Source organism: Toxorhynchites rutilus, chromosome 3 (assembly GCF_029784135.1).
Source record: "Toxorhynchites rutilus septentrionalis strain SRP chromosome 3, ASM2978413v1, whole genome shotgun sequence".
NCBI classification, from domain to species: domain Eukaryota; kingdom Metazoa; phylum Arthropoda; class Insecta; order Diptera; family Culicidae; genus Toxorhynchites; species Toxorhynchites rutilus.
Window position 1 is genome coordinate 88,064,817 of NC_073746.1, and position 1,153,433 is coordinate 89,218,249.

At 38.3% G+C, this 1,153,433-nt stretch overlaps 5 protein-coding genes, 1 long non-coding RNA gene and 1 pseudogene across 7 annotated transcripts; 2 read left to right on the forward strand and 5 right to left on the reverse strand.

The window, feature by feature from the left end:
* Nucleotides 1-102,819: 102,819 nt before the first annotated feature.
* Nucleotides 102,820-104,068, reverse strand: LOC129780141 (uncharacterized). The gene is made up of 3 exons (XR_008743839.1): nt 103,597-104,068; nt 103,346-103,542; nt 102,820-103,221 (listed from the first exon to the last, which is right to left on the reverse strand). It is a non-coding gene; the product is annotated as an uncharacterized LOC129780141 (long non-coding RNA).
* Nucleotides 104,069-105,624: 1,556 nt separating this feature from the next.
* LOC129774818 (protein O-mannosyl-transferase TMTC2) lies at nt 105,625-891,961 on the reverse strand. 2 transcript variants are annotated; one of them, XM_055778813.1, is made up of 12 exons: nt 891,494-891,961; nt 847,123-848,406; nt 750,004-750,090; nt 528,023-528,575; nt 499,313-500,786; nt 369,091-369,205; nt 260,446-260,531; nt 194,380-194,624; nt 127,132-127,272; nt 126,913-126,997; nt 107,052-107,209; nt 105,625-106,969 (listed from the first exon to the last, which is right to left on the reverse strand). In XM_055778813.1, the coding sequence occupies exons 2-12, from the start codon at nt 847,152-847,154 to the stop codon at nt 106,793-106,795; spliced, it is 3,153 nt and encodes a 1,050-aa protein (XP_055634788.1). In that variant the 5' UTR covers nt 847,155-848,406; nt 891,494-891,961; the 3' UTR covers nt 105,625-106,792. The 2 variants fall into 2 exon arrangements, 1 of the variants encoding a protein (XP_055634788.1); XR_008742781.1 differs by lacking the exon at nt 105,625-106,969 and having other exon boundaries at nt 107,070-107,209; nt 126,913-126,992.
* LOC129774819 (serine/arginine repetitive matrix protein 2-like) lies at nt 401,618-402,525 on the forward strand. Its single transcript, XM_055778814.1, has 2 exons — nt 401,618-401,727; nt 401,790-402,525. The coding sequence occupies exons 1-2, from the start codon at nt 401,682-401,684 to the stop codon at nt 402,401-402,403; spliced, it is 660 nt and encodes a 219-aa protein (XP_055634789.1). The 5' UTR covers nt 401,618-401,681; the 3' UTR covers nt 402,404-402,525.
* Nucleotides 833,974-834,094, reverse strand: LOC129780647 (U4 spliceosomal RNA; annotated as a pseudogene).
* Nucleotides 891,962-1,012,405: 120,444 nt separating the features above from the next.
* On the reverse strand, nt 1,012,406-1,023,960 carry LOC129779196 (uncharacterized). Its single transcript, XM_055786506.1, has 2 exons — nt 1,021,358-1,023,960; nt 1,012,406-1,016,146 (listed from the first exon to the last, which is right to left on the reverse strand). The coding sequence occupies exon 1, from the start codon at nt 1,022,435-1,022,437 to the stop codon at nt 1,021,430-1,021,432; it is 1,008 nt and encodes a 335-aa protein (XP_055642481.1). The 5' UTR covers nt 1,022,438-1,023,960; the 3' UTR covers nt 1,012,406-1,016,146; nt 1,021,358-1,021,429.
* Nucleotides 1,023,961-1,024,128: 168 nt separating this feature from the next.
* Nucleotides 1,024,129-1,024,831, reverse strand: LOC129779197 (uncharacterized). The gene is made up of 2 exons (XM_055786507.1): nt 1,024,535-1,024,831; nt 1,024,129-1,024,467 (listed from the first exon to the last, which is right to left on the reverse strand). The coding sequence occupies exons 1-2, from the start codon at nt 1,024,716-1,024,718 to the stop codon at nt 1,024,190-1,024,192; spliced, it is 462 nt and encodes a 153-aa protein (XP_055642482.1). The 5' UTR covers nt 1,024,719-1,024,831; the 3' UTR covers nt 1,024,129-1,024,189.
* Nucleotides 1,024,832-1,039,167: 14,336 nt separating this feature from the next.
* Nucleotides 1,039,168-1,040,411, forward strand: LOC129778071 (uncharacterized). The gene is made up of 2 exons (XM_055784725.1): nt 1,039,168-1,039,955; nt 1,040,015-1,040,411. The coding sequence occupies exons 1-2, from the start codon at nt 1,039,769-1,039,771 to the stop codon at nt 1,040,284-1,040,286; spliced, it is 459 nt and encodes a 152-aa protein (XP_055640700.1). The 5' UTR covers nt 1,039,168-1,039,768; the 3' UTR covers nt 1,040,287-1,040,411.
* Nucleotides 1,040,412-1,153,433: the final 113,022 nt, after the last annotated feature.

The window sequence follows — 1,153,433 nt, forward strand, 5'->3', positions numbered from 1 at the left end:
GTTGAACGGTTCTGCGATTGGACCCATGAACTTGCTCATAGTAAGAAAACGTGAATGTTTGAAGGTATTGATAACAAAAAACAAATTTTGGGCGGGACGAAGTTTGCGGGGTCAGCTAGTAATTAAATAAATAATGATCGAATGGCAAACCGAAAGGCAGTTGTGGAAACTCCAATGAATTATGTAGAAAACAAAATTGTTGCTTTGGCGATAAAAACATTATTTGGATTTTTGCATCGATTCAAAGACGTTTGACACGATTTGTAGTGTTTTAAAGAATTTTTGGGACGGTTACTCCGAACGGCTTTGGAAGATTTGCCTTCTGACAATTACAAAATTATTATCAGTTCGAATAAACGTTCGAATAGGAGTCAAGAGTTCTAGTTTAATCCTCCCAAAAATTTACGGGAAACTTAATCTCCATCAATTTTGATGACAAGCTGAGACTAGCTAGTAATCGTATAACTTAATGTTGATTTGAGTAAATTTATGATAAAAGCAGTTGAAGGTAGATTTGTTGAGCTATTTCTTTTGTAGAAAAACCTAACAGAGGTAGAACTTTGCAGATAGCGGATTTGGCAGAGATCTCATAGATTTACAGAAAGGTGGAAAAAAGTAATGGAAAAGAGATCTCATAAATTTACAGAAAGGTGGAAAAAAGTAATGGAAAATAGATGTTGTTCTGATAGTTCAAAATTAACGAATAAAATTTTTTTACTAGAAAACATCAGGCTATACTCCCCATATTTAACAGTTCAAGAACCATTACAAATAGGTATACAAAAGATTACTGATTGACGGACACATGGATGAGTGTTTTATCTTTCTCTCTGAAACCAGTGAAATCCTGTCCAAATTGGCATCGGTACCGAAGGAAATGAAAAATAAATTTTCTGATAGCTGACATATGCGCCGCTTTCATTCCAGCTGACTGCCATCCATAAAATATCAGCTTCAACTTTGCACTCCCCATCGTGCATCGTGCTTGTGGGTAAATTTATTTGAAAAATAGATAAGCCATAAGGCATCCGCCGGTCAAGATTCAAACTGCTGATGATTATGATGGTGCTGCTGCTTCGTTGCTCACTTGGTTCGCCATAAAACGGGCTGAGCCATGGCTTCATATGCAGAACATGATGCTCCAAGTCATATTAGTTTTACACTTCACATAAAATCCTAAACCGTCCGATTTCATAAAGCACCCGAGCAACGGCCATACTGCGGACACCAGCCCAGCTTCCGTACGATGTAAAGCCGTGTGTAAGGTAACAGCGATAAATATACCCTCATATGGGGAATTTATTTTTCTCACGTTCGCAATTTTGTTATCACCAAACATTTCGTCTTGATCGTGTTTTATAGTTTTCAAGTCACGGCTCCGGCATATATCATCAAAAGCAGTGCGGGTGTTTGTGTGTGTTCGTACGCTTTGAATAATACCCCGGTCGGATGGTTCAAGATCTTTAGAGTTTCTTCCCTGGAGGATCATCACACGGTCGTGACTATAAAGCTCTGCGACGACGGGCACTGTGTCAATATAAACAAGCTCCGGGGGTTGCAAAAGGGATAAACCTGAACAATTTTATGAGCACTTTTTTGTGTGTGTGTTTGTCCTAAAATAGGAGAAATATTGCCTCGCGCGTTTCCGTTGGGTCGAAGGGATTGTTTACACTCGGAAAACGATATTCCATGGAGCCAAACTGGCTGAAGGTGATATTCCGGCGATATTCAAAGTATGTTGTTTTTCCGTGAGACGATGTTCAAGTGAAACGGCTGTATCATATCTAGCATCTCTTCTTAACTTCCGGCATGTGATTCATGCCATTATGCAATCATATTACCCTGCCAATTACTTTGGGAGAGACGTAAACTCGTACGGATTACTCCGTTGATTACCACCCTTATTTTGTCGTCTGGATTTGACTAATGAAATCCATTTATCAAAACCACTTTGTGGACACAGTTTTGCACTGACCCAGTCGGTGGCATCCAAGCCACGTAACCGACGTAATCGAACATCCGGTTGATGCTGGAATCTATCTCGCCCTCGCACCCGTCACCCACCGTAATAAATTAAACCGCGTTTGGACGCGACCGCGCTCAGGAATATTGTCACAAGTTTGAGTGGAACAATTAAGCGGCAGAAACGTTGGAAGCCGCGTGTATTTCCGATTACGGTAATTACGAAATTACCTACATGCACACATTTATTGGCAACTGTGCAGCGTTGATAAAATCTTCTAGTTAGATCAATTCTGCAGGGATTAGAATGGGTTTCAAAAGTGACACCAATACATTCGATTTTTCATCTCAATCTAATTGATTTGATTTACGAGATAAGGTTCTTGCATTTTACTGCAATTATACCACCAGAAGCTGATGGTGAAGCTGTAACGAAAAACGGATTTTTTCCTTTCATTTTTCGCATCCAGCTGTTGTCTGCGTTCGCTGGAAGCGCACCCCAACAATGCCTCACAATATTAAATTGAATCTGTATTTGGGATGGTGGAATGATAAATTATTACGAGACTTATTTTCCCAACTGCAGATGTTAGGCTAGTGATCAATCTCCGACTGAGGAAAAAAAAAATTTTAAAATGTGAGATTTGGCCGAGTTGTTGTGGGAGACGATTACAGCCCAACGAAGAAATCCTTCGTGATGGGGAATTTTGGGGATGGGATGGCAGGAAACATTTTTGTTACTGTTGGATGTAAATCGGAAAATGTAGTGGCTATAATAAGTACTGTGCGGTAAAATCGCGATTTTTGAAGATTTAGCTTGAATTTTCGTCAGAAATTGTTTATATCGATAAAGCAGCGAAATTAAGAAAGATAGAAGCTGGGTATCAAAAAATCAATTATAGAGCGTCCAGAGAGCTTTAATTTTATTGACAGAAACAATCAAGTATAATATGTTCTTTAGGGATAAAATTATTAAAAACACATTAAAAATTACTAACTTTTAAGTTTTTTCACTTCCACGTACTTTTTTATACAGAGCCAGTTTCAGGCAACTGAGTCCTAAACCAAAATGGGTTAGGGAAACACAGCTCAGTGGGAACAAAAATACCCCAGACTTACATGTTTTGACAAAGCGGATTTTTCCAGGCATATTGATTTTGACGTCTCCAAGGACCATTGATTTTGAAGTCCGTGTTAGGGAAACACAGCTCAGTTGAAAAAATACCCCCGACTTGCATGTTTTGACAAAGCGGATTCTCCCAGGCATATTGATTTTGAAGTCCCCCAGGCCCATTGATTTTGAAGTCCGTGTTAGGGAAACACAGCTCGGTGGGAACAAAAATACCCCCGACTTGCATGTATATTTTCAAAGCGGATTTCCGTAGGTACATCGATTTTGAAGTCTGTGTTGGGGAAACCGTAAATCGGGCCAATCAACCCTTGGCAGTTAGGGCGTTTAGATAACGCTTGAAATTTTACAGTTATTCAATTGTTTATCTCATGAAAAATAACATTTTATTAATTGTGATAGACGCGAGGAAATATTTCTTATCGATTGATGCAAACATCTTTCCGATCTGTTAAGCAATGTTCGAGTTATAAGCATTGGAAATACAGGTAGGATTAGCACACAAAACGGCAGAACGAATGTCTTCCAGTTTTCATGAATTTAAACCGTTTATAAATTAGCGAATTGTAACGTACAGTATATCAAACAAATCCTAGAGAATTTCCGATTCGATTGGTATGCAAATCATGAGAATTCGTTCACAGTGAAAATAATTATTAACGTTAACTTTGTTTCATAAAAACGTGACCTGTTTTCTGATTTGGCACCCTTCCTGAAAGACGTAGTTCTACGTCAAAAAATGTTCTATAAATCTGTCGTTGTCGAAATTCGAACATATGCGTAGAAGGATTTTTTTCATCAAACGTGATCATCTATCACCTCTTGAGAGATCCTGAATAAATTCATTTTTTTCATGAGGGAAAGGTGTTTTCTGACTTCAAGGTAATGAATCAAAAATTAAATTCTTCATTTATATTCAAGAAACGAAAAATATACACATAAAAAACTAATAATAACAATTTTTTACTCGGACGCGATTATCCGGAGTATTGATTTTTTTTTCACTCCGGATAATCGAATCCTCCGGTTAATCGACTCATTAAAAAAAACGAATTTTCTCTCGGTAAACGTAATATAATTATGATTTGCACTTATTTATTAAACGGTTTTATCTTGCTTGGGCCGGTTTGTATGTTTGTGTCTTTGTAACTTTGTTATTTTGTCTGTAGCGCTGTACCACATTAATAGAAATTTAATCCCCTTCCTGTTGACCATTTTATCTGAAATTTGGAATACATTTTTATCTCTGGTGTCATTATAAAACTGCGTATTACATGATCTTGAAAATCAATGATGGCGGCCGGTTCAAAATGGCGGGGCATGTACATATTTTCTGAAAATCCCATCAATATGGGTTTCGAATGAAAGGGCTTGATTCGTAGAACACAGTTATTTATGGAAAATGTAAATCAAAGATATCAACAAAATTCACCAATTTGTCGGTGGTTCTGAACACAACACTGAACGCTTTTTTATGCGTGTGAGTAACTCTCATGTACGATACAGAAAAATCAAGTTCACCTGTATTGCCACTGTCAAGCCTCGTCAATGTCAATTCAAACATCGATACATGCATACGTGATACATGAGAGAGAGAAACGAATTCAGTCTGGAAGGAGTTACTCCCCTACCTTATGGCTGAAGATCGCACCAGCACTTTAAGAAATACAAATCTACATTTTAAATGTCTACTTTTTGAGATCTGAGGCTTTTTGATACAACATATCAGAAAATCAGAAAAGTATGACCAAATTCCACGCCAGGAAGCTGCACCGCGAGTGGTTGGTGCAGCCGGAATGCATCGTAATGGACGACGAGACGTACAGTAAAGCGTTCGCCGATCAGATCCCCGGTCTGGAGTTTTTTGTCGGCAATCCCCGCCTGGATGTTCTGGAGTAGTTTCTGAAGAAGAAGGTCAACCAAGAAGTGCCTGATGCGAAAGGCGATCTGTAGGTGCGGCAAATAAACCATCAAGGGTCAAATATATTAACACTTTGACGGCCATGGTGTTTTGGTCAAAAAGTTCGAAAAAAGAGTCCAATGGTTGATTCTAATACTAGATGGTGCCAGGAGCATCTAGCATAAAATTTCATCCCCATCTGCCATATAAGGGTAAAACCTACCCGTGTATAGTACTGCATACGCGGCCCCTACTCAAGGTGAACGAGTAAAGTATCGATAAAAATCATTATAAGACAATTTATTTCTTCGAAATTACATTTTTGAAAACATTATTTCAAACTCGTAAAATATCTTCTATTAAAACAATCCAGACATAACAAACTTTTCGGAGTATTTCGGGCAGTGATAAATTGTAATTGGTAGAATAATACAAGCAGTGATATGAATATATGAAATCGATGTGTCCTACTACGTATTGAGGCCAATAGAAAACGAAAAACACATTTGTTTTAACGACGTAAAACGCATGCTGTAGCGCACACGTTTGAGACATTGGAAGATTTTGCGTGTGCAGTGCTGCACTCATCTGCCCATGTTTGTATAGGAGACGTAAACGACAAAATGAACAAAATTGACTTTTTCGCTGTTACGCATTCTACGCATTGTAATACGTATATTCAACATGCGAGTAAACATTTTTTGTTCGAAAACATTTGAGCGATTTTGAAGGAACGTTTTCGAAAAATCACTGTTTGTCCGCATAACAGACGTAGTTCCATACAGCTTTCACACATCGTTCGAGAATCAGCAATAACCAGTATTATGTGCTCAAGATGAATTTAAATTTGAATCACATTCTTTGTAGAGTCCAAACACGCCTTTCATGATAGTGTCCTATCACTTAGCGTTTCCTAATAGATGAATATAAGCAACTATTGAAACGCTGCTCATATAGTTACTATTTTCTGATTACTGCAGTGCGACGAACGTAGAGAAACAATTTTGTTTTTTATGTCGTAATAAGTTAAATTTCTGCATTTGAATCTTCAAGTAGATAATGAAACATTCAGATCAGTAGTAAAATATATTGATAATATAATATTGTTTTTTTCGTACTCAAAATTTACTCATACCGTTGGTGTATGTAAAAAACTTTAAACCTTTCAACTTTAAACAACCAGTCAGTTTGATTTACTCATTTTTATAATAATCAGTACAGCCCATTACATTCGTGCAGCCCATTTTATCGTGCGTCATCAATATTAAAAATACTTCTACAGTTTAAATGGTATGCAGTCGAAGATCGAACGATTTATATATAATTTTACTACAAATTGAGCTGTTTAATTTATTTTGCGAACATCTATTTCGAATTTTTAACCCAAGTTCAATAAAACACATCGATATTTTTTTAAAACTCCCCTGTAAACCATCTTTTAGTTGTTTTTTTTTGTTAATATCTCCAATTTCTTCATGTGATGGTTATAATGATAAGAAGAGCCTCTGGAGAAGACTATAGACTTAATGATAGTGAACGTTCTATGTCTCAATGAGTCTTCTACTGCCATCTGTAATTCCGCGTCGTCCTGATTTGTGACCGGTGAAATGGATTTATTTTCACATTCCGTGTCGGAGCTATCATAGATTCGCAACAAATCTAGAACACTTTTTCCAGACATTTCACTAAATTTTTTCTAAACCTCTTTGATTTTATCCTACAATTACTGAAACTATCGACGGAGACGTTTTGATTATCGGGAACGTAAATGTTATCGAATGTTACCAGAGCAACCTGGTGATTACGTCTAGCTATGCGAACAAACGTTTATTGAAACGATTTGTTGTTCGCATAAATAGACGCAAGCATTTTTCAAATGGAAAAAATATGTTTTAATCCGCAAAATCTCCTAGGCCCTCTTTCGGTCGATAATATCCTTAAACTGGACAGATTATTTCATTGGAAATTTGCATGGTTATGCTTGTAGGCCAAAAACCAACAAAAATGCGTTTCCTCAACACTAATGGTGTTGGTGATTACGTCTCCTACGCAAACATGAAGAGTAGGGTGCCAACGAAAATGGTAATATCTAGTTTCAAAAAAGTTACTTAACAAAAAGTTTTCACCACCTCGAAAAAACACCCTATGCCAAATATCAGTTCATTCGGACCTAGGGGAGAATGGCGCAAAGCGCTCAAAGTTTGTGTTTTGACGTAGGACTACGTCTAACCGGAAGATATAGGGGGTGAAATGGAAATCTAGACTCTGAACAAGTAGGAAAAAATGCAAGATTTGGAACGCTTATAACTCGAGCATTTCTCAATAGATCGCAAAGGTTTTTGCATCAATTGATAGGAAATATATCTACGCATCTATCATAATGAATAACATTTCATTTTTCTTGAGATAAATAATTAAATAATAAGAAATATCAAGCATTGTCCAAATGTACTATGTGCCCATTTTTGATTGGTCCATTTTGTGCTCCTCAAATCGTACCGACCAAAACGGGCAATCAGAGCAGCAGCGAAATAGAATGACGCACGATTGGGAAGGAAAAAGGAAAAAAAAAATGAACGAAACATTGGTCGCAGTCTCACACATGCGTAATTCTCGAGCCAGCCAGTCAGCTTAAAAATCCCCGCTCCGCTGCCGTAACGATAATTCTCATTCAAACCGTACACCACATCGGTTCGCATCACAACACATCAACCATGTCTGGACATGGCAAAGGAGGAAAAGTGAAGGGAAAGGCAAAATCCCGCTCGAACCGTGTTGATCTGGAGTTCCCCGCAAGGGTAGCTAGGCCAAGCGCGTTAGTACCAGTGCACCAGTCCACCTAGCCGGCGTTATATAGTTTCGGCCGCCGAAGTGATCGAGTTAGCTGGTAAAGCTGCTCGCGACGATAAGAAAACCTGCATTCGGAACAGAACACATTCGGTTCGGTGGACATCAAGACAACAACAGGCAGTTGCAGCGAGGGGCGAGTGGCAAACGCAATCGTAAAACGGCAGCAGTAGCAGAAGAAAAAAGTTTGTTCTTTATACAATCTGCTTTGGTGGCAAATCCAGAACAAGGCGGCATTGAGGGCGTTCGAAATGGTTTTTTTTCAAAACCACGAGTTAGAAGTTTTCTAAATTGGAACCATTCCATAAAACACGGCGCTTATCAGGGCCATTAAACCTTTCAAAAAGGAGTTTACGAAATACAGTTCAATGCTTTCGTGAATAATATCCAAAATAATAATAAAACACTTATTGATTTTTTCATAATTTGTTTGCCAGGATCTGATGAGTATGTGAATTTACCAGTTGTTCTGAGCTTATTGATAGTTGGGAACTTTCCTGATTATTCAATTTTCACCAATTCTTAAATTGTTTCCATATTGAAAGTACAGTAATTTACAATTAGTTCGACATTTAGCTAATTGGACGGACATGTAATGCGACATATTTAGTTGAACATTTTTGTAAACATAGAGATCCAAATTATGACCCCACATTTAAGGTCGACACTGTACCACTGTCATCACAAATGTTCAATTACAGGTTAAAATCGCCTCCAATGCGACACTGAGTGGTGCTTCACAAAGCTGGATGGGAAGAAATTTTCCAACTGTGAAAGCTGTGGCGAGTGGTAAATGCAATCGCTAAACAGAATGGTTTAGCCGAACAAGATTGGGATATCGAGTGATAACAAAACAATAAACTCTTTAGATTGAAGATAATTTTGTGATCCTGTAAAGGACCCTTTTTAGTCTGCATGTGAATCCAACGAGCGAACAAATCGTAATGAATGTATTTTTTTGCCATCGCTGCCTTTCAACGCTCATTCGTTCGTCTCGTTGGACTCGCCCCATTGGCTGAGTCTGCCGATTTGTCTCTATCCTGTGATTGTGTACCGCTAGAGTATAAAACACGCGGATCCCAAAAAAATATCTTATTTTCTTTCAAACCGTAAACCAGTGTGGTTGTATGGCATCGTTCCACACCACATCGCAGTTTAAGGTACGGTAATGTGCTCAATAGTGAAATATATGACAGTGAATGAGCTGATGACCACCTATGCATCCCCTATCACAGCCATCATTTTGATTGTACGATATGTACATACGCCGAAAGATACCCGGCGTTGAACATTTAATAAGTACAAAGCCTTCGGAAAAAAATCAAGAATCAACTATAAGAAAGTGAGAAAAAATTGAGAAAGTTTGTAAAAAAAAACGCAAAAACACAACACCAAAGGTTCTTTTCAGAACCCCCAACATGTTCATAGAGAGTAAACAGTAAACTAATCCATTTGTCAGGTAGATAGGTAGGTATTCACGTAGGATGATGACGATGTTGGATTAAAGAGGCTTTAAACTTTTCAGTTCATTCGCCTCTATGTTAGGGAAACACATTTCAGTCGGAACAAAAATGCCCCCGCATTATCGTGCAAAACAACATTTCGCAACAAGTTAGGCATGAAAAATCGAGATAACTATTTTTATTGTCACTTAAAACCATACCTTTCGTCTCGTATTCCGAAAAAAAAAGTTTCAGAGTGTCGATATCTGAAAAAAAAAATTCGTGATGACACTAGATCTCGACGTTTCATGCAATTTTTAGACCTTTGGCATCATTTTATTTTCGAAAACCCCGATTTTCTGATTTCCCTCTTGGGTGAATTTTCGATTTTCAGAAAAATCAAACTTTGACCGCTTTGCGCCACTCTCCCTTACGTCCGATTGAACTGATATTTGGCATAGGGTGTTTTTTCGAGGTGGTGAACATTTTGTATGGGGTAACTTTTTGAAATTATAGGGGCGATTTTTTCCATACATCCATTGGTACCCTAATGGGCAGTCATGGCCCCAGAGGAATAATATTTGAGTGCAGTACGGTACTCATGGTCGTCTAAGTGCTAAGAAGAATGCCTCCAGAAGCGCTTGCTGCCCTTCCTTCCTCCTTCCTCCCATGAAGGTGACACTCTGTTTAGACCGGATCTGACATCGTACCATTACGCGAAACCGGTGATGGAGTGGTTCAAAGACAATGATGTTGTTTTTGTGCCGAAGGAGGCAAATCCACCCAGATCGCCAGAATTTCGTCCAATAGAAAAATTCTGGGCAATTATGGAGGCCAAACTCCGGAAAACAGGGCAGGTTTTCAAGTACGACCAGGATTTGACAAAAGAGTGGATGGAAGTGTGTAAGAAAGATTGTGCAAGTTTTGCACAGGATTTGATGGGTAGCGTTAAGTCCAAGGTACAGGCATTTAGCCTCGGAGAGGAGGTTGAATAAACCAACTTTGCAAAAACATAGCTAATATGTAATAAACTGAGAGTTTCAAAAATATCCGACTTAAAATTGATTTTTCTCTGTTGAATTTTTTTCGAGTACAATCTTTTAGATCGTTAGAGATCGACTTAAGTAAGACGGACGTTAGCGTTAGAAAATTTCAACGAAATTTGATACAAAAAATTTAAGCCAATAAATAGCACATTTCAACTTGGTTTTGGAATTACTTCCAGTATAGTGAAGTTCATAGGGACCAATTAGGAATCTAATAGGACAATTTGAAAAGCTCTTCCTAGATTTTACACGAACAAAAAATCTGACATCTCTACCGTGGAGTAAAACTTGGATGTTTTTGTAATTTGTTATTCTTGTAATGATGGACACTCCGATACGAAAATGGTAAGAATATTTTAAAATGATCGATTATCCATGAAGAAAAAGTCCATCCCAAGCTTAATTCCAAGGGAGTTCAACGACACGACACCGCGTTTTGTTGGTTCCAAAAATATGGTTTGGCCAATGAAACATAATTCATCTTCGTTCGTCTCTAATATGCCCACGAAATCATGAATGAAAGTTCACGAAAGCTCTTGACACTATTCGGCTGCTTCGATGATAGATACGGGGATTGAACCAGCTGAGGCCTTAGAGCTATGCGAAGATTGTCCGGCTTTGAACACGATTGTTTTAACAGCACAGATAGCGCCAGCTTTCAACTTCACATCGCCTGGTTAAATTTATGGTAGCGATGTGTGACATCCGTTGCGTTGGTAATCCCCCCTGAAACAGAGGAATGCCGATGTGTACATCCTTGTCAATCTAGATTAATCTGCTATCTCATTAGAGCTTCATCACGGCACACCAGCCAGCTGCTGGTTGCGATGCGTTACGTTTTGGACTGGTCGGCAGTTTTACGCAGCAGCGGAACTGATTGTCAATGGAACGAACTCCGTCCGGGTCGCAGTAGTCAAAGCTGCTACCAACAGTTGGGATTAAACTAATGAGCATTGTCGTGCTTATCAATCGCAAATTAGCTCGTATCTAATTCAATATGGCACACTAAGCGACCCTTCCCAGTGCGAGGAGCAATTTCGAACGTGAAATCGCTATTTGCACAGACTTCCAGCTCGCACGATTAGATGCGAACGAAAACATTTCAAAAATAGGCTCAAATGGAGATTTATGCAACTTGCAGGTATTTTCGAAAATTTTCGACATATAAATGATTGATATACGTTTGACACAGTGCACTGCCATTTTTGTTCATTTTTGTCTGAAACTTCACCCTCCAACTAGAAAAATGAAAATTGCTGCCGGGTTGAATTGTGTAAATTTATAAATCTACTTGATTAAACCCCTCGATAATCTTTCCTCTGCGTTAAGCTCTCGAATTGTATTTCGCTAATGGAGCCATCGCGGAGTTCTGCGAAATCCCACCCACCGAAAGCGGCTTAATGCAATCGCGGTGATCAGCTAGGCGAGGTTCCGCCGATACGGGGCGCGCTAACCTTGGGGTAACGCACTTTTAGCGTAATCCTGCTCCGCAGTTCCGATGATGAAGCTTTTCGCTGCCAACAAATCTGCTAATCCACTTATCCACTTTGCTGGGCTGTCGCTGTCGGCTCGGCAGCTGATGTGGCTCTAATTTAATTGCTTCTCGAAAAAAAAAACTCCATTTTCAGGTGAGCACACGATAATATTTAATGACACAAATACTCGAGGTCCTGATGAACGAATGGATGCCGAGAGGGGAGGGCTTTGCAGGGTACATGTCTCGTTCCCCAGTTTTGCTCCAGTCTGAGCGGGGGTTAGTATGGAGCAACTCAAAAATTTAATTTGTTTAAAAGTGATTGCTTCTTTATTGAATTTTTACCGGAAGCCATCACTGCCAGAGGGTGAGGTCAAAAGGTTTGAACGGCTTTCGCTTCGTCTGATGGTAGAGAATGCATCAAAGTTCAATTAGGTCATGCGTCCCCCGAGATATTGTCGTTCTGTGCGTGAAGAGAGCGGATGGTGGGGGTGGATGTTTAAGCCAAATTTCGGCGAATTCTAGCGGTATACAAAAATTAATTTATCATTGGTTATGTTTCGAAAATGCAAAGGCTTTTTTCGATTCAAGCATGTGCACGGGCACACGTGCTCTTGTCTGTGGGAGTGCGTGTGAGCGACGGGCGGACGAGGATTTTAATTGGAAAATTAGCTTTCACAAATGACCGTAAATAGTAGCACGGATAACACAACAGACGGATTTCCACCGGCCAGAGATATCCAAGCCGAAGCGGATCTATTAGAACGGTCGGTTTTTGTGTGGACTCTAATTTCGATGGACTCGATTCTGTGGGATGCTTTGATGTTGGGATAATGATTAATTTGTCCCGACCGATGTTTCACGCTGGATTGATGAATCTGAATAGTGCGGAAGGCTTATTGGCTTGGTCAGGACGCATGTTATTTTCGTTCTATACATTATATTTTGTATGGCATAGAGCTAAAAAAAATCATTCGTGTGAATATTAAGCCGACAAGCAAATTTGTTTATTATTTATTTATGTTTTTATTTAAAAATGTTTATTATTATTAAATTATTATAATATATTTATTTCAATATGTTTTTTTAAATAGTGTTTTCATAGTACATATTTTCGATAGCTGTATGAGTTGGATTGGAAAGATACATTTTACCCAATATTCCGTAATAGTTTCATGAATAAGTAAGGCTGATACGGTTTTGTTATTTGTGAATGTTTTCTTGTTTGCTGCATCGATACAACAACTTTAAAACTTATAATCAATTGATGAGAAAGCATTATGGCAGAAATTGTGTAGCATAGTATTTCTTTTTTTCCTAGACCACAAACGTTCCTAGAGGATTCAACAGAGTATTACTTGCGTCATTTTAAATTGTTTTATTTAGCTTGACCTGTTTGTGTGCTTGTAGGTAGGGTTATCCTACATTAATAGGAATTTGATTCTCCCCCCTTTCCTGAAATATGAAAGACACCTTTATCTGTGCTGTAGTGTGTTCAGTGTGTTCCAAAAGCTTGTTGAAAATACAAGATGACTACCGCTACAAAATGGCTGACTACATATGAAATCCAACGTGCCCACGATTTTGTTTTAAACTCATCAATGCCTTAGATTAACGAAGGAAGGAGTGTGATAACTGCTAACTACTATATGCCTAATTGTTTTTAACCTTTTAGTAATTTACTAGCGGCCGAGTAGAATGTTTTCATAAGTTTTTCGCATAGTCATTGGAATAGCTTTGCACTCGAACAGACTCTCGTAACATTTTTTCTTTTCTTTTCTTCCATGTTTCTTTTTTACTCCAATTAGTACATTATCTGTATTATTGTTGTGTTCAATCAGAACGAAACCATTGAACTTATTTTTTAAAAATTTATTTAGTTATTACCACTCAGTTGAGATTCCTATGCCATATAATACGCCATGAATGTTTTCTGAGTGGCAAGCTTTGGAATACGCGTGACCATAATGCAAGTCGGAGGGTATTTCTTCGAGAACGGGAATTGAATCATTCACGGGAGCACGGCAGGTAATCATGTTTATTTTTTTATGTAAATAGTTTACTTTTAAAGCAGATTTTGAGCTATTGGAACAAGTTTTTGGAGCAATAAGTACAATACTCACATCTCAGTACAGTGATGGAAGACGAAGTACTACGTCAATGGGATGTGCAGTTATTAACAATGACCACTTTCTACCAAGAGTATTTGATTTAATCGTACATAACATGTTTTTCTTTATGAAAAAAAACAGCATTTTGGCAAATGTTTTTTTACTTTATGCAGTCCACATTTTCACTTTTTTGAAAAGAAGACTGCAGATTAGAGTCTGATGCTTTCGATCAGAAAGGAATAATAGTATTCTATTCGATTTTTGCGAGAATATTATTCCCGATTAAATAACAAAATTATCATTTTTACTCATCATTTTTGTTTCCAGTTTTGAAGATATGTATTAGGTTTAAAACTTACGTTTAATGTTTCTTTTTCCATTTTTTTTCTAATCTTTCTGAACGTTTGGTCTTCATCGGCGAAACGTTGATTCCAGTTGTTATCCTTTGTTATTGCCAGTTTCCTTCTACTTACCCTGAGAGAGAGTAGACAGCTGAATGACAGATAGTTTGTATTCTTCTTATTCTTCTTATGTTTCTTAACACTAGAACTATTAACCGGTCATTTTGACCGGTTATATGATTTGTTCGCAAGGTTTTGTATTGAAATTTATTTTTATTTTTTTCGATGATGTTATGACTTTTTCTAAATTCATGTATTGATCAATATTATAAATTATTTTGGTCTCTCACTTCCAATTTTTCAATTTTTCTGATATACATATGTGGTATACCTATTTATACCTACCGGTCAAAATGACCGGTCGTAACTTTGAGTATATATATCTAATTCCAAAATTGCTTAGAAACAACGTCAATCTGCCACTACGGTGCCAGCTAATCAAAATTTCCGGAACAATTACTGCTTCTAAACCACAAAATTTGGGAAATTGTTGAAAGGGCCTGGCCGGGTAAGGGAGTAAAAAAGTGCCCCCAAACCAAATCACTAGCTGTATGGCAAATATTGTAAAGGATATTAAATAAGAAATTTTGGCGGTTTATTTGAACCCCTATGTGGTTTGACGTAGGATCTATAGTGAAAAACGTACTTTTTCGTTTATTTCACGCCATTCTCAATAGATCCGAGATAAAAATTTGAAAAAAATACTGAATGTACATCTTACCACGGTGTATCAAGAAATATTATCAACAAAAATTTCATCAAAAATTTTAGTACTAAAAAAAATATTTAAATTCTGAAAAAAAAATTTTGGGATTTAGAGATTCAGTACTACTCTAATTCATATTTAAATGTGCTCTTACGGCTTTTCTAGATTGATAAATATCTTCAAACTGTTTTTTTTTCAAATATCTAATATTAAAAGAAAAATTTAAAAAAAATACACAGTACAAAAAAATTTTTATAGATTTTCTAGCATTTCGAAATTTTGAAAAAAAAAATATAACTTTGAGACCCACTCCTGCTCAAATTTTTATTTAACTGCGTTCGTATGTGTCTTTTTTCTACGTAATTTTTCCTGAATTTTTAAGAGCATTGTGTGACACAAAAATAATTTTCTTCATCGTCTGCACTATTATTTTTATTTTTTTGAAATCGATTGTTTTATTGTATTCGTGGTTTTCAATTGAAAGATTAGAATAAAAAAACAAATCGGATATTTGGTTTCAAAGTTATATTTTTTTTTTCAAAATTTCGAAATGCCAGAAAATCTATAACATTTTTTTGTACTGTGTATTTTTTTTTTTTTTATTATTTTATTTTTATTATTAGATCTTTGAAAAAAAAACAGATTGAAGAAATTTATCAATCTAGAAAAGCCGTAAGAGCAAGACATTTAAATATGAATTAGAGTAGTACTGAATCTCTAAATCCCAAAAAAAAAAATTCAAAATTTAAATATTTTTTTTAGTACTAAATTTTTTGATGAAATATTTTTTTGATAATTTTCTTGATACACCGTGGTAAGATGCACATTCAGTATTTTTTCAAATTTTTATCTCGGATCTATTGAGGATGGCGTGAAATAAACGAAAAAGTACGTTTTTCACTATAGATCCTACGTTAAACCACATAGGGGTTCAAATAAACCGCCAAAATTTCTTATTTAATATCCTTTACAATATTTTCCATACAGCTAGTGATTTGGTTTGGGGGCACTTTTTACTCCCTTACCTAACCACTCTTTGGAAATATAAAAAAAATATTTTTTGATACCGCGCAACACTGAAAAAAATCTGAAAAAAATCACACATAACTAGAAAAGCCGTAGAAACACATTAATATATGAATTACAGTAGTACTGAATCTCTAAATCCCAAAAAAAAAATTTCAAAATTTAAATATTTTTTTTAGTACTAAATTTTTTGATGAAATATTTTTTTGATAATTTTCTTGATACACCGTGGTAAGATGCACATTCAGTATTTTTTTCAAATTTTTATCTCGGATCTATTGAGGATGGCGTGAAATAAACGAAAAAGTACGTTTTTCACTATAGATCCTACGTCAAACCACATAGGGGTTCAAATAAACCGCCAAAATTTCTTATTTAAAATCCTTTACAATATTTGCCATACAGCTAGTGATTTGGTTTGGGGGCACTTTTTTACTCCCTTACCCGGCTAGGCCCTTTTGTAATATATTGTGATGCAATTATATTTTCGCATTGACAGTTGTTGTATACGGTAGAAATATGTGATATTGAAATTAGTGCAGTCGAAATACTCACAATATTGTGGACAATTGGGTTGATTTAAAAAAAATGCAGTTGTAGTAGTTTGCAGCATGAGTAAGTTGTGTATATTTGTATTATATTGAGGGAAAGAATAAAAGTATTCTAAATATGTATTTTTATCTAGTTATAAAACTTGATCCAAAAATGCAAAAATATTTTAGAGGACGTAACAGATTCAAGAGGAAATCTTGCTGATATCGATCAAGATGTTTACGAAACTAAATTCTGAAATTTTACCAGTATCTGAAATATAGATGATCAAATCATAAGAAAAAATGTTTGTTTCCTCAGAGAGCAATACTAAAGAGAATCAATTTACGTAGACTAAGAAGAATGTTGATACTGTCGTCATCTTTGGATGAGAATGACCGCCAACATAGCTATAATTTCTCCTGATGGAACTACCTGCACAAAAAGCTGAATGCACTCCAGGAAGAATACAAATAAACAGCATTTTCAAAGCAATAATTGGCGGAGTAGAGTGTGTGTATATGTGAAAACACTAAATATATGTGTGAATGCAATCACTCCTTACGATCAAAAAAAGCATGAGATCGGAAGTTATGAATCGTTCATTTGGAGGGTACGCATAGCATGTTGTAATTTTGGTACAGTGTGCGATGAAGTGTTGCTCTAATTTGTTCCAAACTTTGATCGATCGGCTAGAAAAAAAAACGGCTGAACGTATCAATATGAAATGTTCACAGGAGTTTAGAGGATACACTATGCTAAAAATTTACCTGCTAACATTCAAATTTACTGCAATATTTGCAAAATTACGGAAGATTTTCTAATACACTATTTTACGTAATTTTGACACTTTTTTGAAATTGATGCAAAAAATTCACATCGGTTTTTTTTTCAGAGCAACAAATTAATTTTATACAGAATTTATTGGAGTTTTCAAAACCACCTCTCCGTTTGCGATGCGACAATTATTTATTGAATTATTTATCATCAAAGATTGAGGGGTAACTTTCCATTCAAACAAAAATATCTTTGCATGTAAAAGTCCTACATGAATGTTATAGGAATCAAATGAAAGCTGTTTAATAAGATTGATTGGATTTGTTATTGAGTAGGTTAGCAAAAAATTCTATTAGCCTATAAAAAGTTTGGAAAAACAAAAAGAAATCGATTTTTTAATACTTCCTGATATTTTCGTCCCCTACATCTACATAAATCCAGATATAAATATGTTTCTAACCTATTCCAAAAATCACTTTACACTTTGTACTCTGTTTCTGTTACATTTTTGTCTTTTATCTATATATATATACATATATATATATCTATATATATATATATATATATATATATATATATATATATATATATATATATATATATATATATATATATATATATATATATATATATATATATATATATATATATATATATATATATATATATATATATATATATATATAAATGGAGTGATGTCTGTCTGTCTATCTGATTCTTATAGACTCGGAAACTACTGATGCGATCGTCATGAAAATTGGTATGTAGGGGTTTTTGGGGCCGGGGAAAGTTTTCGTGATATTTTGAGACCCCTCCCCCCTCTCTAAGGGGGGGCTGCCATACAAATGAAACACAAATTTCTGCATTACTCGAGAATTAATCAAGCAAATGAAACCAAATTTGGCATGTGGAGGTTTTAGGATGCAATAAATGTTTCTATGGTGATAAGATACTCCTTCCCCATCTCTTAGAGGGGGCTGCCATACAAATGAAACACAATTTTTTGCATTACTCGGAAATTAACCAAGCAAACGAAACCAAAGTTGGCATGTGAAAGTTTTAGGGTGCAATAAATGTTTCTATGATGGTTAGATAGTCCTTCCCCCTCTCAAAGGGGGGGCTGCCATACAAATGAAACACAAATTTCTGCATTACTCGAGAATTAATCAAGCAAATGAAACCAAATTTGGCATGTGGAGGTTTTAGGATGCAATAAATGTTTCTATGGTGATAAGATACTCCTTCCCCCTCTCTTAGAGGGGGCTGCCGTACAAATGAAACACAATTTTTTGCATTACTCGGAAATTAATCAATCAAACGAAACCAAAGTTGGCATGTGAAAGTTTTAGGGTGCAATAAATGTTTCTATGATGGTTAGATAGTCCTTCCCCCACTCAAAGGGGGGGCTGCCATACAAATGAAACACAAATTTCTGCATTACTCGAGAATTAATCAAGCAAATGAAACCAAATTTGGCATGTGGAGGCTTTAGGATGCAATAAATGTTTCTGTGGTGTTAAGATACTCCTTCTCCCTCTCTTAGAGGGGGCTGCCGTACAAATGAAACACAAATTTTTGCATTACCCGAGAATTAATCAAGCAAATTAAACCAAATTAGGCATATGGAAACTTTAGGGTGCAATGAATGTTTCTATGGTGGTTAGATACCCCTCCCCCCTCTCTTAGGGGTGGCTGCCATACAAATAAAACACAAATTTCTGCATTACTCGAGAATTAATCAAGTTAATGGGCGGGACGAAGTTTGCCGGGTTAGCTAGTGTCTAAATAAAAATACACATTAAAAAAAATATATTTTATGCAAATAGATGTATTTATCATGTACTTGCAATATTAGAATGAAATATAGATTATTCGCTGTATTTTTTTCGAATTTTCATATTTTTACAGCTAAACATCACCCCGGTCAAAATGACCGGTTTGGTAGAAATAGGTATATAACAAATGTCGGTAGTTCTAGTGTTAATCATGAAAATTCAAATCGGGCAATTTCAATCAGTAATTTGTGGTCATTCATTTTCGGCAAAAGGGTTGACGTGAATCTTTGCTTGTGAGAACAATTCTGCGTTTTTATCCGTGAATTGTTTTTTGACGTAGGACTACGTATAATAGGAATATATAGAGATAAAATTAAAATCTGAACACTGATCATGTAGGAAATAATGAAAGATGTACCAGGTCAGCCCACATCATGGCTTCCAGCAGCTTCGACCCACTGCAAACAAATTTGTTTTTAATTCTGAACATTTCGATATAGTTGTCCTGAAGAATTATTTCGATGCATTCTAAAGCAAAATCAGATATAGAGGAGACGTGAGGTCAACGACAGCAGGGATGAGAAAAAGTCCGAGTTTTTGAATAACGTAGAAACGTATTTTTAAAACTTCCTGTAATTTACAAACGTTACAATTGGGTGTTGATTATAATCCATCGACAACCTACGTTTAGTGTTTCTTTTATCCCTGATGGTTCTATTCACTTATAATCTGTTAACGTGTAATTTACACTGGATGGAAATGCTCCTGTACAAAGTGGAAGAGTTTTCCTTAGCGAAATTTAGTTGTACATGTTTAATTTCGTTTCCTTACCTTTTACTAAGATTTAGAATTCGAATAGCTTTAAAATTCAATACAATAGTGGCGAATTCTAACCCTAATAAATGTACTTAAATTAGCATAGATACATAGCAATTAAGAAACAAACAGTGCCACTTTAGTGGTATTTACCAAGTATGTAGGCCGTAAGTAGCGTAATTAGTTTATAACTAGGTTTAAAAAGTAAATGTAACGCAGCACGTAAGTGTATCCTCGTATCACCTCAAAAGCTCTTATTCATATGGTTAATATTGTTCAACTCTATTGTGTTTAACAGTGATATAACTTTTTGTTGTTCTTGCGTTTGACATTTCTCGTTGTCGGGCGAGTTTTCTGTCGCTCCGCTCGCGTTATGGAGATGCGCCGACCGAAGGGTCGTAACAAGAGATGTGTCTAAAACGAGCACGATCAAGATAGATCCATTCTCGCTCAGGGGGTGCGTATTACACACTTATCCTATAATAAGCAAATTAATTATTATGATTTGTTTGCCGATGAAAAACTCACGTGAATTTATGGTTGTTTTGGGCTCATTTTTGACCTTTTCCGATCGTTCATTCAATTTTCACGAATTCGTTCATTGTTTTCGAGTTAAAAGTCTTCCTAGACGCCAAGAATGCATTTTCCAGCGGCAAGAGCTGTTTTCTTCGATTGATAACAACAGGTGAAAATTCGTTTCGCTGCGGTTGCTATCACTACGACACCAAAATATAACTGTTTCGGTTCGGACTTCTGCTGTCGTTCAATGAAAGTTGATGCATAGATAAATTTTGGATTATTTATTTGGGAATGATGTTTGTACGAGCATTTCAGATGTAGTTTTGCTATAATAATACTGAAAACCTAATTTGATAATCAATAAGTTCAGGGTTTCAGAGTCGTTCAGACACCAAACAATCAACATGCAAATATTGAGGTTTAGAGTTAATTTCAAAGATATATTGCTCCGCTGATTTCATAATGGTTTGCGCATTTAGTTTGTCTACATTATATCTGGACTGTATATAGGTAGTTTTAAGAAGCCAAACAATGAACTACGCATTCTCAGCTTGTTTTTTCTAAACTTTATCGGTTTGGTATAGAATGGGTGTATATACAGGGTTTTCCATTTCGGGCTTCCGAAAGTATACAGCCCTGCGCTGACAACCGTTTGACATAGCTGTCAACCAAAGCGTCATATCGTTAGTTGAAGGTCTGCCATTTTACAATATGGATCGTTTTAGGATCGCACAACGTGTTAATTTTGTTAAATTATACTATAAAAATGATGAAAAACCGGCAAATGTTTTTCGTGCATTACGGACGGATTTTGGTCGTCATGGACGGCCTACAGAGCACACAATCGCTAATGTAGTACGTAAATTCGAACAAACTGGATCCGTAGCGGATATTGTGAAACCTGTGCATCATCGTAATGTGCGTTCGGTCGAAAATATTGCTGTTGTTGCTGCCAGTGTGGAGGATGACCCGAATGTTTCGATTCCACGGCGTGCTCAGCAATTGGGCTTGTCAAACACATCATTGTGACGAATTTTGCATTTGGACTTGCACCTACATCCATATAAAGTCCAACTGGTACAAAAATTAGAGCGTGGTGATCATGGAATGCGTCGGGCATACGTCGATTGGGTGAACGAACAACAGCAGCAAAATGTTGAATTTTCGCATCAAATTTTCTTCAGCGATGATACACATTTCGAGCTCGGTGGCTATGTGAACACCCAAAATTTCCGTATATGGGGCTCAGAAAATCCACACGTGATTGTTGAGAGGCCATTGCATCCGCCAAAAGTCACTGTTTGGTGCGCATTATGGTCTGGTGGAGTCATCGGCCGTATTTCTTTGAAAATGAGGACGGCGAGACGGTAACTGTGAATGGTGAGCGCTATGGCCGCATGTTAACCGATTTTTTTCGCCACAAATTGAAGATATGGATACGGATGACACGTGGTTTCAGCAGGACGGCGCCACGTGCCACACAACACGACCGAACATGGCCATATTGCGAACGAAATTTGAGGGACGCATAATTTCGCGTTTTGGTGATGTCAATTGGCCGTCCAGATCATGCGATTTGAACCCACTAGACTTTTCTTGTGGGGTTATGCGAAAGACCGTGTCTATGCCAACTCTCCGCAAACTCTTGAACATTTGAAAGACAACATTCGTGAAGTTATGACCGAGATACCGCCCCATATGTGCCGAAAAGTCATCGAAAATTACCTGTTCCGGATAAAGGTGTGCGAGGAAGCCCTAGGTGGACATTTGAATGATGTTGTATTTCACACATAATGGCATAAACCAAACTTTAATTTGAAATAAAAGTTTCATCGAAATTCGAATTCTAAGTGTGTTTTATTTCAATTTACTTTCGGAAATTAAAGTTGGAAAACCCTGTATATATATATATATATATATATATATATATATATATATATATATATATATATATATATATATATATGTATATATATATATATATATATATATATATATATATATATATATATATATATATATATATATATATATATATATATATTTATATATATATATCCATTTTTCCCCTTTTTTTCCAAAAATGACATTTTTCAAAAATTCATAACTTGTGAACTACTGAACCGATTCAGACGGTTGACATATCAAACTAAAGCTAATTAGCTAGTCGTTATATTCTTGAAATTTAAACAATTTGGCGGTAATTTTGTCTATTCAGAGGAATGTGTCCTGTAAAGCTAGTCATTCTTCTAGTTCTACGTTTGCAAAAATTCCAGGTTTTGGTCTTGTCATTATTGTTTATATTCGTTTTTTATTGTTTTTGAGTCATGATTTTTCAAAGTTACTCGATGGTCCAAAAAATCATTTTTCCCTCTTTTCCCCAAAAAAGATTTTTTTCAAAAGTTTATTACTTTTGAACTACACATATCAAATTAAAGCTTAGAAATTATTTTTGAGAAAATAACACACTTGCCAATTAATTGGATTACAATCACATATATCCATTTCTAGTCGCATAGAAATATTGAGCTTGAGCTTGAGCTTGGGTAGACTGTACAATTCGTAGTTGCTCTCCGTGATAGACCTGAACCAACCAAATTGCACAAAGAATACACAGAATGACGCTTGGGACGAGCAAATCATTCTCGTTGTGCAATTTTCGGTGATTCGAGCTTCAAATGGTCAATAACGACGCCGGCCACGTCCTTACAGTCACCAGGGGAAGGGAAGGAATGTTAGTATTATATTCGCCGCCCGAAGGCCAGAAGGGTCGCCTGTATAGCGTGGTTCCCTAGCGTTTATCAAGGAAGAGATAGTTGTTAGTGGGATTGGTTGAGAAAAATCAGGATTGAGATGTGATTTCCTAAACGCGGAGTCTCAGCCATGTGACGGAATCCTGAAAAGGTAATCCACTGCTCCTATAATTTCACTATCTTGAAAACATGTGTATAATCATATATCTCATGGATGTGCGTGGGAAACATCTTTCGATGACCTACCAAGGCCTAACCTAACCTAACCTAACCTAACCTAACCTAGAGAAATCTTGGGTTTCTCGATAATCTAATCATTTATGATTTTTCCTTGAAACAAACACACAACATATAATACTGAACTCTGGTCTGGGCACTCCTGAAATTCGAAGCAATAATGGCAACACTGCTGAATTTTATGTGTCGTAACGCTTACGTATATTTAACCCATTACTGCCCAGGAGTAGGATATGCTTACTTTGCGACCATTGCGAGAAACTCGAATTTTGCAAGCTTCAATACACAACAAAACAACAAAAATGACATATAAAATGACACTGACACAGAAAATACTCTTAAATTGTCATGTGGTATCATTTAAAATGCGCTTAACACTTTAGTTTCACAGTTTTTCAAAAACGGGCATTTTTGCGTATTAAATTTCATACGCTGGGCACTAATGGGTTATTTCTGCTGCTCTGAATTGATGCACACCAACGCTTGCATATAGCCCCACATCACACAATACATACTTGCGAGCTCAAAAATGGCAAGAAACGAACACTTTCACATGTAATCCTGAGTTTGCCAACAATGATGATGTTGTGATAACAATGCACATGACCGGCGTGAATACGCATATTTAAACTTCTAGACAAAATTAAATGTAGGGGAATACACAAATACGATTTCACCATCCGAGTATTAATTTTCTTCTATCTCGCTAACTACAAAAAATAACTGTGATAATAACACAACGCAATTACACACACCGATCGCTCTACATATACATTCGCTCAGAGCGATTTTCACGCTTCTTTCTCTATATTTTACACACGCGCTGCAGAGAAACACCAATCAGCACAATGGCGAAACAGTACCACCGGGAAACTTCTCGAAAAATTCACATAGATCTTCAGCCAGATACATCCATTTGGAGTGCACAAAAGCACAAGGCACTCCCCCGCGGGGCCCATACACTATCTATCACTTGAACGACAAAAAAACATGAGCACTCAAGCAGAAAAAAACATGCATTTTTCTTATTCAACTGATTATGTTCCACTTATATTTATTTTCATGGAATGCCCAATCTTCCCAGTTGATCATCACTGCACACTATTAATACACGAGATGATAACTGTATCGCGAAAATATAAGGGGAACACTTTGCCAACAGAATCGGCCAAAAACGCGTTCAAGCATGTTTGACAACGAAGAAGAGTCAAACGAGGAGCAAAGTAAAAACCATCCTCTCGCGACGACTGCCCGATCGAGACTCCCTTTTTCTAGTCGCATAGAAACATTGAACGAAAATTGAAAACAGGTGAGGGGCTTAAGGCCGTTTTATATTATCAGGCAAGTAGCGTAAACGGCACGTACCGACACCGGCAGACAAATACATGATGTATTCATATCATCAGACATAGCAACTTCTCTGTACGGACCGGCAGCGCAGACGGAGCGGAGAAATGCTACTGGTGATTGAACCGATGTCGTACCGAAGAGCGACGAACGCACCCACACCACGAACTTCGACGTTGGGTTTGTATGTATGGTGCTACTCGCCCATGTAGTTCGTGCCCGGCACCGGCAAAATATTCTTTTCGAGAATTCCTTCATGCATTTGTCTGAAGCGTGCTGTGTATGCCCGGAGCCGTTCCGCTATATATACGCATACACATTTGAAACACACGCAATAATATTTGTCTTGCATGAAACGTGCCGTGCCGGTTACGCTACGTGCCTGATAATATAATATTACCTTTAAGGTACCTTTAAGGTAATATTATATTATCAGGCACGTAGCGTAACCGGCACGGCACGTTTCATGCAAGACCAATATTATTGCGTGTGTTTCAAATGTATATGCGTATATATAGCGGAACGGCTCCGAACATACACAGCACGTTTCAGACAAATGCATGAAGGAATTCTCGAAAAGAATATTTTGCCGGTGCCGGGCACGACTACACGGGCGAGTAGCACCATCCATACAAATCAAACGTCGAAGTTCGTGGTGTGGGTGCGTTCGTCGCTCTTCGGTACGACATCGGTTCAATCACCAGTAGCATTTCTCCGCTTCGTCCGCGTTGCCGGTCCGTACAGAGAAGTTGCTATGTCTGATGATATGAATACATCATGTATTTGTCTGCCGGTGTCGGTACGTGCCGTTCACGCTACGTGCTGGATAATATAAAACGGCCTTTAGAATGAAAGTGGTGTAAGTGATTTGATCGATTTCTCTAGAGTTATTAACTAAACAAAAAGTTGATGAAGAGAAATCGATCAAGTCTCTTACACCCCTTGCATTCTAAGCCCCCCATGTTAACTTTGGAAAGTCATAACTTAAAAACGAAAAATAACACCTCTCTGATATTCGGATATATTAGGCTGTCAAAAAAGTCCTGCGGTATTTTTTTTTAATTTTCATTTGTTCATAAAATTAGTTACAATCATTTGTTTTAAGTCAAATATGCGCCGTTTTGTTCGATGACTTATTCCCAACGAGATGCCAACTTCATAATACCCCTGTTATAGAAGCTCGCTTCCTTATTGGCAAAAAACTCGGATAGCCAATGCAGTGACCCTCTCCCACGAATAGAACATCTCAGATAATTTCAATATGAATAAGTATTTACAATAAGAAAGATTCCTACTGAAGATAGGGGAGAATCCAACCAAGGATTTTCCAACAGGAACGATGGAATTTTCCATACTGTGCAAGTTGAAAATTCCCTACACATAGCAGGTAGCCAGTAAGTTAGTTCTAACGTTTTTAGAGTTCTGTACATCCTCACAGAGGGATCGAGGATTAGAGAGAAAAAATAAATGAGTTGATAGTTGAACATCGAGAAGAACAGTTGTTTCTCTCGATAGAACAAAAAAGAAAGGTGCCCCAGACCGCTCGGGCGTTACACCAATTTTCACAGGCCTTTTTTGTGGCTAACTTCTGACTACCTAGCTCGTTCGTCATGGACAAAAACAGGTGGTAGTCACATGGTGCAAGGTCCGGACTATACGGCGGATGCAAAAGAATCTCCCATCCGAGCTCCCGGAGCTTCTGGCGCGTCACCAAAGAAGTGTGTGGCCTGGCGTTGTCCTGATGTAAGACAATGCGGCCTCTGTTTATCAAAGATGGCCTCTTCTTCATGAGTGCTACCTTCTAGCGGTCCAGTTGTTGGCAGTACAGGTCCGAATTGAGCGTTTGGCCATAGGGAAGCAGCTCATAATAGATTATTCCTTGACAATTCCACCAAACACACAGCAGAACCTTCCTGGCCGTTAATGAGGGCTTGGCCACCGTCTGAGTCGCTTCAGCGGGCTTCGACCACGACCGTTTGCGCTTCACGTTGTCGTAAGTGACCCACTTTTCATCGCCAGTCACCATCCGCTTCAGAAACGGGTCGATTTTGTTGCGATTCAGCAGCGATTCACATGCGTCGATACGGTCAAAGATGTTTTTTTGCGTCAACGTGTGTGGCACCCATACATCGAGCTTCTTTGTGAATCCAAGCTTCTTCAAATGGTTAATAACGGTTTGATGACTTATCCCCAGCTCTTGGCCGATGCTATGGCTGCTACTATGCCGGTCTTTCTCAGCTAATTCAGCGATTTTGTCGCAATTTTCGACGACAGGCCTTCCGGAGCGTGGCGCATCTTCGACGACCTCTACACCAGTACGAAAACGTTGAAACCATCGTTGTGCGGTGGAAATGGAAACTGTATCGGGTCCATAAACTGTACAAATTTTATTGGCAGCTTGAGATGCATTTTTGCCTTTGTCATAGTAGTACTGTAAAATATGTCGGATTTTCTTTTTATTTTGCTCCATATTTGCGACACTATAACTCACGAACGACTTAACTAAACAAAACACTGTCAAGGACTATACTATAGCGCGCAAAAATACCTTTCCAACAAGCAATAGTATGACCCGATACAATGAATACAACTAGAACTACGCGCTTACAACGACACCTCGCGGAAATACCGCAGGACTTTTTTGACAGCCTAATATTATGAGAAAAAAATCTCAGCTTCCAGGAAAAAATATAAAAACATATGGCGCCCTTGGTCCCGAAACGATGTAAACTATAAAAAAAGAAATATAATCAATAATTACGAAAATAAGATCCATTTTTATTCAGAGTGTAATATTTTTTCAAACAAGACCAGCTCATTGGCTTTAACTTGATGTATTGATGATCTGAATCGGTTCAGTAGATCAAAAGTTATAATTTATTGCAATGGAAAAAATGGGAAAAAATATTTTTGGACCATCGGTTAACTTTGAAAAATTATAACTCAAAAACGAAAAAACGCCTCCTTGGTTTTGAGATATGTAGTGTGAAAAATCCTCAGCTTTCCAGAAAAAATATAATAAAAATATAGCGCCTTTGGTCCTGAGACTATGAAAACAATAAAAAACCAATACGATCATTAATAACGAGAGCAGAATTCAAATTTTCTGCAAATATAGTATTTTGTCAAAAAAGACTAGGTGATTGGCTTTGATTTGATATGTCGATCATCTGAATCGGTCTAGTAGTTCAAAAGTTTTTTGGAATTGCAATATACTATTCTGTATCAGTTTACCAAACGCAGTTTAAATTTGTTAGAATTTCAAATTATCAATATTACTACTGAAGTAGTAATATTGATAATTTGATAAACTAAAAAGATATTTCAAAAATTTGGATGCATTCTATAATAATATCCGAAGTAATAAACAAGCGGATTGAATAATATAATTCCGTAGTTCTACGTCGAAAATGTCGATAATTTGAAATTTGAACAGTGCCAAACTGCGTTTGGTAAACTGATACAGAACAATATTGTGCAATTTTAAATGAAATCGACAAATGACAAAACATGAGTATTTTTTGATTCGAAGGAAAGTTTGTATTCCATTTGGGTTGGAGGCAATATGATTTTTCTACAGCAATTGGGAATTCTTTGACTGAAGCGCAACTTTTCAACTTTTTTTTACGTTTTTAGTAAGAAAAATCTTTGATAATCTGTATCTCAACAACTATGAGTCGTACCACAATAGCGTCTTAGAAAAAGTTATAGAGTATTTATGCTTAAACGTGATAAAAATTGATTTACGAAAAAATACTTTAATTTGCAATATCTAAAAAGCATACTTTTCAATTTTTGTTTCATTTATGCTTATAAAGTAGATGTCATGCTGAAAATTAGAATGGTTGTGGTAAAACAATTTTTTAAAATTAGAATCCAATGTGGTAAAACTATTTTTGAGAACTTTGTGGAACATCGAATTTTTGTATGTTAACAACCAATTTTAGCCACAAATTATGAATCCTGATGTGATTTAAAACAAAAAAGCTCATAATCAATCTTCTTCTAAATGCGGCCGTTCTCGAGATATTAAAAAAGTCGTTCCAATTTATTGCCTTTTTGATAATAAATAAGTTCTTTTAATATTTTGGTCGTGTTATACCGTCATGTTCATAAAATTTTATAAATTTGCTTATAATTTCCAACATTTTTTTTCCAAATACGTCATTATGGTAAAACTATATGTTTACTTAGGAGTTACCTTGATAAACATTTGAACACATGTGGGTTAATAGAAAACGTAGCGATATCAAAAAATGTTTTTTTCTATCTTAATACAAACTTTTAACAATTTATTCGTGTTGCACAATCAAAACCCGAACAGTATTTATCGCAAAACATTTGACCCGTATTTTTTATGTTTTGTATTAGGGTGACCATTTCCATTTTAGGGTTGTCCGAAAAATCAACTTTTTTCTCTTTTTTCCAAAAATGACTTTTTTTAAAAATTCATAGCTTTTGAACTACTGGTTTGATTTTTTGGTCCATCGGTTAACTTTGAAAAATCATAACTCGAAAACCAAAAAAAAAACAATCTCTGGTTTTGACATATGTTATGTGAAAAATCTTCAGCTTTTCAGAAAAAACATAAAAACATATAGCGCCCTTGGTCCCGAGACTATGAAAATAATAAAAAACGAATACAATTCGAACAAAATTCGATTTTTCTGCAGGTGCATTTTTTTTCAAAAAAACCAGGTGGTTGGCTTTAATCGGCTGAATTAGTCTAGTAGTTCACAGATTATAAGTTTTTGAAAAAAGTCATTTTTGGAAAAAAGAGGAAAAAGTTGATTATTCGGACAACCCTAAAATAGAAATGGTCACCCTACTGAAAAAATAAAAAAACGGATCTAATGTTTTGTGGTAAAGAACAAAACTACCACTTTTCAGAAACCACTATATCGGTTTGGCATGGAATGGCTGAATCTATATATATATATATATATATATATATATATAAAAATGTATTTCTGTCTGTCTGTCTGATTCTTATGGACTCGGAAACTACTGAACCGATCGACATGAAAATTGGTATGTAGGGGTTTTTGGGGTCGGGGAAGGTTCTTATGATATTTCCAGACCCCTCCCCCTCTCTAAGGGGGGCTGTCATACAAATGAAACACAAATTTCTTCATTACTCGAAAGTTAAACAAGCAAACGAAACCAAATTTGGCATGTGGAGGTTTTAGAGTGTAATAAATATTTTTACGGTGGTTAGCAACTCCACCCCCCTCTTTATGGTGAATGGACACTCCTCCCCCCTCTCTAAGGGGTGAAGAGGGGAGGGGTCTGTCTTTTTTCTATCATATTTTCTGTATCAAACTTTTATTCCATGTAACGGAGAAACATGTTATTTGCAAGTGTTTGAAAAATATTGAACGAGAATTGTGTCTGAAAATAATCTGATATTATAATGATGAGTTTTGGTAGAAGTACTAGGAATTTTATAGTAAAAGGTAAATTCACGGGATCGATTAGAAAAACAATCAATGAACAGTGCTACGATTGGACTCAGGAACTTGCGCTTAGTAAGAAAACGTGAATGTTTGAAGGTATTGATTTTTTTATTGCTATTGATAACAAAAAACAAATTTTGGGCGGGACGAAGTTTGCCGGATCAGCTAGTATGTATATAAAGTTACTCAGATTGAAACATCGTTCATCAGTCGAACAATCTTCCTTATAGAGTAAACAGTATTCCACAATGGACTGCAACAAAATTTTCTTTTGTTGTAGACCTTTTCCTTAACTTAATGGGATGCAATATTCTTCTAAATACATTTAAAAAATTGCGGATCATTCACTATCGATATTACAAAGCTTTTTACCGGAAATATAGTTGTAAACACCATTTCCCTTGGCGTTGTTCTGCCTGTTAGAAATTGCTTCCCCCAGACGAATGCTATTACAGAAGTTGTTTCAACAGAGGGAAAAAATCAAACGCAAGCGATTCCGTACCGACTGTCACCGATGATCATCGATAATGGGACTCATCCAGCGCATCCCATCCTTTTGTCCTTCGACGAAACCCGCCGATAAAAGCTAGCGAAGCCTGGACTAAAAATGAGACAAAGTGGGCGCAAAATAAATTAGGCACCTACTTTTGGGAACGGCTTGTCTACGAGCCTCCGGGTACTTGGATATTCTGGTCAGTCGTCCCATCGAATGGGTGCACATGTGTTGTTCGGCTGGACGGTAAGCAGGGATGGGAGAAAAAAAAACCTATTGACGATAAGCACAACACGTTCAGGATAGATTCTTGACTTCCGGAATGTGACCAATTGGACGATGGCGCCTTGGGGTTGGGAGGGATGCAGGGCACCGAAGATTGCAGTCCCACCTACGAGCGTTCGGTCATGAATCATTCCGGACATAATGGAAAAATGTTGCTACGTGACCAAATCGATGGTTAACACAGTTTGTGCCCTTCACGGGGCTTGTGGGAGTATGGACACATTCCCACTAAGTTGCCATGATAGGCAAGGGATGAAGGTTGGCTGATGGGACGAATGTGAAAGCGCGAAAATGAAACTCACTTAACAAGTTTTCCTGTGTGCCTTAGCCGCACACTTCATCCCTGTTCGCACTTGATTCACTAATATGTTCCCAAGCGCCCACGCCGGTAGGCGTGTAACATTTCTTTTATGGGGCGTGTGACACAAATTGAGAATAATCATCGAGCAGCGGACGTGTCCTCACCGAGGCTCTATTGGTTCACGCAGCCAGTTGATGAAAAACAATAGCATGGAACGGAACGTGTGTGGCATACAGGAACACTTGAGCCGATGTTCAAGCCCCAGCCCATCAGACAGCGCACTAAATCTTCAATCCTGCCATCCCTGCCGACAATATACGTAGAGAATAGCATAATTCGAGGCAGGAGGCAACAAATCTTTTCCCTTCGATGATGCCATAAATATATTCGCACTTGAGTTTCGGTTGACGTTGAGAACGCATTACGGGTATATCCTGAATCTTATCTTGGCTGTCCAATAGATCTAAATTTTCACCCGAAATAGCCCATTTTTCGCAAACAGAATAAGATGGGTGAGAGCCAGCATGTAAATTTAATATGTACCGGCATTAAATATACATTTCTCTTGTTCAATTCCGACTCTATTAATGCATGTGAATGGGAGCATGACCGGGTGGTTCCCTAAGCCCAGGTCTTTGTGTATTGTCTATGAAGATTGCGCAAAGGACCTCCTTGGGCTGTGGGATGGAAGGATAAAAAACACTCGAGAACTGTACGAGTTGAAGGTACGAATCCAGAAATGTGTACGTGTGGCGGAGCTGAAAAGAATGCATGTATTAAAATCCAGCCGGATTTCGGACAGCCATTCCCCGCAAGAGTTGCTGAGGAAGCGAACTCCAGCGCTGACTCAGAGAAGAGGTTTGGAATCTAATGTGATGTATGCTGCTTTGTATGGAGGATGCGATTCGCAACCGTAATCCGAAAGTGACAGGGCCAGCGCGATTCGGCAAACGGAGACTTTTTTTCGGAGACATTTAGGGACGGTGTCGATTCCACATCGTTTGATCGTGGAGCAGATTGAGGAAAAGCGGATAATGGAAAAATACGTTACATAGAAGCAGGGAAAAAGTTGACAAGACATTTTTTTTTGTTGAGTTGAATAGATATTAAAACTGCATACTAATATTCCTCCATTTCTTTTAATGATATCGAACATGAACCCAGAACACAAAATTCGAATTATATTATAATATGCATCGTCTATTCAAATTTATATTTTCAGAATTTTCGTTTGATAGCCATGTTTAGTGCTTTTTTTATCCCATTTATTTATTTATTAGGCTCATTAGCATTTTATCTGTTACAGAGCCGGGTTTTTATCGTGTACATGTACATATCTTTATGTTTCTATAAATTGTAAATGACACAGTAGTAGTAGTAGCCATTTAGGCGTTAGGTTGTGTGTTCCATTACATTATGGTAAATTACACTGTAGTAGCCATTTAGGCGTAAGGGTATTTTATCTGTTCTTCCATTGTTCAGCAGACCGGACAGCGGAGCCAGTTGATATTGATCATTGTTGGGTTATTTATAGAACAGCAGCCCTGATGTTTCTTGCAGAGCAGAGCAGTTGTATGGATGAATCGATCATTGTTCCACCGTGGATCGATCTTCATCGCTGATGATTGTTGCGTGGACGTAGTTATTCTATAACAACACAAAGATGGTCAATTGAGGGCCCTGAGTTATGTTTAGTGCTTAACGAGCAGATATTTCTCATCTCGTAGGAAGCAATAAGGAAGTTCTCAAATTGCATCATTTAAAGATCTTGTGATGTAAGTTGGCCACCGAGATGATGTCGATTGTCATGCTGCTGGACTTCATCTTGTGGGACTTTGCGAGAGTTAATTGAACCTTGTTGAGTTTTTAAATATATTGATGTACGTTTTATCTATATATATAAAAATGGATTTCTGTCTGTCTGTCTGATTCTTATGGACTCGGAAACTACTGAACCGATCAACATGAAAATTTGCGTGTAGGGGTTTTTGGGGCCGGGGAAGGTTTTCTTGATAGTTCGAGACCCTATCTAAGGGGGGGCTGCCATACAAATGAAAAACAAATTTCTGCATTACTCGAGAATTATTCAAGCAAATGAAACAAAATTAGACATCTGAAGGTTTAAGGGTGCAATAAATGTTTCTATGGTGGTTATACACTCCTCCCTTCTCTCTGGAGGGGGGGGGGGTACTGCTATGGTGGTTCAACACTCCTCCTACCTTTCTGAAGAGGGGAGTGGGGAGGTCTGCCATAGAAATGAAACAGTTTTGTTAGAAATACTAGGAATTTTATAATAAAAGGTAAATTCAACGTGGTCAATTAGAAGATCAATCAATGAACAGTTCTGCGATTGGACCCATGAACTTGCTCATAGTAAGAAAACGTGGATGTTTGAAGGTATTGATTACAAAAAACAAATTTTGGGCGGGACGAAGTTTGCCGGGTCAGCTAGTATGAAATAAAACAATTTATCGGAAACTATCATTTCGATATAATATCCGGATCTGGTTCTTCTATTTGCATTGAAGCAAACCCAATTACATTTAAGTTAGAACTTCGTGGAAAAGTGGAAATTGGAAATTGGCTGAATTGGTTACCAAAATGAGTGAATCTAATGAAATTCACATGAGCTAATCATAATTTAAGAGAAAAGCTTTGGATAAATCTACACGGAAAATCTTATTATGATGATAAATTTTCTCTGTTTCAAAATGAGTTTTAGAAGAGATTCAAAGATATTTGAAAAATAGGGATTCTTTTTTCAAATATTGTATTTATTTTCCAGTCCTGATACGAAAATAATATTTATTAGAGAAACAAAAAACAAGTAACATTAAACATAATTTAGGTTTCCGTAGGTTTAGCCAATGATCGTACCTGCTATTTAATGTCCCTCTTTAGGTTCTGTACAACCGTCTCCTCGATGTTTTGCTCACATTTATTCAGTCTTTTCTAAACTGCTCCAGGCTACTCCCAAGTCTTCCTCCCGCAGTCGTCGTTTCATCGAAACTCAAAATTTTTCAATAGGCTTTATTTGCGGGCAATACGGAGAATTCATCTCCTTGTCAACAGTATCGACCTTGTTCATCGCATAATAGAGTTCTATTGCCAAATCATGAATTTCATTCGCAAACTTATCTGCAAAAAAATGAATAAATTTGACAGGAACCTGTCCCTAGCAGAATGTTTAAAATATTTTCGTCCCGGGATTTGTTTAGTTACCGTTTTGTCTCAAATTCCGACTTCTTCGAATGTAAGTTTACTGAACTTTAATGTTATAAATAAATGAACAATGAAAACCTTCACATTTCCGGGGTATATGCTCATTTTAAGATCATTTACAGGTATCGATACAATCTATAATTTTAAATACTAAGCATTTACAAAAAAGTGACCAGTGATAAAATGATTGTGTTAGCAAATTTCGTAAAAACAAGCAACGGGAATTTTTTTTAAATTTTGTTGTTGTTTTTACTCTTTTGTTATGTGTTTTCATGTTAATTGCTAGAAAAGATAAGATTCTATTATCAGCTGAAAAAATTATCTCTTATGCAGAAATGCAGTTTTTTTGCATTTTTGGAAAGTTTATGCCCTCAGAAATGTTGTCCTAAAAGGATTTTTCGATATTTGATTTCGTTGGAATGTTACAGCCAAAAATATGAAGCCACCTCAAGGGATATAGTATTGCTGTACGAATTTTAAAACGCGTTTTTCTCGAAACCATGTTATTTCAACTAGTGGTATCGATATCTCAGGATCTACTCGATCGATTTGGCTGAAATTTTTTATCAGCATGTAAAAATGAATTGTCTAAGGCAGTGGTGGCCAGGTATAGACATGGTGCGGGCCGCATTACAAGTTTCATTACAGCCGCGGGCCGCAATGATTTTTCTCTCACTACTTTTCATAATGAAATTTAAAATATACCTTTTTCAACTGGTATTTTTTTGACTCACTTTTTATTTTAAATTATAAAGCATTCAGTTTTATACAGTTATAAGACTCATAACTCGAGAACACAATTAGATAAAAACCCAGAACTTTTATTGAAGGTATAAAAGTATCCAGAATTAACATTTTTGGCAAAATTATTCGATAATCTCCTCTTCAAGCAGAGTTGAAAACGCTAAGGCCAATCGTCAATCGCTGCAGCTTTTCTTTAGAACTCTTCAACAAAATGGTAACTCCAATGAGAACATCCACAGATACCTTCAAAGTTAATATTCCGATGGAATGGCAAATGCCTAATCATTTGCGGAAAAGAAGTCTAGTAATTTTATTGCTAGTCTCGTTACGGAACACGAATCGTCCAACGGTTTGAGCAGCTCGTAAATCTGTTTTGTAGTTTTCCCGCACTTAAATAACGTGACAGTTGCCATACGCTTCTCGAACAGACTGAACTTTATCGTTGCTTGGGAACCGAACAAGTGCTGATGGGACCACGAAACTTGGTGAGAGTGAGGGAGTTTAAAAAAAAAACTTGTTTTATAAAAGTCTTTGTCTTTGTTTTCTCTTTAAACATTGAATAAACATTTCACATTTCTATTCAAACATCAAAGGCATTTCATTTTGATTCTCAGAGTAAAGGTCATAAAAAAATTTGAAAGCCCAGAAAACATATTTTCCAGGGCATTCATTTTGAACCGTCATGGAATTATTTAATTGAATAAATTATTTGAAAATTATAATTATAAATTCAACAACTGAAATACATCCAGAACTCCGCTGACAATAATCCCGTTGAACCCAATCGTGGCATTTAGTTGAAATCTTGGTAGTAGTCCCAGTTCTTGTTTTGTAATAACCAAACTTACAAAACTGCTTCTCTTAAGTTTACGACCACTGACCTTACAAAAGGTCCAATGTTTATGAAATTTGTCAAGTGGGTTTTGGTGACATTAGAATCAATGTCTACTAAAAACAAATGTACATTTTTTTACGATCCAAAAGACCAGAAAAATCAAAAAGAAATATCGATTTTCGCGACTTTTTTGGAGTAGAAGAATAAGATACGAAACATCGAAAATCGAAGAGTAAAAGATCGATCTTTTAAATACCGATCCAAGATCGCCCAATCCTTTTCACTATCACTAATTTTACATCTTCGAAAGTTCTCCAAATGTTGACATTATGTTAATTAACTTTGTCAGGTGGTGAGAAAATCGATGAACATTAAAAAAAAGAAACTCTGAGATCGAAAAAATCGAAAGAAAAAGATCGATCTCCACGATTTTTTCCGGAACAATGAATCGATTTAAAAAATTCGAGATCGAAATGGAAAAGATCGAAATTCGAACCAAGATCGCCCAATCCTGATGTAAATAATCGGAACTGAATGGGGTAGAGAAAATTGGGGAATTCTTTCATGTGCTTCGAAGTACCAAAATCTGCGAGAAAAATCAGCATTAATCGACTTTCCTAGTTGTTGACAGTTGAGAAAATCTCAATGTCAGAAAATGGGTAAAATGAAAATTTTCCATTTGTTGTTTGAACTTGCGTTTGTCTTCGAGTGAAAAAAAAAGAAAAAAGAAGAAAGGAGAAGAATTTTCAACTGTATTCTCAATTCGACTCAAATGATTTTTTTTCAAAATCAGGCTGCGGGCCGCATGAACTACGTTGCAGGAACGCATGCGGCCCGCGGGCCGTTTGTTGGCCACCACTGGTCTAAGGCGTTACATAGCCGTTTTTTGATATCATTTTTCTCGATTTTTAAAAAATCGCTGTTTAGTGACTTTTTATGAAAAATATCTCAATATCTCAAAATATTCATTGGAATTTGTTCTACGACACCCCGTTGCTTCAGAACCGATACCACCAGCAAGGTACCGATTTTCAGACAGCATCTACGCATTCAGCTATCAACAACGTAATAATCATTATTTGTGCACTCAAAAAATGGAAAATACATCTTCAAATATACCTTAAACAATAACCAAAATACATGAACACTTCGCTTTAATCGTAACATCCGAAAAAATCCACGAAAATTCATTATTTTCCGACCTTCCAGACGGGGGTCCCCCCTTTAAGTAGTGTTCGGAATTTGAATCAAATTTCGATGCATGATTCAAATTCGGAACAGTAGATGTTTGTACACACTATTTTCAGGCGAATACAGCAATAGTTCACAAATTGGGGTACATGGGGTCAATTCTGGAGCAACAATATAAAAGACCTACCAACATTTGCAAACAAATGTTTGTAAGCTCTCCCCTTGCTCAATGTAGGTCGCGGGCGCAAACAAACAAGAGTTAAATTTATTTTATTGGTCAGGTATCCAACTAAAACTACAACAACAACAGTTTTGATTCTATTATATACAGACTCGATTATATACAATTTTGGACTCTATTATACAGTGTCGGACAAACCATTGAGACCGCTGCTCAAGCAAATAATCCAATTCAGTGCTTTAATCCATTTATAATAATTTATTTGCATTGTTCGAAGAAATTTATGACATGAGTAGTAAAACAATAGTTATTCATTAAAAATGCGTTTTATGATTACTTAACAACTAAAAAGACGCGACCAAAATTGAGACTGATATTAAACTTTACGGTAAAAATTAGAAACAAGAAAATTCATACCGTGAAAAGCTTCTAGGGTTAGTAATTGGTCGTGTAACCTTTGTTATCCATCACCTCACGCATACGTTTTGGCATGGATTCCACTAGATTCTGGCATGTGGTGACCGGGATGGCGTATCAACAAGCTTGGATCCTATCTCACAGTTGCTGCTTATTATCCGTGTACGGCGACCTTTTCACGATCTCCCATAGGTTCTCTATAGGGTTCAGATCCGGTGACTGTAATGGCCACTTCTTGACGTCGAAATTGCTATCCTGGAACATGGCATATTGACGGTCTTGGCAGTGTGCTTAGGATTTGAGTGTAGAAGCACTGATCCATGATCTTATCCACCCAGTACAGGGAGCCAAGGCCGTACCAGGGGAAGCACCCCCACACCATAATGTTCCCTCCTTCATGCTTGAATATCTTCGTGGTATACTGTGGCATGTAAGCACAGCCTATTGGACGACGAACCCAAGTTTTTCCGTCCGAAAAAATTGGCGGATGTCCGATCGAGAGAGTCAGCATGGTGATGGACCTTGGAGTTCATCTCGATCCACAGATCATTATTCTAACGTAATTAATAAGACAAACAGGAACTTAGGTTTGAACTGAATGTTCGATCAGCCCTGGAGATGGCTTTAGTGGTATGGAGTCCATCTGCGCACGTGTGGAACAACCACATCATATGTTTCCACCTCCGGCGGTAATGAACCATTTATCTCGCAAATGGCTAACATGGGTAGCCACGGATTCTTTCATAGACGAATTTCATACCAAGTTGACTGGGCATTGGAAACACCATCTCAGATTGCAGTGGAATGTTGTTGGTATAAAGAAATTGGTCCTTAAAGCGGCTTTGCATACTTGGAATATAAAAAAAATTCTACTACTTTTTTAAATTTTTCAAAAATTTCTAGCTCAAAAATTATAAAACCTTCAAAATATTAGTCGAAGAATGAAATGTAAGTATTCAAATGAAATTTTCATTAGAATATAGCATAACCAATATAATTTATAATATCAACATGTCGTATGCATTTCTAAGCAAGTGATTTGAGCAAGTGAAATAATAATTGTATTGATATGAACACAATTTTATTCTATTGATTTTCATGACATGAAACGCTATGACTCAGGAATAACATTTTATTGAGTGGTTTTTATAGCTGTTTCGATGATGTTGTCTGGCATCAGTGTCGAAAAAATAACGATGCTTTCACCAATACGAACAAAACCATTGCCGATGATTGAAAAATGAAAATATAACTTTCAGAGCACTAGCTCGAGTTTTCCGACGTTTTTCACTGTACAGTGCGACAGCAGATGAAAATTTAATATCTTGTGAGTAATTGATTAGAGTTTGGTTGATATTACTTGATGGGAAGTGTGCGAAAACGATCATTTTCTTCACACTGTTTCGCAAAGTTATTGATTTTCGGGCGAGGGGTGAGGGAGGGAGACGAAAAAATGAGCGCCATTGTGGCAGCCATTTGTGGCTAGCTTCCACCTTCACCTTAAGCTACAAGGCTTTACTATTATTGAATAATCCACCAGAGCATCCTTCTAATTCATCTGAACTATCTGAAAATGTCATGATTGAATACCTTCCGAAAAATACAACAACTCTGATCCAGCCAATGGATCAGAGTGCAATAGCCATTTTAAGGTATATTACCTACGCCAAAATTTCCGAATCCGATGGTAACTCTTCAATAAAAACATTTTGGGATAACTATAATATCAAGGATGCTGTTGACAGCATCAGTGAATCACGGAAGAAATTAATGTTAACAACAATGAACATTGTTTGGAATTAAAATATGGCCAGAATATGTAAAAAGTACTGATGCAGAAGTTAATTTCCTTCCTGAAGTTGGGCAGAACATTTTGGAGCTAGTACATGATCCCGGCTTTATAGGTTTGAACCAGCCTTATGTGCTTGATCTACTTGAAGCTGGTAGGGAACCTCTTTCACATGAGGAACTCATTCAATTGCAAACAGAACCAGCATTTGATGAAGAGACAGAGCCTGCTGTATCCAAACAGCTAACATCAAAAATATTGTCGAAAGATTTTTCCTATTTCAATCAAGGAATAAGGGTGCTCATACACTGTTTGACCGAAGCCAAATATTTGACTCTTTTTGACAAATTTTGTTTTTTGAAATTTGGTCAACTGATCAAATATTTTCTACACAAAACACGACAAGCAAATATTCAATTATTGGATGCCTAGAATATTTTTTTCAGTCTGTTCTTCGAACCTGTCGGTACATGGTTAGGTTACCTTGAATATTTCAGTTGATTTTTTCCATGTTCGGTGTTTGATATTGTTTACTACTGTTGAAAATTGAAGAGTGGTAAACAAAATAGTGTTTGTACAAATATCAAATCAAACCTTATCTGTCAAAAAATATCAAATATTTGACCTCCGGGCAAACAGTGTACGGCCACCATAAGTATCCTCCTAAAATTTCTCTAGGAATTAATTCAGCCATTAGCTGTTATAAACCACTGAAGAATTAAATAGACAAGAAAGCAAGGCAAACGACGTTGGACTTTTCTTTAAGCCAGGTCCATACTTGATTGAAGCCATTTAAAAAAATATGTTTGTATACATACACATATTTTATGTAACATGAAGTTGATTTTTTCTTATTTATAGATTATTATTGGTTTTAGGAGTCTGTTATTATTTTATGTACAAATATCTTATTTTTCTTCTTAAATGACACAAACATTCCTAGAGAAACTTCGCCGTTTCAACGTAGTATTACTTGCGTCATTTGTTATTAGTACTTAGTTGAGAATCCTATGCCAAATAACACGCCTTGAATGCATTCTGAGTGACCAGCTCTAGAATACGCATGACCACAGTGCAAGTCGGTAGAATTTATTTGTCGAAAAATTTCCCCGACCAGAACGATAATCGAACCCGAACACCTGGCATGTTAGGTGTGACGCTAACCATTCGATCACGGGAGCACGGTAGCATGTACAAAAATAAGTACTTCTTATTTATGTATTTTTTATTTAAATGAAATAAAAAGATAAAATGAATTTTTTAACAAATTTGAAACCGACCCGATTGAATTTGTTTGATTTTTTATTAGGATAATTGATTCCTTATACGGTTTTTCGCTTTGCGGCCACGTTTTGTGGAAAGTATCTAGGCCGTAAAGCGAGGTGTGGGTGTACTACATAACAATTATGCCTCTTCTTTTTTTTCCGTGTTTATCTCATACATACCGTAAACTTGCTCATTCCCTTCGTTTCTAGCCTTGAAAAAGACCATTCCGGAAAAAAATAATTTTAACTCTCGGCCATTTGGAGAAAGGCTGCATTAAAATAGCATTTGGGATGTCTCGAGAATCGCCGCCTTCCAGATGCTCGTGATGTGACAGATGAATCATGAATGAATTGTGCCCAGCTGCCATGTTAGGGTCTCGTTGATGGCGTTTCGGTTTGAAGGTACAATAAATTAAAGAGGAAATGTATGGGAAAATGAGGATGATTCTAAATCCCGTCAACCTCAATCATTTGCGAACTGTGAATGTTTGAAGCAAGAAGAAATATTAACTTTTTTTTTTTTTTTTTTCCAAAATATATTTTTTATTAAGGCACATGTGGCGTTAGCCTGACGGGGCCGGGAGTCCAATATTTTGACAATTTTTGTCTTACAACTATGTTAGTAATATGTAACCGATTACTCGCGGTTGGCTCGAGGTTAGTATTACAAGTGTTCTCATAATTGGTATTAACTTTTTAACCGTGTCTATTTTATGATTTAACATGCTTAAAAAGATCTAGTCCTCTGTGAAGTGTGTGTTTTTCCAGGCTAGACAAAAGTACGAATCATTTTGAGTGAGTGCTCCAAGACAAGTCCTTTTATTCTGACAAAGTGATGCGTAGAATGTTGACGCGGTATGCAACATCTCAGATCATCATCTCGAAAGAAAAAAAATATGGCAGGTATGACGAACCAACTATAAGCAATATCCAGCAAACATTAAATCGCATAACAAGCGTATATATAATGTGCCCTAAAATTTGGTTGGCATATAAAGCGCCTAACTGTCATATGCATGCAAAATTTGAGGGATACATGGCGAATGCTTACCGATTTTGTTTGGATGAATATACAACATTGACCGGCTATAATAGCGATTTTGTTGAAATTGAATTGCGATCTAATAAGAATATATTCATGAATTGTCAAAACACCATTTACAACTTGCCATACTCATATACGTTTTATTACAGACATAGAAAAAAAACAAATGGCGCAAAATATTTTCTGAAATGTTTATTATAGCCTCACGAATCACCGTTTTTATATATGAGTATTTATGTTTGTAGAAATAATAATTGTTTGATTGACTTGTGTTGGGAGTGGAATATGAATGTTTAAAATGGCACAGATTGATGTTTGATTGATGTCAGCTATCACGCACGGCTATCTGAAATTTAATTTAACAGCGTTTAAAACTTTCGAGTGCATCAGCATTTCATTGCCATTTCAATATGATGTAATATGTTCTTTGTTAGGATCTAATATGATTTACTGTTTTTTACACGATACATACTTTGATTGATATTATATGCGATTATGATTTATTCGGATTTCTTGTAAGATTTGGCACGTGCAAAATCATACGATTTAATGTTTGCTGGGTAGTTTCATGTATACGAACATACTCGTTATGATGTAGGGAATAAAAAACAATTTTGAATCGAAGTGTTTTTGTTTGGTCATTCAACTACTGCAGTCAAAAATCCGTAAACTCCTGTACGCACACACTCTCCCAAGTGAGGACTGTCCGTAACAACAATGCTAATCAGATGACAATGGAACAAGGCGGCCAGAGAATCGAAATGCAAAATGCAAAAAGGGATTAGACCAGGATTAAAATCGTGTTGAAGATCTCGGCTGCTTTGCCATCGGCCGGGGCCTATTCGGGATTTTCTCTTCACTATTTTCGTCTTCAGCAGGTATTTTCGTATGAATACGACAGAAGCGGGCTGAAATTATCATAGATATTGTATCCATGTCGAATGGTGGAAAGATACGCAGAAACTGAACGCTCGGCACATCTTCGATGCTTCTCGGGAGAAAAGCCTGTAACTTATTGAGACTGATGCGAATGCCTATCACTGTGCAGGTGAATAAATAGGCGTGTTTCACGATTATATGATCCAAATATAGTAAGATATAATTTTCCTGCAATTAGATAACTACAAGCTGCATCTGCACAAGGAGGAAAAAAAACCGTCAATCTGTTGCTCGCTGGTACAAATCTCTGCAATCTGATCGAAAGTCAATAAACACAAACACAGCACAGAATCGAAGCGGAAGAGCGTGGAAAAAACTTCTGCAAAACAAGCAAGCAACAAATTATCATTCTTCACATGCACTCGCCTCACTCAGGCCAGACAAAAGCTCGTAAATCAATCCGGTCCAATAGTTCGGGCAGCCCTTTTTTCTCCTCACATTTTTCTTTCCCCCCATTTCTGTTCTTATAAGCAGTTTTCCATCGTTGAATCTACTTCTTCGTGTAGATGGTTCCCGGATCGAATGAGCAGATTTTTTTTCTCTCCCTGAAGTTTTCCACATACAAGCAGCTTAAGAAACACTTTGCAACAGAACAACTTTGCTTTTTGTTTTCTCAGCTCTTTTGGCAGTTGAGCTTTCGTTTCATTAGTTCTTAATTTCGACGAACTATTGTTATCCGGTGCCCCTGCTGCCAATATGTTTCCAGGGTTGTATTTCGGATGAACTGCGGGCATCAACAGTTCATTCACAAATCAAGATACGGTCTGAAGTGGCCTCAGAGGAGTAGGAAATCGAACACCTCTCATTCCGAATTACAACCCTCTTCTTGAAGTAGTTTTTCCTTTGGCTTCAATGATTTTCTCATTTGTACTCCTCCATGCTTCTCGTTGGATTTGTTGAACGAGAACAAGTTTTAAAGATTTCCACTTCCGTGCTCGATTTCAACTAATTGCAATCAAAAAATGTTTGATTTGCTTTTTTGCTCTACATGGCTCTACTTTCTGCTTCAACGTTTGAATTAGAGGTCTATTTTTTTTCCTCTTGCATCTTGTAAATGATTTCGTTGTACATAACAATCGCAAGTTGATCGCACAAAATATGGATTTTCTTCCCTCCAGTGCTGGCGCAAAACAAAACCCAAAAATATGCTCCCCCAAAAAACATACCGAGCGAAACACATTTACTGAGACAAATCTCTCGGCAGTCATAAATTTCACTCAGCTTCCGATGAAAAATCCCATCTTTCGCGCCACCGGAAGTCGACAGCACGGCAATAAAAGCGAGAAAGTTTGCATCTAAATTTATTTCATGTTTATGTCAAAACTCTTTCCGTTTAGCATTCGCTTCTGTTCACCTGTCCTGGAAGGCAGGAGTACTCGGCATCCTGTGCAACAGCAGATTGTTTCCCCCTCTCGGTTCTTGTCCCTGCCACCACCACCTACGCAAAATTCGCGCAGAAGTTGAACGCCCGCCAGGCGATTCGTACACTTGTACCTGGGAGTCTCACTCACGCTCGGTACAACTGCGATGGGTAATGGCTTGTTATTATCATTCGCAATGTCGTGCTCAATTTTCCATTTTCTCGACTGGAAATCCAGGAGAAACGAGCAGCATCGAGCGGAACTCTCGGACGACACTTGGATGCACTGTTTTTGTACATCTTAACAAAACAGTACAATCACTTAAAGTAATTCGTTCAATGGTCCGTGAAATGGTGTACTAATAAATTGAAAAGTTTAGTAATAATATTATCCGACTGTCAGTGCCACACTGGATCCATTTCCACCCTGCACTCCCGGAAGCAGCGAGCGCTGGCCAGCGATACCACTATTCATACATGTTTATTCCTTGGACCATTCGGTCCGTGCCGTGCACAGATCGAAGCCAAGCAAGTTACCTGGAATGCTCAGTCGAACACCGATAATAGCAAAACACTGTTCGTCTTTAGGTCTGACTCACCGGCGTCGCTTGTTGTCCTCCGTCGGTTGATATCTACTGGAACTGGAGACCAATCAGCACAAGGGTTATAAATGATGACTGTCGGAAAGTAGGAAAATTGAAAATGAAAGTTTCTTGAAAGCATTATGGTGTTTCGATTCCATCCGATTTCGAAACCCAACAGCACTGACTGCCAGCCAGCTGGCGAACTGGAAGAAGCAGGCAAGGTTACTTTCTCGTCGAGGGAGGACGACGAGAAACGAGTGCGGTGGAAGGGTCTGTTTAGTTATGTGTTGTTGACATTGAACTGAACGATTCGCTCGTGTGGCATTGCTATCCATTTTGATATCAGCAATTTAACGGAAAAATAAACATTTTCCGATTTTAACCCAACCTAACAGATGAAGAACCTAACCTTGTATATTTATTGCTTATCCGGCTATTTTAGATTCGCATTTTTCCACTTTGTACAATGGAGCAAATGATTCCAATGTTTGTTTCAAAGCTACCATTCATTTAATAGGTGTACCGGTGAGTTTCTTGTTGTTGAAGCGAAAACAATATAGTTTTTTGCTACTTCGAATATGTCGTACCAACGAGTGTGTTTTTGCGGGGAGTGTTACCGTTTTGTGTCATATTTCGAACAGTCTCAAATTCCGAACACTTATTTTTTTAATGTAAATTTACTGATTTTTTATGTTATAAATAATTGAATAGTGAAAACCCTGACATTTTTGGGGTATAGACTTCATTTTAACATCATTTACAGGTATCGATACAGTCTATAATTTATAATAATAAGAATATGCAAAAAAGTGACAGTCAAAACCAATGATAAAATGTTTGCGTTAGAAAACTGCGTGAAAAACAAGCATTGTTAATTTTTCAGTTTTTGTAGTTTTTTCGACTATTTTGTTTGCTGTTTTCATGTTAAGTGCTAGAAAAGGTAAGAATCTGCAATAAAAGGATGAAAAAATATATATTATGCGGAAATCTTCATTGAAACTAGTATTGAAGTAGTGTTCGGAATATGAATCAAATTGCTACGCATGATTCAAATTCCGAACACTTCATTTTTAAATGTAACTTTACTAAACTTTTATGTTATAAATAATTGAATGATGATACCCCTGACATTCTTTGGGGTATAGGTTTCATTTTGACATCATTTACAGGTATCGATACAGCCTATAATTTATAATATTGAACATTTGCAAAAAAATTACAGTCAAAACCAATGACAAAATGTTTGCGTTAGCAAACTCCGTAAAAAACACGAACCTTTTTTTCAGTTTATATAGTTGTTTCAACTATTTTGTTTGTTGTTTTCATGTTAAGTGCTAGAGAATGTATGAACCTACAATAAATGGGCGAAAAAATGATATTTTATGCAGAAATCTTCATTAAAATTAATATTGAAGTAGTGTTCGGAATATGAATCAAGTTTCTACGCATGATTCAAATTCCGAACACTTCATTTTCAAATGTAAATTTAATGAATTTTGATGTTATAAATAATTGAATAATCAAAACCGTGAAATTATTTGGGGTTTAGACTTAATTTTAACATCATTTACAGGTATCGATACAGCCTATAATTCATAATATTAAGCATTTGCAAAAAAAGAAAGCAGAAATCTTCATTAAAATTAAAATGTTCGGAATATGAATCAAGTTTCTACGCACGATTGAAATTGTGAGCACTTCATTTTTAAATGTGAATTTACTGAACTTTAGTGTTATAAATAATTTAATATTCTAAACCCTGACATTTTTTGGGTTATAAGCTTCATTCTAACATCATTTACAGGTATCGGTACCGATGTAGCGCCCTTGGTCCAGAAACCATGTAAACTATAAGATACAAATACAATCAAAGATTACAAAAGCGAAATCCATTTTTTTTCCAAAAGGATTAGCTAATTAACTTTAATTTGATATATCGATCATATGAATCGGTCCAGTAGTTCAAAAGTTATGATTAAAAAAAATGCAATTTTGCTATTCGGAATTTGAGACAAAAGTAATCAAACATATTTTTAGTTTTTCACCATGAATATGTATTTGTAAATCGATTTTATTGTAGTCAAATGAAAAAGAAGGCTCTATTGTATCTAACAATTAAAAAAATTTCGCGAAAGAGTACCATTTTGAGTAATGAGACATTGTTTAATGGCCAACAAAGCTTAAGTGCTTGTAATATGAGACAAAACGGTACTTCATTACATCAATATGAAGAAAAAAGCTGCGGAAAGTCATCGCATTTTAGTGGAAGTTTATGGTGACCATGCTCCAACTGGGCGAACGTGTCAGACGTGGTTTGCACGGTTTTTTTTGTCCCATTTATTTATTTCAGGCTCATTGGCATTTTAGCTGTAACAGAGCCGAATTTTAAACGTGTACATGTCACATATTTATCATATCTATAATTAGCACATTACACAGTTGCCATTTTTCGGCGTTAGAGTATTCCCTTCTATACCATTCCATATGGTACACACATTTACACAGTAGCAGCCATTTAGGCGTAAGAGTTTTCTATCTGTTCTTCCATTATCCAGTTAGACCGGACAGCGGAGACAGTTGATTGATCATTGTTGAGTTATTTATAGAACAGCAGCCCGATGTGTCTTGCAGAGCAGAGCAGTTGTATGGATGAATCGATCATATTTCGACCGTGGATCGATCTCCATCGCTGATGATTGTTGCGTGGACGTAGTTATTCTGTAACAACACAAAGATGGTCAATGAGGGCCCTGAGTTTCGAACTCACGATCGATCGCTTACTAAGCGAACGCGCAACCAATGTGGCTACGGAGGCCCCCCAATTTGCACGGTTAAAAGTGGTAATTTTGACTTGGAAGACGAAAAACGTTCCGGATCGCCAAAAAAGTTTGAAGATGAAGAATTGGAGGCTTTACTCGATCAAGATCCGTCACAAACGCCACAAGAACTTGCAGATACACTTGGAGTATCTCAGCAAACCATATCCGATCGTTTGAAAGTATTGGGAATGATCCGAAAGATAGGACATTGTGTGCCGTATGAATTGAAGCCACGAGACGTCGAACCCCATGTTTTCAAATGCGAACAACTGCTCCAACGGCTAAAAGAAAGGGTCTTTTTTTGCATCGAATTGTTACTGGCGATGAAAGGTGGGTCCATTACGACAATCCTAAACGTCGGGCAACGTATGAATACTCCGGCCATGCATCAACATCGACGGCCGCGCGGAATATTCACGGCCAGAAGGTTATGCTGTCTATTTGGTGGGATCAGCTGGGTGTGGTGTACTAAGAGCTGCTAAAACCGAATGAAAACATTTCGGGGGACCTCTACCGAAGACAATTGATGCGTTTGAGCCGTTCACTGAAGGAAAAACGGCCACAATACGAGCAAAGACACGATAAAGTTATTTTGCAGCACGACAATGGTTGACCGCATGTCGCGAAACCGGTCGAACCATACTTGGAAACGTTGAAATGGGAGGTCCTATCCCACCCGCCGTATTCTCCAGACATTGTTCGGTCCGATTACTACCTTTTTCGATGGATGCAACATGGCCTGGTTGACCAGCACTTCTCCAATTTTGATGAAAAATTGGATCGATTTTTGGTTAGCCGATAAACCGGCCGATTAATTCCGCAAAGGGATCCACGAATTGCCAGAAAGATGAGAAAAAGTTTTGTCTATTAGGTATTAGGTTAGGTAATACTTTGAATATTAAATTTGCAACCATTTTTGCAGAATAAAGCATTAATTTTTGAAAAAAAACCATGAAACTTACAGGTACTCCTATTACGTAATTTGGATCTTCTCTCTGGGTAAAATTGCTTCCAAATTCAGTGTTTGAAAATGTTCTCATGCGAGGTAAGTTCGGTGTTCTATGTGCAGTCTCGTCCGTGTTCAAATACTCGTTTATGAAGCAACATGCAAAATTAAAGCAGAGGTCAGAAGATGTCATTTTTGTTATTTCTTCAAACGGTTTTAGAAGCCTAACGCACTGTTCTGGCGTTGAATTAGTTTTGATTGGTAGTAAAGAAAGTGTACCCTCTCTCAGATTACCATGCTTGGAGACAGTTCTAATTTTTAAACCTTGAATGAAAATAATTGATTGATGTTCTTTTAAATTTGTAAATGATTAAATTTGTAATACTTGTTCTTACTCGACCAGTATTAAATTATTTCAATATATTCACGAAAATCTTATAATTCAGAATTTTTATTAGAGACATAAATTGTACAAGATTTCGTGCAGAAAACTTGATACTCTGTTGAAGATATTCTTTCTACGAGGGTCGTTCAAAAAATAAGTTTCAGTGTCTCAGAAATCGCGGAAAAATAAAGTTGTGACAAAAAACAAGGTGATTTTCGTAATCTACGTTTTATTTTTTATTTGTCTACATAATCGCCGTAACGTTCGAGGCATTTTTCATAGCGTGGCACGAGTTTTCTATTCCGAGCGCGAAGCGTGTAGCGTTCAACTTTTTGAACGCATTAGCACACATGCAGTTTCTCCCAGTTTTGTATTCGCAAATAAAGAGCCGACTATCCGGCTACCGGATATTATGTCAGATATCTATTATCCGGTATCTGGTTAATATTTTTTAACGATAAAAATGGTAATACCTCGAAAACGGTTAATCCAAGGATAATACGTTGTATATAGTTTTTCATGTTGAATCACAATGGCTACGATTTCACAAAGTATTGGAATTTAATAAATTTCCAAAAAATCATTTTCATCAGACATGGATTTTGAGTTACGATTTTTTGACAGAGAAGTCAATGATTTTGAATATGCTCTCTTAAAAAAATCAGTCGAAATTCAAATTGATCTTATGAAAACAACAATTGTGAAGTTTGGTAGCTACCATCATATGCACCAAGTTCGATTAAAATCATTCTTCTTTCTTCTTTCTTCTTTCTTCTTTCTTCTTTCTTCTTTCTTCTTTCTTCTTTCTTCTTTCTTCTTTCTTCTTTCTTCTTTCTTCTTTCTTCTTTCTTCTTTCTTCTTTCTTCTTTCTTCTTTCTTCTTTCTTCTTTCTTCTTTCTTCTTTCTTCTTTCTTCTTTCTTCTTTCTTCTTTCTTCTTTCTTCTTTCTTCTTCTTTCTTCTTTCTTCTTTCTTCTTTCTTCTTTCTTTCTTCTTTCTTCTTTCTTCTTCTTTCTTCTTCTTCTTTCTTCTTTCTTCTTTCCTTCTTTCTTCTTTCTCTTCTTTCTTTCTTCTTTCTTCTTTCTTTCTTTCTTCTTTCTTCTTTTCTTCTTTCTTCTTTCTTCTTTCTTCTTTCTTCTTTCTTCTTTCTTCTTTCTTCTTTCTTCTTTCTTCTTTCTTCTTTCTTCTTTCTTCTTTCTTCTTTCTTCTTTCTTCTTTCTTCTTTCTTGTAAATTCTTTCTACAGCAACCGACGCACACGATTTACCTCGTAAATGCAGACGTCCCGAAAGATACCTTCGTTCGATCGCGTTCGATCGCCATCGACCCGAACCCTGTCGGTTGAGTGCTGAGTGGTTGGTGTGCTGTTACACATCAGACTCATGTATATTGCGTAATTATTCAACCGGCTAACCCATACCATAAACATGTACACGAATTAATCCGACTCTGAAATAGCTAAAATACTGATGAGCCTAAATAAATAAACAAATGGGCTATACACTGCGTTTCACAACCACTCATTTTTTCCGAGTTTCCACCACTGCTCTGCTCTGCAAGACACATCGGGCTGCTGTTCTATAAATAACTTAACAATGATTAATCAACTGTCTCCGCTGTCCGGTGGTCCAACTGGATAATGGAAGAACAGAAAGAATACTCTTACGCCTAAATGGCTACTGTGTACCATATGTAATGGTATAGAAAGAATACTGGCGAACGGCAACTGTGTAATGTGCTAATTATAGATATGATAACCATGTGACATGTACACGATTAAAATTCGGCTCTGTTATAGCTAAAATGCTAATGAGCCTTAAATAAATAAGTGGGATAAAAAAAAACAATAAGTTTCTAATTCGTAGGTCATCTTTAGTTCTCCATCAATTAAAATAACCCATTCGGGATGGTTTTGACCAAGCTGCGCAATGTTGTAGTGTGTATTTCGTTCTACGCAGTGATATTGCTCGTTTAAGCTGTTCTAATCACTTATACTGATTGTAATTGTATTGTAATTGTAAAAATCACTTATACTGATTGTAAAATCACTCCTAATGAGTTCTTGATAGTGTTTTAATCGGGTAAACAAGCTGACCAGTTCAAAATCTGAAGCCCCTATTCAATAAACCATGCCTTGACATACCGGATTTTATGAATTAATGCCAAATTACCCAATTATCACATTGTTTGTTATGTAAAAACGGCAGTAAATGATTCAGAAGAACTTCTTTGTACTTCTGACTGTACATTCGTGTTGATGGTAAGCTCGTTTGAGGATAAACCAAAAACGGGAAAATGGGGTCGAATAATAGGTCAGTTCTCGAGATTAGGAACGTAGTGCGAAAAAATGTTGGCTAGTCGGAATCAAACGTTCATCACGTAAAAGAACGTTTGGATTTGCGAACCTATAAGAAGCAGAAACAGCCACAATGAATCCCAAAACAAAATGAAATGATAGGATGCTTGGAGGAAATTCGAAGTGCGGAGTGCGTAACAATTGTCGACGAAATATACGTGAAATTCGACTATTCGGCCGTACTATTATACAGTGCGGGAAGGGCGCGTATTAGATCAGTCTGAAACATCGAATCTTTCTGAGTTCTGAGTCGAAAAACTTGTATTTTTATTTATCTACTTTTTTCATATTTTTATCTTTTCCATAGCTTCTCTTTTATCTGTTTTATTTTTACCATATATTTCCATATTCTTCGTCTCTTCCATCTCTTTTATCTTCGTCTTCGTTTATCTAAAAGTCTTTTTTTGCTCTTTATACTTTATGGTACGTAATTTGTTTCAAATGTGCTCGATAGGTCTTCTTCTTCTTCTTCCTATATTATAGTGACTTTCAACACTTTTTGGCTGATTCGTTACTTTACTTCCTCATTTCAGGAGTGAGAATTAAAACTTGTGACCAGTGTTGCCACACGTACAGATTTATCTGGAAATGTACAGATTTTTTCGTTATTTTTGGTACAGATTCTGTACGGTACAGAGTGCAGATTTTCGTCAAAAATTACAGATTTGTATAGATTTTTTCCGTGTATAAAATTTCTTACGTTTGAGCAAAGCAACATTAGGGTGCATGAAGACTTTTACGCCGCAGTATCGCTTTGGTGTTGCTGATCATAGAAGTATTCACAATGCAATAATTGATCAGTTTCATGAGGACGAAATTCGTTGTGTTAGAGGCGTTTCCAGGGTTCTACGCTGGGACTATACATGATCTGGAGAATAAATTCCGTACCCTAAAGGTAAAACCAATTCGTAAGGAAATCTCAGTTTCAGAAAACGAGTATGTGCAGGATTAGTGGACAAAAGTTTGATATCTAAAAAGAATTGACGGTTCGCTCGCATTTTCGCCGCTTCGATGCCTTGTTTGTAACTTTCATACTACACCTCACTCGTCTGCAATTTTTTCTGAATATTATCAAAACAAAATACGCTTCGAAATCGGCTCAGCAACAATACGATGAACGCTATTTTGAGATCAAAAGATTTGATTAAACACAGTAGCTATGTATAAGCATCATCAAACACACTAATGACTTGCAAATGAAAATGTAGTATTTGTAATAAATTAATGAGCATTTTTTTCATTCTAATAATATATATTTTCTCTACAACGAATTTTTTACATGGTGCAGATTTTTTGTATAGATTTGTGGAAGAAAAAGTACAGATTAGAAAGATTTTTAATCCGTCTGGTAAAGATTAAAATGTGGCAACACTGCTCGTGACCTTTAGCTTGAGAGGTACGGCTATTACCATTACGCCTGATCGCCTCATCACTCGCGATAGGTCGCAAACGTAAGACATTCTTGAAAATATGGGTCACTATCCAAACATAGCTTTACTCAAAATCTTTAATATAACAAATAAATTCATTGAATACCCTTTAACACATTGCGGACCACTCACGAGTTTTCTCGCGTTTCGCGTTCCGTCTGTTACGGATGGATCACGAAATAACCCGTGTTTTCTACACTTGATGATTGAATCCTTGGTTTGGCAAGAATCTAACAACACCTACCGATGGCTCGCCTTCGTCTCATCCACACCGGAGGAAACGATCTCATTCGTGGAATCCGAACAAATGAAGCGTTCAACTTTGCCTCAAAACGTGCGGTCCTTAATATGCTAACATGAAATACATTTTACCAAGCTTTCGATCGATTTTCTGTGCAATCGTTATTCTATGAAATATTCATAAATACGAAAAGGTGAAGAGAATGTGCTTAGGAACGAGTTTTGTGTAGTTCAAAATTCTTCGAAATAATATTTGTGTCAAACATACCTCTGTTTTGAAGAGCAATCGAGACTCGACAGTAAACGTGATAACATCAATTATTGTGTTTCAAAACGATGGAGTTTAAATTAGTTGGCTTTTGGCCACTCAATGAATATAAATTGAAAAAAGGAAAGATTCATTTCTACTCACAAAACGGTCTTATTGATTGTATACTTTGCAAGATCAGTTCCATTATGCTGCTTATCCATAAAAACATGATCAGGGCTACATTGAAACAATACTTGAGTACCGAGCAAGCAAATACTTGTAGTTCTGCCTGAACAAATAATCTAAGAACAGCACTAATCCAAATGGAGTATATTTCCGATTATCACTATGGCATACACGTTTTATCATTTTATTGGGAGAAGAAAACTAAAGCGAAAAAACATTTCCCATTTACAATATCTGCTCCCTCCGCACCGATGTGTCCCATTTCCTGATCCGATCCAATCCTGCCAGACGGGTGTATGGAAATTGCTAATAAAGACCCGTTCATTCTGTCCGGCCGTTTTGTCGTTATCGATTACGTTTCGAGGGCGACGAAAAGCCGGGATTACTGGTGTTAGGCCGGTAATAGCCCCTATGTTTCGGCCAATAGCCACCAATCTTTTTCTGGCGTTTCAACGATACGCAGCACTAACGCACGTGTAGTTCAGCGATAAGAGAGCGCTCGCCTCTCTCCCCTTATTCAGGAAAATAACGGCCGATCCTACCGAAAACACGATTGCCTCATCATGTTCACGGTCTTATTGCTTCGCTCTTTGATTGTTTTATTATCGGATGAAACCATTAAACTAAATCCGGCGTCATTTGGAAATTCCATTCTGATAAACGGACTGTGCGGTAACAAGCGGTTTCACAAACGGATGGTAGACCATTTCGTAAAATGCTAGGTAACACATAGCACATGTTGAGCCCTTCATCGGCATGACGTGTTATCGATATAAATCTGTCGGCCACAATTCCCTTTCCATCCCAACAGTTTTCAAAATCATGCTGATAAAATGTTCTGCGGAACTTGTTTGTACCCATTACATCTTCAAAAAGATTTTCGGTCCTCTTCTCCTCAGCCAAGCACATGCCTTTTCCGCAAATAGCCACCCGTCATATTTCGCCTGGCATCCGGAGTGGATGTGTTCGCCGCTTCAAAGCGGATTCCCCAGTTGCGCAACTTTCCGTAAGATCCGCATTCCAACCTGACCGATTTTTGGCAGAAAGAATAAAAAAAAACTGTGAAGCGGTGAGTATGTCTACACGATGTAATTTTATGAAAGTTTTTATACTTGCCTAACGACTTTAGTCCTGACGATTATATTCTCACCCTCGAAGCAACGTGAATTTTTGCTTTCCCGAGAGGAGCCTACCGAAAAAAAGCACCATAAACGTTGCTTGTTGCTTCTGACACCGCCGGTGTGGGTTCAAAGTTGACTTCCAACTTTTAACTGTACTTTACGTGTTTTAATTATTTTACATTTAATCGAGATTTTTCCTTCGGACTTTTGACGGTGGGGACCAAGTGGGGTGCGAGAAGCTTCGCTGTTGAGCACTTCCCAAGGGGTGCAATTAAGAATCAATTTTGCTGCCAATGAGTTGCGACAGAGTCACTGCGAAATGTCATTGCTTCCGTTCGAGAAATCATATGGCACGAGGAATGTGGAACTGCTGTGCCTAACTTATCTCCACACCAGATTGCCACCCGCTCGATGCAAGTCCTTCGTACACGAACAAGTGTTCCCGTGATAATATTTTCATAAACTTTCCATGCTGTTTTAATTAAAGCGACAATGCAACACATGTAGTCAAGTGCGAACATTTTCATTACACGGCCAGCAGAGCTTGCGCAAGGACCGTCGTTGGATCTGGAGTGCGTGACCGGGCGCGGGTTGTAAAGGCAGGTGTCGGATAGTGATGGTGGGTGTAAAAAGTTGCAGCTCCCGATAGTGCTAGTGAACACACGTAACTAATCAACTGACCGTTACCCTCCGACCGTCGGGTTTATGATATGTTCGCTCGTTCGTTGATTCGGTATTGGCCCGCTGCCGATATAATGTATGGGGCAAGTTTTCACCAATTACTGTCTCAATTATCTGCTATCAATGTTTCTAGTATTTTAACATTCCAGGTAATGTTAGAGTTGCGAGTTGTTTTTCGGTATCTTTACTTTCAATTCTCAAGCATTCGATCAATTTATTTGTTCAAAATCATGCCGTATCCTATGAAGAGAATGGTTCTCACTCACAACATCGTTTCGCTAGTAAATCAGGATCATAGTAGCAGATCTCAAACTACTGGACGCACCTGCCTAGCCTGGCTCTACAGATCTGATCTTCTTCTTGTCCCTACTGCATTCGATGCAAACACTATATTTGCAGGACTGCTGTCCGGAAATCTTGCAACATCCCCTGCCCATCGCCATAGTCCAGCCTTGATGATTCACCGTAGAATTTCGCCAGTTCGTGGTTCATAACGTTCGCATTAGAAAAAGGGACTTTTTGACGTAGGATTACGTTTTTCGGGAACATATTGGGGTACAAATTGAAAATCGAAAATCGAGCACATCGTAAAAATTGTCCAATTTCAAACGCTTATCGCTCAGTCATTCCATGATGGATTGATGAAATTTTTGCCTCAATCGATTTCGGCGCTCCATAACAATTTATTATATTGAAGAAAATAATATATGTCATGAAACTAACCATCGAAAAATTCAAAAATCTCAAACCCTATCCTAACGGAAATACCCACTTCTGATTGGACGAAATTGACGACACATGCGGCGGGAGATACCAAAACCAAGCTGTCTGGGGGAAATCGACATTGCAAATACATGAAATTAGGGGGAGCTTTTGCTCCCACCGAAATGTGTTCCCTAACAGAGACATCTAAACCAAGCTGCCTGGGGAAAATCCACATTGCAAATACATGAAAGTAGGGGGAGCTTTTTTCGATTCCCGGAATAAAGCGCAGAAGAAAACGACTGCAACAGAAACCACCACTCATAAAAAGTGTAGTAGGCTATAAATATTGTGGCGCGGTATTGTATTTCAAAACAAGAATCAACCGGGTAAACGTATCGCCCCAGGCAAACGTAACGCCCCGGACAGACGTATGCCGTCCGACGCTCGCTAGAGCTCGGTCGGATATTGCTAAAAGATCGTATCCTATGTTTCAAACTAACCGGGCAATTAGTGGATCCCAGCTTTGCGTGCGAGACACCGCCGCTTCCGACGGCGGGTCGGCGGTGTACTCGGATCACGTCATCTTGGCGGCTTGAGCCGCCTCGATTCCTTATCTTCGCCAAATAGGGACTTCGTCCCCATTACATTGTCCTCAGAATAAAATTCTAAAAACGAGAACAAGAGAATAAATTTATAATAGAAATGTGAGTCATTTATACACATGATGTTTTTCCCGCGCCAAATATTTCTAGCCTACTGCACTTTTTCTAATTGGTTGTTTCTGTTGCAGTTGTTTACTGTGGCGATTTATTCCGGTCACGCTTTTTTTCCTACCGAAATGTATCCCCTAACAGAGACATCAAAACCAAGTTACCTGGGAGAAATCTACATTGCAAATACATGAAAGTAGGGGGAACATTTGTTCCTACCAAAATGTGTTCTCTAACAGAGACATTGAAACTAAATCATTATCAAAGAGGTTAACGATGTAATTCTTCAAACATACCCAAAATCAACAGATAGCCTAATGGAATCCTACGTCAACTATGCGGTCGTGTCTCGGACACAACCCTCCTGCGACTTTTTCAGATGGTGATAAAAAAACTAAATTGAGATTGATAAATTTCCCATGGAAGGTAATTATATTAATTTACTTGCAAAAAAATTCTACGCCCTTGCGAGCGGCCTTCTCAGTTTTCGTGACAAAATTGTTGGAGTAGAACTTACGCTTCAGGTTTGCACAGAAATTCTCCATGGAATGCTGCTGGGGAACGTAGGACGGGTTCGCCGACTTGGGTACTACATCGATATTCAGCCGCTCAATCTCCTCTAACGATCGCTTCTAGTAGTGGTCCGATGCCAGATACGGCCAGAACACTGCGTCTTTGCCGTTATGGTATTTCTTGATGAACGACGCAACTTCTGGCAGAAACTTCGTACTATAAATTTACCCGTTCACGGCCAGTTCGGAGCTAAATAAGAGCGGCTTCGATTCCCCCTATACTCACTTTCCATTTCTTACGTTTCGAGTCACAATACAGCTGCCGAAGTCGCGTTTATGTCAAAACAAACAACAGAACAAAACCGATCAGCCAACTGGAAACTGTCCGTGGAGTTTTTATAGGAGGTTTTGCCATACAAATGAAACACAAATTTCTGCATTACTCGAGAATTATTCAAGCAAACGAAACCAAATGTGGCATGAGGAGGTTTTTAGGAGGTTTTGCCATACAAATGAAAGACAAATTTCTACATAACTTTAAACCTAATCAAGAAAATGCCAAATTTGGCATGTGAAGGTTTTACGAGACACAAAACGTTTCTATGATGAATAGACACTCCTCCCGTCTCTCTGAGGGGGGGAGGGGGGCGGTCATACAAATGGAGCATACATTTCCGGATAATTCAAGAACTAATCAAGCAAACGGAACTAAATTTGGCCTGTGGAGGTTTTATGTGGAAGAAACAATTCTAAGGGGTTTCGACACTTCTCCCCTCTTTCTAAGGGGTGAAACACAAATTTTTGCATAACTCGAGAACTAATCAAGCAAACGAAACCAAGTTTGACATGTGGAGGTTTTAGGATGCAATAAATGTTTCTATGGTGGTTCGACACTCCTCCCCCTCTCTTAGGGCGGGCGGTCATACAAATAAAAAACAAACTTCTGCATAACTAGAAAACTAATCAAGCAAATGGAGCCAAATTTGGCATTTGAAGATTTCAGGGGGCACGAAACGTTTCTATGGTGAATATACACTCCTCCCCCTCTTTAAGGTGAGAAGGGGGGAAGGGTCTGTCTTTATTTTATAATGTTTTCTGTATCAAACATTTTTTTCCATGTAACGGAGAAACATGTGATTTGCAAGTGGTTGAAAAATCTTGAACGAGAATTGTGTCTGAAAATAATCTGTATTATAATTATGAGTTTGGGTAGAAGTACTAGGAATTTTATAGTAAAAGGTAAATCCAACGGGGTCGATTAGAAGATCAATCAATGAACAGTTCTGCGATTTTTTTTTTTTTTTTTTTATTAAATCGTTTATTTTTACAGGCTCAGTTACATAAGTTTAAAGGAGCCAAACTCCTGACTGTATTGTTACAAGTATATATAAACATTTTTCCTTAATTCTAATGTTAATGGTGTAGAAAACCGATTACTCGCGGTCTACTCGAGTTTAGAAGGGTGACATATTTTCTTCAGGAAAAGGAAGGGATAAAAGGATATGTTGACAATGTTCACTCTCACATTCACACTCACATTCATTACACTCAATTCTTAAGCCTATCTTATATCTAAAATGTTTTTACAGTTCACCTTATTCTATTGTTAATAAGAAGGGATTTGATTTCTCGCGAAGAAAAAGGAAAAGGAGAATATAAGGATATAAGGATAATCAGACACGAAGATCGATAACTTTTAGGAAGACATATATTTGGGACATGTAATCAAGGTCTAAACCAGCCAACACATCTCTCACCGGCACATTGGGCTGCCTTCCTCTAGCCCGAAGAGAGTTTTCTAAATTCGATCTGGCAACAAGATACTCCTCGCACGACCAAACAACGTGTTCGACGTCGTGGTAACCTTGGCCGCAGGCACAGATATTGCTGTCGGCAAGATCAAAACGAAAGAGTAGCGCGTTTAACGAACAGTGATTGGACATGAGTCGGGAGAAGGTGCGAATAAAGTCCCGACTCAAGTCCAGACTTTTGAACCATGGTTTGAGGCTAACCTTAGGGATAATTGAGTGGAGCCACCGGCCCAATTCATCTTCGTTCCATTTGCGTTGCCAGTTAACGATGGTATTTTTACGAACTAAAGAATAAAATTCATTGAAGGCGATTTGACGCTGATAAATTTCGCCTTCAATTGCACCTACCTTTGCTAATGAGTCAGCCCTCTCATTACCCGGAATTGAGCAATGTGAAGGGACCCAGACAAAGGTAATGACATAACAGCGTCTGGATAAAGCACTCAAAATTTCTCGTATTCTCTCAAGGAAGTACGGCGAGTGCTTTTCCGGCCTCACTGAACGGATAGCTTCGACAGAGCTAAGACTATCCGTTACAATGTAATAGTGTTCAACAGGTCGTGAGGCGACGCTGTCCAGCGCCCAGTGTATCGCTGCCAATTCAGCAATATACACTGAGCAAGGATACTGAAGACTGTGTGAGGTGCTAAAAAAATTGTTGAACACTCCAAATCCTGTGGACTCATTCATAGAGGACCCATCAGTAAAGTACATATTATCACAATTGACACGCCCATACTTTGCTTCGAAAATCGTAGGAACGATCCCCGATCGATGATAATCTGGAATTCCATGGATATCCTGCTTCATGGACAGATCAAAATGTACAGAGGAATTGATGTAGTCAGGAAAACAAACACGGTTGGGAATATACGAAGAAGGATCAACCTGCATGGAGACGAATTCATGATATGAGCTCATGAATCCAGAATGAAAATTTAGCTCGATCAGCTGCTCAAAATTTCCGATCACCAATGGGTTCATGACCTTACACCGGATGAGGAACCGAAGAGATAATAAATTGAAGCGATCTTTTAGTGGGAGTAGGCCTGCCAAAACCTCGAGACTCATGGTATGCGTTGAGGGCATACATCCCAACGCAATACGGAGACAAAGATACTGAATTCGCTCGAGTTTAATGAGGTGTGTTTTGGCAGCTGATTGAAAACAGAAACTGCCATACTCCATCACTGAGAGAATAGTTGTTCGATACAACATTATAAGATCTTCGGGATGGGCTCCCCACCAGGTGCCGGTAATTGTACGGAGAAAGTTTATTCTTTGTTGACATTTTTTACTCAGATACCTAATATGGGCCCCCCAAGTACATTTGGAGTCGAACCATACCCCAAGATACTTGAATGACATAGCATGAGTGATCGGTTTACCCAAAAGTTGAAGCTTTGGTTTTGCTGGTCTATGCTTCCTCGAAAAAACCACCATCTCTGTTTTCTCCGTGGAGAATTCGATCCCTAGCCCAATGGCCCAGGTTGAAAAATTGTTCAAAGTATCTTGTAAGGGTCCTTGCAGGTCGGATTCGTTTGATCCTACGACAGACACCACTCCATCATCTGCAAGTTGTCTTAGGCTGCAATTTTGTGTAAGGCAATTGTCGATGTCGCTTACATAGAAGTTGTACAAAAGGGGGCTTAAACATGAGCCCTGGGGGAGGCCCATGTAAGAGAACCGACTTACTGCCGAATCTCCGTGAGAAAAGTTCAAATGTTTCTCACAAAGCAAGTTATATAACATATTATTCAATAGAGGCGGCAGACCCCGAAAGTGTAATTTGTCTGACAAAACCTCTATTGAAACAGAATCAAAGGCCCCCTTTATGTCCAAGAATACTGAAGCCATTTGTTTTTTTCCGGCGTAAGCCATTTGAATTTCTGAAGAAAGCAACGCAAGACAATCATTCGTCCCCTTGCCCCTGCGGAACCCATATTGTGTATCTGAGAGTAAGCCATTCGTTTCAACCCAACGATCAAGGCGAAACAAGATCATTTTCTCCAACAATTTCCGTATACAAGACAGCATTGCTATTGGGCGGTACGAATTGAAGTCGGACGCGGGCTTTCCGGGTTTTTTAATAGCTATAACTCGTACTTGTCTCCAATCATCTGGAACAATATTATGCTCCATAAACCGATTGAATAAATTCAACAAGCGATGTTTCGCCACATCAGGGAGGTTTTTCAGCAAGTTGAACTTAATTCTATCCGATCCCGGCGCAGAATTGTTACATGAAAGGAGAGCAAGAGAGAATTCTACCATCGAAAACTCGGAATCAAGATCGCACCTATCTTGTGAAATATCTCGAACAATTTTTTGTACAGGAACGGAATCGGGACAAACCTTCCGTGCAAAATTTAAAATCCATCGATGTGAATATTCCTCGCTTTCATTCGTTGAAGAGCGATTTCTCATGTTTCGAGCCACTTTCCATAATTTTTTCATTGACGTTTCTCGTGACAGACCTCCCACGAAATTTCGCCAATAAGCACGTTTTTTCCCTTTGATCAAGTTTTTAAATTGATTTTCAAGGGATAAATACGTTTGAAAATTCTCAATGGTTCCACTTTTCCGAAAAGCTTTAAATGTATTCGATTTATCCTGATAAAGCTTGGAACATTGGCTATCCCACCATGGATTGGGAGGCCTTCGACGAATAGTGGAACCTGGGATGGGTTTCGTTTGAGCGCGAACCGCGCTGTCATAGATCAAACGAGAAAGGAAGTTATACTCCTCCAATGGAGGTAAACCATCTTTGGAATTGATGGCTAGAGCAATCGCGTCCGCATATTTTTTCCAGTCAATGTGTCTTGTGAGGTCATATGCCATGTTTATAGATTCAGAAGAATTCGACCCAATGGTGATGGAAATTTCGATTGGCAAGTGATCACTACCGTTGGGGTCCTGGATTACATTCCACTTGCAATCTAACGATAGTGAATTCGAGCAAAGCGAGAGGTCAAGAGCACTTGGGTTAGCAGGAGGTTTAGGTACACGTGTTGTTTCCCCAGTGTTCAAAACGGTCATATTGAAGCTGTTACAAAGGTCATATATCAACGATGAACGATTGTCGTCGTACTGTTCCCCCCAGGCAGTTCCGTGAGAGTTGAAGTCTCCCAAGATCAATCGTGGCTCAGGAAGGAGTGAGCACATGTCAACAAGTTGCTTGCGGCTAACCGCAGATCTCGGAGGCCAATACAAGCTGACTATACAAAGGTCTTTGCCTCTGATGTTTGCATGACAGGCAACAGCTTCGATCCCTCCAATAGGTGGAAGGTCAATTCTAAAAAAAGAGTGACACTTATTGATCCCCAATAGTACCCCTCCGTATCTGTCATCGCGGTCCAAGCGTATTATATTAAAATCGTGGAAAGAGAGATCATTTTGAGAAGAGAGCCAGGTTTCGGACAGTGCAAAAACATCACAATTGACTTTATGAATTAGAAATTTGAATGTATCCAATTTAGGGGTAAGACTACGACAATTCCACTGTAAAACAGTGATATCTCCGACCTCTCTATTTAAATTAGACATCAAGAGAGATAATCATTGCAAGGAGGGGCCATGTTTGCATCAATTGTTGCAAAATTGTCTTTAATACTGGAAGCATTGAGATGACAATGGTTCTGATGGAGTCGGAAACATTAAAACACTTGAAGATTTGATCCAAAAGGTCAGACAACTTTATAAATCCCGATTGGGAAGTTGAGCTGGACGGAAAAATAGGGACAGTTGGGGTTTTTGATGTCCCCTCGAGTGCTGGGTCGTTCGAAGATGAACTATTCCCACGGAAACCAGGGGGAACCTGATTTTGCTTGTCCGCTGCACTCGATTTTTTAGGCAAGCTAACAGGGGGTATCACCGGAGGGACTTGTCCTTGAACTTTGGGAGTGGTCACATTTTTGCGCCGGGGATTCCCTTTGGAAATAACCGTTGTGCCCCCGCTAGCTGTGTCCGCTTCTATTTCGTCAACTGGCAACGCAGCGAAAACATTATGTGTGTTGATTGGTTGTTGCTCTTGAGCCAGTGGAGAAGCGCCCTTCAAAATTTCCGCAAAAGTGCGCTTCGAGCGTTCCTTCAAAGAGCGCTTCTGTTTATCCCAGCGACTCTTGTAAGTTTCACAAGCTGAGAGCTCATGTGGGGATCCCCCGCAATATGGACATTTATGCTCAGTCGCACTGCAGGATTTCCCCTCATGTTGCTCTCCGCAAGTGGCACAGCGCTCCTTGTTGGCGCAATAATCTGCTGTATGACCAACTGACTTGCATTTGTTGCAAGTCATGGGCTTTGGCACGAAGAGTCGCACTGGAAGCCTTAATTTATCCACCATAACGTAGTCAGGGAGGGCGGAACCAGCAAAAGTTACTCGAAACGAGTTGGACGGCGTGAATTTTTTTTCTTCCCCATTCTGGGAAACTTTTCCTAGTTGCTGGCAGTCCAATATTTTAATTTGCTTCAAAGGGAGCTGTTTAAATCTGCCATCTCCCTCTTTTATTATTTCGCTCGTCAGACCCGTTTCTGTAATCACCCCCGCAATTTCTACGTTATGGCAGGGCACATATACGCGATATTCTATTACAAAACGATTGTCGACAACAATATCGTTAGCGTGCTTCCGATTAGCCACGACAACACGCAGTTTGTTCGGTCTAGCCTTTCTAATTTCGACCACGGAGGAATAATATCTTGCCAGATCTTTAGAAATTTGAATGACATTTAGAGATTTTCCTTTTGGTTTGGGCCGGAAGAAAACAACCCATGGGCCAGATCCAGGTGAATCTTCTGGATAGACCTTGACACGAGGAGAGGAAACAACTGAGGGGGACGAGGTCGATTGTTGAGCGGGATCAGGAACAGTAGGGCTGGGAGGCAAGTTCGGGAGTTGATCGGAAGCGGGAGCAGGAGATTGAGGGGGTGAAGAGGAAAGGTTTGCAAATTTTCTTGAGGGGGGCTTGTTTAGGTGACTTAACTCTCCCTCTAAAGAGACATCCGAGGGGGGAACGCGTTTAAGCGACTTTCCAGCTCCCGTAGATATGGAGGGGTAGACAGTGGATTCAATCTCCATGTCAACGGTTCCTTCTTCATCTGCCATTTAAAGTGGCAGATGTACACTTTTTAGTTAATTTTTCAATTTTTTGTTTGTTTTTTCTTTCTAAAGCTAATAAACTTAACCTAATAAAATTATTGATACTTATAATGCACACCACACCAATGCGGATAATCTCCAACGCGTATCAATCCTTCGGTGCAGCTGAACCGGTGTATCGCACCACAGCACGATAATGGTGTCGATGACGAGAGGCGATAAATTCACCAGCACACAGCACACAGCGCCCGCGCTGCAGGCCTTCTTCCTCCTGCTTGTTGTGTCCGCTTCAATGCAATCCAGCTACAATCTAGGGAATCCCGTTATTGCGCACAATCACTTGACCAGTCACGAGAATAACGGTATCACTTCAACGATACACGATCACGAAATATATGCGTCCGGCGGCTTCGAACTTAGGAAGACGAATGAAGTTCTGCGATTGGACTCATGAACTTGCGCTTAGTAAGAAAACGTGAATGTTTGAAGGTATTCATAACAAAAAACAAATTTTGGGCGGGACGAAGTTTGCCGGGTCAGCCAGTGGTATGTATTATAACATATATCGTAAGAATGATTCTGCGTAATATGCATTCGAAATCTCTTAATTTTTTCGTAAATTTTTTTTGAAGGGTGACCCTCCTATATAGGAAACAAAGTAGTCCTACGTCAAAACTGATTAGATCCTAAATAGTACGTTGGCAGTGAAACACTTATGAACTTGCTGTATTTTCAACGAATTTAAACAGAACTTTCTGCGGCGCTCTAAAATCATGGTTTTGTTGCATAAAAATGTCTATGGGGTGTTCCAAATACATTTAAAAGTTTTTGGTTAAGTAAAATGTTGAAATAATATTCCAAGTTCAGCGAAAAAAATATTTTTTGTTGGTGGCAATCAGTGTTTCCACATTTTTATCTGTACCAGAAGGGGTAAAAATATTTTTAATATATACTTGTTTTTTTGAAAAATCTTTTTATCATCATTTACTTACTACAAATACAACATTTATTCTAAATGTACATTTGTTTTAAATTTACATACATTACAAGTCTCGAATCACTCGTGTTTGATAAAATTTTCGAGCAAATCTTTGATTTCCAAATTGAGTTTATCGTGTCATTGCTGAGGCAATTTTGAAGGTTATTCCTGCTTTGACTATATTAGAGATAAAAAATTTCAGACCCTGACCGCATTTTAGAACCCTGGAAACGCTTCTGATACACCGCTAGAAGAGAGAGCAGGACAACAACAGAACACATACTTCACATATACGTTTTGTTTTGTTTTCATCATTCATATCATGAAATGCATCTCTAGTATTAACAGTGAGCAAAAAAAGGTAAGGGGGTCTCCGTAGCCACACTGATTGCGCGTTCACTTAGTAAGCGATCGATCGTGAGTCCAAAACTCAGGGCCCTCATTGACCATTTTTGTGATGTAACAGAATAACTACGTCCACGCAACAATCATCAGCGATGGATATCGATCCACGGTCGAAATAAGATCGATTCATCCATACCAACTGCTCTGCTCTGCAAGGAACATCGGGCAGCTGTTCTATAAATAACAATGATCAATCAACTGTCTTCGCTGTCCGGTGGTCTAACTGGATAATGGAAGATCAGAAGGAATACTCTTAAGCCGGGTTCAGACGGTGCGAGTAAGCATACGAGTCGGTCTAGTCAGTTACTGCAGTGCAGCTACTCACACCGTGTGAACACATCATGCCAGTTAGTGTCATGTGTGATCCGGCTTGCGAGCTACTACAAAGTTTTTTGAATTTACTCGCACTCGCATCCCTCAAAACGTCAGAAACAGAATTTAGCGCTCGAATCAGGGATGCCAAACGTAAAGAAATGTTTCTATTTTTAAGATATTTGAAAATATGCGAAGATATTTGAAAATATGCGAAGATATTTATAAACTTGAAAATTATTGGAAAAACAAATAAAACCCTCATAGTTCCTAAACAAAATCGTTGTTATTTTGTTTTGCACGCTGGCGGGGCACGTTTTCTTTTTGAGATAGTTTTCTTGGGAATCTAAATATAAAATCATTATCGGGCACAATTTTCATTCAAAATTCACTCACAACTTGCCAAAAAAAGTATTATTCTAAGAAACAGAATACATATTCGATTTAGATTTTCATTCATTATTTTAGTTTTTAGCGCGTATTTATTCCTCCTGCAAATCTTATATTAATTTCATTTCACAAATTGGTACACGAAGCTGCTGTCAAGGCGAAATAAATCAAATTTTGATAGATAGTGGTGGAAGGAATCGGGAAGAAATAAAAAATCAGTTTGTAGACAAGTCACTGCATCAGTCTTTCGGATGGAGATAATTAACTGCTACGTTTGGTGTAGCTTTCTCGACTGAGCGGCCCAAGTGCGGCTCGTTTGGTTTTATTCAATCAATTGTCTTATTTCCTATGTACCTAGCTATTTTACATATCATAATTTCTAGGCGTGGTCAGACGCACTCTAAAGAAAACCATGTGCGGAACATCTCTTCCGTATGCCAGAATTAATAACAAGGAAGACCGGCACCCAGCGGGGTTCTTGCACATGTGTTTACTATTCGTGGCCTTGCCGAGGCTAGCGGCAAAGCGGAAAGAAAGCAAATGTACAATCACGCTTGGTTCGCATCGAGTTACGTAACCATAAATAATAAACAGACCCTTGGCCCAGTAAAGAGGCTTGTAGTCGAATAATACTTATACTTGCGTTGCTCGGCGCCTTCGTGGGGGATTTATTGCCTTAGGGGTATTGAACAATTTTGGATTTTGTTTATTATCGCGCGGGTGGTCTAGTAGTCATATTACATCTTCTCCCTTTTGGAGATTGATGTAATGACATGGAATTAATCGTACGTATTTAACTAGGGAGTTCGTCTGACCTTACAATTATAAGGTTTTAACTTTGTGACATTAAAATTTCTTATTTATTGAGTACTGCATTTTAATGTATAATAGGTGAAATATAATAACAGTAACTATTTTTCTTTTTAATTATTTTGTGTATTTATTTTGGGTGAACCATAAAAGTTGATTAAAAAAAATTATAAGTTCAAGTGTGTTTTTACATTAAATGTATGACCCCTTTCTCCTTAGGTGAGGTGGTGCTTGTACATTATTAGTCTATTTTTATGTACAGTGTGTGTTTTCAATGATTTCTCATCCTGAATTGTTACATTAGGATGGTCTATGTTTTTGACTCTAAACGGTCCATCGTATATTTTATCCAACTTTTTTCTGTTTTCGTTCGTAAGCATAACTAAATGTTGCTTGTTTATCAACTATGGGTTTAATGATTATGTATTTCGATAAATTGCATTGTATTGTGAGTGCATATCTATTTCCAGAATTTGATCTATTAAAGGGACCAATTGTGTCAATAGATACGCAGTCAAATGCCTTTTGAGGTGTTTTGATTTCCGTAAAATTCTCGTTGGTGTGTATCGTATGTTTATTCTGTTTGCATTGTATGCAGTTTTTGACGTAATTTCTAGTGTCGTTTTTCGTATGTTTCCAGGTGTAGAGTCTACTTAGTTTCTTATATAGTCTGTTGGTTCCAATGTGTCCTCCGGTTGGAGTGTCATGATTATTTATCAGGATTTCTTTAATTTCATCTGGATTCTGTATCACACTCTTGGGTGTGTACAATATTATTTGCAAGTCTTTTAGCACGTCATTACAGCTTTTTTTGAAAAGCTGTACATTACATATTTGGAATATAATGCTTGATAGCGCTAGAGCTATCGCACAAATTCTCAATTTCTTGGCCATATTTTCTACTTGTTTCAGTATATTCCCTAGGTTTTCTTTATTATTGCTTGCAATTTTAATTCTTGTCGACATTAATTCTTTTGTACCTGATTTCTTTGTTAGTGCGCACTTAAATTCATGACTCACTTGGTTATCTATGTTCTCGCTAGCGTTTGTTCCGTTTTTCTCCAATACGCGTCCGAATTGGAGTTTTGGTAAGTTATACCATTCGTTCAATTCGACTGCTTCGTATGCTTTGAGTTGATCAGGCTCATTGCTTCCGACAACAGTGGTTCGTTTTTCAGTTTCATTTTTATTCTCGTTCAACTTTTTGGTCATTCCTCTTGTCTGTACCGCTAAAATGTTAATTGATTTCAGCGTTTCTAAATTTATATTAACTCTTGATAGTGCATCTGCTGCAACATTCAGTTTCCCCTGTACGTATTGTACCTCGAAATTGAACTCTTCTAGGTCAAGTCTCATTCTTGTGAGTTTTGATGACGGATATTTCATTGAAAACAGATAAACCAATGGTCTGTGATCTGTTTTCACAGTGAATTTTCTGCCGTATAAGTATGGCCTGAAAAAAGTAATAGCCCAGTGAATTGCTGTCAATTCTTGTTCTATTGTCGATTTGTTAGCTTCTCCTTTAGTGAAAGCTTTACTGGCATACGCGATTGGTAATTCTACTCCGTCATGGGTTTGCGCTAGGACTGCACCACATGCAGTTTTTGATGCGTCTGTTATTAGAGTAAATTCCCAAGTAAAATCAGGGAATTGTAAAATTTTTGGACTTATAAGGGCATTTTTTAATTGTTCGAACGCATTTTGGCACTCGGTGGTCCATTCGAATGTTGTTTTTTTCCGTAATTGTTTGTTTAGCGGATGGGCAATATCTGCGAAATTTTGGATTAATCTTCTGTAATAGTTACCGAATGCTACAAAACGTCTTACTTCGTCTGCACTGGTGGGTGTGGGGAAATTCACTACTGCTGAATATTTTGATTTATCTGGTTGTATTCCAGATACTGATATATTGTGCCCGAGATACGTAACATCGGGTCTGAAAAATGAGCATTTTTGTGGATTTAATTTCAGATTGTAATTTCGCAACTGTTTGAATACTTTTTCTAGGTTACTTAAATGATGATTCACTGAGCAACCAACGACGATGATGTCATCGATGTACAAAAAGGCGCACTCTGGTGGTAAACCACTTAGTGTTATAGTCATCATCCTTTGAAAACTATTAGGTGAGATATTTAGTCCAAATGGTTGAACTCATAATGGCCATTTGATGTTGAAAATGCTGTTAGCTGTTTTGAATGCTCGTCTAATTCAATTTGGTGAAAACCAGACATTAAGTCTAGTGTTGAAAAATATTTAGCTCTACCCAGGTGATCTAATATTTCGTCTATTCTGGGCAGAGGAAATTTATCGGGAGTAAAGGGTGTGTCACATCAAATTGCATCACGGAAAAAACGCTGTAGAAATTCGCCCAGTAGACCGATCCTTTTGAAAATTTTAGACAGTAAAATAAAAACTATTAAACAACTTTTGGCATTTTCTTTTTAATCATACTTCGAGCCCAAGCCCGTATGCTCGCACCTTCCTCTTTACCCCGTCCATAAGGTTCTGTACAACGTCAGGTTGTAGTTTTTTTTTGAACAGAAATCCATTTTCTCTTGAAGTCCGCCTCCGATTTGACAACTTTTGGGTTCTTCCGGAGGGCCTGCTTCATAATCGCCCAATATTTCTCTATTGGGCGAAGCTCCGGCGCGTTGGGCGGGTTCATTTCCTTTGGCACGAAGGTGACCCCGTTGGCTTCGTACCACTCCAACACGTCCTTTGAATAGTGGCACGAAGCGAGATCCGGCCAGAAGATGGTCGGGCCCTCGTGCTGCTTCAATAGTGGTAGTAAGCGCTTCTGTAGGCACTCCTTAAGGTAAACCTGCCCGTTTACCGTGCCGGTCATCACGAAGGGGGCGCTCCGCTTTCCGCAAGAGCAGATCGCTTGCCACACCATGTACTTTTTGGCAAACTTGGATAGTTTCTGCTTGCGAATCTCCTCCGGAACGCTGAAATTGTCCTCTGCGGAGAAGAACAACAGGCCCGGCAGCTGACGAAAGTCCGCTTTGACGTAGGTTTCGTCGTCCATTATCAGGCAATGCGGCTTCGTCAGCATTTCGGTGTACAGCTTCCCCACCATGTTTTGCCTTTCGTCGCGGTTAGGAGCCTTCTGAACCTTGTATGTACGCAGGCCCTCCCGCTGCTTGGTCCGCTGGACGAATGAACGTGACAAATTCAGCTTATTGGCGACATCCCGGACCGAACTTCTCGGATCACGTCTAAACTGCTTAACATCGCGCTTGTGATCTTTTTCACTGACGGAGCATCCATTTTAGCCGTTCTTCACCTTCCGGTCGATGGTTAGGTTCTCGAAGTATCGTTTTAGTACTCTGCTGACCGTGGATTGGACGATTCCCAGCATCTTACCGATGTCCCGATGTGACGACTCCGGATTCTCGAAATGAGTGTATAAGATTAATTCACGGCGCTCTTTTTCGTTCGACGACATTTTTCCAAATTTACGAAAAATTGACAGTGAAGCATGGCCAACGTGATCTATACACTCTTATCTGATTATAAAACCAAAGCTGAAGATATAATTCCTAAAAATTAAATTTCTACAGCGTTTTTTCCGTGATGCAATTTGATGTGACACACCCTTTAATCTTTTTGTTTAATTGCCGGAAGTCGATTACTAGACGCCACTTTTTATCTTGGTTGTTGGACTTTTTGGGTACTAAAAAGATTGGGGAGTTGTAGGGTGATACTGAATGTTGAATTATTCTATTGTCTAGTAGTTTGTTAATCTGATTGCTAATTTCAGAAATTTGTGACTCTGGTGTGCGGTAATTTTTAATATAAACGGATGTGTTATCTTGCAGGTGAATTTTTTGTTTGTAAAAATTGTTTGGTGTTAGTATATCGTCTTCTAGTGCGAAAATATCATTATATTCCGTGCATAATTTTGTCAATTTCGCTTGCGCTTGTTGTGGGGTCTGGCTTAGATTAAGTTCTTTAGCCAGTTTGTCATGTCTAATTTTTGTATTTTCGAATTGTGTCGATTTGATATGGTTTATTGTGTAATGCTCTAAAGGGATGATAGTAGGTTGGAAAGATTTAGGAACGGATACTTCTTGGGTATTAGTGTTGATGATTTTGATGAAAGAGGAGTCAGGGTTTATTATCGAGTTGGCGCAAAAAACGCCTTGTTTAATTTCTTGTGCTACGATTACCGAATCAGCTTGAACTGCAGGTATTTGAATGTTTTTGATGATTTGGCATCTGGCTGGTATGATATAGTGATCGTCCCAGTTATCTTGTATGGGTATTTCAACATAAGTATTGTCGAAGGTAAAGGATAACAACAAAGTTTTAAGGCACAAATTGCATTCATATTTAGTTAGGAAATCGCGGCCTAAAATTCCATCAGTATGTATCGGAAATTTTTGTGTTACCACCTGAAATTGGTGGGGTATTTCCATATTATCCAAAGTTAAAGTGGTATTTGTACTGGCAAGAGTTTCGATTTTTCCCTCCGTCACGCCGTTTATTACGCAGTTGTTGCTATAGTTTACTAGTTGGTTTCTGTCTATTATATGTTCCTTTATGAGGGAGATGTCTGCTCCAGTGTCAATTATGAGGGTGCATGGCTTTTCGCACATGCTCCATTTTTGTTGTAACAAACATAGAACATGTTATGTTTATGTTGTATATATTTATTGTTCGCTTTGGAACGGCCTTTCCCTTAATGTCCTTTCCTCCTGTTCTTGCTCCGGAACGGACTGGAGGTTGTCCGCCGGCGTCCCTGCGTTTCCCGCAATCCGTACAAATCGTGTCGTTCGGTTGAAATTGTTATTTCCACGCTGGCCTCTGAAGTTTTGGGTTCTCTGATAGTTTGGTTGGGTGTATTGGTGGTTTGGTGTTGGTTGATTGAAATTTGGCCTATTCTGCCCACAGTTTTGACGAAAATAAATGGTTGGTGATTATTATTTAGATTTCGACCCCTATAGCCGAATCTAGTGTTTGGTTGTCGAAAGTTATTGTTGAAGTTTCGACTTTGATTTACCCGCGAGTACGTAAATATGGATGTACTCGGATTATTTAAATTCTCCTCCAATGCTTTTGTCATTGCATCGGAGTATGAACCGAAAGTTCCAGCTCTCACCACAAAAGAAGTTCTCTCGCATTTCAAACCTCTGGCTAAGTACTTTATGCCTTCTTTGGTAGCCATTAACCTGGCAATCTGAGGCGAAATACCCATTGCTATATAAGCGGTTTCCAGACTGAAAACCAGCTTTTCGAGCTCTAGGCAGAACGGTTCTATAGGGCCGATTTGCTTTAGATTTGCCATTTGAGCAATGACTTGCTCCGGAGGGCACGCAGAAATTTTTGCCTGCAATGTTTTCAATATATCGTTAATCGATTCTGGAACTTCGGCAAAAACGTTTCTCGCCTTACCCTCCAATTTTGTTAAGATTACTTGAATTATAGTGAATCGAGGTGAATCGAGCATCCAAATTGTACGAGATGTAGTGCGCCTGGTTTTGTAGGATGATGTGCGAACAAACGTTCTACCGCTGTGATATTGTTTCACACGGCGTTAGTAGTGTATGATGTGTGTGTTATGGACGATGACCACGAAATCACAGGCGGGTCTATTTCACGGTGATCAAATTGATTTTTCCATCAACTGTGTGTTTCTCCATGTTTAGCTTTCTAGATGTAATGTGCCTCACATATAATCCAGTATCTAATTTCTCGTGCAATCCACGATGTTGAAAAAATTCATCCTTCGTAACACTTGATAACTAATTCGTCATATTTGCTGGAGTCATGTTATCCATCTAGTTTTTTTTTCACTATAACTTTTCCTCTATTACTTCTCAATTAGCAATTGTTGCATATCCACACCAACTCAGGTGCTTCGGACGGGGGAGTGTTTCCGTGTAGGCACAAAAACCGATTTTTTTTTCACTCAACGTTCACTCTGTTTCTGCAGCTTGCTTGTTCGTTCTACACTACACTCGATTGTTTCAACAGTTTAACTGTTTCACCGTTAACGTTCTTCGGAATGTAACCGCTAGGGTCTAAAATATGCATTTTAGAATTCACTTTCACACGCGTTCACGACCTCACTGCGGTCCTGTCACGGTCGCTATGTAGACAAGTTACTGCATCAGTCTTTCGGATGGAGATAATTAACTGCTACGTTTGGTGTAGCTTTCTCGACTGAGCGGCCCAAGTGCTGCTCGCATGGTTTTATTCAATTGTCTTATTTCCTATGTACCTAGCTATTTTACATATCATAATTTCTAGGCGTGGTCAGACGCACTCTAAAGAAAACCATGTGCGGAACATCTCTTCCGTATGCCAGAATTAATAACAAGGAAGACCGGCACCCAGCGGGGTTCTTGCACATGTGTTTACTATTCGTGGCCTTGCCGAGGCTAGCGGCAAAGCGGAAAGAAAGCAAATGTACAATCACGCTTGGTTCGCATCGAGTTACGTAACCATAAATAATAAACAGACCCTTGGCCCAGTAAAGAGGCTTGTAGTCGAATAATACTTATGCTTGCGTTGCTCGGCGCCTTCGTGGGGGATTTATTGCCTTAGGGGCATTGAACAATTTTGGATTTTGTTTACTATCGCGCGGGTGGTCTAGTAGTCATATTACAAGTTTCTCTCTTTTTTCCCACACTTTTGTAGACTAACACATTTTTTTACTAACCATCTCAGTAGCAAATCTAATTACCTTAGCAACTCTGCTTTCATTCGATTGCTAGAATGTTCCCGTGGGACCCTCCATACAAAGATATTTTTGTTTGAATGGAACATTATTTGAAATTATTCACTATTAGGTTGGTTAGCAAAAAAGTGTGTTGGTTTTTTTTATCTGTATTATAGTGATTTTCAACTCATTTGGCTGGTTCGTCACTTTTACTTCCATTTTTGGAAGAATGTCGGGAGTGAGAATTGAACTCGTGACCTTTAGCGTGATAGGCATGGATGTTACCACTACGCCAGATCGCCTTCAAATGTGTTAGTTGATACTGATAACCTTTTTTGAAATTGATGCAATTTTTTTATGAATTTGTTTTTGTCAATGTTACAAATAATCCCAGTTCAGAGTTTTAAAGACTGCTTTTTGATTTGTGTGGCGATTATTATTTATTCAACAATTAACCCTCTACAACCTGACCCCGCCTTTAGACGGGCTTCACGGATTTTTTAAAAATTATTCTGACATTATTTTCAATGTTCACCCATATTAGCACGTCTACAAAATACATTCATCTATCGTTCAAATACATTGGTTTTACGTTGGCTGGTTTCTGCTAGGAGTATTTTATGTCGAATGTCGGGAATTCGAGACAAAAATAAAAAAAAAGTTCATTTTGATTAGAATTCTACGTTCGAGATCAAGTTTTATTGTTATGGTAACAAAAAATTACAATTTTTCGGTAAAGACCATAACCTGCCTTGAGACGGAGTTGGGCAGTTGAGCGAAAAAAAATCCGACCCCTGCTGAAGTGTAACCTTCTGAAAATCAACATCGGATATAGCTGTTTTGCAGAAATTGAGTCTATTTTTGTGTTTTCTATAGGTTAGTTTTCCATCACAGTATGGGGACATGACAAAGTAAAGATTGGACTCGGAAAAAATGCGACACATTGTTTTGGGAGCAACTTTTTTAAATTTTATTAATGAAATTTTGGATAATACTAGTTTAGAGTTTATGTGTGCTAAATTTTATCGCGAACTGTCAAGTCGTTCCCGAGATGCATTCGAAATATGAAGAGCTACGCCAGCAAATCTTGGGCGCGGTGATCGATAATCCTGGTCAGTCGCACATATGGATCGGCAAAAGGCTTGGAATCCACCATTCTACCGTGTCCCGCTTTGTGAAGATGTTCCGTGAGACGAATACCATCGAGGGACGCCCGAAAACCGAAAACGGAATACTCAGAGAAGGCGCGGAAGATAAGGCAGTACTTTAAGAAGAACCCGAACCTTTTCACTCGAGCCGTGGCCAGAAAGGTCAATTCGTCGAAGTGGTTCGTCCAGCAGACAATGAAGTGGGTTGGGCTAGGTGTTTTTGAGGTCAGGAAGGCGCCAAACCGGACTGACAAGCAAAACGCGGTAGCCAAATGGCGTGCGTGGAAGCTGTACCGTGAGTGGCCGGCTTTGTCATGAAGACACACATCAAGGCGGACACCGAACAAATCCCCGGCCTCGAGTTTTTTGTCGGTACGTCCCGCATGGAGGTTCCGGAAAAGTTCCGGAAGAGAAAGACGGACAAATTCGCGAAGAAGTACCTGTTGTGGCGGGCGATCTGCGGGTGCGAACGGTACAGCAAGCCGTTCGTTACAACCGGCACCAGAAACCGATTTATCGAGAGGAATACTTGCAGTAGGGCTTGCTGTCCTTCCTCCGCTCTCACCGTGGTCCCATGCTGTTCTGGCCGGATCTCGCTTCGTGCCATTACGCCAAGTCTGTAATGGATTGGTACGAAGCGAAGGGCGTTAATGTGGTCCCGAAGGAGGCGAACCCTCCAAATTCACCAGAACTTCGTCCGATTGAAAAGTTTTGAGCGATAATGAAGAAGAAGCTGAAGAAAAGCGGAAAAACATTCTAAACCGATGAAGCTTTGAAGAAAAACTCGGAGAAATTGTGTAAGGAAGATGGGCAAAGCCTCGCCCAACATCTCATGAGCAATGTTAAGTGAAATGTACGAGTATTCAGCTTGGGGGAGGGAATTCAATAAATAAATTATGCCAAAACATAGCTCATATATAGGTATTAAATCCCTGACAATTTGACAATTTGATTTAAATCGTGTTTGTGTGTCTCGTTTTTTTCGAGTCCAATCTTTAGATTCTGAAGAAACAAAAAAGAAATACCACTGAAAGCTGAGACTGGAGAACAGTCAAAACGTGTCAGGCCCACTTGCAGGATCCGGAAAGTTCCTGTATCCGCTGTCAAAACTGATCCGAAGTCTACTAAATTTAAAAACATTTAAAAAATCAGATTTTTGTTGGAATTTCATTTAAAGATTCATTTACCGAACTTTCTGAGGTTACTGAGGTTACAAAATTATATCAAGTCCAGATGTTTTGCAAAACTCCCGGTCGCCCACGCATGATCACTACAAAGAAAACATCCACTTCGAAGCGAGCGTATGTTCCACCCTCTGATGTCAGGCATGATAGAATGGATCATTTTCCAGATACACCGGAGGACTTGCAAAAACTCAAACATATATTTTTCGACCAGATACCCAATCCCGCCTTAAGGCGGATTACTAGTTTTGTGGTACAAATAAAAAATCCGCGACTTTAAAAAATTGTTATGTTTTTAGATTTTCTCATCAAAAATATGATCTACTATAGTTTTTTTTTCACGCACATAAAAAACAAATGGGTTTTAGAGGGTTAACAATCCACATTTATTGAGTTTATTTTCAAGTTAAACTCCACAGTGCACTTCGTTGTTCGAATTTCCGCCCACCATCCAATAAGCAATCAGCAGAACTGATGGCGAGTAATAAACCGTTTACCTACACGAGCGATAATCATAAAATAGTCTTATCTTAAACCAAGCAGTTCCATAAACATCTCGAAGGGCTGCAGTATTGGGAATCCCAGGTTCGAAACCTCGGATGTTGTGAAAGTTTTATCCACTCCAGATCATTGAATCGAAATTGACTCTATCCCTGACGGCGGGAACGGTCAGCTGCCAAGACGTCGTCATTTGAAAAAGTTTCCTCGTTAAGTGTGAATTGTTATGGGTGTAGTAATTTGAAAAATTTATGAACATGACACCAGTGGAACAAATCAAATATTTATTTTCGTTCACGGAATGGGTGCTTCGTCTCTGAACATTGGAGGATCGAGCTGTTCTCCGTTTCTTTGAAAAATCATTTAGTCAAATCTAACCTCTGTTTCCTTTTGAGGATTCAAGTTGGGGACTTATAAACAGTTTGCTACATTCGATATTAAAAACAAATGCCAACCCTCCCCGGCGGATATCTCACTTCATTAAAGGACACATTTTCTCATGCCGTCAAATATGTCTGCTATTTCCTTCCGTATCAATTACATGTAGTTTACTCAAGTCCTTCCTTTGTCATTGAGCTCTGCGTTGTGCAATTCGCTTCATTCCGAAGAATTATCCCCGTCCCCCGATATTGGAATGAAGAAAAAAACAACTCCCAACAACACCGGTGGTTAAACTTTACACTGGCACATGTCTTTCCACCGGGAGGGATACCGACAGCTTTCTTTCCCGGAGAGTTTTTAATAAAAGTCATGCTAGGCATCTTCCCCGTCCCAACGCGCGGCATTCCGGGAAACGGCGGAAGGGGAGTTGATATTGGACCGAGCATTTTACCACATCCGGCGCTGTTTGGTGTTGGGCGCCCAGGAAAGGGATAATAATAATGTAGATTAAATTGGAAGATTTTTTTTTCCCGCTTCCTTCCATGCTCCGCTAGATGACGGACAGCATGAAGCAATAAAAATGTCCTTCTTCCGAGAGAATTCTGCTGTTGTGTGTGCTGTCGCTGGTGGTGACTTGGGTGGGGGGGGAGTTTCCCCTCCTCTATCCACTCCAGGCTCTTGCGTGGACGCCTTTGTCCGCTTGTAGCTTCGGAATGCGAATGTCCCGTGATGCCACGATGTGGATAAAGTGAAACGAGAGAAGCCAACATCAACAGCATGTCTTGTTTTATAAAGATGACAGAAACAAGATCTTCCATTTTCCTCTAGATTATGAAAAATCGCAGCAATGTATTCTTGTTTTGCCCTGGATGGCTATTACACCGGAGAAAGCAGCAACAGCAGAAGCATCGGAAACATTCCACACGTTTGCAAGCGGAGGAATTGGATTAAAAGTGAGAAATGCTTCCCGATGTTGAACGGTGCTAACCGTCTGTCGAGGTGATTCTGAAAGCAACGGAATGATGGTCCTTTGAAAATGTAACTTCAAATCAGCCTGAATGAGGTCAATCGAAATGGATATGTAGAAATTTCTCCGGCAACTATTTCCTCCACTAATCACAAACTCCGATCACTCGACGGTGACAGTGACAAATAAAATAATTTTCCCCGCAATATATTCCGTAAGCATGACTAACACATAATTTCTCATTTGAGCTGTCCTCCCGCGAGACGACAAGTGGCAAGTGAAGACGGTTCGGTTCATTCGCGGTGCAGATCCGCAGAGGAAAACACTCAAAACCGAATCTCACTCAACGGAAAATAAAAGATTTGTTCTTACGCCAGCCGTCAAAAGGATTACCACCAGCCAAGCAAATGGGCACGCGTTTATCCTAATTTCTCGCAGCCATAAATCCTGTGTGTCTCCCCCACACCACCAAAAGCGACTTCATCGAGGGGAGAAAGTTGTACGTTGCGAAAGTAGATTTTTTTCTTTTCCGCCGCACGGATCATTAACTCGCTGTCGATTTCGCAGTTAATTCATAACCGTGTACGGGAAGATTTATGTGTCGGTGGGATGGGAAGGGACCTTGCCAGAACCAGGTAGACGCTTGGCAGGATTGTATAAGTTCATAAATTTTCCCGTTACGAACACCGCGGACGACTAAACTGTTGGCGTTTGAGACGTCAACATTTCGCAAAGTTTGATTACATTTTAAACATATCAGACCATGACGGTGGGGAACCCGAATCTTGCAACATAAGTCAACTTATTTTGGTAGTTCATCTACCAGGCGTGGAACGGGTAAATGAGTTAGCGGGAATAATGATCGTTTGAAATTTACCTTCGATCCAGTTCACTGGTAGATGTTTAATTTTTGCGTGGTAACGCGAAGTCTCAAACGCGGAATGCCTTTCGAGAGAATCAGACACGTGCTTCTGTTATGTTAACAAATATCAATGTGGGTGTTCTTCATCAATGTCGCAAGTGCTTTTGAAGATACGCTTTGGTGATTTTTGCGCTTAGGATTGATTGGGTAGAGGTTACACTTTCATAGGTTGAATCACACAGATCACATTCCGAACTACGGAGTGTTTTCAAAAAAATTGTACTTTTCAAAATATTCTCATACAAATTCAAACTTCGATTATTTCTTATATATTTCTCATATATTCAGATTTTATTGGTTGTTGATTTGAATGAAAGGTAAAATTATGCTGACATGTTATGCATCACATGTTTCGAAAAAACAGGAAGTGGGTTATATTTATGGTATAACCGCAAGGGTGACGTAGGACTATCGTTGATTTAGAGATCATTTGTTTGAAGTTGAATCTAAATCCATTCTGAATGAATGAATAAATGAATATTTGGGGGACTTCGAAAACGAGAGCGTTATGTTGGAGGCTCAAGGTTTTATGCATTCAATATTGGATACAAAAAACCTTGTTCTGAAGAATAATCTTCCTACTTTCCTGCTAACTGCACTTTATTGACAAATCACAAAACCAAATGTATGTGGTCGCAGTATTATATGGATATAGAACATTAAAAAAACATTAAAATAAACTCGCTTGGATGCAATTTTCTATTCCAAGGGGAACATTAGAGGCGAATGAACTGCAAAGTTTAAAGCCTCTTAAAAACAAAGAAAGAAGAAGAAGGGGAACTGGCAGATTATTTTTCAGCAACGATCACTTCTTTCCAGGTTTCTTCTCGATAACCAGCAAACGAAAAGAGTTGCGCGTGTGTATGTGTGTGTGTGTGGCGGTTGCTTTGATGTCTTCCTGGGGAACCGTGTTTCGATGCTGATACTCTCTTGGTCACCTTCACATCTCCTTCTGATCGATCGGCTTTTCTGCGCTCCCTCACAGCTAAAACAAACTGATTGCATTTCAGGTCAGGTCAGGCCAGGTAATGAATCCCTCGATCCCTCGCCGTCCAGCACGTTCAGTAACGATGTTGTCTTGTCGATGTCCTCACGAAAAATGAATGCGTTTCACCACCAGAATATCACTTAAGTTTGCTTTTTGTCCGTGATTGAATCGAGAGAACGTGTGGTTTACTATGGTAATTTGGAAAGCAAACTAGAGGGGAATAAACTCTCTGAGTTTGAAACTTTCGGCGACTGAGCAATAATCGATTGAAAATTATATAACTTTCGCGATGGGAAACATTTTCAGTTTGGCCTGCAAAAAACTTTTCTGAACTCTAATCCATCAAATTTGGAGCCCTGAAAAGGGCCGTTCATTATATGCTAAGCTAATATAGCACGCTCTCCTTGGATTCGACAGTCCAGCTGAATGTCCTTGGGCATGATGTGACGCGTTTTGCATGGATAGCACACAAATTGGTATCTTCGAATAGGCCTCCTGCAGCGTCATAACGGCGGAACTTTGGAAGCGCAAGTCGGTTTTGAAGTCCTGAGCAATTCCACGAACCAAATGCAGCAAAGGTAGCTTGCGGATCAGCAATTCGGTCGACTTCTGATAGCGTCGAATTTCACGCAAAGTTCCCGGTAGATAGCGATGTGGTTTCTTCACACTTCCTGCGGCTGGTGCGCTTATCCGAGCCGCTTTTGTGGTGCCTTACCACCGAAAGACTAACGAGCTGTCTGCTTGGTCCCAAACAAACGAGTCCTCACGGTGCGAGAGTAGAGTAAGAAATGAACGAAAGCAAAGGAAGCGTCATTTAATAAACCATAAAAGTATAGAAAGTAGACCCCACCCTCTTTATTATATAAACTTACTGTATACTTACTTCGATGTTATTCGTTTCTCTCTCAGGGTAAGCTACGAATATAATAAGGGATATGAAATTATATATATATATATATATATTGGATACGAAAATTTTCTACTGATGGGGAAAAATAATATTCAGAAGCTTTCCTGTTAATTTCGATTGATTGAAAAATCACAAAACCAATTGTATTTGGTTGCAGTGTTGTATGGATAGAAAACATTAAAATAAACTCTTTCGCATGAATGTATTTTTCAATTCCCAGGGGAACTGGTAGATTATTTTTCAGCAACGATGATAGCAACGAGGGTTCCGCGCGTGCATGTGTATGTGGCGGCTGCTCCGATGTTTCAAGCGGAACCGTGGCATCACTCTCCTCCTCATGGATTCCCTTCTGGCCTAAGGTGCCCAAACAGGCTCTTGGTGACACCGTTCATCAGCGCTTTCAAGATAATCGAAATTAGCTTCACCACAACAGCGACAACGTGCTCCAATCGCTGTTCAATCATAACTGAGTGGGTTTACGAGCGGCGCTCGCTTATATACCGATTGGTGATTTCAATAGCCTGTTTTGAAAGCAATTTTAAGGCTATTGAAACAAGTTTTTGGATGAAAAAGTAACAAATATATAACGCGTAGACATTTTATCTTACGAATGAAATGTTCATCATACCATTTCGTTCAGTTGTTTAAGAGCTATTAACGCTCAAAATTTCGGTGTCCGGCGTAACGCTTTCGTTTTCGAAACTTTGATTTTACACCCCGGTATAGAAATGAAAGACGTAGTCCTACGTCAAAAAAAAACACTGCCTTTATCATTTTTGACCAACTTCTAACGTTTTTGGAATCCATCGCAAAAGGGCACGCACTACTTACATCGACATTGCGTTCGAAGTTCGGAGGATCAAGGCCATGAATTGGGCCAGAGTATATACCTTTTGTTCGATTACTTTCGACAGCATGTATGACCACATGAGGTAATCCAAGGAATTCAAAATTGGTGAGCTAGGAGGCCATTCATCTTGAGGCAAAAAGTCCGCCAATTTCTTCCGGACCAGATTCGCGGTACGAGAAGAGGTTCTATCCTGCTGGAACTCGTTATGATCATTTTCATACAATCCTCCCATGCTTGGCTTAACGACATTCTGCAAAACGACCGTTTTATTGACATAGGACTATGTCTTTGATTTCTATATAGGAGGGTCACTCTACGAAAAATGTGACGGTTTATTAAGAGTTTTCAAACGCATATTACTCAAAATCATTATTATGACATATTATGTGTTATATACCAAGGGTTACCTGATTCTGAGGGTCCTAGGGTCCTGATTTTGAAATCTATTTGGGGCGTCCTGATTTATTTTTCACAATCTGGCTCTTGTCCTGATTTTCATGAGAAATTCCATTTTGTTGCAGAATCAGAATTATTATCATTTATGTTTTTGAGTAAAACTGTTTTTTTGAAGAACTTAGTTCTGTGAGCATATAAAGAGTAGCAGTTCCACGAGATCTTTCAAATATTTTCATTTAGTACTCCTTTTTCACAAAATAACCTAAGAATTATGAGGCCAACGCTACATATGTGACTGTGGCTCATAGCGGTATTTAGATTTAACCATTTAGTTGTAACAGAAGTTTGAAATCAACAATGAAGCAGGTAGATCTGATTAGAAAAAACATATTCAAACATCGAATTAGAGGCGAATAAACTGCAAAGTTTGAAGCCTCTCTAATACAAACAAGGAAGGCAAGGAAGGAAACACCGAAACATTGCCAGAATATTGATTGGCATCCACTTCCAAATCGATGGTGAACTCTGTGGTGCCGAAATCCAGCCGCTCAGAAAATTTGTGTTGCAGAAGGAGCGCCCAAAAAATTTCCTGTACTCGTAAAAGGACAGAAGCCATCATGTCCAAAATATTTTCGCATGGATCGCTCACCCGTGCACCCGTGGCCGAGTGGTTAGCGTCTCACATTATCATACCGGGTGTTCGGGTTCAATTCCCGTTCTGGCCGGGGGGATTTTTCGTCAGAGAAATGTCATTCGACTTGCACTGTGGTCACGCGTATTCTAGAGCTTGCCCCTCGGAATACATTCAAGGCGTGTTATTAGGCTTAATAAATCTCAACTAAGTATTAATAAATGACGCTAGTTAATGCATAAGTTGAGACGGCAAAAGTTCCACAGGGAACGTTAACGCCATTCAAGAAGAAGATGGATTACGCAAGAAATATGTTAAAAAAATAAACTTCACGTGTAGAGATGAACCAGCCTTTGGCTGAAAATCTCTTTAATAAAGAAAGAAAAAAAAACTTCACGTGTTTTTATTTATTTATATCTCATAAAATCACAATGGTTTGGTTGTAATCGTAAGGTAATAGGTGTCCTGATTATCCATATATATACCATTAGACAGGAAATTTATCCAGCATTTTTTTGGCTTCAAACATGAACAGTGAATATATTAGGCTGTCAAAAAAGTCCTGCGGTATTTCCGCGAGGTGTCGTTGTAAGCGCGTAGTTCTAGTTGTATTCATTGTATCGAGTCATACTATAGCTTGTTGGAAAGGTATTTTTGCGCGCTATAATATAGTCCTTGACAGTGTTTTTTTGGTTAAGTCTTTCGTGAGTTATAGTGTTGCAAATATGGAGCAAAATAAAGAGAAAATCCGACATATTTTACAGTACTAAATATGTACAGTACAATAATATGGACAAAGGCAAAAATGCATCTCAAGCTGCCAATAAAATTTGTGCAGTTTATGGACCCGATACAGTTTTCATATCCACCGCACAATGCTGGTTTCAACGTTTTCGTTCTGGTGTAGAGGTCGTCGAAGATGTGCCACGCTTCGGAAGGCCTGTCGTCGGAAATTGCGACAAAATCGCTGAATTAGCCGAGAAAGACCGGCATAGTAGCAGCCGTAGCATCGGCCAAGAGCTGGGTATAAGTCATCAAACCTTTATTAACCATTTGAAGAAGCTTGAATTCTTGCTCCCGTGGTCGAGTGGTTAGCGTCACACATTATCATGCCGGGGGTTTGGGTTCGATTCCCGTTCTGGTCGGGAGAATTTTTCGGCAAAGAAATTTTTTCCGACTTGCACTGTGGTCACGCGTATTCTACAGCTTGCCACTCAGAATACATTCAAGGCGTGTTATTCGGCATAGAAATCTCAACTAAGTACTAATAAAAATGACGCAAGTAATACTACGTTGAGACGGCGAAGTTCCTCTAGGAACGTTAGAGCCATTTAAGAAGAAGAAGAATAAGAAGCTTGAATTCACAAAGAAGCTCGATGTATGGGTGCCACACACGTTGACGCAAAAAAAAACATCTTTGACCGTATCGACGCAAGTGAATCGCTGCTGAATCGCAACAAAATCGACCCGTTTCTGAAGCGGATGGTGACTGGCGATGAAAAGTGGGTCACTTAAGACAACGTGAAGCGCAAACGGTCGTGGTCGAAGCCCGCTGAAACGGCTCAGACGGTGGCCAAGCCCTCATTAACGGCCAGGAAGGTTCTGCTGTGTGTTTGGTGGAATTGTCAAGGAATAATCTATTATGAGCTGCTTCCCTATGGCCAAACGCTCAATTCGGACCTGTACTGCCAACAACTTGAATGTAGCACTCATGAAGAAGAGGCCATTTTTGATAAACAGAGGCCGCATTGTCTTCCATCAGGATAACGCCAGGCCACACACTTCTTTGGTGAAGCGCCAGAAGCTCCGGGAGCTCGGATGGGAGGTTCTTTTGCATCCGCCGTATAGTCCGGACCTTGCACCAAGTGACCACCACCTGTTTTTATCCATGGCGAACGAGCTAGGTAGTCAGAAGGTAGCCACAAAAGAGGACTGTGAAAATTGGCTATCCGAGTTTTTTGCCAATAAGGAAGCGAGCTTCTATAACAGGGGTATTATGAAGTTGGCATCTCGTTGGGAACAAGTCATCGAACAAAACGGCGCATATTTGACTTAAAACAGATGATTGTAACTAATTTTATGAACAAATGAAAATTCAAAAAAATACCGCAGGACTTTTTTGACAGCCTAATAGTAAGGTACACCGGGGCAAGCTGAAATTCGGGGTAAGTTAAAACGGAAATCATAACTTTTACTAGGAATGATGGATTGACGTAATAAAAATATACAGCCATTCCATGCCAATCCGATATAGTGGTTCTCACATTTTCGTCAAAAGTGGTAGTTTCGCTCTTTATCGAAAACTATTAGATCCGTATTTTTTATTTTTTTGTTAGGTTAGCTTTTCATTTTAGGGTGATCCGAAATATCGACTTATTCCCCTTTTTACCAAAATTTACATTTTTCAAAAATTCATAACTTGTGAACTACTGATCCGATTTAGACGGTCGACATATCACATTGAAGCTTATAAGCTAGTAATTCTTGGAAAAATGCTACGCTTGCATAAATTTCAGGTTTCTGATTTGTCATTATTAAATGTATTTGTTTTTTATAGTTTTCATGGTCTCGGGACCAAGGGCGCTATATTTTTTTATATTTTTTATGGAAAGCTGAGTATTTTTCACATAACATATCTCGAAACCAGGGAGCCGTTTTTTTTCGTTTTTGAGTTATGATTTTTCAAAGTTACCCGATGGTTCAAAAAATCATTTTTCCCTTTTTTCCCAAAAATGACTTTTTTCAAAAAAATTATTACGTTGGAACTACTGGACCGATTCAGATGATCGACATATCAAATTAAAGCTAGCTAGCTAACCTTACTTGAAAAAATAACATACTCGCCAATTAATTGGATTATAGTCACATACATCCAGTCTAGTCGCATAGAAATGTTGAATGAAAACTGAAAACATGTTAACTTTGAAAAATCATAACTTAAAAACGAAAAATAACATCTCTCTGATATTGAGATATATTATGTGAAAAAACCTCAGCTTTCAGGAAAAAAATATAAAAAAATATGGCGCTCTTGGTCTCGAATCGATGTAAACTATAGAAAACAAATATAGTCAATAATTACGAAAACAAAATCCATTTCTATTCAGAGTTTAATATTCTCTCAAACAAGACTAGCTCATTGGCTTTAATTTGATATGTCGATCATCTGAATCGGTTCAGTAGATCAAAAGCTATGATTTTTTTGTGGTGGAAAAATTGGTAAAAAAATATTTTTTGGACCATCGGTTATCTTTGAAAAATAATAACTCAATAACAAAAAAAACGCGTCTCTGGTTTCGAGATATGTTATGTAAAAAGTTTTTTCTTTCCGAAAAAAAAATAAAATAATATAGCGCCTTTGGTCCCGGGACCATGAAAACTATAAAAAACAAATACAATCATTAATGTCGAAACCAAAATTAAAATTTTGTGCAACTCTGGTATTTTCTCAGAAATGATCAGCTAATTGGCTTTAATTTGATATGTCGGTCGTTCAAATCGGCTCAGTAGTTCAAAACTTATGAATTTTTTAAAAAACTGAAAAAAAAGTGGAAAAATTTTATTTTTCGGACCACCCTAAAATGGAAATGGTCATCCTAACAAAAAAATACAAAAATACGGGTCTAATGGTTTGCGATAAAGAACAAAATTTCCACTTCCCACGAAAATCTGAGAACCATTATATCGGTTTGGCAGCGCATGTGGAGTGGAGATGAGTTCGGTCGTTGGTTACACACGATTATCCCTAAGGTCTCGACGAGTGCATGGTTTAAGGGATTGAATGTAGGTCGTGATTTCATTCGCCCGATATCTCGGCTTATGTCCAATCACTACAACCTAAACGCGCATCTCTATCGCATTGGGCTCGCAGCAAACAATCTTTGTGATTGTGGCGATGGCTACCACGACATCGAGCATGTTGTCTGGTCGTGTATCCGGTTCCATACTACTCGCTCTCAGCTCTCTAGAGCACTGAGAGCACAAGGCAGACAATCGGAGATCCCCGTCCGGGATATCTTAGGTAGCCGTGATCCTGATCTTCTGCTTCATCTATACCTGTTCCTCAGGAACGCCGATGTGAACGTTTAATGATGTTTTCTTCGTTGTGTCCCCGTTTTATATCCCTCCTATCCGATCGATAAACTTTTACTTAGTCGCGGCAATACATACACACACTCTTTACAGATACACGGGCCAAAGGTTGTGCAGTCCACTGATCATTCAACAAGAGCCAAAGGTTGTACCGCTCATGACAACTCTACATGAACTGATGATTGCGCCGGTTAGTGACCATTCTATCCTGGATTCCTCGAGTCGAGAAAGACGCACCACGCTAGATATGAGGTACAGACTAGGGGGGCGTTGCTGATTAAGGGTCAGCTGCATCCCAATAGGAAGTATCCCGTGTCGGGCACACGTACAGAGCATTAGAGACAGCAACATCCCAATTACGAAAACACTTGTAATACTAACCTCGAGCCAACCGCGAGTAATCGGTTACATATTACTAACATAGATAATAAGAAAAATCGTATTGAACTCCCGGCCCCGTGAGGCTAACGCCATATGAGCCTTTATAAAAATATATATTTTGGAAAAAAAAATATCGGTTTGACATGGAATAGCTGTATATATAGTAATCATTGACATTCAACCCACCTTATAGCCATTGCCAGAATATTGGAATGCCTTAACACAATCTGCCCATTTGTTTACTTTTTCTTGTTCCGTGAAATCAAAACAAACATTTTTGTGCGCTGACTCAATCAGTCCGAAAACACTGATTTTTTTCAAAAATAACGCCAGAATCGCACTTCAAGTAATCAAACAGGGATAATCAGGTTTAGTGGTTTTACCGATAGTAGGCATTTATCAGTTATCGTATTGTATGTTGCCCAATCAATTCGGACTCAATTCACGTTCTTACCGTGAATTGGTCTTGCTACCAACAATTTTATAATTGTGGTCCAGGATGTCATAATATCGAGCATGTTGTTAGGTTATGTAAAAAGTGCAATTAATGAATTTAACTGGTTGCTGATTTAGAAGATCGAAAGGGTATACTCACGCATAATAGATTATAATAGTTTGAATAGTCACGATCTTTATATTATGTTCCACATATATGTCTTCCTTAGAAGTCCGCTTCACTTCCTCGAATGCACATGCCTATTCTCCTTTACCTTACCTATACATAAGCAGAGCTTAGCACCCAATGAGATCAGTTCACTACAGCAGCTAAACGAACTTCCCAAGAGAGCACTCATGTCCATAGGATACTCAATATACAATGTTCCGAACAAGGTGACAATGAAGGAGAAAATGCTATTTTTATCTATAATATATTCCTGTAGCCATAGATTTATTTGACTTAGGCTGACATATTTATGTAGATCTTAACTATTTAAATTTGTGTTTAAAAATGGTACATGATGACTCTTTGTCTTCTTCTGCATAATTGAAAAGGGTAGTAATTGCTTTAATGATATTTTTGTGTACATTTTTTAACAGAATGTAGTTCCGGATTCTAACACACTATCTCATCTAACTCGTTTCAAGGATACATGTTCATTCAGGAAACGGTTTTTTCAGGGCTCACATTTGATGTATTAAAAGAGAAAAATATACAGATTTTGAACAATGAAAAAATTCAATTCACATGCAATTACTACACACAATCACAGTCCTATGTCAAAATCCCGTTCGTGCCCCTAGGCTCAGACCCATCAACTTTTAATATAAAGCATTAATTTTACCGCCTTTCTCTATAAAAACAAGTGGTTATTTGCCGAGTGAGCAAATACTTCCCTAAACCATTCGTAGAATAATTTTGTTACTATCTGGGATATTTCTCGAACTGTAGGTTCATAATCTGTCATTTTACACATCGCGTGACTGCTAGACAAAACAAATAAACAAAAGAATCTTGTCCTTTCAAAACCATTTCCTTTTCAAAGCTTCCGAAGCGCTATGAACTTTACGTTTCCTAAATGTTTCACACCCCAGCTTTCTTTTAGCACATTGTGCATTGCCGACTTCAAAACATTGAGATTAGCAACCATTTTACGTGCAGAACGTTGTGATCTTCGTCGTATCCGCTCCCTGACGTGCTCAATTACTCACTCGGTTCTTGCCTGAACGTCTTCTGCCGGATTTTTTCGAGTCATAGAACGACCAAGTCTCATGGTGCCTTCTAATGGCTCGATAAACAAAATCAAGCTTCACTCCCAAGTTTATTTTATCAAAAAAAAAAGAAAAAAAAATATAGGAGGTTGTGTCCAAGACACGACCACATTTTTGACGTAGAACTAGGCTGTTATTTTGTTCAAGTCGCTTGGTCATAATTTTGGATATTATTTCAGAATGCTGCGAAATTTTACAAATAACTGTTTAGTAGAATGGTTTTTTTTCATTGTAGAATCAGTTGACGATAATTGATTGAATTGATGATTCATTCTTGCCCTTGCAGAACAATACACAAGTTGATCGCATGACGCACTTTGTTTAATGTCAATGCATCGAAAATTTACCTCGAACGCTATTCCGGTGGTCTTTTCCGCAATTGACATACATTCGGCTACAGGCGATTATATACTTTTTGCACCAGCACTATTATTACACATCTCATTAATACATCAATCTTTCTTTGGCGCCGAATGGAAACAACAACGATGGCAATACATGTAAGTATCAAATATCATGCTACATGTTATTCAGTATTGTCTCAGTGCAATCGCACTAGACATCGTTCGTACAACGAAAACCAACCAGCACCAAACAAGCGTTCAACATAGTATGCATGCAGAGTATTGGTGGCTTGAAGCGACTAAGAATATAAACACTTCTCATCATTTTGCGCTATTCTCAAGAGAAACGCTTCTGTTAATATTACTGGCCTCTAAAAAAGTTGCATTACTTTTTCATGCTCGAGATAAGCGCAGCTGTTATCCGCAGTGGAGAAAGTTTTGCTACTGGCAAGCGAAACCCAATCACATACAAAATTCTGGAACGACTTTTACTTTTTTGGTGACTAACTAAATGAAATAAGTTATGTCTGTCAATCTCTATAACCTCGAGAAGAGTTGCATTGCTTCATTATGATCAAGAATAGCGCAAATGCCATTCTTGTTTAAGGCTCGCTCGAGGGAAAACATAAAACACAAAACGAGCGGGAAAGCACACAAATGGACAGAACAAATGTATGGGGAAATGGAGATACTTCCATTTTTCATCAATTTAAACCATATACAGACTATGGGTTTGTAATGTATAGCATATAAAAAAAATCTTAGAAAATTTCCGATTCGATTGGTATGCAAATCGTTAAAATCCGTTCGCAGCAAAAATAGTTATTAACATTAACTTTATTTTATAAAAACTTGACCTGTTTTCTGATTCAGCATCCTTAATGTAAGACGTAGTCTTACGTAAAAAAACAACATACATATTTTGATAGTAAAACTCAATGATTTGTATGTGTTGTCGTTTGTAAGTCTTTCCATAGGGAAATGGTAATGAAAATACACAACTTCAATATTGACAAACGGCACACGTTACGCGTGATCTGTCAAAAACAGGGGGCTGATAAACCAAACAGAAAAAAACCCCGCTAGAATATTTAGAGGAATACTGAGTATTGAAACACGATCTAATTTTCTGAATCTCCTCGAATGGTTGAGAGTCGGTGTTTATAAGATCACAACACCACAGTTTTCACAGTTTATCCTCAAACTTATTCTTCCTCATCAATGAAACAAAGTAAAAAAACTAGAAGTGGGTTATATCTGTGATAACAATATTGAGGGGACTACAAAAAAATACATACACCTCTTTAAATTAATGTTGTTCATAATGTAGTGTGTTCTAAAAGTCAAGCAATTCAGCCATTTTTTACCGGCGGTCAAATTGGATTTTTTAAGATAATGGAATACACAGTATTATAATGACAGCAAAGATAAAGGTTTGTTCCAAATTTCAGATCAATAAATCAAAAGGAACATGGTCAAATTTCTATTCATTTGGGACAACCCTACAGACATACAAGCATACAGGCAAACATTTTTTTTGTGCGGGGGATAGCGACCGCACAAAAAAGTCGCATACAAAAATCGTGCGAAACTTCACCAGCAGCTTTAAAAAATCGTGTTCGGTACACATTTTGAAAAAAACTTTTTTGTGTGCGGTAGATAGGGACCGCATAAAAAAGTTTCCCCCAAGAAAATAACTCAAATCCACGCCATTCACCGTTCAATTTCCTTATGTTTCCCTGTTTTGTGATGGAACACTTTGCCTTTTCGGTTGCGCGTGGTTGTTTTGTGCTTTTAGTTGCATGTCGAAACGTGTTGCTGTTAGAAATCATGTCATGCAAAAACTTAAAAAAACTTAGAGCGTTTGATGAGAGTAGGGGAATGATTTCAGAAGTGGATAATTGAGACGCAAATATGCATTTTTCGCACTGAAATGTATATAAACCATCGAAAGGAAACTAAATGGATGATAACTTCGTCATAAAACCGCGCAAAAAAATCGCACAAAAATAATTCGCACAAAAACATGTTTTACTGTACATTCAAACAGTTCACGTTGAATGAAACCGTTTAAAAAGTAATCGGCTATTTAGTTACAGTGGCTATCTTGGATTTGAATATTGCTAAATAGCTGTGATCTACTGATCAAACACCTTCACTTGATACCTATTTTGATGGGGTTTGTTTTGAGAAAATATGTAATTCGCCATTTTATGTGGTAACCATCTTGGATTTCCTTTTTTTTTACAAATAACTGTGTTCTACTATTCAATTTAATCCCCATATTGATGGGGTTTTGAGAAAATATGTAATCCGCCATTTTGTAGCGGCCGCCGTCTTGGATTTTCAAGATAATGAAATACGTAGTTTCATAGTGACTACAGAGATGATAGTGTGTTCCAAATTTCAGATCAATCGGTCAACAGGAAGGGGTTCAAATTTCTAATAATGTGGTAAAGCGCTACAGACAAACATGTTACAAACATACAAATTACAGGGCGAGCTAAATAAAACCGTTTAAAAATTACTCATTCCATTGTAAATGCAGGAGAACCAAGCGAGTTCTCTAATCATGAATATCATATTGTGAGATGTACAGTCTGCCTAAGCTCAAGCTCAAAATTAAAAAAAAAAATAACGAAAGTACATAATGAATATTAATATTGATTATCATGATAATTGATAATATATTAGGAGGATGACATTTTCTCCAGAACACACATTAGCCTAGACTCACTTTTAAATGTAAAACACGAACGTTACCTTATGACATTAGCGTTTCGATACATCATCGCTATAACTTTAATTAATCACATCCATATACTATATTCTTCGTTCCCCGCCATTATCTATCCATCATACCTTCACCCACACGTTAATTAATTTGCTAAAAGCCTATGAGCAGAACGGCAAGGCATGTTGTGAGCGCCCGTTATCCCATGAAAAGGGTGACTCGCAAGCAATACATTCCGTCACACTGTTTTTGACATGCCCCAAATTCCAATATTCGAGGACTCAAACAGAGCCTTTCAGACAATTCAGACCGCTTCTAATATCCACCCACCGATTAACTGGCACCCATCCCAACGAATACATTTCAGGTAGTGCCAAGCCCGGGCAGGTTAGCGCCGTTTCGTAACGGTTTGCTCCGTGCAAAACCCGCGCACACCTTGCTACGACCCGAGACCGCCATAAAACACGTGTTTGCACGGCTGTCAGGTATGTCTAATGTGTGAACAAAACACTGGCTGAATTGTTGTACCGAATGGTGTATCGGTTAGAGGGTAGCGCATTAACCTATAACACACATGGAACACGACGACGGATGAAAGTGTTGTTTGCCCAGGTAAGACATCGCTACCCACCTGGGCACCCAGCTCCATGTGGGTTGACTTGACGCGGAGTAGAAGGCCAATTTCAATCGGGATGGCACCGTGCGACCCCTCTTGGTGTGTGGTTTGCATAATATATCCGCAATTCAGGTTTTAAAGAATGGCGCAAGAAAATGTCTGACTGTGGCGTGAAAATCAGCAATACTTACGATGGCAGTGTGGGCAGGAAATGGAATTCTGTAGGCTCGGACCAATGTTCATGCGAATATTGAGTAACGTGACATCGGATTTACCTTACTACTAACATAAACTGACCAGACGTCCCGCATTTCAACAAAATGTCCCGCGTAAGATTCCGTCCCGCGAAACGTCCCGCATTTGGCAAAAGAAACGAGGATGTTGTATTTACCAGATTGGCTATATCTGGCGGACACAAAGTGCCTCAGGATATCCAACTCCTTCGCTGTGAGGTGGAGCTGGCAGTATGAAAAAAATCATTAAATTGCTTGACAGTGCTGCTGCTGCTGCGAATCAACAACCTTGGATCATTTTTGTTGTAGGCTTAATATACGTTAGATTTAAGGAAAATTTGTTCCATTGTATTATCTTTTGTAGTTTTTTTCATCGCCATCCGAAAGTAGTCCAATTTTTTTTAATGTATACGTTAACACTAAAATCTTTGAAAAATGGATTGGAATTTTCGAGCATTCCATTCGATAATTGGAAGAAAATTGTGGAATTTGAATCGTGCTTGCCACACTTAAATGCTTTGACTGAGTGAGTGATTTTCAGGCGTAAACAAAATCTAAACCAGAACAAAATCACAAGTGAGTGAAGATACTTTATAAAAAAAATAATAAAAAATAAGGTTTAATTGCAAGGACACATGTTGAGAGTTTCACGAATAAATGAGACTCTCTAAACTATGGTTTATGTTCACATAATGTATTTACATAACGTTTTGTTTTTTGTGTCCCGCGTTAGACCTCTGACCATCTGGTCACTTTATCCTAACATGTTGTTGCACATTTATATGTATAAATCCACGAATTCCAAAAAGTAAACAACGTGAATGTGGTTATTCCTCTATATTTGCGACGAGACAACGTTTTGAAACATTGATTGATAAATACAAATAGTGACAAATGTTTGGAAAATACATTGAAAAGTTATACTTAATTCTACAGATTTCCATTCAATCAAATATTTAATTATTGTTTCAATTGTGAACAGATACAAGAATTTGGTTGAAAAAAAAATCAAAAATGTCATTAGCCAATAAAAAATTGAAAACATAACACATTTTAATCAAAATGTTGCAGTTTCTTGAATATGCACGATGTTCATATGATTTAAAGCACTCTGTATTAATAATGCTAGAATAAGTTTTAATTCAGACAAAGTTATACATTTTCTTCTAAAACTTGGTGGTGCAGAATCTCATGGCATGGATCGAAGCATTTTTTTCGCCGAATTTGATGGCAACCATGGACTTCCTCACTTTGTCCCACAAAGCTGGAATGTTTGACTTTGTTGCGTGTCGTAATCGCTTCTGGCGTCAAGTTTCAACGGGGTAGTTTGTTTGAATTCGCTAGCTTTTTTCTACCCTTCCTCCTCTGCTCATCACCCTCCTGGCGATGATTTCCTTGACGAACGAGATTGTTCATTAGCCACCACGGCTAGGAAGGGTGGCTCGAGCCGACTAATGGTGTTCTCTCGTCGCTTCTGCCAGGATCACACCAAGGTAGGAGAAAAAAAACAGCAGTTAAAAGTTGGTTCGCGTGATCGGAATCATTTAGTCGCAGAAGGCGTCCCTTCTGAGAAGGCGTCCGAGTTCCGGAAGTGTTGAATGACTGAATAGAGAGAGTGAGGGGGCGGTCGCTTTTGGTTTACCTTTACATTGGCAGGCCGCATTGTCGTCATTTGACTCACACTTGACGTGACATATTGCCTCGGAACAGATTCAAGATTAGCTAACCCACGCTGCCCGGGTTGTGGCTTCGGCGGCGGCGGCGGCGGCGACGGTTCCATCATCGGTAGGCACATTGACTGAATGGCAAATTCAGCTCGTTTTTCTTTTATTCTCTTTTTGTCGATTTTTCGCAGCATAATCACAAAGGGCAAACTTTTCGCTATGCCATGGGCGTAACCTCCCACGCCAGCCGGCAGAGGGCGGACTGACACAGGTGATTGATTTACATGGCGCGAATCGGAGTTCGAAGTTTACCCTCCCGGGTTTTCAGCGCCGTGAACCGTAATCCTGGCAGGAATGAAACGCCACTCGCTGATACGAGGGTCGCAATTAGTGATTTAATATTTATTGTGTTTACATTATTGTGCGGAAAATGTGATTAATGTAGAGGGGCACGCGGACGGAGTGGGCAACAGTTTGTCGTGCGGACTAAGACAAACAGCGGACGAAAAGAGTTGAAGAAGAAGAAGAATTGTTGCTTTCCACGTAACTTTTAGCCACAGTTACTCGGTTAAGGGCCCGAATGCTAGACAAACAGGAGGAGTGGGCATGCTTTCGCATGAATGCTGATGTAGTTCATAGCGTGATGCATTGGATTAATACAATGCGTTTCACAACTATAGAACCACTCATTTTTTCTGAGTTTCCAGAGATATGTAAGATGTCGGTTGAATTGAAGTATATAGTGTAGAATACAGTAACTATCTTCATTTATAAGACCGGCCATTTAAACATTCAAAAAACTAAAATTCCAGTGTTTCATAACTATAGAACCAGATGGAAAAACTCTCACTCATTTACAAAACTAACGTCAATTTAACATGAATTACGATAAATTTCTAATTCGTAGGTCATCTTTAGTTCTCAATCAGTGCGAATAACCTATTCGGGTGGTTACGATCATGTTGCGCCATGTTGGTGTGTAGAGAGAGAGGAAAACTGAAATATGTCTGTGTGGGAAGGTCCTACAGGAACATCCTTGGAACCAAAGTAAAAGCTGGTTGATAAGGTTAATTGGATTTGCTGTTGAGTTGGTTAGCAAAAAATTGTGTTAGTCCAGAATATTCTTGAAAAACAACGAAAAATCGATTTTTCATTTCTTCCCAATATTGTTGCCCACTACACCTATGTGGAATAGGTGTAGGAATATGTACATAAAATATTCTAATACCTGAAAGTTGTAGCTTCAAAATGATGCGTATTCCATCGATGTGCGTTGATTTTTCACGAAGTTACAGCATGCCAAAAATCACTTCAAATTTTCGACTTCGCATTCTGTTCCTCTAATGTTTTTGTCGAGTGTATATAGATGTACAGTACGGTACAAAAAAATTGAATAAAATCAACTACAAACACATAAGAAATGTACTCTTCGGGCCTTGATAGAAGCAAAAGTATTAATCATCAAAATCGATCGCCTTCGTTAATTCGTTTTCAGCTGACAAATTGTTCAGGTGAAATTGCGACACAGCCGATATCATTGTTTACTTCTCACGAATGCATACGACTCGTAGACCTTTTATCTTCCGAATGAAGCGATTTTCATACCGGCCCCTTAAGCCGGCAGATAGGTATGAACGCTCAAAACCTCAACTTGCACCCCGGTACAGTTCTACGTCAAAAATACCAATAATTACCCAGTCAATACTGATGGTTATCTGTAAGACGAAGCATTTTGTCAAAGTGACACTAATTGTGAAACTAATTACACTCATCAAAGGGTAAGTTAATGATAATGGAAACGAGCAGAATAAAAACGAGGAAAATAAGAGAAGAACTACGAGAAGAGAGATGAAAATGAAAGAAGCTCTGGAAAAAAGGCAGTCGGAAAAAAAGTATTAGGTTGGGGAATAAGTTTAAGATTTTTCATCCACTTGCCATTAACATGTTTCTCCGTTACATGGAATAAATGTTTGATATAAAAAATATGATAGAATGTAGACATCCCTAAATCGGAAAATTTCTTTCTCGAATTTTGCTCTTATCAACATATTCAGCATCATGCAAACATCAGAGGCAAAGACCTCTGTATTGTCAGCTTGTCTCCGAGAGCTGCGGTTAGCCGCAAACAACTTGATGACATGTGCTCACTCCTTCCTGAGCCACGATTGATCTTGGGAGACTTCAACTCTCACGGAACTGCCTGGAGGGGAACAGTACGACGACAATCGTTCATTGTTGATATATGACCTTTGTAACAGTTTCAATATGACCGTTTTGAACACTGGGGAAACAACACGTGTACCTAAACCTCCTGCTAACCCAAGCGCTATTGACCTCTCGCTTTGCTCGAATTCACTATCGTTAGATTGCAAGTGGAATGTAATCCAGGATCCCAACGGTAGTGATCACTTGCCAATCAAAATTTCCATCACCATTGGGTCGAATTTTTCTGAATCCATAAACATGGCATATGACCTCACAAGACAGATTGACTGGAAAAAATATGCGGACGCGATTACTCTAGCCATCAATTCCAGAGATGGTTTACCTCCATTGGAGGAGTATAACTTCCTTTCTCGTTTGATCCATGACAGCGCGGTTCGCGCTCAAACGAAACCCATCCCAGGTTCCACCATTCGCCGAAGGCCTCTCAATCCATGGTGGGATAGCCAATGTTCAAAGATTTATGTAGAAAAATCGAATGCATTTAAAGCTTTTCGGAAACGTGGAACCCCTGAAAATTTTCAAGCGTATTTAACCCTTGAGAATCAGTTCAAAAATTTGACCAAAGGGAAAAAACGTGCGTATTGGCGAAATTTCGTGGGAGGTTTGTCACGAGAAACGTCAATGAAAAAATTATGGAAAGTGGCTCGAAACATGAGAAATCGTTCTTCAACAAATGAAAGCGAAGAATATTCACATCGATGGATTTTTTATTTTGCACGGAAGGTTTGTCCTGATTCCGCTCCTGTGCAAAAAATTGTTCGAGATATACCACAAGATAGGTGCGATCTTGATTCCGAGTTTTCGATGGTAGAATTCTCTCTTGCTCTCCTTTCATGTAACAATTCTGCTCCGGGATCGGATAGAATTAAGTTCAACTTGTTGAAAAACCTCCCTGATGTGGCGAAACATCGCTTGTTGAATTTATTCAATCGGTTTCTGGAGCATAATATTGTTCCAGATGATTGGAGACAAGTACGAGTTATAGCTATTCAAAAACACGGAAAACCCGCGTCCGACTTCAATTCGTACCGCCCAATAGCATTGCTGTCTTGTATACGGAAATTGTTGGAGAAAATGATCTTGTTTCGCCTTGATCGATGGGTTGAAACGAATGGCCTACTCTCAGATACACAATATGGGTTCCGCAGGGGCAAGGGGACGAATGATTGTCTTGCGTTGCTTTCTTCAGAAATTCAAATGGCTTACGCCGGTAAAAAATAAATGGCTTCAGTATTCTTGGACATAAAGGGGGCCTTTGATTCTGTTTCAATAGAGGTTTAGTCAGACAAATTACACTCTCGGGGTCTGCCGCCTCTATTGAATAATATGTTATATAACTTGCTTTGTGAGAAGCATTTGAACTTTTCTCACGGAGATTCGGCAGTAAGTCGGGTCTCTTACATGGGCCTCCCCCAGGGCTCATGTTTAAGCCCCCTTTTGTACAACTTCTATGTAAGCGACATCGACAATTGCCTTACACAAAATTGCAGCCTAAGACAACTTGCAGATGATGGAGTGGTCTCTGTCGTAGGATCAACAGAATCCGACCTACAAGAACCCTTACAAGATACTTTGAACAATTTTTCAACCTGGGCCATTGGGCTAGGGATCGAATTCTCCACGGAGAAAACAGAGATGGTGGTTTTTTCTAGGAAGCATAGACCAGCAAAACCAAAGCTTCAACTTTTGGGTAAACCGATCACTCATGCTATGTCATTCAAGTATCTTGGGGTTTGGTTCGACTCCAAATGTACTTGGGCGGCCCATATTAGGTATCTGAGTAAAAAATGTCAACAAAGAATAAACTTTCTCCGTACAATTACCGGCACCTGGTGGGGAGCCCATCCCGAAGATCTTATAATGTTGTATCGAACAACTATAGTCTCGAGGTTTTGGCAGGCGTACTCCCACTAAAAGATCGCTTCAATTTATTATCTCTTCGGTTCCTCATCCGGTGTAAGGTTATGAACCCATTGGTGATCGGAAATTTTGAGCAGCTGATCGAGCTAAATTCTCACTCTGGATTCATGAGTTCATATCATGAATTCATCTCCATGCAGGTTGATCCTTCTTCGTATATTCCCAACCGTGTTTGTTTTCCTGACTACATCAATTCCTCTGTACATTTTGATCTGTCCATGAAGCAAGATATCCATGAATATTCAGATTATCAACGATCGAGGATCGCTCCAACGATCTTCGATGCAAAGTATGGGGGTATCAATTGTGATAATATGTACTTTACTGATGGGTCCACTATAAACGAGTTCACAGGATTTGGAGTGTTCAAAAAAAATTTTCAGCACTTCCCATAGTCTTCAGTTTCCTTGCTCAGTGTATATTGCTGAATTGGCAGCGATACACTGGGCGCTGGACAGCGTCGCCTCACGACCTGTTGAACACTATTACATTGTAACGGATAGTCTTAGCTCCGTCGAAGCTATCCGTTCAGTGAGGCCGGAAAAGCACTCGCCGTACTTCCTTGAGAGAATACGAGAAATTTTGAGTGCTTTATCCAGACGCTGTTATGTCATTACCTTTGTGTGGGTCCCTTCACATTGCTCAATTCCGGGTAATGAGAGGGCTGACTCATTAGCAAAGGTAGGTGCGATTGAAGGCGATATGTATCAGCGTCAAATCGCCTTCAATGAATTTTACTCTTTAGTCCGTAAAAATACCATCGCTAACTGGCAACGCAAATGGAACGAAGATGAATTGGGCCGGTGGCTTCACTCGATTATCCCTAAGGTTAGCCTCAAACCATGGTTCAAAAGTCTGGACTTGAGTCGGGACTTTATTCGCACCTTCTCCCGACTCATGTCCAATCACTGTTCGTTATACGCGCTACTCTTTCGTATCAATCTTGCCGACAACAATCTTTGTGCTAGTGGTCAAGGTTACCACGACATCGAGCACGTTGTTTGGTCGTGCGAGCTGTATCTTGTCGCCAGATCGAATTTAGAAGACACCCTTCGGGCCCGAGGAAGACAGCCCATGGTGCCGGTGAGAGACGTGTTGGCTCGGTTAGACCTTGACTATATGTCCCAAATATATGTTTTCCTTAAAGCTATCGATCTTCGTGTGTGATTGTCCTTATATCCTTATACCCTCCATTTCTTCCTTTGTGAGTAATTGGTCCGCTTGCTATAAACAGGAGAATGAAATGTAAATTCACAATAGATGTACGAATAGATTTAAGAATTGAGTGTATGTGATTATCAACATTGTAATAATTTCCTTATACCCCATCCTTTTCCTGAGAAAAATATGTCACCCTTCTAATCTCGAGTCCACCGCGAGTAATCGGTTTCCCACATTACTAACCATAGATTTAAGAAAATTGTTCATAAATATAGTTTTAAAAATATATTTAAGATTTCGGCTCCTTTAAAATTATGTAACTGAGCGTGTAAAAATAAACGAATTTATAAAAAAAAAACATATTCAGCGATCCATTTTTATTTATATAGATAGAAGACGATATAGGAGTGCGTTTTATCACATTAAAATCCATTTCCACTTTCGAACGAAGATCAATTTCTTTACCAAACATCAAATGGACTAAAAACGCTTGTCAATATGTAATTGAAGAATCAATGTGCCTTATTTAGTTTCATTTGCTTGATTAATTCTCAAGTGATGCAGGAATTCGTGTTTCAATTGTGTTGCGACCATAGCTGCAACGAACCATCATCAGGATGAAAAACAAATTTCAGTGTAGTTTTGCCCCGTCGTACCTAGAAGTTGCAGGCCTTGTACTTCTCACTATTACTTAAACATCGCAATATACCCATTTTTGAAAAACAATAGGTATGAAAGATAGAATTGATAGTCCTGATTCAACGGAATTATTTAATTGAATATTAAAATTAGTTGTAAAAATTGTCATATTTCTATTAGTAAAAAAGTTATACAGGTAAACAGATTAAAACAATAGTTAAAATGTCAACTTAATATCTAACTTAAATTACTTACACACTATAGTTACAGCACTCATGTATAAACACAGAAATTATTAAAAAAGTTCACAAATTACCCTAAAGGCACTAAACGTAAGTAGATAAAAGAAAAATAATTTAGTTAGATACAAATTAAAAACCGATGAAACAAAATACTAATTCTAGTTTGTAAATTTGTACGAAAATTTTTAACCTTACTTCAACGCTAAAATAAAGGTTATCGATTCGGAAATCGTCTTTGTTGTCCCCGCAACAATTTGCATGGCAGCCACCACTTAGAGAGGGGGAGAGAGGGGGTGGAGTGTCTAACCACCATAGAAACATTTATTGCACCCTAAAACCTTCACATGCCTAATTTGGTTTGATTTGCCTGATTAATTCTCGAGTAATGCCGAAATTTGTGTTTCATTTGTATGGAAGCACCCCCCTCCCCCCTCAGAGAGGGGAGAGGAGTATCTTACCACCATAGAATCATTTATTGCACCTCAAAATCTTTACATGCCAAATTTCGTTTCATTTGCTTGATTAATTCTTCAGTAATGTACAAATTTGTATTTCATTTGAATGGCAGCCACCCCTTAGAGAGGGGGGAGGGGTCTTGAATTATCATAAAAACCTTCCCCAACCCCAAAAACCCTTTCATACCAATTTTCATGTCGATCGGTTCAGTAGTTTTCGAGTCCATAAGAATCAGACAGACAGACAAGCAGAAATCCATTTTTATATATATAGATTGTACCAAGGAAAGTGAAGTGGAAGGTGAAACGTAATGTCAGAAATGCCGTTCGGACGTATCCCGTAAGTTTGAACTTATTTACATAGATGGTATCCAAACAACACTAAACATTGACTACAGTTTCGCCGGCACGGTTGATTGTCGTTATGAACCAGCACAAAAAACAAAGCTGCAAATTATGCGCCAGTGGCGGTACCACCATCAAAGCACTCCCTGAATCACATTAGCCGAGCCAGCTGGCGGAAGCATATGCATAAAGGTTACTAGGTTACTATTTTCAACGACAACTGTTTATTTATTATACAGCTTCAAATACCTTCGACGAAATCAAATGTAACCATACCAACGTAAGTAATAACATAAACAAATCCAAACTTTTCGTCTTGCCATTCCTCATACGTCTTTTCTAAATAGTGTAAATTACGAGCCACCTGTTAACTCCACCATCTTGGATTGTACAAAGATCTTTTTGCTGTTTGGCTAAGGGTTAGTATTCATTCGGTAGAACTCTTTCTGCTCTACAAAACTAAGTTAATTGAATTTTTGAGTTATTTATTTTTTTGTTAGTTTTGAGGCTTAGAAATTTTCGACATCTTCTATTCTTCGCTTTTCATAGAGGTCAAAAAGCTGCCGAAGCAGCCCGGGACATTTGCGACGTGCATGGAGAAGGTCTACAGCACAGAAATGGTTTGCAAAGTTCAAAACATGGCGACTTTGACGACGATGACACACTCATTCTGAATTCGATGAAGGAGAACGGTCGTCAAACCAGTCGTGAATTGGCAAAAAAATAAACTGCGGCGAATATATAATTGATCAATTCAATGATATAAGTATTGTTTTTTGTGTAAATAAAAGCTACGCTACGAATTTATTCTCCAACTCCAAAGTAGAGGATCGCCTCCTTCCTAGCTACCGGACCGTCAAAGATAACGCAGCGTTATTTCAAATACGGAATTGACACTTTTCAATCAAATGTTCTTGTAAAAGTTCCGAGCGAAAGAAAATAAGAGCGGTAAACGACATGTTGCCCTGAAACGCAACGGTTGTGGGAAGTTCAACCATCCTCGCGTAATTGATCCGACGGGAAGAAACGCACAGATCACGGAAGTATCTATGTTTCACGAGCCCCGCTGTCATCATTGCTCCACACGTGAACGGGTGAATCTAGCGGACTTTCTATAGAGAAGATACTGTGAGGACTGGTTGAGCATGGTTTCCGCTCACCGTCACTGGAAACGATTAGTTTGACTTCCGCCGCCGTGTTTGAGTACAAGAGCATATCTCTCCATCCATTGTGTAATTGAGTCCTCTATTCACCTCTATTCCGGTACACGTTCGGCGATTGAATTTCAATCCGATCGGCGAATGGATCAATCCGATTGAGTTCGAATATTTTGCTTTCAAATTCAAATTCTAAAGAGCGGTGAATTTCGAATTCGAACTTTCATCGCAGCAGTCAGACAACTGCGAAACCAAAACAAAATCAAAAACGGCACGTTGTTTTAAAAGTTATATTTTCTACAGGAAATTATTTATTGCGCATTCGTCTACATTTGAATTAAAGGTAAAACCATGTAAAATAATACAGATTTCGATTTACAATTTTTCTCATTGATTTTTAGAGCGGTAAGCGGCCACAGGAGGTTACTCATCAGATTCTAAATATCACAAAGCAACGATACGGATGTGACTGTCTATCATTTGGAGAAGCCTTGTTTTGTGAACATATTTTCAGGAAATCGGCAGGATGTGGTTTACATCTACAAGGTGGACAAAGTTGTGAAGGAAAAATATCCCATCAATCGAATCATCGCTACATTCGAATTGTTGGCCCTGGCATTCCCAGACTTGCAATTTTCGCCTTGTAGCGGTTTCATAGCGAATGGAAACCGACACGGCGTGGTTTCTTTGTTTAGAGTTAAGTATAACCTGAATCATTGAAGTATAGTTAGTAAACGTGAGATCAACACACCAAATTTATTATTTTTTAATAAAACGAAAGAAAATTACAATCTTAATAAATCGCTTAAAAATCCATTTCCATCGAGCTCACCGCTTCCAGCTTCTGTGGACTTTGCTCGAGGACAATTTGGTTGACGGTTTCTCGGAGTAATGACAAGTATTCATGCGATTTCCGACACCTCTTGGTTCACCGTGAAGGGATACTGTTGTACCTCGCAAGCTTCCAGCATGAGGATAGCGCGTCGCAAATTGGTCAGACTTAGCGGTAATTCTTTTCTTCCCGATGTGCTGAAAGGCAAATAGTGCGGTTACATAAAAGAAACAAACAAATAACAATCTTACATTCAAAATTTTAAGAATATCCTTCTCAGATGGACCGCGGGAATAACCCGTCTAAGCAATTTGCTTGATCAAATCCATCACGTCCACCCTGTCATATATCCCGACATCCGATGGATTCACCTCGATGTGGTAATTACTGCTGAAGGTCATGATTTCTACCTTCCGGTTCGAGGGCGTTGTGAAGTTCACGTCCGGTTCGAGGGCGTTGAACCCGTTCCACGTCCGGTCCGTGAAGTTCCCGCAACAGACACTTGATGCAAGTTTTCTTACAATGCCCCGGAAGTCGGAAAGTCGCCCTGGGAGCAAATATTAATAAGATGCGAAGCTTGCGTTTTTGGTAGTCCAGCTTGGGCAGCTCAAGCGGAATTTTCATGCTCAGGAATATTTTGTTTGTATATTTTTATATACTATTTGGGTTGACCACCCAAATGGTATGTAAAAATATACAAACAAAATATTCTTGAGCATGAAAATTACTTTTAAATTGATCTTTTATACACAGATGAGACAGAGCGCACCAAATATAAACAGTGCCCTTTAGAAATTTGGAAAATGTCATCCTCCTCCAGAGATGCCAGACGATTTTTTTCAGAAAATCTTTGTCGAAAATATGAAATATTGATGTGTATAAATATCTGCCAGTTACCTTTGTTACCGTGAGAATCGCAAAGTGATCTTTAAAAAAAGAGGTTGTTAGCGCAGTGAACTGAACCAAGCCTTAAAGAAAAGATATACCATATCCCTGGAATCTGCAACATTATAGACTTAAATATCAATAAAATTGCGAACGAATCTGCAAATTTGGCATCCTTGCATTGATGGAAAACAAATTTCTAAATAATTCGAAGTCAAACGGATTGATAAATGTGCCTAATCGAAGTCGAACGGGTTACAAAATGCATCGTTTTGCTAATTTCAAACCAGATCGGGAACCGGAATAGAGGTGATTATCTCAAACTCTACTACTGTTTCGCGGGTCCCCTTTGGATTGATGAAGTGCCGATCCTGAGTTTAACGTCTACCACTAAGCTAGTCGCTACTTACATCACCCAGATAGATCGGCTGAAGGTGCTGGTGAAAACAATCTTTACTGCAAACTGTGATGTCGTGGTCATGATGGGTGATGGGACCTACTTAGCTACTACTTAGGGAGGCAATGACTGCCAATGACAGGCATCATCTTAACGTCCCCCACGAAGGATGTAAGTGATGACATCAAATATACCTACGATCCGCCAGAAGCGAATGTCTAAGCCGCTGTTCATTCCTTCTGGGCTTGTGGTGAACGGGGAAATGTTCAGTACGGAGTACCTGTCGTAAGTTGCCGCCTTCATCATGAAGTATAACGCGCGGGAGGATGTGGTTCTTTGGCCGAACCGGAGGAGATAGACCTGCTGAGGATATTCGTATTGCTCTTATCATCTTGCTGCGGTTTCCTCTGAATTCAATTTATACCCCAAACACATATTTTTTTCCTGATGACTGAACAATTATCGTTCAACCAAAAACTTTTCAATTTTCAAGCAGAGAACATCGTTCATCGCAAATTTCCAATTTCAATGATTATTTATTTCATGAAGATTGAAAATATTCAGAAAACCAAGGTAACATGAGCCGTGTACAGGAGAGATAAAATTGGTAATAGTAGTTAAGTTGTGGACTCTACATCGTGTTCCCAATTGATAATCGATATACTGCAGGTAGCAGCATAGGACCACAAAAAAGTTGCTCCTCATAAAAATAATTTCAATTCGGCCTTTCGCTCAATTTTGTTTGATGGAATTCTAGTGAATATACATTCATTTTTTCCAAAAACAGCCACGGAAAGATGTTGGTATTAGAACAAAGAATCATGGAAAACATTACTTGTTTGAATTACGGCATTCACACAAAAATCGGCTCTCTCAGTAACAATCGCCGGATACAGATGCATTTCCATCCATTTGTTTTCATTACCACTATTGATTGCTTTCGTTTTTTTCGGGTGATTGAAACAAGTGCTTTTTCATTCATTTTTATTAACAAATCTTTTTTTATTCAGAAATTGTTCAGCCTCATGAAAAGCGAACTTTATTTTTTTTCCCCAATATACACATTTTTCGTTGGTTGGTTTTTGTTCATCCAACTTTGGACCAGAGCGGTCGTTTTTTATCTTTTGTTCTCTCTGTGTGTGTATACATGTACGTGTGTTTGTGTGTGTCTGATAATAAACTGGCTGCATTTATTGAATGCGTTCTATTCATGCACACGACCTCGACTGATGTTTGTGTTTATTCGCTACATAATCGAAGTAATTTAAATATAATGTGTTCTTCAGTTTTCCTCTATTACGCTTATACTCATGCATAACCATTCGCATCATCCAACCGATGATGAGAACACAATCGCGTTTACGCTAGCCTCTTTGCTCGATAAGTTTTCCGTTCATGTACATCAGCTCTTTCTATTTTGCTCTCTTTTTCACCCTCACTAGTAACAGTTATACATACTTTAATTAATTTTAAATTGTATTTGTCTATCGCCCCTGGCCTATTTTAAGTGGGTGTTGAACATAAGCAAACAGCTTCCCCCCTTACGACGCCACAGGCGAAGTTGCTGGAAGTAAATAAATAATCCATTCACTTTATCCCTTCCATTCCATCGATGTGTACCTAAATAGATCAGAATCCAATAATTCTACGAGAACAAATCCATCCAATTCTTCGAAACTTAACAAAGTCAGCCCCCTAAAAGCCATCCACTTACTATTATTTGTCCTATAAATTTACTCTAATATTCTCCCCAGTAGTCACTAGATATATATGATACAGTTGCTTAGGCTAGCTAATTTGTCACCTCTTGTTGTATTTACTTCTTAAGTCTGATTTTTCTTTTTAATTAGTCCCTGGCCCCTGACAGGGTTATAATCTTTTGCTCCGGTAGAAAATCTGTTCTCTGTTGGTTCAAACTTGTACTAGCTATGATCCTTTCAAGTTTATTATTTTCATTTCACAGGTATCGATTATTATTTACAGCAGTATTATTGTATCCAAATCGGTCTAGTTCCCCTCTCATCTTTGGTAAACCAATCAAATGAAGTTACACTAATCCCCCGACAAATCGCCTTGGTTGTGCCTTAAGCCACTCCTTCACTACTGAGCTAGCTCAGATCGTCACCATCGTCGGGACGTGGGCGCGATGGAGGCCGGGACGTGTTTCAGGATATTTCCGCAATTCCCAGCTTCGCCAGATTGGTCAGCGTCGTCAGATCGTTCGGTTGTAACCGGAGGGCTTCCTTGTAGCTTATCGCAGCCTCCTGGGAGCGACCGAGGAGGTGGAGAATGGCGCCCAGGTTCGTGTGGGCGCGTGCCTCTTCCGGTCGAAGTGTGACAGCCTGCAATACAAGCGGGGGAAAGGGAAACCTTGTGTTAGAATCAAGATTCGCTGACCTTGTCGAGTGATGATTAATAACTCACCTGTCGGTACCATTTTTCCGCTTCGACCTTTCGGTCGAGCAGACGAAGTGCCGATGCTGCGGCCATTACCAGAGCGTAGTCCTCTGGGGCCAGCTCGGCCGCTCTGACTCGGTACTGGCCAGCCTCCGCTGTGCGTCGGACCGACGCTAAAAATTCGGCTGCAAATGAAAATAAAGGGAACGCTAAGTCAGATGATTTTTTCTAAAGTGTATATAAATAAGGTAATAAAGTACTATCTCAGTACTCTCCGGTTGGATTATAGTCCACCCAATTGTAACCTTTATAGTCGCATTGCTAAGTTCGGTCGATTAGTTTGGCATGTTATGTGGATGTTCAGTAAAGAAATCAAACCATCATTATAACAATTTATTGGGATCGATGTAGAGTCACAGATCTTCGAGGCACCGAGACAACAATTTTACTGATAGAAGCTTCACTAATTAGGATCGGGCAATAATTCAATTCGTTGAGCTCCGTGCATTCAATGTCGAAGCGAATGCATAAATAGTGCTCATTTCGGATCAACTAAGAAAGTTTCACGAAAATTGAAAAAAAATTGTAATTGACAGTGTTTTTCGAAACATTCTTCGAAATCCTTCGATGCGGTTGAATAACAGAAATCTCACCACTCGATTAGGATTGTTGTCAAAAATATAATTCACACTACCATCGCCATTATTTGAACATATCATTTGAATGACAATGGACTTGAATTCATTTTGACAACCGATTCCAAACGATTTTCACAATACATGAACTTTTATTCCAAAGACATTTGACCAACGACAACGAACGAACATTGTCTTCTCTTCTCTATAGATAGAGATGAACATAAAGGGTGTGTCACATCAAATTGCAACACGGAAAAAACGCTGTAGAAATTTAATTTTTAGGAATTATATCTTCAGCTTTCGCTTATAATCAGATAAGAGTGTATAGATCACGTTGGCCATGCTTCACTGTCAATTTTTCGTAAATTTGGAAAAATGTCGTCGAACGAAAAAGAGCGTTGTGATTTAATCCTGTGCACTCATTTCGAGAATCCGGAGTTGTCACATCGGGACATCGGTAAGATGCTGGGAATCGTCCAATCCACGGTCAGCAGAGTACTAAAACGATACTTCGAGAACCTAACCATCGACCGAAAGGTGAAGAACGGCAAAAATGGATGCTTCGTCAGTGAAAAAGATCACAAGCGCGTAGTTAAGCAGTTTAGACGTGATCCGAGAAGTTCGGTCCGGGATGTCGCCAATAAGCTGAATTTGTCAAGTTCATTCGTCCAGCGGACCAAGCAGCGGGAGGGCCTGCGTACATACAAGGTTCAGAAGGCTCCTAACCGCGACGAAAGGCAAAACATGGTGGGGAAGACGCGATCCCGGAAGCTGTACACCGAAATGCTGACGAAGCCGCATTGCCTGGTAATGGACGACGAAACCTACGTCAAAGCGGACTTTCGTCAGCTGCCGGGCCTGTTGTTCTTCTCCGCAGAGGACAAATTCAGCGTTCCGGAGGAGATTCGCAAGCAGAAACTATCCAAGTTTGCCAAAATGTACATGGTGTGGCAAGCGATCTGCTCTTGCGGAAAGCGGAGCGCCCCCTTCGTGATGACCGGCACGGTAAACGGGCAGGTTTACCTTAAGGAGTGCCTACAGAAGCGCTTACTACCACTATTGAAGCAGCACGAGGGCCCGACCATCTTCTGGCCGGATCTCGCTTCGTGCCACTATTCAAAGGACGTGTTGGAGTGGTACGAAGCCAACGGGGTCACCTTCGTGCCAAAGGAAATGAACCCGCCCAACGTGCCGGAGCTTCGCCCAATAGAGAAATATTGGGCGATTATGAAGCAGGCCCTCCGGAAGAACCCAAAAGTTGTCAAATAGGAGGCGGACTTCAAGAGAAAATGGATTTCTGTTCAAAAAAAAACTACAACCTGACGTTGTACAGAACCTTATGGACGGAGTAAAGAGGAAGGTGCGAGCATACGGGCTTGGGCTCGAAGTATGAATAAAAAGAAAATGCCAAAAATTGTTTAATAGTTTTTATTTTACTTTCTAAAATTTTCAAAAGGATCGGTCTACTGGGCGAATTTCTACAGCGTTTTTTCCGTGATGCAATTTGATGTGACACACCCTTTAGTACACAGTACAGTACAGTTTTATTGTAGAGAAATATTCTAATGAAACAGATAATGTAATAAAAACTAGAAAATAAAATAAGTAAAAAAAACTTTTTAAGTTAAACTGTTTGATTGTGATTAAACATAATAATGTACTAAAAGCTTGAAAATAATTAGGCAAGTAGCAGTTAGCAGTCGTCACACCTTTCCTTCATTAGTCTAGGGCATTGATAAGACTAACATAAAATCATGGGGCACGTTGGATTTCCATTATCCACAATTAGCGACTTCATCATATGTCCCACGATTTTATTTTAGTCTTATCAATGCCCTGGATTAATGAAGGAAAGGTGTGACGACTGCTAACTGCTACTTGCCTAATTATTTTCAAGCTTTTAGTAAATTATTATGTTTAATCACAATTAAACCGTTTAACTAAAAATGTTTTTTTTACTTATTTTATTTTTCATTAGGGTGCTTATTCCCATTTTAGGGAGGTCCGAACAATCAATTTTTGTCACTGTCTCCCTGACTCTTTTCAATAATTCATAACTTTTGAACCACTGAACCGATTGAGATGATCGACATATCAAATTGAAGCCAATGAAGCCGGTTAACTTCTAAAAATCATATCTCAAAAATGAAAAAAATGGTATCTCTAATATCGAGAAATGTTATGTAAAAAATCCTCAGCTTTCAAGAAAAAATAAAAAAAATATAGCGCTCTCTGGTTCAAAACCATGGAAACAATTAAAAACGACTACAGACAATAATAAAAAAATAAAATCCATTTTCTTTAGAAGTTCAATATTTTTAAATCAAAGTCTAGCTCATTGGCTTCAATTTGATATGTCGATCATCTATATCGGTACAGTGGTTCAAAAGTTATGAATTTAAAAAAAAAAAAAAATTTTGGGAAAAAATGGGAAAAAATGATTTTTCGGAACACCCTAAAATGAAATTGGGCACCCTACTAAAAAAATAAGCAAATACGGGTCTGATCACGGAAAAAACGCTGTAGAAATTCGCCCAGTAGACCGATCCTTTTGAAAATTTTAGACAGTAAAATAAAAACTATTAAACAACTTTTGACATTTTCTTTTTATTCATACTTCGAGCCCAAGCCCGTATGCTCGCACCTTCCTCTTTACCCCGTCCATAAGGTTCTGTACAACGTCAGGTTATAGTTTTTTTTGAACAGAAATCCATTTTCTCTTGAAGTCCGCCTCCGATTTGACAACTTTTGGGTTCTTCCGGAGGGCCTGCTTCATAATCGCCCAATATTTCTCTATTGGGCGAAGCTCCGGCGCGTTGGGCGGGTTCATTTCCTTTGGCACGAAGGTGACCCCGTTGGCTTCGTACCACTCCAACATTTCCTTTGAATAGTGGCACGAAGCGAGATCCGGCCAGAAGATGGTCGGGCCCTCGTGCTGCTTCAATAGTGGTAGTAAGCGCTTCTGTAGGCACTCCTTAAGGTAAACCTGCCCGTTTACCGTGCCGGTCATCACGAAGGGGGCGCTCCGCTTTCCGCAAGAGCAGATCGCTTGCCACACCATGTACTTTTTGGCAAACTTGGATAGTTTCTGCTTGCGAATCTCCTCCGGAACGCTGAATTTGTCCTCTGCGGAGAAGAATAACAGGCCCGGCAGCTGACGAAAGTCCGCTTTGACGTAGGTTTCGTCGTCCATTACCAGGCAATGCGGCTTCGTCAGCATTTCGGTGTGCAGCTTCCGGGCTAGCGTCTTCCCCACCATGTTTTGCCTTTCGTCGCGGTTAGGAGCCTTCTGAACCTTGTATGTACGCAGGCCCTCCCGCTGCTTGGTCCGCTGGACGAATAAACTTGACAAATTCAGCTTATTGGCGACATCCCGGACCGAACTTCTCGGATCACGTCTAAACTGCTTAACTACGCGCTTGTGATCTTTTTCACTGACGGAGCATTCATTTTTGCCGTTCTTCACCTTCTGGTCGATGGTTAGGTTCTCGAAGTATCGTTTTAGTACTCTGCTGACCGTGGATTGGACGATTCCCAGCATCTTACCGATGTCCCGATGTGACAACTCCGGATTCTCGAAATGAGTGCGCAGGATTAATTCACGACGCTCTTTTTCGTTCGACGACATTTTTCCAAATTTACGAAAAATTGACAGTGAAGCATGGCCAACGTGATCTATACACTCTTATCTGATTATAAGCGAAAGCTGAAGATATAATTCCTAAAAATTAAATTTCTACAGCGTTTTTTCCGTGATGCAATTTGATGTGACACCCCCACCCCTCTAGGGCGCCCTCCAGACGCGCCGTCTTGTTATTTAATAGCCATACCTCGTATACCATACCTGACAAAGCAAATATGGCTTTTAATTGTGTTAACTCCAACTTCTATGTTCCTAGATAAATTGCCACGCGGTTACATTCGGTTTTGTATTCAAAAATAAAGTTCACTAAACGTACTCAACGTATTTGAATTTTGTATTCAAAAATAAAGTTCACTAAACGTATTCAACGTATTTGAATGACAATGGACTTTAATTTATTTTGACAATGACACTGATTCCAAACGATTTTCACAACGGCTCTTTTGTTTGTATTTTTCTCACCATTCCAATCGACGAAAAGTTCTCCATCTTACTTTATTCTCCTTTCGGTCTCTCCCAGATCAGGAAAATTGACTAAGAAAGGATCCTAACATTCACCAGTACAGTTTACAGTGCGTCCAGATTAAAATAGAGCTTTGATCTTAGTACGATTTGTGAACGAGTGCAGCAGTCATTTCAAAATGTTTGCCGAATTCAAAAAAATAAAAACAAAATAGTATTTACCGATTTTTTCCGTAATTACAATCGATGGATCCATAAATCCATGGTGCTCCCTTGGCCGAGTGGTTAGCGTCATAACTAACATGCCGGGTGTTCGGGTTCGATTCCCGTTCTGGTCGGGGGAATTTTTCGTCAAAGAAATTTCCTCCGACTTGCACTGTGAACACGCGTATTCTAGAGCTTGCCACTCAGAATGCATTCAAGGCGTGTTATTTGGCATAGAAATCTCAACTAAGTACTAATAAAAATGACGCAAGTAATACTACGTTGAGACGGCGAAGTTCCTCTAGGAACGTTAGTGCCATTGAAGAAGAAGAAGAAGAAGAAGAAGAAGAAGGATCCATAAACAGATCAAAGCGAACCACGTGCCAACGAAGCCGCACGTGTGGAGCAGCGACTCACCCACTCTCAGCGCTTTTTCAGTGAGAACAATCTTTAATTGGATACTTGATATTTTCCGTCCGCTCGCTTTTGTCAGCTCTCGGCAATCTATTCAATTATTTCTTTTCCATAGCTCAATTTTTCATTCTTCAGAGGGCACAGAGGTACCCACCGCTTCAACCCAGCACGGTACATTGTATCCTTACTGCAACCAACCAACGAAGAATCTTCTCCCTTTTTTTCACGAATATCACTCAGCATTCAGTCAGCACACTAATGATGATATTGATGATGCACATCCATCTCGTGTTTTCTTACATCCCTACGTATCAAGCGGGACTCCTGGAGATATTCAACTTCTCCTAGACGAGTGAAGACTCACGGGGTTCCTGGGTTGGTTGGTGGGTTGTGACGGGAAGAAGATATTTTTTTATGATGTTCGCCCATCAATTCTGGTTTTCTGCCTTTCAATTTGCATATTTGTGCGAAGAGACACAGTCAATGAGCTTGCCAGAAGGAACAGGAAAAAATCGACAAGGTTTGTTATCTTTTGGGCGTGCTTCCCTTCCCGTCATTTTTTTTTCGTTTGCTCTTCTCAATCTTCCTCGAATGTGGAGAAAAAAAAAGCGGGTACGATAGTTCGGAATTGACTCTGTAAATAAGGTCGCTGATAGCTCTGGTGAGGAGAAAGAGCAGAGCTTTGCCTGCCATCCCGTTGATAATGCGATGATACGTGAGGGCAAGGAAGAGAATTGTGGCAGGTAAGCTGTGACGATGTAGCCGGATTCGTTACTGGAACAACATAAGAGTCTGTTCAGAATAATTGCCGTTGCCATTTCGAGGGGGGGTGTTTGATTGTTTGAAAAGTGGCGTGATCGCAATCTGGGCGATCTTGTGACGAGTGCCTTGGGTCAGAGGAAGGGTTTGTTAGATAATTACCCCGAGGATTGTAAAAATATATATATTTTAGAAAAATTAGTGGCAACAGCGTCATAAGTATTCTAATTTAAATCTTATTTCCAGGAAGCATCTCCGAATATAACATGTAAGGGGCTGTCCACATACCACGTGGACAGAAAAAGCACGTTTTTGGACACCCTCTCCCCCTCCGTGGACAAGCGTGGACATTCCTGATACCCCTCCCTCTGTTGTCCACGTGGACATTCCTCCATTTTTTAGAGACAATAGTTGACTGGCTCGTTGAACGGGCGAATTGCCGCTCAAACTCATAGACGTTAGTCAGTGCCCGATTTCTGACGCCGTTCACTTAACAGATCCGCAGATTCATCATAACCAGCAATCCGCATCCGTCTCTTTATGCAGAATATTTTCCCTTCTAAGCATCATTTACATTACACAATACCATGTTGGGTAGTGCATGGTGGCTACACTGAACCAAGTCAAAATAAAACACCTGCATTATCATCGTGATTGATAATTTCATCCAACAATTTTTTTTCTGTACAGCATCGTTAATCGTGAGAAATATTGGGTTGCTCGGAAAACTCGTGCCGATTTTATGGAAAAAAATCAAGCGCATCATTTTTATAGACAACAATTTCTTCCATTATATATGCGCCGTTTTATATTTCTATTCCACCTAGTGAGCTTCTTACAGGAACCTGAACAAGTGATAATCTGAGGAAGGAATATCGGGTGAATACGGCGGGTCCAACCAAACTACAAATTTTTGACGTAGGATTACGTCTTTCGGGAACATATTGGGGTACAAACTGAAAATCGAAAATCGAGCACATCGTGAACATTGTCCAATTTCAAACCCTTATTGCTCAGTCATTTCATGATGGATTGATTAAATTTTTGGGTCAATCGATTTCGGCACTCCATAACAATTTTTTATATAGAAGAAAATAATATATGTCATGAAACTAACTATCGAACAATTGAAAAATCTCAACCCCTATCCTAACGGAAATACCCTCTTTTGAAAGGACGACACATGCGGCTGTTCACTTATTCACATTAAAATCAAGCTGCCTGGGGGAAATCGAAATTTGAAATAGCAAATACATAAAAGTAGGGGGAGCTTTTACTCCCACCTATAGAGGCGAATGAACTGCAAAGTTTAAAGCCTATCAAAAACAAAGAATGGAATACTCCCACCGAAATGTTTGCCTAACAGAGACATCAAACAACAAGCTGCCTGGGGGAAATCGGCATAGCAAATACATGAAAGTTGGGGGTTTTGTTATCACCGAACTTTTGTTTGTTTCGGCATTGCAAATATATGCGATTCGAGGGCATTTTTATATTGTAAGTAAGGTGAGTGATACGATTTATTCTAGCAAATAAAATTAAAATTTAAGACTTTAATGTTGGTTGCTTGGTAGGTAGTATGGTAGTATGTAAGAAACGATTTATTCCAATTGGTCATTTGTTCATCTGGTTTAAGCTGTCTGTTTTGTTGTGTTCATTTTCACCCAAGGAAAGTTTATACGACGAGAAAAATTGGAAAAGTAAAGAAATATTAGAAAAAGTGATTTCCCATATGCTCTACATATAGTATTAGGTGTTGTTAGTCCGATTAAAATTCGCATTGGGTTGAATAGACTTTCATAAAGTAAAAATTATAAAAGAAAATTACCTTTTCCATTTCAAATATGTTTTCTCTATTTAAAGTAACATTTTGACGTGGGACTACGTCTAACCGAAATGTATGGGAGTAAAATGAAAACATAAACACTGAACATGCAGGAAAAAATGCAAGATTTCGAATGCTTATAACTCGAACATTTTCTACTGGATCGGAAAGATGTTTGCATCAATTGATAGGGAATATTTCTACGCATCTATCGCAATTAATAAAATGTTATTTTTCATTAGAAAAATAATGAAATAACTGTAAAATGTTAAGCGTTATCTAAACGACCTAACTGCCTCGTTTTGATTGGCCCGCTTTACGGTTTCCCCAACACTTGAAGTCTGTGTTGTGTTGAAGTCTTGAACCAAGAAGCCTTGTGGAAATCGGAATTGCAAATACATGAAAGTAGGGGGGCTTTTGTTCTCTCCGAAGCATCGAACAAGTGTGGGTTGAAATTAAGATGTTTGATCACTCGCTATTTCTGTGCGCCGTTTATGTACCACCAGACCGCGTCCGTGATGTAGCTTTGATGACCGTCCACAAATTGAATCTGCTGCTGGAAACGTACCTTTTCTCGGCCAGTCTTGCTCCCATATCGAGGTTGACGAGCCAATGGTACAATCTGCTATGAACAAACTCAAGGCGTCTTGCTCAGTTGGTCCTGATGGAATTCCGTCTATTATATTGAAGAAATGCGCAGCTAATCTGATGATTCCTCTTTGTCGCATTTTCCGCTTATCGTTGATTAGTGGAACATTTCCAACTTCCTGGAAGTCGGCGTTTTTGATTCCTGTACATAAAAAGGGTGCCAAGACTCAAATCGATAACTACCGAGGAATTTCCGCACTAAGCTCGGTCGCCAAACTGCTTGAGCTTGTTGTCTTGGAACCGATCTTTAGTTTCTGCCAGCATTAAATTGTAGAAGACCAACATGGATTTATGCCTAAGAGATCTACTGTAACCAATCTGTTGACTTTCACGGCTTATATAACGGAAGGTTTCAATAGCGCCAAACAAACAGATGCGATATATTTCGACCTGACAGCAGCGTTTGACAGCATTAATCACGAAATTGTGATTTCTAAAATGGAGAATTTGGGGTTTGGCGGCAGAATAATCAGTTGCCTGCGGTCATACCTAATCGGTCGCCAGCTAGCAGTAAAAATTGGTGATCATTTCTCGCGCAAATTCGACGCGCCATCTGGGATTCCTCAAGGCAGCCACCTGGGGCCGTTGATTTTCCTCTTGTACTTCAATGACGTCAATTTTAAGCTGAACCTTCCGCGCTTGTCATTCGCCGACGATATGAAAATTTATTTTATAATCAACTCGACTGCCGATGCCTGCCTACTTCAGCAACAGCTGGATAGTTTTGCCGAATGGTGTATTGCTAATTGCATGAATGTGAACCCAAGTAAATGTGCTATTATCACCTATTCAAGAAAAAAGGAACCGATCTTGTTCGATTATAAACTCTTGGATACTTCCATCGAGAGAACCAACTGTATCAAAAATCTAGGGGTACTTCTAGACAGCAAACTATCGTTACAGCAGCACATTTCATATATTGTGGGCAAAGCTTCCAGAAGTCTGGGATTTTTGTTTCGAATCGGTAAAGATTTCAATGACATATATTGCTTGAAGTCTTTGTACTGCTCGCTGGCACGTTCGACTCTTGAGTACGGCTGTCAAGTTTGGAGTCCTTACTACCAAAATGGTGTCGACAGAATTGAAGCTGTACAGCGCAGGTTTGTGCGCTTTTCTCTTCGACGCTTGCCGTGGAGGGATCCTTTTCGGCTACCCAGCTATGATAGTAGATGCCTTCTAATCCATTTAGACACCTTAGCTGTTCGCCGCAATGTCGCCCGTGCTATGCTAGTGTCTGATGTCCTGACGTCGAAAACAGAGTGTCCGGCGTTGCTCCGTTCATTCCAACTACAGGTGCCTCCAAGAAGTCTGCGGAACCGAAATTTGCTGCGTATACCGGTCCGGCGAACAAATTACGCTACCTACGGTAGTATATCCGGTCTGCTCAGAATGTTCAACAGAGTTGCAGAGGTCTTTGATTTCAATTTATGTAGGGTAGCTATTAAACGTAATTTTAAGAGAATATTAACCCATTTAAATATCATTAGGGCATAGATTCTGCCTGTTGATTATTGTAATAAATAAATAAATAAATAGACGAAATGTGTTCCCTAACACAGACTTCAAAACTAAGCAGCTTTGGAGAAATCGACATTGCAAATACATGATAGTAGGGGGAGCTTTTGTTCCCACCGAAATGTGATTCCCTAACACAGACTTCAAATCCAAGGAGCGTGGGGAAGTTGGCATTGCGAATACATGCAAGTCGGGGGCATTTTTGGGCCGACTAAAATTTGTTTCTTCAACACAGGCTTCAGAAGGTATCTAGGAAAATTGGGATTGCAATAATTCTGGCCTCGAGGGGGGACCCCTGTCTGGAAGGTCGGAAAACAAATTCCAATGAATATTTTGAAACTTTAGGACAATACCTAAAGGGATACATAGGGATTTTTGAAAATTCGAAAAATTGCCAAAATGGCGGTCATTTTTGTTACAAATGACTAATTTTTCATAAAAAGTCGCTGTTTAGAAGCTCATAAAAAATCGAAAAAATAGATATCAAAAAACGGCTATGTAACGCTTTAGATAATCCATTTTTACATGCAGATTAAAAATTTCAGCCAAATCGATCGAGAAAATTCTTTTGGGGTAACACACAAAAATTCGATTTTTTTGATTTTCTAGACCGGGCCCCCTTAAACGCGCCTCAGAAGTGTTCAGCTGCCATGTAGGTACTTGGACCGTTTTCGAACTCCACTGAAAGCTTAGATTTGCGCAGTTTAACAGTTTCTGAAGCCAACTAACAGTTGAGATATTGGCATTTTCCGAGCAGAGTCCATAAGATAAGACCTAGAAGGGTGGACGCTGGTAATACAGCTTTTTTTCCAATCCAACCAAACACAGTGTATGATTTCTTCGTGGCAAAACACGATGCGTTCATGAAGCGAATCTCAAATGGAGATGCGTTCAATCAAATGTTTTTGGTCAAATAATATGGAACCCATCCATTGCAGCGTTTTACGTAACCATATTTCACCAGGTGCTCATGAACGATGGTTTCAGCTATCTGTAGTGAATCTGCTGTGTCATGTGTCGTGTAACGAGGATTATTTTTGATCAGTATCTTGATTCGATTGTCATCAGTGTTCCCAGACAACCCAATAGAAGCGTATTGCAAAAATTCCTTCATCAAAGAAGAGCATCGCTACCAGATATAGATCTGCGGAGATATGGCCCATGCATCAAACAATGTGTTGATCGCCTTCCATTTTCGCAAAATCTCAGTTAATAGAAGCTGAGCAGCGGAAGCTGAATCGAAACCCACATCTATTAAAATAACGTCGTGCTTTGAATACATTTGAGAAAAAAAATCAGAGGTACAGAGTGCGAAGTCGAAATTTTAAAATAATTTTTAAAATGCTGTAACTTCGTGAAAAATCAACGCATAAATATGAAATTTTCATAATTTAAAACTTGAATTTTCAACACATACGCAAGAAAACGAATGTTACTAATCGCACATTTCGAGGGTACGCATAGCATTTTGTACTGCTGGCACAATTTTCAATGACGCGCTTCTCTAATTTATTCAAAACATTCATTGATTGGCTAAAAAGAATGGCTGAACGTATCATTAAGAATCAATACAGGAGTTTTGAGGATATACTAGGCTCAAAATGTTCTGCTAACATCGAAACATGCTGCAATATTTGCAAAATAACAGACACAACAGCAACACATTTTATAAAACACTACAGTAAAACTTTTTTTGGCGCTTTTTCAAAATCGATGCAAACAAATTTTATTGAATTAAATTTCGTGCGTTTTTCGTAGAATCAACAAATTAACTTTATACACACACACAATTTATTAGAGTTCTCCAAACTGCCTGCCGATAAGCGGAGCGTTAATCATTTATTGAATTATTAACCATCGAAGACGATGGAACGCTTTTACATACATGCAAAAATAGCTTTGTATTGAAAGCTCCTACTGGAATATTTTTAAAATCTGATAAAGGCTGGTTGATAAAGTTAATTGTTTTTTTGTTGGCTTAGCTAGATGAAGGTCTCAAAAAACCTAGAAATTACACAAAGAAATCGATTTTTTCTTGTTTTGTTACTATAATTTTAATCACTACATTTATACAAACCAAGATAGAAATCCGTCCGTAGGTATTCCGAACATAAAGCTTTGAAAGGTTGAAGTTGATGCTTTGAAATGATGTATATCCATCTTCATAGGTTGAGTTTTCATGAAGTTACAACATTTCAAAAATCACTTGAATTTTACAACCTCACACTTTGTTCCTCTAATTTCTTTGTAAGATTCTTCGATTGTGCCTTCATCTTAGTGGAATGCATGATTCTCTCCTACCAAAGGAAATAAATCGATTGCTCTCAATTCATGTGGATAACTTTCAAAATACACGTTTCAGGGAAGAAGTTCAACAGTATGGAAAGATATGGATGTTTTGCGTACTCAGGTAGCTCAAGCCTTCTTTTATAAACACTGAATACAAAGAGTTCGATAATTCTTGAAAATAAAGCGCATCATTTAAAAAAATATGAATCGTGTCCACGTGGATAGTATTTAAACCCCCTCCTCCCCCACCGTGGACATTTTCGTAACCCCTACCCCCCCTAAAATTGTCCACGTGGTATGTGGACAGCCCCTAAGTCGATTCATCTAAAACAGTGGTGGCCAGGTATAGACATGATGCGGGCCGCATTAGAATATTCATTTTTTTCTCACTACTTTTCATAATGAAATGTAAAATATACGTTTTCAAGTGGTACTTTTTTGACTCGCTTTTTATTTAAAATTAGAATTTCAGTTCTATACATGTAAAATTAATAAATGAGATAAAAACCAAAATCTTTTATTGAAGGTATAGAAGTATCCAGAATTATAGTATAGAATTAATCCAGAAAATTCGTGTGCTGAAGAGTCAAATGCGTAAATAATGAGCTGTTTTAAAAGCTTAAAAATGGTTTGTATGTATGCGTGCAGACATCTCTTTCTGTTTTCTTTTCTCATTTCAATTGGGATTGTGCTAAAAAAAGTCCAAACGATGTCAATGGGGATCGAACCAAGGCCGGCTAGAATGCAAAGCTGCTTTACACGATCACGCTATCCACATAGCTAATGATGCTTCAGCAGTTGTTAAGCAAATACTTGATAATATTGCACCTGATTATAAGATGAAGGAGATGATTATAAGGAGCGCATGAAGGAGAACAATATCTATCTCGGTCTGGACCGTGTATGTGACAAAGTATGCGGAAAGCTTTTTTGTCTTTTGTTTCGCCCGTTCGTATTAATCTTATATTGCTGTACAATGTATATTATACAAATGCTTACCAGTATTTGTGAGTCATGACATTTTATGTTATATTATTTCTCATTTAATGGCATAAATCAGGACGACAAAACATGAGCTAAAAATCAATTTTGGGTGTAGGCACGCTCCTCTAACTTGGCCCAAAGTGAATAATCTGATGGATTAATAAATGGCCAATCATTTTCGGAGATGAAGTCTGGTAGATTTGTTGCTAGTCTCGTTTTCCAACCAGGAGTTTTTGCATCGTTCCAAACATATTCGCTCCAATGTCAATAAATGACTCATACAAAGGTGTACGCACCAATTAATATATTCAATTAATTTCGACCGATGAATGCTTTTGTTACCGAAGAGGATTGCATTGAGCGCGTTCATGAACAACATAGATAACATTGTACAGCCGTACCGACCTCGGACATCCCTTTTTGGGCCTCTCGCCCACATCAGTTGTTTCTTTGTACTGTTTTAGTGTTCGGAACACGAATCGTTCATTGATAGAAAGCAAGGTTGAGCAACTCGTAGATCTGTTTTGTCGTTTTTCCGCACTTAAATAACGTGACAGTTTCCATCACTTCTCGTACAGACCGAACTTTATCGTTGCTAGGAAACCGAACAAGTACTGATGGGACCACGAAACTTGGTGAGAGTGAAGGGGGATATCGAACTACATAACTGCAGTGTTACCACTTTTCTTCGCTCCAAAAATTCGTGATTTCACTCACAGAATTATGGCTATACTTGATAATGTGAATATGGTATCACGATTAAATTGGACGTTCTTTCAATCATCAACAATTTTCTACGATGTTTCGTGTTTGTTTCAATATAGAAAATTCATAAATACAAACATACTCCAACGCCGTTTCGATTTCACTCGAACTACTTTCCTTGAGTCATTTTATCTAAATCAGCTGGAATGTGATAGATAGGGTTGCGAAGCGTGTTTTCCAAATGACTATCATTTCACTTCTTTTATAACTGAAACAATTGCTCACATATATTTGTGGATTCATGCAAAGAAGTAATAGAATGAGCCTGTTTTATTAGTTCTGGAAATCGCACTTCTTGAACAAATTTGAAGTACAAATCCAAGACATCATAGTTTTCAAATTTGTCTCGCAGCTCTAAATCACATTGCGTTTCATTGAGCTATATCTGCATGGTTTCAGCGACATGTACATTATCGATACTGAATGGGGTAGAGGAAAATGGATATTTTTTCCATTAAAGTATCAAAATCTACGAGAAAAATCAGCATTGATTAATCCTGGAAATTTTTCCTGGTTGTCGGCGTTTGAGAAATTCCCAATGTCAGAAAATGGGTAAATAGAAAATTTACCATTTGTTGTTTGAGCTTGCGTTTGTTTCCGAGTGAAAAGAAAAGAAGAAAAGTAGCATGGAACTCACGATGATCCAATGCGTGCGAGTTGATTTGGACGATACCCTTCAAGACATCCTCGAATCCTACATTCATAGGAGAAAGTTAAGCCAATTTTCTAGCACAGGATGTGACAACAAACTTGTCCATTTTTTGACGCATGGTTCGACTCATATTTTCGTTTCAGATTGAACCTTCAAAACAGCAGCAGCTTCATCACAAATCAAATAAACCAATTTCTGATTTATGCACGTAAAAAGTATATTTGAGACAATTTTCCCTGGAATACAAGTCCTTTTATTTTTTACTAGTGTAGCATACAATTCAAATTTTAAATTTCATGGTATGGGTACGTAATTCTGTGGATCGTTTGATGTTTACTCGCAACCGAGCAACTGACAACGTATAAACCCGGTTTTACTGCCGTTACATGCACGAACTTATGCGAGTGTGAGCAGAACAGAACCTAAAACGTGAAAAAGACCTTTGTGTACTAACGAGAACAACTGGTCGGTGTTAAGACAGAGCGGACCAAGTCGCAAAATACAAAATTTCAGGTAATCGATTGCATGACGTTAAGCATTTTGTAAGCTACATTCCACATTTATCAGATTTGGAAAAACATGCGTACTGCAGGAATAACTTATCGAAATTGTTTTGAATGCTCAATTGAAACCCCTCATAGCCCCAAACTTCAAACTCGTTTTTCTCGAAATCATAAAAATGTCACATGGTCCGGTCTGACTTAACACCGACCAATTGTCAGAGAGTTATATTAGCACGGAAAAAACGGAAAAGAAAACAGAAAATGATCAGCTTGGATACACACGATTAACAAGAATTGATCGCAAAGTTATTTTAAATCAATTAAATTTTCAACTGTATTCTTCATTAGGCTCAGATGAATTCTTTTTAAACGGTTTTATTTAGCTTGTCCTGTAATCTGTTTGTATGTTTGTATGTTTGTAACATGTTTGTCTGTAGCGCTGACCCACATTAATAGAAATTTTACCACCTTTCTGTTAACCGATTGATCTGAAATTTGGAACACACCTTTATTCTTGTAGTTTTTATAAAACTGCGTATTTCATGATCTTGAAAATCCAAGATGGCGGCCGCTAAAAAATGGCGGATCATATATTTTCTCAAAACCTTATTGATGGGTTTTCAATAAATATATATATATATATATATATATATATATATATATATATATATATATATATATATATATATATATATATATATATATATATATATATATATATATATATATATATATATATATATATATATATATATATATATATATATATATATATATATATATATATATATATATATATATATATATATATATATATATATATATATATATATATGGCTATCAAATGAAACGGCTTCACTAGTAGAACACGGTTGTTTATGAAAAATGCAAATCCATCAAAATGCTACCAAATGGTGGACTACATATTATGTCAAAACCCCATTAATATGGGTTTCAAATGAATGGGCTTGACTAGTAGAACACAGTTATTTATGAAAAATTGCAAATCCAAGATGACTGCCACTACCAAATGGCTGACTACATATATTCTCAAAACCCGATTAATATGAGCATCAAATGAAAGGGCTTGAAAAGTAGATCACAGTAGATCATGAAAAATCCAAATCCAAGATGGCCGCAATCACAAAATAGCAAATTACTTCCTTAAACGGTTTTATTTAGCATGAACTGTTTGTATGTATGTTTGTATGTCTGTAGGGTTGTCCCATATTATTGGAAATTTAACCAATATGAACTGACAGGATTTATACAACACCTTTATCTCTGCTGTCATTTTAAAACGGCTTATCTTGAAAAATCCAATTTGGCCGCGCTACAAAATGATTCCATATCATTTTTTAAAAAAAAGGTTGATTGTGATATGTGTATCAAACGAACGAACTTGACTTGGAGAACACACTATGTATTTTCTGCAATCCACTCAATATCGGTATCAAATAAAATTATTTTACTGATAGAATACAATACAATATTTTTATTGTAGAGAAATATTCTAATGGAACAGATAACGTACTAAAAACTAGAAAATAAAATAAGTAAAAAAAACTTTTTAAGTTAAAAGGTTTGACTACTACTTGCCTAATTATTTTTTAACTTTCAGTATATTATTATGTTGATTATTATTTCAAATTAAAGTTTGGTTTATGCCATTATGTGTGAAATACAACATCATTCAAATGTCCACCTAGGGCTTCCTCGCACACCTTGATTAGGAACAGGTAATTTTCGATGACTTTTCAGCACATATGGGGCGGTATCTAGGTCATAACTTCACGAATGATGTCTTTCAAATGTTCAAGAGTTTGCGGAGAGTTGGCGTAGACACGGTCTTTCGCATAACCCCACAAAAAAAAAGTCTAGCGGGTTCAAATCGCATGATCTGGACGGCCAATTGGCATCACCAAAACGCGAAATTATGCGTCCCTCAAATTTCGTTCGCAATATGGCCATGTTCGGTCGTGTTGTGTGGCACGTGGCGCCGTCCTGCTGAAACCACGTGTCATCCGTATCCATATCTTCAATTTGTGGCAAAAAAAATCGGTTAACATGCGGCCATAGCGCTCACCACTCACAGTTACCGTCTCGCCGTCCTCATTTTCAAAGAAATACGGCCGATGACTCCACCAGACCAAAATGCGCACCAAAAAGTGACTTTTGGCGGATGCAATGGCCTCTCAACAATCACGTGTGGTTTTTCTGAGCCTCATATACGGAAATTTTGGGTGTTCACATAGCCACCGAGCTCGAAATGTGCCTCATCGCTGAAGAAAATTTGATGCGAAAATTTAGCATTTTGCTGCTGTTGTTCGTTCACCCAATCGATGTATGCCCGACGCATTCCATGGTCACCACGCTCTAATTTTTGTACCAGTTGGACTTTATATGGATGTAGGTGCAAGTCCAAATGCAAAATTCGCCACAATGATGTGTTTGACAAGCCCAATTGCTGAGCACGCCGTGGGATCGAAACATTCGGGTCATCCTCCACACTGGCAGCAACAGCAGCAATATTTTCGGCCGAACGCACATTACGATGATGCACAGGTTTCACAATATCCGCTACGGATCCAGTTTGTTCGAATTTACGCACTACATTAGCGATTGTGTGCTCTGTAGGCTGTCCATGACGACCAAAATCCGTCCGTAATGCTCGAAAAACATTTGCCGGTTTTTCATCATTTTTATAGTATAATTTAACAAGATTAACACGTTGTGCGATGCTAAAACGATCCATATTGTAAAATAGCAGACATTCAACTAACGATATGACGCTTTGGTTGACAGCTATGTCAAACGGTTGTCAGCGCAGGGCTGTATACTTTCGGAAGTCCGAAATGGAAAACCCTGTACAATCGTAAGCAATGGCATAGAATATTTTAGAGCAAGCACACAGGAGAATGATACTACGGTTTTTTTTTCTGAATACTGTGCCTATCATCAAATTTTTAATGAAACTTTTGCTAAAGAGTGGTTGAATATAGCGATTGGAGATTCCAATGTATAACGACACTTTCAATAACATAGGAGGAATGCCATTATTCCCATGGCAATAAGAATATTCCATTCTTTGAAAGGTATGAGTAACGTAACTTTGGTGGTTCCCGCTTGAAAAGATGGTTCACATAGATATTTCACTAGTTTTCCTGAGATTTTTGTACTAGGACTTCAAAATGCGTAACTCAACAATTAATCTAACTACTCTATTTTGGTTTTTTTTGACGTAGGATTACGCCTTTCGGGAACATATTGGGGTACAAATTGAAAATCGAGAATCGAGCACATCGTGAAAATTGTCCAATTTCAAACGCTTATTGCTCAGTCATTTCATGATGGATTGATGAAATTTTTGGGTCAATCCAATTGGCACTCCATAACAATTTTTGATATTGAATAAAATAATATATATCATTAAACTAACTATCAAACAATTGAAAAATTTCAACCCCTATCCTAACGGAAATACCCACTTCTGATTGGTCGAAATTGACGACACATGCGGCGGTTCCCTAACAGAGACATCAAAACCAAGCTGGCGGTTCCCTAACAGAGACATCAAAACCAAGCTGCCTAGGGGAAATCGGCATTGCAAATACATGAAAGTAGGGGGAGCTTTTGCTCCCGCCGAGATGTGTTCCCAAACAGAGACATCAAAACCAAGCTGCATGATGGAAATCGGCATTGCAAATACATGAAAGTCGGGGGCATTTTTATATTGCAAGTAAGAAGAATACGAATAATTCTAGCAAATGAAATTTAAATTTGGAACTTTAATGTTGGTTGCTTCGTGAAACTCCATATCAATGTCCGATCGTGTATTGTGAAAAATTTAGCACAAGGGTTAAAATTCGCATTGGGTTGAATAAACAATCAGAAAGTAAAAATTATAAAAGAAAATTACCTTTCCCATTTCAAATATACTTTCGCTATATTAAAGTAACATGTTTTTACTGATAAGAAAAATTGATAATTGTGTTCGGTATTAAGAATTATCTTATATTACATTGGTCAATTTTTTTCTTTATCATCAATACATATCACAAGAGGCATCTCGTCTAGGATTATAGAGGGCGGTTCTCATCATATCTCGTTCCACTTCGGTATCCCTTATCTGATACGCACCATCCAACGACTGTTTATCATCCTTCTGTCATCATCACCCGTTAAACACTGGTGGAATGAACAAATACCCAAAAATCAAACAAAACGACCCTTTTCAGGTCCACCTAATCATTATCAAAGAGTTTAACGATGTAATTATCCAAAATCAGATAACCTAACGGAATCCTACGTCAATTATGCGGTTGTGTCTCGGACACAACCCTCCTGTGACTTTTTTGTTAAAGATGCATGGTGGTCTAACAAATCGACTGGTATACTACTTTAGTGAAGACTTCGTTTTCTGATAATAACTTCCTGGAAAGGAGCGTCAATGTTTATTTGAAGCTCACATATATTTTGGATCTGTAGGGAGACATTTCTGAGAAATGTTTCCGCCACACACTTCCAGGAATTTATCAACAGCTGGAACGAGCAAGACGGTGGTGGGTGTGGCTAAAATTTACTTACCATAATGATGGTGAACACTGGCATCGGCAGGCGCCAAACGGAGTGCCCGCCTAAACCACTGCTCCGCTTCCGACGTTCGGCTGCTCTGGTTTCGGGCAGGAATTAAATTTCCAATCCAATAGCGATGTAGCGCACAGAAGTCGCCCACAGTTGGTTGGGAAATTGAGACCAATAGTTAGTTTTGAAATACCAAATCTGGCAGAGCTTGAGTACACTTACATTTCTCGCCAGCATCGATCCGTACGATAGATGAGCCGCTATATGATCCGGCTGGGCCTCGAGTGCTGCCCGCTGGAATCGCTCCGCTTCGGACCACTGGTTGAGCCGGGCAAAGACCTCGCCCAGTCGATGATAGATGCCCTGGAATAACGTTGAATGGGTTTAGTTTCACGCACCACCGGATATTGGTAACCAGATTGAAACGAGTTTAAAATTAGCGGCAAATGCAGCTTTAATAGAGATGAATTGAATTGTCCCCCCTATATAGCGCCATCGGAAGGACATTGGATCTACGCTGTGGACAATGTGGAGAAAATTAATGAGTTCGTCGTCTCCGTAGGAGATCTCTGGCCGTGGCGTGGAGTGGAGAAGCGAGGAAACTTTTCCGATTCATGCAACAGATTGCACTTCGCTCGGTGGGATTTCCATTAGTTTCCCGCGGCGATTGCTGCCACTGCTGCTGATGGTAGCCGGTGCTGACATGGATAGCAGGAAAACCGGTCGGTCTCAGGGAAAAGCAGTGGGGGACGTAAATTTTGTAACAAAGTTTTGAGAATGTGCGAGAGAAATGTTGTGTCACGTGAATCGTGGGACATCGTGCAGAAGGACATGCGCAAGTTTAGTTTGCACCAATACAAGTGCAAGCACCCCGGTCGGGTCCCACTGGCAGCGGTGAGTGAGAAGTGAGGATGGTCGCGTGAAATAGCGAAAAATCGCGCGAGACAATTCATTTCGGCAAATTGCATTCTGTTCGTGCGGAAATAATCCAGCGTCACCCACGCTGCCTCACATGCGGACGAATTCGGAATAATCGATTTTCCGTGCATTGCACACATTAGTTCTATAGTTCAAAGTGAAATCCGTCTTTAAAGCAGTGAATATTGTATCAGCATTCGCAGATTTTGTAATGTAAAACAGATACTTGTTCATATAATATGTTCATGCTGGGTTTCATCTTGGCGATCGAAACGTTTGTGGTGTCATCCAGAAATATTGTACGGGTTTTTAGAAATTTCAATTCTTTATATGTATTCGATTTGACTTATGAGTATCAGCTTCAATTCTGGTATAGCCAATATTTGTTATCCGGTCGGATACCGGATATAAAAAAAAAACAATAATTTCTGATTAACACAAGATAAATCATAACAAACTAGCACATTAGCATCTTTCACACACAATTAAAAATATAACGCTTTGCTTTGTACGAGGCAAGCTTCGGAGAACAGTCTTTCGCTGTAAACACTATCGCAAGGACCTGAAAGATAATTTTCTCGTAAATTGGGATTTGTTTGCAAATTTTAATTCGTAAATAGCTTCATTCATTCACTAGTTTAATCAATAATTTAATCAAAACTCACAAAAGATAGCTCTGCGCAGCGGCGATATCGTACTCAATGAGGAACATCCGAGGTGGGATTATTGCTAATTGAAGAAATACAATCGATGACTAAGCCAACGGCAGTCCTACGTCAACATTGCGGTTTTATCATAGATATAACCCATACAAAGTTTTTTCGCTACGTCGATGGTAACATGGCACCCCATTTCGGGACGATAATATTCGGCTGCTCGTTCAGTCTTATCGGATGGTTTTTAGTGTCAAGATGTACAATTCACAAAAACGTGTATTTTCGGTGAAATCGTATTACTGAGCTATGATTTTACAAATTTAGGATGTTTTGGTTATGGTAGCTCATTGGACAGAAAATGAGAACATGAAAAACAACAATTTTTGTGTAATTGTTCAAAAAATACTTTTGGCTAATTGGCTTCAATTTGATATGTCGATCATCTGAATTGGTTTAGTACAGGGTAACTTCGATATAACGTACATTTTACATTCAAAATTGTACGTTGTATCGATTTATATGTTATATCCAAGCATAATAAAGAACTCAGAAACGTAGCTTATATTAAAAGTTATGATGTTGCTGTTTAGGTAAGGTTAATGAATAAATTCAATTAGAAGACGAAGCCAGCCTTTCTCATGATGTTTTACGTCGTACTGTTGATTAGAACTTGATTCATTTAGAATCCGGAATCACAAAACAGTTGTATTTCGGGATTGGTTAAAGGTACAAAACATGCTTTAGTATCAAAATACAGATCATTTATTGAACAATTTTATGAATATTGAAATATAGGGTTGGGTAAAAAGAAATGTCGTATTTATGATCGAAATTTGACGCTTTATTCAACATACTTCTTCTTGAATGGCGTTAACGTTCCCTGTGGAACTTTTGCCGACTCAAAGTATGCATCAACTAGCGTCATTTATTAATACTTAGTTGAGATTTCTTAAGTCAAATAACACGCCTTGAATGTATTCCGAGGGGCAAGCTCTAGAATACGCGTGACCACAGTGCAAGTCGAAGGAAATTTCTCTGACGAAAAATCCCCCGGCCAGAACGGGAATCGAACCCGAACACCCGGCATGATAATGTGAGACGCTAACCACTCGGCCACGGGTACACTCATGTAACATACTTAAAATTATCCTATTTAAGTCAAATATGCGCCGTTTTGTTCGCAAACTTGTTGCCATTTAGAAGGCAATTTCATTATCCGGGCATCCGTCAATCCGGGCATGGCGATGGTTTGGGCCGGTTCACCGCGCTTCGACGACGACTTTTTCCGCTTTAGGTTGTCGTGCGTGATCCATTTTTCATCACCAGTCACCATCTTCTTCAAAAATGGGTCGAGTTCGTTCCGTTTCAGCAGTGCATCGCAGGCGTTGATTCGGTCTAAAAGATTTTTTTGCGTCAACTCGTATGGCACCACACATCCAGCTGTTCTTTGGAATCCAATCTTCTGCAAACGGTTTTATGGTCTATACCCAGTTCCTGGCCAATCGTGTGAGTGCTCACATGCGGTTTACTTGGATGATTTTAACGATTTTATCTACACCAGAACTTTCTGGAAGAACTTCCAGAAAAAAAATATTCAAAAAAATATTTCTTCACACTTTGAAAATGTTTACTTTGATATCCCTGTAGTTCAAAAGTTATGAATTTGTGAAAAAAATCCTTTCTGCAAAAGGAGCAGGGAAATTTAATTTTTTCGGACCACCCTAAAAAGAAAATGGGCACCCTCCTGAAAAAAATTTAAAAAAAACACAATTCTAATGTTTGGTGATAAGGAACTAAACTACCAATTTTCACGAAAATTTGTGAACCGCTATATAGATTTGGCATGGAATAGCTGTATAGCAGTTCCAATCAGACAAAGACAAGACAGAATTCTCTAAACGAACTATAATTTGTTCTTCGACATCTAACTTCTATATTTTCTGATTCCTCTGCAATAGCATTTAAAACAATTCCTGGTAAGCAATTAGAATTCAATTAGAATCTTCAAAAAACACGATTTTTACTCCATTGCACTAAACACTTTATGGACCGCTCACGAGATTTCTCGTTTTCACGTTCCTTCTTTACGGACTTGTGTGAAATTAGCGGATAAAAGTTTTCTTTGCGTGTAAGTTTCTGTTCAACGTCTTGCTGAATTCAATGAATAATGAATTATTTCAATTGAAATAAATTGATTGTTTATCAAGTAACAACCTTCAAAATCATGCTCATTAGATAGAGAATTGAATCATTCATTTTTCCACATAATTCGTTTTTGACGTAGGACTACGTCTAACCGGAAGATATAGGGGGTGAAATGAAAATTTAGGCACTGAACAAGTAGGAAAAAATGCAAGATTTGGAACGCTTATAACTCGAGCATTTCTCAATAGATCGCAAAGGTTTTTGCATCAATTGATAGGAAATATATCTACGCATCTATCATAACGAATAACATTTCATTTTTCTTGAGATAAATAATTGAATAATTGTGAAATATCAAGCATTGTCCAAATGCACTTTGTGCCCATTTTTGATTGGTCCATTTTGTGCTCCTCAAATCGTACCGACCAAAACGGGCAACGAAACGAGAGCAGCAGCGAAATACAATGAAGCACGATTGGAAAAGAAAAAGAAAAAAAATGAAGAAACATTGGTCGCAGTCTCACACATGCGTGATTCTCGAGCCAGCCAGTCAGCTTAAAAATCCCCGCTCCGCTGCCGTAACGATCATTCTTTGTGTGGACACCGACTGGACAACATCGTTGCTGGACGAGCTGGACGGCGAGGGATCGAGTGCCTTTGCAGCAGCGAAATACAATGAAGCACGATTGGAAAAGAAAAAGAAAAAAAATGAAGAAACATTGGTCGCAGTCTCACACATGCGTGATTCTCGAGCCAGCCAGTCAGCTTAAAAATCCCCGCTCCGCTGCCGTAACGATCATTCTTTGTGTGGACACCGACTGGACAACATCGTTGCTGGACGAGCTGGACGGCGAGGGATCGAGTGCCTTTCTCAAGGCAAGAGGGTAGAGATGGTAGCGCTGGAGTAGAGTAGAGTAGAGTTTTCAAAGGGCCTTTCTCAAGGGTAGAGACGAATGAACTGAAAAAGTTTAAAGTCTCTATAATACAATACCTTCCTTCCTTCCGTAACGATCATTCTCATCCAAACCGTACACCACATCGTTTCGCATCACATCACATCAACAAACCAACACAAGCACAAGGTTGATTCTGACAAAGGAGGAAAAGTGAAGGGAAAGGCAAGATCCCGCTCGAACCGTGTTGGTCTGGAGTTCCCCGCAAGGGTAGCTAGGCCGAGCGCGTTAGTATCAGTGCACCAGTCCACCTAGCCGGCGCTATATAGTTTCGGCCGCCGAAGTGATCGAGTTAGCTGGTAAAGCTGCTCGCGACGATAAGAAAACCCGCATTCAGAACAGAACACATTCGGTTCGGTGGACATCAAAACAACAACAGGCAGTTACAGCGAGTGACGAGTGGCAAACGCAATCGCAAAACGGCAGCAGGTAGCAGAAGAAAAAAGTTTGTTCTTTATACAAACTGCTTTGGTGGCAAATCCAGAACAAGGCGGCATCGAGGGCGTTCGAAATGGTTTTTTTTTTTCAAAACCACGAGTACTAAGTTTTCTAAATTGGAACCATTCCATAAAACACGGCGCTTATCAGGGCCATTAAACCTTTCAAAAAAGAGTTTACGAAATACAGGCTGAGTCTGCTGATTTGTCTCTATCCTGTGAGCGTGTACCGCTAAAGTACAAAACGCGCGGACCCGCTGAGAAATATATCATTCTCTTTCAAACCGTAAATCAGTGTGGTTGTATGGCATCGTTTCACATCGCATCGCATCACATCAACAAAACAACACAAGTAGCAACGTGGACGTGTGGATGTGACAAAGGAGGACAAGTTAAGTGAAAGGCAAAGTCCCACTCGAACCGTGCAGGCTTGCAGTTCCCTGTTGGTCGCATTAACTGATTGCTCCGCAAGGGTAACTAGGCCGAAAGGATTGGTACCGGAGCACCAGTATACCGAGTGTGCTTGCAAAGCTGCTCACGACAATAAGAAAACCCGCCTACAGAACATACCACATTCGGTTCGGTGGCAACAACCAGTTTCAGCGAGTGGCAAACGCAATCGCAAAACGGCAGCAGGTAGAAGATGGAAAAAGTTTGTTTATACAGACTGCTTTGGTGGCAAAACCAGCCACCGTAAAACACGGTGCTTTTCAGGGCCATTAAACCATTCAAAGAAGAGTTATTAAAACTTATTCACAATACCAATGCATTCTAAAGTAACATAATATGACATATAATATGAACTGAATTATTTTGTTTATGCTTGTTTTTGAACTTATTGGTGGTTGAGGTCTTTTAAATTGATCATTCAGTTTTCACAAACCCATACATGGTCTCCGAATTAAAAGTGGCTTCAAATTACAACACATTGTATGCAGGATGGCATTAACGAATTTACTCGGTAGCAAGAACTGCTTTCTTTGGTTGATAACTGATGTTGAAAATTGACTGACGTTACATCTGCTTAGCAATATGATGAGCTATGCATTTCCTGCTGCTCTGTTCTTATTTTAAAGGACTTCAATCCGAAGGTCATCCGTCCCTGTAATTACTGTTGGTTTTTCAGAACGCTTATAGCTTATTTCTCGACAGATCGTAGAGGTCGTCTCCAAAACCTTATATTTACTTTGTTTGCGGAGACTACAAATCTTACAATTCATTCGTCTCCGAAACCACAGCATAAGGTACGGTAATGTGCTTAATAGTGAAATATATGATAGTAAATGAGCTGATGACCACCTTTGCATTCCCTATCACAGCCATCATTTTGATTGTACGATATGTGCATACACCAAAAGATGCCCGGCGTTGAACATTTAATAAGTACGAAGCCTTCGGAAAAAAATCAAGAATCAACTATAAGACAGTGAGAAAAAAAATGAGAAAGTTTGTAAAAAAAAACGCAAAAACACAACACCAAAGGTTCATTTCAGAACTCCCAACATGTTCATAAAGAGTAAACAGTAAACTAATCCATATTTCAGGTAGATAGCTGGGTATTCACGTAGGAGAAGAAAATAAAACAATATATTTTCAAATATATATTTAGAAAAAGCTGTCCCCTTTGTATAGTCCTACGTCACTCCGGTTATGTCCCCGACATTACCCACCCGTCTTTTTTCTTGATCGTGACAGAGAAAAGTTATAGACTGAAACGTCAATACAGAAAATATACAGAATTTTGAAAATCAAAAAAAGTAGTTCGAACAGAGTTATCGAAGTTGTTCGATAGATTACGTCCTTACCCAGCCAGACTTTATTCCGCCGTACAACTCGTGAACGTTTCAGCCAATAACTTTCCTCATACCCTTTTCGGACCAATGAAAATTTGGCTAAAGAGAAATAAAAATATTCTCTACCGAATGAGTATTATCTCGAAAAAGTGTTTTGGCTCTTTTCAAATAACTTTTTTCAATTTACTTTCAATTCATAAATTTCTCCCATACAAGTTGTATAAGTTTTGGCCTATAGCTTTTCTTAGACCCTTTCCGACCAATGAAAATTTGGCTAAAGATAAATATAAATATTCCTTATCGAATGAGTACTATCTCGAGAATGTGTTTTCGGTCCTTTCTAATACCTTTTTTTCAATTTTCTTCAAAATAATTAATTTCTCCCATACAACTTGGCCTGTAACTTTTCTCAGACCCTTTTCCGATTAATAAAATTATGGCTGGAAGATAGGTAAAATGTTTCTCTATCGATTAACTTCGATAACTCTATTCGAACAACTTTTTTTGGTTTCAAAACTTTGTATATTTTCCTATATTGACCCATGCTCACACCTATAACTTTTCTCTGCCACGATCAAGAAAAAAATGAATTATGTGGAAAGATCAATGATTCAATTCTCTATCTAACGAGTATAATTTTGAAGGTTGTTACATGATAAACAATCAATTTATTTCAACTGAAATAATTCATTATTCATTAAATCCAGCAAGACGTCGAACAGAAACTTGCAAGGCAAGCAACAAAAACTTTTATGCGGTGAACTTTCATCCGCTAACTTTTCACATAGAGGCGAATGAACTGCAATGTTTAAAGTCTCTTAAAAATTTTCAAGCAAGGCAAGAAACTTCATACAAGTCAAAACGTGCGGTCCCAGGCGCCGTTTTGTTCGCGAACTTGTTGCCATTTAGAAGGCAATTTCGTTATCCGGGCATCCGTCAATCCGGGCATGGCGATGGTTTGGGCCGGTTCACCGCGCCTTACAGATTTCTTCCTGGTCCTTAAAGTGTTAAAATAGCCTCATAATTTTATCCCTGGTTTTGACAGTTACATTTTTTGCAAATTAAAGTTATAGGTTATAGGTTATAGGTTATAGGTTATAGGTTATAGGTTATAGGTTATAGGTTATAGATTATAGATTATAGGCTGTATCGATACCTGTAAACAAGGTTGCCACATTTAGTTTTGTAAAATTTTCTAAAACTCTATATATCTGTGTTGCCGTGACTCCTGAAATCACTGGTCACCCTGTTCACTGCAAGAACATCGTTAACAGACCCTGCCAAAAAGTGGGTCATGTAGGTGACAGGAAAAATGACGGTTGAAGATAAGAATTAACAAGCAGTGAATTATCGCTAGTTTACAAATATTTACAGTTGTCGCATATTTGTATATTTGCGCATCAGGAAGCGTAAGATAACAACTAAAATATATCGTTACCCGTAATTAATTCAGAAATTGAATCTATGTTAGGACTTCAACCCGCGCAGTTTACAAGTTGGTGGATTCCGCAATACATAGTCATTTTATTAATTGTAAGTTGAACTTCAAAACAACGAAATGTTTAACGACATGGGAATAATGAGATCTCACGCTTGTAGTCCATAGAACGAAAGTTGAGCTAGTCTACCGAGCACACAAGAAGTCATGAAGCAACACTGAATTTTGTTAGATTCATTTTTGTAAACATAAAATTCATCTGAAATAAATATTTCAGCTCAAGCGATTGCTAAAGGAAAGTGTTTTTCTTGTTCATAAAAACAATCTGTATTCTTAGCCAAAAAATCTGTATTGAAAATCTGTATCGAAAAATTAAGGGAAGAATTGAAAATGGAGGTTTATTTTCATTTTGAATTTATTTTTATTATTTATGGGTGGTTGGATTCGTATCAAACAGACTTTCTTCAAATCCTCTGATGATGTTTTTACATGGTTTTGCTGAGCTTTGCTTTCAAATTTTTCAACAATTTCATCCTTGAAACTCCTCCATGGCCGATACATGGTTTTTCACTTTCAAAATAGAGTCTGTCATTGTGGGGCCAACCGATTTCCGGGCTTTGTTTTGGCGGCATGGTAAAGCGAAAATATTCGCTCAACATGAACTGCTGAATTTCATAAAAAAGAGCCTTACAAAACCTTAGCAATGGATACAAAAAATTCGCCTTTCGACGTCCAACAGCTGGGACCAAGTTATATCTGAGTCACTCAATGTTTGTCCCATAAGATTCATCTTGAGTAGGCTGAATTCGTTATCCAAGCCTTATCTATTTCCTGCTTTAATGAATTAAGAATATTGGCGTATCAAATCATAAAGGTTTGGAGCTTGATGAAAATTTCAGGGTTTATCAAGGCCACAGTTTTGATAGCCGGATCGCTGAAATCAAAACGCTTTGAAATCTGTTTCACGAGTTCAATATAGAAGTCACAGCTAATCGAATTGAAGGTAAGCTCCTAGCTATATCCATTACTTTTTCAACTTCTTCTTCTCGATACCAACATAAACATACTCAAGCTTTTTCAGAAAGTCTTGAAAATCTTTACATCAAGGTCAGCATCAGCGAATCGTTGCACGTAGCTCTCAAAACATAAGTTACTCAACATGATCAACAATAACATACTTGTCTCATTATAAAATTCGCAAAATTGAGAACTCTCTGATTGAAAAGTGCAATTGACTCTATTGATGAGCGGTAGAACAAAGTTTAGGAACAGCATAATCGGTTTAGTCATCGAATCGTTGAAATGAGTCAATATACGATTGGCGGATCGATTATGGTCATACTTAACTTGGAACGAAACGAATAGTTATAGCTATTCAAACCGTCATCTCGTTGCGTTGCGTTGAAAAAATCTGTAAATTCTGTATTTTTGCTGAAAATTTGTAATTTTGTACATACAGATTCTGTATCTGAAATTTGACGAAAAATGTGTAAAATATTCTTTATTCTGTATATGTGGCAACCCTGCCTGTAAACGATGTTAAAATGAAGAATCACGCGTAGAAACTTGATTCATATTCAGAACACTACTTTAATACTAATTTTAATGAAGATTTCTGCATAACATATCATTTTTTTCATCCATTTATTGTAGTTTCTTACCTTTTCTAGCACATGAAAACAGCGACCAAAATGGATGGAACAACTACCAAAACTGAGAAAATAATGATGCTTGTTTTTCACGGTTGTGTCCCATTCACCCGAATTCCATTCACCCGAAACACGTTTACCCGAAGCACATTTACCCGAATGTAACGCATACCCGAATGACATTCACCCGAATGTAACAAATACCCGAATGCAACATATACCCGAATGGACATTTACCCGAATGAATACCCGAATGCAACGTTTACCCGAATGCGAAATTTACCCGAATGAAGAAGGAAAAAATCCGACAAATCAGTTTATGAGTTTTGTCGAATCTGCTGTTAGGAAGTTACGAAGTAAACTGAGAAATTGTAATGAGAAAATTCGAAAAAGATGTTGAAGACTTCGCTGTGTTATTTTTAGAAATTAGTGTATGCACAATTGACATGCTGTCTTCTTTCCTTTCCGTATTGCTCTTTAAGACTAAGGGATCATTCAGAAATGAGCATGGGTTATGAAATATTCCGAAAATCAAACAGGTAACTTGACAATAAATTTTTTAATGAAGTCGTCGGAAGCGGCGGCCTCTTGCAAGCAAACCTGTGTTCCACCGATTGCCCGGTTTGTTTGAAACATAGGAGACGATCCTTTAGTCAGGAGCCCGGTTAATTATGTATGTCATGCATTTTGATTGCCTGGTTGCAAACGTGGTGCATCAGATAAACGTATGGCGTCCGACGCTCGTACACGGGCTGCGTCATCCATAAGAATGCATACGTTATAAAACTGCATTCTTTCACTTTTCATTATTTTGAAAAGGATTTTATTCAATGCCAGTATTTCTCGAATTGTACTTCCCACGAAAAATACTTTTTGAATGGAAATGAAAGTATGAGACAAATATGATCTTTATATAACACTGATCAGAATTGAATATACAAATACAAATACAAATATAGTAAAATTTGTGTATTATTTGAATATATCCTTCATTTGGGTAAGTGTCGCTTTCGGGTAGATGTTATATCGGGTAAATGTTACATTCGGGTGAATGTTACATTCGGGTAATTGTTGCATTCGGGTAAATGTCACATTCGGGTAAGTGTCAATTCGGGTAGATGTTACATTCAGGTAGATGTCACATTCGGGTATTTGTTACATTCGGGTGAGTGGAATTCGGGTAAATGTCTTTCGGGTAACTGTCATTCGGGTGAGTGGGTTTCGGGTAAATGTGACACAATCGTTTTTCACGCATCACATTTTATCATTGGTTTTGACTGTAACTGTAAAAATTACCCAAATACCATTTACACGTTTACCCGAAGCACATTCACCTGAATGACATTCACCCGAATGTAATAAACATCTGAATGCAACATTTGCCCGAATAAAGATTTACCCGAATGCGATAAATAGTCGAATGCTACGTTTACCCGAATAAAAATTTAAAAAAAAATCGACAAACCTTGTTATGAGATTTGTTGAGTCGTCTGATAATAAATAAGACTTAATCAATAAAACATTTTATTATAAAAAGAAGAGAAGTCACAGATTATTCAAAGTACTGTCCATCGCTAGCTACAACCTTCTCCCATCTTTCGGGTAGCATACGGATTCCACGCTGAAAGAAGGACTGATCTTTTGAGGCAATCCAGTCATCGACTCATTTTTTGGTATCATCATAGGAGGAACATAGTTGCTCAGCCAGGCCATGTGTCATTGACCGGAACAAATGGTAATCGGAGGGAGCGATGTCTGGTGAATACGGTGGGTGGGGTGAGATTTCCCATTTGATATTCTCCAGGTAATTTTCGACACCAACTTCAACATGAGGCCGAGCGTTGTCATGTTGCAGAATCACCTTGTCGTGTCTATCGGTGTATTGCGACTTCTTGTCCTTCAGGGCTCGGCTCAAACGCATCGCAATTGTTGTCGGTAACGCTCTCCTGTGATAGTTTCATTTGGTTTGAGTAGCACATAATAAATGACTCCGAGCTGATCGCACTAGATACACAGCATAAGCCTGGAACCATGAATATTCGGTTTTACGATTGATGTTGATGGCTCGTCGGGCTTAACGCAAGCTTTTTTACGTTTAGGATTGTCGTACCGTATCCCCTTTTTGTCACCAGTCACGATTCAGTGCAAGAATCTTTTTCTTTTCTGTCACTGAAGCAGTTGTTCGCAGGTGAAAAAGCGCCTTTCAATGTCTCTCGGCTTCAACTCATATGGAACCCAACTGCCAATCCTTCCGAGTTGCTTTAAAGTTTAAACGATGTGAAATTGCTTGTTGTGTTACTCCGAACATTTCTGCAAGTTCTTTCTTCTTGTGCAAATAATTTTCCCACAAAAAACGGCTTTGTTGGAACAAAATATTCCCTTTTTGGAGTGATGGGGAAAATGTTATTTCAACTTTGAGGATTTAAAACGCACTGATACCTGAAGGTTGGGCTGCCTGACTATCGAGCTTGGCAGACGTAGTTTTTTCGTTCCCTCGAATTTTCGTCGGTTTGCCGACATTTTTTTTCTCCTGTGATTTCATCCAATTTGATCATATCGCGCAAATTCATCTGCTCGTTGTGATAAATAAATGTGAAATTGAAATGAAACCTTGATGGGGAAATTCGTTTCTTTAAAAAGTGTACCGTTTTGAGTGTTAAGTGTTACGACTCGTAAATGAATTTCAAAATGGTGGCATTTTTATCGTGTTCGATTTGAATCGCGCGTGAAGTATTTTAAAATTATAAATTCACAAAAAATGAAATCGCTCCGATATTATCCAGCCCCGTGTTCGATTTGAATCGTGCGTGAAGTATCTGAAAATTAGCGGTTAGAAGAAATTCAGTGTTGATACAAGAAAAACAAAATTGTGTTAATAAATGTCGGCCTCGCAAGTCGCAGTTTGGAGCAAAAGATGATGGACTGGTGGCTTTCCCGGAGATAATATGAGAAAAAGGAGTAACGAAATACAGGGTGTAAAGAAAAATAAGTACTAATAATAATAAAATTTAAAGCTTAAAATCACAAATCATGTGGTTCAATTTAACGGAATATATCGTCGGTCCGATTGGTTTTGGAGGGGTTCTCTTGGTTGCCTCCTCTGGTGTCCCGGGAATGGCTCTCCGCCGTAACAATTAAATTTCAAATCGCGATGCCACAGAGTTGTCTTTGGGTGGCCTGAGGGAGTTGCCGGTAGAGCTCCTCTGGGACCAATCGGACCGACGCAAAAGCATACGCGAGGTGAATAACAGAAAATATCACCGGGACGATTGCTTCTGGAGAAGTTTTCTCAGTGACCTTCTCAGATTTACTTAAAATATCGGAACATTTCACCGGGTCGATGGCCTTTAGATGAGTTCCCTCGATTACCTTGTCAGGATTTCCGCTACTAACTCTCCGTCGACGTGTTAGAATTTCGAAACAAAGTGTGAAGAATATTAGAATACATAGCCAGTCCAATTAATTTTACAGGATTTCCTTCTCAGACAAAATTGAGATATCAGGATATCCAAAGATAATCTTTGCCGCGTGTTGACATTTTTTGTTGTTAGCAAATGAAATTTTCAGATTTTTATTTTGTCGAGTGGTAAATGGTTCACGTTTACATAATCACATCACTTACCTCGGTGAATCCTGATCCTTACCTCTGCCCACTAACAACTATCCCTCTCATGATAACCGCTAGGGAACCACGCTATAGAGGCGACCCTTCTAGCCTTCGGGCGGCGATTATCATACTAACATTCCTTCCCTTCCACTGGTGACTGAAAGGACGTGGCCGGCGTCGTTATTGACTATTCAAAGTTCGAATCACCAAAACTTGTACAGTGAGAATGATTTGCTACTCCCAAGCATCATTCAGTGAGTTCTTTGTGCAATTTTGCTGGTTCGGGTCAATCACGGAGAGCAACTACGAAGTGTACAGTCTACTCAAGCTCAAGCTCAATACGCACTTATACCTGAAACCTCAACCCTTATTTTTATAATGAAGTTGTGTTCAGTGTTGTTCGATGTGTATATTTGAAATTGCAAACCTATTGAGTCAAACGATTCAAATACTAAACTGATCGAGTTCTTCACAATTTGTTTCGAGATTCTAACAAGGAGAGTTAGTAGCGGAAAACCTTACAAGGTAATCGAGGGAACTCATCTAAAGGTCATCGACCCGGAGAAATGTTCCGATATTTTTGGTAAATCTGAGAAGGTCACTGAAAAAACTTCTCCAGAAGCAATATTTCCGAAGATATTTTCTGTTATTCACCTCGCGTGCGCTATTTCGTCGGTTCTCCTCTCAAAATCCAGTAAACATTTCAAAGCTAATTAAACTAGGACGTCACATTTGAAATTAAGTTAAAAAGCGCATGAGAAAATAGGATGGGAACACCACTAACTTTTGAACAGAATAAAAATAAATCACCAACAATAAACCTTGCAGAAGAAGAAACCAGTTGTAGGTGTTTCAATCAAAATCATATACATTTTTATAATATAAATTTATTTCGCTTTAAACTTAACACTGTAACAGCTAACCACATACGATATTCGAAAAATCGTTTACCAAAAGGTATTCGACATTTGAATTTGATCTAATTTTGATGACGCCAACATTTTTTTTATCATTTGATTATCATAAATTGCACATTTCGGATCATTTCATTTCTATTGCTAATGGAGACTTTGCATCTAGATAATCAATCCAATGGTAAAATCCGTTTCATCACTGATCTCTAATTTTGTCTTGATTCTCTGCTCACAGCTGGCCATATCCCAAGCAGGTGTTAGTGCACCTCGTTTTGTATATAATGCGCCAAGATTTTTCAACGCCTTCAACACTACGTTCGGATTTTCACCAATATACACATTTAGCTTCCAGTATTGGCTTGGACCAAGCTTTGGAGATCCATCCAGCATCTGTTGCTCGGCAATCTGCCAAACAGACAATGTACCATCGGTAACCGTATTAGTTAGGATCTCTTTAAACTGCACTTCCGCGTCGCTATACTTCTCCTGTGCCAATAAGCAGTTTCCCAAATCAATTCGCCTTTCTAGTACACTGGGATGTGTCGGGCCGTTCCATTTACAGGTTATCCGTAATGCCCTCCGACAGAACTTTTCCATCTTGGTGTAACTTTTTTGATCCCAGCACAAGCTAGCGAGGACACTTAGCTGGTTGGAGACATGGGGATGAGATTTCCCCAACACCGCTTCGAGAATTTTCAATGCTTGTTTGTGGAAAAGTATGGCATCGCCATAATTGCCGAGTTTCTTGTACACGGTTGCAATACTGTTGAGTGTGACAGGAAGCATTGGGTGCTTTCCACCCAAAACATACCGACAGGTTAGTGCTTGTTTTAACAGCACAAGTGCTTCCCTATACTGGCCATTATGACACTTCCTGAGGGCCACGGTGTTTGCTGTGGAACAAAGCAGGAAGGCAATGCAGGCGGGATTGGATTCGTCGGTATTCCTTAAGATCTCCATGGCCTGATTCAGGTGCGGCAAAGCTAGCTTGAACTCGTCCTGTTTGATGCAGCCCATGGCTAGCTGATGTAGAGCCCATACTTTGGGCGGAAGAATAACAATACTCTCTATGGAACTGGTAGAAAACATGCTTCCAGATTCCATTTGATCGCTGACACACGTTATTGGAGAGTCCAGATAACCACTGTCCTTCTCGTATGCCAGCTGAACTTTACAATCGCTAAGAGTTCCTAATTCGTCGATTGTGTGTTCAAACCTTGTGGTCAATTCGTATAATTCATTATCGTGGGACGAAAATTTGGATGTACTTCCGGCCCTAATTTTCGAATCAGTTTGATTGTCTTCAGTGATAAGATCTTTCTGAAGGCTCGTTAATGTCGATTCGAAATCCACATTTTCTTCGAATGATTCGAATTCCTCACCTCGAGACCGACTGGCTGGACCGATGGCTGCTCTCAGTGTCGCTACCAGTTGCTCATAAAATTCCAAGCCGGTTTTCAACACACCTTGTTCAATGTGATGCATAGCTGCCTGATGTAATGCAGTCACTTGGGGCAAAATATCAGAGGTCCTCGTGCTGTCGGTGGAGTCCCATCGCTTTTCGGAACAAGTTGAAGCCGTATCTCCGAAGGCGCTTCCGTCATATTCCTTGGACAATTCCTCTAAAAAGCTCGTGCACGATGTTATGGAACCCGAATCGCACTTCCCCACGGAAGCCATGAACTCGAGATGTTTCTTATCCTCCTCAAGCTGAACCACACTTTGTTCGGAAGCCACCAGCTTCTTTTCCATGTCCGCTAGTTGATCCCGTAGCCAATTGTTTTCCTCTCGCAGCTGCTTGATCTCATCCTGCGTGGCATGTCTCTCGGAGTCAATGGAACGAAGATGCATCGTCATAGCAACGATTTCACGAGATTCTCCCAAGCCCCGTTGAAGGTTTTCAATAATATTGGACAGCAATGTAAACCGCTCCACAGCAAGCTCTGGACCCTCTGGGATGATGCTAAATGGCAACTCGATCCGGACGGCCTCGAGATTTTCCTGAATAATTTTCGCTTTGGAAATAATATCCTCTCGAGTAAGGCAAGGCATGATGTACCAACTAACGTGAACGATAGGACAGTGAAAACTAAGTTGGGATGAGATTCATCAACGTATTATAAGGAAGAGTACATAACTTACCCCACAACAGCAAACAAGCGTATTGAACGAGATCAGGTAACTCTAAACTCGAACAGGTAACCTACTAGTCGAGACGCAGGCTGGCAATGGATTTGACGGGTATAAAATTCAACTAGTCTAATGATGAGAACAGGGACAAAATTAGCCTCTTAACTTGTTATTGCAGGTTATTTTTGGGACGCGATCTGCGACACGTTTGTGTAGCGACGCCAATGATGCTGATTCTTAAGGATTATTTAGATTATTTAGAACGTTTCCTGATATGCGGACATGCACTCTTCTTACCTGATTTTTGTTTGCTTCAAAAATTCTCACAATCTTAAAGATAGAATCGAGCGCCGAAATCGAGAGAATGAGTTCAGAGTAGGATGGGGCGATCTTTTGTCGGTTTTCGAAAGATCGATTTTTCCAATCGATTCTTTGTAACCGAAAAAATCGTGGAGATCGATCTTTTTCTTTCGATTTTTTTCGATATTTCTCAACTAGAAATATCGGTGGAAGTTTGTGCATGGTTTGGGCAGGATTCTGTGCAACCGAAAAGCTCAAGATAGCTTCTACATCATTCAAGGATTACACACATGTTCTGGAATCTTCTCTCTCTCTCTCTCACACAGTTTTTGCACACAAAATCATCACACAAAATTCACATTCCAGCAAAACAATGTTACTATTCATACCAGCGAGAAAACTAAGCAATAGATTAAGGACCAAAAACTTAATTTTTTGGACTGGCCGGCTCGCTTTCTCGACTTGAATCCTGTTGAAAATTTGAGGGGGATCCTTGTACGCGAATAAGGAGAATTTGGTAAATAGTATTCCAACGCGAATTTTCGCGCTTATTAGTCGAAATGGCAAGGTTACCAATTATTAACATGTAAATCAGCCGATCGTTTTGAATTTTTCATTGATAATACTTATGAATTTTGAAGTGACCTTATAGTAACTGGACAGCTGAAATTATCATATTTGAACACAATAAGTAAACAAACAACTCTTTTGAACGAAATTGACGTTAAATATACTTTATTCTAAGCATTCAACTATGTATGAATATATCTTGTTGAAATTCCAACTGTTTGTGTTGCAACGAAATAGAATCAGGGTGGTCTTATAGAAGTTGGACAGAGTGTACTTGGTTTTGCTTTGTTTTGGTGTCATTGTAAAGCGAAAATATTCGCTCAACATACGCTGCTGAGTTTCATTAGAAAAGGTCTTACAAACCGCCTTAGCAAAGGGTACAAAAAATTCCCCATTTGACGTCCAGTATCTATAGTGGGGAACCAAGGACCATCTGAAGAATAAAAATCCAGGGAACGAAGCGGAACTCAAAACGACGATTACGGAGATATGGGAGTCACTTCCGTCTACAGTGACCACAAATCTCGCCTCGTCACTTGCAAGAAGTGCTGGACCAAATACTAGGGGAATTGATTTCTGTTATCTGTTAACATTTCTGAACTGATTTCATTTTTTTTTTTTTTTTTTTTTTTTCGCACCTACCTTTGCTAATGAGTCAGCCCTCTCGTTACCCGGAATTGAGCAATGAGAAGGGACCCACACAAAGGTAATGACATAACAGCGTCTGGATAAAGCACTCAAAATTTCTCGTATTCTCTCAAGGAAGTACGGCGAGTGCTTTTCCGGCCTCACTGAACGGATAGCTTCGACAGAGCTAAGACTATCCGTTACAATGTAATAGTGTTCAACAGGTCGTGAGGCGACGCTGTCCAGCGCCCAATGAATTGCTGCCAATTCAGCAATATACACTGAGCAAGGATTCTGAAGACTGTGTGAGGTGCTAAAAAATTCGTTGAACACTCCAAATCCTGTGGACTCATTTATAGTGGACCCATCAGTAAAGTACATATTATCACAATTGATACCCCTATATTTTTCATCGAAGATCGTTGGAGCGATCCTCGATCGTTGGTAATCTGAATATCCATGGATATCTTGCTTCATGGACAGATCAAAATGCACAGAGGAATTGATGTAGTCAGGGAAACAAACACGGTTGGGAATATACGAAGAAGAATCAACCTGCATGGAGATGAATTCATGATATGAACTCATGAATCCGGAGTGAAAATTTAGCTCGATCAGCCGCTCAAAATTTCCGATCACCAATAGGTTCATGACCTTACACCGGATGAAGAACCGAAGAGATAATAAATTGAAGCGATCTTTTAGTGGGAGTAGGCCTGCCAAAACCTCGAGACTCATGGTATGCGTTGAGGGCATACATCCCAACGCAATACGGAGACAAAGATACTGAATTCGCTCGAGTTTAATTAAGTGTGTTTTGGCAGCTGATTGAAAACAGAAACTGCCATACTCCATCACTGAGAGAATAGTTGTTCTATACAACATTATAAGATCTTCGGGATGGGCTCCCCACCAGGTGCCGGTAATTGTACGGAGAAAATTTATTCTTTGTTGGCATTTTTTACTCAGATACCTAATATGGGCCCCCCAAGTACATTTGGAGTCGAACCAGACCCCAAGATACTTGAATGACATAGCATGAGTGATCGGTTTACCCAAAAGTTGAAGCTTTGGTTTTGCTGGTCTATGCTTCCTAGAAAAAACCACCATCTCTGTTTTCTCCGTGGAGAATTCGATCCCTAGCCCAATGGCCCAGGTTGAAAAATTGTTCAAAGTATCTTGTAAGGGTTCTTGTAGGTCGGATTCTGTTGATCCTACGACAGAGACCACTCCATCATCTGCAAGTTGTCTTAGGCTGCAATTTTGTGTAAGGCAATTGTCGATGTCGCTTACATAGAAGTTGTACAAAAGGGGGCTTAAACATGAGCCCTGGGGGAGGCCCATGTAAGAGACCCGACTTACTGCCGAATCTCCGTGAGAAAAGTTCAAATGCTTCTCACAAAGCAAGTTATATAACATATTATTCAATAGAGGCGGCATGATTTCAGTTTTCTCTTTTAAGAAAAACATGAACTGTACACAAAATTTTGCCACGTCTTAATTGGAGATTTTGTTTTGTTTGTATTTCAAATATGAAGGAAAAATGTGAACATTTAATTTTTTTTTTCTTATCACTACATCAAAGTAAAATGGATCGATTTTACGATGAGTAGAAGTCGCATTTGACGAATTTCATGCCAACTCATGTTAGGAGTTGGCAGCACCATCTCAGATAGTAGTAAAACGTTGTGGATGTAAAGACATGGGTTAGTTAAGCTACCTTGCATACTTGAAATATTCGAAAAAGAATTAGACTACTTTTTGGAAAAAGCCAATTTTTTTTTCTTAATTTTTTACAAAAATTTATAACCTGAAAACTATGACACCTACAATTTTTTTTGTCAAAAGATGAAATGTAGGAAAATGGTTAAAACAAAAAAAATATCATAAATTTGTTCGAAAAAAATGTTGCTGTAAGGAAAGGTATTTTAAAAATTAAAATTCATTTTTCCCAAAAACCTATTTTTTTAAATTCCTAAAAATATATGTATGAATAGCCCTTACAATTTCCAACAAGTTGTCCATACATCGGAAGATGGGCACTTTTAAAGAGAAAAAGTTTTTCCAACAACAGCTTTTTCATGTTTTCTTTGAAAAAAATACAACTAATCCTAACTTTGTTTCAAGTCAAGATAGCGATATAGTGTATCCGAAAAAGTTTTAGATCTTATTAAAATATGAACTTTTGTTGAAAACGTCAACTTTCTATCTTTTATAGTTTTTGGAATATAAGTAATTTTTGTATGAAGACCTCTGAAAAAAATAAAGTATTGCTCGTAACATTTTTGTGTGTAAATTCTCACGTTTGACACGTTCTTGACATGTTTTTAAATAGAGAAAAATTAGCAGAGCTTTTAAAATTCGATGTTCCATGTAAATGTGCCCATCGTTCGATGTATGGAAAACTTGTTGGAAATTTTTATTTATATCATTTTTTTCAGAATTTTGAAAACATATGTATTTTTTTTTTCCAAAAAATCTTTGAATGAACCCAAAATAATTTCCTACATTCCATTCTTTGACTATAATTTTGTAGATCTTATAGATTTTTTTTTGAAATTTGAGTTTTTTTCAACGTTTTTTTTCGAGAAATCTCAATTTAGGTTTTCATTAAAAAATATCAAACCAATTTTTTGGAAAAAAAAATTATTGAAAAAAAAATATTTTAAAAATTAAAACAACAACTTATTAATTTTTTTCTTTGAAAAAATCCTACTAATGTTTAATTCGTAACATTTTTTTATGTATAAATTATCGCATTTTACATGCTCTGCTAACTTTTCTCTATTTAGAAACATGTCAAGAACATGCCAAACGTGATGTCACAAATATGTTACTAGCAAAACATTATTTTTTCAGGAATCTTCATACAAAAATGACTTATATTCCAAAAACTCTAACAGATAGAAAGTTGACGTCTTCGACAAAAGTTCATATTTTGATAAGATCTCAAACTTTGTCGAATACATTATAACGCTATCTCGACTTTAAACAAAATTCGGATTAGTTGTATTTTTTTTTTTCAAAGAAAACATAAAAAAAGTTGTTAGAAAAACTTGTTCACTGTAAAAGTGCCCATCTTCCAATGTATGAACGACTTGTTGGAAATTTTAAGGGCTATTCAATATATATTTTTGGGAATTTAAAAAAAATAGGTTTTTGAAAAAAAATAATTTTAATTTTTAAAATAACTTTTTTTTCCAGCGAAATTTTTGGTATTTTTTTGTGAAAATTTAAACAATTTCCTATCGTAGTATCATAGTATTTATGTTATAAATGTTTGTTAAATATTAAGAAAAAAAATTTGCCTTCTTACAAAAAGTAGTCTAATTATTTTTCGAATATTTCAAGTATGCAGAGTTGTATAAATGACCCATGTTCTTACACCCACAACGTTTCACTGCTATCTGAGGTGAGCATGAAATTCGTCATTAATGTATTTACTTTTTAAACCTGGAAAACTCAAAAATAACAAATCAGCACTTAATTTTGAGATTGACAGTACATCGATTTTAATGTTACCAAAAATCGCCTGAAAAATTTTGTAAACATATGGGCAACGTTTGACCACTTTGAAGCACTTCATTTGGCCACGAGAGAGACTCCAGGTTGTACGTTTTGGCACAATCATTCCACATCGAGTGAGACACGATGTTGAACGAAAAGAGGTTAATCTCTGCTTCGAAATATATCAACCATATTTCAATGCAAAAATTAATAAAGGTGCTTCTATGTCGGGTTGTGTTTAACTGATATTAATTTATTATCAGAACAATCACCAAAATTTAAACTCTTTTTTTATTTTTTTTTCTCATTCGGGATTATTTACCATTCGGGTAAATTTTATATCCAGATAAAAGGTACTTTAGTGACCTTATTCCTTGTAAATGCTCTAGAATCTTGCTGTGTTATAATACTTTTATCTCCTTCCAACGCATCATCTGTCTTTTTTTGTTTTTTTATCATATTTCAATAACTCATTCTATGAACTTTAAGGCGACTGCTTGGAATTGACAGATTTATTCTACGTGATCTAAATAACTGATGTTCATGAATGTTCAAATTCGAATTTGTCCATCATTTATATAAAATTAATAATGTAATTAATAAAGAATTGAAACTACAGCTCGGACTCGATTATATACAGTTTTTGATTTCTTTTCACTGTATATAATCGAATACTGTATATAATCGAGTAAAAAATTTTTTTTTATTCGTTTTTTGTGCATATATTTTTCGTTCATTGAGAGTAGAAGAAGAATTTAATTTTTGATTCATCACCTTAAAGTCATAAAACACCTTTCTCACATGAGAATTTTTTTACTAGAAATTCTCAGAAGATGATGAATGATCATATTTGATGACAAAAATCCTTCTACGCATATTTTCGAATTCCAACATAGACAGAGTTATAGAACTTTTTGTTTGTTTCGGGCTCTGTTGCCTCATACTGGCTCTACACTACAGAATACGCTGCGTAACCCAATTTTGTTGCTTTCATTTGAAAGATGAGGAAATTTATTTCAGGACATAGTAGTGGAGCATCTAAATTAGTAGATTTAAATCTCTTTTTGGAAGTGAAAATTTCAAAGTTGATAATTTTTAATGTGTAATTATTGATTTTATCCCAAAAAAATATATTGAACTTGATTTTTTCTATCAATCAAATTGAAACTCTCAAATTGCTCTACAATTTGGTTTTTGACACCCAACTTCTATCTTTTTTAATTTCGCTGCAATATTGATATAAACTTCAAGCAAAATCTGCAAAAATTCAAGCAAAATCTTCAAAATCACGTTTTTCACCCCACTGTACATATAATATCCACCCCAATTCTACCTTAACGTTCAAAGGATACATTTTTCTAGAAAAAATGTCAAATTTGAAATGTAAAAAAATATTTTTTTTTCAAACTGTATATAATCGGGTCCAAAATTGTATATTATCGAGTCTGTATATAATCGAGTCCGACCTGTATATCTATTTTTCTTAATATTGAAAAATATAGTACAACATTTTCTCTCTGTTTTCCTCTACCCACGAAATATACGAATTTTTGGATACCAGTTAATGTATTAATGTGGTCATTTTAATAAAGCATATCAGAGTTAATATCGCATTCTGGTGAATGTCGTATTCGGGGAAATGTCCATTTGGGTAGATGTTCCATTCTGGTATCTGTTGTATTCGGGTATTTGTTACATTCGAGTGATAGGAATTCAGGTGAATGTCTTTCGGGTAGTTGTCGGTCGGATAGATGTGACACAATCGTAAATGACATCCCAATGTACTTACTTGTGTATGTCGATGACATTGAAATTGGAAATGAAAACGACATAGAAGCATTCCAAAACAAAATACAAATATTCCATAGTTGTTGTAATAAAAATGTACTTAAACTGTATGTAAAAAATGCAATTCTGTTACATTTAGCGGAAAAAAAACATTTACCAAATATGTATTGTAATATAGTAATTGAAATGCAGAAAAAATGTGAAATAGATCACATTCATATAACACTACAACTCTGTAATAAATATGGTAAATAGCGTGTTATGTTCTGCCAAACGCTAAACGAAAAACGCTGTATTTGGTGTTTATATTTCAAAGAAACGTAACATGTTTTTTGATTTGTCACCATTAGAGGAAAAGGGGGGAATTTGGACCACCTAAGCAAATCGCCTAATATCTCCAAACCAACACGGTTCAAATAAAGAATGTCATATTGTATACCAAGCTACACTTGTTTTCTCTCAATCAATAATGTTTAATCATTATATCAAGCTTTAAAGTACCAGATATATCATAAAATAAAAGAGATGATTTTTGGACAATAAAATTTGATGCGGGGTGATTTGGTCCAGTGTGTGTTTCATCGAAAAAAAACATACTTATGTTTATGTAAAGTATTTTGGAATAATGTTTCAACCAGTGTCTTGGCCAGATTCCAGACCAGAACAAATGGATTGAGACCATCTCGAATTCTGCATGGATTTTTTCACTAGTGTTCGAGCATTTTCAAACCCTTTCGATGCTTAGTCAAAGAAAATCCGTTCACGATGGCCTGCTTTGCTCTTTCAAGCTTCTCCTTTTTCCAACGTTGTCTGCCCATCCTCTTTTTGTAAATCAGCTGCATCTGGAATCAATTAGACCAAAGAAAAACCTCAAATCTGTAGGTCCAATTCACCCCACAAAAACGTGTCCATGTCACCCCACACAACATGCAAAAATTAAAATGAACTTTACTGCACAATACACGAAAAGTTGGTTTAATCAGCGTGAAAAACCTTAAAACCACGATCGGAAAATTCACATTTTTTGACAATCAAAGTGCTTGATGTATTCATGCTATCATTTCCTTCCACCTGACGAATTTTACCAAAGTTTTTTCACGTTAGTTACACACGGTTCATCAATAAAAGAAGATGATATTATAAAAAATCCAAGTTGAGCCGTACTTTTTGAGATAATGGGGTGGTCCAAATCACCCCGTATGTCCAACTCACCCCGTGTTACCCTACTTCACTTACATTACTTTCTGATATTCTCACTGTTCGATTTTCATTATTGTTACACATAAAAAATTAGTTTAAAATGACCAGATGGGTCAACCAAAAGAGCCCGCTGGGCAACTGTATGACTGCTTTAGAGCTTTCAAGAGTTTGAGGAATTCTACAACCGCTCGGTAGCTGACAACCCACACTCGTCGCTCTGTCCGGATCGATAATTGGTATCTATTCTTTATGCTCGTTCCTTGCTCTCACAAAGATGAGTTCAGTTCTTCTTCTTGAATGGCGTTAACGTTCCCTGTGGAACTTTTGCCGTCTCAACGTATGCATTAACTAGCGTCATTTATTAATACTTAGTTGAGATTTCTTAAGCCAAATAAACACGCCTTGAATGTATTCCGAGGGGCAAGCTCTAGAATACGCGTGACCACAGTGCACAGTCGAAGGAAATTTATCTGACGGAAAATCCCCCGGCCAGAACGGGAATCGAACCCGAACCCCCGGCATGATAATGTGAGACGCTAACCACTCGGCCACGGGTGAACATCTCACGGGTGCACAGTTCAGTTCACCATTCACGAATATTGCCAATGATCCATTCATGATCATCATATACCCATGCGGAATTTGTGAAATTCTCCAAACAAATAAATATGACAAGAAAAACCTCGCACCCATTCCGAAAGCTACTTCGGAACCAGAAACGACAGCAGATATGCTGTGCTGTTTTTAAGTATTTTTGGCCGAGATCATTAACCTGCATCCGCAAGCAACTACGTTTCTCCCGAGAGGACATCTCCGGGAAACAATGAACTGTTCGTCGACAGGCTGCTGATGCTCTGCAGACTGCAGCAGTGCTTTTTGCTGTTTTCCAAAGCGTTGTTTTTTTCCTCAAATTGTTTTCTCCGGTCGGTATGTATTAGCCCATACTTTACGGAGAACAATGAAAACAAAATCCTCAACTTTCTTTCCCCTCCCCTCGTTCCTGCTGTGTCCCTGTCTCCGATCCCAACTGGTCCGTTTCGCATTATAAACTATACTACTGGTAGACACAGTTTGGCGAGCAGCGCAACTGTTTTTTTATGTGTCTATGCATAATTTCAAAATGCGACACAAAGTTTTACACCGAAGGCACTCAACTCTCGACATTGGCTGCCACTTTGGGTTCACGGTTCAAGGGAAATGAATGTGAGAAAAATACTTCAACCATTTTTGTCTTGAATTTTCAACAAATTTTTCAATAAAAGTGGTTAAGGGCGAGAGCAGAGGAAAAGGTTTTTTTGGGCTAATTTGACGAACTTGAAATTACTTTGTTGAGTCCCGATGTGTGGCGGTCCTTCATTGGAAATGTTCCTTTTCATCGGGACCATTAACGCCGTCACATTCACTAACCTGTTCCCATCGATATCATCAAATGAAAACCCATTGCAGTCATCTTCCATCGAATGGTACGACCCCGTGGCTGCTGCCAAAGTGGGACCGGTGGGAGACCCATAAAGATAGTTTAAATGGTTTTTACCGATTCAATTCACACCATCGTAAACATTTATCTGTCGATTTGGTCTGCTCCTACATTTTCAGATATCGTTTATTTTTCACTTCCTTCGTTGTTCTTTTCCCCGGCCATTAATGTCGAAAGGTGAGAAAAGATATGTTTATGGTTGATGAAACTGCTCTTCCCCGGGTTCAACCGGTTACTGGCTGGTGATGAGAATGGTAGGATGGGGATGGGTAATGGGGAGGATCTCATCGTTTAGGAATCAATATGATACTCTGTTTGCTTTTCCCAACCGTTAACCTGCTGCTGAGCGAGAGACAGCAGCAAAGGGGGGGATCAATGAAATTGCGCCATTAAATTTAATATCATTTGAAACGAAATAAAATAATCAATTAAATTGTGCATAAGGGGAAAATCTCTCCTTGAAGAAGGCGCGATGATTGAAAGAAATTGGGTAATTCGATCGAGGTGTCCTCTAATGGATTGGTTTGGATTGTATGTTTGCAGTTAAAAAAATCAGACTACAACTCGAGGTGCTCTTTGAATTTCCAATTCGAAATCCATTCAAGGTATTCATTTTTTGTCATCGATTTCTCAGCTCAGGAGTTTTCATCTTCTCTTTAATTGACAATGATCGAAACACATCGAATAAAGATTGTATCAAATGTATTAAATTACAAACAAAATATGAATACAGCGAATAATTAGGGACGATAAAACAAGGGACAATTTAAAAGGGTTATACATTTTGAAGTTAGGAGCTAGGCTACACTTTTTTTTATCCAACATCGACCATCTAACATAATTGAAAATTCTAGATAATTTTAGATAAAATACTCGTTTTTGAGTAGCAGCGTCAGAGAGAAATTTTCATACAAATCCGCTATCCCAACAAAATTCGACGAACGTTCAATATACAGAAAAAATATTGTTCGTTCTTGCCTCGCATTGCTTTTGTTTGTTGAGCATCATTTTCATAATGTGCTCAACAATAATTTTTTTTCCCTCGATTTCACTCAATAACTATTGCTCTGTACATTTTTTTTTTGAAATTATATTCAATGCATCATTATCAAATATATTTATTTTTGTTCTAATGACATGTTTAATTTATTTATAAATATTCGATTGAATCATCGATTTTTTTTAGCTGTATTATAGTGACTTTCAACTCATTTGGTTGGTTCGTCACTTTTACTTCCATTTTTGGAAGAATGTCGGGAGTGAGAATTGAACTCGTGACCTTCAGCGTGAGAGGCATGGATATTACCACTACGCCAGATCGAATCATCGAATACTGGAAGAAAGTATTCGAATGAATCGATTATTGTATAATTCCCCAAAGATTGCTCCATATTCGTTTGAAAGATAATATTAGACATTGTTACCCATGGGTTTTTCGCATCTCCCGGTCAAGACCCGCTATCGGCGTCCAAATGAGTTCCAGTTTGAGATTAAATTTGCTGTTCGATCGTTTCTGATTCTAGGAATAATTATTCATATGGTGAGGATATTTTTTCTGAAACTTGGTTTTTTGTTGTAACCAAAATAACGAAAACACTCAAGTTGCTTATATTTGATGAAAATGTGGCACTTGATTGTCAAACTGATTATTAGAGGAACAAGTACAAATTCGGTACCCCATTTTGTTTTTTTGGACTTAGCTAGCAATGCTCGGAATTTCTTCATATTACGTCAGCTTATGAAGAGATCTATCGCGGACATTTCGCCGCAAACCGCTTTCAAAAATCTTGATTTGGCTCGGAGCTTTGAGCATAGAAGTGAAACAACTCAAATTCGAGTACCCGAGATGCCTGGATATAAATTTGGCACCCCATTCAAATTAAAAGAATCGTCCTGAAATCACTGAAAAATGTTTTTTTGACATTTTCATACAAAATAGTAGTGAAGTACACTATCTACGTGAATTAACTCAACTTTGACGAAAAAGCATGCAGTTTTACAAAACAAAGAGGAACAAAAAACGATTTTTTCAAGAAAAAGTGAACAAATTTCATCTCGATTTATTTCTATCTAAAAAAGTACCGGGGATAATAGACCGGGTGGGTTTTTATCCACAAATCGGGCGAAATTTAATTTTGCTGCATGAGCATGCAATACTTAGCATAGTGTATCATCAACACTATGTTTACATTGGGGTGCCAAATTACCCGCATACCGAATTTTCACTTTGGAATGAAATCTATGAAATTTGTGATTAAAATCTCGATATACTCGAAGAACATCAATTTCTTGATCCAAATCAGCTTTAATATTTAAAATCGGCTCACTATTCGATTTTTAATGATTTTTCAAAACACGCACAAATTTTCGAGATTTCAAAAACAACAAAACTTGATTTATTTTTTTAAAACACAGATATTTTGGGTTTTTGGCATCTGACGTTTGTTACTACATCAATAGAACACTTTTTTTATTCACCACATTACCGCCGGAGATCCGGGTGGGTACCAAATTAACCACGGGGTACCGAATTTGTACCAGTTCCTCTATTATTTTGTATACCTCTTTGCACGAACATTGTCTGTATGATGAAGGTCGAGACTAGAGGCACGTGCTCATTTCGGATCACCAGAATAACCAGACCAGAGCGCACCAGAAGTGCACGATTTCAGCACTTCTGGTTATCCGAAACAATTAAATCCAACAGAATTTTAATTAGCATGAATCTCGGAAAGGGGAAAGGGGTAATTTTGTTCTTCACTGTAAAACATTAGACCCGCACTTTTTTTTTAATAGGGTGCCCATTTTTATTTTAGGGTGGTCAAAAAAATCAACTTGTTTCTCTTTTTTCCAAAAATTACTTTTTTTCAAAAATTCATAGCTTTCGAACCACTGAGAGGTTTGGACTTAGAAAAAATTGATTTCATTTTCGTAATTATTGATTTTAGTCGTTTTTTATTATTTTCATGGCTTTGGACTAGAGGGCGCTATAGTTTTTTTTATATTTTTTCTGAAAAGCTGAGGATTTTTTACATGACATATCTCGATAGATGCTATTTTTTCGTTCTTGAGATATGATTTTTCAAAGTTAACCGGTGGTCCGAAAAATCATTTTTGCCCTTTTATCCAAAATGACTTTCTGCAAAAAAAAAATCATAACTTTTGAACCACTGAACCGATTTAGATGATCCACATATTAAAGTTAATCCAATAAGCTAATCTTCTATGAAAAAATTTCACACATGCGGGAAGATTGGAATCTAGTCGCATGAGTCCATTCTAGTCACATAGGAATATTCAACGAAGACTTGAAAAAAGAAGTTTGAAAAATCATATCTCAAAAACGAAAAAATAGCATCTCCGATATCAACATATTTTATGTAAAAAATGCTCAGCTTTCCAAAAAATAGAAAAAAAATATAGCGCCTTTTATCTTTAACCGAGAAAACTATGAAAAACTAACTCAATCATTAATTATAAAAACAAAAATCCAAAAAATCGCAAAAATAGTATTTTTTCAGATAAAAGTAATTCATAACTATCAATTTGATATGTCGGTCATCTGAATCGGTTCAGTACCTCAAAAGTTATGAATTTTTATAGTGGGAAAAAGGAGAAAAAATTGCTTTTTCGAACCATCGGTTAACTTTGAAAAATTATATCTCGGAAACGAAAAAAATATCATTTCTGATATCGAGATATATAATGTAAAAAATCATCAGCTTTCCAGAAAAAATATAAAAAATACGGCGCCCTCTAGTCCAAAGCTATGAAAACAATAAAAAACGAATGCAATTAATAATTACGAAAACAAAATCCATTTTTTTGCAAGTTCAATATTTTTTTTATTAGCGAATTCGTTTCTGTTCAGTTTCAACCTCAGTGCCACACTAACTGTTGTCAAAACGTTTTTTATTCACTCAGTTTCAACCTAGTGTCGCACTAGGTTCGTCCCGAAAGCTATTAGTTTCGCACTAAGATGTTTCACGGGTTGGCACTCGGGTTCACCAATACAACTATACTGAACTGTCATGTTCCGAGTATTGTTTTGGAAAATCTAAAAATATACCTATGAAAATGGAAAACCTGCTGCTTTTACTTTTGTATTATTGGAATCGTAATCCAATTCGGATTCTGAAATTGAAGAGTTTTTTCGCGTATACGGCATGAAGCTTCGTGTGCTTTCATTGGGAGGCGAAAATAATGATGGGTATTCAGGTGGAATAAACATGCTTTCAAAATCAAAATTGAGATTGAAAATTTACTTTAACGTATCGAATATTTATTTTAAATGATGAAATAAAAGGTTTTTATAGATATCGCAGAAACATTTTGAACGAAAACTGTGTCTAATGATGATTTTATATTATAATAGTAATTATTTGAGGAACAAACAGGAAATGCATAGACGAATGGTTAAGTGACTTGGCCCTTCTGATCTGATAGAGAATAATTTACCTCCCAAGCACTAATATCGCCACCAGACGTCGACACTGTACATTTGTCGTCGGGAGGCGATCTGGCGTAGTGGTAACATCCATGCCTCTCACGCTAAAGGTCACGAGTTCAATTCTCACTCCCGACATTCTTCCAAAAATGGAAGTAAAAAGTGACGAACCAGCCAAATGAGTTGAAAATCACTATAATACAGATAAAAAAAAAAAAAAAAAAAAAAAACATTTGTCGTCGCAAATATAAACAAAACAGACTATATAACGCACACCAACAAACCACCGCATTCGTAAAACTGAAAACGTTTTTTTATTGCAGAGTCAGTGTGGCACTAACTATATGAAAGGATAGCTTATTGGATTCAATTAGATACGTCGTAGTTGAAAAGTTTAAAAAAAAATGTATTTATTGGGAAAATGTGAAAAAAAAATATTTTTCGAACCTCTAAAATGCAAATGGGCACCGTATTAAAAAAAATTTTAAAAAAACGGGTCTAATGTTTTGTAATAAAGAACAAAATTCCCATTTTTGACGAAAATCTGAGAAGCACTGTATCGGTTTGGTTGGAATGGTTCAATATAAATAAAAATGATTTGGTGTCCGTTCCACACAATTTAACTCAAGAACGGAGTAACGGATTTAAACAGTCAGTATCAAGTTTGATGTGTCTTAGTCTGCGTCAGGTTTAAATGTCAAAAAAGGCATTATCTACGGTAAGTATAGATCACGTACATAAAAATAATTTATGTGGGAACTTGAGTGTTCGAAATTAGTTAAATCATATATCAATTGTGGGTGGGACGAAGTTCGCCGGGTCAGCTAGTTCGTAATATTTCTTCATCCGTCACCAAATTCCACGAATTTATTCCGGTTAAATCTAATATATTGAAAGTAACCCGTAAATGTCATTAATGACAATTAAATTTGACACACTATATTTCTGGATAATTTGCTTAGCTCTAAAAAAAGATAAGAGATGATTGAAGCAAGTATCAGTACTAAATACTTTTAATTGGAATTATATTTGAAAACACATTCAAATACAGGGCGGACTACAATTTCGGATTAATTTTCACTGTATATAATCAAGTCACAATTTTTAAATCGTTTTTTATGCATATACTTTCTGTCCATCTTCTATAAGACCACCCTGATTTTATTACGCTGCAGCACAAACAGTAAGAATTTCAACAAGATACAATCATATATTGTTGAATGCTTAGAATAAACTATATTTATCGTCAATTTCGTTCAAAAAAGTTATGTGTTTATTTATTGTGCTTAAATATGATAATTTCAGCTGTCCAGTTTCTATAAAACCATTTCAAAATTCATAACTATAATCATGTCAATATATGTCAATAATTGGTAACCTTGCAATTTCGATTAATTACCTGGAAAATTCGTGTTGGAATACTGTTTACCAAATTCTGCTGAACGGATTTCTCGATATTTTTCCATGTTATTGAAATTGTGACCTTGAGCTCTTCAATCATGGTGTACCGTTTTCCCTCAGTGTGATTCCAGAATATGTATGTAATCCTTGAATTATGTGAAAGCTATCTTGAGCTTTCCGGTTGCACAGAATCCCGCCGAAACCATGCACGAGCCTCCAACAAAATTCCAGGTTGAGAAAAATACTGTTCCTTCTTCCGTGAATCACGCCAGTACCCGTTGAAACCATCATGGTCCCTAATTGAACTTTTTTCGTCAGTGAAGATAACCTATACATTGAAGAACTTTTCGTTATGGTATATAGCCAAATGTATTCTTTTGGAAACATTCTCTGTCACAACATACCATGTCCCACTGTCGGTTCATGAGAGCTTTGGCAAAACTCAGACGTCTTCCGATGTGAGTTGGTGTAAGATGAGAAGCACTAACCTTTTAAACCCTCTTTATGTGAGGATTTTTTACCAAAACATGACCAATTGTCACCCGAGTAACATTTAAATTCAAATATTGCTTCATTTGCATAAGCGATTTTGAAGTACAGTAGAACCCCGATTATCCGCGGAATAGTCGGGCTAGCTCACCGTGGATAACGAAAATCGCGGATAACGCTGTAAATGACTAAAAAACACAAAAAAAAAGATATTTCGGCATGAAGACTATGTCTTATCGATACATAAATCATTAAACTATCCATCTACCAGGTCGAGTACACCAGTGATCAGATAATGTGAAAGCCATGACCAAAACAAAAGTGTATGAGTCTATCGTTCACCGACCTGTAGATTTACTATGGAACATGCTTTCGCGGATAATGCGCACCGCGGATCATTCGCTCGCGGATAATCGGGGTTCCACTGTATTCGAAGCTGTTCTAGCTATTTCCCGCTTATCCTGACCAGAGAGCTTCGATTTACTTGGAGCTCTTTACTTTTTACCGTATCCTTGAGGATTCCTCAAATAATTGTGCACTACTTGATTAGATCGTCCAATTCGACGAGAAATTTCTCTGATACCAACATTTTCTTGGTGAAATGCGACGATTTGTCTTTCTTCTCTCTCCGTGAGCACTTTTACTTTTGGTATTTTCAAAATTTATTAATTAAAATAACTAAAACAACGGAAAAATGTAACTGGTCTTCGTTGGCCGGAGCATTTTGTTTTTGAAAGCATAGGCAGCCGTAGCAGTGTTCCGAGCTCTGCAATACAATTTTCTTACCCAATGTTAAAGTTGCTAAAAATTACATCATGCATCCATTAAACTTAAAAATAATAATTGTATTGATATTAACACAATTTTATTCTATTGATTTTCATAACATGAAACGCTATGACTCAGGAATGATGTTGTCTGGCATCAGTGTCGCAAGAAGATAACGATGCTCTCACCAATACAAACAAAACCATTGCCGAAAATTGAAAAATGAAAATTTGACTTTCAGAGCACTAGCTCGAGTTTTCCGACGTTTTTGACTATACAGTGCGACAGCAGATGAATATTTAATATCTTGTGAGTAATCGATTAGAGTTTGGTTAATATTAATTGATGGGAAGTGTGCGAAAACGATCATTTTCTTCACACTGTTTCGCAAAATTATTGATTTTCGGGCGAGGGGTGAGGGAAGAAGATGAAAGAACTGAGCGCCATTGTGGCAGTCATTTGTGGCTAGCTTTCACCTTCACCTTAATAAAAGATAAAAGTGGCCTTTATGGGGTTCCTCAAACAAACGGTTCAGTTGGCCTCGATGATGAATTCTGTAATTATTTTTACGCCTTCGAGTGGGATGTTTTTTCCGAACAGAAAAGCCGATAAATGACTGATGTAGGCATTGTGTCTTTAATCGAAATACCAAAATCGTCAATTTGCGGAAACTAAGCACCAGCTGTGGGCGGAGGCAATAAGGCGGTTTTGATAATCGGAAACTCTGGACTCGACTGTGAAAAATAACATTTGCGATTGAAAAAACGTTAACGAGTATTGAAAAGACGCAATAAACCGGTTATCCCTTCAATGACCCATTCATTGGAAAATAAAACCAATAGCACAAAATTTCAGCCCATCAAACAGATTACATTGCCCGTTAAGAGCGGTTTAATCTCCCTTGCAATGAGGGCAAAAAAAATGTTTCGTACATTCTATTAATTGGTGTGCCGATTTAATCGCTTCTCTCCTCATCATATTTCACGCGGCTACTAATTTGAATTCCCAGATTCCACACGTTGTTGCGAAATCCTGTGTCCCAACGCCAACCAATCCATAGTAGTAGTAACAATTGCTGTTCCCCCTTTTGGCTCCGGATTTTCCCGATCGCAATTATTTCCAGCACCAGCCGGAGAGCTGGTGTGTGGTCCCGCCTTGCGGTTTTGCAGCGCACAGCTGTTGAGGTTTTCCGGGTGAGGGGGGGGGATTTATTGGGGAGAAGCGTCAATTTGAATGAAAACCGGCTTATATTAAAACGAAACGAAATCGTATTTAAATCATACAAATCTGCAGAAGCAATCGCTCTTCGCCGGGAATGGCGAACGGAGAAAAAATATATATGGTATGTGCCCTTTCTGCCTTGTGGAGGGCGTTGGCGAATGGAGGGAGTGGGTGGATTGTAAAAATTAGTTTTCGACATCGACATCTGGCTGAATCGTATTTCCCGCTACCGATTGTGAGCAGCGCCACGATAAGCACAGGAAGAAATATGCAATATGATATGAATGCGCAACGACGGATGACGGCGGAAAATGGCGTAGATGTGGAAGATTTGAAAGCTAGGCTATATCACGCTGGATACACACACACACACCATCGTCGACCGCCGCATGCTGCACCGGAAAGTCCTTCAGCTGTGGGTACCAAACTAGTGGTGGCCCCACCACTGTGGGAATAATGTTTCAATTACATAAACGTGCGGAAATATGGATGGGGGAAGACGACGACGAGATGGGTTCCGTCGTGGAGATGGAGGTGGCTGGGTTTTCGAAAAAAAAACTCAACCAATCGTGTTTTTCGGTGGTGGTGATGAAACATTTCTGATGAGCAACTTGCTGTATCTCGAACCAGCGGCAAGCAAGTCGTATTGTAAAATTCTGAGCTCACCAAAGCCAGTGGTGGACTCATATGTGTATGCTGTACAATTTCCCAGATTCCAGAGCAGTTGGATGGATTAATATTACGAATAACGCGAGAGATATGAAATCATATGCTTGTGCTAAGGGAAAGGAGCGGCGTGTTGCGGGGAAACTTATTTCACATGGGATGCACATTTGAACATATATTCGTCGCTAAAAATGCCAACGCTAGCCCCAGATATGGGATATGGGAAAACAATCTGCTCGTGTAGCGATCTCGTTCAACCATTTGCCTCCGGCTTCATTCTTCGCTCACTCGTTCGCCCCTCTTCGCGGATGAATGACGACGCCAGAACAAGATGGATTGCGCCACGAAATTTAGATTTCGGATCCTTGTCAGGAATTTAATAAAACTCGGAAACTTTTTTTCCACGTACTCGCTTGCTCTTATTGAAATACACTGCGAATGTAGCTTCATCTCTCAGCGGCAGCAGCTTTTGTCGAGCCGACGGCCAGCTCAGTGAGTAAGTGTTGTTATGGCGAGTGAAAGTGATGAGATTTTTTGCTTTTCATATGTTATTCGGATCAGTAAAATAAAAATAATTCCAGCGGAATTTTTCGCTTATCTTCTCTTTGGTTAGTCATCGGGTTGATTGTTTGATAATATTTGGAAACAACCTCCATCACGCTTTTCATTTCAGGGCTTAGGCAGTGCTCTAGTATAGCCATTTCATTAACAAATATCAACCGAGAAAATACTTTTTTTTTTGAAATCCTTATATTTACAAATGGTCGAAAAACTTTCAAAATATGTTTTGATTGCATCTGCAGTGTTCAATACCAAAAAGGGTGGTCTAAACAATTGTATTTTTTACAAAATGCTAAGTAACATTTGAACCGTATGACCGATTTATAATCTTCTTCCATCAAATGAGACGCATTTGAACAAATTTTCCAGATAGTAGTAAACTGCCATCAAATGTGATTTTTTTTTATTAATTAAGGTTCACGGGTGTCGAGAGCAAAGAGATTGTTTTTGAAAGTTTTTTTTTCGCTCAAAACTACCAACATCTCCATTGGTTTCATCCGGATTAACTCTCATGTGGAGACGCATGGTCTTAACATATGGGATCCTCTAGCACAGGTGTTCTCAAACTCTTTGACCAAGAGATCCCTTTTCCAGGATTTAATCATACCTTAGACCCCATAGCCAAATTTATTTGAAAATCATATCTTTAGTTTTTTTTTCCCAACTGAATAATTATCAATTTCAAAACATTGCAGTTGGTTAAATGAAGAAACATGACATTATTTTCTCACGCAGAAGATTTTTTTTTTTTTTTTATAATTCGTTTATTTGTACAGGCTCAGTTACATAGGTTTAAAGAAGCCAAACTCTCAACTATACTTTTACTATTAACATGTTTTCTTAATTCTACGGTTAATGAAATAGGAAACCGATTACTCGCGGTCGACTCGAGTTTAGAAGGGTGACACATTTTCTTTAGGAAAAGGATGGGATGTAAGGAGATTGTAACCATGTTCACACTCACACTCACACTCACTTTCACATTCATACTCACACATCACACTGAATTCTTAAACTATCCTCACATCTAATATGTATTAACAATTTAACTTATTCTAATGTTAGGGAACCGATAGCTCGCGAAGGACGAAAAGGAGGAGAAAATGGGGGGGAAAGTATGTAAGAACAATCACACTCGAAGATCGATATCTTTAAGGAAAACATATATTTGGGACATGTAATCAAGGTCTAACCGAGCCAACACATCTCTCACCGGCACATTGGGCTGCCTTCCTCGAGCTCGAAGGGAGTTTTCTAAATTCGATCTGGCGACAAAATATAGCTCGCACGACCAAACAACGTGTTCGATGTCGTGGTAACCATGGCCACAAACGCAGAGATTGCTGTCGGCAAGCTTGAAACGAAAAAGCAGCGCATCTAAAGAACAGTGATTGGACATGAGTCGGGAGAAGGTCCGAATAAAGTCCCGACTCAAGTCCAGACTTTTGAACCATGGTTTGAGGCTAACCTTAGGGATAATCGAGTGGAACCACCGGCCCAATTCATCTTCGTTCCACTTGCGTTGCCAGTTAGCGATGGTATTTTTACGAACTAAAGAATAAAATTCATTGAAGGCGATTTGACGCTGATAAATATCGCCTTCAATTGCACCTACCTTTGCTAATGAGTCAGCCCTCTCATTACCCGAAATGGAGCAATGTGAAGGGACCCAGACAAAGGTAATGACATAACAGCGTCTGGATAAAGCACTCAAAATTTCTCGTATTCTCTCAAGGAAGTACGGCGAGTGCTTTTCCGGCCTCACTGAACGGATAGCTTCGACAGAGCTAAGACTATCCGTTACAATGTAATAGTGTTCAACAGGTCGTGAGGCGACGCTGTCCAGCGCCCAGTGTATTGCTGCCAATTCAGCAATATATACTGAGCAAGGATACTGAAGACTGTGTGAGGTGCTAAAAAATACGTTGAACACTCCAAATCCTATGGACTCATTCATAGAGGACCCATCAGTAAAGTACATATTATCACAATTGACACGCCCATACTTTGCTTTGAAGATCGTAGGAGCGATCCTCGATCGAAGATAATCTGGAATTTCATGGATTTTCTCCTTCATGAACAGATCAAAATGTACAGAGGAATTGATGTAGTCAGAAAAACAAACACGGTTGGGAATATACGAAGAAGGATCAACCTGCATGGTGATGAATTCATGATATGAGCTCATGAATCCAGAATGAAAATTTAGCTCGATAAGCTGCTCAAAATTTCCGATCACCAATGGGTTCATAACCTTACACCGGATGAGGAACCGAAGAGATAATAAATTGAAGCGATCTTTTAGTGGGAGTAGGCCTGCCAAAACCTCGAGACTCATGGTATGCGTTGAGGGCATACATCCCAACGCAATACGGAGACAAAGATACTGAATTCGCTCGAGTTTAATGAGGTGTGTTTTGGCAGCTGATTGAAAACAGAAACTGCCATACTCCATCACTGAGAGAATAGTTGTTCGATACAACATTATAAGATCTTCAGGATGGGCTCCCCACCAGGTGCCGGTAATTGTACGGAGAAAGTTTATTCTTTGTTGACATTTTTTACTCAGATACCTAATATGGGCCCCCCAAGTACATTTGGAGTCGAACCAGACCCCAAGATACTTGAATGACATAGCATGAGTGATCGGTTTACCCAAAAGTTGAAGCTTTGGTTTTGCTGGTCTATGCTTCCTAGAAAAAACCACCATCTCTGTTTTCTCCGTGGAGAATTCGATCCCTAGCCCAATGGCCCAGGTTGAAAAATTGTTCAAAGTAGCTTGTAAGGGTCCTTGCAGGTCGGATTCGTTTGATCCTACGACAGACACCACTCCATCATCTGCAAGTTGTCTTAGGTTGCAATTTTGTGTAAGGCAATTGTCGATGTCGCTTACATAGAAGTTGTACAAAAGGGGGCTTAAACATGAGCCCTGAGGGAGGCCCATGTAAGAGATCCGACTCACTGCCGAATCTCCATGAGAAAAATTCAAATGTTTCTCACAAAGCAAGTTATATAACATATTATTCAATAGAGGCGGCAGACCCCAGGAGTGTAATTTGTCTGACAGGACCTCTATTGAAACTGAATCAAACGCCCCCTTTATGTCCAAGAATACTGAAGCCATTTGTTTTTTTTCGGCGTAAGCCATTTGAATTTCTGAAGAAAGCAACGCAAGACAATCATTCGTCCCCTTGCCCCTGCGGAACCCATATTGTGTATCTGAGAGTAGGCCATTCGTTTCAACCCATCGATCAAGGCGAAACAAGATCATTTTCTCCAACAATTTCCGTATACAAGACAGCATTGCTATTGGGCGGTACGAATTGAAGTCGGACGCGGGTTTTCCGGGTTTTTGAATAGCTATAACTCGTACTTGTCTCCAATCATCTGGAACAATATTATGTTCCAGAAACCGATTGAATAAATTCAACAAGCGATGTTTCGCCACACCAGGGAGGTTTTTTAACAAGTTGAACTTAATTCTATCCGATCCTGGAGCCGAATTGTTACAAGAAAGGAGAGCAAGAGAGAATTCTACCATCGAAAACTCGGAATCAAGATCGCACCTATCTTGTGGTATGTCTCGAACAATTTTTTGCACAGGAGCGGAATCAGGACAAACCTTCCGTGCAAAATTAAAAATCCATCGATGTGAATATTCTTCGCTTTCATTCGTTGATGAGCGATTTCGCATGTTTCGAGCCACTTTCCATAATTTTTTCATTGACGTTTCTCGTGACAAACCTCCCACGAAATTTCGCCAATAAGCACGTTTTTTCCCTTTGATCAAATTTTTGAACTGATTCTCAAGGGCTAAATACATTTGAAAATTTTCAGGGGTTCCACGTTTCCGAAAAGCTTTAAATGCATTCGATTTTTCTACATAAAGCTTGGAACATTGGCTATCCCAACATGGATTGGGAGGCCTTCGGCGAATGGTGGAACCTGGGATGGGTTTCGTTTGAGCGCGAACCGCGCTGTCATATATCAAACGAGAAAGGAAGTTATACTCCTCCAATGGAGGTAAACCATCTCTGGAATTGATGGCTAGAGCAATCGCGTCCGCATATTTTTTCCAGTCAATGTGTCTTGTGAGGTCATATGCCATGTTTATAGATTCAGAAGAATTCGACCCAATGGTGATGGAAATTTTGATTGGCAAGTGATCACTACCGTTGGGGTCCTGGATTACATTCCACTTGCAATATAACGATAGTGAATTCGAGCAAAGCGAGAGGTCAAGAGCACTAGGGTTAGCAGGAGGTTTAGGTACACGTGTTGTTTCCCCAGTGTTCAAAATGGTCATATTGAAGCTGTTACAAAGGTCATATATCAACAATGAACGATTGTCGTCGTACTGTTCCCCCCAGGCAGTTCCGTGAGAGTTGAAGTCTCCCAAGATCAATCGTGGCTCAGGAAGGAGTGAGCACATGTCATCAAGTTGTTTGCGGCTAACCGCAGCTCTCGGAGGCCAATACAAGCTGACAATACAGAGGTCTTTGCCTCTGATGTTTGCATGACAAGCAACAGCTTCGATCCCTCCAATAGTTGGAAGGTCAATTCTAAAAAATGAGTGGCACTTATTGATCCCCAAAAGCACCCCTCCGTATCTATCATCACGGTCCAAGCGTATAATATTAAAATCGTGGAAAGAGATATCATCTCGCGAAGAAAGCCAAGTTTCGGACAGAGCAAAAACATCACAATTGAAGTTATGAATTAAAAATTTGAATGTATCCAATTTAGGGATAAGACTACGACAATTCCACTGTAAAACAGTGATATCTCCGACCTCTCTATTTGAATTAGACATCAAGAGAGATAATCATTGCAAGGAGGGGCCATGTTTGCATCAATTGTTGCAAAATTGTCTTTAATACTGGAAGCATTGAGATGACAATGGTTCTGATGGAGTCGGAAACATTAAAACACTTGAAGATTTGATCCAAAAGGTCAGACAACTTTATAAATCCCGATTGGGAAGTTGAACTGGACGGAAAAATAGGGACAGTTGGGGTTTTTGATGTCCCCTCGAGTGCTGGGTCGTTCGAAGATGAAATATTCCCACGGAAGCCAGGAGGAACCTGATTTTGCTTGTCCGCTGCACTCGATTTTTTAGGCAAGCTAACAGAGGATATAACCGTGGGGACTTGTTCTTGAACTTTGGGAGTGGTCACATTTTTGCGCCGGGGATTCCCTTTGAAAATAAACGGTGTGCCCTCGCTAGCTGTGTCCGCTTCCATTTCATCAACTGGCAACGCGGAAAAGGTATTGTGTGTTGCGATTGGTTGTTGTTGTTGAGCCAGTAGAGAAGCGCCCTTTAAAATTTCCGCAAAAGTACGTTTCGATCGTTCCTTTAAAGAGCGCTTCTGCTTCTCCCAGCGACTCTTGTAAGTTTCACAAGTTGAGAGCACGTGTGGGGATCCTCCGCAATATGGACACTTATGCTCAGTCGCACTGCAGGATTTCCCCACATGTTGCTCTCCGCAAGTGGCACAGCGCTCCTTGTTGGCACAATAATCTGCTGTGTGACCAACTGACTTGCATTTGTTGCAAGTCATGGGCTTTGGCACGAAGAGTCGCAGTGGTAGCCTCAATTTGTCTACCATAACGTAGTCAGGGAGGGCGGAACCAGCAAAAGTTACTCGAAACGAGTCGGACGGCGTGAATTTTGTTTTTCCCTCTTCCTGGGACACTTTTCCTAACTGTTGGCAGTCCAAAATTTTAACTATCGACCGAGGAAGCTTTTTAAATCTGCCATCTCCCTTTTTTATAAATTCGCTCGTCAGACCCGTTTCTGTAATCACCCCCGAAATTTCTACATTATGGCAGGGCACATAGGCGCGATATTCTAGGATGAATCTATTGTCGACAACAATCTCGTTAGCTTGCTTCCGATCAGCCACGACAACACGCAGTTTGTTCGGTCTAACCTTTCTCATTTCGACCACGGAGGAATAATTTTTTGTCAGATCTTTCATAATCTGAATGACGTTCAGCGATTTCCCGTTGGGTTTGGGCCGGAAGAAAACAACCCATGGACCAGTTCCAGGTGCATCCTCTGGATAAACCTTGACACGGGGAGAGGACAAAACAGAAGAAGAAGACGAGGACGAGGTTTGGGCGGGAACGGTGACGGTAGAGGGGGGAGATGAGGTGGATGGTTGAGAGGGATCAGGAGCAACAGATGAGGAATGCGAGGTCGATGGTTGAGTTAAAACGGGGGGGTTCGGGGGATGAGTGGCGAGGTTTGTGGATTTCTTAGAGGGGGGCTTTTTAATCGACGACTCTTCTGTATCACACGGAACGCGCTTAAGCGATTTTCCGGCACCTTTTTGTGCAACGGAAAGGGAGTCATCGAAGGAGATCTCCATATTAAAAGACCCCCCACCTTCATCCATCATTTATATGACTGATAATTGCAATAGTTTGAATGATTCCTATAACCTAATAAAAAAAAACAAAGAAAAACAAAAAATAATAAAACTACTTGCTAACGCACACCAGTTGCGGTAACGGCTGCTGCTCGATCGGATGATTGCAGACGCCGCTGCGATTGTGCACTTTTCAGTCCGGTGCTCGTTCTCACGTTCTCACTCACAGCGATTCACACGAGATGCACCAGTACAATTGAACTTAGCGATCGGCTGATCGCGTGTTGGGCGCTCGGCACAAATGAAATGGTGTATCACACCACTAAGCGCGTTCTTCCACACTGATATTGTGTGCGTGCGACTGACCACCGTGTCCGACTCCAATTTGCGATGGCGATGAATTGGCGAGAAATGAAAGCCAGCCACTTTGGCAGGCCTTGTTGCGGCTTCTCCACTCGCTGATTGCGAGGTTGAACACAATGTCCACAAGACCACGGTAAACGCGTTATAATAAAAACACCAGGGCGAGTAAGGTTAATAACAGCTTACAGCACTCGATCACGATTACGGGAACGCGAAAGTAAACGACTGATTGCTTGCGCTGTCCAGACTTGAATGTCACGCAGAAGATCGCGAGTTCAATTCACACTCTCGACATTCTTCCAAAAAATGGAAGTAATGTGACAAACCAGCCAAAAGTTGTTGAAAATCATTATAATACTGAAAAAAATATTTCCTCACCATATTCAACAAAACAAAATAGGGATAAAATTTAGTAAATATCAAGTTTAATATATAACTAGCTGACCCGGCAAACTTCGTCCCGCCCAAAATTGGTTTTTTGTTTTCAATACCTTCCAACATTCACGTTTTCTCACTATGAGCAAGTTCATGGGTCCAATCGCAGAACTGTTCATTGATTGATCTTTTAATCGATCCCGTTGAATTTATCTTTTACTATAAAATTCCTAGCACTTCTACCAAAACTCGTCATTCTAATATCAGATTATTTTCAGACACAATTCTCGTTCAAGATTTTTCAACCACTTGCAAATAAAATGTTTCTCCGTTACATGGAATAAATGTTTGATACCGAAAATATGATACGATAAAGACACCCCTCATTCGCTATCCAACTCTTGACGAGTAAAGTTCAGTGTCGGTTTTGTGCGTTGCCACTTTTGCTATTGTGCTATTGGTACGAGTGAAGGTCATTGCTGTACGCTTTCGACCTGACCTTTTGTGAAGTGGAACGAAGGAACAAAGGAAGCAGCGCTCTTGCAGCGAGCCGGATTGCGGCTGTTGAACTGATTCGGCATAACGGGATCGCCATCGCGTGACTGTCGCAAACGGGATTCATCATCACGTGGCTGCGTAAGCTATTCTTGCGCTATTGTGTTGTCTCCGTAGCGCGTAGCCTCTGTCTCTCCCTGATTAGGGCAGTAGAGCGCATTATTGGAACAACTTATATATTAAGGTACACATATTTATTATTAATATTATTATTCAATTCATTTGTTATTGACAGACTTATCTCACTTCTTAACTAGGCGAACCTAGCCAGAATTTTCACCTGCCCCCGGGCTTCTGAATGCCAAAGGGGGACTAGGCTCTGCGGAATGCACGTATCTGCATGCTCGTGCTGTTTTAGTCCTGACCGAGGAATTGTCGGACAATCGCGCAGGTGCTAAGGATGACCGACTTTTGGATGCCGGCCAATTCCTTCTCGATGTTCAACACCTTTAGCGCTTCCAGAAGTGTCTTCGGGATAATTCCAGTTCCAGAGAGAACGACTGGAACAATTCTTGGGACCTCCCTTAGCCCCCACAGTTCCTTGAGCTCCACGGCCAATGGTCGGTACTTGCAGATTTTGCGACCGTGGGTCTCCTCCAGATTCTGGTTCAGTGGAATAGCGACATCGATGATGGTGACTTTGCGGTCGCTCTTGTCGTAAACCATTATATCTGGGCGGTTGTGGTGGATCGAGAGGTCGGTCAGAACAGTGCGATCCCAGTACAGCTTGAAACGGTCATTTTCCAGGACAGGTGCAGGCAGGTACCGGTAGTTTGGTACGTTGTCTTCCAGTAGAGCACATTGGAGCGCCAGTTGTCGATGAACAATACGGGCCACGTTGTTGTGGCGCTCGGTGTAGGCTGCGTTGGCCAAAACGGGACAGCCTCCCATAATGTGCTCTATGTTTTCACCTGGTTGATGGCACATCCGGCAAATGTCATCAACGTCTTGATGCCAGACGTACCGCCTGCAGTTTCTCGTCGGCATTATCCTGTCCTGGATGGCTATCATGTCGGCTTCTACTACTGAAGAGAGTTCACCACGCGTTAGCCACAGATTAGATGCGGCCTTGTCGACGTGTGGCCGGTCCAGTTGATGGGGGTGGGCACCATGCACTGCCTTCTGCTTCCAAGCTGCAATCTTCTCCTCCACTGTCTGCAGATTGCAGTTGAGTTGGTACTCCGCTTGCGCCAAGTGCAGAGCGCTGTATCCTCTGTCGGCGGCGCAGACAGCCCGGTATAGCGCGTTTTGGTTGGCGCGTTCTGCGAAGTACTCGCGCAGTTGTCGTACCTGGGCAACACACAGTGCAGAAATGTCGACGATTCCAAGTCCCCCTTCTTTGCGTGGTAGTGAAACTCTCTCCAGTGCCGATTGAGGATGGTGCATTCCGGCCTCTTTGAATGCTTTCCTCATCCTCCTCTCAAGGTCCTCTAGGTTAGTTTTGCTCCATTTGACTACACCAAAACTGAAGGTCAGCAGGGGAACCGCGAATGTGTTGATCGCGCGTACCTTGTTCCCCGCGTTGAGGAAAGTCCTCAGGACACAGTTCACTCGACTCAAGAACTTGTCTCGCAGCTCCGTCTTGATGTCGGAGTGGCGAATCCCGGTGAGCTGTCGGAATCCAAGATATTTATAGGATTCGCCACGAACCATGTCTCTTATAAACTCGCCGTCATAGACCTCGTAGCCTCCGGATTCGGTAAGTTGTCCTTTCAGCAGGTGGACACAGCGACACTTGTCGAGGCCGAACTCCATACAGATGTCCCTGCTTATGTCTTCGACAACCCGGATAGCTACACCTAGACGCTGACGTGAATCAGCGTAGACCTTGAGATCGTCCATGTAAAAGGTATGGGTCACTTCTTCGTGGGCGCCGTCGCCATACCTTATTTTATAGCCATGACCGTTTCTATTGAGCGTCCTACTGAGGGGGTTCAGTGCCAGACAAAACCAAAGCGGGCTGAAAGAGTCGCCTTGGAATATCCCCCTCTTTATCTGCAGCGTTCTAGACTGCAACACATTTTCCCCATCACTGAGGTGCAGAGACGTACTCCACTGCCTCATCGCATGCTGCAGGAACCTAACGACGACGGGATCAATTTTGTAGAGCTCCAATACCCGGACGAGAAACGAGTGAGGTATGGAGTCATAAGCCTTCCTGTAATCGATGTAGGCCATACTTAGGTTCCGCTGGTTATATACCGCCTGGCCGACTATGGCTGCGTCGATGATGGCCTGGTCTTTGCAGCCATGCGTATTTTTCCTGCATCCTTTCTGCTCTTCTGCGATGATGTGATGCTGTTCGCAGTGAGCAGAAACTTTGGCGGTAATTATGCTGCTCAGTATTTTGTACAGACTCGATAGGCACGTTATCGGTCTGTACTTTGATGGGTTCAATGTGTTGCTGTCTTTCGGGAGGAGGAAGGTGACGCCACGGGTGGCGAATTCAGGAAGGTTGTGTGGGTCACGTAGCACCTTGTTGAAGCACTCAGCTATCTTTGGATGTGCGACGGTCAGCTTCTTGTGCCAAAAGTTCTGGACACCATCGGGGCCCGGTGCTGCCCAGTTCCTCAGGTACCGCGAGGCTTCGCGGACATCGTTCTCTCCGACGATGATAGCTGGCATCTCTCCAATTTCACCACAACTCTCCTCCTCCCGTCTTAACCACATTTGCCCGTCGCGATGTTCTACTGGGGTCTCCCAAATACCAGCCCAGAAGTTCGTCACATCGCTAATATCTGGCAAACCTTCGCGGTAGTCGGGCTTCTCGTCGCTAATGTGGTCGTAGAACGCCTTTTCGTTATCTCTGAACATCCGATTTTGTTCCTGGCGCTTTGCAGAGTCAGAGTAACGTTTCAGCCGTTTAGTTAGGACGCTCAATTGCTGTACCAGTGTGTCGAGTTTTTCCGTCAGCTGGTGAGCTCCCAGCTGGCGAAGTTCAGTAGGCCGCACGATCACAGCAACTTGGCGACATAATTTCGCCGATCTGCTGCCTCTTTTGTACGCCATCAGTCTTCCAATTGCGGCGCGCTTGTTTAGGATCCGTTGCTCCAATCTCCTTCGCCATGGAGGCTCACGCCTTTCACGGAGATGTTGGAGCAGTCCGCCTCTTGGCCTAATACGGTATCCTAAACTTTTGGCGGTCGCCACAGCAGCACAGTAAACTTTCAGTTGCAGCTCCTCCATGTTCTCAGCATCAACCAAGTGCAGCGGAAGAACGTGCTCGTTCATGAGCTTTACTGCACTTGTCAGCCTGCGGGAATGCTGCAACTTCGGGATCCTGGGGCGCGACAAAGGGTCCGTGTCGCGGAACTGTGAGATCGCCTCGTCGTAATGGAAGACCAGATCGCGTAGTAGTTGTTGATCTGGCTGTGGATCTTCCGGCTCAGGGGGTTGTTGTACTGTGGCCTCCACTGGTGCTGATTCGCGTGCCCCACTCGCGAATGAATTGCTCAGCCGTACTGAACTTCGTCTCGACACATCGCTTGCTCTGCTTGTTCTGGAGCTTAGTTCTCTCTGCACCTGCTGCTTGATCTCGTCGACTTGCGTTTGGGAGAGCATATTGTTGCGTACAATCGCTCTACGCCTCGCGTTCATCGCGTTTTGGTCAAGCCTCCCGACGAACTCTGGATACGCTTCCTCGAACATTGCGAGTATTCGAGGGCGACCGCTCATGTCCGTCTCCAAAGCAGTGCAGATGTAATAGGCGCGGATCACGAATTCATTCATTTCATGTGTCCACATGATCCGTCGCCTAGTAGTACCCACAAGTGTGGACGACTGTCGTCTGACAGTCGCAACACGCCTCGTAGGCGCAGCGTTTCGTTGGTGATGTCGATGGCTGCTGTTTCCGTGTGGCGGTAGCTCTTCGGGTTGAACCCGGCTGGTGGCCCGCTCTTGCACATCGCCCTCCAGCCGCTGGCCGCTCGCTCTTACGCCCGTTCCAGGACCAGCTCCAGTTCGGGGACCCTCCTCGGGCGATCGCATTCTGAGTATTCTTCGTGAACGTAGCTCCATTTTCTGGGTGTATCTCCTTTGCCCGGGAGACAGCGGGTTGGCAAGGCCTCCATGACCCGGGAGGCCTTCCCCGGGAGAGATATAGCGCTCTGACTCGCTCGCACCCCCTCACTTAGCCACTTTCGACACCCGTTCTCGGAGCCAAGACCAGGTGTGTGTTTCCAGTTCACGCCCGATCTAAAAATGTCGTCATATGATCTTCGTGGAGGCGTGAGATAGGAACATTTGAGACCAACAGGTAGGCTCCTACCCTAGTGTTGATCCCCATTTGATATTATTATCATAATTTTTTTTTTTGCTATTTTTTTTTAAGATTATTGTTAAAATCAATAATAATTTAGAAATAAGACAGAAATTTTTGTAAAATGGAGAATAGTGGAGGATCTCCAGAGATGGAGATCTCCGATAATGAATCTCATATAAGATCTGGGAAAAAACATAAACGAGTCCCTCATAAGGAAGATAATTCTTCTGGGGACGAATCCGCTCATCCTACCAAGCCCCCCTCTAAGAAAATTGCAAGCCTCCCTTCTCAACCCACTGTTACTTTCACTCCCCCTCTCCCATCATCGATTTCGCTTCCCCCTTCTGATGCTTCCGATCCAACCCAATCCTCGTCCTCGTCCTCATCCTCATCCTCGTCCTCGTCCTCGTCCTCGTCCTCGTCCTCGTCCTCGTCCTCGTCCTCGTCCTCGTCTTCCCCCTCTGTTGTCTCCGCTCCACGTGTCAGAGTTTATCCAGAAGATGCACCTGGAACTGGCCCTTGGGTTGTTTTCCTCCGGCCAAAACCGAAAGGAAAAAACCTTAACGTGATTCAGATCATGAAAGATCTGGCCAGATACACTTCTGTATCTGAAATTCGCAGGGTTAGACCGAACAAATTGCGAGTTGTCGTGAATGAACCGAAACAGGCAAACGAGATTGTTGCTGATCAACATTTCACTCTCGAATATCGAACATTTATACCCTCTCATAACGTAGAAATTGAGGGGGTGATAACTGAAACGGGTCTGACGAGCGAACAAATAAAATCAGAAGGAAAAGGCAAGTTCAAGAAGCTCCCCTCAATGGAAGTGAAAATCTTGGACTGTCGCCAACTCGGGAAACTTTCCCATGATGGGGACCAAACTAAATTTACGCCGTCCGACTCGTTTCGAGTCACCTTTGCTGGTGCCGCCCTCCCTGACTACGTTATGGTGGACAAATTGAGACTACCTGTGCGACTCTTCGTGCCAAAGCCCATGACTTGCAACAAATGCAAGTCAGTCGGTCACACTTCGGATTATTGTGCCAACAAGGAGCGCTGTGCCACTTGCGGAGAGCAACATGAGGGGAAATCCTGCAGTGCGACTGAGCATAAATGTCCATATTGCGGGGGATCCCCACACGAGCTCTCAGTTTGTGAAAATTACAAGAGTCGCTGGGAGAAACAGAAGCGCTCTTTGAAGGAACGCTCGAAACGCACTTTTGCGGATATTTTAAAGGGCGCTTCTCCACTGGCCCAACAACAACAACCAATCACCACACAAAATGTCTTCGCCACGTTGCCCGTTGACGAAATAGAAGCGGACACAGCTAGCGGGGGCACACCGTTCATTTTCCAAGGGAATCCCCGGCGCAAAAATGTGACCACTCCCAAAGTTCAAGGACAAGCCCCTCCGGTGATACCCCCTGTTAGCATGCCTAAAAAATCGAGTGCAGCGGACAAGCAAAATCAGGTTCCTCCTGGTTTCCGTGGGAATAATTCACCTTCAAATGGCCCAGCACTCGAGGGGACATCAAAAACCCCAACTGTCCCTGTTATTCCGTCCAGTTCAACTTCCCAATCGGGATTTATAAAGTTGTCTGACCTTTTGGACCAAATCTTCAAGTGTTTTAATGTTTCCGACTCCATCAGAACCATTGTCATTTCAATGCTTCCAGTATTAAAGACAATTTTGCAGCAATTGATGCAAACATGGCCCCTCCTTACAATGATTATCTCTCTTGATGTCTAATTCAAATAGAGAGGTCGGAGATATCACTGTTTTACAGTGGAATTGTCGTAGTCTTATCCCTAAATTGGATACATTCAAAATTTTAATTCATAACTACAATTGTGAAGTTTTTGCTCTGTCCGAAACTTGGCTTTCTTCGCGAGATGATATCTCTTTCCACGATTTTAATATTATACGCTTGGACCGTGATGATAGATACGGAGGGGTGCTTTTGGGGATCAATAAGTGCCACTCATTTTTTAGAATTGACCTTCCACCTATTGGAGGGATCGAAGCTGTTGCTTGTCATGCAAACATCAGAGGCAAAGACCTCTGTATTGTCAGCTTGTATTGGCCTCCGAGAGCTGCGGTTAGCCGCAAGCAACTTGTTGACATGTGCTCACTCCTTCCTGAGCCACGATTGATCTTGGGAGACTTCAACTCTCACGGAACTGCCTGGGGGGAACAGTACGACGACAATCGTTCATTGTTGATATATGACCTTTGTAACAGCTTCAATATGACCGTTTTGAACACTGGGGAAACAACACGTGTACCTAAACCTCCTGCTAACCCAAGTGCTCTTGACCTCTCGCTTTGCTCGAATTCACTATCGTTAGATTGCAAGTGAAATGTAATCCAGGACCCCAACGGTAGTGATCACTTGCCAATCAAAATTTCCATCACCATTGGGTTGAATTCTTCTGAATCTATAAACATGGCATATGACCTCACAAGACACATTGACTGGAAAAAATATGCGGACGCGATTGCTCTAGCCATCAATTCCAGAGATGGTTTACCTCCATTGGAGTTGTATAACTTCCTTTCTCGTTTGATCTATGACAGCGCGGTTCGCGCTCAAACGAAACCCATCCCAGGTTCCACCATTTCCCGAAGGCCTCCCAATCTATGGTGGGATAGCCAATGTTCTAAGCTTTATGTAGAAAAATCGAATGCATTTAAAGCTTTTCGGAAACGTGGAACCCCTGAAAATTTTCAAACGTATTTAGCCCTTGAAGATCAATTTAAAAACTTAATCAAAGGGAAAAAACGTGCTTATTGGCGAAATTTCGTGGGAGGTTTGTCACGAGAAACGTCAATGAAAAAATTATGGAAAGTGGCTCGAAACATGAGAAATCGCTCTTCAACGAATGAAAGCGAAGAATATTCACATCGATGGATTTTTAATTTTGCACGGAAGGTTTGTCCTGATTCCGCTCCTGTGCAAAAAATTGTTCGAGATATACCACAAGGTAGGTGCGATCTTGATTCCGAGTTTTCGATGGTAGAATTCTCTCTTGCTCTGCTCTCATGTAACAATTCTGCTCCGGGATCGGATAGAATTAAGTTCAACTTGCTGAAAAACCTCCCTGATGTGGCGAAACATCGCTTGTTGAATTTATTCAATCGGTTTCTGGAGAATAATATTGTTCCAGATGATTGGAGACAAGTACGAGTTATAGCTATTCAAAAACCCGGAAAACCCGCGTCCGACTTCAATTCGTACCGCCCAATAGCAATGCTGTCTTGTATACGGAAATTGTTGGAGAAAATGATCTTGTTTCGCCTTGATCGATGGGTTGAAACGAATGGCCTACTCTCAGATACACAATATGGGTTCCGCAGGGGCAAGGGGACGAATGATTGTCTTGCGTTGCTTTCTTCAGAAATTCAAATGGCTTACGCCGAAAAAAAACAAATGGCTTCAGTATTCTTGGACATAAAGGGGGCCTTCGATTCTGTTTCAATAGAGGTTTTGTCGGACAAATTACACTCTCGGGGTCTGCCGCCTCTATTGAATAATATGTTATATAACTTGCTTTGTGAGAAACATTTGAACTTTTCTCACGGAGATTCGGCAGTAAGTCGGGTCTATTACATGGGCCTCCCCCAGGGCTCATGTTTAAGCCCCCTTTTGTACAACTTCTATGTAAGCGACATCGACAATTGCCTTACACAAAATTGCAGCCTAAGACAACTTGCAGATGATGGAGTGGTGTCTTGCGTAGGACCAAACGAATCCGACCTGCAAGGACCCTTACAAGATACTTTGAACAATTTTTCAACCTGGGCTAGGGATCGAATTCTCCACGGAGAAAACAGAGATGGTGGTTTTTTCTAGGAAGCATAGACCAGCAAAACCAAAGCTTCAACTTTTGGGTAAACCGATCACTCATGCTATGTCATTCAAGTATCTTGGGGTCTGGTTCGATTCCAAATGAACTTGGGGGGCCCATATTAGGTATCTGAGTAAAAAATGCCAACAAAGAATAAACTTTCTCCGTACAATTACCGGCACCTGGTGGGGAGCCCATCCCGAAGATCTTATAATGTTGTATCGAACAACTATTCTCTCAGTGATGGAGTATGGCAGTTTCTGTTTTCAATCAGCTGCCAAAACACACCTCATTAAACTCGAGCGAATTCAGTATCTTTGTCTCCGTATCGCGTTGGGATGTATGCCCTCAACGCATACCATGAGTCTCGAGGTTTTGGCAGGCCTACTCCCACTAAAAGATCGCTTCAATTTATTATCTCTTCGGTTCTTCATCCGGTGTAAGGTCATGAACCCATTGGTGATCGGAAATTTTGAGCAGCTGATCGGGCTAAATTTTCATTCTGGATTCATGACTTCATATCATGAATTCATCTCCATGCAGGTTGATCCTTCTTCGTATATTCCCAACCGTGTTTGTTTTCCTGACTACATCAATTCCTCTGTACATTTTGATCTGTTCATGAAGGAGAAAATCCATGGAATTCCAGATTATCATCGATCGGGGATCGTTCCAACGATCTTCGATGAAAAGTATGGGGGTATCAATTGCGATAATATGTACTTTACTGATGGGTCCACTATAAACGAGTCCACAGGATTTGGAGTGTTCAACGAATTTTTTAGCACCTCACACAGTCTTCAGAATCCTTGCTCAGTGTATATTGCTGAATTGGCAGCAATTCATTGGGCGCTGGACAGCGTCGCCTCACGACCTGTTGAACACTATTACATTGTAACGGATAGTCTTAGCTCTGTCGAAGCTATCCGTTCAGTGAGGCCGGAAAAGCACTCGCCGTACTTCCTTGAGAGAATACGAGAAATTTTGAGTGCTTTATCCAGACGCTGTTATGTCATTACCTTTATCTGGGTCCCTTCACATTGCTCCATTCCGGGTAATGAGAGGGCTGACTCATTAGCAAAGGTAGGTGCAATTGAAGGCGATATTTATCAGCGTCAAATCGCCTTCAATGAATTTTATTCTTTAGTCCGCAAAAATACCATCGCTAACTGGCAACGCAAGTGGAATGAAGATGAATTGGGCCGGTGGTTTCACTCGATTATCCCTAAGGTTAGCCTCAAACCGTGGTTCAAAAGTCTGGACTTGAGTCGGGACTTTATTCGCACCTTCTCCCGACTCATGTCCAATCACTGTTCGTTAGATGCACTACTCTTCCGTTTCAATCTTGCCAGCAGCAATCTCTGCGTTTGTGGCCAAGGTTATCACGACATCGAGCACATTGTTTGGTCGTGCGAGGTGTATCTGGTCGCCAGATCGAATTTAAAAAACTCCCTTCGGGCCCGAGGAAGACAGCCCAATGTGCCGGTAAGAGATGTGTTGGCTCGGTTAGACCTTGATTACATGTCCCATATATATGTTTTCCTTAAAGCTATAGATCTTCGTGTGTGATTGCCCCTACATCCTTATACCCTCCTTTCCTTCCTTTGCGGGTAATTCGTCCCCTTGCTATAAATAGTAGAATAAGTTGAAATGTAAATACACTATAGATATACGTATAGATTTATAAATTGAGTGTTCATCAACATTGTTACAATTTCCTTATATCCCATCCTTCTCCTAAAAATATGTCACCCTCCTAAACTCGAGTACACCGCGAGTAATCGGTTTTCCACCTTACTAACCATAGATGTAAGAAAATTGTTTATATATATAGTTTTAAAATTATATTTAAGAATTCGGCTCCTTTAAACTTAAGTAACTGAGCCTGTAAAAATAAACGAATTAAAAAAAAAAAAAAAAAGACACCCCTAAATCAGACAATCCCTCTCTCGAGTTTTGCTCTTATCAACACATTCGGCGATGCATTCATATTTATACAGAGGAGAAGTGTCGAATCATTAAAGAAACGTTTATCAAACTCTAAAACCTCTATATGCCAAATTTGATTCCATTTGCTTGATTAGTTCTCGAGTTTTTTCAGACCCCCCCCCTTTTTCTGTAGAGAGGGGGAGGAGTGTCAAACCACCTTCGAGACATTTATTGCTTCCTAAAACCTCCACATGCCAAATTTAGATCTATTTTCTTGATTCGTTCTTGAGTTATGCAGAAATTTGTGTTTCATTTGTATGACTTTTGTGATGATTTTGACGAATGCGGAAATTGTGAATATTCTGTAAATATCTCTAATATATCGAGCATACCCTAACAACATAGCTTCATTGCTGGGTAATATAGACTCGTCCAGCAGGAGAGGTAATCTGTTGGTCTATAATAAATTGAATAACATTTTTATTGCGCCGGCTAGTGACCTTTCTATCCTGGATTCCTCGAGTCGAGAAGACGCACCACGCTAGATATGGGGTACATACTAGGGGGGCGTTGCTGATTAATTTTCAGCTGCATCCCAATAGGAAGTTTCCCGTGTCGGGCACACGTACAGAGCATTGGAGACAGCAACATCCCAATTACGAGAACACTTGTAATACTAACCTTGAGCCGACCGCGAGTAATCGGTTACATATTACTAACATAGATAATGAGAAAAACTGTCAAAATATTGAACTCCGGCCCCGTCAGGCTAACGCCATATGAGCCTTGATAAAAATATATATTTTGGAAAAAAAAACATTTTTCCCTCTTCGTGACCCATGTCAAGTTTCCTGAAATAATTAAAAAAAAAATGTTACGCCATGCACATAGGTGACCAAGCATTTATTCTTAATTAAATTCTTTTTCAATCACTTTATTCTAGTTCACTTCATTTAGTTATGTTAATGCCTTGTAATTTCTTGAATTGAATTAGAAGTACATTATCATTCAAGCACCAACGTATTTCAGAACCCATATAAACTTGCAACCTAAGGGCAAGCTTGTTATATAGTGAAATATCAGGAGCATGTTCGACATGAATTTGATGATGACTTTCTGTATATTCGTGTATATGTTTAAAATACAGAAAAATATTGAACATGCCTCAAGAATCGTATGCTCAAAAACATTATTTTAACAAACCTGGTCAGGTTTTTTTTATTTGCCGAATTTTACATATTGTACTTTTTGTACTACTACTACCTACCTACCTTCCTACCTTCTTACTAATAAACTTTGTTTTTTTTATCGTTGAGCAATGAAGATATGTACCTTGATTTATAAAAATGTTGAACCATATGAAATGGCACCCCACTTCTCCATTCCTGCTAAAGACGTTTTTGAGACACTTTTTGATAATTTCATTTTCATCAGCGAGTGTTGAGTGAATATTCTCACTTCACAATGCCATAAAACAAAGTTCTGAAATCGATTGATGAAAATGATGAACTCTATTTTAAAAGCAAAGAATTATTAATCGACTCAAGGAGGAGCGTCAAGGATGAAATTGACGGAGAATTTAAGAAAAGCAAGGTTCAACAAAACCATGTATAAATATCGTACAATTTATTATGAGAAAACTTTTTTTATGATTTATTTTGTTGCATTGATATGACTTAAGGGGCTAGTACACTATGAACATCATAAAGAGTATGTGATTTTCGCGATTTTTTTTCCAACGAGAATGTGAATTACTCTTATAGCTTATATTACAGTTTTATTAGGTATATATTACTTAACAAACAAAGAATATATTGGTGTCAATTGGACTGTCCCCTGAATAGTCGCAACCGGCTTGTTGAACCCTTGCAGCCGAAACCTTGTAAATTAGTGGGAGTTCTACAAGTTTTTCTAGTGCACCGATTTCAACCAATGATTTTTTTTACGTCGTCTTGGATATATTTCTTGTCATCGTAAGTAGCATTTTTTTTCAAATATTTATTTTTGACGTGGCCATTTTTGTAAAAAAAATTGCGTTTTTGCCTCAAAAATCGAGACAAAAACATTCACCAAAATTTTAGTTTTCGAAATATCAATCAAATCAATGTAATATATCAGATTTTTTTTCAGTTCTTTTCAATTTCTCGTTCAAGATTTTTCAGCCACTTGCAAATAACATGTTTATCCGTTACATGGAATAAACGTTTGATACAGAAAACATGATAGAATAAAGACAGACCCCTCCCCTCTTCTCACCATAGAGAGGGGGATAATAATTATAATGATGAGTTTTGGAAGAAGTACTAGGATTTTTTTTAATAAAAAGTAAATTCAACGGGGTCGTTTAGAAGATCAATCAATGTACAGTTCTGCGATTGGACTCATGAACTTGCGCTTCGTAAGAACACATGAATGTTTGAAGGTATTGATAACAAAAACAAATTCTTTGAAAAAATTTTAGCTCGGCGAATTTGGATTTAGTTTTTGTAATCATTGATTGTATTTGTATTTTTTTGCTATTTACATGGCCTTGAACTAGAGGACGCTATTTTTTTATGGTTTTTTTTTCTGGAAAGCTGAGGTTTTTCCACATAATGTATCTCAAAATCAGAGAGGTGTTATTTTTCGTTTATGTGTTGTTATTTTTCAAATTTAACATGTACTCTAGTCTAGAAATTTGAGAATAATCAAATTTGTTTTCCTTCATATTTCTTTAGTTAAGGTATTCAAGAATATACTTCATGCAATAGCGACATCTTTACTGATTCAGAATCTGTTCGATTTTTTTGTTTCAGATAACCAGAAGGGCTGGAATCGTGTACGCCATGGCACAACTTTTTTTTAACCCTCTCACTTCATCAGCTCTTAACTATTGAAGTTATGAATATTTTTTCTCCGTTCAAATAGCGATATAATGGATAGTAAAAATATTCTTTGTTTTACTTTTACGGAGCTCGAAAAAACGTCCAAAATTCGTGTCTCTACACTAGAATACCCCCTTAAGTCTTCGTTCAATATTCCTATGCGACTAGACTAGATCTATGCGACTGGAATCCATTCTTCCCGAAAGTGTCATATTCTTTCAAAGAAGGTTAGCTATTAGCTTCAATTTAATATGCCGATTATCTAAATCGATTCAATAGTTCAAATGTTATGAATTTTTCAAACAAGTTATTTTTGGATAAAAGGGGAAAATTAATTTTCGGACCACTTTGAAAAATTATAACTCAAAAACGAAAAAAAAATAATTTTTGGATATGTTATGGATATGATTCTTGTTATGTAAAAAAAGCTCAGCTCAAAAAATATAAAAAAAATGGCAAATACAATCAATAATCACAAAAACAAAATCCAAATTTTTTGCAAGTATAATATTTTTTCGAGGAAGACTAGCTAATTAGCTTTAATTTGATATGTTGACCAACTTTTGAACTACTTAACCGATACAAGTAGTTCTAAAGTTATGAATTTTTGAAAAAAGGCATTTTTGGAAAAAAAAAAGAGGAAAAAGTTTTTTCGAACCACCCGAAAATGAAAATTGGCACCCTAATGAAAAAAACGGGTCTAATCGTTTGCAAAAGAGAACAAAAATCTGGAAACCACTACATCGGTTTGGCATGTTTGGTTTGAATGGTTGTATTTGTTTATCTATGTTTTGACAATAAAACACACAAATTGAACAACAATTGACAAATTGAACGGAAAAATATTCATAATTATAATAGTTACAAGTTGATGAAATGAGAGGGGATTCAAAAAAAAAATTGTGCCATTGTGTGCACAATTCCAGTCCTTCTAGTTACCTGAAACAAAAAATCGAACAGATTCTGCATCAGCAAAGATGCCGCTATCGCATGAACCCCATGTTTTTTGATAAAAATGAAGAAAAAAAAATTGAATAATTTGTTTTTCGTTTTCCGATTTTTAAGAAAAGCTGAAGTAAAAAAATCATGTTTTTATTGGTTCTTGCGATAGAGAGATTCATACAGATCGTATTTATATAAATTCAACATACGTTTTTATGTTTTGAACGTCAAAGATTGTAACAATCGTTCATCATTGCCCAAAGCGATGACGTTGCCATCTCTGGACGAATTTCATGCCAACTCGAGTGGTCGTTGGCAGCATAATCTCAGATAGCAGTGAAACGTTGTGAGTGTAAACACATGGGTCTTTTATGCAACTTTGCATACTTGAAATATTAAAAAAAAACAATTAGACTAGTTTTTGAAGAAGGACAAAATTATTTCTTGATTTTTTACAAAAAATTAAAACTCAAAAATGAATTCTTGGAATCATAAATGAAAGCGTTTGGTTTCGAAAACTGAAATGAAATTTTAGAATAGCAAAATACGGGACTTTCAACAATACAAATTAAAACTTCATAATGTAAGCAACATTGTGATGGTTAGTGGATGAATTAAACGGTACAACATTTTATGAGTTTTTGACATTCTGAATTCGGTTATTTTTTCGCACGGTGTGTTTCTTAATGTTTCGCTCTGTGAACAATATTGGAGAAATAAGAGATCTGCGAAAATCACAGCAATAAAAAAAATCAGGCTACTAAATTTGCTAAACGGTATTTTTCAAGACCAAAGATAAATAAAAGATCATTAGTTGGTCCCATCCAAATAAATTTAGTATTATTTTTCAACTCATTCCAGCAGCGAGCGACAGCGAGAGATGTCTCGATGAGGGCTACCATTGCTACAAAGCAAATACACGCCAATCAGCCGATAGTCAGTAAATTTTGTCGATTTTATTGGAACTTGGTACATATGATGGAAGCTACCCAAACTCATAATTTTCATTATCATATGACCAATTTAAATTACGACTGATTTTTTAAAGGGCGTATTCTAAATTATTTGTATTTAATTTAGTACATTTGTACACAATTATCCATTGTGTGTGTTTTTCTATTTGTTGCTTACTAGAAGTAGTACGGAACTCTAGAAAACTCGATTTAAATGAGCAGTGTTTATGTTCATGTCAATCGATTTCAAATTTTGATGTATTTCAGAAAAAAAGAAAAAGAATACAATATTATGTGATTGAATTCAACTCCTTAGCCTAAGATTTAATTTCCAAAAGAGCGGACCAAATGCGATCGCTTTGATGGGTCAGTAATTGGAGTAATTTCATTACTCCGCTGAAAGTTCTACCACCCTATTTTATGCAAGTGCACCACGAGTGAGACTCGAAATTGTAGTTTTTGGCACAGTCATTTCACCATGAGTAAGGCCAATGTTGTAGGTGAAAAGGTTGAGGACGAGCCTATGGATATATACTCTTTCAAAAACATTATTGAATTCAGCGTAGAAAATGTATAAAAATCGCTCTTGTCCAAAAATGCAGGATATTCCAAGTGCCAACATATTGGTGGAGGCTGTTTGACCTTGAAAAAATCGTGCTTTTTTGTCATTATAACTAAAACTATTTTACCGAAACGGGTACCTACCGGTCAACACAAATCATAGTATTTTATATAAGAACAATAGAAAAACGAACCTTAATGTGCTGACTATGCTTGTTTGTTGCCGATAGAAGATTCCCCAGAAATATATTTACAATCAAACAAACTTATTATGCTGAAAACTTATGCCAAGTCCCATGGGATCCACCTTGGCAGAAAAGTCAACAAAGTGTGGCAGTTATTTACGGCTTGATTTCTGCAACAAAAAGCCCTACTGCTATTACTACTGCTGATGTTGCTGCTGCTGCTGGCATCCCGATGGCGTAAGCTTAATCTAATTTTCATTACCATGAGAGTGCAATGGCGTTCCAAAGTGCAAATTACCATCGGAGCGCGCGGAGGCCGGAAGGCAATAGCCATCCTAGAGGGAGCTGGTGATGCCATCTCGCCGGGCTAAAACTTTTGCGCAGCGTGAGGCGAATAGGATCACGTTCAACAGCGCAAAAATATGTCGACGATAACCGTAAAATGGAAGAAAAGTGGAATTGCTTGCTTGGCCCCTCGTTGGTCGCCTCGTCGTCTTGTGTCATCCGTTTCATGATTTTTTTCTTCCTGTCTAAGAAAAGGATGAGAAACGAAAAACACGAGCGTTTTCTTCAACTTTAGCCCCGGTGCTTATTTCGAGAAAATGTCTTCGCCGTTGACCGACCATATAAAGAGAGTGAAAACGAGATAAATTTCCTGCAGAAAAGCACCCGGCCATAAAGATGAATCTGCCGAGATGCAAGCATTCCCGAGCTTTCGCTTGTGAATAGGATAATTAGAAGTGATTATCCAATTACTTTTCTGTGTCCCCCCGGTTGGGCTGTGTGTCGTAGCGGAAAATTGCTTCCATTCCTGGCCCTTCCCGGCCGGCCGGAGGGGTAAACAATTGACTCCAAGACAGTATCAGGACACAAAGTTTAACGCGGGCGAGACATAGCTGCTATCGGATATTAACATTCGCCAAGTATTTTAATTCAATTCGTGAAACCGTGTGCGCTGCGCTGGTGAGAAATGAGCACTGGCGAAAGCAATGGGGTGGGAAATAATGACCTTATCTTCAACCAGAACCACCGTATCGAAAAGTGCACTAAAACCTTTTATTACAGCCCATTACACAACATTTCCCAAGAAGTTTCCTTTTATTGCTGCAAAATGCACCGGCGGTGAATTGACAGGAATCGGGAATCGCTCCAAGTGGCGCTGGCATCCAGGGCCGCAGCTATGAAGTGCACAGCGCTGTAATAATTCTGCTTCCAGCTTGAAAATCCGACGCTGCTTTTCTGGATGCTCCGAGGCAGTCGGGTGAAATGAATGGAATAAAAATGCTCCTCTTCAAGGGTGTACTTATAGAAACGCAATATGAGAAAAACTATGCTCACTAGGTGGTCATAAAAAAAATCCAGAGTGCAGAGTGAGGTGCGGAGAGTAATTGTTGAATGAAACATCGAGAAGCACACGAATTTGTTTTCAAGAATAATGTTGTGAAAGGATGGTGCGGGCGCTCAATTTGAATATTGAGAGCTTACGTGCAATTGAAGTGGAGAACCCAATGCGGGGCAACGGAGGGGTTTGACCTGTTCCACAAATCGACCATATGGCTCGAATGGATGATTGGATAAATTGTTTCAGGATAATGTTATGAGGTTCCCACACCGGATTTTGCTCTGAGTCTGAAACATTGTGCATTTTATTAGTGCTGTCCATGTTTTTTTTTTTTTTTGAGAATAAAATGTATTATACAGGGGATGCTCGAAATAAGAAAAATTGTAAGGGGTCGTATCTAGGACCCGACTGCATATTTTCGACGTAGAACTACGTAATTGCATTATGCAATCCACTTGTTTACCACTTCGAATATTATCTTAGAATGCATCGAAATTTTTGTAATAGATTATGTTCTTCGTTACAAATAAATTTGATGAACGTCCTTTTACGTTTGATATGATGCCTAGGACTACCAAAATATGTGAACGGAAGAATTGTCAAACGATCGTTGTATTTTACATTTCCCTCTGAAATTATTGCATCTCATGTTTACGTAATTCTCGAACCGCGAAAGTTCATTCACCTCTAGTATCTGAAATGACGATTTTCCCAGGCTTCTCAGTTAAAAGTACGTTTATTCCGGTCTGTACAACGACAAGCGAGTACAAAAGTACTCAACACCAAAAAATACCCCCGCCTTGCAAGTATTTGCAAGGATTCGGATTCCCTCAGGCACATGGATTTTGAAGTCTGTGTTGGGGAAACCGTAAATTGGGTCAATCAAAACTTGGCAGTTAGGGCGTTTAAACATTTGGACATTTTACAGTTATTCATTTGTTCATCTAATGAAAAATAATAATTTATTAATTGTGATAGACGCATAGAAATATTTCCTATCAATTGATGCAAAGATCTTTCCGATATGTTAAGAAATTAGCACACAAATCGGCAGAACAAATGTATGGGAAAAAAAGAAATTCTTCCAGTTTTCGTGAATTTAAACCGTTTAGAGATTAGCGAATTGTAATGTATAGAATATCAAACAAATCTTAGAGAATATCCGATTCGATTGGTATGCAAATCATGAGAATTCATTCACATTGAAAATAGTTATTAACGTTAACTTTATTTCATAAAAACGTGACCTGTTTTCTGATTTGGCACCCTTAATGTAAGCCGTAGTCCTACGTCAAAAGACCGGCCAAGACAAGCCGAACGAGTTGTGGATACCTTCGAGTGAGACGTTAGAAAAATTCAGGATTGAGATGGCTCGATAAAACAACCAATGGACATTTTCCTCCTCGCCAACCTTCTACACCAAATCCACATGTTCCATGCGGGTAGTCACCCAGCAGAGGCGATGTATAACCGACCGCTGAGAAAAACGCTGGACAGCCCACCGTTGAACCAAGAACCATTATCGAACCGTTGGAGTGTATTTCAGCCTGAAATATTCCATGTACGCAAAAATATATGTCAACAACAAATGGAACTAAGTAGAAAGTAGAAAAAAGCCACATCAGGGTAGACTGCAAGAAATTGACGGTCACACGTCAACCAGTAAAATTTTGTGATGCGATCAGGAATGCCTCGTCGCGTTTCCATGCGAACGATGCACATGTGTTGTGTACACGAAGAAAAGCTCGTGCATTAGCGCTTGCGAGACTTTCTCGTGTAACTGCCTTAAAGTGACATTTGGTTAGGCTTTCTGAGATTTCGCACAGCACGTAGAAGAGACAATGTGCTTTGTCCTATTCAGCCTCGTATCTCACACAATCATTGCGAGCTGTATGCAACAAATGAATGAATTGATTGGATGACTTTAGCAGCGATATTTATGTCACTAATTGTTCTACGTGCCGTGCCATATTACGAAAATTAAAATTCTAACACCAGAAGCACAACTTCCCCCGACACTGCAGATATACGAAAAAGTTTCGCGATCATTAATGCGCGAGCTTCTCTTACATGCATACAACACATGTGCATCGCTCATGGGGAGGTGTAACGAGATATTCTTGAGCGCATCTCAATATTTTACGAAAGAGAAGAGAAGGAGTCGAACCCAGCCTCACATGCTAAAGACCGGTCTCATCGCTTGCTCATGAAGAGGTTGTGAGGAGGAGAAAATCAATACTCGTCTCTCGAAATTAAGGCGCGCGCACACAGGAAGTCTGAACACCTCTCAATACTTTACGAAAGATAAGAGAAAGAGCCAATCCCAAGCCCGTGTGCTAAAGCCCGATCTCATCGCTTGCACATGGAAGGGTTGTGAGGATGAGAAAACCGATACTCGTCTCTCGAAAATAAAGCGCGCGCACAGGAAGTCTGCCAGCAGCATCACAGTCTGCTTACTTATAGGGAGCGGAAGTCTTCGAGTAAACTCAATCCACGCTAGCTTGTCCTATAATCGGAGAAATGTAAAATTACATCAAGGACTGTCAATTTAATTAAATCGAATATCTAAGAAGTTTTCTGTATCTCTTACATTTCCAACGCTCACAAAAACATCATTTCCCAAGAAATAATGCACAAATTATACTATGCAGTACCTTTCGCCAACAGAAAATCCGAAATATGCTGTGTTGGGGCCAACTGTAGTTATCGCAGTGGAACGAAATTTAACTTCCAAATTTTAACAACCGATGAACATAGCTCTTACTGTTGAAAAAAAAAAATTCCCATCTAGCTTGCAATGTGCTATACTTTAACGTCACTTTTTATCCAGAAACAAGGCACCAATTTGTGAAAATTCAATGATCAATTGGAAAGACACCCAACCACCAATAAGCCCGAAAACTATCCTAAATTCACACAAAATTTCTCCCGGTTATAAAAAATAAAATAGCTTTTTATTATTTTAAATATCATGTTAAGCTGTGTAGGGTGTATGAAAATATCCTCGGTGAGGGAGGAGCTGGAATAGATAATGTCCACGTGGACACATAAAATTATTTTTTTGAAAATTCATTTACCGTCGATGGGGGTGAGATTGGGCCAAGAACAGAGAAAGTTACTATTAATAATATCTTGACATTGCTAATATTTTTGAAAGATGTTAACCGTTTAGTAAGAGACATATTTTCACTACTTCCAATTCATAATACTTGACTGTAGTACAAATAGTTATTGTTCAATAAGTCATCAAAGTTTGATGTGTAGATAGCCATCAAATATCTCCCCAGAAAAATGTCATGCTTAGAATTATACAGAACAACTACAAGGTTAAGAATTTCATAGAATGGCTCTTTTATGTCTTGTCCAGATCATTTATTGTTGTTTACGAACATCAAAAAAGGTTTTACACACCTCCCCTCTCTCAAAGAGGGGGGGGGGCTGCCATACAAATGAAACACAAATTTCAGTACAACTTGAGAAAGCATCAAGCAAACGAACCCAAACTTGGCATGTAGAGGTTTTAGGGTGCAATAAATGTTTCTGTGTTGGATAGACACCTCCCCCTCTCTAAGGGAAAGGGGGCTGCCATAAAAATGAAACACAAACTTCTGCATAACTCGAGAACTAATCAATCAAATCGAGCTAAATTTGGGATGTGAGGGTTTTTGGGTACGAGAAATGTTTCTATGATGGTATGACACCCCTCCCTTCTATGGAATGGAGAGGGGGTCCCATAAAAATATTACACCCGAATATGTTCTACAATTACATAGCAAACAAGCGTTGTTAGTCAATTTGATGTTTGCGCCAACGAAATTGGTTTTTGTTCGAAAGTGGAAATGGATTTTAATGTGATAAAACGCACTCCTACATCTTCTTCTATCTATATAAATAAAAATGGATCGCCGAATGTGTTGAAAAGACAAAACTCGAAGAAGGAATTATCCGATTTAGGGCTATTTTCATTCTATCATATTTTCTATATCAAACATTTATTCGATGTTACGGAGAAACATGTTATTTGCAAGTGATTGAAAAATCTCGAACGAGATTTGTATCTGAAAATAATTTAATATTATAATGACGAGTTTTGGTAGAAGTCCTAGGAAATTTATATTAAAAGTAAATTGTAAAGGATCAATTAGAAGATGAATCAATTAACAGTTCTGCGATTGGACCCATGATCGTAAGAAAACGTGAACGTTTTGAGGTATTGATAACAAGAAAAATTTTTTTGGGCGGGACGAAGTTTGCCGGGTCAGCTAGTATGTACATACACATGAATCGCCAAATTCTTAGTGCAAAACTCTAAACAGAGATGTAATGGTTCTTCAGGTGGAATAACGCACTTCTATATCTATAGAAATGAAAATGAATCACCAAATAATTTCAAAACTCAAGAACGGTTTATCCGATTTAAGTTGTCTCATTTTGTTGAGTTCGTTTTTGCCCGTAGATGTTAAGGCGAAAAGATTGGAAAATTTTGAAGGAAAATGGAAAAATTCTGAAAAAAATAATCCCCATATGTTCTACAGTGATGTTTTTAGTTCAATGGAAATTCGCGGAATTCAAATTGAATTGAATTGAATCAATCATTGAAAAGATCTGGGATTAAACCCACGAACGATCGTTGAGCTAGAAACTTGAATGGTCAAATATATTCATATGAGAAAACATGTTTGGTCGTGACGAAGTTCGCCGGTTCAATTAATATATATTTTGGATTTAGTGTCTTGTTTTGAATTATGAAATATTTGGTCAGCCTAATAATAGCTAAAATAAAAATACTATATAGCTTTAAATCTTTGAAGTTCTTTGTTTGTTGCACAGAGCGTATTGTCATGTCACAAAGTACATGCCGATTTTTGCAAGGTTCATGCAAACTCGCAACTTGCAAATATACAGGAATCTACGTTGACAAATCATAGAACAAAGCTCATTTGCATTTGCATTAATGTTCAAAATCTGTAAAGCGCAAAAAGTCAGGTGTTGTCACGTCACAAAAGTATTGGACTGACAAAAAGCGAATTCAACCATAAAATATTTTCCAACTGATGATTCTTGTAAGAAATTTTCTCAATTTTACTTTGATATCGTTTACTTTTTGGAAATACTGTGATCTATACATGAAAACGAGAAAATACCTTTTCAAGTCACGCTAGCATTAGTTGTTTGTATAACAGTTTTAAAAATACGATTGTTGAGATAGCCCAACAAGCTGGGCTGGAGTAAGCTAGTTTCCGAGTTATAATAATACGAGTATTAAAAGCATCCTAAAAGTACAGAGAATTGTGGCAAGTCATGAGTATAAACATTTGCATTACAGCCGTTATCTTACGTTTAGTACTGTTACTCCTCTCTTCTACTTCTTCTTTTTATTTGCCTCTTGCTACACTTCTGTGAGATTATTTCTTCTGTATATAAAATTAGTTAACAGATTATATTGTTAACTAATTTTATATCTTTTCTCGCTTCAGATTTCTACTCTAACCTTCAGTTGCTGTTGGAAACAAACCGTAAATATATGAAACTCCAATCTGAAGTATAAATATGTCTCTCGAAGTACGCGATGGCTCTCGAACACGCAATTCGAAGTATTTTTAGGTTTGCCTAGGAAAATCACCATTTCAGGTCTATGGTTATACAATTTTTCAATAAATTCAATGTTACCTATATCTGTCAACGGTTGGGCTAGTCAAACACAAAATTGAACTTGAATTGGAAGCTATCTTGGCAAATGAAATACTAAAAAATAAATAAATTTGCTATTTCACGTGCTCGCAATGTGAGAATTTATATTTTTTCTGTTTCTGAAATCACCACCTAGCTGCTTGGATTACGTCTTACTAATCGAGAGCCCGTCGTGTCATCATGACATTTCTCTCGTGCTTACTGCAAGGCTACCTCAAATTGTGAGGGGAGTCGCGCCGACCGAAAGGTCGTAACAATAATAGTGTAAAATAAACCATTCTACGAGCATACATTCTGATGTCTTGTTAAGTGTTTCACAAGACAGTTAATGGAAATCAACTACTTATGCATAAAAAGGTTAGTACATGAAAATAATATTACGTACATCCATTATAATGTATGCTCCCAAATTTCCTGGCTTCCAATCAGCATTCGGCAAATTAAGCTATCATCGGAATTCGCAGCACTAGTTCATAAAACTGCCTCTTTCCCATCCCAAAAATGGCAAACACGTGGACCGTTGACTAGATTTTTGTTTCTTCTGTTATTTGTTCTACTCTCATTCACACCGTTAATATTTATCGTTATTACCGGTTCCACTTTGCCTGTTAGCATCGAGGAAGTGATTGCCGGAATCCGATATTTACACCCGGCACCGAGCGCGCCGGACTTTCGGATTTCGCACTATCCCCACGCCGCCCCCCATCGCTACCTCCTGGTGCTTTCATCATCTCTTTCAACTAGCTCGTTAACTTTCCCCGTTCTCAGCGCACCCCCCTAAGCTCCGATTCACCGACCCTCCCTTGGCGTACCAATCGGATGGTATGGCGGTGTGGTGATTGCTAACTTGGTTATGCTTTTTAACACTTTGGGACCGGCGAGCAGTTTGTGCTCCCTCGCACACACGTTCATGGGTTCCTCCATATTGGAATCATTGAGCAGGGCGGATGGAGGAGTGGGGGGGGGGGGGCGTCGATCGCAGGATCACAACCGAACCGAACCACCCAAGAGTTCCGTTCATTTGCTATTCCCCGGTACGGCGCGGACCGCCGGCAATAGCGACTTGGGCTGACCAGCAAAGACCAGCAGCAGTTTTATTACCGACCAACCTATAAATAGGGTATTTTTATCAGAGACCTGTGTGTTAACGGTGTGGCGTTTTCGCTATCATGTAGTTTAGTTTTATTAGCGAGAGGACAATTCCGTTCGGGGTGCCTGGGCTGGCCGGGGTTTTTTTTTCTCCTCCTTACCGTCCTGTCCAATGGGTACGTTTATTTTATTCCCGTCGCTAATTTTTACGGTAATTAAATTGTCGTTTACGGCGGAATTGGCCCAAGAAATGTGTGTATTGTGCCGTATCGTTTTGTCGGTTCTTTGCATCCGTTGGCCACAGGTAGGAATGACAATTTTATGGAAATGTAAGCAAATTTGCGACCCAGGAAAATTTGTCTTTCAATTAGAAGTTTATCGTGGAACTGACAACAGAAGTATTCCACAAATTTAGATAAAATATTGTTGACGGCGGACAATTAAGAGCACGGTTAATAGCAACTACACTTACCTGGGGTGGGTATCGATCGGGCAGTATGTGCAATGCCTCTCGGTAAACGGCCAGTGCTCGCTGCAGCTTGCCTTGGTCCGCATAGAGATTTCCCAGCTGCAACAGTGCACTGATCCGGGCATTGTCATGTGCTGCCCGATCGCGCAGTCCAGCACCATCCAGCTTGGAGCCCTCGCGAAGCACACTGGCGGCCTCTTGGCAGCGGCCGAGGGCTATTAGCGACGTGCCCAGGTTAAGATAGGCCACTGAAAGAAAATAAGAAGCAAAAACGTGAAATTAGATCCGGAGTGTTACGTCAACGATAAGAGCATTAGCAGCAGAAAAGGACACAGGCGGAAATTTCTTTCGGTTTTACGTGGGCGATAAGCTTTTTAATCCACGCTGGGGCGGTGACCACTCACTTACTCTGCGCCGGAGAGATGGGGCGGTAAACCATCGATGTCACCGTTAAAAGGGCTTGGAGATTTTCACAAGACAGCAAAATAAGGACGGCCACTTCACAGGAAAAGTGGTCGTAGATATTCCATCCGTTTCGTTATGCGATGAAAGACGTAATCCACAGATAATTGGACTGCACTTTCTGCCCGTTCCACATTGGTGTTGCGCTTGAAACGTTCTCCCCCCTCCCACTGGCGGGTCGTCAACCTGCCTTCCAACCAAATACGAAGCGCAAGCACGGGGGACATTAGAGGTTCCGGGCAAACGGCGGTTCCTCTTGTAATCGGTAAAAGCACCTCGGAGATAGAGTGCTAGGTAAACTAGAACTGTGTGGAGGCACATCATGGAAATAACGAGCGAGACAAAAAATGTGAAAATTCGTAACGTGATTTTTATGACGAAAGCTGACATAAAGAACAAATCCACACTGATGTCATTCGAGGAAGCCATTTTTGCTCATCTTCCAGTGGTCTGTGGGCAATGTGTTTTGTGTTGATTGATGTATGAAGTGATCGTCGTTTTTCTCATGGTGCTGAGAGCATTTCCGGATCTGGGGATTATTGTGTAAGAATGTTAAAAAGTTAAGAGCCCGGTAATATTCTGACTACAGCCAAACCAAACCTAAAAAACCCATCAATCTATACCTCATACGCATAGCTTCATTTTCCTCCTGAATTATAAGGTAACCATAGATTTTGATGGAGGACAGTGGAGAAGCTTGGCGTAATTCAGATTCGCAATGATTCAGATGGGAACCAAAGGTCGACTAACACGTTGAGCCCCGATTTTTCCTCGCTTTCCATTCAGCCCGCATCGAGAGGCTTTGTGCAATATCAGTGTCGGTCCCAGCTCCCAACGATATTGATTGTATAAATAGGAAATAGTCAGAAATTCGACTAGAAAGTAGTCACATTTTGTAAAACATCCAAAAACAAATCGTATATATTTTTATTTTCTCATTTTGTAACTGTCAGTCCCAGTCAGTCAGCGCTTTTCTACCAAGAAGCTCAACGTCGGCCCCTAGGGACCGACGCTGGGCTCAACGTGTTAAGTCCAAAAGGCGGGATGGGTAACTCATTTCACAGTAGCACTCCTGGTGATGGATCTGGATTGTGTTGACAGTACTTTGTCTTGACAGTGTGGCTCGTCCAGCCCTCAACATTTCAAACCCGTTCATTTTGAATTGAAGAGGTTGAAGTTAAACGATCAGTGCAAATCCATAAAATACGCCGGTTGATTAAAAAATCAGTCAAAATAGCGTTCAAATAATTCACCAGCAAAAAGGTTCGTTCTTCCGGGGCAGCGAGCAGCCAAACCGGAGGAAGAGATAGAACCTAGCGGTCACGGAGACACGTCCCGAAGTCTCATAGTTTTGAAAAGTACCGCAGATAGTTGCCTCTGAACGACGGGACGTAAGTGCTAATGGATTATGGGTAACTTCTAGGCCAGAACTTCGATAAATTCATGGAACGAAGGGATGTCTTCAAATATTGAAAAAAAAAACACAAATAGTACATTCAGGAGACGAAATTCTTCTTAGAATATTAGTGTCTTTTTAGAAAAAAAATAATAGCAAAAGCAAAATACGATCATTTCGAGTGGCATCGAGTGATGCTTCGCACTGTTAACTGTTAACTGTATACCATTAACAAAACTTACTCAAAAATTGGATGTAGTTTTAAAAACAATTATATTTTAAAACATAACCCCTTCGATATTTTTTTTGTATATTTATATTAGGAACCCCTTTCATTTCAATAAAGTTTGACTTATAGTTGTGCCATGATGGACTCATCGAAATGGAGATATATTTTTTTACAAAATTTATAAAATTTCAATACTTTGTGAAATCGTAGCCTTTGAAGATGGAATCTACATTAGATTCCACAAGAAAAACTATACATAAAGTTTTATTCCAGGACTAACCGTTCTTGAGATATAACCAATTTCATAGAATGAAAATCATGTTCGTGAAATACAATATATCATTTCATCGAGCTTCCACTTTGGATATGAGGTTGCCAACAAAATCGTTTATCGATATACTTAATTCTCAATATGCTATCGACCATCCGAAGTGATTTATCCATCGCAATTCGTATCTAACAAAACTTATGCTTAAGAATGCAACATTAAGAAAGATTATTGACGCCCGCTGGCTGGAGTGAGACTACGTAATCGATATTGCAATGCTTTATACTCTGACACGTTGTAATAAATAGATAATAAGCGGAGCTTAAATTGCCAGACTTGGGCATTTTTGGAAGAATGCATTCTGAAGCAAACAACTTCGCAACTCTCTATTAGTCTATTTGGTTCCGATAGCAAATCATAAATGATAGAATTAAAAAAATAAACTAGCAGTGGGATCTTTGATATAACCGCAAGGTGTACATAGTACTATCGTTGGCTTAGCAATCAATAAGTAACAAACATATAACTCTTAGACATTTTATTTTTCGGATAAAGTGAGTATCATGCCACTTCCTTGAGCCGGAAAAGAATTATTAACGCTCAAAAGAGGAATCGATTCCTCCTCGGAAATACCAAGCGCAAATCATAAAAAATCAGGAAATCAGTGTTTAGGCGGTTGAGCGAGACCTTTTCTCGCTTCTTTTCTTTTCTGAATTTCCGAGCGGGAACCGGCTTATAAACAGATTTGTGTGATTTCAATAGCCTGTTTCAAAGCAATTTTTAAGCTATTGAAATATGTTTCTGAGTTATTAATTAAAATGTATATAACTCCTGGACATTTTGTCTTTCGAATGAAGTGATTATCGTACCACTCCTTTTAGCCGGCAAAGAGGTATCAACGTTCGAAACCTTGCACTTCAAATGTAACGCTCTCATTTTCGAAACATTGAACTTACACCCCGGTATACAAATGAAAGACGTAGTCCTACATCAAAATGTGATAGATTCGTTGAAATATTTCCAATCGATTGATGGAAACTTTTCTGCGACCTATCAAGATATGGCCAAGTTATAAGCGTTCGAAATCTATCATAATTTCGTTACGTTACACTATCCTTTCTGTTCGAAGTATTTATACATTAGAAAAATCGATCGGAAAATCGGGTTGTATCCAAGACACGACCGCTTAGGACACAGGACTACGCAATCTTTTTTTGACGTAGAACTACGTCTTTCATTAAGGGTGCCAAATAAAAAAAAGGTCACGTTTTAATGAAATAAAGTTAACGTTAATAACTATTTTTTCCGCGAACCAATTTTGACGATTTACATACCAAACGAATCGAAAATTCCCTAAGATTTGTTTGATATGTTGTACATTACAATCCCATAGTCTATATATGGTATAAATTTATGAAAATTGGAAGCATTCCCATTTCCTCATATATTTTTTTTTGTCCATTTGTGTTCTTTCCCGAACAGAGCTGTCAATAATGAGCAAACGAAGCGGAAATTGTAAGATGTAAAGTCTCCGTGAACAAAGGAAAAGAAGAAGAACGAAGAGGAATATTTGCCCAGAGTATAAACAGTTGATCTCGCTAAGGCAAACTTTCATTCTTCGTGAGGAAATTGACTGTACAAAATAGCTGCTGGACGAGCTGAACGGCGGGATCGAATGCCTTTCTCAAGGTAAAAGGGGTGGAGGAGTAATATGATGGATAAAGTAAAGTTTTCCAAGGGTCTTTTTGAAGGCTAGAGACGAATGAACTGAAAAAGTTGACAGTTTCATAACCCGTACGTAAAAATAGTGCATCTTCGCTACGCTGGAACTCCATTTGTATCTGCTCCCGTGTGCATTGGTCCTATAAGGGAGATAGCGGGAGGAAAATATTTACGCTAAGGTATTAGTAATGAATCTCTGCTGAGGCAAATATTCGGCCTTTTTCCAAACAGTTGACATTGTTTGTTTTCTGTCATCACAAAGCTTCATTGGTGCCTTTGACATTGCCTCAATGCATTGAAATGACGCTATGGTGAAGCAGGTGTTAAGGTTGTGCACCAAAAAATTATTTGTGGAATACCAAGTTATAATAACTTATTAACACGTTGACTGCCACGTCGGCCACCGGTGACTGACAGCGAGTTTTCGCTTTCGCTGTTTTCGCATATGAGAATGAAGATAACTAATATAAGCATATAAGATTATAAGCATTCCCTTTTGAACAAAAATTTCTTCCACTACGATAAGAAACGTTGGCCCTAACACGTTTAAAAATTTCCATATAGTCGTTATAAAACCGTGGCACTCAACGTGTTAATTTATTTGGGTTCACGTGCCAGTCGTAAAACTGCTTTCAACTAGGATTGCATTTGCGCTAATCTTGATCATAATGAAGCAGTGCTACTCTTTCCGAGGTTGTTCAGATTAACAGAGAGAGTTTATTTCGTTTATTTAGTCACCAAGAAAGTAAATGTCGTTCTAGAATTTTGTATGTGATTTGGTTTCGCTTGCCAGTAGCAAAACTTTCTCCACTAAGGACAGCTGCGCTTACTCGAGCATGTATTATTCTGCGAGCACATGAATAAATCATCAAACAATTATCGTCAAATGATTCTACAATAAAAAATCATTTCTGGGCGACCAAACTGGTAGAATGGTTATTTCAAAATTTTCGTAGCATTATAAAATATTATTCGCAGTTATAAACAAGCGACTTGAATTAAACTACAGCGTAGTTCTACGTCAACAATGCGGTCGACTCTAGAACAAAACCTCCTAGAATTTTTTTTTAAATTTGTTGGTTTATCATTTCGAATATTATTTGCGAATACGTCGAAATTTTATTAATAACTCTTAAAAAAAGTTAAAAGTTCCGGGAACTCTGAAAATGTTTAATTGCTTGCGTGTAGAATCATTTCGAGCAGCAACGATTCTTTCTTACCTTTGCGAGAACAATACACTAATTGGTCATATGTCGCAATTTGTTCTTTTATATCAATGCACGCATTGTACTGAGTATTTAACGAGAGGCATCTTCCGTGCATCGTCATTCAACAAGCATCAAACACGCGTCTAACAGATTCACACGGTTGCAGCGATAAAAATGAAACATCGCGAGAATGACCGTTTATGAAAAATCGTTTCTCGACTCTCGGTTAAATCCGTCAACAAAGCTAGGAGCTTGTTGCATCAGAACAGAGCCGATACGCACGAGAGCAAATACGAATAGCAACTGCAAGTATCGAAGGTGTGCTATTCATATGTACAGGAAGTGAACAAGTTCTAAGTTACGCGCAACGAAAACAAGCGACACACACAAAGCCAAACGCTGATGGCTAGAAGCGATCTCTAATCATTTGCACTCTTCTCTTTTTTCGCCTGCTTTGCCTTGGCTGGGATGGTTTTGTTAATTGCAATTCCAGATGCACTTCAAGTGAAATATTCGCGAGCGTTCACAGCTCGAGGGGAAGCATTAAACACAGACCGAACAGAATAAGCGACCTTTGTTGTTTCGGGCACCGAATGATTCTGAGTCATTTCCTTAGAGGAAATGAAATACTTTTATGCTAGTTACAGCTTACTTACTATGCAAGAATGGAGTTTACTTCGTTATTTCTATTCTAGCGGCTACATAAGTTGCCCGTTATTGACAGCTCTGTTCGGGAAAGCACATGAATGGACAGAAAAATGTATGGGGAAACGAGAATGTTTCCAATTTTCATCAATTTAAACCATATACATGTGATTGTAATGGATAGCATATCAAACAAATCTTAGAAAATTTCTGATTCGATTGGTTTGCAAATCGTTAAAATCCGTTCGCAGAAAAAATAATTATTAATGTCAACTTTATTTCATAAAAACGCGACCTGTTTTCTGATTTGGCACCTTTAATGTGAGACGTTGTCCTACGTCAAAAAATTAGAGAGATGTTCAATATTGGCATTTTCGTTGTTGAGATACTTATCTATTTATTCTTTGATGGGGGAAGCAAGCATTAGGTATAGTGATTGAACGCCGTTTTTTCTAGCCGATTTTTCAAAGTTTGGAGTAAATTAGAGAGCATTTAATCGCAAATCCTATCAGAAGTACAAAACTGCCGTTTCTCTTGATGTTATATCGAATGCAGAAGGAAATGTATCCTTTCATGTCCTTTTTCTTCATCTGAGACATTCAACGAATCTGACATACAGCTACTTATAGTTTCCAAGCAAAGAAGATGCTATCATATTTTTATATTTTTAATCGAGTATTTTCATTGTTTGAAATATTAATTTTTTTTCTCTTTTAATACATAAAATGGATGCCTTGAAAAAAAAAACCGTTTCCTGTATAAATTTGTATCCTTTAAACGGGTTAGATAAAATAACTGGGTATAATCCGGAACCACATACTGTTCAAAAATGTACACAGAAATACCATTAAAGCCATGACTACCCTTTTCATCTGTTTATTCAATTATGCAGAAGAAGACAAGGAGTCATCATTTATCATTTTTAAACAAAATTCTAAATAGTTAAGTCTACATAAATATTTGGTTGGAGAAAAAGTTATCCATTTTTTTCTCGATAGCTGGATTTAATGATCATTATCTCGCGTAACATTGATCATCCAATTCAAATATAAGTTCAATGTAAGGATGACATTTCACACTAAAAATTATATTTTGCTGTTTTTATTTGTTCCATTCAGTTGTGAGTTACAGGGTGTTAACAATGGAGGACAACAAAGGTACATTTTACACTTTTTCTTTTATGAATGCGAAAATGCAAGCCAGGCTGCTGAAATTGTGAATGGTGTTTATGGTGCCGATACTGCAACAGTAAAATACGTGCAATTCAATTTATATTAATTTTTGTTTTTTGTTAAATTAAAAAAAAATACACTAAATTAAGATCTCTACTGTCAACAAACGGACCGTTTGAAGCTAGCGATTGACCAGAAAAGCCCAGAATCAGCCCACAGAGGAGGTGTTTCGTTCCATCAGGACAACGCAAGGCCACACAATTCCGAGAGCTTGATTGGGATGTTTTAATGCATCCACCATTAAGTCCAGACCTAGTACCAAGCGATTACCACCTTTTTCTTGCGTTGCAAAATTTCCAGAGTGATAAGAAATTGGGGTCAAGAGAAGATTGTAAGAATCTATTGCTAGTGTTTTTCGCCAATAAGGACCAAAACCTCTATGATAGAGACATTTGGGTTACCTTGAAAAACCCGGTTTTTTACTCTAACTTATATATTCAAAATTCTACATCAAAATTGTCTTCGTAAGACTTTTAGAGCTTATCAATACCAACATTTTGCGATGCAGAATTTGTCGATAACTTAATCCTGTTCAAAGTTATTGATGGGTTTTCCCCGAAAACTCATGATTTCAATGCTAATTTACTCAAATACAAAAAAATATAGGAGGTTGTGTACAAGACACGACCATTTTGTTGACGTAGAACGACGCTGTTATTTTGTTCAAGTCGCTTGTTAATAACTTCGGATATTATTCGAATATACACACACACAGACACACCTATTTCCGCTTTGCTCTCTTATCAACAGAAACCCTTTCTAATAATATTTGCGGTCTCGATTAGCTTAGCTGTCATTCTTGGTGACGACAGTCTTGCTACTAACGTGCGAAACCAAATGGCTCACATGAACACATGAACAATTATTTTCTTAGTGAGCCGATGATAGCCTAGTTTAATGATTTTCCACACAATTGTGTAGTTCAGAACCTTAATCGAATGGCGCCAGTTTGCTGTAATAATTGCAATGCCAGAGACATCAGCGAGTGAGTAATTTGGTTGTGTCCACAGCTCCGAAACGAAACGAAGACATATGATGACGCAAAACAAGGAAGAACAAGCGATGTTCATTGTTTCGTATTTAGAACGATACTGAATGTTTGCCACAACGAGAGCCAATATTTATGCTTCAGCCCCTCCGTTCTTCTTCTTCTTCTTTTCTTTGTTCACGGTGACATTCAATCATTCCCCTTCTTCTTCTTCTTCTTTTTTGGCTTTAAGAGGGTATAAACTTTTCAGTTCATTTCCATTCGCGGAAAAAATAGTTATTAACGTTTTTTTTTTATATATATAAATCGTTTATTTTTACAGGCTCAGTTACATTAGTTTAAAGGAGCCGAATTCTTAAATATATGTTTTAAAACTATACATAAATAATATTCCTAACACTATGGTTAGTCAGGTGGAAACCGATTACTCGCGGTTTACTCGAGTTTAGAGGGTGACATATTCTTTCAGGAAAGGGATGGGATATAAGGGAATTGTTACAATGTTGATGATCACACTCGATTCTTAAATCTATTCGTATATCTATTGTATATTTACATTTCAACTTATTTTGCTGTTTATACCAAGGGGGCCAATCGCTCACAATGGATGAAAAGGAGGGTATAAGGACATAGGTACAATCACACACGAAGATCGATAGCTTTAAGGAAAACATATATTTGGGTCATGTAATCAAGGTCTAACCGAGCCAACACATCTCTCACCGGCACATTGGGCTGTCTTCCTCGGGCCCGAAGGGAGTTTTCTAAATTCGATCTGGCGAAGTCATTAACGTTAACTTTATTTCATAAAAACGTGACCTGTATGCTGGTTTGGCACCCTTAATGAAACACGTAGTTCTACGTCAAAAAATAACATATCTTTGAAAATCACATATTATATAGAGTGAAATTTGTTCCCTCAAATTCCGTCAACAAACATTTTTTAAGTTTGCCCCAGAAAGAATGACAAACAATTGCAGAGAGCGTATTTTTTAGGAAGAAATATCAATAACTTTGAGTGAAGTTGAGATATTGACAAGTTCTGCATCGCAAAATGTTTGTATTAGTAAGCTCTCAAAGCCTTTCCAAGACAGTTTGTATGTAGAATTTGAAATGTAAAAGTTAGAGCAAAAAACGTTTTTTAATGGTGACCCTAACGCAACTTAGAAAAAAGACCCTATATCGGCTATTTGAAGAGATAGAAAAAAAATTTGTTCTACAAAGATGTCTCAAATAACTAGCACTACTACATTGTCGAGCTATGTTTTCCTCTATCTATATAGATAAGAAAGTTATATTTTTTATTTCATCGACAATTTTGGTCACCCTATTTTTGATAACATAAAAATTAGCGCTCTTTCATATGTAACAACTTTGTCGAGAACAGTTTTTGTCTAGAGAATAACTGTCGATCTCTAAATGCTAATTTTCACTTAAATGCACATCCGGGACCATTGTGCAATGGTGTATTATACAACATATGTCGCAATAACGATTTTGAGTAATATGCGTTTGAGTTACATTTTTCGTAAAGTGACCTATATAGAAATCAAAGACATAGTCTTATGTCAAAAACCACGTCGAAAAGAAAAAATTTCAATGTTTTTTGAAAGCACGTTATAACCGATAAACTTGCATAGAAGGATACTCTTATCAACTCTGAAGGTTGATCTTGAGTTGTTCGTTCATATTCTTGCTGCTTTCCAACACATTCTACTATTGACCATACTATTGATTTGATCTGAAAAACATTTTCTGTGTCTACAAGTACTTCGAGGGGGAATGAAGTAAAAAACAGTGTCTCATCATGAATTCGCTAAAGAAAACAAAATCTAGTTAAAAAATCTGAAAATTCAACTATAAGTTCAAAATGCTTTTTCTTAACTGCTGTTTCCGGTTCCGGAACCAGATTCAGATCATCTCATGAGTTCCCCTCCCGAAAAAAAAATCTTGTGCGCCCAGGTGAGCAACGAGACATGATTATCTTAATGGAGAAGCAAATCTCCTCCAGTGGAAATGTCACGCCTGATGCGGCGTGTGTGTGTGTGTGTGTTTTAATTTGACGGAAGGCCTGTCGCATGCTGTCGACTCCATCGCTCTTTTCCGACCGAGATCTGTGTTTTTTTTTTGCTCGATACGTGTGGTGCAGCAATGAATCCTGTACGGTTCCGGAGACCAACGATGTGGTAAAAAAGTGAACATTACCATTCAAAGAGAATTTCAGAAGAGTGGCATTGGATAAACCAGAAACCTTTGATTCCTCACTCGACGGAGAGGTGTAATCATAATTATTATGAAATATTCAACGAGAAAAGTCATTATATCTCAGAACGGAAAGTGGAAAGAAAAACCCTTTTTTCGTTTAGAGATTTTTTGTGTGCTTTTCCTCCATAGGATCTCGCATCTCCTCTTCAATGATTACTCCATTTTCGTGAAGGATTGTGAAGTGTGATGAAAAAATCTAACTTCAAGAGAGACTTAAACTGAGAGTTCAGTGCTCAGAACATCCCGGGGGAAAGGGTTGGGGGCGGCGGCAACGCATGGCTTCGGGTGGAGGAAAGCCTGCTTTCATTATGAATGTATAACTTGTTAGGCCTCATGAACCTCTTCTGCCGCACTCAGGATGTTGAATATTTATGCAAATCATCATCATTCTCTTGATTTAATGCTGGGACAATGACGAAACCCGAGTTCGGAGGGATCACCGCCGCCGGGAGCGAAAATAGTCTCTAGGCACGGCGGCACCCAGACTTTTGAGTACAAATTAACTTGCCGCCGTCTATCCGTTACTTAGTTTCACTTGCGTTGTGTCAACAATTGCCGCTAGAGATAGCGACTGTTTTGCCGTTTCGTTCCATTTCCGGTAGAAATGATTGTACCCCTCACTCCCATGAAGAAAATTCAAAACTCCCATACCCATATCTGCCAAAGTGGGTCACTTTCGCGTAAAACCTGAATCGAATCATTGGAAACGACAACCAAATTGCAGAGAGACACATTGTGGAATCCACAGCGAAGAAGGGAATAGCTGAATTTCCCACAGCAAAAGTCGAACGTCGAACCGAAGCAGCAGCAAAGTTGAATTATCATCCATTTCACAAAATTGGGAGTAATGGAGAGGAAAAATCATTTATGTTTCTCCGCTTGTGTCGGCTACAGTTGATATTTTCGTGCTTCCTGTGCAGGAGGGTTTTGCTTCTTCTGGCCAGTGCTTCAAGGGAGACCGAGAGCTCTCGGGATCAATACCAGCACACCCCCTGCTCCTGTGCCAAACCGACTTTGTATGATATTTTTCAACGTCGACATCGTCTCTGGGATGTGCTGTACCTCAGGGTGGAGTGGGGTTTGGGATTAGTTTGACAGAGAGAAACAAAGAGTGGGCGAGTTTTGTTGTTTTGACAAAGAGGCAATTTTAATTCAGGCAATAAAATGAAATTGGATGTGCGGTAGGTCAATTCTGTGGTCACAAAATTTATTGCTAGAGAGATATGTACGCTGTTTGCTTGACAAACAAAACACCGATAGGTCGTGGGGATTGAAAGCAAAAGCAGCAATTTGCATGAATTCGGGTGGAACGTTGAAATTGATGTGAAACTCGAAATTCTAATTTCACCATTAAAATAATTCCATGGTGAATATTCCAGAAAAATGAAAACTCTAACATGAAACTCTTGGATGATAATTTTATTATGTCTGCGGTGAAGGAGATGATATTTTGTCCACAAGTCGATTGCCTAATACGATTCGAGACAAATTTTCTAACGAGGCATATTTTTACCATACGTATTCGCATTTGACACAAAAAAGGTTCGGTTTGTTCCTGAAGTTTTAGCTGTTGCTATTGAATTCAAGACGTATTGTTAGAACTTTAAGAGTTATAAAAGTAAAAGTAGAATTTTCATTTTATAAAGGTGAAATGCGAATTTTTGACTCGTATTAGGAAGATGGTTTGTACACGAGAAAATTATGGTTCAAATAAATCTTCATGCAAGCCTTTTCCCCACTGTCAATTATGTAAATTTTTGATTGATTTGTTTTCTACGAAAATCCCTTAAAATTTTCTTCAAAACTATCAAAAGACTTAATGATAATAAGTCATCTGAGCCTTAAAACGATTTGAAGCATATAATTTCAATAACAAAAGATTGTACGTTAAATCCTCGAAGCCTGTTTACTGTTTTCTAAGTACCATGCGTCAATCGATTATTCGATCTGAAATTTATGACACTCTCATAATCACAATCACAATCACTCTCTGAATGATTCAATTATACGAACGCATTGTTGACGAAGGATTACGAAGATAGCTTGTTCATCACATTGGATATTATTTTAAAATTAAACCATATTTGATAATTATATGTTATAGTCTGTTCCAGTTACTTTTCGATCGCTTCTTTCTATTGTTGTATTGTTGTATTGTATTGAATGTTTTAAATTGTTCATATCCTGTACGTATGAATAGCGCACCTCCGCCACTTTCAGTTGCCTTTTACAAATCCACGCAAGCCATTAATCCTTTTTCAGGCTCACTGTAACTTACTACTAAAGAGTCATTTATGAGTTTTGTTGCATTCATAAATAATATTTGAAATGATAAATACGAAGAATCAATCAAACGAATGGGGAATCCTACGTCCTAAGCTGTCGTGTCTTGGATACAATCGCCTATAATTTTATCTTGTGCTTTTTCTCTGATGCTAAATAAAAAAAAGCTCTCAAAAATAGATTTTCATCGATTAGATTAAATTCTGCGGGGCCAAATTCTCGACTGAATAGACATTTTTGGTTTTTGATTTTAGACAAGCAGCTAAAGCTGGTTGATTTAATTGTATCTAACATATGACAGTCTGAACTTAATGGATTGAATGAACAGAATGAACTGAATGATCTTGAAAAGGAGGAAATTAAAAATAAGAAACAGTTTAACATAGTCTTGGAAAAGGCCATTTTGCAATTATAAAATACTAGCTGACCCGGCAAACTTCGTCCCGCCCATTTACTTGATTAATTCTCGAGTAATGCAGAAATTTGTGTTTCATTTGTATGGCAGCCCCCCCTTTGAGTGGGGGAAGGACTGTCTAACCATCATAGAAACATTTATTGCACCCTAAAACTTTCACATGCCAACTTTGGTTTCGTTTGATTGATTAATTTCCGAGTAATGCAAAAAATTGTGTTTCATTTGTATGACAGCCCCCTCTAAGAGAGGGGGAAGGAGTATCTTAACACCATAGAAACATTTATTGCATCCTAAAACCTCCACATGTCAAATTTGGTTTCATTTGCTTGTTTAATTCTCGAGTAATGCAGAAATTTTTGTTTCATTTGTATGGCAGCCCCCCCTTTGAGTGGGGGAAGGACTGTCTAACCATCATAGAAACATTTATTGCACCCTAAAACTTTCACATGCCAACTTTGGTTTCGTTTGCTTGGTTAATTTCCGAGTAATGCAGAAATTTGTGTTTCATTTGTATGGCAGCCACCCCCTTAGAGAGGGGGGAGGGGTCTCAAAATATCACGAAAACCTTCCCCGGCTCCAAAAACCCCTACATACCAATTTTCATGTCGATCGGTTCAGTAGTTTCCGAGTCTATAAGAATCAGACAGACAGACAGACATCACTCCATTTTTATATATATATAGATGGATAGATTATGTTGGGGAACATGTAATCTATTACTTTTGTGTGTAATTCAAAACTTTATTTAATATATTTAGGATTGTCCGATTCGGGTCAAATGTGCACCGTTTTATTGTATAATGTGTTGCCATTTTAAAGGTAATAAATCAACCCACCAAATAGTCCGGATTTTCGTCCCATAAAGTCCCATAAAGAGATATTGGGCAATTATCAAAGGCAAACTGAAGAAATGTGGCAGAACCATAAAAAAACTTGCTCAAATGGAAAATGGTAGGACAAGATAGCGAATACGGTTACCAGCAGTACTGTGCAGAAAATGGTGGGTGGTATCACACGAACAACTTTCATGTATTTTTTCCTTAAAACCTACAAAATGACATCCTTCCCTTTTTATGCGACCAGATAATAACTGAAACAGGCTTCAGCTGTTACAGTATCGGCACCATAAACATAGCATTGACACCATTATCAAAAAAAAACTGTAAAATGTACCGAATATTTTCTCTGTTGACTTCCGTTGTTAACACCCTGTAACTCACAACTAAATGGAATAAACAAAAAAACAGTAAAACATTTGTTTGCAATAACTGGAAGGCCAACTAGAATATCAAAGTCGATGATAGAAATATCAAAACTAACTCTGAATCGAGACTGGAATAGATATCGCAAATACATTTGTTTATACTGTCGCCTGATGCACTTTTGTGTAAGGATGGAACTTCAGTTGCAAACATGTACTTCCTGTCTTCATACTGCATGTATTCCGAAGCGATCATTTTTGTACGTAACCGATTCGTACCACAGTAGAACAACTGTGGATAGAAATCACAAATGACATCTCTTTGCCCGGAACCATTTTCGCACTAGAACGGAGCTTGAACTGCAAATATTTCCCTTCTGTTTATTACCTAGGACTACGTCTTCCATTTCAACATGGTTTTGGGTCTTAATACCTCTTTGCCGGCTGAACGAAGTGGTATGATAACCACTTTATTCGAATAGTACACTATCACTTTTAGAGGCGAATGAACTGCAATGTTTAAAACCACTCTAAGACAAACAAGAAGACTCGAAATGTGTTTTCCTAACACGGACTACAAAAGCGGACAACGTGGCGTCACAATCGTCACTGACGATCAGGTGGTCTTCGTAGCCATTATGATTGTAGGTCCGCTTGTTAATCGATCGACCTTGGGCGCTATCCTAGGAACCTCAATTGACTGATCTTCTAATAGTACCCAGTTGTTACCTAGACGACGATGGGAGCCAGGGCGTTTCTAATGGCTTTCAAGGCCGTGGGTTGAGATTTTTTTTTATCTAAATTACGCTGATGAGCGCAAAACTAAATCCATCCCCATTTGAAATTAAAGTATCCCAATATCAAAAGCTTTATCAAACATTCAAGAAAATCCACTTGCGTAAATTTGCTTTACCATGTTTTCTCCATCGATGCACCCCTCGGTTTTGACAGCCGGTTGTTTACATCTGACAAACATGTTTAAAAAAAAAGAAACATATTTTTTATAACCAAAAAGAATCGCCAAATGTGTTTCTAAGCCAAAAACTTGAGAACGGATCGTCCAATTTGAGCTGTTTCATTGTGTTCTGTACTTCTTCATCCAAATGAATACTTTATCTGACGAAGTTTTTTTAACGGATTATATGTGGAATTTGTTTTTTTTTCAATATTATTTGTTTTTTTTAATTTGTATTTATCAGTATTATGTCTGTCATGATCTTGGTGATGATGGACTATTTTTATTTTTCATTTTGTTGTTTTCTTATGTATTAGTTTAAAAAAAAAATAAAAGTAGTCTACATAAGTTTGAGCCTCGCGCGCGTCTCACAGATATAAAGGATAAAAAATAAAAGTTTTTGTGAGAGCCAGTCTAGGATTTTTCCGTAATGGAAAATTTCTCGACTTCTCTGGATGGGGATAGTCATTGTCTGTCCAAAACTAAGCTGGCGGTTGGACTCGTGCTCTGGTGGACCTATTGGCTGCAAGGGCCTCGTCGGGACCGTATCGGCTCAGTGGAGGATGAGACTGAGTATTGGCTTCTCTTTTGATAATGTACTGATTGTAACATTATCCCAAAATACTTTACATAAACATAAGTATGTTTTTTTCGATGAAACACACACTGGACCAAATAACCCCACAGACGGTCCAAATCACCCGCATCAAATTTTAATTTCCAAAAATCATCTCTTTTATTTTATGATATATTTGGTAGCTTGATGCCTTCTATAATGATTAAACATTATTTATTGAGAGAAAACAAGTGTAGCTCAGTATACAGTATACAATTTAGACCGTATTGGTTTGGAAATATTAGGCGATTTGCTTAGGTGGTCCAAATTCCCCCCTTTTCCCCTACTGTTGATTATTCGCTGTCTGAAACGATACTGAAACATTGAACTTATTGAATATCTAAGTAGTTTTTCTTTATCTCTTGGCAAAATTACATCTCCAATGCCCCCTAAAACATCATTGCTTAATAATTCACAAATTAAACCAAACGTAGAATGGAACAAAAAAAAATCGAACCTTGGTAACAACGAAGGCAATAACAACCGATGCGGAACATATGTTCACCCTCAGTTTCCAACCAAAGAAAATAGATCTCACCTCTGGGAAAACCTTATTCACATCCGGCTTGGAATCCGCTGCACTTTGACGCCACTTTTAACCCGGATACAATGCACGAATTTGCGAACATTGGATGATGGATCGCAAAAGGTCACCAATGAGCCGAAAACGCCTCGATGCTCAAACAAAAACTCCTCCGGCAAAAAATTAAAATAAATGAAAAGCAATTTTTCATTTTATTATTTCGGACATTACTTTAACATCATCGCATTAAATGCATCAAACTTTTTGAAATAATTTATAGAATATTCGTAAGACCCTTAAAAGATCTGTGATTTAATTTGACCAGCTGTAGATGATTTTTTATTTCTTGTTCTCGACGATTATAATTTGTCCCACCAGCACCATTGTTTTACTTTGTGATGTATCTCAACCGAACAATGTTGCATCACTGTTGAGTCAATAGCGGAGGCTCATGGTAAAATTGAAACTCATTTGCTTCTGCCACTGCTGCTGATGAGATTCTTTTTGTTGATGTTGCTGATTTGTTATTGCCGATTTCAGCATTAGGGCAGACTCATATCTGCTCGCTAGCTCGTGTGAGACTTAGGTTAACAAGAAGGACGTCGTAATTTATAGTAATTTATTTAATTTATACGTTTTCTCAATTTTCTTACTTCCCTTGGATAGAAAGATATGCACGGTGGATAGCGGATACCGGATATCCGGCATGCTTCAAGGTCGGATATTCGGCCCTTTATTTGCGAATACAAAACTGCATGTGTGTATGGAGCGATTAAAGGATTACATTTTAGGAAGTAATAAACACATTTTTACATAATTTTTATGTATGATCGATGATTAAATTTTTCGTTTAGAATGCATATCCTTCAAAAGAGTATCAGGTTTTTTGCAAGTAATCTTGAACAGTTTTTTTTATAAGGATTATCTATTACATAATGAGATTTTTGTGTATGTATTAAAATAATTTTAACACTGGTCGAGTAAAAGTAAGTACCAGTGATTTGAATACGCAAATAACATCAATCAATTATTTTCGTAAAATATTGAAAAACTTAGAACTGTCTTCAGGGATAATAGTTTGAGAGAAGCTACACATACTTCACTACAAATCAAAACTATCATCGGCGGCTACACACTCACTAACATGGCGACTCAACAGTGTGGCTTTATGGAGCAGTGCGTTGGGCTTCTGAAACCGTTTGGAGATATATCAAAAATTACAAGTTCTGGTCTCTCCTGTATATCCGAGATCATTTCGCATGTTTTGCATTAAAAAGTATTTGAACAAAGAGGAAACTGCACATAGAGCACCGAACTTACTTTGCATGAGAACACATTTAATCGTTGTAATGGGAAGTCATTTCAACTACTTAGAGCAAGACCCAAATTACCTAATTGCAACCTTCTTGTACCGGAGGTTCAAGTCAGACTATTTAGGAGTTCTCGAGATGGAAACAGCCACACAGACAATTTTATTGGATCATACAATAATAACAGCTCATCGTCGTCTTCAAAACTTGCAACGCCTATGTAATTAAAAAAAATGTAACTGTATCAAACGTTACAAGCGAAGCTCACGGATCCTTTCGAAACTGTTTCTACGAAGTGGCAAATGATAAAAGTCAACGTCGCGTTTAGGAAGAAAAAAGTAACAGGAGGGTTGTGTCCGAGACATGACCGCATAGTTGACGTAGGATTTCGTTAAGCTATCTGTTGATTTTGGATATGTTTGAAGAATTACATCGTTCCACTGTTTGATAATGATATGGTGGCCGGTGGCGAAAAGGGCCGTTTTGTTTGGTTGTTGGATATTGTTTCGAACTTGAATTGGACTAACAACACCTAATACTATATGCAGAGCATATGGGAAATCACTTTATGTAATATTTCTTCCCTTCTCCAATTTTTCTCGCCATATAAACATTCCTTGGGTGAAAATAAACAATAAACAAACGACCCATTCTCGAGCGGGAACACACTTTGGTTTTTATTTCTGAAAAATGAAATAAATCGATTCATATATCAAGTCATTTTTAACACAACTGCTACCATATACAATTTTACACTTACACTTGTGCTAAATTTTTCATAATACACGATTGGTATGAAATTTTACGAAGCAACCAACATTAAAGTTCCAAATTCAAATTTTATTTGCTAGAATTAATCGTATCACTCACCTTACTTGTAATATAGAAATGCCCCCGACCTGCATATATAATATTTGCAATGCCGATTTCCCCTGGGCACCTTGGTTTTGATGTCTCTGATAGGGTACACATCTCGGGAGAGTCTCTGTCGGGCAGTAATCGAGTGTGGACGCGTGTTCACTCGCTTCGCGTTTATTCTCGTTGCATCACTTTTCGTAATTCGACATAAGTTTCATCAATCCATCATGAAATGACCGAGCAGTAAGCGTTTGAAATTGGACAATTTTTACGATGTGCTCGATTTTCGATTTTCAATTTGTACCCCAATATGTTCCAGAAAGACGTAATCCTACGTCAAAATCATTGCTAAGGAAATCGACAGCTATGTGAAAACATATTTAATCGATCCCTACATTTGATGGTCATCGAACTCTAAGTAGTACCCCCATCACCGTTCGCTAGAGTTAGTATTACGAGTAGTACGAGACAAATCGCTTGTCACCAGCAACTGCTGAAATTTTCCCATTTATGATTTACCACTGGGCAATTCTGAGTATTGTTCCGAATATTGAGTAACTTTGTTAATAAAATATTAATAAAACATTATTCATGAATTATTGTCATGAGTAAATATCAATTAAATTTTGAATAAATTATCAGTAGTCAAACCTTTTTTTCTTATCATGTATGATTTTTTTTTTTTTAAATTCCGAATTGCAAACTTTGTTGGGCGGAAAAAAAGCCTAACTCAACAAAAATTTGCCGAAATTGAACTGTGCTCTCCTCCGGAAATGGCCGAAATATTAGAGAAGACAATACAAAATGATTTTTTTTTTTGGAAACAATGTTTCGTCACACCGAGAAAGTCCGGCCGGGAAAAGGGTGGGGCTACACAATTGAATTCAACTACCGTATGTGCCTTATTCACCAAACTAGGTTGCTTTTGATTACCGTTTGTTTTAATCGATGTGACACGTAGTACTTGAATTTTCACTAAAATGGATCGATAACTGGTTTGGCTCACGAAGCAAAGCGTGTTTTTGGCGTTTCATAAATGTTTCATAAATTGCCTCAAAGATGAAAAAAAATCGTCTTCCAATGGCCATTACTTCGAATAAAACATTTTGAACCATTCAACGTGCATTTTTGATGCACATTTCCGTTTTCATATGCATACACCTGGTAATCTATGTATTTGAACAAACAAAACCTTGCATCTCCGGTAAAATGTTACAATTGAAGTGGGAACCAAAATTCTTATTTAACCATATATTCTTGGGATTTCGCGAATATTTCCTAGCTCCCACTAATTGGTACAACTTTTCGAGGCGCTGACAATTCTCTGTGTCACATCAGTGCTCCTCTGGGAAGCGTGCAGCTATACTCCCTCTCTCACACCCACACCCACACACCTGCACTGGTGCGAGCTCAAATTCAATCAGTGCAAATTAGAAATAACTTTTAATAAGAGTCTTACGCAAAGTTTATGGAAACGAGAATCGTAATTTAGCCCGTTCGCGTAGCGCGTCTTCAGGGGTTCTTGGAATGTTTCCCAAGTTAACCTGCAATAACACGGTTTCTACCGCCGGTTTCACCCATCACCTTCGCCACCGCCCACTCCCACGCTCGTTATATGACAACGAACGTGGGTAGCTCCTGTCGCTGCGGTGCGTTTTTTGTTCGTGAGTACTCGCTCTCTCACTCTCCCTCTATCTCAGTCGGATGTCTTAGGATGGCTTTCCGGTGAATTGTAACCGGTTGCTGGTTTTGTACCTTCAAGTGATGGGTAGTGGGGGGTGGTGGGGGAAGGTGAAGCGAATGCGAGGAAATTTAATGTCTTCTCTCCACCCCCACTCGATGCTCTGCTCGTAACATACACATTCCGGAAACCGTTACCTGGGTAGCGAAGGGAAACAGGAAACTGAACGCAAATGTCTTCCGATGTTGTGGGAAAAATGATTGCGACCGTGGAAGACAATTGCAATAACTATTACAATATTTCTTGCTCGAGGAAGATTGGTTTTCGGTTCGCCTTTTCCCAAAGCGTCGTCGTGTGGGTCGTCGTTTCGAATTTACGCTGCACACCATACTGTTTATTGAATTTAGAAAAATAATATCTGGCAAGTTTGTCCGGTGATTTACGTTTCCCATATTCGTACGTTGAATTAATAATTTCAATTATTTGTGTTTGCCGGAACCAATTTGTGTAGTGGTATAACTATCGTTGAATAATTGAACGTAATCACTCAGCTATTTTAATCTGCACTCTAAATCACTCTCTTACGTAATTAACAATTTGTAATTATTAGCGCATTACTTCCAATTAAAAAACAATTTTGATTCAATCCTGAGCCCATGAGAGAGAGAGAGAGAGAGAGTCCGGAGTGGAGATCACAAAATATGAAAAACTACACAACACCGCTCCGGAATCATTATCCTCCCCACCTAGTCGCGACGACCTATTGAGGAGCGGTACAATGTGTAATAACATCAACGCTCTAATTTGATTAAAAATTTAATCAACACTTCGCACGCAGCAACGTCGCATCGCTCCGATGGAACCGTTGGTGTTTGTTAGAATCAAATCCCCGCCGGCGTCGACCCCTTCCCCGAAGGTATCCAGCGATGTTCTCAACCGGTTTCGAGTTCTGAATTCCAAAGCCGAAAACAATTACATAAATTTATGGACACTTTATCAAATTCAATTCACGTCCGGTGAAGTGGGGTTGTTTCACTACGGATGCATGTGTATACGGAATTAGTCGAAAATTGCTAAAATTCGTCCGTGGTGCAGGTTGTAGGATGCCGTTAAAATATTTTTGCTTAAAAATAAGCAATTTATGAATAAGGAAACGTTCTGATCTTCAAATGAATTCAAATTCGAGTGATTTGTTCTGTTGAATTTCAACAGAAAACAATTCCAAACAAAATTTGAATACTACCCTAGATTCCTCGAGTCAAGAGAGATGCACCACGATTGATATGAGGTACAGACTAGGGGGGGTCGCTGATTAATGGTCAGTTGCACCCTAAAAGGAAGTATCCCGTGTCGGCCACACATACAGAGCACTGGAGACTGCAACATCCCAATTATGAGAATCTTTGTAATACTAACCTCGAGCCAACCGCGAGTAATCGGTTACATATTACTAACATAGTCGTAAGACAAAAATTGGCTAAATATTGAACTCCCGGCCCCGTCAGGCTAACGCCATATGTGCCTTAATAAAATATATATTTTGGAAAAAAAAATTTGAATACGTCAATACCACTGCGAAAACTACCGTAGCCATGAGAATACGAAGAGAAATGAGAAATGAGCAATATTGGTCTTGCTTAACCTCAACCTCAACCTTAGTCTGGCAGCAGCTAGCGAGCAGACAACAGTCTTTCAAAATTTTGGTATTACAATAGAACGATACAATGAAATATATCGAGCACTGTTCTGTTTCTGAAAAAAATTGTATGTGGTTGTGCCTAGGACACGACCGCATATTTTCGACGTAGAACTACGTAATTCAATTATGCAATTCACTTGTTTACCACCTCGAATATTATCGAAATTGTTGTAATGGATTATGTTCTTCGTTACAAATAAATTTGATGAAGGTCCTATTACGTTTGATATGATGCCTAGTTTGATATGATTACCAAAATATGTGAACGGAAGAATTATCAAACGATTATTGTATTATAAATTTCTCTCGGAAATTATTGCACATCTCATGTTTACGCAGTTCTCGAACCGCGAAAGTTCATTCACCTCTAGTATCTGAAATGGCAATTTTCCCAGGCTTCTCAGTTTAAAAATACGTTTTAGGGAAACATATTCCGGTCTGCACAACGACAAGCGAATACAAAAGTACTCAACACCAAAAAATACCCCCGACTTGCATGTATTTGCAAAGTGGATGCCCCCAGACGCACTAATTTTGAAGTCCGTGTTAGGGAAACACAGCTCGGTGGGAAAAAAATACCCACGACTTGCATGTTTTGACAAAGCGGATTCCCCCAGGCACATTGATTTTGAAGTCCGTGTTAGGGAAACACAGCTCGGTGGGAACAGAAACACCCCCGACTTGCATGTGGATTTCCACAGGTACATATATTTAGAAGTCTGTGTTGGGGAAACCGTAAATCGAGCCAATGAAAACTTGGACTTAGGGCGTTTAGATAACGCTTGACATTTTACAGTTATTTAATTATTCATCTCATGAAAAATAACATTTTTATTAATTGTGATAGACGCGGAGAAATATTCCGTGTCAATTGATGCAAACATCTTTCCGATCTATGAAAAAAGTTATAAGCATTTGAACAAATTTCGTTTCGTGTTTCATTCTAACGGGAGTATCGGGAACAATCCACATTTTTATAATCAACGGTTTGTGACAAACATATTTATATTTATATGAATTAATACCTAATATTTTCGTTTCACATTTATTGTAATCAACTCCAAAACATCTAGGTGAATGATTGAAACCCGGGGGTCTCCGTAGCCACATTTGTTGCGCGTTCGCTTAGTAAGCGATCGATCGTGAGTTCAAAACTCAGGACCCTCATTGACCATCTTTGTGTTGTTACAGAATGGCGATGGAGATCGATCCACGGTCGAAATTAGATCGATTCATCCATACAACTGCTCTGCTCTGCAAGACACATCGGGCTGCTGTTCTATAAATAGCTCAACAATGATCAATCAACTTTCTCCGCGGTCCGGTGGTCTAACTGGATAATGGAAGAAAAATACAATACAGAATACTCTTACGCCTAAATGGCTACTGTGTAAATGTACCATATGCAATGGTATAGAAGGAATACTGGCGAATGGCAACTGTGTAATGTAATGTGCTATAATTATAGATATGATAACCATGTGACATGTACACGATTAAAATTCGGCTCTGTTACAGCTAAAATGCTAATGAGCCTGAAATAAATAAATGGGATAAAAAAAAATGATTGAAACCAATCGTACACACATATAAAGAGAAATAAACAACGCACTTTGTCAAAAATATGCTAATGAATCGAGCTACGAATTATTCATTTTGTTCTACATGGTTCTGAAGACACCTTTTGCGCCGCTTCATTTGGAGCAATCATCTGCTACCCCTGGATATAACTGAAGACAAACACGGAACAAACGTACGGTCGATGGGGGTGAAAATGGGTCAAAAAGGTAGTTTTCGAACTTTTTGTTGAATAACTATCGTAAATTAGAGTAAAACACAATCCTGATTACGTAGAAATGTTCTCTAATGATGAAGACTCGTAAGTGATCAAGGAATTAATAATATTATTTTTTCACTGAACTACGATTAATTGTAAGTTGACTCAATCTCACCCCTTAGGGGGGGTGACAAAGCGTCAAAGAAGTGAATATTACTTTCTATTAAAAATTGTGTTTAGAAATCAATTTCTCAATAATTTCAAGACAATTTAACAATACGTAGATGTCTTATTTGAGTTACGAAGTGCGATGGAAATATTTATATACAGCCATTCCATGTCAAACCGATATAGTGGTTCTCAGATTTTCGTGAAAAGTGGTAGTCTTGTTCTTTATCGAAAAACCAAAACATTAGGCCGGTATTTTTTATCATAAGGGTGATCATTTCCATTTTAGGGTTGCCCAAAAAATCAACTTTTTTCCCATTTTTTCCAAAATTTTTTTTTTAAATTCATAACTTTTAAATTCATAACTTTTAAATTACTGGCCCGATTCAGATGATCGATATACCAATTTGAAGCCACATGAAATACCACATGGTATAAAAATTAGATTCTAGTCGCATAGGAATATTGAACGAAAACTGAAAACATGTTAACTTTGCAAAATCACTCGAAAACGCAAAAAACACCTCTCTGATATTCGTATATGTTATGTAAAAAACCTCAGCTTTCAAGAAAAAATATTTAAAAAAAAATATGGTGACCTTAGTTCCGAAACCATGTAAGCTATGAAAAACAATTACAATCACTAATTACGAAAACAAAATGTTTTTCAAGTGTAATGTTTTTCAAACAAAACTAGCTCATTTTTTTGTTTTGGCAATTTAATGTATCGATCATCTGAGTCGGTCCAGTAGTTCAAAAGTCTTTAATTATTGAAAAAGGTTATTTTTCTGAAAAAGGGGGAAAGTTGATTTTTCGGACCACCATAAAATGGAAATGGCCACCCTGAAGAAAAAATAAAAAGTACGGGTCTAATATTTAACGATGAGAAAATCTGACAATCACTATATCGGTTTGACATAGAATTCAATTTTGTGCTTGACCCATTCTCACCCTTACTCAGTATAAATAAGAGATTTTTTCGAAAATACTGGAATGGAAAAATCTGGCAAGACTTCAAAGAATCATTCTATCCAATATTTACAATTTTAGTGCTTCTGTACGAGGGTCACTATTTATATTTCGGGAATAGGAACGAAAACAAATAGTTAAGCAGCGAATATATTTTTATTGTTTTTCAAAGTACTCGCCACGATGATCGATACACTTTTGCATGCGCTTAAACCAATTTTCAAAGCATTAATTCCAATCGACACGAGCCTTTTTTTTGGAGCGATTGTCAAATTATGTGGGATCCAACGTGAACATAATTTTCGCACAACTAAGTGTTCATGTAAAATCGCATATATGCTGGTGGAACTAATGCTTAGGGATGCCTCAATCTCACAATAGGTTACATGACGATCTTGCTTAATCATTTCGTGCACAGCATCGATGTTTTCTGGCACTACAGTCGATTTTGGACGACCTTCACGAAACTCGTCGGACAGCGAACTACGACCACGATTGAATTCACTATACCAGCGATACACAGTGGTTTTTGATGGAGCTTCATCGCCAAACGTCAAATTAAGTTGATTGACGCACTCTTGCTGTGATAAACCCCGTCGAAAGTCGTAAAAAATCATCGCACGAAAATGTTCACGATTCAGTTCCATTTTTTTGCCGAGACCAAACTTTCAACTAAATATAAAATAAACAAATAGCGTCCGTATGACAAAATGTTCTGAGTACGTATATCGTCAAAAATGTCAAACTTTACGATGGAACCGTCAGATGGACTCACATGACATCAGTGTTGCCAATTCCCGAAATATAAATAGTGACCCTCGTATAATGCTGGGCATGAGATTTTTTTTGAGGTGTTATTTATTTATTTATATTCTCTCAGATTATTTGTGACGTAAGGCAATGTTTTTTAATGCCACAAAATGAGTTCATTTGGCTTATTTCATTCTATTAAAAACTAAACTAAGACTAGTTCCTGAAGGTCACAACTATTTATTGTCCTGATTCATGCTATCAAATCTAGCAAGGAGCTCTCGCTTAAATCCAGAAGCTGATTTAATTGATTTTATGTTGATAGGTAACGCGTTCCAATTTACAATGCTTCTCATGAAGAATAACATTCCATAGCGTGGAGGCGATCTGGCGTAGTGGTAACATTCATACCTCTCACGCTAAAGGTCACGAGTTCAATTCCGACATTCTTCCAAAAATGGAAGCAAAGTGACGAACCAGCCAAATGTGTTGAAAGTCACTAAAATACAGATAAAAAAAAATTCCATAGTATGAAGATTTATGATGAGGAATTATGAAGTTGGTTCGAGATTGCCGCATTGGAATCAGTTGACTGAAAAGGTAATAAGGCTTGGTAACTATTTTGTGCAAAGTTAGACATGATCTTTATTCAAAGAATTACCAGAATGAACATACTATTATCGTATTTTGTAGGTATGATATTCTAGAGTATCTCCATAAATCATAAATATATCGCAGACTAGCATTCTGGGCTACTCGCAATTTATTCAAAGAAGCTGCCGTTGTATTACTATAGACAAAATCACAGTAGATAAAATGCGGAAAAACAACGTTTTGAAAAGCTTAGTTTTGGTACCAGCATCGAGATGTCTAGTAGTAATATTAAGCTGCTTCGAAGACCCATAGATTTTCTTACACTGCATGTTCACATGATCATCCCAGGATCGACTATCGGTGAAAACAACACTAAGGTTCGATGCTTTTTCCACAAATTGTACTTCATCTCCGCCTACGAATAGTTCAGGAGCTCTCGGTGGAATCCTAAGTCTACTAATTAAGAGCGCTAAAGCGTCGTCGGATTTATTTCTAAAAGGTTTCTACAGGACCATTCGTAAAGTTTTCTCGTGGTTCAGCTTTCTGGCCATCTCGTCAATGCTTGATTTTTTATCATCGCTTAAGTTAATCTGAACATCGTCCGCGAATAAATGTACGGAGCAATGGTCAAGAACCGAAGGTAAATCGTTGACAACGAAAACAGCAGAGGGCCTAGATTCGACCCTTGTGGTACACCAGATTTGATCTCTTGAAATGATGAAAAAACACCGTTATGATAAACTGTTTGGATACGATCAGTAAGATAACATTTAATCAAGTTTACAGCACCTCTAGAAAATTGAAAGATTGACGATAGTTTACTCAGTAGTTTAATATGTGACACACGGTCAAAAGCTTTTGCAAAATCAACCAGCAGTAACAATGCCACTCCTTTTTTTATCGATAGCATGGGCCACATCGTCATGGACTATCAAAAGAGCTGTACTTGTGCTATGATTTCTACGAAAAAAAAGATTGGTAAGGAAAGAAAATTCATACCATCAATGAAGTTGCAAATTTGTGGTTTGAGAAAACTTTTGAAAGCGAACATAACAGACTAACTGGTCGAAGATTAGAAATTTACGGAATGTTTGATTGTTTCTTTAAGGTTATAACTTTGACCTTTTTCCAACTTTTCGGGTATTTCGATGCATAAATCATTCTGTTGAAAAGATGTCTGTATAAGGGTAAAGCCAACGGTAGCATTCTTTTAATAAATTTGATTGATATTTGATCCAATCCAACAGCATTCGATTTGATTTACAATCTCATAATCCTCTACTGCGTTAAAAATTTGATGGCTATTTACGCATCAAACTTTGAGGAATTTTTAAATAATAACTACAGTTAAGTATTATGCATTGGAAGTTGTGGAAATATGTCTCCTATTAAACGGCTCACAGCTTTCAAAAATGTCCGCAATATTTGTCAAGATATTACTAATAGTAACATTCTCAATTTTTGATCCAATTTCACCCCCATAACCCATTTTTACCCCTATCGACGGTATGCCTTAAGTCAAAAAGATGAATTCGTCATTGGGCTTCGTTCTCCGAGTTTGGGACGCGAGAATGTCTTTGATGGATTTTCAGGTGGAATGAAGACATTTTCAAAACAAAAATTATGAATGAAATTAACTTTCACCACTTGAACATTTATTCTACGACGATCTACTCGATAGTTCTCGTAGAGCTCATCTTCTGCAATCAGGCCTCGGAAAAGTCATATTCAACTGAGGATAGATAGGGAACTGTGAAGTATTGCGCTTTCGCAGTCAATTGGAAATGAGTTCTTGCTTCTTCCAGCAGTTTCTCCGTCAATATGACTCAACAGTCATTCGGGTGTTTGTTTTCTATCTCCCTCTGCGACGCTCCGAGCTCATTTCATTCTTCGCTGCCAAATGGACTTCGCGGCAAATTGAAGTGACTCTCCCAAGCCGGATTGATTTCTCTCTCTCAATGTAAATAGGATACCAGGTATGTTACTCCCCCTTTTTTCATGCATTGGTAGGGAAAGAAAAAAAAAGCAAAAAATTATTTCAACATGACAGTTGTGTTTTTAAAATTAGCTTCTTTGTATTGTTGGAGAGTGTGTGTACCATACAGGCGATGTAACATACTTGGTATTCTATTTACGTTGTCTCTCTTTCATGTATCATGTATGCATGTATCGATATTTCAGTTCATGGTGGGTAAGCAATTGAGCCGTTCATTAATGGTGTTCGACTCGTTTTGTAGAATAAGTATGCGAAGTACACAAATTTGAATCTACCTTTTCATCAATTCATCAATTACAGATTCATAATCATTAATTCACTAATAAAACACTCGACAAAAAATTAGAGGAACAAAATGCGTATTCAAGATTTTGAGAGATTTTTGAAATGCTGCAATTTCGTGAGAAATCTCAGCATGAAGATAGGATGTACATCGACTTCGTCTTTAATAAATAATTATTGCTAATTGAAAAGCAGTATTGAAAACTCCAATACATTCTAAACAAGGAAAGCTGCCGTTGTACGCATAGTTGTCCTATGTTCCAAAATCAGCAACTGAGAAAAATGCAATCAAAGTTTTCTACCATATTTGTCTACCAGATGCTGTGAGCTTGTCAGTTTAGCAATATACTGTTTTTTTTTACAAGCAGTAAGCTATTGTCTAATGAAGCGTGAAAGTTCCCTTCATTTGAATTTGAATAAACTTTTTTTTTATTTGCTTCAGAATTAGTACGTTGTTCTAAACCAGAAAAAAGTACCAAAAACAGGTTTTTATAGAAAATCTACTGTGATTTTGCAATTATTGCAGTTGAAGTTGAAACTATTAAATGATTTACATCCTATATTTATGCGTTGCACCAGGTTTGAAAATTTCAAAAATCACTTAAAAATTTCGACTTCGTACTCTGTTTCCCTATATTTTTGTCGAGTGTACTTTCTCTACAAACCAAAATAGACCCAAAATTTTTTTGGGTGTAGAATAAAAATTTTGACTTCCGTGGTTCACGTTGAAAATAGAGGGAATATTGTTCCAATAGATAAAACAAAATATTCATCTATTTTTTCTTCATTAAATTGAATTGCAGTGCAGTACAGAGTATTCTCTAAAAAAAATAACTAGTTGAAGATTGAGTATAGAGAACATAGATGCTTGAGGCATTTGTCGATCAAATTCTTCCAGCAACTGTTTACGAGTGCATCGCGCCATCGAGTGGAAACATTGTGAAGAACGATGGACCAAGATATGAATATATTATTATCATATTCAGAGAATGTCTCGCCTGTCGCCTGTCACATCGGATGACAAAGTTCCTCTTTTCGGAGCAGTCATTCGACCATGGCTTAAACCTGGAAGGGAAGGTTCATCGACCACACACACCCCACAGCTAAACTTTTCACTCACTCCGGCAGACACACTGTGACACCCGGAATCCCGTCTGGAACTGACAGCGTAGAAAATGGGAACTCAAGTTGAAGAAGCGTTGAGTGCCATTATTTTTCTTGTTTTTTTTTCTTATGTTTCGCCGAGATTGATGCATTGAAATTTATAACCCATCAGAGGGCGTAAGCAACCGCTCGGAGCAAAAGAATGAAAAAGTTGTAAAAATCACTCAACACGTGGTGAAAAATCTTTAAATTCAAACACTTCATTTACGCTACCGACCTCTCATTCATGGCGAAGCCAGGGCAGAAAGCTAGTATACCAACACGCCATCGAAGCTCATTATTGTTTGATGATTCCTGCCATTAGGTACCAACCAAGGATTGCCTCACCGAGGGGGAAAAACAACAGATCCCCTCTCGCTCCCATGGTTCACAAGGACGATCCCAGACAATGGGAAGCTCGGAGATAACCGTACAAAACACACACTCACCTAATTTAATTAGGCTCTGGCCAGGAGGTGGGGGTGGGGAGAGCAGAAAACGCTCAAAATAATATTATAAAATGGCCGGGAAACAACGCCCACAGAGCGGATCAAATTCGTACAGTGCGGATACGGTGTGCAGGTTGCAGATTCAAAATTCGATGAACACACGGACGAAAAGCACGGAACTTCATTATGATGTTTTTTCCCCGTCGGTTTCTAAACGAAAACAGACGAAATTTAATTAAAATTAATTGGCCCATAATGTACCACCCCTTTTCGGGTCACGTTTGTGGGCGCTGGTGGAATGAGGGTATCTTCAAATGATCCATTTTTGAATCGATTCAAAGAGATGCTTTTATTTGCTGTGTTTTGTTTTGCCGCAGAAATAGCTATTTCGTTCGGTTGGTTGGATTAATATTAATATTGACTGATGAACTGTAAAAAATTGCCTTGCACTCACACTGTCTATCAATTTTCCTCATCTTTTCGAGTTTGTTGAGACATTTTACGTTAAAAATGCTACATCTTTGGTGTTATACACCATTTGTTTCCAAATTCCGTGGTTTCATCGCTCCACTTACCATACGTGGAATTCTGCTTTGGAAGAATGGAATATTGAAAACCAGTTTTAAATGCGGGGGAGGAGGCTATTTTCAGACGCGAACCTTCAGGTTGTTTGGAGTTTTTAGCAGCATGTAATGCCGAAGGCAGTGCTTGTTCGAGTATGTCTGGTTGGAAAATGATTTACAATCGTCTGTGGGTTTGGAATAATGTCGGCGGCGAATAACACGATTTCCGTTGAAATATTTTCTACGTGGCCCTACTGTACAACACCTCTGAATGAAACATTTGTTTTTAGTGCTTGGAATTGATGTTAAAGTTAGGAATATGACTAAAGATTTTACTAGGGTAACTTTACTAATTTTTCAAGGAAAACAAATATTAATTTGCAGTGAATTGTTAATGCTATTCATGCGTCTCTTAACGCTTTAACATCCATCCATTGTTTTAATAATGTATTCCGCAACTGTAAAACAGTTATTTTACAAAGAAAACTATGAGATTTTATGTTTAAAATTTTTCTGAAATTTGTGAAATATCGTAGGTCAGATCACACATCCTAAATCAATTTATTTGAAACTTTTGAGCGAGGGTCAGCGTTTTTTGATGTGGTGAAATGTGAATGTAAATCTATTCTAATGTGAATTGAATGAAAAAGTAGCCGAAATGATCATTACAATCAAACAAGATTCACACAAGCTTTCCGCTAAATAAAATATATGAATCAATTTGTTCTTCATTACTTATTCATTACGGATATTTGTTTGGGTGACCCTGAAAAGGGCCGATGGTTTTCGTGGATTTATAGAAACAGCTGAAGATGGTTGATTGATAATTCATGCTAGCCCTTGCGAGAACAAAACACAAGCTGGGCATATGTCACAGAGCATCATCGAGGAAACTATCGCGGCAGTTTGTTCAGCAGTTTACACATCACATATCACAGGCGATTATGTTTTGTTCCTCCAGCACTACTATTCCACATTCCTTAACCACTTTAATCTACCTTTGCCAGCGCATCCGGACACTTTATTAATCATGCTTTGAAATCCGGACACTTTTGTCATAAGTAGCGGAACTAAATGGAAACACGTTTGGTGCAAAAGTTTTTTATTAATCAAAATATTTATTGTACTTTCAAAAGATACCACTACAAGATGGGGCCACCATTCGCTATCCAACTCTTGACGAGTAAAGTTCAGTGTCGGTATTGTGCGTTGCCACTTTTGCTATTGTGCTATTGGTACGAGTGAAGGTCATTGCTGTCCGCTTTCGACCTGACCTTTTGTGAAGTGGAACGAAGGAACAAAGGAAGCAGCGCTCTTGCAGCGAGCCGGATTGCGGCTGTTGAACTGATTCGGCATAACGGGATCGCCATCGCGTGACTGTCGCAAACGGGATTCATCATCACGTGGCTGCGTAAGCTATTCTTGCGCTATTGTGTTGTCTCCGTAGCGCGTAGCCTCTGTCTCTCCCTGATTAGGGCAGTAGAGCGCATTATTGGAACAACTTATATATTAAGGTACACATATTTATTATTAATATTATTATTCAATTCATTTGTTCATTGTTTGATATTATTATCATATTTTTTTTTTTTTTTTGCTATTTTTTTTAAGATTATTGTTAAAATCAATAATAATTTAGAAATAAGACAGAAATTTTTGTAAAATGGAGAATAGTGGAGGATCTCCAGAGATGGAGATCTCCGATAATGAATCTCATATAAGATCTGGGAAAAAACATAAACGAGTCCCTCATAAGGAAGATAATTCTTCTGGGGACGAATCCGCTCATCCTACCAAGCCCCCCTCTAAGAAAATTGCAAGCCTCCCTTCTCAACCCACTGTTACTTCCACTCCCCCTCTCCCATCATCGATTTCGCTTCCCCCTTCTGATGCTTCCGATCCAACCCAATCCTCGTCCTCGTCCTCATCCTCATCCTCGTCCTCGTCCTCGTCCTCGTCCTCGTCTTCCCCCTCTGTTGTCTCCGCTCCACGTGTCAGAGTTTATCCAGAAGATGCACCTGGAACGGGCCCTTGGGTTGTTTTCCTCCGGCCGAAACCGAAAGGAAAAAACCTTAACGTGATTCAGATCATGAAAGATCTGGCCAGATACACTTCTGTATCTGAAATTCGCAGGGTTAGACCGAACAAATTGCGAGTTGTCGTGAATGAACGGAAACACGCAAACGAGATTGTTGCTGATCAACATTTCACTCTCGAATATCGAACATTTATACCCTCCCTTAACGTAGAAATTGAGGGGGTGATAACTGAAACGGGTCTGACGAGCGAACAAATAAAAGCAGAAGGAAAAGGCAAGTTCAAGAAACTCCCCTCAATGGAAGTGAAAATCTTGGACTGTCGCCAACTCGGGAAACTTTCCCATGATGGGGACCAAACTAAATTTACGCCGTCCGACTCGTTTCGAGTCACCTTTGCTGGTGCCGCCCTCCCTGACTACGTTATGGTGGACAAATTGAGACTACCTGTGCGACTCTTCGTGCCAAAGCCCATGACTTGCAACAAATGCAAGTCAGTTGGTCACACTTCGGATTATTGTGACAACAAGGAGCGCTGTGCCACTTGCGGAGAGCAACATGAGGGGAAATCCTGCAGTGCGACTGAGCATAAATGTCCATATTGCGGGGGATCCCCACACGAGCTCTCAGTTTGTGAAAATTACAAGAGTCGCTGGGAGAAACAGAAGCGCTCTTTGAAGAAACGCTCGAAACGCACTTTTGCGGATATTTTAAAGGGCGCTTCTCCACTGGCCCAACAACAACAACCAATCAACACACAAAATGTCTTCGCCACGTTGCCCGTTGACGAAATAGAAGCGGACACAGCTAACGGGGGCACACCGTTCATTTTCCAAGGGAATCCCCGGCGCAAAAATGTGACCACTCCCAAAGTTCAAGGACAAGCCCCTCCGGTGATACCCCCTGTTAGCATGCATAAAAAATCGAGTGCAGCGGACAAGCAAAATCAGGTCCCTCCTGGTTTCCGTGGGAATAATTCACCTTCGAATGGCCCAGCACTCGAGGGGACATCAAAAACCCCAACTGTCCCTGTTATTCCGTCCAGTTCAACTTCCCAATCGGGATTTATAAAGTTGTCTGACCTTTTGGATCAAATCTTCAAGTGTTTTAATGTTTCTGACTCCATCAGAACCCTTGTCATCTCAATGCTTCCAGTATTAAAGACAATTTTGCAACAATTGATGCATACATGGCCCCTCCTTGCAATGATTATCTCTCTTGATGTCTAATTCAAATAGAGAGGTCGGAGATATCACTGTTTTACAGTGGAATTGTCGTAGTCTTACCCCTAAATTGGATACATTCAAAATTTTAATTCATAACTACAATTGTGATGTTTATGCTCTGTCCGAAACTTGGCTTTCTTCGCGAGATGATATCTCTTTCCACGATTTTAATATTATACGCTTGAACCGTGATGATACGGAGATACGGAGATACGGAGGGGTGCTTTTGGGGATCAATAAGTGCCACTCATTTTTTAGAATTGACCTTCCACCTATTGGAGGGATCGAAGCTGTTGCTTGTCATGCAAACATCAGAGGCAAAGACCTCTGTATTGTCAGCTTGTATTGGCCTCCGAGAGCTGCGGTTAGCCGCAAACAACTTGATGACATGTGCTCACTCCTTCCTGAGCCACGATTGATCTTGGGAGACTTCAACTCTCACGGAACTGCCTGGGGGGAACAGTACGACGACAATCGTTCATTGTTGATATATGACCTTTGTAACAGCTTCAATATGACCGTTTTGAACACTGGGGAAACAACACGTGTGCCTAAACCTCCTGCTAACCCAAGTGCTCTTGACCTCTCGCTTTGCTCGAATTCACTATCGTTAGATTGCAAGTGGAATGTAATCCAGGACCCCAACGGTAGTGATCACTTGCCAATCAAAATTTCCATCACCATTGGGTCGAATTCTTCTGAATCTATAAACATGGCATATGACCTCACAAGACACATTGACTGGAAAAAATATTCGGACGCGATTGCTCTAGCCATCAATTCCAGAGATGGTTTACCTCCATTGGAGGAGTATAACTTCCTTTCTCGTTTGATCTATGACAGCGCGGTTCGCGCTCAAACGAAACCCATCCCAGGTTCCACCATTTCCCGAAGGCGTCCCAATCTATGGTGGGATAGCCAATGTTCCAAGCTTTATGTAGAAAAATCGAATGCATTTAAAGCTTTTCGGAAACGTGGAACCCCTGAAAATTTTCAAACGTATTTAACCCTTGAAGATCAATTTAAAAACTTAATCAAAGGGAAAAAACGTGCTTATTGGCGAAATTTCGTGGGAGGTTTGTCACGAGAAACGTCAATGAAAAAATTATGGAAAGTGGCTCGAAACATGAGAAATCGCTCTTCAACGAATGAAAGCGAAGAATATTCACATCGATGGATTTTGAATTTTGCACGGAAGGTTTGTCCTGATTCCGCTCCTGTGCAAAAAATTGTTCGAGATATACCACAAGATAGGTGCGATCTTGATTCCGAGTTTTCGATGGTAGAATTCTCTCTTGCTCTGCTCTCATGTAACAATTCTGCTCCGGGATCGGATAGAATTAAGTTCAACTTGCTGAAAAACCTCCCTGATGTGGCGAAACATCGCTTGTTGAATTTATTCAATCGGTTTCTGGAGAATAATATTGTTCCAGATGATTGGAGACAAGTACGAGTTATAGCTATTCAAAAACCCGGAAAACCCGCGTCCGACTTCAATTCGTACCGCCCAATAGCAATGCTGTCTTGTATACGGAAATTGTTGGAGAAAATGATCTTGTTTCGCCTTGATCGATGGGTTGAAACGAATGGCCTACTCTCAGATACACAATATGGGTTCCGCAGGGGCAAGGGGACGAATGATTGTCTTGCGTTGCTTTCTTCAGAAATTCAAATGGCTTACGCCGAAAAAAAACAAATGGCTTCAGTATTCTTGGACATAAAGGGGGCCTTCGATTCTGTTTCAATAGAGGTTTTGTCGGACAAATTACACTCTCGGGGTCTGCCGCCTCTATTGAATAATATGTTATATAACTTGCTTTGTGAGAAACATTTGAACTTTTCTCACGGAGATTCGGCAGTAAGTCGGGTCTCTTACATGGGCCTCCCCCAGGGCTCATGTTTAAGCCCCCTTTTGTACAACTTCTATGTAAGCGACATCGACAATTGCCTTACACAAAATTGCAGCCTAAGACAACTTGCAGATGATGGAGTGGTGTCTGTCGTAGGATCAAACGAATCCGACCTGCAAGGACCCTTACAAGATACTTTGAACAATTTTTCAGCCTGGGCCATTGGTCTAGGGATCGAATTCTCCACGGAGAAAACAGAGATGATGGTTTTTTCTAGGAAGCATAGACCAGCAAAACCAAAGCTTCAACTTTTGGGTAAACCGATCACTCATGCTATGTCATTCAAGTATCTTGGGGTCTGGTTCGACTCCAAATGTACTTGGGGGGCCCATATTAGGTATCTGAGTAAAAAATGCCAACAAAGAATAAACTTTCTCCGTACAATTACCGGCACCTGGTGGGGAGCCCACCCAGAAGATCTTATAATGTTGTATCGAACAACTATTCTCTCAGTGATGGAGTATGGCAGTTTCTGTTTTCAATCAGCTGCCAAAACACACCTCATTAAACTCGAGCGAATTCAGTATCTTTGTCTCCGTATTGCGTTGGGATGTATGCCCTCAACGCATACCATGAGCCTCGAGGTTTTGGCAGGCCTACTCCCACTAAAAGATCGCTTCAATTTATTATCTCTTCGGTTCTTCATCCGGTGTAAGGTCATGAACCCATTGGTGATCGGAAATTTTGAGCAGCTGATCGAGCTAAATTTTCACTCCGGATTCATGAGTTCATATCATGAATTCATCCCCATGCAGGTTGATCCTTCTTCGTATATTCCCAACCGTGTTTGTTTCCCTGACTACATCAATTCCTCTGTGCATTTTGATCTGTCCATGAAGCAAGATATCCATGGATATTCAGATTACCAACGATCGAGGATCGCTCCAACGATCTTCGATGAAAAGTATGGGGGTATCAATTGTGATAATATGTACTTTACTGATGGGTCCACTATAAACGAGTCCACAGGATTTGGAGTGTTCAACGAATTTTTTAGCACCTCACACAGTCTTCAGAATCCTTGCTCAGTGTATATTGCTGAATTGGCAGCAATTCATTGGGCGCTGGACAGCGTCGCCTCACGACCTGTTGAACACTATTACATTGTAACGGATAGTCTTAGCTCTGTCGAAGCTATCCGTTCAGTGAGGCCGGAAAAGCACTCGCCGTACTTCCTTGAGAGAATACGAGAAATTTTGAGTGCTTTATCCAGACGCTGTTATGTCATTACCTTTATCTGGGTCCCTTCACATTGCTCCATTCCGGGTAATGAGAGGGCTGACTCATTAGCAAAGGTAGGTGCAATTGAAGGCGATATTTATCAGCGTCAAATCGCCTTCAATGAATTTTATTCTTTAGTCCGCAAAAATACCATCGCTAACTGGCAACGCAAGTGGAATGAAGATGAATTGGGCCGGTGGTTTCACTCGATTATCCCTAAGGTTAGCCTCAAACCGTGGTTCAAAAGTCTGGACTTGAGTCGGGACTTTATTCGCACCTTCTCCCGACTCATGTCCAATCACTGTTCGTTAGATGCACTACTCTTCCGTTTCAATCTTGCCAGCAGCAATCTCTGCGTTTGTGGCCAAGGTTATCACGACATCGAGCACATTGTTTGGTCGTGCGAGGTGTATCTGGTCGCCAGATCGAATTTAAAAAACTCCCTTCGGGCCCGAGGAAGGCAGCCCAATGTGCCGGTGAGAGATGTGTTGGCTCGGTTAGACCTTGATTACATGTCCCATATATATGTTTTCCTTAAAGCTATAGATCTTCGTGTGTGATTGCCCCTACATCCTTATACCCTCCTTTCCTTCCTTTGCGGGTAATTCGTCCCCTTGCTATAAATAGTAGAATAAGTTGAAATGTAAATACACTATAGATATACGAATAGATTTATAAATTGAGTGTTCATCAACATTGTTACAATTTCCTTATATCCCATCCTTCTCCTAAAAATATGTCACCCTCCTAAACTCGAGTACACCGCGAGTAATCGGTTTTCCACCTTACTAACCATAGATGTAAGAAAATTGTTTATATATATAGTTTTAAAATTATATTTAAGAATTCGGCTCCTTTAAACTTAAGTAACTGAGCCTGTAAAAATAAACGAATTAAAAATAAATAAAAAAAAAAAGATGGGGCCATATATGTATACAGCCATTCCATGCCAAACCGATATAGTCGTTCTCAGATTTTCGTGAAAAGTGGTAGTTTTGTTCTTTATCGCAAAACATTAGACCCGTATTTTTTTATTTTTTCAGTAGGGTGACCATTTCCATTTTAGGGTGGTCCGAAAAATCAACTTTTTTCTCATTTTTCCAAGAGTGACTTTTTTCAAAAATTCATAACTTCATAACCGATTCAGATGTTCGACATATCATATTAAAGCCAATCACCACTTTGTCTTTTTTGGGAAAATACTAAACCTGCAAAAAGTTTGAATTCTGTTCTCGTTATTATTGATTGTATTCGTTTTTTATTGTTTTCATGGTCTCGGGACCAAGGGCGCCATATTTTTTTATACTTTTTCTGAAAAGCTGAGGATTTTTCACATAACATATGTCACAACCAAAGAGACTTTTTTTCGGTTTTTTAAGTTTCAAAGTTTGGCATGGAATGGCTGTATATATATATATATTTAAAAATCCTATCAATATGGGTATCAAATGAAAGGACTTGATTAGTAGAATACCGTAATTTATGAAAAATGTAAATCCAAGATGACGCCGCTGCAAAATGGCGGATTACATATTCTCTTAGAACCCCATGAATATGGGTATCAAATGAAAGGGATTGGCTAGTACAACACATCTATTTATGAAAAATGTAAATCCAAGATGGCGGCTGCTACAAAATGGCGGATTACAAAATGGCTTTCATTTGATACGCATATTGATGGGGTTTAGGGAAAATATGAAATCCACCATTTTTGAGCGGCCGCCATTTTGGATTTTCAAAATCATAAAACACGCAGTTTTCTAATGGCTGCAGAGATTAAGGTGTGTTCCAAATTTCACATCCATCGGTCAACAAGAAGGGGGTTAAATTTCTATTAATGTGGGACAGCGCTACAGACAAAGTTACAAAGTTACCCACGTACATACAAAGGGGTCATATAATCGACCCCGTGCTGTATACCGAAGAGTTTTGCAGTTTCCCGGGTCGAAAATCTTTGCTCCACACTCCATACTCCATACTAAGGTTTCTAACATACCCTTATACAACTCCTTCAATGAGAAATTTAATCGTCAACTTTTGACCGTCCGGATATAAAATCGTTTTCTGAATGTACTTTTTATTCCGGACATGGGTTTGTGAAATTCACATTGATTTTTTATTTTTTTTATTTTGTTTTGTTAACAGCTAGGTACTATAATAGACACTAAACTAAATAGACACAAAACTAAATAGACACAATAGTAACTATCAGTCACATTAATTCAACATGCAAAAATGTCATGGTTTTGGCATGATATTGAATGTAATAAAAAAGTGTCCGGATCAAAAAAGCGTCCGGATTCAGAAGCATCACTGTATTAGTATTAGGAATATTATTGTTTGCGTTCTAGCTGGATTGGAACTGTGATTCGTTTCGAATCATAGAGGTTCCTATACCATTTTCAGTTAATTTACCTCTAAGGCCTTTTATAATTTGATAATTGTGGTAATTGTGAATGACGGTGATTCGAAAACGTGAATATTTATACCCTAACAAAACGACGTACGGAGCATAAATCGCAATATTTTCTCTGTCTACATCCTCCGTAGAACGAACGCTTTCATTTCGAGCGAGTGTTTTTAGCGCGCCTGATTCGAATCTTTATATATAAAAGAAACTTTTTCCCACGTACGTATAACTCATCATGACGGGAGAACGGCTGATCAGATGTACGTCGTCGTACGTACGTCGTTTTGTGAGTTTGTCTTGACCCAAATTATAATTATAGAGTGCTTTGGAAAATATTTAAGATGATTGGAAAAATTCAAAAAAAATTACTATACATATCTTTATATATTAGGCTGCCAAAAAAGTTCTGCGGTATTTTTTTTTGAATTTTCATTTGTTCATAAAATTAGTTACAATTCATCTGTTTTAAGTCAAATATGCGCCGTTTTGTTCGATGACTTGTTCCCAACGAGATACCAACTTCATAATACCCCTGTTATAGAAGCTCGCTTCCTTATTGGCAAAAAACTCGGATAGCCAATTTTCACAGGCCTCTTTTGTGGCTAACTTCTGACTACCTAGCTCGTTCGCCATGGACAAAAACAGGTGGTAGTCACTTGGTGCAAGGTCCGGACTATACGGCGGATGCAAAAGAACCTCCCATCCGAGCTCCCGGAGCTTCTGGCGCGTCACCAAAGAAGTGTGTGACCTGGCGTTGTCCTGATGGAAGACAATGCGGCCTCTGTTTATCAAAAATGGCCTCTTCTTCATGAGTGCTACCTTCAAGCGGTCCAGTTGTTGGCAGTATATGTCCGAATTGAGCGTTTGGCCATAGGGAAGCAGCTCATAATGATTATTCCTTGACAATCCCACCCACACACAGCAGAACCTTCCTGACCGTTAATGAGGGCTTGGCCACCGTCTGAGGCGCTTCAGCGGGCTTCAACCACGACCGTTTGCCCTTCACGTTGTCGTAAGTGACCCACTTTTCATCGCCAGTCACCATCCGCTTCAGAAGCGGGTCGATTTTGTTGCGATTCAGCAGTGATTCACATGCGTCGATACGGTCAAAGATGTTTTTTTGCGTCAACGTGTGTGGCACCCATACATCGAGCTTCTTTGTGAATCCAAGCTTCTTCAAATGGTTAATAACGGTTTGATGACTTATCTCCAGCTCTTGGCCGATGCTACGGCTGCTACTATGTCGGTCTTTCTGGGCTAATTCAGCGATTTTGTCGCAATTTTCGACGACAGGCCTTCCGGAGCGTGGCGCATCTTCGACGACCTCTACACCAGAACGAAAACGTTGAAACCATCGTTGTGCGGTGGAAATGGAAACTGTATCGGGTCCATAAACTGCACAAATTTTATTGGCAGTTTGAGATGCATTTTCGCCTTTGTCATAGTAGTACTGTAAAATATGTCGGATTTTCTCTTTATTTTGCTCCATATTTGCGACACTATAACTCACTAACGACTTAACCAAACAAAACACTGTCAAGGACTATATTAAAAAAAAAAGCAAAAATACCTTTCCAACAAGCTATAGTATAACTCGATACAATGAATACAACTAGAACTACGCGCTTACAACGACACCTCGCGGAAATACCGCAGGACTTTTTTGACAACCTAATTATAAGAAGGAAATTTAAAATAAAAAGGGAAAATTCGAAAATAAGAGGTACGCATATGTATGTTTCGCTGGGACAATAATCATTTAGATCAATTTGACAGATCTGAACGATAACATACAAACTCTCTTGAAGTATATTCGTTTTTAACCAACCAAAATATTCTCTAGAAATACATTATATGGCAGAACAACGTTTGCCGGGTCAGCTAGTGGTATATAATTAAGCTTTTTTTCGAATTGTAATCAAACTAAATATAGAGAATTTCCGATTCGATTGATATAATAAATCATTGAAATCCGTTCTCAGCAAAAATAGTTTGATGTTAACATTCACAATGTTAACAATGTTTTATTTTTTCCCTCGTTCTCCTAAACTTTTAACTGTCTTTATCTGAGTTTGTTCAAGGGATTCAAATGAATTTAATTTATATTATTTTTGAGAAAAACAAATGAGATAATCCAAATTTATAGTACAAAAAAAAATTAAAATACGTTCATTTAAATTTGGACGGTAAAGAAATGTTATTGTTCTATTTTTGAAGGTCGCATTGATTCCCAAGCGAAAAGGCAATGTTGACGTAAAATTGGTATGTAGGGGTTATAGGGACCAGGGATGGTTCTCAGGATGTTTCGAAACCCCTTCCTAAGGGGGGACTGCCATACAAATGAAACACAGTTTTCTGCATAATTCAAGAATTATTCAAGCAAACTAAACCAAATTTGGCATGTGAAGGTTTTTGGTTGCAATAAATGTTGTGCTGCTATACAAATGAAGAATATATTTCTGGATAACTCAAGAACTAATCATGCAAATGGAGGCAAATTTGGTATATGTAGGTTTTAGGGGTCAATAAATGTTTCAATTGTGGTTTGACACTCCTCCCCCATCTCTAAAAGATGGGGGGTTGCATCACTCGAGAACTAATCAAGCAAATTGAATAATGGCGAGTTTTGGTAGAAGTATTAGGAATTTTATAGTAAAAGGTAATTTGAACGGGGTCGATTAAAAGTTCAATCAATGAACAGCGATTGGACCCGTGAACGTGCGCTTAGTAAGAAAACATGAATGTTTGAAGGTTTGTTGAAATAAATTGTGGCCGGGTCAGCTAGTATATTATAAATGATAATAGCATTTTCTTCTTTGTTGCCACGTTTTTTTTTACCCATTTGTTTATTTTAGGCTCATTAGCATTTTAGCTGTAACAGAGCCGAATTTTAATCGTGTACATGTCACATGTTTATCATATCTATAATTAGCACATTACACAGTTGCCATTTGTCGGCGTAAGAGCATTCCTACTATACCAGGGGTGGCCAAACTTTTGGGCATTACAGGCGATTAATTGTTCAAATGTTAGGCTGCGGTCTTCCATCGTTGACTGTTGACAAAACTGTAACTCGTATACTCACGCACATATCTACGGACTGAGGCAGAAAAACATTCATAACTTCAAACGGCTCTATCTCGAAAAATATGAGAGCAAATTGAGGGAGAATTGAAGAAAGTAGAAGCTTGCTCACAGAAAAATCCTGGGCTCTATAATCGTAAAATAGCCGTAAAACAGAATTGTAGTCAGAGTACAGTTCGGCGAATGAAAGCCAGTGCAGGCCTGAAGAAATTCAAAGTTCAGACAGTTCCTGATCGAAATGCAACACAAAATATAGAAGCTAACAGGCGAGAAAGTTAAAATCAGATTTTTTACGTAGAACTACGTCTTTCATTAAGGGTGCCAAATCAGAAAACAGGTCACGTTTTTATGAAATAAAGATAACGTTAATAACTATTTTTTCCGCGAACGGATTTTGGCGATTTACATACTAAAAGAATCGGAAATTCCGTAAGATTTGTTTAATGTGCTAAACATTAGAATCCCTTGGTTTGTAAATGGTTAAAATTCATGAAAACTTTAAGCGTTTCCATTTTCCCATACATTTGTTCTATCCATTTGTGTGCTTTCCCGAACAGAGCTGTCAATAACGAGCAACTTATCGACGACCAACGAAGGGGAAATCGTAGGATTCGAAGTCTCCGTGAGCAAAGGAAAAGTAGAAGAATGAAGGAGAATACTTGCCTAGAGTATAAACAGTGGATCTCGCTGAGACAAACTTCCATTCGGCATCGGACTGTTGAGCAATCCAGTTCACTTTGCTTTCGCTGCGCTTCGATCTAAGATTGAACCCCACCAGTGGTAATCCAACTTGGATATCGTCGTTTGGTTTTTCTGTTTTTCGCGTTATTCGTATCGTGTGTTTTTTCCGCGTTTCGCGTAGTGTGTGATGAGTAATAAGAAGAGGAATGCATACTCGAGCCCTGCAAAAAACGAACGCATTATAAGGGCAATAAAATTTCGAGGCAAGCGTCATCTAATGATGCACGCGATGTTGGTGCAGTGAAAAGCGCTCGCACGCCGTTACGCCGTTACGCCGTTACCAAGTTGTTAACGCCGTTACCCATGCAGCAACCAAAATCAAGCTCCCCACGCTGGTAGTGAAGGCGGTCGCTCTTGACAAACTCATCAGCGAATTCGCATTGATGGGTGTTCCAGCAGAATACAAGCTGTGTGGCATAATTCAGTCTATTTTCCAAGCAGTTAACATAGTTCGTTTTCCGTCATCATCAGGGCTTCGTTGGTGCCTTTGAGAATGCATCAATGCATTAAACTGACTTTATGACGAAGCAAGCGTTAAGGTTGTGCGCCAAAAAATTATTTGGGGAATACCAAGCAGTCTTCAGAAAGCCTACGCTGTGTTGCGCTCGAATTCAATTTTCATCATCGTGCGCTGAAAACAAACTTCATTCTTGGCACGAAGCGTACCGAACTCAAAACAAGTGAGCCCAAAATCAGCACGGTGCAGAATTCACATACTAAATTCCCCCTCATTCTTTACCCACACACACATATAAAATTCTAGCGCCCGTTCTGTCTTCGCTTGTTCTAAGCTCTGTTGCTTAGCACCCTCATACAATCCGCATCAACAGAAAAAGCAACGCAGAAAGACTAGATTCGAGCTCGGTTTAAAATTGGGAATATAAGCCGGTGTATGGATACGATGCAGTGAGGATGAACTCAAAAGCGAACCGTGTTGACAACAGAACATTTGAACTTTGTTTCGGTGTGCGTTGATTCGTCCGGGCGCAGGTGTGCGCATGGAGAGAGAGTTCAACTGGGTGCAAAAAAAAGTGTTGCACATCAGAACTGTGTTCAATTCCGAAGACTGATACCAAGCATCTTGAATGTCTTACTGGAATGTTATAAGTTATTTGGGTTCGCGTGCCAGTCGCAAAACAGCCTTCAACTAGGATTGCATTTGCGCTAATATTGACCATAATGAAGCATTGCTACAGATACTACTCGAAAAGGTTGTTATTAAAAAAAAGAGTTTATTTCACTTGTTTAGTCACCAACAAAGTGAATGACGTTCTGGAATTTTGTATGTGATTAGGTTTCGCTTGCCAGTAGCAAAACTTCCTCCCCTAAGGGTGACAGCTGCGCTTCTCTCGAGCATGAGAAAGTAATGCAACTTTTTTCGAGGCCAGTAATATTAACAGAAGCGTTTCTTTTGAGAATAGCGTAAAATGATGAGAAGTATTTATATTCCTAGTAGTTTCAAGCCACCAATGTATGGCTCTAAATGCATGCTATGGCGAACGCTTGTTTGGCGCTTGGGTTACGTTGTACGAAAGATGCATAGAGGTGCGATTCCTTTGAGGCAATACTAGATAACATGTAGCATGATATTTGATACTTGCAAGTGTTGTCATTGTTGTTGTTTCCATGCGGTGCCAAAGATATATTGATGTAATTATGAGATGTGGAATAATGGTGCTGGTGCAACATGTATATAATCGAGTCTATTTCAATTGCGAAAAAGGCCACCGGAATAGCGTTCGATGTATGAAATAAATTGCGACATACGATCAGCTAGTATATTGTTTTACGAGGGCATGAATGAATCATCAATCAATTATCGTCAACTGATTCTACAATGAAAAATCCATTTCAGAAATTATCCTACTAAGCAGTTGTTTCTAAAATTTCACAACATTCTAGAATAATATCCGAAGGTATGAACAAGCGACTTATATAAAATAACAGTGTAGTTCTACGTCAACAATGCGGTCGTATCTTGGACACAACCTCCTATAATTTTTTTCTGAGAAAAAAGCTATATTGTGGACGACGAAACTTATTTATTGTTCATACAAAAGTGTGTGAGCGTTACATAGTGTATGTGTGTGTATGGGATGGCGGATTCTTCATTCAACATTTTTTTGGCCAGACATGGCTTCATGTCATTATGCCAAAGCAACTTTGAAATGGTATGAAGACAATATAGGGGCGAATGAACTGCAAAGTTTAAAGCCTCTAAAAACAAACAATCGAATGAAGACAATAATTTGATTTTCGTCCGATAGAAATATATTGAGCATTAATTAAAATAAACTTGCAGTCAATGAAGATACGAACCGAATCCATTGTAGAATTTAGTAGTAAGTGGAACATCGCAGGAACAGGAAAGTTTCAGAAACTACAGTAAAGTCCCTAATGGAAGGCATACCTTTAAGGTAGAAGAGACAATACTTCATTAAAACTCGCATTCGAAGTCTTCAAAGGCGAAGTTTTCTCAAAAAAAATAGTTTTCATTGGTTTTCGAAACCTTATATCGGATGCTTCCAGCATTTTAAATTAGTCGTTTAACAAATGACAAAACATTGTTGAAATTGATCCTAGTGACAATTTTTTGCTTCATTACAAGCTATGGTCGATAAACTGGTACGTTTACACAGTAGCCATTTAGGCGTAAAAGTATTCCTTCTATTCTTCCATTATCCACTTAGACCACCGGACAGCGGAGACAGTTGATATGATCATTGTTGAGTTATTAATAGAACAGCAGCCCGATGTTTCTTGCAGAGCAGAGCAGTTGTATGGATGAATCGGTCTTATTTCGATCGTGGATCGATCTCCATCGCTGACGATTGTTGCGTGGACGTAGTTTTTCTGTAACAACACAAAGATGGCCAATGAGGGCGTTTTGAACAATGAGGGAGTTTTGAACTCACGGTCGATCGCTTACTAAGCGAACGTGCAGCCAACGTGGCCACGGAGACCCCCGTTGCCACGCTGTCCGGAACATTATTTGTAGGGAGTTGTAATATCTTTATAGCCATGCGATGTATATTGATTGTATGTGCGGTCGAGGAAGAGAAGGAATACATATATGGGGAACATACTATTGAGATCGCCCCTAATCAATCTATCATCATCTGATATGCTTGAGTATACCGTTTCGAACCTCTAAATAAGCAGCCCGTTTAAATCAAATAATTTATTTTTTTACATAAGCAAACAACATGCTTGATATTATGATATCCTGGACCACAATTACACACATTTTTAGTAGCAAGACCTACACGATAAAGACGTGCATTGAGTCCGAATTGATTGAGCGTTGGGGAAAATAGAGTAAAGCCATCTTCTAAGATCATCCCTCCATTGATTCAGTCAACTTATAAATGTCTGTTTCTCCGAAAATCACATTGTGAGCTAACGCCGTATTGCAGGCAAAAGATTGCTCGTTGCGTAGGAGAGGAAAACGAGTGGTTAGTGCAATCGAAAAAACACTATATTCACTATATTTTCTGTTCGTGTTTCAAGCAAAAGAATGCTGGATAAATTTCCTGTCTAATGGTATGTAACACAACATATGTCGCAACATTGATATATTGAGATATATTGAATATTGAGTAATATGCGTTTGAAATTTCTTGATGAATCGTTAAATGTTTCGTAGAGTTACCCCCCTATATAGAAGCCAAAGACATAGTCCAACGTCAATAATCTTTGCCAAACATTTCACATATTTAACCTATCATTTGTAAGCAGGAAACACCTTAAATAATTATTTTGAGTTTGAAAAAGCACAATCATGAATTTCAAAATGGCAATATTTGAAACAATATCGATTCGTACTAGTTTTTGCACAATAAATTCAACAACGAACTGAGTTGATGATTTCTTGATGATCCCAGAGAGGTTAAAAAACATTTGCTTTGAATCAACTAATGCAATCAACGACATATTTTAATTGATGTTATTCATGGCGTTTCACCTCGCCGAGATTTCACTCAAGTTGGATCCAACGAAAATATTTTTCCGGGAATCTGTGTACAAAAAAAGAAGATGCTTTTCTCAGAATCGTTTTCTTTGCTCTACCTTTCCGTCGGTCTTTCCGCATGATAACACTTCGTACCGACCGACCAAACCAGGTCAACCAGCTGGGGAACGTTATCCTCCCGATATTAAATCCGTACCTTTTCTCGTCCCTTTTTTTGCCTCTCCTGACAGTGGGTGGTCGAAGAGCTCGTAGCCATTCACACGTTTTCTAATTTGCTGTTTAGGCCAAGATTTGCAACGAGCGACGGCAGGTGATAACATAGAGACTTCCTACCCAATGGCGCTCGGCGTTTCCTTCTTCTTCGCTTGCACTCTGGAAAGCCGGCGGTCCCTAGTGGGAACCATTTTAACGTGTACCAGCGGAAGAAACGAAGAAGATAGTTAATCCTGAAAAAGCAAGCTCTACACTGGCCCTTCCCCTGGGGACGGGTCTGGGGTAAATGTCTGCTACCTGGCAGCAGAAGGAAAACCATTCGCACCGTGGGGCTTATACATAAAGTATACGTCTACAGCGGATAAGTTGACAATGAATGGTTTGATGGTGCAGATTCCGGCGAAGAAACAGACTGGGAAAAGCTAGTGCACTAGCACCTTGAGGAACGCTATTCCGAGCCGCCTGAACCTGGGTGGCCAGAACATGTGCTACCCGTCTTCTCACTGATTCAACCTTATAACCATCCACCCACATGTGGAGCCACCCCGATGGAGCTGCACATCTTCGCCTGACAAAACTCTTTTTTTTTCCTGGCTTGTTCCTGGCATATGGTTAAACGACACGACGAAAAAGGAACAGCACCGGAGAAAGAGAGTCAACTCATTCAAGCTGCTTTCCTCTCTAAAATATTTATAAAAGTCAAACTGATTGATATAACGGATGGTTTTGTGGCGCAGCACAGGATGAGAGGGAAATCTAGAAGCAAACGAGTCGGCGAACGATGTCTCAAGATTTGAACAATATGAGGTCGAGTAGATTTTCCAGGCCAGAAGAAGATTGGGTTCCAGAGACAGAGATAGAGAGACGAGGAAAAACAACTGTCAGGTACATCAGGTAGAAGACAGGGCTCTGCCGGAGATACGTAATATTGGGTCTTATCCAGCTTCGAGCGAATGAATAACTTAATAGTTATTTTGTAAATTGTTGTTTCTTTAAACATTGGTGAGGTTTTTGAAGGGCTATAATTTGCATGATCCAAAAAGATCTATTGTAGCGAAAGTCATATTACGATGAGCTACGCAATTTGAATTGTGCGAGTGTGTTTATACCATTCCTCACAGATGGATGCAATCGACTCATTTTAATGAACCGAAATGCTCTTTTCCAACAACCATCGCATTGAAATGAGAAAAATGACGTACAAATCTTCTGCTTGCTGAAACACATAGAAGTCGTTGTCACCTCTCATGAAAAGCACATAATGAGGAAGACTGAAGGGGGAATCATTTCATCCAATGTAGCGTTTATTATTTTTATTATCATTATTTTGCACGCTTCTGTTGGGCCGTCATCGTCATAGCTGAAGTAATATATCACGAGGGGAAAGCAGGAAAAAAGTGTTAAAAATCATTCCACCAGAACCTCGGCCGGCTTCCGCCCATTCCGCACTGCTTTATGGACTCATTCCTTCATTCAACCGAGCACACCACCTCCTCATTAGTGCCCTTTCCTAGTTGGAGCAGTAATTACTGTCTGTGCAAATGCTTACAGAAATGAAGCTTATTTTCGTTAGCTAAGCAACGAGCGAGAGCTGCAATAGTCAGCGTAAATGAGACGAGCTCTAGGCAACCATCAACGACTCCTTTTTTGTGAGTGTGTGTGTGTGTGCCGGGATACCCTTCGGCAAACATGGAAGAAAGTGAAAATGAGAAGAGCAAACCTGTGCCATAAAAAGCTAGCTTGAAATGAACAAAAATTGTCTATACATCCCAAACACATGCTTCGCAGCAGCTTGGCGCACGTACACACCAACACACACAAACACGTTTTTTTTGTTGCTTCCCCGGAAGGTGTACTGACGTAGATTACCGGACACTATAGTATACATTTATCCCGTTTTTCATCGGATGATTCCGGCGGTGTGCAGAAAATGAATCACAGCAAGATAACGTCTCTTTCGTCGGATTTCGCTTGAATTTACCACACAGCACAGAATGAGCATGAGCCTTTTGTAGTTCCCTGCTCGAGGAGCGTTTGCTGCAGCAGCTACCGGGGCGCCGCAGGGGACGAACGGTTAAAACGAAACGCATCGCTCCAGAAAAACAAGACGACAGAACTAACCGATTGAAAAAGGGGTAAACTAGATTTCCGGAAAGAATTTCCTACCAGGGGAGGAGCGATATCTACTGCCGCACGCTTTTCTCTTTGAGCTGCAGGCTGCAGGTTGGGGCAAAAACACGGGGAATCACCAATCGTTGACTACCGGAAATGCGATACAGGAAAGATACGAGCAGGGATATGTCCTGCGGTGAGAAGGGACACTCACAGAGAGTGTTGTGATAGTAATCACAACTCAAAGCGCATTGATTTATTACGAACCTTTTTCGCGATAGGTACAATGTAGGGCACTAAGGTATATACAATTCTTATAATTATAAGGGATAGACAAAAAAGTGAGACTAGCGAAATTTTGTCAATGTTAAGCAGCCATAATTCTTCAAAGCATACACTTTTTTCATTAAAAAAAAGCACCACCAACACATCCCCACCCCAAGGCGCTCGCATAAAACCCATCGTTTTATTTTTTTTTAAATAAACAGATACAAAAAGAAGAAAAAACAATTCTCGCGTAACAAATGTAAACAAATCGAGTTAATGGATGCACGCTATTAGTTTTCAATCATTGAATGCATTACAAAAACAATTGTTCACGTATCTATCTTCTTCATCTTTTTATCGCCGATGCAAAAAATATCCAATGTACAGAATCGGATTTGAAGCGCCCGGCTGTTACTTCAGACGCCTCTTTCCTCCGACGACCGAAACGTCCGAAGTAACAAAGCAGTCAAAACAATACGAAGTCGTACTTCGGTCGTTTTGAGTTTTTGTTTCTTACAGCTGTTGTTACCGATTTCAATGCAATTCGACCAGTGATAACAATAATAATTCGTCTTTAGAATGAAATGCTGTTATTTGGATTGTTGCTTAGAAGTAAGTTTCAAATTTTTGTCGTGCAACGTAATATGTCCAATGTGCAAATGCGGGCAGACAAAACGTCCAATGTAACATTTTTCGCTCCTAGTCTTCAACTTTAATCTTAAATCACGGAACAACAGTTACGATTGGCTTTTCAGAGTTATTCTTGACTGCTAGTGGTGAAAGTAGCGATAAAGATCGGAAGCTTTTAAGACAATTCGCGGAATAATGTTTGGGTCTTCAACTTCGTTTTTCTCGAGTTGACGAAAATGTTACATTGGACCTTTTCAAAAGTTATGCGAGAATTCTAGTTTATTCAAATATGAAGAATTCTATGCCAAATCGGCCGGCCGCTAACCCGACCCTTTCCGATTTTTTTGAAACTTGGTACTTGGAAAGATATTGGTTGATGGAAAGTACCGTTCTGAATCATATTTCAGACAGCATCATATTTCGGACACTTTGTTCTAATATCTTGAATTGCTTCATGCACTGATGATATAACTATAAATTCAATATCACAATTGCTTCTTTAGAGTGATCCCTTGGTTTCTCTTCATTTGAGAATAACATTTGAATTATTACATAGTAGGAAAAAAATCAACAGCACCACTCATTATCGTTTGTGTTTGACGTTTGTTTTGCGGGAGCACGTAGAATTTACCCGTTCATATATATGTAAATTTCTCTCGTGTTTCATCAGTTCTCATCATCGTTAACAGTTTACTGTGATTGCTCGGTAAGTACTTCGCAGTTGACTATAAAATATAATCGAGTGTAATGTAATTTTCGTCCATAAAATTACAAAATAAAGTGTCCGAAATTTGAATTCAATAGTGTCCGAAGTTTGATTCTTATTTGCTTCATTTGAAAAGCATTCTATTCGATGATTTTATTATGTTTTCAATCAAATAGGTACCAAAGTAGAAAGCTTGAAAGCATATTGAACTAATTTATTAAAAATATCTACCAAATAATACCTGTGCATAAAGTTTAAATCTGTTTTCTGCATCATATGCCTTAAGTGTCCGAAATATGATTCGGAACGGTACGTAAAATCACAATTTTCGTTGTCACATGACCAATTTTAATTACGGCTGATTTTTGAAATGGGTGTATTCAAAATCATTACCCTTATTACCGTGAGATCATAATGCATCTAAGTTAGTATATTCATCGCAGGATTATGACTGTCAACATTGTCAACATTGGCAACATTTGCTAGTCCCATTTGAGTTAGTATAAATAGAATGGTCTGATTTAGATCTAATGTACAGTAGAACCTCGATTATCCGCGAGCGGATGATTCGCGGTGCTGATTATCCGCGAATGCGAGTTCCCTAGTACTTCTATAAACCCCGAAATTTTGTCGGTGAGTGGTAGAGTCTTGCTCTTTTGTTTTGGTCATGGCTTCCACATCTGATCACTGATGTACACGATCTTACAGATGGATAATTCAATAATTTCTGTATTGATGAAACATAGTTTTCATGTTAAAATATCTTTCTTCCTGTTTGCACCTCATTTTAAGCCCTTTTATTGCTTTATCCGCGATTTTCGTTATACGCGGTGATCTAGCCCGACTATTTCTAACCCCGATTATCCGTGAAATAGTCCCCCGTACATTGTTGTAGCAGGTTCGGATTTCTTATAAAACTTTTCACTTGGTTCGGATAATCGTCTCTTCACTTTGGAATTCAAATCGACAATAATGATTTATTGTGCTCAATACCTATTACGGAAACTCCTATGCAAGAAGCTATTCAAAAGCTTAATAATAAAATTTTTTAAAATCAAAGCTTTGCATATGTATGGTGCGGTACTAGATTTTTAGGTGGGTTCGGACCAAAACATAGTGTGATCTATCATGGCCGCCACCTGAAATTCTCTGAATTTCATTCATGTGTGTTAGTGATTTGTTTATAATCAGTGTTGTGTAGTGAAAAGCTCAGGTAAGTTGATTTCATATTTCTTGTGTTTTACAATGTTTGGTTTGGTGTTCTACGGTCTGCTGTTGCTGCTAGTTCCTCTTCGTAGGGCAGTAAGCAAATCTTCATGATCGGACGGCGGAGGAATCCCTTGGATGTGCGTAGCGTGACTACTCGAAGCAGATTGTCCTTGCCAGGATGGACGTCTATTATGCGGGCGAGAGGCCACTTGACTGGAGCTAAGTAAAGGGTGTGTCACATCAAATTGCATCACGGAAAAAACGCTGTAGAAATTCGCCCAGTAAACCGATCCTTTTGAAAATTTTAGACAGTAAAATAAAAACTATTAAACAACTTTTGGCATTTTCTTTTTATTCATACTTCGAGCCCAAGCCCGTATGCTCGCACCTTCCTCTTTACCCCGTCCATAAGGTTCTGTACAACGTAAGGTTGTAGTCTTTTTTTAAACAGAAATCCATTTTCTCTTGAAGTCCGCCTCCGATTTGACAACTTTTGGGTTCTTCCGGAGGGCCTGCTTCATAATTGCCCAATATTTCTCTATTGGGCGAAGCTCCGGCGCGTTGGGCGGGTTCATTTGCTTTGACACGAAGGTGACCCCGTTGGCTTCGCCACTCCAACACGTCCTTTGAATAGTGGCACGAAGCGAGATCCGGCCAGAAGATGGTAGGTCCCTCGTGCTGCTTCAATAGTGGTAGTAAGCGCTTCTGTAGGCACTCCTTAAGGTAAACCTGCCCGTTTACCGTGCCGGTCATCACGAAGGGGGCGCTCCGCTTTCCGCAAGAGCAGATCGCTTGACACACCATGTACTTTTTGGCAATCTTGGATAGTTTCTGCTTGCGAATCTCTTCCGGAACGCTGAATTTGTCCTCTGCGGAGAAGAACAACAGGTCCGGCAGCTGACGAAAGTCCGCTTTGACGTAGGTTTCGTCGTCCATTACCAGGCAATGCGGCTTCGTCAGCATTTCTGTACAGCTTCCGGGCTCGCGTCTTCCCCACCATGTTTTGCCTTTCGTCGCGGTTAGGAGCCTTCTGAACCTTGTATGTACGCAGGGCCTCCCGCTGCTTGGTCCGCTGGACGAATAAACTTGACAAATTCAGCTTATTGGCGACATCCCGGACCGAACTTCTCGTATCACGTCTAAACTGCTTAACTACGCGCTTGTGATCTTTTTCACTGACGGAGCATCCATTTTTGCCGTTCTTCACCTTCCGGTCGATGGTTAGGTTCTCGAAATATCGTTTTAGTACTCTGCTGACCGTGGATTGGACGATTCCCAGCATCTTACCGATGTCCCGATGTGACAACTCTGGATTCTCGAAATGAGTGCACAGGATTAATTCACGACGCTCTTTTTCGTTCGACGACATTTTTCCAATTTTACGAAAAATTGACAGTGAAGCATGGCCAACGTGATCTATACACTCTTATCTGATTATAAGCGAAAGCTGAAGATATAATTCCTAAAAATTAAATTTCTACATCGTTTTTTCCGTGATGCAATTTGATGTGACACACCCTTTATTCATCGATGAGAATCACCATTCGGCCGGGTTTGATCGCGTTGTTGGGTATTATGCGTTTGTTTTCCTTTTGCAGCTCTACCAGGTACTCCGTTCTCCATTGATGCCAAAATTGTACGACGCGTTGCTGGATGTAGTGACAGTGGTCCAATCGATTCGTTGGAATATGCGTGAGGTCTAGAATCGCCAAATCGTCAGGATTTTCCGTCATTGGGGTAAGCGGACGTGAATTCAAGCAAGCCTCGATCTGTGTTAATATTGTTGACATATCCTCGAAGGATAACATGGCGTCTCGTAGTTGACGATGCAGATGCAGATGCTTTGGGCGGTATCAGATGCCATTGATTGCTGTTATTTGCACAGAATGAGGTAATTTCGCCGTCTTGTTTTTCCTTCTGTAATAATCTATATAATTCGTTTAATTCGTTTCTAGCACCCACAAAATTGGTTCCATTGTCGGAATGGATATGGACAGGACAGCCACGTCGGGAAATAAATCGCTTTAAAGCTGCTAAAAACGCAGGCGTGGACAGATCCCCGACGAGCTCGATGTGTACAGCTTTGGTGGAAAAGCAAACAAAGACGCTGATGTATGCTTTCGTTGGTGATGCTCGTCTATGTATTGGCTTTAAATACACTGGGCCAGCATAATCAACACCGGACACAGTGAACGGTCTGCTAGGTGTGACGCGCTGGGATGGAAGTTGACCGACTTGTTGTCTTGCTGGTATTGGATTGGCTCGGAAACATCGGAAGCAGTTGCGGATAATATTGTTTACCACATTTCGGTCGCTGATGGGCCAATATTCTTGACGAATGGCTGCAAGGGTGACACGGCCGCCACCATGCAGCAGTTTCTCGTGGTAATGTCGAGCTACCAATAGTATTAGTGGATGGAAAGATGGAAGTAGGATAGGGTGCTTTACTAGATAAGGCTGCTCTGAAAGGTTCAATCTCCCCCCAACCCTCAGTACTCCCTCTGTATCGATGAATGGACTGAGAAGTCGTAGGTTAGAATGTTTTGATAAAGTTTTCTTCTTTTTCAGGTTTTCTATCTCCTCTTTAAATTCATCACCTTGGGCTAAACATATGAGTTTCATGCGGGATTTGGACATTTCATCGACGGTAAATATTTTGGTTTTTCTTTCAGGTTCACTGGATGTTCCACGACGATACGATGCTATGAATCGGAGGCAGTATGCGGTTACTCTTATCAGACGCATGAAGGACGAAGCACGATCGAAAATTGGGTTTGGTTTTATGCTTAGGTGAGTTGCAGCAATAATCTTTCTTTTTTCTAGAACTTCTTCAGAATGACTTCGTTGTGTTTTGGATATTGGCCACTCTTGCGACGGGAGCTTCAACCAGGATGGTCCATGATGCCACAAGTCACTTCGAATAAAGTCTCTCACTTTCATTCCCCTCGTGATCAGGTCAGCAGGATTTCGAACTCCCATTATATGATTCCATATTCCATTTTGTGTTGTTTGTATTTCAGAAACTCGATTGGCGATGAAGGTCTCCCACGTATGGGGCGGTGAGCGTAGCCATTCTAGTGTCACGGACGAATCGGACCAGAAATAGGAGCCTTCAATCGGCATGTCGAATGCTTCGACTACTTTGTTGTACAGTCTCGTAGCCAAAACAGCCGCAGAAAGTTCCAGGCGAGGAATGGACAACCGTTTTAGTGGAGCAACCTTTGATTTGGAGGCAATCAATTCTACACGGATGTTCCCTGCAGCATCTGTTGAACGGGCAAATATGCAAGCTCCATATGCTTGCTCGGAGGCATCGGCGAAGGAGTGAAATTGCACAGTAGAATTTGATAGAAATGCATATCGACTGATTTTGTACGAGGATATTTGCGCCATATCGTAACAGTACAGGTCCCATTTTGATCTTATGTTATCAGGTACAACATCGTCCCTTTGGAGGCGAATGAACTGCAAAGTTTAAAGCCTCTTAAAAACAAAGAAACGTGAACATCGTCCCAACAACGAAGGATCGTAGGAACGAAGAAGGAGCCAAACCATACGTCACAGTTTGCAGCTCATAAGTTGCTATTTTTTCATTCGGGTTGAAACGCCAACAAATTCGTTTGAGCGGAGTGTCTCGGGGATCTAGCAAAACTTGGCGGTACATCTTTTCGATATCCGCTACCAGGGCGATCGGATATTTGCGAAATCTTATGATTAATGTTAGCAAGTCGTCTTGCACAGTTGGTCCGACTTGGAGAGCTTGGTTTAGCGAAAATCCAGTCGATGTTTTGGAGGAACCATCGAACACTACTCAGAGTTTCGTAGTGCTACTGGAGTCTTTTAAAACCGGATGATGTGGTAAGTAATAACTTATTTCTGATTTTTCTCCATTTTCAGGTACCAATCGCATATGGCCGAGCTCGAGGTATTCGGCTAGGAAGGAATCGTATTGGCTTTTCAACTGTGGATCATTCGACAAACGTCTTTCGAGGAGTTGGAAACGACGAAGTGCTGTAGCCTTCGATTCGCCTATCATCTGCTCGAAGTTCTCATGACGTGGTAAACGGACGACGTATCTACCCTCTGACAATCTGGCGACGTTAGCTGCGTAGTGCACTTCACATTGCTGTTCTTCGAGCGAATAATTTGGTTTATTTGTGATTTCTTCAACGCGCCAAAACCGCTCTAAGGATTCGTAGAGAGGATCGTTAAGTGTCATGTGTCATATTGTCGTTGGCGTGATGGTTGCTTCGTTCCTTCCATTCACAACCCAACCAAAAACGCTCTCAATTAGTAATAAATTGTTACGTTCAATTCTGTTCGTTGTATTCATGTATCAAAAGAAATGTTCAGCCCCTAATAACATGTCGATAACTCCGGTAACGTTGAAGCTTGGATCAGCTAATAAAAAGTTTTCTGGAAGACACCAGCTTCCAAGGGGCGTCGATACCACTGGCAAATCAGTTGTTATGCGTGACATAACCAAGAAATCTAGGTCCATACTAAATTTATTTATTCTCGATCGAATTTTGGTTTGAACTGAATGGCGAACATTGGATGCTGGCTCGCCAATCCCAAATACGAGAATATTTATTTTGCTACGTTTTAGGTGAAGCTACTGACACAATCTTTCGCTCATGACGTTAGTTTGCGGACCACTATCTAGCAGTGCACGGGCTGGGTGGAAATCGCCGGTGGACCAATAGGACGACGGTGGACAACAACACACTACTACTCGAGGATGGAACTGGATTGCAGGACTGGAACGCTGCGGAATTGTTGGAAGTCGTAGCGGTTTGGGCGATGGAACGTGCATTCTGTCCGCAGGATACGTTGGTGCTGGTTCGGGGCGGCGGTGATGACGGACGATGATGCGGATGTTCAGCGGGCTGGAACCCAGGATGAAGCAGAGTATGATGCCTCTTCTGACAGCGACGACATGAGTAGGTGGAAAGGCAGTTGCGGGCGAAGTGGTCATTGCGGAAGCAATTCTGGCAGAGGCGGTGGTTATTGGTTAAGCTTAGGCGGTCGGGTAAATTCATTCTTTGGAATCGCCCACACTTTATCAGTGGATGTTGCTGATGGCAAGCGTAGCATTTTCGTTGCGGTGTTTCGGCATTTACATGTGATGCAATTCGTTGGAAAGATTGTCGACGAGAACTGGCGAAGTGATCGTTGGAATTTGTGGAATGTTGCGATTGGTGGTTAACGGACATTGATTCGAGGACGCGTATTCTACGGTGAAGAAATGCGGTGAGCTCAGCGAAACTTTGGGTTCAACGGTAGAAGCATAATCTACCCAGGCTTTCAACGTTATATCGTCAAGTCGCATACATAGCAAATGTTCAAGTATAGTGCTCTAGTTTGTAGCAACCCTAGTCAGCGAGCGATATCGATGCTGACTAGCGGTCAATATGTAGTGGAATAGGCGCACCAACACAAATACGCAAGATGTCAACAACTCTCATGCTATAACCGCACTTGGCCCAACTGTCGTGTGAAGAGCGAAAGAGCCGAAGGCGGGAGAAAGCTTTGAGGTGGGAGTTAGATGACGTCGAGTAAGAGTACGAGAGATCACGGTACGAGAGTTTTCATTCGGATCGGCCGGGATGAGTCGTAAAGATATGAGGGGGGCAGTCGAAAAAGAACTTGCGTAACGGAAGGATATTGTCGTTCGGACTAGTGGATTAATTTTGTTGTGGATTTGCCGATCAAACCAATCGCGGGAAAGTTGATATTTTGGAGCTTGTTAGCGGATGTTCACGAATTGATTTGGATGTGACATCTCGTATGTGCGTGTGAAAGCAGAGTGCGAGTTTCTGCAAGTTGTTGCGCACCGTTCATCGGGCGCTAAGGTTATTCGCGTTCGAGCGAATGCTAGTGATTTCGTGAAGCCACCCTATGTGCGAGTGAGATTGCCCAAAGGGACGGTAAGTTAAAAGAAGTATATCCGTGGAACGTGAAGTAAAAGAGTTGTATAGAGAAAGACGAGCAAAAAGAAGAGATACAGTGAAGTGGAACGAGACAATTTAGATACCCACCAGTGGCGGATAAAGGTGGAAACAGAATGCCGCGTTGTGCGTTGCTTCTCATCAGCTGTCGTTGCTTGCGTTTTGTACTAAAACATTCTCCCGACGCAGTCTGTTGATTTGCAGTCACAATCTAACATTCGCGTCACCACTTTTCATGTAAACAAAAGCAAAATAAAATTCGTATGAAATCTTGTTCTTGTTGTGTCCATGAATGTTTTTTAAAAACAACACATTGACATATCCGCGCTGGCGGCATTGAGCTACGTTTACTAGTTTAGGTGAGCGTGAAAGAACAGCTGATTTTCAGTCGGAATGAACAAGTTTTCAAAATTAAAATTATGATTGAAAATTAGCGTTTCCATATCAAACTAGTATTCTGTTAAATGAAAAACATTTTTGTTTGCAGGTGGTGAAAAAATCTCATACGAATATTGTTTATGAAGACAACTCTATATTATGATGAAAAAATTCAACAACAATGTTGTAATTGTTTAGCCATATGGTTGAATGAAAGTCAGAAACATGTGTATCAAGTAATCAAATAACATGATGTGAAAATTTTCATACAAATTTTAGAATTTCAAAACCGGCTTCGTGTGTTCTAATCTGATAAAGAATACACTAACGAGTTTGGGACCCAAATTATGGCCCTAATTTGAAGGTGTCACCAGACGTCGACACCATGCCACTGTCATCGCGAATTCGGCGCAAGCAGTTTAGAACAAATGTTAGCGTTTAGTACAACGATGCTAATGACGCAACGCATTATTGTGTTCGTCTAAATGGAAACACACATATTTAAAATGAAGTGTCAAAGCACAATTGTCGCAACGTGACGCATAGCGCGGCATTCTGGTCCCACCGTAAGTGTCGCGACGTCGGCGATTTCAAAGACCGTGCAACACCGACGGCAGTGACAATCCAGGTGAGTGCGATAGCTTGAGTGAGAGTGAGTGTTTGCGAGCCGTGTGTTGGTGCGCGAGCTTTCGGTTGTTGCTATTTTTCTCCGAAAGTTCAAGCCTGATAAATTCGTTGCTTGCGCATGATCTGCAGTGTTGGCAGTTGCGCTGAATCATCTTCCCTCTTAAGTGGGGAAGTAGGAAAAGTTATAACAAGTAGTCAACTGGTTCACCAAGCTGACAAAGAATTTTTGTGTGACGCTCGTATGCGTCCACAACACCATGAAGAGCTTCTGCGGATTCCCTTTTACACGTGGGCAATCCAGCAAAGCCTGAATATGCCGTTTTTTCAGCAAATAATCATTGGCGTAACGTGAGATCAGCGTTTGCCATGCGATACGGTAATTTTCAGAACTGATAGCGAGGGTTTCAATAAGCTGAGCGGCTTCACCTTTGACCGCAGCACGAAGGTAGTGAAACTTTTGGATGTCTGGAACATCAACATTCGTGTTAATTAACGCATCGAAAGTATCGTGGAAAGCCAACCATTGGCTGTAATCCCCATTAAACTCTGGCAGTGTAATAGTGGGTAGTTTCAGTCCAGAAAGCCCAGATATAGGAGAAGGAGAATCGTTTTTAGTAGATGGAAGGGGTAAACGAGATTGAAGAGCAGCCTTTATTTTAAAGTAGAGAGATTCATAAGCAAAACGAATTTCTTCGTTGCTCTCCATACCCTTACTTGTGGTTTCCTCATCTTCCAATAGTAGCTGAACTTCTTCTAATCCGTTCCACACACTGTCCAAGTACTCCAGGCGTAGAGGTAGTTCACGTTGGTCTATCTCAGGATTGTAGTTGGTGATAAACTCCTCCGCTCTCCCCAGTTTGGAAAGTAGGACCGTAACGGCAACCAAGAAAACGTAGAGAAAGAACACGATTCAAAGGCATCAGCGATTTGTTTCTACGCAGTTGGAAATATACGTACCAGCTGCCTATTCAAAGTAGGCCTTGTATAAATTCAAAATGAAATGATTCCTTTGATGGCAGATTTATTCCAAACGATTAAAATTGCTCCAAAATTCCAATTCGACGGCAGGATTAATTCAAATTTTCCGGAAATGCTCTCGAACAATCGATTTATCAGGAAAGAAATCGATATCCTGGTCACGGCACCAAATTATGTTGTAGCAGGTTCGGATTTCTTATAAAACTTTTCACTAGGTTCGGATAATCGTCTCTTCACTTTGGAATTCAAATCGACAATAATGATTTATTGTGCTCAATATCTATTAAGGAAACTCCTATGCAAGAAGCTATTCAAAAGCTTAATAATAGAATTATTTAAAACCAAAGCTTTGCATATGTATGGTGCGGTACTAGATTTTTAGGTGGGTTCGGACCAAAACATAGTGTGATCTATCATACATCATTTTATTTTTTTCTAATTTGGAGGTGATTTCTCGTGTAACTTTTGAAAAGGTCCAATGTAACATTTTCGTCAACTCGAGAAAAACGAAGTTGAAGACCCGAACATTATTCCGCGAATTGTCTTAAAATTTATCGATCTTTATCGCTCCTCTCGCCACTAGCGATCAAGAATAGCTCTCCAAAACCAATCGTAGCTGTTGTTCCGTGATTTGAGTTTAAAGTTGAAGCCAAGGAGCGAAAAATGTTACATTGGACGTTTTGACTGCCCGCGTTTGCACATTGGACATATTACGTTGCACGATAAGAATTTGAAACTAACTACTAAACAACAATCCAAAAATCAGCATTTCGTTCTAAAGACAGATTATTATTGTTATCACCCGTTGAATTGAACTGAAATCGATAACAACTACTGTAAGAAACAAAAACTCAAAACGACCGAAGTACGACTTCGTGTTGTTTTGACTGCTTTGTTACTTCGGACGTTTCGGGCATCGGAGGAAAGTGGCGTCCGAAGTAACAGCCGGGTGCTTAAAATCCGAATCTGTACATTGGATATTTTTTGTATCTGCGATAAAAAGATGAAGAAAATAGATACGTGAACGATTGTTTTTGTAATGCATTCAATGATTGAAGACTAATAGCGTGCATCTTTTAACTGGATTTGTTTACATTTGTTACATAGGACCTTTTCAAAAGTTACGCGAGATTTCATTATATCTTTCTAATAGAAAACCTCGTTCGTCAACTGGCATGCCTTTTTAACTTTGTCAAACTGTAAAATAGGGCGCATTTTCTCTTCATTGGTATCCATCTTTGACGCGCTCTCAAACAAAACTGGATTAATCTTTCACAGAACTACCGATTGCACTTATACAACACGAGACTTTGATCACTGAGACAAAAAAAATGTATTTCTTCTCATCACTCTGATAAACATATCAAAAATTAATGTTAATTGAATATAACGTGTAGCGTCCAACAAACTTTTGAACGCATTCAGTTTTTTACATCCAAATTTGGAGGCGATCTGGCGTAGTGGTAACATCCATGCCTCTCACGCTAAAGGTCACGAGTTCAATTCTCACTCCCGACATTCTTCCAAAAATGGAAGTAAAAGTGACGAACCAGCCTAATGAGTTGAAAATCACTATAATACAGAAAAAAAAACATCCAAATTAAACAGATGTTGTTATTTTCTCTTCGATGTTTGCTTGAAATTTCGTTGTTTGGTCCTGAACAGCATATAGAATTGATTGAGCACATGAAACCTCATTGTAAAACTATGCCAGGACCGCAGTTTTATACCTCGTAAAAAAAACGGATGGTCTTCAATCAGTAAAAGATATTTAACCCAAAAAAATCGGTAATTAGGTAATGGTACCACAGGAACATGTAATATGAAACATTGGCCTTTCATTGCGTTCGTCTAACAGATGCAAAAATCGCACGCAGCAATCGAATTCCTGTATGAGTTTGTCGCATAGCTGATTCATCCATAATAATATTCGTTTGACCAGTGTTCCTACGGAGACTGTTCGAAAATTAAGCTTTCTTGGGAGTGTCTGCAAAAATAACATAAATTCATAAATAAAATACTTCAAATATAACATAACAAAACAGCAATCTCCTAGTCAGATCTTGCTTCCTACCATTACACTAAGGATATTGCATTTCTACCGAAAAAGATGAACTCGCTAAACTGTTCAGAGATTCTCCCTATGGAAAAATTCTGTGCTTTGACGAAGGTCAAGCTGAGTGAACAGTCGGGTAAGTAATACCGCCCGCCGGCGATTAAAACGGTGAGAGAAGCATTAAGTTAAAAAACTTACATACCCAACAAAATCTAGAATAATAAGAAATTTTCGAAAGATAGGATTAAATCTATCTGTATTGAAAAAAAAAATCTCAAATGGGGATCAACAAAGGTGGCAGCCTTCCCGTTGATTTCAACTGTTCCTACCTCATGCAAATAGCAGTCACCAACATCGCCCAAGAAACGTTGCGTCTACGTCCACACTTGTGCGTACCACGCGGCAAAGTATCATGTAGACACCAGACATGAATAGATTCGTGATCCGCACCTATTACATCTGCGCTGCTTCGGAGACGGACATGAACGGTTGCCCTCGAATACTAACAATGTTCGAGGAAGCGCATTCAGAGTTTGCCGGAAGGCTTGATCAAAACGCGATGAACGGGAAGCGTACAGCGTACGCCAAAATACCCAGACAAAAATCGATGAGATCAAGCAGCAGGTGCAGAGAGAACTAAGCTCCAAGAATAAGTGAGCAATTCATTCGCGAGTGGAGCTTGCGAATCAGCATCAGTGGAGGCCACAGCACCAGAACCCCCTGAGCTGGAAGGCCCACAGTCGGATCAACAACTGCTAAGCGATCTAGTCTTCCAACACTACGAGGCTATCTCACTGTTTCGCGACATGGAAACTTCGTCACGCCCCAGGATCCCGAAGTTGCAGCATTCCCGCAGGGTAACAAGTGCAGTAAAGATAATGAACGAGCACGTTCTTCCGCTGCAATAGGTCAGAATATGAGAGAGCTACAACTGAAAGTTTACTGTGCAGCTGTGGCTACCGCTCAATGTTTGGGATTCCGTGTGAGGCCAAGAGGTAAACTGCTCCAACATTTCCGTCAAAGGCGTGAGCCTCCATGGCGAAGGATATTGGAGCAACGGATCCGAAACAATTGCGCCATAATTGGAAGGCTGAAGGCGCACAAAAGAGGCAGCAGATCAGCGAAACTATGTCACCAAGTTGCTGTGGTGTGGCCTACTGAACTTCGCCAGTCGGCAGCTCACCTGCTGACGGAAAAACTTGAGACCCTAGTACAGCAATTGAGCGTCCTTCCAAAAAAAGGCTGAAACGTCACTCTGACTATGCAAAGCGCCAAGAACAAAACCGTGTGTTCAGAGATAACGAGAAAGCGTTCTACGACGACATTAGCGACGAGAAGCCCGATTACAGCGAAGGTTTGCCAGATATTAGCGATGTGACGAACTTCTGGGCTAGTATTTTGGACACCCCTGTACAACATCGCGACGGGAAAATGTGGTTAAGACGGGAGGAGGAGAGTTGTGGTGAATTTGAAGAGATGCCAGCTATAATCGTCGTAGAGAACGATGTCCACGAAGTCTCGCGATACCTGAGGAACAAGGCAACATCAGACCGTGATGGTGTTCAGAACATCTGGCACAAGAAGCTGACCATCGCACATCCAAAGTTAGCTAGGTGCTTTGGCAAGGTGCTGCGTGACCCACACAATCTACCTGAATTCGCTACCCGTGGCGTCACCTGCAGCTTGGGAGCAGAAGGCAGTGCAAGGTGCCCACCCCCATCAACTGGACCGGCCACACGTCGATTAGGCCGTATCTAATCTGTGGCTAAAGCGTGGTGAACTCTCTTCAGTAGTAGAAGCCGACATGATACCCATCCAGGACAGGATAATTCCGATAAGAAACTGCAGGTAGTACGTCTGGTATCAAGACGTTGATGACATTTGCCGGATGTACCATCAATTAGGTGAAAACATAGAACACCGAGCGCCACAACAACATGGCCCACATTGTTCATCGACAACTGGCGCTCCAATGTGGTCTACTGGAAGACTTCGTACTCAACTACCGGTACCTGCCTGCACCTATCCTGGGAAAGGTGTTGAATATGGAGAAGGAATTAGCCGGCATCCAAAAGTCAGTCATCCTTAGCTCCTGCGCGATTGTCCGACGAATTCTCGGTCAGGAGTAAAAAGCACGAGCACGTATATATGTGCATTCCGCAGAGCTTAGTGCCCCATTTGGCTTTCAGAATCTCGGGGACAGATTGATATTCTGGCTAGTTAAGAAGTGAAAGAAGTCTGCAAAAAAATAATAATAAAATTGCACGTATTTTATCGTTACAGTATTGGCACCATGAACACCATTCACAATTTCAGTGGTCTGGTTTGCATTTTTGACTTTATAAAAGAGAAAGTGTAAAATGTACCGAATTTTCTCTTTGTTGACTTTGATTGTTAACAACCTGTAATTCACAACTGAATGAAATAAACCAAAAACAAAAAAACAAACATGTCCTTTACAACGAGCCTAAACTTGAAATTGCTTGATCGACGTTACGCATCAAGTGATTTCACTAGTTTGCTGAGCGTTCTAGTGCCCTATGTTATTCACACGAGTGAGACTCGATGTTGTAAGGGAAAGGGTTAAATCTCTTGTTTGAAAATACGTTTGAGAAATGTTGAGCGAAATATTTTAAATTTAAATCTAGGGTTTAAAATAGCGTTCAAATTGAATTCAATAGCATACCTGTTACTAGGGGTTATGGAACGAACCGTTTATATTTCTAAACAATAATGATAACCTTTCAAATTGGCCACAACAATATCGTGACATTCGTCATCTGCCTTTTCCCATCTGAGAAACATATGTGTTTTTTTTCTTCTCACAAATGGTTGACATTATTTTAATCTAATTTGGAGTCAAATAGATCCATTTTAATAATCCCAAAATCAACATCGGACATATGTGTTGAACATAATGTGGAACCGAATAGACTTACGCATCACCGAACAACTGGAGTAACTGTGTGGACCAGTCGTTCCTGTACCTCGTGCCTGACAGACAAAAAAAAACCCGGAGGATTCAAAAGGGGAATAACATCGAAATAAGAAAATCACCCGTATGCATCGGACCGAAACCGGGCAGAGAAGCAAAACAGAGTCAACGGCTCCTGCCCGACAGAGGGACTAAATCCGACCGGTCCAGGGAGCAAAAACAATCAATTCGTCACGCCGGATATATTGTCACCATCTGGAATGTGTGTTTGCTTGATCTTTTATGCAGGATGCTAGGAATACTTTTGGTTTTTCCCTGAGACACGTCGGACGGACGGAGGGTCGGTCGTCGCAGGAGAGAAGGTTAACTCTTCGCAATTTTTGCTTGTGTTATATCCTTCTGGAAAACCCTGTCACGTTGATATACGATGCGTATCAAATTGGCAAAATAACTTTCTCAAGTTACTCACTGCCGTCGCTCGAGGACTTTGGGGACTTCGCGTCACGCTATACTGACTAGATTGGAAAAAATATTATAACTTCTGCGAAGAAAAAATAAAAACGAAAGCCAACGGGAGTCACTAGGAAAAATACTGCCTTTCCACATTGTTTGGTTTTGCGAGCATTGGAATGTTTTACTGTAACATAGGTTGACGTTGTGAAATGTTTCCCATTCTGCGATTGACTGCGACTGCGAAATTCTAGGTAGCTGTACTTCTCTGATGGTCGAAGACCTAAGATGGATTCAAATGGTAATACTTACGTGCCAGCGATGGTCGAAACTGAATCGCCTTGCGAAAGCTTTCCACAGCCTCGGCGTAGTCTTGTTGATTTTGTAGTAAAATTCCTCTGTAAAAAAAGGAAGAAAAAAAACAAGTGAGTATAACGTGAATCTGTTCGAGCTACACAATGTGTATACGATTCATAATTGAGGAAGGTTGAGGTTGAGTCCACTAATGAAAACTTATGAAAACCTAACAAAACACACAAATTGCGAGAGAACTGATTTGCACTATGTTTGCTCCAAACCCAGATCTACTTGTCAGAGTTGTTTAGTGTGGGACAACGTTTGATTAAAAATTGAAACGTGAATTTTCTCCTCCATTCTCGTAATGGGTACAAAGCCACCGTCTGTTGTTCATGCTGGAAACATTGCAGGGCTGACACCACCCCGCGTTGGCATTCGGCATCAACAGAGCAAAAAAAAAACATAAACTATGGAAGCGAAGCACAACGGGATTTTACGCTGGCGGAAAGCGCTCTCTCGTTTGACTGACAGTGATAACATTCGTCTCTCGCAGGCAGCCTCCCGGAACGTGGCGGGTTGACGGCCTTTAAAAATGTATGACAGCGCTTGTAATTTTTGCTAGTTCACCTCTGGTACGGAATGAAACATTAAAATCCGTGTTTTGGAATAGCGGCCTCCAGACGGGTTGTCCCCCGTATAGAACAAGACTGTTCTAAGCCTGGTTTAGCAGCCTTCATCCATGGCAGATGGGACTGATGCTCGAGCGGTCGCCAGACTACGGGGCGGAGGCAGCAACAGTCATAAGTAGGACATGAGGCGCAGACGTGCCTGTAACACAACCAACCAACTCGTTCTGCATGTCTGATCCGTGTACGTTATGTGTTCTGTTGTGTTTGCAGTTTTCAGGTCGTTGAACAGAGGGCTCGAGCAAAGTTGCGGAAAAAGGACTAAAGTTTACTTCTGTACGAGTATGTGTGACCTGCACGATTAATGCTTATTGTTCGGTTTGTGTCTGTCTCGGATAAAAACAACAGGACCATACTTTTTAATGTCGAGTTGTAATGTACTTTTGCTCAGTCTAAGAGGTACAATCAACGGTTTAAATTCTGCTGCTTTTAGAAGTTATCTATCGCTCAATAGATGACACTTTAATCCAATTTTGGTGTTCTTCTGTATTTTGTTCCATACATAAATTGGATTTGCGAAATAAGTTTGTTATTGAACACATTATTTCAATACTACTCATCTTAATGGAAATACTTGTTAAATAAATAATAAAAAAATTTCCAACATTTTTTTAACTAGCACTACTCGAGGAACATGATATGTGCGATGTTAACCCTCCTGTACTCGCGTGCAAAATCATAAAACGTATACTCGCACACGGTGTCACAGACCGAGAATTGAACTTCTCTGTAATGTTGCCTTTGTGTATTTTTAGGCTTTATTGGCATTTATTTAAAGAAGAGGGTATGATTGAATGAAGAAACTCCAAAAGCTATGTTTTCTTCGTCTTTATTATGTTTTAATAGTCATCTAATACAGTCTCCTCAAAACATAGTATTTTTTGATACTCCAACACAAATAACGAAATTCCAATTTTTCACTGTTATTAATTAAAAGTAAGCAACTGAATATAATTCATGGAAGTATAAAGAGCTATAAAATTACATAAAAACGTTTTAATCGATTGTGTTTTTATTGGAGTTAGAATCAGAAAATAGTATAACTACATGCTCGAAACAAACATATTTTTTACATTTCATGCAGTTGTAGCGTTTTTTTAACAAACGATATAGGTTCTGGAAAATAAAGTCTGCATATTTTTAATATTCTTTGTCTCTGTATTCTTGTTAAACAAAGAATTAATGCCTTTTTTAGATGGGGCATAAAAGATGATACAAAAGGATTTTTTACTTTTTCTTGTTTTCTTGTCGATGTTGTTCATTATAAAAAAATGTTTCCGAAACTGTAACTGTTAAACATTACCATAATAATTACCCTGTTTACAATTCTTTCACACACTTATATGTATGACCATTATATTTAGCGAATAACTATACGAAAGTCAAACATTTATATTTTGCTTTTGAACGTATGAATCTAACGACGAATAGTTAATACGAGGGTAGTTCGAAAAACAAGTTTCAGTTGGAGATGCCAGCCTTCCTGATTTCCCAGACTTTTTAGCACGCTCCCTGATATCCTGACAAACACTCAATTTATCCTGATTTTTGACGTAGGACTACGTCTAACCGGAAGATATAGGGGGTGAAATGGAAATCTAGGCACTGAACAAGTAGGAAAAAATGCAAGATTTGGAACGCTTATAACTCGAGCATTTCTCAACAGATCGCAAAGGTTTTTGCATCAATTGATAGGAAATATATCTACGCATCTATCATAACGAATAACATTTCATTTTTCTTGAGATAAATAATTGAATAATTGTGGAATATCAAGCATTGTCCAATTGCACTATGTGCCCATTTTTGATTGGTCCATTTTGTGCTCCTCAAATCGTACCGACTAATACGGGCAACCAGAGCAGCAGCGAAATAGAATGAAGCACGATTGGAAAGGAAAAAGAAAAAAAATGAACGAAACATTGGTCGCAGTCTCACACATGCGTAATTCTCGAGCCAGCCAGTCAGCTTAAAAATCCCCGCTCCGCTGCCGTAAGGATCATTCTCATCCAAACCGTACACCACATCGGTTCGCATCACAACACATCAACAAACCAACCCAAGCAGCCATGTCTGGACATGGTAAAGGAGGAAAAGTGAAGGGAAAGGCAAAATCCCGCTCGAACCGTGTTGATTTGGAGTTCCCCGCAAGGGTAGCTAGGCCGAGCGCGTTAGTACCAGTGCACCAGTCCACCTAGCCGGCGTTATATAGTTTCGGCCGCCGAAGTGATCGAGTTGGCTGGTAAAGCTGCTCGCGACGATAACAAAACCCGCATTCAGAATAGAACACATCAAGACAACAACAGGCAGTTGCAGCGAGTGGCAAACGCAATCGCAAAACGGCATCAGTTAGCAGAAGAAAAAAGTTTGTTCTTTATACAATCTGCTTTGGTAGCAAATCCAGAACAAGGCGGCATCGAGGGCGTTCGAAATGTTTTTTTTTTCAAAACCACGAGTACAAAGTTTTCTAAATTGGAACCATTCCATAAAACACGGCGCTTATCAGGGCCATTAAACCTTTCAAAAAAGAGTTTACGAAATACAGTTCAATGCTTTCTAAAATAATATCCAAAATAATAATAAAACACAAATAGATTTTTTCATAATTTGTTTGCCAGGATCTGATGAGTATGTGAATTTGTCAGTTATTCTTAGCTTATTGATAGTTGGGGACTTTCCTGATTATTAAATTTTCACCAATTCTCAAATTGTTTCCAGATTGAAAGTACAGTAATTTACAATTAGTTCGACAGTTAGCTAATTGGACGGACATGTAATGCGACATATTTAGTTGGACATTTTTGTAAACATAGAGATCCAAATTATGACCCCACATTGAAAGTCGACACTGTACCACTGTCATCGCAAATGTTCAATTACAGGTTAAAATCGCCTCCAATGCGACACTGAGTGGTGCTTCGGCACGTCGTGGGGTCTTTTAAATTGATCATTCAGTTTTCACAAACCCATGTATGGTGTCCGAATTAAAAGTGGCTTCAAATTACAACACATTGTATGCAGGATGGCATTAACGAATTTCCTCGGTAGCAAGAACTGCTTTCTTTGGTTGATAACTGATGTTGAAAATTGACTGACGTTACATCTGCATTGCATAGGGAAATAACTAAGGAGCAACACGATGAGCTATGTATTTCCTGCTGCTCTGTTCTTATTTTAAAGGACTTTAATCCGAAGGTCATTCGTCCCTGTATTTACTGTTGGTTTTTCAGAACGCTTATAGCTCGTTTATTTCTCGACAGATCGTAGAGTTCGTCTCCAAAACCTCAGTTCTTTTTCATTTTTATTTACTTTGTTTGCGGAGACTACAAATCTTACAATTCATTCGTCTCCGAAACCACAGCTTAAGGTACGGTAATGTGCTCAATAGTGAAATATATGATAGTGAACGAGCTGATGACTACCTATGCATTCCCTATCACAGTCATCATTTTGATTGTACGATATGTGTATACGCCGAAAGATGCCCGACGTTGAACATTTAATAAGTACAAAGCCTTCAGAAAAAAATCAAGAATCAAGTTTGTAAAAAAAAAACGCAAAAACACAACACCAAAGGTTCTTTTCAGAACCCCCAACATGTTCATAAAGAGTAAACAGTAAACTAATCCATTTTTCAGGTAGATAGGTAGGTATTCACGTAGGAGAAGAAAATAAAACAATATATTTAAAATATATATTTAGCAAAAGTTGTCCCCTTTGTATAGTCCTACGTCACTCCGGTTATGTCACCGACATTACCCACCCGTCTTTTTCTGAAATGATCCTGATTTTTCCTGATTTTTTACTCTACATTATTCGTAATAAATATACTGGTTTCCATGCCAAAGTTTTCTGTCATGGTAGTTCTCTGGTTCACACTTGTATATATCTTACATTAAGTTAAACTTTGTACTTAATTTTTTTTTATCTTTACCCTCAATTGTTTCGTGGCTTCCAAAAACAGTGCTAGAAAATTTCATGAAACCAGATTGTCTGACGAATTTTTGAAATTAGAACGAAATTAAGTTTGAGGAACAACATTGTTTATTGAGGATATGAGGATAATGAGCTATTAATGCAAGAATACGTTTAAGAGTTTAACATTACTCAAGAGAAAATTTTTGAATCCACAGTCAATATAAAAAAAAACTATATGTAATTTGTTCGTCTGATTCAAAGTAAAATAAACTTTAATGATGGGACTATGGTAAATATATCTATAACCGTATTAATGTCATAAAAATTAGTAAGAATTCAACAAGTCTTCTACTGCTGATATGCTTTCCTCATTTTTTGAGTAAAGATTTATTCCAAAGCATGGATAATAAATTTAGTGAATATTTGAATATTAATTTCTCTGCAATTGACTGTAAGTGATGCTGTAGATTTTTTGGAAAAAATATAAACGATCAAAAAGTCATACTAGCATTTCCGCTTATGCGAGGATTTATACCAATACTTATTTATTATTTTACATCCGATCTTCGCCCGAAGGAAGATACACTCTGTTTCTGGTGGGATTTGGAATGGATTCTGTATTATGAGCTACTACCAAGCAACCTGTTTCTCACATGTATGGTTCGCAGCGTTTTCGATGAGGAAGCAAACATGTTCTGGGAGGATAGAATATTTAAGCTGTGTGAAAGATGACGAAAGATTGTGAAACAGAACTATGGATATAAAATTATATTATAATACTTTGATCGAAAATGATGTTTTTGGTTTCCCAAAAATCGACATTAACTTTTCGGACAACCCATTATATCCTGATTTATCCTGATTTTTATTTTCATTCTCCCTTATTTTTTCAAATTATAGTTGGCAACCCTGGTTTCAGTGCCTCAGAAATCGCGAAATAATAATGTTAGGACAAAAAGCAAGGTGATTTTCGTAATCTACGTTTTATTTTATATTTTTCTACATAATCGTCGTAACGTTCTAGGCATTTTTCATAGCGTGGCACGAGTTTTTCTATTCCTAGCGCGAAGTGCATAGCGTCCAACTTTTTGAAGTACGATGTAACTGCGTCACGAATTTCTTCAGTGTTATCGAATCGTTGGCCGCCGAACGCCTGTTTCATCACCGGGAATAAGTGATAGTCGCTAGGGGCGAGGTCTGGGGAGTAAAGAGGATGCTCGAACGCAGACCATTTGATTTTTTTCAATTCCTCTCGAGTCTTGAGCATGAGATTTTTTGGTGGTCTTGGATTTGCTTTTTTTTTATAAATCACTGTGTTCTACTAGTCAAACCCTTTCATTTGATACCTATATTGATGGGGTTTTGAGAAAATATGTAATCCGGCATTTTGTAGCGGCCGCCATCTTGGATTTTCAAGATTATGAAATACCCAGTTTTATAATGACTGCAGAAATGAAGGTGTGTGCCAATTTTCAGATCAATCTGTCAACAGGAAGAGGTTCAAATTTCTATTAATGTGATAAAGCGCTACAGACAAACATACAAACATACAAACATACAAACATACAAACATACAAACATACAAACATACAAACATACAAACATACAAACATACAAACATACAAACATACAAACATACAAACATACAAACATACAAACATACAAACATACAAACATACAAACATGCAAACATACAAACATACAAACATACAAACATACAAACATACAAACATACAAACATACAAATTACAGGGCAAGCTAAATAGAACCGGTTCAAAATGGTTGGATTTCAGTCAGTTTGGTTAACTAGGTAGAATTTCATTCAAAATAACGTTTGGTTTCAACATATTTACAATGGAATTACATTTTACAATTTTTTTAGCCAAGTTAGAACACATTTTCATGTTCATATCAAATGTAAGCTGAGTCTGTTACAATTCAACCAAGTTTCTTCAATTTCAACTTTTTCTCGTCAAAAATATTTAATCAGATGGAAAAGAAATGTGATTTCTATAAATTTTCAGAAACGATACTCGTTGTGATTCGTAATAAATTTCACCAAACAGTACGCATCAGACTATTTTCTTTTATTGCAATCGACTAATCATAATTAACACTAGATTTACTGATGTTGGTTATATACCTACTGAAGTGAGCCAATATGACTCACATAAGAGAATTCAAGTTTTTTGCAATGAAAGTAGTTCCGAATCAGTTTAAATGAAATGTTCATTATCAAAAAAATCATGGAAAACATTTTTTATATATAAACTCTGTTTTTGAAACATATTTTCCACAAACATTTGTATTACATTTGGCACAATGGTTTCTACATCTGTTTCTTTTGCATGATTGTTGAACTTGAGTAGTATGAATTTCCGGCATTGGAATTAAAGTGTTCTCGACTTCTTCTCTATATTTACTTCTTGGCTCTTCAGTCAATTGGAAAACAAAATTTCGTGAAATATTCTGCTAAGTCCAAAATGTTTCAGAAAGCTTGTACAGGCCATCTGGGTAAACTTGCTTTATCGATATATTTTCTGGCCATTTGGTCAAGTATATCAACGCCATACTTGATGCTGCTTCTGGGACAAGTATTTTAATTTTTTTTTTCAATTGTTATATTTTTATGTTTTGCACTTAATAACTAAAGTAATTTTTTTTTATTAATCTTGCTTCCATAAATGGTCAGGGTACAATTCGCAGAGTGCAAACTCTGCAAGTAACTTTTTTGCAAGTGAAATGCCAGTAAAAAATATCTGTGGTAATATTTCGTCCACAGCCTAAATATGGACCTGAAAGATTAGTTACTACAAATTCGATCAAGGGAACATATTCGGCTGTCAAAAAAGTCCTGCGGTATTTCCGCGAGGAGTCGTTGTAAGCGCGTAGTTCTAGTTGTATTCATTATATCGAGTCATACTATAGCTTGTTGGAAAGGTATTGCGCGCGCTATAATATAGTCCTTGACAGTGTTTTGTTTGGTTAGGTCGTTCGTGAGTTATAGTGTCGCAAATATGAAGCAAAATAAAGAGAAAATCCGACATATTTTACAGTACTACTATGACAAAGGCAAAAATGCATCTCAAGCTGCCAATAAAATTTGGGCAGTTTATGGACCCGATACAGTTTCCAATTCCTCCGCACAACGATGGTTTCAACGTTTTCGTTCTGGTGTAGAGGTCGTCGAAGATGCGCCACGCTCCGGAAGGCCTGTCGTCGAAAATTGCGACAAAATCGCTGAATTAGCCGAGAAAGACCGACATAGTAGCAGCCGTAGCATCGGCCAAGAGCTGGAGATAAGTCATCAAACCGTTATTAACCACTTGAAGAAGCTTGGATTCACAAAGAAGCTCGATGTATGGGTGCCACACACGTTGACGCAAAAAAAACATCTTTGACCATATCGACGCATGTGAATCGCTGCTGAATCGCAACAAAATCGACCCGTTTCTTAAGCGGATGGTGACTGGCGATGAAAAGTGGGTCACTTACGACAACGTGAAGCGCAAACGGTCGTGGTCGAAGCCCGCTGAAGCGGCCGCATTGTCTTCCATCAGGACAACGCCAGGCCACACACTTCTTTGGTGACGCGCCAGAAGCTCCGGGAGCTCGGATGGGAGGTTCTTTTGCATCCGCCGTATAGTCCGGACCTTGCACCAAGTGACTACCATCTGTTTTTGTCCATGCCGAACGAGCTAGGTAGTCAGAAGTTAGCCACAAAAGAGGCCTGTGAAAATTGGCTATCCGAGTTTTTTGCCAATAAGGAAGCGAGCGTCTATAACAGGGGTATTATGAAGTTGGCATCTCGTTGGGAACAAGTCATCGAACAAAATGGCGCATATTTGACTTAAAACAGATGATTGTAACTAATTTTATGAACAAATGAAAATTCAAAAAAAAATACCGCAGGACTTTTTTGACAGCCTAATATGATCCTAGTGATTCATCCCTGCCCAAGCACGGTTTGTAATAAGCATGACCATTCCCCATAATTTTTTTCTTATATTTTTGAAAACAAGACAAATTTGCCTGGCTTGAGTTTTTCACTGCGTTCATTTTGTTTTATCAAAAGGTATGAACCGATGTATGTCTATAAATTTATCTCTAGACATTGTCTGGGCGAAAAAAACGGACCCCACATCGCAGACCGTAATATGAACACTTCTGAATGAACGCTCCTCTAGCAAATAAAATTGCTACAAAGGCCCTCAATTGTGATTCTGTAACCGTTCATTCCTTATTGTTTAAAACTTAAAACTTGCCAAGGCTTGATAGAACCAATAAATTTCATGTTAAGCGATTAATTATTAAACCATTTCATGAGTCAATTTGGCTCACAACCATGAAAATAGGTATACCACATTCGATATTGCGAAACGGAGGGATCTGCGGGGAAGAGTAATTAACGTTTACATATATTTCATTATTCAACTAAAAACCAACGAATGTTTTTGAAAAGTAATATTAAAGTATTGTATATAACTAGCTGAGTGCACCCGTGGCCAAGTGGTTAGCGTCTCACATTATCATGCCGGGTGTTCGGGTTCGATTCCCGTTCTGGCCGGAGGACTTTTCGTCAGAGAAATTTCCTTCGACTTGCACTGTGGTCACGCGTATTCTAGAGCTTGCCCCTCGGAATACATTGAAGGCGTGTTATTTGGCTTAAGAAATCTCAACTAAGTATTGATGAATGACGCTAGTTAATGCATACGTTGAGACGGCAAAAGTTCCACAGAGAACGTTAACGCCATTCAAGAAGAAGATATAACTCACTGACCCGGCAAACTTCGTCCCGCCCAAAATTTGTTTTTTGTTATCAATACCTTCAAACATTCACTTTGTTTCATTTGTCTTAGTGTTAATGAATTGTGAACAATGAAAAATCCGAAGAAAGTTTTTGAGACGAGTAGTATTGAAATTGCGAAATAAAAGCTCTCGCCCATCTCTTCGGCAATGTGGAACATTTAAAATTATAATTATAATCGTTAAAATTGCTAAAATTCCAAAACATGATTGTTTATGAATTATTATGAGGTTGAATTGCCAATAAAAGACGCAACAAAAAAAAAACCTGTGTCGTAATTACTGCGATGGATTTTTAACCCAATTTTAAATTCTTTTCTTTTAAAACTTTTCAGTTCATTCGTCTCTAAAACTTGAAGTAATTTGTTGAACATTGACCTATTTCATTTCTACACTTGTGGATTTTGGGACTAAATGGAATTCGAGTGCCTTTCCGGAGGGTCGATGTTATGAGCATGAAGGGTTGTCATTACGTTTCATGTAGAAGAATAACTGAACACATGTTATGTCACTAGAAAGACGATATGAATAGCTCCTCATGAAAAGTGGTTACTTTATTAGTTCATTTCGCGTTCATTTCCGTTGGTTGACTCCTCGCATGATAGCTTTGCGTGCTGGAAATCCATTAAGCTATTAAACTTGACGTATTCAACCCAAAAGTAAGCGATGAGGTTTCCGTGTGGGGACGGGCAAAAGTTTTCATTTACAGTTTTGTTGGTGGGTACATTCTTTTCCTTTTGTTTCTGTGTTTTCTGTACAATCAACCCCATGTCCCAATGTTTTTTTTCTCCCAACCATACTTCATTTCCCACGCGCTCTTGTTTACGGCTATGGCACTTCATTAAAAATCGTTCACCAACATCATCATCTCCTTCATCACCCTCTCGACACACCCGGTGAGAGCTTCATGGTGGTAAAAACTCAAGCGACATCGAATCCATCCTTCCGAGACAGGCCGATTCTCCTGAAGACACTTGACTGCACCGCTACTGTGGTTGACACGGCTTGCAATTAAACCCTCCACCGGATGATGATGAAGATGGGCGAAACCCGCATCGACGAGTTGGCGTCAACAGTCGCCAGTGTGATGGTGAAGGGGGAGCCTGTGACAATAGGTTGGAGTTGATAAATTTGCATTTTGCATCCCGAGCATCCCGTTTAACCTCCCACTCTCCCAGCTGAAGTACACCCAAGTGGTAATGGCGTAATACAGAGGGTCTCCTCTCTCTTGGTGCAGTGAGGTGAAATATCAAAACGCGCGCGAAATTTGACGATTATGCGTTATTAACTGGATTTTCGAGTGGCACTGGTTCATCAACAGGGATGTGGATGAAGAGCGAGAGAGAGCGAGTTCATACTCGAGCTGATGATGCCGGGCTGCCAATCCCTGCAGCAGGGATCAGTAATCGTATGCAGATGAGATTCTATTCACACTTCAACGGTGTCAATTAATTCTAATGAGACTGTAAGGCTCAAGCCTCTGCTGTATGGCTGCTATGAGATTCTCCGTTTTGTGGTTAATGCCAGCGAATGATTACGGAGCTTATTTGTTTGTACATCCTTGGCTTGCGCTGAACAAGTTTAATGTTTCCGATCGAATAAACGGAAACTTCTGCGACGGTAGGGTAATTATGTGTCGTGTGGCTTTAAGGTTAGTCACCGAGGTACCATCGATGAAGATGATGAATAATCTCATGGGCTATTGTTGCTCCGAATACCATCGATCAGAAGGTGTATGTACAGCTTTCTGACTCCAAAACATGCACCCAAACTCACACAATTCATCCATTCTACCTAACCATGACCGTTGGTGAATGTGTGCTCCCATCGTTAATCCTGTTTAAAGTCATAAATTTTCCTGCTCAACTTCCTTCGCTCAGTCCTCTCTACAATTCACAATAGATTCAATGGGCGATATGTTCAGCATAGTAACCGGCATTGTGCCGACTCTGAATGCATCCATTCCTCTTCTACCAGAGCACTCAAACTGTAGGAGGAAGAATATAGAGGAAGAAAAAAAACACTCATAGCTCAAAAGTCTGATTCTTGTTTGAAAATTTCCAAAAGGAAGAGAAGCCACAAACATCATAATTCCTCCACTGACGGAAAAGCCGATGGGAAAGTGTGTGGGAGTCCCATCGCGTCGATCCTTGCGTCCTCTCGCAGAGCTGCGGCGTTCGTTTTGTTGTATCTATATTCGAACCTGGTCGGAGAAAACCACACTCGACTCTGCTCTTGAGCCCCAATGCTCGGGAAAAGGGGCGGAAGCTGTGGAGACGGAACGAAAGGAATATAGTTAAACTTTATATTCATTTGGTTTCGTCGTCGAAAATTCAAAGCAAGCACCCGAGCTGCGGGGAAGGAGCGGCCGATAGCCGAAATACTAATGCGCCAATTTAAAGTAGGCTCCTCTGGCATGGGGAAGCCCCGGACCCGAACAAAGCATCCGAAAAGCATGCCTGCTTGCTTGTTGTGGGGATATGAATAAAGAGATTCTCAATAACGACAAGCAACTGCTTCAATGAGCACTCCAGGCTCCTTATTCGGAACCTTGGCCCAATGATTGGGTGAGGGCCCTCGGAATTTAATATCAGATATCGGCATGCACATTTGGGAGCGTCTCACTGGGAATGTTTTGCTTTCTGCGTAAATATGGATTAATTATAAATTTCATCTTATTGGAAGGGACGTCCGAAAACCTGAAAATAATGTTTGGGGGCAGAAGACGACAGAACATTCAAGTTCGGTTGTCATTTTTTTGATAGACAATGAGAATATTAACAGGTTTTGGTATGCAAATGATGAAAAAATACTCTTATATATAAACGATTCTACTCTTGTACGATGTGATTTCAGATCGATACTTGCTTTGATAAACACTCTATAGCTTGAGCTTGAGCTTGGGTAGACTGTACAGCTCATAGTTGCTCTCCGTGATTGACTTGAACCAACCAAATTGCACAAAGAACACACAGAATGATACTTGGGACTAGCAAATCATCGACGTTGTGCGATTCCCGGTGATTTAACTTTAACTGGTCAATAACGACGCCGGCCGCGTCCTTACAGTCACCAGGGGAAGGGAAGGAATGTTAGTATGATATTCGCCGCCCGAAGACCAGATGGGTCGCCTTACTCTATAGAGTGGTTCCCTAGCGAATGTCATGGGAGGGATTGTTGTTTGTATAGGGAGGTAATAATACGGATTCGCTGAGGTAAGTGATTTGATTATGTAAACGAGAAATGTCAACCACTCGACGAAACGAAAACTCTAAGATCTCGTGTTATAACACGTGGCGGAAGTTATCTTTAGGTGTCCTGAGAAGGAAAACCTGTAGAATGAATTGGACCGACTTTATATTCTATTATCTATCTTATGTACTTTCTATCCTAATCCAATCATAAAAAATCTATATGTTACATTATTTATCGCTATCATTTATTATAGAAATCCTATCGCGAATGCGTAGTTTTATTTTTGAGAAACCTGAGAAGGTGACTGAGAAAAACTACTCTAAAATATATTCTGGAATGCATAATGCATAAGCGAGTACAAAATTACTATACACAAAAAAAAATGGGTGGGTTATACCTATGATATAACCGCAAGATTGACGTGGGACTACCTTAGCTTAGTAATCATGTTTGTATTGATCGAATTTTTGATTTAATGAAACAATTTCCGAATTCAACTGAATTCGATTTATTTGCTTTGTGAGTAAAAAGACTGAATAAATGCCCTGTAAGGTCAGCTCATACATTGTGATAGAAGATGTTCTCCGTTACAAGTAACTTTGATGACAGTCCTTTAACGTTGGAATGATTCCTAGGACTAAATATATGAACGGAAGAATTATCAAACGATTATTTTATTTTACATTTCCCTTTGAAGTTTGCATCTCTCAAGTGTACGTACTTCTCAAACCGTGAATTTGCTGGATTTGATGAACTTCAGGCACTCAGTTTCGATTTTGACATGTACGTCGAACGCATATCTTTTAATCAATAGGCGTTATCGCTGCAAACGGGTATCAACATTTTGCCTAATCATCAGATGGTATGCGTAGAAATTCAGTGAGTAGAGGATTCCTAAGTTGCTAAGTTTTGAAGACCGTGTTAGGGAAACATATTCTAGACTGTACAAAGGCAAGCGAGTATAAAAGTGCTCGCATTTTGCATTTATTTGTAAAGCCGATTTCCCCAGACACCTTGCCAATTTCCACACGCTACATGGATTTGAAGTCTATGTTAGGGAAACACATTTCAATCGGAACAAAAATATCCCCGACTTGCATTTATTTGCAATGCCGATTTCCCCCAGGCACCTAGTTGTGGAATCTCTGTTAGGGATCACATTTCGGTGGGAACAAAAGCTCTCCCTACTTCATGTATTTGCAATGCCGATTTCTCCAACTTTGCTTGATTTTGAAGTCTGTGTAAGGGAACATATTTCGGTGAGAACAAAAGTCCCCCTGCTTCCATGTATTTGCAATGCCGATTTCCCCAAGGTTGCTTGGTTTTGATGGCTGTGTTGGGGAAACCGTAAATCGGGCCAATCAAAACGAGGCAGTTAGGGCGTTTAGATAACGCTCAACATTTTACAGTTATTCAATTGTTTATCTAATGAAAAATAACATTTGATTAATTGTGATAGATTCGTAGAAATATTCCCTATCACTTGAAACAAATTTTTTTCCGATCCAGTAAGAAATGTTTGAGTTATAAGCATTCGAAATCTTGCTTTTTTTCCTGCATGTTCTGTGTTTAGATTTTCATTTTACCCCCTATATATTCCGGTTAGACGTAGTCCCACGTCAATACCCCCGACTTGCATGTATTTGCAAAGCGAATTCCCCCAGGCACATTGATTTTGAAGCTCGTGTTAGGGGAACACAGTTCGGTGGAAACAAAAATACCCCCGACTTGCATGTATATTTGCAAAGCGGATTTCCACAGGTACAGGTAAACTTCGATATAACCTACATTTCTCTTTCAAAATTGTATATTGTATCGAATTGTACGTTATATCGAAGCAAAATAAAGAACTCAAGCTTATATTACTTTTTGTGTTGTTGTTTGGGTGAGGTAGTTTAAAAATGATGAAAAAGTTCAACTAGAAGATGGAGCCAATCTTTCTCATGATGTTCATTTAGAATCCGGAATCATAAAACCAGTTGTATATCGAAATTGGTTAAAAGTACAGACCAGCAAGAGGCCTTCGTTGAACCTATGAGATTGACACTATCTCTCAGTACCTATTTCGGAAAATATTTTTTACACATTGATCATGTGTACGTTATATCGAGGTAAAATGTACGTTATATCGAGTGACGTTATATCGAGGGTACGTTGTATCGAAGTTCTCCTGTACATCGATTTTGAAGTCTGTGTTGGGGAAACCGTGAATCGGGTCAATCAAAACTTGGCAGTTAGGGCGTTTAGATAGCGCTTGACATTTTACAGTTATTCAATTGTTCATCTCATGAAAAATAACATTTTATTAAATGTGCTGGACGCGCAGAAATATTTCCTATCAATTGAAGCAAACATCTTTCCGATCTGTTAAGAAATGTTCGAGTTATAAGCATTCGAAATACGGGTAGGGTTAGCACACAAATCGGCGGATCAAATGCATGGGAAAATGAAATTCTTCCAGTTTTCATGTATTTAAACCGTTTAGAGATTAGCGATTTATAATGTATAGTAATATGATAATGATAATGTAATGTATCAAACAAATCTTAGAGAATTTCCGATTAGATTGGCATGCAAATTATGAGAATTTGTTCACAGTGAAAATAGTTATTAACGTTTTGCTTATCGTGGATGGACAGAGCAGTCATACAAAGAATTTTGCATTTGCTGAAAAGGCGCAGATGAACTTTGTAACAGTTCTTGTGCTGCCCTCCCAGTGCAGCAATAAAATGCTGCCACTTCATGGGGCCATTTAAGCGTAGGTATGCAAACGCCTCTGAAGTGTTCTTGTTCCAACACCCAGGAAGAATTATTGGTATAAAAGATGTTGCTGAATTGATGGGAACGGCATTTATCAAAACTGCCTGCACGAGTATCGCTGTATTTGGAATATGGCCTTGCAACCGTCATGTGTTTCCGGATGATTCGTATGCACCGAATTGCAGCCCGACGAAAAACCAGTAGCGATGCAACCTCTTCCCATTGTGCCAGAAGGACAGATTGTCGGTGATCAATCACTTGAGGTAAACACATCTTTAGTCGAGGTCACTAACAACAGCGTTCAAGAATCTAGTTTCAACGTTACACCAGAAGACATTTGTCCACTTCCGAAAGTCAAAGGATCAAGAAATGCAAAGAAAAAGCGAAAGGGTGAAATCTCAGTCGAGTCGAAATTACATCTGAATCCTACCGCCAAGAGTTGGCGACAGCGGATGCTGCCAAGGAGATCAGATTGATTAAAAAGGTAAAAAAGACAGCAAAACGAACGAAACCGGAAAATATTCCTGAGGATATACTTTGTGACCGGTGTTGATTGTATTTCACTAACTCCATAAATGGCTCGGGATGGAGTAAATGTTTCAAATGTGCTACTCGTTTCCATAAAATTTGTCATGAAAGAAAAAATATATGCAATAACTGCATTTGATGAGTACACTGTATATTGAACCTCTTCACCAAATAGTTTTACATAAGTTTTATTTGCTTTCATGAATTGAAATACGAGTGATTAGAACCACCATGAAACGAAATGATAAATTTCCAATTCTATAGAACTGTAATGGATTGAATAAACATCACTTAACCGGTTTCGGATATATGAGATGAACATGTTCTGTGGTATGAGAAATGTACAATATCACTTCTACGTGATTTAAATCAGTTTTTCAACATTCGAAATGAATTCATGACATGGCTGAAATAATCGCGACAGATAAATTTCTACGCCTTGCGTATTATTCAACCTATCCATATCCCCCCCCACATGTCCGTTATACCCGCACCTCAAAAAAAGTTCAACTTTTCGGTCTGTTTTCATTTCAGTGAAAAACAATGGAAAACACATTTTAGTGAAACATTTCACCGATTTATTCGAAAAACCGGACCGAAAACCGGAGACGGTTAGACAGTTAGTCACCGTCGTCTAACTAACTGATTAACTGACTGAGCGGTAAAAACGGAGACGGTTAGTCAATTTTACTGAAACGGAATCAATGAAACATAAATCGCGTCCGATTAACTGGGACTATAAACGTCATTCACTATTTCAGCCACCTGTCCTCCATTTTACGAAAAAAACGAAGAAAATAAAATAAATTTCTCCTCCAACCTAATAATATACTATAACTGATTGTATTGCATCAAATCAATTTCAGAAACCCAAGTCCAACCGTCAACCGCTTTTTTCCTCCTTTTTTTCTAAAAGTATTTGTCCATTCATTCATCATTTTGAAACATTTCGAACGCATTTTCAGAAGACCTGTGTACCAAAATTGGCATAATACATTTCATTTTATGAATTTCATGATTTTCCAAACAAATAAAAAAATATTGTAAATTTCAATCGAGACTCCATCAATCCGTTTTCAGCTTCATAAAGTTTAACCCCTTAAGGACCAACCTGTAAAAATTATTTTTTTAACGAAAGCCATTGTTGTAATTCTGGTGATTGACGTTATAGAAACCCCAATCTTCTAGAATTATTTTTTTCCGTTTTTCCGTTTTCTGGAAAAAGATAAAAAATTGAAAAATCGCCAAACAAAAACATTGGCCAATACCTCCTTTTTTCATTCTGTAGGAGGTTCAATCCAATGGTTTTTCCTACATCATAATATGCGTTCTTTTATCGAAGTAATACTTTAGAAAAGTATACATTTTTTTTGTATTTTATTACGTTTTGTTTTTTGTTAGGTTATGTTAGGTTATGTACTTTCCGCACATAGTTGCTTTAATTCGAAAACCATACCATATCGTTGCTTTACAAAGCCATGAAAAATTATCGAAGTTGCTGTTCGATTTTTCGAACGCTTGGCATAAAATAGGTTAAGGAAGTTTGAAGATGTTTTTCAGCAGTCATTCCATCACTTGGAAATATGAACTGTTTCAGCACGGTTGCAATGAGCTCGACAGACAGATAGTTGTCTGATATCGCTTGTTCAACACGCTGTAGTGGATACACGTGCGAAAGTTTTCGGAGTAGAATGGGTGCTTGAAGGTACTAGCGAGCGCTACTTTACAGTGCATGCTTGAGGCAGCGCCTCTCGAAAAACTAATGCAGCTAATGATTATGCACGATTGATTATAATCTGGATAACATTTTCCAACTTAGCAAACTCCGCCGTTATCAGGTTCGGGGCGCGATCTAGCTTGTTGGGAATGCTGCTGTTGGAAACAATTAAAACTACACTTTGTTTATCCTTGTCGATGCTTGTAGAACTTTGAAGATGTTTTTTTCATTCAATAGTTTCTTAATGGGATTTGCAGGAATGTTTTGAAATAATTCAGAACATGCATGAGATAAATATGCTATCTAGAATTTAGAGTTTCATTCTGTAACTAGCTGACCCGGAAAACTTCGTCCCGCCCAAAATTTGTTCGCAGAACTGTTCATTGATTGATCTTCTAATCGACTCCGTTGAACTTACCTTTTACTAAAAAAATCCTAGTACTTGGTGTATAATGAAGTTGCCTTCTAAATGGCAACAAGTTTGCGAACGAAACGGCGCATATTTGACTTAATAGGATAGGATAATTTCTAGTATGTTAAATAAAGCGTCAAATTTCGATCAGAAATACGACATTTATTTTTCCCCAACCCTATAATATCAAATTATTTTCAGACACGATTCTCGTTCAAGATTTTTAAACCACTTGCAAATAATATGTTTGTCCGTTACATGGAATAAATGTTTGATATAGAAAATATGAAAGAATGAAGACAGACCCTCCCCTCTTTACCCCTTAGAGAGGGGGAGGATTGTCTATTCACAATAGAAACGTTTCGTGCCCCCTAAAATCTTCACATGCCAAATTTAGCTCCATTTGCGTGATTAGTTTTCGAGTTGTGCATAAATTAGTTTTTCATCTGTATGACAGAGAAGGGAGAAGGAGTGTCGAACAACCATAGAAACATTTATTGCATCCTAAAACCTCCACATACCAAATTTGGTTTCCTTTGCTTGTCTAGTTCTCGAGTCATGCAGAAACTCGTGTTAAATTTGTATGGAAGACCCCCTAAGAGAGGGGGAGGTGTATCTAACCACCATAGAATCATTTATTGCCCCCTTAAACCTCCACGTGCCAAATTTCGTTTCATTTACTTGATTAGTCCTCGAGTAATACAGAAATTTGTGTTTCATTTGGTTGGCAGCCCCCTCTTAAAGAGGGGGGAGGGTTCTCAAACTCAAACTATCGGCTCCAAAAACCCCTACATACCAATTTTCATGTCGATCGGTTCAGTAATTTCCGAGTCCATAAGAATCAGACAGACAGACAGACAGACAGAAATTCATTTATATATATATATATATATATATATATATATATATATATATATATATATATATATATATATATATATATATATATATATATATATATATATATATATATATATATATATATATATATATATATATATATATATATATATATATATATATATATATATATATATATATATATATATATATATATATATATATATATATAATATCAAACCTATAATATCATATCGATTGATATGAGAGTTTTACACATTTGATATCATTATCACGCACGCATCAATTTATATATTGAATTCATGTAACATTCGCTATTATTAGCTATTTGAACAAGTACTAAAATTGAATTATTCAGCAGTGACATGTTAGGCGTGACGCTAACCACTCGACCACGGGAGCAACAATTTTGGCTGGATCTTTGCATACAAATGGCCAATACTGCTTGTTCGCGACGATCGCGACCCGAGCTATAAAACGAGCGGAGAAGAGGAGAAGAAAGAATGATGCAATCGCATGCACACATAGCATATGTAGTGCAGTGTAAGTGTAGCTTTTAGTTTTTTCCTTCATACAGTTTGTGATAACATCGAGAAATTAATGGTGTGTTTTAGCCGCTGAAATTTCTCTGCTGGTTCTGCTGTGTGCCGCTGAAGGTTGCATCTAAAACTAATTTTTGGGTATTTATTTTTTTGGTCAGCATTTGTACGACGTCGCCCGCTATGCAGTCGGCTCCCCAGACTTTAATTGCCAACATGCACGCAAAAAAAAAAATAGAAAGCTTCTTTCTATTCAGAGAATGTTTTCTTTGAACGAAACCAAGGATTATTTAATCAGACTTGCAAAATGTGCATGAACGACCTATAGACTTTTACTTAGTCGCGGCAATACATACACACACTCTTTACAGATACACGGGCCGAAGGTTGTGCAGTCCACTGATGATTCAACGAGAGCCAAAGGTTGTACCGCTCATGACAACTCTACACGAGCTGATGATTGCGCCGGCTAGTGATCATTCTATCCTGGATTCCTTGAGTCGAAAAAGACGCACCACGCTAGATATGGGGTGCAGACTAGGGGGTCGTTGCTGATTAATGGTCAGCTGCGTCCCAATAGAAAGTATCCCATGTCGGGCACACGTACAGAGCACTGAAGACTGCAACATCCCAATTATGAGAACACTTGTAATACTAACCTCGAGCCAACCGCGAGTAATCGGTTACATATTACTAACATAGTTGTAAGCAAACATTGTCAAAATATTGAACTCCCGGCCCCGTTAGGCTGACGCCATATGAGCCCTAATAAAAATATATATTTTGGTGCATGAACTTATAGCCTCTTAGTTCGTGCAATTTTTGAAATGCGAACTAAATTTCAAGTTCGTTTCTGTGAAAAAGTATTCTACGAAGAAATGTTGAATGAAATGATGAATAATTTCTTTCCGTGTATGAAAAGAAACGAAACGAAAGCAATGAATACTGCGACATCGGGTGATATGTTTGTACATGATGTTCTTGAATTATAAACATCGTGTTTGTTTTCACATGTCTATGTTTGTGTATCATTGTTCGTGTTGGGGATAGACACTCAACACTAGCGAGAATCATGTTCGAATTCAAACAAAAACATGGAATTTTCACATCGCGTGGACATGTGTAAGTGTTTTTCGGAAGACTGCATAAAACTATAACATCATCCGCATCATTATCCGCATCATTATCCGCATAATGTTATGTAAATATCACGCGGAAGTTCCAGAAATTAAGAAACGTATTCCTCAACAGAATCGCCGAATTCGGATTCAGTGTCATCGCTGCATTCTGAACTGCCCTCCTGAAATAAAGGGTGTGTCACATCAAATTGCATCACGGAAAAAACGCTGTAGAAATTCGCCCAGTAGACCGATCCTTTTGAAAATTTTAGACAGTAAAATAAAAACTTTGAAACAACTTTTGGCATTTTCTTTTTATTCATACTTCGAGCCCAAGCCCGTATGCTCGCACCTTCCTCTTTACCCCGTCTATAAGGTTCTGTACAACATCAGGTTGTAGTTTTTTTTGAACAGAAATCCATTTTCTCTTGAAGTCCGCCTCCGATTTGACAACTTTTGGGTTCTTCCGGAGGGCCTGCTTCATAATCGCCCAATATTTCTCTATTGGGCGAAGCTCCGGCGCGTTGGGCGGGTTCATTTCCTTTGGCACGAAGGTGACCCCGTTGGCTTCGTACCACTCCAACGCGTCCTTTGAATAGTGGCACGAAGCGAGATCCGGCCAGAAGATGGTCGGGCCCTCGTGCTGCTTCAATAGTGGTAGTAAGCGCTTCTGTAGGCACTCCTTAAGGTAAACCTGCCCGTTTACCGTGCCGGTCATCACGAAGGGGGCGCTCCGCTCTCCGCAAGAGCAGATCGCTTGCCACACCATGTACTTTTTGGCAAACTTGGATAGTTTCTGCTTGCGAATCTCCTTCGGAACGCTGAATTTGTCCTCTGCGGAGAAGAACAATAGGCCCGGCAGCTGACGAAAGTCCGCTTTGACTTAGGTTTCGTCGCGGCTTCGTCAGCATTTCGGTGTACAGCTTCCGGGCTCGCGTCTTCCCCACCATGTTTTACCTTTCGTCGCGGTTAGGAGCCTTCTGAACCTTGTATGTACGCAGGCCCTCCCGCTGCTTGGTCCGCTGGACGAATGAACTTGACAAATTCAGCTTATTGGTGACATCCCGAACCGAACTTCTCGGATCACGTCTAAACTGCTTAACTACGCGCTTGTGATCTTTTTCACTGACGGAGCATCCATTTTTGCCGTTCTTCACCTTCCGGTCGATGGTTAGGTTCTCGAAGTATCGTTTTAGTACTTTGCTGACCGTGGATTGGACGATTCCCAGCATCTTACCGATGTCCCGATGTGACAACTCCGGATTCTCGAAATGAGTGCGCAAGATTAATTCACGACGCTCTTTTTCGTTGGACGACATTTTTCCAAATTTACGAAAAATTGACAGTGAAGCATGGCCAACGTGATCTATACACTCTTATCTGATTATAAGCGAAAGCTGAAGATATAATTCCTAAAAATTAAATTTCTACAGCGTTTTTTCCGTGATGCAATTTGATGTGACACACCCTTTAGTACTTTTGGCGATAACTCTTACGGAAAACCAGCATTTTTAACGGATTCGTTCAGTCAGAATGAATCAAATCCATTTTTCAACATAATCTAAATGTGTACCTTCTACACAAACGGGTTCAAGCACATTTCAAAAAATTAATTAGTAGTTCAAAAAAAAGTTTTCTTGGTTTGAATTTGATGCTTGACAATTGTTTAAATTCAGTACATTGTTCACTCTGCCTGCACATGATATAGCGCAATATCAAATCAGCTTACCGACAGCAATGAATAATCGTAAATATTTCCGAAATGTACTGCAGTGCATGAAACTTATCAGAATCCGACGATGCCAAAAAATCGATTAGAAAATCTTCAATTTCGTCGTTTTCACCAACGTGTGACTTGTTTACATTCGCCATAGTTAAAAGCACATGGTTCGCTCTGACTGCATATCATAATGGGGTTTCAATAATCATTCATAAAAATTTCGATCCGTTCTTCCTGCTGTACGCATGATTTTCCAAATCTGATAAATGTCGTATGTAGCTTAAAAAACTTAACCTAATGCATTATTTTTTTTTAATTTTGTGACTTGTTCCCCTCTGACTTAACACCCACCAAATACCTTTTAATTTCACCTTCCACGATTCGCTTCTGTAACTCAACAGAGCCTTTCAAGTAAACTAGTAATTTTCAATTAGATTACCTTTTGAAAACAGAATAAAAACTCGACGGAGAGCCTAATGCGAACAAATGAAAACCCCGCGTCGACATGTTCATCGGATGTGGTAGTGGGTGTGTGTATATGTGTGTATACTTATGCACATCGCGTATGCAAATCAGTGCCGGTGTAATGAAATTGCTGCCGCTTGTCACATGGATTTTCATTTGCGCGCCTCTGCCCCGGTTCCGCCCCCCAAGCTCGACAAACTTCAAGACAAGCGGGCAAGAATATTTGCTGCTTCCGGCAGCGCCGTGTCGTTATGAAGTGTGCGATGACGCTATTGCCCAACCGCCAAAACCAACAGCGTCTCCGTCTTCAGTCACACCCAGTCACTTCGCGTCGCCATCGCCGTCACCTAGTTCCGCCGTCATCGCCGTTTTCTCTCGGTACGAAAATTGGAACCATAACAGCACTACTGAGGGTAGCATGCGAGCAAACGAGGAACAATAAGCTTTGCCACTGATTAAGGAAACTGATTTGCATATTTTGGCACGAGTTTGTACTCGACAGAACTATGCTATGGGATGTGGAGTGAGCGTCCTGTGCTTCCGCAAATGTTTACGTGGTTGCTAATTTAACTAGTAAATTATGAGCTTAATACAAGTGGAAGCAGCTGAAAATTATCTTCCAAAACACTGGCGAAGGGAGTGCCTTTCCGAAGAGATGTGATGTTGGGAATACGAAAAAAATCCACGCTGCTTGCGAAAAGCGTCTTCGATTACGGTAGCGGCTGTGACGATGGCTGGCTGCTCGCAGGTGTGAGGGAAGGTGTGGGCGGTTGCTTAAAAGTGCCATAGAGGCAATATTATCGCAGCGTCGCACCGTCGAAGTAATTACCTGTGTGTTCATTAGATGTTTGATTTTACGGTTTGGTGCGGTAACGAGACGTGGAAAACCGCTGCACCATTAAAAGGAGGTAATATTCGTTCCCGTGTTTTTGGATAGATTGTTCCTTCGCAATGAGTGCCACGTGTATTCGCACCGGCTGGAGATGCTTACAAAGCAATAGCAAACCATAATTCGTACCTTCCACTAAAGTTTGTTGCATATATGCAGTTGGAATGGGATGTGTGCAGCTAACAAAAGTATGAGTTTTGAGCTGTTCCGAGGTAAACCGCTAGCGGTAGATGTTATATGGTTTGGAGATTAAAAATAAGGTGACTTGGACGAACGTTTACAGGATGGCGTAGAATTAATTTTTGGGAAAATTGAATTTTACGAGTTTATAGCGAATAATTTAAACTGTACAACTGCAACTGATCGTGCTCCTGTGGTCGAGTGGTTAGCGTCCCACACTATAATGCCAAAGGTTCGGGTTCGATTCCTGTTCTGGCCGGGGGATTTTTCGTCAATGAAAATTTTTCCAGCTTGTACTGTGGTCACCCTATTCTAGAACTTGCCTCTCCAGAGTATATTCAAGGCGTGTTATTCGGCATAGAAATCTCAACCAAGTACAGGTCGGACTCGATTATCCGGAGACTCGATTATCTGGAATTTAAGACTCGATTATCCAGAGTATTTTATTTTTGATTTTCGGAAATTTTGATTAATTTGTATAATAATTCTATATTAAATAGCTAATATGGGTATCAAAAGAAAGGGCTTGACTAGTAGAATGCAGTTATTTATGAAAAATGCAAATCCAAGATGGCGGCCACTACAAAATGGCGGATTACATATTTTCTCAAAACCCCATCAATATGGGTATCTAGTGAAAGGGCTTGACTAGTAGGATACAGCTATTTATGATAAATTCAAATCCAAAATGGTCACCACCACAAAATGGCGCCATATATATTTTTCCACAATCCCATCAATATGGGTATCAAATGAAAGGGCTTGACTAGTAGAATGCAGTTATTTATGAAAAAATGCAAATCTAAGATGGCGGCCACTACAAAATGGCGGATTACCTATTTTCTCAGAACCCTATCAATATGGGTATCAAATGAAAAGGCTTGACTAGTAGAACACAGTTATTTATGAAAAATGCCCAAAAATATATCAAAAGAATGTTCTCGACTAGTAGAACATAGAAGATAATGAAAAATCCTATTTCAAGATGACCGCAGTCCCCAAACAACTAATTACTTTTTGAATGGTCTATTCTAAACTGACCAGATGGTCAGAAGTCTAACGCGGGACACAAAAAAGAAAACGTTATGTATATACGTTATGTGAACACAAACCATAGTTTAGCGAGTCTAAGCTGATCAGTATTATTTCTTTCTGACAATCCCTCCACATATTCAACAAAATCCTTCCGCAGATATCATTCACAGTCACTACATCGAACAAACGGAATTACCAAAAGTCACTCGTGTCTTTTTTTTCCAGCAACAAATTGGAAAAACATTTGGAAGAATATAACGATTCGACAGCTGAACTCAATCGATCGTAGTACCCTTTTCTTATTAATTAATGAAAAGCTTGAGCACAGAAAATTGCTATTTCGAATGAACAGAGCCGACGGTGAAAATTGTTTTTTTTGCAACACTCAATGCGAAACACTAGAACATAAACTCAGCGATTGCATAAGGGTGAAGCCATCATGGAGACTACTGCAACGGAAGTTAACTGTGCTGTTCAATGGATGGCGCAGTCTGTCGATAGACGAACTATTGAGACCTCAATTGAGAAGTATAGGAAAAACTAAAAAGGCAAAAATTCTTAAAATATTCGTAAAATATGTGAACTTTATAATGAGAAGCAATAACTTTGTTGACACAGTTTCATTAGATTTTGAATTAGAAAAAGAAATCTCGCCAAAATGGACATTTTTATGCAGAAGCGTCAGATGAGACCGGCCGTATCTGAGCAGCATGCAATCACTCAGAAGGAGTAGATTGAGGTGCTGGTGAACCGGGCAGGGGACCGAGTACTTTACGTTCCCCAGGTAAGCAATGACGTCGAATATATCATTCACATTAAGTTCTCGAAGAAGGTCCTTCTCTGACAGACGAGAAGGGAATATCCAAGCCGCTCTTCTTTCGAGTCATATGGTGAACGGGGAGATATATAGTACGAAGTGCTTGCCGGAGTTATGTGCACCCGTGGCCGAGTGGTTAGCGTCCCACACTATCATGCCGGGTGTTCGGGTTCGATTCCCGTTCTGGTTGGGGGATTTTTCGTCAAAGAAAATTCTTCCGGCTTGCACTGTGGTCACGCGTATTCTAGAGCTTGCCACTTTAGAGTACATTCAAGGCGTGTTATTCGGCATAGAAATCTCAACCAAGTATTAATGAACGACGCTAGTTAATGAATACGTTGAGACGACAAAAGTTCCACAGGGAACGTTAACGCCATTCAAGAAGAAGAAGCTTGCCGGAGTTGGGAAGGTGATGTGGTCTTTATGCCGAACCTGGGATCAGTCCATTATGCCAAAAGATCACTGGAGAATGGATCGGCTAGAGATAAACATTGTCGCGAAGACCACCAACCTTCCCAACATTCCCCTGCTGCGACCGATAGAAAACTTTTGGGAGAATGGCCAAAATAGAGAGACAGACGACCACCAAAGCCACGGAAAAGTAAAATAACACGCCGATATACATCTTTTCATCGGCCATGGTTCAGGTTCCGGCCAACTTCCGTAAGACCGCCCAGCACTTCATTTACGATACTTCATCAAACAACCTCGCCTCTTCCTGTCGAGTATACACTAGTTCTTCCAGCTTATTTAAAACATCAAGCCCTGACCGAGCTAGGGGACCAAAGATGAACTTTTCGTCTGACTCACGTTGGTCCCTGCGGATCAATAGGGGACTTTTATAAAAATCATTTTCCAATTTTGTTACTGTCGCTTCCAGTTGACACTCTCTAAACAAAAAGCCTAATGTCGGTGCGATGGAACCAGCTCAACGTATTAAGCTTTGGATGCATTTGAAGCGCTCTTGAACAGTCTGCCAAATAAATTTTTTTTTTGATGTTCATCCATTTAAGAAAATCAACATGATCAAATTGTGATATTGAAATATATTGATATCGCGGGACATTTTCGTTTCTTTTGCCAAATGCGGGACGTTTTGCGGGACGAAATCTTACGCGGGACATTCTGTTGAAATGCGGGACTGTCCCGCGTAACGCGGGACGTCTGGTCAGTTTAGTCTATTCAGCTTGACCTGTTTCTATGTATGTTTGAATGTTTGATGGGTTGTCCCACATTAATAGAAAATTGACCCCGTTCCTGTTGAATGATTAATCTGAAATTTGGAACATACATTTAATTCTACTGTCATTATAAAAATATTCCAACCAAACATGACAATTGAAATTTTCGAAAAAATCTGAATGAAAAAGGGAAATTAAATTCCCATATGTTCTACAATTACATAGTGACAAGTGCTGTTAGTCCATTTGATGTTTGTTCTAGCGAACATGATCTTTGTTCGAAACTGGGAATGGATTTTAATGTGATTGAACGCACTCCTATATCTTCTTCTATCTATACCAAAAAAAGGATCGCCGGATGTTTTATTTTTTTTTTATCTGTATTATAGTGATTTTCAACTCATTTGGCTGGTTCGTCACTTTTTACTTCCATTTTTGGAAGAATGTCGGGAGTGAGAATTGAACTCGTAACCTTTAGCGTGAGAGGCATGGATGTTACCACTACGCCAGATCGCCTCCATCGCCGGATGTGTTGATAAGAGCAAAACTCGAGGAAGGAATTAACCGATTCAGAGATGTCTGTCTATTATATTTTCTATATAAAACATTTATTCCATGTAACAGAGAAACATATTATTTTCAAGTGGTTTACAAATTTTGAACGAGAATTGTGTCTGAAAGATTATTATAATGATGAGTTTTTGCTAGAAGTATTAGGATTTTTTTAGTAAAATGTAAATTCAACGGGGTCAATTAGAAGATCAATCAATGAACAGCGATTGGACCCATGAACTTGCGCTTAGTAAGAAAACGTGAACGTTTGAAGGTATTGATAACAAAAAACAAATTTTGGGTGGGACGAAGTTTGCCGGGTCAGCTAGTCAAACATAAGATACTCAAAAAACAAACTTCAACTATAAATGAAATTCGTCGTTGCAGGTGAAGATTGCAGCGATTTATGTATTAAGTTATTTATTATTTTGTTGGCCTTTTTTCAACACTCGAATCTCTATGTACCTCAATAGAACTATGCCAGCAAACAAAATTCAAACTCATCGTCAGATAAAGCCAAGACAATAACTAGACTATTAGCGTTTTTATTCGGTTTCAACCCCAGATCCAACCTAACTGCTGTCAAAACGTTTTTTTATTCACGCAGCTTCAACCTAGTTTCGCACTAGGTTGAACCCGAAAGCTGTTGGGTTCGCAGTGAGATGTTTCACGGGTTTGCATTCGGGTTCACCAATACAACAATACAATACTGGACTGTCAAGTTCCGAGTATTGTTTTGGAAAATCTAAAAATAAAGACTATGAAAATGGAAAACCTGCTTTTGCTCCTGTATTATTGGAATCGTAATCCAATTCGTATTCTGATTTTGAAGAGTATATTCGCGTAGACGGTATCAAGCTTCGTGTGCTTTCATTGGCGAGGCGAAAATAATTATGGATTTTCAGGTGGAATAAACATGCTCCTAAATTCAAAATTATGAATGAATATTTACTTTTATGTAACGAATATGTGTTTAATGTGATGAAATAAGAGGTATTTTTCGAAATTGCGGAAGCATCAAACGAAAATCGTGTCTGATGATGATTTTATATTATAATGGTACTTATTTGTGGAACAAATAGGAAATGCATCGACAAATGGTTAAGGTTAGGTAATCGAACAATAAGAAGTAGAACGTTTTTTTTCAAAATTTTATAATTTTTCACTGCACTTGGTCCTTCTAATCTAATAGAGAATAATTTACCTCCCAAGCATCAATATCGCCACCAGACGTCGACACTGTAAATTTTTCATCGCAAATATAAACAAATACTATATAACGCACACCAACAAACCGCCTCAGTCGTGAACCCGAAAACGAAAACGAACTAGACTACTGTTTACATAAATGTCTCATGTTATTTGAATAATCGCATAGGTGTCTCAAGCGACAAAATCTTTGTTTATCTAAAGTGAAAAGTTCTGATCATTTCGGAAACGCAGAAATCATTATTTGAGTAACTACTGGTTGAACTTATGTTGAAGCAGTTGTTTTTAAAAAGCACAATAATTGTTTGCATAAGTGTCTTATGTCATCTGAATAATCTCATGCATACGAATTTGTGTTTGTTAAAAGTGAAAAGTGCTGATCTTTTCGGATACACATCGCTGGCATTAATTACACATTTATTGCATCAATGGCAAAAGTGTCTCATATTCAACGGCTGATAAAAATAAAATTATGTATTGATTATACTTCATATGGCATCTCCAAGTAAGTCAATAATACTTGGAGACTGTTTCAAAAGATTTCACATGAAGATGAATTACAAAATATGATTTTTATATGAAAACATCACATTGAAACACATTGTTAAGTTAATATATATATATTATATAGTACACAAAAAAATTAAAGGTTCATTTTTCATAATCTTGCATGTATCTCTGTTTTTTCAAGGAAAAATAATTCCGACCAGTACGACACCCATGCCCAAATTTAATACGACTGCGAAGGGTTAAATGGGTAAGCAAACCAGTTCTTCTCGATAGTTGCAGTTTTTGGGTCTTCCATAGAAATCACAGGAGATGTGCTAACCAAGAAGTAGTGTCAAACAAAAATTGAAACTGCGATCAAAGTGAATAGTGTCGCTACTATTAGGCTTCAAAAATGGAGCTTTGGTTCTTGAATATATTATGAGTTAAATTTTGAATGCGTTTCGGAAATTCCTACCTTCGCAAAGATTCCTGTGTCATCAGCAAACGAAGATTTGTGAGAACCCTAATGCTAATCAGAGAGATCCGAAGTACTGTACTTAGGATTATTTTATGGCGTAAAGCAAGTGTATCAAATACTCACTTTTGGGATTATCAGTGTACGGCACTTGAACAAGATTTGGCTGACAGCTCCTTCACCTAATCTGTGGATTAACGTTCACATAAGTTATAAAACTATTTTATTCTCCATGACCGCGGCTCTGTCCTCATGTTATGTTCAAAACATGAGAACCGTTGTGGTTTATTGTGCTCCGATTAACCTGTGATATTCAGTGAACTTATGTATTACTGATTAAAATACGTATTCATAGTATATTCCAGATGTCAGCGAGTAAAAAATTATTAAGTATTATATACAGCCTTAATGCTGAATTAACATTAGTAATTATTCAAATCCTATTTTGATCCATTGACTTCACTAAAACTGTTTCAACGAGATCCGTGTTTGATCTGATTCTCAGAAAATTTTCCAGGTTAGTTCTGCCGATACGGTTTCTGATCTCAGTGAAAACAAAGTTGAATTGGCTAAAATCTCGTTCGACACTAAACATTTAGACCAACGATTAACTTCGAAGAATTAGAATTCAAAAACAAAAAAAAAACAACACATTTCCGATTTTTGGATATGTTTTATAAAAATGTATTATCATAATCGAGTTCGCCCTGTTACTTCAGGACCACGGTTTTGTTATTGTGGTTTTGGTTGAAGACCTGGCTAAGAAAATCAATTTTACTCTCGTTGGTTTGCACCAGCGACCTGCGTTTTGCAAGGAAAGAGCATGCAAACATTCGTTAACAAATGTTCTATTTATACTGTTGCACCAGAATTGAATTGTTCTTGTGTCTTAATTTGTGAACTACCGTTGTATTTGCCGGAAAATACTGTTCAAACATTTTCATTCGGAATTCGATTCATGCGTCGAAACTTGATTCAAATTACGAACAAATAAATTTACAAATTAATTTTAATAAAGATTTATTCATAAAAGATTTTTTTAACAATTTGTAGTAGATTCATAACGAGATTCTAACCGAACGAACATATAAACAGCAATTAAAATACAAAAATCGACATTTTCGGCGGATTTTGCTAATGCAAACATTTCATCACTGGTTTTCGATAGCCACTTGTTTTTGTAAATGTTTTATATTATAAATTATAGGCAGTATCTATATTTGTAAATGAATTTGAAAATGAAGCCTACAAACCAAAGAATGTTAGGGGTTTCATTATGGAATTATTTATAACATTAAAGTTTAGTAAATTCTCATTTAAAAATGGTGTGTTCGGGATTTGTCTTTTACGGAATTTGCTAACGCAAGCATTTTATCTTTGGTTTTGACTGTCACTTTTTTGAAAATGTTTAATATTTTAAATTATAGGCTGAATCAAAGCCTGTAAATGATGTTAAAATATAGCGTATACCTCAAAGAATGTCAGGGCTTTCATTATTCAATTATCTATAACATTAAAGTGTAGTAAATTTACATTTAAAAATTAAGTGTTCGGAAGTTGAGACTGTTCGGAATATGAGACAAAACGGTATCGAACTGTGTGTGTATATGTGGTCATCAATGGTATCAGCATTGGGAATGAATATTATCCGGTCGTTGTGTTGTACGTTATGCTCGCTTGCTCGCTCGAGACTGTTATTTCAAGTCGCGGATGGCTGGAATGCTTCCAGTTTTCCCTGATTTAAATCATTAAGAGATTAGGAAATTGTAATGTATTGCATATCAAACCAATCTTAGAGAATTTCAAATTCGACTGGTCAACAGAATTCGTTCGTCGTGAAAATAGTGTAGAAGATCAATCTCGGACAGTACCATAAAAGAAACGCTTAGCTCGGCTATACAAGTTCAACTGCCTTTATTTCGTTTAATCCACTTTTCATTACCCCAGAAATACGCACAATAGTACCCAATACGAATATGGTTGTGTTGCGAGCACTAGAGTGGTGCCCAAAAAACATTCAAAATCCGAATGACAACAACAGTAGTAATAACTGGTAACTTCATATCATAAATACGTGACCTGCTTTCTGATCTGACACCCTTCGTGAAAGACGTATTTCTACGTCAAAGCCTCCAAGTTGTGATGATGTGATATCAATATATCGCTTTATGAGTCGTGTATACCGTTCTGAATCATATTTCGGACGCTTAAGGCATGTGATGCAGAAAACAGGTCTAAACTTTATGCACAGGTATTATTTGGTTGATATTTTTAATAAATTAGTTCAATATGCTTTTAAGCATTCTACTTTGGTACCTATTTCATTGAAAACATAAAAAAAGTATCGAATAAAATGCTTTTCAAATGAAGCGAATAAAAATCAAACTTCGGACACTAAATCAAATTTCGGACAGATTGAATTCAAATTTCGGACACTTTGTTTTGTAATTTTTTGAACGAAAATTACATTACACTTGATTATATTCTATAGTCAACTGCGAAACACTTACTAAGCAATCACAGTAAACTGTTAACGGCGATGAGAACTGACGGGAGAAATTTAAATATTGATGAACGGATAAATTTTACATGCTCACGCTAAACAAACGTCAAACACAAACGATAATGAGTGGATTTTGGATTTCGGATGGGTTTTTTCCTACTATGTAATAATTCATATGTAATTCTCAAATGAAGTGATAGTGAAACCAAGAGATTACTCTAAAGAAGCAATTGTGATATTAGTTTGATAGTTATATCATCAGTGCATCAAGCATTTCAAGATATTAGAACAAAATGTCCGAGATATGATGTTGTCCGAAATATGATTCAGAACGGTATGTGTTGTCATTGTTCACCAAAACCTAAATTCACAGAGGCCACATTACTTACTGCATTATTCACATTATTCTAAAATTTGGTTCCTTCTGTCCTTAGAAACTGTGAACTGTGTCTGGGCATCGTTGTTGGCTGCTAAGTATTTTAATCACAAGAGCTGGACCAGGAAAATTAATCACCATTCAATCACTATTGTGTGTCAATCACGGAAAACAACCACGAATTGTACATTCAACCTAAGGTCAATGTCTCTCTTAAGAATCTCTCGAATTAAGGGATTAACTCAGATACGTGTCCAGATTCGTTTTTGTCGTCATATCCCGAATACTGCATCCAATGCCTACATTCAGCTGAAACCAGCGAAGAACACAATTTCTCCAGCAAACTGTGAGCATCAACTACTAATGTGACTCCAGTGAAAGCTACCACAGCCGAATCGAAGCTCAAATGGGATCCATCAGGAAAATGCCATTGACTGATTTTCACCGCCTCCCTCTCCAACGCAGCATGCGGCCCGATGCAAGATCTCTGTGCTCACAAATGACGAACAAATGTGTGTATTTTGGGCGATGCGCACTTCGATGGAATCCTGCCTGTCCTGTGTGTGTCCTTCATTGCGAGCGGCTTTGATGATTGGCAAATGTGATTTTCAAGCCTCGATATGCTCGATTTGAGGCACATATAAAACAACGCCCACGATCGACGTTTTTTACGACAACGCGTTCGATGTGCCCCGTGAACCGTAGTAGTGAAGCCATCGTGCGTGGTTGAGAATGCAATTGTACACTTTGCAGTTGATTTGAGCAAGCTGGCAGATGTTCCCGATCGGTCCTTTGCTCTTTCGTCCTCCCACACAGCGCATCGGAAGCAACGGTCAATGGGACGGAATACCATAAAACCCCGGTACGGGGCAGAGCGAATTTCAATCACAGCATCGGTTCCTTTTTTCTGCCCCTCACCCCAAACTGTGATGGCCGGTTCACCGACCGGTGATTCGATTGCGATTCGTGTTCACAGGAAATAGTTTCCATTTGAATATTTGATAGCGCCCGGCCTCGGTGAAATTGAGACGACGGGTGCAACCGGAAAGCTATGGAATGCGCATTAGTCCTGGCTCCAGCGGTTTGGCAAGTGGGACGTAGACCATAAAAAATCATCACTATGTAAATGTATCAAATATTGTTTCAAATCAATCATGAGGACGACGACAGCGACAGCGACAACGGTGTGGCCAGCTCAAATCGAACCGCTGTCACCGGTGTCGCGCGCACGTGGACCGGTGTGCAACCGTATTGCACATCAAATGGGTTTGAAAAATGGATGGCACTGAATGGTAGGGACTGCTGAATTGATTGCGGTTCGTTTGATGTATTTGAGTTGTGAATGATAAATATCGTTAATGGGATTGAGCGACCGCAGCTATTGCGTTATACTGTTACTCCAGGTTTTTCGGAATGGGTCGAACATTTCGAGCCCAGTTCGTTAGAAGAACTCTGAGTTTATGATGATCAATTGTTTAGGAAATTTACACTATACATTACTGTATCTAATTTTTCAATGTAATCTATGAATACCCCTAAGATAATTTTTTTTCCCAAAATATATATTTTATTAAGGCACATGTGGCGTTAGCCTGACGGGGCCGGGTGTCCAATATTTTGACAATTTTTGTCTTACAACTATGTTAGTAATATGTAACCGATTACTCGCGGTTGGCTCGAGGTTAGTATTACAAGTATTCTCATAATTGGTATGTTGCAGTCTTCGATGCTCTGTACGTGTGCCCGACACGGGATACTTCCTATTGGGATGCAGCTGACCATTAATCTGCAACGCCCCCCTAGTCTGTACCCCATATCTAGCGTGGTGCGTCTTTCTCGACACGAGGAATCCAGGATAGAATGGTCACTAGCCGGCGCAATCATCAGCTCGTGTAGAGTTGTCATGAGCGGTACAACCTTTGGCTCTTGTTGAATAATCAGTGGACTGCACAACCTTCGGCCCGTGCATCTGTAAAGAGTGTGTGTATGTATTGCCGCGACTAAGTAAAAGTTTATCGATCGGATAGGAGGGATATGAAACGGGGACACAACGAAGGAAACATCATTAAACGTTGACATCGGCGTTTCTGAGGAACAGGTATAGATGAAGCAGAAGATCAGGATCCCGGCTACCTAAGATATCCACCCCTAAGAATATGTATAATCCCTAAGAATATGTATAACCCCTAAGAATATGTATAACCCCTAAGAATATGTATAATAAACAACAATTTTCATATACTGTGCTGAGCAGCTCGAATGCAGTTTGTTCCAAGAACTGTTGCTTCCAGTATGTCCGATTCACTTTCATTCTATTCACTAGTAGCATCGTGAAATAACTTCATCCAGTCGACTTTCCATGTTTTACAGTTTGTGCATATAAATTGCATTCCAGGTATGATAAATGGGATGTTGTTGGGTTTTTTATTCCAACAGTATTTCTCTCCGATCGCTTTTTCAACTCACTATTATGCTAGCTGCCCCGTTTCCGTGATGAATTTGAATCCGTGAGCGAAACTTTATCCCCACTTCCGGCGGTGGGGATTTGTGATAGATTGCGATAGTCCGGTTGCTGAGGGTGGTTATTTGGACGTTTAAATGGATGAGCACAGTAGCGGCCTGCCGACGTGTGTTTATGTGGGATGTACCATTCAATGTTCATCCTCACGCTATGAAAATATCGTATTGATTAGTCTTCGCGTACGCCCTTCCAATCGCACCATTATGCAAGAGTTCTGAGCGAAATGAAGAGGCAAGCTAGGTACACGAGGAACCAATATATTTTGCAATACTAGCTGAGACGTACATTGAATTTTTTTTTGACGTAGAACTACGTCTTTCATTAAGGGTGCCAAATCAGAAAACAGGTCACGTTTTTATGAAATAAAGTTAACGTTAATAACTATTTTTGCCGCGAACGGATTTTGGCGATTTATATAGTCAACGAATAGGAATCTCCTGGTTGGTGAATGGTTAAAATACATGAAAACTTTAAGCGTTTCCATTTTCCCATACATTTGTTCTGTCCATTTGTGTGCTTTCCTGAACAGAGCCGTTAATAACGAGCAACATATCGACGAGCAGCGAAGGGGAAATCGTAAGATTTCAAGTCTCCGTGAACAAAGAAAAAGAAGAACAATGAAGGGGAAAACTTGCCTAGAGTATAAACAGTGGATCTCGCTGAGGTAAACTTTCATTCGGCATCGGACTGTTCAGCAATCCAGTTCACTTTACTTTCGCTGCGCTTCGATCTAAGATTGGACCCCACCAGTGGTAATCCAACTTGGATATCGTCGTGTGGTTTTTGACGTAGGACTACGTCTTTCATTTCTATACCGGGGTGTAAAATCAATGTTTCGAAAACGAAAGCGTTACGCCGGAGACCGAGATTTTGAGCGTTAATAGCTCCTAAACAACTGAACGAAATGGTATGATAAACACTTCATTCGAAAGATAAAATGTCTACGCGTTATATACTTGTTACTTTTTGATCCAAAAATTTGTTTCAATAGTCTTAAAATTGCTTTCAAAACAGGCTATTGAAATCACCAATCGGTATATAAGCGAGCGCCGCTCGGAAATCCACTCAGTTCTAATTGAACAGCGATTGGAGCATGTTGTCGCTGTTGTGGTGAAGCTCTTCGTTTATCATGAAAGCGCGGATGAACGGTGTCACCAAGAGCCTGTTTGTGCACCCTAGGCCAGAAGGGAATCTATCAGGAGGAGAGTGATGCCACAAACGGTTCCCTGGGAAGACATCGCTACACACACATACACGCGCGGCTATTAACAGGTGGTTATCGAGTTGGCATTAACCACTGGTGGGCTTCCAGTATCGAGGAAAATGTGGAAATATCTAATCGTTACTGAAAATAATCTGCCAGTTCCTCTGGGAATTTTCAAAATATATTCATGTGAAAGAGTTTAATTGAATGTTTTCTATCCATAAAATATCCATATAATACATTTGGGTTTGTGATTTGTCAATCAAGTACAGTTAGCAGGTTAGCTTCTGAAGATTATTCTTCAGAACAAGGTTTTTCGTATCCTATATTGGATGCATAAAACCTTGTGCCTCCAACGTAACGCTCTCGTTTTCGAAGAATGGATTTAGATTCAACTTCAAACAAATGATTTCTAAATCAACGATAGTCCTACGTCACCCTTGCGGTTATACCATAGATATAACCCACTTCCTGTTTTTCAGTACATTTTTCGCGTTATTTGTATCGTGTGTTTTTCTTTCCGCGTCATAAATTGAACGCTTCGCGTAGTGAGTGATGAGCAAGAAGAAGAGGAAGGCTGGCTCGAGCACTGCAAAAAGCGAACGCATTGCCAGGGGCAATCAAATTTCGAGGCAAGCGTCATCTAGTGAAGCACGCGATGTTGGTGCAGTGAAAAGTGTTCGCACTGAAGCGAGCCTTCGCGAGTGTGACGCCGCATCGGACAACAGCGAAGTAGGCGACTTCGGCGCGTCGGTCGAAAATGTAAACGCCTTTACCCAGGCAGCAACCAAAATCAAGCTTTCCGCGCTGGTGGTGAAGGCGGTCGCTCTTTAAAAACTCATCAGAGAATTCGCATCGATGGGTGTTACAGCAGAGTACAAGCTGTGTGGCATAATTCAGTCTTTTTCCAAGCAGTTAACATTGTTTTTCGTCATCATAAGGGCTTCGTTGGTGCCTTCGACATTGCATGAATGTATTAAACTGACGTTATGGCGAAGCAGGCATTAAAGTTGTGCGGCAAAAAATCATTTGGGAAATACCAAGCTTCTTGAATGTCGCACTGGAATGTTAAAAGTTATTTGGGTTCGCGTGCCTGTCGCAAAACTGCCTTCAACTAGGATTGCATTTGCGCTAATATTGATCATAATGAAGCAGTGCTACTCTTTTGTGGTTGTTAAGATTAACAGATAGAGTTTATTTCGTTTATTTAGTCACCAAGAAAGTAAATGTCGTTCTGAAATGTTGTATTTGATTTGGTTTCGCTTGCTAATAGCGAAACTTTCTCCACCAAGGATGACAACTGCGCTTATTGTTCTGTGAGCACAAGAATTAATCATCAAACAATTATCGTCAAATGATTCTACAGAAAACATTTCAGGGCGACCAAACTGGTAGAATGGTTATTTCAAAATTTTCGTAGCATTATAAAATAATATCCGCAGTTATAAACAAGCGACTTGAATTAAACTACAGCGTAGTTCTACGTCAACAATGCGGTCGTGTCTTGAACACAACCTCCTTTTTGTAGAGGAGGAAGTTCCATCATATCTGGCGTTTGCAAAAACCATCGATCATCCTCCGCACTGAAGAGCATTGAAACGCATACACAAAGTGCACTTGCCGGTTTTAATTGCTTCCAACCGTAATATCCGCAACATGCTGACACTAATCAGCGTATCGATGCGCTGAAATATATAGCCCTCTTGTCTACGGCAAATTGGATCGAGTAACTCGGTGAGCAGACGAGAATGCTGAGCGGGAAAAAGTTATCACGATTGTACCTAATCGTGCATTGTATCGAATTAGCTGCAGTTTGGTTTCACAAGAGGCGCTGTTTCAAGTGCTGTGAAGTAGCGCTAGTACCTCCAACACTCATTCCGGTTCGTGTAGCTACGAGCGCGTACCCTTTTCCGCACTTGGTGAGTGATCTAACACAACCATCCGTATACCGAACTCCATACAGGCGGTGTTCAACCCTTGAGGATACTGATGTACGGTACCGATAGTTACTTATTTTATTTTTCTTCCAGATGCATGATACGGCTATATTAAATAGTGGGACTCTAAGGCTTTTTGATAATTCATTCAGAATATTGAAACATTTTCTTCTGTACACAGATTTTTATTTAATGATGATGGTCCCACCTCTTTCCCCTGCAAAGGTTTGAGCGGAACGAGTTATCTTATAATAATTATATTACGGTATTTATATTTTTTCATCAACTAACCAGTAGGCAAACTAAATTGAAATGAAAACGGACGGGTTATCTCGCAGGCATATATTACTAATCGAATGAACAATTTAACCCATTATATTGAAAGTATTTATTTCATAGCATGTCGAGGGAATTCCAACCCGGGAAGACCCTAGACCGATCGGGAATTGAACCCAATACCTATGTCATTATAAGCCAAGCCTAACTCTAGCCGATACTTCAGGCCCATTACTTGTCACAAGGCATATCAGATGGAACTACGTCTTTTATAAGGAGACTAGCTGACCCGGAAAACGTTGTTCTGCCATATAAATTATTTCTAGTGAATATTTTGGATGTTAAATGAAACATATATAATGTGTTGTAAGCATGTTTGAATGTTTTAACGATCTATAAATTTAATCGGATGTGATAAATAAAAAGCCACAGGAGGGTTGTGTCCGAGACACGACCGCATAGTTGACGTAGGATTCCGTTAGGTTATCTGTTACATGCTGATTTTGGGTATTTGTAGAATTACATTGTTAATCTCTTGGTGGCCCTGAAAAGGTATGAAAAGGTATTCTTGGTTCACTCCACCAATGTCCATAACCGAGAGATGGTGATTAGTCATTTGATAGTACGTATCACGATAGGAGATGCCTAAGTGGAATGAGATATGATGAAAGCCGCGCTCTGTGGCCCTGGGCGAGATGGCTCCTGTGTTATGTATGGATGAAATAAAGAAAAAACTCATCAATGTAATATAAGATAATTATCATTATCGAACACAATTATCAAGTTTTCTCACCAGAAAAAAACTGTTGTTTTATTATAGAGAAAATATATTTGAAATGGAAATAGCATTTTCGCTTTAAACCCAATGGAACACGATGCTACATGCCTCAATGCGAATTTCAATTGGACAATAATATCGGTCATTGATATGAAATTTCACAAAGCAACCAACATAAAAGGTCCAAATTTAAAGTTTATTTATATTCACACATAGGTTTTATTCAGTTCATTGAAATATCATTCTTCAATTAATCCATCGAAAGATTCTTATTGGAACGAACATAAAAAAAAACACTCATTCGTCGCTCCCTACTAATTCGCCAGCAAGTATGCAATCAGCAATGCCCACGCTAGTTACAATAAGCACTATCCATTTGTGCGCGTCGTTAGTTAAACTATCGACCACGAGGGTATTTACATGCTGATTTCCCCCAGACACCTTGGATTTAAAATCTCTGTTAGGGAATACATGTCGGTGGAAACAAAAGCCCCCCTACTTTCATGTATTTGCAATGCCGATTTCCCCCAGGCAGCTTGGTTTTGATGTCTCTGTTAAGGAATACACTTCGGTGGGAGCAAAAGTTCCCTCTACTTTGATGTGCCGATTTCTCCGTATATTCAATTTCGACCAATCAGAACGAGGTATTTCCGTTTGGAAATTTTTTGATTGTTTGCTAGTTAGTTTCATATGATATATTATTTTATCAATTGTGATGTATTGTTATGGAGTGCTCAGATCGATTGATGCAATTATCTCGTAAATCCATCAGGAAATAACTGACCAACAGGCCTAAACTTGAGTGCCCTAATGATACTTAATACTAACAGTTCGGCTGACAAGTTCATAAGGTTGACGTCTAGATGACGCCTCTTGCAAAAACCTACTTCACTGTCACAAAGCACCATCCTTCAATGGATACGAGTCAAAATTACGTGGCAGCAATTGGTCGATTGGTTCGTGAGTTACAGCATTGAGAGTGAAGCAAATTTTGCTATTGTGAAAAAAATGGAAACATCACAAATCAATGAAAACGATGGCAAAATTGCATGAATTGGGCTTCGAATTGCCTCCGCATCCACCGTATTCTCCAGATCTGGATCACAGCGACTATTTTCTGTTCGCGGACCTGAAGAGAATGTCCGCTGGCAAGAAATTTATGACCGATGATGAAGTGATTACCGAAACTGAAGCCTATGTTGGTCTTTTCAGCCGAACTGTTACAATAGCTGAGCAAAACATTGTTGTGAACACTGAATGTTTTGCTCAGCTGAGTCGAATATGGTACTGCCCAACGATTGTCAGAGTCAATGTTGTTGATGCCTGTGAATGATTATCTGCCATTGACAGTATTTCTTCGTTGATATGTTGGACATCAGGGTACGCTTGTGAACTTAACCTGAACCTGACCGTGAACTTAACCTTTTTTCTATAAATTTTCTTTACATTTCCACCAAAACATTATCTGAAAAATATAAACCAGAACAGCTTACATAATTTTCGTTCAAGATTTTCCCCACTTGCAGAGGATATATTTCTTTTTTTACATAGAACACATTTTATTTTTCATGTAAAATTTTCGTTTTGAAAGCGTGTTTATTCCACCCGAAAACCCATAACCATTTTTGGTTCACAGGGCTCAATGTCGGCTGTTACTTCACGGATCGCGGTAACAAAGTAGATAAGAGTAGCTTTTCCAAATTCGTAGTGTTCTTTATTGCTCAACGTTCGGATCACTTTAAATTCCTGTTCATATAAATATATAAATATACGATATTTTATGTTTAGGATAAGTTTTAAATAAATCTTTCTTACGTTTTAGTGCTTCTTCCCTATCTTTTATCCTTCATTTATACTTCCGCTAACTGTCTGTTCCGGCTTCCGATTGATTGTTTCCCTATTTAATATATGTGCTGAATGTGGCGTTTTGAATTAGTTTGAGCAACTTGATTGTTCTTATCACGTACTCAATCTTTATACTAATAAATCTGTACTTTTAGATTAAGTTAGATAATATCTAGAACATGTATCTAAAACATAGACTTATTAGTTTAAGTAGAGATAGGCTATATCAAGTAATTGAATACCTTCGATAAGGATTAATTTTAGTACACTTTTATAAATACAGTGATACAAATTCTTCTATTCACCTTCTAACTTTGATAAAACAATCTTGATTCTATAGATTTCTTCTGTTTATTTTCTGGAACTTTTGACAGTTGCTTTTGTTTTCTTTTTTCTCTCTTTCTCTATCCCTATCTCTCTATTTGCATCGACACACCCCAACCCAACACTGACCAATTTCACCCGTTCATAGAGAACGGATAACAGAATGCGAAATTGCAAACTATTCGGGTAATTCTGACTCGATCGGATTTCAGAATACGGGTTGATCAGTAGACATATCTGGAATTTCTAAGGAAATTACACCATCGATTCCCTCAGGGCTAATCGATTTTGTCGACTAACCAAACTAAAAATGTGTGTATGAGGTAGTCCACGCGTCTACCATTCAACCGAATACATCCAGCAATATATGGGATCGAATCAGATTGGACTTCATTTTTTGTTTGAACACACGCTCTCTACCCCTCGCGCATATGTCGATCATAAATTGTTGGCACAGCTCACGACATCGTAGAATGGCGTTTAGTTTAGTTTAGTTTAGTTTAGTTTATTCATTACTATCAACAGGCCTGAACATGAGTGCCCTAATGATACCTAATAAATTAAAAACATACAATACTTAATCTACTTAAAACTATGCCTAACTGGAAAGAGCGGTCAAGAATGCCTTTCTTAAACTGGCGCGAGATAAGTGAAAGTCATAAGATAAGTAACAGCGGCTAAATACACGAGACATACTCGATACGGGTTCGTTGTAACCGTAGTTTGTGCGAGAGTGAGGAAGGCAGAGAAATGTATGTGAACGCAGGTTACGAGGGCGTATATTAAAATCGATCGACTGAAGAAGATCAGCACAATCGATTTTCGAGGAAATTAGATCGAATATAAAAGTTGCTTTCGCTACATCTCTACGTACGCTCAACAAATCGAGTCCGATCAATTTACAACGATCCTCATAGCTGGGTAAGTTCGAAGGATCGCTCCAGGGCAAGTTGCGTAGGGCGAAACGGACAAATTTCCGCTGGATCACCTCAATTCGCTGGACACTATTTTGGTAGTAGGGAGACCATACTATGCACGCATATTCAAGATGAGAGCGCACTAAAGCACAATAAAGAGCTTTGATACAATGTGGGTCTTTGAATTGCTTTGTGATGCGAAAAATGAAACCTAACATCCTAGATGCCTTGGTGGTGGTGTATGAGATATGGTCGTTGAACGTTAGCTTTGAGTCTAAGACGATACCAAGATCCTTGATAGTTACAACACGTTTCAAAGAGATATTGCGTATTTTATACGAAAATGTTACAGGCGATCGTTTCCGCGTGAACGATATGACCGAACACTTTGCTGGATTTAAAACCATTCTATTGATTTCGCACCAATCAGAGAAAATATCGAGTTGTTGCTGTAGGAATATCGCATCATCGACACTATTCACAGTGTAGAACAATTTAAAATCGTCCGCATATGCAAGTTTGGGACACTTTAGACAAAGATTAATATCATTGAGGTAAAGCAGGAATATATAAGGACCGAGATGACTTCCTTGAGGTACGCCCGATGTCACCCGAAAAGGAGATGAAACGGTATCGCCGATTTTCACTGACATCACACGATCAGTCAGATATGAGTGTAACCAGTTCAAAAGAAAACTATGGAAACCTAGACGCTGGAGTTTGACGACAACGATATCGTGATTGATTTTGTCGAACGCGGCCGAAAAATCTGTATAAACAGCATCGATCTGGTTACGAGACTGCAGAGAGCGGGCGATGAACGATGTGTACAGCACCAGATTTGTAGAAGTAGACCTTCTGGGCACGAAACCGTGTTGTTGGTCGGAGATGTAACTACTGCAGGCGTGTGAGATGAAATCCAAAACTATTATCTCAAATAGTTTGGAGATAGAACAAAGGCAATACAGGATTAATACAGATAGCAGGTAGGCAAGGTACACTACTGGCGGCTTCATAAATTTGCTCATTGTGAAGTCTTTCGCTAACGAAAACGCTACTGAATTGTTCTCGGAGTAGCTCACATATGCTTATTTTGTTTGAAGCATCCACATTGTTGCGTGTCATTATGGTTGGTAGTCCTGACTCCTTCCTCTGTACATCAACAAATCTCCAAAATTCTTGTGGGTTCTTTTTCAGATTACTCTGAACACGGTCCAGATGAGCTCCAAATAGCGCTCTGTTCAATTTTCTATAGTCTTTGTTGATTTCTGAACGGGCTTTCCAAAAAGCACAACGGAGATTGGAAAATTTCCTCAAAGTAGAACGTTTTACCCTCTTCAAACGTTTCAAAAGATGATTAGACCATGGCGGATAACGGGAGTTGCAGGCTGTTTTCTTGGGGACAAATCGATCAATCGCATAGAGGATAACATTAGATAAAGACTGCGTGGCTACCTCTATATCGCTGTCAATCAGAATGTCGTCCCAGTTGATACTTGTGAAGAAACGATTCATTGATGAAAAATTCGCTTTACGATAATTGTAGTAAGTAGATTCGATGGTTTCAATAAAGACGAGTGGTGACGTTTCGATCAACGAAACAAGAAGCGGAGGATGATGACGACATATTTTAACTAAAGCGGAAGGAGCTTTGATCACCGTTGTGTTGTGAACCATTTCTGAATTGGTGAAACATAGGTCGAGCATACGATTATTATCGTTGAGGATTCCGTTCATTTGACATTTTTGTTCATTTGGCGTTGTCCTGATCATATCGAATAATCAGATGATACAATACAAAATGAGAAATGATGTTCATAATGAATGAATGTCATGTTTTAAAGGTACAGTTTGATATTGACATCGACCTTATCATCGAGGTTTGAGTTTACGTGTAGCAAAGCTACCTCCTCCATATAATCATGCCCGAAAACAAAAATAATAACTTGATGATATTTATAGGCTTAAAATAAAGAGTTCAGAGTCCCTTGCTCATTCTTATCGTATGAATTAATTATCAGGCACTATTTTCGTTCGTGTTTTATAACTATTCACAGAAAACATACATTCTGTCAAATGTATACCGTGAATGTGTGTTTAAAAAAATGCTTCATTCATCCTTTAAATTTATATTATCGCCTTGAAAATAGACCACTTCTGAAGCAATATATGAACAATCCAGTCATCGAAGAACGTTTCTTTGCTGTATTAAGGCATTGCCTTCAGTTTATGCAGCGAATTTGTTTTCATGTTTACGATTCGGTCCAAACGGGTCCCAAAAAGCGATAATTTCTGATTCGGAAAAGGAGAAAATCACAGCCATATCTCGTCGCCAGTAATTATGGGTTGATCGTTTAAGCATGCCTTCATCCACTTGATTGCGATGAAATTTTTGAATAAAAAAATGATTTTTTTTAAGCAGATTGTTTGCATAATGTCAGGCGTTTTTATTGCTTTGGTATGCGAAGCACAACAAGAAATATGTTGCCTGTTGCATATTGCGTATTGTAGCTTGCTAGCTGCTTATTGCTCCGATGTGCGAGCCGCCTTATACCATCCATAAATTCGTGTTTTCGACATAGTTGAGTTACCAAATGTGTTCTGAAACATTTTCAATGCTTCGGTACAAGAACCCAGCAAACATTAAATCGCATAACTTGGCATATTCTAAATCGCATACATAATAAGATCGATTGAAAATCATATATGAGGGGATCAGAAGGAAAGTGGTGTAAGTGACCTGATCGATTTCTCTCCAACAACTTTTTCTTTAGTTAATAACTCAACCGCAAAAAACATTCCATGTTGAGTTTGCTATAGAGCAATTCCATACCAATTCGGTAGGCCGCCAGCCCGACCCCTCCTACCCAAACAAAATTTCGTTGTCAAATGACCAATTCAAATTACAGCTGATTTTTGAAAAGGGTGTATTCAAAATCATTGATCTTTCTTTAATAAAAATCGTAACTAAAAATCCTGATGTCTGATTGAAATATGATGTTCGACAAAGTTGTTATCGAAAAAAAAGGGGGGGGGGGGGCTTATTTTAGGACATCGAAAACGCCTAAAATAAGCTTTATTTTCGTTTTTTAAAAATAAAAATCGGTTCATTTTTGTAGAAGTTATTAAAATTTTTTGCGTGAGCGTTTAAAATGAAATACCCTTGTTTTTAATTGCGCAAACTAAATGACAGATCGCGTTCAAAATTGACATTAAGACCACTGACAGTAATACCAACATAAAAAAAAGAATGTTCAGCGGGAAAATCTTAAATTTTCTCTTAAAGATTCCCGATATATTTTAGACTGTATGAATGTATAACACTTTTGTGAAAACTGTATCGCATCGGATTTGAAAGATTATTTATAATAGTTATAATTATAATAGTTATAATAGACTTAGGACTTCGTTCAACTGGAATATATGAGGAGTTAAATGAAAATCTAAACACTGAACAAGTAGAAAAAAATGAAAGATTTCGAATGCTTATAACTGGAGCATTTCTTAATAAATCGCAAAAATGTTTGCGTCAATTGATAGGAAATATTTCTACGCATCTTAATCATCTTAATGAATAACATTTTATTTTTCTTTAGATAAACAATTGTATAAATGGGAAATGTCATGCATTATCCAAACGCGTTAAGTGTCTCGTTTTGATTGATCCAATTTGTGCTCCTCAAATGGTACCGAGCAAAAGGAGCAACCAGAGTAACAGCGGAATATGGTTTCCCCAACACATACTTCTAAGCCAAGGGGGAAATTCGGCATTGCAAATACATGCAAGCTGCGACTACTTTCGTACTCGCTTGAGTTTGTACAGACCGGAATGTGTTACCACAAAACGGGCTACAAAACCGAGAGGCCTAGGGCAATCGTCATTACAGATACTAAAGGTGAATAAATTTTCAAGTTTGAAGCCTCTACAGTATAAAAATGAAGTTATTGAATCATGCAAGTTGGAAATACTTTTGTATCCGCATGCATTTTTGTACTCCGGAACATGTTTTCCTAACACGGACTAAGTCAACGGTTGTCCTACGTGAACCTTGCGGTTATATCATTGATATAATCCTGCCATCTTTTCATTTAACTTTGGACCACGTCTTTCATTAAGGGTCGCATGAATGTTTTTAAGAAATAGTTTTAGCATTAATACATTTTTTTTTATTGTTGTGTTGCGAATAGATTTTGATGAGAAAATAGCCGCAGAGAAAAAAGCGTAATGTAACAACAGCCTACTAGAAATATTATGGCACGAAAAAAACACCATGAGTATAAACGCCACACAGAAAAAGAAGTAATTTTTATTATAAATCTATTTTTTTTCGCGATGAAATTTATTTGGAGGTGAATGTAATGCAAACGAAATCCCCAATTAATGAGGATAAGGAATCGAGGCGGTTCCAAGCCGCCGAGAAAACGCGACTCGGGTTGACCGCCGATCCGCCGTTGAAAACTGCGGTCTCACAAGCACATAGCACTCAAGTTTGAAACATAGCATACGATGTTTCAGTAAGTTTAGCTAGCGTCGGATGGCATCATTAACTCTCCTATACTCGCGCGCAAAATCGTAACTGACATACATATTTATTCTCGGTCTGTCAGACCTATGCGCGAGTATGGGAAGATTGAAAATGCTGTCCACGTTTATGAATAGTAGGATAATTGGGGAGAATAATTTAATTGAGCAATTCCACGCCAAATCAGCCGGCCGCTTACCCGACCTTCTCCGATTTTTTTAAACTTGGCACTTATAATGGAAGCTTCCCAAAAACAGAATTATCATCAACATATGACCAATTTGGATTACGACTGATTTGTGAAAAGGGCGTAATCGAAATCATTTTATTTATTGTTAGTTCTATCAAAATTCTTTCACATTCCATTCATATTTGTGATCAACAGAGCAATAGATGCAAAAGAATAATATTTTTCAACTTTTATTTATTTGAACTATGATTATTTATATACAGGAAATATTTCAAGTTCTTCTTTGGATTTAGAATATATGTTAGCTGCTATCTTGTCACCAGAAATATGTATAAATGGGTGAAATGAAAACCTAAACCTTATAACTCGAACATTTCTTACTGGACCGGAAAGTTGTTTGCATCAATTGATAGGGAATATTTCTACGCATCAATCGCAATTAAAAAATGTTATTCTTCATTAGATAAACAATTGAATAACTGTAAAATGTTGAGCGATATCTAAACGCCCTAACTGCCTCGTTTTGATTGTCCTGATTTATGGCTTCCCCAACACAGCCATCAAAACCAAGCAGCCTTGGGGAAATCAACATTGCAAAAACATGAAAGTATGGGGACTTTTGTTCTCATTGAAATGTGTTTCCTAACACAGACTTCAAAACCAAGGTGTCTGGGGAAATCGACTTTGCAAATAAATATAAACTGAGAGTATTTTTATACTCGCTTGCCTTTGTGCAGACTAGAATATGTTTCCCGAACACGGTCTTCTAAACTTAGAAACCTGGAAAAATCATGCATACAATAGAGGCGAATGAACTTTCAAGTTTGAAGCTAATTCGCGTTTCGAGAAGTACGTACACTTGAGAGATGCAAACTCAAAGGGAAATGTAAAATAAAATAATCGTTTGATAATTCTTCCGTTTACATATTTTGTCCTAGGCATCATACCAAACGTAGAAAGACTGTCATTAAATTTACTTGTAACGAAGAGCATAATCTATCACAATGCATGAATTGACCTTACATGGCATTTGTTCAATCTTTTTACTCACAAAGCAAATATATTGAATTCAATTGAATTCTGAAATTGTTGCATTCAATCGAGAATTTGATCAATACAAACGAATAATTGCTAAGTCCCACGTCAACCTTGTGGTTATATCATAGATACAACCCACTCATTTTTTTTCTTTTCAAGACATGAGCAAAATTTTTCCGAAGTCATTTTATTCAATTCAATTTTACATCTATCAGTTGACACCCACTGCTATAACTTTTTTTTTTATTCAATTGAACTTGAAAGTTTTTTTTTTCATATGATGATAAGGTAAATGAAATTTATGAAACGAAAAATCTAACTTTCTTATCTATATAGATAGAGATAAACATAGTTCGACAATGTTGTAGCCCTAGTTATTTTTAACAACTTTATAGAACAAAGCTTTTTCTATCTTTTAATATAATCGATTTAGCGCTTTGTTGCATTAGGGTGACTATGAAAAAACGGGTTTTTTGCTTTAACTTTTATATTTCAAATTCTACATCAAAACAGTCTTCGTACGACTTTTAGAGCTTATTAATACCAACACATGCAGAGCTTGTCAATATTTTAATCCTACTTAAAGTTATTGATGTTTTTTTACCCAAAAACTCTGAAATCATGAGTTTTTCATGATTTTAATTTACTCGAACACAAAAAATAACACAGTGTTTAAAATCACACATCATGTAGAGTGAAATATGCTTTTTCAAATGCCGTCAATAAACTTTGTTTATGTTTGCTCCAGAAAGAATGACAAACAGTTGAAGAGAGCATATTTTTTGGGAAGAAATATCAATAACTTTGAGTGAAGTTGAGATATTGACAAGTTCTGCATTGCAAAATATTTGTATTAGTAAGCTCTAAAAGTCTTTTGAAGACTGTTTGTATGTAGAATTTGAAAAATAAAAGTTAAAGCAAAAAAATAGTTTTTTCATGGTGACCCTAAAGTTACATAGAAAAAAGGCGCTATATCGGTTATTTCGGTGATTTCAAGAGAAAACAACTTTGTTCTACAAAGATGTCTAGGACTACAACATTGTGGAACTATGTTTACCTCTATCTATAAAGAGAAGAAAGTTAGATTTTTTGTTTCATCGACAATTTTGTTCACCCTATTTTTGATAACATAAAAATGAGTGCTTTATTGCATTTAACAACTTTGTCGAAGGCAGCTTTTGTCTAGAGAATAACTGTCGAGCTCTAAATGCTACTTTACACTTAAATACATCGCCTGAACCATTGTGCACTGGTGGTATACACTAGATTCTGCTCTTTGGCAATGCACATCATCCAAAGTTTTGATTTTTATGTAAGTAAAAATAATTTCCGCATAGTTGAAAATTAAAATAATGAATCGATATATAATTTATTTGATATATAAAGGGTGTGTCACATCAAATTGCATCACGGAAAAAACGCTGTAGAAATTCGCCCAGTAGACCGATCCTTTTGAAAATTTTAGACAGTAAAAAAAACTATTAAACAACTTTTGGCATTTTCTTTTTATTCATACTTCCAGCCCAAGCCCGTATGCTCGCACCTTCCTCTTTACTCCGTCCATAAGGTTCTGTACAACGTCAGGTTGTAGATTTTTTTGAACAGAAATCCATTTTCTTTTGAAGTCCGTCTCCGATTTGACAACTTTTGGGTTCATCCGGAGGGCCTGCTTCATAATCGCCCAATATTTCTCTATTGGGCGAAGCTCCGGCGCGTTGGGCGGGTTCATTTCCTTTGGCACGAAGGTGACCCCGTTGGCTTCGTACCACTCCAACACGTCCTTTGAATAGTGGCACGAAGCGAGATCCGGCCAGAAGACGATCGGGCCCTCGTGCTGCTTCAATAGTGGTAGTAAGCGCTTCTGTAGGCAATCCTTAAGGTAAACCTGCCCGTTTACCCTGCCGGTCATCACGAAGGGGGCGCTCCGCTTTCCGCAAGAGCAGATTGCTTGCCACACCATGTACTTTTTGGCAAACTTGGATAGTTTCTGCTTGCGAGTCTCCTCCGGAACGCTGAATTTGTCCTCTGCGGAGAAGAACAACAGGCCCGGCAGCTGACGAAAGTCCGCTTTGACGTAGGTTTCTTGGTCCATTACCAGGCAATGCGGCTTCGTCAGCATTTCGGTGTACAAGCTTCCGGGCTCGCGTCTTCCCCACCATGTTTTGCCTTTCGTCGCGGTTAGGAGCCTTCTGAACCTTGTATGTACGCAGGCCCTCCCGCTGCTTGGTCCGCTGGACGAATGAACTTGACAAATTCAGCTTATTGGCGACATCCCGAACCGAACTTCTCGGATCACGTCTAAACTGCATAACTACGCGCTTGTGATCTTTTCCACTGACGGAGCATCCATTTATGCCGTTCTTCACCTTCCGGTCGATGGTTAGGTTCTCGAAGTATCGTTTTAGTACTCTGCTGACCGTGGATTGGACGATTCCCAGCATCTTACCGATGTCCCGATGTGACAACTCCGGATTCTCGAAATGAGTGCACAGGATTAATTCACGACGCTCTTTTTCGTTCGACGACATGTTTCCAAATTTACGAAAAATTGACAGTGAAGCAGGGCCAATGTGATCTATACACTCTTATCTGATTATAAGCGAAAGCTGAAGATATAATTCCTAAAAATTAAATTTCTACAGCGTTTTTTCCGTGATGCAATTTGATGTGACACACCCTTTAGTCATAATATAATTTCGTTTACGCGGTGGATTAGCACCCGTCCGATAGAAAGAAGAGTTTTAGTGCAGTTGTCTATAAGGAAGAAACATTAAATACATCGTGACCTTATTGTGCTGTTTTTTAAACTTTCGAAATGTTGCATATTTTTACTCATTGGTCAATACCCCATGTATATCGGTAGTTGTACAAAATTTATTGATATATCCATCATTTAGGGTAATACTCAATTATATCTTTTATAATTGGGTGTACCATGATTCAAGAAAGCAGTAATGTTTTGTCCGTATATTATGCCGAAAACAAAATCATAAAACTGAACAAATGTTCTCAAGCAAATCTACCTTTACAAAAAAAAAAAAAAAATTATGCCACCGATTTGTAGAAACGACACACGATGCAAATGGAAGAAGATTCAAAATCACTGCATCACCTGCTAATGCAAACAAGTCGGTCCACCTAGGCCACCCAGGACATACCGACGCAAAGCACACCGTCCAAACCTGTGTTCACCACGAGGGCCATAAGGGGAAATGAAGCGCCAGGCGACGACGGCATTTAAAAAATAGTGTTATGGCAAACCGCGAAAAGACTTGCTCACGCGGGAAATGAAGTTCGTTCCGTGACCATTCTTTTCCCGCTTTCTCGGTTTCTTTTTTTTTTGGTTGTGACACTCTGCTTAACAAAAGTGCCACACGTGTAAGCACTGACAGCGAACGTGGCTACCCTTCAAGCGGGGTCCGGAATGTGGGTGTGGTTGCGAGGGGAACGCATTTTATGAGCAAGCGACTAAATGTAAACCCTACGGCAATATAACGCGGAAGAAAAAAGTCGCGGGCGGGTGACAGACAAAAAAAAAAGAACGGAAAATCGGAGGTGATAAAAATAAAAATTCATTCCAAAAGTATGAAAATGCTTCTGAAGTTCGGTGCGATACCGTTGCTCGGTTACGCTACCATTTGTAGTAGCGTAAAATTTTATTTTTCGTTCGTGCCTATTTCGTGCATTTTCAACACACCAATTTGGGACACAAACCGTGCTGGGACACGTGTGATTGGGGTTCTCTGGTTGCGCAGAAAAAAGTGTAAAAAATTGGTTATGAGTATGAAAATGTCCGATTACGTAATTTAGCTTAACCGACTTTGGGAATTGTTTTGCGGTGGCGAACCGTTCGGTTGGATAATACCATTCCTGGCGCACCAAATTGTCGGTCGCAGAGAACCAGAGCGGTTTTTCGCTGTAACTGATAGAACATACGGACGTGTGATTATGTGCTTCACAAAAAGTCTAAACAATATTTCGAATAATTTAAATTGTTGCAATAATGCGATTAAGTTGATTACGGCGATATTTGTGAACTGCGGTTGGGTAGAATTAAATGTCAAATATTGTCGTATATCTCGCTTTATCATGATGCTATTTACTTCGACGCTGGCGTAATTCTTGCACTCAAATATCCATTTTCGTTATCTGGCGTCACCTGACGTTAGTACGAAAATCTCCGCTCTCATTCGGAGTGAGCTCTCCGGGGACAAGACACAGTTTCCAACCAATGTATCCTGTCGGAGAACGCTGGGTTGTTTCCGACTTCGTACTGCCGCATTGTTGCGTTGTCCATGTGCTTTAGAAATCGGGCAAAATTGCTCACTCTGTCTCCTCCCCCAGTGTATTTCATGCAAAAGGACAAATTCCATTCACCACAAACGTCTTCTCCCTCGGCAAACTCACTCCCATTTTCGAATGATCTGACTAAAAAATTTGAGCATTTTTGTGCTAATGGAGGCACACACATAAGCCAAGAATATGACCCTTGTGGCATTTAGGGGATAGTGACGTTTACACGAAACTACGGAATGCTTTTAGCAAAATACCGAAGCCCAGCATGACACTGTCGCGTCGATCTGAATGTGGGATATATGGAAACTTCAGAGAAGTTAACTACATTGTTTTGTTTTAAAAGGAACGGCAATGAACAATTCATTGCAATATGAAACCGTATATTTGTAGGGCGGATACGTTTTGCAAAGAATGAATAATTGAATCAGTTGTGCTCAATGCCAATTTCGATCCTTAACTGAATAATTTTATAAACTTTGCATCCAGTATCGAGCTTCGGACCACTTCAGGCTTTTTGTGTTTGTAACTTTTTAAAAAAAATAGATGCACTAGCATAATTGTTCGTCGTTTGTTTTAATAAGATTATAGTTTGGACAGGAGTAAAGAAAGTTGGAATGTAAATTCATCAAAATGTAGGTTGAATTCACAATTACAAAATTTTTCAGTTGATTTGAGAATTTAAAGGGGCAATAATTTTTTCAAACGCGTTTTTGCCATTGAGTAACTCGGGAATCATTCATTTCCAATGATAATGGTAACTAGGTTCCCAGACCGGCCGATTATTTTTAAAAAGAATACATTTTAAATATTACGTTAAAAAACCTTACTTGATACCCTCTCAGGTTTACCAAAGATAAATTTCCGTCGTTGTGATTGGAATTCAAAAAAGAGTATTCGCGATAATTAACGGAATATATCGTTGGTCTTATTGATTTAATTCGAGTTCTCTCGGCTACCTTCTCAGGTTTCCCAACGGTAACTCTAGGCCGTTGTGATTGGAGCTCGATGAAAGTACGCTTGATAAATAACAGAATATATAGCCGATCCAATTAGTTATACAGGTTTTCCTTCCCAGGATACCTAAAGATAATCTCTACCGTGTGTTGTGACTCATAAGATTTTTGGAATTCGGTTTTGTCAAGTGGTCGTCAGTTCACGTTTACATAATCATATCACTTACCGCAGTGAATCCTGATTCTCACCTCTCTCACTAACAACTATCCCTCCCATGATGAACGCTATAGAGGCGACCATTCTGGCCCTCGGGCGGCAGATATCAATCTAACATTCCTTCCCTTCCCCTGGTGAATGTAAGGACGAGGTCGGCGTCGTTATTGACCATTTAAAGCTCGAATCGCTGACAATTGCACAACGAGAATGATTTGCTTGTCCCAAGCGTCATTCTGTGTGTTCTTTGTGCAATTTGGTTGGTTCAGGTCAATCACGGAGAGCAACTACGAATTGTCCGAGCGTCTGTTTACCATGGAGGTGCGGCTCAAAACAGCGTCTGATACCCATGTTAGGGGCGGCTGATCGCTGTCTTCGTGCCAGCGGGGACTCTAAAAAGAGCTGTGCACGACGGTCCTCCGGCGAGACAGGGGGTTGGTGCAGGCCCTGCAAGCCATCCGTACAGGACAGGACAAGATAGGACAATCGGACTAGACCCACGCAAAGAACACGGACTAGAAATTGGATACTCGGAACATGGAACTGCAAGTCTCTCAATTTTTTTGCGAGTACCCGAATTCTTTCGGAAATATTGAGAGCCCGCAATTTCAACATCGTAGCGCTGCAGAAGGTGTGCTGGAAAGGTTCGATGGTGCGATCGTTCCATGGTGGGTATACTATTTATCAGAGCTGAGGCAACACACACGAGCTGGGTACAGCTTTCATAGTGATGAGGGAGAAGCAAAAAACGGGTGATTGGTTGGTGGCCGATCAATGAAAGAATGTGCAGAGTGAGAATGAGAGGCCACTTCTTCAATATCAGCATTATCAACGTCCACAGCCCCCATCTCGCTAGCACCGATGACGATAAAGAATAATTCTACGCGCAGCTAGAGCGTGAATACGATCGCTGCCCAAAACACGACATAAAAATCGGAGTTCAGACCGGTAATTGGTAGGTTCAGCGGCCATCAGCGAACCAACGAAAACGGCCTAAGACTTATTGACTTCGCTGCCTCCAAGAACATGGCCATACGTAGCACCTTCTTCCAACACAGCCTTCAATACCGTTACACCTGGAGATCACCACAGCAATAAGAAACACAAATTGACCACGTTTTGATCGACGGTCGGCACTTCTCAGATATCATCGACGTCAGAACCTATCGTGGCGCTAACATCGATTCAGACCACTACCTGGTGATGGTCAAACTGCGTTCTAAACTGTCAGTCGTCAATAACATAAGACACCAGCGCTCACCACGGTATCACCTACGACGACTACAGGAGCCGAACGTTACTGCAACATACTCGCAGCGTCTTGAAGCTGCGTTACCGGGGGTAGACGATGCTGTTCCCCTTGATGAATGCTGGAACACCTTAAAAGCAGCAATTAGCAGCACAGCAGAGACCGTCAAGAACGAGGACAACGGAACGAATGGTTTGACGACGAGTGCCGAGCGCTCCTGAACGAGAAGGATGCAGCACGCGAAGCCATGCTGCAACGAGCGACTCGACAAAACGTGGAATGATACAAACTGAAGCGAAGGCAGCAAACACATCTCTTTCGGGAAAAAAAGCGCCGCCTGGAAGAGAAAGAGTGTGAGGAAATGGAGCTCTGATGGAGATGGAGTTCTTCAAGAAACTAAAAGCCTCGCACAAAGGCTTTGTGCCGCGGGCCGAAATGTGCAGGAACAAGGAACGAACGCGAGGTGATCGAAAGGTGGAGGCAGCACTACGATGAACACCTGAACAGCGCGCAGACAGGAGACCAAGACGGCGTTGAGGAGGACTACATCGGTGCAATGAACAAGGACGACGTACCACCCCTACGATGGGTGAAGTTAAGGAGGCCATTAATCAGCTCAAGAACCACAAAGCAGCTGGTAAGGATGGCCTCGTAGCGGAGCTCTTTAAGGGAGGTCCGAGAAAACTTGTAGAGCGTATGCACCGGTTGATAGTCAGGATTTGGGACACAGAACAGCTACCGGAGAAGATGAAGGACGGGGTAATCTGCCCCATCTATAAAAAGGGCGACAAGTTGGATTGTGGGAACTATCGTGCCATCATAATCCTGAATGGTGCCTACAAAATTTTGTCTCAGATCCTCTTCCGCCGTCTATCGCCAATAGTATGTAGATTTGTGGGAAGTTATCAGGCCGGATTCATGCCCGGTTGCTCGACGACAGACCAGATTTTTACACTGCGGCAGATCCTCCAAAAGTGCCGCGAGTATCAGGTCCCTACACACCACATCTTCGTCGACAAGACGGTGTGCGGTGCAGTGTGCGGATCTCAGGTGAGCTGACGAAATCATTTGAGACTCACAGGGGACTTCGACAAGGCGATGGACTCTCCTGTCTGCTCTTCAACGTGGCGCTGGAAGGTGTTATGCGGAGAGCGAGCTTCAACATGCGGGGCACGATTTTCAACAAGTCTAGTCAGTTTATCTGCTTCGCCGACGACGTGGACATAATCGGAAGAACACATGCGACGGTAGCCGACTTGTATACCCGACTGAAACACGAAGCAGGGCTGATTGGGCTTGGGATCAATGCGTCTAAGACTAAATACATGCTAGCTGGAGGGACTGATCGCAACAGAGTTCTTCTTGGTAGTAGTGTTGTGATCGACGGCGACGAGCTCGAGGTGGTGGAGGAATTTGTCTACCTTGGCTCATTGATAACAACTGACAACAACAACAGCCGTGAAATTCGAAGACGCATTGTCAATGGAAGTGGTGCCTACTATGGGCTCCGCAAATCCTTGAGGTCCAACAACCTCCGACCCCGTACGAAGTGTACCATGTACAAATCCCTAATTCGACCGGTTGTTCTCTATGAGCACGAAGCATGGACGATGCTTGAAGAGGACTCACAAGCGCTCGGAGTTTTCGAACGCCGAGTGCTCAGAACAATATACGGTGGTGTACAGGAAAACGGAGTATAGAGAAGGAGAATGATCCACGAACTGGCGCAACTGTACGGCGAACCCAGCATGCAGAAAGTCGCCAAGGCTGGACGAGTGCGATGGGCAGGGCATGTTGCAAGATTGCCGGACAGCTGCCCTACAAAGATGGTGTTCGCATCTAATCCGGTAGGAACAAGAAGGAGAGGAGCCCAGCGAGCGAGGTGGTTGGACCAGGTGGAGCAGGACTTGGCAAGAATCGGTGCAGCCGGGAGTCAATCTAATCTCAATGGGATGTAGAGTCATAGTAAATAAATAAATAAATAAATAAAAACTACGAATTGTACACTCTACCCAAGCTCAAGCTCAAACTCATTACGTTAAAAAACCTTACTCGAAAATCAAATTCAATATCAAAAACCATAATATCTCGAATCAATTTTGATATATTTTTACCAGAATCATTCGCCTTTAGCTATTTTTATTAGAATAATTTTCAAATTTCCTTGACATCCCATGTCGAACTCACCAAAATGAAGATGTGATTTCAATACTTCAATACTTTGCAAATTCGTAACCATTTAAGAAAAGTAACATAAAAAATGCGATCCTACATAGAATTAAACAAACTTTAATTCTATGACTAACCGTTCTCGAGATATAATCGATTTTGTATAATGAACATCATGCTCGTGCAATAATAAACAATATACGATATTACGACTAAGGTTACAACTAGAGATATCGGTAAAACGTTCGATTAATTCAAATAATCGAATATCTGCGATTGTAATCGATTATTTTTGTATCGAATAATGACAAATCAAAATATGAATCCATCGAATAATTAGAGGCGATTCTGGATTCAAAGAAGCATTCACAAGGTTAATACATTTCGAAGTTAAAAGTTAGACTATACATTGTTTCATCCCAGCGACTGCCTAACCTCGATAACACGTGTCAATCGGAATAGTTGATGGACTCTTTGCACGACTCTCAGAAGTAATAATTTTTATGTTATTTTAGATTTCATAATTAAAAATTCAGAGTGCCAAGGCAAATAAAAAATAATAGGTACATTTTATTAACATACTGCTTTTGGACTAGTAGTTATAAGCACCAGACAAACATTTTCAAAGAAATCTATGATTACAACAACATTCGACGAATAGGGAATTTTGAGCAGAAAAAACTCATTCGGTTTTGCAATAAAAATAATGTACATTATTTTCATAATGTAGCCTTTTTTTATCGCCTGCAAAAATCATGAACTTGTAAATTTGCCAACATGCTAAAATACGATTTCTTTAAAAAAAAATTTTTCTGCTCTTCGATGTTTTCTTTTAGAATTACATTTGATCTAACTTTTGAAATTATGACACAATAATCTTTTTTTTTAACAATCAAAGTCATTATTGTTCATTATGTCATTATTATTACATAAATAAATATTCGCTCGTTTGATAGATTACTGAAACACAATCATTCGAATGAATCGAATATTAACGATTAAATGAAAAACAGACATCTCTAGTTCCGATATCGTACAGAAATTTCGCAAACTTCAATTTCGTTAAATAAAATTGCTTCTATCCCGAGAACGGTTAGTTCTATGATAAAACATACATACAGTTTTTAATGCAGACTCGCATTTAGTCTCCATTTTTTATATTACTTTGTTACAAATGCTAACGATTTTGAAAAGTATTGAAATTGAATAAATATTTAAAATTTGCATCTCCATCTTGAAAAAAACCCACACGGCACCACTATACGTCAAACTTTGATAACATATTAAGAAGCGCTCACGAGTTTTCTCGTGTTTCGCGTTCCGTCTGTTACGGATATCATACTTTTTAAGTAAAAAAGTAATTATAATTACAGTAGAATCCGTTTATTATGACTCCGCTTATATTGACCTAACGCATTTTACTACGTAATTACACAACGATGTTTGGTTTTCATATAAGATTCTTTGTAGAAAAGTCGAACATAATAACTTCTCTACATACATTAGTACCTATTTACATAAAAAACGGCTTTTTTCACAAAACGCTGTGTATGACGTTCGCTTATTATGACCTCTCTTCGATGGCATTATAAACGGATTCCACTGTATTTAAAAAAAAATAAATAAATTTATGAAAATTTCACAAAAATTGCTTCATAAAAAACAAAGTTATGCGTGCGGTACCAAGCGTATGTTCTTTGTGATCCTTAATATGTTAAATTGAAAGGGGTTTCTAATAAAAAATGTAGTGGTAATGGGTAATGGGTGGCAGCGAGGTGTTGTTTTGAGAAATAAAGGTTTAAATGTCAAATTCAATTTATGAGTGAGACTTTTGAACGTGATATTTAAAATTTTCATTCTTCAATTTCATTTTATTTTATGGCGAAAAAGTTCAATAGTTTTTTGTTGTTGGTTATTCCTCATATTTCGTTTCATTCAAAATTAACAGTCTTTTTATTATTATTTAATTCTTTGTGGTCGGAATTAATTTCCGTCGAAAGAGATCCTCTTGTCTTTCCACGCTAATAATATTTTGTTTATACCGAGTATAGTTACCTAGTATTCATAGAAACCTCGTATACATTTGTGATAAACTTCACAAGACGTTAAAATTCGTTTTAAAAAAATGAAAACTATAATATCATTGAATAAAGTATTTAGTATGTTTCCTTGCTGTGGTGGCTGAGAGCAGATAAACGACCGCAAAAGGGTTAACGGGAAAGCCTCCGTAACTACATTGGTTGCGCGTTCACGCAACAATCATCATCGATGGAGATCGATCCACTGTCGAATTGAGATCGATACATCCATACAACTGCTCTGCTTTGTAAGAAACATCGGGCTGTTGTGCTATAAGTAACACAACAATGATCATATTAACTGTCTTCGCTGTCCGGTGGTCTAACTGAACAATGGAAGAACAGAAAGAATACTCTTACGCCTAAATGGTTTCTCTGTAACGTATCATAAAAGAATACTCTTACGGATAAAAATGACGACTGTGTTATGTGCAATTTATAGATACGATAAAACATTTAACATGTACATGATAAAAATCCGGCTCTTTCACAACTAAACTGCCGATGAGCCTAAATAAGTAAACTAATGGGATAAGAGAAATCATTGTTTAAGAATGCTTTGCATAACTGAAATCTACAAAAATAGTACTTTTTGAAACGAAATTCTTGAAATTTTTGTGAAATAATACAAAAAAAATTAAAGGAAAGTTATATTTTTCGGCTTTTAGCTGGAAATCTCTTTAATAAATTAAGGATAAATAAAGCAAAACAAATCTACGCAGCTGTTATTTGAATCTTTTATCACTAAGTCTGAAGTCGAATCTGAGATCTTCCCGAATTCGTCGACTGTTGAACCAGAATTGCATCAATAGTGCTCAAGTGATAAGGATGACTTTATACTAATCAGAATAAAAAAAAAATGGTAGTTCCTAAAAGTGGTGATAGCGAATAAACTTATTGCAATTTAGTTTCTTGAAGAATTCCAGAATCCACCACCAGAAAATCTTGAATTGTATCCAGAATTTATGATGAATTTCATATGTAGATTTTTATAATTGTTTTACTTGAATAAATGATTGAATTGAGTATATATTGAGAGTTTATTTCTTTTTAACGGTTTCAAATGGCAAAATCTAAGATTTCGTTCTACACGATTTTATCGGGAACCTATTTACATACAAATGAAATCAAATTAGGTATATGGAGGTTTTAGGGTGCAATAAATGTTTCTATGGTGGTTAGACTTTCCACCCTCCCCCCCCTCTCTAAGGGGGGGCTGCTATACAAATGGAACTCAAATTTCTGCATTACTCGAGAATTAATCAAGCAAATGGAACCAATTTTTTTCATGTGGAGGTTTTAGGGTGCAATGATTCTATGGTGGTTAGATACTCCTCCCTCTTTTTTAGGTGGGGCTGCCATAGGAATGAAACACAAATTTCTGCATAACTCGGATCTAATTAAGCAAATAGAGCCAAATTAGGCATATAGAGATTTTAGGGTGCAATAAATGTTTCTATGATGGTTAGACTTTCCACCCCCCTCTCTAAGGGGGGTGGGGGGTCTGCTGCCATACAAATGAAACACAAATTTCTGCATTTCTCGAGAATTAAGGGGGTCCCATAAAAATATAACACATATTTCAACCAAAAATATTACAACCAAACATGAAAATTGAAAAATTTCGGAAAATTCTGAAGGGAAAAGCTAAAATTCGGAAAATTAAATTCCCATATGTTCTACAATACATAGTGACAAGGGCTGTTAGGCTATTTGATGTTCGCGCTAGCGAAATTGATCTTTGTTTGAAACTGGAAAATGATTTCAATGTGATGAAACGCACTCCTATATCTTATTCTATCTATACCAAAGAGAAAAAAATCGCCGGATGTGTTGATAATAGCAGAACTCGAGGAAGGAATTTAACGATTTAGGACTGTCTTTATTCTATCATATTTTCTGTGAAAAATATTTATTCCATGTAATGGAGAAACATGTTATTTGCAGATGGTTGAAAAATCTTGAACGAGAATTGTGTCTGAAAATAATCTGATATTATAATGACGAGTTTCGTTACAAATATTAGGAATTTCATAGTAAAAGGTAAATTCAACGGGGTCGATTCGAAGATCAATCGTGAACAGTTCTGCGATTGGACCCATGAACTTGCTCATAGTAAGAAAACGTGGATGTTTGAATTGATAACAAAACACAAATTTTGGGCGGGACGAAGTTTGCCGGGTCAGCTAGTTCCAAATAAAACGTGCAAAACTAGTGAAAAACGGTTTATCTACATAAAAATTACTCCCAAATAAATATCTTACATTTTTGGCAGCCCTAAAGAAATTGGATTTCACCAGATACCTTCAAAAGGTTTTCCTTAAGCAGAATATTGAAATAATATTCCAAGCGAAAAAAATATTTTTTCTGGGTGGCAATATAGTTGACACGAAAAGGTTAGAACCAAGAGCCCAAAGTCTTGTCAGCCACAAAATTTTATTGCAATCCGAAATGATGCTGCCAACTACTAAGACGAATTGGTATGAAATTCGTTGCATAAAATACATGTTTGGTACGGTAGAGTTGATTTACATTTTCAATTTTTATTTCGAGGATGTTTTTATTCCACCCGGAAATCATCGATTACCTTTTTGATACATACAAACAGAATACAAAGCTCAATGCTGTTAATGCGAATTGCGAACCTTTTATTACTGATCATATCTAGCTCAAATCGAGTCGATCGGATTCCAGACAGCGGTGCAATTTTGTTCGAGGCAACGGGTCGATTTTCATGCCGTCTGGCGAGAATGCTTTCGTATTTTTGCATGATACGCGCACATTATTCCGCTTTCCAAAAAAGATAAATTTCGTTGGCGCAAACATCACATAGTCTAGCAATGGTAATTATAGCACATATGGAAATTTCAATTTTCCGAATCTTCCGACCTTCCTTTCGAATGTCTCAATCATATTGATCTACGAGAAGAGACGAACACAACAAAATAAAGAAGGCTCAAGTCGGACCAGTCCTTCCTCGGGTTCTACGTTTACCAATACATTTGGCCTTCCATTTTTATTTATATAGATTGAAAGTTTGAATAAACATAATTACTTGGATGTTGAGCAGTATTAGATAACACGATTTGGTGTAACTGTTATTGAATCCATGAAAACCTGCAACGCATTGACTATTTCCTTCAGATAAATCATCCCATCTTTCTAATTAAAACATTCATCCACGAGAAATTCACATCTTGTGAGACCAGTCACTTGCAGCGGATCCGCACCATTCCGATTCGTTATCAAATCATTCCGTCCTTGTTCATCACAAGTAATCATTTCGTTTCGAATTAAGCAACTTTTCCAATCAGTGCAACTACTAATTGAGCGATTTCCAAACGGCATTGCGTTCGCAGTTCGTGTATCGATTTTTACCCTTCGGGCAACCAGGCTCTGCTCCTGCCAGAGCCTGAACGGATGCGATCGAATGGGAAGTTTTCTCTTCCAATTTTGGTGCTGTCAAAGCGCTTTCGCCCCTGAGCAGGAACTATGTTTATGTGGTCGGTGAAATCCATCTGCAGATGTGCAGAGGAGCCAAGTGATCACTCATGTTTTCATTTTCGATTTGCGGTTAAATTTATTCCGGCAGGCTCATGTGGCTCACTTCACAGGGGTGCTTCGCCGTTTGTTGTAGGTGGCCCCATCTCTTTCGATTTAGAAGAACGGTCCGTTCATAAATTTTTCATTTCGAATAGTCGAGATACTTTTGGAGGGATTTGATGCCTAACCGAAGAGGGAGCTGCAATATTAAAACTAATGCATTGGGCATCCCTATATCTCTTCACGTTCCAGAAATAATATAGACGTCTCCACGTTTGGATCCCTCGACCAACACTCGTCCGGGCGAGGTCTAGTCCAACTTGCCCGAAGGTGCACCACGTTCAAAGTGAAAACATTTCTGAACAGTAAACGGAAAATCACTAGATAAACAAGTGAGAATCGAATCCTTCTGGTCGCCACCCATTACCACCGCACACCACCCACAAATGGGCCCCAACTATCAATATTACCGGTTAGTTGGGATCGAACAGTTGTGTTTCTCACTCTCGAGCGCCCACTCGATGGCCCACTCCCACTCTCTCGGCCATGGTGGGAATCCGGAATGTTGAAGCCAACTGGAATCAATTGGGTAAACAACTCGCAGAGAGATAGAGCGTCACTGGATCTAAGGGTGCCACTCAAAGCCTCTCCCCGGAAATATTACCCCCTCTCAATGGACAGCTTCAGGCTGGCAGGGGAATTGCAAGCACACTGGAAATGAAATGTGATGTAATTTAAAGCAGATGAAAATTTCACCTTTCTGGTGGTTAGGCTGCATCAGCAATTTTCACCGGAAACCGATAGCTGCCAGAGTGAGTGGAGAAGGATACTCGAAAGAAGCACCTCGGACCTGCAGAGGACCAAGGACAGGTTCTCTTTGTTGACGGTTTATATTGAGCACAAACATATGCACAGTTACGCAGGAGTGGAAATCGTCCGTGTGCGATGGGCAAATGTTTGCCGAAGACTAGCCTTCAAACAATGAGATGTGATTTGATGTTTTGCTTCTTCTGCAAATTGTGCGAAAAATGTATCGAGCTTGCAGACGTGAGGGAAAAAATTCTCGCGTAACTTTTGACAAGGTCCAATGTAACATTTTCGTCAACTCGAGAAAAACGAAGTTGAAGACCCGAACATTAATTTGCGAATTGTATTGAAAGGTATCGATCTCTATCGCTACTTTCACCACTAGCAGTCAAGAATAACTCTGAAAAACCAATCGTAACTGTTGTTCAGTGATTTGAGCTTAAATTTGAAGCCTAGGAACGAAAAATGTTACATTGGACGTTTTGACTGCCGCGTTTGCACATTGGACATATTACGTTGCACGATGCGAATCTGAAACTAACTACTAAACAGCAATTCAAATATCAGCATTTCGTTCTAAAGACATATTATTGTTGTTATCACTCGTTGAATTGCACTGAAATCGCTAACAACGCCTGTAAGAAGCAAAAACCCAAAACGACCGAAGTACGACTTTGTGTTTTTTTTTATCCCATTTATTTATTTAAGGCTCATTAGCATTTTAGCTGTAACAGAGCCGAATTTTAATCGTGTTCATGTCACATGGTTATCATATATCTATAATTAGCACATTACACAGTTGCCATTTTTCGGCGCTAGAGTCCCTTCTATACCATCGCCAGGGATGGTAAAAAATCATATTCAACGATCAATGAATAAGTATATCCCTCTAGTCGGATGTTTTTAAATCACCCCCAGCAGGCGAGGCTCTTTTATTCTTCATATGTACACAGAGAGAATACTTGGAACGGTGAGCTACCAAGATCTCAAAAAAGCAATATGAAAGCGGAATCCCCACTGCTTGCACTCTCGAAGCATTACTTCTACTACTCAAGTTTTATCGTGAGTGCAAGCCACAAACGATTAATCCCATCCCATAGAGCGGATGATGAGTTCTTGATCGGAAAGTGTAACAAGAGACGATCAACTGAAATCTTACGACACTCATCGAGGGATTTTTAATTCTCTATTGCACAGACCGCAGTGAGTGACTGACTCGGTCTCGTGTCGATTTTATTTTGCTGTCGTCTCCCGCCCGATAAACAGCAGATGGGTAATGGATGCAATTGATTAATTTTATTACCAGCAGATTTGGGCGAATCTCATGCCGCCCAAAATCGTTTTCAGATTCCAATAATTCTGAACATTCACATTTCTCTCCAAATAATTTTTCAAATAGTAATTCAATTAGTGACTTTGCGAAACACCTTTCGAATTCGATTGAATTTCAGACCCTTTTTTATTTTGTAGATAAAACGGATCACATATTTGATTAATTCAATTCTGTGTGGTTACGATCTTCGTTGCGAATAAATGTAATGAAATAGTATGGACGTATGATATTCATGTATCGTGGACTTCCGACATATGTGGCAGTAGATTTATCGAACGACTAATGTTTTTTTATATCCCTTCAACCTTGTTGCATCTCTCAAGTGTACATACTGCTTTGACCGCAGATTTGCATGGTTGAATCTGGTTAATTTCAGGTATTCAGTCTTCATATTGTCGAATGAATACTGTTGGAACAATAGGTATCGCAGCAAATGATTATCAACATCCTACCTTATCATCAAACGGTATGCGAATAATTTCAGTGAACTGACGGCATTGGAATATATGCTTTGTGAGGACCACACAATCATTATCAGAGCGAATAAACGTCCGACTGGAAGTCATGAGCATCAATTCAATGTGCCCAAGATAAATTTATCCTTTGAAGGTCATTAACCTTTCTAAAGATCAGATGGAATATGTTTCAATGTCGTCTGGAATAACCTGTCCAACACCTTATGATCTTAATATTTTTTTTGCTATTATTCTGATGTTTCATAACACGGCACTCTATTGATTATTCGCCGAAAATGAATAAAAAATATCCTTGAAGTTAGCCTACGGTTTTAGTAGCAGTGCATTATGGTGAGCCAGTCTCAGGATAAGAAAACATTTAAGAATAAAGCTTTTTTTTTAAATGAATCAATAGTAAAACAAAACGTCAAAAAAATTCTCAGCTTTGTGATAGCAGATAATCATTATCCATTTGAGTTTTATGAGTATTCCATCCCCCCACAAACTGTGGATAGTCTATCTGCATACAAATTATGTAGAGTTCCACAATCCAAAAAAAATTATGAGCAAATATTTACGTGCTAACACAAAAAAACACATGTTGACATATTTGCGCTAATTTATGTTTTTTGATTAATTCAAGGTAATCAAGGTCTTTTCTAGACACCAGTTTACTCGGCCCCGAAAAAAGTGGTCTGTATTAGGGCTGGCGGAAAAATATATCTCGCAAGATCACGTGTTCGATGTCGTAATAGCCTTGGCTAATAACGCATTTACATAAACTCATAAAATTAGTGATTTGAGGGGGATTATTGTTTGTAGTCTTTTGATTAATTTAAACGCCATCTGAGAAATCCTCTGTGAAACATGAAACATTAAAGTCGTCCTATCTGCTGTAGCGCATTTTTTTATTTTACCCAGTTTCATCGAAGTAAACGCGCTCGGAAAGGAAAATTGAACGCCCGGACGAGAGAGCGAGAATCGTAAAGCGTACGTCATAGAGACACTCATTCCCATGGAGCAAATTGTTGTTAGGAGTTGAAAACAAAACGAGGAAGGAGAGTAACTCAATTATTCGAACTAGTTTCAGTCTAGCAATGCTTTGGTCAACTCAGAGTTACCAAGAGAAATTCATTTGGTTATGATGGGTGAGGATTAATAGTTAGTCGCAGTTTGCACAGATTGCGATCTGTGCAGTTTGCGATTAATCGTAAATCACATCATGCTCCCTTGTTTTCCATCCTTGACCATCGCATATGATACATATTTACACAGTAGCCATTTAGGCGTAAGAGTTTTTCCTTCTGTTCATACATTATCCAGTTAGACCGGACAGCGGAGACAGTTGTTTGATCATTGTTGAGTTATTTATAGAACAGCAGTCCGATGTGTCTTGCAGAGCAAAGCAGTTGCATGGATGAATCGATCTTATTTCGACCGTGGATCGATCTCCATCGCTGATGATTGTTGCGTGGACGTAGTTATTCTGTAACAACACAAAGATGGTCAATGAGGGTCCTGAGTTTTGAACTCACGATCGATCGCTTACTAAGCGAACGCGCAACCAATGTGGCTACGGAGACCCCCTGTCTTTGTGTTGTTTTGACTGCTTTGTTACTTCGGACGTTCCGAGCGTCGGAGGAAAGTGGCATCCGAAGTAACAGCCGAGTGCTTAAAATACGAATCTGCACATTGGATATTTTTTGTATCGGCGATAAAAAGATGAACAAGATAGATACATGAACGATTGTTTTTGTAATGCATTCAATGATTGAAAACTAAGAGCGTGCATCCATTAACTCGATTTGTTTACTTTTGTTACATAGGACCTTTTCAAAAGTTAAGCGAGAATTCTTGGCTAATAGAGTTGCCGAGCCGGAGGAAATCTAGGTCAAAAAAAAAATTGTCACGCAAACTTTTTTTTGCTTCTGCAAAATTCCAAAATAATTCCAAAATAATAAGCGATAAAGTGTTCTCAGATATGTGCATTTGCAATGTTTGAATAAAAAAGTGAATCAGAACTTCCTCAAGAGGATTTTGGATATAAATTTTTATTACATGCGGTATGAATGGACGAATCAAAAGTTATGATTATAATTTGGCATGGAAATGCCGAAAAAGTTCAACGACGATAAATTTCTACGAAAATTCGGTCCGAAAGTTACAATAATGTGGAAACGAGCTATAAACTACTGACGCAGGTGTTTCTACAGGAACGAGAGAAATTGTTATCATAAGAAGTATCTGAATGTGTTATTCTCAACCTTTTCAATATCAGGGATGAATCTATTACGCTAATCCTTAACGCAAAAAAAAAAATATATATATATATAAAAATATATATATATATAATATTATATAAATATATATATATATATATATATATATATATATATATATATATATATATATATATATATATATATATCCTTCATCGTCACAGCCAAAACGGCACATCTACGGCCATTAGCTTCGAATTTGGTGGTATCAATAAGGAGTGTTGTGTTATGAACTGCTGCCGTTATGTCTTTGAACATGTATTGAACTAATGCCTACTGCCAAATAATGCAACGAACGAACGTAATGAATTATAGAGGTTTTAAACTTTTCAGTTCATTCGCCTCTCACAAATAATGCAACATTCTGGAAAACCCTTAAAGTAACACTAACGCGGCTCGGAAAGGGAAGTCTTCTAATTACCGTTTTGTTTTATATTCCGAACAGTCTCAAATTCCGAACAATTCGTTTTTAATGTAAATTTACTAAACTTTTATGTTATAAATAATTGAATAATGAAAACACAGACACTCTTCGAGGTATAGGCTTCATTTTGACATCATTTACAGATATCGATACAGCCTACAATTTATAACATTAGACATTTGAAAAAAAGTGACAGTCAAAACCAATGATTAAATGTTTGCGTTATTAAATTTTTCAGTTTTTGTAGTTGTTTCAACTATTTTGTTTGTTATTTTCATGTTAAGTGCTAGAGAATGTATGAACCTACAATAAATGGGTGAAAAAAAGTGTTATGCAGAAATCTTCATTAAAAATAATATTGAAGTAGTGTTCGGAGTATGAATCAAGTTTCTACGCATGATTCATATTCTGAACACTTCACTTTCAAATGTAAATTTACTGAACTTTAATGTTATAAACAATTGAATAATCAAAATCCTGAAATTCATGGGTTATAACCTTCATTTTAACATCATTTACAGGTATCGATACAGCCTATAATTTATAAACAGTAATAGACATTCGTTTAGCCGCACTTAAAAAAAACTTGAATCACTTACAAAACAACTAGGAATGTTCTTTTTACCGGGAGACTTATTTTCTGTAGTGATAGTATATTTAAGTCAATTTTATTGAAAGGTCGTGCGTCACAATCACATACACACACGCACACACACACACACAAGGCGGCATCGGTGGATATAAACATTCAAACGTCGTTTTTTCCCGAGACATACGTTTAGCCGCAGGGCATAAAGATCGAGTTTTCGCATAATCACCAAGCCTTTATCTGTGTTTTATGAAAAAAATACATGGGAATGTTCAATTTACAAGATAAATATTAGATGTGCAACGTAAGAAGTTGGTCAGATTAGTGATTCACGTAGAATTTAAAGGAATTGCGAAAGGTATTCTATTGACGGAAGAGGGGCAGAAAATAATAAAAATATTCAGTGAACAAAAGTTTTCTAATCGTAACAAAAATTTGTCTATCTGAGAAAGTGGTACGGAATTTCTTTAAATAGTGCCAGAAATATGGGATATAACGACCAACAAATGGGAACACCAAAGTTACTTTGCTTCTTAAAGGTCGAATAAGACACGAAGCAACCAGGAAACGATGTCCTGCTGATACATTAAGGCAGAATCGGTTGTTCCAGTAACGAAGAGGCATATTGCGCACATCTTGAATGAGGCACCAAACATCATGTGGAAGAAACCTCAAGGAAAGCCGAAACTGACCGCCACCCATAAGCAGAACCATCTTATTTTCACCCGGCAATACATGGAATGGAAACTAGAATGGAGAAATGTTGTATTTTCCGGCGAAAAAAGTTCAATTTGGATGGTCCGGACTGTTACAGTTGCTATTGGTACAATTTAAGTCAACGGCATGTCGTGAGATCGAAGCGAAACTTTGGGGGCGGAAGTTTGACAATGTGGGGAGCCATTTCCTATCACAGCAAGCTTCTCATTCGTTTTATTTTCACCCGAATGAACTCCGAAAAGTATCTTCAATTACTGGAGGACGTTTTGATTGGCCATATTGAGAATAACGCTACCGAGGATGTCGTTTTTTCAGCAGGATTATGCATACATCCACGTTTCCAAGCAATCGAAGGCATGGTTTGCCTAGAAGGACATTCCGCTTCTTGAATGACCTGCTGGCAGTCGATTGCAATCCCATACAGAACCTATGGAGAATCTTGGCCGAGATGGTCTATGCAAACGGATGAAAATTTGACAACATTTCCAGTCTCAAGGCAATAATTCAGGAATGATACGCTATAATCAATATGGCATCACTTTAAAAGCTGTCTGACTCTATGCCAAATCGAGTTTTCAAAGTGATCCGAAATGGAGGTGGACATACTAAATATTAGCTACCGATTGGACACGAAATTTGCGGCACAAATTTTCTTTTATTGAAATTTTGAGATGCGGCTAAACGAATGTCCGCCCTGATTCCACATATTTGAATTACTTAGAAAACAAAAAGTGAATTTATACTTTTTTTTTAGAATGAATTCGATGAAAATAAACAATAATCGTCTTTTATGAACAAAACTGTACAAAGAATTGAATTATTTTTAAAAATATTGAGGAAAAATAGGGTGCGGCTAAACGAATGGCTATCACTGTATTAAGCATTTCAATGAAAGTGACAGTCAAAACCAATGATAAAATGTTTGCGTTAGGAATTTCTGTTTAAAAACAAGCATCGTTAATTTTCGGTTTTTGTAGTTTTTTCAACTATTTCGTTTGTAATTTTCATGTTAAGTGATAGAAATGGTAAGAATCTACAATAAATGGATGAAATAAAATGATATTTTTTGCAGAAATCTTCATTAAAATTAGTGTTCGGAATATGAATCCGGTTTCTACGCGTGATTCAAATTGCGAACACATCATTTTTAAATGTGAATTTATTGAACTTTAATGTTATTAATAATTTAATATTCAAAACCCTGACATTCTTTGGGTTATAGACTTCATTTTAACATCATTTACAGATATAGTGGTGAAGGCGATCTGGCGTAGTGGTAACATTCATGCCTCTCACGCTAATCATGAGTTCAATTCTCACTCCCGACATTCTTCCAAAAATGGAAGTAAAAGTGACGAACCAGCCAAAAGTGTTGAAAGACACTATAATACAGAAAGAAAAAAAAAGATACCAATATAGCACCCTTGGTCCCGAAACCATGTAAACTATAAGACACAAATACAATCAATTATTAACAAAAGCACAATCCAACTTTTTTTGCGAGCATGACATTTAAAAAAAAACTAGCTAACTGGCGATTCATATCGATCATATGAATCGATCCAGTAGTTTAAAAGTTATGATTTTTTTTAAATGCATTTTTACTGTTCGGAGTATGAGACAAAAGTGTTCGGAACATGAGTCAGTGACAAAAATGGTATTCGGTATTTGAGACAAAAGTGATTAAACATATTTTTTGTTTTTCACCATGAATATGTATTTGTAAATCATTTTTTTGTAGTCAAATAAGAAGGCTCTATTTTATCCAAAAATCTAATTAATTTCGCGAAATAGTACCATTTTGTGTAATGAGACACTGTTTAATAGCCATCAGAGCTTAAGTGTTTGGAATATGAGACAAAACGGTATCTCTTGTTCACATCCACGCAACATGGTTTGAATGACGCACACGCTTTTGAAGAATTGCGAAAATGGATGAATGACTCAATTGCTTCGAAACCACATCGATATCGATATAGTTAAGTTGCCCGAAATGGTAAAACATTGATTAAAAAGACTTCACCGAAATTATTTCCTTTTTTCTCTTTTGCCTATAATAAAGTCTGCTTCATTTAATATTGGAACACAAACAATTGCGTGTAGTTCAGTCATTTATTAACGAATTCATAATTTGTTTTTCATACAAATGTAGCATTTTCTTTACTCTTTCATAAAAAAAAAAATTAAAAAATTATTCATTGCTGTTTCGAAGAAATTCTCGTACTTTTCCCGTAATACGGCACATTAGGCGGCGCACACCCTTTTCGTCCACCGTTTTGGCGATTTGATTCCACCAGTTCTTCATTTGAGTCATGTTCCTAACAAGTTTTCCCTTTGCCTTAAGCCTCCGCTTCGTGATTGCCCAGTATTTCTCTATCGGCCGGAACTGGGGGCAGTTTGGGGGGTACCATTCCATAACCGTTTTGCTGTAATGGCAGCTTGCGAGGTCCGGCCAAAACATTACTGGACGGTCGTGGGCACGAATGAACGGCAGAATCCGTTTCTGTAGGCACTCTTTTTTGTAGACTTCTGATGTCATTGTCTTGTCAGTGAGAAAGACTTTGGTTTTCTGTCCACAACTGCATATCCCCTGCCAAATCATGTACTTGCGGGCGAATTTATCCGCAAACACGAACTTAAATTTTGCAGGTACATCCCCCCGAGCCGTCGCCAAATAAAATTTTTGACCTGGGATTTGCCCAAAGTCCGCCTTCACGTAGGTCTCATCGTCCATCAGAATACATCCGTCGAACTTGGTCAGCACTTGGTCGTACAGCTTTCGAGCACGGATTCTGGCCACATTGTTCTGCTTCAGCGTCCGATTTGGCTGTTTGCTGGCTCGGAATGACCTTATTCCTTCCCGGAGACGAATTCGTCGCACAGTACTGTGAGCGGCCTGGAACTTATTGGCCAAATCGCGGTCTGAAAGATTGGGATTCCTCTTGACGGCCTTGATGACTTTCCCACGCAGTTTCCGGTCGACAGTTCCACTCCGACGCTTCGAATGCGGCTTCCGAGCCGTCGTCAATGTTTCCTTGTACTGCTTGATAACACGCCATACGGTATTTCTGGGCATTTTAAGCTGTTTAGCTAGCTTAGATGCCAACAACAATGGATTATCAAGAAAACTGTGCACAATTTTATCTCTCCGTTCGGCTTCCATGGCGGTTGTTTACAAAATGCTATCGTTTGGTGTTATGACCAAATCCGTCCACTAGGAGCGCCACAATGAGCAAAAGAATTTGTTCCAATATTAAATGAAGCAGACTTTAATATATCGCGGCGTTTTGTTCTGAATTGCTAACGAATCCATAAAACTCGTTGATTTAAATCCGTTTTTCAATCAGTTCTTAATTGATTAAGGATGCATAGAAAAAGATACGGAAGAAGAATGAAACAATATCGGCAGTGCACCAATAAATCATAAAAAAAAGAAGACGGGTGGTTGATATATAAAGTATTCTCGCGAACAGAGAATGAACAACATTCCATTGATAAAGCTTGCGGAATCGTGGAATCTTAAAACCAGTCGAATTGGCTGCTAGGTGTTAAACAGCGAGTAAATCGAGATAGCACGATGATGCGTTGAGTCGTCATAGTATTCATAATATTCTTAAATTTACATTAAACAAAACATGTTTATATATGGCTGAATTCAGTTTATCTAAAAGAGTACATTGGCAGAATAAGGACCCAAAGTTCGACATATGGCAGTATGTTCACGCAAATCTCTTGGCTCTGTTCAGGGCCACCAAGCATTTCACAAAAGAGTTATTATTACATATTATTACATTCTTCATTTCACAGGAATTGAGACCATTTTGACTCAAGAGTACCTTTTTTTAATTACGAAAAAAAATTACAAGACATGTTTTGTTTTTGAGCTGGTATTCATTGTAACACCTAAACAATTTTTTATTTTCCATGATAGTGTATTTGAAAAAAAATTGTTGGAATTTATAAGCATTTTCATAAAATGTCATGGACGCGATGGTGTAACACGACAAACATATGAAAAAGGCCCTTTTTCTATGAGAAAGACAATAAATTAAAAACATTTTTAACTATATCAAGAATGTCTGCCTTTAGAACTTTAGAATTACACAGTAGTAGCCATTTAGGCGTAAGGGTATTCTTTCAGTTCTTCCATTGTTCAGCAGACGGACAGCGGAGGTAGTTGATATTGATCATTGTTGGGTTATTTATAGAACAGCAGCCCGATGTTTCTTGCAGAGCAGAGCAGTTGTATGGATGAATCGATCTTTGTTCCATCGTGGATCGATTTCCTTCGCTGATGATGGTTGCGTGGACGTAGTTATTCTATAACAACACAAAGATGGTCAATTGAGGGCCCTGAGTTTGAACTCACCATCGATCGCTTGGTAAGCGAACGCGTAACCAGGTGGCTACGAAGACCCCTCTTTTTTGTTCGATATTACATTAGAATTTATAGTTTGTGGTCGAAATTGGTTAATATGCTAAAAATTCATCAAAAATCGTTGTTCTACAAACTTCGTCAGAAATAATTTCACCATGTCACATTTTTTAAACTTCCTGAATTACTTCTATTTGTCATGGGAAAAAAATACTATATATTTGAGATATTGTAAATTGTTTTCTTGATAAATAAAAATGTACTATTTTTCCTTAGTGTATTTCCCGCGTTCAAATTCGATTCTCTACAACTCTTCCTAAGATACAATTTTGGTATGACTCATAGTTTTCGAGAAGATACAAAGCATTCTTATACCAATACGATATGCTCTTTTGATTACTGTTCTGTTAGATATTGTTGAATTAGAATAATCCCAGTTCCTGTGGAAAAATTTTTTTCTCCAAAACAAATACAGAATTCTGTACAAATAAAAAAGACTTGTTTGTCATTTGACGATTCGATTTGCATTTGCTCAAATAGAAAAAAAAAAGTTCGCAAAACATGTCAATCGCGAGGAATTTTCACACAAAAATGTATAACATTAGTAGTAGGTTTTCAAAGGAATCATTAAAGTTGTTGTTGTTGTTGTTGTTTAAAAAATCTCTCTCCCTGTTACTGTGTCGTTCTTGCATTGTATTGACAACTTGTTGTTTTTTTTTTATCCCATGTGTTTATTTATTCAGGTTCATTAGCATTTTAGCTGTAACAGAGCCACATTTTAATCGTGTACATGTCACATGTCTATAAATCTATCTATAAATAGCACATTACACAGTAGCCATTTAGGCGTAAGAGTATTCCTTCTGTTCTTTCATTGTCCAGTTAGACCGGACAACGAAGACAGTTGATATGATTATTAATGTGTTATTAATAGAACAACAGCCCCATGTTTCTTACAGATGGCAGAGCAGTTGTATGGATTAATCGATATTATTTCGACCGTGGATCGATCTGAAGATTGTTGCGTAGACGTAGTTATTTTGTAACAACACAAAGATACTGAATTGAGGACCCTGAGTTTTGAACTCACGATCGATCGCTTACTAAGCGAACGCGCAACCAATGTGGCTACCAAGATTTATTGATTATCGTATTTGGAAAAAAACATATTGTTGTGTATTTTTTTATTTTTATTTGATATTTTTGATGAAAAATTTAATTCGCTTCATTCCATTGCACAATGGTCCAAGAGAAATATTTAAGTGGAAATTAGCATTTAGAGCTCGACAGTTATTCTCTAGAAAAAAATTGTCTTCGACAAAGTTGTTACATATGATAAAAAGCTCAATTTTATGTTATCAAGAATAGGGTGACCAAAATTTTGCGACGGAATAAAATATATAACTTTCTTATCTTTATAGATAGATGTGAGCATAGTTCGACAATGTTGTAGTCCCAGTTATTTGAGACATCTTCGTAGAACAAAGTTTATTTCTATCTCTTGATATAACCGATTTAGTGCCTTTTTCTAAATTACGTTAGGGTCACCATGAAAAAAACTGTTTTTTTTGCTCTAACTTTTATATTTCAAATTCTACATACACACAAACACGCATCTTTCTGGGGCAAACATAAAAAATGTTTGTTGCCGGAATTTGAAAGAATTTTTTTTTACTCTATATGATATGTGATTTTCAAAATTATATAATTTTTTGTGTTTGAGTAAATTAGAATTGAATTTTTGGATGAAAAAACATCAATAACTTTGAGTAGGATTAAGATATTGACAAGTTCTGCATCGCAAAATATTGGTTTTGATAAACTCTAAAAGTCGTACGAAGACAATTTTGATGTAGAATTTTTAGTATAAAAGTTAGAGTAAAAAAAAAAGTTTTGTCATGGTTACCCTGAGGCAACTTAGACAGAAAGCACCAAAAATAACTTTGTGGGAGATATTTGTTCTTTAGACAAAAACTGTCTTCAACAAATTTGTTACATATGATAGAGCGCTCATTTTGATGTTATCAAAAATAGGGTGACCAAAATTTTCGATGAAATGAAAAATCTAACTTTCTTATGTATATAGATAGAGATAAACATAGTTCGACAATGTTGTAGCCCTAGTTATTTTAAACAACTTTGTAGAACAAAGCTTTTTTCTATCTTTTAATATAATCGATTTAGCGCTTTTTTCTAAGCTGAATTAGGGTGACCATGAAAAAAACGATTTTTTTGCTTTGACTTTTATATTTCAAATTCCTCATCAAAACTAACTTCGTATGACTTTTAGAGTTCATCAATGTTTACCTCTATCTTTAAAGACGAGAAAGTTAGATTTTTTATTTCATCGAAAATGTTGGTCTCCCTATTTTTGATAAAATAAAAACGAGCGCTCTATCATATGTAACAACTTTTTTGAAGACAGTTTTTGTCTAGAGAATAACTGTCGAGCTTTAAATGCTAATTTCCACTTAAATGCACCTCCTGGTCCACTGTGTATTGTTTGACCACAATTTTTGTAATTTTGAGATAAGATAACTTGTTCTTAATGACGCTATAAACAAACTAAGTGACATATTGTACTCGAAATTAAGATTAAGACTTCTGACAGTAGTACCAGAAAAATGGAAAATGTTCAGTGGGAAGAGTATAAATTCCCGGTGACAGAATGTATTTTTTTAACAAATTTTTTGTTTGATATTTTTTAGCATTTAGACAATTTTCCACATTTAACCTTCAATTAATATTTTGTAGGTCTTAAAGTTAGATAGGGATAAAGTTATTCATTACATGCTGACCCGGCAAACGTTGTTCTGCCATATAAATTACTTCTGGTGAATATTTTGACTGTTGAATAAAAAATAACTAATGTATTGCAATACACATGTATTGCAATACATGTGTGTTCAAATGTTTCAACATAGATCGAAAAAAAAGAAAATTAATAGAAAATTAATTTATTATGATCGATGAAGGATAGATTCCATGTGGATATCGAGCAGATACGTGAAGATTTGACCGTATATTGCATTGGACCGTGGGAGCTTCCCGAACCTGAGTGTGAATGGAAATGGAGAGAAATGGACCGGATCGATCGGATCTCAGGACTCGTCTTTTGCATTCAGAAATCTGATCATTCGTGCTATGAAATGTAGCAACCTTGCCTCGGCGCAAAATAAACATCAAAATAAGTAATCCGTTTTCGTGGAGCAATTTAATCTGTTTCAGATTAGCAGACACGAAAATAATTTTAAATCTCTTAAATTTGGATGAAAATCATTACTCGATGTTGTTTAAATACTTAGAAAACAGTCCGAACTTAACGATTCTTCAATAAATCTTGTATACATCCAGCAACATGTTGGACGAAATACGTGTAATTTTGCCCATTAAAGACTGCATTTCTTTTGTTTGAACACACGTGCTGTCGTTTGAACAAAGGCTGTGTAGGTGTTACTCATGATAGCGTCTCGCTATCATTCCTCGAACCGCTTCTGTTGATTGTCTCATAGGAATCGCAGTCGTTCGCTCTCTACCTTTGCGAATATGTTGACCATGGATTATTGACACCGCTCAAGACATCCTAGAATGACGTTGTCCAGACTGCGCCAATTCATCAAACGACACACATAAGAATCCATCGAGGGCACTCTTTTGTTTGTTTCGTTTCCTCCAACCACATAATATTAAAATATTAATTCAAAATGAGTAATGTTGTTCCTAATAATTAAAGTAACTGTGGCGCATTGGATCTACACACGTGCTCTTCAATCGGTTTTTTATCAGGATTGACGACAATAGCGTGACTGTTATTTTGCATTCCGAGCATGGGTGTGATTAGAATAATTTCAATAATTCATTGTGCTCATCCAAAAAGCGATATTCCTAGTTTTAGTCGAATTGAGGTTACTTGCGTATGTGTAGGGTGAAATTCGATGAAGAGGACGAAGTGCCATCTGGCATTAAACAACGTAAATAAATTTGTCCTGTTTGAACGACGAATCAATTATTTGGTATCGTTTATATAAAAATACATATATCGCGATAAAAAAAGGAGGTGAGGGTGAAAATTGGTTATATATGGTTATAAGTTTTTTTCAAGCCAAATTTATGCAAAAAAATACGAAAACAAAGTTATTCATATTTTATTTGCAAGGGACCACCCTAATCGGTATCAAATATAAAGTAATAGGTATCCTAGCGGTATCATATATAGTTTACGACCTATTCTCATGCGTACCAAGTTTTTTGAGTATAATATCATTAAAATCGGTCGAGCAGTTTCGGAGGAGTTTGACCACGAACATCGTGACACGAGAATTTTATATATGAGATATTTGGGTAAAATTCAAAACTATTTCCCATATACTTCGGATTGTCTGATTTGTGTCAAATATGCACCGGTTTGTTGAAATTTTTTGCCATTCTAAAGGTAGCTTTGCAATATCTTTATCATAGAAGTCTTGGTCCTCATTGGCGAAAAACTCTACCAATAGATTTTTACAATCTTTTCTTGATCGCAATATTTTATCACTCTGAAAATTTTTCAGCGCGAGAAAAAGGTGGTAATCGCTTGGTGCATTCAAACATCCCAATCAAGCTCTCGGAATTGTGTGGCCTTGATTTGTACTGATGGAACACAATGCCTGGACGCCAATTCTGGACGTTTCTGGTCAATCGCTAACTTCAAACGACCCATTTGTTGACAGTAGAGATTTGAATTTAATGCATTACACTAAAAAAAATCTCAATAAAAAAATTAATAATTTTTTTTAATTGAAAATTTAAAATAAAAACGAAATTGCACGTATTTTCTGATGCAATATCGGGACCATAAACACCATTCACAATTTCAACGACCTGGTTTGTATTTTCGCCTTTTTTGAAGCAAAAGTGTGAAATGTACTGAATTTTCTCTTTGTTGACCTCCATTGTTATTACCCTGTAACTCATAATTGAATGGAATGAACAAAAAACAGTAAAAGATTTTTTTCAGTGTGAAATGTCACCTTTACAACGAGCCTAAACTTCAAATTTTATGATCGATATTACGCGAGATATTGATCACTAAAGCCAGATGCCGAATGAATGATTTGGATCATCTTCAACACTATATTCTACATCTGTAATAGCTTCTTTGTCACGCTTAGTACGCCATCTCTGACGACCTGTAATATCTTGTAGCGAAAAAAAGCTACATAAACGATCCATAGTAGTTCGAGTTAATTGCTTCGAAGGACGGTATTATCGACTGTAAAATGAACGAGAACGCAATTAGTTTCTCTTACCATGGTTTGGTAAAAAAAAACCTGAACATCTGTCTATTTATAATGAATTGGAAAATCAGCTAAACACAAAAAATGACATCAGGCAAAATGGTGCACATATCAAAAAGTATTGCCAACTTATAGCTCAGTATCTCTGTAAAACACCCATGACAAATGGTGAAGTAGTGCGTGAGGTTTTCAATGACTATTATTCGAACATTGAAGCGCAATTATCGCAATGAAAATCGAAAACTTGATTAATGTGGTCATTCCATGAACACAATATTTATGCACCCGTCGAACCGAACTGAAGTGTTTTCCGCGATAAAAAAATACGAACAACAAAAAATTATAGAGGGTGGTATCCAAGACACAACCGCTAAGGACGTAGGACTACGCATTCGTTTTATTTATTTATCTTGTTCTTCATTTTCGATATTATTTATAATTGCAAAGAAATTTCATAAATCACTCTTTATTAGAAAGTTTTCGGTGTCAACCCATAAAAACAACTAAGTATCAGTTGTAAGTATCAAGTGTCGTGCGTCATGTTGTTTAGTGTCGCTTAGTGGTATCGCACCTATAGCATTCTTCCGTGCATCGCCATTCAACCAGCACCAAACAAGCGTTCCACAGACAACCCACATGAAAACACACATATGCATCGATAAAAATTAAACATCGCGAGAATGACCGTTTCTCGAATTATTGATCAAAACCGGTAACAAAGCTTCGAAACGGGGCGGATGAACAAATACGGGGATATGAACAAATCATAATTTTTGCGCAATGAAAACAAGAAACACACAGATGCCAAACACTGGTGACTTGAAGCGACTTAACAAGTAATCATTTTCCTTGTGAGCCAGCAATGATGTCCCAGCCTGATTTTCCCTACATAATGTGGCGAACAATATTATAATTACGCCATCTTTGCCATGGTTCGACTAGATGTGTTGATTTGCAATGCCAGATGCGAAGTGAAAGAAATATTCGCTCGCGTCCACAGCTCGAGGGGAAAACGAAAATGACACAAAACAAGCAGAATGAGAATGGTCATTCATTCTCGCACGACGCTCGCCGACAACAATGTTGCTTCGATGACCACCGAACGGGAAATGAAGATTTCCCTCAGGGGAGATGCAATATTTATACGCTAGCGACAGCGCACTTGCTGTGCAAGGGTGGAGTTTATGCTGCAAATATTTTCTTTTCGTTATCCTCTTCGTTGTTTCTATTCTCGCTTCTGCATAAGTTGCCTGTTATTGACAGCACGGCTAGGGAAGCACACAAATGGACAACACAAATGTGTGGGAAGATGGGAATGTCTCCAATTTTCATTAAATCGAACCATCTTTATACTCTGGGATTGTGATGTATATCATATCAAACAAATATTAGAGAATTTTCGATTAGATTGGTATGCAAACCATCAAAATCCGTTCGCAGCAAAAATAGTTATTAACGTTAACTTTATTTCATAAAAACGTGACCTGTGACGGCCGCTATATCCCTTCCCTAAACTTGTTCGGAAATCCTCAACAACCTATACTCAGCTTATTTAAGAATTGAGTCAATCTTCAAACTGGAGTAATGCACTAATCCTTGGATCTATCGATCGATCCTACCCGTATACGAATAATTAAGAAGCTCCTAGATGTTTTAAATAAAAATTATATTTCTGATGGCTTCAGCACGTTTTTAGGCGTGGTAACAGCTCTGTAATTGCAATAAAGATGGAATTGATCACAAAGTAATAATTTAAGCAACCTAAAATATTACTAAAATAGGAAGCTATCTCAACGGTAGACAGCAATACGACGAATTTCATGCCAACTCGTCTTATGGCTTGGCAGCACCATCTCAGATAGCATTGAAACGTTGTGGGTGTAAAGATATGGGTCATTTAAGCAACTTTCAAGTATGTTTCAAGTATATTCGAGAAATAATTAAACTACATTTTTGAAAAAGCCAATTTTTTTTCTTATTTTTTTACAAAAACTTATGACAACCTACAAAATTCTTGTCAAAGGATGAAATGTAGGAAATTATTTAAATTTTCACAAAAAAATACCAAAAATTTTTGGAAACAAATTTAACCGACAAAAAAGTTATTTAAAACGTACGTATTTTTTTAAATTCCCAGAAATATATATAAAATATTAATAGCCCAACAAATCGTCCATACATCGGAAGATGGGCACTTTTACAGGGAAAAAGTTTTTCGAACAACAGCTTTTTCACGTTTTCTTTGAAAAAAATGCAACTAACACTAATTTTGTTTAAAGTCAAGATAGCGATATACTGTATTCAACAATGTTTAAGATCTTGTTAGACTTTTGTCGAAGACGTCAAAATTATATCTGTTATAGTTTTTGGAATATAAGTCATTTTTGTATGAAAAATCCTGAAAAAAAATGTTTTGCTCGTAACATTTTTGTGTGTAAATTCTCACGTTTGACATGTTCTTGACATGTTTCTAAATAGAGAAAAGTTAGCAGAGCATGTAAGTTGCGATAGTTTATACATAAATATGTTAATAATTAAACATTAATGCTATTTTTTCAAAGAAAAAAATGAATAAATTGTTCGAAAAACTTTTTCCATGTAAATGTGCCCATCGTCCGATGTATGGAAAACTTGTTGGAAATTGTGAAAATTTAAACAATTTCCTACATTTCATCCTTTGACAAGAATTTTGTAGGTATCATAGTTTTAAAAATATAAATTTTGGTAAAACATTTTTAAAAAATTGGCATTTTCCAAAAAGTAGTCTAATTCTTTTTCGAATATTTCAAGTATGCAGAGTTGCTTAAATGACCCATGTCTTCACACCCACAACGTTTCACTACTATCTGAGATGCTGCTGCCAACTCCTAAGTCGAGTTGGCACGAAATTCGTCAACTGTTGCATTAAATTATACCAGAAGTACCTTATGTCCAATAACTTCGTCCTTCCTTAGATGTGTAATCCGACGCCTTTCATAGCCATCATCTACCACAGTAATTAATTTCTGTGGTTTGTACTTATGGTTGTCAGTGATTATCTTATTTTTGCCTCAATATTCTGCCTGTTGATTCGTTTATTTGATTCATTGTAGAACTGATTGGTGTGCAACTCTAGGATTCTCCAATAACAGTTGAAGTTTCTTGGTACAGAAACAAAAAAAGAGAAAAACAAAGTACATAGAAATTACCGTCTGATCGACTTTGGGAGAACTTTCAGTTTCAATTTAATAGCGAGAAATTGAACAGCACCTGTCATGTCTGTAACCCCCAACAATGACCGAATTTTTCCCTCCATTCTGCTATTTTCTTGGACTTCGCCGCCAAAACAAATTCCCCGTTCGATTTAATACGCAAATAAATCAATTATTGACAATGGAAGGACCTTGGCGAGCTTCCGAGCGCGCAAACAATAAATTAATGAGACGAAGCAAATTCTTGGGAAAGCCGTTCTTTCCAGGTTACCGAAGCGGTGCTGGGGGGAAAAATTCTGCCCAGAAAAACAACATTAACTTGTGTACTCTATTCAGTGGCTCGAGAGAAAGAAAAAATTGACGGAGAACCACAAAAAATGGCGTTGTTTTTGTTTCCTGCCGAGCACGCATCCTTCATTCGCTGATGAGAAACAAAGGAAAAGTTCACTTTCTCACCGACTGATTTCCCGCAATTCGATACAGTCGTAAGCAGTGGGTAAGCTCTTCATCGCCATGAGGAGAAGAAGTGTTTGAGGGGGTCGAACAAAAATAACAAACACCAAACACTGATTCGCTATCCACAAAACTTCACCCGAAAATCATCGAGCTGGCCGCTGGCCAGAATGTTTGGACAGATGAGTCCACACACCGCTGCGGAGTCCTCTCCGATCCGGACCGGATCGATGATTGTGTTGGCGTCGGGGCGTTCGGTGTGCGAATTGTGGTTGTGGTCAGGCGGGGCGTTGACAAAACTCGAACCGAGAAAAGTTGACAAAACCGATGACAGCTTTATTGTGGCTGCAACAATTTACACGAAAAACAAGGAACTAATAAATAACCGCAGAAATATGGGATTTTGCTTTGTCGTATTTTTTTCTTTTTTTTCTTCATTCGGAGCGGGAAAAACTGATGCCCAGAGCTGTTGGATGGGTTCGATTGCGTGCAGAGGAAGCAAGATTGGCTAAATTTTTGTTGGCACGAGAATGATGCGGTTTCGGATTTGCTGTCGAGAGTGTGTTGCGGTTTCCTCGGAGTCGGACGATCGTTTGGGTGGAAGGCGGAGAACATCCTTTTGAAGTTGAAAGGATGGCCAGGAGGGGTTGGGATTCGCAGGGTGGGATTTAAGGAGGGGAAGGGGGGAAAAGTTTCCCGAAGATTAAGTGTGAGAAGTAAATCAAAGTGAAATACTGAAGGGGCGTGTATTGTACGGGTTTTTTGTGAGTGTGTCTCTGCGCTGCGATCTCGGGCCTTATTTTATTGATATCAGTGGTCATATTACCGGCAAAAATTTGAGCACAGTGGCTTAATGGCGTGGGTATTTTTATTGCCAATTTTGGCAAAATAATGGTATAATCATGACAAGAAAGATGCGTCTGATTTATTCTTGGACGTTTGTTTCGGAGAGGACATAATTTGAATCTGGTCGACATAAAGGCTCGACATGACCTGACTAACGAGGCGCCTCCTTTAAATGAATATATGATAGAGATAGCGTTTGAGTATAATTTTCCGAAAACAAGATGCATGAAATCAGATTTTTTTTTTTTTGAAATCAAGAAAACCTATTTGCTACAAAAGAAGGCCGGAAATGGCATGGACACTCAATAGATCGAACAAGTGAAAATAATACGCATAGTTCTGTTTCAATTAAATTTTCGTGTTCAACCTTTAGTGTAAATATTGAGCACAACATCCATTTATAAAATCTCGTGTCACGGTGTTTGTTACCGAACTCCTCCAAACCGGCTCGACCGATTTTGATGAAATTATGCACAAAAAACATGATAGGCATTTCCGTATCTTTATAACCGAATAGCGTGGCCTGGAAACAAAAAATTCTGAATATTTATCATGCGTTTTCCTTAAATTCGGCTTCTAAAATACAAAAAAAAAAACAAATAAAATACATATATTTCTAGTCGCGACTTTAATACTTTTGTATGAACAATATCCAAATAATTAAACCGTCGTTCGTTTTTTAAATAGAACTAATTTATTTACGTTGCTAAACGACAGATGGTACTACGCTCGCTTCATCGAACTTGCACAAGTAACCTCGGTTCGTCTAAACCTCAATTCGTCCGAAGCCACGCGCATCGCCGGCGAGCTTTTAGAATGTGCGCAATGAATTATTGAAATTCTTCAAATGACACATGCTCGGATTGCAAAAAGAAAAACAAGCTATTATCATCAATCCTGATAAAACCCCAGCTGAAGAGCACGTGTGTGTATTGAATGCGAATATTGTTGAAGACATTGCTGGCTAATGCACAGTGACGCATTGCGATTCAAAGATGAAACAATGATATGGAGTTCATCATCTCTCTATCTTCTTCTTCGATGGTACTAACGTTCCTAACGCATGTCGTCTAGTGACAAGCTTCACAATACGTGTGACCACAGTGCCACCATCACAAGGAATCTCTATGACGAAAATCGACTGACCGCTCTGAAGGGACAACACGGATATTGTACAAACTTTAAAAAACGAGATCCCGCCACAGACACTTCATTCAATATGAACATTATTACTTATTTTGTATATGAATATTATATTTATGAACATATAGTTAAAGGATACGAAACAAACAATAAGTGGATTTTTATATGTATCGTATGATGATTCGACGTGATCAGGACAGCGCCATTCTACGATGCCGTGAGCTATGTCAACAATGCATGATAGACATATATGCAAAGGTAGAGAGCGAACGACTGCGATTCATTCGACAGAATCAACAGAAACGGCGTGAAGAAGAATACGTTCACTTACGAGACGCTATCATGAGCAAACCCGACACAGCCTTTGCTATTGCCAGGCCAAAATGCATGCATTGTCATGACATTACAGAACATGTATTCAAGCAAGAAATGAAGTCTGTATTGAGCTTAATACCACATTATACCTATTCGGTCCCAGACGTTGCTGGATGTATGAGATTGAATGGCGAGGATTATCTCATACACACATTTTTATTTTGAGTAGTCGACAAAATACGCTATGCGGAAATCGGTATTTCCTCTAAAATTCTAGATCCGTCCACTGGTCACCTACTCTTCTATGTTCTGAAATCCGATCGTGTCAGAATTACCCGAAGGCATCGCAACATTGCATTCTGTAATCCGTTCGGCTCAAATTCAATTGAGTTGTGCAACCTTGCCACACTGTTCGACATAGACTACATGTTTCATTTCTGTGAAGGGATAATGATAATGAATTTTCGAGTGACTAAAACTAAAATTATAAATGAAAATAGATCCTAATATGTGTTCTGCAAGTGGGGAAAAATCTAGAACAAAAATTATCTCTGATAATTATTGTATATAATGGATAAAGTGCGACGAGATTTATAGAAAGATAGTTTGGTTAGGTCAGGACTATGTCTTATAAGTATTTAAACCACTTCGAGTAATAACTTTCATTCAAATTTCAACCTATTTTTTTTAGAAAGGTAACGGTTTGATTATTTCATTTTTTCGTCGGCGTTCATCGTCTTAGCGCTCCATTCAAACACAACTATGAACACATGAGTCAAGAGCATTTCACTCCGTTTATCGAATGACGATGCGCACTGTCACTTTCGGTAGCACAAACATCAAACACACTTTCGTTCAAATCGTTTCATTCATTCTATTCTATCGATCAAATTCGATCGATTTTATAAATCGTTAAAACATTTAAGCACACTAACAAATGATTGTTTTTTATTAACAAACAACATATCCACTAGCAATAATTTACATGGCAGGACAACGTTTGCCGAGTCAGCTAGTCAAATATATAATTCTTTGAAGCCATCGTCTAAAACTATTCATTCATTAGGATTCCATTTAATTTCTTTCATTTTTCCGAATCACTTTTGACGTAGGACTATGGCTTTGATTTCTTTATAGGGGGGTCACTCTACGAAAAATGTAACGATTTATTAAGAGTTTTCAAACGCATATTACTCAAAATCGTTACTGCGACATATGTTGTGTTATATACCATTAGACAGGAAATTTATCCAACAAATTTTTTGCTTAAAACAATGAACAGTGAATATAGTAAAAAAGTTAACAATTTGACGATTAAAATGGGTATGGTTTCTTTCGATTATACTAACGACTCACTTCTCTCTCCGACGTAACGAGCAATCTTTTTGCCTAAATTCGGGCGTTAGCTCATAATCTGAGTTGATTTGTATACACCCATACCTCGCTTTACGGTCTAGATAGGTTCCACAAAATTTGGCCGTAAAGCGAAAAGCCGTATAAGGAATCAATTATTCTAATACAAATTCATACAAATTCAATCAGATCAGCTCCAAATTTGTTGAATGTGTAACATGGTTTATCATTCAAAATGCTTTTATCATTTTATTTTTATTTCATTTGAATCAAAAATTAAATTCAATTAAATTTATGTTACTTAAATCAAAAACACATACATAACAAGTACATACATTTGTACATAAATAATAACAGACTCCAAAAACCAACAATAATCTATAAACAAAAATGAAACAACTTCATGTTACATTGAATTCGGTTTGCATACATACTTACTAAATGTCTTCAATCTGAAGACGATGGTAACCTACAGATCACTGTTATCATTTTTCGCTGGTAAGGATAGGCCTGGCTTAAAATAATTATCCAACGTTGTCTTGCCTTCCTGTCTATTTCATTCTTCAGTGATTTATAACAGCTAATGACTGGGTTAATTCCCCGAGAAATTTTCGTTTTCAAGGAGTATGATTACTCCTTGAAAATAGGAAAAAGTATCGATTTTTTTATGTTAGCTTGATGTTGGAACGACTGGCTCTGTCTCTTCATTAAACGCCGGTTCTGAATGAATTGCTCATATGAGAGGGGTTCTCTATCGGCTTCAAGTAGCTGAAGCTCATCACGTTCGTTCAAACCTTCAAAGCCGAGATCATGTGCTAGATCCAAAATGTTTTGCCTAATTTCTGGAAGGAAATTAATTTCTGCACCAGTACTTTTCAAACATTCTGGTCTCATTTTTCCAAACATGGTTCATTGTTTAATTCCTTCCATGATTCACTGATGCTGTCATCAGGATCCACGATGGTATAGCGTCACCAAAGTTTTATTTACCATCGGTTTGCTTTATAAGTTGTCTAAAAGTTCGGCACAGGTAATATGCCTTAAAAATGGCTATTGTGCCCTGACTCATTGGTTGGATCAGAGCTGTTGTATTTTTATGAGTATACTCAATCATTACATCTTCAGATAATTCGCATAAAGGGCCTGGCCGGGTAAGGAAGTAAAAAGTGCCCCCAAACCAAATCACTAGCCGTATGGCAAATATTGTAAAGGATATTAAATAAGAAATTTTGGCGGTTTATTTGAACCCCTATCTGGTTTGACGTAGGATCTATAGTGAAAAACGTACTTTTCGTTAATTTCACGCCATCCTCAAAAGATCCGAGATAAAAATTTGAAAAAAATACTGAATGTGCATCTTACTACGATGTATCAAAAAAAATTATCAAAAAAAATTTCATCAAAAATTTTAGTACTAAAAAAAATAATGAAATCTTGAAAATTTTTTTTTTGGGATTTAGAGATTCAGTACTACTCTAATTCATATTTTAATGTGTTTCTACGGCTTTTCTAGATATGTGTGATTTTTTTCAGATTTTTTTCAGTGTTGCGCGGTATCAAAAAATTTTTTTTTTATGTTTCCAAAGAGTGGTTAGGTAAGGGAGTAAAAAGTGCCCCCAAACCAAATCACTAGCTGTATGGCAAATATTGTAAAGGATGTTAAATAAGAAATTTTGGTGGTTTATTTGAACCCCTATGTGGTTTGACGTAGGATCTATAGTGAAAAACGTACTTTTTCGTTTATTTCACGCCATCCTCAATAGATCTGAGATAAAAATTTGAAAAAAATACTGAATGTACATCCTACCATGGTGTATCAAGAAAAATTATCAAAAAAAATTTCATCAAAAATTTTTGTACTAAAAAAATATTAAAATTTTGAAAATTTTTTTTTTGGATTTAGAGATTCAGTACTACTCTAATTCATATTCAAATGTACTCTTACGGCTTTTCTAGATTTATAAATATCTTCAAACTGTTTTTTTTTTCAAATATCTAATACTAAAAATAAAATGAAAAAAAATACACAGTACAAAAAAATGTTATAGATTTTCTGGCATTTCGAAATTTTGAAAAAAAAAATATAACTTTGAGACCCACTCCTGCTCAAATTTTTATTTAAATGCGTTCGTATGTGTCTTTTTTCTACATGTGGCGTAATTTTTCCTGAATTTTTAAGAGCATTGTGTGACACAAAATAATTTTCTTCATCGTCTGCATTATTATTTTTATTTTTTTGAAATCGATTATTTTATTGTATTCGTGGTTTTCAATTGAAAGATTAAAATAAAAAAACAAATCGAATTTGTGGTCTCAAAGTTATATTTTTTTTCAAAATTTCGAAATGCCAGAAAATCTATAACATTTTTTTGTACTGTGTATTTTTCTTTTTTATTATTTTATTTTTATTATTAGATATTTTAAAAAAAACAGCTTGACGATATTTATCAATCTAGAAAAGCCGTAAGAGCACATTTAAATATGAATTAGAGTAGTATTGAATCTCTAAATCCCAAAAAAAAATTTTCAAATTTTCATAATTTTTTTTTAATACTAAAATTTTTGATGAATTATTTTTTTGATAATTTTTCTTGATACACCGTGGTAAGATGCACATTCAGTATTTTTTTCAAATTTTTATCTCGGATCTATTGAGGATGGCGTGAAATGCACGAAAAAGTACGTTTGTCACTATAGATCCTACGTCAAACCACATAGGGGTTCAAATAAACCGCCAAAATTTCTTATTTAATATCCTTTACAATATTTGCCATACAGCTAGTGATTTGGTTTGGGGGCACTTTTTACTCCCTTACCTAACCACTCTTTGGAAACATAAAAAAAAAATTTTTTGATACCGCGCAACACTGAAAAAAATCTGAAAAAAATCACACATATCTAGAAAAGCCGTAGAAACACATTAAAATATGAATTAGAGTAGTACTGAATCTCTAAATCCCAAAAAAAAAATTTTCAAGATTTCATTATTTTTTTTAGTACTAAAATTTTTGATGAAATTTTTTTTTGATAATTTTTTTTGATACATCGTAGTAAGATGCACATTCAGTATTTTTTTCAAATTTTTATCTCGGATCTTTTGAGGATGGCGTGAAATTAACGAAAAGTACGTTTTTCACTATAGATCCTACGTCAAACCACATAGGGGTTCAAATAAACCACCAAAATTTCTTATTTAATATCCTTTACTATATTTGCCATACAGCTAGTGATTTGGTTTGGGGGCACTTTTTACTCCCTTACCCGGCCAGGCCCTTTGTAGGATGCCCTGGTGCAATATCCAAAATGAGCAAAGTCTTGTTGCTTAAGTTATAGCCTCGCAAATATTTTTCACTTCTGCTCAAAAGTGGTTTTTTCACCAATCCTCAAAAGTCTTTTTGCCGTTATAACGAAACATTTTAGGCCGTAATTTGAAAACGTGCCTGAATTGAAGAGGGCCGTTATAGCGAAATGCCGTACAAAGAGCGGCCGTATAGCGAGGTATGGGTGTAATGAATTATTCTCCATTTATCGATGATAGGCATTTATCAGTTATTGTATTGTATGTTGCCCAATCAATTCGTGTTCAATTCACGTTTTTATCGTGTAGGTCTTGCTGCAAACAATTTATGTAATTGTGGTCCTGAATGTCATAATATCGAGCATGTTGTTTGGTTATGTAAAAAAATGAAATTAATAAATGTAACTGGCTGCTGTGTTAGAAGATCGAAGTGGTATACTCGTGCATGTCAAATTATGATAGCTTAAGTAGTCGCGATTTTAATATTATGCGAATTTATATGTTTTCCTAAGAAACCCGCTTCACTTCCTCGAATGTACATGCCCATTCTTCTTTCTCTATCCTATCATAAACAGAACTTAGTACCCAATGCGATCAATTCACTACAGCAGCTACACGAACTTCCCAAGAGAGGACTAATGGCCATAGGATATTAAATATACAAGTTATTACAATTGCCTACAAACAATGTTTCGGACTACGTGGCAACGAAGGAGAGAATTATCTTTTTATCTATAATATATTTCTGTAGTCATAGATTTATTTGACTTAGGCTTGTATTCATGTAGATCTTAATTGAGACTTGTGTTTAAAAATGATACATGATGACTCTTTGTCTTCTTCTGCATAATTGAATAAATAGAAGAAAAGGGTAGTCATGACTGCAATGATATTTTTGTGTACATTTTTGAACAGAATGTGGTTCCGGATTCTACCACGTTATCTCATCTAACCTGTTTAAAGGATACAAGTTCATACAGGAAACGGTTTTTTAGGGCTTTCATTTGATGCATCAAAAGAAAAAAAAATACAGATTTTAAACTCAAAACAAAAAAACTCAATTCAAATACACTTACCACACACAATCACAGTCCTATGTCAAGATCCCATCCGTGCCCCTAGGCCCAGACCCATCAACTTTTTTTTTAGTTTAATTAGGGAAATCACATCCAACATATATTGACCGAAACAAAAAAAAATAGGCGCGTACTGAGATTATGCGTTTATATCAATACAGAACTTATTCCCCAAGAAATGACGGTAATCGATAATTTAATGACGAGTTTTAACGAATCACAGCTCCGTGTGTGTTAAACTATTAGAAGGAAATGTGCTTTCCCTCCTTGTCAACTGCACATCTGCCAGCAACAGCGCCCGGAGAAAATTTGTCCCCGTCGAAAATGGCCACCCTAATTTCCTCCCAGACGGAAGAGATGACAAAAGCAGAAGGAAACAACGCTTAGCAGCTGGCGTACGTCAAAAAGGAAACCGGAAAATTTAATTTCTTCCCCAATACCCAACTACTTAATTGATTTTCTACGCTTTTTTGACTGTGCGACCTAGTTTGCTGCATCGGATCGGACCACTTCCGTAGACCGGGGTAGAAAAGTGTTGGATTGAAACTATTGAACAAGGAGCGGAATGGGATAATAATTTGACGGCATGCCAAGTAAAGCAATTTCTACTCTAACAGACAGCGGCATTATTGTTGATTGGATTACAACAACGGTGAATTCGCCATCGCCATAAAACCGGAGAAATGCCAAGGACCGTCATTTTGCATTAAACCCCCCAGAAAGATTATTCAAAATGAAACAATCAAGCTGGCGCACCCCAAATGCTAATTCTACCAATTCGAGCAAAACCAAATTGTCGGACCACTAGTCGGCACAAATCTGGGAGATTAAATCTACATCGCGTTAGTGCATGTTGCTGAACGCGACAAACATTACATAAAACGTGTTAACGAACGCTTTCGAATGAGGCAAACAATCCGAGCGACCGACCGACATAGTTATGCTCTCCTCCTCGTTGAAATATCACAAGCGAATTTTTAGTGACACAAAATAACAGTTTAACTTTCACCGGTGAATGTTTGTTTCCGCCCACCTACCGTTCCCGCATTATTCCCACAAGAATAACTCGTACTTGTTTATCGATTCCGGAAATCTCCATAAAGGGGTGGGGACGTTGAGGGGCGAGAGGGGATGTTCGAGGCATTTCCATAACTCTGTTTCGCCACCCTTCGCTGAACCGTGAAGTGCACTCCGTGCACTGAAAGATTGTTTTGGGTTATTTCGAGGGTATTTTGAGGATTTTTTTTTTGTAATTGCAACAATATTTCTCAGGAATTCGACAATCTCTTATTTTTTTTTTTCAACAAATTGTTTGTTATTTATTTTATGTTTAGTTATATGTGAGAGAGTATTTACCAGATGTATGCATATGAAACTTAGATTTTTCCTTTCATATACACGTTCATTGCAGTTGAACGGTTTAAAAAAAAAATCAAAGTAATGACCATTGTAAGGTACACATTTTACCCATCTTCCAGGTGATTTACAAATTTACATTGAGCTCAGAATGACTGGATGAAACTTGAAAATTATTCTAATAAAATCTCTATTAACATTCAATCTTTTCAGAAACTTCTTCTGTAGGAGCATTGTCTAGAGATACCATCTGGTCGGAGTTGAAAATCAGGATACCTGTCACAGTTACGATTATGACCAAACCATTGTGATTCTTTGAGATATAAATAAATGAATACAAGTGAAATTTCTTTATTAAACACTAGGCGATTTTTGTTCCGCCCATAATTTTGATCTGTTTCAAATAATTTAGAACATTCACGTTTCCTCTCGAAATCATTCTTCTGAACATACATTAGCGATCGATAATACACAACATCAATCTAATACCACGCAACACTTTTCGAATTTGATTGAATTCAACATTTTTAAAACAAACAGGTTGAGCGATTCACATGTAAGTCATTTCAATGTGTTGTGGTAGATGGCGTTTTGCATTGCAAGTAAATGTAATGAAGAAGTCTGGTGGTCAGTAGTTTTTATTGTATTTTATTGCGACTCGGGTATATTCATTATTTCACCGTGGACCGACATAAATGGACGAAATAATTGTCGAAAGATCAATGTTTTTTACATTTGCCTCCGAACTTATTTCTTAAGTGTACGTACTCCTCAAATTTCCTTCGTTAAACCTAATGAATTTCAGGAACTTTGTTTCGATTTCGACATACATGCCGAACACATACTGTTTGAACACTCAACGGTATCGAAGCCAATGGAAGTTAGTTTCCTGCCTTATCATCAAATGATGTTCGAAGAAGTTCAGCAAGCTGACGGCATTGTATGAAATCATGAACGGCAAATTTACGTCCCCAAAATTGAAAGAGACATAATATTTCAAACAAAATGTAATTGGAGTTAGTAGATTGATAATAGCACAAAATCAGTAAATTATTCAGATTCCTACATACGAATACCGAATATTTTTTATTTAAATTATTAAATTACCAAAATTTGCTGAATGAATAACACTTTTATTCCATACGTTCTACCAACTTCCCTATTTATTTTAATAACTTTTTTGGCATATAAACCTGACGCAGCCTGAAACTCAACAAACCCAAGAACATTTTTTGAAATCTGTTGATCTGTTCTCGAGTTAAATCGTGTCACACGGACACCTAATCATTTTTGTTTAAATATGAGATGTGTATATTCCACCTGACAATCCGTTATTATTTTCACAATAGCGAAAAATCAATCTCAATGCCGTCAAAGTTAATTCCAAAAAAAAAAAAAGAAATTGACTGCGATTGGACAAAAATTTTCATCGAACTTAATTTTTCACAGCAGAATATTTAGGCAGTCGTTTTTTTCGATTTTTTTTATTTATCTGCAATATTCTTCAAAGTATTCAATCATTCTAACTTGGGTGAAGGTAAACTCAACGATATTCAGACGACTCCAACCTGATCAGCCGTTCTCCTGTGATGATGAGTTGTACGTACGCGGGTAAAACCTTGTTTTATACAGCGTCTTTCAGATGAAACGCCCACGCAAAAAAAACGAATAGCTCCTAACATTTTTTTTTCGCTCCGTCGATGGTTACCCTGCATTCCCCACTTCGGGACGACAATATTCGGATACTCGTTCAGTCCGATCGGATGATTTTTAGTGTCAAGAACGTGTATTTTTGGTGAAATCGTATTTCTCGAGCAGCCGAGGCCTCATTGAAACTGTGTCCTCTTATGATAAGAATTTCAACATTTCTCGTCGTCGATTACTTCCTCTGGGGGTACGTGAAGGACCGTTGCTATGTTAATAAGCCACAAAATTTGGAGGAAATGCAAGAAGAAATATTTCGGATTTTCAACAGTAGCGAAGTCGTAATGTTAGAGTTGTTCATGAAGAATTTTGTTCACCGTTTAAAAACGCGTTATCGAAAATCGAAAGAAATAGAAAATGTCCTAAAATAAGCTTTATTTTCGTTTTTTTTTTAAATAAAAATCGGTTCATTTTTGTAGAAGTTATTAAAATTTGTTGCGTGAGGGTTCAATCTGAAAGACCCTGTATATATATAAGATTGGATCTTGGGCGATCCATGCGATGAAAATACTTCATGCTTCAGTCTTTTTATGAGCACAGGAGATTTTTTGGCGGTTACAGAGTCATCAAACATCAAGTGTAATAGTACCGAAGCACAAGTCACGGGTATGAAACGCAAGATTTCCTCTTGCAACCCAAATTTTCTTAACGGCTGGATTTCTGACCGTATAGTTCAGCATGGATTTGGAAGTGGATGCCAATCGAATATTCTGGCAATGTTTCGGTGTTTAGATATGCTTTTCCTAATCTTATCTACCTGTATGTTTCACTAGCTAACCCGGCAAACTTCGTCCCGCCCATTTACTTGATTAATTCTCGAGTAATGCAGAAATTTGTGTTTTATTTGTATGGCAGCCACCCCTAAGAGAGGGGGGAGGGGTATCTAACCACCATAGAAACATTCATTGCACCCTAAAGTTTCCATATGCCTAATTTGGTTTAATTTGCTTGATTAATTCTCGGGTAATGCAAAAATTTGTGTTTCATTTGTACGGCAGCCCCCTCTAAGAGAGGGGGAAGGAGTATCTTGACACCATAGAAACATTTATTGCATCCTAAAACCTCCACATGCCAAATTTGGTTTCATTTGCTTGAATCATTCTCGAGTAATGCAGAAATTTGTGTTTCATTTGTATGGCAGCCCCCCCTTTGAGTGGGGGAAGGACTGTCTAACCATCATGGAAACATTTATTGCACCCTAAAACTTTCACATGCCAACTTTGGTTTCGTTTGCTTGGTTAATTTCCGAGTAATGCAGAAATTTGTGTTTCATTTGTATGGCAGCCCCCCCTTAGAGAGGGGGGAGGGGTCTCAAAATATCACGAAAACCTACCCCGGCCCCAAAAACCCTTACATACCATTTTTCATGTCGATCGGTTCAGTAGTTTCCGAGTCTATAAGAATCAGACAGACAGACAGACATCACTCCATTTTTATATATATAGAAGATTGTTGATTTCAAATTTCTGTTTCAACCGCTATGACCGCTATGAGCCACCGACACTTATGAATCACATGCGTAGTGTTGGCCTCATAATCTTTTTTTATTGAAAAAGGGTCACTTCTGGCGCAATTCATCGGTAAAATGACACTTTAGTTTAGACATTTGAAAAAAAAAATAACTTCGAATATCGAGACGAAACACAAAACAATAACCGTGGTCAGTGAAAATAATTGGATGATCTCGTGGTAGATCCAACTGTTACTTTTTATATGCTCACAAAACATTGGTCTTCAATAAAAAAGGTTTTACTTAAAAACATTATACACTGATAATAATTCTGATTCTACAACAAAATTGAACTTCTCATGAAAATGAGGACAAAGGCTAGATTGTGAAAAATAAATCAGGACGCCCCAAATCACGTCGATTTCAAAATCAGGACATGTCCTGCTAAATCAGGACAGACGGTAACCCTAGCATTGTCCAACGGCGACCATTAGTTTTATCTATTGTAGTATATTTTTTTAGAAACTTGTAAAAGTATAAAGTTTTACCATCTTTAAAGAGCACCCTCTTCTCTGTGATTCTACTAGCTCTTGTCGGCAATTGAAAAATTCGTATTTCACATCGAATCACCATGTTCGTCACGAAAAAACATATAAAAGCGAATAAAAATCCACGCAATCTAATGTCCAAATTGTGTGCAACAATGCTACTTGGTGTGATGTGGGGGAATGCAAGTGAGTAAATTCTAAAAAACATAACTATTTTATTCGGTAAATTATTTTAATTTCTTTACTGTTTTGCTTTTACTTCACTGTTTGTGTTTTAGACAGAATTATTCTTGTTCATTAGGGATGGTATGGAAATGATAAAACACGCAAAAACGAAAGGGTTTTCGAAGAGTGTGTCAAGCAAAGCATTAGATATTGGGCGTACATGAGGCAGCGGGGAGTGATCTCTTGCTTTATGATTGATTTGCTGAATCTACGTTGACGAATCTACGAGATGTGCGACGACGTAGTGTACAAATACTTGCCAATCGAGGACATGCATCAACCGCCGACTAATCACGATTGAGATGAAATTTGAAGCAGGTACCAATAATTATGGATTTTTGTGATTTCAATAGTTTTCTGAAGAAGTTTCTGAAATGAACAAGTTTTTAAAATTACGGTTCTCCGGCGGAAACGTACCTCTTGATGCTTGTATTTACAAGTTTTCAGCAAACCTATTTGGAAAAATAGTTCTGAAAAGAACTGATATAGGAATTAATCCTTGTGCTTGATAAACGGTTAAATAGATCATGTTGCGACAGGAGCGAAGCATAAACACAACGTGATGTATTTTCGTTCCGGTTGTTACAGGTGAACTGAAACTCGTTTACTGCTAATGCTGCTTACGTTGTTATTGTTTTTGCTGATGTTGTTGCTGCTCCTGTTGCTGATGTTGAATTTAACTACTCTGCTTGTCAAATGATTACCGTTGTCAAGGAAGCGAGGGTAAAGTGGTTAGCGCTAGGAATATTTCCATGTCCTGTGTCCACATACCGCAACAACAATCATTTTTCGAAGCATTTTGTAACCCAATTTATTGTTGCTCAAGATAACGGTTTTACTAGAAAAGAAATAGTACACATTTCATAACAAACTAAAAATTGTAAAATCAAACTTTTTGTTTTATTTGGGGTTCAAATGGTCACCTGGAATGGATAAAATGTACACATTTGTTTGAATCATTTTTGAAACAGTAGGTACATGTATGAAATAAGCTGGGTGTATTTACTTAGAGTCGCAATTTAAATTTTCCTGTACGTACAAAACTTAGTAAGAAACAAATAACTAACCCGAAGGCGATCTGGCGTAGTGGTAACATCTATACTTCTCACGCAGAGATCACGAGTTCAACTCTCACTCCCGACATTCTTCCAAAAATGGAAGTAAAAGTGACGAACCAGCCGAAATGTGTAGGAAGTCACTATATAAAAAAGAAAACACAACTAACCCTTAGCAAAATGAGGCTTGAATATGGTTGGATGATATATTTTTCCAGACTCAAAGTCACAAAAAGGGATCCTTTCAAGAGCAGCATGTATTAAAGTATGTTCAAACTTAAACATTCAACTCCTAAGGTTGACTAGAGTGATATAAAAATTATATGGTAGCTTCGTTTTCTTATTTTCCTTATTTCCCTTGGATAAAATGATATGCACGGTAGATAGCTTTGTTTCACCTCTAGGAGTAGGGTTACGTTGAGCCAAACATATCGAGAGAGAAAAATATAACATTCATAACTAAGGCTAGAGCAGCTATAATCGACCTGCGGCCCGTGGGCCTGGCTGGCTCTTTTGATTGGCTCATCTGGTATTACTTTATTTGAACTATTTTGTATGTATACACAAAAACGAAAACCTAAGAAATCATCACTTATCTTGACATAGAACTACGTCTTTCATTAAGGGTGCCAATCAGAAAACAGGTCACGTTTTTATGAAATGAATTTAACATTAATAACATTGCCGCGAACGGATTTTGGCGATCTACATACCAAACGAATCGGAAATTCACTAAAATTTGTTTGATATGCTATACATTACAATTCCCTGGTGTGTAAATGGTTAAAAGTCATAAACATAGAAGTATTTCAATTTTCCCATAAATTTATTTTGCTCATTTGTGAGCTTTCCTACCGTCAATAACGAGCAACTTATCGACAAGCAACGAAGGAGAAAATTAGCCTGGAGTATAAAAATTGGATCTCGACGAGACAAATTTTCAGTATCGCTCTGTATTCGAAGCAATGAACATCGGTTGTTCTTCTTTCTTTTGTGTCATCACATATCTTCGTTTCGGATTGAGCTATGGACGCAACCAAATTACTCACTCGCTGATGTAAACTGACGCCATTGCATAAAGTTCTGAACTACACAATTGTGTGGTAAAGTTAGGTTAGGTTAAGTTAGGTTATAATTGGCTCACCAAGAAAATAATAGTTCTGGAATTTCAAAAGGTATTCGTTGGTACCTTTCAAAATCAAAACATTGAACTGACGCTTTGGTGAAGCAGGCGTTAAGGTTGTGTGCCAAATAATTATTTGGGGAGTATCAAGCTAGACCATAGTGAATGTCGTGCTGGAATGTTATGAGTTATTTGGGTTCGTGTGCCAGTAGCAAAACTGCCTTCAACAAGTATGGCATTTGCGCTAACTTTTATCATAATGAAACAATCCAACTCTTTTCGAGGTTATTGAGATTAACGGAATCAGTTTATTTCGTTCATTTAGTCACCAACAAAGTGATTTCACTTGCTAAACCTTCTCCACTTTCAACTTTCTCCACTAAGGATGACAGCTGCGCTTATCTCGAAAATGAGAAAGTAATGCAACTTTTTTCGAGGTCAGTAATATTAAAAGAAGCGTATCTTTTGAGAATAGCGCAAAATTGAAATTTCGCAGCATTCTAAAACTATATCTGAAATTATAAACAAGCAACTTGAATGAAATTACAGCGTATTTCTACGTCAGCATTGGGGTCATGTCTGGGACACAACCTCCTATAATTCTTCTTTCAGTAATGGTACCAAATCAGAAGACAGGGCACTTTTCTATGAAATACAAATAGAAAATGCAGCGTTCACTCTACGGAGATAAGAGATAAGAGTTGTGAAAGTATTGCAAATTAAGCTCCGCCGATTTTCAATTTATTGAGTAAAAACAAGCTACTCGCGATTCACTCATTCACGATTCATCAGTCATCCAGATCGAGAGTTAATATCTCAAATATCTCAGATATGAACCCTTTATAATTCGAACCATGACGATCATCATTATTTAAGTCACAGTCTCGCTCCAACTAGCAGACAGCAGTCTTTCTCATTACTGATGTCAGGTATAGCGGTTAGATATCGCACATAGTGGTTCAATTTTGTTTAGTGAAGGCCCCGCATCAATTTTTCATGCCGTCTGGTGGAGAATGAGTCTGTATTTTTGCACCATTTTTTCTGCATCAGTACCCGAATGTAAGTTTAAAATTTCGGAAGTGAGAGTGTTACGTTTTGGGTGCCAGATTTCGTGCGGAAATACCTCTTTTCTGGCTGAACAAAGTGGAACGACAATCACTTTCGAAAGAAAAAAGTTGTTTAAGTGATGTTTGTAACTTATTGACCCAACTTATTCATGCCTTAAATACAGGTTTAACACGTTCGTCGCCCTACGCGACGTTTTTGAGTTTCCGGCAAGGCCCGACTTGCGAATAAATTATTAAATGAAGATAAACTTAGTTTGTAGATAACTTTTACATGATATAGAAATATTTTTCTTAATTTGAAGACGAATTGACAATAATAACATATGCCAAAGTCATATTCTATGGATTTCACAAAAAACTGCAGTATAAACCATCCGTACTATAAATTAATAAAAAGTATAGTATAAACATTATAATAATATGATCATGATTTTATTATTTTCCAACACATTCTGCAGTTACATTAAGGTGCCTATTCTATCAAATTCCTTCTAAAAATACTATTCAATTTGAACGAGGAAAGTGTCACCTATATCTGGGTGACGAGGTGACGAGTGAACTATTGAAATCACAAAAAAATATAAATATTGCTGAAATCACAAAAATCTATAAATGTGTTTGAAAGTCCATCGAAGTCAATATTGGTCAGATTGGTGATGATGCTCACTTTCGCCACAGAATGTGTTTTCAGAATATGCGCGAAGGAAACATAGTGCAGAGTTTGCACTGACAGGCAGAAGCAAAGTAGAAGAGAAATATCAAATACAACGTAATGCGTTGGTTTTCATAGCGATATGTGGATATTGATTGTGTATGATTGAATCACACATACGGTTTGTTCATCTTATGCGTTATCGAAGAGAAAACTCTCATTTTCAATCTTTCCCAGTTCTCTCAGTTTCATTCATTCTCAGTTCATTTACCTTTAGCCTCAAAAAAGGCCAATTTGGAAAACTAAACAAAACAAACAAAACATTTGGAAACCCTTGTTTCATGAGCACTCTGGTCGTTATCATGAATGATTTATTGGTGACTTTTTTCGATTAATCAATTTATCTTTGTCAATTCGAGCATTGTTTCCGGGTCAAAAGTGGCGTCAATGTGTAGCTAATGTCAAGCCGAATGTGAAGCGAAATAATTTCGCAGTCCTATGTTAACAATGCAGTTGTGTTTTGGACCACCCTTTCTTATTTATTTTCTTTTTGCGGCCCGCGACACCATAAAGTGTTTGTGGCCCATCTGAAAAAAAAACACGAGTACCTCTGCACTAGAGCCATGAGTTAAATTCAATTATGGTATGGTCAATGAATGGTTATCTTTTTTTTTATCTAGAAAATCACTTTTATATCTCTACTTCTATGATGAGAGTTGATTGATTACATTTACATTTTTGGGTACCTTTTAACATCGAAATTGTTAACGACCTCAAAAATATACTTGAAATGAAAACGAATATAAAGTGTCTGGTAAATTGAATGCTAACTAAATCTTCCAATGAAAAAGCTTAAATAATTGCTGATTTTGAGATTGAAATCTTCAAATATCAGCGCAATATAACAATATATCTTAGCTAGTTGCGATCTCAAGTTTATATGCCCATTCTACATTCTTTTGAATTGAGTAGAATTTAACACTCACTCATATGGGACCGATTTTACATCACCTGTTGTTATAGTTACTATTACTCACTACAGGCAATGTTCCAAGCAAGGATAATATTGACAAGGCATCGGAAGAGAAAATTAGTAATTAAAAAAAATTGTTTAAGGGAAAAAACAATGCAGCTCAAAATATTACCTGAAAGCAGACAGAGCTGAAAATTATGTGTGTTGTCTTTGTAACCACGAGCTGCAACACTTATTATGTAACTACATAACAAACACTATCCAACGATTCAACGATTGAGAGATATTGAAGAGAACCCCTCGAGACATTAAAAATTAAAAATTATTCCAATCCACTGAATTATTACTTCAATTCTCTGAACCTTATTTTCAGTGTAGGCAAATATCAGCGCAAACGACCCTCCAGCGCTCTCAACTTTCCAACCCATCCGGACACCAGTGAAACGTGATGGGCGAGAAAACGAGGCTCATTCCAAATATTTTCGCAAATAAATAAATTAAAAGCGGAAATTTAAGTGCAACATTTGTTGCTATCACACTTTCGCCGGACCGCTTGATGTATTATTTTTTACCGCTCCGAATGCCCTCCCTGCACTGTCCGTTTCCACTGTTGGAAGTCCAACTTTTGATGATAATGGCGCATTTGCTGTGCGATACCGAGTCATTTTCGGTACCATACACCATGTGAGCAGGCAGCAGTTGTATTCCACCATGGAACCCGCCGTCGTACGTGGCGGCAGGATCGTCTACCGGTACCACCACTCGGACATACGCCAAGCTGCAGAATGTGCAATGGCCCGGCTTGCACACATGGCCTGGCTGGCAATGGCTTTGTGCACGCGGATATTGCCATTCAGAATTGCCCCTGTTTGCCCCCTGCGTATGCATGAGATAGTGGCGAGCAAACAACAACGGATCCTACCGGCGCAATACTGGGATTCTCACGCTACGCCACTCGGCGGACGCTCTCCTCCAGAGCTGCACTTACAGAATGAAAATTAAAAATTAATGCGAGAAAATTAAATAAACACATTCTAAAACAATAAATTACAGGCGCTGTTCGGTTCGTGTTGAGAGCGCTGTGCCCACTGGAAGGGGGCCATTTAGGCAGACTCTACTTGCAGTGGGTCTTGCCTAGTTGTTTGGATGATGGGTGCAACACGGGTGCAATGAGGTTCTTTGCAATCATTATTTCTTGAAATACAGTCAACTCTCTCTAACTCGATATTCAAGGTACCATCGGGTTATGGAGAGAAGAATACTTGTAAAATAAATCAAAGGTGTCATGAAATCCATCGAGTTAGGGAAAAAATCGAGTTACAAAACATCAAGTTAGGGAGAGTTCACTGTATCAATAATCGAAGATAAACAGAAAACTTTGAATCTCATACAAGAAATGTTAGGATCAAAATTTGGTCGAGTCTAACTTGCAGAGATTTTCAAACCCCTGAACACCCTGCAACCGAACGTACCAAGTTGACGAATGAGTACGGTGTACATAATCTGATGGTAGTAGTTAAACGACATGTCCGGCTATTCGGATGCTGTAAACAAAACATAAAACAGGAAATAATTCACCGAAATTACCGAATTAGCTTCTCTTGTGAACAAACGATCGAAAAGTGGTATAAGTACACCCAAAGATAATTTTTGGCACATTTTCTGGAATCCCGATTTATTACATTAAATGAGCTGAAAGATAACATAAAATGTCCTACTCCCCAATACATGTATATCATTTGTATGATATATGCTAGAGCCAATATGAGGGAGCGAAACAGGAGACACATTTAAATGAAAGCTTTTCGTATAAGTTGCCAAATACACGGCCCAGACAGAGAAAGATATATTCTCGTTCATGTTCTTCTTTATCGGCTTAGAAAACACCTTCCAACTTCATTTTATGATGAGGTGTAATATTATCACGCTCCTTTATAATAACGCTGTCAGCTATATGGATAGCGTGGTCGTGTAAAATAACTTCGCATTCCAGCCGTCCTTGGTTCGATCCCCATTGACGTCGTATGGAATTTTTTTTGCACAATCCCAAATGAAAAGAGAAAAGAGAACAGAAAGAGATGTCTGCACGCATACATACAAACCATTTTTAAGCTTCAAAATAGCTCATTTTTTGCGCATTTCACTCTCATGACCAGGAAATGGCATTTTTTCTGCCAAATATCACAAGCAATCGATTTGAATCTCATGGAAATATACTGCTCTTTGCTAATAATAACATCTAACGGCGTAGAAGTTGACTCTTTAATATTTGAAGCGCAGGTAACAGAAACTACTTTTCGTAATTAAGAATTCTACGATCATTAGCCAACAACTATAACAAACTGTTGATTCACGAAGGGACCATAATAGTGTCCTTGCTCTAGTGTCAACTTTTTCATCTTTCGAATGGTAGCAACAGAGCCATTCTAAGGAGCGTGATTAAAAAAAAAGAACCAGTTCGAAGAAAACTGGTCGGCGCAGGCCGAATGGTCTTTCTCAAGATGAGAGTTTTAGATTAGTTTTCCGAATTGGCATTTTTCAAGGGTTGTGGCGAATAAACCGAAGAAGTTTGAAGTCTCCATAATTCCCCGAACCCGATGAACTTTTTTTTTTCATCACACGCACACATTGTTGTTTATATAGTATATAGTGAACTGTGACCGAGTATGTCAAATGAGAAAAGGGCTGGTACACTATCTGTTATGGCCGCAATATAAAAAAAATCGCGTTGTATATATAGTGAAGGGCTCACATTAACATCAGGAAAAAATTACGACATATAATCAGCTTGTGTTCTCGCGAAAATAAGAATGAATTTTTATGCATCAACCATTTTTGATGATTCTACGAAACCCCATACACCATCGGTCTTTTTAGGGTCACCGAAAAATTTCACTAAAGATCATTCTAAAATAATATCCAAAGTGATAAACTAGTGATTTGAAAAAAAATCGGGGTCCTACGACAACAATACGGTCGTGTACTGGAGACAACCTCAATTTTTTTAAAATTCGTTCTCCCGTTTGCAGCTACACGGGAAAAATGGGACTGCGACACTCTGAAAGAACGGTAAATTTCTTATAAAATATTAACTATCCGATCATTCCAAACTGTTCCATTCCAATGTTCCAAACTGTCCCGTAAGAATTTTCATCCGCTTGCGAGTCCGGACAGCTGAGCAACCCAAGACTAATTGGAGCCAACATGTCAGGCTCTTCATGATCGGGGTATTACATGTCCGTTGGAACTGTGATCATAATTGTCGCAATTGGAAAAAAAAGTTTTTACGAGCAATTCGGTTGGGTTATCCTAGCTTCATTCCATTTTCAATTTGCAATCCCTTATAATGGAGTTCATCTTATTCGAAAATTTGTTCTATTTTATCCACGTTCAAATGGTCTGTGGCTGTCAACGCGCACAATGCTCAAACTTTTGCAAACTAGTTAGATGGAATTGTTAGAGTGTTCTTTTGTTTTTGTTATTACCCATTTCCCCAAAAAAATTTAGCTATGAAGGAAAAAAATATTAAAAACGATTCGACGGCAAATTCTTGTTCCTATTAGCATCGACGCTAAGACGCAACGAATTCCTTCTTCTCCCCAACTGACCGAAAGAGTATTGCAGATCCGCAATTTATCCGACATTGGTAGGTTTTATGTGTTCTGTTTCTGTCTTGTTGCTTAATGTTTTGTTCATGTTCCTTACTCTGCGCAGGATGAAACCTAGACGAGACATGAAAAAAATTAAAAAAAAAATTCAAAATAAGTAAATTGCACTTATTTTACAGTTGCAGTATCGGCACAATATACACCATTCACAATTTCAGCGGCCTGTCTTGTATTTTTGCATTTATAAAAGAAAAAAATTAAAATGTACCGAATTTTCTCTTTGTTCACCTCCATTGTTAACACCCTGTAACTCACAACTGAATGGAACAAACGAAAAACAGCAAAAGATTTTTTTTACCAAAATGGAGATATAAATTTTTGAAAATTTTTGAAATTACAATAGCAGTTCGACAGAAAAGTTAGTAAGGTAACACAGCAAAACTATTTTTTTGCAAAATTCAATTTTATTATTCAACATAATTGCCTTCGACGGCGATACAGCGATTATAGCGATCTTGCAACTTGATACCATTTTTATAGTACTTTTTCGGTTTTTCCAAAATAGGCCTCAGTTTCGGTAATCACTTCATCATCGGTCTTAAATTTCTTGCCAAAGAGCATTCCCTTCAGGTCTGCGAACAGAAAATAGTCGCTGGGGTCAGATCTGGAGAATACGGTGGATGCGGAAACAATTCGAAGCCCAATTCATGCAATTACACACGAAATTCGGATTTTTTAATTTTTCTCAAAATAAAAAAAAAGTTGCTTCACTCTCAATGCTGTAACTCACGAACCAATCGACCGATTGCTGTCAAATCTTGACACGTATCTATTGAAAGATGGTGCTTTGTAATAGCCAAATAGATTTTTCAATATAATTGAAAATAATGTTCCTGAATATTAGAAAATTTATACTGCTGCTAGACACTACAATCTGTCCAACTTCTATAAGACCACCTTGACTATATTTCGTAGTAACATAAACAGATAAAATTTCAACAAGTTATTTTCATATATTGTTGAACGCTTAGAATAAAGTATATTTAACGTCAATTTCGTTCAAAAGAGTCGTTTGTATATTTATAGGGCCTCAATATGATAATTTCAGCTGTCCAGTTTCTATAAGCCAATTTAAAAATTCATAAGTACTATCAATGAAAATCTTCAAACAATTGGCAGATTTACATGTCAATTATTGGTGATCTTGACATTTCAGTTAATAACCACGAAAATTGTGTTGTAATACTCGATATTTTCCCATGTCTCCGAAATTGTGGCCTTGAGTTCAACAACCGTGGTGTTCTGCTTTCCCTTAGCGTAGATCCTGCATACTAGGATCCCCCAAAGTTTTCCAACAGGATTCAAGTCTGGAAAGCGAGCCGGCTAGTCCAGTAAGTCAAGATGTTTAAACCTTAACCCATTGGTTAGTTTCCTTGCTGGCTGAAAATGTGAATTGCAACGATGTCTATACAAAAATGGTAAGAGAGATGATTCCAGAACATGTATGTAATTCTTGCTATTCATTTTGAAGGAACCGGAACCGGAGCCTATCTTTTTCCGGTTGCATAGAGTCCCCCAAGCCATGCACGAGCCTCCACCAAAGTCCTGGTGTTCCTACTGTACTGCACTGTACTGTTCCTCCTGCCATAAATCACGCCAGTACTCATTGAAATCATCAGGACCACCCAAATTGAACTTTCGTTCGTCAATGAAGATAACCTAGCAAAGTTTAAAGTAAAAAAGCAGCCTTACAAAATGTGTTCTTTTGAAAACATTCATCGTCATAACATACCATGTCCCACTGTGGGTTCATGTGAGATATGGCAAAACTCAGACGTCTTTCGATGTGAGATGAATTAATATTAGGAGCTTAAACCTTTTCAACCTTATATACGGACTTTTTACCAAATCTTGACAAATTGTCTCCCGAGAAATATTTAAATTCAAAGATTGCTTTATTTGCATAAGCGATTTTGAAGTATTTGAAGCAGTTCTAGCTATTTCCCGCTTATCCCGGTCAAAGAGCTTCGATCTACGTGCAACTCTCTAATTGTTACCGTTACCTGGATGGGATCGTCCAATCCGACCCGCCTTTTCCTCTGATACCAACATTTTTTTGGTGAAATGCGTCGATTTGTCCTTTTTCTCTCTCCGTGAGCTCTTTTCCCTTCGGTAATTTCCAGATTTATTGATAGAAACAACTGAAACAACGGAAAATTGTAACTGGTGTTATACAAACTTGACACTTGGAAAAACAAAAACATTTGTTTACGCTCAGCGCTTGCACATACACACATGCGGAAATCATTTTGTATGGTAGTTACCAATACCAATACACTAGAATCTAAATTGAGACGTTGTTTGCCATTTCGTAAAATGTGGATGGTCATGGTATGGTTCATTTTTTTTATTAATTCGTTTATTTTTACGGGCTCAGTTACTTAAGTTTAAATGAGCCGAAAGTATGGTTTCATGTCCCTATTCATTAGCTTCTGGACTGGTCACTTTGTTAACCAGATCGAAACTCTATTACCGACTTATGAAGAGTAATCGTACGAATAGTAGATGCAGCTTACAAACAGCACGAATGATTTGAAGAACTCAAACGAGCAGTATTCTCTACGTGGAACGAAATACGCATTTCAACGTGGCGCAGTTTGGTCGGAATCACCCCGAATAGCTCATTTGGGGTTCAGATCTCTCTGGCTTTGCACGAACTTTCCAAACGAATCTCGCACCCTATTGCTATTGAACACCTTAAAGAAATGAGTCAAATTCTATTCTATCCCTTTTAAAAAGCATTATCAAAAAGTAGCAGAAAATTCTAAGTGAGGTATCACAATTATTTCCCATTCGAATCAGAGCTCAACCCGATCCCGGGGCAAGCACTTCTAACGACTTGAAATCGTTTGCTGAAATGTCGAGATTAGACGGGGGAAAATACTCCCCGACAGTGATCCGATTGTACATTCATCCCAGCCCGAGTAACATCAATTAATTTCCCAAACTTTATGATCCGGCATAGATTTCTGCACCCCGGGAGAAGTCCAAAAGTTTGCCAGTGTGCCACAATCCGAGAAAACTTTATGTTTGATTCAGCTGCCGCCAGGCCGCACAAGTGCGAAGCACTACAGCAAAAGGATTAAATCTCCTGCCGTCGACTGATTTGCCGTTAAATGTCTCACACTCGACTTGTTTCCCCCGAATTAAATTTAAATCGATCATAGAAGATGCTCCCCGCTTGTCTAGAGGATGAGTTTGGTGCGGGGGAGGGTGGTTGGCGGGGTTTCGGATGGTTTTGTCTACTATGGCTTTGCTGCTAATAAGTTCTCGTGCTCCGGAGGCGAAAGTAAATATTTAACCAGCGACGAGAAATGGGAAAAGTTTCATCTCAAGGAGGAAGTTTTGAATATCGATGAGGTTACACAGGGCGCACGAGATTGCTGTCATCGTTTCTCCCCAGAGGTGGTGGAACAGGTTTCGCTCCCGTTTCAATGTACCTCGCAAAACGAAACGGTGGAAGATCCCGATGAAATCGATAGCTGCTTACATAGGTCGAGAGCGCAAACACCTTTTCTGGAATCTGGACGAGAGCGCGCGAGCGCTGTTAATGCGAACTTAATGAAGATTGAACAAATAATCATCCAATTTGTCGGATCGATAGTGGTTGATGTGCTTAGCGAAGGGTTCGCCCGCCCCGGTTCCGGGCCAGGGCAAACGAAATGCCGCAGTTAGTTATTCTCAAGTGCGCGCTTGAATTCCTCAAGGGGTTGGTTGACTCTGGTCTCGCATAACAGCCTCATGAGTGAAGTTTTGCTCGTTGAACTCTCCGAGGGTGTTTATTTGCCGGCGAGCCGACTGTCTGATTGAATTATACCTCGGGCAAACATCCATTACCAAGATCAAAAGCTCCCATCTCGGTTCGACTCGAGGCCTGCGGATTATCAGCTCGGTCCAATTCCATTCGGGGGCGGCGAATCGTGCCCATTCGTTTCCATTCCATTGGTTGGTCTGTTTTCTCGGTCTAAATTATTTTTCCCAGAATCGAACCACTTTGTTGGTCGACCATTAGTGGTGGATACAATATATCAATTTAAACATTGTACGCGGAATGAGGTAAAATAACTGATTCAGGCAGAGCTTTATTTCAAGAGAATCCCACACATTGAGAGGAGTTAAAAAGAAAATCACCTCGTTTCACCCCCAGAGTCAACCGAATCAATCATGTAAATAAAGTCTGCAAAAGGGAAAAGAACGTGAAAAAGTGGGACCCTTATGCTTTAAATGCGGCCCACTTCCAAGGAATTTCTTTGAAACCGGAAATTGCGCTTTGTTTTTCCTTCCGGATGGCTGGGTAACCGTTCGGTGTTTTCGGATACAGCATATCAATCTTGCCGGTTGGGGATTCTACAGATTCACTCGTTCTAGGTATCATTTAATTTGAACTGTAGAGTTGTATTCATAAAAAAAAAGTAATACTCACAGATTGTAATGTACATCCGCCATGTTGGGGCGGTAGCTAAGTGCCGCTTTCAGAGCCTCCTTCGCCTCCTGATGGCGGCCCTGCGCGCTAAGGACACTTCCTAAGTTTCCAAGTGCTGTGGAATAAAGAGAGAGAAAAGGCGGAAAACACATTGAGTGAGGTATCATAATTAGTGAGATTATTCATCGCATCAAATTAGCATCTGTTGCCACATCGGACACCGCGCTCGGGATGGCACAAATTTTCCAAGCATTTAGCTACATTAGTGAGCGATGTTTATAACTCGAAAATTAGCAAAATTATCACTCATAACATTTCTCGCCACCATTTCGGGACACTTAACGGCATTCGAGGAAGGTTTTGTTCTCGCTTTTGGGAACGGCACACACGCGCGATGCGTATTACATAGCGAAGCTCTCTATTTCATAGAAACAGATTTACTGCTAGAAACGAGGAAAGACAAGAGAAAGTTTTCACTTCCAGCGTTGAAGGATCGTTTCCTTCGGGGGTGTTCTTGACGAAGCTGGTGACGATGACGATGTAAATGATAGCCAGGGACCGACGCGCGAGAGCACTCATTAGCATTAACTCACTCATTAATATTCCTTACGATCGGAACCGTCAGTTAAAGTGAATCCTTGTCATCTGCTTTTTACGATTTCTGTCGGGGGTCGAAACTTTCGTCATAATTTCCGGCAGGGAAATAAAAAAGTGATTCTGGTAGGACGAGAAAAAAACAAACAAGAATCTTCCGTTCCTTCCTCGAAGATCAATTATGCATATTTTGTCGAAAGTTCGCCCGGATTGGGGAAGTGGTTTAACGTGTAACTTTGATAAAGTTTTGCGTTTTTCTTCCTTCTTCTCCCGAATTCAATGGCGATGGCCGAAAAACGATTATCACCTTTACCCTTCTGCGATTCCCGGGATGAAAGTGAGAAAACCTGGCGCGGAAGTCCCATTAATTTGGGCCGCCAAGGTGTCACAGTGAGCCACCTGCTACGTGACCGGCGTCAGTTTTAATTCCGTTTCTCGGCATCACCTTTTTGGGGGTTCGTTTTTTTTTTTTTTTGTTAGAGCTAACCTTGATGTGACGAGCATTTCGCCGGAAGTCATTTCAACACGATTACAAATCACGTTTCGCGAGGAGTTGAGGGGGGAAGTAAAATGGAGTCAAGATTTTGCCTAATTTCGTAACAATCGCAACAAAAGGGTATGCAGTCGTTAAGAGTCAACCGTGATATTAACAAGATTGTGGGAGAAAAAATCCTCACAAATAAGGGCTGAAGAGGTAGAGCAAGTGTTTAAGAATGTTGTCTATATTAACCAAAACTATGGTATTTGTTTAAAGGAAAAGATATAATTGAATGAAAAAACTCCAGAAAATATTTTTTGTTCAACTTCGTTTAGTTTTAATAGTCATTTAATTCAGCCTCCTCGTTGATTCTCGGTCTGTAAGACCGTATGCGCGATTACGAGGGGGTAAAAAAACAAAACATCGTTATTCGAAAACCAGCTGTACGATTAGAATGCAAATTTCAATAATTGTAATTTCGAATTACAATTTATGAAGAAAATCAGTGACAATTACAACTGGTCTTATGATAATGGCAATTTGTTCTGTGAACTGAAGTCTATGTCTGTTTAGAAGAATAGAATGAACTTTTAACAGGGATGGCCTGCTGTAAGTTTGTGTTTTTTGGTTCTCAAAAAACACGAAATCTGTTTATATTGTACCAAAGTACAACTGATAATGTATTCATTTAAAAATTAATCTCTATAACAGCGTATACCAGGGATGTCCAAACGGTAGTCCGCGGTCTACCGGTCGCCCGCGTAGTTATTCTTAGGCGCCCGCCAGCTGGTCTAGGATAGTGTCACCTACAAACGCAATGGATAAAATATCCCTCCATGTTTTGCCGTCATTTCTATGGTGTTTATGCTAACCTCAATGGAACATATTAGTTGTAAGAGTAGATATTTCTTCATTAAAGTTTCCGTTTTAAATATTTTTTTTATTTTTTTGTCAGATTGTTAGTTATTTTATATTAACACATCCAGTTGTTCGGCCATAATTTGTAATAAGACAAAAAAATGTCACTAGAAACAATTTCTGCAATTTCTCCAGGCACATCATTTGTTGAATGATCAATTGAAAATAATGGACACATCCGGCAAAATGTTTCGAAAATCAAGAAAAAAATGATTTTTGGTGAGAACTTCGTCTTCGAAGACTGCAAATGCGAGTTTAATGAAGTATTGTTATTTTTATTTTAAAACTATGATGAGTAATGTGAATCAATTGTGCAAATTTCTTTCAAGAAATATAGTCATGAATAGAACACAGTGATGAATGAGAAACTAAAAATTTCTAAAATTAAATATTGAGCCCTATTATGGAGTCTAATTGAACAGAATTTTGCTCGTTAACTCTATTTTGTTGTTATCATAGATACAGTCAATGAAAGCTGTTGTCATAATTTTTCGAGCTGTTTGGTTTGCCTGTTGCATTCCTAATATTTTGAATTGGGAAACATTTTGACAACATTTCGAAATATGCAACACATGAACAATACATTACGTTCGAGTAAGAACTCGATTCGTTAAGATTCTATCGATTTACAAAATACGAAAATTCGCTCGGTGTGATAGTGACCGGATATCGGATACCGGATAACCGGATATTCGGATTTTGATAAGCAAATAGGAAACTGGGAGAAACTGTATGTGTACATGAAGCGCATAAAAGTTCATATTTTAGGGACTAACAAACGTATTTTTACAAAATAATAAGGAACTATGGTTAAATGTTCCGTATAGAATGAATATTCTCTAAAAGAGTATCAAGTTTTCTGCATTGAATATTGAACAGTTTTTTTTCTGTTAATTATTTTCTATTACAATTATGAAATTTTTGTGGATATATTGAAATAAGTTTAATACTAGTCGAGTAAGAGTAAGTAATATGAATATATATTTCTGTTAATTATTTTCTATTACAATTATGAAATTTTTGTGGATATATTGAAATAATTTTAATACTAGTCGAGTAAGAGTAAGTAATATGAATTTAAATAAACATCACAACATCAATCAATTATTTTCATTCGTTATTTAAAAAATTGGAACTGTTTTGATAATCTGAGACTTAATTCAACACAAATCAAATCAAACGAAGCAAATGAGACGAAACTGAATTAAACCTCACACGCGAAGCTCATGATTTCTTTTGAGACAGTTTCAACGAAGTGGCAAATGAAAATGGTAGTCCATTTCCACTAAAAAAAATCCATTACTAACGAAATCGACTGTTATGCGAAAACATTTCGAATCGATCGCAATACAGTTTATCTTTCAGCTCCTTGCAGTAGTGTCAGTCTTCAGAAAACATACGCTGCGCTGTACTTGAGTTTAATTTTCATCAGCGCGCGTTCATAACAAACACGTATTCTCTCTTGGTACGGGTTTTTTTTAATTTCATAAACAAGAGAGCGCCGAAAGAACACAGTGCAGAAATCAGATAGGGGAGAGTGGTACAAAACGCACCATTTAAGCAAATCAGTCATTTACCGCACTTCTTGTAATTGATTCATGCTGTTTAACATCTAGAATACTTCTTCCATCACTGCCAATTATATCCCTGATGTAATTTGATATAACATACTCATATTCGCAAGGATTTTTTATCGATAAGTTAATAAAAGTACTTCTATTTGTTATATTTCATAAAAAAAAACATATTCGATGCTAGATACAGCTAATTGAAAATACATTACATGAATAAAATTTCAATTAAATAGTGTAAAACCAATAAACTTGTTGCAATTTTATGACATTATGCAATCAATTACACCCACCCACTATGCAACTATCATCAAAGCGAAGAGAGAAAGTCAGAACCAAAGGGCTGACATCCCTATCCCAACCAACACAAATTGAGCGTAGGCAGCATAGAAAGGGCTCAAGCGTACAAGTTTCTTTTGTTCTTCTCGTAATGTGATTGTGGTCAATTCAGTCGTGCTGTCAAATTCCTTTTGTTTTTTCCGTAATGTGAGTGCGGCTTGGAGTAATTTCTATGCTTATGATTTTCTGTGCGAACCACAAAAAAATGGTTACATGCCAGGGCATTGGTCAAAACGAACGTTTGTTTTTATAACCTATTTTTTTATTTAAATCGTTTATTTTTACAGGCTCAGTTACATAGGTTTAAAGGAGCCGAACTCCTTACTGTATTGTTACTAGTATATATACATTTTTCCTTGATTCTAATGTTAATAATATAGGAAACCGATTACTCAACTCAACTCGGTCAACTCGAGTTTAGAAGGGTGACATATTTTCTTCAGGAAAAGGAGGGGATATGAGGATATCTCCTAGATCACACTCACACTCTCAATCACACTCATCACACTCAATTCTTAAACCTATCTTATATCTAATATGTATTTACATTTCATCTTATTCTTAAGAAGGGATCCGATCTCTCACAAAGGAAAAGGAAAAGGAAAAACTAAGGGTTATAACCTATGTAACGAATATTTTTTCCTGTGCATACTGCCCCAATTATTGCTTTCAAATTTGTTGGCAAAATTCTTGTAAAATATGACATGTTGGTGTGATTTTTAAGTGTGATCATAAAGTTCAATGATTCGTTGTGGAGGTAGAGTGTAAATATCCTGATATTTAAACATTGACTAACCGAAAAATCTTACCAAGCAACCATGAATATTTACAGAAAAGACAGATGCATTAGTTTTTCTCAATTTGTATCTTATTTTATTATGATGGGTATGTTTGTGTACTGTGAACATATGGAAGAGATTACTGCGAACTGAAATGAGTAAAGTAATATATCATTTTACATGACTAATCTAAAGATTTTTCACAATTGATGGCTTGGGCCATTTTACCTCACCGGTGCGTTTTGTACAGTTCTCCCCTACATCGCTTCTCAAGTGTTTGATGCGCGCTTCATTTTATACACACACACACGCATCAAATTCAAGCGCCCGTTTTGTCTTCGCTCGTTCTAAGCAAAGCATAAAAACAACAGCGCGCCTCCATACCAACCGTGTGCGGTTGTGTGGAGAAAAATAACTCAACAGAGAAAGTAAACTAGATTCAAGTGCGATGTAAAACAGGTATAGAAATACGACGCAAAATACGGCGTAAAACACGGCGAAACATTCGGAGCAAAAACGATATTGACAACAAAACATTTGATATGTGTTTCGGAGCGTGTTCATTCGCCAGAGCGCCAACAAGGAGTGAGAACTCAACTGAGTATAAAAAACTTGTTACATATCAGCGCTGCGTTGCATTCTGAAGACTTAGGAGTGTTTACAGTGAAAGACTATTCTCCGAAACTATCCTGGAGTACGAAGCAAATCGTAATCGATCGTTTAAAAAAATATGATAAAAGTTATAGTGTTAATGAATTAATGTTATGAGTTGATATTAACCTAATTTTGAAAAAAAAAGATTCATCTTGTGTTAATGAGAAATTATTGGAACTATTTTAATATCCGGTATCCGGCCAGATAGCAACTTTTGGCCGGATAGTTACCATATATCCGATTCATCTCTAGTTCTTATACCTCTTGGTAATTGAGGAATATAATAATCATCTTGGGTGTATTTTTTTTATGAAAAATAAATGCTTTGTATGTTCATAAATGACAATTTCCTTATAAAATAAACGATATTGATTGATGAGACTCTACAGGAAAACAAAGTATAACTTATTTATTTTTAAGTAACCGATAATTATTTTTGTTTTGAAGAATAATTTATCATTGAATATTTATTAGTATGGCCTATGATTTTCTTTTAATTAACCCTCCTGTAATAGGTCTTTTGAGGAGGCTGAGTTAAACGACTATTGAAACTGAATGAAGTTGAAGAAAAAATATTTTCAGGATTTTTTTCAGTTAATTGTATGTTTTTTACTTTGAATAAATATCAATAATGCCTAAAATACACAATAGCAAAGCTACAGAAACACGCACGAGTTTTACGAGTTATGATTATGCGTGCGAGTACAGGAGTGTTAAAATTTTGTTCTATCTTCTAGTACTTAATTCATTTTCTCATGACTTTTTTATACAGTCAATGTTGGTAGACCGCAGCCTAACATTTGAACAATTAGTCGCCCGCAATGCCCAAAAGTTTGGCCCCTGGCGTATACAAAGCAATACATTGTCAACTGGAGGTTCGTGATCTACATGGGACCACAAACCCCGTCTAAAGGGTCACGGGGAGTCTTGTTTGAAACTATTATTTCCGTTCGATGAATATATTTTAAAAAAATAGAAGGATGGTGTTCACTCTTTTAACATATGACCACGGAATTGTTGCATTCAATTAGCCTGTTTATCATTTCCGATATTATCTTGAATAGGGGGTCTCCGTAGCCACATTGGTTGCGCGTTCGCTTAGTAAGCGATCGATCGTGAGTTCAAAACTCAGGGCCCTCATTGACCATCTTTGTGTTGTTATAGAATAGCTACGTCCACGCAACAATCATCAGCGATGAAGATCGATCCACGGTCGAAATAAGATCGATTCATCCATACAACTGCTCTGCTCTGCCAGACACATCGGGCTACTGTTCTATAAATAACTCAACAATGATCAATCAACTGTCTCCGCTGTCCGGTGGTCCAACTGGATAATGGAAGAACAGAAAGAATACCCTTACGCCTAAATGGCTACAGTGTGAATGTACCATATGTAATGGTATAGAAGGAATACTGGCGAATGGCAACTGTGTAATGTGATAATTATAGATATGATAACCATGTGACATGTACACGATTAAAATTCGGCTCTGTTACAGCTAAAATGCTAATGAGCCTTAAATAAATAAATGGGATAAAAAAAAATTATCTTGAATAGACTTTTTTCGTAGCCGTTTTTCATATTAAGTCTCAGCAAAAAAAATATGTTGCCTGCTCTTTATCTAGACTGAAACTAAAAAAGTAATCATATAGTAAACAAAAATCGGCCTCTCGTTCCAATACGCACATCAGCCAACAGACGAAAATATCATTGCGCAGAAGCCAATTCGGATATTTTCAAAGTAACTCTTAACTTCAACATATGGTGTTGAATGCTCGCTGTCTAGAGCAAAACTAGGAGACAAATCACAGAGTAAAGTAATGTATATCTCTTATCTGCTCGCCACTACATCACGTTGCTCGTGGGAGAGCACAGACAGCATGTGCAATCAACCAATCAGAACGAGGCATGTTCGTTTGGATGATTATGACCAAGTATTGCCGTACGAACTGGTGGTATCGATATCACAGGATCTACTCGACCGATGATGACCGATGACCGATGACTTATCTGAATCGTTATATAGCCGTTTTTTGGTATCTATTTCTATCAATTTTTTATGAACCTCTGAACAGCGATTTTTCATGAAAAATAACTAATTTATAACAAAGACTCTTGTGAACGCTTTAGGTATTGTCCTAAGATTTCAAAATATGCATTGGAATTCGTTCTGTGACACAGCGTTGCTTCAGAACCGATACCACCAGCGAGGTACCGATTTTCAGACAGCATCTAAGCATCTATTTTTGTCCACTACATCTTCACACACCCAGATAAAAATGTTTCCGTAAAACATTCCAAAACATGGAACTTGAAGCTTCAAAATGGTTGACATCCAATCTTCATGCGTTGACTTTTCACGAAGTAACATCAATCCAAAATAACCAATAAATTTCGACTTCGCACTCTGTTCTTCTAATTTTTCTGTGGAGTGAATTTGAGATAATCTTCTTCTTCTTGGATGGCGTTAACGTTCCCTGTGGAACTTTTGCCGTCTCAACATATGCATTAACTAGCGTCATTTGTTAATACTTAGTTGAGATTTCTTAAGCCAAATAACACGCCTTGAATGTATTCCGAGTGGCAAATTCGTGAATACGCGTGACCACAGTGCAAGTCGAAGGAAATTTCTTTGACGAAAAATCCCCCGGTCAGAACGGGAATCGAACCCGAACACCCGGCATGATAATGAGAGACGCTAACCACTCGGCCACGGGTGCACTATTTGAGATAATAGGTAAGCTAATTATGTCAGTGATGTGATGTGTTTTCAATTTTCCAGGATTATAAAAGCTTTTCGGTATGTTTCTGCATATTTTATTGTCTAAATTGCTAGTACATTGCTAGGAAGAAAAGATGCTTATTCTTTAGAAGTCGCATGTATGTGAAAATATTTTTATTAGCTGACAATAGTATATGTAACGTGATTCCCACATAATATGTGCAATTTTCTGTTAGAATTAAACATAGGCTGAAGGAAAGATCATAATGGTTCCATTGAAGACAAAATCCAGCAACGACTATTTTCAATTTTCTTTTATTTTTTCAAATTTTTATTTATTTATTTATTTCTATAAAAAAATAATAAATAACCTTCTAATAGATCTCAAAGTATGTATTACTTTCATTGTCTATAGTCAATTTAATTACTTAAATGAATTTTACAATCTTTTTTGAATGTAGCTAGTGAAGTCGTTGCTCGCACGCGGTAGGCTGTTTCATAGCGTCATTGCTCGATATTCGAAGGAAACTCTTAAAACATTTGTTTCGCACCTTGAAAGTATCAAATTATGAGGTCGTGGAAGTGATGACACTACGAAAAAGTTTTTCAAGTATTTTGGGGCTTTTTTTAGAATTTTAAATGTCATTGTGCACGTTGATATTCGCTATGACTACAGTTGAGTATTAATTTAGAAAATTCTGAGAAATGGTCAAATCTATTAAGTCCATACACAAATCTGGTAATAGAATTGAAAACTAATTGTTATTTTCGAAGATTTTCATTCATTGATTTAGCGTAAAATATATCACCGTATTCAAATAGTGGTATAATCAAGGATCGAACAAGTTTTAATTTGATGTGTTGAGGGGTGAACTTTTTGACAAACAGTATTAGTCTGAGCTTTCCAGTTTAAGCTACTGTCCATTAAAATGCCATGGTTTTTAACAACTTCAGAGTAAGTAGATTCCTCTGTGTCCATTTTCAAAAACGGTGCTCCATGTATGTTTATTTGTCTAGATTTGAAAATTATTGCCCGAGCCTTACGAGCATTGATAATCAATACATTGTTATTATTTTATTTAGTTTTGAACTTAACATTGAGTATACATTAACAAAGTACGCCCCGCGTTACATGCGTTTTGCTTGTAAATAAATGATAATATCGTTATATTTTTTAATTTTTTTTTACAAGCGTTCTCGTTGTATTTATCCATTCCGTCCAGTGCAATCTGCTTTCCACCTCTATTCAGTTCAGCTGCACTCATTCGTAAACAGTTCGCTCGCAAACAATACACGCTCAATCAGTTCGTTCCAAAAGAGTTCACTCTGAATCAGTTCGCTCCCAAACAGTTTACTCTCGATCAGTTCGCTCGCAAACAGCTCACTCTCAATCAGTTCGTTCGCAGCCCATCCGTTCGCTATCAGTTCGGGTGGCGAACTACCGTGCTATAAAAAAACGGCCGTTCGTTCACTCTATTTGGCGAACTAGTTCTTTCGTATCGTTCGTGAACGGTTTGCCCATCTCGACAGCAAGCTGTGTTGACGTTGAGAGTTTCTGGGAATGTTGTTGCTGTGTTCGTTGCTCTCCCCGCTCAGTGAAAGCGTTATGTACAATGAAGAATGCGTTGATTCAATAGAATAAGTTGCATCGAGAGTAACAATTGAATACATTGTCCGTTCTGTGGTTTAAAGTTTGAGTAGCAATTACAATTCTACGGTCAGCCAGTTAGCAATCAGTTGTCGGCAGCGGCGATAGTATCCATCATCATCAGCATCGAGACATTTCCACCGAATGAAAAGTGGAGGAGAGAAGCGAGAAGGTCCGGTTATGTCTTTTTTCTGTTTTTTTTATCTCTGTCAATGTTCTTGCATTTTGCATGTGAAATAATACAACAACAGGAAGTTTCATCTGTTTCATTTCAATAGAATCGTTTTCGGAAAATGGGGTATTAAATAAGGAACAAGAATCAGGTTCACCAAAACAATGTTTCGGTTCGCGCTCAACAAACCGATCGGAACCTTCGCTGCAGTGCGAGAATGAAACGAATGAACGTGTAACGAACTGAGCGTGAGCGAAAGAGGAAAGTTGATGGGTTTGCGCCTAGGGGCACGAACGGGATCTTGACATAGGACTATGATTGTGTGTAGAAATTGCATTTGAATTGAGTTTTTTCATTGTTCAAAATCTGTAATTTTTTCTCTATTGATACATCTGGATGTACGGGTGCCACACGAGTTGACGCAAAAAATCATTTAGAGCGAATCAACGCCTGCGATGCACTGCTGAAACGGAACGAACTCGACCCATTTTTGAAGAAGATAGTGACTGCTAATGAAAAATGGATCACGTACGACAACATAAAGCGTAAAAAGTCGTGGTCGAAGCGCGGTGAGCCGGCCCAATGGATCGTCAAGCCCGGATTGACGGCCAGGAAGGTTTTGCTGTGTGTTTGGTGGGACTGGAAGGGAATCACTATGAGCTGCTCAACTATGGCCAGACCCTCAACTCGGTTCTCTACTGTGAGCAGCTTGACCGTTTGAAGCAGGCGATTGACCAGAAGCGGCCAGAAATGATCAATAGGAATGGTGTTGTTTTCCACCAGGACAACGCTCGGCCTCACACATCTATGATGACCCACCAGAAGATACGGGAGCTCGGATGGAATGTCCTATTGCACCCACCGTATAGTCCGGACCTGGCTCCAAGTGATTATAATCTCTTCCGGTCCATGCAAAACGCTCTTGGTGATACTAAGTTGGCCTCGAAAGAGGCTTGCGAAAACTGGCTGTCTGAGTTTTTTGGAAATAAGGAGGGGGGTTTTATAAGGGGGGGATAATGAAGTTGCCTTCTAAATGGCAACAAGTTTGCGAACAAAACGACGCATATTTGATTTAAATTGGATAATTTTAAGTATGTTAAATAAAGCGTCAAATTTCGAAATACGACATTTCTTTTTCCCCAACCCTATATTAAGATCGCGACTACTCAACTATCATAATGTAATATGCGTGAGTATACCCTTTCGAACTTCCAAATCAGCAGCCAGTTAATTCATTAATTGCATATTCTACATAACCAAACAACATACTCGATATTGTGACATCCTGGACCACCATTACATAAATTGTTAGTAGTAAAACCTACACGATAAAAACGTGAATTAAGTACGAATTGATTGGGCAACATACAATACAATAACAGATAAATGCCTATTATCGGTAAACGGAGAATAATTCATTATACGCATCAACTCACATTGTGAGCTAAAGAAAACATACCCATTTTAATCGTCAAATTGTTAACTTTTTTTTTATATTCACTGGATATAAAACTGGATAAATTTCCTGTCTAATGGCATATATCGCAATAACGATTTTGAGTAATATGCGTTTGAAAACTCTCAATGAATCGTTACATTTTTCGTAGAGTGACCCCCCTATATAGAAATCAAAGATATATTCCTATGTCAAAATATATTTTATTCAATAAAAAAGAGAGCAGAGAGGTAGCATCTTGTAAAGAGAGCAGCAATATATTGAGCTAACGTGAATAAGCTGTCGCCATGAGTGCGGCAGATTCATTATTGAGAGACGATTTGTCAATAAGATTGAATTTGACGGGTATGTCTGTCACACCTCGAGCCCGAGCTGATCTCGATGCTGAATTTTTTTCATCATTTTTCGCCTTCAATTAGAGACGTTTGTTGAAAAAAGGGGTCCAAGACACGACCGCATTGTTAACGTAGGACTGCGAACTGCGAATCAGGTCCGCCTAAGCTAGTTTAGATCCTGGAGAAACATTTATTCACATTCAGCTATCTTCGTGAAATTTGAAACACCACATTTTCTTGGATCGATTGACCGCCGACAACATACCGTTTGTAAGTAAAAAAAAACAATCCCCTAAACGTACCCCAGACGCGGCCAATTGAGTTGTTTTGGGCCATACTGTCTCAGTCGGTGTACGAAAATAGTTGGGAAGCAACTACAGCTCAACACCAAAACAATTGTTCTCAAGGAGATCCAGATCATGATGGCGAAGGATCGGAAATCTTGAGGAAGATTGAAGATGAGGAGCTACTATTTGTCGATTTTTTCACACCTCAAACGCACATTGTATGAACTTGTTTTTGCATTTAGTCCCGCTACTTATGACTCACCCGTTAAAATATCCGTAAACAAAAAGAAAGAATATAAAAGTTATTCTTCAGATCAGTCATCCAGATGGTGACCAGACGGCAGTGGTAGTGAGACTCGAAAATAGCTCAAGGCCGACAGTCAAGAGATGGTTGAGTGCGCGGAATCATTGATTTTTACAAGAATAAGTTCAATTGAAAATTTGTACAGCAGGCAACATAATCATGTAGGAAGAAACGGATTACATTCTCAAGAAGTAACAAACTGGATTGAAAAATTAAATTTGTAAGTTCCTAAGAAAGTTATTCGAAATAAAAGGGGGACCCTACTCTGAAAGGTCGAAAAATAAGAGATTTTCGTGATTTTTTTTTAACCGGATGATGGAATCAAAGTTGAGCATTGGATCATTTTGAAGAACTGCGGACATCACTTTTCATCCCCAGTCACGACCTGATGTAGAAATGACTTTATTTTGTACTTGGCAAGCAAAGTTTTGCAAACGCTCTTCCGGTAACATCAAATTTACCATCCTGAAACTTTTTGAACCGCTCATAACGTTGCAGTTTGCCGAGAGCATGTTCGCCGTAAGCCTCCACCAACATTCCAAATGAATCGGAAGCGGATTTTTTGGATTATCACCAAAAATCAATTGCTTCCGCGGATCGGAGCTCGTATGCATAAAATCTACCTTTTATAACACCAAAAATGTTGTAACTGGATGAAACGTTGGATATTTGGAATTGTGTATCGTTGACAGATGTCAAAAACAAATACGATTGATATGACATTAGTACAGTGAGAAAAATTCGTTTAAAAGCAAGCTAAGTTTTGTTCGAAGTCCTCAAACGAATTATCATAAATCTGTCTTCGCCACTATATTTGATTGGTCATGTACCTTTAATAGGAGCCAAAATTTCATTTTGAGAAGCGAAATTCGTTTCAACGCACACAACTGAATATAAGCAACTGGCGCACTTATGACACCAAAAATCTTGACCATCTGTCAGTTCAGTTTCGTTGTTGTGTTAGTACGCAAAAAATTTGTTGGAGCAAACAAAAAAGAAAAAAAAAATATATGTGAGTGAATCAGAACAAAGAGTTGTTCATGAACTAAAGAAAACTGGTATGAGTAACCGGGAAATAGGAAGGAAAGTAAACAGATCCGAAACATCGATTTGAAATGTGTTGATGAATGATGAAAAATGTGGGTTTCTCAATGCATTCACTAAAGGGAATGCCGAAATAAGCAATCGTGATAGGATTCGAATTCTGGAGCTGGCCGGAACTGGAAAGTACAATGCATCGGAAATTAAGAAGGAACTTGGACACTCGATTACCAATCAGCCCATTGCAAAAATATTGCGGTGATCTGATTGCTTCAAATAGACTCAGCAAGTCAAGACAAAAGCCAAGAAATCGAATCTTCCTCCAACGCATATTCAGGCTCGATTGAACTTCGCCAAAAAGCACAAAGCATGACGAAATGAATGGGATAACGTTGTATTTTAGGATTGAAAGAAGTTCAATTTAGATGGCCCTGATTGCTGTGCATCAGGCAGGATCCCAAGGTCAAGCTGAGCCGAAACTTTGGAGGCGAAACATTCATGATTTGGGTTGGTTTTTCACGTCATGGAAAACCCTCTCTTGCTACAATTTCAACCAGGATGAGCTCAGAAGAGTACGTGGAAGACTGGAAGACGTTCCGGAACTATTTAGCGAGTATTTTATGCCTGAAGACATCACTTTGCAGTCATCCATGTTAGTAAGAGAAGTATGCAGTAGTTTTTCTTGCACGTCGTGTGTACAGCAGTGGAAGACAGTACAGAACAGTTCGGGAACTAAAAGTTGCTGTGAGAGAATCCTGGAGGTCCATCGCTGCTGCAACGCTTGAAAATTTCGTTAATCCCATGCCGAACAGAATTCTCCAACCATTCGTAAGAACGGAAAGCAAACTAAATATTGACTATTGTTTTTCCCTAAAATGAAACCTAAATCATTGTTTGCATTAATAAAAACCAAAGTGCGTTCAAATTGATTCCCTCTCACAAAAACTTTTTTTTATTTCTTATTCAGCCAAATAAGAACGTATAATTGGAAGCAGTGATGTAATAAACTATGATTTGGAGGGGCCAACATTTGCAGTTGCTGTGGATCACTTATTGTTTGTTGACGTACTAAAACACTAGAATAAGGCACTGTGTTAAAACAATTTTTCCACACTGTATGTGCAACTAATCATAAGTGAATTCCTGTTTGATATGTATATATCCGATATAAATGATTCTACTTAAACCTATGATCATTTCCTTCCTCTATTTAAAAAGGGGAAATGCTGTTATTGTATTTCAGAAAATCACTAGCTAAAATCAGAAAGCCCTAACCTCATAATCCCAAGACTTAAATCACCCCGAGCAAGCTAATAATAGCAGACAAAATTATCCACCTTTCTCTATAAATTTTCAACCCTTCCCACTCGGGAAGGCCACTTAACACCTTCTTTTCTGCAGCGTAAGATTCGCTCGTATCGCTGGCACAGCAGCTTCTGGCTTCAGCTCGCTGCCAGCGCTCATAAAATGTAAACATGATGATTTTTAAAATGAGTACTTTCGTGTCTAGTGTTGGGAACACCAGGCACGAATTCAGCTCGCTGCTGCGCTGTGCAAAAATCAAGCAGGTGTGTGGGTTGAAGGGATAGGGAGAAGTGTATTTGTTTTTGAGCTGCTCAAGAAGTTTCCTCCGCAGAGCTTACTCCCACGTGATTTGTATGATGTTGGTTCCGTTTTTTTACTACCAGTAACGAGCGTGGTATGAAGTGGAATGCTGATCTGTTCAATCGCGTTCTGTGTTTGTCTTATTACCACCACTCTAATTCATCATTCATTACAATTGTCCCGACTGTAAAACAACCATGAACACACATTCCAAATACCACACACGCACATACATCACCGGCTCTGCATACACAAACATTCCCGCTGGAGAAATTTTGCGGTGAAAATGTACTTTCTTCCTAATCTACTGTGGGTTCCGTCCCCGCAGGATCCGACCCCAAAAGCTCAAAGGTAAGCAATTTATTTTACGTTGCACTAAATCCAGCATCCCACCCTGTCGCTCGTGTTCGGAACATATTCACCGGGGCCCCAAATGGGTGGCTGAGCTGTGTACTAGTTGCAGCCAGCAGCAGCAGGAGTCTCCTTTTCCGTACCTATTCTCGGAGAAATCTTGTACGTCATTCGGTTGGTCGGGAAGCCCTTGGCCCTACGATTGAGCCAATCTTGCGTAAGCAAAGCGCCGCAGAGCCAGAGAAGAAAGCAAGAGTGCACACGAAGCGTAGGGGTGGCGGTGGGTGGCACCGAGATTGGCCATAGGTAAATAAAAGTTATAAATTACCTGACTCTACTCCGTAAATAATCGTAGGAAAGCGTCGCGTAAGCGTTTTCTTTTTCGGTACGATTTTCGTTAGGAGTACATACTGTGTGTGCGAACGTTTCACTGAACGACACAAACGGATGTTTTTTCTTCTGCTTGCTGGTAGACGCGTTTTTGGATGGTGAGGATGGAAGTTGGAGGAGATGATGGGTAGGAAGGAAATTGGATGTCAGCTGGGGGCGCAGTGGGTGTGTGTGTGCACGAGGCAGTCGAGACAAATGAAGCTTTTGAACCGGTTTTATCTGAATAGGGTTGCAGACGATCGTGGTATATTGAAATTGGGGAGAAAGCCGATTTTTTATGTCGCGGAGATGAAAGTGATCGGAATGTGTAGATATAGAAAAAGACATATACATCAATTTCCGATAATACTTACGGGTATGTACACTAAACTAAATAAACGAATAAATTAGAGCGAACAACGTTATTTCTCCAAAATGATTTCAGTTGATAGATTCTAATCCGCAAAAATAAACAATAAACATGCATTCCATTAGACTAGCCAGTAGTTGTGGGATCAGCGTAACAGCTTCACAACCCAAGCGGCCTGGTTTCAATCCCAACTATCGTTGGGATTTTCTAAGACGAAAAATCTCTGGTTACGTCTTTCTTCGGAAGGGAAGTGAAGCTGTTGCCCCGGCTCATGAGATGTTGAGTCTGATAGGTAGAAAACAGATGGTGAAGGCGCCTCCATGGTCGGTGATTGGCACAAAACGTGGCGGAAATATACCGACGTAAAATAAGCGAGATTGAGCTTGAGCTTGAGCTTGGGTAGACTGTACAATTCGTAGTTGCTCTCCGTGATTGACCTGAACCAACCAAATTGCACAAAGAACACGCAGAATGACGCTTGGGACTAGCAAATCATTCCTGTTGTGCAATTTTCGGTGATTCGAGCTTTACATGGTCAATAACGACGCCGGCCACGTTCTTACAGTCACCAGGGGAAGGGAAGGAATGTTAGTATGATATTCGCCGCCCGAAGGCCAGAAGGGTCGCCTCTATAGCGTGGTTCCCTAGCGTTTATCATGGAAAGGATAGTTGTTAGTAGGAATGGTTAAGAAAAATCAGGATTCACTGCGGTAAGTGATGTGATTATGTAAACACGAGCTATTGACTACTCGACGAAAAAAGACGGGTGGGTAATGTCGGGGACATAACCGGAGTGCCGTAGGACTATACAAAGGGGACAGCTTTTGTTAAATATATATTATAAATATATTGTTTTATTTTCTTCTCCTACGTGAATACCTACCTATCTACCTGAAAAATGGATTAGTTTACTGTTTACTCTTTATGAATATGTTGATGGTTCTGAAAAGAACCTTTGGTGTTGTGTTTTTGTTATCACTCGATATTCCCATCTTGTTCGGTTAAACCTTCCTGTTTAGCTATTGCATTTGCCACTCGCCACAGCTTTCACAGTTGGAAAATTTCTTCCCATCCAGCCTGTGACATATTGTTCAGTAAATTACATTTAATGCGACGTGCCGGAGAAACACTTTGCCACTCACTGAAACTAATTGTTGCCTTGATGAGCGCCGAACCGAAGCTGCTCTGTTCTTGATACGGGTTTTCTGATTGTCGTGAGCAGCTTTGCAAGCCAACTCGAGCACTCCGACGGCCGAAACTCTATAATCGCTGTTAGGTATACTGGTGCTCCGGCACCAATCCGTTCGGCCTAGTTACACTTGCGGAGCAATCAAGGAATGCGATCAACAGGGAACTGGAGACCTGCACGGTTCGAGTGAGACTTTGCCTTTCCCTTAACTTGTCCTCCTTTGTTACGTTCACGATGCCGATGCCGTACAACCACACGGGTTCACGGTTTGAAAGAAAATAAGATATTTTTTCGGGGTCCGCGTGTTTTATACTCTAGCGGTACACACTCACAGGATAGAGACAAATCGGCAGACTCAGCCAGAGGAGCGAGTCCAACGAGACGAACGATTGAGCGTTAAAAGGGAGCGATGGCAAAAAAATACATTCATTACGATTTGTTCGCTCGTTGGATTCACATGCAGGCTAAAAAGGGTCCTTTTCAGGATCACAAAATTATCTTCAATCTAAAGAGTTTATTGTTTTGTTATCACTCGATATCCCCATCTAGTTCGGCTAAACCTTTCTGTTTAGCGATTGCATTTGCCACTCGCCACAGCTTTCACAGTTGGAAAATTTCTTCCCATCCAGCTTGTGACATATTTTACAGTAAATTACATTCAATGGCACGTCGCATTACCACCACTCAGTATCGGATTGGAGGTAATTTTAACCTGTAATTGAACATTTGCGATGACAGTGGTACAGTGTCAACTTTCAATGTGGGGTCATAATTTGGACCCCGAACTCTATGTTTACAAAAATGTCCAACTAAATATGTCGCATTACAGGTCCGTCCAATTAGCTAAATGTCGAGATAAGTGTAAATTACTGTACTTTCAATCTAGAAGCAATTTAAGAATTGGTGAAAATCAATAACCTCAGAACAACTGCCAAATTCACATACTCATCATATCCTGGCAAACAAATTATGAAAAAATCAATTTGTGTTTTATTATTATTTTGGATATTGTTTTAGAAAGCATTGAACTGTATTTCCTAAACTCTTTTTGGAAGGTTTAATGGCGCTGAAAAGCGCCTTGTTTTATGGAATGGTTCCAATTTAGAAAACTTAGTACTCGTGGTTTTGAAAAAAACCATTTCGAACGCCCTCGATGCCACCAAAGCAGATTGTATAAAGAACAAACTTTTTTCTTCTGCTACCTGATGCCGTTTTGCGATTGCGTTTGCCACTCGCCACTCGCTGCAACTGCCTGTTGTCTTGATGTCCACCGAACCGAATGTGTTCTGTTCCGAATGCGGGTTTCTTATCGTCGCGAGCAGCTTTGCCAGCGATCACTTCGGCGGCCGAAACTATATAACGGCGGCTAGGTGGACTGCTGCACTGGTACTATCGCGCTTGGCCTAGCTACCCTTGCGGAGAACTCCAGATCAACACGGTTCGAGCGGGATTTTGCCTTTCCCTTCACTTTTCCTCCTTTACCATATCCAGACATGGCTGCTTGGGTTGGTTTGTTGATGTGTTGTGATGCGAACCGATGTGGTGTACGGTTTGAATGAGAATGATCGTTACGGCAGCGGAGCGGGGATTTTTAAGCTGACTGGCTGGCTCGAGAATTACGCATGTGTGAGACTGCGACCAATGTTTCGTTCATTTTTTTTTTCCTTTCCAATCGTGCTTCATTCTATTTCGCTGTTGCTCTGGTTGCCCGTTTTGGTCGGTACGATTTGAGGAGCACAAAATGGACCAATCAAAAATGGGCACATAGTGCATTTTGACAATGCTTGATATTTTACAATTATTCAATTATTTATCTCAAGAAAAATGAAATGTTATTCGTTATGATATATGCGTAGATATATTTCCTATCAATTGATGCAAAAACCTTTGCGATCTATTGAGAAATGCTCGAGTTATAAGCGTTCCAAATCTTGCATTTTTTCCTACTTGTTCAGTGTCTAAATTTCCATTTCACCCCCTATATCTTCCGGTTAGACGTAGTCCTACGTCAAAAAAACTTCATGTGTTACAACGCGCAGCAGATATTATCTTTATGTAGCCTGACCAGCTATTGTTACTTAATTATTTAACGCATCTTTTTTGCCGAAATTTCATCGCAGAAAAATAACTTTGGGGAACCTGAGAAGGTAACCGGAACGCTTCATAGAAATTAATAGATATCTAATCGGAACGGCGAAAATAAACTTTAGGAAGCCTTAGAAGGTAACCTAGAGAACTTATCTAAATTTAATCAAAAATATATATAAATAATTTATAACCTGTTAATTATCGAGCGTATTCTGTTTCGATGTTTTTTTTTTAAAAAGATGAAAGAATTATAAAAAGTCAACAGAATCGATGACCGCGAATGAAATCTATAAATCACCGCAACATTTTTTTCTTTCTTCGTTCCCTGCTCCTGCTGCTCTAAAACGATAAGAACTTTGTCTCCGTCATGAGAGCGGCAAATAAATAAATCTCCGCTGATTCACTGCTTGCAATAATCACCAGGGATGCCAGGTTTGAAGACATTTCTTCATTATGAAGACATTTGACCTACTGTGAAGACATTGGATTATGTGAAAACATTTTGAAGACATTACGAAGTATGTGAAGACACTTCAGTATGCTAGCGTATGTGGATTTTTGAGAGATTTTATTTCCATAAAATTCCAACTATTGGGAGGAAATATTATCAAAAGAAGTAGGAGTTTTGTCTCAGTGACATTCGCTCGCCTTTATATAAGTGTCACCCGTCTACCTTTGCTCCCAGCAATCAACGGAGGCTTTTGTCTCGGGGTCATTCATTGGCCTTTTTCAAACCTTTCCAAGCAGAAAATCCAGTAGCATAGAGAATGAATTCAACAATCGAGCGAAATCCACTTCAAATTCCGGAAAACTTCATGCGGTCTGAATATACATTGTCTCTAAAAGACACCAGTTCATCGAGCGCGGATGCGAGAATTCGAATGATTGTGACACTGTATTATTATTACACTGGGCCTATACTATACAACAGGCTAATCCAGATCCCTCAAACGAACACTTCACAAATCGAAGGCTTTTCGGCTACATATAATCTCAACAATAAGTTCCATGGATATGGTCTAAGTTACAACCAAAACCTCGATACTGAAACATACAAATCTAGCTATCGAAGCTCCGTCCCTATGGAAGAACGGGGGCTACATTCACTCAATCAACGACCCATCAAGCCAACCATCTAAACTCACAAAATCTAGTTCGTAGCTGCGCAATATATTGTTCGTTCAGATCTACTGAAATAAACCTGAAAACCCCAGCAAAATTAATGGAATGCGCCATATAACAATTCCTCAGCCTCTTCCGACATGACTGTGAAGACATCCCCTCGTATTATGTGAAGACACTTGAAAAACCACCTGGCACTGATATCACTCGCTAAAAACAGCCCATAACCAATATCTATTCAACACAGAAACGTACGCATGAAAACCATACAAAAAGATCTATTTTTGGATATAATTTGGATTCCAAAAGCGGCATACAATGCATACGAAACAAACACGGAGCATAAATATGAAAATGCAACCTGGAGTTCGTTCATTTGAACATCGAATTTTACATCTGAGGGCTGGAATTCCGAGCCAGTTATTCATATTCCAGGAGGCAACTGAAATCGCAATTTAAAGATGTTCTGTTTCACGGGTCATTTGCTCCGATATTAATGCAGCGGAACTATATGTCCATTCATGTCAAGCTCTTGAGGCGCGGTTTCATCAGGAAGCAACCGCAGGAAGCCACAGAAATGCAAGGTGAACACAGTTTGTTTACATGTTTTTTGGTTGCAGAATGTATCCCCACAAATTGAATTCAGTTCCACTTTCTCCAAATCACCCAAAATCCATGGATGAATGAGGCTAAAGAAAGTGGTACAGTTCATTCATTTCTGTTCCCGAATCACTGCGTTGACCATGAATTCCCGTGATCTCCCAGTATCTCCCAACCGAAACGCACATCTATGTTGACTTCCAGACAATTACTGCAAACATGATAATAGTGTTACTAATTCTTCCCCGTCATTTTTCAGAGTTGTCGCCCTGCTGTTGGTATATCTTTCCTAGCTGAAAAAGCTGGAAAATTAGTTCTGCTGAAAAGAGCGTATAAATCGAGATTAAACTAGAAATATAGGAAGGAGAAAGAGAGGAATTGAGAGAAAGAGAGTAATGTGAGAGGACTTAGCTTTGTTTAGCTCTCCGTGTTTCTAGCGTGTGTGCGGGTCTCATTCTGCAGCCCTATATTTTCTCCGGAATCTGCTCCGCACTACAAACACAACCGCGACGATGAACGACAAAGGGAGAAATGAACTCTTCTCCAAACTAAACATAACCAAACGAAAAACTTAAACGTAACACTTTTTTCACTTTCTAAATTACCCAAGAAAACATTATAGAAAACATTCATAATCCTTGGTAATCTCTTCTATAAACTGTTTCGGACATTTTTGAAACACCACTTTTTCTATCACCACGGACGGTTGAGAAACAAAAGCTACCAAGAAATAAAAACGGAGTGACTGAAAAACACATCTGTACTCAATGGCTGCTTCCGTGAGACTCCTATACCGACGTAAAATAAGCGAAGATAAAAAAAAACTAAGAAATCATAACCTATTATTTAACATAGGACTACGTTTTTCAGTAATGATGCCAAATCCCAAAACAGGACACGTTTTTGTGAAATAGACATAGCAAATAGACAATAGCATAGCGTTCGTTCTATGGACAATATTCATATTCCAATTTAATTCCCGTTTTCAATTTATCTAGCATGAATAAGCTATTCGTTATTACTGTATTTACAATTGATCAGGATACTAGCAAACAGACGGCAGTAATTTTATCCAAATGGCCTTCCTCAAAGCCGAGAGTTTTGTTTAGTTTTCCAAATTGGCTAGAGGCGAATGAACTGAGAAATTTTAAGGTCTCTATCATTCAAACAATGGTCATTATTATTCAATTCACAGTCTTGCTCCAGTTTGCAGACAGCAGTCTTTCTCAATGCTGAGAGCCAAAACAGCCACAGCTCTTTTGCTCGATACAAAGGAAGAATGGAAGAAAGATATCGCACACAGCGATGCAGTTTTGTTCGGTGAAAGCACCGTGCCGATTTTCATGCCGTCTGGTGTAGAGCGCTACTGTATGTTTGCACACATCATTTCTGCATCTGTACTAGAGTGTAAATTTTAAATTATGAAAACGAGAGCGTTTATTTAACATTTAGGGTGCAAGGATTTGAGCGTTAATGCCTCTAGGCCGGTAGATAGGTGGTATGGCAATCACTTTCGAAAGATAGGTAGGTATATTAGTGGTATTTGTTGCTAATTGAATCAACTTTTCCATAGCTCAAAAACATTTTTGATAGTAAATTACTGAAATCACAAAAATCCATAAATATTGGTGAAATCGGAAAATTTTAAATATGTTGAAATATAGAAATTCTCTATGTGGTATACTTATCTCTACGGATATGTAAACACGTTTTGTTTCTTATTGCAAAATATTTGATTCGTTTTTTTTTTATTTTTTGTTAGGGTGACTATTTCAAAAAAATTTTTTCCAATTTTTACCAGAAAGATTTTTTTAAAATTTCATAACTTTTGAACTACTGGACCGATTCAGATGATCGATATACCAAGTTAAAGCCAATTAGCTGGTATTTCTAAACTTCCTTCTAAATACTAAACTTCCAAAAAATTGGAATTTAGTTTTCGTAATTTTGTTTGATTGTATTTGTTTTGGCTATTTGTTGGGCTATATTATTTGATATTTTTTATTCAAAGGATTCTTGAGGATTTTTCACACATCACATCCGAAAATCAAAGATGTATACTTATTCAGTTTTGAGTTACGATTTTTCAAAGTTAACCGATGGTACGAAAAATAATTTTTCCCATTTTTTCAAAAACTAACTGAACTACTAAACCGATTCAGATAATCTGTATATTGAATTGAAGTCAATGAGCTAGTCTCATTAAAAAAAAAATACAAAATACAAAGTTGGATTCTAGTCGCATGGCAATATTGAACGAAGACTGAAAACATGTTAACTTTGAAAAATCATAACTTTAAAGCGAAAAATGAAACATCTCTGATTTTCTAATATGTTATGTAAAAAAACCTCAGCTTTCAGGAAAAAAATATTTTAAAAATATTGCGCCCTTGGTCCCGAGACCATGTAAACTATAAAAATCAAATGCAATCAATCATCACGAGAACAAAATTCAATTTTATTTTATTTTTATTTTTTTTATTTTTTTTTATTGTCGTCAATCTAAATTGTAGACCGATACATTCTTAATACTACTTAAAACTACTTACCTAAAACTAAAAATCTAAAGAGAGCTGGCTGGATAATTTATTCGTTTAATTTAAAGGACGATTTTAACAAGTTACAGAATCAATTTTTTTTATTTATTTATTTCGTCGAACCAGCGTAGACTAAATATGCTGCCCAAATATTACAGTGAAATTTAACGATATCTTATGCTATTCAGATAGTCTTTGAGCATTGATCTTGACATGGTTACATCAATTGTTTCACTGTGTTCGTTACAGAGGCTCATCATACGATTAATAGGACTATATTTGGCATAATTCGTTCTTCGATAATCTATGTAAAAAATGTTAGGGTTTCTCAGGTTCCTAATCGGTGCGTAAAAATTCAGGTTTCCTAATATTTCTTCTGAGTCCACTCGTTGTGATATGATATCAATAATAAATAGAATCATGGCAGAGGTCCGACGTTCTTTTAGGCTTTTAATATTGATTAGCATACAGCGTGCTTCATATGGAGGTAGATGATATGAAGACCAGCCTAGTTTACGAAGTGCAAATAACAAAAATTGTTTTTGTACAGATTCAATTCTGTCTTCGTGTGAAGTTATGTAGGGGGACCATACAATACTACAGTATTCGAGAATTGATCTGACGTATGTAATATACAATGTTTTTATTGTGTACGGATCGTGGAAATGGTAACTAAAGCGTTTAATGAAGCTCAACATATTATTTGCTCTATGGATGATTGTATTATAATGATCCACGAAGGTTAGTTTCGAATCTAAGATCACACCTAAATCTCTTACTCGTTGACATCTACTGATGGGTTGATTACCCAGTATAACACCATTGTTCAATGGTGTTCTTCTTCTTGTAAAAGTAATCAAAGTGCATTTCCTAACATTGAGCTGTAATAAACTCTTAGTGCACCAATTATATAATATGTCAACTTCATTTTTGAATGTTTGAAAGTCTTCTTCATTCTTTATTTCCATATACAGTTTCATATCATCTGCGTAGATAAGTGCCTTAACACTGTTAAGAAAAACGCAAACGTCATTAACAAATAAAATGAACAAAAGTGGCCACAAATGAGAGCCTTGAGGAACTCCGGATGTAACAAATATTGGTTTTGAAATTTCCCCATTAAATCTTACCATTTGGGTGCGGTCAGTCAAATATGATTCTAGCCATTTCAATAGCTTGACTTCTATCCCTATTTTTTGAAGTTTAAGAAGGAGTAAGGGTATATCAACACGATCGAAAGCCTTACTAAAGTCAGTGTATAGAGCTTCAACTTGATTACCATTATCCATTGCATTCAAAGTGAATGTGACAAATTCCAGCAAATTTGTTGTTGTTGATCGTCCTTTGAAAAAACCGTGTTGCTTATTCGTAATTCGTGTCTTTAGTTGTTGAAAAAGTTTTTGGTTTATTATGCCTTCAAAGAGTTTTGGAATGCAAGAAATAATTGCTACTCCACGATAATTTCTTACATCGGATCTATTACCGGATTTGAATATTGGTACAAGAAAAGAGTTTTTCCATATTTTTGGGAACCTTTCTGATTCTAATGACGTATTGAAAAGCCATAAAAGTGGATGAGTTAATTCAGATGCCAAATTTTTTATAAAAACCGGTGGAATTCCGTCAGGACCTGGCCCTTTCGAGACATCGAGCTTATTTAATGCGTCAAAAATTTCAATGTAAGTTAGTTTTCTGACTCCAACATCACATGGAAATTCTGGAAGAAATGCAAAGAAGTCACGATCTCGGTCCTCCTCAGCTGTTACAATATAAGCTTCTTGAAAAAATGTTGCAAAGAGGTTGCAAATTTTTTCTGGGTCATTCCCCACGGTATCGTCAAGGTGCATGCGTGATGGAAAACCATTGCTTTTTAATTTTGTTTTTATATAATTAAAGAAACTTTTCGGGTTAGATTTTATGTCCGACTCTGTTTTTAAGCTGTAATCTTCAAAAGCGCTATTAACAGTTGAGTTGAGCTGTTCGCAAATGTTCAGATATTTTTGGAGATTAGCGTCAGATTTGTATTTCTTATAAAATTTATATGCCATCTGTTTTTTATTTTTTAGATTCTTTATGCTTTGATTTGTAGTATTTATTTCGAAAATGACCAAGTAGTTGGATTTAATTTTATTTGTCGATCACCTTAATCGGTCCAGTATTGCAAAAGTTATGAATTTTTGAAAAAAATACATTTTTGGAAAAAAAACTCAGTGTACAATTATTTTTTTATTCAGACCTTATTGGTTGGGAAATATTAGGCGATTTGCTTAGGAGGTCCAAATGGCCCCCACTTACCCTACATTGGCAATAAGGATACAAATCTAATGTACCAATTTAACGAGAACAAGAATGATTAATGAATCACCCATCTTGAACTGCTTTTAAAAAACAACGCAAACCAATCGATCCTTTTTAGGGCTACCAAAACTTTTAACTGAAGAGTTGTTTTTGAAAATTAATTTAAAATTAATTAAAATTAAAAATTAATTAAAAAATTTAGAATGTATCGATCTAAAATAACTCCTGAAGTGATCAGAAGCAAATTGATTTTTGTAATTTTTTGCTAAAAAAAGCTTCTGTGAATTTAAGAGTGTGTTCGAATTTATTGGTGTAATGATAACGATGTTTTCTCATTCGCCTCTAGCCTTAAAAAGGGCCAAAACTGAACACTCGCACCATCTACTCTCTAACAGGATTACTGATGAATCGTGAAGAACTTTTTTGGTGACTTTTCATGATCGATCAAATCTATTTCATGAATTCGAGCAATCCCCGAGTAAAAAGTGGCGTCAAAGTGCAGTACATTCCGAGCCGGGTGTGAAGAAGGTATTTCAAACGATGAGAGCTGTGTTCTTCGACGGAAAACTGGAGGTGAAAATTTGTTCCACAGTGATTGCTGTCGACTTCGTCACCCCACCACACAACCGATTCGCTTCGGATTTTCTTTTGCCGTTCTAAGTGTTCTTCGGAACGTTGTTTTCGGAAGCGTTGCAAATGTAATTTTGCTAAGAGATACTGAAAAACTACTTGGATATTAAGGAAGTTCAGTGTTTCAGTGTCATTCTAGACAGCGAGCATTAAACAGTACAGGCAAACCTTTTTTTGTGCGGGGGATAGGGACCGCACAAAAAAAAATCACATAAAAAAATCGGGCAAAACTTCACCAGTAGCTTTAAAAAATCGTGTTCGGTACACATTTTGAAAAAATTACAAATAGCATAAAAAAAGTTTCCCCCAAGAAAATAACTCAAATTCACGACGTTCACCGTTCAGTTTCCTTTTGTTTCCATGCTTTTCGATGGGACAGTTTACCTTTCCGGTTGCCCGTGGCTGTTTTGTGCTTTTAGCTGCATGTCGAAACGTGTTGCTGTTAGGAATCATATCATGCAAAAACTTTGAAAAACATAGAGCATTTGATGGGAGGAGGTGAATGATTTCAGAAGTGGATAACTTCGTCAAATATGCTTCTTTTCATATACCGTACAAAAAAAAAACCGCACAATAAAAATCGCTCAATAAAAGTCGCACAAAAAAAACCGTACTAAAGAGTTTTTTCCTTGAATTTCCATAAAATTTGTTTCTCGCGGTTTATAATTTTTCATTCCTACGTTAACAATGCGGTCGTACTTAGGAAATCACCCTTCTTTATTATTTTTTACGGCCCGCGATACCTTGACTAGCACGTATTTGTGGCCCCACTGAGAAAAAGATTGATGTCCACTGGATCTCAAATCAAAATATTGGTTTGTCCGGAAAGTTTGTGCATTTTTTTAATAAAAAGTCAAAAGCACCATTTTTAAAGATGAACATACTAAAGGTTTAATTCTATATGCACTGCTTATCACACAATATCTTACACGCTGCTTGAAAAGCTATCCCAACTAGTTTTGTGTGGTTTTTCGGAGAACGTCAAGTCAAGATTTCCAAAAGTCCAAAGAGTCGAAGCCCTGAACAAGAGTATCTAGTATTAGCTGATCTAGACGTTTGTTCTGGATCGCTACAATCGAAATACTGATACAATATATAAGCAGTTTTTTAGTATCTCTTAGGTATCTCTTAGCAAAATTACATCTTCAACACAGAAAGAAACATGTCAGAAGACGCAGAACGGCAACAGAAAATCCGAACCGAATCTACTGTGTGGTAGCGGCGGAGGCGAAAACAAGAGCATCCAAACAAATTTTCATCTTTAGTTTTCCACCAAAGAACACAAATCTCAACGCTGAAAAAAAACCTCTCATCACTTTTGACCCGGAACCAATAATTAAATCACGAGAATGGAATTATCGATTGAAAAAAAAATACAAATAAGTCATTTACAATTTATCAGTCATCCAGTTAGCGACCGGAAGGCAAAACGGTTTTCCAAATGGTGTTTCTCAAGGTCGAGTTGTTTATTTTGATTTTTTAAATTGGTCTTTTTCGAGGCTAGCGGCAAATGAACTGAGACAGGTTTTAAACCTCTATAATTTAAAACAACATCATTACACCAATAAATTATAACACACACCTGACTTCACGAAAGCTCCTTCCAGCCAAAAATAAGTATGAAATATATTTTTTTAGAATACATCGAAATTTCTAAAATAACTCTTTACCCGAAAGTTTCCAACAATTCGTACAATCTCCACGGTATGAAAACCGACGATGCACGTCCTATTGAATATTTTTCTTCTGCTTTCATTCTACTCTACCATATGCTTGATTCCTGCATATTTTGAAGATGCAATCTGTGGCGAAAAGCAAAAGCAGAACAACTGTGTGTGTGTGACATCAGCATTGAAAAGGATTGCTGTCTGATAGCTGGAGTGAGACGGCTTGAATGACGACGATGATGTTTTAAATTATAGAGGTTTTAGAATTCATCAGTTCATTCGCCTATACCCTTGAAAAAAGCCAATTTTGAAACACTCAGCCTTGAGAAAGATAATTCTCGAGTAATGCAGAAATTTGTGTTTCATTTGTATGGCAGCCTTCCCTTAGAGAGGAGGATGGAGAGTCTAACCACCATAGAAATATTTATTGCACCCTAAAACCTCAATACGCCTGATTTGGTTTCATTTACTTGAATTATTCTTGAGTAATGCAGAAATTTGTGTTTCATTTGTATGGCAGCCCCCCTTAGAGAGGGAGGTGGAGAGTCTAACCACCATAGAAACATTTATTGCATCCTAAAACCACAATGTGCTTAATTTGGTTCCATTTGCTTGAATAATTCTCGAGTTATGCAGAAATTTGTGTTTCATTTGTATAGCAGCCCACCCCCCCTTAGAGAGGGGGGTGGAGAGCAAGGATGCAAAATTTCGAAAGAACATGTTGAAATCGAAAAGCAATTTTTATCAGTGAAAAATATCTCCACCGACATTCTTCACTTCTTTCTATCGGGGTGCCGCTGTGCCTATGACCGCTGGCTCACCATCTCGTTTGTTTTGATATAGTTTTCGTTCCATCAACAGAAATATCAGTTCATTCTCGATGTCAGTGAATGCTCAAGCCGAAAATATCACCTTTCATTGCGTCCTGGTGAAATTTTCGTTGGTCATACACCCATAAACTTAGCACTCAAATGTGCCGTTGCCCATCGATGTGTGTGCAATAAGCGGCACAAAAATGGGACCGGGGCTAGAAACATACTAGGAAAACACACACGAACACGCGTTTAAACGTCTGACGCGGTGTCAGTGAGATGATATTTCCTTGTATGGAATTTTGTTCCCTTCCACTGTCAGCTGATCGAAGATGCGTATGAAAATTTCGGGCGGAAATTCTCAGTGAGACAGTGGAACGAATGAGCGTGGGGAATAATGCAAAAACCAAATGTTCCACGTGACGGAGTGTCGGTTGCATGGAATTGAGTTTGGTTCATTTGTCATGAACTGCAGGGGAATTGGTGGTTGATTTTGATGTTGTCTCAATATCTTGCGCTGTCAGTAAAATGAGTGTGAGATTTTGCAACTCTGGTGGAGAGTCTACCCACCATAGAAACATTTATTGCACCCTAAAACCACAATGTGCTTAATTTGGTTCCATTTGCTTGAATAAGTCTCGAGTTATGCAGAATTTTGTGTTTCATTTGTATGGCAGCCCCCCCCCTCCTTAGAGAGGGGGGGTGGAGAGTCTAACCACCATAGAAATATTTATTGCATTCTAAAACCTCAAAATGCCTGATTTGGTTTCATTTACTTGAATAATTCTTGAGAAATGCAGAAATTTGTGTTTCATTTGTATGGCAGCCCCCCTTAGAAAGGGCTCCCTCGGACTACTATTTGTTTCTCAATTTGAATAATAGGAATCAGATTTTATTCATATAACAGAATTACTGAAAATAATGGCTATTTTTTAGATTTGAACACATTAAGTTTTTCGGAAGGGATCAACAAATTTGAGCAGCATTGAATGAAGTATATTAGCTTAAAATAAGACTATGTTTGAAAAGAAAAATGTCATTCTGACTACCGATTTTTTTTGGAATTTTCTGTTGCCGTTCTGCGAAAGATGCTGCATAGTATAATTTATGGTTTATTTCTATATGAAATGATGTTCTTGAGCGCGTTGGAGATTTTTTTTTAACAAAACAAATCTTTAACAAATTGGCATGTTGTACATGCTGATGCTGAGAATTAACTTGTTCTCTCAAAATGAAATCACAATATTTCGATAAATGAAAAGGTGTGTTTGTCCCCAAAATTCTCCAAAACACGTTCCATAGTTGCTACATTGCCGTTTGTGATTGTATTGCTATGAATTCGGCTTAGAATGATTGTTCTTGTAGTATGATTTCAAACCCCGTTCCAAAGTCCATCTTAAAACTCCCAATATACAAATTATCCTTCTCCTCATAAGCAGTTGATTGTTTCAAAATAAATGACTCATGCGTGGTCACTTCAATTTACGATTCCCACGAAACATTCCTCAAGCGCAACTGCATTATTTCGTTAATTGTTTTTCTCCCACATTCGTCCATGTAAACAAGCCAACATGCGCGGGCGATATGAATGCACCCTTACATCATGTCGCGCGCAGCTAAAGGCAATAAACCAGAAACCAAAACAAACCCAGTTCTATTCTGATTAAATACGCGACCGTACACAAAGTCGTCGTGACACTTTACGATTTCTCATGAAATCGATATGCGCGCTTATGAGCGCAGTAAGCATTTCTATTTCTTGACACCATTCACATCGAACACTGCATTCGATTGATTGGCTATTCCCCTTTGAAATCGACTTGGCTCCTCCCAATGAAACTCTCCACAAACTGTTGGCTAAGTTAGCTTAAGACTTTTGTAACTAGGATTAAGAGAGTTCTTGTATGACAGTCGACGCGGACGGCCGCGTGGAGCGACGAGAAATAAATAAAGTTCTTTTGAATAAAAGTATAACTTAATTAATAGTAATAGAAAATTCTGTTGACAAGCCGAAGCGCTTGCGAGAATAAATTTTACACATGAAATTTCGTGTAGACATGTCAACTCAAACATATAGCATCTAATACCTTTTACTAAATATATATTCCACAGGACGCCTCGATCATCCAATAATTTCGACATCAAATCATAACTACCTTCTCAGCTCCACTATATCATCGTTCGTAATGTACTCGACTGGGGATCGGGTGTATTTCTCCCTTCCCAGGAATAACTAATCTCCGATCCTTTTCTGGCTACAAGCGTTTATTTGCTCGACGATGGCCACCGAATATGTATAACTCGGTCCCGAGTTCGTTGCATGCATCCCCTCATCTTCCCCATAACCGGTACCATCCATTCGAGCGGATTAAATATTCAAGAGACAGCCAAAATGTGAATATTCGGTGATACCACACAAAAAACTGGAACACGGTGTCACAAAAAAAAGCAAGCAAAAGTAGAGAATAAAAGGAAAATGAACTTCATCTATGTTCACACATGAAAGAAAATTGGACTGGAAGAACTCAAAGGGAAAACAGGGGACCTTTGGGTGGATAAAGTGGACTGTGGGTAGCCCATTCGATCACTAATTTAAACCGGACCCCGGTTCGGTGGGGTGGCCGGGGGGGATGGGAATAGGGGAAAAATCAGATAACTTTTTCCAAACCTCTCTCGGTACCAGTTGGAGAGTTTGGATGCTGTGGCACACGGGGATGACATCATAAAGGTGACACGAGTGGCGGCAGCAGCGGCTGTGGAAGAAAAAGGCGAAAGATCTGGGGTGGAAATAAAAACCACATCAACCAGTGGAAGAGAATTCGGGCTAGGGGAGGGAGGTTCGAGCGGAGCGGGGCAACAGAATGGATGAAACATGGTGTGTGAAATTTATATGGCTCCCGAGGGTGATATAAAGCAACTTTGATCAGACGTTATTTCCACACTTTCGGTCGAAATTTCCTCAGCAACTGCAAGCCAATGCGAGTGTGAGTCCCTTGCTGCTGGAAGGAGTAATGTACGAAACTAGTATAAGGTGCGGTGACCCCAAGAGAGAGAGAGAGAGAGGGAAAGAGACTGGCCTTTTTTGCATCTTCGAGTCGAAAGCGGAAATCAGACAGATCAGAAAATATCTACTTCCTGGTAGAGATGATGAGATTAGTACAGGAACCACTCGGAAGGGGTTTGGACTGCTTTAACGAGGTGATTTAGTTCGGACCTTTGATTGATCCAGTCCATCAATTTTATTTACATAATTCGACAGATTTGAAGATTTTGGTTGAACTTATTAGGAAAAAACCTACAAATCGTCAAATAAGTGAAATGCTTAAGAATGTATTCAAGTGTCTCTTTCGATTATTAACCTTCGCTGGGGAGGTCTTTGTCAATACGCTGGACTAATAATTATTACCATAAGCTGTCCTTACGATAGGGCTCATCTTATGTTTATTTTAGGTGTTATTTATAATACTTCTCTTTACTGTTGCCTGAAAACAAAATTTCGGCATATCATTTCAACTTTCTAGAACACCTTGACACAATTTCGGGAATATTTTATACGATTCGAGTAGCCTCCGGAAGCGTTGCCAAGAGCCGACAACAAATGTTTTCATTTAATTTCAAGAACGCAAGCAGACAAGTCGTGAGGGTCGAAAAATGCTGCCTGAAATTATTCAAGTTCTACAATGCGAGGATGGTCACGGTAAGGTTCACTTTCCATCAATAGATGTAATTTAACGTTCAATAAATATTTTTTTCTACCAGCAACTCTTGAAAGGATTTACGCGTATATGAAGAACATTCTACCTGCGTCCACCCCATGGGAAGTCCGACAGAGTGTTCAAGACGGTTTGAATGCAGGCACAAATTGTGGCTTAGTTCTCAAAACCGAAAAAGGATTCAAATTAGGAGTGAACTTACACAAACCAGAATCGGCCCAATTTGTTTCAGCTCTGGAAACCCTCCAGCAGGAAATACAAGAACGAAAGAGTCTTCCGGCGGGGGAACCCGACGAAGCCGTTGCCGGCAGTTCGCGATTTGTGGATCGTAATTCTGGTTCCGGTATGCGCCCTCCTGCTCAGCGGCAAACTATTGCGACTAACCGCCGCCGGAACGAACCCATCGTCGTTGCCACCGGCAGATCCACCCCTGCGGAATGTGGTCCGGGTTGGCGTAGACGTCCACTCGCGCAGAGGCAGGCTATTGCCATATCACGCCGCAGGCAAGCGGAGCAGAGGGCACGTGAAATAATTCGCTCCCGGAGACAGGGAAGATCTCCAGCTAGACGTGGGTCTCGTTCGCGTTCACGTTCCCGGTCGTCCCGTAGACGGTCCAGATCGAGGGCTCGATCTCGGTCCCGATCGCGTTCACGGGGATGAGTTTAAATAATTGGATATATTTATATGATATTTTTTTATATTTATTTTTGATCAATTTATTAATTCCAAATCTAGTAGCTATGTTTGAAATAAAAAAAAAATTGTTTCACAGTTTTTATCAATCCTTATCTAACATCAACATTAATATTAACATTAACATAGGCAAAATACAGATTTGGATAGCACTCGTTTCGCTAAGTCTTTCTCAAATTATTTGGAAAATCTTCCAAATATTCAGGTCATTCCATCATGTTATCAACATCCCACATTTACTCTGCAGACAAAATTGTATCAGCAGTTCGACATGTCAAACTAACTCACGTAGACTTGGATCTAGAGCATAGAGTTCAGTTTATGCTCGAATAGGAGTTAAACTCCGCCTACGAATAACGGGAGTAGTATGTCCGAAAAAGAACCTGAAACTACTGAAAACCAGAGTATAGGGTCCAAAGGGTTTGAAAATATATTTTGATCAGTGTAACGCGTTTATTTTGCTTGTCGATGCTGCTGTCATTCATTCGACGGCAAACAAATTTACAACTATGTTCATTCATATTCATTCCGTGCTATCTGAGCTTTCCTTAAAGCTCGAGTCATGAGAATTCATTCACATTTATTCATTGCCATTCAACTTTCAGGAATGTTGTGACTGTTCATTTTCAATATCCCGATATGTGTGTGATTTTCTCATCGAGCCAGTGCCTTGCTTATTCAGTTATTTTTGAAGTTACTCCGAAAGGGCAACGCAAATCGGTGGCGCAAGCGGAAATGCCAACAAAAGAGCTAGATCTGCATGCACACTCACAGCTAAGGATTGCATAGGCTTGGACGGCGCAGGCATTCTGCAGAATCGATCCGAGTAGCGAATGCAAACTTTGTCCGCCAACGCTGGATGTTGGCAATTTCATCCGCTAATCCTATAGCATAGTTTGATCCGTTTGCAAAAAAAGCTCGAAATATTCCCATTGCGGTCGTGTTTTGGATAGCACCATTTTATGTTCGTGTGTTCGGAATTTGAGTCAAAAATTAAATGTTTGAAACTTGAGTCAAGACGGTTTTTTTAACATCGGAATTGGAGTCTTTTGAAGCATTTCTGACAAGTGGAATTGGAATTGCATATTTACTATGTAACATGAAAGCATTTGAACTGAGACGGAAACCTTGCATGCTTGAACAATTTAATTTCTTGTCACTATTATGAGCATTCTGTACTTCGTCATCTTCCTCAACGAATTTCTCCGTTTCGTCAGTGTCCGAGAACGATGCTGATAGTGAATGAACTGGTATATTAATATCAATGAATGACAAAACTAGGGATATTTTCTTTTGCTCACATTCCGTGAACGCAGAACAGAACGAAAAAGAGAATGAAAAAAACTGGATGAATCAACTGTGAGGGACTTGCTGTGATTGTGAGGTTTGGCGTTGGTTCATTTTCGGTATCCCGAATGCAATGCTATAATGATGCTAAATGTGAAGCCTTATTTTTGAGGAACATTTTCTTCTCTCAAGACGTAAAAGGAAACCTAAAATAAGAATCATTCTTGATTTCATGCAGGTCTCCTAAAAAAATGACAAAAAATGCGAGAGAATGGTTTACCGATGGTAATAATGTCAGGGAAAATTTCCATCTAAAAACCACGAGGCTTTTGTATGGTCATTTACCGTTTTGTCTCAAATTCCGAACACTTAAGCTTTGTTGGCATTTACACAGTGTTTCATTACTCAAAATGGTACTTTTTAGCGAAATTTATGTGGTTTTTGGATACAATAGAGCCTTTTCTTTCATTTTTCCACCATAAAATTCATTTACAAATACATATTCATGGTGAAAAACTAAAAATATGTTTGATTACAGTTGTCTCAAATTACAAACAGCAAAAATGCAATTTAAAAAGAAAATCGTAACTTTTGAGCTACTAGATCGATTCCGATCGATTATTATTCAATTATTTATAACATTAAAGTTCAGTTCGGAATTTGAGACAAAACGGTACTGAAATCATCAATCCAGACTCCCAGCATTGAGGACAGTGTGACTCCCAATTGAAGGGTCGTTTTGGAAAACGTATCGTACAATTTTCACTCCATTCAGGATCGTTCCAAAGTGTATGAATTTGTAAACGATCTAATTCCAAATCGTAGAAAATTACAAGCGTATAATATTGGGAATTTGGCTTCTGTCAGCTGTGGAATATGTGGATTAAAGGATTCCAATTATCATCGATTGAAAGAGTGACCACAAGCCAAAGAAATATGGAAAGGGTGCAGCCATGTTGTACAATCGATGTTTGGATTAAATTTCCAAGATTTTGTAGGTGTTCTACAAACGAAAAAATTAAAAAAAAACATAAAGCGGCACTATGGCTGACTGTAAAAGCAATTGCCTTCAATTTAGTGATAACAGAACCATCGATGTTTGTTTTTAAAAGGGATTACGGGAATTGAGATGGAACCATAGAAACGTTTCAAAAATTAATTTTGGAAATTTATCAAACATTTGTTGATAAATATTAAATAAATGTTTTGAATTGAACAAAAATTTGTAATAAAAAAAAACACGTAGAAAAAAAATTCCGAGAAAAACACGAAAAAGTTTTTGTTAGTACAGGTCGAACTCGATTATCCGGAGTGTTGATTTCTTTTTTCACTCCGGATAATCGAATCTTCCGGATGTGTCACATCAAATTGCATCACGGAAGAAACGCTGTAGAAATTTAATTTTTAGGAATTATATCTTCAACTTTCGCTTATAATCAGATAAGAGTGTATAGATCACGTTGGCCATGCTTCACTGTCAATTTTTCGTAAATTTGGAAAAATGTCGTCGAACGAAAAAGAGCGTCGTGAATTAATCCTGCGCACTCATTTCGAGAATCCGGAGTTGTCACATCGGGACATCGGTAAGATGCTGGGAATCGTCCAATCCACGGTCAGCAGAGTACTAAAACGATACTTCGAGAACCTAACCATCGACCGGAAGGTGAAGAACGGCAAAAATGGATGCTCCGTCAGTGAAAAAGATCACAAGCGCGTAGTTAAGCAGTTTAGACGTGATCCGAGAAGTTCGGTCCGGGATGTCGCCAATAAGCTGAATTTGTCAAGTTCATTCGTCCAGCGGACCAAGCAGCGGGAGGGCCTGCGTACATACAAGGTTCAGAAGGCTCCTAACCGCGACAAAAGGCAAAACATGGCGGGGAAGACGCGAGCCCGGAAGCTGTACACCGAAATGCTGACGAAGCCGCATTGCCTGGTAATGGACGACGAAACCTACGTCAAAGCGGACTTTCGTCAGCTGCCGGGCCTGTTGTTCTTCTCCACAGAGGACAAATTCAGCGTTCCGGAGGAGATTCGCAAGCAGAAACTATCCAAGTTTGCCAAAAAGTGCATGGTGTGGCAAGCGATCTGTTCTTGCGGAAAGCGGAGCGCCCCCTTCGTGATGACCGGCAAGGTAAACGGGCAGGTTTACCTTAAGGAGTGCCTACAGAAGCGCTTACTACCACTATTGAAGCAGCACGAGGGCCCGACCATCTTCTGGCCGGATCTCGCTTCGTGCCACTATTCAAAGGACGTGTTGGAGTGGTACGAAGCCAACGGGGTCACCTTCGTGTCAAAGGAAATGAACCCGCCCAACGCGCCGGAGCCGGAGATTATGAAGCAGGCCCTCCGGAAGAACCCAAAAGTTGTCAAATCGGAGGCGGACTTCAAGAGAAAATGGATTTCTGTTCAAAAAAAACTACAACCTGACGTTGTACAGAACCTTATGGACGGGGTAAAGAGGAAGGTGCGAGCATTCGGGCTTGGGCTCGAAGTATGAATAAAAAGAAAATGCCAAAAGTTGTTTAATAGTTTTTATTTTACAGTCTAAAATTTTCAAAAGGATCGGTCTACTGGGCGAATTTCTACAGCGTTTTTTCCGTGATGCAATTTGATGTGACACACCCTTTAATCGAGTCAAAACAATTTTTTTTCTTTATTTGTTTTTTTGCATGTATATTTCGTTTTTTGATAATAAAAGAGGAATTTGATTTTTGATTCATCCCCTTGAAGTTAGAAAACACCTTTCTCACATGAAAAAAATCCTCCTACGCATATGTTCGAATTTCAACAATGACAGAGTTATAGAACTTTTTTTTTTCGGACTCTGTTGCTTCACACTGGCTCTACATTACAAAGTACGCTACGGAAGACGATTCTGATGCTTTCATTCGAAAGATGAGAAAATTTAGTACAGGTACAGTAGTTGAACAACTAAATTAGTGAATTTTAATAACATTTTGGAAGTGAAACGCTTAAAAGTTAATAATTTTTAATGTGTTATTATTAATTTTATCCTAAAAATTTATATTGAACTAGATTGTTTCTATCAATTAAAATGGAGTTCTTTAACCGCTCCACAATTTGTTCTTTGACGCACAACTTCTATCTTTCTTAATTTGGCTGCAATATCGATATAAATAATTCCTGGTGAAAATTCAAGCAAAATCTTAAAAAATCACGATGTTTACCCCACTGTACATGTAATAGCTTGAACTTGAACACTTGAACTTCATCTTAACGTTGATAGGTTACATTTCTTCATGAGTTAAGTCATATTTGAAATATAAAAAAAATATCACATATAACCGAGTCCGTATATAATCGAGTCCAACCTGTACTGTATTCTATTAGTCAAATCATTTCATTTGATACCAATATTGAGGGGATTGCCAAAATTATATAGTCGACCATTTCGTGGCGGCGACCTTTTCAAATTTATGTTGTTCATATTGTAGTGTATTCTCCAAATTAAGCCATTCAGCCATTTTTGCGGCAGCCAAATTGAATTTTTCAAGATCATGGTATACGTAGTTTTATAATGACAGTAGAATTAAATGTATGTTCCAAATTTCAGATCAATCATTCAACAGGAACGGGGTCTGAGGAGGCGATCTGGCGTAGCGGTAACATCTGTACCTCTCACGCAGAGATCACGAGTTCAATTCTCACTCCTGACATTCTTCCAAAAAGGGAAGTAAAAGTGACGAACCAACCGAAATGTGTTGAAAATCACTATAATAAAGAAAAAAAAAGGAACGGGGTCAATTTTCTATTAATGTGGGACAACCCAACAAACATTTAAACATACATAGAAACAGGTCAAGCTGAATGAAAACATTCAAAAAGTAATTAGTTGTTTGAGGACTGTGGCCATATTGAAATTGGATTTTTCATTATCTGCTATGTTCTACTAGTCGAGAACTTTCTTTTGATACATTTTTGGGCATTTTTCATAAATAACTGTATTCTACTAGTCAAGCCCTTTCATTAGATACCCATATTGATGGGGTACTAAGAAAATATGTCATTCGCCATTTTGTAGCGGCCGCCATCTTAGATTTACATTTTTTTAAAATAACTGTATTCTACTAGTCAAGCCCTTTCATTAGATACCCATATTGATGGGGTTCTAAGAAAATATGTAATCCGCCATTTTGAAGTGGCCGCCATCTTGGATTTGCATTTTCATAAATAACTGTGTTCTACTAGTCAAACACTTTCGTTTGATACCCATATTGATGGGGTTCTGAGAAAATATCTAATCCGCCATTTTGTAGTGGCCGCCATCTTGGATTTGCATTTATCTTAAATAGCTGCATTCTACTAGTCAAGCCCTTTTTTTTACCCATATTAGCTGTTCAATGTAGTATTATCATACCAATTATTCAAAATTTTCAAAAATCAAAAATAAAATACTCCGGATAATCGAGTCTAAAATTCCGAATAATCGAATTCCGGATAATCGAGTCTCCGAATAATCGAGTCCGATCTGTATCAATTTTTCCCTATAAAAGTGCCTATCTTTCTTGTTGGTTATTATATAGGTTATTCATATATATTTTTTTGAGAATTTTATAAAAATACGTTTTTGAGAAAATTTAATTTAAATTTTTAAAATATTTTTTTTTCAGTGCAATTTTTTTTTATTTTTGTGGTATTTTATCATGAAAATTCATACCATTCTATAATTTGTAAAATATGAAGAAAAAAATGGGCTCGTTTCGAAACTCAGCCGGAACGCGTTGGACAACGAACGTGTTCAATGTCTAATGTCATTACACTCACAACTTTTCATTGCAATCTAAAATGGTACTGCCAACTCCCAAGACGAGTTGGCATGAAAATCGTCTATTGAACTTCATATTGACACATCACGCGGATTAGTACAAGTTGAATAAACAAAGCTGAGAATATATAAGAGCATTTATGCCATATTTTACGTCAACGTTTGTCAGCGGAATGTCAAATTTCTCGAGTTCAAATGACTTCCGCCATAAAACGAGAGTCCGTCTTTCACCCACCGAAAAGTATAAACAGTCATAAAGCTCCTAATCCGTAGTTCATAATCAGTACTCCTATGCGAACAAACGGTACTAATTTTCCGCTAGTTTTTTTTCCTATCTCTATCCCCCAATTCTTCACATTTTCGCCGAAAAGTGCACTGAACACATTCGTGGCTTTCTGCAGTAACTACCCGTCCCCAACAGGCAAGCAGGCAGGCAGGCAGCAGCAGCACCATCATCACGATGTTATCCTGTGTTTGTTGGGAACAAACTAGCGAACGAAGCGGCAAAATTGCGCCGTTTGTACAAACCAACGATGCTGCTGCCGCCGTCACCGCCGCCATGGCCAACGGCCCGATCCGGACAAGGAAAAGGAGGCAAACTGCAGCTTCAAATATCCTGCTCGTGCTTACACCGGCCCCACAGACTCGACCGACCCGTTCGAGGCGGTCTTCATCTCTTCTCATGGACCCGCTTCGGGATCCTGGACCGTCGTGCGGCTCTTGAGCTTTGAGCTCTTCGCTGGTAGCCACCACTGCTGCTGCTTCTGCTGCTGTTGGTGAAGATAAATATCTTCATTTCCTCCTCCGGTTTCGTGATCTGTTCCCGCACCGCTCCCGATGGTCCCCCTACGGTCGCCCCTCTCAGAGGCCACGCTCGTTTTGGCACCCGCTCAAGCCACTCAAACAGGGTGTAAATGAAGCCGGATATAACTTCGGTCTAGGTTGTCCAGTGATGAGCGTTTCGGGGGAAAATGGGATTTCGGTTTTCGGACCGGTCGGTGGAAATTCGCAAAGGAAACTATGCTGGCACAAGAAAATTCAAACATATACACACACACACGCTGTTCGAACTCATAAACGAGCATAAGATAGACAGAGACAGCTAGCTGAGAAGCTAATAAACAACTCGTTTATAAGTCTGTTGATTCAGGACGGGGTTTTTTTCTCATCCCCCATTCACACTTCCGCCCGCTCCAATCCCACCGCACACACACACACACACCCGGTAGCTAGAGAAATGACTAACTGGAAGTGACCTTATCTGGCCGCCACACTCCGGCCAGCCACCGACTGGCCGCACTAATACCGATGGGATAAATTTATTGATCACTTTGGTAAATGATTTTGATTTAGATAATTTGTAGCTCTAATCAATTCGATGCCACTGCGGAGCTGCCACAGATTGCGGGGGTGGATATTATCCTGCTACGCGCGAGAGGATGCGGATGTGTCGGCGGAGAGTGCACACATAAACGAATATTATTGTATTTACACGTCGCCCGTCCACAAGCTGTGAAATCAACAATAATTTGCAGCAATTTGTTCGATGCGTGACAGCCGCGATATTGATTTTGCAGGGAATATTTATTTGCTCGGTGAGCGTTTTTTTCCTTCTTGGTCTCTACCGTATCTTGTTTCAGTCATGATAGATTATCGTCGTATTTTGATAAATTGCAATTACTTTCTAGATAGTGGATAGTGGGTGAGCAAATAATTGTGCGCGCTCGTGTCCGATGCCCCCGGAACCATGTTTGGTATTAGACGATTGGGTGTGAGGGTACCCGTTGATTATTTATTCGCTTCCAATTCGGGGCCGGTCGAAAAGTGATATTGGCACAGTTCCATAACGATAATTATATTGGGAGCAATTATGTGTGTTTTGGCAAATGGGGAGAAAAAACAACATGTGCATAGTGAACTTCATCTGACAGAGTAGATGCGGCTTTGGAAGGCTTCAGGTACCAGGTGCAAGTTTATCCGGTGAATTACAAAGTGTGGTACAGTGGTTTTTAGATTTTATCAAAGTCAAAAATAATTCCACCACGAATGTAGTGAAATCTGAATGAATTACATGTATATATATTCAGCCATTCCATGCCAAACCGATATAGTGGTTCTCAGATTTTCGTGAAAAGTGGTAGTCTTGTTCTTTATCGTTTAAAACACTAAACCCGTATTTTTTTTAATTTTTTCAGTAGAGTGACCATTTCCATTTTAGGGTTGTCCGGAAAATCAACTTTTCCTCTTTTTCCAAAAATGACTTTTTTCAAAAATTTGTTAATTTTGAACTACTGGATCGATTCAGATGATCGGCACAACAATTTAAAACCAATTAGCTGGTCTTCTCTGAAAAAATGACACATTTGCCAATTAATTGAATTCTAGTCGCATACATCCAGTCTAGTCGCATAGAAATATTGAACGGACACTGAAAACATGTTAACTTTGAAAAATCATAACTTAAAAGCGAAACATAACAAATCTCCGATTGTTGGATATGTTATGTAAAAAACTATGGATGGGTTATACCTATGATATAACCGCAAGGTTGACGTAGGACTGCCGTTGGCTTAGTAATCATTTGTGTTTTTCTTAATTCGCAATAATCGCACTTCGAATGTTCCTCATTGGGTACGATATCGTCGCTGCGCTGTTGATTAAATTATTGATTAAACTAGTGAATGAATGAAACAATAGTGAATTCGTGAATTGTTGCATTCATTCATTGCATACAAGTCCCAATTTAGGTCAATTCATGCATTATGGTAGTGGTTATCGCAGCAAATAGTTATCAACATTTTGCCTAATCATCAAACGGTATGCGTAGAAGTTCAGTGAGCTGGCGACATGAAGGGGCATGCAGTCTTGATTAACCGAGCCAAGGCGTTGCATTTTTACCCGCTTTTGTAGACCGTGTTAGCAAAACGCATTCCGGAGTGTAAAAATGCATTGGGGTATAAAAAGTACTGCCGAGATCTGGAATCTGTGTTGGGAAAACAAATTCCGGTTTGCAAAAACGCAAGCGAGTACAAAAGTACTCGTAGCTTGCATCTCATTTGCAATGCCAATTTCCCCAGGCTCTATGGTTTTGGAGTCTGTGTTAGGGAAACATTCCGACTTGCAAAAACGCAAACGAGTAAAAAAGTACCCGCTGCTTGTACCCAGGTTTGCCAATAATATTATTCAAAAAACTGGAAGATTGCTCTCAAAAAAAAACTGGAAGAAAACTGGATCCTGGAGAACCGTTTTATTTTAAGAAGATTGGCTATGATTTATATAAAATTATTTTTTTATCCATTCCAATGCTAAAGAAATAAAATTTTCTTTGAAGCTTCGGGTAGTAATTATATAGAGTTCATAAAACTGTAACTGTAAATACTGTGAAACGATATTTGTGGGACGGTTTTATTTCGGCAAAACTTGAAGAGTCTCGCATTTATCGCTTCATATCCATAAAATCGCTGATAGAAGATCGTCGCAAAACTGCGAATAGTTACTTCAAAAAGGTACGGATTAGCATAAGATACGAGGTAAAATACCAAAAAGAAAAATACCATCTGCAACTTCCCATAATTTTATTTCAATATTCAAATGAGCACATTCAATACCAAAACAACACTGCTCAATATTACTTTGATATTGAAATTACCAAGTTTTGGTATTGAGAAGCTATTTCTCTCATTTATTTGGTATTATTCGTTGGCAATTTACTTCTTATATAAAACTTGTCCAACCCAAATATGAAGATCAAAATGGGGTATCCTTAAATATTACCTCTTATGGTAGATCAATAGGTTTGAACTTCAGAATGGTTTGGAGAACCCACAACATCTGAAATTTATATAAATTGAAACAAAGTGTAGTTCATTGGGTAGGCTGTTAAATAAGATATAAATTGAGTGATAGCCTGTTTTTGAAGTAGTTTGATAAGTTTCCAGCATTCGGTTTGCTCTTCGTTTTAGCATTTTCCACAAAACACCGACGAATTGAACGAAATGGGAAGAACCAAATAACAACCTCGACCGTCGCAGAAGTCCATGAGGTACATGAAACACGACTGAAAAACAGTATATTTTCACTACACGCACTGCGTGCTAACCGTATTGAATTCGGAAATATAAGCAATACTGAGTTGACTATGTAAGAAAAGAGAGATCGATCCAAGGTCAAACGATAAATGTAAAAAAAATTGCTCAAGGAATAGGTAGGTGGAGGGAGAGATAATATATATCATTGTAAATTTATTTTACATAAAATGGATAAAACTAGAGCACACATATAAAAAACTGGATAAAACTGGACGATATTCCAAAAAACTGGAAGATTTTAGGGTTCAACTGGATGACTGGATCGAGGAAAAAAACTGGAAGAATCTAGTTTAAACTGGAACATTGGCAACGCTGCTTGTACCTATTTTGCAATGCCGATTTCCCCTGGCTCCATGGTTTTGAAGTCTGTGTTAGGAAAATATTCTGATTTGCAAAAGCGCAAACGAGTACAAATGTACTCGCTGCTTGCATCTATTTTGCAATGCCAGTTCCTCAAGACTCCATGGTTTTAAAGTCTGTGTTAGGGAAATATTCCGATTTACAAAAGCGCAAACTAGTACAAAAGTACCCGCTGCTCGTATCCATTTTGCAATGCCGATTTCCCCAGGCTCCATGGTTTTGAAGTCTGTGTTAGGGAAACATCCATTAATCCCTGCGATGGTACCTCAATCGCTGTATACCGATTGGTGATTTCAATCGCCTGTTTTGAAAGCAATTTTAAGGCTATTGAAACAAGTTCTAGGATCGAAAAGTAACAAGTATATAACGCGTAGACATTTTATGTTTCGAATGAAGTGTTTATCATACCATTTCGTTCAGTTGTTTATGAGCTATTAACGTTCAAAATATCGGTCTCCGGCGTAACGCTTTCGCTTTCGAAACTTTGATTTTACACCCCGGTATAGAAATTAAAGACGTAGTCCTACGTCAAAAACCTCAGCTTTCAAGAAAAAAAATTAAAAAAATATGGCATCCCTGGTCCCAAAACCATTTAAACTATAAAAAAAAAACTAATAAAATAAATAAATACGAAATCAAAATCCATTTCTTTTCGCAAGTCTAACGTTTTTCAGAAAAGCTATCTAATTTTTTCGAATCGGTCCAGTAGATCAAAATTTATGAATTTTTGTGTTGGAAAAAAGAGGAAAAAAATGATTTTTCGAACCATTAACTTTACAAAATCATAACTCAAAAACGAAAAAAAAACGCCTCGACATATGTTATGTGAAGCTTTCCAGAAAAAATATAAAAAACTAGCTGACCCGGCAAACTTCGTCTCGCCCAAAATTTGTGTTTCATTTTCAATACCTTCAAACATTCACGTTTTCTTACTAAGCGCAAGTACATGAGTCCAATCGCAGAACTGTTCATTGATTGATTGATTGGGGAATTTTCTAATTGACCCCGTTGAATTTACCTTTTACTAAAAAATTCCTAGTACTTCTACCAAAACTCATCATTATAATATCAGATTATTTTCAGACACAATTCTCGTTCAAGATTTTTCAACCACTTGCAAATAATATGTTTCTCCGTTACATGGAAAAAATGTTTGATACAGAAAATATGATAGAATAATGACAGACCCCTCCCCGCTTCTCCCCTTAGAGAGGGGGAGGAGTGTACATTCACCATAGAAACGTTTCGTGCCCCTTAAAATCTTCACATGCCAAATTTGGCTCCATTTGCTTGATTAGTTTTAGAGTTATGCAGAAATTAGTTTTTCATTTGTATGGCATCTTCGAAGGTGAAGACCGACTCTACTCTCCGTAGCTTCGCTTCGACTAGAACAGCTACGGCAGTCACCCACAACAAAAAGTGACTTAACTAGAGAATGAATTGACTAGCGTTGACTAGCGAGGATGACTGGTGAACTAGTCCAGCCAGTGGTTATTTTAACTGACTCGACTAATGAATACAAATCTGCCTCTTCATTCAACTGACTTCAATCCACACTTCCATTTCCCCCTGACAGTAATTTTTTACCCGCGTATACAATCTTATTTTACGTCCATATAAAGAGGAACGAAAACATGATTTCTGATGCAAAAAAAATGAGTGGGTTATATCTATGATATAACCGCAAGGTTCACGTGGAACTACCTTAGCTTAGCAATCATTCGTTTGTATTGATTAAATTCTTGATTGAATGAAACAGTTTCCAAATTCAATTGAGTTCAATATATTTGCTCTGTGAGTGAAAAAAAATGAACAAATGCCGTGTAAAGTCAATTCATTTATTGTGATTGATTGTTCTTCGTTACAAGTAAATTTAATGACGGACCTTTTACGTTTGGTATGATGACTAGAACAAAATATATGTGTAAAATATATGTCATTCGCTTCTAGTGGCTGCACGATTTTCCCAGGTTCCTAAGTTTAGAAGATCATGTTAGGACAGACATATTCCACTCTGCACAAAGGCAAGCGAGGACAAAAGTACTCGCAGTTTGCATTTATTTGCAGAGCCGATTTCCCCAGAAACCTCGGTTTTGAAGTCTGTGTTACGGAAACACATTTCAATCGGAACAAAAATACCCCCGATTTGTATGAATTCGCAATGCCGATTTCCCCACGCTTCATGGATTTGAAGTCTGTGTTAGGGAAACACATTCCAGTCGGAACAAAAATACCCCCGACTTGCATGAATTTGAAATACCGATTTCTCCAGGCACCTTGGTTTAGAAATTTCTATTAGGGAACACATTTCGGTGGGAACAAAAGCTCCCCCTACTTTCGTGTGTTCTTTTTCTTCTTTTGGCTTTAAGAGGGTTTAAACTTTTCAGTTTACTCGCCTCTGGGCTCTTTCGTGTGTTTGCAATGCCGATTTCGCTGCTTGGTTTTAAAGTCTGTGTTAGGGAACATTTTTCGATGAGAACAAAAGTCCCCCTACTTTCATGTATTTGTAATGCCGATTTCCCCAAGGCTGCTCGGTTTTGATGGCTGTGTTAGGGAAACCGTAAATCGGGCCAATCAAAACGATGCAGTTAGGGCGTTTAGATAACGCCTAATATTTTACAGTTATTCAATTGTTTATCTAATGAAAAACAACATTTTGTTAGTTGCGATAGATGCGTAGAAATATTCCCTATCAAGTGATGCAAACATCTCTCCTATCCAGTACGGAATGTTCGAGCTATAAGCATTCGAAATCTTTCATTTTTTCCTGCATGTTCTGTGTTTAGGTTTTCATTTTACCCTCTATATATTCCGGTTAGACGTAGTCCCACGTCAAAAGAAGTTACCCCATCAATGGACTGTTTATGGTCTACCCATCGTTAATTCAAACCAACGAATTTAGACATTTATCATGTATGCTATAAAGGTCCTAGCGTTAGTATTAGTAAATAGTGAGCAAAATAGCGCACACACACTGCACGTTATTTTATACGTGTGAGTAATTTTCGTGTACGATACAAAAAAATCTAGCTCACCTGTAGCGTATGTCAAACCACGTTGAACTCAAACATCGATGCATGCACACGTACATGGGATAGAGAAAGAGAGGAACGAGTTCGTTTTGGGGGAAGTCATTCAAAATGCAATGAGGACAATTGGACTGGGAAGAATGAAATGATATAGTCGAGTCGGTAGAGGGAGATAGCGACTAAACGCCCGACTGACTGTTCAGTCGTTTTGGCGGGGAAACTGCGTGGAGAAGCCAAAAGTCATTACTAACTGACTACGGATATAGTCAGTCAAATAGTCAGCTGACTATCCTCAGTTGACTATGACTATGTAGATCCCTACTCCCAGCTGTTCCACGGCAAATTATTCGATTATTCCCAAAAATTTTATTTTTGTATTTTTTGATTGGGCTCAAATTTTGCAGACGCATTCTTTATGACCAAAAAGGACAATTTGCATAATCCATTTTTCCATTTTGACACTAGCCTTAATTTTGAGAAATTTGTTGAAAATTTTCAAACAATGTATTTTTTGCAATGTTTTAGGTTTTTTTTTAGAACTATATGAAGAAAATATGCATGCATATGTTGAAAAAATGTTTTATTTTTATTTAAGTTCGCAAAAAAACACTTTAAACTCAATTTTCTAAAAAAAAGTATTTTTGATTTTTTACACCGTTTTGTCTCAAACTCCGAACACTTCATTTTTAAATTTAAATTTATTAAACTTTATGTAATACATAATTGAATAATAAAAACTCTGACAATATTTGGCTATAGGCTTAGGTATAGGCTTCATTTTAACATAATTCGCAGCCTATAGTTCAATATATTAAACATTTGCAAACAAATGACAGTCAACACCAATGATAAAATATTTGCGTCAACAAAGGGCCTGGCCGGGTAAGAGAGTAAAAAGTGCCACCAAACCAAATCACTAGCTGTATGGCAAATATTGTAAAGGATATTAAATAAGAAATTTTGGTGGTTTATTTGAACCCCTATGTGGTTTGACGTAGGATCTATAGTGAAAAACGTACTTTTTCGTTTATTTTACGCCATCCTCAATAGATCCGAGATACAAATTTGAAAAAAATACTGAATGTACATCTTACCACGGTGTATCAAGAAAAATTATCAAAAAAATATTTCATCAAAAATTTTAGTACTAAAACAAATATTTAAATTTTGAAATATTTTTTTTGGGATTTAGAGATTCAGTACTGCTCTAATTCATTTTTAAATGTTCTCTTACGGATTTTCTAGATTGATAAATATCTTCAAGCTGTTTTTTTTTTCAAATATCTAATAATAAAAATAAAAAAATAAAAAAAAATAACACACAGCACAAAAAAATGTTATAGATTTTCTGGCATTTCGAAATTTAAAAAAAAATATAACTTTGAGACCACAAATCCGATTTGTTTTTTTTTTTTTTGAAAACCACGAATACAATAAAATAATCGTTTACAAAAAAATAAAAATAATAATGCAGACGATGAAGAAAATTATTTTTGTGTCACACAATCATATTTTTGTGTTAGATCTGCATCATATGCCTTAAGCGTCCGACATTTATATAAAATTCTAAGGCTGCAGGATCTATTAGTCCGTTTGTTTCATTGACGAATTCAACATAATTGATGAAGGTTCTCAATAATTTAATTCGCTGGTTTTCTCTTATGTTGTTTTGGGTGATACCACTACGCCAGATCGCCCCCACATTTTGGACTCGATTATACAGGTCGGACTCGATTATATACAGACTAGATTATATACAGACTCGATTATATACAGTTGGATTTTTTTTCATATTTCAAATATGACTTATTTCAAGAAGAAATGTAACATTTTAGCGTTAAAATGTAATTTGAGTGGCTATTGCATGTACAGTGGGGTAAAAATCGGGATTTTTGAAGATTTTGCTTGAATTTAAACCAAGAATAGTTTATATCGATATTGCAGCCAAATTAAGAAAGATAAAAGTTGGGTGTAAAAAATTGTAGGGTGTTAGAGCTTCAATTTAATTGATAGTTTGATATAAAATTTTACGACGAAATTAATAATAACACATTAAAAATTATTAACTTTTAAGTTTTTCACTTCCAAAATGTTATTAAAATGAACTAATTTAGATGTTCCATTACTATATCTTGTACTAAATTTTCCGGTCTTTCAAATGAAAGCAACAGAATTATATTCCGTAGCGTACTTTGTAATGTAGAGCTAGTTTGAGGCACCAAAGTCCGAAACAAAAAAACAAGTTCCATAACTCTTTCATTGTGGAAATTCAAACATACGCGTAGAAGGATTTTTTCATCAAATTTTATCGTCTATCGCTTCTTGAGATAATTTTGATAAATTTATTTTTTTCATGTGAGAAAGGTGTTTTCTGACTTTAAGGGGATGAATCCAAAATCAAATACCTCTTTTATATTTAAAAAACGAAAAATACACGCAAAAAAATACGAATAAAAAATATATATTTTTGACTCGATTATATACAGGATTCGATTATATACAGTGAAAAGAATTCAAAAACTGTATATAATCGAGTCCGTGCTGTATACAAACATTAACACGTACGAATTAAATAAACGCTATAAAGGGACTATAAAAATGTAAGATTTATTTCTACACATGGAGTTTTATTACAATCTTATTTCTAAATGTGCATCAAAATCTATATACGGCTTAGACCCGTGAACTGGAATCCGAATCTGAAATCTGGATCTAAAGTTAATTAAACTTCCAAGCAATCACAATTAAACACTTAATTACAGAGATTACTGTAAAGACATTTCCAAATATGTTAACACATTTACAGATTTGCCCAAAACTGTGTGGAAAATAAGTAAACGTGAAACAATTACTCGGCATCCCTGAATACCAGAAAACACAGAACCCACTCACACATAAACATCGATGGGACAGGAATAAATGAATATACAAAAACATACACTGCTACTTTGGAACCCCTGAGTTATAACCATGAACCATTTGATGTAAGCGTAAATAAGAGGAAATAGAGTAAACTTAGCTGACGTTGCTACCTGATCAGTTAAGCCTTGTCAGCAATTGTTCGTACGCACGCTCCGCTTTCGTTGTTTCAAATAATACGAGACACGAGCTCTTCACAAAATAACCACCTTCTTTACACATACACATACGCCTATGAGGCTAGGCGCAAATTGAGAAGCGTATAGCGCTCGTAAGCGAACGTTAGACTACCAACACGACTCATACGTGCCACAAACGTAGCGTGGTGGAGCGCATATTGAGTCGCAGTTTGGTGTAAATAACATGCCACTCGCATACAATGACTGATTAACACAGAGTTGCGCGATATATTTATTTACTAACACAATCACCCGACTAGTACAGCCATACAGTGTCAAACCCACGGCGCTATATGATTGTTCACCAACACAACTACCACAACCGGCATGACCAGCACGAGAAAATGTGGTTCAGCCACAGCGTTGCGCGAGTCGTGTCTCACGAGCGCTCCACCATATCGCGTCATCTGGCCAATTTGCGCCGTTCTATCTGTTTTCATTAGCCACAAAAACAGGCGCTGTATCGCGCCAAGTTACTCGCGCTATATGCGTCTCAATTTGCGCCTTGCCTGAGAGGAACGCCACTATCCAATACTGAGCACGCAACGATTAAGAGCACAACGATACAAATTGTTTTCACCAACCATCATGTATGAATTGGGCCATAATTAAAGAAAAACGCTTCACATAACGAATTGTTTAAAATAATAAAAAGGGGAACTTAACCCATAATGTAGCCATTACATAACGCCTGCAGATACTCTCACGGTGATACATTCACTGCGATATATACACACACGCACACACTTCGCACTAAATATGAAGGGAAAAACACACACGACCAGTCTGAGCCCGTTCCATGATTTCAAGCGGCTGAAAATTAGCATCGTCACAAAATAAACCGAAATAGCTAAAGCTTCGTTTTTAAAAAAATCACTCTATTCGGCGAAAGAACGAAAAAACGCCTTTCTCAGCTTCACTTTTTTCGACCGACGTTCTACAGCTTCCTCCGCACGACGGATAAAACCAATACTCGTATTAACATGTTATACGACGAAAAATCAAATACGGAGCGAACTGAAAAACGTCTACACACGACGACTGCCTGATTGGAACTCAATAATCATTTTTTATTTATTTTGTGAACCATATATATGTATTAACTTCACAATGTATTTGATTGTGATGTTTTTGTACAAAAATTATGTTTTATAATTCGTCTTCGTGCGAAATCTTTCGAAACACTCTCCAAGCAAACACTTATGCACACAATTGATCTGCTCTTTAAAAACAACTACTTCGATATTAGTCAAACCAGTAGTTACTCAAATAATGATTTCAGCGTATCCGAAATGATCAGAACTGGTCACTTTAGATGAACAAAGATTTTGTCGCTTGAGACACTTATACACCCAAACTAGCGTTGGCTGAAAATATTTAATCTTTGGCGGAAATGATGCCATTTCGTGTGCAGGAGGGTCAAATGCGCAAATAATGAGCTGTTTTAAAAGCTTAAAAATGGTTTGTATGTATGCGAGCAGACATCTCTTTCTGTTTTTCTTTTCTCATTCCATTTGGGATTGTTCCAAAAAAAAAAGTCCATATGACGTCAATGGGGATCGACCCAAGGCCGGCTGGAATGCAAAGCTATTTCACACGACCACGCTATCCTTATAGCTGCCAGTGCTACTTCGAAGAAGTGTGATAATAAAGGGTGTGTCACATCAAATTGCATCACGGAAAAAACGCTGTAGAAATTCGCCCAGTAGACCGATCCTTTTGAAAATTTTAGACAGTAAAATAAAAACTATTAAACAACTTTTGGCATTTTCTTTTTATTCATACTTCGAGCTCAAGCCCGTATGCTCGCACCTTCCTCTTTACCCCGTCCATAAGGTTCTGTACAACGTCAGGTTGTAGTTTTTTTTGAACAGAAATCCATTTTCTCTTGAAGTCCGCCTCCGATTTGACAACTTTTGTGTTCTTCCGGAGGGCCTGCTTCATAATCTCCCAATATTTTTCTATTGGGCGAAGCTCCGGCGCGTTGGGCGGGTTCATTTCCTTTGGCACGAAGGTGACCCCGTTGGCTTCGTACCACTCCAACACGTCCTTTGAATAGTGGCACGAAGCGAGATCCGGCCAGAAGATGGTCGGGCCCTCGTGCTGCTTCAATAGTGGTAGTAAGCGCTTCTGTAGGCACTCCTTAAGGTAAACCTGCCCGTTTACCGTGCCGGTCATCACGAAGGGGGCGCTCCGCTTTCCGCAAGTGCAGATCGCTTCCCACACCATGTACTTTTTGGCAAACTTGGATAGTTTCTGCTTGCGAATCTCCTCCGGAACGCTGAATTTGTCCTCTGCGGAGAAGAACAACAGGCCCGGCAGCTGACGAAAGTCCGCTTTGACGTAGGTTTCGTCGTCCATTACCAGGCAATGCGGCTTCGTCAGCATTTCGGTGTACAGCTTCCGGGCTCGCGTCTTCCCCACCATGTTTTGCCTTTCGTCGTGGTTAGGAGCCTTCTGTACCTTTTATGTACGCAGGCCCTCCCGCTGCTTGGTCCGCTGGACGAATGAACTTGACAAATTCAGTTTATTGGCGACATCCCGGACCGAACTTTTCGGATCACGTCTAAACTGCTTAACTACGCGCTTGTGATCTTTTTCACTGACGGAGCATCCATTTTTGCCGTTCTTCACCTTCCGATCGATGATTAGGTTCTCGAAGTATCGTTTCAGTACTCTGCTGACCGTGGATTGGACGATTCCCAGCATCTTACCGATGTCACGATGTGACAACTCCGGATTCTCGAAATGAGTGCACAGGATTAATTCACGACGCTCTTTTTCGTTCGACGACATTTTTCCAAATTTACGAAAAATTGACAGTGAAGCATGGCCAACGTGATCTATACACTCTTATCTGATTATAAGCGAAAGCTGAAGATATAATTCCTAAAAATTAAATTTCTACAGCGTTTTTTCCGTGATGCAATTTGATGTGACTCACCCTTTATTACACCTCATCATAAAATGAAGTTGAAAAGTGTTTTCTGAGAGGATAAAGAAGAACATGAGCGAAAATATATCTTTCTCTGTCTGGACTGTGTATTTGGCAAACTATATGAAAAGCTTTCATATGCTTTCATTTAAATTTTTCTCCTGTTTCGCTCGCTCATGTTGGCTCTAGCATATATGTTATACAAATGATATACATGTATTAGGGAGTAGAAAATTTTCTGTTACTTTTCAGCTCATTTAAGGTGAAGGTGGAAGCTAGCCATTGTAGTAGTATAGGTAAACCCTCGTGTAAAAATGGGATAATAGTGTTTGTGAGAGAAGAGCAAAGCACACGTAAATAGATCAATTCACTTATCAGACTGTGTGGCGCTTCATTGACACGAGTCTTTGAATACATTTGAAAAAAAAAACAAATAACAATTCAATACTAAAGTAAAATGTATGAACGATATGTTCCGATGAACAATTGCAAAATATAAATATATATAGAAGGTGCATTTGCATATGATTCTGATTATACGCGAGCGTAACATGAGCAAATTTATAACCCATGCGAATTGGGGCACTTTTGGTATTAACAAGTTCTTCCGCATAGTAACTCGATGTTGACAATTCCTTAATATTTTCCTTCGTTGATCGTATTGTTTTCACATATTCACGTTGGAAAGCCTTAACCCTTCTCTTCGTTGGCCGAGGCACTTAGATTGAATTTAATACTTTTCCGTTTACTGTTTTTGAAAGCATAGGCAGCCGTGGCAGTGTTCCGAGCTCTGCAATACAATTTTCTTACCCAATGTTAAAGTTGCTAAAACTTACATTATAGACCCATTAAACGTAAAAATAATAATTGTATTGATATCAACACAATTTTATTTTATTGATTTTCATGACATGGGACGCTATGACTCCGGAATAACATTTTATTGAGTGGTTTTTATAGCTGTTTCGATGATGTTGTTTGGCATCAGTGTCGAAAAAATAACGATGCTTCCACCAATACAAACAAAACCATTGCAGAAGATTGAAAAACGGAAATTTAACTTTCAGAGCACTTGCTCGAGTTTTCCGACGTTCTTCACTATACGGTGCGAAAGCAGATGAAAATTTAATATCTTGTGAGTAATCGATTAGAGTTTGGTTGATATTACTTGATGGGAAGTGTGCGAAAACGATCATTTTCTTCACACTGTTTCGCAAAATTATTGATTTTCGGTCGAGAGGTGAGGGAGGGAGATGAAAGAAATGAGCGTCATTGTGGCAGCCATTTGTGGCTAGCTTCCACCTTCACCTTAATGTAATAAATCGGAATGCCATAACATGTGCTAAAAATTAACTTTGGGTGTACGATTATTCAAATAACATGAGACATTCATGCAAACAGTAGTTCTGATATTTATGAACAATCCTTTCCATCACACCAATGGCTAAATACTGCTATTATGATTTTTTGATCCATATTCATATGCATTCAACGCACTGTGCGTTATCTTGTGTGGGTGACCACTTTGTTTGATACTGAGTACCGTTATCTATTACTCATAGGAGCACCGTATTGATTCGTGAACAGGTTCATTAGACATCAAGCTTCCTTTACGAAAAGCATAAACTGATACCTAGTTAAGTAAAATATAATATTGATCCGCCTCTAAGTGTAATGGACATTGCGATTGCCTTCCGATATACCCAATAAGTTTCAAGCGGGCGGAACCGTTACACATTGAGGTTGGGTTCCCACTAACAATAAACTTGAATTGAAAAAAATGAGAGACCGTATACATTTTTTCATTTTTGTCACCATTTTTTAATATTGATTTACTACAGCAAGACAGCCTTCATGACGAAATTGGTTGAACATAGAACTAAAAAGTTGATGGGTCTGAGCTTAGGGGCACGGACGGGATCTTGACATAGGACTGTGATTGTGTGTAGTAATTGCGTTTAAATTGAGTTTTTCATTGTTCAAAATTTGTATTTTTTTCTCTTTTGATACATCAAATGGATGTCATGGAAAAGTCGTTTCCTATATGTACTTGTGTCCTTTAAACGGGTTAGATGAAATAACGTGGTAGAATTCGGTACCGCATTCTGTTCAAAAATGTACGCAAAAATACCATTAAAGCCATTACTACCTTTTTCTTCTGTTTAATCAATCATGCAGAAGAAGACAAAGAGTCATTATGTATCATTTTTAAACACAAGTCTAAATATTTAAGACCTACATAAATATAAGCCTGAGTCAAATCAATCTATGACTACAAAAATATATTATATATAAAAATAGCATTATCTCCTTCGTTACGACGTTGTCCGGAACATTGTTTGTAATAACTTTATAGCCCTGTAAGATCGCGACTACTCAAGCTATCATAATCTGATTTACGTAGGTGCACCCTTTCGATCTTCTAAATCAGCAACCATTTAAATTCATTTATTACATTTTCACATAACCAAACAACATTCTCGATATTATGACATCCTGGACCAAAATTACACAAATTGTTTGTAGTGAGACCTACACGATAAAAACAGAAATTGAGCACAAATTGATTGGACAACATACAATATAATATAAAATTAATGACTATTATCGGTAAATGGAGAATAATTCATTTTACGCATCAACTCACATTATGAGCTAACGCCCGAATTTAGGCAAAAAGATTGCTCGTTTTCGTCGGGGAGGAAGCGAGTGGATAGTGTAAACGAAAGAAAACATACCCAATCAAATCGTCAAATTGTTAACTTTTTTTTTACTATATTCACTGTTCATGTTTCAAGCAAAAAAAAAAAATCTGCATAAATTTCCTGTTTAGTGATATATAACACAACATATGTCGCAATAACCATTTTGACTAATATGCGTTCGAAAACTCTACATTCTTCGTAGAGTGTCCCCCCTATATAGAATCAAAAGACATAGTCCTATGTCAAAAGCAACATTTTTATGTCTGAAATTAGGAAAATGTTGTGATTTCGGATCCGAGGTACAGGCTAAAAACAAACCTTGGATGGTAAACGAGCTAGAAAATCCTCCAAGCATAGCTGCTCCTGAACACAGCACCGTCAGGACGCTCATCACGGCTTATATAGCTGACAATAACTGGATTCCATCCAACAACTTCCCGATACTGTCATTATCCCCATCTTCTTTTCATCTTCATAGAACACAACAAATCCCACCAATATTTCGTGACCAAGCGAGGTACTCAAACCTCTCGCGCGCGTTGTTGTTTGCTTGCCGAAACTATTCACGTCCAGCAATATATATATATATATATATATATATATATATATATATATATATATATATATATATATATATATATATATATATTGCCCGATCCCACTTCCCATTAGGCCTATTTCCGGCGACACCCTCACACAGCCAGCCAGACATAGCCTGATGCGGACCGAGACGTACCGTTTGGCCTTGCCATTCGTGCTGTTGCCGAGTTTCCCTCGAATACACACAGCATGATAGACACTTTCATTAGAACCGAAATCCCGGGGACATGATCCTTTTTTTTGGACATTTATCAAAAATATTCCTTTTTGAGAGGGATAAAAAGAGAAAGTGAGAGAGAGAGACGAATGACGGGAAAGGACACAGTGCGGGACGCTGTGTCGCTCTGGCAGTCATTGTTCTCCATTCAGGACATGTAATTCCCATTAATTTCACCTTCATCTTATATCCGCACGGTTCCGCTCGGTGCATGAATTGGAATCGGACTGGCTGGCGAGGAGATTCGATAAAAATTTGCTTGACCCATGTCAAAATAATAAATAACATTTTGATTAATCTGGATTCGTGAGGCAGCGGTTTCTAGACAATTTGGAATGATTTTGCGATTTCCATCTATCGTCCGGCTTAAACAAATTGTTCCCCAGATTTGGTGCTGCCTGCACAGATTCGTTCATATTAAAATCAGCGACATTTAATTTCAAGCAAGTTGCTCGACTCCGCTGTTATAAATATTGTTAACCCATCCTGCCAAGTTATTGAATTCATTACACCGACTATAAACTCACTTCTTGTCCGTGACAGTTTCCACCAGCCTATGATGACAATGTCAGTGGCTAATTTATGATCGTCCTGGAGATGTACCATAGGAAGTGGGACGGTCGGTAGCAGGAAAAACTATCATCGACGGAAAATTGATTCTTTAATGACATTTATCATAAAGTTGAAGTAAATTTAGATTATATAGGTAGGACGGATCACGATGGTATGCCATAAACTCCCAACTACGGCATCGCCCCGCTTCGATGAGAAACAATGAAGAAGTCAATTTTGTTACTTGTGGCTCCGTCTAATTTTGATTTCCAGGGGGATGGACGAGGAGCGTCGGTCTTACAGCCATTCAAAAAGACAACAACCTGATGGGTGGGTTTGGGGTCTACCGTTTCAATTTTGTTGAGAAATGAAGTCCACAGCGTCTCGCCATGACTGGCACAATGTTGTCTTTCCAGGCGGGTGACGAGGATGCTGCACACGAAAGATACCAACATCGCTGTTTCAACTTATTGTTTGAGTAGTGAACAATATTACCACCCGAGTTCGTTCAATGCGTGCCCACTACTTGAATCAAATCAAAGAGGTGGGGTGGGGTGTTTTTTAGTAAAATTTTTGCTAATCCGAATGTTGAAAATGTTATTTATCATTTATTACTTATTCAGTCACAAGAATAAACGAAATGTAAATAATTTCCTGAAAATAACAAGACCAATTTTGGTGAATGGTTTTTGTTTCGATTTTTGAGGCAAAAACCGCAACTTTTTTACAAAAAAATGTTTCTATTTCGTCAAAAATATATATTTTGAAAAAATGACAGGAAATATACGTAAAAAAAATCATTGGTTGAAATCGATCCACTAAAAATTTTTGTAGAACTCCCACCAGCTTACAGGGTTTCGCCTGCAAGGGTTCAACAAACCGGTTGCGGCTATTCAGGGGATAGTCAAATTGACACCAATATATTTTTTGTTTGTTGGGTAATATATACCTAAAAAAACTGTGGCATCAGATTAATCATAGTAATTTATTTTATCGTTGAAAAAAAAAATTGCGAAAACCACATACTTTTTATGATGTTCATAGTGTACTACCCCCTTAAATGCACTTCCTGGACCATTGTGCAATGACGTATCCATAATCCAAAGCGGCAAGAAATCGAATAAATGTAAAAATATATCGAAGTTCGTCCCAGAATGCGTCCCAAGAAGCAGTAAACATGTTAGAAAACAGCTGTCTACAAATGTCTACCTGATGATGGCCACCCGAGTTTTTTTAATTTATCGTTTCAATTATCTTTACAGAAAAACTCACAGGAATGCATGTGGTTATTCGATTCCTCTGGATTGTTAGTATACTTACAGAACATGTCGTGTTTAAAACGTTTCAATTTACCTGTAAAGATAAAGTTATAAAATCATTATTAGTAAAAATACTTTATTTAACATTTTTGTAAGGGTCATTCGTGGCGCAGATTTTCAATATACAGCGAGTGGTCAAATTATCGTAATCAATGTAAAAATATTTAACATTTCCCCTCTGTTATTATTTTCCAACAAAATCATTGTCCTTCGTTTTTTATAAATTGTATAATTTGGCAATCACAAAAGCATCGATATTCTCCATAGAAATATACAACGAACACTAGTAAATCTTAGAGCTTTTCCACTGCTTCTATATGATAATGAGTGGGAAACACACATTTTCGTGTTTCATCGGCAAACTTTAAAGTTAGCTGTTTTTTAAATGCATTTAACCTCCAGGCAAAATCAAATAACCATATTTTGAACATATATTTGTGCTTGACAAAGCTTGACATTTTTTATCGAAGGAACTTCCATCAAAAATAGGAAAGCGCAAAGACATCAAACAAGACAGGAAGGCTCGAACTGAGATTATGCATTATCAATGCATTGTGCACTGTCAAATATACTCAGCGCAAAATTGCAACTATTACAGGAGTTTCGCGGTCTAGTGTGAGTAATATAAAGGAGATGTCGAAGGGTATGTGCCTAAAGCCACGGACAGAAACTCGACGTAGGATTTTGAAAACAATTTTTTTTTGAATTGAGTTTTTGTAATTGTTCACAGATCTGGAAATTTAACTCATTCAATACACCAACAACAAGTTCAAGTTCTTTCGTACCATTCTCTACCATGGAGGCCAACGACTAATTTGTATTCAAACATGCTATTTGTTGCCCTTCCAGCACGGCGCAAGTAGCAAGTAAAATCTAAAAATAATACCTACTTTATTCGTTAATTTGTCAAATTTACACATTCTTAAACACTCACGACGGATGGTATCCATGGACCACCTGAACAGGTAACCTGGAAAACACAACCACAATACTAGTCGAATATCAATTTCGTGATTCAATTTGACATTCTCGAACACCGGACGACAGATGACACCATGGACCACCTGAAAAAGTGACCCGAAATACTTTATTCGTTAATTTGTTTACTCGATTTTCTACGTTCACTTTTTGTGTTTTATTCAAGAATATTGTTGAATAAATCTCTCGTTGGACACCCAAGAATTTCGCCATAGAAGGCTCATCTGGATACCTTTAATTGGCTTTAAAAATATCTTAAATCGGTGAAGCGGTCCAAGAGCTTAATTTTTTTAGAAATTTGTAGATCTACAGAATAATGCAACCTCGGCGAGTAATAGAAAAAAAAATAATTTCTCTATAAGGAAAAATGTATAAGGTTAGAGCAGAATCAATTTTACTTTCGATAATTCAATTTGTCATGGGATTTCTGAATACAAATTAGAAAAAATGTAGAGTCAAAAAACTATACACACGTTTCAAGTAAGATCGCCCGTATATGAAAGAAGTCCGAAATTTTGACCAACGGATGATGGATTGTAAAATCTAACTTTGAATATGCTTCCACCCCTTCCAGAAGATCAAACACAATCATAATTTGGAGGAATATCTGACGTCGATTGATCAACTGTTTCAAAATGTTTACATGCAATGGGGGAGACCCACAATGCTAGCTATTAGGTTCCACATGATTTCACAGGCACGGTAATCGGCAGCAACCGCCGTGGAACAAAATTTAACATTAATTTTTCCCCCGAAGAATATAATTTTCACCGCTGGAAAATACCTTCTTCAAATCTGGCTCGATATTCGCTGCACTTTGACGCTACTTTTAACAACTGACAACAACTGACGATAAACTCGAAACGAAAAATCGAAATCGAAATCGAAAAAACGTCACCAATAAGTTCGAATACACTCCAAAGTTCACCTAAGCTCTTCTCCCGCAATCGGATATAAAAATAATTTCGCTTTTTATTACTTTGGATATAGTTTGTGAATGCATCGAAAGTTGCTCAGTAGGTAGTTCTGATGGCCGTGAGAAAAGACAACAGTTTGCGTGTTGCAGCTGAAGATGGTTGATTAATGATTCATTCCTGACCTCACGAGAACAATACACAAGTTGGTCATATGTCACAATTTGTTTGCGTATGTCAACGTAAAAGGTCTGCCTTCTTCTGCCTCTATCCTTCGTTTTTCCGATTATTTTTATGTTACGTCCAATTTTCGCTCAATTACTTAAAATTTTCCTTCTGCTTTACACCAAATCTATACAACACAATTAATTTGTAACATTTTTATTCTTTTATCATTTTGGGTATTTCAGGTTACTGGATATTTATTTACGGGATTAATTTCGAACGCGTAATTCAAAAATCGAACTAGAAGCATATGAAGTGTTTTTAATATTTATTTGATAAACCCTAGTGAAAAATAATTGAACCACTCTGGTAAAGTATCGCGTACTAGAGGTACTTTAGAGGAAAATGTAAATCCAAGATGGCAGTCGCTACAAAATGGCGGATTACTCATTTTCTCAGAACGCAATATATATATATATATATATATATATATATATATATATATATATATATATATATATATATATATATATATATATATATATACAGGGTAACTTCGATATAACGTACATAACAAGCATAATAAAGAACTCTGAAACGTACCTTATATTACTTTATTGTGTTGCTGTTTGAGTAAGGTTGATGAATAAAATCAATAAGAAGACGAAGCCAACTTTTCTCATGATGTTTCCCTTCGTTCTGTTGATTGATGATTTATTCATTTAGAATCAGGAATCACAAAACAGTTGTATTTCGGGATTACAATTCAAGTTACAATACAAACTTTAGTATCAAAATACAGATAATTTATTGCTCTTTCAGAAAAAAAACCTAAAAAAATAATTTTTTGAACATTGATAATGTGTACGTTATAACGAGGGTACGTTGTATCGAAGTTTCCCTATATATATATATATATATATATATATATATATATATATATATATATATATATATATATATATATATATCAAATGAAAGGGATTGACTAGTAGAATATAGCAGGTCATGAAAAATCCAATTCCAAGATGGCCGCAGTCCCTAAACAACTAATTACTTTTTAAATGGTTTCATTCAGCTTGACCTGTTTGTATGTACAGGTCGGACTCGATTATATACAGATTCGATTATATGTGATTCGATTTTATACAATTTTGGACTCGATTATATACAGTTTGGAAAAAAATATGCTTTTTTTATATTTCAAATATGGTTTATTTCGAGAAGAAATGTGACCTTTCAGCGTTAAGAAGAAGTTTAAGTGTCTATTACATGTACAGTGGGGTAAACAGTGATTCTTGAAGATTTTTCTTGAATTTTCACCAGTAATTGTTTATATCGATATTGCAGCCAAATTAAGAAAGATAGAAGTTGGGCGTCAAAGAACAAATTGTAGAGTGATTAAAGAACTTCAATTTAATTGATAGAAACAATCTAGTTTAATATAAATTTTAGGATAAAATTAATAATAACATATTAAAAATTATTAACTTTTAAGCTTCCAAAATATTATTAAAATCTACTAATTTAGTTGTTCCACTACTACATCCTGTACTAATTTTCTCATCTTTCAAATGAAAGCATCAGAATTGTCTTCCGTAGCGTACTTTTTAATGTAGAGTCAGTTTGAGGCAACAGAGTCCGAAACAAAAATAAAAGCTCTATAACTCTGTCATTGTTGAAATTCGAACATATGCGTAGGAGGATTTTTTTCATCAAATATGGTCGTCTATCACCTCCTGACATAATCGGAATAAATTTATTTTATTCATTCATTCATTCATTCATTTATTTTATTCATATTCATGTGAGAAAGGTGTTTTGTGACTTAAAGGGGATGAATCAAAAATCAAACTCCAAAAAAAAAACAAATAAAAAACCTTTTTTTTTGACTCGATTATATACAGGATTCGTTTATATACAGTGAAAAGAAATCAAAAACAGTATATAATCGAGTCCGCGCTGTATTTGTATGTATGTACATTAATAGAAAATTGAACCCGTTCCTGTTAACTGATTGATCTGAAATTTGGAAGACACCTTTAATTCTACTGTCATTGTCAAACTACGTATTCCACGATCTTGAAAAATTCAATTTGGCCATCGCTAAAAAATGGCTGAATGTCTTCACCTGGAGAACACGAAACATAATAAACACCAACTTAGAGATGTAGAACCCTAGGTTGATCACTTGAAATGTGATATTATATTATAATATAAACCAAATTAAGAAATAAAAAGAATTTAAGTAAAAAAAACATTATAAACAACATAAATTCAAAAAGGTTGCCGCCACTAAATGGTCGACTATGTATTTTTTGCAATTCCCTCAATATCGGTATCAAATGAAATGATTTGACTAATAGAATACAGTACATAATGAAAATATTCCGAAGAAAATTAGGTAAGAAATAAACGTTGGATTTCCATTATTCACAGTTAGTTGTTTCGTTATATATCCCACGATTTTATTTTAGTCTCATCATTGCCCTAGATCATTGAAGGAACGGGTGTGATAACTCCTAACTGCTACTTGTCAAATTATTTTCTAATAATTTTTTTTTATTAGTCAAATCATTTCATTTGATACCAATATTGAGGGGATTGCAAAAAATACATAGATGACCATTTTATGGCGGTGACCTTTTCGAATTTATGTTGTTCATAGTGTAGTGTATTCTCCAAGTCAAGCCATTCAACCATTTTTAGCGGCGCCCAAATTAAATTTTTCAAGAACATGGAATATCGGGGGGTCTCCGTAGCCACATTGGTTGCGCGTTCGCTTAGTAAGCGATCGATCGTGAGTTCAAAACTCAGGATCCTCATTGACCTGACCATCTTTGTGTTGTTACAGAATAGCTACGTCCACGCAACAATCATCAGCGATGGAGATCGATCCACGGTCGAAATTAGATCGATTCATCCATACAACAGCTCTGCTCTGCAAGACACATCGGGCTGCTGTTCTATAAATAGCTCAACAATGATCAATCAACTTTCTCCGCTGTCCGGTGGTCTAACTGGATAATGGAAGAAAAATACAATACAGAATACTCTTACGCCTAAATGGCTACTGTGTAAATGTACCATATGCAATGGAATACTGGCGAATGGCAACTGTGTAATAAATGTGCTATAATTATAGATATGATAACCATGTGACATGTACACGATTAAAATTCGGCTCTGTTACAGCTAAAATGCTAATGAGCCTGAAATAAATAAATGGGATAAAAAAAAAGAACATGGAATACGCAGTTTTATAATGACAGTAGAGTTAAAAGTATGTTCCAAATCTTAGATCAATCAGTCAACAGGAACGAAGTCAATTTTCTATTAATGTGGGACAACCCTACAAACACTCAAGCATACATACAAACAGGAACCTGGATGGAACCATTAAAAAGTAATTGTTTATTTGGGAACTGCGGTCATCCTGGATTTGGATTTTTCATGATCTTCTGTATTCTACCAGTCGAGCACTTTCATTTGATAATATGGGCTTCGAAAATAATGGCACCATTTTATGATGGCGTCCATTTTGGATTTGCATATTTCATAATTTGTCATAAATTACTGAAAATATGTAATTCGCCATTTTGTAGTGGCCGCCATCTTAGATTTGCATTTTTCATATATAACTGTATTCTACTAATCAAGACCTTTCATTTGATACCCATATCAGCTATTCGATATGGAATTATTGTATAAATTATCCAAAATTTCCGAAAATCAAAAATAAAATACTCCGGATAATCGAGTCTAAAATTCCGGATGATCGAATCCCGGATAATTGAGTCTCCGGATAATCGAGTCCGACCTGTATTCCGAAAAAAGCTGTTAAAAAATATTTTTTTCCGAGATAACAGTAGATATAGACACCTCGTACAATTTCAATTTCATTAGACATCAAATTTCGTTTTAAAAACCCCGATTTCATGCACCGCAGTTTTTTTACCAGGTTTTTTACGCCTATTTCTAATTAACGCGGTTTTTTACGCGGATTTTCGAATTAACGCGGTTTTTTTTACGCAGATTTGCCAATTAACGCGGTTTTTTACGTGTTTTTTACGAGGTACGTATCCCCCGGCCAAAAAAATGGGTGTAATCCAAAATTTATTCCTAGCTTCCAAGTTATAATCGTAACAATGTACAGTGAGAATCTGTTAACGGACACTGAATGAATGAAGCGATGATTCGGTGATGATAAAATTTAACAATTACAGTGAGATTTGATTCGAGAATGGAACCTTCATGGAATTTTCATATATTTCCAAGTTGAATTGTGCTCGAACACAGCTTTTCCCTCGAGCGCAAGAAAGCCATGGATGGAAAATGGCACTACAGCATTGAAAAAAAAATTCCAACCGCCATTCACAAACAGTACGAAAATAACACTGAAAAACCAGAGGACTTATGCTATATTCCGTTTCAAGTTTACCCCTGCAAGGACACACAGATCACCGCCCTCGGCACCCGGCTTCTCCCCGTACCACCTTGCCTTGCCAAGTGGTGGAATCAACGGTTCTGTGAAGGAATGCAATAGGAGCGAAGGAAAGCAATACCTCTTCGTCTGACCCGCTCCCACGCACCCAAAATGAACTAAACAGCAATGGAAGAAATAAAATCAACACACACACAAAAAAAGCAAAAGAACAAACACAAACCGAAACACATTTTTGAGGAGATCTGAAAGTAATCTCCCTTGTGCTTGTCGTGTTTTTGTTAGCGGTCGGTTTCAGCAAAACGCGATGAACAGGATGGAGTGGATTGCAATATAGCCGAAAAGCTCTTCGGGAGTGACACATCAGCCCACTCGCTTCACTCTCTCCCTCTCGGGCGCTTAGAGTGGAACCAGTGGCAGCAGTGGATGTCTCGAAAGGACCAACTTTTGAAAAAAAAAAAAAGAAAGAAAACGAATCCTCCCATCAAGTTTCGGCTCTTGTATGGATACATCCCGAGTGTAGGGTTTCACCCGGTGGTGGAACGGAAGTGGAGAGGAGTTCTTAAGTTCTCATTTTTCATCGGAACACAGAAGGAAGCTACAAAAGCCGAGAGCGAAGGCACCATCTTTGACCACAACTGTTCGGAGGAGAAAATTCATTAGACAGCGGAGGCAGACCTCAAACCAGAAACCAACACAAGAGTGAGCGAAGGAAAATAAAACTTTTCAGCGTACTTTTCTTAAAGTTTCAGAAAGCCGTAAAAATGTTTCAATTTGATCACAAACCAGGGCCAGAGGGTGCGGGGTCATAGGTCTTAGCGAAATTGGAGGGGGTGGGCGAGAGAGAGCAAACGACGAGAAATGAAAAAACTTTGAATAGATTATTTAGGAGGCTGTTTCGCACATTCCGTCGAAGCGGAGTCCGAACGAAGAGCGATAGAGGAAAAAATGTACACGTGTTCAAGTAATTGGTCGAATAAATGTTCGGAAATTAAATCTAAGCACCCGAGATTGGATCCGGGTCCTGGCGGGGGTGCGGAATATCGTCTATCCACTGTGGAGAAGCAATCCTCCGCCGAGAGGGTAATAATCATTTGCTCGGCTTTGGCGAGCGGATTTTGGGGAATCTGATTTAAAACTCAACCGCAGCGATGCAAGAAACCTAGTTGGAGGTCCCGTCCGACATCATAAAAATGGGAAAGCAATAAAGGCTGTTCCGCCTTCTCGGGTTCGGATCCGAATGGTGTACTTTATGAAGGTGCGGGTTTCGACCTTTGGCGCACTATTTCAAAAAAGGATTGCTGACCAACACTTGGGCTCATGGTCGGATTTCGCCTCGGTTATGAAAAGGAGGATTTTCTTAGGGTGCAATAAGGTAAGAAGATTAACTTTCATCACGGCCATAAAAATAAATTTGCAGTTTTAATGAAGTCTGGCGTGGGCTTTCAGATATTCGTGCTGCTAGAGACATTCGGATGAGCCCCAGCGAAAGGGTTTGGAAAATCTGATCGGAATTTATGAGCATCCGTGGCTTGTTTATATGGGTATTTTGGGTAATACTATTTACATAATTCATATAGTTCATATCCATGCAAAATTTATGAACCTGAGCTCCGAATAATGTACTTCTTGCAGAACACAAAAATTGTTCTCAAAATTGATTATTAATTCACTCCAGAAAATCCTGATCTGATGATTTGTATCTGACCTGTACCTGAAGTTGCATTTAAATTTATGAAAGGTCAATATTCCAATCATGGCGCCCGGAGGTAAAAAATAAATTTATTCACCCCACATATTTCACAATTCGGAAACAATTGAATGATTCAATTTGAATCTCGTATAATATACCGTCTCCCAAAAATACTTCAGATAAAGTGAATAAAACAATTCGAGAGTCGTCTTTCAGCGCACGCTCGTGTCTTGAAATCTATTTACACTAAATATCGTTCGTTACCCATCATTTCGTCCCCCTCCCCCGAAGCTACACTCTCGTCACAAGGATGATGATTTATCGTAACGCTCCGATGCTCCATCCGATGGTGGCAGTCTGAAGGACTGACAAAATTACGTGACTTGGCTTCTTCATTTGAATTGCTAATGGGCGCGGCGGCGCGGTGGACTAGAGCTGAAACCATTAGTAGTTAGGCAGCGGTTCGGCGTACTTCGAATCGTTGACATTCCCTGGTCGACAAGGTGAAATTAACGGAACAGGAGTGAAATTAATAAATTGATGGGAATCAACATGCATCGATCGTCGTTAACAAGTGGCGGAGAGTGGAAGGAGGTGGTTGATGATTTTTCTGTATTTTCGCTGACAGTGGGGATAGGCGTTACGAAGAAAGAGAAGGCCTGTCGAGAATTTCAATGAGTTATGAACGCAGCGGAAATAATTTATAAAGTCTCGTTCTTGATATTAATTTTAGGGGGAGAATGAAGAGAGCAAGTTGGCAGTTTGACGAATGCGGTGACCATTTCTCAACTGCTTTGAGGCTCGAATTTATTTCCAAGAAGTGTTTATGTGATCCAAATGAAAATGACGTGACATCAACAGGTGAGTGATATTCTAAAGTGCACATAACTTTACGAACAAAGAACAAAGAAAAAGATTGATTTTAACAATTTGAACTTTATATTCAAACGTAAGAGAAATTTGAAAAAAAAAATTTATCTGAACTAATTCTTAAAATGACTGCGATAAGTAAATATATAGTATACAGAAAATCGAGAAACATCAAAACAAAAGTAAGCTACTGCGGAAATGAAAACGTTGAGATGAAAGGTGATGCAGTAGTTCAGCATGGATCAGTTGTTGGCGATGAACGTGGTAAGCGTCATTGTTAGCCCTCATATGCTTTTGAAATCACTTTTTCTTGAAGACGTTCCGGGACAATACATTTTGGTGAAATAAAACATATGAAACCATCAGTTGAAGGCTTGAGCATCCATACGCATGCGAAATGATACTTCTAGACGATGATAATGAATAAAAAGTTTGCAACATTTAAAATCCGGAATAACTGTTCGTTCTGTAGCACAGGCGTATATGATTTTTTTTTGTTTGGAATACCGGTATCTTTCGTTGGTGAAAATTTCTCGTTGACCCGTTTTGTTTTGAAAAAGTTGTGCAGGATGGAAGCCGTGAGTAGAAATTAGATTTTTGGACGGAGACAGTTATAGCCAGTGTTTGCTAATTGATCCATTCACTGTATAAATCGCTTTCGTTTGTTCAAATATGATCTTACAGAAATCATTTCCCCCAGCGGCATTCTTTTGTTGTTACGTGCTACAAATCACGACACAAAAAAGAACGAGACAACTCTGCTTCGGTTCGCACTTCATGGTTCACCAGCACGCAAGCAAAACCGTCATGTAGGGGAGCCGCGGGTAAGACGGACAGTGGGGGTATAATGGACAGTTGGTTGATTTGTATGGTTGCATTATGAATTTCAAATTTCTGTTGATGGGAAACCCTTCTACATGCTATTCTATAATATTTAAACCATCCTATGACAATGAGTACTGATCAAAAGTGGAATAGAGAAACAAAAACCGAAAATCGAACATGATTCCGCGTGTGGATGTAACTTTTGCGGCTTCGATATTAAGCATTTTGAGTGGTTTAATTGCGAAATTGAATTCGCTTATGGTTATATTTCGGTTTGTGAGTTGACAGAGAAGCGATATTAGGTATGTACGGAAAAGTAAATTCATTCGTAAGTGGTAAATTTAAATTATTGAAATAATTGCACTGGGGGGTTGAAATGGACAGTCACATCCATAATCACATCCAATGCATGATGGAAAGTGAAGGGAAGAATATTGAACTTGTTTTTGTATTGCTTTCTCTTTTTGTTCTATTTCAGTTACTGGACGTACAAACACTGAGAGAGAGCGAAATTATTCCTCTTGCGAGCGATAAACTTCTAAGCTTCGTATATTATGAACCTGTCCATATCCCTCCCACTACATGTCCATTATACCGGCACCGATAAAAATGTTCAAAAAGTTACCACATAACAAATGTTCACCACCTCGAAAAAACACCCTATGCCAAATATCAGCTCAATCGGACTTAAGGGAGAGTGGCGCGAAGCGGTCAAAGTTTGAGTTTTTTGAAAATCGAAAAATCACCCAAGCGGGAGTGAAGGAAATCGAGGTTTTCAAAAAAAAAATTGATGCCAAATGTCTTAAAATTGCATGAAACGTCTAGATCTAGTGTCATCTCGAAACATTTTTTTTTTGTCAAAAATTGACACTCTGGAACTTAGTTTTTTTCGGAATACGAAGCAAAACGTATGGTTTTGGGTACCAATAAAGATAGTTTTTCATTCGGAACTTGCTGCGAAATGTTGATTTGATCGATAATATACCCTGTGCAAAATATTAGCTCATTCGAACTTCATTTATTAGTGTCACAGGCGTTAAAATTTGAGTTTTTTTGAAAACCGAAAAATCACCTAAAATCGGGGTTTTCAAAAAAAAATTGTTGATGCCAAATGTCTATAAATTGCATTACTCGTCAAGATTCACTGTTATCTTGAAAAAAAATTGTCAAAAAAAATTTTTTTTTTGCGCTTAGTCGTTTTTCCATCTGAAAAGTCGACTTTTGACAAACATTTTTTTTTAGATAACTGCATGAAACGTCAAATGCATTTTTAAGACATTTGGCATCCAAAAAATGTAAGGGGTTGTATCTAGGGCACGACCGCATATTTTCGACGTAGAACTACGCAATTATATTATGCAATCCACTCGTTTACCACTTCGAATATTTTTTTTTGCATCGAAATTTTTGTAATAGATTATGTTCTTCGTTACAACTAAATTTGATGAACGTCCGATTTACGTTTGATATGATGCCTAGGACTACCAAAATATGTGAACGGAAGAATTGAACCGCGAAAGTTCATTCACCTCTAGTATCTAAAATGTCGATTTTTCCAGTCCGATATTCATATTCATATTCCGATCTGCGCAACAAGCGAGTGCAAAAGTACTCAACCCCAAAAATTACCCCCGACATGCATGCATTTGCAAAGCAGATTCCCCCAGGAACATTAATTTTGATGTCCGTGTTAGGTAAACACATATCGGTGGGAACGAAAATACCCCCGACTTGCATGTATATTTGCAAAGCGGATTCCCACAGGTACATTGATTTTGAATTCTGTGTTGAGGAAAAAAACCGCCCCGAATGGGTTATTCGACCTGATTGAGAACTAAAGATGAACTAAAGAATTAGAAACTTATTGTAATTCATGTGAAATTGACGTTAATTTCGCAAAAGAGTGAGAGTTTTCCCATCTGGTTCTATAGTTATGAAACATTGGAATTTCAGTTTTTTTAATATTTCGCGCCTGAACACAACAATAATATTCGAATGGCCAGTCTTTTAAATGAATATAGTTATCATCATTTTATTTTTTTAACAGACTTATCTCACTTCTTAACTAGGTGAACCTAGCCAGAATTTTCACCTGCCCCCGGGCTTCTGAATGCCAAAGGGGGACTAGGCTCTGCGGAATGCACGTATCTGCATGCTCGTGCTGTTTCAGTCCTGACCGAGAAATTGTCGGACAATCGCGCAGGTGCTAAGGATGACCGACTTTTGGATGCCGGCCAATTCCTTCTCCATGTTCAACACCTTTAGCGCTTCCAGAAGTGTCTTCGGGACAATTCCAGTTCCAGAGAGAACGACTGGAACAATTCTTGGGACCTCCCTTAGCCCCCACAGTTCCTTGAGCTCCACGGCCAATGGTCGGTACTTGCAGATTTTGCGACCGTGGGTCTCCTCCAGATTCTGGTTCAGTGGAATAGCGACATCGATGATGGTGACTTTGCGGTCGCTCTTGTCGTAAACCATTATATCTGGACGGTTGTGGTGGATCGAGAGGTCGGTCAGAACAGTGCGATCCCAGTACAGCTTGAAACGGTCATTTTCCAGGACAGGTGCAGGCAGGTACCGGTAGTTTGGTACGTTGTCTTCCAGTAGAGCACATTGGAGCGCCAGTTGTTGATGAACAATACGGGCCACGTTGTTGTGGCGCTCGGTGTAGGCTGCGTTGGCCAAAACGGGACAGCCTCCCATAATGTGCTCTATGTTTTCACCTGGTTGATGGCACATCCGGCAAATGTCATCAACGTCTTGATGCCAGACGTACCGCCTGCAGTTTCTCGTCGGCATTATCCTGTCCTGGATGGCTATCATGTCGGCTTCTACTACTGAAGAGAGTTCACCACGCGTTAGCCACAGATTAGATGCGGCCTTGTCGACGTGTGGCCGGTCCAGTTGATGGGGGTGGGCACCATGCACTGCCTTCTGCTTCCAAGCTGCAATCTTCTCCTCCACTGTCTGCAGATTGCAGTTGAGTTGGTACTCCGCTTGCGCCAAGTGCAGAGCGCTGTATCCTCTGTCGGCGGCGCAGACAGCCCGGTATAGCGCGTTTTGGTTGGCGCGTTCTGCAAAGTACTCGCGCAGTTGTCGTACCTGGGCAACACACAGTGCAGATATGTCGACTATTCCAAGTCCCCCTTCTTTGCGTGGCAGTGAAACTCTCTCCAGTGCCGATTGAGGATGGTGCATTCCGGTCTCTTTAAATGCTTTCCTCATCCTCCTCTCAAGGTCCTCTAGGTCAGTTTTGCTCCATTTGACTACACCAAAACTGAAGGTCAGCAGGGGAACCGCGAATGTGTTGATCGCGCGTACCTTGTTCCCCGCGTTGAGGAAAGTCCTCAGGACACAGTTCACTCGACTCAAGAACTTGTCTCGCAGCTCCGTCTTGATGTCGGAGTGGCGAATCCCGGTGAGCTGTCGGAATCCAAGATATTTATAGGATTCGCCACGAACCATGTCTCTTATGAACTCGCCGTCATAGACCTCGTAACCTCCGGATTCGGTAAGCTGCCCTTTCAGCATATGGACACAGCGGCACTTGTCAAGGCCGAACTCCATGCAGATGTCCCTGCTTATGTCTTCGACAACCCGGATAGCTACACCTAGACGCTGACGTGAATCAGCGTAGACCTTGAGATCATCCATGTAGAAGGTATGGGTCACTTCTTCGTGGGCGCCGTCGCCATACCTTATTTTATAGCCATGACCGTTTCTATTGAGCGTCCTACTGAGGGGGTTCAGTGCCAGACAAATCCAAAGTGGGCTGAAAGAGTCGCCTTGGAATATCCCCCTCTTTATCTGCAGCGTTCTAGACTGCAACACATTTTCCCCATCACTGAGGTGCAGAGACGTACTCCACTGCCTCATCGCATGCTGCAGGAACCTAACGACGACGGGATCAATTTTGTAGAGCTCCAATACCCGGACGAGAAACGAGTGAGGTATGGAGTCATAAGCCTTCCTGTAATCGATGTAGGCCATACTTAGGTTCCGCTGGTTATATACCGCCTGGCCGACTATGGCTGCGTCGATGATGGCCTGGTCTTTGCAGCCATGCGTATTTTTCCTGCATCCTTTCTGCTCTTCTGCGATGATGTTATGCTGTTCGCAGTGAGCAGAAACTTTGGCGGTAATTATGCTGCTCAGTATTTTGTACAGACTCGATAGGCACGTTATCGGTCTGTACTTTGATGGGTTCAATGTGTTGCTGTCTTTCGGGAGGAGGAAGGTGACGCCACGGGTGGCGAATTCAGGAAGGTTGTGTGGGTCACGTAGCACCTTGTTGAAGCACTCAGCTATCTTTAGATGTGCGACGGTCAGCTTCTTGTGCCAAAAGTTCTGGACACCATCGGGGCCCGGTGCTGCCCAGTTCCTCAGGTACCACGAGGCTTCGCGGATATCGTTCTCTCCGACGATGATAGCTGGCATCTCTCCAATTTCACCACAACTCTCCTCCTCCCGTCTTAACCACATTTGCCCGTCGCGATGTTCTACTGGGGTCTCCCAAATACCAGCCCAGAAGTTCGTCACATCGCTAATATCTGGCAAACCTTCCGATTTTGTTCCTGGCGCTTTGCAGAGTCAGAGTAACGTTTCAGCCGTTTTGTAAGGACGCTCAATTGCTGTACCAGTGTGTCGAGTTTTTCCGTCAGCTGGTGAGCTCCCAGCTGGCGAAGTTCAGTAGGCCGCACGATCACAGCAACTTGGCGACATAATTTCACCGATCTGCTGCCTCTTTTGTACGCCATCAGTCTTCCAATTGCGGCGCGCTTGTTTAGGATCCGTTGCTCCAATCTCCTTCGCCATGGAGGTTCACGCCTTTCACGGAGATGTTGGAGCAGTCCGCCTCTTGGCCTAATACGATATCCTAAACTTTTGGCGGTCGCCACAGCAGCACAGTAAACTTTCAGTTGCAGCTCCTCCATGTTCTCAGCATCAACCAAGTGCAGCGGAAGAACGTGCTCGTTCATGAGCTTTACTGCACTTGTCAGCCTGCGGGAATGCTGCAACTTCGGGATCCTGGGGCGCGACAAAGGGTCCGTGTCGCGGAACTGTGAGATCGCCTCGTCGTAATGGAAGACCAGATCGCGTAGTAGTTGTTGATCTGGCTGTGGATCTTCCGGCTCAGGGGGTTGTTGTACTGTGGCCTCCACTGGTGCTGATTCGCGTGCCCCACTCGCGAATGAATTGCTCAGCCGTACTGAACTTCGTCTCGACACATCGCTTGCTCTGCTTGTTCTGGAGCTTAGTTCTCTCTGCACCTGCTGCTTGATCTCGTCGACTTGCGTTTGGGAGAGCATATTGTTGCATACAATCGCTCTACGCCTCGCGTTCATCGCGTTTTGGTCAAGCCTCCCGACGAACTCTGGATACGCTTCCTCGAACATTGCGAGTATTCGAGGGCGACCGCTCATGTCCGTCTCCAAAGCAGTGCAGATGTAATAGGCGCGGATCACGAATTCGTGCATTTCGTGTGTCCACATGATCCGTCGCTTAGTAGTACCCACAAGTGTGGACGACTGTCGTCTGACAGTCGCAACACGCCTCGTAGGCGCAGCGTTTCGTTGGTGATGTCGATGGCTGCTGTTTCCGTGTGGCGGTAGCTCTTCGGGTTGAACCCGGCTGGTGGCCCGCTCTTGCACATCGCCCTCCAGCCGCTGGCGTCTCGCTCTTACGCCCGTTCCAGGACCAGCTCCAGTTCGGGGACCCTCCTCGGGTGATCGCATTCGTAGTATTCGTCTTGACCTTAGCTCCATTGTCTGGGTGTATCTCCTTTGCCCGGGAGACAGCGGGTTGGCAAGGCCTCCATGACCCGGGAGGCCTTCCCCGGGAGAGATATAGCGCTCTGACTCGCTCGCACCCCCTCACTTAGCCACTTTCGACACCCGTTCTCGGAGCCAAGACCAGGTGTGTGTTTCCAGTTCACGCCCGATCTAAAAATGTCGTCATATGATCTTCGTGGAGGCGTGAGATAGGAACATTCGAGACCAAGAGGTAGGCTCCTACCCTAGTGTTGATCCCCATTTGAGAATTTTGAGAAGAAAATTTTTATATATTTTTTTTATAATTTTTTATTTTTTTTATCATTGTCATTTTCATCTTGATTTTTTCCAGATTCCAGAATTGAATTTCATTTTAGTCAATCAGCTGTTGTATACTTTTAACCTAAGGCAGCTGTGTGCGGTTGGTTTTTATTTATGCAGTTGTTACCGTCTCGCCAAACAAAATCCTGCGCGATTGCTTGCAAAGTTCGTTTCATCGAACTCTGGCGTTTTTGTTATCGAAATGGTCCAGCCTGACTGTTTTTTTTATTTGTGAATTTTGACACAAAATCAATGTCAGAACGAATATCGTTTCGAACGTTATATCAATTTGTTACTTTTGATATTCATAGTATAAATAACAGCGAAATTATGAACCCCACTCAATGCCGCATTCATTCATTATAGCAAATTTGATCATGCATCAGCGATATGAACAAAATGAACTCGTTTGTTATTGTCATCAATATAATGAGGGCAGTGTGTTTCAAGCTGAACAAAAAAGTAATTTAAACTGAAATAAAATCATATTCGTTACTCGTGAATATTTGTTGATATTCTAAGATACTGGTTAAAATAATCGGTTAGGAATCTGGAAGCCTCGGCCTGTACTTACTCATGCCAAGTTCTGCTCCACCTGGTCCATACACCTCGCCAGGGTTGCCTTGACAAAATCTGTGTTTACGGTCTCAAAAAATCTTTTTATCTTAGATTTTCCCCAGAAAACTATATCGAAATCTTCATTAAGTTTATACGTTATTTATTTATTGTAAAACTAGCCGATGATACAGACTTTTGCATCTTTTGGCCTTAGATTGAACATGAGAAAACAGTAGGGTAACAAGGGGTGAGTTAGACATACGGGGTGATTTGGACCACCCCATTCTCTCAAAAACTACGGCTCAACTTGGATTTTTTATAATGTCATTTTCTTCTATTGTTGAATCGTAGGTACCTAAAGTAAAAAAACTTTGGTAAAACTTCACAAGTAGAGGGAAACGGTAGCATAAACACAGCAAGCACTTTGATCGTCAAAAAATGTGAGTTTTCCGATAATGGTTTTAGTGGTTGTGAGGTGGACTCTTTACTCATGCAACCAATAGAATATTGTTTCTCCGATAGTGGTTTTAAGGTTTTCCCGCTAATTAAACAAACTTTTCGTGTATTGTGCAGTAAAGTTCTGTTCGCCTACAGAAGAGGAACAATTTGATGTAGCGAAACTGTAAGTTTGATAACAATAAATTGAATTAATTGCATTTTAATTTTTGCGTATTGTGTGGACACGTTTATGTGAGGTGAATTGGTCCTACAGGTCTGAGACTTTTCTTTGGTCTAATTGATTCCAGATGCCGCTGAATTACAAAAAGAGGATAGGCAGACAACGTTTAAAGAAGGAGGAGCTTGAAAGATCAAAGCAGGCCATCAAGAACGGATTTTCTTTGACCAAGCATCGAAAGTGTTTGAAAATTCTCGAACAACAGTGAAAAAACCCATGCAGAATTCGAGATGGTCTCAATCCAATTATCTGGTCTGGTCTGGAATATGGCCAAGACACCTGGTCCCAGAACACAGTTACTGATTGTAACATTATTCCAACATACTTTACATAAACATAAGTACGATTTTTTCGATGAAACACACACTGGACAAAATCACCCCACATATGGTCTAAATCACCCCGCATCAAATTTTTATGTCCAAAAATCATCTCTTTTATTTTATGATATATTTGGTAGTTTAAAGCTTGATATGATGATTAAACATTTTCGATTGAGAGAAAACAAGTGATTTCCCCTACTTCACGCTACATATGAATACCAACATTACTCTCATTCAGACTGATTCTAATGCTATATGAATTGGTGAAATGGAAAAAAAAATATGTAATTTAGATCAAGCCAATTTTCAAAAATCTGTAAATCTATATGAAAACCAAAAAAACAACTGTAATCTGTAACTACAGATTCTCGGTTTCAAAAAGTCTGAAAAATATGTATAAATACAGATTATTCTGTTGATTTGGTAATCCTGCACCTCATTCGCTACTATTACTATTCTTCTTCGATACGGCTTCGATACGATCAGCATTTTTCCGAGGGTCCAGCCTTGACGACTTTATGGTTGCTGGGTTCGCCGTAGAGTTGCGCTAGTCCATCCTCCTTCTTCATGCCAAGCTGGATGAGCTTCATTTTGTTCTGGTGACATTTTTTCACGAGCCACAGAGAAAAACCATGTGCTTCGATAGAAAAAAATACTACCTTTTTGCAACAATTTTTTAATTTGCTCGATTAAAATTCTTAAGGAATTAATAGTTTCGTCATTCCACTTAATAGTTTAAATTTATTTCGATTCTTACATAACATTCTGTTTATTTTTTATTACACAACGTCGTCCGTTGGAGTCGGATAGGTGTGAGGTGGACTCTTTATTCATGCAACCGATAGAATATTGTTTCTCCCTCAGAAGATGACGCAAACAACAATCGTTCTTCCAAAAGTCCCATAAATTACTCTAAATGTCCGAAAGCTTAATCGATACACGCTATTAAAAACAAAAGTGGAGAACAAGTACCAAGGCGAATAAGTTCGTCTGGAGCAGCTACCCAGCATTGGGAAAATATATTGCCTTCGCCGAAGCTATGTGAACTCGCTGTGGCGCGCGCGGCAGCTCTAAACATAGGAATTACGTGGCAATCAAATTTCGCAAAATCAGAGCTCTGTCGCGGAAAATGAACAGCTCCCGAAACAATAAGCTTCCTCGCGCAGCCGACAACAACAACAACATCGCTGGGTGCAATCTGGTTGCGACAGGGTATTTTTGAGGGCGGGTGGAAATTCAAAAGGAAAATGAACAATGATTTATGCTGGCAGATAACGAAAGTCCCAGCTTTCCTTGTCTCTTTCTCCACAATTTTGCGCTCGTAAATTGTTTCAATATTTTTTATGACCTCAGGGTGGACCGAAACCAGAACCCGGGGGTCGAAATCTGCTGTCGGTTGAACTTTTATGGTTGCATCAAAACCGGTACCGCTTCGGAGCAATAATCTGCCGCTGCAGGACGCTTTCCTCTCTGATTTGGAGGGGGGGGGCGGCCTTCCGTCTGCTATAAGGCTAATTTTACTACACATTAAAACTCGAAAGCGAAACATGAATTTTTGCTGCCTCTGACTTCCGGGGGGAAGCGAGCGTGTACTTCGGAAAGCTTTCCTCGAAACGAGCGCAGAATATGGGAACTTTTCAACTTTTATCTAGCCTCGTAAAATTGTTCGCTCTTGTCATACACTTATCGACTTTCATCGCAACTCGCAAGAAGGTTGGCCCAGTTCTCGGCATATTCCTCCGAAAAGGATGATTCTAATCCGCCTTGATCGTTGCGTCTGAAAAGTGGTGCTGCTCGGAACAAGGGAAAACCGGAGAAAATATACTAATAAACCTTTCTTCCTAACACGGTCATAAACTCAACTTCCGAAAATGAGCATATGTTAAATGGGCTGATTTATATTGCCCCATTAACCGAGCAAAGCTTCGTAATTCGTTTCGCTCAATCGTCTCTACTTATAATTCCGAGCTGCAGCTGCCAGGGCTGCCGAAAGAGGTTGGAACGTTTGAGACAGAGAGACACTATCAATTCTACTCTACGACTTTTATGGGTGGCTCGATGGAGGGGGAGAAAGTGATGGTTGACCTTCTTTTTCTGTAATGTGACTATCAAGGCTATCGTATATTGGGTTAAGTACTTTGTATTCGCATAGAGATTTATCCGGTCAATAAAAAGACCTGAAATGGAGTCACTTTATATGCTGGCGGTTTTAGTTTATTAAAAATTTTGAACCATTCCCGTAAGAATACTTCTCTTTACCATCCCAATAGTTTGGGCTGTGATGTCCAGAATCTCATCTAATGAAAAATATATTTCAACAAATTAAAACTTTGTAGAAACAAATTGATTCGAAACACAGTCTACGGATTGCCACGAAAGAAAATCTGCCATCTCCGTCCAACTATTAGCTTTCTTGTAACATAATTTATTAGCCCATAAATCGGGCAACAGCTGCCTAATTGATTAATTGGCGAAATTAACTGTTCGAAATGTTCGACATTCGATCCGATTGGCCAATGTCCAGCAGCAAGAAAGATGATAAATGACCATAATACGGGAAAAGAATCACCCTAAATTAATATCAGTGGGCATGACACACAACACGCGTACTACGACGAATCCTGCCATTCCACCTTGCTCCCTTTCCCGGATCCGGTGGCCCCTGGAGGGTGCGTTTCATCATCGGTCAGTGTGCTCAAAGCTGCCTTGGGACTGGGAGTCCATTTTTTTCGACGTTTTTGCTTCATTTTCTCGTCCATTCTGCCGATAAAAAATTGCTTTCGATATTGATGCTTTGTGGGAGCTTCTGGCCCGAAATCATTCATCAGCTGACGTGACCAGACCAAACTGGACCGGGCCCCGTCCTGACAAACTGTCGGGTCATTTTTCAGAAGCTCGACTCGATCCGCTTCCCAGCTTCGCTGTGGGCGAGGGGAAATCGATTTTATCGCTTTTGTTGTTAAAGTAATTATTCCAAAATAACATGTATTTTCTCCGTGTGTCATTTTCATTTTCCCAAATTCGCTCGGAAACGACCGGGAGCCATCCGCATCCCTGTGTAAGATCAAAAGAATACGCGCTGTTGACACACACACACACACACACACGGTATTGATGAAACTACCCGTGATGAAGTCACAGTCACATTTCAGTGGAACCTCGAGGACGAACCATCGCCAGGGTGTCATTCCATTCCGATCGTTCATTCATCCGTGCAACAGCTTCCAAAGGTAGGGGAAAAACACATATGCATTCTGCGGTAGCAACAGTCGACAAAGCAAAAGGAGAAACACAAAATCAATTAACAGAGTGACATTTGCAAGGATTACCAGCAGCCCACGAGAGCACATCCTCACATCCCTCTCACCCCCGCTACGTCGTTATCATCGGCGCGATAGAGCGATAGTCACCACATCATCAAAAAGCGGTGAACGGATTTCTGACTGCTTCAAAATATTACGCCACGCCATATGTGTTGAACTTCGGAGTTTGCGTTTCGAATGGCTATGCGTGTATGTGTGTATGTGTGAGGGTGAGATTGTGAGTGTGTGGGGGAGATTGCGAGTTGCACGTTGCATTTCAGACATTTCAATGATGTTGCATCATTTAACGCGCATGCCTCAAACTGTACGAAAGTGTAAAGAGCTAAGGGTAAGGATATTGACAGCTGGATGTGGATGTTGTATCTCTTTTGGAACTGACATTTTTAAGTGTGATGGCACAACACAATACGATGGCATTCATTCATTTACAAGTAGTTTTATTATTGTCACCGTCAGTTGTACGCATCGAGTATTTAAGATAAAGGGTGTGTCACATCAAATTGCATCACGGAAAAAACGCTGTAGAAATTTAATTTTTAGGAATTATATCTTCAGCTATCGCTTATAATCAGATAAGAGTGTATAGATCACGTTGGCCATGCTTCACTGTAAGTTTTTCGTAAATTTGGAAAAATGTCGTCGAACGAAAAAGAGCGTCGTGAATTAATCCTGTGCACTCATTTCGAAAATCCGGAGTTGTCACATCGGGACATCGGTAAGATGCTGGGAATCGTCCAATCCACGGTCAGCAGAGTACTAAAACGATACTTCGAGAACCTAACCATCGACCGGAAGGTGAAGAACGGGAAAAATGGATGCTCCGTCAGTGAAAAAGATCACAAGCGCGTAGTTAAGCAGTTTAGACGTGATCCGAGAAGTTCGGTCCGGGATGTCGCCAATAAGCTGAATTTGCCAAGTTCATTCGTCCAGCGGATCAAGCAGCGGGAGGGCCTGCGTACATACAAGGTTCAGAAGGCTCCTAACCGCGACGAAAGGCAAAACATGGTGGGGAAGACGCGAGCCCAGAAGCTGTACACCAAAATGCTGACGAAGCCGCATTGCCTGGTAATAGACGACGAAACCTACGTCAAAGCGGACTTTCGTCAGCTGCCGGGCTTGTTGTACTTCTCCGCAGAGGACAAATTCAGCGTTCCGGAGGAGATTCGCAAGCAGAAACTATTCAAGTTTGCCAAAAAGTACATGGTATGGCAAGCGATCTGCTCTTGCGGAAAGCGGAGCGCCCCCTTCGTGATGACCGGCACGGTAAACGGGCAGGTTTACCTTAAGGAGTGCCTACAGAAGCGCTTACTACCACTATTGAAGCAGCACGAGGGCCCGACCATCTTCTGGCCGGATCTCGCTTCGTGCTACTATTCAAAGGACGTGTTGGAGTGGTACGAAGCCAACGGGGTCACCTTCGGGCCAAAGGAAATGAACCCGCCCAACGCGCCGGAGCTTCGCCCAATAGAGAAATATTGGGCGATTATGAAGCAGGCCCTCCGGAAGCACCCAAAAGTTGTCAAATCGGAGGCGGACTTCAAGAGAAAATGGGTTTCTGTTCATAAAAAAACTACAAGCTGACGTTGTACAGAACCTTATGGACGGGGTAAAGAGGAAGGTGCGAGCATACGGGCTTGAGCTCGAAGTATGAATAAAAAGAAAATGCCAAAAGTTGTTTAATAGTTTTTATTTTACTGTCTAAAATTTTCAAAAGGATCGGTCTACTGGGCGAATTTCTACAGCGTTTTTTCCGTGATGCAATTTGATGTGACACACCCTTTAATCACTTAAACAAAGATGAACGATGGTGCCAGTAGGTACATACGGATTTAGATAATAATTTTCAGTGCTAAACTAGCGGGGATTGCATAAATCTGGGAGAGAATTAACTAATTTAACTATTTAAATTTTTTTTAAAATTTGCCAATAATTAATTAAACCTTGCTGATCTGGTAGATATTAATTTGCCTCCCTAAATCACCATATCACCATTAGACGTCGACACTGTACATACGACATCGCGGATCTTGATATGTCAAATTCCTAATATGACGTAATACAGCTTCAATTACGATGCCTGAAAGCAGCTTGGTCAAATTTGAATGAAAATTTTTACTTCATGTTATTTTATTAATTAAAACACGTAACATTTAACCTTACTTGACCATTTCTACATAAATTACAAGACATTTCCACTAAAACAAAATAGACCACCACGAATGATGTATCCGATGAAATCTTTTTCGTATTATATTTACGAGTTTTAACTGCTCTAGAATCGTATTGCGAAATAGCTATTACTTATCAACCAAACAACCGGAGTTCAAATCCCATCGGAGCAGTTTTCTTAACCATCACCACCACTAATTTTTAAACATTTTTACACCCATCCACTAAAAGTAAATTGAATAATTCCTATCTCTAGAAGCATAAATGTTTTTATATATACAGGGTTTTCCAACTTTAAATTCCGAAAGTAAATTGAAATAAAACACACTTAGAATTCGAATTTCGATGAAACTTTTGTTTCAAATTAAAGTTTGGTTTATGCCATTATGTGTGAAATACAACATCATTCAAATGTCCACCTAGGGCTTCCTCGCACACCTTGATCCGGAACAGGTAATTTTCGATGACTTTTCGGCACATATGGGGCGGTATCTCGGTCATAATTCCACGAATGCTGTCTTTCAAATGTTCACGAGTTTGCGGAGAGTTGGCATAGACACGGTCTTTCGCATAACCCCACAAAAAAAAGTCTAGCGGGTTCAAATCGCATGATCTGGACGGCCAATTGGCATCACCAAAACGCGAAATTATGCGTCCCTCAAATTTCGTTCGCAATATGGCCATGTTCGGTCGTGTTGTGTGGCACGTGGCGCCGTCCTGCTGAAACCACATGTCATCCGTACCCATATCTTCAATTTGTGGCAAAAAAAAAATCAGTTGATACAAATGGCGATACGCAAGGTTATAAAAATGATTATAACCTCACGAAAATTCTCCGCCATTCGTTATTTTTTTATTGCCTGTAATAAATTGTATATATGTATGACAATAGTTGTACTAGATGCATTTGTAAGTCTCATATTCATATAAACGGATTCGCAAGCAATAGTAATGTATGTATTGGATTTTTACGCGGTTGATATGTACCGCGTGAATTTCGAAATCCGCGTGAATTCCGAGATCCGCGTAAATTCCCAAAACCACGTAAAAATAGATTGTGTATATTCCTAAAACCACGTAAAAAGTTAGGCGCATCATATACCACCCAAAATATGGGATATATGATGCTATATATGTTTGCTAAGTATTCGGATAATAGGTGGCTTTTCTCCAATGCATAACGTGGTAATGTATAAATTGTGTTGAAAGAAAAACAAACTATGATTCTAACTGAACACTGTTATGCAAAATGAGCATTTCTGATATTCTGTTCTGTTATCTGTTTTTATGAGGCTTTAAACTTTTGCGGTTCATTCACCTCTAATTCTGGTATACAAGATAATAGAACTTCCATATTTTCCAGAAACAATATAATCACTTTCATTTTCGCTTTGGGTTTTTACGCTGTATAAAAACAATAGAAGCGATAGTAAATATATCTTTGATCCTTCAAGAATTTGGAGGTACTCTTTTCATCAGTGAGTTCTTATAGTGCAATGAGAAGTACAAAAAATGCGTTAATGTATCTGATTGAAAAGTACAAGTTTTTGTAATACACTGCGTTTCATAATTATAGAACCACTCCATTTCTTTGAGTTTCCTGGGATATGTAAGAAGTCGGTTGAATTGAAGTATATAGCTTAGAATACAATAACTATCTTCATTTATAAGACGGGCCATTTGAATTTTATTGTTGTGTTCAGGCGCGAAACATTCAAAAAACTAAATTTACAGTGTTTCATAACTATAGAACCAGATGGAAAATTTCTCATTTCTTTACGAAATTACCGTCAATTTCACATGAATTACAATAAGTTTCTAATTCGTAGTTCATCTTGATTTCTCAATCAGTTCAAATAACCCATTCGAGGTGGTTTCGACCAAGCTGCGCTATGTTTTAGTGTGTATCGATCACTCCTCATATGTTCTTGATAGGGGTTTGATCTGGTAAATATGCTGACTAGTCCAGAATCTGAAGCCCCCATTTAATAAACCATGCCATGACTTTCCGGATGTTTTGGATTGAAGCAAAAACAGAAGTAAATGATTCTGAAGTACTTCATTGTAGTTCTGACTGTGCATTTGTGTGCACTTTCCAGTGCATTTCGGGCAGTGATAAATTGTAATTGGTACAATAGTACAATCAGTGATGCCAAACTATGAGGTCGAAGTGTCCTACTATGTATTGAGGCCAGTACGGCACTCATGGCTGTCAGAGTGTTAAATAGTGGTGTCGCCTAAACTTTGTCAAATCCCACGAAATAATCTGTCGACTGATGAAAACAGAAAAAGATGCCGGTTTTACAGAAGGATAGTTATCCTATGAATATGACCAGACGAGGAAAATCAGGGTTTCAAGACAAATAAACTAAAAATAGAAATATTGAGATAACGTCATAAGGACAGTTATAAAACTTAGTGTATCGAAAAATAACCTCACTAGAGACGAATGAACTAAACCCTCTTAAAGCCAAAAAGAAGAAGAAGAAGAAAAATTACCTCAAACATTTGATACGTTATTACTCACAAACGGGTACATCTTTTCTGTACGTATATTGACTACATGTTTTGTTTAGTTGTCGAAAATATAAGAGAAGGTCACTTGTTTACGTTTGTAAAGTTATTTTCAAGATGCCGCAAATTGAATTGCAATCCGAAAAAAAATTTTTTTTTTTTCACATTTGGTGTACCGCGAAGGGGGTCACGAATTCCGTACAATAAAAATAGAATTGTTTTGAGAGAAAATCACAGTTTCGATTATCGAAAATCTGTAGAAAAAATTGAATGCCTAAAAAGAATTGATGGTTCGCTCGTATTTTCTGCTCTTCGATGCCTTGTTTCTAACGTGCTCACTATGCCTCACAGGACTCCAGAACGCTGCCAGGGCCTCAGCTTTACACTGATTCATTGGGGAAAGTATGCTCCAGTAGTCGTTGACGACTGTTTCGGTGAGAAAATTCGGCCAAAAAGTGCAAGTCTGGTAAGCAATGTGCACATGTGACTTGCGGTCTTCTACTTTTCTCACAAAAGAGATCATAAATTCTTAAATTTATTTGGACGAATGCTTGAAGAATAGATTGCTTCCATCGTATAGCACATCTGACCAGATTTGGCAATGACTCATTACTCCATGTTTACTCTTCAGTGGTTCGCAGAAAACAACAAGATGTATTTCGAAGAAGACATCGGCCCATCAAATTGCTCCCAACTCCGACCAATCGAATGTAACTGAGCAGTTTTCGAGGACATACACAAGAAGTGTGGTGCAGTGTATCGGAACATGTCAGACCTCTAGAAGAATGGCAGGTCAGCTGCATCCGGGACGTGCACGGAGGCTATTGTGCAGAACTTGATGGGAGGTATCAAAGCCGAGGTACGACAATTGTATAGAAATCAGCGATCTGCATGAATTATTCATTTACTATGCTATACGCAATAATAAGACGTGTTTAACCAAAATTTCAACAACCTATTCGCATTTTCTTTAAATCTTTTACTGTTTCAGGTTACTTTTCGATACACCCTTCATTTCAACGAATACGGAGCAACTAGTTCCGTAGTTTGCTGTGCGTGGTCACCCTTGTGCAGAAATGTTTATCATCGCATTCAGATAATGATAGTGTTCTCTAGTTATTGAAGCGTCAGCTTGAGCACTACAATAAATCAAACTAATGGCCACAGTGGTTTGTGCATCCGTGGTCGAGTGGTTAGCGTCTCACATTCTCGTTCTGGCCGGGGGATTTTTCGTTAAAGAAATTTCCTTCGACTTGCACTTGCACCTATATATTCCAAACGAAAATTAAAATGACAGATCCAGGCAACCATTGAATGTGAGCAAATGAACTTTTGTCCTTCAATATGTTTTGATGTTTATTTTTTCCACCCAGTGTCATTTTCATTTTGATTATCGGAAACGTCAGAACTGAATTTCATTTCAGCCAAATGAATATCAGCTGTTGTTTACTTCTAAATTGAGGCTGCTGTGTGCGGTTGGGATTGCAGTTGCCGGATGCCGTAATCGGAAATACCTTATGAAATTCCCGATGTCGCAAATGACTTGACGGTAGCTAAAACCACACGTTGTATCCATTCTGCATTTGCCGTTGCTACCGTCTCGCCAAATAAAATTTATTTACTTAAATTCACTGCCAGAACGAATATCGTCTCGGATGTGATGAATATCAATTTGTTGCTTTTGATATCCAAAGTATAAATAACAGCGAAGTTATGAACCCCACTCAATGTCGCATTCATTCATTATAGCAAATTTGCTCATGCAACAGCGATATGAACAAAATGAACTCGTTTGTTATTGTCATCAAAATAATGAGGGCAATGTGTTTCATGCTGAAAAAAAGTCAAAATCATATTCGTTTCTCGTGAATATTTGTTGATATTCTGAGACACTGTTCAAGAGCTTGCCCCTCGGAATACATTCGAGGCGTGTTATTTGGCTTAAGAAATCTCAACCAAGTAATAATAAATGACGCTAGTTAATGCATACGTTGAGACGGCAAAAGTTCCACAAGGGAACGTTTACGCCATTCAAGAAGAAGGCCACAGTGGTTTGGTGGCTCCTTGAGCTTGGGTAGACTGTAGACTTCGTAGTTGCTCTTCATGATTGACCTGAATCAGCGAAATTGCCCAAAGAACACATTGAATGGCACTCGGGAGTGGAAATCCACTTTCATTGTGCAAGTTAAACTCAGAACCGTTCTAAGTTTAAATCTACACAAATAAAAATGCATCGCCAAATGAGTTGTTAAGCGCAAAACTCGTGAAAGGATTCCGATTTGAGCTGTCTTTATTTCATTGTACTCGTCTCTGTCCATAGATCATTGTTACGGCGAGAAAAATCGGAAGCTTCGAAAGTAAATGGTAAAATTCGAAAAAAAATATAATTCCAATATGTTAAAAATTTACATCGTTATAAGCCTTATTAGTACATTCGAAAACGGTGATGGATTTTCAGGTGGAATAAAGCACTTTGAACATCAAAATTATAACTAGAAAATAACTTTTTTCGAATCGAATATGTATTCCATGTAATGGAGTAACATATTTGAATCGTTTGTTTGAGAAACCCCAAAAACGCCATTTCTATCAAAATTGACAGATTTTAGCAGATTTTGAGTCCTTAATCAACTGTCAACATTTCAGAAAAAGTTAGTTCTGCGAACCTTTTTAAATTGGGGTTGCAAAAATTCGGTTGATTGAGAAACCCCATAAGTCCCTGGCTGTAAAGAACAAAGAACTCTAAGCTGAGTGTCAGGCAAAGCCCCGTAGTACTTTTCATATATTGGGTAAAATTGGTTGAAATTACCAAGATACCATTTGTTGGAGGACCTGATCAAAATTTTGAGAAAAACAGTTTTTAGTCGTTTTCTCGCATGTGCGTCAAGTGGACTTATGGGGTTTCTCAAACAAACGATTCATTTATTGCAAGAGACAAATCTTAGGAAATATATATTAGGTTGGGGAAAAAGTAATCCATTATCCTTGGATGAAATTCAAACCTTTTTTATTATGCTTTGGATTTTTCGATTTGGATCAAATATGTATCGTTTTGTTGTAATATTTGGCAACATTCTAAAGGTAGCTTCATAATATCTCTATCATAGAAGCCTTGGCCCTCTTTGGCGAAAAACTCTAGCAATAGATTTTTACAATTTTCTCTTGATCCTAATTTCTTATCATTCTGGAAATTTTGCAATGCGAGAAAAAGGTGATAATCGATTGGTGCCAGGTCCGGATCATATGGTGGATGCATTAAAACATCCCAATCAAGCTCTCGGAATTGTGTGGCTTTGTGTTGCCCTGATGGAACATCTTTTTTATTGGTACATTCTGGACGTTTCTGGTCAATCGCTAGCTTCAAACGGTCCACAGTAAAGATCTGAATATAATGCATTCCACTGGAATTTTTTTTTTGACAATTAGAAAAAAAAAATTCAGAAAAAAAATATTAAAGATAAATTAAATTGCACGTATTTTACTGATGCAGTATAGGCACCATAAACACCATTCAAAATTTCATCGGCCTGGCTTGCATTTTCGCCTTTATAAAAGAAAAAAGTGTAAAATGTACCGAATTTTCTCTTTGTTGACCTCCATTATTAACACTCTGCAACCCACAACTGAATGGAACAAACAAAAAACTGCAAAAGATTTTCGTAGTGAGAAATGTCACCTTTACAACGAGCCTGAACCTGAAATTGTCTGATCGATATTACGCAAGAATCTAGTACCGTGAAATTAAAGGACAACTTTTTCCCCAACCTAATATAAAATGGAAAAATAACACATGTGAATATATATGTGACTAGATCACTCGGCAAACTTCGTCCTGCCCAAAATTTATTTTTTGTTATCAATACCTTCAAACAGGGTTGCCAATAATATTTTTGAAAAAACTAAAACAAAAAAACTGGAAGAAAACTGGATCCTGTGAAACCTTTTTATTTTAAGAAGACCGGCTATGATTTATGTAAATTGATTTTTTTACCCATGAAATGCTTGAGAAATAGATTTTTTTATGTTTCGTGTAGTATTTATATGTAGCTCATAAAACTGTAAATGTAATTACTGTGAAACAATATTTGAGGGATAGTTTTATTTGGACAAAACTTGAGAGTTTCGTATTTATCGCTTCATAAAATCCATAAAATCGTTGATAGAAGAGCGTAACAAAACTGCGTATAGTTCGATACCTCAAAAAGGTACGGATAAGCATGAGATACGAGGTAAAATACCAAAAAATATACCATAAACAACTTCTCATAATAGTATTTTAATATTCAAATAACCACAAATAAAGTTGCTCAAGTATTTACTTTGGTATTGAAATTATAACATTTTGGTATTGAGAAGCTATTTCTCTCAATATTTTTTGGTATTATTCATTGCTAATTTACATCTTATATTAGGCTTGTTCAAACCAAATTTTGGTATCAAGATCAAGCTGAGGGATCCTTAAATATTTCCTCTAGCTCGAGAAAAGGGTTTTTGAAAAAATATGCATAATATGCTTTCTTGCAAAATATACACTATGGTTCACATGCATTTTATGCATTAGCTATTTAGGGGAGTTTGTTTGCATTAATTAAATTAATTATATTTAGAACTAAAATTCCTTTGAGTGACTATGAGAAACTAATATCCATTTGTTGTAAACGGAAGCAAGGTTACTTGGGTTTTATACTCATATCAATTAAAGTCAATGGAAACCATTTACTCTATGATCTTCTGAACTTCAGAAAGTTTTGGAGGATCTATAACATCTGATGTTTATATAAACTCAGAGCCAGCATAGCACGCGGACTCTATGAACTATTTCGGGTCAGTCTCCTTTCTATGAGCATTGTACCAGTCGCGAATGGAATGGTAGATCAATTGGCCTGAACTTCAGAATGGTTTGGAACATCCGATATTTATATAAATTGAAACACAGTGTAGCACATTGATTCATGGGTAGGTTGTTAAATAAAATGAACAATTGAGTGATACCCTGTTTTAAAAGTAGTTTGATAAGTTTCCACCATTCGGGGAAGCTCTTCGTTTTGGAATTTTCGACAAAACACCAACGGATTGAATAAAATGGAAAGAACCGAATTACAACCTTGCCTGCCGCAGAAAAGAGAGATCGATCCAGAGATCGATGATAAATGTCAAAAAATAAAATTACATAAGGGAAAGGAAGAGAGAGGGACAGATAATATTTATCATTGTAAATTTATTTTACATAAATTGGATAAAACTAGGGGACACATATGAAAAACTGGATAAAGCTGGACGATATTCAAAAAAAAAAAAAACTGGAAGATTTTAGGATTCAACTGGATAACCGGATCGAGAAAAAAAAACATGAAGAATCCAGTTTAAACTGGAATATTGGCAACGCTGCCTTCAAACATTCACGTTTTCTTACTAAGCGCACGTTCATGGGTCCAATCGCTGTTCATTGATTGACTTTCTAATCGACCCTTCAAAAACACCTTTTACTATAAAATTTCTAGTACTTCTACCAAAACTCGTCACTATTCAATTCGCTTGATTAGTTCTCGAGTTATGCAACTAACACCAACACCTTCACACGCTAAATGTGGCTCTATTTGTTTGATTAGTTTTCCAGTGATGCAGAAATTTGTGTTTCATTTGTATGGCAGCCCCCTCTTAGAGAGGGAGGTGGAGTGTCTAACCCACAACTGTAACTGTAATTACTGTGAAACAATATTTGAAGGATAGTTTTATTTGGACAAAACTTGAGAGTTTCGTATTTATCGCTTCATAAAATCCATAAAATCGTTGATAGAAGAGCGTAACAAAACTGCGTATAGTTCGATACCTCAAAAAGGTACGGATAAGCATGAGATACGAGGTAAAATACCAAAAAAAAAACCATAAACAACTTCTCATAATAGTATTTTAATATTCAAATAACCACAAACAAAGTTGCTCAAGTATTTACTTTGGTATTGAAATTATAAAATTTTGGTATTGAGAAGCTATTTCTCTCAATATTTTTTGGTATTATTCATTGCTAATTTACATCTTATATTAGGCTTGTTCAAACCAAATTTTGGTATCAAGATCAAGATGAGGGATCCTTAAATATTTCCTCTAGCTCGAGAAAAGAGTTTTTGAAAAAATATGCATAATATCCTCTTAGAGAGGGAGGTGGAGTGTTTAACCACCATAGAAACATTTATTGTACCCTAAAACCTCCATATGACTAATTTGGTTTCATTCGCTGATTAATTCTCGAGTAATGCAAAAATTTGTGTTTCATTTGTTTGACTCCTCTCTTTATAATATTCAGGGCCATACAATTTTACTTTAATTGACACATCATCACTCAATAATGAGCCTATCGCCTTTCAATTTACTGCAAACTCGTGCAGACTGAAACTAGTGCTACACTCTCTTCACGCTCAATAAAGAGAATAACTTTTCACCTACATACAGTCTCGTTTCTCATCACGTCCATTTCTTTCATTCTCCACACCGAAGTGAAATTATCGAATCGTCAAATGAGAAATGAAAGGTGTTTTATATCGAACGTAAGTCATTGATATTCACATAACGGCAATATCGCGCAATGAGCTCTTTTTATCATTTGATCCAGCATGAGGCAGCGGTAGATAGACCTGATATACGAGGTATGGCTATTCAATAACGAGACTGGTTACGAAAAAGGGTTTTTTTTTTAATTTACGGTACAACGATATGCTCCCCTTCAATATACTCCCCTTGGCTCCTCACACACCTTTCCATACGTTTTTTCCATTGTTCGAAGCAGTGCTGAAACTCTTCTTTTGTGATGGCGTCCGAAGGCCGCGTCGCTTTTTCCTTCGCTTCTTCTACGGACTGAAATCGGGTACCTTTCAACACGGATTTGATCTTGGGGAATAGAATAAAGCCGCATGGGGCTAGATCTGACGAGTACGGGGCATTTTCGAGCACTGGAATGCCCTTATCGGCTAAAAATTGCTTCACCGACAGCGCGTTATGGACAGGTGCGTTGTTGTTCGCGTTTTTCGTCACACATGATTTCCGACGCGTACTACAAACCACGTTCCATTCAAACCACTGCTGCTCGCAAACTACTATAGTGACAAAAACGTGCTTCAAGCTAACGAAGGCACTATTCGTTTTCTCCCCACCCCTCTAGGGCGCCCTTCAGGCGCGCAGTCTCGTTATTTAATAGCCATACCTCGTAGCCTGATCAAAATGTTTCTCTGTGGAATGTGGAATGTTCTCTAGCTATTGAAAGACCCCTCATCTCACGAGAAACATGTGAAATCAAATAAAATATGTTCGAAGTACTTGGAGTAATGCGTTGTATCATCAATCATCAATTTTTAAAAGGTTCCTCGAGAACATTCGAGGATGTAGGTAAAATAGAAATGAACCTGATTGAGGATATTTATTTTCATTTGGTTTAAATGAAAACTGTCAATAACATTTATAATAACTATTTCAAATGTAGCATATATTTACCTTTTCAGCGAAGGTTTATAATTGAAAATAATAATTGAGTCTATATTCCATGTTCCCGAGATGGAAAATGGAAGGTGGGAAGATTTTTTAAATATGTGACGTCACAGATTTTGTTTATGTATAGTCCAATACATAGGAAAAGTGTTGTTATTAAAGGTAACAATAAGCAAATGAAATGAACGAACTAGTTTTTTTCCTCAATCAATGCTAGAGTTCAAAATCAAATCATTAACAGAAACTGAAATTTCAGTATTTTTGAAGTTTACGTCGACCAAAAACGTAAACGAACAAAGTCAGAGTCTCATTCGCTATCCAACTCTTGACAAGTAAAGTTCAGTGTCGTCATTGTGCGTTGCCACTTTTACTATTGTGCGATTGGTGTAGTGTACGAGTGAAGGTCATTGCTGTCCGCTTTCGAATTGACCTTTTGTGAAGTGGAACAAAGGAAGCAGCGCTCTTGCAGCTTGCAGCCCTTGGCGGCTGTTGAACATCGGCATAACGGGATCGCCATCGTGTGGCTGTCGTTAACGGGAATTATCATCACGTGACCGTGTGAGCTATTCTTGCGCTATTGTGTTGATCCATAGCGCGTAGCCTCTGTCTCTCCCTGGTTAGGGCAGTAGAGCGCAGTATCGGAACAACTTTTATATTAAGGTACACATATTTAATATTAATATTATTATTCAACTCATTTGTTCATTGTTTAATATTATTATCATAATTTATTTTTGTTTTGTTATTTTTTTTTCTCGAGATTATTGTTAAAATCAATAATATATTAAAAATAAGACAGAAATTTTTGTAAAATGGAGGATAGTGGAGGATCTCCAGAGATGGAGATCTCCGATAATGAATCCCATTTAAGATCTGGGAAAAAACATAAACGAGTCCCTCAAAAAGAAGATAATTCTTCTGGGGACGAATCTGCTCATCCTTCCAAGCCCCCCTCTAAGAAAATAGCAAGCCTCCCTTCTGAACCGACTGTTACTTCCACTCCCCCTCTCCCATCATCGATTTCGCTTCCCCCTTCTGATGTTTCCGATCCAACCCAATCTTCGTCCTCGTCCTCGTCCTCGTCTTCTCCCTCTGTTGTTTCCGCTCCACGTGTCAGAGTTTATCCAGAAGATGCACCTGGAACTGGCCCGTGGGTTGTTTTCCTCCGGCCAAAACCAAAAGGAAAAAGCCTTAACGTGATTCAGATCATGAAAGATCTGGCCAGATACACTTCTGTATCTGAAATTCGCAGGGTTAGACCGAACAAATTTCGGGTTGTCGTGAATGAACGGAAACACGCAAACGAGATTGTTGCTGACCAACACTTCACTCTCGAATATAGAACATTTATACCCTCCCATAACGTAGAAATTGAGGGGGTGATAACTGAAACGGGTCTGACGAGCGAACAAATAAAAAAAGAAGAAAAAGGCAAGTTCAAGAAGCTTTCCTCAATGGAAGTAAAGATCTTGGACTGTCGCCAACTCGGGAAACTCTCCCATGATGGGGACCAAACTAAATTTACGCCGTCAGACTCGTTTCGAGTCACCTTTGCTGGTGCCGCCCTCCCTGACTACGTTATGGTGGACAAATTGAGACTACCTGTGCGACTCTTCGTGCCAAAGCCCATGACTTGCAACAAATGCAAGTCAGTTGGTCACACTTTAGATTATTGTACCAACAAGGAGCGCTGTGCCACTTGCGGAGAGCAACATGAGGGGAAATCCTGCAGTGCGACTGAGCATAAGTGTCCATATTGCGGAGGATCCCCACACGCGCTCTCAGCTTGTGAAACTTACAAGAGTCGCTGGGAGAAACAGAAGCGCTCTTTAAAGGAACGCTCGAAGCGCACTTTTGCGGAAATTTTAAAGGGCGCTTCTCCACTGGCCCAACAACAACAACAACCAATCTCAACATACAATATCTTTTCCACGTTGCCAGTTGATGAAATGGAAGCGGACACAGCTAACGGGGGCACACCGTTTATTTTCAAAGGGAATCCCCGGCGCAAAAATGTGACCACTCCCAAAGTTCAAGAACAAGTCCCCCCGGTGATACCCCCAGTTAGCTTGCCTAAAAAATCGAGTGCAGCGGACAAGCAAAATCAGGTTCCTCCTGGCTTCCGTGGGAATAGTTCACCTTCGAACGACCCAGCACTCGAGGGGACATCAAAAACCCCAACTGTCCCTGTTTTTCCGTCCAGCTCAACTTCCCAATCGGGATTTATAAAGTTGTCTGACCTTTTGGATCAAATCTTCAAGTGTTTTAATGTTTCCGACTCCATCAGAACCATTGTCATCTCAATGCTTCCAGTATTAAAGACAATTTTGCAACAATTGATGCAAACATGGCCCCTCCTTGCAATGATTATCTCTCTTGATGTCTAATTTAGATAGAGAGGTCGGGATATCACTGTTTTTCAGTGGAATTGTCGTAGTCTTATCCCTAAATTGGATACATTCAAATTTTTAATTCATAACTTCAATTGTGATGTTTTTGCTCTGTCCGAAACTTGGCTTTCTTCGCGAGATGATATCTCTTTCCACGATTTTAATATTATACACTTGGACCGCGATGACAGATACGGAGGGGTACTATTGGGGATCAATAAGTGCCACTCATTTTTTCGAATTGACCTTCCACCTATTGGAGGGATCGAAGCTGTTGCTTGTCATGCAAACATCAGAGGCAAAGACCTCTGTATTGTCAGCTTGTATTGGCCTCCGAGAGCTGCGGTTAGCCGCAAACAACTTCACTCCTTCCTGAGCCACGATTAATCTTGGGAGACTTCAACTCTCACGGAACTGCCTGGGGGGAACCGTACGACGATAATCGTTCATCGTTGATATATGACCTTTGTAACAGCTTCAATATGACCGTTTTGAACACTGGGGAAACAACACGTGTGCCTAAACCTCCTGCTAACCCAAGTGCTCTTGACCTCTCGCTTTGCTCGAATTCACTATCGTTAGATTGCAAGTGGAATGTAATCCAGGACCCCAACGGTAGTGATCACTTGCCAATCAAAATGTCCATCACCATTGGGTCTAATTCTTCTGAATCTATAAACATGGCATATGACCTTACAAGACACATTGACTGGAAAAAATATGCGGACGCGATTGCTCTAGCCATCAATTCCAGAGATGGTTTACCTCCATTGGAGGAGTATAACTTCCTTTCTCGTTTGATCTATGACAGCGCGGTTCGCGTTCAAACGAAACCCATCCCAGGTTCCACTATTCGTCGAAGGCCTCCCAATCTATGGTGGGATAACATATGTTCGAAGCTTTATGTAGAAAAATCGAATGCATTTAAAGCTTTTCGGAAACGTGGAACCCCTGAAAATTTTCAGACGTATTTGGACCTTGAAAATCAATTTAAAAACTTGATCAAAGGGAAAAAACGTGCTTATTGGCGAAATTTCGTGGGAGGTTTGTCACGAGAAACGTCAATGAAAAAATTATGGAAAGTGGCTCGAAACATGAGAAATCGCTCTTCAACGAATGAAAGCGAAGAATATTCACATCGATGGATTTTGAATTTTGCACGGAAGGTTTGTCCTGATTCCGCTCCTGTGCAAAAAATTGTTCGAGATATACCACAAGATAGGTGCGATCTTGATTCCGAGTTTTCGATGGTAGAATTCTCTCTTGCTCTCCTTTCATGTAACAATTCTGCTCCGGGATCGGATAGAATTAAGTTCAACTTGCTGAAAAATCCTCTTGATGTGGCGAAACATCGCTTGTTGAACTTATTCAACCGGTTTCTGGAGCATAATATTGTTACAGATGATTGGAGACAAGTACGAGTTATAGCTATTCAAAAACCCGGAAAACCCGCGTCTGACTTCAATTCGTACCGCCCAATAGCAATGCTGTCTTGTATACGGAAATTGTTGGAGAAAATGATCTTGTTTCGCCTTGATCGATGGGTTGAAACGAATGGCCTACTCTCAGATACACAATATGGGTTCCGCAGGGGCAAGGGGACGAATGATTGTCTTGCGTTGCTTTCTTCAGAAATTCAAATGGCTTACGCCGAAAAAAAACAAATGGCTTCAGTATTCTTGGACATAAAGGGGGCCTTTGATTCTGTTTCAATAGAGGTTTTGTCAGACAAATTACACTCTCGGGGTCTACCGCCTCTATTGAATAATATGTTATATAACTTGCTTTGTGAGAAACATTTGAACTTTTCTCACGGAGATTCGGCAGTAAGTCGGGTCTCTTACATGGGCCTCCCCCAGGGCTCATGTTTAAGCCCCCTTTTGTACAACTTCTATGTAAGCGACATCGACAATTGCCTTACACAAAATTGCAGCCTAAGACAACTTGCAGATGATGGAGTGGTGTCTGTCGTAGGATCAAACGAATCCTACCTGCAAGGACCCTTACAAGATACTTTGAACAATTTTTCAACCTGGGCCATTGGGCTAGGGATCGAATTCTCCACGGAGAAAACAGAGATGGTGGTTTTTTCTAGGAAGCATAGACCAGCAAAACCAAAGCTTCAACTTTTGGGTAAACCGATCACTCATGCTATGTCATTCAAGTATCTTGGGGTCTGGTTCGACTCCAAATGTACTTGGGGGGCCCATATTAGGTATCTGAGTAAAAAATGCCAACAAAGAATAAACTTTCTCCGTACAATTACCGGCACCTGGTGGGGAGCCCATCCCGAAGATCTTATAATGTTGTATCAAACAACTATTCTCTCAGTGATGGAGTATGGCAGTTTCTGTTTTCAATCAGCTGCCAAAACACACCTCATTAAACTCGAGCGAATTCAGTATCTTTGTCTCCGTATTGCGTTGGGATGAATGCCCTCAACGCATACCATGAGTCTCGAGGTTTTGGCAGGCGTACTCCCACTAAAAGATCGCTTCAATTTATTATCTCTTCGGTTCCTCATCCGGTGTAAGGTTATGAATCCATTGGTGATCGGAAATTTTGAGCAATTGGTCGAGCTAAATTTTCATTCTGGATTCATGAGTTCATATCATGAATTCACCTCTATGCAGGTTGTTCCTTCTTCGTATATTCCCAACCGTGTTTGTTTTCCTGACTACATCAATTCCTCTGTACATTTTGATCTGTTCATGAAGGAGAAAATCCATGAAAATCCAGATTATCTTAGATTGGGGTTCGTTCCTACAATCTTCAATGCAAAGTATGGGCGTATCAATTGTGATAATATATACTTTACTGATGGGTCCTCTATGAATGAGTCCACAGGATTTGGAGTGTTCAACGTATTTTTTAGCACCTCACACAGTCTTCAGAATCCTTGCTCGGTATATATTGCTGAATTGGCAGCGATATACTGGGCGCTGGACAGCGTCGCCTCACGACCTGTTGAACACTATTACATTGTAACGGATAGTCTTAGCTCTGTCGAAGCTATCCGTTCAGTGAGGCCGGAAAAGCACTCGCCAAGGTTATCACGAGCACGTTGTTTGGTCGTGCACGGTGTATCTGGTCGCCAGATCGAATTTAGAAAACTCCCTTCGGGCCCGAGGAAGACAGCCCAATGTGCCGGTGAGAGATGTGTTGGCTCGGTTAGACCTTGATTACATGTCCCATATATATGTTTTCCTTAAAGCTATAGATCTTCGTGTGTGATTGTCCCTACATCCTTATACCCTCCTTTCCTTCCTTTGCGGGTAATTCGTCCCCTTGCTATAAATAGTAGAATAAGTTGAAATGTAAATAAACTATAGATATACGAATAGATTTAAGAATTGAGTGCTCATCAACAGTGTTACAATTTCCTTATATCCCATCCTTCTCCTAAAAATATGTCACCCTTCTAAACTCGAGTACACCGCGAGTAATCGGTTTTCCACCTTACTAACCATAGATGTAAGAAAATTGTTATATATATATATATATATATATATATATATATATATATATATATATATATATATATATATATATATATATATATATATATATAGTTTTAAAATTATATTTTAGAATTCGGCTCCTTAAAACTTAAGTAACTGAGCCTGTAAAAATAAACGAATTAATAAAAAAAAAAAAGTCAGAGTCACACAATCTTTTGTTCCTTTGACGGGTAAACATTTGACAGTGCATGGTAAAAAAGGTTGCAAGTTGCAAGGTTGCAAGTCAAACTTCCATGAAGTTGCTCTAGAATCCAAACATAGTAGACATTAGAATACTATTTCTGAAAACAAAGAAAAAATTAAACATTTAGTTCATGATATGTTCTGTTTTTTTTTGTTCTGAACTCGAAAAATATGATTTGGAAATCTGTAATTAGCTTCTGTACATCCTCTTTCAACGTTATTCGTTGACACATTCAATTTTGTACCATTTGAGTAACTGACTGGTATGCCTGGTATGTGAACTTCCTATCTTCCTGGCTACAAACACAAACAAAGTTCAACACAACCAAAACCCGTGAATCTTCCCACCTTCTATTTTTCATCTCGCATTGTTCCAGCATCTGACGGCCTTACTGTAAGGTACTGTAGATTTGGGGGCCAATGAATGTATGGGAAAAAATCGTCCCTAAAATTTCAAAAAGTTACCCTATACAAAATGTTCACCATCTCGAAAAAACACCCTATGCCGAATTTCAGCTCAATCGGACTCAAGCGTTCAAAGTTTGAGTTTTTTGAAAATCAAAAAATTACCCAAGGCGGGGAGTAAACGAAATCGGGGTTTTCGAAAAAAAGTTGTTGCTTTGCATGATACTGAGCTAATATTTTGCATAGGGCATATTATCGTGCAAATCAACATTTCGTAGCAAGTTCCGAATGAAAAATCGAGATAACTGTTTTTATTGGCACCCAAAATCATACTTTTCGTATCGGATTCCGACATTTGGCTTAAAAAAAATCGAAAACCCCGATTTCCTTTACTCCCCCCTTGGGTGATTTTTCGATTTTCAAAAAACTCAAACTTTGACCGCTTTGCGTCACTCTTCCTTTAGTCCGATTGAGCTGATATTTAGCATAGGGTGTTTTTTCGAGGTGGTGAACATTTTTTATGGGGTAACTTTTTTGAAATTCGAGATGACCATTTTCATTGGCACCCTACTATAGATACTATGAGGTGTTTTCATGAACACGGAAGTCCAAACAATTGCTCAAAACAATAAAATCTCAACAACGGATTGCTCGAAACTTTGGTGTGATAGTCAGCAATGTTCAAGGCCTTGAGACACAAAGGTATAGTGTTGAATGACGAATAATACATGTCATCGTTAAGAATTATTCTCCAGAGCCATTTATTTTGTTTTTTATGAAACATTTGACTACAGTCACAAAACCAACTTCGACGGATCTTCGATACAAACATTATATTTCAGCATGTCGTTTCTAAAATTCAATGAGATTACTGCATTCAGGGTAAGAGTAAACACGAAAAACTGCAGCTTACGGCATCGACATAATGGTTCACTTTACGCCCACATCCATCGCTTGGTTCAGTCTTACCCGGCGGCTGCAGCCGTCCACCGCAAATTGCAATGAATCCTGGGAAGATGGCAGCCAATCCTAGCCGGTTGGTGGTTAATCTCCTTGCCCGCCGAACTCCCAGCGGCACCACGGGGCGATCGACCTTATCGTTTTACCACGATAAAACCCGTTCGAACTCCGTTGGACCTCATTAGCATTTGATTAAAGCACAAGCGGCTTTGTGGTTCCCGGCCCTGCAGTCGGTCAGGCCGGAACCCGGACGATAAAGTTTCCACAAACCGGGCCAGAGTGTGTGCCGATAGTGCCGAACGGTGTTGGTGTTTTGTGAGAACACACATTTCAAGCTCGATTGAAGAGGTAATTTTCAGCAGGTGAGGTTCCCAAAATGTGTAATTCGTGATAGCGGTTCGTCCGAGAGGGGGAGGCGAGGAGCACAAATCAGTCTCAGCCGTGGAATTACATTTGTAAATGGGCAGATTATCAATTTCGTTAGCGGTGGCATGAGACGGAGTTTTCGATTCAATTTTCCATCATGGGTTCGAAGAGCTTTTTCCGATCGGGAAAATTGATTACCGAGGAGTTCGGGCCAAGCCGAAAAGATTTGAGTAACGACTTCTGTGCCTAGATGACGATGATGATAAAGCGCTTGTTCGTAATATTCGCGGATAAAATGTCAGGAAGCCATAAACATTAGGGGGAGAAAGGGGATGCCAATTTCTGCTCGGAGAACTGAATGAGTATGCCTGCTGGCGATGCTGAGATGGGGAGTAATAAACCGCCAACTAACGATGGGGAGGATTTCCGGAAGATCGAGAGCCTTGGTGCCATATTGATATATTGCCGTGAAAAGATTGATTATATAGCGAAAAGCGATGCTATTTTACATTTATGAGTTGCCATTCCCTAATCTCGCTTACACGTTTAGTTTGGTTTACGAATGGTCCCCCCCTTTGAAGCATTCCGTTCTGATCGGAAGGCAGAAGGAGCCGACAGGGGGACCGTTTTGCAGTAAATTATATTTCGAGGAACAACAAACTTTCTCTCTGCTTTCACCCAAAAGTCCTTGTTTCGTACCAGCACATTCAAGAGGTACGATGGTACGATGACGAAAGTAAATATATGGGAACAGGATACCGAAACCGGGAAAACAAGTGTCTGGTAGAGTAGTGTCTGGTGCTTTTGCGGTACCAGTGGATGGGATGTCTGCAAGAGCCGACCGACAGTGTTTAAGCGCAATGAAATCAGTGCAATGATCTATGGCGTAATATGATTCATAGCATCGGTTGGCCCTATTTTCTCTTCTGGTTGGCTCAGTTCTAGCTACCGTTTCCTGGGAATATCGGCTCGTTATTTATTTATATTGCTCGAATTTCCATGCCGGCTAGGGCAGGAAGTGTTGCTGGGCCGGAAATTCAAGTGGATGGAACGCTTAGTGCAAATCTTTCTCGCCATTGCGGACTCGTACATATTACACTTTTTCGGGGAAGAATCATCGTCCTTTTGCTGAAATCAGAAAATAACAAAAACGCACAACTGCTGGGCGCTCGAACGCATGAGCTCAAAATAAATGACCGAGAAAAATCCATTGTGCACGGACAAAAAGAATGCGAGATTCTCCATGGAGCCGATCTGGGAGCTTTTTGTTCCAATCCGAGAATGACTTTCAACATGCGCATATATCCTTCGTCACTCCCATAATCCTGCGGATCTTCAATATTTGATTCCAATCAACATAAAGAATCTGGCGAAGCGTTCGAGGAGTGCGAGTGTGAGAAAGATAGGAGCGAAGAAATCTCTTTCGGCTTACATATGTGTCCCTTTTGAGTCATTCAGAATCGTAAAATAGGCTTTGCGCTGAATAATACTGTGTTGCTGATGCAGTCGCTTTCTGTCGGAGCGGTTTGTGAGTTGAGGAAAACGAACTTTGGAATCCCTGTAATCCGTATACCCAGACGAACGCAGTGTGGTGATTGAAATCCGTTTTCCGAAACAAATCCGCCCGCCGCCATCCAGGAATATTTATGAGTTGACATTTTCCATAAATTTTGTTCGGGTTCCGCCACCCACCCGCCAAGGTAGCAGCGAAGGCCTGTTAGCGCAGAGTATGCGCCCCGTCGAGAATGCTTTCGACAAGATGGCTATTAACAAGAATAACCACCGTGCCTTATTGGGGGACCAAGATTATTCATTCGAGTCTGGTTGTGGGGCACATTTGGAATCAGATTTGCGATAGTGTTGACAAGGTTTGACTGTAGGCATCATTTCCGCCCCTTAAGTAGGTTCATTATGAGTCGATGTGGGGATTGAAATGAGAAACTATTGGTGATACTGAAAGGCGAGTTTGATTGATTCGGCAGTTATCAGAGGGGTGCGGGTTTAAAAATATCATTTTGAACATTCGTAAAATAGACTAACATGAAATAATGTACCTCTGTTCGCAACGCAAAGAGTTATGCAACTCGTTGCATTCAGGTAGTGTAATTTTCACCATTTCATTGGTTTTTTGTATAGTATTTGCACCATGGCAAATATATTTTGTAACACATTAAACCCTCAATATTTTGAAGGGGACTTATCGAGGAAACTAGCTTATGAATGTTGATTAGTAATATGTACTCTAGGGCAGTCTTCCGAAAAACACTTACAGATGTCCACGCGATGTGAAAATTCCATGTTTTTGTTTGAACTCGAACATGATTCTCGCTAGTATTGGATGTCTATCCCAAACACGAACAATGATACACAAACATAAACATATATAAACAAACACGGTGTTTATAATTCAAGAACATCATGTGCAAACTACTATATATATATACTATATATATACTATATAACTACGTCCACGCAACCATCATCAGCGATGGAAATCGATCCACGGTGGAACAAAGATCGATTCATCCGTACAACTGCTCTGCTCTGCATGAAACATCGGGCTGCTGTTCTATAAATAACCCAACAATGATCAATACCATCTGTCCGGTCTGCTGAACAATGGAAGAACAGATAGAATACCCTTACGCCTAAAATGGCTACTACTGTGTAATTTACCATAATGTAATGGAACAGAAAACTTAACGCCTAAATAGCTACTACTAACTACTGTGTAATTTACAATTTATAGAAACATAAACATATGTACACACTTAAAACCCGGCTCTGTTACAGCTAAAATGCTAATGAGCCTTATAAATAAATAAATGGGATAAAAAAATGGGTGGGTTATATCTATGATATAACCGCAAAGTTGACGTGGGACTAGCTTAGCTTAGCAATCATTTGTTTGTATTGATTAAATTTTTGATTGAATGGAACAATTTCCGAATTCAATCGAATTCAATATATTTGCTTTGTGAGTACATCCATATCTCGTAGATTTTCGAGAAAATCAACATTTTTAAGAAAAATTCGTCTAAAAATTCGAGATGGCCATTTTCGTTGGCACTCTAATATAAACCTATCTAGATATACCGACATCGAAAAAACTTTTTTTTTGCCGTTATAGCAAAACATTTTAGGCCGTAAATCGAAAACGTGCCCTAATTCAAGAGTGCCGCTGTAGCGAAATTCCGTATAAAGAGCGGCCGTATAGCGAGGTATGGGTGTAAACAGATTGAATAAATGCCATGTAACGTCAATTTATGCATTGTGATAGATTATGTTCTGCGTTACAAGTAAATTTAATGACAGTCCTTTTTCATTTGGTACTATGCCTAGGACAAGATATGTGAACGGAATAATTATCAAACGATTATTTTATTTCACATTTCCCTCTGAAGTTTGCATCTCTCAAGTGTACGTACTTCTCGAACCGCGAATTTGTTTGATTTGATTTCAATTGGAACAAAAATATCCCTGACTTGCATGAATTTGCAATGCCAATTTCCCCACGCTCCATGGATTAGAAGTCTGTGTTAGCAAACACATTTCAGTCGGAACAAAAATACCCCCAACTTTCATGTATTTGCAATGCCGATTTCTCCAACACTGCTTGATTTCGAAGTCTGTGTTAGGGAACACATTTCGGTGAGAACAAAAAACCCCACACTTTCATGTATTTGCAATGCCGGTTTCCCCAAGGCTGCTTGGTTATGATGGCTGTGTTGGGGAAACTGTAAATCGGGCCAATCAAAACAAAGTAGTTAGGGCGTTTAGATTACGCTTGACATTTTACAGTTATTCAATTGTTTATCTAATGATAAATAACATTTTATTAATTGCAATAGATGCGTAGAAATATTCCCTAACAATTGATGCAAACATCTTTCCGATACAGTAAAAAATGTCCGAGTTATAAGCATTTGGAATCTTTTATTTTTTCCTGCATGTTCTGCGTTTAGGTTTTCATTTTACCCCCCATATACTCCGGTTAGACGTAGTCCCACGTCAAAAAAAAAAAAATATGTGCAAACATATCACCCGATGTCGCAGTATTCTTTGCTTTCGTTTCGTTTCTTTTCATGCACGGAAAGAAATTATTCATCCTAAAATATTTCTTCGTAGAACACTTTTTCACAGTAACGAACTTGACATTTAGTTCGCATTACAACAATTGCATGAACTAAGAGGCTATGAGTTTATGCGCATTTTACAAGTCTGATTAAATAATTCTTGGTTTCGTGCAGAACATTCTCTGAATAGAAAGAAGTTCTATGAGAATTTTTTCGCGTGCATGTTGCCAATTGAAGTCTGGGGAACCGACTGCACAGCGGACGACGTCGTACAAATGCTGGCCAAATAAATCAACAAATACCCAAAAATTAGTTTTAGATGCATTGTTTAAGCACATTGTTTAAGTACTGCGGCTGGTTTAATCAGTACACAGTATTTTCGAAATCTTTTTTCGCGATTAAACTTCTCAAAAATTCTTCCGTTCGTTTTCGTAATCCAACTTTGTTCACATCTATTTTTCTACTGGTTTTGTTTTCTGTTGTGTTCATATTTACAATTGTGTTTTTGTGTTGGTTTGTGTACGGCAAACAATGCGTGTTTCACTGTCAGTCGTTGGTTTCGCACAGTGTGTGCGGCGTGTAAAAACTGGTAGGTAATTCATTTTAGTGTATCTTATTTTCTAGGTGTATGGTGAGTGCGTCGTGTATTTGAGTATATATAATATTTACAAATTTCATGTCATATGTTGGGTAAGTATTGAACATGCATGTTTTTTGGAAAGTTTACAGATATTCTTGATATTTTTATGAAAGTTTGATTAGGGTGGTCCGAGGTTAGGGCGTTCAAAAAACCAATTCCGAAAAATTCATTTTGCAGGGTAATGTTTCTGAAAAATTACTGCATCAAACGCATAAAATCATAATAAATAATAATAAAAATAATTTTATAAAAAAAATAATAAAATAACATAAAATTTGTGAAAGAATTACAATCAACCCTCCTTTAATCTATGTTCTGTATCTCAATACTCTCCCTTATATATTTATACCATTATAAATGGGTGTTGGAGGATAGATTAGCTTCAAGTACAGGTATACTACGGATACAAACATATCACATTTTCAAACAGAGGTACGAAAAAATCATGTTTGTATTCAAACAAAAAACTGCGAACAGCAGCATGGACATGTTTATCCCGGACGCAGTGTTTTTTGTGAAGCATAGAAGACTGCTCTAGGGTGGCAGCGAAAATGGTCATGTCAAATTTCAAAAACCGTTTCAGCTCAATCGGACATGATTTAGAGGTACCTCAATGCGCTCAAAATTTTGATTTTTTGATCCTCGAAAATCTTCTAAGGGGAGAGTAAAAGAAATTTGGAGAATCGAATTTTTTTTTTCGAAGCTAAAAGACTTATTAATGCATGAAACGAAATCTGGTGTCATCTCAAAAAAAATTTTTGGCTGAAAATCGACCTTTTGGGACTTTGGGATTGCCTGAGAGGCAATAAAGGTATGAAAACAAAAATATTATCGAATTTAAAGAACCGAACATTAACATTTTATCTATTGGCCCAAAAAAATGACCTGTGCAAAATTTCAGCTCAATCGGACATGATTTAGTGATGCCTCAAAGCTCTCAATGTATTGATTCTTTGATTCTCGAAAATCTTCCAAGGGAGGAGCAAAGGAAACTTAGAAAATAGATTTTTTTTCGATGCCAAATGCCTCAAAAATGCATAAAACGTCGAGATCTGGTGTTATCCCGAAAATAGACTTTTTGGAACATAGCCTGAATGGACAAAAAATCAAAATTTTAAATGTTTTGAGGCACCCCTAAATCATGTCCGATTGAGCTGAAATTTTGCACAGGTAAATTTTTTGGACCAATAAACAAAGTGTACGTTGTCAGTTCTTTAAATTCGATAATTATTTTGTTTCATACCTTTAAGTCCCAAAAGGTTGATTTTCGGCCAAAAATTTTTTTTCATGCATTTTTAAGCCTTTTGGCATCGAAAAAAATCGATTTTACAAATTTCCTTTACTCCCCCCTTGGAAGATTTTCGAGAATAAAAGAATCAAAACATTGAGAGCTTTGTGGCATCCCTAAATCATGTCCGATTGAGCTGAAATTTTGCACAGGTCATTTTTTTGGGCCAGTAGATAAAATGTTAATGTTCGGTTCTTTAAATTCGATAATATTTTTGTTTTCATACCTTTATTGCCTCTCAGGCAATCCCAAAGTCCCAAAAGGTCGATTTTCAGACAAATTTTTTTTTCGAGATGACACCAGATTTCGTTTCATGCATTAATAAGTCTTTTAGCTTCGAAAAAAAAATTCGTTTCTCCAAATTTCTTTTACTCTCCCCTTGGAAAATTTTCGAGGATCAAAAAATCAAAATTTTGAGCGCATTGAGGTACCTCTAAATCATGTCCGATTGAGCTGAAACGGTTTTTGGAATTTGTATTACCGAATTATACCATCTTTCACTGACCACACAGGCCAATGTTGTCTGAGAATCGTCAATGGTGTCACATAAGAAAAAATGTCACGTTTCGCTGCGAACGGACTGATAGTTTTCATATCAATCGCTTAGGAATTCTCCAAGATCTGTTTGATGTGCATCACAATCTCTCAGTCAGTAAATGGTAAATGTGAATCAGTTGGGCGTAAATCGATCGCTCGAAATAATCATGCAGTGCTTGTTCTATGAACAAAGGGGAGAATAAAAATATTGCAATCTAAGCTCCGACCATTTGCAAGTTATAACAACGAGCCGGAGTATAAAAGACGCATTTTATTTTCTTGTTAAAAATATATAGGAGGTTGTGTCCAAGACACGACCGCATTGTTGACGTAGAACTACGCTGTAGTTTAATTTATGTCACTTGTTTATAACTGCGAATATTATAATGCTACGAAATTTTAGAAATGGCCATTCTACCAGTTTGGTCGCTCTGAAATATTTTTTTCTTGTAGAATAAATTGACGATTATTGTTTGATGATTCATTCTTGTCCTCTCAGAACAATAAATGCTCGAGATGAGCGCACTTATCATCCTTAGTGGAGAAACTTTTGCTATTGGCAAGCGAAACCAAATTACAAACAAAATTCCAGAACGACATTTACTTTCCTGGTGACTAAATAAACGAAATAAACTCTTCCTGGTAATCTGAACAACCTCGAAAAGAGTAGCACTGCTTCATTATGATCAAGATTAGCACAAATACAATCCTAGTTGAAGGGAGTTTTGAAATGGCACGCGAACCCAAATAAATGTATTGTAACTTATTGAATAACTTGGTATTCCCAAATAATGTTTTGGTGCACAATCTTAACACCTGCTTTACCATAGCGTCGGTTCAATGCATTGATATAAAGTCAAAGGCACCAACGAAGCCCTTATGATGACGGAACACAAACAATGTCAACTGCTTGGAAAAAGGCTGAATATTTGCCTCAGCAGAGATTCATTACTAATACCCTAGTGCAAATATTTACCTCCCGCTATCTCCCCTCCTTGTCGCCACGTTCGGATCGACATGTTCACCCGCAACAGCGCAATACGTTAAAACGCACGCACGTACACATACAAATATCCATATATCGATGGCTTGAAGTAGTTAAATATGCACACACTTATCTCCGTTTTGCGCTCTTCTCAACAGAAGCCCTTCTTGTTAATACTGCCGGTCTAGATCAGCTTAGCCGTCATCCTTTATGGAGAGAGTTTCGCTACCGTCATTCGAAACCAAATCACAGACAAAATTCCAGAACATTTATTTTCTTGGTGAGCTGACGATAGCCTAGCTTGATGATTCCCCACACAATTGTGTAGCTCAGAACCTTAATGCAATGGCGTCAGTTTGATGCAATTATTGCAATGCTAAAGACATCAGCGAGTCAGTAATTTGGTCGCGTCCACAGTTCAATCCGAAACTAAGACACGTGAGACTTTAAAATACTTTAGTTCATTCGTCTCTAACTTTCAAAAAGACCCTTCGGAGAACTTTTCTTTTACCTCGTATTACTTCTCCACTCTTCACCGTCCAGCTCGCCCAGCAACGATGTTGTTCAGTCGATGTCCTCACGAAGAATGAAAGTTTGCCTCAGCGAGATCCACTGTTTGTACTCTAGGCAAATATTCCCATTCTTCTTCTTTTCCTTTGTTCGAGGAGACTTTAAGTCTTACGATTTCCCCTTCGTTGCTCGTCCATAAGTTGCTCGTTATTGACAGCTCTGATCGGGAAAGCACACAAATGGTCAGACGAATGCATGGGAAAATGGAAACTCTTATAGTTTTCATGAATTTTACCCATTTACACACCATGGAATTGTAATGAATAGCATATCAAACAAATCTTAGGGAATTTCCTATTCGTTTGGTATGTAAATCGCCAAAATCCGTTCGCGGCAAAAATAGTTATTAACGTTAACTTTATTTCATAAAAACGTGACCTGTTTTCTGATTTGGCACCCTTAATGAAAGGCGTAGTTCTACGTCGAAAAATTTTATGAAAAAACGTCGAAATTTCGGTCGTCACACCAGGCTGCTACCTTAAGTCACATCCGAAATATATCCATCGGTGAATCGAATTTGAAATCGAACCGCTCAAAATGCTTAATATCGAGGCCGCAAAAATTAAATCCGCGACAAGATCTATTATGATTTTTTGTTTTTGTTCAACTTTTCCATTTCCCACAGTTCTCCAATTTTATAGGGTGCTTCACATTTCATAGGATAACATGTAGGTGGTGTACCCGTTAACATAAACATGACATTCGAAGCGTAACTGTTCATATTAACCGCATGTCCATTTTACTCCTGCTGTCTGTCTTGCCCGCACTTCCCCTACTTGGTACATTCATGCATTCTTCTGACTACAAACACCCTATAAACACCTTTAAGAGCGGTATTCAAAATGTGGATTATTCTGAAATCTCTCAGAACCCAAATTTCATAGAAATCGTTTAACGAGTCCTGAAATCTTCATAAAATAAATTTGGCGAACCTAATCCAGCTAAAAATAATTTTTTTGTCTTAAATAATATCCAACATTCACGTCTATTCATAAAATTTAATTATTTTTTTTCAGTATGATTTTGAGTAAAGATGTTGTGGAAATGTCGCCTTCTTCTTCTTCAATGGCACTAACGTTCCTAGAGGAACTTCGCCGTCTCAACGTAGTATTACTTGCGTCATTTTTATTAGTACTTAGTTGAGATTTCTATGCCAAATAACACGCCTTGAATGCATTCTGAGTGGCAAGCTCTAGAATACGCGTGATCACAGTGCAAGTCGGAGGAAATTTCTTTGACGAAAAATTCCCCCGACCAGAACGGGAATCGAACCCGAGCACCCGGCATGTTAGTTATGACGCTAACCACTCGGCCACGGGAGCACAAATGTCGCCTTAGGTTAATTCAATACTTCAAATTTGTGGACGAATAGATTGTCGAACGATCAGTTTTTTGGCATTTCTTCTCGAATTTGTCTCTCAAGTTTACGTTACATCTCGGACCGCAGTTTTGCTTGATCGAAACTTAATAGGTCTAGGCATTCAATCCCAATTTTGGCATACACATCGACCACGTTAGTTGGAACGATTGACGATTGATACCACCTGATATTTATCCGAAAACCCAGCACCATTAGTGTAATATATATAAGAGTGATGTTGATGGGAGAGTCTCTCTCTCACACACATACACACTGCGTTTCCACAACTGCATTCTACACCGTAAAATGGATTATTGTGGTTACATTCAGTTTGCTACTGTTTCCATGTGGAAACAATATATACAGTGAGTTGTTATCAATGAAGATGTTAAATATCTGCAAGACTGTTAACTCTTCTCGATTTTGCCACGAGTCATAATCAGCCCTTACTTCCTGTTTTAATTTCCGGACGCTCAAAATCATTTAATGAGTTGACTAGCTAACCCGGCAAACGTTGTTATGTCATAAATATTATTTATAGTGGTTGTTGGTTGTTGAATAAAAAATAACTAATGTATTGTATTGTATTGTACATAAGTGAAATTTCTTTGGTAATATATTGGACATCCACCTAGGCTTGCGGTCGTGTCGTTGGTTAAATATTTAAGAAAATGTTTTGTTTCTTTTCCATCTGTCATGCAAGGCTATAAAAGTTTTAGATCACCGCACGGCAATGAATCATGTCTGTGGTAACAACAGGACAGGCCAGTAACCCATATTTCGTCAAAAGCAGATCCGAAGACAAATTTAAATTGTTGAAATTTGAAATAAAATTTTTATTCGATGTTGTTCAAATATCTAAAAGACATAGTCCTGACCCTAACTTAACTATTTTTTTATGAATCTCCTTGCATTTCAGCCAAAGTATTTTTCAGAATATAAAATAATTATCAGAGACAATTTCCGTTCAAGATTTTTTCCCTACCTGCAAAAATTGTGTTATTCTGTTACACAGAACACACAATAGAGCCATATTTCATTTAATTTTTTTGTTTTGAAGCGTGTTTATTTCACTGGAAAATTCATAAAATTTTATGTTTCACGGAAATGGAACACTTAGCTCAATGACGTCTATATCGCATTGCGTTTCAAGGTCGGATGATATTTTCACAACCCGTAGAAGTCGAACGGATGACAGAATGCGATATTGCAGTCGAATCGGGTAATTTTGCTTAATCGGATTTCAGAGCACCGGTTAGAAGTTGATGAAAGAAACATCTGGAATTCTTGAGGAAATTACACTATCGATTTCCTCAGGGCGTATTTTGTCAACTATTCAATTTAAAAATATGCATATGAGGTAATCCTCGCTTTTGCCATCCAGCCGAATACATCCAACAAGGTGTGGAACCGAATACATGTAACGTTGTAATGAAGTTCATTCTACATTTCGTTCATTTTTTGTTTGTAAACACGTGCTGTAATATCATGACAATACATGCGTTTAGGCCTGGCAATAGCAAAAGCTGCGTCGGCGTCGCTCATGATAGCGTTTCGCAAGTGAGTGTATTTTTCCTCACACCACTTCTGATTGTCTTGAATCGCAGTCGTAGCTCTCTACCTTTCTATCGTTCGTAAGTCATTTTACGTTGAGATGGTAAATGTTAGGAAAATTAAGAATATTAGTACCATCTACGAAGGTAGTGGAGGGCGTAGTTTAAACGGTGGGTGTCAACGATGAACTCCAGATTATTGTTTCTTCTTCGAATCACAATTTTTCGCGCCGCTGTGCAGTCGCCTAACATGACTCCAGCAATGTCTTCAGTGTTTTATTGGGATTGATGACAAGAACTTGCAAACCGAGCTCATACATGAAGAATTTCAATAATTTATTACGTTTATACTCGGAAACTTTTCCAGATCGTCGGCAATACGCATGGCTTCAGCTGAATTGAGATTATTGGCGCATGTGTGGATCAGATTCGATGAAGTTCTCTTTAAAAAACGAACGACGGGTCAATTATTTGGACTTAATTCATACCAAAATATCAAAATCGCGATTAAAACTAGGAGAGGGAGATAAGCCTTTTGAGGTTATATGTATTTTAATGTCAAATTTAAGAAAAAAATTGAAATAAAATTTGTTTAGAATTTTATTTTCTGCATAGGGTTATCCTAATTGGTATTAAACATACTTTAATCGGTACCCAGGCGGTATCATATATAGTTTACGTCCTATTCTCATGCCTACCAAGTTTTTTGTGCATAATTTCATGAAAATCGTTCGAGCCGTTTCGGAGGAGTTCGACCACGAACATCGTGGCATCGTGCCATTTTTATATATATAAAGCCATTCCATGCCAAACCGATATAGTGGTTCTCAGATTTTCGTCAAAAGTGGTAGTTTTGTTCTGTGTCGCAAATTATGAGACCCGTTTTTTTATTTTTTTGTTAGGGTGACCCTTTCCATTTTAGGGTGGTCCATAAAAACCATTTTTTCGCATTTTTTTCAAAAAATGACTTTTTTCAAAAATTCATTACTTTTGAACTACTACACCGATTCAGATAATCGACATATCAAATTAAAACCAATCACCTTTTTTTGAAAAAAATACTATACCTGCAGAAAATTTGAATTCTGTTCTCGTTATTATTGATTGTATTCGTTTTTTATTGTTTTCATAGTCTCGGGACCAAAGGTGCTATAGTTTTTTATATTTTTTCTGGAAAGCTGAGAATTTTTCACATAACATATCTCGAAACCAGGGAGGTGGGAGGTTTTTTCGTTTTTGAGTTATGATTTTTCAAAGTTACCCGATGGTCCAAAAATCATTTTCCCCTTTTCTCCCAAAAATGACTTTCTTCAACAATTTTTTTTTGAAATACTGGACCGATTCAGATGATCAACATATCAAATTGATATGTCGATCATCTGAATCGGTCTAGTAATCGAAAAGCTATGAATTTTAAAAAAAAGTCATTTTTGGCAAAATGCGAAAGAAAGGTTTTTTTTAACCACCCTAAAATAGAAATGGTAACCCTACTGAAAAAAATAAAAAAATACGGGTCTAATGTTTTGCGATAAAGAACGAAACTACCACTTTTCACGAAAATCTGAGAACCACTATATCGGTTTGGAATGGTATGGCTGTATATAGAGATTAATAGAACGAGAAATAGCCTCCCTTTTTCAGGGAATAAATGTGACTCTGCACACATCCCTCGCTTTTTCTTTCACAAGGTTCACTTCTCAATAGAACAATCCTCGTTATTAGCAACGCTTTCTGATCGCCGGTCGTGTTCATTGGCGTGTTTGGTACAATGTGATAACGCCTATGGACTATGTACTATGAATAATGCTCGTTGAGGTTCCCGGGAAACATGGGTTCATCGAAAACAAAATTTATCGACCATTGCCCTAAACGGGCTAGCTCTGGAGTGATTTTCGCCCAAACAGCACGAAAATAAAGGCCAAGAAAAGTGTTATAAAAATGAACATAACGATGCGAGAACGCGCACACACAATGGCAGTGGGAAAATGATTGCCGGGAAACTACTGTTCCAGCAATTATTGGCCTCTTACATTAGAACTTATTACGGTATTGCTAGTGCAACATAAGTGGGGTTATTATCAAAGTTTTCGTGTTCTACCCGGCTCGGCTTGCACACCGCAATCGGGATGGCAATAACCTCGCTTTTAGTTTTCTATTTCAAACACTACTCGTACCTTAATCCCCCTTAATACTTGATATTCATGTATTGAAAAGTGCACTTATGCTGCTCGTACTCCTTTCCCGAGCAACAGCATCAACTGCGACGCTATCGACAAAGTTCCCCGCAGTGACACCGTTTCTCGCTCAGCACTATCTGTGTTTCCTCCAAGCAGTTTAATCCATGCTACATACACACATACACACACACAAACCAGTTGCAGTCGTACACACAATAGTGATCCAAAACTTCGCCGTAAATTCCGCTTCTCCGGGACACTACTCTGCATCCCTCTCTTCGCATCTTCGCTCAATTTCGCTTTGCTTTCTGCATTGTGATATTGAAAACCCATTGAGTGGGAAAATATGACTGTGAAAGGACTTTTTATTATGTTTGCTCATTTTCATGCTTCCCAATCGCTGGCACATAGCGCTCCCCATCTCGGGAGCTTTCCACGACAATTTCAACCTCGTACATTCCATTGGACCAGAGCATGGCCAGCATCGTTTACGACTTATCCGTTCTTATGTTCATCCTTTTCTCCACCGAACCCCCCCTTCTCTTTTCCGTGCGCATTCAATATCGACATCCTGCGGGCTGAGCTCGGATTCACCGCGGGATGCGGCAGCTGCGACACAGTGGAGTGCGGAGTGCGACAAAAGTTCTTAACACCGGATTAAGCAGCTCCTGCTTTTAGCGGTGGCCGGGATGTGTCTTGGGAACGCTGCGTCAAATTGGAAGCATCGGAGCGCAGGAGATCGGGCTTAAGCAGATTAGTGCGATCGGTGTGGGGGTGGGGTATTCGCTCGGAAGAGTTGGTTTTGAGATATATTTTTTTTACTTCTCTTTCTGTTTCTGGTTGCTATGTTTTCTACTGTAAATGTCAATAGTCCTGATCAGTGACGGATTTATTGAATAAATCGTATATTTAAAACAAAGTTGCGTACGTAGAACTCATAACTCGAGAACGGATCTTTCGATTTGAGCTGTCTTTATTACATGCATTTGTTTTCACCCATAGAAAAATGGGACGTTGTCGTAGAAAAACAGAAAAATTCCAGATATATTTTCCATTTCATAATCTCATTGGAATTCGCTTTGATGACATCGGAAATGATAATGGATTTCCGAGCCGAATAAGTACATTTTTGAATACAAATCTATATAAATTTGCATCCGCATTCAACCTGACTTCAATTCACCACTGCTACTCCACTCTGGCATGTGCCTCGTTGCCCGCGTACACAATCTTATATTAACGTCCATGTGAAGTGCAACGAAAACTGGATTTGTAATGCAAAAAAGTAAATACACCATTAATAGACGGCTCAATTGTTTACTTGCCGTGAACCCAAACACCGATACATGCACAACGTGAATAGAATACCTGGTATTCAATACCAGGTATATTACTCCCCGCTTTTTACATGTAGTGGTAGGCAAAGAAAAAAGGCAAAAAAAAATTCAACATGACAGTTGTACAGTGTTTTTAGAATAAGCCTCTTTGTATTGGAGGGTGTGTGTATCACACAGGCGATGTAATATACCTGTATTCCGATTCGTTTGGTATGCAAATCATCAGAATTCGTTCGCTGAGAAAATAGTTATTAACGTTAACTTTATTTCGTAAAAACGTGACCTGCTTTCTGATTTGGCACCCTTCCTGAAAGACGTGGCTCTACGTCAAAATGAAGTGTTCGGAATTTGAGACAAAACGGTACCATTGGATGAACATGAAATAACGAGTATACTCGTGAGTAAATACTTATTTCATTCAGATTCAGATTGTTTATTCGACCAGTACGTCCGAAGATAGTTCGTGTACAAAAATAAACTCAAATTCCAGTTCATCCTGGTTCGCGCATATGTGAGTTTGTTCTCATTATTAGATTCTTGAGCAAAGAGGCAGTAAAATCTAAATGTATTCACTGAATTCGGTCCGCGAGCATAGGAAAATGTCAGAGCAAAACTGTCGATTTTTTTTATATTCCTATATTCCTTATTTTATATTTATATTCCTTAAATTGCCTAATCATATGTCACCATATAGCATCCCATGTTCTGTGTTTTTCCAAAACCAACAGTTATTTTTAAATTTTGATGCATTGTAATCCACATGTATTTTTTTTTTTGCTGCTATATATATCTTAGTTATTCAATTAAATCTAAAAACATAATTGTGAAGTCTGCAATAGTTTGAGCCCGCGCGCGTTGGCAAACATAGAGAAACGTGAGATTGAACAAAAGCAAAAGAATTTTTGATCGAATAAAACAAAGTCATTCCAAGGGGTTTAATGTGGAAACCTGAGGTAAGCTAGGGATAGCTCAATCGGAATACTTGTAAATTCATCTTCTCAACAGATAATTATATCAAGATTTTTCTGTATTGTGGCGGATCTCATTGCAGATTCAGGTTGACACGTTTATACCCCAGGTTGAATGTAGGGCCTGAAGTATCGGCTGGAATTAGGCTTAGGTTTGCTCAGCTGTCTGGTCTCGAAAACGATTAACAGACCGTTGTCGGGTATCCAGTGAAGCGGGAATTCCTTTGTAAATTCTAGAATAATGCTGACATAGGTATTGGGTTCAATTCCTGATCGGTCAAGAATTTTTTCGGGTTGGAAATTTTCTTGACATGCCTTGGGATATGTGAAGTGATGGGCCTGAAGTGTCGGCTAGAATAAGGCTTGGGTTTGCTCAGCTACTAGAACTCGGAAACGATCGCAATTGCAGGCCGTGGCCGGGGATCTGACAAAGCGGGATTTCCCTTGAAAATTCATGGCTAATACTGACATAGACATTGGGTTCAATTCCCGATCGGTCTAGGGTCTTCCCGGGTTGGAAATTCTCTCGACATGCCATGGAATGAATACTTTAGACAAAGGCTTAAATTGTTCTATCGATTAGTAATCTATGTTTGCGGGATAACCAGTCCGTTTTCTTTTCAATTTAATGTGCTCACTGGTTAGTATGATGTAATAAACTCAGTAACTTAATTATTATCAATAAGATAACTCGTCCCGCTCAAGCCTTTGTAGGGGAAAGAGGTGGGACCATCATCATCATTTTAAAAAAAAAAACAACCCAAGGGTATCGTCATGCAAAAATATGACATTAATCCATGTTCCTATTCCTATCTACACTACGTTGTGTACAGGTAAACCTGATTTTGTGTGTTCTTTTTTGTGGTTTTTTTTGAGCAGCCACGCGCAAACTAAAAAACAACATGTCCCAACGTAAAGCAGGAAAACAAAAGGAAATCGAACGGTGTTCATGATCGGAATCATTACGATTTAAGTTATTTTCTTGGGAGTACTATTTTTTTTCAAATTGTGTAGCGAAAACTATTTTTGAAACCTACTGTGTAGTACGTTTTTTTTATTTATTGAATTTCATTGACTCAATGATTATATAGGTCCTTGTGGGAAAAAACAATATATTCTCAAAAACAGGTTTACGAGTAAGCGTTTGCTACATTAATCCCTAGTCATGAATTAAAATCAAAGAGTTTATCATGATAAAATGTGAGTAGTAAAGTAGTGAGTAGTAAATATCGAATCAGAATCAAACAAAATGCCAATAAACTGCCACCACTGCACAATGGTCCAGGAAATGCATTTAAGTGTAAATTAGCATTTAGAGCTCGACAGTTATTCTCTAGACAGAAACAGCCTTAGACAAAGTTGTTACATATAATAGAGCGCTCATTTTCATGTTATCAAAAATAGGGTGAACTAAAAATGTCGATAAAATAAAAAATATAACTTTCTTCTTTTTATAGATAGATGTAAGCATAGTTCGACAATGTTGTAGCTCCAATTATTTGAGACATCTTTATAAAACAATTTTTTTTTTCTATCTCTTGAAATAACCGATATAGCGCCTTTTTTCTATATTGCGTTAGGGTCACCATTAAAAAAACTCTTTGCCCTAACTTTTATATATCAAATTTTACATACAAACTGTCTTCGAAAGACTTTTAGAACATACTAATACAAACATTTTGCGATGCAGAACTTGTTAATATCTCAACTTCACTCAAAGTTATTGATATTTCTTCCCAAAAAATACGCTCTCTGCAATCGTTTGCTATTCTTTCTGGGGCAAACATAAAAAAAAAGTTTATTGGCTTCATTTGAAAGAGTTCACTCTACATGATGTGTGATTTTCAAAACTATGTTATTTTTCGTGTTTGAGTGAATTAAAATTTTGTAGCGGTCAGCAGTTTAAATGTTTTAGGGCAAAACATACTCTATATGTATTTGCCCTAAGGTAGATTATAGATATGGGCTGAGCTGATCTTCAAGCGGCGTTTCTGGGGCAAACATAAAAAAAAAGTTTATTGGCTTTATTTGAAAGAGTTCACTCTACATGATGTGTGATTTTCAAAACTATGTTATTTTTCGTGTTTGAGTGAATTAAAATTTTGTAGCGGTCAGCAGTTTAAATGTTTTAGGGCAAAACATACTCTATATGTATTTGCCCTAAGGTAGATTATAGATATGGGCTGAGCTGATCTTCAAGCGGCGTTTCTGGGGCAAACATAAAAAAAAAGTTTATTGGCTTTATTTGAAAGAGTTCACTCTACATGATGTGTGATTTTCAAAACTATGTTATTTTTCGTGTTTGAGTGAATTAAAATTTTGTAGCGGTCAGCAGTTTAAATGTTTTAGGGCAAAACATACTCTATATGTATTTGCCCTAAGGTAGATTATAGATATGGGCTGAGCTGATCTTCAAGCGGCGTAAAGCTTATTCGTTTCCCGCGTGAGAATTCAGATCAAAGAGTCTGGGAGAGATTTCCTTGAGAGCTTTCGAGTATGCTGCTTCTCGATCGCGAATGCTGGAAAGCGGTGTTTCGACACTAGAATGAGACAGCCAGCTTTAGTCTTGGATATCCGAGTGCGGCCGATAAAATTTCGGGAAAAGCAAATTACTTAGCCTGATTCCACTTTCCCTGAGCTGAGGATTTCCAGGCTCGCACATTCTACTGCTGATAGCTGAAAACGGTGGAAGTACGCGGTTTGTTCCTTTTCCGTTCATTGCTGCTAATTAGGCAATCGTTTGTGGTGTTCTTAGAAAGTGTAGTTAGGTTGTGTGTCTGTGCCATCATTTCAAAGCCGAAGGCTACACTATTCCCCACAGGCGACGCATTCGTCTCATCGCAACGTCTCAACGCAGCGACAAAGCGTTTCCGCCGCATCGAAAACGGAAAGACTGATTCAACGAATAAAGCTCGGTTCGACTTCCGCCACATCGAAGTCAAGCATCATCAGCAACTAACTTAAATCAAATCGGTGAGTCCGTTCCTTTTGTTCTGCTTTTGTGGTGGGTGGCGTCCGGAGAGGACGCCACGGAGATTTTTTTAATCGACTGCATAAAATCGAGTTCGATTGAGCTGTAAGAGGTAAGACAAAGACAAAGGGTAGCCATTGTTCCGGTGTCGTCATTCCCGGATAATGAAGCACCCATAAAAGCTTTTCATAAGTGTACAAAGCACAAAGACCAGAGATCAAGTACGAAGCACAACGCACAAAGCACAACGAAACAGTCATGACTGCGATATACGTATGAAGACACACACACACACAGAAACAATAGAAAGAGAAGACGAGAATGTTAGGCCTAAGAGAACATAGAGGATAATAAATGTCGATTATAATAAGAAATAAATGTTACAAGTTATATAATATGTTCTCGTTGACATATATAGTTCAAAGTTAGCGTTATGAAATTTGATGTTTGGAATTACGTTGATGTCGCGTGTTTGTAATTCCTTCCGTTGTCCCGACTTACGCGTAGCGAAGTTGAATTGGATGTTGAGTGGTTCCATTGCTTAACGCTCTCTGGCGGTGAATAGCGACCTGGCCTGTGATGAGATTCATACAGGCACAGGTGGAATCTACTGATTTTTGGAGGTCGAATAAAGTTTGATAAGGCTTCAGCTGGTGGTGGAGTTCTAGTTAGGGTATCGTAGCCTGGCTGGAACGATCCGTTACGATCCCACGTTGGGCGCCAATATGTAGCCGTGGGCTGGCTGATCCATTAAAAGCGCGCAGTTTAAGCGCCACTCCCGAAGGAGACTGCCGCCAAGATCGTTTGCCCGGTAGAGACTCCCTTTAAGGGCGAGTTCCAGTAATGCTACCTCCGTAATGGAAGTACGGATCGTTCCAGCCAGGCTACGATACCCTAACTAGAACTCCACCACCAGCTGAAGCCTTATCAAACTTTATTCGACCTCCAAAAATCAGTAGATTCCACCTATGCCTGTATGAATCTCATCACAGGCCAGGTCGCTATTCACCGCCAGAGAGCGTTAAGCAATGGAACCACTCAACATCCAATTCAACTTCGCTACGCGTAAGTCGGGACAACGGAAGGAATTACAAACACGCGACATCAACGTAATTCCAAACATCAAATTTCATAACGCTAACTTTGAACTATATATTTCAACGAGAACATATTATATAACTTGTAACATTTATTTCTTATTATAATCGACATTTATTATCCTCTATGTTCTCTTAGGCCTAACATTCTCGTCTTCTCTTTCTATTGTTTCTGTGTGTGTGTGTCTTCATACGTATATCGCAGTCATGACTGTTTCGTTGTGCTTTGTGCGTTGTGCTTCGTACTTGATCTCTGGTCTTTGTGCTTTGTACACTTATGAAAAGCTTTTATGGGTGCTTCATTGTCCGGGAATGACGACACCGGAACAATGGCTACCCTTTGTCTTTGTCTTACCTCTTACAGCTCAATCGAACTCGATTTTATGCGGTCGATTAAAAAAATCTCCGTGGCGTCCTCTCCGGACGCCACCCTCCACAAAAGCAGAACAAAAGGAACGGACTCACCGATTTGATTTAAGTTAGTTGCTGATGATGCTTGACTTCGATGTGGCGGAAGTCGAACCGAGCTTTATTCGTTGAATCAGTCTTTCCGTTTTCGATGCGGCGGAAGCGCTTTGTCACTGCGTTGAGACGTTTCGATGAGACGAATGTGCCGCCTGTGGGTAATAGTGTAGCCTTCGGCTTTGAAATGATGGCACAGACACACAACCTAACTACACTTTCTAAGAACACCACAAACGATTGCCTAATTAGCAGCAATGAACGGAAAAGGAACAAACCGCGTACTTCCACCGTTTTCAGCTATCAGCAGTAGAATGTGCGAGCCTGGAAATCCTCAGCTCAGGGAAAGTGCAATCAGACTAAGTAATTTGCTTTTCCCGAAATTTTATCGGCCGCACTCGGATATCCAAGACTAAAGCTGGCTGTCTCATTCTAGTGTCGAAACACCACTTTCCAGCATTCGCGATCGAGAAGCAGCATACTCGAAAGCTCTCAAGGAAATCTCTCCCAGACTTTTTGATCTGAATTCTCACGCGGGAAACGAATAAGCTTTACGCCGCTTGAAGATCAGCTCAGCCCATATATATAATCTACCTTAGGGCAAATACATATAGAGTATGTTTTGCCCTAAAACATTTAAACTGATGACCGCTACAATTTAAATCATGAATTTTTGGGTAAAAAACCAGCAATAACATTGGTTAGGATTAAGATATTCACAGGTTCTGCATCGCAAAATGTTGGTCTTGATAAGCACTAAAAGTTGTACGAAGACAGTTTTGATCTAGAATTTAAAATATAAAAGTTAGAGCAAAAACCCGGTTTTTCATTAAAAAAAAACCGTGTATAACTGTCGATCTCCAAATGCTAATTTCCACTTAAATGCATCTCCTGGACCATTGTGCACTGGTAAGAACTTCAAAAAATCGAGGAGGAAATATGCGGAAAAGGTGAAGAATCATCCAAATCCACTAGCAAGGCGACTCGGTCAACCTATGGTAACACGTCTGAAAAATAAAACCTTAATTATTCGAACGTGGTCAAACGTTAGTGTTGTGCTCCAGCACACATGTGAAATTTTAACTGTAAAAATTGATAACAAACGTAATACTTTATTGAGCTTGAGCTTGGGCAGACTGTACAATTCGTAGTTGCTCTCCGTGATTGACCTGAACCAACAAAATTGCACAAAGAACACACAGAATGACGCTTGGGACCAGCAAATCATTCTCGTTGTGCAATTTTCGGTGATTCGAGCTTTGAATGGTCAATAACGACGCCGGCCACGTCCTTACAGTCACCAGGGGAAGGGAAGGAATGTTAGTATGATAATCGCCGCCCGAAGGCCAGAAGGGTCGCCTCTATAGCGTGATTCCCTAGCGATTATCATGGGAGGGATAGTTGTTAGTGGAATCAGGATTCACTGTGGTAAGTGATGTGAGTATGTAAACGCTAACTATCGACCACTCCGCGAAACAAAAATCTGAAAATCTCATTTGGGAACAAAAAATCTCAACACGCGGCAAAGATTATCTTTGGGTATCCTGAGAAGGAAAACCTGTAAAATTAAAAAGCGTCGACGAAGAGTTAGCAGTGAGAAACCTGACAAGGTAATAGCCGGAACTCATCTAAAGGTAATCGTCCCAACGAAATGTTTCGTTATTTTTTTTTGGTAAACTTTAGAAGGTCACCGAGAAAACTTTCCTAGAAACAATTGTACTCTGTATCGATCTTCATTCGCGGTGACGGAGAGCTATCTTTGGAAAACCTAAGAAGGTCACCGAAAAAAACTTCTCCGGAAACACACGTCCCGGTGACATTTTCCGTTATTCATCGCGCGTACGCTTTTGCGCCGGTTCGATTGGTCCCAGAGGAGCTCTCCCGGCAACTCTCCCTCAGGTCCCCGAAAGACCACTCTGCGGCATTGCGATTAGATATCTAATTGCGACGGCGAAGAGCCATTCTCGGGACACCCGAGAAGGCAATCGAGAGAACCCCTCCAAAACCGATCATACTGACGATATATTCCGTTAAATTGAACCATATGATTTGTGATTTTAAATTTTAATTTAATTATTATTACTACTTATCTTTCATTGCATGGTACACCCTGTGCTGTTCTTCTCTTTCTCATATTCTCTCCGAGAAAGCTTCCACTCTTTTCTCCAGAGAAAGACATCACCTCTAACATCTGGTATCATGCACTCAACACAAAAAACTTTATACACATATAATCTATAATCTAAAATATGAAACTAAATATGGATTCAAAATATAAATACTGTCGTAAGAAACCACAGTCCATCTGTTAGGGCATGGTGATACAATCACTGCAAAAATTCGATTTCTAATTTCCAAATATTTTACTAAAAACCACTCGAAACGTAAGCATTTCACACACGCACTTTACTATCGTAAAAATAAAAAGAGAAACTGAAATACAAAGCTAACCCTAAATTTTCGCACTGGGCGATTTTTATTCACTCCACACATCAATTTCCAATTGGAAATTTTAAACCGATTGGATTAATCTTCAATGCACGGACTATTTGCGCAGCTTTAACGCACACATACAGTCGATTCACGCGGTTAGCGCAGTAATACACTTTTTACCATACTTAGCATCGGAAAATTCTAATAATCAACACACTGCAGCGCAATATTCACATAACCGGAATCATCTCAATAAAACACAACTCAACACATATAAATGGTTTCATTACATATACACACACTGACACATACGATGAACACGCGACAAAAAGGGACAAGTAGCAACAAGAAATCGAGAGAGCAGCGAATGCGACCGCACTAAACATGAGAAAATGAAAACATTCGCCGGGCAAATCATTTTTTCATTTCTACTTTTTCGTAAAATAATCCTGGTATTATTAGCTAACACTACTGGATTCAAATATGCCGAGGCAGAAGGACACTTTCCACGAGATTAAAATAATTTTTCAAACGAAACGCCGCACAAATAACGATACTCCAGCACCAAGCGCAACGGGCACATCTTGTTCGCATCACCGCTCAATCCGGACTCTGTATTGTTCTGCCTTGATAACAAACGTAATACTTTATTATGTTAGAACTAAATGCATAACCAAATATTGTTATTTCCACATCAGGAAGATTCAATAAATGTATGTATAAAAAAAGGGTCGTCTGAAATTGTCTTTTTGACAAATTTGCCAAATACACCCCACGAGTCCCAGTCGTTTATATCATTTATGGAAAATTTTAACCGGGGTGGCAATTGAAGAGGGGGGGGGGGGCTGAGTACCGATATGGGAGCAGGAGAAATTCCACCACACAACCAAATTGTGCGTTTTGAAACACATTTCCTCTTACACTATTCAAAACTCGATTGGAACGCCATTCTTGAGGTGCCTGAGGGACCACTATTTAAAAACATGTCGAAAAAAGCACAACAGAGTTGACCTCCGTATTTCTAAGTAAAAGAGTCGTACTTTTCAATGCTAAAGTCGTGGAGGCGATCTGGCGTAGTGGTAACATCCATGCCTCTCACGCTAAAGGTCACGAGTTCAACTCTCATTCCCGACATTCTTCCAAAAAATGGAAGTAAAAAGTGACGAACCAGCCAAATGAGTTGAAAGTCACTATAATACAGATAAAAAAAAAAAATGCTAAAGTCGCCAAAAGCTAATACTTTAGGTACTCAATGGCCTTCACATTTCAGGGGGTCGGTTCACGGCCAACTCCACTATTTGTTGATTTCTCGGGTGGTACTTTCGTGGTTTCCAAAAATCAGTAATTATACATTCACCTGAACGACTTTCGATCTTTTTGTAGCAAGTCATGTTAATTCATTTACCTCCGTAGCCGAGCGGTTACCGTCAGACATTATCAGGACGGGGGTTGGGGTCCGGTTTTCGTTCTGGCCAGAAAATTTTTCATCCTGGTGACGCATAACATAAGCCTTTTTTTCGATAATTGTTAAATGAAGATGGTTTAAGCTCAATTGGAGCATTTTTTTTTCTGCAAAACTTGTCTATATATTTTGGAGCCATAATTTTATTAAATAATGAAACAAAATTACAAAGTTAATCAACTAGCAATGTTAGATAAACAGTATTCTGGAAAAATATATCCAGTAGAACCCCGATTATCCGCTGAATAGTATGGCAGCTCCGATCACCACCCCCCCCTCCCTTAGAATGGGGTGAGGGTTCTCGACCTATTATAATACCATCCCCGGCCCCAAAAACCCCTACATACACTCTGTCCAACTTCTATAAGACCACCCTGATTCTATTTCGTTGCAACACAAACAGTTAGAATTTCAACAAGATACATTCATACATTGTAGACTGCTGACAATAAAGAATATTTAACGTCAATTCCGTTCAAAAGAGTTGTTTGGGTTGTATTCCAATCGTGGTGTACCATTTTCCCTCAGTGTAGATTCTGCGTACAAGGATCCCCCTAAGATTTTCAACAGGATTCAAGTCTAGAGAGGGAGCCGGCCAGTCCAAAAAAAATTAGCTCGAAGCTCTCTGACCGGGATAAGCGGAAAATATCTAGAACAGGTTCGAATACCTCAAAATCGCATATGCAAATAAAGTAATATTTCAACTACTTAACTGCTCGGGTGACAATTCATCAAATTTTGGTAAAAAATCCTCACATAAAAAAGGCTTAAAAGGTTAAAACTCCTCATCTTACACCATCTCACCTCGGAAGACGTCTGAGTTTTGCCAAAGCTCACATGAACCGACAGTGACAAAAAATGTTTCCAAAAGAATATATTTTGCTATATACCATAACGAAGAGTTCTTCGATGTATAGGTTATCTTCACTGACGAAAATAAGTTCAATTTGGATGATCCTGATGGTTTCAACGGGTACTGACGTGATTTACGGAAGATGGAACAGTATTTTTCAACCAGAAATTTTGGTGGAGGCTCCTGCGCAACCAGAATGCTCGAAATAGCTTTCACATCATTCAAAGATTACACACATGATCTGGAACACTCGCCTCTAACAAGAATTCACATTCCAGCAAAACAATACTTCTATTCATATCAGCAAGTAAATCAAGCAATGGATTAGGGAGCTCTCTTCTTCTTACCGTATCCTTGAGGATTCGCCAAATAATTGAGCACTATTTGATTGCATCGATTTGTCTCTCTTCTCTCTTCGTGACGTCTTTTACCCTCGACATTTTCCTGATTTAATTGATCAAAACAACTAAAACAACGGAAAATGTAACTGGTCTTACAGAACAGTTGAAAATACGAATACATTCGTTTACGCTCAGCGCTTCCACACACACATATGAAAATCATGCAGTGTATGGTCCTCAATACCTACACACTAGAATATAAATTGAAGCATTGTTTGTTCACAATGACACAAAGCAACAAGATCATCACCTGGTCTTATAGAAGTTGGACAGAGTGTACCAATTTTCATGTCGATCGGTTCAGCGATTTCCGAGTCCATAAGAATCAGACAGACAGACAGAAAGACAAATAGACAGACAGACAGAACTCCATTTTTATAGATATAGATGAAGGCATTTAAATATGGAATAAACATTTCACATTTCTATTCAAACACCAAATGCATTTTACTTTGATTCGCATAACTCTCAAGAAGGTCGCAAAACAACTTAAAAGCACCAAAAAATTGTGTTTTCCAGGGCATTCGTCTTGTACTGTCATGGAATGATTCCATAATCCCATCAAATCCAACTGTGCCATACGTCTCGCACATTCAGAATAATCCGAAACATATGTAAAGAGTTTTTGGAGAATGATCCGGATTTGTGAAATGTCTGTTAGTTAACGTTAGTATAAATGTATGCATGTTGACGAAGTTATGACGGATATATTGTCTTTTTATGTTGAATGTTTTCTGATCTTTCTTTTTGTCTGAAGACAATAATATTGATGGTATTTCGTTTGTTTTCAGTTTGTTAGATAGCAAGATTGTTCATATTAGATTTAAAAAAAAATTGCGAAGTCTACAATAGTATGAGCATCGCGCTCGTAAACAGACATGAACAATTTAGGATGAATCTCATTGAACCCAGAGATTACAAATTGGAAGTGGATTGAAGCTGGCGATAGCCCTACCGGAATACTCGTAAACACATTTGTTAAATAGATGGTTATAACGAGATTTTTCCGAGTTGAGGCAGATCTGATTGCGAGTTCCAACGGACATGTGTATAACCCAAGTTATGAAGGTCATATCAGTTTTCGAATTATCTGTTTTGAAATAAGCTAACTTCATTTCGAGGGGTTTGATGTGAGAACCGGAATGTAGCTGGGGATAGCCCAATCGGAATACTCGTGAATTCATTTGTTAAATAATTGGTTATAACGAGAATTTTTCTGAGTGCGGCAGATCTGATTGCGAGTTCCAGTCGCAATATTATCCTTAGAATATTAAGGGCCTGAAGTGTTGGCTAGAATTAGGCTTGGGAATGCTCAGCTGTCTGGACTCGGAAACGATCGCATTAGCAGACCGTTATCGATAATCTAGTAAAGCGGGAATGCTCACGACTGATACGCACATAGGTATTGGGTTCAATTCCCAATCGGTCAAGGATTTTTTCGGGTTTGAAATTTTCTTGACATGCCATGGAATAAGAAAGCTCGCGTGCTGTCTTATAAAGTTCATCAAATTTAGAGTATATGTCTGTAGCACAACCAGTTCGTTTTATTTTATTTTATCTTTTTTACTGGTTCAGATTGATAATAGAAAAGTTAAATCTTATAAGTAATTATCTTAAAAATAACTCGTCCGGCTCAAACCTTTTTAGGGGAATGAGGTGGGACCATCATTATTATTATTATTATTTAGTCGATGTATTGGTAACAGTCTCACTTCTGTAAAAAAACGCTTCATTTGGACCTGGCCATTTGTCAGCCTAGTAAATGTGATAGTGTAAATATAACTTGTGACATCTTGTTTTGTAATGATCAAAGCTACAAAACTGCTTCTCCTAAATTTACGACCTCTAATTTACCAACCTTAACAGGGATCCAATGTTTATGAAAATTGTCAGGTGATTTTTGGTGAGTTTTAATCAATGTTCACTGAAACTTTTTCCGGAAATCAAAAGGCAATCGAAAGGAGAAAATATTTTCGATTTTCGAGTTTTTTGGAGTACAAGGAATTGATCAAAAAGTCGAATAAAGGGTGTGTCACATCAAATTGCATCACGGAAAAAACGCTGTAGAAATTCGCCCAGTAGACCGATCCTTTTGAAAATTTTAGACAGTAAAATAAAAACTATTAAACAACTTTTGGCATTTTCTTTTTATTCATACTTCGAGCCCAAGCCCGTATGCTCTCTTTCCCCCGTCCATAAGGTTCTGTACAACGTCAGGTTGCAGTTTTTTTTGAACAGAAATCCATTTTCTCTTGAAGTCCGCCTCCGATTTGACAACTTTTGGGTTCTTCCGGAGGGCCTGCTTCATAATCGCCCAATATTTCTCTATTGGGCGAAGCTCCGGCGCGCGTTGGGCGGGTTCATTTCCTTTGGCACGAAGGTGACCCCGTTGGCTTCGTACCACTTTGAATAGTGGCACGAAGCGAGATCCGGCCAAAAGATGGTCGGGCCCTCGTGCTGCTTCAATAGTGGTAGTAAGCGCTTCTGTAGGCACTCCTTAAGGTAAACCTGCCCGTTTACCTTGCCGGTCATCACGAAGGGGGCGCTCCGCTTTCCACAAGAGCAGATCGCTTGCCACACCATGTACTTTTTGGCAAACTTGGATAGTTTCTGCTTGCGAATCTCCTCCGGAACGCTGAATTTGTCCTCTGCGGAGAAGAACAACAGGCCCGGCAGCTGACGAAAGTCCGCTTTGACGTAGGTTTCGTCGTCCATTACCAGGCAATGCGGCTTCGTCAGCATTTCGGTGTACAGCTTCCGGGCTCGCGTCTTCCCCACCATGTTTTGCCTTTCGTCGCGGTTAGGAGCCTTCTGAACCTTGTATGTACGCAGGCCCTCCCGATGCTTGGTCCGCTGGACGAATGAACTTGACAAATTCAACTTATTGGCGACATCCCGGGCAGAACTTCTCGGATCACGTCTAAACTGCTTAACTACGCGCTTGTGATCTTTTTCACTGACGGAGCATCCATTTTTGCCGTTCTTCACCTTCCGGTCGATGGTTAGGTTCTCGAAGTATCGTTTTAGTACTCTGCTGACCGTGGATTGGACGATTCCCAGCATTTTACCGATGTCCCGATGAGACAACTCCGGATTCTCGAAATGAGTGCACAGGATTAATTCACGACGCTCTTTTTCGTTCGACGACATGTTTCCAAATTTACGAAAAATTGACAGTGAAGCATGGCCAACGTGATCTATACACTCTTATCTGATTATAAGCGAAAGCTGAAGATATAATTCCTAAAAATTAAATTTCTACAGCGTTTTTTCCGTGATGCAATTTGATGTGACACACCCTTTAGTTGACGAAATTATTTTTCATGTTGTGTTGGTGTGAAGCGTAAATGGTGATGGATTATCAGGGAAAGATGGTGATGGATTGTTAGAGAAAGAGAAAATTATAAAACGGGCAATAAAAAGTCCAATTAATGAATAGTTCTAGGATTGAACCTGTGATCGTGCTTAGTAAGAAAATGTTAATGTTCGAATGTTTTCATATCAAAAATCTATTGTAGGCGGGACGAAGTTCGCCGGGTTAGCTAGTTGTTTCATAATATACATATCATGGTCGCGGAAGTCACCCCTCTGAGGAGAATTTGTGAGACACTAAGTTTTTCGTTACATGCTCACTTTTGAGATTTTCATGTAACTCGTGCTCGACGCTTTCATGGTCAGCAGCTTCCATGGAAAATTGCGCAGCCATACGGTCTATCAGCACGATGGCTCGCAAACCGATAATTCGTCAAGCATTCCGAACCATTGCAGCCGATGAAAATACGTTCCACGGAAATAAAAATGTTCGGTTAAATAATCAATCCCATCTGAAACCACCGAAAGACTATACTGGTCTTGGCAGCACACCCACTCACCGGGCGCAATTCCCACGATACTCATCATTTATCGCTGGAAGTGAGAAAAAATAATAAAACCCGAGATACGTAGCAACCGTGCAGGCGCCCATTTCGATGAATAGAGCCCGCGGCACTTGTGCGCCATAGTGCCGGGATGCTGATGGGGTAACATACCGATGGGGTGGTGGTGGTGGTGGAAAAGGTGGTGTCACTGTTGCCTGCTTTTTCGCCACTTTGCCAACTTCTTGCCCGGTATGGCACGGCAGCCAAATGATACCGACTTGGTGCTGAGCGATAAAGCCTTTTACATTTTTTTTCTCTCTCTCTCTGTACATTGGTGCCTTTCCGTTTGCTCGTTTGAATGCCGCCCTCGAGCGCTGTTTGGAAAATAAAGATAAAAGATGTTTACATGCCTGGCGCGTCAATGAAGTTTTCCCAGAGTGGAGGCCGCACGGTTTTCTCACACCCCCTCCGGACGAACACGCTTCCTAGATGAGTGTCGCGTTGAAGTAGCGGCCGCTTTTCAGCACCGGCAAAAGATAAATCATAAGATTCTGAGTGACAGACACTCAACAGGAGCTTTTGTGTGTTTCATATTCGCTGTGATGCCGCTCCCGGGACGACACATCCAGAATGATGTCTCATTAAACAACTGTCAAGCTGTCAGAAATTTTGATTAATCTCGCCAGAATGTTTGCATAAAAGACTTGCCCGAAGTGGTACTACGGATGGAGGAGCGAAAAAATATATATGGGGCTGATTAGGTGCTAACAAGCCAATTGACAGCCACTCGATATGGTTGGTGCTCGCACCACTTGAATTCCTCGCAAAAGCACATTCCCCTGGCGCGCTCGAAGCGCTAACCGCCGTAAACGACGGGCTTCCAACAGCATGTCGCATAGAAATTAATGCGAATGAATGTTTAACGATGCTTGCCCCCGACGAACAACGAGGGCGAATTAATTGTTTAATGCTTCAATAATTACACGAACAAAAAAACGACGGCGACGAAAAGAACAACCGCCATATATCCGTGTCGCTTCGAGACTCGTCCAACCCACGGCGGGAAATTTCCAGACATGGGGCTAGTGGCTAGTGACATTATAATCTCTATGGCACATTTGAAAACCTTCTGGCATCTTTGGGTGCCGTTCAGCGCCAAACACTACATGTGTGGTTCTGTGGCTTCCATCTGCCGTACCTTTTGAGACGAAGGCCCTCTGCATTATAACTGTGGTGGCTCGAAGGACGGTGCGATGAAGAAGGGAATCAGCAATGCCTGGATGTTTTTGGAGATGTTCAAGAAGTTTCCAGCATTTGTTTTTTGGACATCTGATTATTAATTTAACTTTGCCATTGTTCGACGAAGTCGTATGTAAATGAATCTTCTGGGGTATTCTAGTCCAGAAATTTGAAAAAAATCGAAAAAATGTTTCATCATATTTTTGAGTTTTATACATTCAAGAATATACCCTAGAAAGGACTTTAGAACGCGGTCAACGATTCGATAACACTGAAGAAATTCGTGACGCAGTTACATCATACTTCAAAAAGTTTACTTTATTTTTCTGCGATTTGTGAGGCACTGAAACTTATTTTTTGAACGACCCTCGTATATGGGGAACATAAAATTAAGGTCGCGAGTAGCTAAGATATTGCGAACTGGCATGCTCGAGTGTACTCCTTGAGTCTCTAAATCTCATAATTAGCTGTTTTTTGGTCGATTTGGCGTTAAATTGCTCTATAAAATGTTAATATGGAAAAAAGAACGGAAAATGTTAACAAGAAAACACAAATATGCTACCACAAAAAAAGCAAAATTTTGTAATGTAAATAGCATACATTTCAATCGATCATTTGCGTGAATATTTGGGAATATATTGGCACAATGTAGTGATAATATTTCTGCTAAACCTGCATTTGAGTCATTGTTTCATCGAAAGTGAAATGGGAAAAAATTCCCCCGCAATTGTTCAGAAACGTTGTTTCATTCCAAAATACTCGTGACAATTGGCTCAGCGCGCTTACCTTTCGGTGGGTTGACGCCGATCGCACTTCGGAACAGGCTTTCCTCATCCTGCCAGTCCAGATTGCGCAGCAGAGTTTTTCCACTGTACACCAGTAGCAGCGCACCGAAGCACAGCAATATGATTTGTCGCTTACGCTGTTGGTAATCTCTAGCACTGCTGTCACCGCCACCATCACCCATCCCATTAGCCCCCCGACGGTTTCTCCTATCCGACCCGCAGTGACTTTTGGCACTTTTTCGCGCTGAAAAAATGATTCCGGGAAAGGGAGCACAATAGCTTTTGAGATGCTTTACACTGTGACCCTCACCGGCGCTAGCGTGGGAGGAGGCAGTGGTGGTTGTGATGCTGCTGCCATTGGCACGGTACTTATATCTATCACCATCACTGTTGGAACTTTTGCTGCTCTTCGCTCGAAAGCCACTTCCACTTGCACGGGAACTACTGCTACGTGAATGGACGGAACTGCCACCGGTTCCGTCGATAAGTTTACTCACACTCAAACCAATCAGAAGGCAGTAGCCAACACTGGGGAGGTAGAGAATACGCTCGGCCACTACGAAGCCGACGTAGAACAGGAGGTTGGTCGCTGGGAGAAATGGAAGGGTAAGTAGGGAGATGGAGATAAGGATTGCCGCCGAGGAATTGAATTTGGCCGTTGAATCGTCGCATGACAGCGACGACACGGAAGATGCCGACGAGGTTGATGACGATGAAGACGACGAGAATGATGATGACGTCCGAGAGGACGTATCCGTGGACAGGATAAATGGCAGGTGGTCACTGCTAAAGCCACTGGCGTCGTGTTTGTCACGGTTCCAGCAGTGCCGCTTGGGCCAGTACCCTGTGCCATGGCTGGTGGCTGAGCTGGTAATCTTTTGGTCATCCATCCGGTGAAAATAATTGGATAAAGTTGAAGGCGATAGTGACACATATTTACACGACGGATACACGCATCCACAAATGACCGAAGACATACTGTTGTTGTTGTTCAGGGCTCGGCACTGGCCGCTGTGGCCCAGACCGAACTCGTGCTTGCAGGAGCCGCACGAATCCTCGACGTCGCCCTCGTGGCTAGCTCGGGCCATCGCAAGTTTGCTAGCTAGTTTTCTATTGAAGCTACTATTTACATTGGGCAGACTCTGTCTCAACAGTGTCTGCCCGTGGATCCAAACGGCCGTCGTCAAAGCACCGTAGAACATCACCGAGAACACATTCTTCCCATCGAACAGGCTGCTTATCCGGGGGATGGCATCCATGCCCCAGTCAAAACTCAACACGTCCGGGTAGATTAGCAACCGGAAGTTGAATGCGGGCAAATAGGTGAACGTCAGAAACCGGGTCCAACTGGAACCAATTTTGGCGGTTGGGTTGTCAGCCGCGGAGAAAAGCACCGCCGGTCGGGGCAGCGAAAGGCGCACATGTAACATGGTACATAGGGCCACGGTTATGATGCACACGCTCCGGAACCGTTGCTGGAAGGAAAACAAACGAAAAGCATTTTATTAGTTCAATTCGATTGATTCGAAACCGAAGCTGCTCATCAGAAAGACATCAATAAAACGATAAAATACTATCCAAATTGAATGGATCAATAATCAATAAACTGTTGCTCCCTGGGATGAGAACAAATCAAACAGAATTCACCCGAAAGGCAAACAGTGCCAGTACACAGAAGCATGAATAATTCAGTTCCATCATAATCCGACAGCGAAAAAATGACTTCCACGATGATGATGATGATGATAATAGTGTTGATTCAGGGCAGGTAAATGAAAAAGTAATCGTTCATGGGCTTTCAACTTCCTCGCACCGACCCCCCTCATAATACCCACCCAATCCGACAATCCTAATGTAGCGGAAAATATGAGGAAGGAAAACTCAGCACCTGCAAGCTGCAGGGGAGGAAAGATTGGAATAAAATAATTTCGTTCGATTTGTTTACCTTTGTTCTGGAATCATTTTTTCCCCCGCGTCAGACTCATCGAGCGAAACAGTGGCGGTGGAAGTGTAGAACAAGAGGCATGAAATTGATGTTGCTGCTGATGCTGCTGATGCTGCTGATGATGATAATACTCTGGTGGTGTTCGCTGATCGGATCGAAAAATGAACTGCCCGACAACAGCACTCGATTACGGTAATGATGGCAATAGGCCAAATATCATTTGCGGCGGCTTTCGCTCCAAAGCTGCCAAAGGAGTCCAGCGAGAGCGAATGCCCCGACCCTCCAGTTGGTAGACTACCGTATTTGGTGCTTCAATTCCGATTTATCAACGGTGCTCACCACCAAAGCTCGGAAGAATATAATATCCGGGGATGGCATACCCTGAATAGAAGTGCAGCTCGAAGATTGGAGCACAAATAAGTTGTGTGGTTTGTGAGTTTGAACGTGTCCTCCGTGAAAGGCAGGCCAATCTGTGTCATTCAGATGGCGAGTTGATGATCGATTGGAGAATTACTGATTACACCAACTAAGGGTTCAAGGTCAAGGTTTCTAAGGCAAGTTAGATTGCTGATATGAGTAGCCTTCATTACAGTCGGTTACAAGAGCAACCAGAGTAACAAAAAGCGATTTTCTGTACCTCGTTGTATGTGCAAAGTGGGACTAAACTAAAAATGTACCTTTGATGTGAAGTGCTCAAATTGCCTCTCAACGAACCCCAAAATAGAGCGTACGGAAGCAGTCCGCTTTATGTGCGATTCACATAGCACGTTACGGAGAAGAACGTCTACGTTCCGTCAACGTCTCCACCAATTCACACATGCAGTCAATGCTTCCACCAGCACCGTCACGTCAAATGCCAAACGAATGATTTATTTAATTTTATTCATGGTGTCGCCACCTACAACAACTTTAAATTGCAATGCCCTCTTTCAAATCAGCATGCCTAGAATCAGTTCTAAATTTTGAAAAATTCAATGTGAATCATTGAATTCAATTATTTAAAAGCTTAAACCCCGTAGTCCGACCCTTATGCAATAACAATAATACATAGAATAATTCTTTCAACTAATCGCGAATGATTTTCACTCCGAAATTTGGAGCTAAGAGATATGTTGGCATAAAAAGTACAGTTAGTTACTTATAAAGCGATATGCTGAGGCACCACTCAGTGTCGCATTGGAGTCGGTTTTGACCAGTAATTGGACATTTGCGACTGGGGGCGACTTTCAATGTGGGGCCATAATTTGGGCCCCGAACTCAATGTTTACAAAAATGTCCAACTAGAGGTAAAAATGTCTAATTAAACGTGTTGCATCACAGATCTGTTCAATTAGCTTAGTGTCGATGTAGATGTAAATTACTGTATAACCAAATCAAAACAAAAGCCGAGACACAAAGCCCAGACAAAAACCAAACGAGCCGTCCGTCTCCGTCAATTATTCTTTTCTACAAACCCTGCCGGTCGTTTTCGTTGAACGTATGCTGACGGGTCGTTACGTTGCTGGTGTATGTGAATGTTTTCATGAGAATTGCATGGTAGAATCATTGACGTATCGTGACGTGACGGGACGTGAACGTGACGTGTATGTTGTATGTGAATCGCACTTTATTCAGTTGTGTACTGCTCTAAGAGATGCAACATTTTTTTTAGTTTTTTCGAAAAATTTATATCTTTTGAACTACTCGACCGGTTTTGATGATCGACATATCAAATTGAAGCCAATTAGCTAGTCTTCCTCGGAAAAATATTACCCTTGCGAAAAATTAGAATTTAGTTTTTGTAATCATTTATTGTACAATGGAACCTCGATTATCCACGAGCGGATGATCCGCGGTGTAGATTATGCGCGACGGCGAGTTCCATAGTAGATCCATAGGCCTTCCAGGAATTTTTCAGTGAGTGATAGGCTCATGCACTTATGTTTTGATCATGGCTTTAACATTATCTGACTACTGGTATACACGACGTTCTAGATCGATAGGTTAATGATTCCTGTATTGATAAAACATAGTTTTCATGATGAAATTTCTTTTTTCCTATTTGGAACCCATTTTTAGTCCTTTACTAGCTGACCCGGCAAACTTCGTCCCGCCCAAATTTATGGTTTGTTATCAATACCTTCAAATATTCACGTTTTGTTACTAAGCGCATGTTTATGGGCCCAATCGCAGAACTGTTCATTGATTGATCTTCTAATCGACCCCGTTGAATTTAACTTTTACTATAAAACTCCTAGTATTTCTAACAAAACTCATCATTATAATATCAGATTATTTTCAGACACAATTCTTGCTCAAGACTTTTCAACCACTTGCAAATAACATGTTTCTCCGTTACACGGAATAAATGTTTTATACAAAAAAATTATAGAATAAAGACATCGCTAAATCGTTAAATTCCTTCCTCGAGTTCTGCACTTATCAACACATCCGGCGATCCTTTTTTTTTGGTATAGATAGAAGAAGATATAGAAGTGCGTTTCATCACATTAAAATCCATTTCCAATTTCGAACAAAGATCAATTTCGCTAGCGCAAACATCAAATGGTCTAACAGCCCTTATCACTATGTAATTGTAGAACATATGGGAATAACTTTTCCGAATTTTCCCTTTTTCGTTAGGAGTTTTCCGAAAATTTTCAATTGTCATGTTTGGTTGGAATATTTTTGGTTGAAATATTTGTAATATTTTTATGGGACCCCCTCTCCTTTCCTGAGGAGGGAGGGGTGTCATACCATTAAAGAAACATTTCTCATACCCAAAAACCCTCACATCCCAAATTGTGCTTGATTAGTTCTCGAGTTATGCACAAGTTTGTGTTTCGTTTGTATGGCAGCCCCCCTTAGAGAGGGGGAAGGAGTGTATTCACCATAGAAACGTTTCGTGCCCTGTAAGACCTTCACATGCCAAATTTGGCTCCATTTGCTTGATTAGTTTTCGAGTTATGCAGAAATTTGTGTTTCATTTGTATGACAGCCCACCCTTAGAGAGCGGTAGGAGTGTCTAACCATCATAGAAACATTTATTGCACCATAAAACCTCAATATGCTCAATTTGGTTTCATTTGCTTGATTAATTTATTAAAATAATATTAAGCATTTGCAAAAAGTGACAATCAAAACCAATGATAAAATGTTAGCGTTGGAAAATTCTGTTAAAAACAAGGATCGTTATTTATTCAATTTTTGTAGTTTCTTCAACTATTGTGTTCGCTGTTTTCTTGTTAAGTGCTAGAAATGGTAATAATCTACAATAAATGGATGAGAAAAATGATATTTTATGCAGAATTTAACTTCATTGAAATTAGTATTGAAGTAGTGTTCGGAATATGATACAAGTTTCTACGCATGATTCAAATTCCGAACACTTTATTTTAAAATGTAGATTTACTGAACTTCAACGTTATTTGTAATTGAAAAATCAAAACCCTGACATTCTTTGGGTTATAGGCTTCATTTTAAAACCAATTACAGGTATCGATACAGCCTATAATTTATAATATTAAGCATTTGCAAAAAATGTGACTGTCAAAACCAGTGATAAAATGTTTGCGTTAGTAAATTCCGCAAAAAACAAGCATCGCGATTTCTTCAGTTTTTGTAGATGTTTTATCTATTTTGTCTGCTTTTTTATGTTAAGTGCTAGAAAAGGTAAGAATCTACTGTACATAGATGAACAAATGAGAATAATGCAGAAATCTTCATTAAAATTAGCATTTAAGTAGTTTTGGAATTTGAATCAAGTTTCGACGCATGATCAAAATTTTAAAACTTTCCATCTTCTGGACCGATTCAGTTGATCGACATATTAAATTAAAGCCAATTAGCCGATTTCAAAAACGAAAGAGAATCACATCTCTGTTTTTTAGATATTTTATGTAAAAACAAACCTCAGCTCTCAAGAAAAAAATGTTAAAAATATAGCGCCCTTGGCCCCGAAACCATAGAACCTATAAAAAGCAAATAAAATCAATAATTACAAAAACAAAATACAATTTTTTGTGAGTATAATATTTCTCCAAAAAAGATAATTGGCTTTGATTTGATATATCGATTAAATAAATCGGTCCAGTAATTCAAAATTTATAATTATATGAGTCAGTGGCAAAACTTGTGTTCGGAATTTGAGACAAATGTGATGAAACATTTTTTTAGTTTTTTACCATGAATATGTATTTGTAAATCAGCTTATTGCAGTCAAATGAAACTCGATTCAACAATGTCACAGATAAAGCTCTCATAAAAAAGCTTTAATCCTGTTGGTGCATTTATTTTCGCGTTTATTCGATTTGAAGCGAGAATGGTAAAATTGGAGAACCTATTCATTTACCCTCGGTATATACTCTTACTTATTTTATTCATAAAGAACTATCTCGTCCATAGATACGGAGGGAAGTTTTCAGCATATCTCATTCCAATTTCACATCTTTTATCGGGATGTGCACCACCCACCACAAATTACCATTCTTCTGCCATAATAACTCGATTGTATCATTAATGGAGTGAAAAAATAATACCTAACAGTCAAACAAAACAGAACAGGCCCACAAAGTAATGAAAGAGGTCAGGAACATACAATTTCACTTCAATTTACACATCGTCACTCAATAATGAACCTTGAACCTTTGAAACGCTGCAAACTCATGCAGACTGAAAATAGAGCTACTCTCTGTCCACGCGCAATGAAGAGAATATCACTTCCCCCTTCATACAATCCCGTTTCGCTTCACGTCCATTTCTTTCATTATTCACACCGAAGCGGAACTATCAAATCTGAACATGAAAGGTTTTTATATCGAATGAAAGTGTCTTATTTTTTATGAAAATTTCGTTGGAGCTCGAACCGTATTTACTGAAACTAAAGAAGATGACGATGTGAATAAATGTGTAGGACTAATATGCCCTCATATGCCCCTATTTTGCACTTATTTTTTAAAAGACGATCCGGGAAAATCCAGATTGAAGAAATGAAATCGAATGAAACTTTCAATTGAAAGCAATCATAGTCCATTCACATGTGAAAATGAAAGCGACATAAAGACCATTCAAATGATAACGAATAAACGAATAAATTTTCAATCGTCAAGTGAAAGGGCCTGCTTTCAAATTAAAAGGAAACGACAGCGGAACGAAAACGAAATGGAAGAATCGACATTTCAGTATGCGTAGTGGATACACACAATCGAAATTGAATCGACTGAAGAGAAGGAAAGAAGTAAAAAAGTAATTTTCATCTTTTGGTTTCTAAATTATCAAGCCCTGAAAGAGATTAATACTATATTATTTCAAATCAGTATGAAAAATAAAGCTTAACGAAATCCCAGGTCAAATGTGCGGCCGTGTCTCAGACACAACCTTCCTGTACCTTTATTATACAACATACCGTTGGATGGAAATTTATCCAGTACTAGCTGACCCGGCAAACTTCGTCCCGCCCAAAATTTATATTTCGTTATCACATCCACGTTTTCTTACTAAGCGCTGTTCATGGGTCCAATCGCATAATTATTCATTGATTGAACTTCTAATCTTCCCTTTAAAATTACCTTTTCCTATAAAATTCCTAGTACTTCTACCAAAACTCAACAATATAATATCAGATTATTTTCAGACACAATTCTCGTTCAAGATTTTTCAACCACTTGCAAATAACAAATAACAAATAATTGGTTTCATTTGCTGGATTAATTCTCGAGTAATGCAGAAATTTGCGTTTCATTTGTGTGGCAGCCCACCTATAGAGAGGGGGGAGGGGTAATAAGTAACAAGCATATAAATCTTAGACATTTCATCTTTCGAATACAGTGATTATCATACCACTCTTGGAAATACCCAGCGCAAATAGTACCCTAAGCCCCGACGATTGGAATCGTTGTTGATCCGGGGCAGGATTATTAACTCTTTGTGGTCGTTTGTCTGCTCTCAGCCACCACAGCAAGAAACCATGCTAATCTTATATTTTACACAACCAAGTAGCAGTTTATGCTTTCCCGAATCGAAGCTTGATGTCTAATGGACCTGTTCACGAATCAATACGGTGCTCCTATGAGTGATAGATTACGATACTCAGTATTAAACAACGTGGTCTCCCACACAAGATAACGCACAGTGCGTTGAATGCATAAGAATGTGGGACAAAAAACAGGAAGTGGGTTATGTGTGTGGTATAACCACCCCCTTAGAAGGGGGGGGGGGTGGAGAGTCTAACCATCATAGAAACATTTATTGCATCCTAAAATCTTCACATGCCAAATTTGGTGGCAGCCCCCCCTTAGAATGGGGGGGTGGAGTGTCTTACTACCATAGAAACAGAGTCTAACCACCATAGAAACATTAATTGTATCCTTAAACCTCAATATGCCTAATTTGGTTTCATTTTCTTGAATAATTCTCGAGTAATGCAGAAATTTGTGTTTCATTTGTTTGTATATATATATATATAGATTTTTGGCGTAAAATACAATTAAAGGGTGTGTCAGGAATTATATCTTCAGCTTTCGCTTATAATCAGATAAGAGTGTATAGATCACGTTGGCCATGCTTCACTGTCAATTTTTCGTAAATTTGGAAAAATGTCGTCGAATGAAAAAGAGCGTCGTGAATTAATCCTGCACACTCATTTCGAGAATCCGGAGTTGTCACATCGGGACATCGGTAAGATGCTGGGAATCGTCCAATCCACGGTCAGCAGAGTACTAAAACGATACTTCGACAACCTAACCATCGACCGGAAGGTGAAGAACGGTAAAAATGGATGCTCCGTCAGTGAAAAAGATCACAAGCGCGTAGTTAAGCAGTTTAGACGTGATCCGAGAAATTCGGTCCGGGATGGCGCCAATAAGCTGAATTTGTCAAGTTCATTCGTCCAGCGGACCAAGCAGCGGGAGGGCCTGCGTACATACAAGGTTCAGAAGGCTCCTAACCGCGACGAAAGGCAAAACATGGTGGGGAAGACGCGAGCCCGGAAGCTGTACACCGAAATGCTGACGAAGCCGCATTGCCTGGTAATGGACGACGAAACCTACGTCAAAGCGGACTTTCGTCAGCTGCCGGGCCTGTTGTTCTTCTCCGCAGAGGACAAATTCAGCGTTCCGGAGGAGATTCGCAAGCAGAAACTATCCAAGTTTGCCAAAAAGTACATGGTGTGGCAAGCGATCTGCTCTTGTGGAAAGCGGAGCGCCCCCTTCGTGATGACCGGCACGGTAAACGGGCAGGTTTACCTTAAGGAGTGCCTACAGAAGCGCTTACTACCACTATTGAAGCAGCACGAGGGCCCGACCATCTTCTGGCCGGATCTCGCTTCGTGCCACTATTCAAAGGACGTGTTGGAGTGGTACGAAGCCAACGGGGTCACCTTCGTGCCAAAGGAAATGAACCCGCCCAACGCGCCGGAGCTTCGCCCAATAGAGAAATATTGGGCGATTATGAAGCAGGCCCTCCGGAAGAACCCAAAAGTTGTCAAATCGGAGGCGGACTTCAAGAGAAAATGGATTTCTGTTCAAAAAAAAAAAAACTGCAACGTGACGTTGTACAGAACCTTATGGACGGGGTAAAGAGGAAGGTGCGAGCATACGGGCTTGGCCTCGAAGTATGAATAAAAAGAAAATGCCAAAAGTTGTTTAATAGTTTTTATTTTACTGTCTAAAATTTTCAAAAGGATCGGTCTACTGGGCGAATTTCTACAGCGTTTTTTCCGTGATGCAATTTGATGTGACACACCCTTCAGTTGCATAGGTATAAAAAATCAAACAATTTATCGAAAAAAAAAATAGAAACGATATTTTGATTTCACTCATCGCCCGCATCATATGTGAAACGTTAAAAGGCAGAACTTCTTGTTCTTACTCTTTTTTCTATGCAGACAGTACGAATCGCTGGAATATGATGGAATTTTACGGATGACGTTTACTTTCTGCTGTGACCCAGGTGACAAAATCACGTATCCATTAGCCACCAAAATTTTGTCCTGCAGAAATAGATCTCACAGTTCTATTCTATCTAGAATACTATCCTAAGTGATAAACAAACGAATTGAGTTAAATTATTTCATAGTTCTCGTGTCTTGGACATCGCTTTCTATATTTTTTGTCTGAACTATTTTTGATACCAACATTATGAGATGAGCACATTCAAGAATTTTTACACCAGAAATGTGTTTTGGATTATTTATTCAACTATTGAGGATCGGATGAGAGGTCCTTATGGTGAAATAAGTTTCCTATTCATATGTTTTTTACAAATTATGTCAAAAAAAAAACAGTTTGAAAATAATTTTATTCAAAAAAATGTATTTCTCTAAATGTAGTTACCCTATGCAACCCTGAGTTTCACTCCCTGAATGAAAACATCTAAACAAATTCTTGTGTGAGAACCTAGAAAATCGGTTTCCACTCTAGATTTTCACCTTTAATATGTTTTATAGATTTCCGAAGAGAAGGCGGAAATAAACCGCTCGATCCACTCTTCCGAAGGACGGAAGTCCCGATTGCACGGCATACAAACAGCAGGTAAACCAATTTCCTCTCTGGACCAATATCAGGATTATCACCAACACCAGCAAGGTCCGTTAATGCTTGGAGATTTTCAAACGACCAGCGATAGAGGTAAAATGTCGCAGACTCTTTCCTTCCTTTATCTCGGAGTCCCAGTTACCTGCGAAAGACACTCGGCTCACCGATTGTGAATCCGCTAAAATATGACTGCGTCGAAAATTCTGCATTAGGAAGGGTCATATGAGTGTTGTGATGATGCAAACAGGTCTCGTGAAATATAATTTGACGGTATCTTACACAGAGAAAATTAAACTTATGGCGGGTTTACATTAGGGAGATCTATAGCTATAGATGGATTTATTCACCCGAAAATAGATGTAAACGGGTGAGAATATATACGATACATTTCTCCGAGGTATAAATATATAGGATGAATAGAATAAATTCATGTATATGTAAACGCTGGTGAATTTCTCACTGGTGAGAAATCACTGAAGTTGGATGCAGTTCTACTTCAGGTGAATAAATTCACCAAAAATATGAATGTATTCATTATATAAGTTCGCGCTAGTGTAAACGGTTGATGCGATTTCTGTAAATCTCATCATATTTCTTCACACGAATATATCACTAGTCTAAACCCACCCTTAGACACAAGTCAGTTGGGTTCGGTCGTAATTGAATCCGTTGTTAATTGTATTGTTTTGTTGTATAATCAAAGTTTCCCACCGACTGTCGGAGATTTTTATTCCAAACTTCAGACCCAAGAATTCATTCTCATGAATAAGTTGGAGCAGCAACAACAACGAAAAAAATGCCGACGCTCAATTTTGATCGTATGAGCTGTGTTCTCTTGTAAGCGCACCGGGGAGGCAAAAATAGGCAAGCTAAAGTTGCCGAGAAAATTCAAATAAATGCTTGTTAGAGTGCGAAATCTGGCTTCTGGGTAGGAAGGAAAAAAAACTTTTTGCAAATATGTGAGATTTGCAAAAGTTTTGCCTCAGAATTTCGAACCTCCCACGCGTCAGCGATGCTGAAGGAAGGAGCGAGCGACACAAACTGTTTTAATTTGCCAATTGTGTATATGCGAGTGTGTATGGGTGAAAAAGGCTTCATCGGGGAAAGACGAGAGAAACTTTTTTCATTGTGATTTCTTTTTCGACACTTTGCTTTTCTTCTTCGTGTTGTATCTTTCATTTTTGGTGCATTGGTTTTTTTTTCTTGGGTGAGTGGTTTAGAACTTCTTTGGATTTTGTTTGATGTGTGAACGGGCTGCAGCAACGCATTTCGTCGACGATGAATTGCTGGTGAATCAGGTCCAACGCCACTACCACTGTTGTTGTCATGCTGCGATGACGAACATGAGCGAGTTAAGGCAAACAAGACGCAAGAACCGTCTTCAAACCCGTCTCGGTCTGGGCTCTGCTTTCGATTTCATTTAGAAGAAAAGTTTTGGCCTATAGCAAATTTTTTTGTCGATTGCAAAAGAGAATGTTGTTTTCAGTGTTGCTTGGTATGCATGTTTAAGCTTGACAGAAAATTTAATTCTGATACCGAATGATATTATGAAATAGAGAACGTGAGTTCAGAAGAGAAAAGGGTTAGATTCTAGCGTCTTAACACTGGATTGCCCAAGCAAGTCATTTTGAATGCTTTTCAATTTCAATTAGGAAAGCTTTTATGTATATAATGGCACAGTTTCTTAGAATGGTGTTACTTTTTACACAACGTATAACAGTGTTCATTGATAATTGTAGTTATCTCCCCCCTCCTTCATTTCCGGAGATATATATGTGTTATACCTATATAGCCCAAAAGCAGTCATTTTGACTGCTTGAAGAATTTCAAATAATAAAATAACTTTTATTACTAAATTCAGTAGATTTCGTATATGACCAGTTTCGGCATTGTATTGGAAGGCAGTTTTCATTTTTTTTCGATTACCGTCACATGATAACATACAAGTACATGATAAATTGTTACTTTGGGCGTATTGATAAGTTACAGTTTCTCAAAAAACTAAAGTAGTAATTGTTATTCGAATGTTTGTGCAGTAATACTGCAGGAAGTAAATGTTGAATAAAAATGAGTTATTGGAAAAGTAAACGAACATGAGTGAAGAGTGCTTCCATGTACTGTAGAATCAGATGCAATAAATTCTGAACTATCGTGTGAAGATGAGGCAGATTGTATTCAAAGTGAAACATTTGACACTGAAGATAACGATGAGGAGTAGATCACCAATGATTAGGGGGGATAATCTTATCTCGTTGATAATAGGTAACAATATTATCAAGCATATAAGAAAACGCACAAATGTAGAATGAATTTCGAGGAATGATTGAACAACAGAAATATCTTAAATATGTGCATTTATTGGGATTTTATATGCTTGTGGAGCGTTGAGAATATTGAGAATAGTCCAGCTTACTATCAACCAGGGCAAAGTATTGCAGTTGACGAGCAATTATTTTCGACAAAAACCAAATGCAGATTTTCACAGTATATGCCTAATAAGCTCAATAAACTTGGCATACAATTGGAATGAATGTTTTGAAAGGTTTTTCTTATTTGGGGAAATATGATCAATGCTTCTCAGTGAGCAAGTTGTTCTGAAACTTGTAAGGCCATTTACAAGATGTTCAAGAAAATTTTCCCTAGCATGTACCTCGCGACAAAATTATCGACAAAAAAACAATTCTGATTATAACCATTAGAAGAAACAAAAGGTAACTATCCAAATAATCTTATCAAACGGAAGATAACATGCCTCGTTTTTCAACTCTGTTATGTTAATCAGAGAATTGTGTTCTTATACAGTATATAAAAGTGGACTAAATAAAAGAGTAGCTGTTCTAGATTCTAAGCATGAACATGTGAAAATTTATAAAAGTAATGAAAAATACATGAAAAGATTTCCACCATCATTTTCGAAAAAAATACATAAATGATCCAAAAATGATTTTTACAAGTAAAATTATTTATTTATTGTTCATATTCATTTATAACTTGTTATGTAACGGTAAGTGATATAGAAAATATTGAAAATTTATTTAAAATAATTTTTTTTGCACATCAGATATTCTTTCCCAAAGCAGTCATTTTGACTGCTTTTGGGAAATATACTGCCGTTCTATGCATAGTTTTCCCATGTTCCAAAACCAGCAACTGAGAAAAACGCAATCAAAGTTTTCTCGCATATTTGTCTACCAAAAGCTTTAAGCATTTCAATTTAGCAATACACCGGGTTTTTATAAGCACTATACTATTGTTTAATGAAATGTGATGAAATACCCTCACTGAATCAATCAAGCTTGATTACGGGTTTAAAAAATCATGGTGGGACTGTTATGCCTAGAATATCAACAAGGGACAATTGAACTTGATGTTGTTTTTTGATATACTGGGAACAAACAATAATTTTTTGTGTGTTTTGACGTGCGACTACGTCTAACCGGAGTATATAGGGGGTAAAATGAAAACATAAACACAGAACATGCAAGAAAAAATGAAAGATTCCGAATGCTTATAACTCGAACATTTCTTACTGTATCGGAAAGATGTTTGCATCAATTGATTGGGAATATTTCTATGCATCTATTGCAATTAATAAAATGTTATTTATCATTAGATAAACAATAAAATTGGTGTTGGGAATTAATGCAAGTCGAGCGTAATTTTTGTTCCGACCGAAATGTGTTTCCCCAACACAGTCTTCAGAACTAAGGTGTCTGGGGGAATTGGCATTGCAAATTCATGTAGGTCGGGGGTATTGTTGTTTCGACTGAAATGTCGGGAAATCGATTTTGCAAATAAATGCAAACTGCGAGTACTTTTGTATTCGCTTGCCTCTGTGCAGGCTAGAATATGTTTCCGTAACACGGTCTTCTAAATTTAGAAACCTGGGAAAATTTAGCAGACATTAGAGGCGAATGAACTGAAAAGTTTAAAGCCTCTCTAATTCATAATCAGCCATCAGTCAGTCAGCAGACATTAGAGGCGAATGAACTTTCAAGTTTAAAAAAAATAAATGAAATTGTTGATTCATGCAAGCAAAGGGTACTTTCCTCACCCGTATGTTTTTTTTGACGTGGGACTACGTCTAACCGGAGTATATGGGGAGTAAAATGAAAACCTAAACACAGAACATGCATGAAAAAATGACAGATTCCAAATGCTTATAACTCGAATATTTCTTACTAGATCGGAATGACAAATACAAGAAAGTATGAGGACTTTTGTTCTCACCGAAATATGTTTCCTAACACAGACTTCAAAACCAAGCAGCGTTGGAGAAATCGGCATTACAAATACATGAAGGTCGGGGGTATTTTTGTTCCGACTGAAATGTGTTTCCCTAACACAGACTTTAAATCCAAAGAGCGTGGGGAAATTGGCATTGACAATTCATACAAGTCGCGGGCATTTTTGTTCCGACTGAAAAGTATTTCCCTAACGCAGACTTCAAATCCATAGAGTGTGGGGAAATTTGCATTGCAAATACATGCAGGTCGGGCCGACTTGTTCCGACTGAAATGTGTTTACCTAACACATACTTCAAAACCAAGATGTCATCATACCAAACGCAAAAGGATTGCCAACAAATTTACTTATAACGAAGAACATAATCTCACAATGCATGAATTGATCTTACATGGCATTATAAAACCTTTTTACTCACAAAGCATATATATTGAATTCGGAAATTGTTTCATTCGATCAAAAAATTAATCAATACAAACAAATGATTGCTAAGCTAAGGTAGTCCCACGTCAACCTTGCGGTTATATTATAGATATAACCCACCCATTTTTTCCGAAAGATTATGCATAGAAACATCGTTTTATGAAGAAATGAGTGATCTGCAACATCTTCGCAGAATATAAATCTCATTGTTATTAGGCTTTCGCTAACAAGGTGTGTTCTGTAAAACTTTTTCTTATTTGTTTGAGAATTAGTTCCTTCTTCCAAACCAGAAAAGAGTGCATTAGGCCTGCTGAAAGTGTGACATGAAATTTTTGTACTTGAACCGACTTATTCGATATGGATCTACAAAAAATACATGGTAGGACAGTTATGAATAGAATATCAACATGGGACAATTGAGCTTGATGTTGTTTTTTTAAAAGTTGGAAATAAACTTTATGTTTCTTTGTGTTTTTCCGTAAGATAATGCATAAAAACAATGTTTTATGAAGAAAAGTGAAAATCGTCAAAAAGTAACATGGGGCAACTATGCGTAAAACGGCAGTATAGGTATATACTAAGTTTCGGTCTTTCTAGTGTTAAATGCTCTCAGCGAATGTTCTAATTTCTGATTGTATTTTGTGTTTATGAAACGTAATTGACATGTGTGTATGCTGTTTGTCGTCGAAAACGCCAAAGACGTAGTAGATTTAGATATCAATATATTTAATTGGAAAGCGAATAATTTTTCTTATCTAGTCACGCCCTATCTATTTGAATGAGAGTTGGCTTCACACAGAATTAAAGCTACAGTCTAACGTCACTATGAACCGATCCTCCCCTATCCTGTCACCAATCAATTATCGATACTCATCTTGTTCAACCGAAAGGGTTTAATTTGCATTTTTATTTCCCCCTTTTACTAATGGCATAGTCATAGTCTCGTGCATGTACGTATTAGTTCTCCTCAATTAACACCAATTACACCATTTACGTGGTGATAGACGAGAAAAAAACACAGTTTTCACCGCATGTTGGGCAGCAGAACACAAATTGTTGCCTCTTTATCGGTCACCGGTTGTGACCAAGTTGAAAAACGAAGTAGAAAAAAGTCCCGTAAATGAGAAATATGAATATCATCAGTGTTCATACCTTTTTCCTGGGTCCCACACCTCACTTAATCGTCGGTTTTCATGCGGTCATATCAGTTGAAAGCCGTTTCTTCCAGTGCCAATGAACGTTAGCTCGAGGCAAACTTGCTTCCGTTGACACTTGTGCTGAGTTATTTATCTATTTACCTTCACCCGTTCCTGACCTGCGGAACTCCTTCGCATATCGAATCCCCGGATATCTCAGACTCAGATTGGCTCGGAGTGAACGTGTGTGCCGCAGCCCGTCTGTGGATGTGGATGTATCGATAGCAGAGATTGGAAGAAAAACATGAACCTTTTCCGACCATTCCCAGCCCCCCGGTGATGGTTCTATGATGGGAAATGTAGTTGCTGCGGCGTTGAAGCTCGCGTTAATTCCTTCGAGAGCACTTCGGAATGGGAGGAAAGTTTTTCTTCCGAGCAAACCAAGCCAAGTGCTCCGGCGTGACACGTCGGGCTGAACACACTTCTTGCCGCCTAACAGAGGGAATGAAGAAGTGGAGAAAAAAAAACAAAGACTACAGAAGAAACGGGAGAATATTAATGCATCATCCTGTCGATAAATTGTTGAATCTTTTTGCTGTTCGATGTTCTCAGCGCCTCCATTCATCAGACCCTAACTAAGTCCGCCAAAAGTACCACTCGGGATAAACAAGAGAAAGCGATTAGGCAAGGTGAAGTGTGTTACTTAAGAGGGCTCGAGATGTCTCGGTGAATGCGATCTGACAGACTCGGTTGAGTAGTAGGGAACGTTTGATGCGGGATGAATGTTGGAAAAGTTGGCATTTTTTCGCGATGCAACAATTTGATTGCGGCTCTTGTATTTGCTAGTTTGTGGGTCACAAAATCATTTGAAATCTCAAGATCAAAAGAAATAAAATTACAATGATTATTACATATGCGAAAATCAAGGGAAAGCTAGCGCGGATGACTATATCGAGATTTCCAATGAAAATGATGATTAGAAAATTGAAAATCTGAATTTTCAATTGCTAGACGATTCAAAAACAACGTCCTAGAGAATAATAATTTATATAATAATAACTAGCTGACCCGGCAAACTTCGTCCCGCCCAAAATTTGTTATTTCAAAATTTGTTAGTATCAATACCTTCAAACATTCACGTTTTCTTACTAAGCGAAACTCATGGGTTCAATAGCAGAACTGTTCATTGATTGATCTTCGAATCGACCCCGAATTTACCTTTTACTATAACTATAGTACTACTACTATAGTACTTCTACCAAAACTCGACATTATAATATCAGATTATTTTCAGACACAATTCTCGTTCGAGGTTTTTCAACCACTTGCAAATAACATGTTTCTCCGTTACATGGAATAAATGTTTTATACAGAAAATATAGAGAGGAGTGGAGGAGGAGTGTCTATTCGCCATAGAAACGTTTCGTGCCCCCTAAAATCTTCACATACCAAATCATGCTCCATTTGCTTGATTAGTTTTCGAGTTATGCAGAAATTTGTGTTTCATTTGTATGACAGCCCACCCTAAGAGAGGGGGAGGAGTGTCTAACCACCATAGAAAAATTTATTACATCCTAAAACCTTCACATGCCAAATTTGGTTTCGTTAGCTCGATTAATTCTCGAATAATGTAGAAATTTGTGTTTCATTTGTATGGGAGCCCCCCTTAGAGAGTGGGGAGGGGTCTCGTACTATCATAAAAACCTTCCCCGACCCCAAAACTCCATATATACCAATTTTCATGTTGGTCGGTTGTGTCATTGAATACATAGTTGTTTTTCTAATTGCAATTTAAAAGCAGTCAAAATGACTTCCTTGGGCAATCTAGTGTTAAAAATAACTCATTTTTAGCAAAATTGTCCTCCATTTTGGCAATTTTTCGAACTATCCTATATATTTAGGTATTGTCCTAAAGTTTTAAAATATTCATTGGGTTTCTTTCTGGGACACCCCGTTGCTTCAAAATCGATACCACCAGCAAGGTGCCGTCTTTCAGGCAGCATCTACGCATCCAGCTGCCAACAGCGTAATAATCATTATTCATGCACTCAAAAAATGGAAAAAAACAATAACCAAAATATTCGATCACTTCACTTTATTCCTAACATCCGAATAAAATCACATTATTTTTTAACCTGCCAGATGAAATTCTTTTTGGGTGAATCTTTGATTTGGCAACTCTATAATTAACATTTTAGGTTGACCAGATTATAACGGGTACAACTTTTATAGCTTATCAAAAAAATCTTAGAGAATTTCCTATCCGATTGGTATGTAAATCATCTGAACTCGTTCGTAACGAAAATCATTATAAACGCAACATTATTTCATAAAAACGTTACATGTTTTCTGATTTAGTACCCTTACTGAAAGATTCAAGTCTACGTCAACATTGAAACCGTGACTATGTCCTGACTTGTTGACTGGGCACAGATAGTTGATTCGCTGAAATTTTGACTGTATGCAACCGGAGAAGGCAGGAATCGAAGTGTTGCATTTCTCGAAATAGCAACATTCCGCAGACAGCATGAATATATGCAACAGAAATGTGTCTATTTCAATTTGCTGCAGCGATGCACCAACTCAATGGAATGATCAGAATGGAATATGACAGTCCCTAATTTATGTAAAATATTTCCAGAACCTCCAGTGTATCTATATCCACAAACGGCGACGATCGGATAGACTCTCACTCTCACTTATTTTATTCCTTGTCCCAACCGAGCGCTACATTTCCACGATTCACCCGAGAGGTTGGCCAGGAACGAGGGGGGGAGGGGTTTGGAAAACTATGGTCACGTCCTGCTCCAATGCTAGTGACACCTTTAAACTCACTTGAAGAAGCAGTGTGGAAAGTTCCAGCCGAGTTGTTTATCGCCGAGGCGTCCGAATCAATTGCCTATAATTCATATTTTTCGAACGTGAACGCGCGCAATTGAGTGGAACACCCGCTCACCCCACAGCCACAGGGCTGCATTGGCTGTGGCGCGGAAATGGTTCTGTCGCCGGTGGGATAGAGTTCGACTCTGTCCGTTTTGGATTGCCCAACAGAGAGAGCGAGAGGGTGGGGATGGCAATTCGGTATTAAATTTTGTGACGATGCAAGCGGAGAATGACGTGATTGGAATGTTGGATTAGCTTCCATTCTGGTGGATGGATCTTCTATGGAGATGTACGATGGCGATAATGGACGAAAAAAAATCTTTTGTGAACAGATTGATAGACCCCTTTCTCCTTCGGTGTTTGGAAACGGATGTAGATGTATAGTTGTAAAGTTTTCAAGGTTTTAGGAACGAATCCGGAGTTTTCTCAGGTTGTGAAACTTTTTATTCCGGTTTTCCAGGTAGGAGCATTCATAATTGTGGGAACTCTACCAGAATAAACATATATATGAAGCGGTCGATAACTCACCATTAACCCTATCCTCTTGAAGATATAAGTTTCCTTCTATCGAATATTGATGTTTTTCTGTCGCTATCGTTCCCCGTAACCAGAAGCATTTTCTTTGAAATGGAGATTTTCAAGATAATTTGATTCTCGCAGGAAAAAGATTCATGTTCAAGTTCGAGCACTGTTCACTCTGGTACACCAACACAATGTCTTAACTGCTATCCCGCTCACACATGAAGAACCCTTGGGGGAAAAGGAGGTTGTTAAATACTTGGCTCCTTCTCCATGAAGATCCCACGATGAACTCCGTGCCGTGGATTGGGAAGGATGGCAGCAAAGGACAAGATAAACAAAACACCAACTATTCCTTTCAACTTTGCACCAAGATCAAGTTGATGAGATGAGAAAAGTTCGTTAACTATAAGTCTTCTGCACGATTTCCAGCTGTTGACCAGCTTCCCCCGGTGGGATGGAGCGGCCAACATGTCAGTTGAAAATTGGTATCGCTATGGTGTACACATTCTTGCTCTTGTTCGGTAATGAACGCCGGTCACGCAATGGATGACACAATGATGACAACGCTGCCGGATGTCAGGTCCGACAGGGCGAAAGGTAGATTCTCCGAAGTCTACGGAAGACAAAATGCTGGAGAAAATTCTTGTCCCATAATGGTAATGCTGCTAGAGCCGGATTGTGCACAACCTGGAAGGGTAAACAATTTAAAAAGTTTCTTCTCTAGCCGAGTAGTTATGTTTTACCAGCGCTCAAGCGAGCTCTTAGTTTCGAGCAAGTTGTTCCGAAAGGGATGCGACTGTAAACACAACAGTAGCTCTGTAGCCTCTGCTGCCATGGCTAATTATTTCGCCTGTTTCATCGCTACGGTAGCATTACTAAACGAATTTACTTACCGGAGAGGAAGGAATCCCAATATTGTGCTACCTTCGGGGCTTTCGTTGAATTTGCAAAAGGTTGACGGAGTGAAGGAATTCCAGAAAGTTACGCCATTTCAGAATTTTTCTTTACATCAGTCCGAAAAAAGTCTCAAATGAAGCTCATTCGTTAGATCCCAATATACGGATAACACTAATTAATTCAAAAAAATTTACCGAAAATTCAAATATGTAACACGGACAAATCGCAAGACTTTTTATCGCAGGTCGGAGGACTTGCCTTCATCGTGTAATATAAACAAATCGATAAATTTCCAATTGAATTGAATCCACCGCCAACAGTATTAATTCGAAAGCATCCAATCAACGCTCGCTTACAAAAGAAAACGGAACTTTTCCTGCGAAGTACTCTCCCATTCAAGTAAATAAAAACTCCGTTTCATGCTCGGTATTCTGGTTTTTTTTGCGTCTTACACAAACCTATCAAGCAAAACCCAATCTATTGATGAATTACAACCTCCAATATGATGTGAGAGCGGAACGGAAACGAAACGAAACGAAAAAAAAGAAGCATACCTGTAGGACGCGATCGAACCACCCCCACTTTTGAAAAACCCACCAGCAAGGAAAACCAGAACATCGGCAGTTGAGAAAAAAATATATGTGAACGGAAAAAAAGCGGTTCAATCATTTCAGCACAACGTGAATTTAACTCCCATTCAAATATTTGCCTTTTCTCTTCGTTTCCCAATTTAGTGCTATGATTCAGCTTTTCCAGCGTTGCGATGGTTGGAAATGCGAAATGTCGGTCCGGGATTTTACCATCTTCAGCCGGAATACATCCAGACGCAGAGAGAGGGCGCTCTAGAACCGACAAACGAAATGTGGTGTGTATTCATATGAACTTACGCTCAAAAAAAAAAAAATAGAAAAAAAAAGAACGTTGGTGAAAAGGTTGGGTAACGCGTGAAAAAATTACTTCGCAAATTGAAAACCCCATTCAAAAGGCTGTGTGTTTGTGGTCGCCGCCGTACGAGGACACATTCGTGCTGCCACTATCGGTGCGTTGAAGATTTCCGGCACAGGATATTGCGGGAAGCATCCTTGATGCAACATATTAGATCTTCTCGGGTAGAGAATGTATACACGGATTCATCGGTTTCGTGAAAACCAGGTATGATTTGAATTATCCTACCGTTTTCGAAAAGATTTAAGTGTTATATTCGATTTTCACTAGGTGTTGTTTGAAATGGTTTTGTTATTTTCCTAGAATGTTCATCAACTTTCCGACAATTTTGTTGACCACTATCAGACATCTCGCTTTGGACTTATGGTTTTTTTGAAAATAAGATCAATAAATGAGGATACAACCTTGTTTGGTGACTGGTACTCGATATTTTTGGACGGTAACCTTCTATTCTCCCTCCGAAAACCAAGGATTCCAACGTTTAATGCAAACCGCACACTTGCTTGGTTAAATATGATGAATTTCAGGCACTCAGTACCGATTTGGACATATATGCTGAGTGCATACTTCTGGAATGATCGATGTTATCGTAATAAGAGGTTATTGAAATACTGACAAAAAGGGAACAAAATTTGCTCAACTTAATTTTGACGTATTCCTTCTGAGTGTGCATTCATTAAACCTGACATGTAAATCACTATTTCTATTTTAACATTTGCTCTTCACTTCCTAAAACGGCGTCCTAGCAAGACGAGCAACGCTTTAAAATCTTCCAAAAAAATCAAAATCAAAGCTTCTTGCATGCGAAATTGGAAAATTGTTAATTGTGGCCAAATCAATTGTAACTAACGTGGTTCTCTGCCTTACAGATATGAGTATTATGGTCAAAGAAAAGAACGACCGACGCATCGCCGGAATCGAAGTCACCATTCCACAAATCTGGAAGCATCGACCATTGACCGTGAAACTTATGGATGTTTCAGGAATTGTTTCAGTCATACTTTCCAAAATTTGAACTATCCCGAAGATACTCCTGAAAATGCTAAGATACCACTAATCTTTCAAGCTAAGCTACCTTTGAAATTTACATAAAATGTTTCAATATGAAACTTTTTTGTAATTTTTTTTCATAAAGAAGGCTCGAATACAGTAACTACAATTAATTAAAAATATATATATAACAGCAGAACACACGCATGGGATAAATGCGTTTCAAAACCTAAAATTTGATTTGGAAAAAGGTCATGTGAAACACCGCAACAAGATCAAATACTTCTTCTGAGTATATTTTTATATCAGACTAGCTGACGCGGCAAACTTCGTCTCGCCCAAAATTAGTTTTTCGTTATCACATCCATGGTTTTTGATTGACTGTTCATCGATTGATCTTTTGATCTATCCTTTAAAATTACCTATTACCATTAAATTTCCTAGTACTTGTACCAAAACTCGTCATTATAAAATCAGATTATTTTCAAACACAATTCTCCTTCAAGATTTTTCAACGACTTGCAAATAACATGTTTCTCCGTTACATGGAATAAATGTCTGATAGAATAAAGACAGCCTTAAATCGGACAATTTCTTTCTCGAGTTTTGCTCTTGGCACATTCGGCGTTCCATTTTTATTTATATATATATATATATATATATATATATATATATATATATATATATATATATATATATATATATATATATATATATATATATATATATATATATATATATATATATATATATATATATATATATATATATATATATATATATGGGTGCGTTTTATCACATTAAAATCCATTTCCACTTTCGAACGAAGATCAATTTCCTTAGCGCAAACATCAAACGGACTAATAACACTTGTCAATATGTAATTGTAGAACATATGCGAATTGAATTTTTCGAACTTCTCAATTTTGTTCAGAGTTTTCCGAAAATTTTCCATTATCATATTTGGTTGGAATATTTTTGGTTGAAATATGTGTAATATTTTTATGCGACCCCCTCTCCATTCTAGAGAAGGGAGGGATGTCATACAATCGTAGAAACATTTCTCTTACCCAAAAACCCTCACATCCCAAAATTGGCTCAATTTGCTTTATTATTTCTCGAGTAAAGTAGAAGTTAGTGTTTTATTTGTATGGCAGGCAACCAATTAGAGAGAGGGGAGGAGTGTCTATTCACCATAGAAACATTTATTGCACCCTAAAACCTTCACATGCTAACTTAGCTTGATTAGTTCTTGAGTTATGCAGATATTTATGCTTCACTAGTTTGGCAGCTCCCCTTTGAGAGGGGGGAGGAATGTCTAACTTCCATAGAATCATTTATTGCACCCTAAAACCTTCACATGCCAAATCTGATTTCGTTTGTTTGATTTATTACCGAGTAATGCAGAAATTTGTGTTTCATTTGTATGGCAGGCCCCCCCCCCCCCTTAGAGAGGGGGGAGAGGTCTCGAACTATCATAGGAACCTTCCCCGACCCCAAAAACCCTTACATACCAATTTTCATGTCGATCGGTTCAGTAGTTTCCGAGTCCATAAGAATCAGACAGACAGACATCACTCCATTTTTATGTATATAGATTTTAGTTTTGAAAATTAATCTTTTTCAGCTAATTTGTTTCTGGAAAAATAATATGAAAATTCAAGAAATTCCCTATAAGTTACTCAAAAGACACATTTTGTAGGATTTGCTTGGATTATAGCGCAAATACCGATTCATAAAAAGGTATAATAATAGCTTTTCTTAAAGGCTGCCTTCTGACTTATTTTGGGAAGAAATGGTATGCAAAAATGCTTAATTTACCAACATCTCCACATCCACGAAGTGTGAATGAACTCTGAGAGGGTGTTGCCAGAGCCCAATTCACCCATGATTGAATATTCTGGTCGCATTAAAGTGTATAGACGACGGTGATAGACCGCATTTTTGACGATAGACCATGGAACTATTTCATTCAAATCGCTCGTTTATTACTTCGGATATATATATATATATATATATATATATATATATATATATATATATATATATATATATATATATATATATATATATATATATATATATATATATATATGTATATATATATATATATATATATATATATATATATATATATATATATATATATATATATATATATATATATATATATATATATATATATATATAAAAGGATTTCTGTTTGTCTGTCTGTCCGTCTGTTAGATTCTCATGGACTCGGAAACTACTGAACCGATCGACATGAAAATTGGTATGTAGGGGTTTTTGGGGTCGGGGAAGGTTCTTATGACACTCCGAGACCCCTCCCCCCTCTCTAAGGGAGGGCTGACATACAAATGAAACATAAATTTTTGCATTGCTCGAGAATTAATCATGCAAACGAAACCAAATTTGGCATGTTGAGGTTTTTGGGTGTAATAAATGATTCTATGGTGGTTAGATACGCCTTCCCCTCTCTTAGGCGGGACTTCCATACAAATGAAACACAAATTTCTGCATAACTCGAAAACCAATCAAGCAAATGGAGCCAAATTTGGCATGCGAAGGTTTTAGGGGACACCAAACGTTTCTATGGTGAATAGACACTCCTTCGCTCTCTTCCATACAAATGAAACACAAATTTCTGTATTCTCGAGGACCAATCAAGCAATTCGACCCAAATTTGGCAATGGTTAATTGACACTCCTCCCCCCTCTCTAAAGGGGAGCTACCAGACGAATTAAACGTAAATTTATATAGAACTCGAAAAATAATCAAGCAAATGGAACCATTTTGGCATGTGGAGGTTTTTGGGTACGAGAAATGTCTCTATGATGTATTCTCCCTCCTGTGAAATAGAAAGGGGGCCCGTAAAAATAATACACATTTTTCAAACAAACATATTCCAACCAAACATGAACATTGGAAAACTAGTCTGCATAAATCTGTATCCGCTAGTCTGTATAAATACACGTTAAAATTGGCAACCTAATGTACAGTGGAGTAAAAATCGTGATTTTTGAAGATTTTGCTTGAATTTTCACCAGGAATTGTTTATATTGAAATTGCAGCGAAATTAAGATAGATAGAAGTTAGGTGTCAAAAAACAAATTGAAGAGCGGTTAGAGAGCTTTAATTTAATTGATAGAAACAACCATGTTTAATATGACTTTTTAGAACAAAATTAATAATAACACATTGAAAATCACTAACATTGAAGTTTTTTACTTCCGAAATGTTATTTAAATCCACCAATTTAGATGTTTCACATCTATATCCTGTACTAAAGTTTCTCATCTTTCTAATGGAAGCAACAGAGTCGTGTTCTGTAGCGTACTTTTAATGTAGCACCACTTTGAGGCAACAGGGTCCGAAACAAACAAAAAGTTCTATAACTCTGTCATTGTTGGAATTCGAACATATGCGTAGAAGGATTTTTTCATCAAATATGATCCTCTTTCACCTCCCTAATGAATTCGGTTATTTTATATGAGAAAGGTATGTTATGACTTCTTTTATTTTCAAAAAACGAAAAATATGTGCATTTTTATGGAATTGAAAGAAAATCTTTTTTTTAATCATTAATACTGCCGTTCTACGCATAGTTGTCCCATGTTACATTTTGACGATTTTCGCTTTTCTTCATAAAACGTTGTTTTTATGCATAATCTTACGGAAAAACACAAAAAACATATAGTTTATTTCCAACTTTCAAAAAAACAACATCAAGCTCAATTGTCCCATGTTGATATTTTATTCATAACTGTCCCACCATGTATTTTATTTGTAGATCCATATCGAATAAGTCGGTTCAACTACAAAAATTTCATGTCACACTTTCAGCAGGCCTAATGCACTCTTTTCTGGTTTGGAAGAACAAACTAATTCTCAAACAAATAAGAAAAAGTTTTACAGAACACGTGTGCACATTGTTAGCGAATGTCTAATAACAAAGAGATTTATATTCTGCGAAGGTGTTGCAGATTACTCATTTCTTCATAAAACGATGTTTCTATGCATAATCTCTCACAAACAAAAAAAAAATTGTTGGTTCCCAGTATTTCAAAAAACAACATCAAGTTCAATTGTCCCATGTTGATATTCTAGGCATAACAGTCCCATCATGAATTTTTAAACCTGTAATCAAGCATGATTGATTCAGTGAGTGGACCTCATCACATTTCATTAAACAATAGTATAGGGCTTATAAAGAACCCGGTGTATTGCTTTATTGAAGTGCTTACAGCTTTTGGTGGACAAATATGCGAGAAAAGTTTGATTGCGTTTTTCTCAGTTGCTGATTTTGGAACATTGGCCAACTATGCGTAGAACGGCAGTATATACAGTGAAATTAAATCCGAGATTGTATAAAATCGAGTTAGCCCTGTAAAATTCTGAGAGTTAATATAGCTTTTGACGTGGGACTACGTCTAACTGGAGTATATGGGGGTGAAATGAGAACCTAAACACAGAACATGAAGGAAAAAATGAAAGATTCCGAATGCTTATAACTCGAACATTTCTTAATAGATCGGACAGATGTTTGCATCAATTGGTAGGAAATATTTCTACGCGTCCATCATAATTAATAAAATTTTATTTTTAATTAGATATCATAGATATAACCTACCAATTTTTTTCAGTGGAATTGCTGAATTTTGACACAGATGAAAATAAAGAGAAAATAACAAATTTCTCGGAAACCTTACCACAAGCCAGCGGTGTGTGTACCATCTGAACATCCTAGAGACTCGATAAGTGAAATCAAGCTTCGATTTCCAATCAAAGTGAAACCGACCCATGATTAAAAATAAATCCGATCCGAAGAAGATTTCCATTAGTCGATTTGAGAGCCGAGCGACACATATGTTTAATTAAACTCGATATGTTTTTCTCGCATCTTAAACCACCCCCCCCCCCAGTGCTGGGAGTTGGAAAATGAACCCACCTGGAAAGCTGATCCAGTGCTTCACTATTTCACATTGCACCGGCTGGGTACCATTTGCCTTGCAGATAGAGAGATCTGCTCTGCTCTGCTGAATGCAAGTATGCGAGAAAATGAACAATCGCAGGATGCAGACTTCATACGCACAATGAGACCCTTTATAGCTGGAAACATCCTGAACGGCTCGGAACACAGGACCAAAAAACAATACACCGAGCAGACGGGGGAAAAAGAACTATACGAAACTAGTGTATTATGGATTAGTTTACAGGGGGGAAACTGTGCATACGTGATAACATTCATCGCTGGCTGGATCTAGAAGATTTTTTTTCATTGCCATGTTATCTTGCCAGTCGGTGTTCTGCCCTCTCCTTCCACCCATTATAATCCATGATTTGCCAGCATAACACAAAACAAAGAGATATGCTTATGGTGTGCACAGTGGAAACCATTTCTGTTGCTTCAGAAGAGGTTTATTTTTCATTCCATGGAAAAATTTTCACAGTGCTTCAAGGCAGTTTTTAGCCCGTGGACCTGGTGCACCGATACCGGAATTGCCCATCAGCAATGAAACGGCGACGAAGTGTTGCTCTTTTTAAGCTCATCCAATCTCCGGAGAAGCAGGTCTAGAATGACGGAAATGTGGGACAGTGTATAGAAAAAGAAAAATGCCACTCAAGCAGTGAAATTGCGTTCGAAGTATTTATGTATGTGTCGATAGGAATGTTTTCTACTATGTTTATTTTGCAATACGGCTTATCGGCTGGATTCCACGATTCCACATGATTCGGGAAGCAGTTCACAAACAGTTAACTCAAAAACAGTCTGAACTTGGAATATTATACAAATAAGCAGTTCACGAATTCACTTTGCCGTAGCATTCCGTTATTTATGATAATCTCGCTGTCTCTCGATCTCGATGGGAATATTGCTTCGAAAACCCATCGACTCCGAATGTTTGTTTCCCCCTCCTGAAACGGTTTCTGCAGTGGCTGCAACTAAGTCGGTAGCATAACTTCGCTGCCACTGATAGTGGCTGAGAGATTGGAATTGTGAAAAACATCGGGGAGAACAATTGCGAACAAAGCCCCTACCAAGACGGAGGAGACGCTGTGCATCGTCCCTATCCGCCCACCACCTGGGGATACCTCCATCTGCACACCCCGTGTCAGTGCCACGGGAAGGTGAAAAATATAAATAAAGTATATTTAAAATTAAATGTGTTATTCCGTATTGTTGCTCTTCGGGCTAGTTAGCTGTATAGACGTACCTTATCTCTGCAACCGGCGTATCCTTTTATGATGTCATAAATTGCACAAACCACTAAAGCTGTCACGGCAGTTTCTTTGCATAGGACGGCGGCGGCTGCGAGCAGTATCGTGAGACCGAGCGCCAGCCAGTGACGCAAGTCGCTGCACTGACGCCACTGGATGTGCCGGATGTAGGCGAGCAGTGCGAGCAGATAGAATACGCAGGCGGTCAGGTCCGCCCGCCCGACCACACCGGCCACGGCTTCCGTGTGGATCGGATGGGCCGCGAACAGAAGCCCCGATATGGCCGCACCGTACCGCGAGGGGATAATATGCCGGCTCAGCTTGACGACGAGCACCGTTGCCAGGCAGTGCAGCAGCACATTGACCAGATGATACCCGAGCGGTTTGAAGCCATCGAGCAGGTAGTTAATTTTGAAGCTGGCCACACACAGCGGTCGGTAGGAACCGTGCGAGCCGGGCTCGGACAGCGGTGTACCCCAGAAGTCATTGTGCAGCATCTGGTACCAGCCGGTCGAGCTCAGGACGTCGGGATTACCCAGGATCGCTCGCCTGCGGGACAGTGAAGAAACAAGAGAGAGAGAAAGAAGATACAGAGAATATTTAATAACACAGATTCAAATTAGTAAATTAAAATCGTTTCAAATATTCACGAGATGCAATGTTAATACGCACACACACATTCATACATCCTTATTGCTAACCACTCTCTCCGTTTGTTGTATATCTCATCCCAGGATGTAGACCAACACTGTAGTTCCAACAGAGGGGGTTGGAAGATTGAATTCAAAACAAATTGTCAACCATGAGTCATCAAACTATTATCGATTTCGGAAAGCTAATACATACAAAATACGAAGTTTATATGCAATTTTTTTATATGACTATTTCCCAATATAAGCACATTACCTGTCCAAGTTTCCCCTGAGCATTTCCACATCAAATGACGGAACGATCAAATTTCAGAGGCTCCGATTTAAATGGAACATGGCAAACAAATTTGGTCCAAGAGCCTGAGTTTTTTGACTAGAACTACGTGTTTCAGTAAGGGAAACACGTGAAAGAAAAAATGTCACGTTTTTGTGAAATACTAGCTGACCCGGCAAACTTCGTCCCGCCCAAAATTTATTTTTCGTTATCACATCCACGTTTTCTCACTAAGCGCTAATACTACCCTTTAAAATTACTTTTTACTAGAAATTTCCTAGTACCTCTACCAAATCTCGTTATTATAATATCAAATTATTTTCAGACACAATTCTCGTTTAAGATTTTTCTACCACTTGCAAATAACATGTTTCTCCGTTACATGGAATAAATGATTGATATAGAAAATATGATAGAATAAAGACAGCCTCAAATCAGACAATTCCTCTTTCGAGTTTTGCTCTTATCAACACATTCCATTTTTATTTATATAGATAGAAGACGATATAGGAGTGCGTTTTATCACATTGAAATCCATTTCCATTTTCGATGGAAGATCAATTTCGTTAGCGCAAACATGGACTAACAATGCTTGTCAATATGTAATTGAAAAACATATGCGAATTGAATTTTTAAAATTTTCTCATTTTCCTTCGAAAAATTTCAATTGTCTTGTTTGGTTGAAATATGTTTGGTCGAAATAGGTATATTTTTATGGGACCCCCTCTCCATCCCAGAGGAGGGAGTGGTGTCATATCATCATTGAAACATTTCTCGTACCCAAAAATCCTCACATCCCAAATTTAGCTCCATTTGTTTGACTAGTTCTCGAGTAATGCAGAAATTTGTGTTTCATTTGTACGGCAGCCCCCCCTTAGAAAGGGGGGAGGAGTGTCTAATCATTATAGAAATATTTATTACACTCTAAAATATCCACATGTCAAATTTGGTTTCGTTTGCTTGATTAATTCCCGAGTAATGCAGAAGTTTGTGTTTCATTTGTATGGCAGCCTTCCCTTAGAGAGGGGGAGGAGTGTATAATCATCATAGAAACATTTATTGCACCCTGAAATATCCACATGCCAAATTTGGTTTCGTTTGGCATAAAAGTACATATAACCTGAAAGGTTTACCTCCATTTCCTATTTTTAATCGCGATTTTAGTATTTTGGTATAAATAATATCTAAATAATCGACCTGTAGATTGTTTTTCAAAGAGAACGAATGTCATCCGACCTTGAAACGCAATGCGTATAGACATCATTGAGCTTTGTGTTGTGACCGACTGATGCTTATCGGTCCTCCCCCAACAGCTCCCGCAGGTGAGTGTGGACATGATTCGGTCGACAGTGGTCTGGCTGACACAATGTAGTTATGAAGAAATCAAATTACCTAAAATCTGTCAGTGTCCATGTGCTATATGAAACGTCCCATACCAGAAAAAGAAAAAAAAAAGAAAAAACGAAGCTTTGGACCAAAATAGAAAGAATAAATATGAACCAAACTAATATTTCGTTCAGCGAATATGCTTAAAGTGAAGGAGAAGATAATGAAAAATATCTACCATTGTGTTAAAAAAAACATGACAATTGAAAATTTTCGGAAAACTCTGAAGGAAAAAGGGAAAATTCGGAAAATTTAATTCCCATATGTTCTACAATTACATAGTGACAGGTGCTGTTAGTCGATTTGATGTTTGCGCTAGCGAAATTGATCTTTGTTCGAAACTGGAAATGGATTTGAATGTGATGAAACGCACTCATATATCTTCTTCGATGACACGAATGTCACATTGTGATAAAGTGTCTTAAATCAAATAAAAAAAAAAAAATATATCTTCTTCTATCTATACCAATAAAAAGGTATCGCCGAATGTGTTGATAAGAGCAGAACTCGAGGAAAGAATTGTCCAATTTAGGGCTGTCTTTGGTCTATCATATTTTCTGTATAAAACATTTATTCCATGCAACGGAGAAACATGTTATTTGCAAGTGGTAGAAAAATCTTGAACGAGAATTGTGTCTGAAAATAATCTGATATTATAATGATGAGTTTTGTTAGAAATACTAGGAATTTTACAGTAAAAAGTACATTCAACGGAGTCGATTAGAAAATCAATCAATGAACAGTTCTGCGATTGAACCCATGAACTTGCTCATAGTAAGAAAACGTGAATGTTTGAGGGTATTGATAACAAAAAAAACAAATTTTGGGCGGGACGAAGTTTGCCGGGTCAGCTAGTCATTCATAAAAATTAACAACGCAGACATTGACATGGAAAACCGTTCAGTAGTGCCATATTCGCCTCAGCTGAGCAAAACATTTGGAGAATGCTATGAAAGCTATAGAAGTAGGTTCGTCTGTTCTGAGTGCTTCAAAACAGTTCGGTGTGCCAGAATAAATTTTGAGACGCTATTGACGAAAATATCCAGACATGAAGGTTAGATCTTCAATTCAGCATTTGCGTTTCCATGTTCTTTATGCAAGAAATATTATATCTGTATCAATTTTCGGATACGCCGTCCAATAAAGGCCGCCTCAAAGCAACATTCAGCGACGCCCAACTAAAAGAGCTGTATGATTTAGTGGTCGCTGTTGACCAGCGTGCGTTTGGTCTTACAAAGGTCCAGCTTGGAAGAATTGCCTATTCGTTTGCGGATAAAAAAGGCATAGAGCACCTGTTCGCGCACGAAATAAATTATCTAAGCAAACTACGTTGAATGTCAAATTAGAATTTCGCCTCCATGCCAACCAAACAACCAATGCTACGCAACCGTTAAAACAAATATAACAGCGAATACGATTGGCCACCTCAAATTGTTCGAAGGGTATAAAATGAAAACCAATCTAGGATTTGGATTATTAGTGATCAAACCTTCCAAGTGAAAGTTCCAGCTCCGGCCCTCCCAGTGCCAGTGCCAAGTTAGCTACTACATTCCGTGGTGACGACGAGTTCCAGTTCGGGCCCTCCCAGTGCCATTGCCAAGTTAGCTACCACATTCCGTGGTGGTGACGAGTTCCAGTTCGGACCCTCCCAGTGCCAGTGCCAAGTTAGCTACTACATTCCGTGGTGACGACGAGTTCCAGTTCGGGCCCTCCCAGTGTCATTGCCAAGTTAGCTACCACATTCTGTGGTGGTGACGAGTTCCAGTTCGGACCCTCCCAGTGCCATTGCCAAGTTAGCTACCACATTCCGTTGTGGCGACGAGTTCCAGTTCCGGCCATTCCAGTGCCAAGTTAGCTACTACATTCCGTGGTGGTGACGAGTTCCAGTTCCAGCCCTCCCAGTGCCAGGTTTGCTACTACATTCCGTGGTGGCAAAGAATCCAGTTCCGGCCATCCCAGTGCCAGGTTTGCTACTACATTCCGTGGTGGCAAAGAATCCAGTTCCGGCCCTCCCTGTGCCAGTTAGCTACTACATCCCGTGGTGGTGACGTGTCCAGTTCCGGCCCTCCCAGTGCTAGGTTTAGCTACTACATCCGTGGTGGCGACGAATCCAGTTCCGGTCCTCCCAGCGGCATTGCAAGTGCCAGGTTAGCTACTACATCCGTGGTGGTGACGTGTCCAGATTCGGCCCTCCCAATGCCATTTAGCTACCACATCCCGTGGTGGCGACGTGTCCAGTTCCGTCCCTCCCACTGCTAGATTTAGCTACTACAACCGTGGTGGCGACGAATACAGTTCCGGCCTTTTGCTGTAAAAGTGGTGGCGTTTCCCATAACAGTTGGCTAGGTCGCCAACAGCACCCTTTCAAAGGAACACGCGCCGTTCAATGGGTTGAAATGTTCATGAAGGCTCATAAGCTATCTTTGAGAAAGCCAGGAAATACCTCAGCGGCTCGATTATTGGCATTCAATAAAGAAAATTGCGACTTATTTTTCGAACTTTGGGAGATATACGAGCTCAGTATCGTTTTCCTGCGTGTGACATTTACAATGTTGATGAAACTGGTGTTTCCACTTCGGGTTTCAACTTCGTACTCTGTTCCCCTATTTTTTCGTCGAGTGTAGTTTTAACGTTGATAACTATTTTTGTTATGAGAGAATTTTGACATTTCTCAGCATGGAAATAACGTACAAAAAAGAGAAGTATGTCATTGTGTGGCTATTTTAATGAACTTTTAGGGGAAAATATATATATTCGTCAGTTGTTCGGTTGCTCCGATGATCAGAACCTTTGTTTTCCCTTCACAACTACAGATCTCTTGCCAAATCATCAGCTCACGGGAAAATTTATCTGTGTAAACAAATTTAAACCTACCCGAAACATTCCCTTCACACTTGGCTTTTTACCAGTTCAAATGGAAAACTGGGAAACTATCAAACTGGATATCAAATAAGGTTACCAGCGATACTTTGCAGAAAATGATCGGTGGTATCACACGAAAAGTTCGAAAATTATTCGAACAAATGACGAATAATTTTATGTTTTTTCCCCTTAGAATTCATTAAAAACCTACAAAATGACTTTCTTCCTTTTTTTATACGTTATTTCAAAGCTGAGAAATGTCCTACTTTATGTGACCAAATTATAACTGAAATAGGTTTCACATTACAATTTTAAATAAGTGTAAATTGACGAAAATTTGGAGCACTCCCATTTTCCATATATTTTCCTGTGCATTTCAGTGCTTACTTACCAGTGCCGTCTATAACGAACAACTTATGTTGCGACGGTGCACTTTTTTTATATCACCGCGAATCAGTCATGCGATAAAAGCTCGAACACAGAATTGCGGTACGTTGCAAGAAGCGTCCGCTTCCTCTTTTAAAGCAACATGAGGGCCCTACGATCGTCTAGCAGATCTAGCTTCGTGCCACTATTCAAAGGATGTCCTGGAATGGTACGAAGCCAACGGGGTCCTCAAAACAGCGGAACTAAAACCCATCGAAATATACTGAGCTATTATGAAGCAGGTACTACGGAAGCATCCCACGGAGATCAAATCTGAGTAAGACATGAAGGAAAAGTGTGTTTCCGTACAGAAGAAGCTGCAGCCAGATGAAGTACCGAACCTTATGAGTGGAGTTAAGCGTGAGGTGTGAGTATACGATTATGGTATTGAAGTCGAATGAAATAAATATGCCAAAAGCTTACTAATGGGTTATATGGGGTCTGAAAGTTTGAAAAGGATTGGTCAACTAGGTAATTTTTTACAGCGTTTTTTCACCCTTTAGGATGAATTCTAACCCTCACAAGAAAATTGAAATCCAAATGAATGTTTGTAATGATGTCCTCTGTTCTTTACAGTTATTTTGAAACTTTCTGATTACAACTAAATAATATTGCTTCACCCTTTGTTTAACAACTTATCGAATTCTAGTCTAATTTAACCAAATTATTTTGCTATTCTAACAACCCGTATCTATTTTTTTCTCCTCAACCAGAAGCCTTTTCTATCTGGGAACCTTCAGGTTCCAATTATTTCATATATTTGTTTCATATTTTTATATTATTCAGTTTCGTAAATAATTGCTCATTTTTTCCCAAATTTTAGCTTTTTTAGTTAAATAAATTTCCCTCGTATCAGATCTTCACAAATGCACTTTCCAAATAATTTTCCACATTTCTCATAGCACACTGTGACTTTCTCGAACTCGTTTTGAATCTACAGGGTCTTTTAGATTAAACGCTCACGTATCAAATTTTTATAACTTCTACAAAAGTGAACCGATTTTTATTTTAAGAAAACGAAAATAAAGCTTATTTTAGTACATTTTCGATGTGATCACCCCTTTTTTCGACAACGCGTTTTAAACGGTGAACAAAATTCTTCATGCACAACTCTAACATTACGACTTCGATGCTGTTGAAAATTCTAGTTATTTCTTTTTTAAGTTCCTCCAAATTTTGTGGCTTATTAACATAGAAACGGTCGTTCACGTAATCGGAGGAAGTAATCGATGATGAGAAATGTTGAAATTCTTACCATAAGAGGACAAAGTTTCATTAACGCTTCGGTTGCTCGAGTAATACGATTTCACTAAAAATACACGTTCTTGTAAATTGTACATCTTGACACTAAAATCCATACGATCAGACTGACCAAGTAGCCGAATACTATCGTTCCGAAGTGGGGAATGCAGTGTTACCATCGACGGAGCTAACATAATTTTTATAAGGAGCTATTCTGTTTTTTTGCGTGAGCGTTTAATCTGAAAGACTCTGTATTATTCAAACACTTCCGACAGACGTGGTGCCCAAAAGATCGGTCTTTATTAAGACTAATAATCTCGTTCCTGCCAGCGGGCAGTCAAGAGTCTTTCTTAAGGCAGTATTCTAGTCTAGAAATTTGAAAAAAATAAAAAAAAATTTCTTCAAATTTCTGAAGTTTATGTGAACAAGAATATACCCTAAAAAGGATTTTTCGAAAACGCTATTATTTACCGAGCATTTTAGGCATTTCATTGATGCGTTATCTAACCTGGTACGGTCATACCAATGAACTTCAAAGGCGTTTTTCTCGAAACTAGTTTTTTTCAAACTGGCGTATACGAAATCTCAAGTTCCACCAAACCGATTCATGTCGAATTTATATGAATAGAATCTGCATGCATCTCTGTCACATGAACCAATAAAAAAATAACATTTTTTTAATGTTATTATTTTCAAAAAATCGGGAAGCGTTAGAAAAAACGTTTTAAACCGCATTTTTTTCTTCAAACGACCGCCATTTTGTCAAAAAACATGTTTTCCACTTGTCCGAGGTTCATGCGATAGCGACATCTTTACTGATTTAGAATCTGTTCGATTTTTTTTGCTTCAGATAACCAGAAGGGCTGGAATCGTGTACGCCATAGCACAACTCCCTCACTTCATCAGCTTGCAATTTTATTGTTTGTAATTGTATTTTAATTTTAAATATGTTTTGTCCCTTATTTCTTGTTATATTGTTAAAAGATAAATAAACAGACAATGAAATAATATATAGGGAAAGTTTTATATTTTTGTTTTATTTTCTTTGAGCTCTAAAATAAGTCTGACATTCGTGTCTCAACACTAGAATACCCCCTTAATTTAAAGTTGTTGGATAATCACGATCGCTCTGTTGATATAGAAAATTTTAACAGAGAGTATAATAAAAGTAAAATGGCGTTATAAAACTAAACAAAAAAGCTAAATCAATTGCAAATTGCACATCCGGAAACCCTCTAAAATTTATGGTTGTCAATTTCGAGGTTCACGACAACCTCTGATTGAATCCGACGAGTTTACAACAGAGAACCAAAAGGTAACCCTTCAAAACTTGCATTTTATAGTAGCGCAACCAATTTATTTTCAAAACATCAACGGAGAACATCTCCGTACACTTTGATGAGCTCGTTCCCATCCCAACCCGGCCACCATGTAACCACTTCACACTTGTGGTTCCACTTCAAAGTGGCCATGGCGCAGTTGCTCCTAAATATTTACCATTAAAAGTTTTAACTAAGTACCGTCTACTTAGGCAATAGTTTGGTGCAATAAAGCACGACACGGCATCTTTTTTTTTTCATCCCCGAATGTCTCTCCCTTGCAGTACTATATGTACTGCAAGAGGCAGAGAAAACGGGAATGAAAACGAAACTTCCTTTTTTCGTGGAAAAATGCCTCGCCCAAAGAATGAAACGAGTTAAACAAACTATAAACTTTCTTCCGGTTGGACTGCCAAGTCGGATGAGAGAGAGAGAGAGAGAAAAAAGCAGCAGAAAGTTTCCCTCCCACAGCTGCCGAACGCCAGCGCTGCCGGGCGAGTGCTGCAAAGATGCATTCGGCGGAATCCTTCCCCTTTTTCTCCCGGACTTTTCTCGTTAACTTGTTCGAGTTCTGAGGGCCAGCCAGCCCTCGCTAGTCCTCTCGAGTGGTCGAAGGGAGTTGAGACGGGCAACAAAAAGAACGCCACGGAAAAGGTTTTAGGTGTCCGAGAAGGATGAAAGTAAATTCTTTCTGATTTTCTTAAAGTATAATTTGAAAGCAGAGCGCGTGTTTTTTTCTTCTTTTTCTTCTTCTTCTGTGCCCGTCAAATAGTTGTCCATATTTCACTACTCGCCAGTGCGGAGATCAACAAAGTTTTCGCAATGCAATTTATTTATCTTACTTTTTAAAGTGTTGAGTATTTGCTCGCGTTGATTGCAGAACTATTCGGTGAGTATTCCCCAGAAACTAACCGGTGTATGTTTAGGAATTTTCAGAAAAAAGAATCAAATCATTATTAATTCAAAAGGATGCAAACTTAATAGAAACATGAGTGTCTTAATTGAAACTAAATCACTCGTTTCTCCAAATAAAGTATGAATTATTCGAATGATTGTAAACTTAAACCACCCTCCGAAATGATTTTTTCCCTTTTCCACTCAACCCGGACCTAACACGTCCGATAAGCTGTGTCTGTCCGGATCGAGAGGAGACCGCAAGATTCAATCACAAGCTGGAAATTGAATTTAGCTCGGAATCTTCTCCCGCCCGTCACAACCGGTCACAGTAATCGAATTCTGATTTATTTACTCATTCTCCAGCCAGAGCTGACGTCTGCCCGCCAACTCTCCGGCAGCAGGGGGAAAGATACCCGAAAGCCGGGGCGACGATGAAGAATGGACTTTGATCAACTTTCGGAATCTTGCTCTATCACTTTCCAATCACGGAACCGATGGAGAGCAGCAGGTGACAGGAGACAGGATGGCATGTGACAGTGTGAAGTGCTATGTGGGTGGTGTAGTAGTGGAAATCGTCGGCTACCTGTTGTCTCTCGTGTATCTGACGCCTTGCTTCCATATTGACTTTAGCTATTTTCCACTTCAAAGCACCAAGCGATGGTCATTACAGAGCAATTTGTCTCACGGAGTGAGGCTCCGGCAACTGTTGTGGTCGTATCCGTCTGGAAATCGACGGACCAACTCGGATTAAGAATGTTCTTCTCCGTGCGACACATAATGTGGCCGCACAACAGGTGAGCGATTATTGCTAATATTTTGCACAACTAAGGAACGGAAATTGGACATCCGTTTTATATGAGTAGGTGTGAAGAAGGTGAATAAAATTGATTAACCAAATAATATTCGAAACCGGTATTGATAATTTCGCTATCCGTTTCTATCGCCCTGAGCAGCGTTGCCAATGTTCCAGTTTAAACTGGATTCTTCCAGTCTTTTTTCCTCGATCCAGTTAAACAGTTAAACCCTGAAATCTTCCAGTTTTTTAAATATTGTCCAATTTTTTTATATGGTTGCTTCATTTTTAAGTTTTTGTAAAATATATTCATTATGCATAAACCTTCTCTCTCACCCTTCCTATTCGTTGGCTAATTTTGTTTTTTGACATTTTTCGTTCGATCGATCCAAAGTGTAGCTATCCTTTTCTTACGCACGGTTGGCGTGCTGTGCGTGGGGTGCCTTACCAAGCAGCAACGTGCTACAATGTCTTTGAGTTTATATAAATATTATATGTTCTAGGTCCTCCAAAACATTCTGAAGTTCAGACCAATTGATCTACAATGTCCATAACAAAATTAAAAAAATACCCAAAATTCATAGAGCATGCGTGCTATGCTGGCTAAAGCTCAGAAGATCATAGTGTCAATGTGCTCCATATTTTTAATTGATATGAATATGAAAACCAAGTAATCTTCCTTCCGTTTAAATCCGTTTACATCAATCGACCATTTGACGAAATGAAAATCCGAAAATCTCATGTGTTACAACATGCGGGAAAGATTATTTTTAGGTATCCTGAAAAGGAAAACCTGGATCGGCTATACATTCTATTATTTATCGCATCTTTTCCTATCGAAATCCAATCGCAACGATGGAAAATTAACTGTGGGAAACCTGAGAAAGTAACTGGGAGAACTTCTCGAAAATTAATCATCTCGGTGTTATGCATAGCGTATACACTTTATAGAACTCCATTCATGACGGCGGGAAGTTATTAATAGGAAACCTGGAAAGATAACCAGTAGATCTCTAAAACTAATCGGACCGGCGATATATCGAACTATAATCTGGAAGGGGAGAGTTATCTTTTGGAAACCTGATAATCCGAGAGAACTCCTCTAGAAATCTGAAGATATTACGCATCGCGCGTTCGTTTTATAGGAATCTCATCGGGACGGAGGAGAGTTCCTCTAAATCCAATATTCCCGGCGATATATACCGTTATCGATCGTGCGTATTCTGCATCGAACTCCAATCGCAACGGCGGAGAGTTATCTTTCTCTAGGTAGTAGCCACAAATAGCAACTTACGACCGTTCTCCTTATGGGCTTTGGGATGTTCTTTTTCGGACTTGCTACTATAGAGATTCGTCATTCGCAGGAGAAGTTTTTCATTTCATATTCTTCGTGAGTGCGGAAAAAATAGCTACGAAGATGGTCAAAAACACTACAGAAATGTCAATATTTGAGAAGGAAAAGAACAGAAAATTCAAATAAGGTTTGATGCAGTGATCTATAACCAGAAACCGTGTACGTCAATTAGTCTCATTGTCGAGTAAAAAATGCGAGATTTTTTTAAAGTTTTATCCAAATAAAACCATATTTTTTAGAGATTTTAGAAGAAAAGATCATCAAATGTTGTTTCACAGTAATGTTCGAGTGGTGGAAAACGTTATTTTGATCTACTCGAATGGTTAATTCATGGTTTATTTCGCTATTTTAGGATCTACTATACGCTTTGAATGGAATACTATTTCTCGGACATTGGAATAAGTATAAAAAATGATTTTAGATAAATCAAAGCCGAACTTTTTAAAGTAAAACGATTTCACAGGATCCAGTTTTTTTAAAAGCAATCTTCCAGTTTTTTGAAAAATATTATTGGCAACCCTGGCCCTGAGTAAGTGGAATACATAATAAACGCACTCATATGTATTCCTATTCTCTCATCCCAACATAATGCACACAGAAGACACGTTATGCAGTTTATTCAAACCTAATGAGCAAATAATTGTATCAAATATGCATATGGACTCATATACTGGTACATAGAATTCAATGCAAGTGTCCATGCCGCCGCCTACACAGAAATACCCGATCCAGCTTCAAACATCCTTTTGGGAGGGAAAATGGTCGCCATCTCTGTTGGTGACTCGATTATCCGAGCAGCACGAACCCTGTATCCCTCGGGCGAAATGGATGTGGGCGAGGATGAGTGCGTTGCGGGCTAGTTTGCCGAACCCCAAAGTACTTCCAGAAGTGTTCGGAATGGGCAACCGATATGTATTCGCTCACATTGCATAAATAAATATGTATGAACACGTCTGAGGTTTTCCGTTGTGCGATAGATCCCCCTCGGAATTGTATTTATTCCATGGAAGAAGAGGAGTGCAGCGTTGTGGCAGCACATTTTGTTCCATTCTGTTTCGCGTTATGAATATTTTTGAATGTCAATTTTGTTGTGCGTTCCGGTTCGATGATATGCTCTTGTCATTGGTGAAAAAATATTCCTCCCGACAGTGACTGTCTTATACCACAGCTATTTACTATCGGTTCCTTATGATTGGAGAAGTGTAACAACTTGAAATAAGGCATTGAATCTATACACATGGAACAACATTTTCTGTTGTTGAAACAATTGAAACTGTTCAACGATTACTTTATCAAGAGAGAATTAATAATCCAGATTTATATATAGAAAATGATGGTACAAACATAAATTGTGTAAACTTATGTATACGTCATATAAGATCCTTGGAATATACTTCCTTCGAAAAATCACAAAAAAAAAATCAATTTCTTTTCATTCCTTTCATTTTTAAAATGTAAACACATCGTGATCATTGTTAAAATCGAATCGATTATGTTCTCGTTATATTTTATTTATGTTGCACTGAGAAAAAAAACATAAAAAACCATGGGATCATGACGGCAGAGTCGCACTGCAGCATCCTGCGTGAAGGTCACGAGGTCTCTCTCGTCAAGATGGGTTCTGAAGAGTGCTTCGTTTTTCAGCAGGATAAAAATCCGAAGCACACGGCCAAGGTAACAAAGTTATTATTCCGGTCGTATCGCATCAAACTCTTTGATTGGCCCCCACAATCCCTCCCGGTTCCCGGATTTTAATTCCTGTGAAAACCTGTAGGCCATCCTCGACGCTAGGGTAAACAAAACCGGTGTTATCAATAAAAACAATTAGTTTGAAGCCCTGGAGCGCGCGTGGGAAGTACTCGACCCACAACACTTGAAAAACCTTTCGAAGAGCATGCCAAAGCGTTTACAGGAATCTTGGAAACTAAAGGCGGTTATGTCAATATTGCAATGTTCTTGTTTGGCTTCAGTTGAGCTTATTTGGAAGCTTTTCTGTTCTGGACACTTTTTTGTCACTGTTATTCCCGGAACACAATGTTTTTTTTTCTTTAACAAAAACATTCCACTGAATGAATGACTTGAATTCAAAAAAAAAAAAAAATAAGATTTTAAGAATGGTTACAACGTTTTTGCTTTTTATTTCAACAAAAAAAATTAAACAAATGAAAAAAAAATTAAAAGGTGCTTCATTTTGCACACTTCATCAAAATGATTCCGGCTTTTAAACGGTTCTATTTAGCTTGCCCTGTAATCTGTTTGTATGTTTGTATGTTTGTATGTTGTATGTTTGTATGTTTGTATGTTTGTATGTTTGTATGTTTGTATGTTTGTTATACGTTTGTCTGTAGCGCTGACCCACATTAATAGAAATTTGACCCCCTTTCTGTTGACCGATTGATATGAAATTTGGAACACACCTTTATCTCTGTAGTCATTAAAAACTGCGTGTTTCATGATCTTGAAAATCCAAGATGGCGGCCGCTACAAAATGACGGATCACATATTTTCTCAAAACCTCATCAATATGGGTTTTCCTATATTGGTATCACATGAAAGGGCTTGACTAGTAGAATACGGTTATTTAAAAAAATGCAAATCCAAGATGGCTTCCACTACAAAATGGCGGACTACATATTTGCTCAAAACTTCATTAATATGTGTATCAAATGAAAGGGTTTGACTAGTAGAACATAGTTATTTATGAAAAATGCAAATCCATCAAAATCCTACCAAATGGCGGACTACATTATGTCAAAGCCCCATATGGGTATCAAATGAAAGGGCTTGATTTATAAAACACAGTAATTTATGAAAAATGCAAATCTATGATGGCTGCCACTATCGAATGGCGGTTGCATATTTTCTCAAAACCTGATTAATATGGGTATCAAATGAAAGGGCTTGAATAGTAGATCACAGCAGATCACGAAAAATCCAAATCCAAGATGGCCACAATCACAAAATAGCTAATTACTTTATCAACCCTTTGCAGTTGTATTAAATTTGGGCATGGGTGTCGTACTGGTCGGAATTATTTTTCCTTGAAAAAGCAGTGGTACATGCAAGATTATGAAAAACTATATATATATATATATATATATATATATATATATATATATATATATATATATATATATATATCCCGTGTTTTCTACACTTGATGGTTAAATCTTTGGTCTGCCAAGAATCTAACCAGGCCTACCGATGGCTCGCCTTCGTCTCATCCACACCGAACGGTCTCATTCGTCTAATCCGGTGCAAGTTTGCCCCAAAACCATCCTAGGCGTTTGTCTTACTGATTTCTTTGCGGTGTTAACTTAACAATGTATTTTAATGTGATATTTTCATACGAAGAATATTTTGTCGCTTGAGACACTTATGCGGTTATTCAATTAAATGAGACATTTATGCGAACAGTAGTTCTGATACTTGTGAGCAATCTTTTCCATCAAACCAAAGTGTTACAATGACTTAATTCTGCTGTTATGATTTTTTGTCCCACATTCCTTCCCATTCAACGCACTGTGCGTTATCTTGTGTGGGTGACTACTATGTTTGATACTGAGTACCGTTATCTATTACTCATAGGAGCACCGTATTGATTCGTGAACAGGTTCACTAGACATCAAGCTTCGTTTAAGAAAAGCATAAACTGATACTTGGTTGAGTAAGATATTAGATTAGCATGGTTTCTTGCATTGGTGGCTGAGAGCAGACAAACGACCACAAAGAGTTAAACGGTTTTATTTAGCTTGAACTGTTCGTATGTATGTTTGCATGCCTGTAAGATTGTCTCAAATTAATAGAAATTTGACCAATAGGAACTGCCCGAATTTATAAAATACCTTTATCTCTGCTGTCATTTTAAAACTGCTTATCTTGAAAAATCCAATTTGGCCGCCGCTACAAAATAACTGATTCCATATCATTTAAAAAAAAAGACTTTTTGACTGATAGAATACAGTACAATGGTTTTATTGTAGAGAAATATTATAATGAAACAGATAATGTACTAAAAACTACAAAATAAAATAAGTAAAAAAAACTATTTAAGTTAAACGGTTTTATTGTGATTAAACATAATAATGTACTAAAAGCTAGCAAATAATTAGACAAGTAGCAGTTCGCAGTTATCACACCTCTCCTTCATTAGTCTAGGGCATTGATAAGACTAAAATAAAATCGTTGGGCACGTTGGATTTCCATTATCCACAATTAGCGACCTTATCATATGTCCCACGATTTTATTTTAGTCTTATCAATGCCCTAGACTAATGAAGGAGAGGTGTGATAACTGCGAACTGCTACTTGTCTAATTATTATCTAGCTTTTAGTACATTATTATGTTCAATCACAATAAAACCGTTTAACTTAAAAAGTTTTTTTACTTATTTTATTATCAGTGAAGATAAAGTCAAAACATAGTCAAGATGAATGACAGCTTGACATCGCCAAAGCATTGATCCAACAAGCTTAGCTGAATATTCTGGTGCGTAGAATTTGTTCCAGTCTGATGCAATTACTTTTGACACTTTTCTCGTCCGAATTACATATGCATGGAATATAAATATATGATTTATAGAATGATCTCAAAATCAATGCTATAACAATATAATATTAAAGTTATACTTTTTATTAATTCACATTTCGGATGGTTTGTAATACAGTTTTTTACGAAACTCGTATTAAATGATGTTGATATGTGTTGACGGTTCGTCTTCAAATTGAAAGAAATAATGCTGGTTCATGTAAAAGTTGTCTACAAACAAAGTTCGACTGGCAGTATATTCAATCTGTAGCCAATTGAGTTACAAATTCTACATTTTTTCTGTCGTATCAAGTCAAGTACAAATGATCTCTCTCAAGACCAGAGCCATTAAGAATGTCCACAACGTATCAACGAGGTATCATCATGAGATATGCTCTGTTCATATTATTGATCAATAGCACTGCCACACAGGAAATTTTTCATTGTACTAGAACTTTTTCGATTTTTTTTCTAAGTTTGTGTGGTTTTAGTGTACTGTGTTGCGTGTGACATTAGAAGACGTTCTTGGGTGTGCTTGGGGTGCACCACAAAATATCATCCAGATACAGGTCGGACTCGATTATATTAGGCTGTCAAAAAAGTCCTGCGGTATTTCCGCGAGGTGTCGTTGTAAGCGCGTAGTTCTAGTTGTATTCATTGTATCTAGTCATACTATAGCTTGTTGGAAAGGTATTTTTGCGCGCTATAATATAGTCCTTGACAGTGTTTTGTTTGGTTAAGTCGTTCGTGAGTTATAGTGTCGCAAATATGGAGCAAAATAAAGAGAAAATCCGACATATTTTACAGTACTACTATGACAAAGGCAAAAATGCATCTCAAGCTGCCAATAAAATTTGTGCAGTTTATGGACCCGATACAGTTTCCATTTCCACCGCACAACGATGGTTTCAACATTTCCGTTCTGGTCGAGGTCGTCGAAGATGCGCCACGCTCCGGAAGGCCTGTCGTCGAAAATTGCGACAAAATCGCTGAATTAGCCGAGAAAGACCGGCATAGTAGCAGCCGTAGCATCGGCCAAGAGCTGGGGATAAGTCATCAAACCGTTATTAACCATTTGAAGAAGCTTGGATTCACAAAGAAGCTCGATGTATGGGTGCCACACACGTTGACGCAAAAAAACATCTTTGACCGTATCGACGCATGTGAATCGCTGCTGAATCGCAGCAAAATCGACCCGTTTCTGAAGCGGATGGTGATTGGCGATGAAAAGTGGGTCACTTACGACCAGGGGTACCAATTGTACGGCACCACGACTGTATTCTGACGACTGTTACCATCATTGGCCCGTAACAGTCGTTAGATCAATCTATTAACGACAATCACACAGTGAAAATGTCGTGCGACATTTATATTTACTGTCGTGTGCTGTACACGGCTGCATTTCCATATGTGAGTATTTTGTTCATTCGTCTGCGACAGGCCTGGTTGCTAACTAGTCATGTTGTTTGTAGATTCGGAATGCAATCGTAAATGCATTGCTACTGTCGTGAATGATTTTTTTCCCTCGTGCTGATGATGTCGGGTGTCTTTGTATATATTATGCAACGTCGTTCGCTTACAAAAGTGTGTTCTTTATTCACCAGTATTTTATTCATTTTCTCATTCGCAAACTATAGGTTGTAGGCTTTGAAACGGAAGATAATTTTCAGTTTCTGGTGAATTCTGCAGCATATTCCGAATTGTGAGTAGTGAGGAGTGTGAGCAACAGGGGAGAATCTGTTGAAAGAAATGCGAGAGGAAGTGTTGTGGATGGAATTAGCGTAGATGAAAGTTTCGCGGGTGCAAATGCATGGCCAGATGAGAGTGAAGCTGGGGGTAGTGGAGCGGGTAGGAGCAACGATGGAGTGGATCGTTCGGATGGAATTTCTAACCCGAACGGAAATCGAACTCGAAGCCCCCGTGGCAAGCGCCACGCAAGCCACTAGGTCATGAGGACCATATATAATAAAAAATATGTCCTTTTTTTAATTCTTTATTGAAGAGACTTTCAGCCTCCTGGGCTGGTTCGCCTCTAAAAAAAATTGTACTGAGCCTGTTTGAAATCCATCGGTTTTCTAACGTTTAAAGTTGGTTTCCTACTTGGAGGATAAACCTAAACATTCCCATCACTGAGTATTTCCCGATGTCATCAATATACATATTAACAAAGAAACTCTCGCCTAGAATCATTAAGGAATCCGTGCTTGATTCTCCTATGAATTGCTGCTCATTTGTGTACCTATCTTGATTCGGCCATCCCAACAGTACATCATTCTCGATACAGCCGATCTAAAATTGAATCGGTTGTCTCTGTATATACGTAACTTGTGCTCACAACCACATCCCAGAGCGTACTGGTGAAAAAGCACAAACGCATAAAATAAAGGCTTGTCTTACGATCGCGATTTCTTGGTCATGACATTTTTCTTGCGACAGTCAAATTTGACAGTAACTCGGGTAAACCGATGATATTCATCGCATCGTGAGCAACTGTTACAGCGACAGAATTAATGGAGTAGCAGACACGAAAAAATGGAAAATTAACAGTACGTTTGGCTCACTACGATCGGGCCCGACAAATCAGACAAATTCGACGAAGCATCGACTGCTATAGCACAGGTTTATTTTATTCATTCGTGCTCTGTCGCTTGTATGCGAATGTAGCGCGCACACAGTGAGTCTCGATTTTATTTCATACCGACTGTAATGAAAATGCAGTACTTTTGGGACGCCTGCTTACGAGAACGTGAAGCGCAAACGGTCGTGGTCGAAGCCCGCTGAAGCGGCTCAGACGGTGGCCAAGCCCTCATTAACGGCCAGGAAGGTTCTGCTGTGTGTTTGGTGGGATTGTCAAGGAATAATCTATTATGAGCTGCTTCCCTATGGCCAAACGCTCAATTCGGACCTGTACTGCCAACAACTGGACCGCTTGAAGGTAGCACTCATGAAGAAGAGGCCATCTTTGATAAACAGAGGTCGCATTGTCTTCCATCAGGACAACGCCAGGCCACACACTTCTTTGGTGACACGCCAGAAGCTCCGGGAGCTCGGATGGGAGGTTCTTTTGCATCCGCCGTATAGTGCAGACCTTGCACCAAGTAACTACCACCTGTTTTTGTCCATGGCGAACGAGCTAGGTAGTCAGAAGTTAGCCACAAAAGAGGCCTGTGAAAAATTGGCTATCCGAGTTTTTTGCCAATAAGGAAGCGAGCTTCTATAACAGGGATATTATGAAGTTGGCATCTCGTTGGGAACAAGTCATCGAACAAAACGGCGCATATTTGACTTAAAACAGATTATTGTAACTAATTTTATGAACAAATGAAAATTCAAAAAAAAAATACCGCAGGACTTTTTTGACAGCCTAATATATAGTTCAAAAAATTGTTTTATGTTTCAAATATGACTTATTTCAAGCTAAAATTAAATACTTCAACATTAAAGTGAGAGTTAATTAGCTATAAAGGGTTTTTTCATCAAATATGATCTTATAGGGCCCTGCAGATTAAACGCTCACGCAACAAATGTTAATAACTGAACCGATTTTTATTTTCAGAAAACGAAAATGAAGCTTATTTTAGGAAATTTTCGATGTGACCCCCACTTTTTTTCGATAACGCGTTTTAAACGGTGAACATAATACTTAATGCTCAACTCTAACATTACGACTTCGATGCTGTTGAAAATTCTAGTTATTTCTTTTTTAAGTTCCTCCAAATTTTGTGGCTTATTAACATAGCAACGGTCGTTCACGTAATCGGAGGAAGTAATCGACGATGAGAAATTTTGAAATTCTTCCCATAAGAGGACAAAGTTTCATTAAGGCTTCGGTTGCTCGAGTAATACGATTTCACTAAAAATACACGTTCTTGTAAATTGTACATCTTGACACTAAAAATCATCCGATCATATTGAGCGAGTAACCGAATATTATCGTCCCGAAGTGGAGAATGCAGTGTTACCATCGACGGAGCTAAAAAAATTTTTATAAGGAGCTATTCGTTTTTTTTTGCGTGAGCGTTTAATCTGAAAGACCCTGTATGTCCTCCTGAAAGAACTTGGCTTTTTTCTATATAAGAAAGGTAATAAGATATTTACGGGGATGAATCAAAAATCAAATTCTTCTTTTATATTCAAAAAACGAAAAATACATGTATAAAAAACAAATAAAAAAAATTGTTTTTGACTCGATTATATACAAGATTAGATTATATACAGTGAGAAGAAATCGAAGACTGTATATAATCGATTCCGCCCTGTGTGTGGCAAAATTACTCGTGCTTTTACACCACAATGATGATCGCTCATTGTTTTTCAAGAATTTTCGGCCCAGAATAACATCAAAGTCATGTCGCTGCCACAATTTTTACCGGATGTCAACCCTTTCGGCTTATTTCTGTTCTCAAAACTTCAAAGATCTATAGAAGGACGAATATTTTCAACGTTTGAGGTGGAAGAGCCAGAAAGAGCCCGCGGAGCACCATTTGAAAGCCTTTGATATATTGAATCATTTAAAAAGTATACGCGGTTATTTGCCACTAAATGGTGGTGGTCGTAAATTAGGCAACACCAATTCTATTGTGCCAAAGTTTTTCATTGATTGTGCAATGGATCAGAATCTTTACTTGAACAGTCCGAAATTTGTAGCAGTGTCAACGGTCTCAAGGAAGTTCCTGAATCAAATAAACTATGTTGCAATTAACAATAGTTACCATACCAGATATTTAATCCTCAAATTGATCAACCCCTTCGGTATCGAATTGACGTTGCAAATATCGAACGAATCCTAGTTTGAGTGAATTTTAAATTTTTAGAGAAAAAACAACTTTCTGGAAACAGGCAACATACTTTTTCATTCTAACGTGACACTATGACTTCATCTAAATACAATGTTTCGAAAGCTTGTTTTAGACTCTTAAAAGTAGTAGAAAAGAGAAAGAGTGTATGGATTCGAGTTTCACCACTATAAGAACTTTCGAAAATTGGTTGAAAAAGTTTTTCGCCGATTAATCAAATAAATGAAAATGAATAGAATTGTAAAACTACCCGAAAAACAGTGAGATGTGTAAATTATAAAGGCCAATATACCAAGGATGATATTCTAGATGTTGCTAGCTGTGTTGTATGCAGTCCTACGATATGACATATATGATTTTTTTTTCTATTGACATTGAACTTAGCTTAGTTGTTCAGCGTATTAAAAATGTCGAGTTTCGTTCCGAATTAAGAGCATTTGCACAAATTGCAGCATTCGCTACTTTTGTTTTTCTTATTTGGAAAAAAAGCTGTTGAAGCACATCCTTTGCTTGCGGAAATTTATGCTGAATATGCTCCAGCAGTGAAAACATTTTAACAGTGGTTATTTCGATCTTAATGATAGAAACCATCCTGGTGCAGGTTTGGTACGGTTTGATGGTGAGGAATTGCAGAAGGTGTTGGGTGCAGACCCGATCCAATAACAACAAAAAATGACAGAAATACTGAATGTGTCCCGAACAGCAATTGGTCAACGTTTGAGAGCCATGGTAAGGATCTTGAAGCTCGGAGAATGGGTGCCATACATATTGAGCGAAAGGCAAACGGAGCATCGCAAAATCATTTTTTTTTTTTTTCCAAAATATATATTTTTATAAAGGCTCATATGGCGTTAGCCTCACGGGGCCGGGAGTTCAATACAATTTTTCTTATTATCTATGTTAGTAATATGTAACCGATTACTCGCGGTTGGCTCGAGGTTAGTATTACAAGTGTTTTCGTAATTCGGATGTTGCTGTCTCCAATGCTCTGTACGTGTGCCCGACACGGGATACTTCCTATTGGGATGCAGCTGACCATTAATCAGCAACGCCCCCCTAGTCTGTACCTCATATCTAGCGCGGTGCGTCTTTCTCGACTCGAGGAATCCAGGATAGATCATTTGTTGAATGCTTATTTAATGACATCAAATTAAGTCGGTTTTGCATCGGACTGTCATTGGCGACGGAAATAGGGATTTATTTCGAGAACCCTGTGTGCAAAAAAAAATCATAGTTTTCACCTGGTGATGCCGGTCCATGCACCACAAAGCCAAATCGCTACGGCCGAAAGACGATGATCTGTGTGGTGGGACCAGGATGGTATGGTGTGCCATGATTATGATGAAAACCAGGTAAAACGGTGAACACAGATGGTTACCGACAACAAATGATACATTTAAACTTTGCATTGATAGAAAGAAGACTGGAATGAGGCTGAAGATACGATAAAGTGATATTACCGCAATTAAAACTGTTGTTTGGGAAACGTTATCTTATCCGACGTTGCCAGACTTGGTCCTTTCGATTGAATGATGTCCGAAAATAGGTCGGGGAATGGTTTTTGTCGAAACAAAAAAATATATATCTTCATTGGAAAATCATTAAAATTTGAACTGAGAGATGAGCGAAATGTGTAGAATAAAACGGAGATTACTTCGAATATTTTTATAGGTTCTCCTAAAAAGTGAAAACTACCAGATGATTTTCAGTAAATAAAAAAAATAAATTCAAAAATTAAACAAAAATTCGTGAATACTTTGTAGTTCAGTTCGACATCGTACTCACGTATTTTTAACGCTGTTCTCCGCGTCACTTTGTTCTACAAAATTGTTTAAAATAACGGGCTACAACATTGTTTATCTCTATCTATAATGATAAGAAAGTTAGCATTTTTATTTCACTGACAATTTTGGTCACCCTATTTTTGATGACATATAAATGAGCGCTCCATCGTACGTAACAACATTGTCGAAGACAGTTTTTGTCTAAAGAATAAATATCTCCCACAAAGTTTTTTAGCGCTTTTTATCTAAGTTGCATTGGGGTAACCATGAAAAAATTTTTGGTCAACTTTGTCTAAGACAGTTTTTGTCTAGAGAATAACTGTCGTGCTCTAAATGCAAATTCCCACTTAAATGCACCTCCTGGACCATTGTGCATTGTGAAGTCAATGGTAGCTAAGCATAGCGGATATTAACATTACTGCATCAAACCGTCAGTTGCTGTTCTGTTGTCGCGCAATTCGTCGGGCCCTCGGAAACCATGCTCAGAACATGCACAATGATGAACACTATACTGAACACACCAAGAACGGAAACTTAAGCCCAACCCTTGCACAAATATTTTGCGAAAGCAGCCATGCCATGCCAAACCGATATAAAGGGTGTTTCACATCAAATTGCATTACGGAAAAAACGCTGTAGAAATTTAATTTTTAGGAATTATATCTTCAGCTTTCGCTTATAATCAGATAGGAGTGTATAGATCACGTTGGCAATGCTTCACTGTAAATTTTTCGTAAATTTGGAAAAATGTCGTCGAACGAAAAAGAGCGTCGTGAATTAATCCTGTGCACTCATTTCGAGAATCCGGAGTTGTCACATCGGGACATCGGTAAGATGCTGGGAATCGTCCAATCCACGGTCAGCAGAGTACTAAAACGATACTTCGAGAACCTAACCATCGACCGGAAGGTGAAGAACGGCAAAAATGGATGCTCCGTCAGTGAAAAAGATCACAAGCGCGTAGTTAAGCAGTTTAGACGTGATCCGAGAAGTTCGGTACGGGATGTCGCCAATAAGCTGAATTTGTCAAGTTCATTCGTCCAGCGGACCAAGCAGCGGGAGGGCCTGCGTACATACAAGGTTCAGAAGGCTCCTAACCGCGACGAAAGGCAAAACATGGTGGGGAAGACGCGAGCCCGGAAGCTGTACACCGAAATGCTGACGAAGCCGCATTGCCTGGTAATGGACGACGAAACCTACGTCAAAGCGGACTTTCGTCAGCTGCCGGGCCTGTTGTTCTTCTCCGCAGAGGACAAATTCAGCGTTCCGGAGGAGATTCGCAAGCAGAAACTATCCAAGTTTGCCAAAAAGTACATGGTGTGGCAAGCGATCTGCTCTTGTGGAAAGCGGAGCGCCCCCTTCGTGATGACCGGCACGATAAACGGGCAGGTTTACCTAAAGGAGTGCCTACAGAAGCGCTTACTACCACTATTGAAGTAGCACGAGGGCCCGACCATCTTCCGGCCGGATCTCGCTTCGTGCCACTATTCAAAGGACGTGTTGGAGTGGTACGAAGCCAACGGGGTCACATTCGTGCCAAAGGAAATGAACCCGCCCAACGCGCCGGAGCTTCGCCCAATAGAGAAATATTGGGCGATTATGAAGCAGGCCCTCCGGAAGAACCCAAAAGTTGTCAAATCGGAGACGGACTTCAAGAGAAAATGGATTTCTGTTAAAAAAAAACTACAACCTGACGTTGTACAGAACCTTATGGAAGGGGTAAAGAGGAAGGTGCGAGCATACGGTCTTGGGCTCGAAGTATGAATAAAAAGAAAATGCCAAAAGATGTTTAATAGTTTTATTTTACTGTCTAAAATTTTCAAAAGGATCGGTCTACTGGGCGAATTTCTACAGCGTTTTTTCCGTGATGTAATTCAAATTGCACATCAATGTGACACACCCTTTAGTGGTTCTCAGATTTTCGTGACAAGTGGTAATTTTCTTCTTTATTACAAAAAATAAGACCCATATTTTTATTTTATTGACGTAGGATTACGTCTTTCGGGAATATAATGGAGTACAAATTGAAAATCGTAAATCGAGCACATCGTGAAAATTGTCCAATTTCAAACACTTATTGTTCAGTCATTTCATGATGGATTGATGAACTTGTTGCGTCAATTGATTTCGGTATTCCATAACAATTTTTTATATTGAATAAAATAATATATGTCATGAAGCTAACTATCGAACAATTGAAAAATCTCAACCCCTATCCGAACGGAAATACCCACTTCTGATTGGTCGAAATTGACGACACATGCGGCGGGTCCCTAACAGAGACATCAAAAACAAGCTGCCCGGGGGAAATCGGCATTGCAAATATATGCAAGTCAGGGGCATTTTTATATTGCAAGTAAGGTGAGTGATACGATCAATTCTAGCAAATAAAATTTAAATTTGGAATTTTAATGTTTGTTGCTTCGTGAAATTTCATATCAATGATCGATCGTGTATTTTGAAAAAAATAGCGCAAATGTAAGTGTAAAATTGGTAGCAGTTGTGTTAAAAATGACTAGATATATGAAATGATTTATTTCAATTTTCATAAATAAAAACCAAGGCGTGTTCCCGCTCGAGAACGAATCTTTTGGTTTAAGCTGTATGTTTTGTTGTGTTCATTTTCTCCCAAGGAAAGTTTATACGGCGAGAAAAATTGAGAAAGTGAAGAAATATTAGAAATAGTATTTTCCCATATACTCTACATATAATATTAGTTGTTAGTCCAATTAAAATTCGCATTGGATAGAATAAACACACTCAGAAAGTAAAAACTATAAAAGAAAATTACCTTTTCCATTTCAAATATGTTTTCTCTGTATTAAAGTAACATGTTTTTACTGATGAGAAAAACAGATAATTGTGTTCGGTATTGGTAATTATCTTATATGACACTAGCTAACCCGGCAAACTTCGTCCCGCCCATTTACTTGATTAATTCTCGAGTAATGCAGAAATTTGTGTTTTATTTGTATGGCAGCCACCCCTAAGAGAGGGGGGAGGGGTATCTAACCACCATAGAAACATTCATTGCACCCTAAAGTTTCCATATGCCTAATTTGGTTTAATTTGCTTGATTAATTCTCGAGTAATGCAGAAATTTGTGTTTCATTTCTCCAATGCCATAGCAGCCCCCCCTTTGAGTGGGGGAAGGACTGTCTAACCATCATAGAAACATTTATTGCACCCTAAAACTTTCACATGCCAACTTTGGTTTCGTTTGCTTGGTTAATTTCCGAGTAATGCAGAAATTTGTGTTTCATTTGTATGGCAGCCCCCCCTTAGAGAGGGGGGAGGGGTCACAAAATATCACGAAAACCTTCCCCGGCCCCAAAAACCCCTACATACCAATTTTCATGTCGATCGGTTCAGTAGTTTCCGAGTCTATAAGAATCAGACAGACAGACAGACATCACTCCATTTTTATATATATATATATATAGATTGGTGAGTTTTTCTTCTTTATTTCATTTTTTACACAGGAGGCATCTCGTCTAGGATCACAAAGGGCAGTTTTCATCATATCTCGTTCCACTTAGGTATCTTTTATCTGGAACGCACCATCCAACAACTGTTTACTATCTCCTTGTCATCATCACTCGGTAAACACTGGTGGAGTGAACAAACAATATCCAACAACCAAACAAAACAGCCCTGATTCAGAGCCACCTAAACATTGTCAAAGATGTTAACTGTGTTTATGATGTGATGCTTCAAACATATCAAAAGTCAACAAATAGCCTAACGGAATCCTACGTCGACTATGCGGTCGTGTCTCGTACACAACCCTCCTGTGGCTTTTTTCATTGGGATGACCATTTCCATTTTAGGGCGGTTCGAAAAATCAATTATTTCCACTTCTTCCCAAAAAAATCCTTTTTTTTTAAATTCATAACTTTTGCCGTTTTAGAACCCAGACCGTTTTAAATGGTCGACATATCAAATTGAAGCCAATGAGCTAGCCTTTTGTTTTAAAATATTGAACCAGCAGAGAAAAGGATTTTATTTTCGTAATAATTGATTGCAGTCGTTTTTTGTTGTTTTCATGGCTTTGGATTAGAGGGTGCTATATTTTTTTTATATTTTGAAAGCTGAGGATTTTTTACATAACATATTTCGATATCAGAGATGTTATTTTTTTCGGAAAAATATAAAAAATATAGTGCCTTCTAGTACAAAGCCATGAAAACAACAAAAAAAACAACTACAATCAATAATTACGAAAACAAAACCCATTTGGCGAGTTCAATATTTTATTAGCTCATTGGCTTCAATCTGATATGTGGATCATCTAAACCGGTTCAGTGATTCAAAAGTTATGAATTTTTGTAAAAAGTCATTTTTGGTAAAAAGTTGAAAAAAATAATTTTTCGGACCACCCTTAAATCGAAATGGACACCCTAACGAAAAATAAAAAAAAAACGGGTCTAATATTTTGAAATAAAGAACAAAACTACCACTTTTCATGGATATCTGAGAACCACTGCATCGGTTTGGTATGGAATGGCTGAAAGTTTAAAGAGATGGCGTTTATTGTTCCTGTCTCACTCCACCCAACGAGCATCCAACAGCCTTCCTTAAGGCTAAGAGTTAATTTAATACTTTCGAATCGCTTTTTCAAGGTAGATGTCACACTCAGAGGTTTCTCCCAAGGCGAATTTATTTTCTGTTACCAATACCTTCAAACAATCACGTTTTCTTACTAAGCGCACGTTAATGGGTCCAATCGCAGAACTGTTCATTGATTGATTTTCTAATCGACCCTTTAAAATTACCTTTTACTATAAAATTCCTAGTACTTTTACCAAAATATCAGATTACTTTCAAATACAATTCTCGTTCAAGATTTTCAACAGAATATGACAGAATACAGACAGCCTTAAATCGGACAACTCCTTCCTCGAATTAGAGAAGGGGAAAGGGTGTGTCTATTCCCCATAGAAATGTTTCGCGTTTTATCTTCATATGTCTAATTTGGCTCCATTTGCTTGAATAGTTTTCGAGTGATGCAGAAATTTTTGTGTTTCATTTGTATGGTCACCTGAAATTGTAGAACAACGAGTTTGTCAAAACGTTTTCCAGCAAGGATAACAACCTCGTAGATCGATTCACTCTTAATTCTCTTATCGGTTCTGTGTTCAAGTTGCGCTTCATTGTGCCTCTGGAAGACACATGCAAATAATCGTTGTTGATTCTCCGCTTGAATGTTGCCCCAATAGAGGAAATGCGGGTAAAATGCTCAGGGGTGGTAAAAATAGGACGGTGCTTAAATTTCGATGATTTAACTGAAAACCAATTGAATCTTCTTGGCTACACTATTATTAGATCATATGAAGCTGTACGAGACACCGTGTTATGCAGGAAACTGTGAAATGTTAGAAATGATTAAACAAAAACAGTTATTAGGTTATAAGTTAAGGGGGCCAAGGTTAGGTTATTCTAGGGATGCGAGCGCCATTTATCAAAAAGAAGAAAAACTTCCCAAAATAATTTTTATTGCGAATACAGAGCCTGCAAAGCGATTTTTCTTCCATTCACCCTCCTACCACACAACATTCGAACACGAAAATCATCCCAACTCAATTTTCTCCCCGGCCCGATCCGTCGGTCCTCCCCTGGGGTCAGGAAATTCACTGCGTAATCCGAGGCTCGCTAGGCCAACACGAGCCAACACGGTGGATCGGCTTCGCGCCCGCCGGGATGGAAACTGTCGCATAATGCATGATAAATCACATCTTTCTGACGGACACCATAAATTGTTCACCCTTCACATCGCACACCCGAGAGAGTGGATACGGCAAGATTCGGAAGAAGTGTCGCTCTCTAGGTTTATTGTCTTGTTGGCCCCATAAATCTTTTTCACCTTTAAAAGCATAAATAGATGTACTGACACCTCGTGGCTCAAGGCTGCCATCCGGCCTTTGTGTACGTGTGAAATCGGCAAGGATGGGTGTGCTCGGGTTTGCTGGGTTGGCAGGACCGACTAGACAGCGGCAAGCACACCACCCCGAATGCTGTTGCTGCAGCAGCAGCAGCAAATTATGGCGCTAAAGGGAATAAACACGTAAATAACCCGAGATGGGCACCCCTTCCAACGACCAACCCCTATCCGATCGCAGGGCGAATTTCTGCCGTTGATTGAGAGTGCGATGGAGCTATCGTTTATTACACCCTTGAGAACAGCATCGGTGCGCGTTTGATGGCGAATTATTACGTCTGCAGCGATGAATATTGCACTGCTTATGGTAATACCTGCAATCGATGGTTTCCCCACCGTAAGAATATTATGACTGATCGATTGTACGAAAACGATAGCTGGCGCACGAAAACCATGAGCTACATTGGGCTTGAAATTTACATCTATAATGAACTTATATAGCGCAAGCAATATTTTGAACTACCTGTCGCAATTTGTGAAGCGAAAATACTCTAATTCCATTAGGACGGTACTACAAAGAAACCTATAAGACTAGAAACTAGTACAAAAAAAAAAGAAGACAGAAAAAAAACGAAACAGTTTCAAAGCATCAACCAATCGATGCATGAAACCATTCCCTACATAAACGCAAATCAAGTTCACCAAAAGTGCACAGCGTTCGGCAGAACTAAGGACTGGGAAGGACCATTGCACAATAACTTTGCACGACGAGAAAAAAAAAACGAGGGAAAACCTCACTCACTCTGAGGGTCCATCAGTAGCTGCGGCAGAACAAGACGTGATTATTATTTCGAACAGCGCGCCCGAAGAGCGGCAAGAATCAAGCTCAATGGCGAACTAACTTTTCGACGCGTCCTTCGCCTCGCCTTCGCCTCGCCTTCGCTCGCTAACCCTTCCTCGATTGGGCCACCCACCGGTGCGGAAAATATCGGAAAAGAGGAATGAAACCGCTACTATCGACACCCAGCCAGCCATTATAAGTTTCTGTTGGCGCAAACTTCCGCTTCTCGCTGTCGGTGGCGTCGGTGGCCTCCGAAAGCAATCAAAAAGTTCGAAGTTAATTTCAAATTAGTACTTATAAAAATAATTGATTGCTATTACGTATCGAGATTCGACGATGAATAAGGAATGAGCCTGCCCGATCCGCTTACGTGCCGCATGGGATGTTGGTGGTGAGTGGGAGGAAGAAGGCCGCGGCTCGATATGGTCTGGCGTCTCTGGTGATGAAAATTTGAAGAGTTTCCTGCAGGAGCGCTAGAGATAAATGTGTCGGCAGCCCGGGTTTCCTGTGTTGATTGATATTCCGTTCACATATCCCGGGAGAAGGTCAATTACCGGCCGGGATCAAAAGAAAGATGAGATTTATGTTATTGCAGAGTATTAATTTATTATGTGCGAAAAACGAACGGCGCAAGCAAAGTTTCCCATAGTGGGAGATGGCCGTTCCGCAATCGAAGCAGTCATAACGGCACACAATGCGAAAAGTTTTCGAATCTCAGCAAGGTAAATTCCTTCGATGCAATAGGTGCTTTATAACTGTTGTTTCAATTCGAGAGCATTATTTCAATGATCGATGGTCCGTTGTTTTTGGGATGAGCGACATAATCCCCTCTGTGCGGTCAATGATAATTGAGGGGCTTAGAATGCAAGGGTGTAAGTGACTTGATTGATTTCTCTTCATCAACTTTTTATTCAGTTAATAACTCAACTGCAAAATCGTTCCAATTTAAGATTGCTATAGAATCCGATAGATGAGGCTCTGACCTATCTTCCACATTGTCAAATATAGCTGGGAATGTATTTGCAGCTAAGGTATGACCGAAAGAGAGAGAGTCGATGTAGAGAAATCGATCGAATCACTTACATCCCTTTCATTCTAAGCCGTCCGAATTCAAGTAATTCTGAATAGTAAATTGAACTCAGCGTCTATTTTTGTTTGTATATGTAGAATAACTTTTCGCTCTATGGAGTGGTCCATCGCGTTAAAGTGCAATCATGAGATGCGTTCATGAAATTTGCGAAGGAATCATTAATGAATAAGAAAGTTCTCGAGCATTTTTTTTATCATAACAGAACAAATTCTCATGCAAATGTATTCACTGCATGCTTAGTGTCAACCGGAATACGACGAACATATTTCGATTAGAATGTATTTTGTTTCTGAATATCCGATTCGATAATCATAATTTATTTAATCTTTGTTTAATGCAGTACATGATTGCTTTGCGATGCACATACAGTCAAAGCTCTTTATAACGACAATCTTTATAGCGACAAATCTCCCTATAACGACATGTCCACAGGTCCCTTCAGAATCGCATGGAAACTCGTTTCTTTATTGCGACATATCTCCATAACGACCTTTCCCTATAACGACACATTATCGCTTATATTTACTAAAACATAACATTCTCTATTACGACTATTTTCAATTTCACTCCATACATCTGCCGTTCTACGCATAGTTGTCCCATGTTACTTTTTGAAGATTTTCACTTTTGTTTATAAAACGTTGTTTTTATGCATAATCTTACGGAAAACATAAAAAAAACATATAGTTTATTTCCAACTTTTGGAAAAAACAACATCAAGTTCAATTGTCCCATGTTGATATTCTATTCATAACTGTCCCACCATGTATTTTTTGTAGATCCATATCGAATAAGTCGGTTCAAGTACAAGAATTTCATGTCACACTTTCAGCAGGCCTAATGCACTCTTTTCTGGTTGGGAAGAACGAACTAATTCTCAAACAAATAAGAAAAAGTTTTACAGAACACGTGTACACCTTGTTAGCGAATGCCTAATAACAATGAGATTTATATTATTGTTGCAAATCACTCATTTCTTCATAAAACGATGTTTCTATCAATTTATTATGTACGAAAAACATAATCTTTCGAAAAAACACAAAAAAATCATTGTTTGTTCCCAGTATATCAAAAAACAACATCAAGCTCAATTGTCCCATGTTGATATTCTAGGCATAACATTCCCACCATGAATTTTTAAACCCGTAATCAAGCTTGATTGATTCAGTGAGGAGATCTCATCACATTTCATTGAACAATAGTATAGTGCTTATAAAAACCCCGGTGTATTGCTAAATTGAAATGCTTAAAGCTTTTGGTAGACAATTATGCGAGAAAACTTTGATTGCGTTTTTCTCAGTTGTTGATTTTGGAACATGGGACAACTATGCGTAGAACGGCAGTCATAGTGTGTGTCAACGTCAATGACTACGTAGATACGTAAATAGTCTACGTTGTGTATTATAAGGTTAAATCAACGGTGAACATCTGTTCACGCCCAACTGATTTAAATTTTCGGATACTTACAAAAACAGAAATTAAAACCTTAAATAATTTGGGAATGCTTATTGAAACAAATTCATCGAAGAATTGTTGTATAAGAATCCCGTTCTAGAGCGAAAGAATAAATTTGCCAAAATGAATGTATTGTTTGCGCAATTGTTATATGGATACAGCTTTTGATAAAAATTTGTATCGGACGAATGAGTTGAATTCATTGTTTAATGTTTTCTTGTTTCAAGATGGTTAGCCACCAATTGCTTTTGTTTCTAATATAATTTGATTGTTTTGCGAGAGCTTGGGCGTTTTTCTCCTTATAGCGACATCTAAGCTCTCTATAACGACAATCTTTTATAGCGACAATTCTCTATAACGACGGTCCCTTGCGAAGTCGCTATAGAGAGCTTTCACTGTATTTAAAAAATGTATTTTGTAACATTTGACAACAAAACGCTTATGTTGAAGGATGTAATAGAATCGTAACAATAATTATAACAAAATCGAGCTTGAAATGAATGACTTCTAACAACATCGCGAGAACTTCGCTTGGGACTTCGCTCCCATTACATTGACCTCAGATTAAATGTGATGACAAAAAAATATATGCATTAAAAAAATGCGCTTTTTCTGGGTGGCATTTGTACCTGTGAGGTTTGTTCGCGTCATCATATTTCTACCCTTAGAAAAATCCTCGGTCGAAAACTACTAAATACATTTGGTAATGCAAAATTAGTAGAATGTACAAATTTTTTGTACATATTGTCAACAAACCCGCATCCCTACCAGAGATTAGTATATTTTACTCGATAACATTAGTAAGCTTGGATATTGTCATATCTGAAAACTGGTGAGAAAAGCGCGTATTAACCATTTTCATTGTTCCCATAAGGCAATACATAGGTATAATAAGGATATAATTCTGATACGTGCATTTTCGGCGAGAAAATGTAGCCGATATTGGGCTTCCTTGGGCTTGACATATGTGTTTATTAGTACGGTCGAAAATGACTATAGATTGGTAGTATTTACCAAAAAATTCGTTATATTTACTAATTATTTCTCTTAGTGTAGTAGGATTTTGTGACATTGTGCTTAATTCTAAGGTTATTTACGTAAGGCTCATTTCCGTTGTGATTTTTTTCTCTTCAGTCACGACCGGTCTTCAGAAAACAAATGCCGCGCTGCGCTTGAGTTCAATTTTCATCAGCGCGCGCTCAAAGAAAACTCGTATTCCCTCTTGGTGCGAAGAGCATAAAATTCATAGGCACGACCAGCGTTCCAGTTTAAACTGGATTCTTCCAGTTTTTTTTCCTCGATCCAGTCAAACAGTTAAATCTTAAAATATTCCAGTTTTTTAGATATTGTCCAGTTTTATCCAGTTTTTTTTCAATTTGTGTGCTTCAGTTTCACTTATTTCATGTAAAATAAATTCACAATGCATAGATATTATTCGTCTCTCACCCTTCCTTGACTAATTTTTATTTTCTGACACGTTCGTTCGATCGATCCAAGGTGTATTTAGGCACCTGAGAACCTGAGAAGGTGACAGAGAGAATTTCTTTAAAACCTATATTCCGAACGATATGTCGCGCGTACTTCTAATCGAACTTCAATCGCGACGGCGGAGAGTTATCTTTCTTTGCGTAATAGCTGTAACAGCTATTGAAACCGTCCTTCCTAGAGGTTTTGGACCCTTTGCTCTGGTTCTCAATAGTTTCAAGTGGTTTTTCGGGCATGCTTCTATTGTCAAAACAAACACTACAGAAATGTTAAAATTCAAGTTTGAAGGAAAAGAACCAAGGATTGAGGTTTGGTTTGGCCATGCACCTTTATTGTCGAGCAATAAATACGATATTTTTCAAATTTTATCCAAATAAAATCCTATTTTCCAGAGGTTCTAGAAGAAAAGATCCTAAAATATTGTTTTACAGTAATGTTTGAGAGGTGGGAAACGTTATTTTGATTTGCTCGAACGGTTGATGAATGGTTTATTTCGCTATTCATATAAATACTACACGAGGCTTCGAAGGAAGTCCTTTTTCTCAAGCATTGGAATAGGTACAAAAATCATTTTAGATAAATCAAAACCAAACTTCTTAGAATAATACGATTTTACAGGATCCAGTTTTCTTCCAGTTTTTTTTAAGAGCAATCTTCCAGTTTTTTTGAATAATATTGATGGCAACCCGACACGACAGCGCAAAATGTACCCGGTGAGAACTCAGATACTAAACATTTCTTCTCACTTGTGTGATACGCGTCTCATTCTATTTACACACACACATACACATCAAACGCTTTGTCTTCTTTCGTTCTAAGCGAAGCATAAAAACAACAGCGCGCCCCCCATTTGAACCGTATACGCTTGTGTGAAGAAAATTATCTCAACAGAGAGAGCAATCCAGATTCAAGCGCGCAGTACAGAAATACGGCGCGAGTACGGCGCAAATTTCAGCGTAAAACTCAGCTTAAAACTGGGCTTGAGAACGGCGCTGACCACCAAACATTTCATCTGTGTTTCGGAGCGTGCTCATTCGCCAGAGTGCATGTGTACACAAGGAGTGGGAGCTCAATTGGGTACAAAAATCTTGTTGCGCATCAGCACCGAGTTGCCATTGGTCACGACCGACAACAAATGATAAATTTAAACATTGCACTAGCTGACCCGGCGAACGTTGTTTTGCCTTATAATTTTTTTCTAGACAATGTTTTGGTTGGTAAAAACAACGAATATATTTCAAGAAAGTTTGTATGTTATCGTTCAGATCTGTAAAATTGATCTAAATTATGGATTTCACTGCGAAACATACATATGCGTTCCTCTTTTTTTCGAACTTTCCCTTTTTATTTTAAATATCCTTGTCCTATATATAAGATATGCAAAGTTTTTTTTTTCAATTCTCCTATTTATCTCAAATATTCTCCAATGTATTGTATCATTCTAATTTAGGTGAAGACAAACTTACAAAATATATGGACGACACAGAACTGATCAGCCATTCTCCTGTGATGATGAGTTATATGTACGTGGGAAAAACTCTCTTTTATGTATAAAGATAGATGGAAAAAGTCTGGAATAGGCTCGAATAAAGGTAATGTTTTATTACAGCATGACAAAACACCGGTGCCCATCGCTAAAGCCGTAAAGGGCGCAATAAAAAACTTTAATTATGTAGTATCAAACGAGGATTATACTGAAAATGTTTAGAGATTCTTCTAAAATTATGTGTTTCCTTCATCGAAAAAAAACCGGTTAATTTCAACTTACATACCTAATAATATACCAAAACTTTTATGTCAGGGAGTCGAATCACAGGAGTTTTTCGTAGTTCAATATTCACCAGGCAACGACGCGTGCACTTGCAAAAGCTTCTAGATAATGTAGAGTCTAGAAATCGAGATAAAAATGTTTATTTTGAACCACTGAAAATATGTCATTATTAAGGTCTACTGGTATTAATCAGTCTACTAGTAATGTTAAAACACAATCATTTCGTTTCAATGGTGATACGTTTGTGGGAATTCTCTTCGTTCTGCTGTTTTGAAGGTGGATACTAATCTGATTTTTAATTTCAAAAAATGGTAAGCCGATCTAATCTTAAAATTACCACATACCAATGCGAAACAAATAGCTGCTAAACAACCTGTACTCTTCACCGGGCTCAAAGTTTTTCAAATGCCTTCTTTCATGGCTTTGAGATATAGAGTTTTTTTTCAATTGTGCATTATAAGGGGAATGTTCATTATCATCGAAAGCGAGTAAAACAACAAGAATTGATCCGCCACAGGCCCTATTCCAGACAAGTATAATATCGACGAGCCAACGAAAGAATAAATTATATTCTTTATGAAATATTTTTCTGCAGTTGTAGGCTAATTAGACTTAGGCTTATAAATTATATAGATTTAAATTATAATAAATTATAAAAATAAATTTAAACCATAATAAATTATAAATTATATAGATTATAAAGACTTAAGTACCTATCCTCTTGAGCCAAATTAAATAAATAAAGCGGAAGAAAAAGTCAATGAATTGTCTGTGACAAACCTGTAGTTGGTGCTCTGCTACTGCGCGGTTCAGACGGGGAAAATCATTTGCTTCTGAATGCATTTCAGAATATGCATAATGCATACTGAGTGCAGAGTTTACATTAGCGTGCAGAAACAAAAAAAAAGTAATGCAGGAGAAGAAAACTTGAGCTTCACTTCAGGTATTATTTCGATATATATTGAAGAATTGATCGTACACCTATTTAAAAAAACATTTGTGGAGTTAAAACGATAAAAAACTGTTACTGGAATAAACCCTCAATCGATTCACATTCATTTTCCATTTTGAGGTGGTTTGAAAAATTAATTTTATCCATTTTTTCAAAAAATTACTTTTTTCATGAATTCATAACTTTTGAACTACTTAACCGATACAGATGGTGGACAAAAATAAATTCCGGAAAACTATTGAAAAACACTTGCAAAAAATTTATATTTTGTTTTTGTATTTATTGATTGCATTCGTTTTTTTACTGTTTACATGGCTCTAAACCAGAGGGAGCTATTTTTGTATGTTTTTTTTTTATTGAAATGTGACTTTTTGTTTACATTTTACAAAAATCAGAGAGTTTTTTTCATTTTTGAGCTATGATTTTGCAAAGTTAACTGGTTATCCGAAAAATGAGTTCAAAGCCATTAGCCAAAGTGATTAGCCGACTGCATACTACTTGGAGCAAGACCCAAACCTCAAAATCGCTCGTTGAAGTGTTTTTCTTTTTTCAAGCAAATTGACCATACACAAACATACACAAACAATCAGAAAATCTAAATGAACTAAATTGAAGTCGGTTTTATGCGGTGTTTTAACGCTGTTTTAGGTATCTACGTGGGTTTCTGGATTTCCGCGGTTTTTTTTACACGGATTTCGGAATTTACGCGGCTCGTTTCAGCCGCGTAAAAAGTGACTCCAGATTTAACACGTTCGTCGCCCAATGCGACGTTTCTGAGATTCTTGAGGGATCCAACTTGAGAATAAATTATTGAATAAAGATCAAACATAATTTGTAGACAACTTTTACATGATCTAGCAATATGTTTTTTTAAAATTTGAAAACGAATTGACAACAATAACACATGTCAATGTCATATAATATGGATTTCGCAAAAAACTGCAGTACAAACCATCCATATTATAAATTGATAAAAAGAATAGTATAAACATCATATTAATATTGTTATTATTTTATGATTTTTCTACATATCCTATAGTTACATTCAAGTGCCTATTCTATCAAATTCCTTTTGGAAAAACTATTCAATTTGAACGAGACGAAACAAGTTTGTATTGACGGAATTCGCGCCAACTCGTCTATGGGATTGACCTCTCAGAACCTAATGAAACTTACCTAATTAAGCAATTTGGGATGCTTAGTTTTCCGAACATTTATCTAGACTAACATGTGGAAAGGGCCAAATATTTTTGAACATTCTTTTATAAAATTTTTTTACTCGAAAATGGTAAGCCCTAGAAAAAAGCGATTTATGGAAGAGTTTTAGGAAAATGATTGAATTTCTAGAAAAAAATACTAAAAAATATTTTTTGAAATCCTACACTGAAAAAAATTGATTTAAAAAAATTAAAGTCGATCTTCTCAAAATGGTCATCTCAGATTTTGATGAAATGGTAGATAAATGTGTACCCTACAACTATGCCATACATTGCCACTTGTGCATATTTAAAGCAAAAAAGTTTTTCCAACAAAAACTGTTTCAATATTTTATTGAAATAAAGTTTATTTCTGTTTTTAGTGCAGAAAGCCAATCCAAAATGACATTGAACATTAGACATTAAATTCATTTTTAATTGATCTGATCTTGTACCATGTACATGTTAACTTATATTCTAAGAGATATAATCAACATATCTTTCCTATTTTTTTCTTTTTATCTAACATTCTGAAGATTTTGGGATCATCTACTGAATTTGAAAATCTTTCAGCTGCGATTTTATTTTCATCTACAGAAATAAAGCAATGAAATTTTTGTGAAATAATAGGTTGCGGCTCATTGGAAAGGTTAATCACCTGCACGGTGTAATTTGAACAAACCCGCAATCATAATTGAAATACACTCAAATAAAAGGATTTTCTACTCGCTTGATGTACGAATCATCAAGATGTCCTTGCCGACAATTGTAATCGATTGATGTTTGGGGAATACCAACATGTGAAGAAGAACTTCGACTGTATCTTTGTAAAGTCATGTTTCACAAAACTTGGAAAATCCGCGTAAAAACAACGTTAATCGGAAAATCCGCGTAAAAAAACTGGGTTTTGGGTGCGATAAGTGCAGAATTTTATTAAAAACAAATTTTTACAAAACATTTGGCCAATTATTTCGAAAACCAGTATATTGAATTGTGAGAAAGTGCTTTTAAGTTTTGGAAAACATGAGTTTCCTAAGATACAATTGAAGTTCTTCTTAACATGTCTCATCCCCATTTATATTGAGTAGCAGTGAATTACAAAGAGTTTGAATTCTCTCAGTTCATTCGCATCTAGCATTGAAGAAGGCCAATTTGGAAAACTAAGCTAAATTCTCAAACCTGAGAAACACTCTTTTGAAAGCCTCACTGCCACTATCATCTGGTCACTGACTGGGACTAACTAATGAATCGCAAATGCTGTGGAATAGAAATCAAAGATCACATTATTTATTTTTCCCGCACTGTGTAATAACTTGAAAAACTGGAGAAGCCTAAGTTGGAATATTTTGCATCTTCTCTTCTCCTGCTTTGTATTTGCATTTCTGGCAAGCGATTCACGCGCCATTGATTTGCACAGCAAGCCTCGCATCTTGAAAACGATATCTCAAACTTTAATAACAACTCGGCTGAAAAGTTTATGAAGTAACACAGTAAAACTAGTATACACTAGTAAACAGTAAAACTATTTTATTATTCAACATAATTGCCGTCGAGGGCAATACAGCGATCATAGCGATCTTGAAACTTGGTACCATTTTGGTACTCTTTCGGGTTTCCCTCAAAATAGGCCTCAATTTCGGTAATCATCGATTTTAAATTTCTTGCCAGCGAGCATTCCATCAGGTCTGCGAACAGAAAATAGTCGCTGGGGGGCAGATCTTGAGAATACGGTGGATGCGGAAGCAATTCGAAGCCCAATTAATGCAATTTTGCCATCGTTTTCATTTATTTGTGATTTTTCCATTTTTTTCACAGTAACAAAAGTTGCTTCACTCTCAATGCTGTAACTCACGAACCAATCGACCGATTGCTGTCAACTTTTGACACGTATCCATTGAAAGATGGTGCTTTGTGATAGTCAAGTAGATTTTTGCAAGAGGCTCCATCTAGACGTCAGCCTTATGAACTTTTCAGCCGAACTATTATATGCATAGTGTGGGTAAAGCATTGCTTGTTTTTAATAATGAGCAAACAATTTGTTTTATCAATTTCGGTTATTTTCTTCCGTGTAGACATTGAAAGCTTTACCACGTGTCAACGATTACTTCCAAAATAGAGGCACAAGGCGCTAATTTAGTTGTTCAAACGCGTTATTTGTATCATTTGTTATTACAGGGTACAAGCTAGGCAAGTGATAAATATTTTTAAATCACAGGCTCTTTTTTTTATCCCATTTATTTATTTATTAGGCTCATTAGCATTTTGGCTGTAACAGAGCCGGGTTTCAATCGTGTACATGTGCATATGTTTGTGTTTCTATAAACTGTAAATTACACAGTAGTTAGTAGTAGCCATTTAGGCGATAAGTTTTCTGTTCCATTACATTATGGTAAATTACACAGTAGTAGCCATTTCGGCGTAAGGGTATTCTTTCTGTTCTTCCATTGTTCAGCAGACCGGACAGCGGAGACAGTTGATATTGATCATTGTTGGCTTATTTATAGAACAACATGCCCGATGTTTCTTGCAGAGCAGAGCAGTTGTATGGATGAATCGATCTAATTTCGACCGTGGATCGATCTCCATCGCTGATGATGGTTGCGTGGACGTAGTTATTCTATAACAACACAAAGATGGTCAATTGAGGGCCCTGAGTTTGAACTCACGACCGATCGCTTAATAAGCGAACGCGTAACCAAGTGGCTACGAAGACCCCCTAAATCACAGGCTCTTCAAACTCTCCAATTTTTTTTTAGTTTTCAGCAAACCAAACATGTCACATATATTTTTGTTAAGATAATTATGCTAAGGGGTTGCCATACATTAGAGTAGAGGCTTAGTTGGAGTGAGCTCTCAACATTTTTTTTTATCGCTCGTTCATTAAAACGAGCCGGCTCATTTGAGCGGCTCTTTTTTGAACCGCGGGTCTTTTTTGAGCCGAGACTCTTTTGAATCGCGGCTTCTTTTTTAGCCGAAACTCTTTCAAAGAGCGGCTCTTTTTGAGCCGAGACTCTTTCAAAGAATGGCTCTTTTTTGAACAACGGCTTTTTTTGAGCCGAGACTCTTTCTAAGAGCGGCTCTTTTTTGAACAGCGGCTTTTTTAAGCCGATACTCTTCCGAAAAGCAGCTCTGTTTTGAAGCGCGGCTTTTTTTTTTTGAGCAGAGACTCTTTTGAAAAGCGGCTCTTTTTTGAACCGCGGTTCATTTCTAAAGAACCGTGGATCGTACGCTCGTTCTGACGAACTGGCTCGAATGAGTGGCTCGTGAGCGCTCGTCCATCTCTAATATCAGTATCCTGGGAGTGTCCTCCCAAAGATACTTATTGTATAAATAGAAAACAGTTAGATATTCAACTAGAAAGTAGTTACATTTTGTAAACATCCGAAAACAAACCGTATAAGGTACACCGGGGCAAGTTGGAACGATTTTTTCGAAGTTCAACTTGAAAGTTATCTTAAAAAATCACTAGATCACTAAATTGAAATCTGTTTGCAGCATATGCAAGGTATAACAGATGACTTTCGATAAAAAACAGGGATTCACACTGGATGCTTCGAAAAATATCAGTCTTGAAAATGTTTAGTTTTCATATGCATTGTTTCCCGTTGTCTCGTAGAGCGGGGTAAGTTGAAACGCGGAATTATCATGAGTTTAATGTGCGGTTTTGCTTCTCGAACTATCTACAACTGATTTATGAAACACTAAATTAAAAGAATTACAATTACAAAGAATTACATTTGGAAAAAAAAAAGGTTTTTGGTGAGATGAGATGAGATGTGGGGGAATAGTCTAAGACACACAAAATGGACACAACATACTAGCAATTAATATACGAAACAATAGCATCAAGAATGCTATTTTGGACACTTTCGTGTCAGAGTAGAGCCACTCGAAACGGCCACTATTGAGGTTTATGGGATCATTCAAATATTCAAATATTACGTAATGCACTCAAAAAAGGAGGAGGGGATGGCTTGTCGAAAATTGTTTAGGAATAAATCCAACTAAATTTGAACATTTTTATGCAAATGACGAATTGTTTCATGTAGGGAAGAAGGAGTCCAAAATAGTAAAAAATTGCGTTACGTAATATTTGAACGACCCCTAGTTACAAAACTAACAAATTTTATTTGTATTATGTCTGTGTATTCAGAAATTATGTAGAACATACTAAGGAACGAAATATAAATGATTCATATTTTTAAAATTTATTATCATTCATTCATACAGCAATCATCGACAAATAACGTCCGGCATCTGCAGTAATGTTTTAAAAATAGTCGATTTTCACTGGTTTCAACTTACCCCAGGGTTAGAAAAAACATGGGGCGAATTTAAATGCTCAGAGCTATACGGAAAAAGATTTTTCAGTTTGGTTTTCAAAACCACTACACTTGATTATCCCTATTTGATTACCTGACGTGCGATTCTGGTGGTATTTTTTTTAAAATGAGTGTTTTTGGACCGATTCAGTCAGCGCCCAAAAATGTTTGTTTTGATTTCACGGATCAAGTAAGAGTAAACAAAGGCGTGGATTGCGTTAATGCATTCCAATATTCTGATAATGGCTGTCATAAGGTGGGCTGAAAGATAATGTTTACTGTGAAAGTTATGATTTCCGTTTTAACTTACCCCGAATTTCAACTTACCCCGTTGTACCTTATATTTTTATTTTCTCATTTTGTAACTGTCAGTCCCAGTGAGCGCTTTCCTACCAAAATGCTTAAAGTCGGCCCCCAGGGACCAACGCTGGGCTGAACGTGTTAAGGTCTCAAGGCCAGAAATATTTTGTGAATTTAAAAAAAAAATCAAATAGATACAATTTGCAGTGAAAATTGTAAGATGATTAAGTACCGTTATCATTTACGTTATCATTTAAGTGTAAGATGGATGAAGTATAGCCTTATGGCTCCAACATTAACCTGAAATCAAATCGTGATTCAATTGAATACTTCCCAAACATATGATTACTACCCAACGATATTGAAAGGTAGAGAAAGGTTATGTGAGATCCCAATAAATCCTTCTATTTCTAAACGTTCCGTTCTTCCACGTCAACTTTCTCAAAAACCTCCCCGCATTTAAAAGCCGACTTTGAAAGCACCCTCATCCGGAGGGACTAACCTTTTTGTGCCAGTTATCAAGATTCAATAAAAGTTCATCATAGAATGGGGTCACACGAATCAGTTCTAGCGCCTTTTTTTTCGACAAAGCTTTCCGATCGATTCGAGCGTTTCGACGCGAACAAAACGAACCCGGGTGCATCCTTTAGGAGCGGGGTGGTAAACCACCATTCCGAGACGGCGAAAGGAGGCGGTGACGAGGGGGCGTAGAAGGCAGCGCGTAACTCATGCAACAGCCCACTTGCTAGTCGCTTTCTATTCACTGCGCAAAGGAAAGGAAGCAGCCTTTGGCCGCCCACTCCCGCAGTTGGATGGCATGATGCACTGAAATAAACTTAAAAATTTGTACTGAAATTATATTAAATTTGTGTTATCGGCACAATAGCATCGGCCCCGGGAGCGAGCTCCGAAAAAGGAACACGGAGCGGAAATAGATTTAGATTTATTTCAGACACGTCCTCCGCCGCTGAAACCGGATGTCAAGTCACGGCGGATGGGATGAAGGTTGCCGGCAAGGTTTTGCGGGCGGAGAGGAATGGTTTTTATTTTCGATTTGCCAGATTTTGTTGTGTTCTTATTTGTAGGACCGAATGGGGGGAAGCTACAGAGAATGGAATAGGGTCCAGTTTTGGAATGGGCTTAGAGGCTGCGAATTTCGATTCCAATGTTTGAGTATAGGTAAAGAAAACATAATGCAGGTTTATTTCTAGGATTTACTTGAACTCGCTGACACTCTATTCGAGAAAACAAAAATCAGATAAGCTTAACCATTACAATGTGAAAATCTTGTGCCTTCCTCGGCTGCCGAAAAATGTGTTATAAAATAATAATTTTAATTGTAACTTAAACCAATCATTTGAATAATTTGCAGTCGATTGCATTCTCTCCGTGAGAATGATTGATACCACTCCGCCCTGTAGGAGCGGCATTGATGAGATAAAGCTGGGATATTTACTCCTTTCATACTGTCAACAATCGAGTTAAAATATGTAAAAATAATGATAGCGCACTAGCAACGAATAATGATGATGGTTTAACAAAATGCTAGTGCCACGCGGTTATTTTTAGTAAATCCATCATATCGGTAACATGTTGCGATCGTACATATGTGTCATGGTGCGCTATTCAACCGTTAATGAACAGCTCACAGCATTACAATGCACAAACATTACAACAACCATATTGTATCACATCCGTGGAAAGCAGCAAGAAGAGAGCGCCATGCCACATGAATTAATAGCATTATACGTTTTTCCACCAGATTGTACTTCGCATCCACACGTGAATTTTATCGTGCATGGAAACCGCGCACTCTCTTTCTCTCGGAACCGCGCAAGATTGTTTTTATTTTTATTGCTCCTCCGGCTCCTGCCCGGTGATGCGGGTTTTTCTGTAAAAATAAAAACACTCCCCAATATTTACTTCATAATATTTTTATTCAAAACACACTCTCGCAACTGCCCGTCACATCCCCCTCTGCATCATCTTCCCCGCGCTAAAACAAAACGGCGTGGTTATCCGATAAAATACGATCCCTTGCCGGCGCTGTCACTGGGATGCTACTTGTTATGCCAGTCATCCGGCGAGCCAGCCATCATCATGCTTCAGCTGGCACCCACCCACCATCCCAACAACAGGCTGAGCGGACCTATCCAGTCAAAAATCCCCCGTCCGAGCGCGCTGGGTTATTAAATGTAGCGAGATTCATTCCATGGCATGAACAACGAACATCGGGGCGTTAGTGCTCTCACTGTGCATGCATGCCAACCCGCTCGGCATGGTGTCCTTGAAGTGTGCACCAGAAAAACCTGTTGTTTTTACCAACGAATAAATGTGTAACACGTTTGCTGATGTTGCTGCATATTTGGGTATTACATGGGGTGGTCCTCGGAGGAACGTGGATGTCAACATTGGCGAAAAAAATCAGAGTTGTTGTAAAAAGGCAAGAAAAGAACACTTTTTGCAGCTAGAACACTCTTTATTAAAATAAATATAAGGTACACCGGGGCAAGTTGGAATTGGGGGTAAACTATAAAAAAAAACTATAACTAAACTCAATGTCCTGGAAAAAAGGTAATGAAGATGGTCGAGTTTCGAGCGACATAGCATGCGCTGCTATAACTATTCCGCAAATAGTGACGTCAGTCGTTGTGTTTATCTTTGATCGCCCACCGCATCCATGTAAAAATGCTATTTTCTGGAAGTAATTTATGAATTAAAAACGTACATTTTTGTAGAGCTCCCGCTGAATATGAGGCTAATGTTATAGCGTGAAGTGAATATTTGTGAAATCACGTCGAAAAAGACGGATAAAAGTGATAGTTTCATGTGCCATTTTCACTCCCCCACGTTCATAGAAACAAACGAAGTTTCATTATTTTACCGTTATGAAGTTGATGTTTCGAAGACTCTCAGTGTCGGTGTGTATGTTGTGAGATAATAATCGCCAATTATTCAAAATTTCACCGAAAATGTTACTGCTTTCGAGAACTAAGCATACGACTGCTCTCTGGACCTTTTTACTACATGAATAATCGAATTAAGCCACGATATAATTGTCATCTGTTAAAAAACGACCAGTTGAATGATTTCATGAGAATTGTGACTCAAATTATCATGCAACCGTAAATACTTTCAACATTGTTTTGTTTCTTCCATATTGAATGCAAATAATGACGACACGATATTTGGCTTGCCAATACAGATACACTTCGCCTACTGCTCCACCTCTATATGTACCTCATTGAACTAAACTATAACTCTTACGAGGAAAAATAAAATATATATATATAGTAAACATTATCTTTCAACCCACCTTATGACGGACATTACCATAATGCTTTAACGCAATCCGCGCCTTTGTTTAAATTTCCTCGTTCCGTGAAATCAAAACAAACATTTTTGCGCACCGACTCAATCGGTCCGAAAACACTGATTTTTTCAAAAATATCGCCAGAATTGCATTTCGGGTGATCAAATTGAAATAATGAATAGTTTTCAAAACCACTACACGTTTTGAAAATCTCTCATCATTTTAACTCACACCATGTTTTTTCCAACCCTGAGGTAAGTTGTAACAAGTTGAAATCGATTATTTGTCAACCATTGCTGCAGATACCCGACGTTATTTGTCGGTGATTGCTATACGAACGAATGATGATAAATTTAAAAAATAAGAATCATTCATATTTCGTTCCTCAATATATTCTACATAATTTATGAATACACAGACATGATATAAGACAAATTTTATAATTTTCAATTAGGAGTCGTTCAAATATTAGAGGAACTGGTACAAATTCGGTATCCCATTTTGTTTTTTTGGACTTAGCTCTTGGCCAATGCTCGGAATTTCTTCATATTACGTCAGCTTATGAAGGGATCTATTGCGGACATTTCCCGCAAACCGATTTCAAAAATCTTGATTTGGTTCGGAGCTTTGAGCATAGAAGAGAAACAATTCAAATTCGAGTACCCGAGATGCCTGGGTATAAATTTGACACCCTATTTTTTTATTTTTTCAAATTAGAAGAATCGTCCTGAAATCACTGAAAAATGTATTTCTTGACATTTTCATACAAAATAGAAATGAAGTACACTATCTTACGTAAATTAACTCAACTTTGACGAAAAAGCATGCAATTTCACAAAACAAAGAGGACCAAAAAACGATTTTTTCAAGAAAAAGTGAACAAATTTCATCTCGATTCATTTCTAACTAAAAAAAAGTACCGGGGATAATAGACCGGGTGGGTTTTTATCCCCAAATAGGGCGAAATTTAATTTTGCTGCATGGGCATGCAATACTTAGCATAGTGTATCATCAACACTATGTTTACATTGGGATGCCAAATTACCCGCATACCGAATTTTACTTTGGAATGACATCTATGAAATTTGTGATTAAAATCTCGATACACTTACCCGAATTCATTGAAGAACATCAATTTCTTGACCCAAATCAGCTATAATATTTAAAATCGACTCACTATTCGATTTTTAAAGATTTTTCAAAAGACGCACATGGAAAATTTTTGAGATTTCAAAAACAACGAAACTTGATTTTTTTTTAAACACAGATATTATGGGTTTTCGGCATCTGACGTTTGTTACTACATTACTAGAACACTTTTTTTTTATTCACCAGCAGAGTGCGCTCATTACCGCTGGAGAACCGGGTGGGTACCAAATTACCCACGGGGTACCGAATTTGTACCAGTTCCTCTACGCAACGCAATGTGTTTACTATTTTAGACTCCCTCTTCCTTACATAACATGTAACAAAAATAACAACATGCATTAAAATGTTTAGATTTAGTTGGATTTATTTCTAAAAAAGTTTCATCTAGGAATCCCCTCCTCCCTTTCTGAGTACGTTACGTAATATTTGTATATTATTTGATCTCATAAACATCATTAGTAGTCATTCTGAGTGACTCTAGTCTGACATCGAAGCGTCTAAAAAAGTATTCTTGTAGATATTGTTTCGAATATTAATTTTAGCCAAAATGTAGACACTACGTACATTTTGTGTGTATCAGACAACTCGCTCACATCTCACGTATACCAAAACCCTTTTTCCAAATGTTTATATGTAATTTTCTCAATTTTGTGTTTCATGAATCAGTTGTAGGTAGTTCGAGAAGCAAACGGGCTCATGATAGTTCCGCATTTCAACTTATCCCGCTCTACGTGCAAATTGATAAAACGCATATGATAGCAAAACATTTTCAAAATTGATATTTTTCGAAACATCCATTGTGAATCGCTATTTTTTTTCGAAAGTCATCTGTCATACCTTGTATATGCCGCAAACAGATTTGAATTTAGTGATTAAGTGATTTTTGAGGACAACTTTCAAGTTGAACTTTGAAAAAATCGTGTTATAGCGCGTCAAAGATGGAGTCCACCAAGCAAGAAATTTGCCATATTTTATGTTTTTACTACCTGCGAGATAAAACAGCAACGAAGGCGGCCGAAAAAAATCGTGTAGTTTATGGACCAGATACTGTAACTATTCAATACACCCCGTACTGATATGCCAATCGTCGTGGAAACCGATGAAATCGTTGAAATCATCCAAGTAGACCGGCATGTGAACACTCGCTCGATTGGCCAGGAACTGGGTGTATACCGTAAAACCGTTTGGAACCATTTGCAGAAGATTGGATTCCAAAAAAATATATGGGTGCCACAAACTTTTTGACCGAATCAACGCCTGCGATGCACTGCTGGAACGGAACGAACTCGACCCATTTTTGTGACTGGTGATGAAAAGTGGATCACGTACGACAACCTAAAGCTAAAAAAGTCGTGGTCGAAGCGCGGTGAGCCGGCCCAAACCATCGCCAAGCCCGGATTGACGGCCAGGAAAGTTTTGCTGAGTGTTTGGTGGGATTGGAAGGGAATCATCCACTAAGAGCTGCTCAACTATGGCCAGACCCTCAACTCGGTTCTCTACTGTGAGCAGTTTGACCGTTTGAAGCAGGCGATTGACCAGAAGCGGCCAGAAATGATCAATAGGAATGGTGTTGTTCTCCACCAGGACAACGCTCGGCCTCACACATCTTTGATGACCCGCCAGAAGCTACGGGAGCTCGAATGGGATGTCCTATTGCACCCACCGTATAGTCCGGACCTGGCTCCAAGTGATTCTCATCTCTTCCGGTCCATGCAAAACGCTCTTGATGATACTAAGTTGACCTCAAAAGAGACTTGCGAAAACTGGCTGTCTGAGTTTTTTGCAAATAAGGAGAGGGGGTTTTATAAGGGGGTATAATGAAGTTGCCTTCTAAATGGCAACAACAAGTTTGCGAACAAAACGACGCATATTTGACTTAAATTGGATAATTTGAAGTATGTTAAATAAAGTGTCAAATTTCGATCAGAAATACGACATTTCTTTTTCCCCAACCCTATATATAGATTCCAACAACTTCCCATACAATTTGCAAATTTGAATCCAACGAAAGTACTTAACACTGAAACATTGCAGTGCATTGAGCACTCATCCGTTGAACTTGATAAAAGTGACATTTTTTTCTATTAATCAAGTGGTCCGAAAATACACCCAAAATTGATTTTTAGCTCATGTTTTGTCATCTCGATTTATGACATTAAATGAGCGAAAAAATAACAGAAAATGCCATGACTAACAAATACACACAATACTGGTAAGCATTTGTATAATATAGATGGTACCACAATATAATATTAATACGGGCGAACGTAACAAGAGAAACGTTTCAAATAAGCACGCATTACTTCGCCACATATGTATACGGCCCAGACCGAGAAGGATATAGATCTCCTTCATGCTGGAAAGTGTTTTCTAAGAGTAACATTAGAAAACACTTTCCAACTGCAATTTGTAATGAGATGTAATATTATCACACTTCTGAATAACACCATCATTAGCTATGTGGATAGCGTGGTCGTGTAAAACAGTATGTCATTCCAGCCGGTCATGGTTCGATCCCCGTTGACGCCGTTTGAATTTTCTTTTCGTGTGCAATCCCAAAAAAGATGAAAAAAGAAAGAGATGTCTGCTTCCATACATAAAAACATTTTGAAGCGTTGGGGGACAGATGATATTATTTGCCTATTTGATGCTACAAGCACGGGATAGTAACTTCACACACACATTTATTCTCCACTTGCAACAATATTCACGACATTACTGCCCAGCAAACATTAAATCGTATAACCTGCGTATATACAGCATTATATATCCCACATTTGGGTGGTATATGATGCACCTAACTGACATATACATGCATCTAGTACGACTATTGTTATGCGTATATACGATTCACTACAGACGAACAAAAAAACAAATGTTTGTGATAATTATAATAATCATTATAGATTTTAATAAATACATGTATGTTTGGAATATTATGTTAGAAATTGTTTTTAAGTCCGAATATTTCTGGTTTCAAGAAAAGTCAAAGTTAAAGTTGCTTTATTTTTAACTTTCAAGAAACAAAAGATTTTTTGTTTGCCGGTCTTTTACGCTTTGATATTACTGACAAAAATAAATTAGTTCAACTTCGTCATTCAGTTGCACTTAATTCAAAACTGTAAACATAAGATTATGAACTTGACAAACCAAGCTGCCAAGGAATACCAACCCTGCGAATATTAAATCGTATAACTATCGTATATAGAGCATCGAATATGCGATAGTTTAGGTGGTATATGATGCGCCCAAATAACATATACAGTAAGTCACCTCCAATTCGACATACCGAGGCACTGCTCAGTGTCGCATTAGAAGGTAATTATTACCTGTAATTGGACAGTCACGATGACAGTGGTACATTGTCGACGGCTGGTGGCGACTTGACCATCTTTACAAAAAAAAATCAAATTAGAGAAGAAAATGTTCAATTATTCGTGTTCCATTACAGGTCTGTCCAATTAACTAGACGTCGAATAAGAGGTAACTTAGTGTACATGCAAGGTTATTAGGCAATACCTAATAACCTAATAAATCTGTTGTCATACGAATATACGATTCATCACTGGCACAAAAAAAAATGGCGCAAAATATTAAAGTAAAATGTTCAGCCCCGGGAATCACCATTTATGTATGTATATAGAACCTTTATAAACATTTATGTTTGTACAAATAGGAATGAATCAATTGACTTTTAGGGATATGAATGTTTGATATGAGTGGTGACGATGGTTATAAAATTGCTCCGATGGGATTTGAACTCCGATTGTTTGGATTATCAAGCCGCAGCTATCTCGCACGGCTATCTGAAATATGATGTCACGACCCAGACGGATAGCCATAGAAAAAACACATCTTGTTTTTTTGAAACACTTTATTGATAAAAAAACTACACACCACTTAACACTAAAACACTAATCACAAAAAAATTGGCAGCCCAAGACCTTAATACGCACCTAAAAACAGAGGACAGTTAACGTTTTATATATTTTTATTACCTAAGGCTACTTACCTCTTGATTGCTCACTGTCTGCAACGATCGTTATTGTATCACTCATAATAGTCTATATAGCACAAAACAACAACCACAACATATAAACAATCATACAAATCGCAAACAATAACAAGCGAATTGTCAAAGGATACGGAACAGACGGAAACGAACCTGCTATACAAAGTGTAATTGTTTATAGCGAACATTCGAGAAAGAACCCAACCAAAGAAACAATTTCTATAGGCTATTGAAATGATTATGGGCCAATCATATAAATAGGGCACGAAATGTTAAGAACAGGTCAGTTGCAATACAACCCCCGATTAGTATAGATCAAGCGTCTTGACTATATTCGATCTCATCTCTTATCACTCATCGGGTAGCCAGTCTACTCTATTCTATACTCAACTCTTCGGAACTCCGTTCAGATACCTCTCTGGGCGGAGACATATGATTTTAGGGCAGTTAAAGCTCTTACATATGATACAAAAAAGTTGTAATCGGATACGTCATTCATTGTCGATTGTGTTTTAGAGGAAATATCGCGAAATTTATTTAGAAATAGTTGAATAAAGTTCAGTACTACATGTTCCAAGTAATCAAATAACATGAAGTAAAAAAAAAAAAAATAAATTAAAAACTCTAGGGGGGCCTCCGTAGCCACATTGGTTGCGCGTTCGCTTAGTAAGCGATCGATCGTGAGTTCGAAACTCAGGGCCCTCATTGACCATCTTTGTGTTGTTACAGAATAGCTACGTCCACGCAACAATCATCAGCGATGGAGATCGATCCACGGTCGAAATATGATCGATTCATCCATACAACTGCTCTGCTCTGCAAGACACATCGGGCTGCTGTTCTATAAATAACTCAACAATGATCAATCAACTGTCTCCGCTGTCCGGTCTAGCTGGATAATGGAAGAACAGATAGAAAACTCTTACGCCTAAATGGCTGCTACTGTGTAAATGTGTACCATATGGAATGGTATAGAAGGGAATACTCTAACGCCGAAAAATGGCAACTGTGTAATGTGCTAATTATAAATATGATAAATATGTGACATGTACACGAATAAAATTCGGCTCTGTGACAGCTAAAATGCCAATGAGCCTAAAATAAATAAAAGGGACAATGAAGTAAAAAATTTCATTTATATTTTAACAGTTCAAAACTGCATTCGGGCCTGTCCAGCATATGACCAGCAAACATTAAATCGTAAAAAAAAAATCTAAAATTGGAGGCGATATACATACATCCAAGACACATTTAAGTAATGTATGATGTGTATAAATGACATATGCATACGAAATTGGAGACCATATACATGTATATGAGGTATATGATAATTATACGATTATACGATTATTCGATTTATTTTTTGCTGGGATGTACGTATATCGTCTCCACGTTTACATGTATGGACTGGCTAGGCGTATCATATACATGCAATTTATATTAGTCATACTTGTATGTTTGTGAATATAACCCTCATAATAAAATCATTACACTAAACCTAGGTTTCAAAGTAATCAAATCACGCAATAAACATCAAGAATTGCTGGAAATCTCTTATCCATATTTGTTTAAATTTAAAGATGTATTTAACTCCAGTTTTGTTGACAACTTTTAAGCATTCAATTAAATCGTATGATACTTCATATATAAACATAAACATTCCCACCTTAATTCCTTCATTAAACACCTTGTAGTAGAAATATGTTAGTATGCATACACTCTTCTACAAAACATAGTGGAAAAATATATATTCGTCGATGTAAACAAGAGGTGAAAAAGGAGACACTTTTCGACGAGTGATTTGTATGGAGTTCCACTGCCGTGCTACAAGGCATGAAAAGACATGTTTTCTGCCGAAAATGGAATGCTTTCTAGCAAGGCTAGGGAAGCAAGGCGAGCAGAGGGTGAGAGAGATTAATCCATCGACGGGTTAATTACAGTGCGATTAATTTTGTATCGAGTTACAGTACAAAGTTACTGTGGGTTTTTAATATGAAAACCAGAAGGTTAGCTCTCTGAACTTTTACGCAGATCGTTTGATGATTAGGCATGATGTTGATAATCATTTGCAGCGCTATCGTCGAATGCTCCAACATTGCGTAGTCGTTGTACGTGCCTGCCAACATCGAGACTGAGCTTGAGCTTGTGTAGACTGTACAATTCGTAGTTGCTCTCCGTGATTGACCTGAACCAACCAAATTGCACAAAGAACACACAGAATGACGCTTGGGACTAGCAAATCATTCTCGTTGTGCAATTTTCGGTGATCTGAACTTTAAATGGTCAATAACGACGAAGGATGTTAGTATGATATTCGCCACCCGAAGGCCAGAAGGGTCGCCTCTATAGCGTGGTTCCCTAGCGTTTACCATGGAAGGGATATTTGTTAGTGGGATAGGTTTAAAATCGGGATTCACTGCGGTAAGTGATGTGATTATGTGAACGCGAACTATCGACCACTCGACGAAACGAAAACCCTAAAATCTCGTGTTACGAGACGCGGCAGAAATTATCTTTTGGTATCCTAAGAAGGAAAACCTATAAAATGTAAAAATTTTCGACCAGCTATTTATTCTATCGTTTAACGCATGTACTTTTCATCGAAATATCTCCGCGATGTCTTTGGGAATCTGACAAGGTAACCAAGAGAAATCTACATATTCTATTATTTATCACTCGTACTTTGTATTTATATTACTAAAGAATTATATAATAAAAGTTAAACGAGCTAAACAATTAATGAATGTATAATTTTTATACGCATTTTTCTACAAATTTGCATCAAAATGACACCCGGCATTGCTTAACTGGATCCTAGGAGTGAATCAACTATAAATCAACTATACACTATACACATGTGAATATTTACACACAAATATTTAACTAGAAACTTTCTATGTCAAATTTTCAAGGCACAAAGAGAGGAGAATTAGAGTTGATAAAACTTAGCCTTTCGCCTGCATATCGGACACTTACAAAAAACAGATACACTTTTCTATACAAAAAAGCATAACCCTTTTGATCCACTCTCAGTATCCGAAATCTGAGTCAAAATCAGAAATATAGTTAAGAATTTACAGTTTCTCTCGGGAGTCTTCAATCTGAATACTTCATCAGAAATATGAATTAGTGAATTGTAAACCAAAATTAAGATACACAATTTTATAATAAACAATTCACAGGATATATTTGAAGTTACATCAATTATATACACTCTAATAATTGGATAGATAAGCGATGTCAGGAACCCCCAACCAGAATATAGAAATGCATTATATATTAAAGTCGAGAACGGTAGTCTCAAATCAACTCCCCAAGTTGCCAAATTTGCTGCCCAAATTTTACCTGAAATATTAGTTTTTGACGACTTCAGCATTGTATGGCAAGGCTACCCCACTATGCCCTCCACCAATTGGCTCGATTCATAGGTGTGTAAAAATCGAATCGATAAATCAATCGATTTAATACTACCGGTCACCCTAGGACCACCATCCTATATATATTACACAGCTGTTCCAAACACAAACAAGCACGATACGCTTCTACATCTCGAAAATAAAGCTAAACATCAGGTATTACTACGGGGGGTCTCCGTAGCCACATTGGTTGCGCGTTCGTTTAGTAAGCGATCGATCGTGAGTTCAAAACTCAGGGCCCTCATTTGATGACCATCTTTGTGTTGTTACAGAATAACTACGTCCACGCAACAATCATCAGCGATGGAGATCGATCCGCGGTCGAAATAAGATCGGTTCATCCATACAACTGCTCTGCTTTGCAAGAAACATCGGGCTGCTGTTCTATAAATAACTCAACAATGATCAATCAACTGTCTCCGCTGTCCGGTCTAACTGGATAATGGAAGAACAGATAGAAAACTCTTACGCCTAAATGGCTACTGTGTGAATGTGCTAATTATAGATATGATAAATATGTGACATGTACACGATTAAAATTCTGTTACAGCCAAAATAGTAATGAGCCTAAAATAAACAAAAGGGATAAAAAAAATCAGATATAACTAGGTGTCACCACTACTAAGGATACGTACATACACAAATATTAAACATAATAAAATAGTGAAACATAAGAAGAAAAAGAAATCGCTCATAGTTGGTTTTGTTGGCGGAACTGCGATGTCCAAATAGTGGTGATAATATCACTGCACATTCTACATATTGATGCAACTGCGCTCCTTTCTGGTATCCGCTTTTGCGCTGGCTCGATGTAGCGAGGTGGTTTACTAACACACATGCACTTTTCCGTCATATGGGAACATGAACGAACGTGAAATGCCCGAACACACACAATGCTAATCCGATGTGCCACACTCGACGACAACATGCAATCAAAAATGGCTTCGCCGGGAGATTATTCTAATTAAACTCCATTATTTCCGTAATGCTTTCATTGCATTTGAACGGATTTCATGAAAATAAATTTCACCGAGACACAAAGTGCATATTTTCGCGGAACTTGAGCACTTTTCAACTATTAAACGACCAACAAAAACAGACGCGCAAGGAGTGAGCAACACACACGTCTGATCGGCACGGTTGCTCGACTCGAACTCCTACGTGCATGCCAAAATCGAGACTGAGCGCATTAACTACTGTAGTTTCAATCAAGAAAAACTCACCTATTGTACCAGCCCTTGGTTTATGCTTCTCAAGCTACAAAGGTATAAAAACATTTGCAGAATATATTACTGATATGACATTATTAAATATAAAATTATCAATAACGATACATTCTCATTTGAGATAAACACACCTCATAATTCAACAATCTCCGAGAACAATGATATCATTTCGTCACATATAAACACCCACCCACCCACAAGTTATGTGTAACAGAGAACCGTGTACTTAGCAGCAGTATCCTTTCGTCTCAAACCTCTCTTGAGTTGTGACTGAGTTGAACACGATGTACGGATTCGTTCGCATAATACAGTGAGTTTCACGTTTTGCGAAAACCTCATAAAGCCCGACTGAGGGTTGAGCCAACAAAAGTCAACCTTAAACAGCATCGAACGTGGTATGGATATATTCTTTTTTTTTTCAAAACTAGAAACATACACATACCAGCTTTGGAACGACCGGGGCGCAGTGGTGAACAATACAGAATGCGACCAGTACCGCTGAAAATGAAATATACTTTTGCATCGTTCCGAGAAAAAATAAAAACGAAAACTTTTGTGCAAAGTCCTGCTATGCTTATTCTCCTAAACCGTCGCATCGTTGTGGGGGGTTATGGGTAGCACAAGCAAGCTCCACATATATACAAACAGAAAAAAAAAATAAACACGACGATCCTCTGGCCGAGGGGTTGAAGGTGGAGATTTGTTTTAACCGTAGAATAATACTGGCAGACGGAGCGAAGTCCTGCCACTACTATCATGGAACGACGGAACAGACAATATGTTGCCTCTTCTATTTGAACATCTGTTGCAAATATTGTGTGATCCAGTTTCGTTTTTATTTGGGTGCTTGACCGAGGGGGGGGGAGTTTATCGCCCCGCTATGATTCCGTCACGCTTCGCTTCGCAAGACGGAATTGGTCTTTGTTTGTTTTGAGTGGCGAGAATTAATGCAAATGGAATTGACGCACCGACAACGCCCACATCTTAACGAACTCGCCTGAGATGTCCTAATGATTTATCCGATTTATTCTTCTACAACAATCCAGCGGCAGTAACATCAATTAGACGCAATGTAAACCGCTGAGTGGTGGAAAACTCTCAATGGAATTTTTAATTTCGAAGAACTTGATGAATATTCACATTTCCCACTCACTGTGGAATGGAATGCCGGACGAACATTTCCCAGGACTAGATTTACGAGATAAGCAGTGCCTTATCCTCTTAGTTCACTAATGATTTTTTTTTGCTCACGCTGCCTCAAAACCGCCTCGAAGCATTTGCATGATTCATTTTTTTTTGTTCTCTTCCGTCGTTCCTCTCAGCATCTTGAAACTTTGCACTTTCTTCCATCGTTGTCTCATTTTCGCTAGTGTCGGAAAAAAACAAATTAAATTTTTATACTCGATAATGATATGCCCCTCGAGGGGGTCTCTTTGTTTTATGATGATTCTGTAGTGTAGCGATTTCACTGACTCAAACGCAAATGAACTTTCAAAACGACGCATTATGGCGCACTATAAATCACGTCCAGAATAATACATTTTGCATTCGATCAATTTCGATTGCAACTGAGGGGGCTAGCAATTTATGGCGAATAAGTTCGCTGTCACACCGAAAAGCAGCGGCCAGCAAACATAATAATCAATTAGTCATAGTCCCGGTAAGCTCACTGCGTGGCACAGCATGGGGATGCAAATTAGATTACACACGCACCCAAAAGGCCTTCGAAATGATTGCCACTGCAAACTTATCCGAAAAATTATCAAATATTGTCCCAAGAGGCCATCGGAGAACAATGTTGCGCGCACCTCTCTCGATGCCCTGTGTGTATGGAACATGCAAAATGTAGAACCCATGGTTCGAGATGGTTCTCGAAACGGTTCCCCATCGGGAGCACCGGTACGCATGCAGTATTCATAAGCGCGGAGAGTGTTCGGTAAATCCGTTTTCTGCACCGGTATTTGGCTCCCGGCGGTAGCGATGTGTACTTTATCCCACCCCACCGAGGTGGAGGTGAGCGTGAACCTTATCCCATTGTCCCCTGCACCTCGTCGATCCTCGATACGATTCCATTTTTGCGTCAATGGGCACACGTCCGTACCGATAGGGTCGCTTCATTAATGCACCATCGCACAAATGTCCCACCGACACTTGACGCATTGTGTGCGTATGGCTGTGTGTGTCTGTAAGTGTCCGCCAGGTCATCCAGCAAGTGGAGCGGGAGTAATGCCATTTGGCGAAAGCCATCAACATCCGGATACATCGCAGTATTGCAGGTCCCGCTGTTGGCCTCGCTCGGTTCGGCTACATTCGCTCGGTGCGAATTAAACGTTATTAATGGCGATGCGTGATACCGTCAAATTGAGTGTCGATCATAGTTATTACGGTAAAAACGGATTTTGTCGTGGGGCTTGTGCGTGTCATTTGCACGGATTTTGGGACCGGCAATCGCTATTTTGCACCAGCTTATTGCCGTTGTACGTGTGTCCGAAGAAGGCGGGACCGCCATGGGTTTGGGATGGGTTTGATTCAATATATGACCTCTTATGTGTGTGTGGTGTCTGCTAGAACATTTGGCAACAGTATTATTGATCTTGTCGTGATTGAATTAGCTATCCGCGGCTGCAGGCCCCAGAATTTGATTAATTTCTGAATGATCACTTTGTCTCGACAGAGAAAACGACACATTGTTATCTAAACACCTTAATTTGATTTTCACTCAACATTCAGTATCATTGTAGTTCGGAGAATATAGCCTTGTATTCTGTCAACTTGGATATCATTTATATTAAAATATTGTTTCTATAAGAAGTAGTAATTTTGTCACATTGTTGACCACGTTGTGAGCTTTTGGTGGTGTCAATTGACCGCCGAGATCATGCGATTGAAGCATCATTAGCCATCTGGTTAGTGTGGTCGTGTAAAACAGCTTTGCATTCCAGCCGACCTTGGTTCGATCCCCATTGACGTCGTATGGACTTTTTCTTATAATGTTGTATCGAACAACTATTCTCTCAGTGATGGAATATGGCAGTTTCTGTTTTCAATCAGCTGTCAAAACACACCTCATTAAACTCGAGCGAATCCAGTATCTTTGTCTCCGTATTGCGTTGGGATGTATGCCCTCAACACATACCATGAGTCTCGAGGTTTTGGCAGGCGTACTCCCACTAAAAGATCGCTTCAATTTATTATCTCTTCGGTTCCTCATCCGGTGTAAGGTTATGAACCCATTGGTGATCAGAAATTTTGAGCAGCTTATCGAGCTAAATTTTCATTCTGGATTTATGTGCTCATATCATGAATTCATCTCCATGCAGGTTGATCTTTCTTCGTATACTCCCAACCGTGTTTGTTTTCCTGACTACATCAATTCCTCTGTACATTCTGATATGTTCATGAAGGAGAAAATCCGTGGAATTCTAGATTATCATCGATCGGGGATCGTTCCTACGATCTTCAATGCAAAGTATGGGCGTATCAATTGTGATAATATGTACTTTACTGATAGGTCCTCTATGAATGAGTCCACAGGATTTGGAGTGTTCAACGAAATTGTTAGCACCTCCCACAGTTTTCAGAATCCTTGCTCAGTGTATATTGCTGAATTGGCAGCAATACCTTGGGGGCTGGACAGCGTCGCCTCACGACCTGTTGAACACTATTACATTGTAACGGATAGTCTCAGCTCTGTCGAAGCTATCCGTTCAGTGAGGCCGGAAAAGCACTCGCCGTACTTCCTTGAGAGAATACAAGAAATGTTGAGTGCTTTATCCAGACGCTGTTATATCATTACCTTTGTCTGGGTCCCTTCACATTGCTCAATTCCGGGTAATGAGAGGGCTGACTCATTGGCAAAGGTAGGTGCAATTGAAGGCGATATTTATCAGCGTCAAATCGCCTTCAATTAATTTTATTCTTTATTCCGTAAAAATACCATCGCTAAATGGCAACGTAATTGGAACGAAGATGAATTGGGCCGGTGGCTTCACTCGATTATCCCTAAGGTTAGCCTCTAACCATGGTTCAAAAGTCTGGACTTGAGTCGGGACTTTATTCGCACCTTCTCTCGACTCATGTCCAATCACTGTTCGTTAGACGCGCTACTCTTTCGTTTTAATCTTGCCGATGGCAATATCTGTGCTTGTGGCCAAGGTTACCACGACATCGAACACGTTGTTTGGTCGTGCGAGGAGTATCTTTTTGCCAGATCTTGTGCCAGATCGAATATAGAAAACTCTCTTCGGGCTAGAGGAAGGCAGCCCAACGTGCCGATGAGAGATGTGTTGTCTCGGTTAGACCTTGATTACATTTCCCAAATATATGTCTTCCTAAAAGCTATCGATCTTATATTCTCCTTATCATTTTCCTTCGCGAGAAATCAAATCCCTTCTTACTAACAATAGAACAAGGTGAAATGTAAATACATATTAGATATAAGATAGGCTTAAGAATTGAGTATGATGAATGTGAGTGTGAACATTGTCAACATATCCTTATATCCCTTCCTTTTCCTGAAAAAAATGTCACCCTTCTAAACTCGAGCAAACCGCGAGTTATCGGTTCTCTACTTCATCAACATTCGAATCAATGAAAAATGTTCATGTAACTTGTAACTATACAGATAGGAGTTTGGCTCTTTTAAACTTATGTAACTGAGCCTGTAAAAATGAACGATTTAATAAAAAAAAAATCATGCGGTCAATTATGAAGAAAACGTTTTTTTTTCTTCATGAGGTAAAACAATCTCTTACAAAAAACGTATGTATCGTATGCATCGTATGTATAAAACAAATTTGCATTGTATCATCCAACGGATGGGTATATCCCAGTAAACGTATTTTCTCTATTACTGTTGATGTTAACCGACGTACCGTTCTGAATCATATTTCGGACGCTTAAGGCATATGATGCAAAGAACAGATCTCAACTCTAGGCACAGGTATTATTTGGTTGATATTTTTAATAAATTAGTTCAATATGCTTTTAAGCTTTCTACTTTGGTACCTATTTGATTGAAAACGTTGAAAAATCATCGAATAAAATGCTTTTCGAATCAAGCGAATAAAAATCAAACTTCGGACACTCTTTATAAAAAAAATCAAATTTTGAACAGATTGAATTCAAATTTTGGACACTTTATTTTGTAATTTTTTGAACGAAAATTACATTACACTTGATTATATTTTATAGACAACTGCGAAACACTTACCAAGCAATCACAGTTATCTGATAACGATGATGAGAACAGAACTGATGAAACACGAGAGAATTTTCAATATTGGTGAAGGGGTAAATTCTACGTTAAGCGCTAATTCACGCTAATTCACGCTAAGCAAATGTCAAACACAAACGATAATGAGTGGATTTTGGATGGATTTTTTCCCTACTATGTAATACCGTTCTGAATCGAACGAATTTCGAACACTTTGTAATAATATCTTGAAATGCTTAATGCTAATTACTTTAGATTATCTCCTTGGTTTCACTATCATTTAATATTAGATTTACTTTTAAATTATAACATAGTAGGCAAAAATCTAACAGCACTACTCATTATTGTTTGTTTTTGACGTTTGCTTAACGTGAGTAGGTAGAATATAACCGTTTATTAATAGTTCAATTTCTCTCGTGTTTCATCCCTGATCATCATCGTTATCAGTCAACTGTTATTGCTTGGTAAGTGTTTCACAGTTGATTTTAAAACATAGTATACTTCAACTGTAATTGTAATTTTTCTTCAAAAAATTATAAAATAAAATGTCCGAAATTTGATTCGAATTTATTTTCTACGATTCATATTTCGGACAATTGAAATTGGTGATACTACAATGTGTGTTTTCAAGTTTATTATGGAAGCGAAGCGTAAATACAACAAGGAAAAAGTTGAAGACGCTTTGGATACCATTCTAGCAGGATCACCTATCCGTACTGCTGCAACCCAAAATCCAAAATCCTCAGGAAATCCTCAGAATCAGTGTTGGCCAACATGCAAAGCGGATGTGGGCGGATGGAAGCGGATGGATGAGAGCGCATTTGAGATATATAAATATAAACTAATAATACTGTAACTAATATCAATAAACATCATGTTAATTAATAGTAATACAATATATTTGTTGAGGGACGAACGAGACAGATGAAAATCAAAACAGGCTCTATTGCGCTTAAGAGGGGCCCCGGTCAGGAAGGTCGAAAAATCGATTTTTTTTGCATTTTTGGGAAGCTTATGCCCTCCCAAATTTAGTCCTGAAACAATTTTTCGATATTCGATTTCGTTGGAATGTTACAGTCAAAAGTATGAGATCACCTTAAGGGATATAGTATTGTTGTACGAATTTTTGAACTCGTTGTTCTCGAAACCATGTTTTTTCAGCTGGCGGTATCGATATCTCAGGAATTAATCGACCTATTTAGCCATTTTGTTTTTTTTTCGAATTTTTCAAAACCCCTATGTAACGCTTTAGGTGCTGTCCTGAAGATTCAAAATATTCTCAGGAATTCGTTCTGCGACAAGCCATTGCTTCAAAACCGATACCATCATCAAGGTACCGATTATTCGTTCACTCAAAAAACATCTTCAATCTTCAATGAAAGATTTCAAATGCTTATAACTCGAACATTTCTTACTGAATCGGAAAGATGTTTGCATCAATTGATACGGAATATTTCTACGCTTATATCGCAATTAATAAAAGGTTATTTTTCATTAGATAAACAATTGAATAACTGTGAAATGTCAAGCGTTATTTAAACGCTCTAACTAAAGCCCGATTTACGGTTTCCCGAGCACAGACTTAAAATCAATGTTCCTGCGGGAATCCGCTTAACAAATATACATGCAAGTAGGGGGTATTTTTGTTCCAATTGAGCTGTGTTTCCCTAATATGGAATTCTAATCAATGTACCTGGAGAAATCCGCTTTGCAAATACATCATTCTTTGTGTGGACACCGACTGGACAACATCGTTGCTGGACGAGCTGGACGGCGAGGGATCGAGTGCCTTTCTCAAGGCAATGAGGGTGGAGGTGTAGTGCAGGAGTAGAGTAAAGTTTTCCTAAGGCCTTTCTCAAGGCTAGAGACAAATGAACTGAAAAAGTTTAAAGTCTCTATAATACAAAACCTTCCTTCCTTGCAAATACATGAAAGTCGGGGATAATGTTGTTCCGACTGAAATTTGTTTCCCTAACACAGACTTTAAATCCAAGGAGCGTGGGGAAATTGGCATTGCAAATTCATGCAAGTCGGGGGCATTTTGGTTCCGACTGAAATTTGTTTCCCTAACACAGACTTCAGAATCAAGTTGTCTGGGGAAATTGGCATTGCAAATTCATGCAGGTCGGGTGTATTTTTCTTCCGACTGGAATGTAATTTCCTAACACAGACTTTTAATCCAAAGAGCGTGGGGAAATTGGCATTGCAAATTCATGCATGTCGGGGGCATTTTTGTTCCGACTGAAATTTGTTTCCCTAACACAGACTTCAAATCCAAGGATCGTGGTGAAATTGGCATTGCAAATACATGTTAGTCGGGAGCATTTTTGTTCATACTGAAATGTGTTTCCCTAACACATACTTTATATCCATGGAGCGTGGAAGAACTGGCATTGCAAGTACATGCAAGTCGGGGGCATTTTTGTTCCGGCTGGAATGTGTTTACCTATCACAGACTTCTAAACGAAGGTGTCTGGGGAACTCGAAATTGCTAGTACATGCAAATCGGGGGCATTTTTGTTCCGATTGAAATGTTTTTGTCTAACACAGACTTCAAAACCAAGATGTCATCATACCAAACGTAAAAGGACTGTCATTAAATTTACTTGCAACGAAGTACATAATCTACATAATCTACAATGCATGAATTGACCTACCATGGCATTATACAATCTTTTTACTCACAAAGCAAATATATTGAATTTAATTGGATTCGGAAATTGTTTCATTCAATCAAAATAATAATTAATACAAACAAATGATTGCTAAGCTAAGGTAGTCCCATGTCAACCTTGCGGTTATATCATAGATATAACCTACCCATTTTTTTCTACAACTGTACACAAAAAAAATATTTTTTTCGAGAACAAATCTTGAGAAAGTTTTTGTTAGAAATACTTTTTTGTCTAAAATATGCACAAATGTCGATGTATGGAAGAGTCGTAGGGCACATGTTTTTCTGCCATTTCATCAAAATCTGAGATGACCGTTTTGAGAAAATCGACTTTCAGTTTTTGAAACCGATTTTTTTCAGTGTAGCATTTCAAAAAATATTTTTGCAGTTTTTTTTTCTGAAAATTCAATTATTTTCCTAAAATTCTTTCATAGATCACTTTTTCGTAGGACTTACATGATAAAAATGATAAAAAAATGACATGATGATAAATGATAAAAAAGTTATTAAAAAAAGACGGGTGGGTAATGTCGGGGACATAACCGGAGTGACGTAGGACTATACAAAGGGGACAGCTCTTGTTAACTATATATATTTTAAATATATTGTTTTATTTTCTTCTCCTACGTGAATACCTACCCATCTACCTGAAAAATGGATTAGTGTACTGTTTACTCTTTATGAACATATTGGTGGTTCTGAAAAGAACCTTTGGCGTTGTGTTTTTGCGTTTTTTGGTTTCCCTTTCGACAGTCCCCTCTGGGCTGGTTTTATTGTGGCTCTCCACTAGGCTAGAGGCGAGTGAACTTCAAAGTTGAAAGCCTCTTAAAAACAAAGAAAGAAAGAAAGAAAAATACATTCATTACGATTTGTTCGCTCGTTGGATTCACATGCAGGCTAAAAAGGGTCCTTTTCAGGATCACAAAATTATCTTCAATCTAAAGAGTTTATTGTTTTGTTATCATTCGATATCCCCATCTTGTTCGGCTAAACCTTTCTGTTTAGCGATTGCGTTTGCCACTCGCCACAGTTTTCACAGTTGGGAAATTTCTTCCCATCCAGCTTGTGACATATTGTACAGTAAATTACATTCAATGGCACGTCGCATTACCACCACTCAGTGCCGGATTGGAGGTAATTTTAACCTGTAATTGAACATTTGCGATGACAGTGGTATAGTGTCGACTTTCAATGTGGGGTCATAATTTGGACCCCGAACTCTATGTTTACAAAAATGTCCAACTAAATATGTCGCATTACAGGTCCGTCGAATTAGCTGAATGTCGAGATAAGTGTAAATTACTGTACTTTCAATCTAGAAGCAATTTAAGAATTGGTGATAAATTTAATAAAAAAAATTAATCAATAAGCTCAGAACAACTGCCAAATTCACATACTCATCATATCCTGGCAAACAAATTATGAAAAAATCAATTTGTGTTTTATTATTATTTTGGATATTGTTTTAGAAAGCATTGAACTGTATTTCCTAAACTCATTTTTGGAAAGTTTAATGGCCCTGAAAAGCGCCTTGTTTTATGGAATGGTTCCAATTTAGAAAACTTAGTACTCGTGGTTTTGAAAAAAACCATTTCGAACGCCCTCGATGCTGCCTTGTTCTGGATTTGCCACCAAAGCAGATTGTATAAAGAACAAACTTTTTTCTTCTGCTAACTGATGCCGTTTTGCGATTGCGTTTGCCACTCGCTGCAACTGCCTGTTGTTGTCTTGATGTGTTCTATTCTGAATGCGGGTTTTGTTATCGTCGCGAGCAGCTTTACCAGCCAACTCGATCACTTCGGCGGCCGAAACTATATAACGCCGGCTAGGTGGACTGGTGCACTGGTACTAACGCGCTCGGCCTAGCTACCCTTGCGGGGAACTCCAGATCAACACGGTTCGAGCGGGATTTTGCCTTTCCCTTCACTTTTCCTCCTTTACCATGTCCAGACATGGCTGCTTGGGTTAGTTTGTTGATGTGTTGTGATGCGAACCGATGTGGTGTACGGTTTGAATGAAAATGATCGTTACGGAAGGAAGGAAGGTATTGTATTATAGAGACTTTAAACTTTTGCAATTCATTCGTCTCTAGCCTTGAGAAAGGCCCTTTGAAAACTCTGCTCTACTCTACTCCAGCGCTACCACCTCCGCCCTCTTGCCTTGAGAAAGGCACTCGATCCCTCGCCGTCCAGCTCGTCCAGCAACGATGTTGTCCAGTCGGTGTCCACACAAAGAATGATCGTTACGGCAGCGGAGCGGAGATTTTTAAGCTGATTGGCTGGCTCGAGAATTACGCATGTGTGAGACTGCGACCAATGTTTCGTTCTTTTTTTTTTCTTTTTCCTTTCCAATCGTGCTTCATTCTATTTCGCTGCTGCTCTGGTTGCCCGTTTTGGTCGGTACGATTTGAGGAGCACAAAATGGACCAATAAAAAATGGGCACATAGTGTATTTGGACAATGCTTGATATTTCACAATTATTCAATTATTTATCTCAAGAAAAATGAAATGTTATTCGTTATGATAGATGCGTAGATATATTTCCTATCAATTGATGCAAAAACCTTTGCGATCTATTGAGAGATACTCGAGTTATAAGCGTTCCAAATCTTGCATTTTTTCCTACTTGTTCAGTGCCTAGATTTCTATTTCACCCCCTATATCTTCCGGTTAGACGTAGCCCTACGTCAATATTTGGCCCTTTCAATATGTTAGTTTAGATAAATTTTCGGAAAACGAAGTGTACCAAGTTGCTTAATTAGGTAGAGTACTCACGCCCAGAAAGTTTCACGAGGTTCTGAGAGGATCATGCCAACATCTGGTCGAGTTGGCGCGAAATCCGTCTATTTCGGTACGACTCATAGTTTTTGAGGTATAAATTATCAAAGATTTCTCTTACTAAAATCGATACGCCCTTTTCAAAAGTTACGCTTGAATAAAAAAAAATCCCATTTGCTGTGGAAAACTCATATTTCCTCCAACCCAAACGGAATTCAAACTTTCATTCGAAACAAATATACATGTTTTTAAAATCTGCGTTTTTAGGACGATTTCATTTGGAATTACTCATATTGAGGATGCTGCGATGAATAATTGGTCGAAATCGAAACTCAGTTCAAAATGTTTACATATTTTTAAAGCAGCATCGGTAATCCATCCACAACAAGAGCATTCGAAATTGGACTAATAAAAAAAAACTTTTCGTCAGCATGAGCCCATTTTTTTTTACTTTACATTAACTATGTTTTCGTAAGAGAAAGACTAACAGTTTAATTTAATTACTAGCTGACTAGGCGAACTTTGTCCCGCCCACAATGTATTGGTTTAAATGATTTCGAACACTCACTTTTTTTTTATTTTTATGAAAGTGCATTTGGTGTATTTCATCCCAACTCGGCTTAGGAGTTAGACAGCATCATCTCAGATAGCGGTGAAACGTTCTGGGTGCAAACCACATGGGTCTGTTAGCCAACTTTGCATACTTAAAATATTCAAAAAAAAATATATAAGAAAGAAGACTACTTTTTGAAAAGCGCTAATAAAAATTTCTTGATTTTTTACAAAAAAAAACTTTAAAACTCTGATACCTCCAAAATTTTAGAGAAGGGATGAAATGTATAAAGCTTTTTGAAAAAGTTTTTTTCAAAAAACTTTTCCCCTTTTAAAGTACCCATCTTCCGATGTACGGATAACTTCTTGGAAACTGTAAGGGTAATTTATAACTAATTTTCCAGAATTTTAAAAACCAATGTTTTCGGGAAAAATGAATTTGAATCTTCAAAATATATTAGTTTCAAATATTTTGTTTTAATTTGTTTGATATTTTTTAATGAAAATATAAATAATTTCCAATATTTTATTCTTTAATCAACATTTTGTAGATCTTAAAAAGAACTCAAAATTTCAAAAAATTTCTCACACAAAATTTATCAGACCTACAAAATTTTTGTTCAATGAATGAAATGTAGGAAATTATTTAAGTTTTCATGAAACAATATCAAACAAATATTTGAAAAAAAACATGATTTTTAAAATTCTTTAAAAAAAGTAGATAATAATAGCCCATACAATTGCCAACAAGTCAGATGGGCACTTTTACATGTAAAAAGTTTTTCGAATAACAACTTTTTCATGTTTTTCTTTGAAATGCGTTTCATTCCAGAAACTATAAAAAAGTAGACGTCTTCGACGAAAGTTCATATTTCAATAATATCTAAAACTTTGTCGAACACACTATATCGTTATCTTGGCTTTAAACAAAATTAGAATTAGTTGTAATTTTTTGAAAGAAAACAAGAAAAAGTTGTCGTTAAAAAAAAATTTTTCCTTGTAAAGGTACCCGTCTTCCTATGTATGAACGACTTGTTGAAAATTATTTAATTAATTAATTATTCATAGAATTTTTTTTGAGAATTTGAAAAAAAATATTTTTGAGAAAAATGAATTTAAATTTTTAAAATATTTGTTTTTTTCAGTGGAATTCGGAAAAAAATTATATATTTTTCTGAAAATTTGAACAATGTCCCAAATTTCGTCCTTTGACCAAAATATTAGAGGTATTACAGTTTTTGAGTTTTAAATTGTTGTAAAAAATCGAGAAAATTTTTTTGGCCATTTTCAAAGAAGAAGTATTTATTTTTAATATTTCAAGTGTACAAAGTTGCTTTACGTGTTAACAACGTCTCACCGCTACTGAGATGGTGCTGCGAACGACCAGTCGAGTTGGCATTAAATTCGTCATTTACGACTTTGAATACATATTACCACTCTAATTCCAACTATTCATTGAACAGAAAACACTAATCGAATGCAATTGAATTTGAGTTTTCATAACGTTTCTTTCAAAATAGTCAATCCATTCGAACTCGAATTCGTTGATCCGTTCTCAACTTAAATCATGACGTACGGACCTCAAACCATTTTTATTTACATAGAATAAAGTAGTAACTGTTCATATACGACGCATCTTTGCATATTTTCGCTTAAATCGGATCAAAGAAAGCCAAAAGTAATGCGGCAACTGAATGTCAAAAAGAGACTCACAAAGGACGAATTTCATGCCAACTCTTAGGGGTTGGTGGCAACATTTCTAATTGCAGTGAAACTATGTGGTCATTCAAACAACTTTGCATACATGAGATCTAAAAAAATTGACCACTTTTTGAAGAGGAAAAGGCAGGAAATTGTTTAGGGTTTCATTTAAAAAAATCAAATAATTAAAAAAAACTGAACTCATTTTTTTAATAAAATTTTTTTTCCTCAAAAATACTCTTTTGTTAATTGTGAAAAAATATATGAATAGCTAATGAACGATTCCATTTGAGGGGCTTAGAATGCAAGGGGTGTAAGTGACTTGATCGATTTCTCATGGTCAACTTTTTCTTTGATAATTAACTCAACCGCAAAAACATTCCTATTTGAGTTTGCTACAGAATCCGATAGATGAGGTTCTGACCTACCAGCTTGGCTACATTTGGCTCAAATTTTGTCTACGAATTTTTTATGACCAAAAAGGATAAGTTGCATCATCGGTTTTCCATTTTGACTTTAGCCTTGTTTTTGAACAAAAATTGCTTTAATTTTTATTAAAAAAAATATAACTAAGATATGGTTGGTCCGATTGATTTGGTGTCTTCCGCAATGTTATTATTGGGGCTATATGGAGAAAGAATTCACTGTTAATAAAATGTTTCATTTTTATTTTATTTTGAAAATACAGGTAAACTTCGATATAACGTACATTTCACTTTCAAAATTGTACGTTGTATCGAATTGTACGTTATATCGAAGCATAATAAAGTACTCACAAACGTAGTCTATAATACATTATTGTGTTGCTGTTTTAGTCAAGTTAATGAATAATTTCAATCAGAAGACGAAGCCAGCCTTTCTTATGATGTTTCCCTTCGTACTGTTGATTAAAGCTTGATTCATTTAGAATCTGGAATCACAAAACCAGCTGTATTTCGAGATTGATTGAAGGTACAAAACTTGTTTTAGCATCACAATACAGATAATTCATTGTTCTATCAGAAAAAAAATATTGAAAAAAAATTTCCTTTACACATTGAAAAGGTGTACGTTATATCGAGGTAAAATGTACGTTATATCGAGGGTACGTTATAACGAGGGTACGTTATATCGAAGTTTCCCTGTAACACTTAAAACTCATTTTTACGAAAAAGTGTTTTAGTTTTGAATTTAGGTTCAGGATTGACATGTTCTGCAAACCTTCTTCTTATTGAGATACATGTCAAGAATATATCAATACCGAGAATTAACATACACAAGTGTTACGAGTAAAACATTAGTTTTCCATGAATCTCCTTTCAAAATGCCATAAATGCCATAGAGATAGAATGTTGTTAAAGTATGCAAAGTTGCATAAATGATAAATATCTGTACACCTACAACCAGGGTATCCAACCAACTATAAATTTCGAAATCAGGAAGAATGAAAATAAAAATCTGGAATGCACATGTTGGCATCATTTTTCAGACAAACATATATATTCATTCTATTTTATTGTATATTTTTGTTCAGCAATCTTTCTTCGTCTTTCATCTTAAAAATTTCATCATACAAGTTTGCTTTCTCGTCGAGAACTTTTCAAGATATGTTCTATGCATTCCATCGTCGAAGCTCTTGCCCTTCGGACCTGAACCTGTGATAATCTGTAGGTGCCTTATCCGGTTAATTTTGCTGGTGGCATAGGTGACACCCTAAAATAATTTGATGTTTTTTTGGAAGAGACAAGATGGAACAGGCAGCTAAACGAATTGAAGGCAGCGATCCGGGACAAATTTTCAAAATTAGTCAATGTGATAGGTGTCGTTATCACATCGACTAATTCTGGAAGTTTGCATCTTTACTTGTGGGAACTTATCGAAAATTTGGACAGGTCATTTTTTCGGGCCAATAAACAAAATGAACATGGTCGGTTCTTTAAATTCGATAATTATTTTTTCTCTCTTCATTGCATCTCAGGCTAAGCCCAAAAGATTGATTTTTGGCCAAAAATTTTTTTTCGAGATGACACCAGATCTTGACGTTTTATGCATTTTTAAGTCATTTGGAATCGAGAAAAAAATTTCGACTTTCCAAATTTCCTTTATTCCCCCCTTGGAAGATTTTCAAGGATCAAAAAATCAAAACTTTGAGCGCTTTGAGGCACCCCTAAATCATGTCCGATTGAGCTGAAACTTTGCACAGATCATTTTTTGGGCCAATAAACAAAATGTACATGGTCGGTTTTTGAAATTTGACATGACCATTTTCGCTGCCACCCTAACGGACACATATAAAAGAAAATTAGAATAGTACTGGATATCAAAGTAAAAAAAAACCGGAATCTTTAACGCATTAAGAATTTATATTTTTTGTAACGCGTAATGAATAAATTTTTTGAAAAAAATACGCATTCAATAAACCACGTACGGACTGAATAGTATTGGCCCTTGAATAAAAAAACTCCTAATTTCGAAACACAAAAATTAAAATGAATCTTCGTGCTTTAGGTAATTTTTGTTGTAGAACTACGTTTTTCAGGAAGGGTGCCAAATCAGAAAACAGGTCACGTTTTTATGGAATAAACTTAACTTTAACAACTATTTTCACTGTGAACGAATTCTCATGATCTGCATACCAATCGAATCGGAAGTTTCATCACCGGGAATAAGAGATAGTCGCTAGGGGCGAGGTCAGGGGAGTAAGGAGGATGCTCGAACACAGTTCATTTGAATTTTTTCAATTGCACTTGAGTTACGCGAGCAGAAGGGGGCCGCGCATTGTCGTGGATGAGGAACACTCCTTTCGTCAATGAACCTGGTCTTTTGTTCTTAATCGCGGTCCATAATCGGTCCAAAACTTCACAATAGTACGGTGAAGTAACAGGCGTTCGGCGGTCAACGATTCGATAACACTGAAGAAATTCGTGACGCAGTTACACCGAACTTCAAAAAGTTGGACACTACGCACTTAGCGTTCGGAATAGAAAAACTCGTGCCACGTTATGAAGAATGCCTCGAACATTACGGCCATTATGTAGAAAAATTGAAAATAAAACGTAGATTACGAAAATCCCCTTGTTTTTTGTCCTAACTTTATTTTTTGAGGTACTGACACTTATTTTTTGAACGACTCGTATTATAAAAATTTCAATGCATTCTAAAATAATATTTGAAGTAGTAAACAAGTGGACTGCACAATATAATTGCGTAGCTCTACGTCGAAAATATGCGGTCGTGTTCTAGATACAACCCCTTACAATTTTATAATACTTTTATTCCAGAGCAATTGAGAATGGTGGGAAAAAACGGAAAATCAGGTTTTTATCACAGCTCGTAGAGGATACGAATTCAAAAAATGACTTATCTCTTTATTTGGGACCATATACAATGTTTTCAATAGTGCTGGTGAACTTTTTCTGTGTTTAACAGGATAAGTGTAAATAATAGAATAACAAAGTATCTTCATAGTGTAAATATTAGTCTTTTGATAAAAAAAAATATTTATTGTATACCCTTTTCAACAAAGACTTATTAGTGTTTCTGGGATACATTTTTCTTTATAAAAAAGTGCAAAATTTTTTAATCCAAACATATCTTTACTGGTGTGAAATAGTATGTCTCCTGAGCAGTGTTTGCCGATTGAACGTTTCACTGAATAACTCACGTTCGCTCGTTCAAATATGATCTTGCAGAAGTCATTTCTCCCGGTAGAATTCGTTACATGCTACGAACATGTCACAAACGAGAACGAGAGAACTCTGCTTTGGCCATGTGAACCAAAATGTCATGACCGCTTTCGGTGCAACTGTGTCAGTGAGTGTAACCTAGGTGAACGGTAGTCAGGTAGTCAGATTATATTATCAGATTATGCGTTTTCCTACTCTACTTACTTTTTGGTACGTCTCCCCTTCCCAATACTGTTCAAAGTATGTCTGTTAGTTTGATGATCACATGCTGTGTTTTAATGCTGGAAAGAGATCAGTACAGAATTCGCGCAACGCAATGCCAATATTAGTAAAGTTATGGCTCGTTATCATCTGTCAGTGGCATAAAAAGGCCTCAAAATCATAGCTAACGAGCAAAGTTTTGCCGAACTTCAATCTGATCAGCTAATTACTGCAATTTTCTCAGAATGGCTCATTTCCCACTGACGTAGAAGCAATATAACCATTCCAGTGTTTTCGCTAACGACTTGAATGTGGTTAGATGGCACCACTCTCAAAATAAAGAAACCAAAAATCAGGTCATTTATCTAGACTGTACAAATATCCCGAAATAACTTTAACAATATTGATTCTCGTCGTCCGTTCGAACGAAACCGAAAACGCAAGCATTGCTTGCTCGTTCGCTTGCTTGCTTGCTTGCCTTCGAACAACAAACCGACACTCCCACTCACCTCGTGGCGAACAGACAAAGGCCAACGGTACAGGGGCGGGAAAGATGCTACCACCGCGGCGACCAGGCCGGAATTTCAGTCTTGTGGCCAAACACAGCACTTGGTAGTGCAGATATTCCACTCAGTTCAACTGTGGGAGTACTCGGCGAACGAAAACTAACTTCTTTTGAGGTTTTTGAGGCCAAAATAAATACCAATCGCAACAGCTGGCCACGGCGGGGGAAACTGGCGGTGGAAGTGAGAAGAAAGTTATTCTTCTCTTGTTCATGATTAGAGGGGTTGGATCTCCTTTCTTTTTTATATTTGAGATGTCTGCATCACAAGGGATAAGCGAAGAATCATCTGTTGAGCATTGGGTTGTCCGTGTTTTCCCTTTTTTTTTGTAGTATAAAAAGAATGCATTTTTTTCAGCAGATAGCATTTTTTTGATCAGAGGAGCAAAAACCATTGTAAGATCCTCATTTTGTTGCCATTGAGATGCTAATGACTTAGTTTTTTTCCCCTTCTTATTCTTACTCCTCGGTGTGATCATTGGCAGCTGACGGACACTTCGTTGAAGGGGAATATTTAAATTTTCGGTATGAACTGCTGTTGTGCTATTTTCCGCTGCGCTGTTTATGTTTTACTTTGCAAGTTTATGCCCTCGAGCTTTTGAAATATTTTGACCTTCTCTGAAGTAGCTACAGAGCTCACGGGGGAAACCAGCCGATATGAAAAAGATAATTCTATCAGAGAAGAAAACAAGGGTTGGACATCTGCCCAGAATCGAAGGAAACGATTAACTTGAGTGAACATTTCTGAAGGATGGATGAATTCTGATGCTCTTTTCGAAAAAATGGGGGAGTCGCTTAATTTCACGTCTGTATCCTTAACCAGTTCTAGGACGAAGAAAGTAATTGTATTTCCATAAATTTGACTCATACACTCACATTTCAATCAAGCTAGAATCTTTAAACTTGACATTGTATGCATCCATACCTGAAACGAAAGAAGAGAGAAGCACTTTGTGAGTATGTTTTCATATTCTGGTCTTGAATTGATGATAGAACAATGAACATATCCCTCCAGAATAGAGCCAAATCGCTATGCCTCCCTCTCGATTCATATCCCTTCAACCGTTGGAACACTTCTCACTACTAACGGCTTCAATCACCGACCGGAAATAAACGACAACGACATGTTTTTATCAGAGACTCCTAATAACCGTCTAATAGAATTATAAGCCCTCAACTTTCGCCTCTCGTTCGCCGATATATTTTAATATTCTACAGACTTTCCTTACTCGCTCCGTTCGCCGTTCGTGTTGCGATGAGGGCGGCTCGTCCGTAGCTCCCTTCGCAGAAATCCTCTAACAAACAAGTAGGGATTTATCCAATTATCATCACCAGGCGGCAGCGGGAAAAACTTCTTCCCCAAAGCCGGTGGTGCCGAAACTGGGCGCGACGTTACATCGAAACGCAATCGACCGAAAAGTAAGATACCTTTTGTTGCTGCCGGGGTCTCGGGCGAGGGGGTGCGTCTGGCGGAGAGGAAGAACCCGAGGATCCGACCCGTTTTCGTCCGGAGGGTGGATCCCTCCCGTTCAGAAAGCTGGAGGTTGGCACGATGGACGGAACGGTGTTTGATCAACATGCGGCTTACTTCGGAACGGCAGCCTAAAGGGTAGGAAATTAGATAATTGTATCAAAAGCGACACCACGGTTTCGGGGAAAAACATAACTTTTCAATTTTGCCAATGTAATTAAAGGTCGATTGTTTGTAGGATCCGCAGAAGTTTGTTGCAGTTGGCGGGAAGGGGAAAGAACGAGGCGTCGTATTCGTCGTATAACGAGGATGATCCTCAACGCGCAATGAATTCAGATAGCAAATATTGATGGAACCGATAGAATTTTGGTTTTGCAGGGTCTGAAAAGGTGAAAGATTTGCTTGTTGATTGTGATACATATTGAATCCAACACACAGCTCAGTACGAAAATATTTATTAAAATTTCAAGCACGTCGTTTAGTTGATTCTCAACTAAAGAGAGAAAATTTGTGAAATTGGTTCTCGAACATCGTAGTTCTTTCGGAATCACTGTCAATTCTTAGAATCAATTCTGATTGATTGCTTTGAAAGTGTTTACAGAGCCTTGCAGTTATCCCTTCGACTTCCTTGACATATCAGTACCTTATGACGAGAAAAAAATCGGTTGCAAGAAATTGGTTAAATCTCTGGATAGTTTCAACGTAATAAATCCAGGAAAAACAACCGATTTTTTTTCCGATTTCGTGTTAATGAAATCGCAAACTTGAACAGTCCACCTGGCTGTGATAACCGTCGTGACATATAAACATAATAATTGCTTCTGTGAACGTACTGGAATAGTTAACTACTACACACGGAAAATGAAAATGGAAGTTACATTTACCTTTACCGTTACCTAAGTTGCATTAGGGTGACCTTTCCTCCAAGGAAAAACGATTTTTTTAATTCTTTTTTATTCTTATGTTTCAAATTCTATATGCAAACTGTCTTCGGACGACTTTTAGAGCTTATCAAAACCAATAGTGTGCGAAGCAGAACTTGTCAATAAATTAATCCTACTCAAAGTTATTGATCGGTTTTCAACCAAAAACTCACGATTTCAATTTTATTAACCAAATACAAAAAATCCCGCCGATATTTTTTTATGTTTGCCCCAGATAGAACGACAAACAAATGAAGAGGGTGTATTTTTGGGGAATAAAAATTCAACTGTGAGTAGAGTTTACATATTGACAAATTTTGCAAATATTTGTCTTAGTGAGCTCTAAAAGTCTTTTGAAGACAGTTATATACCTTTAGAATTTGAAACTTAAGAGTAAAAACCGTTTTTCCTTGGTGGCTCTAACGCAACTTGGGAAAAAGCGCTATATCGGTTATTTTAAGAGATTGAAAAAAACATTGATCTACAAAGTTGCTCACAATATCACATTATCGAACTATGTTTACCGCTTTATATAAAGATAAGAAAAATATTTTTTATTTCATTGCAAATTTTGGTCACCCTTTGAATATTGCTTGATCATGTGAAAGTTGTCTATAAACTAAGTTTGATTTTCATTTATTATGCTAGGCTCCGCAAGAAATTCAGAAAAGTCGGTTTGGGCGACGGGTTAACCCGTTATTCGGACTCTCTCGTCGCTAACAGTTGTAACGTACTCATTCCATTCTTCATCGTCAAATGGACTTTACGGCAAATTGAAGTGACTCCCCCAGAATGAAATTTCTCTCTCTCTCTCTCTCTCTCTCTCTCTCTCATGTATCATGTATGCATGTATCAACGTAACAAGAATACCAGATATATTACATCGATTGTGTGATACACACACCCTCCAATACAAAGAGGCTAATTTTAAATACATTGTACAACTCTTATGTTGAAATTATTTTCTGCGTTGAAACACATGAAAAATGCGTTGAAACCTTTTTTTGTGAGAATTTTTCTCTGTGCGATTTTTGTTCTTGTGCGTTTTTTTGTTTGTGCAGTATATGGAAATTTTTTGGATGTATTATATGTATTTCAGTGTGAAAAAATGAGTGGGTTATATCTATGATATAACCGCAAGGTTGACGTGGAACTACCTTAGCTTAGCAATCATTCGTTTGTATTGATTAAATTCTTGATTGAATGAAACAGTTTCCAAATTCAATTGAGTTCAATATATTAAAAAATGAACAAATGCCATGTAAAGTCAATTCATTTATTGTGATTGATTGTTCTTCGTTACAAGTAAATTTAATGACGGACCTTTTACGTTTGGTATGATGACTAGAACAAAATATATGTACGGAAGAATTATCAAACGTTTGATGAACCAGCCTAAGGCTGAAAATCTTTCCAATAAAGACAAAAAAAAATTATCAAACGATTATTTTATTTTACATTTCCCTCTGAAGTTTACATCCCAAAAGTGTACATACTTCTCGAATCTCGAATTTGCTTGAAACTGTGAAGTTCATTCGCTTCTAGTGTCTGCACGATTTTCCCAGGTTCCTAAGTTTAGAAGATCATGTTAGGACAGACATATTCCACTCTGCACAAAGGCAAGCGAGGACGAAAGTACTCGCAGTTTGCATTTATTTGCAGAGCCGATTTCCCCAGAAACCTCGGTTTTGAAGTCTGTGTTAGGGAAACACATTTCAATCGGAACAAAAACAGGAAGTGGGTTATATCTATGGTATAACCGCAAGGGTGACGTAGGACTATCGTTGATTTAGAGATCATTTGTTTGAAGTTGAATCTAAATCCATTCTGAATGAATGAATAAATGAATATTTGGGAGACTTCGAAAACGAGAGCGTTACGTTGGAGGCACAAGGTTTTATGCATCCAATATAGGATACGAAAAACCTTGTTCTGAAGAATAATCTTCTTCATTCAGCTCGCGCAGTCCGAAGACATCGGTCGCAAATTTGTTCGCGTCTATTATAAAGTGGAGATTATACCGTTATCAGTTCGTGGCTGGTGAAGTTATTTCGCCCTAACGGGGTTCTCTTTATTGCGCGAGTGAGGAGAGCAGCAATCACTACCAGCGTGAGGAAGAAGTCCTCCACGGCGGACGCGGTGCGTGTGCCGTATCATAGCTGTGTGTGCTTTAGCATCGTCATCGATTCCATCATCGTGTTGTGGTGCGATATACCGTTGCATCTGTGCCGAGCGATTGCCACGTGGTTCGATTGAGACACCGCTTCATTTCATTCGCATTGGTGTGCGATTTAGGTATAATATATATTAGGTTTAGAAATACAAAAAAAATAAGAATTATATTATTTTATATCTGCCGTAATGGCAGAAGGTCATGTTGACATGGAGATTGAAACTACTGTTTCCTCCTCACTAGCTACAACAGGGGCTGGGAAGTCGCTTAAACGCGTTCCCCCCTCAGAAGATGTCTCTTCAGAGAAAGAGGTAATCTACCTTAACAAGCCCCCCTCAAGAAAATTGGCAAATTTTTCCTCTTCGCCCCCTCAATCTCCCGCTCCCGCTTCCGCTCTACTACCGAACTTGCCTCCCAGCCCTACTGATACCGCTCCCGTTCAACAATCGACCTCGTCCTCCCCCTCAGTTGTTTCCTCTCCTCGTGTCAAGGTCTATCCAGACGATGCACTTGGAGCTGGTCCATGGGTTGTTTTTTTCCGGCCTAAACCAAAAGGAAAGGCAATTAATGTCATTCAGGTTTCGAAAGATCTGGCAAGATTATATTCCTCCGTGGTCGAAATCTCTAAGGTTAGACCGAACAAACTGCGTGTTGTCGTGAGTGATCGGAAACACGCGAATGCAATTGTGATCGACGAGAGATTCTCCCTAGAGTATCGCGTCTACGTGCCCTCCCATGACGTAGAAATCTCGGGGGTGGTAACTGAAACTGGTCTGACGTGCGAAATGATAAAAGAAGGAGTTGGTAAATTTAAAAGACTCCCGTTGGTGGGTGTTAAAATTTTGGACAGCCGCCAACTAGGAAAAGTATCCCAAGAAGAGGGAAAAACTAAATTCACGCCGTCAGACTCGTTTCGAGTAACTTTTGCTGGTTCCGCTCTACCTGACTACGTCATGGTGGGCAAATTGAGATTGCCTGTGCGACTCTTCGTGCCAAAGCCCATGACTTGCCAAAAATGCAAGTCAGTTGGTCACACTTCAGATTATTGTGCCAACAAGGAGCGCTGTGCCACTTGCGGAGAGCAACATGAGGGGAAATCCTGCAGTGCGACTGAGCATAAATGTCCATATTGCGGGGGATCCCCACACGAGCTCTCAGTTTGTGAAACTTACAAGAGTCGCTGGGAGAAACAGAAGCGCTCTTTGAAGGAACGCTCGAAACGCACTTTTGCGGATATTTTAAAGGGCGCTTCTCCATTGGCCCAACAACAACAACCAATCATCACACAAAATGTCTTCGCCACGTTGCCCGTTGACGAAATGGAAGCGGACACAGCTAACGGGGGCACACCGTTCATTTTCCAAGGGAATCCCCGGCGCAAAAATGTGACCACTCCCAAAGTTCAAGGACAAGCCCCTCCGGTTATACCCCCTGTTAGCATGCCTAAAAAATCGAGTGCAGCGGACAAGCAAAATCAGGTTCCTCCTGGTTTCCGTGGGAATAATTCACCTTCGAATGGCCCAGCACTCGAGGGGACATCAAAAACCCCAACTGTCCCTGTTTTTCCGTCCAGTTCAACTTCCCAATCGGGATTTATAAAGTTGTCTGACCTTTTGGACCAAATCTTCAAGTGTTTTAATGTTTCCGACTCCATCAGAACCATTGTCATTTCAATGCTTCCAGTATTAAAGACAATTTTGCAACAATTGATGCAAACATGGCCCCTCCTTGCAATGATTATCTCTCTTGATGTCTAATTTAAATAGAGAGGTCGGAGATATCACTGTTTTACAGTGGAATTGTCGTAGTCTTATCCCTAAATTGGATACATTCAAATTTTTAATTCATAAGTTCAATTGTGATGTTTTTGCTCTGTCCGAAACTTGGCTTTCTTCGCGAGATGATCTCTCTTTCCACAATTTTAATATCATACGCTTGGACCGTGATGACAGATACGGAGGGGTGCTATTGGGTATCAATAAGTGCCACTCATTTTTTCGAATTGACCTTCCACCTATTGGAGGGATCGAAGCTGTTGCTTGTCATGCAAACATCAGAGGCAAAGACCTCTGTATAGTCAGCTTGTATTGGCCTCCGAGAGCTGCGGTTAGCCGCAAGCAACTTGTTGACATGTGCTCACTCCTTCCTGAGCCACGATTGATCTTGGGAGACTTCAACTCTCACGGAACTGCCTGGGGGGAACAGTACGACGACAATCGTTCATTGTTGATATATGACCTTTGTAACAGCTTCAATATGACCGTTTTGAACACTGGGGAAACAACACGTGTACCTAAACCTCCTGCTAACCCAAGTGCTCTTGACCTCTCGCTTTGCTCGAATTCACTATCGTTAGATTGCAAGTGGAATGTAATCCAGGACCCCAACGGCAGTGACCACTTGCCAATCAAAATTTCCATCACCATTGGTTCGAATTCTTCTGAATCTATAAACATGGCATATGACCTCACAAGACACATTGACTGGAAAAAATATGCGGACGCAATTGCTCTAGCCATCAATTCCAGAGATGGTTTGCCTCCATTGGAGGAGTATAACTTCCTTTCTCGTTTGATATATGACAGCGCGGTTCGCGCTCAAACGAAACCCATCCCAGGCTCCACTTTTCGTCAAAGGCCTCCCAATCCATGGTGGGATAGCCAATGTTCCAAGCTTTATCAGGATAAATCGAACGCATTTAAAGCTTTTCGGAAACGTGGAACCATTGAGAATTTTCAAACGTATTTGCACCTTGAAAATCAGTTCAAAAATTTGATCAAAGGGAAAAAACGTGCTTATTGGCGAAATTTCGTGGGAGGTTTGTCACGAGAAACGTCAATGAAAAAATTATGGAAAGTGGCTCGAAACATGAGAAATCGCTCTTCATCGAATGAAAGCGAGGAACATTCACATCGATGGATTTTTAATTTTGCGCGAAAGGTTTGTCCCGATTTCGCTCCCGTGCAAAGAATTGTTCGAGATATACCACAAGATAGGTGCGATCTTGATTCCGAGTTTTCGATGGTAGAATTCTCTCTTGCTCTCCTTTCAAGTAACAATTCGGCTCCAGGATCGGATAGAATTAAGTTCAACTTGTTGAAAAACCTCCCCGATGTGGCCAAACATCGCTTGTTGAATTTATTCAATAAGTTTCTGGAGCATAATGTTGTTCCGGATGATTGGAGACAAGTACGAGTTATAGCTATTCAAAAACCCGGAAAACCCGCGTCCGACTTCAATTCGTACCGCCCAATAGCAATGCTGTCTTGTATACGGAAATTGTTGGAGAAAATGATCTTGTTTCGCCTTGATCATTGGGTTGAAACGAATGGCTTACTCTCAGATACACAATATGGGTTCCGCAGGGGCAAGGGGACGAATGATTGTCTTGCGTTGCTTTCTTCAGAAATTCAAATGGCTTACGCCGAAAAAAAACAAATGGCTTCAGTATTCTTGGACATAAAGGGGGCCTTTGATTCTGTTTCAATAGAGGTTTTGTCAGACAAATTACACTCTCGGGGTCTGCCGCCTCTGTTGAATAATATGTTATATAACTTGCTTTGTGAGAAACAGTTGAATTTTTCTCACGGGGATTCGACAGTAAATCGGGTCTCCTACATGGGCCTCCCCCAGGGCTCATGTTTAAGCCCCCTTTTGTACAACTTCTATGTAAGCGACATCGACAATTGTCTTACACAAAATTGCAGCCTAAGACAACTTGCAGATGACGGAGTGGTGTCTGTCGTAGGATCAAACGAATCCGACCTGCAAGGACCCTTACAAGATACTTTGAACAATTTTTCAACCTGGGCCATTGGGCTAGGGATCGAATTCTCCACGGAGAAAACAGAGATGGTGGTTTTTTCTAGGAAGCATAGACCAGCAAAACCAAAGCTTCAACTTTTGGGTAAACCGATCACTCATGCTATGTCATTCAAGTATCTTGGGGTCTGGTTCGACTCCAAATGTACTTGGGGGGCCCATATTAGGTATCTGAGTAAAAAATGCCAACAAAGAATAAACTTTCTCCGTACAATTACCTGCACATGGTGGGGAGCCCATCCCGAAGATCTTATAATGTTGTATCGAACAACTATTCTCTCAGTGATGGAGTATGGCAGTTTCTGTTTTCAATCAGCTGCCAAAACACATCTCATTAAACTCGAGCGAATTCAGTATCTTTGTCTCCGTATTGCGTTGGGATGTATGCCCTCAACGCATACCATGAGTCTCGAGGTTTTGGCAGGCGTACTCCCACTAAAAGATCGCTTCAATTTATTATCTCTTCGGTTCCTCATCCGGTGTAAGGTTATGAACCCATTGGTGATCGGAAATTTTGAGCAGCTTATCGAGCTAAATTTTCATTCAGGATTCATGAGCTCATATCATGAATTCATCTCCATGCAGGTTGATCCTTCTTCGTATACTCCCAACCGTGTTTGTTTTCCTGACTACATCAATTCCTCTGTACATTTTGATCTGTTCATGAAGGAGAAAATCCATGGAATTCCAGATTATCATCGATCGGGGATCATTCCTACGATCTACAATGCAAAGTATGGGCGTGTCAATTGTGATAATATGTACTTTACTGATGGGTCCTCTATGAATGAGTCCACAGGATTTGGAGTGTTCAACGAAATTTTTAGCACCTCCCACAGTCTTCAGAATCCTTGCTCTGTGTATATTGCTGAATTGGCAGCAATACATTGGGCGCTGGACAGCGTCGCCTCACGACCTGTTGAACACTATTACATTGTAACGGATAGTCTTAGCTCTGTCGAAGCTATCCGTTCAGTGAGGCCGGAAAAGCACTCGCCGTACTTCCTTGAGAGAATACGAGAAATTTTGAGTGCTTTATCCAGACGCTGTTATGTCATTACCTTTGTCTGGGTCCCTTCACATTGCTCAATTCCGGGTAACGAGAGGGCTGACTCATTGGCAAAGGTAGGTGCAATTGAAGGCGATATTTATCAGCGTCAAATCGCCTTCAATGAATTTTTTTCTTTAGTCCGTAAAAATACCATCGCTAACTGGCAACGTAAATGGAACGAAGATGAATTGGGCCGGTGGTTTCACTCGATTATCCCTAAGGTTAGCCTCAAACCATGGTTCAAAAGTCTGGACTTAAGTCGGGACTTTATTCGCACCTTCTCTCGACTCATGTCCAATCACTGTTCGTTAGACGCGCTACTCTTTCGTTTTAATCTTGCCGATGGCAATATCTGTGCTTGTGGCCAAGGTTACCACGACATCGAACACGTTGTTTGGTCGTGCGAGGAGTATCTTGTTGCCAGATCAAATTTAGAAAACTCTCTTCGGGCTAGAGGAAGGCAGCCCAATGTGCCGGTGAGAGATGTGTTAGCTGGTTTAGACCTTGATTACATGTCCCAAATATATGTCTTCCTAAAAGCTATCAATCTTCGTGTGTGATTGTCCTTATATCCTTATATTCTCCTTTTCCTTTCCCTTCGCGAGAAATCAAATCCCTTCTTACTAACAATAGAATAAGGTGAAATGTAAATACATGTTAGATATAAGATAGGCTTAAGAATTGAGTATGATGAATGTGAGTGCGAATGTGAGTGTGAACATTGTCAACATATCCTTATATCCCATCCTTTTCCTGAAACAAAATGTCACCCTTCTAAACTCGAGCAAGCCGCGAGTAATCGGTTCTCTACTTCATTAACATTAGAATTAATAAAAAATGTTTATATATACTTGTAACTATACAAATAGGAGTTTGGCTCCTTTAAACTTATGTAACTGAGCCTGTAAAAATAAACGATTTAATAAAAAAAAAAAAGAATAATCTTCAGAAGCTAACCTGCTAACTGTACTTGATTGACAAATCACAAACCCAAATGCATTATATGGATATTTTATGGATAGAAAACATTAAAATAAACTCTTTCACATGAATGTAATTTTAAATTCCCAGAGGAACTGGCAGATTATTTTCAGTAACGATTAGATATTTCCACATTTTCCTCGATACTGGAAGCCCACCAGTGGTTAATGCCAACTCGATAACCACCTGTTAATAGTACTTGATTGAAAAATATTTGGTCACAGTGTTACATGAATAGAAAACATTCAAATAAACTCTTTCACATGAATGTATTTTTAAATTCCCAGAGGAACTGGCTTATTATTTCCCAGCAATAATTAGATCTTTCCGGAACTTTCTCGATGCTGAATGGCATCCTAACGGAAAGAGTTCTGCGCGTGTATGTGTCGATCCTTCGCCGTCCACCTCCTCCAGCACGTTAGGCAACGATGTTGTCTTGTCGATGTCCTCACGAAAAATGAATGTGTCTCACCACCAGAATATCGCTTAAGTATGCTTTTTGTGTGTGATTGAATCGAGAGAAGGTGTGGTTTACGATGGCAATTTGGAAGGCAAACTAGAGGGGAATGAACTCTCTGAGCTCGGAACTTTCGGCGACTGAGCAATAACCGATTGCGGGCGCATACAATATTGGATACGGAAATATCCTTCTGATGGGGAAGAATAATCTTCTGAAGCTATCCTGTTAATTGCGATTGATTGAAAAACCACAAAACCAAATGTATTTGGTCACAGTGTTACATGGATGGAAAACATTCAATTAAACTCTTTCACATGAATATATTTTGAAAATTCCCAAAGGAACTGGCAGATTATTTTCAGTAACGATTAGATATTTCCACATTTTCCTCGATACTGGAAGCCCACCAGTGGTTAATGCCAACTCGATAACTACCTGTTAATAGCCGCGCGTGTATGTGTGTGTAGCGATGTCTTCCCAGGGAACCGTTTGTGGCATCACTCTCCTCCTGATAGATTCCCTTCTGGCCTAGGGTGCACAAACAGGCTCTTGGTGAAACCCTTCATCCGCGCTTTCATGATAAATAAAGAGCTTCACCGCAACAGCGACAACATGCTCCAATCGCTGTTCAATTAGAACTGAGTGGATTTCCGAGCGCCGCTCGCTTATATACCGATTGGTGATTTCAATAACCTGTTTTGAAAGCAATTTTAAGACTATTGAAACAAGTTTTTGGATCAAAAAGTAACAAGTATATAACGCGTAGACATTTTATCTTTCGAATGAAGTGTTTATCATACCATTTCGTTCAGTTGTTTAGGAGCTATTAACGCTCAAAATCTCGGTCTCCGGCGTACCGCTTTCGTTTTCGAAACTTTGATTTTACACCCCGGTATAGAAATGAAAGACGTAGTCCTACGTCAAAATACCCCCGATTTGTATGAATTCGCAATGCCGATTTCCCCACGCTCCATGGATTTGAAGTCTGTGTTAGGGAAACACATTCCAGTCGGAACAAAAATACCCCCGACTTGCATGAATTTGAAATACCGATTTCTCCAGGCACCTTGGTTTAGAAATCTCTGTTAGGGAACACATTTCGGTGGGAACAAAAGCTCCCCCTACTTTCGTGTGTTTTTTGTCTTCTTTTAGGCTTTAAGAGGGTTTAAACTTTTCAGTTCAATCGCCTCTAGGCTCTTTCGTGTGTTTGCAATGCCGATTTCGCTGCTTGGTTTTAAAGTCTGTGTTAGGGAACATTTTTCGATGAGAACAAAAGTCCCCCTACTTTCATGGATTTGCAATGCCGATTTCCCCAAGGCTGCTTGGTTTTGATGGCTGTGTTAGGGAAACCGTAAATCGGGCCAATCAAAACGATGCAGTTAGGGCGTTTAGATAACGCCTAATATTTTACAGTTATTCAATTGTTTATCTAATGAAAAACAACATTTTGTTAGTTGCGATAGATGCGTAGAAATATTCCCTATCAAGTATTGCAAACATCTCTCCTGTCCAGTACGAAATGTTCGAGCTATAAGCATTCGAAATCTTTCATTTTTTCCTGCATGTTCTATGTTTAGGTTTTCATTTTACCCTCCATACATTCCGGTTATACGTAGTCCCACGTCAAAAAGCATATTTGCGTCTAAATTATCCACTTCTCAAATCATTCCCATCCATCCATCGAATGCTCTAAGTTGCGCCATGATTTCCAATAGCAACAAGTTTCGGCATGCAACTAAAAGCACAACACAGCCAAGTGCAACAGAAAAGGCAAACAGTCCCATCGCAAAGCAAGGAAACAAAAGGAAACGGTGAACGGCGTGAATTTGAGTTATTTTCTTGGGGAAACTTTTTTTTTTAATTTTTTATCCCTATCTACCGCAAATAAAAAAAATTCAAATTGTGTATAAAATTGTGTTGATTTTATAATGCTACTGGTGAAATTTTGTACGTTTGCTTGATTTGCCTGTATTCTATTTACGTTGTGAATGTGTCGATGTTTTAGTTCGAGGTGGGTAAACGTTCATTAATGGTGTAACTACTTTTTTGCATCAAAAATAAAATTTTCGGTTCACTTTAGATGGACGTTAAAATAAGATTATGTACACTGGCAACGAGATTCATGTCAGGGTGGAGTAGTAGTGGTGCATTGAAGCCAGGTTGAATAAAGATATGTATTCATTCGTCACGTTAATTAGAATAACCATTTCCCGGAGCAGTTCACCAGTCATCCTCACTCTCAACGCTCGTCAATTGATTTCTAGTTAATTCAAGTCATGTTGACGGCGAATGCCGAAGTAGTCCCAGTCGAAGCGAAGTGACTAATAAGAGAATCGACGTTTTTCTCTGAGCGGCACGAAAATGATTAATATTTCAATATAACCGATTTAGTGTTTTTGTTTTAAGGGAGAAGTACACTATGAACATCATAAAAAGTATGTGATTCTCGCGATTTTTTACAACGAGGAAACAAATTACTATGATTATTCTGATACCACAGTTTTATTAGGTATATATTAGTTAACAAACAAAAACAATTGGTGGCAATTGGACGGTCCCCTGAATAGCCGCAACCGGTTTGTTGAACCTTTGCAGCTAAATTTGGTGGGAGTTCTACAAGTTCTTCTAGTGGACCGATTTCAATCAATGACGGTTTTACGTTATCTTGGATATATTTTCTGTCATTGTACGTAGGATTTTACAAAATGTTGATTTTTAACAAAATGGCGCCGTTTATTGTTAAAAAAGGCGTTTTCGCCTCAAAAATCGAGACAAAAAAATTCACCAAAATTTCATTTTTCAAAATATTAAAAATATCCTACGTACGATGACAGGAAATTTAGTGGAGAATCTGGGAAAAACTGTTTCATCAGAATCGGATGAACTATTCCGAAGGTAGAATTCCCACCAGTTTGCAAAACATGGTTTCGAGAAAAACGCGTTTTAAATTTTGGATTCGCGCTCCTAACGCAAACACTTAGGTCCACTGATTAGGTTGTAACTTTGGAACGGAGCATCGTATGTCCGATGGGACAAAAATTACAGTAAAGTAAACATTTTACAGAAAACATTTTAGGCCGGAAATATATTTTTTTAATTTTCTCAAATTAATAGTGTACTACCCCCTTAAGGTACAAACATTTCGCGATGCAGATATCTCAATCCCACTCAAAGTTATTGATATTAATTTCACCCTCTTCATTTGTTTGTCGTTATGTATGGGGTTTATTGGCGGCATTTGAAAGGGCAGAATTGTCTCTAAATAATGTGAAATTTTCAAAACTATGTATAACTGTATGGTATAAATATTTTTCGTCTTTTAATATAACCGATTTGTCGCTTTTCTCTAATTTGCTTTAGAGTATGGAGTTCAAAAATGGTGACTTTGACGTCGATGACATCATCCTTCTGAATTCGATTAAGAACGTCTCAAATCACGTTTCAAGAAGAACGGTCGCCAAACCAGTCGTGAATTTGCGGAAAAAATGAACTGCGACGAATATATAATTGATAAATTTATTGATATGATTATTGTTTTTTGTTTTAATAAAAGCTACGCTACGAACTTATTCCCCAACCCAATATCTTCGGACGACTTTTAAAGCTTATGAAGCAAACATTTTGCAATGCAGACCTTGCCAATATCTTATTCCTTAATTTAATCTCAATTGATATCCTGGATTATACACCCCAAGGGAGAACTAAAGAAAATACGCGTTTCTTTTTTTATTTTGTTTTTTTTTAATATTAATAGTGAAATAAAGGAATGGTTCTTTATCAGCTCTATGTATTCGTAATATTATTTTTATTTTTATTTTTTAGGACTATCATTAACAGATGAGTATAGGGTGTAAATTGAACATTTTGAAATATTTCGAACGCTTATAACAGCTATTATACGAGGGCAGTCCGATAAGTGGCGATTTATTTCTCAACATAGTCTCCTTTTAGCTCGATACACTTGACCCAGTGATGCTCCAACTTCTTTAATCCATCTGAAAAATACGTTTTCTCGAAGTCTGCAAAGTAGGCCTCCGTGGCGGCGATGACTTCCTCATTCGACTCAAATTTCTGCCCGGCGGGTGACTTTTTAAAGTTTGGTAACAAAAAAAAAAAGTCGCATGGAGCCTAATTTTGAAAAAACGGTGGATGGGGCAGCAGTTCGTAGTGCAATTCGACCAATTTGACCGTGGAGACGGCGGAATTTCCATTTATCCATTTCTCTAAAATTTACGAACACGCCCGCTTCCACAAATGGGCGAAAAAAACTACGAGTCCGATTCGGCTGAAATTTTAACAGTAACCGTTTACGAGAATGTACTACACGATAAGTAATCTCTCTTGCGATACTGACACCATCGGACGATGAGGCTAAGTACTTATCGGACCGCCCTCGTATACTATTTCTACGCATCCTTCACATTTAAAACTGTAATTTTGTTGAAACGAACTACTGAATAATTGGAAAATGACACACATTATCTAAAGAAGAATCTCACGTTTCGGTTCTCCCCTCTATGCTATTCAAACTGGACAAAAAAAAAAGAAAGCAATGTAGCATCGAGGCAGAGTCTCAGTATATTAATACCTTTTCGGGAAGAGTCGTAGTTGACCATCGTGCGTCATTCTACTCAATAGATGAGAAATGTGTTTTGGCTTCAGAATGCAATTTCGGAATATTTGAACTGACGCGAAGAATCAGTAAAGAAAAGCAGAATAAAAAAATTGCACCGTCAGCACCGCTTTGACTCCAAAGCATCGGTGGAGAGTGTTTGTGTATTATTAAATTTTTATTGTTTTATGCGTTGTCATATGTAGATAATAATAAAGGTACAACAAATATACATATAGTTGCCTGTCACAGCATTGTACGTCAGCTGCAGAAAAGACCGACGCACTAGTTATCAATTTTGATATTATAAATATCCTGTGCGGTGCGTGTATTGCAAAAACGAACTTTTTTTTAACACCATCCGAAAAAAGTCCATTTTTTCAATGCGAACGTTGGCAGTAGTGTTGAATTATAGAGGCTGTAAACGTTTGTGATTCATTCGCCTCGTACCGTGAAAAACATTAAAAAGAGGATAACTAAGATTAACTCTCGGCCTTGAGAGAAAGGCCATTTGAGCCGTCTAATCGCTAGCCGAGAAACTGCTGAATGGTGAATGAGTTCGATCTCGTCAGACTGCTTCATTTTTTAGTCCGTCTTGCTTTGACAAAGGCCATTTGGTCGGTGTTAAGTCAGAGGGGACCAAGTAGCAAAGTTTCGAGTTATTGATAACATTTGGTTAAGCATTATGTAAACTACATACCACATTTATCAGATTTGGAAAATCTTGCATACAGCAGAAATAACGGATCGAAATTGTTATGATTGATCAACGAAAACCTCTCATAGTATGCAGTCAGAGCGGACCATGTACCATTTACCATGGTGAAATGGCTCTTTAACATGCGCAGACAGAGTGGACCATGTATTAATCATTTGTATATTGAATTTAAACAATTTTCTGGCGCTGAATTCAAACCAACAAAACTTTTTCTTGAAGCTAATAGGTACCTGGTTGAAATGTACTTGAACCCGTTAGTGTAAAATGTGCTCAGTATATTAAAAAATAAACTTGGCCCACTTTGACTGAACGGATCAGTGAAAAATACTGGTCTTCGGTGTGAATGATCGCAAAATGTGCTATTTCAGAGTGCGGTTTAGACTCTAGCGATGACAATGAATTTGAATTTGATGATTTTATTCGGGAATACTGCCTAAGATGATTGAAAATGGGAAGTAAATGCTTTATAGTGCAAGCCGTGCAATCATATTCATGCCTGTAATAGATGGCAGAGACTGTTATGCTGAACGCAACCAAATGTTTACGCAGTCCTTCTCACTCTAATTTTCATAACAGGCACAGGCATAGGCACACTTTGACTCACAACTGTTATTCGATTGAGGAATATTTCGAAATTGTTCAGTCATAGTGAACCAAATCTAAAAAAAATGATTCATTTAATTCAGTCAAAGTGGACTATGTACGTATAGGGAGCCAAATAACTGCATTTTTTGGCGCGATACTAGATGTTTTTTACAATTATCATACGTCAAAGTATTGCCAGAGAGTAGCTAACATTTCTGAGAACAATATTGAACGAAAAAATTAAATGCTTTGAAAATTGCAGAGCACTGAACTTCAAGTTCGTTTTTCTCGAAATCATAAAAATGTCACACGGTCCGGTCTGACTTAACACCGACCATTTGAAAGTCGATCAGAAGCGCCAAATATTTTGTGTCTAATGGGGATGGTACACAAATGATATCACACGCAAGGGACGAAAGGATGTAATGATATTGACATGCAATGTATTAGGTATAGGTCAAGTGGGAAGAAAATTTTACACCAATTTGCGTGATGATTTAGCGCTTTTTCGTTTAGCCTGCTGAATGATTTGTCTTTGCTACCTACAAGTTATGCACAAAACAAACAACACGTATAACTTCAAGATATTTTTTTTTTTTTCCAAAATATATTTTTTATTAAGGCACATGTGGCGTTAGCCTGACGGGGCCGGGAGTCCAATATTTTGACAAATTTTGTCTTACAACTATGTTAGTAATATGTAACCGATTACTCGCGGTTGGCTCGAGGTTAGTATTACAAGTGTTCTCATAATTGGTATGTTGCTGTCTCCAATGCTCTGTACCTGTGCCCGACACGGGATACTTCCTTTTGGGATGCAGCTTACCATTAATCAGCAACGCTCCCTAGTCTGTACCCCATATATAGCGTGGTGCGTCTTTCTCGACTCGAGGAATCCAGGATAGAATGGTCACTAGCCGGCGCAATCATCAGTTCGTGTAGAGTTGTCATAAGCGGTACAACCTTTGGCTCTTGTTGAATGATCAGTGGACTGCACAACCTTTGGCCCGTGTATCTGTAAAGAGTGTGTGTATGTATTGCCGCGACTAAGTAAAAGTTTATAGATCGGATAGGAGGGATATGAAACAGGGACACAACGAAGGAAACATCATTAAACGTTGACATCGGCGTTTCTGAGGAACAGGTATAGATGAAGCAGAAGATCAGGATCACGGCTACCTAAGATATCCCGGACGGGGATATCCGATTGTCTGCCTTTTGCTCTCAGTGCTCTAGAGAGCTGAGAGCGAGCAGCATGGAACCGGATACACGACCAGACAACATGCTCGATGTCGTGGTAGCCATCGCCACAATCACAAAGATTGTTTGCTGCGAGCCCAATGCGATAGAGATGCGCGTTTAGGTTGTAGTGATTGGACATAAGCCGAGATATCACGCGAATGAAATCACGACCTACATTCAATCCTTCAAGATAATATTCCTTCAACTTCAAGATAATATTCCTTATTAATTTACGACCATGTGTCAAGAGCTCCTGATGCACTACGCCACGTTAATCGAAGAAACTAATGCGCAAGTTTCTTCATTGATATCTTCTCGGTTCTCTTGAATGAGCTTGTACCACTTGTTGTACTTAGAGGAGACTCATCGTAATATTTCAAGAGTTTTGGAACCTTTAATTCCTTTTTACACACAACCAACGATGGAATATTCTCGGTCCATCATGAGCAGAAAATCATCGAACACTCCGAAATATGGCTATCGTTTGTGTCTGTCAAAAGCAAGCTTAATATGGTTGAAGCTGTAAACATATAATCATAGGTTCTGATTATGTACACAATAAAATTTCAAAACAAATCGAATTTGCGATGTCCGCGAAATCTGAAAAGTCATCGTATATTTTGAACACACTTTGTATTACGATATATTGGAAACAAGGTTCATTTTAGTCAATAAGTTAGTCGGCGGCGCTCACTGAATGTTCGTTAGATTCTCATGGCTGTTTATCTTCCTTACACAATTGGTGCCTTCTTTGAACGGATACTGTACTGTAAAATTCAACAAAATGTTTCAATCTCCCGAACAAACAACAAAGTTTAACAACGTTGTGTATCTGTTCGGAGTTGCTCTATTCAATTAGATTCATAGCTGCTGATCTACATAAGCATTCCACTAACAGGATCAATCCCACCAGCACCGGAGCTCTCATCCCTTCCAAACAATGAATTAAGTAACAACAGAAACACAAAAGCGAATTGCTGCTCGCAATCCTATCTTTCCAACCGTGCGGAAACAACAGAGAGAAAGAGGAAAAAACAAGAAACTACATAAAGTTCCTTCATATCGCTGAGCTGAGCCGAACCGTTCCTGTGTTCTTGGGCCAGGAACCTGAAGAAAACGGAAAAACTTTGCCGGTTTTATTGATTGCTTCATCGGCATCGGATCGGAGGGTGGATCGGCCCCAATGGGGGTTTCGGGGGGAGGAAGGTATGTCGGAAAAGTTCGCCGTCTGACAGGCATTGGAGATACGACAGGGTCTAAGCCAGTAGTCGCCCCCGTACGCCATCGCCACCGGCTGTGAAATGTATATTACGAAAACAAATGGTGATGATAGTTTAATAAGATTATCCGGTCCCAGGGCACTGGAATGTGACGAAATGACGGCTGCTGGCTGCTTTTTGTCGAAACGGGAAGACTATTGTTGGACGTTCATGAGGCTTGAAGACGGACTCACGGTCATTGGTCAGGGTGAAATTGGGCGAGCAAAACGACAGATGTTCGGTGCCGATACAAATTCAGCAGTCCGATACACCCCATTGGCATGTATTGAGTAAGAGTCACTGGCTTCGTGAAGTGCGTCCATCTCTGTATTGACTTCAGTTTCATGAGATTCTCTCATTGGGAAATCAACAGAAGATTTCTGTCGTGAAGCCATATCATTGCTGCGGCGAACGCTTCTTTATAACTCTTAGCTGCCGCCAACCATCGGACGAGATCCCAGCCGTCAGGTATTAGAGTGCGAAGACTCCGAATAATACAGCCGAAGAAAGGGAAGGAAAATACCGGTGGCAACACTACGGGGAACTATAATACGAGTAAAATAATAATCAAGGAAAACCCCCGCAGGAGAATAAATGAATCCTGCTACTATAAAGCGCACCATTGCCGGTGCCAAAGCTCCGGGAGGATTTGCAGGGGCAAAAAAAATAAGTATAAGCGAAGCTCGCTAAGCCAAGCAAGAAAAAACAGGAAGAGTATCCAGTTGTTCATCAACCGTTCACAGAGAAGAGAAAAATCCACCGGGGAAGGCAGAAAAAATATAAAATAACAGAGGAATAATAATTTATTACGTGCTAAAAATTTCTGAAGCGACGACAGAGAAAAATGGAATGAATGGGAATGCGAGTGGGAAGTGAAAAACGAGCTCTTCATGTACACCTTGATTTGAATGAAAGGGAAAACGCGAGTATGCATCTTTCTGTTGTTGTTTTTTTTTTCTTCTTGTGAGTGAATACCCGGTGGGAAGTTGAGACTCATCAAAACGACAAATAAAAACTTTAAGGAAAATTCATCGCAGCACAATGGCGGAACACTGGAGCGAAATAATGTGATTAGGGTAATGATTCAAGCGCTATCATAAAAAAAACTAATTATATTTCTGTACTTTGTTTCCGAATACGGGATAGAAATTTCTATTATTATTTCCGTAAAATGTATAGTATACATGAGATTGCTTCCTTTCACCATAAAATTTCCCCCACAAATAATTCCGATTATGTTTCTGCTACTTTACAGCCTCCCTCTCGCTTCAAGCTAACGATCCTTACCTCGAAAGCGGTGGGAGAATCTTGAGAATCGCCCTCGAAATTAAACCGCCCATTCGAGCAAAAATCCATCTTACTTTTACAACGAAAATTTACGCTCATTACTTTTTTGGAGGGAAAAACTTGACAAGATTTTCGGCCTATTTCCTGCAGCGATTGGGGATGTTTATTAGTTTTATAACTCAGCACTGGTAATGATTTTTCCGTCCAACCGAAAGCAGGGCTGAAAGGAGCTTATATTTTGGCCTTTTCAAGGAGAAGGGAACTACAATATTCATCAGCAGCATCAGTAATGTTGAGACAAGACACGGCGCATACCGCGGTCGCTGTCAAACAGAAGAGCAAAAAAAGGAAGCAAAATGGCCAACGGGAAGAAAACTCAATCTTGCGAGAGATAAAATTTCAAAATCATTCCCAGCACAGTCGCCAGCTGGAAGCAAATTTATGTGGTGGAATTGATGGAAGTAATGAGATTACTGTGTGCCTCCTGCTTGTCCGTTTTTCCGCTGAAGCTGCTGTCGTTTGCAGATTCAATTGAGTGGGGGCGGTAGCGCCGAACGTGACTGCGATACCACGTGGACCAGTGTGACTCGATTTCAGTTCGCCGTGTTTTTTTTTTTCATTCGTTGTTTGTTTTCTGCCTCAATTACCACTTCGGGTGCACTTCTCGAGCATGAGGCTGGAACTTACTTCATTTACCTACAGGGCCATGAAGCTGAGTTCTGCTTGCCTAGGCAGTAAATTATTTTAGGGAGATTACGAGGACGCATAGCCTGATGGAGGGAGAAATATACGATGGAGCATCGCGAAGTATACCACATTTGATATCATAATTGTGGTTATTTTCTGACTTTTACTTTGGTTAGTGGTTCGTCTTTGACATAACATTCTCTCTCGGTTATCGCAAAACGTAAAAAATTCGAAACTTTTCGTTCTTTCGTTCGTTTAATGCACTAGAATTCAATTGAAAGCCCACAATCCAGCCAACCAGGGTTCGATCTCAGCTAATGTTGGTCGGAAATTAATAAGACGAGAATTCTGTACCGCGCAAGTTGTGTAGTGTGTATATGATTTTGTGGGTCTCCTCGATTCCTCGATTTGTGCCTCGAGAGGCACAAATAAACCGGTTATCAAATATGCAAAGAAAGATAAATTACACAGACACATTCATGTAATTTTCGAAAAATATCAGTAATCACAGCCTCTAATTCAGATTAAAAAAAAAATATCCATTGATTTTAAACAAGTTTGAAAAATTAATTAAGGATCTTTCAGAGTACATTGGTTTAACTCCATCATGAGTTTCTATTACAAAATTATGTAGCATTTCGAATGATATATCTGAATGTGGCATTTGAAGTAAATATCTTCTTGGAGCAACAATGCAACACAATTAAGCAAATAATGCCAAAGAATGTCTCCTAGAATTTCACAGCTGAATTATAACATTGAGACAATGAACGATTTCTATGCATTGATTAAAATGGATGCGTTCTGGACAGATGCGTCTGTTGTTTGACAGGATGTATCGCAAAAATTCATTACTTCGCAAGATCGCGTCAAATTGTATTGTTTTTAAATGACATCATAACAAATTAAGGGGGTCTTCTTAGTAAGCGTGCGTTCGCTTACTAAGCGATCGATCATAAGTTCATAACTCAGGGCCTTCAATTGACCATCTTTGTGTTGATATAGAATAACTACGTCCACGTAATCATCATTAGCAATGGAGATCAATCCACCGTGGAACCACGATCGATTCATCCATACAACTACTCTGCTCTGCAAGGAACATCGGGCTGTTGTGCTATTAATAACCCAACAATGATCAATATCAACTGTCTCCGCTGTCCGGTCTGCTGAGCAATGAATGAACAGGAGGAATACTCTTACGCCGTAATGGCTACTAACTACTGTGTAATTTGCAATTTATAGAAATCTAAACATGTAACATGTACACGATTAAAACCCGGCTTTGTTACAATTTTAGCTAATGAGAGATAAAAAAAAACAAATTAAATGAAACTTTCCTTTCATGAAATGTGAAAAATGTACAGTACACCCATACTTCGCTATACGGCCGCTCTTTAAACGGTATTTCGCTATAACGGCCCTTTTCAATTAAGGCACGTTTTCGATTTACTGCCTAAAATGTTTCGGCGAAAAAAAACAGTTTTTCGATCTCGATATATCTACACTTTGCCAATATTGCGCAAGTGCAATCTTGATGCGCACTCCTTTCTATTTCCTCTCGTTTACGTGACTTATTCAGTGTGTCCTTATAAAGTGGTTGGTTTAGCCTTGTCTGTGAGCGTTTTATGCACATACAGGTCGGACTCGATTATATATAATCGCAATTTGACTTTCAACGTAAATTTTCGAATCCAATACATAATCGAATCACAAAAAAGCTATTCTTCTATCAATGTTTGACATTCATACATTAATGAAAAAATAGTTTTCTTGAGATTCGATTATGTATAGGATTTGAAAATGATTGTTGAAAAAAAATGGTCGACTATATATAATCGAGTCCGACCTGTATTTACTACTGGAACTGAAAAATTAACTGAAATTCAAAAAAAAAATAAATTAACAAGAAAAATGTGGAAAAAACATTTTTGGTACGTATACACATATGAATGTATTTACTAATTAAAAAAAATTTAAATGTAATTTTTTATTATACTTATTTTATAATCTCATCATTACTCTCTAGACAAAATGACACCGGAACGATTATCGACTTCGGAGACTGATAAATAGAGATGCGCTCAGTCACGCTAGGAACTAAATTAGGAGTATTTCGTCGTATAGAAGTTGGAGAGAAAATTGTTAAAATTTGCAAGGCGACTTGGGGGTCTTGCGAATTCTACCATTCAAACTATTCGTAAACTGTAAATCTCGACGTGTCATGCAAAGACTTTTGGCATCAATTTTTTTTTTAAAAACCCCGATTTCCGCTAATTTAACGTTTGCGACACCAGTAAATGCAGTCCGAATGAGCTAATATTTTGCATAGGGTATATTATTGTGCAAATCAACATTTCGTAGTAAGTTCCGAATGAAAAATCGAGATAACTATTTTTATTGGCACCCTAAACCATACTTTTCGTTTCGCATGCCGAAAGTCCCAGAGTACCGATTTTTGACAGAATTTTTTTTCGAGATGACACTAGATCTCGTTTCCTGCCATTTTAAGACATTTGGCATCAACATTTTTTTTCCCCGAAAACCCCGATTTCCTTTACTCCCCCTTGGGTGATTTTTCGATTTTCAAAAAACTCAAACTTTGGCCGCTTTGCGCCACTCTCCCTTAAGTCCAATTGAGCTGAAATTTGGCATAGGGTGTTTTTTCGATGTGGTGAACATTTTTATTGGGTAACTTTTTTAAATTTTAAAGTCGATTTTTTCCCATATATTCATCGGCACCATAATGTATACATACTAATATTTTATGTAACATGAAGTTGTTTCATATTTATTTTTAGATTATGGTTGGTTTTTGGAATCTGTTATTATATTATGTACAAATGTATGAACTTGTTATGTATGTATTTTTTATTTTAATAAAATAAAAAAAATACATGTATTTTGATTGACAAACCATGTTACATATTCAACAAATTTGGAACCGATTTAACTGAATTTGTATGAATTTCTATTAGAATAATTGATTTGCGGCCAAGTTTCGTGGAACGTATCTAGGCCGTAAATCGAGGTATGGGTGTATTTGACAACAAGTCAAGCTAAATAGAAATATGTCCAAAAGCCAGTGGCGTAGCGTGACCGGGTGCGGGTGTCCTTGGATTTACCCCCTCCATTCAAACTTCGTTTTCAAGTATTTTTGGCGTAACCTAGGCTCGTACGAGTCCCAGCCCAACTGTTTGAAAAAATGATTTTTGTTTGCTTATTAATTAACTTAAACATATTTTCAGCGCCAGCGAGATATAATTGATTCCGCTCCGAAAGCGATCATGACGTTCTAGTTCATATGCTTGTGTATCATGAAGTGCTAACCGAAGCAGAGTTCTCTCGTTCCCGTTTGTGTCATGATTCGTAGCATGTAACAAGAAACGAATACCACTGGGAGAAATGACTTCCGCAAGCTCATATTTGAACAAACGAATGTGAGTCATTCAGTGAAACGTTCAATCGACAAACACTGTTCACTGGACTGATGGACTCGCACCAGAACCCTATCCCAACCAACACAAATTTAGCGTGGGAAGAATAGAAAGGGCTCAAACTGTCAATTGAGTCGACCTGTTTCTGAAGTTTGAAGTTTGTCATTCTATAGTCATTTTATATCGTACTAATAAATATATATGTCAAGCATAACCATGATTCGTAAGTCCGATATCGGCTATATTTTCCCGGCGAGAAGGCACACATTAGAATTATATCAAAACTCTTACCTCCGTATAGGCTTATGGCAACAATAAAAATGGTTAATACGCGCTTTGCTCACCAGTCTTCTGATAGGGCAACATTCAAGTTTACATATGTTATTGAGTAAAATATATTAACCTCTGGTAGGGATGTGGCACAGTTGGCAAAATGTACAACAAAATTGAACATTCTACTGATGTTTGCATAACCAAAAGTATTTGGTAGTTTTCTACCGAGGATTTTTCTAAGTGTGTAAGTGATTTCTATGTAATTTACCGTGTTGCTCGAAAATCGAAAGAATCGATTTTCTCGATGATACCTCAAAATCGATTTTCTCGATTTCTTCGAGGCTAAAAGATCGATCCAAAAAATCGGAAATCGGAATGGAAAAGATCGATCTACGAAAAATCGATCAGAGATCGCCCAATCTTAATACAGATCAAAGAACGCACAATTTTGCTGCATCAATATCACAAAAAAAAAGTTTTGGATTGAAAACGTGATCAGCTACTACTGGTCTATTGTAGGTCACGGTAACTCTTTTCCAAACCATCGTTGTTTATGGAGTTGATTACCAAACCGCTATCGCACTACAAGGAAGAGTGGGTAAATTTATTACTGCGATGTCCGGTAGTTAGCCGTCACGTTGTACTTCGGGAGATATGACGCAGATTCTTCGGTGGAAAAACCCAGATCGAACCATAGAGGATTAATCAATACGTAAGTCGTTGAACACCAAATACATTTTGTCAAATGTATACCGGGAATTTTAATTTTGAATCTTCCCGTGGAACATTTTTCAAATTTTAATTTTTTTATACAGGTTGTATTGTCAGTGATCTGAATGTCAATTTTGAACGCGATCTGTCATTTAGTTTGTTTACAGCGTCAGTAAGAACAAGTTATCTTTTTTCTTGCATGATGATTATTTATATGGATAATACTATTGGTTAAAGATATTGTGTGAAATTCTGTGTTGGAATCAACATTTCTTGTGCCTAAACGTTGAAAATGTGTTTATTGATATTTTTGTCATGATAAAAGTCGCAGAACGACTAGTGCCAAAAAAGCTCATTTTTTTCCAAAAACTTGATCGCAATCAAATGGCTAAAAACATGCTCGAACGATCAAATTCAGATCCCATGTGCATCCAACCCATAATTACTGGAGACGAGAAATGGGTGTGATTTTTTCCTATTTCCGAAACTCAAATCACTGCTTCGTGGGACGCGTTTCGACGACATTGAAGACACAAAAATGAATTCGCTGTGTGAACTGAAGGCAATTCTTGAATACAGCTATAAAAAGTATTTCGATGACATTGATTTTTCGCTGGAAGAGGTGTATTTCTTCAGAAGAAGCCTATTTTGAAGCGATGATATAAATTTAGATGATAAATAAATCGTTCAGAGCTACTTCTGAAACGGTTCTTTGAAATACTCTTTGTTGTTTCGCATAGTTCCGGTGGAATTATCATTATAGACGCACCCCTTTTGCATTCCACGATGGAGTGTCGTCGAGAACATCAATTTGAAAGGGATAAGTGGAGGAATTTGACGTTGGATGCAGGAGAGAGCCACTCTGTCTATCGTGGACAGGAGACTTAACGTGAAAATGGTGCGAGATCCGCTGCTGAAAAAAACATCCAGAAGTAGCTATTGGGGTACCAAGGGGAATCCGAGTCGGGCTAGTCGAGCCGATTTACCTCGATATAACTCGAAGCGATTTGGATCTGCCGCTTGAATCTCTGAATACCTGAAAAAAGCGACTAATCTTGGATGATGCCGGAAATGTAAATGCACTCTCACTAAACTCCTAGGTTGCCCAAGGGCCTGACCAGCTAACCAGAAATGGCGGCGCTGGATTCCGTATCCCGCAATGTTAATAAAAGATCAACTGGCCGCAATTTGGAATCAGTCTGGCAGTTACAGAATGAGAACAGAATAAGGGAGTTCGCTGTTTCCCCCACCTTTTATTGTTTTCAGCGAAACATGAATTCATCGTATGGACGGTCGAATTGAATCTGCAATCCATGCTCCAGAAGAAATTAGGTTTTCGACAATACTGCCGAGAAACCATCGAATGACATTGCTGCCTATGGACGAGTTTCATGTAAACCGAAGCCAATGAACGTTTTCAACGTTTCATTATAACCCAAAATGAGAGCAGTCGTGAAGAAGAAAACAGAAAAAATTTACAGTGGTGTAAGATACAGAATGACATTCCAAACGTGCCTCAAGTGGCTCCACTGGGTTAGAATTATTGAAATTATTGCAAACATCAATAGTTGAAACCGAGACAATAGTCGACTGTCGACTGTCAACATATTTGTCGTTTGACTCCGTGGAGCTTTGGGTCCAAATCAAGACAATAGACCGACCAGCGTTTGGTAGACTTTTGCCATTAAAAAGGAATCTACGAACCCAAAGTCGTGCATGATAGAATGCTACAGTAGCAAGACCATAAACTCTATTCACTTTTGCAGCCGTTTGGTTTAGGTTTTTATCGTCATTACCGTTTTTATCGGAATAAAACTGTAAAATATGATATATTTATTTGCTGATGTTGATCGTCGGGATGACCAAAGAACTGTGTTGGGTAATCAAAGAACAGCCGAGAGCTGTGTTGGAAACTAATCTACTAGTTGCGATGTTCGTCGTTTAATTTTTGGGGAACATGGAAACAGTGTCCCTCAAGGGATAGGAAACACACAAAACTCGTCTCCCCCAAAAGCTGTTGATTCATGTTATGCTCATAAACGACCATTAGGGCTAATCAAAAAATGTTTAACCAGGCCTACGTGGGGAGTTCGCTTCCGAATGGAAATGGAATCAAGCTCCCGCTCCCCCTCCCTCCTGGACAGGCAATAACAATAAACAGCAGCATGAGTACAATGTGTGAAGAGAGAACCTGTGTTCATTATTCGGTTGTGCGTGTAGTTTTATGTTTTTCCGTCTTCTTTCGACAGGTCGGAACAGGGGATTAATTTTTCAGCTTGTCCTGGTGCCAAGGTGCCTGGTGGCACGTGGTGAAAACAGTGGACATTGTTTCTACACGCCCCGCTGGTCGATGGCGGGTTATGGGAAGAAAAATATCATTCCGCTTACACTCTCCGGGGAACTCATCAAGGATCGGTTTCGTGACCAAAGGAATGAATAATAAATTTGCATTACCATCGTGCAATTACCGGTTGTTTGACATTGGTGGGAATTTGGGCTGAAAGCAAACAGTGGGTTACGGGTGCGATTGGGTCAAGTTCAAACAGCGTTGCCTACGTTGAACGGTCGTAGATAGTATCGAATTGATTGAGAACATTGATTCCGGAATGCCAACTTAAACCGGCCTGGTAAACACTGATAAACTCTTGTTGCAATAGCGTGTGACACGGAAGCGTAAATATTCTGCGCATTCCTCTTGAAATGGGTCCAATTCAGTATAGCACAATACACCACACGCTACTCGAATACCTTAGGTATGACAGGAAAGGGATCACCGTTACTACAGTGTGAATCCATCGTAAGCCACACGTCGGGACAAAACCATCCAACAACTATTTATACCATTAACTAATGAAGAAATTATTCATCCTCTCACAGTATTAATAGTACCAGGTAGTAGCTAACGTCCCTTCCAACCCTCTTCAAAATAAATAGCTTGACTACGGTGGAAGCGAGCAATGAAGCGAGCGGGAGGACGACGAGGAAAAAAAATATGAGGCGGATGGGTGAATGTTTTTCTTATCAGAATGGTCTGTCTCGACTTGGTGCTGTTGGTTGGGTTTGTCTTATTATTCCGCTGTAGCCGGCGCGCTGCTCAAAACGAATATTTATACTCCAATCTACAAAGAGCATCGAAAACATGCCGTGGTCCCCGTATTCCCCGTGGTTCGGTGCCCATCCGTTCTCCTAGGCGGGGTTGATGGTTAATTATGAAAATGTTTTATTACTCTGAATTATGACGACGACCCTAATGGTCACTCGACCAATTAGTGCGCCGGTTGATCGAGGACGATAGCAATCGTTTGCGGGTAAATTGAACTTTTTTCCTCTCTGTCTCTGTGGTTGCATTGGAGACAATGACCGCAGATGAGATATTAACAGATTTCCGGGGTACAGTTTCGTAGATTACCTTCAAAAATGAAAGATAAGAAAAAGTCAAATGTCATTCATAATTTTTATTTTGAAAATGTTTTTATTCTACTTTAAAATATATTCTCATGTTCCCTTCTCAAATGGAACATACTAAGCTCAATGCTGTCAACGCAAATACACAAGTTGGCCTGTCGTTTTTTTCAATGTATTTCCCATTCTCAACTAGCTATCGACTAGCCAACTCGTAGCATACGATGCAATATTTTTCTTCCCTTGAACGCGATTTGCGGTCGACTAGTTTACACAATAGGACAACAGCACAAGAAATCGATTCAAGATAGGTTTGTGTCCGGAATATCTAAATCAACATCGTCATCAAAATTCCATTTAACCAAGGCAACCTAGTACCTATGGGTATTGTTATCAAATTAACGATATGCGTTGAAAAATCCTGCCCGCTGTCTAGAATAATAACAGTTCGGCTGAAAAGTTTATAAGGTAACACAGTTAAACAATTTTTGACGTGGGACTACGTCTACCCGGAGTATATGGGGGGTAAAATGGAAACCTAAACACAGAACATGCAGGAAAAAATGAAAGATTCCGAATGCTTATAACTCGAACATTTCTTACTGGATCGGAAAGATGATTGCATCAATTGATAGGGAATATTTCTACGCTTCTGTCGCAATTAATAAAATGTTATTTTTCATTAGATAAACAATTGAACAACTGTATAATGTTAAGCGTTATCTAAACGCCCTAACTGCCTCATTTTGATTGGCCTGATCTACGGTTTCCCTAACACAGCCATCAAAACCAAGCAGCCTTTGGGAAATCGGCATTGTAATACATGAAAGTATGGGAACTTTTGTTCTCGCCGAAATGTGTTCCCTAACACAGACTTCAAAACCAAGCAGCGTTGGAGAGATCGGCATTGCATATACATGAAAGTCGGGGGTATTTTTGTTTCGACTGAAATGTGTTTCCCTAACACAGACTTCTAATCCATGGAGCGTGGGGAAATCTGCATTGCAAATACATGAAAGTCGGGGGTATTTTTGTTCCGACTGAAATGTGTTTCCCAACACAGACTTTAGAACCAAGGTGTCTGAGGAAATTGGCATTGCAAATTCGTGTAAGTCGGGGGCATTTTTGTTCCGACTGAAATGTGTTTGCCTCTAACACAGACTTCAAAACCAAGATGTCTGGGGAAATCGACTCAGCAAATAAATGCAAACTGCGAGTACTTTTGTACTCGCTTGCCTTTGTGCAAGTGCCTAAAGTTCATCAAATCAAGCAAATTCGCGGTTCGAGAAAAACGTACACTTGAGAGATGCAAACTTCAGAAGGAAACGTAAAATAAAATAATCGTTTGATAATTATTCCGTTCACATATTTTGTCCTAGGCATCATAAGAAACGTAAAAGGACTGTCATTAAATTTACTTGTAACGAAGAACATAATCTATCACAATGCATGAATTGACCTTATATGGAATTATTGAATTGTTTCATTCTATCAAAAATTTAATCAATACAAACGAATGATTGCTACGCTAAGGCAGTCCCACGTCAACCTTGCGGTTATATCATAGATATAACCCACCTATTTTTTTTTGCAAAATTCAATTTTATTATTCTATACAATTGCCTTCGAGGGCGATACAGCGTTTATAGCGATATTGCAACTTTTCGACACCATTTTTATAGTACTCTTTCGGGTTTTCCTCAAAATAGGCCTCAGTTTCGGTAATCACTTCATCATCGGTCTTAAATTTCTTGAAAGATGGTGCTTTGTGATAGTCAAGTAGATTTTTGCAAGAGGCGCCATCTAGATGTCAACCTTATGAACATTTCAGCCGAACTGTTACTGAACACTGGAATCATGGACCCCGGCTTTTATAGTTTCTACATGGCACTATTTTTTGCCGCTTGCTCTTTTTAGACGGCGAAACTGGGGGAGTGAAAATTGAACCACTCAAAATGTGGGATTTGGCGCATCAGGAAATCAAGCCAAACGCATGTTTCATTGCACAGTCTCGTCTGTGTATTGAATGAACAACAACTGAGAGGGCACGGATTACCAAACGACCAATCAGAACGCGAGATTTTAGTTTAGATAATTCTTGACATTTTTCAATTGTTACATAGTTAGCTACATAAAATATATAATCTACTCCATTGAAATAAATTGTTAGCGAGTGTCTAAATCAATTGATGCAAATATTTCGTAAATCCATTTAATAATGACTGAGAAATAAGCGCCTAAAATTTAATAACATTCGCGATGCGGTCGATTCCCCGTTTTTCAGTTTGTACCCCAAATATGTTCTCGAAAGACGCAATCCTACGTCAAAATTGAGCTAGCATCAAAAAAGGTTTTCGCAAGCATCCCATAATTATTGGAAACGAGTCGAAGTTGAAAAAAAATTCGGATGCACGGTATTGAAAAAATGGGGAAAATTGTGGTACAAAATTTGATGGGTAAAGTGAAGAGAAAATTGCGAACATTTGAAATATTTAGGAGAATTCCACGCATGTAGTCTAGTAGCTTAAAAAAACTCTACATAATGGATAAATCTAAATTTTGTGTATTGACAAAGCTTTGCTTCTCCTCTAGAAAGTAATAATCATATAAATTTTAATGAAAACATAAATAATTCCCTACATCAAATTTTTTGACCAAAATTTTGTATATTTTTGAGAAAAATTAATTTTGAACTTTAAATTTTTTTTCAGAGTATTTTTTTAATTTTGACATTTTTTATGAAAGTTTAAGGAATTTCATCTTTTGGCCAGAATTTTACAGTTATTATATTAGGTGTACCGGTAAGTTTCTTCGGTTTTAGAACAGATGGCGTAACTTTATTATTATTCCAGTGAATCGAATTTCCAGACATTCGTTGGAAAGCCACTGTCATTACGCGTCTTTTTCAGTATATGTCAAAAAGTTGAAGCGTAAACAACATAGTTTTTTGCCACGAATATGTCGAATTTCTTACCAACCATAGTGATTTTGCAGGGAGTGTTACTTCATTACTTCAATATGAAAAAAAGCTGCGGAAAGTCATCGCATTTTGGTGGAAGTTTATGGTGACCATGCTCCATCTGAGCAAACATGTCAGACGTGGTTTGTAAGGTTTAAAGGTGGTAACTTATTGACTTGGAAGAACGTCCGGCCCGCCAAAAAAGTTTGAAGATGAAGAATTGGAGGCATGACTCGATCAAGATCCGTCACAAACGCTACAAGAACTTGCAGATACACTTGGAGTAGTTCAGCAAACCATATCCGATCGTTTAAAAGAAATGGAAATGATCCGAAAGATAGGATATTGGGTGCCGTTTGAATTGAAGCACCGAGACGTCGAACGCCGTTTTTTCACGTGCGAACAACTGCTCCAACGGCATGAAACAAAGGGTTTTTTTGTATCGAATCGTTACTGGCGATGAAAAGGGGGTCCATTACGACAATCCTAAACGTCGGGCAACGTACGGATACCCCGGCAATGCATCAACATCGACGGCCGCGCGGAATATTCACGACCAAAAAGTTATGCTGTCTATTTGGTGGAACCAGCTGGATGTGGTGTACTATGAGCTGCTAAAACCGAATGGAATCATTACGGGGGACCTCAACCGATGACAATTGATGCGTTTGAGCCGTGCACTGAAGGAAAAACGGCCACAATACGAGCAAAGACACGATAAAGTATATTTTTAAAAAAATCGATCGATTCAAACATCTCTGTAATCTATCGAGAAAATGTTCAAATGTTGCTTTCCGTTCAGTTTAGTCGTAGGTTCAACAAATCTTCTAAGAAAACTAATGTAATCGATGAACTTATCTTTACATTGTTATGAAATTTTTACACTTAAAACTGAAGGTTTGTGTTATTATGACAACAGTTAATCTATTTTCAAAACTGGAACAGGGTTGCCATAATAAAATTTGTGTTTTTTTTCCTGAAAAAATCTTTTGTCTTAGTTTTTTTTTTCTTAAAAAAAACTGTATTGCAATCTGTATTACATTTACAAGTCCAATTTTAAACCACAATTTTAGCTTTAGTAACATTGATTGGTATAGATGTTGATGGAATACACCTCAATCTAGCAAGCATAACAATAAAATGCTTCATTCAAGTGTAATAGATGTACGTTCAGTTACAACGCTTGTTCACATTGCGCAAAGTACATAAAAGTTTGCATTTAAATTTCAACGGGTTATTTGAATTATAATCCTTTAACCATGTGATGGCATTAAAAGCTACTGTTTTGTTCTCGCTTAGTTCAGTAGCTACTGTTTTACATCTTTAAAACCGATGTAGTTATCTTCAGATGCATTCCAAAATCTCTAAAGTCAGGGCCTGCTTCATCAGATTTGATGTATTACTTTTGGCATATACTGCTCAAGAGAGTAAAATGAAGTGTTCTGATATCTGAATCAATCTGAGTGAATTCGGATGTTTCAGTTTATTTTCTCCAAAGCAATAGCAAAAAGTAGTTCAAAAACAATAAAAAAGGTTTAGTCATCAAATCGTTCAAGTGATTCAAATTTCGTTTTATTTTTTGGTTTCGGTCGAAATTGAATCTCTTAGTTGAATAGATTCTTAGGGAATGTCCAAATCGATTGGCGTAAAAACATCATGAATCTACCATGCAATGCATGAGCATGAAGTACTCAAAATTGTACAATTTTTGTGAAGCGACTGATATCTTGTTTTTGTTTTTGTATGTTCGATGGCACCCCATAAGACCTGAAAGTGCAAAGGATGTCGCTAACATAGTTGCTGGGTTAGTCTTCACGAGAGCCAGAGTAGTTAACGCGGTGAGATACTTTCTACCTTACAAATCTGCAGGTGCAGATGGAATTTTTCCAGCCCTGATTCAAGATGGAGAATCAAAACTAATTCCACCTCTAATCGAGATTTTTAAGGCAAGCCTGATACTTGAGCACATTCCTTCGATATGGAGACTTGTTAAAGTAGTTTTCATTCCAAAAGCGGGGAATCGTGACAAATCACTCCCAAAGGCATTCAGACCAATTAGTTTATCATCAATAGTGCTGAAAACTATGGAAAAAGTATTGCATAAAGTCTGTATTCATATTCAAATGCCCATTATCTAAATACCAGTTTGCCTACCAATCAGGCAAATCCACAGTAACAGCGCTATAGACGCTTGTAACAAAAATTGAAAAATCTCTTTATCGAAGGTGCCTTTGATAATGCTTCTTATCTATCAATGGCAAATGGATCCAGGGCATGCTCACACATAGACGAATCACCTCGGAGCTGGGCGGGTCGTCAACATATTAGGCTGTCAAAATAGTCCTGCGGTATTTTTTTTGAATTTTCTTTTGTTCATAAAATTAGTTACAATCATCTGTTATAAGTCAAATATGCGCCGTTTTGTTCGATGACTTGTTCCCAACGAGATGCCAACTTCATAATACCCCTGTTATAGAAGCTCGCTTCCTTATTGGCAAAAAACTCGGATAGCCAATTTTCACAGGCCTCTTTGGTGGCTAACTTCTGACTACCTAGATCGTTCGCCATGGACAAAAACAGGTGGTAGTCACTTGGTGCAAGGTCCGGACTATACGGCGGATGCAAAAGAACCTCCCATCCGAGCTCCCGGAGCTTCTGGCGCGTCACCAAAGAAGTGTGTGGCCTGGCGTTGTCCTGATGGAAGACAATGCGGCCTCTGTTTATCAAAGATGGCCTCTTCTTCATGAGTGCTACCTTCAAGCAGTCCAGTTGTTGGCAGTACAGGTCCGAATTGAGCGTTTGGCCATAGGGAAGCAGCTCATAATAGATTATTCCTTGACAATCCCACCAAACACACAGCAGAACCTTCCTGGCCGTTAATGAGGGCTTGGCCACCGTCTAAGCCGCTTCAGCGGACTTCGCTTCATTTGCGCTTCACGTTGTCGTAAATGACCCACTTTTCATCGCCAGTCACCATCCGCTTCAGAAACGGGTCGATTTTGTTGCGATTCAGCAGCGATTCACATGCGTCGATACGGTCATAGATGTTTTTCTTGCGTCAACGTGTGTGGCACCCATACATCGAGCTTCTTTGTGAATCCAAGCTTCTTCAAATGGTTAATAACGGTTTGATGACTTATCCCCAGCTCTTGGCCGATGCTACGGCTGCTACTATGCCGGTCTTTCTCGGCTAATTCAGCGATTTTGTCGCAATTTTCGACGACAGGCCTTCCGGAGCGTGGCGCATCTTCGACGACCTCTACACCAGAACGAAAACGTTGAAACCATCGTTGTGCGGTGGAAATGGAAACTGTATCGGGTCCATAAACTGCACAAATTTTATTGGCAGCTTGAGATACATTTTTGCCTTTGTCATAGTAGTACTGTAAAATATGTCGGATTTTCTCTTTATTTTGCTCCATATTTGCGACACTATAACTCACGAACGACTTAACCAAACAAAACACTGTCAAGGACTATATTATAGCCTTTACCTTTCCAACAAGCTATAGTATGACTCGATACAATGAATACAACTAGAACTACGCGCTTACAACGACACCTATCGGAAATACCGCAGGACTTTTTTGACAGCCTAATATGGTATTGCAACGAAAGGTTGCCCACAAGGAGGGTTTTTATCGCCCCTCCTTTGGTCACTTGTAGTTAACGACCTTCTGATAAGTTTAGAGGTAAAAGGATTCGAAGTTGTGGGCTTTGCCGATGATCTCGTCATAATGGTACGAGGCAAGTTTGACGATGTGTTATCGAGCAGAATGCAGATGGCCTTAAACTTTACACAATCTTGGTGTATCACAGAAGGTCTGAGCATAAGTGAAAAATTTCTCTACTGAAAGAAAAATTTTAACGCTTTCGCGTGAGTTCTGTTACAATACTAAAAAATTTATTCAAAAGTTTCACAATATATACATGGTTCCTTAAACTAAGATTGACGAGGAACATCTCCTCTCTCTCTCTTGAAAACCGATAACATATCGGTTTCGTTTAGATCATCTACCTTCCTTGTCCCTTCTTCTAGCGTATGGTAACGTGCAGTCTGAGACGGCTGCACTACCCTAAGAAAATACCTTAAGTTTATAGCACCTCGTCGGTGCGCCTATCTTATTCTTGGATTTCCCCTTTCCATCCTTCGCTCTAAATAACATCCTTTTATTTTATTACACCCTGCTGGTGTATCTGGCTGAGCGCAGCTAGGGATGGAAAAGGGTAATAAAAATGCATCCTAAATGATGCATGCATTAAATTGTTTACCGGACGCTATTTAAATATTCGTCCATTCTGAATTTATGACCGGCAATAATTTCGAACTACAAGCTTTTTCTAGCCTAACAAAACACTTGAGCTCTTACATCTTTTAATTGCCTTACATTGGTCCTTTCTAAACGTTTCTATACCTCGCTTGGAGGTCTTTTCTAAATATAATCTCAAATATTGCTTATCTTATGGATCTGTAACTCGATCCGCGATAAGCCTCAGCTGTCCGTAACATTCCGGACTCCGTAAATCTACTACATAGATTTACCAAATTCTTCAGTATTATCATTCTTTTCTACATTTTAATTTAAATTTTTGATAGTCGTTCTACATGTTCTAAATCATATACATTTGCTTGAACATATTTCCATCTGTAGCTGTATCGCTTTATTCTGTGTTTTATTGTGTGATTTGATTTCACTCACATTATTATCTTTTCCTTACACTTACACTTACAAGTTTATACTAGAAAACATAACTTATTATTTGTTTTATTAATAATAGTATTTTTTGTTTCATTTTTATTCTGCATACAGTTATGCAAACTAATCGTAAACATTCGTAAATTTCGAATAATTGCTCTCACTAGTAATTTGATATAACCGTTAATTATATAAACTAACTTCAAGTTTCTTTTTGGAAAATTATTCATTGAGGTTCAGTGTTATATAATATTTTCCATTAAAGGAAATGCAAATTACATTTTCTTTTCTCTTATAAGATTTTCTTTCATCAAACACAACGTTCCATTTTAATGCTAAGTTATCTCGTTGCCAAGAAAGGAATCTTGAATCCAACATCCCTTTGCTAGTTGTCTTGTTACATTGCTGATATTGTTTTTCTCAAAACATCCTTTTGAAATAATTAGTCAATGTGCTAATCTTTTGGTAGTACAATTACCGTTCCTTCAGCAAGTATTAACATTAAAGTTTGTCTCTGAATACTAAATCCAATTTTAAAGCCTCAGTTCTCATGTAACTGTTCCGACTAATCATATAATACGACTGATCGTAGCTCACATAAACTTTTTCAAGTCGTTTTCTTTATGCATGCAACTCATGCTCTCATAGTGTGATATACTTTGAAATACATTTAAAAATTTCATTCAATTTTTTTTCCTGTTACTTGTATTCAAATAACTCATAATGTCATCTACATTGTATAGTTAACCATCTCCAATCTTTCCCTCAGTTAAGACTGGAAGCTATGCTTTTAATATTCATTTGAATAATGCATTGATCATATTCTCAGCAACTCACATGCTGAGCTTCGCAAACCACTTGTTTAAAAAATCTTTCTTCAGCATCTCACATGCTGTATTTCATCAACCGACTTACTGGTGATGTTGTTACTCTCAGCAATCCACTTGCTGAGTTTTAAGCAATTCACTTGCTTAAAAAAGAAACTTTTGGTTTTGACCCCTTCAGCAAATCACTTGCTGAAGGTTAAGCAATCCTCTTGCTAACAAATCAGTCTTCCAAATTCTTCATAGCTGTATTTTTAATTTTTTCTACCATCAACTAATTTACAGTTGATATCGCTCCTTTCAGCAATTCACTTACTGAGCTTTGAGCCAATCATTCGTATAGAAACTGGCTTCAGCATATCACTTGCTGCGCCATAATTTTTTCTTTAGTGGTCAATGTATATTTTTCAGCAGAATACTTGCTATACTTTTAACCCATCAGAGTAATGTTTTTAGCATTCCAAATGCTTGACGCTTGACCAGACAGTCTCTTCTTTTTTGCTCTAATTGATATTTTGGACCTTACAAGTTATCATTTTATTGGGTCCATTTTATAACGAAACAATTGTATCTTAAATTGTATTAAAGTCTTTCAGCAGCTCACTTGCTGAACTTCAAGCAAATCATTTGCCTAAAAATATTTTCTAATTAATTCAGTTAACAGTTTTGTTAAATTTCCATTTTAAGATTTTCGTCTTTATATTTTATCAAGCTTAAGATTTTCTATACTTTATATAGATATAAAGAATATCAACATATTACAAACGTTGAAAAACAAACTTTCCAACCTCTATATTAGAGAGTTTATAGTTTTGATCTACGGTAATAATTTCCCTATCTGGGCCATAATTTTGCAAATTGCGGAAACATATAATGAAAGAATCCGAACTTATATCTTGCGCTAACTCAAGATGTATTGCTCTCGTTGTCATACAGGTAAATAGACGCCCCTAATACTTAGGAAACAGTCTTCTAAAGATTTGAAAGTTATTCAGAGCCATAATTTTTCAATTATAAGTAGTCCTATTTTATACGAATCTATGGCTTTTAACTATAACGATCGCATTATTTTATATGTGTTGCCCTATGACTAAATATTGTCAACATGTCACAAATTTTGCAAAATAGAATATTCATCATATTTCGTTAATGATGGTACAATAGTGTAACTCGCGGTTACAGAGTGGAAGTCGTTTTTGATACGACGTCGAGGATACTGGTAATCTGGGGTACAGTATTTATCGAGATTTCCAATACTATAATTATCGACTGAATATGATTTTCTATTGTGGGAATTATTTCTCCTTGGAAGAAATGAAGATTCATTTATAAACAATTCCTTTGGTGTTATTTCTGGCGCTACCTTCCTCGGAGGCTCAATAACACAAATCTCTATATTTGTTGAGTTTTCAAATTGTATGTTAGCATCTTGTGATGAATCATCCATCTTGATGATAACACTTTTGGTTTTACATTGGCTCCCAATTTTTGGGATGAACTTTGCACTTCTAAGGAATTTTTTAAAACCTTCACGCCAGGCTTTCGTCTTCAAATAAAATTTTGCTAATATTTTTGTTCTATTTCTGAGGACTACTTCCTCTACTGCTACAGGTGGTTCTATTTCTTCAAACCGTTTTTCAGTTGGGTATTTTATTTTCTGTTCAACAATCAGTGTTGCAACAGAATTCTTAATTAATCCAGTAGCTGGCCTTTCCCATTCTGGATCTTGAAGGTTGATAGATAGTTTTTCTATCTTAAAATTTTTAGCGTTTCCATTATTGGAATCCGCTATTTCTTTATTTGCAGATATCTCATCCGCCCTGACTTCATGCATCACGCATGGTTTTTTCTTTTCCGCCATAATTCCTCTTTCTGTGGAGGTTTTCGTATTTTCTTCTATCACAGCCCATACATCTGTGATGATACCCGTTTTGCCTATTGCGGGCAAACTATTCTCATAATCAGATTCGCGTTTTGCGACTGATATGGTTTTAAATGGCTCTTTCCTCACTGGGAATGAGCAGCCATCTTCACCGCTCTGAGGACTAACATCTCCTAGTTTTTCATTCATTTCAACTTGTATCACTTCAAGTTTGTCTTCATCATCTGAATCTTCTGACTCAGATGAATTGTCATTTTTCCTCCTCATATACCTAGCCAACTTAGGGTTCCACGGAGGAGGTGCAATTAATCTGGTTACTTTAGATGATTCAAATACTTTGTCATCTGAATCATTACCTTTCCTCCTGCAATCAACTAGATCAGGATTCCAAGGAGGAGGCATTTTTAATTGATGGCATTCCTCTGAGTTTCTAAACTCAGATTCAGAATTGCCATTTACTCGCCTATGCAATTCACTAATTACCCTAAATGGAGGCGGCTTGGTTGGCATATCCTCCTTATAATAATTTCCCCACCCACTAGGATATATGCTAGTAGCGAGTATTCCTATTAAGTCACTTATTCGCACTTTCTTCGAATAATTATATTCTAGATCTGTGCATTTGACACAGATCCACCGATCACCCGTTAGAGGGGCTTGCTTTAGATTAGTGCAACTCAAGTGGAACCATCGCTCACACTCGCAACAATAAATCATCTGTTCCTCATCAGACTCGTGACATAGGTGACAGTGACCCTTCACATTACGTGTGAAGTATTTAGTGGTAATCATCTTGTATGTGTTTTCCATATTCCTACTAATTTTATTGTTTATATTTTAATGTTGGCTCACTTGACCGTACGAATTTATTCCTTTATCATTTCTTTGCTCTCTTGGCCCCTATTTTAAAAACTCCCATGGTTGCTATCGCAACCCCTATAATTCTTAATATAGATTAATTCTATACCTGTTTTTCGATTAACTCATCTGGTGCTGGGATACTACTGCTGCTGCTGGTGCCGACTGGTTCTTGAGTGGTCCAAACCTTCTGGCTCGGATTGTTCTTGTCACTTCTGATAGTGCCAATGCTGGTGCTGCTGCATCTAATGCCACCGCTTGCTTCTGGTTCCGCTGGTTGACAGTTCCTGGTATCTCTAGCGATGGTCTCTCCGATTGTGCCGAGGATACTGCTGCTACCTCTTGCTTCTAACTCCACGACCACGTGCTGCTGCGGCAGTTGGTCATATTTATAATAACTGCCTTCTGGTACTTGAATTAACATATATTTATGTGTGTATATAGCATCCACTGCTTTAGTAAAGTTCGCGAAACGAATACACTCTTTAGGCATCCACTGCCTTAGGAAAGTTCGTGAAAAGAATACACTCTTTAGGCATCCACTGCCTTAGGAAAGTTCGCGAAAATAATACACTCTTTAGGCATCCACTGCCTTAGGAAAGTTCGCGAAAATAATACACTCTTTAGGCATCCACTGCCTTAGGAAAGTTCGCGAAAATAATACACTCTTTAGGCATCCACTGCCTTAGGAAAGTTCGCGAAAATAATACACTCTTTAGGCATCCACTGCCTTAGGAAAATTCGCGAAAATAATAAACTCTTTAGGCATCCACTGCCTTAGGAAAATTCGCGAAACGAATACACTTTTTAGGCATCCACTGCCTTTTGATAAAATTCACGAAAGAAATGCACTTTTTAGGCATCCACTGCCTTTGAGAATTCACAAATTCACACTTCTCGCATTCACTGCTGAGAAGATTTCACGAACATCACCTCTGGCATCCACTGCCGAGAAGAGTTCGCAAATTAACACATTTTGTACTTAAATAAAAGGAAAAACTTGCTCCTCTCTGGAGCCACCATGAAAAATTTCTCTACTGAAAGAAAAATTTTAACGCTTTCGCGTGAGTTCTGTTACAATACTAAAAAATTTATTCAAAAGTTTCACAATATATACATGGTTCCTTAAACTAAGATTGACGAGGAACATCTCCTCTCTCTCTCTTGAAAACCGATAACATATCGGTTTCGTTTAGATCATCTACCTTCCTTGTCCCTTCTTCTAGCGTATGGTAACGTGCAGTCTGAGACGGCTGCACTACCCTAAGAAAATACCTTAAGTTTATAGCACCTCGTCGGTGCGCCTATCTTATTCTTGGATTTCCCCTTTCCATCCTTCGCTCTAAATAACATCCTTTTATTTTATTACACCCTGCTGGTGTATCTGGCTGAGCGCAGCTAGGGATGGAAAAGGGTAATAAAAATGCATCCTAAATGATGCATGCATTAAATTGTTTACCGGACGCTATTTAAATATTCGTCCATTCTGAATTTATGACCGGCAATAATTTCGAACTACAAGCTTTTTCTAGCCTAACAAAACACTTGAGCTCTTACATCTTTTAATTGCCTTACATTGGTCCTTTCTAAACGTTTCTATACCTCGCTTGGAGGTCTTTTCTAAATATAATCTCAAATATTGCTTATCTTATGGATCTGTAACTCGATCCGCGATAAGCCTCAGCTGTCCGTAACAATAAGTCCCTCAAAAACAACAATTATTCCGTTCACCAAAAAGAAAAAAAACTGCATCTGCAGTCTCTGCATCTTGGGGGAGAGGAAATAAAAAGCAGCGCTTCAGTGAAATATCTAGGTGTAATCTTAGATGCTAAATTAAACAGGAACGCACACTTAGATTCAATAATCAGCAAGGCCAACTCAGCTCTATGGGCATGCTCTAAAATGATAGGAAGAACATGGGGCCTTAAACCAAAAATGGTTATGTGGGTTTACACTGCAATCGTGTGGCCTAGGATAACTTATGCCTCACTTGTATGGCCAAAGACTAAGGAGACTGTAGCTACAAAAAAGCTAAACAAACTCCAACGACTAGTATGCGTTGCAATTACTGGAGCAATGCGAAGTACACCCTCAAAGGCATTGGAGGCTATTCTTCACCTGGTACCTTTGAACCAATATGTTCAGCTAGAGGCTAAAAAAAAGCGCTCTGAAGCCTCAAAGATGGAAAAAAAGACTAGACGGGGACAAAACTGGTCACTTGAGCATCTTGAATCTATTACCCATTGAACCAGCCTCAGAGATGAACAATGATTTGAAGAAACCTAGGATCAATTATGACATTCCATACAGAGTGATCGAATATTCTCGCTCAGTATGGGATGTAGATGGCCCCAACGTACGTAATGGTTCAATCATGTTCTACACTGATTGGTCGAAAATGGGAATCAGAACAGGTGCTGGAGTGTATGGTCCCAGAACAAAAATCTCTGTGGCTATGGGAAACTGGTCAACAGTTTTTCAGGCAGAAATAGCTGCAATAATAGAATGTCTAAATGTCTGCCTCAAAAGAAAGTATAGACATGCTAACATCTGCATATTCTCTGACAGTCAAACGGCACTTAAAGCTCTAAATGCCTCCAAGTGCTCTTTTAAAATTGTCTGGGAATGCATTTCCCTTTTACGGCAATTAAGTCAGATAAGTTCGGTACAATTGTACTGGATTCCTGCCCGTTGCGGTATAGAGGGCAACGAGCGAGCATATGAACTTGCCAGGAACGGCTCAAGCTCACTATTCACTGGTCCAGAACCATTCTGTGGACTTTCCGACTGTGTGTTGAAAAGCGAGCTGAAAAAATGGGAATACCAGGAAGTTACAGCCAATTGGATGGCTACAAAACTTAAACAGGCGAAAAAATTTATTACGCCGAGTATTAACACTTTGGCGTCCGGCGACACCACAGTGGTTACGTGCGCATAGTATCTCAGTCGCCGGCGATAGCACTTGAGTATCATTTGCATTCTGTTGGGGTTTAGTTGAGGTAACAATAACATACACAGACTATCAATTTTAATGTTTTTATAAGTAGGGAAGGTGGGGAAAAACGGACATATTAAGAAGAACTTTTATTAAATCTTTCGAAACTCGTGTTTTACCAAACTTATATGTAGTTTCTTGCATTTCAATGTACTGTTTTTCGAAATAATCGGTCGAAGGTTTTTCAATATTTTTAATAAAATTAAAACAGACCGAAAAGAAGAACATTTATTCGATAATTATCCGCATTGACATATAGTGGGGGGAATACGGACATGTTTGTAATATTTATGTATGTATATCTTCGAAATTTCATGAAATTAGGGGAATAGGGTTGAGAACTTATGAAAACTAACGATAAGATTAGATTTCTATTTCTAGATCTAGATCTAGATCTATTTCTATTTTAATTTCTAATTTCCCGATAATGTCAAGAACGGGCGGCGACAAGCCAAGTAATCCGAGCTAGCGCTGCCGGCGCCAAGCGCATATTTTTTTACGAATCGTGCGGACGTCAAAGTGTTAAAATTACTCAACAGCTGCTAAGCCTTAATAAGAAAGACTTAAGCACATTCACTGGTCTTGTAACAGGACACTGCCCGAGTAAATACCATCTTAAGAAAAACGAAAGCGAAACCTCGGAACATTTGCTCTGTAACTGCGGAGCTCTAACTAGACGCAGACTTCAACACCTTGGTAAAGCTATTCTGGAGCCCAAGGAAATTTGGTCTGCGTCGCCGATCAGGATTATAAATTTTATCAAACAAATTATTCCTGATTGGCACCTATCACGCTATAGCTTTCAGTCTACTCCTTCATCAATAAGTAGTAGATAAGCTTAAAGTGAAGTATAAAAAAGGGGTATACCACAATAGTTCAATATAATGGACGCAGTGGTTCACACCCAACAGGGGGAAAAAAATGTTCCCGAAAACGCAAATCCTGCGTCAAACCATACCGATGGTTATTTTAGATACCGTTTTGTCTCATATTCCGAACACTTAAGCTTTGATGGCCATTAAACAGTGTCACATTACTCAAAATGGTACTCTTTCGCGAAATTAATTTGATTTTTAGATACAATAGAGCCTTCTTTTGTCACTTGACTACAGTAAAATTGATTTACAAATGCATATTCATGGTGAAAAACTAAAAATATGTTTGATCACTTTTGTCTCTAATTCCGAACAGCTAAAATGCATTTTTTTAATTAGCTAATAATTTTTGAAAAAAAAAATGGATTTCCCTTTTGTAATTATTGAGTGTATTTTTTTCTTATAGTTTACATGGTTTCGGGACCAAGGGCGCTACATCGGTACCGATACTTGTAAATGATGTTTAAATGAAGCCTTTAACCCAAAGAATGTCAGGGTTTAGAATATTAAATTATTTATAACATTAAAGTTCAGTAAATTGGGGGTATCCGTAGCCACATTGGTTGCGCGTTCGCTTGGTAAGCGATCGATCGTGAGTTCAAAACTCAGGACCCTTATTGACCATCTTTGTGTTGTTACAGAATAACTACGTCCACGCAACAATCATCAGCGATGGAGATCGATCCACGGTCGAAATAAGATCGATTCATCCATACAACTGCTCTGCTCTTCAAGACACATCGGGCTGCTATTCTATAAATAACTCAACAATGATCAATCAACTGTCTCTGCTGTCCGGTCTTAAATGGATAATGGAAGAACAGAAGGAAAACTCTTACGCCTAAATGGCTACTGTGTAAATGTGTACCATATGCAATGGTATAGAATGAAATACTCTAACGCCGAAAAAATCTGAAAAAACTGTGTAATGTGCTAATTATAGATATGATAAACATGTGACATGTACACGATTAAAATTCGGCTCTGTTACTGCTAAAATGCTAATGAGCCTAAAATAAACAAAAAGGGATAAAAAAATTCAGTAAATTCACATTTAAAAATGAAGTGCTCGCAATATGAATCGTGCGTAGAAACTTGATTCATATCCCGAACACTAATTTTAATGAAGATTTCTGCTTAAAATAACATTTTATTTCATCCATTTATTGTAGATTCTTACCGTTTCTAGCACTTAACATGAAAACAACAAACAAAATAGTTAAAAAAAAATTACAAAAACTGAACAATTAACGATGCTTGTTTTTATATAGAATTTGCTAACGCAAACATTTTATCATTGGTTTTGACTGTCACTTTTGTGCAAATGCTTAATATTATAAATTATATCGATACCTATCGATACCTGTAAATGATATCAAAATGAAGCCTATACCCCAAAGATTGTCAGGGGTTTCATTATTCAATTATTTATAACATAAATGTTTAGTAAAGTTACATTTAAAAATGAAGTGTTCGGAATTTGAATCATGCGTAGCAACTTGATTCATATTCCGAACACTACTTCAATACTAGTTTCACTGAAGACTTTCGCATAAAATATATATATTTTTTTTATAATTCCATTGTAGATTCTTACCTTTTCTAGCACTTAACATGAAAACAGCAAACAAAATAGTCGGAAAAACTACAAAAACTAACAAATTAACAATGCTTGTTTTTACGCAATTTGCTAACGCTAACATTTTATCATTGGTTTTGACTGTCACTTTTTTTGCAAATGCTTATTGTTATGAATTATAGGCTGTATCCCAAACAATGTCAGGGTTTTCGTTATTCAATGATTTATAACAAAAGTTCAGTAAATTTATATTTAAAAATAAAGTGTTCGGAATTTGAGACTGTTCGGAATAAGAGACAAAAATCAATAAAAAAAAACCTTTAAGGCAAATGAATTTTCACAACAGTTTGAGCGCACTTTTAAAATTTACACTCTCTTTGCTTTAGTAAGAAAAAAATAAAAAGTGTTTTGTTATGTAACCGATAACGTTTGCGTCAGAATGCAGAATATCACACTACATATGAATGTCGAAGAGCGATGATTCTTTTTTAAATAGATTCGAATGCTATATGAATAGGTGAGATGGCAAAAATATTATTAATATCAAGCAATAACTATTATCGGGACGTTATTTTCAAAAATCTGTAAATTCTGTTTGAAACCCAAAAATTTTGTAATCTGTATCTACAGATTCTTGGTTTCAAAAAGTATAAAAGATCTGTAGAAATACAAATTATTCTGAAGAAATGGTAACCCTGGACTGGAGACTTATTGAGTGATGAGGTAAATAATCATGATAAAGATGATAGAATAATGAAAGTATTATAGAATTAGCTCATTGACCAAGTTGTCTCAGATATATAAATTATTTATGATCATCTTACTAGCTACTGCATCAATGCTACTGTGTCGAACAATTTAAACGGAAACTCTCCTCATTGCATATTCTGATAAAACAACCAATTTCAGCCAGTGGCATTATTGCACATTTCAACCCATTTCAACACCACCCGCTCTGTCGCTGCCAAAAGTAACGTCGCACACATTTTCCACATGATTGTAACATATGCTTCCGCCGAACGCATGGAAGCTCTTCGACCGGAAGGAAAACCACAATATGATGACCGAACCACCGATATTTCGCTACACTCCATATAATTCCCGCCCCCCCTCGCAACCCCATCACCACACATGATATGGTGTTGTGGGCCCACAGAAGCGGCCGCAGGGTGTGTTTCATCGAGTGAAAATTAATTACAAAATCAATATTTTTATCATTTTCAAGCAGCCGCAGCAGACTCGCTGTTTTACGCCCTGCCAAACAAACGCACTGCATTCTTTCTCTCTCGTAGGGCGGAGGATGCCCTTTGCTTGCTACCCAACCCCGGTGGGAGGGGGGAAAACACTTCAGCATTTATGACAGTGTATAACTTTTTATATCAATATATTTTGACAGGCGAATGTTTTTGGTTTGACTGAAAGGCTTTTCAATGAATAAAGAATATTCATCTTTTCCTCTTGTTTTTCCTGTGAAAACACTATTTTTTTTAATTTAAATCGTTTATTTTTATAGGCTCAGTTACATAGGTTTAAAGGAGCCGAACTCCTTGTGAAAACACTATGTTGCAAAGAGAAACTTCATCTTCTCAATTGAAATTTATTGTTTGTATTATTTTTCCAAGATAACATACCTTGAATTGATTGCATTGCACAATGGGCCAGGGAACGGATTTAGGTGGAAATTTGCATCTAGAGCTCGACAGTTCTTCTCTAGACAAAAACTATCTTCGACCAAGTTGTTACATATGATGGAGAAATCATGTTGTCGGAAATATGGTGACCAAAATGTTAGGCGAAATCAAAACCTAACATTTTATTGTCTATAGATAGAGGAAAGTTCCCAGTTATTGTAATCAAGTTTGTAGACTAAAGTTTTGTTCTATCTTTTAATATAACCGCAATTTTTGTCTAAGTCGCATCAGGGTCACCATGATAAAAACGGTTTATTTTTTTTCATATTTCAAATTAGATATACGGTCTTTAAACGACAAATACTACGAGTTTGAACCGACAGCATGAAAATGGGGAAAAATGTCAATAACTTTGAGTAGGGTCAAGTCCCTCCGATTTTTTTTGAAACCTTCTATATATATTAGGCTGTCAAAAAAGTCCTGCGGTATATTTTTTTTGAATTTTCATTTGTTCATAAAATTAGTTACAATCATCTGTTTTAAGTCAAATATGCGCCGTTTTGTTCGATGACTTGTTCCCAACGAGCTGCCAACTTTATAATACCCCTATTATAGAAGATCGCGAAGCAATATTTCGGTGGGAGCAAAAGCTCCCCCTACTATCATGTATTTGCAAAGCCGATTTCCCCCAGGCAGCTTGGTTTTGATGTCTCTGTTAGGGACCCCCGCCACACGTGTCGTAAATTTCGACCAATCAGATGTGGTTATTTCCGTTAGGATAGGGGTTGAAATTTTTCAATAGTTCGATAGTGAGTTTCATGACATATATTGTTTTCTTCAATATAAAAAAATGTTATGGGGTGGCGAAATCGATTGACGCAAAAATTTCATCAATTTGCGTTTGAAATTGGACAATTTTCACGATGTGCTCGATTTTCGATTTTCAATTTATACCCCAACATGTTCCCGAAAGACGTAATCTTACGTCAAAAAAATAAATACATCTAAGTTTTATCAATTCAAAACTGCCTTCGGGCCTGCTAGTTCGATGGGAGATTAATCTGCCTCCCTAAATGAATATTGCTCATGGCGTCGCTTGGTGCCGCCGAAAGCAGACTCGTTTGCTGAGGAGTGCTGAGCGACAATGAAATTACTTTCTAAAGGTAGGTCGAGAAAGAGTATGAACTAGTTTTCTTCGCAAGGGCCCTTCTCAGGGCTAGAGACGAATGAACGTAAAGTTTAAAGTCTCTATAATTCAAAAGAAGAAAAATATTGCTACCAGATGTAACGAACTTCGACATTTTTTGCTACTATGGTGCTACTTGCCCGTGTAGTTGGCGCAAAAGTACCGCAAAAATATTATTTTATAGAATTCCTTCATGCATTTGTCTGATACGGGCTGTGTATCGTTCGTTCTTGTTTTTGAAGGGACTTTAACCCAAAGGTCATTCGTCCCTAACGGGCTGGGTATGTCTGGAGCGTTCCGTTATATACATGCATGCATGTCCTTCGCTTCTTTTGCCAAATCCAGTAAAAGGTGGTTGATGAAACGTATGTTTTTGACGTGATACGTTCCATGTTAGTTGTTAGTAGAAAATGTAAAAATAAACAGTATTTTTGATCGGTTTTATATAGTTTTTGTGGTAAGTGGAAAACAGTAAAATAAACTCTTTTGTTTCAAAACAAATTGATAGTCCTGAGAAGAACTGGAATGGTTTAATGGGTTGTACGGAATCTGCTGCGTTTCAGTCGGATGTAGCAGTTTAGTTTTGGGAGCGGTAGCTTTTACGGATTCGCTGATGCTTTCCTTGACTTTGGCGCCATCGGCTTCTGTGCGTCGATTTGCGAGGGTTTGATTGGCACCACCACGACAAGCTAAACGACGGATAGCGGGTGTGATACGATGCGATGCAATGCACTTCGCTCCTCTGCCTCCTTTGCCGCATCCAATTGTTGATGTGAAGAGGAGCGCACCAGCAATGCACACTAGATTTAATTCGATGCTCTCCGCTGCTTCCTCTTTTTTGCTCCCTTTGCCGCACCGCATCCATCGTTGGTTGCCGATGGCTTCCTCTCCTTTGCCGCACCGTATGGTGTTGGTTGATTTGTAGAGCACTGCACTCTAGAAGCCCAGATGTTCGCCGATCTTAGCGTTGAACGAGAATGAGAAATCCACGGTAACGGTATTGAATTAAAGAGACTTTAAACTCAGAGAGTTCATTCGTCTCTTATCATAGAGAAATCCAAAAATGCTACCGTCCTTTTATATCAGTTGGTATGTGAGAAATAGGCGCCCCCCACTCGCTCGCCATGCAAATATTTGACTTATCGGGGAACAAAAGAAGCGAAGCAGGCGAAAAAGAAATGACGTCAATTTCGACCAATCAGTACCGTTTGGATAGGGGTTGAGATTTTTCAATTGTTCGATAGTTAATTACATGATATAAATTATTTTATTCAAGGTGAAAAAATGTTATAGAGTGCCGCAATGTTTCGATGTAAAAATCTCATCAATCCGTCATGAAATGACTGAGCAATAAGCGTTTGAAATTGGACATTTTTCACGATGCGATCGATATTCGTTTTTCAATTTGTACCCCAATATGTTCCCGAAAGACGTAATCCTACGTCAAAACTCGGATAGCCAATTTTCACAGGCCTCTTTTGTGGCTAACTTCTGACTACCTAGCTCATTCGTCATGGACAAAAACATGGCTACCACGACATCGAGCATGTTGTCTGGTCGTGTATCCGGTTCCATGCTGCTCGCTCTCAGCTCTCTAGAGCACTGAGAGCACAAGGCAGACAATCGGATATCCCCGTCAGGGATATCTTAGGTAGCCGTGATCCTGATCTTCTGCTTCATCTATACCTGTTCCTCAGAAACGCCGATGTCAACGTTTAATGATGTTTTCTTCGTTGTGTCCCCGTTTCATATCCCTCCTATCCAAACGATAAACTTTTACTTAGTCGCGGCAATACATACACACACTCTTTACAGATACACGGGCCAAAGGTTGTGCAGTCCACTGATCATTCAACAAGAGCCAAAGGTTGTACCGCTTATGACAACTCTACACGAGCAGATGATTGCGCCGGCTAGTGACCATTCTATCCTGGATTCCTCGAGTCGAGAAAGACGCACCACGCTAGATATGGGGTACAGACTAGGGGGGCGTTGCTGATTAATGGTCAGCTGCATCCCAATAGGAGGTATCCCGTGTCGGGCATACGTACAGAGCATCGAAGACTGCAACATACCAATTATGAGAACACTTGTAATACTAACCTCGAGCCAACCGCGAGTAATCGGTTACATATTACTAACATAGTTGTAAGCAAACATTGTCGAAATATTGAACTCCCGGCCCCGTTAGGCTGACGCCATGTGAGCCTTAATAAAAATATATATTTTGGATAAAAAAAAAAAATGGACAAAAACAGGTGGTAGTCACTTGGTGCAAGGTCCGGACTATACGGCGGATGCAAAAGAATCTCCCATCCGAGCTCCCGGAGCTTCTGGCGCGTCACCAAAGAAGTGTGTGGCCTGGCGTTGTCCTGATGGAAGACAATGTGGCCTCTGTTTATCAAAGATGGCCTCTTCTTCATGAGTGCTACCTTCAAGCGGTCCAGTTGTTGGCAGTACAGGTCCGAATTGAGCGTTTGGCCATAGGGAAGCAGCTCATAATAGATTATTCCTTGACAATCCCACCAAACACACAGCAGAACCTTCCTGGCCGTTAATGAGGGCTTGGCCACCGTCTGAGCCGCTTCAGCGGGTTTCGACCACGACCGTTTGCGCTTCACGTTGCCGTAAGTGACCCACTTTTCATCGCCAGTCACCATCCGCTTCAGAAATGGGTCGATTTTGTTGCGATTCAGCAGCGATTCACATGCGTCGATACGGTCAAAGATGTTTTTTTGCGTCAACGTGTGTGGCACCCATACATCGAGCTTCTTTGTGAATCCAAGCTTCTTCAAATGGTTAATAACGGTTTGATGACTTATCCCCAGCTCTTGGCCGATGCTACGGCCTTCCGGAGCGTGGCGCATCTTCGACGACCTCTACACCAGAACGAAAACGTTGAAACCATCGTTGTGCGGTGGAAATGGAAACTGTATCGGGTTCATAAACTGCACAAATTTCATTGGCAGCTTGAGATGCATTTTTGCCTTTGTCATAGTAGTACTGTAAAATATGTCGGATTTTCTCTTTATTTTGCTCCATATTTGCGACACTATAACTCACGAACGACTTAACCAAACAAAACACTGTCAAGGACTATATTATAGCCTTTACCTTTCCAACAAGCTATAGTATGACTCGATACAATGAATACAACTAGAACTACGCGCTTACAACGACACCTCTCGGAAATACCGCAGGACAGCCTAATATGATGGCAGCTACCCAAAATCACTATTTTCATTTGACCAATTTTAATAACCACTGTTTTTTTAGAAGAGCGTATCCGGATTCATTATCCTTCTGTTTTTAAATCGTAACTCAAATTCCAGACGTCCGATTGAAATATGATGCACAGATTTCCCTTGTTGACTATTGGCTAATAGTGATATAGGCATTGAGTTTAATTTTTGTTCGGTCTAGTGTTCTCCCGGGTTGGAAATTCTCTCGACATGTCATGGAATAAATACGTTAAATTGATAACTTAGGTAGTTCTTCCGATAATCTATTTTTATCCGTTATTGTGACATTTATTACATAATGATCAACGAGAGAGCTCGTCCAGTAATTTTTATGATGGCAGCTACCCAAAATCACTATTTTCATTTGACCAATTTTAATAACCACTGTTTTTTTAGAAGAGCGTATCCGGATTCATTATCCTTCTGTTTTTAAATCGTAACTCAAATTCCAGACGTCCGATTGAAATATGATGCACAGATTTCCCTTGTTGACTATTGGCTAATAGTGATATAGGCATTGAGTTTAATTTTTGTTCGGTCTAGTGTTCTCCCGGGTTGGAAATTCTCTCGACATGTCATGGAATAAATACGTTAAATTGATAACTTAGGTAGTTCTTCCGATAATCTATTTTTATCCGTTATTGTGACATTTATTACATAATGATCAACGAGAGAGCTCGTCCAGTAATTTTTTTTTTTTTTTGAGGGGACCATCATCATTATTTCAAAAAACGAATAAATTATTGTCTTTTGTATGTGTGTTCTTTTTTTATGATAACACTATCAGGGCTTGGCATAGCCATAGTCAATTGAGGAGAGCCAGCTGATTATTTGACTGGCTATATCCGTATTCAGTTGGAAATGCCTTTTGGTTTCTTTACGCAGTTTCTCTGCCAAAACGACTAAACAGTCAATCGGGCGTTTAGTCGGTTTACCCCCCTCTACGACTCGACTATCTCATGTCATTCTTCCCAGTCAAATTGTCTTCATTGTATTTTGAAGTGACTTCCCCCTAAACGAATTCGTTCCTCTCTCTCCCCTGTATCACGTATGCATGCATCGATGTTTGAGTTCAACGTGGTTTGACAAACGCTACGGGTGTACTAGATTTTTCTGTATCGTATACGAAAATTACTCACACGTATAAAATAGCGTGCAGTGTGTGTGCGCTATTTCGCACGCTATTTACTAATACTATCGCGAGGACCTATATTGATACGTTCAGCCGTTTTTCTAGCAGATTTTTCAAAATCGCAAATCGTATCAGGAGTACAAAATCCTACGCGACTCTCAGAATAAACATTTCGTAACATTCGTCTCTATGAGTTTGTGGGTGAAGAGTGCATGTATGTGTGAAAATACGCATGTATATGTGTGAGTATCATCATCTTACAATATTTGTACCAACAAACGCACGAAAACGAAAGTTACGAATCGTTCGTTCTGAGAGGCGCGTAGGATTTTGTACTCCTGATACAATTTGCGATTAAATGCTCCTCTAATTTACTTCAAATTTTGAAAAATCGGCTAGAAAAAACGGCTGAACGTATCAATAAGAAACGTGGCTAAAAATTTGTCGTAAACATTCGAGCTTTGGATTACAGTGGATGTTGGGAGCACTATAACAATCCTGTTTTCAGGACTTCTTGGAAATCGATGCAAAAAAATTTAAATAATATTTTTTATTGTCAAAGGATAAAATTATTTCAAAGCTGCCTTTCGATTTGCGGTGCGATGGTTGTTTATTGAATTATTCATCATCAAAGACGGTAATTTTTCATTCAAACTGAAAGATACAGAGATAGGGAAGGTCCTACAGAAACGTTCTAGAACCCAAATGAAAGCTGGTTGGTCAAGTTAATTGGATTTGCTGTTAAGTTTGTTAGCAAAAAAATTGTGTTAGTCCAGAATATTCTTAAAAAACAAAGAAAAATAGATTTTTTATTGCGTTGATTTTTTGTTCCTCTATTTTTGTTTTGTCGTGTTTATGCTAACCTCAATGAAAGATATTAGTTGTTAAAGTAGATATTTTTCATTAAGGTCTCCGTTTTAACATTTTCTTTCAGATTGTTTGTTATTTTGTATTAACATATCCAACGACCATAATTGTAATAAAACCAAAAATTATCACTAGGAACAATTTCAACAATGTTTTTTCCAGACATATCATTTGTTAAATGATTGATTGAAAATACTGGAAATGTAAGGTTTCGAAAATCAATAAAAATATTTTTTTTTTGAAGAAAACTTCGCTCTTGAAGACTGCGAATGCGAGTTTCAATGAAGTATTGTTATTTTAATTTTCAAACTATCATACCTAATGTGAATTTATAGTACAGATTTCTTTCAAGAAATATACACATGACGGTGAGAACATGGAGTGTATCCGCGATGTCAACGATACGGTGTAGTCATCGGAATACGAAATTAGTTTATAACAAGGTGTACTACTATCTATCTCCATTATCCGGTACGAAACATGTTTTAAATTGTTAAAATTTGAATAAAAAATTTTACTTGACTTCATTTATTTTCATTGAAGACCGTTTTTCTTACCCTAACTTAACCTTTTTTTTCTATAAACTTTCCGATATTCCCACTAAAACATATGATCATAATATAAAGATTCAATTCAGATATAATTTTTGTAAAAGATTAATTTACCACATGAAAAAAACGATTTTTTTCCACTCGCATTGAACACCAATTTGATACATAGAAGTTTATTTTCATTCATAATTCCTATTTGAAAAGTGTGTGAATCCTGCCTGAAAACCCTGAAAATCCCGCCTTATCTTTGACGTTTCACTAACTCGTAAAATGAAGTTCGATGACGTGCCATTCATTTCGTTTTCACCGAGAATTACGGGAAAAAGGCCCATAGTCATGAATAGAACAACAGTGAAGAATGAAAAATTAGAAATTTATTAAAGTTGAACAGAATTTTGCTCGTTAGTTCTACTTTGTTGTTATAGTCGGATGGTAGCTGTCGGTATCATTTTTCGAGCTGTTTAGTTTGCTTGTTGCATTCCTGATGTACCTGATTTGCAGAATACGAAAATTTGTTCGATGTGAGAGTTAAAGGAATCGAATCGACAATTCGATTTAATTTACATAATAAGGACCAATATTTCCGATAGATAGTTCATTTACGTCGAGGTAATTGAGGAATATATATATATATATATATATATATATATATATATATATATATATATATATATATATATATATATATATATATATATATATATATATATATATATATATATATATATATATATATATATATATATATATATATATATATATATATATATATATATATATATATATATATATATATATATATATATATATATATATATAAATCGTCTTGGGTAAATTTTAATGGAAAACTAGCTGACCCGGCAAACTTCGTCCCGCCCAAAATTTGTTTTTTTTTTGTTATCAATACCTTCAAACATTCACGTTTTCTTACTAAGCGCAAGTCATGAGTCCAATCGCAGAACCGTTCATGGATTGATCTTCTAATCGACCCCGTTGAATTTATCTTTTACTATAAAATTCCTAGTACTTCTATCAAAACTCATTATAATATCAGATTATTTTCAGACACAATTATCGTTCTAGATTTTTCAACCACTTGCAAATAACATGTTCCTCCGTTACATGGAATGAATGGTTGATACAGAAAATATGATAGAATAAAGACAGACTCCTCCCCTCTTCTCCCCTTAGAGAGGGGGAAGGAGTATCCATTCACCATATAAACGTTTCGTGCCCCCTAAAATCTTCACATGCAAAGTTTGGCTCCATTTGCTTGATTAGTTTTCGAGCTATGCAGAAATTTGTTTTTCATTTGTATGGCAGCCCATGTCGAACCACCAAAACCTTCGCATGCCAAAATATACCTAATTCAGTTTCGTTTGCTTGATAAATTCTCGAGTAATGCCGAAATTTGTGTTTCATTTCATTTGTATGGCAAACACACCCCCCTCTCCCCACCTAATAAAGGGGGAAGAGTATCTAACCACCGTAGAAACATTTATTGCACCCCAAAAACCTTCACATGCCAAATTTGGTTTCGTTTACTTGATGAATTCTCGAGTATTGTAGAAGTTTGTGTTTCATTTGTATGGCAGCCCTCCCTTAGAGAAGGGGGAGGGGTGAATAAGAATTTCCTTAAAAAAATCAAGGATATTGATTGACGAGACTTTACAGAAAATAAATAATTACTTATTAATTATTTAGTAACCGATAATTATTTTTATTTTATAGAATAAATTGTCATTGAATATTTTTAGTATGACCTATGTTTCTCCTTAAATTAACCCTTCTAGATACTCGAACATAGATCTCACAAACTGAGAATCAATAATTTTTTTTGATGAGACTGAACTGAATTGACTATTGAAACTGAATGAAGTTGAAGAAAAAATGTTTTCTGGAGTTTTTTCATTCAAATATACATTTTTTCACTTTAAATAAATGTGAATAATACCTAAAAATACACAATAGCAAAATTACGTCCCAATTTGTTCAAATCATACTTGATATAGTAGGTACATATAAGAAATAAGCTTGGCCTTTTCACCTAGAGTCTCAATTTAATTTTTCTCATGCATACAAAAATGTAGTAAGAAACACATAACGTTCCGCATAATAAGGCTTCGTTTAGTTGGAGTGGCTTATTTTGCCAGGATCAATGCCACAAAAGAAACCTCTTCAAGAGCAGAATGTGACGAGATATATCAGCTTTGTAAACTTTGCCCCCAAACACGAAAGAAATCTCTAGAAAGATCAAAATATTTGTTCACCTCTCCTAGAATAGGTGAACAGTTGTCTAAACTGATGATTTGTCCAACATATCAGATTGAGTATACTGAATTTCACGTGAAATTCCTTAGATACCATGCGCACAAAACTACGGCCCATTGGCTATCGAGAGAGCAATTTTTGTTTTTATTCATATTTTGTCATTTTGACAGCTCTACTGGAGTACAGGGTGACTCAAAAGTCATTAAATTCTTCAAACATAAGGTGACTATCAATACGGTTTCAATAGTCAATAGTTAAACTACCAAACAATCAGGTGACCACTTTTGCCCCCCATGACCAATTTGCCCACACTACCCCTACATTCATTTTCTTTTGATTTTACGATACAGTCAACGTTGGTAGACCGCAGCCTAGCATTTGAACAATTATTCGCCCGTAATGCCCAGAAGTTAGGCCACCCCTGATATAGAAGATGTAGGAGTGCGTTTTTCACCTGAAAATCCATTTTTACTTTCGAACAAAGATCAATATCGTTAGCGCAAACATCAAATGGACAACGAATATCCCAAAGGCTCATCAGCAGAATCGAAACTGTTATCTTTGCGGTACTTTCCTTGAACAGGCGGATGGGAGACCCCTATCCGACCATCGACAACCTTACTGGAACAACTCCAACGACAGCATACATCAAAAGGCACGACAGTGTCGAGGGGATTCACGGCTCCCATAGAGGCTTTAGCAATGCAATCCTGGTTGAATTTACTGGACGAGCCTCACTGGAGATGAAATTAGAATGCGCGGTATCGCTGAAAACGGATCGGAATGCAGGAAACGAAGGAGCGATAATGAGTTTATACTTACCAGAGTTGGCAAGTTTGAAGTCCCCTTCACCAGCTCCGAACACAGGAACGGAGATTCCTGAGGTTCGAATTTCCTTAAGAAAGTCCCTTTGGGCCAGACTGATGGGTCCAAAGCGGTCTTCTTCCATTGCATATTTACTCCAACTTTGAATGAGATGAATGCGAGCTGTTTCAAATCGGCATCCTTCCGCTCGAGTTTTAGAACATTAATTGGTTGTTTCGTTTGCAAACATCTTTTCACCAGTTTGGAAACATCATCCTCAGCGACGTGGCGCGCAATTCTGGTCAGGTAAATCCAGAACTTTTCAGTCGGTTTTTGTATAGTCTCAACAATCAGCTTTTGCATCCCAACAGACCTTGTGCCACCAACAAGCTCTTTATTTGTGTTTCAAACTGTTTTCGCATCACAAGACTACAGCATTTTGGTTTTTTTCGACAACCCCAGAGCCATTGATTTTTCACACACCTTGATTACTGGCGTTCAAAAGCAGCCCCTAATAGAAAAGGTGCAATTATTAACAGGTCATTTGCAGCGAAGCTTGAATCGAATAGAAAAAAATAATCCCTTCCAATCTGTACGCCGATTGCTCGCTCTTCCACGTGGATTAGAAAATTCAAATTATTTCCCATTGCCGCGCTTATCGTTTACCTTCGCGGACACAAAAGAAGAAAACGCGTTAAAATTCATGACCGGCAAAAAGGTGTTAACTATTGGGTCCTTTTGTTTGCGCTCGGCGAAGAGTTGCGTTCCCCTTTGTCTAAGCCGTCCCGTGGAATAGTCCGAACTTTTCTTGATTTCGTATTCCGAAAATCACCTGCCCATTTTTGTGCTAGGAACCGACGACGCAGTCCCTTTTTTTCCTACCATTCGCTTCATCTTCGCAAATCCCATTTGAATTCATTTCAATTAATAGCCCACCGGGAAAAGGGGGGCAGAGCAAAAAACGACCCAGGGGCTGGTCTGCAAAAGTGTGACCTCCCCGGTCGTGTGTACGAAAAGTTTACGCTGCAATTCGCCACGGTAAGAGGATCAACTCAGAGCGAAAAATGGAAATTTTTAATACTTCTGTGCCGATTGGTGTCCTTCCCCGGTGGAGAGTTTTCCGCAAAGGCCTAGCTGTGCTTCGTGTGCATTTTGAGGAAAATAGGAAGTTACAATGGAAATGGCATGATGACCTCTAGTCAGCATTCTTTGAAATGTCAACGCCGGCATTTGAACGAACGATGAACTTACTGAGATTAATGAAATTCAAAGTTTCGTAATAATGCGTTTTTTTTTTACGTGGGACTACGTCTAACCGGAGTATATGGGCGGTAAAATGAAAATCTAAACTCAGAACATGCAGGAAAAAATGAAAGATTCCGAATGCTTGTAACTCGAACATTTCTTACTGGATCGGGAAGATGTTTGCATCAATTGACAGGGAATATTTCTACGCATATATCGCAATTAATAAAATGTTATTTTTCATTAGATAAACAATTGAATAACTGTAAAATTTTAAGCGTTATCTAAACGCCCTAACTACCTTGTTTTGATTGGTCCGATTTACGGTTTCCCCAACACAGCCATGATAACCAAGCAGCCTTGGGGAAATCGGCAATGCAAATACATGAAAGTATTGGTTTTTTTTTCTCACCGAAATGTGTTCCGTAACACAGATTTCAAAACCAATCAGTATTGGAGAAATCAGCATTGCAAATACAGCATTGCAAATTCATGCAAGTTGGGGGTATTTTTGTTTCGACTGAAATGTGTTTTCCCAATACAGACTTCTAAACCAAGGTGTCTGGGAAAATCGGCATTGCAAATAAATTCAAACTGCAAGTACTTTCGAACTCGCTTGCCTTTGTGCAGACTAGAATATGTTTCCTTAACATGGTCTTCTAAACTTAGGAACCTGGGAAAATCTTGCAGACATTAGAGGCGATTGAACTTTTAAGTTTAAAGGCTCTGTAATATAAAAAGCATAAGTTGAAATTGTTGGTTCATGCAAGCCGGGGGTACTTTTACACCTGCATGTTTTTTTTGCACTCCGAATAGTGTTTTCCTAACACGGATTACAAAAACGGGTACGAACACAACGCTTTGGTTCGGTTATTCAAGATTGCATTGAAGGATATGCCTTGATATATTCTGCTCACTGAATTTCTGACACTGAGTGCCTGAAGTTCATCAAATCAAGCAAATTCGCGGTTCGAGAATTACGTACAATTGAGAGATGCAAACTTTAGATAAAAATGTAAAATAAAATAATCGTTTGATAATTCTTCCGTTCACTTATTCTGTCCTAGGCATCATACCAAACGTAAAAGGACTGTTATTAAATTTATTTGTAACGAAGAACATAATCTATCACAATGCATGAATTGACCTTACATGGCATTTATTAAATCTCTTTACTCACAAAGTAAATATATTGAATTCGATTGAATCCGGAAATTGTTTCATTCAATGAAAAATTTAATCAATACAAACAAATGATTGCTAAGTTAAGCTAGTCCCACGTCAACTTTGCGGTAATATAATAGATATAAGCCACCCATTTTTTACTCATATAATGTTTCGTGCACAGTTCGAATGCAATTCTAAATGTACATTTCCATTTTGCTGGTCCCTTCTCTACAAACCCCAGGCAAACTATCTCCCCCATTTCAACACTCAACAAAAAATCAAACGCCCCTCTTAGGTGCGCACTCCGTAGGGGTGCGTGTCTCCGGGTAATGGTTGTTTTACGCTTTTAATTAACTAAATGCTTATGGTGATGATCGTAAAGATTGAGGCCATTCTCGGCCGCCCCTCGAGAGGGGAGAGCAGCAACAACGGCAGCCGTATTTGGCGCCGACCTTTCGAGGCTTTCTAGCGGCCTGAATCGGCCGCTGAAATCTTTCGTGCAGTTATCCAATCGAATACAGTTTCCGTAATTTGCTAACTTTAACCATTAGTCGTGCTTTTTATGGGTCGTTTCGCTCGAGGAAAACAAACTTTCGATAGGTAATAACTTTTTTTGCGCGCGCGTGTGTTTTTTGCTGCCTCTTCAACTGGCACCTTTGACACAATTCGACACACCTGACTTTTACAAACAGCGTGTCAGCGATCAATTACCCCTTCATTAAGTTTACACAGAAAAAAAAAATCCCCGAGAAATGGCACATAATCTTTCAGCAGATTACGGAGGGAAATATCACATTCTTCCAATTGCGAAACGCCGAAAATATAAACCCCCAGACGGGGCTTAAGAAAATAATAAATAATCTGAAGCATCATCAATTTGGGTTCCTCTTCTTTTCTGCCAGTAATTGCCAATCAAGAGCATTTCAAATTAAACAAGCATTATTTCGTGCTCCTTCGTTTCTCTTGCTTTTCACCATCATCTCCTGCGTCATTAAAAATTCCATAAGCATATCTCCTTAACAGACTCTTAACTTCATCTAACGAACTGTCTGCCACAGCCCAGGGCTCGAGTGGTGTTATTTCTCCAAAAGCGAAAACCGGGGGGTCAACGTATCTTCGAAAAATCTGAAAATAATCAAACGAACTTCATATCATGCAATAGGCAGGACGAAAAATAGCGCAAATAAATGTAAGAATCGCTCGCTCGCTCAAACACAAAAAAGCACCCCGAAACGCCAGTTGCCAGTGCAGCAAATTCGGTTACGTAGCCGATGCGCCAACCCGGCGCGGTGGACGGTGGCACACAACAACCCCCCAGGGAAATCAGCAGAAAATGTTAATCCGATGTCAGATTAACCTGGGGCAAAGTGGTGGCGGTGGCGGCAACGGGAGCCAATTTTTGCATTGTCCGATGGGCACAGAAAAATAAACGTCGACTCCGGTCAGTCCAGTCGTAAAAATATGTACACTCGAGCCGCGGCGATTTCCGAAGGATCCACCCAAATTACCAGCGCTTCATAAGCCGATTAGCCTCGTTGCGCGCGCTCGCGCTTATTTATGAGTTCACGCGCCCGGTCCGGTGAGGGGGATAAGTCCTCGCGCTGTTTTTGGCTTTGTGCCGAGCAGTCAACAGAGAGGCAAGGATCGTCTGGCGAGTTCACTTCTCGTGTCTGTTTCGAGGCACCAGCTCGAGTTTTGTTCTTTTGGTGCGGTTAATTCAATATGAAAAAGCTATCGTCGAGTTTTCATTTCAAAGCGATCTCACTGCAAAATGGCCTAAAAAGTTTGGAAATCTCACCCGACTACCTTCGTTTCGAAAGAAACTTTGTTCACGACTAAATAAGGGAAATTTGTCAAAAGAAAGGAAATGTTTTGAACGAATTTTGATCAGAACATCGTATACACTCAATAGAAGGAGCAAGCAAAGTGATTTTTCATGTTATAATTTTAAAATATGGAAACATTCTGCAAAACCCGGGGACCCCGGGCTGGAAGATCGAATAAATGTTTTTTTTTTCATTTTTGGAAGCTTATGCTTTCAAAAACGTCGTCCTAAAGGACTTTTCGATATTTGATTTCATTGAAAAGTTACAGCTAAAAGCATTAGGTCACCTCAAGGGATATCGTATTGCTGTACAAATTTTTAAACGCGGTTTTCTCGAAATCATGTTTTTTCAGCAGGTGGTCTCGTGTCTCTGGGCCAGGATATTTTTATGCGGTTCTAAACAGCAATTTTCCATGAAAAATAACTCATTTTTAACCAAAATGGCCACCATATTGGTATTTTTTAGAATTTTCTAAAACCCCTATGTTCCAAAATATTCATTGGGATTCGTTCTACGACACCCCGTTACTTCAGAACCGATATCACCAGCAAGGTACCGATTTGCAGACAGCATCTACGCATCCAGCTGTAAGCTGTGTCCTCATAAAATAGAAAATACATCTTCAAATATACTTTAAACCATAACCAAAATACCCGAACACTTCACTTTATTCCTAACATCCAGGAAAATTCATTCTTTTTTCGACCTTCCAGGGCCCTCTTAAACATGTGGGGTATGTGGATATATGTGAATGTGTCCTTGCTCCATACAACTAACAAACACATGAAAAAGAAACAAACAAATCGTTCATTTCACGAGTATACCTGGTCGAATTTTTTGCGAAGTTGTTTTACTTAAATGTTCAATTGATTCAATTTCAGACGCCGTCTCATAGCTTTTCATCGCGACCGTTCTCTCTTGATTTTTTCGTAAAAAATCCACCTCTAATCAATTCAGATCATGTGCGTCTCAGCAGTGCTTCGCAGATGGATACTTCGTTTATTAAGATTGAGTTTTTTTCTGTGTTGGCGCAAAAAGCAAGGATACCTCTACAACACGCGCTTCAAACAGCATAATTGATTGTCACCAAACAATTTGCATATTGAATTCTTTAGTTGACAAAGGATTATTTTTTGTCTCTTCATCACTGCTGAAGCATTTGTTCAAATGTGGTATGAAAACCAACCAAAAATGAAAAACAGACAGTTACTAATTGAATTTTCAGAAGTAAAGCGCATTTTTATTTGTCCTTTTCGACAGCAGAAAATCACATCTTTTCGATTTTGTACATTTTTTCGGGATCTCACGAATCAGATCGATTGCGAGTTCAAAGCTCAGGGCCCTCAATTGATCATCGGGCATGTTCTGCCTTCAAAGTAACACAACAATGATCATATCAACTATGTTTGTTGTCCGGTCTACTGAACAATGGAAGTACAGAAGGAATACTCTTACGCCTAAATGGCTACTGTATAATTTTCAATTTATAGATACCATAAACATGTAGCATGTACACGATTAAATTCAACCTTGTTACAGTTAAAATGCTTATGGGCATGAATAAATAAACAAATGAGATAAAAAAAAACTTTTTTTGCTATCCAAAGCAACGCTTGTATACACAATTGAAATATTCATCTATGAACTTTGTTACCACTCCCTACATGAGTGAGCAGTTGGTACAATGTCGGCATGAACTTCGTGAACAACGGGGTTCTGATGATTTTTTCTTATAATCAAGCAGTAAACTTTAGTCACTCGTGAATGTTACTTGATTAATTCATAATTGACTATTATAAACACACTAAAACTCATCTACATTGATTCCATAAAAAAATCGATTCCATAAAAAATTAACAAAAAAAAGTAATCAAACGTTATCGAAAAAATTAGAGCCATATTTTTCAATTGGCCCTTGCGGTGCACCATCCAGAATGGGGGTGATTTGAAGAATCGTCGGATTTCGCTCAATTTACCTATTTTAGAACATTCGGAACTTTCATTCTATTTTCAGTCCACCCATACCTCGCTATACGGCCGCTCATTTTCGATTTACGCCCTAAAATGTTCCGTTATAACGGAAAAAAAATCGAGGATTGGTTCAAACATCACTTTCGTACAGAAGTGAAAAAATATTTGCGAGACAATAACTTATGCAATATACAAATTAGGTATGTATACATATACATACACATATTCCATGTAACATGAAGTTGTTTCATTTTTGTTTAAAGATTATTGTTGGTTTTTATGTATGTATGTTGTATGTATTGAAGGTTTTTTGTTTATGTTATGTATGTATTATTGATTTGAATGAATTTAATTTTTGATTAAAATGAAATAAAAATAAAAAGATAAAATGCATTTTTGAATGATAAACCATGTTACATATTTAACAAATTTGGAACCGATCTGATTGAATTTGTATTAGAATAATTGATTCCTTATACGGCTTTTCGCTTTGCGGCCGAATTTCGTGGAACGTATCTAGGCCGTAAAGCAAGGTTTGGGTGTATGAACAATACTCAATATTTGCTTTTAGGAAATATATATATATATATATATATATATATATATATATATATATATATATATATATATAAAATATTTTTTCCATCTTTTTTGAGGTGTCGAGACCAAATAGACCCAGAGTTAATATTATTTGTGGAAGACAGAAAAAATATTGAATATTGAAGATAAATAGTTTTTGAGGTCTTTATACCTGAAAGAGCTATTTATAACATTTTTGGAAAGCTGAAACTTTCTACATAGTTTTACGAAAATGTAGATTGTATTTTTTTCAACTCAGTCTGCGAATAACGGATTTCTATATATAGAGAAAAATCTCATTATTTTGTGCAAAATTACAAATGTCAAATGTTTAATTTTCGGGAGGAAATTTAAAAAAAAAATTTCAAAACATTTGTTACTAAACCTTAGCTTTTATATAATTTCTATATCGATCTATGAAAGATCGGGAATCACCCAAATTGGTTAAAAAGAGGGTATATTCGTTGAAACTACCACAAATATGTCGAAAATGCATTACAAAGTTCTATGTAATGAATATTCAATGCGATACTGAAATTTTTATATTATGTCATCTGAAAAAAGCTCTTTGGTCCCGACACCAGCGGCGTAGTGTGTGGGTGGCAAACCCAGCATTTGAAGGGGGCGCTGACCCTTTGGGGCGTCAAAATCTAAAAATTTTCAAAAGCAATTTTTCTCCCCGAATTATATTTCATCTTTCAATTTAGTAAAAAGACATCCATCATGATTAGTTGCTTCTTTCCATACCTTCTTTCCGTACCTAAGTGTAATTATATTTAGTGATAAATTTTAAAAAAAGTGGTATTTATATTCTTAAGGCTAGAATTCTATTATTTGAACTTTTTTTTCTCATTAAAACAGCCTTTTTGTACCTTTGTACAAATTACACAAACTGTCGCACAGTTTTCCAAAATTTCCTTCGACTTGCACTGTGGTCACGCGTATTCTAGAGCTTATCCCTCGGAATACATTCAAGGCGTGTTATTTGGCTTAAGAAATCTCAACTAAGTATTAATAAATGACGCTAGTTATTGCATACGTTGAGACGGCAAAAGTTTCACAGGGAACGTTAACACCATTCAAGGAAGGAAGGTGTGGCAACAATGGTTCAATCTGAGAGAATGAGAGGTCTGCCCTACACATACAAACATTTACATATAACACTCTAGAAAAAGGCACTTTTTTGGGAATTTCACCCTCCATCACACAAAAAAGTATATTTTCTGCCAACGCTGGTTTAGGTGTGCAGTGTCCAAACTAGCCAAGCTCATTACTTTACATGGGATGCAACAACATTTTATGTAAGTATAATATAAGTCAAGGCCTATATTAGATAGATTACACCTACTTCTTTTTCTTCTTCGTTGACATGAACATTGTTTACACAACTTTACCTTCTCATCACAGCATCACTTATTAGTTATAGGTATCTAGTTGGAGCCAAATTTCACACCTTGATTTTATTCTCGAATCGAAAGTTAGAAACGCCGCCTGTATCAGTGCAAATCAAAAGAATTTTATACGGAGGAAAAGTTGTCTAGCCTGAACAGGGATTGAATCCACTTGGCACGGTGACGTTATAATGCTCGATTTAGTATTGCAATCTGGGAACAAGAAATCTCGGGATAGTTTTGATAAGCAAAAATGCTGAACAAAACGTTTCTTTTGTATTTTCGCCAACTTGTCGAGCTTTTCTGGTAATACATCGTGCTTGCTCACCCTGTTTTTTTTTCAGTCTAATGCCAGTGTACTTGCGGTCAATGTCACATTTACGTGTCTGTAAAGTAACGTATAGTCACATTCAACTTTCATACAGTCATGAAACACACAAGAAGAAAGGCACCCTTAACCTAACTTAGCCAATCTTAATCTAAAATATTCTGTCTGCTAATGCATTACAATAACCTTATTAAATGTGCTTTTCGAAGTAGGGGAACTCGGGGCAAGAGTGCCACCTTAAGCTAATACGCGGTTTTGAATGCTCTTTTGTTATATTTTTTCCCATTTTTTTTTTGCTGGTTTGTTCATTTATACTCCTATTTATGTGTAGCTATGCATCAAATTGTTCAGAAGTTATGTTTACTATGAAAATGTTTCATTTACAAAAATGATGTTTTTGGCTTGTATTTTTCCAGTACGGGGCAAGAGTGCCACCGCGACGGGGCAAGAGTGCCAATCTTATAAAAATATAATTTCTGATGAAAAAAGCACTGTGAAATTCACGGTGGTTCCAAAGAACGCAAACTCAAGTTCTGGTGGCGTTCACGAAAACCGGCAAGCCTATCTTCTCCGGCCAATTTGGATGTTTTGTCGAAAGATTGATCTAAATTATTTTACTCTGCCTTTATACCCTAGCTTCGGGATGTCGTGTGTTATCAGCCCATAAAATAACTTCTGCATATTAAGGATGTGACTCACGAGTTACTGCTCCTGTTGTTTAGAAAACACAGTTTTGAAACGGCCTAACTTCTGCACAAATTTGGCCAATGTTCTTCTGGGCAAACTATATTCCTCCGCAGATCTCCATGATTTACAGAATGTACGGTCATATTTACAAACCATGACCACAACAAACACAACCACGATTACACTATTTGCATGTGACAAATCGAATTCGTGGTTACGACTATGGCATTTTTACCCCGGTAATAATGGCTCCTTTTGCCCCGGAAGTTGAGAGATAACAAATTTATTTTTTTATTGAAATAAATTCGTACGATTTAAATTAGTTCATACAGTAAGTTGAAGAAAAACGATTATTCTATTTGTATTTATGGGTGGAGTCATGCAAATATATAGAAACTGAGGGTATTTTGTTCATTTGCGCCTGTTCGTTCTTATATAGATTGCAGTTGTAAGAAGCTCAGTTAGTATTTATCTGTTTTCCAATAAAAAATATTTAAGGTTCTGGCTGATAATATGTGAGATATATGCACTATCTGTATAAAACAAAGTTCTGTAGTTGAATAATTGTAAAAGATGGAAATAGGCAAAATAAGATGGGCACTCTTCCCCCGGGTTCCCCTACAGACAAAATTATTACAATTTTTCAAAATTATATAACGATTTGTTTCCAGTTGCTGATAAGATGGAGTTTATACCTAGAGATAGTAATAATAGAGCTATTTTGATTTCGTATTGATTTAATTCGATTCTTTTTAATCAAAGATTCTATTTTTTTTTTATCAAAGATTCTAAATTGTAACAAATCTGTTTACAACCTGAGCGCTTCTGGTTCTGGAATTGTCTTTTTTGAGGCTTGCTATACGGTCAGTTCTTGAATTGACCCATCCAGTATTAAATGCTTTTGAGCTATTCGATGTACACGATATTCGTAACACTGGAAATGTTTCATGCGCCCTAATTGAGTGTGTTATCGTTCTAAAATAACTTCTAAAAACGATTTTCCGAAAATGTTTTTAAACCGTTTTTTCTGTTATGTGTTTATTCCTCATTTATTTTTGATTGCATCATATTGTTGATATATCTAGAGAAATGGAAAAATAAGCTTTGTTTTCATTCTCCACAATATCATCCGTTTGTATTTTAGACTTCGCTTTAACTCTCAGATTCAACTATTTTCAAAGTTTGTTTCATATGATTTTTCTTCAAGAAAAAAAAATCGAAGTTTACTTTTGCAATGATTATTCCACCATTGGTAGAAATCTTCTCTGCTATCTGCTCTTGGTGTAATCGCCCCGGAAAAAATAAATACCGACGAGATTCGATGCGAATTGAGCTTTACAAAGTGCAACCTTCTCTGATATAAAGCACGACTAAAAGCGCACTTCTAAGTAAATACAATAGCTGAATGACATATTCATATTTTTTGGCATGGCTTTGTCAGTTATCATGCGTGATGATAAAGGGTGTGTCACATCAAATTGCATCACGGAAAAAACGCTGTAGAAATTGAATTTTTAGGAATTATATCTTCAGCTTTCGCTTATAATCAGATAAGAGTGTATAGATCACGTTGGCCATGCTTCACTGTCAATTTTTCGTAAATTTGGAAAAATGTCGTCGAACGAAAAAGAGCGTCGTGAATTAATCCTGTGCACTCATTTCGAGAATCCGGAGTTGTCACATCGGGACATCGGTAAGATGCTGGGAATCGTCCAATCCACGGTCAGCAGAGTACTAAAACGATACTTCGACAACCTAACCATCGACCGGAAGGTGAAGAACGGCAAAAATGGATGCTCCGTCAGTGAAAAAGATCACAAGCGCGTAGTTAAGCAGTTTAGACGTGATCCGAGAAGTTCGGTCCGGGATGTCGCCAATAAGCTGAATTTTTCAAGTTCATTCGTCCAGCGGACCAAGCAGCGGAAGGGCCTGCATACATACAAGGTTCAGAAGGCTCCTAACCGCGACAAAAGGCAAAACATGGTGGGGAAGACGCGAGCCCGGAAGCTGTACACCGAAATGCTGACGAAGCCGCATTGCCTGGTAATGGACGACGAAACCTACGTCAAAGCGGACTTTCGTCAGCTGCCGGGCCTGTTGTTCTTCTCCGCAGAGGACAAATTCAGCGTTCCGGAGGAGATTCGCAAGCAGAAACTTTAGGTTTACCTTAAGGAGTGCCTACAGAAGCACTTACTACCACCATTGAAGCAGCACGAGGGCCCGACCATATTCTGGCCGGATCTCGCTTCGTGCCACTATTCAAAGGACGTGTTGGAGTGGTACGAAGCCAACGGGGTCACCTTCGTGCCAAAGGAAATGAACCCGCCCAACGCGCCGGAGCTTCGCCCAATAGAGAAATATTGGGCGATTATGAAGCAGGTCCTCCGGAAGAACCCAAAAGTTGTCAAATCGGAGGCGGACTTCAAGAGAAAATGGATTTCTGTTCAAAAAAAACTACAACCTGACGTTGTACAGAACCTTATGGACGGGGTAAAGAGGAAGGTGCGAGCATACGGGCTTGGGCTCGAAGTATGAATAGAAAGAAAATGCCAAAAGTTGTTTAATAGTTTTTATTTTACTGTCTAAAATTTTCAAAAGGATCGGTCTACTGGGCGAATTTCTACAGCGTTTTTTCCGTGATGCAATTTGATGTGACACACCCTTTATTCGCTGTGTGAATTCAATTGGATCCCATTTTTCTCTTTTTTTTTGCAACCAACCCTCAAGGTCCGAAACTTTTACACATACTGGTGTCTCTTTACTTTAGTCGGAACAAAAAACTTGACTGACCTACATAGCGATATTCAGCCTGTAGTTAAAAAGCTTTGGCCGTTTTGCTCGTATCGAGCGCGAAAAAAAATGTTAAAGTTTCAATACAATGTTTCGAAAGGTTTCTTCAAAATGATTGAAAAATTTCAGTTTATCTTTTGATGGGGCGTTAGTGCTAGAATGTATCAGAGAGAGACGTCAGGTTTACCACGAAAAACATGAACTGAATACTGAACCTCTGAGTTTCAGTCAAAACTCAAGAGTTTTTCGTTTCCATTATTTATGGAAGCTACACGTGTCTGGGGCATCTCGTCAGGAGTTCAGGAGGAATTCCGTAAGCCGAAACTTAACAAACATATCAGGTGTCAATGTTGTCAATCAAGGTGGCAGACAAATTATTCGCCTGGATAACAGACGTCAGGCAGCTGCCAGTAAAGATCCCTCCCCCTTTCGACGCTGCCGCCGACATCCGCCGGAATAATTTTATCACCTTCGAGAACCTCTCCGGTCTTAATGCCTCTGTGTCACATTAATTATTTACACTTCGAGCGTAGGTTTAAACAGAAAATGTTCCACCTGTAAAGAAATGCTGCTGTTGAAGTCGTCCGAAGGTTAACCCATGTTACAGCGTTCGTTCGTCGGAAGGATTTCGTTCCGAGTGCGCTTGTTTGCAAGCGGAGCATAATCAAAACAATAGAATACTCAACTGTTCTCGAAATCGTATAAATATTGATGTACATCGTAATGCAACTTTATTGATTCTATATCCGTCCTGGGCTTGGAAGCAAACATCGACAGTTGCGTTTCCGATGCACATCCACACACAAACACACACACACACACACACACACACACACACACACACACACACAGAGTTTACCATACAGCCAGGCGGATCACAATTGAATTGTAGGGATTCCTTTTTTGCTGATTCGATCCTAACGGAACAATTTTGAAAGTTGTGAATCGAATGCGTAACATGAAACTGGATGCAGCAGGATAACGACCGACTCTCACCACCAGACGTGGGTTTTGACGTGGGACTACGTCTAACCGGAGTATATGGGGGGTAAAATGGAAACCTAAACAAAGAACATGCCGGAAAAAATGAAAAATTCCAAATGCTTTTAACTCGAACATTTCTTACTGGATCGGAAAGATGTTTGCATCAATTGATACGAAATATTTCTACGCTTCTATCGCAATCAATAAAATGTTATTTTTCATTAGATAAACAATTGAATAACTGTGAAATGTCAAGCGTTATCTAAACGGCCAAACTGCCTCGTTTTGATTGGCCCGATTTACGGTTTCCCGAACACAGACTTCAAAATCATTGTACCTGTGGGAATCCGCTTAGCAAATACATGAAAGTCGGGAGTATTTTTGTTCCGACTGAGCTGTCTTTCCCTAACACGGACTTCAAAATCAATGTGCCTGGGGGAATCCACTTTGGAAATACATGAAAGTCGGGAGTATTTTTGTTCCGACTGAAATTTGTTTACCTGACACAGACTTCAAATCCATGGAGCGTGCGGAAATTGGCATTGCAAATACATGCAAGCCGGGTGCATTTTTATTCCGACAGAAATGTGTTTCCCTCACACAGACTTCAAATCCATGGAGCGTGCGGAAATTGGCATTGCAAATACATGCAATTCGAGGGCAGTTTTATTCCGGTTGAAATGTGTTTACCTATTACAGACTTCTAAACGAAGGTGTTTGGGGAACTCGGAATTGCAAATACATGCAAATCGGGGGCATTTTTGTTCCGACTGAAATGTGTTTGTCTAACAAAGACTTCAAAACAAAGATGTCATCATACCAAAAGTAAATGGACTGTAATTAAATTTACTTGTAACGAAGAACATAATCTATCCAAATGCATGAATTGACCTCACATGGCATTATACAACTTTTTATTCACAAAGCAAATATATTGAATTCAATTGAATTCGGAAATTGTTTCATTCAATCAAAAATTAAATCAATACAAACAAATGATTGCTAATCTAAGGTAGTCCCACGTCAACCTTGCGGTTATATCATAGATATAACCCACCCATTTTTTAACTCCGTTTCAATGGGGGAGGGGAGAGGACGTAAGGCAAATAAGCAAAAGCAAAGCGGAGTGCACTTTTCAAAGCGCACCACCACGTTGGGAGTTTTCTCATTTTGGCTCGAGATAAAAAAAATTGGCAGTGCAAACTTTGAACAACAATGCATGATGCACATCGATCGGATTCCATTTGCAGGATCAATGCAGCGTCGAACTTTTCTAATCTGAATAATTGACTGAAAACTAACGCTACAGGAATTTGCCAATTGCACACTCAGCACCGGTTGAATATTTGCAGTTCGATTTGACGAAGCTCCGTGTATTGGGGACGAATATTGTTGGAGTTTATTTCTATCGAGCATATCTCTATTGTGACAACACAAGGAACATCGCAAGGTTCTCGGAACAAACCGAAATGTAAAGATGAGATCGTATTTTTTTAAACATTACAACGGGATTATAACTTTCAGATCGCCTTCACTATAATTGAATTTACTCGCATCTAAACCTATCGATTTCGCAGATCTTCAAACGTTCAACAAATTGGCCTTCAGCGTGAGCACTGAATAGGAAAAAAAAAACCCGCCAAATTCGCGGTCGTAACAACGAAACCACGCGATTCCAATAAACCAGCCGTCTAGGTTTTCCCTCCGGCGACGGCAGCACCGGAAATATTCCCGCCGGTAGTAGTCACCGTTGGTAGTGGCGTAGTATCATCAGATGGATGGATGGATGGATGGATTTTATGGCGAGACTTAAGCAATATCGCATTTGCTGTGCTGTGCTTTTTCTGTGGTAACTCTCGTGCTCGAAGCGTACGCAGGCCTTTTTTTTTGGGCTCCGTATGAGATTTACGTGCACCCGAAATCAGAGCGTCGCCAGGTGTCATGGCCGTCATTGAATTTTTACGACACGTAGTTTTTTTTCTCTCTCCATCGAGTGTCCTGGTGAAAAGAGGGAGTGAGAGTGAACTCTGTCTGAGCGACAGAGTTCAATTTTGGGACGTAGCTACATGACGTACATGAGTAATATGTGCGAGCATTTGTTTTGACACTTCAAAATTACAACCAATTTTATACTTAAACTAGGAGACCCGGCAAACTTCGTCCCGCCCAAAATTTATTTTTCGTTATCACATCCACGTTTTCTTACTAAGCGCACGCTCATGGGTCCAATCGCAGAACTGTTCATTGATTGATCTTCTAATCTACCCTATAAAATTATTTTTTACTATAAATTTTCAGTACTTCTACCAAAACTCGACATTATAATATCAGATTATTTTCAGACACAATTCTCGTGCAAGATAATATAAAGACAGCACTAAATCGGACAATTCCATTCTCGAGTTTTGCTCTTATCAACACATTCGGGGATCCATTCTTATTTATATAGATAGAAGAAGATGTAGGAGTGCGTTTTATTACATAAAAACCCATTCCCACTTCCGAGCGCAGATCAGTTTCGTTAGCGCAAACATCAAATGGACTAACAACGCTTGTCAATATGTAATTGTAGAACATTTGCGAATAAAATTTTTCGAATTTTCCCAATTTCCTTCAGAGTTTTCCGAAAATTTTCAATTGTCATGTTTGGTTGGAATATGTGTATTATTTTCACGGGACCCCTCTCCTTTCCAGAGGAGGGAGGGGTGTCATTCCATCATAGAAACATTTATCGTACCCAAAAACCATCACATCCCAAATTTGGCTCCTTTTGCTTGATTAGTTCTCGAGTTTGTGTCTCATTTGTATGACACCCCCCCCCCCCCCTAGAAAGGTGGGAGGAGTGTTGAACCACCATAGAAATGTTTCTTGCCCCCTGAAACCTCCACATGCCAAATTTGGTTCCGTTTGCTTGATTAGTTCTTGAATTATGCAGAAATGTATGCTTCATTTGTATGGTAGCTCCCCCTTAGAGAGGGGGGTGGAGTGTCTAACCACCGTAAAAACATTTATTCCACCCTAAAACCTCCACATGCCAAATTTGGTTTCATTTGCTTGATTAATTCTCGAGTAATGCAGAAGTTTGTGTTTCATTTGTATGGCGGCCCCCCCTAAGAGAGTGGGGGTGGAGTGTCTAACCACCATAAAAACATTTATTGCACCTTGAAATCTCCACATGCCAAATTTGGTTTCATTTGCTTAATTAACTCTCGAGTTATGCAGAAATTTGTGTTTCATTTGTATGGCAGCCACAAAAGCCATTACGGACGGATTTTGGTCGTCATGGACGGCCTACAGAGCACACAATCGCTAATGTAGTGCGTAAATTCGAACAAACTGGATCCGTAGCGGATATTGTGAAACCTGTGCATCACCGTAATGTGCGTTCGGCCGAAAATATTGCTACTGTTGCTGCCAGTGTGGAGGATGACCCGAATGTTTCGATTCCACGGCGTGCTCAGCAATTGGGCTTGTCAAACACATCATTGTGGCGAATTTTGCATTTGGACTTGCACCTACATCCATATAAAGTCTAACTGGTACAAAAATTAGAGCGTGGTGACCATGGAATGCGTCGGGCATACGTCGATTGGGTGAACGAACAACAGCAGCAAAATGCTGAATTTTCGCATCAAATTTTCTTCAGCGATGATAAACATTTCGAGCTCGGTGGCTATTGTGAACACCCGAAATTTCCGTATATGGGGCTCAGAAAATCCACACGTTGAGAGGCCATTGCATCCGCCACTGTTTGGTGCGCATTATGGTCTGGTGAAGTCATCGGGCCGTATTTCTTTGAAAATGAGGACGGCGAGACGGTAACTGTGAATGGTGAGCGCTATGGCCGCATGTTAACCGATTTTTTTTTTGCCACAAATTAAGATATGGATTTTGCCACAAATTGAAGATATAGATATGGATAGATATGGTTTCAGCAGGACGACGCCACGTGCCACACAACACGACCGAACATGGCCATATTGTGAACGAAATTTGAGGGACGCATACTTTCGCGTTTTGGTGATGCCAATTGGCCGTCCAGATCATGCGATTTGAAACCGCTAGACTTTTTTTTGTGGGGTTATGCGAAAGACCGTGTCTATGCCAACTCTCCGCAAACTCTTGAACATTTGAAAGACAACATTCGTGAAGTTATGACCGAGATACCGCCCCATATGTGCCGAAAAGTCACCGAAAATTACCTGTTCCGGATCAAGGTGTGCGAGGAAGCCCTAGGTGGACATTTGAATGATGTTGTATTTCACACATAATGGCATAAACCAAACTTTAATTTGAAATAAAATTTTCATCGAAATTCGAATTCTAAGCGTGTTTTATTTCAATTTACTTTGGGAATTTAAAGTTGGAAAACCCTGTACTTGTGTTTGACATACCGAGAAACAGAGAGCCAAGTCGATGACCACCAACAAAAATTTGAAAAAACACACAAACCATTCCTTGTATTCCATTCCCAATGTATTCCATTTGCGGATCTGCCGAACGATTTTCCATGTCAATGTCTGCGTTGTTTATTTCTATGAATGATTGTTCGTCATTATCAGTATTTAATCGTTTGTATATTGGACATCACCCTAGGCTTGCGGTCGTGCCGTTGGTGAAATCTTTAAGAAAATGTAGTGTATGCTTTCCATCTGCCATGCAAGGCTATAAAAGTTTTAGATCACTCCACGACCATGAATCATGTATGTGGTAACAATATCGATCAATAACCCATATTTCGCCATAAGACCCGAAAGTAAATTTAAGTTGTTAAATTTTGAATGTAAATTTCTATTCGACGTTCTTTAAATACTTAGAAGACATAGTCCTGACCCTAACTTAACTATTTTTCTACAAATCTCCTTGCATTTCAGCCAAATCATTATCCAGGATATAACCTAATTATGAGAGTCAATTTTCGTTCAAGATTTTGCCTGCCTGCAGAAAAGTTGTTATTCTGTCACACAGAACATACAATAGAGCCATATTTCATTTAAAAATTATATTTTAGAGCGTGTTCATTTCACTCGAAACATCATAACAATTTACGCTTCTCAGAAATGGAATACGAAGCTCAATGACGTCTATATCGCATTGCGTTCCAAAGTTGCACATGACATTTGCACAACCCGTCGAAGTCGAACGGATGACAGAATGTGATAATGCAATCGATTCGGGTAATTTTGACTCGATCGGATTTCAGAATATGGATGAGTAGTTGATTAATAGACGCATCTGGAATTTTTGAGGAATTCCTCAGGGCGTCTTCTGTAGGCTATCCAAATTGAAAATGAGCATACGAGCTAATCCTCGCTTTTGTCACCCAGCTGCATACATCCAGCAAGGTGTGGAACCGAATACATGTAACTTTGTAATGAAGCTCATTTACATTTCGTTCATTTATTTGTTTGAACACACGTGCTGTAATATCATGACAATGCATGTGTCTAAACGCATGCAAAGGGTGCGTCAGCGTTGCTCATGATAGCGTCTTGCAAGTGAGTGTATTTTTCCTCACACCGCTTCTGATTGTCTAGAATCGCAATCGTTTGCTCTCTACCTCTTTTTCGTTCGCAAGTCATTCTAAGTTGAAGAAGAAGATGGAGAACCATTGAAGAAGAAGATGGAGAACGTCGTTTGAATGGAAGGTGTCAACGATGAAATCCAGATTATTGTTTCTCCTTCGAATCACAATTTCTCGCGTTGCTGTGCAGTTGCTTAACATGACTCCAGCAATGACTTCAACAACATACGCATTGAATGTATACACGTGTTCTCCAGTCGGTACAAACCGCGGAAGAATTTCAATAACTTATTATGTTTACTCAAAAAGTTTTCCAGCTCGCCGGTAATACTTCTTCTTCTTCTTGAATGGCACTAATGTTCCTAGAAGAACTTCGCCGTTTCAACGTAGTATTGCGTCATTTTCATTAGTACTTGGTTGAGATTTCTTTACCAAATAGCACTCCTCGAATGCATTCTGAGTGGCAAGCTCTATAATACGCGTGACCACAGTGCAGGTCGGAGGAAATTTCTTTGACGGATTAATCCCCCGACCAGAACGGGAATCGAGCCCGAACCCCCGGCATGTCAGGTGTGACGCTAACCACTAGGCCACGGGAGCAGAATCGCCGGCAATACGTTTTAGTCGAATAGAGATTATCGGCGCATGTGTGGATGATAGCTCGATGAAGTGAACTTAGCACCATCTGTTATTTAACAACGTAAATAAATTCGATCTCTTTGAAAAACGAACGGCGGGGACATTATTTGGATTTTCATTTGTACCAAAATACTAAAATCGCGATCAAGAATAGGAGATGGGGGGTGAACCTTCGAGGTTATATGTACTTTTATGCCAAATTTAGAGAAAAAAATAGAAATAAAAATTATTTAGAATTTTTTGACATATTTTCATTTCTATATAGGGGGGTCACTCTACGAAAAATGTAACGATTTATAAGAGTTTTCAAACGCATATTACTCAAAATGGTTATTGCGACATATGTTGTTTTATACATCATTAGAGAGGAAATTTATCCAGAATTTTTTTTGCTTAAAACATGAACAGTGAATATAGTAAAAAAAGTTAACAATTTGACGATTTAATTGGGTATGTTTTCTTTCGATTGCACTATCCACTCACTTCCTCCCTGAGGCAACGAGCAATCTTTTTGCCTAAATTCGGGCGTTAGCTCATAATGTGAGTTGATGCGTAAAATGAATTATTCTCCATTTACCGATAATAGGCATTAATTTCATATTATATTGTATGTTGTCCAATCAATTTGTGCTCAATTAATGTTTTTATCATGTAGGTCTCACTACTAACATTTTGTGTAATTGTGGTCCAGGATGTCATAGTATCGAGTATGTTGTTTGGTTTTGTGAAAATGCAATAAATGAATTTAAATGGCTGCTGATTTAGAAGATCGAAAGGGCATACCCACGTAAATCAGATTATGATAGCTTGAGTAGTCGCGATCTTACAGGGCTATAAAGTTATTTCAAACAATATTCTGGACAACGTGGTAGCGAAGCAGATAATGCTATTTTTATCTATAATATATTTTTGTAGTCATAGATTGATTTGACTCAGTCTTATATTTATGTAGGTCTTAACTATTTAGACTTGTGTTCAAAAATGATACATGACGACTCTTTGTCTTCTTCTGCATGATTGAATAAATAGAAGAAAAGGGTAGTAATTGCTTTAATGGTATTTTTGTGTACATTTTTGAACAGAATGCGGTACCGAATTCTACCACGTTATGTCATCTAACCCGTTTAAAGGATACAAGTACATACAGGAAACGGTTTTTCCAGGGCATCAATTTGATGTATCAAACGAGAGAAAAATACAGATTTTGAACAATGAAAAACTCAATTTATATGCAATTACTACACACAATCACAGTCCTATGTCAAGATCCCGTCCGTGCTCCTAGGCTCAGACCCATCAACTTTTTTCTGCATAGGGCCACCCTAATCGGTATTAAACATACCGTAATCGGTACCCTAGCGGTTTCACATATAGTTTACGTTCTATTATCATGCCTACAAAATTGTCACCTGTATCAATTTGCCTCCGTCGGTTACCTATTGATGATATCTAAGATTAGTGAAGGTCGAGACAAACCCCATAAATATTCTTGGACATCTGCTAATGAAACCTCATAGAAACATTAGCCGATTGAGCCGAGAAATGCCAATGCTTGAAAGGCAATGAATTCTAGTATAAACTTGTTTTGTTATATATTTTTCGGAAGAGTATACTAATTATAGTGATTTGAGAACTGTGTCTGCTTACCCTATATTATCTTTATGTGTTTGTTCTAGTGTATAAACAAAAATACACTGTGTAGGGGCACGAATTTCGGACGTTTTTTCGATCTCAAAAATCATTATTATTATTTGTTTATCTATCTTTTAACAATGAAACAAAAGTTGAACGGAAAACAAATTTTTATAATTAGAATAGTTACAAGCTGATAAAATGAAGGGGTTAAAAATAAAGTTGTGCCATGGCGTACACGATTCTAGCAGTTGAAATAAAAAAATCGAACAGATTCTGAATCAGTAAAGATGCCGCTATCGCATGAACATCGGACAAGTCAAAAACATGTTTGTTGACATAATGGCGGCTCTTTGAAGAAAAAAAGGATGTTTAAAAGATTTTTTTACGTTTCCAGATTTTTTTTTTAAATAGTAAAATTAGAATTTTTTTCTTGGTTCATGCGATAGAGAGATGCATACAAATTCATATAAAATTGGACATGAATCCGTTCAGTAGAGCCTGTGATATCGTGTACGCCAGTTTGAAAAAAAAAGTTTTGAGAAAAACGCGTTTGAAGTTAATTATTATGGCCGCACCAGATTAGATACCGCATAACAAAAATGGCTAAAGCTCGATAAATAATGCGATTTTCGAATAGTCCTTACTAATGTATATATTTAGGGGGTCTTCGTAGCCACATTGGTTGCACGTTCGCTTAGTAAGCGATCGATCGTGAGTTCAAAACTCAGGGCCCTCATTCACCATCTTTGTGTTGTTACAGAATAGCTACGTCCACGCAACAAATCAACAGTGATGGAGATCGATCCACGGTCGAAATTAGATCGATTCATCCATACAACTGCTCTTCTCTGCAAGACACATCGGGCTGCTGTTCTATCAATAACTCAACAATGATCAATCAACTGTCTCCACTGTCCGGTGGTCCAACTGGATAATGGAAGAACAGAAAGAATACTCTTACGCCTAATGGCTACTGTGTGAATGTACCATATGTAATGGTATAGAAGGAATACTGGCGAATGGTAACTGTGTAATGTGCTAATTATAGATATGATAACCATGTGACATGTACACGATTAAAATTCGGCTCTGTTACAGCTAGATTGCTGATGAGCCTTAAATAAATAAATGGGATAAAAAAAATGTATATATTTAAATGCCCACACTTAAAAAAAATATGAAGAAAATTTTTTTTTCTAATCTTCTAGACTAGAATACTGTATTAAGTCAGACCGAACCATATGACATTTATATGATTTCGATAACATGAAGTTTAGTGGTCTGCAATTTTTGAAGCTTTGAAGCTTTGCAATTTTTTGAACGAAAATTACATTACACTTGATTATATTTTATAGTCAACGTCAAACACAAACGATAATGAGTAGGGGAGGACGGGGTAAGACGGCCACCCTAAGAATGGAGTACAATCAAACACATTGTATACAAAATTGAAGCATTTCTCCATGTCAGCATCGATCTTTAGGATGTTTTCCGCAATCACGTTGATTTTCAGAAAGTTTACTTCTTATTTTATAATGTTATATGATAAATCAAAAAAGGTATTAGTATTTCTGGATCTTAAACGCGCTTTTGAAACAATTTCTAGGCCCTTGTTGTTACCAACATTGAAGCGCATTGGAATTGTAGGAATGACGTGCAAATGGTTTGAAAGCTATTTGTGCGACAGAACTCAAAAGACTCGTTTCAACGATTCTGTTTCCGATCCCATTGGTAACTCACTCTGGGTGCCACAGGGAAGTGTTTTAGGGCCCATTTTGTTCATTTTATATATAAATGATCTGCGACGAGTTTCACAATACTGTAACATTAATTTGCTTGCAGACGATACTGTCCTGTTCATCGCAGCTAAGGATATAAAAGAAACCGCGGAGCACATAGACGAAGATTTGCTTCCTCTGGCTAAATGGCTCAAATTTAAGCAATTAAAGTTAAATGTTGGCAAAACAAAATACATACTCATTTCTGCAGCAAACTCTAGTATTGACGTTAATATCTAAATAGACGGTGAGACATTAGAACGCGTAAAAGATGTAAAATACTTTGGAGTTATCATTGATGACAATTTAACTTTTAAGTCTCACATCAACAATGTCATCAAAAAGATTGCCAAGAAGTACGGCGTTTCGTGTCGTTTGAAGAAAGAACTGACAGTAAGCAGTAAAATTAATTTGTACAGATCTTTGATTTCACCGCATATAGATTTTTGCTCGTAGATCCTATAAACAATACACAATTAACGAGATTGCAGCGTTTGCGAAATAAGGTAATGCGTTTGACTTTAAGATGTAGTAGATACACTTCCTCTAGTTTGATGTTGGACGCGCTACAGTGGCTATCTGTGAAGCAAAGAATTTATTACTTGCTAATGGTGTTCATCTTTAAAATTTTAAACGGTATGCTGCCTCGATATTTGTGTGTTCGAATTGAAAGAGGAAGTGATGTTCATAGATACAATACAAGAAACGCGAATGATGCAAGAACACCAAACTTTATGTTTAGTAGGTCACAGAATTCGTTGTTGTATAGAGGTATAATTTTTTTCAATTCGATGCCCAGAGAAATGAAACGTGCGGCAACAATGGCAGATTTTAAGAAAATGTGTATTTCACACGTAAAATCTGTTTTGTAAACAGGTTTCCATTAAATTTTTGCTCAATAATTTATTTATGTTTATAATTGATTGACATTTACAAAATTCATTTACAGGTAAAACTATCATGTTCGTACTGATGATGATGATGTTTTTTTTTCTTCTTTGTTGTTAATGTATATTGTAAAAAATAATAACGAGCGTTGTCTACGAAAGTTTGAGCCTCGCGCGCGTTTGGTCGTTCTGGACTATGTTAATAATGAACACTGGTAGAACACTGATAAACAATGAAATTTTATATGGTGTCTGAAGTAGAAACTGGAATGGGGATAGCCCATTCAGAATTGTCGTCAACTATCTTTCCATAAGATGGTTATATCGAGTATTTCTGAATAGTGGCAGATCTCTAATATGTTCTTAGTTGACACTTTTAGATGTTGGGTTATATTCCCAATCGGTCAAGGTTGGAAATTTTCTTGACAGGCCTTGAGAATGCTTTGGATCTGAAATTGAGACTATGATTATGTCAATGTCGATACGGATAGAAACATTGTTTTTTTACAGTTTCTGCCAAATTATAATGTTCGATTAATCAAAATTCATGCCTGCAACAGAGTCAGTTCGTTTTTGTTTTTGCTTTATAATGGTGTTCTCTTAACTTTAATGCAAACATAAATACTATCTATAAGATAAATCGACCTGTTCAAACCTTTGTAGGGGTATGAGGTGGGTCATCATCATCATCATCAATTACCGATGCTATTTGATAGCTTGTTAGACATTAGAAGTCTGAAACTTTAAAATTACCAGGGTATGAAATCTTCAATCTATGAAAATTGAAAAAAAATCCTTTGTGATTTGGATGTTTAGTTTTTGAGGTTCCAATCGGACGTCTGATGCTTGACTTTTGGTCATCTCAATTTATTTATTCAGTAGACGGTATTTACAATGAAACTGACATAGGTAATATTCGCTCATTCCAAACTCAGTATACTTGCTCCAGAGCAAATTTTACAAGGAGTCAACCCTGGAGCACTAAACCCCGCTGCAGCAGCTTCCGATGGCCACTCACGTACAGGCGTGTGATGCGCCCAAAGTCAGAATGACTCAATTTTAGTTTTATTTCCACGTGATTTTTCCTGACGTCAACCGGAAAAGGGTTCTTTGTGGTTGCGGGCCCTTTTTGGCAAAAACAAGCCAAAAAAAAGGACGATGCGACACACGGCCATTCGCTCGAACGCTTTTTATACATTTTTTGGGTTTTACTCGCTCAGCTGGCAATACAATGATGGTGGTTTTATGCGTGTCAGGGTTTGGCGGGGGAATTGGAAGCCATAAAAAATATGACGATTGGCGTGATTTCATATGAATTGCTGGGTTTTTATACATTCGCACGGGGGTGGAAATCCAGCACGCGGGTGTAAGTGTGCGACATTTGCTGTAGATATGAAGGGAAGGTTTTTATTGCATTCTTTTTTTTTTTGGATTTTTTCACATCCAATACAGCTCCGACGCTACATAGGAAGCGGTTCTGTAGTACTCCGAAAGTGAACAGTTTTACGTTCGTTCCAACCCTCAGAGGCCGACGACATTCCTTCTGACTCGACGGCGAGAGGAATTCCGATCGGGGTTTCGATTGCTCACACACAGCACGAATCACGAATGCCAAACGCATTCCTACCTGGGGCACGCGGAATTGAATGTCTCAACTTAATCGGTTTCTGTGTTGCTCGGGTTCATACCTGAAATAGAGGGAAACAAAATTGGGGAAATCAGCGAATTATGTTGGTGACAGAAATACAATTGAAGCAATGGAATGGCGGTTATTTGGGCGCTCTCCCGGAAGCGAAATAAAAAATGATATTTAAACCATAATAAACAGAATGAAAAACATGTTGGTTCAAAGATCTCGACGACACAACAAATTCTCGAACAATACGATTATTATGTCACAATAACGGCAGCGTTGAATAATGAAATCGAACAACCAAACTCCGTTTCACAATCGCTATTCCCCATTCATTTCAACTTCTGTTAGGATTCTCGGTTGTTTTAACTTCTAAAATATGGCTTTCGAAACCAATCAGAGCAACAGCGGTACGTCAATGAGAATATGGCAAAATCCTTCGGAACGAGTGCGGTTCTCCTTAAAGCGATGCGAACGAAGCGGGGCTAATATTCTGCCATGATTTATAGATTTTGTTGTTTGTTCTGACAGGCCGGGGAAAACGAGTCGAGGTGGCAACGGGTCAAAGCCTCAACAAGTCAGCGCAAGTGAAGCATCGAAATGAAATATTTTATCATTATTATCATTTTACTGTTTTCTTTCGAGTTGATTTCGATTCAATTATTCAATCCTCCCATCGGAGCCATTTGATATGCGCACTTTACTCCGCCCCACCATCCCACCGCCGTATATTTTGTATTTATGTGTATGCTCGATGATAGCTTTCCGGATCGTTTTTATTTTATATGCGAAAGCCTAACCCTAACTAGCATTCAATTGAATAGTTTATTGTGGAGCCTGAAAAGGGTTTCACGGCGGGACAGAACAATTGAATAGGGGTGGAAAGAGTGGCATTTTTTATGGAAACGATATGACAGGTGTTTTCGAACAAAACCTTACACAACTTTTTGATGTTTCGAGCCACCCTTGTTGCGTTTTTGGTGTATGGGTGAATATTTTATAGGATGTCAGGATGAATTAAAACTTTCGGTGCAACTTGATTTGTGGGCAAACTTTCGGAACTAATTTTACCCGTAGTTCGAATTGGATGGACTCTTTCCTTGTGAACTAATATTAAACACTGACAGCGAAAGTCGGTGTTTTGATGGGTAGCTAGATTTAGTATGAGGGGGTAAATTGAAACGTATTTGAGGGTCCGTCTAAGTTGATTAAATAAACCCATTTGCATTATTTGATGGAATAATCCGACATCAATGACAATGGCGTATAACCGAGAGCCAAACAACACACAAACAATGTAATTTAGTAGTGATTTAACAAACAATTTTTTAATTTTTTTTTTGTTTCCCTTTTATATATGTTCGACATTGCAGGATTTTCGCAACCCTTTAGTATGCTGTAATATGGATATAAATTCTAAATTGTCTATCTTTTGTGTCGTTCTGCATTTTTAATATAAGAAAAATCATATGGTGTGTCGTCAAAAATACGAATTCAATTTATTCCCATTACCTCAAAGGGCCAAAGTCAAAAAAAATTTTTTATTGTTTTTTTGCATGTATTTTTCGTTTTTTGAAAATAAAAGATGAGTTGGATTTTTGATTCATCACCTTAAAGTAAAACACCTTTCTCACATGAGAAAAAATATTATACAAATTCTCTCAGGAGGTGATAGACGATCATATTTGATGAAAAAAATCCTCCTACGCATATGCTCGAAATTCAATAATGACAGAGTTAGTGACCTTTTTTTTTGTTTCGGACTCTGTTGCTTCACACTGGCTCTACATTAAAAAGTTTACGCTACGGAAGACGATTCTGATTCTTTCATTTGAAATATGAGAAACTTTAGTACAAAATATAGTAGTGGAACAACGTTTAGTTTTTACGTTTTTATTACATTTTGGAAGTGAAAAACTTAAAAGTTGATAATTTTTAATATGTTATTATTAATTTTATCCAAAAAATTTATATTAAACTAGATTGTTTCTATCAATTAAATTGAAATTCTTTAACCGCTTTACAATTAGTTCTTTGACGCCCACCTTCTATCTTTCTTAATTTGCCTGTAATATCGATATAAACAATCCCTGGTGAAAATTCAAGCAAAATCTTCAAAAATAACGATTTTTACCCCACTGTACAAGTAATAGCCACTTAAACTTCAACTTTACGTTGAAAGGTTACATATCTTCTTGAAATTAGTCATATTTGAAATATAAAAAAAAAGTTTTTTCCACTGTATGTTTATAATAGAGTCCAAAATTGCATATAATCGAGTCTGTATATAATCGAGTCCGCGCTGTCGTACCATATATTTGATTCCTTATATGTTACACCATAGGATCTATGATGGAAAATTCACCTTTACGTTTTTTTACTGAAAGTATATCTTACTAAGGTGTATCGATAGATATCATCAAACAATTTTTTTATCAAAAAATTTAATAATAATAAATATGCTGTACATGGGGGTCTCCGTAGCCACATTGGTTGCGCGTTCGCTTAGTAAGCGATCGATCGTGAGTTCAAAACTTAGGACCCTCATTGACCATCTTTGTGTTGTTACAGAATAGCTACGTCCACGCAACAATCATCAGCGATGGAGATCGATCCACGGTCGAAATTAGATCGATTCATCCATACAACTGCTCTGCTCTGCAAGACACATCGGGCTGCTGTTCTATAAATAGCTCAACAATGATCAATCAACTTTCTCCGCTGTCCGGTGGTCTAACTGGGTAATGGAAGAAAAATACAATACAGAATACTCTTACGCCTAAATGGCTACTGTATAAATGTACCATATGCAATGGTATAGAAGGAATACTGGCGAATGGCAACTGTGTAATGTAATGTGCTATAATTATAGATATGATAACCATGTGACATGTACACGATTAAAATTCGGCTCTGTTACAGCTAAAATGCTAATGAGCCTGAAATAAATAAATGGGATAAAAAAAAATATGCTGTACAAATTTTTTTATATATTTTCTGGCATTTCGAAATTTTGAGAAAAAAAATAAATTTGAGATTCACTTCTGCTCTAATTTTTATTTGAATGCGTTCGTATGTGTATTTCTGTATTTCACATGTATGGCGTGATTTTATCCTGAATTTTTAAGAGCATTGCGTGGCACAAAAATAGTTTTCTTCATCGTCTGTGTTATTTTTATTTTCTTTAGATCGATTATTTTATTATATTCGTGGTTTTCAATTGTAAGTTTAAAATACAAAAAATAAAAATAATTTGGATTTTTTTGAGTGTTCTTCTCATTGATCCGAATGATCTTTCCTCAAGGACTTTATTATTTCTCACAGAGCTCTGTCGCACTGCTGACTCCTATGAATTTGGTAAAACATCTAAATCCAATGTAAAGATAATCTGATATATTTTAAGATATCACAAAAAAATCTTTGTACGGCGCAATGCTTATTTAAAATAAACTAAAATTGCCCAAAGGCCAAACAAATATGTTTTTTCGCTCAATCCTCTTAAAACTTCAAGAAAAAATAACGTTACATGTGGAAAAAACAACACATACGAACGTATTTAAATAAAAGTTGAGCTTGAGCTTGAGCTTGGGTAGACTGTACAATTCGTAGTTGCTCTCCGTGATTGACCTGAACCAACCAAATTGCACACAGAACACTCAGAATGACGCTTGGGACTAGCAAATCATTCTCGTTGTGCATTTTTCGGTGATTCGAGCTTTAAATGGTCAATAACGACGCCGGCCACGTCTTTACAGTCACCAGGGGAAGGGAAGGAATGTTAGTATGATATTCGCCGCCCGAAGGCCAGAAGGGTCGCCTCTATTGCGTGGTTCCCTAGCGTTTATCATGGGAGGGATAGTTGTTAGTGGGGAGAGGTAAGAATCAGGATTCACTGAGGTAAGTGATGTGATTATGTGAAAGCGAACAATCGACGGAACGAGAAAATGAAATTTCGAAAATTCTATGTGTCTCAACGCGCGGCAGAAATTATCTCTAGGTATCCTGAGAAGGAAAACCTGCAAAATTGATTGGACCGACTATATATTCTATTATTTATTGCACGTATTTTTTATTGAAATCCAATCGTGACGGCGGAGAGTTTTCTTTGGGAAACCTGAGAAGGTAACCGAGAGAACAGCTCCAAAACTAATAATTCTAAATTTATCACGCGTCTTCTTTATCGACCTCCAATCCCGACGATGAAGAGTTGTCTTTGGGAAACCTGAGAAGATAACCGAAGTCACGAGTACTATTTATAGAACTCCAATAACGATGGCGGAAAACTGTAGATTTCAAATATTATTTCCTGAAGCTGAAATTTGTAGTCTCAAACTTCAGATTTAAAATTTAAATATCGAATTCCGAATACCAAATCTAAAATACTCAATTTCGAATTTTCAATCCTTTAAATTTTATATTTCAAGCCTATGTTTTAATTATAAATTTAATTAAAAAAAATTAATTTAATAAATTATAACATTTTTTAATTTCAAGTTCTAATTCCGAAATTTCATTATCTCACATTCTATTCTTGCCCATCTTGCATTGTGCTCCCCAAGGGTTCGGCAAGTGAGCCAGCAGCTACCACATTTACACACATTTTCTATCTCACTCTCATTCTCAAATAGGTCCCTCTCCGGAAAAGCTGCCAGTCCTTCCTAAAGAGAATCACATTCATTAATTCTAATTAGATTCCTGATGGAGCTGAAGAAGAGATGAAAAACAGAGAGACACTGGTTCGATTATAAGCTCTAAAGAAGTTAAGTAGGATTAATGTATGGATATAAACAGAAGTAATATTATACAAAGAGTAATAAAGAACTTAGCTGGGATCGTTGTCAACTGATCATTCCTGCAATCCACCCTATAGTGATACCTGCACTACCGAACACACAGGCACATACTTCGCCCTAGCAATGATAAAAAAGAAGAACACACACACACATACACACAAATGGAAACAGTCCGATAAGGCCAAACGAAATATTCGCGTCTTCGCATCACAAACAATTGCTTTATTCGGAGATCATTAACTTTTAACTGCTTCAGTGAATCCTAAACACACTCGCGAATTTATGGCCAACCGCTAGAATCATACTCAACGATCAGCAGATAAAAACGCGTTCGAACATGTCTGACGAAGCTAGAAGAACCAAACGAGGAGCGAAGAAAAAATGCGTCTTTTCCCGACGACTGCCCGAACGAATCTCCGAACGTATTTAAATTAAAGGTAGAGCAAAAGTGGGTATCAATATAATTTTTTTTATTATATTTTTTTTAAATTTCGAAATGCCTGAAAATATATATAATTTTTTGTATCGCCAAAAACCCTCTGAAAATTCTGAAAAAAATTACATATACCTAAAATAGACGTAGGAAGAAATTTGAATACAAACTAGAGTAGTACTGAATCTCAAAATAAAAAAAAAGTTTAATTTAAAATTAAAATTAAAAGTATTTTAAAAATTTTTGTTAGTTTTTTTTCAAAATATATATTTTTTTAAGGCGCATATGGCGTTAGCCTGACCGGGCCGGGAGTTCAATATTTTGACAATTTTTGTCTTACGACTATGTTGGTAATATGTAACCGATTACTCGCGGTTGGCTCGAGGTTAGTATTACAAAGATTACCATAATTGGGATGTTGCAGTCTCCAGTACTCTGTTCAGTGGCCTGCACAACCTTCAACCTGTGTATCTGTAAAGAGTATGTGTATGTATTGTCGCGACTAAGTAAAAGTTTATCGATTGAATAGGAGGGATATGATACAGGGATACAACGGAGGAAACATTATTAAACGTTGACATCGGCGTTTCTGAGGAACAGGTATAGATGAAGCAGAAGATCAGGATCGCGGCTACCTAAGATATCCCGGACGGGGATAACTGATTGTCTGACTAGTGCCCTCAATGCTCTGGAAAGCTGAGAGCGGGCAACATGGAACCGGATACACGACCAGACAACATGCTCGATGTCGTGGTAGCCATCGCCGTAATCACATAGATTGCTTGCTGCGAGCTCAATGCGATAAAGATGCGCGTTTAGGTTGTAGTGATTGGACATAAGCCGAGATATCACGCGAATGAAATCACGACCTACGTTTAACCCCTTGAACCATGCACTCGTCGAGACCTTAGGGATAATCGTGTTCAACCAACGACCGAACTCATCTTCACTCCACATGCGCTGCCAACTTACGAGCGTATACTGACGAGGAATGTGGAAAAATTCATTATAAGCAATTCGCCTTCCAAATAGTGTGTCTTCTGATACATCCACCTTAGCTAGCGAGTCCGCTTTCTCATTCCCCGGAATCGAGCAATGAGAGGGAACCCATGCTAAGGTATATAATTTTCGACCAAAACACTCAATAGATGTCTTATTCTTGTTAGGAAGTATGATGAGTGTTCATCAACTTTCATCGAGCGGATTGCCTCTATTGAGCTGAGACTGTCTGAAAAAATAAAATAATGGTCGATGGGCAATATTTCAATGATCCCTAGTGCGTAGTAGATCGCACCCAGTTCAGCGACATACACGGAACAAGGATCTTTGAGTTTAAAAGAGGCACTGGAATTTTCATTGAAGATGCCGAAGCCAATGGACCCGTTTATGAATGAACCGTCAGTAAAGAACATTTTATCAGATCTAACTTTCCCATATTTTTCCGAAAATATCGACGGAATAACATTGGATCGTAGATGATCTTGGATTCCATGGATTTTTTGTCTCATGGACAGATCAAAAATGACCGAGGAATTGCTAAAATATGGGAAGCAAACTTGGTTGGAGATGCCGGGTGAAGGGTCCACGTCGTGATACTTATGAGAAATCTGTAGGATAATTCTGTGAACCGAAGAGTAAGCGGGGGTACTCCTGCCAAGACTTCGAGACTCATCGTATGTGTCGAATGCAAACACCCCATGGCCATACACAAGCAACGATATTGAATTCTCTCCAGCTTTTTTTTTAGTATGTATCTAGAAAAGCCGTAGGAACACATTTAAATCCAAAGTAGAGAAATTTTTTTTTTTTCAAAATTTCAATATTTTTTTTAGTACTTAAATTTTTCATGGAATTTTTTTTTGATCATTTTTTTTCGATACACCGTAGTGAGATGCACATTCAGTATTTTTTTTCAAATTTTTATCTCGAAGCTTTTCAGGATGGCGTAAAATAAACGAAAATGCACGTTTTTCGCTATAGATCCTATATTAAACCACATAGGGGTTCAAAAAAAGACGCCAAAATTTCTTATTTAATATCCTATACAATATTTGCCATACAGCTGAAAATTTAGTTCGGGGGCACTTTTTACTCCCTTACCCGGGCAGGCTCTTTCCCTATTTTTTCGAATTTTTTAAAAATATTTTTCTTATTTACGCGTAAATTCCCAGATTAGCCGTTCATCGACCACTTTTGAAAAAACCTCCGGCATGATATGGGTGACGCTATCTATTAGACCATGAGTGCCACAGAATTTAGCATTCAGTTAAATTCAATTAACTTATTCCGAAGTTCGTGCTACGTTCCTAGACATATGTTTTTCGTTCCCAAACATATCTTTTTCTCAAATTGATGAAAACACAGAATGAATGTCTACATTGAAATTGTCTATCGGCTTGCTGTTTTATCATAAGTTCTTGAAACATTCAAGATCAAATACCAAAGTCCTATGACCGATATCTCATTGATAAATGTTATGAGTCCTTCAAATTAAACATCATCGACGGATGATTGATCTTTTGTCGCTGGATTGATTGGGAAGATACTTTTTTTGACATACTGTAGCAGTCATGCTACAATTTTTAAATTAAAAACACATTTGCTAAAGGACTCGGAACTCTCGCTAAGCCGCGCATAAGTGACCCAATTGCGAGGTACCTTGTCCACTCAACCTTAAAATGTATATGTGTGACGGAACATGATTCGCTGCGCTTGCGTCCAACCACACAACGATTGCGTACAACTTATGCACATTGTTGTGTGCAAGATGTGATAGATAGCAGTCCGTTTTATTTGGACTGCTACCCTCCGGAAAATATTTATAAATTGTAGCATGACTGCTACAATACAAACAACTCATATAAACACGAAAGAAATGAATAGACATATCATAACTACAACAATTGAGCCTCAAAATAATGTAAAAACAACAATTCAACTACAATTCCTTGCAAAGATTCACATCTAAGGAATTGTAGTTATTCAAAAAATACCAACACATTCTGAGTCGCTCAGTATTCCTTAAACAGTTAGATGAGAATACTTCCCGTCACATGTTGATATCTCAATTCATTGTATTTCGACTTAATAAAGGGCCTTCATGCCCTGATTAATGACTTTTCTTAAGACAGCGGACTTTATTTGCGATCCGTCGTCGGAGAGCTCCTTTGGCTGTGAGTGATGGACTCACTCGCCTATGGTTAGGTTCATCATTCTACCAGGTTAGATTCTGCGCTACTGGAATAATACGTATAAATAAAAGGCTCTGGATTCAAAGGATTCCTCCAATGGTTGTCTTCAATAGCAGCCATATCAAACTATATCAAGCTATATAAAACTTAAGTTGGAAAAACTCTCAAACAATGAATATTTTTCAGAGAAGAAACCCGGAAATAAATAGAAACACGGAATAAATTATGTTGAATCTGTTCAGGGTTCTTACAAACGTTCACAAGATTGGATTTTTTTTCTGGAATTTAAATCGACAATAATAATTAGGTAGCTGTGGTCGGGCCTTATTATAACATATCCTAGCAGACCCAATGCAAACGCTTTGATTGGTCGGGCATTGGGTAATTTCACTACTCTGTCGAGTGTCCTAGCGCCCTAGCGCCCTCTGATATGCAAATGCGTCACGAGTTAGACTCGGTGGGGTAGTTTCTATCACCGCCATTTCATTACGAGCGAGGCTCGATGTTGTAGGTGAAAAGGTTAAGGACTGTTAGACTCAGAATCACAATGCGTCTCCATTGGTTTAAAACGTTTGTCACCCAACGCGACGTTTCTGAGATTCTTGCGGGGCCCAACTTGCGGATAAATTATTAAATTGAGATCAAACTTAGTGTGTATACAACTTTTACATGATATAGGATTTTTTGACGTGGGACTACGTCTAACCGGAATATATGGGGGGTAAAATGAAAACCTAAACACTGAACATGCAGGAAAAAATGAAAGATTTCGAATGCTTAGAATTCGAACATTTCTTACCGGATCGGGAAGATGTTTGCATCAATTGATAGGGAATATTTCTACGCATCTATCGCCATTAATAGAATGTTATTTTTCATTAGATAAACAATTGAATAATTGTAAAATGTTAAGCGTTATCTAAACGCCCTGGCTGCCTCGTTTTGATAGGCCCGGGTCACGGTTTCCCCAACACAGTCATCAAAACCAATCAGCCTAGGGTTAAACGGCATTGAAAATACTTGAAAGTAGGGAGAATTTTGTGCTCACCGAAATGTGTTCCCTAACACAGACTTCAAAACCAAGCAGCGTTGGAGAAATTGGCATTGTAAATACATGAAAGAAGGGGAGGCTTTTGTCCCCACCGAAATGTGTTCCCTAACAGAGATTTCAAAACCAAGGTGCCTGGGGGAAATTGGCATTGCAAATACATGCAAGTCGGGGGTATTTTTGTTTCGACTGAAATGTGTTTCTCTAGCACAGACTTCAAATCTATGGAGCGTGGGGGAAATTGGCATTGCAAATAGATGTAAGTCGGGGGCATTTTTGTTCCGACTGAAATGTGTTTCCCCAACACAGACTACTGAACCAAGGTGTCTGGGGTAATTGGCATTACAAATTCATGCAGGTCGGGAGTATTTTTGTTTCGACTGGAATGTATTCCACAACACTTCCAACACTTTGTCCGAGGCATCATACCAAATGTAGGAGGACTGTCATTAAATTTACTTGTAATGAATTATAATCTATCACAATGCTTGAATTAACCTTACATGGCATTTGTTCAATCTTTTCACTCACAAAGCAAACATATTGACTTCAACTGAACTCGGAAATTGTTTCATTCAATCAAAAATTTAATCATTACAAACAAATGAATGCTAAGCTAAGGTAGACCCACGTCAACCTTGCGGTTGTATCATAGATATAACCCACTCATTTTTTTTTAAATTTGAAGACGAATTAACAACAATAACACATGTCAAAGTTATATTATATGGGTTTCGCAAAAAAGTGCAGTACAAACCATCTGTACTATAAATTCATAAAAAGTATAGTATAAATAAACATTATAATAATATGGTTATGATTTTATAATTTTTCTACACATCCTATAGTTACGTTTAGGTGCCTATTCTATCAAATTCCTTTTAATATCCTATTCAACTCAAAACTCAGAACTCAAAACTCAAACGGCATAGAGTAAAGAATCAATATTATGTTTTTCGGAAGTTTTGTAAATACATTAGGCTTAAAACACGTACTATCAAAATACTTGCTGCAATACTTGCAAAACTACCTCGTATTTCCTAAAACAATGAAAAAAAAACAAGGTTTGGATACTTTATAAAACCTATGTGAAATATTCAAAATTGTTTTCGTCAAACATATTGCAACTGGATCTCGTAAGGAATCTTCTCAAGTTTCACAATCGATAGATTTTTTAGATATATTTCATTAACTTACCGTTTTGATTCATATTCCGAACAGACTCAGATTCCGAACACTTCATTTTAAAGACTAAATTTACTGAACATCAATGTTACAAATAATTGAATAATGAAAACCCCGGTAACCTTAGGGTACACCCTTCCGTATAACAATAGGTATTTATAGACATCAACACACTCTAATATTTTGTGTAGTGTATATTGACCCGTTGCACTTGAGAGGCACCGCTACGGCACCTGGTCGTTATGAAGCGGCAACTCGCGGCGCTGATTAAGGCTGTCAACTAATTACAGAGTGCAATATTTATCTCAATTTGTTGTTTTCAGCATATAACACATAAAATTTTCCTTCGTGAATAACTCAGCTGCAGATTTTGCTATTGAAACTGATAATTGAGGTTCTGACCTATCGTCCATATTGTCAAATAAGCTGGGAATGTGTTTACAGCTAAGTTTTGACCAACAGAGAAAATCGACGAAGAGAAAATCAAACATCACACCTACAACCCTTTTCTTTTGAGGCCTTCGAATGTTTTTGAAATACTTGTAAAATGTTTATCTAATTTGGCCGAAATTTTCTCCAGGCCTTTTTTGCGCAAGCGGAAAAGGTTAAGCCGTTTTATTCCAAAACTACTACGCGTCTCCATTGGTTGAATTGTTGATTTAACTGTCATATGGAGACGCATTATGGTGTCGATGGGAAAATCAAATATAAAATGTGACTTTCTGAATTCTCGATAAGGCATGTAAAATTTTTTATGAAAAAAAGGTTCTACGCATATGGTTGAATTTCAACAATGACAGAGTTATAGCACTTTTTTTGTTGTTTCAGGCTCTGTTTGCCTCACACTGGTTGTACATTAAAAAGTACGCTATGTAAGACGATTCTGTTACTTCCGTTTGAATGATGAGAACATTTGATTACAGTATATAGTTGTAAATTCTAGATAAGTGGATTGAAATAACATTTTAAATAACATAAAATATACTGGTTTTGAAAGTAATATTTATAATTTTATTTCAAAAATTCATAATGAACTTGATTTTGAATTGAATTAAGTCTTATTTGAAATATAAAAAAATCAAACTGTATATAATCGAGTCCGACTTGTATTCCATTCAGTGCTTCGTTTCAAAGATTAAAAACAGCTTCTGGCAGTTCAATATACAGTGTTTTGAATTAATCAGTCATATGTTCCACACAAAAAAAGTTGGAGTTGAACGTTTTCCCCCTACCTATGAAATTATTGTTTCGATGTCAACTTACTTATCTATAAATAGCCATCAGTGATTCAAATTTTGAAATCAAACCACTTGAAATGCTTGAAATCGAAGGCGGAAAAATTACATCCCCACACCGAACCACATACGATTTTTTTAATTTTCGTTCAGTTTTTTCCAGTTTTTCTTGAAGATAGGTGAAAATATGTGCAAAGCAAGTGGAACGATTATGGCAACCAACTAAAGCTTTTGTTACGAAGGCCCCTTGTCAGCGAGCACACCTCTAGAATATCACCGTGATAGAAACTGACAGATGATGGATGGTTGAACAAATTGAGCAAGAGATATTGTAAAGTTCCCTAGAAATAGAACTCACGTGCTCGATAAATGTATTAAAATGTAAATGTATTAAAAAAATTCGTTTTGTTGATTCATATCATATAGAAAATCATATCTACTGAAACTTGCTTAACAGATCTTTGTTAAAGTGAGTCAAACATGAATAGTTTCTAGAAGTATTGTAGTTATAATGAATTCATTATTCTAACAGGCAGCGGTTAGGTTAAGTACATAGTACATTGTACGATTCATCATCTTCACATTGTGAATTTCGGGGTAAATTCTTACTTAGAATTAAGGAAAAAGATGAATCATTTACTAATCTTAAATTTGGATTTAGGATTTTGCCCAAATTCACGTTTCGATAGATTGAATTATTTACTCCAGGCAAAACGACGAAAGAATTATAAAACGTAACTTGAATTCGAAATTATTGAACAAAATTCTAAATTGTAAAATTTCTTATAGGAAATTTTAACGTGAAACATGAATAAATTCGTTCGGAAACGACTCTCTTTACGTTGCTTAAGCAACAGCTGTCGATTTCACTTTCGAAAACATTTCGACCTCATCTTGATTCCAAATTAATCCAGAACACCATCCTCGATTTGATCAAAAAATAAAAAAAAAACACAGATAAGAATTGTACAGTAAGCATTTCTTCGCACAGTTCTCTGAATAAACTAACGTTTAGAGCTCCAGATGCGATTCATCTAACAATTTTGATGATGGAATCAAGTTGTTCCACTTATGTCTTTAGCAGGTTCTTACGGACAATAGAATATCGATTAATCATACAAATTTTTGAAAAGGCAGAAAAAATTCGAAAAAAAAACTGGGAAAAGCTAGAAAGAATTTTTTTTTTTTGTTTTTATTATTATTTTTTTATACATATTAGCAATAAAGATTACGATATACAGTGTCAGTAAGAATCGTTTTTAATTTTTATTATCCTGTTTGTAATCATTCCCTTTTTAACATTATACTTATGTTTTACATTTTGTGTCATTCTAACTAACCCTGACTTTTCTATATGCATGTCTACCTAATTTTTTAAAAGTCAGAATCCCTTCCATAGTTTAATTCCTGTTATACCGTTCTGAATCATATTTCGGACGCTTAAGGCATATGATGCAGAACACAGATCTAAGCTCTATGCACAGCTTTATTTGGCTGATATTTTCAATAAGTTAGTTCAATATGCTTTTAAGCTTTCTACTTTGGTACCTATTTAATTAAAAACATAAAAAAAAAATCATCGAAAAAAATTAAGTGAATAACAATCAAACTCCGGACACTAAATCAAATTTCGGACAAATTGAATTCAAATTTCGGACACATTATTCTGTAATTTTTTGGACGAAAATTTCATTACACTTGATTATATTTTATAATCAACTGCGAAAAACTTACCAACCACAGTAACCTGATAACGATGCTGAGAATTGATGAAAAACGGCAGAAATTTAAATATTGATGAACAGGTAAATTTTACGTGCTCACGCTAAGCAAACGTAAAACACAAACGTTAATGAGTAGTGTTGTCAGGTTTTTGCCGATTATGTTATAATCCAAATATAGTTCTTATATGAAATGATAGTGAAACCAAGAGATTACTCTAAAGAAGCAATTGTGATATTATTTTTAAAGTTATATTGTATTATTTTACGTTTGATATGATGCCTAGGACTACCAAAATATGTGACTTCCGTTCACATATTTTGATAGTCCTTGTCAAACGATCATTGTATTTTACATTTCCCTCTGAAATTATTGCTCATCTCATGTTTACGTAGTTCGCGAACGGCGAAACTTCATTCACCTCTAGTATCTGAAATGACGATTTTCCCAGGTTTCTCAAAAATACGCTCTACGGAAACATATTCTGGTCTGCACAACGACAAGCGAGTACAAAAGTACTCAACACCAACAAATACCCCCGAGTTGCATGTATTTACAAATCGGATTCCCCTAGGCACATGAATTTTGAAATCTGTGTTAGGGAAACAAAAATACTTCTTACTTGCATGTATATTTGCAAAGCGGATTTCCACAGGTACGTTGATTCTGAAGTCTGTGTTAGAGAAACAGTAAATCGGGCCAATCAAAACTTGGCAGTTTAGATAACGCATGACATTTTACAGTTATTCAATTGTTCATCTCATGAAACATGACGTTTTTTTAATTGTGATAGACGCGTAGAAATATTTCCCATCAATTGATGCAAACATCCTCCCGATCTATTAAGAAATGTTCGAGTTATAAGCATTCGAAAAACGGGTAGGGTTAGCACACAAATAGGCAGAACAAATGTATGGTAAAAAAGAAATTCTTCTAGTTTTCATGAATTTAAACCGGTTAGAGATTAGCGAATTGTAATGTATAGCATATCAAACAAATCTTAGAGAATTTCCGATTCGATTGGTGTGCAAATCATGAGAATTCGTTCACAGTGATAATAGTTATTAACGATAACTTTATTTCATAAAAAACAGACCTGTTTTATGATTTGGCACCCTCCCTGAAAGACGTAGTTCTACGTCAAAAAATACAGGTTTAATGTTTTGCGATAAAGAACTAAATTACCACCGTTGATGGAGAACGCACTTTCTCAGCAGCTTCAACTTCCTTATTCGGGGTGCTGTTTTATCCAAACGAACGACGTTGTGGGAGAGCCTTGATTTACGTTGGATAAACCACAGCGACAATCAAACGATGGACTTGCCTAGCTTCGAGAAGGGCTTTTTTCTTGTAGCGGGGTGATAAAACATAGATATCTGATCTGTTCAAATTTCGTATTCCAACTGTCTTTTATTTCTTACTTCATATGACAGATAATATCTAGATGCGTTTAGTAGTTTACAAAGGTAAGTTCAAGGATTACAAATCAGGTTTGATGTAAGGTAAGTATAATCGGAGTTCAAGGTAAGTACAAAATCGTCTGAATAATATATTAATTATTTTTTTTTCTCATTTCAGGTAACAAGCATCATGTAGCGGTTTGACATGGCATGACTGTCTAGATATAGATAAAGAAAAACGATAAACGTCATAAAGGTTTTCGATGTGAGTGGAGAGGAATAGGATGTTCATAACTGCGAGAAAAGAACATAATTTTGGGGACTAAAAATATGAAATATTAAAAAAAAACAAAAAAAGGTTGAATAAAACTGTAAAAATTCAAAAATCAAACTGAAGATGTTTGCCTTCCGCTGTTTCGCAGCATGCTTTAAAAAAACTGGAAATATCTAGGAAAAATTTAGGATTGTTTGATTTCTGTCAAATTTTTCAGTTTGATAAGTTTAAAAGTATCGTTGATCCATTTTTGCACTATATTTTTGGGCAATGTGACTTGCTGTATTTTACCGCACATGATTTCACAAGAACAAAATTATGTGTGGTTTATTTTCATGTTTTTACATTTTCTAGAGACGCCCCAGTTCGTTTTATCTAAATAAATAGAAAAGACATTGCTTCCACTTGTGTATTCATTATAACGCTACATGGTATAGAAAACTCATGATCTCTAACCGGGAATAAATTTCATTAACATTTGCGGCTAAGCACAAACCAAATCTTGAGTATGGTTTCTATTCTTTCTTGCTGGTGTAAAACCCTTATAAAAAGCCAACCATCAACTGCACAATCCAGCCAACCTCAAATAAAAAAGTTGACATAAGTTGGCGACAATCCTTTGCCGCTGTGGATTGTTGCGCATAAAATTCCCCCTTTTCACGATTAATTTGTGAGAATCGAATCGCTCAATGAAGCACAACACATTACAACGGCCCGAAAAACCTCCGGACGATGTCCGCAGACTGTCCACAGATGTGAGTAACACATAAATGCGAATGACGGGACACACACACATACACAAATGAAAAAAAAATTTGGCCCAGATTGTGTCCGTCACTCCGTCAACCGGAGATAGAGTGGCCACCGAGCGATAAAATAAGCTTCTGTCAATTTGCTGGAGCGATAAAATCAATCAGTTGACCATTTCACGTTTTAATGAATCGAACAGTCACTTGCCCCATCGCCGACCTTGGCATACCACCGCGCGAATGCTCATTCTAGGTTCGGGGGGTCGAGACCAGATTTTGTCCCGCTCAGCCATAATTCGTATCGGCACAACGAAGAGCTCTGATTGAGGGTAGGCAACGAATATATATTTTTTCCCCTCCTGACAACAAATTGGCGACATAGCAGAGAGGGGTAGGGGGAAATGACACCACGAGAATGGGGCCATAAAGTATCTTCTTTCATTGTTTGGAACAGAACCAGCGGCATGACGGCAACCGGCACCAAATTCCTATATCGGGCCAAAGCCATTAGACCAGAAGAAATCGAAAACCTTTTCTTCTGCGATAACGATTACCGCGCGGTGGTCGGAGGAAGTTCACTTATGACTTGCCGAAACACGCCTCGCCAGGAGTCACAGGACGATACCGTAGAAGCTCGCATAAAAGGCGAACTCGGGGGGCCATTGTCTAATTTTCGTCGCTGCTCCAACCGACGACGACGACGACGACGAGGACGACAAGGATGATGATGAAGACTCTGAAGTCTTCCGTGCGAATTCGTATGTATGAGCGTCTTTTCTTTGCCAGGGCGCAATATGAGCGCTCGGCAGCCACACAATATTATTTTCCTATAAAAGCTATCTAATGACAATGATTGATGAAAATTATGATCTAACGCGTTGCGTATTGAGAAATGTGTTCCATTGCTCGCTATTCTATGGGATATGGAACAAATGGTTCGATTCGGCATGTTTTACTGAACGGTCGGAAGCCTGAGTGCGTGGGATCCCCTTCCACGGCGTATAGACCTTCATGCACGATAATGGCAAAAGAATGGAGTGGCTGTGTTTGGAATTTTTTATTCGGCAAAACTCACTAGTAGATTGAACCAAACTGACAGCTGCTAATCCGTAGCTGACGGGAATTATTTCTTTCTTTTCATTCGAGTGATCAATTGGCACTAACAAGATCGCATAAAAGCAAGTTTACACAAGTCTTCCATTCCTCTGACAATCATAGCATCGCAAAGGAATGTGTCAAACCACACTAATTACTATAAACCAACTATTTGCACCGGGATTATGATGACACCACCCCCCGAAGAACGCGATTACATTCACCATCGGATTTATGCGTTATCTGCTCATCGTCGACTGTTGCTAATAAGGATAAGAATTTAATAGCTGCCCGGGGCATCAATCGGTTTACCAGTAACGGCAAAGGCGAGTGGATAGAGTGGGCCAGTCCCCTGTGGGTGGGTGTGGATGTGTGGAATGAAGTGGGACATAAAAATAATCTTAATCGAATCCAGTCCGGTCAATTTATTCGTACGAACATAAGCTGCAGCTAATGACCGAATGGACACACGATCGATGGGGTGACTTAGTGGGTGGCAAGTGGTGATGTAAATAGAACAGTATTTTGTGTGGCAGGAGAGAAACAAACATAGGAAGGCATCGAATCGATGCAATTTAGTTTTTGAATTATAATCATGACATTTGATCAAATGCACTCGATGGTTTTTGTTTGGAGCGTACTTTATCAGTATTCCAAACGTGTAGAGACCAACGGGAGTGGGTCATTTCAGGAGCAGCTATTATCTGTCAGTTATCTCATGGCTGAGAGAACATCCATAGGATCACATGGGCTATTTCCGGATAGTTATGAATCGATGAATTTGTATGATGAATATTCATTCTACAGGTCGGATAGTTTAACGTGTTTGAAATGGATGCGTGCCAAAATTCGAACGGGATGTGAAATGATTCCGGCATGTTGTAAATTTATCAACGATGGAATTGTAATTAAGTTGAATGAAAATAGTAGTTTTCATTCAAATATACTGTTGACTGGTGCTAATTGAAATATTTGCTTTAATTTAGCTTGTCCAAAATACAATTTATTTGCATTCAAACCATTTCATGACACGAGAAACTCCACGCCTCCCAACTATCTACACTTAGTGAAAGATTTTTATTTTCGAAGTATGTCTGCAGAATCAATTCGCAAACGAATTGTTCTTCCGACAACATCGTTTGTATTTTTGCATAACTATAGATGAAAACAACAGATTGTAAAGTATACTCATAATATTTTTTACTCGAACTCCCAATGAATCAATCCAAAGGTTCAAAAGTTGAAAGAAATGAAAAATTGTACCCCATTTGTGCTTTATAAAATTGCTACGAAACAACGCTCCTGATTTTGTGATATTCTGATCCCTTGAAATGCTGTTTGCAGATTTCCAATTCATATTCTAATTTGTGTTCGCTTAAATCATATGGATCTTCCAATTTTCGCTTGCTGCCATTAAGTAAATTCGATAGATAAAACTTCGATCAAAAATTTCTTAGGTATATCTCATTTTAATATCTGGAAAAAATGGGTGGGTTATATCTATGATATAACCGCAAAGGTTCACGTGGGACTACCATTGCACAATGGTCCTGGAGATGCATTTAAGTGGAAATTAGCATTTTGAGCTCGACGGTTATTATCTAGACAAAAACTGTCTTCGACAAAGTTGTTACATATGATAGAGCGCTCATTTTCATGTTATCAAAAATAGGGTGACCAAAATTGTCGATGAAATAAAAAATCTAACTATCTTTATAGATAGAGATAAAAATATTTTTTGTCTAAAGAATAAATATCTCCCACAAAGTTTTTAAGTAAATGGCATTAGGGTAACCATGAACAAAACGGTTTTTTACTCTAACTTTTATATTTCAAATTCTACATCAAAATTGTCCTTGTACGACTTTTAGAGCTTAGAGCTTAATCCAATACCAATATTTTGCGATGCAGAATTTGTCAATATCTTAATCCTTCTCAAAGTTATTGATGGGGTTTCACCCAAAAACTCATGATTTCAATTTTAATTTACTCAAACACAAAAAATAACATATCTTCGAAAATCACATATTATATAGAGTGAAATGTGTTCAAATTCTGTCAACAAACATTTTTTTTATGTTTGCCCCAGAAAGAATAGCAAGCAATTGTAGAGAGAGTATTTTTTGGGATGAAACATCAATAACTTTGAGGGAAGTTGAGATATAGACATGTTCTGCATCGTAAAATGTTTCTATTAGTATGTTCTAAAAATTTTTCGAGGACACTTTGTATGTAGAATTTGAAATATAAAAGTTGAAGTATAAAAACCGTTTTTCTCATGGTGACTCTAACGCAACTTAGAAAAAATGCGCTATGTTGGTTATTTCAAGAGATAGAAAAAAAACTTTGTTCTACAAAGATGTCTCAAATAGCTGGTACTACAACATTGTTGAACTATGTTTACCCTTTATCTATAAAGATAAGAAAGTTATATTTTTTTATTTCATCGACCATTTTGGTCACCCTATTTTTGATAACATAAAAATGAGCGCTCTATCATATGTAACAACTTTGTTGAAGACAGTTTTTGTCTAGAGAATAACCGTCGAGCTCCAAATGCTCATTTCCACTTAAATGCATCTCCTGAACCATTGTGCATTGTCTTAGTAAGCACTTGTATTGTATTGATTAAATTATCGATTGAATGAAACAATTTCCGAATTGAACATATTTGCTTTGTAAGTGAAAAGTTTGAACAGTTGCCATGTAGGATCAAATAATGCATTATAATAGATTATGTTCTTCGTTACAAGTAAATTTGATGACCACCTTTTTACGTTTGATTTGATGCCTAGGACCAACGAGGTTTGACATATACACTCTGTCCAACTTCTATAAGACCACCCTTATTATATTTCGTTGCAACACAAACAGTTAGACTGTCAACAAGATACATTCATACACTGTAGAATGCTTAGAATAAAGTATATATGTTTAACGTCAATTTCGTTCAAAAGAATTGTTTGTTTATTTATTGTGCTTAAATATGACAATTTCAGTTGTGAAAAATTCAAACTTATTGCGTAATTTACATGTCAGTTATTGTCAACCTTGCCATTTTGGGCTAATAACCTGAAAAATTTGTGTTGGCATACTATTTACCAGATTTTTCTGAACTGATTTCTCGATATTTTCCCATTTTTCCAAAATTTCGACCTTGAGCTCTTCAATCGTGGTGTACCGCTTTCGTTCAGTGTAGATTCTGCGTACAAGGATCCCCCTAAGATTTTCAATAGGATTCAAGTCTGGAGAGCGAACCAGTCAGTCCAAAAAATTAAGTTTTTGGTCCTTAATCCTTAATTGCTTAGTTTACTTGCTGGTATACTTGTTTACTTGGTGGTATATCTTACTCGTCATGGTATATAGCAAAATGTATTCTTTTGAAAACGTTCTTTGTCGTGACATACCATGTCCCACTGTTGATTCATGTGAGTTTTTGCAAAACCCAGACGTCTTTCGATGTGAGATGGTGTAAGATTAGGAGCTTTAACCTTTTTTAGCTCTCTTTTTGTAAAGACTTTTTATCAAAATTTGGCGAATTGGCTCCCATGAAACATTTAAATTCAAAGATTGCTTTATTTGCATAAGCGATTTGGAAGTATTCGAAACTGTTATAACTATTTCCCGATCAGGGAGCTTCGATTTACGTAGATCTCTCTTCTTTTTACCGTATCCTCGAGGATTCGTCAAATAATTGAAAATTACTTGATCGTCCAATCCGACGAGCAATTTCTCTTATTCCAACATTTTCTTGGTGAAATGCATCGATTTGTCCTTTCTCTTTATCCGTGAGCACTTTCCCTTTCGTCATTTTCCAGATTCATTAATCAAACTAACTAAAAACAACGGAAAACGTAACTGGTCTTATAGAAACTTGCCACTTGAAAAATACAAAAACGTTTGTTTACGCTCAACGCTTGCACACACACACATTTGAAAATCATGCAGTGTATGATAGTTACCAATACAAATACACTAGAATATAAATTGAAGCGTTGTTTGTTTACAATGAAACAAACCAGCAAGATCATCACCTGGTCTCATAGAAGTTGGACTACAGGTGTGTCAGATGTTTTTGTATCGTACAAGAAAATTACTCACACACATAAAATAGCGTGCAGAATCACGGCTTTTTGTTCGCAAAAACTAACAAATAATTTTTGTTGATACAAACCCGTTTTTATGTTTATTTTTTCTCACAAAATTGAACTCGAGGAAAAAATTAACAAAAAAGTCATAACTTTTGCTGTGTTTTAATTCTAAAAGCGCGGGAAAAATATATCTCATCAACAATATCGAACAAATAGATGCCTCCTCCTGGAAATTAATTAGCATGAAGTTACATGAGCGATCCAAGTTTACCAATCGGCACTGATGATTTCTCCTATGATATGGAAGTGTGAATTGAGAATATAGAAGAATATGTACGGAACAACAATATTTTATTGTGAAAATTCGCGAAAAGATTGCCTCGAATTTAAACATAAAACAATGCATGCTTGCCTTGGCACCGGTGGCCTTTTTCGCAATTGACATACAGTGAGGGGCAAAATAAACTGTCCAGATTATTTTTTTTCCATTTGTTTCATTTTTCTGGTTAAAATTCAACGAAAACACATCGTAATCATTTTTTTTAAATATTATTTATTATGTTCTTTTCAACTTTTGTTAATGTTACGCTGGTAAAAAAGAAAGTTTTTCTGATAGAAAAAAAAAGTTAATATTCCAAAAAAAAAACAGGGGCAAAATAAAGTGTCACAACTCGAAATTCGATATAATTTCGATAACTTTCCATCGTGAGGCCCCTCGAATTTGTTTGTTTTGTGTATTTTGACGTTTCATAAACAACTGGCTTGGCTCTGGAGCATTCAAACAGGTGTCTACATTCGAAAAAGTTGTAAAATATAGAGAACACAAAAATTTCCGGTTCCATTCCGTTGTCCATCCGGAAACTGGTTGTTCGTGATGTCAATAACGGCCAAACGCATCGGGAAGTTGCCGAGCACTACGAAATCAGCAAGACAGCGGTATCAAAAATAATGGAGAAGATGAAAACGTTCGGATCGGTGGTGGATCGCCCGGGAAGAAGACGGAAGCCCAAAACAGATGCCAGAACGGACAAGAAAAACATTCGTGAGGTGAAGAAAAACCCAAAAATTACGATCCGGCAGATACAGGAAGAGCTCCAATTTTCGGTATCGCGTCGTACTGTCCGTCGCCGCATCCAAGCAAAGGAGTACCATAGCAATATCGCAGTTAGAAGGCTTTTCATCAGCCAGGTGAATAAGGCTAAGCGGCTCAAGTTCGCCAAGAAACACGCCGATAAACCGCTCGAATACTGGAAAACAGTGTTGTGGACCGACGAATCCAAATTCGAGCTGTTCAACCGGAAGAAGCGGGATCGTGTGTGGCGCAAGTCAGGTGAGAAGTTCCAAGACCGCCATATACAAAGAAAAGTCAAGCACGGAGGAGGTAACGTGATGGTGTCTTGATAAAAATTGACGGAATCATGACAGCTGAGTTATATTGCAATGTCCTGCGGGAAAACCTCGAGGTTTTCCTCATCAAGACGGGCCTCGAGTAGCGCTTCGTTTTCCAGCAGGATAACGATCCGAAGCATACGGCCAAGCTGACGAAGCCATTTTTCCGTTCCTGCCGCATCAAACCCCTTGAATGGCCCCCACAAAGTCCTGATCTGAACCCCATCCAAAATCTGTGGGCCATCGATGTTCGGATTTATAAGACTGGTGTGACAAATAAAAATACTTATTTTGATGCCCTGGAGTGCGCGTGGGAAGAAGTCGACCCACAACACTTGCACAACCTTGTTGAAAGTATGCCGAAGCGCTTGCAGGAGGTGTTGAAGGCTAAAGGAGGCCATATCCATTATTAAATCGTTCTTGTTTGCCTTCAGTTTGATTTATTTGAAGCTGTTCTGATCTGGACACTTTATTTTGCCCGTTTTTTTTTTGGAATATTAACTTTTTTTTCTATCAGAAAAACATTCTTTTTTACCAGCGCAACATTAACAAAACTTGAAAAGAACATAATAAATAATGTTTTAAAAATGATTACGATGATTTTCGTTGAATTTTAACCAGAAAAATGAAAGAAATGGAAAAAAAATTGGGACACTTTATTTTGCCCCTCACTGTACACTCGACTACATGTGATTATATACTTGTTGCACCAGCACCATTATTCTACATCTAATAACTACATCAAACTTTCGTTGGCACCGAATTGAAACAACAACAATGGCAATACTTGCAAGTATCAAATATCATGTTGCATGTTATTTAGCATTGTCTCAGTGGAATCGCACCTCTAGACATCGTTCATACAACGAAAACCAACCAACACCAAACAAGCGTTCAACAGAGCATGCATACAAAGTCATATATCGATGGCTTGAAGCAAATAAATATACACACTTATCTCCGCTTTACGCTCTTCTTAACAGAAGCCCTTTCTAATAATATGTCCGGTCTCGATTAGCTTAGCTGTCATCCTTGGTGGAGATAGTCATGTCATGCGCTACAACCATTTTCTTGGTGATCCGATGATAGCCTAACCTAGATTCTCCACACAATTGTGTAGTTCAGAGCCTTGATGCAACGGCGTCAGTTTAATGCAATGATTGCAATGCCAGAGAAATCAGCGAGTGAGTAATTTAGGCGCGTCTACAGTTCAATCCGAAACGAAGACTATATGACTGACCGCTTGAACCAATTTTCAAAGCATTTATTCCAATCGACACGAGCCTTTTTTTTTTGAGCGATTGTCAAATTATGTGGGATCCAACGTGAACATAATTTTCGCACAACTAAGTGTTCATGTAAAATCGCATATATGCTGGTGGAACTAATGCTTAGGGATGGCTCAATCTCACAATAGGTTACATGACGATCTGCTTAATCATTTCGTGCACAGCATCGATGTTTTCTGGCACTACAGTCGATTTTTGACGACCTTCACGAAACTCGTCGAACAGCGAACTGTGTAAAATCAAAGTTTCCAAAACTAAAGCGTTACGCCGGAGACCGAGATTTTGAGCGTTAATAGCTCCTAAACAACCGAACGAAATGGTATGATAAACACTTCATTCTAAAGATGAAATGTCTACGCGTTATATACTTGTAACTTTCTCATCCAAAAACTTGTTTCAATAGCCTTAAAATTGCTTTCAAAACAGACTATTGAAATCACCAATCGGTATATAAGCGAGCGCCGCTCGGAAATCCACTCAGTTATAATTGAACAGCGATTGGAGCATGATGTCGCTGTTGTGGTGAAGCTAACTTCGTTTATTATGAGAGCGCTGATGAACGGTGTCACCAAGAGCCTGTTTGTGCACCTTAGGCCAGAAGGGAATCCATCAGGAGGAGAGTGATGTCACAAACGGTTCCGCTTGAGACATCGGAGCAGCCACTACACACACACACATACACGAGCGGAACTATTTTCGTTTGGTTGCTATCCAGCATCGAGAAGATTCCGGGAAGATGTTATTCTTGTTGAAAAATAATCTACCAGTTCCCCTTGGAATTGAAAAATACATTCATGCGAAACAGTTTATTTTAATGTTTTCTATTCATATAACGATGCGACCAAATACATTTAGTATCGTGATTTTTCAATCATGTGCAATGAACAGGTGGTTATCGAGTTAGCATTAACTACTGGTGGGCTTCGAGTATTGAGGAGAATCTGGAAAGATGTTATCGTTATCGTCAAGTGCAATTAGCAGGAAAGCTTCTGAAGATTATTTTTCTCCATCAGTATATTTTCGTATCCAATATTGGATGCGCGCGCCTCGGAAAATGTTTCGCATCGCGAAAATCATATAATTTTCAATCGATTATTGCTCAGTCACTGAAAGTTTCAAATTCAGAGAGTTCATTCGCCTCTAGTTTGCCTTTCAAGTTGCCATCGTAAACCACACCTTCTCTCGATTCAATCTCGGACAAAAAGCATACTTAAGCGATACACTGGTGGTGAAACGCATTCATTTTTCGTGAGGACATCGAACATCGTTACTGAACGAGCTGAACGAACTGAACGAGCTGAACGAGCTGGACGGCGAGAGATTGAGGGATTCACTACCTGGCCTGACCTGACCTGAAACGCATTCAGTTTGTTTGGAACTGTGAGGGAGTACAGGATAGCCGAACCATCAGGAGGAGAAGAGAAGACGATCAAGAGAGTATCGAAAAACAGCATCGGAAAACATCGGAGACATCGGAGCAGCCGCCACACACAAATACACGCGCGGAACTATTTTCGTTTGGTTGCCATCCAGTGTCTGGAAAATGTTATAGTTGCTGGAAAATAATCTGCCAGTTTCCCTGGGAATTGAAAAAAATATTCAAGCGAAAGAGTTCAATTAAATGTTTTCTAACCATAAAATACATTTGGTTTTATGATTTTTCAATCAAGTGCGATCAACGTGAGACCACGTCTTTCGGCAATTTATTAGAGGTGAAATGAATCTTAAGAAGGAATTCCCGCTCTACGCGCACTGGCAAACAATATTTACTCAACAACTTCTCAAACGAGAAATGGGTGTTGTGAGAAAGGATGAGCTAACGCAAAAATTATGTGGACTGATTTGATGCAACAGATATTTTGTCTATTGAAAATGGAATACAAATCATGTCACAATACAAGCAATGTATTATGTATTATACAACTTTCGTGTGAATGCTTTTTTTTTTTTTTGCTGAATATTATGCCTTCAACGTAACGCTCTGGTTTTCGAAGTCCCCCAAATATTCATTTTTCCATTCATTCAGAATTGATTCAGATGCAACTAAAAACAAATGATCACTAAATCAACGATAGTCCTACGTCACCCTTGCGGTTATACCACAGATATAACCCATTTCCTGTTTTTGAGCTTCATCGCCAAAAGTCAAATTAAGTTGATTGACGCACTCTTGTTGTGATAATCCACGTCGAAAGTCGTAAAAAATCATCGCACGAAAATGTTCACGATTCAGTTCCATTTTTTTGCCGAGACCAAACTTTCAACTAAATATAAAATAATCAAATAGCGTCCGTATGACAAAATGTTCTGAGTACGTATATCGACGAAAATGTCAAAACTTTACGATGGAACCGTCAGATGGACTCACATGACATCAGTGTTGCCAATTCCCGATATATAAATAGTGACCCTCGTAGAATACTACGTCCACGCAAACATCATCAGCGATGGAGATCGATCCACGGTCGAAATTAGATCGATTCATCCATACAACTGCTCTGCTCTGCAAGAAACATCGGGCTGCTGTTCTATAAATAACCCAACAATGATCAATATCAACTGTCTCCGCTGTCCGGTCTGCTGAACAACGGAAGAACAGAAAGAATACCCTTACGGCGAAATGGCTACTACTGTGTAATTTACCATAATGTAATGGAACAGAAAACTTAACGCCTAAATGGCTACTACTAACTACTGTGTAATTTACAGTTTATAGAAACATAAACATATGTACATGTACACGATTAAAACCCGGCTCTGTTACAGCTAAAATGCTAATGAGCCTAATAAATAAATAAATGGGATAAAAAAAACCATCAGCAAACATCTGTCGAAAACCATTTCCTTTTCTTTTCTTCACGTGACAATCATTGTTTCTTGAGACGAAACAGACCACTAGTTATTCGCTACTGTTATTCTTCTGTAGCATAATTTACCGACACAACGCATGTGCTTGCGTTTCCTGTTTCAAAATTCGTACACTGTCTTCAGGTTCGCCATCGCCTTGGGCGATTCACCACATTGACCACAATCGTCCTCGCACCCCATTGTGTCCCCTCGTGCCACCTGGAAAACAACACAATTCCAGCTCAATTTACAAGCGGATTGAAAGTGTGGATTCTCTAATACGATAATACTATTAGTTCATCGGGTGTATGTAGTTTGTCGTGTTCAACACAACATGCCGCCACACCGTTCTCGGGTGCAAGAAGTTGTTGGCCGGACCTCTTCGACACAGTCCTCCCCGTACACGTGTCGTCCATTCAACCTTATCAAATGGGACGCACTCTGTCTGTGCAGAAACAATATAGTAAATTTACTAGTCGAATTAAAATTCAATCTATGCACTCACAGCTCATAACTTCGGTAAGGTGGTGGTGGTGCATCGTAGTGCGGATACTGATCTGATCTCAACTAGTTTCGATGCTGTGTTGTAAAGTATCGAATTATGTCGTAATGTAAGATAATCCTGGAATTGGATTCTGTGCGCCTGTTTCTTTCAAAATATTCTTGTTTTATGCTCTTATACCCCAATCCCGGGATATACACACAATGAAGCGAATCATCATAATTTCGAACATCACGTAGCAACGGTGTGACCCGGATTACGTAAAGGAGTAAAAATTTAATCAAAATAATTTGATTGCCTTTCCATTACCATCCTTTCTCCGGGTGACACCATAGTGAAAAGTAGAAACCGGGAAGGTGATAACGAGGGGTCTAGACTGTATTGTATCACCCTCACACACAGAGTGACGTGCTCCAGTTGCAAATCTCTCATGGGCCAGGTTGCCAGTTGGAAACTTCATCAATACCATCGACCGGAGCGTCGGACCGAACCGAACCGGACCGGAAGCAGCGATGGTTGAATAAAGCATGCAGGTGTGAATGCATTTCACTCCGCAGAATTAACACTCCCCTGGGAAAACTGGTCGTCGTGTTCGTAGGTTTCGAGTTCGCCGCCGGAAAATTAATCGCTAGTCGAACCTTCGAATCCAGAAGAGGCACAGGCTCTCTCTGCAACAGTATTACACGGCATTGCCTTATGCTAACGAATGTGTAGGATGACACAAAATGGTTGGATTGGGTGGGGGTGGGGGGCGGTATGAATACGTATATTTCATCCGTCGGAAATGTTGTAAAGAGGCCACATAAGACGGACACAAAGGAATATGTTTGTGTGTATGTGTGGGTGGATGAATGTAAGCACATTAATATGATTTATTTTCAAATACACCGCGCACTTATCCGAATGCACTGTATATCAATGAGGCCATAGAAGTTTTAGAAGGTCCAAATTTTTATTGTGAGTTGCTTTAACATTTTTGTTCGCATTTACAAAATGTAATTTGTATCTAATGAAGTTGAAAGCGACAAACATAATGGCAAAAACTTGCAAAATTCACGTCTATGTTTCCAAAATCTCCACCCTTGAAAACCTAGTTGAGTTATGCATAATTGCCCCATTTAATCTAACGCGCTTCGATATAATATTTCCACAGCGGGAAGTATCCCACTCCTGAGTGCAATCGGCACTGTAACATAACGCTTATTTTACCTAAACACTAGCAGTATCGTCCGATGGTTGCGCCTTCTTTCGCCGAATGATTAGGGTAGACCCACGAACAGTCGCCAGTCCGGTTGGAAGCGAAACCATTCAAATGGCCATTAGTGGAGCCGATTTGAACATTCCGGAACGATGGTTTTTCCCTTCGCTTCCCTTCGCCTTCCGAGTAATACCTGACCAGGTGCCCATGAGTATCATTACACCATTGTTCGGCATAATCGGCTGCCGTTGGTGGTGCTGCTGGTGGTGTAATTCGAAACGAAACGTAATCATAATCAAATGATTGTTATCTCTTCTGGTTTCTTCGCCCCATTCGAATCGGCACACCATCCACCCACTTGTGAACACCCTCCCCCCGGAACAAGAGGTTGTTCCGTTTGCCGGCGAGGTATCACTGAGAGTGGTTCAGTATTTTCGCGCACAAATTCCTTTGCATTGTGGGAAGGTAATGGAACTCGTACAAGTTGCAGCGCACACAGTTTCAATGGATACCAGAAGCCGGAGAGATGTCATTTTCTGTTACATTGTTTACTTGGAGCGATTCCAGGAGCAGGATGATATTTTCCGGAGGAAATTATGGTGGTCGGAGCAAATGAGTGTCGCATTAGCGTTCGTTTTCATCAAGCATGGTGTAAAAGTAGTGAAAATATTCATCAATGCCTAGAATTTATTTCTGTTTCAATTGAGAAATTAGATACTGTTTTCATTTTCATCGCGAATTCTCAATCGTAACCGTAAAAAAGCTGTTTTTAATCTTAAAATTATTTACTTGAGAATCGTTCAAATTTACATTGCTTTCGGTTTCAAAACGTTTCAACGAAATTAAATATGGAGAAAAATTTGCGTAATTTAAATGTGTATTTTAAGACAACTACATGACAGACAGACAGACTATATGAAAAACTATATACAATGTTTTATTCTAGAACCAACCGTTCTCGAGATCTCGAGACGAATTTAATATAATTAAAATCATGGTTGTAAAATACAGAGCGCACTCGAATATATTCAGTCTCGGTTTTATTTTCACTGTATATAATCGAATCCTCTATATAATCGAGCCAAAAAAAAACTTTTTTTTATTCGTTTTTTATGCATATATGTTTCGTTTTTTCAATATAAAAAAATATTTTTTATTCATCCCCTTAAAGTCAGAAAACGCCTCTCTCACAGGAAAAAAAAATTATCCACAATTTCTCAGGGGGTGATAGACGATCATATTTGATGAAAAAAATAATCTTCTATGCATATGTTCGAATTTCAACAATGAAAGAGTAATAGAACCTTATTTTCTGTTTTGGACTCTGCTGCCTCAAACTGGCTCTACATTAAAAAGTACAATTTACAATTTACTCTCTATCAGATGAGCAGACCGAAAGAAATTTGACTGGTTAACATTTGAATAAAAATTATATCTCCATGTTATCTGAATTCTTAAGAGGCATAGTCCTGACTCTAGCTTATTCTATGTTATTTCCGCTAAAACTTTATTCATGATATGAAAACACTAGCTGACCCGGCAAACTTCGTCCCGCCCAAAATTTGTTTTTTGTTATCAATACCTTCAAACATTCACGTTTTCTTACTATGAGCAAGTTCATGGGTCCAATCACAGAACTGTTCATTGATTGATCTTCTAATCGACCTCGTTGAATTTACCTTTTACTATAAAATTCCTAATATTTCTAACAAAACTCATCATTATAATATCAGATTATTTTCAGACACAATTCTCGTTCAAGATTTTTCTACCACTTGCAAATAACATGTTTCTCCGTTGCATGGAATAAATGTTTTATACAGAAAATATGATAGAATAATGACAGCCCTAAATCGGACAATTCCTTCCTCGAGTTCTGCTCTTATCAATACATTCGGCGATACTTTTTTATTGGTATAGATAGAAGAAGATATAGGAGTGCGTTTTATCACATTAAAATCTATTTCCAGTTTCGAACAAAGATTAATTTTGCTAGCGCAAAAATCAAATGGACTAACAGCACTTGTCACTATGTAATTGTAGAACATATGGGAACTCAATTTTCCGAATTTTCCCTTATTCCTTCAGAGTTTTCCGAAAATTTTCAACTGTCATGTTTGGTTGGAATATTTTTGGTTGAAATATATATAATATTTGGTATGGCAGCCCCCCTTGAGAGAGTGGTGGAGTGTTGTGTTTAACCACCATACAAACATTTATTGTACCATAAAACCTCCATATGTCTAATTTACAAACTCCTCTCCCCTTCCCCACCTCAGAGAGAGGGGAGGAGTGTCTATTCACCATGGAAACGTTTCGTGCCCCTAGAACATTCGCATGACAAATTTTGCTCCATTTGCTTGATTAGTTTTCGAATTGCAGAAATTTGTCCTAAATGTGTCTAAATTTATTGCACCCTAAAACCTCCACATGCAAAATTTGATTCCATTTGCTTGATTAATTCTCGAGTAATGCAGAATTTTAAGTTTCATTTGTATGGCAGCCCCCCTTAAAGAGAGGGCGGACAGTCTAACTACCATAGAAACATTTATTTCACCCTAAAACCTAAACCTAAAAACCTAAAACCTAAAACATGCCAAATTTAGTTTAATTTGCTTGGTTAATTCTCGAGTAATGCACAAATTTGTGTTTCATTTGTATGGCAGCCCACCCTAAGAGAGGGGGGAGGAGTATCTAACCACCATTTATAGCACTCTAAAACCTCCATATGCCTAATTTGGTTTCATTTGCTTGATTAATTTTCGAGTAATGCAGAAATTTGTGTTTCATTTGGATGGCAGCCCTCCCTAAGAGAGGGGGGAGGAGTATGTAACCTCCGTTTATTGCACCCTAAAACTTTCACATGCCAAATTTGGTTTCGTTTGCTTGAATAATGTTTCGAACCATCGGTAAACGTTGAAAAATCATAACTTCAAATCGGAAAAAAAAATCACATCACTGAATTATGGACATGTTATGTAAAAAAACCTCAGCTTTCATAAAAAATTAAAAAAATATAACGCCCTCTAGTCCAAAGCCATGTAAACAACAACAAAAAATTACAATCAATAATTACGAACACAAAATTCAATTTTTTTAAAAGTATAGTATTTTTTCAAACAAGACTAGCTTGTTGGCTCTCATTTGATATATCGATGTTCGGTTGAGCAGTTCAAAAGTTATGATTTTTTGAAAAAAGTCATGTTTGGAAAAAAAAAGTGATTTTTCGCACCACCCTAAAATCTAAATGGTTACCCAAACGTAAAAATAAAAAAAAATACGTGTCTATTATTTTGCGAAAAGGAACAAAACTAATACTTTTTCACGAATATCTGAGAATCACCAGAACCACAAAACCCATAGTAAAAAGAAATTGTAATGTGTCAAAGGGTAATCAATCAATGAAGAGTCCTACAATTGGACCCACGAACGTAAGTAAGAAAACGTGGATGTTTCAAAGTATTCATATCAAAAAATCAATTTTGGGCGGGACGAGGTTCGCTGGGTCAGTATGATAATGAAAATTTCGATTTTTGGTAGCTTTCATCATATGTAGGGTGAGTTTGGGGGATTTGGACATACGGGGTGATTTGGACCACACCTTTATCTCAAAAAGTACGGCCCAAATTGGATTTTTGCACACAGCAAGCACTTTGATTGTCAAAAATGTGAGTTTTCCGATCGTGATTTTAAGGTTTTTTTTCCGCTGATTAAACAAACTTTTCGTGTATTGTGCAGTAAAGTTCTGTTCGCCTACAGAAGAGGAACAATTTGATGCAGCTAAACTGTAAATTTGATAACAATGAATGAAATTAATTGCGTGAATTACTTTAAATAAACATAAGTATGTTTTTTTTCCGATGAAACACACACTGGACCAAATCACCCCACAGATCACACCGCATAAAATTTTAATGTCCAAAAATCATCTTTTTTATTTCATGATATATTTCGTAGTCCGAAGCTTGATATAATAATTAAACATTAATGATTGAGAGAAAACAAGTGTAGCTCAGTGTACAATGTTTTTATTTAGACCTATTGGTTTGGAAATATTAGGCGATTCGCTTAGGGGGTCAACATTTCCCCCATTTCCCCTACCAAGTTTCTATAAAATTGGCGAGGGCCAAGTAAAAATATTGCTGTTTTCGGCTGATTTGGCATGGAATTGCTTCATATGTTCGTGATGTGTCTCAGTTGTTTTCTCATGCTTTTACATATTTTTACATACATATCATTTTCAAGTGACTAAAAAGTATTGAAATGAAGCGGTTCAGAATATTATTCTGAAGCATCAACAGCTTGAAAGTGTTGCTGATGGAACCGGATCAAAACGCAAAAATAATATACGAACGGATAATCTGATTATGCGTGAAATCAAATATAATCCACGCCTTACCATTCGTGCAATAAACGAAAGGCTGGATATGTCGACTTACTTTCTTAGCTTCCTTCCTTCATTTCAAGGAAGCTAAGAAGAGATGTGGCACCAGGTTGAACATGTTGCAAACTATTTCCAAACCGCCTCACCTATGAACTGAAGTGTTTGACCGAAGACAAACTCCCAAAAACTCTGGCACCGATCTATAACTAGGCACTACGAACTGTCTCCGGCTCATTGCCAACAACACCAGCTGCTTTTGTCTGCGCTGAAATTTGAGAACCACATTTCGTCCTAATCTTCGACACGACGATCGTAACCAGGGGTGACATTGCGCATTTCGAAACGAGTGATTTTTGTTCGTTTCGACCATTTTGACATGCCTTTGACCAGCCTTGTTTACGAACCCAAAAATTTTACATTTCTCTACGAGACAAATTTTGCTCTAAATCTAGTACACCAAAAATATGAACTTGAAAAATAAACATAATACTAAAACCATTTCGATTCGAGCTCGAATTTTCTCGAAACGAGTTAATCGTTTCGAAATGCGCAATGCCACCCCAGGATTTGTCAGTTTCTTGTCGAAAAACAGCGGTAGGGACCTGACCGCCCTTTGCAACACGATCCTGCATGCGGGTGGCACATTCCAACCTCCTTCCGGTGGCAAACGATCCTGGGGTGACATTGCGCATTTCGAAACGAGTAACTCGTTTCGAGATAATTCAAACTCGAATCGAATCGATTTTAGTATTATGGATCTTTCTCGAGTTATTATTTTCAGTGTACTAGATTTCGAGCAAAATGTGTCTCGAAGCGAAATGTCAAATTTTTGGGTTTGTAAACAAAGCAAACTTTACGGCTATTTCAAATATCAAAGCCGAAAAAGAAATTTAATTTGATATTATATTAGAAATGTGATAAAAAAGAAAAGATCGCGAAATATTTTTTGACGATAGCGATAGTGAAGAAGAGAGCACGCTTATTCCACAGAGGCGAGAGTTGAGGATTAAGGATTGAGGATTGTCTTTTATACGTTTCCGATATAAATGATAATAATTATTCTTTTGTTTCTAGGTTTTGGCAGCATATCAGACTCATTGGAGAAGCGTTTCAAAATATTTCGGATACAACTGTGTTCCAAACAGCCTTCAGATGCACTGCTGCTCCTGCAGCTTTGAAATTAGCCGCCGTTTTGAATCTTCTGGCTTCTGGTCGTACCAAATTAATGAAATGAAGGAGAAAACTTTTTACATGGTACGGCTCAACCAACAGCTCCATCAGTGTTCAATGAGATGATGCCACTTCTGGAAAGAAGCTTATGCGAAAAATGGATCGAATTGGATACAACATCGTTTAATGAAACAAAGCAATATTTCTTCGACAAATTCAAGAAACCAGGTGTATTGGTGGTACTCATATACCCATTCTAAGTCCTACGGAAAATGAACAAATATACTGCAAATGTGATGCTTATTGTATTTCATTGTGTTCCATAGTGCAGGAATGAAAGTATTGTATTTATACTAACATACTTGTACAAATAAACATCAAAACTAAAGGAAATGCATTTGAAATTTTCTTTGATGTAAGGTTTAGCATCAAAACCAACGTTTCACTAGCATTTTCCCATACGACGATCAACCATTTCTTGTCGAGACATTTGTTCTCGTTTCGAGTTGAAAAATGCTCGAACACAATGTTACGTAATGTCAAACTTTACTCGAAACTCTACTACTGCCTTATTCGTTTCGCTCGTTTCGAGCTCGCTTCGAGATTCATAATGGCAAAAGTGGTCGAAACGAACAAAAAACCCTCGTTTCGAAATGCGAAATGCCACCCCTGATTTGGGGCGAACGACTGAAGGTTCCCATCTGTTCTCGCGAACAACGGTATCAGAACTTCCAAGCCGGAGCGAGTTCGGCCGGTCTGCTAGAATACCAAGACCATCACAGCAGAAAAATGCCGTCTCCACCTGATCAGATATTCGGACGGCTCAGAAGGATCATCAGGAGTCGGATTTGGGGTAAGCGATGGTAGTAAGCAAGAAAATCGCGGACATCTGCCAGGTCTTCTCGGGCGAGATGGCCGGCATCTTCGAGGCAACCGCAATTTAAACTTCTAGGCCGTTGCTGGTCATCTCCGATTCGATGAATGCCAGAGCCGCTTGAAGAAGTGAAGTAGTGGATCACCAACTCTTTCGCACCTTTTGAACCTAAATGTGGTTCGCATAGAGAGGGTAGTTCCTCAGAAAAGTCAAAGGCTCGATAGCCAGGTTCGATGACGTAAAAAATGAGAGAACAACGAATCATGTTCAGACTAAGGACCGGTCATTGCTCGGTCGGACACGGATTCAATAGAAGACCTTTATGTCTACTCTGCGACCACAACAACGTCGAACATTTCCTGTGTGGTTGCTCGAAATACGATGATCTGCAGAAATTCAGGATGTAACGTCTGAACAATGGATCAGCCAGGAAAATCCTTCTTCCTTCCCCTTCACAATGAAGGGGAATAAGAACATTTTAGCATCTTAAACGGAAAGCTATTTTGTTAGATTACGTTTTAAAAATGTTTGATATGTATTTATCTTTTGTCATTTCAAGTCTAATTTTTATGAACCCATTTCATATATCTGGCATCACTGTTATATAAACAAACTGTATTTTTATGTCGTGCTTTTTCCCGTTGTTTTTTTGTGTATTTGAATCGTTTTTAATTATTGTTTATAAGCTTGTATCGAGCATTAGCGCTCCTCTGTTGCGTCTGCTCATCTGTGTGTTGATTCATCGTGCCACTGAGTGTCCTTAAAAGTGAAGTGTTCTCGTGCATATCACAAAACAACAAAAGCGTATTGCTTTCCACGCCAATTTTTTTTTCTCGAAGCGACATCTGCTGGGAAAAAATAAAACTGTTGAGCTTCACGTCTGCGAGTGAGCTATAAACCAGCATATACAGCAACACAGCCTACGCGAAGGCTTATATCATTGCTATTTATCTCAGACGCAATGACTAAGAAAATATGCGGAGAATGTCAAATCGTTATCAATGATCTTGAGCCAATACGTTGTGGTTTTTGCGAAGCTTATTTCCACCTCAACCAGCAATGCTGTGGTTTAATCACGCGAAACTTGAAGGATGCATTTTCGTCTGGAAAGATCATGTTTGTTTGCCATTCCTGCAGAGAAGAGTTGAAAGGACGATCTCTCCGCAGTTATATAACTGATCAACAACAATCGATTTCAACACCTACGCTCGCTGACTTGCCGTCACAGGTTCAGCAACTGCACGATATCGTTGCTGAACTGGGGAAAAAAGTCGATCGCATTTCGACAAATCCACAACGCAATCGCTCAGTGAGTGTAGCTCCAGTTTGGCCTAGTTCAGGCGTAAAACGTAGACGCGAAGATCGCCCTGATGTCGATGTACCAATGGCAAAAGGAATTAAATCGATAGATTTGAGCGATCTCTCTGTTCCTTCCATCTCACCTGCTGCGCCTCCGGTTAAGTTTTGGCTGTATTTATCGCGTTTGAATCCACTCATCTCTGATAGCGACGTGCAAAACATTGTGTCCCGCTGTTTGGTCACTGTAGATCCAGCTGAAGTTTTCCGACTGGTTCCTAAAGGCAGGGATACTAGTAACATGACTTTTGTGTCATTTAAGATTGGTCTGGATCCTAGCATTAAGGATTTGGAACTTGATCCGGCCTCATGGCCTGCCGGGTTACAATTACGAGAGTTTGTTGACCTGGCAAAAAACTAATTCATCGCAGCTCTGCGGTTTCTGACGTCACCACTACATCACTGGCCCCGGGACACTCCGTAACAGGTATTGAGGAAGCCCCTACACCGCCCAACTTAGTCGTGCTCTCTTCTAACGCCAGTCATTATCGTCGTCCCGGTCCTACAGTTGGTGTTGGTCGATGCCTCTACATTGGATCCGGAACAACCAGTAACAGGTATTGAGGAAGTTCCCTCGCCACCCGACCCAGTCGTGCCCTTTATCAACATCCGCCATCACCATTGTCCCGGTCCTGTGGTCGGTGTTGGTCCAGGGAGCTTCCGGCCTGTAAGTTCAGGCGAGTATACTGATAATTCTGAACTTTCGGCACCTGAAATCCCTTCGATTTCCAGTTCCTGCGATCGACGCTGCTCGAACCTCCGGATTTATTATCAAAATGTGCGTGGATTGAGGACCAAAATAGATGCTTTCTTCTTGTCTGTTTCCGAAGAAGAGTTTGATTTGATTGTCCTGACTGAAACATGGCTGGATGATCGCATTTTCTCAACGCAGCTTTTTGGACCATCGTACGCCGTATACCGAACCGATAGAAGTCATCTGAATAGTCATAAATCTCGTGGTGGAGGAGTACTGATTGCTATCACGAGGCGACTAACCAGTTATCTTGATCTCGCCCCTATTTCTCTCCTACTTGAGCAACTGTGGGTTATAAGTATCGGCGTTATTTATCTCCCGCCTAACAGGAAAAACGATAGTACGGCGATCGACAAACACGTGGAATCCATTGGTTCAGTTTCAGCTCGTTTGAAGGTTCACTCTCCTGCTCTTCTGTTCGGTGACTATAATCAAGTAGGTTTGCAGTGGTGTTTCCCCGAAAGTAGTACACCAGTCATCGATCCATTGACATCGCATATATCCGAGGCCTGCTGTGCTCTCCTGGACGGATTCAACCTTCACGGTTTTTCTCAAGCCAACACACATCTGAATAGAAATGGTAGATTACTGGACCTTGTCCTGGCCAATGATGCTGCATTACCCATTTCTTCGATTGCTTTGGCGGCTGATCCCCTAATTGATCTCGATGCTGATCACCCTGTTCTCGTCACGTTAATAAGCTTGCACACTCCGATCGTTTATGTTGCACCATCTGAACAAACATCTCTGAACTTCCGTCGAGCCAACTATGCTTTATTGAGTGATGAACTCGTCAATATTGACTGGAATTTCATCGAATCTACCGATAGTGTCAATGTCGCCGTGGAGTACTTCTGTACAGCAGTAGTGGACGCAAACTTTCGTGTTGTTCCTGCTCGACGACCACCTCATAATCCTCCTTGGTCCAATCGCCGCTTACGCGAGCTGAAGCGAAAACGATCAACCGCTCTGCGAAGTTACAGTAACTGCCGGTCATCTTACTTCAAACGACAGTTCAATTTGGCCAGTCGTTGTTACCGTCAATATAACCGTTTTCTCTATAATCGGTACGTAAAACGAACGGAAGCGAATCTACGCACCAACCCTCGTGGGTTCTGGTCATTTGTGAATTCCAAACGAAAAGATGCTGGACTGCCTTGTTCTATGTTTTTTGGAAATAGCACGGCTAATAATGATCCTGAGAAATGCAATTTGTTTGCACGTCATTTCAAACGAGTGTTCAACAATTCCTCAACCTCTGCTATGCAAGTTGCAGAAGCTACCAGCGGACTGCCTTGTGATGAATTCAACTTCGACATACCTCACTTTACAGAAGAGATGATGAAAACCGCAATGCGTAAATTAACGTTCTCGTATGCCGCTGGGCCCGACGGAATACCCTCAGCAGTCTTGAAGCTTTGTGCAGATGTTCTTTGCTCTCCGTTAACAACGATATTCAATCTGTCGGTTCAGCAAAGCGAATTTCCAACCCGTTGGAAATTTTCATATATGTTTCCGGATTTTCTGGGGAAAAATCTTCGATAAAAAGATTTTTTAAGATCGAAAACACAGATTTCATTATGATAACCCTGTATTCTACTACCTTCCATACTGTCTCCTGTAAAATAGAAGAACGATAAAATCAAATGAAGTGTTAACTCATAGTTCTAAATCATCCCAATTCAAAAAACTTCCGTCGATTTGAAAAAAGAAACTAAACTTACTCCTGCTTTGATGTGACCTAATACACCAAATGCCCCAACCAATTGGCGGTGATCATGTATCCTGTTAATCTTTTCAAATGTCACACCCTAATCCACCCTTGACATGCAGAGACATCCAATTAGCTTGAATAATAAAAAAATGCTTATCACCTCCCCCACCACTAGGTCTCCGATTTCGGTACATACCAAATCTATATTTTTTCAACAACAGTTACCACAACATCACACAACCGTTGGGGTTCCACATCCTGCCATCGACTCGCTCCAACGCCTTTCCGCACACCCGATATTATTATGAGGTTCGACAAACACCTTCTTATTCCCTCCTAGGCCCGGGCTATCCGTGTGGCACCACTCAAGCATACATAAGTGTAGCGTCTGTTGGCAATTAGGAGCTGATTGTGTTGAGCCTCATCAAAGGCCGATGCTTCCGATGCTCGAGGAAATACGAGGAGTCTCGCTGGATCAACGGTGCGGGGGAGGGAGTGGAGGAATATCTTGTAATTATAATGTTCAATATTGTGCAGAACTGAGCTTTCTTTGCTTCGGGTGTGTGCATGTGGGGGCGGAAGTGGATGGGAGTGGAATTGCTGATGATGATTCGCAGCTTCAAAGCTCGCTAGGGCTAGTGTATCTGCGTGCGGCCGAGTCTCAGGATCTGAGGATAGCCAAATGAATTTCCATATCCGGACCGTGAGTAACGAGTAACTAGAAACAACAACACAATCCATTTGGTGATAGCGGGGACCGATGGGTTTATTCGGAGCCCTATTCGTAGGGAAATGCGTAATCTCGTGCGGATGAGTATTCAGGCAAAGCTGAACCAGCAATGTGAATATTGTGTAAGACAAACCATTCCAATATGTTTCTTCGTGCGTTTGTGCGATGTAAGTGTGGGAATTCCTTTCTGCTCAATGGTAGTTGGCACGTGTTACTAATTGAGCCGTTATTGCCACTGGTGTATACACTTTTATTTCTGTTGTACCCTGCATTAAGAGGCAATACCTATTTCCAGAAATACTTGCAGTGAGTTGAGATTCTTGTAAGTAAACTTTGTTCGTTCGTCTTCAAATGCACACTTGAACATTTAAAAGACACAAATTTTTCTCAATATGCAATACTGTTGGAACCTTTTAAAATCGAAAACAATGGACCTTTCAACCAATTTTCAGATAATAATGTTAGGATGAATAGCTGTTGCTAATTCATTCTAAGAGAATTCATTACAGGAATAAATTCGAAGTAATGATAATTAATTCCACAAATGTGTATTTTCAAATGTTATTGGCAACCCTTTAAAATTGACCAATCAGTTGGTCCGAGTTTGACGGATAACTGGTCCGAAAGCGACCCCTCTATTGTCCGTCTCAACCACACTTTCAGCACGGTTTCTACACCCAGACTAGCGTTGACAGAAAAGATTTCATCTTCGGTAGAAAAAAAAAAGCTTTTTCGTGTGCTGATGGTTGAAATGAACAAATAAAAGCACCTTTTTTAAAAGCTTTAAAATGTTTGTAAACATGGGAGCAGACATCTCTTTCTCTCAGACTGAACGTCAGCTTGGGATTGTATCCAAAAAAAAAAACGTACAAACGATGTCTGAGGGGATCGAACCAAAGCCGGCTGAAATGCGAGGCTGTTTTACATGCCCACGCTATCCATCTAGCTACAGGTGCAGTTGCTTCAATACCGTTCTGAATCATGTTTCGACAGAAAGAGTTATAGAGTATTGATATTAAAACGTGAAAAAATATACACTGAGAAATTTTTTTTTTATTTCCAAACACTTTAATTTGCAATATCTAAAATACGTATTTTTCAATTTTTTCATTTATTTTTTTTTTCTGATATAGAAGTAATGTAGAAAATTTAAAAAATAAGTCCAAGATGGTGAAACTATTTTTGACGAATTTTACGGAACATCGAATTTTCATGAATTTTCGAAACCTCGAATTTTTGTATGTTCATTTTTATTCCATTTTGAGCCACAAATTATGAATCATGATGTGATTTGAAACAAAAAAGCTATTTATCAATCTCCTTCTGAAAGCAGTCATTCTCGAGATATTTGAAAAAAAAATATATTTCAAATTTATTGTCTTTTTTATAGTAAATAGACTCTGTCAGTATGTTTGTCGTGTTTTTTTTATTCCATTTATTCATTTTAGGCTCATTAACATTTTAGCTGTAACAGAGCCGAATTTTAATCGTGTACATGTCACATGATTATCATATCTATAATTAGCATATTACACAGTAGCCATTTAGGCGTAAGAGTATTCTTTTCAGTTCTTCCATTATCCAGTTAGACCACCGGACAGCGGAGACAGTTGATTGATCATTGTTGAATCTATATATATAAAAATGGAGTGATGTCTGTCTGTCTGTCTGATTCTTATAGACTCGGAAACTACTGAACCGATCGACATGAAAATTGGTATGTAGGGGTTTTTGGGGCCGGGGAAGGTTTTCGTGATATTTTGAGACCCCTCCCCCCTCTCTAAGGGGGGGCTGCCATACAAATGAAACACAAATTTCTGCATTACTCGAGAATTAATCAAGCAAATGAAACCAAATTTGGCATGTGGAGGTTTTAGGATGCAATAAATGTTTCTATGGTGTTAAGATACTCCTTCCCCCTCTCTTAGAGGGGGCTGCCGTACAAATGAAACACAAATTTTTGCATTACTCGAGAATTAATCAAGTAAATGGGCGGGACGAAGTTTGCCGGGTTAGTTAGTTATTTATAGAATAGCAGCCCGTTCAAGGAATTGTTGAATAATATTAATTTTTCACTGAACTACGATTAAATGTATGTTGACCTTGGGACCTTGACAATGGGTCGAAGTAGCGAAAACTTGTTTTTTCAAAAAAATTCAAAATTATCCGATGGCCCGAAAAATCATTTTTCCCTATTTTTCCAAAAATGACTATTTTTTAATATTCATAACTTTTAAACCACCGGGCCGATTCATATAATCCATGTACCAATTTAAAGCCAAACGAAATACCACATATGAATAGAAATTGGATTCTAGTCGCATAGGAATATTGTACGAAAACTGAAAACATATTAACTTTGCAAAATCACTCGAAAACGAAAAAAAACTTTCGGATATGTTATGAAAAAAAAACCTCAGCTTTCAAGAAAAAATAAAAAAAAAGATTGTGACCTTACTTCCGAAACCATGTAAGCAATGAAAAACAATTACAATCAATAATTACGAAAACAAAATCTGTTTTTTTTTTCAAGTGTAATGTTTTTCAAACAAAACTAGCTCATTGGCTCTAATTTAATATATCGATCATCCAATTCGGTCGTACAAAAGTAGTACAAACGTTATGAATTATTGAAAAAGGTCATTTTTGGAAAAAAGGGGGAAAAGTTGATTTTTCGGACCACCATAAAATGGAAATGGCCACCCTGATGAAAAAATAACAATTTACAATTTTAGTAGGTCTGTATAATGCTTGGCATGATATTTTTTTCTGAGGTGTTATTTGATGGCTATTTACACATCAAACATTGATGAATTATTAAATAATAACTATTTGTACTACAGTTAAGTATTATGCATTGGAAGGTGTGGCAATATGTCTCCTATTTAACGGCTAACAGGTTTCAAAAATATTCGCAGTATTTGTCAAGATATTACTAATAGTAACTTTCTCCATTCACCCCATCGACGGTATTTCAAAAATTCATATAAATTCAAGGTCCACAAAGTTCGTCAAAAATAGTTTTACCATCTTGTACTCATTTTTTAAATTCTCTACATGACTTCTATTTTATAAATTTGAAAGAGTTAAACATACATATATAAATTTTAAAAACATTAAAACTAAAAATGACAATAAATTAGAAATGTTTCTTCAAATATCTCGAAAATGGCTGCTTAGAGAAGAAGATTGATGAAGAGCTTTTTTAGTTTGAATCACGACAGGATTCATAATTTGTGGCTAAAAATAATTGTCAACATACAAAAATCCGAAATTTCAAAAAATCATTAAAATTCGATGTTCCACAAAGTTTGTCAAAAATAGTTTTACCATCTTGGACTCTATTTTTTTAATTTTCTACATGACTTCTATGGTGTAAAATTTAAAAAAAATAAAAATTACATATTTTAGATATTGCAAATTAATTTTTTTTGTAAATAAAAACAGAGTACGTGTAATGTTTTTACATTTTTACATCAATGCTCTATAACTTTTTCTAAGACGCTATTTCGGTACGATTCATAGTTTTTGAGAAATAAATTATCAAAGATTTCTCTTACTAAAATCGATACCCCCTTTTCAAAAATTATACTTGAGCCAAACGGAATACAAACTCTCATTCGAATCAAAATTATATGTTTTTAAAATCTGTATTTCTAGGATGATTTCATTTGGAGTTGCTCCATTTCATCAGGGCAGTAAGCATATCAAGATATTGTGTCCGAAATATGATTCAGAACGGTACACCTAATTATAAAATTAAGCTGGAAAGTGGTTTCTAAGAGTAAAAAGGAGATCATAAACTTGAATGTATATCCTTTTCGGTCTGGGCCGTGTATGTGATAAAGTATGCGAAAAGCTTTAATGCGTGCTTATTTGTTATACAAGTATGAGAGCGTAGCACATTTTCTGTTACCGTAAGCCGGGGGCAAGTTGATCACTAATTTCAGAAAAATGTGAATATTTCCGATTTTTTTGTTAGATTTATACTCAATTATTTTTCAAATCAGCACTGGTGCTAAGGTCACAAAACGTTATGGTTAGTTTTGTTCAAAAAAATCTTTAAGCGTTAATTTGGAAAAGTTTAAAAGGTAGCTTCGGGGTGAAATTTGTCAATCTATATTTTTCCGGATTTTCTAGTATCATATGCACAAAAATGCATAGAAAATCTATTATTTCTTCATCTACGGTCATTTTTAATCATAATTCAAGGGTATGAGGTTACAAAAACCTTATTTAATCCACCTAAAGGTGGGGTTATGTCTTTCCATAACTCGATTTGAACACAGATCTGCATGTCATCCGGAGACCATTCGGGTTATCCTAATGTGACCAGAAACCCTTAAAATGGTCACCAATGAGCTAGTTTTGACAAACAAAGAAGATCGATATGTCGCATGATGGGATTCGGTTCTGGTCATTCGTGGTGCTTTTTTGTAAAATAGTTTTTTCTCACTTGTTTGAATAGTAACAACAAACATTTGATTACTTATTCAACTCATCAAATATCGGCTAGAACTGAATTAACATGTTTGGCGTCTATAAATATTGTTTTGATGTGTTGAAAATATGTTTTTTTACCATAGTTAAAAATGGAAACGAAAAAGCTATTCGGATAAATGTTAATGTGAATGTTAATTTAATAAGTGATTCGTTGAGAACCATTGACAAAAAGAACCTTCAGATGATTATTGAACTGAAAATTTATGTTTGTTTTCAGTAATACGTTTGATCAATTTCACCCCGGTGATCAATTTCCCCCCGGATGACGGTTCTTATAAGCTCATTTAATGTAATAAATCGGGAAGCCAAAACATATGCTAAAAATTAATTTTGTGTGTATCAATGTAAACCGAGCATCGTTTAAATTTTCAAGCAGTTTTCTCCATATGATAGGAGGAAAACAAATCATGGTTTCCAGCTATAAAGTATGACATGTTCATCGAAATTATATTGTTTGTGATGCTTGTTTGGTCGACAGTAGAAAACCGGAGTTGAAAGCCTGCCACCACAAATGTTTCTAAAACAGATGAAAATGGGTTGGAAATCCGAGCAAGGTAATCTTAACTTACTGGAGATCGATTTACTTTCTACGCAAACATTATAATTTGACTTGTTATTGCATAACCTCCACGTTTTCATTGAACAAGAAGCTCATAAATGATCTTCTTAGAGCATATTTTGGATACAACAATTGTATAATTTTGTTAAAACCTTTTTTTCACAATGAAACCTGGACTATATATTTTAACACACCAATACCTACTAAATTCAACAAACCTAGTACGGAATAAAATATTTTCCATATTTCCAGACTTTACTACTGAGAACCAATTTCACGCTTTAAAAAAATCAAAGAAAACGCATTCCCAATCAGCGTTCATTATACATCATACAACCTTCTCCAGTCTATCACCTTTGTGGCAGGCAGGCAGGATTCCTTATGCAAATAGTGAAAGTTTACCATTCAATTCGAAACGGAAACAGAATTGTGTCGGAATAATAAACTGAAATTGTTCACGCTGTGAATACCGGAAATGCTAGTCCGATCAACCGAGTCCCTGCTTTGGATGTAAATATTCCGGAATTAGGAAGCTTGGCTCGAAATTTAACCTCTGCCTTTCACCGGGAACCGGGTAGAGCTTCACGTGCCACGAATGTCACTGGTTTTCCCCCCTCACCAATGAAACACAAAGGACCGAGCGGAAGGAATGATGCGATCCTTTTACACACACACACAATGGAAATGCCTGTTATGGATGATAATGACTGGAAGCAACGAAATGTGTGCCTTTCTTAGGAGTGATTGTAGAGCGACGTATCCTCGCTAAACAAAGGCGACTCGACGAGCGAATTTCTGACTTCCAGAGCGAGGCGGGGGTAATTCGTAGGTGACAATAGGTTCGTCATGAATAAATCAGAATTAAATTTTCTCTATTTACCATCAACCTATTCGCCGTCAGTTTGTAACGAAAACTAGCTTGGAGCAATGTTCAAGTCAGCTTAAGGTTCGTCCCACCCTGAATCGTTTTTCCAATTTTCCATTAATATCAAATCATAATTCCTATGTTAACCATCCGGGTAAAATTTCCAACAAAAACCCAACGCATTGGAATCCCCTAGTCATTCCTTCGTTAGCATCATTCTTTTTTTTCTCTCCTACCCCTCAAACGACTCTCGCAAAATTGATAAAGAAAAGCGAGCTTTTTCAAGTCTGTTTCATCACGCATTCACCGAACCAGAGCAACAGCGAGTACACAAAAAAAAGAGCATCCATCTTTCATATTTCATCCAATCATTGGTCCCGCCCCGTTCCCTTCGCCGAAATGCCGCTATCATACGGCAAAATTGATTACTAGCTCAATAGAAAACATCATTTATTATCGCTTCCAAAGTCCACCCCTCCGCCAATCCACAGAAGCATCACTTGCTCATCAACCAAATGAAAACAGCCGAACAAAAAGGCGAAACCGGTTCGGTTCGATTGTGCCCGATGCACAGCATCAGGAGCATTAGCATTCAGCCCTCATCAAAAACCGAAGGCAGGCGAAGAAAATTTTATAAATTATGATAAATACGTTTATTGTCTCGGTGCGAAAATTGGCATTAATCAGATGGTCGACTCCCACACCCCCACCCTACCCCCTCTCTTGGGTGTGGCAGGATTAACTTCGGCAGGTCAGGCTGCCGCTAGCGATTCGTGCCACGAGTGCCAGCCAGCGGAAGACAAAATGTCACAGTCAGTGAGGAAAACCGAAATGAATTTTCCCGCTTCTTCAGCGGTGAATTTTTTTTTTGTTATTCTCGGATTTTCCCCAACTTGCTCGAATTGCTCGCTGTATGCTCACCATTTGCGATGGAACGTGCGTCCTTGTGGGGAACTGAACGTGTTATCCTTTTCTTCAGTGATTTTCGTTCCAACGGCGAATTACCGCCTTCGGTCGTGCGATTCGTTTGGAGGACAAACAAAAATTGCCGCCGTATTCTTCGTTAATTTAGAATCGTGTTTTTCTTTATTATTCATATTCTGTTTGCCATACCGCCGATTTATTTTCCGCAGCAGCGCCAGGTTTCGAGAGTTCAAATTGAAGAGGAACAGCAACGATTCTGTCCTATGCCGTGGGAAAGATGGCTGAGCCGATAAGGAAATTTGAACAATATGGTACATTTTCCGAATGCTGAGATGGTGTTTCGAGGGAGAGTCGATCTCAATCAATCACTTGAATTCAATTTGGCGGAAGAGGCCCTTCTGGGTTTTCGAGCTAGCTAATTTTGATAAAAGTACATGAATCAACAAACTGAAAACATTTTTTTTCCGAAACCAGTTTTTTTTTCGTTCAACAATATTTGCTAACAGCAATTATAAACTACTGAAATTATCGAGAACTCCATTTTTTTTTTTTGAAAACGAAACAAATTTACTCCTGAAATGGAAAAAATGGAAAAAAACAATTTATTCGAGGTTTGCTCTATCTGCGACTACGCGTCTGCGGCATCTTTCAGAGAATTTACTGAGGTGGCAAATTCTGGTTTTTAAGGCCAGAATCCAGAATCCAGGCAGGAATCTCTTTAATAAAGAGCAATTTAAATTCCATCAAATTAACCGGCCACTTCCTCGACTCTTTCGGAATTTTGTTTTGAACTTTGTAAATAAGGTGGCAGCTACCCAGTACTACAATTTTCCATATCATATGACTAACTTTGACTAACTAACTAACAATCATTGTTACTATTGTTTTGAAGTCCAACTCGAAATTCAGTTGTCCGATTGAAACATGATGATCGATAAATTTGTGGTGAATTGATAGATTCTTACAGATTGTTCGTAACTCTGAACCTATGAGTTTTGGTAGCTCCACTTTTCAAAGCTCCAAGCCTTCAAGTCTGCTCGCGCTGTTAAAATTTCACATTTTGTATTTGAAAGGACTGTCAACATTGCCATATCAGAACCATTGACTCGACGGAGAACACACACCAGTATTCAGCTAGCCGCTGATTGTTAATCTTATGGAATAAACCCCGAAGCCGGTATTATCTTGGCGTTATCGCCAAGCAAGCTGTGGGGATTTTCGGTGTCATTGGTTATCAAATACTTGCCCGGACTACCAAATACTTTTACTAAAGAGTGCTTAGTTCTTAAGATTCAATATGTTCGTTCTGGTCGGTCATAATTTCCTAGTCCTACGTTAACAATGCGGTGGTGTCTTTGTTATGTTATGAGAATTCCTCTCGGAAACCGATGTTGGATCTGAACTTGGAGCATCTTCAAAATAATGTGCCAGAGTTTCGGCTACTCGAGCAGGATCATCAGAAATTACTTCTTCTGTTTCGACAGAATATCTGGGAATGATGATTTTGTGTAAAGCTTTCATCCTTCTTCGCATTTCTAATGAGGAACAGTTGACATCCGCTCCTTCCACAAAGCAATGCTTAGTCATTCTAATTTTAGGTTTTTAGCTTCACGGATGATTGCTTGGCGTAATTACGTTCTATTCGAAATTTAATAAAGGCTTCCCGTCTATTGGAGTCCATGGGTTCCGCCTGACGCAACAATCTAAGAGCTTTGTGACGATTTCTTATTACACTTGAAACACTATTTCACCGAATGACTCGTAGAAGACCTATTGGTCCAGCCGTACGAGGAAAGTATGCTAAAGCAGTGTTTATTTCTAACTCCGGCTAAGAGTATCTTAAATAAAGATAAAAAAAGATCTTGGCATTTTCAAATATCAACTTTGTTTGTATGCGTAATAGGGTAGGGCGAGGCTAATTGATCATAGGGGTAAGTTGGTCAGTGACGATATATTGGAATCTGAGCGTCCAAAAAATTGTCGATCTATGGATGAAAAATAGTGAATTGCTGATACAATAAAATAAGCAAGTTGGAAAAACTTTTTATTAAGTAGGTTAAAAAATACGGACATGGTTCCGATTTTGCCAAGAATCATTCACGGTTTGCGCATTATAAAATGTGTTCTAAAACTGGTTAATAACCATGAAAAAAATCGGCTCAAACGTAAGACAAATGTTTTTTTGTACGCATTAGCTTTAAGTGTTAATGTAAATCGCTTTTAGAATTATTTTTATTGAATTTTTATGAATATCCTTTTTCATATATAGAGGGGCTAGTTGGTCACACAAATTGCTCGTTTGAGAGCAACACATATAAAATTTTCAGGTATTCCGTGTTTCATTAAGCTAAACCCAGTGTATTTGAAATATATTTTTTGCTGTAAAATTTCCAATAATGAACGCTAACATTGGATATTAGAACTCACAATAATGCATTGAGTAATGTAGCATACCTGGAGGCTATTTCTATATACTTTGAGGCGAACGGTGCAAATGTCATCAAAACAAATGCAAGCAAGAATGCGAGTGGTTGTGCGTCGCAGGGATGCCAGGTGATTTCTGTCAAAAGTCTTGACATGGTACGAGAAAATGTCTTCACCATAATATCGGAGGAAAGCTCTTCACACAAAAACAGAACTGTTATAACTCTTTTTGTTTATTTCAGTTTTGAAATTTTGGTTGTAACTCAAACTATATCCATGAAACTCATTGTAGAAAAGATACGTAACAAGAAAACCTTCGATTTGTCAAGTGGTCGTTTGAAAGATCTAGGTTAATCTATTGTATAGTAGGGCCAAAATAATAGAAATGCGATGTCACAATCATTCGAATTTTTGAGCGCAAATGAACTAATGTTTTTAAGACAATATGTATTCAGACCGCTCCGTTCGCTGAGACCAAAGCCCTACTTTTTTGACGATATTTTCGGGCAATAGCTAGAATTTCATGGAAATAATATCTTTCAAAAATTCACGTACGCTACCATACTGAAATGTCTTCACATATTTCATAATGTATTCAAAATGACTTCACAAAATCAAATGTCTTCAAAATGAAGACATGTCCTTAAACCTGGCATCTCTGGTTCGCCACAAAGTGGAAGAGAGACGAAATCGCTAGAAAAGATTGTCTGACTAATTTTCAAAGATGATAATTTGAAATTTTCATTAATTTGTTTTTTTACTTGCTACATGATATTAGTTAACTGTTTCTTTTATATTTAATTAATTAATTTAAAGGGTGTGTCACATCAAATTGCATCACGGAAAAAACGCTGTAGAAATTTAATTTTTAGGAATTACATCTTCAGCTTTCGCTTATAATCAGATAAGAGTGTATAGATCACGTTGGCCATGCTTCACTGTCAATTTTTCATAAATTTGGAAAAATGTCGTCGAACGTAAAAGAGTGTCGTGAATTAATCCTGTGCACTCATTTCGAGAATCCGGAGTTGTCACATCGGGACATCGGTAAGATGCTGGGAATCGTCCAATCCACGGTCAGCAGAGTACTAAAACGATACTTCGAGAACCTAACCATCGATCGGAAGGTGAAGAACGGAAAAATTGGATGCTCCGTCAGTGAAAAAGATCACAAACGCGTAGTTAAGCAGTTTAGACGTGTTCCGAGAAGTTCGGTCCGGGATGTCGCCAATAAGCTGAATTAGTCAAGTTCATTCGTCCAGCGGACCAAGCAGCGGGAGGGCCTGCGTACATACAAGGTTCAGAAGGCTACTAACCGCGACGAAAGGCAAAACATGGTGGGGAAGACGCGAGCCCGGAAGTTGTACACCGAAATGCTGACGAAGCCGCATTGCCTGGTAATGGACGACGAAACCTACGTCAAAGCGGACTTTCGTCAGCTGCCGGGCCTGTTGTTCTTCTCCGCAGAGGACAAATTCAGCGTTCCGGAGGAGATTCGCAAGCAGAAACTATCCAAGTTTGCCAAAAAGTACATGGTGTGGCAAGCGATCTGCTCTTGCGGAAAGCGGAGCGCCCCCTTCGTGATGACCGACACGGTAAACGGGCAGGTTTACCTTAAGGAGTGCCTACAGAAGCGCTTACTACCACTATTGAAGCAGCACGAGGGCCCGACCATCTTCTAGCCGGATCTCGCTTCGTGCCACTATTCAAAGGACGTGTTGGAGTGGTACGAAGCCAACGGGATCACCTTCGTGCCAAAGGAAATGAACCCGCCCAACGCGCCGGAGCTTCGCCCAATAGAGAAATATTGGGCGATTATGAAGCAGGCCCTTCGGAAGAACCCAAAAGTTGTCAAATCGGAGGCGGACTTCAAGAGAAAATGGATTTCTGTTCAAAAAAAAACTACAACCTGACGTTGTACAGAACCTAATGGACGGGGTAAAGAGGAAGGTGCGAGCATACGGGCTTGGGCTCGAAGTATGAATAAAAAGAAAATGCCAAAAGTTGTTTAATAGTTTTTATTTTACTGTCTAAAATTTTCAAAAGGATCGGTCTACTGGGCGAATTTCTACAGCGTTTTTTCCGTGATGTAATTTGTTGTGACATACCCTTCATAATGAAGGAAACTTCTAATGGAAAAACGCTTATTATTTGCTCAAAAATAACATGCCTATTATTGACCAATTTACCCCGTGTGTGGGATTAGTTGGTCAATTTATTCTGAAATATAAAGACGTTAAATAAAAGAAAAATATCAAATAATTGATTTTCTGGTTATTTTTCATTGAAAGGGTAAAAGGTAAGCTTCATTGTGGTACATAACCCTTTCATTGTGGTTGAAGCCGTATCGATCGACATTTTCTTATGTTGTAGACATCTGTCAACAGTATCCAATTCAATACATCAGAAGTTTCATGCAACCATATGTCTGCCATTCTCAAAACAGCATTATTTGCAGAATTTCAACAGAAAATCCGAACCGAATCGATTGTGTAGTGGCGACGGACGCCGAAGCAAACGCATCTAATTTTTTACCTCAAGTTTTCAACGAAGGAATACAGCTTTCACCGCAATAAAATATCTTCTTCACACAAAAATTATCACCGTGAAATGAGCTGCACTTAGACGTCACTATTAACCTGGAAACTCTTTAATGAATATTTAGGTGGCCGTGGCTTCAAAAAAGCGAACTAAATCGAGAGATTGTTTCAGCTAATGTTACTGCTTTACTACTGTTTCTCTTGATGTGAACTGCTACCCGGTTAAAAAAATGAATGTTTGCTTTTGCAGTGAAATAACGAATGCTATATATTTCTATTGGTAGGAACATCACAAACGAGTGGGGTTGCGACGCAATGTTTCACTTTTCTTTAGGATATTTTAGGTAATAGATCTTCAGCCTTCAAGAAAAAATATGGTCCCGAGACCATGAAAACTATAAAAAACGAATACAATCAATATATACGAAAAAAAATTGTTTTGAATTTATTTATTTTTTTTTTTGCTTTAATTTGATATGAATTTTCTAATAAAGTCATTTTTTGGAAAAAAAAAAAAGGGGGGGAATTAGATTTTTCGGGCCACCCTAAAATGAAAAAAGTTAAAAATACGGGTCTAATATTTTCCGATAAGGAACAAAACTACTAGTTTTAACGAAAATCTGAGAACCACTATATCGGTTTGGCTTGGAATGACTGTATATATTTAACCTATTTAGACTCTTGTGCAGAAATACACTGATAAAAGATGACTCCTTGTCTTCTTCCGCACAATTAAATAAATGGTATTTTGTGCACATTTTTGAACATTGATGTAAAAAAATAAAATTGTTTCGAGTTCCTCGTCCATGCTAGAATGTGTTTCCAGATTCTACATCGAAATAGTAACAACTTGCTATATATAATGGTCATACATATACACAAATTCATCATCGAATTTCAAAAACCGACCATGTACATTTTGTTTATTGGCCCAAAAAAAATGATCTGCGCAGAGTTTCAGCTCAATCGGACATGATTTAGGGGTCCCTCAAAGCGCTCAAAGTTTTGATTTTGGATCCTCGAAAATCTTCCAAGGGGGAGTAAAGAAAATTTGGAAAATCGAAATTTTTTTTCGATGCCAAACGACTTAAAAATGCAGTCCCAAAATTACCACCATATCTCGACATTTCATGCATTTTTATGTCATTTGGCATAGGAAAAAAAATTCGATCTTCAAAATTTCCAAAAGATTTTAGAGGATCAAAAAATCTAAACTCTGAGCGTATTGAGGCACCCCTAAATCATGTCCGATTGCGCTGATACTTTGCACAGATTTTTTTTTTTGGGCCAATAAACAAAATATACATGGTCGGTTTTTTAAATTTGACATGACCAGTTTCGTTGCCACCCTAATTCTCATGTTAATAGCTCACAGATCCCTGATCACTGATATTCAGAGGTGATAAAGCATACTGTTTAGTGGAGTCGAAATTGAATTTCATGTTGATGCTCTAATATACTGTTCATAATCATGTCCTTCTTGATGTCCATATGCAGCTACATATATTCATATCTCAAATATCACATACAGTTACAAGTTAACACCTCGAAAAAGTTTCAAATCATATATTGTCATATACAGCGCTCGGTTCAGGTCTCTTTCAGAACCCAGAACAAAGCATTTCATTTCACCCGGTGTATCGGTGTCGTTGATTCAGTGTGACTAACGAGACGTGAGACGTGACAGTTTGATACAGCTTCGTAGCTTGTTTCCTTTATCCATTTATCTTTTTCCCGTCTCCCCCTCTGCCAGAACCACCATCGCACTCAAATCAGCTTTTGTACCTTGACAATGTTCCCCACCCAATAATGGCACCGTCACTCGGAAAAGTTTTCTCCAACTGTGTTTTTTTTTCTGGTTTTGTGTGTTGGTGTTGTCCTCGATGTATCTTCCCCTGCATTGCCTCGGTGTCATTTTATTACTACACTCCATGGTCAATCCAGCCACTTCCTCTCCGGCCGACGGTTATCTATCGCCTTCCACTATCCCGCCCATTCGCTGCTGATAATACCACTTGTTCAGTACGGGAAACTCCCCACCGAGTACAGCCATCCGTCGCAATCCGCCATTCCTGTACCATCAGTCTACGCGATCATAAGAAAACTGACATGATAATACTCAGTTTCATTTCCAGTTTTTTTTTCTGTTCCGGCCTCCCTCCACTTTGCGGCCATTTTCACCTCTCGAATACAGTTCTCTTTCCAACGCCCCATCCCCCCACAGCAGGGTGCTTCTTCTCCGTCCACGGATCCGCGCGCTTGCCGTGTCCTGTCCGTATTTCCTGATACAAAATTTAATTAAATTTTTCATGAACTCGGGCTCAACTTCTGTCTCCGTGCTTCGGAGTCAAATGCTCAATTTAAAATTTGACTTCTTCATTGGGTGTTGTTTTGCCGCTCAATGGCTTTGCCACTACTATCCCGTAACGTTGTTCTTCTGCTTCCAATGTTGATCCGGGGCGCAACTGTGGAGGTTTGCTTTTCAGTGCTAATTACTTTTGTGTTGTGTTCGCTTGACTCCTCCGCAGCGTGGAATACCCACCAGTGCGAACGAGACAGAGCACCCACTCCTTCCAGCTGCGCTGACTGTCTTGCATGATTAGATATTATTGTTGGCCCATTAGAGGAAAGTATTCCCATTTTGCTCGGAGCCCTTCTTCTCGAGAGCAGTTGTTTGGGTCGTGTCAAGTTTTGGAAGCCGATTGCTGTTAAATAAGGGCTCCTAACGCGATACGGGTTGCCAACCCGCACGACAAAAGCAATGCGGGCGTTGTGGTATTTTGTTTTAGTACACGAAATGTTTGTAACTAACAGCTCTAGTTCTCGATCAAAGTCACTAAAGGGGATTCACGAGAATGGGGTGGAAGGCACGATAACAAGAAGTTCAATAATGGAATCATAATTCGAAGCCTACGCCACAATTGTAGTCATTGGAGCATTTATCGGTAACGGAGTATTTAGATTTCGCAAGGAAGATGGTCAATCATCAAAATATTGGCACATCTGCTATCTACAGGGTTTTCCAACTTTAAATTCCGAAAGTAAATTGAAATGAAACACACTTAGAATTCGAATTTCGATGAAACTTTTATTTCAAATTAAAGTTTGGTTTATGCCATTATATATGAAATACAACATCATTCAAATGTCCACCAAGGGCTTCCTCGCACACCTTAATCCGGAACAGGTAATTTTCGATGACTTTTCGGCACATATGGGGCGGTATCTCGGTCATAACTTCACGAATGTTGTCTTTCAAATGTTCAAGAGTTTGCGGAGAGTTGGCATAGACACGGTCTTTCGCATAACCCCACAAAAAAAGTCTAGCGGGTTCAAATCGCATGATCTGGACGGCCAATTGGCATCACCAAAACGCGAAATTATGCGTCCCTCAAATTTCGTTCGCAATATGGCCATGCTCGGTCGTGTTGTGTGGCACGTGGCGCCGTCCTGCTGAAACCACATGTCATCCGTATCCATATCTTCAATTTGTGGCAAAAAAAAATCGATTAACATGCGGCCATAGCGCTCACCATTCACAGTTACCATCTCGCCGTCCTCATTTTCAAAGAAATACGGCCCGATGACTCCACCAGACCATAATGCGCACCAAACAGTGACTTTTGGCGGATGCAATGGCCTTTCAACAATCACGTGTGGATTTTCTGAGCCCCATATACGGAAATTTTGGGTGTTCACATAGCCACCGAGCCGCCTATTGTTGCAACAAAAAACGTTGCGCAGATTGTGGAGAGAGCCATGATGAGAATCCTTGCCCGAAAGAGCGCAAGTGTCTTCATTGCGGCGGGACTCCTCATGATCTTACTCAATGCCCGGTGTACATACAACGAGGGGAAAAAATCAAGCGTTCCTTAAAAGAACGTTCCAAGCGGACTTATGCAGAAATGCTTAAGAGTCCCGTTCCAACGACTCAGGACAATCCCTACTCCATTCTGCAGAACGACGAGCCTGTTGCTGACGCTCCCAATGCAGGAAGTTCCGGTACATCGCAGGGTGCCATCAGGAAAAGAAAAATTACTTCTTTTCCATCACTCCCCAGAAAGAAAACCGAAACTTCCAGTTGGAATGAAAACTCGAATCAAACGTGCTGAGAATAGACCGAAGCAAGTACCTCCTGGTTTAAGCGGTTCTTCTACGCACCAGGGGTCCTCAGCACTTCCCGGAGCAGCACCCAACACGTCTGCTCCTTTTTCGCGGTCGAGGCAACAGCCACAATCTGGCTTACTTGCGCTTTCTGACCTGGTGGACAACATTTTAAATGCTTTAAATATAAATGACCCTCTTAAAAGCATAGTATTATGTTTGCTTCCGATTGTGAGAACATTTTTGAAAGAAAAATGTGGTTTTTTGGCAGCGTTCATTTCCCTCGATGCCTGATTCAGGGCAAGAGGTCAAGGATTTGACCACTGTAATACAGTGGAATTGCAGAAGCATCATTCCTAAACTAGATCAGTTTAAATTTTTAGTTCACAGCTCTAACTGTGATGTATTTTCTCTCTGTGAAACATGGCTTTCTTCAGCCGATGAGCTGAATTTCCACGATTTCAACATTATTCGCCTCGATCGAAATGACTCGTTTGGTGGCGTACTATTGGGGATTAAAAAATGTCACTCCTTCTATAGAGTCACTCTCCCATCGATGACAGGCATTGAAGTTGTTGCTTGCCAGACACAAATCAATGGCAAAGACCTCTGCATTGCCTAGATATATCCCTCCCAGAACTACGGCAGGCCGCCATCAGTTTTTTGATATCATCGAGGCACTGCCGGAGCCGCGGCTAATCTTAGGTGACCTCAACTCCCATGGAACAGCATGGGGTTCACTCTACGATGACAACCGTGCCACTTTGATTTATGATCTGTGCGACAACTTCAAATTGACAGTTTTGAATACTGGGGAAGCAACCAGAATAGCCAACCCTCCTGCACGGGCAAGCATGCTAGACATATCTCTCTGCTCTTCTTCGTTATCCCTGGATTGCATGTGGAAGGTAATCCAAGATCCCCACGGTAGTGATCACCTACCAATAATTTTATCGATCGCTAATGAATCAAGCTTTCGTGAGTCAGTCAATATTTCGTATGACCTCACAAAGAATATTGACTGGAGAACATTTGCGGAAATAATATATGAAGCAATTGTTTCAATGCATGAACTTCCCCCACTCGAAGAGTATAACTTTATATCGAGTTTGATTTACGAAAGCGCACTTCAAGCTCAAAAGAAACGTGTACCGGCTCCCACTTTCCGACGTCGTCCTCCATCACTTTGGTGGGACAAGGAATGTTCAAAGGTCTACCTTGAAAAATCATCCGCTTTCAAAAAATTCAGGAAAACTGGATTAGTGGAATGGTTTCTAAAGTACCAAGCTCTAGAAGCCAAACTAAAGGGTTTGATTAAAGCAAAAAAACGTGGATATTGGCGGAAGTTCGTCAATGGTTTGTCAAGGGAGACCGCTATGAGCACTCTTTGGAATACGGCTAGGAAAATGCGTGGCTGGAACCATACAAACGAAAGTGAGGAATACTCTGACCGTTGGATTTTTAACTTTGCAAGGAAGGTTTGTCCCGACACCGTTCCTGCACAAAACGTCGTACGCGACATTCCGCTCCAATGCGATTATGAGAATTTTTCGATGGTGGAATTCTCAATTGCCCTTCTCTCATGTAACAATTCAGCTCCGAGGTCGGACAAGATTAAATTCAACTTGTTGAAAAATCTTCCCGACTTGGCAAAACAGCGTTTGCTGAACTTGTTCAACAAGTTTCTAGAGCTGAATATTGTCCCGCATGACTGGAGACAAGTGAGAGTGATAGCCATACGGAAACCCAACAAGCCGGCTTGCGATCACAACTCGTATAGGCCGATTGCAATGTTATCCTGTATTCGTAAATTGTTAGAGAAAACGATTCTACTTCGTTTGGACAAGTGGGTCGAAACGAACAATTTGCTGTCAAATACGCAGTTTGGCTTCCGCCGAGGTAAAGGGACAAATGATTGTCTCGCGCTGCTATCTTCTGAAATCCAAATCACATTTGCTCGCAAAGAACAAATGGCTTCCGTTTTTCTCGATATCAAAGGGGCATTTGATTCAGTTTCCATGGAAATTCTCTCAGAGAAGCTTCATAATCGTGGACTTTCACCAATTCTCAATAATTTCCTGTACAATTTACTGTCAGAAAAGCACATGAATTTCTCTCATGGCAACTCAAAATCTTCTCGTTACAGTTTTATGGGCCTACCACAAGGCTCCTGCCTAAGCCCCCTCTTGTACAGTTTTTACGTCAATGATATAGATGATTGTCTAACTAGAGACTGCACGCTGAGACAACTTGCAGGCGATGGAGTTATTTCCATCACGGGTACTAATCCCGTCGTTCTGCAAAAGTCGTTGCAAGATACCCTGAACAATCTGTTCACGTGGGCCCTCAAGCTGGGTATCGAATTCTCTACGGAGAAAACTGAAATGGTCGTTTTTTCTAGGAAGCACGAACCCGCCCAATTCCAGCTTTACCTATCCGGCAAAACGATCCAACACTCTATGTTTTTCAAATACCTGGGTGTATATTTTGATTCTAAATGTACCTGGGGGAGACACATTGCGTATTTGAAACAGAAATGCCAGCAAAGAATCAATTTTCTCCAAATAATTACCGGAACATGGTGGGGTGCCCATCCAGGAGACCTCATCCAGTTGTACAAAACAACGATATTATCAGTGTTAGAATATGGCAGTTTTTGCTTCCGATCAGCTGCCAGGATTCATATTCTCAAGCTGGAGAGAATACAATATCGTTGCTTACGTATAGCCATGGGGTGTTTGCATTCGACACATACGATGAGTCTCGAAGTTTTGGCAGGAGTACCCCCGCTTACTCTTCGGTTCACAGAATTATCCTACAGATTTCTCATCCATTGCAAGATCATGAATCCATTGGTGATTGATAACTTCGAAAATCTACTCAGTCAAGTTTTATGTCTTTATACCATGAGTACCTTACCCACGACGTGCTCACTTCACCAGGCATCTCCAACCAAGTTTGCTTCCCATACTTTTGCAATTCCTCTGTCATTTTTGATCTGTCCATGCGACAAAAAATCCATGGAATCCCAGATCACCTACGCTCCGATTCTATTCCGCCGATATTTTCGGCAGAATATGGGAAAGTTGGATCTGATAAAATGTTCTTTACTGACGGTTCATTCATAAACGAGTCCACTGGCTTCGGCATCTTCAATGAAAATTCCAGTGCCTCTTTCAAACTCAAAGATCCTTGTTCCGTGTATGTCGCTGAACTGGGTGCGATGTATTATGCATTAGGGATCATTGAAACATTGCCCATCGACCACTATTTTATTTTTTCAGACAGTCTCAGCTCAATAGAGGCAATCCGCTCAATGAAAGTTTATAATTGCTCATCTTATTTCCTAACAAGAATAAGACAACTATTGAGTGTTTTGGTCGAAAAATTATTCACGATTACCTTAGCATGGGTTCCCTCTCATTGCTCGATTCCGGAGAATGAGAAAGCGGACTCGCTAGCTAAGGTGGGCGCTTTAGAAGGCACACTTTTTGAAAGGCAAATTGCTTATAATGAATTTTTCCACATTCCTCGTCAGTATACGCTCGTAAGTTGGCAGCGCATGTGGAGTGAAGATGAGTTCGGTCGTTGGTTACACACGATTATCCCTAAGGTCTCGACGAGTGCTTGGTTTAAGGGATTGAATGTAGGTCGTGATTTCATTCGCGTGATATCTCGGCTTATGTTCAATCACTACAACCTAAACGCGCATCTCTATCGCATTGGGCTCGCAGCAAACAATCTTTGTGATTGTGGCGATGGCTACCACGACATCGAGCATGTTGTCTGGTCGTGTATCCGGTTCCATGCTGCTCGCTCTCAGTTCTCTAGAGCACTGAGAGCACAAGGCAGACAATCGGATATCCCCGTCCGGGATATCTTAGGTAGCCATGATCCTGATCTTCTGCTTCATCTATACCTGTTCCTCAGAAACGCCGATGTCAACGTTTAATGATGTTTCCTTCGTTGTGTCCCCGTTTCATATCCCTCCTATCCAAACGATAAACTTTTACTTAGTCGCGGCAATACATACACACACTCTTTACAGATACACGGGCTAAAGGTTGTGCAGTCCACTGATCATTCAACAAGAGCCAAAGGTTGTACCGCTTATGACAACTCTACACGAGCTGATGATTGCGCCGGATAGTGACCATTCTATCCTGGATTCCTCGAGTCGAGAAAGACGCACCACACTAGATATGAGGTACAGACTAGGGGGCGTTGCTGATTAATGGTCAGCTGCATCCCAATAGGAGGTATCCCGTGTCGGGCATACGTACAGAGCATCGAAGACTGCAACATACCAATTATGAGAACACTTGTAATACTAACCTCGAGCCAACCGCGAGTAATCGGTTACATATTACTAACATAGTTGTAAGCAAACATTGTCGAAATATTGAACTCCCGGCCCCGTTAGGCTGACGCCATATGAGCCTTAATAAAAATATATATTTTGGATAAAAAAAAATAGCCACCGAGCTCGAAATGTGCCTCATCGCTGAAGAAAATTTGATGCGAAAATTCAGCATTTTGCTGCTGTTGTTCGTTCACCCAATCGACGCATGCCCGACGCATTCCATGGTCACCACGCTCTAATTTTTGTACCAGTTGGACTTTATATGGATGTAGGTGCAAGTCCAAATGCAAAATTCGCCACAATGATGTGTTTGACAAGCCCAATTGCTGAGCACGCCGTGGAATCGAAACATTCGGGTCATCCTCCACACTGGCAGCAACAGCAGCAATATTTTCGGCCGAACGCACATTACGATGATGCGCAGGTTTCACAATATCCGCTACGGATCCAGTTTGTTCGAATTTACGCACTATATTAGCGATTGTGTGCTCTGTAGGCCGTCCATGACGACCAAAATCCGTCCGTAATGCTCGAAAAACATTTGCCGGTTTTTCATCATTTTTATAGTATAATTTAACAAAATTAACACGTTGTGCGATGCTAAAACGATCCATATTGTAAAATGGCAGACATTCAACTAACGATATGACGCTTTGGTTGACAGCTATGTCAAACGGTTGTCAGCGCAGGGCTGTATACTTTCGGAAGCCCGAAATGGAAAACCCTGTACATTGGCATGGCGTTTGCGCTTGATCTGTCTTTTTTTTTCTAATGGTACATGGCTTTTAAGGTGTTATTCTTATTCAATAAAATCACAGTTAACTTCAATGATTCTATCAACCAAATTAAATCTCACTGACCGCCATACAATTCGTTTTTTGATACCCAACTTCTATCTTTTTTAAATTTCGCTGTAATATCATTTTTAATAATTTCTGGTGAATTTTCAACTGGAATCTACAAAAATCACGATTTTTACCTCTCTGTATTCATAATTAACTTTCATTTTAACGTTGAAATATTTCATATTCGCTTGAAATAAATCATATTTAAGAGACTCGGAAGGAAAGGGGTGTACGTGATTTGATCGATTTCTCTTCATCAACTTTTTCTTTAGTTAATAACTGAACTACAAAAACGTCCCAATTCGAGTTTGCTTTAGAATCCGATAGATGAGGTTCTGACCTATCTTCCACATTGTCAAATACAAATCGAGTCAGTATATAATCCAGTCCGACCTGCACCCAATTTTGACAGTTAATATTACATAAAATGTGCTTTATGAAGCGCCCCTTTACAAATAGATTTAATAAGACATTTTTCGAACAAGAATATAGGGAATAAACGATTGATAGATTCTCGAATAAGAATATCGAAATTTCCCATAAAACGAGCCAAGGTTTCGCTGTTTATGTTTTCTTTTTAATTTAGTTATCAACATCGTATGTTCTATGTAATAAATTAAACGTTCTAAGCTTTGAAAACATAATCAAGTTATTTTTTCTATTCAATTTTTTTTGCCTCAAAATTTTGACCCATAAGATAAATCCTTTCAACAGATACGGTACTACCAGTCAAACACAAAATATAGTCATCACGAATTCCTTATATTCTAAAAATTTGTTTTCCATTTTTGAAAACTGTTTTTAACACAACGATTCGCAACTGATGAGAATTATTTGTTCCACTTGTATGGTTTACAGAAATTATAAATAAATATAATGAGATAAAAAGTGGAACAAATAATTCAAACTCTTCATGCGTTCATTTTAAGTACACATAAATCAGAGATCGAAATCCTCGCTCGGATGCACGATAAATATTCAATCAATCAATCTAGTTTTCGATGAACCGTGTATTGTTGATATTTTCGTCTTTTCGTTTTCACCGAAAATTCTTTTTCAGAGAGAAAGATATGTGGAAAATCTCGTTCTCGGAAGTTCAACGAGAATGGTTTTTCGTCTCTCATTTGGTACTGAAAATATGGAGCGAAAAATCATAGCTAACTTTACCAACGTTAATCTGTTAGGACAGCGTCCAAACGATTTGCATTTGGACAGCGTCTGAATTGTACAAATATTAATCCATCTCATGTTCACTTCACGATGAAACCCACCCTGTATAATATGATAAGAAGAATATATGAAAAAGATTGAAACCATCAACTTATTCAATGAAGGCTTATCTATGATTGGAAGCATTTTTCATTCGAACTCATGATAATTTTGAACCGTTGGAATTTTTTCCTAACCATTGAAGATGGATTTCGTATCATCATCCTATCGGTTCACACGGAAAGTGAGAAATCAAGTTAATAATATTAAAAAATAATACTATTACTATAAAAAAATAACACTATACTAGCGCCTTCAGGAGCCGAAGAAAGCTGACAGGAAAAATATGCATAAATGGAAAACCAGGCTCAAAGAAAATGATACAAAGCATCGAAATGTGGAGAAATTGGGGAAATTCACAATTATCGCAGAAAATTTACCCATTAGAAGAAACCAACTGGAAATTGTCTGAATATTTTCAGAAGCTGCGAATGTAGTTGCAAAAAATTGAGTACAGCAAGAGGAAAGGAAGTGATCATTGCAGGATAAGTTGACAGCTAAAGAGAAAGAAACTCTATGTCTGCTTAATAGTAACAAATGGTTAATGGAAGAAATCTTGAAATTTAATAATAAAAATGGTTCGGCTTTTGAAGGAAAGGATAATAAAATTGAAAAGCTGTTGAATGAATTTGAATGTAAGAGAAACGAGACTAACAATGAGGATAGATTGGACGAGGAGTTCGAAAATGATAGCGAATCTGAACAGCCATTCCATGCCAAACCGATATAGTGGTTCTCAGATTTTCGTCAAAAGTGGTAGTTTTGTTCTCCATCGCAAATTATTATTTTTTTTTATTTTTTTATTTTTTTATTTCCCGAAAAATCGTTTTTTCGCATTTTTTCCAAAAATGACTTTTTTCAAAAATTCATAACTTTCGAACCACTGGACCAATTCAGATGTTCGACATATTAAATAAAAGCCAATTTTCTGGTCTTTTTTGGATAAATACTATAGTTGCGGAAATTTTGAATTATGTTTTCGTTATTAATGATTGTATTTGTCTATTTTATTTTTTTCATGGTCTCGGGACCAAAGGCGCTATATATTTTTATATTTTTTCTGGAAAACTGAGAATTTTTCACATAATATATCTCGAAACCAGCGATGCTTTTTTTTCCGTTTTTGGGTTATGATTTTTCAAATTTAACCGATGGTCCGAAGAATTATTTTTTCCCATTTTTTCCACTACAAAATATCATAACTTTTGATCTACTGGACCGATTCAGATGATCGACATATCAAATAAAAGCCAATGAGCTTCGATTTCGAATTTAATAAGTAACATTTCTGAGAACCAATATTACTTTGATTTCATTACTAAACTCAAGCCTTTCAATTGTTTCTTATATTCATCTATTAGCAAATGTTAAGTAATAGGACGTTATCTTGAAATTTTGCAATCTTTTTGGAATGTTTGTGTGCATGTTGAGCATTTGTATTACATTGTGTAGAATGTGTAGCGACGGAAAAGTTGATTTTGCCCGGATTTTAAATCAAATTATTCACAGAGTATGAAATTCGATTAAAAAAAATCAATGATTTGTGAACGTTCCTCGGGTGTGAGTCTTTTTTTTGACAATACAAACAGAGCATTTTTCGCTTTTAAACATGTTTCACGCGTTAGCCATCTGAAATAAAAATGTCTCTTCAAATTATTCAACTATTGGGAATCGAAAAAGAACGCCTCGAAGCAATATGAAGTCCTTTTTTCGAATATTTTATAAATGCAAAACCATTTTGCTAATAGTAAAGGGTGTGTCACATCAAATTGCATCACGGGAAAAACGCTGTAGAAATTCGCCCAGTAGACCGATCCTTTTGAAAATTTTAGACAGTAAAATACAAACTATTAAACATCTTTTGGCATTTTCTTTTTATTCATACTTCGAGCCCAAGACCGTATGCTCGCACATTCCTCTTTACCCCGTCCATAAGGTTCTATACAACGTCAGGTTGTAGTTTTTTTTTTAACAGAAATCCATTTTCTCTTGAAGTCCGCCTCCGATTTGACAACTTTTGGGTTCTTCGCCCAATATTTCTCTATTGGGCGAAGCTCCGGCGTGGTGGGCGGGTTCATTTCCTTTGGCCCCAAGGTGACCCCGTTGGCTTCATACCACTCCAACACGTCCTTTGAATAGTGGCACGAAGCGAGATCCGGCCAGAATATGGTCGGGCCCTCGTGCTGCTTCAATAGTGGTAGTAAGCGCTTCTGTAGGCACTCCTTAAGGTAAACCTGCCCGTGTAACCGTGCCGGTCATCACGAAGGGGGCGCTCCGCTTTCCGCAAGAGCAGATCGCTTGCCACACCATGTACTTTTTGGCAAACTTGGATAGTTTCTGCTTGCGAATCTCCTCCGGAACGCTGAATTTGTCCTCTGCGGAGAAGAACAACAGGCCCGGCAGCTGACGAAAGTCCGCTTTGACGTAGGTTTCGTCGTCCATTACCAGGCAATGCGGCTTCGTCAGCATTTCGGTGTACAGCTTCCGGGCTCGCGTCTTCCCCACCATGTTTTGCCTTTCGTCGCGGTTAGGAGCCTTCTGAACCTTGTATGTACGCAGGCCCTCCCGCTGCTTGGTCCGCTGGACGAATGAACTTGACAAATTCATCTTACTGGCGACATCCCGGACCGAACTTCTCGGATCACGTCTAATCTGCTTAACTACGCGCTTGTGATCTTTTTCACTGACGGAGCATCCATTTTTGCCGTTCTTCACCTTCCGGTCGATGGTTAGGTTCTCGAAGTATCGTTTCAGTACTCTGCTGACCGTGGATTGGACGATTCCCAGCATCTTACCGATGTCCCGATGTGACAACTCCAGATTCTCGAAATAAGTGCACAGGATTAATTCACGACGCTCTTTTTCGTTCGACGACATTTTTCCAAATTTACGAAAAATTGACAGTGAAGCATGGCCAGCGTGATCTATACACTCTTATCTGATTATAAGCGAAAGCTGAAGATATAATTCCTAAAAATTAAATTTCTACAGCGTTTTTTCCGTGATGCAATTTGATGTGACACACCCTTTAGTTCAATGGGAAAAAGTGTGGGATCTGAAGACGTATATACACATAAAGGAATTTCTTGTACTGTATTTGGATTTGCATACAACGCAATTAGATTGGATTCCCACTCTCCAGTGGAATCTGTGTATCTTCAAACGATGGCTATTATGGATGAAATCAGAGAGGTGTTATTTTTCGTTTTTAAGTTATGATTTTTCAAAGTTAACATGTTTCCAGTTTTCGTTCATTATTTCTATACGACTAGACTGGATGTATGTGACTATAATCCAATTGACAAGTGTGTTATTTTTTCAAAAAAGGCTAGCTAGCAGGTTTCAATTTGATATGTCGATCATCTGAATCGGTCCAGTAGTTCAAAAGTAATATTTTTTGAAAAAAGTCATTTTTGGGAAAAAAGAGAAAAATTATTTGTTGGACCATCGGGTAACTTTGAAAAATCATAACTCAAAAACAAAAAAACGCCTACCTGATATGTGAAAAATCCTCAGCTTTCCATAAAAAGTATAAAAAATATAGCGCCCTTAGTCCCGAAACCCTGAAATCTATAAAAAAACAAATACCGTAAATAATGACAAATCCAAAACCTGACATTTTTGCTAGCATTTTTACAAGAATGACTATCTAGTTAGCTTTAATTTGATATGTTGACCGTCTAAATCGTTCAGTAGTTCACAAGTTATGATTTTTGGAAAAATATTTCGGTATTTCGATATTTCGGATCACCCTAAATTGAAAATGGACACCCTAACAAAAAAAAAAAATAAAAAATACGGGTTGCTTGCGATAAAGAACGAAACTACCACTTTTTACGAAATTCTGAGAACTACTATATCGGTTTGACATGGAATGGCTGTATAGATAATATTAAAATATATTAAAAGACGGAGTGACAATTGAATAATTTTTTTTCCCGATGTAAACGAAGCGACAAAATAGAATATAGATTATAGATAATTGAAAGAAAAATGACAAAAAAATATATTTTGTTTATCGAAAATTTTATGAACCATATAAAAAATGCTATTATTAACCATAAATTAGTACTATTACCATATAAAGGTATGATGTAAATTTAATTCTATTGAACAAAAGATTTTTTTTTTAAATGATTCATGGTCAATTGGGATGGTTCAGTAGGGAAGTGAAATGATCTCCGAAAGCAGCAGGAAATGTGGAATCAATCATCCGGTGACAAGCGACGGAGCGGAATCAATTAATGAATAAGTTCAAGGCGATGGACCAAATTCAAGAAAAGCCATGGCCTCAGCACATTTGATGAAAAATGTGAAAAATGGAACAATATATGCGACAGAATTTCAACAAAAAATCAACATTCTCCTCAGAGTACAATAAGAGCTTCCCAAACACGTAACACGTTTGACGATATAAGATGAAACAGTTGCAAAAACAAACCAAAAACATCGAAATGCAGAACACATCATTTGCCAGAACTGGAAACTCAGAGAAAAGACTGAACGACTATTATTATTTACTATTAATAGAACGGCGAAGGGCACTGTTGGCTACGAAAACATCGGAGATCTCAAATGAACAAGGAATGCTTAGTAGGGAATTAATTCATGAATCAGAACTATCCGCTTACACATGACAATCTTTTCAAGCTTATCTTCAAGCTCAGTAAATATACTTCATAAGACATTTTTCTAACCAGAATATAGGAAATAATCCATTGAAGGATACTTGAATAAAAATATCGTAATTTTCTATACAAATGGAAAATTCGATAAATCATGTGATACGCAGAGGTAGAGAAAATGAAAATGTAATAGAAATAAACGGGGAATCGATCGTCAGTCACGGAGATGAACGGTCGTGCCTCCTGGAGAAAACACTCTACAACTTATCTCTAGAGAGTCAAGCAGTGCCTTGGATCGCTCGAGTCTATACACTTAAGTTTCGTATTTTGTAATGGATCTTTCAAATGTTTTTCGAACATCGATGGTTCACTTTCAATTTTCATGCAGAGAAGTACCAATACGGTACAAATTCTCAGAGTGGGTTACGATGTAAACGGTTGAAATATCCGGATTTAAACTAGTTTTTCCATCTGAAACTGAAAATACTTTAACTCCAAAAATTCAAGATACCGCACTGCTGTAATGTGTTATTTTTGGTATATATGTTTGTCCAAATATTGACGAGGAAATAAAATTAAAGAGATCCGAAACCCGAGCTACGCCCAGCCTGATATATGATTATCAACAGCAAATGGCGGATGTTTCCGAACAGAAGGCCAAATGAGCTGCTCGGAATTAGCCCGTATTGTTTGACAAAGGGGCAGACCCCGTTCATCAGCGGGCAATTCACTCCCGGCAACACCTCCCCTCGAAAAGGGTGGAGAGATGGGTGCGAAGGTGAGGCAATATTTAATTAAGTAAATTAGCTGAACGATGTGTTCCCAAGCCTCACCTTGAAGTGACATCATCAGTTTTTCGTTCACCGGAACGGACCCGCGTTCGAATGCTGCTGGTGTTGCTACATAACATATGCATGTATCATGTACGAGAATGTTCAGGACAACAAAGAGCCTTACCTGTCATCGTATACGAATCCAGCGCTGAGCGTGTTGACGTACAGGCCAAATGCCAGGGCACAGCAACTGAGGCTAACGTAATCCATGCTGAAAAAAAAAGAGCAGAAGAGAAAAAAAGAATGACATTTATTCTGATATTAGCTGTGCGGATCTCGTTCAAGTTAATCATAAAAAACTGCCGGCGAGGGAAGAACCTCGAATATAATGTGGTTTTAGTTTCTAATGCTTTTTCTGCTTCCTGAAACAGATCATACATCAGATTCTAATCCCACTCCACAAATATCCTTCTAAAAGCACAAAAGTTCAATCCACTCCAAAGCCGGAGCTGAATACCAAATTATAGCACTCTGATCTGTGTCGTTCTCCGGGAACCCCCTGCCTCCCCACAATCACCCCGATCGCCCATCCCTTCCCTCTGGCCTGTGCCGAATTACAGTAATTAAATTCTATTCGGAATTCGATTTATTCCAGTTCACCAAAAATGGTGCCCGTTACCGGGGATCAGTTTTTAACATTTCGGAAGCCCACCAGGGACCGAGCCCCCATTCCGTTTTTCACTCAAAATTTAGTCGTTAGTTTCAGATGAATCGATAAACAGCAAATTTTCCGCCTATGGCAAGAACTGACAAAAACTGATCTCTTTATTTCCTACTCTCTCACCCATTTCTATCGGTTTGATTTGGATTTTTTTTTTATTTCATCGGGTGTATCCACTCTACTGAAGTGGTATAACTGATGTGGATTATATGTGAATGGGTTAGTTCTACTGCGGGTTCACATCGTGGGAGTTATGCTGTGTGTGTGTGTGTGTGTGTGTGTTTTGGTATGTCTATAGATCCTGAGCGCACAATATGAACATGAGTTGTGCTTGTTCAAATTGCAAAGTCCAGAGTTATTTCGCTTCAAGCGCTAAAAGTGGCTTCATTATACTGCTCAAAAACAGTAATAAATATCATGTTTCAACTTCGAGGGGAATAAATATTGTTTTTGATAAGTATTCTCCACTATTCTGCGTTTCGCACATTGATTGAAGCCGTAGAATTATTAAAAAAAAAAAACTAGTAAACATGTTTGGTTTATGCCATTATGTATGAAATACAACATCATTCAAATGTCCACCTAGGGCTTCCTCGCACACCTTGATCCGGAACAGGTAATTTTCGATGACTTTTCGGCACATATGGGGCGGTATCTCGGTCATAACTTCACGAATGTTGTATTTCAAATGTTCAAGAGTTTGCGGAGAGTTGGCATAGACACGGTCTTTCGCATAACCCCACAAAAAAAAGTCTAGCGGGTTCAAATCGCATGATCTGGACGGCCAATTGGCATCACCAAAACGCGAAATTATGCGTCCCTCAAATTTCGTTCGTAATATGGCCATGTTCGGTCGTGTTGTGTGGCACGTGGCGCCGTCCTGCTGAAACCACATGTCATCCGTATCCATATCTTCAATTTGTGGCAAAAAAATCGGTTAACATTCGGCCATAGCGCTCACCATTCACAGTTACCGTCTCGCCGTCCTCATATTCAAAGAAATACGGCCCGATGACTCCACCAGACCATAATGCGCACCAAACAGTGACTTTTGGCGGATGCAATGGCTTCTCAACAATCACATGTGGATTTTCTGAGCCCCATATACGGAAATTTTGGGTGTTCACATAGCCACCGAGCTCGAAATGTCTCATCGCTGAAGAAAATTTGATGCGAAAATTCAGCATTTCGCTGCTGTTGTTCGTTCACCCAATCGACGCATGCCCGACGCATTCCATGGTCACCACGCTCTAATTTTTGTACCAGTTGGACTTTATATGGATGTAGGTGCAAGTCCAAATGCAAAATTCGCCACAATGATGTGTTTGACAAGCCCAATTGCTGAGCACGCCGTGGAATCGAATCATTCGGGTCATCCTCCACACTGGCAGCAACAGCAGCAATATTTTCGGCCGAACGCACTTTACGATGATGCACAGGTTTCACAATATCCGTTACGGATCCAGTTTGTTCGAATTTACGCACTACATTAGCGATTGTGTGCTCTGTAGGCCGTCCATGACGACCAAAATCCGTCCGTAATGCTCGAAAAACATTTGCCGGTTTTTCATCATTTTTATAGTATAATTGAACAAAACTAACACGTTTAGCATCGCACAATCCATATTGTAAAATGGCAGACAGTCAAATAACGATATGACGCTTTGGTTGACAGCTATGTCAAACGGTTGTCAGCGCAGGGCTGTATACTTTCGGAAGCCCGAATTGGAAAACCCTGTATTAGCATTATATTATTGACATTGTTGAAAGATGATTTTGCATATGTAGAATGCCCAGCAACCTCAAGACCGAGGCAGAATACCTGAAATGCAATATAATTCACCGTAAGATCAGAATGGCTGTGATCTTTGGGCACTGCCTTTTTCTCATCAACAAAAAATCTGCGGGATGTCAAATTCAATCAAACAGAATGGGTTTGTCATGTTTGTCAAGTAAAGGCAACATACGTTTCTTCAAGCGTTCCTTAGGAGCAGATGGCCTACCAGACCAGGTAATTTTGAGGAACTTTCAGGGTCTTGAAGTCGTGTGCCATCTTTCTTCTTCCCGTTGCCATGTAAAATTTCTGTCCCGGAAGCTGCGTGATTTTCGTTTTGCCCGAACAAAATTTTTAAGCGTTAACATAAAAATAGAGGAATTAATCTACACGCATACATTTACAAAATTAGGGGTGGTCAAGTTTTTTTAACTGCACACTGAAACGAAATACGTCAAATTTATGTTGACTAAATTTCAATCGTTCTACCATTAATACATTGAGCCCTGTCGAAAATAAGGAAATATTTGAAAAATTGTTTGTTTTCGTATGTTTTACGATTTGTGACTGTTTTCCATGCTTCATTGTTGTTTTGTTGTTTTGTGTTATTTTTTTGATATAGGAGAAACAAATAGGAGCCAATATATCTATAAAGAAAAACGTGTATTTCTATGAAAACAACCTGAAATGCTCATACTTATATCTTCTCATTTTTATTTCTTTATATACAGAAATTCATGTAATTCATCTAAACAACTGAATTCTACAAATATTTCGTTTAAAAGCGTGAAAGTTCACTTAAATACCTTTCATTTGCTGATAATAGATAGAAAATTGGCAATTCAGAAACAACTAATCTCCGAAAATGAGTGTATTCTGCAATACCACATATTTTAGACCACAATAACTCAGGATGACACCTGTGTGAAATTTTGCGCAATGACAGAAAAATATATCAGATTTGAGATTTTTCATGGAATTGCCAGATACAGATCAGAGGTTCGTGCTAATCAGTTCACGGTGCCTTGAAGCGATAATTTAGCCGTATCACTCATGAATTAGTTAGAAAATAGCTAGGTCTTCTATATTGGTAATATGCACTGGTCAGCACAATTACATTATAAAGCCTCATGAAATATATTGCGTTTAATTCAAACCACTCATTCACAACATCAAGATTTGTACAGAACTTCGATATCGATATAAGCTACCAATGTTGTTAGGAAAAATGTGTTTATATCGTAAAATAAATATTGCCCCACCTGCATATATAATGAGGAAATCAATACGCAACAGATAACTATACATATCATCCCCTAGGATGATATGTATCGTTATATATAACGTTGACTTTTCGAATTCAATGAAGGCGGTGCCACACTAATACCCAATTAATTTAATCGTGAATTGGTATGTTATTTTATGAATCGTTCTTAATTAATTCTAAATGAAAAATAAGTGTGAATCCTTTGACTCATCTCTTATCAACACACTTATCTCGCTCCGATTCGGTACACTATTGGTGAATTCCGATGGTACTTAAAAATGTCGGCATTATGAATTGTTGAACAGTGACGAAGATTTTGATTGTAGTGAGAAAAAAGATAGAAACTTTGTAAAATGTAAAATAATAGAATTACACCCAAAATTGTTTTTTAGCTCATGTTTTGTCATCCCGATTCATGACATTAAACGACACATAACATAACAGAAAATGCCATGACTCTCAAATACTGGTAAGCATTTGTATAATATACATGGTACAGCAATATAAGATAAAATAGCTCATGTTTTGTCATCCCGATTTATTGCATTAAATAAGCGTTAAAATGACAGAAAATGCCGTGACTCACAAATACCGGTAAGCATTTGTATAATATATATGGTACGGCAATATAAGATTAATACGAGCGAGCGAAACAAGAGACACGTTTTAAATAAGCACGCATTACTTGGCCACGGCCCAGACCGAGATGGATATAGATCTCCTTTATGCTGGAAAGTGTTTTCTATGAGTGAAATTAGAAAACACTTTCCAACTTCAATTTGTAATGAGATGTAATATTATCACGCTTCTGCGTAACAGCATCATTAGCTATGTGGATAACGTGATCGTGTAAAACAGTCTTGCATTCCAGCCGGCCTTGGTTCGATTCCCGTTGAAGTCGTTTGGACTTTTTTTTTTGGTGCAATCCCATGTTTTCTGTCGAGAATGAAATGCTTTCTGACAACGCTAGATTGGGTGTATAATCAATACGAGTTTGGGTTTGTTGAAAATCCCTAAGTCTCTAGTTTTCTTGGGCGTTTTCAAGTGTTCACCTCAACACACTCAACACAGAGAAACTTTATTTCTGCTATGCGCGAAGGACACCATAAACATACTGCAGCGCGCCAAGCGGTTGCCATAGAAATCATGTGGACAAAACAACATTAGTGAATCGGACAACTCATGATCAGAATTGTGGTCATCGAAATGAATTAATTACATGGTTTAGCTATATCTGATACAAATGGTGTGAAGCATAATGTTTACAATATTTGTATGTGTTAAAACCCAGAAAAGGTCTGAATACGTGCCAAATAATCATCTGGTAATTGATTAAAAGCTAGCTCAAATGAGGGGCGCATTAACACCAATAGATGGTGGATTTTACAACCCTTAAAAAACATTTGAATCGGTAAAATATCCTATAAAACTGTTGTGAACCATGAAAAAGACAATTTTATTTATATGTTTTGAAACATTCGAATATCTGATTTGACACAGGTGCGCTGAACTCGAGCATTCAAAAAAGTGGTTAAACCATGATCATGTTTTCGACTGGACAAACCAAAATCATTTAGCTTATGTGGTTCAACGTACGATTAAAAAAATTAGAAAATAAAGAAACAGAAAGCACATACACCATCAAATAGGCAATGGTCGTCAAGGGTTTCTGCAATATCGATTATGGTGGAAATGCCATTATCCTCATTATTGTCCCTTTCATCCCCATTTATTTTTTTGCTTCATTGAATCAATAGAAAATGGATGCCTTGGAATATCATAAGTACAAAACAAGGTTATTTCAAGGGCCGTTTATCATCTGTAAACTTATAAGAATGTATGGCTTTTAACCTGAATTCCATGGTGTTGGTGTGATACAGCAAACAAGCAGAAATTCTTTGATAAATCGCATGACTTTCTCAGGAGTCACATTATAACATGGAACTATCAAACTATAATCCAAGCAACCAGTAATACGAACGCCAAAAGAAGTGAGAAGGAATTGAGAAATTGTGTAGAAAAAAAATAAAAACTCGTCATAATCCAACGTATAGCGAATCCAACAACACCAAAGGCTCTTTTTAGAATCACCAACATTTTCATAAAGAGTTAATTTTCGAGGTAACTAATGCATTAATGCACAAGACACATTCTCTTTTCAAACATATGAATAAATGAAAATATAGCAATATATTCAACACGTCGAGGCCTGGACTGTTCTTGCTGCACCTTCCATTCAGCTCAAATCAAGAGTGCTTGTACAATATCAAAGTCGGTCTCAGCTCCCAACGATATCTATTAGAAAAATGTCATAAACTCGACCAGAAAGTGGTCACATTTTCGAACACATCCGAAAACAAACTATGTATTTCTTTTTATTTCATTACTTTGTAGCTGTCAGCCCTAATGATCAACGTTCTTCTAATAAAAAGCTCAATGTCAGTCCCCATGAGCCGACGCGGGGCTCAACGTGTTTAATTGATAGTCCGTGGTGTAGTTCTACGTTTCTCCGATCATGTCCCCGACTTCATTCAACTGTCTTTTTTTTTGTTCTGAATGACTTCATCTTCCTAGCCGTTCTCAATCGCTCCGTTCGGTTCATCCACCAAAGTTCGCCGTTCAGAAAGATTTATCATTCAATTTAGACCAATCCATTCAGCATGCAATTTGAACTATCATTCAGAAAAAAGGAAAGACAGCTATTCACTCTTCCCGATAAACTTGTAAAACCATTCTTGTATTTCTAAAGTCTGCTTCATTTAATATTGTAGACTTCTGATGTCATTGTCTTGTCAGTGAGTAAGACTTTGGTTTTCTGTCCACAACTGCATATTCCCTGCCAAATCATGTACTTGCGGGCGAATTTATCCGCAAACACGAACTTAAATTTTGCAGGTACATCCCCCCGAGCCGTCGCGAAATACAATTTTTGACCTGGGATTTGCCCAAAGTCCGCCTTCACGTAGGTCTCATCGTCCATCAGAATACATCCGTCGAACTTGGTCAGCACTTGGTCGTACAGCTTTCGAGCACGGATTCTGGCCACATTGTTCTGCTTCAGCGTCCGATTCGGCTGTTTGCTGGCTCGGAATGACCTTATTCCTTCCCGGAGACGAATTCGTCGCACTGTACTGTTCGCGGCCTGGAACTAATTGGCCAAATCGCGGTCTGAAAGATTGGGATTCCTCTTGACGGCCTTGATGACTTTCCCACGCAGTTTCCGGTCGACAGTTCCACTCCGACGCTTCGAATGCGGCTTCCGAGCCGTCGTCAATGTTTCCTTGTACTGCTTGATAACACGCCATACGGTATTTCTGGGCATTTTAAGCTGTTTAGCTAGCTTAGATGCCGACAACAATGGATTTTCAAGGAAACTGTGCACAATTTTATCTCTCCGTTCGGTTTCCATGGCGGTTGTTTACAAAATGCTATCGTTTGGTGTTATGACATAAATACATGGTGAAAGGTAATGAATTTCCCGACACGTGGGTGAAAAAAGTTTCCAAATCTGTCCACTAGGAGCGCCACAATGAGCAAAAGAATTTGTTCCAATACTAAATGAAGCAGACTTTATCTGTAGCTTATAAAAAAGTTGTTGATATTGATCTGATAATTTTTGTAATGCTGCAGATACACAGATACGGAATGGATAAATTTAGTGCGCGATTCCAAACTGTAGAAATCTTATTTAATCAATTCTTCAAAAACATAAGAAGCATGATCATTCGGTTACAAATACCTCCTCCGTTCTAGTCAGATCCGTGAAACCTAAGTTGCGCACTTCACAAATAAACTTACAGTTCATCATTTCAAGCCCCGGCTTTAAACCCGCCAGACCGCGGGTTTATACGGAATCAAACGCTTGGCGAAGGACATCCGATTTGTTCGTTGTAATTTTTCCTGAACGCGCACCCCCTTATCTTTTGTTTGTCTATCATCCGTTTCACACACGATTGCGGATGAGATGTGGCTAATTCAACTTCATTTATGAAACGACAAAAGCTCCTCGCCATCATCATCGTCAATCAGCATGCATTCCATTACTTGCCAACAACAAGGCGGAATCCGCCCAATCAAACACCGGAACGAATCACATCGTCCAAACACGGCCCTAAAACATTTGGTCGAACAGCAGCTGTCCATGTCGAACTGACCCTCCGACCGGCCGGCACTGGTGGCCACCCGAAGCCAGAAGCAAACGAGAAAAGTTACCCTGTTCGAGAAAGTATCATATTATTTCAGATTTCGTGTGTGGAGGACATCCACCATCGAACGACGACAACGACAACGAACGGGAAAAACTTTTGACAAATTGATCATGTGCTACAAATCCAGAGGCTTGATGACCTTCCCGGCCCTCCCAGTGACCATGTTAGACGCACGGATTGTTCAAAGGGAATAATCCTATCGACGGTGGCACGATTCCGTACAAGCAGCAGCAGATGTCACACAGTTGGGCTTGTGTTTTTATGGTGCATCGATTTCGGTTATTTGTTGTCCGATATCGGTTCTGTCTGACTTGCTCGACAGCATATGCTGGCACCGATGTCCGGTCCGTCCCGTCCTCCCGTCACGTACCTCTGGTCTTGACTTACCGAGAATTTGCACCTCGAGTGGGAGATGATTCAAGCCTACGAATAAAAGTTTTTCCTGGGTGATGAATTTATTTATGCCGAACGGCCCGGTCTCACAGGGTACGGGTACGGGGTCCCCAGGATGGGGGGCGGGGGGTAAACCGGCAGATACTCGAGTGGAAAACCGAACGATGACCCGAGCTGGTTGTGTAAGTGTTACATGCCTACAGGCTGCTGGGCAAACGCTTCACAGATTTATTTCATTTCACTACGGGTGTGAGCACTTGATTATACGGCCGGAGTTGACCGCAATGCGGTTGCCCATGATACCGATCATACTCTGAAGTTTCACGCAAAAGAAGATGTTCCGAGTATGGGAAGTGGTTTATGGCGTACTAATTTTAAAGGTAATATATGAAGTTCGACTGCGAGTTTATATAGTTTAAATTATGAACGCACAAATGATACGAAATTGTTTTGTGCTGTCGGAAAAAAAAATCGAATGAACACGATACATAGGAATAATTTATTTTATTTTCATTCCAAGAAGGAAAAGGACACTCGTTGTTATTTTTAGTCCCTAAATCGACTCCGTCGGAGGCTGGCGTTTCATTTGCTCAGAACAATTCAATTTAGCCCTTATAGCGAAACGCGCAACTCTTTTCCCGTCTCTTTTCATCTGCATCCCGGTCCAAAAATAAAGTCAAAACAACTAGCCCAACAACCCATTCGGGTGTCCTGGGAAATAAATCCATCACCGACTTTCGTCTTTTTTTCTGTGGTTTCTTCTTCCGGCGAGAAACTCGGTTTTCACACTTATCAACCCACAGTATTGACTTTTTGAGCCAACTCTCGGAAGGCAGCATTTGGCCTGCGTTTGTTCGGTGGAAACCCCACGATAGGGGAAATAAATAACGGTCTGTGACAAACTTTTCCCCGCAAATGTAGGAATTGTAACCGTTAGAAAACTGTCACACATTTCTCCTGCGGCGATCCGATCGTACAGATTTTTTTAGGCTCAATGACAAATTGACAGCTGTGTGGATCCTGATAAGTGGACTTCAAAATGTGTTAATATTGAACGTCAAACGATGTCAGATTAAAGTGCGCTACACATACAACGTACCCACACCGTAAACTCCACGTAAAGGAATGAAGGAGTTCCTAAAGGGATGAGCGTGAGTAACCTCGCTACTGTAGTGGTTTATGTGAAGTTTGTACGTAGTTTTCGCCTCGACGTGGACTTATTCTGAAACACGATTTTTCTAGAATTATCACCGAATGCAAAACATATGAAATTCCACGATCTGGATTAGCTACAATCTCGCCCTTAAACCAACTCTGTTGCGCAAATCCAACATATTCTACATTAATAGCCTGGTAATATTGGTAACTCATTTCACGATTGATTTGTCATATCAATCGACTACGCTCAGAACGGGTTCATCCGATACTAGCAGAAGCAAAACAAGGCGCTATTACGATGGTGAGAGACAAAACAAACAACAATTCTTTGGGCTGCGACTATATCGGATCTTCCAATGCGTATGTAGGACATGTTTAAGGACACAAACGCTAGGATTGATTCCTGTAAGCAGGATCTGCAGATGGAAATTTCGACGCTACGGAATGATGTTCAGCTTTTCAAATCAGAGTGCAGCAGAGAAATCAACTGTCTATCTTCATCTGTAAACAAGATTCGTACTGATGTCAACCAGAACTAAAGGGTGTGTCACATCAAATTGCATCACGGAAAAAACGCTGTAGAAATTTAATTTTTAGGAATTATATCTTCAGCTTTCGCTTTAAAATCAGATAAGAGTGTATAGATCACGTTGGCCATACTTCACTGTCAATTTTTCGTAAATTTGGAAAAATGTCGTCGAACGAAAAAGAGCGTCGTGAATTAATCCTGTGCACTCATTTCGAGAATCCGGAGTTGTCACATCGGGACATCGGTAAGATGCTGGGAATCGTCCAATCCACGGTCAGCAGAGTACTAAAACGATACTTCGAGAACCTAACCATCGACCGGAAGGTGAAGAACGGCAAAAATGGATGCTCCGTCAGTGAAAAAGATCACAAGCGCGTAGTTAAGCAATTTAGACGTGATCCGAGAAGTTCGGTCTGGGATGTCGCCAATAAGCTGAATTTGTCAAGTTCATTCGTCCAGCGGACCATGCAGCGGGAGGGCCTGCGTACATACAAGGTTCAGAAGGCTCCTAACCGCGACGAAAGGCAAAACATGGTGGGCAAGACGCGAGCCCGGAAGCTATACACCGAAATGCTGACGAAGCCGCATTGCCTGGTAATGGACGACGAAACCTACGTCAAAGCGGACTTTCGTCTGCTGCCGGGCCTGTTGTTCTTCTCCGCAGAGGACAAATTCAGCGTTCCGGAGGAGATTCGCAAGCAGAAACTATCCAAGTTTGCCAAAAAGTACATGGTGTGGCAAGCGATCTGTTCTTGCGGAAAGCGGAGCGCCCCCTTCGTGATGACCGGCACGATAATCGGGCAGGTTTACCTTAAGGAGTGCCTACAGAAGCGCTTACTACCATTATTGAAGCAGCACGAGGGCCCGACCATCTTCTGGCCGGATCTCGCTTCGTGCCACTATTCAAAGGACGTGTTGGAGTGGTACGAAGCCAACGGGGTCACCTTCGTGCCAAAGGAAATGAACCCGCCCAACGCGCCGGAGCTATAATAGAGAAATATTGGGCGATTATGAAGCAGGCCCTCCGGAAGAACCCAGAAGTTGTCAAATCGGAGGCGGACTTCAAGAGAAAATGGATTCTGTTCAAAAAACACTACAACCTGACGTTGTACAGAACCTTATGGACGGGGTAAAGAGGAAGGTGCGAGCATACGGGCTTGGGATCGAAGTATGAATAAAAAGAAAATGCCAAAAGTTGTTTAATAGTTTTTATTTTACTGTCTAAAAATTTCAAAAGGATCGGTCTACTGGGCAAATTTCTACAGCGTTTTTTCCGTGATGCAATTTGATGTGACACACCCTTTATCTCTGACTGGCTTGTTCAGTGTTTTTGCTTCTCTTCATGGACTGAAAGATGCGTTTGTGCGAAAAAAAACGCAAGCGTTCTCTCCCGAACAGCATAAAAATCAACGCTTTGTATTATTTCATTGAGTTTCGCCATGGATTTGAAGTTATGAACAAAACCGCAACGCAGTTTGATACTGACTGCTTGCTGATAGGAGGAAAACGGTTTAATAGAATATGCCAATCGTCTGCTTCTACGTTCTGTTCGTGCCAATAAGTTGCCAATTGCAACATTTCCTCTCTCCACAGCGTCCGATCACATGTTACAGTGTTTGTTCTCTATATTTGCATCTCGAGAGACCGTTTTACGTGTAACTTTAAGGCTAGGCGCAAATTGAGAAGCGTACAGCGCTCGTAAACGAACACGAGACAACCAACACGACTCATGCGTGCCACAAACGAAGCGTGGTGAAGCGCATATTCAGTCGCAGTTTGGTGTAAATAAGGTGCCACACGTATAAAATGTCTGATTCACACAGATTTGCGCGATATATTTATTTACTAACACAATCACCCGACCGGTACGCCAAACTCACGGCGCTATATGATTGTTCACTAACACAACCACCACAACCGGTACGACCAGCACGAGAAACTGTGGTTCAGGCTAGGCGCAAATTGAGAAGCGTGTAGCGCTCGTAAGCGAACGCGAAACTACCAACACGACTCATACGTGCCACGAACGTAGCGTGGTGGAGCGCATATTGAGTCGCAGTTTGGTGTAAATAACATGCCACTCGCATACAATGACTGATTAACAGAGAGTTGCGCGATATATTTATTTACTAACACAATCACCCGACCAGTACAGCCATACAGTGTCAAACCCACAGCGTTATATGATTGTTCACCAACACAACTACCACAACCGGCATGACCAGCACGAGAAACTGTGGTTCAGCTACAGCGTCGCGCGAGTCGTGTCTCACGAGCGCTCCACCATCTCGCGTCATCTGGCCAATTTGCGCCATTCTATCTGTTTTCATTAGCCACAAAAACAGGCGTTTAATTGCGCCAAGTTATTCGCGCTATACGTGTCTCAATTTGCGCCTGGCCTAAACGTTAATGACACTTTGCCGTCCGCACGTTTCGTAAAAATGTATTCGCTTGGCGCCGGAAGCGCTAATTCGGATTACCTGGCTTGTCGCTGGTCGTTTTTGACGTTATCGGGAAATAAAAAATTGTTAAGCATTACTAATATCATCGTTAGTTCTCACGATTTCTAAACCCTGTTTCCATACTTTCATGAAATTTCAAAAATATACATACGTGTTCGGGTTCGATTCCCGTTCTGGATAATGAATTTTTCATCAAAGAAGTTTCCTTCGACTTGCACTGTGGGCGTATTCTCTACAGCTTGCCCCTCGGAATACATTCAAGGCGTGTTATTTGGCTTAACAAATCTCAACTAAGTATTAATAAATGACGCTAGTTAATGCATACCCTATAAGGGTTACTGCTGGAGTGAGACAAGGATGTATATTATCGCCGCTACTCTTTCTCATCGTAATGGACGAGATTTCAGTTGGAGCTATTGACAGTAGACCGAACCGAGCATTACCGTGGAATTCTTTAACCATGGAGCAACTGAACGATCTTGATTTGGCCGACGACGTTTATTTACTTGCTCGCCCAACGTCGAGCGAATATGCAGAACAAGCTTGATGACCCTATCTGAAAGCTCCAAAGCAGCAGGTCTCAAAATTAACGGCGGAAAGACAAAGTCAATGGAAGTAAATAGTAACAATTCCTCTAACTTCACAGTAGCAGGGCAAGAGGTTGAGAAGGTAGAAACCTTTCAATACCTTGGTAGCCAGTTTACGTCAGATGGTGGCACTAAGGCCGATATAAACACACGGGTTAAGGTAGGCTCGGTGTGCCTTTGCGGGACTCAGAAACATTTGGCGCTCAATCCAAATCTCGCTACGAACGAAAATACGAATTTTCAATTCAAACGTCAAAACCGTACTACTATACGGTTGCGAAACGTGGTGTGTCTCGACCGAGACAAGGCAAAAACTGCAGGTATTTGCCTACAGGAGCTTGCGATTCATCATCCGCGCTTGGTGGCCAGGCAAATGGATTTCCAATGTGGATCTTCACCACCGCTGTCAGCAAAGGCTGATTGAAAAAGAAATTCGGGAGCGCAAATGGAAGCGGATTGGGCATACATTGCGAAAGGGCGCAAACGAGATCTGCAAAGAAGCACTCGACTGGAATCTCCAAGGTCAACGGAGAAGAGGCAGGCCCAGAGGCTCATGGCGTAGAGGCATAACGTTGGACATCCAGACTGTCGATGAGAACCTCACCTGGCGTCAAGTAAAGTGCAAAGCAGGCAATCGTCAGCATAAGTAAGTAAGTAAGTAGTTAATGCATATGTGGAGACGGCAAAAGTTCCATAGGGAACGTCAACGTCATTCAAGAAGACATACGTAAATATTAAAAACCTGTCCATATTCCGCCCACTATATGTCCAAGCGAATAATCATCGAAAAACTAAAAGTTGATGGGTATGGGCCTAGGGCCCGGACGGGATCTTGACATAGAACTGTGATTGTGTGTAGTAATTGCATTTGAATTGAGTTTCTTCGTTGGCCAAAATATGTAAATTTTTATTTTTGATGCATCAAATGTAAGCCCTGAAAAAACCGTTTCCTCTACCGACTTGTACCCTATACGGATTAGATGAGATAACGTGGTAGAAAATTTGGAACCACATTCTGTTTAAAAATGTACACAAAAATACCATCAAACCCATTAGTACCCTTTTTCTTTTGTTTATTCAATTATGCAGAAGAAGACAAGGAATCATCATTTATCATTTCTAAACATAAGTCTAAATAGTAAGGATCCACCTGAATAGAAACCTAAGTCAAATAAATCTATGACCACAGGAATGTATTCTGGATAAAAATAGCATTTTCTCCTTCGTTGTCACGTTGTCCAGAACACTGTAGAGGACTGTGATAACTTTACAGCCAGGTGATGTATATTAAGTATCCTATGGGCACGAGGGATCTCTTGGGAAATTCGTGTGGCTGGTGTAGTAAATTGATTTCATCTGGTGCTAAGTTCCGTATATGTACAGGAAATGGAATGGAGAACGGACAAGTGAATTCAGGGAAATGAAGCGGTATACGCGGTGTACGTTATTTCTATGCTGATAAATGTCCTACTTTATGCGGCCGAACTCTAACTGAAACTGGCTTTACCCTATTTACGGATTCGGAGGCGAAACTGAATGAAATAACGATGGCTTGCGAGGTTTACTCGTTTCATTCAATAGCGCGAAAATTTGATGACACTCAAATGAAAGACTAAATTTTACAGAATAATTTTGTTGTGATGCAATTTTATCGTAGACATTTCTCGGCTGGTGAAAAAAGGACATGATAACACACAACAGAGAATACATCATAATGACGGCACCGTATCACGCGTCACTTGTCACTGCCAATTACTCCAATCAGCGATAAATTAGCGCCGGTGAAAACATTGATTGCGACAATAACGGTCATACCGTGGCAGATGAGTAATTCATGGGAAATGCTTGCTCTAATGAGGAGTGCACTTGAACAACATACCGTATAGAGTTGAATACGTGAACTTTCTGTTGAAAAAATAAATAAGACGTTCTCAAATACTATTCTATCCAACTTCTAACGTTTATGATGTCAGTACCAATTTGGATAATTGCCTCTGGGAAGTAAGCTCCACTTTGCAGCGTACTTTCCGCCGCCCCGGCAACTGTCAGAGGGTAGACTGACTGACTTATGAACTTATAGCCCAGAAAACTACTGGCATGGCAAACGACTTCTTTGCTGAACTTTGTCAAAGTCTTTTGGAAAATTTACCTACTCTCGCATTCCCTTACGACAAACTGTACTAAATTTTCTCGGTGGGTTCACCTTTTTTTCCCGCTCGGTTCCTTTCACGACCCTTCCTCCACAACTAGCATCCGACAGAACCAACCGGTTACCGAACACAGTGATAAATGTTCCAGCAAGATATTTGAACCAAGTTTTGTGTGTGTGTGTGTGTGTGTGTGTGTGTGTGTGTGTGTGATATGAGGGGGGGGCTGGGAGTGAAAAAAAACTTCTTTTGTGAATGGAACCCGACAAGGTCCGTATCGGAGGAAAAAAATATATATCGAGAGAAAGAAGGCACAAAATATAGAGTATTAGTTTCATCTGTTGGTGGTCTGCAAAAGCTTCCAAATATAAACAGCAAACCTGGATGAAGAGACGCGCGCAACCCGCAGGAACACTTTGAGGACGTGACGAGAAGAAGGTCTCTCGGGCAAAAAGTTTTTCCGGAGCGACCGAATCGACTTTTGCGAGGTTGGCCCACACACGCTCAGTCAATATACAAAAGAAGTTGTGGAATTATCCCGCACATGTAATGTCAACTGGGCCCGGCAGCCAGATGGGCAAGGAAGGGGGGGGGGAAGAAAGGAGATGAAAGCTTTTACCCGTTCCGGTTGGGCAAGATTACTTTCTTCGAAGGTGACTGAGTGTGGGAATGGTCAAATCAGCGAGAGTCACACAAGAATTGATTATTGGTTTGGGGAATTTTGTTTGGACAGCTTTGGTCGGAATTGGGAGAAGAGAAAAGGAAGGCGAAAGTAATCAGGAACGCAGGGAATTTTCACGCGGCATTGTGAAGGAATTTTATCGAGTAATTTAACATCACTCTTTCAGTCTAGCTCATTTCATCAAAAGATCATGATATTATAGGATTTTTTGACGTAGGACTACGTCTTTCATTTCTATGCTGGGGTGTAAGTTCAAAGTTTCGAAAACGAAAGCGTTTCGCCGGAGATAGATATTTTGAGCGTTAATAGCTCCTGAACAACTGAACGAAATGGTATGATAAACACTTCATTCGAAAAATAAAATGTCTACGCGTTACATGCTTGTTACTTTTTTTATCCAAACTTGTTTCAATAGCCCTAAATTTGCCTTCAAAACAGGCTATTGAAATCATAGCAATCGGTATATAAGCGACTGTCGCTCGGAAATCCACTCAGTTATGATTGCGCAACGATTGAGGCACGATCGCTGGAATGGATGTTTCCCTAACACAGACTTCAAAACCATGGAGCCAGGGGAAATCAGCATTGCTAATTGGATGTGTACTTTTGCATTCGTTGGCGTTTTGGCAAATTGGAATGTTTCCCTAACACAGACTTTAAAACCATGGAGCCAGAGGAAATTGGCATCGCAAAACAAATGCAAACTACGGGTACTTTCGTACTCGATTACATTTTTTAAAACTGGAATGTGTTTTCCCAATGCAGATTCCGAAACCAAGAAGCTTGGACAATCGGCATTGCAGATACATTCAAGTCGACAATACTTTTATACCCTCAAGCATTTTCACACTCCGGAATTCGTTTTGCTATCACGGTCTACGAAAGCGGGTAGAAATGCAACGCTTTGACTCGATTATTTAAGACTGCATTGGAATATATCTCTTTATGTCGCCAGCTCACTGAACTTCTACCCATACCGTTTGATGTTTAGGCAAAAATGTTGATAACTATTTGCTGCTATAACTACTACCATAATGCATGAATTGACTTAAATTGGGATTTGTTTGCAATTGAATTCGTAAACAGTTTCATTCATTCACTAGTTTAATCAATAATTTAATCAATACACACAAAAGATAGCTCTGCGCAGCGGCGATATCGTACCCAATGAGAAACATCCGAGGTGGTATTATTGGTAGTTGAAGAAATGCGATTGATTACTAAGCCAACTGCAGGCCTACGTCAACATTGCTGCTAGATCATAGGTATAACCCATCCATAGTTTTTTAAACTGCGATCGAATTGATGTTTGTAAGTAATGTAAATTTTCTCATAAAATAATGTTCGATTGAGCTTAAGCAAAGAAACACTCCGCTTTCTACTTCTTGATTATCCTTCTCTCGTAGATATCTGTGTCTTCATTGTTCAGTCATTCTTTCTCTGTTCAATCTCTTCATGTTTTTTTGTTATAGAATCTTTTCCGGTTTTTTGTTATAGAATGTGTCTGTGAATATGTCTTTGATTTCTATATAGGAGGGTCACTCTACGAAAAATGTAACGATTCATTAACACGATCGTCGCCCAAAGCGACTTTTCAGAGCTTTTTGCGGAGCCCAAATTGCGGATGAATTATCAAATGAAGATCAAACATAGTTTGTAGACATCTTTTACATGATCTAGCAATATTTTATTTAATTTGAAGATGAATTGACAACAAAAACACATGCAAAAGTCATATTATATGGGTTTCGCAAAAATCTGCAGTATAAACCATCCGCACTATAAATTAATAAAAAGTATAGTATAAGCATTATAATGATATGGTTATGATTTTATTATTTTTCTACATACCCTGCAGTTACACTCATGTACCTATTCTAACAAATTCGTTTCAAAAATCCTATTCCGTTTGAACGAGTAAAGTGTTACCCATATCTGGATGACGGGGCGACGAAGAGTTTTGAAATCGTTATTGCGACATATGTTGTGTTACATAGGGGAAAGGGGGGGCAGTTTCGGACAACGCTTGTAAAAAGCAAGTGGTACAATTTTCAACCGAATTTAAAATATAAGTAAGTTAACAGCCCTTCCACCAATAGCTGTGATATGGTTTAACATCTCCTGGTCGTTTATTACTTACGAAAACAATACAGTGTCCTTTTTCATACACGGTTCGAAACTTTTGAGCTTGGAGTTGTAAGTATTTCCCTAATTCCTTTGTGAACGATTTAGAAATTTAAGTACACTACCTCATTTAGTAGCTAATATGAAATAAAAAAAACGTGTACACAACGGGGAAATAGAGGTCTATTTATTAGATAAAATTATGATTTGTCTTCGGATGGTGGTGGGGCACATTCGGACACTGTTTAAAACCTCATAAAATTTGTGTCTGATTGTTGTTTACTAACAAACATCAATTTAGTCTGATTCTCAGCCCTAATGATGGTTCGAAACTACAACAATAGTTTTCATGATTCTAGCTCACAGGTTTCTCAATGTTCTGAAACATTTGAAAAAGGTAGCAAAAAGCAACGTAAACGATTCAATTTCAAAAAAATCAAGAATCAATCAAAAAGCCATTGCACTTTGGAAACAATTAAATATTGCGGAGAAAATTGCACAATTAATGTATCTTTTCCACCTTAGCTCACAAATCGCTTACAATCGTTGGATGTTTCAGTTATGGGCCCTTCCAGGCAAAAGCTCTCAGTTTCCCAGAACGATTGGCTACCCAACCATCCTGGAAAAACTATTTCTATACACAACCTTTCAGGTATAGTTGCATCGGCTCATAATGCTTCTTTCAATCTAAGTAATATCGTAGCTGGATTCAAAATGACAGGTTGCTATTCATTATCAAGAAAAGACTAGAGGCGAATGAACTGCAAAGTTCAAAGCCTCTTAAAAACAAAGAAAGAAAAGACAACGACAAGAATTTTGAATGCTCAAATAATTTCACCTAGTGGAGCGGAGGTAGCAACTAACTCATCGGGTAATACAACAATGCTGTGAAACAAACAGATAGTTTTACTTTGGCAACTTTGTCCCCGAAAAATGTTGAACCTTTTCCAAAAACTTCAAACAAAACCACCACTCGAAAACGGAAGAAAGCAATATCACGAATTTTTTGCTGACTCTCATAGCAAGCAGTTTTCTTTCAGACAAATACTGATAAACCGAAAAAATACAGAATATGCTGGAAGTAAGAGGAAACGGAAGTAATTTTTAATAAACATAAAATTTGAAGTTTTTTTTCGTTATCCGAAAGTGCCCCAGGACTGTCCGAAGCTGCCCCACACATGGGGCACATTCGAACAAAAATGCAATTTCCAATTTGAATAAACCATTCATAATCGCATCAACGCACACCTCTAACACCTCATATGATACATTGATGTCCAAATGACAACCAGGATGAATCCAGGATTTTTTTAAGTTTACAAAAAATAATAAAAATTAAGGAAAAAAGTGTTCGGTGTAATGGTAGGGGAGGCCCTAGACAGGAAATTTATCCACCGATATGTTTGCTTCAAACACAAACAGTGAATATTGTAAAAAAGTAAAAAAATTGACGATTAAAATGATTATGTTTTCTCTCGATTGCACTAACCACTCGCTTTCCTTCCTGACGTAACGACGTAACGGCTGCTGATTCAGAAGATCGAAATCGAAAATACTCACGCATATCAGATTATGAAATCTTGGGTAGTCGCGATCTTAATATAAGGCTCCCCATATATGTCTTCCTAAGAAACCCGCTTCACTCGAATGCACTTGCCCATTATCCTTTCCGTTCCCTATACGTAAGCAGAACTTAGCACCCAATGAGAACTGTTCACTACAGCAGCTACACGAACTTCCCAAGAGAGCACTCAAGACCATAGGATACTCAATATACATCACCTAGTTATAAAGTTATTACAACCCCCAACAATCATTGCACAATGGTCCAGGAGGTGCATTTAAGTGGAATTTAGCATCTAGAGTTCGACAGTTATTCTCTAGATAAAAACTGTCTTCGACAATATGATATAGCGCTCATTTTGATGATGTCAAAAATAGGGTGACCAAAATTGTCGATGAAATAGAAGAATCTAACTTTCTTATCTTTATAGATAGAGGTATACATAGTTCTACAATGTTATAGCCTCAGTTATTTACTTTTTAGAACAAAGTTTTTTTTTCTATCTCTTGAAATAACCGATATAGCGCTTTTTTTTGTAAGTTCCGTTAGGGTCACCATAAAAAAATGGTTTTTGCTCTAACTCTATTGCAAATTTTACATGCAATTTGTATTCAAAAGACTTTTAGAGCTTACTAAGAAAAATATTTTGCGATGCAGAACTTGCCCATATCTCAACTCTACTCAAAGTTATTGATATTTCTTTCAAAAACATACACTCTCTTCAATCGCTTGTCATTCTTTTTTTGGGCAAACATAAAAAATGTTCATAAGCGGCATTTGAAAGAGCATTCTTGACTCTATATAATTATGTTATTTTTTGTATTTGAGTAAACTAAAATTGAGGGGCTTAGAATGAAAAGGGTGTAAGTAATTTGATCGATTTCTCTACATCGACTTTCTCTTTTGGTCATAACTTAGCTGCAAATACATTCCCAGCTGTATTTGACAATGTGGAAGATAGGCCAGAACCTCATCTATTGGATACTATAGCAAACTTAAATTGGAACGTTTTTGCAGTTGAGTTATTAACTAAATAAAAAGTTGATGAAGAGAAATTGAGCATGTCACTTACACCCCTTGCATTCTAAGCCCCTCAATTAAAATCATGAGTTTTTGGGTGAAAAAGCATCAATGACTTTGAGTATTATCAGGATATTGACAAGTCTGCATCGCAAAATTTTGGTCATGATAAGCTTCAAAAGTCGTCCCAAGACAATTTTTATGTAGAGGTTGAATAAAAATTAGAGCAAAAAAAACGGTTTTTCCATGGTGACCCTAAGACAACTTGGATAGAATACAACTTTATGGAAGATTTTAATTCTCTAGACAAAAACTGTCTTCGACAAAGTTGTTACATATGATAGGGCGTTCACTTTCATGTCATAAAAAAAGGGTGACCAAAAATTTTCGTTTAAATAGAAAAATCTAACTTTCTTATCTTTATAGAAGGAGGCAAATATAGTTTAGCAATGTTGTAGACTCACTTATTTTAAGCAGCTTTGTAGAATAATGTTTTATCCTATCACTTGAAATATCCGATATAGCGATTAGGGTGACCATGAAAGAACGGGATCTTTTGGCTCTACCTTTTATATTTCAAATCCTAGATTAAAATGGTGTTGGAACGACTTTTAGAGCTTATTAAGACAAATATTTTGCGATGCAGAACTTTTCAATACCTTAATCCTACTTGAAGTTATTGATGCTTTTTTACCCAAAAACTCATGATTTCAATTTTAGTTTACTCAAAAACAAAACTAACAGTTTTGGAAATCTCAGATTATGTAGAGTTAGATATGCTTTTTCAAATGCCGTCAACGAACATTTGAAAAAAAAAATAATGACAAGCAAATGAAGAGAGTGAATTTGTTGGGAAAATATATCAATAACCAATAACTTTGAGTAGAGTTGAGATATTGACAAGTTCTGCATTGCAAAATGTTTGTCTTAATAGGCTCTGAAAATCTTCTGAAGACAGTTTGCAGGTAAAATTTGCAATATGAAAGTTTTTCCTCAGTTTGCTTAAAACAACTGAGGCTAAATTATTGTTGAATCATATTTACCTGTCTCTGTAAAGATAAGAAAGTTAGATTTTTTGTTTCATCGAAAATTTTGGAAACCTTATTTTTGACAACATCAAAATGAGCGATTTATCATATGTAACAACTTTGTTGAAGACAGTTTTTGTCTAAAGAATAACTGTCGAGATCTAGATGCTAATTTCCACTTAAATGCACCTTCTGGACCATTGTGCAATGTTCCGGGCCACGGCAACGGCAACGATGGTTTATATTTATGTAGATCTTAGCTATTGAGACTTTTGTTTAAAAATGATAAATGATGAGTCCTTGTATTCTTCTGCATAATTGAATAACCAAACAAAAATAGTAGTAATGGTTTAATGGTATTTTTGTGAACATTTTTGAACAGAATGTGGTTCCGATTCTACCACGTTATCTCATCTAACTCATTAAGGATACAAGCAGTGTTGCCACATTTAAATCCAGAGGGGTCAAAAATTTTTCTCATCTGTACTTTTTTCCCAAACATCTGTACCAAAAATATGTACCATCGAAAGTATTCGTTGTAGAGAAAAAAATAATTTATTAGCATTAAAATAATACTCATTTATTTACTACAAATACTACATTTACATTTGCAAGTCATTCGTGTATTTGATGCTGCTTATACATAGTTTTTAATCTAGATTGCATACAATTTTTTTTTAATTTTCAAGCTGCCACCACGATGTTTGACCAAATCCTTTGATCTCAAAATAGCGTTCATCGTATCGTTGCTGAGCCGATTTCAAAGTTTATTTTTGTTCTGATTATATTCAGAAAATTTTTTTTCGTCAGTTGCCGAGAAGTGAGGCATAGTGAGAACGTTACAAACAAGGCATCGAAGCGCCGAAAAGGCGAGCGAACCATCAATTCTTTTTAGGCATCTCATTTTTGTCCACTAACCTTGCACATGTTCGTTTTCTGAAATTGTGATTTCCTTACGGAGTAATTTTATCTTTAGACTACAGAATTAATTCTCCACACCTTGTACATTTCCATTAAAGAATCATAGAAACGCTTCTAACACAACGTTAATGCTAGTCAAATTGGAAAACTTTATGGAATTTGGCATTGCCGTAGACTTGAGCGTCTAATCATTAAAATGTATCTTTTTCTCATTTGTTTGATCAGGTTTACGAAAAAACTGCGACAAATATCCTTCGAAACGATCTGCCTTCCGCTGTCCATTGTTCTGATAATTTCTTCTGCTGCTATTGCAACCTAAAATGCATGTCGCTTCTAAAATTCCTCATATATATTAGTGAGAATGATCAAATCTTTCAGCTCTTCGTATAGCATCGCGAATTCAGGTTCAGCCTGGAACAAACGATTCAATCTGTTGATCTGGGGCAAAACATACGTCGCACCATCCGGCACGAGTCCTTTCAGACGATCCTTGTAAGGAATTTCGCTCTTATGAAACTGACCAATAATTGCATTGTAAATGCTTTTATGATCAGCAGCACCAAGAGATACTGCGGCGAAAAAGTCGTCATGTACCTCAATGTTGCTTTGTTCAAATGTAGGAAATTTCACAAATGCAAAAAAAATCTGTACCAATCTGTGCTTTTTTACGAAAATTTATACTCTGTACCGTACAGAATCTGTACCAAAAATAACGAAAAAATCTGTACCATTCCAGATAAATCTGTACGTGTGGAAACGCTGGATATAAGTTCATACAGGAAACGGTTTTTTCAGGGCTTCCATTTGATGTATCAAAAGAGAATAAATTACAGATTTTGACCAATGAAAAAACTCAATTCAAGTGCATACTAGTTTATTTGAAAAATAATTTGAATTTTAAAATGCTTGAAAAGTCGGGAAATGGCACAGCTGCTGAATTCATCTTGTTAGAGGTTGGAATCAACCATGATAAAATACTGTTTGGTCTTTTTTTATAACCCTCTAAACGTTGACTGCTCTCAATTATTAAGCGATATATTTTCATCCCTCAAATATGAATACAACATAAAGGGTGTGTCACATCAAATTGCATCACGGAAAAAACGCTGTAGATATTTTATTTTTAGGAATTATATCTTCAGCTTTCGCTTATAATCAGATAAGAGTGTATAGATCACGTTGACCATGCTTCACTGTAAATTTTTTGAAAATTTGGAAAAATGTCGTCGAACGAAAAAGAGCGTCGTGAATTAATCCTGTGCACTCATTTCGAGAATCCGGTGTTGTCACATCGGGACATCGGTAAGATGCTGGGAATCGTCCAATCCACGGTCAGCAGAGTACTAAAACGATACTTCGAGAACCTAACCATCGACCGGAAGGTGAAGAACGGCAAAAATGGATGCTCCGTCAGTGAAAAAGATCACAAGCGCGTAGTTAAGCAGTTTAGACGTGATCCGAGAAGTTCGGTCCGAGATGTCGCCAGTAAGATGAATTTGTCAAGTTCATTCGTCCAGCGGACCAAGCAGCGGGAGGGCCTGCGTACATACAAGGTTCAGAAGGCTCCTAACCGCGACGAAAGGCAAAACATGGTGGGGAAGACGCGAGCCCGGAAGCTGTACACCGAAATGCTGACGAAGCCGCATTGCCTGGTAATGGACGACGAAACCTACGTCAAAGCGGACTTTCGTCAGCTGCCGGGCCTGTTGTTCTTCTCCGCAAAGGACAAATTCAGCGTTCCGGAGGAGATTCGCAAGCAGAAACTATCCAAGTTGGCCAAAAAGTACATGGTGTGGCAAGCGATCTGCTCTTGCGGAAAGCGGAGCGCCCCCTTCGTGATGATCGGCACGGTAAACGGGCAGGTTTACCTTAAGGAGTGCCTACAGAAGCGCTTACTACCACTATTGAAGCAGCACGAGGGCCCGACTATCTTCTGGCCGGATCTCGCTTCGTGCCACTATTCAAAGGACGTGTTGGAGTAGTACGAAGCCAACGGGGTCACCTTCGTGCCAAAGGAAATGAACCCGCCCAACGCATCGGAGCTTCGCCCAATAGAGAAATATTGGGCTATTATGAAGCAGGCCCTCCGGAAGAACCCAAAAGTTGTCAAATCGAAGGCGGACTTCAAGAGAAAATGGATTTCTGTTCAAAAAAAAACTACAACCTGACGTTGTACAGAACCTTATGGACGGGGTAAAGAGGAAGGTGCGAGCATACGGGCTTGGGCTCGAAGTATGAATAGAAAGAAAATGCCAAAAGTTGTTTAATAGTTTTTATTTTACTGTCTAAAATTTTCAAAAGGATCGGTCTACTGGGCGAATTTCTACAGCGTTTTTTCCGTGATGCAATTTGATGTGACACACCCTTTAATGCTAATGGGGGATTTTAACACAAATATGTTGGACATGAACTCGGAGAGGCGCAACCGTTTTGATCAGTTCTTAAGAAACTTGTCGTTTGAGTGTGTTGGATCATGTGACTCTCATAGAACTCATGGTAACAAATAATCACAATACGATTTTAAAATTCAACCAAGTAAGTGTTCCTTTCATGTCTAACCATGATCTGTTCTTCGCTTCGCTTGATTGCGGTAATGAAAATTCAATCAGTTTTGGTGATTATGCTGCTATAAATCCTGCACATGTTATAACATTATGTAATGTAATCGATTGGCATAGCTTTTATCAAATGAGTAATCCAGATTCAATTGTAAACTTTCTTACTTCAAATGTAAAGAACATGCATGATACGTGCGTCCCGATAAAACTTTATCGCAAACTAAGGAGATACAAACCATGGTTCAATATAAAAAAAAATATCCAAAGAGATTATCATTCGTGATCTTGCATTTGAAAAATGGAAGCAATGTCAATCTGAGGCTGACCATGCAATTTTTTTCTTGCTTTATTAAAGAGATTTTCGGCCAAAGCCTGGTTCATCTCTAAGGGACCATGCAATGTACAAGACTTAAAGGAACAAAGTGACTAAAATGATAGTAAATGCCAAAGAAAGTTTCATCAATAGTAGGTTTCTTCTTGAATGGCGTTAACGTTCCCTGTGGAACTTTTGCCGTCTCAACGTATGCATTAACTAGCGTCATTTATTAATACTTAGTTGAGATTTCTTAAGCCAAATAACACGCCTTGAATGTATTCCGAGGGGCAAGCTCTAGAATACGCGTGACCACAGTGCAAGTCGAAGGAACTTTCTCTGACGAAAAATCCCCCGGCCAGAACGGGAATACAACCCGGACACCCGGCATGATAATGTGAGACGCTAACCACTCGGCCATGGGTGCACTCAATAGTAGGTTTACGAACATGTCTTCTAAAGATTTATGGAAAGAATATGATAAAATAGGTCTGAGAAAAAAGCCTTCCGATTTGTCTTCAGATTTTACTGCCGACCAAATCAATGAATATTTCAGTAGTGACTTTACTCTAAGTAATTCGGTAAGCAATCTTGGTAGCACCGATAACAGAATTCCATTTTTTCAGTTCAATGACGTTGAAGAATATGACATTGTTAAAGCGATTTTTGAAATTAAATCGAACGCAGTTGGATTAGATGGCATTCCCATAAAATTCATCAAAATTATTTTGCCATTAATTATTGAACCACTCAACTATTTATTCAATCAAATTTTCGTAACAAGCATCTATCCAAAACAGTGGAAGACTTCCAAAATTATTCCAATTAGGAAAAAGGGAACATCCTCGTCACTTAAAAATCATAGACCAATAAGCATTTTAAGTGCTTTATCAAAGGCATTTGAGCAAGTTGCCAAGGAGCAAATCAGTTGTTTTATATGCAGAGAAAAACCTACTCTGTCCCAATCAATTTGGGTACTGCTCTGGACACAGTATCAAAACTGCGATGTTAAGTGCTTGTGATAATATTGGTCTAGTTCTTGACAAGGGAGGCAACATAGTGATGATTCTTTTGGATTTTTCGAGAGCATTCGACACCATAAGCCATGCAAATATATGTAAAAAAAAACTTGAAAACCAGTATGGATTCTGGCCAAAAGTTGTTCAGTTAGATCGTTCCTATTTGTCTAGTAGATTTCAAACTGTTTTCTGTAATGATCGTTTTTCTTCTATGGATCTGTTTTATGCCCATTACTTTTTTTTTCTTGTACATCAATGATTTTCCTTCGAAATTGAGTAACCGTGTGGTGCATCTTTTCGCTGATGATGTCCAAATGTATTTCAACTGTACGAAGATGCAACAGAAAGAAGTTGAATTGCTCATCAATACTTGTTTGGTTAATGTCGCCGATTGGGCAAATGATAATTTGTTGATTCTAAATGCACAGAAAACGCAAGCAATATTCGTTTCTCGAAGCAGAAACGTTTTCAATGAACTTAACATCTCGCTTTAGAATAGTAGAATTTTATTCTCATATGAAGTCGTGAGTCTAGGAGTGATAATTCAGAGTAATTTTGAATGTGATGCCTTTGTATTAAATCAATGTGGAAAAATCTGCGCGTCTTTGAGAACTCTTAGACGGAAAGCAAGTTCTCTTAGTTCTCGGACTAAACAGATGTTTTTCCAAACTCTAATCTACCCGCATTTTTTATTCCCTGATTTTGTACTAATGCAAGCCTCAGCAAACGTCATAAACCGACATAGGGTTGCATTAAATTGTTGCATACGTTTTGTTTTCATTTTAAATCGGTTCGCAAGCGTGACTCACTTGCAGCCATTTTTAATAGGTTCAATATTAGATAAATTTTTGAAAATGCGATCGGTTATCCTGTTACATAAATTAGTATCTAGTCGAACTCCTCCATACCTGTATACAAAACTGATGCCTATGAGAAGCCAGCGAGGTGGAAATTTTTTAATCTTCCGTTACAGTACATCGCATTATGGAAGCTCATTATTTGTAAGAGGTGTTAGTATATGGAATGAGTTACCGTCTTATATCCAATTAATAAGTTCAGCAGTGGGATTTAAGAGAGCGTGTGTAGAATATTTCAATCAAAATTAGATATAGTTTTTATTCTTTCAAAGTATACTTTTTGTGAATGTGGAATTTTATATAAGTAATTACGTACGTAAGTACGAAATGTAATGGATCACTTAGTCTTACCAGCGGCACTTGAACACAAAAGATGTATGTCTTAAGTTTTTGGAGATCAATAAAATAAATGAATAAATAAAAATAAAAGTGCAATTACTACACACAATCACAGTCCTATATCAAGATCCCGTTCGTGCCACTAGGTCCAGACCCCTCAACTTTTTGGTACGATAATACGAAAAAATGCTTCTATAATGGTGTAAACCATCCTCTGGAAGGGGAGGGGGTCCAATAAAAATATCATACATAATTCAACCAACGATATTCCAACAAAACATGACAATTGGAAATTTTCAGAAAAGGAGAAGCGAAAATGGAAAAATTCCGAAAATTTTTTTTAATTTTTTTTCGAAATTTTCTCCTAAAAGTCTACAGCAAAGAAGAACGAGTTATACATTATGATACTACATACTAACGTCAAACTACTTAAGACTGTAAATCTCATCGCCCACGTAATCGAACATGCATCCTCATACCGCAATCAATAACCTTTCGTTACTGGATGTCCCTCAAAGGTCATAGGTGCCTCAAAATAGAATCAAGACCACTTTTATCAACATAAGCTAACTTACTTCATGGCCCGAACATCACATTGTACCGAACTGAGCAAAACAGAGTCCCGCTCTGTTACGTGTGCAGTTTGTGTATCAAAAGTAAACACCCACAATTTGGCTGAATGCACAGTGCCGCGCCAAAACTGCTAAACAACAACGACAACAGTGAGGACGCAAACAAAAACTTCGGCTGATCTGTTCATGACCATCGTCATCATCACGCCAACAAAATGTCTCCTGTATAGCTCTGGACCCGTTACTGGATTTAATTAAATTTCTCTCCGGAACGAATATCCCATTCGAAGAAGAGGGTTTTCGCCACCCTTTCTTCCACAACCACTGCTGGCATATGCACACAGCCTGCACACACTGCATATCTTCCATGGACCTGGCCGGGGCAGAAGCTTTCGTCGTCAGAGTCATCGTCAAGCTTTCCGGGGCAGAAACGCTGCATTAAAATGAAAGTGTGTGGCTTTCCGGAGGATACGAAGGCATGAGTTTTGGTTTTGCCTTGGTTCAGACCGCAGGAAGTATGTTTGGATATACACACACCGAGCTCACGGCGCACAACGGCAGATCGTAAGTCATGTGGGTTGCTGTGGGCTTACACACTCAGGTACCGAAACGTGTTCCACGTTCGACCGGAATGGATGAATATTTTGTTATAAATTTAAATTTCTGATTATAATTTGCAAGAAAATGTTTAATTTAGACATAAATCATGTTAGCCCGGGGATGACTTCGGCTGCGCTCCTTTTGCTGAAACGCTTCCGTCTGTCTCTGCCGGTGCATGCAGTTCGGTGAAGTGTTGTACATCAGCCGTCGTGTCGCAGGCTGTGGCAGACGATATGGTCCAGGGACAAACGAGCGAAAAGTTTATTCATTGCATGCGCCATCGTACACTACCGGTTGGGTGGCCGGCACATGACGACAGGATGTTGGAATCTTGGCAGCTCTAAAAAGGATGGACGGGGTTGAATCCGTTTCGGGATAATACTCTGCATTTCTGTTTATTCCATTGGCATGATGATATTGATAATGCGTTCGATGACACCACGGTCGAAATGTGGATCTGCGTATCAATAGGGAGAATATTACGTTGGCTGGTAATTTCAAAGCGTTGATGCAATGGCAATGCCTTCCATCTTGAGATTTGGCCAATCATTTATTTTATGAATTGGGTTGTACGGTTTATACCAAAAGTTTTCTTATTTAAATTATAACCAATAGATTTGAAACTAAGAGATTAGCCCCAAATAAATAAAAAGACTAAACATTATAAAAATATAATCAATAAACTACTCTCGTCGCCGTAAACGCCGTCGGGACCGAGATCGGCTCCTCAATCTGATTCGTCTGCGTCGCGATTCGGAATGAGACTACTGTCTTCTCGGAGATCTTACCTGACTTCGGGAGCAAAGTATTATATTTCACGTACCCTCTCCTCCGCTTGTTTTTGGCGGGATATGACAATAGCCCGCAGCTGAGCTAGTTGATGTCTGAGCCAGCCCGGATCAAATTTCGCGAGACAGGATCCACCGGTGGCAATGGCCGGTTGATTCAGGCGGGATGTGGCGATAGCCTGACCCTGAGCAGGAGAGTCTACACAATTTGAACGGCCGGCAACGGCTCCAACGAGTTCCCCCTCCGGAGGATCCATCCTTTCTCGTATTTTCTGCTGGAGGTTTTTGTTCATGTTCACTCCCAATTTGAATCCTTTTCGTCTTCGTCAACTAATCCACAATTTTTGGCTACATACAACCCTTCCTAAACGCTTTGTTCATGTTCACATGCGAAACATGAATAAGCTCACATAAAATAAGATACACGATAAGAAACAAACTTTTTCATCCGAAGCGCAAGCAAACAAGTCCTGAAGATCGAGAAATTCCAAAAAAAAATATTTTAAAAATTAATATTCATTTTTCTCAAAAACTTTATTTTTAATTCTTAAAAAAATATAATAACCCCTTACAATGTCCAACAGGTCAGACATCGGAAGTTGAGCACTTTTACAGAGAAAAAGTTTGTCTAACAACAACTGTTTCATGCTTTCTTTGAAAAAAAGAAAATACAACTATTCCAAATTTTGTTTGAAGCCCAGATAGCAATAGAGGGGTCTTCGTAGCCACTTGCCAAGCGATCAATCGTGAGTCTAAACTCAGGGCCCTCAATCGACCATCTTAGTGTTGTTATAGAATCATTACGTCCACGCAACCATCATCAGCGATGGAGATCGATCCACGGTGGAACAAAGATCGATTCATCCATACAACTGCTCTGCTCTGCAAGAAACATCGGGCTGCTGTTCTATTGATAACCCAACAATGATCAATATCAACGGTCTCCGCTGTCCGATCTTCTGAACAATGAAAGAACAGAAAGAATACCCTTACGCCTAAATGGCTACAACTGTGTAATTTACCATAATGTAGTGGAACAGAAAACCTAACGCCTAAATGGCTACTACTACTGTGTAATTTACAATTTATAGAAACATAAACATGTGTAGGGGAAAACGGGACCGCCCGAAGCATAGAGTACACAATGCATTACAAACACAATGCATACAAAATTGAGGCATTTCATCGTGTCAGCATCGATCTTTAGGATGTTTCCCGCAATCACGTTGACTTCCAAAAGTTTTTTTTTATTTCATAATGTTATATGATAAATTAAAAAAGATATACTATACTACTATAATCATGACGGGTCAAGTTGGCCACCACTAAGGGTGAGATGGCCACATGAAATGACTCGGGAATCTAGGCGTATAAAGGATGATTGTATCCGGCGAAATTGTGCTACATATCAAGGTCGTTGAATTTTAGATCAAGCGAGACAAGAGTGGGAGATGTTATTTTTCCTGGTTTGTCTATAACGTGCTTAATGTGCAACCTTTTCGAAATTAGGATGATTAAAAATGATTATATTTAGTATCTGAAAAAAAACATCAAATTTATCATTAATGCGCCTTGATTTATTCAACCATCAATTTAAGTGGTGTGATTTTCGTCTTCAATTCGTCAATTAGGGGCGTTCAAAAGTGCGTTTATGGCAAATCACTTCTCTTTCAATAGTGGCCACCTTGCCCCCGCTATGAGTTAAGCAAAAGTGTCTCAATAATTCTATGGAATGCTTTAAAAACATACCGTTTTCTATACAAACACACTTAACAGGCCTGTGTGTTTACTATTGTAACATTGATTTCACAGGACATGTCCATGTTCACCACTAAAACACTAAATTTCTAGCAAGCAAAATAACAAATCGGTGCTCGTCGCCATCTGAAATGTTTATTTTTATTGTTTACTAGCTGACCCGGCAAACTTCGTCTCGCCAAAAATTTATTTTTTGTTATCAATACCTTCAAACATTCACGTTTTCTTACTATGAGCAAGTTCATGGGTTCAATCGCAGAACTGTTCATTGATTGATCTTCTATTCGTCTCCGTTGAATTTACTTTTTACTATAAAATTCCTAGTATTTCTAACAAAACTTATCATTATAATATCAGATTATTTTCAGACACAATTCTCGTTCCAAATTTTTCAACCACTTGTAAATACCATGTTTCTCCGTTACATGGAATAAATGTTTTATACAGAAAATATGATATAATAGAACCAGCCCTGAATCGAACAATTCCTTCCTCGAGTTCTGCTCTTATCAACACATCTGGCGATCCTTTTTTTTGGTATAGATAGAAGAAGATATAAGAGTGCATTTCATCACATTAAAATCCATTTCCAGTTTCGAACAAAGATCAATTTCGCTAGCGCAAACATCAAATGGACTAACAGCACTTGTCACTAAGTAATTGTAGAACATATGGGAATTTAATTTTCCGAATTTTCCCTTTTCCCTTCAGAGTTTTCCGAAACTTTTCAATTGTCATGTTTGACTGGAATATTTTTGGTTGAAATATGTGTAATATTTTTATTAGACCCCCTCTCCATTCCAGAGGAGGGAGTCATACCATTATAGAAACATGGTTCGACACCCTCCTGATGGAAAGTCTAACCACCATAGAAACATTTATTGTACCCTAAAACCTCAATATGCCTAATTTGGTTCCCTTTGCTTGAATAATTCTCGAGTAATGCAGAAATTTGTGTTTCATTTGTATGGCAGCCCCCCCTTAGAGAGGGGAGAGGGGTCTCAAACTATCACGAAAATCTTCCCCGAGCCCAAAACCCCCAACATACAAATTTTCATGTCGATCGGTTCAGTAGTTTCCGAGTCCATAAGAATCAGACAGACAGACAGAATCAGAATTAATCAAACAAATGAAACGAAATTTGTCGTGTGGAGGTTTTAGGGTGCAATAAATGAAACTATGGTGGTTAGATACTTCTCTACCCTCTCTTAAGCGGAAGGGGGCGGGTGGTGCTGGTTCTGCCATACAAATGAAACACAAATTTCTGCATTACTCGAGAATAAATTCAGCAAATAAAACCAAATTTGGAATATAACGTAACGGAGAAACATGTTATTTGAAAGTGGTTGAAAAATCTTGAACGAGAATTGTGTCTGAAAATAATCTGATATTATAATGTCGAGTTTTGGTAGAAGTACTAGGAATTTTACAGTAAAAGGTAATTTTAAAGGGTAGATTAAAAGATCAATCAATGAATAATTCTGCGGTTGGACCCATGAACAGCGCTTAGTAAGAAAACGTGGATGTGATAACGAAAAATAAATTTTGGGCGGAGCGAAGTTTGTCGGGTCAGCTAGTAAATAAATAAATGGGATAAAAAAGACAGCAATATAGTGTTTTCGAAAAAAAATTAGATCTCATTAAAATATGAACTCTTGTCGAAAACGTCAACTTTATATCTTTCATACTTTCTGGAATATACGGCGTTTTTGTAAGGAGACTCCCGAGAAATACATATTTTACTCGTAACATTTTTGTGTGTAAATTCTAACGTTTGACACTATCTTGCCGTATTGCTAGATAGAAAAAAAGTTTGCAGAATATCTCAATCAAGATAATTCAGACACTAAAATATTACGGGTTAAACCATAATAATAGTTTTTCAAAGTCATATTTTCTTTGAAAAACTATTATTATGGTTTAACCCGTAACATTTTAGTTTTGACAATTTATTGTTAGAAAATTTTTTTCCTTATAGCAGTGCTTTTTTCCGATGTATGAGTAATTCGTTGGCAAGTATATGGGCTATCCATATAATTTTTGAAATACTTGTTCTTGAGAAAAAAAATTAATTCGTTTCAAAAAAATTTATTTTTTTAAAATTTGTTTGATATTTTTGGTTAAAAACTCAAATATTTTTCTACATTTTATTCTTCAACCAGCATTTCTGAGGTCTTATAGTTTTTGAGTTGAGTTTCGAAATAAAAGTTTAAAAATGCTCTAAATTTCAAAAATTTCTCAAATTTCAATTTAAAGAAAAATCATTAAAAAAAACATTTTGAAAATTGAAATCCGTTTTTCTCAAAAATGGGTTTTTTAAATTCTGAGTAAAATAGTCCAACAAGTTACCAACAAGTCATCCATACATCGGAGGAAGGAAAAGTTTTCCAATAACCACTTTTTCAATTTATCTTCGAAAAATTACTATTAATGTTTAACCCGTAACATTTCAGTGTGCAAATTATTGCGATTGACATGTTCCGTAAACTTTTTCCTATTTAGGAACATGTCAAGAGCAAGTCAAAGGTGAGAGATTACAAACAATAATGTTACGAGTAAAACATATTCTTTTTCGAAGTTTTCATTCAAGAATACCTTATAGAAAGTTACTATAAAAGATAGAAAGTGGACGTCTTCGACAAAAGTTCAAATTTCAATAAGATTTAGTTTAGCTTCGAATACACTATATGCTATCTGCTATCTATACTTTAAAAAAATAGATTAATTGGATTTTTGTTTTTCAAAGAAAACATGAAAACAGTCGTTGTTAGAAAAACTTTTTCCCTGTAAAAGTGCCTTCCGAGGTATCGATGACTGGTTGGAATTTGTAAGGGCTATTCTTTTTTTTTAAATAGAAAAAAAAACGTTTTTGAGAAAAATGAATTTAAATTTTTTATATAATATTTTTTCAGTGCATTTTCTTTTTATTTTTGGTATTTTTTATGAAAGTTTAAACAATTTCCTACACTTCACATTCTGTTTGGCTTTGAGTTTGAGAGTTTGAGTTATAATTTTTTGTAAAAAATAAAAAAAAATACTTGGTTCTTTTCAAAAAATAATTTGATTTTATTTGTAATGCAAAGAATGAGAAGAAGCTTAAATGTCCAATGTCACCCACTACGTTTCACTGTAATCTGTAATATTACTGCCAATGGCCAGTCAAGTTGGCATGAAATTCGTCCTTCTCCAAACATGGGTGACATTTCTTGTATATACTGAGTACCGTTATCTATTACTAGCTGACCCTTATTCCTACACATTGACTGGATGTCCAATTTGTTTGATAGAACGAATTATTGCATACAATCTGCTGTTGCATACAACATTCACAGGAACCAAGATGAAAAAAGAATGCATAATACATGATTCACCTTTTCACATACCTCTTTTATTCGTTGAATTGCGCACTTGTTTTACTATTTCCACTGTTGATGTCTCAGGATAAAAAATTGCAGGATTCATTTGCCGTCTAATGGTATATATATTATACCGTAATCAGTCGATAACTGAACCTAGTTAAACTGGACTGCTCTTTAACTGGGATGTGGTCCAGTTAAAAAGCAGAATTTCGTAAATATTTGACGCCATATTCAATTTGAAGATTTGTTGTGAGGGGCATTCGAATGTAATTTGAGATGTTGAAAAAATGAAATTATTTTCGCGTAACAAAAAAAATCTTTAAATTTTAGAAGAATATTTTCCCTAAATTAACTATCATACCTATTGTCGCGCTCAATGCAAAATTTCTAGAGGGAACTTTTTGTTTATGCATTTTCAAGATCAACACCAATCCATTGAAGCTCCCCTCGATTTGATTTGACGATTCACACGCCGGTCCAGTTAGAAAGCGAATGTCGATAACTGGACTTCCTTTCTGGTTCATCTATCAAATGATTACTGTAACATATATCGTAAGAACGATTCTGCGTAATATGCATTTGAAATCTCTTAATGTTTCGTTACATTTTTCGTAGAGTGACCCCTCTATATAGAAATCAAAGACGTAGTCCTACGTCAAAATAATATTTCACAATGATGTTCACTGTGGTTGGCATTCGAGGGCTCTCTTCCGTGGCTGCCAATTTGCATTCTTTGCAGACCCACGGTTGGGTACGAATTTCTACGGTCACCTTTGAACACATGAAATGAAACTATTTGTGACAGGTTTTACAGTGAATCATATCGCTATCTGCATGTTAATATTTGTGAAATTTGTTCGGATTGTAATTTAGCAATCACTCTTTTGAAGCAGATTGTAGCACGCATTTGAAAACTAGAAATAATTATTTTATTAACACGTTATTTGGACGTTTTTTTAAACTACTCACATTAGTGATTCTATGCATGTGGTTTTTCACAGAACAAATATTATCAACAATTTTTGTCGATCCTATGGTAATACAATTTAAATTAGTTTATAAATCGGTTTTTGAAAAGCCAATTACGAACCAGAAAATATAAAAATAATTTCACTCCAATTTGTACAATTTCAACTTCAATTTTGATTTAGTATCTAGGATTGCCCAATTGACTGAACTGCTAATGCTTTCTTCGTTGATTTTATTACTTGTTTTACCAATACTCCTTCAATTTTCTTATGTTCATCTGTCACGACTTGACCTTCTGTCTTCATTTTTGACGTAGGACTACGTCTAACCGGAAGATATAGGGGGTGAAATGAAAATCTAGGCACTGAACAAGTAGGAAAAAATGCAATATTTGCAACGCTTATAACTCGAGCATCTCTCAATAGATCGCAAAGTTTTTTGCATCAATTGATAGGAAATATATCTACGCATCTATCATAACGAATAACATTTCATTTTTCTTGAGATAAATAATTGAATAATTGTGAAATATCAAGCATTGTCCAAATGAACAATGTGCCCATTTTTGATTGGTCCATTTTGTGCTCCTCAAATCGTACCGACCAAAACGGGCAACCAGAGCAACAGCGAAATAGAATGAAGCACGATTGGAAAGGAAAAAAAAATGAACGAAACATTGGTCGCAGTCTCACACATGCGTAATTCTCGAGTCAGCCAGTCAGCTTAAAATCCCCGCTCCGCTGCCGTAACGATCATTCTCATCCAAACCGTACACCACATCGTTTCGCATCACATCATATCAGCAAACCAACACAAGCAGCCATGTCTGGACATGACAAAGGAGGAAAAGTGAAGGGAAAGGCAAAATCCCGCTCGAACCGTGTTGTTCGCAGTTCCCCGTAGGTGTATTCGCCAATTGCTCCGCAAGGGTAGCTAGGCGCGTTAGTGCCAGTGCACCAGTCCACCTAGCCGCCGTTATATAGTTTCGGCCGCCGGAGTGCTCGAGTTGGCTTGCAAAGCTGCTCACGACAATAAGAAAACCCGCCTACAGAACAGAGCACATTCTGTTCGGTGGCAACAACTAGTTTCAGCGAGTGGCAAACGCAAAACGGCAGGAGGTAGAAGAAGGAAAACGTTTGTTTATACAGACTGCTTTGGTGGCAAAACCAGCCATCGTAAAACACGACGCTTTTCAGGGCCATTAAACCTTTCAAAGAAGAGTTATTAAAAGTTCGTCACAATACCAATGCATTCTAAAGTGACATAATATGACATATAATATAAACTGATTTATTTTGTTTATGCTTGTTCTTGAATTTATTTTTGGTTGGGGTCTTTTAAATTGATCATTCAGTTTTCACAAACCCATACATGGTTTCCGAATTAAAAGTGGCTTCAAATTACAACACATTGTATGCAGGATCGCATTAACGAATTTTCTCGGTAGCAAGAACTACTTTCTTCGATTGATAACTGATTGTTGATTGATTGACTGACGTTACATCGGCATTGTATAGAAAAATAACTAAGGTGCAACATGATGAGCTATGTATTTCCTGCTGCTCTGTTCTTATTCTGAAGGACTTTAATCCGAAGGTCATCCGTCCCTGTATTTACTGTTGGTTTTTCAGAACGCTTATAGCTCGTTTATTTCTCGACAGATCGTAGAGTTCGTCTCCAAAACCTCAGTTCTTTTTCATTTTTATTTACTTTGTTTGCGGGTACTACAAATTTTACAATTCTTTCGTCTCCGAAACCACAGTTTAAGGTACGGTAATGTGCTCATTAGTGAAATATATGATAATGAGCTGATGACCACCTATGCATTCCCTATCACTGCCATCATTTGGATTGTACGATATGTGCATACGCCGAAAGATGCCCGGAGTTGAACATTTCATAAGTACAAAGCCTTCAGAAAAAAATCAAGAATCAAGTTTGTAAAAAAAACGAAAAAAACACAACACCAAAGGTTCCTTTCAGAACCCCCAACATGTTCATAAAGAGTAAACAAAAACTAATCCATTTTTCAGATAGATAGATAGGTATTCACGTAGTAGAAGAAAATAAAACAATATATTTAAAATATATATTTAGCAAAAGCTGTCCCCTTTGTATAGTCCTACGTCACTCCGGTTATGTCCCCGACATTACCCACCCGTCTTTTTTTTTGCGGCAAGATCACCAGCGAGCCCACTGGTTTTTGAGCCTAACATGTTGTCCTGACATATTGCGCGCCGCTCGGAAAATATCGGTTCGAGATTGTCAGAAAAGTAACCCGTACCATCTCGAGACCTGTCTGTACGAACCAATTTATCGAGGCTAATAAGCGAATGATTGCTCGACATTCTTGAAGTTAGGCAGTAAAAACATTTGATTTCCGACGTGCGAATATCGTGCGATAGCAGCGGCAATCAAAATGTATCTCACGTGCACCATATGCACCCACAGAAGCAGCTGTCACGAAAAGAGTAGCAGCGAGAGACCCCTCCCCCCAATTAGGGGCCACGATAGTGGCCGACTTGGGGTGAAAAACAGCGCAGCAACGCTTCGTGTGCTCATTAAATGCAGAAACGTTTTTGACACCTGATTGAGGATATCTAACGTGTCAGGAAATCTAGGCGCTGATGATTCCAAGCTGACGACATTAGCATGCATAATATTGCCGTCCGGGCGATGTTCCTACGGAAACAGGGGTGGGGGCAAGAAGATAAGTGGTCCTGACATGTTGCGCACCGCTCGGAAAATATCGGCCCGAGATTGGCAAAAAAGTGACAGCCCGGGCAGGTGCTAATAAGCGTTGCGGATGACATTTTCACGATTGGTTGCGGTGGTTGGTTGGTTAGAGGGGGGTTGCACAAGGGATGGAAACCAATTTAGCAGCAGCAGCAGCAGCAGTAACAGGTGATGACGACTCGATTTTCTCCACATATAGCGTGCAGCTACCTCTGCCTGAAAGGCATGTCATGGACGAGGGTTTGCTCGGCTGAAGCTAATTTCATGCTTATTAGCTAGACCGCTCTTCGTTTGGTTGGAATAACTGTTGATACGGGGGTTGGCGGTCATTCGGAACATTTGGGCGTGTGGATATGGAACTCACAGGCGCATCAGCTGCAGCCAAGCAATTACACTTCGAAGGTTTGGGTTTTGATTGCATTTTACGTTTCGGGTAATAAAGATTTACACTCGAGAAATGTTTTTAAGTTATCTACGTGTCATAAATCTCGATGAAATAAGATAAATTTTAGACTGTCAACAGTAATCGGTGAGATGATGTGCCCACCCTTTATCACTACAATAAACATTTCGAAATAAATCGCACTGCAAAATAATCATTTGGTATGTTTGAACATGTCGGAAAAAATATGCTTTTGATATCGATTGTTTAAAATTTAATCCTTTGCGGTCGTATTAAATTTGGACATGGGTGTCATACTGGTCGGAATTATTTTTCCTTGAAAAACCAGTGCACAATGGTCCAGAAGATGCATTTAAGTGGAAATTAGCATTTAGAGCTCGACAGACATTCTCTAGACAAAAACTGTCTTCGACAAAGTTGTTACATATGATAGAGCGCTCATTTTCATGTTATCAAAAATAGGGTGACCAAAACTGTCGATGAAATGAAAAATATAACTTTTTTATCTTTATAGATAGAGGTAAATATAGTTCGACAATACTGTAGTCCCAGTTATTTGAAACATCTTCGTAGAACAAAGTTTTTTTCTATATCTTGGAATAACCGATATAGCGCCTTTTTTCTAAGTTGCGTTAGGGTCACCATTTTTTTTGCTCTAACTTTTATATCTCGAATTCTACATACAAACTGTCTTCGGTGCCGAACTTGTCAATATCTCAACTTCACTCAAAGTTATTTATATTTATTCCCAAAAAATATGCTCTCTTCAATTACTTGCCATTCTTTCTGGGGCAAACATAAAAAAAATTGTTGGCGGAATTTGAAAGAACAAATTTCACTCTATATAATATGTGATTTTCAAAGATATGTTATTTTTTGTATTCAAGTAAATTAAAGTTGAAATCATGAGTTTTTGGGTGAAACCCCATCAATAACTTTGAGCAGGATTAAGATATTCACAAATTCTGCATCGCAAAATGTTGGTATTGATAAGCTCTAAAAGTCGTACGGAGACAATTTTGATGTAGAATTTTAAATATAAAAGTTAGAGTAAAAACACGGTTTTTTCATGGTTACCCTAATGCAACTTAGTTAAAAAACTAACTTTGTGGGTGATATTTATTCTTTGGACAAAAACTGTCTTCCACAAAGTTGTTACATATGATAGAGCGCTCGTTTTTATGTTATCAAAAATAGGATAACCAAAAGTTTCAATGAAATAAAAAATCTAACTTTCTTATCCTTACAGATAGAGATAAACATAGTTCGACAATGTTATAGCCTCAATTATTTTAAACAACTTTGTAGAACCAAGCTTGTTTCCATCTTTCAATATAATCGATTTAGCGCTTTTTTCATAGGTTCCATTAGGGTGACCATGAAAAAGCGGGTGTTTTTGCTCTAATATTTCTAATAATACCAACTAATATTTCAAATTCTACATCAAACTGTCATACGACTCATAGAGCTTGTCAAGACCAAAATTTTGCTATGCAGAACTTGGCAATATCTCAATCCTACTAAAAGTAATTGATGGTTTTTTATCCAAAAATTCATGATTTGAATTTTAATTTACTCAAACACGAAAAATAACATAGTTTTGAAAATTACACATCATGCAGATTGAACTATGCTCTTTCAAATGAAGCCAATAAACTTCGGTTATTGTTTGCCCCAGAGAGAATGACAAACAATTGATGAGAGCGTATTTTTTAGGAAGAAATATCAATACCTTTGAGTGAAGTTGAGATATTGACAAGTTCTGCATCGCAAAATATTTGTATTAGTAAGCTCTAAAATTCTATTGAAGACAGTTTGTATATAGAATTTGGAATATAAAAATTAGAGCAATAAAACAGTTTTATTCATGATAACCCTAACGCAATATAGAAAAATGGCGCTATATCACTTATTTCGAGAGATAGAAGAAAACTTTGTTCTACAAAGATGTTTCAAATAACTGGGACTACAATATTGTCGAACTATATTTACCTCTGTTTATAAAGATAAAAAAGTTATATATTTTTTATTTCATCGCCAGTTTTGGTCACCCTATTTTTGATAACATAAAAATGAGCGCTCTATCATATGTAACAACTTTGTCTAAGACAGTTTTTATCTAGAGAATGACTGTCGAGCTCTAAATGCTAATTCCCACTTAAATGCATCTCCTGGACCATTGTGCAGTGATATATGCAAGATTATGAAAAATAAACATTTTTTTATTTATTTTGTGAACTATATATACAGCCATTCCACGCCAAACCGATATAGTGGTTCTCAGATTATCGTGAAAAGTGGTAGTTTTGTTCTTTATCCCAAACATTAGACCCGTATTTTTTTCATTTTTTCAGTAGGGTGACTATTTTCATTTTAGGGTTGTCCGAAAAATCAACTTTTTCCTCTTTTTACAAAAAATGACTTTTTTCAAAAATTCATAACCTTTGAACTACTAGACCGATTCAGATGATCGACATATCAAATTAAAGCCAATAACCTTGAAAAATTACTACATCTGCAGAGAATTCGAATTCAGTTTTCGTTATTATTGATTGTATTTGTTTTTTATATTTTTTCTGAAAAACCGAAGATTTTTCACATAGCATCGAAACCAGAGACGTGTTTTCTTTTCGTGAGTGTGAAAAAAATGATTTTTCGAGCCATCGCTTAACTTTGAAAAATCATAACTCAAAAACGAAAAAAACGCCTCTTTAGTTTCGACCAGAGCTGCATTTTTTCATCAATGTCACTGACAACTGACGAGCCACGTTAGTCGCATCCTACTGACAAAAATGTTGGTCAAATGGTGACTGACGGAGTACGATGCAACAATTTGCTTGTTACTGAGCTTCGTCAATACGTTTTGACCGACCAAGTAGGCGGTAAAATTGTCAGCATCGAATTGATGATTGTCGGAGACTGTATTTTATTCTCATCGAGCAAAGGTTCGATTTTCGTTCCGGTTGTTGTTGCCGGTATTTACTGAAGTAAATACTATGTCGAACACGCGATAACGTGTAAGAATGGTATTCAGGTAGCCCAACGTAAACAAATGTACCCTGGTAAACGTGTAAACTTCCATTACATCAAGTGGCATAGTATTTCCCGTCTTGACGATCATATGGCACTGACTTGCAACATGCATTGGTCGTCAACACACTCTGACAAACTATTTAGTATCGAAGAGTGAGGAATTTGTTTTGTCGGTTTATATTTTGTTGCACGTCGTTTGGTGGTAATGTTGCAATGGTCGTCATAGTAGCCCAAATACATGCAGTGACAATGACAAATTGCAGTTCTGGTTTCGACATATGTTATGTGAAAAATCCTCAGCCTTTTAGACAAAATATAGAAAAAAATAGCGCTTTTGGTCCTTAGACTATGGAAACAATATAAAACGAATACAATCAATAATAACGAAATCAGAATTCAAATTTTCTGCAAGTGTAGTATTTTTTTCAAAAAAGACCAGGTTTTTGGCTTTAGTTTGATATGTCGATTATCTGAATCGTTTCAGTAGTTCAAAAGTTCAAAGTTTGAAGCATTTTTGAAAAAAGTCATTTTCCGAAAAAAGAGGAAAAAGTTTTTTTTTCGGAAAACCCTAAAATAGAAATGGGCACCCTAATACAAAAATAAATAATATATTATGGGTGCAGTGAAAATGGTCATGTCAAATTTCAAAAACCGACCATGTCCTTTTTTTTAATTGGCCCAAAAAAATGACCTGTGCAAAGTTTCAGCTCAATCGGATATGATTTAGGGGTGCCTCAAAGCGCTCAAAGTTTTGATTTTTTGATCCTTGAAAATCTTCCAAGGGGGGGTAGAGGAAATTTAGAAAATTGAAATTTTTGTTTCGATGCCAAAATACTTAAAAATGCATAAATCGTCGAGATCTAGTGTTATCTCGAAAAAAATTTTTGTTCGAAAATCGACTTTTTGGGACTTAGTCTGCATGTCCAAAAAATCAAAACTTTTAGTGCTTTGAGGCACCCCTAAATTATGTCCGGTTGATCTGAAATCTTGCACAGGTCATTTATTGGTCCAATAAACAAAATGTACATGGTCGGTTCTTCAAATTCGATAATTATTTTTTTCCATTCCTTCATTGCCTCAGTCCCAAAAGGTCGATTTTCGGCCAAAATTTTTTTTTCGAGATTACACCACATCTCGACGTTTCATGCATTTTAAAGTCATTTGGCATCGAAAAAAAATTCGATTTTCCCAATTTCCTCTACTCCCCCTTGGAAGAGTTTCAAGGATCAAAAAATCAAAACTTTGAGCGCTTTGAGGCACCCCTAAATCATATCCGATTGAGCTGAAACTTTTTTGGGCCAATCGATGCAATAAATGTATAATTAATGCCAGCTATGTGTATCCGAAAAGATCTGCACTTTTCAATTTTAACCCTTTCATTACGGCAGTGTGCTCCGCCGAAGTGCTAGGCCTGTACGCAGGGTTACCATATCTACAGAATAATCTGTATTTATACAGATTTTTTAAACTTTTTGAAACTAAGAACCTGTAGATACAGATTACAGATTTTTTTAAGACACTTATACGATTATTCAAAGAAAATGAGACATTTATGCAAACAGTAATTCTGATATTTATGAACAATCTGTTCCATCACACCAAAATGTAACAATGGCTAAATTCTACTGTTATGATTTTTTATCCCACATTCATTGACCACTTTGTTTGACACTGAGTACCGTTATCTATTACTCATAGGAGCACCATATTGATTCTTGAACAGGTTCATTAGACATTAAGCATTTTTTAGAAAAAGCTTAAACTGAAGCTTGGTTGAGTAAAATATAAGATTAGCATGGTTTTTTGCTGTGGTGGCTGAGAGCAGACAAACGACCACACTATTATTCACAATATGTAAGATTTTGAACGACATTTTTATCTAATTACTCATTGAGTTTATGAACAACTAAACTGGTAAAAGAACGAACCAGTTTCCAAGAGTTTATAGGTCTTAACCAAATCACATTACTCAGCTGCACTATAACATTTAACAACTTAATTTTACGCTGTTCCACCTTCGCAAACCTGAAACCATATGAAGATTGTAACTACCCTAACCTTCATAAACTTTCTCCCATTTGCAGAAAACTCTTTAGTGCCACTGTCAAGCATCCAGTTCCTACCGTTCCTACCGCAGCGGTCAGCAGTTTGCAATTTATAGAGAATTGTCGGAGCTTCCGACTTTGCGTTCATACATTGCCAACAAATTTAGAATATTTGACGAACCGAATGAGCGCAAGATGTTCTTCGCCCACACCCGCAAAACTTTGGCCACCCACCGCAAACATAAGGTTCCGCAAGAAAGCTCGCAAATTTGGTGTCATTTGCAAAGGTGGAAAGGAAATTGGCGAAGAAATCTCTCGCCACTACGAGTTCGAGCTGAGTAGATGCTCCAGCGGTTCCCCTGGGATTAGGGAAAAAGTTTGCACTTGCTCCATCCATTTTCGGTGTGGAGACAATATCGAGGTACGAAGTAAATTGTCTTTTTGGGAAATGCCATTATTTGGGACGACTGTCGGCTGCCGAAAACGGGTGACGGCTGACGTTGCGGGGAGAGCGGGGGGACGGGTGTTGATACCGTGCTGCACTGGAAGCCAACTTAATTTTAATGAGTGTTGGTTTAATTTTCAAGCACTATTAATGCGCAGCTTCGGTGCGCCCCAAAAATCCTTTTCGCCAAGCAACATCCTGACGGTGCGGTGCGGGCCACAGTGGGGGAGAGCGGAAAAAACTCAATCAGTGGAAATGGTTTCGAAAAGTTTTCTCCGTTTCTGGAATTTATTTTAAATATGGAAACTTTACCATCTTTCGCTGCCGTGTGTACGGCTTGGGAGCGCTCGGCGGTCGTTGGGAGAGCGGCAAGAAAAATGGGCTCAACAGCCAGCAATTAGGAGCAGAAAGCGAGTGGTCTGGCGGAGATTAAAAGAAAGTTTAAATTGCTTTCGTTGTTTGTCTTGAGTGCTTCAGAAAACGATGTTCACCTTAGAGTGGACCGAACGTGGGCCGTCGGAAAGGGTTAAACACAATAACTGGGGCCATGTAGAAGAGGGGGAATCGCCGGAGAAAACTTTCAACTTTCGGACTGAGGAGTGTACGATGAAAGTATCACTGTGGCACATAATACCAGATATTATGAAGGTATGATTGCAGGGTGGTTTGAACTGATTGTGAATGGAATTGGATTACTTGGGGAAATTCCGCTGGTTTTCGGAATAGAAATTAATTCCGGTATAATTCCCTGGGGCTGTATCCCCAAACTTTGACTATGTGTTTATTCATATATGAATTCTGAATGAAATGTTCTGTTTGTTTTACATTCAATGCGTTGCATGGAGTTGATGTGGCTAAAATTGGAGATTCAATTCGAACCACTTGAAAAAAATGGGCTTGAAGCACTATTTAATTGGGCTTCTCAAGTTACCCATGAGTTAACATGTTTCAACAGCGCGATCAGTTTCTAAGATTCTCAATCGTGTTGTATCAGGAAAATATATTTATTTTACGAACGCACTATCGGAAACGTGGTCGTGATCGAGCATTTGAGATCAACGAAATGAATGGTTGTATGACTCATATCTTTCGGAGGAAAATACGTCGCCTTGCTTGGTGAGAAGAATCATGTAACGAATTGGACAAAAGATTAGGGCTTTGTGCAACGAGCTGAAATGTGTAGAAACGGCAGAGCCAACACTCCAATTAACATACCAACGGACCACATTCTGGTGTCCAAGAAGAGGCCGTCAAATCAAGAACGCATAGCAGCCGGTATGGATAAACTCAAAACTGCGAAACACATAACGTTTCGACAACAAAATTTACAATTTATGTCTCTGAATAGCTGGAATTCTGTAATAATCGTATATAACATTGGCGGACAGCTGCATTCGTACCAAATCGAAGCGGTTTCAAGAGCACAACTCTTTTTCAGCCTTTTTTCCCAAAAAAAATCGCTCTTGCATAATTTCGCTGAGTTTGTCCCGCATGATTGCAATTGGAACAGCAATAGAGCCAAAGTTCGTGGTGGCAAAAGGGAGAGGTGGGCTGATCTCGAGTTTCGTTACAAGGAATATCATCGCTTGATTTAAAGTTCTTCCCGTGAAAACTTGAAAGAAACAAGATTTTCAATGATAACTCGTTTAAGTCATTCAACTGTTTGGAAATTGCTCGAGTTTTCAAATTTTAGATTTGTAACGTATATTTCACTGTCGAAAGGCTTGGATTATAAATAGAAGTGTCGATTGGATTATAAACAGAATACTCGTTCGTACTTACGACTGAAGACGTTAAATTTTCTCATACATATTTATTTTCTATTGGGTCACTTAGTACTACTACACCCAAACTAGCGTTGGCAGAAAACATTTCATCTTTGGCAGAAATGATGCCATTTCGTGTGCTTGGGGGTCAAATGCGCAAATAATGAGCTATTTTAAAAGCCTGAAAATGGTTTGTATGTATGCGAGCAGACATCTCTTTCTGTTTTCTTTTCCCCTGTTTATTTGGGATTGTGCCAAAAAAAGAAGTCCATACGTCCTCAATAGGGATCGAACCAAGGCCGGCTGGAATGCAAAGCTATTTCACACGACCACGCTATCCATATAGCTGCCAGTGCTGTTATAAAGAAGCGTGATAATATTAATTAAGTTGGAAAGTGTTTTCTAAGAGGATAAATAAGAACATGAACGAGAATTTATATTTCTCTGTCTGGGCCGTGTATTTGGCAAACTATACGAAAAGCTATCATATGCTTTCATTCAAATGCGTCTCATGTTTCGTTCGCTCATATGTACTGTTTATGTATGCATATTAGGGTGCCAATGAAAATGGTCATCTCTAATTTCAAAAAGTTACCTCATAAAAAATGTTCACCACCTCGAAAAAACACCCTATGCCGAATATCTGCTTAATCGGACTTAAAGGAGTGTGGCGCAAAGCGGTTTTGGTTTTTTTTAAAAAACTTAAATTTGAACGTTTGTGATACCAGTAAATGAAGTCCGAATGAGCTAATATTTTGCATAGAGTATATTATCGTGCAAATCAACATTTCGTAGCGAGTTCCGAATGAAAAATCAAGATAACTATTTTTATTGGCAACCAAAACCATACTTTTCGTCTCGTATTCCAAAAAAACTAAGTCCCAGAGTGTCGATTTTTGAGAATTTTTTTTGTTTCGAGATGACACTAGATCTCGGCGTTTCATGCCATTTTAAAACATTTGGCATCAAAAAAAAAAATTCGAAAATCCCGATTTCCTTTACTCTCACCTTGGGTGATTTTTCGATTTTCAAAAAACTCAAACTTTGACCGCTTTGCGCCACTCTCCCTTAAGTCCGATTGAGCTGAAATTTGGCATAGGGTGTTTTTTCGAGGTGGTGAACATTTTGTATAGGGTAACTTTTTGAAATTCTAGGGTCGATTTTTTCCCATGCATTCATTGGCACCCTAATGTATATTTGTACTGAATCATCTGGATGGACATTGAAAAAGACTATAAAAATAATAATGGATCGACTTTAAAAATATATTGGAATGGAGCTAAGGTTCCCTTAACACGTTGAGCCCTAGGGGTCGACGTTGAGCTTTTTGGACTGAAAGTTACAAAATAAGAAAATAAAAACATACAAGGTTTGTTCTCGCATGTTTTACAAAATGTGACTGTTTTCTAGTCGAATAGCTGACTATTTTTTATATTCAATAAGTATCTTTGAGAGCTGGGACCGACACTGATATTGTGCAAATGCTCTTGATGCGCGCTGAATGAAAGCACGTGTTAGACAATTGTCTACCGCGTTCTACCGCGTCTTTGGATTTTCGTAAGCTCAAGCCCAGATTTGTGTTTCGCAAGTTGACAAATGACCAGGAAATCACTCTTACAAATCTTCAATGAAATTGAGTTATCAACGATGAAAAAACGGAAAAAATTAAATGAAAGGACTTAATTATAATTTGACTCTCATATTAAAATTTCTTCAATATGTAAATATTTGGAAGAATAGTTAGATTTGATGTAAGACTACATCGAACAGGACTCTATGGGTTTAAAATGAAAAAAACTAAACACTGAACATGTAATGTCCTTAATAGATCGCGAAGACGTTTGGATTTGATAGTCATGTATAGTCATCAGGGCTCGGCAAAATCACATTCAACTGCGGATAGTCAGGGGACTGTGAAGAAATTCGCCTTCGTATTCAATTGGAAAAGAGCTTTGGCATCTTCCTTCGTCAACGTGACACAACAGTCATTCGGACGTTCAATTGCTATCTAACTCTACGAGTCGACTATCTCATTTAATTCTTCCCCGCCAAATGGACTTCATTGCACATTGAAGTGACTCCCCCCAAAATTAATTCGTTTCTCTCTCTCATGTGTCACGTATGCATGTATCGATGTTTGAGTTCAACGTGGTTTGACATATACTACAGGTGAGCTAGATGTTTTGGTATCGTACACGAAAATTACTCACACATGTAAAATAACATGCACTTTTATGTTCAAAAAACCAGTGCCGCAAATTATCAAAATTTATTCACGAATGAAGGAATTAGCTTTCTGAATGAATTTTCTTCTATTGAAACTCAGCACCATATCTGTCATAATGAGTATAACAGTATTGAGTATAAGTATTGAACGGAAACAGCATGAATGAATTTCGAAAAGCCTGCATTCGGACTCTTTCATTACTGTCAATAATTTCAGGTGATTATCACGAACGTTAAGTTGATCCTCATCGCTTGTAATGAATTTTTATTGAAAACGTGCTAGATTTCCATATTTAGAAAAAAAAAAAAGAACCAGGAATCCGGAAAAGGCAACATTAGTTTGGTTGAGCGTTGACCGTTGTGCGGTTGAGCGACGTTTAGCGTTGTGTTTTATATCATTGCTGGTCATTTAGAGCCAGTATTATTAAACCGTAAATCAAAACAAGATTAAACACACTGCACATTTAATTGGACGTTATGCCATTTCCGGCCAATCGGGAGTAGATTCATAAAACATAGTCAGAGTTATACTATACATTCCATTGCCGAAGTCGCCAAAACAAGAATTTTGTGTGATAAATGGCCATTTTTTACCATTAATCGATTTCATTCTCAACTGGTTGACGTTGAATTTTATGCTTTGATTTTCACTAACACGCAATGATCTTCAATTTCGTCGTCATGACGAAAATGAAGAGGCAAATGAAAAATGAACTTCATGGCAAGCTGATGTTGATGTTCATTCCACTGGTGTTCATTGATAGTGTTGTTTCATATTTATCGACTCTCGCTTGAGCAGTAGGTTATCAATACAATGTAGCACTGTCAGAAACACTGACAAATATTTGAACTTTGTTGACATAAACCCGTTTTTCTGTATGTTTTTTTTTCTCACAAAACAGAACTGTGAGACAAAGTGAACTAAAATTTTGTTTGGTATTCCTCTCAAACTGCACGCTATTTACTAATACTAACGCGAGTACCTTTATAGCATACCTGGTAACAGTCTAAGTTCGTAGGTTTGAGTTCACGGTGGGTAAACAGTGAAGCTGTCCATTAATGGTGTAATTACTTTTTTGCATCAGAAATCAAGTTTTCGTTTCACTTTATATGGACATTAGTCAATTCAAGCCATGTTGATGGCGACTGCCAAAGTAGTCGGAGCGAAGCTACTGAGAGGAGAGTCGATTTTCAATTTTCATCCACGAAGATTTCGTGTCCTGTCGTAATCCGATGTCTCAATATCGATATTAGTGTTTGAGCGTGTAGTCAGCTCATTCTTTTATTATCTTCTTTCAAACAAGTTGGCTAAACCGTTGAATTTTCGAAAATGGGTCGTGTGTCGCGTAAACAAGCGAAAGGACAGAAACTCTAACCGATAAAATAAAAATCATCCAAAAACTCGAGAATGGAGATTCAGTGAGAGACATAATTAAGCAGGTCGTCCATGATACATTCTTCAGGTTTTGAATGTCCAATTAACAATTGGCGCACGACCGGCCATCACTCGAATATTAGAATAGAAATAGTTCAGGTTCAAGCGAAAACATTCTTCAACCAGATGGTTAAAGAAAGTCAGTGGCGTTTACTTCGCTTACTGGAAATCAGTGGCGAAAAATTGTTCAGCAACGTTGCACTTGTTGAACGATACATAAAAAAAATGATTTATCTCCTTGCCAGATATTCAATGTCAACGAAAGCGGATTATTCTTCAAGACAAGGTTGCCACATATACAGAATATTTCGTACTTTACAGATTTTACGTCAAGTTTCAGATACAGAATCTGTACATACAGAATTACAGATTTTTATCAAAGGTACAGTATTTACAGAATTTACCGATTTTGAGGCGAAATCTTGAGCGATTTGAAGAGCCTCAACTATTCTTTTCGTTCCTAGTTAAATATGACCATAATCACTCCGCTAATCGTATGGTGACTCATTTGAACGATCTTATGATCAAACTGATTATGCTGTTCCTAAACTACCGCTCATCAATAACGTCAATCGCTCTTTTCAATCAGATACCTCTCAATTTTGCGAACTTTATAATGAGACAAGAATATTGGTTAGCTTATGTTAGGAGAACCACTTGCAACGATTCGCTGAAACTGACATTGATGTAAATAAAAGACTTTGAGAACTTTCTGAAGAAGCCTGTGGATGTTTGCGTTGGTATCGATGCAGAAGAAACTGGAACACGATTTGATGCAGCAATGAAGTTGATCTTCAAATCGTTTTGTCGTGACTTCTATATTGAACGGTGAGACATAACTACGACCTTGATAAACCCTAAACATTTCCTCAAGCTACCAAACCTTAATGATTCGATGCGGCAATTCCTCAATTCGTTGAAGCAAGTCATAGACAAGGCTTGGATAACCAATTCAGGATACACTATCGTCCCAGTTGGTGGATGTCAAAAGGCGTGATGGGAAATGTTCGTATCCATCTGTCGTTTGTAAGACATTTTTTATAACATTGATCAGTGTGTGTTGAGCGAATATTTTCGCTTTACTTTAGTGCCAACAAAACAAAGTTCGGAAATCGGTTGACTCTTACAATTATGGATTCTATTTTGAAAGCGAAGAACTATGTATCGGCTCAAGGAGGAGCGTCAAGGATGAAGTTGAAGGAAAATTTGACCCAACCCAACTTATACATTTTCACAATTTGTGAGAAAACGTGGTACTCTTTTGCATAGAATACATATTAGATAGGAAAAATTTAATTTTCATTCATAATTTTTATTTTAAAAGTGTGTTCATTCTACTTGAACATCCATTATTGTCTTAGTCATTTCTTAAACTCGGAAAAATTTTCCACATCACTAAACATTCTTCTAGAAAGTTAATTCAACCATTTCTAGGCATTCGAAAATAATAAAATATAAAAGCGAATGGAATAATATAATTCCGTAGTCCTGCTTCGAAAAAGTGGTCGCGTCCTAGAAACATCCCCTTACATTTTTTTTTATTTCAATAGACATTGCTCTATCAAACAGAATATCATTTTTATTGTTTTTGACAGCTATCGATACTCAATATTTTGGTGTAATTTTTATTATTAGCTTTCAAGGCACCCCAATGCTGAAGAATTATTTGTCTTCTCTCTTCTCGGAAAATCGAACATTTGCCAAAACTCTATGTTCTTTTATCAAAGTAATACTGAATGAAAGTATGCATACTTCCGTATTTTATTAGTTTTATTATTTTTATATTTTTTATCAATTCGTTTATTTTTATAGGCTCTGTTACATAGGTTTAAAGGAGTCAAGCTCCCAACTCGATTTTTATTTAACTAATTATTGGAAACAATGTTACTTTGTTCAATGGTGAATAAGATAGCGAATCGATTACTCGTGGCCATAAAAATGAAACGAAAATCTCTGCATTACTGGAGAATTATTCAAGCAAATGAAACGAAATTTGGCATTTGGAGGTTTTAGGGTGCAATAAATATTTCTATGGTGGTTAGACACTTCTCCCGCTGGGTGGGCTCCGGGTGGGCTATCATACAAATGAAACACAAATTTCTGCATAACTCGAAAACTAATCAAGCAAATGGAGCTACATTTGACATGTGAAGGTCTTACGGGGCACGAAACGTTTCTATGGTAAATACACTCCTCCCCCCTCTCCAAGGGGGGCTGCCATACAAAAGAAAGGGATGTGAGGGTTTTTGTGTATGAAAAATGTTTCTATAATGGTATGACACCCCTCCCTCCTCTGGAATGGAGAGGGGGTCCCATAAAAATATTACACATATTTCAACTAAAGATATTCCAAACAAACATGACAGTTGAAAATTTTCGGAAAACTCTGAAGGAAAAGGGAAAATTCGGAATAACAAATTCCAATATGTTATATATGGCTACCACGACATCGAGCATGTTGTCTGGTCGTGTATCCGGTTCCATGCTGCTCGCTCTCAGCTCTCTAGAGCACTGAGAGCAAAAGGCAGACAATCGGATATCCCCGTCCGGGATATCTTAGGTAGCCGTGATCCTGATCTTCTGCTTCATCTATACCTGTTCCTCAGAAACGCCGATGTAAATGTTTAATGATGTTTCCTTCGTTGTGTCCCTGTTTCAAATCCCTCCTATCCGATCTATAAACTTTTACTTAGTCGCGGCAATACATACACACACTCTTTACAGATACACGGGCCAAAGATTGTGCAGTCCACTGATGATTCAACAAGAGCCAAACGTTGTACCGCTCATGACAACTCTATACGAGCTGATGATTGCGCCGGCTAGTGACCATTCTATCCTGGATTCCTCGAGTCGAGAAGACGCACCACACTAGATATGGGGTACAGACTAGGGGGGCGTTGCTGATTAATGGTCAGCTGCATCCCAATAGGAAGTATCCCGTGTCGGACACACGTACAGAGCATTGGAGACAGCAACATCCCAATTACGAAAACACTTGTAATACTAACCTCGAGCCGACCGCGAGTAATCGGTTACATATTACTAACATAGATAATAAGAAAAACTGTCAAAATATTGAACTCCGGCCCCGTCAGGCTAACGCCATATGAGCCTTGATAAAAATATATATTTTGGAAAAAAAAAAATATATATATATCTTCTTCTATCTATACCAAAAAAAAGGATCGCCGGATGTGTTGATAAGAGCAGAATTCGAGGAAGGAATTGTACGATTTAGGTCTGTCTTTATTCTATCATATTTTCTGTATAAAACATTTATTCCATGTAACGGAGAAACATGTGATTTGCAAGTGGTTGAAAAATTTTGAACGAGAATTGTGTCTGAAAATAATCTGATATAATAATGTTGAGTTTTGGTAGAAGTACTAGGAATTTTATAGTAAAAGGTAAATTCAACGGGGTCGAATAGAAGATCAATCAATGAACAGTTCTGCTATTGGACCCATGAAGTTGCTCATAGTAAGAAAACGTGAATATTTGATGGTATTGATAACTAAAAACAAATTTTGGGCGGGACGAAGGTCATAAAAATGAAACACAAATTTCTGCATAACTCGAGAACTAATCAAGCAAATGGAACCTAATTTGGCATATGGAGGTTTTAGGGAGCAACAAATGTTTTTAGGGTGGTTTGACACTTTTTTTCCCTCTCTAAAGAGGGGTTGGGGGGAGGTTGCTGAGCAACTTAAGAACTAATCAAACAAATGGAATCAAACTTAGCATATAAAGGTTTTAGGGATCGATAATAATCGTTTCTATGGTAGTTCGACATCCCTACCCTCTCTCTAAGGGCATGGGAGCTGAAACAAATGAACAAATTAAACTCAAACTTCTGCATAACTTGACAATTAATCAAGCAAATGGAGCCAAATTTGGGATTTGAGGGTTTTTGGATACGAGAAATGTTTCTATGATGGTACGACACCTCTGGAAAGGAGAGGGGGTGCCATGAAAATAATGCACATATTTCAACCAAACATATTCCAACCAAACAAGACAGTTGAAAATTTTCGGAAAACAATTACATATTGACAAGCATTGTTAGTTCATTTGATGTTTGCGCTAACGAAATTGATCTTCGTTCCAAAGTGAAAATGGATTTCAATGTGATAAAATCCACTCCTATATCGTCTTCTATCTATATAAATAAAAATGAATCGCCGAATGTTTTGATAAGAGCAAAACTCGAAAAAAGAATTGTCCGACTTAGGGCTGTCTTCCTTCTATCATATTTTCTGTATTAAACATTTATTCCATTTAACGAAGAAACATGTTATTTGCAAGTGGATGGAAAATCCTAAACGAGCATTGTGTCTGAAAATAATTTGGTATTATAATGTCGAGTTTTGGTAGAAGTACTGAAATTTTATAGTAAAAAATAATTTTAAAGGGTAGATTAGAAGATTGGACAATTGGAGAATTAATGGACAGTTCTGCGATTGGACCCATGAACGTGCGCTTATGTGATAACGAAAAATAAATTTTGGGCGAGACGAAGTTTGCCGGGTCAGATAGTGTGCGAATAAAGTCCCGACTCAAATCCAGATTTTTGAACCACGGGCTAACACTTACCTTAGGGATAATCGAGTGAAACCGGCAAATTTTGTTATTTTCTTATGTTATTTTAGTACATGCACTTTCCGCCCAAAGTTGCTGAAACATATTGCCCAATGAATTAATACAGAACAAAATAAAATTGATGGTCATATATATAATAAGATATAATTTGGGGCAACAGTAATACCATATAATCTTTCCAAAGACATGGAAAATTATCAAATTTGGTCGTTAATGAGTTAATTTTTGTACCAGGATACAATTGAAGGAATTGAGTTTAATTTTCGGTGCCTTAAATACATCCCATGGATTTGTTCTTCTGTCAAATTCATTGAAGGTATCTCCAAACTTGAAAGAACTCATTTATGGTTTTACCCGAATAGTTACAATATTCTTCACTGTTAGATGTGTATGTCACGTGAATTGATTCTGAAACATCCCTAAAACTATTCCATTCACCGAGAAACAAAGTGTACTCAGGTAACCATTGAGCATTGAACTTAGCGTGTACTCAACTTTATATGCTACTTAAGAATCGCTTGCAAAATACTACTATCTAATGATATAAATGATCCTGGCTGATATATTTTTTTCAAAATTCTAAGAGACTCTCTCGTTCTTTGTCAACTTTCATTTCCCCCAATCTTCCTGCGGACTTCTGCATCCAATTGTAGTACCAACGACACATTTCCAACTGAAATCAACTGTAAGAACATAATTAAAACTACGTCAGCGGCAACTAATGCCTCCATCGCTCAGAATTAAAACCAGTTTCTTCGAACAAAGGGGGTGAAATATTCGAACACAAGCAAACTCATTCGCAGCGTACTTCACCGCGAGAATGCCACTCGTTTTTCGGTCTCATAATTTAATCATTTTCACCTTATCCTCAGTATAACTCGCCCTCGTTCCAAGCAATTTCAAAAATTCTTCACAACAGCAGCAGGAGCCAGGAGCAGGAGTTCTCCATCGCGAGACTAGAAAGTGCAGAACAAAATGCCTCGGGCTGGTGGGGGACAGGAGCACACCGACACACACACACTCACGTATATGGTACACCCACGCTCGGATCTCGGCGGTTGCTGGCTGGCTGCGGGAGCAGCCAACGAATCGTGCAAATCCGGGATCCAGATCTTCCAGCGCAATGAAAGCCCTTTACAGCGATTTTTACACGCCGCAGCTTTATGCAGATTTAATCAAATGTAATTTATTATCTTAATGGTGTTTTAATGCTTGCCTATGAATATAAATTTGCTCGACCTTCTTGCAGCCCTTTCGCTCACTCTGGGGGGTTTCCGTCACAGATGCGCGCGGATGGATGCTGTTCGGTGGCCGGCAGAGAGTTTGTGGAAGGGGTCGGGTTGAGGGCGACGTTTGACCACATGAGCCCCAACGCGGGGTGGAAAAAAATGAAACCGGCTTTCTGGAAGGGGATACTCTTTCGCTTTCCTGGATTTATTAGCCGACGGCGGGATGCTTCTGGACCAAATAAAACAGCATTTTCGGAGGAGGAACAGCGCGAACGAAAAAGGCGAAATATTTTGCCTAATTATTTTCACATTGCTGAGTGCGAATTTTTAATAACTAGCGGCGGAGATAATTAAAATAACGAACACAGGCGGCTGGAATATAATACGGTTGTGTGTTAAGCAAAATTTACTGCTCCTCAATCACGTCTTTCCATGTGCGGTGGGAACATTCATGGAATAGTTTGGATTAAAATTCCCTTTCTCTTTCATACGTCAAAACCGCCCTCCCGTCACTAGCGAGCTTATTATCCGAGTTCTGGGGAATCAAATTTCTCCACGCAGCGGTGCCTCTAATACGCGATCAAAATCCGATAAGCGCTCTCCGTCAGCATAGTTTCGCTCCTCAGAAAGTTCCGTGCCAGGTCTCGCAGGGTGTCATAACTAGGCAGCCGGCATTGGTGATGGTGGTGATGGTAATTTCTAACCACTCAGCACTCATCATCTAGTCTTCCGGTGGTAGGTTGACTTTCATTAGCGCAAGGAGCTTTCCCCAAAAACGCATGGCGAAATTCTTCCCACGCCGCACCGAACATCGTCTTATCTTCCAGAACGGAATTCTTCGCTAACGATGGAATACGCTGGAAGGTAGTACCGGGTAGTACTTTTGGATCACTCCATCCTATTGCCGATTAGGGTAACCTAGCGACACATACTGGTACAGGCTTTTCCTTCCTTTCTGCGAGAGAATGCCAGGCGAATTCCTTTCACGGAGTCAAGCATGCTCAGTGTACAAAGTGAACTTGAACGTCTTGGGTAGAAGATTTTGGCACCAGCGTTGGCAAATCGTTTCCTGAGATAATTGCATGGTTACTCGTAGTTAGGGTTACGACTCGTTTCCCGATTATTTTCATCAACTTTTGCTGTATGCTCATCAATCACATTTGGATAGAGCTCTGGATTTTATTCATACACATGGCTGGCAACATTGACGCATCGGCATTCGCTCGGGGCTTATTACTGTGCTGCATAGCATCGTTGGTATTCTACCAAAAACTTATTCCCAAAAAGCCGCCGGCAGTCACCTACCGATGCCTGTGGATTATGGATTTCCGAAAGATCATATCTTGCGTTATTACGTTCACTCATTTGCATGATAATAACCGGAGCCGGGTTTGTGTGCGCCTTGCGATGGGAAGACGCAAACTCCCAAAGCATTCCGATCCAGCGTAAGTGGAAACGCTATTTGCAGTCTGCAATGGTAGCAGGTGAACGCACAGACAGGCACAACCTATCCACAAAAGTTGGCTTTCGGTCACAAGAACGAATAGGAGAAGTTCCTGTTGAATGCAGTAAACATTCCTGGCATTTTATTAGTTGTACAAAATTCCAAAAGAACCAATATGTTCATCGTAATTTCAGAATGCAATCATTCCCTTTTTGAATTCTTAATTCAATTTACCGTGATTTGCGCTCAAAGATCATTAGATCCCACTCATATATTCAAACTGAAATAACTCATCATCGTTCACAATCCCCCACTTCCCTCCCGCCATCGTCGGTTTGTGTCAATTTTCATTTCCGTTGCACTCCAATCGAACAATTCCAACAAATCCCGCGCTCATCCATCGTTCTGAATTTACGCTAGCGAATCAACCCCGCAAACCGAACCAGTTCGCGCCCGTTCGACCGTAACAAAACGTAACACCGGACTCGAAGGATTCGAGGAATTGAAATTCCGACCGGCAACGGCCGGTTTCCATCGATGTGGTCACCATTAGTGGGTCACACCGGCTTCGAGGGGGGGGGGGCACTGGCCACGCCGGAATAGAACAGAACTAGAACACCGCAAACGTATCACACTCGATTCGGTGATCATCCGGACTCTCGCGTACCCTGACGGCGCTGCGTGGCGTGGGGTACCTCTCTGACTACCGAGCAATTTGCAAAGCGCGCACCGGGGCCGGGGTTCATGTGGTCACTGCCGGAAAGCAGAAACCGCATGTCGTGGCTATTGCTATGCAATGCGTGCTGTGGCCAAAATGCACTGAGAAAATGAAGACTATGTAGTTTTGGTTGGTGAAAATGTTTTTCAAGATATTTTGAACAAAATTCACCAAATATTGACCAAATTGAAAACCAACCGATTGGCTATTCAGAGGAGTGTGGTATTTTTGGAATCAATATCTGGCTAGATGTCAATAAAGGGTGTGTCACATCAAATTGCATCACAGAAAAAACGCTGTAGAAATTTAATTTTTAGGAATTATCAGCTTTCGCTTATAATCAGATAAGAGTGTATAGATCACGTTGGCCATGCTTCACTGTCAATTTTTCGTAAATTTGGAAAAATGTCGTCGAACGAAAAAGAGCGTCGTGAATTAATCCTACGCACTCATTTCGAGAATCCGGAGTTGTCACATCGGGACATCGGTAAGATGCTGGGAATCGTCCAATCCACGGTCAGCAGAGTACTAAAACGATACTTCGAGAACCTTACCATCGACAGGCAGGTGAAGAACGGCAAAATGGATGCTCCGTCAGTGAAAAAGATCACAAGCGCGTAGTTAAGCAGTTTAGACGTGATCCGAAAAGTTCGGTCTGGGATGTCGCCAATAAGCTGAATTTGTCAAGTTCATTCGTCCAGCGGACCAAGCAGCGGGAGGGCCTGCGTACATACAAGGTTAAGGAAGGCTCCTAACCGCGACGAAAGGCAAAACATGGTGGGGAAGACGCGAGCCCGGAAGCTGTACACCGAAATGCTGACGAAGCCGCATTGCCTGGTAATGGACGACGAAACCTACGTCAAAGCGGACATTCGTCAGCTGCCGGGCCTGTTGTTCTTCTCCGCAGAGGACAAATTCAGTGTTCCGGAGGAGATTCGCAAGCAGAAACTATCCAAGTTTGCCAAAAAGTACATGGTGTGGTAAGCGATCTGCTCTTGCGGAAAGCGGAGCGCCCCCTTCGTGATGACCGGCACGGTAAACGGGCAGGTTTACCTTAAGGAGTGCCTACAGAAGCGCTTACTACCACTATTGAAGCAGCACGAGGGCCCGACCATCTTCTGGCCGGATCTCGCTTCTTGCCACTATTCAAAGGACGTGTTGGAGTGGTACGAAGCCAACGGGGTCACCTTCGTGCCAAAGGAAATGAACTCGCCCAACGCGCCGGAGCTTCGCCCAATAGAGAAATATTGGGCGATTATGAAGCAGGCCCTCCGGAAGAACCCAAAAGTTGTCATATCGGAGGCGAACTTCAAGAGAAAATGGATTTCTGTTCAAAAAAAACTACAAACTGACGTTGTACAGAACCTTATGGACGGGGTAAAGAGGAAGGTGCGAGCATACGGGCTTGGGCTCGAAGTATGAATAAAAAGAAAATGCCAAAAGTTGTTTAATAGTTTTTATTTTACTGTCTAAAATTTTCAAAAGGATCGGTCTACTGGGCGAATTTCTACAGCGTTTTTTCCGTGATGCAATTTGATGTGACACACCCTTTAGATATGTGAATGGCAAATTGGTTACAATATGTTTGAGTGATCCACGTAATACAGCCTAATTTGTGGATTAACAAAAGTGCCTTTTTCAGGCAAGTTTTGAATTTCTGATCTTATACAGTCCTGATATTAAAAAGTACCCCATATATAATAACCAATTTGGCAATGCTTCCATCAAAAATTTATCGTTTGCCGGTAAGATCTGATTATCTCCTCCGAAATAAACGTTATTCTGGAGGAGCTACCTGGCTGATGGGTTAATACATAACAGTCGTGCCCAGAGATGTCAACCTTCCTGATTTTTCAAGATTTCCCAGACTTTTTAGCACGCTCCCTGATATCCTGACAAACACTCAATTTATCCTGATTTATCTGGAATGATCCTGATTTTTCCTGATTTTTGTACTCTTTACATTATTCGTAATAAATATTCTGGTTTCCATGTCAAAGTTTTCTGGTTCGCACTTGTGTATATCTTACATTAAGTTAAATTCGCTAGATGCAAAGCTGCACTTAAGTTTTTTATCTCCATCGTCAATTGTTTCGTGGCTTTCCATAACAGTGCTAGAAAATTTAATGAAACCAGATTATCTGACGAATCGATGAAATTACAACGAGATTAAGTTTGATAAAAACAACATTGCTTAATTGAGTATAATACGTATGTAGAGGTATCCCCAGAGTTATTAATATAGGAATACGTTTCAGAGTGTAAAATTACTCAAGAGAAAATTTTCAAATCCACAGTCAATAGAAAAAAATATATGTAATTTGTTCATCTGATTCAAAGTAGAATCAACTTTAATTATGGGACTATGGTAAATATGATGTTTAGTACGGTTATAACTAAACATCATAAAAACTAGGAGAAAATCAACAAGTCTTCCACTGCTGATATGCTTTCCTCATTTGTTGTGTAAAGATTCATTCCAAAGCATGGACTATGAATTCAGTGAAAATTTGAATATTGATTTCTCTGCAATTGACTGTAGTGATGCGGTAGGTTTTTCGGAAAAATACGATTTCTACGATGCTTATTAATTATTTTACATATCTTTGGTCTTTGCTCGAAGAAAGATATACTCTGATTCTGTTGGGATTTGGAATGGATTCTGTATTATGAGCTACTATCAAGCAACTTGTTTCTCACATGTATGGCTCGCAGCAGTTTTCGAAGAGGAAGCAAACATGCTTTGGGATGATAGGATACTTAAGCTGTGTGAAAAATGCGAAAGATTGTGAAACAGAACTATGGATATAAAATTAAATTATAATGCTTTGATTGACAATTATGTTTTTTTTCCCAAAAATCGACATTACCTTTTCGGACAACCCATTATGAGCTATTCTGATTTATCCTGATTTTCATTTTCATTCTCCTCCTTCCTGATTTTTTAAAAATATTGTTGGCAACCCTGGTCGTGCTCATTTGAATATGTTCACACGGCGTCTTCAGTATGGGGTTTGTTCTTCAGCGTTGTCATGTTGTTTGGGAATTAGGTTGCAATTCATCAATTTTGGTCATTTTTCTCTGCAGCGATGTTCGTACATAAACATCGCTAATGACTGTTCAGAATCTTGTATTTTTTTGAATCCACTTTTTTCAAGCTGCTAACCAGCCATAAAATGTGCAATCGAATAGAACAAGAAATGATCGAACCGTGCAATATCTAGGAGATATGTCCGGTGTGGTAGGTTTGAGTGTTTAAAAGTACCGTCGATGGGGGTGATAATGGGTTATGGAGGTGAAATTGGTTCAAAAATGGAAAAAGTTACTATTAGTAATATCTTGACAAGTATTGCGAATATTTTTGAAAGCTGTAAGCCATATTTCTTCAACTTTCAATGCATAATACTTAACTGTAGTCTTCTTGAATGGCGTTAACGTTCCCTGTGGAACTTTTGCCGTCTCAAAGTATGTATTAACTAGCGTCATTTATTAATACTTAGTTGAGATTTCTTAAGCCAAAACTAACACGCCTTCAATGTATTCCGAGGGGCAAGCTCTAGAATACGCGTGACCACAGTGCAAGCCGAAGGAAATTTCTAACCACTAACTGTAGTACAAAGAGTTATTATTTAATAATTCATCAAAGTTTGATGTGCAAATAGTAGGGTGCCAATGAATGTATGGGAAAAATCGACCCTAAAATATCAAAAAGTTACCCTATACAAAATGTTCACCACCTCGAAAAAACACTCTATGCCGAATTTCAGCTCAATCGGACTTAAGGGAGACCTGAACATTACTTATGGGGACACGTTTTGAAATTCGAGATGACCATTTTCATTGGCACCCTAGTGAATAGTCATCAAATAACACCTCAGAAAAAATCTCATGCCCAGCATTATACAGAACTACTAAAATTGTAAATATTGGATAGAATTAATCTTTAAAGTCTTGCCAGATGAGTCATTATTGATTTTGGACATCAATTTTTTTTCCATTAGAATTTCAATATATCAAAGTAAACATGTTTTCAGTTTTCGCTCAATATTCCTATGCAACTGGACTACATCTATGCGACTAGAATCCAATTTTTATGCATATGTGGTATTTCATGTGGATTCAAATTAGTATATCGATCATCTGAAAGAGAAAAATGATTTTTCGGACCATCGGTTAATTTTAAAAAATCATAACTCAAGAACAAAAAAAAACCCATCTCTGAAATTTGGATATGTTATCTAAAAAAAAATCTTAGCTTTCAAGAAAAAATATATAAATATAGCGCCCTTGGTCCCGAGACAATGTAAACTCAAAACTTCAAAAGTCATGAGTTTATTAAAAAAAATTTTGGAAAAAAATTAGAAAAAAAGTTATTTTTCAGACCACCCTAAAATGGAAATGGTCACCTATTTAATTTGATATGTAGATCATCCGAATCGGTACAGTAGTTCAAAAGTTATGAATTTAAAAAGATATTTTGGAGAAAATGGGAAAAAAATTATTTTTTGGGCAACCCTTAAATGGAAATTATCACCCTAATGATAAAAAATACGGGTCTAATGTTTTGCGATAAAGAACAAAACTACCACTTTTCACGGAAATCTGAGAACCAGTATATCGGTTTCACATGTAATGGCTGTATATAAACATTTCCATCGCACTTCTAGGTGGATTGACACTATTTTCGTAACTCTAATAACCATTCAAGACACTTACATGTTGTTAAATTATCTTGAAATTATTGAGAAGTTGATTTCTCAACACAATACTTAATAGAAAGTAGTATTCACTACTTTGACCCATTGTCACCTCCTCTATGGGGTAAGATTGGGCCAACTTTCATTTAATCGTAGTTCATTGAAAAATTAATATTATCCATCAATTCCTTGAACACATATGAGTGTTCATCATTAGAGAAGATTTCTACTTAATCAGAATTCTGTTATACAGTAAAACCTGTTTCAGTGCGGTTTTTTTTGTGTGAATTTTTTTTTGTGCGATTTTCTGTTCTTGTCCGGTTTTTTTTGTGCGGTGTACGAATATTTGACGAAATTATCGTCCATTTAGTTTTTTTCGATGGTTTATATGCATTCCAGTGCGAAAAAGCATATTTGCGTCTCAATTATCCACTTCTGAAATCATTCCCCTCCTCTCATCAAATGCTCCAAGTTTTTCTAAGTTTTTGCATGACATGATTTCTAACAGCATCACGTTTCGACATGCAACTAAAAGCACAAAACAGCCACGTGCATCCGAAAAGGCAAAGTGTCCCATCGCAAAGCAGGGGTACAAAAGGAAATTGAACGGTGAATGGCGTGGATTTGAGTTATTTTCTTGGGGGAAACTTTTTTATGCGGTCCCTATCTACCGCACAAAAAAAGTGTTTTTTCAAAATGTGTACCGAACACGATTTTTTTAAAGCAGCTGGTGAAATTTTGAACGATTTTTTTATGCATTTTTTTTTGTACGGTCTCTATCCCCCGCATAAAAAAATGTTTGCCTGTATTCTATTTTACGACAGTAAAACTACCTATTTGACCCATTCCAATAAAAAATATAAGTGCTTATAAACGGAAATTTTTCAAAGCTGACATAAAAACAGAGTTCACCAACAAGTGCGGGTGAAACCGGCACCCCATAGGGGTAACACCGGCACCCTCAATTTGTCAATAAATATACTTTACACCAGCTGATCCAGCTGAACCGGCAACCGCCAAAGGGGATGTATTCTAATTCTAGTTGTCGCTATCGAATATGGTTCGAATCGCTCAACTGATTCCGGAGATTTCCTGTGAACATGGAATATGGAAAAGAAAGGAGTTTTATATTAGGCAAATTCATAATGCGGCACCTCAAACCACACCACAATTGAATTACTTGTTCGATGGAATCTAGGTTCTAGTTTCGAGCTTACAACCTTTCACAAAACGTGATCCTGTAATGTAGACTTGGGGATTCCATAGTCTTGGAAGCACGTTTGACAGAAACTCCACCAGTGATAGCCTTTTTTGCAAAGGTGAGGTTCTCCTAAGACCAATTCTCACGATTCGATTTCCTTGGGAGCTGTGAGGCATTTGAAATAGATGGAATATATGTCCCAATAACCTTCAACTAGCTGGAAATCATGTCGGGCTTACTCCACTCAAAGGGTGACGGTATTACCCCAACAGCACTTTTTTTAAGAATACTATTTCTATTAATTTATTGCTTTAACATAACTCAACTCGAGACCCAGTGATAGTTTACAAACCAGGGGACAAACTGTAGAGCAACGAAAAAGGATTTGAAACCTCGTTCTAGAAAAAAAAGCTTAAAACCCATTACCGGAAAGTTACATCCGGTTCCACATCATCAGCACTCGCGTTTGTTTTGATTATTATTTTAACATTTGACGAATCACGGTGGATTAGATTTGATTTAAAACGTTTAAAATAATCAATACTAGCAAGTACAGTGTTAAAAAATATAGTTTATTAGAGTTTCCTAGTAAAGCTGAAGGGGTGTCGGTCTTACCCCCAGTGACGGACTTATCCCCAGATCCCTATGATGATAATATTTTTTCAGATCAAAAACGCACATATGACAGCCCTGTCGGGGGTCCCAATGGCCTTTTTTTCTCTCGGTTGCTGTAAGACATCCAGTTTTCCTTACCGACGCGATGAAGAAAACTCTTCCTTTCTTGCCGCAGGAGCAAATAAGATGCTCAATTTCCCTTGGCTTCAAATCATAAGGAACACTTGTTCCCTGCTTTTGAATCATACCTCATGCATGCAATCGCTTGGAAATGAATTGACGAGTAAACTTCTGATACTGACGTAAGTCCTTATTGCTTTTGGCACGAGTACTCGTCGAGCAATGTCTTCAATTCAGCGTCTTCGGAGGTTTTTAGTCTTCCTTCTCGCAGACGGTCGCTGAAATCAGCATTTTCGAAGCTACGAAACCAATAACGGTTCGCACAAATTCAGATATTTTCACGCAACCAAAAGAATATGACGAGGAAACGAAACCACACAAATGTCAAAGCTGTTGCTTAATCATAAGTCTCAGCTTGGTTCATGATGTTTGGAATATGTCAAAAATCATCATTTACTGCTGGAGCCATCTATTGACAAACAGCGGAAACTTAATTGCGCTTCTGATACAAATTTTAAATTTGTTCCAACTCGAGAACGAGTAGTCTCAGAATAGAAAATGGTCATATGGAATCATTAAGGCAGAATCATGTGTGCAATTTGTTTCACTAATTCGTTTAGGTTTGCAATATAGTTTACACACCATCATTTATCAGAATTGCTCAAGACGTAAAAAAAGTCAAAGAGTAATGCTTCGAGTTTTTTTTATCTCAGAAATATTGTTTATTCTCATATAATGGGAGTTTTATATATCTATATATTTTTGGAACTTTGTTGGAACTTTCAAATGTTGTCGTCGATTTTTCGAAAAGGTACAGCATGTCGATAATCACTTTAAATTTTCTGCTTCGCACTCTGGCAGCACTTCTGATGAACGCCCCATTTTTACAGGTTTTATTTGTTTTGTATTTAGTTTAATAGTGAATAAACTGACACCTGAACAACGTTTGCAAATTGTGCTGATTCCTTTCGAAACCTACGGGACCAGTGCGAGAAACTCACAAGGCTCCTCGTCCATTCTATGATCATCATATAAGGTGGCACACATCATCAGAGATGTCGTACAGTGCGTGATGATAATGCGCCTTATGGTCCGGTGGAGGTACTGGTCCTTTTTCTCAAGAATAATGCAAGCTAGAAAGTAACCGTTATTGGTGACTGCTACAGGGTCATGGTCATCGATTTTTTTCTATATCACAATTAAGTGCAATTTCAACAAGAAGGTGTAACTAGTAATGTTCGGTGGTCGTTCGAAGAATCAATTAATCGATGAATTACTTCAAAAAACCAATATATTCGAACGATTACTATCGTATGAATGATTTGCGTCGATCAATGTAACCGAAATTCAGAGTAAAAATCAGTATTGCCAATGTAATTTATTGGAAAGTATATGATATATCTTTTTTGTATTCTTTATTTTTGAATCTTTCCGCCTCCTGGGCTGGTTCGGCTCAGATATGATATATCAGGACACATTGTGAAACAAACTTAGCAGAGGACAATGATGTAATGGCTATCCCCAACGGACATAATTTGAATCCGTAAGAGTGAAGTTTTATAATCATTATTTTTTATAATGTTTATTTCGTACAGTTGAATGTTGGACAAGTCGTTTATATATCAGCACACTCTAGCAATCTGTTTTTGCTTCTTTTCTAGAGGCCTTTTTCTTAATTCAAAGTGAATGATTTGTTTAGTAGGACAATACAGTGGGACAGCATATAGGAGACTTACATTGTTGCATTATTAATAGCACAAATAGTCCGATGCAAGCAGCAGAGCGTGTGTGGATGAGAGTCTGGGATCTATTGGTGATGATTGCATAGACGTACAGTACTCGTTCACTAACTGGGCTGACATGTTCTTCTTCTTCAATGGCTCTAACGTTCCTGGAGGATGTTTCAACGTAGTAATATTTGCGTCATTTTTATCAAATTGCATTTTCTCAGAGTTAAACATTATGAAATTGATTATACAAATGGTTTCCACTAAAATTCCATGCAATTTCATGCGAAAATATTTTTTATAACATCAATCTGTATTCGGATATCCCTCACATCTTATGACGGCACTTAAATATGACATCTATTATTGATACATAACTGCTTTTGTCCTGGGTGAAGCCCAGTATAAGAACAGTCTAGTTAAAGAATACCCAGTTAGCGAACCACTACTGTACTTATTCTATAATAACAGACAAAGATAATCAATTGAGGGCTGTGATTTATCAGTTCACGATTGTTCTCTAGTAAACGGACTCTCAAATAAATAGCCTGCGAAATTCCCGTCAAATGGACCTTTATCACTCCGAATATTATTTTCGAATACATCAGAATTTTCGAATCAACTTTTACGACGGAGACCATTGTATATTTGTTTCATCACCATCTATTTCATATTTCTACCTCGGATTTAAGAGGAAAGAATTAATAAAGATCAAAATTGCACCGCTGGGTGATGCCTTTTATTACAAAACTCTGAAACGACTTCGCTCTCAGGATTCGCATCCGCGAAAACCGAAAACTCGCTTGCTGAATTTTGAATAGAATTCAAATCGCGGATGGAATCAAGTTTGCGTTGTAATATTTTCCTTCCGCGTTACTGTATTTGCGTTTCGAGCGAGCGATTTACGACTGTTACACCAGGGTTTGCGAAGGTGGTGGCATACAACAACAAAACGCCGTCGTCATAAGTTCTAGTTATAGGCAACCTTGTTTTTTTGATTCGACGACAAAGTAACTAATGCTATATTCACTGGCGCAAACAGATATCACAGACATTTCAAAATGAACTCTTTGGAACAAACATTCGATAAGAGGCTATATTGGTTCATTAGGCAAATATTGATTCTTGAAAATTTTTTCGGCAGTCAAGGGCCGATAAATGAATGGTTGCACTGAACGGTGAAGCAGAAAATACGAAAATTGTCAAATTAACTCTCAGCATTAATATGTACTGTTGACGGCTCGCTGTCTAGAGCGACACAAACATTGAAATTACGAAAGTATATTCATATTGACGGACCGAGCAATGTTACATTTGAGTGACCAATACACACTTCAGCAGAAAAGAGTTGTTTGATGGTTTGCGCTGGCTAGACCGAGACTGCGTAATAGAAGTCACAAATGGCATATTTTAAATACTTGCGGTTTTAGTAGTAGAAAACGGAGATAGTTTATGGTGCAATATTGACTCTCTCGTCAGTTTCCATTTTCAATTTAGGCGAGCAATTGAAACGCAACTGATCCACACTGGTATGAAGAAGAGAGGAAATTCAAAAACGATTCAAACGCCCGATTCGCAGTGGTAAATTTAAATCGTGCTTCACTAATGGCGCCTTATTGTCAGCACGGGCAGGTAAAACAATAAGGGACAGAACAAATGAGAACAAATGCTTAATGCTTAAATTTCCGTCAATTTCAATTATTTACGGAATAAAAAACTGTAATGTGTAGAATATCAAACAAATCTCGAAGATCCTCCGGTTCGATTAGTATGTAAATAATTAAAATACGTTCGCTGCAAAAAGAAAGTTATTAACGTTAAAACTATTTCATAAAAACGTAACCTAACACATCAAAAACATAAAAATGGTATTGTGTTCGAAACCGTTGAAAACGGGGTGAAATTTAAAAATGGTATCATTGTACGTGGGTGAATAAAACATATTCAACTTAAAGTAGTAAAAGTATTTATTTTTATCTTTTTTAAACGCTCTTTCTAGTTCTCACTGTCAAATTATCTTATTTAAACACGGCGTCCAGCGTCTCTTCGATAGCTTAAGTGCGACTTTGGCAGCTTTCCACTTTGGCCCAAATTTTCAGAAGCAATTAATTAATGCTAGAACTGCTAGAACAAAACAGAACAATTAATTAATGCATCGTTTGATGGTATGGTATGAAATGAGACTTTGACATGACAACTGGGAATATATTCCGACAATTCGTACATCAAATCCTCCAATATTTCAATGACCAATGCGCACTTCTTCGTAATCGGCATTGATCAATGCTATAACTTTTCCCCAAGCTAAGTTTCTCGATTGTTTTATCTTGACATCTCACATTCTTGACATCTCACATTCTTGACATCTCACATTCTTGACTATCTTATGTGATTGTCAAAAGTTGATTAAAATCATATTGTGAATTACCTGATGTCGTTTCCTAAATTTCAGTTGGTGGCTTTCACTTCTTTTTTTAAAAAAATAGCATTTAAATCTGATTTATTCCTTCAAAAAACACAGATATCATGTCCATATGAAACAGCTGTTTCGTAAAAACAATTCATTAAATTAAATCCACCAGTAGTTTCTTTTAGAACAAACTTATTATCGTAACAAAACTATTGAATCTGTGCTACTTATTGACTAGGCCAAAAATGTCCAAACCTTGCCCACTTACTAACGATTGAAAGTCAAGAAGCATTTAACGTATTCAGCCGTACTTTAAGGAAAATACCGATTCGATCACAGCTTTTTTTTTCTTTCAGTGTTCCGAGCCCAACTATCGACAAACTTGGTTAATTCAAATCGATAAACATCCCAACCATGAACTCACCTTCCATGAGCACATCTCTCTTCCACGACGAATTGTTTCCGTGTAGCAACCACCAAAGTTGACCCACAAGCCCATGCCCGCATATCGGGGTGTTTCAATTTCATGTCCTATTCACCAGAAAGCCCGTGTCTGGTTAGCTGCTCGTTATGGTGATGCACAGAGGCTAGATTGGTCCACCACTCGAAGACTGCCCACGGAGATTGAGTGAAAAATTTACAAATAGCACCGTTCGTTGTTGGGATCAAATAACTACTCTCTAAATTTGTACAGTCACATGAAACCCCGAGATTTGGTGCAACGAGTTTGGTTTGCTTTTAGTTTTTTTTTGTTAGTTCAGCTGTCCCTAATATGATTTCGGGGCTTTTAACATTGTGTTACAACGTTGTGAGGCAGCACAGTGCTGTTAGCTACGATTTGACACATTTTGTTCATTTGTGTTTTTCCAGGGAAATCAACACAAAATATTTGATTTCCTCAATTTATTCTCATTCTACCGAGCGTATCAATGTTGGGTCAATGTTCATTCCGGTTTGTCCCATCATGACCGGAACGAAATCTTTAATCGATTAGAAAAATAAAATCAATCATCAGCGCCTAAATGACCGATAACATCTCACCCAAAGACAATTCCATGCCGTAATCGGACGTTTTCATTAAATAGTCCCACCCATACCAGTGTCACGACAATCCTATTCAACCCAACTCAGCCGCGTTTCGAAGGGATCTCCCAAAAGGGCGGCAAATAGTCGACTCCGCTGGTGTCGAACTTGACGCCATAAAACAATCAAACGAATTCCATAAAATAATTACGAGTTTCCCAAACCCATTGAGGCTAGAAGTTTCCGAGCCGTCCCGATCGAAATAACCACCTTTTTCATATCGAATCTACGCCACTTTCAATTTCCAATGCCATGTGACCTACCGCTGCCCGGTTCCTCTCTTCCCCCACCCTGTGGGAGATTAGAAGCTCCGGAAGCGACAGCGGATGGTCGGTTTGGAAAATGTCCCTGCTGTGGGGTAAATACCCGGGACCCGATGATATGCGGACGGTGGTGACGAAGGCGGTGGCGGCGGTGGTTGGGATTTATAAATAATAAATGAAAATGATATCATTTCACCGACAGCAGGCGGAGCCAATCCCGGTCGAACCAATGGAGGGAACTCGAAAACCGCAAATCGATGATACTGGGAAAACAGGATAGATTTAAGGTTTCCCTCACCCACCCTCGCTATCCGGCCCACCCGGGGTGTTACTCGGCAGGAAGGTGAGCATGGAGGAACACGGGGGGAAATGTTGTGAAACGCCATAAATATTTTGTTAGTTTTCTCTTTTTGGTGCTCGATCGCGTATTCATGTGTCGAAAGCGGGGATTTCGCCTTCCAGCGGCAGGTTGATCCTGCATACGTGTACGTGCGGTATGAATGTTTAAAATCGTTCAAAATGTGGGATAATAATGATATACGGATGTGAGTGAGGGAGACGGTGCAATGTGCGAGTCGGTCGGCCATCCGATAATGCTCCATTTGTTGAAATCCTTGGAAAACGTGAAAATAACAATGTTAATTATTTGATTTCTTTCAAAGTCGTTCACAAATTGATCCAACATTTTTCTACATGATGTTATTCATATGCAGCTTGGAACCTTTTGGGACTTCTGACTTAAATGAAATCATCATGGTACGTCTCTTCCGACCGCTGATAATGCGAAATCAGTGAAAATCCCCCTCCATTGCACAGGTGAACACAAAAGCAGAGATTGGGGATGTACTTTACGATCCGGGCGTATTATCGATGCTGCCAATCTGCATATTTTATTTCGTGTGCATTCGGGTTCAGGAAATTGTGTCAAAGTGATAATCCAAAGTGCCAACGGCTGAGTGATGGTAAAAGTCATACAGAAAAAAAACCGAGTGCTCGAATTCAGTGGTGTGAAATACGAGTTGTTAATTAAGAGAGCGGCACTCCTGTGCGGATTTAAATGGGGTGTATCCGTTTGTGGGGTGCTGTTGTAAAATAAAAATAATAATAATAGGGGGCGCATTTGTCTGGACGCGGAATTAAAGATTGTACAAACATGGCGGAGGGGACCATTGTGTGTGTCAGTAATTATTTCATTTGCCAACGTGTCAACTGTGGCCGGGGCTGTAGAGGGCAGCTGAGTGGTAATTGCTCTTCGCAATTGTTCATCCTCAATGAGATCCTGTTTCATAAAGTATACATATAATTAGAGTTTATGGTTCTCGACACCAGATTCTCTCAGGAGGTGATAGACGATCATATTTGGTGCAAAAAATCGCATATGTTCGAATTTCAACAATGACAGAGTTATAGAACTTTTTTTTCAGTTCGGGACTATGTTGCTTCAAACCGGCTCTACATTAAAAAGTACGCTATGGAAAACAACTCTGTTGCTTTCATTGGAAAGATGAGAAAATTGAATACAGGATATAGTAGGGGAACATCTAAATTACTGGATTTTAATAACATCTTGGAAGCAAAAAACTTAAAAATTAACAATTTTTAATGTGTTATTATTAATTTTATGCTAAAAATTTATATAAAACTAGATTGTTTCTATCAATTAAATTGAAGTTCTCTAACCACTCTACAATTTGTGCTTTGACATCCAACTTCTATCTTTCTTAATTTGGCTGCAATATCGATATAAACAATTCCCCCAAAAAATCCCTATTGTTACCCCACTGTACGTGTAATAGCCACCTAATTTTCTCCTTCACGTTGAAAGGTTACATTTCCTCCTGAAACAAGTCATATTTGAAATATAAAAAAACAGTTTTTTTCCAAACTGTTAGTCTAGACTGCTTTCTGTATAAGGGGAAACATGGTTTTATGATGAAGATTTATGATTTTTTTTATTTTTATTGATGCATTTTAAAACAGTTTGGATTGAAGAAAAGTGTGAGCATTCCTATATTTTTTTAAATTGATCCTGTAGTTCCTGAATACAACTGTCGATAACAAGCACCAAACGTAGCACGAACAAATTTAAATATATCAATACTAAATGCGAAATTAATATCAAGTTCGAGCGAGAAAAAAAGCTAGAGCAATAAAGTGTAACTTCACTGCGTCTAGTAATGTCTGATTTCTAAAAAATATGTGTTGATCCCCTAATTGAATATTTTTACCTGTTTTATTTATCGATATGATTAATCATTTCGATGTTATCCTTAAATCGCCAGATTATTCATTAACAAAACAAAACAATCTCGTAGAATTTCTTAAAGCTACTCCCAGAATATAAGTCAAAGACAAAGTCCTACATCGAATCTATATATATAAAAATGGAGTGATGTCTGTCTGTCTGTCTGATTCTTATAGACTCGGAAACTACTGAACCGATCGACATGAAAATTGGTATGTAGGGGTTTTTGGGACCGGGGAAGGTTTTCGTGATATTTTGAGACCCCTCCCCCCTCTCTAAGGGGGGGCTGCCATACAAATGAAACACAAATTTCTGCATTACTCGGAAATTAACCAAGCAAACGAAACCAAAGTTGGCATGTGAAAGTTTTAGGGTGCAATAAACGTTTCTATGATGGTTAGACAGTTCTTCCCCCACTCAAAGGGGGGGGGGGGGGCTGCCATACAAATGAAACACAAATTTCTGCATTACTCGAGAATTAATCAAGCAAATGAAACCAAATTTGGCATGTGGAGGTTTTAGGATGCAATAAATGTTTCTATGGTGATAAGATACTCCTTCCCCCTCTCTTAAAGGGGGCTGCCATACAAATGAAACACAATTTTTTGCATTACTCGGAAATTAATCAATCAAACGAAACCAAAGTTGGCATGTGAAAGTTTTAGGATGCAATAAATGTTTCTATGATGGTTAGACAGTCCTTCCCCCACTCAAAGGGGTGGCTGCCATACAAATAAAACACAAATTTCTGCATTACTCGAGAATTAATCAAGTAAATGGGCGGGACGAAGTTTGCCGGGTTAGCTAGTAGTAAATAAAATAAGTAAGAAAAACTTTTCAAGTTAAACAGTTTAATTGTGATCAAACATAATAATGTACTAAAAGCTAGAAAATAATTAGGCAAGTAGCAGTTAGCAGTTATCACACCTCTCCTTCATTAGTCTAGGGCATTGATAAGACTAAAATACCATCGTGGGACATATGAGGAGGTCGCTAATTGTGGATAATGAAAATCCAACGTGCCTCATGATTTTATTTTAGTCTTATCAATGCCCTAGACTAATGAAGGAGAGGTGTGATAACTGCTAACTGCTAACTGCTACTTGCCTAATTATTTTCTAGCTTTTAGTACATTATTATGTTTGATCACAATAAAACCGTTTAACTTAACAAGTTTTTTTTTTACTTATTTTATTTTCTAGTTTTTAGTACATTATCTATTTCATTAGAATATTTCTCTACAATAAAACCATTGTACTGTATTCTATCAGTCAAATAATTTCATTTGATACCGATATTGAGGGGATTTCAGAAAATTCATAGTGTGTTTTCCAAGCCCATATTAATGAAGTTTTGAGAAAATATGTAGTCCGCCTTTTTGTAGTGGCAGCCATCTTGGATTTGTATTTTTCATAAATAATTGTGTTCTACTAGTGCAGCCCTTTCATTTGATACCCATATTAACGGAGTTTTGACATGATATGTAGTCCGCCGTTTTGTAGTGGCAGCCATCTTTGATTTGTATTTTTCATAAATAATTGTGTTCTACTAGTGAAGCCCTTTCATTTGATACCCATATTAACGAGGTTCTGATATAATATGTAGTCCGCCATTTTGTAGCGGCAGCCATCTTGGATTTATATTTTTCATGAATAACTGTGTTCTACTAGTGAAGCCTATTCATTTGATACCCATATTGATAGAGTTTTGAAAAAAAAATATATATGCCGCCATTTTGTGGTGGCGACCATTTTGGATTTGCATTTTTCATAAATAACTGTATTCTACTAGTCAAGCCCTTTCATTTGATACCCATTTGAAACCCACATTGGGGGTTTGGAAAAACCCATATTTATAAGGTTTTGAGAAAATATGTAATCCGCCGTTTTGTAGCAGCCGCCATTTTGGATTTTAAGATCATGAAATACGCAGTTTTATAATGACTACAGAGACAAAGGTGTGCTCCAAATTTCAGATCAATCGGTCAACAGGAAGGGTTTCAAATTTCTATTAATGTGATAAAGCGTTACAGACAAACATGTTACAAACCTACAAACAGGTTACAGGTCAAGCTAAATAAAACCGTTTAAAAACGTAGACGAACGACGCGACTTTTATGAACACCTAGGCTAGCATGCTAACGTTTTCCACTGAGAAAAAAAAACAATTTATTGAATCTAAACTGTAACTATACTACCAATTAAAATGGTAACATCTTTCTTAATAATTAGGAATCACCCTAATGGAAGATAAGTTACTTAAACGTTTTCTATATTGTGGCTTAGACAAAAAAAACAAAATTCTTAATTCTAAAAAATTACATACTCAGTGTGAATTTTTTTTCAGTCCGAGCCAACATGAATTATGAAAAACATCGAGAATATAAAAGACAAACGTGAGTAATTGCAAAAGGTCACAGCGACGCTGTCGAAACAAAAACGCACAAGACAGTGTAAAAAACACGCAGACTAAAAAAAAGTTTATCAGATCTGCAATCAAAACAACCGAACAAAAAATACAGTGGCCACACAGATTTTTACTTTGTATTATTGAATACATTAATCGACGCAAATTATTCGTTCGATTCGAATATTAATTGACTGGTAATCATCACTAACTGCGTCAAATCGCCAGTTGATGCTCTGCTACTCTGTGTATCTGTCACGCTTCAGAATATGCACAATGTACAGTGCTGAGCAGAGCTTGCACTGGCGCGCAGTAGTAAAGCAAAAATGAAGTATTTTCAACTCAAACTCTGCTCTTGAGTATAAAAGAGATGTCATTTGAGATTTACTTCGATTCATTTCATCTAGCGTCATCAATTGGTTATTCGTTGTTGCGTCAACACGGTTTATTGGCACTTGTGATAGTCTATTTTTTCTCGTAATTTTTAGATTGAAGAGGTTATCGCCGGGGGTTTGTTTTCATTTCGCTGTTGTTGTCACCTACCATCGGACATATCTAATATTCGTGTGGAATCACACTGCTTCTTCTATGGGGAATGATGGAAGCTACAAGAGACTACCCGCCTGAATGGACCCCATAGAAAACAGTGCTCTTCCGATATGCCGTAAATGCCTTGAAGGCGCTAAAGAATAAAAGGAGCTAAAAGAATTTAATGATATAGTCTCATATCTGGAGGAAAACAAGAAAAAAAGAATAACGAAAAAGCCGTAAACTACTAATTTAGGAAAATAGTGTTGATATACACTAGACAAAAAAATTAGAGGAAACAGTGTGCGAAGTCGGAAATCTTAAGTCGCTTTTGACATGCTGTAACTTCGTGAAAAATCAACGCATATAGATGGGATGGACATAATTTTAAAGCTATAACTTTCAAGTATTAGAATATTTCACGTAAAGGACGAACACGAAATTATTGCGACACATTCAACAGGGCATAATTTTTTTACCATTGGGTAAAAATCAACCAAATTTTGCACACTTTCTCATTGATGTGTATTGTCTACATGCTGTCAAACTCGAAGTCGTGTTTTTCGATTCATCGAAAATGGATGTGAACCAACGAGAGTCGAGAGAACAAATTCTTTCCAAACACCTGGAATTTCCTGACCTGTCGCACCGGCAGTTGTGAAAAATGTTGAACATTCACCATTTAACCGTCTCCAGAGTGTTGAAGCGGTTGACGTTGGACCACGGCAAAGGAGCTGGAAGAAAACTGGGACCGGAGAACAAAAAGACGGAGGGAAAGGTGAAGCGGATGATTAAAGCAAATTCCAACGTCTCAAGCCGTGATTTGGTTAAAAAGATCGGCATGTCGCAGAGCTACGTCCAGAATGCAAAGAAGAGAGCTGGACTACATACATACAAGGTACATAACTTCCCAAACCGCGATGAGCGGCAACAATCGACGGTTAAAACTCGGGTACGGAAGCTCTACGAGAAGATGATGACAAAATATGGCTGCTGTGTGATGGACGACGAAACGTATATCAAAGTCGATTTTAAGCAAATTCCGGGGCTGGAGTCGGGGCATCGTACCGCAAATCTAAAGTCAGTTTTGGAAATCCACTGTAATTCTGAAAATATCACAGTAAGTTCTAATGTTTGTAGGCAAATTTTCAGCCTAGTGTGTTCCCTAAACGTCTGTGTACGTTTCATGTTGATTCGTTCAGCGGTTTTTTCAGTCGATTTTTCAAAGTTTGGAGTAAATTAGGGGAGCATTTATTCGTAAATCGTGTAAGAAAATCGATGTAAGAAGTTTGAATCTTTTTTTTCGTCATAGTAACAGAACTTATTTTAGTTCTCAAAACTTTTGCGGTGCGATGTTTGTTCATTGAAAAAGAGGTAATTTTTCATTCAAACTAAAATATCTCTGTATGGGAAGGTCCTACAGGAATGTTCTAGGAAATAAATGAGAACTGGTTGATAAGGTTAATTAGATTTGTTGTTGAGTTGGTTAGCAAAAAATTGTGTTAGTCCAGAAACTCTTTGCAAAAACAGAGAAAAATCGATTTTTCATTTCTTCCCGATATTGTTGCAATCTACACCTACACACACCAAGATAAAAATATTTACGTAAAATATTCTAATACCCGAAAGTTTTTTTTTTTATCCCATTTAATTATTAGGCTCATGAGCATTTTAGCTGTAACAGAGCCGGGTTTAATCGTGTACATGTACATATGTTTATGTTTCTATGAATTGTGAATTACACAGTAGTTAGTAGTTGCCATTTAGGCGTTAAGTTTTCTGTTCCATTACATTATGGTAAATTACACAGTAGTAGCCATTTAGGCGTAAGGGTATTCTTTCTGTTCATCCATTGTTCAACAGACCGGACAGCGGAAACAGTTGATATTGATCATTGTTGAGTTATTTATAGAACAGCAGCCCGATGTGTCTTGCAGAGCAGAGCAGTTGTATGGATGTATCGATCTTTGTTCCACCGTGGATCGATTTCCATCGCTGATGGTTGCGTGGACGTAGTTATTCTATAACAACACAAAGATGGTCAATTGAGGGCCCTGAGTTTGAACTCACGATCGATCGCTTGGTAAGCGAACGCGTAACCAAGTGGCTACGAAGACCCCCAATACCCGAAAGTTGTAGCTTCAAAATTATGTACATCGATATGCGTTTTCTCGTATTCTTATCTCTACAGAATGCAGATGCACTGGATGTGAGAGCAAAGATTGCTTTTGTGAATCGACCAATCCGAACGCGGGATTTTTTTTTGTGTGTTGTTATTGACCGTCCAAATCGATTGATACAAAAATATCGTAAAGTCATCTGGAAATCACTGAGCAATAAGCGTTCGAAATTGAACAATTTTCGCGATGCAATCGATTTTCGTTTTTCAACTGTGGGGTTTCCGAAAGACGTAATCAAAAAATTTTTTTGAGCGAAATGACTGCTCGAAGAATAGAACATTGGCCAAAACCTTCTCGAACGAAAATGTAACTTTTCGACAATATTTGCTAAATTCTTGGATACTTATAAACATTCACAGTTGGAAATACAAAAATAAATGAAAAATATAAAGAAGTTTGGTGATTTTAGTCATACATCACAATGTGTGTTTTCATATGAATGCTATACTGTAGAAAAGTTCGCATTTTTGTACCTTATTGAGTCTCCGAGGGAAGTCACCACTCAGAACCGAATCTTATCATGCGGATAAACGAACTTCATGTTTGCCAAAACTAGCTCATTGGTGACCGTTTCAAGGGTTTTTGGCCATATTAGGATAACCCGGATGTTTTCCAGATCGTCGGCAGATCAATCTTGAGATCGAAATATGAGAAAAACATGAGATTGTGTATCATAAAATCTTTGAATTATCATTTAAATGACCGTAGGTAAATAAATCGGTGAAGTTTTATACATTAAACGTAAGTTGAAAAAAATTAGCGCGAATTTCCAAAACATAACCATAGAGGTAAAATTGATCAATCTATTTTCTTCGTTTTGCTTGATGGTGGCTCTTTATCCACTTGAGCCTAATTAAATAAACAAAGGAAAAAAATCGATTTTCTTATTATTCTGTAGTGTTTAATGCAATTTTACAACAAAACATTTCATAATGTTCTGTGATCTCAACACCGGTATTGGTTTTGTAAATAAATGGGTATATATTAAACAAAAAAAATCCGAAATATTTATATTTTTTTCTGAAAATGGTGATCAATTTGCCTCCAGTTTACGGTACAACAAATTTGTATTTTCAGATATCGAAGCTAACCCCATTTCAGCCAACTGGGAACATACTACACAGATTATTACACTTAACATCAATTTCAAGTAAACCTTGTAAGCAGATTATGAACTTCTTTCGTCAATTACATGATATCATTCAGTTTTTTTTTGTGTGGAATGACTCGTGAATTGATCAGTGGTTTCTCGTAGACGCGAATAAACTTCCAGGTGTAAAGCCTCTATAAAACAAACAAAGACGAAGAAGTGGCTCGCAAGACCTTCGAATGACGCCTTGCCTAGGCCAACATCCGAATGATAATCAAAATTTTTGTCTTTTTTTAGGTTTTTGAATAAGGAAGTGAAAATGTTTTATCATAATATTTTCTAAAATTGGAGGAAAACGCTAAAGAAGGTATCATTTTTCCGCAGTGGTAACCAATGATCTTTTTTACTTTGTAACATATTTACAACAACCTCTACAATAACAGAAAAACTTTTTAGACGAAAATAAAAATAAAACCATATACGATTTTTAATACGAAATAATTAGTTGATTATCCAAAAGGGTTAATCCATTAGGGTTAACACAAGAATACTTCTTGAATAACAATTCACAAATTAGAATTGTATTAGAAGAAAGATGGTTCAATAACATAAATTTAAAAAAGTATGTGTCGTTAAAAAACCGGAAGTGTTCATCCACGATAGAATAGTATTTTAATTGTGCATAAGAAAACTAATGAAATTAATGAAACAGAAGATAGATTGTTCAAAAACAATTTTTTTTTGTCAAAAATGTGAACCTCACATATGTTTGCGTTGCGCGGTTGGTTGCCCGTTCGCTTAGTAAGCGATCGATCGCTAGTTCAAAACTCAGGGCCCTCATTTACCATCTTTGAGTTGTTACAGAATAACTACGTCCATGCAACAATCATCAGCGATGGAGATCGATCCACGGTCGAATGAAGTTCGATTCATCCATACAACTGCTCTGCTCTGCAGCAAACATCGGGCTGCTGTTCTATTAATAACACAACAATTAACGTATCCTTAGAGGCGAATGAACTGCAAAGTTTAAAGCCTCTTAAAAACAAAGAAAGAAAGAAAGACAATTAACGTATCAACTGTCTCTGCTGTCCGGTCTAACTGGATAATGGAAGAACAGAAGGAATACTCTTACGCCGAAAAATGGCAACTGTGTTATGTGCTATTTATAGATATTGATAAACATGTGACATGTACACAATTAAAATTCGGCTCTGTTACAGCTAAAATAAACAAACGGGATAAGAAAAATCCATAGTTTTGTGATTTTAAGTAATGATTTGCTATTTAGCAGCAGAGAGACATGTTAGTTCAGTTGACTCAAAAAAAAAAAATGTTTAATAACACTGAAAGTAAAAGGTATCTAAATAAGTTCAAAAAAATGTTTATTATGAAATTAAAACTCCATGTTTTACCCTTCCAATGAACACATTTTAGATGGAAAAACTTATTTTAAAGAAGATCGACAATAATCGCATTCGTAACCGTAATTTATAGAAAGGTTCATGAACATCAACTGTTATATTTTGATGGCAATTAAGAATGAATGGATGCAAACGCATAATATTAGGTTGGGGAAAAAGTTATCCATTATTTTCTCGGTAACTGGCTTCAGTGATTAATATCTCGAGCAATATCGATCATACAATCTCAAGTTTTGGCTTGTTGTAAAGGTGACATTTCACACTAAAAAAATCCCATGCTGTTTTTCTGTTTGTACATTTTATGCTGTTTCTTTTATAAATGCGAAAATGCAGGCCAAGCCGCTACAATTGTGAATGGTGTTTACGGTGCCTGTACCGCAACAGTAAAATACGTACAAATTAATTAAAATAATAAACAACACAACAAAATAAACAACATTCATTTTTTGTATTTTTTTTTTAAATTCTTTTAGTACAGTACATTAAATCAAGATCTATACTGTCAACAAATGGATTGTTTAAAGCTAGCGATTGATCAGAAACAACCAGAATTGGCCAACAGGAGAGGTGTTGTGTTCAATCAGGACAACGCAGGGCCACACAGTCCCGAGAGCTTCATTGGGATGTTTTAATGTATCCTCCATATTGTCCGGACCTGGTGCCAAGCGATTACCACCTTTTACTCGCATTACAAAATTTCCAGAATGATCAAAAATTTCCAGTGTACAATGGTCCAGGAGATGTATTTAAGTGGAAATTAGCATTTAGAGCTCGACAGTTATTCTCTAGACAAAAACTGTCTTTGACAAAGTTATTACATACGATCATATACGATAGAGCGCTCATTTTGATGTTATCAATAATAGGGTGACCAAAATATAGCTTTCTTATCTTCAGAGATAGAGGTATACATAGTTCGACAATTTTGTAGTTCTAGTTATTTTAAACAACTTTGTAGAACAAACAAAGCTAATTTCCACTTAAATCCACCTCCTGGACCATTGTGCAGTGGGATCTAGAGAAGGTTGTAAAAATATATTGCTAGAGTTATTCTTCAAGAAGGACCAAGACCTCTATGATAGAAACATTATAAAGCTATCTCCAAAATGGCAACAAATTTTACAACAAAACGGTGTTTATTTGATCCAAATTGGACGATCCGAAGCACATAAAAAATAGTTTTGAATTTCACTCAAAAGTTACTTTTTTACTTTTTGCCCAACCTAATATATTGAAATGCGAAAGAAGACTTCAATTAATACTAACTTTCATATTATTCGAAAGTTAAAATCAAGACAATTTCGCAAAAGTACATATAGTACACATTTTTGTAGGAGTTGTTGATTTTACAACTATATCTTTTTATATAGAAAGCATAAAGATGTTTCGCTATACCATTCCTACTGCTTACATTATGTTATTTATTAAATGAATTTTAATTGTCGCATCGTGTAATGTATACACCGAAGAACATAGTAGCTTAATATAGCAATTCAATATAAATTCTAATTTTACGTTTTCAGAACTAATGCTTTAAGCACCTCCGCCTTTCTCTTTCAGCGAATCGCTTCAATGCCCGAACGAACACCCTTTTATAATTAAAAGCTTGAAGATTTAACATTTCCCATATATCATGTCACGGCATGGTTCCTTGCGCTACCAACAAGCCCCGATTCACACCAGCCAGCCTCCAGCAGCATCTTGCGATCCGCTTAAGAGGGCGAAACCCCCAGAACCCCTCCTACCGTTGCGTTGATTCATCCGATGGTTTCGTGTGCCGGAAAGCGAAGGTGACTGAGCCGGAAAAGGCAGAGATTTAGAGGAGGCAGAACGAGCCTCGCGCTTGATTGCACGTGAATAAAGTGTAATCATAAATGAAAGTAGCAGTAACACGTTCGAAATTTATTCGCTGCTGGATTTCCATCCGGCAGACGTAAAAAAGACCTCCCCATCATATCCTAGTGATCAGTGTATGTGAGGCAATCTCTTTGGGACTCGTCTTCGCGCTTTCCTTGATACTCTAATTCAAATTTTGAACAAAAGTGGTAGAGTACAGTTTTTTAAAATAGCGGAAAACATAAGCCGGGGGAAAGAGGTAAAAAGTGGACGATATTTTCTATTGTATTTCCGCTTCCGGGAGGTGGACGCAGCATTGTAGAGAAAAAAAAATCATTTTCATTGCGAGCGAAACATAAATGCGAAGCGACTCAGAGGTTCGCAAGGTGTGGAACCTGCGGAAAATTCATATGAACGCAATCTACGGCAGTGATGTTGTTTCATTTTCCGTTGAGATGCGCGGCCGTGATGAGGCTTTCTTCTGAGAAAGGAATTTAGATAACGAACCCCGGTGCTTTCGTGGGATGTTTGTCAGAGGTTTACTGGCTCACAATTACTTATTTATCTGGCAAGTAATCAATCAAATTTTCAAATGATTCTAGTCTTAAAATGGGTGATGAAATTGTTCTTTGAGCTAATATTTTTCTGACGATTTCATCAGTGGCTTGGAAACTTACACACGAAATTCCAATTCGCGAAGTTCAGTATATATTTTTTGTTTGAGCATGGGCTTGGGTTTCATCTGCACTCGGTGTAGCAAAATATTTGCACACCAAAAGTTTTAAAGCTCATGTCAATACATAAATTGTGCCCCAAACCGTTCGATAGATTCGCAAAGTGTACAAATCCTACGCATACTTCGAATCGATTCTTGTTTTTTTTTCTCCCGCACGTGTACAAACAGATTGGATTTGATTGAACAGTAAATTGAAAATCTATTTGATTCCAACTTGATTTCGTCTGAGTGGATAAGTCTTACGTGGAACGGGCTTTCCACCCAATCATTTGGGATACTTTTCGTTCCTGAGTGTTTTTTTTTTCATTTTTCGGACCGGGTGATCAGTCTATTGATGACTCTACCTTCCAATATTTTTTTTTGTTAGTTTAAGAGTGTTACACAATAAACTAAAAAACCGCATTTTTACACGACAATTCAGTGACATAAAATCTATATATGTATATATAAAAATGGATTTCTGTCTGTCTGTCTGTCTGATTCTTATGGACTCGGAAACTACTGAACCGATCGACATGAAAATTGGTATGTGGGGATATTTGGGGCCGGGGAAGGTTTTCATGATATTTTGAGACCCCTCCCCCCTCTCTAAGGGGAGGCTGCCATACAAATGAAACACAAATTTCTGCATTACTCGAGAATTAATCAAGCAAATGCAACCAAATTAGGCATCTGGAGGTTTAAGAGTGCAATAAATGTTTCTATGATGGTTAGACACTCCACTCCCCTCTCTAAGGGGGGCTACCATACAAATGAAACCCAAATTTCTCCATTACTCGAGAATTAATCAAGCAACCTAAACCAAATTAGGCATGTGGATGTTTCAGGGTGCAGTAAATGTTTCTATGGTGGTTAGACACTGCACCCCCTCTCTAAGGGGGGCTGCCATACAAATGAAACACAAATTTCTACATTACTCGAGAATTAATCAAGCAAACGAAACCAAATTAGGCATGTGAAGGTTTTAGGATGCAATAAATGTTTCTATGGTGGTTCGACACTCATCCCCCTCTCTTAGGGTGGCCTGTCATACAAATGAAAAACAAATTTCTGCATGACTCGAGAACCAATCAAGCAAATGGAGCTAAATTTGGCATGTAAAGATTTGAGGGGGTACGAAACGTTTCTATGGTAAATATACACTCCTCCCTCCTCTCTAAGGGGAGAAGAGGGGAGGGGTATGTCTTCCTTCTATCATCTTCTTCTTCTTCAATGTAACTAACGTTCCTAGAGGAACTTCGCCGTCTCAACGTAGTATTACTTGCGTCATTTTTATTAGTACTTAGTTGAGATTTCTATGCCAAATAACACGCCTTGAATGCATTCTGAGTGGCAAGCTCTAGAATACGCGTGATCACAGTGCAAGTCGGAGGAAATTTCTTTGACGAAAAATTCCCCCGACCAGAACGGGAATCGAACCCGAACACCCGGCATGTTAGTTATGACGCTAACCACTCGGCCACGGGAGCACATCATTCTATCATATTTTCTGTATCAAACATTTATTCCATGTAACGGAGAAACACGTTATTTGCGAGTGGTTGAACAATTTTGAACGAGAATTGTGTTTGAAAATGATCTGATATTATAATGATGATTTTTGGTAGAAGTACTAGGAACATTTTACTGAAAGGTAAAATCAATGGGGTCCATTAGAAGATCAATCAATGAACAGTTCTTGGACGATTGGATTCATGAACTTGCGCTTAGTAAGAAAACGTGAATGTTTGAAGGTAGTGATAACAAAAAAATGGGTGGGTTATATCTATGATATAACCGCAAGGTTTACGTGGGACTACCTTAGCTTAGCAATCATTTGTTTGTATTGATTAAATTGTTGGTATTAGTTTTCAACTAGCAATAATCGCACCTCGGTAAAACCTCATTGGTTACGATATCGCCACTGCGCAAAGCTATTAAATTGTTGATTGAATGAAACGATTTCCGAATTCAATTGAATTCAATATATTTGCTTTGTGAGTAAAGAGATTGAATAAATGCCGTGTTTCATGCATTGTGATAGATTATGTTTTTCGTTACAAGGAAATTTAATGACAGTCCTTTTACGTTTGTTGTATATTTAGACAAACTATGTGAACGGAAGAATTATCAAACGATTATTTTATCTTACATTTCCCTCTGAAGTTTGCATCTCTCAAGTGTACGTACTTCTCGAACCGCGAATTTGCATGATTTGATGAACTTCCGGCACTCAGTTTAGATTTTGACATGTACGTCGAACGCATATTGTTTAATCTTTGTTGTTTATTGTTGTTTATTGTTTATATCAACAGACCTCCTTAATCCTTAATAATTAAACTTAAGAATCGCTGCTTCAACATGCTTCTGGAGGAATTGAGATCAAATACGGGAGCAATCGTATTGAAGGTGCGCTGTAGTCCCGTTATTCCGGAATACATGCCGTAGTTCGATCGCTGAGGTAACATTTGCATGAACGGTATATGTCTCTGACGTCGTGGAGGAACATTGAAGTTCAGTTTTTCCAGGAGTTGCGGGCAATCAATGCGGTTGGTTATGAGATCAGCGACAACATGACCTCGCTAGATTTCGTCTGGTATGTAGAGAGTCCAGGTGGATCAGCAAGCTGTGACTCTCGTAGCTTGGAAGCCGAAGCGGATCACGCCAAGACAAACAGTCGGAGAGAGTATCTAACAAACCGTCGTTGCACTGATTCGATTCGCGTCGCCCCGTTCTGAAAGCACGGATTCCAGATGACGCTTCCATACTCCAGGGTTGGAAGAACCAGAGCGCAATACAGCGATTTGAGACAGTAGACATCGGGGAAACTTTTGGAGACTCTAAAGATGAAACCCAAATTTCTTGATGCCTTACCAACGATGTGTGAAACGTGTTGCTTAAATTCCAATTTTGAATCTAGAACCAATCCAAGATCTATAATCTCCGTTCTCTGTTCAATTTTGACATCAGATATGGTATAATTGTGCATAATTAGCTCCTTCTTCCTACCGAAGGTAACCGTCGTACACTTGGAAGGGTTGATTGACATACAATTGACCGAACACCAAGAAGCGAATGTATCCAAGTGCCGTTTGAGAACGGATCCGAAAAAATATCTTCAAATCGTCGGCGAATGAAGCTCGGGGTCCCTCTAGCACCAAAAAAATGTCGTTAAAGTAAACCAGGAAAACTAGACGACCCAAGTGGCTTCCTTGTGGTATCACAGAAGTTGCTCCGAACGGCTCCGAGCTGTTGTCTCCAACTGAAGTCCTTTGAGGAAGGATTCGAACCAACTTAGTAAAGTTCCAGTGACGCCTAGCTTTGCCAACTTGGCTATAGTGATATCGTGATGAATTTTGTCGAAGGCGGCTGTTAGATCGGTATATATAGCGTCGGTTTTGGGACCTTTCGACCATGCTGTCGACGACGCAATTACAAAAAGACAGCAAGTTTGTGGTCGTTGACCGTCCGGGCATAAATCCATGTTGATCCTAACTAATATAGTGCTTGATAAACGAGAACACTGGATCCATAATAATCAATTCAAACAGTTTTGACATAGCGCAAAGGCTTGAAATCCCTCTGTAGTTATCAATATTCCGCTTATCGCCTTTTTTGTGAATCGGGAATATCGTGGCGAAGTTCCATAGCTTTGGAAAACGACCAGTTGCTAGAGAAAGCTGGAAGACGTGTTGCAGCGGTGTCAACAAACTGAAGATGCATTTTTTCAGGAAGAGCGATGGTATTCCGTCTGGCCCCGGATTAGTGGACGTTTTCATTCGCGAAACAGCTGCCATGATCTGTTCAGCGCTAATGTCGAACCGGCTCAATAGGCAATAGGCAATAGGAGTTATCGCAGCAAATGGATACCAACATTTTGCCTAATCATCAAATGGTATGCGTAGAAATTCAGTGAGCAGAAGACATGAATGCATATCCTTCAATACAATCTTGAATAACCGAGCCAAAGCGTTGTGTTCGTACCCGCTTTTGTAATCTGTGTTAGGAAAACAGTTTCCAGAGTGAAAAAAAATATATACGGGTGCAGAAGTACCCCCGCCTTGCATGAACCAACAATATTCTAGTCTGCACAAAGATAAGCGAGTACAAAAGTACTCGCAGTTTGAATTTATTTGCAAAGCCCATTTCCCCAGACACCTTGGTTTAGATGTCTGTGTTGGGGGAACACATTTCAGTCGGAACAAAAATACCCCCGACTTTCATGTATTTGCAATGCCAATTTCCCCACGCTCCATGGATTTGAAGTCTGTGTTAGGGAAACACATTTCAGTCGGATCAAAAATACTCCCGACTTTCATGTATTTGCAATGCCGATTTCACCAAGGCTGCTTGATTATGATGGCTGTGTTCGGGAAACCGTAAATCGAGCCAATCAAAACGAGGCAGTTAGGGCGTTTAGATAACGCTTTAAATTTTACGGTTATTCAATTGTTTATCTAATGAAAAATAACATTTTATTAATTGCGATAAATGCGTAGAAATATTCCCTATCAATTGATGTAAACATCTTTCCGATCCAGTTAGAAATGTTCGAGTTATAAGCATTCGGAATCTTTCATTTTTCCCTGCATGTTCTGTGTTTAGGTTTTCATTTTACTCCCCATATTCTCCGGTTAGACGTAGTCCCTCGTCAAATTGCACTTGCAGAAAAAAAGATCATTCCATATTCCATACTTATTGTTTGTATTTGTTTTTTATAGTTTACATGGTAATGGTCGCTATTTTTTAAATTGTTTTTTTCTATATCGCACCGAAAAAATACATTTATGTCAAATCTAAGAAAGGTTACATGCCTGCTAGCAAGGTCTGAAACATCAACCGGACAATTTCAACTCTCACACATGGTAAACCAATTATCAAACTTTTTTCAACTCTCTTTTATATTTTCTAACGACTGAAAAGAAGTCTCTCGAAATGGTAATTTAAGTTTTGTGGGAGTATTAGGTCAATCAGAGTCACATCTAAAGAATAAGGTAATATTTGTTGTATTTTTGGTCAGATATTTAATTAGGGTTTTTTCATTCCATGAGTTTTATCCCAACAATTCTGCTGGGACTACAACAACTGCTGCAACAACAATGCTGATTGATGGTCAGCTGCATCCCAATAGAAAGTATCCCGTGTCGAGCACACGTACAGAGCATTGAAGACTGCAATATCCCAATTATGAGAACACTTGTAATACTAACATTAATAAAAATATATAATTTGGATAAAAAAAAATTCTGGCAATATAGATGGATTAACTCTCTATTTAGCGGTTCGGCCCACGAATTCTTTTCCAGTACTAAAGGGTGTGTCACATCAAATTGCATCACGGAAAAAACGCTGTAGAAATTTAATTTTTAGGAATTATATCTTCAGGTTTCGCTTATAATCAGATAAGAGTGTATAGCTCACGTTGGCCATGCTTCACTGTCAATTTTTCGTAGATTTGGAAAAATGTCGTCGAACGAAAAAGAGCGTCGTGAATTAATCTTGCGCACTCATTTCGAGAATCCGGAGTTGTCACATCGGGACATCGGTAAGATGCTGGGAATCGTCCAATCTACGGTCAGCAGAGTACTAAAACGATACTTCGAGAACCTAACCATCGACCGGAAGGTGAAGAACGGCAAAAATGGATGCTCCGTCAGTGAAAAAGATCACAAGCGCGTAGTTAAGCAGTTTAGACGTGATCCGAGAAGTTCGGTCCGGGATGTCGCCAATAAGCTGAATTTGTCAAGTTCATTCGTCCAGCGGACCAAGCAGCGGGAGGGCCTGCGTACATACAAGGTTCAGAAGGCTCCTAACCGCGACGAAAGGCAAAACATGGTGGGGAAGACGCGAGCCCGGAAGCTGTACACCGAAATGCTGACGAAGCCGCATTGCCTGGTAATGGACGACGAAACCTACGTCAAAGCGGACTTTCGTCAGCTGCCGGGCCTGTTGTTCTTCTCCGCAGAGGACAAATTCAGCGTTCCGGAGGAGATTCGCAAGCAGAAACTATCCAAGTTTACCAATAAGTACATGGTGTGGCAAGCGATCTGCTCTTGCGGAAAGCGGAGCGCCCCTTCGTGATGACCGGCACGGTAAACGAGCAGGTTTACCTTAAGGAGTGCCTACAGAAGCGCTTACTACCACTATTGAAGCAGCACGAGGGCCCGACCATCTTCTGGCCGGATCTCGCTTCGTGCCACTATTCAAAGGACGTGTTGGAGTGGTACGAAGCCAACGGGGTCACCTTCGTGCCAAAGGAAATGAACCCGCCCAACGCGCCGGAGCTTCGCCCAATAGAGGAATATTGGGCGATTAAGAAGCAGGCCCTCCGGAAGAACCCAAAAGTTGTCAAATCGGAGGCGGACTTCAAGAGAAAATGGATTTCTGTTAAAAAAAAACTACAACCTGGCGTTGTACAGAACCTTATGGACGGTGTAAAGAAGAAGGTGCGAGCATACGGGCTTGGGCTCGAAGTATGAATAAAAAGAAAATGCCAAAAGTTGTTTAATAGTTTTTATTTTACTGTCTAAAATTTTCAAAAGGATCGGTCTACTGGGCGAATTTCTACAGCGTTTTTTCCGTGATGCAATTTGATGTGACACACCCTTCAGTAAAACGCTTTTGACAAAACCGAACAACTAAATCGAGCATTATGAACAAACAGAATCACATTTAAACTCCACATTAGTATGGATAAAAGTTGTTTCATTGATTTTCAAATTTCTTTCACATGTAGAATCCCAAATGACGTTAACTCGAATGTAACCTTTACAAGGAAGAGAAAAAATGGATTTTGATATTTGTCTAAAAAAATAGATTAAATAAAACTATGCTCAAAAGCAGCCTACTCGTCGACCCGGATATGAGTGAAGGGTGTATTTCCTACCATTCCGTCAACCATATATGGGTGACACTTTTCTCGTTCGAATTGAATTTTAAAGAGAATTTGATGGAATAGGCACCGATGTTGCAGAACAATCATAGAATTAAAACTTTAAAATATAATTTAAATACTATCGTTTTTTTTTAATTTATATTTCGGATGATTTGTCCTACTGTTTCATACGAAACTCATATTATAAGGACCGTATCGTTATTTATGGGTACGCCTTAGAGTCTCCGTCTGAAAAAGACTATAGCTTGTTTTGACAGCTGTTTATTTTTCTCCTGTTGTTGACACAGTTAGCGTTCAGTTAGCATTGTTAAAAGATCGTTTTTTCCTAAAAGTGCAATCATGAGAGGGCTAACAGAAGAAAAACGAAAATCCATTGTGACCAGATACTGCTCCGAAACAGGAATATCAATGAGAAAATTGGCGAAGGCGGAAGGAGTAAGCGTTCATGCGGTCCAAAACGCTATCAAGCGATTTGGTATGTATAATACATTGAAGGATCTACCCGGTCGCGGCAGAAAACCTGGGCCATCCAAGCCAAACTTGGATAAAAAGATTTGCAGGCAATTTGAAAGAAAAAAGGAATTATCGATACGGGATTGCGCAAAAAAGTGTGGAACATCAATCGGTATGGTTCAACGTGCCAAAGAACGTAACTCACTGAAGGCATATAGAAAGCAAAAATGTCCCAAACGCAGCCAAATTCAGGCAAGTTCCGTGAAAACCCGTGCCCGTAAGCTTTACGATGGGATTTTAAGCAAACGCGAACTGTGCATCGTCATGGATGATGAAACCTACGTCAAACTGGACTACAAAACTCTTCCTGGGGCACAGTTTTACACTGTAAAGCAAGGAACAGATGTCCCGAACGCGGAGAAGTCAATTTTTTGCGAAAAATTCGGTAAGAAAGTGCTGGTTTGGCAAGCTGTTTGTCAATGTGGCATGAAATCATCTCCTTTCTTCACTCTCGGGAATATGAATGGTGAAATTTACCGGAAAGAATGTCTCCAAAAGCGTGTGTTACCGCTCATCCGAAAGCACACTGGTCCGACACTTTTTTGGCCTGATTTGGCATCATGCCACTATGCACGTTTGACCTTGGATTGGTATCGCGAGAATAATGTCGATTTTGTGGAAAAGGAGATGAATCCTCCAAATTGTCCGCAAATAAGACCTATTGAAAAATTTTGGGCTTTGATGAAGGGACGACTGCGGAAGAAGGACAAGGCAGCCGATGACCTTGAGCAGTTCAAAAAGGATTGGATAAATGTGAGCAAACAAGTCGATGAGACGGTTGTCCAGAACCTAATGAGGGACATCAAGAAGCAGGTGCGATCATTGGCGCGAAAATCAGAATCTTGATTATTTTTTACTGTTACTCCTTTCTTTCATTCATAAGATACAATATTTTGATATCAGAACTGAAAAATAAATGCAATATTTGAAATAAAGCTGTGTTTTGAGCGTACCCATAATTAACGATACGGTCCTTATGTCATTGACATGTGTTTTAGCTGTCAGTTTGAACGACGTACGTCCTTAAATTTAAAAAATATATATTGCTGGATTATGTGAGTGTTGTCTACAAACAAAGTTCGACCTTCATTTAATAATTTATTCGCAACTTGAATGCGTTTCGATGTTTTCGACTAGGCCAACATGCGTTCTTCCGCTGGTATCTCGTCTAAATATACTTTAGCGGAGCATGTTCACATTTCAGTGGAGCACAATTTGGAAAAAAAATGTGCCGTACTTATGTGAAAAGTGATCCTGAATTGATACCTCTATTTCCACATAATTGCCCTATTCTTTATCGTTGTTGCTCGCTTATCTTTTCGGTTATTTTCTTGCTGCCGACAGTCTGATTTGGGCACCGCAAGAAACTCGGCCGAATCACGTTGGGTGACGAACGTGTCAATCAAAGATCATATTTAAAATTAATAAGGCACACATAATTATTTGCCGATGAGAGAAAACCTGTTCTTGTTGCAACCATAACATAAAGTTTCTATTATCCAAGAAGATGAATAAGAGCGTTACAAAGGCTGGCAACTTGTTAAAACGAAATAAAAACGCAAAAGAAATTTGAATTTGGATATTTTTTTTTGTAAAAAATGTTTCCTGGAAATAAGTGTTTTCGAAATACCTATGTTGAAATTATTCACTTCATTCTGAATGTGATGCCATTTATCAAAATTTGTCCGAAGCTCGAGATTATGTATGAATGAGCTTTCTGCATTCACTAATTTCTATAAATGCCCAAGCAATTCTTCTGAAGTTTCATAGTTTCCATTTTTCTCACTATATCGCATGTGTTGCCCTTTGACTATTCAGCATTAGGTGATTTGCAAAAAGATGGGTGGGTATTGTCGGTGACTTAACCGAAGAGACGAAAGACTACAACAAGCGCTTACAATTTAAATTAATTATTGAATATCCAAGTAGTTATTTAATGTCCTTTAGCAGAATTACTAAGATCTTCAACGCTATCAAAAACTTGATCTCCAAATACATGAACCACAAATCATATTATGAAGCACCTTTCGCAGAAATGAAACATAATATTTGAACCGAATCGGCTGTGGTGGCGAAAGGAACAAAATTTCACTTCTAATTTTCAGTCAGAGAACACAGCTCACCGCAATGAGATTAACATCCGGCTCAAAATGAGCTTCAGTTTGACGCCACTTTTAACCCGGAAACTCAAGCTCGCGAAAATTGAATGAAAAAAATCAGCAATAAGTCCAATAATCCCAGCAAAAAATAAAACTAAAAATCAATAAATGATAAATGATAAACTCCAAATTCTATCTCAGCTCTAACATATGGTGTTAGCTGATCGCTGTCCAGAGTGAAATTAAAAACTGGGGAAAACAGAGAAAGTGAAAAAAGAGGTACACTGAATTTTTTTTTTACGCGATAAAACGCATAATTTTGAGAAAATCGCTTAAAAAATATTGCTCGGTCATCGGCCCACACTTGCACGCGCACTCGCAGTATTTAAAACAAATCGTAAGAAAACTTAACCTGAACTCTCAGCCTTGAAAAGGACTGTTTGGGAGCCGAAGATAGTAAAACAAGTTAACAGTTTAGCGAATTAAGTGGTATGTTTTTTCTGAATTTTACTCGCTGCTTGCACTGTGGAGGAAGAACAACAAACATGTTCGCATACAATTTGAGCGCTAGCCTCCGTGATAGAAACAGGTAAACCATTCACGAACGATACGAACGATCGAATCGAACGTTCGAACGATAATATTTCTGTAGGGACGGTTTTATTAAAAAAGATGTTTATGTACATTTATGAACATCGATACAAGAAAACCAGAGAATGTGGAGTTTTTCGTGTTGATGTTGGAATATCTATCAATCTGACTTTCTCAACAGTTTACTATTGAGAATAGACAGAATCAATAATTAATTATTCCGGATTATTTCTACCACTACAACTCTTACAACCCTTATGGAGTTCAGTTCAGTTCATATAATAAATGGTTTTTGTAGAGCCACCATTTGGAGAATTGAATGAGTTCAATTTACGACTTTTTAACAGTTACAATATATCCTCCAAGTCCTACGTCAAACGGCCTGGCCGGGTAAGGGAGTAAAAAGTTCCCCCAAACCAAGTCACCAGCTGTATGGCAAATATTGTATAGGATATAAAATAAGAAATTTTGACGGTTTATTTGAACCCTCGTGTGGTTCTATAGGATCTATAGGATCTATAGTGAAAAACGTACTTTTTCGTTTATTTCACGCCATCCTGAAAAGCATCGAGATAAAAATTTGCAAAAAATACTGAATGTGCATCTTACTACGTTGTATCAAGAAAAAATATCAAAAAAAAATTATCAAAAAAATATTTAAACTTTGAACATTTTTTTTTTTGGGATTTGGAGATTCAGTGCTACTTCAATTCATATTTAAATGTGTTCCTATGGGTTTTCAAGATATGTGTGATTTTTTTCAGATTTTTTCCAGTGTTGCGCGGTACAAAAAAATATTTTTTTTATAATTCCAAAGGGTTTGGCTGGGTAAGGGAATAAAAAGTGCCCTCAAACCAAATCACCAGCTGTATGGAAAATATTGTATAGGGTACTAAATAAAACATTTTGGCAGTAGTACCATATATTTGAGTCCTTAAATGGAACACCATAGGATCGTCTCTGCATTACTATTTTTATTTTCTTGAAATCGATTATTTTATTGTATTCGTGATTTTCAATTGTAAGATTAAAATAAAATAAAAATAATGATTTGCATTGTTCTTCTCATTAACCCGAATGATCATTCCACAAGGACTTTATTTTTTCTCACAGAACTCTATCGTACTGCTGACTCCTATGAATTTGGTAAACCATCTAAAACCAATGTAAAGATAATCTCATATATTTCAAGATATGAGAAAACAAGAAAAAATTAGACATATATAAGACAAAAAATTTCAATAAATATAAATGGGTTTCTAAATTCAAACTAAATTCAAAATGGCCAAAGGCCAAAAAAAATTTTTTTTCGCGCAATCCTCTTAAAAATTCAAGAAAAAATAACGCTACATGTGGAAAAAACAACACATACGAACGCATTTAAATAAAAATTAGAGTAAAAGTTGGTCTCAAAATTTTTTGTTTAAATTTCGAAAATTTTTTTTTTTGTACCGTGAAAAACACTCTAAAAATTTTAAAAAGATCACATATCCTAAAATAAACGTAGGAAGAAATTTGAATACAAACTATAATATTGAATCTCAATATTAAAAAAAATAAAATTTAATTTAAATTTAAAATAAAAATTAATTTCAAAATTTTTTTAGTACAGGTCGGACTCGATTATCCGGAGACCCCATTATCCGGAATATTTTATTTTTGATCTTCGGAAATTTTGAATAATTTGTATAATAATTCCATATTGAATAGCTAATATGGGTATCGAATGAAAAGGTTTTACTAGTAGAACACAATTATTTATGAAAAATGAAAATACAAAATGGCCGTCACCACAAGATGGCGCCATGTATATTTTTTCCTCAAAACCCCATTAATATGGGAATCAAATGAAAGAGCTTGACTAATAGAACACAGTTATTTGTGAAAAAATGCAAATCCAAGATGGCGGACACTGCAAAATGACGGATTACACATTTTTTTAGCACCCCATCAATATGGATATGAAATGAATATATATATATATATATATATATATATGTATATATATATATTTTTTTTTTCACAACCCCATCAATATGAATATCAAATGAAACGGCTTGACTAGTAGGACACAGTTATTTATGAAAAATGCAAATCCGAATTGGCCACCACCACATATCCAAGATGGCCACGGTTCCCAAATAAACAATTACTTTTCAATGGTTTCACTCAGCTTGCCCTGTTTGTATGTATTTTCGAGTGTTTGTAGGGTTGTCCCAAATTAAATGAAATATGATCCTGATTGATCCGAAACTTGGAACATACCTTGAATTTTACTGCCGTTATAAAACTGCGTATTCCATGATCTTGAAAAACTCAATTTAGTCGCCGCTAAAAAATGGATAAATGGCTTGACTTGGAGAATACACTACATTATGAACAACATAAATTCGAAAAGGTCGCCGCCATAAAATGGTCGACCATGTACTTTTTGCAATCCCCTCAATATTGGTATCACATGAAATTATTTGACTAATAGAATACAGACATCATCTTAATATTCCGAAAAAAGTTCGGTAAGAAATAAAAATTAAAAAAAAATTGAATACAGTTGAATTGAATACAGAAATACAGATAATTTACTGAAAACTAGAAAATAAAATAAGTAAACAAATCTTTCTAAGTTAAACGGTTTAATGTACTAAAAGCTAGAAAATAATTGGGAAAGTAGCAGTTAATAGTTATCACACCCGTTCCTTCCTTAATCTAGGGCAATGATGAGACTAAAATAAAATCGTGGGGTATATGATGAAACAACCAACTGTGAATAATGGAAATCTAACGTTTAATTTTCTTCGGAATATTTTCATGATGTACTGTATTCTATTATCATTTCATTTGATACCGATATTGAGGCGATTGCAAAAAATACATAGTCGACTATTTAAGAAGTAAATAGTTATTTGATTCAGATCTCAGATCAAACGGTTAACAGGAAGGGGGTTAAATTTCTATTAATGTGGTACAGCACTACAGACAAAGTTACAAAGTCACAAACATACAAACGGGTCCAAGTTAGATAAACCCGTTTAATAAATAAGTGCAGATCATAATTATATTACGTTCATCGGGAGAAAATTGTTTCTTTAACTCGATTATCCGGAGGATTTGATTATCCGGAGGATTAGATTATCCGGAGTGAAAAAAATCAATACTCCGGATAATCGAGTCCGACCTGTATTTGATTTTTGATGAACAAATTGTTTGAAAATATTGATGGATACACTTTAGCAAGATGTATTTTCAGTATTTTTTTTTCATATTTTTGTCTCAAAGCTATTGAGAATGGCGTGAAAAAGCGAAAAGGTGCATTTTTCACCATAGATCCTATGTTGTACCATATAAGGACTCAAATATATGGTATCACTGTCACAATTTCATATTTAGTACCCTACACAATATTTTCCATACAGCTGGTGATTTGGTTTGGGGGAACTTTTTACTCCCTTACCCAGCCAGACCCTTTGGAAATATAAAAAAAAAATTGTACCGCGCAACACTGAAAAAAAATACATCTAGATATATATTACTTGGTGGGCCTGGACGATTGTTAATAATGAACACTGGCAGAAAACTGACACATAATGAAATTTTTATATAGGGTCTGGAGTGGAAACTGGAATTGGGATAGCTCATTCGGAATTGTCGTAAACTATCTTTCATCAGATGGTTATATCGATTATTTCTGATTGTAGCAGATCTCTTTTATGTTCTAAGTAGAAACTTTTAGATATTGGGTTCAATTCCCAATCAGTCAAGGATCTTCCCGGGTTGGAAATTTTCTTGACATGCCTTAGAAAAAACATTGGGCCTGAAGTTGAGACTATGACTATGTCAATGTCAATATGGATAGGAACATTGTTTGTTTTTTCGCAGTTTGTGCCTATTTTTACTGTTCTATTAATAGATATTTATGCCAGCAACAGATCCAGTTCGCTTGGTTTTTTTTTATAATACTGGTCTCTTGATATTTTTAAACTTAATTATTATCTATAAGATAAATCGTCCTGCTCAAACCTTTGTAGGGGTATGAGGTGGGCCATCATCATCATCACTATGTTCCTACGGCTTTATATGTATATAAAGCCGTAGGAACACATTTAAATATGAATTAGAGTAGTACTGAATCTCTAAATAAAAAAAAAATAAATTTCAATTTCAATATTTTTTAGTACTTAAATTTTTGATGAAATCCTTTTTGATAATTTTTCTTGATACACCGTAGTGAGATGCACATTCAGTATTTTTTTTTAAATTTTTATCTCGAAGCTTTTCAGGATAGCGTGAAATAAACGAAAAAGTACGTATTTCACTATAGATCCTATGTTAAACCACATAGGGATTCAATTGAATCGCCAAAATTTCTTATTTAATATCCTCTACAATATTTGACATACAGCTAGTGATTCGGTTTGGCACTTGGGCACTTTTTACTCCCTTACTCGGCCAGGCCCTTTCCGTCCGTGCCTCTAGGCTCCCTTCTACTTTTTTCACCGGAAATATCGACATGGACCCTTATATTAAAAGGACGTTTAAGGCTTGCCTCGAAAAATGATCTGATAAACTTAATTCATTATATGTGGATGGAGTTCAATTAAAAGACATTCTGTTGGCTAAATTCAGGTGGATTGTTTTAGGGTAAATGTTTATAACTGTTCCTACCTAGCAACATAAATAATTTTACTAATCGGACGAATCAAATACAGATAAATTCCTAATGAAATGTGCGAATGTGCACAGGATAACTCGATTCACAACAAACCGTTTGAATCAATAGATTAATGCGATAAAAAACAGTTTTCCTCTAATAAATAAAGATACAGAATATCACAGTCTTTTTTACAGAGTAAAACCTAAAACACCTACCTTAGTTTGTTGGGCTGCTGCTGCTGGGACATCGCTAAAATTTGCGCCGTCTTTTTTGTTGCGACCAATTCATAGCACGACGTAAAGCGATTGGAGAAAAAAAAACGCAAATTTGTTCCCCGTTCACTTTCGCACGAGCCCACTTTTCTGTGAAATATCAATTACAAACCTCGCACGGAACAAAATCTAACGCTACTACACTATGCTACACACACACAATGGATATTTACAGCATTTTCAGCTAACACTTGCTTGTGCTCCTGCCTCGCGCCCTGCCTCACAACGGCGGCCTTGTAACACTCAATTAACTTCAAATTCCGACTAAATTGAATATAACTTTTTCCTCATTCGCCTGCGAGAACGCATACAATTTTCCTTCAGCCGGAAAATATTCCGTTCTTTTTTTCCTGGCCCTCGAAACCGCTTGAACTTTTCAGTGGGCTGTGAATCGTAAAATATTTATGTAAATTTTTCCCCCGTTCTCATTCGTTTTGGTGTGTTTTCACCAGCCGCTTCCGAACACACACCCAGGATCATGCACACACATATGGTTAGACGAACGCGGTTGAGCAATAGCTCGACGGCTGGATTGGGTCAATTTTCTTTGCTAGGAAAGCTATCGCCGGAAAAAAGCGTTCCGGAGTGCCCGCAAAAAACGCAATTTTTCTCTTCCACTCGGCGCATCGCCTCGCACTTCCTCGACACTAATCTTCTCTTCATCTACTGAAGACAGCATTTTCGGCTAGATGTGTTCCATTTTTTTTGTTTGCATCTCTGCTCATGTTGCCGCCCGAAAAAGATGACAATGAAACTAGGAGCTTGCTTCCTATCTCTCTTCTTTGAGTCTCAGTTTTCCACCGACTTTGACTACGCTTTCGCCACGACGCAAAGAATTCGCTCCTCGCTTATCCTGGCTCCTCGGTATGGAAGAGAAACGACAGTAGACAAAACTTTTTTTGAAGTCAGATCATCAAAATGTTTTCCATGTTATTATGGGAGGAAAGTTTCATCACACCTCGTTGCACTACACCCCTTGCAGCTCACTACCACTAGCGCGTCCCAGCTGTGTCCTAACAACGCGCATCAAAACAACGGTGAAGTGGGATCGGGTTAGTTGGCGCTGCGGGGAGATTGCTTCCGAGATTTGTCTTCGATGAAGATGTTCTTATGTGCTTTGGCGCTCGCTCTGGCTACGAAGACAAAACCTTCGGAAAGGAATTTCCTATCCTTCAACGGGACGACCGCGCTCGATGTCGTCATTCGTGTCGTCCTGCGATGATGAGGCTGAAAAAGTGAACAGAGGAAAAATGTTGTTTTCAATACTGACAAAATTCATTCAAATAATGGAGCAATAATAGTTTCGCAAACTATTGCGAAGATTTGTTTTTCCCAAGTTAAACGCTGGATGTGATGGGGTGAAATAATTGTGTGTTATCGGAAAAGAAGCTGAGATTAAGACAATCAGCTCGTAGAAGTTATTGAGTACTTTCGGCATGAGAAACCTCACAAACAATTTATACGCTGTTGCGAATAATAGTCCTTGGTAACTTTAGATGCCAACATTTCTCGAAATCATGGGGACTTTCATCCGACGGCGCATTTTCTGACGAATTGTACGTAGGAATCATTAGTATCGATTGTGTTTTTCTCAATACAGGGAGAAGGAAAAATGAGACCTCAGGTGAAATGAGGAAGCAAACGAAATAAATTTCGCATTCCTCGAAATACTGGGTTCGCGAAACAATAATAAAAGGGCGATATATTTTTAGACACATCATACGTAGGAATTATAAGAATCGATGAAGTCAGGAAACATGCTTTTAGGAACGAAGATGAGAAAGTATAGGGTTTGCTTAAGATTTGTTGATGATTTCTTTTTCGGATCAATATAAATTATCGATATCAGATGTGAGCTGCTCCACTGCAAATGACTTTTATTTTAATGAATTTTATTTTTGTTTTTTATGCATTCTTAATGACCAGAAAGAACAATTTGCATCATCGGATTGCTATTTTGATTCTCGCCTTATTTTTGAGAAGGGCCTGAGCCAATATTGCTTGAAAATTTCAAAAGAAATAAAACTCATAAACGGTTTGTCCTAATGACTTGGTGTTAACCGCAATGTTGGGACTATGTGAAAAATGTATGCACTGTTAAAAAGGTTTTTGATTTTTATTTTGTTTCGAAAATAATATTTAAAACTCAATTTTCTCCAAAAAGGTGTTTTTGATTTATTTGTATTTTTGATATGTTGCAGCGGATAACTTATAAATGTTTTTGCACAGTATGCCAAAATGTGATAAACAATGGACAAAAAAGTGATATACATATTTTTTTTAATGTTAGGTATTTAAAATTATTGAAATGTTTATAACAATTATAACAAGACAAGTTTTTAGACCCGAAGAATTGGTTTTTATTAAAAAATTTCAGTCAAAAGGTGTACGACAAAGTTGTTGAATGCTACCGTTTCTGAGATACATTGATTTAAACATACAATATTTTTTTTTGCAAATACTCAACTTTAACCTGGAAGTAATTTTTCCTAAAAAGTAGATAATTTTCGACTGCCATGATTGAATTAATCAGATGATGTGGTCAATTTTTATGGTATAAGTTTGTGTAAAAAAATATACATTATAACAAATCTGATTACAGTAACGTCTCGATTATATCACGCTAAAAAAATACCGACATTATTGAAACATGATATATTCGAAACAGATTCTCCAGTATGTATGGTGTCGAAATATTTTTCGTGCGATGTTCAAAATTTATTGAAAAACATTCATTAAATTATTCATCACATGAGCACGGAATGTGCTCCAATGGGTGAGTGGTTAACGTCACTCATTATCATACCTAGGGCTTCGGGCCCGATTCCCGTTCTGGCTGGGGATTTTAACTTCATTTTTCCAAAAATCAGTATCCTCATCCCTTTCTGATTGTCCACTATCTATACTGATACCGACACTAAGAAATAATATTATTTATACTTCGAGCTCCGGTACCACTATCTGAGCATCAGGAATCATAAACAAGATTGACAGAGAAACGTTGTGTGCTTAAGGTGAAGTTGGAAACTAGCCATTGTAGTAGTATAGGTAAACCCACGTGTAAAAATGGGGTAACAGTGTTTGTGAGAGAAGAGCAAAGCACATGTAAATAGATCAATTCACTTATCAGACTGAGTGGCGCTTCATTGACACGAGTCTTTGAATACATTTGAAAAACAAAATAACAATTCAATACTAAAGTAAAATGTATGAACGATATGTTCCGTTGAACAATTGCAAATTTAAATATATATAGAAGGTGCATTTGCATATCAGGTAAAATTCTGATTATACGCGAGCGTAACATGAGCAAATTTATAACAAATGCGAATTGGGGCTCTTTTGGTATTAACAAGTTCTTCCGCATAGTAACTCGATGTTGATAATTCCTCAATACTTTCCTTCGTTGATCGTATTGTTTTCACATATTCACGTTGGAGAACCTTAACCCTTCTCTTCGTTGGCCAAGGCATTTTGATCGAATGTAATACTTTTCTGTTTACTGTTTTTGAAAGCATAGGCGGCCGTGGCAGTGTTCCGAGCTCTGCAATACAATTTTCTTATCCAATGTTAAAGTTGCTAAAACTTACATTATATACTCATTAAACGTAAACATATTAATTGTATTGATATCAACACCATTTTATTCTATTGATTTCCATGTCATGAAACGCTATGACTGAGGAATAACATTTTATTGAGTGATTTTTATAACTGTTTCGATGATGTTGTCTGGCATCAGTGTCGAAAAAATAACAATGCTTTCACCAATACAAACAAAACCATTGCCGAAAATTGAAAAATGAAAATTTAACTTTCAGAGCACTAACTCGAGTTTTCCGACGTTTTTCACTTTACAGTGCGACAGCAGATGAAAATTTAATATCTTGTGAGTAATCGATTAGAGTTTGTTTGATATTACTTGATGGGGAGTATGCGAAAACGATAATTATCTTCACACTGTTTCGCAAAACTATTTATTTTCGGGCGAGGGTGAGTTAGATGAAAGGAATGAGCGCCATTGTGGCAGCCATTTGTGACTAGCTTCCACCTTCACCTTAAACTTAGTGATTGTGGTTGATAAAATGTGCAGCCAGGACTCGAATAGGCAAGATACTACATCTTTCAATGTGTTTTCTTTAGTGCCCTGTTCAGTATTTCTGACCTTGACATGATTGTCACTTCTCCGCTTATTTTTCCGTGATTCCGTGGTTGAGCAATAGATTTTGCATCCGGCGATTTTTTCCTTCAAATAAGTTTGTTGATGTTTTAAAAAATAAACCAGGTAAATGTAAATGTAAGGTAAATGATGTTGGTTTATCCGATTCTGGGTGTTTCACGCAACTAGTAAATGCAAATCGATTTTTCTTCATGAAAATCCTTGTAGTCAAGACGAGTTTGGGTTTGTTGAAAAGCCCCAAATTGCTAAAATAATACCATAAGGCGTTCAAACTGTTTTGTTTTTTATGTTTTTTCAACGATTTTCTTCAAAGAGAAACTCTGATCATGGATTGTCCAAAAAATGATCATGATACAGAATGAATACCTTCTACAAGGATTGTGCAAACGTTTTTCGGAAAAAGTGTTCAAAAAATTTTCTGAATCTCATTAAAAAATTAAATTTGCGACTCGTGTCGTTGAAATAGTTAATATTCATATTTTCAACGAATTTATCTCATGTATGCTAGTAGCGCTAATAGATAAGACAAAAATTAGTTCTGCTATTTATATCATGAAATAAAACGAGAAAGTCAACAACAGTTTTGCTCTAAACACGAAAGTTCAATATGATGTAATTAGAACCAGCGAATTGTATGAAATAATTGAACAGCTCAAAGAAAGGTTTACAAGAGAAGGAACGAAAAGAGCCGAACAATTTTCAACTCTTGACTGTATTGCTTAAGTCATGGGTAGACTAAAAAATAAAAACAAAATAAAGCTTAAAAACGAATTAAATGTATTTACAGATATCTTGACATGTGAAAATACCGTAGTAGATTGTTTCCAACGCCGATGTGTAATTACATTGATATAACTGCACAGCAAGCAACTATTTATCCATTCGCGATTTATTTCAAAGGAAAAGGCATGCTCAATCATTTATGTTTTGTAGTTATTTCCAAAGATTTGGGTCATGATTCTATATTCGTTAACTAATTCATCTCAAAAATGATAAATAAGTTGACTACACCCAAAGTTAATTTTTAGCACATGTTATGGCATTCCGGTTTATTACATTAAATGAGCTGAAAGATAACAAAAAATGTTCTACTGCCCAATACATGTATATCATTTGTATAATATATATATGCTAGAGCCAATATGAGCGAGCGAAACAGAAGACGCATTTCAATGAACGCATATGAAAGCTTTTCGTATGGTTTGCCAACTACACGGCCCAGACAGAGAAAGATATATTTTCGTTCATGTTCTTCTTTATCCTCTTAGAAAACACTTTCCAACTTCATGTTAAGGTGAGTTGTAATATTATCACGCTTCTTTATAACAGCACTGACTGCTATATGGATAGCGTGGTCGTGTGAAATAGCTTTGCATTCCAGCCGGCCTTGATTCGATCCCCATTGACGTCGAATGGACTTTTTTTTGGCACAATCCCAAATGAAATCAGAAAAGAAAATAGAAAGAGATGTCTGCTCGCATACATACAAACCATTTTTAAGCTTTTAAAACAGCTCATTATTTGCGCATTTGACCCTCCAGCACACGAAATGGCATCATTTCTGCCAAAAATGAAATGTTTTCAGCCAACGCTAGTTTGTGTGTAGGGTCTTCCCGGATTGTAAATTCTAGTCTAGCTAGAGAACGTGAAAATTCCATCAAAAGTGCAAAGGAGCTATTCGATTGGACTCAAACCCGAATTCTTTTCCTGTGTAACTACAATAGAGTTACAATTTTTTTTTTTATCCAAAATATATATTTTTATTAAGGCTCATATGGCGTCAACCTGACGGGGCCGGGAGTTCAATATTTCGACAATGTTTGCCTTATAACTATGTTAGTAATATGTAACCGATTACTCGCGGTTGGCTCGAGGTTAGTATCACAAGTGTTTTCGTAATTGTGATGTTGCTGTCTCCAATGCTCTGTACCTGTGCCCGACACGGGATACTTCCTTTTGGGATGCAGCTGACCATTAATCAGCAACGCCCCCTAGTCTGTACCCCATATCTAGCGTGGTGCGTCTTCTCGACTCGAGGAATCCAGGATAGAATGGTCACTAGCCGGTGCAAACATCAGCTCGTGTAGAGTTGTCATGAGCGGTACAACCTTTGGCTCTTGTTGAATGATCAGTGAACTGCACAACCTTTGGCCCGTGTATCTGTAAAGAGTGTGTGTATGTCTTGCCGCGACTAAGTAAAAGTTTATAGATCGGATAGGAGGGATATGAAACGGGGACACAACGAAGGAAACATCATTAAACGTTAACATCGGCGTTCCTGAGGAACAGGTATAGATGAAGCAGAAGATCAGGATCACGGCTACCTAAGATATCCCGGACGGGGATATCCGATTGTCTGCCTTGTGCTCTCAGTGCTCTAGAGAGCTGAGAGCGAGCAGCATGGAACCGGATACACGACCAGACAATATGCTCGATGTCGTGGTAGCCATCGCCACAATCACAAAGATTGTTTGCTGCGAGCCCAATGCGATAGAGATGCGCGTTTAGGTTGTAGTGATTGGACATAAGCCGAGATATCACGCGAATGAAATCACGACCTACATTCAATCCCTTAAACCAAGCTTTCGTCGAAACCTTAGGGATAATCGTGTGTAACCAGCGACCGAACTCAAAACCATCACCTTCACTCCACATGCGCTGCCAACTAATGAGTGTGTCCTGACGAGGAATGTGAAAAAAATCGTTATAAGCAATTTGCCTTTCAAAAAGTGTGCAATTTGCAACAATATTTTAATAATAAGCAATAATTAATAAGCAATTTGCCTTTCAAAAAGAGTTACAATGAATAGCATAATGAACAATATTCGTACGCGATTACAATTCAAGGAACGCAAAAAATCATTCATTTATTCCAGTTTCCGTTGATAAAATAGGAGTTAGGCATTTTCCCAACTGTAATGTTAGTAAAAGAAAATTGAAGGCACTTGAAATAAAATACTTCCAGAAAAATAATTTTCTTATTAGAACAAACTCTAAAAAAAATCCGAAAACGACCGAAAGTTGAAAAATGTTCAGTGAATTTTATTTTAAAATCACTGTATCTCGGGAACAGTGGCAATTAGCAAAATTTTGTAGTAAACTTTCTGTATTGCAAACCTTGTGCACTTTCATAAAATCGGGCGGAAAAAACATTGATAAAAATCACCAGTTTCAAAAATCCAACTTTTAAAAAAATATATTATAACTTTTTTGCCAACTATTTTTCCATCCTGGCGCACTGTGCAATAAATTCATGAAATATATTGTTTTATTTTAATTTGTCCGCTGCAACATACCAATAAATAAAACAAATCAAAAATTCGGTTTTGAGAAAATTGAGTTTTAAGTGTTATTTTCGAAATAAAAAAAACATTTTTTGAACAGTACATACTTTCTCCATATAGCTACAATAATAACCTAAAACATTGCGTAAGACCCGAAAGCAATCGGACTAACTGTTTCTGAATCATTTTTTTTTTAACACACGCCTGAACAAAATTGAAGAAATGCTGAACAAAATTTGAGCCAAATAAAATAAAGTAGAAGTATGTGAGCCTCGAGGCACGGACGGAAGCTGAATACGATACGAAACCATCATCATACAGTGCGTAGCCAGATTCACAGCTGTTCATGATCTAGCATTGATTTTGTTAGATTAGAAAGGACATTTTCTAGTTTGTATGGAATTTATTTTCTGTTAATTACTGGGGAAAAAGGTGCTATTCATGATATTCACGAATTGTATGCGAATATATGTTTCTCACCCGACAATGCTGTATGTAATAATTTAATTCGCGTAATGTTTTATATTTTCTGTTAGGATTCAACCTATGTTCCATCAAATATCATTTTTACTAGTAGTTCACTCAGAGAAAAAAAAAACGGTAACCACATTTTTCATATTTTTAATTGATTTAAAGCAACGAAAAAACATTTTTGACGTGGGACTACGTCTAACCGGAATATATGGAGCGAAAAATGAAAACCTAAATACAGAACATGCAGGAAAAAATGAAAGATTTCGAATGCTTATAGCTCGAACATTTCGTACTGGATAGGAGAGATGTTTGCATCACTTGATAGGGAATATTTCTACCCATCTATCGCAACTAACAAAATGTTGTTTTTCATTAGATAACCAATTGAATAACTGTATAATATTAGGCGTTATCTAAACGCCCTAACTGCATCGTTTTGATTGGCCCGATTTACGGTTTCCCTAACACAGCCATCAAAACCAAGCAGCCTTGGGGAAATCGGCATTGCAAATACATGAAAGTAGGGGGACTTTTGTTCTCATCGAAAAATGTTCCCTAACACAGACTTTAAAACCACGCAGCGAAATCGGCATTGCAAACACACGAAAGAGCCTAGAGGCGAGTGAACTGAAAAGTTTAGACCCTCTTAAAGCCAAAAAGAAGAAGAAGAACACACGAAAGTAGGGCGAGCTTTTGTTCCCACTGAAATGTGTTCCCTAATAGAGATTTCTAAACCAAGGTGCCTGGAGAAATCGGTATTTCAAATTCATGCAAGTCGGGGGTATTTTTGTTCCGACTGGAATGTGTTTCCCTAACACAGACTTCAAATCCATGAAGCGTGGGGAAATCGGCATTGCGAATTCATACAAATCGGGGGAATTTTTGTTCCGATTGAAATGTGTTTCCCTAACACAGACTTCAAAACCGAGGTTTCTGGGGAAATCGGCTCTGCAAATAAATGCAAACTGCGAGTACTTTTGTCCTCGCTTGCCTTTGTGCAGAGTGGAATATGTCTGACCTAACATTATCTTCTAAACTTAGGAACCTGGGAAAATCGTGCAGACACTAGAAGCGAATGAACTTCCCAGTTTCAAGCAAATTCGAGATTCGAGAATTATGTACACTTTTGGGATGTAAACTTCAGAGGGAAATGTAAAATAAAATAATCGTTTGATATTTTTTTTTTTGTCTTTAATTGGAAAGAGTTCAGCCTTAGGCTGGTTCATCAAACGTTTGATAATTCTTCCGTACATATATTTTGTTCTAGTCATCATACCAAACGTAAAAAGTCCGTCATTAAATTTACTTGTAACGAAAAACAATCAATGACAATAAATGAATTGACTTTACACGGCATTTGTTCATTTTTTTCACTCACAGAGCAAATATATTGAACTCAATTGAATTTGGAAACTGTTTCATTCAATCAAGAATTTAATCAATACAAACGAATGATTGCTAAGCTAAGGTAGTTCCACGTCAACCTTGCGGTTATATCATAGATATAACCCACTCATTTTTTTTTAATTTGTTTTCCCACTAAAAGTTTATGTGTTTATCCAATTCATGAATTGTCTTAGCTTCCTCCAATTTTTTTTTATTTCTGATAAACAGAAAGTATATTGGTATTACACACGAGTTGAAAAACATGCATTAAATTGAAAATTTACAGCTTTGCCGAGAATCAAATTTAATTGCAATGTTAAAACCGATTCTAATTTCAAATTCAGAATTGAGCATACTACAAAATAAGCCACTTGTTACATGTATTTTGCTAGTGAATGACAATTTTTTTATCCCATTTATTTATTTAATTATTTATTAGGCTCATTAGGATTTTAGCTGTAACAGAGCCGGGTTTTAATCGTGTACATGTACATGTGTTTATGTTTCTAAAAATTTTAAAATACACAGTAGTAGTAGCCATTTAGGCGTTAGGTTTCCTGTTCCATTACATTATGGTAAATTACACAGTGGAAGAACAGAAAGAATACCCTTACGCCTAAATGGCTACTCATTTAGGCGTAAGGGTATTCTTTCTGTTCTTCCATTGTTCAGCAGACCGGACAGCGGAGACAGTTGATATTGATCATTGTTGGGTTATTTATAGAACAGCAGTCCGATGTTTCTTGCAGAGCAGAGCAGTTGTATGAATGATTCGATCTTTTTTCGAACGTGGATTTATCTTCATCGCTGATGATGGTTGCATGGAAGTAGTTATTCTATAACAACACAAAGATGGCCAATTGAAGGCCCTGAGTTTGAACTCACGATCGATCGCTTAGTAAGCGAACGCGTAACCAAGTGGCTACGAAGACCCCCTTGTAAATGACAATGTCGTTATATTTTTTAGCATTCCCCAAGCGTTCCCGTTCCGTCCAACGCAATCCGCTTTCCAAATGTATTTGGTTCAGCTGCATATCATTCCAAACAGTTCGCTCACAATCAGTTCATTCGGAATCAGTTCGTACTAGGATTAGCCGATCTTGTATCGATCTTTAGAAGATCGATCACGAAAAATCGCGAAAATCGATCTTTTCCATTCGATATTTTGGAAAATTTTTGAAAATTAGTTTTTCGGTGTACATAGGTTTTAATCTCACCAAAGACCGCCTAACAAATTCTACAAACTCAATGTTAGCATTTGGATCGCTTCAATCAGCTTCCTGACAGTATCAATACGCTCTTCTACGGTTTCCTTCCGTACAAATGCTGACAGGATCAGAACTAGCGGCAGTTACTGAGGATGCTGAAACCAAGAATCGGCTTCAACTAAATTCCAAACGAATGGCAAGATTGGTTTCTATGGGATCTTTGTCAGCTGAGTTCGGGACAGATACCAGTTGTTAAATTTCTAACTATGCTTTTTTGAGTACTTAATCAAACGATTCTATAACGGCACAAGATGAATGCTCTAGAAAATGCTTTTTCCTGAACTATCGTCTCTACCATAGAGTCTAACGAACAAATTGTATGCAAACATGTTGTTTATTTCTCTTCTTCCGCAACTCAACCAGAGAATAGAATCTAAAAATATACCTACTTTATTCACTAAAAAAGCTAGAAAAAAGCTGAACAAATCTAATGATATATAATAGGAGTACCGGTAAGTTTCTTCGTTTTTTTTTCAAAAATTAATGCTTTATTTTGCATAAATTGTTACAAATTTAATATTCAAAGTATTGCCCACCGCTATTCAGAACTTTTTCCCATCTGTTTTGGCAATTCACGGATCTCTTTGCGGAAATAATCGACCGGTTTGTCGGCTAACCACGAATCGATCCAATTTTTGACTTCATCAAAATTGAAGAAATGCTGGTCAACCCGGCCATGTTGCATCGATCGAAAAAGGTAGTAATCGGACGGAGCAATGTCTGGAGAATACTGCGGGTGGGTTGCTTTTTTCTCATTTCAGCGTTTCCAAGTATGCACGTGAAAAAACGGCGTTCGACGTATCGCGGTTTCAATTCATACGGCACCCAATGTCCTATCTTTCGGATCATTCCCATTACTTTTAAACGATCGGATATGGTTTGCTGAGCTACTCCAAGTGTACCTGCAAGTTCTTGTTGCGTTTGTGACGGATCTTGATCGAATGAAGCCTCCAATTCTTCATCGTCAAACTTTCTTAACGGTCCGGAACGGTTTTCGTTTCGTCTTCCATGACACTCTCCGCAAAAACACTCTCGTTGGTACGAAATTCGACATATTCGAAGTGGCAAATAACAATGTTGTTTACGCTTCAACTTTTTGACATATACTGAAAAAGACTCGCAATGACAGTAGCTTTCCAACAAATTTCTGGAAATGTATTTCACTGGAATAATAATCAAGTTACGCCATCTGTTGTAAACCGAAGAAACTTACCGGTACACCTAATAGTATAACATATAACGCAATAACGATGATTTTGCCTAATATGCATTTGAAATCTCTTAATCTCTTTCGTTGCATTTTTCGTAGAGTGAAGTTTTTTTGCCTTCTCAGCTTAACATTACTTGCGTCATTTTCATTAGTAGTACTTGGTTGAGATTTCTATGCCGAATAATATGCCTTGAATGTACTCTGGAGGGGCATGCTATAGAATACACATGACCACAGTCAGTGCAAACCAGAAGAATTTAAAAAAAGAAAGAAATTTAGAAAATTTAAGATACATCATGCGTAGCAATAATAAGAATCGATGAAGTCAGGTAACATGAAAAGATTTTGTTGAAACTCTTGACTTGATGATTTCGTTCGAATCAATTTAAATTGGTTATATCAGATAAGGAAACATGATATTTGAAAAAAAAAACAACTATCACCTTTCCTGGCTTCCCAATCATATTCGACCCATTCTTGGGCGGACGACGCTTTCCATCTTGGCAATCGTTTTTCGTTTTTCTCTCAGGAGCAACGTAATCCAACAGAAGATCTCGACATCGCCAAAAGCTCATTCAATTCGCCAGGCTTTTCCGGAAGAACTCCCATTCAATATATTCCATTACGGAATTTAAATAAGAGAAAGTTCGACCTTCCGTTTTGTTATTTCCCAGCGATCGGCACCGGCTCCAAAGTCACTCCCCTCCCGCAGAAAGCTCGATTCATTCAGTTTTAGAACATCACACTCAAACGCTTCCAATTGACTGAAATTGTTCAATTTTAAAATTTCTTCTATCGGTGTTTTTTTCTTCTTCGGGCAAACAAAAATCGATAGTCCCACTTACGAGGGGACTGTCGTCTCGCCCGGTCTATCAGGCGGGTAAATGGAGGAATTGCCCAACGCTTTGACACGGGGCAGACAATCCAGTAAGGGTGGGGAAGAGTGGTAAAACCGTTTCCTTTCCCCGCCGTGATGCGAAGTGGATGTGAACACAAGCTGGAATTCCCCAAACGGTGCCATAACGAAGAAAGCTTCAGTTTCGGATGCTGGGCGGGTTCGGTTTTGTCTTCTCCCCGTCGTGGATGCTAAATGTCATTCCTCTATTTTTTTTCTAGAGTAAAATATCGCTTCCACGTAGATAATATGGAGAAGATGAACGCACGCAAATGAAAACATTGTAACGTTTGGCCCATCTTTCGAAAAGTCAACCCTGTCGGGGGACGGCGGGCTACGGATGCGTGCGTTTAGTGACGAGACGAAGGTCGTCCCACTATTGAAGCCGTTTGCGGCAATGGGTCGCGGAAAAAAAAACAAGAAGATTGCTTCGAGGGTGAAAGACGTATCACACAATCAGACACTTCTCCTGGGACTGCTTTGTAGCGACAATCGGCTATATTTAGCATGAATGGAATGAATGCGCGGCTTCGAACAAGTCCCTAATCTGTTCGTGTGTGCGGGGTATCTGTTTTGTGGAGTAGAATGAGAATGCCCCGGAGGTCAACCCAGTGGAAGGGAACTTTTGTTGTTTCCAACGAGAAGGGAATTAATTTTCTCATTATATTTGTTAAAATCAAGACAATTGCATTAGGTCTCAGATGGGTTGCACAAGGCTGATGAACGAATGTCATGTGGAAACAGTGTACAAAGTTTAGTGTAAAATTATGCAATTGAAATGAAGATTGTTGATATTATTGTCAATGTTCATGAAGGCTGTTATGATTTTAGTTTATCAGTATCAAGCCATATCCTATAAATAGTACGTGTATTCTCCCTAGAGCAACCGAAATCTCCATCAAAATTGAGTTCTTATCTTCGCGCGCTAGCAGTAGTATTTATGTTTGTTCATTTAGTTAAGTGAGCAGAGAATTTTGTCGCTCTTAGGATTTCTCGCCCGACCAATAAGTGTTTTAAAACGCTTCCGAGAATGGTTGATCAGAGAAAAGGATCCGGTGGTGAACGTAATGCCTGCTTCAAACCGAAGCGGAAAAAATACCCAATAGGGGAGAGGGAGGCAAGTTGGCGAGGGAGGCAAGATGACGAATCGGTAATTTGACCCGTTGTAATGAAGGTAGCGCCACCTACTTTTTTTTTCTGAAGATGCATCATAACAAGGCCAAACTTTGTACTCGGTAACTCTGCCGAAGTTCATCCAAATAAATCTCCATCATGCAAAGGGTGCAAGCGCTGTACTTTGCGAGAGATTTATACAAAGCAAACTGGATATTGCTTTCATCCAGGAGCCATGGACAAATAACGGAAAAATATTGGGTATTGAAACTAAATCGTGTAAGTTGATATATGATGAAACACAGCAGTCCCCAAGATCTGATATCCTTGTGAACGAGTACGTTAAAATGTTACCTATTACAGAATTTATACAACGAGATATTGTAGCGGTTGTTTTTGAAATTCCTACTACTCGTGGAAGAACAGAAATCTGCGTGGCGTCTGCATATTTTCCAGGAGACGTAGACGAAGTGCCTCCCCCTGGAGTCCAAGCATTTGTATCTTTCTGTAGATCTCAGAATAAAGCATTCATCATCGGGTACGATTCAAACGCACATCATACGATATGGAACAGTACAGATATTAATGAACTTTTATGAACTCCATAAGGCAGGAAGTTTTGGATTTGACATTTTGCAGTAATACTCTCTCTGAAAACATATTTAATTGGCATGTTTCTGAAGAAATATCGCTGTCCGATCACAAACACATAATGTTTGACTATAAAGTGAATAACATTATTAGAGAAACTTTCAGGGATCCCAGAAAATCAAACTGAGAACCTTACTATTCCTATCTATCGGTGGGGGGTAGCTTCCCAGAAAAAAGTATTAAAACTAGTGAGGAACTCGAAAAAACCTCTATTTATGTTACAACAAAAATAATTCACGCTTACAATAAGAGCTGCCCAGTCAAGGTACGATCAACAGATAGGGATGTACCATGGAGGAATACTAGGCTGGAAAATTTAAGAAAACACGCTCGAAAAATGTTTAACCGAGCAAAGCGTACTTCGCAATGGGATGAATATAGGAAAGCACTCACTGCCTATAATAAAGAGATCAGAAGATCTAAACGTAAAAATTGTAGGCACACATGTGAAAACATTGAAAGTACTCCAGTCGTTGCAAGATTACAAAAAGTTTTGGCAAATGATCATTCTAATGGTTTAGGAACTCTCAAAAAAGAGGACGGAAAGTTCACTTCTAATGCATCGGAGACCTTGAGTTTAATGATGCAAGTTCATTTTCCAGGATCGCTACCGGTCTTGAGTGATAGGACGACTTGCATAGATCCACATACTGATTTGCAACAGAATCACACTTTACCGTCTGAAGATTTCAATGATAATACCAGTAAACCTGGGCATGAAATGATCAGTGCAGAAAAGCAAGATCTAGCGAGTTGTAGTTTCACTCATGCAAGAGTCGAATCATTTGATCCTTTTAAATCACCGGGAAGCGATGAGATCCGTCCTGTGATGATCCAGAAAAGTGGAGGAACTGTAGTGCCCTGCTTAACAGAAATGTTCAAAGCTAGCTTACGATTGAACTATATTCCAAAGAATTGGCGACAAATTCGGGTTGTTTTTATTCCCAAAGCTAATAAAAAAAAGTCCAAAATCGTTTAGGCCTATTAGTCTTTGGTCATTTATGCAGAAATTAATGGAGAAACTAATTGATGACTATATCAAATCGCAATACTTGAAATCGAACCCCTCAGTAAACTTCAATTTGCATACCAGCCAGGAAAATCAACAGTAACAGCACTTCATACACTAGTAACGAAAATTGAAAAAACACTTGAAGTCAAAGAGTTGCTACTAGCCGCGTTCTTAGATATTGAAGGAGCGTTTCACAATGCATCCCACAATTCAATGAGAAATGCTATGATACAGCGTAATTTCGATGAAACTGTTGTAGAATGGATATTTCAAATGCTACAAAAAAGAGAAATAACGTGTAAGCAGGGAGGGGCCACAGTTACAATAAGAACTGTGAAAGGATGCCCACAAGGAGGGGTTCTTTCACCTCTGTTATGGTCATTGGTAGTAGATAACCTACTGGCACTCCTTGAAAGGATAGGATTTGAAATCATAGGCTGTGCAGATGATATTGTAATTGTAGTTCGTGGGAAATATGAGCATGTAATCAGAGACAGATTGCAATATGCTCTAAACTTAACTATAGCATGGTGTAATGATGAGGGTTTATCTATAAATCCTCATAAAACTACTGTTGTTCCTTTTACACGTAGAAGGAAAATGAAAATACCAGATTTGCATTTGCTAGGAACTAAAATAGTGTTTTCTCCAAAAGTGAAATATTTAGGAGTAACACTTGATAGCAAGCTCAATTGGAACTAGCATTTAGATGAAATAATACATAAGGCTACAAATGCATTATGGATTAGTGAAAGAACATTCGGTAACAAATGGGGACTTAGACCTAAAATGATCTACTGGATCTACACTGCTATAGTGAGACCTAGAATAACATATGCGTCATTAGTTTGGTGGCCAAAAACAAAATCCAAGCATGCTCAGGAAAAGCTAGGAAAATTACAAAGGTTAGCTACAGTTTCCATCACAGGAGCAATTCGTAGTACGCCATCTAAAGCACTAGATGCAATGTTAAATCTACTTCCCTTATATCTATTCGTTCAATTGGAGGCGGAAAAAACGCACTAAGGCTGAAAAGAACAAAACAGTTCTTTGATGGAGACCTTAGGGGTCATTTAAGTATTCTAAAGGAATTCAAACTTAATCCCATACTAACTCAGGAGGACTGGATGAACAGGCAATACAACTTTGAACGACTATTCAATGTGACTGAGCCAAGCCGCACTGAATGGGAGTCAGGGGGACCTGATATTCACCCAGGATCTATAATTTTCTACACTGATGGTTCTAGATTAAACGAAAAAGCCGGGGCTGGAATAACCGGCCCTGGAGTGAACATATCAATTTCAATGGGCAAGTGACCAACTGTATTTCAGGCAGAAGTACAGGCAATTATTGAATGTGCAACAATTTGTCTAAGGCGCAATTATAGACATGCAAACATATGCATTTTTTCTGACAGTCAAGCTGCATTGAAAGCATTGAAGTCAGTTACCTGTACTTCTAAATTAGTTTGGGAGTGTATTCAACTTCTTCAAGAGGTAGCTAAAAAAAAGTGCAGTGAACCTATTCTGGGTTCCAGGGCACTGTGGAGTTGAAGGTAATGAAAAAGCAGATTTGTTAGCTAGATGTGGATCATCGAAACCATTCCTAGGACCAGAACCATTTTGTGGGGCCCCTGAATGTACCCTCAAAATGGAATTAAAGAACTGGGAAAAATCAAAGATTGATGGCATCTGGACACATAGTACAGTAGCTCGACAGGCTGAATCATTTATATCACCAAGTAAAAAAGTAACTGAAAGACTTCTCAACCTAACAAAAATTATAGGAGGTTGTGTCCAAGATACGACCGCATTGTCGACGTAGAACTACGCTGTTATTTTATATAAGTCGCTTGTTTATACCTTTGGATATTATTCTATAATGCTTTGGCGCACCTTAACATTTGCTTTGCTATAATGTCAGTTTAATGCATTGATGCATTCTCAAAGGCGAAGCCCAACCAACGAAGCCCTTATGATAACGGAAAACAAACAATGTTAACTGCTTGGAAAAAGACTGAATTGTGCCACACAGCTTGTACTCTGCTGTAACACCCATCGATGCGAATTCGCTGATGAGTTTGTCAAGAGCGACCGCCTTCACCACCAGCGGGGGGAGCTTGATTTTGGTTGCTGCCTGGGTAACGGCGTTTACATTTTCGACCGACGCGCCGATATCGCATACTTCGATGTTGTTCGATGCAGTGTCACACTCGCGAAGGCTCGGTTCAGTGCGAGCGCTTTTCACTGCAGCAACATCGCGTGCATCATTAGATGATGCTTGCCTCAAAATTTTACTGCTCCTGGTAATGCGTTCGTTTTTTGCAGGGCTCGAGGCTGCCTTCCTTTTCTTCTTGCTCATGACACACTACGCGAAGCTTCCAATTTATGACGCGGAAAGAAAAACACACGATACGAATAACGTGAAAAACGAACAGAAAAACCAAACGACGATATCCAAATTGGATTACTACTGGTGGGGTTCAATCTTAGATAGAAGCGCAGCGAAAGCAAAGTGAACTGGATTGCTCGACAGTCCGATTCCGAATGAAAGTTTGCCTCAGCGAGATCCACTGTTTATACTCTAGGCAAGTATTCCCCTTCATTATTCTACTGTTCCTTTGTTCGTGGAGACTTTAAATCCTACGATTTCCCCTCCGTTTGGTCGTCGATAAGTTGCTCGTTATTGACAGCTCTGTTCGGGAAAGCACACAAATGGACAGAACAAATGTATGGGAAAATGGAAACGCTTAAGGTTTTCATGAATTTTAACGATTTACAAACCAGGGGATTCTAATGTATAGCATATTAAACAAATGTTACGGAATTTCGGATTCGTTTAGTATGTAAATCGCCAAATTCCGTTCGCGGCAAAAATAGTTATTAATATTAACTTTATTTCATAAAAACGTGACCTGTTTTCTGATTTGGCACCCTTAATGAAAGACGTAGTTCTACGTCAAAAAGACCTATGCACTTTCAGTGGCCTAGTGACAGGACATTGTCCAAGCAAATACCACCTAAAGAAACTAGGTAAATTAGAAGATGATACCTGTCGTTTCTGTAACCTAGAAAGAGAAAGCTCGGAACATTTATTATGTAATTGCGAAGCACTTTTTCATAGAAGGCGCAATTTCTTTGATAAAGGTTTAATGCAACCTGCAGATGTTTGGATAGCTTCCCCCAATAAGTACCCCCCCAAATGTACCCAACAGGAAAAAAACTCTGCCGAAAACGTCATCACAAAAAAAGTGTAAAATAAAAATGTGAAAAATCGTGATTTTGTTATTTTTTTCCGTTTTTTTTTCAAATTTCATTATCCACTTTATGAGGAAAGTTTAAATTTCAATATAATTTTATACATGACAAAGGTACTCTATTGTACAGAATCTGTTTGTTTCCGGCGAGTTTCAATTATGAATTTTTTTCAGCTAAATTTTTTTATTAAAAAAGTCGCTTGGGGGCAAGTTGGCGAACTGCAACATTATGTTAATTTTTAGTTATTTATTGCAGATGGTTAGAACTTATAAGCGAAAAAGATACCAATGTTGGTCGGACACCAGTTTGAAGAATGCTCTGAAAGCTATAGAAGAAGGTTCGCCTGTTCTGGGTGCTTCAAAACTGTTCAGTGTGCCAGAATCAACTTTGAGACGCTATCGACGAAAATATCCAGACATGGAGGTTAGATTTTCAATTCAGCACATTCTGAATGCAGTTATTGACAAACCATACGTGTGTGATTTATGTGTACATTGAACTTATTTGTACTTCTCAAGTCCTTCTGTCTTATAAATAAATAATTGTTGTTACATTTTGTTGATTTTCAGGTGACCAAACCATATTCGCCAACTTGCCTCCACGTGGAGGCATGATGGCGAATTCCACACTTTTTGCGCAAAGTTTTTTGGTGGGCAAGTTTTTTTAGTTTTTTGCCCATCCAATAGATAATATAATGAAAAACACTTCAGACTTTAAGAATCAGAATCAACATTAAAAAAAAAGAAAAAATTTCAAGCTCCAAGGCTCGCCAAAGCTAAACGTCGCCAGCTTGCCTCCTTCTCCCATACGATAGAGTAAAATCGTATCTTCCCAAGCGAGATTTGGTGAAAAACCTTAGATAGCATTATCTTACGTTCAGAAAGCAAAGAAATCAGCAGATCTTTCAAGGCTGTTAAAAATCTGAACCGGTATGATAGGTAGGAAACCAATTAAACTCGTGATGAGTTTAAAGTTGTTTGGATCTATTTAAATTCAAATTATTCCTCATTTTGATTATAATTATTATATCAGGAAATGAATTAAAATCAATCTAATTATTTCGTTGGCTAAGCTTTGCTGTGCACATACCTCAGAAGTCTTTCTCGATTGTAACCAGGTTAGCTCTCCTAACATTTTTGACGTAGGACTACATTTTTCAGTAAAGGTTCCAAAACAGAAAACAGGTCATGTTTTGATAAAATAATCTTAACGTTAATGACCAGTTTTACATCGAACGCATTTTGTTGAATATGCTATACATTAAGATTTCCAAATCCGTAAATGGTTAAAATCAAAGAAAATTAGAAGCGTTACTATCTTCCCTTACATATGTTTTGCACAATTGTGTGCTTACCTACTGGTATTGTCAATTAGGATCTAGTTATGCATCTGTGAGTTACAATATTACCGCTGGGAATCAAATGCAGCGTTCGTTCTATGAACAAAGGGGAGAGAGAAAATATTGCAACTCAAGCCTCTCGTTGATAACATAGTTGATATGAAAGGTGCGATTCACGATTTCTAGCGCATAGTGCTGTTCCAGCCAGCCCACAGCCAATGGATTTTATCGAAGGCATGTTCATGCATTTGTTCTGTGCATTTCACTGCTGCAGAGAAAGTAATATTGTTTTTCATGCTCCCAACGTTTGCATCTATGATAAGGGCGAGTAAATGGATATGCGTTCTCCATTGGAAATATTCTGAATAGCTTTTTACAAAGATGAAAGCGAATGACATTCAAAATTTTGACATTTATAGTACAAATCTATATACCGTTCTGAATCATAATTCGGACACTTTGTTCTAATATCTGGAAATGCTTCATACACTGATGATATAACTATAAAATTAATATCACAATTGCTTCTTTAGAGTAATTTCTTGGTTTCCCTATCACTTAATTTGAGAATTACATTTGAATTATTACATAGTAGGAAAAAATTCAACAGCACTACTCATTATCATTAGTGTTTGTTTAGCGTGAGCACGTAGAATTTACCCGTTCATAAATATTCAAATTCCTCCCGTGTTTCATCAGTTCTCATCTTCGTTAACAGTTTACTGTGATTGCTTGGTAAGTGTTTCGCAGTTGACTATAAAATATAATCAATTGTAATGTAATTTTCGCACAAAAAATTACAAAAAAAAAGGGTCCGAAATTCTAATTCAATCTGTCCGAAATTTGACGGACCCACTTCAACACACGGTCAAAACAAAACTACGAGTCTGAATGAAACCATTAAATGCGGATAATGGCAATCCTACATGCCCCACGAATTTATTTTAGTCTCATCAATGTCCTTGATTGATGAAAGAAGGGTTACTTATATAGATGGAAACAACAAAATCTGGTAAAAATAACACTCTGTAGTCGTGGCACTAGTTTTTATGACACGAAAAAAGCTTACGCAATCAATAAAGCAATTTTAGTAGATAACAATGCTGGCATCCTAAATGCGCCGTTCGAGTGCAAAGGATTAAAACAGGATTTTGGCATTCACAGTGATGAAAATAAAAAGAGGCGTAGTCTCAATGGTGATTCCGGATTGTCCAGTGGAACCTTGGCATTTAGGCATTTACTGTGATGAAAATATGTGTTATGTTTGTTTCTTTTCATTGTTTGGGACAAAACTTTGAATAATACCATTGATTTAAACATCTCATACAAGTTTTATTTTTAATAAGAAGGAGATAAACAGGTTTAAGACAGGTTTTAATAACAAGTTTAAGAAAAACTCAATAGCAGTTTGTTGCGTATCCATCGGTCTGAAAAAATAATGTAAAATCAGAGAAATAAACAAATCAAATGAATTTTATTACCATTTGTGCACATTACTTCGTCTTTCGATGCATTTCTTGGGGCACAGAATCCGGGGAAACGAGTTGCTTACTTTTTTTTTGACGAGGCAATACTCCTCCTTTTTATTGCAATCTTTTTTCTTTCTTCAGCGGCTTCAGCTTCAAGTCTTTTCTGTTGATTTCTTATAGTTTTTAGAATTTCTGTTTCCACACGCAATTTTGCCTTCATTTCATTCAAGTTCGTGTTGTATTCTTGCTTGGATTCGTCTTCCTTTTTACGTTCCTCAGCATTTTTTCTGCTCCTCCTGGTCTCGATTTTTAATCTCGGTAATAATTTGCAGATTTGACAGTACGCCATACGACACTTTCAGACCTTTTCTTTGCCGAGATTTTTTATGAGTTGTAGTTGCTGGTGTCTTCAGGATGTCCGCTGGTGATCGAAATGAGTTATAGGACACTTCGGGATTACAGGTTCTATTATGTTGAGTTGCTGCTCCATAATAATTACATTCAGCAATTTTTAAGGTTTGTTTTCCTTCAAATGTGTCCGGAGCTCATTAACAGCATCGCGAGCGCGTTTTACAAGTTGTTTAGTTTTAATGTCGTAAGATGGAGAAATAATCTCGACGCTTTGGTCAAGCTCATAGACGCTGATGTCAGTCGATTCTTCAACTGTGTCGTTTCTGGCTATTGATTCAGTAGTATCGTTGTTATTGTCTGCTCTAATTGAGTTAAAGTTCAATAAGTTTTCGTTCGCCGCGGTCGATTCTGTCATTCCGAATGACGGGGACTCGTCATGGAAGGGTTGTAACTTATTGTTCAAACAGTTTTCTATCGAGTTGGCATATTGCTGTTCTAGTGGTGTTTCTGCGATGTATGATTTTCTTGAGTTTAGTAGCAAACGATTCGTGTTTATGTTATCGAAATTGAATGGCTGTAATCCGGTAGATCTCCAGCCGTTGATAATTGTTTGCTTGTTAATCACGTCGTCGTTTGTTTGCTTCAACAAATTCAATTTCATTGAATAAAGGGTGTGTCACATCAAATTGCATCACGGAAAAAACGCTGTAGAAATTTAATTTTTAGGAATGATATCTTCAGCTTTTGCTTATAATCAGATAAGAGTGTATAGATCACGTTGGCCATGCTTCACTGTCAATTTTTCGTAAATTTGGAAAAATGTCGTCGAACGAAAAAGAGCGTCGTGAATTAATCCTGTGCACTCATTTCGAGAATCCGGAGTTGTCACATCGGGACATCGGTAAGATGCTGGGAATCGTCCAATCCACGGTCAGCAGAGTACTAAAACGATACTTCGAGAACCTAACCATCGACCGGAAGGTGAAGAACGACAAAAATGGATGCTCCGTCAGTGAAAAAGATCACAAGCGCGTAGTTAAGCAGTTTAGACGTGATCCGAGAAGTTCGGTCCGGGATGTCGCCAATAAGCTGAATTTGTCAAGTTCATTCGTCCAGCGGACCAAGCAGCGGGAGGGCCTGCGTACATACAAGGTTCAGAAGGCTCCTAATCAAGACGAAAGGCAAAACATGGTGGGGAAGACGCGAGCCCGGAAGCTGTACACCGAAATGCTGATGAAGCCGCATTGCCTGGTAATAGACGACGAAACCTACGTCAAAGCGGACTTTCGTCAGCTGCCGGGCCTGTTGTTCTTCTCCGCAGAGGACAAATTCAGCGTTCCGGAGGAGATTCGCAAGCAGAAACTATCCAAGTTTGCCAAAAAGTACATGGTGTGGCAAGCGATCTGCTCTTGCGGAAAACGGAGCGCCCCCTTCGTGATGACCGGCACGGTAAACGGGCAGGTTTACCTTAAGGAGTGCCTACAGAAGCGCTTACTACCACTATTGAAGCAGCACGAGGGCCCGACCATCTTCTGGCCGGATCTCGCTTCGTGACACTATTCAAAGGACGTGTTGGAGTGGTACGAAGCCAACGGGGTCACCTTCGTGCCAAAGGAAATGAACCCGCCCATCGTACCGGAGCTTCGCCCAATAGAGAAATATTGGGCGATTATGAAGCAGGCCCTCCGGAAGAACCCAAAAGTTGTCAAATTGGAGGCGGACTTCAAGAGAAAATGGATTTCTGTTCAAAAAAAAAACTACAACCTGACGTTGTACAGAACCTTATGGTTGGGTAAAGAGGAAGGTGCGAGCATGCGGGCTTGGGCTCGAAGTATGAATAAAAAGAAGATGCCAAAAGTTGTTTAATAGTTTTTATTTTACTGTCTAAAATTTTCAAAAGGATCGGTCTACTGCGCGAATTTCTACAGCGTTTTTTCCGTGATGCAATTAGATGTGACACACCCTTTCTTCTGTCTGGGTTATTCGTTTCCCCCTTCTGAAAGTTTTCGGTGTACTTAGCTTTTAAGGGATCAAAAACGGCCATATCAAGAACATGAAGAATGTGTGTTGAGTTAGGGTAAAGAATATTGAAAATTACATCGTTTTCGATACACCACCTGTATAATTTAGCAGTATAGTGGCCTGAATACCCATCAACAACTAAAACGATTGGGCGTTCAATATTCATCTTAATCCATCTTGGATTTGGGTGTTGCGTGACCAGCGTCATCCAGTCTGATGCAGTTTGATTGAACCCAGAGTTTGCCCCAATAGACCAAGAAGTAGTTGCCACAGAAACGAGATCATTAATAGCGTCCTTGAATGTTATAAGCGAAGGAATAAAATTTCCATCCGCAGCCACAACATATGTGCAAGCTATATTTTCCTTTGCTTTTCCGCGTTCAAGATTATACACAATTTTTGCTCCTTTTTCCGCATACACCTTGAAAAGATCATCAGTTGAAATAGTTTGATAATTTAATGTAATTAAGTTGGAACTACAGGGTGGGCCATTTAAAGTGGAAGGATTTGTATTTGCAATAGCAAAGTAAATAAGTGGAATTTTAATTTTTTTTTTTTGAAATTCATTTATTTTGGTCCAAGGAGATTTGTTCTAACTACTTTTTGATTATGATATCTCGTAAATGACCGCCTCTGGCCTTGACCGCAAAATGTGCCCTTTTTTCGGCATTTTCCATCACTTTGCCCAATGTTTCGGCCGATATGGCAGCAATTTCTTGTCGGATATTGTCTTTCAGCGCAGCCAGGGTCCTTGGTTTACCAGTGTATACCTTGGATTTTAAATATCCCCATAAAAAAGTCAGGAGGCGTCAAATCAGGTGATCTCGGTGGCCAGTCATAATCGCCGTTTTTCGATATTAATCTTCCGGGGAACATTTCGCGCAATAATTTGGTCGACGTGGTAAGTCAGATGGGTTAAGTTGTTGAGCCATTTGAATTTTATACGGAAACATTTTCAAATCAACACGAATTATGCGTCGGAGAGTGGTTCGAGCGATGCCTAACTCTTGCGAACGATGGCGACCTGATGTCGATGGAGTCTCTGCATCAATATTCTCGTCGAAACGTCTTGGTCGTTGTCTGGACAGATGACTGGCATTACCAACACTACCAGACGATATAAATTTGGCATATAATCGACGTATAGTGTTGTCTCCAGGCGATTTTTTAACTTTATTTTTATTTTTCCACGAACGTTTAGTTAACACAATTGAGAAGTTATTTTGAATGTACAGCTGAACAATTTCAGCGCGTTGTTTAGGTGTGTATTGTTCCATGGTGAAAAATTGTACTGAAATGACGCTTCCAACGCGGTATGACATTTGTTAATCTGACATCTCTGTCAAAAGTTATGGGGTTGCCAGATGCTTCCACTTTAAATGGCCCACCCTGTATATTGAAAATACAAAATTCAAAGTGTATTTGAAAATAGAGATATGGCATAGTTTGTTAGCCATAATGTGTAAAATCAGTTGCCTCATTCCTATTTGTTAAATTCAGAATGAACATCAAAAACTATGCATAGATAAAGTTAATATTTTGAAGTTTACAGTTTTCATTTCGACTCACCTAAAATGGTATATAAAATTTTTAATATTGTTTAAAATTTACTGATGTAGTAACCTCTTGCCTACCTTTTTAGGAACAGGATTCATAACAAAATTTGTTTCATCTACGTTCCACCAAGATGATGGCCGATTCAAAACCTCGAGATTATCCGCTTTTTCAAATTGACTGTACACAAAGTCAATCTTTTTCTCGTTTTTGCTCTACCCACGAAACATACGAGATTTTGGATACCAGTCAGTGTATAAATATTATCATTTCAATGAAGCTTATCAGGAATAAATCTGAAAACAGCTTCTAATTGAATAAAAAAAAAATTAATGAAATTAAAAATGTTGCACTCGGGTAAATGTTCACTCGGTGCTATTCGGGTACCTGTCACATTTGGGCAATTATTACATTCGGATGATCGGAATTTGGGTGAATATCTTTCGGCTAAATGTGACACAGTCGTTTGGGCCACCAAATTTCACACAATATCTTTGATCAATAGAATTATCTTTATCAAAAATCACCGAGCAAAAAAAAAAGATCGCGCTCGAAATTGACATTAAGACCACAGACACTAATACCAACTTTAAAAAAGAAAATTGAAATATGTTCAGCAGGATGATTTTAAATTGCAAATTCCCGGTATATATTTGACAGAATGTATATTAGGGTGGCAATGAATGTATAAAAAAAAATCATCACTGAATTTCAAGAACCGACACATTTTGTTCATTAGCCAAAAACACAAATACCTGCGCAAAATTTCAGCTCAATCGAACATGATTAAGGGGCGCCTCAAAGCGCTCAAAGTTTTGATCTTTTCACCCTCGAAAATCTCCCATGTGGGGGGGGACTTACATGAAATCGGGGTTTTCGAAAACTTTTGTATATTAGATTAATATCTATTTTTTTTTGCACAGATTTCGAATTCTTTCAGTGATAATCACCGTTCATATCTTTCAAACTAAAATTGATTCCAAGTTTTAACTTACACCAACATGTCCAACAAATTACACCAACTTACACCAACATGTCAGCAACAAATTTGTTCATACAATATTTATTATGCTTTAACAAATTGATGTTGTAACAATCTGGAAAAGAAAAAAATATATACACGATCGAATTATTAACGTAGGACTGCGATTTTGTTTATCCATTTCGCTTGATTATCACTTCGAATGATATTTTTGAATACAACTAAATTACTTCCAACACCACTCAACGATGAAAAACGCTCTTATCTTTTTTAGCTGAACAATCACGACTGTAAATAATTATATAGATTAATATGATAAATCTATTTGATAAATATTAACCACCAAAAGTGGGTCGAATGGGTTTTGTAATCTTTGTTATTTCAATTCAACTGCGAAACATAACTATACCGTGCATATTTGGGCAGATTAACTCTTCAGTAGGAATTCAATTTCGGATGAATATTTGGTAGTCCACGAAAGGCACATGAAGCATGAACCAAAACCGCTGAAATGTACTTGTAGAGACACGAATTTCGGCCGTTTTTTCGAGCGAGCTGCGTAAAAATAAAACAAAGTATATTTTTACTATCTATTCTATCATTATTTGTTCATCTATCTTTTAACAATAAAACAAAAATTGAACGGAGAAAAAATATTCACAACTAGAATAGTTAAGAGCTGATGAAGTGAGAGGGTTAAAAAAAAAGTCGTGCCATGGCGTACACGATTCCAGCCCTTCTGGTTAGCTGAAACATAAAAATTGAACAGATTCTGAATCAGTAAACATTGATAAAATGGCGACCGTTTAAAAAACAAAATGCGGTTTAAAACGTTTTTCTTACGTTTCCCGATTTTTTAAAAATAGTAAAATAAAAAAAAAATTTTTTTAGAGGTTCATGCGATTGTATTCATATAAATTCGACAAGAATCGGTTCGGTAGATCCTGAGATATCCTGAGATATCTCAAGCAACATTCTCAGAACATGCACTTTGTGCATGTTCTGAGAATGTTGCTTGAGAATTCATTCAATTTTGCACGCCCGTTCAGCCCGATAATAAATCATTAACTGATGATTCGCCGCGGCACACAGTGGTCCCTTAGAAATTCTAGGTGGCATTAAATAGAAAAATGAATGGAAATGCCTTGAAATTTGTTGTACGGGGCTTTTCAAAGATGTTAAATCTATTTTTGAGTCATTTTGGTTATGAACTCCAAAACAAGGGCTGAGGGAGGGGGTAAAATTTGAAATTTTAGGAAAAAAAACACGTGTGGGGTGTCTAAATATATGTTTTCAAACTTCCTGAAAACGTTGTCAATATTCTTTTTACCCAAAACCCAAAAGGGGATGCAAGAGGAGGGGATAGAATTTGAAAAAAAAATCAAAAAACACGTGTGGGGTTTCAAAATATTTATGGATGTTTTCGCAAAGTGGTCGAAGGTGGCCAGAAATCAGAAAGGGACAGTGTAAAGGGGACTCTAAGAAAGACATTTTGTTATAAAAAACCTTGGAGGTATTTGGAGAATTTTTTGTAGATCTACTTTTGTATAAATCCAATGTAAATTGTACTTACTTTCAAACACTCATTTTACAGCTTCATTTTTTTTCAAACTAAAAACGGAATACAAATTCTAAATCAGCATAAAATTCTTTATCCAAAACACCATCACATTATTTTTTAATGTATTTTGTAGCACTAGATGCCTTGAAGAGTATAGAACAAAACTAGACCTTTCATTCGGTCAGGCATTGTTGTTCATTTTTCTATTTAATGCCACCTAGAGTTTCTGAGGAACCATCGTGCGGCAGATGCAGTATGTATTCAAATTGTGCCTTGCTGCTACGCTGCCGTTCTACGCATAGTTGTCCCATGTTACTTTTTGACAATTTTCACTTTCCTTCATAAAGCGATGTTTTTATGCCTAATCTTCCAGAAAACCACAAAAAACTTATTGTTTGTTCCCAGCTTTTCAAAAAGCAACATCAAGCTCAATTGTCCCATGTTGATATTCTAGGCATAACTGTGCGTGGAGGCGATCTGGCGTAGTGGTAACATGAGGTCACGCAGAGATCAAGAGTTCAATTCTCCCTCCCGACATTCTTCCAAAAATGGAAGTAAAAATGACGAACCAACCGAAATGTGTTGAAAGTCACTATAATAGAGAAAAAAATGGCATAACTGTCCAAAATTTTTTTTTTGTAAATCCATAATGAATGAATCGGTTCAAGTGCAACAATTTTATGTCACGCTTTCAGCAGGGTTAATGCACTCATTTCTGGTTTGGAAGAACGAACTAATTCTCCAACAAATAAAAAAAAATTAGGCATTCGCTTACAAGGTATACAGAACACGTGTACACCTTGTTAGCGAATGCCTAATAAAAATGAGATTTATATTCTGTAAAGGTGTTGCACATCACTCCCTTCTTCATAAAACGATTTTTTTATGCATAATCTTTAGGAAAAACCCCATAAAACTTATTGTTTGCTCCCAGTATTTCAAAAAACAACATCAAGTTCAATTGTCCCATGTTGTTATTCTAGGCATAACTGTCCCACCGTGTATTTTTGAACCGTAATCAAGCCTGATTGATTCAAGTGAGTGTAACTCTTCACATTTCATTAACAATAGTTTCCTGCTTATAAAAACACGGTGTATTGCCAAACCGAAATGCTTAAAACTTCTGGTAGACAAATATGCTAGCGAACATTGATTGCGTTTTTCTCAGTTGCTGATTGTGGAACGTGGGACATCTATGCGTAGAACGGCAGTACGGTCGTTGATTGTTTTGATCGATACAATTAGAAAAGCACTGATTGAACCAAACCGAACTTGGGATTTTCGTTTAGATAATGTCTGTCTTGTGTCATATTCAAAGTTGCCTTGAGGTTCCACAACAGTGGAAAACGAACCTAAAGAACCACTCGAGAGCAATACCAATAGAGCTTCGCAGAAGCATACCAAAAAGTCAACGTTCTGGGTGCATCATACTGCATATCCGTTGTATCTACATTTTCGGCACCACCGATCGAATGTTTCAACAAATTCCATCGATTGATATAATAAATGGTCAGCACAAAATCGAATGTTATTTTTAGTTTAAGTAAAAATAAATTCAGTCTGTACATGGCACATGAGCATATCAGCTGCATTTTTCTCAAAACACACCCGAGAACTCTCTGCATTTAGATTATTTACAATCAGGTGGATTCAAATTAAGACCAGAAATTAAAACCTTCAGAAAACATCGCTTTACCGTCGCTACGCATCGCCATCGAATAGGCGTTTGAAAATAATCAGTTTCATAACACAAAATGATCACTGACCGTCAATAGTCGAATCGAAATCTGCTTATCAACTTATCAAAGTGTATCAAATCACGCACGAACGCTTGTACAGCTCGATGGGCACAGCAATTGTCAACATTCAACCATGCAATACTATGTTGTGAAACGATTATGTCCGATTGTTCATTATAAATCCATTGCATTATTAATCCTACAATCGGTTCCATTCGCCGGATGAAATGACCTGATCAATTAACCCTAACTCATCTCCGAGTTCACCGTCAAGCATTAACAAAATCATACATACAGCCCTACCGTGAACTCACCCACCCACACTGCAAACACTCGCTTCCATTCGATTCACACTCGGCTAATTTCCACGCTCAATTACCGCTCGACCAAAAACCTTTCCCCCTTCCCCTTCCCATCCCATGCAAATCAATAAGTGCCTAATCGATGACAGGATCGGGACACTCGGCGCAGAATGGAGGGAACAGGAGAACAAACGGGGAGAAATTACCAAAGAGCAGGAAAGAAAAAAAAAGTAAATCCCGACTCATCGAGCTGTTCATAATAAGGAAACAACGTCACAGTGTCACGCTGCTAAGTTAATCGTCGGATTTTCCTCGCACACAAAAACACATTTTTCACCGCTCCGCAATAAGAAAATCTCCGTCCGACGTTTGGCCGGAGGGTGGAGGCAACCAAAGAAATGCCGGGGCAGGGCTTAGAGTTATTTCTTATTGTTTCAAGGATTCCAGTTACTTGGCATATTTTCATAGTTGGGCAGGAGGCGAGAAGATGGGTGTCTATAACGAGTTGGGGGATGGGAGAGTGGAGGTGAAATATGGGAAGAAGAAAAATGATTCTACTTGACGAAGCGTGTCAGCTTCGGAGGCGGAGGCCAAGAGAGGGTACGAATAATGGGATGGCAACCAAAGGGTAGCCTCATTCATCCGAACACAAAACTAAATATGAGTATAGTTGATTGCAGGCTACTTTGGGGGCGGTGGGAAAATTTTTGGAGTTCGAAGTTACATGGCGCTGCTGCATCGAGGGTTCGACCGAGGGATGGTAATTTTCCGGGTTTGCGAACGGAACCATAGAGCAGAGTGTGTTTAGGGAACAAAATTTACCCGTAGGCGACTCGATGTTAGCATAATGTTTAAAGCTAATGGCGAATATTAGCATAATACTTCCATGACAAGACACAGTCGGATAGTTATAGGACAAATATTTCAAAGCTTTTAGAAATTGTGATAATTTGAGAGTAAAATTATTACAAAAAAATATACTAGCCCAAAAATTTAGGAACGGTTTTCTACGAAGTTTAATTGATATCCCTTTGTTGTATACCGCTTTAAAGAAAACATCACTAAAGGAAAAACTCTCTTGGTATTTTATAGAAAATAAAAATAAACAAGTGATAAAAAAGGCGCAAATGGCAGCTCATTCCACAGCTGAAAAGAAGCTCGGATATCTGCTCCTGTCACGACCCCCAGTTCCTTTTCGGTTCTAGAGCTCTCCTTACCACCAGCTATACGAATGCTTAAGCTTCCCTCGGAGGATTGAATCCCCTCCGTAAGGATGAAAGGGTGCAAGGAAACGAAAGTGGAAAACTGCCATCTCACATTGCAAAACGAATAAAACTACAATGATTGTAAAGTTTGGAATGAAATTCTTTCACCCCTCTCTCTCCCCACGGTCGCGCGACATGCCTTCTAGCGCCGGGAAAGGTTTCGATTGTTTCTCGTTAGACAGCGATTATTCAGTTTCGGTACCAATCGCCCCTCGGAGACCACTTCAAGCGCGCGCGCTCGAAGGACTCTTGCTCTCCGTTGCTTCTTCTTCGAGGAGGCCATTGCGTCACGTGGAAATGTGTCAACTTGCCGCCTGCCGGCGAAGTGTTGAGCATAGGGGAGCTGCAAAAGTTGCGTCTTCCACTCCGGACGACGCGAAGAAAGCATCGAATTGAAATTAATTAATTTCGAATTTCGAACCTCGCCCCCCTGCCACATTTTCCCTTTGGTGGGGCAGTGCGCGATTCTTTAATGGCCCGGGCTCTGGAGTGGCTATAAATCTTAGCCCTGCCGGATTGACCATACCCAACTGTTTGCCTGTTGGCACGATTCGTATGGGTATCTCGGGGGCAAGGGTCTCCTTCAAATTGAAAGAAACAGAGGCAGAGCAAACTGCAATCACTTTAATTAACGAAATACGGCTCTGTTGGCAGCGAGGATAATATTTTACGAGAGCGGTTCCTTTCCTGCGACAGCGAGAAGCAGCTGACGTTGCTTCGCGTTCGTTTCATGGTAAAAAAACTTTGTGGCAGCAGTTGCCTGTGGAGGCCTATTTCTGGGTATGGTTTTTTCAAAGCTTTATAACGAATTTGATCATTCCATAGCATTCACGTTCTTCCTGTTTACTGGAGTGTTGTTTACACTAAATCTTCATTGAAACGTTCATTCAACTTATAACATAATATTCTTAATAGTGTTATTCTGAATAATATATATTCACTAGCTGACCCGGCAAACGTTGTTCTGTCATATAAATTATTTCTATTGAATATTTTGGGTATCAAATAAAACATAACTAATGCATTGCAAGTATCGTTGAATGTTGAATGATTCGAACGAAAGTTCGTGTGATGTTTTTTGATTCAATGTGTTTCATTAACGTAAATGACATTTGATATCTCAATAGTTGAATGTATAGAGAAAAAAGGTAATACTTTTTTGTCGTAAAGTAGAAAAATGAAATAAATAAAACTAACATTCACTTCGTCTAAATGCTGTTTCGTTGATGGAAAATGCGCGCTAATAATTTTCAAGATGGGCAGATTTCGTCGTTTACATTCAATTAAGGAGTATTCACATCGGTGTTCTAGTTTTGAAACACAGCCATATTGCTTCAAGGATTTGCAAAGGTAATAATTGATCTTACCCGATCTGTAGAACTCATCGTTAATGTAACCATAATTCTGCTCAGCTGAGGCGAATATGGTACTAGTCAACGATTTTCAATGTCAATGTCCGCGTTGCTGATATTTGTGAACGGTTGTCCGTCTTTATCAGTATTTCTTCGATGATATATTGAATAACCACCAACGCTTGTGATCGTGTCGTTAATGAAATCTCTAGGAGAACTTTGTACATATTCCATCTATCATGTAATGCGAGAAAAGTTTCAGATCACCACATGGGCCATGAACCAGGCTTGTGGTAACAGTATCGAACAGTCATTCACATTCTGGAATCCGGTTGGTTTGAAACTCGATCGAGTGTAATAACATTTACTCTCTATCAGATTAACAAACCCGAGAGCAATTTTGAATTGTTGTAATTTAAATGAAAATTATCACTCAATGTCGTTTAAATACATAGAAGACATAGTCCTGATCCTATCTTAACTTTTTTCTATAAATTCCTTGCATTCCTCGAATTTCCATAAAAAAACAACATCAGACACATGTTTCGTTCAGGATTTCGCCTCACTTGGAGAGAATGTGTTACTTTTTTACATAGAACAAATATTTGATATGCAGAACTAATTTTAAATCAAAATATTTGCTATAAAAGCGTATATACATTACCATTTTTGCTTCACAAAAAATGAACACGGAGCCTAATGTTGTCTTTGTCGAATCGCGTGGCAAGGTAGCTGCATTTGCACAACTCGATTGAAGTTGATTCGAAAGGGTTCTTCTTCTTGAATGGCGTTAACGTTCCCTGTGGAACTTTTGCCGTCTCAACGTACTCATTAACTAGCGTCGTTCATTAATACTTGGTTGAGATTTCTATGCCGAATAACACGCCTTGAATGTACTCTAAAGTGGCAAGCTCTAGAATACGCGTGACCACAGTGCAAGCCGGAAGAATTTTCTTTGACGAAAAATCCCCCAACCAGAACGGGAATCGAACCCGAACACCCGGCATGATAGTGTGGGACGCTAACCACTCGGCCACGGGTGCACAATTCGAAAGGGTTACAGAATGCGAAATTGCAATTCTTTGGGATAATTCTGACTCGATTGGGTTTTAGAATACGTGGTGAGTAGGGAATCAGTTGACAGATCTGGAATTTCTGTGTGAACTATACTATTGATTTCCTCATGACTTATTTTGTGGACTAGCCAAACTAAAAATGTCTGCATGAGGCAATCCTCGCTTCTTCCATTCAACCGAGTACATCCAGCAACATGCGGGACCGAATACGGGTAATGTCATGACAATGTAAAACGCAATACATAATAGCAAAGAAGTACAGGTCGTACTCGATTATCCGGCGTATTGATTTTTTTTCACTCCGGATAATTGAATCCTCCAGATAATCGAGTCAAAAAAAATTTTTTTCTTTATTTGTTTTTTTTTGCATGTATTTTTCGTTTTTTGAAAATAAAAGAGGAATTTGATTTTTGGTTCATCCCCTTAATGTCAGAAAACACTTTTCTCACACGAAAAAAAAAATATTATCCAGATTCTCTCAGGAGACGATCATATTTGATGAAAAAAATTCTCCTACGCATATGTTCGAATTTCAACAATTACAGAGTTACAGAACTTTTTTTTTTCGGACTCTATTGCTTCAACCTGGCTTTACATTAAAAAACGCTACGGAAGACGATTCTGATACTTTCATTTGAAAGATGAGGAAATTTAGTACAGAATATAGTAGTGGAACAACTAAATTAGTGAGTTTTAATTACATTTTGGAAGTGAAACACTTAAAGTTAATAATTTTCAATGTGTTATTATTAATTTTCTCCTAAAAATTTATATTAAACTAGATTGTTTCTGTCAAATAAAATGAAGTTCTTTAACCGCTCCACAATTTGTTCTTCAACGCACAACTTCTATCTTTCTTAATTTGCAATATCGATATAAACAATTCCTGGTGAAAATTCAAGCAAAATCTTCAAAAATCACGATTTCTACCCCACTGTACATGTAATAGCCAATTAAACTTCACCTTAACGTTGAAAGGTTAAATTTCTTCATGAAATAAGCCATATTATGAAATATAATACATTTTTTTCCGAACTGAATATAATCGAGTCCAAAATTGTATATAATCGAATCACATATAATCGAGTCTCTACCTGTACTGTATTCTATTAGTCAAATCATCTCATTTGATACCAATATTGGGGATTGCAGAAAATACATAGTCGACTATTTTGTGGCGGCGACCTTTTCGAATTTATGTTGTTCATAGTGTAGTGTATTCTCCAAATCAAGCCATTCAGCGATTTTTTTGCGGCGGCCAAATTGAGTTTTTCAAGATCATGGAATACGCAGTTTTATAATGACAGTATAATTAATTGTATTTCAGATCAATCATTCAACAGGAACGGGGTCAATTTTCTATTAATGTGGGACAACCCAACAAACACTCAAACATACATAGAAATAGGTCAAGCTGAATGAAACCATTCAAAAAGTAATTAGTTCTTTGAGGACTGCGGCCATCTTGAAATTGGATTTTTCATTATCTGCTATGTTCTGCTAGTCAAGAACTTTCTTTTGATACATTTTTGGGCATTTTTCATAAATAACTGTATTCTACTAGTCAAGCCTTTTCATTTGATACCCATATTGATGGGGTTCTGAGAAAATAGGTAATCCGCCATTTAGTAGTGGCCGCCATCTTAGATTTGCATTTTCATAAATAACTGTATTCTACTAGTCAAGCCCTTTCATTAGATACCCATATTGATGGGGTTCTGAGAAAATATTAAATCCGCCATTTTGTAGTGGCCGCCATCTTGGATTTTCATTTTTCATTAATAACTGTGTTCTACTAGTCAAGCCCTTTCATTTGATACCCATATTGATGGAGTTCTGAGTAAATATGCATTCCGCCATTTCGTAGTGGCCGCCATCTTGGATTTGCATGTTTCATAAATAACTGTTTTCTATTAGTCAAGCCCTTTCGTTTGATACTCATATCGATGGGGTTCTGAGAAAATATGTAATCCGCCATTTTGTAGAGGCCGCCATCTTGGATTTCCATTTTTCATAAATAACTGCATTCTACTAGTCAAGCCTTTTCTTTTGATACCCATATTAGCTATTCAATATAGAATTATTATACAAATTATTCAAAATTTCCGAAATTAAAAAATAAAATACTCCGGATAATCGAGTCTAAAATTCCGGATAATCGAGTTCGACCTGTACTAATTCTTGTTCTCAGTGTATATTTTTTTCATGTTTAGACATCAATACTCTATAACTCTTTCTAAGACACTATTTCGGTACGACTCATAGTTTTTGAGATATAAATTATCAAAGATTTCTCCTACTAAAATCGATACGCCCTTTTCAAAAGTTACGCTTGATTAAAAAAAACCCAATTGCTGTGGAAAACTCATATTTCCTTCAATCCAAACGGAATACAAACTTTCATTCGAATCAAAAATACTCATGTTTTGTCATTTGTCGATTTCATTTGGAATTGCTCATTTTAAAAAGAGTTTCGGCATTCATAAGCTTCAAATATAGTTTGTGGCTGAAAGTTTTCAACCGATTATCGGGTAATAGATAGTTTCAATCAGGTGTAATTGCGACGAATCTAGTTTACTTTTCAAAATATTAAAACAATACATTAACACATTTGGAGAAAAACAAGTGTTGCACTAATCGTTGCTGACAAACCGAATAATTTTCATATCGTGATTTTACTGATAATCCTCAAATGTCATTGATGTCATCAATGAACTGGAAGGTTGAATAATCTTTGATGTTTCGGAGATTTGTCACTTTCAGTGTACTAGTACAGTTTGTTTCGAAAGTTTGTTAGTTTTTAACAAAACAAAAACTACAACCATTGAAGGGATTAAGATTTCTCTGATAATAAATTAATAAGAACTTTTTCTACAAATTCCGCAGCATCTATTGCTCAACCAATGGACCAGGGAATAGGGAATAATTCGATATATAAAACTAATCTTTCGAATCTGTGGAACTTTTGCCGTCTCAACGTACTCATTAACTAGCGTCGTTCATTAATACTTGGTTGAGATTTCTATGCCGAATAACACGCCTTGAATGTACTCTAAAGTGGCAAGCTCTAGAATACGCGTGACCACAGTGCAAGCCGGAAGAATTTTCTTTGACGAAAAATCCCCCAACCAGAACGGGAATCGAACCCGAACACCCGGCATGATAGTGTGGGACGCTAACCACTCGGCCACGGGTGCACAATTCGAAAGGGTTACAGAATGCGAAATTGCAATTCTTTGGGATAATTCTGACTCGATTGGGTTTTAGAATACGTGGTGAGTAGGGAATCAGTTGACAGATCTGGAATTTCTGTGTGAACTATACTATTGATTTCCTCATGACTTATTTTGTGGACTAGCCAAACTAAAAATGTCTGCATGAGGCAATCCTCGCTTCTTCCATTCAACCGAGTACATCCAGCAACATGCGGGACCGAATACGGGTAATGTCATGACAATGTAAAACGCAATACATAATAGCAAAGAAGTACAGGTCGTACTCGATTATCCGGCGTATTGATTTTTTTTCACTCCGGATAATTGAATCCTCCAGATAATCGAGTCAAAAAAAATTTTTTTCTTTATTTGTTTTTTTTTGCATGTATTTTTCGTTTTTTGAAAATAAAAGAGGAATTTGATTTTTGGTTCATCCCCTTAATGTCAGAAAACACTTTTCTCACACGAAAAAAAAAATATTATCCAGATTCTCTCAGGAGACGATCATATTTGATGAAAAAAATTCTCCTACGCATATGTTCGAATTTCAACAATTACAGAGTTACAGAACTTTTTTTTTTCGGACTCTATTGCTTCAACCTGGCTTTACATTAAAAAACGCTACGGAAGACGATTCTGATACTTTCATTTGAAAGATGAGGAAATTTAGTACAGAATATAGTAGTGGAACAACTAAATTAGTGAGTTTTAATTACATTTTGGAAGTGAAACACTTAAAGTTAATAATTTTCAATGTGTTATTATTAATTTTCTCCTAAAAATTTATATTAAACTAGATTGTTTCTGTCAAATAAAATGAAGTTCTTTAACCGCTCCACAATTTGTTCTTCAACGCACAACTTCTATCTTTCTTAATTTGCAATATCGATATAAACAATTCCTGGTGAAAATTCAAGCAAAATCTTCAAAAATCACGATTTCTACCCCACTGTACATGTAATAGCCAATTAAACTTCACCTTAACGTTGAAAGGTTAAATTTCTTCATGAAATAAGCCATATTATGAAATATAATACATTTTTTTCCGAACTGAATATAATCGAGTCCAAAATTGTATATAATCGAATCACATATAATCGAGTCTCTACCTGTACTGTATTCTATTAGTCAAATCATCTCATTTGATACCAATATTGGGGATTGCAGAAAATACATAGTCGACTATTTTGTGGCGGCGACCTTTTCGAATTTATGTTGTTCATAGTGTAGTGTATTCTCCAAATCAAGCCATTCAGCGATTTTTTTGCGGCGGCCAAATTGAGTTTTTCAAGATCATGGAATACGCAGTTTTATAATGACAGTATAATTAATTGTATTTCAGATCAATCATTCAACAGGAACGGGGTCAATTTTCTATTAATGTGGGACAACCCAACAAACACTCAAACATACATAGAAATAGGTCAAGCTGAATGAAACCATTCAAAAAGTAATTAGTTCTTTGAGGACTGCGGCCATCTTGAAATTGGATTTTTCATTATCTGCTATGTTCTGCTAGTCAAGAACTTTCTTTTGATACATTTTTGGGCATTTTTCATAAATAACTGTATTCTACTAGTCAAGCCTTTTCATTTGATACCCATATTGATGGGGTTCTGAGAAAATAGGTAATCCGCCATTTAGTAGTGGCCGCCATCTTAGATTTGCATTTTCATAAATAACTGTATTCTACTAGTCAAGCCCTTTCATTAGATACCCATATTGATGGGGTTCTGAGAAAATATTAAATCCGCCATTTTGTAGTGGCCGCCATCTTGGATTTTCATTTTTCATTAATAACTGTGTTCTACTAGTCAAGCCCTTTCATTTGATACCCATATTGATGGAGTTCTGAGTAAATATGCATTCCGCCATTTCGTAGTGGCCGCCATCTTGGATTTGCATGTTTCATAAATAACTGTTTTCTATTAGTCAAGCCCTTTCGTTTGATACTCATATCGATGGGGTTCTGAGAAAATATGTAATCCGCCATTTTGTAGAGGCCGCCATCTTGGATTTCCATTTTTCATAAATAACTGCATTCTACTAGTCAAGCCTTTTCTTTTGATACCCATATTAGCTATTCAATATAGAATTATTATACAAATTATTCAAAATTTCCGAAATTAAAAAATAAAATACTCCGGATAATCGAGTCTAAAATTCCGGATAATCGAGTTCGACCTGTACTAATTCTTGTTCTCAGTGTATATTTTTTTCATGTTTAGACATCAATACTCTATAACTCTTTCTAAGACACTATTTCGGTACGACTCATAGTTTTTGAGATATAAATTATCAAAGATTTCTCCTACTAAAATCGATACGCCCTTTTCAAAAGTTACGCTTGATTAAAAAAAACCCAATTGCTGTGGAAAACTCATATTTCCTTCAATCCAAACGGAATACAAACTTTCATTCGAATCAAAAATACTCATGTTTTGTCATTTGTCGATTTCATTTGGAATTGCTCATTTTAAAAAGAGTTTCGGCATTCATAAGCTTCAAATATAGTTTGTGGCTGAAAGTTTTCAACCGATTATCGGGTAATAGATAGTTTCAATCAGGTGTAATTGCGACGAATCTAGTTTACTTTTCAAAATATTAAAACAATACATTAACACATTTGGAGAAAAACAAGTGTTGCACTAATCGTTGCTGACAAACCGAATAATTTTCATATCGTGATTTTACTGATAATCCTCAAATGTCATTGATGTCATCAATGAACTGGAAGGTTGAATAATCTTTGATGTTTCGGAGATTTGTCACTTTCAGTGTACTAGTACAGTTTGTTTCGAAAGTTTGTTAGTTTTTAACAAAACAAAAACTACAACCATTGAAGGGATTAAGATTTCTCTGATAATAAATTAATAAGAACTTTTTCTACAAATTCCGCAGCATCTATTGCTCAACCAATGGACCAGGGAATAGGGAATAATTCGATATATAAAACTAATCTTTCGAAAAAAATTAGAAACGACAATCATGTTAAATTCAGAAACATTGAACAAGGCACTTAGCAACGCTGAAAGTATTATTCGTATATTCGAGTGTTGGCATCATGTTTCTTCAACCCCGATCACTAAATCTTGAAAGCGAATAGGTGTGATGCAGTTAATAAATACTCTGTCAAACTTGTATGTGATTCCTGCTCCTGAGACTCGAATAGTTGTACTGGAACCCGAAGAAGAAAGAATGTGTCACAGTGTCACTTGTTATCAGTATAGAGAATTGGCAATTAGAAAGGATTGAAAATATTGATTTTGAGGAAGATGTAGAAGGAAGTGAATGCATACAGGTATCAAATGGAAATAACAACTCTGATCAGGGTGTTGATTCAAAACCCGAAAAAAGTTTCCCTGATATTCCCTGATTTTCCAGCATTTAAAAAAAAAAATCCATATGTACACTAGTAATCAAATTGTCTACTCGTTCTGTGCTTGTAGTTATTAAAATATTAATTAACTGAAACAATGATTTTTATGACCGACTGTCGATATTTTTCAATAAATTATTTGAGATTTTCAACTAAGTTAAACGACGACTGAGAGGTGTAGTAAAAGATAAGAAACTTAATTTATCAATGCAGTTCAAAATTGTTTTCAATAAATATGACAAAACCAGTCATTTTCATTTTGATTAGGATCAATCTCACGAAAATGTCATAATTCTACCGAAACGATTTTCCTTGCAATTTTTCAGCTTACTTCTATGCGTTTTCCGAAATTTTCTTAGTTTCACCGCGGGAGATTTCGCTTGTGCCTCTCGTAGGCGTTTAATTAACTTTGATTCATTTAACGCAAAAGCTTCTTCCTCCCGACTTTCGTTCTCTTCTAGATGAAGAGTATGAAATCTTCGAACTCGTTAAATTAACTAGCTCGACATTTTTATTGATGCTACCCATCCAAAGTAAAACATAGCATCATAAACTTGTCGCATAGCACAACCGTTTCCTCACACGTTTTGTTTTCATGAAAACATTGGCTTCCAAAAATTGTTCAATCGTTCATTTTTCAGATAATAGTGACTTCTGTAGCTATCAATATTGTTTCAGTGATGAGTCCGAAATCTGTTAAATTCAGAGGCGATTCAAACGCTTCTCGACTAGTTTTTCAGCCAATTTTTGGTCGGAATCAACGAAGAATGGCTGGAGACGAGCTAAAAAGAGGATACGGCTTTCATCGCAGGATACATCAACGCATCATAAGCTTAAAAACCATATTGATAACACACACATTTAACTAACTATGCGCACAAGAAAAATTCGAGAAAAGTTTTTTGCTAATTATTTATTCCAAAATGAAAACAATCTTTTTTCCAAGCGTTGCAAAATTGAGTGTACACCTTAAATTTCTCCAAACAAATTAACCTTTTAAGAAAGATCTTTGCGAATAAGCGTACTTTTTTCGTCAATGGGCGATGTCAATATCAAACCTTTGCTTGGGCAGTTAGAGGAAAGAGATAGATATTGTTACACGTACAATGATGATAAGTGAGACTTGTCGAAAAAAGACATTGCGGGAAATAGCAGCTGCTGTCGGAAGAACACACTCTACAGTGAAGAAAATCATAAACAAGTGGAAATACGAAGGAACCATGGAAAATCTTTCGGGTAGAGGACGCAAATGGATCCTATCTCCTGGTGATGAACGAGTAATTTTGCGAACATTGCGGAACAACCCTATAACAGGCATTCCTAAATTGACTATCGAATTAATCGGCATCATTGGAAGACCTGCCAGCGCAGACACTGTCAGGAGAGCAACACACAGGAACAAATCTCAAAAGTAAATATGAAAAAAAATATGAAAAAATGACTACAGTTTGCTAAGGCATATGTGAACAGACCTAAGAAGTTCTGGAACAAGGTCTTTTATACGGATGAGCCGAAAACCAATATTTTTGAATCGACTGGAAGACGGTTCAGCATTTGGTTCTCACAGTAAAACACGGCAGCAGCAGTTAGCAGTCAGTCAGTATGGTACATTGGCAGCCTCTGGATCTGGAACCATGGAGATTATCGATTCGGCGTTGAACAAGATGGCTTAATTGCTCTTCCTGAAACATAACCTATAGTCTCCCGCGATTTTTGTTATCTGTTAACATTTCTGAACTGATTTCAATTTTCTTTTAAAGAAAAACTTAAACTGCACACTCAATTTTGCCTCGTCTTAATTGGAGATTTTTTGTTTTGTATTTCAAATATGAAGTAGAAATGTGATCATTTTAATTTTTTTAAATTTATTACATCTAATTACTTACTCTTTAGCCCCGAAAAACTCAAAAATAACAAACAACACGACACGAGTCAAACTAGTCAAATACAATTCATGTTGGTATCATTAACTTTCTAATTACTGCAATAATCAAAATTCTAATTGGCGGATTTTTTTTTTCCAGATTGGTGACGAAATTCCCTGATACAGGGAAACTTCGATACAACGTACCCTCGATATAACGTCACTCGATATAACGTACATTTTACACATTTCCAAAGTGTAAAGGAAAAATTTTTTCAATATTTTTTTTCTGATAGAACAATGAATTATCTGTATTGTGATGCTAAAACAAGTTTTGTACCTTCAATAAATCCCGAAATACAGCTGGTTTTGTGATTCCGGATTCTAAATGAATCATGCTTTAATCAACAGTACGAAGGGAAACATCATGAGAAAGGCTGGCTTCGTCTTCTGATTGAAATTATTCATTAACTGTACTAAAACAGCAACATAATAATGTATTATAGACTACGTACTTTATTATGCTTCGATATAACGTACAATTCGATACAACGTACAATTTTGAAAGTAAAATGTACGTTATATCGAAGTTTACCTGTATTCCCAGATTTTCAAGGGTTTTCCAGATAGTCGACACCCTGTCTGATACATGTGATCGAAAAACATCAGCATAAGACAATTCACACAGAATGACAGTAAATAATTCGAGTTATAAGATTGAATGCGCAGAACAAATCACTCATTTAGCTCGTGTACTGTTTTTAAGAAAAATATGAATAATTGCTATGAGAGAAGCTTTGCAACAATAATCTCGATATGTTATGTTGCACATTTGGTATTACAGCTCATGTGATAAATAATGTAACAAATGATTTTCCTAAATATGTTGCAAGTCACAGGGAAAAAAGTGTTTAAATTATACATATTGGAGATAAAACACAGATTTTTTTTTTGCAAAAAAAAAAAACCATTTCGAATATATCACGTTTCCATTATATCATCGTGGAAAATTTTTTTTGAACGTGATATAATCGAGACTTAACTGTATTACATATCTGGCACAGTGTGACGTGTTTGTTTGTATAGATTTATTTAATCATCGAAATCTCTAGTCTCAGTTTCAGTTTAAATATGTTTTCGAAAATATAACGTGGATGATTTCGCAGGAGAAATAGTCGGAAACAAGATCTTCACATGAGGATACTCGTTTCAAAAAAAGAAAATATCTTCAACAATATTGAAAATTGCAATCTTAGCTATTCACTCGCCACTGAACTGAACAGACGATACAAATTATCACATAATAACAAGATGACACTATAAATGCATATGTAGCTGTTATGAGAGAAAATAAATGAAATTGCTATTATTGTCACAGTATTATGAGCCCATCAAGTTGAAGGTTACGAGTAATATCGTGTCATTCCCTCAAAAATATTTTTCCTCGAAAAATGTGGCTGTCACGCACAAAATATTCATCGCTTACCGTTACCTCGAACCGAGTGTATGCACTACGAGGCAAATCGAAAACACTGTTGAATGATGATACCGCGCACAAATGTCTTCCAAGAATATTCAACGCTTTGTTCTCATTATTAATGCTCCAAACAAGCATTTTCATAGGCTGTACATCGGAAAACGCGCTGCTTCGAAATAATCTCCACCTCTTCCTTTAAATTCGCGTTATCAGCGTAATCAGCTCATCGTTTGTCTAAACAGCCCAGCGGCGGCTGCTGCTGCTGCAGACTCCGGCGAGTCTTTCTTAAATACATTTCGAATTTCTCCCTACCTTAAAGCCGCCGGAATTCCCATTTAATATCCACCAAGCCTCCCCATCGCTCTAGCCTATTTTAAATCCGCAATCCGGCAGTCAAAATAAGGGAAGATGAAAATATTTAACTTCCCATCAGGCCTATCCATAACCAACCCCCGCCACCACCATCACCACCACCACCTTCACAGTCACCAACACCACCCACCGAGCACTGTTTTATTCTCGTGATTAGAATCGCCCACCCTCTTCCATTTCGACCATCGGATCGGATGAATGGGGATGACGACTACGAGCACTTTATTTATTTTCTTTTAATTCACGCTGAACTTACACGCACCGAAAAATAAATCAGCCGGGGAGGATGGAACCAGCTGCTGGTAGAAAGTAATTCCACCGATTCTGCACCAAACCTGGGTCAAAATTATATTTTTTCATTCACAAAAACCACACTGTCTTCCTTCGCGACAAGGTTTATTTTACACTCTGGCTCAGGCAAGCACTCGGGCGAAGCAATATTGTTGCTCGTTTTTTTTTTGACACGACGTGAAAACGGAAGAAAAACTCGGGAAAACTTCACTTCAAACTAATCGCTTCACACGACAGAGAGACATTTGACTGCTTCCACAGGCACTAGACCTAAACCACATTCCGAAGTTTTGTTTTATCCGTATCTTTCTGTTCGGCTTGCTTCCCACGAAAGGGATTAAATCACACCGTTTCTTTCACCTTTTTTCCACCTTAGTTCAAAACAAGTACGAATCCGACCCGTTCGCGAGAAATGTTCACCATCCTTTCGGCTAAAGGACACGGTTGCAACTAACTCGCACGATTCAGCCGAACGAAGATTTTATAAAACCAACACACCAACACCACCTCGCCGGAAGCCACGGAGCCTTCGTGGGAAAAGGTCGTCGCGAGAGAGCGGGAGTGCATTTCCCACATAAACACCGAAGCGCGTTCGAAAGTGAGTTCGAAAAGGAGTCGAACATCGGTGAGAAGGAAATGAATGGGAGAATCGCTGCCAGTGTCGTGGGTGGTGAGCAGGCGCAATGGGAGGTGTCACGCACACGCTTGTAGCATACGCTCGATGGAAGGGATGCATCGCCAGGTGGTGATGGGTACCGCGCGGTGGGTGATAATTGTGCGAAGTTCTTGTCGCCGTCATTGTTTAGCCATCAGCACTAACCTACCCCTCACCCACGCACTCCCCCTCGCACTCTCTCGCTCTCTTTCTCTATCTCAGCACCAATGCACACGACTCACATTTCACCTCGCCGTGAGATGAGAAGCTGCTCAACAACAAAGCATGCTCTCTGTTTTGAGGAAATCCATCGCTGGAAGAGGATGCAAAAATGGAAGACGAGATGCTCTCTGATCTTGCCGGGAGGACCTTTGCTGGCAGTGAACATACAAGGTTGTGGCGGACAGCCTTCGCGAACGTGTGAGACAGAGAGAGAGAGAGAGAGCGCGCAAGGAGGGAAGGTGCCAGTTTGATGTTTTGGTAGTGAACATTTTTGCTCCGAAGGTGAGAAAAGCGACAGCTGAATCCGTTCAAGGCTGTGGTTTTAGCAGTTTGGTACTAGATGATGCTGCTGTTGCGCGCGCCAATGACAGCTCAAACGGTCCATTTGAAATTGGGCCTCGCAGCCGATTAGGAATTTTCCTCGGCACCATTTACTCGCTGTGTTGAGCGGTATTTGTGATGATTTTGGAGGCATTACAAATAATTGCTTCGTAAATGTCCATAAATTATATTTTTATACTTTCAAGGATTGTAACAATGAATTAATTCAACTTTAATTCAATTTATATTTATTGTTCCGCTCTTAACATTTACAGGTTGTTCTCTTATTTGCTAGACAGAAGGTTTGGAGATCCTTGCAGCTGTGAATTAACTGTGTTCTATCATTTGAGACAATAATAACTTGTTTTGTTTTAATAGGGACAGGAGAAGTTAAAAAAAAACCTGATGCGCTTTTTTAAAGATCGATGATAGTAAGAGGAAAAGTTTGATGAAAATATATTATACCTATGATGGCACTATGTTTGTAATGAGTATATTTTCCGACATCGAGCATCCTATCCAATACTCTTCTAGGAGTCTAGATGTTCATTCGTCAATTGGTTCAGTGTTGGCAATTTTGTGGAAGTCTTCTGTTGGGTGGTTAAATTCCAGATCCAACATCACTTTTAATAGTTTGTTTTGTCTAGTTTGAAGTTTTCTCCTATGGGTTAGCGCGCAGCTGTGCCAAGCTGGGAATCCATACGTTAGGGTAGGTCGAAATCCGAATTTGTACAGAAGCATCTTGTTTGTTGTGGTTAGTCTCGAGCGTCGGCAGACTAAAGGGTAAAGCATCTTAGTCAGCTTATCGCATTTTTGCAAAGAGGCAAGAATGTGTTTGTCAAATTTTAATTTTTTATCCAGCATAAAACGAGTACAGTCACTTCTGATTGCGGCAAGTGTATCTGGCTACGTCGAGTGAAGATAATAGCTTGCGTTTTCGCAGGATTTACCTTTATTCTTCTGCGTTTTTGGAAGTCTTCTAGTGAGTTTTGTGCTGTCTGCAATTTATCGATGATCTTTTACGGCTTTTTGTCAGCAACAATGAAGCCCGTATCGTCAGCAAAAAAGTAGTAGCTGACTCCATCCACCCTTACTACATCCGCAGTGAAAATCTATATATATATATATATATATATATATATATATATATATATATATATATATATATATATATATATATATATATATATATATATATATATATATATATATATATATTAGGCTGTCAAAAAAGTCCTGTGGTATTTCCGCGAGGTGTCGTTGTAAGCGCGTTGTTCTAGTTGTATTCATTGTATCGAGTCATACTATAGCTTGTTGGAAAGGTATTTTTGCGCTATAATATAGTCCTTGACAGTGTTTTGTTTGGTTAAGTCGTTCGTGAGTTATAGTGTCGCAAATATGGAGCAAAATAAAGAGAAAATCCGACATATTTTGCATCACTACTATGACAAAGGCAAAAATGCATCTGAAGCTGCCAATAAAATTTGTGCAATTTATGGACCCGATACAGTTTCCATTTCCACCGCACAACGATGGTTTCAACGTTTTCGTTCTGGTGTAGAGGTCGTCGAAGATGCGCCACGCTCTGGAAGGCCTGTCGTCGAAAATTGCGACAAAATCGCTGAATTAGCCGAGAAAGACCGGCATAGTAGCAGCCGTAGCATCGGCCAAGAGCTGGGGATAAGTCATCAAACCGTTATTAACCATTTGAAGAAGCTTGGATTCACAAAGGAGCTCGATGTATGGGTGCCACACACGTTGACGCAAAAAAACATCTTTGACCGTATCGACGCATGTGAATCGCTGCAGAAATGCAACAAAATCGACCTATTTCTGAAGCGGATGGTGACTGGCGATGAAAAGTGGGTCACTTACGACAACGTGAAGCGCAAACGGTCGTGGTCGAAGCCCGGTGGCCAAGCCCTCATTAACGGCCAGGAAGGTTCTGCTGTGTGTTTGGTGGGATTGTCAAGGAATAATCTATTATGAGCTGCTTCCCTATGGCCAAACGCTCAATTCGGACCTGTACTGCCAACAACTGGACCGCTTGAAGGTAGCACTCATGAAGAAGAGGCCATCTTTGATAAACAGAGACCGCATTGTCTTCCATCAGGACAACGCCAGGCCACACACTTCTTTGGTGACGCGCCAGAAGCTCCGGGTGCTCGGATGGGAGGTTCTTTTGCATCCGCCGTATAGTCCGGACCTTCACCAAGTGACTACCACCTGTTTTTGTCCATGGCGAACAAGCTAGGTAGTCAGAAGTTAGCCACAAAAGAGGCCTGTGAAAATTGGCTATCCGAGTTTTTTGCCAACAAGGAAGCGATCTTCTATAACAGGGGTATTATGAAGTTGGCATCTCGTTGGGAACAAGTCATCGAACAAAACGGCGCATATTTGACTTAAAACAGATGATTGTAACTAATTTTATGAAAAAATGAAAATTCAAAAAAAATACCGCAGGACTTTTTTGACAGCCTAGTATATATATAAATGGATTTCTGTCTGTCTGTCTGATTCTTATGGACTCGGAAACTACTAAATTGATCAACATGAAAATTGGTATGTGGGTAAACTGACCAGATGGTCAGAAGTCTAACGCGGGACACAAAAAAGAAAACGTTATGTATATACGTTATGTGAACACAAACCATAGTTTAGCGAGTCTTAACTGATCAGTATTATTTCTTTCAGACACTCCCTCCACATATTCAACAAAATCCTTCCGCAGATATCATTCACAGTCACTACATCGAACAAACGGAATTATCAAAAGTCACTCGTGTCTTTTTTTTTTCCTGCAACAAATTGGAAAAACATTTGGAAGAATATAATGATTCGACAGCTGAACTCAAGCGATCGTAGTGCCCTTTTCTTATTAATTAATGAAAAGCTTGAGCACAGAAAATTGCTATTTCGAATGAACAGAGCCGACGGTGAAAATTGTTTGTTTTGCAACACTCAATGCGAAACACTAGAACATAAACTCAGCGATTGCATAAGGGTGAAGCCAGCATGGAGACTACTGCAACGGAAGTTAACTGTGCTGTTCAATGGACGGCGCAGTCTGTCGATAGACGAACTATTGAGACCTCAATTGAGAAGTATAGGAAAAACTAAAAAGGCAAAAATTCTTAAAATATTCGTAAAATATGTGAACTTTATAATGAGAAGCAATAACTTTGTTGACACAGTTTCATTAGATTTTGAATTAGAAAACGAAATGTAAATAATAATTTTATACTAAATTTTTGGCTTTTGAATAATAAACGAATTTCACATGTTAAAAAAAAACGTATCGGCACTCAGTTGTGATTTTTCGGTGGTTTAGATTTTGTTTACGCCCGAAAATCACTCGCTCAATCAGAGCATTTAAGCACGATTCAAATTCTACAATTTTCTTCAAATTACCGAATGGAAGGCTCGAAAATTCCAATTCATTATTCATCGATTTTAGTGTTAATGTATGCATTCAAAAAAATGGATTAATTTCGGATGGCGATGAAGGATAATTTATAGGAACAAATTTTCTTTAAATCTTACGTTTATTAAGTCTACAACAAAAATTATTCAAGGCTGTTGATTCGCAGCAGCAGTATTGTCAAGCAACTTGATGATTTTTCCATACTGCAAGCTCCACCCCACAGCGAAGGAGTTCAACATCCTGAGGCACCGCCAGATATAGCAGATCTGGTATTTACAATATCATCTCTTTGCCGCTCCTTAATCCGGAAGATCGAAGCAACCGGCTAAACGGTGGAAAAGAATCTCGCCAAAATGGACATTTTCATGCAGAAGCGTCAGATGAGACCGACCGTATCTGAGCAGCATGCAATCACCCAGAAGGAGTAGATTGAGTTGCTGGTGAACCGGGCAGGGACCGAGTACTTTACGTTCCCCAGGTAAGCAATGACGTCGAATATATCATTCACATCAAGTTCTCGAAGACGAGAAGGGAATATCCAAGCCGCTCTTCTTTCGAATCATATGGTGAACGGGGAGATATATAGTACGAAGTGCTTGCCGGAGTTGGGAAGGTGATGTGGTCTTTATGCCGAACCTGGGATCAGTCCATTATGCCAAAAGATCACTGGAGAATGGATCGGCTAGAGAAAAACATTGTCGTGAAGACCACCAACCTTCCCAATATTCCCCTGCTGCGACCGATAGAAAACTTTTGGGAGAATGGCCAAAATAGAGAGACAGACGACCACCAAAGCCACGAAAAGGTAAAATAACACGCCGATATACATCTTTTCATCGGCCATGGATCAGGTTCCGGCCAACTTCCGTAAGACCGCCCAGCACTTCATTTACGATACTTCATCAAACAACCTCGCCTCTTCCTGTCGAGTATACACTAGTTCTTCCAGCTTATTTAAAACATCAAGCCCTGACCGAGCTAGGGGACCAAAGATGAACTTTTAGTCTGACCCACGTTGGTCCCTGCGGATCAATAGGGGATTTTTCTAAAAATCATTTTCCAATTTTGTTGCTGTCGCTTCCAGTTGACACTCTCTAAACAAAAAGCCCAATGTCGGTGCGATGGAACCAGCTCAACGTATTAATCTTTGGATGCATTTGAAGCGCTCTTGAACAGTCTGCCAAATAAAATTTTTTTTTTGATGTTCATCCATTTAAGAAAATCAACATGATCAAATTGTGATATTGAAATATATTGATATCGCGGGACATTTTCGTTTCTTTTGCCAAATGCGGGACGTTTCGCGGGACGGAATCTTACGCGGGACATTCTGTTGAAATGCGGGACTGTCCCGCGTAACGCGGGACGTCTGGTCAGTTTATATGTGGGGGTTTTTGGGGCCGGGGAAGGTTTTCGTGATAGTTTGAGACCCCTCCCCCCTCTCTAAGGGGGGGCTACCAAACAAATTAAACACAAATTTTTACATTGCTCGAGAATTGTTCAAGCAAATAAAACCAAATTAGGCATATTGAGGTTTTAGGGTGCAATAAATGTTTCTATGGTGGTTAGACTCTCCACCCCCCTATCTAAGGGGGGGCTGTCATACAAATGAAACACAAATTCCTGCATTACTCGAGAATTAATCAAACAAATGAAACCAAATTAGGTATATTGAGGTTTTAGGGTGCAATAAATGTTTCTATGGTGGTTAGACTCTCCACCCCACTCTCTAAGGGGGGGCTGTCATACAAATGAAACACAAATTTCTGCATTACTCGAGAAATTATCAAGCAAATGAAACCAAATTAGGCATTTGGAGGTTGTAGGGTGCAATAAATGTTTCTATGATGGTTAGATTCTCCACCCCCTTCTCTAAGGGGGGGCTACCATACAAATTAAACACAAATTTCTACATTACTCGAAAACTCGAATCTCGCACAATTTGGGATGTGAGGGTATTTGGGTATGAGAAATGTTTCTATAATGGTATTGTTCACTACTTACCTAAAGAATACCTGAAATGAAATTAAACGAAATATGTAAATATGTAAATACTCACTTACACGATGCACTCACCATACACCTAGAAAATAAGAACACATAATTAATACTTACCAGTTTTTACACACATCACACACAGTGCGAAACCAGAGACAGGCGGTGAAACACGCCTTGTTGACAATACACAAACGACACAACAAAACACAATTGTAAATATGAACACAAGAGAAAACAAAACCAGTATACAAATAGAGAACGTATAAGGTTGAACTACCAAAGCGAACGGAAGATTTTTGAAAGGTTTAATTCGCGAAGGAAGTTTTCTCGTGATTTTGTGGAGGTGTTTCGAGTCGTTCGAAAATTATTCACGTTCGGTAAAAGTGATTGAAGAAGGTGCCGCAATCGGATAAAATAAGTACTGCGGCAATCGGGGCTTAGACAGGTATGATACCCCTCCTTTCTCTGGAATGGAGAGGTGGTCCCATAAAAATATTACACATATTTCAACCAAACATGACAATTGAAAATTTTCGGAAACTCTTAAGGAAAAATGAAAAATTCGGAAAATTAAATTCCCATATGTTCTACAATTACATAGTGACAAGTGCTGTTAGTCCATTTGATGTTTGCGCTAGCGAAATTGATCTATGTTCGAAACTGGAAATGGGCTTTAATGTGATGAAACGCACTCCTATATCTCCTTCTATCTATACAAAAAAAAAAGATCGCCGGATGTGTTGATAAGAGCAGAACTCGAGAAAGGAATTGTCCGATTTAGGGCTGTCTTTATTCTATCATATTTTCAGTATAAAACATTTATTCCATGTAACGGAGAAACATGATATTTGCAAGTGGTTGAAAAATCTTGAACGAGAATTATGTCTGAAAATAATATGATATTATAATGATGAGTTTTGTTAGAAATACTAAGTATTTTATAGTAAAAAGTAAATTCAACGGGGACGAATAGAAGATTGGACCCATGAACTTGCTCATAGTAAGAAAACGTGAATGTTTGAAGGTAGTGATTACAAAAAAAACAAATTTTGGACGGGATATATTATATAACACTGGACTAATATTATATAACACTGGACTAAGAACACATCCTTGAGGAACTCCAAATGGAATTGACTGGCAGGCTGAAAGTTTTCCGTTGACAATGACTTGGAAGCGTCGTTCTTTCAAGAAACATTGTAGAAGCTTGAGAATGTACGGAGGGAAATCAGCCGCTTTCATCATTCCAGCAGATTCTTCTTGGCGGAATTGGATCTTGACGTGGTTGGTTATCCTTACCAGTTGATGATTCGTAGAGTGACCGCGTTTAAATCTAAACTGTTCCGCTGGTATGATGGCATGGATCTCCAGATGACCCTGTACTCGAGTGAGGACGATGCGTTCCAGAATCTTGCTCATTGTGGGGAGAAGGCTAATGGGCCGAAATTTAGTGGGAAGTGTAATGTCCTTACCCGACTTAGGAATTGCAGTGACGATTGCATGTTTCCATTCACTTGGGAAGTACGAGAGTCGCAAACAAGCATTGATGATTTTGATCAAAACTATTAATCCTTTCCGTGGAAGGTTCTTCAGTAGAATGTTGCGAATTTTGTCCTTTCCAGGAGTTTTTCGGGGTTGTAAAGTTTTGATGATTCCCTTCAGCTTTTTGGGTCGAATCAATGGGACATCTTCAATGGCTAGGACAGTTGCTGCTATTTGTTGTGCTGATTCTGCTACTGCCTCTATTGTGGTTGGGTTACTAGGTGGAGTGTTACCATGAGCGGCGGAGAAACTCTCTGCGAGAAGATTTGTTTTTTCAACCGGAGCGGCTATCAATGCAACATTATTCAGTAGAGGGGGGCTGTACATAGTTCTTTTGCGTTGTGCTTTACTTATCTTCCAAACATCTTTCGCACCGTTCTCAAGGTTACGTATAGTGTTAGCAAACTTTTTGTTTCTGGCAGAAGTGCATGCTTCACGGATGCGGACATTTAAAGATTGCTCAAATTCAGAAAGGAACGGATCTCGTGTTCGAAATCATTGACGACGACGTTGATTTCGTAGTCGAATCAGTCGACGAGTCGATGCCGTTAATTGAACTTCTTCATAAAGCCTCACAGTTACGTCAGGGACTGCAATAGATTCGGCCTCAGTGAGCGAAGTTGAAAAAAACTCCACACATCTATCGATATCATTGGAATTGAGGATAGACGTTAACAGAGGAGACAACAGGTTGATTTTATCACTCAAGACAGATTTGAACTGTTGCCAATTTGCACGTTTATAACACAAAACTTTCGGTGTATCCAAAACAAACGGCACTGCTACTTCAACGTAGAACTTCACAGGTAGGTGATCGGACGACAGCTCGTTGATGACTTCCAGAGATGACATGTTCACGATATTGTTGGAAAGTACCAAATCTAGAGTCGACGGTTGACGACTGCCAGGAGTGTAATACGTATGCTTGTCGGGGACGTGGATGAAGAAATATGATGAAGATGCTCTGCTTGCCAAGATGTGTCCGGCTTTATTTACTCTTAAGCAATTCCACTGACGATTGCGAGCATTTAAATCCCCAGCAACGAAAAGCGGTTCATTCCGATTCAACAGATTATTGAGATCTCGCCCAAATATATTCCATGATGCATTTCGGTGCACTCCGGGGAAATAAACGGCAACAATGTAGATGGGTTGAGTATCAGCATGGATTTGAACACCAACCGGTTCGATAGCACTCGTGTTGATATTTACTTGAGTGAATTTTATCTCTTTCCTGATAGCAATGAGAACCCCACCTCCTCTTTCGTTGTTACCACTTCTTCTATCCGCTCGGACGCAATTGTAGTTAGGGTGGTAGAAAGCATTATTCGGTTTCAGCCAAGTTCCAGTAACTGTAGCGACGTCAATGTTGTGTTTACAGAGAAAATCGAAGAATTCAACTCGTTTCTGCAGAATTGACCTGCCGTTCCAATTCACTATGTTAAGACGATCGGTATTATACATGGTACAGGTACTTCATCATCAGCTCTGAAAGAGCCAGGAATTGCTGTTGCCTGGAGTGGCATCCACTAAGGCGAATAAGCATAAGCATGTGGAATTTGGAGATAGTGAACAGGTTGTCACTGGTCACCCGGACTGATGGAGGTGCTTCATCACCTGTGAGTCTTGGAAATGAAGTATTCGTCACACGTGGTAATGCTGCACCAGGTTGCTTTTTCCTCTTCTGTGACTCTTGAAGGTAAGTTTTTCTTGCAGGATAATTTCGGAAGTTGGCCGTATGACTAGCACCGTAATTTGCACATTTGATTTGGGTTTTATTGTTGTTATCGTCGTTCAATTGTGCTTTTTTCGGCAATGGGCATATAGTGGTAAGATGCTTGCCGCCACATTTCACACACTTAGGATGAATATTGCAATCACTCGAACCGTAACCAAAAGCTTGACATCGGTGGCATTACGCTACATCATCGGGTCTTCTGACAAAAAACCTCCACGTCACAGCAACGTTGAATAAGGCTTTTGTTTTCTTTAGCTCCTGTAGCTTTGTGTTTCCTCGGGCAAAGTAGAGAAGATAGAGAGCTTGCTGGTCCAACGTAGATTTCGAAGTAGATAGCACCTTGATGTCTTGAGGGTGGATGTTATTGACTTCAAGTTCTGCTTTCAGGTCAGGAATCGCAGTATTTGATAGTCCAGAAAACACAAATTTTGTACAGACATTTCCCGAAGTATCATGAGTATAATATTGCACGTTAGCAGCTTTCAGGGTGGAAACTGCTTTGGCGAAAACATTCTTCGATTTTGTCAGAAATTGTACAGATTTTTTCGTGTGCTTCAACACGTAGGGGCAGCTTTCATCGGAAGGGATACCCGCCTCGCTTAGTTTCTGGAAAATGTCTTTCATCGAAAGGCCAATGATATGAATTAGTGGAACTCTTACTTTTGAAGTGGATTGCGTTTGTGTGTGTATATTTTCAGTATCAGCTTCATCCATGTGGTTTAACAAATCAAAACTGTTTTTAGTCGGGACGTTTAACATTGCCGTAGATGTTTCGGAAAGGTCCATTGTAGCAGAAGGCTGCGTTGTCGTCAACGAATTATCTTGTTGATGTCTAACCTGAGATACTGTCGGGTGCTTGCGTCGCAGGTTGTATTGTTGGTGAAGCAAATTATCATCAACGATGTTAGCCAACAAATCATCAGAAAGTGAGGTTAGATTGACCCACTGAGTATCTTTATTCTTCCGGCCTATATTTTGCGACGACCTGGAGGTTGCATTTTGTGTCTCCTGGCTTTTGATGGGTTTTGGCTTCCTCAGCATGATAACACGCGATTTTTGTATGAGTATATAACGGGAAAATCTATTTTTTTTTCGTACACTGATATAATGTGGACTTGTTAGCCATCCAACGCCTACTTTTTATCTAACAACTAGCTGACCCGGCAAACTTCGTCCCGCCCAAAATTGGTTTTTTGTTATCAAAACCTTCACACATTCATTCTATACCTAGTACTTCTACCAAAACTCATCTTTATAATATCAGATTATTTTCAGACACAATTCTCGTTCAAGAATTTCCAACCACTTGCAAATAACATGTTTCTCCGTTACATGGAATAAATGTTTGATACAGTGCGCAAAAACGAACATTATGTTAGATAATCTTATCAGAGCATTCTTGTTTATAATAGATAAAAATAGTATCAAACATAATAAAAAATACACAGAAGAAGTAGAAAAAGGCTGTCAAGTTTTGAAGAACGATTGGACAACAGTAATACCGGGAATACGTAAAAAATACGAAATACGAAATACATATATTTGGGTTTTATATGCTCGTGGAACTTACAAGCAAAAATAAAAAAAATAAAACTGATTTATTTATACTCACAAAAGTAGTTCCTTTTTTTAGAAAAATTATGGACATAGAACCTACACCTACAAACAAATGAAATTTCCTTTGTTATCAACCAAACTATAACAGTTGATGAACTATTATTTCCGTCAGAAGCCATACGAGGTTTACAAAGTATATGTCCAAGCAACGGAAAGAGTTCCTGTGCCAATTAGCAGAAACGCTTTCCGCCGAATACAGAGCTGCAAGACAGAATAATTGCAACCCATTCTAATAAACGAAAAATTTGTGAAATCCAACTCTGCTGCAACAATGAAACTAATCATATATGAAAGATGTCAAAAGTATGTTTGCGAAAGATGTACACATAACAAGATTTCCACTTTCCTTTGTAAAAAATGTACAAACAATAATGTTTAATTTCATTCCCAAGTGATTTTTTTTTACTTATCTTTACTTAGAACTTATCTTATAACTGTAAATAATATGAAACAATATAGAAAATTTATTTAAAACGGATTTCTTTACACATTAGTTATTCTTTTGCAATGCAGTTATTTTGACTGCTTTTGGGCAATCTAGGTATATACAAAATTTTAGTCTTTCTAGTGTTAAGGAGGGGTTAAAAATCGGGATTCACTGTTTTTTTTTTTTTAATTCGTCTTCGAATTTTTTCGTACAGACTACATCTTAACCTATATTCTTAAGTCTAAGTTTAAAAACAGCTTTATTTATATTGAATTCGAACACTACATTAACATTATTAAAATCTCTCAAACATGCATAAAAAGGATTGTACTTTATCTATTAGTATGCTTCAAGGAAGGGGTTTTTTTGGACTTTTATTTCTAAATCGAAATGTAGAAAAGTATTTAACGCATTGCGGACCGCTCACGAGATTTCTCGTGTTTTGCGTTCTGTCGGTTACGGATAGATCACGAATTCAACCGTGTTTTCTACACTAGAAGTTTAAATCCTTGGTTTGCCAAGAATCTATCAAGGCCTACCGATGGCTCGCCTTCGTCTCATTCAAATCGAAGGAAGCTATCTCATTTGTGGTATCCGAACAAATGAAGCGTTCAAGTTTGCCCCAAAACGTGCGGTACTTAATGTGTAAACAAGATCCCATCATCATCCCCTAGAATATAATGTGCCTTTATTTTGATTTTTTGCTATATTATAGTGACTTTCAACCTTTAGGCTGGTTGGCTGGTAGTCGTCACTTGAACCACGGACTTACTTCCATTCCGAAAGAAGAATGTCGAGAGTGAGAATTAAGCTCGTAGCCTTTAGCATGAGAGGCACGGGTGTTAATGGCTACGCCAAATCGCCTCCGATGTATTTTGTATTTGGTATTGGAAATGGAGATAACAACTAAAAACGCACGTAGATAAGTTCTGTGCTCAACTGTCCCATAACGTCTCGTGATTTTTTTTTGGTTCCTTTCTTAGGAATAACTCATCCGTCATGTATTGTAATATACGACAGCCAAAAGCGATAGGAATCAAGTAATATATATATATATATATATATATATATATATATATATATATATATATATATATATATATATATATATATATATATATATATATATATATATATATATATATATATATATATATATATATATATATATATATATATATATATATATATATATATATATATATATATATATATATATATATATATATATATATATATATATATATATATATATATATATATATGTCTTGGAAATCAAAATGTAGAAAAATGTGAAATAGTTAGAGATCTAGGCGTCGTCCTGGACTGTAAACTCACATTCATAGAACACTACAACTCTGTAATAAATAAGGGGAATAGTGTGATAAGTTTTGTCAAACGCTTCTCACATAACTTCCAGGACCCATACACAATAAAGCTTTTATATATTACATATGTAAGGCCTATTCTGGAATACTGTAACATCGTTTGGAACCCGTATATGGTCGTACATGAAGAACGCATTGAGTCAGTCCTTCTATTTGCACTTCGTAAACTCAACTGGACCTCATTTCCACTTCCTTCATATGAAGCACGTTGCATGCTCATAAACATCCAAACACTAAAAGAACGCCGTGAATTTGCAATGCTTTCTTTTGTTAATGACCTAATTTCGCAACGAGTACAGTCAGCTGAATTACTAGAAAAACTAAATTTCTATGTACCTGGGCGTCAACTAAGAACGCGAAATTTGTTTCTAACCAAAACATCCAGAACAAATTATGCAAATAACGCCCCTATCAATCGCATGATGCGTATATACAATCAGCAACGCGAAATAATTGACACAACAATGAATAAAAAACAGCTAAAAAGAAACATGTACCGCAAAAATAATATTTAACCTAAGAAAACATTGTAACATTAGTGTATAAGTGTGTAGTCTACATTTGTTTGACGAAATGAATAAATAAATAAATATATATGGTGGCGGATTTCGCGGAATGTTGATTTTTTTTTCACTCCTTAATCTAAGTTTCCGGATAATCGAATCATAAAAAATTAAAAGAAAATCTCTCGGTAAACGTAAAATAACTATGATTTGCACTGATTTATTTGTATATTGCAGTGTCGTAGCCATAAATTGACTAGTGGGGGGTAAGAGTAATGTTTTGACAATCGAAAAAAAAATTCATCGCTGAAATGTTGTATAGTGTATTTTTCCGAGGGATTCAACAAGTCCCATTCGTAAATTTGAGATGACCATTTTCATTGGCACTCTAATGCACATTGTTAGTCATAAATAAGCGCACGTTCATGGGTCCAATCGCAGAACTGTTCATTGATTGATTTTCTAATCTACCCTTTAAAATTATTTTTTATTATAAAATTTCAGTACTTCTACCAAAACACGAGACATTAATATCATATTATTTTCAGACACAATTCTCGTGCAAGATTTTTCATCCACTTGCAAATAACATGTTTCTCCGTTACATGAAATAAATGTTTGATACAGAAAATATGATAGAATGAAGACAGCCCTAAATCGAACACTTCCTTTCTCGAGTTTTGCTCTTATCAACACATTCGGCAATCCATTTTTATTTATATAGATAGAAGAAGATATAGGAGTGCGTTTTATCACATTCAAATCCATTTCCACTTTCGAACGAAAATCAATTTCGTTACCGCGAACATCAAATGGACTAACAACGCTTGTCAATATGTAATTGTAGAACACATGCGAATTGAATTTTTCGAATTTCCCCATTTTCCTCCAGAGTTTTCCAAAAATGTTTAATTGTCATGTATTATTTTTTTGGGCCCCCTCTTCTTTCCAAAAAAGGAAAGAGTGTCATACCATCATAGAAACATTTCTCGTACCCAAAAACCCTCACATCCCAAATTTGGTTCCATTTGCTTGATTAGTTCTCGAGCTATGCAGAAGTTTGTGTTTCATTTGTATGGAAGCTCACCTTTAGAGAGGGGGAGAAGTGTCGAACTACCATAGAAATGTTTATCGATCCCTAGAACCTCTATATGCTAAGTTCGATTCTATTTGTTTGATTAGTTCTCGAGTTGTTCAGCACCCTCCCCCCTCCTCCTCTTTAAAGAAGGAAAAGGAGTGTCAAACCACCATAAAAACATTTATTGATCCTAAAACCTCCATTTGCCAAATTTGGTTCCATTTGCTTGATTATTTCTCGAGTTATGCAGAAATTTGTGCTTCATTTCTATGGTAGAAAGGTGGGAGGGGTGTTGAACCACCTTGAAAATGTTTCTTGCTTCCTAAAAGCTCCACATGCCAAATTTGGTTCCGCAGAAATGAATGCTTCATTTGCAGAAATGTAAGCTTCATTTGTATGGCAGCCTCCCCTCGCTCAGAGAGAGGGGAGGAGTGTCTATTCACTATAGAAACGTTTCGTGACCCCCAGAACCTTTCCATGCCAAATTTGGCTCCATTAGCTTGATTAGTTTTCGAGTTATGTAGAAATTTGTCTTTCATTTGTATGGCAGCCCCCCTTAGAGAGGGGGTAGGAGTATCTAATCACCATAAAATCATTTATTGATCCCACATGCCAAATTTCGTTTCATTTGCCTTATTAATTCTCGAGTAATGTAGAAATTTGTTTTTCATTTGTATGGCAGCCTAATGACTAATTATCATCCTTCTATCATCATCACTCGGTTGTGAAAAAAATTGTAATGGATTGTATCTAGGACACGACCGCAGTTTTCGACGTAGAACTACGGAATTATTATATTCAATGCATCGAAATTTTTGTAATAACTTTTTAGCTGTTAAATATTTTATTACTTCAGTAAACTCGAAAGAGTGTAGTAGAGTCGAAAGCTATCAGCACTTCTCGTTTATTTGGTTCAATTCGCGTCAGACTTTCTCCTTCCCACTCAGATATCGATCACAACTTATGAACCCTTTTGCTCCTATATTCCGCTTGACATGTGATCGAACCCCACAACATGCAACAGTAGTGTTACCCTGCTGGTATTTCATGAAATTTACGTTTATCTAAATAAATGCAGTGTACATCTTTATTCTAAAATTCTGGATACTCTTCCATATCCACTTCCACTAGCACAAAAATTCTCGTATGCTGCTCTTCTTTGTCGTAGCACACCTCGATACAGAGGGCTTCCCCTCCTTGTATCGAGCTGTGTGTGTATATGTGTGGAATCAGCATTAGGCATGAATGATATCCGCTCGTTGTGTTATGCTAGCTCACTCGCATCTGTGTTTTCATTCTATTCTATTTTTGGTTTTCGCCTCTAGCCCTGAGAAGGGCCCTTGTGGAAAGAAACTCTATTCCATGCTCCTCCTTCACCCGACAAGAAAACAATCTTCTCCCGCTCGACGCTCTGCGGTAACCATGTTGCTTCGATGATCAACAAACGAGATGTGGTGTGGCTTTAAATAGCGGATGACTTATTTAAACCAAATATGTTGCTCGTTATTGACAGCTCTGTTCGGGAATGCACACAAATCGGCAGAACAAATGTATGGGAAAATGAAAATACTTCCAGTTTTTATTAACTGTTTAGACATTTGTGGATTGTACTGTATAGTATATCAAACGAATCTTAGAGAATTTCAGATTCCATTGGTGTGCAAAGTATCTGTATTTGTTCGCTGTGATAATAGTTATTAACGTTAACTTTATTTCACAAAAAACGTGACCTGATTTCTGATTTGGCGCCCGTCCTGAAAGACGTAGTTCTACGTCAAAATGTGAACACCTAACAACCAGACAAAACGGCCCTTTTCCGGGCCACCAAATCATTATCGAAGAGTAATGACACAATTTGGATACAACCCTCATGTGACTGTTTTTTTGTGTTAATTAGAGTGACACACAAACATCGAGCTTGTTTTTGAATCCGGCTTTGCGCAAATAGTTGAAAACTGTTTTATGGTCGATCCCTAACTCCTGGGTGATGCTACGATTACTGACACGCAAGTCAACTTCGATTTTCTCTGTTATTTTATCGACATTCAAAATTATGGATTTCATTCTCCCAATCTTATATTTTGTTGCACTGTTGTTACTGAGGAATCGTTTATTTATGTGTGTTGTGTGCACACACGTCTCGTAAGACCGAAAAGATAACGGTTGAATTCGGCACGAATTTCGCGCATTTTTTTTTCACAACAGAACGCAAATTTTAGTAATAAAATTCAATAATTTAGTAAATGGTAAATTTACAAAGTTTATGAATGACATGGTGTGCTCCCTTGGCCGAGGTGTTAGCGTCATACCTAACATGCCGTGGGTTCGGGTTCGATTCCCGTTCTGGTCGGAGAAATTTTTCGTCAGAGAAATTTCCTCCGACTTGCACTGTGGTTACGCGTATTCTAGAGCTTGCCCATCGGAATACATTCAAGGCGTGTTATTCGGCATAGAAATCTCAACCAATTACTAAAAAAAAAGATGCAACTAATACTACGTTGAAGGCGAAGAAAGAAGAAGAAGATAAATGACATCTGTCACCATGTGGTAAAACACCTTTTGTAAAGGTAGTAAATCGAACATATAGCGCAACTGCTCAACAATCATTATAGATTGTAGGATACTCTGGACAATACATACATCATTTCATAACATTCCAGAGCTTCCTTTGAAAATATGGTTCAGTTGCACGCATTTTTTTATGTTTATTGAATGAATGTTTCGAGGCATTCCAATCAAATTGCAAAACCGGCTCAAATCCTTGTAGTTTGCTAACAGAACTACAGCCAATCACAATAAATCTCCCAAACCAGAGATTATTACTCATCACAGTCATTCATCTTCCCATCCTTCCGATTGGCAGCATTGTTGAGAAAGATTTATTAAATTTTAACGGGCTCTTCAGCCAACTAGACGAACCGAACAAACACATCACTTGGTGGAAAAGTAGAAGAGCAACTTTATGAATCTTGAGTGAGATGTACTTTCAAAATAACTACCAACCCTTTCCCCTTTTTTTCTATATTCTTGTCCTCTCACACCCAAACTCTCTCATTGCCGAACAATCTCCGAACGTACCGAAAGTGGAATATCATAACATTAAAATTTATTGCTTATCACATGTTTATAAACAGTGCTTGCCAACCATAACCTCATCAACACACCGAACCGAACGGTTGACATCGAAAAGGCGCCCGGGCTTTGCATATTAAACCGTACCGGAGCTACATCCTTCTATTACTCGTCCCCACAACGAAAGCGGATACCTTCCCACAGGGGAGCTGGCGGAAACTTGTATAATCCACTACTTTCCATCACATACAATGGGATGGGTAGACAGAGCTGTTCACCGGGACCATGGAAGACGACGGGAAGTACTTTATATCACACCATAATCTGAAATAAAAAGAAGCACTCTTGAGAAAGATTATCAAGGAAAACAAATTAATATGGAAACAGCGTACCTGAAGCTGCTGCTGCTGCTGCTTCCCAGCATAGTCGTTTGATATCCCTTCTCGTAGCTCTCAGAAGTAATTAACACCTCGCAGATTCGGCAGAATACCGGGTTGAACTAATCTGAATAAAATGTGGTTTATTAACTTTATTCGCCACGGCAGAGTGAACTAATGTTGAAATGATGTTGCCGAAATGTGCGGAGTCTTCTTAGAACTTCACACAACCGTTGTTCGTATTATTTACGTAAAAGCCCCTCAAAATAAGCATTACATTCGCCACTGAGCAGATAAACACACCAAACAACTCTCGCCGCCATGGCCGCTACAACCTCCGTCAAACAACGGATCAGCGGGCCAAATGTAATCCAACGTCAGTGTCCAAACCATTCTTAATTAATCAACTTAAGCTCTTGCGATCCCTTTTTTTCTTCTCCCCGCCATGGGCTGCACCTATATTATCTCCTCCGCATTTGTAGCCACCGTCATTAAACCGATGACTAGCACCGAGGGTTTTCGTAACAGCGGAAGTGCAAATATTTTGCTCCCCACCCATCCCGCATCCAGCGTCCTCTGCCCGAAACCCAAGCTTAATTTTCCCTCTCGCGTTTCAAATTATATCACATTTCAGAGCTGACCTCCCGCTGAGAACCGCGCGTTTACTGTCCATCTCGTAGCTAAGAGTTCATTTTCGCTGATCTGCCATTTTTCAACTAAATCAACTCCACTCCGTCCCCGTCCGACTCACTCGCGTTTGGCTGCTGGGAAGAGAAGGACCTTCCTCAGGTGGATACGACTCATCTCGGATGACCTCGTGTGTATGTGTGTGTGTGTGTGTGTGTGTGTGATCAACGTGTGGGCGGCTTTTAGTCCTGAGAAACATATTAAAAGCGATGATAATGTAAAACGATATGTGGAATGTTGTGTAACTTAAATCGTACCTCCTCGGAGATTTCATCGACTCGGAGAGGAAGCACCGGAAGCTGCTCGACCAGGTACCATTATCCCAACATCGTCTTCGGCTAGTGTTTCAGAGCGAGTTTTTTTTTCTTTTTTTCATTCTGTTCTGGATCGGTTGGATGGCCGTAAATGCCCGAGTAAAACTGGTTGCCGAGAATAGGATTCTATGTTATAAGAATGTACTAAGTTCGTTTTTTCTAAATATCGTGGGGAAAATGTAATAAAAGTAAGCTTCGACATGAGTTGAGAATTGATTCGACTATATAACAGTAAAGTGAAATAGTCCAATACGTTTTTCCTTCCGGTAAGAGAGGAGGACATCATACATTTTGTTGTTTTATTTTTTTTTCTTATGATGGTACTACTTTTTTATGAACACCAATGAACTAATAACGAAAAAAACACAAAAGTATTAAATTCTTATACTAGACCGTTTCACAAATATATAGATCAACTGCATATAGCAGATGACGCGAGATCCCATCACGTTTCTAACAGGAACATAGGGTTGTCTTCTTTGGGTCTCAAGGGCATTCAAAAGGTACTCTCTGGCCGCGTGATTATCCGTACATTGCCAAATTGCGTGATCGATGTCATCGTAACCGTTTCCACACCGACAGACATTGCTTTGAACAAGATTTATTCTATGGAGATGCACATCTAGCGAGTAGTGGTTGGACATAAGTCTATTCATTACACAAATGAAGTCCCGACTTCCTTCAAAACCTCTGAACCACGCTCTCGAAGGAACATTTGCAATAATTGAATATAACCACCGCCCAAGACTTCCAGTGTCCCAATCGGTTTGGCAACTCGAGAGGGATCTCAGTAATTGGAAAAATTCATCGTATGAAATCTGTCTGTCAAACAATTCGCCTTCCTTTGCACCCACCTTTGCGAGAAGGTCCGCCTTCACATTTCCAGGAATTGAGCAACGAGAGAGGACCCATACAAAGACTATCTTATAAGATCTCTCGATCAATGCACTCATCTGCTGCCTGACTTTTGTGAGGAAAAAAAGAAGGGTGCCTACTAGTTTTCATCGACTGGAGGTCGTCAAGCGAACTGAAACTATCCGAGAAAATGAAGTAATGGTCTGCAGGCTTGTTGGAGATCATCTCCAATGCGAAGTCGATTGCTGCCAGCTCAGCAAGATAAACGGAACAAGGTAACTAAACCTTGTTTCCAGAATAAACGGAACACCGAAGCCAGTGGATCCATTGAGGCGGGACCCATCAGTGAAGTATCTTGTCATGCAATTGATTTCTGGTACTTTCGGTTAAAAATACGGGGAATGAAAGTTGGTCGAAGCTGATCTGAAATCCCAATTATTGCTTGTTTCATCGACAGATCGCATTCAATTGAGGAACTGCTGATGGTGAGCACGGTCTGGTGTAAACGATGGAAGACAAATATCTAACGAAATATAGTGCAAGTGCGTTCGTGACTCCGCATTTCACCAGTATTGAGAGAAAGTTCCCAGAATCGGTTCTGTAGAGGAGTTATCATGTTATGCGAGTTTCATGTTATGCGTTGAGTGTATACAGCTGAGAGCTATACGCAGACAATGATATTGAATTCGTTCCAATTTTAGAAGGTGACTTTTAGCTGCTGAGAGAAAGCAGAAAGAGCCATACTCCAGAAAAGATAGAATAGTTGTTTTATAAAGCCGCACCTGCCGCAAATCGAGCGAAGAAAGTTGACCCTCTTTTGACATTTTTGCTTCAAATACGTAATACGTGGGTATTCCAAGTGCATTTCGAATCAAACCAGACACCAAGGTACTTGAAGGTCAATGATTGGGTAATGCTTCTGCCCAATAGTTTAAGTTGTAATTGGGCTGGGGACCGCTTTCGAGTAACACTACCAGTTCAGTTTTCTGCGGCGAGAATTCGATCCCTAAGTTCCTTGCCCAGGAAGACAAGTTATGTAGGGAATTTTACAATGATCTTTGCAAGTGATCGGCATGGGGACTTCTGACGGCAACCACACCATCATCTGCAAGCTGTCTTGGCGTGCATTGTTCTGCCAAACAACTGTCAATATCTTTCACATAAAAATTATAAAAATGGGGGATGAGACATGAGCCTTGGGGTAGACCCATATAACTATTTCTGGAAGTTGTCAGTTGTCCGAGGGTGCAGTTCATTTGCTTTTCTGACAACAAATTGTACAAGAAGTTATTCAAAATTCCAGGAAGTCCACATCTGTTCAGATTGTCTGACAGAATTTCTATGGAAACCGAATCAAAAGCTCCAGGAATACTGAAGCCAGTTGCTCCTTGTGCGCAAAGGCCAGTTGAATATCTATAGAAAGCAACGCTAGACAATCGTTTGTTCCTTTGCTCCTGCGAAACCCAAATTGTGTACTTGATAGCGAATCGTTTGTCTCGATCCATTGATCGAGTCTTCGAAGAATCATTTGCTCCAACAATTTCCCAATGCACGAGTAAATAGCAATCGGACGGTATGAGTTATGGTCACATGCTGATTTGCCAGGCTTTTGAATTTCTATTACTTTGATCTGTCTCCGTTCGGGTGGAATAATGTTGTTTTCTAGTAGGGAATTGAATAAGTCTAGCAAGCGTCTTTTCACGATATCGGGAGGATTTTTCAGAAGAACGAATTTAATCATATCGTTTCCGGGTAAGGAGTTGTTCGATGAAAGAAGAGCCACAGAAATTTCCAGTATTGTGAATGGAATGTCCAGAGGGCCACCGCTCGGAGACGTTTCTCGAAGAATTTGTTGGGCTGGAACTGAATCTGGACAGACCTTTTTAGCGAAATCGAATATCCATCGGTTGGAGTATTCCTCACTCTCGTTGGTAGAAGAGCGGTTACGCATGTTACGAGCTACCCTCCACAAGGTACGTATTGAGGTTTCACGAGAAAGACCTTCAATGAAATTGCGCCAGTAACCGCGTTTTTGACGTAGGACTACGTCTTTCATTTCTATACCGGGGTGTAAAATCAATGTTTCGAAAACGAAAGCGTTACGCCGGAGACCGAGATTTTGAGTGTTAATAGCTCCTAAACAACTGAACGAAATGGTATGATAAACACTTCATTCGAAAGATAAAATGCCTACGCGTTATATACTTGTTACTTTCTGATCCAAAAACTTGTTTCAATAGTATTAAATTTGCTTTCAAAATAGGCTATTGAAATCACCAATCGGTATATAAGCGAGCGCCGCTCGGAAATCCACTCAGTTCTAATTGAACAGCGATTGGAGCATGTTGTCGCTGTTGTGGTGAAAATAATCTGCCAGTTCCTCTAGGAATTTAAAAATACATTCATGTGAAAGAGTTTATTTGAATGTTTTCTATCCATGTAACACTGTGACCAAATATGTTTCAATCAAGTGCTATTAACAGATGGTTATCGAGTTAGCATTAACCACTGGTGGGCTTCCAGTATCGAGGAAAATGTGTAAATATCTAAAATAATCTGCCAGTTCCTCTGGGAATTTAAAATTACATTCATATGAAAGAGTTTATTTTAATGTTTTCTATCCATGTAACACTGTGACCAAATACATTAGGTTTTGTGATTTTTCAATCAATCGCAATCAACAGGATAGCTTCTGAAGATTATTCTTCTCCATCAGTAGGATATTTCCGTATCCAATATTGGATGCATAAAACCTTGTGCCTCCAACGTAACGCTCTCGTTTTCGAAGTTCTCCAAATATTCATTCATTCAGAATGAATTCAGATTCAACTTCATACAAATGATCTCTAAATCAACGATAGTCCTACGTCACCCTTGCGGTTATACCATAGATATAACCCACTTCCTTTTTTTGAGTTAAAGCGTTGAGTTGATTCAACTGTAATTCAAGTATTGAATATTCGTCGAAGTGTGTGGATGTTCCATGTCTACGAAAAGCTTTGAAAGCATCAGATTTTTTCAAATACAATTTTGTGCATTCATACTCCCAGCCAGGAGTGGCTGGTTTTCTTTTAACCCTCCTGTACTCGCGTGCAAAATCATAACACGTATACTCGCGCATGGTGTCACAGACCGAAAATTGAATTGAACTCATTTCTGAGAAATGAACGAATTATTGATTTCTCGGTCTGACAGACCAATGCGCGAGTATAGGAGTGTTAAACGAAGCACTTGGAACTTTTTTGTGCTTCCAGTGAACTTTTTATGCAGTGGAATATGTCCAAGAGGACAGTAATGGCGCTGTTGAGTATTGAAAAGATCTTGAACAATGTATGGAACGACGGCCTGGTGTACAAATTCTCTGATAGTGCATTTAAGATATTTCTGAATAATGTGTGTTCAGAGCGTGTTTAATGTGTTTAATGTGTGTGTTTAATATCGAGACAAGTGTGCCTCCAGCATAATGTTCATACTGCGTACAGACCATCGCTTCCCGGTGATGGCATTTTGTCTTAATTTGCTTATGAGAATACGATTATATTGAAGGGTCGTGTCACGCAATCACAAAGTACAAGTTGGAAAAATGTGATCAATGCTGGAATGATTCGGGCTATCCTATTCTTGTATTCGAAATCTCCTAGACTTGCTCCGACTAGTAACGTCAGAGTTCGCTTCGGTGACTCACTTACCGGGTGATCCAGGGAAGCAGTCTACTTAGGTCTCACTGTCATCTGATTTTTAGGCTCCCTTTGAGAAAATCATCACGAAATATAACATTCTGCTATGGGATTCGTCGTTTGGCAGAAGTTCTAAACATTGCTTGGAGAATTCGATGACTGTCTATGAACAGATCATTCAACCCGCAATTGAATTTGCGTTTCTGATGTGCCCGGTAACACAGATTTAAGCTACAACGGGTTCAGAATAAATTTATCAAGATCATTCTGAATCTGCGAGAACTGGGCGAGAACAACGGAGATTCACGAAGAGACTGTCTAGAAATCCTAAATAAGAACTTTGAGTAATACATCCAGAAATTGGGAAAGAGGTACTCCAATTCCGATCATTAAACTTTTCGAAATAAGTAGTACATTAGGATCATAAGTTTAGGTCAAGGTTAAGTTAGGTAGATAATTTATTTAAAAAAAACAAAATCAATCGCATAAAACGATAATGTTTCTGATGAAATGTTTATATAGACTTAAGATGCATAGCAATGATCACTTAATATTGGGTTGGGAAAAAGAAATGTCGTATATTGTGAATATATGGCAACACTTAAACATATCTTGTGTTGTACTTATCGCATCGGGTCATACTATACGGCTATTTAAAGACGACAATCTGTGCTACAAGTGTCGTTTTGACAGTATTGTGATTGTCCTTTTTAGTCTCAAGTTATAGCGCGTCAAAGATGGAGTCCACCAAGCAAGAAATTCGCCATATTTTACGTTTTTACTACCTGCGAGGTAAAACTGCAACGAAGGCGGCCGAAAAAATTCATAACGATTCGCACAGCACAGCGTTGGTTTGATCGATTTCGTTCTGGTGTAGTGGCTGTCGAAGGTACACCCCGTACTGGTAGGACAAAACCGTCGTGGAAACCGATAGAATTGTTGAAATCATCCAAGTAGACCGGCATGTGAGCACTCGCTCGATTGGTCAGGAACTGGGTATAGACCATAAAACCGTTTGTAACCATTTGCAGAAGATTGGATTCCAAAAAAAGCTGGATGTATGGGTGCTACACGAGTTGACGCAAAAAAATATTTTATACCGAATCAACGCCTGTGATGCACTGCTGAAACGGAACGAACTCGACCTATTTTTGAAGAAGATGGTGACTGGTGATGAAAAGTGGATCACGTACGACAACCTAAAGCGAAAAAAGTCGTGGTTGAAGCGCGGTGAGCCAAAACCATCCTTCCATCGCCATCCAAACCATCGCCAAGCCCGGATTGACAGCCAGGAAGGTTTTGCTGTGTGTTTGGTGGGATTGGTCAGCTATGGCCAGACCCTCAACTCGGTTCTCTACTGTGAGCAGCTTGACAGTTTGAAGCAGACGATTGACCAGAAGTGGCCAGAAATGATCAATTGTTTTCCACAAGGACAACGCTCGGCCTCACACATCTTTGATGACCAGCCAGAAGCTACGGGAGCTCGGATGGGATGTCCTATTGCACCCACCGTATAGTCCGGACCTGGTTCCAAGTGACTATCATCTCTTCCGGTCGATGCAAAACGCTCTTGGTGATACTAAGTTGGCCTCAAAAGAGGCTTGCGAAAACTGGTTGTCTGAGTTTTGACGTGGGACTACGTCTAACCGGAATATATGGAGGGTAAAATGAAAACCTAAACACAGAACATGCAGGAAAAAAAATGAAAGATTTCGAATGCTTATAGCTCGAACATTTCGTACTGGATAGGAGAGATGTTTGCATCACTTGATAGGGAATATTTCTACGCATCTATCGCAACTAACAAAATGTTGTTTTTCATTAGATAAACAATTGAATAACTGTAAAATATTAGGCGTTATCTAAACGCCCTAACTGCATCGTTTTTGATTGGCCCGATTTACGGTTTCCCTAACACAGCCATCAAAACCAAGCAGCCTTGGGGAAATCGGCATTGCAAATACATGAAAGTAGGGGGACTTTTGTTCTCATCGAAAAATTTTCCCTAACGCAGACTTTAAAACCAAGCAGCGAAATCGGCAAATCGAGGTTTCTGTGGAAATCGGCTCTGCAAATAAATGCAAACTGCGAGTACTTTTGTCCTCGCTTGCCTTTGTGCAGAGTGGAATATGTCTGTCCTAACATGATCTTCTAAACTTAGGAACCTGGGAAAATCGTGCAGCCACTAGAAGCGAATGAACTTCCCAGTTTCAAGCAAATTCGAGATTCGAGAAGTATGTACACTTTTGGGATGTAAACTTCAGAGGGAAATGTAAAATAAAATAATCGTTTGATAATTTTTTTTTGTCTTTATTGGAAAGATTTTCAGCCTTAAGCTGGTTCATCAAACGTTTGATAATTCTTCCGTACATATATTTTGTTCTAGTCATCATACCAAACGTAAAAGGTCCGTCATTAAATTTACTTGTAACGAAGAACAATCAATCACAATAAATGAATTGACTTTACACGGCATTTGTTCATTTTTTTCACTCACAGAGCAAATATATTGAACTCAATTGAATTTGGAAAATGTTTCATTCAATCAAGAATTTAATCAATACAAACGAACGATTGCTAAGCTAAGGTAGTTCCACGTGAACCTTGCGGTTATATCATAGATATAACCCACTAATTTTATTTTTTTTTTGCAAATAAGGAGGGGGGGGATAATGATGTTGCCTTCTAAATGGCAACAAGTTTGCGAACAAAACGGCGCATATTTGACTTAAATTGGATAATTTAAGTATGTTAAATAAAGCGCCAAATTTCGATCAGAAATACGACAGTTCTTTTTCCCCAACCCTATGTGTTTAAAACTTTGTATCAAACGAACATTCATTCAAAAAATAAATTCAATGGAGTTTCATGTGGATTTATTAACTAACTCGAATATCAACAGCTGTTCGGAGTTGACGCGTAACAGAATTTTATAGAAAATAGAAATGGTTTATTATCAGTGACAGTGATAAAATTTTTATTTATTGAAAAATTATAGGGGTTATGTCCAAGAAATTCGCTTGTGCATAAAGGGGCCAGGCCGGGTAATGGAGTAAAAAGTGCTCACCAACTGTATGGCAAATATTGTATAGGATATTAAGAAAGAAATTTTGTCGGTTTGTTTGAACCCCTATGTGGTTCAACATAGGATATATAGTTAAAAACGTACTTTTTCGTTTATTTCACGCTATCTTCAAAAGCTTCGAGATAAAATTTGAAAAAAAAATATTGAAAGTGCATCTTACTACGGTGTATCAAAAACAATTATCAAAAAAATATGGGAGGTTGTGTCCAAGATACGACTGCATTGTTGACGTAGAACTACGCTGTTATTTTATATAAGTCGTTTATTTATACCTTCGGATATTTTTCTAAAATGCTGTGAAATTTTAGAAACAACTGCTTAGTAGAATAATCTCTGAAATGGTTTTTTCATTGTTGATCATTGATTGATGGGGATCTCCGTAGCCACATTGGTTGCGCGTTCGCTTAGTAAGCGATCGATCGTGAGTTCAAAACTCAGGGCCCTCAATTGACCATCTCTGTGTTGATATAGAATAACTACGTCCACGCAACAATCATCAGCGATGGAGATCGATCCACGGTCGAAATAAGATCGATTCATCCATACAACTGCTCTGCTCTGCAAGACACATCGGGCTGCTTATCTATAAATAACTCAACAATGATCATTCAACTGTCTCCGCTGTCTCCGGGGGGAGCTTGATTTTGGTCGCTGCCTGGGTAACGGCGTTCACATTTTCGACCGACGCGCCGAAATTGCCTACTTCGCTGTTGTTCGATGCGGTGTCACACTCGCGAAGGTTCGGTTCAGTGCAAGCGCTTTTCACTGCACCAACATCGCGTGCATCATTAGATGACGCTCTTACAAATCTTACAGAATTTCCGATTCGTTTAGTAAGTAAATCGCCAAAATCCGTTCGCGGCAAAAATAGTTATTAACGTTAACTTTATTTCATACAAACGTGACCTGTTTTCTGATGTGGCACTCTTAATGAAAGACGTAGTTTTACGTCAAAAATTATCAAAAATTGAAGTACAAAAAAATATTGAAATTTAAAAAAAAATCTTTTGGGATTCAGAGATTCAGTACTACTCTAATTCATATTTAAATGTGTTCCAACGACTTTTCCAGATGTGTTTTTTTTTCAGATTTTTTTTTATATTTCCAAAAGTACCTGATGCTTACAGGAGTAAAAAGTCACAGAAGGGTTGTGTCCGAGACACGACCGCATAGTTGTCGTAGGATTCCGTTAGGCTATCTGTTGATTTTGGATATTTTTAAAGAATTACATCGTTAAACTCTTCGATAATGATTTGGTGGCACTGAAAAGGGCTGTTTTGTTCGGTTGTTGGGTATTGTTTGTTCATTCTTCCAGTGTTTACCGAGTGATGATGACAGAAGGATGGTAAACAGTCGTTAGATGGCGCGCTTCAGATAAAAGATACTGAAGTGGGACGAGATATGATGAAAATCTCCCTCTTTGATTCTAGACGAGATGCCTCCTAAATGAAATAAATGATGAAAAAACATCACCAATGTAATATAAGATTATTTTCAATACCGAACACAATTATCAATTTCTCTCATCAGTAAAAACATGTTACTTTAATATAGAGAAAAAATATTTGAAATGGAAAAAGTAATTTTCTTTGATAATTTTTAACTTTCTGAGTATTTATTCAACCCAATTCGAATTTTAATTGGACTAAAAACACCTAATACTACCTGTAGAGCATATATATAAACTTGCCTTGGGTGAAAATGAGCACAACAAAACAAACAGATTGAACCAAATGATCCGTTCTCCAGTGGGAACAAACTTTGGTTTAATTTAAATTGAAATAAATCGTTCCATATATCAAGTCTTTTTTAACACAACTGCTACGATATACAATGTTACACTTACACTTGTGCTGAATTTTTCACAATACACGATTGGTCATTGATATGAAATTTCACGAAGCAACCAACATTAAAGTTCCAAATTTAAATTTTATTTGCTAAAATAAATCGTCTCGCATATATTTGCAATGCCGATTTCCCCACGGCAGCTTGGTTTTGATATCTCTGTTAGGGAACACATTCCGTAGGGACCAAAAACCCTACTTTTATGTATTTGCAATGTCGATTTCCCCCAGGCAGCTTGGTTTTGATGTCTCTGTTCGGGACCCGCCGCATGTGTCGTCAATTTCGACCAATCAGAAGTGAGTATTTCCGTTAGGATAGGGGTTGAGATTTTTCAATTGTTCGATAGTTAGTTTCATTACATATATTATTTTCTTCAATATAGATCAATATAAAACATTAAAATATTAACGTTTGTGACATCAGTAAATGAAATCCGAATGTGCTAATATTTTGCATAGGGTATATTATCGTGAAAATCAACATTTCGTAGCAAGTTCCTAATGAAAAATCGAGATAACTATTTTTATTGGCACCCAAAACCATACTATTCGTTTCGTATCCCGAAAAAAAACTAAGTTCCAGAGTGCCGATTTTTGACAAAATTAAATTTTCGAGATGACACTAGATCGTGATGTTTCATGCCATTTTAAGACATTTCGCATCAAAAAATATTTTTCGAAAACCCCGATTTCGTTTTTAGGGTGATTTTGTTGATGGGTGATATTACGATTTTCATAAAACTCAAATTTTGACCGCTTTGCGCCACTCTTCCTTAAGTCCGATTGAGCCGAAATTTGGCATAGAGTGTTTTTTCGAGGTGGTAAACATTTTGTATAGGGTAACTTTTGCTCTCCGCAAGCTGCTGTGCGACCAACTGACATGCATTTGTTGCAAGTCATGGTCTTTGTCACGAAAAGTCGCACCGGTAGCCTCAGTTTTTCCACCATGACGTAATCCGGGAGAACGGAGCCAGAAAAAGTGACTCAAACGAGTCGAACGGCGTAAGTTTATTTATTTTTTTCTTCTTCCTGGGTGACTTTTCCATGTTAGCGACACTCCAAAACATTGACTTCCATCAAAGGCAGTCTCTTGAATTTGTCAACTCCTTCACTTGTTATTTTTTAGCGCGTCAGACCCGTTTCGGTTATTTGAACAGCCGTCGTTCCAGATCACTTTAGGGGTGCTGCTTCCTTTATGCACTTCACTTCACCACTAAACTCCCCGAAGAAAAAAACAATACATCTCGAAGAGGATAAAAAAAATCATAACAATGCTTGTAACAGAGAAGCTAAAACCACATCCAGCTCCGACAAGGAATTGACGAGGAATCTGAAAGCGAAATATTTATTGTGACAATTCTATGTTGTGTATGTGCGATCAGAAGGGTGTGGTGCAGCCTGAGTCTCTAAAAATAGGTGAGCGTATTACTGGCAATGTCAACAAATTGTTATTTTTTTCTACTTGACAATGCCCGACATCATATTACAACTGTTGTTAGAACCTACCTGGAAGGAAGGACAAACAAGTCCTACCGCATCACTGCTTTCACCTGACATAGCTCCTTCAGACTTGTTTCGATCAATGCAGTTAGCCCTTGCGAACCTGTGGTTCGATTACCATGAAGATATTGAAAATTGACTTTCTTAATGGATCGCCTCGAAGAAAGTAGACTATTTCGAACAAAGAATCTGTAAATTTATTGAAAAATTGGCGAAGGTTGTAGCCACAGATTGAGTATACTTTTCAGAACATTCCACTGCAACATGTATTTGAATTAAGCATTCGAGATGTTTTGTAATAATTTGTTTTAATTTGATATTGATGACCCGAGTTTTTACATTCATTTAATGTTGCTACCGTACACCCTACGGTAGTGTTTTCATAGCATTTCTCACTAATAGATCCTCATTTCTTTATCGGGATGGAAATTCAAGTCCCATCCCACCATCAGCTGTCGGTTTTGGTTTGGCTCAATTCAGTACCATCAGCAGCAACAGTAGACGGCTAGCATCGAATCGACGATTTTTTGTTTCTTCTCTTACGTCCGCTTGCATTAACTACCACTGCTGGTTCGGATTCCATCGCCGTTTGCTCATTCCGCCCAGAATCTATCTTATCGCTGTTCGGAAGCATTCCGCTCGACGGAAAACTACAGGCGACCAATTGGTTCGGATAACCTTTCGTGGAACAAGCACTATTTTCCCACTTTCCCACTCGAGAAAATTTCACGCTGAATTTATAAAGCAATTAAACGGAATGTGTGGTGATTAAGGAAATAATTTTTTCCCCGGCTGCAGACGTATTTTTTTTTCTTCTCCGATTTTCCCTCACCCTCCGTGAACCCTTGTCGTGCACAGCTTCCGAAAATCTCGTGCAGGCAGCAAAAGGATTCGCCTTTTTAATTAAATTAAGCAAGGTTTTGCCGGAACAATGAAGATGCACCTTTTCCAATGAAATGGTGCCCACGGTGAATTGAATCTTCAGCCCATTTTACGGTGGTAATTCCGAGTCCCCGCTTGCCTTTTCCATCGTTGGTTGTGAAGCGAATATAAATCCGAACGACGAAAATGTGTTTTCATAATTACGCACGCAGTTATGATATCAGAGGAACATTCAGAGGACATTCATTGAATTATTCTCGAAGCCTATTTGCACACATCAATAAATCAAGATTTCGGAGTCCAGGATAAAGTTAAAATTTCGTTGTGTGTGATTAAGCCGCCGTTCGTACCAATTGACACATTCCTCGACGTTTCCCAGGGAATTCAACTCATCCATTTCGGAGCTGAATTATTCATTATATCACTTTTCCTCATCCTCCAAACTGTCATGCTAGTATCGCTCTGCGAATAATCCAAAGTTTGACTTAATTAAAAATTCCGATTGAAGTCGCTCGACGGAATACCAGCAGTCGCCTATTTTACTGTCACTCCTCCTTCCTCTCGCATCCGTCTGATAGAGCTGACGATAAGCGGTCCATTTTAGCTTCTTGGAGAAAGTTTTTCTCGCTGCTTGGTGTCAAACATTTGCTGGAAGAATATTCCACCCACTCAATGTCCCAGCCCCTCACCCCCTTGCCCGTTATGACGTCAACTGTAAATCTTCAAAGGGCTCTCGGCTTTCTACAACTAATTGGGTAATTGGATTTGCTATCCGCTTCATCACATCCACCGCTTGTAATCGAATTATCCACTTGTACACCATGTCGCATGTCGTCTGTATATGAAACATATTTTCTTTGTGACCCGGTCCTGTGAAATGGTCATTTGATTCGAAGCAAGCCGCATAACGTTTGCCTACTCGCAGCTAATCGAATATCATATCGGTCCGCCATATTTCTCGTGGTTCAAAGTGCAGTAGCCCGGAAAAACAATAACTTTAAGATGATTCATTGCCTTCGGGTACATTGCGCCATCCGTTGCGAGTTCCCTCGGGCAACTCCACCTTCAAGGAAAAATGTTAATCGATTCAATCATCATTTCTTCGCTACCATTATCTGGAGCTGATGTTCAATTTTTTATTTTAGCCGTTGGATGCGAACTTATTACACAATTTTATAGCGCTAAATACGCAAACCAGCAGCCGCATCCTATTTTTTCATTTATCGAAAATCGATAAACGATGATAAAAAGAGGCCTCTGCTTCTGGTTGGAGTTGGCTCTCAATTTCCCTCCCCTTCAAAGGAATAAATATCGATGCGAACCGAAGGCAAGCCAGCAAAAAAAAAAACACGGATCGCAATAAATGCTCGACAAATTCAAAGTTTCTCGGGGTAGCAAAAACGTATGCAAATGTTATATCTGCATTTATTCCCCTTCGGGTTAGAGGAAGTCGATATGTAAAATTATGTTTCTCCCCGTTCTGTTTCTGCACGCCCTATGCTCGTTTGTCATAATTGACGTAATAAAATTGTCACAATTTATTTTGAATTATTGACTCCGATCCGACGGACGAGTTTGGGGGTTTGGGAGCCCCGATGAATATAGACGCGATGCGATTCCACTGCGGGACTGGGACAGTCACGGAATGCCTTTCGCCGGACTGCGGAAGACTTATTTGAATATTTGATGTTACTGCAATTTATCGCTTGTACAGGAAAATCAGTGTAACGCGAGATAAGCTGTTCATCATCGGGTTTCCAATTTCTGTGACTCTCTCTCTAACGGATTGAACCGATTTCCCCGCAGATGACAAGTGATTGTGATTATGATAAATGTAAATGAGGACTATAATTTCACTGTCTTATTTTTAGCTCCTATTTGATATCCGATAACATATGAGAACGAAACGTTGCGTATTACGGAATATTACTGATTTCTCCATCTGCCGACAGCAGGCACTTTCCAGATGGCAGATTCAATTGAACGTAGATGATCTTGGGAGATGGTAATTCCCAAAGTTTCGACGAGAGCCTGGTTTAAACATTTAGTGTTGCCAGAAACTCAATTATAATAATGGCTAGGCTAATGTTCAAACGATTCAAGCAAATGTTGAACAGTCTGAGGAATTATAACTAGAAGTCAATTTTAGTTGTTGTTTTCCAAACACTTTCTACAAAAAGATCAGCATTTGAATGTTACACATGTAATGTTGCCGAATTGTTAACTTTTAAATAATCCTTATCTTTGAAAAATGCGATCGCAAATATTGCACAATCGATGATCATTTAGCACTTAAATTTTTAAATATATGGTTGGGGAAAAAGAAATGTCGTATTTCGGATCGAAATTTGGCGCTTTATTTAACATACTTAAAATTATCCAATTTAAGTCAAATATGCGCCGTTTTGTTCGCAAACTTGTTGCCATTTAGAAGGAAACCTCATTATAACCATTTACCTACTAGGCCTGATCGACAGAGAAATGGCTTCCATATTTCGTTTTCGCTATTTTACAGCTACAGCCAGAGATGCCAACCAATTTTTTTAAAAAACTGAAATTTTTTTTTAAATGGAAAAAGCTGGCAAATTTTGAAAAAAAAAATGGAAAAAAGCTGGAAGAATTGTCTTTTAAACTTTTTTTTTGACGTAGGACTACGTCTTTCATTTCTATACCGGGGTGTAAAATGAAAGTTTCGAAACCGAAAGCGTTACGCCGGAGACCGAGATTTTGAGCGTTAATAGCTCCTAAACAACTGAACCAAATGGTATGATAAACACTTCATTCGAAAGATAAAATGTCTACGCGTTATATACTTGTTACTTTTGGATCCAAAAACTTGTTTCAATAGCCTTAAAATTGTTCTCAAAACAGGCTATTGAAATCACCAATCGGTATATAAGCGAGCGCCGCTCGGAAATCCACTCAGTTCTAATTGAACAGCGATTGGAGCATGTTGTCGCTGTTGTGGTGAAGCTCTTCGTTTATCATGAAAGCGCGGATGAACGGTGTCACCAAGAGCCTGTTTGTGCACCTTAGGCCAGAAGGGAATCCATCAGGAGGAGAGTGATGCCACAAACGGTTCCCCGGGAAGACATCGCTACACACACACATACACGCGCGGAATTCTTTCCGTTTGGATGCCATTCAGCATCGAGAAAGTTCCGGAAAGATCTAATCATCTCTGGAATATAATCTGCCAGTTCCTCTGGGAATTTAAAAATACATTCATGTGAAAGAGTTTATTTTAATGTTTGTAACCAAATAACACAGCGACCAAATACATTTGATTTTGTAATTTTTCAACCAAGTGTAATTAGCAGGAAAGCTTCTGAAGATTATTCTTCCCCATCAGTAGGATATTTCCGTATCCAATATTGTATGCGCACGCAATCGATTATTGCTCAGTCGCCGAAAGTTTCGAGCTCAGAGAGTTCATTCCCCTCTAGATTTCCTTCCAAATTGCCATCGTAAACCACACCTCTCGACTCAACCACACACACAAAACATACTTAAGCGATATTCTGGTGGTGAGACGCATTCATTTTTCGTGAGGACATCGACAAAACAACATCGTTGCCTAATGTGCTGGACGAGGTGGACGGCGAAGGATCGACACATACACGCGCGGAATTCTTTCCGTTTGGGTGTCATTCAGCATCGAGAAAGTTCCGGAAATATCTAATCGTTGCTGGAAAATAATCTGCCAGTTCCCCTTGGAATTGAAAATTACATTCAAGCGAAAGAGTTTATTTTAATGTTTTCTATCCATAAAATATCCATATAATACATTTGGGTTTGTGATTTGTCAATCAAGTACAGTTTGCAGGAAAGCTTCTGAAGATTATTCTTCAGAACAAGGTTTTTCGTATCCTATATTGGATGCATAAAACCTTGTGCCTCCAACGTAACGCTCTCGTTTTCGAAGTCCCCCAAATATTCATTTATTCATTCATTCAGAATGAATTTAGATTCAACTTCAAACAAATGATCTCTAAATCAACGATAGTCCTACGTCACCCTTGCGGTTATACCATAGATATAACCCACTTCCTGTTTTTGACGTAGGATTACGTCCTTCGGGAACATATTGGGGTACAAATTGAAAATCGAAAATCGAGCACAACGTGAAAAATGTCCAATTTCAAACGCTTTTTGCTCAGTCATTTCATGACGGATTGATGAAATTTTTTCGATTTCGGCACTCTATAACAATTTTTTATATTGAAGAAAATAATATATGTCATGAAACTAACTATCGAACAATTGAAAAATCTCAACCCCTATCCTAACGGAAATACCCACTTCTGATTGGTCGAAATTGACGACACATGCGGTGGGTTCCTAACAGAGACATGAAAACCAAACTGCCTGGGGGAAATCGGTATTGCAAATAGAGATGTCTGAATTCCTCGTTTATTCGATTATCGATTAATCGTGGGCCGTTTTAAAGTATTCGATTCATTCGAATAATTGTCTTGCAGTATTCGATTAATCGAGCGAATATTTATTTCTTGTAATCAAAATGAACAGCCATTTATAATAAAAATAAGGAACAGTTACAGTTACATCTTCTATATATATATATATAAATGGATTTCTGTCTGTCTGTCTGTCTGTCTGTTTGTCTGTCTGATTCTTATGGACTCGGAAACTACTGAACCGATCAACATGAAAATTGGTATGTAGAGGCTTTTGGGGCCGGGAAAGGTTTTCGTGATAGTTTGAGACCCCTCCCCCTCTCTAAGGGGGGGCTGCCATAAAAATTAAACACAAATTTCTGCATTACTCAAGAATTATTCAAGCAAATGAAACCAAATCAGGCATATTGAGGTTTTAGGGTGCAATAAATGTTTCTATGGTGGTTAGACTCTCCACCCCCCTCTCTAAGGGGGAGCTGCCATACAAATGAAACACAAATTTATGCATTACTCGAGAATTAATCAAGCAAATGGAACCAAATTTGGCATGTGGAGATTTAAGGGTGCAAGAAACATTTCTAAGATGGTTCAACACTCCTCCCACCTTTCGGAGGGAGGGGAGGGGGGTCGGCTGCCATAGAAATGAAACACAAATTTATGCATAACTCGAGAGCTAATCAAGCAAGTGAAACCAAATTAAGCATATGGAGATTTTAGGGTGCAATAAACGTTTCTATGATGGTTGGACTCTCCACCCCCCTCTTTAAGGAGGGTCTACCATACAAATGAAAAACAAATTTCTGCATTACTCGAGAATTAATCAAGCAAATGAAACCAAATTGGGCATATTGAGGTTTTAGGGTGCAATAAATGTTTCTATAATGATTAGACTCTCCACCCCCCTCTCTAGGGGGGGGGGGGTGTGGTCTGCCATACAAATGAAACACACATTTTTGAATTACTCAAGATGATTCAAGCAAACGAAACCAACTCTAGCATGTGGAGGTTTTAGGATGCAATAAATATTTCAATGGTGGTTAGAAACTCCTCCCGCCCTCTAAGGGTGAGCTGTCATACAAATGAAACACGAATTTCTGCATAACTCGAAAACTAATCAAGCACAATTTGGGATGTGAGGGTTCTTGGGTAGAAAATCTTCTTCTATCTATAGCAAAAAAAGGATCGCCAGATGTGTTGATAAGAGCAGAACTCGAGGATTGTCTGATTTAGGGCTGTCTTTATTCTATCATATTTTTTGTATAAAACATTTATTCCATGTTACGGATAAACATTTTATTTGCAAGTGGTTGAAAAATCTTGAGCGCGAATTGTGTCTGAAAATAATCTGATATTATAATGATGAGTTTTGTTAAAAATACTAGGAATTTTATAGTAAAAAGTAAATTCAACGGGGACGAATAGAAGATCAATCAATGAACAGTTCTGCGATTGGACCCATGAACGTGCGCTTAGTAAGAAAACTTGAATGTTTGAAGGTTGATAACAAAAAAAAAATGGGCGGGACGAAGTTTGCCGGGTCAGCTAGTTAAATATAATTTTAAAATAAACATGGTGCAGAATAATGGTTTTTCAATGAAATGATATTTCAGTATATTGATAAATTTACCATTTCATGATTTTTTGCGAATGATTGAAAAAAAGAGCACATCATGAAAATGATGCACTATATTTTCATTATACCAACATACAATTTTTTTTGTTCAAAATTACCCGTTCTTCGAATGTTATTGAAATAGCAGAATTGTTTGAAAATTTCTGCTTGGTCACTTAACTACTTATTTCAAAAGAAGTATATTTCTAGAATCAATTCCTCCTCCTTCTTCAATTCCGGCTTTTCAACCCTGCGGACACTGGATTCTTCTTCTCAGTCTCCTCCACCACCACCACCATGTTTATGCTTCAACCGTTTAGCACATTCGACAAAACACCATGACGGGGTTCCTTTTTTCATTAATCGCGATTACTGTGATAATTATTCGATGTATTCATATTTCGATTTTTTCATTATTCGATACAAAATTACTCGATTCAAATTTCAGATATTCGATTATTTGAATTAATCGAACGATTAACCGACGTATCTAATTGCTAAAACATGAAAGTAGGGGGAGCTTTTGTTCCCACTGAAATACGTCCCCTAACATAGACATTGAAAGCAAATCTACACATTATCAAAGAGTTTAATGTAATTCTTCATTCTTCAAACATATCCAAAATCAACAGATAGCCTAACGGAATCCTACGTCAACTATGCGGTGGTGACTCGGGCACAACTCTCTTGTGTCTTTTTTCTCCCAAGGAAAGTTCATGTGATGAGCAAAATTGAAAAAGTAAAGGAGGGCGGCTCTCATCATATCTTATCGCACATATCCAAAATCAGCATGTAACAGATAGCCTAACGGAATCCTACGTCAACTATGCGACCGTGTCTGGGACACAACCCTCCGTGACTTTTTATCTATTTCTCGATGGTTAGGGCAAAATTTGTGCAAATTTTTTGGTCTATCTTTTTTTATTGAATTATTGTATGAATGATAGAGATTGTTCACGATAATTCGGAAAATTGTTCGTGACGCCGGCAAATTTATTTACAATGCGAATAAGGTAAATGAACAAAACTGGATGCTAGAGCTAGATTTATAGCAGCAGTCCGTCCATAAAGTATGGAGCGCGTAAACAAAGATTATCCGATAAAAGTGTCGATGTGTCGTAACAATGAATCCAAGTAGCAGTTTTGTTTATTATGGCAATTGTTTAGTTGATTAAATCCAAGCCCAACTGTTTTTCCAAAGATGAAGGACTTGTAATTTGCTCCAGAAGCCTTAAAAACTCAAAGAATATTAGAATAAAGAATATCATTGAAGTTTAGGAAATGAGTTCCTATTTTCAATATTTTCCAAATCAATATTTCCCGATACAAAGATATATCGCCGGCTTCGGGGAAAGTCCCTCAACATTCATTCTGCGAGTTTCAAAACCACGGATGTTTTGTTATCAATATGAAGCATTAGCTGGCGGTTCCCCAAACAGCTCAAACATCATTAAATATTCAAAAATGATGTTATTCAGGAAATCAAGTATTGTAGAAGATATTCTAATTTGGTCATAGTCGTCCTCGACCTTCACCAACAGGGCGACCCTCTTTCAATCAGCAAATGGACAACCACGCAAACACATTACGGCATAATCATTCCCATCCGTTCCGATAGACGGGAGAGGAAAACACACGAAATGAAATGGAATGCAGTCCCACCACCCACCGTCACCATCTCCCACTCCTTCCAGTGGAGGCTGATGGCTGTTGAATCACCTTCATCTCGTTCCCATAGACGACGATTAAATGAACACTCATGTGAATAAATCTTTTTCCGCTTTCAAGAGATTTAAGAGGGTGCCAAGTACTCATCACATACACACACACACACATGTCCTTGATGTTCGAGCTCCATGTGTTGTCTCGAACATTCACATGGGTGTCAGCAGAAGAGTCCTCTATCTTTCACGAGCTGCGTGATTGTGCTGGGCTGGCTGACTGGCTGGTAGGTGGGAAGCAAAGATCCGAATAAATGATTCATCAATTTGGGTTTATGATCCATTCTGGTTGTATGTATTTACACTACAAGCCGTACGAAGATGGGATACTTTGGCATTATACAGACAGCTCTTGCTTTGGTTTGAAGCTCGCCACACGAGATGGATGGAAGCCATCAACATAAAACCATTCGCATAATTATTTGCACTTTGGGAAATAAGGAAATGGGACCGTGATGGGACACTGTGTGCGGAGATGTGCGTCAGATGGTCCGGAATAGGGTTGACGATCATTACACATCAAGAGCACTCGTTTGAGGTTCCTGGAATCAATGTTCGATGAACGTCACGAATTTTCACGAACGTCTGCTTTGTAAACCCTATCAGTTAAACCATGTTGACGCAAATTTCGAGCAAATAGCAAAGAAACTGGAAAAATCTCTGGCTAGATTCCTTCAGTTGGAGAATGATGGGGCGTCCCTATGGCATTAAAACAATTGCCATGCTTTTCCGGGTGTTGAAATACCAAACCATTACGAAATTAATGACAATGGGTCGGGCGGAACATCAGAGGGTAGTTGTGGCAGTACGACGGTCGTTGCAATACGGGCGTCACCCGAGGGGGTGGGAATCGTGCGATTGGTTCCAGTTTCATTTCTACCTCAAACATCACGCCTGGATACGCGCGAAACTCTTCCCATTAGAGGAGCTGATGTTATTTGCCGTCTTTTGATGCACACGATGTCTTCGTTCCGAGCCCTCCCTCCAAGATGCTGCACGGCGGCACCGCATCCCTCTGGTGTACCGCATAAATTATTCATCACTAATGGGGCGAAACGACACGAAATAAAAATAAAACAACACACCAATGCGCTGCCACCGAGCGCTCTCACTCGGAGTTTTTCCGTCCCAGTCTGATTTCCCCCGCTCCGAAGATGGGCGGGGGGAGTCTATGTTGTTTCTGGGGCAAGTTCCAAGAAACAAACCATGCCACTCTGTTGGGTGTAATAATAAAGCAACATAGAATGTTTAGCAGAACAACAGCGGTAGCAGCATCATGCTGGAATATGTAAATGACATGAAAATGTCGAAATGATGGAGAATTTGCATAAAACAAGAAGGGAACAAGCACAGGTGAAATGTACATTGTGGATGGAAACAGTTTTTGCCTAGATGCTTCGCAGATCACCCGAAAAACGTTCGAACGTTAAAAAGTAAATTAAAACGCTACACGCTGATATCCACTTTCGATGATGGTAAGTAGCAATTATCTAACGGCTGTGGAGATAATTGGATGGAAAGCAGCACGATGTGAAATGATTTATGTGTTTGCATTCCCCACAAAATGCCCACGTAAGTACAATGTTTTCGTGTGATCCTGTGCGTGCGTTAATCAACGGCAAGTGATAGGGAAACGACCTTTACTGCGTTGGGATGGGCTAAAATGATATTAGTGGTAAGTAACAAACCGAGCTTGTTCAGACCAAAGTTTTAAAGTAAAGCTATTTATCATTCTCATTGTTTTGTAGTCCCCTTTCCAAACAGTGAAAATACTTTTGAGGAAGACTGATTACATGTTTTCATGGTTGTATTTTAATGGCAACCCAGGATGTTTTAGAATTACTAGATTTAAACTTCAACGGATACAATGGTTGTTTTCATTGTGCGCACCCACCATTCACAGTCAGATTTAATATTCACAGATTACGATTTATGACCGTACTTTGTTAGATTCCCTCAAACTTTAGCAACCAACTCCATTTGGACACACTTTGGGAAATGTAGAATCTGAGGTGAAAATGTGTTCTCGTGAGTTGGACGATTCAATGAATGAACCCCACCACAGTTTCCGGTTCACTATGGCCCAGAACATCACCACGAACTGGAGTTGGAGACAGTCTGACCAATATAATTCTCGTCAGTTTTGTTTAATCTTGAATCACCATTCTTGTCCTTTAAAAAAAAAATCAGGGTTTCTAGTCGCAATTACAGATTCTTTGCTAAATTATAAACATTCTAAAAAAATTATCTCCAAACAAATTTGAATTTTATTTCAAGTGCTGAAATACAGGCCGTATATAAATTACTAGCTGACCCGGCAAACTTTGTCCCGCCAAAAATTTATTTTCGTTATCAGAGTTTTGCTCTTATCAACACATTCGGCGGTCCATTTTTATTTATATAGATAGAAGACAACATAGGAGTGCGTTTTATCACATTGAAATCCATTTCCACTTTCGAACGAAGATCAATCTCGTTACCGCAAACATCAAATGAACTAACAACGCTTGTCAATATGTAATTGTAGAACACTTGCGAATTGAATTTTTCGAATTTTCTCATTTTCCATCAGAGTTTTTCGAAAAATTTAAATTGCCCTGTTTGGTTGGAATATGTGTAATATTTTTATGGAACCCCCTGTCCATTCCAGAGAAGGGAGGGGTGTCATACCATCATAGAAACATTTCTCGTACCCAAAAATCCTCACATCCCTAATTTGGCTCCATTTGCTTGATTAGTTCTCGAGTTATGCAGAAATTTGTGTTTCATTTGTGTTGGAGACCGGCATAGTAGCAGCCGTAGCATCGGCCAAGAGCTGGGGATAAGTCATCAAACCGTTATTAACCATTTGAAGAAGCTTGGATTCACAAAGAAGCTCGATGTATGGGTGCCACACACGTTGACGCAAAAAAATATCTTTGACCGTATCGACGCATGTGAATCGCTGCTGAAATGCAACAAAATCGACCTATTTCTGAAGCGGATGGTGACTGGCGATGAAAAGTGGGTCACTTACGACAACGTGAAGCGCAAACGGACGTGGTCGAAGCCCGCTGAAGCGGCTCAGACGGTGGCCAAGCCCTCATTAACGGCCAGGAAGGTTCTGCTGTGTGTTTGGTGGGATTGTCACGGAATAATCTATTATGATCTGCTTCCCTATGGCCAAACGCTCAATTCGGACCTGTACTGCCAACAACTGGACCGCTTGAAGGTAGCACTCATGAAGAAGAGGCCATCTTTGATAAACAGAGGCCGCATTGTCTTCCATCAGGACAACGCCAGGCCACACACTTCTTTGGTGACGCGCCAGAAGCTCCGGGAGCTCGGATGGGAGGTTCTTTTGCATCCGCCGTATAGTCCGGACCTTGCACCAAGTGACTACCACCTGTTTTTGTCCATGGCGAACGAGCTAGGTAGTCAGAAGTTAGTCACAAAAGAGGCCTGTGAAAATTGGCTATCCGAGTTTTTTGCCAATAAGGAAGCGAGCTTCTATAACAGGGGTATTATGAAGTTGGCATCTCGTTGGGAACAAGTCATCGAACAAAACGGCGCATATTTGACTTAAAACAGATGATTGTAACTAATTTTATGAACAAATGAAAATTCAAAAAAAATACCGCAGGACTTTTTTGACAGCCTAATATATGTAGACCACCAACTACACATAGGCCCACAAAAATATTCCAACGGTGTTAAGTCGCAAGATTTCGGAAGCTTATTTTTAAATTGAAAGTAAAGCGCAAACTCACATATAATTTGCGGAAAGCGGAAGCGATAGATTAACTGTAGCGATTTGACCGTTTTCGAGTCCTTTAATTTCAGTATTCTATGTGAAGTCTTCTTGAATGGCGTTAACATTTGCAAGTCGAAGGAAAGCTCTTTGACGAAAAATCCTCCGGCCAGAACGGGGATCGAACCCGAACGCCCGGCATATGATAATGTGAGACGCTAACCACTCGGCCACGGGTGCATCATTCTATGTGAAGTACAAGTGGGATTTAATAGTGGGATAGCCCAGCGTTTTCCAACTACATGATCCAGGATTATGATTATTTTGAAATAACTATAGGTCGAATATTTTTTAGTATTTTAGCAAAATTACATCTCCAACGACCCCAAAAATATAATTTTCCAGAGAAACACTCCACAAATTATACTTGTGATTAGGGCCCGAAATCTTCGAAGATGAAGAATGAAAATCGACTCCACTCTAAGTTGGTTCGCTTTGACTAGGACTACTTCGGCATTCCCCGTCAATATGATTTGAATTGACTAGAAAAAGAATTGACGAGCGTAAATGGCGAGGATGACTGATGAACTTTTCTATTAAATGGTTATTCTAATTGACGTGACTAATGAATACAAATCTGCCTCTTCATTCAACCTGATTTCAATCCACGCTACTACTCCCCCTACACTACTCGTTACCCGCGTACACAATATTATTTTTACGTCCATATAAAGTGGAACGAAAACTTGTTTTCTGATGCAAAAAGTAGTTACACCATTAATGGACGGTTTATCGTTCACCCACCGTGAACTCAAACCAACGAACTTAGATAGTTATCAGCTATGCCATGAAGGTCCTCGCGTTAGTATTAGTAAATGGCGTGCATTTTGGGGGTATTCTAAACAAAATGTTACTTCACTTTGTTCCCGAGTTCCGTTTTGTGAAAAAAACATACAGAAAAACGGGTTTATATCAACAAAATTCACAAATTTGTCTGTGGTTTTGAACACAATACTACACGCTACTTTATACGTATGAGTAATTTTCGTGTACGATACAAAAAGCATCTAGCTCTCCTGTAGTATATGTCAAACCAAGTTGAACTCAAAAACATCGATATATACATACGTGAGACATGAGAGAGAGAAAGGAATTCATTATGGGGGGAGGTACTTCAATATGTAATGAAGTCAACTGGACGGGGAAGAATGCAATGAGATAGTCGAGTCGTAGAGTGAGATAGCAACTAAACGCCCGAATGACTGTTGAGTCATGTAGACGGAGAAACTGCTGAAGGGAGTCGAAATTCATTTTCAATTGAATACAACGGTGATTTTTTTTTCATAGTCCCCTGGATATCCTCAGTTGACTATGATTTTACCGAGCCCTGCCTGTGATATCCGTGACAAATAATAAAAACATCTTGCCGTTTGTGAAAGAGTTTAGGAGAAGGAGAAGTGAGTGAGTTCATTTAATATCCTCTGAGGTGAGCTCATCCTTAAGCTAGTGTTAGTATTCAACGTATTAATAATGCCAGATTACATAATTCAAATTGGAGCCTATGCAGCAGACGTGATTATATCATATATAACAATACATTACCTTTCGCAGAACGACACCTGAAAAAACAAATCGAATTGGTTGTGTCGTGGCGGCGGCGACAGCAACCGTTGCGCTGGATTTTCACCTTCAGTTTTTCACCGAACAATACAGCTCTCACTGGAAAATACTTTGTTCACATCCGACTTTAAATACGCAACATTTTATGAATTCATGATAATTGAATGATCGATCGGCAAAAAAATGACCAATGACACATTCACGATTCATCAGTCATCTAGCTAGCGATCAGACGGCAGTGTGGCTTCCAAATATGCTGATTCTTCTTAGAATAGCTAATTCCTCTCTGGAGCCAAATGTGGCTACTAGCTTAGTTGGTCCTCTCTTTTTCTAGCTTCTAACTTAACCTGTCTGACTATCCTTTCTGGAGCTACCAAATATGGCTCCAAGGGCGTGTTTCAACTGATTGTGGGAGGGGCCCTTTATCGCACGCTTACGGTAAACCAGATAACGTAGAGCGCACAGTTGAAGGGATGCGTCTACTAATGTGATCCGGGTGTGCCAAGTCTTTAAGGATTTGGCAAGGCAGAGCCAGAAAGGGCAGGAAAAAAGGATGGGAAAGGAGGAATTGCAGATTTTCGTTCTTTTTTTTTCATTGGGATTTCTTTATACTCTCCTATGCCCGTTACGTTGGATTGGATCGTGAGTTCTCCCTGCTGGCGTCCTATCTGCTACTCACGAGCGTATTCCCGATGGATGTGTCATTTTACAATAATGATAATTCCAGCTTGGTATTTTCCGTGCATTTATGATAACACGCGCTTCGTGATTCTGGCGGCGAAAATGCTTTCAAAATGTTCCTTCTCATGGCCTAGAGTTTAGTTTAGTTTTTCAAACCGGTCTTTTTCAATTCTAGAGCGAATAAGCTGCGAAAGTTTGTAGTCTTTATAATTTAAAACATCATCATCACCAATTAGTCGAAATTCAGAAGGCAAAAAATCAAAAATTTCAACTCGATTTTGAAAGGGGGCACCTTGATTGCGCGTTCGCTTACTAAGCGACCGATCGTGAGTTCGAAACTCAGGGCCCTCAATTGATCATCTTTGCGTTGTTATAGAATAATTATATCCACGCAACAATCATCACTGATGGAGATCGATCCACGGTCGAAATAAGATCGATTCATCCATACAACTGCTCTGCTCGGCAAAAAATATCGGGCTGTTGTGCTATGATAAACCAACAATGATCAATATCAACTGTTTCCGTTATTCGGTCTGCTGAACAATGAAAGAACAGAAAGAATATTCTTACGCCTGAATGGCTGCTACTGTGTAATGTACAATTTATAGAAACCATAAAAATATGTAACATGTATACGATTGAAACACGGCTCTGTTACAGATAAAATACTAATGAGCTTCAATAAATAAACAAATGGGATAAAAACAAATAGACCGATTCAGATGTTTGGTATACCAAATTAAAGCCATTGCATCTGTAAAAAAATTGAATTTTCTTCCCGAAAATATTGTTTGTATTTGTTTCTTTTTATAGTTTACATGGTCTCGGGACCAAAGGCGCTATATGTTTAATATTTTCTCTTGAAGGCTGAGGATTTTCCATAGAATATATCCAAAAATTAGATATACGTTCTTCTTCGTTTTTTAGTTATGATTTTTCAAAGCTAACCGATGGTCTAAGAAATAATGTTTTCTCCTTTTTATCCAAAAATAACTTTTCTTCAACAATTCATAATTTTCGAATCACTTGACTGATTCAGATAATCGACATATCAAATTGAAGTAGATGAACTAGTCTTCATTGATTTTTTTTCGCAAGTGTAATATCTTTCCAAAAAAGGACTCATTGGCTTCAATTTAATATATCGATCATCTGAATCGGTCCAGTAGTTAAAAAGTCGTGAATTTTTGAGTGTCACTCTTGGAAAAAAAGGGGAAAATGATTTTTCGAACCATCGGATATCTTTGGAAAATCATAGCTTAAAAAAGAAAAGAACACATCTCTGATCTAAATTTTATAAAAAACCTTAGCTTTCAAGAAAAAATATGAAAAATTTAGCGCCCTTGGCCCCGGGACCATATAAACTACAAAAAAAAATACAATGAATGATTACGAAAACGAAATTCATTTTTTTGTCGATGAATTGGTTCAATAGTAGTGCAAAAGTAATTTTTGAAAACACGTCATTTTTGGAAAAAAAAATTAGAAAAAATATTTTTCGGAACACCCTTTAATCGAAATGGTCACCCCAACAAAAAAATTAAAAAAAAAACGGGTCTAATATTTTGCGATAAGGAACAAAACTACCAATTTTCACGAAAATCTGAGAACCACTATATCGGTTTGGCATGGCATGGCTGAATTACAATATCAAGAAATATGGATGGAATAGTGGAATGGGAAGGAGGGAATAAACATAGCTAAAAGTTTATCATGAAGATCAAAAAATTCAAAATTAATTTAGTTTTATTGTCAAATCAATATCGATATCAACAAGTTAATCAATTATATATTTCGCCGCTGTTGATTTTTTCCCGCCAATTCCCGACTGGTTTGGCGACCGTTCTCCTTCAAATGTGATTTGAGACGTTCTTCATGGAATTCAGAAGACCCTCATCGACGTCAAAGTCGCCATTTTTGAACTTTGCAAACCATTACCGTGCTGTAGGTTTTCTGCACATAGAATGGATCAATCAGAATGTGGGATTTTCGTTTAGATAATGTTTGACTTTTTTTCGATTATTCAGTAGTCTATTTAGACAAGATTATTTTTTTCGTTGGATGTGCAGGGATATTTTCAATCGATTGATGCTAACATCAAGGAATGAACATTAAATATGATATTAAAAATGATATTAAAATGATATTAAAGAGCTGAAATGTTTGGTTGAATTGGCCAACAATTTTGAGCTCAAAGTTAAAGAAGCGGTACGGGCGGAAATTAGAAATTTGTTCAAAACCAATAATGATATAAATACGAATTCAGAGGAAACACCTCAGCGGTACAATTTACGTTCAAATTCAAAAAAACGTAGACGTGATGAGCAAGCTATTCAGAATGAAAACGCAACTCCACTAAGTTTCGCTGCGGTATTGAAAGACGCAAAGAAAACAACTGGAAATGTAGCTAAAGTTGAGAGTAACAATAAACAGAAAACTTTGACCAGGGAAAAAATTTTAATCATAAAGCCAAAAACTACGCAGGAATCTGATATTACTAGAAAAATGTTAAAAGATAATGTCAATCCCAAAGGATTGAATATAAATGGATTGCGAAACGGGAAGAATGGTACAGTTGTTGTCTCTGCTTCAGATAAAACCTCAATTGAGTTAATCAAGGTTAATGTTGAGAAAAAACTGGGTCAAGACTACGAGGTTAAGATACCAGAAGCATTGAGACCGACGATCAAAATTATAGGATTTAGCGAAGAAATGAATGAAAATGATTTGAAAGTTGCGTTGTTGAAACAGAACCCTTCGTTGGACAAAACCAAACATTTCGAAGTAAGAAAAATCTATTGTAATAATAAAATGAAATATAATAAATACAGTGCTATAATAGAAGTCGATGGGGATACTTATAATAAAATGATAGAGACTAAATCAGTATTTTGCGGGTTTGAAAAATGTCGAGTTATTGATGGATTGAGGATTCTAAGATGCTTCAAATGCTGTGAATATGGTCACAAAATTGTCGACTGCCAAGCAAAACACAGCGTGTGTCCGAAATGTGGCAAAAATCATGAATTCAAGAACTGTACATCCGAAGAAATTCAATGTTCAAATTGTAACAAAATTAAAAACGAACGAAGAATAGACATAGATACGAAACATTTCGCGTGGAGTACAAACTGCCCTATATTCCTCCGAAACTACGAGAGGAAAAAGGAACAGGTGGACTTCTCTATTTAGCCACCCAAGAAAGGAGAATTGAAAAAATATGATGCGCTTTATCTAAATGTGGCTGGATTACGGACACACTTCGACGAAATAGAAATATTGTTGTCCAATGAAAAACCGAAATTATTAATTATGGTTGAAACACATTTAACGGAATTGACTGATCTGAATGGATTCAATGTAGTTGGATACACAATGATCAATTGTTTGTCGAGATCTGCCCATACTGGAGGCGTATCTATGTATATTTCGAACCTTTTATATTTTAAAGAAATTTTCAATGGAACATATGGGGACAATTGGTTTCTAGCCGTTGAAGTCAGAGGATGCAAAATTTCAGGAATATACGCTGGAATATACCATTCGCCTAGTGCTAGTGACAAGGACTTCTTAGAATTTTTGGAAGATGCATGGCTACAGCACATACAAGTATATGAACAAAAAAGGATTGTCATAACTGGTGATTTTAACATTGATTGGAACGAGCATAGGAAATCTTTTGAACTAAAAGCAATCACCCAAGCCGCTGGATTCAGACAAAGAATAAATGATCACACTAGAATAACCAGAACATCTTCGACGACCTTTGACTTAGTATTTACGAATTTCGACGATGGTGTGATTGAAATTTTTTACAATAGCAAAATCTCGGATCATGAAACAATTGGAATGGTCTACCATTTTTCTGATGTTGACTTTTCTGAAATAAAAAAGGAAAAATCATATAAGTGTTGGAACAATTATTCAAAACGAATATTGCAATCTGTTTTACAGAACAAAATAACTCCGATTGGAGAACGAATCTCTCTTCATGATGTTGCAAAAAATCTAGAAGAAGCGCTTTGTTCTTCAATGAAACAGATAATTGCCGGTAGTCAGACTGCCGTTCCAGTACTCAGAAATATTAGTAACAAAGCCTGGTATAACTCTACGTTGGCTAACATAAAGAGACGAAGAGATTATTACTTAATAATAGCTAAACGCACAAAAACTATTGGAAATTGGAGCACGTACAGAATATGGAGAAATATTTATGTACGTGAACTTAAGCATTCCAAGAATAAATTCATCCAAAATGAGATAAATACAATACACGCAACTCCACTAAGTTTCGCTGCGGTATTGATCCGAAGAAGCTATGGAAAAAAATCAAATCATTATGTAATCCAGGCGGCAGCAAGGATATCGACATTGAGTTTGACGGTAAAAAGGAAAATAACAATATAACAGCAGAGAAACTCAACAATTTTTTCACTTCAAGTGTGGAAGAAATCCACAATGGTATTGTAGCTCCATCAAATCGACTGAATTTTGTTTTCCCTGGCCTGTCTTCACAATTGAGATGCTTTAAAACTATCAACATGGCAACTCTTAGGAAGGTAGTAATGGATTTGAAAAACTGTGCAGGTGTTGAGAATATCAATAAAACCGTATTCTGGCGTTCATCGTTCCTCGGTAATTTCAATTATTCAATCCACAACTTTGTTTCATTGAAGGAAAGTCTTCCCAATTTATCATTTGGTGCCAGTCTCATACCAAGCAAACGCTTTCCACCCGTGAGCAAACGTTGACAAATTCCACAGGTGTTAATTTTTGATAAGACACATCCTAAAACCGAAGACAGATGCGTGGAGATCTTTCAGCTCCCCGAACCATTCTCCTTCCTTCGCCCGATTAAGACGACAGTCAACCGAGTATCAGGCGTGTCTAATTTCGTCGTTACTCCGCATACAATTATAATGAACGTCGGGTGCCTGTGAGAAACCGCCGCCTCTATCCGGCACGTTTCATCCCGGCCGGGATCGGTTGGCTAATTATTCACCAAGATGTTCCTGGCACTCTGCCACCCCACCACCACCATAACTCCTGCCGTTTACTTTTTCGGGAAGGACAAAGCGAAGCCTGTTTGTAGAATAAATTACATTTTTCCTCATGAAATAATTCATTTTTGGTTCTTTTGTTTCATTTGCACACCGCCGCATCTCCGCAATCTTGTAAAAGTACCGTCTGTTCGTCTTGCTCTACCTCGTGGTCTTTCGCATCGCATGGTCTTAATAGTCCAGTTCGTTGCCGCTTCCGGTGATTATTTCCGCAGCCGGTGGGAACTCTGCGGCCGAAATAAGTCTTCGGGGGTTACAAAGCGTCTGTTTACTCACCACCGCGTCATAACGCAGCCCAGCGAAAGACTTCTTTTGTCCGCGGGATGTGACAGCTACTTTTCACTCGTGGCTCGAGCTGACCCTTGCGATGATGTCATTTTCGGGGGTGGGAATAAAAAATGTCCACTCGCAACGGCTCATTTATTAGAACCTCTCGTTGCTAGTGTTGCTGCTACTGCTATAATTAAATGAGGTTGTACAATATACTGAATGCTGTTATGTAACAAATTCGTAATAGGTACCAGCTTCACATATAATTGACGAGGATAGATGAGTTACAGTGTTAGAAATGCGTACGGGGCGATGGATAGTAACTCATAATCTGTAAATACTTTTGACTTCACATTTGTGCACGAGAAAGATCCGACACTAGCCTTTCGGAATTTTTATATCCAAATGAATAAAACTCTCCGAAATCATTATTTTTTTTTTTGACACGACAAAGTGGAGATGGGGGGGGGCATGCAAAACAAAGTAATGAATCGCCTCGGGAATGCACAATCAGTTACTAATTTGCATATTAGTTTCCTACCGTTCTGAATCATATTTCGGACGCTTAAGGCATTTGATGCAGAAAACAGATCTAAACAGGTGTTATTTGGTTGATATTTTGAATAAATTAGTTCAATATGCTTTTAAGCTTTCTACTTTGGTACCTATTTGATTGAAAACATCAAAAATTATCGAATAAAAATGTTTTTCAGTTGAAGCGAATAAGAATCAAACTTCGGACACTATTTATAAAAGAAATAAAATTTCGGACAAAGTGAATTCGAATTTTGGACACTCTGTTCGCAAAACGGTTTCTTGTGGTGTTGAGTTCAATTTATATTTCTGTAAAATTACTAATGAAATAAAATTATCAAACATGCGAAAATAACAACGACTTGGCCTGTCTAAAAGTGTACTGCAACCTTTTTTACACACACACACAAATGTCCTAAAAATTGTGTGCAACTTGTAAACTTGTAATAAAACTTTTACACCTTTTTTTTCCAAATTAACTTGAAATATGTTTCAACAGTCTCTTTTATGATATCTTCAAGCATTTACCTCTATTTTTCCCCAAAATGCTTGTCGTTTATTGATGTTTCTGTATGTTGTAGCTTCATGGTTTAAAAAAGGGTAAGGGTTATACTGCTTAACCCATTCGTGCCCAGCGTATGAAATTTGATACACAAAAATGCCCGTTTTTGAAAAACTGTTATTGATGAAAGTAATGTGTTAAACGCATTTTGAATTATACCACATGACAATTTAAGAGTGTTTTTTGTGTCAGTGTCATTTTATCTGTCATTTTTGTTGTTTTGTTGTGTATTGAAGCTTGCAAATTTCGAGTTTAATGGAGTCGCAAAAGTGTACATAAATTTATCAAAGTTTTACCTCTTAAAGGTTATAAATTGCTCAAATCTATGATACAACACTACTAGACGAGTGTAAAAAATGATATCTAGCAAAAAAACCGAAGAAAGTTATGAAACCGCAAAAAAATCTATGTTTACTTTTGAGCGTATGAAATTTCATACGCTGTTCAACTACGGTATATTTTTTCTCAATAGGATATATCAGCTTCCCGATAATCCAGAGGAGCTGTACAATTATCTGATTGATTTGGACGAAGACGCTTTCGAAAATCTAGTGTAAACAAATGAAATTGACTTTGTCATCGTGCCCCCAAGCGGTGCAGACAGCGATGTGAATGCTGGAGATAGTGACTCGGAGGACGGCCCTCTCGGTTTTGGCAAACAATTAATACGAATCCAACTGGTACCCAACGAAGGTGTGCGTATTGCAACCGATATACGACGTATATTTGCTTGAAATGTGATGTGGGTTTGCACCCTTCGGAGTTCTTTTTCCGGTACCATACTCAGTGATACTAAATCCGATACACTGCCATTCTACGCATAACTGTACTATGTTCTATGCAATCCCTATGAACCGTGGGGCAATTATGCGTAGAACGGCGGTACACGAATGGGCTAATAAACCATGAAAGTGGTTTATATTTTTTTTTTTACAAATTCGTTTATTTTTACAGGCTCAGTTACATAAGTTTAAAGGAGCCGAAATCTTAAATATATTTTTAAAACTATATATATATATATATATATGAACAATTTTCTTAAATCTATGGTTAGTAATGTGGGAAACCGATTACTCGCGGTGGACTCAAGATTAAAAGGGTGACATATTTTTCTCAGGAAAAGGATGGGGTATAAGGAAATTATTACAATGTTGATAATCACACACACTCAATTCTTAAATCTATTCGTACATCTGTTGTGAATTTACATTTCATTCTCCTGTTTATAGCAAGCGGACCAATTACTCACAAAGGAAGAAATGGAGGGTATAAGGATATAAGGATAATCACACACGAACATCGATAGATTTAAGGAAAACATATATTTGGGACATGTAATCAAGGTCTAACCGAGCCAACACATCTCTCACCGGCACATTGGGCTGCCTTCCTCTAGCCCGAAGGGAGTTCTCTAAATTCGATCTGGCAACAAGATACACCTCACACGACCAAACAACGTGTTCGATGTCGTGGTAACCTCGGCCACAAACGCAGATATTGCTGCCGGCCAAATTGAAACGAAAGAGTAGCGCGTCTAACGAACAGTGATTGGACATGAGTCGGGAGAAGGTGCGAATAAAGTCCCGACTCAAGTCCAGACTTTTGAACCATGGTTTGAGGCTAACCTTAGGGATAATCGAGTGAAGCCACCGGCCCAATTCATCTTCGTTCCATTTGCGTTGCCAGTTAGCGATGGTATTTTTACGGACTAAAGAGTAAAATTCATTGAAGGCGATTTGACGCTGATAAATATCGCCTTCAACCGCACCTACCTTTGCTAATGAGTCAGCCCTCTCATTACCCGGAATTGAGCAATGAGAAGGGACCCACACAAAGGTAATGACATAACAGCGTCTGGATAAAGCACTCAAAATTTTTCGTATTCTCTCAAGGAAGTACGGCGAGTGCTTTTCCGGCCTCACTGAACGGATAGCTTCGACAGAGCTAAGACTATCCGTTACAATGTAATAGTGTTCAACAGGTCGTGAGGCGACGCTGTCCAGCGCCCAATGAATTGCTGCCAATTCAGCAATATACACTGAGCAAGGATTCTGAAGACTGTGTGAGGTGCTAAAAAATTCGTTGAACACTCCAAATCCTGTGGACTCATTTATAGTGGACCCATCAGTAAAGTACATATTATCATAATTGATACCCCTATATGTTTCATCGAGGATCGTTGGAGCGATCCTCGATCGTTGGTAATCTGAATATCCATGGATATCTTGCTTCATGGACAGATGCACAGAGGAATTGATGTAGGCAGGGAAACAAACACGGTTGGGAATATACGAAGAAGGATCAACCTGCATGGAGATGAATTCATGATATGAACTCATGAATCCGGAGTGAAAATTTAGCTCGATCAGCCGCTCAAAATTTCCGATCACCAATAGGTTCATGACCTTACACCGGATGAAGAACCGAAGAGATAATAAATTGAAGCGATCTTTTAGTGGGAGTAGGCCTGCCAAAACCTCGAGACTCATGGTATGCGTTGAGGGCATACATCCCAACGCAATACGGAGACAACGATACTGAATTCGCTCGAGTTTAATTAAGTGTGTTTTGGCAGCTGATTGAAAACAGAAACTGCCATACTCCATCACTGAGAGAATAGTTGTTCTATACAACATTATAAGATCTTCGGGATGGGCTCCCCACCAGGTGCCGGTACAATTACCGGAGAAAATTTATTCTTTGTTGGCATTTTTTACTCAGATACCTAATATGGGCCCCCCAAGTACATTTGGAGTCGAACCAGACCCCAAGATATTTGAATGACATAGCATGAGTGATCGGTTTACCCAAAAGTTGAAGCTTTGGTTTTGCTGGTCTATGCTTCCTAGAAAAAACCACCATCTCTGTTTTCTCCGTGGAGAAGCCCTGGGGGAGGCCCATGTAAGAGACCCGACTTACTGCCGAGTCTCCGTGAGAAAAGTTCAAATGCTTCTCACAAAGCAAGTTATATAACATATTATTCAATAGAGGCGGCAGACCCCGAGAGTGTAATTTGTCTGTCAAAACCTCTATTGAAACAGAATCAAAGGCCCCCTTTATGTCCAAGAATACTGAAGTCATTTGTTTTGACGTAGGACTACGTCTAACCGGAAGATATAGGGGGTGAAATGGAAATCTAGGCACTGAACAAGTAGGAAAAAATGCAAGATTTGGAACGCTTATAACTCGAGCATTTCTCAATAGATCGCAAAGGTTTTTGCATCAATTGATAGGAAATATATCTACGCATCTTTCATAACGAATAACATTTCATTTTTCTTGAGATAAATAATTGAATAATTGTCAAATATCAAGCATTGTCAAAATGCACTATGTGCCCATTTTTGATTGGTCCATTTTGTGCTCCTCATATCGTACCGACCAAAACGGGCAACCAGAGCAGCAGCGAAATAGAATGAAGCACGATTGGAAAGGAAAAAGAAAAAATGAACGAAACATTGGTCGCAGTCTCACACATGCGTAATTCTCGAGCCAGCCAGTCAGCTTAAAAATCCCCGCTCCGCTGCCGTAACGATCATTCTTTGTGTGGACACCGACTGGACAACATCGTTGCTGGACGAGCTGGACGGCGAGGGATCGAATGCCTTTCTCAAGGCAAGAGGGCGGAGGTGGTAGCGCTGGAGTAGAGTAGAGTAGAGTTTTCAAAGGGCCTTTCTCAAGGCTAGAGACGAATGAACTGCAAAAGTTTAAAGTCTCTATAATACAATACCTTCCTTCCTTCCGTAACGATCATTCTCATTCAAACCGTACACCACATCGGTTCGCATCACAACACATCAACGAACCAACCCAAGCAGCCATGTCTGGACATGGTAAAGGAGGAAAAGTGAAGGGAAAGGCAAAATCCGGCTCGAACCGTGTTGATCTGGAGTTCCCCGCAAGGGTAGCTAGGCCGAGCGCGTTAGTACCAGTGCACCAGTCCACCTAGCCGGCGTTATATAGTTTCGGCCGCCGAAGTGATCGAGTTAGCTGGCAAAGCTGCTCGCGACGATAAGAAAACCCGCATTCGGAACAGAACACATTCGGTTCGGTGGACATCAAGACAACAGGCAGTTGCAGCGAGTGGCGAGTGGCAAACGCAATCGCAAAACGGCATCAGGTAGCAGAAGAAAAAAGTTTGTTCTTTATACAAACTGCTTTGGTGGCAAATCCAGAACAAGGCGGCATCGAGGGCGTTCGAGATGGTTTTTTTCAAAACCACGAGTACTAAGTTTTCTAAATTGGAATCATTCCATAAAACAAGGCGCTTTTCAGGGCCATTAAACCTTCCAAAAAAGAGTTTAGGAAATACAGTTCAATGCTTTCTAAAACATTATCCAAAATAATAATAAAACACAAATTGATTTTTTCATAATTTGTTTGCCAGGATATGATGAGTATGTGAATTTGGCAGTTGTTCTGAGCTTATTGATTTTCACCAATTCTTAAATTGCGCTAGAGTATAAAACACGCGGACCCCAAAAAAATATCTTATTTTCTTTCAAACCGTAAACCCGTGTGATTGTACGGCAATTGTAGGGTAACTAGGCCGAACGGATTGGTGCCGGAGCACCAGTATACCTAACAGCGATTATAGAGTTTCGGCCGTCGGAGTGCTCGAGTTGGATTGCAAAGCTGCTCATGACAATCAGAAAACACGCATTAAGAACAGAGCAGCTTCGGTTCGGCAAGGCAACAATTAGTTTCAGTGAGTCGCAAAGTCGCATTAAATGTAATTTACTGAACAATATGTCACAAGCTGGATGGGAAGAAATTTTCCAACTGTGAAAGCTGTGGCGAGTGGCAAACGCAATAGCTAAACAGGAAGGTTTAACCGAACAAGATGGGAATATCGAGTGATAACAAAAACACAACACCAAAGGTTCTTTTGAGAACCATCAACATATTCATAAAGAGTAAACAGTAAACTAATCCATTTTTCAGGTAGATAGGTAGGTATTCACGTAGGAGAAGGAAATAAAACAATATATTTAAAATATATATTTAACAAAAGCTGTCCCCTTTGTATAGTCCTACGTCACTCCGGTTATGTCCCCGACATTACCCACCCGTCTTTTTTTTCCGGCGTAAGCCATTTGAATTTCTGAAGAAAGCAACGCAAGACAATCATTCGTCCCCTTGCCCCTGCTGAACCCATATTGTGTATCTGAGAGTAGGCCATTCGTTTCAACCCATCGATCAAGGCGAAACAAGATCATTTTCTCCAACAATTTCCGTATACAAGACAGCATTGCTATTGGGCGGTACGAATTGAAGTCGGACGCGGGTTTTCCGGGTTTTTGAATAGCTATAACTCGTACTTGTCTCCAATCATCTGGAACAATATTATGCTCCAGAAACCGATTGAATAAGTTCAACAAGCGATGTTTTGCCACATCAGGGAGATTTTTCAGCAAGTTGAACTTAATTCTATCCGATCCCGGAGCAGAATTGTTACATGAAAGGAGTGCAAGAGAGAATTCTACCATCGAAAACTCAGAATCAAGTTCGCACCTATCTTGTGGTATATCTCGAACAATTTTTTGCACAGGAGCGGAATCAGGACAAACCTTCCGTGCAAAATTAAATATCCATCGATGTGAATATTCCTCGCTTTCATTTGTTGAAGAGCGATTTCTCATGTTTCGAGCCACTTTCCATAATTTTTTCATTGACGTTTCTCGTGACAAACCTCCCACGAAATTTCGCCAATAAGCACGTTTTTTCCCTTTGATTAAGTTTTTAAATTGATCTTCAAGGGCTAAATACGTTTGAAAATTTTCAGGGGTTCCACGTTTCCGAAAAGCTTTAAATGCATTCGATTTTTCTACATAAAGCTTGGAACATTGGCTATCCCACCATAGATTGGGAGGCCTTCGGGAAATGGTGGAACCTGGGATGGGTTTCGTTTGAGCGCGAACCGCGCTGTCATAGATCAAACGAGAAAGGAAGTTATACTCCTCCAATGGAGGTAAACCATCTCTGGAATTGATGGCTAGAGCAATCGCGTCCGCATATTTTTTCCAGTCAATGTGTCTTGTGAGGTCATATGCCATGTTTATAGATTCAGAAGAATTCGACCCAATGGTGATGGAAATTTTGATTGGCAAGTGATCACTACCGTTGGGGTCCTGGATTACATTCCACTTGCAATCTAACGATAGTGAATTCGAGCAAAGCGAGAGGTCAAGAGCACTTGGGTTAGCAGGAGGTTTAGGTACACGTGTTGTTTCCCAAGTGTTCAAAAGTGTCATATTGAAGCTGTTACAAAGATCATATATCAACAGTGAACGATTGTCGTCGTACTGTTCCCCCCAGGCAGTTCCGTGAGAGTTGAAGTCTCCCAAGGAAGGAGTGAGCACATGTCAACAAGTTGCTTGCGGCTAACCGCAGCTCTGGGAGGCCAATACAAGCTGACAATACAGAAGTCTTTTCCTCTGATGTTTGCATGACAAGCAACAGCTTCAATCCCTCTAATAGGTGGAAGGTCAATTCGAAAAAATGAGTGGCACTTATTGATCCCCAATAGCACCCCTCCGTATCTGTCATCACGGTCCAAGCGTATAATATTAAAATCGTGGAAAGAGAGATCATCTCGCGAAGAAAGCCAAGTTTCGGACAGAGCAAAAACATCACAATTGAACTTATGAATTAAAAATTTGAATGTATCCAATTTAGGGATAAGACTACGACAATTCCACTGTAAAACAGTGATATCTCCGACCTCTCTATTTGAATTAGACATCAAGAGAGATAATCATTGCAAGGAGGAGCCATGTTTGCATCAATTGTTGCAAAATTGTCTTTAGTACTGGAAGCATTGATATGACAATGGTTCTGATGGAGTCGGAAACATTAAAGCATGTGAAGATTTGAGCCATAAGGTCAGTCAACTTTATAAATCCCGATTGGGAAGTTGAACTTGACGGTAAACTAGGGACAGTTGGGGTTTTTGATGTCCCTTCGAGTGCTGGGTCGTTCGAAGGTGAATTATTCCCACGGAAGCCAGGAGGAACCTGATTTTGCTTGTCCGCTGCACTCGATTTTTTAGGCATGCTAACAGAGGGTATAACCGGAGGGGCTTGTCCTTGAACTTTGGGAGTGGTCACATTTTTGCGCCGGGGATTCCCTTGGAAGATGTACGGTGTGCCCTCGTTAGCTGTATCCGCTTCCATTTCGTCAACTGGCAGCGAAGCGAAGACATTGTTTGCGGTTAAAGGTTGTTGCTGTTGGGCCAATGGAGAAGCGCCCTTCAAAATTTCCGCAAAAGTGCGCTTCGAGCGTTCCTTTAAAGAGCGCTTCTGCTTCTCCCAGCGACTCTTGTAAGTTTCGCAAGCCGAGAGCACGTGCGGTGTTCCTCCGCAATATGGACACTTTTGCTCAATCGCACTGCAGGATTTGTCCATATGTTGCTCTCCGCAAGTGGCACAGCGCTCCTTGTTGGCGCAGTAAGCTGCTGTGTGACCAACTGACTTGCATTTCCGGCAAGTCATGGGCTTTGGCACGAAGAGTCGCAGCGGTAGCCTCAATTTGTCCACCATAACGTAGTCAGGGAGGGCGGAGCCAGCAAAAGTGACTCTAAACGAGTCGGACGGCGTAAATTTCGATTCTTTCCCTTCCTGGGAGACTTTGCCGAGTTGTCGGCATTCTAAAATTTTAACCTTAATCAAAGGCAGCTTTTTAAATCTGCCATCTCCTTCCATAATTGATTTGCACGTCAGACCCGTTTCGGTTATCACCCCGAGATTTCTACGTCATGGGAAAACACGTAGACACGATATTCCAGGGTAAACCTCTGGTCGACGACAATACCGTTTGCGTCTTTCCGATCAGCCACGACAACACGCAGTTTGGTCGGTCTAACCTTCGTAATTTCTGTCACGGAGGAGTATCTTGCCAGATCTTTCATGATCTGAATAACATTAAGTGCTTTTCCGTTTGGCTTAGGCCTGAAGAAAACAACCCACGGACCAGTTCCAGGTGCATCTTCAGGATAGACCTTGACACGTGGAGAGAAGACAACAGGAGGAGAAGGAGATGACGAGGATTGAAGGGGATCGGGGACAACAGGATGGGGAGGCGAAATCTGAGCTGGGGTAGGAGCGAGGGGGGTTGGAGAGGAGATATTTGCAGGTTTTTTAGAGGGGGGCTTACTAGAGTTAGCAGACTCGTCCCCGGACGAAACATCCTCTGATGTAGGAACGCGTTTAAGTGTCTTCGCTGTTCCTTTATTAATTTTTTCAACCAGAGGGGAGTCATCATCAGAGATCTCCATATCTGGAGATCCTCCCCCTCCTTCTGTCATTCTGTAATTGGTACTTATAATCTAATATTTTGTTTTAATAATAATAATAATTAAAAAATTAAAAAATAAAATAAAATAAAATAAATCTTATATCTTATTTATTTCTATTCACCACAATGCACCCCAGTGCTGATGAACTGGCAACCGCTGCTTGCTTCTCAATCGGAGCGCTCGGCACTATCACACACCACTAAGAAGTGATGCTCTCCTTCACACTGCTGTAAGTGAGCAGCGAATCGCGCTGGTATTGTGTGCGTGCAACTGAGCACCGATGTCCGACTTCGATTGCGATGGCGACAAATCGGCGAAAACTGAAAGCCGGCTGGCCTTGCCAGGCTTTGATGATTCTGCTTTTCTCACTAATTCCGAGTTCACACTGCGTTTTACGATATCTCGAACAGTTCGAAAACGCGCGAAAAAAGCATACCCGGGCGATAAAAAAAAAATAACAGCCAACGGTAACCGAAAACAATGCTTTAACGGAGACGCTCACTGCACATGACCGGTTACTCGAAGCTTATGCCGAAGAATGGAATGAAAGTGGTTGTTGAAGTTGAATTTTATGAAATAAAACTGTTTTGTTCGATATTCAAATGATTTCCATTTTTGATACTGTATCGGCTCAGCGTATGAAATTTCATACGTCATGTATCTAAAATTCCAATGAACTCCAAAACAAAATATTGCGTTTCCCCTCCGTTTCGGGACAAACCCATATGGACTATAAAGTTTCATGCCATTTGAATCAAGTTCTTGTACACCTGGGCAGTAATGGGTTAAATGATAATTATATATTTGTATTCGAGCTATTCGTTGTTCAAAGCATATATTTCAAGGTTATTTACAGAGCTTAAATCATGATTGTCACTATCCTTTTGCACCACTTTCGCTTTCTTGGTTCGTGAATTTGCAGGTTTTCTGCCATTTTTAATTCTTCAAGCTTTTCTATCTTCGTCAACGTAGCTTAAGTTTCGATTTTTTTCTTTCCTTTTTAACTTAATTTTCCTTTTCCTTTCCTCAAGTTTTTAGCGCTTCGTCATTTCAATCAACTTCTTCGCAGGTGGTACTTCTTCATACAAAACTAGCTGACCCGGCAAACGTTGTTCTGCCATATAATTTATTTCCAGAGAATATTTTGATTGGTAAAAATAATGAATACATTTCAAGAGAGTTTGTATGTTATCGTTCAGATCTGTAAAATTGATCTAAATGATGATTTTCACTGCGAAACATGCATATGCCTACCTATTTTTTTTACGAATTTTCCCTTTTTATTTTAAATATCCTTGTATATAGAATATAAGATACCAGCTGGCCCGGCAAACTTCGTCCCGCCCAAAATCTATTTTTCGTTATCACTTTCACGTTTTCCTACTAAACGCACGTTCATGGGTCCAATCGCAGAACTGTTCATTGATTAATCTTCTTATCTACTCTTTAAAATTACCTTTCACTATAAAAATCCGAGTACTTCTACCAAAACTCGTCATTATAATATCAGATTATTTTCATACACAATTCTCATTCAAAATTTTTTAACCACTTGCAAATAACATGTTTCTTCGTTGTCCAGATAGAAAAAATACAGCCCTAAATCGGACAATCCCTCCTCGAGTTTTGCTCTTATCAACATATTCGACAATCCATTTTTATTGGTATAGATAGAAGAAGATAAAGATATTCCGTTAGTGCAAACATCAAATGGACTACCAACGCTTGTCACTATGTAATTGTAGAACATATGGGAATTTAATTTTACGAATTTTCCTCTTTTCCTTCAGACTTTTCCGAAAATTTTCAATTATCATGTTCGATTGTAATATTTTTGGTTGATATATGTGTAACATTCTTATGAGACCCCCATCTCCATTCCAGAGGAGGGAGTGGTGTCATACCATCAAAGAAACATTTCACATACCAAAAAACCCTCACATCCCAAATTGTGCTTGATTAGTTCTCGAGTTATGCAGAAGTTTGTATTTCATTTGTATGGCCCCCTTAGAGAGGGGGGAGGAGTGTATTCATCATACGTTTCGTGCCCCTTAAACCTTTACATGCCAAATTTGCTCCATTTTCTTGATTAATTCACGAGTTGTGCATAAATTTGTGTTTCATTTGTATGGCAGACCCCCCCCCCCCCCTTCTTAGAAAGATGGGAGGAGTGTTGAACCACCTTAGAAATGTTTCTATAAAGAGTAAATTATTAACCCTTGGCCGTGTAGGAGCTCTCCCGTTAGAGAGGGGGGAGGAGTGTCTAACCACCATAGAAATATTTATTGCACCCTAAAACCATGCCGAATTTGATTTCATTTTCTGCGATGGTGCGATGGGGGAGGGGTCTCAAACTATCACGAAAACCTTCTCCGGCCCCAAAAACCCCTACATACCAATTTTCATGTCGATCGGTTCAGTAGTTTTCGAGTCCATAAGAATCAGACAGACAGACAGACAGACAGACAGACAGACAGACAGAAATCCATTTTTATATATATATATATATATATATAGATGCGAATTGGGGCTCTTTTGGTATTAACAAGTTCTTCCTTATAATAACTCGATGTTGATAATTTCTCAATATTTTCCTTCGTTGATCGTATTGTTTTCACATATTCACGTTGGAGAGCCTTAACCCTTCTCTTCGTTGGCCGAGGCATTTTGATTGAAGGTAATAATTTTCCGTTAACTGTTTTTGAAAGCAAAGGCAGCCATGGCAGTGTTCCGCGTTCTGCAATACAGTTTTCTTACCCAATGTTAAAGTTGCTAAAACTTACATTATAGACCCATTGAACGTAAAAATAATAATTGTATTCATATCAATACAATTTTATTCTATTGATTTTCATGGCATGAAACGCTATGACTCAGGAATAACATTTTGTTGAGTGGTTTTTATAGCTGTTTCGAAGCTGAGGTTGTTTGGCATTAGTGTCAATAAATAACGATGTTTTCACCAATACAAACAAAACCATTGCCGAAAATTGGAAAATTGAAATTTAACTTTCGAAGCACTAGCTCGTGATTTCCGACATTTTTCACTATACAGTGCGACAGCAGAAGAAAATTTAATATATCTTGTGAGTAATCGATTAGAGTTTGGTAGTTATTACTTGATGGGAAGTGTGCGAAAACGATCATTTTCTTCACTCTGTTTTGCAAATTATTGATTTTCGGGCGAGGAGTGAGTATATGTATAATATATATATATATATAAATCTGGGTTTTCGGAAAAAAAATTTGATGCCAAATGTCTTAAAATTGCATGAAACCTCGAGATCTAGTACCATCTCGAAAAAAAAAAAAAAATTGTCAAAAATCGACACTCTGGGACTTTTGGAATACGAAACGAGAAGTATGGTTTTGAGTGCCAATAAAACTAGTTATCTCGATTTTTCATTCGGAACATGCAACGAAATGTTGATTTGAACGATAATATACCCTATACAAAATATTAGCTCATTCGTAGCAAGTTCCAAATAGAAAATCGAGATAACTATTTTTATTGGTACCCTAACCATACTTTTAGTTTCGCATGCCGAGAAAAAACTATGTCTCAAAGTGCCGATGTTTGACAATTTTTTTCTTCAAGATGACACTAGATCTCGACGTTTCACGCCATTTTAAAACATTTGGCATCAAAAAATTTTTCGAAAACCCCAATTTCCTTTACTCCTCCCTTGGGTGATTTTTCGATTTTCAAAAACTCCAACTTTGACCGCTTTGCGCCACTCTGCCTTAAGTCCGATTGAACTGATATTTTGCATAGGGTGTTTTTTCGCGGTTTTGAACAATTTGTATCTTTTTGGGTAACTTTTTGAAATTTTAGGGTCGAATTTTTCCCATACATTCATTGGCAACCTATTGTACACTAATTATTCTTCTTCCTTCATATCTACCTGTTGGTTTGAAGCTGAAAAACATATGTATTATTGTAAGTCTTCGCTAGCTCAGAGGTAGACTTAACCTCAGGGTCGGCTCTTTACCAGGAAACAAAGCGGACTCACGATTCGATACGGCACGAAAGTAGAACCACTATGGAAGGATTCGTTGTGTAATAAGAACCGAAGGTAAGTTTAAATAAATAGATATATATTCTTTTTATTTCTTTTCAGGTTAGGGTGTTAGTAACGATGCGGCCGAACAGCAGGTGAACAGGTAAGATGGCGCATTGGAGGAGAGAGAGGTGGGTTGTAGTCTTTCTGGGTTTACTCACGCAAGGTGCCCGCAGACGGGAGTCGATCTCATCGGTTCCAGTACGGTCCCCGCCGTACTGTTTCCTCAAAAGCTTCCGATCGACTTACCCGAAAGCGTGTGGAGCAACGATGACTTTGGGGGCTCGCTGACCACCGGCACTCAGTTCGAGGTACCTCCACCGTCGGAATTTCACTGCGAGGAGGGTGGATGTCACTCGACGCGTACGATTCCCGAGAGCTGCGACCTTCCAGCCCCTATTTTCTCTCGCACTTTTGGTTCACTTTTCAAAGAAACTTGAACTTCTAATTTATCTGAATCACCAAACGATTCCTTCGACGGTCCGTGAGCTAAGAAAAGGTCGAGTCGTTCTCGCCTCCCTTCACAGCTCAAAATCCTTCTGCCTCCTGTTTCCTTCTCTCTCTCTCTCTCTCTCTCTCTCTCTCTCTCTCTCTCCTTTTCCTTTCCGCTATTTGCATTTGGGACCGGAAATCTTCCAACCGGTCTCGTTGTAGTTATTGTTTATTTTCACAGTTGATTTCAGGTGTTTTTTTGACAGCAGGCGTTGCCTCACAGGTATGTATTCTTTGGGAATGGGATGAGTATTAGAGGGTTTTTTATCATACTTCTGGATTCCAATCTTATTAACGAATATATGGTTCTTTCTTGTTTCGGTTTTTTGTTTTCATTAAAACCGTAACATTATTTATACAAGATTTCAACATATTTTGGTGCGTTATATTTATAAATCTACGTTTTGCATCCATAATATTGATACGGACGGTCAACTGTCCGAAATATGAATCATAGGGAAAAATTCGATTCAAATTTCGGATACTTTATTTTGTATTTTTTTGAAGAAAAATTACATTATACTTGTTTATATTTTTATTTTATTTATCACCGTCTTCGTCATAGACGTACAGACTGAATAATGGTTAAAAAAAATACTATACAATATTCTTAATCTTAATTTTAAATATGCCCTTGGACATATTCAGATCAAATTCTTCACTGACTTATTTAAACACACGAAGACACGAGTGGAACGGATTGTTGAAGCCATAGTTGGTCCTGTGACGGGGAAGTGCCAACAGAGACGAAACGTCGAAGTGGAACATAAAGGGTGTGTCACATCAAATTGCATCACGGAAAAAACGCTGTAGAAATTCGCCCAGTAGACCGATCCTTTTGAAAATTTTAGACAGTAAAATAAAAACTATTAAACAACTTTTGGCATTTTCTTTTTATTCATACTTCGAGCCCAAGCCCGTATGCTCGCACCTTCCTCTTTACCCCGTCCATCTTGAAGTCCGCATCCGATTTGACAACTTTTGGGTTCTTCCGGAGGGCCTGCTTCATAATCGCCCAATATTTCTCTATTGGGCGAAGCTCCGGCGCGTTGGGCTGGTTCATTTCCTTTGGCACGAAGGTGACCCCGTTGGCTTCGTACCACTCCAACACGTCCTTTGAATAGTGGCACGAAGCGAGATCCGGCCAGAAGATGGTCGGGCCCTCGTGCTGCTTCCATAGTGGTAGTAAGCGCTTCTATAGGCACTCCTTAAGGTAAACCTGCCCGTTTACCGTGCCGGTCATCACGAAGGGGGCGTTCCGCTTTCCGCAAGAGCAGATCGCTTGCCACACCATGAACTTTTTGGCAAACTTGGATAGTTTCTGCTTGAGAAACTCCTCCGGAACGCTGAATTTGTCCTCTGCGGAGAAGAACAACAGGCCCGGCAGTTGACGAAAGTCCGCTTTGACGTAGGTTTCGTCGTCCATTACCAAGCAATGCGGCTTCGTCAGCATTTCGGTGTACAGCTTCCGGGCTCGCGTCTTCCACACCATGTTTTGTCATTCGTCGCGGTTAGGAGCCTTCTGAACCTTGTTTGTACGCAGGCCCTCCCGCTGCTTGGTCCGCTGGACGAATAAACTTGACAAATTCAGCTTATTGGTGACATCCCGGACCGAACTTCTCGGATCACGTCTAAACTGCTTAACTACACGCTTGTGATCTTTTTCACAGACGGAGCGTCCATTTTTGCCGTTCTTCACCTTCCGGTCGATGGTTAGGTTCTCGAAGTATCGTTTTAGTACTCTGCTGACTGTGGATTGGACGATTCCCAGCATCTTGCCGATGTCCCGATGTGACAACTCCGGATTCTCGAAATGAGTGCACAGGATTAATTCACGACGCTCTTTTTCGTTCGACGACATTTTTCCAAATTTAAGAAAAATTGACAGTGCAGCATGGCCAACGTGATCTATACACTCTTATCTGATTATAAGCGAAAGCTGAAGATATAATTCCTAAAAATTAAATTTCTACAGCGTTTTTTCCGTGATGCAATTTGATGTGACACACCCTTTAGAACGAGATTTGTTCCAGAAGTTCAGAACAGTCAATATTGCCTCGTAGCAATTGGAAGACGAATAAACGCTGCATATTGACCCGCCTGCTAAATAAAGTCTACAAGTCGATCAACTGGTAACGGTCGGAGTATGGAGGAAGATCGATAGGATCATTCCATGGAAGTTGACGTAGTGCAAATCGGATGAACTTCCTCTGTATGCGTTCAATACTAATTATGTGCGATGTGTAGTATGGGCACCAGACAGTAGCAGCATACTCCAGTGTACTGCGCACCAAAGAACAGTAGATCGCCTTCAATGCGTGTATATCGGTAAATTCGGAAGCGTGCCGACGAATAAATCCAAGAGTAGAAAAAGCTTTGGCGGTCGTGATTCCTACGTGTTCGTTGAACCTGAGTTTGGCGTCAATGGTCACTCCCAGATCGCAGATGGATTTGACCAGGGCAAGCGAGTCCGCTTCCATGAAATATTCGTGATGAGCGTCAGGAACAGCGTTGAATGCCTTCGCAAATTCAATGTACACCGAATCTACTTGACACCTGAGCTCTATTTCACGAGATAGAGCGGTGACGTAACACATCAGGTTAGTCGTGGTACTCCGATGTTTCATGAGGCCATGCTGGCTTTCGGAGATGATCGAAGATGACACGTAGCACAATACCTCGTGTACTAACTTTTCGAAGACCTTGCTCAAACAACTCAGTATTGATATTCCACAATAATTGCAGACATAATTGCAGTTCCCGGATTTATGGATCGGTACACCAGAGGCACGTTTCCATGCAGCCGGGAATGATCGGTCGTGCAGAGAGCGGTTGAATATAAGAGCGATGGGTCCCGCCAAGATGGATGAGCAGTTCTAGGGAAGCAAGGGAGGTATTCCATCTGCATTCGATGCTTTCTTGGTGTCAAGTTCCTCAAATTCTTTTTGACGTAGAACTAAGTCTTTCAATAAGGGTGTCAAATCAGAAAACAGGTCACTTTTTTATGAAATAAAGTTAGCGTTAAACACTATTTTTGCCGCGAGCGGATTTTGGCGATTTACATACTGAACGAATCGGAAATTCCGTAAGATTTGTTTAATATGCCATACATTAGAATTCCCTGGTTAGTAAATGATTAAAATTCATGAAAACTTTAAGTGTTTCTATTTTCCCATACATTTGTTCTGTCCATTTGGGTGCTTTCCCGAACAGAGCTATCAATAACGAGCAACTTATCGACGACCAACGGAGGGGAAATCGTAGGATTTAAAGTCTCCGTGAACAAAGGAAAAGAAGAAGAATGAAGGGAAATACTTGTCTAGAGTATAAACAGTGGATCTCGCTGAGACAAACTTTCATTCGGCATCGGACTGTTGAGTAATCCAGTTCACTTTGCTTTCGCTGCCCTTAGATCTAAGATTGGACCCCACCAGTTGTAATCCAACTTGGAAATCGTCGTTTGATTTTTCTGTTCGTTTTTCGCGTTATTCGTATCGTGTGTTCTTCTTTCCGCGTCATAAATTGGACGCTTCGCGTAGTGTACGATGAGCAAGAAGAAGAGGAAGGCACGCTCGAGCCCTGCAAAAACGAACGCATTGCCAGGGGCAATGAAATTTCGAGGTAAGCGTCATCCAATGATGCACGCGGTGTTGGTGCAGTGAAAAGCGCTCGCACTGAACCGAGCCTTCGCGAATGTGACACCGCACCGAACAACAGCGAAGTAGTTTCGGCGCGTCGGTCGAAAATGTAAACGCTCAGGTAGCAACCAAAATCAAGCTCCCCCCGCTGGTGGTGAAGGCGGTCGCTCTTGACAAACTCATCAGCGAATTCGCATCGATGGGTGTTACAGCAGAGTACAAGCTGTGTGGCATAATTCAGTCTTTTTCCAAGCAGTTAACATTGTTTGTTTTCCGTCTTCATAAGGGCTTCGTTGGTGCCTTTGAGAATGCATCAATGCATTAAACTGACGTTATGGCGAAGCAGACGTTAAGGTTGTGCACCAAAAAATTATTTGGGAATACCAAGCATCTTGAATGTCTTACTGTAATGTTATAAGTCATTTGAGTTCGCGTGTCAGTCGCAAAACTGCCTTCAACTAAGATTGTTTTTGCGCTAATATTGATCATAATGAAACATTGCTACTGTTTTCGAGGTTGTTATTATTCTCTTGTTTAGTCATCAAGAAAGTAAATGTTCTGGAATTTTGTATGTGATTAGGTTTTGCTTACCAGTAGCAAAACTTCCTCCACTAAGGGTGACAGCTGCCCTTCTCTCGAGCATGAGAAAGTAATGCAACTCTTTTCGAGGCCAGTAATATTAACAGAAGCGTTTCTTTTGAGAATAGCGCAAAATGATGAGAAATGTTTATATTGCTAGTAATTTCAAGCCACCAATGTATGGCTCTGTATGCATGCTATGATGAACGCTTGTTTGGCGCTTGGTTTACGCTTAGTTTGTACGAACGATATCTAGAGGTGCGATTCCTTTGAGGCAATACTAAATAACATGTAGCATGATATTTGATACTTGCAAGTGTTGTCATTGTTGTTGTTTACATGCGGTGCCAAAGATATATTGATGTAGTTATGAGATATGGAATAATGGTGCTGGAGCAACATGTATATAATCGACTGTAGCCGAGTCTATGTCAATTTCGAAAAAGGCCACCGGAATAGCCTTCGAGGTAAATTTTCAATGCATTGACATGAAATAAATTGAGGCATACGATTGTTTTGCGAGGGCAAGAATGAATCATCGATCAATTATCGTCAACTGATTCTACAATGAAAAAATCATTTCTGAGATTATTCTACTAAGCAGTTGTTTCTAAACTTTCACAGAATTATAGAATAATATCCGTAGGTATAAACAAGCGACTTATATAAAATAACAGCGTAGTTCTACGTCAACAATGCGGTCGTATCTTGGACACAACCTCCTATAATTTTTTCACATCTTCAGAGGCGGAGTGAAGAACTGGAAGTGTAATGTCATACGTTGGTATGTGAGAAAAGCAATTGCGACGACAAATGGGTGACACTTTGCTGAACACACTCTCAAAGAATGTAACGAAAAGTTCCGCTGCTTCTGCATTCGAACTTGCATCAGATTCTCCGTATTTTACATTGGATTGAATACGATTGTTTATAGTCGACTGCGAAGCAAATGCCAAACAATAACAGTAAACTGTTAACGATGATGAGAGCTGATGAAACATGAGAGAAATTTAAATTTTGATGAACAGTTAAATTCTACGTGCTCACGCTAAGTAAACGTCAAACACAAACGATAATGAGTAGTGTTGTTAGATTTTTGCCGAATTATGTTATAATTCAAATGTAGTTCTCATGTAAAATGCTAGGGGTTACTCTAGAGTGGTCTAGAGAATCAATTGTGATGTTAATTTTATAGTTAAATCAACAGAATATTAGGTATTTCAAGATATTATTACAAAGTGTCCGAAATATGATTAATAACTGTACCCATGCTTCAAACAGAAGCACATCATGTGCATCATATATTGAAGATGACTGAGATTAGTAAGAAAAAGCTGTACCAGTGCAGTTTTTATGTTCGGTCCTGAGTCTTTCCCTCCCTTGCCAAGGCACCCATCAAACCAACGTGACTGCCCTTCACGGTTATTCGACGACATTCCACAACAGAGTGAAGATAAACATTAAGGATGAGTTCATAATTTTGTCATAGCCCGGGGAAAACATGTTCTATTTGAAAATTTATGAGATCCTCGGCACTCGGGAGTATCACGGTGTTCACCTTTTTTTCCCGCTTTCCGTGCTGTGAGGTCGGTCGGACTGCTTCTGTTGCTCTCTCTCTCTGTCTGTTTCTCTCTCTCCCTTCTGTGGCGTTTTATGGTGGTGACATGAAAATTGTATTAATATGCAAATGAAGAATAAAGGGCATTATCATAAAAAACGTGCCTCGGAACGGGGGCAGCCTCCGACGAAAATGTTGTTCTTCGCCCCTACCAAAAATAGCCAAGTGGCGGATGCTAACTATTGAATCACGCCGCGCACTTCTGCACAAAACACTGTCCGGCTGTTGATATCCGGCTTTCGTAACTTGTTTTCCACCGCCGAAATGAGTGTCGTCAGTTACCCTCGAGCCGCCCTGGCGTCCAGCAATGGGTCCGATGGGGGGAGAAACACACATGAAACACGGTGGGTATGTGGACGAGGTCCAGATCATTTCGTAAAGCCGAGGGAAAAGTTTTGTGTATAATTCAAATAGTTACAACAATGATCCGGTAGTCGTAAAGTTTTAATGAGCTCGCTGGCTCATTCATTGTCTCACTTCACGGGAGGCCTCTGGAATGGGCTCTCGGCGGTGGCATTACGGGGAAAGCCGGAAGCTTAACTGGAGCGAAAGTTTACAGGAAATGGCCGCTGTGTGTTGACCGTTGGTTATGAGTTGTGGACGGGAGCTCTCTGGTTACGAAACGGAAGCTGGTGGACATTTATGAGTAGTATTCGTACGCGTTCGTCACATCTTAAGGAAAGACGTGCTTACGTTGTTTGTATGCGATGGAAGTACAGGGAAGACTCGATTATATACAGTCTTTGATTTCTTTTCACTGCATATAATCAAATTCTGTATATAATCGAGTCACAAAAACATTTTTTTTTATTCGTTTTTCATGTATATATGTTTCATTTTTTGAATATAGAAGAAACATTTAATTTTTGATTATCCCTTTGAAGTCCGAAAACACCTTTATCCCATGAAAAAAATTAATTTATCCAGAATCTCTCTGGTGGAGGTGATAGGCGATTATATTTGATGAAAAAATCCTTCTACGCATATGTTCGAACTTCGACAATGACAGAGTTATAGAACTTTTTTACTGTTTCTGACTCCGTTGCCTCAAACTGGCTCTACATTAAAGAGCACGCTACGAAAGACGATTATGTTGTTTCCGTTTAAAAGATGAGTAAATTTAAAAAAAGCAATACAGGATATAGTAGTGGAACATCTAAATTAGTGGATTTAAATAACATTTCAGAAGTGAAAACTCAAAAGGTAGTAATTCTTCAATTTGGTATTATGGTTATATTCTAAAAACTCATATTAAAGTTGATTGTTTCTATCAATAAAATTAAAGCTCTTTAATTACTCTACAATTTGTTTTTTAACATCCAACTTCTATCTTTTTTAATTTCGCTGCAATAACGATATAAACAATTCCGGGTGAAAATTTAAGCAAAATTTTCAAAAATCGCGATTTTTTTTCCACTGTACATATAATTTAAATATTAATACATTTAAATTTCACTTTAACGTTGAAAGGTTACATTTTTGCTTGAAATAAGTCATATTTGAAGTGTAAAAAAAGTATTTGTTTTTCAAACTGTATATAATCGAGTCCAAAATTGTATATAATCGAATCACATATCATCGAGTCTGTATATAATCGAGTCCGACCTGTATTACAATGAAGAGTTCTCATTTCAGTACTTAGGTGCGATGGTAGTGTCAAATTGGTAGCATTGTTTCCTTTTTATTTGACCAGCTTGTGTCAGGCGATGGTTGAGTGTTGCCCGCGAAGCAATGTGAGAACAATTCCAGCTAAAATTTCCGATTGTAAATTTTAATGGGACTGATTCATTCACTCATTCCGACGATATTTTATATTTTTAATGAAATAAAATCTTTAACTGCGATGAAAGTTGGAACACATATGATTGACGATGATAATCTATGTAAATACTCTCTTTTTGGATACCAGCTGATGAATTGGATATCACACTCGAAGTACTGGTGGAATAATCATATACTTGAAGTAAGGACATTTAGTGTAGTAAGTTGAACATTTTAATAAAAATGAAAACTTGTTTGACGCAATGAAATTTAAAGCGAGAAATCTAAAGTTAACATTGATTTCAATATCAATTAGTTCGTGTTCCGTAGGGTGCTAATGAAAATGAGCATCTCTAATTTCAAAAAGTTACCTCATAAAAAATGTTCACCACCTCGAAAAAACACCCTAGGTCAAATATTAGCTCAATCGGACTTAAGAGTGGCGCAAAGCGGTCAAAGTTTGAGTTTTTTGAAAATCGAAAAATAACCCAAGGGGGGAGTAAAGGAAATCGGGGTTTTCGAAAAAACAAAATGTTTATGCCAAATGTATTAAAATTGCATGAAACGTCGAGATCTAGTTTAATCTCGAAAAAAATTGTTTTGTCAAAAATCGACACTCTGGGACTTGGTTTTTTTCGGAATACGAGACGAAACGTATGGTTTTGGGTACTAATAAGAATAAATATCTCGATTCTTCATTCGGAACTTGCTGCGAAATGTTGATTTGCACGATAATATATTCTATGCAAAATATTAGCTCATTCGAACTTCATTTATTAGTGTCACACAAGTAAAAATTTAAGTTTTTTTAAAAACGAAAGATCACTCAAAATCAGGGTTTAAAAAAAGTTTGATGCCGATTGTCTTAAAATTGCATCACTCGTCGAAGTTTACTGTTATCTCGAAAAAAAATTGTCAAAATGTCAAAAAAATTTTTGGCGCTTGGTCGTTTTTCCGTTCGGAAAGGTGATTTTTAACAAAAAAATGTTTTTGAGATAACTGTAAATCTCGATGTGCCATGCAATTTTAAGACATTTGCCATCGGACAAATTTTTGAAAACCCTGATTTCCCGGTGATTTTTCGGTTTTCAAAAAACTCAAATTTTAACGTCTGCAACACTAATGAATGAAGTTCGAATGAGCTAATACTTTGCATAGAGTATATTATCGTGCAAATCAACATTTCGCAACAAGTTCCGAATGAAAAAAACGAGGTATTTTTATTGGCACTAAAACCATACGTTTCGTCTCGTACTCCGAAAAAAAAAACCTAGTGTCCTAGTCCTAGAGTGTAGATTTTCGACAAAAAATTTGAGATGACACTAGATGTCGACGTTTCATGCAATTTTAAGACATTTGGCATCAAAAAAATTTGTTTTTTCGAAAACCCTGATTTCCTTTACTCCCACTTGGGCGATTTTTCGATTTTCAAAAAACTCAAACTTTGACCGCTTTGCGCCACTTTCCCCTAAGTCCGATTGAGCTGATATTTGGCATAGGGTGTTTTTTCGAGGTGCTAAACATTTTGTATGAGGGGACTTTTCAAAATTTTAGGGTCGATTCTTTCCCATACACTCATGGGCACCCTAGTGTTCAGTCAGACTGGACTAAGTAACATAATTATGATTTTGAGTAAAACGAACTCAAAGTTTGAAGCTGTGTAGTTTTATTATCTTTAAAACTTTTACCCCAGTTGTTTTCCTACAGCTCCTAGTTACTCTTAAACACGGTCGTCTATTTATATTAGGTCGGGGAAAATGTAATCCATTATTTTTGCGTGAAATTCAAAACTTTTTTTATATATGCTTCGGATTGTCCGATTTGGGTAAAATATGCACCGTTTGTTGTGTTGTGTTTTGTTGCCCTTCTAAAAGAAGGTTAATAATGCCTCTTTCATAAAAGTTTTGATTTTATTCTAGTCTTATCAATTCCCTAGAATAATGATGGAAGGGGTGTGATGGCAGCAACTGCTAATTCTTCTTCTTCAATGGCACTAACGTTCCTAGAGGAACTTCGCCGTCTCAACGTAGTATTACTTGCGTCATTTTTATTAGTACTTAGTTGAGATTTCTATGCCAAATAACACAACACGCCTTGAATGCATTCTGAGTGGCAGGCTCTAGAATACGCGTGATCACAGTGCAAGTCGGAGGAAATTTCTTTGACGAAAAATTCCCCCGACCAGAACGGGAATCGAACCCGAACACCCGGCATGTTAGTTAGGACGCTAACCACTCGGCCAAGGGAGCACAGCAACTGCTAATTGCTAATATCAGATAATGAACTAAAAGCTTGAAATTAATTAACACGTTGACTGCCACGTCAGTCAGTGACTGACAGTATAGAATATGATGATAAAGGTAGAAATTTATTTATTTATTTATTCGCAGAAATTTTACTGCTTTCGAAAACAGAAACCTTATTGCAAAAAAAAACCATGACCCTAAACGCTCAAACATTGCCATCGAGTAAATTCTAATTTTCCAGTATTGCGCTTAGCATTGCTGTAATACGATATCAGCGCGTGGCCTGACGGAAAAGTCGCTATAAAACCACGTGGGACTCAACGTGTTAACCCTTCACTACGGCAGTGTGCTCCGTCGTTATTCTAGGGAACTGAATGTGGCGACGTCCTTCTTGTGTTTTTGTTGTTCATAATATATTGTATTCTCCAAGTCAAGTTCATTCATTTGATACACATATCCCAATCCCAAATTGAATTTTTGATATTATGGATTACGCAATAATAAAATATTATGGACAAAATAAATAAAGGTATGTACTAAATTGAAGAGCAAATCATCAAAAGGAAAGGGATCTTCCATTTGATACCCAAGGAAAAAGTAATTGGCAAAATTGTGACTTGAATTCGAATTTTTCATGATCTACTGTGTTCTACTAGTCAATTCCTTTTATTTGTTACCAGTGTTTGCCGATTGTTCGTTTCACTGAATAATTCGCTTTCGTTTGTTCAAATATGATCTTAAAGAAATCTGCTGTCTCCTGAAGAAGCCTCCATGCATCATGAAGCAACATAATCATACGGACTACGCAAAGCAAATGATTCATATTCATTTACAGCAACAGATGACCCAAAATGGTCAGAGAGTGCAAACTATGTGAATATTTAGCTAGCTAGATGCTCAGGGAAGGGTAGTCGGCCGTGTTTGCCAATTGATCCATTCACTGATAAAATCGCTTCCGTTCGTTCAAGTATGATCATACAGAAATCATTTCCCCCAGCGGCATTCTTTTGTTTTTACGTGCTGCAAATCACGACACAAAATAGAACGAGACAACTTTGCATCGGTTCGCACTTCATGATACACCAGCACGCAAGCAAAACCATCATATACACTTTCGGTGCAGAAAGTTTAGTGTTCTTTTTTTGCCTCTAACATATACATATCGAACCTCTCCATGCATCATGAAACAGCAGGATCTTACGGACTACGCAAAGCGAATGATTCATATTCAGCTAATGTAGCAGATCCTGATTTTTAAGTCTCAGAGAGTGCAAACTATATGATTATTTAGCTCGATAGAGGCTAAGGGAAGGGTAGTCAGATTATATTTTCCATTTTCAACGCTGTTATCTCTTGAAATATAGATATATATATATATATATATATATATATATTAGGCTGTCAAAAAAGTCCTGCGGTATTTACGCGAGGTGTCGTTGTAAGCGCGTAGTTCTAGTTGTATTCATTGTATCGAGTCATACTATAGCTTGTTGGAAAGGTATTCTTACGCGCTATAATATAGTCCTTGACAGTGTTTTGTTTGGTTAAGTCGTTCGTGAGTTATAGTGTCGCAAATATGGAGCAAAATAAAGAGAAAATCCGACATATTTTACAGTACTACTATGACAAAGGCAAAAATGCATCTCAAGCTGCCAATAAAATTTGTGCAGTTTATGGACCCGATACAGTTTCCATTTCCACCGCACAACGATGGTTTCAACGTTTCGTTCTGGTGTAGAGGTCGTCAAAGATGCGCCACGCTCCGGAAGGCCTGTCGTCGAAAATTGCGACTAAATCGCTGAATTAGCCGAGAAAGACCGGCATAGTAGCAGCCGTAGCATCGGCCAAGAGCTGGGGATAAGTCATCAAACCGTAATTAACCATTTGAAGAAGCTTGGATTCACAAAGAAGCTCGATGTATGGGTGCCACACACGTTGACGCAAAAAACATCTTTGACCGTTTCGACACATGTGAATCGCTGCTGAATCGCAACAAAATCGACCCGTTTCTGAAGCGGATGGTGACTGGCGATGAAAAGTGGGTCACTTACGACAACGTGAAGTGCAAACGGTCGTGGTCGAAGCCCGCTGAAGCGGCTCAGACGGTGGCCAAGCCCTCATTAACGGCCAGGAAGGTTCTGCTGTGTGTTTGGTGGGATTGTCAAGGGATAATCTATTATGAGCTGCTTCCCTATGGCCAAACCGCTCAATTCGGACCTGTACTGCCAACAACTGGACCGCTTGAAGGTAGCACTCATGAAGAAGAGGCCATCTTTGATAAACAGAGGCCGCATTGTCTTCCATCAGGACAACGCCAGGCCACACACTTCTTTGGTGACGCGCCAGAAGCTCCGGGAGCTCGGATGGGAGGTTCTTTTGCATCCGCCGTATAGTCCGGACCTTGCACCAAGTGACTACCACCTGTTTTTGTCCATGGCGAACGAGCTAGGTAGTCAGAAGTTAGCCACAAAAGAGGCCTGTGAAAATTGGCTATCCGAGTTTTTTGCCAATTAGGAAGCGAGCTTCTATAACAGGGGTATTATGAAGTTGGCATCTCGTTGGGAACAAGTCATCGAAGAAAACGGCGCATATTTTACTTAAAACAGATGATTGTAACTAATTTTATGAACAAATGAAAATTCAAAAAAATACCACAGGACTTTTTTGACAGCCTAATATATATATATATATATATATATATATATATATATATATATATATATATATATATATATATATATATATATATATATATATATATATATATATATATATATATATATATATATATATATATATATATATTCACATAGACCGCATAGTTTTACTAGCAACACTGCTCCAGTGAGAAACAGAAAACTCTCTCGTTTTATTTTTCTCCCATTCGTTGCTCTCCGCAAATGGTGACCGAATGATGACGTAATTTATTTTGTATCATTTATTGCTTTGCACTTGTATGGGCTGTGGGTTTCGCTATAGTGGAACGGGACGATATATGCGGTTCAAACTTGTATGCAGGCTTCGAAAATGGTGTGCGATGTTTGATACAACTCGAATACGCAAACAACAGTCTTCGTTACTCTCTTGGTTTAATCATTTAGTGTAACACAAGTGATTACTGTCATTCATACAAGTATTTGAATGATCCACTCATATTTGGTTATATGATTACAATTTTCATTTTTCACGCTGCTCTCCCTTGTAATGTATATTCATTAGGGTGGCCATGGATGTATGGGAAAAATTTCATCATCGAATTTCAAAAATCGACAATGTACAGGGTTTTCCAACTTTGAATTCCGAAAGTAAATTGAAATAAAACACACTTAGAATTTGAATTTCGATGAAACTTTTATTTCAAATTAAACTTTGGTTTATGCCTTTATGTGTGAAATACAACATCATTCAAATGTCCACCTAGGGCTTCCTCGCACACCTTGATCCGGAACAGGTAATTTTCGATGACTTTTCGGCACATATGGGGCGGTATCTCGGTCATAACTTCACGAATGTTGTCTTTCAAATGTTCAAGAGTTTGCGGAGAGTTGTCATAGACACGGTCTTTCGCATAACCCCACAAAAAAAAGTCTAGCGGGTTCAAATCGCATGATCTGGACGGCCAATTGGCATCACCAAAACGCGAAATTATGCGTCCCTCAAATTTCGTTCGCAATATGGCCATGCTCGGTCGTGTTGTGTGACACGTGGCGCCGTCCTGCTGAAACCACATGTCATCCGTATCCATATCTTTTATTTGTGGCAAAAAAAAATCGGTTAACATGCGGCCATAGCGCTCACCATTCACAGTTACCGTCTCGCCGTCCTGATTTTCAAAGAAATACGGCCCGATGACTCCACCAGACCATAATGCGCACCAAACAGTGACTTTTGGCGGATGCAATGGCCTCTCAACAATCACGTGTGGATTTTCTGAGCCCCATATACGGAAATTTTGGGTGTCCACATAGCCACCGAGCTCGAAATGTGCCTCATCGCTGAAGAAAATTTGATGCGAAAATTCAGCATTTTGCTGCTGTTGTTCGTTCACCCAATCGACGCATTCCATGGTCACCACGCTCTAATGTTTATACCAGTTGGGCTTTATATGGATGTAGGTGCAAGTCCAAATGCAAAATTCGCCACAATGATGTGTTTGACAAGCCCAATTGCTGAGCACGCCGTGGAATCGAAACATTCGGGTCATCCTCCACACTGGCACCAACAGCAGCAATTTTTTCGGCCGAACGCACATTACGATGATGCACAGGTTTCACAATATCCGCTACGGATCCAGTTTGTTCGAATTTACGCACTACATTAGCGATTGTGTGCTCTGTAGGCCGTCCATGACGACCAAAATCCGTCCGTAATGCTCGAAAAACATTTGCCGGTTTTTCATCATTTTTATAGTATAATTTAACAAAATTAACACGTTGTGCGATGCTAAAACGATCCATATTGTAAAATGGCAGACAATCAACTAACGATATGACGCTTTGGTTGACAGCTATGTCAAACGGTTGTCAGCGCAGGGCTGTATACTTTTGGAAGCCCGAAATGGAAAACCCTGTACATTTTGTTTATTGGTCCAAAAAATTATCTGTGCAAAGTTTCAGCTCGATCGGACATGATTTAGGGGTGCTTTAAAGCGAAATCTCCTAAAATCCTCGAAAATCTTCCAGGGGGGGGGAGTAAAGGAAATTTGGAAAATCGATTTTTTTTCGATTCCAAATGACTTAAAAATTCATGAAAAAAATTAAACTTTGAGTGCTTTAAGGTACCCCTAAATCAGGTCCGATTGAGCTGAAATTTCGCACAGGCCATTTTTGGTACCAATAAACGAAATGTACATTGTCGGTTTTTGAAATTTGATATGACCATTTTTGCTGCCACCCTAATATGCATATAGACCGCAAAGTTTTACTAGCAACACCGCTCCAGTGAGGAACGAAAACTCTCTCTTTTTGGCTCTTCTCCTATTCGGTACTCTCCGCAATGGTGACCGAATGATGACGTAATTTTTGCTGTATCATTTATCGCTCTGCTTTTGCATGTGCAGTGGTTATTTGCTATAGCTAGAACGAGACGATATATGCGGCTCAAACTTGTATACAGGCATCGACAGTGGTGTGCGATGTTCGGTACAGCTCGGATACGCAACTAACAGGCTTTGTTGCTCGCTTCATATATTCATTTGGTGCAACAAAAATGAATACAGTAGAATCTCGATTATCCGCAAGCGGATGATCCACGGTACGGATTATTCGCGAAAGCGAGTTCCATAGTAAATATAAAGGCATTTCCGAAATTTGTCTGTAAGTGGTAGGTTCCAGCTTTTGACGTAGAACTATGTCTTTCAGAAAGGGTGCCAAATCAGAAAACAGGTAACGTTTTTGTGAAATAAAGTTAACGTTAATAACTGTTTTCAACATTTCACCAGTTGAACACATCATTAAATTATCGTAGTTAAATGACGAACCAAATTTGACCCATTTTCGGCAAATTTATGCTGAATTTCCATCGCACAAAGTAATGATTGGATGTGGTAATCAAATGATCCAAAAGTAATTGAATTTATTTATGAGACGCTTGATTTGCAATTACAGGGCCTTCCGTGAAGCAAAACATGTCCTACCATTTTGTTCCGCTCTCGTTTTGATGAGTAGAAACTTCGGCTCCGAGCCAAGGATACTTTGTTTGAATTTCAGAAATCTTTCCGCATAAAGGTTGCTATCCGCCAACCCGTCTGCCTCCGCCAACGTAGGTTCGATGAATAGTTAATTGAATTCATTGGGTACAAGTCAGTGTGTGTGCCTCGGAGCAAGGATAGCAAGTTTCCCGGTGAAAGTTGTCGCCCTCTTGTAGCGAAATTAACATGCCGCCACAACTACTCCGTCGTCCCACCACTGCCAACCCGTGACAGAGTCCTAAATAAACAATACTCTGGAGTGGAAAATTTTAAAACTTGGGTGCCAACAGAGGTATCCCCTTTTTCCCGCTGTAACGGTGATAAGTTTATTAATATTAATGAAAGTTTACCGAAAGCTGAAATTGCACTGAAGCAACTGTTTCCGTGAAGTCAAAGTTGAAACTGTTCGGGAAAACATGGCCATTGCATTTTAATTCGCGCGTTTGGACGCCCCCAACCAACCCTAGCTGTACGGATATATTTTATCGGTTTTCAGACGATTAATTTTGAACAGAATCAGGCAAAGCAGAAATAAAAGTAAAAAATTCCTGGCGTGGTCAAACAAAAACAAATCTCGCCTGGCAGAAAAATATGTGCAGCGGCAATTTCGATTAAAATGGCGCAAAAAGCGACTCAAATACTGCCGCCAGCAATAAGCGATCGAATTGCCTACTACATTCATTGATGATGCAAAGAGCTGATTAAAAAATTTATTCCAGTCAGGATGATTCTCTCTATGCGATAATCCGATTGTTAGCAGTTTCCACTTTTAACTCTCCTGTACTCGCGTGCAAAATCATAACACGTATACTCGCGCACGGTGTCACAGACCGAAAATTAAACTTCTCTGTAATTTTGCCATTGTATATTTTTCAGGCTTTATCGGCATTTATTTGAAGAAGAGGGTATGATTGAATGAAAAAACTCCAAAAAATATGTTTTCTTCGTCTTTATTGTGTTCTAATAGTCATCTAATTCGGCCTCCTTTAAAGTTGAGTATTTTTTGATACTCCAACACAAATAACGAAATTCGAATTTTTCACTGTTATTAATTAAAAGTATGCAACTGAATATAATTCACGGAAGTATAAAGAGCTATAAAATAACATAAAAACGTATTAATCGATTGTGGTTTCATTGGAGTAAGAATCAGAACATAGCATAACTGCATGCTCGAAACAAACATATTTTTTTTTACATTTCATGCAGTTGTTGCGTGTTTTTCGAGTCTTTTATCGAAGAGAAGAATGTATAACGACCTTCTCGATAATTACCAGATGCTAAAGGTTCTGGAATATAAAGTTTGCATATTTCTAATATTCTTTGTCTCTGTTTTCTTGGTAAACTAAGAATTAATGCTTTTTTTTAGATGGGGCATAAAAAGATGATATAAAAGGATTTCTAGAAACTTCATTTTCTTTTTCTTGTTTTCTTTTCGATATTGTCCATTATAAAAAAATATCCCAGAAACTTTAATTGTTAAAAATTACCATATGCTACCGATTAGTTTATAGTTTACTGTTTACAATTCTTCCACAAGTGAAATTCTTTCACAAGTGTGTATATGTATGACCATTATATTTAGCGAATAACTATACGAAAGTCAAACATTTATGTTTTGCTTTTGAATGTATGAATCTAACGACGAATATATCATCGAATAGTTAGTATATAGATCCGTTCAATCCAGCTACAAAAAGGACTGAAATCTAATAAGAATTGTCCGGTAATGATCTTATGTATTATATTCAATAAATATTCCACGCCATTGACATTAATTTTTACATTTCATTCAACAATATTCTAGAATATGAAAAAGGCACTTGTCCAAAAAAGTTACTCCTATACTCGCGTCGGTGTGTCAGACCGAAAGTGTTAAAAAAGTGGCACACGTTCCCTTTGTACCAACACATGCGATACGCTAAACGATGACGAACGACGAATAACGAAGCTAGAGAGAATCGCAAAGTCGTAGTGTTGACATTTTCTGAGAAAAGAACGAATTATTGATTTCTTGGTCTGACAGACCAATGCGCGAGTATAGGAGTGTTAACACTTTGGCGGGGAGCGGAGGGAATGGCGAGATACAAGCATTGTCCTTGTTGAGTGTTTTTTTTGTGTGTTGTTGTTTTCACCACCGGAATTGTGCAACGAACGGACGCGCGAACGAATACTACTAATGCTTTAATTTTACAATGGCAGTATCGCCCATCAGTTGCTTTTGGGTCCCATAAGTGAAACGGCGGATGAGATGAACACTGCATTGTTAGGGTTGGCTTTTCCGATGATGTTTCAATTTTTGGACCAGATTAAGTTTATGCTAGCGGGATTTAGCAGAGGATTACCAGGGAGACTGTGTGATGGCAATATCAGTGGAGTTCGGTGGGTTGAAAGGGGTTTGAACAGCAGTAGTGGTCTTTTTCCCGACAAGGCCGAGACACTTTTAATAGTTGCGCATTTTTCCCGAATTTGAATTTCTTGTCAGAGAATGATTTTTCTATTCAAATATTGTGAAGTTATCAACATCGTCAACCACTATCAGATTTTCGTTATCATGTATTCAGACTTTGACGCATTGATCCTAAAGGCCTCATTCGTGAATACAAAATGCAAATAAGTTACGACGGGCTAAAGTTAGTCGTCCGTTGATATCGTTTGAGGTTTTAATAGTACGGTCGAAAAGACAGAAAACAGGAACCCATCGAGAAAAGCATTCATCATGCTGACGTTTTTCCGTCTTATCACAAAATTCTTGAGCTTGAGCTTGAGTTTGAGCTTGGGTAGAATATACACTGCGAAGTTGCTCTCCGTGATTGACCTGAACCAGTGAAATTGCACAAAGGGTTGGGAGTTGGGAGACGCTTGGGAGTAGCGAAAGTTTCGGTGATCCGTGCGTTAAATAGTCGATAACCACGCCGGCCACGTCCTTACAGTCACCAGAGAAACAGAACGATTGTTAGTATGATATTCGCGGGCAGAAGTGTCACCTCTTTAGCGTGGTTCCCTCGCGATTATCATGGGAGGGATAGTTGTTAGTGAAGAGAGGTAAAAATAAAAGTGAACTATCGACCAGTCAACGAAACGAAAATCTGAAAATCTCATGGGTCATTACCAGGAAGACTGTCTTTAGGTATCCTTAAAAACGAAAAACCTGTAAAATTTCTTGAACCATCTAAAAACTATTATTTATCGGATGTTTTTTGTTTTTTTGATATCCAATCACGACTGCGGAGAGTAAACACTTGAAAACCTAAGAAGGTAACCAAGAGAACTCCTCTAAAATCAACCGGACCTGAGATATATTTGCGCGTAGTCTTTATCCAACTCCAAACACGGCGACGGAGACTTTGGAAAACCTGGGAAGATAACTGAGAAAACTGCTCTAAAATTAATCGATCTTGCGATATACTCTGTCATTCATCGTGCATACTCTTTACAGAAATCCAATCGATACTGGAGGCGGATAATTATTAAATTTTAGAAACCTAAGAAGGTAACCGAGGGAATTTCTCTAGAAATATTTGTCCCGGCGATATGTTCCATTATGCTTTACGCACACTCTTTCTAGAAATCTAATCGCAAACGGCGGAGAGCTATTTTTGGGAAACCTGAAAAGGTAGCCTAGAGAACTCATCTAAAATCAATCAGATATATACATATAAAACACCTATAACTACAAACGAATAGAACATATTGTCTCAATTAACACGTCAAAAGAACGTGGGCTTATTATAAATCCAATTAAAATGTCACTTCTCCCAAACACCCAAACACCAGTCCACCCAAACTAGTGTTGGCCGGGAAAATGCCTTTTCGTGTGTTGACGGGTGAAATGCACAAAAGGGCCCTTTTCAAGAGTGTTAAAATGTTTGTATGCATGAAGCAGACCTCTCATTCTCTCAGACTGAACATCAGCTTTGAATTGTAATTGTAGAACATAAACGTGAACCGGCAGCCTTTTCGCGGCGGGAGCCGTATATGTGGACAAGTATGCGAAAAGGATTAATGCGTGCTTATTTGCAATGTTTCTCTTAACCCTTTAAGGTGAAGGTGGAAGCTAGCCATTGTAGCAGTATAGGTAAACCCACGTGTAAAAATGAGGTAATAGTGTTTGTGAGAGAAGAGCAAAACCCACGTAAATAGATAAATTCACTTATCAGACTGTGTGGCGCTTCATTGACACGAGTCTTTGAATACATTTGAAACAAAAAAATAACAATTCAATACTAAAGTAAAATGTATGAACGATATGTTCCGATAAACAATTGCAAATATAAATATATATATAAGGTGTATTTGCATATGAAGTAAAATTCCGATTATACGCGAGCGTAACGTGAGCAAATTTATAACACATGCGATTGGGGTTCTTTTGGTATTAACAAGTTCTTCCGCATAGTAACTCGATGTTGATAATTCCTTAATATTTTCCTCCGTTGATCGTATTGTTTTCACATATTCACGTTGAAGAGCCTTAACCCTTCTCTTCGTTGGCCGAGGCACTTTGATTGAATGTAGTACTTTTCCGTTTACTGTTTTTTAAAGCATAGGCAGCCGTGGCAGTGTTCCGAACTCTGCAATATAATTTTCTTACCCAATATTAAAGTTGCTAAAACTTACATTATAGACCCATTAAACGCAAAAATAATAATTGTATTGATATCAACACAATTTTATTCTATTGATTTTTATGACATGAAACGATATGACTCAGGAATAACATTTTATTGAGTGGTTTTTATAGCTGTTTCGATGATGTTGTCTGGCATCAGTGTTGAAAAAATAACGATGCTTTCACCAATACAAACAAAACCATTACGAATATTGAAAAATGAAAATTTAACTTTCAGAGCACTAGCTCGAGTTTTCGGACGTTTTTCGCTATATAGTGCGACATCAGACGAAAATTTAATATCTTGTGAGTAATCGATTAGAGTTTGGTTGATATTACTTGATGGGAAGTGTGCGAAAACGATAATTTTCTTCACACTGTATCGCAAAATGATTTATTTTCGGGTGAGTGATGAGGGAGGGAGATGGAAGAAATGAGCGCCATTATGGCAGCCATTTGTGGCTAGCTTCCACCTTCACCTTAACGGGTACTGGCAACTATATTGCCACCAACAAAAAATATTCTTTTGCTGCACTTGGAATATTCTTACAATATTTTACTTAGCCAAAACCTTCTAAAGGTATCGGGCAATACTCTATTTCTTTGGGCTGCTTAACGTGTGCGATAATGATTTGGGAGTCATTTTTATGTAACAAAATCACGATTTTAGAGTGCCGGTGATAAACTCTGTTTAAATTGGTTGAAAATGCATCATGTTGTTTTTCACTGTAAATTACTATTTGGGATCTACTGTGATCATGTACTTTTTTTCAATAAAATAAATGGTGTATTTGATAAAAATTTCAAATTTAATTTTTTTCTTTGAAACTCTATATAAAAAAACAACTTTTTTCGATACATTAGATATATTGTAAATCGCTGAAATAATTGGCATCGTTACACTAGAAATATTGTTTTAATTTTTGCATAACTAAAGGCGCAATAAAGTGAAGTGATTTTGATGTTAACGGGCAGTGGCAACTATATTCCCACCAATAACAATAACTGTTTCAATAGTTAAATTTTTTTCAAAGGTAAATATTCGTTCTTGCTCATGTAAGGATTATGTTCTCTGAAGTTCAAGTTCTCACGGTCCTTTGAAGGGTTAATTAGGTTTCTCATAGGGGAGGACGGGGTAAGATGGCAACTCTCTGGATTATTGAAATAATCAACTATTGGACAATTATAACACATTAGTTTGGTGCATTGCATTACACTCAATCATGTATACTCATTTTTGAGTGTGTATAGGTGAAACGTCATGAAAAACAATAAAAATAAACTTTTCAGATGGCGACGAGCACCGATTTGTTATTTTGCTTGCAAGAAATTTAGTGTTTTAGTGGTGAATAAGGACATGTCCTGTGAAACCAATGTTACAATAATAAACACACGGGTCGTGTGAATGTGTTTGTATAGAAAACGGTATGTTTTTAAAGCATTTCATAGAATTATTGAGACACTTTTGCATGACTCACAGCGCGGGAAAGGTGACCACTATTGTAAGAGATGATATTTGCCATAAACGCACCTTTGAACGCGCCTAATTGACGAATCGAATGAGAACATCATTCATGATAAATTTGATTTTTTTTTCAGATACCAAATATAATAAATTTTAATTATGATAATTTGAGAAGCACATTTTTTGTTGACGCGGGACTACGTCTAATTGAAATATATGGGGGGTAAAATGAAAACCTAAACAAGAACATGCAGGAAAAAAATGAAAGACTTCGAATGCTTACAACTCGTACAGTTCTTAATAGATCGGAAAGATGTTTACATCAATTGATTCAAATATTTCTACGTATCTATTACAATTGATAAAATGTTATTTTTCCTGAGATCAGCAATTGAATAACTGTAAAATGTCAAGCGCCATCTAAACGCCCTAACTGCCCCGTTTTGATTGGCCCGATTTACGGTTTCCCCAACACAGCCATCGAAACAAAGGTACCTGGGAAAATTGGCTTTGCAGATACATGCAAGTAAAGATGTCTAAATTTTTCGTTTATTCAATTATTGGGACCATTTTTAATTTTTTTTCGATTCATTCGAATAATTGTCTTTCAGTATTCGATTAATCGAGCGAATATTTATTTGTTGTAATCAACAGGAAGAGACATTCATAATAAAGAAGATTATGATGACATAATTTCAAAAGTTACATTAAATATACTTTTCAAATAAACATGGTACCGAATAATGTTTTTTTTTTTATTTATATGGTTTATTTTTACAGGTTCAGTTACATAGGTTTAAGGAGCCGAACTCCTTACTGTATTGTTACTAATATATATACATTTTTCATTAATTCTAATGTTAATAATATAGGAAACCGATTACTCGCGGTCGACTCGAGTTTAGAAGGGTGACATATTTTCTTCAGGAAAAGGAGGGGATATGAGGATATATTGACAATGATCACACTCACACACTCAATCACACTCATCACACTCAATTCTTAAACCTATCTTATATCTAATATGTATTTACATTTCATCTTATTCTTAAGAAGGGATCCGATCTCTCACAAAGGAAAAGGAAAAGGAAAAACTAAGGGTATAAGGACAATCACACACGAAGATCGATAGCTTTAAGGAATACATATATTTGGGACATGTAATCAAGGTCTAACCGAGCCAACACGTCTCTCACCGGCACCATGGGCTGCCTTCCTCGGGCCCGAAGGGTGTCTTCTAAATTCGATCTGGCGACAAGATACAGCTCGCACGACCAAACAACGTGCTCGATGTCGTGATAACCTTGGCCACAAACACAAAGATTGTTGTCGGCAAGATTAATACGAAAGAGTAGCGCATCTAACGAACAGTGATTGGACATGAGTCGGGAGAAGGTGCGAATAAAGTCCCGACTCAAGTCCAGACTTTCGAACCATGATTTGAGGCTAACCTTAGGGATAATCGAGTGGAGCCACCGGCCCAATTCATCTTCGTTCCATTTGCGTTGTCAGTTAACTATGGTATTTTTGCGGACTAAAGAATAAAATTCATTGAAGGCGATTTGACGCTGATAAATATCGCCTTCAATTGCACCTACCTTTGCTAATGAGTCAGCCCTCTCATTACCCGGAATTGAGCAATGTGAAGGGACCCAGACAAAGGTAATGACATAACAGCGTCTGGTTAAAGCACTCAAATTTTCTCGTATTCTCTCAAGGAAGTACGGCGAGTGCTTTTCCGGCCTCACTGAACGGATAGCTTCGACAGAGCTAAGACTATCCGTTACAATGTAATAGTGTTCAACAGGTCGTGAGGCGACGCTGTCCAGCGCCCAATGAATTGCTGCCAATTCAGCAATATACACTGAGCAAGGATTCTGAAGACTGTGGGAGGTGCTAAAAAATTCGTTGAGCACTCCAAATCCTGTGGACTCATTCATAGAGGACCCATCAGTAAAGTACATATTATCACAATTGATATCCCCATACTTTGCATCGAAGATCGTTGGAACGATCCTCGATCGAAGATAATCTGATGTTCCATGGATATCCTGCTTCATGGACAGATCAAAATGCACAGAGGAATTGATGTAGTCAGGAAAACAAACACGGTTGGGAATATACGAAGAAGGATCAACCTGCATGGAGATGAATTCATGATATGGACTCATGAACACAGATTGAAAATTTAGCTCGATCAGCTGTTCAAAATTTCCGATTACCAAAGGGTTCATAACCTTACACCGGATGAGGAACCGAAGAGATAATAAATTGAAGCGATCTTTTAGTGGGAGTACGCCTGCCAAAACCTCGAGACTCATGGTATGCGTTGAGGGCATACATCCCAGAGCAATACGGAGACAAAGATACTGAATTCGCTCGAGTTTAATGAGGTGTGTTTTGGCAGCTGATTGAAAACAGAAACTGCCATACTCCATCACTGAGAGAATAGTTGTTCGATACAACATTATAATATCATCTGGGTGGGCTCCCCACCAGGTGCCGGTAATTGTACGGAGAAAGTTTATTCTTTGTTGGCATTTTTTACTCAGATACCTAATATGGGCCCCCCAAGTGCATTTGGAGTCGAACCAGACCCCAAGATACTTGAATGACATAGCATGAGTGATCGGTTTACCCAAACGTTGAAGCTTTGGTTTTGCTGGTCTATGCTTCCTAGAAAAAACCACCATCTCTGTTTTCTCCGTGGAGAATTCGATCCCTAGCCCAATGGCCCAGGTTGAAAAATTGTTCAAAGTATCTTGTAAGGGTCCTTGCAGGTCGGATTCGTTTGATCCTACGACAGACACCACTCCATCATCTGCAAGTTGTCTTATGGCGGGTTTACACTAGGGAGATCTATAGCTATAGATGGATTTATTCACCTGAAAATAGGTGTAAACGGATGAGAATAAATATGATACACTTATTCGAGGTATAGATAACTTGAATAAATTCAGCATTTGTAAACGCTTGTGAATTTCTCACTGGTGAGAAATCACTAAAGTTGGAAGCAGTTCTACTTCAGGTGAATAAATTCACCGAAAATATGAATATATTCATTATAGAAGTTCACGCTAGTGTAAACGGTTGATGCGATTTCTGTAAATCTCATCATATTTCTTCACATGAATATATCACTAGTCTAAACCCACCCTTAGGCTGCAATTTTGTGTAAGGCAATTGTCAATGTCGCTTACGTAGAAGTTGTACAAAAGGGGGCTTAAACATGAGCCCTGGGGGAGGCCCATGTAAGAGAACCGACTTACTGCCGAATCTCCGTGAGAAAAGTTCAAATGTTTCTCACAAAGCAAGTTATATAACATATTATTCAATAGAGGCGGCAGACCCCGAGAGTGTAATTTGTCTGACAAAACCTCTATTGAAACAGAATCAAAGGCCCCCTTTATGTCCAAGAATACTGAAGCCATTTGTTTTTTTTCGGCGTAAGCCATTTGAATTTCTGAAGAAAGCAACGCAAGACAATCATTCGTCCCCTTGCCCCTGCGGAACCCATATTGTGTATCTGAGAGTAGGCCATTCGTTTCAACCCATCGATCAAGGCGAAACAAGATCATTTTCTCCAACAATTTCCGTATACAAGACAGAATTGCTATTGGGCGGTACGAATTGAAGTCGGACGCGGGTTTTCCGGGTTTTTGAATAGCTATAACTCGTACTTGTCTCCAATCATCCGGAACAATATTATGTTCCAGAAACCGATTGAATAAATTCAACAAGCGATGTTTCGCCACATCAGGGAGGTTTTTCAACAAGTTGAACTTAATTCTATCCGTTCCCGGAGCCGAATTGTTACAAGAAAGGAGAGCAAGAGAGAATTCTACCATCGAAAACCCGGAATCAAGATCGCACCTATCTTGTGGTGTAACTCGAACAATATTTTGCACGGGAGCGGAATCGGGACAAACCTTCCGTGCAAAATTAAAAATCCATCGATGTGAATATTCTTCGCTTTCATTCGTTAAAGAGCGATTTCTCATGTTTCGAGCCACTTTCCATATTTTTTTCATTGACGTTTCTCGTGACAAACCTTCCACGAAATTTCGCCAATAAGCACGTTTTTTTCCTTTGATCAAGTTTTTAAATTGATTTTCAAGGTCCAAATACGACTGAAAATTTTCAATGGTTCCACGTTTCCGAAAAGCTTTGAATGCGTTCGATTTATCCTGATAAAGCTTGGAACATTGGCTATCCCACCATGGATTGGGAGGCCTTCGGCGAAGAGTGGAACCTGGGATGGGTTTCGTTTGAGCGCGAACCGCGCTGTCGTAGATCAAACGAGAAATGAAGTTATACTCCTCCAATGGAGGTAAACCATCTCTGGAATTGGTGGCTAGAGTAATCGCGTCCGCATATTTTTTCCAGTCAATGTATCTTGTGAGGTCATATGCCATGTTTATAGATTCTGAAGAATTCGACCCAATGGTGATGGAAATTTTGATTGGCAAGTGATCCTGGATTACATTCCACTCGCAATCTAACGATAGTGAATTCGAGCAAAGCGAGAGGTCAAGAGCACTTGGGTTAGCAGGAGGTTTAGGTACACGTGTTGTTTCCCCAGTGTTCAAAACGGTCATATTGAAGCTGTTACAAAGGTCATATATCAACAATGAACGGTTGTCGTCGTACTGTTCCCCCCAGGCAGTTCCGTGAGAGATGAAGTCTCCCAAGATCAATCGTGGCTCAGGAAGGAGAGAGCACATGTCATCAAGTTGTTTGCGGCTAACCGCAGCTCTCGGAGGCCAATACAAGCTGACAATACAGAGGTCTTTGCCTCTGATGTTTGCATGACAAGCAACAGCTTCGATCCCTCCAATAGGTGGAAGGTCAATTCGAAAAAATGAGTGGCACTTATTGATCCCCAATAGCACCCCTCCGTATCTGTCATCACGGTCCAAGCGTATAATATTAAAATCGTGGAAAGAGAGATCATCTCGCGAAGAAAGCCAAGTTTCGGACAGAGCAAAAACATCACAATTGAAGTTATGAATTAAAAATTTGAATGTATCCAATTTAGGGATAAGACTACGACAATTCCACTGTAAAACATTGATATCTCCGACCTCTCTATTTAAATTAGACATCAAGAGAGATAATCATTGCAAGGAGGGGCCATGTTTGCATCAATTGCTGCAAAATTGTCTTTAGTACTGGAAGCATTGCGGTGACAATGGTTCTGATGGAGTCGGAAACATTAAAACACGTGAAGATTTGATCCACAAGGTCAGACAACTTTATAAATCCCGATTGAGAAGTTGAACTGGACGGAAAAACAGGGACAGTTGGGGTTTTTGATGTCCCCTCGAGTGTTGGGTTGTTCGAAGATGAACTATTACCACGGAGGCCAGGAGGGACCTGATTTTGCTTATCCGCTGCACTCGATTTTTTGGGCAAGCTAACAGGGGGTATCACCGGAGGGACTTGTCCTTGAACTTTGGGAGTGGTCACATTTTTGCGCCGAGGATTCCCTTGAGAAATAAACGGCGTGCCCCCGTTAGCTGTATCCGCTTCCATTTCGTCAACTGGCAACGTAGCGAAGACATTGTGTGTATTGATTGGTTGTTGTTCTTGAGCCAGCGGAGAAGCGCCCTTCAAAATTTCTGCGAAAGTGCGTTTAGAGCGTTCCCTCAAAGAGCGCTTCTGTTTCTCCCAGCGAGCCTTGTATGTTTCACAAGCTGAGAGCACGTGTGGGGATCCCCCGCAATATGGACACTTTCCCCTCATGTTGTTCTCCGCAAGTGGCACATCGTTCTTTATTGGCACAATAAGCAGCCGTGTGACCAACTGACTTGCACTTTAGACAAGTCATTGGCTTTGGAATAAAAAGTCGCACGGCTAATCTCAATTTATCTACCATCACGTAGTCAGGTAGAGCTGAACCAGCGAAGGTGACTCGAAACGAGTTGGACGGCGTAAATTTAGTGTCATTTCCTTCATGGGAGACTGTTCCGAGCTGGCGGCAACCCAAGATCTTAACAGTCGTCGAGGGCAGTTTTTTAAAACGGCCAGTACCTTCACTCGTAATGTATTCGCACGTCAAGCCCGTTTCGGGCCAAAGGTTGTGCAGTCCACTGATTATTCAACAAGAGCCAAAGGTTGTACCGCTCATGACAACTCTACAGGAGCTGATCATTGCGCCGGCTAGTGACCATTCTATCCTGGATTCCTCGAGTCGAGAAGACGCACCACGCTAGATATGGGGTACATACTAGGGGGGCGTTGCTGATTAATGGTCAGCTGCATCCCAATAGGAAGTATCCCGTGTCTGGCACACGTACAGAGCATTGGAGACAGCAACATCCCAATTACGAGAACACTTGTAATACTAACCTCGAGCCGACCGCGAGTAATCGGTTACATATTACTAACATAGATAATAAGAAAAACTGTCAAAATATTGAACTCCGGCCCCGTCAGGCTAACGCCATATGAGCCTTGATAAAAATATATATTTTGGAAAAAAAAAGCCCGTTTCGGTTATCACACCCTCAATTTCGACTATGTGAGAGGGAATGTAAACCCGATACTCAATTGTAAAATGCTGATCGACAACAATCTTGTTTGCGTCTTTCCGGTCAGTCACGACAACTCGTAATTTGTTTGGTCTAACCTTCGAAATTTCCGAAACGGAGGTATACCTTGCCAGATCTTTTGCGATCTGCATGACTTTCAACGCTTTTCCATTAGGCTTGGGCCTGAAGAAAACAACCCAGGGACCAATTCTGGGCGCATCTTCTGGATAGACCTTCACACGCGGGGTGGGAATAACAGGGGAGGAAGGCGAGGACGGGGATTGAGAGGGATCAGGGACAGTAGGGTGGGAAGGTGAAGGTTGAGAAGGAGCGAGGAGAACAGAGGGAGAAGACGAGGTTGAAGGTAAAGTGGGATCGTTAAGGGCAGATGGGAGATTTGCTAGTTTTTTGGAGGGAGGCTTGGTAGGGTTAGCTGACTCGTCCCCAGAAGTCTTCCGTATTTGGTACGCGTTTGAGTGACTTTTTTTTATCACTAAGGAGGGAACTGGAATCAGAGACCTCCATATCCGAAGGTCCCCCACTCTCTGCCATTTTAAAATTTGCACTTATATTCTAAGTATTTTTTGTTTTTTAAACAATATTTCACAATAAAATAATTCACAAAAAAAAAACTTATAATTAATAAATATTTTCTCTGAGTATATTTAATCTTATTCACCTATGAACGCGCTTCAGTGCAGATGAACGGGAGCGCGCTGAAAGCTCGTTGGTGGTGAGAATGTGCTTACGACACCACTACACACAGTCGTCGATAAAGGCTTACCCGCACTGGTACTGTTGGCACGATCATTCGGCGAAAACTCCAATGTCGGCGAAGCAGCGACAAAATAAAAACCAATCCTTGGTTTTCCGATGATGAAAGCCTCTATCCGTTTTCATTCAGGATACTCCACTCACTATCCAGATAGCGAAATGAACTCTTCAGCGGCAAAAAAAAAAACAACAATCGCGGTAACCGATAACGAAACTTAGACGCGACTTTCCTTCGTCTGGTTACTTCGGGCAATCGGCGAAGAATGAATAATGGTTTTGAATGAAATGGTATTTCAGTATGTTGATAAATTTACCATTTCATGATTTTTTGTGGATGATTGAAAAAGCACATCATGAAAATGATGCACAATATTTTTATTGCACCAACATCGATTTTTTTCTGTTCTAAATTACCTGTTCTTCGAATGTTGTTGAAATAGCAGATTTGTTTGAAAATTTATGCTTGGTCCCTATAACTACTAGTTCAAAAGAAGTATATTTATAGAATCCAATGACCATTCGTATGTTATATTTTCCTTGGCACTCTGAATGTGAGTACTACCACTTTAGTAAGGGAGCTTCGACTAGCTCCTTCGTTTTATTTCTGCAGACGCTGAATTTTTATCCCCAGTCTCCAGTCTCCACCAGGGAATTATTTGTATGCCTAAACCGTAAATGGTTTAGCATATTCGATGAATTTAGACAAAACACCATGATTAAACAAATTTTGCACTGTATTTTTCGAAAAAAACCGCTTCCTTTTCATAATTCGCGACTACTATGGTAATTGTTCGATGTATTCATATTTTGATTTTTCATTATTCGATACAAAATTATTCGATTGAAATTGCAGATATCCAAATATTTGAATTAACAGAACGTTTAACCGATGTCTCTACATGCAAGTTGAGGAAACTTTTGCTCCCACCGAAATGTGTTCCCTAACATAGCCATCAAACTCAACGTGCCTTACATTAAATAGTGTTTGTTCGAATTCTTCACTTATACAGCAAGAATGTTGAATTCAACTGAATTCGAAAATTGTTTCATTCAATCAATGATTTAATCAATACAAACAAATGATTACTTAGCCAACGGTTGTCCCACGTCAACCTTGCGGTTATACCATAGATGTAATCCACCCATTTTATTTTTAAGCTAATATAATGTCATTAGGATGACATAACGATTAACGACATGACATTAATGACATAATAATCAATGAGGACGTCAAAAGATGTGATAAAGATTAAGTTTGGGTGCAGCAACGCACCAATAAACCAGTGTTGACATTACGAAAAACATTGTTAATGTAAACGCGTTAATTATATGATTCAGAACGGTACTTCTGTTCTTCCTACTACTGCAATAGTGCCACTCAAGTTAAAGGTTTGCGGTACCGTTCTGAATCATATTTCGGACGCTTAAGGCATATGATGCAGAAAACAGGTCTTATTCGATTGATATTTTTAATAAATTAGTTCAATATGCTTTTAAGTTTTCTACTTTGGTACCTATTTGATTGAAAACATAAAAAAATCATCGAATAAAATGCTTTTCAAATGAAGCGAATAAAAATCAAACTTCGGATACTAAATCGAATTTCGGACAGATTGAATTCAAATTTCGGACACTTTATTTTATAATTTTTTGAACGAAAATTACATTACACTTGATTATATTTTACAGTCAACTGCGAAACACTTACCAAACAATCACAGTAAACTGTTAACGATGATGAGAACTGGTGAAATACGGGAGAAAATTTAATATATTTTTTTTATCTCATTTATTTATTTAAGACTCATTAGCAATCTAGCTGTAAACAGAGCCGAATTGTAATCGTGTACATTTCACATGGTTATCATATCTATAATTAGCACATTACACAGTTGCCATTCGCCAGTATTCCTTCTATACCATTACATATGGTACATTCACACAGTAGCCATTTAGGCGTAAGAGTATTCTTTTTGTTCTTCCATTATCCAGTTGGACCACCGGACAGCGGAGACAGTTGCTTGATCATTGTTGAGTTATTTATAGAACAGTAGCCCGTTGTGTCTGGCAGAGCAGAGCAGTTGTATGGATGAATCGATCTTATTTCGACCGTGGATCGATCTCCATCGCTGATGATTGTTGCGTGGACGTAGCTATTCTGTAACAACACAAAGATGGTCAATGAGGGTCCTGAGTTTTGAACTCACGATCGATCGCTTACTAAGTGAACGCGCAACCAATGTGGCTACGGAGACCCCCTCAAATTTTAATATTGATGAACGAGTAAATTCTACGTGCTCACGCTAAGCAAACGTCAAACACAAAGAATAGTGAGTAGTGTTAATAGATTTTTGCCGATTATGCTATAATTCAAATTTAGTTCCTATGAAATGATAGTGAAACCAAGGGATTACTCTAAAGAAGCAATTGTGATATTAATTTTATAGTTATATCATCAGTGCATTAAGCATTTCAAGATATTAGAACAAAGTGTCCGAATTATGATGTTGTCCGAAATATGGTTCAGAACGGTACATCAGAACCAAAAATCATTTGTATGAACCCTTCGCCATGCTCGACCCGATACTTTTAACCCCTTAAAGTGTACTTTGTTAAGGTGACGAAGACGAAAAAAAAAAGGAAAAGCCATCTTTCGAAGATCAAATAAATTATTTACAGCCTTCTATTATTGACCTAAAAATGGAAAATCATTGAAAATACAACATCACCTCTTCATCACTCAAAATGGATGGCAAAGCCCGGAACTTTCTAACAGACACTTCTTCAATGACAACTTGTTGTGCGTGTGAAGCCATGTCTATCAATCCAGTGATAGAGCGACCAGTTATATTGTTAATCTTTGTTAATATTCATTTTATCAATGAAAAATAAATTACTCAAAGAATATTTCATCTACTTCGTTTTTGTTTTTATTTTTTAACACAATTTGAATTAAAAAAATTGACCCGAATAACGGATTCTAAGCTGCATTTCTGTTTGTAAAAAAAAATCCGTACAAAATTCTCTTTATTTTTTTTTCTTAAGTTTTTCAAAAAATATACATCAACGCTCCTCTAAGTGTGATGTGACAGGGATCAAAGAATCAACTTTGGATAAGGCACAATGTTTCCAGAAATCATTCCTGGGAAGTTATTATTTTTTCTCCGTTTTGATTTTCGTGACCACTGTGCGCAATAGCGGTGATTATGAACTAAACCATTGTCATTCCGTTGCAGCCAGGGATCATAGGATGACAACATGTTTCTAGAAAGCATTCCTGATGAGTTATTATTTTTCCCCTTTATGAGTTTATTCTTACCACTGCGCCCCCTAGCGGTGATTGTTTGGAATATCGGTTCAGTAAAAACGTAGTTTTTTGTGGCAGCTCGTTTTATTCAGCTCAAACTGAAATTATTTTTTTTCAATTTATAATTATAATAAAAAATTGCATTTCAACAACTTACAGAACTAGTTTCCGATTACATATATCGAACTGCAAACCGCACGTGCAAATCCCCGATAATAGTTCTATTGTCCTATATTGACGAATTCAGAATATTTATTTCAAGAACAAATCAATAACGGTATGTTCAGGATTCATGGCTTACCGGTCGTATAGATATTCGATATGTATACTAATTGATAGCTAGAATATACTTTTTCGCGATACAAAATTTCACGAAATATTTTTAAGCAAATCGATTGAACAAAGAATTGTTGTTTCCTTTAGCGTTCTAATTAGTCTAGTTTCGTTATGCCTAATCAGTTGGTATCTTGTGTGGCGTCTTTCACGTTTCCGGAATCCTCGATTTGGAATTTGTGCCCCGCGGTTTCAACAGTGATATTGTGAACTAAACCATAGTCTCTCCATTAGGATTGGGCGATCTTTAGAAAAATATCGATCTTGATGGATCGATTTTCTAAACGGCGTAGGGATCGATTCACTGAATTATTCAGTACCAAAGGATCGATTTTTGCTAAATCGATTTTTGGAAAATCGAATGCCTTTTTCCCAATTGATTTACTTGTTGTATAAAAATGTTGTCTTTTGTTCAAACATGGAACAAACATTTCACATTTCTTTTCAAACATCAAAGGTATTTCACAAAAAAACTTTAAAGCCCAGAAAAAATGTAGTTTCCAGGACATTCATCTTGAACCGTCGTGGAATTATTTATTTATATGAACTAATTGAAAGTTGTTAGAAATTCAACAATTGATATTCATCCAGAAGTACGCTGACAATATCGTTGAATCCAACCGTGCCACACGTCTGGCATTTAGTCGAAATATTGATGGCAGTCCCAGTTCTAGAAAAGAACGTTTCAACTGGACCTGATGTCACCTGATACCATCTGGTCACAATTTTCACTGTAAGCCTAGTGAATGTGTAGGAGTAGATATAACATGTAACCACTCGTTTTGTAGTGACCAAACTTTCAAAACTGCTTCTCCTAAGTTTACGCCCACTAATTTGACAACCTTCAAAGAGATCCAATGTTTATGAAATTTGTCAAATGGTTTTCGGTGGGATTAAAATCAAAGTTCATATTTCATATTTCATATTTATTCTTATTTTGCAACGTAAGACCAAGTCTTTTTTATGTTACATTGAGTTGTTCCTAGTAGAAAGTGCCACTTATCAATTTGGATTTACGAGTTTTAAGTTACACAAAATATTAAAAATTTCTTATCAAAAAATGCTCTTTACAATACACAAATATACTAACTTAACTGAAATACTCTTTACATCCTCGTTTGAAAGCTAAGAATGATTTTTGATTAGAAAGATATACAGGTAATGAATTCCAATGTACGACACCTCGAACAAAAAGTGAGTTCCCGTACTTGGTTGTACGATACCGCGGTAATATGTATTTTTTGTAACGATTGCTCCTCATAATTTGAAGTTTACTGTGCAAATAATTCGGTTGTTTTGTACTCGCGATGTTATGCACAAGAAAGCAACAACGAAGTTTGCTGAAATGTATTAATCGACATCCAATAAGTATATGCTGCAGATGTGAAACGCTAGAATACCGGCTTAAATTAAAAACGTAGCGTATACATGAGTTTAAGGCGACCTTTAATTTATTGAAGGTAGCCACATAAATAGAGCCAAGTAAAAAATCGCATGCTATAAAATACGGGAGAATTAAACTTTTGAATAACGAAATCGCATGCTATAAAATACGGGAGAATTAAACTTTTAAATAACATCAGTTTTGTAGCAGTGGATAAGAATGAAGAAGTTCTGGAAAGAGTTCGCAAACAGGCATATATTTTTCCACATTGTGACATTACATGATTGTCCCATTCGAAGTTTGATTCGATACGTATGCCTAAACTGATTGCGCTGTCGACGAATTGAACAATCTCATTGTTCAACAACAAAAACGGTTTCAGTGGATCGTTTAAGGAACCACCAATAAAAATTGCATTTGTATTATTAGCATTCAGTGCTAGTTTATTTTTGCACGCCCATTCATAAATTCTCGCTATGTCTTCATTAATTTCCTGAGATATTTCAATTGCACATTTTCCACAACAATTGTAATATATTTGCGCATCATCGGCGAAGAGGTGGATTTCGCAATTTTGAATTACACAAGGGAAGTCATTTATGTATAAGGAGAATAAAATGGGTTCTAATATTGAGCCCTGAGGAACTCCTGATGTTATGGAAAGAAATGACGAAAAAACTCCATTATTGAAAACCACCTGCGATCTTGAACACAGATACGATTTAATTAGGTTAACTGCATGATCTGAAAATGTAAATTTCGTTTTTAATTTTTGGCACAGTATTTCATGAGAGACGGTGTCAAACGCTTTGGAAAAATCTAAAAGAACTAGGACTACTGGCCTTCCGTTGTCAATCACGACTCCAATATCATCAAATAAAGGGTGTGTCACATCAAATTGCATCACGGAAAAAACGCTGTAGAAATTTAATTTTTAGGAATTATATCTTCAGCTTTCGCTTATAATCAGATAAGAGTGTATAGATCACGTTGGCCATGCTTCACTGTCAATTTTTCGTAAATTTGGAAAAATGTCGTCGAACGAAAAAGAGCGTCGTGAATTAATCCTGTGCACTCATTTCGAGAATCCGGAGTTGTCACATAGGGACATCGGTAAGATGCTGGGAATCGTCCAATCTACGGTCAGCAGAGTACTAAAACGATACTTCGAGAACCTAACCATCGACCGGAAGGTGAAGAACGGCAAAAATGGATGCTCCGTCAGTGAAAAAGATCACAAGCGCGTAGTTAAGCAGTTTAGACGTGATCCGAGAAGTTCGGTCCGAGATGTCGCCAATAAGCTGAATTTGTCAAGATCATTCGTCCAGTGGACCAAGCAGCGGGAGGGCCTGCGTACATACAAGGTTCAGAAGGATCCTAACCGCGACGAAAGGCAAAACATGGTGGGGAAGACGCGAGCCCGGAAGCTGTACACTGAAATGCTGACAAAGCCGCAGTGCCTGGTAATGGACGACGAAACCTACGGCAAAGCGGACATTCGTCAGCTGCCGGGCCTGTTGTTCTTCTCCGCAGAGGAAAAATTCAGCGTTCCGGAGTTCCAAGTTTGCCAAAAAGTACATGGTGTGGCAAGCGATCTGCTCTTGCGGAAAGCGGAGCGCCCCCATCCTGATGACCGGCACGGTAAACGGGCAGGTTTACCTTAAGGAGTGCCTACAGAAGCGCTTACTACCACTATGGAAGCAGCACGAGGGCCCGACCATCTTCTGGCCGGATCTCGCTTCGTGCCACTATTCAAAGGACGTGTTGGAGTGGTACGAAGCCAACGGGGTCACCTTCGTGCCAGAGGAAATGAACCCGCCCAACGCGCCGGAGCTTCGCCCAATAGAGAAATATTGGGCGATTATGAAGCAGGCCCTCCGGAAGAACCCAAAAGTTGTCAAATCGGAGGCGGACTTCAAGAGAAAATGGATTTCTGTTCCAAAAAAACTACAACCTGACGTTGTACAGAACCTTATGGACGGGGTAAAGAGGAAGGTAAAAAGAAAATGCCAAAAGTTGTTTAATAGTTTTTATTTTACTGTCTAAAATTTTCAAAAGGATCGCCCAGTAGACCGAATTTCTACAGCGTTTTTTCCGTGATGCAATTTGATGTGACACACCCTTTACTTTGAGCATTGCTGTTTTTGTACTGTGTTTCGCTCGATAGCCGGACTGAAACGGACTTAACAGGTCATATCTTTTTATATAGTTACTTATATTAATTTTGATAATGCACGTCTCAAGTCTCAAGTCTCAAGTTGTCCAATGAGCTCAAATGGGTTTTTTTCTTTATGGGTATAACTTTGGTTTTTTTCCAAGCATCTGGAAAAACGCTCGTAGTAACTATGTGGTTGAATAGGTGCGTTATTGGTTCAATTAATATCGGACAAATAACCTTCAAAAATTTTAATGGCAACATATCTAGCCCAAGAGCATTTGATTTGATTGCATCCATGGCATAAATAACGTCTTCTTGGTTGATACTATCAAAGTAAAAAGATTCACGCTTCACATACGTTGATTCATTAGAATTATGAATTATTGTGTGATTATCAGTAAAATTTCTGCAAAAAGAGTGATTGATTTCATCAGCAGTGAACTTATTGACAGTTTGTGTCTCCGGTGTTTTAATTCCTAGCTTCTTGACATTTTTCCATAATTCTTTTGTTGGCAAACTCGTGTTTAGCCTGGCTGAAAAATAGTTTCGTTTGGCAGATCGTATGAGCTCATTTACGTTGTTTCGTGCTCTTTCAAAATCAAGAAGAGCATTGGGGTTTTTAAGATGTTTCCATCTCTTATATAACAAATCACGATTAACAATTTCTCTACTTATGGTAGAATTGAACCAAGGATTGACCTTCTTCTTATAGTTACGAACGGAACGAACATATCGTGTAAATCCGTTAACAAATTATTGAAAAACTCCAATTTTTGGTTGGATTTATTTGTGTTGTAAAAATAACTCCATTCTGCTGAGTGAAAAACATCTATCAATGAATCAAACTGTATGGTATTATAGTCACGGAACTGAATGTTCCTTGGACATAAATTATGATTAAATATGGTTGAATCTCAAAACTTTAGAAGCATCGTTGGTCAAAATCAAGACCAACAGTGATGCACCGTTCCTATGAAAAAAACGTTGGCTCGCTTCCCAAGCGTTGTACCGAATGAATAGATAGCACGTTACGTAACCTATCCGACTTCGGTGAGTTTACTAAGAGATTAGTGTTAAAATCACCAAGGAAATAAATAAAGTTGTATAAACTTCCATATGACAATAACAAATGTTCAAGTGATTCATTGCATTCTATTTCTGGTGGGTTGTAAAGCGCAGTCAGTAGTATTTTTTCGTTTTCCAGAAGTACTTCAATTGTGATAAATTCAGTATTAGTCACTCTGAATTGATTATTGGACTTTATGATCAAATTGCAGGTTATACAATTTTTTATGTAAATTAATACGCCACCTCCCAAACGACCTACTCTGTCATGTCGAACAATATTATATCCATCAAGGGATATAATAGAATTGTCAATATTTTTATTCAACCACGTTTCACTAACACACAGGATATCAACATTACTTATTTTAACAATCAGACGCAATTCCTCAATCTTGCAAAGCGCACGAGCACAAATACTTTGACAATTCACACAGCATACAGAGAGCTTATTTTTAATTAACGCAGATTTCATCACAGTACCTGGAATGCACCAGTTTGTCGAGGTGTTAAAATTGGAATTATTAGCCATTGGATAAATAGAAGGACTTAGCTATCAAAGCAGGATAATAAAAGAGCATTTCGTAAAAATCTACATTCTTCATTGTAACAAACATTCTAGAAAAAGCATCAACATCATATTTTTTGGCACAAACAGAAACAAGAAATATATGGATCGCCATATACAGGAACAGTCAACAGATCTCACACAGCAGCAGAATATCATTTGGCAGCAAAAGCAGCAACGCGAACCGACTTTCAGGAGGGGAATCATGGAAGAGAGGGAAGGAAAGAAGGATAAACAATAATTCATTAGGAAGGGTTTCACGATAGATGAAAATCATCGTCCGTAGATATGACGATCTCTTTCTCATCGCCAGTTCTCTTCACAAATAGGATACCATTCCGTGTAAATATACTCCTCGCAGCCTCCCATCCTTCTTCAGTTGTAGTGCCTTGGATCGTAGTTTTCTGACGTTGGGTTCCAAATTTTCGTTCCCTTGGAGAGTCTACGGATATCGACGAGCGGATAATTTGCCTCAGTATAGCCGAACGTTTTGCACCATGTGTGAAAATATGATAACAGGTTTTCTCCGTCCACATACGGGACTCCGCTCACCACAAGATCGTTTATTCGAGCAGATCTATCCAATGCCAGCGATGTTTCCTTCTTTGCGGCATCGATTGACGAAGTTAACTTGTCGAATGTGCGGTTGTTCTCATCTCGCAGCTTCTCAATATCCGAAGTAATTTCTTTTCGCAATTTGCTCATCTGTGTTGTAAGCGACGACAGGGAATCTCCGAGCTTTTTGAAGTCTTCCTTCACCGTACGTTGATAACTGGCTAGTTGTGATTGCATAAGATTGGCAAGGTCTGCTACAGTCATATCGGCTTCAGTACTCCTACCACCAGATCGTGCTAGGTCACTCCGTAGACGCATTTGGTATCGATGGCGCACACAACTTAGATAACTGTTCGAATCTTTGTCTCTTTGTACCCCACACAATTGTCGTTCTGCGGTTGCACAAGAATCAAGAAAAGGATCTTTTACACGGTAACTACCGTATATATTTGCATTAAACGGCACGACACGAATTTGGTACACTAAATCGGTGAATTCGTGAAGCATTCGGCGATTTTACAGTTGGGAAATGTAGCTTGTTTCACTGTTTGTACCGAGACGGAATATTTTTACGTGCACTTCATTCTACTACGCACAGAAGAGTTCCGTGAAAGTTCAGTGAAAAACAAATTAACATTTTTTTATCTACGATCCCAATCTTTTTGATTTGATGATTTGAAGATCGAAAAGAAAAGATTGATTTTGGCGATTATTTTGAATACAAATAATCTATCCGAAAAATTGGATATCGGAGAGAAAAAGATCGATGTTTTAAATATCGATCAAAGATCGCCCAATCCCACTCTCCATGATGGCCAGGAATCCTAAGAACAACTTTTCTGAATACACTAAAGGGTGTGTCACATCAAATTGCATCACGGAAAAAACGCTGTAGAAATTTAATTTTTAGGAATTATATCTTCAGCTTTCGCTTATAATCAGATAAGAGTGTATAGATCACGTTGGCCATGATTCACTGTCAATTTTTCGTAAATTTGGAAAAATGTCGTCGAACGAAAAAGAGCGTCGTGAATTAATCCTGTGCACTCATTTCGAGAATCCGGAGTTGTCACATCGGGACATCGGTAAGATGCTGGGAATCGTCCAATCCACGGTCAGCAGAGTACTAAAACGATACTTCGAGAACCTAGCCATCGACCGGAAGGTGAAGAACGGCAAAAATGGATGCTCCGTCAGTGAAAAAGATCACAAGCGCGTAGTTAAGCAGTTTAGACGTGATCCGAGAAGTTCGGTCCGGGATGTCCCCAATAAGCTGAATTTGTCAAGTTCATTCGTCCAGCGGACCAAGCAGCGGGAGGGCCTGCGTACATATAAGGTTCAGAAGGCTCCTAACCGCGACGAAAGGCAAAACATGGTGGGGAAGACGCGAGCCCGGAAGCTATACACCGAAATGCTGACGAAGCCGCATTGCCTGGTAATGGACGACGAAACCTACGTCAAAGCGGACTTTCGTCAGCTGCCGGGCCTGTTGTTCTTCTCCGCAGAGGAAAAATTCAGCGTTCCGGAGTTCCAAGTTTGCCAAAAAGTACATGGTGTGGCAAGCGATCTGCTCTTGCGGAAAGCGGAGCGCCCCCATCGTGATGACCGGCACGGTAAACGGGCAGGTTTACCTTAAGGAGTGCCTACAGAAGCGCTTACTACCACTATGGAAGCAGCACGAGGGCCCGACCATCTTCTGGCCGGATCTCGCTTCGTGCCACTATTCAAAGGACGTGTTGGAGTAGTACGAAGCCAACGGGGTCACCTTCGTGCCAAAGGAAATGAACCCGCCCAACGCGCCGGAGCTTCGCCCAATAGATAAATATTGGGCGATTATGAAGCAGGTCCTCCGGAAGAACCCAGAAGTTGTCAAATCGGAGGCGGACTTCAAGAGAAAATGGATTTCTGTTCAAAAAAAACTACAACCTGACGTTGTACAGAACCTTATGGACGGGGTAAAGAGGAAGGTGCGAGCATACGGGCTTGGGCTCGAAGTATGAATAAAAAGAAAATGCCAAAAGTTGTTTAATAGTTTTTATTTTACTGTCTAAAATTTTCAAAAGGATCGGTCTACTGGACGAATTTCTACAGCGTTTTTTCCGTGCGTCAATTTGATGTGACACACCCTTTATGCTTCTAGAAAGCATCTCATATGAGCTATTAATTCTTTCCGATTTGAGGGCTCTCCGACCTCTGTGTACGTCATGTGTCAATTCGAGGGATGGAATTAACCATTACTTCTGTCTCTTTCAAAGTGTCACGTGTAAGGTCATCAATATATAGTTCAATGGAAAGGATGAAAAACTGCCGACACATACCGCGCACTCAAAATTGATCCCCTTTGAACAAAAGCAATCGTCTGGAAATTTCATATTCATGACAATCCATCGAAGCAACTAAAACTCAACGACAGACGATGAAGTGGGCAGACATCAGATTCTCAAATACACCCAACCCAACCCCAGTTAATCTGGACGAAATTCAAGATGACGCATATGCACTCCACAAAGTGTCGCACAGAGTCAACCGGTGTCAGTGCAGTTTTGGGCCTCATTTCTGGTCGCAGCCTCGGGACGACCGATTAGGCTATAAATCTTATCTCAATTACGATTGGATGCATTCGTAGTTGGGCTGCTGCATCTGTTTTGATTCCAATCGGCCCAGCACACAAGCGGATCTCCTCGGCAACAAATAACGACGTCAGCAGAAGGACATATCGTCGCGCAACTGACGAAAGCACAGAGATTGCATTTCCATTTTTCACGCTCCGTATGTCGCTCTTATCGTTCGGTCTGATGGGGACTCAGCTTGATCCTATCAACAGCAGCCTTTCAGTTTTCAGATCCAGCTCCCGATGTGTTTCAGCTTGTGCAGGCCCCGGATAGGGCCAAGAGACTATAGTATGCACAAAGTATTGTTCATTCCGTTGAAAATGCTCCGTCCCACTACTCGGCAGAATCCTGTTGCATACAAACCAGCTTTGAGTTGCACAGCTGGTTTCATTTGTAGGGGAGGGTGATGGATTTCCCATTAGCGAATTTGTCATCTACCGCACACACACGCACGCTAACGATTCCCTGATATATTCGTGCTTTATCGCATCAATTCACTTACAGTCCTCTTTTCATGAGGGTGAAATAGTCAAGTTTGTTGGCTTTCTTCGTACGAAGGAGATAGAGCGCTACAACAATGCAACCCTTCTTCTGCGTTATAAGGACCATTTCACTGTGGGTGTATAATTTTCATCAAGTTCATGTTCATATGTTCGTTTACCTTCACCTATGTTTGCCTATTATATATTTTTACAAATACATACTACAATTAGAATTTTCTGAGAAAATCAAACACTTCAAAACGATCCCAACAACATATGATTAATCGCGCGCCCCCTGAACGTGAGTCGGCTTATTCGCTCGATCAACAAGCGATAAAGCGCATCACAAAGCACATTTTCCCCCTTTGTTATGCGATTATGAATAAGCCGAGCTGAAAGGGGAAATATACACATGCAGGGGTTGCTTTTCTCCCACGCGTTAACAACTACACATCGAAAGGGGGAATAACCAAAACAACACACAGAGGCGTCAAAGTCAAAATTAAATCAGACATGGTAAAAGCATTGACAAACAAATGTTTTTTTTATTCCGAGTAAGTATATTTTATCTATTGTTTTGTATATAGCATAAAAAGTTGTTCATTTAGAGGTTAATTATTCTTTTTAAAATTAAGCACACGAAAATTGCAAAAAAGAGTATAAATTTTTTATTTCAATCCTATTTCAATCGGATGAAAATGCTAGCCGCAACCACGCTTGAGGTGGCCCATGCGAATGAATTTTAAATCACGTTCGAGCACTTCGTATTGTATTTCACGATTACAGGGGTAATATTGTCCTACAGGGACTCAACCATTGCTGGTTTATCTTCATAGACGACTAGTTGACCCGGTAAACTTCGTCCTTCCCAAAATTTATTTTTCGTTATCATATTCACGTTTTCTTACTAAATGCACGTTCATGGGTCCAACCGCAGAACTGTTCATTGATTGATCTTCTAATCTACCCCCTAAAATTACCTTTTACGACAAAATGCCTAGTACTTTTACCAAAACTCGTCACTATAATATCAGATTATTTTCAGACACAATTCTCGTTCAAGACCTTTTGCAAGTAACATGTTTCTCCCTTACATGGAATAAATGTTTGATATAGTATGATAGAATAAAGACAGCCCTAAATCAGACAATTCCTTTCTCGGGTTTTTCTCTTATCAACACATTCGACGATACATTTTTATTTGTATAGATAGAAGAAGATATAGGAGTACCTTATTAGCACATTAAATTGCTCCCTAAATTTCCTTTTTTTCCCAGAAATTCCCATATGTAAATTTATTTTTTCCCAAAAATGCCTTTTTATTTAAATTCATAATTTATGAACCACTGAACCGATTCAGATGATCGACATATCAAATTGAAGCCAATGAGCTATTAAAAAATACTGAACATGCAAAAGAAATGGATTTTATTCTCGTAAATATTGACATGCTATTTTTTTAGTTTTTGAGTTATGATTTTTCAAAGTAAATCGATGGCTTTAATTCGATATGCCGATCATCTAAATTGGATCAGTGGTTCAAAAGTTATGAATTTTTGGAAAAAAGTCATTTTTGGGAAAACTGATATTTCGGACCACCCTAAACTTAAAATGGGCACCTTAATTAAAAAATAATGAAATACGGGTCTAATGTGCGATAAAGAAAAAAAAAGTACCACTTTTCATGGAAATCTGAGAACCACTATATCAGTTTGGCATGGAAAGGCTGTATATATAGATAGACTTTATGAAACCATACAAAAAGTAATCTAGAGGTGTCAAATTACACTGTTCTAAAGGGTCAATGTACACATCCAAAAAGAGAGACTAATTTTTTCCCTTTCGCGGTTGTTTCATTTTTTCGCGTGATATGTGGCAATTAGCGCCGCCTTATTGAAACCACATTTCCGGAAAATCCAATGCTCGCAATTGGAACAAAGTAAAGTCCGTAAACATCGATCGGTAACGGGTTCCAATAATAGCGGCGACCCATGAACCACACCGAAAAGTCCCTTTTCCTAGACAAATTGACAGTTCATGCATTGCCTGTGGCTGCGCATCACATCGAATGCAGCAAAATTTTGTTTGTTAACGATTCCATTTCCCATCGCAATTGAAGCCGTTTAAGCTTTGACCTAGAAGTTTTCTGGACTTTTCCAAACGCTCAATATTTCCAACGTTTGTAATAGAAATAGAAAAACGTGGATCATTGGAACTGACAGTTACAAAATGCGGAAATAAAAACAAACCTAGTTTGTTTACGGATGTTTTACGATATATGACTACATTCTGATCAATTTTCTGACAATTTTCTTCTTACACAATAAATATCTTTGGGAGCGGGGACCGACATTGATATTGTGAAAATGCTTTTAATGTGGGCCTGAAAAATTCAGAGCTCAACATGTTAATCACCGAAGACTAAGGGAAATTTTTCATTCAAACGAAATACAAATGAAATATCTCTCTATGGAATGGTCTTACAAGAACGTTATAGGAATCAAATGAAAGTATGTTGATAAAACTAATTGAATATTCTATTGAATAAGTTGGCAAAAATTGTGTTACTCCAAAAAATCTTTGAAGAAAAAACAGAAAGAAATAGATTTTTCTTTTTCTTCCCGATATTTGGTCCAAATCATCAACACACACCTAGATAGAAATTTCTTCGCAAAATATTCTAAAATTTGTTCCTCTTGTTCATCCTGTTTACAAAAAAAAAGTATTTTATTTGTAATGAAAAAATCCCCAATTTCTTTTCAGACAACCCAATAGATTCCATATAAAAAAGAAGCACCCGCAAAATTGTGTGGTGAAGTGGTGATTTTATTCTTTATCATAAAACATTAGACACGTATTTTTTATATATATATTTTTGAGGGTGCCCATTTCTATTTTAGGGTGACCCAAAAAAACCAAAAAAACAAAATATCTGGATTTTCGTTTTCGTGATTACTGATTGTGTTAGTTTTTCATAGTTTTCTCGGCTAAAGATAGAGGATGCTAAATTATATAGCCATGAAAACAAAACATCAAAAAACAAAAAAAAACAATAATTACGAATACTAATTCCAAACTTCTGGCAAGGATTATATTTTTCCGAAAAAGATTATTGGTGGCTTTAATTTGATATATCGATCATCTGAATCGGTCCAGCAGTTCAAAAGTTATGAATTTTCTAAAAAAGTTATCTTTGGGAAAAAAGCGAAAAAATGGATTTTCGAAGCAGTCTTAAATGGAAATGGGCACCCTAATGAAAAAATGAAAAAAATACGGGTCTAATATTCTCCGATAAAGAACAAATCTATCACTTTTCACGAAAATATGAGAACCACTAAATCGGTTTGGCATGGAATGGCTCTATAAACGAGGGCAGTCCGATATGTACTTAGTCTACAAAAAAATCAAAATTTTTGGAAAAGTGGCGATTTATTTCTCAACATAGTCTCATTTTAGCTCGAAACATTTGACCCAGCGATGCTCCAATTTCTTTAATCCATCTGAAAAATACGTTTTCTCGAGGTCTGCAAAGTGGCGGCGATGACCTCCTCATTCGTCTCAAATTTCTGCCCGGCGAGTAACTTTCCAAGTTTGGAATTAAAAAAAAAGTCACACGTGGCCAAATCTGGAGAATACGATGAATGGGGCAGCTGTTCGTTACAGGGTTGCCATAATAAAATCCGTGTTTCTGGTCTCAAAATTTTTTTTTATCTTAGTTTTTTCTAAGAAAATATGTATTGAAATCTGTATGAAATTATAAGTCCAATTTTGACCCATAATCTATAATAATCATAGATTGTTGTAGTTATTATGAATTCAACATCGTCGAATTTGGTATCCACGGAGAGCCATAACTACAATTAAAGGGTGTGTCACATCAAATTGCATCACGGAAAAAACGTTGTAGAAATTTAAATTTTGGGAATTATATTTTCAGCTTTCGCTTATAATCAGATAAGAGTGTATAGATCACGTTGGTCATGCTTCACTGTCAATTTTTCGTAAATTTGGAAAAATTTCGTCGAACGAAAAAGAACGTCGTGAATTAATCCTGTGCACTCATTTTGAGAATCCGGAGTTGTCACATCGGGACATCGGTAAGATGCTGGGAATCGTCCAATCCACGGTCAGCAGAGTACTAAAACAATACTTCGAGAACCTAACCATCGACCGGAAGGTGAAGAACGGCAAAAATGGATGCTCTGTCAGTGAAAAAGATCACAAGCGCGTAGTTAAGCAGTTTAGACGTGATCCGAGAAGTTCGGTCCGAGATGTCGCCAGTAAGATGAATTTGTCAAGTTCATTCGTCCAGCGGACCAAGCAGCGGGAGGGCCTGCGTACATACAAGGTTCAGAAGGCTCCTAACCGCGACGAAAGGCAAAACATGGTGGGGAAGACGCGAGCCCGGAAGCTGTACACCGAAATGCTGACGAAGCCGCATTGCCTGGTAATGGACGACGAAACCTACGTCAAAGCGGACTTTCGTCAGCTGCCGGGCCTGTTGTTCTTCTCTGCAAAGGACAAATTCAGCGTTCCGGAGGAGATTCGCAAGCAGAAACTATCCAAGTTTGCCAAAAAGTACATGGTGTGGCAAGCGATCTGCTCTTGCGGAAAGCGGAGCACCCCCTTCGTCATGACCGGCACGGTAAACGGGCAGGTTTACCTTAAGGAGTGCCTACAGAAGCGCTTACTACCACTATTGAAGCAACACGAGGGCCCGACCATCTTCTGGCCGGATCTCGCTTCGTGCCACTATTCAAAGGACGTGTTGGAGTGGTACGAAGCCAACGGGGTCACCTTCGTGCCAAAGGAAATGAACCCGCCCAACGCGCCGGAGCTTCGCCAATAGAGAAATATTGGGCGATTATGAAGCAGGCCCTCCGGAAGAACCCAAAAGTTGTCAAATCGGAGGCGGACTTCAAGAGAAAATGGATTTCTGTTCAAAAAAAACTACAACCTGACGTTGTACAGAACCTTATGGACGGGGTAAAGAGGAAGGTGCGAGCATACGGGCTTGGGCTCGAAGTATGAATAAAAAGAAAATGCCAAAAGTTGTTTAATAGTTTTTATTTCACTGTCTAAAATTTTCAAAAGGATCGGTCTACTGGGCGAATTTCTACAGCTTTTTTCCGTGATGCAATTTGATGTGACACACCCTTTACTTCATTGAGGTGTAATGGAACTCTCACGCTTTGAAAATTGTCATAGAATAGCTTTAAAGTCATATACTTACGATACGACAGGTGCTGATATTATTCAGATTTATTTTTTTTTTGCTTTCGCTTAGTAGCAGTAGCTTCTGTTTCTACAGGATCAGCGCCGTCGTAAGTTCGTGTCACTTCTTCTGATGCTGTTAAAAATCTCATTGCTTTTAACGACAGATTCCAGTGAGAGTCATCTTAAGTATTCTTTCGACCGATATCCAGTTTTTTTAATTTGTACTCGGTGTATGGTCCCGAAAACTTAAGCCTGCGTCAAAACGTATCGATGATTCTTTTAGATATTTTCGATCCTTAAAACAAGAACTTTCAAAACAAAATGGATTTTACCGACAATATGAGTGCACTTTTGAAGTTCACATTCACTGTACTTTGGTATGAAAAAGGTAAACAAAATCATTCATTTATTGTGAAGCTAGCCAATGAAACAGATTTATGCGTTTTTTTTTGCCTTAGATCGAACGAAAGCAGTCCTGTTTCACGCTACATATGAATTCCAAAATGACTCTCATTCAGACTGATTCAAATGTTTTAAGAATAAAATTGGTGAGATGAAAAAAAAATTGACTTCAAGCCTTATATTGGAAAGTTATTTTTAAAAAATCTGTAGATTCTGTATGAAACCCAATAAATCTGTAATCTGTAACTACAGATTATTGGTGTCAAAAAATATTAAATGAAACCCAATAAATCTGTAATCTGAAACCAATTTGACCAATTTGACCGTGGCGACGGCGGAATTTCCATTTTTTATAATATTACCAATTTAAATTACAACTGATTTTCTAAAAGGACGTATTCAAAATAATTTGCCTGATGTCTGATTAAAATATGATGTTTAACAACATTTTTGGAATAATAATGAACTATTTAGGAAAAATAACACATGGATTGGATTTCACAAAGCATTGAAGTTTTAGATTTATTTTGAAAATTCATATCGCTATTTTGGTGAGTGGCACCACTGTACGACGAATTTTGTTAAATTCGAAAGGCTTTCTAGATTTGATATTCTTTTGTATATTTTCATTAGAAAGCCTTTCGAATTTAAGGAAGGTGTCTTGAGATATTTTAACAGTGCAATTAAAATGTTATTTTTCCTGAATTGTTTATATTTATTCTAACAGCTTGGTTAAATATCATATTTTAATCAGACAGCTAGATTTTGAGTTAGGGGTTCCTAGGCTTAGAAGTCTGTGTTCAGCCTATGACGCAATGTTTCGCTTGTATCGAAATTGTGTTCCGCTGTTACTCTGGTTGCTCCTTTGTATCGATACACTATGGGGAGCACAAACCTAGCCAATCAAAAGGAATGTCAAGCATTATAAAAACACCCCACATTTCACAATCATTTAATTTTTGCAGAATTGTTCATCCCAAGAAAAATAGAATTTTATTTATTGTGATAGATGCGTAGAAATATGTCCTATTAATTGATGCAAACATCTTTGTGATTTATCAAGAAATGCTCGAGTTATAAACGTTCGGAATTTTTAATTTTGTCCTTCCTGTCCAGCGTTTAAATCATCATTTTATCCTCATATATTCCTATACGACGTAGTCTTAGTCCTATAATAAAGTAGCATGTTTTTTTTTGTGGTGAGTAAAATTGATAATGATGTTCGAAATTGATAATTATTTTATATTATATCAGTGAGTTTTTCACTATTTCATTCATACAAAATGCAAGAACCATCTCGTCCAGGCTCTAACAATCAAACAAAACGGCACTAAATTAGTATCGAATAATTTAACAATGTAATTTTTCAAACCTATTCAAAATCAGCATGCAACAAACTTACATCATAACGTACGTCAACTATGCGGTCTTGTCTCAGATACTACACGAAGCTGTAATATTTGAATTTAATTTTATATTTTTGTGACATCATTAATAATTAATGGTTGAAGATTTTTTTTACCAATTCTCACAATCCGTTTGATAAATATTCATTTCATATAACAAACGGCTTTTTCAGGGCAACCGATGGGAGTATTTAAGCAGAACTTTATTCAAAAGTAATTGTTCCCAACAATCACAATCCTATGTCAAGCTCCCGTTCCATCTACTTTTTTCGCATAGGAGCAATTCCAAATGAAATCGACGAATGACAAAACATTAGTATTTTTGATTCTAATGAAAGAATTTTATTCCGTTTGAGTTGGAGGAAATTTGAGTTTTCCACAGCATTTGGAATTTTTTTGACTCAAGTGTAACTTTTGAAAAGAGCGTATCGATTTTAGTAAATGAAATACTTGATGATCTATATCCCAAAAACTATGAGTCCGAAAGAGTGTCGTAGAAAGATTTGTAGAGTATCGATGTTTGAACGTGAAAATAATATACACTGAGAAAAAATAAGTACTCTTTTTGTATTGAAAAAAAACGACTTTAATTTACAATATCTAAAATATGTATTTTTTTTTCATATAAAATAGAAGTCATGAATTTTCGAGACTACGAGTTTTTGTATGTTGACAATCATTTTTAGGCACAAATTATAAATCCTGATGTGATTTAAAACAAAAAATCTCGTTGTCAATCTTCCTCTAAATGCAGCCATTCTCGAGATATTTGAAAAAATATTTCTAATTTGTTGTCTTTTTTTTACAGTAAATAGGCCCTTTTAATATGTTTGTCGTGTTATACCGTCATGTTCATGAAATTTCAATAATTTGCTTATAATTTCCAACAGCTTTTTCAAATACATCATTATGGTGAAAATGTATGTTTAGGAGTTACGTTGAAAAACATTTGAAGACATGTGGGTTAATACAAAACGTAGCAATATTGAACTTTTTTTTTTATCTCAATCACAATCAAAACACAAACAGTTTTCAAAGTAGAATTGAAATCCCAACAACACAAATACACCTCGTTGATTCAACCGGATGTTATGGGTACAAAAATAATTAACTTGTTTACGTCATGACTAGATTGTACCTGAAGTCAGGTATCTACGAGGTACCTCTGTGTGTGTATGAAAAGTTACTCGGATTCAAACATCGTTCATCAGTCGAACAATCTTCCTTATAGAGTGAATAACAGTATACCACAATAGACTGCAACGAAATTTTCTCGTGTTGTGGACCGTTTCCGAAAAACGGTAAGAAACGTTCATCAGAAAAAAAAAGTTTCTTAACCGTGTCAGTGATTGAGAAACTTAAGTTAATGGGATGCAATGTCATTTTAGATACATTTTTGATTTTTTTTATAAATCTTTCTAAGAAACTATTTCGGTACGACTCATAGTTTTTGAGATATAAATTATCAAAGATTTCTCTTACTAAAATCGATACGCCCTTTTCAAAAGTTTCACTTGAGTCAAAAAATTCCCAATTTCTATGGAAAACTCATATTTCCTCAAACCAAAACGGAATACAAACTTTCATTCGAAAAAAATACATGTTTTAAAAATCTGCATTTTTAGGACGATTTCATTTGAGGGGCTTAGAATGCAAGGGGAGTAAGTGACTTGATCGATTTCTCTTCTTCAACGTTTTCTTTAGTTAATAACTCAACTGCAAAAACGTTCCAATTTAAGTTTGCTATATAATCCGATAGTTGAGGTTCTGATCTATCTTCCACATTGTCAAATATAGCTGGGAATGTATTTGCAGCTAAGTTATGACCGAAAGAGAGAGAGTCGATGTAGAGAAATCGATCAAATCACTTACACCCCTTTCATTCTAAGCCCCTAATTTAGAATTACTCATAGGCGTGTGAGCGTGACCTTCCGCATCTCAGATCGATTTCCGAGTGTGCGCTAGCTTATATACGGATACGTGTGATTCAACAGCCTGTTTTCAAAACAATTTGAAACAAGCTTTCGGGTTAATAATTAACAATCATATAACACTTAGACATTTTGTCTTTCGAATGAAATGATTATCATACCACCCCGTTCAGCCGGCTAAGAAGTATTAAGGCAGTATTCTAGTTCAGAATCTGTTCGATTTTGTTTTTTGTTTTAGATAACCAGAAGGGCTGAAATCGTGTACGCTATGGCACAACGTTTTTTTACTTCTCTCACTCCATCAGCTCTTAACAATTCAAGTTTATGAATATTTTTTCTCCGTTCAATTTTTGTTTTATTTTGTTAAAAGATAGATGAACAAATAATGATATAATGGACAGTAAAAATATTTTTTATTTTATTTTTACGGAGCTAGAAAATACGTCTGGAATTCGTGTCTCTACACTAGAATACCCCCTTAACGTTCAAAATCTTGCACTCCAAGCGTCACTCGTTTTCGAAACAATGAACTTACACCCCTGTACAGAAATTAAAGACCTAGTCCTACGTCAAAAGTCTTGTGACTTTTGAAAATGGGTAAAATAACGAAAATAGTGCCTTCGCGTACACTATTTCAGCCTTTTCGGTTATCCGAAACATAAAATAAATCCGAAACAAATAAATAAATTCATAATCAGTGATGACGCCCCTGTGGTATGAACCTCGGGCAGGTAAAAAAATGTTTTTAACCAAAATAGGAACAATAAAAACATTTTTTTATGTAGTGCCACTGCTTATATTCCACGGAATCTATTTCGGACTATCCTTTTCTACTCGTAACTGACGCGTTTGGTGTAAATATGATGATCACATGAAAATGAGTAGTTATCCATGTTATCGCTATCTAGCAGACCCGGCGAATTTCGTCCCGCCAGTTTTTTTTTGTTTTCTCTCGAAGTTGTTTCGTTCTCGTACATTCGGAATCGATTTGGAATTTAAATTACTGAATGAATGAAATGCTTTTTGATGATGAATGATACTTACGAACCGAAACTTTTTTCATATACAAGAAGATGTGCGTAGGAGGTATTTGTAGCCACAATGGTTGCGCGTTCGCTTACCAAGCGATCGACGATTAGTTCAAAACTCAGGGCCCTCAATTGACCATCTCTGTGTTGTTATAGAATAACTACGTCCACGCATCAATCATCAGCGATGGAGATCGATTCACCCATTGAAACTGCTCTGCTCTGTAAGAATCATCGGACTGTTGTACTATTAATAACACAACAATAATCATATCAACTGTCTCCGCTGTCCGGTCTAATTGAACAATGAGAGAACAGAAGGATTACTATTATTGATCAGAATCGATAGAAAATAAAACTAAAATTGATTGTCACACATCCACAAAACACACGCGACGGTCTGACAAATCACTGACCACTGCCCGAGAATAATTCCCCAAAAATGCTGTGTCGAAAAACAATAGACACAAGACACTATAAAATAGCCCTGTAATCCACACTTAGTCTCTTTCCGCCAATAAATCATCGTACGATATACATCAAATCTTTTTTTTCATTCGGTGTGATCTCACAGAGTTATTCAATTCATCTCGTCGTCTTGGTCGGCTGTTAAGGTCACCCGTTTCACCCAGTGACAAAAGGATCCGTTTCCGCCTAAGTGGCTCGTGTAACTTGTCAGCTTATGAAGGGATCTATTGCGGACATTTCCCCGCAAACTGATTTCAAAAATCTTGATTTGGCTCGGAGCTTTGAGCATAGAAGTGTAACAACTCAAATTCGAGTACCCGAGATGCCTGGCTATAAAAAAAAATGGAGTGCCACATTTTTTAATTTTTTCAAATTAAAAGAATCGTCCTGAAATCACTGAAAAATGTATTTTTTTTGTCATTTTCATACAAAATAGAAGTAAAGTACACTATCTTACGTAAATTAACTCAACTTTGACGAAAAAGCATATAATGTTACAAAACAAAGAGGAACAAAAAAACGATTTTTTCAAGAAAAAGTGAACAAATTTCATCTCGATTTATTCCTAACTAAAAAAGTAAAGTAAAGTAAAATTTTGCTGCATGGGCATACAATACTTAGTATAGTGTATCATAAACACTATGTTTTCATTGGGATGCCAAATTACCGAATTTTCACTTTGGAATGAAATCTATGAAATTTGTGATTAAAATCTCGATACACTTACTCGAATTCGTTGAAGAACATCAATTTCTTGATCCAAATCAGCTTTAATATTTAAAATCGGCTCACTATTTGATTTTTAATGATTTTTCAAAAGACAAACAGAAAATTTTTCGAGATTTCTAAAACAATAAAACTTGATTTTTTTTAAAAAACACAAGTATTTTGGGTTTTTGGCATCTGACGTTTGTTACTACATTACTAGAACACTTTTTTTATTCACCACCAGAGTGCGCTCATTACCGCCGGAGATCCGGTTGGAATTACCCACGGGGTACCGAATTTGTACCAGTTCCTCTACGATAAAACATGTAACAAGTACATGATTAAAATCCGACTCTGTTACAGTAAAAATGCAAATGAGCCTAAATAAATAAACAAATGGGATAAAAAAAAAGATGTGTTGATTTCACCTAAAAATCCATCATCATTTCCCGAATAACCGAACACGATGCTCAATGTCTTCAACGCTAATTCCAATTGCAGAAACGAACTCCAATTATTTTTCTTGAATTTTTCTATTGTTCTTGAATACTCTAGCATTTATTCATCATTCTGATTTGACTAGAGTTGTACCGAAGTTGAAGTATGAGTGTAATATAAATTTGTGTACACTTTATCTATCAATATATAATCCTCCAAGCTACTACATCTATTACGAACTAGAAAAAGAAATTATCGATCTATGAGATGATGTTCATTCCAATAACGACAATAGTGCATTCGTCCACAGTTTCTATCCGCACTGATTTCCTTCGACCGTATTCTGTGTACCGAGCAACACAGTGGGCTTCAAAGGACAACATTATTTTACATTCCATCCATTGTTTTGTTTGCAGTTCTCGTAAAATATCTCCCGAACGATCCGCAGGAATTTAGCGTGGCAGCGATTTGCCATGTCAGCAGCATTTCCATCGGTCGCTCTCTTCCAAGAAACATACAAAATTGTTGCTAAACGTCATTTCAGTCGCATTACGATTCGAATGAAATCTCTTTCCCATTTCATTATCCAAATATGCAATTTCGTCCTGTGCCTCCCCACACATTCCCATCCAACCGCATGCCTTCGAGCCCTACCACAACGGAGAAGACGTTTTGGCATTGCTTTTTCTGATGGTTTGCCACCCTCCTCTCAGCGAACGCTGTGACAATGTTGCGGATTCACTGCAAGAAAAAAAAACACAGGATCCCACGAGAGAAAGAGACAATGCTTACACAATAATAAAATTATGCAGACATAATTTGTTTGCTCGTAGATTTATAAAACGATAAGCATAAATTCGTTATTTTTGTGCCATCGAAGAGCGGCTCTGACTCTTTATGGTTCTCGTCTCTGCCGGATTTGTATGGGCAGGCAAATGGAATGTGTGGCTAGAATCCCTTCATTTATGCTGATGCTCTTTTCATTCGGTTTTATCTTTGCGCCTCGTCGGAAAGAGAGCATTCGCTAGTTTTGCTCCATTGATGCTGTGATGGTTGAGAAGGATAGAGCGGCAGAAAATGAAAGTGCTAATAAAGGGAGAGTACGAAAAGGACCACCAACTAGTTGGGCCGAGATGCGATGCTCCCCGATGTTCGTACGAAGAAACGGGATAACAATGCTTACCGTGATGAGCAACGAGTAGAGCGGAACTGGTTACTTTTGCGCAGCATCCCTTTTTCCTTTCGGGTGGGCAGATTCTGTGGAGCCAATGCCAATGGGGGTTGGAATAGATGATGAAGTACTGCCTCTGTCTTTTGCTGATGCAGTGGAACTTTTCGCGCTCGTATGGCAGTAAGACAGATAGGATTGTTTCTTTTCGACCGAGACGAAACTTACTATTACTCGCTTCCATGATTTGTTGTGTACTAAGTGCATCAGTGTGTTATTACGCGTATGAATCACTACCAAATAGCAATCAAAATGACGCAAGTAAAATGCTAGGAAGAATAAGCCTCACCTCATGCAATCCAATTGTTACTACAGTGGTAGACATTCTTTTAGCCGCACCCAATTTTTCTTCAATAATTTTAAAAATAAGTCAATTATTTGTACAGTTTTGTTCATAAAAGACTATTATTGTTTATTTTCATCGAATTCATTCTAAAAAAAAGTATAAATTCACTTTTTGTTTTCTAAGTAATTCAAATATGTGGAATCAGGGTGGACATTCGTTTAGCCGCATCCTAAAATTTCAATAAAAGAAAAAATTGCCGCACAAAAATTTCGAGTCCAATCGGTAGCTAATATTTAGTATGTCCACCTCCATTTCGGATCACTTTGAAAACTCGTTTTGACATCGAGTCAGACAGCTTTTAAAGTGTTACCATATTGATTATAGCCCAAGAGTTACTGCCATGAGACTGGAAATGTCGTCAAATTGTCATCCGTTTGCATAGACCATCTCGGCCAAGATTCTCCATAGGTTCTCTATGAGATTGCAATCGACTGCAAGCAGGTCATTCAAGAAGCGGGGTGTCCTTCTCAGCAAACCATCCCTTCGATTGCTGGGAAACGTGGATCTATGCATTATCCTGCTGAAAAAACGATATCCTCGGTAGCGTTATTCTCAATATGGCCAATCAACACGTCCTCCAGTAATTGAAGATACTTTTCGGAGTCCGTTCGGGTGAAAATGAAACAAATGGAAGTTTTCTGTGATAGGAAACGGCTCCCCACACTGTCAAACTTCCGCCCCCAAAGTTTCACTTCGATCTCACGACATTCCGTCGACTTAAATTGTACCAATAGCAACTGTAACAGTCCGGGCCATCCAAATTAAACTTTTGTCGCCGGAAAATACAGCATTTCTCCATTCCAGTTTCCATTCCATGTATTGCCGGGCGAAAATGAAATGGTTCTGCTTATGGGTGGCGGTCAGTTTCGGCTTCCCTTGAAGTTTCTTCCACATTATGTTTGGTGACTCGTTCAAGATGCGCGCAATATGCCTCTTCGTTACTGGAACAACCGATTCTGCGTTAATGTATGAGCAGGACTGCGTTTCTTGGTTGCTTCGTGTCTTATTCGACCTTAAAGACGCAAAGTAATTTTGGTGTTCCCATTTGTTGGTCGTTATATCCCATATTTCAGGCACTATTTAAAGAAATACCACTTTCTCAGATAGACCAATTTTTGTTACGATCGAGCGGTTAGAAAACTTTTGTTCACTGAATATCTTTATTATTTTCCGCCCCTCTTCCGTCAATAGAATATCTTTCGCCATTCCTTTAAATTCTACGTAGATCACTAATCTGTCCAACTTCTCACGTTGCACATCTAATATTTACCTTGTAAATTTAACATTCCCAAGTATGTTTTCAAAAAAGACAGATAAAGGCTTAGTTATTATGCGAAAACCTGATTTTTATGCCCTGCGGCTAAACGTATGTCTCGGGAAAAAACGACGTTTGAATGTTTATATCCACCGATGCCGCCTTGTGTATGTGATTGTGACGCGCGTCCTTTCAATAAAATTGACTTAAATATACTACCACTACAGCAAATAAGCATCCCGAAAAAAGAACATCCCTTGTTGTTTTGTAAATGTTTCAAGTTTATTTCCAACTGTGGCTTAACGAATGTCTATCACTGTATAAACTGATTCAGAGTTGAATGGAACAAAAATTCAGTAAGGAAACCTGTAGAAAGTATTAAGAATACATTACTTATAACATTGCTGATAAATATCAAGCATAATATCAAGGGAATGTACTGCCCAATAAAACGTTTGTTTATCACAATATTTCTTGATTTTTGTGTTGTGTTCGGACAATATTCATGAATTGGGGAAGCGTTAAATTAGTTACAAATAAAAACCTGGAGACAAACGACTACCAATCTGAATCCATAGAATCCAACTTAACATTATTATTTGAAAATGTGTAATGAACCCAGGAGATAATATTTTTTCCTATGATATAAAGTATTCCAACTACTTTTTTTTCTAAGAATTAATAAGAAGTCTAATTTTTTTTATTAAAATAAAAACAGAATGGAAAGGAAAAGTCCCAACTAAAATAGTGCGAACGCCCGAGCGGTCTTAGGCTTTTTCTTTCAATTTATTAACGGAAAACACGACCGTTCTTCACTGTGTCTAGATACTAACTGCTTTATTTTCTATCTTAGAAATTATATACAAGTTTTTCTTGCATCTATTACCTCTTTCGAATATAATGAACAGAACGAACTTACGATAAGCTCCCCACTATCGTAACACCAAAACATAAACAAAACCCTATCGTAAAACTAGACCTATGATTCACACGATCCACAAACAAGGATCGTCAAGAGAGATGTATTTATTTATTCGGGATCTACCCGATCCTATCATAAAATGTATTCTATGATTCACACGATCCGCACAAAGGATTGTGCGATAAAGATGTTTATTTTTCCTCGATCGGTCCCTATCACAAACATGGGTAAACAAATCCGTCTCTTGTTATGAGGTCGCTGCATCTCCCCCTACTCAATGAGTTTTAGGGGAAACTAGATGAGTTTTCCCTAAAATTGGTTCGAAAGGTTAGATTTTCATATCTACCTGCAAATAGTGTTATCAATCTTCTTTTTTTATAAATATATTACAATAGTTTGTTTTATATATGAATGTGTATAACTGTGTAAAAATATATTCTTATTTATTATAATATTTGTATACTTCATCTACAGTTTTCGTGTATATGTTATTATTATTATTTTTTTAATTTTGTCTACTTTTGTAATTACCTAGTTTCTTGTGCATCTTCTTGTAAATTTATTTTTGTTATTAACTGTAAATATAATTATTCATTATTTATGAAACGGTATTATTTATTTAATTATATTTATTTTTGTATACATTTGCGTGAACTCATATATAAATCATATATATATATTCTTTTTTCCAAATCTTCGTTGTTAGTGTCCATTCGCTGACTGATTGGTCATCTTCCGCTGTGACTTATCATTTGGTTCGTCTCTGGTACTAGGTATGGGTTGCCGCTTGCCTCCTCTTCACGTCGCGTTGTCTCGTCCATCCAATTCTCATCAATGTTACGTATTTCTGGGTCCCATTCCTGAACAACCTTTGGAACGGTCCATAAGTCCACCACGCCTTCCATCGTTGAAATGAAATTCAACGTTTACCTGGTTGAAGTGTTTGCAATTTCAGCAACCTTGGCTTTTCATTCATTTGGTGTCATCTCTTTTGAATCACCTTTCGTCACTATTTTAGTACAATCTTTAATTGAATCAGAGTTATTTCCTTTATCATTATCAATCTCCCGCCATATATAATCAGTTTTGAGATTGCTGTATTTTTTTTTCGTCAACGTTGAATGGCTCTGCCCAATTATGGAATCCACTTTCATCACAATTTCTACAGCTTCTTCTTCAGTTTTCTTAGTTACAGATTTGCTGATCTGATTCACTTTTTGCACGACTCTCGAATCGCTTCCTGTTTTCGCTCCGTCGTCCCACAGCACCCAACACCATTGACCTTCCGCATGACTCGTCGTCCTCTTCTTGTGACCATTCAGCTGGGATGCCGAATCGTTCTTCTTCCCTTCAGCGCTATGCTGAGTTTTGTCCTTGCCTCGCCTGGCCACGTCTCGCTCCTCGTCGGAAATCCATTTCCATGGTTCCAGAACCAGAACGGGAATCGAACCCGAACACCCGGCATGTTAGTTATGACGCTAACCACTCGGCCACAGGAGCACTATCTGATCATCTTACGATATATAATTATACAATTTTCTTGTTCATACATTGTTTTTTTTTTTAACTTTGTCAATTTTATTTTTTTTCGTATTTCTAACTTTTAAGCAAATTGTCAATAAAATTTAATACAGTTTTCAAAAGTGTTTAGCATATACATATTTCACTTTCATAATACTAACAATTTATCGATTACTTGCATCTCATTCATTAACTCATTGTTTTTTTCGTAATTTCTCTCTTTATCTTTTTTTTTCATATCCAGTTATTAAACTCTATTGAACATATATTTTTTTTGAAATTTTTTTTAATTCTTAACCTTCTTACCATTCCTCTGTTGACAGACAGGTATCTCTCTTCCTCTTCTTCACGGATGTAGAATGTCACTTCAGTCCCGGTTTTGAAAATAAACTGTGGATGCGGTCTCTCTCCCCTCTTTTTGTAGGTCCTAGGTGGGATCTGTGAAAATACTTAGATTGTTCTATTTAGTATAGGCAGGAAAAAATAAAATAAATTTTACACCAAAATATAGTAGATAACTTGTTATTGTAGATATTGTAGATAGCATATTACCTATTTTTCTTTATATATGAGAGGTTTACCTCTTTACTTTTATATTTTCGCTTGTATTACTCCTTTTTCATAATGGCACATTGTAAATACATTTCTTTTTCATCATTTGATATATTCGTTTACATTCCGGGGGCGCCTCCCTTGTCCATTTATTCTGTATTTTCTTATTCATTTCATACAATATACACAATAATGGTGTATTACGTTATTTTATATATATATTTTTTGTCATTAGATTTTTTTACGCCTTCCTGTTTCAAACCATGTTGTTCAGAATATATTATTTTCATATATCATTTCATATTATTTTCATCAATACAAATTGATATTTCTTAATTTTCGTTGTTTCGCTTCGTAGATTTACCTCTTCTTTTTATTTTATTTCATATATTACTTAATTCTCTTTTTCATCTTTATCTGTTCTATTGAAGATTGAAGATTCACTTTTGTCATTTTCTTTTAAATTCACACGCATAAAATAATCGATAATTACTTTTTCGATATATTAATAATATATTCCTTCTATTGTAACTCTCATTCATCTCATTCAAACAATTGTAATATTGCAAGATTTTCGTGCTTTTCGTTGTTCACTAGCGAACTGTTTGATATCGTTATTATTATTTTTAGAATGTTCCCCAATGATGGTCGTGGTCACGTACTTAGTATTTTTCTTAACTTCCAGATCGTTTTTATATAAATCAAACTTATTCATTAGACTCTTAATTTCCTGGTCTTTCGTGTTCATAGTCTGTTCGATGCATGGAGAAGATAACTGCAACATCTGTACGTTAGCTTTCCTCGCACATCGAATACAATCCCTTGTTCATCGAAATCGATGAACATGTCAAATGACAAGTCTGACGGAGGCCATACTAAACGTCATGGAGACCATAACGCTTCCGTTGAACTCAATATAAAAAAGGCCTTCGAGACGACTCATCCTGCTCCTTTACCTCTCTGACGGCTGAAGACGTCAGCCTTTGAATTATTTTGATTATTTTTTATAAAGTGAATTAGAAAGTAATGAAGTGAATTTACTTACCGGATAGTTATCGCGTAGTGCTACTATCTCCTACCATTGCCGCCTTGGTGTCCGCAGAAAGTGGAAAAAGGGTTACTTACCTGGTGACCACTCCGTTGTTCCCGCTTCGTTGTTCCCGCTCCGCTGCTCCCGCTCTGCTATCGCTATTGGTCCTTCGAGCCGGATATCCGTCGAACTCCGGTTATCCATCTATATCTGGTTTGGACATCATCGGTATCCTGGTCTGTGATTCGAACCACGTGTCTATACTGGTAAGGAACTACCACTTCGTCATCGCTTCTCGACTTCCTACTGGAACCTGGTCACTGTAGTCCATCGCTCTGCGGCTTCTCGTTACATCGCTTGAATTTTATACAATACAAGGCACTTACATTGCCTTTACAAGGTAATTATAATTCCAATCACCATAACCTTTCCCCCTCGGGCTACGCGGTCTTGTGCTTTGCAGATTACTATCGTCATCGTCGTCGTTTTTCGTCAGAATGTCCACCGAGCGTCGCATCAAGACCCTGAAAGCAAGGCAGAAGAGCCTTATCACATCGTTCGAACTCACCGTGCATTATGTAGAGGGATTTAAGGAAGACACCGATTGCCACGAAGTCCCCGTGAGGTTAGAACACCTCATAACGATTTGGAATGATTTTAACACAGTCCAAGGAGAGCTAGAGACGCTGGATGATAGTCACATTGAGGCTCATCTGAAGGACCGTATCGCCTTCGAGACCGCATACTTCAAAGCAAAAGGGTTCCTTCTATCGGTGAATAAAGTAGCATCTACGCCTCCGTCTCCGAGTACTCAATCCCATCTGCAAACCTTCTCTACGTCCCACGTGCGTCTGCCAGATATTAAACTACCTGTGTTTGATGGTGCCCTCGACCGCTGGCTTAATTTCCACGACCTGTTCATCTCTCTGGTTCATTCATCTCACGAGCTTTCAAACATACAAAAGTTTTATTATCTGCGTTCTTCGCTCACCGGGGAAGCTCTGAAACTGGTACAGACGATCGCGATTTCGGCCAACAACTACATGGTAGCTTGGAATCTCCTGCTAGACCACTATCAGAACACCACCAGGCTGAAACAATCGTACATAGACTCGCTCTTTGAATTTCCATCGATTAAACGGGAATCAGCGACTGAACTTCACTCTTTGGTAGAAAACTTCGAAGCCACCGTGAAAATACTCAAGAAACTCGGTGAGAAGACGGAATATTGGGATCTTATGCTCATTCGAATGTTGAGCATTCGACTCGACGCGACTACACGGAGAGATTGGGAAGAGTATTGCTCCACCAAGGACGTTGTCACGTTTCAGGATCTCACAGTCTTTATCCAGCGTCGCGTTACCGTTCTGCAAACGGTCGGTAAATCCCCGGAATCTTCAACAGCAAATCATACAAAGAAACCGGATTCGCGGCCAGTCGCCAGCCACGGAGCAGCCCAGACCAATGTTAGAAAGTGCTTAGTGTGCTCCGACAATCATCCATTGTACATGTGCGCTACGTTTTCCAAAATGTCACTCGACGATAAGGAAAAGGAGGTTCGCCGGCATCAGCTGTATAGGAACTGCCTGCGTAAGGGCCATCATGCAAGAGACTGTTCGTCTTCGAGAACATCCAGCCAGAGCTCTGCTCGACTCTGGCAGCGAATGCTCTTTCGTAACAGAATCGTTCTCTCAGCTGATCAAGGCACGGCGCCGAAAAGTTCATCTACCGATCTCCGGCATTGGCCAATCTGCTGCACGGGCGCGCAGCATAGTTTTTACCAACATTCGTTCAAGAGTTAGTGATTACAGTGCCTCTGTAGAACTTCTAGTCATGCCAAAGGTAACCATCGATTTGCCGTCATCATCTTTTGATGTGTCAACCTGGAAGATTCCTCCAAAAGTCCAGTTAGCGGATCCTGCTTTTTACAAAACCAGTCCCATCGATATCGTTCTGGGAGCTCAGCTATTTTTCGATCTTTTCAACACGAGCGACAGAATCGACCTCGGGCACAACCTTCCCGCCCTCGTCAGTTCAGTATTCGGATGGGTAGTCACTGGAAAAAGCGCACCCACTCAATCGTCATCTCCCATAGTGGCTAAGATCGCCACAGTCGCAGATTTACACCAGCTCGTGGAAAGATTTTGGTGTATTGAGGAAGACTCCAAGATGCCATGCCACTCTATTGAGGAAGCCGCATGTGAGGAGCATTTCCAGAAAACGGTCACTCGGAACACTGAAGGCCGTTATATCGTTCGCTTACCGGTGAAGGAAACAATTCTCAACAACCTAGGCGACAACCGTCGTACAGCCATTCGACGATTTCGACTGCTCGAAAGTAAGCTAACTGCCAACGAGAACCTGCAAGGGCAGTACTGTGCATTTATGGATGAGTATCTTGCACTGCATCATATGGAACGCATCCAGGACTACCATCTCCCCCTCGAACGAGTTTACCATCTCCCACATCATGCAATAATCAGGGAAGAAAGCACCACGACGAAAGTGCGCGTCGTCTTCGATGCCTCTTGCAGGACGACAAATGGACCATCGTTAAACGACGCCCTGATGGTTGGACCAATCCTACAACAGGATCTACGGGCGATACTAATGCGCTCACGTGTGCATCCCGTTATGATTGTTGCAGACGCCAAGCAAATGTACCGCCAAATTTTAGTTGATGCCCGCGACACATCCCTACAGCGTATTGTTTGGAGAAAAGTACCGGATGCCCCCTTGGAGACATTTGAACTCAATACCGTGACATACGGCACAGCCTGTGCCCCCTTTCTTGCCACACGGGTGTTGAAACAACTGGCAGATGACGAGCGAAATGGATTTCCCGAGGCTGCCGAGGTTCTGACTAACGACTTCTACGTCGACGATTTAATCTCCGGAGCAAATTCCATAGAAGAAACCGTCAACCTCCGGAAACAGTTGGACACACTACTAAGTAGGGGTGGATTCCAATTACGGAAGTGGGCATCCAACGAACCCAACGCAGTTGCTGATGTTCCCGCAGAGAATTTAGCTATGCAACCAACATTGGAATTTGATCGCGATCAGTGCCTCAAAACACTTGGTCTGCACTGGGAACCTCTAACGGACCGTCTACGGTACAAGGTTCAACTCCCAGAAGAACATAACGATGAACCACCTACGAAACGAACTGCTTTATCCTACATCGCTCGATTATTTGACCCGTTGGGGCTTGTGGGCCCAGTGGTAACAACTGCTAAACTGTTTATGCAGTCTCTTTGGATGCTTCAAGACAACGGTAAGCCCTGGGGTTGGGACAAGGAGCTCCCATTATCCCTTCACGAACGTTGGCGATCATATAAACATCAGCTGCCTCTGCTGAACGAACTACGTATTGATCGTCACATCTGCTGCCCAGCACCCAGGAATGTGCAATTGCATATATTTTTAGATGCATCTGAAAGAGCGTATGGCGCATGTGCGTACATTCGATCAACGAATCCAGACGGCAAGGTCAAAATTGCCTTACTCACATCCAGGTCGAAGGTCGCCCCGCTCAAACAGCAGAGCATTCCGCGACTTGAGCTGTGTGGAGCGCTTATAGCAGCAGAAATTCATCAGAAGGTAATCGTTGCTTTGCAACTTGAAATGCAGACTTTTTTCTGGGTCGATTCCACCACTGTACTCAGTTGGTTGAAATGTAATCCATCAACCTGGATGACCTTTGTGGCGAACAGAGTATCGAAGATACAATTGGCCACCGAGAACTGCAGCTGGAACCATGTTGTAGGTCAAGAAAACCCTGCGGATATTCTTTCTCGCGGAGCCACCGCTGAAGCACTTCTGGGTAGCACTTTGTGGTGGAGTGGGCCGGTTTGGTTACAAATGGAACCTGATCAGTGGCCAATCGAACAACACAGCACTCCCCAAACTTATACCACTCTTCGAGAAACTAGAAGGCTATCAACGCATGCTACGGATCACTTCCTACTGTAGGCGCTTTCTTCGAAACTGTCGCCGTGCAACCAGAAAAACATTCATCAAGAACGAATCATTCCTCCAAGCAGAAGAGATCAAGGCATCAGAAGGCATTCTCATCGCTCTAATACAGCAGCAAACTTTTCCGCTCGAGTGGGCACAACTAAGTGAGAAACGACCACTTTCCACCAAATCAAGACTCCGTTGGTTCAGCCCAGGAGCTTGGCGAGAAGGGTAGTCCACACCTGCGTCGCTTGCTTCAGAGCTCAACCAAAGAAACTGGAGCAGTTTATGGGCGATTTACCTCGAACTCGTGTAACAGCATCCCGGCCATTCGCAGTAACAGGAGTTGACTACTGGGGACCATTACCAGTTAACCGACGATCAGCAGCAAGGAAGGCTTATGTAGCAGTTTTTGTGTGCTTTTGCACTAAAGCTGTGCATATCGAATTAGTGGTGGATCTAACTACAGCAAAGTTTATGCAAGCATTCCGACGATTCACTTCCCGCCGAGGATTTTGTTCGGAAATATACAGCGACAACGGTCGTAACTTTGTTGGCGCCTCCAATGAACTGCGAAATTTCCTACGCAGCAGCAACTACAAACAAGCATTTGCCATCGAATGCACCAGCAACAACATCAAATGGCACTTTAATCCGCCGAAGGCCTCTCATTTTGGCGGTTTATGGGAATCTGCCATTTCATCAGCTCAGAAGCATCTTTTTCGAGTCCTGGGGCAACACAAGCTAGACTACGACGACATGGAGACGTTACTAATCCAAATCGAAGGTTGCCTCAACTCCAGACCCATCATTCCTATCAGCGACGATCCGTCTGACCTCCAGCCGCTCACACCGGGACACTTCCTACTTGGAACGCCCTTGAAAGCAGTTCCGGACGTGGATTTATCATCCATTCCGTTCAACCGACTCCACCGTTGGCAACAGGTTCAAAAAATCGTGCAGGACGTGTGGAAACGATGGAGCTCTGAGTACTTATCATCGCTGCAACCGCGCACAAAATGGCTAAAGCCTCCGGTTGTTATTGAAAAGGGTAGGCTGGTGATACTTCGTGACGAAAATTCTCCACCCACGCATTGGCCTACAGCACGAATCACGGATCTACACCCTGGAGCGGATGGGATCACACGGGTACTGACAGTGCAAACTTCAGACGGGCAGTACAAGAGACCCGTTTCTAAAATTTGCCTGCTTCCTTTGCCATCAACTGCGACTACGACAGCAGGAGATTTTCCAGAATGTTCGGAAACTGATCCAACAACATCCAGCAGTACGACCGTCGAGACAAACCTGCAATAACATTACACCAGACATATATTATGCCTGGATCAGCCATCATCAATTGCTTTTCGGATGACGTATGACTATCAACACCCGCAGCGTGAAATCGACTACGTTACCAACTACTACGAGGCAACCAACCAGCGTTCTTATGTCTACGAATACCGTCAGAAAGCGCGTTTCTGAAGGGGCCAGCATATTCGATGCCTGGAGAAGATAACTGCAACATCTGTACGTTAGCTTTCCTCGCACCTTGTTCATCGAAATCGATGAACATGTCAAATGACAAGTCTGACGGAGGCCATACTAAACGTCATGGAGACCATAACGCTTCCGTTGAACTCAATATAAAAAAGGCCTTCGAGACGATTCATCCTGCTCCTTTACCTCTCTGACGGCTGAAGACGTCAGCCTTTGAATTATTTTGATTATTTTTAATAAAGTGAATTAGAAAGTAATGAAGTGAATTTACTTACCGGATAGTTATCGCGTAGTGCTACTATCTCCTACCATTGCCGCCTTGGTGTCCGCAGAAAGTGGAAAAAGGGTTACTTACCTGGTGACCACTCCGTTGTTCCCGCTTCGTTGTTCCCGCTCCGCTGCTCCCGCTCTGCTATCGCTATAGTCGATTTATTTTGATTTAATTCTGCCCTCAATGTGTCGATTTTTATTTCTTTATTGTTAGTAGAAATGATCAGCTCTGTTTTTTCATCTTTCAAAATGTTCATTTCTGTTTCTAAGTGTTTGATTAATGTGTTCAGTTCATGATTCCTTTTCATCCATTTATCCAGTTGCATATTCCCTTCCTTGATTCTCCTTTTCTCTTGATTAAAGACGAGCTCATTTTCCTGGAGCATTGTCCTCAATTTCAGGACCTCTTTAGACGTTTCCCTGTTTGTTTCTTTTAAACGGGAGTTTTTTTCCGCTAGCTGTAATTTTACACACTCCGAATCTCGCAGTTTTGTTTCGTATTGCTCAAAACTGGTTTTCCATTTGTGGATGTTTTCCCTGTCTGCCTTCTTCGACTCGGTGTGCTGCTTTTTCAGGCGCTCTATTTTCTTCTCTAACAATTGTTTTTCGTTCTTGATATTTAAATGTGAATTTTTCAGAACTTTGAACCTTTTTTCCAGTCGACCGATCTCTTGAAAACTATTGTCAACTTTTACTTTCAAATTATTTTTCTCGCGAATTTCTCGCTCCAAGGTTGTGTCCAATTTATGATTAAATTGTTTCAGCTCTTCAAAATTATTTAGCTTATTCAATAATTGACATTTCTCCTCTTGAAGATTTTGTATATCCACCTTCATCTGGTGCTTCTCATTTTCAAGCTCTAAAATTCTTCGTTCAAATACGATGAATTTAGATTCCAGTTTATTATTAAGTTCGTTGCAAGTTTCAACCGAGCTTATGAGATTATTCAATCTGCCGCCAGTTTGTTCTGCTAAAGCAAGTTTGCTTTTCCATTCGGCAACATCTTTTGAAATGTTATTTTTGATACTAAAAAGTCGTTCTTTCAATTTCCGTGTGAACCGGTTGTATGATGATACGAAATCCATTTTGAATACTTAAACAGTAAAATGATTCAAAATTATCATGTGATAAATGCCTCCAATCATATATTTTCCTTCTTCTAAAATCTTGAAGATTTTAATCTATTTTCACAAAAAAAAAAACATTACTGAGACAAATTCACAGAATTAAAATTTCTGTTCATCTTTATTGACTTTTCCCAAATATCAAGTGAGATGATCAATTGATGTTTTTTTTATTCGATTTCAAACTTCATTTCTACCATAATTTGTACCAAAAATCTTTCATGACACTTTCCATCTTCATATTAAAATACTCTCATTCACAGATGAACAATTCAGCAAAATTACGTTTCTCTGCATTGAAACATTTATACATTAAGGAAAGTTTAATGAAACTCCTTATCTAAATTTGGATATTATTTAAGAAAATCACCTGGCATTATTTTTCCGGTTTCGTATTAAAAGTATCAGTAGGGAATAAAAACATTCACTAGTTATTTACGCCCTTACTTGTTATTCACCGTTCCTTCCTTCAACAATTTTTACTTCCCTTGTACTATTTATTTTCTTCCGTGTCACATGGAGACACAATTATGAAGTCAATATTTCCAAGTGGGTGCAAAGTGAAACTATATTCATAAGGGTGTATTGAAAGAAATACTTGATTTTCTTTATAAAGCGTAAAGCGCTTTATTCTATTATATAGAACATAAAAAAAACTAAAATGAAAAAACAGCGTAATCTCGGCTCGAGAAGAGTTATACGAGCATAATATAATAAGGATATTAGGAGAGTGAAAAAATCGAATACTTACCATATTGTGAATATTCCGGAGAACCACATAGTGCTTTAAAAAACGTAAAGCTCTTCTAATTTTCCACGTGGTTCAATTTCCTATTCCCGCTACATGATTTCCTTTTTAATAATCACTTCTTTGCGGCGTACTATTTTGCCATGTACTTATTATTTAGTTTATTTCACTTGACTTGACAAGGACAAAAAAAAATCTCCACACACTTTCCGTTGTAATACACTTCGCTCAGAACTTGCACTCTTACACACTATGTTAAGTCATTTATTTCACTTAATAATTAATAACTAACGCGTTCGCGAACCGCTGTCACCACATGCGAATGCCCGAGCGGTCTTAGGCTTTTTTTTTTCAATTTATTAACGGAAAACACGACCGTTCTTCACTGTGTCTAGACACGAACTGCTTTATTTTCTATCTTAGAAATTATATACAAGTTTTTCTTGCATCTATTACCTCTTTCGAATATAATGAACAGAACGAACTTACGATAAGCTCCCCGCTATCGTAACACCAAAACATAAACAAAACCCTATCGTAAAACTAGACCTATGATTCACACGATCCACAAACAAGGATCGTCAAGAGAGATGTATTTATTTATTCGGGATCTACCCGATCCTATCATAAAATGTATTCTATGATTCACACGATCCGCACAAAGGATTGTGCGATAAAGATATGTTTATTTTTCCTCGATCGGTCCCTATCACAAACATGGGTATACAAATCCGTCTCTTGTTATCAGGTCGCTTCAATAGGTTATATGAAATCGAAGAATAGTACTTTGTATAGCCGACATCACATGGAGAAGTTATTAAAATAAGTCGGAGAAAATCGGGACTGAATCAGCAATCGGAGTACAGAATACAGAATGTGGAATTAAGCTCTTCGTAAAGCCATATTTCGTTCACTTCACACGTAACATGATTATATTTTCAACTGTTACACTTCGCTTCACGTTTTCACCTTTTCACCACCTTAGCATCAATCTTGAAGCACACGGCAATCCCTGTGTCGGAGCGCAGCTGGAACTCGATGTTTGCCTTCACACCGGTGATTGGAGAACTCACAGGAACCTCGCCGGCAGCCTTGACGAGTTGTTGCGCACCAAGCGGACACCGGGTGTTGGTCAGTTTTTTACAGCCATCGCGATGCTCTTCCGCCATTTTGTACTTGACGACAGTGTTGAACCACCCGACTCGTGGAATGACCGAGGCGGTGAGAGTTCGGGTCGGGGTTGCTGTAATTCAGAATAACAAATTCAGTATGTTAAACTTATCACCAAATCGGGCAATCAAACCACTTACGATTGATGAATTCAGCCTGAAATCGCAAATTTCGTCCATTGACAACAGTGCAGGGAGTATTCTTGCATCCTTCGATAACCAGCTTAGTGGGAAGAGCTCCTGATTTGCACTTTTTCAATTTAAGGTCGCCCAATGCGGCCGGGGTGAGCATGCAGACGATAGCGATCAGTGCTACGGTCTTCATGACTGTTCGTAGATTTATCGGACCTTTCAAGTGGTGAACACAGGTTCAGTCTCTCGTCAAGAAGAATCAGACAGCTACTGACCGTAGCATCTCTTCAGAAAACACCTTTTATGTCATCCCGATTGCACATTGAGTATTTTTAACCCTGGAATGATACCTGATTCAGTGGCGTGCGAGATATATCGTTCTTCTCAGGTAGTATTTCAGGGTTAAACTATTTTCCTTAGGCGGCAATATCAATCGAGTCTTATACCATTGAAGTGGAGAGCTTTGAACATATTTACCCAACATAGTCTTTGAATAGAATGTTTATTCGATACAGGGGTTATTTGATCATCATTGACTTTTCAAGAACGAATCAAACATAGAGCACTTCTTTTCTGAATTACGGGCTATTGTCCCGACTCTCTTCGATTTTTTGAAACATCATGCATCAGATGTCAAATCTAGAACAACAACATTCGTTATTTCGTTATTGACCATTTTTCAAAAAAATCATGGCTTGAAATTCAGCTGTCTGATTGAAGTGTGGCGTGCGACGAAGTAAAAATAGACTCGACAAAAAAAATAGAGAAACAACTAAGTCAGAAATTTTAAGTTATTTTTTAAATGCTGTAGCTTTGTGAAAAATCAACGCATATCGATGAGATGTGCATCATTTTGAAGCTACAACTTTCAGGTATTAGAATATTTTACGTACATATTTTTAGCTTGGTGAATGTAAATGTAGTGGACAACAATATCGGGAAGAAATGAAAAATAGATTTTTCTTTGTTTTTTCAAGAATATTCTGGACGTCATAATCCAATTAACAACCATCGCACCGAAAATCAAAAGGCAGTTTTGAAAACTTAAATAAATTCTGCACAAATATAATTTGTTACTTTGACAATAAAAAATTCAATGTTAAATGCATCGATTTCAAAAAAGTGCCAAAAACAGGATTTTTATAGTGCTTTACAAAATCCACTGTAATTCTGCAAATATCGCAGAAAGTTCCATTATTTTCAGACAAATTTTTAGCCCAGTGTATTCCCTAAACATCTGTTTCATATTGATACGTTCAGTCGTTTTTCCTAGCCGACTTTTCAAAGTTTGGAGTAAATTAGAGGAGCATTTAATCGCAAATCGTATCAGAAGTACAAAATCCTACGCGACTCTCAGAATGAACGATTCGTAACTTTCGTCTTTATAAGTTTGTGAGTAAAGAGTGCGTGTATGTGTGGAAATGCGTATGAAAATGTGTGAGTATCATCTTACCATAAAAACAAAAGTTACGAATCGTTCGTTTTAAGAGACCCGCAGGATGTTGTACTACTGATACGATTTGCGATTAAATGTTCTCTCAATTTTCTCCAAACTTTGAAAAATCGGCTGAAATCGATGGAAAAAAATTAATTTTGTTTTCATCAAAATCTTGAAAAAAACAATGAAAAATCGATTTTTCATTTCTTCGCGATATTGTTGCCCACTACATTTACACACACCAAGTTAAAAATATTTTCCTCTTGTTACCGGATCAAGGGAATTCCGCATATAGTTCAAAGCACAATCAGTATTTACATTTGATTTTTCTCTAAACAAACATTGATGATGGCCAAAAACTATAATATTCAATTCACGTTGATATTAGTAATCATTCCATTACATACTTTCAAGTTTAAGGAATTTGGGTTCAACTTCCGTTTGAATATAATAAATCCTATGTTTTTCATTCCCCATTAAGGATATTGGCTGTAAACGTCTAGCATAGCTTGAAAACTTAAATTTCCAGGATTTTTAACTTCACAATACTTATTTCATCAGATAATCGTGCACCGGATCTTTACATGTCGGGAGGCGATCTGGCGTAGTGGTAACATCCATACCTCTCACGCTGAGATCACGAGTTCAATTCTCACTCCCGACATTCTTCCAAAAATGGAAGTAAAAGTGACGAACCAGCCAAAAGTGCTGAAAATCACTATAATACAGATAATATATAATTTATAATAATTTTCCCTTCGCGATCTTTATAATCCAGAACACAATTTAAATCATCTGAGAGGAAGTTGCATAATGTTCTCGGATTGTTGAAACGTGCAGCGTTGAATTCGTAAACATTGCATCTCATGGCAGCACTGTTTTGTGAACTAGAGTGATAGTACACATTAACTAAAGGGTGTGTCACATCAAATTGCATCACGGAAAAAACGCTGTAGAAATTTAATTTTTAGGAATTATATCTTCAGCATTCGCTTATAATCAGATAAGAGTGTATAGATCACGTTGACCATGCTTCACTGTCAATTTTTCGTAAATTTGGAAAAATGTCGTCGAACGAAAAAGAGCGTCGTGAATTAATCCTGTGCACTCATTTCGAGAATCCGGAGTTGTTACATCGGGACATCGGTAAGATGCTGGGAATCGTCCAATCCACGGTCAGCAGAGTACTAAAACGATACTTCGAGAACCTAACCAACGATTGGAAGGTGAAGAACGGCAAAAATGGATGCTCCGTCAGTGAAAAAGATCACAAGCGCGTAGTTAAGCAGTTTAGACGTGATCCGAGAAGTTCGGTCCGGGATGTCGCCAATAAGCTGAATTTGTCAAGTTCATTCGTCCAGTGGACCAAGCAGCGGAAGGGCCTGCGTACATACAAGGTTCCGAAGGCTCCTAACCGCGACGAAAGGCAAAACATGGTGGGGAAGACGCGAGCCCGGAAGCTGTACACCGAAATTCTGACGAAGCCGCATTGCCTGGTAATGGACGACGAAACCTACGTCAAAGCGGACTTTCGTCAGCTGCCGGGCCTGTTGTTCTTCTCCGCAGAGGACAAATTCAGCGTTCCGGAGGAGATTCGCAAACAGAAACTATCCAAGTTTGCCAAAAAGTACATGGTGTGGCAAGCGATCTGCTCTTGCGGAAAGCGGAGCGCCCCCTTCGTGATGACCGGCACGGTAAACGGGCAGGTTTACCTTAAGGAGTGCCTACAGAAGCGCTTACTACCACTATTGAAGCAGCACGAGGGCCCGACCATCTTCTGGCCGGATCTCGCTTCGTGCCACTATTCAAAGGACGTGTTGGAGTGGTACGAAGCCAACGGGGTCACCTTCGATCCAAAGGAAATGAACCCGCCCAATTATGAAGTCATTTCAATCATTTCAATCATTTCAAAGTGTAAAATTCGAATTGTCAAAAACAATCATTTCAGGTTTGGCAGATTTAGCTGGATGCAAAAAATGCGGATGAGTTTGGGTGTATCTGAAAAAAATACCACTCAACATAGATTACAGATTAGGTTATCAAGTATAAAAAACTAAAGCTCCCTCTACTGCCGTAATCTTGCAAAGTGACCCAAGCGCCAAAATTAACATTTTACTTTTTATGTTATAGATCGATGAAGAATACCAAATTCTTCCAAACGACTGCAAAGTTTAACAGAAATGTGAAAAAATTACCCCGTAAAAGCATGAAAACGGAGTGGCGTAAACGCCATTTCCACGGTGATGTGGCGCAAGCGCCACTTCCCTTATGATGTGACGAAATATGATTGTGATGCGATCTGATTATTGATCTGTTCTGCCAAATATTTTAATAAAAAACAGTCGATCCTCATGCAGTGAACATGTATAATACCGATTTTGTTTTAGAACTACAAATCATGTACTATATTTAAATTCATAGAATCAATCTCATCTTAAAAGAAAAGTCACAGGAGGGTTGTGTCCGAGACACGACCGCATAATTGACGTAGGATTCCGTTAGGTTATCTGTTGTTTTTGGATAATTACATCGTTAAACTCTTTTATAATGATTAGGTGGACCTGAAAAGGGCCGTTTTGTTTGGTTGTTGGGTATTTGTTCATTCCACCAGTGTTTAACGGGTGATGATGACAGAAGGATGATAAAGAGTCGTTGGATGGTGCGTATCAGATAAAGGATACCGAAGTGGAACGAGATATTATGAGAACCACCCTCTATAATCCTAGACGAGAAGCCTCTAGTGATATGTATTGATGAAATAAAGAAAAAAAATTCACCAATTTAATATAAGATAATTATTAATACCGAACACAATTATCAATTTTTCTTATCAGTAAAAACATGTTACTTTAATATAGCGAAAATATATTTGAAATGGGAAAGGTAATTTTCTTTTATAATTTTTACTTTCTTCTTCTTCTTCAATGGCACTAACGTTCCTAGAGGAACTTCGCCGTCTCAACGTAGTATTACTTGCGTCATTTTTATTAGTACTTAGTTGAGATTTCTATACCAAATATCACGCCTTGCAATGCATTCTGAGTGGCAAGCTCTATAGAATACGCGTGATCATAGTGCAAGTCGGAGGAAATTTCTTTGACGAAAAATTGCCCCGACCAGAACGGGAATCGAACCCGAACACCCGGCATGTTAGTTATGACGCTAACCACTCGGCCACGGGAGCACATAATTTTTACTTTCTGATTGTTTATTCAACCAAATGCGAATTTTGATTGGACTAACAATACCTAATACTATATGTACACCTAATACTATATGTACCATATGTAATGAGACTCTATGTTGTACGGGAAAGGGTTAACACAACGGCTATAGTATACAATTTTACACCTACCATTGTGCTAAATTTTTCAAAATACACGATCGGACATTGATATGGAGTTTCACGAAGCAACCAACATTAAAGTTCCAAATTTAAATTTTATTTGCTAGAATTATTCGTATCACTCTTCTTACTTGCAATATAAAAATGTCCCCGACTTTCATGTATTTTCAATGCCGATTTCCATCAGGCAGCTTGGTTTTGATGTCTTTGTTAGGGAACCGCCGCATGTGTCGTCAAGTTCGACCAATCAGAAGTGGGTATTTCCGTTAGGATAGGGGTTGAGATTTTTCAATTGTTTGATAGTTAGTTGAATGATATATATTATTTTATTCAATATAAAAAAATTGTTATGGAGTGCCGAAATCGATTGACGCAAAAACTTCATCAATCCATCATGAAATGACTGAACAATAAGCGTTTGAAATTGGACAATTTTCGCGATGTGCTCGATTCTCGATTTTCAATTTATACCCCAATATGTTCCCGAAAGACGTAATCCTACGCCAAAAAAATATTGCTGTGTATTGAAGTGTATTGCTGTTCTCACATATTGAACATAACGATTATGACTAAGTAGTTAAAACCCATCAATTTAATTGCTGATTACAAGGATTTTCCAATAGTGTCTTTTATCTTCAAGAATCAAGGGACAAAGATTCTTGGCGATGTTTATTTACCTCACCTTCACAATTTTTCTTTCGGATGAACTGAAGCTGAGTATTGATTGGAGGGTAAATATCGGATTTGGTGAACAGCTACACTCATCTAAATTCTCCATCGGATCGCATCTTATAGCAGAAGTCAAAACATCCTCGCGTAAACTGAATTTGTTTTATATCCGATAATTTCAGACGGCATTATCTTATTTAACACGGATGTTTTCAATTTCATTTTGGATTGGAAAAAAAACGGTGCTGTCCATAATTGTTACAATCGGGTTCTCAACTACGTTAGCTACAAAGTCAGAAAATGTTTAGAACATTTCTCCCTGATGCTTCCTCGTGCTCCGCTCAACGGCGGCATTTCGAAGAAAATAATTGGAAACAGATTCTAGCACTCTTTGATGTCGATCGTCAGAATCGGTCCAGTAGTTCTAGAGTTATGAATTTTTGAATAAAGGCATTTTTGTAAAAAGTGGAAAATAATGATTTTTCGGGCTACCTTAAAACGGTACACTAATGAGAAATGAAAAAAAAACAGGTCTAATATTTAATCTTTTATATATAATGACTTTTTCTAAAAATTTTTAACTTTTGAACGACTGGACCCATTCAGATAATTGACACATTAAATTGAAGCCAATTAGCTAGTCTTTGGGTTTTGTGTTCGTAGTCATTGATTGTATTTGGTTTTCATAGATTTCTTGGTCTTGGGACCAAGAACGCTATATTTTTTATAGTTTTTTCTTGAAAGCTGAGGTTTTTTTCACATGACGTACTCAAAAATCAAAGATGTGTTTGTTTTTCGTTTTCAAACTATGATTTTCTCAAAGTTAACCGATGGCCCGAAAAATCATTTTTTTCTCCTGTTTTTTTCGAAAATGACTTTTTTTCAAAAAATTTTCAAACTTTTGAGATACTGGGCCCATTCTGATAATCGACACATAAAATTAAAGTCAATGAGCTAGTCTTTATTGGAAAAATATTTTCAAAATTGGATTCTAGTCGCATAGATCTAGTCTAGTCGCAAGGAACTAAGACTGAAAACAAGTTAACTTTGAAAAATCATAATTCAAGAAAAAAGAATTAACATAACATATCCTCTCGGATTTTTGGATATGTTATGTAAAAAATTGTCAGCTTAATACAATCAATAATCACGAAAACAAAATCCTATTTTCCTCGCAAGTGACGAATTTCATGCCAACTCGTCTTAGGAAAAAAAAAAACTATTTGTTTACTTTTTTTTATCTGTTTTATAGTGACTTTCAACTCATTTGGATGGTTCAACTTTGTTTACTTTATTTTTCAATCATTTTAATCATTTTCAATCAAACACAAAAATATATAATTTCAAAACTATGATAACTACAAAATGCTGGGTAAATAATGGAATGTAGAAAATTGTTTAAATTTTCATAAAAAAATGCAAAAAAAAAATTAAAAATCGCTAAAGAACATTATTATAAAAAATTTAACTCATTTTTCTCAAAAACGTGTTTTTTAAATTCTCAAAAAGATTGTATGAGTAGCCTGTTTAATTTCCAACAATTCCTCCATACATCGGGAGATGGTCACAGGGAGAAAGTTTTTCTGTGAACTTTTGTCGAAGACGTCAACTTTCTATCTTTTATAGTTTCTGGAATATAAGGCATATTTTTGTTTTGACGTTTTCGAGAAAAATGAATTTTAATTTCCAAAATATTTTTTTCCAATGTTTTGTTTTCAATTTTTTTTTAACATTTTTTAATGAAAACCTAAACAATTTCCTACATTTTATTCTTTAACCAATATTTTGTAGATCCTCAAATTTGTAAATTAAGATTTTTCGGTGAAAATTTAAAAAAAAAACTCTATATATATATAAAAAAAAAATCCCACAAAAATCTATCAGACCTACACAATTTGAATCAAAGAATGAAATGTAGGAAATTATTCAACTTTTTCTGAAAAAATATCAAATAAATTTGAAAAAAAAATATTTTGAAAATTAAAATTCGTTTTTCTACAAAATATGTTCTTTATAGAATCCTGAAAAAAATATTATGTATAGCCCATACAATTTCCAACAAGTCACCCATGCATCGGAAGATGGGCACTTTTACAGGGAAAAAGTTTTTCAAACAACAACTTTTTCATATTTTTCTTCGAAAAATTACTAATAATGTATAATTTGTAACATTGGTTTGAATAAATTATCGCGATTCACATGCTCTGCTATCATTTTATATTTATAAACCTCGTCAAGAGCGTGTCAACCGCGAGAATTGGGCCTCTTGGGCAATTTTTCGATTTTCAGACAACTTAAATTTTGAGATCTGCGAAAGTCCGAATGAGCTAATATTTTGCACAGGTTATTTTATCGTGCAAATCGACATTTCGCAGGAAGTCCCGTATGAAAAACCGATATGGCAATTTTCATTGGCACCCTCAACCATACGTTTTGCCTCGTATTTCGAGATGACAGTAGATCTCGACGTTTCATGCATTTTTATGACATTTGGCAGCAACATTCTTTTTAAAAACCACGATTTCCTTCATTCCCCCCTTGGGCGATTTTTCGAAAAAGCTGTTGCACAGCCGTTAATGAAGTCCGATTGAGCTGATATTTTGCAAAGGGTAGTTTTTCGTGGGAATCAACATTTTTAGTCAAGTTCCCTTTCAAAATTCGAGATGGCCAATTTCGTTGGCACTCTAATGAACGTATAACCAATTCTCAATTATTTCTCGCTTACTTTCGACTTCTTCTCCTTCCTGATTTGTTTTATTGAGGCTTTGTATCTAAATGTCCCAAAACGTTCATTGACGGGGGTGTTTGGGTGATGATGATATATTATCGAAAGCCTTTAATTTTTTTTTCGAGTTATTCGCCTATAGCCTTGCCTTGAAAAAGGACAATTTGAAAATCTTATTGCTGACTCACGATCTTGAGAATCCCATTTTGCTTTCTCGAATTAAGTGTTAGCGAAACACATTCTGGCGGACTTGCATGTATCGTTAGTGACGATTTCGTCAGGCTTCTGGATTTAGCAGTCCGTTCTAGGGAAACACATTTTGGTCTGCATATATGCATACAGAAATGCCCTCGGCTTGCATGATTTTGCAATGCCGATTTTCCCCAGGCTTCAGGCTGTACGGGATTGCTTTTGTGCCTGCCATTCCGTAGAGATTATTAAAACAAGTACTGAAATGTATTCTTAATGTAGCTGTTTTCTTTGATGATATTTATTTAACGGGTCAAAAGAATCCAACTACAGAGATCAGAGATCAGAGATCAGTATTGAAAGGTCTAAGCTCATCAGTATCATCATAAATCTCAGAATAAATGTTGCATTCTTAGCGTTGACGTACATGTTCCTAGTTTCCAGGTGGGTTGCCGTAGTAAAATTTGGTCTAAAAAATTATTTCATCTTTTTTCACATTTTTTAAAACTTAAAAAAATATCTGTATTTTTTCTATTACAAAGGCCTGAAAAACAATAAAGTTTATTTGTCTCTTGTCTTGATTGATTGATTATCTAAAGCAATGGGGGTATCGGTTTTCGGGTTTCGACCAATTCCTCCTCAATATTCAACACATTGAGCGCTTCCAGAAGTTTCTTATTACAGTCCCAAAGAGGATGACTGGAACAATTATTAGGGATCTCAGCTAGCCCCCACAGATCCTTGAGTTCCACAGCCAATGATCGTTACTTGAAAATTTTTTGCGACCGTGGGTCTCCTCCAGATTTTGGTTCGGTGGAATTGCGGCATTGTTGATGGTGACTTGTTAGTCTCTCTTGTCGTATATCGTAATATCCGGAGGGTTGTGGTGGATCGAGAGGTCGGTCAGTGCGATCACAGTACAGCTTGAAACTGTCTTTTTCCAGGACAGCTGCAGGCAGGTACCGGTAGTTGGGCACGTTTTCTTCCAATAAACCATATTGGATTCCACCTGGTTGATGGCACATTTGGCAAATGTCATCGACGTTTTAACGCCAGAAGTACCGCCTGCAGTTTCTTGTCGGCATTATCATGTTCTGGATGGCTATCATATCGGTTTCTATCAATGAGGAGAGTTCTCCACTCGTTAGTCACATATTATATGCAGTCTTGTCAAAGTTTGGCCGCTCTAGATGAAGAGGGTGGCACCAGTGTTGTCGATACGGTACAGATCACAGATTTTTGTCATAAAGTACAGACAGGTACAATTTTTTTTTCAGTGTTAAAAAACACCGTTTTTTTAATGTTTTTTTTTCTTTTGTTACCAGAAATCTTCGAAAATCCACCCCTTTGAACGAATGAAAACAGAACTAAACGTATCTATGATAGAAGTGTCGATAATATGATAATTGACCAGTCTCGTAAGGTCGAATTTCCTCAAAAGTATCAGTTGAAAATATTCGCGTTGAAAGTTTTAGTATAGATGTAACGAGCACATCACATTGCTTGCTGAGTACTAACAATCCTCAAAAATGTAATTACTAATTTATGTTGCTTTTTGGGTGTATTTTTTGTCCTCTATCAACAAAACGAATCGTTTATAACTCTGAATTCAAAATGCTACATGAAAAGCTGAAAGACTTGTATCTAATTATTCTTACAGATATCTTCGATGATTCTGACGTAGGAAAAATATTCAATGCAAATGCCTCTATTTCTTCTTAAATGGCACTAACGTTCCTAGAAGAACTTCGCCGTCTCAACGTAGTATTACTTGCGTCATGTTTGTTTTATCAGTACTTAGTTGAGATTTCTATGCCAAATAACACGCTTTGAATGCATTCAAAGTGGCAAGCTCTAGAATACGCGTGAATACGCAATGCAGCTGAGTTTGAAATTCATTTCGAAAACAGTAAGAATGTTTATGTTAGCAAATAGAAAAAAAAATGATGAAAATAATATTTGGTGAAAGGTAGACAATTTTCAAGAATGCCATTCGTAGTTTTGGACCTGATCAAGCATATAAGAAGAGATTCGATTCAAATTATCTGACCCTCAAGGCTGCTCCCCAGAAATCAACGACAAGAATTTACCACACTTGGAGAACGAATTTCATGCCCCCCGTGCCCACTTTTAAAGAAAACGCAAATGTTCAGGATGGGTGAACAACAGTCTGATACCTGGAAAGAATGTGTTTACTACCATTTCCGGCATTTAAATGCATCTTTTTAATAATTTAACTAAGTTTCACTCCTCGGCAACCATTGATCGTATTTTTCCAGATTTAAACAACAACAAAGCAAATATATATATATATATATATATATATATATATATATATATATATATATATATATATATATATATATATATATATATATATATATATATATATATATATATATATATATATATATATATATATATATATATATATATATATATATATATATATATACAGTATGGTGCCAATGAATGTATAGGAAAAAATCGACCCTAAAATTTCAAAAAGTTACCCTATAAAAAATGTTGACCCCCTCTAAAAAACAACCTATACCAAATTTCAGCTCAATCGGACTTAAGGGAGAGTGCCGCAAACCTCGATTTTTGGTGATTTTTCGTTTTTCAAAAAAACTCAATTTTTAACGTTTGTGACACTAGTAAATGAAGTTCGAATGAGTTAATATTTTGCATAGGGTATATTATTGTGCAAATCAACATTGCGTAGCAAGTGCCGAATGAAAAATCGAGATAAATATTTTTATATATATATATATATATATATATACAGTATGGTGCCAATGAATGTATAGGAAAAAATCGACCCTAAAATTTCAAAAAGTTACCCTATAAAAAATGTTGACCCCCTCTAAAAAACAACCTATACCAAATTTCAGCTCAATCGGACTTAAGGGAGAGTGCCGCAAACCTCGATTTTTGGTGATTTTTCGTTTTTCAAAAAAACTCAATTTTTAACGTTTGTGACACTAGTAAATGAAGTTCGAATGAGTTAATATTTTGCATAGGGTATATTATTGTGCAAATCAACATTGCGTAGCAAGTGCCGAATGAAAAATCGAGATAAATATTTTTATTGGCATCCTAAACCATGCTTTTCGTTTTGCATACCGAAAAAAAAAACTAAGTCCCAGAGTGCCGATTTTTGAAAAAAAAATTTTTTTCGGGATGACTCTAGATCTCGACGTGTTATGCCATTTCAAGGCATTTGGCTTCAAAATTTTTTTTTGGAAAACCCCGATTTCCTTTACTCTCCCCTTGGGTGATTTTTCGATTCTCAAAAATCTCAAGCTTTGACCGCTTTGCGCCACTCTCCCTTGAATCCGATTGAGCTGATATATTGCATAGGGTGTTTTTTCGAGGTGGTGAACATTTTTTATGGGGTAACTTTTTGAAACTCGAGATGACCCTTTTCATTGGCACCCTAATATACAGCCATTCCATGCCAAACCAATATAGTGGTTCTCAGATTTTCGTCAAAGGTGGTAGTTTTGTTTTTCATCGCAAATTATTAGACCCGTTTTTTTAGTTTTTTGTTAGGGTGACCATTTCCATTCTAGGGTGATCCGAAAAATCAATTTTTTTGCATTTTTGCCAAAAATTACTTTTTTCAAAAATTTATAACTTTCGAACCACTGAACCAATTAAGATGTTCGACATATCAAATTAAAGCCAATTAGCTGGTCGTTTTTGGAAGAATACTACAGTTACAGAAACTATGTTTTCGTTTCCGAAGCTTGATAATGTTTGGGCAGACGACTAATATTGGCAAACCGAAGGAAATTTTTTTATGTTTTTTTTCGGGGCCGCTAAAAATCGTCCTAATCGCAGACAGAACAGATTCCCTATGTTTTCGTTATTATTGATTGTATTTGTTTTTTATAGTTTTCATGGTCTCGGGGCCAGAGGTGCTATATTTTTTTATATATTTTTTTGGAAAGCTGAGAATTTTTCACATAACATATGTCGAAACCAGGGAGGCATTTTTTTTCGTTTTTGAGTTATGATTTTTCAAAGTTAACCGATGGTCCGAAGAATCACTTTCCCTTTTTATCCAAAAATGATTTTTTTTTCAAAAATTTATTACTTATGAACTACTGGACCGATTCAGATGATCGATATATCAAATTAAAGCTTACTAGCTTTTTAATTTTTTTTTTTTAAATAACACACTTGCCATTTAATTGGATTATAGTCACATACATCCAGTCTAGTCGCATAGAAATATTGAACGAAAACTGAAAACATGTTAACTTTGAAAAATCATAACATAAAAAAGAAAAATTATACCACTCTGGTATTTGGATATATTATGTGAAAGAACCTCAGCTTTCAGGAAAAAATATGAAAAAATATGGCGCACTTGGTCCCGAAACGATGTAAGCTATAAAAAACAAATATAATCAATAATTACAAAATAGAATTCCGAGCGTAATTTTTTTTTTCAAACAAGACTAGCTCATTGACTTTAATTTGATATGTTGATCAATCGAATCGGTCGAGTGAATCAAAAGTTATGATTTTTTGTAGTGGAAAAAAATATTTTTCGGACCATCGGTTAAATTTGAAAAATCATAACTCAAAAACGAAAAAACGCCTCCCTGGTATCGACATATGTTATGTGAAAAATTCTCAACTTTCCAGAAAAACCATGAGACCATGAAAACTATAAAAAAACAAATATAATCAATAATAACAAAAACATAGTTATTAAAGGGGGTCTTCGTAGCCACTCGGTTACGCGTTCGCTTACCAAGCGATCGATCGTGAGTTCAAACTCAGGGCCCTCAATTGACCATCTTTGTGTTGTTATAGAATAACTACGTCCACGCAACCATCATCAGCGATGGAAATCGATCCACGGTCGAAATAAGATCGATTCATCCATACAACTGCTCTGCTCTGCTTATTGGTGGTGGATTATGTGTGCCATACAAATGAAGCATACATTTACGCATAATTCAAAAAACTAATCAAGCAAACGGAACTAAATTTGGCATGTTGAGTTTTTATGGGGAAGAAACATCTCTAAGGTGGTTCGACACTCCTTCCCCCTCTCTAAGGAGGGTGGGGGGCTCCCATCCAAATGGAACACAAATTTCTGCATAACTCGAGAACTAATCAAGCAAACGAAACCAAATTTGGCATGTGGAGGTTTTAGGATGCAATAAATGATTCTATGGTGGTTCGACACTCCTCCCCCTTCTCTTAGGGTGGACTGTCATATAAACGAAAAACAAGTTTCTACATAACTCGAAAGCTAATCAAGCAAATGGAGTCAAATTTGGCATGTGAAAATTTTAGGGGGCACGAAATGTTTCTGTGGTGAATAGACACTTCTCTCCCCTCTCTAAGGGGAGAAGAGGGGGGGGGGGTATGTCTATCATATTTTCTGTATCAAACATTTATTCCATGTAACGGAGAAACATGTTATTGGCAAGTGGTGGAAAAATCTTGAGCGAGATTTGTGTCTGAAAATAATCTGATATTACAATGATGAGTTTTGGTAGAAGCACTAGGAATTTTGTAGTAAAAGGTAAATTCAACGGGGTCGATTATAAGATCAATCAATGAACAGTTCTGCGATTGGACCCATGAACTTGCTCATAGTAAGAAAACGTGAATGTTTGTAGGTATTGATAACAAGAAACAAATTTTGGGCGGGACGAAGTTTGCCGGGTCAGCTAGTCAAACATTAAACGAATGATAAAAAAATGAGTATCAAGCTTGAATAACAATTTTCAGATTAATAAAACAGATTTTTAATATAAAAAATGGTTTGAACGGTGCAGATTTTGTTACAGAATCTCGTTCTGTGAAATGAATTCCTGAATATGTTACAGCACTGGCAACATGGAATAATGTCGAAAGGTTTTTACTACGTAATACTATGTTCAGATTTAGCAATAGAAAACAGTGAATATTTGCTCTTCAAACTCATATCGTCGCAGAAGTGAATCCAAATGGTGAAACGAAACGCATCACAAATAATCTAAATGTGCTCTTCTTATCAGATCCACGTATGACTAACCCATTCAAACATTGCTATCAGCTTCTCGAGTGTAGTCAATCGAGCCAATAGATCAACAGCCAAACAAAAAAACGGTACTTTTATCACCTGTTTACTCATTGCTCCACAATTGAACTGTCATCTTCCATCAAACGATTCGCAGCAAAATGAAAGAAAACACTGATTCATTCCAAAAGTTCGCTTTTACGGCATAATAAAATCGAGTTAAATCGCTATTTCTCCACAATTTCTCGTCGGAAGGCCATCTAAGCATTTACCAATCTCTCGTCAACCAACAGTAGCAAGAAGCAAAAGGTTTGCGTGAAGGCTTTGTGGCCGTTTGTGTGAAATTTCGGGTGGGAGGGAGAAGGACCTTCCCCGCCTCTTGGTTTTGATTCCCCCGCTCGACGCGCGCTCTCTGCAACAAGAACAACTTGTTTATTGCTCAGAAGTAGGGAAAACTAATAAACAACTTATTTTTTTTTGCGGGACTCCTTCCCCTCCCCCGTTGGAACGGGAGTAGAAGTGACTACTTTCTTGTTTTGCTGCTCGAAAGTGGTTTTCGGGCGGAGTGGCGCTCAATTAAGTGTGGGATACTGATAAGGAACACGCGTAGAGCACAGCTAATTTGCGCTGCGGTCGAACTTTTTTCCCAATCAAGTTTGAACGGGGGGAAGAAAAACGCTCACACACGTTCGAAAGATAAAAGAAGCAAACTGGACGGGTAGCTGAATCAGTTTATTTCTTGGTTCTACGAAGCGAAGAGCGGAGCTTAGAGGGTGCAGTGTGAGAAAACGTGCTTTTCCTTGTTTTCCCTTTTTTCTGTTGCGGGAAATTGTAGGTAGCGAAACATGATGGCGATGAAAGTGTTGCTGACTACCGCTTGCTTGATGCTACCGATGGTGATGGGTCAGTTGCCCGTTCAAAGCTGCAAATCAGGAGTCATTCCTACCAACCTAATTATAGAGGGTTGCGAAAAGGCACCCTGCACTATTGTTAATGGGAAAAATTTGAAATTTCTAGCGGAATTCGTAAATCGTATGTATGCAACGAAAAATGCCAATTCCTTACACTACATGGTCCACCTCACATTGCAGCTGTCGCAACTAAAACCCTCACCGCGAAAGTGATCCCACGGGTGGCAGGACTGGTCATCGGATACGAACTACCCGAGGAACATCGGGATGGATGCAATAAGCTAACAAACGCCAAATGTCCGCTGGATGCGAATCAACGAGTCGAAGCGGCCGGCGATATCCTCATCGAATCACCCATCACAAACGTGAAGGTTAACATCGAGTTCCAGCTGCACTCCGACGCGGGAGTGGCTCTGTGCTTCAAGATAGATGCCAAAGTGGTGAAAAGTTAACCCATTTTAGGCCAAGCGTTCGAAAAATCGAACAGAAACTTTGATAATTTTTCACGTCTTTGGAAAGGAACCATATGGTAATATTTTTGCACCAAAATATAGCTTAATTTATTAGCTACCACTTATATCGATTTCATTAAATTTCGAGTAACTTTATTGGGTAACAAATTCGATTTAAAGCAAGTATGTTTGGAAGGTGTTTTCAATTTTCATCAAAAAACCCAATGATATAGAGCGAAAATCATTCGATTGTGCCTCCTACAGGAAAATTACAGCCGGGGAAATTGAGTGTTCGAAAAATCGAACGTTGGCCATAACGAAAATTTTTTTTTCCAACACCAACACATCTAACCTCCGCTGCGCATTTTGATTTGTTTACTTTAGAAGACGGAAGGTTTTTCATTTATTCTTGCATTTTCAATTGTGAATGTTTGCAAATATCGATTAACTTAGCAAATATTATTGAAATTTGTATGATTTTTGTCCGTAATAACCTTAGGTGATTGGTGAGATTGTTTGTGTGAATATTCTTCCGCCGGACCGAATAATAACCTCCTATGCAATTGTTTTTTCGCAGTACTCTGGCACCTTGCAGGTTTTGGAAAATGTTTGATTTTTCCGGGAAGTGGATAATTGGGGAGACTAATTTTTGAGCATTGACATTTCTCCACAGTTAACAATAAAAATAACAGCATATGCTATCGTTCGAAAGAAAAAGCCTGCCAGTAATAAGTTAAAATTACGTAAAATAAGAAATGCCACATCTCACCTTAGGTGGATTATTTTGGGTTTAAGCTTAGAGACCTCCTTTCTCCTGTTCTTGTTCTTCCCAGAATTCAAAATTGATGCATTTATGAAAACCGTATATTTGATAATTGAAGTGACTTTTAGTTCGCAGTATGTTTGTACTTGCAAAAAAATTGCGGGTTTCGGCCAATGTTCAATTTTTCGAACAGTCATTTCCCGGAAAATGGAAGATGGGAAAAAAATTATTCTTGAACACTGAAGTTCCTTCAGCGTCAATAATCCAAATTACACCAATGGCTTTCGTCAAAAAAATAATTTTTACAGCTTGGTCGTTAATGGGTTAAAAAAAAACAGACAGCCGAATTATTTTCTCCCTTTCGATCGGTTCCCGCCCTTCTCATCGCTGAGAAGCTGCAGAGAATCGTCGTAATTCTCGACAGTTCTTGTCGGGTCTAATTAGAAAAGTGTCATAAAACGATTAATCTGAAAGAAATTGCCATTTTGCTGGCAAACAAGCAAGCAAGATAGTTTAGGGGGGGGGGGGAGAAAATGTAGGAAAACGGTACAAAGCAACTAAGGGGGATCGAATCGGGTCAGAACGGGGCGCCGGGCTGAAGGCTGAGGGTAATAAAAGGCGAGATGAGTGTGCGAGCATAGCATCTCCAAGTGGAAGAGAGTTTTTCTCCTGATGTTATCAATTTAACGGCATGATACAAAATTGTTTTTCGCTAGCTGGATCTATACTTGAACGGAACAGTTTCTGGCGACTTTCTCTGAATCACAATTCGTATCTGGCGACATTTTATCTTCTTCGCTCAGTTTATCACATCATCTATAATTCACAGTACAATGGCCGGGCGGAGCCAGGCATGGCATCGTATGGTTCCGATATGAACTGAACTTTGACGTTGCTTCTCTGGATTGTAATTATTGGCGGAAATCGTGTGGAAAGGGAGATGACAGCGGAACAACAGAGTCATCACAAGTGAAATAACATGTGAGCGATATCGGGATTTCTCGGAAAATAGAAAAGATTCAGAACCATATTTTTTTTGTATTTCCTTGACTGAACTAAATCGACTCGTCATCAAATCGATAGTACGAATTTAGTTAGTAAAGTGGAATTCTTATGATGTATTTTATTAATTTGCTAGTTATCTGGTGTATTATTTTTAATTTTTTTTTTTGGTTACGTATAATTTTGGTATATAGATAAGAGTGGTCCTGAACCACTTGGATAAATTTTTAGTAATTTCAAAGAGAAAGTGTCGAGGGGGGTCTCCGTAGCCACAATGGTTGCGCGTTCGCTTAGTAAGCGATCGATCGTGAGTTCAAAACTCAGGGCCCTCATTGACCATCTTTGTGTTGTTACAGAATAGCTACGTCCACGCAACAATCATCAGCGATGGAGATCGATCCACGGTCGAAATAAGATCGATTCATCCATACAACTGCTCTGCTCTGCAAGACACATCGGGCTGCTGTTCTATAAATAACTCAACAATGATCAATGAACAGATAGAAAACTCTTACGCCTAAATGGCTGTTGTGTGAATGTACCATATGTAATGGTATAGAAGGAATACTGGCGAATGGCAACTGTGTGTAATGTGCTAATTATAGATATGATAATCATGTGACATGTACACGATTCAAATTCGGCTCTGTTACAGCTAAAATGCTAATGAGCCTCAAATAAATAAATGGGATAAAAAAAAAGAGAAAGTGTCACAAAGTTGGCGATTTGGTTATGTGAAGCGAAATGGAATTTAAAAACTGATTATCGTCCTGTGTGCAGCTCTGTTAGAGTACAAAAAATAATCCAAAGGTAGAGAATTCAGACTGCTTTTGGTCGGATCATAAAAATGTGTTCGAAATTGAATCAACATATCACCTTAAGGGGGTAGTACACTATGAAAACTTGAAAAATAAAAAAAAAATGAAAGGGGTTGTATCTAGGACACGACCACATATTTTCGACGTAGAACTACGCAATTACATTATGCAATCCACTTGTTGACCCCTTCGAATATTATTTTGGAATGCATCGAATTTTTTCTAATAGATTATGTTCTACGTTACAAATAAATTTGATGAACGTCCTTTTATGTTTGATATTATGCCTAGGACTACCAAAATATGTGAACGGAAGAAATGTCAATCGAACCGCGAAAGTTCATTCACCTCTAGTATCTGAAATGACGATTTTCTCAGGCTTCTCAGTTTAAAAGTACGTTTTAGGGAATCATATTCCTGTCTGCACAACGTACTCAACACCAAAAATTGTAATGGGTTGTATCTAGGACACGACCGCAGTGTTCGACGTAGAACTACGGAACTATGTTATTCAATCCACTTGTTCATCATTTCGGATATCTTAGAATGCATCGAAATTTTTGTAATATCTTTTTAGCTATTTAATTTTTTATTACTTCAGTAGACTCGAAAGAGCCGAGTAGAGTCGAAAGCTATCATCATTTCTCGTTTATTTGGTTCAATTCGCATCAGACTTTCTCCTTTCTGCTCTGATATCGATCACAAACTATAAACATTTTTGCTCCTACATTTCGCTTGAGATGTTATCGAACGCCACAACATGCAACAGTAAGGTTACCCTGCTGGAATTTGAAAGCATACTTTCAAGAAATATACGTTTATCTGAATGAATGTAGTGTATATCTATATTCCAAAATTATGTATACTCTTCCATTTCCGCACTAGCACAGAAAATTCTCGTATGCTGTTCTTCTTTGTCGTAGCACACCTCGATACAGATGGGTTCCTCTCCTTGTATCGAGCTGTGTGTGTATGTGTGTGAAATCAGCATTAGGCATGAATGATATCCGCTTGTTGTGTTATGCTAGCTCACTCGCATCTGTGTTTTCATTCTATTCTATTTTTGGTTTCCGCCTCTAGCCCTAGGAAGGACCCTTGTGGAAAGAAACTCTTTTCCATACTTCTCCTTCACCTGTCAAGAAAAACAATCCTCTCCCGCTCGACGCTCTGCGTCAACCATGTTGCTTCGAAGACCACCAGACGAGAAATGGTGTGGCTTCAAATCGCGGATGGCTTATTTAAACCAAATATGTTGGAAACGGGCAGAAACGAATGTATCAGTTGCTCGTTATTGACAGCTCTGTTCGGGAATGAACACAAATCGGCAGAACAGATATATAGAAAATGAGAATGCTTCCAGTCTTAATTAATTTAAACTGTTTAGGCATTAGTGGATTGTACTGTATAGTATATCTAAAGAATCTTAGACAATTTCCGATCCCATTGGTGTGCAAAGTATCAGAATTTGTTCGCTGTGAAAATAGTTATTAACGTTAACTTTATTTCACAAAAACGTGACCTGTTTTCTGATTTGGCACCCTTCCTGAAAGACGTAGTTCTACGTCAAAAATACCCCCGACTTGCATGTATTTGCCAAAGCGGATTCCCCCAGGCACATTTATTTTGAAGTCCGTGTTAGGGAAACACAGATCAGTGAGAAAAATACCCCCAACTCGCATGTTTTGACAAAGCGGATTCCCCCAGGCACATTGTTTTAGAAGTGTTAAGGAAACACAGCTCGGCGAGAACAAAAATAACCCCGATTTGCATATATATTCGCAGAGCGGATTTCCACGGGTACATCGATTTTGAATTTTGTGTTGGGGAAACCGTAAATCGGGTCAATCAAAACTTGGCAGTTAGGGCGTTTAACTAACGCTCGACAATTTACAGTAATTCAATTGTTGATCTCATGAAAAATAATATATTATGATAGATGCGTAGAAATATTTCCTATCAATTAATGCAAACATCTTCCCAAACTGATAAGAAATGTTCGAGTTATAAGCATTCGAAATACGGGTAGGGTTAGCACACAAATCGGCAGAACAAATGTATGGGAAAAAGGAAATTAATCCAGTTTTCATGAATTTAAACCGCCCAGAGATTAGCGAATTGTAATGTATAGCATATCAAACAAATCTTAGAGAAATTCCGATTCGATTGGTATGCAAATAATGAGAATTTGTTCACAGTGAAAATAGTTATTAACGTTAACTTTATTTCATAAAAACGTGACCTGTTTCTGATTTGGTACCCTTACTGAAAAACGTAGTTCTACGCTTAAAATTTTCGCTGGGATGTCTAGTTTACTGCAGTTTTTGTTCTAGGTTTGTCCGATGCTCCATTCCGAAGTTACAAGCCAATAAGTGGACCTAAATATTTGCGCATACATCAGTTGCTTAAGCGAATGGATATCCTACTGACTGCCAAAGACATTAAACAATATAACGGATGGATATATCTAGATTGATTTTTGAATGGGCCCTATGTGCATTTGTTGATCAAAGATTCGAACAACTTGATTCGCTTGCAATTCGGTGGATTTGCAATATTGATTCATGCAACCAAAAGTCAAAAGTTTTGGAAATTGCAGGAAATATAGCAACCTGTAAGTTTGCTATATTTCCTGCAATTTCCAGACGCAGTCAGAATGATTGCGTCTACAAGACGTTTTGGAGATAATGTAAGGACTTAAGCTTGAAATTGGACCGTAGTGCAACAATTTCTGCGGAAAATCGGATAAGGAAAGAATCGAACGAGCAGATGTGCGGATGTCAAAAGAAGCTGGAGAAGCCCGCATGTCAAATTTGGCAACAAAAAAGTGACAGGAAGATAATTTAAGCGTTGAAGGACAGTTTTATGGTCCAGGGATTGAAGACTGAAAATACAATGTAAAACAAACGAAATAAATGTATTCTAAATTCAAAACGCGTGTTTCTCGAAACCATGTTTTGCAAACTGTAAAAACGCATTTTTTTACAAAAAAATGTCGCAATTTCGTTAAAAATCAATATTCCGAAAAAATCCTACGTGCGATGACAGGACAGAAATATATTCAATATTACGTAAAAAATTGGTTGAAATCGGTCCACTAGAAAAACTGGTAGAACTCCCACCAGTTTACAAAGTTTTGACTCTAAGGGTTCAACAAACCGGTTGCAGCTATTCAGGGTACAGTCCATTGACACCATTTTTTTTTTTTTTTTTTTTTTTTTGTTAAATAATATATACCTGATGAAACTGTGATATCAGATTAATCATAGTAATTTATTTTTCTCGTTGAAAAAATTCGCGAAGAGCTGATACTTTTTCAGGTGTTCTAGTGTACTACCCCCTTAACTAAAGTGACCATATGACCAGAGGTCTAACGCGGGACACCAACACAAAAAAAACAACGTTGTGTATATAAGTTATGTAAACATGAGCTGTACAAATATGCAAAAATAATTTAACCAGTCTCGTTTATTCGTGAAATTTTTGGCATGACAAATAATGCTCCATGAAACCTTCAGTATAAATATATTTTTCCCCAAGAACTTTCAGTTCATTTTGTACATTTAATGGTACAAACTGATTACTTACGCTTTCACGGTGCTTAAACCAGAGATCGTCAATTTCAGATGCAACTTACAACTGATTGTAATATTGCCACTCTCAATATCCATCAGTATGGAAAACTGCAGTCTAACAACCATATTTCAGATCGTTCATCTTCGGAAAAGTCTCATAGAACTCTGGGGCTGTTATCAATAGACAAAACATTGGATTTCAATGGTTAAAATATTTTGAAAACTCGATTACCCAGAATTTTCGTATACTTCACCTCTATTTCCTCTTGAAAATCTTTCAGCGTTGATGGTATAAATATTAAAATGACTGTAAACCTTGATAATTATTCCTTCAACATCTACGGGAAGTTGACCCGCAGTCGCCTGAATTGTGTTGCTGAAGATATAAGCAACGCGTCCTACAACTATTGTCGGTATTTAAGTTGATCCTTAAGCTTGTCATAGACGTCTTGGCCTTCCCTAAGAGGGCCGCCAAGGCTCGTGTTCATATTATCTGCCGAATATGCAGAGCAATGTGCATATGATATTTGATAAAAATTTGAAAAATTGATGTCGCGATGATTTCAGACGTATGATTTCTTAACGATTACACCCTTGTAGTTGAGTTAAAGCATCTGAAAAAAATACGAGAAATAGTATTACTCCATGCTCTTCATGATCTGCCCAGCAGAACACTGAATCAGAACATTCGTTTCAATCGGTTACAATTCCCACACAGATCACGAAATAATTTTGACTCATAGAGAAAACGATCTAGAACTAGCGACTAACTAAGTTTTGACAAACGCGGGACGTAATCTAACGCGGGACACTTTGCTGAAACGCGGGACTGTCCCGCGAAAAGCGGGACGTCTGGTCAGTTTACCCTTAACACTAGAAAGACTTAAATACCTAGATTGCCCAAAAGCACTCAAAATGGCTGCTTTGCGAAAGAATACATAATATGTAAAGAAATTGGTTTTAAGTTAATTTTCAATACTTTTTATATTGTTTACAGTTATATGACAAGTTATTAGTAAATATCAAGAATGAAAAAAAAAATTCACTTGGAAAAAAAATTATGCATTATTTTTTGTACATTTTTTTTACAAAGGAGAGTGGAAATCTTTTTATGTGTAAATCTTCCGCAAGTGTACTTTTGACATTTTGTATCATTAGCATTTGTATTTTTGTTTTATAGTTGCAGCAAAGTCGTATTTGACTAATTTAGCATTTGTTAGAATGGTTTACATCTGATAATTTTGCAGTTGATCCTTGTGCGTCTTCATATTCAGATGATTTTTTTTTGTATTGCTGCTTTTTTTTAAGGCTCATTAGCATTTTAGCTGTAACAGAGCCGAACTTTAATCGTGTACATGTCACATGGTTATCATATCTATAATTAGCACATTACACAGTTGCCATTCGCCAGTATTCCTTCTATACCATTACATATGGTACATTCACACAGTAGCCATTTAGGCGTAAGAGTATTCTTTCTGTTCTTCCATTATCCAATTGGACCACCGGGCAGCGGAGACAGTTGATTGATCATTGTTGAGTTATTTATAGAACAGTTGCCCGTTGTGTCTGGCAGAGCAGAACAGTTGTATGGATGAATCGATCTTATTTCGACCGTGGATCGATCTCCATCGCTGATGATTGTTGCGTGGACGTAGCTATTCTGTAACAACACAAAGATGGTCAATGAGGGCCCTGAGTTTTGAACTCACGATCGATCGCTTACTAAGCGAACGCGCAACCAATGTGGTTACGGAGACCCCCCCCCCATTCTTGCTGCTTTGAATTCGATAAAAAACTATTCTGCGAATTGAAACAAGAACTCTTTCCGGTTTATTTGGCACATACAGTGTAAACCTGCACCTGGCCTATGAAGGAAATAATTGTTCATTAACTGTTCTATTTAGTCGATGATATTTCCGAAAATGAGGCAAATTTATTTGTTTGTAGGCGTCTATTTTGTTTTATTTATTTTGTCAAAGCGTATGAATCGTAGGATTTGCTAGAACTTTCCTATGGCCATAATTTTTTTTAAAATATGGGATCCTGCTTAGGTAAGTAGAAATAAGTAGCAGTTTTTTTTATGCCTTGAAAGTTCCACGAGCATATAAAACCCCAATATATGTATGTATTTCCGGTATTACTGTTGTCCAATCGTTCCTCAAAATTCGGCAGCCTTCTTCTGCTGTTCACTTTTTAATATGTTTGATAATATTGTTATATATTATCAACGAGAATGCACTGATAATATTATCTGACATAATGTTCTTTATTGCGCAGCCTGACGGCCCTTTCACACTCTTGAAAACAGATGGTCGCCATCCAGCAATATCAACTTCGTCAAATTTTGACAACACAATACCATCGGTTTCGGTCCTCTGAAAGGTGTTTTTAGATGTTTTTGCTTCAGAGTCTTAACTACTTAGTATCCTACACTCTTTTTTGAGCATATTGATGACACTTTCATGTTCATCATTGGTGATCGACTATTCATCGTTATCTTCAGTATCAAGTGTTTCACTTTGAATATAATCCGCTTCATTTCCAGATGGAGGTTCAGAATTTGTTGCATAATATATCGGAACAATTTTTATTTATGTTCCTCAGATTTTCCAATAATTCAGTTCTATGTCATATTCATTTCCTGAATTTATGGGTCAATAGACGTAAAATAATCAACTTTTTAGCACAAGAATCGCTGCATAGAGATTCGAACAACAAGTACTACTTTAGTTTACAGAAATTGAAACTTATCAAAAATACCCCCGAGTCCACAATTTACTGGTTATTTGTATGGTATCATGTGATGGTTATCGAAAAATGATGAAAACTGCCATTTCAATACAAAGCCGAACTGTTCATATAAGAAAATCACTCAATTCAATAGTGAGAGTCATTTGATTATCTAAAATTCCCAAGCAGTCAGAATGATTGCTCTTGGGCAATATAGGTATAACACATATGTATGTATCGGAAATAAAAGAGGAGGAGGCGACTGCAATTATAATAAACTTGTTTATATGTTGTACAAAAAGTCACAATATTCTACAAAACATGCGGCATTATATACATATTTGTTTTTCTAATTGAAATTTAAAAGCCGTCAAAATGACTTCCTTGGGCAATCTAGTGTTAAGTTCATCATTTGTAAAAAGACAAATTGTTCCTAAACCTACATTGAAGTTGCTTTTTACATGGTTCTTTTATACGCGATTTTTGGGATTTACGCTTCACGCTTTAACTTCACGCGGATTTAGAAATTTACGTGGTTTTTTTTCACGTGGATTTCGAAATTTATGCGGTTTTTTTACGCGGCTGTATACTAATTGATGTGACTTTTCACCAAATAAGTTTGTATTGTATCACTGATTGGTAGCTGAATAATAAAAGGAAATACTGATATCATGATTGTAGCATGCAAAAAAAATCAGTAAATCAATTGGTAGAATATGGGTCGCATTTTAAACTAATAATTCGCTGCTTGCTAGATTGTTACACGAATTTGGAAAACTACCCGGTTTTTTTACGCGGATTTTGGAATTTACGCGGTTTTTGGAATTTACGCGGATTTTGGGAATTTATGCGGTTTTCTTTTACGCGATTTTAGTTTACGCGGAGCATATCCCCCGCGTAAAAAGCGATTCCACTGTATATTCGTTTAACAGATTTTTTATATTTCTGAGATGCAAAAAGCAATATGAAGTGAGTAAAAAGAGTTTCTGATGAGAATTGAGCATATATTTTTGGACCTTTCAAAAATATAATTTGATATGATAGGTTAAGATACCAACACCAATATACCAATAACTTCTAGAATATTCTGAGGTGGCGGAGTCTTGGAACTGACCCATCTGATCATATGAACCATTTGAAATTTCAATAAATTACGAGAATGGTCAAGTCCCATAGTAACTATTTTTTGTAGCCGATAGAATGTCAATTTTTTATTTGAATTAGACGCACGCCATCCTACGAAATTATTCTGAGGTGAAGGAGTCTTGGAACTGACCCATCTGGTCATAAGAACCATTTGAAAATTCAAGAAATTTACGAGAATGGTCAAGTCCTATGGCAACTTTTTTTTTTTGTAGCATGGAATAATATTTTTTTTTATTTTTGAATTAGACGACGGGATTCTCTGTCATATCTGAAAGAATCCCGTAGCCTAACAAGCAATTCAGTTCAACTAACTAAAATTGGACAAACAAAGATACTTCAGTTAAAAGAAAGTATAAAAAATTATTGGAGAAATTTAAAAAATACATAATTTTAATCTTTGAACATATTTCACATTGTTTTGTAGATGGAATTTGTAGCGACATTTTTGGAGCGTTCCTTCGTCCACATGATTGGCATGACAAAATAAGTGATTTCAGGGGAGTCTCGTGTCATGGTTCGATGCGTCGATTCCGCGAACTTGTTTTTGCAGTTCCACGAGTTTCCAACGGAAATTTAAGTTCAACTTCTTTCTTTCTTCGACTAGTTAAACTCGACGGTCGACTCCAACTTATCTTACTCGTCGACTGAGGTGTCTAGTAGAAGTCTATTATTTCTGCTGCTGTATAACTTTATGAACACTTTATAAACAAATTGAACTAAAAAACGGAAACGAAACTTTATTCTAAAAAAACTAGTAACAAATCCCTAATTTCGAGTGTTATTCAATGTTAATGCATTTTGTTTCATCCGAATTAATCAACCTTCGATGAATCTTAGTATTTACTTCTAGTTGCAGGTTTTATTAGTAATGCTCCAAGACAGCTTCAAAATGGAGTACACCAGCTGCATTCTAGGTAATTGGACAGTGTATCTTCAGTTGCCTCAGTTAACGTGGTTAGAATATCAACCGGTGGAGTTATGCCCAAATTTGGTCGGCAACCAGTCGATCCGATAATACTATAGGCTTACATCTTTGCATATCGCATGTTGTAGGCTGCTCAACCGAACGCAAATTCTCACATATATTTTTTTTTCTTTGATTATTTTTTCATTGGCCGATGTAATATTTGGTACAGAGATGTAAGCTGATTTACATTTCAGCCGCGGCTCATTAGACGCCGAAGCAAATTCATTAGTCGACTCAAGCGAATTCAAAAACGATGATTTTAGCCGATTACCACCGGTTCGATGCCAAATGGGAAGACTCGTGTGTCTTATTCAAATGAAAAAATTGTCATTCCATCGACTACAAGAACTAGTTGCCATAGGACTTGATCATTTTCGTAAATTTCTTGAAATTTCAAATGATTCATATGATCAGATGGGTCAGTTCCAAGACTCCACCACCTCAGAATATGCTTGGGAGAAGGTGTCAGTTGTAACTAGAAGTTATTGGTATCTTGGTATTGGTATCTTCACCGACATTAAGGAAGGTCTGTCATATAAGTTCCAGAAAGTCTGGTGGAGGCGATCTGGCGTAGTGGTAACATCCATGCCTCTCACGTTAAAGGTCACGAGTTCAATTCTCACCTCCCGACATTCTTCCAAAAATGGAAAAAAAGGGACGAACCAGCCAAATGAGTTGAAAGTCACTATAATACAGATAAAAAAAAACTTCCAGAAAGTCGATTTTTGACAAAAAAAAATCAAGATGATAGTGGATGATAGTGACGACATTTGGCATCGTGTTCACGGGTTTCAAAAAAAATCAATTTTTGACGTCTTTGCGACAATACTAAATATAGTCCGATTAAGCTGAAATTTTGTATAGGGTATTTTTTGTGGGAATCAACATTTTGCAGGAAGTCCCTTCGAAAATTCGAAATGATCATTTTTGGCACTCTAGCTTGCATGCGATAAACTTCAAAGCTAAAGTAATAAATATTTCAATTGATATTAATTTTATAATTCAACAAGTTATGATCCACGTTTCTCTAACTCACTTTTGTGTCTTTAACATTTCAGCAATCATAAAAGAAATACTTTTACTGAACAACTTTTCACAAAGCAATACCTAGAGTTGAATTTAGAAGATTTTCTTTTATCAAATGTTTTGAATGCGGAAATGGCCACAGAACTAATAATGAATACAAGAAATGTAGAAAGATACGTACGAAGTCAGTCTGATAAGTACTTAGCCCACAAAAAAATTAAAAATTTTGGAAAAGTGGCGATTTATTTTTCAACAAAATCTCCTTTTCCCAGCGATGCTCCAACGAAACGAAACTACTAGTCCGATTCGGCTGAAATTTTGACAGTAGCCGTTCACGAGAATGTACTACACGATAAGTAATCTCTCTTGCGATACTGACACCATCGGGCGATGAGGCTATGTACTTATGCTCTCTATTGATAAAAAAGTTAGGTACAGTTTTGTATCAGGAGTATTTACGTTATACATATGTAAGAACTTAGGGATCGCAGCATATTTTTACGGATAATTTTCATTCTAATAAAGAAAAGAGCACAAAAAATCAGGAAAAATCAGGATCACATCTGGCAAAATTAAATGTTTATCAGTATATCAGAGAACGTACCAAAGGTATGGGAGATCTTGAAAAATCAGGAAGGCTGGCATCCCTGGTAACCGGCAAAAAATTAGCAACAAGGCACTCATCACAATGTAAATAAACGAAATTAATCTAGGTAATATTAAATCGAAATTTATCTGGGAAATATTCATAATTGCTTCGGCATCTGATTAGTACCGAAAGGCATAAAACTATGCTATTTCTGTGAACGCCATATTGTTTGAACGTGGTTGAATACTTTTTCCGAATTTCTCTGACAGTGTTGGGTAATATAAATGCAAATAGAATTTATTTTATTGATTAAAAAATGCAGATGCTCCGCCAAAAGACTCATCAAGACGAAAGTAGCGAATTGTTCGTTGTGAGAATGGCGTATGATTTTATACTTCTGGTACGATTTGCGATTGAATGCTCCTCTAATTTACTGCAAACTTTGAAAAATCGGCTAGAAAAAAACGACTGAACGTATCAATATGGAACGATCACGGATGTTTAGGGAATACACTAGCCTAAAAATTTGTCCGCAAACATTACAACTTACTACAGTGGATTTTGTGAAGCACTAGAAAAATCCTATTTGTGCCACTTTTTTGAAATCGGTGCAAAAAATGTAATATTTTTTTTTTGTCAAAGTAACAAATTATCCTTGTGCAGAATTTATTGGAGTTTTCAAAACTGCCTTTCGATTTGTGGTGCGATGGTTATTTATTGAATTATTCGTCATCAAAAAGGAGGGGTAATTTTTCATTCAAACTGAAATATCTCTGTGTGGGAAGGTCCTACAGGAACGTTCTTGGAACCAAATGAAAGCTGGGTGATGAGGTTAATTGTATTTTTGGTAGAATAGGTTAGCAAAAAAAATGTGTTAGTCCAAAATATTCTTGAAAAAACAAAGAAAAATCGATTTTTCATTTCTTTCCGATATTGTAGCCCACTACACCTACACACACCCAAGATAAAACTAGGTACGAAAAATAAATTCTAATACCTAAAAGTTGTAACTTCAAAATTATGTGCCTCTTATTGGCGATCTAACGTACAAATCTACACCTAGGCGGCGCTGCGGTGAAAGTGATGATGATTTTGAATTTTTCCATGTGGGCTTATGGAAGGTTTGTAGTTCTTTCCATAAATTACAATGTTTCAATCATAAAAGATTATTTGATTGCGATGAGTTTTTAAGAAATTTAATTCTGCGCATTTTTATATATAACATGTTATTTTCTTATCTCTTCCAGTAGTGAAAATTGTATAAATATTGACAATGGTTGAATCAAAGACGAAAATTCGAGAGCACCATCAAAAACAAGTAGAAAAATGCATGGTTCTTGCATGTGAGAACTACCTTGGAAAGTCCGGAAGTAAAACATACGTGATTTGTTTTTCAATTTTAGGTTACCTTATCATCATTTTCTTAGTTCAAAAACAGAATCCAGATGTCTCACCGATCGTTTACGTTTTGCGTTAGATCGCCAATCGTTATGCGTTGATTTTTCACGAAGATACTGCATGTCAAAAATCACTTAAAATTTCCGACTTCGTACTCTGTTCCTCTAATTTTTTTGTCGAGTGTAGTTTTCAACAAGTCACCAGTGTTTGGATTCCAATCAATATCGAATGATACACAATGTGTCATGCAAGTAACCTCTTACGAACATAAAACCAAATATAAGTGAATCATTCAGATAATTGTATGGATGACAGTAATCACTTGTGTTACGCTAGATCAGGGGTTTTCAAATGGTGCTCCGCGGGAAATCTGTGCTCCGCGAAGTTATAGCAAGTGCTCCCACTTGAGAACCACCTTGAAATAAACATTCTTTAATTCAATTTCACTGAACATATAGTGATTTATCCTGTTTACTACGAATCAGATGTCGTGTAACTGCGATACGCAACCGAAATAGGGTTGTTCCAGTTGGGTAATGTAAATGCAGAGAGGAACGAAAACTGTTGATTGCATATCCGAACTGTACCAAACATCGCACACCATTTTCGAAACCTGCATACAAGTTTGAACCGCATATATCGTCCCGTTCTACTATAGCGAAAACCAAGGCGCCTAGAAGTATATCCTAAGGTGAGGCCGTTTCGTCACTAAGTTGGTTAGGGGAGCGGTGTATGAAAACAGTACGGAAGAAAGCAGAAGCGGAATTATTCGCCTGTAGCGTGAAAGAGACGAGCGAGCTTCGGCACTAGCGTATTGTGTTTTGTTTACAAACAAAACACAGTAGACTTCCAAGATGGCTGAAGAGTAATTTTAGCCAGGGCGCCTAGAAGTATATTCTAAGGTGGTCCAACTTGCTAAAATCACTCTACACACTCTTGTTACACTACTTGCTAAAACCACATATACCGCTCCCCTAACCAACTTAGTGACGAAACGGCCTCACTTTGGGATATACTTATAGGCTCCTTGGTTTTAGCAAGTTAGCCCACCTTAGGATATACTTCTAGGCGCCTTGGTGAAAACCACTACACAGACAAGTGCAGAGCGAAAAGTGATACAAGAAAAATTACGTCATCATTCGGTCACCAGTTGCGGAGAGCAACAAATGGGAAAAGAGCTAAAACAAGAGAGTTTTTGTTTCTCACTGGAGTGTTGTTGCCAGTTAAACTATGCGGTCTATATGACTTTAGGGGAACCGCGGGTAAGACGGACAGTGGGGGTATAATGGACAGGTGGTTGATTTGTATAGTTGCATTATGAATTTAAGATTTCTGTTGATGGGAATCCATTCTACATGCTAATCGATAATATTTAAACCATCATATGACATTGAACACTGATCGAGAGTGGAATAGGGAAACGGAAACCGAAAATCAAACATGATTCCGCGTGTGGATGTAGTTTTTGCGACTGCGATATTGATCATTTTAGGTGGTTTGATTGCAAAATTGAATTCGCTGATGATTATATTTCGGTTTGTGAGTTTACAGAAAAGCGATATTAGGTATGTACGGAGAAGTAAATTCATTCGTAAGTAGTAAATTTAAAATTATTGAAATAATTGCACTGGTGGGGTTGATATGGACAGTAACATCCATAATCACATCCAATGCATGAAGTGAAGAAGCTGAACAACTCTTTTTTATATTGTTTTCTCTTTTTGTTCTACTTCAGTTACTGAACACACAAACACTGAGAGAGAGCGAAATTTTTTCCTCTCGCGAAAACCAGTATAGCGATAAACTTATACGCTTCGTATATTATGAACCTGTTCATATTCCCCCCACTACATGTCCATTATACCCGCATCGATAAAAATGTTCTACTTTTGGGCTTGTTTTATGTTCGGTAAAACACATGGAAAAACACTTTTTTATAAAACATATGGCCAATTATTTCGAAAACCAGTATATTGAACAGTAAGAAACTGCTTTTAAGTTTTGGAAAACATAAGTTTCCGAAGATACATTTGAGGTTCTTCTTAATATGTCCGTCTTACCTCCATTCCCCTAAATAATTCAAGGGATAGCAGCGTAGTAGCAGCGCACTGCTACAGAGAAATAGTTATCCCAACAACAACTTTTTCATGTTTTCTTGGAACAATTACTATTAATATTTAACCCGTAACATTTTAGTGCATAAAATATCGCGATTGACATATTCTGCGTTTTTTTTCATGTTTAGAAACACGTCAAGAACATGTCAAACGCGAAAATTTAAAAAGTCACAAGAGGGTTGTGTCCGAGACACGAGTTGACGTAGGATTCCGTTAGGCTATCTGTTGATTTTGGATATGTTTGAAGAATTACATCGTCAAACTCTTTGATAATGATTTGGTCGCTCTGAAAAGGGCCGTTTTGTCTAGTTGTTGGGTATTGTTTGTTCACTCCAACAGTGTTTACCGAGTGATGATGACAGAAGGATGGTAAACAGTCGTTGAATAGTGCGTATCAGATAAAAGATACCAAAGTGGAATGAGATATGATGAAAATCGCTCTCTGTGATCCTAGACGAGATGCCTCCTGTGTTATGTATGGATGAAATAAAGAAAACAAAAACTCACCAATGTAATATAAGATAATTACCAATACCGAACACAATTATCAATTTTTCTCATCAGTAAAAACATGTTACTTTAATATAGAGAAAACATTTTTTTTTTTTTTTATTTTTTTTTATTTTTACAGGCTCAGTTACATAATTTTAATGGAGCCAAACTCTTAACTAATCTCCTTTTCCCAGCGATGCTCCAACGAAACGAAACTACTAGTCCGATTCGGCTGAAATTTTGACAGTAGCCGTTCACGAGAATGTACTACACGATAAGTAATCTCTCTTGCGATACTGACACCATCGGGCGATGAGGCTATGTACTTATGCTCTCTATTGATAAAAAAGTTAGGTACAGTTTTGTATCAGGAGTATTTACGTTATACATATGTAAGAACTTAGGGATCGCAGCATATTTTTACGGATAATTTTCATTCTAATAAAGAAAAGAGCACAAAAAATCAGGAAAAATCAGGATCACATCTGGCAAAATTAAATGTTTATCAGTATATCAGAGAACGTACCAAAGGTATGGGAGATCTTGAAAAATCAGGAAGGCTGGCATCCCTGGTAACCGGCAAAAAATTAGCAACAAGGCACTCATCACAATGTAAATAAACGAAATTAATCTAGGTAATATTAAATCGAAATTTATCTGGGAAATATTCATAATTGCTTCGGCATCTGATTAGTACCGAAAGGCATAAAACTATGCTATTTCTGTGAACGCCATATTGTTTGAACGTGGTTGAATACTTTTTCCGAATTTCTCTGACAGTGTTGGGTAATATAAATGCAAATAGAATTTATTTTATTGATTAAAAAATGCAGATGCTCCGCCAAAAGACTCATCAAGACGAAAGTAGCGAATTGTTCGTTGTGAGAATGGCGTATGATTTTATACTTCTGGTACGATTTGCGATTGAATGCTCCTCTAATTTACTGCAAACTTTGAAAAATCGGCTAGAAAAAAACGACTGAACGTATCAATATGGAACGATCACGGATGTTTAGGGAATACACTAGCCTAAAAATTTGTCCGCAAACATTACAACTTACTACAGTGGATTTTGTGAAGCACTAGAAAAATCCTATTTGTGCCACTTTTTTGAAATCGGTGCAAAAAATGTAATATTTTTTTTTTGTCAAAGTAACAAATTATCCTTGTGCAGAATTTATTGGAGTTTTCAAAACTGCCTTTCGATTTGTGGTGCGATGGTTATTTATTGAATTATTCGTCATCAAAAAGGAGGGGTAATTTTTCATTCAAACTGAAATATCTCTGTGTGGGAAGGTCCTACAGGAACGTTCTTGGAACCAAATGAAAGCTGGGTGATGAGGTTAATTGTATTTTTGGTAGAATAGGTTAGCAAAAAAAATGTGTTAGTCCAAAATATTCTTGAAAAAACAAAGAAAAATCGATTTTTCATTTCTTTCCGATATTGTAGCCCACTACACCTACACACACCCAAGATAAAACTAGGTACGAAAAATAAATTCTAATACCTAAAAGTTGTAACTTCAAAATTATGTGCCTCTTATTGGCGATCTAACGTACAAATCTACACCTAGGCGGCGCTGCGGTGAAAGTGATGATGATTTTGAATTTTTCCATGTGGGCTTATGGAAGGTTTGTAGTTCTTTCCATAAATTACAATGTTTCAATCATAAAAGATTATTTGATTGCGATGAGTTTTTAAGAAATTTAATTCTGCGCATTTTTATATATAACATGTTATTTTCTTATCTCTTCCAGTAGTGAAAATTGTATAAATATTGACAATGGTTGAATCAAAGACGAAAATTCGAGAGCACCATCAAAAACAAGTAGAAAAATGCATGGTTCTTGCATGTGAGAACTACCTTGGAAAGTCCGGAAGTAAAACATACGTGATTTGTTTTTCAATTTTAGGTTACCTTATCATCATTTTCTTAGTTCAAAAACAGAATCCAGATGTCTCACCGATCGTTTACGTTTTGCGTTAGATCGCCAATCGTTATGCGTTGATTTTTCACGAAGATACTGCATGTCAAAAATCACTTAAAATTTCCGACTTCGTACTCTGTTCCTCTAATTTTTTTGTCGAGTGTAGTTTTCAACAAGTCACCAGTGTTTGGATTCCAATCAATATCGAATGATACACAATGTGTCATGCAAGTAACCTCTTACGAACATAAAACCAAATATAAGTGAATCATTCAGATAATTGTATGGATGACAGTAATCACTTGTGTTACGCTAGATCAGGGGTTTTCAAATGGTGCTCCGCGGGAAATCTGTGCTCCGCGAAGTTATAGCAAGTGCTCCCACTTGAGAACCACCTTGAAATAAACATTCTTTAATTCAATTTCACTGAACATATAGTGATTTATCCTGTTTACTACGAATCAGATGTCGTGTAACTGCGATACGCAACCGAAATAGGGTTGTTCCAGTTGGGTAATGTAAATGCAGAGAGGAACGAAAACTGTTGATTGCATATCCGAACTGTACCAAACATCGCACACCATTTTCGAAACCTGCATACAAGTTTGAACCGCATATATCGTCCCGTTCTACTATAGCGAAAACCAAGGCGCCTAGAAGTATATCCTAAGGTGAGGCCGTTTCGTCACTAAGTTGGTTAGGGGAGCGGTGTATGAAAACAGTACGGAAGAAAGCAGAAGCGGAATTATTCGCCTGTAGCGTGAAAGAGACGAGCGAGCTTCGGCACTAGCGTATTGTGTTTTGTTTACAAACAAAACACAGTAGACTTCCAAGATGGCTGAAGAGTAATTTTAGCCAGGGCGCCTAGAAGTATATTCTAAGGTGGTCCAACTTGCTAAAATCACTCTACACACTCTTGTTACACTACTTGCTAAAACCACATATACCGCTCCCCTAACCAACTTAGTGACGAAACGGCCTCACTTTGGGATATACTTATAGGCTCCTTGGTTTTAGCAAGTTAGCCCACCTTAGGATATACTTCTAGGCGCCTTGGTGAAAACCACTACACAGACAAGTGCAGAGCGAAAAGTGATACAAGAAAAATTACGTCATCATTCGGTCACCAGTTGCGGAGAGCAACAAATGGGAAAAGAGCTAAAACAAGAGAGTTTTTGTTTCTCACTGGAGTGTTGTTGCCAGTTAAACTATGCGGTCTATATGACTTTAGGGGAACCGCGGGTAAGACGGACAGTGGGGGTATAATGGACAGGTGGTTGATTTGTATAGTTGCATTATGAATTTAAGATTTCTGTTGATGGGAATCCATTCTACATGCTAATCGATAATATTTAAACCATCATATGACATTGAACACTGATCGAGAGTGGAATAGGGAAACGGAAACCGAAAATCAAACATGATTCCGCGTGTGGATGTAGTTTTTGCGACTGCGATATTGATCATTTTAGGTGGTTTGATTGCAAAATTGAATTCGCTGATGATTATATTTCGGTTTGTGAGTTTACAGAAAAGCGATATTAGGTATGTACGGAGAAGTAAATTCATTCGTAAGTAGTAAATTTAAAATTATTGAAATAATTGCACTGGTGGGGTTGATATGGACAGTAACATCCATAATCACATCCAATGCATGAAGTGAAGAAGCTGAACAACTCTTTTTTATATTGTTTTCTCTTTTTGTTCTACTTCAGTTACTGAACACACAAACACTGAGAGAGAGCGAAATTTTTTCCTCTCGCGAAAACCAGTATAGCGATAAACTTATACGCTTCGTATATTATGAACCTGTTCATATTCCCCCCACTACATGTCCATTATACCCGCATCGATAAAAATGTTCTACTTTTGGGCTTGTTTTATGTTCGGTAAAACACATGGAAAAACACTTTTTTATAAAACATATGGCCAATTATTTCGAAAACCAGTATATTGAACAGTAAGAAACTGCTTTTAAGTTTTGGAAAACATAAGTTTCCGAAGATACATTTGAGGTTCTTCTTAATATGTCCGTCTTACCTCCATTCCCCTAAATAATTCAAGGGATAGCAGCGTAGTAGCAGCGCACTGCTACAGAGAAATAGTTATCCCAACAACAACTTTTTCATGTTTTCTTGGAACAATTACTATTAATATTTAACCCGTAACATTTTAGTGCATAAAATATCGCGATTGACATATTCTGCGTTTTTTTTCATGTTTAGAAACACGTCAAGAACATGTCAAACGCGAAAATTTAAAAAGTCACAAGAGGGTTGTGTCCGAGACACGAGTTGACGTAGGATTCCGTTAGGCTATCTGTTGATTTTGGATATGTTTGAAGAATTACATCGTCAAACTCTTTGATAATGATTTGGTCGCTCTGAAAAGGGCCGTTTTGTCTAGTTGTTGGGTATTGTTTGTTCACTCCAACAGTGTTTACCGAGTGATGATGACAGAAGGATGGTAAACAGTCGTTGAATAGTGCGTATCAGATAAAAGATACCAAAGTGGAATGAGATATGATGAAAATCGCTCTCTGTGATCCTAGACGAGATGCCTCCTGTGTTATGTATGGATGAAATAAAGAAAACAAAAACTCACCAATGTAATATAAGATAATTACCAATACCGAACACAATTATCAATTTTTCTCATCAGTAAAAACATGTTACTTTAATATAGAGAAAACATTTTTTTTTTTTTTTATTTTTTTTTATTTTTACAGGCTCAGTTACATAATTTTAATGGAGCCAAACTCTTAACTATATTTCAACTAGCATATATCAACATGTTGTTTCCTTAATTCTATGGTTAATGAAATAGGAAACCGATTACTCGCGGTCGACTCGAGTTTAGAAGGGTGACACATTTTCATTAGGAAAAGGATGGGATGTAAGGAGATGTGTGTTTACACTCGCACTCACATTCACATTCACATTCTCATTCACACTGACACTTCACACTCAATTCTTAAAACTATCCTTACATCTAATATGTATTTACAATTTAACTTATTCTAATGTTAGTAGGAAGGGAACCGATAGCTCGCGAAGGACGAAAAGGAGGGGAAAAGGATGTATAAACAATCACACTCGAAGATCGATAGCTTTAAGGAAAACATATATTTGGGACATGTAATCAAAGTCTAAACGAGCCAACACATCTCTCACCGGCACATTGGACTGCTTTCCTCCAGCCCGAAGGGAGTTTTCTAAATTCGATCTGGCGACAAGATACAACTCGCACGACCAAACAACGTGTTCGATATCGTGGTAACCATGGCCACAACCGCAGAGATTGCTGTCGGCAAGATTAAAACGAAAAAGCAGCGCGTCTAACGAACAGTGATTGGACATGAGTCGGGAGAAGGTGCGAATAAAGTCCCGACTCAATTCCAGACTTTTGAACCACGGATTGAGGCTAACCTTAGGGATAATTGAGTGGAGCCACCGGCCCAATTCATCTTCGTTCCATTTGCGTTGCCAGTTAACGATGGTATTTTTACGAACTAAAGAATAAAATTCATTGAAGGCGATTTGACGCTGATAAATTTCGCCTTCAATTGCACCTACCTTTGCTAATGAGTCAGCCCTCTCATTACCCGGAATTGAGCAATGTGAAGGGACCCAGACAAAGGTAATGACATAACAGCGTCTGGATAAAGCACTCAAAATTTCTCGTATTCTCTCAAGGAAGTACGGCGAGTGCTTTTCCGGCCTCACTGAACGGATAGCTTCGACAGAGCTAAGACTATCCGTTACAATGTGATAGTGTTCAACAGGTCGTGAGGCGACGCTGTCCAGCGCCCAGTGTATTGCTGCCAATTCAGCAATATACACTGAGCAAGGATACTGAAGACTGTGTGAGGTGCTAAAAAATTTGTTGAACACTCCAAATCCTGTGGACTCATTCATAGAGGACCCATCAGTAAAGTACATATTATCACAATTGACACGCCCATACTTTGCTTCGAAAATCGTAGGAACGATCCCCGATCGATGATAATCTGGAATTCCATGGATATCCTGCATCATGGACAGATCAAAATGTACAGAGGAATTGATGTAGTCAGGAAAACAAACACGGTTGGGAATATACGAAGAAGGATCAACCTGCATGGAGACGAATTCATGATATGAGCTCATGAATCCAGAATGAAAATTTAGCTCGATCAGCTGCTCAAAATTTCCGATCACCAATGGGTTCATAACCTTACACCGAATGAAGAACCGAAGAGATAATAAATTGAAGCGATCTTTTAGTGGGAGTACGCCTGCCAAAACCTCGAGACTCATGGTATGCGTTGAGGGCATACATCCCAACGCAATACGGAGACAAAGATACTGAATTCGCTCGAGTTTAATGAGGTGTGTTTTGGCAGCTGATTGAAAACAGAAACTGCCATACTCCATCACTGAGAGAATAGTTGTTCGATACAACATTAGAAGATCTTCGGGATGGGCTCCCCACCAGGTGCCGGTAATTGTACGGAGAAAGTTTATTCTTTGTTGGCATTTTTTACTCAGATACCTAATATGGGCCCCCCAAGTACATTTGGAGTCGAACCAGACCCCAAGATACTTGAAAGACATAGCATGAGTGATCGGTTTACCCAAAAGTTGAAGCTTTGGTTTTGCTGGTCTATGCTTCCTAGAAAAAACCACCATCTCTGTTTTTTCCGTGGAGAATTCGATCCCTAGCCCAATGGCCCAGGTTGAAAAATTGTTCAAAGTATCTTGTAAGGGTCCTTGCAGTTCGGATTCGTTTGATCCTACGACAGACACCACTCCATCATCTGCAAATTGTCTTAGGTTGCAATTTTGTGTAAGGCAATTGTCGATGTCGCTTACATAGAAGTTGTACAAAAGGGGGCTTAAACATGAGCCCTGGGGGAGTCCCATGTAGGAGACCCGACTTACTGTCGAATCCCCGTGAGAAAAATTCAAATGTTTCTCACAAAGCAAGTTATATAACATATTATTCAATAGAGGCGGCAGACCCCGAGAGTGTAATTTGTCTGACAGGACCTCTATTGAAACAGAATCAAAGGCCCCCTTTATGTCCAAGAATACTGAAGCCATTTGTTTTTTTTCGGCGTAAGCCAATTGAATTTCTGAAGAAAGCAACGCAAGACAATCATTCGTCCCCTTGCCCCTGCGGAACCCATATTGTGTATCTGAGAGTAGGCCATTCGTTTCAACCCATCGATCAAGGCGAAACAAGATCATTTTCTCCAACAATTTCCGTATACAAGACAGCATTGCTATTGGGCGGTACGAATTGAAGTCGGACGCGGGTTTTCCGGGTTTTTGAATAGCTATAACTCGTACTTGTCTCCAATCATCTGGAACAATATTATGCTCCAGAAACCGATTGAATAAGTTCAACAAGCGATGTTTCGCCACATCAGGGAGATTTTTCAGCAAGTTGAACTTAATTCTATCCGATCCCGGAGCAGAATTGTTACATGAAAGGAGAGCAAGAGAGAATTCTACCATCGAAAACTCGGAATCAAGATCGCACCTATCTTGTGGTATATCTCGAACAAATTTTTGCACAGGAGCTGAATCAGGACAAACCTTTCGTGCAAAATTAAAGATCCATCGATGTGAATATTCCTCGCTTTCATTGGATGAAGAGCGATTTCTCATGTTTCGAGCCACTTTCCATAATTTTTTCATTGACGTTTCTCGTGACAAACCTCCCACGAAATTTCGCCAATAAGCACGTTTTTTCCCTTTGATCAAATTTTTGAACTGATTCTCAAGGGCTAAATACGTTTGAAAATTTTCAGGAGTACCACGTTTCCGAAAAGCTTTAAATGCATTCGATTTTTCTACATAAAGCTTGGAACATTGGCTATCCCACCATAGATTGGGAGGCCTTCGGAAAATGGTGGAACCTGGATTGGGTTTCGTTTGAGCGCGAACTGCGCTGTCATAGATCAAACGAGAAAGGAAGTTATACTCCTCCAATGGAGGTAAACCATCTCTGGAATTGATGGCTAGAGTAATCGCGTCCGCATATTTTTTCCAGTCAATGTGTCTTGTGAGGTCATATGCCATGTTTATAGATTCAGAAGAATTCGACCCAATGGTGATGGAAATTTTGATTGGCAAGTGATCACTACCGTTGGGGTCCTGGATTACATCCCACTTGCAATCTAACGATAGTGAATTCGAGCAAAGCGAGAGGTCAAGAGCACTTGGGTTAGCAGGAGGTTTAGGTACACGTGTTGTTTCCCCAGTGTTCAAAACGGTCATATTGAAGCTGTTACAAAGGTCATATATCAACAATGAACGATTGTCGTCGTACTGTTCCCCCCAGGCAGTTCCGTGAGAGTTGAAGTCTCCCAAGATCAATCGTGGCTCAGGAAGGAGTGAGCACATGTCAACAAGTTGCTTGCGGCTAACCGCAGCTCTCGGAGGCCAATACAAGCTGACAATACAGAGGTCTTTGCCTCTGATGTTTGCATGACAAGCAACAGCTTCAATCCCTCCAATAGGTGGAAGGTCAATTCGAAAAAATGAGTGGCACTTATTGATCCCCAATAGCACCCCTCCGTATCTGTCATCACGGTCCAAGCGTACAATATTGAAATCATGGAAAGAGAGATCATCTCGCGAAGAAAGCCAAGTTTCGGACAGAGCAAAAACATCACAATTGAACTTATGAATTAAAAATTTGAATGTATCCAATTTAGGGATAAGACTACGACAATTCCACTGTAAAACAGTGATATCTCCGACCTCTCTATTTGAATTAGACATCAAGAGAGATAATCATTGCAAGGAGGGGCCATGTTTGCATCAATTGTTGCAAAATTGTCTTTAATACTGGAAGCATTGAAATGACAATGGTTCTGATGGAGTCGGAAACGTTAAAACACTTGAAGATTTGTTCCAAAAGGTCAGACAACTTTATAAATCCCGATTGGGAAGTTGAGCTGGACGGAAAAATAGGGACAGTTGGGGTTTTTGATGTCCCCTCGAGTGCTGGGTCGTTCGAAGGTGAACTATTCCCACGGAAGCCAGGAGGAACCTGATTTTGCTTGTCCGCTGCACTCGTTTTTTTAGGCAAGCTAACAGGGGATATCACCGGAGGGACTTGTGATTGAATTTTGGGAGTGGTCACATTTTTGCGCCGGGGATTCCCTTGGGAAATAAACGGTGTACCCCCGTGAGCTGTGTCCGCTTCCATTTCGTCAACTGGCAACGTGGAAAAGATATTGTGTGAGGAGATTGGATGTTGTTGTTGTTGGGCCTGTGGAGAAGCGCCCTTTAAAATTTCCGCAAAAGTGCGTTTCGAGCGTTCCTTTAAAGAGCGCTTCTGTTTCTCCCAGCGACTCTTGTAATTTTCACAAGCTGAGAGCTCATGTGGGGTCCCCCCGCAATATGGACACTTATGCTCAGTCGCACTGCAGGATTTGCCCACATGTTGCTCTCCGCAAGTGGCACAGCGCTCCTTGTTGGCGCAGTAGTCTGCTGTGTGACCAACTGACTTGCATTTGTTGCAAGTCATGGGCTTTGGCACGAAGAGACGCAGCGGAAGCCTCAATTTGTCCACCCAACGTAGTCAGGGAGGGCGGAACCAGCAAAAGTTACTCGAAACGAGTCGGACGGCGTGAATTTTGTTTTTCCCTCTTCCTGGGACACTTTTCCTAATTGATGGCAGTCCAAAATTTTAACTTTCGTCAAAGGGAGCTTTTTAAATCTGCCATCTCCCTCTTTTATTAATGCGCTCGTCAGACCCGTTTCTGTGATCACCCCCGAAATTTCTACGCTATGGCAGGGCACATAGACGCGATATTCTAGTACGAACCTATTGTCGACAACAATCTCGTTAGCTTGCTTCCGATCAGCCACGACAACACGCAGTTTGTTCGGTCGAACCTTTCTAATTTCGACCACGGAGGAATAATTTTTTGTCAGATCTTTCATGATCTGAATGACGTTGAGCGATTTCCCGTTGGGTTTTGGCCGGAAGAAAACAACCCATGGGCCAGATCCAGATGCATCTTCTGGATAGACCTTGACACGCGGAGAGGGGACAACTGAGGGGGAGGACGAGGTCGATTGTTGAGCGGGAGCGGGAACAGTTGGGCTGGGAGGCAAGTTCGGGAGATAATCGGAAGCGGGAGCGGGAGATTGAGGGGGCGAAGTGGAAAAGTTTGCCAATTTTCTTGAAGGGGGCTTGTTGAGGTTGATTAACTCTTCCTCTGAAAAGACATCGTCTGAGGGGGGAACGCGTTTAAGCGACTTCCCAGTAGTTAGTGAGGAGGAAACATCAGATTCAATGTCCATATCAAGAGGATCGCACTCTGCCATTATGGCAGATATACAATTATACTTTTTCTTTTTTTTTTTTAAATCCTTAACCTAATATATATATAAACTAAAATACTTGAAGCGCACGGTGCGGATGATTTGTAACGGTGCTCCAATCGAACCACGTGATGATCGCTTGGCACAACAGCAATGGTGTATCGCACCACAATACGATGACGAGGAACGGCACACGCTCACAGCGCCCGCAGTGGAGGACTTCTCCCTCCCGCTGGTTGTGATTACTTATCACTTCACTCACGCAATAAAGAAAACACCGTTAGAGCGACACAATCACTTCAGCGAAACCGATAACGGTATTGTTTCAACACAATAACGGACACGAACAACTTTGCGTCCGGCGGCTTCGGACTGCGCGAGCTGACTGAGAGAAAACATATCTGAAATGGAAAAGGTAATTTTCTTTTATAATTTTTTACTTTCTAAGTGTTTATTCCCAATGCGAATTTCAGTTGGATTAACAACAACTAATACTATATGTAGAGTATATGGAAAATCACTTTTTCTAATGTTTCTTCACTTCTCCAATTTTTCTCGCCGTAAAAACTTTTCTTGAGTGAAAATGAACACAACAAAACAGACAGCTTAAACCAAACGACCCGTTCTCGAGCGCTTGATATTTATTTATGAAAATTGAAATAAATCGTTCATATATGAAGTCTCTCCGCTGCTCCCTATTCTTTGCTCCCTTTGCCGCACCGCATCCATCGTTGGTTGCCGATGGCTTCCGCTCCTTTGCCGCACCGTATGGTGTTGGTTGATTTGTAGAGCACTGCACACTAGAAGCCCAGATGTTTGCCGATCTGAGCGTTGAACGAGAATGAGAAATCCAGGTAAGGTAAGGTATTGTATTATAGAGACTTTAAACTTTTTCAGTTCATTCGTCTCTAGCCTTGAGAAAGACCCTTTGAAAACTCTACTCTACTTCAGCACTGCCACCTCCACCCTTTTGCCTTGAGAAAGGCACTCGATTACTCGCCGTCCAACTCGTCCAGCAACGATGTTGTCCAGTCGGTGTCCACACAAAGAATCGATAAATCCAAAAATGCTTCCGTCCTTTTATATCAGTTGGTAGGCGCGCCCCACTCGCTCGCCATGTAAGTATTTGACTTATCGAGGAACGAAAGAAGCGAAGCAGGCGAAAAAGAAATGACGTCAATTTCGACCAATCAGTACCGTTTGGATAGGGGTTGAGATTTTTCAATTGTTCGATAGTTAATTACATGATATATATTATTTTATTCAAGGTGAAAAATTGTTATAGAGTGCCGCAATGTTTTGATGTAAAAAATCTCATCAATCCGTCATGAAATGACTGAGCAATAAGCGTTTGAAGTTGGACAGGAACCGTTGGAAATGTTGCAGAATGAATTTGGTGACTCAACTATGTCGAAAACACGGATGCATGAATGGTATAATCCACCTCCTTTACCGATGAAAACATCGACTCAATAAAATTAATGATGCTCGGAAATCTACATTTAAGTTTAAGTCAATTAAATATCTTTCACGAGACCGTTCGTCATATTTTGGTTGATTTTTTCAGCAGGAGAAAAGTCGCAGTACGGCTAGTGCCAAAAGAGCTCTATTTTCTCCAAAAATTTCATTGTAATCAAGTGGTTGAATGTTTGAATTGTATATGTTTGACCGAATGTTTATTATACACAAACTCGCCTCTCGCTTGAGCAAATGCTGTACCGGTGTATGGGTGGATAGCCCATTTATCGTAATGAATAAGGATGTCAAAATATGGGCTTAATATTTATTTTGGGTGTAGGAAGCTTAAAACAGAATCTCTAAGAGATGAGAATAGGCGAAAGGATTGATAAAATATTAAAAATGTGTTCATGCTAGGTATACCATTTTTTGCAAAGTCCCTAAAACTTGATTACTCTAGAAACTATCGTTAGTTATGTGCCAATGTTCCCTAAATAATAAATCATTCATAGTATTCCTGCATCTTATAATGCTGGTGTTGTTTAATCGAATGCGATTCATAAGTTTTGGGGATAAATATACTGGAAATCCAACTTTTCTATTTGATAACTTTCATTGATATGGGATTTACTAATGGAGATCTTTGAATGATAACGATTTATTTGCATCTGAATGCACATTTCAATATTCTCACTAGAGTCGGTTCCTAGTCAAATAACGATCACATTACTCAATTTGTCAGGATGCATCATGTAAAACTACGATGGAGTTAAGCCAGGAAACGCTCCGTCGGGGGAACGTTATTTATTTAAAATTCATAGCTATCGCAAACGCGCGAGTTTCACACGTTGCATTACTCCACTTCAATTCGCCCGGCGCAATAGTCTGAAAGGATCACTTCCACAATCCGTTTATGCACCATTTCCCACCTTTTGCCCAAACGATACACTGGTAACCAAATATACTTTCCAGAAACCGATACACAGTACACAAAAGAACGCAATCTTTTCCTCACAACAAACAGAAGAGAAGAACGTGGTGTCTGTTTGCCGTTCCAATCCTTTATTTCCTGTGTTTCTTATTCGAGGGAAAATAAATCCAAGAAGCTTCTTTGTGTTCTACATGCTGTTCTCTAAACACACTGGATTATCCCACAAGTGTACATAAATATATCGGGTTCTTTTCCGTCGGAGCGGAGGGTGGTGCGGGGCTGTAGCAACCCATCCACTGATTCCCCCCCCCCACCTTTCGTATTGCTCCTCTTTTTTTTTTGCAATTTCCAATGCAAACACAAAATTCGGTTTAATAGATTTCCAACTGTCTCCGGAAACGTCTCGAGCGAAAGATAAATATGTCTCTCCGGTAGACAATAACACATGGGTTTCCTCCTTGTGTTCTCACTTTTCCGCAGGAGCACATAAACAGATGCATGAGTATCACCCGCTGGCCCCGTGGCGAAACCTTGGATACACTGCAATCTATCACCGGAGACTCCGATCTTGGCACGGCGGCTGTGCGACACACTGCTCTTCCGGTTCTGTTCCGCGCCGGGTCGTGGCACCAGGAAATGGCACTTTTGGTGGCCTCGCAGCAATCGAATTTATTTGCGAACCAAGTGTTTTCTTCCGTGCTCGGTGTGCTTCCGCAGATTTCCCATGCTGCCCGGGTTCGATTTTGCCTTCTGCTAGCGTATAAGTATCTAAAGATCGGTGGTTGTCTGTAAATGACACACATTAAAATTAGATTTCACGAGTCCATTTGGAGGTACATTTCTTGCTCCAGTTTCATCGGCAAGGGCTATAAAACTATTCGATTGTGGTTAGGAAATTCCATTTGCCAATGGACAGGGTGAATGCTCAACCTACGGAATGTTCTGCACAACAACTGCCGGAGTGATGCTCTTTAATTGAGAGGGAAAACAGGAGAAAAACACAGAATACCATCACCAAGGGAAGAGGAAGATTTTACTGCTCAATCCACTGGATTACTATCCAAGAATCCGGTGACCAATGCAGATAACAAATCATTGCTCCGGGCTTTCTCGGGCTTCCATCCGGACGGATTCAATTTTGTTTTGGCAACGCCACAACTTCAATTAATAACAGGTCACAGCTTTAGGGAAGCGTCACTAATTTATTTGTGGTTTCCTTTTTTGTTGCTGTTGTTGTTCTCTACGGTTGTCCGGCCGAGACTGGCATCTATCCACCCTTGGCTTGTGGTGTGCAAGTGTTGGACCGGAATGTGTCCCCTTGCGCTTGCACTGTGGCAACAATCGTAGCGCGGCCCAGGGTAGCCGTGGAGGCTTGCAAATTTGATTAAAAACATAAATAACCATGATATTTATTTGACTTGATTGCTAGTCGGGGGAAGAATCTTAGAATTCCGAGCGAAATGGAGAAGACAACCATACTCTCCGACCGAAAGCAGAACAAAAACCACAGACCGGATGTTACCGCCCGCAGGCACCCGGACCGAGTCACATTTTGCGCAGTGTCAGAGCACTGGCCGAGAGACAAAGTCAGCTAGAAGTTTATTGGTTTGTGTAATCCAAAACATTCAAATTAAATTATTTTGCCCGTTTCCTAATGCTGACCTCATCATCATCATCATCATCGTCGTCGTCGTCCGAACATCCAAAGCATCCGAACTCCATTTCCTCCGGGTGGAGGTACTCGAAGAAAAGGCAAAAGTCATGCAAGTAAGCCGCAAACATTAAATATAAAGTTTCATGGATTTGAGACCACACAAGCCACAATCACTAGCAGCAGCATTGCCTACGGTCGGAGCACATTGCTACGCCCCAATTCCGGCAGGCTCTCTGCACTGCAGCACACAACACAATAGCCCTTCGCCGGAGAAATACAATGACTCATGAAGCCATGATCTATCGCCCGGCTGGTGGATTCTCTCTGAACCAAATCCGCAGCCTCTCAACGCCAGCAGAATCTGACCTCAGAAGCTCTCGAAGATAAACTAGCAATTCTAGCCCTGGAAGTCCATACATTACCACGGTCTGTAATTTAGGGAAAATATTTGCCTGTGTCGTCATTTGTGTGGGTTGCACATTTCTCTGTTTTACTTTTGCGCTCGTAATTGTAGCAATGTTTTTCTTTTGGTTTTTTTTGCGTTTTGCTGCAGCCAGCAGAGGAATGTTACTCCAGACGAAGATATTCCAGAATCGTTGATGCGTTGACGTAATTTCTCAATTTACCGTGGTCCTCTTGCGTGGGGACAGAGTTGAACTTCGGTATTGAGGAACTGTCGTCCACTGGAATAATTTCGCAAACAAAAAGAACAGATTGAAATGAATAATCAAATATTATAACTTTTTTATCTATCTATCTTTTATCTCGGCTAGCCAATTTTCACAGGCCTCTTTTGTGGCTAACTTCTGACTACCTAGTTCATTCGCCAAGGACAAAAACAGGTGGTAGTCACTTGGTGCAAGGTCCGGACTATACGGCGGATGCAAAAGAACCTCCTATCCGAGCTCCCGGAGCATCTGGCGCGTCACCAAAGAAGTGTGTGGCCTGGCGTTGTCCTGATGGAAGACAATGCGGCCTCTGTTTATCAAAGATGGCCTCTTCTTCATGAGTGCTACCTTCAAGCGGTCCAGTTGTTGACAGTACAGGTCCGAATTGAGCGTTTGGCCATAGGGAAGCAGCTCATAATAGATTATTCCTTGACAATCCCACCAAACACACAGCAGAACCTTCCTGGCCGTTAATGAGGGCTTGGCCACCGTCTGAGCCGCTTCAGCGGGCTTCGACCACGACCGTTTGCGCTTCACGTTGTCGTAAGTGACCCACTTTTCATCGCCAGTCACCATCCGCTTCAGAAACGGGTCGATTTTATTGCGATTCAGCAGCGATTCACATGCGTCGATACGGTCAAAGATGTTTTTTTGCGTCAACGTGTGTGGCACCCATACGTCGAGCTTCTTTGTGAATCCAAGCTTCTTCAAATGGTTAATAACGGTTTGATGACTTATCCCCAGCTCTTGGCCGATGCTACGGCTGCTACTATGCCGGTCTTTCTCGGCTAATTCAGCGATTTTGTCGCAATTTTCGACGACAGGCCTTCCGGAGCGTGGCGCATCTTCAACGACCTCTACACCAGAACGAAAACGTTGAAACCATCGTTGTGCGGTGGAAATGGAAACTGTATCGGGTCCATAAACTGCACAAATTTTATTGGCAGCTTCAGATGCATTTTTGCCTTTGTCATAGTAGTGATGCAAAATATGTCGGATTTTCTCTTTATTTTGCTCCATATTTGCGACACTATAACTCACGAACGACTTAACCAAACAAAACACTGTCAAGGACTATATTAGAGCAAAATACCTTTCCAACAAGCTATAGTATAACTCGATACAATGAATACAACTAGAACTACGCGCTTACAACGACACCTCGCGGAAATACCGCAGGACTTTTTTGACAGCCTAATATGTTTTATATGAGTTGTAAGAGTTCAAGTGGTAGAAAGAACCCGCAATATTAATTGATCATGCTGTATATTTTACACAGTACATAAAGACCTTATCATTAAAATCATTGCTAGAAATACTAATCGATTGGTCGCCTTCTTGAATTAGTTCATTTGATTAGATTTCATAACTCGCCACAAGTTCAAGGAACCTATTCTAACAAACATAAGTTCTGACGTAAGTTTGTATATAGGCCCCTTCTAAAGCAATAAACTTTTCCCAAAGAAAAATCTTGTCATCGGAGCACTTTTTTTATGTGTGTATTCTGGAATTACCTTCAGTTCAACCAGCGACTTCGTTTTTATGTCTTCAATTTGCGTCTCCGAAAATCACACGGGCCATATCTGGAGAGTACAATCCATGTTCAATCACATTTGTGCCATTTTTGGTAGGAAATTCGTTCGCAATGATCTATCGATGGGCTGATGCATTATCGTGGTGCAAAATTCAATTTTTATCCTTCAACAAATCTAGCCGTTTGCGATAGTTTTTGACATAAGACTATGTGTTTGATTTCTATATAGGAGGGTCACTAGAGTGCCAATGAAAATGGTCATCTCGAATTTCAAAAAGTTACACATGAAAAATGTTCACCACCTTGAAACAACACCCTGTGCAAAATATCAGCTCAATAGCACTTAAGGGAGAGTGGCGCAAAGCGGTCAAAGTTTGAGTTTTTTGAAAATCGAGAAATCACCCAAGGGAGGAGTAAAAGAAATCGGAGTTTTCGAAAAAAAATTTGCTGTCAAATGTCCTAAAATTGCATAAAACATCGAGATCTAGTGTCATCTCGAATTTTTTTTGTCAAAGACATCATTTTTTTTAAAACGCCGAATTCCGGTGACTTTTCGGTTTTCAAAAAAAATCAAATTTTAAAGTTTGCGACACTAGTAAATGAAGTCCGAATGAACTAATATTTTGCATAGGGTAAATTATCGTGCAAATAACCATTTCGTAGCAAGTTCCGAATGAAAAATCGAGATAACTATTTTTATTGGCACCCAAGTCCCAGAATGTCGATTTTTGACCAAAAAAAATCGAGATGACACTAGATCTCGACGTTTCATGCAATTTTAAGACATTCGTCATCAGATTTTTTTTAAAACTCCGATTTCCTTTACTACCACCTTGGGCGATTTTTCGATTTTCAAAAAAACTCAAAGATTGACCGCTTTGCGCCACTCTCCCTTACGTTCGATTGAGCTGATATTTGGCATAGCATATGTAACGATTTATTAAGAGTTTTCAAACGCATATTACTCAAAATCTTTATTGCGACATATGTTGTGTTATATACCATTAGATCGGAAATTTATCCATCTTTTTTTTTTTGCTTAAAACATGAACAGCGAATATACAAACAAAAGTTAACAATTTGACGATTAAAATGGGTATGCTTTCATTCGATTACACTAATCACTCGCTTTCCTCCCCAATGCAACGAGTAATCTTTTTGTCTGAATTCGTGCGTTAGCTCATAATGTGGGTTGATCCATACAATGAATAATTCTCCATTTACCGATAATAGACATTTATCAGTTATTCAATTCAGTGTTCAGTTCACGTTTTTATCGTGTGGGGTTGCTGCTAACATTTTATGTAATTGTAGTCCAGGAAGACATAATATCGAACATGTTGTTTGGTCATGTAAAAATGGCAATTAATGAATTTAACTGGCTGCTGATTTATAAGTTCGAAAGGGTATACGCACGCATATCAGATTATGATAGCTTGAGTTGTCATGATCTTAATATTATGCTCCCATAAATATCGTCTTTAGAAGCCTGCTTCACTTCCTCGAATGCACTTGCCCATTCCCCCTTCCCTTTTCTATACATAAGCAGAACAGAACCCAATGAGATCAGTTTACCACAGCAGATATACGAACTATAGAGCGCTCATGGTCATAGAATACCCATTATACATCACCTGACTATAATGTTATTACAACCCTCTACAAACAATGTTTCGGACAACGTGGCAACGAAGGAGAAAATGCTATTTTTACCTATATAATATTTGTGTAGTCATAGATTTATTTGACTTAGGCTTATGTTTATGTAGATCTTAACTATTTGCACTTGTGTTTAAAAATGATACATAGTGACTCTTTGTCTTCTTCTGCATAATTGAATAAACAGAAGAAAAGGGTAGTAATGGCTTTTTCGTTCACATTTTTGAACAGAATATGGTTCCGGATTCTACCACGGTATCTCATCTATTCCATTTAAAGGATACAAGTTCATACAGGAAACGGTTTTTTTTTCAGGGCTTTCATTTGATGTATCAATAGAGAAAAAAAGAAAGACAATGAAAAAAACAATGAAAAAAACTCAATTGGAATGCAATTACTACACATAATCACAGTCCTATGTCTAGATCCCGTTCGTACCCCTAGGCTCAGAACCACAAACTTGTTTTCACAATCGCCTTTTAACGCCTTTTTATTGATCGTTTGGCCCTCCAGATGAAATTCCAAATGGACAACACCAAGAATATCGAAGAAAACGGTTAGCATTACTTTCACATTTGGTCGACTTTGACGTGTTTTTTTTTGGATTTCGACTCGTTTGCAGCGGTTCATGCTGATGATTGTTAACTCGTTTGCACGTCATACACGTACATCTTCGTCTCGCCGCCAGTAGGTATGCGTGGGATGAACATGGGATCCGATCATTCAGCCACTTGACTCCGAAAAAGTTTTCGAAGAAAATTGAGCTTCTCTGGCACTGGTCGTGCTGCGACTATTGTCATGCTCAAAACAACAGTATGATGAACAGTCTCGTGAGAGAAATTTAATTCACAAGCTAGCTCTCCCAAACTAAAATGACGATATCCGGGCACCATTCTTTTCATTTTGTCCATGTTTTCATCAGTTGAAAAGGTGGATGATTGTCCTTGACGTGGCAAATGGCCAAGGACCGCCTCAACCATCTCTCTCCTCTTAAGTAATGCAATAACGCCATTACTATCTCTAATACACAGTAAGTAACGCAACCGTGTTAGGATAATTTAAAATTTATTTCTTCTACTTATTAAATCTCTGAGAAATTTGTTTTAGACTGGTTAAATGTTATTTTGTCAAAGTTTATAAACGCATTTTCTCTTAACGTTATTACTAAGCTATAAAGATGGATTGTAATTCCAAATCCACTGAAATTATCCTCTCTCCAACTCCTACACCCAAACTAGCGTTGGCTGAAAACATTTCCTCTTTGGCAGAAATGATGCCATTTCGTGTGCTGGAAGGTCAGGACAACGCTCGGCCTCACACATCTTTGATGACCCGCCAGAAGCTACAGGAGCTCGGATGGGATGTCCTATTGCACCCTCCGTATAGTCCGAACCTGGCTCCAAGTGATTATCATCTCTTCCGGTCCATGCAAAACGCTTTTGGTGATACTAAGCTGGCCTCAAAAGAGGCTTGCGAATACTGACTATCTGAGTTTTTTGCAAATAAGGAGGGGATAATGAGGTTGCCTTCCTTCTTCTAAAGCGTCAAATTTCGATCAGAAATACGACATTTCTTTTTCCCCAACCCAATATATGAAAAGCTTTCATATGCTTTGATTTAAATGTGTCTCCTGTTTCGCTCGCTCATATTGGCTCTAGCATGTGTATTATCCGAATGATATACATGTATTGGGGAGTAGAACATTTTCTGTTTTTTTCAGCTCTTGTAATGTAATGTAAATTGTAATGTAATGTAATGTAATGTAATGTAAAATTTGTAATGTAAAAAATATAATAAATCGGGATGCCATACCATGTGCTAAAAATTAACTTTGGGTGTACACTAGAGTGTCAATGGATGTATGGGAAGTGACCCTCGAATTTTCAAAGCGAACTTGATTAAAAATGTTGATTCCCACGAACAACTACCCTATGCAAAATATTAGCTCAATCGGACTTCATTTACTAGTATCGCACAGCGGTTAAAGTTTGAGTTTTTTGAAAACCGAAAAAAAAACCGGATGGAGTTAAGGAAATCGGGGTTTTCGATTTTGTTTTATTCCAAATGTCTTAAAATTGCATAAAACGTCGAGATATACTGTCATGTACTTAATTTACGGATACTTTACAGAAATATAGATATTTGAATTTAAGGTAGTAGCCCGGTGTGAGGTTCAAAAAATCGATTTTTTACATTTTTCGGAAAAAAGAAGATCTTAAAAATACACTCAAAAAATTTCAGACCAAAATTTTAAATTTTTTTAAAGTTACAGGGAAACTTCGATATAACGTACCCTCGTTATAACATACCCTCGATATAACGTCACTCGATATAACGTACATTTTACCTCGATATAACGTACACCTTTGCAAAGTGTGAAGGAAAATTTTTTTCAATATTTTTTTTCTGATAGAACAATGAATTATCTGTATTGTGATGCTAAAACAAGTTTTGTACCTTCAATCAATCTCGAAATACAGCTGGTTTGGTGATTCCAGATTCTAAATGAATCAAGCTTTAATCAACAATACGAAGGGAAACATCATGAGAAAGGCTGGCTTCGTATTATGATTGAAGTTATTAATTAACTTGACTAAAACAGCAACTCAATAATGTATTATAGACTACGTTTGTGAGTACTTTATTATGCTTCGATATAACGTACAATTCGATACAACGTACAATTTTGAAAGTGAAATGTACGTTATATCGAAGTTTACCTGTATAGCTAATATAGTGTGTATGGAAGAGTGTGATAAAACTTTAAACGCGTTTTTCTCAAAACCATGTTATTGAAATTTAGGGAAAGCACTGACTCAAAACTATTCAACCGATTTGGCTAAAAATTTTACCCGTTATTCTAGACACACATATCTAAATACGTGACCTTTAAAACATTAATTTTTTTAATAATGAACTATTTTATTTAAACAATTTATCACGAAAAAAAAATGGATTTTGAGAACTTTTCTCACGAGTCCGTCATTCTGTTTTAGTTTTTTTTTATGTATATTATAGGTTAGTTCATTAAAATAAAGTCTACAGAATAATAATCTTTTAGAATTTTTTTTTCAGATGACTTCGGAAGGCTATGTGCTTCCCCGAACTAGCTCATCTTCTTTTCGAGGACTCCACTCTGATTAAAAACAAATTTATGTGAAATAAACAAAAAAAACATTTTATTTTCTATATTTTCAAGCATATGTAAATATGCATACTTCAATATACTACTTCAAACACAGTCACGATATACAAGCACATATACGAGGGCAGTTCGATAAGTACTTAGCCTAAAAAAAAAAATTGGAAAAGTGGCAATTTATTTCTCAACATAGTCTCCATTTAGCTCGATACACTTGATCCAGCGAAGCTCCAACTACATTAATCCATCTGAAAAATACTTTTAAATACTTTACGGTGGAAGGCGCAACAGTTCATAGTGCAATTCGACCAATTTGGCTCTGACAACGGCGGAATTTTCAGTTTTTACGTTTTTCTAAAATCCCCGGACACTCCCGCTTCCACACTAGGTCAAAACCAAACTATGAGCACGAGTCGGCTGATTTTTTGACAGTAGCCGTTTACGAGAATGTTCTACACGATAAGTAATCTCTCTTGCGATACAGTGATGCTTCTGAATCCGGACGCTTTTTTATCCGGACACTTTTTCATTACATTCAATATTGTGCCAAAACCATGACATTTTTTGCATGCTGAATTGATGTGACTGATAGTTACTATTGTTTTTTTTTTTCTTTATTATAGTGACTTTCAACACATTTCGGCTGGTTCGTCACTTTTACTTCCATTTTTGGAAGAATGTCGGGAGTGAGAATTGAACTCGTGATCTCTGCGTGAGAGGTATGGATGTTACCACTACGCCAGATCGCCTCCTAGAAGTTACTATTGTGTCAATATAGTTTAGCGTCAAACATGGTACCTAGCTGTCAACAAAAAAATGTAAAAAATAAAAAATCAATGTGAATTTCACAAACCTCTCTCCGGAAGAAAAATCACATTCAGATAATTTTAAATCCGGACGGTCAGAAGTTGACGATTAAATTTCTCATTGAAGGAGTTGCATAAGGGTATGTTAGATGCCTTAGTATGGAGTATGGAGTTTGGAGCAAAGATTATCGATCCGGGAAACCGCAAAACTCTTCGGTATATAAAGGGTGTGTCACATCAAATTGCATCACGGAAAAAACGCTGTAGAAATTTAATTTTTAGGAATTATATCTTCAGCTTTCGCTTATAATCAGATAAGAGTGTATCGATCACGTTGGCCATGCTTCACTGTCAATTTTTCGTAAATTTGGAAAAATGTCGTCGAACGAAAAAGAGCGTCATGAATTAATCCTGTGCACTCATTTCTAGAATCCGGAGTTGTCACATCGGGACATCGGTAAGATGCTGGGAATCGTCCAATTCACGGTCAGCAGAGTACTAAAACGATACTTCGAGAACCTAACCATCGACCGGAAGGTGAAGAACGGCAAAAATGGATGCTCCGTCAGTGAAAAAGATCACAAGCGCGTAGTTAGGCAGTCTAGACGTGATCCGAGAAGTCCGGTCCGGGATGTCGCCAATAAGCTGAATTTGTCAAGTTCATTCGTCCAGCGGACCAAGCAGCGGGAGGGCCTGCGTACAAACAAGGTTCAGAAGGCTCCTAACCGCGACGAAAGGCAAAACATGGTGGGGAAGACGCGAGCCCGGAAGCTGTACACCAAAATCCTCACGAAGCCGCATTGCCTGGTAATGGACGACGAAACCTACGTCAAAGCGGACTTTCGTCAGCTGCCGAGCCTGTTGTTCTTCTCCGCAGAGGACAAATTCAGCGTTCCGGAGGAGATTCGCAAGCAGAAACTATCCAAGTTTGCCAAAAAGTACATGGTGTGGCAAGCGATCTGCTCTTGCGGAAAGCGGAGCGCCCCCTTCGTGATGACCGGCACGGTAATCGGGCAGGTTTACCTTAAGGAGTGCCTACAGAAGCGCCTACTACCACTATTGATGCAGCACGAGGGCCCGACCATCTTCTGGCCGGATCTCGCTTCGTCCCACTATTCAAAGGACGTGGACGTGGAGTGGTACGAAGCCAACGGGGTCACCTTCATGCCAAAGGAAATGAACCCGCCCAACGCACCGGAGCTTCGCCCAATAGAGAAATATTGGGCGATTATGAAGCAGGCCCTCCGGAAGAACCCAAAAGTTGTCAAATCGGAGGCGGACTTCAAGAGAAAATGGATTTCTGTTCCAAAAAAACTACAACCTGACGTTGTACAGAACCTTATGGACGGGGTAAAGAGGAAGGTGCGAGCATACGGGCTTGGGCTCGAAGTATGAATAAATAGAAATTGCCAAAAGTTGTTTAATAGTTTTTATTTTACTATCTAAAATTTTCAAAAGGATCGGTCTACTGGGCGAATTTCTACAGCGTTTTTTCCGTGATGCAATTTGATGTGACACACCCTTTAGGACAGGGTCGATTATATGACCCGTTGGTATGTACGTGGGTAACTTTGTAACTTTGTCTGTAGCGCTGTCCCCCATTAATAGAAATTTAAGCCCTTCCTGTTGACCGATTGATCTGAAATTTGGAACACACCTTTATCTCTGCAGTCATTATAAAACTGCGTTTTTCTCAATCTTGAATATACAAAATGGCGGCCGCTATGAAATGGCGGATTTCATATTTTCTCTAAACCCCATCAATATGGGTATCAAACGAAAGGGCTTGACTAGTAGAACACAATTATTTATGAAAAATTCAAATCCAAAATGACCGCCAGCAATATTTTTCATCAATAACTGTATTCTACTAGTCAAGCTCTTTCATTTGAAACCCATATTGATGAGGTTTTGAAAAAAAATAAGGCGCCATCTTGTAGTGGCGGCCATTTTGGATTTCAATTTTTCATGAATAACTGTCTACTAGTCAATACCTTTCATTCAATACCCATTTTGATGGGGTTTGAAGATAATATGTAATCCGCCATTTTGTAGCGGCCGCCATCTTAGATTTACATTTTTCATCAGTAACTCTGTTCTGCTAAATAACCAAGCCCTTTCGTTTGATACCCATATTGATGGGGTTCTGAGAGAATGTGTAATCCGCCATTTTGTAGCGGGGATTTCTAAGCATGATCAAAAAAGTGTCCGGATTTAAAATCACGATGAAAGAAAATTCAAATTTTGAACAAATATAGCATGATTTTGTGGAGTTCTGTGATTCATAACATCTAATTCCATAGGAATACTAATTTTTAGTGCTATGATATGTCAATATTTTTTAGTAGTTGAAGTTATATTCATAAGCGCTTAAGCGTCCGGATTTCGGACCGCGATCGTATTTCACGGATCCGATTTTGCAGACAGTATACAGGATCTTTCAGATTAAAAGCTCACGCAAGAAAATCGAATAGCTCCTTATCAAAATTTTGTTTCCCTCCGTCGATGGTAACACAGCATTCCCCACTTCAGGACAATAATATTCGGCTACTCGTTCAGTCTGATCGGATGGTTTTTAGTGTCAAGATGTACAATTTATAAGAACGTGTATTTTTAGTGAAATCGTATTACTCGAGCAACCGAAGCCTTAATGAAACTTTGTCCTCTTATGGTAAGAATTTCAACTTTTCTCATCGTCGATTACTTCTTCTGGGGGTACGTGAAGAACCGTTGCTATGTTAATAAGCCACAAAATTTTGAGGAACTTGAAGAAGAAATAACTCGGATTTTCAACAGCATCGAAGTCGTTATCTTAGAGTTGTGCATGAAGAATTTTGTTCACCGTTTAAAACGCGCTAAAACCATTGAAAGGGGTAGTCACATCGAAAATGTTTTTTTTAAATAAAAATCGGTTCACTTTTGTAAAAATTATTAAAATTGTTGCGTGAGCGTTTAATCTGAAAGACCCTATATTTCAGTCTCTGATCTGCAGACAATCAGCTGTTCATTGTATGTAGCAGCGAATCATCGATCATAGCAATAATGAAACACCTGTTCTCCAGAGAAACTTGATCGTTCTACGTCATCGCTCAATATGAAACAGACCAAGCAATACTGTGCGAGTAAATAGGTACATAATATCAATTGGCTGTTGTGGATCGCATTTGATCTGGATGTTCAAATTATTCCGCCACGAGAGAGGGCAAGAAATGAGTAGTGATATAATTTCTTTTGAGAATTTGGTAAAGAGAGAGCATAAAGTTGAAGTCACCCTGTGCCCTATTTATTCCCTCAAATAAAAAACTGTCAAAATTCTGAAAAAAAAATCACATATATATTTAAAAAACGTAGGAATACATTTTAATAAGAACTAGAGTAGCAGTGAATCTCTAAATTCTTAAAAAAAAGTTTTTCTAGATTTTTTTAAGTACTTAATTTTTTGATGTTTTTTTTTTCTTTAAATAATGTTTCTCAATACACCATAGCAAGATACTGTCTTATATTTGCTTTATACTTTTATTCAAAAAGGGTTTTATTCATTTCTCGTCACTCCACGCGTGCATCCGCGTCGAGTGTCATCCAAGAACTGTCTTAATGCTAGTTACATGTGTCTTAAGCTAACTTAGCCAACAGTTTGTGGAGAGTTTCATTGGGAGGAGCCAAGTCGATTTCAAAGGGGAATAGCCAATCAATCGAATGCAGTGTTCGATGTGAATGGTGTCAAGAAATAAAATTGCTTACTGCGCTCATAAGCGCGCATATCGATTTCATGGGAAATCGTAAAGTGTCACGACGACTTTGTGTACGGTCGCGTATTTAATCAGAATAGAACTGGGTTTGTTTTGGTTTCTGGTTTATTGCCTTTAGCTGCGCGCGACATGATGTAAGGGTGCATTCATATCGCCCGCGCATGTTGGCATGGACGAATGTGGGAGAAAAACAATTAACGAAATAATGCAGTTGCGCTTGAGGAATGTTTCGTGGGAATCGTAAATTGAAGTGACCACGCATGAGTCATTTATTTTGAAACAATCAACTGCTTATGAGGAGAAGGATAATTTTTATATTGGGAGTTTTAAGATGGACTTTGGAACGGGGTTTGAAATCATACTACACCATCCCTCTTTAAGAGAATGATGTAATGCAATGGAATCATTCTTAGTATTCAGATTATGGATTAATTATTCCTTGGCTTCTCTCAATGTTACAAATATTTTATAGACTTTTTATAGGTTTCTAAACTTTTATTTTCCAAAGCTGTTGGTATATTGTAAACAATGGTATGTGGTTTTGTATAATATTGGTAATTTGATATATTTCTAAAGATTTCTATAAATAATTGTAATATAATTGGTTTTTGCGAATGAAGTAACTTCTCTAAAAATGAATGTTGTTTGATTTTATATTTTTATCAATCTGTTTTTGTGTACTGTCTGTGTATGTTCTGTTTTGGGGTTCTGAATCCTGCAGTTTGTATCTAGTATTTCTTGAACTATATATGGTCCGTCATAGAATGGATCAAGTTTTCTTCTGTTTTCTATTTTTAGATAAACTTTGTCGTTTACTGTTAAATGAATTGGATTAATGACATTTTCTGAGTTTTTTGCTCTTTGAATTTTCTGCTCAATTAATTTGGTTCTTGCTATTTCATTAGATCGTTGTAATTTAAATTTTAGTTCTTTACTATATTGTTCAAAATTATATATTGGTTCAGTTCCTTTTTCAAATAATTCTTGTGGTAATTTAGCTTTAGTTCCAAAAATTAATTCATGAGGGGTAAATTCATGGTGTGAATGTGGGGTTGTGTTATAATTGAAAGCATAGAATTTTAACCATTCATCCCAATCCGATTGATGTTCGTTAACGAAAGATCTCAGGTATTCATTTAAACATCTGTGATTTCTCTCCAAAGAACCAATCGTCTGAGGGTGATAGGCTGTACTAAATTTTTGTTCAATTTTAAGCATTTCACAGATCTGTTCAAAGACTTCGTTATTATACTCAGTTCCTTGATCAGAACGTAAAGTTAAAAATGTTCCGTAAGTTAAAATAAAATTGTCTACTAATGCTTTAGCAATTACGTTTGCTTCTTTAGTAGGTACTGGAATTAATACGACATATTTCGTTAAATCGCATTGAATACTAACTACATATCTATTGTTGTTGTTACTTTTTGGTAATGGTCCAACTGTATCTATTGAAATACTTTCGAATGGGTGATTTGGTGTTGTAGTAACTACTTGTTTTTCTTTTGTATGCTTTATGACTTTGTTTCGTTTGCATAATTCACAGGCCTTGATGAATTCTGCAATCGATCTTTTCATATTGCTCCAATTATACACTTCTCTAATTTGAAGGTACAACTTATGTTGACCAATGTGACCTCCTGTAGGGGTGTTATGGTAATCATTCAATACTTTTTGGATGTCTTTTATTTTTGTTAAAAACATTGGTGGATTGTAAATAATAATTTCTATTGAATACACTTGAGTATTCGCTAATATTTTAAAGTTTTCAATTGATATCATTTTAAATATTTCGTCTTTTGTCGACAGCGCTAATTTCTTTTGGTTCATTTTAATCATTGTTCCTTCTATTTTCAGAAGTGCAGATTCTAATGTCTGACTTCCATGTAAAATTTGTTGATGCACTTGGGCAATAATTTTATTGTTTTTCTTTAAATAAAATATCATTCCATATTTGTCGACGCGTGTTTCGAGTTTAATTAATTTCTTCGTTTCTGATGGATTATTTGTCATGTACGTAGAGAAGTGATCAGTTTCTCGTGGTACAGAAATTTGATTATCAGATGTTTTCATATTTGAATTATTTTTCGAATTACGAGTCATCGCTCTTGTGCTTACTCCTAATATATTTAAATTTTTTAATTCATCAGAGGAGGTTACTATTCTTGATAAAGCATCTGCTCCTACATTTGATTTTCCTGCTATGTATTCAATTGTAAAGTCATATTCTTCTAAATCAAGACGCATTCTAGTTAATTTTGAAGTTGGATTTTTCATACCGAATAAGAAAACTAACGGTCTATGATCCGTTTGTACTAAAAATTTTCTACCGTACAGGTAAGGTTTGAAGTAATTAATAGCCCAATGTATGGCTGTTAATTCTTTTAGAATCACTGGTTTATTCTTTTCACCAGGTGTAAAAGTTTTGCTTGCAAAAGCTATTGGTAAATTTCCATGTTGTGTTTGTTGAGACAATACAGCTCCACAACCTATATCTGAAGCATCTGTTGTTAATATAAATTGCTTCGTAAAATCTGGATATTGTAATAATCTTGGTGACATTAATGAATTTCTTAGGGTGTTGAATGCATTTTGACAACTATTGGTCCATATAAATTGTGAATTTTTCTTCAATAGTTGATTAAGGGGATTTGCTATTAATGCAAAATTTGGTACGAATTTACGATAATAATTACAAAATGCAACGAATCTTCTAACTTCGTCTGCATTTTTAGGAACTGGATAATTTTGAATAGTTGAAAATTTGGAATCATCTGGTAACATGCCATATTCTGTTATTTTATGACCTAGAAAGGTAACTTCAGTGCTAAAAAATTTGCATTTCTGCGCATTTAGCTTCAAATTGTAATATCTTAATCTTTCAAAAACTTGATTTAGATTTGAAATATGATGGTTTACAGAACATCCTACGACTATAATATCGTCGATGTAAATGAAAGCTAATTCTGGGGTTAAACCAGCCATTGCAATTGTCATCATACGTTGAAAACTGTTTGGACTTATATTCAATCCAAACGGTAATCTTGTATATTGATAATGTCCGTTTTGTGTTGAAAATGCCGTAAATTTTCTAGACTCATTGTCCAAAGGTATTTGATGAAAACCTGACATGAGATCTAATGTTGAAAAATATTTTGCTCTGCCAAGTTGATCTAAAATATCGTCAATTCTTGGTAGAGGAAATTTGTCTGCTAAAATTTTTTTATTTAGTTGTCTAAAATCAACGACTAAACGCCATTTTTTGTCATTATTTTGGGATTTTTTCGGTACTAGAAGTATAGGAGAGTTGTATGGTGAAACTGAAGGTTCCACTATATTACTCTCTAACATTTTGTTTACTTGTTGATTAATTTCGGTTTGTTGCGCATGAATCGTCTTGTAATTAGGAATATATACAGGAACTTTATCACTTAGAACAATGTTCTGTGAATAGAAATTGTTTTGAGTAACATCCTCCTCTGGAAGACAAAATATGTCTTGATAATCATTAATTAATTTTTTAAATTTATCTTTAGCATATGGAGGAATTTTGTCCGTGTTTATGCTTTTAAAAATCTCTTCGGATCTCTTATTATTAATATTTTTGGTATTTACATTAAGAATAGAATAATCGTTTAAAATACTTAATGTAGGCTTAAATTTAGAATAATGTATGTACAAAGGTTTATTCGTAGTATTTACAAATTTTACATAAGGCTTTAAAGGTGAAATTATAGTGTTACCACAGAAAACTCCTGGGTAAATTTCTTCTGAATGGACTACCATATCCTCTCTAATGTTTAAATATGGTATCCTTCTGATAACTTCACTACGACTTGGTAGCATGAAGCCTTCATTTAAGTTGTCTTCTATTGGTACTGAAATTTGTATATTGGCTATATTAAATGTAAGTAGCCAATGTTCATAATCTATTAAACATTTATAATTTATTAAAAAATCTCGACCTAGAATACCATCAGCCGTAATTGGTAAGTCTGCGGTAACTAGGTGAAAATCGTGATTTAAAATTAATGTATTATTAAAGCATAAAGATGTATTTGTTAAACCTAATGTTTCTACACTATTTTCCGTAATGCCGGTTAATTTAATCTTATTGTTAGTATTTACATGTTGATTTGGGAGAATATTTCGTGCTTTGAACAACGAAATATCTGCACCGGTGTCAATGATCAAGTTGCATATTTTATTTCCAGTCATGTGCACTTTGACTTGGATAAAATTTGATGCATTTAAATTTAATGTCAAAATCGGTATGCCTGTCCGTAACAATTGTTCAGTTAGTCGACATCTGTTAGCAATTGTTACTGGTTGGCTAAAAAATAATCGGTATTTGCTTGATTGTTCCCATTATTTGCAATATTGTTGTTGAACGGTACCATAGCTTGGCAAGTATTATCTGATTCGTTTTGTGGGTGAAATCCATTATTGTTTGCATGATTATTCAGTCGAGGAATGTCTTGCTGATTTACTACGTACATTCTCGCTGGTACATTATTTCTATTGAAATTTCTGTTAACGTTTCTGTTTTGATTTTGATTGAAATTTCGTTGAAAAGGGTATTGTTGTAAATTTTGATTGAAATTTGGTTGTTGTCGGGAATTTTGGATTGAATTTCTATTAGTAGGATACTGATGGTTAATGGGATATTGTCGGTTGAGGTTTCTATTGAGGTTATTTGGATATCTTGCTTGATATCTTCCATGGAAATAATTTCTTTGATTATTTCTTTCATAAACCATAGGGTTTCTGTAATTGAAATTTCGGTTTGTGTTATAATGATTTGGTTGTCTAGCCTTAATCGACTGCAGTACGACTGCGTTTGAATCAGTATTGTCCTTTTCATTTTCTACCATTACGTTGATGGCCTCTTGTAAATTGTCGAATTTGCCAATTTTCAGCATCATTTTGGTCTCTCTGTTGGGTGTTTCTTTGATAAGTGTTTTGATCGCTACCTTTTGAGACATTTTCCTTGCGACTGTGTCGGGAATTTGTTCTCTTATATAGGTATCTTTGAGCTTATCTGTCAATTCATCGAGTTGTTTAGTGAATTTCTCGATTTCATTTGTCGATTTGAGTCTCAAATTCATCAGATTAGCTAAGGCTATGTCTGAATTTGATTTCTCTTCGCAATTTGTTTGGATTTTTGCGACTATTTCGTCATAATCCGTTGGAGATATTAAGAATAAATTTCTCGCTTTTCCAGTTAATTTTGTTAGTATAATTTGAATTGCGGCTGCTTTGCTTTCGATTGGAACTATGGTCTTTGCCAAGTTCACCGCGTCTATAAATGATTTAACACCACTTGCGTTTCCGTCATAAGTGGGTATCAGCGTTGCTAATTCAGCGGCTGTTTTAATATTAAGAGCCATGTTGGATACTTTGTGTATTTTAATATACCAAATTAAAATTTTTGTCAATATTTTAAATTTAATTTTTCTTTGTTTTAAATTAATTTCACTTTTCACTCTCAATAGTGAATCGTCAGTGCTTAATTTATAGGGTTTTAGTAAACCACTTGATTTACCAAGTGTCTCTGGTTCACTATCGTATTCCCTTTGTATTACTTCTGATTCATCTAAAATTTTGATGGCCTTCTGATATATTTGTTTCAGTGCACCATAAGTTTCAACTTCGTCATTCCAGACTGAAGCTCCAAGTCTATACTCGAAAGATTTTAGTATTGTTCGATATTTGGCTAAGTTTTCTTGTAACTGTTGCCTTTTGACTTCAATATTATGTAAAGTTCTTGGTCTGTTTTTATTTTTGTTCAAATTCTGATATCCCTTTTTCAGATATGATTCAATTTCTTTGAGTTGTTCCATTTAGGAAGACTCATTTTTATTCATAAATTCTCAGAATTTTATCTTTTCGGACTAATGGTAAGAACAAATTTGCGAAAAAATATATATATTATTTTATTGATTATTTTTCATTTGCCTTCTATTCCTTTTTGCTTCGGCCAATCTTTGTCGTCTTCTCTCTTTCTGGCCGGGAAGTTTTAGCCACGTAATCGGATCACATCCGGGTAATTCATCTATTCTGTCTAGTAATTCTTCATACGATTCGAGTTTAGTATTTTCTCCAAATACTACTATATCAGGTGCGAAAGCTCCTTCGCCCTTTCCTTTGCTTACATCGGCTAATAATTTCAGAAAATCTTCAAAATCGTCTTTAATCATTTTTATAAGATTTTTGAAGTAGAGGTAAAAAAAAATAATATATAATTTTCGTTATATTATTTTCTTATGATATTATTTCTTTGCTGTAATTTTTGTATATTAAGTTATTCTATTAGCGGCCATTCATATATAGTCTAAAGCTTTAGGCAATTGATGCCATAGTTTGTGCCGACTGTGCAGCTTTCAGTGCTTCTTTACGTACACACTGCTTATAATTCTTGTATAGTTTAATGAAAGCAAATATTAATAAAATCGCAAGTATAATCCATAATAATAACTCTTGCGTTTCGTGGAATAAAGTGTGTTGTTCCACGTGGTTTAGGATATTTACTTGTGGGTCTCCTGTATTTTGAATAGTTTTCTTGTCAAACAGGCCCATTTCTACTTTCTCGAAGCATATTCAATTAATTACATGCATTGTTTTTCATTATGCATTATACATTATAGTCATTGGTAAATGTATCGAAATTTATTGTTTCTATACCGAATATATTATTATCAAAACTCATTATTTGGAAATAATTTTTATAAATACTTTGTAACCGAGGGTATGTAATTCGAACATTTCATAAAGAAACATATAATCATTCTAGCCTATGCGTTCAGTTCGATAAGTGCTGTACGTTTTATTTTGATATACATCAGTTTCAATTGCTTACTTCATATCGTCGGTTTCATTCCAGATTTAGCTCCTTCTGCTCTCTGTTGGTCCCGCCTGTCAGTTCCTTATTGCTGACAATGGTCTCGCCTTCCGATGTTCCTGCTTCTGTTCATTTATCTTCGCGTTACATTTTCCGCTGCTGCTCTTGCTGTTTCTCCTTATTAAGGTTAGCTTTTCATTTTATTCACATGGGAAAATAAGTTGTCTCTGTTGATTTTCTCCCAGCACTTTTGGTTTGATCTTCATTGAAATTATTTTCGTAAGGAGTTTTTTTTTTTTTATTTTGTTTCCCTCCTATTCAGTGTCAGTATTTATATTACACCGCTTTTCTGGCACTTTTCCGATCACATTGTTTGTAACACTTTTTGAATTTCTCCCAGCACTATTTGTTTAGATTTCGCTATTGTTCCAATGTTTGCTGTTCGAATTATCACTCGCCTGTTGGCACGACACTTAATATTCACTATTTAAGCTTGTCCAGTTGTCCATAATAAATATATATTTCATATATATTTTTTTTTCAGTCTGCGCTAAAGTTGATTACACAAACTTCGGGGATTTTTCTCCCTTTCCTTAACTTTTCTTCTCATACTTTTATTTTGGCTTTTCCATTGAGCTGTGGCGGTAATTGCACTCAAGTTTACCACTCGCCATGTAATTATATAGTTTATATTGTAATGCCAATAATATTGTTCACATCACCAATATTGTTCATCACACGCGGCCTTGTACTTATTTTCAATATTCTTCACATAAATCACTTCCGAAGATTGCAGGTTTAATTTCACGGTCGCCATGTCTTATATTTGCTTTATACTTTTATTCAAAAAGGGTTTTATTCATTTCTCGTCACTCCACGCGTGCATCCGCGTCGAGTGTCATCCAAGAACTGTCTTAATGCTAGTTACATGTGTCTTAAGCTAACTTAGCCAACAGTTTGTGGAGAGTTTCATTGGGAGGAGCCAAGTCGATTTCAAAGGGGAATAGCCAATCAATCGAATGCAGTGTTCGATGTGAATGGTGTCAAGAAATAAAATTGCTTACTGCGCTCATAAGCGCGCATATCGATTTCATGGGAAATCGTAAAGTGTCACGACGACTTTGTGTACGGTCGCGTATTTAATCAGAATAGAACTGGGTTTGTTTTGGTTTCTGGTTTATTGCCTTTAGCTGCGCGCGACATGATGTAAGGGTGCATTCATATCGCCCGCGCATGTTGGCATGGACGAATGTGGGAGAAAAACAATTAACGAAATAATGCAGTTGCGCTTGAGGAATGTTTCGTGGGAATCGTAAATTGAAGTGACCACGCATGAGTCATTTATTTTGAAACAATCAACTGCTTATGAGGAGAAGGATAATTTTTATATTGGGAGTTTTAAGATGGACTTTGGAACGGGGTTTGAAATCATACTACAATACACTTTCAGCATTTTTTTCAAATTTTTATTTTCACCATAGGTGAAAAACTATGTGGTAAATCACACAGAGGTTCGAAAAATAGTCAAAATTTATAATTTGTTACCCTATACAATATTTTCCATAGAGTTGGTGATTTGGTCTAGGGGCAATTTTTACTTCTTCACCCAGCCAGGCCCTTTGTAAATCTTCATAATCAAATACCAACTACAGAAGGTGAAATCATATCTAATGAAATAATTTTTGCTTTTTCACCACGCACTCAAATAACATGCCTCAGAAAAGGATTTGTCCAAGGAAACAATTTCTACTATTTCAAAAATAGTTAAAAAAAAACAATTCATGAAAAATGGAAAAGTCGTATACACTTACAGAGTAAACGGTAGGGCTATTAGTAACGGGCAGTGGTTGTCAAACCAATATACAATGTTACAAATCTGATTGCCATAAAAGGAGCTACCTGTGAAACGCATAAAAATCAATTAAAACGTGTTGCTTAAATTTAAAAATTATTTTAAAAAATAGTGTCAAGCTGTCAACTACAAACACGAATTCAGACACTTCAGCAGAAATCGAAGAAATTCCACAAACTATGCAACGGCCGGAACCGAAAGCTCGGAAGAATCAAAACATGAGACGGTCTAAGAGATAACGTAACATTAAATATGATCTTCTGTAGGAGCTTTGAACCACTGCGACCATTAGTTAGTGCATAATAATATGATAGTCCCAACTTCAAATCTTTTGTATGTGCTCCCGCGGCCGAGTGGTTTGCGTCACACCTAATATACTGGGGGTTTGGGTTCGATTTAAGTTCAGGTCGGGAGAATTTTTAGCCATAAAAATTACCTCCGACTTATCCTGTGGACACGCGTATTCTAGAGCTTGCCACTTAGAATGCATTCAAGACGTGTTATTTGGCATGGAATTCTCAACTGAGTACTAATAAAATTGACGCAAGTAATATTATGTTGAGACGGCGAAGTTTCTCTAGGAACGTTAGTGTCATTTAAGAAGAAGAAGCAAATATTATGCAATATTTTTGTTTTTGAATCAACTTATTTTTTCTCACAATGTGCATGTAAATTATAAAAATGTATAAAACATATAATTAAAAGGGGAACAAAGAGGAGAGCAGCAAAAAATCTCCCTTACTGTTATACAAAATGATTTGTTAAATATGTAGTAGTTAATAAATTATCATTATCATTTGGTGCAAAATACTACCATGCGGTTGCTTTCCATACACCTGAAAACTATCGAAGTTGCTGTTCGATTTTGCAAACATAGGCTCAAATTGTTATCATCATGACTGGAAAAAGTCATAGAAGGGTTGTGCCCGATACACGACCGCATAGTTGACGTAGGATTCCGTTCCGGCTATCTGTTGATTTTGGATATGTTGAAAAATTACATCGGTAAACTCTTTGATAATGATTTGGTGGCCCTGAAAATGGCCGTTTTGTTTGGTTGTATTGTTTGTTCACTTCACCAGTGAACAAACCAAGTGATGATGATAGAAGGATGGTAAACAGTCGTTGGACATTTATCAAGTTTTCTCATCAGTAAAAACTTGTTACTTTAATATAGAGAAAACATATTTGAAATGAAAAAAGCAATTTTCTTTTACTTTTTTTTTCGTTTTATTTTTACTTTGAGTTTTTCAACCCAATGCGAATTTTAATTGGACTAACAATAACACAGCATACTATACTATATGTAGAGCATATGGGAATTCCCTTATTGTAATATTTCTTCACTTTTCCAATTTTTGTTGCCGTATAAACTTTCCATGGTGAAAATGAACTCAATAAAACAGACAGCTTAATCCGAACGACCCGTTCTCGAGCGGGAACATACCTTGGTTTTCATTTATGAAAAATGAAATAAATCGTTTCATATATCCAGTAATTTTTAACACAACTGCTGCCATATACAATTTTACACCTACACTTGTGCTAAATTTTTCACAATACACGATCGATCATTGATATGAAATTTCACGAAGCAACCAGCATTAATGTTCCAAATTTAAATGTTATTTGCTAGAATTAATCGTATCACTCTCCTTACTTGCAATATAAAAATACCCCCGACTTGCATATATTTGCCATGCCGAGTTCATCCGGGCACCTCAATTTAGATGTCTTTGTTAGGGAACACTTTTCGAGAGGAACAAAAGTTTTTCCTACTTTCATGTATTTGCAATGTCGATTTCCCCCAGACAACTTGGTTTGATGTCTCTGTTAGGGACCCGCTGCATGTGCCGTCAATTTCGACCAATCAGAAGTGGGTATTTCCGTTAGGATAGGGGATAAGATTTTTTCAATTGTTCGATAGTTAGTTTCATGACATATATTATTTTATTCAATATAAAACATTGTTATGGAGTGCCGAAATTCATTGACGCAAACATTTCATCAATCCATCATGAAATGACTAAGTAATAGGCGTTTTAAATTGGACAATTTTTACGATGTGCTCGATTCTCAATTTGTACCCCAATATGTTCCCGAAAGACGTAGTCCTACGTCAAAAACCCAAAAGAAATAAGAGCAATGGAAGCCGCTGCAGAAAAAAAACGTTATGTCACAAATAGGCTATGAATATCACAAATAGGCTATGAATAGCATTCATTCGTTCCTGTAGGATATTCCAATACAGCGATATTTTTACTTGAATGAAAAATCTTCCCCTCGTGTTTGATGACGAATAATTTTAAAAATAGTGATCGCACCGGAAATTGAATGGCAGTTTTCAAAACTCCAATAAATTTTGTACAAGACAAATTTGTTTTATTAAGAAATTTTTCTTTTAATTTTTTGCATCGATTTCAAAAAAAAATGCCAAAAACAGGTTTTTGTTGTGTTTTACAAAATCTTATGATTTGTACTTTTATAGGTTCGGTAGTGCCTGGTGGTTATAAAGAACCTAGTCAAAATAAAATACCTACAATATCATTGTAATCGATGATTTTGTTGATCGACAACGCTTAATTCTTCTATCATGCTAAATGTTGTCCGGAGAAATTCATGCCGATTCTAAGGAAGAAATCAAAAGCATTATTGCTATAGATATACTTTAGGGTGCCAATGAAAATGGTCATCTCGAATTTCAAAAAGTTACCCCATAAAAAATGTTCGCCACCTCGATAAAACACCCTATGCCGAATTTCAGCTCAATTGGACTTGAGGGAGAGTGGCGCAAAGCGGTCAAAGTTTGAGCTTTTTGAAAATCGAAAAATCACCCCTCCCTCCTTGGGAAATCTTAGGAAATCGGGGTTTTCGAAAAAAAAAAATTTTGATGCCAAATGAAACGTCGAGAATTAGGGTCATCTCGATTTTTTTTTGTCAAAAATCGGCACTCTGGAACTTTTTTTTTCGGAGTAAGAATCGAAAAGTAAAGCATGGTTTTGGGTGCCAATAAAAATAATTATCTCAATTTTTCATTCGGAACTGGCTACGAAATGTTGATTTGCACGATAATATACCCTATGCAAAATATTAGCTCATTCGGACTTCATTCACTGGTGTCACAAACGTTAAAATTTGAGTCTTTTTGGAAAACAAAAAAACACCGAAAATCGAGGTTTAAAAAAAAGTTTGGTGCCAAATGTATTAAAATTGCATTAATCGTCGATTTTGCAGGCGGAAAAACGACCAAGTGCAGAAAAAAACTTTTTTTTGACCAACAAAAAAATTCGAGATAACTGTAAATTTCGACGATTAATGCAATTTTAAGACATTTGGCACCAAACTTTTTTTTTAAACCTCGACTTTTGCTGGTTTTTTATTTTTCAAAAAACTCAAATTTATAGTTTGTGACACCAGTAAATGACGTCCGAATGAGCTAATATTTTGCATAGGGTATATTATCGTGCAAATCAACATTTCGTAGCAAGTTCAAATGCAAGACATGCAAGCAAAGACAATGTTTCGAAGGCTTGTTTTCGACTTTCATAAGAGATCTGCATGGTGGTGTACGAATTCGAGTTTGAGTCACTGTAAATGCCACACAGCAAAAAGGGTAATTTTTATTGGAACTTTTATTTTTCGTTTCCGTTCTTCGAAATTTATTCTGAGGTCAATGTAATGAAGGTGAAGTCCCCATTCAACGAGGATAAGGAATCGCGACGGCCATAAGCCATCGAGAGTCGGCCACCGACCTTCCGTCGGAGGCGGCGGTCTCGCGCAAGCAAATCTGTGTTCTACTGATTGCCCGGTTGGTTTCGATCCTTTAGTAAGGTCTTTAGCAAGCGTCGGACGGCATACGTTTGCTCGGTTAATTATTGTTTTGAAATATATCATTCATTGCAATTCAAAAATTAATTTTTTTAAACACACTATCAACCATCACTACTATCAACACAAAGTTATATTTCTATTAAATTTCTTTAGAATTGCAATATTCAAATTAAAATAGTTATCAATGTCCGTAAAGCCAGCACTGCGACAAATTCGATGGAATATAAAACTGAGCATATAAAAATTGCGTTTCACTTCTCCATCTGTTGCTCGTTATTGATGGCACGGGTAGGTCAGTACATAAATTCATAGAACAAATGTATGGGGAAATTGGTAATGCGGTCAATCTTCAATGCGTCTCTAGATAAGTTTCTACCGAACACTAATGTGTAACGAATCATTTTATATTATTGACAGAAAATTAATTATTATTCGTAATCAAAGTCATTATAACCAGAAATCGATTTTGACATAGGACTATGTCTTCGATTTCTATATAGGGGGGTCACTCTACGAAAAAATGTAACGATTTATTAAGAGTTTTCAAACGCATATTACTCAAAATTTTTTTTTTTTTATATAAATCGTTTATTTTTACAGGCTCAGTTACATTAGTTTAAAGGAGCCGAATTCTTAAGTATATGTTTTAAAACTATACATAAATAATTTTCCTAACACTATGGTTAGTAAGGTGGAAAACCGATTACTCGCGGTTTACTCGAGTTTAGAGGGTGACATCTTTTAGGAAAGGGATGGGATATAAGGGAATTGTTACAATGTTGATGATCACACTCGATTCTTAAATCTATTGTATATTTACATTTCAACTTATTTTACTGTTTATACCAAGGGGGCCAATCGCTCGCAATGGATGAAAAGGAGGGTATAAGGACATAGGTACAATCACACACGAAGATTGATAGCTTTAAGGAAAACATATATTTGGGTCATGTAATCAAGGTCTAACCGAGCCAACACATCTCTCACCGGCACATTGGGCTGTCTTCTTCGGGCCCGAAGGGAGTTTTCTAAATTCGATCTGGCGACAAGATACACCTCGCACGACCAAACAACATGTTCGATGTCGTGATAACCTTGACCACAGACGCAGAGATTGTTGCTGGCAAGATTGAAACGAAAGAGAAGCGCATCTAACGAACAGTGATTGGACATGAGTCGGGAGAAGGTGCGAATAAAGTCCCGACTCAAGTCCAGACTTTTGAACCATGGTTTGAGGCTAACCTTAGGGATAATCGAGTGAAACCACCGGCCCAATTCATCTTCGTTCCATTTGCGTTGCCAGTTAGCGATGGTATTTTTACGGACTAAAGAAAAAAATTCATTGAAGGCGATTTGACGCTGGTAAATGTCGCCTTCAATCGCACCTACCTTTGCTAATGAGTCAGCCCTCTCATTACCCGGAATTGAGCAATGTGAAGGGACCCAGACAAAGGTAATGACATAACAGCGTCTGGATAAAGCACTCAAAATTTCTCGTATTCTCTCAAGGAAGTACGGCGAGTGCTTTTCCGGCCTCACTGAACGGATAGCTTCGACAGAGCTAAGACTATCCGTTACAATGTAATAGTGTTCAACAGGTCGTGAGGCGACGCTGTCCAGCGCCCAGTATATCGCTGCCAATTCAGCAATATACACTGAGCAAGGATACTGAAGACTGTGGGAGGTGCTAAAAATTTCGTTGAACACTCCAAATCCTGTGGACTCATTCATAGAGGACCCATCAGTAAAGTACATATTATCACAATTGATACCCCCATACTTTGAATCGAAGATCGTTGGAGCGATCCTCGATCGTTGATAATCTGAATATCCATGGATATCCTGTTTCATGGACAGATCAAAATGCACAGAGGAATTGATGTAGTCAGGAAAACAAACACGGTTGGGAATATACGAAGAAGGATCATCCTGCATGGAGATGAATTCATGATATGAACTCATGAATCCGGAGTGAAAATTTAGCTCGATCAGCTGCTCAAAATTCCCGATCACCAATGGGTTCATAACCTTACACCGGATGAGGAATCGAAGAGATAATAAATTGTAGCGATCTTTTAGTGGGAGTACGCCTGCCAAAACCTCGAGGCTCATGGTATGCGTTGAGGGCATACATCCCAACGCAATACGGAGACAAAGATACTGAATTCGCTCGAGTTTAATGAGGTGTGTTTTGGCAGCTGATTGAAAACAGAAACTGCCATACTCCATCACTGAGAGAATAGTTGTTCGATACAACATTATAAGATCTTCGGGATGGGCTCCCCACCAGGTGCCGGTAATTGTACGGAGAAAGTTTATTCTTTGTTGACATTTTTTACTCAGATACCTAATATGGTCCCCCCAAGTACATTTGGAGTCGAACCAGACCCCAAGATACTTGAATGACATAGCATGAGTGATCGGTTTACCCAAAAGTTGAAGCTTTGGTTTTGCTGGTCTATGCTTCCTAGAAAAAACCACCATCTCTGTTTTCTCCGTGGAGAATTCGATCCCTAGCCCAATGGCCCAGGTTGAAAAATTGTTCAAAGTATCTTGTAAGGGTCCCTGCAGGTCGGATTCGTTTGATCCTACGACAGACACCACTCCATCATCTGCAAGTTGTCTTAGGCTGCAATTTTGTGTAAGGCAATTGTCGATGTCGCTTACATAGAAGTTGTACAAAAGGGGGCTTAAACATGAGCCCTGGGGGAGGCCCATGTAAGAGACCCGACTTACTGCCGAATCTCCGTGAGAAAAGTTCAAATGTTTCTCACAAAGCAAGTTATATAACATATTATTCAATAGAGGCGGCAGACCCCGAGAGTGTAATTTGTCTGACAAAACCTCTATTGAAACAGAATCAAAGGCCCCCTTTATATCCAAGAATACTGAAGCCATTTGTTTTTTTTTCGGCGTAAGCCATTTGAATTTCTGAAGAAAGCAACGCAAGACAATCATTCGTCCCCTTGCCCCTGCAGAACCCATATTGTGTATCTGAGAGTAGGCCATTCGTTTCAACCCATCGATCAAGGCGAAACAAGATCATTTTCTCCAACAATTTCCGTATACAAGACAGCATTGCTATTGGGCGGTACGAATTGAAGTCGGACGCGGGCTTTCCGGGTTTTTGAATAGCTATAACTCGTACTTGTCTCCAATCATCTGGAACAATATTATGCTCCATAAACCGATTGAATAAATTCAACATGCGATGTTTCGCCACATCAGGGAGGTTTTTCAGCAAGTTGAACTTAATTCTATCCGATCCCGAAGCAGAATTGTTACATGAAAGGAGAGCAGGAGAGAATTCTACCATCGAAAACTCGGAACAAGATCGCACCTATCTTGTGGTATATCTCGAACAATTCTTTGCACGGGAGCGAAATCGGGACAAACCTTTCGCGCAAAATTAAAAATCCATCGATGTGAATGTTCCTCGCTTTCATTCGATGAAGAGCGATTTCTCATGTTTCGAGCCACTTTCCATAATTTTTTCATTGACGTTTCTCGTGACAAACCTCCCACGAAATTTCGCCAATAAGCACGTTTTTTACCTTTGATCAAGTTTTTAAATTGATTTTCAAGGTCTAAATACGTTTGAAAATTGTCAATGGTTCCTCGTTTCCGAAAAGCTTTAAATGCATTCGATTTTTCTACATAAAGCTTTGAACATTGGCTATCCCACCATGGATTGGGAGGCCTTCGGTGAATGGTGGAACCTGGGATGGGTTTCGTTTGAGCGCGAACCGCGCTGTCATGGATCAAACGAGAAAGGAAGTTATACTCCTCCAATGGAGGTAAACCATCTCTGGAATTGATGGCTAGAGTAATCGCGTCCGCATATTTTTTCCAGTCAATGTGTCTTGTGAGGTCATATGCCATGTTTATAGATTCAGAAGAATTCGACCCAATGGTGATGGAAATTTTGATTGGCAAGTGATCACTACCGTTGGGATCCTGGATTACATTCCACTTGCAATCTAACGATAGTGAATTCGAGCAAAGCGAGAGGTCAAGAGCACTTGGGTTAGCAGGAGGTTTAGGCACACGTGTTGTTTCCCCAGTGTTCAAAACGGTCATATTGAAGCTGTTACAAAGGTCATATATCAACAATGAACGATTGTCGTCGTACTGTTCCCCCCAGGCAGTTCCGTGAGAGTTGAAGTCTCCCAAGATCAATCGTGGCTCAGGAAGGAGTGAGCACATGTCAACAAGTTGTTTGCGGCTAACCGCAGCTCTCGGAGGCCAATACAAGCTGACAATACAGAGGTCTTTGCCTTTAATGTTTGCATGACAAGCAACAGCTTCGATCCCTCCAATAGGTGGAAGGTCAATTCGAAAAAATGAGTGGCACTTATTGATCCCCAATAGCACCCCTCCGTAGCTGTCATCACGGTTCAAGCGTATAATATTAAAATCGTGGAAAGAGAGATCATCTCGCGAAGAAAGCCAAGTTTCGGACAGAGCAAAAACATCACAATTGAACTTATGAATTAAAAATTTGAATGCATCCAATTTAGGGATAAGACTACGACAATTCCACTGTAAAACAGTGATATCTCCGACCTCTCTATTCAAATTAGACATCAAGAGAGATAATCATTGCAAGGAGGGGCCATGTTTGCATCAATTGTTGCAAAATTGTCTTTAGTACTGGAAGCATTGAGATGACAATGGTTCTGATGGAATCGGAAACATTAAAACACGTGAAGATTTGATCCACAAGGTCAGTCAACTTTATAAATCCCGATTGGGAAGTTGAGCTGGACGCAAAAAAAGGGACAGTTGGGGTTTTTGATGTCCCCTCGAGTGCTGGGTCGTTCGAAGGTGAACTATTCCCACGGAAGCCAGGAGGAACCTGATTTTGCTTGTCTGCTGCACTCGATATTTTAGGCAAGCTAACATGGGGTACCACCGATGGGACTTGTCGTTGAACTTTGGGAGTGGACACATTTTTGCGCCGGGGATTCCCTTTGAAAATAAACGGTGTGCCCTCGTTAGCTGTATCCGCTTCCAATTCGTCAACTGGCAGTGAAGCAAAGACATTGTTTGTTGGTAATGGTTGTTGTTGAGCCAGTGGGGAAGCGCCCTTTAAGATATCCGCGAAAGTGCGTTTCGAGCGTTCCTTCAAAGAGCGCTTTTGTTTATCCCAGCGACTCTTGTAAGTTTCACAAGCTGAGAGCACGTGTGGGGATCCCCCGCAATATGGACACTTATGCTCAGTCGCACTGCAGGATTTCCCCTCATGTTGCTCTCCGCAAGTGGCACAGCGCTCCTTGTTGGCGCAATAAGCTGCTGTATGACCAACTGACTTGCATTTGTTGTCAAGTCATGGGCTTTGGCACGAAGAGTCGCACCGGCAGCCTCAATTTGTCCACCATAACGTAGTCAGGGAGGGCGGCACCAGCAAAAGTGACTCGAAACGAGTCGTACGGCGTAAATTTATTTTCTACTCCTTCCTGGGTAACTTTTCCAAGTTGGCGACATTCCAAGATTTTGACTTCCATCGAAGGAAGCCTCTTGAACCTGCCAACTCCCATACTTTCTATAGTTTTGCACGTCTGACCCGTTTCAGATATAACGCCCCCAATTTCTACGTTATGGGAGGGAATAAAAACTCGATATTCGAGGATGAAATGCTTATCAGCAACAATATCGTTCGCGTCCTTTCGGTTAGTCACGACAACTCGCAGTTTGCTCGGTCTTACTTTGCAAATCCGAAACAGAGGTGTATCTTTTCAGATCTGTCATAATCTGTACGACCCTCAAGGCTTTACCATTAGGTTTGGGCCGGAAAAAAACAACCCAAGGACCAGCGCCAGGCGCATCGTCCGGATAAACCCTGACACGGGGAGCGGAAACAATAGGAGAGGAATTCGAGGACAAGGTTTGAGTGGGGACAGTAACATCAGAGGGGGGAAGGGATGTCGATGATTGGGAGGAAGTATTGGAGGAATCAGGGGAAAGGTTTGCAATCTTTTTTTTGGAGGGGGGCTTGGTAGTATGAGTTGACTCGTCCCCAGAAGAAGAATCTTCGGGCATAGGAGTCCGTTTAAGGGACTTACTACACCCTGCTTGAGCAAGCGAGGGGGAGTCTGAAATGTCCATGTCTAGACCCCCACCCTCCTCCATTCTTAGAACGAACGATTATTATCTTTACAATTTTTTTATCTCACTTGTAAAAAAAAATTAAAAAAAAACTTAAATAAAATAAAAATAATCACATAAATTTGTTGTTCCGATATGCGCTCTGTTACCCTATTAAGGGAGACACAAAAGTCACGCGCTACGGAGACAACACAATAGCAGAAGTTATTGTTGTACTCAACTGAGCGTCAACCACGTGTTGACGATGCCGTTATGGTTATTGATCCACTACAGACGCCGATCCAGACCACTGCAGAGGCGCTGCTTCCTCGGTTCTGGCTGCTTTGGGCACTTTGGGCACTAATTCACCACAGAACACACGAGAAAAAAAACCAACTCGTTGGGGAGAAGAGAAAAAAAAACTTCGAGAACAATGCTTGAGGAGTGATGAATAGCACATCCAGCTCCATCAAGTTGTTAGCGAGGAATTATATTACTCAAAATGGTTATAGTGACATATGTTGTGTTATATACCATTAGACAGGAAATTTATCCAGAAGTTTTTTTTTTTGCTTGAAACATGAACAGTGAATATAGTAAAAAAAGTTAACAATTTGACGATTCAATTGGATATGTTTTCTTTCGATTGCACTATCCACTCGCTTCCTCCCCGACGCAACGAGCAATCTTTTTGCCTAAATGCGAACGTTAGCTCATAATATGATTTGATGCGTAAAATGAATTATTCTCCATTTATCTATAATAGGCGTTAATTTTATATTATATTGTATGTTGTTCAATCAATTTGTGCTCAATTCATGTTTTTATCGTGTAGGTCTCACTACTAACATTTTGTGTAATTGCGGTCCAGGATGGCATAGTATCGAGTATGTTGTTTGGTTTTGTGAAAATGCAATAAATGAATTTAAATGGCTGCTGATTTAGAAGATCGAAACGGCATACCCCGTAAATCAAATTATGATAGCTTGAACACAGGGCTATAAAATTATTACAAACAATGTTCCGGAAAACGTGGTAACGAAGGAGAAAATGCTATTGTTATCTATAATATATTTTTGTAGTCATAGATTGATTTGACTCAGGCTTATATTTATGTAGGTCTTAACTATTTGGACTTGTGTTTAGAAATGATGACTCTTTGTCTTCTTCTGCATGATTGAATAAACAGAAAAGAGGGTAGTAATGGCTTTAATGGTATTTTTGTGTACATTTTTGAGCAGAATGCGGTACCGAATTCTACCACGTTTTGTCATCTAACCCGTTTAAAGGATACAAGTACATACAGGAAACGGTTTTTCCAGGGCGTCCATTTGATGTATCAAAAGAGAAAAATATACATATTTTGAACAATGAAAAACTCAATTTAAATGCAATTACTACACACAATCACAGTCCTATGTCAAGATCCCGTCCGTTCCCCTAGGCTCAGACCCATCAATATTTTTTCAATAAAAATCTAATGCATCCGATGGAAAATAATAGACTATAATGTTTATGTTGTTTGTTATAAAAACATGATAAGAAAAAGCAAAAAACCCAAGACGGTCAACAATAGCTCGAATGTACTCATTTCCACCCTGGTCACGACATACACTGGCTTACATCACTCGAGAAGATTCATCGTAAATGCAAAACTGGTACAGTCATAAGGTCACAGTATTTGAACTGGAGCCCATTTTTCCTCTCATGTTTTTTTTTCTTTTTCTTTTTTGGCCTTCGAAACGAGCGTCGCGATTCGCTGGCCAAAGTTAGGCACGCTGCCAAAAGGGCGTATCTGATTTCAACCGTGATAAAAGAAACAATGAACAAATTTTCCGATTCCCCGCACTCTCGCTCTACGGCGCCCTTTTCGTACAGACCAAATCCAAATCTCATTCTGCCGCATTTGACGATAAATTTCTTTTATGTACGAATGCCGTCTGCTTTTTTCCCCCGTGCCACCACTGAGTACGAAACGAAACTATCTTGTCCCTCATAGAAATCATTCCTAAAATAGTGAGCTGAGCAGAGACGTGCTTTTCAACATTCTGCACTGGTTTTCGCAGCATAATGAAAGTTCATATTGTTCTTTTCGCATGAATATGTGTAACTCAATGATGGTATAAAGAAACAACCATGGAGGCGCCAAGCAGTTTGACCCCGTTGAAACAATTCAACCCCTGTGTTGTTTTTCGTCTTATATTGTATTTGAGAAAAAAGGAAAGCCGTTCAAACAACTCTCGCCTGCGAACGATTGAAAGCATTCCAGTGAAGGGACTCCACAGTGATTTACATTTAAATTAGTTCATCCGCAGCCTTGGGGATGTTTGCTCTAGGACTATTTCGAAGCCTTGGGGAAATCGATCTGTGCATCTTCCCATCAATATTCGCGCTATTCGAGGCAAATCAACTTCCAATCGGATGAACGCATTGTTACCCACCTCCTCTCTCACCCAACCACTCTTGTAGGCTTGAAGGCTGCCTTAAATTGAAATCCATCCACTGCCGCTGGCCCCCCAAAGCCTTCCTTATTTTATAATTAACACTCAGAATCGGATGATGGCATAAACGCGGCCTGCAAGCAAGACCATCGGAAGTACTCCGCAAATCGGCTGCTAATGATGATGAAAGCACTGCCGGGCTATGTTGAAGTGGAGTGATTCTCTTCGTCGTTCAACGGGGCTCGCGGCTTTCTCAGAAACAAGCAATTAAGAACCTAAGCGAGGATGAAATCGAACCAATCGAAGCGACCGTATTTTGCGTCATCCACGGCAATTAATGATTTATGCATCGCTGGAAACCGGAAGGGCTAGAAATCATATTTCAGATTTGCGATCAGTGAAGTGTGCCATTCAACCGCTTGATTGATTGTGTTTGGGGAAAATTGGGCGATGGTGAAGTTTGCTGCTGTTGATTGAAATGGGACCATGGAGGCGCCAAGCAGTTTAAGCTCATTGAAATAATTAATTGTGTTCCAATTGATCAATTTCCTTTTCCCTCAAATTGGGATTTTTTTCGGAAATCTGAATTCGAATTCAAACAATTCTCATGAAAAACATGGTTTTTGTTTTTATTAAAAACTTGCTGACCCGGCAAACTTCGTCCCTCCCAAAATTTGTGTATTGTTATCAATACCTTCAAACATTCACGTTTTCTTACTAAGCGCAAGTTCATGAGTCCAATCGCAGAACTGTTCATTGATTGATCTTCTAATCGACCCCGTTGAATTTACCTTTTCTAAAAAAAATCCTAGTACTTCTACCAAAACTCATCATTATAATATCAGATTATTTTCAGACACAATTCTCGTTCAAGATTTTTCAACCACTTGCAAATAACATGTTTCTCCGTTACATGGAATAAATATTTGATACAGAAAATATGATAGAATGAAGACAGACTCCTCCCCTCTTCTCCACGTGGAGAGAGGAGAGGAGTGTCTATTCACCATAGAAACGTTTCGTGCCCCCTAAAATCTTCACATGCCAAATTTGGATCCATTTGCTTGATTAGTTTTCGAGTTATGCAAAAATTTGTTTTCCATTTGTATGACAGCCCACCCTAAGAGGGGGGGGAGGAGTGTCGAACCACCATAGAAACATTTTTTGTATCCTAAAACCTTCTTCTTCTTCTTCAATGGCACTAACGTTCCTAGAGGAACTTCACCGTCTCAACGTAGTATTACTTACGTCATTTTTATTAGTACTTAGTTGAGATTTCTATGCCAAATAACACGCCTTGAATACATTCTGAGTGGCAAGCTCTAGAATATGCGTGATCACAGTGCAAGTCGGAGGAAATTTCTTTTACGAAAAATTCCCCCGACCAGAACGGGAATCGAACCCGAACACCCGGCATGTTAGTTATGACGCTAACCACTCGGCCGCGGGAGCACCTAAAACCTCCACATGCCAAATTAGGTTTGGTTTGCTTGATTAATTCTCAAGTAATGCAGAAATTTGTGTTTCATTTGTATGGTAACCCACCTCTTAGAGAGAGGGGAGGAGTATCTAAGCACCATAGAATAATTTATTGCACCCTAAAACCTCAATATGCCCAATTTGGTTGCATTTGCTTGATTAATTCTCGAGTAATGTAGAACTTTGTGTTTCATTTGTATGGCAGCCCCTCTTAGAGAGAGGGGAGGGGTCTGAAACTATCGTAAAAACCTTCCCCGGCCCCAAAAACCCCTACATACCAATTTTGATGTCGATCGGTTAAGTAGCTTCCGAGTCCATAACAATCAGACAGACAGAAAGAAATCCATTTTTATATTTATAGACTAGCTGACCCGGCAAACTTCGTCCCGCACAAAATTTGTTTTTTGTTATCAATACCTTCAAACATTCACGTTTTCTTACTATGAGCAAGTTCATGGGTACAATCGCAGAACTGTTCATTGATTGATCTTTTAATTGACCTCGTTGAATTTAGCTTTAACTATAAAATTCCTAGTATTTCTAACAAAACTCATCATTATAATATCAGATTATTCTCAGACACAATTCTCGTTCAAGATTTTTCAACCACTTGCAAATAACATGTTTCTCCTTTACATGGAATAAATGTTTTATACAGAAAATATGATAGAATAAAGACAACCCTAAATCGGACAATTCCTTCCTCGAGTTCTGCTCTTATCAACACATTCGGCGATCCTTTTTTGGTATAGATAGAAGAATATATAGGAGTTCGTTCCATCACATTAAAATCCATTTCCAGTTTCGAACAAAGATCGATTTCGCTAGCGCAAACATCAAATGGACTAACAGCACTTGTCACTATGTAATTGTAGAACATATGGGAATTTAATTTTCCGAATTTTCCCTTTTTCCTTCAGAGTTTTCCGAAAATTTTCAATTGTCATATTTGGTAGGAATATGTGTGTAATTTGTGTTTCATTTGTATGTCGGCCCCCCTTAGAGAGGGGGGTGAAGTGTTTAACCACCATAGAAACATTTATTGTACCCTAAAACCTTCATATGCCTAATTTGGTTCCATTTGCTTGATTGGTTCTCGAGTTATGCAGAAATTTGTGTTTCATTTCTATGGCAGACCCCCTCCCCCCTCAGAAAGGTAGGAGGAGTGTTGAACCACTTTAGAAATGTTTCTTGCCCCCTAAAACATCCGTATGCCAAATTTGGTTCAGTTTGGTTGATTTGTTCTTGAATTATGCAGAAATGTATGCATCATTTGTATGGCAGTCCTCCCCTCCCCTCAGAGAGAGGGATGGAAACGTTTCGTGTCCCCTAATGCATTCGCATGACAAATTTGGCTCCATTCGCTTGATTAGTTTTCGGATTATTCAGAAATTTGTCTTTCATTTGTATGGCAGCTCCCCCTTTGAGAGGGAGGTGGAATGTTTAACCACCACAGAAACATTTATTGCACCCTAAAACGTCCACATGCCAAATTTGGTTTCATTTGCTTGATTAATTCTCGAGTTATTTGTGTTTCCAAATTCGTTGAGGAAGATAGGAAAGTACAGAATGCTCATAATAGTGACAAGAAATTAGATTGTTCAAGCATGTAAGGTTTCCGTCTCAGTTAAAATGCTTTCATTTTACATAGTGAATATGCAATTCCAATTCCACTTGTCAGAAATGCTTCAAAATACTCCAATTCCGATGTAAAAAAATACCGTCTTGGCTCACATTTTGAACATTTATTTTTTGACTCAAATCCCGAACACACGAACATAAAAGACACGACCGCAATGGGAATAATTCGAGCTTCCTTTTGCAAACGGATCAAACTGTGCTATAGGATTAGCGGATGAAATTGCCAACATCCAGCTTTGGCTGACGAAGTTTGCATTCGCTACTCGGATCGATTCTGCAGAATACTTCCTCGCCGTCCAAGCCTATGTAATCCTTAGCTGTGAGTGTGTATGCAGATCTTACTCTTTTGTTGGCATTTCCGCTTGCGCCACCGATTTGCGTTGCCCTTTCGGAGTAACTTCAAAAATAACTGAATAAACAAGGCACTATCTCAATGAGAAAATCACATACTTATCGGGATATTGAAAATGCTCAGATGGCACAGAATGAATATGAATGAACACAGTTGTAAATGTGTTTGACTTCGAATGAATGATAGCAGCATCGACAAGCAAAATAAACGCGTTACACTGATAAAAATTTATTTTCAACATTACTTAACAAGCTCAATATTTCCAAGCCCTGATTGAGTCGCTCAAGTACGCCCTCACCCGTGCAGTGAACAGCTTTGCTATGGAAATAGTGCGTGCTGCAATCGATAAATGGTCAGATCGTCTCCAACTATGCTTTAGAATAACTTGTTGGTGTGATTTGTAGCTGTTGAGTAGCTCAATAAAACTTCGAAAGAAATTTTTAAAAAAGTTGATTTGATGGTCAATTTGATTTGTGGCCAATATTCCGTGTACCACAATTTATAACTATACTGGGTACGTGAAATATCCCAATACCAGAGATGGAACTTTAAAATGATGTACAGCCCATCTGTATGCATTGATTTTTCACGAAGCTACAGCACGTCAAAAATCACTTAAAATTTCCGACCTTACACTCTGCTCCTCTAATTTTTTTGTCGAGTATTTGTCCGCAAAAAGTTGGCTATTCTTGATGAAATAGCAAATAAGTCCAGAAATCTTTTGGTCTTATCTTGCTTCCGAATATTACTCTATCGACACGCTAGAGTGGTATGAAACCAACAACGTTACATGTGTACTAAAGGAGATGAATCTACCAATCTTTATTGTCTTTAAGGTGGCTAAGCTGAGAAAACATATTAGGGGCTGTCCACATACCACGTGGACAGAAAAAGCACGGTTTCAGACTCCCCCCTCCCCCTCCGTGGACAAGCGTGGACATTTTCATACCCCTACCCTCCTTTGTCCTCGTGGACATTTTTCCTTTTTAAATTAAAAAAATTAAGGAAAGAACTGATTTGCGACTAAATTCGATTTAATTTTAAATTCCATTTAAGGTGAAGGTGGCTGCCACAATGGCGTTCATTTCTTTCATCTCCCTCCCTTACCCCTCGCCGGAAAATCAATCATTTTGCGAAACAGTGTGAAGAAAATTATTGGTTGCACACACTTCCCACCAAGTAATATTAACCAAAATCTAAACGACTACTCACCAAATATTAAATTTTCATCTGCCGTCGCAATGTATAGTGGAACACGTCGTAAAACTCGAGCTAGTGCTCTGAAAGTTAACTTTTCATTTTTCAATTTTCCGCAATGGTTTTGTTTGTATTGGTGAAAACATCTTTATTTTTTCGACACTGATGCCAGACAACATCATTGAAACAGATATAAAAACCACTCAATAAAATGTTATTCCCGAGTCATAGCGTTTCATGTCATGGAAATCAATAAAATAAAATTGTGTTGATTTCGATAGAATTATTATTTTTACGTTTAATGGGTTTATAATGTAAGTTTTAGCAACTTTAACATTGGCTAAGCAAATTGTATTGCAGAGCTCGGAACACTGCCACGACTGCCTATGCTTTCAAAAATAGTAAACGGAAAAGTATTACATTCAATCAAAATGCCTCGGCCAACGAAGAGAAGGGTTAAGGCTCTCCAACATGAGTATGTGGAAACAATACGATCAACGAAGGAAAATGTTGAGGAATTATCAATATCGAGTTATTGTGCGGAAGAACTTGTTGATAACAAAAGAGCCCCAATTCGTTTGTGTTATAAATTTGCTCATGTTACGCTCAGAGTTTTACTTCAGATGCAAATACACCTTCTATATTGTTTTCCATTTCGGGCTTCCGAAAGTATACAGCCCTGCGCTGACAACCGTTTGACATAGCTGTCAACCAAAGCGTCATACCGTTAGTTGAATGTCTGCCATTTTACAATATGGATCGTTTTAGCATCGCACAACGTGTCAATTTTATTAAATTATACTATAAAAATGATGAAAAAACGGCAAATGTTTTTCGAGCATTACGGACGGATTTTGGTCGTCATGGACGGTCACAATACAGAGCACACAATCGCTAATGTAGTGCGTAAATTCGAACAAACTGGATCCGTAGCGGATATTGTGAAACCTGTGCATCATCGTAATGTGCGTTCGGCCGAAAATATTGCTGCTGTTGCTGCCAGTGTGGAGGATGACCCGAATGTTTCGATTCCACGGCGTGCTCAGCAATTGGGCTTGTCAAACACATCATTGTGACGAATTTTGCATTTGGACTTGCACCTACATCCATATAAAGTCCAACTGGTACAAAAATTAGAGCGTGGTGACCATGGAATGCGTCGGACATACGTCGATTGGGTGAACGAACAACAGCAACAAAATGCTGAATTTTTGCATCAACTTTTCTTCAGCGATGAGGCACATTTCTAGCTCGGTGGCTATGTGAACACCCAAAATTTCCGTATATAGGGCTCAGAAAATCCACACGTGATTGTTGAGAGGCCATTGCATCCGCCAAAAGTCACTGTTTGATGCGCATTATGGTCTGGTGGAGTCATCGGGCCGTATTTCTTTGAAAATGAGGACGGCGAGACGGTAACTGTGAATGGTGAGCGCTATGGCCGCATGTTAACCGATTTTTTTTTGCCACAAATTGAAGATATGGATACGGATGACATGTGGTTTCAGCAGGACGGCGCTACGTGCCACACAACACGACCGAACATGGCCATATTGCGAACGAAATTTGAGGGACGCATAATTTCGCGTTTTGGTGATGCCAATTGGCCGTCCAGATCATGCGATTTGAACCCGCTAGACTTTTTTTTGTGGGGTTATGCGAAAGACCGTGTCTATGCCAACTCTCCGCAAACTCTTGAACATTTGAAATACAACATTCGTGAAGTTATGACCGAGATACCGCCCCATATGCGCCGAAAAGTCATCGAAAATTACCTGTTCCGGATCAAGGTGTGCGAGGAAGCCCTAGGTGGACATTTGAATGATGTTGTATTTCACACATAATGGCATAAACCAAACTTTAATTTGAAATTCAATTTTCATCGAAATTCGAATTCTAAGTGTGTTTTATTTCAATTTACTTTCGGAATTTAAAGTTGGAAAACCCTGTATATATATATATATATATATATATATATATATATATATATATATATATATATATATATATATATATATATATATATATATATATATGTGTGTATATATATATATATATATATATATATATATATATATATATATATATATATATTTATATTTGCAATTGTTCATACATTTAACTTCAGTATTCAAATGTTATTTTTTTTTTCAAATGTATTCTAAGACTCGTGTCAGTGAAGCGCCACACAGTCTGATAAGTGAATTGATCTATTTACGTACAAAGATCAAAACAAACGAAACAATTTGCTCTTCTCTCACAAACACTATTACCCCATTTTTACACGTGGTTTTACCTATACTACTGCAAAGGCATGCTTCCACCTTCGCCTTAAGTGGGACCCCTGTCTAGAAGGCCGGAAAATAATAAATTTTGTTGGATTTTCTTCGAATGTTACGAATAAAGTGAAGAGCTCGAGTATTTTAGTTATTGTTTAAGGTATATTTGAAGATGTATTTTTAATTTTTTAAGTGCACGAAACAGATATAAAAACCACGCTGTTGACAGCTGGATGATGAAAATATTATTTGCCTCTTTAGTCGGTTGCGCAATTCAAAACCTTTTCCGCCATTGTTCGGAGAATTTTCAGAGAGCGTATTAGGCGCATTAAGATACTTTTTTTTATTTTTCAAATCCTTATAGACCATTCTGCATTGAGTGTCTAGATGACTTCCAAAGTGCTCGCGGGGAAGAATTACATCAGACAACTCACGTTTCTTTGATTCTCAACTATGAAAGTTGAACATTTCTTGAGACCCATTTTTTGCCTTAAATTGATCCCAATTCAAAAGTACGCTACATAGAACAATTTAATTGAATTCAGTTGAAAGATGAGAAAATTTTCCATAATATTCTGGTGTAGAACATTTCAAATAGTGAAAGATGACAATAGGAATAACATTGTAGTGTCGAGGAAGGAATTGTAGAAGGGTTGGAGAGCTTTAATTTTGTTGATAGAAACAATCAAGTTTATCATGTATTTTTGGGGGGGAAATAATAGAACCCTTAAAAACGAAAAATTTAAAGTATTTTTTCACTTCTAAAAGATACTTCAATCAATCAATTCAAATGTTTTACAACTGCAATCTATGCGAAATTTTCTGAAAAAAATAGAATACTGGGTCAATTGATTCATGTTTGATGACTAGTGGTGCATGGATCATTTCACGCAAATGAAATATTAATTCCTAGTAATTGACGGGATTCCAATACTTTGGAAAATTCTAACTTTTCGAGAAAAGTGATGCGAAAAGATGATTTTACACGAAATTCTGCATGAAAAACTATACAGACATTATTATCCTAAGACTAGTTGTTCTCGAGAGCTCTATACAAGCTCTATAGAAAATTGTATTTGATAAAAATAAAACCATATGTGTAATATCAAGGAAACTTAACCATTATGGAATCGCTTATTTTTTATAGGTTTGAGCTAGGAACGTCTATGCATAGCCCGCAACCATAAAAGTTATAGGATCATACAAAATATCTCGGTCGTTCACAGTTTACGTGAGTTATTTTTAGAATATTGATTTCAGTGAAGAAGTTCAATGATATATGAAGCACTCTCAGGCAGCTCAATTCGTTTTTTGATAAATACGGAAGACTCAAGTTGGGCGGAAAGTTTTAAAATTTTTAAATATAGAACAGTTTTTATTTAATTGAGAATGTATCGGTGATTATATATGAAAAAATATTCATTTTTCGTGTCCACGTGGACATAGTCTATACCCCCTGCCCCCTCTCCGTGGACAAGCGTGGACATTTTACCCCCTACCCCCCCCCCCTAAGATTGTCCACGTGGTATGTGGACAGCCCCTTAAACCAACGGATGGAGTTGAAAAAAATTTAAAAAATGTTGACCCAAATTGGTAAAAAATTGGTTGAAAAAGGCTCTGTGCAAAAGTTTATGAAAAGTGTTTAGAGCAAAGCTGCAGATTTTGAAGGACAAAATAAATCATTATGTTAATTATTTTAAAAGGTAACGCGTAGAAATATAAATCCTAGCAACAAACAACTACTATGAATCCAGGCAGTATAGCAAGCTAGCATACCAAAACATTCGGATACCGGCTCTTGGCGATAAAAATGTTCCCCAAGAGAGTGCTGCAGAAGTGCTTTATAATGTATAACCATGAAACAGGGAAAGGGATCACCAAACCCGGAAAAAAATCAAGGCGAACATTCGGTGTTCCCTCTCGTCGCTCCACGTGATATGTCGCGCTGGTTACCGGAAGCAGCCGAGATCGGAGTCGACCATAAAAACCTAAGCTGCGGATTTCCTTCTAGCAGCGAAAGAGAGATTAAGAGAGCATTCGCAGCTACAAACTGCGCAAAAGTCACAAGTCACTGGTGGGAGTAACAAATCATTAAACGTGTCATAAACATTGAGAAAATGTTAGAAACGAAGGCACTTTTTCCTCGCTGATTGCTGGCTTTCGAGTTTTCCACTCGACAATCCCTCAGGAGGGCTGACTCCCAGCCGCAGAGCAATTTCGTGTTCATGTTGTTTGGACGTTTTCCACCGGCATTCGTGGCACATCAGCGGCGCAGCAGCCGCAACCGTAGGAGCAGGGGCAGGAGCCTCCAGGGCTGGGGATCATAAAATTATTATTTCACCATCACCTTTGCGAACGATATGATGAAGTGTGAGGGGGAATCAAGGGCGGCCGGAGTGCTTCTGCACGTTTCACGTCCTTGGAGAGCGAGATGAGGTCTGTAAATCGTGTGACGAGAGCGAAATTTCTACAGCGGTTTTTCATGTTTGTGACTGTTACAAGTCAAGTGTTTTACTCCAGAATTTGCTGGAGAGAACTCGAGTGCACTTTAACATGCCTCTGCCAACCGAGTGATGCTACGGGTTGCATCCGTAACAAGCTTTGATCTGTTTCAGCGTCATCCATGAAGCATTGCTCACATTATGGCATGAAAATGATTAGAATACGTCCAATGCGAACAGCCAACTGAACTGTTTCCTTTAGTTTTTCTGTATATTCATGTGCCTTCCTTATCAAGGCACGTTTCCCGCTTCCATAGTCAATAGATAAAACAAAATTTATTGGCCACTGTGGACAAATGTTCCGCTTTTATTGTAGCACTGCCATTTGTTTATCCGATTCCCGTGCATTCATTGGTCCATACCTTTGAAATGACCGCGTCCAAATCACCTCGAATCGTCCAGATGCATCTGATTGTGCTGGTTGTTTTGCTGGCCTTTTGTCCATTCCGTGACTGAAATTGATGGCAGTCGGTGTCGAAACGAGAAAAAGAATGCCCTTTCAGCTATCCGACTCCCCCAGCCAAGATCGGTGTCCCGTCGCACTCCTTTTTTTTCCACACATCGTAGAATTCCATTCACTGGCCGTCCAAAAAGGTCGTAAATTTCCGAATGTTCCTGTTTTCCGGCTGTAAGTTTTTGTTTTGATGTGAATTTGAGTGCGTTTTCCGCCCCGCTCAACATACACGTTAGGTAAGGTAGGTCCGTTTGCGCTATCTCTCGGCTCACTCGTGTCCTGCATCCGAGGTGATGACAAACCAGCGGGAAGAACGTGGCCCACTGCTGCGACCGGAGATAAACAGCAGTATTGCTAATCCTACTGCTGGCCTCGTTGACGCGATAGAGCTCGACGGAGAGGATTAGATGAATGGTGATCCGGCAGGATTCGTTATGATGGTAGCGTTTTCCTCGATGTGGCGTCCATTTGAGCGCTCCAACTCCAGCTATAACCCCGAGTCGAGTTCATTAACGCCGACAGAGCTTGTTTATTGGGCAATAATTTGCGAGTCTTTATCGCCTGTTGTGTGGGAATGGCCAGTTGTAAAAGCGTGGGATTAGTCTATTTATGGGATTGCCACAGATTTGCTCGGTGGAAATGATGATAAAAATAAAAGTTCCTGCTGGCAAAGAAAACAAATTCCGTGCCACGACGAGGCTCCTTTTATGAGATGAATTTGTCGCAAGCTGTGAGTTTTGAATGGAGATTTTCTCCTTCCAGCAGGTCAAACTACACGTTTTATGCATAAAATATATACATTTCACACAAGCATCTAACACACAGCTAACATATTTGTGTACCGAATGTAAGAAATATAGAGTAAATGGAACTTCCAACCAACCATCTTCTCGATTCTACGAATACAGAAAAAAAACCAGGAACCGCCGATCACATCAGTATTACATTTTCAAAAATGAACTTATTTATTTGAAAAAAATGAACTATAATATTGTACACCCAGATTTTTTTACGCGGTTTTTTACGATGTTTTTTTTTACACGAATTTCCCGATTAACGCGGTTTTTTTTACGTGAATTTTCCAATTAACCCGCGTAAAAAAACCCGAGCAATATCGCATCTCTCTCTCTCAGCTCACGTTTCTTCTTCATGCTCCCTCGAGCATATGACGGTAAACAGTGCTTGCGATGGAGCTTAGTGCTTATGACGGAAACTAGTGCCGCTCTCATGAAGCTTATGTAGATTTTAGGTGACCTGGTTTTTTTTACTCGGATTTCCAATTAAAGCGGTTTTTAAAGCGGATTTTTTTACGTGGTTTTACGAGGTACGTATACCCCCCCTAAAAAAACTGATTGTATATAGAATATTCTATGGAAATCGAAAACGAGAATAATATGAAGAATCATTCTACCCTTCATCTTGTAAACTGTTCGCTGTTCCTTGTGAAACGCAATTAACATATAAAAATGTATTCATGTCTTATCACAGGGCGGACTCGATTATATCAATTTTCGAATTCTTTTCACTGTATATCTGTATACACTGTATATAATCGAGTCAAAAAAAATTGTTTTATTTGTTTTTTATACATATACATTAGGGTTCAAATGGAAATGGTATCTCTAATTCCAAAAAGTTACCCCATTAAAAATGTTCAGCACCTCGAAAAAACACCATATGCCAAATATCAGCTGTCCGATTGAGCGCAAGGGAGAGGACAGGGAGGGAGAGTGGCGCAAAGCGGTCAAAGTTTGAGTTTTTTGAATATCGGAAATCGGGATTTTCGAAAAAAAACTTTTTGATGCCAAAAATCTTAAAATTGCATAAAACGAGATCTAGTGTCATCTCGAAAAAAAAATTGTCAAAAATTGACACTCTGGTTTTTTTTCGGAATACGAGACGAAACGTATGGTTTGGATACCAATAAAAATAGTTATCTCCATTTTTCATTCGGAACTTGTTGCGAAATGTTGATTTGCATGATAATATACCTTATGCAAAATATTAGCTCATTCGAACTTCATTTATTAGTGTCACAGACGTTAAAATTTGAGTTAAAAAAACCAATGATCACTAAAAATCGTCTTAAAATTGTCAATTATCTTAAAATTGCATTACTCGTCGAGATTTGCTGCTCTATCGTAAAAAAATATTTTTTTTGCGCTTGGTCGTCTTTTGTTTGAAAAGTCAAATTTTGACCAAAAAAAAAATTATTTGAGATAACTGTAAATCTCGACGTGTTATGCAATTTCAAGATATTTGGCATCATAATTTTTTTTTTGAAAACCCCGGTTTCCGGTGATTTTTCGGTTTTTAAAAAAACTCAAATTTTAACGTCTTAAACACTAATAAATGAAGTTCAAATGAGCTCATATTTTGCATAGGGTATATTATCATGCAAATCAACATTTCGCAACATGTTTCGAATGAAAAATCGATATAACTATTTGTATTGGCACTTAAAACCATACGTTTCGTCTTGTATTCCGAAAAAAAAACTATATCTCAGAGTGTCGATTTTTGACCAAAAAAAAAATTTCGAGATTACACTAGATCTCAACGTTTCATGCAATTTTAAGACATTTGGCATCAAAATTTTGTTTTTTGAAAACCCCAATTTTGGGTGATTGGGTGATTTTCCGATTTTAAAAAAAAAATCAAACTTTGACCGCTTTGCGCCACCCTCCCTTAAGTCCGATTGAGCTGATATTTTGCTTAGGATGTTCTTTCGAGGTGGTGAACATTTTGTATAGGGTAACTTTTTAGAAATTGTAGGGTCGATTTTTTCCCATACATTCATTGGCACCCTAATATACATATAGGAAGAAATTTAAGGTAAAGGTGGAACGAAGTTGTTGTGGTAGTATAGGTAAAATCACGTGTTTTCATGAGGTACAAGTGTTTGTAAGAGAAAAGGTTTTGCTACGTAAATAGATCAATTCACTTACTTATTCACACTGTGTGGCGCTTCACTGACACGAGTCCTAGAATACGTTTGAAAAAAATAACAATTCATTACTGAAGTAAAATGTATGAACGATGTGTTCCGATGAACAATTGTATTAAGTATACATATACTGTCATACCTCGATATAAGGCAACCTCGATATAACGTAACTCGATATAGCGTAACTTTTACCTCGATATAACGTAACGTAACGTAATAAGATGTAAAAATAAACAATACAGAAATAGTTTTTGGAGTGTAGATTATTCCGAATAAATATTTCTAGTTAGTTTTCAAACAAATAAGTACCGTAAAATGGGGTAGCATTGGTAGTTTTCATTTTGGATCTCAATTTTGGAATTAAATTTTTTGATTAAAAGGAGCATGGGGGAAAGCTATGTAAGGATTGTTTTGTATTACAGTCCACGTCAATTTCCCTTATGAAATACGCATTCCTTCCACCTGATATTCTTGGGCGGCCTTTCCATTTGGTATTGTTATGGCATTTTTTGAACTTTTAGCATTTGAACATGTTTCAAGAACAAAATTCAGAGGAATTTCCATTTGGAGATAAAGTAAGTCACACATAAAAACTATGAAAGTAAACATTGATACATTGATACTAGAGATGAAACGGATATCCGGCCTATCCGGCTGGAATTGGATTTGGAAAAAATCCATAATTTCTCATTAACACAACACGGACGGCGCCAGTGTTTGTGTGGTAAGCGTAACAGCTTCACAATCCGATCGGCCTGGGTTCCCAGCTGGCGTCGTTGGGATTTTCTGAGGTAAAACTACCATGTTCGTACTGATGATGATGATGTTTTTTTTTTCTCTTTGTTGTTAATGTATATTGTAAAAAAATAATAACGAGCGTTGTCTACGAAAGTTTGAGCCTCGCGCGTGTTTGGTAGGTCTGGACTATGTTAATAGTGAACACTGGTAGAATACTGATACACAATGAAATTTTATATGGGGTCTGAAGTGGAAACTGGAATGGGGATAGCTCATTCAGAATTGTCGTAAACTATCTTATCATAAGATGGTTATATCGAGTATTTCTGAATAGTGGCAGATCTCTAATATGTTCTTAGTTGACACTTTTAGATATTGGGTTAAATTCCCAATCAGTCAAGGATCTTCCCGGGTTGGAAATTTTCTTGACCGGCCTTGTGAAAGCTTTGGATCTGAAGTTGAGACTATGATTATGTCAATACGGATAGAAACATTGTTTTTTTTTTACAGTTTTCGCCAATTTATAATGTTCGATTAATAGAAATTCATGCCTGCAACAGAGTCAGTTCGTTTTTGTTTTTGCTTTATAATGCTGGTCTCTTAAATTTTATGCAAACATACATACTATCTATAAGATAAATCGACCTGTTCAAACCTTTGTAGGGGTATGAGGTGGGTCATCATCATCATCATCATCATCATCATGAGGCGAAAGATCTCTGGTTACGTCTACCTTCGGAAGGGAAGTAAAAGAAGTTGGCCCGGCTCATGAGTTGTTGAGTCTGATAGGTAGGAACAGCGAAACCATTTATCCATGATTAAAAATAAGGTTTGATTAATGAAATGCCAGATTTTTTTTTTTAAATCAATCAATATTTACTCACAACATTAATTTATTAACTGTACTCAAAATTACCCAGTGGTTATTATTATGATGAATAAATAATAAATTTTCGGAAGTTGATGATGAAAACCGATTACGCTTTGCTTCGTAAACCAGGCTAACTTCAGAGAACAGTCTTTGCTGTAATACTACTGCAAGGAGCTGAAACTGCTCAGATTTTGATGACCACTGAGCTGAAAGATAAACTCGAGCAATCCTTACCCTCAATTAACTGTTTAGATTTTAAAGACCACCAAATGTAAAGATCGTAAATGCGATCGATTCTAAATGTTTTCCTATTTCATCGATTTCGTTGGTAACGGGATTTTTTTTCCTGAGCGCGACGCTAACAATTATTTTCATTTGTCACTTCGTTGAAACAGTCCCAAAAGGTGTGTCGTGAGTTTCGGGTATAAGGGTGGGTTTAGACTAGGGATATATTCATGTGAAGAAATATGATGAGATTTATAGAAATCGCATCAACCGTTTACACTAGCGTGAACTTCTATAATGAATATATTCATATCTTCGGTGAATTTATTCACCTGGAGTAGAGCTGCACCCAACTTTAGTGATTTCTCACCAGTGAGAAATTCACAAGCGTTCACATATGCTGAATTTATTCAAGTTATATATACCTCGAATTATTCTCACCCGTTTACACCTATTTTCACGTGAATAAATCCATCTATAGCTATAGATCTCCCTAATGTAAACCCGCCATAAGGTTTGATTCTTTTTCGTCTCTTTTGTTTCATTTACAGGTCTTGAAGACGACGATGAGCTGTTACTCTCAGATGATTCGTCGCAAGAAATTTTATGTACTCCAATAACATTGCCAGCAAGACTGTTTACGTTTCAAGAATTGCGATCTTACCTTGTAGTAACGCCACGGGAAGTCACAAATTTAAATTTATTATAATCAGTATATTTACGTTGGAGAGCTTTAACCCTTCTCTTCGTTGGCCGAGGCATTTTGATTGAATGTAATACTTTTCCGTTTACTATTTTTGACAGCAGAGGCAGCCGTGGCACACAGTGGTCCCTCAGAAATTCTAGGTGGCATTGAATAGGAAAATGAACAACAATGCCTGATTCAGCACCTTCGAAAACGAAATTTCAAGGCATTTCCATTCATTTTTCTATTTAATGTCACATAGAATTTCTGAGCGGCCACTGTGCGTCGTGTTCCCCGAAGCATGTTCAAAACCCCAATGCCAAGGAATATGAAAAAACATGCCCGGAAGCGGCATCAGCGATTATCAACAATACTTACGGCCAGAGATGCCAAACTTCCTGATTATTCAGGATTTCCCAGATTTTATTGCATGTTCTCTGATAACCTGACAAACACTCAATTTTGCCTGATTTTATTGATGATGATCCTGATTTTTCCCTGGATTCTGGTACTTTCTACTGCATCAGAATGAAAATTATCCATAACAAATATAATGGTATTCCTGTCAAAGTATTCCTGGTTAAATATGGTAATTGTAAAACTCACACAAAAAGCTCTCTACCCGGCACTTGTATGATGCTTATTCTTTTTTTTATTTATTTATCATCTATCTATTCCGAAGCGATTCACGTTTTCGCGAGTATGGTAGGGCGGGACAAGTTGGTCATAGGGGTAAGTTGGTTAGTGACGATATCTTGGAATCTGAGCGTCCGAAAAATTAGCGATCTATGGATGAGAAATAGTGAATTGCTGATGCAATAAAATAGGCAAATTGGAAAAACTTTTTATTGAGTAGGTTAAAAAATACGTACACGATGCCGTTTTTTCCAAAAATCATTCACTGTTTGCGCATTATAAAATTGGTTCTGAAAATGGTTAATAATCATGAAAAAAAAAATCGGTTCTAACGTAAAACAAAAGTTTACTGTATGTATTAGTTTTAAATGTTAATGTAAATTGCTTTTAAAATTATTTTTATTATAGAGGGGCTAGTTGGTCTCACAACAGCGGGATTATTTGGGCATACGAATAGCACCGTTGTAGAAATTGCTCGTTTGAGAGCAACGCATATAAAATTTTCAGGTATGCCACGTTTCATTACGCAAGTTATAAACAACATATGTTTTACTTACTGTATATGTTTTACTGAGAAACCCAGTGTATTTGAAACGAGACATCCTGATACAAACCACTTACTATATAATTGTCATATTTTTTTATTTTTGCTATAAAATTTTCATTGAATATAATAAACGCTCACATTGAATATCAGAACTCACTATAATGCACAAAAACGGAACTGGATAACTCTATTTATTTATTTCAGTTTTGAGGTTTTGGTTGTAACTCAAACCATATCCATAAAACTAATTGTTGAAAAGGTATGTAACCGGAAAACCTTAGATTTGTGAAGTGGTCGTTAAAAAGATCTTGGTTAATCTATTGTTTATTATAGGCCCAAAGTAATAGAAATGCAATGTCACAATCATTCGAATTTTCGAGCGCAAATGAACTAATATCAACTAGAGACATTATGTAATCAGACCGCTTCGTTCTCTGAGACTAAAGCCCTACTTTTTTGACGATATGTTCGGCCAATAGTTAGAATTTCATGGAAATAATATCTTTGAAATTTTTATTAATTTTTTTTTACTTGCCTACATGATATTTGTAAACTGTTTTTGTTTTGATTTAATTAATTATTTGCTCAAAAAGAACATGCCTGTTATTGACCAACTTACCACGTGTGTGGGGTTAGTTGGTCAATTTGTTCTGAAATATAAAGACGTAAAATAAAATAAAAATGTCAAATAAATGATTCTCTGGATATTTTTCCTTGAAAGGGTAAAAGGTAAGGTTCATTGTGGTACATAACATTTTAACGCAAAACTTCGTACTGCAAAGTTATAGCCAAATTTGTTCAAAAATGACCAACTAGTCCTGCCCTACCCTACAGTATCAACATTGAAGCTTGAAGTTGTCGCAAAAGAAAGGAACTCTATCAAATTAGCACACCCGAAGACAGTTTGAAATCGTTATACTTTGGGCGAAAAAAAATGCTATATATATACATACGCAACGGAAAAGCCATTTGAAGCAAATCGTGATGGGTGATGAAAATCGATCATTCACGACAATCTTGAGCGGCAAGCATCTTGGGGTAAACGACATCAACCACCATTAGCTAACCTCAAAGCAGGTCTTCACTCGAAGAAAGTCATTCTGTGTATCTGATGGAATTGGGAGGAAGTTCGTATTATGGCAAAGTTCATTTCTCATTGGCAACACGACAAAATATTTTGATGTCTCGTTCGATATTGCATTTCCAGATAATCACGGGCTCAGGTCCCTTCCGAATTATCTCAAGATCAAAAACCTCCAATCTTTGGACTACATAAAAATGCCTCCAACAGTTTTCAACAGCAAGGCGAACATATTCTGGGAGGAGAGATTTTCTAAGCTTCGTGAAATATGGCGAAACAAAACTATGCGTTTAAAATGTAATAAATGTATGGTTTGCATATAACACGTATGCTTTTTTCCAAAAATCGGCATGAAATTTCCGGATAACCCAATATAAGCTGTTCTGATTTCTTTCTGATTATTATTTCCATTTTTCCTAATGTTTGAAAATTATTGTTGGCAACCCTGCTTACGGCACTGTTCTCTTGGTTCGCACATCCAAAATTAATTTTTAGCACATCTTTTGGCATCCGGATTTATAGCATTGAATGTGCTTGAAAATAACAAAAAATGTACTACCCTCCCATACTGAGACATCATTTGTATGATATACAGGCAAACCTTTTTTCGTGCGGGGAATAGGGACCGCACAAAAAAAAATCGTGCAAAACATCACCAGTAGCTTTAAAAAATCGTGTTCGGTACACAACTTGAAAAAAACTTTTTTTTGTGCGGTAGACAAAAAATATAAAAAAGTTTCTCCCAAGAAAATAACTCAAATCCACGTAATTCATCGTTCGATTTCTTTTTTGACGTAGAACTACGTCTTTCATTAAGGGTGCCAAATCAGAAAACAGGTCACGTTTTACTGAAATAAAGTTAAAGTCAATAACTATTTTTTCCGCGAACGGATTTTGGCGATTTACATACCAAACGAATCAGAAATTCCGTAAGATTTGTTTAATATGCTATACATTGGAATCCCCTGGTTTGTAAATGGTTAAAATTCATGAAAACTTCAAGCGTTTCCATTTTCCCAAAAAAAATTTCTGTCCATTTGTGTGCTTTCCCGAACAGAGCTGTCAATAACGAGCAACTTATCGACGACCAACGAAGGGGAAATCGTAGGATTTAAAGTCTCCGTGAACATGGAAAAGTAGGAGAATGAAGGGGAATACTTGCCTAGAGTATAAACAGTGGATCTCGCTGAGGCATACTTTCATTCGGCATCGGACTGTTGAGCAATCCAGTTCACTTTGCTTTCGCTGCGCTTCGGTCTAAGATTGGACCCCACCAGTGGTAATCCAACTTGGATATCCTCGTTTGGTTTTTCTGTTCGTTTTTCGCGTTATTCAATCGTGTGTTTTTCTTTCCGCGTCATAAATTGGACGCTTCGCGTAGTGTGTGATGAGCAAGAAGAAAAGGAAAGCAGCCTCGAGCCCTGCAAAAAACGAACGCATTGCCAGGGGCAATATAATTTCGAGGCAAGCGTCATCATGATGCACGCGATGTTGGTTCAGTGAAAAGCGCTCGCACTGAACCGAGCCTTTGCGAGTGTGACACCGCATCGAACAACAGCGAAGTAGGCGATTTCGGTGCGTCGGTCGAAAATGTAAACGCCGTTACCCAGGCAGCAACCAAAATTAAGCTCCCTCCGCTGGTGATGAAGGCGGTGGCTCTTGACAAACTCATCAGCGAATTCACATCGATGATTGTTACAGCAGAGTACAAGATGTGTGGCATAATTCAGTCTTTTTCCAAGCAGTTAACATTGTTTGTTTTCCGTCATCATAAGGGCTTCGTTGGTGCCTTTGACAATGCATCAAAGCATTAAAATGACGTTATGGCGAAGCAGGCGTTAAGGTTGTGCGCCAAAAAATTATTTGGGGAATACCAAGCATCTTGAATGTCTTACTGGAATGTTATAAGTTATTTGGGTTCGCGTGCCAGTCGTAAAACTGCCTTCAACTAGGATTGTATTTGCACTAATATTGATCATAATGAAGTATTGCTACTGTTTTCGAGGTTGTTAATAACAAAAAGAGTTTATTTCGCTTGGTTAGTCACCAAGGAAGCAAATGTCGTTCTGGAATTTTGTATGTGATTAGGTTTCGCTTGCCAGTAGCAAAACTTCCTCCACTAAGGGTTTCAGCTGCGCTTCTCTCGAGCATGAGAAAGTAATGCAACTTTCTTCGAGGTCAGTAATATTAACAGAAGCGTTTCTTTCGAGAATAGCGCAAAATGATGAGAAGTGTTTATATTCCTAGTAGTTTCAAGCCACCAATGTATGGCTCTGTATGCATGCTATGGCGAACGCTTGTTTGACTTACGTTGTACGAACGATGCCTAGAGGTACGATTCCTTTGAGGCAATACTAGATAACATGTAGCATGATATTTGATACTTGCAAGTGTTGTCATTGTTGTTGTTTCCATGGGGTGCCAAAGATATATTGATGTAGTTATGAGATGTGGAATAATGTTGCTGGTGCAACATGTATATAATTGACTGTGGCCGAGTCTATGCCAATTGCGAAAAAGGCCACCGGAATTGCGTTCGAGGTAAATTTTCAATGCATTGACATGAAATAAATGCGACATACGATCAGCAAGTGTATTGTTTTGCGAGGGCAAGATACAATGAAAAAAATATTTCAGAGATTATTCTACTATGCAGTTGTTTCTAAAATTTCACAGCATTATAGAACAATATCCGAAGGTATAAATAAGCGACTTATATAAAATAACAGCATAGTTCTACGTCAACAATGCGGTCGTATCTTGGACACAACCTCCTATAATTTTATTCCCAGCTTTGCGATGGGGCAGTTTGCCTTTTCGGTTGCGCGTGGCTGTGTTGTGCCTTTAATTGCATGTCGAATCTTCTTTCTAACAGCAACAAGTCACTTGCAATTTAGAGTATTACATAGAAGAATGGGAATGATTTGAGAAGTGGATAATTTAAATGCAAATATGCTTTATTCGCACTGAAATGCATAGAAATCATCGTAAAAAAAACTGAATGAACGATAATTTCGTCAAATATGCTTCTTTTCATATACCGCACAAAAAAGAACCACACAAAAAATCGCACAAAAACAGGTTTTCCTGTATAACAGTTCGACTGAAAACTTCATAAGGTTGACGTCTAGATGGCGCCTCTTGCAAAAATCTTCTTGACTATCACAAAGCACCATCTTTCAATGGATACGTGTCAAAAGATACTGAGTTACAGCAACTTTTGTTATTGTGAAAAAAATGGAAAAATCCGAATTACGTGTATTGATGACAAAATTGCATGAATTGGGCTTCGAATTGCTCCCGCATCCACCGTATTCTCCAGATCTGGCCCCCAGCGACTATTTTCTGTTCGCAGATCTGAAAAGAATGTTCGCTGGCAAGAAATTTAAGACCGATGATGAAGTGATTACCGAAACTATTTCAAGGAGAAACCGAAAGAGTACTATAAAAATGGTATCAAGTTGCAAGATCGCTATAATCGCTGTATCGCCCTCGAAGGCAATTATGCTGAATAATAAAATTGAATTTTGCAAAAAAATAGTTTTACTGTGTTACCTTATGAACTTTCCAGCCGAACTGTTATGTCATTGCAATATAAGAGCAATATGAGAGAGCGAAACAAGAAACACATTACGAATAAGCACACATTAACCCTTTCGGCATAGTTTCCATATACACGGCCTTCGTCGCGAAAAAGATAGAGGTTCACGTTTATGCACTTCTTTTTACTCTTAGAAAACACTTTCCATGTATACTTACAATTTTAAAGTATGGTGTAATATTCACACGTATTTGTGTAACTGCACCAGTGGCTATGTGTATGAAACAGCCTCGCATTCCAGTCGGCCTTGGTTCGGTTCTTGCTTGGCATCGTTTAGACCTTTTTTTTGTTTTGGGTACAATCCCAAGCTGACGTTCAGTCTGAGAGAAAGAGGTGTCTGCTCCCATATATAGAAACACTTTAAAATTTTTGGAATAGGTGCTTTTATTTGCTCATTTCACCCTTCAGCACACGAAAAAGCATTTTTTTTCTTCTGCCGAATATAAACAGTTTTCTGCCAACGCTAGTTTGGGTGCACCATCCGAGGAGCACGAATTAGATCAATCAGAACGCCCCTCAAGCATTTGTATAATGCTTGACATTCCACAATTAGTCAAATGTTTATCTCACGAAAAATTAAATGTCATTCATTGTGATAGATTTCAATCAATTGATGCAAACATCTTTACGATCTATTAAGAAATGCTTGAGTTATAAGCGTTCGAAATCTTTCAGTTAGCTGTTATCAGTTGCGCAATTCCGATTTAGCAACAAACAACTCCATTTTTGTTCAATATAAATTAAAAACTGCTCGATATTAAATTTAGTATAATAAGATAGTTGATCTGTGTCGAAGAAAAACATGAATCCGTTCGGATGGATCAATATTCGATTGAAATTCGAGTCGGAATGATGTTGAGTAGAAATTTTGGAAGGATTCCAATACAGTTCAACCCTTTCACGTACAACATCGAGTCTCTCTCGTGGTGCGCTTGCATATCACAAGGCGCTAATACGCTCAGCGCAGTAGTGAAATAACTCGATGCGTGACCCACCGAAGCGTTTGCATTTGGTCCGCTCTTTTGAAAATTAAATCGTACGCGAAAGGGTTAAATGGTATATTCGCATACTCGCATCCTAGAATCGCATGCATTTCAAAAGTTCTTGCATACGAGAATTTTAGTTATTAAGAGGCTTGCTGAATTGTACTGATTAGTTGGGTAACATATTATGTCTCATTCGTATCGATGATGATTAATTCGAAATCGATTCCAGTTTTTTTTTTATTGCGAAGTATCCTTTATTCATAGATTGATAGTTGCATCCTGTGTCGCGACAGTTATATCTCTCGGGACAAAAGCGAACCCCACATTTATTTGTCCGTCGATAAATTTATCGGCAAGCGTTCTAAATTTATTGCTATGTCAAGCTTGATATATGATTGCAGCTGGATCTCTTCTCTAAAACTTTTTCCAAGCCAAACGGACATTAACCGTTGGGCGAGTCGTATTTTCTAGTTTAGAACTCGAAAATTCGTTCGATTCAGAATTTTCAAACTTTGTTTTTGCCCTCTTGTGAAAGATCAAATTCCCGACACTTGTCAGCCAGTTATCTACTACTTTCGGCTTTAATTTCATCTCAAAACACTATCAGTGAGCTTGATTCGCAGCCTGCAAAGGATCACTGCGTCGATAGCACTTGGAAGTGGCATCAATCTTTGATTATGAAATGGTCCTCTGCCATGTCCCAGTGCTGACCGAATGACATTTTCCGATTCTGTGAAGCGGCAATCGCATCTCCGCATGTTTGTGAGTGTGCGTGTGTGTATGTGTGACAATAAGCATTCCTGGTGCCGAGCACTCGCACTCCATTCATTTCCGATGCCACATGGCCTCTTGGCCTGAATGGTGGCCTGATGCACCGGAGGGCTGACACATGAGATGTTTTTCACCTGCTGCCAGCCAAAGCTGTTGCTATCTGAAGCAATTGGAGTGTTCACGTATGAGCTCCAGAACGATACAATCAAAAGGGTTTAATTAAAATTGCTTTCTTTGAGCACTTTTTGCCGGCCGTACTCATGTTGCATGTTGCTCTCTGGTACATGATCCGAAAAATGGTTCGTTCCGCAGTGGGAGTCGAGCTCAATTAGTACGAATCAAAAATCATTGGTCAGGGGTGGCGACGTCGGAGGAAAGGTGCCGGGTGAATCGAGGGTGGTGTCAAATCAATTGATTTGTCCCTTGTTTTGGAAGCTTTTTCGAAAAACATCATGTTTCTTGAGAGTAGATGGGTCTGTGTTGTTTTTGTAGCAGATGAAGAATGGATTACAGGATTTTTCTGTGGACAACTACGAACAACGATTGAAATCGACAAATGAGAAAACATGAGTATTTTTAATTCGAATGAAAGTTTGTACTCCTTTTGGATTGGGGAAATAGTAGTTTTCCACAGCAATTGGGATTTTTTTAACTCAAGCGTAACTTTTGAAAAGAGCGTATCGATCCTAATAAGAGAAATCATTGATTATTTATATCTCAAAAACTATGAGTCGGACCGAAATAGTGTCTTAGGAATAGTTATAGTGTATTCATATTAAAACTTAAATAAAATATATACTGAGAAAAAAAAATGGTACTTTCATTTATTTACAAAAAAAAATTTAATATGCAATATCTAAAATATGTATTTTTAATTTTTTTAAATTTTTTTCTTGTAAAATAGAAGTCATGTAAAAAAATTAAAAATGAGTTCAAGATGGTAAACTGTTTTTGACAATCTAGGCATAACGTAAACAAGTTGATTATTTTTGTACCCATAACGTCCGGTTGAATCAATGAGGAGTATTTGTGTTGTTGGGATTTCAATTCTACTTTGAAAACTGTTCATGTTTTGATTGCGTAGTTTAAAAGTTTTTATTAAGATAATAAAGATTTTTTTATTATCGCTATGTTTTGTATTAACTCACATGTATTCAAATGTTTTTCAACGTAACTCCAAAACATATACAGCACGGACTCGATTATATACAGCCTCCGATTTCTTTTCACTGTATATAATCGAATCCTATATATAATCGAGTTAGAAAATTTTTAGTTTTACTCCTTTTTCATGCATATAACTTTAGTTTATTGAAATAAAACGAAGAAATAAATTTTTGATTCATCCCCTTAATATCAAAAAAACACCTTTCTCATATGAAAAAATATTTTTTGACGTAGAACTACGTCTTTCATTATGGGTGCCAAATCAGAAAACAGGTCACGTTTTTATGAAATAAAGTTAACGTAAATAACTATTTTTCCGCGAACGGATTTTGGCGATTTACCTACCAAACGAATCGGAAATTCCCTAAGATTTGTTTGATATGCTATACATTACAATCCCATAGTCTATATTTGGTTTAAATTGATGAAAATTGGAAGCATTCCCATTTCCTCATACATTTGTTCTGCCCATTTCTGTGCTTTCCCGAACAGAGCTGTCTATAACGAGCAACTTATCGACGAGCAACGAAGGGAAAATCGCAAGATATAAAGTCTCCGTGAACAAAGGAAAAGAGGAAGAACGAAGGGGAATATTTGCCTAGAGTATAAACAGCGGATCTCGCTGAGGCAAACTTTCATTCTTCGTGAGGAAATCGACTGAACATCGTTGCTGGGCGAGCTGGACGGCGAGGGATCGAATGTCTTTCTCAAGGCACTGGGGGTCTAGGAGTAATATTATGGATAAAGTAAAGTTTTCCAAGGGCCTTTTTGAAGGTTAGAGACGAATGAACTGAAGAAGTTTAAAGTGTCAAGCAAGGAAGGAAGGCAAACTTTCAGTATCGTTCTGTATTCGGAGCAATGAATATCGCTTGTTCTTCCTTGTTTTGCGTCATCACATGTCTTCGTTTCGGAATGAGCTGTGGACGCGACCAAATTACTCACTCGCTGATGTCTCTGGCATTGCAGTCATTGCATCAACCTTACGCTAGGGTATTGGTAATGAATCTCTGCTGGGGCAAATATTCAGCCTTCTTCCAAGCAGTTAACATTGTTTGTTTTCTGTCATCAATGCATTGAACTGACGCTATGGTCAAGCAGGTGTTAAGGTTGTGCACCAAAAAATTATTTGGGGAATACCAAGTTATTCAATAAGTTATATTAAGTTATTAATGCTGCTTTCAACTAGGATTGCATTTGCGCGAATCTTGATCATAATGAAGCAGCGCTACTCTTTTCGAGGTTGTTGAGAATAACAGATAGAGTTTATTTCGTTTATTTAGTCACCAAGAGAGTAAATGTCGTTCTGAAATGTTGTATGTGATTTGGTTTCGCTTGCCAGTAGCAAAACTTTCTCCACTAAGGATGACAACTGCGCATATCTCGAGCATGTATTTTTCTACGAGCACAAGAATGAATCATCGAACAATTATCGTCAAATGACTCTACAATAAAAAACATATTTCAGGGCGACCAAACTGGTAGAATAGTTATTCCAAAATTTTCGTAGCATTATAAAATAATATCCGCAGTTATAAACAAGCGACTTGAATTAAACTACAGCGTAGTTCTACGTCAACAATGCGGTCGTGTCTTGAACACAACCTCTTATATTTTTTCAGAATCTCTGAGAAGGTGACAGAGAATCATATTTGATGAGAAATATCTTACTACGTCTATGTTCGAATTACAACAATGAAAAAGTTATAGAACTTTTTTTTTGTTTCGGACTCTGTTGCATCTAACTGACTCTACACTAAAAAATACGCTATGTAAATACGTAAATACGCTGAGCAAATAAAACAAAGGTTATTTAACTATCCATTATTTCATCACAGGCCGGACTCGATAAACCGGAGACTCGATTATCCGGGATTCGATTATCCAGAATTTTAGACTCGATTATCCGGAGTTTTGATTTTCGGAAATTTTGCATAGTTTGTATAACAATTCCATATTGAAGAGCCAATATGGGTATCAAATGAAGGGGTTTACCAGTAGAACACAGTTGTTTATGAGAAATGCAATTCCAAAAATTTACCACAAGATGGCGCCATATATATTTTATTCACAGCTCCATCAATATAGGTATCAAATGAAAGGGATTGACTAGAACAAAGTTATTTATGGAAAATGCAAATCCAAAATGGCCACCATCTCAAAATGGCGCCATATTTTTTTCACTGTATCAAATGAAAGTGCTCGACTGGTAGAACACAGTAGATCATGAAAAATCCAAATCCAAGATGGCCGTAGTTCACAAATAAACAATTACTTTTTAATGGTTTCATTCAGCTTGGCCTGTTTGTATGTATGTTTGAGTGTTTGTAGGGTTGTCCCAGATTAATTGTAAGTTGGTGGAGTGAGGGGGATCAAAAAACAGGAAGTGGGTTATATCTGTGGTATAACCGCAAGGTTGACGTAGGACTATCGTTGATTTAGTGATAATTTGTTCGAGGTTGAATAGGAATCCATTCTGAATGAATGAATAAATGAATCTATGGGGGAATTCGTAAACGAGAGCGTTACGTTGGAGGCACAAGGTTTTATGCATCCAATATTGGATACGAAAACATTCTACTAATGGGGAAGAATAATCTTCAGAAGCTTTCCTGTTGATTGAAAAATCATAAAACAAATGTATTTGGTCGCAGTATTATATGAATAGGAATCATTAAAATAAACTCTTTAACTTGAATGTAATTTTCAATTCCAAGGGGAACTGGCAGATTATTTTTCAGCAACGATAACATCTTTCCGGATTCTTCTCGATTCTCGATTCCCGCCAGTGGTTAATGCTGACTCTATAACCACCGAACGAATTCTGTTGCTTTAATTTGAAAGATGAGAAAATTTAATACAGGATGTAGTACTGGAACATATAAATTAGTGTATTTGAATAGCTTTTTGGAGGTGAAAAATATATAAATATTTCTATCGATCAAATTAAAGCTCTTAAACCACTTTACAATTTGTTCTTTGACGCCCAACTTGCTGCAACTAGCGGCCCAATTCCATGTTTTAATAAGTTTACCCCAAAGTCATTGGAATAACTTTGGCGCTGAACTCGAACAGACTCTCGCAACTTTTTTTTTCTTTCATTCAATGTTCCTTTTTAAGTCCAAATGTCTCTATGTTTCTAACTTCTACTATTTCTCAATCAATTGTTGCTCTTCCAACTTTAACTTTAACTTTCTACTCATTCTACTACTCACTCTCTACTCATTTCCTACTATCTGATCTATACTTTGTTCTCTCTCCTCTCTACTCACGGCTCTCTCTCTCTACTCTCTACTCTCTTCTCTCTGCTTTCTACTTTCTACTCTCTACTCTCTCTATTCTCTACTCTCTACTTTTAAAAAACGCACACACATACACGCACATGCACGCACAAACGAACACTTGCACATATGTAGACGCGCAAAGTCTCATACACAAGACACACGCAGACGCGCATACTCTTTCACACAAAAAAAACACATCGCAGCTGCTCACTCACTCACTCTGTTTGTGTTTGTGTCGAGAATACGACCATTTACGACCGTTTACGATTGTATATATATAATTGTATCATTGTATCAGTTGATACAATTCATTGTATGTATATAATTGTTCATTGTATGTATATAATCGAATCACATATAATCGAGTCCGACCTATATTTGTACCATAATGGTATATTTGGAAAAGTTGTTGGAAATTATAAGCAAATTCATAAAATTTCATGAACTTGACGGTATAACACGACAATCATATTGAAAGGATCAGTCAACTCTCCCTTACTCGATGTTCTGTAACTCGATATTTTCCCTAACTCGATGAATTTCATGGCACCTTTGATTTTACAAGCATTCTTCTCTCCATAGTTCGATACTTCCCTAACTCGATGGGTTTTGATTCATTTTTCCATGGATTCCCAGATTCCTATATTTTCGAGCAGTTATGGACACCATGTCGGCCGAGCGACTAAAAGTGCTACAAAAGTGCTGGAATATTACCTCACCTTGCCTCCCGCAGGCAACAATGTCTATAGTTTCAGCTATAATTCTACAAGATAACTTGAACAGAGCGATCACTGTAGCTTTGCTTTCTTTCTTTCTCGCTAAGCTGTCATTCAAAACACGAAAGCGAGTGCTACATTTAAAAACAAAACATTGAAGCAGTGGTTGAATGGTTACAACAGCAAAAGGTAATTTCCCAAATCAAATGACTTGCTAACACGGTAGGCTTATATTTTCATTATTCTCAAAAGTAAACTTCATCTTATTTCAGCTGTTGCGGCACAAATTTCATGCACCAAACCCGTCCTGGAGAACATGCAGCTGGAACACCAGTGATTGAAGAATGATTAGCGAGGATGTGAAAAAGATGAAACGATTAATTACGATATATTACGGCTAAACTGAGGAGGATAAATAGAATGGTATTACTAGCGAAGACGATAGAAGATTAGGCTTTAAAATTTATTTTATTTCGACTGTTGCTGCCGCACTTTCTCCCTCATTATAACGTATGAAAATCCCGGCCGGTGATGTTAACGAATTGAATGAGGAGGATTCTTCGAATGATGATGGTATTACCAGAGTTGAACGATCAGCTTATCGTCTTATCGTCTTATGCGTATAATAAAATGATTATAAAGAACGCTTTTCTGCACTTTTTATTTTAATTTTCTTGAACACAAACAAAGCTATAATAAGATTCAAGCAGTGCTGCGATCGGTCGACGTGGTGCCAGATTGGCACATCCTTGGCTCGTAATTGGCTCGTAATCGAATACGAAGGGTAGGTCGACAAAATCATTGCAAAATGGCACGATATCCGCATCGTTGTCGACACCATTTGTTGGGACCGATTCGACACAACAATGTAGAGTGGGTTTTCTCCTTCCTAACTCGATTGATTTTCGTGTACTTGTTTTGTGCGTTTCTAACTGTTATTTTGATTGCTTTTGAAAGTGAAGACGAAGTGTTCGCGTCGTCAAGGAATTTGTTTCCAAGTATGGCAAACCACGAAAAAACCTTTCAACTGAACGATTAAAATGCTAACCATTGCGCAACGGTTGAGAATCATCGAGCAGGTCGAAAAGTATGGGCGAAAGGCGTCTGTAGTTGTAAAATATTTCAGTATTGCACAACACAGGGATATACGAGAGCAACACCAAAGCCTGTATGACCTCAATGCTTCTTGAGAAATGATTATGCAACTTGACAAAAAAAATTGTGCTATACTTATATATCTTTCTCCTCAAAGGTAGACATGTTCGTTGATAACTGAACAGCGCCCCCAAAATCCCTCCAACCAAAGCTCAAATCGATAAGCTTACAATTTTTTCCATCTAATTCTATCTCCGTAGTTCAGCCGCAAGAACCTGAAATAGTGCTATCGCCATGAATTAGTAGAACGAAGACTGCAAGAAATGGAGGATACGACGGTTTTTTTCCTCCTTTTTAACCTTGATGTTATTCAACACTTATACTGTATTTAAATGCACTCTAGGGCCCTTCAGATATATCGGTATTGGATTCAATTGAATTACTTTCACGCTCTTGGATCAATAAGGTTAAATCTGAGACTATCAAAATTGATTCCGGAAAGGCTAATTTTCCTTCAATGATGATGGTGATATTTTGCTGGTATAATTAATGCATCGTGAGCTTGCTGATGTCGACAGTACGATTGGTACAACGTCCATTAATGATTAGTGCGAAAAGAACCAAAATGTGATATGCTGTGATCTGAAGCCAGATACCGAAATATTGTTGTCGATAAAGTGTTGGAAAAGCTGACGAAAACGCTGAAGATAGTAGTCCCATCGAGTTGAAGAATATTCAGGATAGTTGAGATGATTGTGTCGAAATTACACCTTCGAACATTAAATCAAACCTAAGGAATATGTCCGGAATATTGAAATCAACTGAAAATGTTCCTGTGAAACTATTTGAACATTTCTTTGTGATTGGACAGTTCCTGCATGATTGTTACAATTTAGTTTGAATAACATACTTAATCAATATTTTCTTTATTAATATAGTTCCTTATTCAGGTCGGACTCGATTATATAATTTTGGGCTCGATTATATAAAGTTTAAAAAAAAAGCTTTTTTCATGAAAAAATGTAACCTTTCAACGCTAAAGTAAAATTTAAGTGGGTTTTATAAGTACAGTGGGTTAAAAATATAATAAAAATAATAAAAATATAATATAAATTTGAAGATTTTGATTGAATTTTTTCATATTTTATTTTTTATGGATTGTTTATATTGATATTGCAGTCAATCAAGTTTCGTTTGACTTTTTGAGATAAAATTAATAATTACACATTAAAAAAAATACTAACTTCTAAATTTTCCACTTCCAAAATGTTATTTAAATCCACTAATTAAGATGTTCCGCTACTATATACTGTAATAAATTTTCTGCAACAGAATCGGCTTATGAAGCGTACTTTTCATCGTAGAGGCAGTTTGAAGCAACAGAGTACGAAAAAAAATTAACTCTGTCATCGTTGAAATTCGAACATATGCGTAGAAGTATTTTTTTCGTGAAATGTAATCGTCTATCACCTCCTGATAGATTCTGGAGAAAATAATTCTTTTTATGTTAGAACGGTGTTTTCTGACTTTAAGGGGATGAATCAAAAATTCAAATTCGTACCATAATTGGGACACTTACTGTTACCTGGTCACCCTGGCGACTGTTAGCACATCACGTACTGGTCCTGCCGAAGAGCAGGTTGTGTATATGATAGAAGGATGACGTTCATTTTTCTCAAAAACATTTTTTTTAATTCTCAAAAAAATTATATGAATAGCAATTCCCATCAAGTCGTCCATACATCGGAAGATGGGCACTTTTACAGAAAAAATACATCTAATTCTAATTTTGTTTAAAATAAATATTTGAAATATGAACTTTCGTCGAAGACGTCAACTTCCTATCTTTTATAGTTTCTGGAATATAAGGCATTTTTGTATGAAGACTCCTGAAAAAATTATGTTTTACTTGTAACATTTTTGTGTGTAAATTTTCTCACGTTTGACATGTTCTCGATATGTTTCTAAATAGAAAAAAAGTTAGCAGAACGTGTAAATCGCCAAAAAAATTTAAATTAAATGTTAACTTTTTTTTTACCCTCCACTGACCCCCCACACCAGAAGGCTCAGACAAAGAGCCACCTGGTAGTGGACACTTACTAACAGGCAGGTCTCAGAAAATTAGAGTTACCAACAGACTTTACTGTTTTCAAATAATCAAAATCATTTACAGGTAATTGACTGGCCAAATTATTAGAAATAGTGATTATAGATTTCGGCAATATCAAGATCTGAATCTTTAATTTTGCCATCAATTTTCAATTTAATTCTAGCACTCGGTTTAGAACGACCGAAAATTTCATTATTTTTTTTCCAAACATTGGAATGATTAGAACTTCTAAGGATATTTTCATAATGTTCTTTTTTGCACCGCTTCTTTAGAATTTGGACTTTTTTGAATATATGAATTAGCATTTCTCTAACGTGTATATCATTGGGACAGCTTTTCCCTTTTTAAGATAGTTGTTTTTTATCTGTATCAGCTTCCAAAGACTATAAGTCATCCATGGGCAATGCTCACCTTTAATTTTGACGATTTTGGTAAACGTTTTGGTACACTCAGATAATAAATTATTATAGGTTGTGATAAGAGTATTCAGTGTGTCATCCACATCGTCAGTGACTTCAAGATCATGTAAAAATATTGAAAAAAGGTTTCGAGCCTTATGCGATCTACCATGGTTATATTCAATTCTTGTTTACTTCTTCCATTATTCAAAATGAAAGATGAGATAATAGGGGGATGATCGCTGATAACGGGTGTTAAATAAAAAATGAGATTTTTTTCAATACCTTTCAGTAACTCAAATAAAGAGCGTAAAATGTTCTTTCTCCAAGAAAATTGCTCTTTGGGCTCCCTAGAAACAGTAGGCGTTTTTGGTTTTGCTAGTTTGAATTTAGTCAAAGCAAAGATGGCGTCGAAACAGCACGTTCCTCGCGAACGCATTCTACGAAACGCATTTCCAGCAAGAAAAAAAGTTCACGGTGGCACATTTTAAGGAAGAAAATGTACCTGTCAGTACGGTATATCGTATCCTGGGTTCCCTGAATGTAGAGCGGAAGGTCGGAAGTGGTCGTCCGGTGACGATAATGACGAAGCAGAGGAAGACATCGTTAAAGAAGCTGTTTGACAACAAGGACGCAACCAGCCTGCGTGACGCCGGCCGGTAATATGGCTGCCTCCAAGTATTGATCCATCGGACCCTCAAGATGGAAGGAATCGTCTGCAGGAAGAAGACGAGGTCGCCGGAGTACACGGAGGAGCAGATTGAGACGGTTAAATCACAGTGTCGGTGGATGACCAAAAAATACCGCGGGACGTCTTTCGTTCTGGACGACGAAAGTTTTTTTCCGCTGTCCAAAACGCATATTCCAGGAAATGATAATTACTACTCCAGTGACAAGTCATCCACACAGCCTGAAGTGAAATACAAGTTCAAGCACAAGTTTGAAAAAAAAGGTTATGTTGTACATCGCCATCCCCGACTGGGGCATTTCAAAGCCTTGGTTTAAGCCGAGCGGTCTGGCAATCAACCAACAAATCTATCGAGAAGAGTGCCTCGATAAAATCCTGCTGCCGTTCCTGAACGAGCATAACGCGGATGGGAAGTACGTCTTCTAGCCGGACAAGGCGTCTTCCCATTACGCCAAGAAGACGCTGGCGTATTTTGAGGAGAAAAAGATACCGTTCGTGCCGAAAGATCGTAACCCAACAAACTTGCCCCAGTGCCGCCCAATAGAGGATTTCTTTGGCTCACTCAGTGCCCTAGTGTATAAAAACAATTGGAGGGCCAAGGACACGAAGCAACTGACTACAAGAATCCGGAATTGTATCTGGAAAATAGACGTAAGTGCCGTACAACGTTCTTGTGAGAGCATCGCGACAAAGTTGCGTCGAACAGCAGACCACGGCCTTTACTCAAACACTCGCTGACATTTTTTTGAAGAAAATACATTATGTTATTAATAAAAAAAATACTGAAATCGTTGAAAAAAATATGTTTTTTATATGTGATTGAAAAAATTCTCATTTTATATTTAACACCCGTTATTACTGAAAATGGAATGATTCTGTAGATTCGCGGCAAAGTTAATCGAACAGATGAAATGATCTAGATTATTATTGCTCGCTGGACGGGTAGGGATCGTGTTTGTACATACGTAACCGCAGGATTTTAAGAGATTTATGTACTTGATTACAACGTTATTATTGTTCAAATTAATTGGGACATTAAGATCACCAAAAATAAGAACTTGAACCAGTGCTTGGAAATATCTGTATCACATCAATCTTTTCAGCTGAATTTCCGACCACATTCGATCATTGTACCATTGCATTCGAGATACCGAAAATGAACCAACGTCAAACCTCACAATCACAGCAAGCTCCTCACAGTTGATTCATCCAGTTATGTTCATTCTCTTTTGACGTAGGACTACGTCTTTCAGGAAGGGTGCCAAATCAGAAAACAGGTCACGTTTTTATGAAATAAAGTTAACGTTCATAACTATTTTCACTGTGAACGAATTCTCATGATTTGCATACCAATCGAATCGCAAATTCTCTAAGATTTGTTTGATATGCTATACATTACAATTCGCTAATCTCTAAACGGTTTAAATTCATGAAAACTGGAAGAACTTCCTTTTTTCCTATACATTTGTTCTGCCGATTTGTGTGCTAACCCTACCCGTATTTCGGATACTTATAACTCGAACGTTTCTTAACAGATCAGAAAGATGTTTGCATCAATTGGTAAAAAATAGTTCGAAGCGTCTATCACAATCAAAAAAATGTTATTTTTCATGAGATGAACAATTGAATAACTGTAAAATGTCAAGCGTTATATAAACGGCCTAACTGCCAAGTTTTGATTGGCCCGATCTACGGTTTCCCCAAAACTGACTTCAAAATCGATGTACCTGTGGAAATCCGCTTTGTAAGTATACATGCAAGTCGGGGGTATTTTTGTTCCCACCGAAATGTCTTTCCCTAACACGTCTTTCCCTAACACGGGCTTCAAAATCAATGTCAAAATCTTTGTCAAAACATGCAAGTCGGGGGTATTTTTCCCACTGAGCTGTGTTTCCCTAAGACGGACTTCTAAATTAATGTGCATGGGGGAATCCACTTTGCAAATACATGCAAGTTGGGGTTTTTTTTTTTGGTGTTGAGTACTTTTGTACTCGCTCGTCGTTCGCTTTTAAACTGAGAAAATCGTCATTTCAGATACTAGAGGCGAATAAACTTTCGCGGATCGAGAACTACATAAACATGAGATGTGTAATAATTTCAGAGAAAAATGTAAAATACAATGATCGTTTAACAATTCTTCCGTTCACATATTTTGGTAGTCCTAGGCATCATATCAAACGTAAAAGGACGTTCATCAAATTTATTTGTAACGAAGAACCTAATCTATTACAATAATTTAGATGCATTCTAAAACAATATTCGAAGTGGTAAACAAGTGGATTGCATAATGTAATTGCGTAGTTCTACGTCGAAAATATGCGGTCGTGTCCTAGATACAACCCCTTACAATTTTTTCGGTCTGTTCTGCGTTCACGGAATGTGAGCAAAAGAAAATATCCCTAGTTCAGTCATTCATTGATATTAATATCAAGACGCCTAGAAGTATATCCTAAGGTGAGGCCGTTTCGTCACTAAGTTGGTTTGTGGGGCGGTATATGAAAACAGTACGGAAGAAAGCAGAGGGGGAATTATTTGCTTGTAGCATGAAAGAGACAGACTGATCACGAGCGAGCTTCGGCACTAGCGTATTGTGTTTTGTTTACAAACAAAACACAGTAGACTTCCAAGATGGCTGAAAAGTGGTTTTAGCAAGTTGGCCCACCTTAGGGTATACTTCTAGGCGCCTTGATTAATATACCAGTTCATTCACTATCAGCACCGTTCTCGGACACTGACGAAACGGAGAAATTCGTTGAGGATGATAACGAAGTACAGAATGCTCATAATAGTGACAAGAAATTAAATTGTTCAAGCATGCAAGTTTTCCGTCTCAGTTAAAATGCTTTCATTTTACATAGTGAATATGCAATTCCAATTCCACTTGTCAGCAATGCTTCAAAATACTCCAATTCCGATGTAAAAAAATAGCGTCTTGGCTCACATTTTGAACATTTAATTTTTGACTCAAATCCCGAATACACGAACATAAAAGACACGACCGCAATGGGAATAATTCGAGCTTCCTTTTGCAAACGGATCAAACTGTGCTATAGGATTAGCGGATGAAATTTCCAACATCCAGTTTTGGCTGACAAAGTTTGCATTCACTACTTGGATCGATTCTGCAGAATGCCTCCTCGCCGTCCAAGCCTGTGCAATTCTTAGCTGTGAGTGTGCATGCAGATCTTCCTCTTTTGTTGGCATTTCCGCTTGCGCCACCGATTTGCGTTGCCCTTTCGGAGTAACTTCAAAAATAACTGAATAAGCAAGGCACTGACTCAATGAGAAAATCACACACATATCGGGATATTGAAAATGAACATTCACAACATTCCTGACAATTCAATGGTAATGAATAAATGTGAATGAATTCTCATGACTCGAGCTTTAAGGAAAGCTCAGGTAGCACAGAATGAATATGAATGAACACAGTTGTAAATTTGTTTGCCGTCGAATGAATGACAGCAGCATCAACAAGCAAAATAAACGCGTTGCACTGATATAAATATATTTTCAATATTACTTAGCAAGCTGAATATTTCCAAGCCCTGACTTGAACATTAATAGTATTTTTTTAAAGAAAATCATGACAAATTTGTTGTTCGTAAAACTTTTTCCCTGTAAAAGTGCCAATCTTCTGATGTATGTATGACTTGTTGGAAATTGTAAGGGCTATTCATATTTTTTTTTGAAAATTAAAATAAAAACGTTTTCAAGTAAAATGAGTTTCAATTTTATATATATTTTTTGACGTAGGACTACGTCTTTCATTTCTATACCGGGGTGTAAAATCAAAGTTTCGAAAACGAAAGCGTTACGCCGGAGACCGAGATTTTGAGTGTTAATAGCTCCTAAACAACTGAACGAAATGGTATGATAAACACTTCATTCGAAAGATAAAATGTCTACGCGTTCTATACTTGTTACTTTCTGATCCAAAAACTTGTTTCAATAGTCTTAAATTTGCTTTCAAAATAGGCTATTGAAATCACCAATCAGTATATAAGCGAGCGCCGCTCGGAAATCCACTCAGTTCTAATTGAACAGCGATTGGAGCATGTTGTCGCTGTTGTGGTGAAGCTCTTCATTTATCATGAAAGCGCGGATGAACGGTGTCACCAAGAGCCTGTTTGTGCACCTTAGGCCAGAAGGGAATCCATCAGGAGGAGAGTGATGCTACAAACGGTTCCCCGGGAAGATCTCGAAGCAGCCGCTACACACACACACATACACGCACGGAATTCTTTCCGTTTGGATCGAGAAAGATCCGGAAAATAATCTGCCAGTTCCTCTAGGAATTGAAAAATACATTCATGTGAAAGAGTTTATTTGAATGTTTTCTATCCATGTAACACTGTGACCAAATACATTAGGTTTTGTGATTTTTCAATCAATCGCAATCAACAGGATAGCTTCTGAAGATTATTCTTCCCCATCAGTCGGATATTTCCGTATCCAATATTGGATGCATAAAACCTTGTGCCTCCAACGTAACGCTCTCGTTTTCGAAGTTCTCCAAATATTCATTCATTCAGAATGAATTCAGATTCAACTTCATACAAATGATCTCTAAATCAACGATAGTCCTACGTCACCCTTGCGGTTATACCATAGATATAACCCACTTCCTGTTTTTTCATCTAAATTAATATTTTTTTATGAAAATTTGGAAAAGAAGAAAAAATCCCATATTTCACTCTTTGACCAGAATTTTTTAGGTATTAAAGTTTTTGAGTTATATTTTTTGTAAAAAATCAAGAAAAAATTGTTGGCCCTTTCCAAAAAGTAGTGTAATTTTTTTTTTTTAATATTTCAAGTATGCAAACTTGCATACTTGTTTCACTGCTACCTGAGATAGTGTTGCCAACTCCTAAGACGAGTTGGCATGAAATTCGTCATATCGCAATAACCATTTTGCGAGAAAAAATACATGATTCGCGTGCAACAATGAAATTCAACTTGATAGAAAATTAATATTCACTGAAGATACGTGTCTGCACTCAATGACGCAGTTCGAAATAGGAACACTTCCTATTTCTGGAAAAGGACCGGACCCACGAACAGATTCCGAATCCGAAAACTGGTTGCTTGACGCCGAGATTGTTCAAACCCAATGCTCAAGCTCATAACCTGTTAGGAAATAATTGATATTCACGATGTATCAATAATGCAATAACCTCGCTCCGCATACCGATGAACACTTGCAAAATCTTCATCCCTTCAAAACCGAACCGCTTTGCAAGCATCATTTGATTACACTTCCCGAGTCTCGCCATCGCGTCGTCGCCTTCGTTGTCGGCGTCAGCGCTGAGGATGCATTATAATTAATTAAAAATGGAAAAGCCTGATGTAATCAGTTTTCGCGCGAGACGAGTGTTTTCATACATACATGTATGAGTGTGTGTGTCTGCAGCCATCGTAGTAGAAAAACAAAGTTTAATTTTCTTCTCATCAACGGAAGCGTATTTCGTACCGAACCTCAACCGCACACTTGCATCGTCGTCCTTATCGTCGTCGTCGGAAAGGTGAGCAAAGGTTTCTCGAGCCATGGGAAGATCGAGATTCGCATACACTCCGCGCAGCGTGATTTCATTAGTACAAGATCCAATAACGGCACAAGGTTTTACCTGTACACTTCGCTACACAACCCATAAAAGTAGAATTGGATTATGCGTCGGTGGGATTCCTCGAAAGGCTGCCTGGGGCCATGCTTTGCACAATCAGAAGGGAAATGGTTGCGAACGCAGACGGGGAAAAAATCGAGTCGCTCATCACATATGAGGGTGCATTTGTCCCCGGACTTGGTAAGATGCAAACTTTTGCTAACGCCCACAGAGAAAATCACAGCTTCATATCGCAACCAACGGGATAATAGTTTCGCTGCGCCAACATAGAAAATGCATTAAGAGATTAAGAAAGAAAATTAGATTTTATTTCTGCCGGCGCTCGAGGGCACATCACCCCCGTTTGCCTACTCGTTTACCTGTCCCGGTGGCGTCGAGTGTTTCCGATGGGTCGCGTAACCGCCTCCGTGCAGCTGGGCAGCCAATAATTGAAAGTGATTTTTATCGCGTAATTTTCCTTTTCCTGTCGAGTCCCGGGTTGGCGACAAGTGTGTTATGGCTTCAGACACATTAAGGGAGGAAAACGTGACGCATCGGAGTTTGGTAAATTGTGGTTATAGAGTATTTTCCTTTTTTCTCAAAGGGTGTTTATATAAAATAACCTGCATTCAATAAAACTTTACTCGAGTTAAAAACTTGATCATCGCATTCCGTGATTTCGCACGGCCTAACCCATTCTTAGGATCGCGCCAGTAACCGAGCAATTTCAGGTAAATCTTACAGTTTGCTCACGCGAGAATGAAATTTTCTCGGTTCCTGCCGTACCTTGGTCAACCAAACAGTCGCATTATAAATATGAGACTTACGGGAGGCAATAATGTCCTCCTCATGGTGCCGTTGTGAGACAGAGAGGTCGGAAGAAAGAAATAAAAAAGAGCTACCACTCCTCCGGTGGTGACACATCCTGTCAGGCTTGAGTCGCTGACTGGTTCATTATTATTCGCTCGTTTAATGAACGACTATTAAAAAGCAATCATCATTTGCTGTTATACACTCGAATCCATTAGATTAACTAATGATGAAGTACCTCGGGTTTTTTCCTCGATTTTTCCATCAAGTGAAGTTGTGGCCGTTCTTCGCTGGAGACCCGCCATGCATCGACGATTCGTCGCAATAAATTAGTGTTTACTCGATATTGTTTTATGTTGATGTTTGACGATCGGATGAACGTCATTAAATTATTACAGACTTGTGGGAAATAAAGGAGAGAGAATCAAGTTGTGGAAATCTATTAGAAGATAAATCATTTTATGTCACCACCACCACTGGTTTTATTTCCTATCAATATTCGAATATTACCTGTCGAGCGTTTCGTTTGTTGTTTTGTTCACCTATGTTGAGAACGATATTCAATTTGTTATGCAGAAAAATTAATTATATCGGGAAATCAGAAACCCAAACTACAACTTTCAATCAACGTATAATGATTTTTGGACGTAGGATTTCGCCTTTCGGGAACACATTGGGGGTGCAAGTTAAAAACCTAATAAAGAATAAATAGAAAAAAAGAAATTAAATTAAATGGTTTCATTGTGATTAAACATAATAATGTACTAAAAGCTAGAACATAATTAGGCATGTAGCAGTCAGCAGTTATCACACCTCTTCTTCATTAGTCTAGGGTATTGATAAGATTAAAATAAAATCGTGGGGCACATTTGATTTCCACTATCCACAATTAGCGGCTTCATCATATGTCCCACGATTTTATTTTAGACGGATTTCGCGCCAACTCGACCAGATGTTGGCATGACTCTCTCAGAAGTTAATGAAACTTTCTGGGCGTGAAGACCTTACCTAAATAAGCAACTTGGCATACTTATTTTTCCGAAAAAATTTCTAGACTAACATACGGAAAGGGCCAAATACTTTTGACCATTTTTTATAAAATTTTCGAATCGAAAATGATAAGTCTTACAAAAAATTGATCTATGGAAGAAAAAATATTTTTTTGAAATCCTACACTGAGAAAAATTCATTTTAAAAACTAAAAGACGATTTTCTTTAAATTGTCATCTCATATTTTTATTTTTTTTATCCCTTTTGTTTTTTTAGGCCCATTAGCAGTTTAGCTGTAACAGAGCCAAATTTTAATCATGTACATGTCACATGTTTATCATATCTATAATTAGCACATTACACAGTTGCCATTTTTGGCGTTAGAATATTCCCTTCTATACCATTGCATATGGTACACATTTTCACAGTAAGGGCCCAGAATTTTGAACTCACGATCGATCGCTTATTAAGCGAACGCGCAACCGAAGTGGCTACGGAGACCCCCAACAGATTTTGATGGAATGGTACATAAATATGTGCCCTATAACTCTTCCATACATTGCAACTCATAAGTTTTATTACATTCGATTTGAAATAAAGACCTCTAAAACACTCATTCAACATTGTTATTATTTTTTTTTTATTTTAGGTTGGTTTTCTGCACTGAAAAAAGAAATAAACTTAATTTCAATAAAATATTGAAAAAGTTTTTGTTGGCAAATCTTTTTTGTGCACAATATGCACAATTTGCAATGTATGGAAGAGTTGTAGGGCAGATATTTATCTACCATTTATCAACCATTTCATCAAAATCTGAGATGACCATTTTAATAAAATCGACTTTTTGTTTTTAAAATCGATTTTTTTCAGTGTAGGATTTCAAAAATTATTTTTTTCAATTTTTTTTTGAAAATAAGGTCTTCAAGGTCTTCACGTCCAGAAAGTTTCATTAAGTTTTGAGAGGGTCATGCCAATCCATAGCGCGAAATCCGTCTTAAGTCTTATCAATGCCCTAGACTAATGAAGAAGAGGTGTGGTAACTGCTAACTGCTACTTGCCTAATTTTTTTCTAGCTTTCAATACATTATTATGTTTAATCACAATGAAACCGAATTTTTTTTTTACTTATTTTATTTTCTAGTTTTTAGTACATTATCTGTTTATTTAGAATATTTCTCTGCAATAAAACCATTGTACTGTATTCTATTAGTCAAATCATTTAATTTAATACCGATATTGAGTGGATTGCAGAAAATACATAGTGTGTTCTCCAAGTCAAGTTCGTTCGTTTTATACGCATATCTCAATCAACATTTTGTTGAGAGAATATGGAATCAGCTATTTGGTAGCGGCGGCCAAATTGGACTTTTCAAGATCATGTGATAAGCAGTTTTAAAATGACAGCAGAGATAAAGGAGTGAAATCGGTAAGTTCCTATTGGTCAAATTTCTATTAATGTGAGACAACCCTACAGACATACAAACATACATACAAACAGTTCAAGCTAAATAAACTGTTTAATAGAGTAATTTGCTATTTTGTGATTGCGGCCATCTTGGATTTGGATTTTTCATCATCCACTGTGATCTACTGTTCAAGCTCTTTCATTTGATACCCATATTAATACGGTTTTGAGAAAATATGAAGTCCGCTATTTTGTAGTGGAAGTCATCTGGGTTGGCATTTTTAATAAATTACTGTGTTCTACTAGTCAAGCCCTTTCATTTGGTACCCATATTAGTGGAGTTTCTGAGAAAAAATGTAGTCCGCCATTTTGTAGCGCCCGCCATCTTGGATTTTCAAGATGATGAAATACGCAGTTTTATAATGACAACAGAGATAAAGGTGGGTTCCAAATTTCAGATCAATCGGTCAACAGAAAGGGGGTCGAATTTCTATTAGTGTGGGTCAGCACTACAGACAAACATGCTACAAACATACAAACATACAAATAAATAAAACCGTTCAAAAATCGGTCTCGTCACAAAAAAAATCCTATTTTGAGTTATTTCGCTCAGTCATTTCTTAGTGGATTCACGACTCGTCTAACATTTTATTACAATATAGAAGCTCATGAAGGACCTGGCCGGGTATGGAAGTTAAAAGTGCCCCTAAACCAAATCACCCGCTCTATGTCTTTTTTCAGAAAATTTCGAGAACCGCGCGGCGCGAAAATATCCAAAAATCTATTTTTTTCATTTTCTTATATTCTGTTACCATCCTAAAATCTGTAATTGTATTGCATTCATGTGTTCGTGAAAAGTGCCTCCAAATCTTATCAGATCTTATAGTCAGAAACGTAGTTTTTCTTTTTTTTTTCACACCATACTCAATAGGCTTGGAAATGAAAATTCGAGAAAATACTCAAAGGTGTACCACGACAAATTATAAAAATTCGTTATAGAAAATATTTTTTTTTAAATAAAAGTAATTTTTAGGTATTTCGATCCATTAAAACATAATTTTCATTTAAATGAACCTGTTTTTGATATGTGTTTTTTCAGAATTTTAGCGGGTTTTGTGTTTCAATTTTTCAATAATTTGAAATTTTGAATTTTTTAATAATTTGAAATTTTGGAATAACTGTTGTAGTTTTGTTTTTCAGCACGGTATGAGGATTCGTCGGAGATGAAATTTGTCTTTGATAATTTTGTCTTTGATAATTTTTGCGATCGGCAGGCCGAAAAGCTACTTGAAATTGAAGAATTATTTTCATCATCACCTTCACCCAAAGAATAAAAAAAAAGATACCACTAAAAAGCGAACATTGGAGAACCGTCAAATGTGTCAGGCCTTTTTGTAGAACCCGGAAATTCACTGGATCCGCAGACGATACCGATCCGAAACCTACTGGATTTAAAAACATAAAAAAAATGGAACATAATTTTCATTTAAATGAACCTGGTTTTGATGTGTGTGTTTTTTTTAGAATTTTAGCGGGTTTTGTGGTACAATTATTTAATAATTTGATATTTTGGAATAACTAAATTAAGTTTTGAGACACCGTACTGCTGTGTTCGTACTTGTTTTTTTTTATATTCATGATTTATTCATAATGTATCGAGTATTGAACGTACTGTTTCAAGGCATAACTTGAATACAACTATAACAAGGATTTTTCGTTGGAAAAAGTATATGTAATCAAAAGGGACATATTTTGAAGACGATAATATAAATTTAGATGATAAATAAAGTGTTTTCTTTAAAAACACAAATTCCCGGTATGAATTTGACAAAATGCATTACATATTTAGTGAACATTGAGTTGTGAAATCAGAACTCGAAACAAGTAATATTTCCAATTGTGATAGTGGAGCGGTGAAAATTGTGTGACAATAAACAAAACATGGCCGAATGTAACAAAATTTGTCACTGATAGTGGGTATCCACTTGAAGTCAGGCCACTACTGAATGAGTATCTCCCAATAAACTTTCCGCATCTTTGCCAAAAGACTGAGGAGAAGTAACAGCAGCTTGCAGTAAATCAATTATTTTAAAATGTTTTCCCAATTTTCACCGTCTACATTATTTTTTTTTTATTTTAATGAAATTGATTATTAATAAAATCGTTGATTTAAATTCATAAGACTAAACATATCAACATTTGTTCTATTTATAGAATTATCCAATTTCGAATAAAAAAATAGTAAGATGCTATGAGTATACTATGATACACTATGAGTATTTTTCTATACTTTCTTTTCCAAGCTATTGAGAGTGTCTCGAAATTTTTTGATAATAAATACACAAACAAATAAACATACAATGTTAAAATTATAAAAAAACCACATATATCTAGAAAAGGCGCAGAACCAAATTTAAATACAATTAGAGTAGTAGTAAATCTCTCAAAAAATATTCAATATTTCAAGAACTTTTTAGTACTAAAATTTTTGATAAAATTTTTTTAGATAATATTTCTCGATACATCATTATAAGATGCACTTTCGGTTTTTTTTTTTCAAAATTTCATCTTGAAGCTTGCGAAAATGGCGTCCAAAAAATTGAAAAACACATTTTCTTACAATTGATCCTCATAAGGGTTAAAAAAAAGTCAAAATGTCTTATTTAGTACCCAATACAATATTTCCCATAGAGCGAGTAATTTGGTTTGGGGACACTTTTTACTCCCATACACGGCCAGGCCAATTGATTTTTTTAACCATCGGTTGAATTTGAAAATTCATAACTTAAAAACAAAAAAAAATCACATCTCTGATTTTTGAATATTTTATGTAAAAAATCTTTCAAGAAAAAATATTAAAACTATAGCGCCCTTTAGTCCAAAGCCATGGAAACAACAGAAAACAAATACAATCAATAATAACAAAAACAAAATCCGAATTTCACGAAAAGAGATTTCGAAGTTTCAAAAAAAGATTAGGTAATTGGCTTTAATTTGATATATCGATCATCTGAACCGGTGCAGTAGGTCAAAAGTAATGAATTTTCGAAAAAGTCATGTTTGGGAAAAGGCGATAAAATCGATTTTTCGTACCACCCTAAAATGGAAATGGGCACCCTAATAAAAAATAAAAATATACGTGTCTTATATTTTGCGATAAAGAACAAATCTACCACTTTTCACGAAAATCTGAGAACCACTATATTGGTTTGACATGGAATGGCTGCATATTACCCCTATACAACCTAACCACGCCTTTAGACGGGGTTCGCGGATTTTTTTTTAATTATTCAGACATTATTTTCAATGTTCACCCACACTAGCATGTCTTCAAGATACTTTCATCTATCATACATACCCATTGGCTTTATGGTGACAGGTTTCTGCTAGGAGTATTTTATGTCCAAAGTCGAGATTTCGAGATAATAGTGGGAAAAATATTTCGATCTCGGTCGCGCACTGCAAACAAAAACAAACACGCTTTTTTTAGCATTTCATTGGTGGAAAAATTATTCGGTAAGTTTAGTTTGATTAGTATTTTACGTTCGACATCAAGTTTTGTTGTTATGGTAACAGAAAATCACAGTTTTTCGGTAAAAACCAGAATCCGCGTTGAGGCGGTGTTAGGCAGTTGAGCGAAAAAAAATCCGGCTCCTGCTGAAGAATGCTCTACTGAAAATTAACATTGGATGCTGCTGTTTCACAAAAAATTGAGTCTATTTTTGTGTTTTCTGATAGTTTTGTTTTCCAGCACGGTATCGGGATTCGTCGAAGATGAAATTTGTCTTCGATAAGCGATCGGCAAGCCGAAAAGCTACTTGAAATTGAAGAATTATTTTCATCGTCACCTTCACCCAAACGAAAAAAAGGTACCACTAAAAAGCGAAGAATGGAGAACCGTTAAATTTGTCAGACCTACTTGTAGAACCCGGAAAATTCACTGGATCCGCAGACAATACCGATTCGAAACCTACTGGAATTAAAAACATAAAAAAGGCGAAAGAAGATGTAGTCGTTCCTGAGTCAATTCTACTATTTGGCGATCCTGATGTTAGGCATAATAGAATGAATTACTTTTCAGACATACTTCCGCGTTCCGGAAAGAGGATATGCAAAAAACTGGGATGCACATCGGAAACGCGAGTTAAATGGCGACATCAATTTGTGCCTGCAGTCAAACCAGAATTATTATTATCATTAGGATATGTGTACATTCCATCACATTTTTCACGCAAATAAAATAATTGTGTTCTAGAGGGTTAAGATCGCGACTTCTCATGCTAACATAATCTGATATGCGTGAGTAAACCCTTTCGAAACTCTAAATCAGCAGCCAGTTAAATTCTTTAATTGCATTTTTTTTGCATTACCAAACAACATGCTCGATATCATGATATCCTGGACCAATATTATTTAAATTGTTAGTAGCAAGACCTACTCGATAAAACATAAATTGAGCACGAATTGGTTGGAGAACATACAATACAACAACTGATAACACCAATTATCGGCAAATGGAGAATAATTCATAATAAAGGGTGTGTCACATCAAATTGCATCACGGAAAAAAGAAATTTAATTTTTAGGAATTATATCTTCAGCTTTCGATTTAAAATCAGATAAGAGTGTATAGATCACGTTGTCCATGCTTCACTGTCAATTTATTGTAAATTTGGAAAAATGTCGTCGAACGAAAAAGAGCGTCGTGAATTAATCCTGTGCACTCATTTCGAGAATCCGGGGTTGTCACATCGGGACATCGATAAGATGCTGGGAATCGTCCAATCCACGGTCAGCAGAGTACTAAAACGATACTTCGAGAACCTAACCATCGACCGAAAGGTGAAGAACGGCAAAAATGGATGCTCCGTCAGTGAAAAAGATCAAAAGCGCGTATTTAAGCAGTTTAGACGTGATCCGAGAAGTTCGGTCCGGGATGTCGCTAATAAGCTGAATTTGTCAAGTTCATTCGTCCAGCGGACCAAGCAGCGGGAGGGCCTGCGTACATACAAGGTTCAGAATGCTCCTAACCTTCCTTTGCGACGAAAGGCAAAACATGGTGGGGAAGACGCGAGCCCGGAAGCTGTACACCGAAATGCTGACGAAGCCGTATTGCCTGGTAATGGACGACGAAACCTACGTCATAGTGGACTTTCGTCAGCTGCCGGGCCTGTTGTTCTTCTCCGCAGAGGACAAATTCAGCGTTCCGGAGGAGATTCGCAAGCAGAAACTATCCAAGTTTGCCAAAAAGTACATGGTGTGGCAAGCGATCTGCTCTTGCGGAAAGCGGAGCGCCCCCTTCGTGATGACCGGCACGGTAAACGGGCAGGTTTACCTTAAGGAGTGCCTTCAGAAGCGCTTACTACCACTATTGAAGCAGCACGAGGGCCCGACCATCTTCTGGCCGGATCTCGCTTCGTGCCACTATTCAAAGGACGTGTTGGAGTGGTACGAAGCCAACGGGGTCACCTTCGTGCCAAAGGAAATGAACCCGCCCAACGCGCCGGAGCTTCGCCCAATAGAGAAATATTGGGCGATTATGTAGTAGGCCCTTCGGAAGAACCCAAAAGTTGTCAAATCGGAGGCGGACTTCAAGAGAAAATGGATTTCTGTTCAAAAAAAACTACTACCTGACGTTGTACAGAACCTTATGGACGGGGTAGAGAGGAAGGTACGAGCATACGGGCTTGGGCTCGAAGTATGAATAAAAAGAAAATGCCAAAAGTTGTTTAATAGTTTTTATTTTACTGTCTAAAATTTTCAAAAGGATCGATCTACTGGGCGAATTTCTACAGCGTTTTTTCCGTGATGAAATTTGATGTGACACACCCTTTACGCATCGATTAGCATTGTAAACTAACGCCCGAAAGTAGACATAAAGATTGTTCGTTGAGTTAGGGCGATTACACATTATCCGGTTTCTGCCGGACCGGTTTCAAAAAGCACCGCTGGGTTTGGACGGATAACCGGATAACAATGTGAAAGAGACTTTGCGCTACACAAAACCGTACATCTCTCACATACACATACATGCATTCATTTATATAGCGGAATGACAGATAAACATTGCTGCAAATATCCGCGATGACGGCGGAATGGTGAATGGTCTGGATACGACATTAGTTTGTATCTATAACGTTTGTATGAGGCAAACTATTCTCTATCAGTTTAGTAGAGCCGAAGGCAGTTTTGAATTGCTGAATTTGTATGGATTTTTTTCTTTGTGTTATTTAATTACTTAAAGTACGTTGTCCTAACTCTAATTTAAACAATTTTCTAGAAATTTTCAGATATTCTCACCAGAACTTGCCATTATAATATAATCAATTTGCCCACGATTTTTTTTCACTACTTACAGGTGAAAGTGTTTTGATTTACATAGAGTGCTAATTTGATTTGAGAAAAATAATTATCATTCATAATTTTTAATTCAAAAGTGTGTTCATCCCTTCTGCAAACCCATATTGTCATGCGGGGGAGTTTGCATGATACGTAGCTCAATGCCGTCAACGCGTATTCCGACTACATGCACCTGATTGTACAGTAGAACCCCGATTATCCACGGAATAGTCTGGCTAGCTCATCGCCAATAATGAAAATCGCGGATAACACAATAAAGGACTAAAATGGGTTCGAAACACGAAAAAAAATATTTCAGCATGAAAACTATGTTTTATCAATACAGAAATCATTAAACTATCCATCTGCAAGGTCTTATACACCAGTGGTCATATAATGTGAAAGCCATTACCAAAACAAAAGTGCACGAAACTATCACTCACTGACAATTTCCGGGAAGGCCTATAATTTACTATGGAACTCGCTGTCGCGCATAATCTGCACCACGGATCATCCGCTCGTGGATAATCGGGGTTTCACTGTATACGGAAAATATTGAAACCACAGCTGCTGCGGAAACTACGAGCCTTCTCGTATTTGCGTCCCTTGGAGAAGACGGCCGAATGTTGGAGTGTGGCACACCAGGACATTACGCGCACCCTGCATCAGGACGGTGTTCTTACGCCCACTTCAGAATACGTTTACGAGCATTTTCCGTAATTCGCACAGCACACACACACGTTGTTTATCTTGGCCACATATGGTTCTACAACAGTTCCCACAACAGCGGCAATGTAAATTTGTAATGATAAAAATGAAAAACTTACTGGACAAAACACATAGGTATCATCAACGGTATTACAAAAACTAACTTTGGTCCAGTTGCGGTGTACTTATTCGTACGCTAAATTATTTTATTTTCAAACATACACAAATAGCATAATTTATTTCACACGCGATTGAGCCTTACAAATAAATTATTGAAAAAACATAATTTCCCTTCAAACACGATCTCATTGCTGCTTCCGCAGATCTTCGTCCAGAAACACGCTGAGCATGTGTCGCAATTCCTGGAGCACGTACCCCTGGGGCATGGACAGCTTCTGCAGCACATTTCGCATCAACGCACATCGGATCGTGGGCGAAGGATGGCCAAATCATATATGCCAACAGCTTGGTGATTTCGTTCTAATAGAACCGATACTTCAGCGCCGGGCAGGGGAACATCTTGATCACCGAGCACAGATCGGACAGTTTGGGTTGGAGTTCTTCGAGCCGAGTTGCGGCCACCTAATCGTCGATCGTGTTCCGGTCAGGTCGAACTGTCTGGCATACCGATTAAGAATATTAGAAGAGGGAACTATTTTGGTGTGTTCAAATCAACAAAAACTCACCTTCACATTCAGCTCGATGAAGTTATTTATATGTATTGTGTGCCCATGGTGGTAATGGTAATGGTAATGAATTAGAGAGACTTTAAACTCTGAGAGTTCATTCGTCTCTCGTGTGCCCATATTTTTGTGTTTTTTCTTTATTTCTTTACGATTGAAATAACGTCATAATTTTCCTTCGAACTCTATCTCATTGCTGTTTACGCAGATCCTCGCCCAGAAACGCGCTCAGCATATACCACAATTTATCGAGCGCGTACTCCTGGGGCAGGAGTAGCTACTCGAGCGTGAATCAACGCACAGCTATTTATACGCGGATCTTGGGCAAGGGAAGGAAGGTATTGAATTAGAGAGACTTTAAACTCTGAGAGTTCATTCGTCTCTATCTTGGGCAAAGAATGTCCGACTCAGATATATTGGGTGATTTGCTCTGACAGAACCGATGCTTCGGCGTCGGACAGGGAAACATCTCGATCACCGATCACAGATCGGACATTTAGGGCTTGAGATCCTCGAGCCGAGCCTCGTCCACCTCGTAGTCGATCTCGTCTCGAGTCAGGTCAAATTGTCTGAAAGAATATAAATATAATATTGCGAGAGAGCTATTTTTGGTGTGCTCAAATTAACACAAACT

Bases quoted from the DNA above. Each gene is read 5' to 3' on its own strand.
- LOC129779197 (XM_055786507.1), bottom strand. From the start codon at position 1,024,718: ATGAAGACCGTAGCACTGATCGCTATCGTCTGCATGCTCACCCCGGCC. The intron at 1,024,468-1,024,534 runs GTAAGTGGTTTG...TCTGAATTACAG, and splicing joins TCAGGCTGAATTCATCAATC to CAACCCCGACCCGAACTCTC.
- LOC129774818 (XM_055778813.1), bottom strand. From the start codon at position 847,154: ATGTCCCAGCAGCAGCAGCCCAACAAACTAAG. The intron at 750,091-847,122 runs GTAGGTGTTTTA...TTTTTTTTTCAG, and splicing joins CAGCAGCCCAACAAACTAAG to CATGGATTACGTTAGCCTCA. The intron at 107,210-126,912 runs GTAAGTAAATTT...TTTCATTTGCAG, and splicing joins CAGTGTTCACCATCATTATG to CCGAATTTTTAGCGTCGGTC.
- LOC129779196 (XM_055786506.1), bottom strand. From the start codon at position 1,022,437: ATGGATTTCGTATCATCATACAACCGGTTCACACGGAAATTGAAAGAA.
- LOC129774819 (XM_055778814.1), top strand. From the start codon at position 401,682: ATGCTGCCTGAAATTATTCAAGTTCTACAATGCGAGGATGGTCACG. The intron at 401,728-401,789 runs GTAAGGTTCACT...TTTTTCTACCAG, and splicing joins ACAATGCGAGGATGGTCACG to CAACTCTTGAAAGGATTTAC.
- LOC129778071 (XM_055784725.1), top strand. From the start codon at position 1,039,769: ATGATGGCGATGAAAGTGTTGCTGACTACCGCTTGCTTGATGCTACCG. The intron at 1,039,956-1,040,014 runs GTATGTATGCAA...CTCACATTGCAG, and splicing joins TCTAGCGGAATTCGTAAATC to CTGTCGCAACTAAAACCCTC.